Source organism: Lemur catta, chromosome 3, assembly GCF_020740605.2.
Source record: "Lemur catta isolate mLemCat1 chromosome 3, mLemCat1.pri, whole genome shotgun sequence".
Lineage (NCBI taxonomy): Eukaryota > Metazoa > Chordata > Mammalia > Primates > Lemuridae > Lemur > Lemur catta.
Genome location: NC_059130.1, coordinates 70,533,094 through 71,686,526, shown reverse-complemented (window position 1 = coordinate 71,686,526; position 1,153,433 = coordinate 70,533,094). Strand labels below are relative to the sequence as shown.

The window sequence follows — 1,153,433 nt, the reverse complement described above, 5'->3', positions numbered from 1 at the left end:
CAAATGGATAATGAAAATGTGGGGGATATTCAGCCTTAAAAAAGAAGGAAATCCTGTCATTTGTGACAACATGGGTGAACCTGGGGTACATTATGTTAAGTGACATAAACCAGACACAGAAAGACAAATGCTGAATCAATTTTACTTATATGTAGAATCTAAAAAACTCAAACCTATGGAAGCAAAGAGTAGAATAATGGTTTCCAAGGGCTAGAGGGTGGGGGAAATGGGGAGATATTGATAAAAGGGTAAAGAGCTTCAGTGATTCAATGAGTAAGTTCTGAAGATCTAATGTACAGCATGGTGCATATAATTAATAATACTAATACTATATTATAATATTATAGTATTATTGAAATTGGCTATGAAAGTAAATCTTAAATATACTTATCACACACACAAATGGTAACTATGTGGAGTGATGGATATGTTAATTGGCTTGATTGTTGTAATAATTTCACAACACATGCATGTATATCAAAACATCACATTGTACACCTTAAATATATACGATTTTTATTTGTTAGCTATACCTCAATAAAGCTGGAGGAAAAGAAAAATTTTTCAGAACTTCTGTAGGATAAATATGTAGCATTTTTCAAATACCAATTATATCTATAATAGCTACATATTAAAGGAATTTTAGAGAGAATGTGTCAGTTATTTAGTGTTTCAAAACAAGCCTCCCCAAAACCTATTGACTTAAAACAAAAATCATTTTTCTGTGGTTGGCAATTTGGCTTGGGCTCTTCTAAGATGGCTTATCATGCTCCACATGGTGTTTGCTGAGGCTTGCACGTTAACTCTGGGGTCTTGGTGGGGTGGCTAGTGCTTTCTCTTTTCCCTATGTGGTCTTGCATCCTTCATGAAGTAACACAGCACAGGTTTGTTCACATTCACACAGGTGAGAGCATAAGTGACAGTGTGAAGTCTCTGGAAGCCTAGGCTCATAACTCACATAATGTTACTTCTACATTCTACTGGTCAGAGAAAGTCACAAGGCAAATCCAGATACACGGAGTGGGGAAATAGACACCGCTTCTTGATAAGAGTTGCTGCAAAAATTTGTGGTCATTTTTTGTATTCTATCCTATAGGATTTCCCAATTTGACAAAAACTTAAACATTTATATAAAAATATTAAGTTGTGAATCTCAAAGAAATCACTTAATTATCAAAAATTTAAAAAAATTAAGTCAATAGTGCTAAAGGTAATTACCATTCTATTCTCTCTCTATAAAATATTAGAAGATTGTTGACATTTGGAAAAAAAAAGCCATGCATATGTAAGAAAACACTTCCTACATGGTGGATGTGGGAAGAATGATCAATTAAATGTTTTTGAGAGCCAGCTGAATTTATGTTTGGTTTATGTAACCCAGATGTCAGCCGCATGCTAGTGCGGCTTATAAGTTCTGGATTTGGGTAAGTTAACACTACTTAACAGTTGAGAGATTTTGGGAAAGTTACCTATTTCTTTGATAATCAATTTTTATCTGAAAAAAAGGAGTAATATCTAATTTTTCATGTTTTTGTAGATATTGATATCTTAAATAATATATTAAAGTACCTATACTCTGCTAGTATGTAGCAGGCATACCATAATACATTTTTATTGAACATGTCTACTGTGTTTCAGGTTTTGTTCTAGAGAGTGGAGTTGTAATGGTGAACAAGAGAAAATTCATAAAATTGCTACCATCAGGAAGGTTACATTCTAGTAAGGGGGTTATAGCTACTGGGAAACTGACATTCTTAGGAACTTATGTTCTAAAGAGGAGCTTACATTTTAGGGTTCAACAAATTGTAGTTCTCTTCTTCAGCATAAAAACATGAATAAAATTATGAAGAAAAATATAATAACTTATATAATAGTCTATGGAGATTTTGTACATTTCCTACTTTAAAGTGTACATTAAGGGCCAGGTGCAGTGGCTCATGCCTGTAATCCTAACACTTTGAGGCCAAAGCAGCAGGATCACTTGAGGCCAGAAGGTCAAAACCAGCCTGGGCAACATAGTGAGATTTCATCTCTATAAAATATATATTAAAAAAAATACTCACTGCGTGTGGTGGCTTGTGCTTGTAGTCCCAGCTACTCAGGGTGGTGAGGCAGTACGATCCCTTGGGCCCAGGAATTTGAGGTTGCAGTGAGCTATGGTGACATTACTGCTCTCTAGCTAGGGCAATGGAGTGAGACTCCATCTTGGAAAAAAATAATGTGTACATTAATTGATCAGAAAGAGTTTAAGGAGAGGAGATAGTAGGTGTTCACATCTAATGAACTTGTCCAAACTGTAAATGGAGGATAAATTATTTAGGATTACTCTAATCCAGTTAGATAGGAAAATTGGATCTCTGTCACATTTAAAAGAAAGATTCTTATCAAAGGCAAGCTGTTCCCTTGTTTCTTTAGTACCCTGAAGAATTTTTTTAAAAATCTAATTTAGGAAACTTTTCTGTCTTAAAAAAACTCAAACTCTCAATATGTTGAAAAAGCATCTTTAAAAATGCATTTCTTATCTGTATCACAAGATATTGAAAAATCAAATAATGAGTTTGTATGCATTTCCTTTTACCATCTACTCATTCTATAGAAATAACATACAATATGCATTAAACCTATTGATTTATTTTTTTCCTAGAGATGAATAAATTATTCTTATGCAGTTGCCCTGGCTGGGGGGAAAAACACCTCAATTTTTTATTAAAGTTATAATTTTGAGGCAGAGCTCATTTTAAATCTTGTCTATCTTTAAACTTTGGCAATTGGTTTTGTGCTTGTGATTAATAGGGTGTTTCCAAAATCACTAGGAATACTAGGAAAACAGATAAACCTTTCATTTTATTTTTAATTCAGCTGTAAAGCCCACTAATGTTTTAAGGTTTTAAAAGTTATATTTTCTTGGGTTTTACAACATGAATTAAAAGTGATAAAGGACATAGTTACTTTGTCTACACGTATTTGGGAGGATATGGAATGTTAGCTTATTGACTAATATAGGGTATTAAAAAATACAACTTATAATTAGAAAAATCCATTCTCAAAATGCTTCCCCCTCTAACAGGAGTTAGGTGTTTTGCTTATTTCACATACAGTTTAAACTTGATTATGTACTGAAATTGAATTTATGTTTTTATTTTAATATTATATCCTTTTCTGCCTTTCCTATCTGGAATATGGCTTAATTATTCACTTAAATCATTCTCCAGATTCCTCTTTCTATTATTTTTCCTTCATTTTTCTTTACAAAAAAATTTTCCTCTTTTTACTCTTCTTGATTTATTAGAGCTGATTCCCTCTGCTTTGTTGTTTATTTTGAAAGAAGATTTGAACAAAGATAAGAATGTTTGACCAGTAACTTCCATTATATTAATAGAACTGATCTTCTTCTTTTTCCTCCACCTTAAACCAATTACTTTTTCAGTCATGCATTATGATCAAAGTTGTGCAACTTTCTTCATCTTCATACTATTCTCCCTGTAAAGAACCTGTTACAGTTATGTAATAGATTAAATCTCTGGATTTGAATTGCTCCAGTTAGACAATCCAGTTCCACTTCTTACCCTCTTAGTCATTATCAGCCCCTTTTTATATAATATCTTTTTTTCTATAAAGGTAATATTTTACAAAAATCACAAGCCATAAAAGTTGATAAATTGAATTTTATCAAAATGAAGACTTTTCTTCACTGAAAGATATCATTAGGAAGATAAAAAGTCACATATGTCTGACAAAAAACTTGTATCTTTGTATAAAATATGTAAAGACCTCTTACAACTATAAGAAAACAACCCAATAAAAAAAGTGGGCAAAAATCTGATCAACCACTTCACCATAAAGGTACACAAATGACACTGATAGTCATAAGGATAATGTATGTTAAAAACCGTGATGTGATACTACTACATAAAATGAAAATGATCAATAATATTAATATTGGTAAGGAGGTGGAGTAACTGGAACTCTCATACGTTGCTGGTAGATATACAAAATCTTACAGCCATTTTAGCAAATAGTTGAAAATTTATTATAAAATTAACTATATGCTTACTACGAAGCTGAGAAATCCTGCTCCTAGTTATCTGCCCAGGACAAAGAGAAATATATTCTAATTCTCCTAGCATATTTATTCATAATATCAAAAAAAGGAAGAAAACAACCCAAATATCTATTAGCTTCTCAATAGATAAATAAATTATGCTATATACATAAACTGGAATCCAACCCCACAATATAAAGGAAAGAACTACTGATACACATAACAACATGCATGCATCTTAGAAACAATATGCTAGGTGAAAGGAGCGAGACACAAAAAAACTTCATGCTGTATTATTTCATTTATATGAAATTTTTAGAAAAGGCAAAACTGTAGCAACAGAAAGCAGATCAGAGATCCGACCAGGGCAAAGGGAATGACTGCCAAAGGGCACAAGGAACTTTTGGTGAGATGGAAATGTTCTATATGTTTTTATTCATTCATTCATTCATTCATTCACTCATTCTATATCTTGGATATGGTGGTAGTTATACAGTTTTATACATTTGTCAAACTTAGTATTGAATGGTACCTTAAAATGAGTTGATTTTTTTTCTAAGTAAGTTATGTGTCAATACAGCTGTTAAAGAAAGGAAATACTTATTACTGTACATATTTAGAAAATATTTAGAAAATATATATATTTAGAAAATATGCATAGTAATACAGAAAAATACAATGAATAAAAGAAAAATTCATTTCTCATCATATAAATACTATTAAATTTTTATTGAATAATAGAATATTACAGAAAGTACAGAATCATAATTGTGCAAGTCAATTTTCACAAAGCAAACACACCCATGTACCTATGACCCAGATCATGAAACAGAACATTGCTAGCGCTCCAGAAGGATGCTTCCTGTCTCTTTCTAGGCAGTACCCCTATAATCAGTAATAACTGAGCTCAGTTTTGTCTATTTTTGAAATTTATGTACATATATATGGAATCACAGAGTTGTTTATTTATGTATGGTTTCTTTAGCTCAAAAATACCTTTGCAAGATTCATCCATATTGCGTGTAGTTGTGGTCCATTCATTATGTTCCAGCAACTTGCCCCACTGGAACTGCTCTTCCAGGAGACTCCCGATTTTGGCATTCTTTTTTCGTTTGATCACATTTCTTCTGAATTTTTTCCGATCGCTTTTTGTTTAAAATCTCTTCCTCCTGGAGAGTCAGCTTGGCCCCTTTCCTGCTGCCCAGGGGCGGTCGGTGCCTAGCGGGACCCGTGCGACTGTCGGCAGGGCGTGCTGCCCGCAAGCAGGATGCAGTTGTTCACCAACGTCTTGCTGCGAACCAACTCGTTATTGGACGCATTGCACACAGCATTGATGATCCTTGTTTTTTGAGTACACACTCCGAAGCCCAGGAAAAGTTTCCCAAACGTTTCCCCTGTCCAGCCTCAGGGCACCATGCTATTTCTTGTTACCTCCCGGCATGCTGTGATACGCGGCAGCCGGGAGCCAGCTCACACCTCGTCTTCTTGCGGTTGGGCTTTCTCTTGCGCCCGGGCTTGTGGCACTTGTGCCAGTTGTCCCGAGAATTGGTCATTGCTCGATGCTGGCTGGAAAGAGGAGAATACGGCTCTTTAAATTTTTAACTTAACATCATAATATGACCATGTTATTAAATATTCTCCAGAAAGGTCATTAATTGCTGAATCATTTTCCATGATAAGGTTATTCCCATCACCTGCAGTTATTCTCTGAGCTTTAGTTTCCTCAACCATACAACAGTGATAGTTATACCCACATCGAAGGGTGTTTGCAGTTGTGAAAAGAGATATTCTAAGTAGGCTTTTCCATACTATTTGTACACAGTAGATGCTCAACCAATTAGTTTCTTCAGCAAGAAAAACCATACACATTCTCTTCTGCCCTCCTCCTTGTGAGAATTGCTAAGACTCTCTTCAGGTTATTTTGTCCCTTGTTGTAGTAGGTTTAATCAACATAGCTTTTCTTGATCAGTAGGTTATTCCGATGGTCTTGGACTTCTAATAATATTAGAATTTTGGGGGCAAATATGTTGATTATATTTCATTTTAATCCTTAAAACACTGGATTCTCCAAAAAAAAAAAAAAAAAAAGATGGGTAGAAAAAACAAGCAAAATTTTTCTTTGGTTTTCATTGCCTGCTGTACTTGGCCCACATTCTTATTCCAGGAAGTCCCATAACAAACCATTAATTCTGACACTATTCCTATGAATTAAGAATATTCTTACCACAGCTCTGCAGGTGGAGAACTTGGGACAGAGGCAATTGACTTGCTCAAGTTCACTAAGTGAACCAATAGCCTGGCTGGCTGGGTTATAGCCCAGGTCCCTTGACTCTCAACCCCATGCTCTGTGTACCAGATGTGATACCATTCTTCACTGCCATCAATAAGCTATTGACCTGGCTTCCTTCCTACCCGGAAGAGGTCTGTCCTGTGTGCTGATGTCATTTCTGCAGTTCGTACCTTGAATTACTTTTCTGCCTGGCCAACTTTGCAGTGTTGCAATATCTTCAAGGTATGACAAAACATGCTGTAAAATAATCTTTTTCAAAAAAATGATGTAAGATATGAAGGTAGGAGAATTATTGAAAGATACTGAGTCTTACAATGTATAACTTTACAATAACAGAAAAAATTCAAATGGATTTCAAAATTGAGCTTTTTAATAGCTAAGATCTACATAGCCGACCACACACTGTACATTCCAAAATAAAAATGGCTAATTTTTCTTAATAGCACCTGGGGTATCTAATAAGTTATAAATTATATTGTAAATACAGTGTCCTCTAAGTAAACTCACTTGATTTAGTCAGGGCATCTTTGAATGACAACTTCTATCCATCTCTACCCTGGCAATGTGTCTCCAAAAATGTCATGAATTGAAATGGTTTGTCTTTCAGTGAATTCCACTTTTGCTTTATATTTCCTTTCTTCATTCATTTAAACAGTATTTACTATGAAGCCACCATCATGGTTTGTTTCTTTGTAGGCCAAACTTGATTAAATAGGCTGCTATTAAGGCCTACTGAAGGCTTGATTACTGCTACTCACCTAAGAAAGTAGAAAGAGGTAATAAATGTTATTTCAAGAAATTTCTGAAGCTTTCTGAGGGGTGATGAGAAAACTATTTCGGGGAGCCATAAGTGAGTTATTTACTCACATACAAAGAGAAGAGCCTAACTACTCCCAAGCTAAAACAAGCATATATGGTGACCTCTTTACCCAGAACTTAATTAGAACATGATTAGGACTTGTTACAGAATTTCTGGAATCTCAAAAGTTTGCCACTTAATATTTTAAAGGGGATCACTAATTTTTCTACAGTCTCTTTACTTAGCATTGCATGAAAACCTTTCTTTTTCTTTTGAAAAGTTTTTACTGCTTATTTAGGGAAGACAGATAAAATTCTTGGACAGTATATGTGAGTATATATGTGAATCAGAGATAATCTCTGGATAAAAGGATTTGGAAAATGGCCATAGGAATAGGAGATAGGAAAGAATTGGTCTTGAATAAATCACAGGAAGGACAGGAATAGCAGACGCTAAGTAAGAAAAAGTAAATAAAGTGTTTGGGTTGAGCTCGGCACCTGCATTACTTAGGGTTCTCCAGAGAAACAGAATCCATAGGATACACACAAACACACACAAACACACACACATACACACACATGGAGGTTTATTATGAGGAATTGGCTCATGCAATTGTGGAGATTGAGAAGTACCATAATCTGCCATCTGGTCATCTGCAAGCTGTATATCCAGGAAGCCTAGTGATATAATGCAGTCTGGGTCCAAAAGCCTGAGAACCAGAGGAGCTAATGATCTAAATCCCAGTCCAAGGGCAAAAGAACATGAAATGAAATGTCCCAGCTTAAGCCATGAGACAGGATAAAAAGGAACAAATTCTTCCTTGCTCTGTCTTTTGTTTTATTTAGGGCCTCAGTCGATTGGATAATGCCACCCACATTAGGGAGGGCAATCCGAGCCCACTGATTCAAACATTAATCTCATCTGGAAACATCTTCACAGACATGCCCAGAAACAATGTTTAATCTGCATACCCTGTGGCCCACTCAAATTGATAAACGAAATTAACCACCCCAAATCTACCCCTTGCCAACTTGGCACCCATATAAGTCTTCTAAAACCATACTTAATCTCTAAATGAAGACGATAACAAGGTCATAATTCCACCTGACAGGATTCAACTATCCTGTGTACAAGAAAAACCACACTAACCCTTTTCCCAGAAGAGGAGGTAAATTTCTTGAGTGATTTTACTCTTTGATATCTTGTAACTAAATACTATGATGTAAAATTAAAAATACTTAATACTACTATGATGTAGTAATAAAATATATACATGTTATATTATATGAAAAGAGAATAAGAGAAAAGAAAACAAAGATGCATGTATGCACCAAAGGAGATTCATTATGAGGAAATGGAACATATGATTCTTTTCTTAGTTAGTCTGGGCAGGTATAACAAAGTGCTATAGAGTGGGTGGCTTATAAATAACAGAAATTTATTTCTGATAGTTCTGGAGGCTGGAAATCCAAGATCAAGGTGTCAGCAGGTTTGGTTTCCCCTGAAGACTCTTTCCTTGGCTTGCAGATGGCCACCTTTTGCTGTGCCTTCACATGGTCTTTTCTCTGTGTTTGTGCATCCCTGGTGTCTCTCTCGATGTCCAAATTTTCTGTTCTTATGAGGATACCAGCCAGATTGGATTAGGGCCCACCCATATGCTGTCATTTAACTTTAATTGTCTCTTTAAAAATTCCATCTCCCCAAACCATCACGTTCCAAGATACTGGGGATTATGGATTCAACATATGAATTTGGGGGGAACACAATTTAATCCATAACAGAATGTGATCTCTGAAAGGCAGCATAGACTCTTCCTTTTTATCTTAATTATTTTATTTTCTCCTTCTTAATTGAGAAGCAGTGTAGCATTAATAGCTAAGTGCATGGCTCTGGAGCCAGCCCACTTGGATTCAGTCTTTGTTGTGCTACTTACTAGATTTGTAACCAAAGGCAAGTTACTCACCTTCTTTGTATCTCAGCTTCTTTGCATGTGAGATAGAGATGCCAATAATAACTACTTCATTGGGTTGGTGTGAAGTGTAAATGGATGGATACATAGAAGGTACTTAGTATTTCCTGGCACACAATAAACAGTAAGTGTTAAGTATAAAGAATAGTAGTAATTTCTGGCCATAAAATTGAACAATATGATACTTATATAGAATAGTGCTCATAAATAAGGATTTGTATTCTGTAGAGCAGTACCCATTCTTCATGAAATGTCATAATCAGAAAGAAAGATGTATAAGTTTAAGGTGATTAGCCCAGCTACAATTTGTGTCACTTACTATTCACATATTCACATACAGCATACATCTGTCTGACCATCTGTGCTTCTAAAATAACTCCAGTGAGATTTCAGACACCTAATATTGTTAATAATAAAAACTGCACGTGTCTTTTACATTTGTGTGGGTGATAATTCCACAGTTTAGTTTGCCGTGCTAAACTCACCCTTCATCTAGTTTTTGGTATATTTCTGGTACATAGGTTAGCTCTTTTATTTGTTCTTTATAAAGCTATTACAATCATTTTCTCTCTCATTTTCACAAACTTTAATCAGTAAAAAGGAAAACATTTTTTAAACATTATTATATGTTGTGCTTTTATATGCAGTACCTTTCAGCAATAACAATGACCCTCTAATAGTCAAATCTAATGAACTGTGTTTAGGCATCAACCAATTTAACCAAAGTTGTCTCTGTATCATTCTTTTTCTTTTTACTAATATATACAGCATTTGCTTTCTGCCTGGCCCTGCTCTAAGCACTTTCCATATATTAAGTCATTTAGTTTTCACAACAGCCTTATAAAGTAGGTGTTATTATCCCCATTTTACAGATGAGAAGACTGAGGTCCAAAGAGATTATTAAGTTATGTGCCCTTCACACACTGAGTACATAGGCTAAGGAAGTCATAGTTGTATTCTCATTCTGGGCACTCTTTTTTGGTTTAGAGGGTACCACTCATTTCTTACCTTTCTGGCCAGTCCTTAAGAACCTTTATTAGATCTTCCTTTTTCCATGAGATGGTTTTTAATATTGGAACTTCCCAGGGTTCTATTCTTAGAATGCTTGTTTTCTCCCCAAAACTCCCACTCATTCTAGGGTGGATGTACAATCTAAATAGTGATGCTCTTACTCCTGTATCTCTAGAGCCACTTTTTCTCTGAGGTGGATACAGATTTCCAACCACCTACCAGAAACCTCCAACTTGGATGCTGAGCATGCACAAAACTGGAGTCTTCATTTGCCCTCCTCTCCCCAAATTGCTCTTTCTCCTTCCATTCCCCTCCCTAAGCCTCGCAGTAGACTCTTCAGTCTCCCTTATTTCTTGTTTGCAACCTGGCACTAAGTTCTATTGATTCTAGCCTCAAGTAGCTCTCTAATCTTGCCCCTCATCTCCAATCTCTTTATCATTGCTTTAGTTTAGCATCATTAGGTAGGTGCTTATAGATTATCTATTATCTTATCAACCATTATTGATTTTACTTGCTAAATATTATTGTTTGACCATTCTGTAGTTAGCTCATGCTAGCATTCTCTGCCATTTTAGATGTTTCCATCATTTCATTTCTCTTACTTCCCCAATATTACAGGCCTGAGGTAGGATTTTATTTCTTGAGGTATCTTTCTGCTTTTGATTTTCTAGAAAAGAATTCGGTTCCTATCTCATCCCAGTAATGTTCTTCTGCAAGAGCAAGATACTTTGAAGATGAAGCCTTTTTCAGAGTTTTAAAAAATAGATGAGTTTTTTGTTTTGTCCCTCAGCAGTTACCACTCCACAAATAGAATTCAAAGAAATAAAGAACTTTTAAGAATGACCTGGTACGTGCAAGTTCCTTGATCTACAAATTCTCTTTGGGAAGAATGTTAATTACATTGTGTATTATCTCTCACTTGGAGTTTTGCAACAACCTTCAAACCTATCTCTCAATCTCTCTCTCCACTCTAATTTATCCTCTGTATCTATGGTCCCCAATCCCTGGGTCATGGACTGGTATCATTCAGTGGCCTGTTAGGGACCTGGCCTCAGAGCTCCGCTGTGCCCCCCAGCCCACTCCCCACTGTCCGTGGAAAAATTGTCTTCCATGAAACTTAGGAACAGGGTAGCAGGAGGTGAGCACCGAGCAAGTGAAGCTTCGTTTGTATTTACAGCTGCTCCCCCATCAGTTGCATCACCGCCTGAGCAAGTGACAATGTTTTAAAATGTCTTGTAGTGCCTTCTACAAGTCAGTTAAAAGCGATCTCTCCAGCCCCTCTCCCTCTCCTCATCAAATTCAAATCACAATAACTGCTAGCTCCATGCGTAAGCTTTTCGCTCTTTCTCTAACACCATATGCTCCTTCTGTATCTGAAAACGCATACATTTCATCAACACCTGCCCTTGATCTGACTCCTGTACACTCCTTCACGTCTCTCCCCATGCACCCATCGTGTCACCCCAACCAGTGGGCAGACTTCATGCTTAATTTTCATCATCTGGCTCTTTGCCTCTGACACTTTTCTTGTAATTATTCAACTCCCAACCTTTTGTTTCTAAAAATGGATTTAGATTTTATGACTTGACCCTCATCCCTAATTTTCAGATAGGGTTTTACTTCTGACTTTGTTCCCATGCATGTGAGGTAAACACCCCAATGGCTGAAGCTATTACCCCAGACTCAGTCGCTTTCCAGACACTCCTGTAAACACAAAGGCTCCTCAAAGGAGGGCCCACACAGCCTCTCAAAAATCTCCCCGTTTACCTCAAACTTGGTCACTGCCTCCTTGGTGCTTCCATGGTCATCCACTATTCATAACTCTATTATAATATTTCTATCTTGTGGTTATAGCCATTATAATACTTGAGAACACATTCTCAGGTTTGAAGAGTGTAACTTGGCATTTCTGTGCCTCTGCTTCTATTGGACACTGTCAACGCTCCTCTGACAGTTCCTCGTATCCCTCTGCCCTCTCTGTGGCCTCTTCCTCTGACTGCAGTGTGTCTTTGCTTTCCCTCCGCTTGCACCTGTGATTCTTCTTCAGAGGACACTATCAGACTGCTGGAGCTGCTTTACGCAGGAGCCCAGAGAGCTAGAGGGTGCATCCACGGTCGGTAGCTCTTAGACAGTGAATGGTGAGAGAGTCCCACCAAAGGACAGGACCACTCTGAGGCATAGTCTGAAGCTGTTCTCTGTGAGACCTTGCGTGAAGGCTTCCTTGGCTTCTTTCTCCTCCCAGCCCCTCTTCCCCTTTGCTCTTACTGGTTTCTTCCAGGAGTACTTCCCTAATAACTCACTTGAGTAGACTCCTTGGCTCGGGGTCTACTTTTGGGGATCTTGACATAATCTTCAAGTCTGTTTTGTTTGATTACAGAAAAATTAATCTAAGTAATTATGAATAAACATACTCACTTTAGATTCTCAATCACTTCAGAATTTTCACCTTCACATCTCTCTTCCTTTTTCCATGAGTTCTGGTAGTGTAGTCATGGTGGTGGTGATATAGTGTCATGAGGGATTGTGTCTATCTGGCTCCAGTTATTAGAATCTGTCCTAGTGACCTATTATCTTGCCATCCAATTATTTTTTCCCATTTTCATTCTCATTTACTATATAGTTAAAGCTATGAAGTACCTATGTACCTTTCTCATCCTTCCCCTCCTCCTCTTGCTCCTCCTTCTCATCATCCGTCTTTGTTCTAAGCACTTAGAAGAGTGACACTCACTGTTGAGTATCAATAACAATATACCATATTTGTAAGCTAGGCATAATCATCCTAGTTTTTTAGATATAGATGAGACTCAGAGATATTAAATAATTGAGGCAAAGAGAGATAATTGATTAATAGCAGAATGGGAGTGCAAGTCTTCCAACTTGATATGAGTTTTTCCATGTCACCCATCCTCATCTTCCTCTATACCACCCTCTAAATCCCTTGACTGTGTCATTATGCCCGTGTTCAAAGAATGTCTTGTTATGGTGATCTAAGCCACCAGAAAAGCAAGTCACAAACATCTTCTCGTAGGCTTGTTGGGGAAGGGAAGAGTCATTCCAAAGCCTTTGTCACTACTGAAAATTAAAAATAGAATCTTCCTGACTGGGCTTTCTCTATAAATGTGAACATTATTTAACACTTTTCTTTCCTCCTTAGAGAAACTGTCTACAGTTTCATTGGAAAGCTACCTGTAATAAGATCTAGCATCAGTTTTGATATTTTCATCTGTTTGGTAAGCAATCTATTGGGTGGAGGGGTCCAGCCATGCTGGAGAGGAAATATAGGATCTTTTGGGATGGAGCGTGTTTGTAGCTTGAATCAGAAAGAAGACCAATTAATAATGGAAATATCCCAAGATGGCAATGGAAGAAATGTACTCTAGGAAGTTTTGATGTAAGTACAATGCTTTTGAATTATTGATATTACAATGAGCAAAAAGTCTCAGTACAATATTCTTTTTTAATTCCAATAATTTTAACTCTTAGGAATTCAAGGCCTTAGATCAGGTAGTATGTTGCAGGGCTTAAAAGGCATTTTTGATATCTTCAGAGGACCAGAGGTGGCATGACCTCATATTCCTGTGCATGTGTGCAAGCCTCTGGGCCCTCCTGTTATAGCATCATATCTGTGCTGAGCTGTGCATGTGCAGGAGCTGTGTGGATCAGTGTTACTCAGATATGCTGCCTGCAGGAGGGAGGAACAGTGCAGTTTGAAAGATGTGATTTAGTTAATATGCTATACTCTGCCTCTCAAGCATTTGGGGGCACATCTTTTGATATTCTTCATATTTCTCCTGACAAGGGCATGATTTGGCAGTTTGTTAGGGAACAACATTACCATTTAGTGGAAGAGCACTTTTCATTTTAAAACTTTTAACTTGAATTAACGTCACGTAGAGTATATTTGTTTTAACCTATCGACTCTTAGCACTTAAACACCTTAAGTAAGATCCATCTGTACGTACAGATTCTGAAATCATTTGCAATTTGGTAATGTGTCTCATTGTAGCATTTTTTGAATGCCATTATGAATTCAATACAGTAGTATCATCTTATATTCCATTTTCAGATCTTAAAGTTGACATTTACTTTTTGCAAGTAAATTCCATGCAAAAATTGGCATAGTACACCCTCCAGCTTGCACATTTATGGTATTTTAATCTTTTCATTTAAAACCCTGTATAGTAAATTGGGGACTTTTTTTTTCTTCCTAAAAATATATTGAGGATAAAGAGATGCCTATAATAGGAGATACATTACAAAGTAAATAATAATTGGTATATTCAGGACTACCTCCAAATAACATTTCAAATTTAGTGAAATTTGACCTCAGCTAAAGCTTCCTGCTGTGTGTTCTTCCCCTCTAGTGTCCACTGTCCTTAGGATGGCCTTTTACCTTTCCTCTTTTGTGTATATTTTCTTCTGTGCTTCCAAGGGTATGGGTCTCTTCTGTACCTACAAAGGCATAACAGCTCTTTTGGGCTGAGCACTCCTTTCTACTGAAGTCCAGGAGTGGCTCAGAGCAGGTATAGCCCTGGGTCCTCCAGTGCTAACTGAACCTCCTCACTCAGGAGAACTTCAGGCCATTGGTGGGCCCTTCAAAAAAAAAAAAAAAAAAAAAGAAAAAGAAAAAAAGAAAAACATTAATTTTACTTTGGCACAATGTTAAATTCATATTGAAGGGAAATATGTTGCCTTATTAGCATCTGTGGCCTTTTAAAAACAATGGGTATTTTTTAGCTTGTTAGTTGACAATAAAGTTTAGCTTTTACAGAATATTCTCTTTATTGCTTGGGAAATGGCTTTGGAGACCAGATTCAGAGTTCCAGATTCAAAGACCAGTTTTGATTTATTTATCTAATAAATTGAGTTGAGTGCCTACTATGTGATAGGAATTGTTCAATGTACTGAGGAGACAATGATGAACAAGGCAGACCAAGTCCAAACTCTCAGAAAACTTATGTCCTGATGGGGCAGGAAAACAAACAAACAGAAAAAGCCTTGTAAGTAAAGAAGAAAAATATCAGGCCAAGTGTTATGTGCAGGCTTAAATGGGGCGGTGTGATAGAGAGTGGTTGGAGCTGTTTAGATGGTCAGAGAAGTCTTCTTTGAGGAGGTATTATTTAAGCTGCTAGTCAGATAACAAATCGTTTATTCATGTGATGAGCCATGTGTAGTTTAAGATTCCTGCAAGGGCAAAGATCCTAAGACTAGAATGAATATGGGTTGTCACACTGGAGGACCTAAGATAACCAGTATTGCTGAAAAAATCTAGGCAAGAGGAGTAGTGGCAGAAGATGAGATGAGAGAGGTAGGTAGGTAGACACATCATCTAAGGCTTGCTAGGGTATATTAAGAAGTTTAGATTTTGTCATAAATCTGTGGGAAGTCATTGGAGATTTTAAGCAGAGTACTGCTATTTGAAAATGATTACATTGACTGCTGTATGGAAAGTAAAAAAATGCTAAAAACTCACAAGAAGAAGACAGAGGAAGGGGGCTGGTTAATGAGTAGATGCCTTCTCTGGGAAGTCTTTTTCTTCTGCCTATATCTTGTGAGTTCCCAGTATTTTTTGACTTTCTGTACCCTCTTTACTTGAAATCTTGCAACAAAGGTATTGCTTGGGGCCCAGCATCAATAGATTAAAGAAATATAAACATTTCAAATCCTTTATATCAATCAGGGAACCATGAAGATAAAATATTTTAAGATAGAGGAAGTATTGGGCATGACCATGAATCTATGTTTAATAGACATAAAAAATTGGAGCTGCTAGAGGGCTGTGACATTACTTAGTTCCGGAAGAAAATGAGTCATCAGAAGCTTTAACTGCAGCAACTTGGATGTTAAAACCTTGTTGCTTGAGTAAAAATAAAATTCCTTTTTTTTTTTTTTTAATTTTTACATCAACAAAGCAAAGGCAAAAGTTCTAAACAACTCCCTCACTGACCATTTCAGTCAAAGTCACTCACAAGGTTGCTGCTGAGGATCTTGAAATCATCAGATGTGATGCTTTGATTTCCCACTTCAATTTCAATTCTCTTTTGTTAGTTCCTCACGTGTATTACTGTGCTAGACTGAGATACTGCTGAGAACAAGATAATCCGGGCCCCAGTCCTTAAGGAACTTGCCGTCTTGAAAGAAGGAGAGCAATTAGGCAGTTCATTGACTATGAGTATGGTGAGTGCTTATCTTGCCCACCGTTAGTTGTTCTAAACCTTTATATACATTTGAAAAATTACTGATGCCTAAACCCCTAAAACCAACTAGAATCTCTGGGTAAGGCCAAAGGTGGAGTATTTCTAAAAACCCTTCATGCGATTCTGCTGTGCATGCAGGGTTGAAAGTCATTGTCCTCTATCATGGTTTCTCAACCTCAGCACTAGTGACAATTTAGGTGGGATAATTCTTTGTTGTAGGGGAGGCTGTACTGTGCATTGTAGGATATTTAGGAGCATCCCTGGCCTCTACCCACTAGAAGCCCATGGCACTCGTGCACTCTCCACACATTGCCAAATGTCCTCTGGGGACCAAATGCCTGCTTCCCCCTTGTTGAGGACTGCTGCTCATAGGAAGCAGGCTCTGGCTACCTCTCTGCCCTACTCTCCTGCCACTCTCTCCCTCACTGATTCTGCCTCAGCCATGACAGCTCCTGCATGTTCCTCAAACCCAAGTCACCACGTTAGCCTTCAATTTCCTCTGGCCATGATGGCTTCTTCCAAATAACTGCTTGGCTAACTCCCCCACTACTTTCAAGTCTGCTCACATGTCACCTCAGGAAAACCTTCCATTATTATCCTATCTAACAGCAAGCTTCCACCACCTCTTTTTATACCTTTTTATACCCTGCCTTATTTTTCTTTATAGAACTTATTACTATTTGACATTATATTAGAAATATTTTCTTTAAATCTTCCCTCACCATAAAATGTAAACATTATAAAAGCTGTTTGTGTCTGATACATAGTAAATGCACAATATTTACTGAATTAATAAACGGCTATGTATTCTAAGACGGGAAATGTGAGGTATTATGGAGAATTGATGTCCTTTGTATGCAACCTAAAATTCTTTGCTTCATCATCCTTCACAATGTTTAATTTTGTTTTTGAACTCTATATGTATTAAAAGCAGCTTTTAACTAAAGATTATATATGTATGTACTCATATGTACACAGGTTTTTAACAAATGCGTATGTAAAACTTTTACCCGGTTGATAGGAAAAAATCTTAACATGTTCTTTCTGATTTTTTTTCTTTCTGATTTCAATGCAAAATGCTCATTTATCTCCAAAGTGCTATAACTGCAACCAAGTTAGCTATGTGCTCAAAGCCTTAGTTTTGGTGAAAATGTTTTACTACATACACACAGTTTCAACCTACAACAAAATTTAGCCAACACTGGTGGATAAAAGTATATATTTTAAAAGTATAACAAACTTTCTGAAAGAGCCCATCAAAGTATTTCTGATGGAATCTGAAGTTGAAAGAATTTTCCATTCATTTTAGCCAGCATATTTACATTAATATTCATGACATCTTTTCTTAAATAGTTCAAAACACTTTTCTATGAGATTTCAAATAAATAACCATAGGTTTTGGAGGGTTCTTATGAGGTTACTGAGTACAATTTCCTCCAAGTAGGAAAACATTTTAACCGCCAGCCATGGACGTTTTATTTATTCTGGAATCATTTGGGAAAAGCAATATCAATGTCCAATGATACATGTTTCTTTTTTCTATGCTAGCTAAATTGCTGATATAAAAATTAATATGGTCTCTAGGAATTTTTTAAGGGTAAGATTTACAGCTCATGTTAATCAAATAAATAAACAATCTCCCTATACCTACCAAGTTGTCCCTCCCTTTCTTGACTCCATACTCATACAGCTACATGCAAGTTTATATTCTTTTATCTTCTACATAAAACTGTTAAACAAATGCTTAACTTTCTTTGTATAACTATTTTTTTTCTTTGTCTCCTCTACCTTTTTTGCCTTTCCCTCTTACCTCCTTTCCTCCTCTTCTTTTAGATTCCTCTTCCTTCTTTCTTTCCTCCTTTTCTCTATCTTCATTCTTTCTTTCTATACCTCCACAAGCTCTTCTAGATGCTAGATACATGAAGTTGAAGATCCTAGACCTTGAGAAGTTTATTGCTTAAATCTCTAACAGTTTATTTATAAAGTTAATAAACCAAGTCACAGAAATGGTAAGCCACTTAAACTCATTCAGCCTATTCAGCAGATGGCAGAGCTCATTTGTTCATTTATTCTTTTATTTATTTATTAACATAGTATTTATTGAGGAGTTACTATGTGCCAGGAACTGATCTAGAGGCTAGGGATGCAGAAGTAAATCAAATAGACAAAAGTCCCTGGCCCCTTGGAGCTTAAAATCTAGTGATATTTCATAGCATGGACTGGCTCTGTCCATTCTGGACAATGAGAATTGGCAGTAGGGAAGATAACATCTTAAGTAATAATTGGTTTATTTCTCTTCCGTTCTTAACTGTGACCATGAAACTCCTTTGCTTATCCACTTATGGCTTGTATGAATAAACTTGGATCATACACTGAAGAACCAGAATTAAGGGCAGAAACTATTGGACATTTAGGCAAAAATGTCATTGATCGAAGCACAAGACAGCAAGATTTCAATGTGTACATGTAAAGCTAGTTGCCCCCGAAAAAGACTAGATAAAAGATGCCAGAAACTGAAGAAGGAAAAAGGAACACATAGATATAAGAGCAAAATATTTGCCTCTCAGAATGGGGACCATTAAAAAAGAATTTTTAAAAGGTCGTTACAATGACTAGGGATTCTTGAAGAAAGCTAAGCAAGTGCTAATTTGACATCTCATTATTGTGGGTGGTCATAATTTCTATTATTATATAATTTGAAATCCTGATTTTTCTCTTGAGATAGCCCAGTTGTTATCTCACCTCTACTCCCATGGAGATGATCTTATGGTCTGGAACATCTGTTACCCACTCGCACCCATAAACGAGGATAGGGAGCTGGGACAACTTGCATGGCAGCAGTATTATTAAGGGAAAGCCTTAACAATAGTAAGAGGACAGTTTGAAATAACTCACTGAACAGGGATAGCTGTAAAGCATGTGGCTTCCATTATCCACTTAAAAGCTGTTTCCGACTTGGGTCTTCACTAGAACTAGAATTCAAGTAAGTAAGATTGGAGTTTTGCTAAAAGGTCATGGGAAAACAACTGAATGGATATGAGCAATAATAGATAAGCATTCTTACTTTATTCACTCTTTGTAGCAATTGTGCAGTACTCCCGGTAGAGCTGTCTTCAGCTATTAAGAATGTCACCATTACTGCTTTATACAGGCCCTTTGCATTTTATTAGAGCAAATCAACTCCATTACAAAAACCATTTCTTTGGTTTGATTTTCCCTACCTCCTGGCAATGCTATTAGAACTATTTTTACAAATCTCATCACTTAAATTCTAACTTACGTAACTCATTCATATACTGTATCTTTAGGTAGCTCATGAAAATATACCATGAACTGATGCATGAAATGATTAGTAATACATAGACCATTGCCTTACACTTGGAAATCAAAACAGTTTATATCATTGAATTGGTTAAATACATATAAATACCAAAGAAATTTTCCACTGGCTAGAACCCTTCTCATCTTCAGAAAAAAAATTATAGTGTTGGGGGTTTTAATTTTCAAATTTGTTGTTCAAATAAGAAACAAAGAAACAGTTCAAAAAATAGTTTGTTAAACATCGGATGTAAGGGTGAAACCAAAAGCTCTGCTACTGGGGAAATGAGGTTTATGTAGATTATATTAAAATTATATTAAAAATTGTATTAATCTCTATTTGTTAATGTGTTCAAGAAGGCCAATAAAATGCTGGATACCAACAAGAGAATGTAATCCATTCCACTGACTGTGGGGTGAGATATAGTGGAACCCAGAGTAGCAATGTCTCCTATCCTTATTAGAAGAAAAGTGTCAAATAAATCCCAAAGCTAAGATGAGAGGAAAGAACCGAGTCAAAGTGAAGCTAAAATAGTTTACCGAGCTTCATGTTTCCAAGAGTCAACTGAAACAAAATGTGAGTTAGAGAAGTGCGTAAGAGCTAAGATTAAGAATTTGAGAAAGAGATTTAAATAGTAAAACCCCTTTCTCAATAAATGGGTCAGGCAGGAACTCCTTTAAAGAATGCTCCAGAGTAATCTATCAGAGATGTGGGCTACTGTTTTCTCAGGGATAGAAGGGAAATACAGTATTGGAACGAAAACAGAAAACTCCATTCTGTCTTCCTTTGCATTTAAATTACTTCAGAAAATCTTAACACCTCAAGCAAGTTATAAGAGAATCACAGAAGTTTCAGATATGGGCATTTAAAATCAAGGAATGGGAGCCTGCTTTATAAAAGAGCAAAAATTTAGGAAATTGAGTGGAATAATGAAGTATGATTAGGAAGTTCAATGAGAGACTAAAGGACATCATAAAAATTCAGAAAATCATTAACTGTATGGATAAAATGAAGACTGACTTCTGTAGCACTGGAAGAGTAAAATGAGTAATATTTATAAAGCTTTAAGGAAGCTGAGGAAAAACATAGAAGGAAGTACTATTTTACCTAAAAGGTAGTTTCTGGGCTTTCAATCTCCAGATCTCAGTGGCATAAAGCAATAACAGTGTTGTCCATCAAGGACTAAGTAGGGACTCTGTCCCATGTCATTATCTTAGTTATTCTGGAACCCAAGTTAATGACATTATCACTATCTAGAATGTTTCTGGCAGATAGAAAGGAGACATGGCGAAGCATGAACTTCTTGTTAAACCTTCTTCCAGGAAGTGACACACTTGACTTCACTTGCATTTTGTTGGCCAAAGCAAGTCACAGGGCTATGCTTGTGTTCAATGTGTAGGGAAATGCAATCCTATCACATTAAGTAAGAAAGAGAGATCTGAGCATTTGCGAATGGATATAATGATTGCCACAGTAGTAAACTTTAAATACTCATTGTTTTAAGAGTGAAATAGGCTAAATATATAACTAACTTCATAAGAAATTCTGCTAAATTAATGGAGGCATCTTTAAATGGAATTTGTTGAGAAGCTCAGGAATGTCTTGAAGAATGCACCAATATTTCAGTCTGATGTCACAGAGAACAACCATTATCTTTCAAAATATTTCTTGGGGCATGTCAAATAGAATAAGGGACTAGTATCTGAATCAAACCTCCTGCTACAGGATTATCTATTCTCATGTAGTTCTTCTTTCTAATAGGCTGGAGGTGCTAATTAATTTTCTAATCTGAATTTCTGTGTCTCCCATGGTTATGTTCTGCAAATGATAGGGTGTGTGAATTGGCAACAGAGTTTTAGATGAAAGAAATACTTTTTTAAAACCCCAAAACTTACAAGTATAGTCTACGTTTTGGGGATCTGAATTAGATCTGAATATAAAACCAGGGATAGCTTTATATCCAGGAATAATCATGAGTCTCCAACAATGGTTCTCAATCTCAACATCTGGTACACATCAGAGCCATCTTTGAGCTTGAGAAAACATACAAATGCCTGATGTCTATTCCAGATGTATTATATCAGAATCTCAGTGGGTGGGAAGTGTGCATGTGGATTTTGAGAAGGTGGTACAGCATATTGTAATAGGCAGTATAGTTTGGGAAACACTGGTCTGGAAAGCACAGCATGACTTGGAGAAGACTAAAAGACCAGAGTTGTCCCAAATAGCTACTCTATTCAAATGTTTCATCCACAATTCCTAGAGAGTAGGTATTGACACATTGGCTGCAGCAAGTTCACTTTAAGATGATTGAGTTAGGGAAAGGAACTTAGGGTTCTTTTAGTCCCAGAGAGTCCACTGGGTGAAAGATCAGAGCCAAAGAATATCATTTGTTGCTATTTCTTTTGAGGTGAAGATCCAGACCACGTGGTCCTGAATTGCAAGATTTACCTGGTTAACCCAGACAACAGTGAGGGCTTGGGTGAGTGGGAGACAAAAAGAGAATTTGCTCCTTTTGAGTATATGCTCCAAAATTGATGTCCTTTAGACAATGAAGGTAATATGATGACTTTATACTTGAGATTATGATACGAAGATATTGGAGGGAGCCGTGTTAAAGCAGGATGTGATTAATGTGGAGTGGTGCCTTTTTTATGTTCTAAGCCATATTAGAACCTAGCTAACCTTTGAAGTAATCAATCATTTTTTCTTGCCATTGTCATGAATAACAGGGAATTCCCGAGAGAATCAAATGCCATAAATTCCTCTGGAAGGGTGGCATGTGTAGTCAGGAGTGTGCGCGTGCACTTGTCTGAGGCCAAGATACTACATAAATGGGAACTGGGTAATCAGGAACCCTCTGTGCTTGGAGATGGGGCCAGAGGCCACTGACAGAGTAAAGTAGGAGGAAACTTGACTAGAATGTCCTGCTCGCCTCTTATTTGCCAAGGACTTTACGTGCATTATCCTATTCAATCTTCACGATTACCCTACTAGGCAGATGCTCTTAACTCTATTTTACAGAAAACAACATTGAAGTTGAGGAAGGACAATCACCTCAAATACGCTGATTTCGCATATTGATTATTTCAGGCTGAAAGCACTTGAGAAACTGTCGTTTCAGAAAGGGCTATCTGACCTGTCCTTTCCTACCTGTAGCCAGACATAAAAATTTCTTTGAGGAGGATGCCCTCTCTGTACCAGCATAAGAAAATAACCCCGATCATGAGACACTGGGAATTGCTGCTGCAATGGACCTATATAAATAAACTTACAGAAGAAAGCCTTATCTTCTACTAGCTTTACACCTCCTCCCCCCCCCGTATATCTCCTAGGGACTTCCCTGGAATTTACTGCCCCTAGCTCAAATCTCTTTGTCCTGACATTTCTTCACAAATTTATTGTTTTTTGTCTAAAAAGTATAAAAGCTTTCTACTTTGGCCATTTCTTTGAGTCTTCACTCTCTTGTGAGGATCCTCATGTACTGTGAAGATTAATAAAACCTGTCTGCTTTTTTCCTGCTAAACTGTCTTGTGTCAGTGGATCCCTAGACCCAGTTGACGATCCCACTTAAGAATTAAGATGGGTAGAGGGGATCTTTAAACCCTTCTACAAATCTAAGAGATTAAGCAACTTGCTAATGTTTCAGAGTTAATAAATCATAAAGACAGGATTTGAATCCTGTTCTAAAAGACTCTAAAGCCAGGCTTTTGCTAATATCCTACATTGCCTAGAAGGGAAAAAAAAAGAGGTGATACAGACAGTCTTTGACACCAGCGCATTTTGTGTCACTAATACTTGCCCAACACTGTGCAATTTTATTAGGCTGTGTCACTAATATTTGCCCAACACTATACAATGTTATTAGGCTGAAAGGAAACATTGCAAATTTCCAAAACAGCTTTCAAAACCAGACTCAAGTGGATGTGTAAGTGTTATTTACTACACTGGCAAAAGAAGAGGGAATGAGCCTGAGATTCATGAGTAAATCCTGGAGGGGTAACTTAGGGCAAGTTTTTGCACATCCCTGTGGTGGGTGGGTGGAGGGTCAGAGTTACAGTTATCTGACTTATAAAAAATATAGGTTGGGTGTGGTGGCTCATGCCTGTAATCCCAGCACTTTGGGAGGCCGAGGCAGGAGGATTGCTGGAAGCCAGGGGTTCAAGACCCCTGTCACTATGACCAACATAATGACACCATGTCTCTACAAAAAATTTTTTAAAAACTATCTGGATGTGATGGCATGAGCCTGTTGTCCTAGCTACTTGGAAGGCTGAGGTGGGAAGATCGCTTGAGACTAGGAGTTGGAGGCTGCAGCGAGCTATGATCATGCCACTGCACTCCACCCTGGGTGACAGAGCAAGACCTCAACTCTTAAAAAAATATAACTCAAAATATACCCACAAGATTGGTTAGTGGGACATAGCTACAAATGTGCCATCACCTGGAATGTGCCATGAATTTCCCTTCTTCCTCTAACATGTTATAGTTTCCCTCGAGGATATTGTTTTCATTCTAGTTTGCTACTGAAGGCATTTTAAAGCCCTTTATCCCTAAATTCAATATGTTGCTTCCTAAATTCACCGTGTTGTAACCAGTGCTACCCAAGTTCCTCAGGGACATGCTCACAGTTTGGAGTACCTCCCTTGAAACTTTTAATTCTCCCTCTGATGACTGGGACTGGCCAGGGTTGCAGTGCTGTTAGAGAGGAGTACCCCACAACTGGATCAATCCCACTTTACCTCCTTTGTAGTGCTCTCATATCCCCTTCTCTGACCCCCTCGTGTGACCAGATTCCCTGAGGAGCTCTGGGACCTATGCCTACGAGCTATCTCAGAGTCCTGGACTAGAACTCAGAGCCAGGAGGATGGCATGGTGACAAGATTGTTCCTACTGCCAGGATGATATTTATTTTGCAGGATCACATGAAATTTTGGATGATTCTCATCTACTTATGACACAGGATGACTTCAGGGCTTTGGCCATGGACAGAGTTGGGTGCCAACTCCAATCCTTGGCCTTGTGCTGCACATACGGGCCATGCGTCAGCTCTTGTCCAGCTGTGTTCCAATTGTGTTCTCACCTCTGGCCCATAGTACTGGAGGGCTGTGGTGATGGTGGTTGGTGTCTTTAACCTTATACACACACTACCACTGACAACTGTGGCACCATCCCAACCCCTCTATAAGTTCTATGTCAGGTGGCAGGCGGTCCTCCTGGCGTGGCCTCAACTACTCAGAGGGCTTTTCAGATCATTGTTCTGCAACACAAATGGGCTATTCTAATCAATGCCTTCGTTGTTTCTGATAGATAAGACAATGACATACATTCCATGGATGATCTTACATTGTGCTTGCTGAATGGCCATTCTTTCAATAAATGGAACCATTCTTTTCAACGTGCCCATGGGCACTTCCTGTATTCTCCTTGCTAGTGGTGGTATGTGGAAGGCCTGGGTGGTCAACACCAAAAGAGACTCTACTTTCAGAATGCAGTGAAAATGGCTTCACGAGTTCAAGTGAAGACATTTTTGGAAGAAGTGTTTTCCTATGTTTAGGCAATAAAAATTCTAAACAGTAAATTTAATAATTGGAAAATGAATTATCATTCAGATTTTCCTCAATACTCTGGGTAAGATGTGCATCAATGAAATAGCAACAACCTTTGAGAGAGTCACTGGAAGCCAATATTCATGGGTGGCACAATGAATGATCACATTATTACATGAGTAATGATGTAACCAGCATTAAATAAATGGTATTAGGGAACTGCAGAGGCAAGACGATCTATCATGTTTTAATACAAAAGGTAATGAACAGCCACAGCATTGTGAGCAGAGGCCGCATTGGTACATTTTTCTCTTGGTAGGAGATGCAAAATTAGCCAGGAATAAATAGAGCACTTGACAATAAAGAACACAAAGAGATGGTTCCTGGACCTGAATAGGAAGAGATGGTGGCTGGACATTATGAAGTACATTTACACGCACCAATTGGACAGCCATCTAAGTATTTCTTCTCTATCTACCATTTTGAAACTTTATTTGGATAGCTTGCCTAACATGGGCTTGTGAATTTCTAAATACATTTTAAAGTCAAATTGTTTATATTATACTGTATATAAAAAGTATTTGCCCAGCGTCCTGTACAACCCAGAGGTGCCCTGATGTTAGCAGACAGTCCCAGAAGAAACTGAAGGCATCATAGGATGTCTCCATTATAAAGGGACCTGAATGTATCCATCAAGTTATGGAAATCCAAATGCTTTCAGAGAAAATCAATACATATACCTAATTGGTAGGCTGAGGGCCTAGTGTGAAAAAGGGGAAACTCCAAAACATTAATCAGAGAAAAAATGAATAGACAACTTTTTGTGCCAAAGAAAAAAGCTTAGCAGCAACATGAACATTAGATACCTCCGAGTGCTAAGCTTTAATAACAGGGAGGGCCACAGTATAATAATAGGCCCAGATCTTGATTACTTTTCCTAATGAGAGTGAAGCACAGCATGGAAAAGTGACAACTTGAGATAATTCAAAATGTCACATTAGCTTTGAGTTTCAATCTCTTCCACAACCAGTCTTCATAAAAACTGCTAATGAGTAGTAAATTGGACTGATTTGAGTTTTACTTCTATTTGCTTCTTGTGCTAATCTTTAGAGAAAGGGTTTAAGGCAGTGGGATGTCATGAATAGCACATTAGAGCAGAAGTCAAGCAACCTGAGTTAGAGTCTGTGCTCTGCAATTAACAATCTGTGTGGCCCAGGGCAAGGAAGACAACGAAATTAGCTGTTCACGAACATCTGTCAGGTGCCACGCATTGTGCTAGGTCCAGAGGAGACAGGTGAACAAAGGTGAGGCCCTCAAACCATTCACAGTGTAGTAGTGGAGACTGACATGTAAAAAGATAATTGAAATATTTTATGACAAATCTCTTCTAGGATTATGAACAAAGGACTGTGAGAGTCCAGAAATATAGTGTGATCAGCAAACAATGAAAACATCAATAAGGACACATGCTAGTCAATGCTGTCCAATAGCAAATAATGAAAGTCACATATGTAATTTCAACATTACTAGGAAGTCATTGAAAAGAGTAAAAAGACGTATGAAATTAACCTTAATAATACACTTAATAGTATATTTTACTTAACCCAATACATCCAAAATAATATTTTAGTATATAATAGATACATAGTTATTAATTAATGAGATAGTTTACATTTTTCCACCACGTCTTTGAAATTTAGTGTATATTTTACATTTACATCACATATTAATTTGGACTAACCACATTTCAGGTGCTCAGTAGTCACATGCGGCTGGTAGCTACTGTCTTGAACAATGCAATAAGTCTGCACTTATGTCCAAAAAGACTTAAAGTGTATGTGCGGTATTCAGCAAGGGATTCATAGCTTAACATGAGGACATGTGAAAGAGACCTAGGACTTTAATGCTCTACAACAGTGGTTCCAATGCATGGGTTCACAAACTGATACTAATACTGATACTGATAAGAGTCCCCTGGGAAGCTTTTCAAAATACAGACACCTAGATTTCTTGAGATTCTGAATCATTGAGTCTTGAGTGGATCTTAGGGATTTATATTTATAAAAGAACTCTGATCATTTCTGGTTATACCTGAGTCGGAGATTACTGGCCAATAAGCTCAACAGGAGTCACCTGTGAAGATCAAGCAGTTCAACTGATTTCAGGCAGCATTAGGAGAAGGCTCCTCCTCTGTGTGAGTGGGCCGTAAGTTAAGTGTTTGCTGAGAAACTCTATCTCTTCTCTTAGAGCAACGTAGTGTCTGCAGCCAGCTCTGACTTCCCTTCAGCTCTGTCCACTTGCTCAGCACGGAGTTGATGGCACCTCTGCACCAGGCTCCAAGAAGGTGTGCAGGTTACATTTTTCATTTTGGTTCATACTGTTTTGTCTGATGTTTTTCATTCATTGATTGTGATATGCATCACAATCTCTGTGTTTTTGCAAACTACTCAGGAAGCACTTGGTGTGAGGAAAGGCATTTGGGATATAGTGACCTAGAGAATCATTTGGGAATGTGTTACCAGCGTTGCTAGTTTCACTGGCAGATTTCAGATCTGTTTGCCGCCATACGCAGTGTGGTATAATGGCCTTAGCCAGTCCTGGTTTTATAGTTGGCTCTGTAGTTTACTAACTATCTGATCTTGTTAGTTATCTACCATGTCTGAGCCTCTGTTTCCTCATCAGTAAAATGCGGTTAATAATATTCAATTCATAGGGCTATTGTTAGTGTCCTAGGGCTTAGTTCCTCATTCTCTTCTTTAAGTTCAATCACTCTTTGTGGTCTCATCTCATTTTAATAGCATCTATAGTTGATGACTTCCAAACTAATGTCTCCAGCCTACCCTTCTCTAAACTAGACCAATTATGTCTGTTTATGCAATATCTTTCTTGAATATCTGATAGGAAGCTCAAACCTGACATGCCTAAAACAAACTCCACAATCAGTTTCTAACTCATCTCAGTAAATGACAACTCTAAAGTTCCAGTTGTGTAGATCGAAAGCCTTAGTCTTGTCCTTGACTCCTTCCATTCACACTTCACATTAGCAAATCTTATCAGCTCTGGTGTTTAAATATACCCAGAATTTGATAACATCTCACCAACTTCACTATTACTACCCTAGTTATATCTCGCTTAGATTATTTCAACAGCTTTTCAGTAATTTTCCTTGCTTTCTTTCATTTTCCCCCCTGCTGTCTCTGTTCTCAACAGAGCAGTGAGAATGACCCTTTAGAAAAATGAGTAAAAATCACATTACTGCTCTGCTCTCCTTGAGATGTTTTCCCTTCTTAGAGTAAAATCCAAAGTTCTCAAAATCATTTACAAAGCAACTTTTGGACCCAGAATTATGCTTCCTCTCCAATCTCAATTCCTCTTTGTTTATTTCTCTTCAGGCACATTCTTGCAATTTCTCTATGATGACATAGTGTTCTTTCTGGGTCTTGGCATATCTTATTTCTCAGGACTGTAATATTCTTCCCTGATGTTTTACTTCCTTACTTCCTTCAGGTATCTGCTCAGATGTCACCTTCTCTATAAAGCTTTCCTTGATGCTCTTATTTAAATAACTTAGCCCCCTTCCTAGCTTGATATTTCTTTTATTAATTGTGTATTTTACTTTTTGCTTATTGTTTATCTCTCCTTACTAGAATGTAATCTACCTGATGGCTGGGACAACAGTCTGTTTTGTTGAGTGGTCTACTCAATGCCTAAGGTAGTAAATGGCACATTTGAAGCACTGAACAAATATTTGTTGAATAAATAAATATATGTCAATTCCAGGCACATAGTAGGTACTCAGGCAAATCAGGGTAAAGAATCCTGTCTCCTTTTGACTGAGAGATACACTTTCATTAGGCAGAAATTTAGCATTTTTAAATTTTTGATCAAGAATTGGTAAGACTTTCATAAGAATTTGGGTATTAGTCCAGCAAACATTTTGAGAGTCTCTTTGGCTTTCAGATACTGGGTCCCTATTCCCATACGACTTGTGCTAACTCATAAATTTATGCTTAAATTCTTATTTCTTTTTCTTCCTTCTAGTGGACATCTATGGAATTTACTACCTGTTTGTTCATTTCTAGTACTTTTCCCAGCCACTATCCACATGGTTGTAGCAGAAGTTACTGTGTTAGTAAAGTATGATCACATCTCCTTTAAATTGAATTGAATCAGGGGTGAGCATTTATACCATAATCAGTGAGTCCCTCCCTATCAAATTTGGACATGGAACTAAAAGAGTTGAGCCAGGTCTCTATAAATACATGTAGAGGATTTTATTGTTTCCCTCAAAAAGATATGTTAAAGTACTAACTCCTGGTACCTGGGAATGTGCTCTTATTTGGAGATGGGGTCTTTGCAGATATAATCAAGTTATGGTGAGGTCTGAAGAGCAGAGAAATCTGAGCAAGACAGAAAAATGATACTGGTATGCCAAGAAGAACCAAAGAGTAAACACTGATAGTATTTGAGTTTCTGGTTCCATTTTTCCTTCAGCCACAACTAAGTTCCTTGTTCTAACTTTACACAAAATTTCTAAGTTGTCTTACACTAAATTTCTAAATTAGTTTCAGTTGGTTTTTGTTACTTGAAACCATAAGAATCCTAATCAATACATTTCTCCATCAGAGGGATTTCTTTTGTGGATCAGCTTTTCCTTCAGGACTTCCCATATTTAAAAATGTAACCCTTCCCTTATGGTTTTAATTAGCAGCGTTTAAACCAAGCATCACTGTGTCTCTCTCAGGACTCAAAGTGAACCATTTGCATGAAACTTTAATGCCTTTGGATTTGAAAATGACTCCCACAGAAAGATAGTTAGACTTTCTGCCATCTGTAAAAATGAGAAAAAATTATCATCACTAGAAAATCTTCCTAGTTCTATGTCTTCTTTAGAGACTATTACACTGGAATGATTTCTGAGCTCTATTTCTGTGAACTTGCTACATGTATTGTTTTGTGAGCTGAAGGAATGCAGAGATAAATGAAACACTGTTACTTTCCTCAGAGAGTTTAGAGATTAGTGAGGGATGAGATTTAGAAACAATAAATTAAAAACTAGGATAGCATGAAGCAAGCGCTATGATAGAAGTACCACCAATAGATTCAGAGGCTAGTGTGATTATTTCTAGCTGGGGTTATTATTGCAGCCTTGAAGGATAAATAGAATTTTGATAATGGAGATAGATGACACCCCCCCCTTAAGAAAAGCTAAGTTAGGTGTCCCTGTTAAATACTCTTATAGCTTCCTGTACATCTCCTATGAAGTGTGTTTTTATCACTGTACTGCAAGCCTATAAGGGCAGTAATCACATTTGTCATGGCCAACATTGTATCTTCTGAGCTTACTATTATGCTTGGTACATAGCAGGGGCCAATAAATGCTTTTTGCATGAATGAATAAACTTGGTTATAGGTCCATGCCACTTAGAGAATGGGTAAGGAGGGTGATTCTCTATTTCAATGGTTTTGAAGACCTCAATAGGAAGAACTTGTGTAGTTTTACTCTGGTGCCTTTACATTAACGTGACTAGCTACGCCTCATATATCTCCTCCTTTCTGTTTCAACTAGCAATTTCTCTCTATTGCTCTGTTCAGATTCCTGGGGGGAAAAAGAGTTTGGCTGATTTGTCCATCTTTTCCAGTTAGGCCATACATGTTATTGGCCAGATTATATAATGAATACCCTTGGGTCAGGTGTCTACCTCTAGACCAATTATCCATATCTGAAAGGAGGTTCTGTAGTTCCAAACGTGAGTCTAAGCAATGTGATCTCATTGTGGGATAGTTTTACTTAGAGGGCTATTTGGACTGAGATGACAATGACTGATCTATCTAGAATGTTCCTTGTGCACAATAGCCTAACATGTATAATGAAAAAACTCTCCTACCCACATTAATTGCCATAACCTTAGAATTTGGTAGAGAATACTGAATAAGTCAGCAGAGGAGCTGGTTTAAAAAGACGGTGACCTGGCCAGGCGTGGTGGCTCATGCCTGTAATCCTAGCACTCTAGGAGGCTGAGGTGGGTGGATCGTTTGAGTTCAGGAGTTTGAGACCAGCCTGAGCAAGAGTAAGACCTCATCTCTATTAAAAATAGAAAGAAATTAGCTGGACAACTAAAATATATACAAAAAATTAGCTGGGCATGATGGCGCATGCCTGTAGTCCCAGCTACTTGGGAGGCTGAGGCAGAAGGATCACTTGAGCCCAGAAGTTTGAGGTTGCTGTGAGCTAGGCTGATGCCACAACACTCTAGCCTGGGGAACACAGCGAGACTCTGTCTCCAAAAAAATAAAAATAAAAAATAAAATAAAATAAATAAAAAGATGGTGACCAACACAGAAACATGGCTTTAGATCCAGGTCTCCCAATCCCCATACACGTAGGATGTAGTTTCTTCTTGTACCATCCTCCGTTTTCTCTGTCTGCTTCTCAGTCTCTCTAGAAAGAGGGAAAGAAACTTATAGAATTTGCCTGTATTATTCATTAAAAATGTTCTCTTTATTTTGAACACGAGTAAAATATCTTGATTTAGGTTTTCAACTAAGTACAAAATTTATACATTATTATGTATTTTATTTTCTTTTCCTAACTTAGATTTGGCTTCTCACTCATTCTCTTCTCCCTCTGAGTAGATTGAGTAAAAGAGTACATGAAATGTACACCCATGTGATTAGTATGGTTGTTTAGGTTAGGGAATTCACAAATTGAGACCAGATAATTGCAGGTCTTTTTCCTAAGTTAAAGTGAAGGGGAAGGCACACGCACACAGACACACACAAACCCACTACTAACTAAAAGGAATTATTTAGTGGTATCCAGTTTGACTGAATATATATACAAATGGCTGCTGAAGATAGTTGTTGGCAGCTGAGATGAGGTAAAAGATGAAGCAAGTCGAAATTACTGACTGGAATGCATATTTGAGAGGTACTTAGCATCCATCTAACTATGCTGTTTCTGACTCCTAATTCTTAACCTTAGTAATTTTTATACATCACTTTGCAGGCCTACTATCAGTAAGGGAAGCCTATTTCCTTAGCCCTGCTCTGAGGTAGAGTATACACATTTGTTACAACTATAACATTATTTGTCTGAATTTTCCTCATTCTGTTTGATTACATTGGAAGATGGTTCCTTGCTATTTCTTACTATGTGTATGGACTCAGTTTGAGAAAAGTGACCAATATTCTCTATTTTAATCTACTTTCATAGACCAGGGCTCTAAAGACAAAACTGACAAATAGGTGAAAACTGTTAGGGCTCCTGTCACCTTCCCTATAGCAATAGATATTGGTAGCAGTAACTGTTCAGCAGACTAAAGTTAGGATTTTATTTGAGATAATTTATGCCCTATTTACTATGGTCTACAATTACAGGCACCCCACAAGAACAATACTACTAATAATTACAACTACCAAACAGCTAAATTTGAATTTCAGTTCTTCCCCTTGCCTTAAGCATATATAACCCTGTAGCTGAGACTATTAGTCGCTACCTGTTAAGTCATACTGTCCTCTGCTTCTTCGCTGGAAGAGCCCCTGGACAGCACCACGCTTGGATGCAATGCCTGGAATCATGACAGCTCTCTTGTACCCGTAAGAGGAACCATGAGAGGACTGTCTCAGTCCACTGGTCATTTAAGAAGGTACAGGAGTTTGGACTAAGCCCTCTAACAATTTCAAATTAGGGATTTAGAAAAGAAAAGTCTTGAAGCTCTGATTCAGAGGGGAGAGGGGGCAAGGGCAATATACGTAACCTAAATATTTGTACCCCCATAATAAGCTGAAATAAAAAAAATGCAAAAAAAAAAAAAAAAAGAAGGAAAACAAAAGTCTGAACATGAATAGGATCAATTTAAGCTCTTGACAAAGATGGGATCTTATTCAGGGAGACCTTTCCTGAAGAGTTAACTAGATTCACTCCTCCACCTTTTCTTTCTGAATAGTAGTATAGGCTGGCTGGGACTTTGAAGATATTAAGTCTTAATCCTTGTGTCCTGTTTATTTTGAAGTTATATCATTTTTTTTCCTGGACTGTGTGGACAGAAGTTTCATTTGATGACTAAAATCAAAGTAATCATCTTAATCTTCTCTAAGAGAAAAAGTTTTCTTAGGTATGGGCATATCATTTGAAAAATCCTTCTCTTTGTATTTTTAATCCTCAGTACAACAACATCTTCAACTATAGACTTTCAGTTTTAAGACTACTTGGAAGAGAAATAGGAAAAAGTGTAAGATGTAGAAGAAGCCTCTGCCAGACAGGAATGAGGAGAAAAATAAAGGCCTTTCAGTTTCAGAGGAGGTGGGAGAGAGAGACAGATGAAATATGAGAGGGAAAAGTTCAGATATTAGTGATTTCTATCCATAGGTTCCACCTGCTTCACCAAGGTCCTCTTTGGAACAAAGTATCAAAATATAAAATATGTGCAGGAAGTTGAAATAAGAAGAGCTTGTGCCCTACTTCCCTATTTGGGTTTCTGAGAGGACTCTACCTAATAGAATCATTCACATCAGCATTGGGTGCTGAGGGGAAGAGAATGATAGTCTGATATATTAATGTAGAGAGAAGACTGGATACAAGGCATCTTCCTTGGCTTCCATGTGGCACAAAAAAGATGCAGAATGTCCCTGAATAATCAGAAGTGATGATGCAGAGGTAGCTAAGAGTACAGAGCCAGAAGGCCTGCTTTGGACAAGGGCCATATGGAAACCGTAGCTGAGATTTTAGACTCTCTGTTGTATGAGTGGGAGCTAGCATGGGCCAAGTCACCAGAACGCACATGGAGATTCTCAGGCATGCTGAGAAAATAGCCCACGTTTTACCAGCCATGAATTTCAGTAGCAGATTTCAGAGGGATGTAAATAATCATAAGGGTCAAGAAACATTTTTATGGAGGCCAACCAGTTTCTAGAAGAAAAACAAGAGATAATGTCTGATTTGGAGCTCCTTCTTTCCTCTACCATAGGGTACTTAAGATATTATTTATAACCAGAGGACATGCTAGTTTAGAGAAGGAGCTATGGGAGAAACCTCGACAAGTACCTCAAGAGATTATGTTAATCTGAGCATTATAAGTAAACGTATTTGAGTTATAGGCATACCTCATTTTATTCTGGGTAGCTTTATTGTCCTTTACAGATATTTTGTTTTTTTACAAATTGAAGGTTTCTGCAATGCTGTTTGATAGCTTTTAACCCACAAATTGGAGTCAATCCTTGAAAACCCTCACATTGCTTTATCAACTAAGTTTATGTAATATTCTGAATCCTTTCTTGTCATTTTAACAATGTTGGCCAGGTTTGGTGATTCACATCTGTAATCCCAGCACTTTAGGGGAACAAGGCAGGAGGATTGCTTGAGGCTAGGAGTTTAAGACCAGCCTGGACAATATAGCGAGACCCTGTCTCTAAAAAAGCAAAAAAAAAAAAAAAAAAAAAATTAGGCAGGCATGGTGGTGGCACACACCTGTAGTCCTAGCTTCTTGGGAGGCTAAGGCAGGAGGATTGCTTGAGCCCAGGAATTTGAGGCTGTGGTGAGCTATGGTCGAACCTCTGCACTCCAGCCTAGATGGCAGAGTGTGACCTTGTCTCAAAAAAAACCAATAAATAAATAAATAACCAAACACAATAACAACAGTAACAAAAACTAAAACCAAGCCAAACCAAACAACAAAAAAAAATGTTCACAGTAACCACTTTCTTTGCTCATCCATAAGAAGCAAATCCTTATCCACTCAAGTTTTATCATGAGATTGTGGCCATTCAGTCACATATTCAGGTTCCACTTCTAATTCTAGTTCTCTTGTTATTTCTACCTTATCTGCAGTTACTTCCTCCACAGAAGTCTTGAATCCCTTAAAGTCATCTATGATAGTTGGAATTAACTTCTTTCAAACTCCTGGAATCCTTTCTAGAAGGTTTCAATTTACTTTGCCCAGATCCATCAGAGGAATCACTATCTATGGTAGTTATTGCCTTACGATTTGTATATATCAAATAATAAGCCTTGAAAGTAAAAATTACTCTTTGTTCCATGAGCTACAGAATGGATATTGTGTTATCAGGCATAAAAACAAATGCAAATTGACCAAGGGGTTGAAAAAACACATAAATTTCCAAGTAGATCTCCATCAGAGCTCTCAGGTGACTAAGTTTATTGACAATGAGGAATAACATTTTGAAAGGGAATCTTTTTTTCCCAAACAGTAGGTCTCAACGGTGGGCTTAACATATTCAGTAAACCAAGGTATAAACAGAAATTCTGTTATTCAGGCTTTGATGTTCCATTTATAGAGCACAGGCAGAGTATATTTAGCATAATTCTTAAGGACTCATGGGTTTTTGGAATGGTAAATGAGTATTGGCTTCAACTTAAAGCCACCAGCTGCATTTGCCCCTAAGAAGACAGTCAGCCTGTCCTTTGAAGCTTTGAAGCCAGGCATTGACTTCTGCTCTCTAGCTATGATAATCCTAGATGACATCTCCTTCCAATATAAGGCTGTTTCATCTACTTTGAAAATAAGTTATTTAATGTAGTTACTTTCATCAATGATCTTAGCTAGATCTTCTGGATAACTTGCTGTAGCTTCTACGTCAGCACTTGCTCCTTCACCTTTAGAGATGGCTTCTTCCCTTAAACCTCATGAACCGACTTCTGCTAACTTAAAACTTTTTCTGCAGCTTTCTTACCTCTCTCAGCCTTCATGGAATTGAAAAGAGCTGGGCCTTTGCTCTGGATTAGGCTCTGGTTTAAGAGAATGTTTTATCTTCCATGCAGACCACTACAACTTTCTCCATATCAGCAATAAGGCTTCTTCCCTTTCTTATCATTTGTGTGTTCACTGGAGTAGCACTTTCCATCTTCTTCAAGAACTTTTCCTTTGCATTCACAACTTGACCATCTGTTTGGCACAAGAGGCCTAGTTTTTGCCTAACTCAGCTTTTTAAATGCCTTCCTCACTAAACTTAATCACTTTTAGCTTTTGATTTTAAAAAAGAGATGTGTGACTCTTCCTTTCACTTGAATATTTAGAAGCCATTGTAGGGTTATTAATTGTCCTAATTTCAATATTACTGTTTTTCAGGGAATAGGGAGGCCCAAGGGGAGGGAGAGAAATAGGAGAACAGCTCAATGGTCAGAACACACACAACCATTTACTGTTGAAATTTGTTATCTTATGTGGGCATGATTTGTGACACTCAAAACCAATTACAATAGTGATATCAGAGATCATGGATCACAGATCAACAAAACATATATAATAATAATAATAATAATAATAATAAAGTTTGAAATGTTGCAAGAGAATTCCATAAACGTGACAGAGTGACACTCAGTGATCACATGCTGTTGGAGAAACGACACCAACAGACTTGCTTGATGTAGAGTTGCCACAAAACAATTTGTAAAAAATGCAATATTTGCAAAAGTGTGAAAAACTGAAGCACAATAAGTTATGCCTGTATAAAGTTTCAGTTATACAATATAAATAAATTTTATAAATCTTCTGTACAACATTGTGCCTGTAGTAAACAATATTGTTTTGTGTACTTAAAAAGTTTTTAAGAGGGTATATATTGTTAAATGTCTTTGCTATAAAAAAATTTTAGTTAACTAATTAAATAACTTTCTTAATTCACTCAGACACATACAGAAGAGGCTGAGCCAGAATTTGAAACCCAGTCTGTTTCTATTGGAACAACTTTTATAATAATTGAATATACCTTGTCAAAATAAAGATCTAATTCATAATAGGCCCATAGAAGCCAAGAAGAATCTGCCAAAGAAACCATGTTGGTGTGGAAAGAGTAGTTATAGCAGAACTTACATGATTTCCCAAGGCCAAATGAGGAGAGGATGGGAGCTACATTTTCTATTTACATGCAGAAAAAGTACCATTTGCCACAGAAGCAAATTAGTGGCTGAAGGACACTATTAGTGGCTAAAGTGCATTATTCCTGAGCTCATCCCCATTCATAGCATTATAGTTTCTCTCCCCTTCCTCTTAGGTTCCTTAGTCCAATACTGTCTAGCCTCCCAACATTAGCCATTTTGAAATATAACGGTATCCTTGGTTTAGATATGAAATATGAATTTATATAGAACAAATAAAAATGTTTATTAAGTATAGCAAAGTAAGTATTGCTTTATGTTTCTTATACTTTTACAGTTTAAAGTAGAATACACGGTGGCTTTTTTTTTTGGATAGTAAATGCATCCAATTGTATATCCACTAGATGTCAGCATTGAGCTGTTTCTGACCGTTTAGTGTAGCTCCATATTATTTTGAAAGGACCATAAATATTCAATATGAAAAATACTGAGATGTAAAATAGCAGGTGCAGCAAATCTGTGGTGGGGATACATTTAATGGGTGAAAGATTCAATATTCCATCTACTGAGCAAACAACTGTATATAAAAACCCCATCTGTAGCTTTTTTATCCATGTCCACTTATAAAAATCAATTTATTCCAAAATATCAGTATACTATTTTGTAGAAGATAGCTTTATACAATTAAGTGACAAAATGGATTAAAGCCATTGAAAGAAATGTAAATATTTGAGTAATTTTAGATTGCATCTGCTTAAATTCAGAAAAGGACACTGAAGGATTTTTAAAAATCTCATTAAGATATAATTTCAATCATAAAGTTTTTGGCAAAATGGTTTTTGACTTACTCTCTTTTCTCCCTCTTTTCCCCTCACTATTAAGATTCCAGCTCCTTTGGAGCATATTAAAGCCATTTCTGGTAATATGCACCCCAATGAAGCCAAATGGATGATTGATCAACATTAGGTGGAAGATAATATGTATAATTCATGTCTCCAATGGATATAAAAGTTGACACAAGTATTTTAGATTCTAAGCACATAAAATACAAATTTCCTAGGATATTTCTCAGTTCTGTGGCTAAGCTAAGCAGATCAGAAGAAGTCAAGACATCATTATTTCCTTAAGAGTAGTGTCTTACTCATCCAGCATTTGTCAGTTCGTTACATGTAAATATACAGTAGCAGAGGGACAAAACTAGGAAAAGCCAGAAGGATCATTTATTATAGCACCTTCCTGAGGAAACAGAAGACCAGAGAAGCAAAGAAACTTGCTTGTAGTGTCAGAGATACTGTGTGAACACGAGTCTTCTTTCAGCATTCTAGTTCATTTCAGAACAAAAGATATGTATTAAGAACATGTGCACATTATATAACTGACTCCAAGAGGAATTAAAAATTATTCTTGCTCTCAAGGACCTTAGAAGATAGGATAATTGAGAAAATAGAAACATTAATAGAACATCAACATACACTTTAGCAACTTTAATGACAGAGATATGCTCAGGGTACAGATATGGAAAACTTAGCTTGGTTAGAGAGGGTCTTCATGGTTCAGAAAATGAGCTATTTCGTGCTTGAAAACTCTTCCAGGAGCTACCTTACCAAACTAGGGAATGGAGAGCATCATTATTAGATGGGGCAGCTAACGATGACTGAAGCTGACTTGACTGATCCACTGCATTCCCTGCTAAGTTGAGGATCAGTATAGTCTAATATTCCCCAAGTCTGATAAATGTCTGTTCCAGAATCATCTCGGAGATTAGCATTCAGAAGTCTGGGTGGTCTAAAGAAAAGAAAAGCAAAAATATTATAAAAATACCAGCAATTTTGAGGGACAGCCAAATGAAGGAAGCACTGATCTAGCCTACACTGAGCCACCCACACTGGTTCATCTTGAGACCAAGAGCATGAAATTTGTCACTACAAGAAATGTAGTCTTTGGCCCTGTAAGAGAACCAAGTTAGATAGTTTACATGGAGATCAAAGCCACAGCCATGACTTCTTCATTTATACTCTGTTCTCACCCACAGAAATCTTAGGTCATTATGTGTGATGACTACATCCAAAGTGAGTGAATGGCTTAAGGCATTGGTAATATGTGTATCTGGTCCTATCAGTATGTTAAAATGACATTCAAAGTATGATCTACTTCAAAATAAGTTAGGTGAGTTTCAGTGATCATGCAATAGACTGCTATCTGGAAGTGATGGTTTAGCAAATCTTTTTCTTGCTTTTTTCTGAATGATGGGAAAGTACACCTCTTTTATGGGCACTATATTATATTTCCAACCATCTTCTTTCATCTCTTTGGGACACTGCAGGGAAACACATTAGGCCATAACTCAGTACTAGAGGAAAATTTTGATGATGAACCTACCTTGTTCAAAGCCTCTTTGACATTAATCTGCCATATGCAATCACTGTGTGTGAGATTGAAGATCATATTTCAGTTTTGTGTGCCAGAACACAAAACTCTATCATACAATTCATCCAAATCATTGTAGAGGTATTCCTCTCCAGATAGCTAGTGTAGCTAGGAATATGGGCAGATTCCAGGGAATACAATTGCCCAGTTTCTCAGTTCATACTGTCAAGATCAGTGACACAAATTATTGTGCATTCCCCTGGATTTCTGTGAACTAGAATTATACACTCAAGTGGGAAGAAGAAAATGTACTTTACTACCTAAGTAGCTTTTCATTAGGATTAACTAATAAACATTCTAAGTAACACCTTTGGTATATATTGAAAACTCCTTGTTTCTGTATGCAGAGGAGGAAAGCAGGTTAGGAATAGGTATGAGGAGATGGTTGTGGCAGTACAGTTCCTCAGAGATTGGTCGTAGCTGTCCTTACCCTTCATATTAATGGTCTTTAGAAATAAAAGTCAAGTTTGCATCTGAATGCACTCATCTTAAGCTTATTTCATGTTTTCAGATTTAATTCTTAGGTCTTACACATATAAACCATAGGTTTTGTGGGAAAACAGCCTGTTGCATGACACGAGTGTCACTATCTTGAAGCCCAGCCTCCATGATGACTGATGTTTGATTCCTGTGTATGAAAGTGTGCCTGTAGCACACATAACCCCACATAAAGATGTTTATCTAACCTCCCCAGTGGTTGCAAGTTTTGCAAGAAAGACTGAAGTATTTAATATGAATAGCTGCATCTGTTTTACCAAAAAAGCTCGTTATACAAAGGATATTTATTTTCTGGAGGGCCACTATGGGGATCCATCATGTCTTAGCCATCAGAGATCAAGCTTCTGTTCATAAGTCCCTAATTAAATGTTTCTTTCTGAGAAACTGGGTTTAGAAGCCTCTTTCTTCAGCCTCTCAGCTCTCTTGGCTTTTGCGGGTAGGTTTGCGTGTACCTGCTCACTCAGAACAGATTTTCTTTATAAGATCTTCATTTATCCCTTTCTAAGATAATTTATTTTAGCATGTTCATCAATCTAATTTCATTACTCTTAGTACTTGAATCTATTTTATCGATTAGTTGCCATTGCTTAGGCTCCTTTTTGCCGCATAGATAAGTTATTTTCTTTTTGGTTGGAGACCTAAGAAATGGGCAGAATATTGGAGAAAGAGTTTTGTTTCTTACCCACAAGTATTCTAGAAATCAAGTCTTTTCTTCTTCGAGGCTATGTATTTTGGTTTCAATGACTAGACTTTGGTCACTGTACCAAATACTATACCACTGATGGATATTGATTATGAAGTTGATTAAAATGATTGGCTCTAATAAACACAATCCCATGAGGAGGATGCAGAGTTAGGGTTCAGTTGACTGTTCACCCTTCAGAAAAACAAATTATCTTGGTGTCATGTTGCTGTTGGGTAATCTCTAGGGCAAGTCTGTTTATTTTTGCCAGTGTACCAAACTAGTCTCAGTGGGCTTTCTTGTATTTATTGTATTTTTGCTTGTATTAACTGACGAATGTATTGTGTGTGTGTGTGTGTGTGTGTGTGTGTGTGTGTGCTTTCTAGGTGGTTTTATTTGAAATTTATTCATCATAAAAATGAGAGTCATCTGTATACCTTTTAATTTAGGGTTAGTCTTTTTATTTGATTTTCCCTGCAGACTGCCTGTCAGTGCTTCAGAAACATCAACGACTGATAGATTTCTATACAGCTGCCTGGGCAGCTGTGGTAATGAAATGTGAATGTGCTTTCACAATATCTGAAGACTCCTGCTTGGGATTATAAGCAGAAAGAATAGCTTTTTAAGAAGATGTTGGCATATTCTTCAAATGTTTCAAAAATGATGAAACTTAAGTAATCTATCATTCTAGGGCTGCTTTAGCTTTATTGGTTCTAACAACAAAACATCCTCCCATTAAAATCCTTTGTCTCTGTCTCTGTCTCTCTTTTCCTCTCTCTCCTTAGAGCTCATTATAAAAGAAGTCAGGAGAGATGGCTCTTAAAGACAGCACAGTAATAAGCACCAAAGGGTTATTCTCAAAGAAATGAGATACAATCCTGCCTGAGTAAAATGTTAAAAGAAAATAAAAAGGCCTTTTTAGTGTCCTTTCTATGACTATACCCTTATGATTTACAGTGATTTAGAAACTATTTTCTGTCATTTGAATGAGATAGGTCATGTCTCCCCTGAGTATGAATATTTCAGATTATTTTTTACACCATATTTATCTGAACATGAAATAATTATTCCCTAAAAGAAAAAAGAAATTTAAAGTCTGCATAAAGTCTGTGTGGTCAGGCTCTGTTTTTATTATTTTTTTCTGAAATACACAGAGCAGATATTTTATTTTTTAACCATCGCTGGTCATCTGAAGAGAATCAAATGATAAATAATGTTTAGAAGTACAAACTCAACAGACTGACTCTGTTTCAAATCTAAAGCAGCCCTGGGTATGGACTGCTCTTAGACCCCAGCCAGGGAACAAGCTAGAATCCCAAATGTCACTGCAGGAAAAATACAATATATTCCAGAGTCAGTCGTTTGGAATCTTGAGGGTGCCAAGAACACTCCACGTCAGCTGGCATGCGGAACATTGCAGCACGGAGGAGGTGTGGTAGAGGAGCCCTCACACCCCACTGGGAACAAAAGGAGACGGCTCTCATTAAATATACAGATTTCAGAGACTATAACTGGGGTGTCCAGTTAATGAGGTATTTGTCAAGAACCATAATAAGAGGCAACTAATACTACTTCACCTCAAATCACTACAGCCCTTTGAGGTGAAGATCAACATGACATCTTAATATCTTAAACTTCCACAGGAAAATTTGCAACAAAATACAACTTTAGAGGGAACATCGCCAAAAGCACTGTTGAGAAATACATTCTTGAATCTTTTTTTTTCTTTACAACCAGAATCCACAATCTCTGAGACAAAATGTAACAACATTATAGGAGAGTATTATATTTCTGTTTGCCCTGAAAATGTGAAAGATCTCCTATGTATCAATATTTCAAGCTTTATTCCAGGAATGTAGCTCTGAATATACTTGTATTCTTGAGAGTGAAATTTTATGGAGTTCTGAATATTTCCTACCTAGAAATAATAGTAATGATTTTCCCCATTAAATTGGGGTTTTACTATTTTGTCTATTTTGCTTTTTATGAGTGTATGAATCAAATTTAAAGGTTCCTAAATTCAGGGGAAGTTCTAAGCATATAACTTAAAATTAATTAGTTCATGCAAGTAAACTCTACCAGCAAGTCTTCAAACTCAATACCCACGGATCAACACACTTGAAATGTGAATTTTTAAACTTTCAGATACAAGGGACAGAATACGTAGCAGTGTTCCTGCTTAAAGGTCCAAGTATCTCCCTAGGCACAGAAATAGCCAAGTAAGCACTAGACTTTTCTCTTTCTATGGATAAATGTCATCAGGTATCAGATTAGGATTGCATTTGGTTAAGTTCAAATTTTGTACCATTACAACAGGTTTGGTATTTTTCTAGGTACAGGTGTGGGAAAAAGTTACACAGATTATGTAAACCAAAGATTACACAAAACCAGGGTCTTGTTTGCTCAAGTGCATGAACAAAATGTCATGATTCAGGGACTGGACATACTTCACTCACAGTTTTTTTTTTTTTTTTAAATAAAACAGAATGCACAATCCCCTTTTATTCTCATGCACACAGAGAGGAGAAAATAATTAACTGCACAAATCTTCCTGTTGCATCAGAATTTTTGCTGAGACTCCAAGATGAATGTTAGGTGTTCATGTATTTTCGAAAGAACTGAGAGACACATCTCTATAGAAGTTGTTGAGAATGGCCTACAACCTGGGATGCTAAACATAGGCTCATGCTATATATTTTTGAGTGAATAAATAAATTAAAAAATAAATACACATATGAATGAAAATTTGAAGGCAGCTTTGAGGACAGTTCAGCATTGCCATCTACCAGTGTCATCTAAACTGCCTGAGCTTCAGTATTGCCACTCACCAGTGAATGAATTCATGTAAGCATCCAAACTTAGTCCCTATTTCTCTGTAGAAAAGGATTAATAGTAATACTGATTATTTAACAGCTTCCTATCTGAGACGGCTGCTATGAAGATTATGTGAAATTAGTCGATCCATTGTGAGAAAGTATTTTGCAAATTGTAAAGAACTCTGCAGGATTAGATGTTGTTATTACCCTGATCCTTCAGGGTAGAAACAGTGGGAAGTTAGGTTAAATTAATGCCCTTTGCTGTGATTGTCTCTCTCCTGTCTCTTCTTATTGGATGATTGGTTCAATCTGAATCAGTGGCCACGGTTGAGGAAGGATGAAGCAGCCACTCCTTTGGGAGGAAGTTTATAGTCTCTTCTTGGGTAAGTTTCCAAGTATAACTCTTAGGAAGGCTGGTCCCACAAGCTGGATTGACTTCCTGCAGCTCTGCTGTGCTGCCCACCATCAACTACTGTAGTGGGATGAGCTCATGGTTTCTGATGTTGCCTCAGTCCTGGTGCTATCTTCCTACAGAGAAAAAGATTCCTTTTATCCCCATACTCCTTAATGTACTGCACAATGTTATCCCCCTGTGCTCAACCCCATGGTCTATGCACTCAGGATGCATGAGCTCAGACTAGGCTTTCAGAGACTGTTTGTTCTGGGTGAAAAATTGTCCAAGTAAACTCCGGCTTTAGGAAACCGTTAATGTATTAGGAAATGACAGGTTTTAGCTTCACTCACTTTTGATGATTTTTTTTTCTTGAGTCTGATGCTATGGATAGGGGCAAGGATTCTGACTGTTGTAGTTTGGTTTCCTCCAGAAGTAACATTCCTCCTGAGACAAGAATTCAAGAGCAACATTTTTAGGAGGGATCCCAGGAAACACTTGTAGGCAAGGGAAAGAGAAGGAAAGAAAGCCAATACATGCCTTCATAAGCAACTTGCTACTCTGGGAGACTTTACCTTCGCCCAGTTGGGAACTCTGTGGGTCACTGTGAAATATGTACCTCAGAGTTAGCCTCTTGTCTGTCATCTCCTGTCAATCATTGTCGTGGGCTGCTTCTAGTATTCACTAACTACTCTGCACTTTTGGCCTGCCCCATACATAAACAGAGCAGGCTTTCGTGGCTAGAGAAAGCCCTCAGGTAGAGTTGCAGATGCTGGCAGTTGACGTTTAGAAGGTGTGTATAGAAGTGGTGAGTGCGGAGAGCATATGGGAGGATACTGACAGCATCTGCTACACCAGGTCAGAGAGATAAGCTTCAAAGATCTTGGATCAGTCTCAGTTTGGCAGCAGAATAAAATAATATTTTACACTGAGGTTAAGTCTTAAAGACAGATTATAAGGCAAATGTTACATAAGGCAAAATTACCTTTGGAATTACATTAGAAAGATGTCACTTCGGAGACTGACATACGGTTTCTCAATGGATCCAACTTTGAGGCTTATTTTCAGTATTGGAACAGAGCAACGCTTCTGCAGTTGGGCATCAGATGAAGTGGTTGGCTTGCATTTGGGGGCAATGTTGTATGAGAAAAATGCTATCTTTAAACATTGGAATCACACTCATTTTTGAGAGGCACATGAGGCCTGAGACTGAGGAAATTCTTGTTTTCACACTTAGTTTAGGGCTTTTGCTCCTTGAGTGGAGTGGTGAGTGGAATTACCTGCAGTGTTTAAGTTCTCTCTCTCTCTCTCTGCCTATAGGATTGAAGTCAATTAAGTGTGACTTAAATATGCATATGATGTGACTCTATTTATATATAAAGACCAAACTTGATAGAATCATCAATGGGTTCACTCTTGGGGTGTAATTGGGAAAGGTGATATGCATGGGAAATGGAATGGGTTCCAACTCCCTTTCCTCAAAATCAATTAAAGCTCTTAATGATTAACACAACAAGTTCAGGATCTAAACAGTTGTGAAGAATGAACTACCAAGAGGTAAACTGCAGAATCTGCTCTTCAAGATAAAGCAATAGGATTAGGGATTCAAATAATGTTGTTTTATAGTAAGACGTGAAGTTTACCACAGAGCTTAATACAAATCTTATTTTCAAGAATGGGAATTGGATAAAAACAACAAGAGTTGAAAGGTAGGAATAGAGAAAATAAGGAGAGAAAAGCAGTGCAAATACACTGATCCACATGATCCTGTCTCATTGGCAATCTTGTTTAGAAATTCATTCCAAATGGTAGTTCTCCAGGAAGTGGACTTTTCTCTCGTAACTTCCTAATAATACCCACTGCTCTGAAAGAGGGTTTCTGTTATACCATCTTTTTTTTTTTTTTGAGACACAGTGTCACTCTATTGCCCGGGCTATGGTGCCATGCCATCAGCCTAGCTCACAGCAACCTCAGACTCCTGGGCTCAAGTAATCCTTCTGCCTCAGCCTCCCAAGTAGCTGGGACTACAGGCATGCACCACTAATATTTTCTATATATTTTTAATTGTCCAACTAATTTCTTTCTATTTTTTTTTTTTTTTTTTTTTTTAGTAGAGATGGGGTCTCACTCTTGCTCAGGCTGGTCTCGAACTCCTGAGCTCAAGCAATCCTCCTGCTTCGGCCTCCCAGAGTGCTAGGATTACAGGCGTGAGCCACCGTGCCCATCTTGTTATACCATTTTTTATCTAAGCTCCAGCTGGATCGTAGGAATAGAGCCAAGGTGCTGAGATGTTGGAATGTATGCACTATAGAAACTGAGATTTTTTTTAATGATCATTGTAGCCCCAATGCCTAGAGCAATGCCTAGCACACAGCATGTGATTAATAAATAACCCTCGAAAAAAATGAATGGTAGTTGGTGGGTTAAGGTGATTTTCCTCCTGGTGTCTAGCTGAATTCCCTAATTTCCAAATTTTAGGAGTCCCATATGAAATACCTTGAAACCTGTCCATAGCAAATGGGGTTTAGAGATTAACTGGGTGCAGGAAAGACCAATAGATGCTAGATGCAGGGTCATGGAGAGAAAAGTTTCCATGAGTGAAAAGGAATGTGCTTTCTTGGGCCAAATACAACAACAATGCTGAGGGAGAGAAAGAATAGTGGTTCGGCAAGAGTGTGAGACAATACTCTAAGGCATCCCTGATTCCCCAGGCATACCTCAAGGCCTCTTTCCTCTATGCCAACACTTTTTGTATACATTTCCATTTTAATATGTGTCTTGTTGTATTGTCAACATTTTTTGTAGGCCTAGCTTTCTATTTTTAGACTCTAAGATAACTGCTCCAGATCGTAGGCTCAAGGTAGAAAAGTAATGGGTCTTCATATTTTCTAGATTGCGTATAAACACTGCCCATGAATAGGCTATGGTATTATAATTCTTTTCCAAAGAGATCCTGTTTTCTCATGTGCTATGCCTTTGCACCTGTTGCCTCTGCTTGAAATGCCTTAGCTCTGCTTGTCTGCGTGGCAACCTCCTACTTATCTTTAAATTGCAGCTGATATGTTGTGTTCCCTGTGAAGACTGAGTTCTCTTCCTACGTTCGTTCCCACTGCAAAGCACTTACTGTGTTGTATTGCAATAGCATACTTGGTGCCTGTTTGCCCTCAAGGCTGTTGATGGAAACCCTTTCAGCCCTGCCTCAGTAGTCTCTACCGTTCCTGCAGATTCTGTCATGACTCCAAGGCTTACCTAAAATGAATTGCCTAGAAAGTGCTTGAGCGATCAGTTACCTGTGTCTTACAACAGTATACGAGAAGAAGAGAGTGCTTCCAGAACGCTGGAGCCTTGGCCTTGGGATGAGAGAGTTGAGTGTATATGAGTGTATATGAGTATCTCAGGACATGCCTTCATTTCCTCCTCAGAAACCCCTGCTGCTGCCCCCTTCCATACACCCCATTCTCTCTAGGTGTGGTTTTCATGATAATTATATGTATTTTTTTTCTGTCTCATCAATGGAGATGGGCAGAGGATAGAATATGGCCCATGAACAGCTGGAAATCCATGAAGCTGAGGTAATTAATTTCACAATTCGTGGTATTTAGGCTTGTTTTCATAGGTGTACGGTGGCTCTTATGTTCTTTAACCCCATAGCTGTAAGTCCCTGAAAGCAGGCACTGGGGCATTTCATCTTTGTATGCCTAGAACTTAGAGGATTTGTTAGCGGAATGAGTGGATGGGATTACGTAGTTGCCTGGAAATTTCCCTACTACCCTGAACCTCTAAAATTTGAATGTGAACCATTTCATGCTGAAGGATGATAAACCTTAACAGTTAGCATCAGTGTTCAGTTTCTGACCCAGCTAACATCTAGAAGATAGGAAACATTAATTCTATCTTTTCTCAGCAAATATTTGGATTTATGGCCAGAAAAGAAGTACTTTGGTTCCTTGAAGCATTTACCTCATCTATAAAATAAGAACTATGGCTTCCTATCACTTACAATTGGAGGGATTTACTGACCTTAACCAAATGGTTATTTAGAATTAGCCATGTATATTATAACTTGCATTCCCAGGATGTTTTATTATTTTTGAAACATGATCACCTACTATATGTTATTTGATCCCTTGAGAAATACAATGAAGCAAGAAAAGAAGCTTTTATAGACTTGAGTGGTAGATTAAAAAAAAAGACACAAGGTGACCCTGTAACTTATCACAATCTTACAGCTAGTTAGTGACAGAGCGAGGGCCTTCCCGTGAGGCAATCTCATTTGTAACACATAGATAGATCATTCAGAACATTTCTGTGGCTCTAGCTGGGCACAGTGGCTCATGCCTGTAATCCTAGCACTCTGAGAGGCCAAGGCAGGAGGATTGCTTGAGGTCAAGAGTTCGAGACCAGCCTCAGCAAGAGTGAGACTCTGTCTCTATTAAAAATAGAAAAAATTAGCTGGGCATGATGGTGCATGCCTATAGTCCCAGCTACTCAGGAGGCTGAGGCAGGAGGATCATTTGAGCCCAGGAGTTTGAGGTTATTATGAGCTAGGCTGATGCCAGGGCACTCTAGCCCAGGTGACAGAGCAAGACTATCTCAAAACAAAAACAAAAACAGAAAAACCCATTTCTTTCTCTCTTAATGTGTGCCAGTCTCTGTTCTGTGTGATGCATGTATCCACCTATTAAATCCTCACAGCAACCCTCAGAGATAGGGTGATAGAATGAAATTTTGGCCCAGTTCTTAACTCCTCCCTGTCTGGTTCTTCACCATATTCTTACCATGGCCTCACTGTGGGAGGAGCATATTTCTTCACCCCTTGATGTGGTCATGTCACCTACTTTGTCCAATCATATGTGGGTGGAAAGGCCAGCATGCCAGCTCCAAACATAGGCCCTCAGAGGCCTTGTATCTGCTATCACCATGAGAGAAACCTGCCCTGCAAGGAGGAAGGTTGTTCCCTGCATAGCTGCCCTGGCTTGCAGTAGGAAGCACAGCTGCTCCATCCAGCAGCTGCAGCCAGAAGTGGAGGATCACTCCCACTCTCAAGCCAAGCCTAGTGTAGATCAACTGAACACTAGCTTATTTGCAGATCTGTGAGAATGATTAATCTTTAAGCCACTAAGACTCAGATTTTCTCAGGTTCAAATCCAAACCCTACCTCTTAGGGTTCTTTGTGTGAATTACCTGATGATCCTGAACTTGAGTTTCCTCAGAAAAATAGTAATAGTAGTGACTATATCATGAGTATTAAATACTTAATTATTCCCATTCATTGGGCACTCTTATGTGCTAGATACTATTCTAGGTATCTAGAAGAATTTGATAGAACAACTTACAATAACAAAATAAATAAGACTCACTCAAATAACTTATAGTCAAGAAGCTAAAACAGTACGCAGCAAGATTAAGGACTTGGTAATTAAGGAGTACACATGCAGATAAGGAACACAGATAATAGGGTCTTAAACTGTCTATTAGTCAGGGTGAAATCAGGAATTGCTTATGTGATTATGGAGGCTGATATGTCCAAAGATCTGTACTCAGCAAACTGGAGACCCAAGAGAGCCAATGGTATAGTTCCAGGTCAAGTCCAAAGGCCTGAGAACCAGAATTGCTGATGAATTGCAGTCTGAGACTGAGTCCAATGTTCCAGCTGCTAACATTTCTGCTTGAAGATAGACAGAGAGAAAAAATTCTCCCCTACTCAGCCTTTTTGTTCTATTTAGTCTTTCAACAGATTGGATGAGGCCACCCACACTGGGGAGGGCAATCTGCATTGTTTAGTCTACCGACTTAAATGTTAATCTCATCCAGAAACACCCTCACTCACATCCAGAATAATATTTAACCAAATCTCTAGATACCCTGTGGCCCAGTCAAGTTGGCACATAAAATTAACTATCACATCTTGATTTGGGAGGTGGTCAAGGAAAGCTCCCCAGAGGAGGTGGTATTATACTGAGTCTTATAGAAGGGAATATGTGTGAAGATTAGCATAACATATTTAGGTGTTCATTAAATGTTTGTTTTCTTTTTATGCCCTTCAAAGGTCATAAGAACAAATACTACTTTTTTGGCCCAGCAAGAACTTTTCAGGTCATAAAGCATGGGAGACATCTTTTTTTTTCCTTAAACGTGCTGAATGAAAGAATTGCTGACTCCTTTGTTGGTGGTGAGGGTCACTCACTGGCATGGTTCATTTGTAATTGCACAACATAATTCCACCCCCAAATAGAATGCTTTTTGGTGGTGTTTTAAAATCTCCAATTGCTTTTTACTTATGAGGTGAATTTACAGTGAGTTATGTTACAAGGTAATTTAACCTGACAAGACGCACCACAGTAAACATTCACAGACACAGTTTTGTTTCTCCCTGGAGAAGAAGCTGTTAGAATAGAGTGGTAACCGCTGTAACATGATCAGCATGGGGGAGATTGATCACACCTAGGAAAGTGACCTCTTGGAGAATCTTTGCAAAAGGCACACCTTTCCTGTTGATTGATTACACACATCGGGGGTGACCATCCCTGGATGGGAAAACTCGGTATGGTCCTCACATTCTGTGAGCACATGCACTTTTTTGGTTAGTGCTCATGTAAGATTGATGTGCAGCAGCTGTAGGTTAGGGTTCCAAATATTCATGCCGTGAAAACCCAGCTAGTTTTGTAAAGAGAAAGAGAAAGGGATTTATTATCCGCAAATAAAATAAGCTGAATTCAAAATGGTGATTAAATTTTAATGAACCCATGGTGGACGGTCTTCTTGCTGAGTAGGGGAGTGAGATGTATTCGTACAAGTCATTTCCCTCTATGTCCTGACCCTGACATGTCTCAGGGTTTGTGTTGTACCAGTAGTTTCCATTCCTCAATTTTTATTTTGGACTATTATTCTTTCAATTTTCATACAAAATCTCTGTTTCTTAAAGGCCCACTCTATCCTTCACTCCAAATTGTCAGGATCATCATCTGACTTGCCAGTTACTTCCCATTATTCTTTGAAGAAAATGGCAGTGGCTTTATAATCTTTTTCTTCACCCCAGCTCTCTCCCCTTCCTGAGTCACTTCAGGGTACGGAAGGACAGGACGCCCACTGCAGCAGGCTCTCTGCACCTTCACTTTCTCAACTTCAGGGAACTTTACCTTTATTATCTCACTCCCCAGAGCATGTCATCCCCTGCTTGCCATCACCTTGAACTGTTTCAATTCAATTCTGAAACGTTAATTTAAAACATTCTAGTCTCTGCCCACATTTTTCCATCTTTTCTTTTGTGATGTTGGCATCTCCCCTGTGACTGTCACTAGATTTGTCCCTGAAATTCTTAGGATCTCTAATCCCTTCACCCTTTTAGTTTTCTCCAGGGAGCCTCTTCCTGTTGTCATTTCCTGCTTTACCCACACTAAACCCCACTATCTTCAAACCTTTTTGTTATTGTTATTCTTAAATGCCTTGTCCTGTTTCCTAATGTCTGGGGCATCTGGAAAATCTTCAACTATAGATCTATGTGTTATTTTTTGGCCCTTCTCTATCCAGGAGGCTGAATATTACTGAAAAAAAAATCACACATCTCTGAAAATTAATGTCATTTAATTATAATTAATGCCAATTAATTTTATGAACTCCAACCTCAAAAGGATCAATACTGCCTAGCATTTCTACTATAGATTTCTTGGCGCTTTTTAATCCCACCCTGAAAATCAGCTTGTTCAAAATTTCTCTACTCCTTTTTAATTTAAAAAAAAATTTTAATTATTATGGATCCATAATAGTTGCATATCTTTATAGGGTACATGTGATGTTTGGTTACAGGCATACAATGTGAATTAATCAAATCAGGAGAATTGGGGTATCCATCACCTTGGGTATTTATCATTTCTTTATGTTAGGACTATTCGCACTTCACTCTTTTAGTTATTTTAATGTATACCCTAACTTATTGGTGATTATAGTTCCTTTGTTGTGCTGTCAAATATTGTTCATTCTATATAACTAACTACATTTTTGCACCCATTAACCATCTCCACTTTATACCCCCCTGCCTGATACCCTTCCCAGCCTATGGTAACCATCATTCTACTTTTTGTCCCCATGAGATCAATTGTATTTAATATTTAACTCCTACATATGGGGAAGAACATGTGAGATATATCTTTCGGTGCTTGGCTTATTTCACTTAACATAATCTTCTCTAGTTTTACCCATGTCGTTTCAAATGGCAGGATTTCATTCTTTTTTGTGGCTATGTAATATTCTATTGTGCATATGTACCACAATTTCTTTATCCATTCATCTGTTGATGGACACTTAGGTTGATTCCAAATCTTGGCTATTGTGAATGGTGCTGCAATAAACATGGGAGCGCAGATATCTTTTCGATATATTGAATTCCCCCTCTTTTGGATATACATCTAGCAGTGGGATTGCTAGGTCATATGGTAGTTCTACTTTTAGTTCTTTGAGAAACCTCCATACTGTTCTCCATAGTGGTTGCAATAATTTATACTCCCACCAACAGTGTACGAGTGTTCCCCTTTCTCCACATCCTTGCCAGAATTCTTTATTACTTGTCTTTTTTTATAAAAGCCATTTTAACTGGGAAGAGATGATATCTCATTGTAGTTTTGATTTGCATTTCTCTGATGACTAATGATGTTGAACATTTTTTCATATACCTGTTTGCCATTTGTATGTCTTCTTTTGAGAAATGTCTATTCAGATCCTTTGCCCATTTTTTCAATTGGATTATTTGATTTTTTCCAATTGAGCTGGTTGGAGCTCCTTATATATTCTAGTTATTAATCCCTTGTCAGATGGGTAGTTTTCAAATATTTTCTCCCATTCTGTGGCCTGTCTCTTCCCTTTGTTGATTATTTCCTTTGCTGTGCAGAAGCTTTTTAGTTTGATGTGATCCCATTTGCCCAATTCTGCTTTGATTGCCTGTGCTTTGGGTACATTATTCAAGAAGTCCTTGCCAATTCCAATGTCCTTGAAGCATTTCCCCAATGTTTTCTTTTAGTAGTTTCGTAGTTTAAGGTCTTAGATTTAAGTCTTTAATATGTTTTGATTTGATTATTGTATGGTGAGAGATAAAGGTCTAGTTTCATTTTTCTGCATATGGATATCCAGTTTTCCCAGCACCATTTATGGAAGAGACTCTCCTTTCCCCACTGTATGTTCTTGGCTTCTTTGTTGAAGATAAGCTTACTATAGATATGTGGATTTATTTATGGGTTCTCTATTCTGTTCCATTATTCTAAGTGTCTGTTTTCATGCCAGTAACATGTTGTTTGGGTTACTACAGACAGCTCTGCACTGTAATTTGAAGTCAGGTTAATGAGATTCCTCCAGTTTTGTTCTTTTTGTTCAGGATAGCTTTAGCTATTCTGGGTCTTTTGCAGATCCATATAAATTTTAAAGTTAGTTTCCCTATTTCTGTGAAGAATGTCTCTGGTATTTATATGGAGATTGCATTGAATCTGTAGATGGCTTTGGGTAGTGTGGACATTTTAACAATATTCATTCTTCTAATTCATGAACATGGAATATCTTTCAATTTTTTGGTGTCCACTTCAATTTCTTTCATCAATTTTTTATAGTTTTCATTATAGAGAACTTTCTCTTCTTTGGTTAAGTTTATTTCTAGGTATTTTATTTTATTTATAGCTATAGGGAATGAGATTACCATCTTGGTTTCTTTTTCAGATTTTTTACTGTTGGCTTGTAGAAATGCTACTGATTTATGTATTTTGATTTTATATCCTGCAACTTTACTGAATTTGTTTATCAGTTCTAATAGTTTTTTTGTGGAGTCTAGGTTTCTCTAGATATAAGATCATATCATTGGCAGGCAAGGATAATTTGATTTTTTCCTTTCCAGTTTGGATGCCTGTTATTTCTGTTATTTCTTTCTCTTGTCTGATTGCTCTAGTTAGAACTTCTAGTACTATGTTGAAGTGCATGAGCACATTGGTAAAAGTGGATATCCTTATCTTCTTCCAGATCTTAGAGGAAAGGATTTCAGATTTTCCTCATTCAGTATGATATTCACTGTGAGTCTGTCACATATGGCTTTTATTGTGTTGATATAAGTTCTTTTGATACCCAATTTTTTGAAAGTTTTTATCATGAAGGGATGCTGAATTTTATCAAATGCCTTTTCAGCATCAATTGTAATGATCATATGTTTTTTGTACTTTATTCTGTTGATATGATGTGTGGTACTCATTGATTTGCATATATTGAACCATCCTTGCATCCCCAGGATGAATCCCACTTGATCATAGTACATAATCATTTTAATGTGTTAATGAATTCAGTTTGCTAGTATTTTGTTGAGGATTTTTGCATTTATGTTTATCAGAGATATTGGCCAATAGTTTTCTTTTTTTGTTGTCACGTCTTTCTCTGGCTTTGATATTAGAGTGATACAGGCCTCATATGTGTTTGGGAAGATCCCCTCCTTCGTGGTTTTTTAGAATAGTTCAAGTAGGGTTGGTATTAGTTCTTCCTTGAATGCTTGGTAGAATTCAGCAGTGAAGCCCATCAAGTCCTGCTCTTTTCTTTGATGGGAGACTTTTTAAATTACTGCTTCTATCTTGTTACTTATTACTGATTTATTCAGGTTTTGGAGTTCTTCCTGGTTCAATCTTGGTAGGTTGTATGTGTCTAGGAATTTATCCATTTCTTCTAGATTTTCCAATTTATAGGCATATAGTTGTTCATAGTAGTCTCTAATGATCATTTGGACTTCTGCAGAATCAGTTGTAATGTCTCTTTTTTAATTTGTCCTTTTATTCATTTGGATCTTCTCTCTTTTTTTAATCTGGCTATAGGTGTGTCAATGTTGTTTATATTTTAAAAAAAATCCAACTTTTTGTTTCATTGATCTTATGTATGGATTTTTTGGTTTTAATTTCATTTATTTCTGCCCTGATCTTTATCATTTCTTTTCTTCTGCTATTTTTGGGTTTGGTTTTCTCTTGTTTTGCTATAGTTATTTGAGATGCATTTTTAGGTTGTTTATTTGAAGTTCTTCTACTTTGTTGGTATAGGCACTTATTGCTATAAATTTTTCCCTTATTATTGCTTTTGCTGTATCTCATAGGTTGTGATATATTGTGGCTTTTTTTATTTGGTTCAAGAAACTTTTTAATTTTGTTCTTAATTTCTTCATTGACCTACTGGTCATTCAGGAGCATATTGTTTAATTTCCATGTTTTTTGTATAGTTTCCAATGCTCCTCTTGTTATTGATGTCTGGTTTTATTCTATTGTGGTCAGAGAAAATATCTGGTATGATTTCAATTGTTTTTTGAATGTTTTAAGACTTGTTTTGTGACCTAACATATGGTCTATCATTGAGAATGATCCATTAGCTGAGGTCAAGAATGTGTATTCTGCAGCTGTCAGATGCAACATTCCATAAAGGTCTATTAGGTCCATTTAGTCTATAGTGCAGATTAAGTACAATGTTTCTTTGTTGATTTTCTGTTTGGATGATCTGTCCAGTGCTTTAAGTGGAATGTTGGGGTCTCCAAGAATTATTGTATTTGGATCTATCTCCCTCTCTTTAGCTCTGATAATATTTGCTTTATAAATCTGGGTACTTCAGTGCTGGGTACGTATATATTTAGAATTATTATATCTTCTGCCAAATTGACCCCTTTATCATTTTATAATTACCTTCCTTATCTCTCTTTATAGTTTTTGTCTTGAAATCTATTTTATCTGATAGAAGTATAGCTACTCCTACTCTTTTTTTGTTTTTTATTTTCATGGACTATCTTTTTGCATCTCTTTATTTTCAGTCTGTGTGTCTTTATAGGTGAAGTGTGTTTCTTGCAGACAACATATAGTTGGATCTTTTTTTAAAATCTGTTCAACTACTCTATGTTGTTTGACTGGAAAGTTTAGTCTATTCACATTCAGTGTTATTGTTGATAGGTAAGGACTTATTGCTGCCATGTTATTTGATATCTGGTCCTCTCTTTCTTTCTTCCTTCCTTTGTGTTTTCCTTTGTGAAAAGTGATTGTTCTGGTAGTGTGTTTTAATTTCTTTCTTTATATTTTTTGTGTATCATATGTTGTAGGTTTTTCATTGGAAGTTACCATGAGGCTTGTAAAAAACATTTTATAACCAATTATTTCAAACTTTGCTTACAAACAAATAAATAAACAAAAAGAAATCTAGAAATCTAACAGAAATTCTACCTTTTAACTCCACCCTGACCCAGCTTTTTAACTTTTGTTGTTTCCATCCATATCTTTTTATATTATCTATCTCTCAAAAAGTTGTTTTGTTATTTTTGATAGGTTTGACTTTTCATCTTCCTACTCAATACTCAAGATATAAGTGGTTTATACACCACAATTACATCAACAGAGTATCCTGTATTTGTGTTCTTATTGTTACCAGTGAGTTGTATACTTTCAAATCATTTCTTATCATTCATTAACATCCTTTACTTTCAGATTGAAGAGCTCCTTTTAGCATTTCTTGTAGGACAGGTCTGGTGTTGATGAAATCCCTCAGCTTTTGTTTGCCTGGGAAAGTCTTAATTCTCCTTCATGTTTAAAGGATATTTTTGCAGGATATAATATTCTTGGTTTCACGTTTGAAGCTCTGACTTGGGGTGGGGGTGGGGGGCAAAGGCAATATACATAACCTAAACTTTTGTACCCCCACAATATGCTGAACTAAGAATAATAAATAAATAAATAAATATTCTTGGTTTAAGGGTTTTTTTCCTCAGCACTTTGAATATGTCATGCCACTCTCTCATGGCCTGTAAAGTTTCCACTGAGAAGTCTGCTGCCAGATGTACTGGAGCTCCTTTATGTGTTATTTTTTTTCTTTTTTCTTGCTTCCCTTAGGACCTTTTCATTATTTGTGACCTTTGGGAGCTTTAATATTAAATACCTTGAGGTAGTCTTGTTTGGGTTAAATCTGCTTGGTGTTTTATGACCATGTACCTGAATATTGATATCTTCCTCTAGGTTTGAAAAGGTCTTTGTTATTATTTCTTTGAATAAGTCTTCTCCCTCAGTCTCCCTCTCTACCTTCTCTTTAAGGCCAAAAACTCTTAGGTCACATCTGGTGTTATCCCAGTCTCACCCAAAGCCAGTGGTGACTGTTGCCTGGCTACCTCTGATATTTCTTCAAAGCCCGAAGGTTCTTTAGTAAGTAGGTACTGAATCCTGCCAGGACTGGTCCTTCTCCTAAGGGAAGCATATTTCCTTGTGGCCCAGGGTGAGTCCAAAAATGCTTTCGGGAGCTAAGGCCTGGACTCAGAGGCTTCAGGAGTCTGTTGGTACTTTATTTTACTGTGGCTGAGCTGGTACTCAAGTTGCAAAACAAAGTCTTCTGAACTTCTCACTTTCCTTTCCCCACATGGAAGATACTCCCTGAGCCACACTGCCTATAGTTGAGGGGTGGTGTGTGACACAGGCACTGGCTTGGCTGCCACCTCTCTTGTCTCATTGGGTTACAGGCACCCCAAATCCACTGGCTTTGAGCTAGCACAGCCACAGGAATTGCCCAAGGACTTTGTGGCCCAACTGCCTTACAAATTTAGTTCAGGTCCCAGGCTGCTTTTTGTCAGCCAGTGGTGGGGCTAGCTGGAACTCTGGTGTTGGGGCAGAGGATTTCTCTCTGGCGAGGCTGGTTTAAATGCTCCATCTGTGAGCACTGGCTGAATTCTGTCCTGTGCTGTGTTCCCCTGTGCCAGGGAAGCCCTGAGTTTTAAGGCACAGTCCCACAATCACTTCACTCTCCCTTCCGTGGGCACACAGATTCTCTCTCCACTTGGTGTGCTGGCATGGCACTGCTGGGGGGTGGGGGAGGGGCGTAGGCAATTCAAGACTGTCTTTTCTGCCCTCTTCAGTGCCTCTTTCTTTGATATAATGTTAAAACCAGAGAGTATGATCACTCACGTGGTTTTTGGTTCTTCTGAAGGTGCTTGCTTGCATGGATAGTTTTTGAATTTGATGTTCACGCAGATTGCTGGAGGTTTCTATTCAGCCATCCTGCTCTGCACACCTCCCTCTGCTCTTTAAACCTCAATATTTCCTGCCTCTCTTCTTAGCAGATGACTTTGGCTCTGACCGTATTTAAAAAAAAAAAAATCATTACATTGAAATTACTTCAAAGTCCTGACATCCTGGCTAAACAAACTCATTGCATTTAACCGGCTCTTCCTTGTTCTCATATCTCTCAGTGAAAGTGGAACTACAGATCTTGTTTTAAGGTTAATTCTCAAACATTCTATACCCTTTACCTCCTATCATTGTTTGTTGTCTGATATATCCAATTTCTTATGCCTGAAACTTGAGTCTCATCTTTGACTCTTCACTCTTTCTCATTTCCCACATAAGACAATCACTGGGTCCTATCAAAACTATCTCCTAAATGCTTCTTATACTCATCTCTTTTTCTTCATCCTACTGACACTGGGTTGCTGCAATAGCCTTTTTATAATCAACCATTTGGCCTTATCTCCATCTGTCCTTACCTCAATTCGATATGTTCTTCATATTAATATCTTAGCCAGAGGCATTTTTCCAAAATGCCAATATAATCCTGTGACTTCCCTCCTTAAAATCTTTCAGTGCTCCATGTTGCCCTTAAAATAAAGTTTGAAGTCTACAAAGCAGCTTGCATGACTTCCTCTCCATTGTAAACTTACCTCTCTTGCTTTATTTCTCACAATGTCTCCCATCTTCCCTTGAAAACTAAGCTGTAAATAAACCAATTTACTTGAATTGCCACAAACTTGATGCACCTGGTTTACCTCCTGATCATTGCACTTGCTGTTACCTTTGTCTTTTTGTCTTTCTTTGATCCTGTTCTCTACTGCACTTTTGGTTTCAGCTTAGGTATTACCCCTAGATGGATATTTAACTTGACACTCCCTTCAAGACTGTGTTAGATATCCCTTCTTCTGTGTTTCTGTTGCACCTTGTGTTTTCTCAATTTTAGCTCTTATTACACTGTATGACAATTGTTTGTCTACCTGTGCTCTCCCACACTAGACAATGAGATCCTGAAGGGCAGAAGTTATCTTTTTCACTGGGCTATCCCCAGTGGATTTGGTACAGAGTAGAAGCTCAACAAATATTTTCTGAGAGAAGAAATTCCAGTAGCACTGCAGCACATACTGTGGCATTTGTTTTTTCTGGCTGTAGAGAGGCACGGATGGTTGGAACAACAAGTATCCAGGCAGTTGACCCACACAAATAAAGAGATGTGGGTAAGTCACTTACAATAGCACAGAAGATAATAAAAAAATATAATCTTGGCAAATTATGAATTCATTTTTATTAGAATATCATCTTTAGGTTGGGGAGTTTCAAAGGCTTCTCATATTCCATAATGCTCATCTTCATACATCTATCTTAGTTATGAATGGAATGATCTGTTACAGAGTTTTGTTGGAGGGGCTGGGGGGAATTAGGGAAAGATAATCTCTTATTTCTGGAAGCACTTCATGCCACAAAAATCTTCAATTATCACATTAAGATGTAGTATTTTGTTTTCTTGGCAGGTGATTAGGTTTCATTTAATAGTGGCATTTTATTAGAAATGTACTATCAGAGATAATTCCAGGAGGGCATTTGAAATGGATTATTATATGGAAAGGGAATTTCAAATACCCAGTTCTGTACTTAAAACTACTGGATAAAATAGCAAAAGTGTAGTTGGTCTAATGGGACCACTTAAAATTCTGTGTTACACAGTGTTGCTAAAGACAACTTTTAGTTCTCTCATAATTCTGGGTTGCACCCACTCACTCTGCTAGTTTTAGTCGTTTCAGGGAAGGTATTTGACAATTGAGTAGTAATGAGGTTTAGGGTACATTTTACTTAACCTTCTATCAGGTAGGCCAATTAAAATGTTACATCTGAAAGAGTACATACTCTGATTTCTGCCTAGGGATGTAATACATTAACTTACATTTGGACATACTTTTGCTTTATATGCTTCAATTAACGACATCTTCAAGTTTATTCTCTTGGGCGGGTTAGCTCTCTTCCTCAAGGCCCAGTGATAACAAACCCCAAATTATGGATTTAATCTTATAAGAGATAGTTGGTATTCACTGAACAAAACATGAAACACATGCCTTTCCCATGTCTGTGCTTTGGCTAGCCCCTTTTCAATTGTGGCCAAAAACGCAAAAGTGGTATTGGATGAATTTTTTCAAGGGCACCTTCTTCCTTCTATAGGAAAAAAAAAAAAAACCAAAAACACACACACACATCAAACAGCCTGGCCCAGAGGGAAATATTACTGTTACTGTAACATTTTAACACTTTCTTAGTAACTATGGTTTTCCTAGAATCCCAGGGTAAGGTAAAGAAAAATGAACCAATCTGGCTTATAGAATCCTAGGGAACTTTGGTTTCTTCATAGTGACACCAGGATTATAAAAAAACAACAACAAATTACACCCAATTTTAAGGCAATTTTTTTCCATAACCTATTTCAATCATTTATTTAAACAGTAAAATAAATGTAAAATTAAACAATGATAACTAAATGTAAAAGTACAAACAGTATAATCATGTCACTGTGTAGGGACACAAAGAAAAGGAGAGAGAAAGCTGAACATGATATGACTTCACTCTAGTATGAATTCTTATTGGAATTAAATCATGCCATGTATGAAATTATGTCACTCTAAGAACTATCAATTACATGGTCTAATTATTTGGCAAATTTTGGCTCTGTATTAGTCAGCTCAGGCAGCCATAACAAAATACCACAGACTGAGTGGCTTAAACAACAGAAATTTGTTTTCTCACAGTTCTGAAGGTTGGAAAGTGCAACTGGCACTTTCTGGCAGGGTTGGGTTTCTGGTGAGGGCTCTCCTCCTGGCTTGCAGATAGCTGCTTTTGTCCCCAGATGGTTTTTCCTATGAGTGTGCATGCATGGGCAGGGACCTCTCTCTTCCTCTTCTTATAGTCCTGCTGGATGAAGGCCCCATTCTTATGACCTCATTTTACCTAATTAATTATCTCCTAATGATCCTGTCTCCAAACACGGTGAGGCTGGGGGTTAGGGCTTCAACATATGAATTTTAGAGAGAGAAAATTCAGTCCATAGCTGGCACTAAGAAAGACTAGGAGAGATTATTAAACAATTTAAGAGCTAATGTACAGCCCATATATAGTAGTGGGGCTATGAATGAAAAGGGTGGACCTTGTGTAAACCTACTAATTTTCTTACTGAGCAGTTGAAATTAGATTCCTAAATTTAGCTAAACCAAATTTTTAAAAAAGCAGTATGTGCCTGTTAAACAAAAGAAAATAAGTTAGATGTGAAGACGGAGATGTGCCATCCATCTCCTTCTTCCAGGAAGGGCTTGTTGCTGAGCTGCTGGGAGAGCCGTCCAAAGACAGGCTTCAGTGGTCAGCTCCTACAGGTCTTGCTTCAGCTGTAGAGTGGCCCTTGCCCAAGGTTCCACCTTTCCCAGGGCAACCAATATCCAAAGACTGATTGAGGCAGGTGTGCTAAGAGATTATTATCTTAACACAGCACCTGATAGCTCTCATTAACCATTTTAGCTCAGGTTGGCTGAAGCTGTCATCAGGCTCACAACCCTGCCTCTTTCCCCTTCACTCTGTGAGAGTTAATCCCATGCCACACTCTAATAAACATCCTGCACTCTGTTCCTCAGCTCCGAAGGTAGCCTAACCTACAACACTTACGTATATTGACAACTAATTTTACAGCCTAATTTGTTTGATCCATCATTGTTTCCAAGAATTTCTATTTTTAGCACATAAATATGTATATATACAATTTTTATACTCTGTGTATGTGTATATATATATAGCCATTTGTTTAACCTGCCTTTTGACTAAATCATAGTCTTCCTTCCATGTCAGCACATAGTTCAATACTACATAGAGAGTTTCAACATTCTTTGTTCTCTGAAAACATTTTTTGGCCGGGCGCAGTGGCTCACGCCTGTAATCCTAGCCCTCTGGGAGGCCGAGGCGGGTGGATCGCTCGAGGTCAGGAGTTCGAGACCAGCCTGAGCGAGACCCCGTCTCTACTAAAAATAGAAATAAATTATCTGGCCAACTAAAAATATATATAGAAAAAATTAGCTGGGCATGGTGGCATATGCCTGTAGTCCCAGCTACTCGGGAGGCTGAGGCAGTAAGATCGCTTAAGCCCAGGAGTTTGAGGTTGCTGTGAGCTAGGCTGATGCCACGGCAGTCACTCTAGCCTGGGCAACAGAGCGAGACTCTGTCTCAAAAAAAACAAAAACAAAAAAACCCCAAAAAAACCCACAACAGTTTTTTAGCTTTATTGGGGTAAAATTGACAAGAATTGTGTATGCTCAAGGTGTATAACATGATGATGTTTTGATATATGTAATACATGTATAATAGTTATCACAATTAAGTTAATTTACATATCCCTAACATCACATAGTTACCTGTTTTTGTGTGGGTGATCTACTCTCTTGGCAAATTGCAAGTATACATTACTATTAACTACAGTCATCATGTTGGACATTAGGTATCCAGAACTTACTCATATTTTAATTACAAGTTTGTACTTTTTGACTAATATCTCCCATTTCCCCCACCCCTTGACCCTTGGTAACCACACGTCTACTCTGTTTCTGTGATTTTGACTTTTTCTACATTTCACATGTAAGTGAGATCATACAGCATTTGTCTTCCTACATCTGTCTTATTTCACTTAGCATAATGTTCTCCAGGTCATCCACGTTGTCACAAATGACAAAATTTCATTTTTAGGGCAGAATAATATTCCACTGTGTATATATACCACATTTTCTTTATCCATTCATCCACTGACAAACACTTGTTTATGTATCTTGGCTATTGTGAATAATGCTGCAGTGAATATTAGAGTGCAGCTATCTCTTTGAGATAGTGATTTTATTTTCTTTGGATATATATGTAGAAGTGAGATTGCTAGCTCATATGGTATTTCTATTTTTAATTTGTTAAAGAACTTCCATACTAAAGCCACACACTGACTTTAGTTGCATGTATCTTTAGTCTGTAGTATATTTTAATTCAGTCCTCTGGCACCCCCATTTTTTGTCTTTTATGATATTACAATTTTTGAAGAATCCAGGCCAGTAGTTCTGTGAAGTGACCTTCAACTTAGATTTGTGTGATTGTTTCTTCGTTATTAGTTAATATTACATAGATGATGTTGCATCCTTCAAGGTATATTATATCAGGAGGCACGTGTTATGTAGTTTGTCCCTTTGATAATATTAGTGTCCACCAGATATCTCCATCTTAAAGGCTCCTTTTCAAGAAGAAAATCATGACAAAGATTTATATAGGTTAAAACTTCCCCTTTCCCATATTGAAACAATTTTTTTTTACCCTTACACTTCAGTTTATTTCCCAAAACTGTACTAACTCACGTCCCATGACAAATGATGGAGACATTATCAAAAGATCTGGGAAAAGTGAACTTGAAAATGTGACATTCATTTTCAATTTGGAAATATTTGTCCTTAAAAGTACCATCCAATAATCTCATCTTCTTATTGTGGCCTTTTGTCATTTCATGCCATGCAGGGTCTACCCAAAAGTATTTGGAAAATTTTGCTCAAGGATCTGAGCACTCCTAACCTCTTGTCACCTAAGATATTACTTGTATCTGTGTGTATCCTCTCCAATGTTCAGTGAAACGAAAGTAGATCAGATGAACAACAATGTTACGTAAATCCTATATATCAAATGGGGAGGAGTAAAGGTAAACCTTAAAAGATAAGAAACAATGTAATGCAGATCATCACCAGTTGGTCCTCTCCAAAGCTAGAAAAATGAAGGATGTTAGAGATCATATTGATAAGGGAAATTTTTTGAAAAGTGTGTGGAGGGACATATGAAAGCAAACTGACTGTAAGTTTTTGTGAATAGCTTATCCCAAATCCAGTTGAATATTTCTCGTTTCATATTTGAATCAGCCAGTTTGGGTTTGAAATTCTGACTCTTCCCTTTTATTGCTGTTTGATCCCCCAAAAGTTAGTTAATTGATCTCCCTAAGCCTCCTTTTTCTCATCTGTTAAAGGAGAAAAATTGTGCTGATATTGCATAATTTTTGCAAGGATTAGTAATGCTGAATGCTCAATTCCTAACTTCCAGTCAGTATTAAACAAGTGGTATCTATTGTCATAACTATTACTCATGAACCTTTTTATATGGTGCTTGGCAGTATATAGACAACATTCACATCAGACATTCTCTGATTTGATTTTTGCAGGAAAAAATTTACAGATAAGAAGTGGAGAGTCACAAGATTAGCAAAATTAGCAACCTGCCAAGTCACATGTTGATAAAACATCAAAACTGGAACCCACACCCGTGTCCTTTAATTTTTTAACTCATATTCCCTGCACTATAGCATGTTAAATTAAGAGTGAAGCAATAGTGCCATCTTCCTGCAAGAAGAAAATGTGTATTTTTAATGTCTCTAAAGTAGATGAATAAATGAGGATTGCATAGTTTATGCAATGCTAATATTAATTAAAGGAAAAATGTGTACTCCAAATCAAAGAAAATAAACCATTAAATGGAATTGCAAGAAACAATGTTTCTTAGAAACAAAACAATTATCTCAACATGTCCTCATAGAACACATCATCCCCAAATATGTGTCTGGAGACCAAACCACTGTTCCTTTGTCTTTTTGAAGAGCTGCAACAAAATGGATTTTAGAAACATGATTATTAGATGTTCTAGCACCATTTGGCAGGACTTCATGCTTGTTATAGAATAAATTGTTCTTTCTAGTTGGCTTTGTAGGCACTTGTTTATACTCAGATGAATTAATTAATTATGCAAATGATCCATTATACAGCTATTTTAATATGTAAACTATGTGCTGGCCTGTGCCTGTATAAAATGGCTTATGTCTACATGATTTTTTAATCTATTGAAAGGTAAATAAATAAATACATATATAAATAAATCATATAAATATTAGTTGAGCTTCTATATTATGCCTTGTACTGTTCAAGGCTGGAGATTAACAACAAAAGACACAGTAATTGCCCTCAAAGAAATTAGTTTGTTGGAAGAGAAGAAATGGATAGACAAAATATATCATGTACACAAAAGAAGTTCAACAGAAGCTAGTTTATGGTATAGGTCACAAAAAATAACAAAAATGAATTATTTCAGGACTCCAGAGAAGGAATTAGAGTTCTAATTCTTTTTCTGCCAGTAGCTGAGAGGAGCCAGTGAGGATTATGCACCTTAAGAACAGTTTTCTTGCTCTCTGGATCAACCAGCGTTCTGAGCCATGGCCTTGGGTCCTTCCCTGCTTGCAGCCATGTCTCTATTCCTTGGAATTGGTTTCTGGTAGAGTCAACTTTTAATCTAATCCAAGGCCACCTTGCTCTTAGTCAAAGCATTTTTTCTTTGTTGACTTTTGAAAGAGTTTTATCAAATTACATGCTATGGTGAATTTTTTTTTTTTTTTGACACCAAGTTTTTGCTCTCCATTGGATAGCTACTGTACAGGAAAAAAAAAAAGGAATTGGGATGAAGATGCTCATTGTAAATTAGGCTTATGTTCAGAGGTCATCAATATGTGTTCTGATAGTTGGACAAAGGCAATGCCTTCTGGGTTGGGGATCATTTTTGTCTCTGATCATTTGCTTAAGTTGTCAGAATCATAGGATTCCTATACACAGCTCTTTATGGTTGGTTTATAAAGCATTTTCATGTGTTACCTCATCTACTACTCACAACAACACTGTGAAATAGAATGAGTAGCCATTTCTCCTTCTCTGACAGATGGGGAACCTGAGATATGGCAAGTTCATTTATTAAAATAGTTTGTTTAATATCACTTGGAGAATAAAGGCTGAGCTGAGCATAAAACCCACTCATGCAGGCTCCAAAATCTTTTCTCTTTTCTCTGCAACACACCAGATTTATGCCGTGCCATCCCAAATATTATGGTGCCTTGTTCTCTGCTCTCCTTTTCCTCTTCACTCACTTCTCCTTCTCTCTATCCCTTCTCTTTCTGCCTCTACTTTTTTTCTCCCTCACTACATTCTCCATTCCACATTCTCTGTCTCTTATTTCTCTTCCTTTCCTTTCATTTCTCTCCTTCTCACTCCTGCCCTTTTTTATTCTGCTTGAAATTTCTAACTAGACAGGCTACAGGAAGACTCCCCTGATCAAACTGCCGCCACTTCAGTGGTTTAAATCAGTAGGGCTATCAATTTTAAAGAAGTGTATAGGAGGGATTCATTTATTGTAAAATAACAAACCAGAATATGTAGAATACCAGGGTTGGAATGGAACTTCAAATCAATTTTTCTGGTTCTTCCACTGAGCATTTGATTTCCCTTAGGCCTGATTTTCAAGCCTATGAGGGGCAGGAGTCTAGCAGCCAAGGCAACAAGGAAACCCTTCCTTGGAAAGAGAGTAAGAGGAAGTAATGCAGGTTTTTATATCCTGACAGCTCTTGCAAACAGTAGCCAGTTCCCAATGTTATTTTCTGTCTGTCCCTGTCCATTTCTGGGTGACTCCAAAACAAGATCAAGGAGGATGAAGCATGACAAAAATAATACGTGTCACATATGTGACACAGATGATACAAGAATGATTTTATTACTGGTACTTTTACAACTACAATCTGAGAAGGATAACTGGGAAGTGGGAAATTGAACAGAAAAGTCATCTTAAGCACAGTATTTCCATTCCTCTTTTTTAATCATGAAATAACCCACCTTCTGTTTGCACTGCTTATTTTTGTCTCTTTCAAGCACTTGTTGAGATTTGTGTTTGAAACTATTTTTTGAAATAACTGGAGCTTGCAATTGCTTGAGTAACATGCAGAACATTTAGTCCCCATCTCTCCAGAGTTTCAGAATCGTTCCTTTTAGAATTTGCAACTCATCCACCCATCTGTGCATTTGGTCCCCAGAGACCAATGCAAAGCCAAAAAAGAAGAAAGTCTTTGGGAGACTTTGTGCCTTTGAACATTAAACTACTGGATCTGGAGTCACGAAAATTCTGGATTCTGGGTCTAAGAGCTGCTTTTAGTATTCTGTGACCTTGGGAAAAAAACACTTGATTTCTCTGTAACTTCATTACCTGTAAAATGAAGAGACTGGACTAGGACAAAATCCTGTGATTTTAAGATACTGTAGGAATAGTCTGTGTTTCCAAAGCCCTGAAATGCCAAAGGAAATGCAGTAGGCCACTTGGGTAGATGGAAATCACTTTCCTGTTTATTTTTCATTGACTTTTGCAATAACATAATAATAGAACAGATGTTTTTGAGGATTAATGAATGATAGATATAAATTGCCACAATAATATTGCTTTACTGTTTCCATCCTGGTTCATTAACTGTCATTAAAGATACCATGTGACTTGTATTTTGCGCGTGCTGTGATGTAATAATCGAGTAGCTGTCTTCCTTCCCCCACCGAAGGATTCCCAGATCTGCCATTTGAATCGATGGAGGTGTGAAATTCATTTCCAGATCATCTCTTTAGGAGATCACAAGGTCATCGGCTCTCATCAAGAATATGGATGAGGAATACAAGATACTGGAATAGAGCAAGAAAGAGAGAAGCCAATTCCCACTGCTCCCTGAAGTTTAAACAGTTCCCCTGTGGTTTCAACTTCAGTTCTGTTCTGCTTTTAATTTAAAACCATTCTCTAGCAGGCAACTGATTTTTGTTAGTCTCTTGGGTGATTTTCTAAGACAGATTTCACTGTATTCTACCCTTGTGTGTGCACTTAGCTCCCATTAGCAGTAATGGGTGTTATGCATGTATAGCTCCCATTAACAATAATGGAAATTATGCATGTGCATCCAGAGGAAAGTATGCTCCCCAATGTTGGAATTTTTTCAGGAGGAAAAGTACTCCTTATGCAGCATTTGGCTTTTGTTTTAGGCTCTTTGTTGTGGTGACGATTTGTGCTGCAGAGAATGAACATGGTGTGAAAGACTGCCAGCCCCCCCATGTGCAATCTGTACAGTATTTTAAAAAATCTTGGCTTATAATTTTTTGCGTGACTGAAACAACATTAAGGCAAAACTCGTTAAAGAAGTAAAATAGATCCAGATCATTTAATATAAGGGTCACAAGGGGGGCTAAGTAAGTCCCTTACAACTAAAAATTCTGGTAGGTAATGTCACCTGTTTCAGGGCAAGAAACACAAAGTTTATTTGAGCAGATGGAGAAAATAATTCTTTAAAAATAACTGAGTGCTTGCTATTTATGCAGACCATAATAACATTCCTCCAGATGAATATGCTTTAACCGAAAGAGACAATTTCTATCATAATACATTGATAAAAAATGGTAGGCCAAAGGTGATATTATAAGGGGCTGTGAATCATCAGTGTATTAATTTTAGAACAAATCATGCAAAAAAGGAATCTTTACCTTTAATATGAAGTCAAGAATATGATTCATCTTCATTTTTGTGAGTGGCAGAATGCATTTAATACTTAAAATGCTTTTGGATTGTCAAACCGATGGTCTGAATATATATCTCTTCTGAGAGTGCCTTTTGCTGATGTCCAATATTATTGCTCCTCTGTAAAAGATCCTGGTCTATGTCTAGTCTTGGATACCCTCTAGCATTGCTTGGAGATGAATAAAGTCAGACTCTTTGTAAGTCTTGGGCTTTGGTAATAAGAGTGAGGCACATAAAAAGCCTTGGAATGCTTAAGAGCACAAGCCTTGGGGAGAGATCCCCCTGCGTTTAAATGCTGACCCTGTCACTTGGGAATTTATTTTACTTTTACTTGATCATAATTCTCAGCTTGTAGTTGTTGCAAGGATTAAACGAGGTCTAGAACTGCATTAGCAGAACTTTATAAACAATTATTAATCTATTTTGGGAAATAAAAATTTGACAATACTAAAAGTCAAAACATTTCTCTAGCCAGATCACGGTGCCCAGCATCTAATTAGCTCCAACCTGTTGTATAATTTAAACACAATCTCTGTTTTTTTAAATTATGTCTGTACTTCTATTTTTAGGCGAAGAACAAACATAACAATATTCTCAAGAAAAGGATCCTAAATACACAGGCTGATGCTTTGTTCATTCTTCATACCAACCAAAGGTAAATAATTATAAACTCTAAATTTTTAAAATACATGCAGCTACACAAGGGATATGAATTTTAACTTTGAAGATGGTGAGAACTCACATCTTTTTACCTTATTTTCTTATCACTGTGATGTTGAATGTGCAAGAAATTTGTAAACAATGAAGTTCTTTGCAAAGCTTATGCATAAATTCTGTTGCTGTCTTAAAGATACTGCAACAACATGTAAAAATGTAGATTTTACCCTCTAATTTCATAGATTAACTAGCTGGTCAGTTAGCAGGTTACATTGGAAGGAGAAAGAGGCTATCTATGTGACCATAGGCATGACTGATAATCTACATAAACCTTAATTTCTTCATCTGTAAAATGAAAATAGTAGTGTTTACTTCATCTGGTTGTTTTGAGAGTAAATGATTTATCATGTAACACATATTGGGTACTTACCAAGTGCTGTTTCTCTGAGGAAGCTCTTGAGAACGGAGACTCCAGTCGTAGGTCATGGGCAGCCAGCACCACATACGGCTACTTTGGCTCCTGAGGAAATATTGGGGTGGGAGGGCTGAGTGGTCGTGTGGTCGTGTGAATGAGGAAGACTCTAGGAGGTGATTTGGATATATATTTTGCTAGTTACTCAGGGCCAGCATAGCCAGCTGCAATAAGGACATGACTTGGTTCTTTTCAGGATAGCCTGTCCTGAGGCTGACAGGGTGAAGCTTACCTCCAAAAAAATCTCCTCTGCTTTGTTCTAGGAAGGATGGTGAATTACAATTTTATCATAGCCAGTGACTACTTTATGCACTCCCCCCTTTGATCCCTCATTTTTGGAAAGATTCATTTTTTTCTACCAGGAAAATTACATTTATTGGGTGATGATTGGGGTCCCCATTTTTATGACATGTACATCTGTCAATCAGGATTTGTGACTCTTCCACAGAGTTGATATAATCTATCTTAAAGTTTTTCTTTAAAAGGATTCTCTAGAGTTTTATTTTTGTAAATATATAATTTATGCTTTTATTGTTTATTTATTTATTTATTTATTGGAAACACTGAACATAGCTGTGGACCCCTAAAAATCTGTGGACTCCGGTTTGTTCTCATTGCTTGCTGATCATTGCATGTAAATCCTGTGCATGCTGATTGGCTCAGGTTAGGACAGAGCCTCTGGGTAACTAGTAATCACTACCCCAAACACTCTCCATACTCTTACCTTACTTCCTTTTTCTTTTATAGCACTTACTACCACCTGCATCTGTATGTTGTATTTTTATTTACTGTCTATCTCCAAGGGCAGTGACTTTGTCTATTGTTCTTCTTACTGTATCACTGTGACCTAGATCATTGTCTCGCATAGAGTAGGTGCTCAATGCCTGCTTGTTGAATGCAGTGGTTGATAAACAATTGCCTCCTTTCAATAGCTACGTTCTCATGTATAGGTGCAATGGGGGAAATAGGAAGTTTCTCTGAGGTTCTATTTGCAAGACAGGTAGCATGGTACCATGTACCAAAGCCATCTTTTGTACAAAAGATGTAGATATGAGCCCAACCTTTTTTTCATGAGCTATTCAGACATGTCAGTTAATCTCTCTGAGCCTTGGGTTTTGGATCTATGCAAAGGAGATAATAATACTACCCTCACAGAACTGCAGTAAAGATCAAACCTGATAATACAAGTTCTATTGTTTCGTGTACTGCAAATCTTAGTTGTTATTAGCATATGGCATCACTGGAAAGAGCAAGACACTTGGGACATTCTCCAAATAGTTATACTCTGCTTGTGAAAGCTATATGAGCTTGGGGTAAATCTTCCAATTTTTCCCGGTCTCAATTTCTTCACCTGAAAAGGGAGTTAGTAATGATTTTGAATGTTCCATCCAGCTATGAAAGTCCATGTCACTAAAAACTGCACTTTTCTTTTCACATTCCTTCCTGACGTTAGGGACTATGCAGGTGTTCCTCCAATTTCTATGAAAATATCATAAAAGAGATTTAATGTCAGATGTTTGCTTCACTTTTTTTAAAATCACCATTAGGCATTGTCCTACTCAGAATAACAAATTCATCATCCAACAGTGCTTAAGTTTTCAGGATCTTTTACTACGACAGCTCAGAGTAGCTACGAGGAGCACCTTTTCCCACATAATTACTACCGTTGACGTGAGACTCAGCACATTTGACAGAAGCAGCTTGCTGTGTTGGCAGGAAGGTGCCTGGTTACGCCGGAGTCCAGCCTTTCATGTTCACACTATTCTGCCTTTGGAACAAGGTGTCCTCCAGCCCCCACTAAACGTGAGAAAGAAAACTGCTTTGCCTATAGAGAACACTACTTACAGGGACTCTCTGAAGAGATTGTGACAGCCATGGGTTGGATTTATGGGTGAGCTGTGCTTACCAGGTTACATCTTCCATTGTAGGCTGATGAAACCCAGTATTAACCCTCTGGGCTCTTTGTGCAGAGTGGAGCCCATGCCTTTCCCACGGAGGCAGGGATGGAGGGCCAGAGAAGCTACTGCTTTGCACCGAGGGCTTGATACATGCAGCAGGATGCTGTTCTTAGGAGAGGAAATTTTGTTTAGAGTGACTTTTTTTTTCGTAAGAGATAAGGAGCTACACCTGTACCTGTCTCAAATTCTGGTTGGGGTTGTTAAACAACACTTGTACATGAAGCTATTGGGAATGAGGGGTGAATGTAGGTAGGAAGCTACTAAGTTGGTATCTGGGTGTATGGTTACAAACCTGGATTTTGGCGAGGTAGGTGGAGTGACGGAGAGAGTTCAAAGACCAACTGGAGTTCAAGTACCTTATATTTCAATTCAATAATATGTTTCAAGGCTTGCAATAATCTCATTCCAATTTATAGGTCTATTCTTCCCCACTTATTCCCAGAACATGTTTTTAATTCCAATCAGGCAAATCTTATAGCCTTGAATAAGTCACATTGAACTTCACCTGTGTTGCTTTGCTCATGTTATGCCTTTAATCTAGAGCAATTCATCTAATTCTAGTACTTCTTTTAAAGTACAGATCAAGTCCTGAGGATCTCATTTGACCTCACAAGCTATTTAAACTTACCCTTTCTCTGAACTCTTACTATATTTTATGCTTACTCGTCAGATTTAACTCCATAAATTATGTAGTCGTTGATGTCAGAGCAAAGCTATATATATATATTTTCCAATTTCTCATGATCCCTAGTGAATGTTGGAAATCTAGCAAGTTCACACAAATTTCTTATTTTTTGGTTTCAAAGTTTTAAATGGGTTTTAACAATTGTGTTTTTTCCCCTTAATTAAAATGATAGCATTTTTGATTCCCCAAAACTATGTCTATTTATTTTGGACTCTCTTCTTTTTAAATCTGTAAAGAGCCATGCAAAGAGCCTAGCACAGACTCTGGCATATCCAAATGTGCAAATAAAGGTTAATTTTATCAACATCACCTTCACTAGCTTTGTTTCCTGTGACAGATTATCATGTTAAGATAAAATGCATTTTATACTTACTCCTTCTCAAACACACGTTCCCTCACATCCTTCTCCAAAGTCTCCAGGAGGAAGGATTAACCATAATTCATTTTCTTTGGGTCACTATTTTCTTTCTCTTCCCCTACCACCATAATACTTCTTTCTGCTAGTCAGTATTATTTCCAGCATCTTCTAAATAATTTTTTTTCTTCAACCAATATGCCAATCTCTTTCCCCTGGAAATCTTCCATAATTCATGGGCTGTTTATGTGTAACCATGGCATTACAAATGCCTTGAGAAAACTATCATGAATGATAACAGTTTGAGCAACATTTTGTGTATTTCTTTCCAAAATGGTGGCAAGATCTTTCAGTGATTGTGTTTCATATATTTTACAGAATGCAAAATCATTTGCCTAGATTTTTTTCTGAATGCGTCCTAATCATTCTTAATTAATTTTAGATGTAATTAAAATGAGACCTCTTTTCTATTTGAAGAAATGTTATTTACCGTACAAGTAGATCATACAACAGCTGGTTGAAAAGAACCCAAAATGAAGAATTATAGCATCATGAACTGAAAGATTAATTTTGCTCCTTATTAACTTGTTTTGGTTTTGAGATCAGCTTGTATTTCTTCTAAAAGTTGATATTTTGAGGAAAAGGACACAAGCTATCCTAGGGGTATTTGTATTTTGGAATCAGATTTATTTGGTTTTCTGGCTCTGCTATTCCCTAACTAGATTACCTCAGCCAATTTATTTAACTTCTCTGGGCCTCAGTTTTCTCATATGTAGAATGGGTATGAAATAGTCACACCTATTTTGTAAGATTTACAAGTTTATTAAATTAAATAGCATCTATAGAAGACAACACAAAGCATGGCATATAGTAAACCCTTGTTGCAACTCTGGAGCGATTGTGTCAGCAAGTAGAAAACTATGTTTATTTTACAGTACACCAATAATTGCTCAGGTACTTACCTTCACCTGACATTCTTTGTAGCTTTGAAGTCACTGGAGCCATATCAGCTATAGCCCTTTGGGAGTTGCAGAGTTGTAACTTCATTAATTGAACTGTGTTGCCAAAAGCCTGAAGGATTCTCTATAAAAACTGGGAAGAAATGTGTGGAGGTTTAGCCATAAATAAAGTTATGAAGGAGACAATTAATTCATGATGTTCAGCCTGAGTCACATAGTGGTACCCCATGTCTATAAAAACTAAAAAAAAACTTAGCCAGGTGTGGTTTACAGGCCTGTATTCCCAGCTACTTGGGTGGCTGAGGCAGGAGGATCGCTTAAGCCTGAGAGTTCCAGGTTACAGTGAGCTATGAGGCTAGTAGGCTGCACTCTAGCCTTAGTGACAGATCAAGACCTCATCTCAAAAAAAAAAAAAAAAAAAGAAGAAGAAGAAAAAATTCATGGTGTCTGTTGCCTTAGAATTTACTTTTTCTTCTACTCATTGTTGAAAACAATGTGCCTGGGTATGTGTGGCAGCAGTGGTAATTGGCTCTGGTGTTAATTCAGTACGATGACACAGCTTCAAGCAGAATATGGTAACGGGAAGTCATGGTGATAAATAACAGGCAGTTCGTGCAAAGAGTCAGAGAGCTCTAATGTGGAGTACCCTTTTACTTATATATTCATTTATTCATTACTTTTTTTTTTTTTTTGAGATAGGGTCTCACTCTGTTGCCCAGGTTAGAGTTCAGTGGCATCATCATAGCTCACTGCAACCTCAAACTCCTGGGCTCAAGCAGTCCTCCTGCCACAGCCTTCCCAAGAGCTGAGACTCCAGGTGCTCACCACCATGCCCAGTTAATTTTTTTAATATATATGTTGTAGAGACAGGTATCTCACTATGTTGCTCATGCTGGTCTTGAACTCCTGGCCTCAAGAGATCCTCTTGCCTCAGCCTCCCAAAATGCTAGGATTACAGGCATGAGCCACTGTGCCCTGCCTTCATTGAATATTTACTGGGCACCTTCTATGTTCTAGGCACTGGTCTAGGTTCTTGGGATGTATAAGTTAACAAAGATGGAATTTCCTGCCACAGAAGCTTAAGGTCTAGAAGAACAGAATAAAATAGAGCAAATATATAATAACAGAACAGATATACAATAAAATAGAGCAAATATACAATATATACAACAGATACACAATAAAATGGTAAGAGTAGTATAAAAAGGTAGAAGAATATAAGGAAGAACCTACTCTAGATATGAGCCATGGGAGGTCTCCTTAAAGGAGTGTTATTTAAGCTCACTAGGCAATAGCAAGAGGGAACTGAACCTTATTTCAAGGAGAGGAAAGAGCGTGTGAAAAAGCACAGAGGCTCGCATAAGCACGCTGAGAATGAGGGCCCGGAAGGCAAGCTAACATTTTGTCACCCCTTAAAAAGGATATTTTAAAAACTATTTGTTCAATATTTATTTCTTGAGGCCAGGGAGAAATTGATTTTTCTATTAAGAAAAATTATATGCAAAACACATTCACCTAGTAATTCACTTCAGTTGGATTAAAGCAGCGCTGACACCGTGGAATCATTCAGCGAAGTGTTCCCTATTTTCTTCTATTTCTTCAGTTTTCATGTGTTTTGAATTAGAGGACTTCTTGGGAGGTATATTAAAAATGCCAAATTTAGGTAATAAAATGAATGACTCATCCCTGATAAACATCACTATGCCACATTTTATTTGGTTTTAGAAATTCAGCTTACTGCCACATTCAGCTGTTACTCTAAATGTATTTTGCAGCAATGCTTAATAAGTCAGTATGTTTAGGAGGCATGGAGAATATTTTTATTCACATTTGAGGGTACTGACTTCTTTTCCACAAGTAACACCAGAGTTCATTTTGCCAGTTAAACAAGGAATTGGAGAGCCAAGTTAGTAAGCCCGATATTTCTAATGTGCCCAAATGAGGTGAGTTTCCCAGCTGGTACAGCCTCTAATCAGATTCCTAAATAAGTTAACAGTGACCGGAGCATACAGTGCAAGCCCCAGAGTGTGTGAGACAAGACTGAAAAGGTGAATGGGGTTCAGCTATGAAGGGCCTCGTATGACATATGAGGAGTTTGCATTTTGTCTATAAGAAATATGAGACTGTGGAAGGGTTTTAAGCAGGGAAATAACATGGCACAAAATTTTTGGTTTAGAAAGATCTTTCCTGCTGTAGTGTGGGCCAAAGCATTGGAGGGAAGCAAGATTCCAAAAAGGAAGACACATCAGTAGAATGTTGGAATAATTGAGGTACACAAGGATAGATAGAAGCTTGAACTGGGTTGGGGGGCGGTGTCAGTAAGGATGGTGAGAAATAGAGTTTAGGGAGTGTCCTGATACGTGAAGCATGGTGACCAGGAGTTTTAGGGGAGGCATTATCAGGTGAACCTGTTGGTGGGTAACAAACTCCACTCCCTAGACTGGAGTTAAGGGCAGGAGTCCAGTTCATGGCTATAAGGCATAAATGATAAGAGAGAAAGGCAGCTGAAATATGCAGGGTGTTAGGGATTACAAACCTCCATATGACTAAAATGGGGATCCTGGCGATGGAACTGACATGACAGGTCTAAACTTTATTTTAAGAAAAAGGGTATGAGGAAAGAAGAGGAGAGATATATAGTGAAAGCTACAGTTCAGTGAGTATGTGGATATGTGGAGGATCTCAGTCTGATGGCTGTAATTGTCACATTCCTGTATCAACAGCTAGTTGGAAAGAATTTGAGAGACTAGAATGTTAATAGCTGATAATGGCATAATGTTTTACATATTCAATTTTTGCCTTCCTCCGCACAGCAGTCAGCATTGTTAAATAGAAACCTGATCATTTATTCCTCTGCCTAAGACACTTGGTGGGTGGGGGTTTGTTCAAGACCAGAATTTTTCTTATGGTTTACACAGCTCTGCCTATTGTAGCCCCTGGTCACCTTTTGACCTCAAGAGGCATTCTCCTCCACCCCTGTGGGTCACCCACCTGGGTCTTCAATCAGTTTTGCTTTGTTTTTTAAATTTTAAACAACATTCTGCCTATTTCTGGGACTCCAGATATGCTGTTTTCTCTGCTTTAGAACTCTCTTCTCCTCTTCCCTTACTTTCAAATTTCAAACTAAATTCTGCTTCCTCAGGGAAGTTCCCCTGTTATATATTTCCACGCTTCCTCCATTTCCTAACACTTGTCATTTTAATTAAATAATCATTTCAGAAATGAGTTCTGTCACGTCTCTCTTCACAAATACACTGTAAACTCCAAGAGAGGGGGGGCTATGCATGCTTATTTATTGTGGTATATATTGTGCCTAGCACAGTCTCTGGTGTATATATGTGATCAGGAAATATTTGTTGAATGAATAGCTGAATCCATGGATTATTTTTATGCATCTTGTAGCTATGTTTTAATCCAAAGCATCAGTTTTCTAGTAGTTTAATAGCATAAAAGTCATCAGTGACAGAGAAACGAGCATCTTTGAATGGGGATCAGGCTTCACAGGATCTGTGGAGTTACATCACTTAGGCAATTATTATACCTACTTTATTTAAGCAGAATGTTATTTTGGGGGGGAGGGTAAAGAGCAAGTAGATAGAAAGGACAGAAATGTACCTAAACTAGTATGTTGAGGGAGGTTGAAGGATAGGAAAGCTAGAACAGTTAGACTGAAGCAATGAAATCATTAAATTCGGATATTCCTAAGCAGAAGAAAGATACTGAACAGATAGTTTGCTAACATGGATTTTATTAAGGTATTAATTGAAGTTTTGATATGTTAATTTTTCTCTTTGAATTTTCCACTTTTTCTGTCCTCCTTCAAGCACATAATGAGTTCCCTACTTCCTTGCCACATGAAAGATTTTTGGCAGGATTTTCTGGCTTCTGTTTGCCCACTGAGAATAATAGAACTTGAAGAGGGGAAATTGGTGTCCCTGTGTGAAACCAAGAAAGACAGAAGTTTCTGCAAGTGAAAAAGAGCTTCTTTCAGGTAGAGGGGAAAGGACAGGTGTGCTCGTCCTTGAACAGAGGAAACTTTCACTTCTTCCCTGGAAGCTCCCAAGAGTGTGGCAGGACTTCCTGGGACATATTCACATGGGGAACCAGGAGGGTTAGATGCCAAGCTTGGGGTCCCAGCCTTGTTACAGAGCCCCTTAAAGCATAAAACATGGCGTGGCAATGGCACGTTGGTGGAGCTGATGGTATCATGTGGCTGCAGCAAAGTCCAGCTCTTACCAATGTGGATGGACATCTCTAGTGATCAATATTCTAATGCTTAGATCTGGGGTAAAACCCCAGAACCTCGGCACAAACTGAGAGGTGGGAGAAAACCTGGAAATAACTGAGGTTGGATTTCTTACCAACTAGATGGGACCAGATAATCGGAATAGATATTAGATGATTTACAGACAATAATGAAATATGATTTTGCTTGATTTATACATGCTACATTAAACAAGTGAACAAAAAGTGAAAATTGAACAGAAGTATATAAGTTTTCTTTTCTTATTTGGAGAGGATAGTTTGTTCATATTTAAAAAAAAATTAAATTTTAAGTTGAGTTAAATTTGAAAAATATTTGAGAGAGCTTAGCAGTGAATTGTCTGCACTAAACTAATCTTATCAATAGTAGACAGCTCTAAATGGTACCTTAATGATAAGAATAAAAAATACAATTCATGGCCAAGTGAGGTGGTGCTTGCCTGTAGTTCCAGCAACTTGGCAGGCTGAGGCAGGAGGAAAGCTTGAGTCTAGGAGTTCAAGGCCAGCCTGGGTGATATAGTGAAAACCTGTCTCTTAAAAAAAAAAATTCCAATCCATTCTGATCATCGCATCATGCTGAACATATCTGTGGGGACTGCATTTTTTATCTAGAAGAAAAAAATCACACTGAACACCAGTCTTCCAACAAATAATTGATCTATTATCAGTAAAGAGAGATTATTTCAATGAATCAAAAAGTAATACCTTAAACAGAGTAAGGCAGTCAGATATGTATTCCTCATTACAAGAGGAAAAATCCAAGGCAATATGTCTACTGCGAGAGCATGCTGATGATGGGCTAGCTATACGAGCTTGTCCTTGGTGGAGAATTGATGGCAAACAGAGAATTTTAGAAATCGGTAGATTAACTACTTATTTATTTGGCTTGATATCGAAATAGACTTCTTCTATTTAATCATTTTTACTTGGGAATTGTTTTACTTGTTTATTCCATTTTTTTAAACAAATATTTACTGAAGGCTTATATGGGCTAGAAATTGACCTGGGTGCTGTGGGAGAAACAGATATGAGTGAGACACAGGTTAAGTCCTCAGGGTATGTTTAACTTGTTATAATATGTGTACAGGAATGACTGTAACACAAGACAAGTAGTAAGTTTATAAAGGACAGGAAAGAATGATACTTCTTTCTTCCCTTTTTCTTCCATTTCTCTCTTACTCTCTCCCTTTCCTCTCTTTTTTTCTCTTCTCTTCCTTTTCCTTTCATTTCCTTTCTATGAACGCTTGCGTAGACAACGTGTAAAACTTTCACGAACAAGTAGGAAACACCAGTTGGGCAATTTCAGCCTCAGCTACCAACACTCAGTGTGAACACTAACAATAGAATTTAGGGAGTGGCAAAGAGAGTGGGATCTGTGAATTTATGTGGAATAATGTTTCCCAAGGCAACCAGATGTGACATTTTTTGCACAAAGAAAGGCTGAGATAGGCAAAATGAAGAAAGCAGGGCCAATAGTGTGTTGAAGCCAGCTCATGTCCATAAGAGATGCTTGTCTATTATCAAGGAGTTTTGTGAGCCAGTTGTTAAACTGTTGGTAGCTTGCAGTCAGACACGGTGGGAGTATTTACATCACATAAATAGGTAAATCCTATAAATTGTGACTTTTATTTTTAAAACAGAAAGCTGTTTTACCAGCTCACCAATGGAAATGACAACCCCAAGAGTTTTTCATCTTCCTAGGGGGCAAAGGTATGGATATTCTGTGTGTGAGCTTCAAGAGCAGGTAAGGGAGGCAATAACATAATTAAGGAAATACCAGAGACTTCAAAACTGTCTGTGGGTCCCAGCAGGGGAGAAGAATGGGGGAAAAAGCGTGCTGAAGATACCCAGAAAGGCCACCCGTCACTTCTTTAATCAGCAGGAGGAAGACAAAGGACAATTAAGCGAGTGGATAATAATCATTTGGAGAAAGAGAATTTTCACTCCTTATCCTAGCCACTGATAAAATTTGCCATGGTGTTTTCTGTTAAATAAGTTTCTTACTGCATGTAGGTCTTCGAGTCGGCGTGGTACATAAAAGTGGCCGTGCTTTCACCCTATTATTATACAACGTAGACTTGAATTATATAATTAATATAAGCAATACTTAAATTTTCTTATATTTACTTATTTATTACTATACACTTATACATATGCAGATACAGTAATAAACATCTAAATGGTACAGGCACGTGCAAAAACAAAAATATTAATAATAGTCTTTGCTTCCTAACTTCAATAAGATGTTTCAGTCTCATCCTGGATTCTACTGCCTTTAATATGCAATCAGCCACACTGCCCACGGGGCTCCAGTTCCTTTTGTTAAAAAATTAGTAATAAAGATCAAATCTAGGGGATAGAAGTAGAGATTTTAGTATCTTATATGAGAATTGGGGCTGTAGCATGCTAATGAAGCCACTTGAGTTATAGAGCAGAATTTGTCTTTTCTTTTTAAATAAAAGGAAACAATTTAATGTTGATGCTTTCAATTTAACCACTTTTCTATTTTAGCTCTATTATGAGAATTTTTAATCTAATTTCTCTTTTTTCTGATAGTTTTGATATTACTTGTTGTCATGCCAAGCAGTGTTTTTTTTTTTTAATTATTCCTCCTCCACATGTTCTAAACAAACAGCATTTTGTCTTCTGTATTTAGAAGTCTTTTCTTACTCCATTTTTGTCCTTTGCCTGGAGTATCCTAGAATTGGCTGTCCAAACAACTCCCCTTATCAGCATTTTAGAGGACAAACTGTCTAAAAAGTAAAAAAATACATGTATCTACCTTTTCCCTAAGGAAATATAAAGAATCTACAGGCAGAAGATACCTAGTATTTCATATGGAATTCTATACAACTAGAAATAAAAAGTACAAATCTTTGAGGTTTTGCCTAAAACTAACCTTTGACCATTAACTTTTCATTTCCATGGGCATTTGTCTATATTTATCTTTTATTTCAGATATCATCAGTGTTGAATTACAATGGATATATACAAATATTTATCAGCTTAGTATAATTGTATTAGTCCAATTTTTTAATTAGAGGGTCAGATAATACATCTACATAAATGTCAGGCATCATCAGAATATTTTATAACCCCCATCTCAGGTGGAACAATTTCTGCAGGTTACATTGCCTCATTCCACAAGACTCAACTAAAAATAGATGATAGCACATTGGATTATAACATATTTCATATTCAATATTACATTTAAACCATATTTAAATATTTCAAAATTCCTTTACTAATAATTACAGATTTTTTTGTCTATTTCTAATGCTTTTATTTTCACACAACACAAAAAACTGAAAATTCATTAAGTTTTAGCAATAGGAAGTTTCACTTCAAACATCCCTACATATATGTAATTGCATAGATCAAAGCATAGTCTGCCTGTACTCCCTAAGTTAATTTGTATTAACTATATGATTTCCCTAAAATGAAATCCCAATTACTTTATTCTTATAATTTGGTAAATGGAGCCCCATGAGATCCGTATATTTAGAATATAGTTTTTCCAAAATCTTGACGGGCTGATTTTGACTATGATCAGAAATTTGTTCTTAAAATTCTGTCTTTTATTTTGACTGCTTCTCCACAAAAGGGACTCCTAGGAGCTTAAATGCTTCGGATTATCTGTTAGAGACCCTGTAAAACTATAATCTCTCGATTTGTGTGTCCAATTAGTATCAGAACACATTTAGGGGACATCCTCCCCTTTGAGGGCCTTATGAGTTCCTACAGCAGGTTTGTTCAAATGTCACTTCCACAGAAGATTGCTGGCCTAACTTTGTCTTCTGGGGCATGGCCTGGCTGCAGGCTCCGGGCAGCCTGCTGTGTTCTGTTGCACCAGTTCTCAGCTTATTCCCCCTGCTTGTTCCTTTCCCACACTCCTGATACTAGAGTTCCTGTTATTTTACTAACTTTGATCCAATTTTTTAACTTCTTTATATATTTTCTCTCTGCTCAATATTATCCATTTCACAATCTCTCCTATTCAGTCTAAGTAGAAAAATGTTTAGACAGAAAGTGTCTGAAAATTGATATCTATAAGTTTATTTCCAGGATGATACATGGTTCCTAGCAATATTGAATTGTAATGTTGTCAACATAATTCATCTAAAGATGATAAATAATTTATTCTCACAGGCATAATTTTGTTTAGAGGAGATGACTCTCTTGGACTGGGCCCAACTGAAATAAGGAAAAGACTGGCAATGCAATTGTTTTCTCTAAGTCTACAAATCTTGGAGAAATAATTTTCTTTTATCTTTTTATTCATTTCTTTATAGGTAATTTAGATTTCAGTGTGAAGCTGCCATTTCTTAATAAGAAAGGCATAGATGTTCATCCCTTCAATAGAAAGTGAAAGAATGTTTAAGACCAAAGTTGGTAAACTACAGCCAGTGGGCCAAATCTTACCTGCAGTCTGTTTTTGTATGGCCTGTGAGCTAATCATTTTTTATTTTTACATTTTTAAGGAGTATACATACAGATAGACACAGACACAGAATATGCAACATGGACCATATTTGGCCTGTAAAGTCTAAATATTTACTATCTTGCCTTTTACAGAAAATGTTTTCAGACCCCTGTTTTAAAATAACTCTAATAAAATGACAATTTCAAACATTTTCTATATGATAGGTACATGGGATTTTTATGTATTAGTTCACCGAAATCTTATAAAGCCTTATGTGTATTGAGAATTGAAGTATTGTCCCCATTTTGAACATGAGAAAACTGAGCTGGGAGAGGTTAATATCATGTATTTTCTAAACGTCAGAGATAAGATTTACACAAAGGCAGTTGGGAACTAGAGCTTGCACTTATAACCACTATATTATACTGCCTCTAAATGTGATCTGACATTTGTTTATTTGTTTGTTTGTTGTCCCACTCCTGACACCAGTCTGCAAACAGGATCATGATGTGATTGTAGAACACTGCTCATACAAGGCTAAGTATACAAGTTCCTTTAGCACTAAAGGGCATCACTACACAAACTGTCTATACACTGCAGCAAACACAGCCACACTACCCGTTGGATGAGTAAGATCATCTTACTTTCAAATCCCCATGAAGTTAATTGACTTCTAGTAATACAGCTTGGTCTGGGTGATGACTTCAGGGTACTACCCTTGATATTCTCACATAGGTTTCATACCTTGTCGGTCCCCTATGAGCCTGTCTGTTAACATTTGAAATGACTATACTTCGTAACCCTCCCAAAGCACTTCTCAATGCTATTGAAAGACTGGGGAGATTATAGGTAAATTCCAGGCCTGGTACCTTATTGACAGGTTTCGGCTTTAGGACTATCTAAGGCATATTCCTGGAATCACCAGTTTGCTGTTCTTTCTGGTAGCTTTTCTTCTCTTACTACTGGTCTTTGTGCCTATCAATTCAGGGAGAGGTTTTGGTTTGTCATGAGAGGAGTTCTCACTTCTCTTACAATTTTCTCCTGCATATATCCTTAGTTTTGAAGTCTTCCATTATGATTTCTTTATCGATTTGGTTTTACTTTCCTTTGGTTTGGCAGGTATCTCTTGAAATATTTATCTTGTAATTGTACTCCCAGTGCCTTTATAAGTTTATTCCTTTTATAGTTTTATTGTGTTATTTCAAGGACACTTTTGTTTTTTTGTTTTTTTTTTTATTTCAGCTCATCATGGGGATACATAAGTTTAGGTCATATACATTGTCCATGTTTCAAGGACACTTTTGGAAGGAGCAAGAGACATATGTACTAGCTCTATCATTCTGAAGTAAAACTTATCAAAATTTATGTGGAAAGAAAACGCAGTTGGGTATATACTGATAACTTTCATACCACTTCATGCTTTATTGCATTTCTTTTCCTATTTTGGGAGCTTTCTCATCAACCCTGGAATGATGAAAATAAGAGAATCCAAGAAGCAATTCTTGATTTTAAGTTCAAAAAGCCATGTTCCAAGCATAAAATGGAAAACATTTGGACAGATATAGTATTTTTCTGTACCAAGACTAGATAAAATTCCATGCAATGGAAACGGGAGCAAAGAGAGACTAAATAGACAGGAGTGATGTCAGCCTCAAGTGATTACCAAGCTCTGTCCAAGCCAGAATCCTCTGAGGCACTTTCCTGGGAGATGTGAGGGACAGAGGCTATATCTGGACATCATCCAATCTCCATTCAAACTAATGGCATATTATACATTGTCTGAAGTGAGTAGCTGTTAGGAGCCCTTTTTGTTCCCATCTGTGAAGATCATCCACTGACAGCGGTCAACAAGGTGCTTGTTAATCTTCCAGAAATGTTGAAGCCCAGAGATTCTGTTTAGCCTTTCAACAATCCATCCAAGTGGATTTCCTCATTTCCATGGTCTAGGATGTGTTTAAGCCCCCAAAGTAAAAGGTGTGGCTTTGTACATCTAATGAGGAAATGATGGAGGTGTGACTATCAGTCAGAGGCTGGCAGGTAATAGTTGACACACTTAACTGGGTAGTTTCAGGAGGGTTTTAATTGCATTTATGAGGGCTTAGACAGGTTTAGGAGAAAGAATAAGGGTGGTGCATGCAGTACAACAGCAGGGCTTTACCATCCTAAGATCTGAAGGGTCAAGAGGAGAGCGTGGCTCCTAGAACCTAAAGAGAATAACTGTAGGAAAGGGCTGGCTGACAGCAGCTGCATCTTCAGCAACCTGACCTCAGGTGTCTCTCACTCTTGGAATCTCCTAAAGTTGCCTCTCACTGGAATTGCCATCAAAACTTGTGCCAGTTCACGTGTTCATTTTGGAAAAGAGACATCACACAACTATGGAATAAATTCTTCTTCATGGAATTTGACCCAGAAAAGTCCTTCACAGACTTGGGGTGAGAGAGCAGTTGTTGTTAAATTTCCAATTTGCTGATAAATGATACTTTTATAAGATAAAATAAACATTAATAACACACAAAAATGAAATAAAAATGAAGAGGCATACAAAATACAAGCCCCAATTAATCTTCTGATTTTTAATTATTAGATTCAGAGACATAAAATTACTCTGTCAAAATGCTACAAAAGTTTTGCACTTAAACTCTTTGGAAATAAGCAGGTCACAGGCTGGCACTGTCTGCATGTTGTAGCACTTTTACTAACATTAACCTAGACCACTCAGCAATGGTCCTGGTTGTGATATATAGCTGAAAAATATTAAGCAAAATAAAACAAAACAACAAAATGGGCACAGAAGCAGCTTTACTGAAGGATAACTAATAGATTTTCTTTATAAAAACTCCCCAAAAAAAACAGACTTTCTTGGTTTAATATGGTAGAGATTAACATTTCCTGGAGTGTTGGGTGAGATATTGGTCCCTAAAGGTGCTCCATGACTTAAGAACTGCAAGGTTAAATACCACTGGGAAATATCTGCAAGGTTCATAGCAAACGTTTGCATATTATGGGTTCTGAGCAGTCTAGTAGTAAAGGAGCTTTAAAAAAAAACCACAGCATTTCTCAAGCTTGTTTAACTAATCCTTTTATTCATGTAATACCTATTAACATCTTTTGTAACTTTAGGAAATACTGGTATACATATATTTCTACCTAATGAGGTAAACTAAATGATTCCTCTTGACAGAATTCCCAATTTTATGGTTCTATGAAATGTTCAGAATTGGACCTGTCATGCAATAAGGCCAATTTAAAAAATGGCCTTGGCTAAACTTTCAGTTTCAGAGTTGTTATTCTGTGCTTTGTAGCTGCTCTATATGAGAGAGTAAGGAACTGTGTCAAAGATTCATTCTTAATGAAGCAACTTTCTAATTTTATGTTATCTTTTACTTTTCATATTTACCTATGGTTTCCTGGAAACTTGTGATTTAGGGGAAAACTTAGAATACATTATTAAATACTTGGCTGTTGCCGTGCTTCATATATGTCAAGTTCTGAAAATTGATAATTTCATAAGCATCTTTGAACAACAGTATTGTAGCATTAATAGAGAAGAATAATTCATTTTGATTTCACTGGGCATGTATCGGCAGATGACTCAACAATGCAAGATAAATTGTATTCAGTTCAAGTCAGAATTGAGGATAAAGGTTTTGGTTCTTCTGACCTTTGTGATGAGATTCAAAATGAGATACACAATCAATGTGGGAGAAATCAGAGGCTATTTAGCCCAAATTCTGTTAGTTATTTCTTACTTAATACCTGAGTTTTCTGAGGGCAGAGAGTTGAGTTAAAATTCTTTAATATGTCTCTGTCTTAGTCCATTTTGTGCTGCTATCACAGGATACTTGAGACTGGGTAATTTACAAAGAACAAAATTTATTTCTCACAGTTCTGGAGGCTGGGAAGTGCAAGATCAAGGTGTCAACAGATTTTGTGTCTGGTAAAGGTGTGGTCTCCACTTACAAGATAATGCCTTGAACACTACATTCTCCAGAGGGAAAGAACACTGTTCTTCACATGGCAAAAGAATAGAAAAGCAGAAAAAGAGAATTCACTTCTAAAGCCCTCTTTAAAAGGCATTAAACCTACCCATGAGTGCAGAGCCCTTGTGGCCTAATCACTTCTTAAAGTTCCAACCTCCAATATCATTACATTGGCAATTAGATTTCAACAAGACATTTGTGAGATTTGAAGGGGACAAACATTCAAACTGTGACAGTCTCTTTTGTTGTCTATAGTCTAAACAGAAAGTCCTATCTTTAGTATTTTTCGTTTTGTTTTCTAAATATCAGATTTCTCCCTTGCTCAGGAAAGCTATTTAACAGCAATCACTTCGTTGATACTTCTTAAGTAAGTAATACATTTAACTTATTGGGCATCTGGAAACCTGAGGAGAATGGATTTTGTTCTTTTACTATTCCTATAGGAAGTGACAGTAAGTTAATTTACCTACTCACGTCTATAATGTGTAAAATATTGAAGGCTATGTAAAATCTTTAGACCAAAGGAGTGCAGGATTACATGGCAATGATAAGACCAATTCTCTGACACATGAATTGTGTTGTAACATTTTCATAGTGATAAATGAATGCTGTTTAAAAATAATATAGTATAATGGTTAAGAGAGGTAGTATAATGGTTAAGAGAGGTAGTACAATGGTAAATGTTTAACAACCAGCCCAGGGGTGTTGATTTAAGTACTTTTCAATTTTCATGGTATAAATACTTCCTTCATGACACTTTCAAGTTATAAACATGATGTCACTGAACACATAAAGTTAGAAAAAGATGTGCCCATCATTATACAGTGTTTCTACCATACAGATAAAAGACATATAAATATACTCAAAGGCATTCATAATATTATAATATAGTTAGATAAATAGATAGTAATGTGTTTTGTATATTTACTATCTCTGTTTTTAATATAATTTATTTGAATGTAATTTTATACAATTTAATTTTTACTAATGGCTATTGCTATGGTTTGAATGTCCCCTCCAATACTCATGTTGAAACTTAAACCCCAATGTGGCAGTATTGAGAGGTGGGGACTTTAACAGGTGGTTGGATCATTAGGGCTTTACTTTCATAAATGGATTAGTGGGTATCATGAGAATGGGACTTTTGACTTTATAAGAAGAGGAAGAGAGACCTGAGCTAGCACATTCAGCCCCTCACCATGTGATGCCCTATGCCACCTTGGGCCTCTGCAGAGAGTTCCCACTGCAAGAAGGCCCTCACCAGATGCAACACCCTCCTCCTTGGACATCTCAGCCTCCATATATATAAGAAATAAATTTCCTTTCTCTATAATTTACCCAGCATCAGGTATTCTGTTATGAGCAACAGAAAACAGACTAACACAGCTATGTTTAACAATAAGCTCAAAAAAATTCCTGAAAATTTAACAATTGGCTCTTGTGAGTTAGTACAAAGTATCTCTCCCGCACCTTGCTGGGTAAGAATAAAAGATTTAAAGTTAGATTTGAACTTGATTCCTTTCTCTGCCACTTGAAGTGGTAGGTCCATGTGAAGTTTATGTTTCTTCTTTAAGCCTTAGTTTTTTCAGATGAAAGATAAGGGTAAAAACTATATCTACTTTGAATAGTTGTTGTGAGGATTAAATAAGATAGCCTCCTCTTTCACCAGAAAGTACAGGCTCCATGGCTAAAACTTTCATAAGGTCCCTGTTAGAACTGTGATTACAAAGCATCTTTTTTTTTTTCAACTAAAGAAGTCATTAAGAGGAATATGCTCTGCTCTATGTAACAATGTAATCTGCATAATTCAAGGGAAGACAGGCAGGTTTCTTTAAAGGGTTCAGACTGCACTATCACTGAGAATAGTGAATTTCCTTGGAATATGTGAAGTTTGGTTCCAACCAGCATTCCTCCTACCTTCAGTAGTAAAATTGAAAAAAAGATTCTCCTTCTTGGAGAGTTTACACACTCTCTGGTGTGCCTTATGGGACTTGTAGGCCAAAGCCACTGCCTTGTTTCCTCCTTTATGGATACCATGGAAGACAGTAAAAGCAGGTGGAGACTTACACACGTTACCTTAAAAAAGGAAGGGGTTAATTTAGAAGGAAGGCATAAATCTGAGAATAGGGAAGAAGAGTAGGAACTTGGAGTACAAATATGAGGAGCCCTCTTATGAAGGATTTTTATTCTTAGACTTTGGGAACAATTCCATTGGGTTTATAGCTTTAAGTTTTCCACTTGCTCTGTAATCTAGTCATGCACTGATTAAATGAATATATTAATATCTTGTATACCTACTATGTGTTATGCTCTGTGAATGGTACCAGATATACTATGGTGAGCAAAATGGTTTTCATCTTCATCAAGTTTGCATACTAGTGAAAAGACAACTTATCAGCAAGTAATTAAAATGGCAGAATAACAAGCAATAGTAAGTGCTATGAAGAAAACAAAATACTGTAATAGAGGTACCCAGTTGATTAGGTCAGGGAATGAAAATTAAGAAAAGATGATCAGAGAAGATTTTGTAGACGTGTAGAATTATTATTTTTTTCTAAGAGCAAGGGAAAACATTGGAGTTTTTATAGGAAAAGGACATATCTCTGGCTGTTGTACGAAGAAGGTATCAGCAGGGATAACATTGGAGGCAGAAAGAGTGGGTAGGAAACTACTATACAATCTAAGCAGAAGATTATAGTGGGTTGTACTAGAGTGGTGGTGGTAGGGATGGAAAGAAGTGGAGAGAATCTTTGCTGGTAGGATCAACAGCATCGGCTCTTATATTGAAAGCAGGTATTAGGGAGAGGGGAAATGACTCCATTGTGCTTCAATCTTTAAGCACACAATTTAAAACACACTGTAGGAGCCAAGGAAAATCTTTCCCTCTTCCCTTTGAAGGTTAGCTGAAAATGGACTGACGATAGATTTATTTAAGTACATAAACATGGGTGAGTTGCATGAGAATGCAACCCAACAACCCAATGAGGTCCAGGTTCTTATATAGCCTTCTTCACAGGGGAAGGGGAGACAAGGGAAATATGGTAATTTTTAAGGGCAGTAAATAATTTATAAGGGGAATGAATGGACTCAGGAGGCAGACATTGTGAATAATTCTGTCTGGAAATTGAATGGAACCAAAGAATAAATAATGGTTTGGGACAACGTTCACCTGGGCTCTAGGTGTGGTGTTTAATTTTTAGTCTCTTCCTCTATAATATGAGTTTTAATCTTCTCTGGTTAATGAAATTTCAGGAAAAGGATCAAAGGCAATTATGTTCCTCTTTGGGAGTCCAGTTTGCAGGTAGACAAGGGAACTTCAGAGAACAGCCTCATCTTGTGCTTTGGGAGAGACAGGATTGAGATCCAGAGTGGAGGTTTGTCCGAGAGAACTGGAGCCTGCTTGCTTAGCTCAGCATATCAATGTACCATATTTTGGGGTATCATTTTCTGAGTTCCAATAACATCATATAGATCTATATACAGAAGTAGATTTAAGCAGTAAAGCTTTTCTTTTGTATGGACTCCTCCCAAAGCTTTGGGAAAGGATTAGGAAAGTCATACATGGTCATATATTTGTGTTACTTTGTAGAAATGAGACAAGTGTTTACTACAATCTATTCTCGTTTGACACCAGCATTTCCTCCATTCTACTTCCCTTCTGTATGGCATTAAAGTGGCTGTGGGCATTTTGGGGAGGCAGACAAGAAGAAGGTGAATGGGAATGCATTTACTTTGGGTTTAGTGCCTTGCAGTTATATCCATGTATAAGTGAGTTATTGTGAGCTGCCCTTGACTTCCAGGAATTACTTCTACTTCTCACAGTGCCAGCATACTCCATTTTGGTACAGGGCTAGAAGTTATAACATAGCATGAATGTGTCCTGTAGTGTCCAGATTGAAAAGTGGGGCAGGAAGCTAGTTTGTGGAAAATTCTTTCACCTATCAGATTTGTACAATTGTTTCAGGGACAGAACTCCCACAAATATTTATCACTAATAAAATATTCGCACTATAAGAAAAATGTGTTCATGTAAATTTTAGCTCAATGCAAGAGAGTAGTCATTTAAAAATGCAATTCTATTTAATAATATAATGAGAGGGAAACACCCTAATGAAAGCCAAAAACATAAACTAAGATGAAGAAAAATGGTAAAGATATCAACATTCCAAAAATTCTTATTATATGTAAATTAAAAATAAAATCCCTAACCCCCCACTCCCCTCATCAGCCAAACAAACCCCATCTTGGCCATGGGGACCCTAGAAAAACCTTAAAACTGAGTTCCTAGCCATGAAGAGAGAGAGGTCAGACATACCTTCTTATACCCCCTCCTTATTGGAGTTTAGACTAATTGCAAATTGGACCTAAGGCCATGCAAGGCAAAGGTTAAGTCACACCTGCAGGCTATCATTTGCCTAACAGATCACTTTGAGTCAGTATATTGATTAACAAACTTCTTTATCTTAAAACATTCCTTTCTACTGATTTGAAGCCTTTAGATGAAGCTTTATTTCTGTAACCAATTACGAATCAAAGAATCTCTCAACATACCTATAACCTATAAGCCCCCACTTGGAAACGTCCTGCCTTTTTGGGCCAAACCAGTGTATACCGTTAGGGTGCAGTTAGGGGAGGAGAACACCTCAGCAAGGAGGTGGGTGAAGGGCTAATTTCCCCCAGCCTGCACTGGTCACTTAAACAAGGTTAAACAAATGATCCCATGGGCTTAAACAATATGAAAAGGACTGATTAAATACAACAATAGGAAGTTGTGACTTTCCCCTGCACAAATCATATGCACTAGTAGGAGAAATGTGACCGAGTATAACCTTATGATGTGGCTGCACTGTGTTTTCACCCCCGCAGAGGGTTTTCAGAGAAGATTATGGAAAATCATGATGCAGGGAGAGATTTCCACCCTAGAAGCTACAATTTTCCCATCCATAATAAAAAGAACAAACCTTGTATTCCACAAGGTCATCTTCACTCACGGGGACTGACCTGTCCCTTCCCCAGGATATACTTTTTCTTTGCACATAAAGGCTATCTGTATGACTTGTGGCTTTGTGGCTCACTAATTGCTGTGTCTACTGTTCCTCCAGCTGTGATTCTTCAGGTTGGAGGTTAACAACCAGTCATCGCCCTAACAATATCTTCCATGTATTGATTTATGATTTTTACCTATAAATCCTGTCTCCCTAAAATGTATAAAACCAAACTGTAACCCAAACACTTCATGACTACTTACTCAAGGATTGTTGGGTATGGCTCCCTGGGCTATGGTCACTCATGTTCAGCTCAGAATAAATCCCTTTAAATTATTTTACAGAATTTGGGAATTTTCTGTTAACAATATTACAACAGAAGCCAACAATTCTAATGTTAAGATCATGAAGATAGGGGAAAAAAATCAAATCATAATGGTGAATATATAGATGGTAAAAATGACCTCTCATTAAAAAGATTATGAAGATCAGGACAGTACCTCCTAAACAAAATACCAAAAAGCAGAAGAAATATAATAGTAAATAGAAATCAATTTTTATGATCATAAAAGTCAGCAGCAGCTTTATGTTGATAAAGTTATTGAATTCCCTAAGTACAATGATCTTTCATTATGGTCTGCCTCACTGAGAAATAATTTTATTCAATACTGTTTAATAAAAGAAAAATTGTTTTTTGAAATTGTTTCCAATAATTTTAGAGAGAATCACACAGAACACAAAATAGGAAAACAAAAAATTTGATAGGCAGACACTTTGAAAATAAAATGCTCAAACTATTATTACTGAAAGCTTGGCACTTGTCTTTGAGGAGTCTGCATCAGAAGAATGAGGACAAGTGGTTTGAGGAGAAGGAAAGAAGATTTTATTAATTTGCTGGCAAATGAGGAGGATGGAGACTCCTGTCTGAAATGCCATCATTGTAATAACAAGGAGAAATACAGAGCTTTTAAAGGGAGGCCATTCAGCTTCAGGCAGTCGCTGTTCAACTACAGTTGATGATTCTGATTGTCCCATCTCCATCAAAGACAATCCCGTGACCTCCGCACACCTGGGAGGCCCACCTGGACCCCCAGAGCCTCCATTGGCCAGGTGTGGATGCCCAACAGTCCTGCTGAGCTATATCCTGTAGTGCAAAGAACAAAGGACATTCCCCTGCCCCTCCTGACCACTAGCCTGAGGCAGGGATATAGGTTGTAATTCTACGAAAGGAGTGGCGGATGTTTTAAAGAGACATAAAACATTTTTGCTGGTTTATCAGGCCATTTCCTCTGTTGCACTATTATGAGACCCTGGCTTGGCTATTCTAAGACTAAAAAGTTGTATCTATTGCTTTGTTTAAATTGTTTGTAACAAGATAGTCATTACTTACAACAGACAAGTTTCCAGATTAGATGTGTATAATGAGAACCTTTGAAAGTCATGAAGACTCCACAGAGCACAAGAAATCTATATTTACTCAGATTACAAGTAAATCAATTACAAATACCTTTACACTAATGTCTTGAATAACAGATAAGAAAGAAAAAACATTCAGTCTTATTTTGAAGCTTAACAAAAATAATGAAGATTAACAAGTGTTTAAGTGAAAGACATTCACCCTTCCGAGGTAACAATGAAGACTGGCTTCCTTAATTTTTTTTTTTTTTACAGTAAATAATTGTTTATTTGTCACATAAACTTTAACCTGAGATTCCTTTTCCCTTCTATTTAATACAGACTTTATAAATTGCAGTAGAGTCATTCCCAAATCACCTTCATCCATTGGACTCCTAAGAGGAAGGGTGTACTTGGCCATCAATAAGTGTATGTTAAAGTATTTAAATTTGATCCATTTTTACATGAACAGTTGAAAAAAAGTCAAAATAACAAAAAGTAAATGTGATATATCTAAAACAGTTTAAGAATGAACTGTAATAACGGGAAAAATGTATACAAAATGAAATGGTAAATAAACTTAAAAACAAAGACACCAAATATGAATCTGTTGTTCTAGCTTCTAAACTGGATACAAAACACTGATTAATTATCAACTATTGTACCCTACTGTTCTAAAAACAAACCTGATGAGTTATTTTTAACTTTTTTGTCCATTGTAAACCACCTACATATCTGTGACTTTAAATTTTAAAAAAATGAAACAAGTTCTGGAAAATGGTAACTAACTGCTTGAAAACTTTAGCAATACATCTTATGACAACACAGTTATTATGAAAGGTGAGGGAAAAGGGCTGTAAACACTCTTGAAAACTTCAGTAAGTAAGCAGAAGATGTGCCATGCTAGCTCACTTCCTTAATCTTGTCAAAGAAAAAGCTGCTGTGACAGTACCTGAAATTGTTGGCTACTTTGGTATTTTGTAGCAGTTATGTTCTCTGCCAAGATTCACCTCATTGCTACAGTATTTTAAACAATGGGACATCTTAAACACACATACAACTTAGATTTTCATTAAAAAAACTCAATGTAAAAAGATCTGACTGAGAAATAAAAACAAAATCCTAAACCCCTCATCCCCTGACCAACTGAATAGACTCCCTCTTGGCCAATGGGACCCCAGAGAAACCTGAAAACAGTTCCTGGCCACAACCAGATGGGAGGTCAGACATGTCTCTTTATACCCCTTCCTTTGTTAACTGCCACTATGCTTTCTTCCCTAAAGGAAGAAACTAGCACTTTGGAAAGACTTGTTCCACTGCTGATTTCAACCAGCCTCATAATTGTCCCTCCCTTTTGTGGTTTTGATACAACTGAACAGCACTCCTTCCCAATAAAACAACACTGACCTTGGAATGGTTCTGACCAGCCTACTGTAAGGCTGGTCACAATGGGTCTTCACATCTTCTGCTTCATTTTTGACAATAGAGGGCTGAAACTCCACCCTTGCATCATGCTAATGCTACCAGTTTTTGTACACATGAGCCCATGAAAGGGCATGAAGCTTAACTGCATGTTTCTCATTTCATAAATATTCATGACTCCTCCTATAGCTTATTGAATATGTATATTTGGCCACTCCACTCAGCATAAATTCCTGTTCCCTTTACCCTTCCCTCAAAGTGCTTGCTCTCAGCTTCTGGCTAGAGGCTATGCTTCCCAGCCTGTCCCAACCAGCATCCTGCAGGCTGCAATCCTGTGTGAGATAAATAAAGCCTTCCTTTCCAAATTTATGAACCTTGTCATTCTTCAGTTGATATGCTTATTACAAAGTTGTGTGATCCTTGCATAATGGATATAATGATATTTTAAAGATCTAAAGTATTTTTTTTTCTAAAAGTTGGATATATAAAAGTTTATCTAAAAAGTTGAAGAAGCTTGGGCATGCCATTTTAACTGCTCTTCTGAAGACATTTTAGAATGTTTCAATAAAACAAGTGAGAAATTACAGCCTCCTGTTTTGAAAGTGTATAAAATGTACTGTATTTTTTATCATCTTTAAGTTTCTTTAAGAATTGGTAGAAAATTCAGAAAAAAGTTAATAGAATCTGACACAAAAGTAATAGGGTTGAATGATGACATTAATAAAAATCATTGACATTGAGAAGTGGTTAGAAACACATTTTTTTTCATGTGATGCAAAAATTTATTAAAAGGAAGAGATAAAGTTCAATTAAAAGTAGTGTACTGGGTAAGTTATTTGATTGTTTGATAATCCAATTAATAAAAAGTGAATTATGTTAACATATTTTGTTTCAGCTGTAGATGATGTTTAATCCTGGATTCTAAGCCATTTCTTTGAAATGTACTCATTTCTCTGGGTATCTCCTATGTGTATACGAAATATACATGTTAATAAACTTGTTAGCTTTTCTCTTGTTAATCTGTCTTTTGTTATGGAGCCCCAGGCAATGAACTAAAATGGGTAGAAGGAAACGATGTTTTTCTTTCCCTACATTGGCTTGGCACACATGAAGATAACAGAGCACTCATGATACTCAACTACAATGAGGAGGATGTTAATAGCAAACTGGGAATGATGCTGTTGATTCAAAGAAAAATGGAAATGCTTTGAAATTCTACTAGAACAGAAATTCTACTAGAAATTCATCTAGAACAGAAACTGGATACAGTATTTCAAAATTTTACAATAATCACAAAAATTTCCATAATATGATTGATTTCATCGATAATTTAGATAAGTTTTTTCATATGTGAAAGTGAAAAGAAATTTTTCTAACATAAAAACAATGCAATAATAATACTAGAGCAAATACTAAATTATCTCTCTATTATTTCTAGAGGATATAATATTTCAATATTTTCATTATAAAAATAGGTGATCAAAAAATGTACAGCCAAAATATATAGGAAATGACATATATTAAGAAAAGGCTAAGGGAAAGCTTCCCTTTTGCCCTCTGAACTTTTGCTGAAAAATCAACTGACAAAAAGCAGATTTAATTGGAAAAAATGGAGAAAATGCATACAAATTTATTAATATGGGGTATAATCACAGAGTGATTGTCCCATATCTCAATGGGGCTCAAATGCTTATGTAGTCTTATTGGAAAGGGGATGGGGGAAGTAGGGAATATAAGTAATTCTATTGAGGAGCAATAAATGAGTACTAGGGAAAATGAAAGGATCTGGAATGAAAGTCAACTTGTAAATGATTCTCTTTGGAAACTGAATGAGCTTGAGAGACAGACACCATAATGGGTCTGTTCAGGTGTGGTTTCATTCTTGGTTTTCTCTTCTTCCAAAGATAATAACAGCGAGTGGAAGGAAAAACAGTTGTTCTCCTTGGTCTGTCTGGTGTTTATGTAGATAGCAGAAAAGCCTCTTCCAGAGACTATTGATTTCTAAGGGCTTTTAGTTCAAAATACTCAATATACCAGGGAGCAGTATTTTGGGGTGAAGTTTCCTGCATTTCTTCATTCATTACAGTAGTATGTCAGGCAGGTAATTATTTATGTTAATTTTATGGGCTTTGTGAAATTTGCCACTTCAAATTTTTTAATTTATTATGATTTCTTTTTCTAAATACATATTAACTTTCATACCTAATAATAAGAGAACTCTTCAAATTGCATAAGACCCAAGCCTCGACTCCAGCAAAACTGTCTCTGTTCCTCCTTATATGCCGAGGACACCAAAGAAATGGAAACGGGGGAATGGCTTGCTCCACATATACCTTTTTGCTGGTGCCGAAGAAGAGGAGAGGCATCCTACTTAGGCCACTAATCCACATATTCCTTGTAATGATTTGCAGCAATTCTCTATATGAAAAGCTCAGCTTTTAGAATCAGACTGCCTGGGTTTGTGGTTGTAACACTTAATGGCTATGCAATCTTGAGCAACTCTAAGCTTTGTCTGTTCTCCAAACCAAGGTGGTTAATATATCTACCTCATTCTGTAAGTAGACAAGGAGGATCTCCAGATAATATAGGAATTCAACCAACCTGAGCAATCCACCTGTTCTGCAGCCTCTCTTCTCGAGGCCTGTGGCTACTCAGCTGGCTAAAACTAGCCCCTGACAGACCCTGGCAGCCTGTAGATGAACTCGAGTTTTCCTCATTACCATGCTAAAGTCTTCACCCTGGGAGGAGCAATCGCCTCATTACCATAGCATGCAACCTGTGTGCCAGCATGATGAGGTATAAGGGAAATTACGCCCCCACATGGGATGACACATTTCTTCCTTTCCCTCCTACACATAAAACCCCCATGCCACCTTCCCCCAGGGAGACTGCTTTGGAGGATATTCCCAGCGCTCTCCTGACTTGCTGCCAGTAATTAAAACTCCTACTGATCAACACCCACGTTCTTGTGGAGAGTCGTTTGTTACTCACCATGCAAACAAACCCTGATCTTTTGGGTAACAAATTAGTCGCTGTGAGGATCAAATACACTGAGGAGCTGGATGTATATTTGTTCAATGAATGAAAGACAGATAAATACAAACACCAGGGTGCGGGATATGGTGAAAATTCAGCAAGACTGAACAATAGGAGAGATCTTCAGGAAGGAGGAAACTGTGCCAAAGATAATGTCAAGATAAGAGAGCCGTAAGAAAAGAGTAGGAGGAAGAATTGTCCTTAAATAGAAGCCCATGTTCATGGAATTCCTCAATTTCAAACTGAGCCTAAGGACGCTGACCTCTCCTATTGTGTCTAAGACCCGGGGACAGTGGGAAGTTCAGGGTGGTGGTGAATATTGTAATTTATAAATCCTCTAAGTCTGTTGATTTTGGAGTTCTGCACAACAGAATTGCGGGCTCCATACAAATTCTCTCCTTTGGTTGCCAAAGTGACTACATAGTGATAAAACTTCTACCCTCTCAGAGCAAGGACAACCCTTCCTTCACATTCCCTTAGGTGTGGGAGAGAACACTGGCAATCAGTCAGCAGTCTGGAAGCTTCTCAGGGACTTTTTGAAAAATAAGATATAGTTGCTCCATAACACATGGGGAACACATTAAAGACACATGATGGGTCCCTTTCTTGGCTAAGGCCCACATTACATGTTTTGCAGCACTTTTGCTAGGAGGGCAGCCTTTCTTAAGGAATGACCTGTCCTCAAGCTGTTTCCACTAATAATAGTACCAGAAATGACAACCAACGTGATTGAGCCACGATTATGTGCCAACCCCAGGGTTAACTGTTAGGTGCATCACCACCCGCCACGCATGCTGTGCTCTCCTTCTCTCAGGGCAGCACCCTGTGGCACACTGTGAGAAAGCAGACAATTTCATCTGACATCTTCCTGAATTGTTCTCCGGGAAGTTCTCCTCAGCAGTGTGTGTTCATCTCTAAAACCCCTATTTCTCATGAGCCACCAGCACCATTTTTTATTGTTAAACTTTTGAACACTTATTATGTATCAGGCACTTTTCAGGTGCTGAAGGCACATCAGTGAACAAAACAAAATATTGCAAATAGAATTTTGATTTGGTGCACATGTAGTAGATGTTTTCTAAATATTATTTTTTAAAATCTCTGTCAAATTCATAACTTCCCACATTCACATTAATACTCTTTGGTATTAAATCATACATTCGTGTTAATTTTCATATTCCCTTTTAACTGAAACATTTCAATCTTAATAATTATAAACAGCAGTAAACTTCTGTGTATAAGAAATTAGTTTTCAAGTATGGATACACTTTACATTTTTCTTCAATTTCATAACCACATCACACAGAGATGTCATAGTCCAGAACCACCGGAGATAGGTTCTATTTCAGTATCAACTAATGCTACTTGGAAGCATGCAATGATTTTAGATGTTGTGTTTTGTATAATGCTCTATTCCTTATCACTGAACATTACTTCCAGGTTAGTGGACTATCAGCTTCCAGACTAAACTTTTAAAAAAAATTCTGGTTTATACATATCTCCAGGTTCATACCAGTGAAAGCTAGACAATGCAATTTTCTTAATAAGGTTGAAAAATATATATCAGCAGAAATTATATGGCTAGGGTTAATTATAAACGTTTGTTTGGTTTGTTTTTGGGACAGGGTATTGCTCTATTCCCTGGGCTAGGGTGCAGTGGCATCATCATAGTTCACTGCAGGCTCAAACTCCTGGGCTTAAACTATCCTTCCTCATCCCCCTGAGTAGCTGGGACTATGGGCATGTGCTACCACACCTGGCTAATTTTTGTATCTTTTGTAGAGACTGGGGTTTGCTCTGTTGCTCAGGCTTGTCTGGAACTCCTGGCCTCAAGCGGTCCTCCTGTCTCAGCCTCCCAAAGTGCTAGGATTTAAGGGATGAGCCACCATGCCCAGCCCAATTATAAATCTGTATTTCTGTTAAGAACCAATTTCCTTCAGATTTTTAGAAATCAGGACACATATCTGAAAGGAGGAAAAAAAATGAGGACTGCTGTGAAATTAACAAAGTGAACATAATTTTGCAATTGAGATAATTGTGCTAAGTTCCTTGTATCATGGCTGTACCCAGGTATAAGAATTAAGATTTTATATGAAAAGTGAAAACTTCAACACTCTTGGACTCCACATGGGAGACTGGCTGCAGAGCTATAAATCAGGAGAAATACGTACACATATCTTATTTCTTGAGTTCAACAAAGGATTTGATAAAGTGCCTCCATATTGTCACTAAGCTGGAGAAATGTGAGTGGAATGAGGTGTAGTTAAGTGAACCTGCCCGCCTATACTCAGATAGTCAATGTGCATTGTAGATACTCAATAAAAAAATGTTTGTGAGCTAAACTGAAATGAACTTATCTATGTTAATCTGTATGGAGTGTCACAGTGAGGTATATGGCATCATTTGATAATCTGTCCTGCCTGTATGATTATCAATGATCTATGAAGATTTCTAGGGCCAGCATGTCAACCCACATGCCTTCAGTCATACTGCTTTACCAAGTACTTCTTAACAGTTAAATATAACAAGACTTTTTCAGCTCTATCCTATTTGCTGCCTTTGTGGCATTTAATACTGATTTTGACCTGTTTTAAGAAACTCCATCTTCCTTTGGCTTCTATGGTACCATTCTCTCAGTTTTCTACATTACTCTGAATATTCCTCCTCCTTCTCCCCTCATTTTATTCCTATTTACCCCTTAAAGCTTCACCTTCATCTTCTTCAAAGTTCTACTCTCAGAGTGACTTTATTCATGCTTTTGGCTTTACATACGGTTTATAATATGGTAACCCCAAATCTGTGTTTTCAATCTAGGTCACTTTCCTGGGCACTAGAACCATGTATCACACCCCACTCTTGTCATATAGACTCCTCTTTTAATTTAATTAGTACATTGAAGGTATTCAACATGAGCTATCTTAACCTTACTTCTTCTAGACTTAAAGTTTCTGATAATTGAAAAAGCACTGGCAAGGAACATAGACTTGTTTGATTTTTTTATATCCATCACTTACTAGATATGCAACCCAAGGCAAATTTCTAAACCTACTTGTATTAGTGTTCTATTGCTGCATAACAAATTACCAGAAATTTAGTGACTTTCAATAACAGACATTTGTTATCTCTCAAGTTCTATGGATCAGGAGTCTGGGCATGGCTTAGTTGGATCCTCTGGTTAGGGTATCTCAGAAGGCTGTATTGAAGGTTTCAGCCAGGGATGAGCTCTCATCAGATGCTCAACTAGGGAAAGATCCATTTCCAAGCTCCTTCAAGTTGTAACAAAACATTGTACAACTTGTTTGTATTTATTTGTAAATGGCATTAGGTGAAAGACTCAGATTAATATAAATAGGTGCTTTACATAGATGAATATTTGGTGTGACATTCAGAAGTCCTGTGGCATATGGGTCAATTCTGTGTTATATAAGATTGTCCTATGCATCTTTTATCCTCACACATTCAGTATTATTAGTGTCTCCTATTCATTTTTATAGCCAGAAACACCTCTGCAACTTTTCAGAACACTCCTTGTGGGTGATACTGCCCTTTTGATAGTCACTGGGTGGGGAGTTTAAAATATCATTCCTAACAAAAAAATATAAAATTTGTTGCAGAAATTGATAGAAATGCTGTATTATTCATTCACTCAATCATTCAACATATTTTTATTGAGTATCTCTATGTGGAAGGCACTGTTCTAGGTACTCCCTTATTCACAAGAGTGAACACAGTGAATCAAACAGTGTCTCACTTTCTCTCCTGGAGCTAATATAAAACAATGGAAGGGATCTTGAAAGTGCGTACTGATCACTTAATATTCTTCTTTGCTTCAAAAACAAACCTCTTTAAATGTAGAACTTATCAGTTATCTGTACTGTCTTATTCCTTAACTCCTCATTCAAAGTGCAGTTGAAGTTTATCAGGCAATGTTCTATGGAGAATAGGCATGAGTTCTACACAATATGTATCTCTAAAACAGAATCACAAACTTCCTTTCCAAGGTTCTCATCCTTTCTTTTCCCACATGAATTTTTAAAAATTTTTAATTTTTTTCATTGACAAATAGTAATTATATATGTTCATGGGGTACATAGTGATGTTTTGATATATATATATATATAATGTAAAGTGATCAGATCAGGGTAATTAGCATATCCAATCAACTGGGACTGCTAACTATTTTGTGAGACACTCTTATACTTTTCCACTTCTGTGCTCCATTTACACTGTCTTTGTTATTTAGAATGCTCCCTCTCACTGTCCCACATTTTCATCTGTCTTAATTTTACCCCTTTCAAGGCACTTTCATGAAACCTTTTTGACTTACCAAAGCAGATGTGATGTATGATGTATCCCATCACACTTTTAAGTTGTTATGCTACTGCTTTTAACAATATTTTGTTTTCTTGGCCCTGGCATAGTGACAGAGATATAATTAATTATCAGGAGTCCAACAAATGTATGCTAAAAAAAGTTTTAAAAAATTCTATGTTGTGGTATGGTTATCTGTGAATTTGACTAATCGGTAATCCCTACACTTTATCCTAATTTTTAAGCAATTTAACAGTAGGGTCTCTATCTTATTTTTCAACATCCCTCAGAGCAAGTATAGTGTTGTGTACTTATTGGCTTATTCATTTCTCAGGAAATATTTGTTGAATGTCTACTATCTGCTAAAAACTGTATAGGTGTTGGAGTTAAGCACCGTGGTTCTGGAATTAGAGAACTTGAGTACAAATGTTAGCCCTCTACTTACTGGCTGTGACATGAAAATGCCTTAGCATCTAAAGGTCTCTACTTCCTCATCTGTAAAACAATAATAATGGTGGTGATGGTGGTGATGATCATAATATTGATAATGGTTAATGTACCGTGTACCAAGCACTCTATCAAGAATTAGGTTCAAGAACTAGTGTCTTTGGAGTCAGATTGAACAGGGTTCACATCCCAGCTCCTTTGCCTACTACTGGGTGACATTAAACAAGTTAATTTGTATTACTAAGATTCGGTGTCTTAAACTCTTAATTGGTTAATTGGAAATAAGCATCCCATTGCTTTCTATTGCTCACAGAATAAAATGCAAACGATTTACAATGGCCTAAAGCCAAGACCTACATGATCTGACTCTTCCTACCCAGCCAAGCTCATTCCCCCACTCCTTTGCTTACTTCAGAGTGGTCTGTTCTATGTTTTTCAAACAAGTCAAGCACTTTCCCATTTTAGCCCATTGCCGTATGACAGAGTTATTTCCATGTTTACTCAAATGTCACCTCTTCACAGAAGACTTTGCTGACCACCTTAACTAAATCTGTTCCCCATCTTGCCCATCATCCAGTGGTTCTCTCAGATCTTATTTATTCTCACAGATACATTATTTGTTATAATTGTCTTATTTGGTTATTTTATTTTATTTTTTTCTGGACTAATTGTCTGCTTATTTATAGACTATTTTTTTTCTCCTAGAAAGTAAGCTTCATCTGGGTTCAGGCCAGAGTGTATGTTGTTCGCTAATCTAGTTTCAGGGTCTGGTACAGTGTTCAACCAAATTAGATGCTCCAAAAATATAGTTGTATACATAAATGAAAGAATAAATTCCTCATAGATTGTTGAGAAGATTAAATAAAGTAATACATAGTACCTGGCAGAAAATAAGTAATGAATTAATGTTAGTTATTATTATTATTACTAATGATACTAAGAAACAGTTTATGTTTTTGTCAAATTTACAATCTAGTGAGGAAGAGGGTGTGTAACAAGCCAACTCTAACAATGATAAATGCTGCATGAATGGGGACTTTTGTGATATGGGAATATGTAAATGTGCTCAGGAAATATTTGCTGAACTTTTATGTTTACTTAAATGTTTTTAAAAAGCATCACCTAGAAACAAGCACAAGATAAGGACAGAGGGTGGAGTCCATGCCGATCCTTCTGAATAGATTTAAGATTTTTGTTACCTTTAGAGGGAAAGGTCTACTACCCAAGGCAGAATAATTCAGTGTAGGCAATGGCTGTCACATATTTGTTGACTTTATCATCTGCTCCATCACAGCTCCTGAATGTACAACATAACCTGATGTAGATCATGTTTATGCTTTCATGACTTTTCTCCCTCCTCCCTAGTACTGGCATCAAAAAGGGATTTCTGAGTTTTAGCCCTCCCATAATCTCCCTAAGGCCTCTCTAGTGCTGCCCCAAATTAAATTCAGGCTAAGTGAAGGCATGTCCTGCTATTCAGTTGCGGCTCTCAGACCAGTCCTCCAGCCTTCCCCTTCCAACATATTTGCTGCCCCTAATTCTCTTTTATGCAGACATTTTGGGTCTGCCATCTCCCTCTTTACTCCTCCCTTTGCTCATGTCCTGTAATCACTCTACCGGAATTCTACAGATTATACTTATGTCCTCATGGAATGTTCTATATCTGCATCCTCTCTCCCCCCACCAGCTTTTAGTAATTATAGTTTTTAGGAGTAGGAACTGCATTCCCTGTTATTAGAAAATCTTCAGAGCACAGTTGCAGAGATAAGACTGACCTCTTGAATTTTATGATTAGAACCATACTGTTTCCATGTTGATATTATAGATATAGCAAGGCAGTTTCTTTTCCCACCAGGATTTCTATTTGGGAATACTAAAACTGCCAAACAGTAAAAGAAAGACAACATGATCATTTTCTTCTTGTTCGTTGATTCCCCACATTGGGGATATGTACAAACAAGCATTGAAATAAGAGCATTAGTTTTATTTTAAAATAAGGGAATAGATAAAGCAAGATCTTAGTGTCATAAAGAAAAAAATATTATTGTTTGGGATGGCTCTGGTGAGTCATGTCCAAGTACTTTCAGTTTGTTGATTCCGTAGACACATAAGTTCAAAGATCACATATTGCCCACTGAGACTGATAAGACACTAATGGTGGCTACCCTCTGGCAATACCGTCACTGAACTTGTTAAAAGTAGCAAAGAATCTGCCGCTAAACCTCTCTGAGGGCATAAAAGGACCCTGAAGGAAAACAGGGAGGGGAGGGGCTGTGTCTGGGTGAATGGATAATGATTACAATTCACTAACTTTTAGAAGAAACAAGATCAACCACAAGTTGCCTCTCCTCAGATCATCAGGCAATACATTTCCTGTGAGTAACATTTTCAGAGAATCTCTTTGCCCCAGAACTTTAAGAAAAAGCTTATTCTAGCAGCACACATTTATTTTTGAGGGATTTTTGAAAATCTCACAAAATGAGTATGTGTTGCCAGAAGAGATTTCGTAGTAGTTGTGGTAGTCATTACAATAAATAATTATAATGGTAGCAATTACAAAAGTATGTGGGACAGACAACATACACATATGGCAACATAGAAACACAGTATCAGAGGAGGTGAAGGGCTAATTATAGTAGCTAAGAATTATTTAGCACATTATGAATCTTTTATGTTCACTATTTTATTTATTCACATCACAAACTAAAATGACAATGAAGGAACAACAAAGGCAAGGTTTGAAACACAAAATTCTGGCTCCAGGCTCATGCTCTTAACCGCTATCCAATATTGCCTCTCCTGCACACTGTAGTTGTCTGTGGATATGTTCTTATGTGCCTATATCCTGGGCCAGTTTGCGAGCTCCATGAGAGCAGGTAGTGGGCCTGTCTAGTTTACCACTAAGTCACCAGAACTGAGCCCAGTGTGGGACATGTGGTGTCCAAAAAATATTTATTGAATGCCCATTGTCAATCAGCAAAACCAAAACAAATTAGGCATTCTGTGATTTAAAGACTGATGAGGAAAGAAGATGCCATTGTGCATCTTTCTTTGGAAAACTTAAATCCCTTTTGTGTTTTACTATTGTGTGCCAATAGTGAGAAAAAAGAGCAACCGAAGAAAGCAAGACCAACAAGGGCAGTGGCAATGGCGAGCAGAAGGTGGTGGACTCAGACGAGAAAAAGGAGAAAAAAGTTTTCCCAAAGGCTTTTACTATATGTCCATGTTTCTTAAAAGCCTTAGGAATATAGCTATGTACAGCAGAAGTTAAAGGTGAGGAAATGCTCCCTGAATTCTCAATGTGTTCCATTTTAATTGCAATTTTGTTTATAAGAGTACAAAGAAAATCAACTAGACTGAGACATGAAGTACAAATTCCCCTTGGATCTTATTCTCCCACACTCTTCTTCAAAAGAAAAAAAAGTTGTAGGAACTGAATCAAAACAACGAACCCTAGTTTTGTGCAGGCTTCATGTGTAGGACACTACTGTGGTAGGTCTGGGAGCAGCACACACCACTCAAGCATTCTTCCGTCTCACCAATCTATGGTTATGAATGAGGTCAGTTAATACTGTACCCAAGCTTTTCATTTCTAAGCTCATGCAAGAATTTAAGTACCTTTCAAAGTTCCACTGTCCTACAAATACTTTTTGGAAATATTGAAGAGTTTCTTACATAAGTTTATAAATTAATAGAAGTTTCAATGTTATTTCATTTGCATTTCTGCTTAGTCACTCAGGCCCCAATTCTTCTCAGTTTCTAAATGCTCGTAATCTGCGTGGTGCTGTAAAATTCGGCATTCATCTGTGAGGGCAAAAAATATACTTCACGCTTAGTTAGATGATTTAGGAGTTGTTTGGGCCCTGAAATATTAAGCTATTTAGGGGGGATCACTTGCTGTTCATACCTATGGTCCTTTGTCTCTTTGGGGTGTATGCTGCCTCCAGGGTAGCCGTGCTGGGATGAGATTTTATGGTGGCCCATGGGTGGCACAGGTATTTGCCACCTCACTATATCTTTGCTGTTATCTACCTCTCAAATCCTGTTGTGAAATTGCCATTCTAGATTCCTTCTTCCCTTGGTATGAATTCTTTCTCAGGACCATTGCCATCTTTCTGTGCCATCTGGTAACTTTACTTTCTTTCTCCTCCTCCCAATCTAGTCTAAAAAAATGTATCTATGTATAAAAGTCTGAATTCCTCTCACCATATTGTGAGTCGGCTCCCATGTACATCAGTGAATACAAATAATGTGTAGGATGCCACGTACTCCACATGACAGACATGTGTGACTCTAAGCCTTGGCCCAGCTGAGATCTCATTGTGTAAGATACTGTAATAATTTGGTTTCTAAGTCCCAAGACATCTCTATCAATAACAGGAGCTTTCTACGGAGATTCTAAATTCTCACTTACTCATTGGAATCCTCTCTTTCTTTGAAAGTCAGAGAAATCCTAAGATCTGTGGTTGGCAAGCTGGAGATCCTGTAGAGTCAATGATATGGTACCAGTCTGAATGCCAGTGGGCTAGAGACCCACGGAAGCTTATGTTTCAGTTTGAATCTAAGGGCAGGAAAAAACTGATACCCCAGCTCAAAGGCACTCAGGCACAAGGAATTACCTTTTACCTGCAGGACGGTCAGCCTTTCTACTCTATTCTATTCAGGCCTTCAGTTGATTGGTGGAGGCCCACCCACATTAGGGAGAGCAATCTGCTTTGCTCAGCCTGCTTGATTCTAACGTTAATCCCATCTACAAACACCCTCACAGAGACACCAGAATGATATAATATTTGACCAAATATCTGGACATCCTGTGGTCCAGTCAAGTAGACACATAAAATGAACCATCACAGGGATCATATGCCATGATTTTGATTCCCAAAAGATGTGTTTATCTACTAAATAGCTCTGGGTCTCATTAGAAGGGAAACAAGTCCTGCAAGATCTATAAAAATTGTATCTTGGGCTTTGGATTAAAAAGGCAGACTGGCACTCTATCATAGAATCTCTAATATAATAAACCAAAAATAGAAAAACCCACAGAAAAACAAAAATGCAGCCAAAAAATATAGGGACCACCAACAGCCAACAAGAAATGAGGAACAGCACAATATCAAACACTTCAGAAAGGCTGCAAGCAGCTAGACAAAGAAACAGAAAATTCTGGAGTGCAGTGGTATCGTCCCCATCACCAAGAAGCCATTTGGGAATGTTAACAGAGTCCTAAGAATTCTCTTTAATTCTTTTAAATCTAAAGAGAAAAAAAAATAGGAGCATATATTTATGTTTTCCTTTCTCAAGCTGGTTAGTTGACAGTAAGAAACCATAGAAATCAATAAGTGCTGACTTTCTCTGAAACACGTTATATTATTTAGGTCAAAATTAGGCTAGAAATGACAGGAAACTGAAAATAGTAGCTAAATAAGATATGTATATCTTTCTTTCTTACATAAAGATAGGTGACACTGGGCTGGTAAGATGTGGTGCACTTGAGTGACCAAAGGCTTCTTTTTTCTTGAGGCTCCACTGTTTGCTGTCTTGATCACACATAAAATAAGATGACATTCATATTTCAGGCAGTGGCTTGGAAGAAAGGATAAGCACGCTGTCTCTTAAGGAAGGTTCCTGAAAGATTTCACACTCATTCCTTGCATCCCCATCAGCCAGAAATTGATGACTATACTCAGCTGCAAAGGAGTTGTAAAACTGTAGTGTAGAAAATGTAAAATGTAGCCTTATTCTAATCAGCAGTAAGCACAGCTTAATATCAGGGGTTCTATTACTATAGAGAAAGAGAATGGGTATTGGAGAGAGGCAACCTAATACTGATTTTAAGGACCAACCCAAAGTCTGAGAGTATTCCCTAATGAAATGGCACACTTTTCCACAGTTAGATGAATTTAGCTCCAGTATTAGTCATTTAACAAATTTTAGATGAGCAAGATTCAGGGATTAAAGACAAGACTGTAGATTAGCTCATTATGTCTACTGAGATCTTTTTCACCTCACCCTTTCTGTCATGCCCTCGGGTTACAGAAAATGTGCACGGAACATAAAACATGGAGCCCTCCAACAGTTTGGAAGAGAAGACAAACTGATTTCTGATACTGAAAGGAGGAATCAGGTAGTCACTTTTACTATATAAGAAGAAATAGATAAAATTAGAAAATTAGGATAAGACCACTCAACAATGAGCAAACAAAAGAAATGGCTTGGAACACAGCAATCTAGACAACCTAAAAGATGTTTTAAAAGATTTACAGTGCAAAAGATAAAACCCAACTTTGAAGAAAGAAAAACCAAAGGAATGAAAAGATAGTTTCCATGAGTGATTCATGCTATGAAATTTAATAAAAATATAATTAAATAAAACAAGAAGAAGAAAAAAAAAGAAGACAAAACAGCAGAATGAGATTAAAATGGAGGTTGCATACCAAAGGAAACAAAGTATGGATCAAAATAATATCATTTGGAATTACCAAAGTTGCAAAATGGCCTGATTGAATGAGGCCCACCCACATTACGGAAGGCAAATGAATCCATTACTAAACTTAGAAACTTATAAAGTATCCATTATTAATGATGTATTTGTATTACAATAAATGAATGCAAAAATTCAGGATTATACCTTTGATCATATTTATATCTCACAGAAGATAAAAAATTTGGGGGTTTGTACATCATATCATTTGATTGAGGAAATTGTTATGGTTATGCAAACAAAGCCATTTTTTTCACTAGAGTAAATTTCTTATTTTTTTTAAACCATCCAAGGCTCAAGAAACAAGTGCGGAGTGTGAAAATAGCTTGCATCATTTGACATTTTGAAATTTGTTTTCTACTAGTTCTGTACAAACAATAGTCCGCTACAATACTGGTCTGAGATTTGGACCACAAGCAAAAGCTCAGTGTGGTGAGGTTAATGCCCTGTACAGGAAAGACAGTTGGCAATTTATTCAATCTTCTTGATAGCATTTGTTCTACCCACTCCCATCCCTGTTGGTTTTCTTGCGATTGCTACAAAAGTCAGGGAAGGCACACATGCATAGTTGTGAGAAAGAGCTAGTTTAAATTTTTCTACTTGCAGGAACTATATTTATCTAAACTGAAACTTGGCTTGCAAAGGTGTTTGTATAATGGCTGTGGCTGTTTGTCTATATATCTTTAATTTATGCAGCAGATGTTAATTGCTTTTTTAATGTGAAAATATTTTGACTTTTTTTTTCCTCATTTCTCTGACTTCTCGAATAATTTCATCATGACGATGGCTCTGAATCACATCTGCTTTCTGGGTTCCTAGGTTTTTATTTATTGTATACATCCTTTCAGTATTGGTGCTCAAGTTTCTTGTTTCTGGATTTCTAAAACATTTTTAGTAAATTGAAACATTATGGTTTGACTTTCATCAATCTGATTTTTGATGGTTAATTCTAAATAATAACCACATCTAGATATTCCAAAAAATAAGGATACACACTTAGACTTATTCATGTTGCAAGAATAAAACCAGATACTCAATGTCGGGCTGAAGCAGGTCATTTACTAAAATTGGATCTACCTGACCCTCTCAAAAGCTGTATAATATGTTCTATTTCTCGCCAAAGGATGATCAAAAACATGCAATTTTTCTTTTTACGAAGGGAAGCATCATGTGAATTCAGAGATAACACTTCGTACCTGTTCATCTCTCTCAAAATCTACCTAAGATTTTACATGGGGCAGGAGACGTACGTGTGTTTATGAACTTGGGAAATGGATTTTGGAATGTTTCATTTCTTCAATCTAATACATTTACAAGCTTTCTAAAACCAAATGCCACAACCTAGGCAGTGCTCACCCCTGGAGATGTGGCCCTTTCTTTGCCATGGCCTAATGCACACATCATGTCCCTTATCACCATCTTTTTCTGATAAAGCATCCCTCTATAGGACCATTGAAGTGATTGACAAGAGAAGATGAACACATAATTCAGAAAAGCCCTTGCTGACTAATCATTTTTCTACACAATTGGTAAATATTCATGGTTTTTTTGAACTGGTATTCTGGAAACATCTTATTAACCATTACTATTTAGAAATGTTCCCAGGTACAATGGGAATATTATATTTCTTGCTGCTGCTAGCTTGATATCTGGCCTATTAGAAATTTAGAAAAAAAGTAAAACTGCAGTGCAGATTTTTCTCAGGGTATATCGAAGCAGCCTTTGCTATAGCTGTGAGATTTTAAAAAGTATTTTCTAAGACATCTATCTTGCACAGACAAGACCATTTTAAATTGGACTCATTAAATCATTTGTTGTCACAGCCAACAGCCGTGTGGAGGCTAGTTAACAAATGAAAAATGAGCCTTTCTAACTTGTTTACTTTATATGGATGCTTCTTTTATTTCAGGTTTTTTTTTTTTTTTCCTTCTGGTAGAACATTGACATAGGTGATCTTGTTATGGTACTGCCTGACAAAAATTAAAAATGTGAAGGTTGAAAATACTATAGATGTAATGCCCAAATTGACATAAAATACTGGTGGAAGTTCCTATTAATAGTAAATCTTGGGTCTATCTTCCAGTTCAAAGAAGGGAACCAATTAAAATCTCATTTACTTTCCTGAAAAGGTAACAGAAACATTTGAGAAACAAGATTCTTGGCACAGGAAAAAAAAAATGATGATCCAAAATTGAGTTTTTCCTTCTAGCCCCTGGTCCACCAGCTCCAGATTGTTCTCAACAACACAGACTGCAGTATCTTTGTTCGTTTATTCATTTGCTCGTTTGTTCATTCATTCATTCATTCATTCATTCATTCATTCACCAATCTGCTTTTAAATGATACAATGGATGAAAGTTACCCTTTCCTAGTTTGTTGATGTGTTTATCTTTTCTACTTGTTATAAGTTAATCCTTACTTAATTTTAGTTTATAAATATTCTCTTCTTGTGTTGAAGGTTGTACTTTTGGATGTTTTTTCATTCTATTGCTTTCTTAACTATATAGCCAATAAAAAATACATGTCAACTTGTTTATTTCTTTTTCGTTTCAGGAGTCCATTATAAAGTTTCTTTGCTTTTGTTTATTTTCTAATAGCTTTTGCTGAATGTGTTTCTAAGTCTGAAGTGAAGAGAAATGGTATTCCCTGGTTAACCCTGTGCAATGCTGTGTGTCTCAGAGCTTGCAACAGGGAAATGGTAATGATGGGAAAGAGCTTTGGAATTAGGTAGATAAAGATTTGACTCTCACTTCCACCAATTTTCTTATATGTAAAACTGAGATAATAAAACCCTTTAGGTTTAGGAAGATAAAGTGAAACATGTAAAGTTCATGGCACACAGTAGACAATAAATGTTCCATCTATTTAGAAAACTTAAAAAAACCCCAATTCTTTTGAATTGTCAGGTAGTGTCTAATATTCTGGTTGGTATTTACCACTAGTTTCTTTAGCTCCTGGGCTTTCCTCTATTCAATTAACGACTTGAGTCTGCTGAATTCTATACAAATATTTTCTTTTAAAAATAATTCAAATCAATTTTAAAGTTTTAATCAAGTTAGATTTTTTGAGATAATTGGTATTACTTGAGAATTGGGTCCTTACTGATATTTGCAACAAAATTTCGATTTTTGGATTATCTACAGTTCTGTAAATATAACACGTATTTTTCTTTTCTGGGTCATTAGTAACAATGTTTAAAAACTACAAACCTTACAACAACCCTAGAATTAGTACTTTGAACATTCCTGCAATTTAATTTATTCCTATTCATCATTGTTGTATACTGTGGCCTGGAGATCAGTTTACTTTGTAAGATGATATTACAGAATACAAATTTGGACTAATTCCTCAAGTTATTGTATTCAAACTTCCCATTAATTCATATATTCTACATTCTATTCATTTAGTAGTTCCCCCATCTATCCAAAATTTTATCATCCCTAATTTCCTTTCCTATTTCCCTGGTTTTATAGTTTAAGTTAGATGCATCTCATCTGTGGTCTTGCATTCACTCAATCAATAAATATGTGCCGAATCCCCACCATGTGCCAGGCATTCTTGGCACTGTGGAGAAAGCAATGGATAAAACACAGTCCCCGACTTCTTAAAAGTTACATTTTAGTGGAGAGTAGGGAAAGGGCAATGCTCAGTGTGTAAACTGATTTGAAATAGTGATGAGTGCTATAGAGAAATTAAAATATGGCAATGGGATAGGAACTTAGTGGGTGGAGGCATGAGGTATCATTTCTGCTAAGATAGGCAGAGAAGGCTTGCCAGAAGAGGTGAGACCTAAATGATGGGAAAGGAAGACTTCCATAGTCTGAAGAGCAGCAAGTTCAAAGGCCCTGAGATGCCAATGACTTTGGCATTGCCACAGCATGAAAAGAAGGTTAGGGTGGCTGGGATGAGGTGGGCAAAGAGGAGCCCAGTAGGAACTGACATTGATGAGGGAGGAAGGAGTAAGGTTACATAGGGCCAGCAGGATGTGGAAGATGTTCAGATTTGCTTTTTTCTAAAGCAATGAAAAGACATTGGATGGTTTTAAGCACTAGAGTAGACTGATCTGATTTCTGTTTTGAGAAGATCATTTTGACTGTTGTATGGAGACTAGGGGTGTGAGGTGGGCAAGAGTTGAGACAAGGAGACTAGTGAGAAGACTATTGCAGAGGTAGAAGTGAGAAATAATGGTGACTTGGACTAGAATTTTAAAGAATGGAGCTATGAGAAATCTGAGAGAGATTTTTGGGACAGTACCAGTTGGACTTGATGCTCGGTTGGATGTGGGAGGTGATGAAAAGATTGGCACCATGTTAGATTTAGCACATGAAAGATTAGAACCTACATAGCAATTGCTATTCAGTAGTGGGCCATCCCTTTATATAAAGATCCTGGAAACTCCTTGAAAATAGCAACCCTTCCTATTTATCTTTGGATTACCAATGCCGTTATAGAATTATTGCTCAGTAAGTATTTGTGGAAGGAACAGGTGATATAGAGGTAAACCTAAAATTATTCAACTTGACAGAATAATAGCTGCTGTATTAAAAACCATTTACAGGGCATGTGGTGCGATATAAGAATAAAGGATACAACTTCTTGGCAACACACTTTATGGAATGATGTGATTCACCAGATTCACAGTAGCAAATTTATAGTTTGAAAAGAAACAGGAATTTTATAGGTTAAAAGCAAATGTAAAACATACTTAAGGATATATGATAGATAACTTCCTATCTGAATGTTTAAAAATTCAAAACAGATAAAAGGCAGACCCTGTAAGCTTTTTAGTTTTAAAGAAAATATAACTCCCTTATATCCTGAATTATTATTAATATATGTGACATTGGAGAGTCTGTCTCTATTAAGCAGAACACTTTGGGTTATGATTGACCTAAGCCCAGATCCAAGTGGTTTAGGAAGAGAGAATACTTACTGGCTCACATAACAAAAAAACAAAAATAACCAGGATAAGGCCTAGCTTGGGAAATGGCTTAACCATGGCTTAAACGATGTTACCAGGACTTTCTTCCCTTTGTTTTATAGCTTTGTTCTTTACTCTCAGTATAGCTTTATCCTCAAATGGTACCAAGATGGCAGTGTCAGTTAACACCCTCACACCCTCTGATTTTCAGTGGGAAAAGGGGGAGTGTCTCTCTTTACAACACTGGAACAAATTCCTTGAGTCTGGCTCTTGTTGGCTGAATTTGAGTCAACCTAAACCCTAAACCAACCCTAAAACAACCCCTGTGGCAGAAGCAGAAGTGAAGTGGTTCCTCCAAAGAATTTGGGGTAATATTGAGAAGAAGGAATAGAAAATGGCAGGCTAAAATATAACAAATGTCCACTATCTAAGAGAATGTTTTTCTGTCAGTTTTTAATCATCTGTGTGTGGTTTCAAAGTATTCTTTAAAATATATATATGTGTATATATGTATAAAATCCAAATGTTGAGATATAGTAGACTTGCAGCTTCAAGGACTGCAGGACCCTCCATTTCTCATGTGTCCCTGATGCTTAACTCTGTGCCTGACGTATTATATTCAATAATCCTTGTTGAATAAATTGAGTAAACACGAGTTGTCTCTTAACCTCATATAAATCTCTGCTGAACTTCTCTATCGACTTGTTTGATAAAGCAAAATAAGAATTTCTATGTATGTATATAAATAGTTTGGGAAAATTATTCATAGACTACCAAAATAATGTAAAGAAGAAATTTTTAGATTCTGATTATAGCATCTTGAAAAGGTTTTACAAGTTGAGATTTTGGCCTGCATTTTAAAATTTGGATTCTTTTTGATCTCTTTCACCTTTTGGGTATAAAATAAACACCATCTTTCCTATGGCATTTCAGAGAACTGAACTTGATAATTCTGGCAGTGCTACTTTGCTCTTTCAAGACATTCAACAGCAAGCACATATGTGTCTGACTAAATGTCACTATGCTTAAGGTTTCCATAATTTGGATTTGGAAGCTGGCAAAGGGAGAAGGAAGACAGAACTTTTTCATTTCTTGTTACCCTGTCCCATGATGTCTCTTTGTTCATTTGATTTTAAAGATTCCAACAGGAGTTGAAACAAAAGCTGGAAGATTGGCCTACCACGGGTTAATTACTTAGTGGAGGGGCTATTTCTTGAGCCTGATGGTGGGGAGTGGGTCAGAAAAGACTAATTAGACAAGCTTCAAGTTCTGGGGAACTACTAGTGGAACAGGTGAAAATAAACTGGTGATAATTGAGGGGCTAATTATCCTCCACCTAGCAATTGGCCACCAGGTGTTCTGTAGCACATAAAAGAAGGACTGGCAGAGCAACAGAGGCTGTTTTTGTTCAGAAAAACAAGGAGATCTGGGGGAAAAAAAAACCCAGAGGACTTTAAAAGCCATGAAATGGTGTTTCTTGTATTTCTGACTTGTTCTTTCTTGTTGCATTACTGAACCAAGGATTTGTGCTGGAGTTTTGTTTTTATTTGTTTCTTTTTTAAAGAACTGTGTCCCTTCGAGTGTGGATATTCCAGAAGAATTTCAGTGTCGAGTACACATCTACGTATATCCTTGTAATTGAACTCATGGTAACAATCTCCTCGGCACATTTATTAGGTAGAAAGTTTTTGTCATTTAGAAGGCCATGATTAATAACAGAACAAGGACCAACCAATCTGAATTGTTAAAAGCACTAGTTCATAATTACCAACAGTTTTCTTAATTCTGTCTGAATTAGAATATAGTAAGATTTCTTAGAATATCTCTAGTGGTGTGAGGGATATTATCAACATATCCTATCCCATAAAGGGTCTTTCAAATCTCTTTTACTGTCCTAATTTTTCATTTTTTTAAAAACCAGCCTTCAGAATTCAGTAACTTAAAAAGAACCATCTTTAACATAATACTTTATAGGCCACATAAATCAGTTGAAAGAGTGAATACCTGGGGTTAATGATTATCATTAAAATAATATAATATTCCATTCATAAACAGGTCTACAAGTCAGAGAGAACATGACAAAGGTGGAAAATATTTTTAAATGGCAAAAAGTAAAAAGTAGGTTGTCGGAAGAGCTAACTTCAGACATATCTAATTTTTGTCTTGGTTCACCAGTTCTGATTCTGCTGTCCTCACAATAATTAGGCCCATACTTCGCTTTAGGGTGGAGGAGGCACTGCTTCTTTGGAGAAGGATACTTTGCTGTGGAGCTGGGATACCTCTCCTACAGCACTCTCACTGCTCAGTGTGGGTGGAAGTTTAGTGACACTGCTCTGGCCTAGGACAGCTGTGCTGCAGGTTAAATGGCTGCTTTCAGGCCTAGGAATTTTTTTGTGTGCTGCTATTTCCCTGGCTTTGTCATTTCCCTTGGTAGGCAGAGGAATTTAAGGGTGACTTTGAAACTGATGTGAATCATAGCTCTACTACTTACTAGTGCTATAACTTTGAGCTGAAAAATGAAGAAATTTCTTCTTAATCCCTGACTGACATTTACTATAGAGTTCTTAACGGGCTCATGTACCTGGCTTCCCTCCCCTCAGCAGGCCACCAAAACTGAAAGCATTGTGGGGAGTAAGGAGAACAAAAACAATACAAGAATACACAAATCCTTACAGAGAAGCCTGGTTTTGATGGAAAAACATCAAAGAAGGAAGATGGAGAGCCCAAATCAACTAAACTCTATTTCCTTGGTGGTCTGGATGCTGTGAATGATTATCTTGAAGAAAGGAATATTGAATCATTTTCAGCATCTTCTGATTAAGGGAGCTTTATACCACCTTAAAGATTTTGAACCAAAAAGATTTGACTTATTAAGGAGTCGGCCTCAGTTTGTGAATAATTACCTATGCCAGATGCCTTTGGCTTTCTTTCATAACATTCATATAAGGTATTGCTGTATGGTGAAGACTGCTTTTTCATTTTCCTTTTTAAAAATGTTGCCCCACATGGAATCATCAAAAGTTTATAATGTTCTAAACTTTGAATGAAGGACCAGATGACATTTGTATTATAAACTAGACCATTTTTTCATTTTTCTGTGTTTAATATGTATGTAGAAATTAGACATTCAAGATCATAGAAAGACTATAATCACCTTTTCCGTTTATTGTTGTGGAAGTACCTATCTAAATATTCCCCAGACTTAGAAGTAGGCATTAGGAGAGGCATTCAGTGGAGGAGGGAGTCATGGGGAAGAAAGGTTAAAGATAAGAGAGCTCCAAGTGTGGATTTTAATCCACTGGGAAGCTGTCAGCAGTGTAATTAGAAGAATAAGCAGTGTAGGGACCATGCAGAATGCAGCTGCTAAACCACAGCCTATGACAATTTAGAAAATCCATATTTTTTAGCTTTAAAATAAAAGCTTTTCCCACATCAAGAACTATTCGGAGACTATGTCTTCTTGTAAACTCTGCATAAAAACTGATTTAAGATGACTGAAAGAAGAATACACCATATTTCATTGGAGATGAATTGTCAAATTGGAATAGCTGCTTTTTTTTCCCTTTAGTATTCCATCTTGTTAACTCTTCAGTGGTTTGAAGTTCCTGATTTTGTATGGCTCACATGCTTCTGGTTTGTGAAAAGGTATTTAGCCGAAGTCTAAAATGTCTGGGAAGAAGAGTTGGCAGTGGTTTGATTTAGTCAGCTCCTATAGCCACCAATTCCCAAGAGAAAAGATAGGTGAATAAATCAGCTGAGTACTATACTAAAACATCTAGACAGGCCAAACGATCTATTACCCAGAAAACCAGCACATGTCAAGGTGGAGGGACTGGTGAAAAAAACATTATAGATTTTAAGCCAAAGTAGTAAATCTTATAAACAATATAAGCTTTTAGGAGAACACTTGATGTTTCTATTAGTTAAGTTTTATTGTTGTTGTTTGCAAATAACAAAAGTTAATGCGAGCTAGTAAGACAAAAATATTACTGAGATATTAATATTAACATTGCTCTTCTTTAACTTCTTTCTTTCCTCATTTCAAATAGTCAAACTCTTTATATTTCATAGCAGAGTCATATATGGAACTTAAATTAGAAGCTGCTTGAAAGCAACATCTCTTTCTACCTTTTGTGAAAGCCTAAGCTTCCTGAAGAAATTATCTAGAATTAAATGCTTTTGAGGGAATTTGGGGCAGGGGCAGGAGGGAGGGAAAGAGAGAGACAGAGGGAGAGATCTTTTCCTTTTGCAATATGGTGAAAAAATAGACTTGGTTGGTCCCACCGGTAGTAGAGACTTGCTCAGTGCTTGTGACAATGAAATCAGAGGGGCGAGACCTCAAAGGGAATGCCATTCTGGTCACTGCTGGAGCCTAAACCCAAGGCATGAGACCCTCCAGCTTCACTAAAGTTTCACAGACACCACACTTGGCATGAAAACAGCTGAGCCTCCAAATCCCAAGAGACACTGAGGACTAAGATAATTGTGTCTTAGGTGTCTTAGCAGTAACCCCTGCCAACCAATTATTGAAGGAGTCTTCCTGAGCCATTGGCATTGCCCAAGACTCTGGGACCTTTACATAACACTTTTGGTGGTTATGGGAGTGGGAGCAATAACAAATGAGATAAAATTCCAGGCAGCGTGATAGGATAAGAGCTGGGAGATAAATTTAAGTGGACTTAGAGAAATAAATAAACTTTCATATTTCTCACAGTTTACTGAGATTTAGACCCACTATACTTAGGCAGAAATGAAGAATTTATTATAAGGGAAAAATGATATTTTAGCATTACATCTCCAAATGTACCTCATTCTACAACCCTCCTTCCTTGTTGTACTCTCAGCCTTGCTGTTTAGTCCTCAACCTGCCCTGCACCTTCATACCTAAGGATCTTTGTGTTAAACTTCCTTTTACCTGAAAAATGTTTCTCCAAATATTTGGATAACTGGCTTCTCTTTACCTTCCAGATCTTACCTTAAATGCCATTTCCTAGGAGAGCTCATCCTTGATCACACTAAGTAAAAGGAGCCTTCTCCCACACCCACTTCTACAAAACCCACTTATTCTCCACTACCCTGCCTTGTGTTCCTTTGGAAGAGTCATCATAAACCAGGTAGATCAGTACATCATTCAGTCAATCAACAGATAATACATTAGTTTGCTAAGGCTCTCATACTGAATACCACAAAATTAATGACTTAAATAACATAAATTTATTTTTTCACAGTTCTGGAAGCTAGAGGTTCAAGATAAAGGTGTCAGTGGGTTTGGTTTCTTCTAAGGCCTCTCCTTTGCTTGCAGGTGGCCCTTTTCTCACTATGTCCTCATGTGGTCTTTTCTCTGTGCATGTCTGTGTCCTAATCTCCAATTCTTATAAGGACACTAGTCATATTGGATTAGGGGCCACCCTTATGACCTCATTTTATCTTAATTACCCCTTTAAGGGCCTAACTCTAAATACAGTTACATTCTGAGGTACTGGGAGTTAAGACTTCAATATATGAATTTGGGGGAAACACAATTCATTCCATAACAGATAGTTGGATAGAAAGCTAGACGGATGGATAGATATAACTTCATTAGTTCATTCTGCAGGGATGATGAGGGACACTGGCCTGGCTGTGGGCCTAAGGGAAGGGATCTGGAGTCCTACTGGCCCTAACACATACTCTCCCACCATCAGATAGACTTGGCTTCTCTAATTCCGAAGCATTATGGTGCTAGTGGCATGAATCAGCTTGCTTCTTTTGTGTTTTTTTCTTTTTTTATATGACTAATATCCTTATAAAGCTTGCTTCTTTTAATTTCCTGTACCCATCTTTACTCCTTTCCTTTACTAGTCACTTGAACCACAGAAAACTCAGATCAGACTCAGTTACTAGCCATCAAGCTAGTATATTTTATAGTATTAATTATACAAGAAGGGGTGCTATCCAGGAAATTATAAATATTGTAGCTAACATTGGCTTTAGTTACCATGGATCTGGTGAAAATTTTACATGTAAACCTGAGTTAATACATAAACAAAATAATATCACATCACAACATTTAGATCATTAAAAAAGATATTTTGCCCAATGTATCTTTCAGTTTCAGTTCTCATTATTTGCCTGTATAAACCCTACATGTAGTCCAAGCAAATTATCAGCTTGCTATTCTCTGAACATGCCACTCATTTCAGCCTTTGTGCTTTTGTTTAGTGTATTTTCTCCTCCTAGCATGATTCATCCCCACTTGTTAAAATCCTTTCTGTTTTTCAAAGCCTACGTCAAAAGCCATCTTTCCTGAGGCTCTCGACTAGATGTTTTGTCTCTCCTTTGAACATTGTATTTGTACTTCTTTTAAGGCCCTTACTTGACTCCAGCCAAATTGTGAGTGAACTTGGCATATCTTTCTTACTAGACATCTTGAAAACAGAGAAAGTTCTAGTCAATTCTTAGAATGCCTAGGGCATTTAGTAAGAATGCCTATGCATTTAACAAGAGCTCAATATCTGTTGATTTGAATTGGACCCCAAGCCATAGTAACTTTTAGTTAAGTGTTTGGAAATATAAACATATTTAAATACTAATTGCAACAAAATAATTAGAAAGCTAAATCTTTTGTTAATACTATTAATCATCCTTCTGCCAAATTAAAACCCAAATCTAAGCATTGTAAATCCAAAATCGTATCTAATTTTCACATTACATAGGTCATTTGGGGATTTTTTTGTTTGCATTTTTAAAAATGAGGGCAGTATCTTGAAAACTGATTATATACAATCATAAAAGGCAAAGGTTTTAGAACACATTTAATATGCATTTAAAGACTTGTAAGTCTGTTATGTGCAAAAGACCCAATGAATGTCTTTGGTTATTATTAGAATAACAGAAAATGAAGAAGACATCTGTTTAAGAGATATTCCTGCTGATGCAGAATTGAGAGCAGAGATCAGTTGCTGAAGAAGAGAAGAGAGCAGAACTAAGCAGATGATACATCTAACAGTTTTTCCCCAAGAGGTTTTGAGTATAAAGAAGTGGCACTACCAATGTACTAAAAGCCCTTCAGGGAATCACGAAGCTTCAGTGCATTGATCTATGTCACAGAATAGGATATTCAGAGGAGGGAAGATAGGTTGGCCTCAATAATTTCAGGAGAGTTTGACTTCCTTGAAATCAACACACATTTCAATATAACAAATAGTATAATTTTCAAACATTGTACAGCATTACTGAATATAACCAGTGATTATTTTCATCTTATATGTTCCATGGCTATATCATCAGGCTCAAAAATAAAGCAAATTTTCTGCATACTGTACACATGACCAAACAGTGGCATGTCACAAGGAACATGAAAATATAGGAGGACACAGGAATAAGCATTTAAAAAAATTAAGCAAAAGTAGTAGCTACATAGTAAGTAGTAATAAATATTTGTTCAATAAATGAGTAATAGGTAAATGCCTCAAATCTAGTCAATGACAACTAAGTATTAATTGGAGTTATAAACTGATAAGAAAGAAGCAACAAAAATTAATTAAAATCTCTTTTTCTACATTGTGGAAGTTAACAACTCATGATCCTCACATAGACCCACAGCACGTTGGAACAGGTTATAACATCTAATAACCCATAGTTCAGCCTCGGCAAATGCGTAAGGGAACCTGATATGTGGATCGTTGAAGTCTTTTGTCCTGTGCCCAGAGCTAAGTAGTGGCACAGCCAGGATGAGAATTCCAGTCTCCTTCTTTTTTGGTTCACTTACTATGCTTTTTCTACTCACCACGCTACCAAAAACAAGCAAGAGTTAATGTGCAATAGATGTATCAACTATTCTGATAATTTATCAAAAAAGGTACTTCAAAGGCATAATTTAAAAAGTCAGGCCAATTTATGTAATTCTTCAATTATCTTTATGTGTAGTGATGTGTGTTTATTCTTAGCTAGAAGGAATATGCCTTTATTTATTCACTTGGCCAACATTTACTATGTTCCTACTATGTGTAAGTCTTGACCAAAATCTAGTTTCAGTACATTGGAGATCTCCTGAACAATTATGGGTTTTTTAGCACAAACAAGCACATTCATATATTAATAGTTAAGGAGATTTAACCACAAAAAACAATGGTGATCTAGCCCCTCTTGTATTATCCTGGATAGATCTGAAGCCTATTTTACTAAGTGAAGTATCACAGGAATGGAAAAACAAGCACCCCATGTACTCACCATCAAATTGGTATTAACTGATCAACACTTATGTGTACATATATTAATAACATTCATCCAGTGTCAGGCAGATGGGACGGGGGAGGAGAGGACGGGTATGTTCACACCTAATGGGTGCGGTGCACACTGTTTGGGGGATGGACACACTTGAAGCTCTGACTCAGATGGGACAAAGGCAATATATGTAACCTAAACATTTGTAGCCCCGTAATATGCTGAAATAAAAAAAAAATAGTTAAGGAGAAACAGCTAGGCTTTATAAAGCATATGCCCCCCCACCCCCGTGTTTTACTTAAGATCTTTTCCTTTAGTGCCCAGTCCATTTTCTTCTATGGCTACAAACAATTCTTTCAATGTCAGCCAGCCATTTGTAAACCAGTGCCCTCAATTACAGACCGATTGAGAGTGTACACGAGAGATTATGTATGAATCATTGCTCATTCAGTCTCACGTATGGCAAGTATGTAGCAGAGTCACATTATTATGGACAGAGCTACAGGGAAATAAGACTGGTCTATTTATTACAGATGAGATCATCTGGCTTTTGAGGAATATTGATTGCACTAAACATGATGTTATATAAAACGGAAGTAATCTTAATAGCTATTTAACTCTCTTGTGGGAACTTGGTCATTAGGTGGTAGTATGGAGCTTCTGGGGGCATTTGTGGTGGATTTCTTTTTATAGCTTTCATGATTATTAGGCAAAAGTATGTCATGAGAATAGTAAAGCCATACCTTTTGCTTTCTGAGCAGGTCTCTGTAAGCAATTTAATATGGTTCACCGGGAGAGAGTATGGTAGCTAGTCCATGTTAAGCCTAAACAAACTGCAGTAGAAATTGAAATGGTTGTTCCTGGCTCAATTCATGCCCCTGGATTAAACTGAAATATTACCCATGTCATGTAGGGATATTGAAGAGAGTTGTAATTCTGTTGGTTTCAACTAGGTGCTGCCAGTAGTAACTGCCATATGAAAAACAGTGAAAATGCATTTCCTAAAGAATTATTAGCAAAGAATGAAACTCCAACAAGGAGTGCAATCCAAAACAGTAATAAAATAAAGAATAAGGAAAATTATTTGCTATCTAGAAGAGTAAAATTATGAAAAGCTGTCATCAGTGGAATTACCCTCCTCATAGAAGTACAGAATTGTTTAGATTTCCTTTACTGTTTCTGTTGAGTAAGCTGAGTTTACATTACTTCCAGCTATACACACATTACATTATTTATTTCTATAACTGGTAAAATCCCAACATCATAAATAACTTTTCCCATAGCCTGTGTGGTTTTATTTAGTGTGTACATATTAATGCCTTAAATTACATTTGTATAGCACATTCAATGCGCATACTAATAAAATTACAGCCGCTTCAATGACCTTGAGCCTGAACTTCAGTCCTTTACCTACAGAATTTTAAAAACACAGACATGGAGGAGGCACAGGGAAGATGCATAAGTAATTGTGGATTCAAAGTATATGTTTATCTCTGGGAGTATTTGCTTCTCAAATGTTGTTCATATTTAAATATACATTTTGTGAAAGCAACTGTATACTCTAATAAGACCTCTTAAAACCAACCTAAAATTTTACATGCTGCCAATCTTACAGTTAGACCACTTGACTGTGCCGGTATCTATAATAGCAATTGCTAATTTGAAAATCCCTTTAATCTCTAAAGCACTTTGCAAAATATTAACCAGGGAATCTCACAATACTCTTCTCAGATCTAGTTATCTCCCTTCTTAAAGAAAGGACAACTTAGCCGAAGTGACTTGTCCTGGAACTGCAAAGGTGAGAGAGGGTCAGGACTGGGATTAAAATTCTGGGGCTAGCAATTACTAAAATCAATAATGTGGTATTAGCAAAGCCATTTTTGGATTTTAATTCCCTAGTGAGGAATAGAATATAGAGACATGAAGATACTAAAGACTAGTTAAGTGTTTTCATACTTTGCTTCTGCATGTAGGTATATGTTTTCCTAATTTAGGAAAGTGAGATTATAATAAAAAGTAATAGGACTAACAAAAATTCTAAAGTAATGATTAGCTTTTGTTATATTATTATGACCTCGAATGATCCTAAAGTGTACTGCTGCTCAACCTCCAGAAAATACTTGAATAGAATCTCTTCTAATAGAATATTAATATAGAGGACACTTCAGGGAAGGACAATATAGATTTTATGGTTTATTTGCTGTTTTCCTATTATCATATAAACTATAATACTCAAAATTCCCCACTCTTTTTTTTTTAGCTCAGATATTACCACAGTAATTTAAAAAGTAAGCAGACAAAAAATACTTTTTGGATGGTTGATTTTATACCATCTGCTGTTTTGACGAAAAGTGAAAACAAGAAAAGTGTATTTTTTCAGATGGTTATATTTAGTTAAAACTAATATCATTTTATACTATATAAAGCTGAAAATTAAGGCTTGGTTACAATTTACTTAAAGTATAGGAGAAGATAGAAATATAAAAAGAAACAAATTACAGAAAACCTATCTATTAGGATGAGAAAGAGGAACAAGACAGAAGAAAAAGAAAGAGACATGACTGATTAACATTCTGAGCAATTATTAATGTGCTCTGCTTCCTAGAAAATTCTAAACCATAAGCTTGGTGAATATTTTAGATCTGGTAGGATAGTGAATGAAATTATCTTCTAATGTGATGTCTTCATTTAATACTGTACTTCCTTGATCTAAGGCCCCACAATTTTTTCACAATTTAATATCTGTGAAATTGGGATGCATCTTACAATCAAAAGCATCTTATTATTGCTGTTAGCTAATGTTCTCAGATTTCCAATAGGTATTGATCTTTTGGATTCATGAATGCAAAATCAGAATTCCTGGGAATTCTCTTAATTATATTATTCTGCATTTTTAATAACACACTATTTATCTGTTCTAAATGAGTGATCACAATAAGTAGTGAATCATTTTTCTTTAATAGAATTGTACTAAGAGCCTCTTATCCTTTTTTAGATTTTAGATCAGTTTTCAAATTCAGATTCTATTTAAAAATGATACAAAAATGTGTGGTTTATTGGCATTATGAATCAACATATTTTAATAACCTATAAATCTCTACCTGATGTGGACATTTTATAGGTCACATTTATAAAGCTGAATGAAATTGTTATTTTTTTCCTAGTTTTTATTTGTTGAGACAGAGTCTCCTCCGTCACCCTGGATAGATAGAGTGCAGTGGCATCATCGTAGCTCACTGCAACCTCAAACTCCTGGGCTCAGACCCTCCTGCATCAGCCTCCCAAGTAGTCAGAATTACAGGCACAGGCCACCATGCCCGCTAATTTTTCTATTTTTTAGTAGACACAGGGTCTCACTTTTACTCAAGCTGGTTTCAAACTCCTGAGCTAAAGTGATCCTCCCACCTCGGCCTCCCAGAGTGCTACTATTACAGGTGTGAGCCACCATGCCTGGCCAAAATTATGTAAAATATTGAAATATTATACTAAATATTTAATATTTAAGTTATTATCCTTAAAATGAAAATTTAAAACAACAAATTAATTGCCCCATTTCTTCCATTTTGCAATTATATTGATTACATTAAGAGTATGTCTGAAGCAACCTCAAGTTTGTTGTGTTTCTTATTAAGTTATATGTGCTTTATATAGGCTCTTGTAGTCCATTTAAAAAATGAAATTTTTTATATTTCCCTGGTTTTGATTTTGATGTTGAAATCAACATTACTTTTGCTATTTTATATTTTAGAAGATCGGTTTCTGAGTTCATGCTGTAGTGTTCCATAACAATATTCACATATTTTTGTTGCATTTCTTCTGTTAAAGTGTTTACAAAGAACTTTACTCATAGAAAATATGCAAATACTACAAAATGACAGTAAATATTAGTGGATAGTATTTGGATAATATGACATTTGCATCTCTTGGCAAGGTCAGTGGGACTGCAAAGATTCACATGTCAAAATTGCTAATTTAAGGACTTATTTTGCTTTCAAATCTTGTTAATTCTTGGAACACCACTTATAGGATTTTTATAAAACTACTATGTCTATATAACATTTAATAATGATTTTATTTGCAAGAATGAGTCACTGTTAACTACAGAAACAAACATGAACACACACATATAATATGACAACTATAAGTAAGACTAGTAACATCTTTACATTGATAGTTAAGCTTTAATTTTCAGAGTAGTATCATAATACTTTTCCCATTTATTGATTTTTCTCAAAATATTGGATTCAGAGAAACATAAATTTCCTATAGAATTCTGAATGGAAACCCTACTGTCACCCAGATATCAGTTGTGACACAGTTGTTGTTGCTGGTGCATTTGCAAACATGAAAAGAATCAACATCAAAATTTACAGAATGATATTAGTAGAGCATTCTTTTAGCCCTTACTCTAAACTAAATGGTTGTGAGGAAAATGTAGAGGAGGGAATTTATCAGAATTGTTTAACAACATTAATAGAGTTAGTATCAAAATCAAGAAAGTTCTAAATGATTTCAAAGTCAGTTTAAAAGCTGAACAATAAACGCTTTAGTTCTTTGAGCATTTTTTTTTCTTTTCAGCTGCTATACCAACAATAATTGTGATGGCACAGATGTTATAATGCAGGAAAAAATGGACATCAAATGACTCTGAGTCAAAAAGTGATTCAGAAGAGTTGAAGTCTGAAAATGAAGATCTTTTAGCAAGACTTTAACAATTTATTTTGCTTAAACTATTCTTTTCCTAGGGGCATATAACTAATATAAAGTTACATATAATCAAAGTCTAAGAGAGCTCTTTCTATAAGTATTAAATACAACTTCAAAGAGATAAAGGTATTTTCAAAGTTTAATTGGAAGTGTTTTTTTTTCTTTTTTATTGTTATGTAAAATAATAATAAATACATTTTACAATCAATGATGTCTCCAATTTGATAAAATATTGTAGATGCAGAAATTGAAACTGAGAGATTATGTGATTTCCCAAATATATTTGATGTTTTGATAAATGTGCATACATGGTATAATATTATATATGTATATTTAAAATTAATTCTAATGTATTTGAGGTCTACCTATATTAATACATGTAAGTAAATTAATGTTAACTCTTGAATAGTATTACATCCTATGAATATTCCCCAATTTACCAAATCCCCTACCAATGGGGTCTTCCAATGTGTATTGTTAACAATTCTGCAGGAAGCTTCTATATTAGTTAAAGTAACATTAGCTACTCTGAAAATAAACCCTCAAACGTATCATGGCTCAAACATGATAGAGTTTTATTTCTAGGTTGCATAAGAACAAAATGCATGTTTTTGATTGATAGGAGGCTCTCCTCCAAGTGGAAGGACCCAGGTCCTTCCTTCTTATGGCTTCTGCATCAACATCATGTGGCTTTTAAAGTCTCTGTGCTATTGGCTTCAAGCTGGTTGAAAGAGGCTCAGTATGTGTGGATGTTTTCTTTTTGTAGGGCAGGCCTCAATGTGTTGCATATTATTTCTACTCACTTATCGTTCACTAGAATTTGGTTGGAGGGCCACATCACATGGTAAGTTTAGTCTAATTGTGCCCAGGAAAAGGAGGAGATAGGTTTGGTGAGGTGCTAGTTAGCCTCTGCCACAGTATCCTTATACATGTCTTCTTCTGCCCATGTAAGAGCATCATACACATACTGACGTGAAACTGTTGGGTCTTAGTGAATTGATCTTCACTTTGGCTAGACATCAGTCATTGTATGTTGCTATTCCCATATCCTTGCCAACTCTTGAAATTATCGGAGTTTTTAATCTTTTTAATTTTTATGATTCATCTTTTAAATTTAATCTGATGGTGGTGAAATAGTATCTAAATGTGGCCTCAATTTGTATTTCATTGATTGTAATGTTAAGGATCTTTTCATGATTATTGGTCACTCAAATGGCGTTTTCTATAATTTCCCCTCTCTACCTTTTGCTCATTTATCTATAGAGAATTTTTGTTTGCTTGTTTTCTTATTGAGTAGTATGAGTTCTTTACATATTCTGTATACTAATATGGTAATTTGTATTGCAAACGTGTTCTTCTAGTTGTTGCTTATATTATATATTCATTTTGCTTATGTTATCTCTTAATAAATAGACATTAATTTTAATGTACTTGAACTTACCCTTTCCTTTATCTTTTGTGATATTTTTGTACTTGTCTAAAAAATTCTTTATAGCCGATACTCTGAACATGTTCTAAATATTTAGAAGTTTCATATTTATATATAGCTTTAAAATTAATATATAATTTATTTTTAGTTTAGTATAATCACCTAATTTTCTTTCACTTGTATAGCCAATGTCCCAGCACCATTTATTGAATTATCCCTTTTTTCCCAGCTCATTTGTAACTACATATTTATAGCATATGATTTCCCACACATACAAGAGTCTGTTTCTGAATTTGGTCCCATTAGTCTATTTGTTTATCCTTCAGTACCGTAATGTTTTAACTGCCATAGCATTTTAGTAATTCTTATCTTGTAAGTCCCTTCATATTAATTTTTTTCAACATTGGCTTGGATATTCTTGGCCCACTATTCCATATGAACTTGGGAATTAGATTTCTAAATTCCACTGACAAAATCTGTTGGGATTTTGATTGAAATCACATCAAGGTTTTGGACTTATCAGGAGACAGAATTAACGTCTTGATTTAACTGGATACTCCCATCAATGAATATAGTTTATCTCTCTCTATTTATTCAGGGTTTCTTCTTCAACAAAGCTTAATATTTTTCTCCATCACAGTCTCACATAAACTTTTGTTAGAGTTATTCCTAGTTACTATGCAATTTTATTTTTCATGGGAACATTAAATAATATTTTTGTTATATATTTCTGATGATATATGGAGTCTTTTTTTTATTTTTGCATGTTGATATTGAATTTTATAGCCCTGTTGAAATCTTAGTACTAATAATTTATATGCTCCATCTGCATTAAGCTCCTTTAAAGTTGGGAATTTGTCTATTCTTTACTACTGTACATGTAGAGACCAGAGAGAACCCTCCCTGAATATATTGAGATTAAGTACTCAATAAATATTTATTGAATATGAATAAATGAATAGGACTGATACTTTATCTCTTTATTCTTTTTTTCCTTTAGTTTAATTGCCAAAACATTTTTTATTTTCATTTTTATCTTTTAGTTATTATTATTTTTAACATGTATGCTTAGCATTTTCTAACTAAATCTCTAATTATTCAGTATATTCATTTTCTTTTTGAAGATAAAAAATACAATAATTTCCTTTGAGAAACCTCCAGACCTATTCCAATTTTCCATTTATTTTTATCTGGAATTTTAGCTTAACTTTTGTTTTAAAGATTAAATATTAGTTACTATTAATTGTAATTATTAATTACAATTTACCAATGTTAATTGTATCTTTGCTCATAATTAATTTTTGCATTTTCTTTTAGTGTAGATTTAAATATCTTCTCTCATATTCATCCTTCTTTTTCTTCCTCTTTCTCTTTCTCCTTAATCTTGTCTCCTTCCTTTTCTTTTCTTCCTCAATCACACATATAAACTCCTCTTTTAGATACACAGACTGAAAACCTACTATGTAGTCTCAATGTTTCTCATAGAATCATATACTGATGGTCATGTCCTTAAAAGAGAATTTTTTTGGTCATTTGTTAATAAGAATGAAATAATAATATAGATATTTTATCTTGCTCTTCTCCCTCTACAATCTCCTGTGGAAATTTCTCCAAATCAACTGGTATAGCATTAATTCATTCTCTTTGATGGCTACATAATAGTTCCTGGTGTGAATATAGTATATTTTATTCAATATTGTCATTTTATGGGAAATCACTTTATTTCAAAATGTTTATCCTCTAAAAATAATGCTGAATTACCCATTCTTGTATGTATACATTAAGATCCTCCCCTTCCCCACAATTGAAGTGGTATTTCTGCATCTTAGGGTAGCCAAATTGAAAATTTTAATAGCTTTATACAGATTGGTTTCCAGAAAAGCTCTTAAAGCTTCAATTTATACCAGCTATATATAACAGTACCTTTCTCTTCTCTTGTCCTCATTATGCCCAGCAATAGGTTTCATTGCCCTATTGCATATTTGGAAGTCCAAATGCATAAAAAGTATCATGCTTTGCATTTCCCTGAATATCTCATCATATATTTTCAACTATTTATATTAATTGAATATCTGACATATTAATTGTCAGATTGTCTTTTAGATTATTGTCATTTTGAACCATTTATAGTATAGGTATTACTCTTTTTTCCCATCATCTGAATTATAATTTTTTCTAAAAATAACATTATTCTTTTCACTTTATTTATGATATCTTTTTCCAAAACATTTTAAATTTTATATAAACAGTGCCTAACTTTTTTTCTTTATTAAGAAAGTCAAAATTATATGTGTCATTTACACCATCCAGAACAGCTATGATAAAAAAAAAGTAGATATTAATCAGTGCTGGCAAGGCTATGAAGAAATTGAAACCCTTGTACATTGCTGATGGGAAAATAGTGAAGCCATTGTGGAAAACAATTTGGTTGGTCCTTGAAAAGTTAAAAATAGAATTACTATATCATCCAAGATTATATTTTTAGCTATATAGAAAAAAGAAATTGAAAACAGGGACTCAGATACTTGTATGCTATTGTTAATTACAGTGTTACAGAGCTGAAAGAAAAACACAGGTATCTATCAATAGACAAATGAATAAATAAAATCTGGAATATATGTACAATGTGATGTTAATCAGCCATAAAAAGGAATGAAGTTATGATACGTACTACAACATGAATGAATCTTGAAAACATTATGCTAAATGAAATAAGCCAGACACAAAGGACAAATATTACATATATGATTCCACTAATATGAACTATCTAGAATAGATAGTTCTTAATGTCTTAATTCATAGAGACATGAAGTGAATTAGAGGTTACCACAGGCAGAGGGCAGAGGAGAATGGGAAGTTATTGTTTAATGAATAAAGAGTTTCTGTTTGGGGGTGATAAAAAATGTTTTAGAAATAGTGGTGATAGTTGTACAACATTGTGAGTACAAACAATGCCACTGAATTGTACACTGTAAATGGTTAAAATGGCAAATTCTATGTTACATATATTTTACCACAATGAAAAAATTTCAAAAAATTTTATGTTTTCAACATTTCTTTATATTTGTTTCTATTTTTTTATATTTATCTTTAATGTGACTGCGTATTTTTTTAAATATGCTTTAAGATATGGTTTCAATTGCAACTTTTTCCCTTATGAATATAATTGCTGACCCCATTTCCTAAGCAATCCTTCATTTTTCCACTGAATGGAACTGTAGTTTTAATCGTATATTAAAATCTCTTATATCTTCTATTCTATTTTTAGGTATTATGTAACAAATCTATTTATATATTTCAATTCTAATCTCATAGTAATTTTCTTACAGTAGCTTTAATGCATATGCTGATATGACTAGGAAGCAAGTTTCCCCTCATTTTTATGTTTTATAATTTTCTTGGCTATTTTTTTACCATTATGTGCTTCTTTTTTAAAATTTCAAAATATTAAAGGGGTACAAATATTTTAGGTTACATGGATCATTTTTGTAATGTTTGAGTCCTGGCTATAGGTTTGCCTGTCACCCAGATAGTTTTCATATCACCTATTAGTTTGGTTTATTCCCCTCCTCTCCACCCCCTGCCCCTGCTCACCAGCCCCCATTAATTTCCACTGAGTTTTACTTTCCTCTGTGCAAACGTGTGCTCTTTGGTTAGTTTCAATTTAATAGTGAGTACATGTAGTGCTTGTTTTTCCATTCTTGAGATACTTCACTTAGGAGAATGGTCTTCAGTTCTATCCAGATTGTTGCAAAAGGTATTATTTCATCTTTTTATGGCTGAGTATAGTACTCTATGATATACATATACCACATGTTATTAATACACTCATGAATTGATGGGCATTTGGGTTAATTCTACATCTTTGCAATTGTGAATTGTGCTGTAATAAACATTTGAGTGCATGTATCTTTTTGATGAAAAGTCTTCTTTTCCCTTGGGTAGACATCCAAGAGTGGGATTGCTGGATTGAATGGTAGGTCTACTTTTAGTTCTTTAAGGAATCTCCATATTATTTTCCATAGAGGTTGTACTAATTTGCAGTCCCACCAACAGTGTATAAGCGTTCCTTTCTCTCTGCATCCACAACAGCACCTAATGTTTTTGGACTTTTTAATAAAAGCCATTCTAACTGGGGTAAGGTGATATTTCATTATGATTTTAATTTGCATTTCTCTGATAGTGACATTGAGCATTTTTTCATATGTTTATTGGCCATTTGTCTGTCTTCTTTTGAGAAGCTTCTGTTCATATATTTGGCCCACTTTTTAATAGGGTTGTTTATTTTTTTCTTGCTGATTGCTTGAGTTCTTTGTAAATTCTGGTTATTAGCCCTTTATCAGATGTGTAGCTTGTCAATATTTTCTTCCATTTTGTAGATTGTCTACTTGCTCTGTTGATTATTTCCTTAGCTGTACAGAAGCCTTTTAGTTTAATCAAGTCCTATTTATTAATTTTTGTTGTTGCCATGATTACCACTGGGGTCTTAGTCATAATTTTTTTTTGCCTAGGGTGATATCTGGAACAGTTTTCTTACATTTTCCTCTAGAATTCTTATGGTTTCATGCCTTAGATCTATGGCCATCTGAGGCCATTTTTGTGAGCAGTGAGAGGTAGAGGTGCTATTTCATTCTTTTCTATGTGGCTATTCAATCTTCCCAGAACCATTTATTGAATAGAGCTTCTTTCCCCAGTATATATTATAGTCTGATTTGTCCAAGATCAGTTGGTTGTAGGTAGATGGTTTTATGTTGGGGTTCTCTGTTCTGTTCCATTGATCTATGGTCTATTTCTGTACCAGTACCATGCTGTTTTGGTTAGTATAGCCTTGTAGCGTAGTTTGAAGTCTGGTAATGTGGTGCCTCCAGATGTGTTCTTTTGGCCTAAGATTGCTTTGACTATTTGGGCTCTTTTCTGGTTCCAAATGAAGTGTAGAATTATTGTTTTCTAGATCTGTGAAGTATGACTTTAGTGATTTGATGGGGATTGCATTGAATTTGTAAATCACTTTGGGAAGTGTGGACAATTTAACAATGTTGATTGTACCTATCCATGAGCATGATATGTTTTTCCGTTTGTTCGTGTCCTCTGTGACTTTTTTCCTCAGAGTTTTGTAGTTCTCCTCATAGAGATCTTTCATCTCCTTGGTTGGTATATTTCTAGGTATTTTATTTTCTTTGTGGTTATTGTGAATGGTACTGGGTCTTTGATTTGACTCTTGGCTTGACTATTATTAATATATAGAAATGCCACTGATTTATATACATTAATTTTGTATCCATAGATTTGCTGAATTTATTTATCAACTCTAGGAGACTCTTGGTACAATATTTGGGTTTTTCTAAATACAGGATCATGTCATGAGCGAAGAGCAATAGTTTGTCTTCCTCTTTCCTGATGTGACACCCTTAATATTCTTCTCTTGCCTGATTGCCCTGGCTAGGACTTCCAGAACTATTGAATAGAAGTGGTGACAGTGGACATCCTTGTCTTGTTCCAGTTCTTAGGGGTAATGCTTTCAGCTTTTCCCCATTCAATGTGATATTGGCTGTGGGTTTGTCATTTATGGCTTTTATAATTCTGAAATGTATTCCTTCTATGCCTACTTTGTTGAGGGTTTTTATCAGGAAAGGGTGATGAATTTTGTCAAATACTTCTTCTGCATTTATTAAGATGATAATATAGTCTTTGTTTTTGCTTTTGCTTATGTGGTGAATCACATTTGTGAATTTACATATGTTGAACCATCCTTGCATCCATAGAATAAAGCCCATTTGATCATGGTGAATGATTTGTTTGATAGGCTGTTGAATTCATTCTGCTAGTATTTTATGGAGTTTTGCATCTATATTCATAAGGGATATTGGTCTGTAGTTTTCTTTTTTGTTGTGTCCTTTCCTGGCTTTGGTATCAAAGTGATACTGGCTTTGTGGAATGAGTTTGGGAGGATTCTCTCGTTTTCAATATTATGGAATAATTTCTGTATTATAGGCACCAGTTCTTCTTTGTAGGTTTGATAGAATTTGGCTGTGAATCCATCTGGTCCAGGGATTTTTTGTTGTTGTCGTTGGGAGATATTTTATTACTGATTCAATCTCACTGTTTATTATTGGTCTGTTCAAGAGTTCTATTTCTTCCTGCTTGAGTCTTGGGAGGTTGTATGTTTCCAAGAACTTGTCTATTTCCTCTACTTTCACTACCATATGCGCATAGAAATTTATGTGCTATTTATAGGTGATGTTTTGTATTTCTGTGGTATCAGTTGTAATGTCACGTTTTTTCGTTTCTGATTGAACTTATTTGAGTCCTTTCCCTTCTGTTCTATCTAGCAAGAGGTCTGTCAATTCTGTTTATCTTTTCAAAGAACAAAGTTTTTGTTTCATTAATCCTTTGTATTTTTTTTTCCCAGTTCATTTACTTCTTTTCTGATCTTCATTATTTCCTTTCTTTTGCTGGCTTTGGATTCAGTTTGTTCTTCCTTTACCAGTTCCTTGAGGTGTGACATTAGGTTGTTAATATGTGATCTTTTGTTTTTGATTATAGGCATTTAAGGCTATGAATTTTCCCCTGAGGAATGCTTTTGCTGTGTCCCAAAGATTTTGATAAATTATGTCCTCTTTGTCATTCAGCTCAAAGAATTTTTTGATTTCCATCTTAATTTCATTCTTTTTATTTCAGCTAATTACGGGGGGACAAAAGTTTAGGTTATGTATATTGCCTATGTCCTGCTCATCCCCCTGAGTCAGAGCTTCAAGTGTGTCCATTCCCCAGACAGTGCACATTGCACTCATCATGTAGTTATACCCCCATCCTCTCGCCCCACCCCCCATCTCCCCGAGTCAGAACATTCAAGCGTGACCATTCCCCAGATGGTGCACAATGCATTCATCATGTAGGTATACACCCATCCCCTCCCCCAACCCCTCACCTCAGTCCGATACCCAGTTGATGTTATTCCCAAATGTGCACTTAGGTGATGATCAGGGAAACCAATTTGCTGGTGAGTACATGGGGTGCTTATTTTTCCATTCTTGGGATACTTCACTTAATAGAATGGGTTCCAACTCTCTCCAGGAGAACAAAAGGGATTCTGTATCACCGTTATTTCTTACAGCTGAGTAATACTGCATGGTATACATATACCACAATTTACTAATCCACTCATGAATTGATGGGCATTTGGGTTGTTTGATGCCACTGTGTCTACCAGCAACCCACTTGAGTCTGAGGGACCCTGGATCTGGCCTATATGTCTGATCTTCTGGTATGTGTTGCTGCAAAATGCTGGCAGGCAGGGAACTCCCAGATCAGGCACTCCAGGCCGACTGCAAGTCCTCAAGGGGGAAAATTCAGGCCCCACTCTCTGTAGAACCCTCAGACTGGAATACACACCAACTGAGAGTGGGGGTGGCTGCTGGCCAACTTCTCAGCTCAGATTGCTCTCCTGGATGCAGTGGGTGAGGGGAGGGTTGGGAAAGGATAAGAGTCTGAATGGGAGAAAGCTGGCTCTCTGGCCTCTGAGGCCACCCTCCTTGGGGGGGAACCCTGCACGAATGACCAAGCTCTGGGATCATGCAAGTTCCCCACAATTCCATGGTTGTCACAGTGCTTGGGCTCAAGAGGGTCGAAAAGGTTCCAAGTAACTTGGTAGCCCGCTGATCACTAAAGGAGTGTGGGGGCGAGAAAGGGATTCCCCCTTACCCTTTCACTGGGCTCTGAGCCTCTGTGGGTTTGATTCTTGCCAATATCTTTTTTCCTTTGTTCTCTTCCTTCTCTGCTTCATGTTTTTCCTCCATGAAGTCCCTGGAAGCCTCCAGCATTTCTCTCTATGATCTATACTTGAGCTGCATCCCCTCTCTCCTCTCCTTTATCTAAAGTCCTTCTTTTTCTCTGGGACAGTCTGGAAAGTGATGTCTCTAGTCTGCCATCTTGCCCCTTCCCCCCATTATATGCTTCTATATAAAATTTCAAACCATTTTATCTAATTTCTTCCAATATTTTTTGGAGTTCTACTTTAAACTGGCTTATGTCAATACATAAATTTTGTTAGGTTGATATTGTCTTAAAGTTTCTCAACAAATAATGTTATATTTTTTCCATTTGTGCAAAACTTATTTGCACATTTAGGAATAACATTGATCAGGCGTTGGGCAGATGGGAGGGGGGAGGAGGGGATGGGTATTTACATACATAATGAATGTGATGTGCACTGTCTGGGGGATGGACATGCCTGAAGTTCTGACTTGGGAGGGAGGGGAGAGCAAGGGCAATATACTTAACCTAAACATTTGTACCCCCATAATATGCTGAAATAAAAATAAAATAAAATAAAATAAAGAAAAGAAAAAAAACTTATTTAAAAAATAAGATGCTATAGTTTTCTCTGGGAAATTCCTATGTGTTTTAAAATATCTTTCTATTATTGTAAATGAAATTTTTCCTAATTATATTTCTCAGTGCTTGTTACCAACAGAGAGAAAAGCTATTACATTTTGTATATTTATTTTATATCTATTTGTTTTACTAAATGATCTTATTAATTTCTTTAAATTGAACTCTGTTAGATTTTCTAAATAGATGACTACATCATAAAAACTAGCTTTTAACTCTTGTTTTCTGTTTTGTTAAATAGGTCATTGTCATTGTTGTCATTATCTCCTCCTCCCTTCTCCTCCTCTTTCTTTTTTCTTTCTTTTTATGGTCTTTTTATATTTCCTGGAACTTTCAAAACAATTATAAGTCATAGTGGGCATCACCAAATGTTCCTTACTGATTTAAATTAAAACAATCTAATCTTTTATTATTTAGGGAAAACTTACTATTAATTATTTTCTGTTTCTATTTCACTAATCATTTTTGCTAGAAATGATTTATGGATTTTATCAAAACCTTTGTATTTTCTATTGATATGGTAGATTGACACCCAATTTTTCATTTTTCCTGCATCCACATCCTTGCCACAGTCTCACCACAAATATTTTTCCTTCCCTCTTGACTTTGGTCTTTGCCATGTGACTTGCTTTGTTCTGTGATATATGAGTAGAAGTGACAGCATATCATTTATAGGTCTTAAAAAGCCTTGTGAGTTTCCAATGCCCTTTTTGTACATCTGCAATCATTATGAGAAGAGCCTCATTAGCCAGGCCAGAGAATGAATACCTGTGGAGCAGAAGTACCTCAAACCCCATACCTTGACACAGAGCTGCCCAGCTAAGCTCAGCTGAGATGATCAAAAGCACTCCAGTTGGCCTACTGGTCCATGAGAATATATGATTTTTGTTTTAAGGCACTGAGTTTATTTTTTAAATCCAGCCTTATATGGCAATAGAAAACTAATACAGAATTTGGTATCTAGAAGTAGGATGCTAATAAAGTAACAAAATGTAAATATTTGGAATGAGGCAGTATTTGGTAGGAAACTCTTATAAGATACAGAAAAAAATGACAACTTGTGTTAAAAAAGGTGAAACAAGTAAATCTACCACCTCCCGCAGTTTAGAAGATAAAGTACCTGGTGAACTGTCAACCTGGGCAAGATGGTTTGCAAGCAGAATGTTCAGAGTGTAGGTTGGTAACTTTTACCTGCATTTGAAATTTGCCTACATGAAAGAGATAAGCTTAGAAAAGACCTGATTAGTTTACAAGGAAAATTTAGAGGGAGTATAGAGCATCTGTAATTTGTTGGGCTGGAGAATTAAAACTATTTCTGGAGATTAAATCAAATGCATCAGCACTGAGTATAACCTGTGGACATAGGCCAGACCAAGGAGGTAGAGTCAAAACTTTTGTTAAGATCTCTGAAATAATTAGGCTGCTAAAACATAATACATCTCCTCAGCTGGACAAAATTGTTTCCAAGAAGTGTAATTGTTTCTGTAGTCCTATAGAAGGCTGATGGGCCCAATGTGTTTGTAATTAAATCTAGAAAGAAAGGCACATCTAAATGGGAATTATAAGTGTAGCTTTTGACAAATGGAGTTGACATGCATCAAATATATAGATGAGCCGTAAATTTTTGAAGAAAAAACCAGACTGGGCTGAAAGAAACTGAGACTGTTAAAGATGTGAAAAAGCTTTTAAATTTCTACATGCAGGAAACAGGTTGAGAAAACTGCTCAGCCATCAAAAAAGAGCATGTTTTCCGAAGCCTTCATCAGAAGTAGCCAATGAGGATGATGGACAGGGAAGTAACTCACAGAGGGTAGAATCAAGATCTATGGATAACACAGGACTGGGGATACACTCGCACAGGACCTAATCAATAAATATTCTCTATTCCAGAATAAGATGACCTGGCAGTATTTGCTCAGTGGGATTTTCAGAATTGCTTTTGGAGCAACAACTGAATATGATTATAGAGTCCCTGCTCCACCACTGTATATTGGGCCAAGTGGCTGGAGGGTGAGAAAGGAGGAGGAGGAGTGATAACTCATTTTTTTTTAGTTCATAGATCTCTGATTCCACCTACATTTGGGCCAGATATATATATCCTTGACCTCGAGCTTGATGACATAAGATTAGACTTTTGGGAGTCCTGGGATAAAAGTACTTGTGGTAGTTTGAATTATTGGCCTTGATTCATCACCCCTTCCATCACCCATACCCTTGCCATGGCCCCATCATGGGTAGAGCATATTTTCTTACTCTGACTTGGTGCTCAACTATGGCATGTTTCCATTTGACCTCTTGTGCCTCTGCTTTCACCATAAGGAGAACTTTACCCAGGTAGCTGCTGCCCCTTCCACCTGCATCCTGGAATGAACACATGTGGAGCAGAGTTACTCCAGGCCTCCATGAAGGAAACAGAACTGCCAAACGGAGCCCATCCAAGACGAGCAGAACTGCCTCAGTCAACCCACAGATCCATAAGGATAAACAGTTGTTATAAGGTAAGAGTTGACAAACTTTTCTCTTAAAAGGGATGATAATAAATATTTTAGGGTTTGTGGGCTATGTGATCTGGTTGCATTTATTCAGCTCTGCTGTTGTAATACACAAGCAGCCATAGATAATGCATAAATGGATCAGCATGGCTGTGTTCCAATAAAACTTTGAATGTCATAATTTGAATGTCTTAATTTTTCACATGCACAACATATTATTTTGATCTTTTTCAACTACTGAAAAATATAAAAATCATCCTTAGACTACAGTGCAAATATACATGTATATATATAGTGGTTTGGATTTGGCCCTGGGACAAAAAAAGTTTGATGACCCTTGCCTGAAATTGTCTTCACTATCCCAAAGTGGAGATTCTATATCCTATCACAGCAATATTCCTGAAAATCATTTTTAGATATCTCTCTCTTGCCAAAGCTCTACTTCTTATGGTAGCTGTTCTAACTTCATCTTCCCTTTCTACTTTCTCTTTCAATTTGTGACATTCCAGGTCCTTTTACTCCCATCAGTGTACCTCCATGTTCTGTGTTATGCAAACCTATCTATTATCATTTTTCCTTCCTTTTTCATTGTATTTATCATCTCAGATAAGCAAAAATGAAATACTTTCCTTAGAACCTACCCTGTTAGAAGGCCAGAAACATGGTGAAATGTACATTATTTGCCATTTACCCAGGCACACATAATTTACTCATACAAATAATATTACCACTTGATGCTATAAGAAAATTCTTAAAAGCAATATTGTGTAATAAAGCTAAACCTGTTTAAAAAGTATTAATTCATACTCATAAGAATAAACAGAAGCTGAACTGAGTCCCACCTATCATGAAGGCAAGAAGAAATGACCCACTGATATATCAGTTAAACACAACCACAATCCCAGCAATTTTTTAAGTGTGGCTCAGCACTGCAAGTATTTTCAACACCCTTTCAGCAGATACTGACATTTAAACTGGGAGTTCACTGTGACAACTACAGCGAAGCACTATTAGGTTACACACGTCTGCACTTGTTCAGATAAACACACTCACCTAAACTCCCTAATTCCCTTTAGAGGGATAAGGAAGCCCATTAACTGGATCTCATCACTGACCAGGATGGAATTGGTTATCATTTGTCAAGGACAGTTTATAACATATCCCCTGGTACCTAGAGCTATTTGAAGTGCTTGTGGTATTTCAGACTGTGGAATATCTTTCTAGTCTAAAATCCTAATAAAATGAAGAAGGAGGAAAATAGACTTTCTCTATTTTCTTTTCCTCCTGACTTCCCTCATAATATTTTAATCTAAAATTACTTTTGCAGAATATTTTCTAGGACAAAGATCTGGAGCAGGACATCAATCCCACAATGGTCAAATTTGATTAATTTTGACCAAAACTTCAGAGGGAGAGAGAAGAGAGGACAGGAGGAGGAGAAATGAGAGGCTGAGAGAGAGGAGATTGGACCTGAGAGAGGGCAAGTAAGGTGAGGGGAGGAAAGAAGTGAGAAGAGAGAGGTGAGGAGCAAGGAAAGACAGAGTAGGGTTTACATTAGAGAGTAAGAGTTAATTTTCCTGAAATCTGGATTTAGAGGAAAGAAGAAGCCTGTTTTAGTTCCTGCCTTATAGGAAAGACTTAATTAAAAAATTTAAAACTGCTGAAAGTGCCATTTTATTATTGGCATAGTAACTGCTTCAATGTTAACAGCACTTTTGAATTTTAAACACAGCCATTTTGTCCCTAGTTCAGAAACTCTGAAAAAGGGATATTTTTGAAAGTTCAAACAGGAAAATACCATAGAAAATGGAGTCTAAAATTTTGAGGGCACGGATAGCACAAAGATTTCCTTTTACCTGCCAACTCTTTCCAATTGGTCTACTTATAGTGCTGTGCAGGAAAAAGTCCAATGCCGTATCTGAGTGTGGTGGACAAAAGAAACACCAACAAGTTCACTCTTCAAGGAAGCATTTGCTGCCCCAGCTGCTGGGAGAGCGGTCAGCAGACAGCCTCCAGCATTCAGCACCTTCAGATTCTACCTCAGCTGCAGAGCATCATTTCAACCATGGTCCTCACCTTCCCAAGGCAGCCCATGGAGGATGTGAAGGTCCAGCCCTTTTTCATCCACAGCAGGTCAACTTTGATGTACATATACTCCAGAGCTTGCTGAGGAGTAGTCCGAGGCTCTGTGAGGGCTGCCTCACAGTTCTATTTTTCCCTCTGCCTGATTCAGTCCCCCCACACCCACCTGCCACAGTGTTGATCCCTAATCAACATCCTGTACCCACATTCTGTCTCGATGTCTGCTTCCAGAGAGCCCAACCTGCATTATTGGATTCAGGGAAATGAATGCTGTCATGAATTTGTGATGTCTGCCATGGGGAAGGATAAGGGTGCATGTTGGTAGGCCCGTACCATCCCTACTAAGGAAGAAAGCGCTTCCCTCAAGCCTTAAACCACAATGGGAGAATAACAAGTCATTTTCCTGGTCTAAGAGTTAACATCAAAAGGAATATTGGAATCTTATGAGGACAAAAACCAGAAAGATTCACACATTTATTCATCAAGCATTGACTGATATTAGCTCCACACCAGGTGGAATCTAGTAGTACACCGAAACAATTAAAACATAATTTAAGAGATACTACCTGGAACTCCTTAAAGGGGCTGTGGGAGCCTAGAAAACAAACAGAACAACTTTGCTGAGACCAGTTGGGAAAGAGAAATGCCAAGGATTTTTCTCTTATAGAAAGAACATGTAAGGGCTCTTTAGGAATAGAAGGTAGAATGTACAGATGCAGCAAGTCCAGGAAGTGTGGCGCGCTTGGGGAATGGCATTTAGTTTAGCATGATGAAGTGTAGGGTGAGCAAAGCTTGCAGAGGGGGTCATGTCGGCAGGCAGAATATGAGACTAGAACATCTGCTTACTGCCAGTTGGGAAGGTATTTTTTGCCTTGCTTAGGAGTTTGGACTTTATCCAGTAGCCAATGGGCACCTTTGGAAGGGGAAACTGGGATTCTGTTATGTGTGTTCTGTTATGTTGGACAGATGTTAGGCTTTACTTGTATTGTTTCGGATTTTGATATTGTTGTCCTTTGGATTAGTTTACACCTCTGTGAGCCCTTAATCCCCTAAAGAGGGTGAGTATTTCAGGTGTTCCTCATTTAGGAAAAGCAAGCCTCAGAACAATTGGAGAAGGAATTCCTATTTCTCCCTCAGCCTTTCTTGGTCTTGGACCTGAATTTTGATGAGGCTGAATATACTTAAAGCTACTGCAGAGTCCTGGAACATTAGGCAGGGCAGGGAGAGGGCCTCTGACATGTAGAAGCAGTCCAAGGAATAGAACAGAGAACCACAAACTAAGGGTAAATAAAATATGACCCATGAATAAGAATACTAAACCAACTTGCTTTTTGCTGTCCTGAGCTTTAGGGAAATCATGTATAACAGTGTGTATGGGCTGGACTGCAGGCATCTCCCTAGCGTGCCAGCAAGTGGAATTAGGAAACACCCTGTTGGAAGTCCTCCAATTGCTCTGGGCAGTCTCCGTAACTGTGATAGGATGCTCAGGGCCACAAACAGATGTCCAGCCACATTTCCTGATTTGTCTAGGTCTCAGGAGGCCCCTAAGAAAGTCTATAAACTCATCTACAATTAGAGTTTATTACAGATACAGCTGATAAACCCACTGAGGGGGTGGGAGTTCAGGGCAGTGGGAGGGAGAGGGGATGGTTCATGGACTAGGGGAGGAGTAGACTCTCAGGAAGTATAAATGCAGGAAAAATTAACAGGATCCTTGGCAGCAACAACTGATAAGTGTACGCTGAGGGTAGTCTCAGCAGCAGGGCTAAATGTGGCAGAGGAGCAGGAGTTCTGGTTCAACAGGAAGTTGTACTTGAAACTATTCTCAAAGCAGTGCTGCCTAGAGGCACACGTGCTCCCTGGGAAGGGAGGGCTAGGTGGTAAGACTGATAGGAACATTGCTCAAGTAATTCTGCTACAAAACCTCATCAAAAAGAGCTGGACTAGGGAAGAGGTAGAGATGGCCCCCAGCCAGAGAGACAGGTGTGGTCCAGAGACTGGGAGGTAGGGGTGATGGAACTTCACTGGTGTCATCAGAAAGATGAAAAAAGTCTAATCTATGACAGAGATATGACAATGAAGACTGAGGGAAATGTGGGTGGTAACATTAATAGGACATTGTGGCATTAAATATGGGGAGTGAGAATGAGGATCTAACAGCACTTGTGTAGCTACTTAGACAATGATATGGCAATTTAGCAAGAGATATGGGAATAATGACCAGAATAAAGAAAAATGGGAAAAAAGTTTTAGTTGGAGAAAGTTTTCATATGTTGGATCATGTTGCTTGATTGTCTGGTATAGTATTTGGGTGAGAAAAACACCAGGCAGTTGGGTAACATGGATCTGGAACTCTTAAAGAAAGTGGCAGATGAAGAACTAATATTGGAGATGGTTAAGAATAGAAGCCTGGCAAATATTATATTTCAGGAATGATCAGAAGCGGTGGAATGAAGAGTATGCAGAGAATACAAAGCAAAAAATATAGATAAAATATGTATTTTGTGGAAGTTTGGGGATTACTCTATCCCAGGGACACACCACATTGAAAAGAGGAAATAATAATGATGAGATCACCTTTGATTGAGATCATGTGGTCAGCAAGACCAAAAGAAGATGAGGCCTTTGAAACTATTAACCTGTAGTTATACAGTTGGGAAAAGTCCCTTAGCATCCCTGGAATATCACAGGTGAAGATACTGACTCTGTAGCCATATGCCTAGCGTAATGTGCCACAGAGAAAAGATGCTAAGAGTCTGCTCTCAAGGGCGTGGGCCAAAGTGAAAGCCCAGCCCTAAGAAGTGAATGTGATTGTTAACAAAGGGAAGGAGTAAAATTAGTGCAACCCAGTTACCCACCCTATTCTCTTCCCTTGACCATTCTCTACATGTGGCTCACAGCTATGTCCCAGGTAGCCGCATCAGAGTCTCAGGAAGTGGGTGTGCACGAAGCAGGTATGTGCAGTGTGACAAAACATTTCCCAGAAAATTTTAACATGTGTTCCCATGTTGAGAAACTCTTGCTTCAGACCTGCAAATCAACCATTTCTAAAGTTCCAGGTTCAAGAAATTTTACAATAGTTGGCAAACCCAAGCAGCTGTCTAGGGAAGATTGTAGTGCCTAGGCAGGAACTATCTTGAAATGGTCCCCAGTACCTCATTTAGCCTATGCCTGTGTTCTCTCTACCCCTCCCACCCCGCTCCCAACCTGTGCCTCTTTTTTTCTGACTGTGCTCCAGAAACTCTACTTACTCCACAAAAATGCCACAGTTGGGTGGAGCACTGAAGAATAACATTCTGCCTCTCTCCAAAGAAGGGTGGATTTGTCATTTTCCTCAGAATTAAGAAAATAAATTAATACCATATATTCCTTGTTTTATCATGCACATGTTAAGGAGGGACACAGGATTTACTGAAGAACATACAAATATTTGTTTCTAATGTGGAAAACTAAGTAAAGCAGCATAGGCAATTTTGGCTCTTGTAGCCTCTAAATAACATTCAGTTTTCTTGCAAATGATGTTTAATTGGGATCTGGTTTTCAAACTGCACAAAAGCAGAATTTATTAATATTTCTTCTTTTTTTTAAAAAAATTAAGGCTTTTTTCCAAACACAAATGAGATATTCAAATCTATTAATAACTAAAAATGTAAATGTTATCATTATCATAAACTAAGCAAAACTGAAACTCTTTTGTAAAAGATGCTACTTAAAGATTCCAGAGAACTGCCTGATAAAAATCAATCAAAATAAGTCCAGAAGTGTTTCTTCTCCTTGAAAAAAAATAATGTAATTGGTAATTACAAAGCCAGAATAGAACATAATAGCTACTCTTTAAATAGTTGATTAAGGTTCAATGAGTTTCTTTATAGTGTTTTGAAAAAAATGACTATTTAGTAGGTAAAGGAGAAGGCCTTCTGAGATAAATAGAATTAGGTAAAGACATTTTGTCATTTATATCCAGGTGGGAAAAAAAATCTTATCCTCTCAGCCACTCACAAATTAGTTTCATTAAAAACTGAACTAAATTCAGTCTTTGCAAAGATTTCATGGTTCAGATAAGTGCATTCTTTCCCAAAGATCACATATTTTTTTGTTTTCAGCTTATTAATTGAAGGCATAATAAAATGGGTTCCTGGAAATTTTCTGATATGCTTTTTATGATATTTTAACACAATATTCAGTTAAATTTTCTTTCCTATTTCTTTTAATTCATTCATTCATTCTACAAATATTTACTGAGCATCCACAATGTCCTAGGTATTATGGTCAGAACTCCTACCAAAAAAGAAAAAAAAAAAACACAATCTAATTTTGCTTCATGCAAAGGGAGGAAGAATGAAGACTTTTTTTCTATCATAATCATGCAAAGATGTAACTTTCTTTTATCTCTTTTTATGCTGAAATTTTTTTGGCATAAACATATTTTCACTTTTGACAAAAGAAAATAAGTTTAATTCTCACTACTGACAACAAATCTAAAGGCAGCTTTTCAAGTCCTTGTCTTAAGTTTGATTATCACTTGTTTTGCCTTGCAGGGTGCTCAGCACTAAAGGGGAATATACTAATCTTCATGTCTTCTCACTGCCCCTTACTCTATTGCTACTGCTCTCCTTTCTAGGACCTTTGCTAAGAACTCTTAACTAATAAACACAAACAAACAACCTTACTGGCAAACATAGATCCAGGCTCTACTTAACTATGTTAATTTCTCTCACCTATTTATTAGAAATTGGCAATAGCAGTGGCAGAGCTTACCCTAACTGTAGCCTTCTCGGGCCACGAGAGGCTACCAAACGGTTATTTTAGTTTTGTTTTTTATAACTGTGAGCAAACTACATTTAACTAATCATATTTAGAAGACAAATCAACCAACCAAAGCAACAAACCAACTGCTATGGTTTGAATGTGTTCCCTAAATTTCATGTGTTGGAAACTTAGTCTTCAAATTCATATGTTGATTGGCATTAGAGCCTTTGGAAGATAATTAGGATTAGATAACGTTGTCATGGTTCAGCCTCCATGATGGGACTAGTGGCTTTATAAGAAGAGGAAGAGAGACCTGAGCTGAAATGCATGCTCTTGCTCTCTCTGCCACAGTATGACGCAGCAAAAAGGTCCTCACCAGATAGATGCTGGCACCATGCTCCATGCTCCATGCTCTTGGATTTCCTATCTTCTAGAACTACAAGAAATACATTTCTTTTCATTATAAATTTCCCAGTTTGTGGTATTCTGTTATAGCAATGAAAAACAGACTAAGATACCAACCAACCATTATAAGGGAGGCTGGAGAACCAACTAGGATGATGTAATAACTGATGAGTGGAAGAAGCCCAAAGAGAGTGTGGGTGCCACATGAATAGAAGCGTGTGGGTGTGTACTTCCAGTGGTCTTCATACTGAACTCCTGACTTCGGCTTCCTTATATCAATTTCCCTCCCTCCCTCCTTCTGTTTCTCCCTTTCTTCTTTTCTTGTTTTTCAATTACTGACAAAACAATATTATTCCTATTTTATAAAGATGAAAAGTTTTTTTTTGTTGGGCTCTCTCCAGGACTTAGACAGATGTTAAAAAACTTGTCTGCACAGAAGTCAAAGGGGTAAATGTAGTGGTTAAAACCATGGGTTTTGAAGTCAGAGGGACCTACTTTCAAGTCTCTATCACTTGGTATCTGTGTGATCCTTAGCAATCAACTTATCCTCTCTAAATCTCAGTTCCTTCCTTTGTGAAATACAGATGATAATGGTATTTATCTTATAGGTTTTTTTTTTGTAAGAATTAAATGATTAAAAACCAGCACTGAGCATGTTGTAAGACTTAGATAAATGTTATTTTTAACACTTTGAATGAAGAGCTATGATACAGGGAACATGAGTGTTTGAAAAAGCACCCTGGAAATAGATGCCAGGCATATGTAGAAGGGTTCTTCTGCCATTTACTGTTTGCAGATATCAGGGTGCATGAATTATTTGTTGCTGTGGTTTCAGTATTGAGCACTGTTTCCAAAACAATAGTAGACATTCAGTAAGTATTTGCTCAATGAGTAAGTGAATGAATAAATAAATGATCTAGAATAACAAAGCTTATGTGCCAAGTCTGGTTAATTAGTAGGGCTCAGGAAGAATTATTAGGGTACATACGTGCTTAGCTGCACCAATCAATTTGACATGTCTGTCTAGCCAGGGCTTAGGCATAGGCTGAGGCAGCATGAATACTACAGATGCATTGGCCTAGACCTCAGCCAGAAGTTGGGATTAATGAGATGGTATTTCCCTCTGTGTCCACTCACTTTTAATTAGAAGAGAGAAGTAATTTATCACATTTACCTTGGAAGGGGTAATAGCAAAGAAAGTTGTGTTGGTCACAATCTAAAGTCCATTTGTGCAAGCCATGAGTGTGTCTTCTTTCCTCTCATTATTTCTTTTAGGCTCAGAGAAACAAATGTTTCCAATTCTTCCCATTATATTTTAGCTCCCATTTCATTCACATATTGGAGCATCTTGCATTCAGTTTGCTATATCATAGGTCCTATTCCTTTAAGCTGGGTCAGAATTACCAGTAAAGATTTTAGAAAATATAAATGGAGACTCCATTGCAGACACTCTGATTCACAGTTCTCAGCATGGTTCCAGATGCTTCTGTTTTTGGAAAATTCACAGGTGAGACTGAAGAATAGCTGTAGTCGAAAACTATTAGTGTGCAAAATGCTTTTTATTAAATTCATTTGAATTATGGCTTCAAATATTCATCCTTATGGATCTTTAGTTTCCTAATCTTTCAAATGAGAGTAACATTACAAAGTTACTGTGAGAATCAGAGGTAATAATTTTAGTACTGAGTACTTGGTACATGCTCAATAAAGTACAAATCAATATTTGTGTCACTAAAGACATGTTGTAAGGAAGATGTCATTCTAAATCTGAAAGATTTTATTGTAAAAATAAAATATTGTTATCAACATGAACAGTCTTTTAAATCTCTTAAATGCTACTAGTTTACCCAGAATGATCACGAAATTAGGTATTCTAATTAGCTTACTTCCCTGGGCTAGCCAGAAAATAAATTTTGATTTAATTCTCATTGCTGAAAATATTCCTAAAATCTAATAATCTTTTCTGCCTGAAAAAAAATCTAGTATAATGCACATAATTGAATCAGTTTTGATAATTTCTATACCCCAGTGCTATCATTCAGAACCAGACATTTTTATTGTATAGAACTGCAACAGTCCTTATTGAAGAAGACTAAGACGGAGTATTCAGACACTCAGGACCTATCTGTGAGGTTGTTTCACTGCTTTTGTTTGGGCCTTTATTTCCAATGTACACCATCATTCTATTGATTCCTGGTGGTCACCTTCAAGAGTATTGTTGTGGAATAGTTTTGTGCAGCAACATCTGATATCAGTCCTAGAGAACTCTCCCCTGCCTGGAGTTTTTAAATTCTACCCCAGCCAAAAAGTAAAAACAAATAGAACTGGTTCTTTGATATACATTAGCCCTCTGGGCTACATTCAAGGGGGAACAAGAGTACAGAGACTGAATCTTTTGTTCTTCTAAACCATGTGCTTTGGACACTACTGGGATGCCATTGTTTATACTCCAAACAGTAAAACAGTCACTCTTTCATAATAATACTTTTTGCCAGGTTCTCATAAAGATAAAGTGTGCTAACATTTGTATAAAGAAAAAGGGGCTGGGTCCTTGTTGATCTTGTTTATTAGTCTATCCCCAACACCTAGAAGAGTCTTTGAGGAAATATTTGTTCAGTGAATGAATAGATGTTATTTTTCCTTTCCTCACCATCTGAACCCCCATAACACTTTTGCTATCTCTTTCTGATGGCATTCATCTTGTGCTGTATTGTGTTCTAGTTAGTCATGTCATCTCATGCATTCTACAATAAGCTTCCTTAGCACCGGGCTCCCTTGTATTCCTCACGACTTTGTTTCCCCAAAGAACATAGCACAGTATCTGACAGAGGGGTTCCATGGCTGTGTATTGAATGAATGTATGTTGTTAAGTAAAACCAATTACTAAATAGTATATGTAATGAATGCCCATAATGTATTTTCATAAATGGTCTTGACTAGTCATAGAAATATTCCATCCCAAATCTTCCAAGAGAATTAGCAAAAACATCCTGTTTTTCTTTCAACATTATCGGATAGCACTGCTTGTTTTTTAATCTCTAAACATGTACCCAGACTGTTTTAATGATATCTAAAGTCACACAAATATGTAAAGCCCTATTGTAATAGAATTCTTTGAGAACTGAAAAGTATTCTGAGTAGTACAGTTCTTTCTTCTTGCAGAATGCCGCCAGCATTAGGCTGAATGGGAAAGATGGGGAAATTGGGTTGATTCCTTATTTTTAGCTTCTGTTAGATGATTGTAATTCATTATTTGCTAGGTTACCTGAGGGTATACTTCATCAACTCTGATGCATTTAGAATGCAGCTGCTTTGAATCTCCTGGGATCCAGGCTTTCTTAGCCTACCATTCCTCCTGAAATCTCCTCACTTGCCTCCCAAAGAAATAGTGTGTCAATATTATGCTTTTATTGATAGCCACACAGTTCACATTCTACTTCTTTCCTTAAACTTTTTTCATTATGTGATTGTATCTGCTGGCTTAGCCCTTTTATGCTAGCCATTTGTTTTGCCCCCAAGCATCTGGCCTTTAAAAATATAATGCATTTTACTGGCTTACTGAATAAGAGACATATGTCTGTGCTTGTAGTCAGCCATGCTGTGCTTACACACTCCAACTCTTACTAAAGTACTTCGGCTTCCTCAGTACTCTGTTAATTCTCATAATGGCCTGCCAAATTTCTTACTTGGTGTGTGTTTATTAATCTTATACTACAGTTTAAAAAATAAGTTAGGCTGGAGATTGGTTCTAAGACCGAAGATTTTGATACCTTAGAAAGTACTATAACACATTACTCAGACCGTCAATTTTCAGATGCAAAGTTATTTTGCATAGTAATAAAGTAATAATCCTGACAAACAAGAAATTATACATGCAAAATATCTAGTTTTTAGGACTATTCGATTCTGTTTCATGTCATATTCTCATCCACAAACTAAAGATTAATGGCTTCAAAAGTATTCTTCTAAAATGTGAGTTTATAGTTAACAAGACAATTATAAATAAGAGAAGGGAGCAATTATTTTTAGCTAATCTAGAGGACATGCTTTAAATGCAGTCAATGGGTAGAAAATGGGCAACCTTTGATACTTACCAATGTCTTTGAAAATATTGTTTTACCTGGTTATTAGAGACAAGTTTTCAGATGAATAAAAATCTAGGGAAAAGTTGTTCTACTTCAAAGGTAGGAAAAGAGTTCATAACTTTGATGTTTTAAAAACACTGACTATAAATTGTTCATCCAAAATGATAGCATATCTAAGGATCAGTACCAGGATACATAGCTATAATATATAGGGAAATAGGTACCACTTCAAGAAATTTTTTAAAAAGAGCTGAAAGTCAGAATGAGAACACTAAAGTGAATCAGCTATTCGTAGGATGTGATCCTCCAATTAACAATTTAGTGCCTTAATAATAGCATACTGTAACACTTATCACAATATATGTTGAAGGTTTTTTGTGCTCATCTTCTCTCACTAAGCCGTGAGCTCATCTATGGACAGGACTTTAGTAGTCATCACTGTATATGCAGCACCTAACCCAGTGCCTAGCACAGGGAAGATTTGCATTCATTTTTTAAAAAATAATTTATTATATATTAATAATTAAATCAGCAAATTAAACATAAGAAAAATATAATACTAAAATTAATTTATAGACATATTAAGAGGAAAGTAAAATTAAAGACTGAGAACTAATCAGTGCACCATGGTTAGCATTTGACAGGATCCTCTAAACCTTAGTTTCAGTTTCAGAGTAAAATTTATAAGAATAATATTGAGAAATTTGATGAGTTAAACAGAAGACAACATCATTATTTGGAAAGGAGTGAAGCTTATATTCTGATCAACTCCTCCTAAAGATTAGGTAAATTCCCATGTGAATTTTGCTATAGGGACTTATAAAAGAGCAAAATCCTTCCTGCTAAGGTTTTAAATATTTATCTATTTAGCTGCCCTTACTTAAGATTAATTTTTAGGTAGACTTTAAAGTAATGATACTACTTTCAATGTCTGTTAGAATCAGGCTAGGCTGCCCATAACAACGAACCCCACCTCCATCCACACCAAAAATGTCTTAAACAAGATAGACATTTATCTTTCTCTCATGTAAACGTGTATAGTTAGATAGTTCTAGGCTTAGCTCCACTTTCAGAAAAGGTTTAGATTCTTTCCAGCTTGCATACCATCTTCAGCATATTGACTATGATTCAAAGTGGTGGATCAAATCACTCATTATATTAACATTCCAGAAAGTAGGACAAATGAAGGGACCAAGAAGGGCCTATTCTTTTCCTTTAAGAAGACTTTTTGGAATTTGCACACAAAAGTTCTGCTTGTATCTCATTGGCTAGGTTCTCTTTCTGTCAATGAGGAGGTAGATCAGCTACATATCGAGAGGCAACCAGTAATTTCTGTGACACAATAAAAAAACACACTTGTGGTAAAAGACATACAAATAGTGCAAAAGGATACAGGTACAAAGTTGAAATTTCCCTGTCTCTCATTTTAACAGGCATATGAGATTTTAGTCTGCTTCAAATGCTTTGAATACCCTTTCCTCATAAGAGTTCCTCATTCTTATCCTCATTTTTCTGAGAAGAAAAGAATAAACCTACATTTCATAGGCTTTCTTTTGGCCAGGGCACAGAGGTGTGATGTAGGCTCTGTCAGTTGATGCATCCGCCTGAAGCTTTGATTCGGAACTGAGTTCAGTGGAGAGAGAGGTAGGGTTCAGGGCCTCCATTTGCTGGAACAGATTGTGGCAGAGGCTTCATGGTCCTGGAGTCAATGGCTGTGGTGGAAACTTCCTGACAGTGCTTCCCAATCGTGGTGCTGTAAATACACATTAAAGTGTTTTATATGTGTTTCTGGCAGTGTCGATCCGGAGCTGGCCGTTGTGGGGGCAGCTTTGTCATTCAGCGGTAACTTGGTTGTGGCAGAGACAGCAGCTTCATTGGTTGGCCGGTTCTGCAGTGTGTGGGAGTCTTGTGGGCATCTGAAGGGAGTGTACCCTAAGCTTCTGCAGAGGTTCTTTCAGCTTAAGAAATGAAACATCACTGGTAGCGTTGAAGCTCCCTGCGATCTTCTCTACAATTCACTTCCTCTCCCACCAAGATATTCACTATCTTGCATTTGGTGTTCGCCATTTCTATGTATATACATTTTTTAACCTATGTGTATCTCCGTAAATATATAGTATGTATATATTGTTTTGTATGGTTTTACTTAAATATGACATCATTTTTCAAGTGTTATTCTCTAGCTTTATCCATTTCACATTATGTTTACCAAGTTCATACATATTGATTCATGTAACTTTGGCTCATTGATTTTCACCATTACATAGCATTATGTAAATTTAATACATTTATCTATTTCACCTTAATAGAAAATTAGTTGCCAATATTTGCTATTATAAACAATCCTGCTGAGAACTCACCTTTAAAAAAAATATTTCTTCTTATTTACACAAGCAAGATTTTATTTACAACGTATACCTAGGTAGGGATGGTTTGCTGGGTTAGGGTATTTACACCTTCAAATTTATTAGTTACTGTTGAACTTTTTTTTCAAGGTGGTTGTGTGAGTTTGCATTCCTACTAACAGTGAGTAAGTGTTACCTTTTATCCAGATTTTTGCCAACACTTAACATTGTCAGAATTCATGATTTTTGCCAATATAATACGCATGAAAGGTATTTTAGTGTATTTTAATTGACATTTCTCTGATTACCACTGAGGTAAATCATCTTTTAATAGGCTTATTGGCCATTTGAGATAAAACTTTGGTAAATTTCTCATGTATTTCCTTTTCCCATTTTTTATTGGGTTGATTTATAGGAGTGTTTTTTTTTTTATATTTTGGATAATGATTGCTCCTCTGTTATATGTGTTGCAAATATCTTTTCCCAAGTGTGGGAGTTGACTTTTCATTTTTAAATAGTATCTTTTGACTTATAAAAAATTTTAAAATGATAATGTTACTGAATTTGTCAATGACTTTTTCTATGGCTTTGTATCTTGTTTTAAAAAGTTTCTCTAGTAAAGTCACAAAAATATCCCTGATTCCACCCTTTAGTAGTTTTTTGTAGAGTTGTCTCTCACATTAAGGTGATGTATCAGTCAATACAATCAGACAAGCAGAATCACTAGGAATGATGTCGAATAAGAGATTTATTTAGGGACTTGATCTTTTGGCACTGTGGAATCTGGTAAAACAGTCTTAGTTCTACTGTTTCTTCTGCATCTGGTGCTGAGCCTAAAGTCACAAGGAAGGCAGTAGGAAAGGAAGGGTGGATATGAAAGGGGAGAGCTGGCAAAATTGGAACTGTGAGAAACAAGCTGCAATCTGCCTTCCTTTCTTATCGGGTCAGCAATAGCCTTTCCTCATCTCCAAGCCACCAGCCTGGAAGCTAAGGATGATCTACAGGAGATGTTGGCTACCACTCTTGTGACAGAGCTACAAAGCACCTGACCCAGGATGTGGAAAACATAATGGAAGATTTTCCATGGGAGCTGGAGGACTTACGGACTCAGCTACTGCTTATGACAACTGGATTGGCCGGTAGACTGCAAAAAATGTGCATGAGCCCCAATAGAGCCTGACCTACACTGACCTTCAGAGTGTAAACATGGCTACTGTTCTTTTCCTCCTTTCAAATCACAAGCAAGTTTCTTTGGTGGCCAAACCTAACCACCAGAAACCTACAGAGAAGGGAATTCTGGGAAACATAATTCTGCTTAGCCAACTTCTTGTTTACAAAGCCTAACACAGAATTTGTGTATTCTATGGAGTGGAAATTAAAATTTATTTTATATTTTTTCCATGTGGATAATCCCATCCCAATTATTGAATCCTCCATTCTACCAGCCACTGATTTACAATGCCACTTTTGTCATACATTAAAATTCATTATACATTTTGTTCTTCTGGGATACAGTACTTTTTTCTGTTACTATTTCTTGATTTCTGTACTGCTACCTCTGTGCTAGCTTTTTATAAAATATGTAGTATTTTTTTCTTCTGGAAATGACCTTGTGCTTTTTATAGTCTATAGTATTTTTAGTGGCAAATAACATAACATTTGAAAACTAGCAAACTATTACTGATTTCCAAATCTATGTAATACTTTCGGTGGATATAGTAAAGATGGACTGTGTTGTAAATTGTTTATAAAATGTTTCTTATCTCAGAGTTATATAATATAAAATATAACAAAGAAAAAAGTATATTTATTATGAGAAAGGATATATTTTTGTAAACAAAGTTTTATGGCTGCAAAAATTGGCACAGTTTTAGTTAGCATGGCTTTATTCTAAGTCTTCATATCTATGGCAAGGTAAGTCCCACTACCTGATTCATTTTCTTCAGGAATGACTTTGCAGAGTCTGATTCTTTGTTCTTACATATAAATTTTAGTATCTTCATAATATTGAGCCAGTGGATATTTAAGCATGGTAGCTCTACAAATATTTAGTTCTTTAATGATTTCAATAAAGTTTCATAATATTCTCCTTTAAAGCCATGCACATATTTATTCCTACTTTTTAATGTTGTTATTAAATAGTATCTTTTAAAATGATATTTTCTAAGTTTTTGATGATTTATAGGAATGCAATTGATTTTTACATATTAATCTCATATCTAGTAACTTTTCTAATTTTTTAAATTAATTCTAATAATTTGCATATAGAATTTTCTATATATGCAACTAATATTTCTGCAAATAAAAGCTATCTTGATTCTTCTTTAAATATTTTTCTTATAACAATAAATTATAATATATATTTATGTTATATATTACATATGATATATAAATGTAAACAAAATAAATATTATTATTTCTTATTTTCTACTTAGCCCGAGACCTCCATAATGATAAATAGAAGTTTTGATGTTTGCATCAAAGTTTGACAAGAACTGGTCTTGTGTTTACACTAAACCCACCTGTGGTCATGATTGAAAAATCTTACTCCTAATCTATTTGCACAATCGCTTAATGTTTTTTAAACAATGATATATTAAATCAATATAGATATGGTTTTTTGTTTGCAAAAGACAATACTTTTTAAAAATCACATATTATTATACTTTGAATAGTTGTCATTTTTTGTAACTAAAACATTTTACATTTACCAAAATATACTTTCTCTCATAATAATTTTTTCTTTGATGTATCTTTTTAACTGTATCCACTGAAAGTATTGCATAGATTTGGAAAACAGTAATCTTTTGCTACTTTGCAACTGTTGTATTATTTGCTACTAAAATAGTACATACCAGCCTGAGCAAGAGCGAGACCCCGTCTCTACTAAAAATAGAAAGAAGTTACATGGACATCTAAAAATATATAGAGAAAAAAATTAGCCGGGCATGGTGGCACATGCCTGTAATCCCAGCTACTCGGGAGGCTGAGGCAGAAGGATTGCTTGAGCCCAAGAGTTTGAGGTTGCTGTGAGCTAGGCTGACGCCACGGCACTCACTCTAGCCAGGGTGTCAGAGCGAGACTCTGTCTCAAAAAAAAAAAAAAAAAGTATATGTTGCTTGAAGTTTGGACTTGTTAAATTGCTCATAGTTCACACCATACATCCTTAAGTATTAAGCATCACTTTGAAAATATGGCATGCTGACCGACTTTGTACCTAGAGATGCAATTAAAAATAATGGTCTAAATATTCAAGTAGTAGAGAATGTTGGCAACATGACTCCAAGGCTGTTCATCTGACCTTCTTTTGTGGCTTTCAGGCATGCAGTTTGTTTTTAAATGGATGCTATGTTGATTATCTGCAGTCATGTCATTTTTCTCCCTGACAATTACTAAGATATAGAGGGAGAAAACTTTTATGAAGAGAGATTCCAGCTAGGCTCCTATCCACAGATCAATAGCATCGAATGTTTCCATAATGTAAATACGCTTTAAGCCCATCTCTAGGGACTGGGGAGAAATCAGCTTTATATAAACAGGTTTTTTATTTTATGAGTAGAAAATAGATGAAGAAAAAATGTGCTGTGGTTCTTCACAGAGTGTTTCTGGGGTTTGGGTACGATGTACAGATATAATCAATTAAAAGACAAGCTATGTTAGCTAAGTATTCTGTAATCTTATAACCCGGGAAAAAATTCTGATTAAACATCCTCCAGTCTCAACTTAAATGTCATAGAAATCTTCTCTGTTATTCATATTAAGTGCCCCATTTTATATTCTCAAAAATATCTTGTCCTTTGTAGAATGTATCAAGTTTTTAATTGAAAAAAGTAGCATTTTTTGCTTAATTTCTGACCGCATGGATAATTGTTAGTTCCATAAAAGCACAAACATGTTTTGTTTTTTTTACTAATTCCAGAAAGTAGCACAGTGATTGCTTAATAAATATAATGAATTAATGAATAAAATAATTAATAAATAACCACTGTTATTTCTTGAGAAATAAATATATTGCTGCCTTTAATTGCAACACAAATTTTTAAGCAAACATAGGCATAAAAGGAATTTCTTGAATGCACATGGGCAGCTCATATGACGGGAAGGAAATACTGAGCAACAATTCAGGCAGCTTTAGGACTTTAGGATGTGGAAAACAATAGACAGTCTCCCAAAGGCACTGTTCCCAAGATGAATCAATCATTCTTAGTTTTACCATCACCATGAACAGGATTAAAATTTCAAGAAGAAAACAGAAAAAAATTTCTGTCTTTGAAAAATCCAGAGAATCAAGGAGAAATTTAACTTCTCTCTCTCTCTCTCTCTCTCTCTCCCCATTTTCCTCCCTCCTTCTGTATTTACTTACATATTTATCATTTCCCCTGTTTTGTATTCATTCTTTTAGATTTGACTTACTGTCTGCTGTAATTTGCTTTCAGCCTGAAGGGCTTTCTGTAATTTTTCTTTTAGGTTAGGGTTTGCCAGCAACAAATTCTTTCAGTTTTATTTATCTGGGAATGACATTAATTTAGTTTCATTTTTTATCAATAGTTTTTCTGGATATATAATTCTCAGTTAGGCCAGACATGATAGTTCACATCTGTAATCCCAGCACTTTGGGAGGCTAAAGATAGAGGATCTCTTGACCCCAGGAGTTCAAGGCTGCAGTCAGCTATGATCTCACAACTGCACTCCAGTCTGGACAACACAAGACCCCATCTCTAAAAATAATAATAAAACAATAATAATTCTTGATTGGCTTTTTTTTTCTTTCAGCACTCTAAATATATCATCCCACTGCCTTCCATTCTCAGTTGTTTTTGAGGATGAGTGAATCTTCAATCATATTGTTTCCTTGTATATGAGTATATGAATTGTTTGTCTCTTTCTGCTTTCAAGATTGTCTTCATCTTTGAGCAGTTTGACTATGATATGCCTAGGTGTAGATCTTTGTGTTTCTTATTCTTGAGGTTCATTAATCTTCTTAAATCTGTAGATTAATTTTTTATCAAATTTGGGACATTTTCTGCCATTAATTTTTTCTGTCATTTACTTCTTACCTTTCTAGAAAGGACTGTCTTTACTTGTATTTTTATGTTTGGTGTTGTTGCATAGGTCTCTGAGGATCTGTTCATTTTTCTTCCATCTCTTTCCTCTTTGTTCTTCATAATGTGCAGTTCCTATTGATCCTTTTTGTGTACGCTGATCCCTTCTTCTGTCACCTCAGATCTGCTGTTGAGCTCATCTAGTCATTTTTTAAATTCATATTAGTGCATTTTTCAAGTATTAGAATTTCCATTAAAAATAATTTGTATTTCTCTATTGAGGTCTACTCTTTGTGGAGTCACTTTCATTACATTTCCCTTTAATTCCTTAAACATAGTTTCCTTTAATTCTCTGAACATATTATAATAGCTGTTTTTAAATCTTTGTTCCTGAAATAGAATATAGAGACCACTCAGACACAGTTTCTACGGATAGATTTTTTTTTTCTGAGTATGGGCACCTTCTCCTGTTTCTTTGCATGTCTTATAATTTTTGGTTAAAAATTGAACATTTTAGTTAATGCATTGCAGCAAATCTGATTTATTATTAGATTTATTATTTTTAAGATCTAATAATAGATTTATTAAATCTAATAATAGATTTATTATTATTTTTTAGAGTGGTATTGTTTTCTTCCTTTTTTTAATTTTTAGTAACTCACCAGGGCTTATACTGCACAATTTGTCAGTTTTAATTTTAATTTTTTTTTCTTAGCTTGGCTTTCTAAAGTTTCCTCTTGCGTCTGTATAGCTTCGTGGTCAGCCAATGATTTGGGCAGTGGTTATACTCAATATGTCTGACAATTGATCTGTATATAGATTGCAGAGTACATTCAGAGTTGTAGCTGGTTCTCAAATCTGTCTTGATTTTTACTTTTTGCTGGGCTCTCTCAGGTCTCCACCATGCAAGTGCATAGTGTCCAAGTCAGGAACTTGTCAAAATCTTACCTTAGCGCTTCTATGGCTCTCTTATTTCCGTGATCTCATTAAAGTTTTGGCAGAATCACCTGACTTCCCAACTGGACTACAGTCTTGGACTATCACAACTACAGGCTTTCCTCATTCATTTCCTACTCAGTTTGTCACTTTTAACTGACAAAGCAAGGGTTTTTTCTTTTTGCCCCTATCCCAAATTGAGTCTGTCCCCTTGAGCAGCTAAGCCTCTGGCTTTTGCAGAAAGCGTCTCATTGGCAAAACTACAGTTCTCATTGTCAGAGATGGGGGACTGGAAACATCCCAGGCAAGAAAGCCACAGACTCCGGCTGTGGTTACCTAAGGCTGTAGCAGTTTTTCAAGAATAAATATCCACTTATTGTCTGACTTTTGTAAATCTCCATAGTCTTTAAGTGGTGTTTTAACAATTAATCCAATGTGTTTCTTTGCTTGTTTATTTTGTGCAGAGAGGATTTGTCTACATCTTCATGCTGCCGTGACAGGAAGTCCTTCCTCCTCATTGTTTTAATTGAATCAGAAGTTTAAGGTTTTGTTCTTTCCAATCTGATAAAATATTGTTTCTCACTGGAAATATTCAGTGTGTAAGTAGCCGGTAATTGGGAAAAATCCCTTACTTCAGAATTTCTAACTCATTTCTTTACCTATGTAGCCAAATCCTAAATTCAACTTTTTCATTTTTTGTTTATGGATGGCAACTCCATGAGGACAAGGACTGTGTTTTTTTCTTCCTTTTTTAAAAAAAAATTAATTCTATTCCCAATACCTGGCAGTGTATCTAACATATGGAAGATGCTAAATAAATATTTCTTAGTTGAATAAACAGTTATCCTGAAAGAAAACAGTAATTCACAGCATTCTTTGTTCTCATTTTATTTGATTCATAAATGAAAATAATTAAAATGTATAATCACTGTAATTATTTATTCTCTGCTTAAAACCTCAAGTTGTCCTTCAGATGTCATTCTGCTGGTTTTAGATGCCATACTGTCATGCTCACTTTGTTCAGAACTGTTCTCAAGTAATTCTATAAATATTTTGTGCTCACAACCTCTTCAGCAACACTTTCCCCAAAACTCTTGCCTCCTGGTGTTCATGCCTTTGTGTACTTCTCTCCTCTTGAGAGAGAGCTGTGATTTGCTTCTAACCAATAGAACATGGCACAGGTGACAGAATACCTCTCCCATGATTGTGCTATGCTATATAATACTCCAGCTAGTTTGCAAATTCCCTCTAGAGTCTCTTTGCTGGCTTGATTATATAATCGACTGTGTTGAAAAATTCCAGGTGGCATGGAACAATGAATGGGTAGACTCTAGGAAACACAGATTGTCTCTAGAAGCTGAGGGCAGCCTCCAGCCAACAAACAGAAAGAAGCCTGGATCATTGGTCTTACAGCCTCAAGGAAATGATTTCAGTTAATTATCTGATTGAGCTTGGGAGTAGATTCTTCTACTCTGTAGTCAACCCTACAGATAAGAACTCAGTCTGGTCAACAGTTCAGAGTACAGCCTCATGAGACTCAATATAATAGATATTCTAGGTTAGCTACAGCTGTACTTCTGACTCAAGAAAAGTGTGAGATAATATATTCATGCTGTTTGAAGCTCCTGCACTTGTACTAATTTGTCCTATGGCAGTAAATAACTAATGCAGCCTCCTACACTCACTTTAGTGTTGCCTGGAAGCCTCAGTTTCTCGCTTGCTCTTGACAGAATTCCTCAACTTCTTCCCATATACACCCCTTCAGAGGGCTGTTCGAGTGTCCTCACAATACCCAAGCTAGCTTCCCCCAGAGCAAGTGATCTAAGAGAACAAAGAGGAAGCTGCAATGCCTTTTATAATCTACTCTTGAATGTCACACTGTCACTTCTACCACATTCTGCTCTAGAAACGAGTTACTAAATCCAACCCACACTCAAGGGGAAGAGAATTAAGTGCTGTGCCCCCTTGCCAAAAGGAAGACTATCAAAGGCTTGTGAACAGATTTTAAAACATCACTGTATTCCTGGAACTAATGTATGATTATAACAAGGCTGCAGGATACAAGGTTAATATAAAAAAGTCAGTTGCTTTCCTATATACCAGCAATGAACAAGTAGAATTTGAAATTTATTTTTTAATTTCTTTTATATTTTTTATTTCAAAATATTAAGGGGGTGCAAATGTTTTTGTTATATGAAAGTCGGGGCTTTTGGTGTGTCCATTACCAGAATTGTGTTCATGTACCCAATAGATCTGTTTTTATCTCACACCTCCCTTCTCACCTTCTCCGCTTCTTGGTTTCCAATGTCCTTTATATCTCTTTGTGCCCGTGTGTACCCATGGTTTATCTCCCACTCATTAGTGAGAACATACGGTGCTTGGTTTCCCATTCCTGAGATACTTTACTTAGGATATTGGTCTCCAGTTCCATTCAAGTTGCTGCAAATGACATTATTTCATTCCTTTTTATGGCTTAGTAATACTCTCCATGCTGTGCATATGTATGTGTGTGTGTGTGTGTATCACATTTTCTTTACCAACCCATGAATTGATAAACAATTAGATTGTTTCCACATCTTTCAATTGTGAATTGTGGTGTGATAAACATTTGAGAGCTGGTGTCTTTTTGACAAAATGACTTCTTTTCCTTTGGGTACATAACCCGTAATGGGATTCCTGGATTGAATGGTAGATCTACATTTATTTCTTCGAGGAATCTCTATACTGTTTTCCATAGAGGGTATACTAATTTTCAGTGCCACTAACAATGTATAAACATTCCTGTCTCTATGCTTCTGTGTCAGAATCTATTGATTTTGGCTTTTTAATAGTGGCCATTTTGACAGGGGTAAAGTGGGATCTCATTGTAGTTTTAATTTGAACTTCCCTGATGATTAGTAATGTTGAGCTTTATATATATATATATTTGTTTCTGTTCATGTCTTTTGCCCACTTTCTAATGGGGTTGTTTGTTTTTTTCTTGGTGATTTGTTTGAGTTCTTTGTAGATTCTAGATATCAGCCCTTTATCGGATGTATGGTTTGCAAATATTTTCTCCCATTACGTAGGTTGTCTATTAACTCTGCTGATTATTTTCTTTGCTATCCAGAGCTTTTTAATTTAATTAAGTCCCATTTATTTATTTTTGTTGCTGCTGTATTTGCCTTTGGGATCTTAATCACAGCTATTCATTTCTATTGGTGGGTTGGTCCCCAGGACATGGTTGAAAGCTTGGGCAGAGGGCTGGGCAAGTCCTTCTGGGCAAGAGGCAGGTGTTGTGACCTTGGGTCATGGGACACTGGTGGGTGTGGGACTTTGGTGGGTTGCAGGACCTTTGGGTGGGTGGATGCCTGGGTGTGTCATTTGACTGCAACCCATGGCTGGGAAAATTGCAAGAACTTGGTGGCTTCCTGGCCACTTTGCAGGACATTGGCCAGTGCCTGGGCAGGTCATGGGACTTTGACAGGTGCCTGTGCAGATCATGGGACCTTGGCAGGTGCTTGGACAGATTGTGGGACCTTGGTGGGTGCGTGGGAATGTTGTGGGAACGCAGCTGGTAGTGGGGCATGTCACAGGACTGTAGCTAATGGCAGGACAGGTCTTGGGACCTTTGTGAGTGCCTGGGTGCATTATGGGACCTTGGCAGGTGCTTGTGTGGCAGAGGAACTTGGCAGGCACCTGGACGTGGGTCTTGGCTAGTGCCTGGGCAGGTTGTGAGACCACAGCTAGAGGCAGGGTGACTCCTCAGGAAGCAATGACTGGGCCACCCTCTGCTGTTAGGGCTGGGAAGAAGTACAGTGCCCCACTTTTACCCAGGTGCAACTGCGGTAGCTGCTGTGGTGCTACTCAGGTGGCAGTGGCAGAGCTATGACAATGGCAAGATGATGGCAGTGGATGCTGATGGCTGGTGGGCACCTGCTCTGTTTGGATCCCCAGAAGGTGGCTGGTGGGGGTTGAGGAGTACATGGTATCCAGTCATGGTGTGCATGTGAGTGCCTGCCCTCTCCACTCCCTCCCTGGCCTGTCAGGGGTAATGGGAAGGTAGCTGCTATGGAGCTGACCCCTCTGCAGACCGGGCATTCTGGGGCTTAGAGCACAAATTGGCATCTGTTGCAGTGACAGGGGACCAGAATTTGGCAGGATCCCACTGTGCCTGCTCTTCAGTTCAGTGCCACTGCACAATCTCCAAGCAACTTCCTGATCAGTTTGAAGACCTGCTGTGATAGGAGAGCCCCCTCCCAGCTCTGATTTCTGTGTCCACTTGGGGAGTACAGAGTCCTGGGCATCTCTCCCCTAACCCTTCCCTGCATGTGGATACTTCCCTCAGGTACCTTCTGACCTTGCCAAGCAGATCACCCTGCCTCTCTCTCCCTTGCTTTGGGTGTTTCAGGTTACTTCTCTGATGATTCACAATGCTCTTTCCCAGACCGTCCTACACCGATCTTCTCCTTGAGAGCAGTGAGTTCAGGCTGCCTCCATTCCACCATCTTTGCCTCCAACCAGAACTTGAAATTTAAAACACAGTGCCATTTACATTAGCACCCCAAAATGGAAATACTTAAGTACAGGTTTAACCAAATATGAGTGGTTAGAGGAAAACTACAGAACTGATAAAATAAATGAACGAAAAACTAGACAAATGGAGGGATATTCCATATTAGTGGACAAAAAGACCCAATATTGTCAAGATGTCTGTTCTTTCCAACTTGATCTATAGATCAAGGCAATCCTAATTAAAATCCCAGCAAATTAATTTGTGGAAATATACAAATTGCTTCTAAAGTTTATATAGAGAGACAAAAGACCCAGAATAGTCAACACAATAGTGAAAGAGAAGAACAAAATAGAATGACTGATGCTACACAACTGCAAGATTTACTATAAAACTACAGTACTCAAGACTATGTGGTATTGGCAAAAGAACAGACAAATAAATCAGTGGAACACAATAGAGAGCTCAGATATAGACCTACATGAACATAGTCAACTGACCTTTGACAAAGGAATAAAAGCAACATGATGGAGAAAAGAATATTCTCTTCAACAAATGGTATAAATGGTGTTGCAAAAATTGGATGTCCATATGAATCCAAAAATGAATCCATAAAATGAATTGACACAGACCTTACATCCTCCACAAAAATTAACTAAAAATGGATTATAGATCTAAATGTAAAATGTAAAACCTTTTATGACAAAACAAAAATATGAGTTATCAAGCCATGAAAACTCCTGGAAGATAACATAAAGGAAAATCTTGATGACCTTGAGCATGGTGATGACTTTTTAGATACAACACCAAAGGCATGGTCCATGAAAGAGAAAGTGATAAAATAGGCTTCATTAAAATTAAAAACTTCTGTTCTATAAAATACACTGTCAAGAGAATTAAACGATAAGCCACAGACTGGGAGAAAATATTTGTGAATGACATACCTCATAAAGAATGATTCTCCAAAATATACAAAGAACTTTTAAAACTTGACTTTAAGAAAATAAGTAACCCAATTAAAAATGAGCAAAAGCCCTAAACGCACACTCCACATACATGTGAAAAGATGCTCCACATCATATGTCCTTAGAGAAATGTAAATTAAAACAACAATGAGATACCACTACATTGCTATTAGAATGGCCAAAAATTCAGAACACTGACAACATCCAATGCTGGTGAGCATGGGGAGCAATAGGAACTCATACTCATTGCTGGTGGAAATGCACAATTATACAGCCATTTTGGAAAGCAATTTGGCAGTGTCTTACAAAATCAAACATACTTTTAGCATATAATCTAAAAACTGCACTCCATGGTATTTACCTAAATGAGCAAAAACATATGTCCATGCTAAAACTCAGCACATGAATGTTTTTAGCAGCTTTATTCAATATTGTTAAAACTAGGAAGCAACTAAGATGCCCTTTGGTAGGTGAATAGATAAATAAAATGTGGTATATCCAGGTTGTGGAATATGATTTAGGGCTAAAAATATGAGCTATCAAGCCACGAAAAGACCTGGAGGAAACTTAAACACATATTACTAAGTGAAAGAAGCCAATCTGAAAAGACTATGTACTGTATGATTCCTATATGACATTCTAGAGAGGGCAAAACTTTGATGGCACTAAAAAGACCAGTGATTGTCATGAGTTGGTGGGAAGGAGAGATGAATGAGCAAAGCACAGAAGTATTTTAAGTGAAACTATTCTGTATGATACTATAATGGTGGACACATGTCATTACACATTTATCCAAACCCATAGAATGTACAACAAGAAGAGTGAACTTCAATGTAAATTATGAACTTTGAGTGCTAATGATCTTTTCAGCGAAAGGTTCATCAATTATATATGACAGATGTGAAAAACAAAGAATACACAAACACCACAGTACACCTCTGGCCTTGAATTATTTACATTTTTCTCACAATCAAATACACCAGGTTTCTCAAATGTCTCATTCTTATTATAACATCATCTCAAAGTCCACGATTTTATCATTCAATTCAAGTCCAGGTTCAGGTGAGGTTCCATAGGTGTAGTTTATTAAGTGAAGGTCCTTGAGTATAGTTTCTCTAAATCTTATGATTTATGAACTCATATCTCATCCCCAAATACCCAACATATAATTTTAGGAAAGATATAATTGCTATAAATTTCTGTTCAAAGGAGGAGAAACAGGAGGCACACAGGACTCATGAATTCATAGAAACTCTGAAATCCTGTTTGACAAATATTAGAAGATCCTGGATTAGTTCTCAGTCCTACTGCTGCCCAAGATTGATTCTCTGTTTCTTGGCTTAGCAGTCTGGACTTTTGCTTCTGCCTTCCAAGTAATAAGTAGCTGTGTTTGCAACTGTGTGTTTTCCTCAGTCTGCCTACTGACAGTACAATTTGTGGGGTCAAAAGTTCTCTCCGAATTTCCTACCATCCCTGTTCCTTATAGGGCAAGTTGGTAGTATTTATGCTAATGTAATTCTTTATCAATATTTGTAGATAATCCTGTGGATCTTATTGGAGTTCCCATTACTAGTCAATAACCACACCTAAAAATTGATTTGAGATGAGGTTTTTATATCTTGTGTTCTAGTAAGGACAACAGTCCTTAAGCTTCTTAGAATTCCTATTGCTAAACCTTGGCTCTTTCTGAGGTGTTAGTAAAGAATTTTACAGGAGCAATCTCTACTTCATCTTCACATTTTTCTCTCCTGAGAGTGCCCAGTATTTGATCCCATGGTTCAGAAGACATTTTCTTAATTGTAGTATTTTTTGTCATCTGAAGAAAATATAAATTTTCAAAACCACTAAGTCCTGGATTCTTTGTTTGACAGTTCTTACCTCTTTCTTTTCACATTTTACTATCAACAGCATGAAGAAACCAGGCAGCACCTTCAACAATCCACCTTGAAATCTTTTTAACCAGATCATCTAGCTCATCAGATACATTTTCTATTTTTTCCATTAGTGTAGGGATCTGTACTGTAAACTGTATATAGTGGTAACTATATACTGGGAACCCATATTCTCTAATTTTCAGTAAAAATTTTCTTACTATTCTCTAAGCCTTCATTACAACCTTTTCAAAGCCATCATATTTCCACAATGCTTTCTTCAAGACACTTCACATTTCATTGATATTAATACTCTCTTCCAAGTCTCTCAGCTCTCTCCCACTGTTGAGTACTAAAATCAATATTTGTGATCTAGTGCTACATAATGAATTGTTCTTTAATCTAGTAGCTTTAAAACAACAGAAAATGTACTGACATTGTTGCATTTTTCAGCCCTCATGTGCATAAGGATCCATATTGGATCCCTGGGAGAGTGTTAACCTGTTGCTGAAAGATGATATTTACATTGCTTCTGAGGCAGCTGGATTAATTTTAGTTATAGAAATATGTGAATTATAATGGATTATTTCCAGATCTATTTTGTCCAACTCTATTCAAAGGAAGCAAGTCAGAGAAATATTTTCAAAAACAGAACCTGTAGAGAAATTAGGGATTATTCATAATTCTAATTCATCACTTCAAACAGGCTTTTTAAAAATAAATAAATAAATGAAAACAAAAAAAAATGAATTGTCCATTCTGTTAACTATATATTTGATGATTTATTGATTGACTCCTATTTCTATTCCTGGAGAGATGAAAGAAAAATAATAAAGACTATTTTATAAGAAATATTCTGTTGTTTACTAAAAGGCATAGCAGGAGTTCAACATAGATGTTGTAATTTTAAATTTGGGCATGATGGATGAGGGTTAGGATCGGACAGCAGGGGGAGGGAATCTCTTCAAAATTGCTTGAATTTTTTTAGCAACATAAATGATGTGCAACTCATCTAATTTAATTAAACTTAGAATCATAACAGACTCCTTTGAAGAGTTAGTGAAATGCTTTCCTTTTGTATGTCTCCATACTGCTGAAATGCAGTACATTAAAATGAATAAGAACAATAGACAGTTTCAACTAATCTCATCTGCAACTCCATCTGATCGAATGAGAAGATTTTAATTAAAGCTGGACTTCGTTCAAAAAGAGGAGCTATTGTAACAAACCATAATTAAGTTGATTTTTCCATAGTGCATAGGTCATGCATTCATTTTTTATTGTATTTGGTTCTCCTAGTGCTATATTTTTACCTTTAATATTCCTGTTTGTATATTTATAACAAGCTATGAATTTTCTGTTTTTCCATAACAGGTATTATTCACTGACCTCAGTGATGATCTTTCTAATAAAATTTCATCTTTGGAAACTTTGGGGGACCTTTCCTTCCTTTATCACTTTCATTTTTAATCATATCAGTACATTAAAAATAACTATTCTTGCAAAAAGCCTCTGTTATAAAATTACACACATAGATGTTAAATAAATATCAATGCATTATGTTTTATTTTTCTGCTATCAAAATTAAAAATAATTAACTATGGTTATAATCTATTAAGCTTATTTGCTTGAGAATATACAATTAAAAGTAAACAAAAAACTTCATAATATGTTGCAATTAAAGCTGTTTGAAGTTCTAATGTATAAAAACAAAGGAAAATATTTGATATATATGCATTCATTGGATACATTTATGTTTTAAATGTCCTGGGAAATTCTGGTAAAATAACAATGCAATTGGTTCAAACAATGATGAATCCTAATTAAAGCAGTTTTGTTCAAAGACACATATATAAAATAATAACTCCTAGTGATTGAAGTGACAGTGCTCCTCATAATTACTTGGCTACCTAGAGGGTCAGTACTCAGGCTCTCACAAAGGAAATTGTTGGTTGTTTACCATTTTCCTTCTTCTATTTTTATGCTTTCTTGAAAAGCCTCATGCCAAAAAAAAAAATCTTTATAGTAACTTCTTATTTCAAGAGCTCTGTATTTTTAATTACTTAAATTTACAGTCTATAAAATAATATTCATAAAATATATGTACCAAAGACAACACATGTTTACCCATCTCATAATTTTAAGAATATTGCCATTTACTTGGCAATCTCTTGTATGTCCTCACAAATTCTAATCTTCCCCTCCACCATCATCCTGAAATCTGTTTGTAATTCTTTCTTTTCTTTAGTTTTACCATATATTTATGTCCCGTTATATTATACAATAATGTTTACTTTTGCAGATCTTTCATATTGCGATAACTTAATCATGCTTTCTAAATTTGTTTACAACTGGCTTTTTTTTCTGCTCAACCTTGTGTTTCAAAGATTTATCTGTATTTTTTTTCATGTAGCAACAATTTATTCATTTTCACTGCTGCATAGTCTTTTAGTATATAAATATACCAAAATGTATTTACTTATGATATTAATAATAAATATTTTGTTTGTTTACAATTTTCTGCTACTCCAAACAGTATAGCCATAAATGTTCTTAAACAATTGCCCAGGGGCATATATGCCTAAGTTTGTTTAGGATGTACCTCTAGGAGTGAATTGCTGCATCACAGAGAATACGAATCCCAACTTTACAAAATTATGCTAAATTGTCTTCCAAAGTGGTTGTACTTCTTAATTTTTGGCAATATCTGGATATAAAATAATAATTCATGGAAGATTTAAATTGTATTTCCCTTATTATTAATACAGTTGAATATGTTTTTAATGTGTTTATTGGCTATTCACGTTTCTTCTGCAGAGTGCTTGTCTCAGTCCAGTCAGGCTGCTACAGCCAAATGCCATAGACTGGGTAGCTTAGAAACAACACAAATTCATTTCTCACTGTTATGGAGGCTGGGAAGTCCAAGATCAAGGTGCCAGCAGATTTGGTTTCTGGTGAGGGCCCCCTTCTTAGTTCACAAAACAGTGTCTTCTCATTATGTTTTCCCATGGTCAAGGAGGCAAGGCAGCTCTCTGAGGACTCTTTATAAGGGCACTAATCTTATTCATGAGGGCTCCACCTCCCAAAGGTCCCACCTCCTGACACCTCTTCACATTGGTCATTGAGATCCAACACATTCATTTTTCAGGGACACAAACATTCAGACCATAGCATTCCACTCCTGGCCTCCCCAAATTCATGTTCTTCCATACGCAGGATACATTCACTCCATTCCAATAGCCCCCAAAGTCTTAATTCTTCCAACATCAACTTTAAAGTCTAAGTCAAAAGACTCATCTGAATATCATCTAAATTAGATATGAGTAGAGCTCAAGGTAGGATTTACTCCTAGGCAAATTGTTCTCCAGTTGTGAACCTGTGAAACCAGAGGAGTTATGTACTTCCAAAATACAGTGGTGGGACAGGAGCAAAATAGATATTCTATTATAAAAGGGGGAAATAGGAAAGACAAAAGGGGTAACAGGTTCCAAGTAAGTCCAAAACCTTAAGCCTCGAGAATAATCTTCTCTGACTTGAGACCCTGCCATTTAGGCCCACTTGCAGCGGAGGTCCTACCTCCACATCTCTGCTGGACAGGGCTTGTTCACCCAAGGCTCCAGGCCACTCAGCCCTGATAGCTTTGGGTGGCCCCATTCCTATGGTTTTTCTGGACCTAGCCCACACCAATGCTCTCCTGGTTTGTAGTCAGTTTCAGTGGTTCTCCCTGGGTGGAATGACAAGCCAGTGGCTCTACCAGTCTGAAGTTGCAGGTTGGTACTGCCCCTACGGTTCCACCTGGCAGTGGCCCAGTTCTTGAGGCAGCCTTTTCCCTGGGTCATACTTCTAATGTTCCAGGTGGCTTCATTTTTTGAAATCTCGGTAGCGGTAGCCATGCCTCCATGACTTTTGTACTTTCCACACCAAAGGAAATGTCACTATACAGATGCTGCCAAGGTTTACCACTCATGCCTTCCAGAGGGGCAGTCACTGCTGCCCATGCTGTTAGCTCTATCTCAGTGTTCCTTGGTCTTCAGTTCCAAGTGTCAAGAGTTAGTACTGGTACCAAGTTGAGCTAATGATGGAGTGATCACAAAGACAAAGCAATCTCACATAAACAGTTTATTACAGAAAAGAAAGAAACTATACAAAGTGACAGTAAAAAAGGAAGCTACCCAAAGTGAAAATATGTTCCAGAGAGAGGAACGGATCAGTCTCTGAGGATGGAGAAAGACGTTGAGAACTCCCAGGTGGTTTCCTATTACTGGCCTGGTCCAGGGGAGGGCTTACAAGAGGTGTGAAATATTACCAAATGATTATCAGGTGTTCTGAATTTTCCTGCAGTCCCTTCCCCTGATTGGTCTCTGGCTTCTTCATCCCTAGGAACCACCCTCTTGGCCTACACCCACCACCTGCAGATTTTATTCCTACCTAACAATGCTGCACCTGGGCCCACTGAAGCCACATCTGGGGTGGCTAAGGAGTGCTGCACCAGAATTCAAGTAGCAGATCCTTGCATTGGACAGCAAGCACTAAGGTCTTGCAGGTACCCTCAGCCCCCTTCTTTGAAATCATGCTGTCCCCAAGACCCTTGCATTCTGGACCTGTGATGGGAGGGGCAGCTCCAAAGAATCCCAAATGACTTTGGGGTCACCCTTCCATTGTCTTAATGAATAACACCTGGCCATCCATACTAATTTCCTTATCAAACAGTCATTTGGCCAGACCCTTGGCATTCTCTCCTGAATATACTTTCTTATTTTTTACAATATGGACAGACTGAGAATTTTCCAAATCTTTAAGTTCTTCTTCCCTTTCAATTAAAAATTTCATTTTCAAATCGTTCATTTCTCTCTTCTTGCATCATACTATAAACATTCAAGAAAAGAGATGCTGCACCTCAAAACTTTGCTTAGAAATTTCTTCATCCAAATATCCTATTTTACGGTTGCAGGTTCTACCTTCCACAAAACAGTAGGAGATGAACACAATTCAGAAAGTTCTTTGCCACTTTATAACAAGGATCACTTTTTCTGCAGTTTCCAATAACATGTTCCTTCCTCATTTCCATCTTAGATCTCATCAGAATGGCCTTTACCATCCATATTTCTACCAACATTTTCTGCGTGACCACTAGATATTCTCTAAGAAGACTGAATATTTCTCTACAGCTATATCCTTCTCTTGAGCCCTTACTAGAACTGCCTTTTACTGTCTGTTTATGGAAATGTTGGCTTTTTCTAGCATACTCCTCAAAAAATCTTTCAGCCTCTACCTATTACCTGGTTCCACAGCTACCTCCACATTTTAGGTATTTGTTACACCATCACTTCCACTACTTGGTATTAATTTTGTCTTAGTCCATTCAGGCTGCTATAATAAAATATCAGAAACTGGGTAACATAAATAACAGAAATTTTTTTATCACAGTTCTAGAAGCTGGAAAGCCCAAAATCAAAGTGCTGGCAGATTTGGTGTCTGTTGAGGGCCTCATTCCTGGTTCATAGAACAGTTTCTTCTCTCTGTGTCCTCACGTGGCAAAAGGGTTCAAAGCTTCTTTGAGACCTCTTTTATAAGGGAACTAGTCTCATTCATGAGGGAAAAAATCCTCATGATTTAATCACTCCCCCAAATCCCACTCCTAACACCATCACATTGCTGACTAATTTTGTGGGGACACTAACATTTAGAACATAGTAGCTGGTGCCTCTTTGAGTTCTTTTTCTTCATGCTTATTTGTCTATTTCTTTTCCTCAATGATTTTAAAAATTATATATACTCCGTATACAAGTTTTTTTGTCAGTTATATGTATTTCATGTATCGTCTCCTATTTATGCCTTAAATTTTTATTCTCTTTATAGTACATTTAATAGACAGAAGTTATTATTTTAATTTGGTTAAATTTCTCAGTCCTTTGCCTTAAAAGTTGAGCTTTAAGAAATCTGTCTAAAAGTTAAAAGATTATCTTTATGTTGTCTTACCAAAATTTTAATTTAACTTTTCATATTTAGTACTTTATATGGAATAGATTCTTGTTTATGATGGGGCACAGAGGAATGACCAATTTTTTTCATGTATGCAGATTTGACCCAGCACTATTAAATAAATAATCCATTCTTTTTCATTGACATGCAAAGATAACTCTGTCATAATCAAATTTATATAACTGTGACTTGATATTTTGCTTCTTTATTTTGTTTTATGGGTAATTTTCTATTCCTGAGCAGTATGCTAATGTTTTAATCACTATAAATGTATAGTAAGTTTTAACATCTAGAAACACAAGTAACTTCCTGTACATTATTTTCCTGGATCCAGAGTACCTAGATCATTCTTGGCTATTTATTCTTCATAAAATGTATAAAATGACTAGTTAATTTTCATAAAAGAAGAAATTATGATTTTGACTAGATTGCATAGATTCCCTGGATCAATATGAACAAAATTAACATCTGCATGGTATTGAGTCTCCCCATTTGTGTACATGATTACCATTTATTTAACATTTTTCATTATAGACATATCAGTCCTGAATGCTTATGTATCTAGTAACAGAACTTCAAATAACATAAAGCAAAAACTGATAGAATTAAATAGAGAAATAGGATAATGCAGAATTATACTCAAAGATATTAATATCCCTCTCTCAATAATTCATGCAATTCAAAAGAATATCAGTAAGGATAGAGAAGATTTGAATAACACTGTCAAATTATTTGACCTAATTTTTCTCTTTCCAATATTACACCCAACATAAGGTATAGACTTTTCTTCTGAGCAAACTACAATTCTTTTTAACTTCACGAGAACATTTATCAAGTTAGATCATATTCTGACTCATAAAGCAAGTGTCAATAAATTTTTTAAAGTTTCAAGTTATTCAAAACACATTCTCTGATGATAGGAAATTAAATTTAAAATAAGTAATAGAAAGTTCTCTAGAAAATTTCCAAATATTTGAAAATTGAATAACTCACATTTAAAGAACTAATGTTTCAAAGAAATAAAAATGGAAATTATAAAATAGTTCAAACTGAATCACAGCATATTTGAATTGGTAGGATGTTATTTAACAGTAATTATGGGCAAATTTATGTCATTAAGCCTAAAATTATAAAACTTCTAGAAGTAAGCATAAAAAAATCCCTTTGTGTCCTTGGCTTAGGCAAAGATTTCTTATATATTTTTTACATACTCCAAAAGCATGAAGTATAATCCATAAAACAACAAATTAATAATTTGGGCTTCATGCAAATTTTAAAATTCTGATCTTTGAAAGACACTGTTAAGAATGAAAAGAAAAGCCATAGACTGGAATAAAATATTTACAAATAATATATTTCATAAATGACTGTATCTATTATAGAATATATAAGAATCTCTCAAAACTTTTTAATAAGAAAACAACTCTCACAATATGGGGAAAAGGTTTGAACAGACACTTTTCCAAAGAACATACACAGCTGAGAAATACAACAGCACAATCATATATCTTGCCACTACATATGTTTTAGAGTAGCTGAAGTTAAAAAGACTGATTATACCAGGTCTTGGCAAGATTCTGCCGTACCTGGGACATTCATGCTTTGCTGCTTGAACCATAAATTGGAGAACCATGCTAGAGGTGGGATAGGCTCCTCTGCTCCAATTTGGTTTGACTCCCAGGGTTAATGGTAACACGTATACACTAAGAGGGTGTAAAAAAGTTTAGTATTTACAGATGAAGATTTGTGGGGAGAGTAGAGCAGGATCTCAAGTTGGTTCAAAAATGTTTGAGAGAGCAGGAAAAGGAGACTGGCTTTTATTTTGGGTTTAGGGCTGGGGCAAGGGTCTTGTATACTGACCATGGTTTGTGTGAATTGAAATTCCTGCTAGTGTCAATGGAGAGATCAGCTGGACTTTGTATCGCAAGAGCTAGACTGATGAATGAAATATACCATATTTCATATAATAAAATTTGATCTTGTTTAAATAAGACATTATGGTGCTCTATGAGGCCTGAACCTTTAGAATGGGAAGGATGTGAAAGTTCTATTGACTATCTTGTTGGAAAGTCTGGCATTGTATATTTTTTTGAGAAGTGAAATGAGTGTCTTGGTCACTATTGATGATGTCTGGAACTCTGAGGGGATATAGAGTGTCTTAGTGAGGACTTGTACTGTGATCTTATTTTATATTTTGGGTGTCTGTAAGGCAAGAGACCCCTAGAGTCTTTAACCCCAAAGGAGACTATTGGTTAAGGAATTGTTGCTGTAAAATGTGTAAATGAGGCTGATTTTTAGCTAAGGTATCTAGTGTTAAGTGACTGACTGAAGTTTAACTGATTTGCTGACCCTTGGGTTCCATCCTTGAGCAGAAACATGCAGTTAAAGGATGAGAAGCAGACGTTCTCTACTGAACTCCATCACATGTAATGGTGCTTCCATGCTTCTTATATGGAAACCATTTGTTGCTCACTCAGTTGATACCAAGGGGCTCCCCAGGAAGCTAAGAGCTACAGAAGAGGGGTGACCTCCTCCATCACTGTGTCATTTGGCAAGGAAATGAGGACAAGACAGCCCCTCCCAACTCCTGTAAGTGGGAAAATCCAGAGAGCCTAGGTTGGGCTCCATCTTATAACAAGGAGACTTTAGTAGCCATACTGAGCTCATGGGTACTGTGTCCGTGACCCAAGGCATAATGGGCAGCTGAGTATAGAGGGCCATAGGCTCAGGTCCTGTGACAACTCTGTTTCTAGGAGAGCCCAGTGTGTGGCTAGCAATTGTTACTCTTACTGGCATATAGTGTGGGGCCAAGGAGGGCAATTTCTTGCACTAGAAACTTATGGGCAACTTACAGCCATCATGGGTTTACCAGGGACTCCATCAGGAATAACAGGAGGTTGCTAAAATCCCTAGAGTGAAGGAGTCTTGGGGGGTTGGGGGGCACTAATGAAGTGCCTGTTGTATTGCAATTTGGACAGATTCTAGAGTCTTTTGTTGTAGGAATTTACATTCAAAGTGAGCCAATTTGTGAGTAACAACATACATAGGCTTAAGTAAAATTTGTAAATGAGGAATATGTTGTTTCTAGAACCCAAAGCCTAAAAGATCTTGGGCTTACTTTAATATCATGGGTGCTGATAAGGTCAATAGACAGTGTCAGGGATGGAGCAGCTCTTGGCTTATAAAATAACTTTCAGGAATCTAACTGAAGTAGTAAAGTCTTATACTATGTGTGGGACAATAGCCCATTTCCTTTTTGTGAACCTCTTTTTGAGTATTTGTGTATCCTGAATGAATGTGTCAAATAAATCTCCTTGGAGAAGGATATCATCAGTTTGATGTCATACCTGTGCTCCTGGGGAAAGTTGGTTACAGTTAAGATCTTACCTGCAAAGAATGTGTATGATCACAAGACTGTTGATGTAGACTATAGATAGCTTGATAAGCATCTTTTATTGTGTGCCTTCAAAAGTGAAGGCAAACTGCATCTAAGAGACTATTGAAATAGACATGAAATGGAGCATATTAGCCAAATCTGTGGCTGCAAAGGATTCAATGTTTTTATTATACCAGTTGCTGGTTAGATGGAGTCAGTAATTTTAATAATACTAGATATGGAAGTCTTTTTTTTTTTTTTTTTTTTTTTTGAGACAGAGTGTTGCTTTGTTGCCCTGGCTAGAGTGAGTGCCGTGGCATCAGCCTAGCTCACAGCAACCTCAAACTCCTGGGCTTAAGCGATCCTACTGCCTCAGCCTCCCGAGTAGCTGGGACTAAAGGCATGCGCCACCACGCCCGGCTAATTTTTTCTATATATATTTTTAGCTGTCCAGATAATTTATTTCTATTTTTAGTAGAGACGGGGGTCTCACTCTTGCTCAGGCTGGTCTCGAACTCCTGACCTTGAGCGATCCACCTGCCTCGGCCTCCCAGAGTGCTAGGATTACAGGCATGAGCCACCACGCCCGGCCTAGATATGGAAGTCTTAATTGATGTGGCTACAGTGTTAACATTACAGCAACCCATTATGAGGTGCCTTTTACGTTTTTTGAGTTTAAAAATAGGACAAATTGGGCTGTTAATTAGAGATGCAGTAGAGACAACCACCTCTTCTTTAAATAGGTCTTGTATAATGGGTTTCAATCCTTGAAGGCCCTATTTTAATTTATGTTGGACTGGATAAATGATACACTATTTTATCTGGGGGGAAAGTCCATAGGGTCCCATTTTATTAAGCCAATTGAAAGTGTCAAAGACATAATTTAATTTTAATTTATTGCTTGTTGGGCCAGAGCAGCCATGACCACTACGAGGTATTTTAGAAAAATGGACAATGTGACTACAGGAAATTTAGGCAAGGTATTAATAGATCTAGTGGCCAAGGTAGGGCATACCTGTTTACCTTTCTGTTTATGCTCAGTAACTTCCTTAAGATTATAGAGTGTACCTTGTTTAAATTCATTGAGATCTCCAAGAATAACTGTAACTTCATCCCTGGTAGTAATTAAGGCCATGAAGGTTTGCCAATTGGTGCATTTGAGATGCAAAAGTTTATTCAGAACCTATGTTGTAGAGGCAAGATGTCAATCAATGCCCCTTTTTCTTTTTGTTGTATAAATCCTTTTAGTTAATTTTGGTTTTCAACTGAGTCAAATTTTGGATCTCTGTGTTTGTTTTTTTAGTTTGTTTCCTTCCCTACATACAGGTTTTAGTTTTGGGTTGTTTTTTTTTTCTTTTTTGGTGGTTACTAGATATATTTTGGACCTCTATACCCTAATCATAGTCATAAGTTTCTCCCTCCAGAGAGCCTTAAAACAGTATTTTCAGGGTTAGAAACCTCTCTCAATGTTTGGTCATTGGTTGTCGCACAGGAATGCCATGAGTGTGTTCTCTGTAACCCTGAGGATTAGGATCTTTGTTGAGACAGAGGCATAGCTAGTGGCAGGAACAATGGCATTTTGTAGAGTCCTAGCAAGTCATTTACTTTTCATTTGTGTGACCTCAGCATGTCACATTGTAATTTCTCTTCCTTTACATGAGCCATCACCAAATGGGCCTGTCTATTGCACAAGCTATCAGTTTTTCTGCTAAATACTCTTTAGAATGGGGCCAATACCTGGTGAGAAACACATGCAACTGTCAATGGATCAGAGTTTTTCCTCTGACCCTAGTGTCAGTCATGGATTGTGCTAGAATCAAGGCACACACTACAATCTGAGACACACAGATAAATCCAGGCTGAGATATACTCCCCATGCCATATCAGGAGGGCTCCAATCCCATAGTACTGTCCCTAAACATTAATTATTGAAAACTGTCAACTTACTTCTAAACAGAGACTTAGTCAGATTTGTAAATGCAGTGCAAATATGCATAGCTCAAACCACAAGCCTGCCAGCAGGCAGCAATACATTTCAGAGAGCATTCTCCGTCCCTCAGTAGGCAGCAGAGTTAGTTAACAACCCAAAGTGAGTGGTGGGTTTCTTGTCCAAAACAAGAGCAGTATGTCTAGACATTCTACTTGGTGCACCAGTTGTAGTTATCTTCTACAGGCAGTAGGAACTCTTGCCCAAAATTTGTTGAGATGTTGAGACTGATGATCCCACACATGCACCAAGAAGACATGGAAAATGTATTTACACACTAAGGGTTTCTGAAGAAATCAGAGCAGGATCCTAAGCCAGCCTGAAAATGGTTTAAAAGAATAGAAAAAGGAGGCTGGCTATGCTTTTTTGTGAATAGGAGATGGGACTATTCACAAGAAATAGTGTGAGTAAAGTATGAGGGTTCTTGTGGGGTTAGGGCTTGCACGGTTTGAACTTCTGGTTGATGCCAAACAAGGGAGCATCTGGGCTATCTTAGCTATACAGATGTGGGACTTAGATTTCAGCAAATATAAAAAATGAAGTCAAACTCTTTATTACAAATGTTTTAACCTACTAATTATTACTTCTTTAGAGTCATCTGCTTTTTCTTCCTAGCTTTTCTTTTTACAGGTGTGTGTTTTTATTTCTCTTACTTAGGATTCATAGAGCTCCTTGGATTTGTGTATTTGATCTTTCATCAGATCAGAAACATTTCAATCATTATTTCTTCAAATATTGTCTCTGCCTCATTTTCCTTTTTCTTTCATTCTGAAACTCAAATTTGGCATATATTAGACTCTTCATGTCTTCTAATCTTTCTTTCATATTTTCCTCTTGTTTCATTCCCCATACTATCTTATAATCAGTATTCAAACACAGTAATCTATTCTTCAGTTATGTCTAGTTTTCTAAACCTATTGATTGATTTTTAAATTTTAAAATATAGTTTACATTTGTAGAAGTTTTACTTATTACTTTTAACTTAATCATGTTTTAAAGTTTTCTTGTCAATTTTCACATTTCTATTCCTTTCATTTATTTAGAGTTTAATAATTATAGTAGCAGAACTCTTTCTGGATATGATTCTGCTGTGTGACTTTGCCATCTGCCTCTCACTCGTAATTCTTTGGGTTTCTTTTATGCTTGACTGTGAAGTTACACTTTTAGAAGATTATCTGTGAAAACCCTTTGAGTCGTAGAAGAAAAATGGCTTCCTTTAGAGAGTATTAGAATTTGCTTCTTCCTGATAACTGGGGCACCAGCTTAGGTTACTAAATTAAATTTTTTATTTAAAGTTTTTTGGACCACCTATGTAGTATATACTCTCATTCCAAAATCATTTTGAGGAAGTGTCTTGGGGTTTGAAATTCTAAAGCAAAATAATTTTCTGTTTCTGTTTGATATCAAAATTAAGATGGACAACTTTCCTTGTGGTATTCTTGAGGAGGGGTTAGTTTATTTTTAATTCACTCATATAAAAAGGTTGTAAGCTTTTGGAACCTATTTTAGGGTCTTATATCCAATTCCCTAACAGAGGTAGGCCCACAGGCTTTGTATACTGTCCTCAATATCCCTTGTGGCCCTAAAAAACAAAGCTCAAGTTCACGTGGTTCATTAAATGACAATAAAGAAAAAAAGAGAATAAAGTATCCCCGAAGGCAATCACAACAACAACAAAAGTAAATAAATGGGACCTGATTAAATTCAAAAGCTTCTGCACAGCCAAAGAAACTATTGCAAGAGCAAACAGACAACCTACAGAATGGGAGAAAATATTCACATGTTACACATCAGATAAAGGGTTGATAACTAGAATCTATATAGAACTCAGGAAAATTAGCAAGAAAAAAGTCAAACAACCCTATCAAAATGTGGGCAAAGGACATGAACAGAAACTTTTCAAAAGAAGATAGGCTAATGACCAACAAACATATGAAAAAATGCTCAACATCTCTAATCATCAGGGAAATGCAAATCAAAACCACAATGAGATATCACTTATCTCCACTGAGAATGGTCTTTATCAAAAAGTTCCAAAACAACAAATGTTGGCACAGATATGGAGAGATAGGAACACTCATACACTGCTGGTGGAACTGCAAACTAGTACAACCTCTGTGAAAAGTAATATGGAGATACCTCAAAGAGCTACAAGTAGAACTACCATTTGATCCAGCAATCCCACTACTGAGCATCTACCCAAAAGAACAAAAGACATTCTGTAAAAAGGACATCTGCACTAGAATGTTTATAGCAGCATAATTCACAATTGCAAAAATGTGGAAACAACCTAAGTGCCCTTCAATACATGAATGGATTCATAAAACGTGGTATACGTATACTATGGAGTTCTACTCAGGCACAAAAAACAATGGTGATCTAGCACCTCTTGTATTATCCTGGATAGAGCTGAAACACATTCTGCTAAGTGAAGTATCCCAAGAATGGAAAAACAAGCACCACATGTACTCACCATCAAATTGGTTTTCACTGATCAACACTTAAGTGCACATGATAGTAATAACATTCACTGGGTGTCTGGCAGATGGGAGGAGGAGGAGGAGATGGGTATATTCACACCTAATGGATGCGGTGCACACCATCTCGGGGATGGACACTATTGAAGCTCTGACTCGGGTGGGGCAAAGGCAATATTCATAACCTAAACATTTGTACCCCCATAATATGCTGAAATAAAAATATAAATAAAGTATCGGCACCTTGTCTTGGTTTGCTCCTTCATTTAACTTTTGATTGCACTATACATGATGTTTTGTAAGTTAATCAATACATTTAAGCAAATTTATTGCTGATGCAAATGTTTGGTTTTCAGTGAAACAGTCATTAAACTTAGTTGACTTTTTATTTTTATATGCATTATTATTGTTATTTGCAGTTCTCAGTAACAACAGTAAGCTTTTTTGAGTGAACGAGATTTAAAATAAAAAACCCTGGCTATGTAAATTCCGGTCTTTATTTTGTATAGGAACATTTTTTAGAAAAGAAAAGATACTGTATAATTTTAAGTGTCTGGAAAAATTAATTCTTACATTAATGCACATATGGTAATTGGTTTTGTTATTTTTTAAAATGTATTTTAACATTTAATTTTAGAAATACTCTCCTCCGTTTATTAACAAGTGACAATTGTTTCTTTAAAAATTAAATACACTTCACTTGTAATATTTCTTATTAATGGAATTATTTTTGTTTGAGATTTTAAGAGAGAGAGTAATAGTGTGAACTAAAATAAAATCTTAAGGCTCCCCCAGCAACTGACTAAGTGGAACCCACTCTTGGCCAAGGGGATACCCTAAAACTGAGTTGCTTGAAATAAGAAGGGAGTTCAGACCTTATCATACCTCATCATGCTCCCCTCCCTTCTTGGAGATATCCTTTATAACTCATTAACAGGACTAAATCTATGCAAAACAAACCAGCAGGTCCTCAGTTTACACAACAAATATATGGCCAGTAGCTTGTCTTTGATTAGCAGACTTCCTTATCTTAACTTAAAACATTCCAAGCCTTTAGGCAAAGCTTCATTTCTTTAACCAATTACAAGTCAAAGAGTCTTTAAACCCACCTACAACCTGTGAGCTCCCACTTCGAGATGTCCCATCTTTTGGGGCCAAACAAATGTATGTCTTCCATGTATTGATTTACCTGTAATTCCCATCTCTCTGAAATGTATAAAACAAAGCTGTAACCCAACCACAGTGAGTCCACTTGCTCAAGTCTTCTTGGGTGTGTCTCTGGGCCATGGTCCTCAAATTTGGCTCAGAATAAACCTCTTTAAATTATTTTACAGAGTTTAGCTTCTTTTCCATTGACAATAGAATATTCTTCTTATCACAGAGTGATGCAGAAAAATCGAGATTCAATCTCAGAGACTCTAATATGCATGCACAAAAATATTTCATGTGTGGTAAACTTATACTGGGGAAAGGAAAGGAATGTGGCTCCAGTCTTTATGTCATTTGTAGTGACCCTACGTAATGATGTTGGGCTTGATTATAGAAAAGTTTTGATCAATGAGACATTAGCAAAAGTGATACAAGCAGAGGATTGACATATGCTTCTGTGATGAGCCTTACCCTCTCAGAATACTTCCTTTTGGAATTCAGGGGCCATGCTGTAAGTTAGTTCCAGCCCTCCTGCTGGGAGAGAGACCATGCCCATGTGGAGAGGCCCTGGAGGATGTGATATCACATGGAAAGCTAGCAAAAATGAGGATAACCAAGGCCCCTAGCCATGGTCAACGTAAGGGTGCATTATGCGAAAGAGGCCTTCTTGAAGCTTCCAGCTCATCCTATTCTGCTAAATGCAGCCCAAGAGTGGCACCAGTGAATATAATACGGAACAGAAGAAAAGCCCAGTCAACTTGCAGAATCATGAGAAATGATAAATCCTTGTTGTTTTAAACCACTAAGTTTTGAATAGTTTTTTTTAATAGGTAATAAGTAAAAAGTATCATGTAAGATTCTTAATTCCTGCCTAGTGCTAGGAAATTTTGCTTTCTCATATAAAAGGAGTATTACCATAGAAGACAAAATATTCATTCTCTTCATTCCATGGTAAGCTCTTCATTTTCAAAGAACTTGGACATTTGCATTCAAGTACAAATTTGAGAGCTTTTTCACACCATCCCCTTCTCACCAAGGTATCTTATTTGTAATGAAATCATCTGGCAAAACTCAAACAATTCTATTATTAATTCAATTTATGTTAAGTGAAGTGCTATACAAATGTTTGCTTTAACCGCTAAGAGCTGCCACCAAAGGATTTACATTCTATACTGATGAATAATGCCAGGCTGTGTTTCATTTCATGCCCTTTAATGAAATTTTGACCTTATTTGCTCTTAAAAATATCTTTGCATTCAAAAGCTGCAATTCTGTTGAATGATTTCTCAAATGCTTGAGGAGTCATACTGTGTAATATTGACTGTACTTCACAGCATGCAACATTATATTGCATGTACATTTTACTATTGAGTGGTTTTATTTTGTAGTCTCGCTAGTGCCATCATATAATTAAATTGTAAACTCATGTGGTGTAAAGGTCAGACACTTTGTACAAAAGCAAATGCTATGTGTATTTAGGGTTCCACTCATTGCACATTGAAATTGACATAAAGAAAGAAGAAATCCTGTAAATTACAATAGAAATTTCTAGTCTTTGAAACAAGGTTTTGTAGTATCTTGCTATTGTAAGAAAATCTACAGAAATTATTTTAAAATATACATCTATATTTTCTTGGGATACTCATGGAAAAAAAAATGCCTCTTGGGTATTTGTCATGAATAAGACTGATCAGTTCTACTGGTGGCTGCTTCTTTTCTTTTTAACAATGTCCCCTTTTAATCTACCTTGATTTTTTGCTTTGTGGTTGCCTTCATGGTTTATCATATGCCTTTTTTTCTCTTAATCAGAAATTTGGAAGATTATAGCTGAGCAATTTTTTGTATTTTAGTTTTTTAAATGCATACAATAATCTCAAACTATTTTTTGATGAATATGTTACTTTAAAGTTCAAGAGAGCATGTTTGCATGTACTAACTGTGTTTATTCCATCTCACCCTAGTACAGGGAGATTCCAGAGAAAACAAGGCTTATCCAGTCTTGGGCAGTATTGTTTTTAGATGGGCCACCTAGATATTATCATAAATATTTCTCAGTAAAAAATATTCCAGTTATCTTTTGAGAATATTCTGAATTAAATTTAAGTGGTCCAGGTGCTGATATGATAAAATAATCACATGATTCTACCAGATTATCTTTCAACAATCTAGAGGAGCATTTAGAGTTTCCATTTATTTAAAACATGAGAATTATCTTAAAGTAGGTAAGTTGAAGCTCCAGTGTTTCACTTGATAATTGGTATTTTCTATCATTGGCCTTCTTAATTAGTGAGTCCATGAGGAGGTTTCCTGATATAAAATTCTATGTCAATATCCATATGTGTCTTTATCAGGAAAGAATGTCCAAAACTTTCATAGGATTCTCAAAGTAGTTATGTAAAATAGTTTAGTTATCTTTCCATTCAAAAGATATATCAATTTTTCCATTTAGAATTTTCATTTTATTAATTTATGGATAAAGAAATACTAGAAAGCCAAGTAATTCAGCTTAACGTATATAAGTAAAACAAAAGTTCCTTATTAATACCCTTGAAATGTCATAATTGCCATTGTTTTGACATTATTCTGAAATTTGTAAAAAAGAGATTGTGCATTTTAGAAATATATCAATACCACTCTTTTATTGGTCCACTAAATTTTTCCCTCTTTTATTTGGAGTTTGGGCTTAATCTTTGGGTTGAATTTAATCTTTCTAGATGTTATATTTCACTGAAAATATGACTTAATGGACAATTTTATGGCTCAAAGAAAGTCTAAAAAGATTTTATTTGTATTGTAAATGACAAGACATCATTTTAACTTCAGCATTGCATCTTGACATATATTCTATTCTAACATTAATGATAATCTCTAGATTTTACATGGAGACACTCATCTTCAATAAAGTTCTATTTAGTCTCTATGCTTTTCCTTGAAGTCTCTCTTCCTCAGGTAACCCCTGCTCCCATGCTGCAGGTCAGACTAATCCTGCTGTTAGGCACGTTCCCTTAACAGCCTTCACTTCAAGTTCACTTTATAATATGCATCCCACTTGTATTAATACTTATTTGCTCGAGGTGAACTCTCTTTCTAGACTCTAAACTTCCCAGGAACAGAGACCATAGCTGTGTTGCTCACGGTATATTTCAATACATAGTTACAGTCTGGGACTCACAGTAAATTTCAATAAATATTTGTGGAATGAGTAGATTAAATGTGGAAATTCTAAGTAAAATAGGGTTATCCTAGATGTTTTGCTTTCTGATTCCTGAAGGCCTGTCAAATTTTGGTTCTTCTGGAGAATCTGGGAGAATTTGAGATAGACTTTAATGGATTTTTGACTTCAGGAAGGCTTGGTGCACTGCCATATTCAGCAATTTTGGGAGGTTGTGGATACACAAGTGTTCGCATCACTTATCTAATTCCCCTAAGACATTCAAAGCTAGAAAGAAACTACCTTCACGACTTTGATCTACAGAGGGTTAGGTTTCAGGAAAGCAAAAGGAAAAGGATAACTACGAACAAAGATCTTCGTTCATGTCAGTGGAAACTCTTGGGGAAAAGAATCCCAAACTCTTCCATGGAGCCTAAGGTCTCCCTCCTATAAGGCTAACATAAACATTTGGATGGAGATATTTGGAATTTTGCTGTACACACTCATTCCCCCTATACAATTTACTTTTGAGCTGCACATTTCAATCTGATAATTAGTTTAATATATAAAGCAAAAAGGATACAGAGAGATGCTAAACATTATTTAGAAAATTCAAACCTATATTACTTTAAAATTGTATTAAAAACATGAAACCAATGTTAGGATAGTATATGCACTCATTCTTCTTGTCATTCCAAAAATGTGAAACTAGAATTATTCTTGTTTTGATGTATCTTCTTGGGCATAAGTTCCCCTCAATTAGAATTACTAATGGAAATGTATTTGTGAACTGTGAAGCAGATGGCTCGGAACTAAGGCTTTCTTTTCAGTGTAGCATTGTTTATGTCAAAATCCAAACCATACCAGTTTTAACATTTAATGATGAGAATATTCTACAAAATGCTTTTAATTATTTAAATGATTACTTAAAATGATATTTCATTTATAAGATTATTTGTGCATATTATACCATACAAGGAGGTATTTTAGAGTTAGCCAATTAATAATTCAGTATCAGCAAACTTTTGATTTATATACAATAATGGAGGGAAATTTTGGCAGAGATGTTATAAAAGAGAAGCTATAAAAATCATGCCATACTTGTTTTGGGAATAGACAGTACTTACATATGAATATCTTTCTAGTACTTATCTTTCACAAAAAGTAATTAGACTGTGACTCAGGAAATACCTAAATAATCACTAGTATATGAAAAAAACTTTTAATTTTTTAAAAGATCTAGAAATTTTGAACATGTAGAGGCATAATCTGCAGAAACTTGATTTATAAATTGTAACATTCTGTTTTTACAGTAAGTACATTTGCTTTAGTTGTTGATTGTGTCTTTATTTTTAGACATAAATATTTGAAATGCTTCACGTATTTGAGATGGGTATATAGAGAACACAAGAAAGTCTTTTTCATTCCTGGTTATCATCCTAACTATATGTCAGAAACAGTAAAGGAAAGACGAACATATTAACTGAAGAGCACCGGGGATGTGTGTAAACAGTTAAAAATCTTGTAAGAGCTGCATTTCCTATAAAATTTCTTAAAATCAAGACCTGTATATAGAGGTAATGCTCTCATAATTCTTTTTAAAACATTTTATAATACAGCATCTGATTTAAAGAGAGTTATATCCTGTTTCTCCACTACTAAAAAATATTATTTCTGAGAGAAAGACAAAATCTTTCCCCTTGCATGATATTTTTATGGAATCATATGAAGCAGATATTTTTATTCTGTATGTGGCTAATTGCAAAGAGCTTTGTTATATCAAGAACACTAATGTTTATAAAAAGAAAACAATTACTTTCATAGTTTGTCATGATAATGCAGCATAATTGGACATGCCCAATTTGACTTCAGAAAAGGTATATTTAGAGAGAAATAAAAATAGAAAAATAGTGACTATAATAAAGTTCATTCTCTAATAATCTTGATTCTAACCATCCAACATCAACAGAATGCTACCCTAGGACTGGATTATTTCTTATATGAGAAGAGGGTGCTGTTGACAGTTATAGAAGTACAGCTTTCTCATTTTCAAAATGCATTCCCTTAAGCTTAAAAATTTTCAATATCCTCCTTTATTCTTCTTGTGAATATGGAAGTCTGCCAGATTATCTTTAAACAAATCTTTGAATAATGCTGGAAAATATATTACTTTATGTACTTTCTAATATTTGACTATGTCTCTTTATTTACATACCAAAAATTATATCCAAAACTACTTTTGAAACTATAGCTTCTTTTATATAAAAAAAGGCATGGAGAAAGATTGTAATGAGCTATTCAGGAAATCAGTCTTTAAATAGAATGAACCCCACGTTCTCATCACCCAGGCTCAAAAGTTTTGCCAATTTTATTCATCCTCCTACTTTCTTTTATAAACTGAAGTATTTTAAAGAAAATCTCATACATTATCTTATTTTACCTGTAAACAGCTCAGTAGACATCTTTACTTGATAAAGACTTTTATTTTTAACAAAGCTACCATTCAATTATAATACTCTATATAAGTAAAAATAATTATTATCCACCACCACTATTTAGCCATTTAGATGTTGGAAAATATCAAATCTTCAGAAAAGTTGCAAGAATAGTGCAAAGAATACCTGCATATCCTCCCTTTGCTTAGATTTAGCAACTGTGAAAATTTGGCCATATTTGCTTTTTCTCTCCTCCTTTCTTGTTCAGGTGTATGTCTTTGCACATACACACTCTCTCTTGCTCACTTATCTTTTGAAATCATTGTGAATTAGTGCGGACATCATGATACTTCATACCTGGATACATTAGCCACTATCTACAAAGATTCTTACATAACTACAATACAATGATCACACTCAGAAAATTTAGCATTAATATGATACAATTGGCTAATATACAGTCCATATGCAATGCCATTTAATTATTCCAACAAGCTCTTGATAGCTGTTTATTTTCTTCTCAATCCAGGAGCCAATCAAGAATCATACTTTGCACTTAGCCTCTCTTATTCTAGAACACTTTACGAGGCTTTTTTTTCTCCCTTTCTTTTCATTGATGTTTTCAAAGAATCTAGGCCAATTGTTTTGCAAAATGAACTTAAATTTGCATTTATCTGATTGTGGCCCCATGATTAGATTTTAGTTAACATTTTATTTTTTTTGGCAGAAATATTACATGGATGCAGCACATCAAGAGATATGTGATATAAATTTGCTTCATTATTGGTAACGTTATGTTTGTTCACTTGGTTAAGGTTATGTCCATCAGATTTCTCCATTTGTAAAGGTATCTTTTTCCCATTGTAATTAATAAACAATATGCAGAGTGAAGTTTTAAGAATATGTGACTACCCTGTTTCCACAAATTTTTGCTGAATGGTAACTACCCTTTTTCATATCAGCTTATACCTAATCTTTATTCAAAACTTCTCATTTGCTTCTTAAATACCTTCATTTGTTTAGTTTGAATCATGACCCAGATAACTTTACATATTTTATTTCATTTTGATGTCTCTTAAATGTCTTTTATTCTCTAATAGTTTTCCTTCCCTCTTTCCTCACTCTACCTTCTTTTCTTTCATGTAATTCATTGTTATGTTAAGAAATTGGGTCAATTTCCTCACGATATGCTCAACTTGATGTGATGTTTCCCATATTTCATGTAAACTGGTATGGAGGTCTAGAGCTTGATTAAACTCCATTTTAAATTTTTAAAGACACATACTTCACAAGTGGTGCTGAGAACTTTTTATCTGCCTCTTAAAAGAAAAATATTAACGTTTTCGTGTTACAATGGTCTTTGGCCAAAAACAACATAATTCTGTCAGTGCCTATGAGTTCACTGCTTGTGTAGAAAATGCCATCACTTGCAGGCTTTAGTCTTCACGGTTTAAGTAATGTGACAAGTTTTCTAGTGAACATTTTTTATTGCTCATAAGCATCTTACTATAGCTTATGACCATAAAATAAAGAGGAGACTAATAGAAAATGTACCTACGTATGCAAGTTTAGGATTAAAAGTAAGAAATTCTTAGCAATAACTACTCTTGTCCTGTGAAACTCGTATTTTCCCTGTCTACATGGCGTCTGAGAGAAGGAGAGGACTTTAAGAGCAGGGCAAAAGCAATTTTCCAGTTAAAGCAGCAATGTGACAGCTAAAACAGTACTACTTGCACATACGTGGATATAATGCAGTATTCTTTAAATAGAATCACTAATTTTCAGAGCTAAGGGGACAAATGCTATTGGCCACCCAGCTTTTGCTTGAATATCTCCAATGAAAGGGTGCACACTCCTTTTTGAAAAAGACTTCTCTATTTTTAAATAGCACTATCTCAAAGCATACGATTTTTTGGTGTATTTTTTTAAGCCTATCTTTCTCTAAACTCTACATTTAAGTCCTACTTGTGTTTTCCGTGAAAACACAGAGTAAGTTCATTTTCTCATTTATGTAACAATCTGGAAATAATTGGAAAATGTAGTCATAACTCCTCTTTTCTTTCTGGATCATGCATTCCCAGAGCCTGGCCCAGGGATCTTTCACAAACCTGCATACCTACCCAGGCCAGGCTGGTGGCATGAATGTGTGGAGTTGACTAGGGTAAAAGGAAACAGGGATGGGCCTGGGGCAAGAGGGAGAATTTGGACCTTATCTAAACAGCGTAGGCAGCAGCTCCCAGCTTCAGTCAATCGTTACCTTGGGGAAAATATGGGCCTTGTGTTGCCAAATCTTTTAATTCTCAAGAGAAGCTAGAAATCTGGTGTGAATGAGGAATCTCCTGATATATAAATACTGATATCCATTCTAAACTTCAAAGCACTGTGCTGTTCAGCGCTGTGCAAGCCAAATAAAACACATTTGTATGGTCCGATTTTGTTGTTTTGCAGCCAGTTTGGACTTCTGCTTTCATCAATCTAAAGTTCATAGGCATTCAGACTCCCGGGCTTCTTCCTTTGAAGGTAGAGTTACTATATTTTACCCATAATCTTCTTAAAATATAGTTCCTAAAGTTGAAATCAGTCATGTTATGGTGCTAAGATCATAAGACTGTCACTTCCATTAATTCAGTCTAGATTTCACTTGCTTTCTGCCATCACATTTTATCATTAGTACCTCCTTTCAGTCTGGTCTGCTAGAATATCCAGACCTCTTTCATATAACCCACTGTCAAGCCATGCAGGGCTTCTGCGACTGATTTTATTCCCATGAGTTCAACACTATCTGTTTTTAAAATCTACTTGTTATTCTTATTTTTAAACTTTCGCATTTGCATGTTTTTCTTTGACTTTGAAGAACTCAGGGTTTTTGTATATAACATAAGGAAAAAAGGTTGGGTGGATCACAGCAATATAACAGAGATGTGTTACATAAACATATCATTGACAAGCAGCAATGCTTTTCTCTTTCAGCTCTATAAGGAAGTGGAATAAACATTTCTGTAAAACAGAAACATGTTGTTTAATTTTGTATTTGGCAGGATAGACTGAATCTCAGTCTGATTATCTGATATAAGCTATGGTAATATCCATTAAAAAGTCATTCTGCTAATGGCAACAAATGTGCAAATGCTGCTTCTTTTACAAATGATGAAATACCTATAATAGTTATTATCTCATTAGCTAGGATAGTAAGCAGTTTTTGTTTTGTGTTTTTAAAAGAATCTGTTGCTAATTTAAGATCACTCTCCCCTGGATGCTTGTGGAAATTTTGAAAAATGAGTATTTTTATTTTCTATATGGTCACAATTAATCAGTCTAAGGTGTTTAATGCACATTTGATTTTTATTAATAAGATAAAATTAATTAAAAATAATATCATCTCAAAGCATGATTGGCATCAACACCAATTTCTAGTAGATTTTTCAGTAGTGTTTATTCTAGTAACCACACACACACAAAAAGAGAAATATTGGTCATGTATATTATTGCAATGTAAAATATTAATATTATTTCCTATCATCTGTTAATAGTCAATAGAACTCATTGATGTTTCTTATTGGGACTTTGGGGGATAAAGATCTGATTATCTGGCATAATGAAATGTGTGATAATGAAATTGGACCATTGAAATTTCATTTAAGTTCTGAAATTTAAATTTTACTTTCATTTATTGATATAGTCTCCTACATATCTAGAAACACAACCAAAAGGGAAAGCACATTACTCTGAAAGCTGCCTAATCATTACCTCTGACAGTGTTCCTTCAAAGAGGAAAAGTCACATTGACTGCTATTTTACTTTTGTCCTCCTAAATGTCCTACGTACATTTTGGTGAACATAATACTATGATCATGAAGGCATTTTTATGCAAATCTAAATTTTATGTCAATTAGCAGTCAAGCTTATAAAAGAAAACCATGGGTCTCAAAATTATGTACATAATGTTATAATTGATGTGGTATTTATTCATATCACCTTTTCATTATGTTAGGGTTTTTTTTTTTTTTAAGTGCTAATAGAAATTGCTCACAGAATGGACTTTGGTAGCATATGACCAGAATAGGGTCTGAGTGTATGCTTTGACAAGGAAACATATATTATTATACTTTCCTAAACAGCAATTATTGTCAGTACTTTTGCCCCAATAAGTTAAAGTACTTTGTTGATGATTACAAGTGAAAACTATTACAGGCATAATGAGGCCAAATGACAATTCCAAAGTAACAAGAGTAGAGGATAAATTCAAAAATCTTGATTTCTATAGGTTAATTTTTAAGACAAAGAATCATGTAATTGTTTTATTTAAAATTAAAAACATAGGTGGTAGATTGTCCACTGCTCAAATCAATCAAGGAATTTTTGTCTGAAAAACAATGAAATGACCTGGGGTGGGGCGGTCAGGAGCATGAAAAATGAAGAGTATGTTGGCCATTCCAACACTTTGGGCTGTGTTGTTATGAAATGACTCAAAAGTTCTGAATATTTCAATTTACTTTTAATTAGCAGCATTTGTGCAAATTGGTAAGTTTCCAGAAGTTTCCAAAGCTAATGACCCATAACCTGAGAGGCACTGACTTTTTCATACTGCCTGAGAATGCATCCAAATAGGGGAGAAACAAACAAATATGACGTCCACCAAGTCCTCTAGATCTGATAATCACAGTGTAGTCTATGGACCTCTGTTGGTCTGAGAACTGCTTGTCATCAGTCCATAATAAGATAAGAACACAAGTTCAATGTGGGCATTTAGAAACTTTTACAGCACTTTGACATTACTGCTGTATCTAAACTTGTGATCAGTGGGCTTGTTTGTCAAATCTAGTCATAAATAATTATACTAATTGAGCTTGTTTTCTCAATATGTTGCTTTATATTTTCACTTTTCATTTTTGTCATAATTTATTTTTATTGCATTTCACAAAGTAATGCTGTGCAATGGATTGGAAATTAAAACAAACAAAAAAGAAACTTCTTCACTAGAGATAGATTGAGAAACACTGATCTAAATGTCAATCACCTGGGGCTCCATGTAGCCTGTTGTCTATTTAGAATCCACCACAGAAGTGTCATGGTGTCTGCGCTGAGCAGCTGGATGCCTGGCTTCACAAATGCCAGCATTAGGGTCAAAATGCTAGTTATTAACTTTTTAATTCACTGGTTCTTCCTGGTTTAATTCGGGTGGGTTATTTTGGGGCAATGATGGAAAGTACCAAGTGGGATCTGGAACTAGACCAATCTGGGTTTAAACCTGTGTCTGTTAGTCATTATTGAAAGTTATCTTTCTCATCTATGTGATATACATAGTGTCTCCCTTGCAGAAATGCTGTGAGCATCAAGGCAGGTAAGTTGTGTAAAGTACTTGTCACATAGTGGGTGCTCAATAATGGAGGATGCTTTGCCTTTTACCCTCCCTTCTCTGAACAAAACATGTAATGGTCAAGGTTTTTAAATGCATGGCTAAAACTGACCCAAATAATCCTGATCAACAGTTTTTACAAATGGATGCTGATCTGTCAATAATATCTTTGGCAGGAGTCCTATATTTTCTTGCTTCTATAAAATTTTTTAGGAGTGAAGATTGCTATGTACACATACTAAAGGAAAGATATAAATTTGTTAGATTTTTTTCCTCTACCTACTGAGCCCTACTGGAAAGTTGTAACAATGGACAAGGGGATAATATCATAAGCCATTATTATTATCTCATCAATGAAATGTTTTGTAATGATCACAGGGAAAGCCGTGTGCTAATAATGAAGTCATCCCATACAGTTTACAAAAGCCACATATGGTGATGTACCACTTCCCACTGTTTTACATCTATTTATAACTCAATTATCTGGTGTTATTGTTAAGGGGGTTGTTTTTAGATTGAACAGTAACTGAGCTAAGCTGATGGCAAAAAAAAAATCTGTGAAAATGTATTTAGCTTATTTTGTTATGTCTCTTTCTGCAGCCCAGTGCTCAAATCTCTCTGATTTGAACTAGTAGTATATGTTTGGTTTATAGATTACATACAGTATTTACTTTCATTTTCTACTTGCCTGTAGAAGGGTTTTTAAATCTGGTGCCATTAGTAACACAATTGCATTGTTAGATCCAGCCAAGGAATAAATTAGGCTCATTTGAGAACATTTCTTGTCTTCTGCTAAGATACTGTTTCTGAAATTATTATTATGGTGGGTAATGACCACAAAAGTGTTAATGCCCTAGGCAATGTACCTCACTTACTTTCTCAATATCTCATTGGGAATCTAGGTGGCTGTATTTTCAATTTTTTTCTTATGTTCCCTTCAGTTTGACCACTATAATACATGCTAGTTTTCCTTTAACCTATCGTGTGTGTGTGTGTATGTGGGCATATGTGCACATGTGTGATGAAATTAGGTTGCATACTTTTTAACAATAGTTTAATAATAATTACTTTGAGAGTTAGGGAATTTATTTTGCTTTTTCTAATTTGTCTCTGTTTATAGCTATTTGTTATCCTATCAAATTATTTGGCTTTGATGCAAAACAATTAACAATGCAGTGTTTGAATGACATGGGAATGCATGGGATAAATATTTCCTTGAAGAACACTGTGGCAGACTGAAAATGAATCAAACTAATCATTGTGTCCTACATTCATAGTACTGTTAGGAAATTACTCCTTATAGGAATACACAGTGTTGTTTTGGCTTTCATGTACACTGACTTGAGGAAATGCAACTAACTTGTTATAAAGACACATGATTAAAAGTACTGTAGTCTAAGGAGAAAAGAAAAATGCCTTAGTGGGGCACAATGGTAATATTAAATAACAATACCAGTCAAATCATGACAAAACTACCATCCTTTAAATTAGAATACATCTAATAATTTTGTGTTGTAGGAGGATTTAATACTTTCAGTAAATGACCTCTAAGGCCCTCAAAGTTTATATACAACCCTTCAAGAAATAAGGGCATTTAATAAGGGACAATGTCAGTAATCTGCACCCATTAAAGATATACAACTATTATGTACCCATAACAATTAAAAATGAAAAAGTTAAATCAATCAATAAATTAGTTAATTAAAACATTTAAAGAATTTTTTAAAATGTTATTTATTTATGTTATTTTCTGCTGAAAGCAAAGAGATAGTCATCACTTTATACAAGTAAAGACAGTGAGCTTTAGTACTGGACACTTTTTTGGTCCAGGTTCAGAGTAAGGGTCTAAACCAATAATGTCAACCCTATTGCCCAGAGACTGACTGATTCTGGTTCTCCGTTTTCATCTTCATAACCAAGGGGAAGCAAATTCACATGAGTGGTATAGAATAGAGTATGGTTATCATTTCCACAAGGAAAGGGCTTGGATCTGGAGTAGAGATAGTGACGAATTCAGTTGCTTCATGCTGTGTCGTGTGACTTCAGGAAGGCATTTGGCATACTCACTGCTACCCTAGGCAGCCTGATAAAGCAGGCAAGGGCCTTCTACATGTGAGCTGAGTTCTCCATCACCATGGGTGCCCTAGACATAGGCCATATCCATTGTGATCATCTCATTTGTTTTTTTTTTAATTTTATGTTTTATTTCTTTTATTTCGGCATATTACAGGAGTACAAATGTATAGGTTACATGAATTGCCTTTGCCCCACCCGAGTCACAGTTTCAATAGTGTCCATCCTCCAGACCATGCATACTGTACCCATTAGGTGTGAATATACCCATCCCCTCCTCCCTCACCACCTTCTTGACCTTTAATGAATATTTCTAGTATATGTGCACGTAAGTGTTGATTCATTAATACCAATTTGATGGTGAGTGCATGTGGTGTTTGTTTTTCCATTCTTGTGATACTTCACTTAGTAGAATGGGCTCCAGCTTTATTGAGGATAATACAGGAGGTACTAGATCGTCATTGTTTTTTGTGGCTGTTTTTAGTTCTCTATGTTATACATATACCATAATTTATTAATCCACTCATGTATTCATGAGCACTTGGTTTGTTTCCACATCTTTGCAATTGTGAATTGTGTTGCTAGAAACATTCTAGTGCAGATATCTTTTTTATAGAATGTCTTTTGTTCTTTTGGGTATATGCCCAGTAATGGGATTGCTGGATCCAATGGTAGTTCTACTTGTAACTCTTTGAGGTATCTCCATATTACTTTGAAAAGAGGTTGCACTAATTTGCAGTCCCACCATTAGTGTATGAGTGTTCCTAACTCTCCACATCCACACCAACATTTATTGTTTTGGGACTTTTTGATAAAGGCCATTCTCATTGGTGTTAAGTGATATCTCATTGTGGTTTTTATTTGCATTTCCCTGATGATTAGAGATGTTGAGCATTTTTTCATATGTTTGTTGGTCATTAGTCTATCTTCTTTTGAAAAGTTTCTGTTCATGTCCTTTGCCCAATTTTTGATAGGATTGTTTGATTTTTTCTTGTTGATGTTCCTGAATTCTATATACATTCTAGTTATCAGCCCTTTGTCAGATGTATAACATGCAAATATTTTCTCCCATTCTGTAGGTTGTCTGTTTACTCTTGTGATAGTTTCTTTGGCTGTGCAGAAGCTTTTTAATTTGATCAGATCCCATTTCTTTATTTTTGTTGTTGCTGTGATTGCCTTTGGGCTCTTCTTCATAAATTCTTTGCCTAGGCCAACGTCTGTAAGAGTTTTCCCAACATTTTTTTCCAGAATTCTTATAGTTTCATGCCTTAGGTTTAAGTCTATTATCCACTGTGAGTTGATTTTTGTGAGAGGTGAAAGGTATAGATCCTGTTTCAGTCTTCTACATGTGGCTATTCAGTTTTTCCAGCATCATTTATTGAATAAGGATTCTTTTCCCAATGTATGTTTTTGTCTGCTCTGTGAAAGATTAGATGGCTATATGAGGATGGTTTTATATCTGGGTTCTCAATTCTATTCCATTGGTCTGTGTCTCTGTTCTTGTGCCAGTACCATGCTGTTTTAGTTACAATAGCCTTGCAGTATAGCTTAAAGTCTGGTAGATTGATGCCTCTTAATTTGTTGTTTTTGCTTAAAGGTGCTTTTGCTATACAGGGTCCTCTCTTGTTCCATATGAAGCATAGAATTATTTTTTCTAGATCTGTGAAAAATGATGTTCGTATTTTAATAGGGATTACATTGAATGTGTAGATCACTTTGGGTAGTATAGACATTTTAACAATGTTGATTCTGCCGACCCATGAGCATGGTATGGTTTTCTACCTGTTTACATCGTCTGCTATTTCCTTCTTTAGTATTTCGTAGTTCTTCCTGTTGAGGTCTTTCACCTGCTTAGTTAAATACATTACTAGATATTTTATATTCTTTGTTGCTATTGTGAAGGGTACTGAGTCTTTGATTTGGTTGTTGGTGATGCATAGGAATGCTGTTGACTGTTTTGACTGTTGTTGGTACATAGGAATGCTACCAATTTGCTTACATTTATTTTGTAAACTGAGACTTTGCTGAATTTGTTTATCAATTCCAGTAGTCTCATGGAAGAATCTTTGGGGTTTTCTAGATATAAGATCATATTGTCAGCAAAGAGCTATAGTTTGACTTCTTCTGCCCACATTTGGATGCCCTTGATTTCCTTTCCTTGTCTGATTGTTCTGGCTAGGATTTCCAGCACTATATTAAATAGAAGTGGTGATAGAGGGCAACTTTGTCTGGTTCCAATTCTAAGCGGGAATGCTTTCAATTTTTCCCTGTTCAGTATGATGTTGGCTGTGGGTTTGTCATATATAGCTTTTATCATTTTTAGTTAAGTCCCGTCTATGCCTACTTTGTTAAGCATTTTTATCTCAAAAGGGTGCTGAATTTTTTTGAATACTTTTTCTGCATCTATTGAGAGGAGCATATGGTCTTTGACAAATCAACAATCTAATGAATCAGCTCAAAGAACTGGAAAAGGATGAGCAAACCAACCCCAAACCCAGCAGAAGAAAAGAAATAACAAAGATCAGAGCAGAACTAAATGAAATCGATAATAAAAAAAACTATATGGAATATTAACAAAACAAAAAGTTGGTTCTTTGAAAAAAGAAACAAAATTGACATGCCTCTTGCTAGATTAATGAGAAACAGAAAAGAAAGGACTCTAATAAGCTCAATCAGGAATGAAAAGGGAAGTTACAACGGATACTGTGGAAAAACAAAAATATTATCCATGAATAGTATAAAAACCTCTATGCACATAAACTTGAAAACCTAGAGGAAATGGACAAATTCTTAGAAATACACAGCCTCTCTAGCCTTGATCAGGAATAAATAGAATTCCTGAAGAGAACAATATCAAGTACCAAAATTGAAGCAGCAATAAAAAACCTTCCTAAAAGTAAATGTCCTGACCAGATGGTTTCACACCAAATTTTATCAGGCCTACAAAGAAGAACTGGTGCCTATCCTGCAGAAATTATTCCACAACATCGAGAAGGAAGAAATCCTCCCTAACACATTTTATGAAGCCAGCATCACCATGATACCAAAACCAGGAAAGGACTCAACAACAACAACAAAAAAAACTACAGACCAATACCCCTTATGAATATAGATGCAAAAATTCTCAGCAAAATCTTAGCAAACCGAATTCAGGTGCTTATCAAAAAAATTATTCATCACAACCAAGTGGGCAAGGATGGTTCAACATATGCAAATCTATAAATGTAATTCACCACATAAATAGATGTGGCCATCTGTAATGCTGCCATTTTCTATGTGGACCATGAGGGAGCTGATTAAAAAAATTTTTTAATTAATAAATTTAATTTTTAGAGAGGTTTTCAGTTCACAACAAAATTGAGCAGAAAGTACAGAGAGTTCTCATATTTCCCCTTTCTCCCCCCACTCCCCAACCACCACAATTTTCCCTATTATCAACATCCTACACCATAGTGGTATATTGTTATAATAAGCCTACACTGACATGTCATTATGACCCAAACTCCATACTTACATTAGGGTTCACTTTTGGTGGTCTACATCCTATGGGTTTGGATAAATATATAATATATAATAAATATATAATGACATGAACCTACTGTTGTATTAATAATATCATGCAGAGTAGTTTCACTGCCCTACAAATCCTCTGACCTCTGACCTCTGTCTTCCAAAGTGGCTGTAACCTTTTGCATTCCCACCAGCAAGGAATAAGAGTTCCCATTGCTCCACATTTTTGCCTGCATTTAGTATTGCCAGTGTTTTGTATTTTGGTCATTTTAATTGGTGTGTAGTGGTATCTCATAGTTGTTTCAATACTTAAGACATTTTTAAAGGTCAATAATATGATTACAGTAAAATTTAATTACTTTATTTTAAAGGGAATAATTGTAACTATAAAGTGGTTGAAAAATTATTGGGAGAAGAAAAGGAGACTGAAAATCTTAAAGACTTTTATTATCATCAACCTAAATCTTTTTCAAATACTCAGTCCTCAAAAAAGAGGCCTTTGGTGTTTACATTTAACTAGTTGTGGCTATTGGATACCTATATGTGTTTGCCAAAAGACCATGGACAATGACACTGGTGAGAGTAAACTCACAGAATGTTTAAGGCTTAATTTTATGGCAATATTCCTAATCTGTATTGGGCTGTATGTTATTTTTTCTTAAGATGATTTCAACCTTATTGAAATGATAATTTGGCAATGGAATTTCACAAATGCTAATTAGCTAACTGGACTATTTTTGAATATGGCATGCACAAAGTTGCTATAAGATTTCCATAGGTCCTATTTCAAAAGTATTACACATGAAGACTAAACTATGCAAATTGTGCTAACATTATTTTCATTCTGTGCTTCATATTCTTATTAAACAAACTTGCCATGTGGAATAAATATCATTACTGTTCCGTGGTACCTTATATCAACTGAAATTTAGTACAGGCATTAAAAAAATAATATGGCCTCTTAATCAGGCTATACATAATTATCAATTGGCTAATTATTAATTGACTAATTATTAATTTTGCTAGGAGTAAAAGGAGGACACTAGCATTCTGGATATATTTTTTCATTTGTGAAAAAGGTACATATTGGGTTAACAAAATGCAATTACATGTTATAGCTATAAAATTATTTGAACAGGACACTTAATTGCCTTCACAATATAACAGGTAAAGTTTGCTGCTAGCAACAGCTTGTTTTGTAATTATCACATAGGAACATTTTTTCTGAACTCTAATTTCAGTAGATATTGGTTTAATTTATCAGAGCTTCCAATATTTGTGTTTTCAGGTAAGGCATTAAGTTATTAGTCAAATACAATGGTGTCTGAGTTCTTATGTATTACAAACTGAATGAGCAGACAGAAGCAAAATTATATCTCATTCTAGTGAAAATGACAGCAACATTTCTTTCTTTAATAGCATCCCAGGGGAGACACAAACTGATTTGCACTCTGTTCTGTGTTTGTGTAGTTAATTAATCCAAAAGAAGCATTTACTAACTTTATTTTAAAAGTCTGTTTACCTTTAATTTTTAAAGTTCCCTCTTAAGATTGCATATTACTTAGCAGACAAGAACAAAATAAGTTGTTGTAGGAACCTAAAATATACTTAATAAGGATATGTATTAACATATTCCCAATTATGGAAACCCTTAGTTTCTCCTTCTCCCTCTCACTGGTCCTCTCTTTTTTCTCTCCTCCTTTCTCCGTTCTCTGTCTCTCTCTCCCTTTCTCTCTCTATAGATAAGAGGACACTGTAGAGAGAAAATACAATTGAATGTTATATTAGTTTCCTATTGCTGCTCTATCAACTCACCACAAATGCAATGGCTGAAAATAAAGCAAATTCATTTTCTTACAGTTCTAGAGATCATAACTCCAAAATGGGTCTCACTGAGCTAAAATCAAGGTGTCAGCAGGGCTATGTTCCTTTCTGCAGGCTTGGAGGGGAAGCTGTTTCTTTGACTTTTTGAATAGCATTAAAATGAGACTCCCAAAAGGAATTAACTATTTGAATGATATTTAGTGTAGTATCTTCCCTTAAAATTATACATTTATCAGTGCCCATGATTAGACAAGAATTAAGATTCAGAGGTTGTACATTGGTATTATTGTTTCAAATTCAGAATGTTTTTAGATTTGATCCATTAATGAAGCTTAAAATACAAATTCTCTCATCTCAAGTTATCAATAATAGAATAGAAACCTGGTGACCCAACTGAATCATATTCTTTCTGTAACCTAAAATCCTATAAATGAAGGTTTCTTGTTGCTTATATCCTCCATAAATGCTGACCTGAAAAGTCACACATAATGAGAGCATAGCTGGAGTAATAACCTTGTCATTTTTCTAAAAGTTTCAGCCAATAGTTTCCTGATATCAGCAATAGATTCAACAGATAGAAAAACAAGTGACTCTCCTGAAATTCTATGACCTCAATCAAGTGCAAAAGTAATGAATGCATTCCTCAGGAGAGATGGTGTGGTAGAAGTAGTAGAGAGTTACAATTCTTTTGGCAACTTTGGATAATAGAAAATTATACTTATTCCATACATAAATGAATTTATTTTTTTGTCTGTCAAATATAGTAAAATATAATGAGCTATGTGTATGTGACAATTGTTACATAGATTTAACACATGGGATTCATACTCTGGTATACTTTAGTGAATTATATCAATTACTTTAGCATTCTAGAATTTTTAAGATTTGCAGACGTGTAATTTTCAGAATAAAATACAGGAAGGCAGTATAGAGTGGTCAAAAGAACTAACTGCAATTAGATTGCCTGTTTGAAACTTAGTTCCACCCATTACTCATAGATTACTTTGCCTGCTTATGCCTCAGATTGCCCCATCTGCAAAATGGACACTCTAATAATTCTTTCTTCATAAGGTTACTGTGAAGAATATATGAGAAATAAATGTGACATATGTAGCAAATCATCTGTACTTGATAAGCATTCCAAAATGTTAACTACTGTTTCTATATGCAAATTGACTTTATTTATTTATTTATTTATTTATATTTCAGAATACTGTGGGAGTACAAATGCTTTGGTTGCATATATTGCCTTTGCGCTGCCCAAGTCAGAGCTACACACATGCCCAACCCCCAGACATCACACACCGTACCCAGTAGGTGTGAATTTACCCATTCCCTTGTCCCCCTCCCACCTGCCCAACACCCCATGAATGTTACTTCCATATGTACACATAAGTGTCGATCAATTAGTATCAATTTAATGGTGAGTACATGTGGTGCTTGTTTTTCCATTTCTGTGATACTACACTTAGAGGAATAGGCTGCAGCTCCATCCAGGATATAGTACAAGCAGTATTAGTTCATCATTTTTTATGGCTGAATAGTACTCCATGGTACATATACCACATTTTATTAATCCACTCATGTGTTGATGGAAACTTGGGTTTTTTCCACATCTTTGCAATTGTGGATTATGCTACTATGAACATCCAAATGAAAATTGACTTTATGCAGATGTTTCATCTACAGTTATGTGATACTCAAATTCTTGCTCAAGAAATAAATTTCATAAATTTTTTCTTTGATCAAAGAAGTCCCAAAACAAGAAGTGGATTTTTTGTTAGGTCCTTGTTTTAAGCCAACATAAACTTTTAGCATTAAAACTTCAAGAAATAGAAAAACAACCATGATTTTGTTAATTGGGACTCTTACATAAAAATACTGAAAGAAGTCAGCAAAGAGACTTAAGATGTTCTAAAAGGTTATTAACCAAATATGCTCATTGTAGTCTTTGAAATTTTCATTTTATTAAACTTTGGCTTTTTTTAATTATTTCAGCTCTTCATGGGGGTACAAAAGCTCAGGTTATACACGGACAATGTATATAAACTTTGGCTTTTATGTTGAATTTAGCTTTCATTTTTATGGAATACAATTTTAAAAAGATATTTGCTTATATAAGTTGACTTTAAGTAGTGCAATCATTATATTCCTTCTGATGCCAGGCATAAATATTTTTAACACCTAGCACTGCATCCAAGTAAAAAGTGAAATTCTAGTCTCAGTGAGATTCTAGTTATAGTGTGAACACTTTTCCAAGTGCGTGGCTTCTGCCAATTGATCACATCAGGGAGCCAAATGTACTGAATCCAGGAAGTCAATGAAAGGAGACATTTGCTGTAGGGATTAGACACTAATACCTGGGCATTTCAGTAGAATGTACTGAAAGACTTGTCCAGAAATGGGGAAAATGGTCATTTTAGTATAAATTGTCCTCAGCTATGCAATAGTTACCTGGATATTTTCTTGTAATCTAAACATCTCTTTCCATGTCATTTTGATTAGGCTGTAAATCTCACTTTCTCATTTGTCATGAAGATTGATTTTTTTAATTGTTTTGTCAGTTTATGTTTTTATGTCTCTTTTCCTCATAATATGATAGTTCTTTTGGTTGTTATTAAGAAGTGATTTTCTTAAAACATAGGGCAAATTTGCAGCCAGGAAAAGATAAAGTCATAGAATTAATGGAATGCAGTTTGGACAGAGAGCTCTGGTTTTTAGTCCTCATGGTACGTGATGACCCTGAATTATGCTGGGATTCCCAGACTTTGGTCCTAATGTAATATGTAGCAATGAAGCCTGATGTTTAGATAAAGAAAAATAAATAAATTAAATAAAGGAATGTGGGAGAAAAGCCATGGGAGAAATTTTTTTTTATCATTATTAATAAGAAACCACTTTCCAGAGTCAGACTGGTCTAAAAAGCAGAGAGAAAGAGTGAATTATGGAGTTATTATGATATCTCATGGGGCTGCCTGTGAGTTTTTACTATAGGTTGCAAAACCACATATCATGCTTTTCCTTAAAGCATGGTTATTTCTTGTCTTCATAGGGTACAAAGCATGGCTTTTATCTGCCATGATACATCTTAACCTTTGAGCTGGATGAAGAAAAATATGGTGTTCGAATTGTGTATCCTCCTGATGAAATTGTGGCTGTCAACCTAAAGTTTGTGTTGTCATTATTGGCCATTTTCAGTGACAAATGAAACTTTTCTATAGAAAATTCAACAGTGCTTTGGGTGTAACCAGGAAATGTGACTATAGGATATTGAGACTGGAAGAATTACCTTGTACATTATGATGATCATTATAAAATCAGAGTTAGATTAACTGTGTGGTCTTGGGATAAAAATACTCTCGATGCATGAGACTTCCAAAAAGGCTGGTCTTCTGTAATGTATCTAGTACTCATTTAACTCCTGAAAATAATTCATGCCAAATTTCTGTTTTCCTTAGCTTACCATGTCAAGGTTCACCTTATCTGCAGTGATGTTTTCAAATATTAAACAGGACTTTGCTTGACCTATGCTAGGACATATTTCATAAATAATATTGTAACCGTCTAACAAGAGAAGCCTAACTCGATTTGTTTCATGTTTCCTTCTTGATATCCCTTCAGCTCATCTCAGACAGACTTAATTATCATTTGTTTTACTGTTTTCTCAAACCATGGGTCCTTTTTTAAGCTACCAACTATTTCCCTTCATTTATTATTATCACTTCAAATGTACATTATGTAAGTCAGATAACAAATAGCACTTATAGTCAATAGTGCTAATTTATTGGCATTTATAAATAAAATATTTTTTATTTTAATTCTGATGCCAGGCATAAATTCTTTATAGTACTTCTGTTTAAAGCTGTATATGTTGAATGGCTTTGTTGACTTTTTGTTTCAATACATTTTCACCATAGCTGGGGTGATCATATAATTTATTACTCACATCAGAACATTTAGAGATTGAAAGGGGGAGCTATTAATAAATATGCCAAGTCAACAGATGCAAACTGGGACTGTCCTGGGAAAACTCTAATGGAAAGCAAGTGTCAGAAAGCTATAGCCCATGAACCAAATTATGGCCATGACCTATTTTTGAACAGCCCATGGGCTAAGAATCATTTATACATTTTTAAATGACTAGAAAAACATCAAAAAAAATCTCATGACATGAAAATTATACAAATTTAAATTTGAGTGTCTATAAATAAAGTTTTGTTGGTACACAAGCACATTAAATCATTTATATATTGCCTATAGCTGCTTTCATACTACAATGGCAGGGTTGAATAGTTGCAACATACCACATTGTCTAAAGTATTTACTGTCTGAATATTTACAAAAAAAGTATACTGATGTAGAGTAATCCTAACCGTAGCCCAATTTAGATCAATACTTTCAATAAGACAGGATCCTCCCACACCCTTCTTTTCTACTAATGCATGTGAAATGACATATCTACAGATAATACTTGTATGTTGTTGAAGCTGCTGCTGTTATTATTGTTGATTCATTTATCTACTCTAGTTTTCTACTGAACAGAAACTCTCCTTGGGTGCCTCCTTCATGCAATCTACTAGATCTTTTAGTCTTTTGACAATATACTTTTGGATGTAGATATTCAAGTTGTTAATTTTGATTTGAATTAAAAATAGATTTTCATCAAGAATCAATTTCTTAGTGTTTCTATTTTCTCTGGCAAGAAATTACTAGGAGAGCTTTAATGCAGTTTTGTGTTTTGTCTAAATGCTTTTTACAAGTGTGGCAGAGCAATATTTTAGAGTAACCTCATTCTGTGTCTTTGGCATTGAGTCAAAGGAGTTACAGGAATTCTACCTCATTGTCTAGTAGGTGGGATGAATGTTTCTTTTAAAGTGAGTATATATTTCTTGGCTAGTTAGTAAGCCATGTACTCTCTTAAAAGTTGCAACAATTGCTTTTGAGCCACTTGCAACACTGTTGTCTCATTTACCTAAACTGTTTGATTATTGGGACTTTGTACCATCTTTCAGATTAGTTTGGATCTGTCAGCAGACACATGTGGTGCATTTTTAAGAGCTATACAGAATACAAAAATCATGTATATCTAAAGTGTAAATTAATTGGAAGTCAATTTGCCAGCAGACTTAGAATAAAGATATTGTCCTTGCACCTTTTCTGTGCCTATTAGATGCCCAAAAGTTGACATTTGTGAGAAATGATACAGTGAGCAAATGGCGTCCAGTGTGAGCTGGAAACTTGCTAGAAATGAGGTCTGAATTAGTACTCTCCAGGATCCAAAAATGTGCCATTCATATCTCTTCATTTATAACACTAATTACATATAATAATTCTAGGTTTTGGTATTAAAAAGAACCCTTCATGTATAGGATACTGTAGAACTATTCAGTTCATATGTCAACCCTAATGAAAACCTATCTCAGAATTCATTAAAATTTGGCCCAACTGTTTAACATCTCTTATAGCACTGCACCTTTATATGAAAAACACTGCACTCTCCATTTTTTCCTTTTCAGTTTTTGTTGTCTAATTAATAGAAACCATTAATTTGGAGGGAGGAATTTAAAATGAAGTGAGTATATAGGCTTTGTGCAATTCTCTAAAGATTTTCTATGCCATAATCAAGGTGAAGGAAAACTGCTTATTGCAAATGTCCTGAGCTGACAGAACTATATATTTAGAATCATTAAGTCTATGGTAACTAGTGAAAATAAAATGTATAATGAGGATAAAATTAAATGGATGATAAAATCTGAGCTTTGATGACTCAAAAAAAAAAAAAAAAATCCTAACTCTAATTCCCAAGTTCACACTAATCAAAGGGAAATAATGCTCTTTTTTTTCTTTCTATTTTAGTAAAGAAAATTATTGAATTAAGATGCTTTAACATTTTATAGCATCTGTATGGTGATGGTAATTTGTTGAAAAAGTGATTCTAGTGGACATTAGAAATAATATGATAGAAATACTGAGTCTTCTGTTATTCAGAGATAATCAAAAGGAGAGTAATTAAGAAAGAAAATGTCTGTGCTTTTCATGAAGGCAGAAGTGTGATATTCCCAGAAATTAGATTTAGAGCATAATCATGGAATTTCCCCCTCATCATGTCTAGAAGACCCTTCAAAATGTTTGCCTACAGGATTTTATAAATCCTTGCCACATTCACTTTTTTCTCTTTTCCAAATAAAAGATTTTAATGTGGTTATCATTTTTTTCACTACCTTCACAAATTGGGTATATGTGTGGTTTGGGAACAGGGGGATGAAAATATGGGGTTTCCAATTCATAAGAAACCATATTTAGACTTCATGAAGAGTTTTTGCCTCACTAGAAAATATTGGATTTCTATCTGGATGCAGTGACTGGACAGAACTTTGGAGGAGTGAAACAATGTGTTGTATATGTGGAAGCAAAAGGAAAATGGATATTTAGTGACTCAAAAGCAGAGTGTGAAAAAGACTGGATAAATTTAACAAAATTCATTTCCCCTATCTCTTTGGCACACATGTTCCAGCCTTTTTGACAATAGGTTGGGATGGAAAGACTGAGTGCTGACTGATGGAATGTAGACATGATATATGCCATGCCTAAGCCTAGCCCATAAAAACTTCCTGCATGTTTCTCTACTCTTTCCTCCTTTGCCTTGTAGTTAGATGTTAAATGCCTAAGTCAACCATAGAAGCCATGTTTTGAAGATGGCAGAGGCTTCGTCAGTCTGAGGCCTTGAATACCTGTATGGAGGAGAAAACCTGTCATCTCAACTGTGCTATTGGGCTTTTGCATAAATGAGAAGCTTAAATTGAGATAAGCCACTGAGATTTCAGTGTTTATCTGTTATATAAGCTAGGGAATCTGAAAAATACAGTAGTCACAATAGACAGTTTTTAAAAGTCCAATTGAAAATAGTATTTTTTAAGATTAATGAATCCAGCAGTTTATTGCTGATTTTAATTGAGTTTGTACTTAAAATTGTAAAACTTTGGGTTTTGTTATCATCTCAATTAAACAACTATTCTGTTTTCAATAGCATTGCTGTTATTGACATGGAAAGTTAAGAGAGTTAATTTTTCATATTCCAAAGAGATATGATCTGAATGTTTGTGTCCCCCCAAACTTCATATGTTGAAATCCTAACCCCCAAAGTAATGGTATTAAGAGATAAGGCCTTTAGGAGGTAAGTCAGGAAAGTGGAACCCTCATGAATGGGAGTAGTGTCCTTATAAAAGAGGCACCAGACAGCTCTGTTCATCTCCTCTACCATGTGAGAACACAGTGAAAAGGCATCATCTGTGAACTAGGAAGTGGACATTCACCAAACACCAGATTTGCTGACACCTTGATGGTGGGCTTCCCAGCCTCCAACACTGTGAGAAATAAATTTCTGTTGTTAATAATCTACTACTAGTTTATGATATTTTGTTGTGGCAGTCTGAACAGACTAAGACTCAGTATAAACATTTTGTGTGAATTTCTGGAAGGAAATAGAACACGAGGTTGCAGAAATCACAATATTACATACGAAGTGGACCATTTGTTTGTATATTAGCAAATCATTTAGTGGAGTGAATACTTCCAATTACAAATATGAAGACAAATAAAATCAGTGTTTTACAAGGATGAAAACTGGGTGATGTTTTAGGGAACACAGAAGAGAAATTGGGAAACATATTTCTTCATGGCAAGAATGCTGGCATCCATTAAGGTTCAACTTTGGGTCTGCCACCATCTCAACTTCCTAGCTGGAATTCTGGACTGGGAAGAAAGCAATGGAGGACAGGATCCATGCCTTTATGTATCACTTTCCTCCTCCTTCCAGTTGAAAGGGCCTCTGATTTGGAAAAAAAACACACCCATTTCCACATTTCCTTTGTGGTAACTTACTCAGAACCCAGGTGAGTAAATAGTACTGGCACTGATTTCTGTAATCCTGAATCTCTCTGTTGTATATTGTTTATTTATTTAACAAATATTTATTGAGCATCTTTTATGTGTCAGGCACTGCTTCTAAATGTTGGAGACTCAGTAGCACACAAAACATACAAAAATCTCTGCCATCATGGAGTATACTGTATGGGAAAGACAGAAAGTAAAAAAGATAAATGGGTAAAATACACAATGTTACAATTGCTAAACAGAAAAATAAAGCAAAGAAGGGGAATACGAACAATTAGGATGAAAATTAAAGTCTTAGAAAAAGTAAAGTTTCATTGGAAATGTGACAGTTGAGGAAAGACTTGAAGGAAGCTATTGATATATCTAAGCTGACATACTTACATGTTAATTCCAAACAGAAGAAAGACCAAGTGCAAATATTCAAAGTAGAAGCATGCCTGGCACATGTAAGGAACAGTAAGGAGGCTAGAAAGACTGGCGTCAAATGAATATGAGTGAAGAGTTGTAGGCGATGATAACAGAGAGACGATGGATCACATGGGAATTTGTGGTTCATAGAAAAAATTTTGGTTCCACTCAAAGTGAAATGCATGGATATTAGAAAGCCTTTAGCAGAGAAATAACCTGATCTGATAGGACTGCTGCGGCTCCAATGTTGAGAATGGAGTAAAGAAGCTAAGGCTAGAATTACTAGAATTAATATGACAAGTGAGAAAGTTATTACATAAATCCAGGCAAGGGATGATGGTGGTTTAGACCAGGAAAGTAAAGGTGACAAGAAATAATCAACTTCTAGATATATTTTGAAGCTAGAGCTGACAGGATTTGGTGATGGACTGAATGTGGAGTCTGAGAGAAAGAGAAGAGTCAGAGATGATGCCAAATTTTTCATCCTGAACAACTGAAAGAATGGAATTACCATTTCCTGACGTGGGGAAGACAGCAGGAGGAGCTAGTCTAGAGGGGAGTATGAATGAGGAGTTCAGCTTTGAGATATTTAAGTGGGGGATGTTCTCTGGGCATTACAAGTAGGGATTCTGAGTAGGCGGTTGAAAATACCAGATTTGGGTTCACTGCGGACTTTTGGGCTGGTGATATAGATATGGAGCAGCATACAGATGTTGCTTCAAGCTGAGAGTTTGAATGATATCACTTAGGGATTGAGTATAGAAGGAATAGAAAAGCAACTGGAAGACTGCACTCTGACATTTAGTTATTTGGAAGAACAGGAGGAACCAACAAAAAGATTGGCCAGAAAGACTGGAGAAAAATGAGGCACAGAAGATTTCATGGAAACCAAGCATGGAAAATGTTTCAGGGAGGAGTGAGAGATCTATCAACCTTGCCAAATGCTACTGACAGTTCAATTAAGACAAGGACTGAGGAAGTGTGTTTGGATTTAGAAATGTGGAGATTAGTGATGACGCTGAGTTTTACCAAAGTCATGAGGACAGAAACCTGATTGGCGTGAATTCAACAGGGACCACAAGGAAGAAATAGTGGGGGGCAGTGAATATCAAGTTTTCACTTGATGGATACAAGTGACAGTGTTTTAGCCGTAAATTAAAATGAATTTCACTCTCTTGACATGCATTGTTCCAAATGAGGACTCAAGCTCATATTTATCAAATTTTTATTGCAGTTTATAATCAGCACGAAACTGTCATATTGCAAGATCTAGCTCCAATGTCGTCTTTTCTGTGAAATCTTTCCTGCCTCCCTCAGTTAATCGCTGCTTTTTATGCTCCCCAAACACTTGATAAATACATTTACAATATTACATTGTGTTGTAATCATTTATTTATGTGTCTGTTTCTTCTATTACATTGTGAGTGCCTCATTCTTATATAACAGCAGTTGTGTGGTAAAAATATACATTCAATAAATGTGTGGTGAATGAATATCACATTTTAAATCAGTCTAAATTATGTAGGGCTATGCAAAAGGGAAATTTATTGTCTTATGGGTTATAGGTAAAGGCAGGGTTGTCATTCACTTTTCCCAAGATCAAACGCCTGGTACTTTAGGGAAATAAGGTGACTATTTCTCTAAGTGTAGTTGTACATTGTCTTTTTTACTATAAAACAAAAGACCTACAGGATAATAAGGTATGAATGTGCTATTCAACATATTATCATGCTTTTACATTATCTTTTTGTTTCAGATTACCAATGTTTTAGACTCTTTTTTCTCATAATTACATTATTCGGATTATTGACTCGGTACCTACACAGACAATAACTGAGAATTAGGTAAACATTTTTCTTTGGGACAGAAATCTGGTGTTTGTTTGACAGACTTTTTAAACATCTCCATGTCTTCAGAATTAAACTAATATTACTACAATATCAATTTAAAAGAAAGAAAGTTACCCTGCTTTGGAATACTTGGCTGTTCTGTGAAGCTACTTTCCTAAGGGTGATTAGTCTTTATATTAATTTTTAATATAACTCTGTTATAGTTTGCTCACACACATGATCATGTTAGAGGCACTGAATCAGAATATAACAAAAAGATATATTAACACTAAAATATTAAATGTGTGTATAAAATCTTTTATGCTACTCTACACTTTAAATAAATAATTATCATGGAAGCCAATCTATTCCTAAGAAACCCCTTACTAGAACAATGTACTGGAAAAGTGTAGAAGTTCAAGATAATATACTATATCAATTCTAAATAACATTACACAGGTATTTTGAGTGAGGGTGAATTTTTGTTTGTTTTGATTGTTGTTCTTAAAAAAGAAACCAAAAGTAAAATAATTGTATGTTTTCTCCTACTAGGACATGTTGATCTTGAGCAAAAAATGTTGTCTGTCTGTCTATCTCTCATTTATTATCTACCCAAATTGAAATTTTAATCTTTATAATACATTAACTTTAGAATTTATATCAACTCCATATAGTTTTCAAGATTATATCAAATATAATATTCTGGTGAATTTTTTTATATATTTATTTTAATGAGCAAAGAATTTTGGTGTGGAGGGCACCAAATATGTAGACATAATTGAATCTTATCAGATTATAGTGAAACTAAAGCTGTTACTAAATTTCATGAAAACAAGTGTATATTGGCTTTTCATGTACAATCTGTTAAAAACTCACCTGGTTACAGGTATGTACAGTGGACAGTTTCATACTTTGGCTGAATAGTGTCTGAACACCCTTCCTATTTGAAAATATCTCCTATGAATGGATCTTAGTAGAAGAAAGGGCTGTATCTCCTGCTTCTATAACTCAGGTAGAGTAGATGTTCCTGTACCTGTGGCTTAGTTCTTGGGCTATAAACTTAGGTTTGACCAACTGCTCAGGACTTTAGATCTTGGGGAAGGGAAGCGGGTACAGGAATAGTCAGGGCAACAGTAGTAGAAGTGAGATTCCATGTAGGTGACAGGTGTTCATGGAGGGTATAGGAGGGGAAATATTTTTTATCATTACTCTCCAAGGTAATCTGGCTGGAGCCCTGCGAATTAGACTGACAAAAGACAATTAATGAGAGAAATTAATGAGAATAAAATACAAGTTTACTTCATATAAGTTTTCTGTACAACGGGAGCTTTCATGAGAAAATTAAGGCCTGAAGAAACAGTTAAATCTGAGCATTTTTATACTAGCTTTGATGGAGAGTGGACAGTTGTGGAAAAGTGTGATAGGACAAAAGGGTATGATAGGAAACTAGGTGAATTTAGCAAAGCCTGTTCATTCAGATCCCTCTTGGCTATCCTCCATCTTCAGAGATAAAGATGCTCGTTTCCTTCTCATAAGAGGGTCTTGTGACCTGCTTCAGGGAAGAAGGAACAGGCCAGAGAGACTTTCCAGTACCGACCATTTCTCAAATTCCTTCAGCTTAAAATCTGTGTGCCAAGGTGCCGTATTTTGAGGTAGTGTTTGAACCCCATCAAGGTGGGGTCCTTGGTTGCTCCTGTGGCATGACCTTAGCTGTGTGTTTGGTTGCTTATTGGCTGCATTTCCTGGCTTGGTGCCATCCTACTATTTAATTTTTCCATCATTTGAGAGGTACCCAAGAACCTTTCAGTGAGTTCCTTTTCTTCTCAACTTAGTTTTTATGTTGTTTGCAATCACGACTGTAGAGTGTGACATGTGAATACACTGATATCACAGATTTGTGAAACATCAAGACCCCTTAAAATGAAGTTTTATTTTTATTTACTTTTGAAAAACATCTCAATTTTTTCTGGAAGACTCTAGTTAAAGGTGTTAAATTCTCAAGGCTTTGGGGATATTTTTTTTTTTTGCAAACATTACTAAAAGCTTATACCTGACAATTACAGAAGAACTCAATCTTCATTTTAACTGTGAATATTTATAAAGTGGTGACCTATTCAAATTCAGATTTTTATTTTCCTATTAAGCAGTTTCAGCAATAGATTGGAGAATTTATTGTAACTATCAAAGTCACAGAAATGGAATTTTATCTCTTTCATTGCATTGTGTGATATGGTAGAATATTGCCATATTTTCTTGAGAAAAGGGGACAGTTCTGTTGTCAAAATCTAATTTTATGGGAACATAATCAAACTTTTAAAGAAATGAGGCATGACAACTTAGAAAATATAGAATAATGGCCTTTATTCATATTACCATATTTACTGATTGTAAATGTAGAAACGGAAGCCACACTGCAAAGAGAAGACATTGTTTTATTTATGATAGACCCAGGCAAAAGGAAACACATACATGCATGAACACACACACACACACACACACACACACACACACACACACACACACACATTTAGGAAGTCTTCCTCTAGCAATATTTCCATACTATTTTTTCAGTAAAAAATATAATCTCTCTCTCTCTCTTTCTCTCTTCTGCTTTCTCCTACCTTTTTCTTCCTCCCTACCTCTTTCTTCTTCCTCTTTTTCTTCTCTTTGACTTTTAAGATGACGTTGGCTTCGTAGAGAAAGGATTAGAGAAATAGTTTCCTTTTTTTCCAGTTTGGTGATAGTCTTCTAAACAACCAGGTTAACTTTACCAGGTAATTCCTTTCAGATGGCTGTTTGAAGGCTGCCTAAATCACACTTTGTTGTCAAATGAGTAAATAGATGAAGAAAGGAATGAATGCCATATAAACATTTTAAGTTATCTGACAAAGGTTAAAGTAAATCTTAGTGTAAACTAAATTTGATTTTTAAAATTCCCCAAATCAACAAATGACAAATTCTTCTTGAATGATACTAGCCTGAGAATGTACCTCAACATAAAAATATGCACCATTATATAACTTCTTGTATTACTTGATAAAAGATATATATTTGTCATACATAAAAGCATAAAAGGTTTACTAATAAATTTTGAAAATTGAATTATGAGAGAATAGAAATTTTGAAAATATGCACTAGTTTATCTATAAATTGGAAATGTACATTTCCAGGAAAAATAGCTTATTCCAAATTAAAAAAAAAACAAAACAAAGCAAAACCCAGTCTTTCTCCTTGTCAACATTTAAAAGTTATTAGACAGACTTTCCAAAGCATAATCTAGTTGTCTATCAACAGGAAAGATATATTTCCAGAAATAAATTTTATTGCAAACTTTAAAAAATATGCTTTTCTCCATGTCAGTATTTCAAGCAGGTGTCATCTTCTGATTAATTAAATAACAAGATGTTCCTTATGCTAAATTCTTAGCAAATGAAACTTAAACAGACACTGTTGCTTGCACTGTTGTCATTTCTTCTTCTTCCTTTTTTTCTTTTTTTTAAAATTTATCCAGAACACCACATGGCCAGCTTGCAAGCTTATTTTCCAGATCACTGATAGCAATGGGATTTTGTGTTTGTGTGTGAGTATGTGTTTTGTTTTGAAAAAGACATCAGCTTGAAGCAGTTTCAAATCTCTGGCAACAATTTCTTAAGGAGTATGTCAAAAATAGCTATTGACCACATTTTTGCCAGGTCACTTGTCAAGTGTGTGGTAGGGAGATGTCAACTTTCAGGGCAACCACAATCCACATTTATGAAACTACTTAGAAAACTATACAAGAGTTCTGTGGATCTTATTGTGTTTTAGAACAATCAAGAAAACTTTGTTCTTTATTTTTAGCATGTTGCAGTCTTCAACAAATATTTTATAAACCCTTTTTCTAAAACATGGTCCCCAAATTTTCTCAGAAAATTCCATATGCTTGAATTCTTGCTTGTTTAATCACAATTCAGAACTGCAGGAGGTCCAAGTCTGCTGCGGATTCATGTAAAGTTAACTTTATTTGAATGTATAAAGGTCAAAATTAATGAAGAAACTAGCAAATTCAAAGTTCCACCAAGGAACGTTTCAATGCTTTTAGCAATCCACTTGAAATGAAGGAGGAAAACCACCCCCTTTAACATTTTAAAGCTTTGAAAGCCTAATGAACCATGCTACCTCCTGTAGTTTTTACTAAACCAAAATGTTTCTAGACCTGGGCTCATTAACATTAAGTGGAAGTGCAGCATTGAGCTCTTGATACAGCTTCTTGTAATGTTCTTACCATTACCATTGCATATGGTTGATGAAATATTGCTATCTCAACTGTTACTTCATTTTTCTTATTGTTGATGTAAAATCCCTGCTATACCAAGAATTAAATGCCCCTTGGAACAAAAAGATCTTTTCTTTTAATTCTTTTAACAAGTGTACAAAAACCATTATTTTTTCAACAAGGTAGATTCTTGAAGCAAGGTAGTTCTTGTTATGATTGTTTACTTCCCCTTCTACATGTCTCAGACTATTGGGTAATGTTTTGTCAGAGAAGAAAGAAAAATAGTAATTAGAATATAGAGAATATAGAATATAAGACATGTAGATAAACCGGTATTTTTTGAGTGATTAAAATAGGGATTATATTATGAAAACTCAAAATACTAGCAATTTATTTCAACTCCTTTTAAAATTTGTATATCTTATTATTTAAGAGAAAAATATTTTCTGCAATGAAAATCCATTCATTATTTACAGTACGTGCTTCCAGGTTACCTGATCTGACTCTATGGGTCCTCTGTATTTTTCATGGCATTTGAACTCTTTTCCAAGTTGTAGATAAGTGATACTAAGGCAAAATATTTGTTGTATGTAGATATGGAAATAAATTCTCTGTTTAAATATTCAATTGAATTACCCTCCTCACTCTGGAAAAAGCCAGTTTTGCCCCCATTAGCACATAATGTTAATATTTTTGATCTATAAATGTATGTGTTCTTTGGATTGTCTTTTTATCTGGTTGTAACATCTGACCAGGTCTTTCATTAATAAATTAATGCATTCATTTTATAAGTTTATTAAAGTCATACTTTTCATGTTTTTCAAACTAAAGAGTGATGTCCACAGGACTTGCATTATATTTATATTTTGACAACAAAATACAAATGTATTTCTAAGGTTGCATATAATTTAATTTCTAGAATTAGAATCTCCTTCTTGTTCTACTGCCCCAGCACAAACAGATGTGCATATAACTAGTATTTTGATGTAAATTGGCTGAAACAACATCACTCAGGATTAAAAATCAGTATTCTATTGTGAATTAAAAAAAAATGCATGTGTATTCTGATCTCCATTTCCCCAAGAATTTTGTTGATTGTAGACGTCTGAGAAATAGTCTTTGTAGATTATCCCAAACTTGACAGGTCTTTTGCAAAATGCTATATACAGAGAAGATACATGTGATTTTGACAAGCTCTTCCATTTGGTATGATGGATCTAATACCCATTTGGCTGTGTATCCAAAGCAATTTCATTGTACATTTCATACTCCCAAAGTTTTAGATGAGATGTATAATTTGATTTGCCTCTGGAGGCATTGGAAAATAAAGAAATGTTATGAACATATCTTATATATATTTATATGCATAAATATAGTTATTTTATATAAATATATAAATGTAAATATACATATCATTGTGAAGCTAGCAATGTGATCACATCCTTTTTTTCTTTTCTTCTTCCTAGGTAAGCTAAAGGGAATAGAAGCAAATTGCACATTTGGCTTAAAACTGCCGCTCAGTTGAATTATAATCTCCATCAGTCACTTGATGGAGATTATAAAATTTCTGATTCTCATTTTCATCATCAATACATGACAATAATAGTATTTTCTGCCTTAAGTATTTTAAAGTGTTGTGAAAGCCAAAGTAGAAACACATGCCAAGGTGCTCTGCTATTCTAAAATGCAAGGTAGAGGTAGAGGTAGCTATGGGAATAATTATAGTTGTCATATCTGCCTCTGAGGTAGAGCATGTCTCTTAGACTGAAACCCTTGGGAGAGTTTGGTCCAGGCTTCAGATGATCATAGGTAAAACTTCTAGGGAGAAGAATGAAAATTGTGACTCCTTTCTTTCTCTCCAGGAAGACTAGAAAGTACTTATTTAATTTGCTTGCCAACTTGTTCTCCTTACACTAGCAATATCAGTTCTTAAATATTTTAGTAAGTTTGGAATTATTAGGAAAAATGTACATATAAATGTGAAGGCATATGCTTCTCAGGAAGCGCAGAGGGAATACATTGTCTGTGGTGTTTGGATCAAATTCCCCTATCTTGAATGAATTATTCTTGGGAAATTTGGTCTAAAAATTCTTACTTATATTTCTGCTTGACAAGTTAACGTGAATAATTATTTTCTATATATCTGGATGTGGTTTTTTCTATATATCTGGATGTTTTAACCTATAATGTTGAGAGAGAAACTAGTTCTGCTTCACGTGCTAGAATTGTGGGTCTATTACTTGATGCTTCTGTTTCCATAATGTAATTGAGTTCAGGCTAGAAGTTGAAAAGGGAAGAAAGAATGAGGCAGAAGGAAAATCAGACATTTATTAGTGTGTTTTCTTTTCTTTCTTTTTTTTTTTTTTTCTTTTTTTTTGTGCAGGGAAGCTTTTGGCGTATATAGTTTTCCCAGAATAGCAATGAAACTCATATTTCAAAATGGATTATTAAACCAAGCATGGATCTTTGTTATAGTTTTTGCTTTGCTTTATCTACCACATTGTTCCCATTTATTTGGTTGACTATTGTAGATGGAAAGATTTGCGAAACAGGGCTTAAATGATTCATTTGGGGTGAGCTCCATTTGCACATTATAGTTCACCACTCACAAGCTATGGCTCTCAGTTAAATAACACATTTTGTTTAGAAAGCAAGGTATTTTTAAGGAAATTGTATCTGAATGCCTTGAGGTACCCATTCTTCTATACCCAGCTGTCTTAAGAAATTATACGCTGCCTGGCTTTTACAGGCGTTTGAGTTTCCAGTTACTTAGCCTGTAAGACCATCAGGCTTTTATCATCAGTCTCTGTGGCTAACTCTGCTGCATTTTAGCAGGCAAAAGTTCTAAATAATTGATAATAAAATATCTCCAGAAAAATTCTTTTGGGGCTAGATGTAGTTCACCTTGTCAAGCCTTTTGGGAATCAGCAAGAGAGAGAAAGACTATGGCATGGAGTCCTGTGAAACAGTAGCGTCTAAAATTTTCACCCTGTACTGCCTTCGAGTACCAGAAAGATGAGTGTGATACAGTGGATACAGCTGGAAATGAAGAAGGGAATAGCAGAAACATGTTTAAGTTATTTCTTCCTTTTTGCTCTTAAGCTAATAGAGTTTTAAAATGAGTCAAATACATATTTAAATTGATAAACTGAGTTTATATTCACCTATTGGAAACAGTACAACATATTTTACATCAGATTATGAAATATGGATGTTTTACTAAAAGACAGGAAGAGCTCTTTCCAGTCTTTAAAGTAAATACATATTCAAAGAATCTTAAGGCATACCATTTATTCATATTCATATCTATTGAAATACTGTACATCCACATACTTCAATAAATAGTTAAAAACCTGACCTCTTTTTAAATCATTTCTGGATTTCAAAAAGCAATTTTTATTGAAAAGATTAAATAGGTAACTTTTGGCTGTGTCACAAAGCTAAGTACAATGGATAAATTAACAATTATTCAGTAAATTTGATCAATATAGATGATTGGCCTTGATAATTGAGTTTCTTGGAGTTTTCTGACTTCACACATAGGGGTATTTATATATATAATATATATCATATATATATGTATATATATATTGCCCTGAATTATCTGGTAATTTGCTCAGTTCTCCAGTCTACTCTCTAGACATAGCTTAAATGTTATGATGAAGCATTAATTTTTCAGTTAAGTTATAAACCCCCAAAACTGGCTTTAAGTTTAACATTTCCTCTCTCAAATCTTTTAGTGTCTCAAAAAAATAAAAACCCACAATATATAACTCGGGCAATACTTTTCATTATATAAATTGCTAAATAATAGAAACATAATGGTGTAACCAGACTTATGTTTTGAATGAGATCATTGTGAAACATAATTAAACACTTGCAGTTAAATTAAGAATGCAAATGAATAAGTTAACTACCCTAATATTGTGATTCTTTCTTCCCTCATGTCTGTCCTTTCTGCCTTCCTTCCTTCCTCTCTTTCCCCCCTCCTTCCTTCCTTCCTGCCTTCCTTTCTTCTTTCCTCTTTCCTTTCTTCTTTCCTCTCTTTTTTCCATTTCTCTTCTCTTCCTTCCTTTTTCTCTCTTTTTCTTTTCTCTCCACTCTCCTTTTTCAACTGCTCATTATTTTTCTTTCTTCTGTCTTTGAAAAAAAAAATTAGGGGCAACAAAAGGAGTCCCACAAATGGAGCTTGTGGAAAATATAATGCTGAAATGAATAGCTAAAAAAAATTGTTATAGATCAAAAGATAAATCAATTTTATAAAACTGCTATTCTGAAATTGCAACAATCTTGTACAGTCAGGACTGATAAAATGGTGTAATCAGACATTTTATATGTCCATAAATGTAAAATCATCTACTTGAACATTATATGCAATACATTCACACAAAAAAGCAAATACTGTAGCCTTATTTGACAATATTGAACTCATAAATACTCATGATTTCACTCTGTCCAGGGGCCTAAGGACTAGAAATGCTGCTGCGATACAGAAAAAACATAGCGAATACCTCCTCTATTTAAAAATGTCACTCAAGAAAGTCTCTTCTAACATAAAGGCAAATACATATAGCTACTGAGCTATGACTGTACTTCTGTCACATTCTATGGGAAAAACACCAGACTCCACAAATTCGGAATCATGACAACACTTTGAACTAATTATTTGGTTCATCCATAGTTTATACCTCAATTTACCTCACATTTACCCTACAAACCTTACAAAGAGGAGGTATTTTTAACTCTAGGAAAGCGGTCACTGTATAATATGCATTCTTGATCTGTTTCTTTCTCCCAGACAATGTTACTGATGGTTAACACTTTTGTGGTAGCACCACTATTTCTAGTAAGTAGATTATTATGGAGTGTGCCACTTTAAAGCTGCAATACAAAATAATGCTTTGTGGTTTACTTATCAATTCCACAAAGAATTTTTTTAAAAAAGCAAATAAATAATAAAGTTAAATGCCATATTTGTTTTAAAAACTCATTATATATCAGTCAATTAATGTCATAAATCTGTTACAGTTAGTGGATTGGATAGCATTATGCCATATTATTGCCATTTTGTGGAAATACTGTATATTTATGCCCCCTCATTTCAGACTCATTTTTCTAATTAAAATAGATTTATATATAGTATACTTTAGAACTAAATTTTACTTGAAAAAAACCACAATTTTCAAGCTCTCTCTTGTAGAGCAACAGATAAGATATCTTAAATATGTACAATCACTTTAAAATTTCTTGCATTTAATTTTATTTCTAGGACCATTGTTGTTGTTATGACGTGCAAAAGGGGACTGTTTGTAGAAATCTAGGTGTACAGACATTGGTAACTTCATCAAACCTGTAAAATGGCTTTCACGGCTATGGTCTTTCTTTAGTAAAGATTAAAACCATCAAACTATTCCTGTAATGTAATACTTAGAGTAACAGCATTTTCCTTCAAAACTGTAAGCTTTTATTCTTTATAATAGAGGTAATATAATATTCACAATAATTTAATAGTTAATATATCTTAAGATAGTCTCATTACTGGTGTCTTGTTTTTATTTGATTGTATGTTACGTATATCATGTAAGAAAAAATAAAGCATGGTAATTTTTTTGGCTTCATTTATTTGAACTGAAATGGCTATAGAGAAAGATTTCATTGAAGAATTAGTTATTTCAGGGATCGGTCTGCTACATACCAATATATGATATTTGTTATAGTATATTTTGGAACTTTTTTTAATATAACATGTATTCCAGACTATCAACTAGGTGATGTTTTAAGATGGAAAACATGCACAATGCTCCTCTCCACAGGATCACTGTCTTTGTCATACTAAGTTACGTACCACAGAACCAAATTAATTATGAGCACTTACCAACTCATGTAACATTAGGTGATAGGATGCTGTGTCCTTTCTGACACATCATTTTAAAAATTTTAGCTTGGAAGAGTGAAAGGAAAAGATGCTGTATTGCTAGGCAATCCCTTGAGTGCACTGTGCTGTCATTTTGAAAGGAATTATTTCCCACAAAGGATCTAACATTTAGCTACAACTAAAGGAACCATATGGTATATTTATTGTACTATGATATTAAATTGTTTCTCATCAGAAAAACTGAGTTATTGTGGGGCAAAATTCTCAAACCCCACTGGTAACGAACGAAGAGATGTTTACAGTTCGATAGCTCCTTCATTCTTGATAGATGTATAGTTTAACTTTATCATTATGGTTTATTTTTGCTTTCAAATTGTAGGATTTAGCAAAACATTTTATATTAGTTGGAGACAAAGAGAAAAGTATTATTTTATGAAGGCACACCCATGCTGAACTTACAGGGAAAGAGAAGCAGAGCTGCACAGCCAGTTATATTACAAGGCTCATTCCTGAAACCTGAATATCATGCGAGCAGAAAAATCTAGGTATGTGTTATATTTTGAAGAAATGATCTGAAGGCAATATTATTTGCTTTTTTTATCAAAAAAGAAAAAATGCATCTTTGTAAATGTGGATTGACTCTTATTGAAACAGGGAACAGAACGCTTGTATTGCAGCCTTAAAGAATCACATATTCACTGCAATATTCGTTTTTGTAAACTACAGCCTGCAACCTAGCAGACCATGACTGAATGCTTTTGAAAAGTTGTAGATTACAAACATGAAATCACAATTAATATCCTCTAAAAGTAATTTCAGAGCTTTCACGTCTTAAAAAAAGGACAATGTGTACTGCTTCACAAGGTAATGTAGCTAATCAAAAAAGAGTAGAATTAAAGTATTTACATAATGAGCAATTCTACAGAAGGCGATCATCCCCATGTAAGCACTGCTGATTATATCCCACGCTGCTTTTAACAAACTGTACCAGATTGGATCCAGCCATCAGCACTTTCAGAGAATCCTTAAAAGCCTTTTATGGGTCTTTAAATTTATTGTAGAATGGCATTCTTCAGGTAGAATATGCTGGTGAAAGAGGACAGTGTCAACACAAGGTACCAGCAGGAGAAAAGAACAGCAGCGCTCCCGGTAATTCCATACTGGGCTGTACTTGGAGCTGGAAAGAAATGGAAAAGATTAAATCAAAATCTAATTTGTGTCTTTCAGGATCTTGACAATAATAAAAAAGCAGATGGGTATAGTGGGGAGAGCACTAGCATTACTGTCAGATTTGGGTGCACATCTGATTCTGCTCTATGACAATGTGTAGCCCATTTGACTAACTTCTCTGAGCTTAAGTTTTCTCAAGGGCAAAATAAAAATAATAGAAATAATATAATCCACCTCATAGGACTGTGGTAAGAATGGAAGATGATGTATATATAACATATTGCACTGGGCTAGACACATGCTAAGTACTTGATAAAAAGCCACTAACATCATTACTCATGTTATATGTATTGTAAATATTTTTATTAGTGGATAATATTCATTCAGGCACATATTTGTAGATCCTTTTTATTGGTTAAATATTGTGCTAAATGCAAGAAAAACAAAGAAAAGATTCTCCCTTCCAAGATATATATATACATATATATGTGTGTGTGTGTGTGTGTGTGTGTGTGCATATATATATATACACACATACATATTTTTTTTTTTAGTGGGGAAAGATTCAAACAATTATAATACAATCCTAGGAATATTAGAGTTGCATGTGCATTTATATCTGCCTGGGCAAGAGAGGGATGACTTAACAGAGAGTTTTACCAAAGGGGACTGTCATTTGGGTAGAGGAAACAACATATTCAAAGGCATGAGAAAGGAAACAGTAGGGTGTGTATTCAGATTTAAAAGTAGATTAGTCTTGCAGGACCATAAAGTTTGAGGCCTGAAGTGGAGAGAATTAAAACTGGAGCTCTAGACAGGTAGAATGATCTCTCTTGTAATAAAAAATGGTTTAGGTTTTTATACTGAAGGGGATTTTGAAGTATTTGAAGCAGTTGAATGTATGACTACATTTGTACATTAGAAAAATCACAGTTTTATACATGGAGAAGCTCATCTGGTATTTGGCTAACAGTCATGTTGAATTTTCACTGAACACCTAAAGATTCACTAAGTTTCAGATCTTGTTGGAGTCTACTGAATGGATTCTACTTCATTTCAGAAAGGGATAGTTTCCTACTTATATGTGAATTATATTGTGTTCCAGAAATTGCATTGTCACAGACATGTTCAGACTTGCTTGAAACGGATTCTCATTTATCATAATAATAATAGTAATAACAAAAAAAATCCACCTGCATATTTTTAACTACCTTTTTTTAATGAAACCTGGATTTCAAACACTGTTTCCTAGTAAAAATTGAATAATGTAGTAAAGAAATAAACTATTTCATCCTTAAATCCATAACTCAAATCCAGAAGCAGTTTTAGTCACACTGAGTTTGAATTACCAGCAGGTAGTTTTTAATGAAACTTTCACAAATGACTATATTGCCATGTAACAAGAAGAATAAATTGTGTTGTTTACACCTCTAAGAAATTAAAGGGGATGAAAGATGCATTGGGCCCTGCCAGTGGGAAGCTTCCTTGACAATGCAATTAGTGAATCCAGGTGAGTGGGATTCCAGTGCTGAGGTTACTACTTTTAATAAACAGCCAAATCAACTATTTAATGCATCTATATAATTACAAATAAGTTTTTTAAAAAATAAAAAGATGAAGAAAATAAATCTATTGTTGAACATATAGCTTTTCAATTTCCGATATAAAAAAGTCTAATTTAAAACCATGGAACTACATATTTTCTCTTGTTGAACACCTAGAAGAATATTTTAAATACAAATAAATATTTAATTTGTGTATGACCTTCTCAATAACAGCTATGTCAGAGTTATTTTTTAAGAATCTTGAGGGTAATAAAACTAGTATAATAGTAAAAGATCAATAATAAGCAAGGCATATAAAATGATTTCATAAATAAAAAATTTTAAAAGCTAAGCATACAAAGCAAAAGGAACATATTTTTGTTATCATGACAAATTAAGTAGTCCATTAAGTGAATAGAATGTTAAAGCCCTACAAAGATCCTCATCTATCCTTTAAAATGCATTTTTGGGCACTCTTTCTTGAATCCCCTCTCCTCCAACAAGCTGAGCTGATTACCTCTTTTGTATCATTAGACCATGCAACATATGTTCCTCTATTAAACAACTCTCACACTGTATTGCAAATATTTGGTTGTAAATTCTCCAAGGTCATTGTCTTATTTATGTTTGTATTTTCAGATGCAAAGTCTGGCAAAGTCTGGTATAAGTAGATGCTCAAGAAATGTCTAAGTGAATGATTCAATTAAATAAATGAATAGTTCATAATTAAAATGAGTATTTCTGTCTTACAAAATGGAATGTTTTATGAAGCAAAACACATGCCTATAAGCTAAGAAATATACTTTCTTTCATTGATTCACAAATTTTATTGAACTAGTTACCAAGCATTACACTAAGTGCTGGAAATGCAATGGTTAATAAGATAGATGGTCCTTTTGTTGTCTTTTTGTTACTTAATTTTATATACTCCCATATATACTCCTATTTGTCATCTACCTCCAATGACATGTGTTTCCCCAACCACTTAGCCTTCTATTATCTTAAACATGGCAAAGATTTATGAATAATACATTTTAAAAATAAATATTCCTTTACAATTAAAATAGCATACATTTTTTTACTGATGCCACAAACTGATGTACTTTTCTGTTGTTTGTGAATATAATATTTCTATTAGTCCTAAAATTAACTAGAAGCTGGGTGCTGCATGGCTAGCCTGCAATTATTATAGGCAATGGACTATGGAATAATTATTATATAAACATTAAGTAGGCCAAAAAACAAAGGGCAAAATTAATCAAGGGACTGTGAGGTCAGATATCTAATATCAAGTCATTTATCATCATTCATACTCCTGCACTCTATACTGAATATATTTTATGTGCTGAGGGTTGAATTAAACATAACATAGGCAAAGATGAATAAAACCTAATCCTCTCTTTCAGAAAGAGTTCATTTCAGTTGGGGATACAAATAAATGGGCAAATATAGAATAGTAGGATATATGCAACTATAAGGATGATGCACAAACATGGTAGGACTCCCTAAGAAATCATAGCAGATAAGTAGTGCAGGCAACAGTTACTAATGCAATTATTTTTTACAAAATGCAATGATAGACACATTTCAGTACATACACATTTCACTTTTAAAAATGGCTGTATAGCATTCCATTGTTTGGGTATACAATCATTATAAAACTTTATTCCCATTGACTGACTTTTTATTATGTATGGTCTGTGTGTGTGTATGACTGTCAAACCAAATTGTTTGAAGAACAGGGCTAATGATGCTACAGTTAAAGGTCTCAGTACTGTTTGGCTCAATAGATTTGCTGGACATATTAAATCCAATCAACTATTTGTTGTTAAGGAATAAAAGAAATTAACTGTTAGCTATTATTAGCTATTATTAGAAATGAGCTTCAAGACTGAGCTCAAATATCATCTCTTTTAAAAAGAAAAAAAAAAAAAACCCTTCATAAAATCCCCCATGCCAAATCAAGTGCTCTTCTCTTTTCCCCATCTTACTTAGTAACTGAAAACATCATATTTAGACATCTTAACCTGACTAAACCAAGAACCTCTTGAAGCCAACAGGTTGGATGTATCTGTATATGTGTCTGTTATCTTTGAAAATGAATGGAGACTAGTATTTAGTAGGTGCTCAGTAAATATTTGTTGAATGATTATTGATTTACATCCATTTCTCCCACCATCACCACAAACCTATCAGGAGACACAATACCTTGACTTCTTTTTTCAAATAATATTGTTTTTCCCCACCCCTGCTTTGCTGAATCTTTCTTCTCTTTCTAGTTTCAGGCTCATTATTATTATATTTTAAGCTGTACAGGGAAGACTACCTCCCTTCAGCATTTTTTAGCAAGAAGGTAGATCATTAGGTAGATTATATAGGAGCAGAACATGTACTGAATTTTATAACATGATACTCTTGCTGCAAAAGACAATGAGCATAGATGAATCCATAGGTCCCCAACTATAGTCCTGAATTCCTCAGGAATAATCTGGTTGTGCCTCTGTGATGGGCAGATCTGTTGCAGGTTCTCTGCCATGTTTTTAGTTGCCTGTAAATATCATCCTGCTATTTATCCTAAGTAAAATTAGGAGGGATAGGTCATGTGATCAGAGATGTAGTTGGGCTATGAAGAGGGCTTCGGTTTCATTCTGAGTGGTATAAGAAGCCATGAGATAGTTTGATCATTTGTAAATGATCTCTTTGCTACTCTGTAGACAATAGATTATACCAAGCTAGGAAAAAGAAGCCTGTGTTAGCTCAAAACATTCAAGGACTCCCCAGTGCCTCCTAAGTGAAGCCAAAGCTTTATAGTGCAACATTCAGGGACCTCTGTTACCTGATTCTAGCCAACTTATCCACACTCATACACTCTCTTCACTTCAGTCTCATGAGGCATTTTCTGAACACACGGAGTGTTTCATTACTATATGTCTTTTGCACATGCTACGTCCTTAAACCTAGATGGCCTTCATCCTATCCCCATTCTCCATTTATTAAAGTCCTACTCATCCTTAAACATCTAAAATACCACTTTCTCCATGAGCCCCTCCCCAATTTATCTAATAAGAATTATTAGTCTTCTGCTTATATCTGACTTTAGAAATGTTTTCTTTCTTTTTAACTTAAAAGTTTATTATATATCTGTGTGTATGTATATATTTGTGTGTATGTATATATATATATATATATATATATTTCTCCAGTGGACTATAAGCATCTTGAAGTTATGGAGCATTCCTCTATAATATTGATATGTGTATCTAAATCTTATGTCAAATGTGTTAAATAGATGTTTACTGAATTATTAATAAATGTAGAAAATATTCCTAAGTAGACATTTGTTTAATTGAAGACCACTTTGATAAACTATCCCATTTCAATAGTTGTTCCTATGATTTCTTGCCCTTAAGGCAAAGTGTGTGATGGGGAAATTGTCCTGTTTCTTTCCTGCCACCAGTTTGTTTTTGAGAAGAATGAAGAAAATAGAAGAAAAGTTTAAATTGAGAAGGAGAAAGAAAAGGGAAGATAAAAGAAGAAGAAAACAAAAGGGTGAAGATTTAAAACAAATAGAAAGAGAATATCTATCCCTTGAGCAATGTATTACATGATTTCATATTCACCATCTTATTAAAAAAAGATAAAGAAAGAAAAAATGGGGCATGTTAAAAAGACTGCTTTGTTTTAGCTTTTAGATCAGAATTTAAAATACCTAGGAATATATTTAACTAAGGAGGTAAAAGACTTCCAGAGGGAGAACTACAAAACCCTGAGGAAAGAAATCACACAGGAAGTAAATAAGTCATGCTCATGGATTGGGAGAATCATCATTGTTAAAATGTCTATACTACCCAAAGTGATTTACAGATTCAATACAATCCCCATTAAAATACCAAAGTCATTTTTTGCAGACCTAGAAAAAATAGTTCTATGCTTCATATGGAACTGGAAAAGAGCCCGAATAGATAATGCAACCCTTATGTAATAAGAACTAATAGAGAGGCATCACTTTACCAGACTTCAAGCTCTACTGCAAGGCTATAGTAACCAAAACAGCATGGTACTGGCACAAAAACAGAGACATAGATCTGTGGATCAGAACAGAGAACCCACATATGAATCCATCCTCATGCTGCCATCTGATCTTTGACAAAGCAGACAAAAACATACACTGGGGTAAATAATCCCTAGGCAATAAACGGTGCTGGGAAAATTGGATAGCCACATGTAGAAGCCTAAAATAGGATTCACACCTCTTACCACTCACAAAAATTAATTCATGATGGATAACAGACTTAAACCTAAGACATGAAACTGTAAGAATCCTAGAAGAAAATGTTGGAAAAACTCCTCTAGATATCAGCCTAGGCAAAGAATTTATAAAGAAGAGCCAAAAAGTAATCACAGCAACAACAAAAATTAATAAGTTGTACCTGATCAAATTAAAAAGCTTCTGCACAGCCAAGGAAGGACACAATCAATAGAGCAAATAGACAACCTACAGAATGGGAGAAAATATTTGCATGCTATATATCTGATAAAGGGCTGATAATAAGAATCTACAAAGAACTCAAGCAAATCAGCAAGAAAAAACTCACACAACCCCATTAAAAAGTGGGCAAAAGACATAAACAGAAACTTTCCAAATGAAGATAGACTAATGGCCAATAAACACATAGAAAAATGCTCAACATCTCTAATGTCAGGGAAATGCAAATAAAAACTACAATGAAATATCACCTAACTCCAGTTAGATTGGCTTTTATCAAAAACTCCCAAAACAACAGATACTGCCAGGGATGTGGAGAGAAACAAACACTTACACACTGTGGAACTGCAAACTAGTACAGCTTTTATGGAAAGTGGTATGGAGATACCTCAAAGAACTAAAAGTAGACCTACCATTTGATCCAGCAATCCCACTACCAGGTATTTATCCAATGGAAAGAAGTACATTTTATAAAAAAGACACTTGTACTCACATATTTATTACAGCACAATTCACAATCACAATGATATGAAAACAACCCAAATACCCAACAATACCAGAGTGGATTAATAAAATGTGCTATATGTATGTGATGGAGCCCTATTTAGCCATAAAAAAAAATGGTGGTCTAGTATTTTTTGTAACAACCTGGATGGAGCTGGAGACCATTATTCTATGTGAAGTATCACAAGAATGGAAAAACAAACACCACATGTACTCAACACTAAATTGGAACTAATTGATCAACACTTATGTGCACATATGGAAGTAAAACTCAAGGGAAATCAAGTAGGTGGGAGGGGGGAGGAGGAGATGGGTCAATTCACACCTAACAGGTACAATGTGCACTGTCTGGGTGAAGGGCACACTTACAGCTTTGACTCAAACTGTACAAAAGCAAATTATGTAACTGAAATGTTTATAACCCGGTAATATTCTGGGAAAATGAGAACTAAAAAAAAGCAATAGAACAGGCTGATTGTCATTCTCCCTAGTTTCTTAGTAAATCTAAATGCTTTATAGCTTTCTAATTTATGTACTGGGGAGCCAGATGACATTGGTTCAAATTCCAACTCTATTCCTCTCTAACTGAACTAACCTAGTTAATTTTCTTAACTTTGCTTAGTTCTGCATCTTTATCTGCAAATGAGGAAAGGTGGTAACTCAAAAGTTATTGTGAAGATTAAATGTGTTAATCTGTGTAAACCACCCAGGACAGCATCTAACAAAGCATAAGCACTCCCTCAATTATTAGTATTATCTAAACACTCTTCCTTCACTCATTCCTTTAACAAATTCAGTGTGTGCTATGTGCCAGTCTGAGGCAATAAGGAAAACAGAAATAGCTGCTGTGCCTACAGAGCTTTCTGTTTAGCTTGAGATGCTTTCCATGGAACAAGCATATTTTGCTTCATTCTTTATGTTCAGTTAAATCAGTGTTTCTCTGGTTTTACAGCGATGTCTTCCATTTTATCTTACATTTTACCTTTTCTTGGTTTCTTTGGGATGATTTTTATCTAATGCTATTTACTGCTAGATAATTGGCCAGTCTCCTCTGGTTTGCAATCTCCTCAAAGTCAGGGAATATGACCTCTCTTCTTTCCTTCTCTTTTGCCAAAGAGAACAGCATGGTTCATGGCATTTAGAGAGTGGTTTCATGGCTGACGTAATGTCGAATTTGTTTTTAGAGGTCTCTCACACATTGGAGTGAAAGTGCCCAGGCTAGGTGTGATGTCCAGGCCTTTGGGATTTCTCCCAGTTGTCAACAGGAAGATCCAATCTGAGTTTTAACACATATCTTACATCTCGTCTAATTATGATTATCATCCCCAATTACTTACAGCTGCTGTGTATTATTTTCAGTCTTGGCAGTTTGCCCTTGTATTGCTCCAGTTTTTATTTTTAGGCAAGAGCAAATGTAACTGTGAAATATTTAGTTTTGGTACAATACCAATTACTTGCCTAGAAGTTTCCTTAAATTACTCAAGCTTTAACTACACTAGCTTTAAGTCATATTTCTAAGATTTCTGTTGCAATCTTAGGTAGAGTTACTTAAGCTACATTAATTCTGCTTCATAATACAAAACTGGCCTCAACTTACATTTTCCCGAGGAAGCTTATAGCTTGATGGGAAGCGAGTGATTTACACCCAAATAAACTTGCATGCAAAAGAGGGTGATTAATGTGTACCCAAAATAGAGAACACATTAGTTTACTGAGAAATTATGCACCATTGATTAGATCCAATTGACAGTGTGATCCTATTTCATTACATACTGTGGGAGGAGTTTGCTCAAAAGATAGTTTAATCCTCTCGTAAGCAATATCCACCCGTTTACACCATCAGCAGCTGCAGGGGATATCCGGAGGCCCAGATTACACCTCACTTTTTTGTACCACTTAATTTTACCTAAACACTGGGTAGAAATTAGGAAAGAAAAAGAGCAGCAGATGGGATGTGCTTTGCAACTGGATGTATAACTTTTGATTGTGGTATACGGAAGAACCAGGCAGGTCTCAGCACAGGTGACATAATCGCATTCCTTTCTGTTATTCCTTGTGTAATCAAATGGCCCAGGTCCTAAGATGAGAGGCTTCACTACAGACAGAGCACAGACAAATCTTATCTTCTCATATACCACCTCACACCTGTGGCTCAGTGATTTCCAGGGAGAGGGCTTTGCTGTGTGAATACTGCATGCTCCCGTACCTTAGATCCTCTGGGATCTTCTTCTTCCCCTAGACTTTGGGGTTGAGGAATGCCTGAGTCACACAGTTGTCATATGGGGGGGTTAACAATGTCTGTACAATGTTTTTAGTTTTTTGGTTTCTTTGTTTAGTCAACACACCTTCATCGTGCCATACACTGCTAGGAATGCAGAGAGATAAACATACCATGGTCCACTTTTCAAGCAGCTTTCAGTCTGATAAAGCTTAATTTATGAGCCCCTACCATGGCTCCTGTTGTATCTGGGGAGAAATGTAAAAATTGGATAACAGCTTCAAATTCCTGCCAGTCAGCCTCCTTCTTTTTCCTCTTTAGAAGGTACTGGGCTAACAAGTGCATGTCGGTATTCTTTTCTTGAATTAGAGTCCTAAGTTTATAGAAAAATTTGTATTTAGATACTTATTCTAACATTTTAGATTTTTGCTTTTACATTTGATCAAAAACTGAATGCCTATCTTCATGAAGTTCCACCAACTTTGACAGACTGAGCATAAAGATTTCACAAACATAAAAATATAAAATAATTATTTTCATGGAATCTCTCTCTATTTTGTGTTATAAACAATGAGGAGTATGGGTAGAGAAATCACACCATTCCTTTCTCTTTATGTCTGATGGAATTTCCCTGCCAGCTTGTTCTTAGCTGCTACAAGCTATTTCTCTGGCAGATCACCGTCCTTGAATCTTATTCTGTTCACTGAATAGCCATTTTGCTGAAGTTCATGGTATACCATCCTATCTACTCAGCATCAATTACATTAGGAATTTTAAACATATGTTTGTCTCAGTTATTACCCATATTCAGAAATCTGCCTATTTGTGTATGCTTTTATCTTTTATCTGCAAATAGTCAGATGAAACTCTCCAAGACTATTATCTCTAATTTGAGGTAAGGAGAATAAGGAAGCAATCATCCAAATAGAAACAAATTCCACTGCCTTTTTCTAGCCTTCCTAGTTGTTAAAATGAAGTCTCAAAGCTTGAATTGTTCATCAGTTTCTTCTATGTGTGTTGGATTTTTGTTTACTTTATTTCTAGAAAATCAGAAGCAATTTACATGAATATATAGTAGCTCTGTTTTGAAGTGTGTTGTCCATATGGGTAATTTTGTATGACCCTAAATAGTTCTTTGAACTTGGCATGGTTATATCTACCAGGTTGGTTTGCAAATGAGTTTCTATATAAGTGTTGTTTCATATTCCAGAGTGTGTATATATATGTGTGTGGGTGTGTGTAGTCAAAGCTGACTTTGTTGTGTGAAATATATATACACAATAAAAATTGCCTTTACTACACAGATTTTAGTTTGGGCCTTTAAGGCATAATTTAGCTGAAGAAAAGAAGGCTTTATAGAAATAAAAATAGAAACCCAGCTGTGTTCTTAAGGTCACTAATAATCACTGCCATCAGCTGTATCTTTACTGTGACACTGCTAGTGTAGGGGGGAAATGGAAGAAATTGCAAATTGGCAAACACTTTTGCAAGTTGAATAAGTTTTTAAGATTCCAAATATGTGGCTATGTGGGTGTGAAATTATTTATGTTTTTATATAGGGTGTCTAAACTTGGAGCTTTAATGATAACATTGTCTTGTTTATTAAATTTTATTCTTTACATCTTTTGTGTTAAGAAGGTTACCCTAAACCAGCTTATTTTCTATTATCCTGCCACATTGTTCTTTCACCATTAAGAATCAAGAATTTCATAAGTTTTGATTATTTTTTCTATTTTTTGGAATGTTCCATTTACCTTTAACATTGTTTTAGCTTTTCAAATGCAATGAAGGCCAGTGGGTATCTGGCCCTGTGGTTTTGATTTATTTACTTGTTATGCTCTGATTTTCAGTTATTCTCAATGCTTCTCTAATCATTGGCATTATATTTAGGCCATTTAAAAACCCTTAATGACACCCAAATGACTTTCTATGGAATGCAAGACCTTCTGTAAACCTTCCTCGAGCTACTGTTCCAGCCCTATGGCTGCCTCCTCTTTGTCACATTCATTACATTCTGCACATGCATCACACCAGGCAGGAAGACTCTGTTCTCAGGACATGCCCAGGCGTTTGCTGCATTTGTATATTTTTGCTCAGTCTGCCTTCATCTGGGATGGACTTCTATGTCTGTATGTGTCGAAATAGTAGCTATCTTCCAATGCCCATCTCGAATGCAAACTGCTCACAAATTTAGAACCAGTTAGAACTCCAAGGGGCATTGGGGAAATCAGGCCAGTGGGGATTGAGTGACGTGCTTAAATTAGATACAAAAATGAGACTAGAATTCAGGTATGCTGATTCTCTCTGCTTGCATTTCTATGTAGCTTCCCTGAATTACTACCTAACTCCAACTGGAACTAATCAGCCTCTTTTCTCCCACAGCCACTTGCTTTTTACCTATATTTTATCACTTGTGTGCATCTCCTTCAGTAGTGTCTAAGTTTCTTGAAAGCAAGGATCGTATTTAATTTACTTTTCTATCACTCATAGCATTTGATCAAGTAGTTGGCACTGTCAAATATTTATTACAGAGAACTAAAGTATAGAAACATTGTTTTAAATTCTGCATTTTGATGAGTTTTTACTGTAGAACTCAAGAAAAAAAGGAACACTATAGAGAAGACAATATCAATCAAGAGTTCAGGACTTGGATTTGAACCAGAAACTTTTCAAAAGAAGATAGACAAATGGCCAATAAACACATAAAAAAAAGCTCAACGTCAATGTCACTAATCATCAGGGAAAAGCAAATCAAAACCACAATGAGATAGCATCTTCATCCCTGTTAGAATGGTTTTTATTAAAAAGTCCAAAAACAACAGATGCTGGAATGAATGCAGCAAGAAAGAAACACTTATACATTGCTGGTGGGACTGCAAATTAGTGCAACCTGTATGGAAAATGGTATGGAGATTCCTCAAAGAACTAAAAGTAGACCTACCATTTTTTTTTTTTTTTAATTTCAGCTCTTCATGGGGATACAAAAGCTCAGGTTATATAGACCTACCATTTGATCCAGCAATCCCACTGCTGGGAATCTACCCAAAGGAAAAGAAATCTTTCTTATCAAAAAGACACCTGCGCTCAAATGTTTATTGCAACACAATTCACAATTGCAAAGATGTGGAATTAACCCAAGGGTCCATCAATTCATGAGTAGATTAATAAAATGTGGTATATGTATACCATGCAGTACTATTCTGCCATAAAAAAGCATGGACTTAATGCCTTCTACAGCAATTTGGATGGAACTGGTGACCATTCTCCTAAGTGAAGTATCTCATGAATGGAAAAAAAAAAAACACTACATGTACTCATTTTTAAATTGGAACTAACTGATGAGCACACATGTGCACAGAGGGAAGTAAAACTCAAGCAGGGGGAGGGGAGAGAAGGAGAGGGGTAAAAATCTACCTAAAAGGTACAATGAGCACTATTTTGGGTGATAGGTATACCTATAGCAGAGACTCAAGCATTACAAAAGCAGTCCATGTAACCAAAAACATTTGTACCTCCTTAATATTTTAAAATAAAAAATAAAATAAAATGAAATGAAAAAAAAAAAAGAGTCCGGGACTTGGAAACACTGACTTCCATTGTAGAATAACACTGGTTCCATCTTATTGAAAAGGAGAATCTTCTTTTCTTGGATATCTCTAAAGACATTATACCACGAATATACAGAGTTTTATGCACACACACATGTATACATGAGAACTGTTAAAGAATCACTCATGTCTGTGACTTCTATTTGAATGTGTTAGTTATGGATGGAGACTGTATTTCTTAATAATCATGCATGCCAGGTACTAGCTTAGCACCCCGGTGACTCAGTTATCTCAGCTGAACAAAAGGGATAAAATGATCTTCCTTCTAGTGTTATGATAAGTAAATAAGACAACTAAGTAAACTACTTAACAGAGTGTTCATTTAAGTTTCATTAAATGGTAGCTTTTAAAATGTGTTAGTATTTACACAAGAAGTATCAATGTAATCCCCTAGCTTGACTCAAGAAAAAATATCCTATTGTTGAGATGAGGTCATGTGTACCTCAAAGTCCTATAAATTTGAAACAAAACAACCACACCAACCAGCAATCTGCTCCTTCTAAAGCATAGCCCTAAAAGTGAAGATCAGAAAATTCATTCACTAAACGGATAATGCTTGCATGTCTACCTGTACTTCCTGAGGACCTGCTATTCCTGATGTATTGTTCTGTGTGCCAGTGTACAGTTTTCATATATAGTTTCTCTAAGTAGATCACAATGCTCTTTAAAAAAAGCCATATCCTTTAACTCCCTGGGTTTGTAATCCATGTTTCTTCTGCTTGGAATCACCTTCCTCCATGTTCTCCTCATTTTCCATCCTCTATCTGACATATTTTTATATCTCCCTAAGAACCTACTTCAGGGTCACCTCTATGGCCCCTTGTGGTCAACTTACTTGACCCCTCCCATACTTGCTCCCGCCCTTGAGGCCTCATGGCAGTTCAAATTCATCTCTCATGGCCTTGCTCACAGACTTGCTTCCTCACCTCCACTGTGAGTTCCTGCAGGGCAGGGATCATAATTTTTCATCCTTCTTTTCTTTCTTCTTCTTCCAAAGTGTCTAGCACAGTGACTGAACATTATAAGGGCTTAGTAAATAACTGCTTTTTTTTTTTATCTCCGCATGAAATAAATTTGCAAAATATACTTGTTCCACACACCTTTTGTGTCATGCATTACATCCTCTTATTATCTTTCTACTTTAGCCGTGGCTATGACAACTGGTTGTGTCATAGCATACTCCACATGGCTCTTCAGAGGGTCCTCAGTAGGATGGAGCCCAGTTACCACAGCAGGGGCCAGCTCAATAACACAGCTCAGACCAGCTCTCCCACCTTACCTATTTTATTGTTCCAGTCACTCACCAGTGTTCCTTGAAAATTTTTCCCAAAATAATCACCCACAAGCAAACTGCTCATTTCAGGGGAACCCAGACAAAGACAACATTCACGTATGAAGAAGAGAAAAATGATGGATTATAAATACTGTGCGTAGTGCAACTTCCTATCCCCTTTACAGTGCTTGGTGCTTTGAACATAGTAGGTGTACAATAAATTACTTTTGGATAAATAAATCTGTTGAAAGTAAATAATTATCCAGTCTCTTTGCCACCATTTTAATTGGCTCATGATAATTCTCTTAGTTGCATCATTTTTATGAGGTCTGCATTAATTATATTGTTAGCAGGCACACACTCCTAATAATGAAAAAGCTGTCTTAAAATTTTAATTAAATCTGGTATATTTTTTTCCTTATAGATTTTATCCCGAGAATATCACCCACTGTTTTACACTATCATCATTTTAGTTTCCGCTATACCAGCAACATTGCCTAATGAAAGTTCTGTCTCCTCTTGTATTTCTTAAATATTTAAAAGCACTCATGGTTCCTATTTTTTATTATGATTTCAACTATAAAATACTCCCCTCCCCTACAACCTTGAAATGTTCTTTCCTCAAGGCTCTATTTCTGCCTAAGATGATCCACCTTGTAAAATGGGAAAATGAGAAATATAACTGCTATGGAAGGAACTTGGGGACATGCACACAAAAATCATATGTTAGGGAATTTTAGTCCAAAGAAGGGTCCAGCAAAGACTGAAAAAAAAAAAAAAAGATTAGCAAATGTGCATAGTGTCCATAGTGAGGCCAGCACTGAAGACATTCTGCAATCTGGACTCACATTGAAATTTAAGGAAGTCTGTTAACTTCCTTCCAAAAAATTGACATAATAGGTTGCTCATAATTTCTTTGGATATTAGTCAATACATTACAAAAAGAGAGGTGGGCATTTTTAAAACTATTACATTGAAACACCTTATCTCTGACTTATTTTCATGGATATTGCAAATTTGGTCATTTATATTACTATTTGAAAGAGTTTGACTATAACAAAAATAGCACTTCCTGCATTAATAAACGTTTCAGTCTATCAGCATTAAGTATATAAACACAGTTTCTTTGGTCACAAAACACTAAGGAAAACATTTGTCATTTCATGAGATAAAGCCCTTATTTTATTAAGAGATGCCTCTACTTTAGCGGTATTTTCAATTATCCATAACCTTAATGAATACATTTAAACCTAACAATGGAAAATTGATCTTTTAGACTTATATACATCAGAAAATCATAATTTAGAAGTAACTAATTTTTAATGTCAGTAATCACATTATTTATTTAACAAATGCTTATTCAGCACCTACTATGTGTTAGACATTGTACTAATTGATGAATTCATAGAGATGAACAATACCTAATCCTTAACTTTAAGGAATTTATTGTCAAGTAGAAACAAAACATTCTACTCTAGAAGAAAAGGAATTATTTTCACCAAGTCCTATGTTATTAGAATTCCAGGTTTAAAAGAAACTTTGAATCTATTCTCGTTTGTCAATATATAACTAAATCAAAAATTTAGTTAGAGAAGGACATTTTAGGCTTACATCATGTTAAAGCCAGAAGAGACTGAGGCCTGCACAGGTAAAATCTACACAGAGAATTTATGGAAGTGTTTAAAATTTGAGTATAGTGTCCTTCCCAGCATATTTCACTGCCCATATTAATTTATTTAGTAATACTCACTCTTATTAATATTAAATGTAGTAAATACAATCTTAAAATGTTTCTAAATCTAATGCGATCAAAATAATTTCATAGTCTAGAAAATTATCCAACAGTTAGATACTTTAATTAGGCATTTCAACCAATAAAATACAAAATGATTTTGTATGCTGAAAGTGGTAGAATTATTTTTTGAAGTATAAATCTTGGAAATAATTCCCAAGATCTACAGTCAATGTATGCTTTATTTGTATTTCTTATAGTGTATTCAGCTTGGACTTTTTTAGTGTCTCAAGCATATGAAGCTCCTAATAAGTATTTCTTGATCAAATATTAATGATATTTGAATAATTTTTATATTAGAAATCTGTTATGAATGGTTAATTTATTTGTATAAGAGGAACGTTATGTAGAATAAAAGGAGTAGGCATCTATAAAATTCTGCTATATATCTAGACCATGTCTTTAGTCATCATTTTCTCAAAGGTATACATGAAATCAGAAAATTAGCATTCAGAACATCTCTGCATAAAATGCAGTTTTTTTTTTTTTCAAGTGAAGTAGCAGCTTCAGGTTATTATCATGCTTGAGGTCAGGACTTGAAAACTTGAAAAATGGAAAAGGGACTAAGGGAATCATATATTCCTAGGGAGCAAAGCTATAGTTTAGAAACAATAAATGTGTCAATTTGGTTTCATAGCAGCAACTTTTCTACCTCCTAGTATACCAATATCTAAGAGTAATTGCTAATGAAATCAGAGCGCTACATTTAAATATATGTGTTCTAATATGCATTTTTAATTTCACATTAAATTTAACTATAATCACAATTAATACAGACTTTTTACGTCATTGTAATTGTCAAAAATAATTCTAAAATTCCTTGTAAGGTTTTGTGCAAGACTTAAAGAAAGCAACCATAGAAAAAGCAACCACATGTTTTGGTTGTACTCTTAGATACACGTCATTATAAAAAGGTTTTGGCTACAAATTGCACTTGGGTGCACCTTTTTTAATATTAAAATTAGAAAAGACAGATGATTGTTTGCTCTCTTCATCAAAGAGGGAACAGATGTTAGATGTTGAGGTCTCATTATACATTTTTTAAATATAAAGGGATATAAAAAGGATGTAATAAGTTCTGTGCATGTTCCTACTAATCTTCCTGGAATATCCTACTTCAAACTATTTCTTGTCTATACTATTTAAACTATTCTGATATCCTTCACATGTGAACAGGATGATCTTTTGCAAAGTTTAAGCATGGTGGCAGCTACCGCTTAACAAAGAGCGGCTTTATCCACATGTCTGAATTAGGAACAAAAAACTCACCAATAATACAAATAGAGGTTTTCATTAAGCAGCATTCCTGTTTATTACAGAGTGACAATAATAATTTTTTTTTTGGATTTCTATTAAACATTGAAAACAAATCCCAATTCCCCCATCTCTTTGATGCAGCTGGCTGCACTATGCATAATGTCTGATACACAATGGCAGGGTCTATTGTTACAGAACTGGCTTATTTCTGTGTTGAAAAGCTGCATTCAAATTTGTATGGTTCAGAATGTTCAATGAAATGCACAAATTGCCTAGTTTAATATTCCCCCATTTGTCACGATGGTTTTTGTGTGTTTTTCTTATTTAAGATTGCCATAATGTCATTTTTATTCTTTAAGGAACAAGGCAATAATTCCTGTGAAATCTCACAGTTGAATGCTAAAGACAGGTGCCTAGGTCAAGCTCAAAGTCATTTACAGGATTATGAAAACCAACTGACAGTTAATCTGGGCTTAGTAGCTACAGGAAAATAGTTCATGAAGGGCCTTGTTTTATTATTTGCTGACAATGAGATAGAATATGGTATGGGGATATTATGAAAAGGATTTTGTAAGTAAAAGGGAGTGGCTGAGAAGAAGTAAAGTGAGTGTTGAAAATGCTATTGAAACTTGACCAATGTTGGGAGAAAGAGAGGTCTAGAGGGACCCTGTGCCTGAAAGTTTCATCAGAAACACAAACATGCTCATTTTGCAGCCCTGCAAATATATCTCTTCATATTGGACATTTTGAATCCTTTTCAATTCCTAAGTATGTTTACTAAATTATATGAGTCTAATTAATTCCAATTATCCTTTAAATACCCTTCTCAAAATACATTTTATACCATTGAATTACACTTGGGTTCATTTTTAAGTTATGGAAGAGGAACTTTGAGTCCATAAATATGGTTTGATCTCCTGATCACTGAATCACGAAAAGATTCAAACAGCTATTTTAAAATAAGAGAAAACTACAAAATCCTGGAAGAAAAAAAATGAGTGTCATCATTTCTTAGGTGTCAATTAGAGACAGATGTAATTGGATATTTTCATTTGAAGATATTACCTTTTCTTCTCTTTACTGGTAGGTAGAGATCAGAAGTCATTTTTCAGCTTGTTACACAAAATGACTCTTCTAGGCTCTTCTACTTGACATACGTAACTTAACTATTTTAATATCTGAGAAGATGTCTTTCCAGTGCTAAATACAATGTAGAATAGCAAACACATAATTATTAATATCAAACATTTGGGCAGGGCATATATAGGACTGCCCAGAGTGGTATTTTTTTAATATCTTCATTTAATTCTCTGATTATATCATTGTGACTAATGCCCCGTGCCTTTTTTTTTTGCAAAGTTGCTTGCTTCTAGAAAATTTAGAGTTTTTAAGAACTCCAAAAAATACTGCAGTACTGTGAACCTGAAATTTCTATCTGTAAGATGGTATTATTAATCTCCTTGGGTTATTGTGTTAGAGGAGATAATGTTTGTGACTATGCTTTGTAACATATAAATCAGCTTATAAAAGAAATTTGATCCTAGGGCATAATTCTCAGGTGCTGATAATTAGGACTTTAAAGAAAACAAAATTGTCTCAAATTTGTTGTCATTTGTTGAATAAATTCTCACCAGTGAATGGTAAGTCTTTACCTGATCAATCAACTCAATCATGGATGTAAGGTGAAGTGCAATAGTCCAAATTTGATTCAGGTAAAATAAAATACTGTTCACCTAGAGGCTCAGTTTTACCTACTAGTAATTTGTATGGTGAGATACCCTACTTCTAAAAGTGTCTTTTTAGCATTCATTTGTTCATGCATTTGTGGACTCATTTAACAAATATTTACTTAGTATTTACTAGTGCACAGAACTGCCTGAGTATCACAAGATAATAAACCTCGGTTAGCGTGGTAGGGAGAATTCTAAAGATGTCTCCCCTCCCCCAAGATTCTCATCCCCTGGTTACTCAATCACACACTAATCTAGGTATGGTTGTGAAAGGTTTTGCAGCTGTAATTAAAATCCTGAGTTAATTGACCTTAAAATCTGGAGATAATCTGAGGGGCACTAACCTCGTCCCCTGAGCTCCTTTAGAAGCAGGCAGCTATCTCCACTGATGGCAGAAGTCCGAGATTAAAACCCAGAGAAGGACTCACCTTGCTGCTCCTGGCTTGAGGACTGAGGGACCCAGTGTTATCCAATACAAGTGACTTTTAGAAGCAGAAAGCAGCCAGCCTCCTGCTGATGGCTGACAAGGAAATGAGGACTTCAATCTTACAACCACAAGGAACTGGATCCTAACAACTTAAATGAGCTCAAAAGTGAATTCTTCCCTAGAGCCTATAGATAAGAACCCTGCTCAGCTGACACCTTGATTTCAGCTTTGCAAGATCATAAGCAGAGAACCCAGTTGAACCATATTGTACTTCAAACCTACAGAACAGAGAGCTAATAAATTTGTGTTGCTTTAAACCATCTAATTCCTGGTAATTGTTTCATAGCAATAGAAAGTGAATGCAAATCAGCAGTCTCTTCTGGGGCATGTCACATAAACTGTGGTAAGGCAGTAAGGGTTGAAGAGATAAAAGTTAGACATAAAAACCCAAAAGACATGTCAAGATAAAATGACTGAGTATCAAATGAGCAGTATACATAATAAGTGCTCTTAGCTTCAAGAAGGGTGTTTCACAGTGAGCTGGACACCTGTGAGAAGTTCCTCCTGGAGCAGGAAGCCTTAAAGCACGTGAGGGATTGGCAGGGCAGAAATTCTCTTACAACTTCAAATAAATCTCTCTTTGAACCTATTTGTCTGTTTTTGATTTGAGTTTTTGTTTAGATTACATTCTATAATCCTATGCTATATCTGTTACTCATGTTTTCTGCAAAACCTTTCTCCACCTATAAAAAAACATAAAAGCAAAGGCTTCAATCAGAGACGTCAGGGGGTCAGTACTACTGTTCTGCTGAGTTGAAAGGAAATAATCATCATCCACTTATAAATCCAAGATTACTCCAATTCCATGCTGAGCCCTGAATGAGATAATACATACATATATATAATCTCTATAGAGTACAGCAAGAAAGCTTGACCAGAAGACCTGTGTACACTCCCCACATACACCTTTTAAATGTAAAATGCCTAAATCTGAACACTTTTCAATGAATAACTAATCCTAGACAGCATATAACCATGTTCATTTTCTAACTCTTTTGTGGTCAAATAACAAATACAGATGATACAGAAAATAGGCACCATGGCAAACTTAGACAAATAGAATTTACAGTGACACAAAGCTTAGTGAAGCATAATGTTCATAACACATAAAATGAAAATCAGGACAAAAAGCATCAAACATTTCCCTAGGGCTCGTGATTGTACAAGAGGGTCCTTTGGGTCCTTGGGTTTAGCTCTACCTCCTCTTTTCCTAGCAATCACACTCCCATAACTAACAGATGTTTGGACTGTAATGGTCATTATTTATAGCAGCTCTTGAAGCTGCAAGAATACATACATACATATATACATACACACATACTTAGTGTAGAAGACAAAGAATAAAGCCCCAGTTTATCTTATTTCTTCAAAGTTGTAATTTAATAGTGTTTCCAGAGTGAGAGTAAAAGGCACACACATCTCCTTAAAAAAAACTTTTTTATATACAAAAAGTAAAGTCGACATATTTCTTTTACTTGTGCCATTTCTCCATTTAAGCTGCTATTTGCTACTTATCATGCATGAATAGAAGAATTGATGGAATGAACAAAGCATGGATTTTTGTTGTTCCTGCCATGTAAAGTTACAGCAAATAGATTGCATGGAGAAAAGAATAAATGTAGAAATAACCTAAATCTTTTTATGTAGATGAGGTAAAAAAGCAGTCTCCTTTGGAATTGCTCCTTTAGATTGTAAGAGCAATTTATGTTAAAAGTCACTATGACAAATCAGCCCGTAATTTATTTTAAGAAGTCAAACTAGCAAGATCAAGTGTACTGTAGGTGGTATTTCATCTTATCATATTAAAACAGTCTTCCCAAATGTAAAAGATAATCTCAACTGCTGTGTTCTGTAAGCAAGCAGAAAATTATGTAAATCTGATTTCCTTACTGTGTGCTTGCTATCTCTTTAAAGCTTACTAAATCATATCCAGATTTGTAAACACAAAAGCACTAGATCCAAGATACATTTGCTTTTCAAACACTCAGAATGAGAAAAGGTATTTTGCAGGGTGTAATTGAAAAATTCCTATCTGTTTTCAAAAGCTAACAAATCAACGGTTGTGTGAGATTAAAAAAAAAAATACAAAACATCACCTCTTAACTTATTATGGGCTTAATTGCTTCCTCATAATGGAGTGTGACAATGTGATTGCAATAAGAACAGCACCTGCTTTGAAAATCACATATCAAAGAAATGCCCGTGAAGGAGCAGAAGCCCACATGGCAGCCATGTTGAAGTCGTTCCTCACCTGTTTCTTAGTTGGCACTTGTTCTTACCCCCTCTTCTGCAGGCCCCTTTATGTTCATTGCCTAAATAACTGGTGTTTACTTTGTTAGCTCACCTAAAAATGTCAGCACAGGTAAACATGCCCACCTTTCAGACATCATAGGCATAGAGGCTCGTGTAAGTAGCTGGGTATTTATCTGAGCCAAAATTCAGTGATTGTCTTCTTTGTAAGCACAGAGGTCCCCTATACGACCCATACTACAGTATGCTCTGCCTGTGTGGGAGAAGACAAACCTGTGAGCCAGATTGCACAGTGTCTTGAGTCAATAGCCATGCCAATAGGATGGACTGTCTTCATTCTCTCCCTGTTCTGGAGAGGAAATTCCTTTGATGTCATGATTAAATTCATTGCTATTGTGGATTTGCATTAACCTGCATAAAACATACTCTAATCTATTTGGAAATACATGTCTAGTCATATATATATGTACTTTCACCATTAATTTCTTACTTTGTGTTTACAGCAAGACAGGAAGTCCCTTATTTTTTATATGAGGAGTTCCAAGTACAATAAATAAACATGATAAAAGGTATTTAAATTACTAGCTATGTTTTAGTTAAGAATAATGTATAAAATTTTCTGCACCTTTTAAAAATGAGAATAAGATAAACAAACTCACTATTAATAGTTTCTAGTCTACAGTAAGTAGTCAAATGTTTGTTAAGTAAAAGAGTTCTATTCAATAAATTCAGTAATCAATAAAATATAAATTTAAGTTCTATACTAAGGAATTGGGCCAACTATAAAATAGCACAATAATAGTCTAGAATTTTAAGTGATAGCCTGAGACAATGACACGAAGAGAGTAGAGAAAGCAGTGAATGCTGAACTTACAGATGTTACGAGCCATGCAAAGAGAACGACCAACAAAGACAGTGGGACAAACAATAATGAGAGATGTGCTCCACGGGACAATGCACCCCAGCCATACATAAGTCACACAGAAGCATCAGACACACACACACACCCCTTATATATACCAACATTTCAGAGACACACAAAGGTATTTATTAAAAAGGCAGAGGAAGACTGTAAATTATAATTATGGCAGAAGTGAGGTGGATGGGAAACAGCCCTCGCTTATGTGTATATAGGATAATAAAGACTGCAAATGCTCTCTTGTATTTTCACAGCAGAAGGTATGAATGGCAATGCCAGTGCTTGGTGCTTGGCCTTCTGGCTAGATGACATTAAGCTGAGGTGCCTGTTTGGCCTGTGGGCTGAAGGTTTCACACTTGCTGGTAAGGCAGTCTGTGTTAAATCCCATTCTGAAAAGTAACAGGGTAACAAAAGTGTTCAAATCACTGCTTCACACAAATAAAAACAAAAACTCGTCTTCATTTATCTATAAATCTGCTGTAATGTTAAGGCACTGAGTATAAACCTTAATAAATTCAAATACTGGGGATGACATAGTATCAATGTGCTATCAGCAACATGCATAGCTCAAGGAGCATGAATAATGCCATGTTTGGGGTCCTCTGGAACTTAGATCAAAATAATAAGAATAGCTGATTGTTACATAGATCTATCATGTTTAAGTACCGTTCTAAGAACTTTTTATATATAAATTTATTACTCCTCACAACAAACTATATTATTTTCCCCATTGTATAAATGTGGAAACTGAGAAACATACATGTCACAGCTCAGATTTAACCCAGTCTATGTGGTTTTAAGATCTTTGTTCTTAAGCACTTTAAAATGCTACCCCTCAGGGATAAGCAAAAACATAAAGGTTAAAAAATGTTAGAATAAGATCCTCCATTAAAAAAATAACATAAAGAAACAAATTTAAAAGCCCCATTTGGATTGTCCCTAATAGAAAGAAAAGAGTACTTTAAAAATCTTTATCACCTACAGGTAGCCTTTTCTAAGACTTCTCTTTCACAAACAAGCTAGTGTGAAGTAAAGAGAAACCTTGGCATGATCAATACATATTTTTTTTGTTCTTTAATTAAGAGGAAACATCTGGATAATTTTAGAAGTTTTTTCATAAACCACATTGACTAGAACTGCTGGTAGTGGCAAGCACAGCTATGTTTACTTTCAATGAATTTAAATGCAGTGAAAAAGGTATTTCTAAAGAAGGAACAAATTACCACCCAGGATTTAAATGGATTATTTTGCAAGTCTGGAATACACATCTCTGTGTACCATCAGCAGTTTTTGTTATTTTTACAAAAGGTAAAATTAAAACAAAAAAAAACTGTCTAAAAGGTTAAGCAAAGTCTAAATTGCATTTCATTTTTAATTCAAATGCTCAGTGGATTGCACAGTAAAATCCTTATTGACAAAAGACTGGCCTAAGTCAGATTTCTTATTGCTAAGAGCCTGAGCCCAGTCACTTGGAGCTAGCGGTCTCTGAGGCAGCCTGTCCAGAGAGCCATCCATCAGAGGCTTTCTCCATCTGTTAGGTCCACTGGATAGTACAGCCCATTTTGGCTGCATCCTGGAAACTCTCTAGCCAGTCCTAGACCCATGCACACCTCTGCAGCCAGACAAATGGTGGCAATTAAAACATCATGATAGGAATGACATACTACAGTTATGGTTGGGAAGCCTTTCCATTTTAAAAACCAGTGCTTCGTGATACTTCAAACTTTCTCTCTGGAAACTTTGTGTTTGCTTTCAGTTCAAAGTACTTCTGTAAGAGAAATATTTAAGAAACACATTTAGTTTTAAAGTAAAAATATACTTTGCTTTTACCCAATAAATAGTTATTGGATTCACTGGGTGGAGGAGGATAATTTACATTTATTATCTGTAAGGCTGGTGGCAGGCACCCCTCCCTTCCCTAATGAAAAAGAAGCCCCTCCTATTCCTCAATACCGGCCCCAAAGCTGAAACAAAGAAATTTCTCACTCCTCACACCGACATCTCCTGGCTGAAGAAGCTCCCATCCCCCAGTCCTAAGAACCTATATAAACCCACTCAGACTTCTGGGCGGGGCGGCTTCTCTGGTTCCCACTCCGTGGGTCCCTCTCTTGGGACTCGTTGCCCCCACCTGGGAGCGCTCCAATAAAGCCTCTTTACTTATCCCTTTCAACTCTGCTCCTCTTTCTTTCTCTGGCACCGGCTACTTCAAAAAAACCTTACATTATCCAACTAATATGTTGATTGCTTACTATGTTCAAGGCCCTTTGCCAGTCCCTGCCTCTTCTCTTGGACCAGTAATTGCCTGCTAAGGCAGATAAAGCAAATGCACAAGTTAGTGTCACACATATGCCAAGTCCCACCTCTCCCTCCCACTGCTCATGGCCTGGGCCTGCCGTATGAGAAGGAGACAGGATCCTCTTAAAACACTTGGGAAATTCATCTCTGAACTTGTGTTTATGTTTGACACCTTCTAGCAATCTATGGGCATTGTATCTCCTGATTCCCGGTTCGAAGACAATTTTCCTCTCTGTTCTTGACTCTCTGGTCTCATTTGGACCTCAGCTTCTTTCTTGTCTGTGTTGTCTCTGTAAACCTCAGTCTGGCCTGGCTCCTTCTGGGTACTGCCCTAACATACTCTTCCTCTGCAGCTCTCTGCTCTTTTACCTTGGGCTTCAAAGAGGTGACCACAAAATGTAAGGCGCCTTTTTTTCTTGTTTTTACCCATGGTTTTAATTTGTTAATGGCATTGAAATTTTTATAGTTAAAGTAGTCATGGTGTATTTTCACTCAAAACTCTTAGATTATCCAGACTTTCTAAAGTTCTTATAGCAGAGTGTTGCTTATAAAGTACCCAAATTTTAGCCTGCTAATATGGAAAGTGTATAATTCACACATTTTACTTAATTTTCAAAAGTCATATGTCTTATCACTTTTTTGTAGCTGTGACTCTCTACATAAGAATAAAAAAAAAGAACATTATTTTTGTGATCAGGCTATAAATACCTATTCCCCGGCACTGTTTAGATGGGTTCAAACCCCACAAATACTGATTTAAAAGCAAGTAAAACTGTATCATAAAATATGAAGAAGATATAAATCATGGATTCAGTTTATTTAATGTTAAAATAAACAAAAAAGTACAGTTTGAATAAAGTACAAAATGATCATAGCTTCCAATTTTTCTAGCAAAGCATGCACTAATGGAAGAAGAGATGAAGGATTGTCTACTCAGGACCTTACTGTAGAACTTTAGTAATCAAGCCTCTTCATTGTTCCTCATACTTTATGCAATGTCTATAAAATGTCAGCTGTAAAACCAAGTTTTTAGTTAGCTTGTCTGATTAGAAAACTCCCTTCTGTTTTTAATCTTTTCAAAGTCTTCTTCAAATCAAAATCAAATCATCAAGTCACTCATCTTTTTACCTGAGTTTGTCTAAGATTTTATTGTTGTTACAGAATATCAAAAATAATTTTAGGGCTAAAGGCTAATCGGTAGCCCTAAAAACAGAGCTAAGCATTTTGAATTGAACTAAACCACAACAAAAATCTACAGACATTCTACAGCTCTATTTTGGAGTTATTTTATCTGAATGGAAGAGGATCAATTTTTTATTCATTATCCAATCACCCATCCATCCACCCATTCATTCAACAGATGTTTATAAAATATATACTATTATCCAGGTACTTCTTAGGCACTATGGATATAGCAATGACTAAACAAGTTTCTTGCTCTCAGGAAATTACATTCAGCCAGGGAGAGGGAGAAACACAAATGAACAAAACATCAGGTGGTGCTGAGTACTAAGAAGATAAAATAGAATAAGAGAACAGAAAGGGAATGGGAAGGGCCAGGCTCAGTGGCTCACGTCTGTAATCTTAGCACTTTGGGAGGCCAAGGCAGAAGGATTGCTTGTGCCCAGGAATTTGAGACCAGCCTGGGCAACAGTGAGACTTTGTTTCCACAAAAAAGAATAATAATAAGAAAAAAAACTCTAGCCAGGGCAACAAAGCGACACTTTGTCTCAAAAAAAGAAAAAAAAAGAAAAAAAGAAAAAAAAATAACAAAGCTTGGTGGTGTGGGCCTGTAGCTCCAGCTACTCGGGAGGCAGAGACAGGAGGATTTTCTTGAGCCCAGGAGTCTGAGACTGCAGTGAGCTATGATGTCACCACTGCTCAGGTGACAGAGTGAGACCCTGTCTCAAAAAAAAGAAAAAAGTAAATGAGAAGTTAGGGTGCTCTTTCATGTATGATCCTGAATTTAGAGATTTTTGACTAGACATCTGAATAAAGTAATGAGATGAGCTCTGAAAATATTTGGGGGGAACTGTGGTAGGCAGAGGGCTGGTTATCACTAAAGCCCCAAGGCAGAAACATGTGGTATATTCAAGAACAACAGTAAAATCAAGATGGCTGGAGTCCTGTTTCAATGGTTGGTCAAAGTGTATCTATTTACAGTTAACTCATTAACAACATGGATTTGAACTGTGTGAGTCCACTTATACACAGATTTGCTTTAATTAATATATTGGAAAGGTTTTGGGGATTTGCAGTAATTTGAAAAAAAAACTCACAGATGAACCACATAGCCTAGAAATATTGAACAAATTAAGAAAAAGGTAGGTATGTTATGAATGAATAAAACATCTGTACATACTAGTCTATTTTATCATTTACTACCATAAAATATATACAAATATGTTATAAAAAGTTAAAATTTATAAAATCTTATGCACACAAACACAGACCTTACATGGTGCCACTCACAGTCCAGAGAAAGGTAAGCAAATGTAAAAGCATAGTATTAAACAATAACTTCATAAAAGTTAACTGTACTTCTGTAATGGTTTTAGAGTCACCTCCCACTGCTATTGTGGTGAGTTTAAGCATTGCAAGTATCTGCTTAAAACACCATGTGACACTAATCATCTCCACATGAGCAGTTTTCCTGTCCAGTAAATTGTGCGATACAGTAAAAAGTGATTTCTTACAGGTCTTTTGTATTTTTATCGTATTTAGGGCAATACTGTAAACCTTGAATAATACCATGGGACCCATACGAAACGCCACAGTGATGCTGGAAGTGCTACCAAGAAGCAAAATCATGATCTTCCAAGAAAAAGTTGAGATGCCTGATATGTACTGTTAGTTGAAGTCTGCAACTGAGGTTGTCCGCCATTTCAAGATAAATGAATCCAGCATAAGGATTCATTTTTAACATTGTAAAAAAAGAAAAGAAAATTCATGAAACTGTTGTTGTAGTTATGCCAGCAGGTATGAAAACCTTGTGTGTGTGTGTGTGTGTGTGTGTGTGTGTGTGTGTGTGTGTGTGTGTGTGCGTGTGGTGGGTGAAATGCCTTAACTTGTATCAAAATAGCAGCTTTTGTACGGGTACAGGATTGTTATAAGAAAGGAACACCTTTAGACTCCAATATTATTCAAGAAAATGTGAAGTCATTACAATGACAACTTAAACCAAAAGGAAGATGAAGGATCTAAAGCTAGATAATTTAATGCCAGCAAAGGATGGTTTGATAATTTAGAAAGAGATTTGGCTTAAAAAATGTCAAGATAACAGGAGAATCAGCTTCTACTGACCAAGAGGCAGCAGACAAGTTCCCAAATGCTGTTAAGAAAATCATTGAGGAGAAAGAATTATCTGCTTAAATAGGTTTTTAATGCAGAAAATGCAGAATAATACCCTATTCTGGAAAAAAATGCCACAGACATATATTAGTAAGGTAGAGAAGTGAGCACCAGGATGTAAAGCAGGAATGGATAAGCTAACTGTACTGTTTTGTGTAAATGCAGTTTATGATCAGTTTATGATCAAAACTACCCTTATCTATAAAGCTGCTAACCTCTGAGTTTTGAAGGCAAAAGATAAACAACAGGTGCCAGTCTTTCGGTTGTACAACAAGAAAGCATGGACAAGGAGAATCCTTTCCCTGGACTGGTTCCATCAATGCTTTGTCCCTCAAGTCAGGAAGCATCTTGCCTGTAAGGCATTGCCTTTTAATGTTCTTTTAATACTGGACAATGGCGCTGGAACCCCAGAATCCCATGAGTTCAGCATGGAAGGCATCAAAGTGGTGTACTTGCTAAACACAACATCTTTTTTTTTCTTTTTATTTCAACTCATTATGGGGGTACAAAAGTTCAGGTTATATATATTGCCCATGCCTCCCCATCCCCCCGAGTCTGAGCTTCAAGCGTGTCCATTCCCTAGACAGTGCACATCGCACTCATCACATAGGTATCCACCCATCCCCTCCCCCCACCACCATTCCCCCCCCCCCGTCAGAACTTCAAGGATCATAAGGACCTTTAAGACTCATTACCCATGGTAGTCCATAGAAAGAATTGTCAATGCAGTGGAAGAGACCCCCAACGGAGAGAACATCATGAAAGTCTAGAAGGATTACACCATTGAAGATGCCATTGTTGTTGCAGAAATAGCTGTGAAAGCCATCAAGCCAGAAACAATAATTTCCTGCTGGAGATAACTGTGTTCAGATGTTGTGCATGACTTCACAATTTATGACACAGCCAATCAAAGAAATCATAAAAGGGATTGTGAATATGGCAAAAAAAGGTGGGGGTTTCAAAGTATGGATCTTGGAGAAATTGAAGAACTAATAGACACCACCCCAGAGGCATTAACAAAAGATCACTTGATGGAGATGAGTGCTTCTAAATCTGAGCCAGATGATGAGGAAGAGGATGTAGAAGCAGTGACAGAAAAAAAATTGAGGTTAGACAATCGGGCAGAAGGATTCCAATTATTCAAGACTGCTTTTGACTTCTTTTACAACATGGATCCTTCTTTGATATAGAAGCTGAATCTAAAGCAAATGGTAGAAGAAGGATCAGTATCATATAGAAACAGTTTAGAGAAATGAAACACCAAAAAAGTCAGACAGAAATTACAACGTATTTCTGTAAAGTTACACCAAGTGTGACTTTCTCTCCTGCCTCCCTTTCCGCCTCCTCTACCTCTTCTGCAGCTGCCACCCCTGAGGTAGTAAGACTAACCCTTCCTCTTCTTCCTCCTCCTCCTCTTCCTCAGCCTACTCAGTGTGAAGACAAACAAGAATGAAGACTTTAGTAATGATCCACTTCCACTTAATGAATAGTAAATATATTTCCTTTTCCCTATTATTTTCTTAATAATATTTTCTTTAGTTTATTTTATTGTAAGAATACAATATATAATACATATAACAGACAAAGTACGTGTTAATCAACTGTTTATGTTATTGGTAAGGCTTCCAGTTAACAGTAGGCTATTAATAATTAAGTTTTGGGGGAATCATGAGTTATATGCAGATTTTCAACTGCACAGGGTCTTGGTGCCCCTCACTCTAGCATTTTTCAAGGGTCAACTGTATATTTTTAACTCTCTATATATTGATGGAGCTTTAAGTATAGGATGTAATAGTCCTATAAACACTATAGGCACATGGCTCAGAAAAAAAAATTTAAGTGTAAAATACATTTACCTGAGTAAAGTTAACTAATAAAAATCATTATAAAACCTTATTATTTCATTTATATGAAATGTCCAGAATAGGCAAATATATTGAGACTGAAAGATTAGTGGTTGCTTTGGATTAACTGGGATGAGAGGTTTGGGGAGTGATAGCTAAAGGACAAAACATTTCTTTTACAGGTGATTTGTTCTATAATTGGTTGTGGTGATGATTGCACAACTCTATGAATTTACTAAAAACCACTGAATCGTATACTTTCAATGGGTGAATCTTAAGGTATGTGAATTATATATCAATAAAACTGTTATCAAAAAATTGGTTATCAAACTAATGAAGTCTTATCCATAGGAAGTCATGGTCACATTATAAATTAATGTTGCTAAAAAAAGCTAAAATATCAGTGAATCAAGAAACTTAGCTACTTCTGTACTAAGTTTCTCATGAGAATGTTTACAAACTTTCTTTACACTTTTTATTTATGAATGATTATCTTCATGTATTTATATTCTCTACTTGGAAAAATGTAGGTGGCAAGGAGGTCAGGTTGAACATGAGATCTTTGGAAAGGAAAAAAGGGTATCATTAATTGACTGCTCCATGGAAATTAAATGCCTGAATTAGTGTTTTTCTAAAATATATCTAGAAGATTTGTTTGAAGTGTCCCCAGTGCTCAAGGTAAATTTCAAGCAAGGAAAGCTTTCCAGGTCAGACATGGAAAAAGAAAAGTATGATTCTTTTCAAGTCAAGGGAAAAAGAAATGAATGCACACTTCATAAAGCAACATTGCCTTTCAGAGACCTCTTAAGAATTCTCATTGTTAGTTATATATTTTTTTCTGGAGAGACTTTCTTACAGTGGCCTCATGTTTTGCTGGACATAGTTCTTAGATCTATTTCAATTAGCTATGACTACATACATAGTTTAAACCAGTTACCTGTAAAATTACAATGCACATGGAGAGTTTCAATGATAACAGATTAATCCATGTAAACTGGATAGATTTGAGGAAGTATAAATATCCTTTATGAGCCTTAGTCAATGGTTGCTGAGGTTGTTGGTGTACCAATAACAAAATAACAGGTGTTCTGATATTTGGGGCTATGCTTAAGTTTGGCACTGAGAATTAATAGGTTTTATACAGACATACTTCAAAGTGCTTCCTATAAAAAAAAAAATAATACACCTGTACTTAACATCCACACTCCTAGCATCTTTCTCTATTATAATATGTTTCTATCAAATTATAAGGATACTTCAAATGTAATGAATCTCAGCACCTTCATTTTTTGTGGTTCTGAATATTACTTTACATAATAATAAGCTCTCCAAACAAACATAATTGCCTTCTCATGCCCCTGAATAGAGGGATGAAGAATCATTTTCAGGTCAATAATGACAGGTTTTTTTGGCTTTTTAGAGTTTTTTGTTTGTTTGTTCTGGGGGCATTTTTTTAGGTTGAAAGTACCTAGGCATAATAATATTTTGTATTGGTTTAGAGCACAAAACTGGGAGATGGCCCTGGGTTGGGATGCTATGATGAACTGGGCTTTGTCCAAGCTCACAATTCTGGTTGTCAAGGAAGCCTAGAAATTTTATATAGGCTATCACAAGTGAAATGGGGCCAGTCACTCCTGAGTGAACACCTGGACTCATTTGGTGTTATTACGGCCACAATTTGAATATGCTGATCTAGACAGTTGGCAAGTCTCCTTGGCCAGGGATGGCGCAGTGGAAACCTGCCCTGCTCTTGGTACACTCACAGGAGGAGCAAGCTGTACTGGCCAGAAGCACATGTGGACAGGTGCTTACTTATGTGTCTGACTGGTGTGTGTGCTTTTTGCCCTTTCTGATCAGCAAATAACTGTTCATTATCTTCAGTCTACAATTCACAATAAAATCAAAGTTCCCCTACAGTCTTTTCCAAGTTAGCAAATCCCCAAATCCCATTTTCTCTAATCTTTACTTTTGATTCCATTTTCTATCATTGTTTTTATTCTTCTCCAAACTACTCCAAATAATCATGAACCTCAAGCACTGTGCAGGGCTCTAATAGATTCTGAGTAGGGTTCTGTGTATTAATGATAAACTCATTTTACATATTCCAAAACTGAGAAAGATGGTGGGAAAAGTAAATGTTCAAGTAGGTGCAAAAGTGGAAGGTATTAACATAATTTATTGTTTTTGTTTCTAGGGCTCAAATGGAATTTCACCATATTTCGTTTCTTTTAATAAATTTTAAAATATACAGAATGCTTCTTCCCAAGATTGATGCCACATGCTTACCTTACTGTCCTTCATTAAAGGTTGTAGACAGGACTCTGGCTAAAGGATTCTTGTTTTAATCATTCTACTGCTCTGTCTCTCTACATACACACACACACACACACACACACACACACACACACACACACACACACACATATCTCCTTATTTTGGTCTGTTCTTGTTTTTCTTCAGCCTGAAGTAATTTTTCCTTTCATAGACTTCATTAGCACTTCTGTTCATTTCTTAAGGAACATGTAGTACTGCTGTCATTGTTTTATTGTTATCTGATTATCCATTTTTGTTCCCTGGTTTGTAAACCCATTGAGAATAGGTGTCACATATAGTGTCATCCATCATCGTTTCATCTTCATTTATAGTGCCAATCACCATGCCATATCCTAGTAAGCACTAAACACAATACTTTCAAATGAATAAAAGAATAAGTATTTTCACCCAAAATATATTATACCTTATTACATAAGTACATCAGTACCTTTTGTTAGCTGATGAACACAACAACTGATGATTTACTATGATGTGAGAAATACTGAATTACCAGTAAATACTATAAATTCTCATGAGCATTGATCCAATTTACTTGTCCAGGTGTAACTGTGAGTTCATTGCCAACAATCAAAGCCTGTGATAGAGCAATGAAGCAGTTGCTGTTTGATGAATATGATCTTATTTTGATTAGAGATCTGTTTCCAACATAAATTCTACTAGTTTTCAGCACACAAAATTATAGCTGGCCTCTGAAATATGAAAAATTATCCTGTAATAATCTTTATTCTGAGATCACTTCTCATTACTTTTCTTAAATGCTGTTATTATACAACTCATATATAAGGATTCTATTCAGAAAAGGATACTGCTGAATCCTTCAGACCCTTGCCATTCAGGATGGTCCAAGCATAGCAGCCTCAACATTAGCTGGGAGCTTGCTGGAAATGTCAGCCATTAAGTCTCACCCTAGACTACTGAATCAGAATGTGCATTTAACAAGGTTTATCCAGGTAATTTAAATGCATAATAAAGTTTGAGAGACACTGCCTTAGGTCTCTAGTTCTGTCATTGGTCTTAGAAAATATCATTTATAGAATCAAAAGAATAAAGTCTTATGTGTCTGGTTTTAGATTGGTCCTACTTTTAGAGGGGGCCTTCAAACTCAGTCAGCTTAGCAGATGTAGATGAATAGCTTAGTAAGGTTTTGAATATTAACACTTCCAGATAATCAGAACCGTGGAAATATCTTGGTCATCCATATTTCAGAATAGGATACAACAGATTTATAAGGTGCTCACTTTGTGCAGAAATGTAGGCGAAGCCCCCTGGGTAAAAATGCAATGGAAGACATATTTTAAGGTACTTACAGCTGAATATGGGAGACATATGTCCAGATAATAATTATCAGTACAAATGAGGCCAAAATATACTTTTCCCAGGTAAAACACATGGCTATATCTTGAGAATGTGATCTATCAGTGTGTGGGTGGTCAATAATCACTCAGAAGTAAAGTGAAATTATCAAGTAGTTTCAAATTAGTGTGGCTGGGAGCAGAAAAGAGTCAGAAATCAGAAGAACAGAAAAGCATATAAATGTGCACATAATCTGGTATAGTACATTGTTACTGACTCCAGTTCTTTAGCTTTTCCTTCATGCCTTTGCCATGTACTTTTCAGGACCCTCCCATCCGTGGGCAGTATGAGCTTCCCTGTTTCATAACTTTGACTTAGCCATGAGACTTGTTCTGGCCAATGACATGGGATATAAATGACTACGTGCCATTTCTGGCCCTAGACCACATAAGAACTTGGTGAGTCATGATGATCAAGAGTATATGCAGTGAGGCTGGATGATGAACTATCATATTGCTCAGAGTCTTTGTGGACAATTGTAATGAAATTGGCTTTTATTTTTAGTGACATGGGAAAGCATCATGGATTTTTAAGAAACCTCATTCTGCTCTTTAGCATAGCTACCTAAGTGTTATCATTCGTACTAGATTTTCAGTTCCTTGAAAATGGTTATCTATATTATCTGTCATTGAATACTTCCTGCTAAGCAAAAGTTGGTTGGTGGGTAAATATTTCAAGGGGTAACTGATATGGTTACATGTATTATGCTACCAAGAATACTACATGGACAAGCATTTACAAAAAGTTCAATAAGGAGGAGAAACCCTTGCAAAGTTACAAAATATTATTTTATTCTAACCATATCTTTTGTACTTTTTACTCCTTGAAGATGTAAATCTACATTACCCAACATTTAGTACTCTCCATGCTTAGCACAATGTTGATATTTTCTAAATGTCAATTGGTGCCTAAAATGGGTGCATGTAGTTTGTAAAATGATATTAAAAATATTGCTGATTATGGCATCCTATAAGAGCCTGAATCATAAAATGTATAGATGTTCATTTACCATGTTATGAAACATATTTCCATGACTTACCTTAAAAAAACTACCTCTCTATAAATGCATTTACAGATAGTAACTCTACTTGTTCCATGAGCATTCAAATATGAAATATTCTAAAATGCAATCATAAAATTATTTTTTTTAAACTGAATTTTGTATGCTTCTTCTTTATCTTCAATAAACAACACAGAACAAAATCCCCACCATTAAATAACTGGACATATAAAATTTACATGGCACAATCCTAACATTTTAAAATTGCAATGGTGGTAGGCTAGGGTAATGGGAATTAGTTGTGGTTGCAAAAGCTTAAGACAAAAAGGTGAGGACAGTTCTGAGGCAATGCTAGGACTCTCTCTACTGCACTTTGTTTTGATTGCAAGTTATATCTGACTTTGATCTTTTGTCAGAAACAATTGAGAGTTATTGAGGAAAATCATCTTCCTGGATGTTAAAGAGTCTGAATTTCAGGGCAAATCCTATGCTCATTTCCCCGCTCTGTTCTAGACTCTACTATACTCAGGTGAATCCATACATAGATCTGCACACTCTTAGCCAGTGGTGGGGGATGAGTGCAGAGAGAGGGCACAATAGATGACTGTGTCACCAAGTGTATACTTGTTCCCCTGGGACTTCGTGGTGGATCTAGGAGCAGGGTCCAGAAAGCTGGCCATTTTACCTATTTGAGTTCTTTCTCTTTAGCTATTAATATCTAAATCTTAGGTTTATTTTTCATCAAATACAGGATATTTTAAAAATTTTGTATTGATACATAATAGATGTACATATTTGGGGGGTATAATAGGGTGTTTTTTCACCTTTTAAGCCATTAAGTAATTATTTGTTGGTTAAATGCATAAATGAATGAATGGCTTTGTAAGTACTGTTCATTACTTCTTTCATTAATTATTAGGCACTGAGGATACAAACATGAATAAGATACAGTAACTGTCCTCCTAAACCTTGTATTTTAATTGGAGAAAGCTCATATGCTTGCATTTTTATCAGTTGAATATACTTTGATTAATGTTTTTTATGATTTGTGAGAAACACAATTTAGATTACTTTTTTTCTAATGAACATAAGTAATCTCCATTTTATTTTCACAGTTTAGAGAAGATAGTCATCTGCTGCCAACTCTTGATTAACTGATGTACAGATTTTCTAGATTTTTTTCTAGATTTTTCATTAGCATTTTCAACTGCATTGGAGGATAAAAGTGAGAAATTAATTTCAATTTAGGTTATACAGAATTGTAGTGAAGTTGATGGAGAGATGAGAGATCTTTCTTAAGTGATTTATATGAATCTTTAGTATCACCTATGGGCATCATTTGTGCATTTAATTCTTGAATCAATAATTATAGGTAACTAAGAATTGTGTTCTATATTTACAGATTCACACCAACAGGTATGGAATAACATCTTATTCTTTCTCTTTATCATTATCAAGTTTTTTTTTCTCTTTTTAAATAAAGTAAAAATTTATTATACATTTTGGATACTTTATCAGACATATGTTTTACAAATATTTTCTTTCTTGGTTTGCCTTTTCATTTTATTACTGGTATTTTTCACAGAGCAAAAATTGTGGTTTTTTTTAACAAAACTTTATTTATCAAACATTTTCTTTTATGGTTTATACTTTTTGTGTCCTAAGACATCTTTGCCAAATCTGAGATCACAACATTTTTCTCCTATCCTTTCTTTTAGAGGTTTTATAATTTTAGATCTAACAGGTCTATAATCCATTTTAAGTTAATTTTTTAATGTAATGTAAGGAAACGATCAAGGTTCATTTTTTTTTCCATATGAATGTCCAACATCTTTAGCATCATTTGTTGAAAAGACTTTCATTTGAAAGTTTGTTAGTTTACTAGGGCTGCCATCACAAATTACAACAAACTAGGTGGCTAAAAACAACAGAAATTAATTTTCTCAGTTTTAGAGACTAGAACTCCACAATCAAGGTGTTGATTATAGGAGCCACAGTCTCTAGGAAACTAAAGCTTTGAACTTTTTACATATTTTGAAGGTATGGAGATTGTTATGACCAGAGAATATAAAGAAAACTTTCCTATCATTTCTAGCCCCTTTTAAAAAAGTTTTTGCTGCATAGTTTGTTTGGTATTTGTAAATACTCAACTCCACCATTAGAATGCAAATGTATTCATAGACAATATGTAAATGAATAGATATGGCTATGTTCCAATAAAATTTTATGAACATGGAAATTGTAATTTTACATAATTTTCAAGTGTCATGGGATATTATTCTTATTTTGACTAAAAAACCCACTTAAATATCTAAAAATCATTTTTAGCTCACTATACAAAAACATGAGGTGGGTGGGATAGCTGTCTGTTTATTCATTTACATACTGTCTATGGCTACTTTTATGCTACTGTTGCAGAGTTAAATCTTTGCAGCAAATTTGAGTACTTGTCAGAGAGACTTTAAGGCTTGCAAAGCCAAAACTATTTACTATTTGGCTCTTCAAGAAAAAGTTTGTCAATCTCTGGTTTAGACAATAATATATTTCCATCAAAAGGTAGTAAATGTTCACATGATGTGCTGTATAAAGTATAATATAAGACACAGTTTTTGCCAAAAAGGCAACAAACATTCTAACACAATAATATTCATGAATTCATGAATATGTTTTGAGCAGCTACTATGTGACAAGTACTATGCTAGACCTTGGAGATACCACAGTCCAGGAGTACAAATGGGCATAATGTCTGCCCTCATGGAGTTTACATACTTAGATGGGAGCCCAATAATAATAAACATGCACACACAATGCATAAACATAATATACAGCCCAAATGACTTCTATAAAGATTCTGGATTCTGAACAAAACTGGAAATGACAGAACAATAACAACAATCCACATTTAGAGTACCCAAGCAAGGTACTACCAGCCTGCCCATTCTAACTCTAGTTGGGGTTAACACCTATCATGAGGAAAATCTTAAACCTTGTCTTCTCAGAAATCGAAATAAATTGAGGAGAAAATAGAAACTCAAGGTCAAAACACAGGCTCAGTGCTGTTTTTTTTTTCTTTCCTTTTTTAAAAACTAGCTTAGACTGTCAATTTTGTCTCAAAGCAAATATTATAGATAATGGGAAATATAATTAGCAATATTTTGAATTTTCTGTGGAGCCTTAGAGATAAAAATCTCTAAATATTCTTAGACTTGAAGTTACTTAAGGATTTATGGCTTTAGAGGAACAGGTTGATGAACTATAAAAACTGAATTAGAAATGATGACTAGAGATAGGGGAAGTGATCCACCTGGAGTCTGACACAACTGACTACTGAGTGTTCCAACTCTAACAGTGTTCTCAAAACAAGAAACTTTAATCTAATCTGTGGACACCAGAGAGGAAATCAATTTATGATGCTGGGAGAATAAGACCTAGGAAATGTCCATGACTTTAAATAAAAATAGAAAGCTCCACTGTGCTTATTCTGTATGTTCAGCAAGCAATTGGCTTCCTGATGGGAACCGGCCTGGGAGAAGGCCAATGGTCAAATATAATTTTGTAGTATCAGCTCTGTGACCTATTGGACATTCCCAAGGACATTGAGTGAATGCTCTATCCAGTGTGATTCTCTGGTGCTCAACCTCTGTCACTGAATTTTCTAGCTTTCTGTTATAGGAATCACAAAAAGAAAGAAAGTAAAAAGAAACAATATCATATCTTTTCAAATTCCCCAGTATATTATATTTGATTATCCTTTTATAAGAAATTATCAAAATCACACTACAGTGAAAACTATTACTGTTTTTAAATAGTAATATACCTCAGAATATAAAATTTGAATCATATTGCTGTAAAGACTTGTCAGTATGGAGAACTTATGTGCCCTTTAGAGCATCTATGACCACATTGGAAGATATTTTTCCCTTTACTAGTAGTCATGTCGCCTTATTTGAGATGAACTCATTGGAAATCATTTCACAGAAAACCGTGAGGAAGAGGAAATAGGAGGCATTTCAAATCAGTTGTGTACCAAATAGATTTCTGATTAGTTTGTTCTGAGATAACTGTCTCAGAAAACAAAGCTGGGGAGCTTTTATATTGTTTTAGAAGAGAGAAAAAGAACTACATTTTCTTAAATGTCATGAAATAGTGAATTTTTTCATAGAATCATGAGGCAAGCCTATACAATGTGCTCATTATTTTGAAGAGGTAAGATTAATTATTTTTGACAAGATTGACTTTTAAGACTTGCACATGATACTATTGAGAAATAATTCAATACTGACATGTTATACATGGATTAGGGTCCTTATGACCAATTTTAGTGACTACAGGTTTAGTTGGCATGTTTAGATTTTAATTAAAGATGACAATATTGGACTGCTATATGTTCATCATAGAAGCTGGTTACTTTTAATTGAAATACAACAGAAAAGTACATAAATATAACTGTGCAGCTCAATCAATTTTCATAAAGGAAACATGACCAGACCTCCTGAAACCACTATGTCCCCCCCCACTAACTATTCCCATTCCTAAGAGTAACCATTATGTTGACTTCTAATTGTGCCAATGAATTAACTCTAAAGAAATAGAATCATACAATACTGTATATACTCTTTTGTGTCTAGCTTATATTCATACATTTTGTCTTTAAAGATCAGTCATGATGCTGTGTGTAACTGTAGTTCATTCATTCTCATTTTTGCATAAGATTCCATTGTATAAATATGCCACAACTTCTTTATCTATTCTATTGCTGATAGACATTAGGGCTACATCTACATTTGGCTAATATGATAACACTACTCTGAACATTTTTGCACATAATTTTAGTTGAACATCTTTCATTTCTGTGGGTATACCTAGAAATGGAATTGCTAGGTCATAGGGTAGGAATATGTTAAGCTTAAGTAGATATTGTCAAAGAGTTTTTTCCTAAATGGCTGTGCCAATTTACATTCCCACTGAAGTGTATGAGTGCACTGGTAGATGCTAGCCAATCATTGTACTTTTTCATTTTAGCCCTTCTGATGTGTATAGAGAGCTTTCAAACTGTGGTTTTAATTAGCTCTGCCTGAGGACTAATGACATTGAGTACCTTCTCACGTGCTTATTGACTATTTGGATATGTTCTTTTGTGAAGTGCCTATTCACATTTTCTTTGTCCATTTTCCTATCATATGGTCTGCCTTAATCTTATTGTTTATAGGAATTTTTAATGTATTTGAGGTACAAGTCCTTTGTTGGATAAACATGTATTAAAAATATCTTCTCCCAAACCATGGTTTGCCTTTTCCCTCTTTATGATGCCTTGCATCATATTCTTGAATAGAGATGTTGTTATATTCAGTTATTATTATTCTTTTACTCACCCATCATTGTAAAATACATTGTGTATCTGAGTCTTATGAAGTCCCGAAGAAAATCTATTTAGTCAGAGTCCTCAATCTTGGCCTATATTCCAAAATTCAATTTAGGAATTTTGTCCCAAAGGTAGGATTTAAAAATCAGGTTATATAATATTTGCTCTGCCTTTTTAATCATCACATTAACTGGATGCTACTGTTTCAGTTTGTAATTATTTAAATTCATATAGTTAAAATATGATCTTTTCCAAATTTTAAATATAAATAAATGCTCAAAAGACTTGAAGTTCATTGAAAATATAAATAATGTGTCTCATACTCAGTATTTCCATGCCACAACATCTTCATTCACTATATGTGACTACTTGGAGCCTGTTATATTTTGCATTATCCTCCTGACCAATATCCCTGCAGTGTCTCTTCCACCTCTGTCAAATCCATAATGGGCAGAGTTGCTACTAGAGATATCTTTACAAATGTCCATTAAAATAAATCACTTTCCAGGTAAAAATATCCTAATATTGTAGGATACAATTCAAGCCCCTTACTCCATAATATGGGGCCATGAATAATATGGTTGCTGTTTCTCAGGCAATTACCTGGCTTTACTTGCAGTTCTTTAACAGCCAGGGAGTACCACCCTTCTATCCCTGGAATGACTTCACCCCCATCTTTTCTGCCTGCTGAACTCTGACTCCTTCTTTATAGCTCTGTTCAGACTTTACTACAATTGTAAAGCCTTTTTTGACCTTCCTGAGCACAGTTAGTTCCATCATCTATGCTCCCCAAATGTTTGAACATAACTCAAGCTTATCTCCCTGGTTATACATTTTCCTCCCTAAGAAACCACGAAGTTTCAGGTAGAGTATGTGCCTTATTCATATTTGTGTTCATAATGAGTAGAATGAGGTTCACAAATTGCTCAGTATAATTTTAGAGTAAATGAACAAATGAACTATTCTTTTCTAAGTCTTTTTTATTTTTTAAATAATTTAAAAAATCAATAAAATTTTATCACATAAATTATGTCTCCTACGATAAGGAATAACTAAAGGGAAATAATAAAGGTATATATTTGCTATGGGGACTGTAAGAGGAAACTTCAATAAACTTGCATTTTTGATACTTTTACAGGGCGGAATGATAACCCTATGGGAAAGAACAAATTGACTCTAGAGAAGGACCATACAGAATTTTTCATTTTTTTCCACCTGACCAAGAGAAGCACTGTTTACTGGTCATTGAAAGGTTATTTAGAAATTTTAGTGTTTGGCTCCTTTGGTCAGTATTGAAAGGAAAGGATAAAAGTGAGGCTTAACGGAGCTTAGAAGAAAGAGACTGCTTGCAGTGCCTGCTGAGGGGGGGGCGGGGGAAGCCATTATTCCTTGTGCCCTGACAGATAAGAGAAGTCCTTGGTAAGAAGAGGCTCAGAGAGATTAGAGAAGATGATGTAACATTCCAGAAGCAGAAAATTCTGAAAACAGGTGGTAGGGCAATGTCTCCCGATGGATTCAGGGCAGGCTTACAACAAACACAGTCTGACAAAAACACAAAAAAGGTTAAGGTGCTCCCTAACTTAGAAGTAATTTATACAATTGGGTCCGACTCTACTGTAGTAAACATTGTAAGTTACATCACGAGGAGCTTTCTGGAATTGATTTCAGTGCCAATTGCACAATACAAGGGCGTAAGATAAAAATCTCATTACTTTTCATTTCCCCCCCTTTCAAGAGGCTTATAATACAGTTTGATACTATGCCTTTGTCAAATTTATTTGGGTTGTCAAAGAGTAACCTGAGACTGTCACTGAGAGGGTCTGAAACCACAATGTTTTTGTACCTAGTCTGTGTATACTCAGACTCACCTGGGGGCATAATGCACTACCTGCAATCTTTCATACAATGAGTGGCTTCCCTCAACTCTATAAATGCTAACCTGATCATATCAGAATTCTTATTCGCTATTGCAATAGCCAGGCTGCAGAGGTATGAGAAAGAGTTAGTGCAAAAGTTCACATTCATATAGAAATTTTATTGTTTCATAATATAAGCTAGCCTGATTAGAAATTGCTAACATCAATTAACTTGACGCTATTTCCAGTGACTAAAGCTATATTCAGGGTTACCTACATTTAAAGTTTTGCAACTTTTGAACACTCACTTTTATGAAACAGATAAAACAAAACTGCATTCAGGGCTATTATTTGGATAGAAGGGTCACCTTAGTGTTGTTCAAATCTGAACAAAGAATTCACTTAAGAATTTTTTTTTAATTTGAAAGATTGGCCTACCTAATTTTAAGTTAGGTTCTACGAACCATTATACAATAACAGATAAAGAAAATCATAACTCAATTTTAAGAATTTAGTTTAAGAACTAAATTTTAAATCCAACTTACTAAATTGTGTGCTGGTGTCATTTGAGTAGCACTTTAAAGTTTATACTGCAATTCTATGTACATTATATCACTTAATTTTCAACAAGATTTTAGAGAAAACTTTATTATCTGCTCCATTTTACAGATGGTGGAACTGAAGCTCAGGGAGATTCACTGATATGTTCAGGATGGTACAATCATCAAATGAACTCAGGAGTCAAATCTCACATCTCAGAACCTCAAATCAGGGACCACATTGTTGAACACATTCTTCTCAGCCTGTACTGTCTTTTTTTTTGGTATTCCCATTGATTGATACAAGCCTGAAATTTTTAATGAATAAATTTATTTTTATATTTCTCTTTTATTTGCAAAATTTTTAGGAACTTATTGGAATTGTACACAGAATGCTATTATTTACATTAATTCAGTGCACAGCAAAATCTGTGACATGTCAGGGTACGGGAATTACAAGGTAGTTATAATTCTACAATGTAACATTTAAATTTAAAAATATCCTTTAAATTCTAAGTACTATGCATAACCAAAATACAAGAACATCTTTTGAAGGGATTATTAATATATAATATTAAAAGAGGATTTAGTATCAATAGTGGTTATCTTTGGGTGTTGAAACATGTAAATATTTTCAATTATGTTTCTAAACTTTCCAGATAATTTTTAATAAGTTTATATTACTTAGAGCATGGAAAAATACACATTTTCAAAGTGAGCTTGATTATGGATGGAAATGTGTGTGGCCTCCTCATGGTCTTCAACGTTTTTCAAATATTTGACAGTTCTAATCTCTAGTGTACTGAAATTCAGAGAAAACTCATATTCTAACCTTCCTTTCTCCAGACCAGGAGTCACTTTTCATTTGTTCATCAATCACAGAAATTGGGCACTTGGAAGTCTCCTCGCCCCAGTCTCAGAGTACTTCAGTGCTCCATCACATAGGTTAGAACTGCTTGTTCAAGACAGAAACTTTAACCTCAGAAGTTCTTAACTGTTCTAGAATGTTCTAAGACAATTTTGAGGGGTTTGTTTGTTCGTTTTACTTTAGCCAATTCTATAGTGAAAAACTGATTCCAGGAAAGGACCAGTGGAACTAAAAGGCACCCTGTAGTGCTACAGATTTCATAGCAGGTGGTATCATACTTACTCCATAGACTGGCTGTTGAACTTGAGGCCAATACTACCAATATAGCAATGAACAGGGCTCTGAGAAGCTCTTCTTGAGAAGATTGTGTGAAAATTATGCTACTAGGTTTATAAAAGCAAATATTTAAATTCTTTTGAAATAGGATATTTTAAATCTGATTATGCCCATTAAAAATATTAAATAAGCCTATTCTAGACTCTAATACATAATCCTGAAAAAAATAAATCCCAAATGGGATTTTATTTTTGAAAATGTAATCTTCACTAGACCTTGAATTCTTTTAGGGAAGTCTATATCTTCCACACCTTTGCACTTACACCTTATTCCCCAGCACCAGTAGAGGCTCCAACTTAGCGGCTGAATTCGATGAATAAAATCCACACTAACGTCAACAGACGGTCTTTCATGTTACACTGCAAATAGTTGAACTTTTAATTTTACTATGGGACAAACAATAGTTCCTGATGCCCAATAAATTGTACCATTTGCACACCTTGTTCCCAACACAAGTGTATACACTTACACACATATTCCTATGCATGATTACCATGGATCTCTTTTTAAAATTAAATTAAATTTTATTTTATTGTATTCTTTTGTATATCTAATTAGATGGCTTATTATCCTACTTTTAGATTTTCCTAGTGCACAGATATAAAGATAATCCTCACTGACATCACTACACATAACACTCTAAAGAATTTCTTAGGTTTGTTTTGTTTTTATGTTTGTTTTGTTTTTAAGAAGTTTTCTTGTTGATGCAAGAATCTACGTTTCTACATGGTTTGAAAATAATTACTGACTTTTATAACTAAAGCATTGAAACTTCTCATTTAATGTTTCCCTGGGCAAGATAAAAGAATAGTTTCTAACATGCTTAAAGTAGGAAAAGCTACTATGTGAAGTCCATATCAAAAACATGGACTTGAGTAGTCATTAAATACATGTCCCTGTCTCAAAGCCAAATAGTGTTCATACTTAGAAGCCTGTTTTCGTTGACATTCCCCTCATACCTTTTTCCTGGCCATAAGGTCATGCTAAACTTCCAACCATCTATCAATGTATGAGGTTTTTGGGAAATAAAAGTAGTTATTAATGTGAAAAACTTTGAGTCAGTTCAACTTAAAATGACTAAGAAAAGTGCATAAAAATTAGAGTATTTGCAAGGAAAATACAGCAGATAATAGTGCTAGCTCCAACAACAGTGTCACTTGTACAAACAACCTTTATAAAAATACCTAAAGCAGATTTATTTCAGTTGTATAAACACAGGAAGAGTCTTTTGACTTCCAAGAAGATGAAATAATACATAGGTCATGAATACATAAGTTTTATTTCTATAACCAAAAGTATTTCACTACTCCAAGAAGTATTTATGAGGCAAATTACTGGAAGAGCACGGAATTAAATTTGGTTTTATATAGCGTCTTTCATACCCCAAGTATCTCAACAGCTTTTTGAAAGTACAGAAACACAGTGACAATTGGAAACTCAAGTAGCTATTATATTTTTAAGGGCAGATGATATAGGCTTGAATTCAGAGACATGTTTTATAATTTCCGGTAGCAGGATATTCTCCAACTCCTCCTCTAAGTTCTGTGTCATCTTTATGTTTCACCTGAGCTGTAACCAAGGACACTCACTGAGGCCTTAGTGCAATAGTTTCTTTAATTATCTAGTAACTTGTCACTGGCTTTCAGAGACAAGGCTGCAATATTAGATAAGCTTTGGGTATAGAATTTGAAATCCTCAAATCTTTGGCCCCGTGAGAAGTGAACCATCACACTCATCATAGCATGTCAGGTGTACAATGCCATTCAATGCCCAGGATATAAATAAACTTGTGTTTAATTTCATAGGAAGACAACGGTGACTGATCCAAGTTTTTATGCCAAGATGGGGAATACATGGAAAAACCAGAGACAAATCATTTTATCATATGGTAAAATTACAACTTTACCAGGCTAGAGAAAGACCTGAAATAACACCAGAAGCTTTTTCAATAAGACATGGGGAAAGAAGTACAAGCTTGTGCTATTGCCATCCATGATGTTTTATTTTATTTATTTATTTATTTATTTTTTTTTTTGAGACAGCATCTCACTTTGTTGCCCGGGCTAGAGTGAGTGCTGTGGTGTCAGCCTCGCTCACGGCAACCTCAAACTCTTGGGCTTAAGCAATCCTACTGCCTCAGCCTCCCCAGTAGCTGGGACTACAGGCATGCGCTACCATGCCTGGCTAATTTTTTCTATATATATTTTTAGTTGTCCAGATAATTTTTATTTCGATTTTCAGTAGAGATGGGTTCTTGCTCAGGCTGGTCTCGAACCCCTGACCTCGAGCGATCCACCTGCCTCGGCCTCCCAGAGGGCTAGGATTACAGGCGTGAGCTACCGTGCCCGGCCCATCTGTGATGTTTTATGCCACAGAACCGTTTGTAAGTGGAAAGTATTGTTAGTGTCAGAGAGAAACTCCCAGGGAAATGAAAAGCTAATAAGGATCAACATGAAATCTGGAATGGTTCTGAGCAGATTGTTCACTGACAGGGAACAGTAGTAAATGAAGAAAGCCCTACACTTAGTAGTGGAAAGATTAGAAATCAGAATTGTGCACAAAAGAAATAACCTCTGCCCTTTTCCTTTACTCTAAACGAGCCACAATTATGCTGCAAATGTTAGTCTCACATGTACCCACAAGCACTGATGGCTGACTGCCCCATTGGGTTTACTTTTTTCCTTCTCTTCAGCCTTAATTCATGAGCTTACTTTCTTATTTTTGAACTTAAATCTTAATTTCTCAATTTCTCAAAAATATTATCTTAATTTATTTTCCTCTTCCCTTTACAGCAACTCTTTGTTCATCAGCATCAAGTGACAATTTAAAATACACCTATTTTCCACTAAGAATTTCCTGTGCACTTTTGCTTTAAATAAATTCTTACAAGAGTGGACTCCTTGTTTTCCTCTTCTTTAGAGTTTATCATGACTGTGTCTGTTGTCATTAATTCTGGATCCATCTTTTTTTTTCTCTATTTGATTCTACTCCATGTTCCATTACTTGATGGAAAGATTCTTAGACATCTCTAATATCTTCCATATGGATACTTTTCAAAGCCATTACTACTACTCTCTGTCATTTTCACAACTTCAGACATCCAGTCATGTGCTTTCTTTGAAAAGCTTTTAAATTTGTTTCTTGGACACAGATCCTTTACAATATATCCAAATAACCCAACTTTCCTTGTGGATTTTCTTTTATTTACCTTCCACTCTTAAAATATGGATCCCAAAATCCTGAGTTGGGTAGAAGACACTCAAGAAGAAACATGAGAAATGGAAAGAGCATAACATTTGTGAACAGAAGGTCCAGCTTCAAACTTTGGCTCTGTCACTTACTCATTATGTAAGCTAGGACAAATCACATCTTTCTGTTGACTTGTCTAGAAAATGAAAATACTTGTAAGATCTGCCTACCTACACCACAGCTTGAGGGATCTAAGAAGAGGCCTTTTAAACTACTAGAGTGGCTAATGGACTTTTTTTTATCTTGCCCAGCATCCTTCCTTAGGACACTATAGTTTCCATTCACAACTTGTAGTTTAGGTGGGATGCCCTTACGTTCCTCTAGCCCCAGGTTAGGAGTAGGCATACCACTGAAGCTTGGCCAATCAGATCCATGGCAATTGTCTTAGGGATGGGCACAGATACAAGTGAGTAATAAGGACTGTCTGCCAAGGAATTAAATATTGCACAATAGTTGGGAATGATTCATGGAGTCCAATGATGGTATTCTGAAGATGCTATCCATTATTTTCTACTGCACAGAAGAATTCCAAGAACCAATTCCTGTACAAGTTTTTTCAGTGTTTCCTACAATTCCAGGAGAAACTTAGTATTCAAGCCAAAATACCACTAGTGCTAAGATTAAGAAATCCTTCCCTAGAGCCTAATACAGTGCTTGGTACATAATACATTCACTTTCTTACTCCTAACTCTCTCAATAAGTATTAATTGAATGAATGAGTGATGAGTGAATGTAGGTGATCAGATGAAGGTCTAACATCATTACACAGCTTGTTAAAGTTCATCTAGTCAGATTTTAGCAAAGATGGGACTTGAGTTAAGATCTTTTGAATATCAAGCTTATACTTTAACCTGAACTTTCTTTGTTACCTTTTTGTGTCTCCAAGTTAAAATTCTTAATTTATGATATATCACTGTCAAATTATAAATTTGTTTTCTTATCTTATTTCCATCTTCTGTGACTCACAATCCCAAAGACATGAAACTTTAGTTTTTTGTATTGGTATGTTTCACCTCTGGATGTTGCTCCTCAGAAATGTCAGTTAATTCAGAATTTCAAAAATATAGTGGTAATCATAATGAACACTTTTCCAATGAAGTCTTTTAACTGTAGTTAGTTCTAAATAAATGGGAATAAAATGATACAGAGCAATATAATGAAAATTCAAAGCTGGAGTTAATTAGATGACTTCTAAGATCCTTCTAAGGTTTAAAAATATAGCTAAATATTTGCTTAAGTCCAACACAGAAAGATACATGTTGAAGTGCTTGCTTTGGTTAGGGTATGGTTTGTTTTAGCCCCCAAAAGTCTCAGGCTACAATTCTATCTCCAATGTTGGAAGTGGGATTTAATGGGAGGTGTTTTGGTCATGAGGGTGGATCCCTCATGAATGGCTTGGTGCTGTCCTCATGGTAATGAGTTCTTGCTTTGTTAGTTCCCATGAGAGCTGGTTGTTAAAAAGAGCCTGGCACTTTCCTCTATTCTCTCTTTACTTCTGCTCTTGCCATATGATCTCTGCACATGCCACTCCTATTCACATTTGGCCATGACTGGAAGCAACCTGAGGCCCTCACCAGAAGCAGATGTTGGGGCCATGCATCTTGTGTATCCTGCAGAACCATGAGACAAATAAATCTCTTTTCTTTATAATTACTCAGCCTCAGGTATTCCTTTATAGTAACAATTGGACTAAGACAGTGCTCTAGGCAAAGAAGCATGCTGAAAAATCTGATCCACAGAAGAGAATCATTTCTAGGTCTCAAATCAAGGTACTTTTACTAGACTGGAGGATATGACCATCCCACCGCTGGGTCCCTCTTTGTTCATAGCACAGGTAGAAAGCACATTGACCAGCATAACAAGCCATCACCAAATCTTCTCAGACTATAAGGGTCTTCACTATTTCAGCAGGCAGGTAAATGTACCTTAATCATTTTTTCTTCTCCACAATGGCTGGCTCATGGTAAGTCTTCCTCACATATTTGTAGGATAGTTACTAACCTGCTATTATATAAAACTGGATGGAAAGTTGACTAGCAAAGGGCATTTCAAAAATCCCACAGATTCCTTATAAGACACACATAAATAACTATAGTCAGCACCAATGGACTGGTTATGACAATTTCATCATATATCTCTGTACAGATAAGTCCCATTACTTTTTCTTCTGTTGCATTTTCTCTACTTTCCTGTGCCTTTTTCTCCCAATTTTAAAATGTTTTTATTTTGGTATGCTAGCAATTTGAGTCCACCTGGATGAAGTAGAATGGATGACAAACTCATCTCAGTTTTCCTGGGACTTTACAGGTTTTAGTGCTGAAAGTCTTTTGTTCTGGGAAACCCTTCAGACCTAGGCAAACCAGGATAGGTGCTCACTGTATTTTTGTGTCTGTTGGAAGGACTATTGTTTTCCTCTGGCTTCTGAGAGCCTTCACATTTCTTCCCCGCTTCTTTCTCTCTTCTGCAGTTAATCTCTAGGTCCTAGGATTCTGCATTCACAAGCCTCTTACTTTTCCCCTTTCTCTATCTCAACCCCCACCCAACCCACCCCCAGCTCCACTCTCATAGTCTAAATCCTCCTTAGCTCTTCCAATTGCCAGGTTGCCAGAATTCTATTTGTAATGGACCACCTCATTACATCCCTCAATGCTAAATCTAGGATCTGAATAATAGGATCAGGCTCCTAATTCACTTTCCAATATTTTCTCTCAGTTATTTGCTATGTGAACTCTGCCACACAGACAGGTCGACTTACAACACCCAAAGCAACTTTTAATTTTTTTCAGCCATCCTTCACATGTTTATTGTCCCTGTATGATTAAGGGATTATGCTAGGTCCTAGGGAAAAAAGGAAGCAAGTGAGACAGTATCTCTGGCCTTACACGAATTACTATTTAGAAAGTTTTTCATATTGCAAATTCAGTGTGGAAACTAATATTTTATACATGCATAGTTGGGCCTGATTTTTCATAAGTAATTTCTTTTAGTTCTCATAGCAACTATGTGAAATAGGACCTATTGTTATTTTTCCTATTTTCTAAAAAAGATAACTAAGTCTCAGAGAAGTTACCTCACTACCAAATATCACACAGATACACAAGTGTTTATCTTAGATCTACTTGAATGCAAAGCTCGAATCCTTTTCTTTATGCCACATTGCTACTCTGAGGAGTTCATTCATTCATTCCAAGATCATGTGAATCTCTTTGCTAGACTGAATGTAAATCCAATTGATCTAACAAGGTGCAACCTAAGACCTAACCACTTTATAAAGTCTGTGCTTATTGCCATTGTATTCAGTAAATGCTCTAAACTCTCATAAACTATTATTATATATACCTTTCCTCTGTCATAAGATTAAACATTGTCTTGTTTCAATCTATTGTGCATGTCTTGCAAACTCAAATCACTTGTAGGCTCTTTCATAACTGGGATTGAATAGTATATTTGACAATAACTTCTATAATGCCCACCATAGTAGTACTTTGCATATAGCACATTTTGATTAAATATTTATTTTTGATTGTCAAATTGCATTGCTATGTTCTACGTAACTTCATTCAGATTGTCTCTTTGTTACTCAATATTAACATGGCTTTGACTATACTAGTAATCCATAAGTATCTTGGAAGTTGGGACCTCTGTCTTTATTAATTTTTGTGCGCCCAGTTCCTAACACAGGGTCTGACATACATGTCAAGAAATACATATTCATTAAGTGTACAAATGACTGAATTAGGAGATCCAACTTGCTCATGACAACAAGGGACACATTTTTCTAGGTCCTTCTCCAAATGTTAATCAAATAAATCTTTGACATAGAATTATACTGGACCCAGAACTTGATCATTTGTTACCTAAACAACTTTAACTTCTCTTTATCAGCGTTCATGCCGCAGTATCTCCCAGTTTCCATCACTCCCATATGTCTCTGACAAAGCTATCTTTCCTCTGTCTCTTTGATCATGTCACCTCATTCCTCAAAACATTCCCTTAACACACAAAATCAAACCAAGTTCCAGACTTTGAGCTTCAAGTTCTTTATCAGTCTCGGCCACTTAAAAAAAATGTTGTTTTTTTTTGTTTGTTTCATTTATCTCTTTCCGTTGCTTTAAGCATCTTCTTTCTTTAAGTAGATATTAAGTTATCCCCCTTCTATCTTTTAGTAGATATTTTGAAAAATACTATTCCAACTTGGGCATAACTTTTCTTTCAATAACAGCCACATTTACTTTAAAAGATCAGCTCCAAGATTTTCTCTTCTGTAAAGTTTTCTCAGACTCTCCTCTAAGAAAAAAGAAAAAGCAAAGTATCCCTATAGATTCCAAGTTATCTCTCAAATGGTTCACTTGTCTGAGATTAGAGTGATCTCATACCTCAATTTTATTTTATATGAGGTTGTCTGATTAAATTTTGTCTCTAAGTATGTCAGTTCTCTCCTTAATAGACTTCAAGGACTTTCTGGTGCCCATCAGATTGGGCTGGCATTTAAAGCCCGTGACGGTCTAGTCCTAATTTACTCTTTTTTTTTTATTTAAGCTTATTATGGGGGTACAAAAGTTCAGGCTATATATATATTGCCCATCCCCCCCATCCCCCAAGTCTGAGCTTCAAGCATGTCCATTCCCCAGACAGTGCACATCGCACTCATCACGTAGGTATACACCCATCTAACTTACTCTTTATACCTTTCCTACCATGCCATTTTGAGCCAAGCTTTTCTTTATACCCAGTTAAGTTTTCTTACCTCTGTTCCTTTGCTCTTACTAATCCCTGGGCCTAGAATGCCCACCTTGTCCTATGTCTAAATCCGGCCCGTCCACCAACATTCAGGCAAAATGCCAACTCTTCCATGGGGCTTTCCATACTATGTCCAGCCAGAACCCCCAACCCAATGGTTTCTTTGTAAAATTTATTACTTTCTGCATTGCATACAAATTACTTATGCATGCAGCTATTCCAACCTGCCCCCATGCCTAGAATTTCCTTACTCTCTTCCTCACATAGCAATTTTCTCATCCTTTGGATATTAGCTCAATTATAACTTGCTCAGAATCGTTCTAAGAATACAAGAATGGGTCAAATATCAGTACTATTGGCAATCATAGCACCGTGTAATTGTTCATGGTACTTGTCACAGTGGCAACTTACTTTCAGTTGTATGATTACTTCATTAATGTCTGCTTCTCCCTCTAGACATTTTAGTGGCATAAAACTAACATATTACTAACCAGGGACAGTACTTGGATTGTACTAGGTACTTAATTAATATCAGCTGAATACATGAATGAGAAACATGTACATTTTATTTCATGCTGGGGATGATGTTTTCTAAAAAGATAACATATTAAAGTGATTTGTCAATTGGTCAATACCAGCAGTAGTTCTATGGTAGGACAGTGTCATTGACACAGGGCCAACCACAGGCTCTGCAGTTAGACTGCTCTGCTTCAGTTCTTTCAAATATTATTTGCCTAAGTATAGGCAACAGAGCCCGGGTTAAGGTAAGGCAAGCAAAGTACCTAGGGCTGGGGTACAAAATTTAAGTAGGTTCTTACTCACAGAAATGAAAGTGAATACCAGCTTAAACTTTGTAGCCTAGCCAGCTCAGTTCCTTGTCTCTAGTCTCCAAACTCTGATGGACAATTTCTTTAATCTCTTTCAGCCCTGGTTTTCTCAATTATAAAATAAGGATTTAAAAATTTGCATCTACTTTATCAGATTGTTTTGAATATCATATGAGATCATATAACACTTGGTGTATCTTGTGTATAGGGTTTCTCAATACATATTACCTCCATTAATCACTGTCCTCAAGTCCAAGATAAGGCCTTGAGGTAATGGGCCCAGGGCAGGTTTTGCTGATATGACAAAGCAGGGAAATATTTGAAGTTATCTAGAGAAAGAAGTCAAAAGGTACTCCAGGTAGCTGGAAGAAATAATATAGACACCAAGTATAATGGAAAGCAGAGTAGGAAAATGCCAGAAACAAACATTTGCTGCTTTGTAATCTACCTAAGCCTAAACAACTTATACTAATAATACAAACAAGTATTGGGAGTTTTCGTTTTTGGCTTAATTCCAGTTGTATACTTTTTTTTTTTTTTAACATATCCCACATTATTGCCAAATAATTTTTTTTGAGGCTAGCTAGTATATGAACCTAGAACATACCTTTCTTGTCTTTGTTAAGGAATGTGAACTTTCACTCAGGGCTTACTTGTCTCCTTTATAATATAATGCTTCTTTACAATATAATGCTGTTTTATTTTCAATTAATGGGCATTAATCCAATGTTACTTATTTATAACATAAATTTTAAAACTCCTTAATGGCTAATAAACATAATTGTCCATTGCTGTTCTTGAAAAAGGACTGCTCTAGGTCTTTGGCTCAATTAACAATATTCATATCATGAAAATTTTTTTCCACTCATGTCACAAATTTTTTTAAAAGTCATATATTATCCTAATGCACACTTTTTAAAATAAGACAGATCACTTCTAAATGATTGTCTTTAAGATTTGCATAATTAACTAAACTAAATTAACATCCTGAACTTGGTCATGATTGCCAAATTTGAAGGTCTTACTTCCATTTTTGTTGAAGAAGTCTGAACTAATTTATTCTCTTTATAAAGCTTGAATGTATAATCAGTTTCTAATTTGAATAAGCAAACTGGCCGACAAAATTTTGCAAATTACTCTAATAAGTTCTCTTGGTATTTCCCACAGAAGGCTGAACAAATGTTGATAGAGAGACACACTGTTTGCTTATGTCTAATCTTCCCATCTGACTTTATAAATGTCACAAATGAATCTCAGACACGTGTCCAATGTCAAATATCCATAAGATGGTCCCGGAAAGAGGCAATCTACATTTAGGACTGATTAGAAGATGGATTTTTAGCTTGAAAGAAACTGATTGTGAGGGGGCATAAACATAGGGAGAGAGTTTTGAATGGGTTATGCATTCAGAAACACATGAAGATATCATTGAGAAAATAGAGCTAATGTCATTTCTTCCTGAATGCTATGGCTAGGCATTGTTATAAAGGCTTTACATAACTCTTCTGTAACCTTAGCCTGTGAGGAAACGGGATCTTAAAGAAGTCAATTAACAGCCCAAGTTGCTACAGAGGCAAAAGAAATGGCAGAATGGGATTTGAACACTGCCCCGTCTCATTCTTGAGTTTTGTTTATAACTACTAAACCATGCATACAAGTCGCTAAATTAATCTATTAATCTGCATCCTTTTCTAACTAGGATCCTTTTCAAATATGCACCCTTCTCAAACTTTTCACTCATAATTAAAATCAATGATGTAAACTAATGCACTGAGGGGAGGGGGGAAGCTCAGCTTTAGGCTGAAACCCATAATTGCTCCTTAAGTAGGAATGACCTAAGTTGTTAGGGATGCCTTTTATCCTTCTCTCTCAGGATAGAACAACTCTTTTAAGATCAAGTAAAGATTTAAAAGCTGGTATTTGGGAAATTCAACAGACCCTTTTAGAAGAAGAGCCCTTTCATGATAGCATGCCATTTAGAGAGCAATGGAGATGCAGGGAGGAAAATCAAGCACTAATAGGTGCTCTCAAGGTAATTCCCTTTTGTAGTGCAAAGCAGGCCTTAGAAAGCAGAGCCTCGCCCAGCAGGGCAGCCCCCTACCTGTCTGGTGGCTGTGGCACTAGGCCAATCATAGAAGATACTTCAAATGATTTTACCGTGGGAGTGGAGGGAGAAAGCCTTTTGTACTAAAAGCCAGAGATTACACTGGAAGTGCAGTTAGAGGAGGCATTCAGCCATGATGAAAACAATAACCCCAACACTTCCTTTATAAGAGAATTTAAGACCACTTTTTTTTCATGCTATGGATGCAACATATTTAAAAATAATCAGCAAATCAATTAATTCATAAGTTTTGATACCAAATTTCATTTATTATTGTGTTTCTCAAAAGGAATAATTGATTTGTGGTGCCAAAATTTATGTGTGTACCTGTTTATAATATTAGGTTATTAAGTATGAAATGTCTGATTTCCTCAAGTACCAAGTTTGACAGTTGATATCTCCGACATTTCACTTTGACTCTTCTTGTTTTATTTTTATTGTGAAGGTACATCCTCAGTCTTTCACATCCATGTTTTAGCTTGTGATTATCTTTCAAATTTTTTTAGAGCAATTTCTGTGACAGCATGGATAAGTCAAAAATCCATGTTATTTTTCGAATATGAGTTCTGTTGTGGAATGAGTGCAGCACAGACAGCTCAAAATATCAACTAAGTGTTTGGGAAAGATGTGGCTAATGAACACACAGTACGTTGATGGTTTGAGAAGTTCTGTCCTGGTGATTTTAATGTTGAAAATGAGCCATGCGGATGACCTGAGACCAAGGTGGATAATGATGAGCTGAAAGCTGTAGTGGAAGGGAATCCACTTCAACCTATGTGTGAATTAGCAGTAAGGTTTGACATTACTACTCCAACAATATTGGACTATTTGAAACAAATCAGCAAGGTAAAGAAGCTGGATAGATGGGTTCTGCATGAATTAAATGAGCATCTCAAGAGAAATAATCTCGAAGCTTGCCTTTGTTTGCTGTCACAACACAAAGGTGAACCCTTTCTACACTATATTGTTATGTGTTATGAGAAATGGATTCTTTTTGACAATCACAAGCCAAAACACAGTACAAAACCAAATATTCCTCATAAAGAGCTAATGGTGTCTGTTTGGTGGTCCAGCAGTGGTATTATCCACTACAGCTTCATGAAATCTGGTCAATAGATTAGGGCGGATGTCTACTGCAACCAATTGGATGAAATGATGAAAATGCTTGTGATTAAGGAGCTGAGATTGGTCATGGAATCAGGGCAATCCTCTTGCAAGACAATGCTTGACCGCATGTCACACAAACAACGGTGCTCAAACTACACAGGCTGGACTTAGAAACTCTCTTGTCATCCACCTTATTCACCAGACCTTGCACCAACTGATTACCACTTCTTCCAGGCTTTGGACCACTTCTTGCAAGGAAAAGTATTCACTTCTCAACAAGCTGTGGAAAATGCCTTTTGCAGTTTCATAGCCACTTGCTCTCCAGGCTTCTTTGCTGCCGGCATAAACAAGCTACCGTTAAGATGGCAAAACTGTGTCTATAGTTTAGGTGCATACTTTGATTAATTGCACTGCTTCTTGCTTGAGATATAATACACTACACTTTGACTCAAAATCAGACATTTCATACTCAACATTTGATAATAGGGGAATATATGAGGAAACCAGAGGGAAAACCAATGGTAAGAAAAAACTACAAAGCTAGCTGTATGCAGGCTGTAAGGACCTGGGTAGTTCTTACAGTCTTTTTGTTGGATCATTCATTTACTCAGCAAATACTCATTGAGTGCTTCTTATGTACGTGACACTCCCCAAACTGGGGAGTTTGGGATGAACAAAGAAGACAAAAATTTCTGCCCTCATGTAAGTTACAGCACAGGTTGGATGGGGAAGAGGGAACAGTAAACATAACACTGAAGTAAATTAAGTAGTTACATACATTGTATGTGAAAAGATGCTACAGAGTAAAATTAAGCAATGAGAAGGAGGCTAGAGAATGCTGGGAAAGGGGTGGAACATTTGTAAACAGGGTGCTGTTCCATTCTTTAGAGAGATTGTATTCTTGTTTTTCTTCTTGCAGGCACATGACAGGATCGCACTTTCCTACTGTGTTGGATTTTGGCAAGGTCATGTGACTCATCTTGTCTAATGGAATGTGAACAGAAATTATTTGTGTCACTTTTGAATAGAAGTTTTTGAGAAGTTCATGATTCTCCAAGGTCTCATTCTCCTATTGTGGCCATCACTGACTAGGTGGTAAAAGTTCCCGAGTCCAGGGGTAAGGAGACAGGAAGCAGTGTCCTCTGCTGTCTTGATATAATGTGAGCAAGAAACACCAACAGACTTGCTGGTTCTTTGTCATTGCACTATTATTGCTCATCTTGATATGTATGGATGGGCATAGTCAATTTTAAATAGTTGCTAAAACCACGACACCGAATTGTTTCTTGGGCTATAGTGACCAAGTTTCCTAGGACAGTTTCTTATCATATTGTTAAACTAAAAAGAAAATCCTAAGCTCCCTGGTGACTAAACAGACCCCTCTTGGCCAAGGGGACTCCTGAAAAACTTTAAAACTGAGTTCCTGGCCATGAAAGGAAGGGAAGTAAGACATGTCTTGTTATACTCCCTCCCTTTTAGAGTTCAGAAAAAATTGACCAGCATTAATAATAAAACAGAGATCATAAGATTGACAAAACAAACTCTTTGTGACAATAAGATGCTAAATCATTAGCAAGACCTAACACCGTGTAAGGCAAAGTTTAAATCACATCTGCAGGCCATCAAAATATATAATAGATCTCTTGAGTCTGTATATTGTGGCTTGTCTCTGTTTAACAGACTTCCTTATCTTAAAACATTCCAAGCCTTTCAACAAAGCTTTATTTCTTTAGCCAATTACAAATCAAACAATCTTTGAACCCACCTATAGTCTGTAAGCCCCTGCCTTCAAGATGCCCTGCCTTTTAGGCCATACCAATGTATACCTTACATGTATTAATTTATGATCTTACCTTCAATTCCTGTCTCCCTAAAATGTATAAAAACAAACTGAAACCCAACTGCTTTGGGATCACTTACTAAAGGTTTCTTGAGTATGGCTTCCTGGGCCAACAGTCACTCCAAATAATGAGCCTCTTTAAATTATTTTACAGAGTTTGTTTGTTTTTTTTTCCCCATTAACAATGAATTTCTCATTGTGGCACATTTAAAATAAATGCATAGTTCAAGTAAAGCAATTCTACATGGGGACAAAATGATGTACTACATATTCTGTACAAGCTCTAAGCTAGACTCTTGTCTTAACCCTCAAGGAATTTATAATCTAATTAGATATAAAGTACCCAAAAGAATACAAAAAAAAAATAGATGGAGTTTATGTTAGATGGAATCCAAGGGAGAATTGATCACTCAGAACTGGGGCATTTCTTTGTGGAGAAGGTCAGAGTTACACTCATCTTTTTTCCTGGGCTGCTGCTGTTATTTTAAAATCCCAATTGGATTTCAAAACATCTGCAAAGGCTCCATGTAGTTAATAAAACTAGATTAGAGTCAAGTTTTAATCCTCTGCCAGCAGCTTGTTATCTAGTCTCTTCATTAAGGAAAGAACAAAAAAAAAACAGTATCTCAAGTCAAAGTTGACCTAGCGTTGCATCATCAAGTGAGGGATGCATGTTTCTGGGCATGAGTAAACGCGGGTTTAAATATGCCTTATTATAAATAAGGGAGTATGACAAATCTGTTGGATTGGGAAAGATTGCAATAGCTTTTAGTTATCATTAGTAACATGGTAAGTTTAAAAGGGAAAGTAAATGAACTTAAAGTATAAATAACTAGAGAACATGCACAAAAGGAAAGGGTTAGAGGAAAGGCAAAGAGAAGCAACCAATGATATCTTATCCCCATTAGTATCGTTCCATTTTGATTTAATTCTGCCAAATTAACTAAAGTAATATTCTAAAGTATCTGTACAAATGGAAATGAAAGATTGAGCTTTTATTACAGAGTATGATATCCTCCAGAGGATGCAGTTCTGCTGCAGAATTAGGCCATACAGAACCTAGATGTGTAGAAATTAAAGAGCTTTCCCCACTATAGAGCACAGAAAATGAAGAATACCTGTGAGCCAACTCATCTGGGAAAATATGCTTTCCATAATTAAATACAAACATGCTGCCTCACTCCTGGGTATATTGCTGACTAGACAGAGCAATTCACACTGTGAACTGCAGGGTCTTGGTGTTGAAGGAAGTCTATACAGCAGAGCCTAATATTAATATAACAGCAAACTGAAATCTTGTCTCAATTAATTGAAGTGCCAACAAAGGCAGTGGTACACGGTTATGCAGGAGCGAATGGAATTTGGCTGTTCATTTACTCCTAAGAGAATTCACATAGTTATCTTCAGAAAAGTATTAGGGATTCTGGACAGAGAAAGATACTTCAGATCCTTCATTGGATTTCTCTGGGAATGCTTGGATGTCATTTCAGACCTTAGAATTGGTACCATTTATTTCATTAAATATTTCTAATTCTTGTACCTCCTGCAATGTTACTGCAAGTATAGTACACATAATGAAAAACAAGAATTAAGAATTAAGAGTTTCAATGAAAATAACAGCAATAAAAACAATAAAGTGACATATATACTGACTTTTACTCTGTGGCAGCCACTGCACTAGATGCTGAGGACACGGTAGTGAATGAGATTGCCTCCGCCCTGGTGGAGCTTGCATTTCTTTCTCAGTGGCCACCAACAGGATCCTAAGTCATCTACTTCATCATTTCAGGATCTGAGAAGTGTTGCAGTCTGACAGCTGGTCCCCTGTTCTTGTGTTCACTGTTGAGATGATTATGATCTAGATGCTGAATCTACCCCTAGTCTTCTGTAACTTGTTTTAAGCATGTGCACACCTGCTGATTTGGAGAAAAAGAGTGACAATCTTTTGAAGAAAATGATGATACTAGGGTTATGACCTATTTAAAACCTGGGTATCCATGAACCCAACGAGTTACATACAGGACTCAACTTTGTAGACCTTTTTATTCCTGTTATTACTGGTTTCTTTCAATCTATTTCTTATTGGGGTGGGGTTTGGGGAGAGAAAGCTGCATCAGTGGGCAAGTAAACTGGAGTCCTATAATAAAGAGAATATGGACTTAACGGGGACATGTTGGAAGACTCTGATCATATTTATGGCATGATCACAGCTGTACTTTATGAATATTAACGGATTGGAGAAGAAAAAGGGAGAAATACCAGTTGGAAAATTATTATCTTAGTTCCTGTGGCAAATAATAGGTCCCTGCATTAGAATGTATATAAAAGATATTAGGGAAAAAAGGATTATTATGACCAGTTTTTATCAAATCAATGTTAGAGACCAGCATTTTGTGTATTGTCTAATGGATAATAATAAAATCTTTGGAGATTGAGAGATCCATGCTCTATTTCTAATCCCTCCACATTCTAGCTGTGTGACCACTTAAATTCTTTGAATCTAAGCCTCTTCAGCTACAAAATGGTAGTAATGGTGACAATAATATGCAAGTAACAGACATATGATGATTTGTGTGAAAGAGTCTATGGTGCCTGGCACACATTACATAGGCACCAAATGATAGCTCTTAGTAAAAGAAGTAATAGTAGTAGCCATAGCAAAATACTATTAATAAAATGCTATATCCCCATGTATAATCAATGTTTAGAACTTGAAGTATATATTTACTATATTTAATTCATTCATTCAACAAATATTTTTACCAACTACTTACTTTCTGCCAGGTATTCCATGCTCTAGGCCCTGGGGATGCATTTACTTAACAAAACATTCTCAAAATCTCGCTGTCTTGGTGCTTATGTGTTAGTGAGGGCAGATAGATTATGGGTATAATAAATAGTTACAATATGTACTGTGAAACAAACAGAGCAGGGAAAAAGGGATGGAGAGTACTAGGAAGTGCAGCCAATATACATGCCTGGTCAGAGCAGGCCTCATTGAGAAAATCATAACTGGACAAAGATTGGAAAGGAAAATGAGAGAAATTCAAGTGGTGTTTGGCAGAAGAATGCTGCAAGAAGAGGGAATGTGAAGCCCTGAGCATGTCTGGCTTGTAACCAGGACAGCAAGGAGGCTGGTATCTATGGAGGAGAGTGAGCAAGGGAAGAAGGGTTGGAGATAAGTCACGGAGCTGCTGCATGGGTGGGAACCCACATGGATCCAAGGACCACACTTTGAGGACCATTGATCTAGCTTAGTAAGGCTGGAGGAGAGGAGGCTGAACACAGCTCTGTGGGTGGTCTAAACATTCAGACAGTGTTTCACACAGGATTGCTGCACCCCTCGTACAAACTGTGGGGTTGCCCAGCTGACCCTTACACAAATCTGGAAAGCTCGTTTTTACAACTTTAATGGATTTTTGTTTTACATGTCATAGCCAGAAGACTTAGTTTCTGTCTATCGTCAACACTGATGTAGCAATGCTAAAATATTACATATTCATAAAAAACTTATAAAATTAATAAATGAACAGAATAAGACAAAATTAGCCTATGTCTTCTCAGAAGTTATGCATTTTGGCACAAAGTTCAAGATTGGATTTTTGCTAGGTTAGTCAGTAGGTTAAAAGGAGAACTCAAATTATGTGAATGAATTCTGAGGCTGTCTTGGAGGTGCATAAGATGTGAGAGAAACACGTCTAAGGTCTGCTAGTTTGCTAAAGTAGGTGTCATGGTGTAAAAATGGAAAACAAGGTAATAAATGAATGCCCAGAAAATTATATAATCTGCATTAAACTTGTTATCTATCATTTGTGCTTGTATTTCAGAGTCAAATTTCAATAATGTTTCAGTAACAGTATGCTAAAGGATTCCTTCATTTTTCAGTGTCATATTTTAGGAAGTAAGAGGTTTCTAATATGAGGGGAAATTTTAACTAGTGAACTAATTATTTTAATTTGATAGAATTTTTCTCATTTGCATTTTTGACAATTATTTATGACTACTATAGATAATTAGAGGTTGTATGTCTTTCATAATACTGTAAACAGCATTATAGACATTAGCTGAATCATTAATTTCAACAGAGGATGAAACATTTTATACTTTTGACCTTTTATAAAATATTCTCCTATTTGAAGCAAATTGCTTGTCAAAATCATAGCTATCTGTCCAGTTGATATCTGGCATTGCAAACAAGCTCTTGATTTACATATAGCACATTTTAAATCTTAAGTATTTGGTGGTAACCATTGAAAATTGTCCTTATAAATCAAACTTTGTTGGCTTTGTTATTTTAAGTGAAGTCATAGGACACATTGTAAATAATAAATTATCATTATATCCTAGCGAAAATACTATGCTTTTCAGCATGTTTAATTATTATGTCTCTTAACATACCTAAGGGTGAAAAATTTAAGTTACTTTTTCTACAGACAAGAAAACAAAATAGCTGGGTGTGGTGGCTAGCACCTGTAATTCCAGCTACTTGGGAAGCTGAGGCCAGGAGTTCAAGACCAGCCTGGAAGACAGAGTGAGACCCTTTCCCCCACAAAAAAAAAAAAAAAAAAGTAGATTACAAGATAATACTATATGAGTATAATATGAACAACTTAAAATGATCCCCAGCATTATCATTTGCCTTTTACTTATAATCAAATGTAATATTTGGGGGAAGGAAATGGCATATAGATTTTGGATGAGTATTTTGGATGTTTCATTGATCCTTTCTATTTATTATGTTAGTTTAGACAGTGGTGTTATGGGCTATATCTAACCCTGACTATTAGTAAATTTTCTTTAATTTCATAGATGAATCTTCCATATCGGACAAATTCATCAATGTTAGCTACGACCAAAACTGAGCGAATGCGTTTCTTACAACCTTATCAACCTTGGCATGGAGTAGATGAGCAAAAAGCTGAATCGAATTGATGAAAAGAATCCCAAGTCATTACTGCTAATGATGGAGCTTGTCAAGTACAGTGTCACTAGAGAAAGCAACTAACTCGCCTTATATGCATCATATTTTTATCTGCATTTCAATACTGCTTAAATATGTACTTCATTACAGGGCATGACTAAAATAGAAGGGCACCTGCTAAGTTAGAGTCATAAAACAGATCTACAGCCTGCTGGCATGTGAAATTTCTCTAATTTATATTTTTTATGAAACTACCCTCACATTATGTGGTTGGCAGCATAAATAATAAAGCATGTTACTTAAGCAATTTTACATTTACTGTATTAGTAAGTAAATGCAATGGCTACCCTTATTCTCAAACAATAAAAACTATCCAGCCTTTTCATGAAAGATGATTGCAATTTCCATTGGCCTGTATATGCAATAAAAAGCCATAACTCATCAAAATTTTAGCTATTTTCTCTTAAGACAGAAGAGCATTTTGCTTGAACATTGAACGTGATATTAAATATTCATGAAACTGAATAGAGTTTAAGTACTAAGTAAAACTCTCAAATTCTTTTCAACTAGATTGAAATTCTTTTTGAACCAGGTAAAAACTGCCGCTAACCTGAAGAGGTGTTCAAAAACATCGTAAAGAGATTGTACAATGTGTTCAAAGTGTTATACTTATTTGGGATTGATTTTTCTGAAAAGCCTGTTCCTCCTCTGAAATTGATTCATGATAACAGCCTCCATTTGGGTCAAACAGTATTTAACCGCTTGTAAATTTTAATTAAACTATTTGTCACTTTGAACACATAGTTTGTCATCTTGCAACTAAACGATGTGTCTTTATCAGAAAATGACTCAGGGGGAAGGCATTCATCTAATTTGTCACTTGGACACCCATTAAGATAATTTGGTTGTTGCATAGGGATAAAGTTGAAATTTGTAAAATAGAGTGCACCACTTTTAGTAAGCAGGATCACATTGTAAACTATTAAAAAAACATAATTTGCTCTGTAATTAAATTCTAATAAGTGCTTTACTTCTGGTCATTTTTCATTAACAGATGTTTAACTTTCTGAGAAAAGAAAATCCTCCAGTTGAATTTAGTATCTAGAGGAACATAGGAGGCTTCAAATGAAAAGCAATAAGCTGAATTAGAATTATCTAGGGGAAAAAACTCTTTTATCAGAAGCACTTACATCATCTCAGACCCAGCTGAGACCTTGTCTGCAGCCTGGTTAATACAATCAGAGATAGCCTAGGACAGAGTGAAAGGGACAACTGATGAATTATTGAGAAAAATAGCAGACATCACAAACCCTTCTCTAAAGAAGGGGCTCTCTGACAGAAATGAAGATATTAAAGTATATTAATTTGAATGCTCAAAGTTATTAAAAAGGTAGTGTGTCTATGTTTGAGAGTCCTCCAGTCAAGCAGGCTAAATTAATTCAATAATCACTGTGTATTACAGTATAGCTGGTCCTTTTCCACACTGAAATAGTGGTGACTGTATCCTGTTAATATTACCCAAGGAAAGACAGATATTTTAGCCAAAATTACAAGATATGTTAATATATACATTTATTTTTAAACTTTAGAATAAAGTCTTTTTAGTCCTGTTACTCTTGGAAAGTCCTGAAGGGCTTGGTGATCTCCCAAGTTGGGGTGAAATAAAGGGATTGTGAACCTTATTGGTTATATCTTTTTTCCAATCAACATCTAATGTTCTTGAAGCCAAGGACCAAGCACTAGATGTCAGTACTTCTCTGTAGGGTCTATATACTCTAGTTCATCAAAATCACCTGAGAACTCAGCTTTTAAAATATTCTGAGGCCCAGACTCTCTTTCCATATGTACAGGTTCAATTGTTCTGGAGTAGGATCTAGGCATTGGTATTTTTACATTGTATTTTGCAGCTGAGGTTAAGAAGCACTGGGCTAATACAGACAATGCTCAAGTCATGTGTAATAAATGGGACAATCTCCACAAAATTTTCACAATCTCCACAGATGTGACAAAGATCTGACCGTGTTAGGAAAATCAGCTATCCCATAGTCATTCAGATTTAAAAGTTAACATCTTGAATTTCTGTTTCTTCCTAACATCCTTTAACTTTCCTTCATCTAACTACTACGTATCTACCCAAATGTCCATTTTTTTTCTTTGATTTCCCTTTTGCCTCACTCCTCATTTTGTTTCATATATTCAGGCACATTTACTAATTGCTATTGAAAAACATCTTCCCAGCTAATGCTGTTTTTTGTCTCTTACATATTTTTTTCATTCCATTCATAAATGCTAGGAAAATCTTTATGAAAGACAATTCTCATCAAATGATGTTCCTGCTCAAGAACCTCCAATGACTCTAAGAACTGAAGCCACCTATCCCTACACAGCTTTCTAGCTATATTAATGTGACATTACTATTTCATTGTCTTTATTAACATAAGGAGACTCTTGCTCAATAAATAAATGAAATGTGTGGTTCATCACAGGGACTTTCTGAGAGACCCAACTTTTCAATAAAAACATCAATAGTTTACATCCTAAGACCTTTTGGCCTCCTCACCTCAAAATCCCCCAAATACTCTCTTGTTGTGTCTTCCAATCCTAAACTACCCAATCCTAACGAAGTCTCACGTTAAAAGACATACTTTAAATATTAAGTTCTCAATAAAATCTGACCTTGACTTCCCCTTCTCAGACAACACCAAATCTGCTGGAGTCTTCTCAGTTACTTAGAGGAGCAACAAACTCAGCACTGTCTTACCATCAGCTTGTATTAGTGGAATTTGGGGAGCCAGTAATCCAGTTTCTCATTTCCAATAGAATTCCCTCTGCATTCCTTCTTAGCCTGGCATTCCTGACCTTTCAGAGCTGTCTTCCTGTCCCCTACTTTTCCCTTTCACCTGCCCCGTGTTCCAGACCATCTACTCTGCAGACAGGAAACCCCTTCCCATCATATGTTGTTCCCTCATACTGAAATTCCCCTTCAGTTTAATTTTTACTAGAACCAAAATTTATGGAAAATGCACAAACAATTGGGATTAGATGATCTCTGTGGTCCCTTTGACCCTTTAAGATCTGTCCTTGAATCTGTACAAGCAGTTATAGAAGGAGTGAGAGAGAAATGGGAGGGGTATTAGCTAATATAAGGAATGGTACTGATTAATATATACATATGTCTACTACAAAAATCGCCTGACTGGCTATTAATATTATTAAGGAATAATATTAATATTTTTATATTAATATTGGTATTATGTTAATATTGGTATCCCTAATTTGCAGATATTTACAATCTTGAGCTTTCACATGAACCTTTCTTCCAATGTATATTGATAAATCTGCCTAAATATAGCCTTATTGAAATCTCAGATATGAGCTTTTGATTCTTCACCCTCCAGGATCATGATTCTGGTGTGAAAGATGAAATTCAATTGGGCTACTGGGACTTGTTCCTCATTAAGACATATTGATTCTTTCTTAGTGCTTGAAGATCTTTTAGGGCCTTGAAAATTGGAAGTAACTTGATTTATCTACAGCTCCATTATCTTCCCAGACATTAGAACCAAACTGACTGATCTGTAGAAGTTCCCTTGGTCTCTATTTGTTTAGAAAAGATAACGCATCAGAAATATTTCCTTAGACTCTATCATGGTGGTGGAAAAAAGGTATTTTTTCTTCATTTTGACCTATGAAAACAAGTATGTTTATATTCTCTCAGTGAGAATTCAGACCAAGGGATCACTTGGACAAGCATTCAGAAATAACAAAAAGAAATTGTAAAACACAGCCAGAAATGAAATAAAAAAGTTGAACATTTTAAAAGTGAAAAATTAAAAGATTAAAGACGGAATAAACTTAACCCTGGGACAGTGGCACAGAGAAAAGTGAACTATGAGGGAAATTCACAGTGAGAGTGATAAAGTAATTTGAAAACTGTGTGTATGCGAATATATAATATAGTTAAGAAAAACAGAAAGTAGATTGAAAGACTCCAACAATTGTCTGAAATGAATTTCAGCAGAAGAAAACAGAGAATAATAGGAAAGCAATACTTGATAAGAAAACAGATGCAACTTTTCCCGAATTAAACATATGAATACTAAGATTGAAAGTGCACATTGAACACCAGTCAGGATAAATGAAATTAAATACATACTCAGACATTTTATAATATTATAAAGAACTTGCAAAGGATAATAATAAGGATAACATCTTAAAAGCTAACAGAAATAGAGAATAGATTATCTACAAAGGAACAACAATTACACAGACAGCAAATTTCTCATTAGCAACTAGTGGATGCTAGGAGATAATGAAATGACAGCTTCAAAGTGCTGAGGGAAAAAAACAACCAAAGAACCTGTCAACCAAGAATTCTCCATTCTATAAATAATTGGGAGGAAAAGAGTTAACACCAGATCCTCAGCTCATTCATTGACTGGGGACATCCAGAGGAAATGAAATGACCTTCAATATAATTCTTTATAAACATGCCAATGACCTTGGACAGACCTCTCTGTAGTATGAGAATGGTATTTACTATAATGTTTCTGAAGAACATGTTTTTTGTGGGATAAACTTGTAACTAGATTGCTCATTGTAAATGAACCTGGACCTTACAGATGTATGTAAGGCATGGCTTGCTAAAGGATGGGGAGAACTCCCCTGTCTCTGTAATTATCAGGGTATAAAATAAAAGATCTCCAAATTTCTAATTGCTTCCTTTGTGAACAGTGTGCATATATTGCTCAATACAATTCTGTTTATCTGAAACATTTTTGGAAGCTGCATTCGGTCTTGAGTTCCTGTCGGAAATGAATGTTTTGCCTGAGCCTGCTGCTTGCCTGTATCTTTTGAATCATTAATAAAGTTTGGTGCTGGGTAAGATCTATAACGTACAAAAGTGTTCCTTGGCAATTCAACCCTTTAGTTTAACGCAACTATCATTCAAAAATACTGAACAAATTTTCAGACTTACCTAGGGTAAGAAAGTTTGCCACCCACAGACTTGCAATGAAAAACCTAAAATATATTTTTTTACGAAAAGAAAAGTTAACCCAGAGGGAAGGATTATGTGAAAGAAACTGAGAGAGAGCACAGAAAGTAGTATATTTCGGTAAACTTAATTCACTGTTGAATAAAGAAAGAAAACAGCAAAACCTGTGTGTGTGTGTTTGTGTGTGGGTGTGTGTGTATGTGTCTGTAACTAAAACAGCAAAATAAAAATTCAGACAACACAAGGAAGACTGTGTGTACCTGGCAATGAGAGAGGAAGTTGTTTAGTGATTAAGTAAACTATTGTAAGTTTCTTGTCTTGCTTGGGAAGAGTTTGTTAAATGTATTTATTTAAACTTTGTTAAAAAATATGCAGTTAACTCTGCATGCTAAAGTATAAGAAGAACTGCTAAAAAGAATGGAAATATGAAATACATAGCTTCCAAATCAACAGAGAAAAATTTGTAAATGAGACATTAGAAATTCAACAGAGGTCAGGTAAGGAGAAAAAAAAAACATGTAAAATTTTAAAACATAATATCTCAAAATATATATTATATATGTGTATATTTATTCAACCATATTTATATTTATATATATGGTTGGGAAAAATACATCTAAATTCAGGATGGGGATAGCATGAGGGAATAGGGCAAAGGAGACTTCAACTCTACCACAAAGAGATCTGAAGCAGATAACAGTAAATATTAACATTTGTTAAACATGATTTTTGCATATATGAATTTTATTATATTTATTCTTGTACTTCTCTGGATAATTGAATAACTTATGCATTTATGAAAGTATACTTTTTCTACAGATGGCTATTAAGTCTTTTTAAAATGTGATTTAAACTCCATTGAATAGTAGGCACTTCATCAAAGAAGTTAAAAAGATGTTTGAAAATATTCAAAGCTAGTGTAATTAAGCAAATCTCTTCCAAATAAAAAGGAAATATAGAGAACTGGTTATATTAATCTACAATTTTTGTGACAAAAATAGAACATACTTGATATATTTGTATGCTAGCATGTAAATTTATATAATTTTTTCTTTAATATGTAATAATGTTATTAATGATATTTTCCCACATACACTATTGGTCAAAATTATAGAAATTAAAAAAATAGCAACAAAAGCTAGAGCATAACTTTAGCATGTCTGAGTATAATGTTCATAAAAAATTTAGAAGTGGTATAAGAGATTTCATATTTGCTTAAGAATAAAACATTCTTAAGAACATCTTTTTGAAAAATAATATTATTCTTCATTGGGTTAGGGAACTAATCTTGGCTTAAAATTTAAAATATAAGGTTTTATCACAGAGGTTAATTATCCACTTATATTCCCTCTTCCTCTCTGATAAAAATTTGATATATCTAATGCATTCAATTTGTATTCTAATAATTTAGTGCTACATCTTATTTCCATACTGTTTGTTTCTAGGTACTGTAATATCTTCAATCACTCTTTATTTCATTGATGTTAACTTGTATTGTATTTCATAAAGCATTTAGGCTTTGATATACAAGACTTCACTTAGACTCATATCATAGTAATATGTGTTTGGTGTTTACAAACTCAATTTCTCCTTTGAGAGTTCTGCCTAGAGATTATGGTAAGATGCTTTTCTGCTTTTTTTCCCCGCACTCATTTTATACATTTTTTCTTTAAAGGATATTTAAACACCCTTGATATGTGTCATGCTTTTTATAAAAGTAATCTCATGAATTTTTCCGTATGTCAACCTGGTCTATCCAGAGAAAACATAAGTTATTTGATTGCTTTGTAATTGAATGGCAGGGAAAGAAAAAAAATGGGAAGACCATACTCAAGCTTTAAAAGATTGTAGAATCAATTCTTGACTTGCATCTTTCTTTACTACCTTCAACTATCATTTTTGGCAATGAAGATTAATATTCAATAAAATAAATAATATGTGGCTATGTATACTTTATCAAGTGTGTAAATAATTTAACCGTGCCTAAAAAGAGGTCTAGCTTTTGACCTTGACCTCTGGGAGGTAGTCTGTAAGCCCTTGGAATGCCAAGCCTCATAGGATGGTCTTTGTTTGCCTGGGGCCTCAGACCAGACAGGCAGTAACATTGTGGGGTAGGAGCTTAAAGTCACAACAACCATGTGATTTCGGGTGGGGGTTTTGAGTTACATGGTATCAGCTTGACCTCCTGAGGGTCTGCAAACTGAGATCAGCCATTTGAGCAGTCAACTGTGTCCACGTGATGGAGCCTCAATAAAGACTGTGAACACTGGGGTTCAGGTGCACTTCCCTGGTTGGCAATATTCTGTGCATGTTGTCACGTATTAACACTGGGAAAGCAACTCTGTCTGGGACTCCATGGGGAATAGAAAATGGGAGGTCCATGTCTGGAACTTTCCTGGACTCTGCCCTACGTTCTTCCTTTATCTGATTTTCATGTGTGTCCCTTAGCTGTAATAAAGCATAACAATGAGTACAACAGCTTTCAGTGAGTTCTGGAAGTCCTTCTAGCAAATTACCAAAACTGAGAGTGGTTTTGGTAACCCTCCACAACTGTACCAGGCAAAATAAAAAAAATACTTAAGGCATGCTCATGCATGCAATTATAAGCTTATTTCCCTTACAATAGCTTGTTTATAGAGGATAAGTATTGTTGAATATTAGCTTGATGTGTACATGGAGAAAGATATTGTCAATAACTCAATTTTAATTCTAACCAAGTATTTGGCGAACGAACATTCTATATATTAAACAATAACCTGCGCAGTTTTAAAATGTTAAAAGAACAGGCAGTCTTACTTAATATTGATAATGCAAAGTAATTGGCAGATATTTTAAAGACTGTTTTATATGTGTTTTAGCAATAAATTTTGTTGACTTTCACTGGAAATTCATCTTTAGGGCAGAAAATTTGGCAGATGCTTTTGTTCAGCAGGTTTCTTGACAACTGTGTATGAAAAATTATTTTTCGCCTTTCACAGGGACTGGTCAAAGGCTGAGGGTTGCTTTTGGTGACATCGTGTTAATTGTCTCCCATGAGACTGCCAGGGTGCTGAAGGCAAGTTAGCATTTCCTGACTCTCGCCTCCTCCTGGGTCCATGCTTCTTGCCTTCCATTAGTACTGTTTATGCCTGCAGCATGGCTGGCTGCCACCCTCTCTGCTTTGCTGGGACTTCTTCTTTCACCTTTTACTTAGTCCTGTCTACTGAATTGATGGGAGAGTGTCCAGTTGCTTTAGTTTAGTGAGCTGCAGTTGATGCTAGATGGGCAGCAGGGTGCTTTTAAGGAAAAGCAGGGTTCATAGAAGATAAAGCCCTTGCTTGAAACTCCATGGCTCTTCTGCTTAAGGCGTTTTGTTCCCGTAGTAGATTACTGGTGCGTCATTATATTTTTTTCTGTATACATTTTGGCTTTTGATCTTAGACGTCTTACAGAGAGAGACTAAGGAGATAACCTAACAGTCAGACAATAATATTTTACCCTTGGAATTTTTTTTTTATATAGATGAGGTTAAAGATTAAAACATGTAGGAAGCCCGAGGGCATTGGGATAAAAAATATTGCAATGAGCTTAGACCTTTCTTGTATTATTTTATCAGTATTTTCTCTTCAAACAAGTCAAGGACTGACTGTCTCTGTTGAATTGGGGTATTTTTTCATAGGTTCCTCACAAGACAAATGTATACCAATACTCTTTGTCCCATTCTACTTTGTTCTCTAGGAACTCACACTCTTTCATACTGATTTCTTTTGCCATTAAAAAAAAACCATAATTACTGTAACAAAATCAAGGTGTCTATGTATACACGTGTGTATAGTATAAAAATACTGTGACTGTTTGGAAAAAGGTAAAGATTGAAGATGTTACTCCCCTGATTAAAATCCTTCAAAATCCCCAACAGCAAGGGCAAAACCTCCCTTGGCAGGGCATTTAAAGCATTTATGGTATGGCACATGGACCCCCTTTTCCAGGCTAATGAAAAATAGTTCACAGTCATGGTTTTTGTATGAATACACTGACACTCCCCACTATCATACAAAACAACATTTTTAGTGGTTGACAGGTTGAGCTCTTGAAAAGGCTTTTTTTTTTTTTTTTTTTTTGCCATCTCAGTGTCTTTCTCCTTTGCCCACGATGGTGACTTGCTATTTATTTGGACACTGCACTCTTCTGTTCTCAGTTTGAGGAAGGTTGATCCCTCACCTGACTTAACACATCAGCATATCCTATTTTTCTGGACATAATAAACAGTTAATGAACTAATTTGGGTCACAGAATGAAAGCAAGTCCAGGAAAATCTGTAGGAGAAACCAGAAGCAATCGCCTTTCCCCCTCGGTGCCCCACAATGGTATTGAGTGAGAACGGGAGGACTGTAACTCGTGTCTCATGTTGCTACTACAGAGGTAGAATTGAAGTGGTTGTGTGTTAGTGATGGTGCCTGAGGATGAAGCTGATACCATGGAAGACAGGGGAAAAATAACGTCTCAGTGACATGCTATAAGCAGCTAGATCAAACCTCACTTGAAGCCAGGACCTCTTATCTATTTAGTTACACAAACCAATATGTTCCTTTTATTTAACCATTTTAAGCTTTTGTCTGACATTTAAAAGTATAGTTATTACATTTCTACAAACCGTTGCTTAAAACATGAAATGTACTATATACGTGTAAATATTTGTCAATAAAATATTTTTCCATGTGAACTAGGCAGAAAAGAACATTTCATTTCTATCTGTGCTATAGAAATAGCACAGATCAAAGAGCCTGACCTACCTTTATGGATTTCCAAATCTTAACTCTACTTATCCCAGGGGCTGATCAGTGTGCCGGTCAGTCTAATCAGCGCTGAAGATTTTCACTGTGATTCTATAGTAGGCCTGGAATCATTTACTCCTGTCTTAGCCTTGCCTGCGCCTCCCTTCATCTGCTGCATCTCTCTTACTGCACTACAGCAAGACCCTGACATGGGATTGAAAAACAAATCAGAAAACCAGCATCCCATTTTAGCTGGCTGGATGTAAACCAGATAAATTCACTATCCAGTACAATCAATCAGTAGAAAAAAGTCATTATAAAACTATGTCTCACTTGCTTGTTTTCTCTTCCAGACAGGCTAAATATTTAATAGGAATCTAGGTGTTATTTATTCATTTTTATTAGGTCCTTCTGACACCCAATCCTACATTGTGATGGGCAATTAAGGTAAACATACGCTTAAGGGAGAAAACTTTGCTTCTGGGAAACTGTTTTCACGCCAATCCCAGTCCAATTGAGTTATGGCTTAAACATCTCTTGCATAAAATCTTTACTTACAGGTATTAGAAATACTTTAAACTATTTGTATTCTCTCATTCAAGAGAAAATCAGAGGTTATGGTTTGTCAGGACTCTTTTTGCCTTGCCAGTATGCAATTAATATTGTCATTGATTTTGTTATCTACAGTAGTGGTGTTGCTTTTTAAAGTTTCTTAGTAGCTCCGTGATTGCTTGCACGTAAATCAATTACAATTACACAATTGTTTAGTATGTTTTGAGTATCTGTACTTCTTTTACATGGTTCATGTAAATTTTACTTGGTTATGAAACTTTCACGGAGGGCTCACTTGTAAGCATTTTCAGGCTTTTGAAACAGTGGAAATTGGATAATTAGGATGGCCTGAAAACAATGAAGCTGATAGATTATATATGAACCAACCTATATAATTATAGTGGCCACATTTCCCTAACTCCTAATAATTATAATAGCAATAATAATAGCTAATACTTGCTGTATGTTTACTATGTGCAGGCATTGTTCTAAGTTCTTTGTTTGGAGTAATTCATTTAAGCCTCAAAGATACAGTATGACTTTGGCAATATTATTTTCCCCATTTTACAGATGAAGAAACAGAAGCCAGAGAGGGTAAGTAACTTAAGGTTTTAGGATAATAAGTAGTTAATAAGTAAAATTGCAAGCCCCCCATCTCTCTTACTTTATTCTATCCACCCTTCCCCTTCCCTCCCTCCTTCCCCACCTATCACCCTCTAATATACTGTATAATTTACTTATTTATTGTGTTTATTATTTGTCCCCTCCTGCTAGAAAGGGAGCTCCATGAAGGCATGAATCTTTGTTTGTTTACTGACATATCCCACACTTGCAACAGTGGCGGCACGTGGTAGATAGGCAATGTGTATTTGCTGAGTGAATGAGGTTGTAGTACCAACATTAAAACAAAGGATGTCCTATGTCAGAGTTCTTGTTTCTAGCCATAGCACTACGCTGCATTACAACCCACTGGAAGATAAGTGGAACCGTGTCCTACGAAAAAAAAAAGAGATACTTAAAACAACTTATTTTATGAATCCTGGCCACACCAGGAACTATATTTAGCATCTTACATACCTAATCTCACATTCTCTCAAAGCACCCTGAATAAGAAATAAGAATACTTATTGCTAGTTTAGAATTAATGAAATGGGCTCGGAGAAGTCAAATAACTTACCTAAAAATCATATAGCTGGTAAAGATTGGAGACTGAGTCTGATTTACTCTTTTCACATCCAAATCTTAAGCTCCTTCTATTAAAACCTAATTCCTTTATTTTATATAATAACAATAGCTAATGCTTATTAAAAGATAAGCATCACTATAACTGTTTTGTATGCTTCTTTCATATAACAAATTTCATTTCATAATTCCATGAGGTAGGCACTATTACTAACCCTTTACCAGGCAAGGAAATGGACATAGCTCTTGCTTGAGGTCACATAGCTGGTCAGTGGGAAAAGCACTTCAGAAAGCCAAGCCCAGGACTTCCCATGCTATCCTGCCCTTCCTTCCTCCAGAAACTTCTCCAGAGTCCGGTACAGTGGGTGCTCAATCAGTGCTCACCTACTTGAAGGAATTAGAAAAAAATCTGGTAAATTTAGTTTCTATAGACAATCCTTACTCTCTACTGTAACCATCCTTCTTTACACAATGATCTTTCAAGACCTAAATTATTTGGATAACTGCAGTCTTTCTGTTGGTTTTGTTCACACATATTGAACACACGTAGGTGAGTTACTTTATTTACTTCCTCACGGTTTCCCTTTCAAAATGGCAAAAATGGTAAAAGTAAACTGTATCTATTGAATAGTAAAATAAAACTGTTGGGCTGATTGGTGTTCTTTAGAGCATGGTTTTATATGAATAGTCTAGTATTTCTACCAATGAAGACTTTAGTGAGTATTTCATATTCATTGTATGTTCTTTCAAAATAAAACCACTTTATGAACATTTTTGGTAACAGATGATATTGAATCTCAGGCATTGATTTTCTTGGTCCTTCTCTCCCTGCCCCCCACCTTTTTTCTTTTAGGCATTTGAGAGGCTGTTTTTAAAAGTATGAACTTTTATTTAAATTATTTATTTCCTTTATTTCTATTATTTGCCTACTGAAGAAATGCTTTTTAGTCACTTTGCGGGTAACAGTTAAATTAATGCCTTTGGTTTAAAATGTATTAATTTTCCTTTTGTTCCTCTCCTTTTTATTCTCTGAGCTTTATTTTCCTCACTTTCTCTGTACTTTATTTTTTGGACACTAGCCTAATCCCAAAGACCAGAAGCCCAGTTTCTACAGCGAATCACAAACCATTTAGCTTTGGGACTAATGTACCATCTCATTTCCAGCACCAGGTCTTTTGATATTGATGAAACACTGAATCAGGAGCAATGAAGATTAAATCCCTGCTTATTTTTTAAAGCACCATTAACTCTTCATACTGATACCTCTGGACACTAAACAGCCAAAGAAAGAAACAAAATCCACACCACAAATAGCTGTTCCTGTTTGTTATTGCCAAAGCAGAACCACATTAATATTAAAGAACCAGTTTTGAAAACAGTAGCAAAAAGGTATTTTGAGCCGAGTTGCTGAGAAACATCTTCCATATATAGAATTTTTTTTTAACATGGGAGGAAAAAAACAACTGCCATAACTCATCTTTCTAAACAAAATAGAACAAACTGTTAGGTGGTAGGAAACAGTGAAGAAATAATGTTTACCTAATTCACAAAATCTTTTCTGATTAAAAAATACTTATGCATAAACTTGCCAAGAAAGCAATCACTATTTTTAACAAACCCCAGGATTGAATGATATGGCTAAGACGTTTTTATGTTCTGCCTTTCCATTTTTAATTCTCTTTTTTTTAGTTTTCCACATGAAGGTATGCCATTAGAGAATTTTGAAGTTGTTTATTATGAAATAAGAATGTTATGATATCTATCACTTGTAAGCCAGAAATAGGAAGTCTCCAAACTGGACATAGCAAACAAGTTGTGTTTATCAGGTTTGTCCCAATACCTATTTCATATCTGTACTTCCCTGAGATCCTGTGGCATAACTGTTATTAATTCTTTGAGTTATGTAGGCATTAATTCCACAAATAATTGACAGCTAACTATGTTCTGCCTGTAATAGGTGTTGGGAACAAAGTTGTGAATAAAGCACTTCCCTGATGAAAATTATAGTCTACTTGAGGAGGGAAAAGACAATTTAAAAATATAAAAATTATTTTGTATAAATGAAATGAAGAAATGAATTAATCAAGGAAAGGAAGTTGAGATTGAAGGGGTAGGATGCAATTAGAAAATGGGTGGTATGCAACCCGAGAGGACATACACCCAGAGCCTTGAGGAAGTCAATGAGGGGCCATGTGGATATTTGGAGAAAATGTGCTGCAGGTTGGGGAAGAGCTAGCATAAAGGCCATGAGACAGAGTCCACCTAGCATGGCATGTTCTACGAATAATACAGAGGCCAGTCTGGTTGAAGGAGAGTGGCCAAAGGAGAGAAAACTAGGAAATGAAGACAGAGATAGGACAGTGTCTCAGGGTCATGTAGGGTTTTGTAGACTTTTGTAAGGTCTTGGGCTTTTACTCTAAGTGAAAGGAAGTTTCACCTCTGGAGAGTTTTAAGGAGAGGAATGACTGACATAAGTTATGTTTTAAAAGGTGAGAATGCAGTGTATGGAGGCAAGCACAGTAGCAAGGGGCTCATATAGGAAGTACTGGAATACTCCATGATAGAGGTGATGTTATCAGTATTATAGCTGACGCTCCAATGACTGGACTAGACTCCAATGAAGCATTTGTATATGTGTGTGTGTGTGTGTGTGTGTGTGCTTGTGTATGTGTATGTGTGTATGTAGATCTATACGCACGAATGTATTGAACTTTTAAGGCATATGTGGCTCCTAGGTTTTATCTTCAATGCCAATCCTTACCCCTTGGCAGTGGCTGCCAGGTGTGCCGTGATGAGAAAGAAGATAATGTCATGTTCAGGCTCAGAAGGAAAGAGCCCATAACTATGAGAGGCAGAGTCGCAGCAATGATGGCAGGTATGTTCTATCTCTGTTCAAAGGCAACTGTCAGTAGTGGATTTTAAATATCTAAGCCTTTCTGGCTTTTGGCTTAAAACACATAAAATAAATGAAAGTTTTTAGCATTTAACAGTAATTTCTATAATAGCAGTATCTAAAAAGGTTTTTAAAATGTCACTTTCACAAAGAATTTTCTTTTTCCACCTGTATTCCTATTCTTTAGGAGTAAAGAACAAAAAATGTACAGGTTATTTTCTATACTCTCTGGAAAATAACTGGTATGCTATTGGGGAATATAAACATGAAAACCATATGGGCTTTTTAGGTAAACTGATCAACTATTACTGCATTCTCCTAAGTGTGACTGTGGATTTTGAGCCTTGACTGAGAACTTGCTTTGCCAATATCAGCATTCCATTCTATTTCAGCTTTACAAATAGGCTTTATGTATGCCAATTTTCATGGTGTTTTAAACATTCTAAAAGGGACTCATGAGCCCATGGATAAAATGCCAGCTAGATATTAACCTCTAGTACGATTGAGATACTAGTAACCTTCAGACAGTGTTATTTTTTTCATCTTCAGGGTCAACTAATTTTATTTATTGTTATTGCCTGTAACCGTAAAATATATAAGAATCTCTATATACATCTGTATGAAATAAAGCCTTGAAACTATTCCTTCAAAATAGTGATCATTTGCATTTAGTTGGCAGTGCAAATTTATCTTTCTGTACAATGCTGCTACATCTTAAAAAGGCAATATCATAAATGAGATTATCCCTTCAGAAAGCAATCCCAAACTAGAATAAATCAAGGTATGGAAACCTTACAAATGGCCTTTAATATAATGGATATTACCAGAAAGTGTTATAAGACAGCAATTTATTGCAGAATTTTCAATGTAGGTTTTTCTTTTAAAAATACATTATCAGCCTCTATAGTATTAATAATCTTTCATCCTTTTGTGGCTGAGCAAATTGGCATAGGATCATACAAATCAAAGTCTTCCATTCCAGCTTCCTCTTTATAAGGATGAAGAAACTGAGGCCCTCAGAAGATGAGTCATACCTGCAAAGTCACAGAGTCAAAAGCAAAGACAAGAAACTACTTATAATTTACTAAGAACTCTTTGTGGGTACTACAGTGATTTGGTCCAAATTTTCCTATGTAAAACTCTATCTCCAACTTCTATGAAAAATCGAATAGAACACCATAAGCCTTTAATATTTGGAGGTGAAAACTTGGCTATAGTATTTTTTGGTCAATGGAAATATTCTACAGAGCGTTTGCTAATAGCAGGCACAAAAATTACTAACTAAATAACTATCCCCAAGATTGAGGTTATTCCAGTGAGATGATAGACCAGATTATGACTCTGGTAATTTTAATCTTTAGTTAGTAATTACTTGCGTGTGGGAGTAGATGAAGAATGGAGGAAAGGCAAATTCACTCCATTTCTTATCCTATTCTTCTTTAGCCACATCCCTTATCATATAATTTTTTTTGAATGTTTTAACTTTTTTTTTTTTTTTAAACAGGGTTTCTTTGTTAGAGAAGTTTTAGCTTCACAACAAAATTGAGTGGAAGGCATAGAGATTTCCTATATATCCCCTTCCCCCACATAAACATAGCCACATTATCAACATCCTCCAGCAGAGTGGTATATTTGTTACAACTGATGAACCTACATTGACACCTTATTATCATCCAGAGTCCACAGTTTACATTAGGGTTCACTTTTTTTTTTTTTTTTTTTTTTTTGAGACAGAGTGTCACTTTGTTGCCCGGGCTAGAGTGAGTGCCGTGGCATCAGCCTAGCTCACAGCAACCTCAAACTCCTGGGCTTAAGCGATCCTACTGCCTCAGCCTCCCTAGTAGCTGGGACTACAGGCATGAGCCACCATGCCCGGCTAATTTTTTTTGTATATATATTTTTTAGTTGGCCAGATAATTTCTTTCTATTTTTAGTAGAGACGGGGTCTCACTCTTGCTCAGGCTGGTCTCGAACTCCTGACCTCGAGCGATCCACCCGCCTCGGCCTCCCAGAGCTAGGATTACAGGCGTGAGCCACCGCGCCCGGCCAGGGTTCACTCTTGGTATTGTTTATTCTATGGGTTTGGACAGATGCTTAACAATATGTTATCCACCATTATAGTATCTTACAGAGTATTTTCACTGCCCTAAAAATTCTCTCTGCTCTGCCTATTTATCCCTCCATCTTCCAACCCCTGGTAAACACTGATCTTTTTACTCTCTCTATATTTTTGCCTTTTCTAGAATACCATATTGTAGGAATTATACAATATGTGACCTTTGAGATTGGCTTCTTTCACTTTGTAATGTGCACTTAGGTGTCCTCTATATCTTTTTGTGACTTGAGAGCTCATTTTATTTTAGTGCTGAACAATATTCCACTGTCTTGATATACTACAGTTTATTTATCTATTCACCTACTGAAATATGTCTTAGTTGCTTCAAATTTTGGCAATTATGAATAAAACTGCTATAAATATCTGTGTGCAGGATTTTGTGTGGACAAAATTTTTAATTCCTTAGGGTAAATACCAAGGAAAGCAAATTGCTGGATCATATGTTTAGTTTTATAATAAACTACCAAACTGTCTTCCAAAGTGGCTATAACATTGTGCCTTCCCACCAGGAATGAATAAGAGTTCACACATCCTTAACAGTATTTGATGTTGTCAGTGTTCTGGATTTTAGCCATTCTAATAGTTGAAATAATCATACATACTAATACTTTGTCTAATGCCACAATAGCATCTGAAGATTCAGCCCTTCTCCATCTACTGAGGGATTACCTTCTTTCCTCTTTTCCTCACAGCTGCCTCCCAAGCAGATGATTTTAGTATAATATCTGTAACCACTCAAGAGCTCTCTCCTTATGTGTACTTTGTGCTCTGAACCCTTTTAAGTTGTAGCCCCTCTGATTATTTTGCTCCCAGAGTTTCATGCCTTTTACACATTGTTATTCTAAATTCCACGAGTCATTTATTCTCTCATAATCCAGGTCTTTCAAGCCTCTTTGAGTTTGCACACTCTGTTCCACACTATTTGTCTCCATTTTTGTAACATTAGCCAAATTGGCTAATATGAAAGCTGCCCAGGATGGTTCAAAATGAAAATAATGAGCTAGCTGAGGAGTAAATATTACTGATTTATGAATGATGAAGTTTTTCTTGGAAACTTTGCTTATCGTTTGAGTAGTTTGTTCTGAAGCCTACATACCCTAGTATTCATTAAAAAAAAAAAAAAGCTTGGTAAAAATGAGCAAAGATTTCTTTTTGTAAGCAAAATATACTTTCCCTGAAATTTGAGAAACTGTTTGCTCATTAATTTTCTTTAAAATGTAATACATTTGCATAACTAATCCTATATTCTTTCTGTTTGCTATTCACATTTTCTAAAAACATGTTAATGATGTGGTAGATAGACCAGATTAGCTTACTTCACATTTTTCCAACGTCCTTTTGATGTGTGTGTGTCTCTTTGGTTTTTTGTATGGCTGGAAAGCTAAAAATGACATTCCCTGTCTTCCTTGGAATCAGACGTGTACGCTCACAACTTGAACAGAGATGGAGGCAGTAGTGAGGGTAACTTTTGCTCCTGTGCATCTTACAGGAAACGGTGTGTTTCTGGAGTTCACAGTGCTGGTTGATAATCTCAAGATTCTGATTAAGGCAGGATTTTTCCAGAGGCAACAGTCTTTGTGATGGAATTCCCGAGTTCCCAGCTTTCAGACATTGGCCTATGTACCAGTTTCCTTGGCGAGAATGTATACAATGTTGTTCTGGAAGCCAATCCTAGCTAGCCTGGAGTCTGTGTTATCTCATCCCTCTCAAACAATTTTGTCAGCTCCAACTTCCTGTTAAAAAATCACTTTCTGCTTATGAGACTAGAGTAGTTTCTGCAACTGCACTCCTTTCACGTTTTAGGTCCTAAAATTAGGGCTTGAAGTACTGAATATTTTGAATCTTCTTCAAAGTTACCATTCTATTCCTCAGAGTCCATTCTTTCTCAAACAGTGCCATGACACTTTCTACCTATTAATATGTTGTTATTCATTAACTCACAGACTCAGATTCTTCATCCAATTTTTGGCTAAATTAACCAAATATTTTTTTCACTTTTGCCACCAAGCACCATGAAATACTTGTATCCCCTTGTCTGTTATTAACAGATCCTCCCCTGACTTCAAACACCATTCAGATAACCCATCCCAGATTCCTGTCTTGGAATATCTGTTTCTTGCAACCACTAATGCAACCAGAAATATTATATAATTCAAGATTCAATAAAATTAGAGGTTTTCTTCTTCACAAAGATGCCATGGCATAATTGAGAAGACTATAAAATTTGGAAACAAATACATCTAGACCTGAAAACTGGCATCACCATTTTATTTACTATTGGTGTGATGTAGGAAAAGTTATTTAACCTTTTTGAGTCTGTTTCCTGAGATTCAAATGCTTTATAGAGTTCTTGTGAAGATCAAATGAGGTGATATGTGTTCACGAACATAACCCATGTTTTTCCAGTTGGAGAATTACTTCTTTCCCATTGTTTGTAGCCTTGGTGGAAGTATTAAAGATAAACAGGTTCCACAATATAAGCCAAATGAGGCAAATACTCCCTTTTTCATCTTAGGCAACATATGGAGCAGGAATAATGACATATGTTCAGTGAATTGGGAGCCCTTTCCTGAGATTTTAAATCTTCCAGGTAAATTGGAGGTTATTTATTAAAATGACCAAGGTATTACAGTAACAGTGGAGTGTGGCCCAAACAGTTTCATGCTGAGTTTCCAGTTTTCTAATTCTTGGCCCTCCAAAGTTCCCTTGTTCCCTGTCCATTCTCAGGCCTGGTTCCCAGCCTATTATTGATGTTAGCTCCTAACATAGCTTTCCGATAAATCTTTTTTTGTATAAGTTATTCACAGTTGGTTTCTGTTGTTTTCTACCAAAAAAACCCACTGATTGATAGAATATTCTTTTTTTCTACCCCATAACAGAGGAAAACTAAGCCATGGAAAGGCTGTGTTACTAATCCGAGGTCACATAGCTAGTAAATAGTAGGGTCATGATTTGAAGTCAGGTATAGTGGACGGCAAAATCTGTTTTTCTGCTTAAACAGAGCTGTCTCACTAAGTCCAAATTTGTGTCAATGGTCTTATTTCCCTGGAGTATACCCTGGAAGCTTCCATTCAAGCCAACTTGAGGTGTTTTAAAATAAGAAAGGCAGAAAAAAAAGCCCATACTGTTGTAAAGGAGGAGGATTTGCTGCATTGTTCTTAATTCATCATATATTGGCATCAAAATCGAATAAAAGGATTGCACTTGCTGCAAAGAAAAAAAGTCCTTCCCCCACTCACCCCAAATAAAGCAATAACCTTATGTTAATCCATGAATTAGACTAAATTGCTTTATCACTTAGATACTGATCTATATAACTCACTGAAAACTTAATTGTGTGACTCGTAGTTTGAATATATGCATGTTATGTTTTGTTCTTTACTTTGCATTATAAAATTATCTTGAGACTATCAATGTGATATCTACAGTAGACACTTATAACTTATTGTTCTTAAATAAAGAAGTGTTAGTTTTTAAACTATACTTTTGTAGGGTTGTGTTCTCTTTGTTTATACCAATATTGTATGAAATCCACCCAAAGGTGGATACATAACAATTACATATTTATTTAAATTTAGAAATACAAATTTAGAACTAATATCCATTGGATACCCACCTAACTGAATATGACATCACATGACTCTGATCTAAAGGGTGCTTATGATGATTGGGTACAATGTGAATGGCTAAAGACACTCTTCAAAAACACAACATGTAAGACATGCAGTCTGACTTAAGTGAATATTGTTCCTCCAACTTTTCATTGATTTGTTTCATCTTCTAACACAACATTTATAGATATATGCGGTAGCAGATCTATTCTTTCTTGCTGGCAAAGTCCAGTGACTTAAAGGTAAATCCCCATTAATCTAAACCAGTCCAGATAATGCCATTCCTTTTGTCTGTGATTGGTTTACAAAGGATCATGTGACTTAGGCTTGGTAATGATTGTGTCACACCTTGGCCATGATGTGAAGGAAGTCTGCTAAGGGATTGTGGGAAATGTTTCCTCACTGATGAAGAAAAATGCAGAGGGAAAAATGCCTTTTTTTCTTCCTTTGGCCATTGACATATCTGCATGGTAAGCCTGGAATTGCAGCAGTCAACTGGGATATTAAGGGCTGTTAGCAGGACACAGAGCTTAAACACTAGAAAGAACTAACTCATTGAGTCACTGAATTAACCAACTCTGGAGCTGATTTCTTGTTATGTGAAATAATAATGTTTCCTTATTCAAGCAACTTTTAGTTGGGGTTTTCTGTTATGTGCAATCCAAAGCATCTTAACTGATACACATAACAAGTATTTCACAGAAGCTCTTCGCACAATGACTACCCCATAGCAAGTGTTCAAGTAGTGTTTATTAAATAAATATAGTTGGCCCTCCATATCCATGGGTTCTGAATCCATAGATTTAACCAACCACAACATAAATGTTAAAAAAATTACACCTGTACTGGACATGTACAGACTTTTTCTCTTATCATTATTCCATAAGCAATATAGTATAACAACGATTTACATAGCATTTATATAGTATCAGTTATTATAAGTAATTAAGAGATGATTTAAAGTATACAAGAGGATGTGCATAAGTTATATGTAACTACTATGCCATTTTACATCAGGGACTTGAGCATCCACAAGTTTTGGTATCTGCAGGAGGTCCTGGAACCAACCCTTGGCAATACCAAGGGATGACTGTAATGAATGCAGGGAGGTTACCATTACCTGCCATTATCACAGACTTGAGGAAACATTAGGGAATCTGTATTTATTTGGGCTAATGATGAAAAGAATGAAGAATGACTACAAGGAAATAATAGACATAATGAAAGTGGTATGATGGGGGAGGAGGCAAGAAACAGCACATGCTGGAATGTCTAGTGACTGTCTCAGGGCTTGACCCTTTTTTCTTGAAATAAAAACATGAACTCACAGCAGAATGTTTTTTCTCACCTTTCATCCTAGTGTGAATGTCAATCAACCTTGCTATGGCAAAGCCGGGCCCCTCCACATTTCCAGCCTGTATATACCATACTTACAAACATTCCCCCTTTCCCAAAGGGTTATATCTTCAAAATGGAAAAAAGAAGACACATCAAATGTGTAAAATAGAAAACAACACAGAAGAATGTGCTTATTGGATTTTTCCCTTAACAACATTTTAGCAGAGAGAAACTTGTCTTTTTAAGGTTCATTTAATAGAGTGCTATGGTTGGAATACATGTATCTATCCCTCCAAAATTCAAATGTTGAAACCTAATCACCAAGTTGAAGGTATTAGAAGATGGGACCTCAGGGAGGTGATTAGGTAATGAGGGCTCTCACTTCATGAGTAGGATTAATTTCCTTATAAAAGAGGCATCAGAGAGCTTCCTCCACCGTGTACCCTTTTGTCATGTGAGGATGGAGTGTTCAAGGTGCTATTTTGGAAAAGAGACTAGGAAATTACCGGACATTGAACCAGTAGGTGCCTTGATCTTGGGCTTTTCAGCCTCCAGGACTGTGAGAAATAAATTTCTGTTATTACACACTTTATGGTATATTGTTATAGCAACATGAATGGACTAAGATATAGGACGAGGATGAAATACAAACTAGAATGCAAGCGAGAATTTCAGAGGTAAGAGAGAGAGGTGCAGACACCACTACAGAGGAAATCGCTCACAGGGAGGGAGCCTGTCTACCTCTGTAAGTGTCACTTGGGCACAGGATAAATTTTCTTTATAATCAAACCTTCAAAACCACTTACAACAGTGTCAGTACCTCTTGAAAGTCATCAATTAAACCCTTATCAAACAAACATAAAGACCATTTCTCCATTTTCATTATTAAGACCTCTCAGTTAGCCAGGTCTTTGACCTTCAACTGTCCACAATAATGCAAACTTCCATGGCTTCTAATTCAGCTCCTTCCCTCTCCCTTCTCCAAGCCATCAGTAGTGCCTTGTTATTTTTTCCTTGAGTTTTATATTTATGAATGTCTCTGTGATTTTTACCTCCAAGTAATTTAGTACAAAAACATTTACTGAACATGAGCAAGACATAAAACTGATTTGGTTAAGTAAAAGGATACATAAAACTTTGACCCTGTTCTCAAGAATCTCAGAATCCATTGGTAATCATCTAATTAAATAATTCTAATGATAGACATACTGTGATAAGTGCCATAACAAAAATACCTAAGCAATGAAAATGAAGGTAGCTTGCCTTTCACTAGAATCCCAATACAGTGTCTCCTGTCTAGCGCCTATTGGGCCTCTTCTTTCATTCAAACTCATGATGTTCAAGATAGAATTCACCATCTTTCCTCCAAAAATTTTTCCCCATTGTGACGATTCTGTTTCAACTAGCTGATGCACAGTTAGCTTAGTCACTCATGCTTGAAAGATGGGTATTCTTAGCATTTCCCTCAGATTCATACTCCTCATCTTGCTGTTTATTCTGTTCATTTTTCTTTTGAAATACCTCTTTTATCCTTCTGTTCTATAGTCATTACCATCACCCTACTCCAAAATTGGATCACTTTATACTCATATTCCTGCAATTTCCTAGCAGATGTCTATGAATCCAGGCCCTCCCTCTTCTAAATCATCCTGTGTACTTCAAAGAACCACAGAATTCTAAAATAGAGAGATTGCCCTCTGATGGAACAATCTCTGCAAATCAACCCTGAAGTGTTGGTGAACAGCCATGTACTACCTGAATAATTATTGATGGGAAGCCCAATTTTTCAAAAAGGTCCACATTTAATTTATCAGTTATTTTAACTGATAGAAAAAAAATCCCTTGTATTGAGAAGTCTATACCTTTCTTTCTCTATTTTTCTCCCTTGAATCTTAGCTTTGCTCCCCTGAAATATAAAAGCTCATCAAGCTTTTGAATAAATCTACTTTGTCTTTTTAAGTCTTATATTTAAAAACTGGTTAAATGCACACCATTTTCATAATTGAATCTGATGTAAATTTTAGGCCTCAACATCTTGATTGCCCTCCTGTGGGTATTTTATAATTTTCAGCATTATTTAAAATGTGATGTTCAGAAATAAAGAGATTACCTCAGAATTTCTTTACATACAATTTTCATTATTCTCCTCTCTTCCCAAATTCAAGAATCTTAAATATTTCTGCTTTTTATTGCTCCAAAGCAAAACTTCTCTGCCTGAACTCTACTTGACTTTTGAGGCCATCCATGATCTACGTCTTCTGCTCTAGGCCAGCTTATTTATCTCAGCTACCTAAAGCATCCTCTACTTTAACTGGGCAACTGGGCAGGGATTCTTTCTTCTGTATGCTCTTTCATTCATTCACTCACATTTTCAAGCTTTCCTTGTATTTATCCTTTTGCCCAAAGTGACTTATCTTCACTCTATCTTTGTCTTCTATTTCCTTTAAAACTCACTTTCAGACTATGTAATAAGTAATTTGGCCTTTCCCATAGAGAGGTCTGGCTTTTGCCCTTGGCTACTGGGAGGTGATCTCTGAGGCCCTAGAGTGTCTTGCCTGAAAGGAGTGCCTTTGTGTTCTGGGGTCTTTGGCCGCCAGACAGTCTAGCAATGTGATTTGTGATGAGGGCTTTCAGGCCACATTATATCCCTTCTAATCTCATGAAGAACTGAGGATTAAAGGTTGCCTGACCTTTGTGAGGGATTAGAGACTAAAGGGCAGTCATGCAGGCAGTGTGTAATTAAGCTCCAATGAATATACTCTGGACACTTGAGGCTCAAGTGAGCCTCCCTGGTTGGTAATATGCTGTGTGTATTGTCACATACTGTGGCTGGGAGGAGGTAATGCCATACATGACTCCATAGGGAGAAGATAACCTGGAGCTATGCACTTGGACCTTTCCAAGACTCTGCCTTATGTATCTCTTCCTTTATCTGATTTTTTATATCCTTTCCCTATAATAAACCATAAGTATAATAGCTTTCAATGACTTCCATAAGTCTTTCTAGTGAATTATCAAACCCAATGTTAGTCATGGGGACTCCTGAATTGGTAGCCAGCTGGTTACAGTGGTCTGAAGTGGGAGTGGTCTTGGGGACCCAGAAACTTATGACTTTTGTCAAAATGAGGGCAGTTTTGTGGAGACTATTCTCTCACATTTTAGAGTTGGTTGCACCAACCCACTTCTTTCTTAAAGCCTACTCTTAATCTTAAGTACCATTTCCCTTACTGATGTCCCCTTCCTCTAAATATCTATACTATTTACAGGTAACCCTTGAACAACATGGGTATGAACTGTGCCAGTTCACTTATATGTGGGTTTTCTTCTGCCTCTGTCATCCCTGAGACAGCAAAGCCAATTCCTCCTCTTCCTCCTTCTCCTCAGCCCTACTCAATGTGAAGACAATGAGCATGAAGACATTTATGATCATATACTTCCACTTAATAGACAGTAAATGTATTTTCTCTTGATTTTCTTAATAATCTTTTCTTTAGCCTACTTTATTATAAAAATACAGTATATAATACATTTAACATATAAAATATATGTTAATGGACCTATTATGTTATTGGTAAGACTTCTAGTCAACAGTAGGCTGTTAGTAGTTACATTTTTGGGGAGTCAAATGTTATACATAAATTTTCAACTACACAGAAGATTGGTGCCCCTACCCCCTAAATTGTTCAAGGGTCAACTCTATATTGAGTTTCACAAAATTTGTCACTAACATAGATCATTAGAGGTAAGTTATTAAGCAGACATCATGATAAGTACCAACAAAGGTTGGGATTTTGGTACCATGGATATTTAGTAATCTGGTAAGTTCAGAGATCAGGAGGAAGCAAAAGAAGGAGAGAAAAGACTATCTATATAATGCTGTCAAAAAGTATAAGAAAGAGAACATGATAGTGATACTGGTGAGAAGACATTAAGCATTTTTCTAAGGAAATGCCATATTAACAAAATAGTTCAACAGTTCTATCCACATTTATTGAGCACATGCTAGACACTGAAAATGTGTCACCAGATCTCCAGGAATGCATAGCTGATGAAGGTACTTGATCATTGCTGCAACTTAAAAAAAATATATTCCAGAGGCTGCATGCTTTGGGAATAGATCTATGCCTTTCCCACATCTTACAATTTTAGCTGAGTAAGACTGTCTACATGCTCTGCTTGTGGTAGTTTGCCTCTATATTATAAATTTTTCCTGTTTTCTTTTCATATGAAATATGCCAATAGTAAGTGTGAGGCCCCTCCCCAGTCTGACAGAAATGGATAATTCTAAGTAATATGAGACACTCCAAAACAGAAGACAGAAAGAGTAGTCACGGACCACACAAAAGTAGAGCAACATGGAAATAGGGCATAGAAACCAGAAAGAATTGTCAAATTTAAGAGCCAGAAGTGGGCTTACATTGGCATCTGCAATTAGTTTGGAGAAAATATTCATAGAAACTCAGAAAATTTATGAAATCAGAAGTGGTGATAGGTTGATTCTTGGCTTGAGTACTGCAGCAGGTGGTAGAAGAGAAGATGGGGAGAATGAAGGTAACTGTTGGCCAGAGTTTGATATCCTTTCCTTGTATAATGCATCTTGCTTTCCTAGTTTTATTTTTACTTCTATGAGAACTATGAGGGGACCAGGCTTCATATTTCCTTGGGATAGGATTATGTCAGACTACATTATTTTTTTTTTATCCCAAGATAATGCTTTCCACAAAGAAAAAAAAAAAATCTCAAATAGGCATCCTGGAGGGCCCTGAAGGACCCTAAATTGGGAGAATTCTATAAAAACAGAATGTTTGATTATCTCTTGTTCTGCTCAAATCACACTACAGATCCTGGCTGAGCTAGGGAGATGTGCAATAGATCAGTAACAAGGCAAGAATTCATTATCTATTTGCTAGAGTCCTATGATAACCTATCAATGGAATAAATGTATAAATCTCTACTTTATAAGCTGTCTCCACATTCCACTAAGCACCAGCATAGCTAGTTAAACCACCTGCAATTTTGCTAACATCCATTCTCAATACTAGAAAATTGATCAATCAAAATAATGCATTAGTTTTTGATGTGCTTAATCTGGTTTCTGTTTGAAACATTAGCTTTTATGAATCAGATAAGCAAAGCGTAGTGTGTCCAGTTTCCATAACTCCATCTGATTTCAATACACTAGAAAAAATGGGGAAAGATCTTATTAATATTGAAATTTCTAATAATAAATACATCTCTAGTTGAAGTGATATTAGCTAGTACTTTGCATACTGGTAAGTGTTGATCAATTAACAAATGATGTTTTTACTCCTGCTCTTAAGTAAAGAGAAACTACCCTTTCTGATCAAAAGAGATGCATTTACCCAGTGAGAAATGTACACTCTCTTTATAATTTACTGTTTTCAAATAGTGTTCTGAAATAATACCATACATGTATGTGTACTTTAAATATATATGGAAATAACAGAGTTTACTCTGAATTCCTTGAAATATGTATTTCTCTTTTAAACAGAAATATTTACTGTCATTCTATAGTTTTTAAAATTTTTTTTCTAATGTAGTTTTCCTAAGACAACTTAAGAACCTTTTTGAAAGAGGGTTTTCAATCTCTTTTATGAGATCAAATGAATAAATTACTTTCAAAGAAGCTGATTACCAGGATAGAATTGGTAAGTTGTTTCTCTAAATAGCAGTGGTTTAAGAACTCATGTTGTTCTTTTTCAACATATAATCTATAGCTTTTGAGAAGCTAAATAGAAAGGATGATGAAAAAATACACAATTGCAAACTATACAAATGTAAACACATGTAGGATAGGGAAAGATGATGAACCATACATCAAACAAATATTTCACGTAAAATAAAACCCAACGCTAGAGTTTTCCGATAAGCATCTCTTTCCATTTGTCGATATCTGTTTTGTGCAAGATAATTTGCTAAATTATGTATCCATTATGTTTCAGTCAGGAGAGGATGGTAAATTGTACTCTTAGATGTCATCTTGTACCTTTCTTCTTTACAGAAACAAATGTATGCTGAATTAAAACTTATGAGCTATTAACTGCCATGGCTACTAGCACATCACTAAAAACTCAACACAAGTTCATTAACACTTGTTGAATTAGAGTTTTTTTTCTGGAAGTCTGAGCCTGGGCCTGTCTAATAACATCTGCAAACTACCCTTTCTGATTGAGAGAGATGCATTCATTCAGTGAGAATTGTACACTATCTTTAGTGCACATTTAGTGTACATTGGACTTATCTAACAGCAGAGAGGTAGCAGCCATCTTGTAGTCCCTTTCCTTGAAATGGTTTAGGAGTTCCCTTCTGCATGTAGTATGATGAAGTTTATAGAATTCAAAATCATAACACTGTAAAACATGGCTTTATTTCTTTCAAACACTTTCCTCTGGTTTAGGAAGGATTCTGCAGTAAGATCGTGTGATGGGCTAGTTGACTTCCCAAGGTCTATTAATCTAAGAAGTGAAAATTAATATCCTTTTATCAGACAAGTGGGGTTCCCAATTATCTGTAGAGCAGATGTTGTGTTTTTTTTCTTCAGGATAGAAAGAAAAGGGATGTGTATATCATGCTTGAAGAGGTATATCACTATAAGTAGGACTTGCTCACTCTGCTTTACTGCTACCCTGAAGGTAAATTGCTCGGGTGTGCAGCTCCCTCCTGCAGTCCCTCGAAATATCAGAAATGAAAAGCACAGCTATGAAAGGTCCAGGGTTGGCTCTCTTCATCAGAAAATTATGGGAATGTAGCTCATACAGCTGCTATGGCTACCTGCTGTCTGCCAGATCCCTTTGCTTCCATTTCTTCTGCCCACTGGGTATAGCCAGTCCCTTCCAAAAGCTAATTTGCTGTTGATTATGCAATCTGCCAAGCCCAATCAATGTGCATACTCATGACCACTCATAAGATCATTTGCCTTAATCATAGGAGACCTCTAGGTCATTACTCCACCATAGGGAATATATTCAGTAGTGATAGTTGCAAGAGTGCCCACTACCCAGCTGCCTGCCAGACCTCTTGGCTTCCATTATTTTCATCTCTCAGATGCAGCCAGTTCTATCCAAAGTCACTTCAAAGGCAAATCCATTCCCAACAGTGAAAAATCCTCTGCTGACTACTGACTTCTGAGGCAGCAGAATACATACAAACCTTGAGGACAATTCAGAATTCAAGCTTCCTTTGTTTCCTTCTCTCTCTCTCTTTCTCTTTCTCTCTCTTTTTAATTTAAGTATTATTAGTTGTTAGCATGAGTTATTCTCTTCTACTTGGCAAAATAATTTTTCTTTAGCTGTTAGACCATTCTAACAGAATGGTCTTCTAAAAATTAGGCTTCTTGTTGGGATTTATTGGGTTTATGATACATTTCCATTTGTTTAAGTCACTGTTTTCATTTTTTCTGTTCATAATTTCTTTTTTAAAAACTGACTAGATCATATTTCAACACATATGCAAGGATTGTGACTTATGATCTTGGAAATTTATAACCACCTAGTGCAGAGAAGGCAAAGATATACCGTGTGTGGTCCCATTCTCCTTCCTCTCCTCTTTGCACATAGATATAGACAATATCTATATCTATATGTATACATAGTGCCTACTATATGCTGGACATTATTATAGGTACTCAGGATGCAACAAAGAATACAAAGTTCTTGACATCATGGTGCTTACATTCTAGAGGGGACATAAATATTAGTAACTGTATCATAGAATCATTTCTTCCTGAGCCCTGCCACAACCACATGATTATGCATAATCTTTGCTCTAGATGGTTACTACCAATCAATAAGGGTAGGCAGATAGAATGAGGCCTATTTTGTCATCCCTGATCTAGCACAGTCTATTTGTGATAGGAAAGTAGTTTATCCCCAAAATACAATGTGTACCACATTTTACTGAAACATTTGAATAAAAATATTAATATTTTACTATAATAAATGCCAGGTCAATATATTGGCTACTAACTATTTAACCCACTTCTTTTCTCAACATTGAATCTTACTCAACTCCCAGTTGTAATATCCGTAAATAATGTGATTCTCCTTATTGAATTAAAATTTAATTTTAGAAATGTAACTTAAGAGGCTTATTTGTTAATGAATTTTTAACAGGGGAATTTTTATGAATGAAAACATCAAAAATAATACCAAAGGAATCAGTTGTAAAATTTCTTCATGGTCTCTCTTTTACATACATATCTATCTATCTATCTATCTATATATATATTTCAAGAAAACTATGGTTAAGTTTTTTTCTAACTCACTATGTCATAAGTTAATAAGGCTATAATTATGTTGGACACATTATTGTCAATGACTACTTGGTTTAAGCAAGTTCTATCTCTAGCTATGAGGGTAAGATCAGGCTGAGAATGAATAAAGGCAGGCATATCTAGATTGATGACATGTAGAATCAATCTAAATGAGGAAATGACAATAATCACTTTCTTAATTTTGTCCTAGTCTGAACTGTCCACCAGGACCCTAGCATTTATATTTTAATAAGATTTATTAAGTGAAAACTTAGTTTTTGACAATGGCAATATCTTGATTTTGGAATTGCTTAATTTTTTTCGTGTTACATAAAAACATACCATCTTCTTTGCCTGAGTAAATCTTTTTGAGGTTCCAAACATCAGATGAAGTGCCACCTCTGTACTTATTTTTTTTAATTATTTTTCTTATTTCAGCATATTACAGGGGTACAAATGTTTAGGTTACATATATTGACTTTGCCCCACCTGAGTCAGAGCTTCAAGGCTGGCCATCCCCCAGACGGTGCACATTGCACCTATTAGGTGTGAATATACCCATTTCCTTCTCCCCTTCTCACCTGCCCAACACCTGATGAATGTTACTACTATATGTTCACATAAGTATTGACCAGTTAATACCAATTTGATGGTGAGTACATGTGGTGTTTGTTTTTCCATTCTTGAGATACTTCACTTAGCAGAATAGTCTCCAACTTTATCCAGGATAATACAAGAGGTGCTAGATCACCATTGTTTTGTGTGGCTGAATAGAACTCCATGGTATACATATACTGCATTTTATTAATTCACTCATGTATTGATGGGCACTTGGGTTGTTTCCACATCTTTGCAATTTTATGAATTGTACTGCTATAAACATTCTAGTGCAGATGTCTTTTTTATAGAATGTCTTTTTTTCCTTTGGGTAGATGCCCAGTAATGGGATTGCTGGATCAAATGGTAGTTCTACTTGTAGCTCTTTGAGGTATCTCCATACTGCTTTGTACAGAGGTTGTACTAGTAGTTTGCAGTCCCACCCAGTAGTGTATGAGTGTTCCTAGCTCTCCACATCCACACGTACATTTATTGTTTTGGGACTTTTTGATAAAGGCCATTCTCACTGGTGTTAAGTGACATCTCATTGTGGTTTTGATTTGCATTTCCCTGATGATTAGAGATGTTGAGCATTGTTTCATATGTTTGTGGCCATTAGTCTATCTTCATTGAAAAAGTTTCTGTTCATGTCCTTTGCCCACTTTTTGATGGGGTTGTTTGATTTTTCCTTATTTATTTTCCTGAGTTCTATATAGATTCTAGTTATCAGCCCTTTATTGGATATGTAGCATGTGAATATTTTCTCCCATTCTGTAGGTTGTCTGTTTGCTCTCATGATAGTTTGTTTGGCTGTGCAGAAGCTGAAGTGCCACCTTATCCTCAAAGTTCTCCCTCATCACTTGAGGCAACTGCAGTAGACTCTTCTTTAAGATCTATCAGCACTTAATGTTTGTAACAATAATAGTACAGTCATCACTCAGTATACACGGAAGATTGGTTCCCAGGGCCCCTGGCAAATACCAAAATCCATTAATGCTTAAGTCCCCTATATAAAATGGTGTAGTATTTGCATGTAGCCTATGCATACCCTCCTGTATACTTTAATATCTAATACAATGTAAATGCTCTGTAAATAGTTGTTATACTCTATTTTAAATGTGTATCATTTTTTATTGTTATACTGTTATTTTTTTCCACATATTTTTTATCTGAAGTTGATTGAATCTGTAGATATGAAGCCCACAGATACAGAAGGCTGACTGTACATTTAAATATGCTAATTCAAAGCATTATATTGTAACTTTTATGTGGTCTTTAAAATAGTCACAAATTTTGTCCTACTCCACAATAAGAATGGCATTAGTATGCAAACAATAGCAAAGAATGAATATCAAGTTTTCCATTCATTTATCATTGGTCCATGTATTTATTATTATCTATTTACTCTATACACACATATGTGGGCATACGTGCACAAACACACATTTCTGTTTTAAAACATAATAAATTGATATCTGACAAAGACATAATTTTTGATAATTTGGCATCTATACACAATTGATTTATATTCATAAACTAATAATAGCATGTTTCCTTTAACAAATTAATGCATCTTTTGTGATGCTCTAATGATGATTTGATGAATAAAATGAACCTTAACCTCATCATGAAGTAAATATTTTCAATATAATTTTTAATGTAATTTGGTGTCTGAACAATGCCACAGTCTGAAATATTGCTGAAAGACCTAAATATCATTTTCCTGGGTTGTTGTAAAATGGATTCTCCCTTAACTGGGAAATGTTAAACCTAGTTTCTATCATCTGGCTGCTACTGAAAGCTGTATAACTCCAGAAAACTCATTGAGAGTTGACAAATCTTGGTGTATCTATCAATAAAATGAAGACTAGGTGATTTCTATGAATGCTTTACAAATAAAAAATAAAATCAACGGTTATATGTTGATACAAATATGTATGCTCACTAGTAACACGCTGAAGAAGGTCAAAATGTATAACAACATGAGAGTGAAAAAATAATGTTCATAAAAAAATAAATAGCATAAAGTTTCATGTGGCATAACTACAGATGAGTGAAAAATATATGTAAAGACATTTTTTATGTTTGCCCTAGAGTTTATTATAGTTATAAATTGTACAAAAACCCTTTGTTAACCTTTTGTTAAAATAAAGCATTTTAATTACTTATGTATTCAAAAGGTAAACATTGTAGGCATCTTGCCATGTATACAGAGTTCTATTGACTTCTTTGATCCACTTTCAGAAGGCAAAATGCATTCAAATAAAAAACAGTGCAATAAAATTGATCCTTTTTAAACTTCAGGTTTATTGTAAACTTGAATATATAATTAGATATGCCCTGTAGTTACTTGGTCAAAGATTAAATCTTTTGGAAAAAGCAAAATACACTCAGATCTAAAGGTTGGTACATTGAGTGTACTAATAATTTTCTCAGGCTATGAAATGTCTCTTAGGCATAATTTACCCAGTAAAACTCTTGTGGCTTGAAACAATTTTAAAATGTTCCCCAAGTCAAGGGTAGACTTCTGGGATTGGCTTGATGATTTTGTAGATCCAGGCTACAAAGAACTTTTGGAGTGTGCCTTGGAAAAGGCGGGGTGAAATGAAGACAGAATATTTTGACTGATTTTCAGTCATTTTAACTGCAATCAGCACAAGCATTCAACATAATATACTCATGTGCTATGCAAAACTGAATGTTGGCTAATAAAAAAGGAGGGGTAATATTCCTTGCTTAAGTAAAATCTGAGAATTCTGAATTAAACAAAGTTAATCAGGTTTCTTTATTGCAAGAATTTTCAGAATCTCTAAATTGTCCAATATATAACTCGAATCTTTAAGACAATGATATAGTTGCACATAGTATCCAAATCTATTTGTCTCAAAATATATTACAAGACTAGTATTTGCCATTAAGCATATAAATTCCACTCTGTCTTCTAAAGCCTTTGTTTCACTATTACAAATCATATGTATTACATTCAATTGTTCATCAGAGGCTCAACTCAACAAAATGGAAAGAGTTTAGCTCCTAATAGCCCAGAGACTTCCACAGAAGTTCCACAGAATTGAAGCATTATTTTTACTTATTGATTCTATGTAGATCAATGTCAGGATGTTGTAAAATAAATCATCTGATAGAACTGCTTTTATGATTGTGTTGAGATAAGGTGAGTCAAAGAGAAATATGTCCTTTTGTTAATATTCTTATGGTCACAAAATATCAGCATCTGTATTTGCACCAAGAAGATTATTGAAAGATACATACAGCCAAGATTAGGTATAACTGATGCGAATAATCATGTAGTGAAAAAAATAAGGCACACTTTCTTCGTTTATGTTCAAACTTAAATTGGCCAAATTCTACACTGGAATTTTAGAAATAAAAAAAAAAATCAAAGAAGACATTCAATTTAGGGTTAATATTATAACACCTATAGTATAATTATACTCTGCCAACATAGGTAGATTCATTGGAAATTTGTAAAAAGTTGGAATTACTGAAATTTTAGATGCAAGTAAATGATATGATACATAAGGAACTCCATAATAGCTTTCTTAATTAAAGTACTATTAGTGTTCTTTATTCTCAAACCCAAACCAATATTTCCTCTCAAAATACAAACGTTCCTTCGTTTCTATAGGATCAAGTGTTATATTTTTTAAATAACTGTCAAATATATTAAAATGGATTTTTTCTGATATGAAATGTCCTTTTCTGGGAATGTTAAATGTAAAAAAGTACCTCTCCACACAAACAGCTTACTTAAAAGTGCAGAAATACATAAATAAAAAATATTTAACATAATGATTTAGTAAACAGAAGTGAAAATGAAAACATTATTTTGTGATAATGGGGCTGTATTTAAGAAAAATAATTTGTCTTCTTTATTGCTTTATATTCCCAACCTTTTAAATGTTGTGCTAATTAGTTTAAGTATGGTATATACAAGGGCTAAGCATCAGAGACAGCATACAAAATTTGAACATCTGTTCACAGGAAAACTATGTGTGATCTTTGTAAGCTAAGTAGCACTTACAAAGAAACAAAAGTATAAATACTAACAAAATTTTAAAATTTTTGAAAGTAAAATAACCTATAGAAATAAAATGCAATAAAAACTGCTATAATATTTATCTTGATTATCAAGAAACTAACAGTTTTACTATATATATACACACACATATATATAAGCATGGATGAGAAATACTACATAAATGTAGTACACTAATAAATGTAAAAGCTTAAATAATTTCTCCTGAGAGAAGAGTTTCCGGATAGAATTACAGATACAATTTAGCAACAATGAATGCAGATTAATCTTGTAGAATCAATTTTATTACCTTATAATTACAGTTTATATAGTAATTCAAAAAGTTCAAGTCCGGGATGTTTTTGTGTTAACTAAATATATTTAGTATAGTAAGCATATTTAGTTCACCAGTTTGCTGAATATATTTTCTTATTTATTTTCTATTTGACTGACAACATAGATCTGCCCCCACCCCTACCTGACACAAAGGTGAGTTATGAGGAAAAGTACACAGAATGTTTTTTATCTTGGCGAATCTGCCATGATTTGGGGTCTGGCTCTCAGTTATGTGGGACTAAAAGCCTATTTTTTCTATGTTCTTGGGCTGATAAAGTTAGGTGAGGGACTCTTACCACATAAATTCAGAAAAAGTTAAAGACTATATGCCATTTTCAAAGCATATAATAAAAACTCTGGTTGATTAACATCTTTATCCTTAAGGCAGGCCAAAATTCAATCTTATATTTACTTTTATTAAGTACATTAGAGTTTAGAGATATTTTCTTAAAATATCTCAAAACCCTCATTTTACAGAAGCAACTAAGATTCAGGGAAGTTAGGTAGGCTGCTTAAGAACACACAGCTAGTAAATCACAAGTCAGGTTCAAACTGAGGTCTTATGCAGCCTATTTTGATAATGCTTCCAAATTAAGATATGAATAAATTCCTTTTAAAGAGAAAATATGAAAATGTGATAGACTTGAGACTCTGTGTGTGGACCTGGGCTTTTTAAAACTTGTTCATTATTCACTGCAAAGGCAAATGTCTTTTTTAAATATATATATACATATATATATCTGGTAAAATGATTATTTAAGGATTACTGTAAAAAAATGAAAAGACAAAATTTCAATTTCTCATAGAATTTGTAGGCCCCAATCCATACTATTAATGGATGAGAATGTGGACTGAGAAACTGGCTTAGTTTTTAAGATCATAAGAGTTGGAGTCAGATAAACCCTGACCGCAATGACTAGATCACTTATTAGCTCTCTCAGCTTCAGTTTCTTCTGTAAATTGGCATAAAAATACCCACTGTTAAGGCTGTCATGAAGGTTAACTGAGATAATGTATTTAAAATTATTTAGCTCTGTGTCTGCCACAGAGTAATTGCCTAATAAATGATAATGACTGTGATTTGTATTTCCACCCCAATGCTGTCCAGTAAGACATGCTGACCTCTCTCCACTATTATAATGTTGCATGGTAAGCATGGCATCAGGCGTAATCTCACGCAGCCACTGCTGCCTTCTAGACAGACCAGTTGCACTTGCCTGCCAGAGAGAACTCTCCCACACAAGGCTTAAGGGAAAGGGACAATAAATGGTTTTGTCTCATTTATTCTCATTGGAACCTTAGCAATCCATATTCTACATTCTTTAATTGGATATGTGAAGATCTGTAACCTGTTTATAAGGTGATTAAGAGTCAAGAAACTTTTCTGTTTCTTCAAAATAGTGTTTATGTCTAAACTCTTTACTCTTAAAGGAAAGATTTATATCCAGATTATTGAAACAGCACCTCATTTTGGCTCCTGTGTGCTACCTACTATGAAGCATACCTTTTGCGAAAAATATAGAAAATCAACTAATCCACAGCTCCTCTGTAGTGCCACAGGCGTGGCTGTGCCAGGGAAAGACAAAAGGAGAGAGCAGATACAGAAAATTGGAAGGTGATTTCAACTATGACTTAAGAAGGTACAAGTTACTCTGCTTTAATTTGCCACCAGGTACTTTCTATTACTCCATCCCAATCCAGCAGGAGACAAAGGTTTCATTAATCTGTGGTTCAATAAACCCACTGGAAGTTTTTGCATTTGCATGATACATGACTTTTTAAAATTTCAAAATATTAAGGGAGTACAAATGTTTTAGGTTACATGGTTCACTTTTGTAATGCTTGTGTACCAGCTATTGGTGTGCCCATCAGCCAAACAGTGTTCATAGTATCCATTAGGCAGCTTTTTTCACCCTCCCTTTCTCCCCACTTGCCCCCGATTGATTTCCACTGAGTTTTACTTCCCTCTGGGCACATGTGTGTTCATCGGTTAGTTCCAATTTAATAGTGACTACATGTGGTGTTTCTTTTTCCATTCTTGAGGTACTTCACTTAGGAGAATGGTCTCCAGTTCCATCCAGATTGTTGCAAAAGGTATTAATTCATCTTTTTTTTTTATGGCTGAGTAGTACTTTATGGAAAACAGTATGGAGATTCCTCAAAGAACTAAAAATTGACCTACCATTCAATCCAGCACTCTAACTATTGTGTATTTACCCAAACGAAAAGAAGTCTATCAAAAAGACACCTGCTCTCAAATGTTTATTGCAGCACGATTCACAATTACAAAGATGTGGAATCAACTCAAGTGCCCATCAATTCATGAGTGGATAAATGAAATGTGGAGATCCATGATTTTTGCAACTTGTCAGAGTAAGGGACAAGTTATCTGTGACTTGTCACTCTTGGGAATCTTAATTAGAAGCCTAATAATACAGGAATTTGAAGAATTATTTTCTCTCACTTGAGCTTAGTTACAGGGACTCTGACTTGGGGTAAGAGATTTATTTCTCACTTGAATCTTCCTCATTCTAAAATCCTAGATTCAGTGGAGATATCTCAGAGTACAAAAATTCTGTGTACCCAGCTGACTGGGAAACAGTCAATTTAACTAAGCTCATAAGGAATACCAAAGCAATTTCACAGCTGATTTAGATCCATAGGCCTTTTATACCCTGTTTATAGGAAACTCATAGAACTTAAGAGATGAAAGCAAACTTGAAGATCTTTTAGCACAATCACTCCATTTTATAGACTCTATATTCCCAGAGGAATGATATTTGTTCAACACAGGGACCACATCTTTTTCATGAATGTTTCTGAATGAGTCGGGACATGCCTGCAGCCCTAAATGTGACTGACTTGATTTCAGGCATTTTGGATGAATAAAATTGTCTTAATTACTGTACTATATTGCCTAAGTACACATCCTATTTCACTCAGCCCCAAGTGAAAGTGATATTAAATACAAATGGATTGTGTGGCATAGCATGTTTCAACAATGAAGCAATAGGACTAGGTTTTTCATTTTTCAATGAAATGGCATTGAGTATGAACAATTTTATCATGTTACTGTTAAGTGTATAGAAGCAACCCATGTTCAGGGATTAGTGCAAATCACAGTCTGATGAAATGTTGCTATAGGAGAGATGTTACAAAATTCCAACACAAATCAGTCTATGAAAAAGATACTTAAGAGTCCAGCAGAGAATATAGCATAGAGGTGCCACCTAGTGACCACATTCTTCTGGCTGTGAAAAGCAAAGTACTTAGCACGGAGAATGAGATTTGTATATATTTCAGGTCATCTTTAAATACATTATAACACAAATGTCTATTCATAATTTTCTCTGCTCTGTCAAATTCAGAAGATAAATGAATGAGTAATGAACTGCAAGCCTTTGAAAGCCACAAAGGCAAAAATAAAAGCCTTAGATATTTATCCAAGTGCTTTGCTCCTTATGTGTGCACTCACATATCCTAGTTTCCAAATAAATATAATAAACAGAATTTGCAACATATGATGTGCTGACAAAGTATAGAACACATTCCTGCCTCCACTGTTATATTTTAGGCTTATAGCCTAAGTTATTATTATTTTTTTGACTGAGCCTGGTATATAGTATATAATAGATTATATAAAGGGTATTAAATTAGTAAATTAATTAATGAACATATACAACATGAATTCTTGAACTTAAGGAAGTTCAAGAGAGAAGGCATTACTTTGGAAAGTGGACAGGCTCAATTTGTCCTCATTATCTACATGGCCAGGGAAGACAACTATGTGAGTATCTGAATATAATCTCATTTTAAAATCTGAGAGAAATCCTGAAATCAAGGGAGCTTGGCGATTCAAGTGGAGAAAAGTGGTAAAGAAAGAAGTAAAAGCCAGAAAAAGCCCCAAATGTGCTATGAATAAAACATGAAAATTGGTTAGATGTAGCAATGGCAGCAGAAATTATTTCTAATAGAATATACTTACGGAGTGGAACTAGTCAAGCTATAATCATCAATTGTAAAATGGGTATACATGATGCCACTGTCCTCCTCCCTTGCCTGCCTCTCTCTCTCTCTCTCCCTCCCAACCTCTCTCTCTCTGACACACACACACGCACACACACATGCATGTGCACACGCAATACTTTTTAAAAATCAAGGCTGACAGTAAAGGCGCAGACTCACATGCTTATATGTGTGGTTGCCTAATAACTATAATACCCTGCTAAGTTGATTGGTGTTACTCTGATACAATAAAAAGCAATAAGTAAATGTGGTAGGTACTTCATGAACTGGAAAGATTTTGATTGTCTGGCTGCACGATCAGAGGCAGAAAGTCCATGTGCCCGTGAACTAATGGACATTTTTTTGAAAACCACTAACTTAGTCTCAGAATCACAGTGTCTTCAAAATCTTTAAAATATAAGGTGTGACATTAAAGATGGCATGCTTTATCATTTGTTTAGATGAACAAACTATAGTTGGTTGGCTTCAGGAGAAAACTAGTCATTTTTTTAGAATAAAAGTGTCCAAACAGGGTCTCCCTGATTATTTTCCAGAAGCTAATCAGCAGATGCATTTGGGATGTTGTGAGAGTGGGATGAAAATATAAGTGAAATGCCTACCACAATGCAGGAAAATCCTTAACATATTAAATAGAAAATGCTGAATTTGTGGGTACTTGAGTAAGTTGTTTAACCTCCTCGAACTTCAAATTCCTTACCCGTAAAATGTTGATACAAATGATTCCTATATCATAAGACTATTTTTGAGGAGTAGATGTTTGTTAAAAATACTTTTTAAACTGTAACTCAGTTTGAATTGTGAATATGAATATTACCATCCTTAAACAAAGCACAAGACAGCCTTGTCTATTTGCACTTTCCAAGTCTCTATTTAATCGATTTAAGGTAAACAATGAGATAAAGTAGGCTACTACAGCTGGCCAGATGACCAGGCAGAGCTCAAGAATCTGGATCCCTGGAATTAGTGATTTATATGGCAACAGGAAGGCTCTCCTGCTTAATAATATCCCCACAGTGTGCCTATTTCACTAGGAGAAATTTCCATCATTAAAAATAAGAAATAGGAAGCTTCTTTTAAAACACAGATATGCCTACGACGGTGCATATGTGAGGCTATTTGTCATTCAGACTACTACACAAGCATGCATTGGTTTCACAGCTGATCTGCTAATAACAACTGGATGAAATTTGCTAATTTTGGACTATGCGCATTTTCCTGGAATCCTAGTACAGTTAGAAGCTCTGGGCTAGGAGGACTGACTGAGGATACAGGTGTTCTAGAGAAAGCAAGGGAAAACTGTGCCAAAGGTGATTATAAAAAGCAAAAATCAGATGGCTCACCTTCTAAGCAATTTTACCCTATTCTCTTAAATGCAAAATCTCCATTAAAACAGTTTTTTCTTTTCTGTTTGGTCTTACTATTTCAAAATTAAAGCCAAGTTAAAATATATGCATTCCTACTTAGAACAACTACAAGCAAGTATTTGCTAGTTGGCTTTTACAGAATCCTGTGTCCAGGGAAGGAAATGCTTCCTTTCTTATATATATTATTGAAAAGCTTATCAATTAATAGACTGAAAGTCATTAACTCAATTATTTCAAGATTTACTTGCATTTCTGGTTCTTTCCTGTTATAGATGGCTTGTCTAATTGGTCAGTAGGCCAAGTGGGATTTATCTCTTACATTAAGATCTTTTTGTCTTCTCTTTATACGGATTTATGTGTGTGTGTGTGTGTGTGTGTGTGTGTGTGTGTGTGTGTGTGTGTGTAATATCAGCTCATTAGTTTTATAAAATATTGTAATATATCCGGTAATGTGGCATAACAAATATTATCCTTTTAATGGGTATTTTACCCTTTCTACAATGAAATAGTGGATTATAAATACTTCATTAAAAAACTCAATGTTCAAACAGTCTGTATTCTCAAATACTCATTACCTGAATATTGAAAAAATCCAAGGAGGCTTTGTAGGTACTGGGGGAAAATATTAGATGTAGAGAAAAGGAAGCATTTGTTCACTGGATATTGCACACAGAATAATGGCCTTCCAAAGATGTCCACATTATAGTTCCTGAAACCTGTGAATATATTACATTATGTGGCAAAAGGGAATTAAGGTAGCAGATAGAATTGTGGTTGCTAATTAGTCTACCTTAAAATACAGAGGTTATCCTGGATATCTGAGTGTGTCCACTGTAATCACAAGAATTCTTAAATGTGGAAAAGGGTGGTAGACAAATCAATGACAAATATTTGAACTGCCATTTCTGGCTTTGAAGATGGAAGAGGAACACAAGTGAGAGAATGTGGGCAGCCTCTAAAAGCTGGAACAAGCAGAAAACAGATTTTCCCCTACAGCTTCAGAAAAGAACACAGCCCTGTAGACATCTTGATTTTAGCCAGTGAGATTCATTTTGGACTTCTGACTTTTGAAACTATAAGATAATAAATTTGTGGTATTTCAAGCCACTATGTTTGTGATAATTTATTACAGCGGCAAAGGAAACTAATGTACCTAGGAAATCATTCATTCATCCATCCATTCATTCATTCAACTAATCTTGTGTGTTTTCTAAATGCAAGACACTGCCACATTCATCTAATCAGTGTTCAGCTAAGAGAGCTGTCTTTTGTTAACTTCTTCTGTTTTCTTTCTTTCCACCAGGAACATGGAAAGGAAAAAAAAAAAAAAAAAACACAGGAATGATTAGATAAGGAAGAGTTTCTCTTTCCCCTAGGGATTTTGGGAGGAAATTCTACTTTCCACCATGACCAACCTTTGTTTCTCTTCCTTTTTGAATAGATATATTATGGGAACTCTCTCTCAGTGTAAATCTAGGCTCTATGCTGGACTTGGAATAATGCATGTTTATTTAATTTAAAATATGAAATATTTTAAATATATTTATATTAATAAATAAATGCATTTCAATTCTTCTAATTTCCCATCCAGCTGAAACTTCCTCATATTAACTCACTCATTCATTTATGATTCTTGATGTGAGTTCAGTTTTTACCATGTACTTTTCACTCTTTATACCATACAGAGAACGATTTTTTAAAAATGAACAAAAACATTTCTTCCTTTCCTAAAAGATTTTGAATCTAGAGATGTAGCAGATACATACCAAAAAATATAATGCAATGTATAACGTGCTTTGAAGATTGTGATATAACTCTATGATTACTTATATAGTATAAGGTACCTGGTAAATACTTAACAGGGACCCACATTTGTAAGTAGATGTTATTTTATGTTTATAAAGAAGAGTAATAGTAATCATCAGCAATCTTAATATTTCTGCTCTTTTATCAATCATTTGCTTTAATATATTAAAGACTTGTGATTAGTACATGCACTGTTTGACTCTGAGGCATTGATCCATGTATTTAGTGGTACTTTACTCTGAGCTCAGAGTAAATCAAAAGACCAGTAGCCTAAAGTGATATTTTGAGACAGAGCTGAAGATATGTCAAGAGAGCAAGACTTGAATAAACAATGAGAAGTATTGAAAGAGCATCCTGCTTTGAAAAATCTTTAAAAAAGAGCATCATATTCCATCATATTCTAAATTGCATCATAGGTTTTCTGCTATACTTTTATCTAGAAATTAATCAACTAATTATAGATAATTATAATTAATATCTGAATCATTATATTCAGGCATATTAATTGGAATTTGAAATATATTCTTAGTTGTCTTACATTTTTATACTCTAACAATCAGAGAATAATAGAAGCTTGATTGTTTCAAATTAGGAAAAAAACCCACAAACCTTAAAATAAATTTTGAAATAATACCACAAGTTTGATATCTATTTTGTAGGAACTCATTCCCCAGCTTGTAGAGAGATTTTTGTTCTCAGGTAGTCATTTTCCTAAGAGATGGCAACAAACTTCTAACTAGGGACTGTACTTTCATAGGCTTTGCTTGATGCCTCCTCACATTCTTTCTTAATTTTCTTACTTTCACAGAATTATAGTTGCAAAACACACACAGTAACAGTATTCCCCTGTTTAAAATAAAACAAAACACTGAATCCTTTTTTAAACAACAGGATAAAGTCCAAACCATTTGGCATGGAATTCAAGGTATTAATATTTTCCCTATCTCAGTTGGTATCCCTACCGTCTACAGAGAGAGGTGAGAGTTACCCTTGTTTCACCCTCTCCCTGTCCTTTGAATCTAACCAACAAGCTAGCCCTGTTGTCCTTTACCTTCTAAGTAATTTCTGAATTAGTCCCATTCTCCCCTTCCTGCTACCACTGTCCCATGTTAGGCTCTCATTATCATTTTCCTGGTATTATACAATAACATTTTCTGATGCCAGTTCTACTCCTATCAATTAATTCTTCACCCTAACCCTCAGAGTTACACAGGAAGCCTAATAATCAGCCTGTGCCTAAGGTTAAATAGACCAAGCTTCCAAGCAAGGAACACAAGACCCTGTCTACTTTCCTAGCCCCACTGTACTCTCTGCTCAGTTTACACTCTAGAAATTATTTGTGCTTTCTTTCAAACACACTGTGCTGTTTTATATCTCTGTTCTTTTGCTCATGTGGAGCCCTTATCTACAGTGGCTTTGCCCCTTTACCCCCATGCTTAAACTACCAACTTCAGGAATCACTTCCTTCAGAAAGCCTTTTCTAATATTCTTTAGTCTGTTATCAGAATTCCCAGAGTGCATTACACATATTTCCATCATAGCACATATTGTATTATATTAATATGTTTGCTTTCCTGTCTCTCTCATTCATCGAAATGTGAGATTCATAAAGAAAGCCAGCGAGCCAATCACCTTTGCATCTCTGATGCACAGTGCAGTGTCTGACATATTCAGATCCTCAGTAACTTCTTGGGAAATGACAGAAACTACACAAGCTTCATTACTTTCAACTCTCATCAGTTTCCTACTTTTCTAATGCTCTAGCCCTATGAACCACATATAAGTTTGTCATCTATTCATCCACCTGTCCATTCACCTATTCATCCATCTATCCATCCACCCATCCATCCATCCATGGGTAGCCAGGTATATGCATTGATCTATCATTGAGGTTTTTAAATTTTTTGTTTAGTAAGGAAATGGATGGATTAGCCAACTTTCTTGCTATTATGTAATTATTTTATTTTGATTGAGTATTTTCACCCCTCACTATTCCTGAATGAGTTTTACTGAAGCACACTACTGCTATCTATGAGATTCTTCTTATGCTCTAATGCTGTGGACTACATATGGTTTTCTAAACCATTCATTCATTCATTTATTGAGGAAAGATAACCTCTTGACAACTGGACATTTTTTTCTGGTATAGAACTTGCTGATGTAATTTATAAAACTAGTTTAATGTCCCTTATCAATTAGCATAAGAAATGCTAGCATAAAATATTTTTAGAAATTTCTATTATCCATAAACCAATGTAAGAGCATGAGTTTTGGTTCAGTTGGTAATAAATTATTTTGTTTTTATTGTATCTTCTTCTTTTTAGATGAGTTTATAAAATGACAAAATTTAGATACTACCTAATGTAAACCGAAGAATATTATGAAGCTAGTTGCCAGGAAACCTCCTAAATTTTATGTGTGTTTCTTTTTTCTTTTTCATTCAAACTTTTTATTAAGTGGCTCAGTATTTTTGTTGAAATTATCTGGCATATGCAGAGGATATGCTGAGTACCACGCACTGTATTAGATAACACAGATACAGAAATCAAATCAGTTTTTATCCTCCATCTTCTACACTTCTGACCTCTGATTTTTTAAGTATTTCCTTTGTTTGCGATGGTACTCCCATTTCTTGCTAACTATGCCTAATCTATGAAGACCCTGTTCACATATGCGAACATTTTCTCCAGGCAAAATTGCCTGCTTCTTCCTTTCGACTGAAATTATAGAATATAATTAAATTAAATACAAAATAAATAATGGTTAATTATACATATGCTTCTTTTTTTAATAGATTATAAACCTCTTTAAGATAATAATCTATGCTCCCAACACTCAGTGCCCAATATAGTTGTTACTCAAGAAATGTTTGCTAAATGATGAACTATATCCTTCAGAGGAAATGGGAAATGGGGCTTCCTGTGGTAAGTTAAATAAAGACGTTTTTCTTTTTAACAAAACTCAGTAAACTAGCGAAGTGAAAAATTATTTGCTAAGTAAATGAATCAGTTAGAAATTATTCAATTTAAAGTGGAATTTCTTTACATAATATGGTGTCTTCTGGTGAATTTAAATGATTCCATTTACAAACATTCAATTCTGCAGGTTTTTTTTTTTAATACTGTTGTTCAAAGTGAGGCATACATATTTGATGATAAAGTTCTAGGCATTTTAATTTTGGTTTTGCCATATACTTGCTGAGTGCCCTTTGGTAAAACAATTGTTTTGTTTTTTTCCCTTGGCTATCATAGGGACCTAGGATTGTTTCATGGATTTAAAAATGATGTTAAAATACCCATAAATACAGTGTGCTTAATAATAGACATTTAAATAGTGAAGATTTCCGAGTCCAACTGAAGGGTTTACATTGACTTTCTTCCTTTAATATTAGACAGGAAAAAATAATATTCTTACACTACTTCCTCACTTGTCTAAAGATATATAATAAAGCTATTTTACTACACCAATAACATGATGTTGAAAAATAAATTATTTTCAGAATAAAAATTTTTGGTTGATAATTGCTAAAGATTACTTCTAGGGACAAAGTAAGGACAAATTCTAGGTGGGGTATCTCCCCATGATGTGTTAAACAAACCTCAATTTTACTCTGCTTATAGACTTAAATAAGATTGGCTGGATTAATATTTATTAAGTTTTCTGAATCTATATGAAGCCAAGTGAATATTGGTTTGACTAAAATTTTAACTTTTTAGATGATCACTTTGATGCTTTGTAGACAATTAAAACCTAGGAATACAAAACCAGAATTATGGTACCATTGTGAATTCATTCCAAAGTAGGAAGTTCAGCTTTGACCTGTTGGGATCAAGGTCACAGTAAAGCATTCTTGTTGTAATATATTCAGACAAGCTGCACTAGCGAACAAATAGATAATTTTAGGAATAGTAGTTTGTCTTATTCAAAGTAGACAGGCTTAACCTCCTTTCTACTCTTACAAAAATAAAATTCCAATATTAATACTAAAATACGCTTCAAAGATGATCACAAAAAGTATATATTTTTTAATTAAATGGAAATGGTTTAGGTAGCTTAATAGGATGCTGGTGTTATTGGCTTAATGGTAGGCATTTTTATCTTGATGACCATTACCCAGAATAACTTATGGTCTAGCACAGCAATTACAATAAAAATAGTCTATATTTCCAAATTCACTGTATATCTCATTCATCATGAAAAATGACCCTTACCTTTCAAACTGAGACTGAGACTGATCAAAGAATAGCTTTCTTTTGTTCTTATTACATACTATATTTCATGGCCTTTTCTTGAATAATGATGTTAATAATTCAATTTTCATTCCCTTCATTGGAAACAGATTCCAACTTGTCAAGAATATATAAAAATATAACTTATGACTTCAAGACCTTCATTTCTTTAGAACTTATGGACATAAATGATATAAATTCACTTTCTTCAATCTATTTTCAGTGTGTCCAATATTTTCATAACTGTAACCACTTTATCTATGCTTTAACTCTCTGGCAGTAATATTAGGAAATATGAGATTTGTGTCTAGGTATTTTACATTCTCTTTTTCCACTTATGTAGAAGCAGCAAATGGGATAGTTTGCAAATCTGATATTTCTTATCTCCTGAATACTTTGGTGAGAATTTTCATTTACTATTGTTATTTGGATAACTTTTTTTTACAGCTTTGTTTGAAAGAACTGGAATTTTTTAGAAGCTTGACTTTATTCGCAGAGTAAATTATTTTCCTACCTGCCTTTAATGATCTTTTACTTTGAATTATATATTGCTAAATCCTTCTCCTTTGTATCTCGCTCAGCAGACTGCTCATATGTTTAAAAGCTTTTGTTTATCATTTATCCCATTCTTTCAATCCTGCTATAACCGCATATACTTTAAATCCCTGCCTAACCAAACTGTTCCCTGGAGGCCTTTCACAAATTCACAATTAATGACAGGTGAGTTTCACCTACAGCTGAGTTTGTTTTCCCATCTTTCAATTCAATTCAACCCGTATTTATTAACTTTTCCTACAATAATTTTTTGTTATAAAAGTTTACACTATCTTTTTCAAAGATGCAGTGCTAAGAAATTCAATTTTAGTTTAGACTACTTTTTATACATTCATGTATTCATAGTTTCAAAATAATAAACAAACCCTAGCAAAAAATTGACCAATCTGGTGTCATAATGGTTATTGCTTAGGCATTCTATGGGCAGGAACAACAAATATTAGGTCTCAAAATACTTAAGAGACTACTACTATATAGTCCAAATTCTTGCCTTTAAGTGAGTCATTAAACTTTTTCTATATCTGAATATCATAAGGATATATACCTGTGCATGTGTGTGTGTGCGTGTGTGTATATTTTTCACCCACATCTATCCTATGCTTTTATCATACTCACTGTTGTAGTAGGCACTCTTATAGGTGCTTTACCAATGTTGACTTACTCAATTTTCGTATTAACTCTGCGTTAAGTATGTACTATCATTACTACACTTCTACCCCATTTTACAAATGAACAATCTGAGTCAGAGAGAGTTTAGGTTACTTGATGAAGTTTACATAGCTGAAAGGTAATAGAATTGGGATTCAAACTTAGGCAGTTGTCTTCCAAGTCTATGTTCTTAACACTTATGCTATACATGTTTGAAGACATACGAATCTTTGTAAAGGCAAAAGTAATTTTTTGCACTATGACATGTGAATTTCTTTGTCAGAGCCCCAACCATTGAAAGAGCTTTAGATACAGATGGCATACTGAAAAAGAATCTTATTATACTTATCTTCAATAGAACTTTTTGCAAAAACACAAAGTCAGCAAATAGGATGCTACTGGATGCCACCAGACACCACTTCTTAAAATATTTTGCATTACCCTTTTCTCTATTTGAGCTGATAAAGAAGGTACTCTATCATTTTAATTTATGAGGATTTCATCCAATAATTAGGGCAATGACATAAGAAAGAAAGTACTCATCCAATCTTCGCTTCAGCCCACTAGGCAATATACCTGCATGGAAGTGACTTGATATCCTCTTTAAAAGTGATAGTCAAAAGTAGATCAAAAAGTTTACTAACAAGATTAACTCTAAGGTCTCATATGAACCTGAGATTATATTACTCTGTGGAGGTCATAGGTGTTCAAAGAAATCAGACCTATTAAGTCTTTATAAGAGAAAAATAAGATTCATATGACTACTAGTTCTGATTACATTAATATCACACTCAAACTTGAGAGGCTATTAACCTCATCTGTAAAATAGGAAACTGTTATTAGTCATATCACTTAAACGTTCTATGCATCAACTATAAAATAATTTAAAATAGACTGCTCAAATATGCTTTGGTTTGAGAGGTTAAGAAAAAGTGTTCTATAATTTGACCAGAAAGTTTTATATTATGAGATTCTTTAAAAACATAATCATAGACTTGCTCAAACTTGTTTCATTTTGGGGGTGGGGATAATTCATAATCATCTAAAGCAATTTAAAGCATTTTTGATTGATTACAATTTGAGATAGAATTTTTTTTTTCATTTCTAAAACACTCAGTTTCTCAGATCAGCAAATCCTGTTTTAGACTAAAATTTAGTGCCATTTCTGGAATGAGAGGAGAAACAACTATTTAACTAACTTATACCTCTTTATGGGTAGGCAGCATCAACAAATCCTTTAACTCAGCAGTTACAAGAAATCCCTATGAACTTTTCAAAGCTAAATAACTTTAGCAGTTCCACTTTCTTCTTTAAATAGCCAGCAGCCAACATTCAAAATGAACTGCTAAATTCCTATATAACAAGATAAAGGTTGTTTCTAATATCAATAGCTTTTATCTCGATTTCATGTCACTCAGAAATGTTCACAGTTGAAAACAACTTTTAGAAAAACACTTATAGCAATGTCCTATCTTTTCAGACTGAGTATTTGTGGTTGAATTAAGAACAATCTGAAAATAAAGCTCAACAACTGAAATAAGTCCTCTGACTTGACAGTTTCAAGAGACCAAAATCTCCTACTACAACATTGCAAGAGTAAAAGTATAGGCTTTCCCCTAGCTATTGTTCCTTTTAGAAGCACTAAATGCCTTCTTGTTTCATAATGATTTTATAATAATGTAATACCAAGCCAAAGTAAATAGTTTTTTAATAGCTACTCAGAAAACCTTGTAAACTCTCTGCAGCTCTGTTTGCAAAGGTATTGCAGAAGCTAATCACCTTGCAGCTATTCTACAATGTGACATGTATTTACTTCATATGGCCCACAGAAGGAAGTCAAAGATGTTAACTTAAAATCAGGGTCAGATCACAAAATCCAAAGGGAGGACAAACCACAGATAGACGAGGACAAGAAACAGACATTAAAGCAGTGCCGCAAGCATACGGCCCATAATCAACTCAGTTTATTTCTATGATGATGCGAAGGTCTTATTTAATGGAAAAAGTACCCAAGCATACTTTGTGAATGTATGTGGATACTGACCTGGACTTGTGACAGGACTAGAGGTAGTAGGCTCAATAATTTCTACAAAAAGGGAAAAGGAAAGAAAAAAAAAACATTTTGTGTATTAATCATACATAAAAGACAAACACTCATGAGACAATCAACAGTCATGCAACATATACACAGATGGTCTTTGATTTGAAGAGTTCCCTGGCCATGGAAACAACTGATCAAAATCCAGTTTCTGAGGTTCACACAACACCTCATCAATGTCTTTGATATTAGGCCATCTTTCATTCTGAGCTAACATTTAGGAGTCATTTCCACCCCCTACTCTATAGTGTCAAGTTATGCTGTACTAAGGTTAGGGATGTGCCTTTAGAGTTCTCAAGCAACAGTTTACAAGTTTTCCTTCTAGTAAAATATTAAATCCTACGTGTCGAGTGTCTTCTTCTGCGAGAGCTAATGTCAGTTCTTATAGTCATTCAATTAAGTGTTGTTTCTTAATATGTACTAAAGATAAAAATCATAGATAAAATTCAAATTGTCCCCAGATGTCTTTTTAAAGATAAAATAAAAACACACCTACAGAACTTGGCCACTTAGAGGACCAATTATGTTTCTGTGTAAAAAGTAAACACACACACACACACCCCCTACATGCCCTGCATACATACACAAAAACATGTACATTTTGAATTACCTGAAATACATTTGTGTGTCTGCAAGGCACTGCTGGCTATATCTCAGACATAATTAAAGGATAATTGTGTCAGTAGCATATCAATATAATTTTCCAGCAAGTATCTAACAAATAAATTCTATGGCAGTTTAAATCGAGTATATGCTTTTATTTAAGATTTCCATTTTAACTTATCTTGTTAATAGAACTATTTCTTTTCAAGTATTAAATGATAGTGATAATAAAATAGCAGGAATACAAAGATTAAATACCAACATTGGCAATCCTAAAGGATATGAACAATTTTTAAGAGAGAATGCAAATATCAGAAAAACATTGCATTTTTGAAGAACTCTAATAATGTTAGAATTAAGCCTGAGAGACTTAATTCAGCCCTTATTTCACAGAGGTAATCTACTCTTCAACCTAGTTGATAAGAAAATTCTATAATACTAAGAAAACCAGATGAGACTTTTAAAACTTAACACAGTGAGTGTGGCTGTGAAAGGTAAATGCAGAGATCTTCGTGCAAAATCTTGTTTCTGGGAAACTCCTTTGCTCAGCTATGTTCCCCTGACATTCGAGAAATGTTGCAGAGAAAAAAACATAAAACAAACAAAACAAAACAAAAAAACACCTTAACAAAAATCTGCCAACCTTTTTGGGACTCTTGCTGTTTCACAGAGAAGGCAGTGACAATTACCAATTCCATTGAACAGTGAACTCAGATCCCTCCCTTTTAGGCTAGCTATTGGTTTGAATAATGAAACATTAGTTTACCACTAGTTATAACATATCCCTTCCACGTGCCCTAATCTGAAGAGCCAATTCTCTGGGCCCTTTTCAGACATGTCTGGGCCAGTGAATCATGCAAGATGTTCAGTATGGCTGACATGGATCATGGCCTAGGTTACAACAGATCTGGGATGGGAGAATATACTTTTTTTGAGACAGAGTCTTACTCTGTTGCCTAGCCTAGAGTGCCGTGGCGTCAGCTTAGCTCACAGCAACCTCAAACTCCTGGGCTCAAGCAATCCTCCTGCCTCAGCCTCCCGAGTAGCTGGGACTACAAGCATGTGCCATCATGCCCGGCTAATTTTTCTATATATATTTTTAGCTGTCCATATAATTTCTTTCTATTTTTAGTAGAGGCAGGGTCTCGCTCTTGCTCAGGCTGGTCTTGAACTCCTGAGCTCAAACGATCCACCTGCCTCAGCCTCCCAGAGTGCTAGGATTATAGGCGTGGAGAATATACTTTTGAAGAGAGACATTCTCAAATGGCAAGGGAATTAGTTAGATAACAAGCTATAATTAAAAATTCAAGAGTCCAGTCATCCATCAGGCAGTGTGATTCAGTGTTAATGAGAAGTGGAACCTTACTAAAGCGAGTCTGCATTAGATTACTTAAAAATGTGAGAATTTTCCTATTTTCCATGTCCAAGGAAAAGAATGAAATATATTCACAGTTAATATTTAAATTCCTTATATATGTTAAGTAAGCAATATTCTGGGTGCTGGGATTATAGCTGCTAATAAAACAGTTAAAAATGGCTGGGCTTGTGAAGCTTATAGACCATATAACGTGGGTTTAAAATATTAGAGAATTCAATTCTTATCTCAAAATTCCATTATTTATAAAAAATTAACAAAATTTTAAATAAAAATTGTATCAGAAAAATGATGCTTTAATAGACACTCTTCTTTTGGTACACCGGCAATAATCTCTTAAATAGTTTTATGACTACTATGCTTTTAAATTAAAAAAATGCTCCTTCAAAGTAATTAAAATTTATGTTAAAGTTATTTCATTCTATGTAATAAATCTCAATATACTTAAAATGTCAATCAAATAAAAGGGTTTAAAATTTAAAACAGAAAGGAAAGCCCCATTGTACCAGTGAACATCAGAAATTCTTCCTTCTATTAAACAGAATTACCCCTTCACCAACATCTCTTCATTACCCCCCACACACACAAAAAGAAAGGAAGCATAAAATGGCTTGAATGTAGAAGCTTAATTGGAATATTTATTCATGGGAAAACTAAATTTAGTGGGACAGTGAACAGAGTTTTCTATGTTCAATAATTTGGACATTTGAACTTCAATTTCTTCAACTGTTTGGCTTCCATTGTTTTGAATTTCTAATGCTGATTTGAGAAGTCATTGTAAATGATGGGTGGCATACAACTACAACTTCATCTCAATGAAAGGATGGTAGAAACAAATAGCTATCCCATTGAACCAAGCTCTTCATTGTGCTTGCTTATGTACAGCTAAATTACTTATGTAAAGCCACATTGTCTCATAGAAAGCCTTTTAAAAGAATACCAGAATTCAGTGCACGAAAAATTATGTTACACACAGGATATACTCCATAATTTTAGCTTCACAGTAAATATAAGGTGTTTTCTTTTTCCACGCAGGCCAATATAAAGCAGAATCCCTAATGAGGTAAAATAAGAATTGGGAATAATGAAGTTGGTTGAGTTGAAGATTCAGATCATAAAAATCTAGGGAGTCACACACAGAGCTACATAGACATGAAGCAGAAAAGAAACCAGAGTGAGATCAAAGCATTGAGACTGGGAAAAGCTGGCGCTGAGGGTGGTGGATGATGACAGTCAGCTAGATTCCTTGATATGAGATAGTTTGGTGAGTTAGAAAGGACCTACATAAAAGATGGATCAGATCTTAAACCTACCTCTTTATTCAACTACATGATAGTGAGCAAGTTTATGAACCTCTCCAACCCCTAGTGTCTTCATTTTTCATTAGATAATAGCTCCTACTTTGTAGAGTTGTTGGGAGGATTAAAGATACTGTATTTTATATAAACAACCAAGTGAGAGTATCAGTAGTAGTTTTTGTTATTACTTACAGAAGTGAATGAAAATTTTTTATCTGATTCAATGAAGGCAAAATTCAGTAGAGTGTTAGAATTAAGGGAGAACTTAACCTTACCAAGTGGAAGCAAAGACGGAGGATTGTAGGGATGGAGGAAACTACATAAATAACAAAATTCTACCTAGAATATAGACATTGATTTTTTCCAATTAAAAAATGGTGAATATACTATGTTTTGGATAATTATTTAAGAGTCATATTGGTTGCTGGAAAATAACTATAGAATCCAGTGTATTTTTTAACAGTTTTGTTTTATGTAAAACTTAGAATATTGGTTTATAGATTAAGACCTTATAATTTTTGTGAAGGACAAATGCACCTTAATCCTAAAATGGGAATTTTATGGCAAGTTGTAGGCATATATTTTTAACACATACAAGAAATATTTAAAATTAAACTTTGTCCCCTTATATCTCTAAACAGAACAGAATGATCATGCTAGCTCAATATAACTCTTTTATTAAAGAAAATAATATTGTATTACTTAGAAAATAGAGTCTGTAATGGCTGCAACTGAACAGACAAAATAAACCTGCTATAGATTTCTTTATACTGTTCTGAGATCATTGATTCAATATTTCAGAGACTACTTATTGAACAGCTATTACAACAACAGCAATTATTGCTACTATATTAATTAGAATTGTAGAAATTACCAAACTCTTATTATGTACCAGGAACAGAACTAAATGTTTTACATATATTAACTCATTTTCTCCTCCCAAAAACTCTGTGAAGAGATACTATTATTAATTCCCCTTTTACAGATAAGATAATGGAGCACATAGAGGTTTAATATTTTGTTCATAGTCACATGGCTAATGAGGAGTAGAGATGGCAGAGATACTATGCTAGGGTATGTTAGCATTCCATTAGCTCACCTTTTAGAAGAAATTCCCTATTCACTTTCATTGTATCTATAATTACTTAAATGAGACATTCCTTTGCAAGGCATCTTACAACTCTTCACTACTACCAGCTTTCCCAAATAACAGGGTCTTTTTATTAGAGAGAGCTAGTAAGTGAGTGGCTTCTGTCATCAAAACTGGAAGGGAGGCAAATTCAATTAATGTTAATTCCTGGAGACTTGTATAATGATAGATTTTGCATGGAAAAAGGGTTCACACACAATTTTTCAATCTTGTTCTCATGTTTCAAGCCAACAACAAATACAGCTGTTTACTTCTATGTAAGACTTGATGCTATGGAGAGACAATTCTTTAAATAGTTCAGAAGATGTTATCATAACAGAATTACACAATTAAATAAGAATCTTGAACTTGTAAACCCCTACTCTGTTAACACAGTGGTTTAAGCAGAGATTGCTTAGCTTTCAAGAACTTTGTTGTTTTCGCATGCATCAGATTTGAGCTGCTGTTCTGCCATCTTAGTCATCAACTTGTGAGCACTGAAATATTCTTCATGAGGTGCCAAGTGAGTTTTCTTGATGAGTGACAGTAAAGGTCTTCAGTGAGACTCTCCTATGTGTCTTATTAAGTGGAGAATCAGAGTGAGCACTCCAGGGTTAATGGCAGAATACATCATTGTAGGCTATCGCACTCCTGTGGGGAATGGCCTTGGCAAAGGGATAGTTTTAATTGTACATAAGACAGAGGTGAAGAGAAGTTCACCAAGACAGGCATTTTCACCAGTTATGTGGAAAATGAGGTACCATGTAAAACAAGATTTTACTTTTTTAGTAATTGTAATTTTGGCCGGGAAAGAAGGAAATTCTATTAAAACAAGGTATTAAGGAAACAGTGTGCTATAAGAAGCAACCCTCTATAATGGCCTTTTCTATAGACTATATTAATTATTGTTTTATAACTCTGCACACACAATATATTATTAGAATTGTCCAGTATCAAACCCCTTCATTTCTATGTATTTGGGAAGGTTACATTTGGTTTGTAGGTTGTTATTTTATCTTTATGTTATTATACAGTGGAGATCTGTGAGAGTTATCTTTTAGACTGTTGAGAGATAACATGATTGTGCTATTGAGACACGGCAGAAATTAATCCTTTTGGTTGCCATGGTTTCAACTGAAAGCTCTGACTCCCGATCATCGTGGAGTGGAAGCAATGTCACTTTTATGGTAGAATGAAGAGGACGTTGACCTGGAATGACCAAAGTTAGGGCTGACAGGGCAGCAGAAGACAGACAGGGTGAGCTAAGTTGGACACAGAAGGCAAAAAAGGTGACCCTTACTTTTCACCCTTATGGGAAGATCCATAAAGTATATGTCAAGCCTCTTAGAGCACTGGAATAGCAGAGACTTTTTGTATAGAGTACAATTTAGGAATAACATTTTTGGCCCAAGGAGAAGAAATGCATGATCCACGTAAAGCCATATGGCTATAGCTGACATCAGAGGCCAAAAGGTATCACTGCCTTGTACAAACAGCACTGTCCTGACAGTCAGAGGCTTAGATTCCATCCCTTTTGGTAACCTTAGGCATGTAACTCTAACCTAATCTCTAGATTTCACTTTTCTGATATATAAGTTAAGATATTATAATAGTTGGCCCACATAATTCACTGTGTTATGGTTGTTGTTTAAAAGATGGTTTAGCACAGCAGTTAATCATAGAGATTCCAGAGGAAACTTACATAGGCTCAAATTCTGGCTCCAATACTTAGAAGCTACTCACTTTCTCTAAGTTTATACATTTATAAAATGGAGATAAGGATGATAACCGCCACTCAACTATGTGAGGGTAAAATGATAATGCATACAAATCACTTAGCACAGTGACTACCTGGCAAATAACCATCACTCTATAAATGTTACCTTATTTTTTAATTGAAATGATAATAAATTACTTTAAAACCATTATGCCACTATCAACATCTAATGTCATTATAACTATCATATAATTTAACCTTAAAAGTAAATATCTTTTTCCTCAAGAAAACCATTTCTATTAATGAAAGATTGCAAAAAAATTTCCAAATGTTTACAAAGGAAAGCCTACAGGTTAACATTAGCTACTCTCAACCACCAACATTTCACTGTAACTTACAAGTGTACAAGACAGACTGCATTTGTTTTGTAGAAGCTTTTGTGCCTACATGCAGCAATTGCCTGCAGGTGTTTGAGTGGATATGTGTATGTATGGACTAAAGGAAGATTCGCAGAGGGGTCAGAATTAGAGTGTTCTTGTAAGCATTTCCATATATCTGTATCTCCAGTATCCATTTGAAGACAAAGACTTATGTCAAAACTAAGAAAAGACACACAGTTATCATCTGGGTAAATATCCTGATACAGTATAAATATTGCCATACTTAATCTAGGTCAAAATTGTAATATTTGTTTGAATATAAAAAACATCCTCTCACTTAACCAAAAGTCAGTTCCATTTTGAGTGAGGAAAACTATAGCAACAAAGGAACACTAATAACTGTGCATTCATATGCTTAATAATATTAATAAAATAACTTTCTAGACTTATTTTCAAAGTTGCCCCAATATATTTCTCTACTGTATGGGATTTGAGGGAAAAATTTTAGAAGAATTTTGGTCTATGCTATGAATTACAACTGATTTAAATGTTTGTCCCAGACTTCTAGGTGAACTACCAACTTTCTGTAAATAGAACATTGAATTAAAAAGCCATGGAGGAACTTCGGGTTTTAGTGACTACTGTATATAGCACCTTGAGGCCAAAGAGTGACTTTCATCATTGTATAGACACTAATATCTGGAGAGGATCTGACTAGAGAGCAGTACTCTTTCTGAAACATTCCTCCCAATATCACAGAAGAATCAAAGTCTGAGCTTTCAGCAAACACACTTGGTTTCCTCTCTAATAAAAACTAGAATATAAATGAAAATAAAAGAAATATGGTCAAAGATACAACAAGAATTCAAAAGAAAGGTATTAACCACTGGCATATTTATAAAAGCCCATTGTATTGATTCCATGCAAATAAATACAGGACCTAGAAAATACTGGCAATTAATTGTTGGACTGTTTATTGCTTTTAACCTACAGAATCCTAATTACTTCCAAGGAGTGAATTACGGCCTGTTGGCTCTCTCCAACTCTTTCCCCCATATGACTATACAGAGGAATGGCTTTTAGTTTTGTTTTTGGCTGGAGTTTTGAGAGATCTCCAAGAAGTTGGCAAATGACCAGCTGCTTTGTGGTACTCATTCCACTGAATTAGTGCATTACTCACCAGTTTGACACATTGGAGCTAAAAGGGGATGTGGCAAATTCAAATCAACACTATTACTAAGACTTACTCATGTGAGGAGTGTCATTCATATGTTTAGAATCAGACAGACAGACTTAGATGCAAGTATCTGCTATAAGCTAGCTGTGAGATTTTTTGCAGCCATTGACCATAGGTAAGGTGCTCTTTAAGGTAAATAAAGGAGCTGAGACACCTAGCACAGGGACTAGAATATAATGGGAAGATACCAATTTTTATATCTTTCCTCTCTGATCTAGATCTGATATCATGGAGAAAAGCTCTTAATCGCTAGCCATCCTCAGGCCCTAGTTCAGCAGTATATTTGTAAATGACTGAGTAACAAAGAAAGAAGCTGGAAACTACTAATGAAAAGGCAGGTTGAGGTTGGGACAAATGTCCCTGGAATATTAGCTTTACGTTCTGGAGATATGTAAGTTGAGTCCACCTGTTGACCAGCATGAAATGACACGCAGTGGCAAACTCTCGGAGAAAAAAAGGATGCTATAGGATACGTGCTATAAGTACCGAAGGGAATTGTGCTCACATGCAATTTCTGTGAGCCAGAATCTGTCAGGACAGATTCAACATGGAACATCAGGAACAGAACAGGCTGGCAGAATATGTGATACTGTGGTTGTTCCAGTGTTCTATTTGAAGCAATGTGGCAATGAGACAGCTTTCTGGGAAACAAATGCTAGCAGGAAACCAGGCCTGCCAAGGAGCAGCTGCACTATTGGCTCTGTTAAGGAAAAATACCAAAGGCCAAGGCCAAAGCCATGAAGGGTGACCAGGGAAGCTTTCCTACAGAAGAGCTGCCTGATCATTGCCACACTGAGAAATCAGATTATTTTGAAGTTATTCATTCCTTTTTAAACACAACCTTTGAGTATGTTCTATTTTCCTGACACTATTTTAGGTGTTGTTGATATAATGGAAAAGTAAGACAAATGTCCTTTCCTATAAAATGTATGGTAAGGGAGATTGGCAATAAATAAAAACAGCACAATAATTACATAATTGACACTGGTAAGAACTGTGGAAAATAAGCCCAGGCTACTTCAGGATCATGTAGCAGGGAGAATCTCTCATGGTTATGGGGTTGGAAGAAACCTTTCTGAGAACTGACACACTAAACCTTAGTTTCCATATTTGAGTCATATGCTTTGTCCAGGCTGGTGACAGACAACAACAGAAGGGGAAATCAGATGGATTCTTTGCTGGTGCGAGTCTGTTGACAAGTTTGGCTGCAGCATATTCTGTACAGGGTAATGTTCTTGAGAATATGAGACGTAGAGAGGGCATGATGTTATACACTCTCTGAACAGTGAGATACCAAGGTAATGATTCCAGTCAGAGGCAAAGGGTATTACAGCCTGAAGAAATTTTAGAGGCTATTCTGATTCCACCAGTTCATCTTACAGAGGAGGAAAATGAGGCCCCAACAGATACAGTGATGTGCCCAAATCATACAGCCAGTAAACTGCAGGGAGCAAATTAGAAGCCTGGTCTTTTCACTCCCAATCTAGTGACAGTGAAGAAGAAAATCTTTGCAGTGCTCTAGCCCAATTACTTTACCCTAAATATGGCAATCAGAGAATGTCAAGTCTTTTTAGTAATATGCCAGGGTAGATGGTATCATAATTTCACTTTTGTGATAACATTTGGTCCTCACAATTCTATGATACAATGAGAGTGAGTGACCAAAGATCAAGGACTCCACAGCAATTTTTCTTGGTGCCACAGCCTGACCCAACCAATCCTGGAGCACATTTAACTTTGGAAAAATGTTCCACTCACTTTTAAACTGACCTGAGCACGTACAACTGTGTATGCACATATATAGTGGAATGAAAGGTGAGTATATCCACATACATGCATATATGTGTCTGTGTGTGGTATGAATATATATGACATTATAAACATTTTTGTTTATTTATTTTATGTCTTTCTCACTAGAATGTAAGCTTCATAAAGTCAGGAACTTTTCCAGTTTTGCTATTATATTAAAATGTCTGGAACACTGTACAGATATTAGGTATTAATAATAAATGAATATTTACTAAATGAATGAAAGAACATGTATAAAATTGCATATATGTATGTTGATGCATCTGCTCATATGCTTATGTTTTGGTGTGGTCATTTGTACATACGTCCGTGTCATGCACACGCAACAACCTCCAGAAATCTGGTGGACCAGGAGGATTCATGGAGGGTACTCACTCACCTCAACCAAGTATCTGAAAGTTCTAGTTTAAATACGATCCCAAGATGACAGGAGATCTATTACTAAGTCCAAATAAAAGTTTCTGCTTGTTCTGCATATATAAAAACTCTTTTAAAAAAATTAAGGCAGGATTAAACCAGTTCCTATCATGCAAATTAAAATAGTAGAGTCTTACCAAGATACTTGATGCCCTGACTATATCATAGTTATTATATTCTCCTGCTATTTAATTACAAAATGATTCATTATCACACAGAAAGAAAAGACAGTGCAGGAGGGCATAATGAGCTGGACATAGATGTGCCCTAATTGCACAATCTACTGTAAATACATAAAAGAAATACACATGAGTTTAAACAAGTTTGATTTTAGAGAACAAACTGGTATCAAGCTCAAAGCATCCACATTTTGCTTAGTCTGAATATGCTAGTAGATGTTATTAATATCAAGACCTCTTATAGTCCCAGAAACAATTTAAGTTTATAAATTTGGACAAAATCAGTTATGACTGATTCTTACCCCAAATTATATATTTCAGTGAAGCAAATTTTTCTTATGCACACAAAATTAAGCTCTTGGGAAATGAGTCCAGAAAATAGGACCAGGTGGTTAAGTTGGATAGAATGCTTAGCCATTAAAATTATATGAGGTTTTAGGCCTTATATGAAGTCAAAGCAGTTTTGTTAAACACTATTTTTTTTTGTTTGTTTGACTTCCTCTGTCCCCTGCAGCTGTGTTTGAGAAAAATACGTTCATCAAGGCAACTGTCAGAAACCAACCTTGTCTAGCTATTATTGACTTGCCAAACTTGGTAACTCCTCAAGCTTCCTCCAACTTGTAGGCTTTCCTTCCCTTCCTGCTCACTAAATGCTCCTACTATTTGCTGAAATAGTAAATGTTTTAAGTGATATTTGCTTAATGTTCATTTATCTAAATCATTTAAATAGTATAATTTGTGCCAAATTAACAAAGTTTTGCATCCAATGAGTCTAGAGGGAAGGGCAATAGGGGAAAAAAAAATCTATGCTAGGAGCCAGAAAACTTGGGTTTTGGAACAGGTACTATCATTTACTAGTTTAGTAATTTTGGTCAAGTCACAAATGCTTTCAGCCCTACTTTGTCATCAAGAAAAATTGAGAAAATAATATCTTCCTATTTTATCTCTCAGTGGTGACATTGGGTAAATTAAATACCTTCTGTGGGCTTCAGTTTACTCAGCTGTAAAACGGTAAAAATAATAACATCTCATAAGGTGATTGTGAAAATGAAATAATTTTGGTGAAGATCTTAGCATAGTTCCTGGTACATAATAGATATTTAAAAAGTTAGAAGTTATTATTAATGTAACTTGAATAGATTACACACATGTTATATATTAAGCATTACAATTATTATCTTCTGTCTAATGACAGCTTAGGATGGGAGATTGTTGGGGAAGTGGATAAGAGGCAGTCTGAGTAGCTATGGTTGGGATGGTACCAATGAGAATAGTTTATAATTCCACTTTGATTCAATTCACTTTATAAGAACACAGCAGGGTACAGCGGAAATAATGGAGACTTGGGAATCTATCCTGGTCCTGTGATCGTTAACTCTGCAACCTGGAGCAAGTTATCTAACCTCTTTAGGACTGTTTCCTCCTCCAAAAAGTGGAGCAGAGAATCAAGAGAAAGGAAATATCATGTCGGCTGCCACAAAGTTAGGTGGGATGAGGTTGAGATCACAATTCAGGTTTCTTAACTGCCAGGTCAGTTCTCCTGCTTTAGCAGCTCATTGGCTGCTGGTTCCATCTGATGCATCTTATTCATTAGCACATGCCAGAAAAATTATTATATGTTGAATGTTATGATATATGACAGAGAAAACAGCCTGCCAAAAAGATACAACTGCCTCAATGAAGCTTACTCTAGTATGGAGGAGTGGTATGGAGTACAGGGTCCCATGCTGGACTTAGAGAACCTCAGCTGAGCTCAAAAGCTGAAAATCAGGACCTATTTTTTTGCCTTTGATCTGTCCACAGGAGGAAAAGGGATGCTTTATGCTTATCAGGTAGAGGCAACCTACATACTGCCCTCATCTTTTAGGAGTTTTGATGGCTTCCATGGCAATTGCCAAATAGGTTTTGTGGAAAATAAATACTCTCCTAGCTTGGAGGTGATTAGACTCCTTTGGAAGTCTCTGCTGATTTCTGTGTGTCAGTATTCTTTTTAAATCCCAGTTTTGTGGATAGTCCACTGCCGTCTGCATCTTCTTTCTTTGTCTCTGTCTTTCTGTCTCTCTCTGTCTCTGTTTCTCTCTCTCTCTAGCCATATTCTTTTCTTTTTTCTTTCTTTTTTTTTTAAACTATATATGGATGGTGGTGTTTTATGGACATGATTCATTTTGTGACAAGTCTCCCAATATTTTCATGTCCTATGTATTTGATGAGTGACATGCAGGGTGGCCCTGGCAGCTTCCTCTACAGGACGAACCCAGATCTGAGAGGAAAACTCAGGCTGTGTGTAGAGAAGTAGCCCATTGAGGCATAACTTTAGGGTTGATAAGGATGGAATTTCTCTCTGTAACTCTTCCCATGTATATATTTCTATATTTTAGATCATAAGTAGCTATGCGATTTTGGCATCATTTGCTATTTTCCTCCCTATAAAATTAGCAGTCTAAATATATGATAGCCCTGGTGTAATCCAACTTGGAAATAATATGATTCTATAGTTCAAATGGTTATATCTCTGGAGAGAAATGTGTGTCTGATAAGCATACAGAAGTTAAATACCAAAAGGAAAAATAATTTCTTTTTTTTATGTTTTTTTTTTTTTATTTCAGCTTATTATGGGGGTACAAAAGTTCAGGTTATATATATTTGCCCATGTCCCACCTATCCCCCCGAGTCAGAGCTTCAAGAGTGTCCATTCCCCAGACAGTGCGCATTGCACTCATCATGTAGTTATACCCCCAACCCCCCGAGTCAGAACATTTAAGCGTGACCATTCCCCAGATGGTGCGCAATGCACTCATCATGTAGGTATACACCCATCCCCTCTTCCCACTCCCCACCTCAGTCCGATACCCAATTGGTGTTATTCTCAAATGTGCACTTAGGTGATGACCAGGGAAACCAATTTGCTGGTGAGTACATGTGGTGCTTGTTTTTCCATTCTTGGGATACTTCACTTAATAGAATGGGTTCCAACTCTCTCCAGAAGAACAAAAGGGATTCTATATCACAGTTTTATTTCTTATAGCTGAGTAATACTCCATGGTATACATATACCACAATTTATTAATCCACTCATGAATTGATTGGCATTTGGGTTGTTTCCACATCTTTTAAGAAATTTGACAAAATAGCTCTTCAGTCACTATCATTTTTCATTGTCAAGTTATTTAACCAGCATTTGGTTAGGTAGTGTAAAGGTGAATTGACCAAATCATTTTTTAAATTTAAATAAATAAGGAATGCCCATGGCAAAAATAATTTCCAAAAATATTCATCCAGTAAAACAGAGGGTAAAATAAATATTTGACACTGAGGACTAAAGTCACTTGATTCACTTGTTAATTAATTAAACCATTCATCTATTCAAAAGTTGAATACCTACTATGTGCCAAGTATTACACAACACACCAGGGTACAAAGATAAATAATACAGCCTATGCATTCTAGTTGGAATATAGAAAAATAATTAAAAATTGATATAACCTACAACTATAATTTTTTACCAGAAATGAAGAAGGTAAATGGGTTTTTAAAGGCAGAGATGATAGTAGCATATATGTATTGAGCACATACCAGTCACTATTTTAAATCATTTAAACACATTAATGCTTTAATCCTCACAATAATCTAGAGAAGTGTATAATGCTATTATTATCATCATTATTAAAGAGGAGTAGATTAAGCATAGGGAAACAGAGTCCCTGTATGAGGTAACACAGAAAGGAAGTGCCACAGCCAGAATTGAAATCCAGAGTGATTGGATTCTAGAACTGTACAGTTAACACTTAATACTTAAGCCAGTGTTTCTTAGGAGGTGTGGGGTAAGCGATGTCCCTCAGTATAACTGAGTGGGAAAGCCTACAGGACTTGAGGAACAAGAACGATATAGGTTAAGACCTGTGTCACCTACTATCAGTTCCCTACATAAAGAGATGCCTCATTGGTTGTCACCTCTGTAAATCATTTCTAGTCACTAGCCAATCAGGCCACAATTTAGATGGACCACAATGAAGTGAAAAACCAGAGGGGGGTTGGCAGTAGGTTAGACATTCTAATCACTGTTCAAGTTACTTTTATTTTTAAAACTAATTTTCTGATTATTGTGGCCAATAGTAACTGGTGGACAGCTGTGTTCACCAACCTTCTCTTCTTCCAGAATGTTTTGATGTTTTTGATGTTTTCATATCACTAAAGTTAGGTGGAGAAACCCTTTATGAATTGCTCTCCTGTTCTCCTCTTAAGTTTCTGTCTTTGAATCCTCATTTTACTGCAGATTCAAAGCAACAGTCCTTTCCCTTGTTGTTTGGTACTGTCCCTCTAACTTGTTCATTTGTCACAAGACAGAGACAATAGACTGGGGAGTATTTGTTAGGGGATAATTAATTAGAAATGAGAGCATGTGTACTTTGCAATTTACCAAAGCCACTGGAGTGGAAAAGGGATAGGCTCTTTCTGCCACTCACAGTCTATTCCTCTGTCTCTCCTATCGGAGAAGAGGTCTTCTAAAACCTAGACTCACACAGCTCAGCAGCTTTAACATCTTTTGGAGAAGAATAGAAACAAGAATGGTGTACCACAGAAACAGACTATAAAGAGAAAAATACTTAAAGATGTCCAACAATTTAAAAAATGAACATGAGAGATTAATAAATAGGATATTCTTTCACATCAACATAGTCCCAGACAGAAGTGAGGATTGCATGCACAGCTTAGAAAATTGATGCAGCAGAGTAGAAGAGGGGAGCAGGGAAGAGCACTGGTTTTCCAGTTCAGCCCCTGTGGGTAGCCAGCCTCCAAACTGGCTCTCAATCATCCTGCCCTCTTGGTATTCACATCATTGTACCAGGGTTGGTGTGTTTGACCAATAACATGTGGCAGAAGTGATGAAATGTCGCTTTGTTCTGGTTAAAAGAGTCTCTGAAGTTTCTGTCTGGTGTGCTTCACCCAGTGCCCAGCCCCTCTGATCAGTAGCTTAGGAGAAGGCATGTTGTGGACAGCTGGACAGCTCTCAGGAAAAGCCTGCACAGTGAGAGACTGAAATCTCCTACCAACAACCACTCCAAGTGATCTTAGAAGCAGATCCTCCAGACTCATCAAACCTCAGATAACTAAAGATCCTGAGTTAGAATCACCTTGGTAAATGAAACTTAGAATCTTAACCCCCAGAAACTGATCTAATAAATGTTTGCTGTTTTCAGCTGCTAAGTTTGGGGTAATTTAGTATGCAGCAAAACATAACTAATACAGTCCCATCACCTCTCTTCTGGAGATGAGGCTGGTTCTGCAGGCACAGTGAGCCTTTCCACAGCTGGTGGCTTCTCTGAACAGCAACATTTCCACTGCTATGGGCATAATACTCCTCTGTGACACCTTTACACTAACTGAGGGACCCTCCATGCTGCCCTCAAATGTGAAGAATTGTAATGATGGATATCTTAGGGGTTCAGTCCTCGAGGCCAAAACTGTGCCCTATCAATTTCTCAACTTTCAGAAAAACGGAAATGAGATCCTTTTAGGCACTGGGCTCCAATCTGGATTTGACTTCAGCTTCTTGTCGCTGTTTCAAAGACATCTTACATTCTTGGATATTCTTGACGTTTGAATCATGTGTCAAGATGTTGTTGATTCTAGTGATGGCAACGTTTCATCTCATATGCATAGCAGATTGTTAAAACATGCCGAGGCTGTGGTGCTCCTTTCCATTCTGCTGTTCCCAATTTTATTGTCACTTCAGAAATAAACTACAACATATAAAGGAGCACTGAGAAGGCGGCTTTAAGAGCCCTGGGGTAGAGCTAAAAGCAGCTCCCTTGATTTTATGTTTGAGCCATCTGGTGCTTACATCAGCTACCACTTGTTTTCAAATATATATTATTTGCGACTTTGTAGAGCTGAATAACATGAGCCCCTTTGGTACAGCAAATATTGTCAACGTACAGTGATTTAAATAAAAGAAGGAGCTAGTCATTTCATATGAGTCTGTGTGGATAGAGGTTGATAAATTCCCTGCACTGAGGAAAGGAAAGTTCTTACCCTAAGAGAAGTGTCTAAAACTTTGTCCTTCTGGACACCACAGATATGAGCTCAACCTTTTCAGAGAAACCATCTGCATCTAGTGCGAAGGCTAGCATTTACTGAGTGCTTACTATATCCTAAGCATTGTGCTAAGCACTTCAAATACTTTATCTAATCCAGAACTATATTACTCAGAATAAATCAGAAAATACTGCAGTAATGAGAATCTTAAAATATCAGGAAATCAACATAACAAATGTTTATTTATTGCCATACTACATGCATATTTGTACATCCCTCTGAGAGCAGATTAAGCACCTTGTTATTATACTATCTAGAAATAACAAAGGTTCTCCTCACTCAACGTGGGAGGGAAAGACACAGAGTGTTATGCACTGGCTCTTCCATGCTTTGGTCTGGAAGGCCCACATATCATAATTGCTCAAAATTTCATTGGTCAGAACAAGTCACGTGATCTTGCCTAAAATCTTCCTCAATGTCTGGAAGGAGAAGAGAACTAGAGCTAGCTAAGCACTAGAAGTCTCTAAAATACTTTCTTTTAGCAGATCTATTTTGTAGGTGCAGAAACAGAGAAGTAAAGTGATTTTTCAAGGCTATTTCCCTAAAAAGTCGTAGAACTGGATGAATATAGATCCAGTTCCGTTCAAACTCAAAACCTCATGCTCTTAAACACCACCTATGAAGGAGAGAATTCCTGGCCTAGAGCAGCACTGATTGAAGGGAGGTGGAGGGTCATAGTGTTATCTACTCTACCTGAATAATGTTCTTTCATGGATTCTTTCAAATATTTACTTTATATTCTCTAAATGAATGAGGGCAGGGACCATGTCAGCATTTGATGGCCATTGAAAGCTCAAGTTCCTAGCATGGTCTCAGGCACATAGCAAGTGTGCAATAAATTTTGGTAAAAATCTACTGAATGGATGCATAATTTATGCCAGGTGTAATATAGTACTGCAAATACCAGGGTTTGGGTGTACACTAGAATAATAAGGATGTTTCCAATGATCTACACTTCCTTCCTCATTTATATGGTAAAATGATAAAATCAAGCTATATTATAAATCATCCATTCCTCCATGACTATATCAGCATTGTGGGACAATCTTTTCTACTGTCCAAGAACAAATGGTGGCATAGCCAATCTTTGGAGTTATTTTAGCCTTGTTGTCCTTTGCCACCCGTGTGTGTTGTCAGGAGCCCCCAAGTTCAGCGCAGATTAGCTTCTCCATCTACGATCATTTTTTCATTCTCATTCTTATTGACATATTACCTGCCCAGCTATTCGTAGATTTTTTTTTCAGTCATGTTAATCTATGCATGTCATAACATGTTAATGCTAAAACTGTGCTTTAGCCTTGAGGGCTCCTTCCCCTTCTAGGATCTGTGGCTGCCATTTCCTAGAAGGACCACTCCTTCAAAAGACCTTTCCAGGCCATAACTCACACTTGTTCCTGGAAGTGTTCAGAGTTGACTTTTTTGCTACTCACTCGATTTATCTTTGTCTACTACTGTGGAATTTTCTTGAATCCAGCCCCTTATGCAGGAAAAATGTGATCACAGATATGGGACATCTATACTCTCAATCAGGCCCAAGACCCTAGACCCACACATTCTTACTCCCTTTCGTATACTGCTGTGCAGCCAGAGTCAGTCTTTGCACTAGCTCCTGAGACAACAGCCTAGACTAGTGTCCAAAGGATGCCTCCTACCATCTACTCTCTGCTCCTTATCCAAACCACTGGGTAGGAGAAATTGGACCATACTTTTCCATGGTGTAGGAAAATCTAGTTATAGTGTTTAAGGCAATAATCCGCTTGTAGGAAAGGATTTAATGAATTTAGTTCCTTCTAGGATTGTGAACTACACCAGCTGGGCAAACTATGAGAAAAGCCCTACCTGTGAACTCACTGTTTTAAGTGTATAATACATCTCTTTGAGTATAGCTCAGAACACCTATATCATGGGAATTATGTTGTCTCAGAGACAAGCATTATAAAAATAACTTACCATAACAGAGTATGGTACTCTACATTTTATGTCCATAAGAAGACATTTTATAGATATTGTTTATAAGTACTTAATTAAATAATATTGCATACTCCATCAGTATTACCAATGAAATTTCTCCTATGTTAACACAAAAATGCAAGCACAACTCCTTCACAGTCATCTTTACTTCTTTAAAAAATGGGATATTAAAAGTTTCTGAGAAAGATTAGACTCCATTACACACAATCATGAAAGAAAAATCAAACCTACTTTAATTTTGGGGGAATTTCAATCATACTTTCTCCTATTTTTAAATAAATAATGAAACAGAGAAATCAAGAAATAAATTGCCAGCCAGGCGCGGTGGCTCACACCTGTAATCCTAGCACTCTGGGAGGCCGAGGCAGGTGGATTGCTCGAGGTCAGGAGTTTGAGACTGGCCTGAGCGAGACCTCATCTCTACTAAAAATAGAAATAAAAAAAAATTATCTGGACAACTAAAAATATATATAGAAAAAATTAGCCAGGCATGGCGGCACATGCCTGTAGTCCCAGCTACTCGGGAGGCTGAGGCAGGAGGATTGCTTGAGCCCAGGAGTTTGAGGTTGCTGTGAGCTAGGCTGACGCCACAGCACTCACTCTAGCCGGGCAACAAAGTGAGACTCTGTCTCAAAAAAAATAAATAAATAAATTGCCTAATGAACTATTCATATGGTTGTTTCAAAGACATATTCAGACAGACATACATATACATACACACACAAATGTTTCCTGTATCTGAATATGTACACAAAGAATATAATCAAGTGGATTCAGTGTGAAGTCTAAATGAAAGACTGGAAATCGGGATATACTGGGGCTTGTCCTTTCCTGCACTTATTCATATTTAAGATCTTAGGTAAAATATTTAATGCTGTTTAGCCAGCTGTAGAATGAAAAATTTAATTCAGAGCAAAGAGCATGTCTGTTAGTGTTCCCTCTCACACACGTGGTGGACGCTGCTAATCAATCAGAGCATTCACTCCTGTTGACCCGGATGTCAGTCTCAAAACCCTTTTCAGTGCTAGGCTCCAGGCAGGGGCACCAACTGCTTCGATTTTACACCTGCTATGAAGTCCGTTGGTCATCCTGGGCAGAATGACCTTAAATGTTCCTTCAGCAAGTTCATTTTTAAAAAATATGACTTCTTTTTTATTGAAAGGATTTGGAGCCTGAAAATAACCTGTTCACATTCGTGCATAATAGCTAAACAAGTGCCCAAAGTGCGAAAACTTCTATATCTTTAATCAAACATATCCTCGCCCTGCCCTTCTCCCCCTCCTCCTAATACATTGGCTCTTGACAAAGACTCTCTCCTTGATCTAACTCTAGTCAGTCTCCTCTAAGCCCTCTCTAGGACTCAACCTCAGCATCTGTTCTCGTTGCGACTGCATTGCCTAGTTGTAGCAAGAATCTTGCTCAGTCAGTTTGGAGAGAATCCCTCACCCCCCATATCTGACCACTCTCTATATGTGATCAAATTCCTCATCTCCCAGCATTCCCTAGGTGATACCTGATCATCCTGGCCTGCTGTCAGCAAGAATACTATTACATCTGTTTAACCGAAATCCTCTTTTACCCCTAATGTTTTCTCTTAGTAATTTTTCCATCCACTGATCTCCACCTTGTTATAAATCCCCACTTTTCCATGGTGTATTAAGAATTTAGCTCAGTTCCATATTGAAGTCTCTTTTCCCCTATAGCAATAGTTCCTGAATAAAATCTGTTTTTAGTGCTATAAGTACTGCTAGGCTCTGGTTATCCTTTGACAATGTAGGTAGGCAAAAGTTCATCTTGCTTTATAGCATATTCTCAGGAGAACTCAGCAATTGAAACTGCCCAATCCCTCAAGAATGCAGAGAATTGGTATTGTCAGGAAAAGATATTTCTTTGCACTTGACCTAAATATAGGGATGAACACTGACCTTTCCATTCTTAAGTTTTTGTAACATACATTTTATTTATTTACATCCTATATTTTTCCATGAAAGAATCGAGTCAGCTTGTAAAAATGTAAAAAAAAAATACTTGTGATGCAATTTGCTGCTTCCTTCTTTTTTTCCTCTATTATTAAAAATTCTACTGGGTATATACTTTCTAGAAATAAGATTATATTTTGAACTACATTCTTTCCATAGCATATGTTTATTAACAGCAGGTACCAAAGTATCTTAACTTTTAATTTATACTTAGACTCTTTTTGAATGACCAGTCTCATCTGTAAGTTTTTCTATCTTTTAATAATAAGGCTATTTCAAGCATTTCAGAATGAATAATTAATTGCCTAGCCTTGAATCTGTCTGGTATCAAAGTATTAATGCTTGAATTAATTTTCAACTTATAACTGTTTTCATTTACACCTACTTCCTTGGTAGTTATTTAAAGCAATTTTATCTTCCCCGTCTGTGGCTTATATGTTAATGTATTTCATTTTAATGAACACTCTTTAAGCTGTAGAAGTAGGCCAGACGCTATGAGAATATGTCATAAGTGCAGAAATCTGACTCAAAGATAAAACTTACAGATAAAAAGGTTTAAAAGAAAGGATACAATGGAGATATTTTTAATTCATAGCTGAGATCTAACTTGTCTGAAATATATTGCTATAACAGCTTCTATCTTTTTCTAGGAATTAAACACGAAGGAAGATTCACATCTGTTTGTGCATAGTTTGAAAACAAATTTTTACCTGAGACTGTGTCTGTACATATGAGCCAACTGGGCCAACTGAGAAATAAAGATTTAAAAGTTGCTGGCTTTTAAAATAATTTGTTATTTTAACTCAAATTTGTCTAAGTATATCGATGCAGCCCAAATGTCTTTATGTTGTTAACGCACTTCTAATAATTACATTTAATTAGGTACAAAATCCTTTCTTTATTTAACATATTTCCTTTTGTTAACATCAAATATCTTCATCATAGAACATTTTAAAAATAAGACTTAATAGTAAATTAGACTTGCAGAAAAGGGCTTTTTATTGAAATAACTAAGTCAGCATCCTAAATGAAGATTCATTGCTTTAATTAATACTTTTCAGAATTAATAAAAATAATTTTGTTGTTTGGCTTCCATATTTATGCCTTTCAGATATATTAGATACTAGGATACTTAAATAAAAATTGTTTATGATTATATAAATGACTTTACTTAACTTTTTAGCCTACAAAGATTTATTTTTTTAGAATATTGATTTTTTTCCTACTATTGAAAAACTGGGCACTAAAAGTGTAAACCAGACAGGTGCCAATCAAGTGCTAATTGCAGGTAATATTATTTTACTAATTAGATAATATTATATTGCCAATTAGAGACAACTTATTTTAGAATAGAATATTAATATAAAATCAAACAATGGTATTATTCTGTTAGTACTTCAGTTATCAGAGGCTGGTTAATTATGCATGAAGAGGTGACCTGTTTGGCTTAGGAGTATTTTTCTGTTGCCAGGATAGGAAAAGAATGAATCACTTAATTGTTCAAGGGGTGAAGAATTTGCAACCAGATTGGATTTCTGACCCTCATGCACCCTGGTATTACTGTCAAGTTTTAAGAAATACAACTTAGGATTTTAAATCTCTATTCCTGGACAGGATTTCTTCACAGATCCTACTCTCCTCTTTTTCCCTGGTAGGATTTAGACAATCTAGAATAAAATCTTGAGGCCTAATTTATTATTTCTCTTAATCAGAGAATAAATTTTGAGCATCAAGCTCTTGGATTTCTCCTCTGGATTTCACCAGCTAGGTTGCTGGAATCGAAGCTGCCCTTAGGTAGCGCCTGGTAGAAGGTTGGAATGAGAGCATTCAAAGGGGAAGCTTTGTAGCACCAAAGTCCAGAAATCCAAGCACCTTAAACTCAAGATCTCTTCAGTGTCCCTGGTGAAAAACACCAAGAACTGACCCCCCAATACTCAACAGTCTTTCTTTTCTCCATCTCTCCTAAAAGTGCACTCATTAAAAGGAATCAGTTTTCCTCCAATAAATGGGTAGTTGACATACATACCTCCCTAAGGAGCAGCCATTTGGAATTCAATTTGAGACAAATATTCCTAGCCTTGTGAGTGCTCGATTGAGAAGCTGTATTTGGATATTGTTGCCCTGCATCTCCCTCATCCAAAATTACAGATCACGTATATTTTATATCATACCACAGTTTAAACAGCTAGCCATTTTCAGAGCTCTCTAAGCAGATAAGTATTCCTTGCATGCCTACTCTGACTGATTGGTAGTGGAAGTTTGGAGGCTGCAATTGGGCTAAGGCACAAAGAGTTCCAAGGCTGATTAGCAATGTCTGCCAGGGGAGAGGAGTGGGAAGAAGCTGCCCACAAGCCATGTTACCCTCCCTGCCTTAGAATTTCCTTTCTGAATCTTAGTTCATGATGTTACTTATTATATAAAAATAGACATCTTTGGAACACTTACTGCTTGCAAAGGATGTATAAAGATGGAAAATATGTGTTCTCTGCCCACAAGGAGGAAGGAAATTAACTTATTACTCCAAGGAGTTGCTAGTTCTCTAAGAATACTGCTAAGTATGCACAGAGCATAGCACTAGCCAGTCTCAACATGCAAAGTTTAATATTTTATCAAATTCTGCCTCTTTCATAGGTAACTTGAGAAAATGAGGTCAACACAGATCCATTAAAGGAAAATAAACATTCTCTAGTAAGACTGTATATACTCTTATCTTTCAATAGTGGGAAATCACTTCTGACACTCTCTTGTTCTCTGTAACTCTCAGAGTTGAGAATATCTTCAAATGCCCTGCACCCTCACTGGAGTATTAGTAAAATAGAGGTTTGAGGAAGAATTTCTTTCAGATTTCTTCAGAATCTTTCAGATTCTCAGGTTTCTATTCAATAATGTTCTTACATGTCAGCCTATAATTTAGTAAAAGGTATCTCAGCCAGTAAACTTAGTATAGGTATTTTCCATGATGTTATATGATCCAAGGAAATATGAATATAGATACTTGCCATGACTAGATCACAAAATATGATACAAATTTATGAACTTGACGTACTTAGAGAATATTATTTAATTAGTATAAGATGTCATTTACTACATTTCATCTCTTTAAATGAAAATAAATAGTTTAGGGATGAATTCTGAGAACCCAGATTCACCAAACTTTTAATGCACAATAGCAGTCTCTATATTGCAGTGAAAGTCAGGTTTCCCCACTGGGTATCAGCATTTGAAGCATAGAACTCATATTTTTATGAGGTATATCTGCAAACCTTTCTGCCTTAGGGGTCTGAAACAATTTGCTCATTACCTAGTTAAGAGACTGGCCAGATAAAAAAAGTGGAACGTGTTTGCTGAAGAGAGAGGTACACAGAGCTCAATTAGTTGATGGGGGAGAATTTTTTCAAGGTCTGAAGAATTAAAACAATGTGGTCATTAAGTTAAGCTGAATGTTATGGTTTACTTAGCAATTCTGGAAGCATTTGCTATGACAATGCCTATATCATGTTATCTTAGATATATATAAAATTATAAGAAAAATCATCAAAGTGCAACAATTTATCATTTTATCCTATTGGTGACAACGTTTTAAAATGGATTTTTTTCCCTATTTCATAATTATACACACATCCACACAAGTACATAGAGATACACAAAATCACACTCACACAACCACACTCAGAAAAAATGAAACACAAAGGAAGAGGGAGGGACAGTTATACTTCCAAAGCAAACCATGGTGGTGGTTGGGGTGGTGGTGGTGGGGTAGGGGGCAGAGGATATATTCTGTTTTGAAAGTTGCCATAAATGTTCAATTAACCTGTTTCTCATGTCTTTTATTACGACTGCATATGGCGACTAGTGAAGGGTCACAAAACAATGAATGTGTAAAATAATAAAGTTAAATACCTAAATACATGCACAAATTTTATTTCTCACAAAATGAACAGGAATATGGAGAATGCATTTTGCAAAGCATAAAAATCCCCTTAAATTAAGAAGGCTATGAGTTGGAATAGTTTTAGAAACATTTTATGGATTTATTTGAAGTATTCAGGAAAAGCCTTCGCCGCTACAGACACTCAAATATTGCAAAGCCTGATGGTTGGTAGTTAAAGAGTTAGTTCTTTAAGACAGATATAATTCACCTCCCACATTTCTGTTTGGAATGCAAATTCCTTTGGTAGGTCATGTGTGAAAAACAGCCACAAAATAACTGGAGAAGATCGTGGACAGGTAGGAAGGTAGCAGAGTCTTAACTCCTAAGTCAGCATGTAAGGGCTTGGAGTTGGTGATATTTGGTCATGGCAAGGCCTAGGAAATTTGGCTCTGTCCAAGACAAATGTTGGGTTTGTGCTGAGGACAGTATGAGAGAGGCAAGATGCTAAGTTCAGAATGCTTTGAAAGTTACAATGAGCATCACACACCCAGAAAATATAAATCAAAGTGAGAGAAAGAAAATGTTGATAAAATATTTCTACTATTTCTAGTTATTCCATTGCACTAAATTAACTTGCTCCTCACTTTAACAGGGCAAAGTCTTCATCTCAACAGCTTTTTCTTTACCTTCATATTGAAATAATTTTAGACTTATAGAGGAGTTGCTATGATGGAGCACAAGGGAATGCCTGTATACCCTTCAGCCAACTTTTTCTAAGGTTAAAATCTTAAATCATGGGACAAGTACCAAATATCAATTATCAATGATCAATGCAATTTTAAATACTAAGAAATTAAAATTGGTACAATATTGTTAACTAAACTACAGATTTAATGAGATTTCCCCAATGTTCCCACCAATGTCCCTTTTCTATTCCTGGCTTTTAGTGTTTCTTTAGTTTCGTCTAGTCTGGACTATTTCTTCAGCATCTTTCATCACCTTGACACTTGAAGAGACTGGTTGGATTTTTGCAGAATGCCCCTCAATTTGGATTTTTCTGATGTTTTCTCATGATTAAACTGAATGTATGCATTTGGGGGAAGAATACCACAGAGCTTGTATGCTCTTCTCTTTCTATCATATCAGGGGTATACTATATCAAGATATCTTATTTCTGGTGATGCTAACTTTAATAATTTGGTTAAGATGGTTTCTGTAATATTTCTCCACTGTAAAGTTACTATTTTCCTTTTTTCATACTCTATTCAGTAGCAATGAGTCACTCAATCCAGCCCACACTCAAGGGAAGAAGAATTAAGCTCTTTCTCTATGGATAGGATTATCAAAGACGTTGCAGACATATGTTAAAATCACCAGAGCAATTAATACTTATTTAAGGGAAAATACCTTGAGGATATACATATACCCTCTTTCACTTTTTCCTGCTCAGTCCTAGGATCAGCCATTTCTAAAAGGATTCCTGATTTGTTTTATTGGGGTATGGTAATAGAGACCAAGATCTGGGTGCTAGTTGTGCTCATCATTATCAGAGTGTCAATGCTCCTAGACTTCTGAGCAGATAGTTCTAGGAAGGTATGTATGCGTATTAGCCCCTGTATATACACATATCTATGTTTCTATATCTTATGCACATATACAACTCAATATGAGTTCATATCGATATCTTCAACTCCAAACAGTACACGATTCATTCTATTACAGCATTTTTGCTTTGCTTATTTCTAATTTCTTTCTTAGACAGTAGGAAAGCTGATTCACATTATCTATAATATATTTAGTTATTTGTTCAGCCCTAACATACATGTAATATTAGTTTCAAAATTGTGAACCATAATCCTAAGAGAAGTAAATTTAGCAGAGGTTTTTTTTTTTTTTTTAATCTTCAGCCTTACAGTGTCAAATCAAAAGTTAACTTCAAAATGTTACTTAGATGAATTCCTTTCTTCCTCACCTCTTTCAGTATGGTTATATGATTCATTTGTTACACAGTAAAATTCAGTTGTCAGATTCTGTGTTCCATCTTGGGTTTCCCTGATATTCTGTTTAATTTTTAAATTGCATTCTATAAAGTTCATTTTTTGTGGTGCTTATTTCTGTGGGTTTTGACTTTATGTTGTGCTTCCACTACCCCAGTACCAGGCAGAATAGTTCCATCACCACAAAAGTTTCCAACAAAGTCTTTTGAAAGAGAAAAATTTTAAAAGCAATAACAACACTTTAAACTTCTAATCAAATTCCTAAAATATGCCAGGTTGGACTGTAAATTGGCTTTATACTGATCTCACTATTTGCAGGGAACTTGATATTAAGCAAATCATCGTGATCTGCACATACCTCTCCACACTAATACCCATTAAATCACAATATAGTTCAGATTACCATTCTGATAAGAAGTCTTCAGGAATTTCAAATGCTGTGCATATTTCTTGGTCTTTAAAAGCTCCCAAGATCTTGGCTTGGACCTGATTTTTCTACCTTATATTCTACCATTCTCCATTTGGCAGCTAACTCTATTCCATCTCAGAGGTTCTCAAAATGTTGTCCAATGACCAGATGCATCAATTTCATTTGAAGTCTAGTGTCCTTGGTTATCAGTTACACAAATATTACCACAGTCACTAAGAGGTTATGGTAATAATATTAATAAAAGCCATATTTGAAAGCCATTATTTATACAGAACTTTTATGCTCCTTTTATATGCAACTTACAATGATCGTGAGAGATAATAAGGGCACCCATTATTACAATCTTCACTTAAACATGAGTAAGTTGAGTCTCAGAAATTACCTCAAGGCTAAAGAGCTAATAAATAGCAAAGCTAGGACTTAAACACAGATTTTCTTTCTCAAATTTCTCACTCTTCCCATCATTTTTGTTGAAGTCTTTCAGTGCTATCAGGGGGGAAAAAATAAAACCAAGGTCCATTATATATGACCTTAATATGTCCCAGACATTGTGTAATTTTCCATTATATAGTTTATCCAATTTACTGTAATTCTTTCAGTTCTACAAGATAAATACTACCAGATCAGGATACTAGAACTCTGAGAAGCAGAACAACTTTTCCAAAGTCACCTAGCATATTTCAACTCCAAATTTTGTGAGCACAAATTCCATTTTTTTCCCCTAGATCACACTCGGATTTTGTTAAGATGATTAGAATTACCCTTAGCACTCAAACCTAACATTTTGTGCCTTATGAAGGTGAACATTTTATATTTCATGAGGGACTAGCCAAGATTCTAATATTCATTAAACGAGGGAGCCTGTGATGCTAGGTAAAGGCTGAGCTTGCTATTCTTTTTCTTTCTGAAGTAGGGATGGTTCTCCTGGTATTTGCCGTCTAGTTCCCTGAAGGCTAGATCTAAGGCAGAAATTCTCAAGAGCTTTATGAAAGAATGTATCTTTTTTCTATCTAGATAAAAATGGGTTTGAATCTGGCTCCACTTCACACTAACTTATGAATTTGGACACATTATTTAATGTTTCTGAAACTCAATTTTATGCTCTGCAAAATTGGAAAACTATCTCATAATGTTGGATTAAGGACCAAATAATACGATGTGCATAAAGTCCACAGCACATCCTGGCCACAATCATAAGGTCAGGTTTTAGGGCCAACAACTCTCACTAAACCATTCAGATAGCCCCAAACTCCTGTTAGCCAATAAGGGGATCAAATGGGTTTAGGAAGTTTGTTATGATTAAACATGGTTAAAGGAAGCATCTAACAAGGATCAATGGTCCTATTAATTTTGATTCAGTGTCCAAATTCCAAATTTTTTGCATAGCCAGTGTGATTATACATCTTGATTTGCTTGAGACAATCCTCACATAATTTTTAATAGGGCTTACTTTTACTCTCAAAAACTTCCTGATTTGGATGATAAACTATAGGATCACACTATTTAAAGAGATTTTTTTCCTACACTCACTAAGTTCTACTATATTTTACTCCTTAAAAATAAACAAAAGATAATGAACTAGATAAAATTATATGACTACTTGAATCTATAAAAAAAATACCACCCCAGGCAAATTTGAATGGATAATCCTAAAAAAATTGTATAATGAAAATAAAACAGCTATTAAAAAAGATAGATATTTGAAATAGAAATGTTTAGGGTCTTAAGTTTTTGGTAGCACTGCTTCTCCATACATTTTGGTGCTCAAATAGCTAAAGACGACCATGCATTCTGAAAGCACAGACACTCAAAGTCCTGTGTGGCCAATCACGCTCACGTTGAGTTCTAGAGTTTTCAGAGTTGGACAGATGGCTTAGGTGTCCTTTCAGTATCTTTTCTGCCTACATCAAAAAGAGAAAAAAGTGACAAAGTATTCTTTTTAGGTCTCTCTTTCATGAATATGCATAAATATAGCATTCATGAATCACTGAGATGTAGGAGACTGTTAAATTGCCTTTTTGGTAGAGTTTAAAAAAAAAAATATGAGTAATCATACTTTTGACTCAATTGCAATTTCTTCTTTAGAGGTCATTTTTGAATCTGTTCCACTGCTGGTTTGTAGGCTAAAATGAAGTGGATACAAAAAGATACCCTAATGATGAATTATTAAATTCGTTATATTCCCTTGGGGCTAAAAAGCTTTCTAGTGACAATGTAGGTGCCTAAGGTTTCAGATTATCATTAACAAATAGCATAGATTATTTGGTAAAATAGTACTAGCAATGAGAGACAGTGAAAAGAAAAAAATAAACTTGAGTTCTCAGTAGAACCTACTCCTATTACTGTTTCTATCGTTATCCTGACAACCTTTTGAAAGCAAGAATTTACACTAGGATCTAGAGAGATCTTATTTCCTTCTTCAAAACACTGGACATAAATCTTCAGGTTTACCTTGGTGTTTTTCCTGGTTCTAGAACAAGGAAAGCAAATATATTGCAGACCTTACCATTACCTCCATTGCATACCTGACAGATATTAATAATCCTCTAGTATCTCACAGCCATTTTGATCCCAGCATTTAAGGCCAGCACTTCCAATTGAGCAGCAGTAGGATCGTGATGAAATCCATATGCCTTCCATAGCGTAGAATTTTTAAGGCAAAAAGCAGAATGTGACTTTTGAGCTCTCATTTACCTTTAAAAACTGCTATAGGCAATTACTTGGCTACTTAACCCATTTTCTTCTCTATGGTTTAGGGACTTCTTTCTCTTTCCCTTTAAATCATTTGTATAGGTAAATGCACTTATTTGTTCAGATTTCACTAGGTTTTGCTGTGGTAACAATCAAAATCTCAATGACTCCAACAACAAAAAACTATTTCTTGCTCATGTAACCTGTTCACTCTTGGTCAACAGCAGTTCTGCTTCTGCACCATGTGTCATCTTCATTCTGGGACCAAGGTCAAGGCATATCATTTACCTGGATCATGCCCTTCTCAGAGCAGAGGGAAAGTCTGAGAGAGAACTATTAGTAGTTTTTAGAGCTTCTGCTTAGATGTGGCGGCACATACCACTTCTGCTAGGTCCTTGGCCAAGGCAAGTCACGTGGCCACTGATGTCAACGGGAGGGAAGCCTTGCACTTAATTTGGAAATGGGTATAAATGTATAATCCTCTTACAGAGAGGTAAGTGAATATTTGTAAATAATAATGAAATCTTACATAGGCATATATCTATTTGTTTTTCACAGAGCTAGTGCTTCATGAAATATATTAGAACAGAGAGTGAGAGGACTACCTGTTACTTAAGCACAACAACATAAGATTCAGGTTTCCTGCAGACTCTTCGAGATAATTTCCTGGAAAGATACATCTATGGATTTTGCATGAGAGCTGGCAGATAAATGGACAGTGCATGAACCCAAGATATGGTTGATTTTTCTCTCAATATTTCTATGCTGCTTTGCACCTGGACTCTATGAGCTAGATCAGAGAAAGCCCACAGAGCATTTTTGCAGAATAATGTCATAAATGTCCACATAATTTTAATTACAGACCAAGCTTAAATGGATAATTTAAAATATGCTCCAATCATAGAAAGGGAGAGCAAATTATCATCTATTATTGACTGAAAGAACTAGAAAGACAAGCAAATGGTTGCTAGGGCTATGCTATCATTTAGAGAAATAGAAGAGCAAAAAAAAAAAAAAAGATAAAACCATGAGCCTGGAGAAATGTAAAAGGAAGATTTTTTTGTAGTTGTTCTATTTTCTTAACAGAGGGAAGTTTGGAACAAGCAAAGGAGTAGAATTTTACTGGGAACACTGCCTTTCTAGTGTAAAAGAGGGTGAAGACTTTAATCAACAATTTTTAGAATTTGAGAACTGGCAGCGGTGGCTGAAAAAAAGAAAGGAAGGATCACAGAGCTCAGTGAAAGTTTTGGAGACTTGTCCCAGCAGGTTGACACGAGATGACTTGAAAATGACACACTGTTGGTATCCTCTGTCCTGACTATAGGCGACAGATGACTAGCACAGAACAGGCATACTGATGAGGCAGGTGTAAACAAAGGCCAACTTTCTGCTCTCTCATCTCAAAGTAAATATGTACTTCTGCTCAGTAGTGGAAGGATGAAGGGCAGAGGTTTTCTACATTTATTAAATGCCTCTAACCTTGCTATTCAAAGCTTTGGCATTACCTGAGAGATTGTTAGAAAATCAGAATCACAGGCCTCAGCTCAGACCTACTGAATTAGAATCTGATTTCAACAAGATCTCAGATAACTTGGATGCACTTTAAAATCTGAGAAGTACTGACCTAGGATGACTAGCCCCTTGCTAGGGAATGTATGTATATTATTTTACATAATCATCACCACTAACTCATAGCTTTTGTTTCCAAAATTTAAGAATTAGAAAACTTAGTCTCTGATATCATAAATTAGGCAAAATCATATGCATAGTTACATAGTGAAGTAAGGATTTGGACCCCAGTCTGTGACTACAATCTTTGTTTTCCCCACTCTGCCATCTCTTTTATTTTTTTACCCAGGAAAGTGGAAAATATAAAATCTCTGTTTCTTCTGTTCTGTTTCTTTAGTATCTCAATTTTTTACAAGTGAAGACACAGTTCCTCCTCTACTCATATTTCCTCCTTTGTCTCCTTCTCTTTTAGTGTTCATTAGTACAAAGAGGTACTCCATACACTAAGAAAACATAAAAAATTTGATCACAACTCTCATTTGTAGTTCAAAGAAATAAGAAAGATTTTTATGGGCAACAATGTTTTATCAATGCTGGATGCCAATAGTTTTCATAAAATTGTCAAGGTAACAACTAGTATGTGGATATGATAGACTATTTATAACCATGTCCCACAAGGATAAAAGTGGAACTCACAGATCACATAATCATTGACTCAGAGCTATAAAGGGATTTAGAGATAATCTCATCCCACACCCTGAGAACTTAGGTGACTTCCTAAGCTCACCTATTGCAGATCCATGATTAAAACCCAGTTCTTCTGGTTTCCAGTTTAGATTTCATCCATTTCTACTATATATCACACTACCTCTAAGGGGAAGACTAACTGCCAATTAGAAATCATTGGGTAAGCACACAAATTTCACATGGTATTTTCAGGTGAAGAACCAGTACTGAGATCCTGTTCCGAAACCTGTCAATGGCTCATTTATCAAGAAGTAACTAGGTAAAATAAAATTGTTATAAAGCAAACACTCCCTGATGGTTCCTGGGAGGAAGTCATACCTTCACTGCTTTGAGCCTTTCTATGAATTCTATCCAAAGACACAGTTGGATCAGATTCCTACTGAGATCCTACTTGACTTAATCCTTGGCTTGGGGTTACTAGAGAATTAAGGCATATTCAAAAGAAAAGAAAAGGAAAAAATAAACAGCTGGAGTTTGTGTGCTTGTGCATGCTTCTATGTACGTATACACAATAGTTTAAGCTTGGCTAAGACTTTTACGATTTATGTCATTTCTTGTATACAGACTTCATCTCAGTTTTTAGTGGTTTTCAGTAATAAGCTATTTGCTTAGCAGGGAAAATAAGTGTCTCTCCCTATGATTGCCAAAATTGTGTTGGTCTCTGTGTAGAGCACATTTCCTCATCAAGAACTCAGGCCCAATAAATAGGACAAAGCAACAAGTACTGGCATGCAGACAGGAACATGCAGGGAGTGCCAGCTGACTCTTCAGTTTCTTCACCAGGTACATAACAGAGACAGAAAAAAGAAACAGCACACAAGCTGAGGGAAGAAAAGGAACATCAAATAAATATGATGAATGAAGCAGAAGTAGGGGATACTGGAAAGCAGACAATAATATTGGAAGCATCCAGGGAGCCAGATTAGGCTGGAGACGATAATGTTCTCAGGAACACTTTGGGTAGGAGTCTTTCATAGATTCGTAAAATTCTTTAAAGTTGTCTAAATGTCTTTTTTTTAAGTCTGCATAATGGGATAACAACTTCTTGTTGATCTCTGTCTACCTATAAGTAAAATCATAAAAATATATGCCATGATTTAACATAATGTCTGACACAGGGAGAAGTAGGCCAGGTGAACACATAGACAGAGATTGGAGTTATATTGCCACAAGCCAGGGGACACCAAGGATTACAGGCAACTACCAGAAGCTGGGAGATAGGCATACAACTGATTTTCCTGCAGAGCCTGCAGAAGGAGCCAATTTTCCCAAACCTTTGATTTTCAACTTCTCTCTCCAGAACTGTGAGACTATAAATTCCTTTTGTTTTAAACTACCCACTTTGTAGTAATTCGTTGTGACAGCCCTAGGACACTAACATAAATATTTAGTTGAATGAATTTCTAATAATACTTTTAACCATAAAAGTAACTAAATTTTTCATATATTATTTAGTCATTAGAAAAATGTATGAACAAGCTAGGGTAAAATATTTTATAGTATTTTCTGTACTTTATAAACTGAGGTACAGAGAAGGCAGCAAATAATAATAAAATTCTTAGCCAACTTTTAAAAAAAGCATTTATTTAATGTCATTCTTCATCAGGTAATTGCTACAGTGGTCTGTTTGTATCTTCTTACTTACCACTAGCAACACTACTCTGTGAAATGAGTATTTTATCCTTCAGATTCAGTAACATGCTACTAAGTAACAGAGTTGGATTTGAAACCAGATCCAACCAGTCTAAGTATTTACTTTTAAATAGGGGTCAGAAAACTTTGCCTATAAAGGGCCATATAGTAAATAATTTTGGCTCTCTAGGCCAAATGATCTCATTAGCAACTTCTCCATTCTGATGATAAGTCATCATGGACAATACATGAACAGATGGACAAGGCTGTGTTCAATAAAACTTTATTTATTAACATTGAAATTTCAATTTTTCATAATTTTCACTTATTATGAAATATTATTCTTTTGATTTATCCAGTCATTTAAAAAGGTAAAAGCCATTCATAGCTTATGGTCTGTACAAAATCTGATGGTGCTGGACTTGGCCCTGAAGGCAGTAGTTTGCAGACTCCTGCCTTAACCATAACAAGACAGAAAGGGCCAGCCATGGAAAAGCTCTGAGAAACAAAACTAAAAATATGCTCTTGCATGATACGAGGATTTTACGTATTTGAATTTGGAAACAAATATTTTGTTTCAATTTTCTTTCTTTGCTTCATTTCAAGAATTCAAAACTTTTAGGGAAGTGAGGCATCTCCCTTACAGAACAGAATGTAAATATTTCTCCTCTTCCCCGCACTAATGTTAGAGTTAGGTTTAATGGGCCATTAAGATCTGTGAAAGAAAAGTAAATATGGCTTTTGTGTAGAAAGGGTGGGAGTGGAGGCCAGAATGTGGGAAGATTTGCTCATATTGAGGAGAAACAAGGCAAAGTGTTACAGATCGGGCCTGTGTTACGTTAATCCAGAGGGAGTTCAATGAAGAGCCACTGGAGATGGAGAGGAAGTGATTTAGGAAACGTAAAGTAGTGGATGCTGAGGAGAAAACAGTAAAGGAAAGCTCCAGGAGCCACCCTGGAGCTGCTTTCTTGCCAGTGGAGAGCCCTGTCTTCAAAATATCTGCAACCAGGGCATAGGCCAGTTGATCTGCACTTCTGTCGGGAGGAGGAAACTCCACATTTTTATTCCTATGACTCATTAATTGACTGCACAGCACAACTGATCCTAGGTGGAGGAAGAGATGTCTTTGTCCCTTCTTGATTCCTTTCACCTCATGTAGATACCACATCATCACACTAACAGGCCACCCCGTAAGATGATTGGAGGCCATGGCTTCAGCTTCCTGCCTTTAATGTTATGGAAGGTACAGACCAGACTAGGAAATGCCTGGTCATGCTCCTTTGTTAATATCCTACCTCCGTGGTTGAGTCCATCTCTCTCTCTCTTTTGATAATCACCTTTAAAAGTTTTAAATGCAAGAAACTTTAAAGTTTTAAATGCAAGAAAATCAACCTACTACCAGATAAACCCTTTTTAATTGATATGATACAGGGGTAGAGCATACAACAAAGGATTAAGTGTTAGGAAGTGTCTGAGTCCATTCAGGCTGCTATAAGAGAATATCATAGACTGGGTGGCTAATAAAGAACAGAAGTTTGTTTCTCACAATTCTGGAGACTAGGAAGTTGAAGACAAAAATGAACTAAGTGACTGGGGAGGGCTCACTCCTCATAGATGGCACCTTCCAGCTGTTCCCTCACATGGTGGAAGGGGTAAACAAGCTCCCTCAAGCCTCTTTTGTAAGAACACTAATCCCATTCATGATCTAACCACCTTCCTCCAAAGGCCTTATCTCCTACTATCATCACCTTGGGGGTTAGGACTTCAACGTATGAATTTGGGGGGCGGAAAATAAACATTTAGAGCATACAAGTTTAGAATAAGCTTTCTGATTCCTTGAGGAAAATTGGAAGAAAAGACTCAAACAGAAAAGAACAATCCTCAATTTTATTTAGACCAATGCAGACCCATGACATTATTTTCTTTACTTTTTTTTTTTTTAACTTTTTCCCCACATATTCCAAAACTATCTACTTGAGATAAAATTGATTAGGTATTGCAGAGTTCAGGGCAGTTTCAAAGTATATTTTTTATATAGAGTCTGCCATGAATGTAGTAGCTGAGTATAAGAAATCTGGCTTGAGGGAAGATTGCTTTAAAAATATTATTTCTAGCTAAAGGCAGAAGTGATATAGAAATTGATAAGCATTTTATATTACCTATATTTTAATCTAATAGTCTCTGCTTTTTTTTTTTTGAATAACTACTTGGATTTTCTAGTGATGATTATTTATATATAGCTGTTTTTGTACTTTCATGATATTTAGAGTAAAATTCAGATAAACTGCATTGGCCCTACTATTGCTTAATTTCCATATAATGAAGATATATAAGAATTCTGTTTTCTGTGTTATTCATTCTAGGTTTCATCTTGTAATTGATTTATGTCATTGTTCAGCTCATAGTAAAGCATATCAGTGCAATATATGCTGAATGTTTGTGTTTCCCCCAAATTCATATGTTGAAATCATAAACACCAATGTGATATTAGGTAGTAGGAGGTAATTAGGCAATGAGGATGGAACCCTTATGAATGGGATTAGCGTTTACATAAAAGGGACCCAAGAGAGTGCTCTCACCCTCTTTCTGACATGTGAGAATACAACCAGAAGTCGGTAGTCTGCAGACCAGAAGAGGGCCCTCACCAGGATCTGACCACGTGAGTACCCTGATCCCAGATTAGCAGCATCCAAAATTGTCAGAAATACATCTATGTTACTAATAAACCACCAAGTCTATGGTACTTTTTTATAGAAGCCCAAACTGACTAAGACAATCAGCAGATGCAATGTATGAGTTCAAAGTTTCACAAAATGAGAGCATTTTCATCCCACCCATTCAACTCACTATGTATCAAAAGAAAAGACATGTCTGTTTATTGCCAGTTGGATTATTGATTTCCTTAGCTGTTTTGGTGAGGTAATTTTGTTAACCTACACCTATGAAATGGGTGTATTAGAGGCCTTTTCAAGCACCCTTGATGGTGAATATGCATTCTAAATCAGAGAGCCCTCTCTTAGACCACAGGGTATGATGAGCTGCAGCGAAGAATCATTTCTGCTAAATGTACAGTCCATGTGTCAGTGATTCTAGTCTTTTATCCATGAGAGATTCTCTGGAGACCCAGAAAGAATATCTGGGAAAAGCTGGAACAAAGCTGGGCTTCCAGGTATCCCCAAGGATCTTGGAAGTTATCCATGTGTTCCAGATAAGTAGACTCAGAAAATGAATAATTTGTTCACTGCCAGCCAGTCAAATATTTATTGAGGTTACTATGTGACAGGTGCTGGCTGAGCACTGGACTTCCAGTGGTAAACAAAAAACCATATAAATGGAAATGAGAATAAACATCCCGAAATAAAAGTATAAGAAAAATATATACACACATATACATATAAAGTATGAATATATTATATATGTGCATACATGTCTATGTATGTACTTGTGTATATACTTGTGTGTATATAAAGTAAAATTATAAGGATTATATGTGTTACATATACATGTATATGTACATATATACACATAAAGTTTCTCAGGGGCAAAGATCCTTTTTTAATTTATAGAAACCTTGTTATCTGTTGTTAGGGGTAATGTATAAATTCTAGAATCTTCATAAATAAATGAATCGCTTCACATACAAAAAGAACTAAGAAAGAAAAAATAATATGTTGGAGGAAGGAGGTGTTGAGACAAAGGGAAAGAGGGAGTAGGAAAGAGAGCCAGCACAGCTTGGGCTTGGAAGAAAGTGAGAGAGAAAAAACTATTTTTGAGAAGTTAACAGGAGGTGTAGTGCATTTCAGGGAGTTATAGATAAAGAAATTTATTATTGTTATTGCTGGAATAAGTTGGTGTCTCTTTTGTATCCTTAAGAAAATCTTCAGTAATGGTCTAGATTATTGTTTAAGGCTTTTAAAGTTTATTTATTTATTCATTCAAACAAGACAACCACATTTTGTTGGGGTCACACATGGTTCTTGCCCTCACTAAGTGCAGCACTGGGATGATAAATATCAGCTGCTTAGACTTTATTGGGGTTACTTCAGGAGACACTTGCAGTGTACCCCCCTGGCAAAAGGAGACAGAAAGCATCATTAGATGGGAAGTCACTGAGGGATTCTCCAGCTGAGCTGTAAACTGGTGACTTTAACTATGTTTCAGGTGAACCTCGAAACAGTTTGTGTGCAAGTTGTTGCTCACCAGTGGGGTCACTTCATCTTCCCCTTTCTTGCTTAAGCACTGTATTTCTTTTCCAGTGGTGGTAGTCATAGAACAACAAGTATTGACACTGAATTTTACAAAACAGAGTCCAAACTTCGTATCTGCCACTAACTAGTTCTGTGACTCTGAACTGCTTCATTACTTCATGCCTGTTTCCTTAAAAACCAAAAAAGGGTTTCTATGCAAGATAATTTTGAGGACTAAATAAAGCATTTTATTTAAGCACTTGGTGTACTTTGAAAAATGTTATCTATTGTTCTTTCATAACCCAGGGACAGACATAGGAATTTTCCAAGGGAAGCTCACGATTTAAAGAGATTCTGGGAGGGAATCATTTAGTACTTTCCTATGTTTTTTAAAACAAGAAGTGGATTCTAATTTGTTGTTATTATAGGCCTGGGGGTTTCATATATAGCCTTTTTTTTGACAAGTGACAGATAGTTACACTTGTAGACCAATGCCACAGACACTCTCACAGAATTTTAAATTTATCCTCCCTGATAAAATTATAGTTCATTAAGGGTCTGAATATACCTTTTTTTTTTTTTTAACTAACTTGGGTACATTAACTGGAGTAATATACTGAGTCCATATGGTTATAAAAGAAATAAAATTACCTACATTTATAAGTGAAAAGTGACATATGGCTACTGCCCATTAGTCAAATGTATTTTTCAAGTATAAGATACAATGTAAAATTACTGTATTATAGATAGTTTTCTTATTTGTTAATGCATACTTTCAGAGGTCAAATTATTTTATGCTATACAGTAAAATTTTTCCTTATTAGTACTTATAAATTTTGTTTATATAGGTACTTATTATTACTTTTGAAAAGACAAGGTTCTGAAATATTACCATATAGCACTAGCCATTTCTTTCTGTTAAATACATGCTAGCACAATTAAATTTAATCAAACAAATCATCATTTTCCACTGAAGAAAGTTAGCATAAGTTTTAACCAAATTGAGGAGATGGAGAATTAACAAAGTGTTTAGTTTGTAGTTGATGGCTTAATCTGACAATTTTGTAATTATTGGTTTGCTCTTGTTGTTGTTGTGTTTGTGTGGTTTTGTTTTTTTAGACTTACAGAAAAAGACACTTTACTGACATCTATCTTTGATTCTAGGTATGTTAGCTAACTGCCAAATTAAAATGATGATGTGTCAAGAAGTAAAAGGAAGTTTTCATTTTGAACCTTGCACGAAGCATGGTAGATTCATGGGTAGAGGGCTGAGATATCTTGTGAAAATTCATAATAGAAAGTAGGACACATTTTAGCTGTGAATAGCATTTTATCATCACTTCCTTCTTATTCATGAATATATTTTAGGACAGACTTACTAAAGTTTTCTGAACGTCAAAATGGAGGAGCCATATGTTTATTTGCCTCACAAAGCATATTTCAGAAAGATTCCATCACATTATTTAAGTAATACAGGACTATTCTCATAATGCCCTGAAGCACAAGTACATCTATCGTGAAGCATAGCCTGAGTTGGCATCATGGATCCATTTAAAAAAAAAAATAGTAGCTTTCTATATGATTGACCAAATCGATTTTGCCAAGATCCAACTCAAACAAAGTAATTGGCTAAAACATGCACAACTAGTAACAACAACAACAAAAAGTTTTAAAATCTGAAATGTGAGCTCATTAGGCAAAAAGCAGAAATCTTCAAAGTACACTTTTTGGAATACATATATTTTTCAAAAGTCAAGGGTATAAAAATGGCACAAACTAACACTCCTTGACTTTGTTGTAGCTAATTTTTACACAATATCAAGTATAAGAATGGAACTGGGCAGGGCTAACAGACAATTCTCTGTACTGTAAATTTATACCATGTTTAGGCCCTATTTTGGAACTTTAATTTTTCAAATTAACTCTGAGTATCAACTTTTGTCTTTTATATTAGAGTATTGATGATTTCTGGGTTTAAATAGGCTTTATTTAGCCCTGCCACAAATTGTTCATTAGAGTTTAAAACTCTAACAAGCTGTCGAAGCATTGGTGACCTCTCTGATCTCCGTTCTTTATCCTTAATCACAAGTACTGAAAGTGCCCATTAGGCTTGGGACATATAGCAAGTCTAAACAAAGACAGAACGCAGGCTGTTGAGATTCTGGGAAATTCTAATTGCTCCTAGGGAAAACAACAAGTAAACAACTGAAACACAAGTCTCTGTTCAAACCAAGACCACATCATGTCATCATGATTTCTGTTTCACAGAGCTTCTAAGGAGAGCACAAGTTCATAACAGATACTTATTTTCAGTAATCCAAACAGGAGATAATACACTCAACACCAGTATCCCACACATTAACTCTTTTCTTACTATTGGGAAAAGCAAAGCATCTGTAACTGTCAACTGCCAGACATTTTATATCACTCTAAACTCTTGCTTAAGCATTGATTTCCAGCATAGGGGCCAGGCATGTATGCTTGAGGGGCTAGGAGGCTTTAAATACACACTTATGAGTATAAATTCATTTAAATTCATCTCTTTATGTTCAAGTTTCTTTTGCAAATGTGTAAGTGTATTAACCTACTGAAGGTTGGAGTTATCGCTATGGAAACAGCACTAGTTAATAAAGGCCTGACTGCACATAACAGTGTGCTAGATACTAGTAAATGAATGAGCATAGCACCTTGGCTTCTGGTTTGTTACATTCTTAAAGGGACCACTAGAAGAGTAATCAATAAATAACCAATAAAAGATAAGCTTAGGTTGACTTGCTAGTATCATCTTAAAAGTAATTTTCAGTTACTAAGAAGATTGACAAAGAAAGTGCCCCTGGAGAAGCCGAAGTTAGAAAACCTCCATAGACAGAGTTCTTATTCAGATAAAGGTTTTGTAGAAAATCTTCTTGTGCTTAGGGCCTCCCTCTTCCACATATAAGTTACATGGTGACACTGCCTCTGGTTTAGAAACATCGTGTTTATGCTTAATATGGGTATGGACATCATACCTTCAACGTTATACCTAAGCGGAAGGAAGTAGGGATCTAGGATCTGGTCAGCTCTATGCATAGATAAAGGAAAGTCACAGAGGAAAATTGGGTGAGGGGGGAGTTCGAAGAAGTATGTGATGTGTACCACTCAGAGAAAAGGGAGCCAGGATTATTGGATGTCATGCATGTTTGTCTTATTGGTAAAATTGCCAATTTTGTGAGATGAATGAAGCAATGTTGCTTTTAGACAAATGCTATTATGTGCCTGATTTCTTTATCTTCCTTTATGATTCCTTGGTCACCAAGCAAAGTTCTGATTATGATTTGGTGTTCTGTGCAGGTCTGCCCTCAAGGAGAGAATGACTGATCCTACAGACTTCAAGTATTTTCTGTCCTCAGACAGTGATTTCTCATGATGAATTAATGAAGTGACTTCTGACTTCGATGTGGCTTCTCTTGCAGCTTCAGTTTAGGAACAGAATGAGCTGCTCATGCCAATATGAATATTATAATTCAGGTCAATCTCTTATTGTAAATTAATAAATTGATATTCTAGGGTCTACTTAGAATATATCTTGTAGTCTCATATTTTTTTAGACAGTGTCAGCCTGTCATCACAGTCTGCTAAGCCCTATGCAGCAGACTAGAAATACTGTCTGGACTATTGGCCAGACTAAATGGAGGTCCAGAATCCAGACTATGGTGACCTAAATAAGCTCTTCTGAAACACAAGACTTCCCCTAGAGCCTTGGTATTTAACCAAGTGTCGCCCTTCAAATCACAGTATCGGCATCTCAGAGAACCCAGGAAATTTAGAATCTCAGCCTGTCCTCCAGAATCATTGAATCAGAGTCTGAATTTTAACAAAGTCCTTGGTATATTTGTGTGCATGATAAAATTTGAGAAGTGCTGCCTTAGAGAGTGCATCTGCTGTTTCTGTCTCTCTATCTCTACAGACACTTTTTCATGGATCTCTTGCAGTAATACTGGCTTTGTTGTTACCTGTTTTGTGGAGAATGTCAAGAATGAATGACTCGAGTAAAGGATAAAAAACCAATGCTCTTATTCAGGCCATTTCTTGTGGGATGAAGTAATGTTTCCCTCTGAGACAAAGAGAAAGCTTACTTACTGGCCACTACAAAACCGTAGGCTCCCTAAACTCAGTGTTCTTTTATAACAGAACATCCCTCTCAGCCATTCCTGTTGTCCCTGTGGGAATGGGGGCTCAGGAAACTGATGCGATCATGCTGACTCTCTGCTTACTGTTTTTGCTGTGAGTAATAAAGTCTTATATCTCTGGCCCAGGAGTCTTGTGTTTTCTTCCAGCATCCATGAAATTGTAGCAAGCTAACATTAGCTTATGAGTAGGGTAAAATCTCAGACATTGCACAGTTATTGACACAAATTTCTACAGTCTTTCTTAGCACAGTTGCAGGAAATGAAGTGTTAAGAGAACTGAGTTCTTATCTAGGTTCTACATTCAGAAGTTATATGAAAGAAGAGTTATTATCTCTTCTCTCTGGAATGGTTTCTTCATGTATAAAAATAAGGGGAGGTGGGAGAGGAATGAAGTAGGTGATGGAAGTTTATTGTTAATACTGTTTCTTAAAGGACAGTGTTCAAGTCTTAAGAATCTTTGTTATCATCTCCACTCTCTGAAATTCAGCACATTCCTTTGAATGTTGGAGATACCAATACTTGTGTATTCTATTTTAGCCCAGTGGACTTGGGAATCTCTTAGAAAACCTTATCAGTTTATTTTCTTTAGCCCACCTTAATTCTACACTAAGGGTTGTGCATATGTTCTGCACACACATTATGTCTTATTTGGTGAAGATAACTTCTTATTGAACTCGAAATACATGAATCATTTTTTAATATTTTATTTTAAAATTTTTATTTATATAAATTTAAGGGGTCCAGTGCAATTTTGTGACATGGGTATATTACATAGCTGGGCGTTTAGTGTATTCATAACCTGAACAATGTACATTGTACCCATTAAGTACATGAATCCTTGTGATTATCTCTGGGTCCATATAGTTTTGATAATTTTTAGGACTCTATTCATTTGAAGTAATATGGAGTGTAGATACCATTGGAAGAGCAATTATTTGTTCATTATTTAATATAAAATTCTTTTGAGACTAAATCAATAATGTGATAATTTTCAAGGAAGAAGAATAATAGGAGAATTTAGAAGGCTAATTTATGGATTACGGATTATGTCACTGAATTATGTCACTTTTAGAGTCATGAACTACATATGGTGCTAGCTGATCTTTTTGAGAAAATTATTTTGTTAAAGAAACCACAGTCATGGTCTACTATTATAGTTGTTCAACCCCTAAAGAGAGATATGTGTCCCCAGTCTGCACCAGCACAAAGCGGGCTACACAAGCTATTTACCCCCTAATGCTTTCTTCAGACATAGTCATGGAGCATGGTGTCCAAGAAACAACTTCCAAGAGGACAAAGACAAGGACCACAGAGGACAACGGACTTGGGGAGAGCAGAGAATGAGTAGCCACCCAGTGAGTTACCTAAGGAACTAAGGAACAAACCTTACTGTTGGAATAGAGGTTTTTGACTCTTCCAACTGGCAGGATCTGATTAATGCTAGGCATAAGTGGCTGCTGTGGGTTTTCTTTTCTTCCCCTCTCAGAATGGAAGTATTGCAGTTTTCTGGTTCATATTCCACCATAGTATAGTGGGCTTGTATGTGGCAGAAAACATTTGTTTTAATCCCAAAATCATCAGACCTGAATATGTCACATTCTGGCTGATGTCAGGTGGAGACCCTGGGCCTCAGTTACATCCAACATCTTCATGGAACACTATAGTTTTCTACCTTTGATAGAAATGAGTGTTTTCTGTATATGTGAAGAAAAGCATGCCTGGATATTTGGGTCCTAAAGAGGTAGACTGTAGTAGAAACTACTAATTATCCTTTCAATATTCATCATATTCTTTTCTTATAATAAAATAACTATGATATTTTGGCAAAGAATACTAACAAAGAACAGAATTCCCAACTTCCCATGCAGCTAAGTGTGGCCATATCAGTAAAGGTCAGTGGGACATAACTGAAAGTGATGTGTACAGAATTGGGGAGCATTTATAAAAAGAGAGGACGAGAGCTTTTCCTTTCCTCTTTTCTGTTTCCTACAGCCTGAAGTATAGACGTGATGCTTTGAACTGAAGTGGCCACTTTGGACCATAAAGTTACCTTTGAAATGGGTCCTACCAAGTAGAACAAAATCATAGAGGGAGGTTATATCCTTCATATGGTAATGCTATTCTAGCCCTGAAATATCTATTGCAGTTTCCACGTGAGAGAAAAGTACAGTTGTTTAAGTCATTGTTATTTTTGGTTTTGTCACTTTCAACTGTTCCTAAATCTAACTAACACAGATGCTTTAAAAAAAGTTATCTAGAAAGTTTTTCACAGAATTTTAAATTTTTTGTCAGTTCTTTGCAAGTCTCACAGGATTTTAATATTAATGAAGAAAAAATGATAAGTTAGTTCTTGCAATACTCCTGCCTTTTTGGTGGAGGGTCTCTAAGCACTTTGGTTCAATAGAATTTTAATGGTAAAGTGAAATGTAAATGAAGTAATGTGCTTTTTGTTCCTAAACCCTTTTTAGACATTAAAATGTTAAAAGTCATTTTAAATAAGACATGTTAGAATTTTATGGCTTTAAAGGACCACCTATGAAGAAGCCGATAATATGGCTACAAACTTCAGAAAGCTATCAGCATGGCTGAAGGAACAGCCAAGCCCCTGTGAAGTGAGAAACATAAACAAGTATTCAGATGACCATGTATCTCCTGGTATTTTAGAACGGGTAGGTTATAATCAATACATATAATGGTGGTCATGAAGAACTGAAATCAATATAGGATGATTTTTAATCTAGTTTTATACATGCACACACACTGTTTAAGGAGTCATTTCCAAACATCATAGGTTCCAGATTTTTTCTGTTATCTATATATGTGGTAATCAGCCCCATTTCAGTCTGAAATCGCTCTCTGTCTCAGCTTGTCTCTTTGCTACACTCTCCTTTATAAACAACGACAATAACAACAATAACATAACACAATATTTTTCAAAACAGTTAAAAGCTAGGCCTATCTCACATCGAATTCAACCATTGTTAAATCACAAAAGATAATAATGTTGTCCTTTATATTTGAAGATAATGATTCTGAATCACCATCAGCAGACTACTTGCTTGGAGCTATTTTTTTTCCAGTATGGATACACACACTCTCTGAACTCCTGAAGCCATGATTATCTGTATCTAGATATAGCATTGCATTATATTTTGCCTTTCCTCATTCTCTAATTGCTCCTAGATTCTAAATCTGATTTTATACTAGTCATACTGAATAGAGGCTGCTATACTTCCCTCCTAAACTTCTTTTATCCCCACACACAACAGTTAGTAGAGTCTGACACATAGGAGATTTTATATTGTACTTGCTAATTAAGAGTGAGGCAGGATTTGTGCTAAACTATCTCAGCTGTTTTCTGGCTCCTAACATAACAAATTTTAAGATGGTGGGCTCAGACTAGAGATGTAGGTTACCAGAAATGAAAGCAAAGCAAGATGAAACAGAAAAAACATAAACAAACATAAGTAAGTTCTCTCTGAGAGAACTTAACTCTTCCTTGGTCGGGGACTGGTGATAGTATATATACTATGCTTGATAATTCATTGAATAGAATAAATTATAACTAAATTGGTAAACTATCTTTATGGGCTGTTTTCCAGGACACAGAAATAAGTTGTAATATTTATTACTCAGCTGTTATCATGCCATTACTAATCAGAAAATTCTCTAATCAGAAGACAAAGTGTTATAAATTTATATAGGGAAGTTCTCTATGAATTTATTCAGGGGCAAGAATATTTAACTTTATTACGTTATTCAGAGATGAAAGATTTGCTCCTAAATGTCTTTGGAGGGCTTCTTACACCATCCTATATAATTTTAAGGAAAAAGAAATTAGAGTTAGACCAAACATTCATAGTATGAATTAGCGAATAGATTAACAGTGTACTAGAAAAGAAGTTAGGGGCAGATATATTAGAAAAAGCTTAAATATCTCATTAAATAGTTCAGTAATGATTATCTTATTATTTGATCAGCATAATAGATCAATAGAAATCAATATAGTAATTGCTCTTTATTTAAGAAAAAATTGGCACAAGTATATGTGATTTTCTAGAAACATAGGAGGTGATAAGTAAGTTTATGTGTCTGAAGAATGTCAAAAGTTGTGGAGAAATTAAGGCAAAGACTAAAAGTAGTCTTTATCTTAACTGGGATTATTTCACATGCATTGCATGACATCTTTAGAACCAAAGTGTTACAATATTCCAGGAATAATTATTTGGCCCTTTTGTCACTTACATTTTTAAAGCTAGTAGTATATGAAAAGATGTTTTTGGCTGACAACATTTCTGTAACATGTTAAAGAAGGTATTACTTCCTTGCAAGGCCATTTACAAACTAGCATCTGCCTCCCTCCATCCAGCTTCTGTCCATTTGCCTTTAGTGCCCTCTGTGCTCCAGCCACATGGGATTTCTATTATTCACTCATATTTGTCATTGTTTCTCTCACCTCTAAGAATTGACTACATTTTGTGGTAATTAATTGTGTGGACAATTTTCCTCTCAAAATTGGCATGGGAATAGGCATTTAGATGGTCAATGAATTGAATAAGTGAATAAATACTGAAGTTTTAAAATTATGACATTACTGCTTCATCTTATGCCCTAAGTTGTAACCTACAAATTAGGTGTTTCTTCCTTTAAACAAGTAAGAAGAATGAGAAGACAAAACAATAAAATTGTTTAAGTTTTTTTGGGGGGGAAGGAGAGTATGATAGAAAAGGGAACTGATTTGACCCTTTTCAAAACAGTTTAAAATATGTATTCCCTCTTCCCCTGACTCTGGCCAGGTTAGAGGAGAGATAACAATGGATTTAGAACCTATTGTGATGTTAATATGTGGCCTTGAAAAATGTTTATGACCAGGTAATATACTTTTCTCTCTGGCTTCATGGGATTAAAACATTACAAGATAAACATCTCCTGAGGCCTCATAATTTGAGTCTAAAGAAATAATGTTGCTTAAAATCCAGTGTAGAGTTGGAATAAGGTGTAGTGATAGAGTCAATTGTAAGAGGGAAATGTTTTGCATTGCAGTAAATTTAAATAAATGCAACACTCGTGAGACAATACTTATGTATGCTTGAATTTATCATAGGACAGAATAAAATCCCAAATGTATCAGGGTCATTACGTGGATTTGGAGGTCCTGAATTAACTAATCCTTAGCTCAAAATAAAATGAAGGAAATTATATTAATAGATATAATGAGGGGATTGAAGTTATGTAAGAGGAGAAAAAAGGCCACTAATATATAAATCCCTACCATGAGACAAGCATTTTATACATGTCTTACTTAATTCTTCCATCTCTATGTGAGCTAGGTATTACTACTGTAACTACATTTTACAGATGGCCAAATTGAAGAGAGGAGAGGTTATGTAATTTTTCTAGAGTCATGCAGTTCATATGTGCAGGAATCATGTTTTCCTTTATTGCCACTCAAGTAGATAGTAGCATACAGAAACTGGCTTTTACCAGCTCATGAGAACTAATTGTTAAATGTTTACGAATTCTGCAAGTTATTCATTAAACACAGACGTTATTACATTAATTTTAATTTTATAATTAAATACATTACATTAAAACAAATGCAATAACTACTCAAACCTCATCACTTCCAAATTATTTTACTACATTTTACTATTACTTATAATCTTCAAGTTATTTACATCTATTGTATCTGTATTATGGGAATATTACATAATGGTGTGATACTGCACATCTCTTCCCAACTCAGCATTCAGTAACATGACTTCACTAGCTTGAAATCATCCATGTTGGGAGTATTTATACCATGGAAACTGGCAATTACTCCAAATTAGGGGGTGATTTATTATTTAGTTGATTGTCTAGACTTAAAATTATAGAAAAAATATTAACAGAGATTAAACATAAAAGTGTGTCGTGTCTACAGCCATTACATTGGGAATAGCACAAAAAACTGAGGAAATTTTCTTGTATTATTCCAGAACTATTCTCTGACTTAGTGAAGAAGTTGTCCATGTTGCTTTCATCTTACTCATTACCATAAACAGAAACACCAGCCTCTATTCATGTTAGGATAATGCTCATGGTTGGAATACAACACCATATGTCACATCACATATATGTCACGTACATGAATAGCAACCACAGGTTGGTTACAGATACATGAGTGTGGCAACAATCAGTGAAAGTATTTGTGAGAAGCAGTTAGCTACATGGAATTTACAATAAAGAGAATTGCATTTTTTTATTATTTGTAAATTTTGTTAGACAAAATTCTTTATTTGGGCTAAATATTTATCAATTCACCATTGAATATGTAATACTGAAGCCATGAAAATCTTATTGAGGAAGTCCAAATAGAAATATGGAAAAGTTTTTGCCAGGTATAAAATTAAATCCATCCTATAATTATAAGTATGTAAAATACATACAGGAAGATGGTATAGTTTACGTGAAAATGAAAAAATTTTGTGAGGAGGGTAGACGATATACAATTGATATATAGGAAAGGGGGAAAATCATGAAAAATAGAGATGCATAACAAAAGCCTGTTATGCCCTAGAAGAGTATCTTGTAATGTTTCTCTGTGCCAATCTTATAAAATATTTTGGAAAGGGAGGGAGGGAGCTATTGTCACAGAGTACAATTCTATGGAGCCCAACAGAATATTCTTTTGCTTCATCACAGTACATTTTTTTGAACTTCTCCTTCTAGAACTATAAAATGCAATATGTTTCTGACCATTCCCTTTATTTAATAGCAGTACATTATATTGTCTATTTTTTTCTTCATTAATTTTGATTTCCTCTAAATTTTAGTACACGTGTTGAAGATTAGAACTTATATTTTCAAAGTCAGAAGATATCATTTGGGGGAAGTAAAGTTTTCTCAAATCAAACCAAATGTAGAAACAAGCAAACAAAATATCCTTTGGGCAACACAATTCTGTGACTAAGAAAATATTTTTAAAAAGTTAGACTACTTTTCCCCAGGAACGTATGAGAAAATCTGCCTGCAAATTTCAAGCGCAAGCAAGTTGCTTCCCAAATTGGCCATTTGCACTTCAGGGCTAAAGCTGAAAGCACACAGAATTGCCTGAGTAATTCAATTGCAGGCAGAATCAATGCAAGTGTGAAAGCTGCCCTGGTCAAAGGTTGCCCCTTAGGCTGCAACTTAAATCAATTTGGGGTAAGCTAAGTTTGATTACATTTTCAGTGATGAAGCTTTCAAAAGCAATTTTGAGCTTGCCTATTCAGAAGCTGTTTGGTTCTGCCTTGAATCTATACTACTGGATAGAGAAGCATCTGTCTATTTCTTTTGATGATGATTAAGTCCTGGAGTTGAGGAGAAAGATGAGAGCTTATCACTAATAATATGAACCAGTACTTCTTGTTATTTTTTTTTTGAATTATAACAACGAGTATAAGAGGGAAAAGAATTAATAAGTATGGCTACAAGGAAAATAAAAAAAAAGATGGAAGACTATTATCATAATGGTGATATGTGGCAGTCTAAGACTATTTTGGCACGTGAGGCCCATTCTTTCAGGTGCTGTGGGCAGGAGGAATGTTGGAGAAATACAGGGGGTTATGTATTATAAAGCAAAATGAGTGTAAGAAAGGATGTCAAATATGGACTCCAATAAGCACTATGTTAGCTTCAGAGAAATAAACTCTTTCAATTTATGTTTTGCCAGCAGAGTCAAGCCTGCAGCATTGTGGAGCATCTATCGCTTATGCAAGTCTTCCTAAAAATGTGTTTCCTTAGTTGATGTTACTCATTTTTATTGTAGATATTATCTAAATTTTGTAAGCATATCATAAGCTATAGCGCTCCCAAGGAAATAGGATTTTTGTTTAGAAAATATGTATTTCCCTACAGTTGTGGTCACTAATTCTTAAAGCATATACAATTATCCTAACGGTATCAGGAAAATATGTTGCTATATCTGTGTTATGAAGTATTTTAGAAAACTTGCGATTTCTTGTAAGTGGACTGAGTAGTGACTCCAATGTTTCTTTGACAAGAATTACGATCTGCCTCACTAATTAGGCAGTGCCACATATGCACTAATTGGACTGAATCAAAGAAAGAAACTGAAGATTATGCAACTATCTAAAACCACATTTTAGAGGTAGGTAACTGAAGTTGCTTCTTTGACTTAAAATTGTTGAAAGAGAAAGCTTGCTTTAAAAAGAAAGCTAAAATAGGAAGAATCCATCCTACTATAAATGTCTGACCATGGCATAAGTGAAATAACATTTCCATGTGAGCAAGTCTTGCTTGATTTATTCAAATCTTACTTAAGTATATACTGGGCAGATAGCTAATTTGTGTCTCTGTAAAGAAATCCCAGTTGAATTACATTTATAAGTAAGGAAATCCAGTCCATGCTGAATAGACACATTCAATGAAGACATGCCATTTTCAGTCCCTTCCCTAGCAGTTTTATGGATACTAAAAGTGAATTTACGGTGCTTTAGAGAAAGTGTGGCCCATTGAAATATCATTGCTCTCGCAGTTAATTCTTCATCTTTTTACCTTTATCGGAAACATCAAAATGGCAAAAAAAAAAAGTCAATTTTCCTTTATTTTTTCTTTTTGTGGAGTACTCTCTATTAATTATGTTTCACACTGACTAAAGAGAAATGGGAGGCTTAATAATAATGATACTCAGAATTTCGTAACAATAATTTTGTTCACATATATTTTGGGGTCTTTTAATAGGTGTCACGTTTCCATTTTTCAGAAAAAGAAATCACGGCACAGAGGTGGAGGTGAGAGAGTGGCTCCAAGTTTGCCACCTTATCATGTGCTCAAACTGTTAGATGCTGTTTCAAATCCAGCCACAGCTACAAGGAAAACAGTGCATGCAGGGTAAGTACGCTGGAAGAGACTTCACAGAAATACTGAGAGGGAAACCTCTTACTGGACCTCCAATAGGCTCTGTTAGAGAAAGGACTAGGAAATGCACAATTGGAGGGAGAGTCTGTTCGTATGTTTTCTTTAGGCTGGAAATGTTGGCATGTTTTCATTTTTACAAAGCCCAAATAGCCACAACCCCCATATCCACAGGGTCACATTCTGGCCTAATTTGTTATAGGGTTAGAGCTGTGTGAAATAAAATAGCAAGCAAGAAGGTTTATTCTAGTGCCTTTTCACAGGTTACTGGCCAACAGAATTGAAACTGTGAACATAAAGGGAATTTCTCCTGAGAGTAAAATGCTATACAGAGATGACAAAATGATTAGGCTAGCAGTGCTCTAGAGCTGAGTTTTATGGAAACTCACCACAGAGACAAGCATATTAAAATGAATTTTTTTCTGTCAATAAAAAATAATTTTGAGTTCAATGACAAAAATATACAGAAGTGAAAAATAATGGCAGCACTTCTACATTGTTAAGGAGTAAGTCTAACTTTTAAAGTAACAAACTATGTATTATATATTAATACTATTGTACATTATATACTATTATATATTATTATATGTTATATAATATGTATATTACTTGTAAAAACATAGATTTCTTAGAATCTTAAAGCATTACAGCTGAAAGATAATTTAGAGATTAGTTATTTTAGTCTCCTCATTTCCTAGATGGGTAAATTGAAGCCAGGCAGTTAAGTGCTAAGGACCTCTCCAATTAAAGGCCAATCTGACTCCTAGGCTAGGGCTCCTAGTAAAATTTTATGGTTACATTTGAAACTCTTTGATTTTTCTATATCTTTTTGGCACTTAATTCTCCTAAGATTGCTACATTTCAAGGCTGATCAATTTCAACAACAAATACCAAAGCTGCCTTCTCCCTTTGGCATTTACTGACCCTTTGTCAGCTATGGGGATGTATGTGCAGTACCAGTAGTTTGAAGGTGCAGCTGTCAAATTGCCTCTTAACCTGGGAGAAACGTATCAGCAGAGAAATTAATCTTGTACAACCCTCTCTATCAACCTGCCCACTTTTTTCCCCACTCATTACAAGTAAATGTTTATGTGCATGGCTGATTTAATTAATAATTCTAATAAAAAGGACAATATCATAATGATATACATAAGTGCATTAATAAATGAAGCAAAGAACAAGTGCTGTTAATTTGGATATCCAGTGAAACAAAATTACACAGCTATTCAGGTTACGTAGATCTGAGCCATGTTGTGTTTATCCTTCTATGTTGGGATTACACATAATGCAGGAAAGAAAAGAAAACTAACATTTCATGGATTTTTGTTTCGGACCAACACTGTACTGGCCATTTTGCCTGTCATATCACATTTAATCTTCACAACAATCCTATAAAAATAAGTGATTTCCCTTTATTTTATAGGTGAGATAACTAAGGGTCAAATACTGAGATTGAAAGAATTGTCCAAAATTTCTCATGCAGGATTACAGCTTCAACTCAGATCTGCTTGAGCCAAAACTTTTGGTGCACCACTTGTGTAGTTGGAAGAGTGTTGGAACAAGGGTAGGAAAAGCTAAATTCCAGCCCTAGTTATGCTGTTTGACTTTGAGCTCTGACTCATCCTCATTGGGCTTCAGTTCCCTCACTTATAAAATGAAAGAATGGATCTAGACTGGAAATTTCCAGAATGAATTCTCTGGAACTCTATGACATTTTGACAGACTTCAAGGTCACTATGTAATGTGATGGGTAGGCAAATAAGAGGATTTTCCAGATTTACTTCCAACACATCAAACTAATTCTGATTTTAACTTTGTTAACATTAAGGATTTGCACATGGTTTCATTTAGGGGAAGAAAGAATTACATTGCTTAAGAAAAGTGGAAGAAAATTGACTAGATAATATCTGAGACATCCTCTAGCTCTAAATTTCTCTCAGTGGACAAAGGCAACTAAAGCCCTACTAGCTAGTATTTGTTTTTTCTGGTGGCAATTTGGTGACATGGCTCACCAATTGCTCCAACAGTCATTCTGACTGCTTCAACTTGCTAGGTATCAACTCTCCCATATGCCATTAAACAACCATCTTTTGTATCCATCCTCTTGAAAATATACATAGGTTTTAGGTATAAGTTGAAGAGGAGAAACCTCCTCTTATTTTACTCCTATTCCATGTCACCAAATTTGTATACATCCACTGTTTGTGTGATGGTTATGTCTGTGTGTGTATTTCCATTTGGTAGAGGCCTGTATAACTGTATCAAAATCCACCTACAACTGCAAACCTAATTTTGGTCAAATATTTAATACTAGAACATTCAGGGAGCCTTCTCATTAACATCTCAAAGCGGTGAGGATAAAGCAAGTTAGCTCACACAGTACTCTGTCTTCAATTATCACCAAGTCTAAATTTATTACTGCCTCTTTCAACTAAAATGAAAACCCTATCTCTTTTAAGTTGCAGGAGGGGAGATAAATTTCAATCTAAAATATGAATCCTTCACATTTGTGGTGTCACCTTTCACATGGAATCAGGGTGCATTCATTATGAGAGGCACAAGTAACAGAGAGCCCATACGGCTGCTTACTGGCATGTGGGGACATTTGAAGCAAGCAGAGAGCTGAAATATTCCTTGCAAGGGCCCAGCTGGTTCCCTATTCAACACATCAGTCAAAAAGTACTATTTTCTTGCATCACTGGAATTTAAACAGGGAAAAACTGTTACAGTAGCCACATACTTCCATTCTGCAGTAACCTCTTCCACTTCTCATTTGGATACAAGCTACTGATTTATTCATTTATTTTCCTCCTCAAAAGAGGAGTTGTCTATCAAATTGGACTGGGAAGAAATGTTCTTTAACATGAGAGGAGACCTTCCAGAAAGTTAAATAGCACTGATTGTATAAAGTATTTAAAATTGGAACTTCATTATTGTCTCCACAGGGTTTCTGAGGCAGAGAAAAGACAGTTTTGATGGGTCCTTTGAATGTTTTACATGCAATATTTCTGAGACAAATGCTTTGCTACTTTGAATAAATGCACACACACACACATGCACAAGAAAAGAAGACATGTCCCTATAGCATCATTAGGACCTTATCTTCCAGAAAAGGATTTAACACCATACTTTGGCATCTGCACATTTTAGAAATACTATCTATTTGGGGTTACAGGCGAAGACAGTTTGTCAATATTAAGGCTGGATTTGTCCCAAATATTTTCATATATTAGGCTTCAAGAGAAGGTTGTCTTAAACTGAAGCTGTGTGAATTTTAAGCACTTTACTTATGCGGCTTTCTTCCTTCTAATTAATTCTCCCTCCTTTAGATGGTGAGTCTTTAAATACGTGTCCTATAATGAATATTTGTTCTTTAGCAAAAGCAAGAAACAAGGCATATGCCGCATGTTTTACTTATAGAAATTACCATGTTTTACGGTTACTGAATTCGTGCTTAAAGGATGGTGTACATTTGATGAGTTGGACCCATAGATGGCAGGATGGGACCATTCAGTTCACATTCTTTAAGGAACAGACTTAGAAGAAACATCTACTCAGTTGCTCATGTTCAGGAAGCAAATACAAAACACGGGTGAAAAATAAAAATATATTAACAAATAATTCTGAATCCAAAACTTTTTACTGCATAAGCAATTTGACTGTGAATAATTGGAATCCATTATTAATTTTGTTAAGGCACTTCTCTGAGGAATGATCTACAGGGATCCACAGAATATTCTCCCTTTCCCTCTCTCTCTTCACTTTCACTTTTCTATTTTTTAAAATGAAGACACATTTCAGAAATTTTTGGACTGATAATCTAGAGGATAAGGGATCTTCATTGTATACTAGCTCTCCTGTAGTGTTTCTAGCATAAATTTTGTTTTCTCCTTACTTAAGAAAGTATATTCTTTACCTGAAGTAATTTAGAGTAATTCTATTGATGAAATTACCAAAATCTCCACTTAAAATTACAGCTCCTGTTACAATTACAGCCAAAGCCTACAGGACATGGAAGAGAAAGGGGTTTAAGGTGCTTTCACGTTAAATCACAGCCCTTGCTTATTTCTCCAGGATCCAAAGAAAGATGTGAGAAAGAAGCAAGATTTGCAGAAAAAAGAGAAAGCATGGCAAATGTAGTTCACCAAAGGCTAGGACACTGTGTCTTTGCAGGTCAGGGACTTGCTGATACACGCATAGCCACTGGGCCTATTAATCAGAGAGGCCCAACCAGACCAGCTACTAGAGCATCAAAGCATAACATCAGCCCTGCCTTCGTCCTTTCATAGCCGAACCTCCAGAAACAGTAGTTTGTTACCCATGTCTCTACATCCTCATCTATTTATATAACCTTAATCTACAGAAATCTGGCTTCTACTCCCATTTGTTCATAGCAACTACTCTGTCAAGGATCACCAATAACTGCACAATTGTCAGAGATAGTGGTTGATTTTCTGACTTTCTCTGACCTAATATATCATTGGATATTCTTCTTGAAATGGTTTTCTTGAAATGGTCTGCTCTTAAGCCTTGCATTGCACTCCCTGGCCCGGATCTTCCTCTGGCATCCACCCACATGCAGCTGCTTACTTTTCTGCAGGGTGCTTCTCTTCCTCTGCTCACTCTTCCATCTGATTTTACTTGGATTTCTGTCCTTGGTCATCTTTTTACTCTACATGGCCTCTATGACAAATCTGATTTACTCTCATCGCTGACACTACTGCATCAATTTGATAACTTTCAAATCTATATCTGCACTCCGGACTTTTTGCCTAGCTACCTACTGGACATTGCCTCAAATGAGAAATGTCTAAAGCTGAACTTATTCTCTACTTCTAATCTTTACCCCCTTCTCAAATCTAAAAGCCCTAATCCTTCTCTTATGTTCTTATTCTAGTTAACATCACCCAAACTAAACATTGGGGGTCATCTACATTCTTGCAACTCCCTTTCTATTTTCTCCAGATTTGGTCATTAACTCCTATCTTCTAATTATCCCTCAATGTTCTCATCTCTGCTACTCATTTTTGTACAATTACATTTTCTTTGCCTTTATTATTGAAAGTTTAGTACCTGGGTTTAGCCACTCAAAATTGCTTAAGAAAAAGTCTTTTGGGAACCAAATCTATTTATATCATTCCCTTGTTAAAATCCTTCCTTGGCTCTCCAAAACCAGGATAAAGGCCAAATTCATTTCCAATGCTTCTTGTCCTAATCCTTGTCAACTTGTCTAGTGTCATCTCTCAATACTCTCTTTCAACCTTTTACTCTAACAATACTAAAAATGATACTGTTTTCAAAGGTATCAGATTGTTTCATACTGTGTGTCTTTTTTTTTGAGGCAGGGCCTCACTCTATAACCCAGGCTGGAGTGCAGTGGTGTGATCATAGCTCACTGTAGCCTCTAAGTCCTGGGCTTAAGTAATCCTCCTGCCTCAGCCTCCTAAGTATCTGGGACTACATGCCCAGCTAATTTTTCTTATCTTCTTTTGTAGAGACAGTGTCTTGCTATGTTGACCAGGGTGGTCTTGAATTACTGGCCTTGAGCAATCCTCCCACCTCAACCTCCTGAAGTGCTGGGATTACAGGCATGATCTACTGTACCTAGCCACCGCCGTGTGTTTACATAAGCCATTTCATACCACAAAACTTCTCTCTCTCTCTTTCTCTCTTCCATCACCATTCTCACACCCAGGCTCAACTCAATCGCCCTTAGCTCAGGGGGCATCTCCTCCACAGCTTGCCCTGAGCCTTTGAGATTGAGTTGATCATTCTCACATTTGTGCCACTCTACCTTGTGCTTATGATTGTTGAATGAACAACGTTCTGCCTCTGACAGTGAGACAGTGATGGCTAAAATGGGGTTTTGAGTTGTACCTTAGTTGTAGTTCAAATAGTGCTATTAGCTATTCTAGATGAAAGTCCTTTCATGCCCCTAGAGACTGGATTATGAGTGTCTTCTCTGCCCATCATGGTACCATTGACTATACTGCATTACAGTTACGCATTCTCTTATTCCTCTCCTCTCACTCACCTGAGAACTCTGAGAATGGGATTCCAGTCCTAATAACCCTTCTCTTTCCAACATCTAGCACAGTGCTTTGCACAATGTAGAAAGTCAAATATATATGTTTGAGAAATGAATGTTGCTGTTGAATGAATTATCTCAAAATAGAACTACTATATTGTTTCTGCCTTTACTCTGAATCTCCTAAATGTCTCTGAAACTAGTGTCACAAAATCTTGTTAATGCACTGAGCAAGGAAGGAGGTTACATCATGAACTAGATTTGGGATATTGTTTTAAGTCTGCATGCCCTCCCCTGGCTCATTAGGGACTGTTTACCACGTACACCCTCAGTAAAATACTGAGCAGCCAGTCATCAAATAAAGTCAGTCATCTATATACTGCTCTTTCAAATGAATTTAATTGAGCGCTCTTGGGGGGTGTAATGCTGTAACAATGGCTTACATTTATTGAATGCTTACTTTGTTCCAGGCTGAGTGATAAGTGTGTTACATGCATCATTCAATTCCTACCCTATGAGGTAGGAGCTATTATTGCCCTCATTTTATAAATGAGTTAACTGAGGATTTGGAATTTAGGTAACCTACACAATGTCACACACAACTGCTATTTGGTAAAACTGGAATTCAAACCAAGACCAGCTTGACTCCCATTCCGTGAAAGACACATACTCACATATTCACACATGCACACACACTCACACACCTCAAAGTGCTATCGTTCCTTGGTTTGATAGTCTTAGTTATGGCAAAGCTCTAAACTACAGTTTGTCTTTTATGTTTTTGGTGATCTGAAAAATGTGAATTATTGCAAACAAGAAGTAGATTGTAATAGTCTCAGGGTTTATCCTAAATAGTGTATATGAGAAACTGATTCCCAGTGGCTAAAACTCTGTTGGAATGTTATTATCAAGCAGTTGCAGTGTTTGCTGTTTATCAGCATTATGTCAGATAATCCACATTACCAACCCCCTTGTCTTTGAGCTTATTAACTATTAATGGACACAAATAATGAAAGCATAAAAATTTTCTTATTTAAAACATGTACCAAATATCACCACGTATGCAGGTGGCAGACCTTTTGGGGGCTACCTCCTTTCACCTAAAATAAGGAGATGGGCAAGTTAGCTTTACACATTCCCTTACCAATGAAAGGGCTGATTTCCAGCAGCAGATTAAAAAAAAATTCTTTAGCAGGTTAAATGCCAGTATTGTATCTACTAAGGACTGGCTTATAGTCTTGGATAATTTTCAAAGGTTCTACTTAGAGCATTGTTCTACTTAGAGACTTGTGAAGATGCAACAGGAGTTCTTCTTGAGGGACATATTGCCCTCTCTCTAGCTAGCATCTTATAAACTTTAAGAAAACTGCCTTTTCTCATAAATAGTTTGGAGATTCACAATGCCTATGTTGGATAATTGCACTATACCAAGGAGATTTAAAAATCCTATTAAAATTAAATGTGTATTTTGATGCCCTTAAGTCTCATTTTTGAATAATACATTTTTAGATAAACATCAACCCCATTCACTTTTTATATATTCAAATTTGATGCCTGGTTTGTTGTTGTTTATACCTAAACATTTAGTTTTAAAAGGAGCTTTCATATATTGAAGAACATCATCTTAATTATCAAATAAAAGTTGATAAAAACCACAAGAGGGAAAATTTAAGATGTATGTAGAAATTTATCTTTCAAAGAATATATTGCAAATGATACAGATTATCTCTCCCACTCTATTGATGATTTTATGTTCATAGTGAGAGGCAGTGAAGTGCCGTAGTTGAAAGCTTGGGCTCTCAAGCCACACTGTCAGGGTTCAAATCTTTGCTGTGTCACTTGCTAGCCATTTGCCTTTGGCCACATTTATATTCTCCTTCCAAGTTTTCTTATCGGTAAGAGGGGGATTGTAGAATCTAACTTGTTGGATTGTGTGAGAAGTAAATGAACAAATTCATACAAGAAATTAGCATAGAGTCTGGTCCAGAATAAGCTAACAAGAAGTGTTATTTCTAATTACAGTGATAATGCCTTATAGCTCTAGAAGTTACTAATACACATTATATAGCTAAAACATAGTTCACTCACTCATTTATTCATTAATCCATTCATTCACTTACTTAATGTTTAATTTATTTATTCACTAAAGATTTACTAAGGGCCTACCAAATAGCACTGTGCTTGGTGATATGGGAGATGAAATAACTAATCAGACATTGACCCTGTTTCCTTAAAGAACTTATAATTTGGTGGAGAGATAAAAATAACAAAAATAATTATAGTAAAAAATAGAAATCTTAGTGCAATAAGAGCTTCAGATGAGCTCATGCAAGACTTCTGCAGGTATGGTCAGTTCTTCAAACTCTCAGGACTATGTTATTAATTACAGACAAAATCTGCACATTTTGTGTTTATTAACAAATAAATCAAATTGTACTAATATTTAGTAGCACCTCAACATACAGGAACTCAATGGCAGAGAGGGATCATCAAAATAATTCTGAAGATTCCGTGTTTAGAAAACTTTCAATAGTGCCTTATTTCCAGATGATTACATCAAGGTTGCCAGAGTAAAACAAATATTTCACTGAGTGATATTTGTTCCTAATTTGTCACATTCATTAATGCTCTAGTTTTGAAAATCAGAATATAATTTAGAAATTTAAATAACAAAAAGTAACTATGTTATTAAGCCTCAAATTTTTCTTTACTTTGCTTTGTTAATTCATTTATTCTTTCAGGCTTTTGAATATTTAAACCATTTAAAATATTAATAATATAGCAGAGAAGTATCAATATTTACATTAAATCGGAATTCACACTGTTCCATAATATTTTCCATGGTTTATATTATTCATAATTACACTAAATAAATCATCTTTATGGAAGAAACTTGAGCAAGCATATTATGCTACAGCCATTGCATGGCAAACCATGTTTTTCTTTCAGAATTTAGTGCAAAGAAATATTAAAGAATATTAAGCTGGAATAGTAAAATATGTGATATAAACTGATATATTTTACTTAATGTCAGAGGTTCTTAAATTATGGTAAGTGAAAACTCATAAATTATGAAACTTATTACAGTACATTTTTGAGTACTAAACACATCATGTAGCCATTCCTTTTTCTGCAAAATGGAAATGATGAACATGTCTGTGATGAACTATGCAATATTTGCATTTCTCAGAGATAGTTTCTATCACAGGATGATAACATAAATATACACACGTCAGATTATTATAATAATATTATAAGATAAGGATAATTCATATAGCTTTGTGTAACTGAAAAGACAGTGCACTCTCTATAGTCATCTTTGAACATTTTGGGAAACACCTGATTTCAAAATTAGGAATATTTTATGGCTATAACAATTTGTTGCTTACTTGGCTTCCAAAAAGTACTACAATTAACTACAGAAGGAAACATTAGTGTAGGTTTCCCTCCCTTTAACTGATCCTTATGTTTGCTCTTCTTTATTCATTTCTAGTCCTTATGAACTAAGATACATTAGAATTGTAGTATTTAGTTGTGTAAAACCTTAAGCTGTATTTCAAAATACAGTTTTGAGTAAAAATATTATCTATATAGATAAAATATTTTGTCCATGATCATTTATTTATTGTTTCATTTTATTTAAGGCATATGAAACTCTGGCTGTTCCAAGATAAATGTCTGAAGAAAATCAACCAAGAGTAAATTCCAGCCATATTAATCTGTGCTTCAAGGTAACATAATTCATCAAAAAAAAAGGAGAAGCAAAATCCCACAAAACCAATTGTCTTTAGTCAGAAGACATTTTTCAGTTAGCCCTTTTATTTATGTATTTTTTTCCTTTTCTCAGCTCTAAGATACTTTTCTATACAAATGTAGGCTTCTACAGGAATTACAAAATTCTCGAACACCCATATTACTTGAGAGCAAAGTTTCCCCTGTGTATGGAATGTGTCACATCAGACTGAGTTCTCCATTCTTAGGCTTTATCTCTACTGATGTATAGGAGCCAAGAGGCCCTGGGAGCATTTGGGCAGCACTGTGTTACTTACGGTTAAGAGGCAGGCTCGCATTGGTCGTGCCCAGCTTGTTGGCAGCCACACAAGTATAGTTGCCGAAGTGCTCCTGTGTCACATTGGTAACAGTGAGAATGGATCTTGTGCTAAAATTTTGAATAATAATTCCTTGTTGGCCATTGAAGAGCCTAGAAGACAAAATAAATATATGTATTGTGAATACCAGTTTCATTTTTATCTTAAGGGGGCTGTCATGGCAACCCATAGACAAATTTGACCACGCTGGCATTAGTTTATAGCATGATAATGGTGCAATTATATTTTCCTTACATTAGATTCACGGGAGGGGAAGTTGCATGACAGCTATAGAATGTTCCTATGGGATTATTTGTGCTACGTAACACACTGAGCTTGGACCACCACATGTCCTACTTATGTACTGTTTTGTATTTTAGAAAATTAAACACACCGTAGCAATAGTATCTCATCTATTAAAGTCAAGAAAGAGTGAAAGGGAAATAAATAAAAAGATTTCACCGTAAGTACAAACTGATTGTTTCGAGGTCAGCTGGCTAGAGTATGTCTAGGCCATTTCAGATAATATTACTGGATAACTCCCAGGAAAGTTAACCCTACAACTGTGGAAGGGTGGCGCAGAGTCCAGAGTCAATACCACTTTACTGTTGCCATGTAAAACCCAGACAGGTGACTTCCATTAAACCTAGAAAGAGTTAGAAGGATAGCATTAAATATAGCATTTAAAGTTGAGTCACCTCTGTGCCGCATTTTAGTAATAAGCCAGGGAAAGTCCTTTACGCTCTCTGGGCTTCGATATAGGATTTCAGTTGTACCTGATTCCACCCTCGCTGCCCAGCAGTCCCTTTCCACCAGTTCTCTTACCGCCAGAGGCCCTCACTCTCACATAGGCTGGCGTGGCTTCAGCATTCTCAGTGCGTGCTGTGCCTACTTCTGCTTCATCTTTTTTCTGAATCTGCGCCCTATCTCATGCACCGCTTCTACCTTTGTCGGTCAGATTCTTCCCTCCTCACGTAGGCCAGAGCTAAGGCTTCTCTCACCTTTCCTAATGCTCCTTGAATGACTCTGCTCTCTCTGTATGTTTCTCTTACATTGTTCTCTCTGCAGTTTCTATGCACACAAGTCTTTTCAAACCAAACAAACTGAATTGTTTTAAACTCCTCAGAAAGTAGGGCCAAATAGATATACTTTCTCTGATATTTGAGTCTTCTATAGCACTTAAGAGTGGTATCCTAGGTACATAACAGATAGTATCTTGGTCAGGGGAGTACAGGTCATGTTCCCCCAACACAGGCATTGGTAAGCCCCCTTCAGTGGCCTCTTCAACAAATACCCTATCTAAATATGAATTCTGCTACGATGAGGATGGCAACCAGATACTAGCTTTTTCCTAACCAACCCCAAGTTTACTGGGAAAGAGATGCACTGATCACAGTGTGGGCTATGTGAGCTCATGGACCAGATGGCATGTTAGTTTTCCTCTTTGATATGCTCAAGTTTTTGTACTAAATAATTTTTAATCTTGATGATGTTGATAAATGATGATGTTGAGACTTTAAGCTGAATTAATTGCATTATGTTATGTGGTTTGCATATGAATTTAGATAAACTATACTATAGTTAAATGCAGGTTAAAATAAAGAGTCATACTTGATTACTCCGGGAATTACTTATATTTCACATAATAGCTGAATTTGGGTTATTCAAAACACAAACTTTAATCAGATTAATAAAACTTTGAGTTGAATAAACATTGAACAACTTGAGGAATAAATTTAATATATTCCGATTCTGATATAAGAAAACAGGGCATAAAATATCATGGATGTGGCAGCTTTTACTCCTTTGTCTCATATTTCAAACCTATCAACATTTATCCTAAATTCCCATAGTGGTTATTGCATAATTTTCTGCATCACATTAATAACTTTATTTTCAACTAATCAGTATCTATGTTGTGTATAAAATCCACAGTTTTATTGCCTTGTAAGCTTCAGCATTATGGCTCAAATCAGTTTTCCCACATCTATGTTATGGACACATTCTCCAGAGAACTCAGCAACTCCCTAGACTACTAAATTTCTGTTGTGCTCCGTCTACTAAAACCGAGATTGTTTTTCTGCTAAAGAATTGAGAACAAATTAACTAGAGTCCTCAACTGGCTAGGCCCTGGGGAGAAACTCTCAAGGAAGAATATGCAGACACTCCAAGGCATTATTTGCTTACGTTCCTTATGGCTGTCTTTCTGGGTGAGTTAGCTTCTTATTCCCTGCCCTTTAATGTACCTGAAGGCAAAGCCACAGATGTTGCTGAATCATGCAGTGTATCCACGCTCTGTGTGTATAGGCCCATTTTTGGCCTCTGGCCAGCAGTACCGTGTGCATCCTCACCAGAGTGGCACAGTAGTGCTCCAACCCCTGCTACTCGGATCAGCCAGGCAGGGGATTATAGCCAATAAAAAAGGAATGTTCTTCCCGAGGGAATGTTCTTCCCTCTAGGGGAAGCTACCTCTCTGAGATTACTGGAGAAGTCCAAATCTAACTTTCTTCTACAGTTGAGAGTTTTAGAAGTGCTGACTCCTCAAACACCACTTAAGAACCTATCTTCACCCGGGAAATGGCTGGAAGGACCGTTGCAAAGCTGACCTTGAGGGAGAGCGATGCCTGAGACGGTGTATATTTCTAGAGAATGTACTTCTGTGATTTCCTGCAGGGATCAGGAGTATGAGGATAGGTTTTCTCAATTATTCAAATCAATTCTGAAAATATTCATTAAATTCCTACAAAGATAAGTTCTACACTGAGTGACTACGGACTGATCGGGGCAACACATGACCTCTGCCCTTGAGAAGGTCAAAGATGAGGGGAAAAAACTGACATGTAAATAAGTATTTACAACAGAAAGGTATTTCAGTCACAATGGAGACACTGTTAATATGAACACATCTACCCTTAGTTACTGGATATAGAAATTTGAGCCACACTTAGAAGTTTCGGCATGTATGACCTGAATGCGATTTCACTCTTTGATTAAAAACACATTATGAAAGATCTCTTTATTGATGAGCTTTTTTCTTTATGAAATGGATTTATTCCAATATGATTTTCTATAATTTTACTTCTGTAAAAAGAGTCATTCTTATAATGACTTAGATTATAGAATAAAAGATGTTTTCTTGTAGCCCCTGCCCCCCAAGAAAGAGAAACAAGTTCTATTGAGCTAGGAGTTAAATATGGCATCCCTTTCTTCAACATAGATCAGTAGCATATGATGCTTACCTGGAAATACTTGGTAGTTTTTGTGTATTGCATTTTTTATTATAGGGAACATGGTTATAAGATTCTTCTATTACTGTGGACCCTGCTGTCCTCTACCCTCTGACCCCAATAGAAGTTTGCTTCACATCGAGGCCCTTTGCTCTCATTCTTCTTCCTTTTGCCTTTCACCAATGCCTCATAAATCTGTGAATTGCGGGCTATTGCTTTGCCAGCAGATGCTGTCAGCTCATAAGTGACACAGCCCGACCCAGTAACTAGTTCGGAATTAGAATAGTCCCCTATATTTTTCAGTGTCAGTCAGAAGTAGCACATGGAAAGCATGCTAATAACTAGGTATCCTTATATTTCTGACTCATGAAATGTTCACAAACTTTACAATCATAACCTCCCTTCAGGCAGTGGTTATCTAGGATGACCAGAAGAGCCTATAGCAACATCATCACAAAAAAACTGACCACATAGCCATCAGCACCGATTGTCAAGATTGCAAAAATAAATGGAGCAGCTACACTATGCCTCACTCATTTCACATATACATCTAGCCTCAATCCACATTTTAAGAATATTGTTCATATCTGTCTTTCCGGGTCAGGAGTAACAATAAACATGTCTAAAGAAACAAATTTTCGGAAGAAAATAGACACAGAAAGAATTCATTGCTAATGTAGGAAACATATTGGAGAGTTTCAGACAACAATATTTAAAATATTAAAATAACTTGGGAAAGGTGTGAGGGAGGCATTCTCAAATGAGGATAAATCTTTTTATTAGACTGGAATTCTAAGGGCATATGATTATGGCATATCATGTTATATGAGTGGATAAAATTAATATGGTCTTATTAACCAATCTTTGGTATTAGATGGTGGGGGAAGGTAGTCCTTGAATCATAACAATTATATTTACAAAGAGAAGGAATGTTACTAGTGGCAATGGATTGTAAGCTTGTGGATTTCCAAGATGTGGTATGAACTAAAGGTATAGGTTAAAGTAACAGAGAGAGAAAGAAGATTTGGAAAAAGGCACGGGTGATTGTAGAACTCTAACATAGTCTTAATGGACATGACAATGTATTTGGTCATGAAATGGTTAAATGTCTACTATGTCTATGGAGGGAAGGGAAATATAACATAGTTAATATCTCAAGAATCTTAGGTATACCTGAAAATCTGAAGGTAACATTAAGATGGCATTCAGGTCCCTTCCACAACACATCTCATAATGTGTCTCTCAAGGATAGAGTTTTCTCATATATACATACACACACACACACACACACACACACACATCTAGGCTCTGAATCATGACTGTATTTCTGGTCTTTTCAATATGAGCAGGAATACTTTATTTATGTGGAAAATGTTAGCTGTTCTCAATATATTTATGACTGAAAAAATCTAACACTAAAAATTTTCAACATTGTACACAAAAACTTTTGGTGTTAAGAGTTTGGGAAATTGACACACAAACATTTATGAATTCTCAAATGTATGTATCAACTAATCTTCACAGCAACCCTAGAAAGTAGATATTATTAGTCCCATTGTATAGATGAGGAAAAAAGTTTAGAAAGATTAAGTTAATTTATCTTTCACTAGCTGGTAAGTGTGAGAAACAAGATTCAAATCCAGGTCCTCTGACTATTGATATCCTCCAAAAGTAGCACTTGGTATTTAAATCATCAAGTAGAACTAAAATATTGTGTCTGAGTTTGGAGAGACAAATCAGAAATCGTGGACACTTCAAGAAAATCGAGTCAAGCCAGGAAATAAAACCAATGGAGCTAAACAGCCAAGTGGTGTGCAGCACCCATGCCAGGAAAGGCAGGTTCAATCCAAGGAGTGAAACAATGGGGCAGAAAGTCAAACAGAGAAGTAAGCTTCAATTCAACTAGCTATCTGGATAGTTCTCTCGATCAGAGGCCTCTGGACTTTTTATGTGGGGCTTTTATGTCTTTCATTGCAGCTTGTAGAGCAGCTGTGTTCAGCCTCCAGTGGAGTCAGCTGGTCGGGCTACTCACAGCCTGAGGAGGAAGCACACGACAGGCTTTCTTCTCCTTCCCTCCTCAAACTGGCATCCAATGTACAGACACCCCCTCAGCATCCATTATTGTTTTTCTTCCTCTAGGTTCACTAAATATTTGGATGGTAGAAAATCTCTTGTTATAGTGTATATGCAGAATATAGTCACTTGTCTCTAAAGTTCAAGTTCTAGTGATGCTATGAAGTTATTGTGTTCCCCCTGACTTAGCCAAATCATCATCATAACATCAAATACTTCTCTTTCTAACATCATTTCAGGTGTAAGTTCCCATATATTTGTGTGACTTTTGATTAATGTCTGTCTTCCCCATTACAGTGTAACTCCAGTAGGGCAAGGTTCCTGACTAGTTTTGTTTTTCATTCTAAGCATGGTCTATAGTGCTTGGCACTTAGTAGGAACATACCAATAACTGTTTCATGCTTCTCTGAATTAATTATGTATTTATAATTTTGTAAAGTTTTTTCACCTGTGAAATGGGAAAAATGAAGCCAATTGCAAATTGTTGATGTCAAAATGGTTTTAAAAATATATAATGTATAATATTTATGTTCATACACATCAAATGCAGTAGGCACTAGATTATTATAGGTGTTATTATTGTTCAATGATAGGATCTGTTTCTTAAACAGCACAGATACATTTCCTCTCAGATGGCAGCAAAATATTAAACATTGAGCACACAGGAAATTATTTTTAAAGAAAAGATCTAGGAGAGTGACTGAAAACATCATGGCATCATGATTTCAAGATGTGCCAAACTCAGTATCAATTACATGTGCATTATCCATCTCATCTAGGCTTTTCACAGATGTGCAGGGTAGATAACAAAAAAATAAAGGTAAAACTGGGAAGGAATAAGAACTGCTAGAGACCAGAGAGAAATGAAAATTTATGTGAACATGCTGCTATGGCAACCTATCAGTTTATTGTGTTGCTTAATACTTAAGGCTCGAAAACAATATGATATCATTTATTCCTAGGAACAGACTGAAGAATATCATGCATCACTGTCTTAGCCCCAAGGGGTATCTATCTTTAGTCATGCATTTGAATAAATTAATGTTATTATAACATATTAAGACACTTTAATGAATCTAGACTTTATTAAGCTATTTAAAATGTATGTCTTGTTTACTTTATCAATTTTAATGAAATTAATAATTTTAGATTAGAGACCTTTGGATTGCTTTGCTTGTGACAGTTTGAATCACATGGAGAGGATAGTCCCTTTTAACACTACATCAAATAAACAAAGGTGATAGTGCAGGTGTCAAATCTCCCTAAATGAAGTGAGTTCCTGTATCCCTGACAACGTGGCCTATGACTGGGTTTCTCACCTCTGCTTGACTGCTTTCCTAATATCATTGTGTCCATGATTTTAATGTCAACTATCATCCCCCAATATAACAACACAACCATTTTGCAAAGACCGCATTTATAAAAACAAAATCCCGAGACACCAGAACTGAGCAACAAAACTCAGCTTCCTTTCTCTAATCATATACTGGGTTTAAAATGACCCTCGATCTAAGCTGACAGGATCCATTTGTGCAAATATTCTCTTCCCAGATTGAAAGTGTGTTAAAATAAGAACGGCTCTACTTTATAATTATTAAAAGGCTATAACTCATTCTTGCAATGGAGTGTGTTAATCATGCCAAATACTATGTTAGGTGTTAGGGACATTATAGTGAACAAGGCAGAATCCTCATTCCTAGGTAGGTTACAGTTTAGTAGGAGAAATAGACAAGTAAAGACAGTTGAGAGTAGTTTAATAAACACTTTGATAGATACGAGCACACGAGGGTACATTTGGAGAGCTTCCATCCAAGGTAGGAAAAGCTGAGGGTGGCTTTCCTGGAGAAGATGACATCTGCACAGAGACTAAAGGACTAGTTAGAGGAAGGCCAAAGGCAGCCAAGGGTAGATACCTGTGTGGAAGGGGCTTACAAACAAAAGTGCCAACATGTGAAGAGGCCCGAAAGAGAGAGCTCATGTCACAGATAGGGGACTAAAATATCTCAGGATGGCTATAGCCCCAGTTGTAAGAGGGTAGAATGGCAAGATTCATAAACAGGAAAAGAGGGGCCAGACTGTGAAGAGCTCTCATGCCACCCTGTGGCGTTAGGACTTTATTCCACAGATAATGAAGAACCAAAGACAGGCTTCACATATAAAGTGATAAGTACAGATATTTATTTTGGAACGATCAATAAGAATTTTAAGAACACAATGAAATTCTATCTGTTTACTGGTAGACTCTGTAGGCAGTATGTATTTGTGTTTCACCTGGGCATGTATTCTCCAGTTCCCAGTAGTTAAAATGCTCTCCACTGTTTCACATATTTACCCTTTACTTTCCTGGCCTCAGATGACAAAGTCATCACAAGGGTGTTGAGAGCTGCACTGATAAGACACTGGTTATTAAAAGTAATGGAATATCATCAAATAAAATAATAAATAAATAGCATAACATACTAATGAGATAACACTAGAAATGCAAGTTCCTTCAATGCAGGAACTTATTTCCTTTTCAAAATTTTCAAATTATCCTACAGATGAATAAAGAAGTAAAATGTCAAGTCAGCAGGGAAGATCATTTTTAACCTGAAGTGGTAATAAGGTTATTTCTAGTACCTTTCTAAATTGAAACATGTAACTGCTTACTTTGGTAAGAATGACCTTGTAAATGAGAGGATGAAAGGGAAAGAAAGATAGAAAGTATTTCTAGTCTCTTCTAAATAAAGTCATAGTGCAAAATTTAGAAAGATCCTGACATGGGGGTCAGGAAATCACTTTTACTTCCTGCTGTGTACTTTTCTTCAACAAGTCATTTCAGCCTTATAAGAAATCGTTTTTTCCCCTCTTAGGTATAATCTGGTTAGAATTATGCAAGGAATGGATAAGATAGTACATAATGTGTTATATATATGTGTTGTAAGATGGAAAAGTCAGAATGTAGGGTAAAAGTTGCATTTCTTAAAATTACCTTTGAAAATTCCTTAAACTTACTCATTTTAAACTACCACACTTCATAAATAGTCTCCAAAATGGAAGGCAAGTGTCTTAAAGTAGGTACAACATGACCTGTTTGAGTGTGAGAAGAAATAATAAAATGTCCATTTATTTTATATTTTTATTTCATCTTTTAAATTTTATCTGTTGAAGGTCATGTAAGGCATGCAATATATAAGATCAGAAATGTATGCTAATAAGTAACAAATCAGTATGTATAAATTGTTAACTTTTGCTAAATTTTAAATTTTATTCATAGGGATACATGTTCAAGAAATGTTGATGACCACTGCTTTACATCACTGCCCATGGTTGAGCACCACATGAAGTAGTTGGCTTGTGCTTTAGAGCCATGTTATATTAAACACACATCTTCAACATTAGAACCTCACTTAGAATGGAGAGATGTTCACACTGTCAGAAGTATACAGGAATGATGACCAATAGAAGGATCATTAAGGTATATATATCCCATTCTATGTATTTTTGAACCGGTAGTGTAGCAAGTCATGCCATTTAAATTACTTTGTATGTTTATCTCTCTTTTCTTTTCTTGTCCTGCTCGTGTAACACCTCAAGCTTGAAGAGTTGACTCTACGTAAGCCAAACAATGTTCACATTTTGCAAAACCATCATATATAAAAATGCTTTGCAAGTCATAATGCATTATATACACATAACAATGTATTCATAATTTTGACCTAAATAAATTGCATGAAAAACAGTGAAGACAGGGTATCAATGAAGAGATACATACAGCGAAATATTTTAAGTCATTTTGCATATTTCCTCAAAAATATAAGAAGGGGAACAGAACCTTCCTCCCATGTTCCTTCAACAAAGTGAATACTCAAATAAAATTTATGGACTGCTTAGACAATCACGTACTAAATATTTAGAATAGGAAAGAGGAGAGGAACAGTCACTACACCTTATTATGATTTCTTAAGTTCATTTTACTTATGTAAAGCCAGAAATGAAAAATAATCATTATCTAAAATGAAACCTAATATTAACCTAACTGAAAAAGATCATCATGCCTCTGTGTAAAGTGAACATGGTATACTCCACATGGTTGACTTCAGGCATCCTCCTATCCATTCAATGGTTACTTGTATACCTTTTGTGCATGTCTGTGCATGCATGTTTTATGCACATAGGTAACTAATCATTCACAACAAGGCAAAATGGTAACGATCATCACATTTTTTTCTGTACTAATGATGTAAAGAATGAATAAAAAATTCATAGACCAGTTTTGAAATATGTTGCTTAAAAAGTCAAGATATTATAGGTTCCACACTGTTAAATGGAAAATATTCCATTTTTAGGTACATAGCTTTTTTAATTGATATATTGATAATCTGGAATGTTTTACTATATATTTCCTTTTAGTTCATGGGTGTAATTTGTGTCAACCTCATTTGTAACTTTGCATTCCTATCTTAAATTATGATGGGGCAATGAGAAAAAAAAGATGCAATTAAGAAATTTCACAAAGCATTGCTACAGTTGTCCATTTACCTAAAAACAAGCAAAGAGAATAAAATACTATTTTTTAAAACTTATTCATTTATTTAATATTTTATTTTTAATTGACCAATAATAAGTGTGTTTTGACACACAATAAGATGTTTTGACATATGTAAGCAATGCAGAATGATTAAATCAAGGTAATGAACATATCCATCACCTAAAAGCCTGGAGCAGTTAAACTGATCATGAGAAATCAGAAGGCACGTTTTTCTAGACCTCAGGCTTAGATTTGAGGAAATCTAGAAAAAAGAGTCAGGAATTCAACCATGCAAGCAAATAAAAAAATTCTGATCTAAGACAACATGGTAATGCCGTCTTCACAAAGTAATACAAAACTCATGTTCTGGCAGTACTTATTGAAATATCAGTCCATTATAATTTAATTTATGTTTTTAGCCTCAATCCTAAGTGAATGTACTGTTCTCAAGCAATAGATTAATTTAATTTCATGTCATCAAATACAATATTTGCTTAATGGTACTTTGGATGTCCTGAGATTGTCCTTTCACTGCAAATAAAGAGTGTATTTCTTCTTACCAACCTTCTATATTTATTATAAAAAAAGTTTAAATTTAGTTCTGTATATAATTGAACCCCAAACTCTGATTTTCCCAATACTTAAAGGTATATGAAGTAAATTTATGCCCACTTGCACTGTTTCTTTTAGGTATGTTGAAAAAAAGTATAGTGTTAAAAAATGACTACCTTATACAAAGGGGTAATATTTTAATAATAAATATAGTACTCTATTCATGCTCATGATGCTTATCTAAACAGTGGAATAAACTAAAAGTCAAATGACTAATATTTCTAATATAAAAAATACTTAGATCATCCATGAGAGAGACAGAGTGGAAATCATCTTTGAAGATGGCATCTGATGATTCTTACCTCTTAATATCCAATGCTCCTGTGTTGCCCCCTCCCACATTGAATAGGGCTGCCTTGTATATCCAATAAAATATTTCAGAAATAACAGAGTATGACTTCTGAGATTAGGTCCTAAAAGATATGGCAGCTTCCACCTTGCTCCTTCTTGGACCACTAATTCTAGAGGAAGCCCATTGCTATGTTATGAAGACATTTAAGCAGCCCCATGGAAATATCCGCATGGCAACTAATTGAGGCCATCTGCTAATAAGCAGCACTAAGGTGCCAGGCATGTGAGTGAGCTATCTTGGAAGCAGATTCTCTAGCCAAGTCAAGCCTTCAGATGACCAGCACCAGGGGATATCTTGACTACAGCCTTCTGAGAGACCCTGAGCCATAAGCATCCAGCCAAACTGTTCCTGGATTCCTGACTCCCAGAAACAGTCTGAGATAATAAACGCTTATGGGTTTAAGCTGCTAACTTTTGAGTTAATTTGTTACTTAGCAATAGATAACTAAAAATGGCAGCAGATAAACAAGAAAGAACATGTGCTGAGAGGCTGACAAATCTAAAATGTGCCTTGATGGCAACTTAAAGCTGAGTGCTCTTGGACAGGTTATTTTAAGTCTCTTGTGTCTTAATTTTGTCATCAGTAAATTGAAGATAATAAATCTTACCTCAGAGAGGTCTGAAAAATAAATGAGATAAAAGAATTTAAAGGACCTGGAAAGTGGTTTTTTCTCAGTAAGTATGTGTTTCTTTCTTTCCTCTAAATTGTGCTTAATTTTACAGGGTTTCTTCTTTAAAGGATTTGAAGCTGATTACTCTTAGCACACAGAAATTGACTTACAGGATGCTGAAGAACTGTAGGCAGAGATAGGGTTAGGGCTATTCAGTTGCTGCCTCTGGGGTTTTTTTTGTGTTTATTTGTTTATATTTATCTGAATGAAGAGCTGACTTTGAAGATCTTGACTTAAGAGAGATGGATATTTTTAAACATTCCTTTAAATAGAGACAAAGTGATTGTATAAGTTATTTTTGAATATTCATATAAGCCCCAAGTATAAAAGATCTCTAGGAAACAAAACTTCTCTAGATCTTGCAAAAACTGTTCCACTTTGACAGGGTCTCTGACAGGTTCATGCTTCCAGTTAAAGACCTCAGAGGTCAAGAAGACAGCTCTGAAACATGCTGTATCTGTTTCTGCTGTGTTTCCACCTTGACTCCACTTTTCTGTGTCCTTGACTAAAGAACTTGGGAAATTATAAGTGATTGTTGTGCAGTCTCTTATTTTGCAAATCTATAAACCACTTGAAATGTCTTTACCCCTGGAATTTAATATTGACATTATAGACTCTGAAGGGCCATGGCCTAGAGATGCCAAAGTACCAGGGTTAAATTCACGGACTCTGCATGAAGATTTACCAGACTTTCTGGGTTTAAATCCCAGCTCTTCTACTAACTGTATTAACTTGCACAAATTACTTAAAAACATTCTGTGCTTTGGTTTCCTCAAGGAGAGGTAAAAATAATGATAGTGGCTGGGCGCGGTGGCTCACACCTGTAATCCTAGCCCTCTGGGAGGCCGAGAGGGGGTGGATCGCTCGAGGTCAGGAGTTCGAGACCAGCCTGAGCGAGACCCCGTCTCTACTAAAAATAGAAATAAAAATTATCTGGACAACTAAAAATATATGTAGAAAAAATTAGCCAGGCATGGTGGCGCATGCCTGTAGTCCCAGCTACTCAGGAGGCTGAGGCAGGAGGATCGCTTAAGCCCAGGAGTTTGAGGTTGCTGTGAGCTAGGCTGACACCATGGCACTCACTCTAGCCTGGGCAACAGAGCGAGACTCTGTCTCAAAAAAAAAAAAAATAATGATAGCATTTATCATCTAGGTTGATAAAAGAAGGTAAGAATAGTAATAGTATTTACCACATAAGTTTGTTATGAAAATAAATTGGGTTAACATTTGTTAGTAACTTAGAACACTACCCGTCCAATAGCAGGTGCTTATTAAATAGATAGCTTTTCACTTTGATGAGGTAGATAATTGAATGACCTGGACATTTATGGTAGAATTATTTAGTGAGTGTAGTAGCAACCATTCAGCAACCAGAATCCTTCTCTTTCCTATTCTCTGCAGATACTCAGCTCTACTACAGTCTGAGAGGAAATTATTTACTCCAGTGATATTTGAGGATTTGGATATTTCCTCAAATATAACCCCTAAAAGATAAAATTATGCTTCACTGTGAACTGAAAATATGTTTGCCCTTCACAAGGGCATTTGATTTTCACAGCTACTAGATTTTCTTGAGGTGTGTCAGTGTGTTGGGGAAGACATTGATTAGGAAGAATCAATCTACCTTTTCTTTTTTAGAAAGTGGTTCTAAACTCCTTTCAAACTCTAATAAAAGCTATAGTCTGTCTCCCCAGTAGAAAAAAAAATCCCTGAAGCCATGAATATGGGCACCAATTGGTCCTTTGCTATATTTACTATAGGCCAAGGGAATGGACTGAGGATTATTGCAACCTTTTTTGACAATGGTTGCTGAATTTAGAAAAGGCAGAGAGAGAGAGAGAGAGAGAGAGAGAGAAGAAAATTCCAGGACATCATTTCACAAAGTACTGGAAATAAAATGGCCTTTAACATAGGAGCTCTGACTTGGACTGTGAGGAATAATTCTGATTGTTAGTTCTTAACAAATTAATGATACAAATTAAAAAGTGACTTTGAAAGATACATAAAATAGTCTAATTCAGTGTTATTTAAACTGTGTTTTGTGGAAAACCAGGGATTTGGGGGGCTCCTGGAAGGATGTCCTAATTAAGGGGAGAGTGCTGATCAGGTAGAATTGAGACTCCATTCAACCTACATCTACCAGAGAAGTGCCATGTTCACAGGTATCACTTCTTGGGTTTCCAAATAAGTTAATATGTGAACAAAGAATTCCATAAGTTTCAAATGATTGAGAACCACTTTTCTGGATTTTTTTTCATATGGATAATCACAAACCCAAACTTCTCAACCTGGGTCGTCAAAATCTGAGAAAAGTCATATTGGCAGATATAAAATCTTGTAGGATGGTAGGATGGAATGATGGTGACCACAGACCAGTTTATCAAATTCTCAGTAGATGAAATTATGGAGTCTTCCATGAAGGCACAAGGAGGTAAATTTAGAATTAGTAAAAAGCTAAACTAATCAGTAAAAAAAAAAGAATGCAAAACTGAAAACCCCAAATTATAGAAGAAGTTGCATATAAAAGAGCTGCAAAAAATTTTAGGTACACCACAGGCAGCTATTCTGAAGAAACGAGATACTGATGGGGATAGCCTTTATTATTAAGTCTGATGTTAAAGATGGAGACCCTGTTCCACAAATCATCTTTTGATTCCATTTTCAGAAACAAAGTACCAGCTTGTATCACATCAACTCCTATCCTCTGTGGTAATATCTAAGTTCTTATGTGATTTTACCTGTTTTTTTTGGTTCTGATATTGAGTTGCAATTAGGTATGAGCCATGACATAAGTAAACCCCATTCATATATGTTGAACATACGGAATTGCCAATATTTGGTTTTCTTGGCTTAAAAATGGCAGTTCCATATGGTTCAAGCTAACATTTTCTTGGCTATACCACTCCCTAGTTTCGAAGCAAAATCTATACCCTCTCCTTTGCATTACATCTTCCACCTAACCCACAGGCATCCTGTGCTGCTTTGATGGCTTGACAGGAACAGTTGAAGAGGCCTGAATGAACCTACTGGATGAAAGTAACGTTGTCAAGTCTTGTCTTCTCTTGTTCAGTAGCTCTTGCCAAGGCTTTTGGGACTTCTCAAGAGGGTAGTCATACAGAACTGAAATTAGAGTAGCCCTAAAATACCCTTGGTTATTCCTTTAACCATGTATTTTGTCTCCTCCACAGCCTTTTTAGCAATAGAAAATCCAAAACACAGTGTCCTATAAAACAAAGTGTTAAACTATCTCGTGGGATAGGCAGGTGAAAGGGTTGAGGCTTGTCAAGGAACCCTGGTGAGGACCGCAGCTCTTACTGCTTTTGAAGTGCTCTTGTGGAAGCTGTGCCCAAGTCCTTTAAGAGCTGGTTTCCTTCTCAAGTAAAGCTGGTTGCCAGCAAGAGCAGTGGTGTGTTGGTTCAGGTGGGAGGGAAAGAAAGGAAATGCATCCATGATGGGGGATTTGCAGGCAGACCTAGCTGCCATCCCTCCCATATGGGCTCCTTCCATTTGCCTGCCTGAGAGGAGGCTGCTGAGAATCATTCAAGCCAGTTAAAGAAATTACCTAAAGTAAGTATATGAAACACAAACACATTAGCTCAAAGTGCTTGAAACACAGTAATAATCACAAAGTCCTTACTTCTTCTCTCCTTTGTACCATTCAAAGGCCGGAGGCGGCACACCTGCACCTTCACATCTTATCAATCCACTGCGTCCGGGGGTCACGGTGCCAGATTTAATTTCCTGAATCGTAGGAGCAACTGGAAAAGAAACAAACAAAAGAAACCCGGTGGGTAAGTAAAATTAATCCTCAGAAGAAATATAACACACATATATTTTTATCCTTTCTATATTCAAAGCAATCCTATGCCTGATAGGCCAATGCATCATATTTTCAGTGTTTTATGCTTCAAATACAAGACTAGTCATTTTCAGCTTCATTTTTCAGGTTGAACAATAGATGAATGTTCCCAGGGAGTGTAGAGTAAATGCAATACATTTTGGCCTTGCTTCCTATTGGAAAAATGGCATTGGTGAGGGGAATGCTTCATCTGTACTCCAGTCAAACTACAGTCCCATAATAGCTCTCATTTATTGAGTGATCACTGGGAGCCAGTCACTGGGTTTGGTGCTTTATGTTTTTGATTTCTTCACAATAATACTGTAAACCAGATGGTATTATCCCATTTTACTATTATGAAAACTGAAGTTCAGAGAGGTTAAACAATTTATCTAAGGTCACACAGCTAGCTAGTTGCAGAATTTGGATTTGAAGTCAGTCATGTTGACTCAAAGCCTGGATTCTCTCAATATTCTGTGTTTTTTCCTTGTCTACTCCCTGTGCTGCAGCAATTTAGTGATCTTCTTATATGGTTTCTTCTGCCTGGATGCTGTTCTTCCCCATATCCACAGATTCAAGGCCCATTTTAGGTGAAACTATCTTCATACTCTTCACTATCTCTCTAGCCAGAAATAGCTTTCTCTTCTCTGAGTAATTTATTTGGGTCTCTCATAACATGGATTTTCTATCTTGTATTGTGATTACTTATGGGTATGCCAGGCTGCCTTGTCAGCTCCTTGAAAGCAGGGTAAATATCTGATTCATCTTTGCATATTCCAAGATTAAAGCACAGTGCCTAGCACAGCGTGATGCTTAAAAAGCTTTTTTGTAACATAGCCATTCCTTTATTCATCAAGTGGCTATTGAGCCACCAATACGTGCCAGGCATTTCTCAAGGCACAAAGCAGTCAAATGCCCTGACGTGATGATGTTCACATTCTAAATGGGATGGGGTATGGGGAACACAGACTATAAGCGGTAAATAAAATAAATAACATGAACAAAATGTTAGAAGGGGATAAGCAATATGGTAAAACAAAACCAAAAACAAGAAACAAAAAACCTTATAGCAGCAAAGAAAGAAGAATTAGAGCAAGGAATGGGTTGTGTAAAAGATAGAGTACTGTGAGTAGGCCTTATTGAGATGGTGAAATTTGCCCAAAGACTAAATGTATTAGATGAGTGAGTGAGCTATGTGGGTGTCTGGAGATAGAGCCTTCCAGGAAGCAGGAGCAACTTGCAGTAAAGCTCTGAGGCTGAAGCAAGCCTGGTTTGTTTGAGAAATAGCAAGGAGATCAGTGCGGCTGATGCAAAGAGTAAAAAGGAAGGGTAGCAAAAGATAGGGCCAAAGAGGAGCAAAGGATGGAAGCTCGTGTAGGACCTTGAGGGCCATTTCAAGGATTTGACTCTTACTTTGAATGAAAGAGTGAGCCCCTGCAGACTTGTGTTTTATTATAAGGATCACTCTGGCTCCTGTGTTAAAAAATACAATAGTGAGGCCAGGATGAAAGTCAAGGGAGTAGGTAGGAAACTTGCAGTAAGCAGGACAAATGAAGGTTGGTGGCTCATACCAACCAGGGTGGTAGTTGTGGAAGTAGAAGAAAGCTGCTGGGTTTGGGGTCTACTGTGAAGTTGGAGCCAATAGGATTTCTTGATCAATTGAAGAGAGATGGAAAAGAAAGAAAGGAGTCAAGGTGACTTCTTTTGGCTTAAATGAGCTGGAAGGTTAGACTACTTCTTGACTGAGATGGAACTGGAGGAAAACACTGAGCGTTGTATGCATGCATCTTTTCATAAATATTTCCTTTTCTACTTAGTTTTTTACATAGTACATATTTTAAATAACACTATGGGAAATTGTTCATCAACAACTGGAACACTGAAGATGCAAATATGAGTTCACTCAGAAATATGACCTAAGTACGTGTACACTCTGGATATATTTGGGGTTTCTTTGGAAAGCATAAAAAGTACAAGGTTTAATATTTTTTCAACATGCAGTGAATATGAAAACTGTAAACATTCTTACAATAGAACATTGCTTTTCCTTTTAGAAATACCCTAGTAAATTCATCATTTTCTGTTAAGGGTGATACTTCATTTTGAAATTATAGCACCTTTTTCTCTGTGCTGTTTTTTATTCTTAATAGTTAAGGTTCAATCTATAGTTCTAGAAAAAAATTGCAGAGCAAATATTTTTATTAAGGTACTTGTTAATAACTTGGTGAAGATAATGAAAGAGTATTTACTAAAATATTTAAATGTGAAAATGTTATGAGATGATACACATACACACATATATACACACAGTTTTGTATACATACATATACAAGTATACAAATACAATATAAGGACTCATTTCATAATTTTTCATTTTTTTTGTGAAGCAAAGTTTCATGTCCCCCTGTAAAAGGCAATGAAATATACAAAATACATCTATAAATAAAACCCCACTCCTTTGTCAATTATTATGACATTGATTTACTTGTGAGAAGTATAGGGAAGATTATATTTTCACTATTGTTCTCACAGGCTTTCATCTCTCTCTCTCCCTGTCACGCTAACAGGCTGTAATCTTTCATGATATCCAACTATTATTGAAGATGAAATAACCATATGCAACAGGAGATCCATCACAAGCTTCTATTGATAACCTGGTTAGTTTAATTACTCTCTTGTTTGTCAAGGGGCCATGACTCATTACAAACAAAAGCATGAAATCCGGAACATTGCCTGAAAACCCAGGCATAATGAACCAAAATAAAAATCTAATTCATCATTAAAAGGCTTTTATGCAGTACAGTGTGTGCATGGCTTAGCACTGGGTGCTTTACCATACAAGTTAGAGACATGGTCCTGTTATCCAGGCTTCATGGGCTGCTATGATGGAGACTGCAAATGGAAAGACAGCTAAAATGTCATATGGATCCATGGATAAAGAATGAATCAAAATTAATAATAATATGCATAAGAAAAAGTCTTAAGAGCATTTTGTGTGGTAGAAAATTAAAGAGCCACGGGCTATAGAGTAATCAATGTGGAGCGAAGATTCTCATGTAGATTTTATTTTGTGGCTAAAATTATAAACTTGAACCTAAAGCCTCTATTGATTTTTCTTTGGCTCATGAAAATTCATATTACATAATCACATTATTGTGCATCTTTTGGAAATGACTATTTGAGAGGAAGAAGATTCATCCACTTATTTATTCTTCGTTCCTTCATCGATTCAACAAATATTTCTACCAGGGACCAAATTAATGAAAAAAAAATATTCCTGGCCTTATAAAGCTAACATAGACTGATGCAAACTAAGATGGAAATAAAGCAGGGCAAAAGAAAAAGAAATAGCAAGATGTCTTATTTTATATGGAGAGATCTCAGAGCTCCTTACTGATGAGGTCATATTTGCGCAGAGAATTAAATGATGTGAGAAAAGGAATCACGTGGCTATTTATACGAAATTATCATAATAACAAGCAAGTTAAAGTGGGGAGCATGCTTTAGGTGGAAACACGTTTATCAGGTTTAAGTTTAACATGCTTTTTAAGGAAAAGAAAATGGTCATCACGGCTTGAGCAGAATAAGTGAGATGACGAATCTAGAAGAGAAGGTGGGGCCAGGAGCGGAGTTGGTGCCCAGATTCTGCAGGGTCTAGTAGCCCATGGTAAAGGCTTTGAATTTCATTCTAAGGGACTGAGGCTTTGGAGGTTTTGAGCAGGGGAGCCACATAATTTGATTAAAATTCTATAAAGATTCTTTGGCTGCTGTGTGGAACATGTTCTGCAAAGAGGTAGGAGGGGAAAGAGGAAACAGGCAGAATAGCTAGGAGGCTGTTGTAGTAATCCTTAGGATGATAAGAAAGTCATTGGCCAATTCACAGAAAAGTCAGGAACTGAGAAAAAATGTAATTAAATAGATCATTGGTCACATTGGACCTGACTCAACTCATTTTAGTTAACTGGCAATGACTGGACATTTCTAGTCAAATTCTAAGTTTACACCCTTCTGAACACTATTACTTTGTATAAATAAAAGGGTTCTATGGCCCCAGGATTGCCTGATTATACCCAGCAGGTTCCTTTTCTATAGTACTTCTCAGAAATTATGTTGCCCATGTATGTCTCACGAATATCTTATTAGACAGAACTTTTTCCCAATTTATGTGACCCTAGCATTCCAAAAGGTTTTATTTGAGCGTCTTGTGGGCCTGACGTTTCTTAGAACATATTCTGAATATGTTGGACTGTTGAACTAGTGGATCTATAAGTTCTATTCCTCATCTTAGGTTATGTGATTCATGACTTTTAGGGTGAGCAACCAGCACTGGTTCAACAGGCTTCCAAGTGCTCATGAGCTATAATGTACTCACGGATTTCACGTGAGGAGAAGGCTTCAATTATTTGCACCATAAGGATACGGTCATTTATTTGTCTGGAACAGATGTACCTGACAACAGTTATGACTAATTAAATCTCCAACTGGAGCTGCAACAGTGAAAATTATAATTATGCTTGGCCAAGTTGTATAAAACACTCATTTTCCACTAAAATATTCCATCTTCTAAGAAATCATAGTGGGCTCTTCCTTGGAAAGATGATCAAATGATAAAACCTGAGTGATTGCTCCCAGAGCCTGTTTCTCTTACCACTGCACTCCCTCATCCTCATTGCTCTGTGAATTTTGGCCCTGCACCAGCAGTGTAAGCTGCTTTTACTAGAAGGGTAAATGCATGCATCTTCTGTTTCCAGAACTGTTTTTCTTCTCAAGGAGATAGTTTTTTGTTCTGCTCATATATAATTTTTAATAACACAAGAAAGGGGAATGCTTGAGTCTTTCAAATTCATAAGTAGAATTGCATCCTTTGGAGTGGACTGATTTATGTGCCCCGCTGAAATTCAGGCACACCACTCTTGTGCCAAATTGTGTGACTGAGTTGAAGCAATTGCACACTGAAAAAATGAATTTCAGAGGAATATTATTAGACAGATGTGGGTAAGAGCAAAAAACAGATGTTGGGGAAAGCCAGCAGTTAAAGGGTCAACAAGGGGTATTTAACACCTGTGTGATTAGGCTCTCACAAAAGAGGAGTCTTCCTTTTTCATTTACTCAGTGGGATTATTTTCTTGCATTGTTTAGCCAGTCATTTCAGGATGAAGATAATGAAAGGTTCTTTATCCAAAACTCCAGGCTCTGCAGGTGCAAGAAACAGAACCTCTGCACTTGGCACCAAACAAGCTTAATCAAGATTCATTTTCTTAGTTACATGACAATAGCTACAGAGACCTTCTTCCTCTCTTGTCATCTTCAGTGGGAGCTTTGGTTATGTACACAGCCTTATTACAAAAAAAATGAGTAAATCCAATAATTACTTTAATATCCTTACTAAGTTGAAGTAGTTGCAATGAAACTTTAGAATTCCAAGAGGAAAAGAATTTGATCACTACTTTACCTGCTCAAAATGATGGAAGAAGATGAAGACACTACACAGTTATTATTAACTACAATAATAAACAAGAGTACTCAGGGTGGAGTAGTAAATTTAGATTTCATAAAGAGAAGGAAACCATGAAGAAATCAGTCCTACGGAAGCTAGATAGTTTGAAAACGCTGTGGAACATAAGCATATTGATCTTGGTCTAGATTGTAGAATTTATAAGTTATACTAAGGCAGCCTTGGTCAAATGGACAGGTTTTGAAAAAATTTTAAGGTTTCTAGTACCTACCAGAGAGCACATAATATGGGATGTGCTCAATACATTACTGTCACAGATGAGGATGGTGATAGTTCAAAATTTCTTCGTTGAAGGTAGACTGAACCTCAGGGTGGGAAAATGTGGCAATCTTTCAAAAGTTGTCATGGATCTCACAGAAAAAGACCACAGGTCAACAAACTCCATGTAACAAATATGTCCTTGCCTAATGAACTAATTTTACCTTTAAGGAAGCTAAGACCTCCATGTTATTGCTAAAAGAAATTTTTTTAAAAATTATCTAGTCATATTAAAAAAAAACTACCAAATAGAGTTGAATCATAATCTTCACAACTTAAGGACTTTCACATTGAATTAAACCTCTGGTCAGCATTCACAGGGCATCAAAATAATCCAGTTTGTAATGAAAGCTTTCCCAAGACCTTAAACATTTACACAGTGGTGAAACAGTGTAGTAAAAAAAGCTCTGCTTTGTGGTCCAACAAAAGTGGCTCTAACATTTACTATTTCAGTTACTTAACCCCAGTTTTAAGTTCTAAATCCCAGTTTTCTCACTTGTAAAATAGTACTTATTTTACATGATTGCTGAATGAACATGAATGAATTCACAGAAAGTGTTTGCTGTACTGCTTTGCACTGAGTTATCAGTCAATAAATACATTAGCTGTTATTAAACAGGAATTATTACAAGAGAATACGGTATTACAGCCATGCTTACTTTAAGAGCATGGAATCAGGATAAGATACGGACAGAAAAGAAAACTGATTATTTTTAAATTCATTGCCTTGGTACTGCAAGCATGTGATTCATTTAATTAAAAGCTGGATTGGTATATTACTTTTTACTCTTCCAGAATTCTATCCACATCCTGCTTTTTAAGTGTAGTTAATCAAGAAAATCTTTTCTGAAAGGCAGATGTAGAACTTATTTTATTCCCCTTTAACCAAGGAGTAAGTTTTGAGTTCAATGTGATAAAACATGAGAAGGATATGCAATGCAAAGGTACCCTTTCTAAAAAGATAGGCAATTATAGTGGTGCATTATATGTTTGGGCATATAAAAGATCATGCATTGATTCTGTTAAGCATATGATGAGGTCATTTTATCTTTCACAAGAAAGATAGTAAGTGAAATGTTACGTGTCAACATGACCTTAATGGTTTTACGAAATGTTTAATGTCCAATGTGACAGTATACTAAGCTGTGATGTCTGATTCTCTTCTGTTTGTAGATGTGCATGAAAAACAAAATATTTGGTACAAAAAATTCAGGGAGCTAAGATATTTGAGTGGATACAAAATCTGATTTTAGGAGCATTAGTGAAGACCTCTCCACTGGCCCCCCAAGCACTTAAAAAAAAGATGTCTGTTGCTTGAAACTACAATGTGAGAGATTCCTTTCCTTAGCTCAAGTTTAATGTTATTATAATATTTAACTCTTTCAAGCAGGTTAAGTATACTGAGCTATCATTAGTCATTTAGATTGTGGTGTGAATGATCTGATATTGTGCTTATTATGAATGTGCTCCTGTTACAGGCCATTGGAGGATGAATGGGATCTGTGACTCATGAAGAAGTAAATAAAAGTGCAGTAAGAAGAGAAAGAGTTACATCATGAGCAATTTCTTGGTGCTTAGGCAGAATTCATGCACATTGTGCTTTTGACAAGGGTCAGTACTGGTAAAATTACAGCTTGAAGTAGCTGTCCCCTTGTAATCAGCAATGCTTACTCCAGTGATGCATCCACTGTAAAATATGTCTGAGATTTATTGGGCCACTAGCTGTATCAATAGGAATTAAATGGTTCACTGTTTTCCTAGTTGTTCACTAAACTTTCTTTCTTTAGACTTACTCATGATCTAATCTCTTCTCTGTTGTCAGTCATGCTGAAATTCTAGCTGTATGTGATTGATTTGGATATATTTATTGGACAGGTTTGCAAGAATTGAGAAGTTGGGATTCTCTAAAGGCTTCTCTATTCTCAGCATGTACAGTCTTGTAACCAAAGTTGCCCTTCAGTATGAACCTTACGAATCCTAAAACATTTGAATGCATTCTTTGCACATTGAAGCTAATATAAACTTACTGGTATAAAATAATTTTTAGTGAATCTTTAAAAAATAAAGATTAGAATGGTTAGATACTTTCTTTAGAATCTTATGACACATGAGAATATTCTTGGGAATTTTTTATTGGTAAAATATGGCTAGTTGTGTTAATCAGTTAAGGTATGATCTTGGAGATTCTATTATGTTTATTATTATGTTTTAAGTCATGGTACACTTTTAAAAACTAATATTGATCTCTCAAAATCTGAATGAACTAGACTTGTACATCAATTCAAGATTTGTGCAATCAACTTAAAAAGTACTAGCAATATAGATATGGTGAATAACAGATAAGAATAGTGGTAGCATCTTTACTTAGGCCAGTTCCTCACTGGATCATGTTTTCTTCTGGCCTTAGGGGCAGCTTCCTCCAAAGACTTAATGGTAAATCTGAAGGCATTACAGAGACTTGGGGTGATATGACTTCTGCTTTCACAGAATAATCATTGGATCAGATTTCTGAATGATTCATCATTTCTTCTTGTTACTATGGCCTTCAATAACACTAAAGTGGACCATTTAAAACAAATAAAATTCAGTTATTAAAACTGTTTAATTCTAAAAAAAATGAATAATTCATATTGCTAATCTGTTCTAAAGAATTACATTTGAGACCCACTATCTTACAGGAACAAAAAGGAAAGCTTTGGGTATCTATAAAGAGAAAAGAAAAATTAAAGAAAAAATAAAATTTATATCATAGAAATGTAGTTGTAAACTACCCATTTCTCCCTTCCCACACCCTGCCTTCAAATGCATGAGAGAGAATGTTATAAATCTAGCAAAACCACAGAAAACATGTTAAATGGAAGACATTTTCCAACGCTACAGACACAGATTCCCTAGTAAAAAAATGAGCATTAAACCAGAGCCATTTTTACCTCTCCATTTACTTTGAGGTGGCAATCATATGCTCAAATCCCACCTTGGAGGATATAATGCTATAGCATTTCTATTGTGGTTCAAAGAACAAAGCAACCTGGGCCATGACAATGCAACTGATGTGCTTTGTCCATAGACTTGCCATGAACTTACAAATAAGGAGAAAAACAACCTAGTGTGAAGTGATAGTAGTTATAGAATTGAGAGGTAATTTTTTTTCTCCTTTGAAAAACATAGCTTTGGACACTTCTATTTAGGGAGAAAGAAAGCTAAATCAAGCAAACACAGTAGGTAGTAACTAAGACAAAAGAATGAGAAAACATAAAGTAGGAAAGACATTTTACCTACAAATAATGTATTGTAAAGAAATCAAAAGATAAAGGAGGAATGGTGGTAGGAAAACTGTAATTTTCAGAAACACTAGTATGGGTTTATTTGGGACTAAGAATGTCTTACAAAAGAAAAAAAAATGTCATCCTTCCTAAAATGATTAAATAAAAACATGGTATGAGAAAACTCTGCCTAACAGCAAAAGTAATTTGACAACTGAAGAGAATGTCAAGAAAGGAAAAGTCTAACTGACAAAAAAGATATTTCGTGTCAGCAAGAGCAGCACATGAATAAATTATTAGAGAAAATGTTTGGGTGTTTTCCTCTTTTGCTCAGAAATATATATATATATACACACACACATATATACACACACACACATATATATAAAATGCAGCTGATACTTTCCTTATAAATTCAATCTTATTTAGTGCTTCTTAGTCAAAATCACGAGATCTGTCTATTTACTGCTCTCATCGTGCAAAGCTTATCTGCACATTTGATGAGCAGTTATTACCAGTTCATCAATGTCATTACAAAACATTTCTATGTCTTGAGAGACTCTATCATCTTGTTGGTTCTGCCTTTAAAATTCATCTGGAATCTTATCACTTCTCACCACCCCTATGGCTATCACGCTGTTGCAAGCCAACATTACCTCTTGCTTTGAATATTTCAGTAGTCTCCTAATTGGTCCCCCTGGTTTTGTCCTTGCTCCTATTACAGGTCATTCTTAACACAAAGCCATAGTGTTTCTGTTAAAACAAGTCAAATCCTCCATCCTGGCTACCCCTTTCATTCAGTATATGGGTCAAGTTCATTACAGTGGTCTACAAGGTCCTAGATGATCAACTCTCCTGATACCCCAGTGGCCACATCTCTGTGCATTCTCTCCGTTGTCTAATCCGCTCTAGCCATACTAGACTATTTAATATTCATGAAACACATTCCACGAATGCCCCTACTTCAGGGACTTTTTACTTGATACTTCCTCAGTTTGGAATATTCTTCCCTTAGATATTTGCATGTCTTGCTTGCATCCTCATTTCCTTCCAGTCTTTGGTCAAAGTCCACCTTATTAAGGAGGTGTTCCCTGACCTTGCACATAAAATAATAATCCTACCTCCTCACCTTTTAACCCATTCTTTCTCAACCTTTATGATTGTTCTCCAAACCAATGATCTCCATCTGACATAATATATATTCACTTCTTTATTGATATTTGTCTCTCTTCTCTCATTGGAATATAGCATCCACAAAAGAAACAGACTTTGTTTTGTTCAATGATTTATTCCAAGTCCCTAGACCAGTGCCGGAAGCATAGTAGGAATGCAGTAAAAAATATTGTTGTTGAATGAATAAAATATAAAATAACCATTCAACTTTCTGTTACAGGAATGTTGCATTTTTTTTTCATTTATTTCAGGATATTATGGTAGTATAAACATTTTGGTTACATGATATGACTTTGCCACACCCAAACCATAATTTGGGGTGTGCCTTTTCCCCCCTACAACGCTAATCACAGCAGCAACAAAAATAAATAAATGGGACCTGATCAAATTAAAAAGCTTTTGCACAGCTAACGAAACTATCATTAGAGCGAATAGACAGCCTACAGAATGGGAGAAAATATTTGCTCTCTACACGAATGTTAAAGGGCTGATAACAAGAATCTATCTAGAGCTTAAAAAAATCAACAAGAAAAAACCAAACGACCACATCAATAAATGGGAAAATTACATGAACAGAAATTTTTCAAAAGAAGATAGAATAATGGCCAGCAAACATATAAAAAATGCTCAGTATCTCTAATTATTAGATAAATGCAAATCAAAACCACAATGAGATATCGCCTAACCCCAGTGAGATTGGAATGTTGCATATTTTGATGCAGACCAAAGAAGATGTCATAATATCATTTTCCTTTGCTGAGTAGAAAATTTCTATAGCATTGTCATTTGTATGTTTAAAATCCCCAATATTGTGTGACTCTAAAATGAATAATACAATGTCTGCAAATATGTCACCTTCACATTTTTGGTAACTTTTGCTATATAATAACACCTTATGTCTTTTCACCCCTTTATATTTAGATAAATACACACAGACACACACATGTATAAAGTGTGTTACTATAAAGTGTATAGGTTCCACATTTGTGGATTCAACCAACCATGGATGAAAAATATTTTTTTTTTTTTTTGAGACAGAGTCTCACTCTGTTTCCCGGGCTAGAGTGGCGTCAGCCTAGCTCACAGCAACCTCAAACTCCTGGGCTCAGGTGATCCTTCTGCCTCAGCCTCCCGAGTAGCTGGGACTACAGGCATGCACCACCATGCCCGGCTAATTTTTTGTATATATTTTAGTTGTTTGGCTAATTTCTTTCTATTTTTAGTAGAGATGGGGTCTCACTCTTGCTCAGGCTGGTCTCGAACTCCTGAGCTCAAACGATCCGCCCGCCTTGGCCTCCCAGAGTGCTAGGATTACAGGCGTGAGCCACTGCGCCTGGCCGATGAAAACTATTTGAAAAGAAAAATAATACAACAATTGTAACAATTTAAAAAACTAAAAAGATAGAGTATAATAACTGTTTACATGGGATTTTTATTGTGTTAGGTATTATGAGTAATCTGGAGATGATTTAAAGTGTTCGGGAGGATGTGCATAGAGGTTACATGCAAATAGTATGCCATTTTATATAAGAGGCTTGAGCATCCACAGATTTTGGTATCCTTGTGAAGTCCTCAAACAAATCCCCATGGATACTGAGGGGCAACTGTATATACATGTATATTTATTTTATATATTGTTTATATATTTTTAAATATAATTAAACTTAATGTATTCGCTAGAAACACTTAGACATGGCAGGAAACAAAACATCTGAAACTAAACTGTTAACTTTAGAATTTCATTTTTATATATTATACAAAATCATATGTAATACTATATAACTGGGCATTAAAATACTATATTCTTGGGCAACAGAGTTCTAAAATAATTCACGCAGCATTTGTCTATGGCTCCCACTGAGAAATTTTGACTTAGAAGGCAAGCACAGATAACCTTTAGGCTAAAGGAATGTTTTAGTCAGCTATAGCTACTATGATGCTGTGTAACAAATAACCATTACATTTTAGTGACACATACCAAATACCATCTATTTCTTGCTCCTATGTCTTTTCTCTGTCATATCTGTAATGCCTATTAGCCAAAGAAGTCACATGGTCAAGTCTGTCATTAATGGGGCTGGGGGATATTACTCTACCTTTGGAGGTGAAGGGGAGTAAATATTTTCCAAGGAATTATCCAGAAAATTATTTATAGGTAGAATTTTACAAATTCATTTAGTCTCAAAGTTGCTTTCATACCAAAGCCAAAGACAATGCTACGGTCTTCCTTGAAAAGAAATTTTGTTTTATCCTCTGTGAAGGAAATGGAGTATCTAAAATGCATTGTGGATTCCAGAGTAATTCGATATGAGTGACATATGAATGAAGATATAGCATGGAGAATAGAGCTGCCTATGGAAACCCAAATAACAGCAAGTGCTAAGCAAACTAAGGACTGTGAAAACCTAGCATTTCAGGAAGGTGTTATGAGACCTCGGGGGAAACATTCACGGAAATCCAGTATGGGAAGACTCCTCACTTGTTCAGTAACCACAAACAGGATGCATTTGGAAATTGAAAGGTATTTTTTCATTTTCATATGTCGTCTACTGACTCCATATTTATTCTGAATTATTGTCTGCTCTCTTAAACATTTATTTACTCCGTGCTAGAGGTCAATGATAGATTAAAGTGGTTCCTGCCTTAGGGAAGCTCAAGGCTCTAGTGGAATTAGGAACTCACCAATACTGTGTAATGATCCATGTTTCTCTAAGTCGATACTTTAAGTTGTCTATTTATTTATTTTCTTGCTTTTGTTTTTATCTTATTACTTATTATTTATTTTAATAGATTTAGGGGATACAAATGGTATTATGTCACATGGATGAATTGCATAGTGGTAAAGTCAGGGATTTTAGTGTACCTGTCACCCTAATAGTGTACATTGTAACTGATAGGTAATTTTTCATCCCTCACCCTCCTTCCACCCTCCCTGCTTCTAAGTCTCCTATATCCACTGTATCACTCTATATGACCATGCATACACATCGCTTAGCTCCCACTTATAAGTGAGAACGTGTGGTATTGATTTTTCCATTCCTGAGATACTTCACTTAGGATAATGGCCTCCAGTTCCATCCAAGTAGCTACAAAAGACATTATTTCATTAATTTTTACAGCTGAGTAGTATTCCATGGTGAGTGTGTGTGTGTGTGTGTGTGTGTGTGTATATGTATGTGTATTTTCTTTTTCTACTAATCAGTTGATGGACAGTTAGGTTGGTTCCATATCTTTGCAGTTGTGAATTGTGGTGTGATAAACATATGAGTGCAGGTGTCTTTTTGATAAAATGACTTCTTTTCCTTTGGGTAGATAGCCAGTAGTGGGATTGTTGGATCCAATGGTAAGTCTACTTTTAGTTTTTTGAGAAATTGCCGTATTATCTTCCATAGAAGTTGTACTAATTTACATTACCCCCAACAGTGTATAAGCTATCTCTTTTTATCACATCTGTGCCAACATCTATTATTTTCTTACTTTTTATTAATGGCCATTCTAACAGGGGTAAGGTGTATCTCACTGTGGTTTTAATTTGCATTTCCCTGATGATTAGTGATGTCAAATATTTTTTCATATGTTTATTGTCCATTTGTATATCTTCTTTTAAATAGTGTCTGTTCATGTCTTTTGCTTACTTTTTAATTTTTTTTTTTTGCTGATTTGTTTGAGTTCTTTGTAGATTCTAGATATTACTCCTTTATCGGGTGTATAGTTTGTGAATATTTTCTCCATTCTGTAGGTGGTCTATAAAAATGTTTATTGAATAAATGAATGCAATGAATGAATTAATTATCTCTGTAAAATACTACAATTCTATGATATTGTTATAATTTACTCTCTAGGCTTTTTCAACTTAATACAGTTAAATTTCAATGAGTTAATATTTGATGTGGATAATCTTAATATGTTCATGTAATGCATAAGTGATAACTAAATACATTTGTATTATTTGACTAAATGTTGATATCAATGCCATTTTCTAATAATGTTTACTTTTCAAAGTATTTTTCAATGAATAAATTTTCATGAGGAAGCATATGGAAATAGCAGAATTTATGTATATATTTTATCTATAATTGTATCTAAACCTGAAAATTTCCCAAAAAAGTTATACAGTCTAGACATATAGAGCTGTATGTTGATCAAATAAATGGATATGCTTGTTAAGGAAATAAGCATTTATTTTGACTAGAAACTTTGTTATTAGTTGAATCTGAAATGTATTTAGGAATCAAAATAATTTAATCACTCTGTGTGTAAATTGCAAGATATGTTTTTTAAATTAACTAGACAGTTGATCTGTGTGTATCATGCATGTTGGAACCAGTTTATGTATTTGTTTCTAAAACAAATAGAATGAAAGTGTTAGAGGCAATATACCCTGTTTTCGTTATCATTTTTAGTTAAGTGCTTAATGTGGGTTCACTGCCTGAACTAGTGTTCACCATTTTTTAAAATGAAAATTCATAGTAGGAGGTATGACTATGTTGTAAAATGTGTAGTAGACTGGTCAAGATGATGCTACCCATTGGGTCTATTATTTGCAAGCTCTTTCCAGAGTGTTCCACTGTGTGCCCCATAAAATAATGGTCCATTATGGTTTTATGTTCTTGTTACTAAAGTAATCCTATGAGGCAGCCTAGTAATAGCATCAAATAATCTTGTTTTGGTGTGGGTTTCTGTGTGTGTGTGTGTGTGTGTGTGTGTGTGTGTGTGTGAGAGAGAGAGAGAGAGAGAGAGAGAGAGAGAGAGAGAGAGAGATCTGTTTCTTCCAAAATAGAAATAAACCTGTATTTGGTAACTGAACCAGATGTTTCCAGGACATTTTAAAGGCACAACTTATAAAAACTAAAAATGGTGAAACAATGCACAGATTCCACTGGCATTCATTTAGCTTTAGAAAATATGCAAAAACACTAGGTAGAACAGGTTTTGTCTTTTAACATTTTAATGAGCTTTGGGACTTTCATGCATATTAGTTATGTTGCCCTAATTACTCATTATAATTCTAATGTGCGTTTTATATTTAATTACAATGCTTATAAAGATTTGGTATGGACAGTAAATTATTATAACTAGCATGTGTATAATGATTATGAGCTGAATTTATTAACTTTTACACCAGCATTCAGTGTTGGTAACTTTCAATTTCACCTTGGTGATTAACCACATTGTCTGATTAAACAAATATTTGTATGGAATTAATAACAAATGTCAAAAAGCAGTGTCCACTTTTTTGTTTTTTTGCCAATTTTCATCAAATTTTATTTCCAGTTTCCTTAGCTAATTCCCTTACTAAACAAGCTCATTTCAAAATATTTAGGTAAATATTTTATTTTTTTTCTTAATTATTTAGAATATTGTAGGCCTGTTAAGACACTTCAGTAGGGAGCCTGATATCAGATGATCAGAAGCTTTCTGCTAGGCTAAGTAAAGCTAAGTAGTTTTCTGAGATGTTAGCTTATTTACATCTGAAACACAAAGACATGCAGCTTAAAAAAATAATTCTCACATTTTGTAAACATTAAGAATAGTTGTCATCTTTCAACGAGAATTCTCTTCGCATCTGGCATAATACATTTCCACAAGTCTTAGATGTTAATTCTTTGCCAAATTGTTTATATTAAAAAATACAAACGGCTCCATATTCATTTTTCATCCTTGAAATTTAGTACAGTGCTCTATATCCAGTAGGTAATCAGTATATATTAATTGATAATTTGGATGGTAATACCATTTTCTTATAAAAATTCACATTTAGTTAGAGAAAAATAAAATTAACCAGAACTTAAATATGAATGAAATCATAACTTTATCAGGTGAAGTCTATATTTTTGGACTCCCAATAGTCTTATTCCTGATCCAGGTAATATTATACCTTCAGTGGTCAAAAGAGGGTATGAAAGACAAAGATCATGCAAGAATTAACAAAAAAACTTTTATTTGAAAAATTCCTAACTATGTAAATCCACACAGAATAGCAGTTCAGAGCTTTGGTGTTAATGAGCAATTCAATTAGAATCTTATTTTATGATCAGTTACTAGTTGTGGGACACTGGGCAAGTATGTTAAAATTTTAAAACTTTAATTCTTCCCTATGTAATACAGAAATGAGAAAATCTACCTCAAAGATTGTAGTAATTAAATGAGAGAATGCATATAAAGAATGAGGACAAGGAAAGCATGATACACAGTAAACATTTGAAAATGAGGTGCTATCACATAAATACTACTGTCACCTGACTCAAGTGATTGTTTGGCACAGCGGTATAAGTATCAAATACATACCTTCCTCAAATCCTCCAGTATAATTTCTCTATTGATGAATGTAATATGAGAGTGCATATATGAATATGCATGCATGTACATTTATATATTCATGTATGTATACACACATAAATATATGTACAGATTTAGATAAATTTTTTCTTAAAAACCACTAACTTGCCATCAGTTGATCACTTTGGATATAATTTCATATACCATTCCATTGTTTGCTATGTACTTGAATTCCTAGTTCATCTTTTGCATTACTCTTATGACAACAATCATTTATAGATGTTAATCATATTTATATCTGATATAAATTGGTATTATTGAATTTCTATGATAATAGTACTATTAATAATAAACCATTATATATATCCATAGTGACATTTTATATAAATTATATTACACTATCATATATAGAACATATGTACAACTATATACTAATATAGCATATATTATACCACCACTATTAATAATTATGCTATTATCTCCATAGATACATTATAGTATCTAAAGTTGAGTTCATTCCTTATGAAATCTACCTTAGAGTTTATCTACTTATGAAAATATTATTATTCTATTCTGTAAATTCATAAACATTTATGGACTATTTACTGTATGTCAGTCTTACCAGCTAGAACTACACCTTGAACATAATAAATATTTGTTATGTGAGTGAACAGATGAATGAATTATAGCTTTCCTACTACATGATCTGTCAACTTATGGGAAAGTGTCTCCAAGATTATTTTTCTTTAATAGACTATGTCTATAGGTGAGGTGAAAATAATGAAGGGATAGGTGAAACTTCCCATCAAACCATTAAGTGATTTTATGGCAAATTTCTCTGAATATTTATTTAATTTTATGAATTAATCAATAAGGTATTTGTTATGATGTAAACTTAACTGCATTTGTCTTTTAAAGTATCTTTAATAAGATTTAATTCTATACACTTTTACATTGAAATTGAGCTTGTGCCAAATTATATATTGTTTGTGCTAATTTAATGGACAGCAACACTAGAGTATAAAGTTTCCTGTTTCTTAACTGATTTCTTTGTAATCCATGAATTTGATCCAACGTGCCCAGTCTAACTTAGGGGCTCTTACTTTCCTAACTAGCTTTTATCTTTCTATACCTAGAGCTTCCTGCCATCCATGGATGCCACCAGGATTCTTTGCCATCTCTTTAGTAATTATATATTACAGCCCCTCGGCCATCACAGATTTAATATTTACAGTTGTTAACTTTCATTCAGCGATTTCAAAGACCCATTAATTGTACTGTTGGTGATTTTTCTGTGGTCTGAAGTTGAATCTTTTGTGATTATATTGTGGGCAGAATGGATTGGAAAAATTTGAGTTTAGAAGTAGAGAAGAAATAGCCTCAATTCAGTTCAGGAGTCAAGGACTGAACTATGATAGTTTCAACAGGAATGGAAAGTCCTGAGGGAAGGGATTAGCTAAATGTGGGAGCTGAGGAGAATTGCTTATTCTCATGGGAATTAAGGATATAGGAGGAATTTACATTTGCTTTTTTGGTTTCTCTCTCCCTCCTTGCTCACTCCCTCCCAAAGAAAGAAGAACAACTGATATTTGCAAGTACTGGAGAGGAAAGGGCCATTTATAGATTGGCCCTTTCACTCTCTTTTCTCTTGGGTAGCTCTTAATAGCTGCCAGAGGGACATAAACTCTGTTCAGTGTCTCCATGGAGTAAGTTTTATGAAAGCAGGCAGCCCATGTGGGGAGGCCTAGGGGTTTCTAGTTGCATCTGTGACTGAAAGCTATGTTCACCTCTAGTGAATGTTACAATCTAGAGCACTGGGCCTCTAGGGCCAGAAACCTTGAGGTCTATAGACAAGGAGAGGAATTTAAGGAGAAAAATAAGCATTCATAGAAAAAGGTTTTGGGAGGGACCAGGTTGTTTTGGACCTGGAGTTATATGTACTATGAGGGTTATTTTTATAATTGGCTGTCTTTTAACTATTCTGACAAAGAATGCAGCTCCAGGTCTTAGGTGTGGGCCATGTGGGATTTTCATACTAGCTTGTGGGTCTTTGTCTTGAGAGAGTAACTGTAATATTATTCTATAGTTATCAGATATATTACATAGAAACAGTCACTTTTTTATAGGAGTGGCCTGAGCAAGCAGGTGAGCCATGACTGACCTTAAGCAAAAAGCAGGTGGACCCAGTGGGTGGCTCAGCAAAATGCTCTTGGCAAAATAATCTATGCCAACCATGGCCAAACGGGTGGCATTAGGAGGCCTTTGCAGGTGCCAGCCAAACTGGCTGTAATGTGTGCTGCTAATGTTTAACTTTGAACTCCACTGGCACATGTGGCCTAGGAATATAGATGAGGCAGGAATTTTCAATGATGTTACTGTGTCTTGCAGCCAAGTCTATAGGATGGAAGGCCAGATCCCTTTTAATCACAGACATCTTAAGTTCCCAAATAGGTAGAAGGTTCTAGTTCAGCTGCTACAGATTCTGTTTCTCTTTTATGCTTTGAATTGATTTTAGTACTGAAAGAGAAAACTATGAAGGGATAACCTTGGAAACACGAGGCTTATCCACAGATTTTAAGAGTCACTCCACACTATTGTAGCCTCAAGTTGGGGCTGGACTTAACTAATTACATAGTCTTAGGAGATGGCTTTTGATTGCTGAGATCCAAATTGTGCCTTTATTAATAGACGGGCTCTTAGACATTATTAGTAAATAAAAAGAGATGAGGATACTTATTATAAGCAGAATATTTCATTTCTTTGGATAGAAGTAGACAAGCAATTCAAGAATATTGCTGCGGAGTCAAAGATCTAAAAGGCAGTTTCAAAGGCCTAGGCAGGAATAAGAAATCAAGTTTGCTTGAAAAGTCAAGGAAAAAAATACTTGTTTAGTCTTATAATTGAAGAACAATAGATGAATGAAAGCAGAAAAATGGAGTCGATACTGATTAAATGGTAGAAGGGAGAGAGATTTACAGAAGAATTGCTGAAATCTTAGTGGCCAGTTCAGACAGATATTAAGAGGAAAATAGGATATTAAAAACCAGAAGACAATGATGTATAAGAGAAAAGAATACCTGGTTTTGACTGTTCTTAATCAGGGTATCAGAAAAGGGAGATATATTAGTTATTATTAATATTAGCTCAAAAAAAAAAAACCACAAATGAAGAATCCCCTTCCCCTCCACACACACAGAACACAGAAAAACAAAACTAAACTAACACTATCACTTAGGCTACAGCCTAGATCTAACATTGGAGGAAAGCTAGCGAGGATCAGAAAGAAAAGTTAAGAACATATTGCAGCAATTGAAGTCGCCGTGTAGAAATAGAGTTATAGTGGTAGAGATGCAAGATGAGAAAGGGTTTGAGAGAATTGTTTAAGAGGCAACAGGGATAGAGTTGGTGATAGATGGGATATGAGAGAAATGGAAGATGGGGATGTTAAGAATTACTCCTGACTTTGTGGCCAGCACAACTGGATGGATGATCTCTGCAGTCCAGTGTAGAACACTGTAAGTGGTTAATGATAGCAGGTGGCTGGTAATCCTAAATTCAGTTTGGAAACATATGGAGGTTGAGATGCTCTTGAGACATCCAAGAGTTAATATCAGATGAAGAGATGTGTAGAAAGGTCTACAGCCCAGAGGAGAAAGCTGGCCTGGGGTTATGAATGTTTGAGTCACCTGTACAAAGATGTTAATCAATGTCATGGGTAAGGAATGAGATTTCAGGATTGAAAGAAAGCTTTGTAAATATTGGTGTCATTTGTTTTTTTACTGTACACTGTATGAGTGCTTCATATTACCTAAATCACACTATTCATATGGTATCTTGAATACCAATAAATATTTTAGATTCTTGTTCTGGGAGATATATCATGGTATAAAAGCAGAGAATGTTAAAAAAAGAAAACAAACACTCAAAGACAAACTAAATCAAAAAGAGAAGTAATTGGTATTTAATAAATTCTCTCCATATTTCTTATGTGCATATAATAATCTACATTATACAGCTATTGGTGAATTTTTTATACCTTGTAAATATTTTCTGAATAACAATCCTTAGAGCAGTATTGTTATGGTAGAACTGGAAATAACTAAATATTTTGTTTAAAAATGTGTTACAGTAAGTTCTGAGGAAGAAATGTTGTTGGCCTTGCCAAAAGAGAGAGTAAATAGTAGAAGGAATAAAAAATCCAAGAGACATGAAGAAAATTGGTTCTATTTTTAATTAGTTGCAGGGAAATTAATAATTGGAAAGTTCTTTCATGTGGATCTCATGTGTTTCTAGTCTTTATTAAACCATTCCATTTTTATGTTTTTCAGTTTTTATGTTTATTATCAAAATAAGGGATGAGTTTTTATGAGGGGCAAAGGTAAATTAAATTCCATGTTATGAGAAAAACACTAGAAACATAGAATTACTATTGGTGTAAGGTTAATCATGGAGTTGACAGGAAGTAGCATTGAATCATTGCCATCAAAAGACAAGCTTCTCTGTTTTGAGAGAAGGTTCCATAACATTCTATCATATTCTCATGGCTATTTTCTAACCATAGAATAATATTTTTCAGACATTCATAGTATATTTGGAGTCAATATTATGGGATTTCTGTACTATTTTGAGCTAACATATAGTTTGTCCCTATTTTTAAATTTGCAAAAATGACTATTTTCATAACTGAATCTTATTCAGTGGAGATTTTAATAACAACCATAGAACATGCGTTCCATTCAGCAGTAAGGTAGGTAATATTTATAAATGATCTTGGAGCACCTAAGGGGATGTTTTTTATAGACACAAATATTTGTACATATTTATGAGGTACATGTGGTATTTTGTTATATGCATAGACTGTGTAATGATCAAGTCAGGATATTTGAGGTGTGCATCACCTCGAGTATTTATTGTTTCTATGTGTAGGTAACATTTCAAGTCTTCTCTTCTAGCTATTTTGAAATATACAATGCACTATAGTTAACTTTAGTCACCTTATTCTGCTATAGATTATTATAATTTATTCTTTCTATCCATTAACTTCTCTTTATCAACGCCTCCACTCATTCTATACATCTCCCAAGCCTCTGGTATCTATCACTCTATTGTCTAATTCCATGAGATCAAGTTTTTTTAGCTCCCACACGTGAGTGAGAACATGAGAGTTTGTCTTTTTTGGCCTAGCTTATGTCACTTAACACAATGACTTCCAGTTCCATCCAAGTTGCTGTAAATGGCATGATTTCATTCTTTTTATGCCTGATAATATTCCATATATATGTGTGTGTGTGTGTATGTGATACATGTGTATATATGTCACATTTTCTTTATCCATTGATCCACCGATGAATGGATATGGAATCAATTCCATATCTTGGGTATAGTGAATAGTGCTTCAATAAATATGAGAGTGCACGTCTCCCTTTGATATACTGATTTCTTTTCCTTTGGATAAATACCCAATAGTGGGATTGCAGATCATATGGTAGTTCTATTTTTAGGTTTTTGAAAAATCTCCATAGTGTTTTCCATAATGACTGTACTAATTTACATTCCCACAACAGTATATAAGAGTTCCCTTTTCTCTGCATCCTCGCCAGCATTTGTTATTTTTTGTTCTTTTAGTAATAGCCACTCTAACTGATGCAAAATGATATTTCATTGTGGTTTTGATTTGCATCTCCCTGATGGTGAGTGATGTTGAACATTTTTTCATGTACTTGTTGGTCATTTGTATGTCTTATTTTGAGAAATGTCTGTTCATGTCTTTTGTCCACTTTTAAACAGAATTATTTGTTTTTTTCTTGTTGAATTGTTTGAGTTTCTTGTATATCCTGGATATTAGTACCTTGTCCGATGAATAGTTTGCAAATATTTTCTACCATTCTGTAGGTTGTTTCTTCACTCTGTAATTTAATATAGTCCTATTTATATATTTTTGTTTTTGTTACCTGTGCTTTTGAGATCTCAGCCATAAAACTTTTGTCTAGAAAAATGACATGAAGTGTTTTTTCTATGTTTTCTTCTAGTAGTTTTATAGTTTGGGGTCCTAAATTTAAGTCTGTAATCCATCGGAGTTGATTTTTGTAGATGAAAAGAGGCAGGGGTCCAGTTTCATCCTTCCCCGTGTGGATATCCAATTTTCTTAGCACCACTTACTGAAGAGGGTAATCTTTCCCCAATGTGTGTTCTTGGCACCTTATTTAAAATCAGTTGGCTGTAAATATGTGGACTCATATACCCAAGGTACTGTTTTTATTACAGTAGCCCAATACTTTGAAGTCACAGAAAGGAATGGAGTAAATGTGTATGCAGATCCTTGTGAGTATTTATATAGGGAATAGGGGTAGGGTACAGAAGGAAAAATGTATTGTATGAAATGTATGGTATGGTATGAAGAGTAGCAAAGATATTTGTTCTATTGCTCCCTTGTTATGACAGTGAGGAAAAATAGGGTTTAACAATATTTCTCAGAGTCATGGAGTTCTAGTACTAAGGTGTATGAATCTGAACACATACCATTGATTTGAACTATTTTGATGTGCCCTCCCTTCATATTCATATGTCTATCATACCAAATATGCCAGGACATTATTACATATTATCAAGTTCCATGCTTATTCAAAGCAAATATTCAGTAAATAACTCATATGTCCTAACACTTTAGGGCATTTACAATGGAATAAAACAAATTCTTTTCAAAGAGTTAGGCTATTCCCATATTATTGTTTGATTATATGTTCAATTATATATTATTATATTAAAGGGTAATACCCTAATGTAAAATTAAAGGGAGGCTTAGTTTAAATGAGGTGGGCTTTAGAGTGCCAATTATCTTTATGTATATAATTTAGCATCATGAAATCCTCTTAGAATAAAGTCTAATGTTCAATTATAGAAATTACATAAAAATCTATATAAAATTTTTATATGCTATATAATTATAATCATAATAAGGTAAAATGAGGAAGCAGTCTTGTTGATGTCACCATGGTTAATCAATATTTACTATGTATATCTTTCTCTGAAAGAAGGAGGAGGAGAAGGAGAATAAAAGGAGAAAAAGAAGAGAAGAAAAAAGAGGAAGGGCAAGAAAAAGAAGCATCATCTGAGTAATAGAATGTGAGAGAGTTACAGAGGTCAACTAACTCACGTTACTGGATGTCTCCAGGCACCATGACTCCAGTCTCTACTCATGCAAAGTCCCTAGCTGAATACAAGCAATAATAATTAATCTATACCCAGCATATACTGTGTACCAAAAATAGCACTAAGTTCCTTAGATGCATTATCTTATTTAAGAACTCGATACGTCTGCTGCTATATTATTTTTATCTTTTAGATGAGAAAGCTGAAGTTAGAGCGGTTAAATAATCTTCCCAAATTCACTTAGCTGATAAACTGGGTTCTAATTCAGGCTTGTCTCACTCAGAAATTCTCACTATACTGACAAACATGGATTATTCCACAAGCACTTTAGACATGGCTATCTCTCTTCGATTAATTTCATGATGAGAGGACATTCTTTTCATCTCAGTTAAGACACCACCTCTTCTTTGAAGCCCTGTTGAATCCTTCCATGGGACATCTTCCCTCCCTCCAGTGTGCTCTCATCATGTGGATCGTTTGGCACCTATTAACAGGCAGCATGGTATAGCTTTGGAATGGATTTACATTCTATATGTCTTTGAGCAAGTTGTCTAACCTCCATAATCCTGCTTATTATTAGTAAAATCGGAATGAACTCTTCCTTGTAGAGTTGTTGTAAAGATTAGAGAACATGAAAATAAAGCATTTAGCAAGCGTCTGGCTCAAGAAAGGAACTCAAAAGACATGAATTTCTCTTTGATGTTTGATTCTCCAAGTAGGATGTGACCTGCACAGTAACAGGAACACGGATTGAGCACTTAGTCTATGCTAGGAACTATTCTAAGCACTTTCATGTGCCAACTCATTGAACCTTCACAACAATTCTGTAAGTACTATTATGATTTCCATTCTATAACTGAGGCAAAGAGAAATAAGATGTCTAAGGTCATACTCTATACCATTACTGTCTTATGAATGGTACACCTTTGAATTTAATAACCCTTCACATTCTCAGAGAGGAGCATTATTAACATATGGTGGCATCTCCCATATGTTTCCACATGTGTCCATATTGCTAACCATTAACATTTTCTGGATCTCTTTCAAAATCCCTTTGTGTCCCATATTCAAAAACTTTTACTAGATAATACCACAGTATCTAAGTACTAAGGGAAAAAAGTGTTTTGTCATTTTTAACAACTATGCTAATATTCATTTCACCTGTCACAAGGGGGAAGAATAAAATAAAAATACCAAGCCTATATCCCAAATTCATATTCTCACATGAAAGCTGAAGCCCCTTGTTTTTAGGTGCCATTGTGTCAAAGGAAACACATGTTCATTTTCTCTGCCACATATGCTGGTGCTCAGAGTACAGTGTGAGTAAACAGAAATATAGACCATCTTTGCATGGAACGCTGCATATTTGAAGATAAATAAATGTGCAGGGGAGAAAAAAAAAAAAAACAGGACACAGAACGAATTCCCCATACCCAATCACAGGTTTTGCCAACTAGGTGAGTTTATACTTTATGATTTTCATCAGCTGAAAAACAGACTTGCAATTACTGATCATTTTCACAATTCTTCAATGTGTATCTATAAAGAGCTGGCTCAACAAAGCTCCTTCTTATCATAAAGGTTTTCTGCTCCTATTTCTTTTGTTGCTGCTCTTGCTGAAGACATTTTGTCAATATTTTCTCAGTCTCTGTGTTTCGGGTGGCATGTGGGTGAGTATGTATGATGATCTGGCAACATAGTGAAAGAATATGTTTGTGTGTGTTCAGGAAGTTGGAAGGTGAGGCATAGTCCTTGGATACCAGTATATTAAAACCTTTTCTCAGAACATATACTGCACTGCTGGTGAAGAGGGAAATTAGAGTCACCAACCATTACTCACTTGTGTTTGGGCTCCAGGCATTTGTGACCTGCCAAGCAATGTGGTATGGGCCCAACCAACACCTGTCATTAATGCACCTGAGTACCAGAGGCAGCATGCATGGAGATGTGCATTTTATTCAGAGTGTCTTCATTATGTGTTAGCAGAGGAGTGGAGGGAGGGGATGAGAGAACAGAAAACCAATCAGGACTCCTAAGGAGAAAAATCAGGCTACTCATCCTACCACGCATTTCCTCCTGTCAGTCCTAGGGAAGATTACTACTCTTTTGCAAACAAACATCCACAGATGGAGGCAGAACTGCTCTGCTTCTTTTCTTGAATGGCCAACTGCAGCCTATGTGTTGCCTATCTTTGCAAGTCATATTTTCATTACCACAATTACAAGCCTACTATGCATCTTCTATTATTCTCTAAGAACAAGTAATGTTTGTAACATGAATGCACTGCTGGTTGGCTAAGTTTCCAGTATGCGTTAACCTGTGAAGGAACAAATTACATGCTAAATGTATTCAATGTAGGATTTATTCTTGGTTGATGTGTGGCCACATGGCAGTAACAATGAGATAAGAAATCTTGGCCATGGAGAGAGCTTTGTAGTATGTACATTCTGGCTTTTAGAGATTCATTAGGTACAGACCTATAATCTGCCTGGAACATGGAGCTCCCTTGAAACTGAAACAATGCTCTTGGCTTCAAAAGATACACTGATGTCTCGGAATGTCAAAGGGAATTATTCTCCTTCACACCCTTCTCTAGTCTCCCCTAGCCATACAAGCCTGGGAAACAACATGAGCAGAGTATCATGGCCTCTATTAATGGTAGGAATTTCCTCTCAACAAAAGTGATAAAACATGATAAGCAGTTGGTAACTGCTAAATCTTTTGAATTGAATATTCTCACCAATTTAAATCTCTCCCAAGGATACAGTCACTTGAAAAATAAAGTTCTTCTTTAATAACTCAGTATCAGACTAGAGGAAATTATCTCAATAGCAAATGTAGAAGAGCTTAAATATTCAACCTCAGAATGGAAAATTATTAAGTCATTTATTATTTATTAAAAATTAAAAGCTTCTGACTAGAACACAATGTCTAGCAAATCTAACTTGGAGTGACCAAATATCTGCTATATGAACAGATGGAAAAGAATGAGTGGAAACTTATATTATTCTTATATCTTTTTGTGTTCTCATTACTTAAGAATTCTGGACACAGAGTATGAACTCATTAGAGGCTTATGGGATGGTTGGTGAATGACTCCTTACCATTGGATAATTAACCAAAACTTCTGAAACAAAAAAGTTCCTCCAAAATCTTTAGAAAACCAGCTGCTAATTCTGCTGGTGTTGATTTTGCAGAACCCACACAACAAAGTATGTAAATCCACTAACTCAGATTGTGTTTCTGAGGACACTGCTCATTACGACTGTATAATAAATGGGAGTGCACAAGTCACCATTAGCACAGAACAGATTGTTTGGGTAGCAAAGACAGCAGCTGTCACAGCTTGACAGCTTTCTTGTTAGTGAATCAGCTTTACTGACAGCCTATTTGATTGAAAACCACTGTTCACTGACAGTGTGTTATAGCTGATATACATATGTATCTCGTAAAAAATGAGACAGTTGCTGAAGACACATGAAAGGTTGAGAAGCTAAAGCTCTATGAACTAAGGTAAAAAACAATGAAGTTCCTATAAAGCGGTCTATCAGTGTATAAAAACATTTTGCTTGCAGAAAAACACATACTAACAGAAGTGCATGGGAAAAGCATGCCAACGACCCAGTGGTGGTTTTTCTCTGTATTCTTGAAATCAATTCTCCTGTCGTGGGAGTTTTATTTGCAACCAAATGACCCCGAGGTAAGCAAAGTACCCTTGGAAGAGGTGCACTCATTCCACTTCTTAAATCTCCAGCCTGTCACAGGATGTATATGGGGAAAAAAATCACCATCTCAGTTTTGAACTTGGGGTTGAAGTGCCATGAGCAGGGTGGGATGACATCAGTAAACAGAACCAGTCATACATAATGCAGGCAGGTGTGGTGACGCTGCCTAGCAGACTTGACAATGCACTTTAATGCAGAAAATCTTCTGTTTCAGCAGCACAGGGCCTCTGCCTGAGTAGAGATGTGGGATAAGAATAGTCCAGATATTCTAGGGTTAGTTAAAAAAAGTGACAAGGATGACATGTCACTGAAACAAGAAGCACCAGATTCACTCATTTGGACTTCTCTGTGAGGTTCACTAATTTATGTTCCCTAAGCTCTTCCTGAGAATGATCCATATGCTTGGGGCCTTAGGAAGTACAGTGAGTTAATGCATTTACCTGATGGCTTTGTCCAAGTTCCCATTTGTCATCATCACATATTTTGGCAGAGTGTCTGGCCTCTATACAAATGAGAGACAGGATCAGAATAACCAACCAGCCTGCAGGTCAGGGGAGCAGCGCAGCTACACTCAGAAGTTGACTGGGGTAGGCTGGCAGGGCTGTGCCTTTCCCGACTGGCAAACTCAACTGTTCTTGGTGTAAGTACTGCTAAGAGATGAGTGCAGCATGGCTGGGAAAATAAAAGGATTTGAACCAATGGTAAAATGTTTACATCATGGAAGAAAGATAAAAAAAGAGGAATAAATGAATTGTAATATGGTTAAAGTAGAAAAAGAGAGAAAGAAAAGGAAGAGCAAAAGGGAGAGAGGGAGGTAAAAAATAGGAGTGGGAGAAAGAGATTAGAAAGAGTGATATCAGCTTTGTACGCACAAAATATTTTTTAAATGGTAGTGTGATCACAAATAAATTAGGGCAGTGGGTTTTTGTTTTTTTGTTTAATTTGCTCATTCATTCATTCATTCATTCACTAGACTCACTGGAACTAATCAAGTACAATGTTCTTGCTTCAGTATTTAGTATGCAGTGGGGGACCTACAAATGTTTATTCTAGCTTACAGTTGGCAATTTATAAATATCTGTTCTATAAAAGTAAAATATGCTTTTCCCTCATTTCTTTTGATATTTCTTTTCCTGAGAGCCATAGCAGCAAGAGTTCCAGGCAGATAGTCACTGTTTTATCTAGGATTGGGCCTATGAGTATCACTGTGACTTTTAGGCAGAACTAAATATATTCAGAAGTTAATATGTAAAGTTGAAAATAAAGAAGGGGGGTAAAAGAGACCAGATAAAGGAGTAAAACCATGAACTTGGTGTCGCCAATCCCTTCAAACAGAGAGAATTGCTATTCTGCTTTGGGAAACCAGATCAGCCTGATGAAGTAGGCAGCCTCTTCTTTAGGTGACAGATGTTTTAAATGACACAAACCCCCAAATATTTGCCCTTTTCCTCCCCTGACCTGACTCGAAGTTTCCCCATAAATTTCTTGCCATGTCGTTAAGCTTGTCAACAAGTCTACAGATCATAGTGTCCAAAGTACATTAATGCAACCTATTCGGGTAGGACAGAACTTGTGTTTCAGCCAATACGTGTTTTCTGTGATGGTGATGGTATTGATGATATAGTGATTGTGGCAGTGTCTTAGGTCAGAAAAAGTAAATGAACTGTTGGAAAATTGGTTTTTGAATTTGAGAATACATTTCAAAATGAGCAGCAAAGGTTGCATTGGATACATATCATATTGACTTTTCAGTTGTAGTGGGCTAATTTCTATGAAAGAAATATGTCAGCCTATTACATTGACTCTGTAAGTTTCCAAGACCCACTCTTAGGAATCAAGATGGATAGAGGAGAAAATTATTCTTAAAGAAAGAGAGAGGATACTGTTATTCTTGAAATTCTCACTACTCCAGTCATGATCCAAATACAAATGTATATGCATGTGGGTGGTTGCTGCAATTTGTAAACTCCAAGCTTCTTCAAATTCAGGCTCAGAAATATTGTAATTTTCCTAAATCCAATAATACTTCAGAAACTATCCAGACTCATTTGGTTGTAAATAGAATGCCTTCAGAACTGGTATTTGATATGACTTGGAATCATCATTAGTCAACAGAAGTCATTCATTAGCTTCCCTCATGGATTTTGCAAAAACGGAACCAAATTTAAATGAACAATAAACAATGGATGGCAATTTTTATTACTTACAGAAAATACAATATAAGCTTCCCATGGAAAAGCATTACACTGCCACAGGGAAAGGAACCCATAGTAATGGAGCATTCTCTTCTTGCCCAGTTTAGAACATCATCCATTCGTCTGGCAATGGCACAGATCCGGGCTGCCCAAGGCAGCTCCACTTTTCACCGCGAGCAAAAGCTAAAACTACTACTATGGCCCTGTGATCTAATATTTCGGTCCTTGTGACTCTGTGACTTCCTCTGATTTTCATACCTCTCTGGCCATACCAGTCTCACTTTTGGGCCTTGGCACTGGTTTATTCTTAGGGCTGGAATGCTCTTCCCTGTGTGGTCACCTGGAGAACTTCTTACCTCCTTCAAGTCCCACCTCAAATGTCACCGTCTCTCTGAGTCCTACACTGAAAACTCCATTAGGAACACAATTTTCAATACTCTTTTTACCTTCTCTACTTTTTCTTTTTTCTGTAGTGCTTACTGCTTCCTAATATATTATTTCCCTTATTTTTTTGTTCTGTTTTTAATGACAGTTGTTTATTGTCTGTCTTCTGCTAAACTGAAAGCTCCATGAAGCCAGGGTCTGTTTTATTTAAGCATTTGTCTCAAGACCATGAGACAGTGTCTGGCAGGTAAGTATGCAATACATACATAGCTATTGAATGAATATAATAAATGTGAGATCTTGGGAAAGGTTCTTAAAATACATGCTTCAATTTCTACATCTTTTAAATGGGAATGATATCAGCTGTGGTGAGGATTAAGTAGGGGAGGTATAAAAGTGTATATCATCAAGCCTGGAACATCTATGAAAAGTAACCATCTTATTACTAACATTGAAGGGACCTTCATTGGGACCAGAAGTTTCCTATACTATTTCTAATACTACAGAGATCCTTACCCAGGGGCTTATTTCAATAACTTCTTCAGACTACTATCTGTTCATGTATTATAAATGAAGGATTCTGAAGTCTGCTAGAAAGAACTATTTTTTCCCCTTACACAATTTCCCTCTTTAGTCATTTTCCTACTGGCTGTCCTCATCCCACTTACATATTTATAGGATTCTAAATTGTATACAATTTTGCTACCTTGACAATCTATATTAAGGCATTCTCTTTTGCACCCAACTCCTCAAACCCAAATTGGGAACCAACCCATGTAATAACCATGTCTTTAAGTTTTGCTTTTTTTTCAATTCTAGCAGAAGTCTTAGATTATGTTCCAGTTTGGAGTTATTTTTAGAGTAACCACACATTTTCTGACTTCTGAAAAATGCAAGTACTTTCAGAGTTCTTTGCACATAGTATGCATGGAATACCCATTTGTTGAATGTTAAGTAAATCAAATTTTATGATATAGTTTGAGAATAACAGCTCAATATACTAACTATTCAGGACAGCAATGTTCCCTCAAAAATTTTAATCTGTGAATGCATAAAGAAACATAAGCACTTAATAATAGTTTTATTTATTATATAGTAACTTTTATTTATGTAACATAGCCTTAGGAATACAACATACTCCTAAGTCAGGTGGCTTTTTCCCATTCTCACAACAGCAAAAAAAAGTAGTCTCTCAATAATTATTTTTTATAATGCCGTAATGAATGAGTGAAATAAATCATTACCTTAGGTTTTTTCCTGTTTTTTTTTTTTTTTTTTTTTTTTTTTTAATGTTCAATAGAATCATTTTTGAAGCTCATGGTAAGATTTAACTTCTTTTAGAGGAATGATTAAGCCTGAAGTTTTTGGACATTTGAAAAATATACCGGAAGTAAGAGGCTAACATTTATCTTCACACTGTCTGAAGTTCTTTGACAGATTAGGTAGAATAGGAAAAATGGGTATTAAACTTCAATGAGGGTTAATCAGCTGACACATCTTGGGTTGTAGAGAACTTGAGTAATGATTGGGAAGTTCCATATTTAATCACTGCTTGGCCACCTTGCAAGGCATAGGTCATGAACTCTAGGCAGGTATTTTTGGATTGCAACATTCTTAGGAAAGAAAAATTACTTTCTGGAATTTTATCCTATAGCTTCTATTGCTCACCTTACCTAACAGAAGTGAAAATACTAGTAACACTTTGCCCCCAAATGTGAGAGTTTACCATTACAATATTTTGGTCTTTCCAGACTATGATGGGCTCTTTGCCATTTTCAACAACATATATATATGTTTGTGCCCATGTGTGTGTGTGTATGTGGTGTGTGTACATATATATATATATGTATACACATATATATTGTTGCATACATATATTCAGGAATATATTGTGTACATATAATACATAATATACATATATACACATGTATACATATGTATTCATATATATGTATATGAATAATATAAATTAATTTTTAAGCAGCATTTCATTTCATTTTCTTTTCTGTAATCTCCTAAGGGATAGTGGATGTGAATTGGTAGGTATTCAGATATTATGTATGAACTGACATCTCTTCTTAAAAACGAAGCATATTATAGAAATTTTTAACTAGCTCTGTAACATAACTGACCTGAACCCTCCTTATTTAGGAAAATATGGCAGAAATATCCAGAAAATAACTGATTTTTTTCCCCTGAGAACTGTAGAACATGACAATTGAGAGAAAGTTCAATCTTAGGTCAGAAGTTTTAACACATTGGTTCATCAGTGGCTCTCCTAAGTTAGAATGTGTACCAGAGAGCAAGACAGTCTGTTTGAGGAATGGAAAATAATTAATGAGCATCATACATTTGAAAAATGGCCTCTCTCTTCATGTTTGGAAATACATATATAATTTCTCAGTAGGCCATAACTGAGTCTGTTTATCCTTGACCAGAGGTAATAGCTCAGTCACAGAGAGAAAACTGATCTGTTTTTCTGCTGCATTACTGAGAGGGCTCTTCAGGGATTTTATAAGAGAAATATTGAAAGGTTATGAATGACACCAAAAGAGGACAATTTATATACTATTGAATTAATGTTTCTAACTTAAATTATTGTCCCTGTATATATTAATATTTCTAGTAATAATTATTACAGATACAGACTCTGAGTAAAACATGCTCGAAGCTCTGACTCGGGGGGATAAGGGGGACATGGACAATATACATAACCTAAATTGTGCCCCCACAATAAGCTGCAATAGAAAAAAAAACAACTTTACCTCTCCCTGTGACTGACCTCACTGAAGACTATGCAAGTGAAAAATCAGACTAAATAAACTTGGAGTAAAAATACATGTAATATTAATATATTACATAATTACATATTATATGTACATGTATATTTTATATTTATAAAATACATATACATACAAAAAAAGAAAATAGTTAGCTATGAATATGGTATTTCACCTTAAGTAAAACTTATCTTCATGTTTAAAATGTGTTGGCTCTAGCCATGTCAAATTAGCTTTATTGAAAAAGATATGCTGATAGAATACCTTCTTTATCCAGCAAAAGAAAAGAGAACAGAATTCTCTATATTGGACCAAACGTGTCCAGGGCTTTTTTGACTCCATCCCATTCATTCTTCATAAACTCCATCGAGTCCCAACCTAAACCACAGGAAAGTTTCTCTTGTCACCATTCTTGGGTCCCTGATACAATGTCTAGGGCTTCAAACGGTTTGAACAAAGTAATCATTCTTTTCCAACCAGGGATCCATTAATTTAGACTTATAAATAACTTTCTGAAATTTGATCAGCCAAAATTCCACTCAATTTACATAATTTGCATTGGTTCCATCTCTAGTAAGGAAGCAGAGCAGCACACCTTTCCCATATCCTTATCTATGTCATTATTGGTGAAGAAGTAGTCATTTGGCCACAATCAACACTGGAGGCCACACAGAAGTACTTCGGTTCTGTGCTAGTAGATGAACTACCTACAAGCTATTTTCCTTTTTGCTTCCTCCTCCCTCCTGATAAGACCCAATGAGCATCCAATGATTCATGTGAGAGCTCTTGTTCATTTGTCAGTTTCTCCATGGTATTGATAGATTTATACTCAGTCTTATACAGTTACTCCTTTACTCACCTTTATGACTAATGTCACTATTTGCAGCTAAGAGTGAAAGAAATCAAAGAACACAAATCAAACATATGATGTCTGTCTTATTAGCACCATACACTGAACTATAGCATTCACTTCATGCTTACATATGAAACAACATGGCTTGTGACAGTTTATATACTTAGTACATTATACATGTTGCCATGTACTGATATATTTCCATGAAAATTAAATTGTTATAACATGGCTCATTCAAAGATTATCCACAAAAACATACGCAGTAAGGAAAGAGGGTAAAATATGTTTATATATATATATATATATATGCACATATATATGGGGAAAAGCAATGGAGGACCCCTTCAATTCCAATGAAAAATAATATTTAATATATCCTACTAGTTTTTCTTGAGCCAGAAAAAATATGTAGTCAACTGGCGCTGTCCCCATTCACAATTCTTTATAACTTTCTTAAAAAGAATGCTTTGGGGTTTAAAATATCTTATAAATCATCTTGGCCCAGAAACAATTTTGTTCAGAAAATTCAATTTAAAACAAAAACCAGAATAGTTTCTGAATTACCTGACCACAGGGAAGAAAGCAGTTCAGCTATCTAAAAATGTATATCCACAGAAACACAATTTTTTTTTAAAGTTTAGCATAGCCCAGGAAACAAACAACTTAATATGAGCTATATGCCAGTGAAATCCAATAATTTTTATAAAAGCAAGGAATGTTCACATTTATTTGGTATAATTCTCTCATTTTAAAGATGAGAAAACTGAGTTTCAGAGAAGTTAATTGATTAATTCAAGAGACAAACATAACAACTCTGTTTGCTTGAAGATGTTTTAGTCTTATAAAATTGTGCAGCACTGAGTGGATTCAACAGGGAATCGGGAGACCTGAATTTTATTTCTGGCTTTTCTAACAAGACAAGATCCTAGGCAAAGCACTTAACTGCTCAGTATCCTCATGTGGAAACTGCATGGGTAGGTTGGAGCTTCTCCAGGGGTCTCTCCCAACCCTAAAGATCTATGATTCAATCACAGAAATTTCTGGGTTGTTTCTTCTTCCTTTAGTTTGTTTTTCCATGAGCCTTTAATGGTGCCCTGGCCATAACCCTTCCTGTCACTTACACACAGGACTGGATTTGGAAACTTTTACTTGTCTTTATCTGACTAGTTCACTATATATATCTCTACCATGTTCAGTTTTTACCATTACTTCTTCTTAATATAACTTAATTTTCTTTTTTACTTCTTCAATTCATTTTTTCTATTCAGTTTCACACTTCAAATTGATTTACGAATGACTCTTTCTAGACTCTAGTTAAGTGAATTCCCTGTTCCTCTGAGCTGAAATTGATTATTCCTTTCCTTGTCTGCAGTTTCTTAATTTTACCACTTTCTATAGTTATTTATCCATATGTACAAATGTCCAAGAAGCATATTAAAAATGTCCAATTTTAATTTTAATCAAAATAACATACTAAAATAATGTACTATTATTTTACCTATCAAACATGGAATTCTTAGGAGATGATAATATTATTAACTGCGCATGCAGAAAAACAAAACTTTTATATTTTGAGAGTGTAATTGTAAACTTGTATAGCCTTTTCAGAAGGACAATTTGGCAACACATATTAGAAGGTTTAAAATGTATATCTGATGACCCAAGAATGCCAACTTGAAGAATTTATCCTAAGGACATAAACAAAGATGTACAAAAGAGCAATGTATAGGGGTTATCACCATAGGATTAGTATATAACTAAATTGGAAACAACCTATCAATAAAATATTGTTTTAAATTGTGGTGCACCTATATAAAATACCATTTAGCCATTGAGGATAATGTTCCTGGGACTTGATTAATTACCTGGAAACAGAATAAAATATACTTTAACAGTGATTGTTTTGGCGTGAATATTCTTTTACTCTTTATTCTCCGGTTTGTAAAACTGGCAATGAACTTGCATTACATAATAAGAAGAAGTCAGACTATAAATGTGGAGAAGTGTTATGTTTTCGCTGGCAGGGTTTCCCAGTCTAGTCAGCCTGCAGGCTGAGATAAATGCTAGCTGGGAATTCAGAAATGTGCAGTTTTACTCCTTACGTGTGAGCTGAAGGCAAGTCAGACCGTTTTGACCCTCAGTCTCCACATCTGTAAAATGAAGAGATTAGCAAGGGAAGATGTCTTTCACACTGTTAATATTTTTTATTCTGTGAGCCCATTAAATACCCAATTTATGAAAAGAAGAGAAAACACAAGAATTTATAATCTTGCATATGAAACATGAAACAAAATGAGTAAACGTGAAAGTGTACAACAAGAAGTTGGTGATAATAGAGAATATTTTATTTCCCAGTCTGACACTTCAGATTTTTAAGTGCCTTCAAATAAAAATAAACAAATAGATGCATGGCCAAAAAACCCTTATTTCTTTCCTTATTCACTTAATGCTGGAAAAAGTCTAAACTATTGAGTCAGCCCCTACGGAAGTGCTGTGATGTTCGACAGAAATTTCAGTGACCCCTGAGTGACAGGAGCTGTGATTGCCAGTTCCTCTCTGGTTTGAACTGGAAGTTATAGTTTACTCTATTTATGGTGTAATGACTCCATACAGATGGGGAAATCAGATCAACTGGAATCAGAACTTTGGGTTCTAATTAAATCCAGCTGTTCCATGGAAGCTGAATGTGTATATCTAGGACTGAAAACTAGTAAGCACAAGTTTCACATTTTAAAAAAGCAGTTTGAACCTGTGAAGATATAAATGCAAAAATAACCAACTTTGAAATGTAGACTGCATCTGTCTTATTATAAATCTGAACCTCATGTTTTTATTATTGTTAACTTAGAAAAGGCAATATAAGTTTTATCCCTGCTGCTTGCTCCTAAGCACACTTGTTTTCTCTTCTTTTTGGTTTCAAGAAAACTTTTTACCAATAAGCTTTATTCTTTAAGTCATATCTTTCTAAATTTTGATTAAAATAAATATAATCTCATTACTATGTGCTCTAAAATAGAATTGTGATTTTTTTCAGTGTAAAAGGAAAAAATAATGTAAAAAATTAAATATCAGCTAATATCTGCTACGTGAAGATCTCATTTTGCTTTGTAATAACTTTGAGGCATCAGCTTTTTTATATCTTTATTTAGGACAGGAGAATGATAATTAGATAACACATGACTTTATGTTTTTCTCTGAGGAAAATACTAACATTGTTTACATAATGCATTCCTAACTCAATCTTGAAAATACTTTGCAAAAAGTAAGACAAATAGAAACCCATAAGTATATACAGGCTATCTTTATCTGTTTTCTTTACTGATGTACACTATGACCTGTGACCTAGAATAGTACCCAACACACAGTAGGAACTCAAAAATATTTTTTTACTAAGAAAAGGAAACTAAAGGATATAAATATTTTTTAAATAGTAAATGAAATGTGAGCCATAAAAATATTTACAGCAACAAAGAGTAACAATTGACCTACATATGGAGGATTAAACCTTCACTGAACTCTACTTGCTTTTAGAGAGTTTGTATGGCAGAGTGGACATAACACTAACTTTGTGGAGACAATTATCTGAGTTTGAGTCCAGGATAAGCGCATTACTTGTATGACCTTAGGAAAAGTCATTAAATTTTTGTAATCCAAATTGCTTTTCTACAAAGTATGTATAATAATGTCCAGCACACAGGGTCGTTTTGAAGTCTGAATAAGAAATATGTAGACTCCATAACAACATCATGTTAAGTTACTGCTCACACTACACAAAGCCCAAAGTATTTACTATTTGGCCCTTTACAGAAAAAGTTTGCCAACTCATGTTCTAAATTGTCATGGGTTCTACCTTACAGTCTTGTGTTTGGTAAATTCCCTTTCTCTTTGAACTCAACATATTATGTCATCTTGCCAGACATAGGAATTCATTGACTAATTGGCCCACCTACCCTGACCCCAAAGTAGATTCACTGATGCCAGGCCTTGGGACTCAAAGCTCTGTCTTAGTTACTTCAAATTCAAATTGCAACCAATATCCATAGTTAAAAATATTTTGGTTTATTCAATTTGTCTGTATTTAAAAATCTAAAATATTTTTCAAGTTTATGTTATAGCCTTAATAAAGGGCTGAAGAAAGAAAGAGAGGACTGATGACTATCCGTGAACAGTCTATGAATCTGCACCTCTTTGCTCCCCTTTTAATCTACAGTCTTTGATTCAACTAAAACCTGTTTAGGAATATTTAAGACATATTATATACATATACTTAGAAAACATGAAGCAGTTTAAAATTTCAGAATGTGATAATATTCATGTGCACACACTTTTCTTTCCTGAAACTGAGAAATTACATGGACACCTTAAAAAGCTTTCCATTTCAGAAATTTCTGCCCAACTAGGTGAATTAAATAGGGACTGTTTTCCTACCTCATTCTCTTTTTATCTTGCTTGTCTATTTCTTTGTATTAGATTGAGGTCTTTTATTTTCCATTTATTGTATTTTTTGTCAATTTACTGTATAGCTTTATCTGATTGTGAGTGATTATTGTTCTACTCTATCTGTATTTATGGAATAAGTGATATGTATTAAAAGTAGACATTTATCACTGAAAAGACAATATCCTTGTGTGCTGTGCATGTTACTATTATTTCTGTGACCATCACAGCTGCTGCCTCTGTTGATGCCAGCATGATCAGGTGCTGTGCTCAGGCTTTACTTGCTATTTTCTTATCATGACCATTTCAAGTTAGATATTAATATTTTTCATTTCAGACATGGCAAAACTGTAGCTCTAAGATTTTTAGTAAATTGCTCAAGCTCACACAGCTAAACCACAGCAAAGCTACTTTTAAAATCCATGGTTGTCAGGCTCCAAAGTCCTATTCTTTCCATTACATGACACCTCAGATAACTCCCTTTGTTACTGGAAAACAATCTTATATATATATGTGTATGTATATATATATGGCTGTGTATTTTTCAGACTTAAAAGAGATGAGCTATCAAGATATGAACAGATGAGGAGAAACTTTAAACACATATTACTAAGAGAAAGAAGCCAGTCTGAAAAGGCTACATATGGTATGATTGCAATTATAAGACATTCTGGAAAAGGCAGAGCTATGGAGACAGTGAAAAGATCAGTAGTTGCCAGGGTTTGGGGGTGGGAGGTGTGGGAGTAAATAGGGAAAGCACAGGGCATTTTTAGGGCAATGAAACTATTCAGTATTATCCTTTCATGGTAGATATGTGACATAACACATTTGTCCAAGCCTATGACATAATGTATTTGTTCAAACCTATGTACAACATACCAAGAGTAAACTCTAAAATAAACTATAGAATTTGTTAATATTAACATGCCAACACTGGTTCATCAATTGTAACAACTATACCACACTAATGCAGGATGTTGATAATACCGGAAACCAGGTAGTGTGACTATAGTGGGTAAATAGGGACTCTATTTTCTCCATAGTTTTTCTCTAAGTCTGAAACTATTCAAAAAAATAAAATATATTCAAAATAAAATGAATCATAAACATGGTTTCACTGACAATTGATTCCATTCCTCTGTCTATTATGGGGTTTTCTGAAAGTGAATATTCGGTCCCCTGAACATATTCAGTGGGGTGTGGAAAGGCAGTTCCAGCTATGAGATAGATAGAACATAAGATTTACTGTAAGTTAATATCAAACAGGTCAAGTGATAGATAATTTCTCAACTGGTTCTGGCAGAAATGACAAGTGATACTTTTTAACATAACTGGATACATTCTAAGCATAAATAAAGTTTTGACATTATGGGGTGCTGGTTTTCAATGAATACATAAATTTGAGAGGGGACCGTCTAACACACAAGCTCAATAATACAATATTAAGTATTTTCCCACTGACAAAAAGAAAGTTCCCTAGGTGAGAAGTGATTGAGAAATACAACACATTCTATATTGTGAGGTTCATTGCTGAAGTTGCAGTAAAATAACTAGTCTATATGCATTTGTATTTGTGTTTGTCAGCTGAATTTTCAGTTCTGTTTTTGGCTATGTCCACTTGAAACTCCTCCTATGGAATCAAAACGACATGCTTTTATTTCCATTCAGAGAATTTATTGAGTGTTCTTGGATTCATTTATTCAAGGAGCATTTATTAAGTATCTTCATTTTTGCAGAGTCCAGAACTAATTGCTGAGGTGGAATGTTTAAAATAAATTGTAGTAGCATTCTGAACCATTAAGGAGCTTACAAAGAAGTTGATGAGCTATTTCAAGCAAAGAAAATGATAGAATATCCTGAGAAAGTGCATTTTAGAAAAGTGGCCAGACCAAATATACTAAACAGGCAGGGGTTCCTATGAAAATGACACCATCAAGGCCGGGCGCGGTGGCTCACGCCTGTAATCCTAGCTCTGGGAGGCTGAGGCGGGTGGATCGCTCGAGGTCAGGAGTTCGAGACCAGCCTGAGCAAGAGTGAGACCCCGTCTCTACTAAAAATAGAAAGAAATTATCTGGCCAACTAAAAATATATATACAAAAAAATTAGCCGGGCATGGTGGCTCATGCCTGTAGTACCAGCTACTCGGGAGGCTGAGGCAGGAGGATCACTTAAGCCCAGGAGTCTGAGGTTGCTGTGAGCTAGGCTGATGCCACGGCACTCACTCTAGCCCGGGCAACAAAGTGAGACTCTGTCTCAAAAAAATAAATAAATTAAAAAAAAATAAAAAAAAAAAAAAAAGAAAGAAAATGACACCATCTATACTAAAGCCTTCAACTAGTCTTAAAAAGAATAGACTCCCTCAATAAAAATTTCATAGAAACTTTTACATACAAATATTTATTTAAGGAAATGTGTAGAATCCCTTTCTTCCTACAGTGAATGCTCCTGTAGTGTTGGTAATCCCCTGGCATTAATGTATACAAATACAGAATGCAAATTTGCAGAAGGAAAAACAGAATACATGTATCACAAAAGAGTCCTGTATCCCTAAGCAATGGGAGCATCTGGCAAAACACTGATTCTTGCTTTTTCAGGTTCATGAGAAGGCCCCACACTAAACTGAATCAAATTCCTCTACTTTACTTGCCTTGGGAGTAGGACATAGCTTTGCACTTGTGAGTCATAGCATGGACTTCCAAAGACCCACTTTCCCCATCAGCCTCCCTGACTCCACTCATCCTTTGGCATTTCTTATTTGAAAGCACAGGATAGTAATACTCATATGGATTACTGTCCATTTTCCAGGCATTGTGCCAGTTGCTTAATGGCATAAGGGTAGAATGGTAAACAAGGCAGACCTATCCTTGTTCTCATGGAGTTTACAGTCTATAGATACTGAGAAGTACAGTCTAGAAGGCATTGAGAAAATTATTACACAAACGATTGTCTCATTAGAGTTGTGAAAGATATCACAGAGGAAAAGTAAAACTTGTTATAATGGTCTATTGAAGGGCATTGAGGTAATCTATGTCAAGGTCTTCCGAGCAGTTACTCTAGCAAGTTTCTGCTTGGGAGACATTAAGTACCATTATTATTAGATGTATTATTAATAACATTATTATCTTTTTGAAATGCCTATTCATGTTGAGTTCTATGCTAGAGCATTGTACATTTACTTAACACTGTATGCAACCCTTAAACTTTTTCCCTTTACAACTGAAGAAAATGAAGTTTTCCCAACTTAAGAGTATTTAAGAACCAAAATTGAGTTCTTACTTGGGCATAACTGACCACAAAGTTGATCTCCACAGCCCACCTCCCAATCAGGCGCATTGCTCATTTTAAACATCTAATGCATTGACATACAAATTGAGACATTATTATTAAACTTTCATTATGTAGTAAAAACGTCAGAATTTTCCATTAGAAGACAAGGCAGTTCTGCTGGCCCCTTTGCCCCTTCTAGTAGGAAAGAATCCCTTAACCTCCCTGAACTTTGGTTTATCTATATAAAATGATAGGTTGGACTGCATATTTCCTTGGCTTTTTCTATCATTAAAATTATGAAAACCTTTATTAATTATCTTCTATAGATCTGATATAAGGGGAGCCCCCCCTCAAAAAAGTGAGAATCTAGTGTTTTGTCTCTATTAATGATTTAAGTAAAACCTTTAGAATCTCAATTATCTAGATATATCTTGTTAGGTTCTTGAAGGAGATTTTGACCTGGATTTTTCCAAATTGTAACATGTCTTTAATTCATTTAACACATGGACCGGGTGTCCCCAAATTGTCCCCAAGGTCATAATATTGCAGCATAGACATCTAATAATACTGTTTGGCTTCAAAAATAATAACCAGGATTTGTCACACAAAATATAGAAAGATGCAAGAGTATTGAGCAAGGAACCCCATGGGCCACTATAGTTTGATAAAGGAGATCTGAAACAGCAGTCCACAAAGAATGTCTTGAAATAGCTTTACACTCAGACAGTGAATCACAATAGTATAAAGAACTAGTGAATTCTTTAAAAGGCAAACAAAACCTCATGTTTCTTCACAGGAACCATCTCTGGGAACGGGCTCTGACAATGGTTCAAAGGGATTCTATCTCGACCTTTACAAAAACCGTAATAAGTGTTAGCAAAAAGTCTGAAGATAAAGAATGAAATAAAATTCTCTGCCAAACATAAGTTCTTTGGAGAATTAAATACTCATTTTTATCTCTAAACATCACACTAATAATAACATGAATGTACACTTTTTCATGGCTTTATGTCACTATAAAACTAAAACCAACTCACAAGTCACAAAGATGCTCCAAAGTTTTGTTACCATATTTAGAAAGAAACATTCAGTTTTGTTCTCATTAAGAAATGTCCAACATGAAAAAACTAATTTAGAAACAAACAAAAAAAGAATCATTCAGGAAAGCAGATTTTAATAATGGCAAAGATAAAAAGGCAAGGAAACATTAGGGTCTGGCCAGAGAAGGGAGCAGATGCCAACAAGTTAGAAAACAAGCTTGCAAAGAGCAGACTAGGGAAGCTAGCCATGAACTTTACATATTCCAGTTCTGATGGTTTGATCCTCCCTGGTGACTGGCCTCCTTTGATAATAGATAGTGAGGGCAAAGTCTGTTACAACAAACTATCTGCAATGTTTAATCAGTGCTTTCACAATAGAGAAAATAAATGTTTCCAAAATCTGTAGCAAGATTTAGAACTAAATAAATAACTATATTAGCATGGCTGAAAAACTATATATTCTTATACTCTCATGCAATAACATTAACCCAAATAGGTTTAGTGACTTGTCCAAAGTCCCATTGCTAGACATTCTTTCTTTCTCTGCCAAATAACTTATTTTTTCAATCGCAATTCAAATGTCATTTCCTTCCATGATCCCTGCACAGTCCCAGCCAAAACATAATTGCTTCTTGCTCCATGCATTCCTAATATCATATGCATACCCCGATTGTATTGAAACTTGTTTTCTACAATTTTTTACACTATATTAGAGAGTGAGCTCCTTGGAGGCAGGAATTTTTTATTTATCACTAGATTCCCAATACTCGGCATAGTGCACAATGCATAGAGAGAGTCATAAGTTAAGGCTTTTGCTTGATATATGATTAAATGCATAATATAATGAACTTCTTTATATAACCTACCTATTTTATAATTTATTTATTAATTTGGCAATAATTAATTGTCTTCATTGGCAGAAATAAGCTACATTTCTTTTTTTTTTTTACTGTACTAAAGAATTCAGAAACCTGAATTTTGAGGTCTGTGCCAAAATTCTCTGTAACTATGCCAGATTTCTCAATTGCTTAATATGGGCCACGTGTTGAACAGCTGCTGGACTGTTTACTGTGGCAAATGGTGGCTACTGAACCTCCATCTCATGCACATAATATTTTTTTTCTTCTGAGTAGGACATTTTTAAGATGAGAACCCTGATTATATATGGGTGTATTTAATAATCAAATAAATCAATAATAATATTTAGAAAATGGTGCATATAAAATTAACCAGCGTTTCAAAAAAATACATACATTTATTTTAGATATTTCAAAAGGACTTTGGAGAAATCTTTAGCAAACTATAGCTTGCTGTGTATACTTCACTTTTTTGAGAGGTTTTACACTTGATAATTATGTGAAAATATTATTGTAGCCCACAAAATTATTACTCAAACTAATTGTTAAAGAAAACCAGAAAGTGAAGTAAGAGGTCTCATTTAATAAGGAAAGATTTAAAGGTATCGATTATTATTTTTGTATCATAACTGCACAGACTTATTTTGGATTTTCTGAGAGGCTGTACTCAATCTGACGAATCATTATTGGAGATAGCAGACTTCAGGAAAAGATCACTGGACTAGAAGTTCGAGTCCAAAACTTTACTGAAGCTTAGCTTGCTTGCTCATACTAGTTCTAGCCACATACTTACCTTTTCTGTTTTCTGATTATAAACCACCAAAGATTTTTCATCGTCAGGGTTATTTGAGTAGAGCAACCATAAAGAGCCAGGCAGTTTGTATGTTGTACAGACACCCATACAAGAGAACAAGTTGGCTTGAAACTCAGTCTGTTCTTCAACAGCCAAATTGTGAGTCGTGATGTTGGGCTCCCTGTATCAGGAGTACAGAGCATATTTTTCTTTCCAAACTTTTCTTCTGCTTACTGAGCTTTATACCCTTGGGCTGCCTCTGCCTAGAGAAGCTATTTTTTTCCTAATTCACTCAAAATTTCCACATAGGCTAGCTGAGGACCTGATTGTGGAAACAAAAACAAAAACGAAAAACAAAAAGTGTAACTAGAATTCTACACTTATATAAAGTATTAAGATCAGTAACTTTAAACCTATGGTTTTTTAGTGTGGTCTTTTATTAGGTTGGTACAAAAGTAATTGCGATTTTAGCATTGTTGAAATTTGCTGTTTGATATTGGAATACATTCTTAAATAAATATGGTTATGTTATATATCATTTTAATGCACATTTCTCATTCTAGGTTTTTTTTTTTTGCTAATGACTTATTACTTCCTGTTTATTTTATATTTATTTTAGATTATGGAAATTATGTTAGACAAAAAGCAAATTCAAACGATTTTCTTATTCAAGTTCAAAATGGATCGTAAAGCAATGTCAATACATTTGGCCCAGGAACTGCTAATGAAGGTACAGTGCAGTGGTGGTTCAAGAAGTTTTGCAAAGGAGACAAACGCTTTGAAGATGGGGAGCACAGTCGCTGGCCATCGGAAGTTAACAACGACTAGTTGAGAGTAATCATTGAAGCTGATCCTCTTACAACTACACGAGAAGTTGCTGAAGAACTCAACGTTGACCATTCTATGGTCTTTTGGCATTTGTAGCAAATTGGAAAGGTGAAAAAGCTGGAAAAGTGGGTGCCTCATGAGCTGACCAAAAATAAAAAAAAATCGTCTTTTTAAAGTGTCGTCTTCCCTTATTGTTTGTAATAACAATGAACCATTTCTCCATAAGATTGTGACATGCAATGAAAAGTGGATTTTATATGAAAACAGGCGATGACCAGCTCAGTGGCTGGACTAAGAAGAAGCTCCAAAGCACTTCCCAAAGCCAAACTTGCACCAAGGAAAGGTCATGGGCATTGTTTGGTGGTCTGCTGCCAGTGTGATCCACTACAGCTTTTTGAATCCTGGCAAATCCATTACATCTGAGAAGTATGCTCAGCAAATCAATGAGCTGCACCAAAAACTACAATGCCTGCAGCTGGCACTGGTCAACAGAAAGGGCCCAATTGTTCTCCATGACAACGCTTGACTGTATGTTGCACGTCCAACCCTTCAAAAGTTAAATGAATTGGGCTACAACGTTTTACCTCATCCACCCGCCATACTCACCTGACCTCTCGCCAGCCAACCAACTACCACTTCTTCAAGCATCTCAACAACTTTTTGCAGGGAAAATGCTTCCACAGCCAGAAGTCTGCGTAAAATGTTTTCCAAGAGTTCGCTGAATCTCGAAGCATGGATTTTTACGCTACAGGAATAAAAAAACTTATTTCTCTTTGTCAACAATGTGTTCATTGTAATGGTTCCTATTTTGATTAATAAAGATGTGTTTGAGCCTAGTTATAATGATTTAAAATTCATGGCCCCAAACTGCAATTACTTTTGCACCAACCTAAATATAAAGCACATTATAGAAGCTGAATCATCATAGCTTTGACCAGGTAATTGTGGTTTAATATTTATCATAATGTAACAATGAGTATTCTATAGCTAGTCCAAACTTTTTTTTCATTTTGTAAATGAACTCTAATAGAGATCTTTATACAAAGGATGGATAAGTGAAAATGTAATAGAAATTGTTATAATTTATTGGCGTTCTACTACATGCCATAAATATTATGTATATACTCTCTAATCCCTATGATGGTCTTGCCACATAATTATTATGATGCCCATTTTAGGGGAGAATTGAACTCAGTGAAAATAAGTAAATGTTCAAAGTCAGACAGCATGAGAAAAATGAGAATTAGAGCACAAATCTAACTGGTGCTAAGACAAAGTCCTTTTCTTTCCACACTACCATCTTGCCTAACTATATTAATAGAGTTAAAAATATTTCTCTCTCTATTCTGACTCTTAGTAGCTCTACGGCTTCAGTTTAGTTGCTTAGAAGAAACATAGAATGGAGATTAAGATTTTAGCCTCTGGAATCACAAAGACATGGGTTTAAAACCCAACTATGCCACTAATCAACTGTGTGACATTGGAAAAATTACTTAACTGTTTTTTGTAGAACAAGGATAATGGTACTCCCTACCTCTTAGATTTATTGTAAAGATTAAATGAAACAATATATGTCAAATTGTTAGCACCATGCATGGCACATAATAAATGGTTAATAAACATTTTTATGGGAAGTGGTATAATCCAGTGCTTAAGTGAACAAGTTTTGGAGTCTAAAGGAATTTATGGTTTAAATCCAAGTTTTTCCACTGACTAGGTGCAAGCCCCTGAAGAAATTATTTGATTACTATACACCTCAGTTTTCATCATCAGTAAATGGAATAATATCAGTACCTATCTCACAGTAATTAGGAAAGAGTCAGATAATCAAATATAATTAACACTGCCAATACCATCCATAAGTCTAGATGCTTTTTTTCCCCTCAAATCCAATGAATGATATCTAAAGGAATTTGGAGTTGCCTATGTGTAGAGCATGGAACTGAAAAATAGTTATTAGGAATCACTCCCTCATATTATTATAAAGCAGCAAATATTGATGGATATTCAGGCATTACTGTGCCATAGATTTATAGACTGAATCTTGATTCTATCACTTACTATTAAGACTTTTCAGTGTTTTGAGCCTTGGATTTTTCATCTGGAAAAGAGTATTAATAATGGATATATTACATACTTACTCTGTCTATCAGAAATGACTTTTGAAGTACTATGTGTACAGTAAATTACAAAACAAACATGGTTATCTTTATAACTTCTGAAAATATGCATTAAATATATATACTTTATATTATAAAATAGAAATGGAAATACACATCAAAAACAGTTATATAAAAATTTCATTCATATATAAAAACATTTCTATTTAAAGTAATCTATACTTTTCAAAAGATAATTAAAACTAGTTCAGTTTTATTAAAATTTATATATTCACATGATAAAGTTTTCATCTATAAAGAGACACCTCAAAAAACATCAAAGTATTGCTATGCAGTAACATCCACCCACTGTCTGTAAGGAATTAATTCCAGTAAGGAATTTTGGTCTTTAATTTTTATAGCAATTATTTGTATAACTTAAAATAGTATATTATTTTAGTTGATCATATTTAAATTATTAATATTCACTTCTAGATATGAAAGGTGAATACATTAGGACTTAATCCTTCTTTCTTCTTCTCACTTTTCTACATCCTAATTTGTGTAATGTTATTATTTTATATTGTCAATGTTTGTAACATACTTTTTTAAATCTATAGTTATCCTCATCCATATGCTGAACCTAGTAATTTAAATTCAACAAAATCAATCTTTTAAATCTTATGAATAGATAAATATTCTTAATTACAATAGAAAATGTGTTTTGCTATGTCATTAAACTGCTACTCTTTGAAGAAGATACTCCAAAATGCCAAAGTCTACTAGAATCCCATTTAATTACGTCTGCACTTCCTTTGCTTTTGTCAGTTCACTCTGTTGTCACTTTATAATTTATCTCATTCCATCTTCTTTCTTGTAGGCTTTTAAAATTTTACTGAAGTACCTCATTGAAAAAATGAGCTAAACTCTGCCTTGGCCTATTTTAAAATATCTGCATTTGTCTTCATACATGACTGATTGTTTGGTTTGTGTAAAATTCTAGAACCAAAAGTGTTGCTTCTTAGCTGTGTAAGCATACTATTAAAGGACTAGGTTTGTGTACTTGGGCAGCAGTCATAGGTTTCCTCTGCGGGTGTGTAAGTCTATTTCTCAGACTTCTGTCTTGAAAAATGTTCTAAATGAGTGGAATACTGACTGTGTACTTACTGGACACCTCCATTTTAGGATTCATGAAGGTAAAGCTGTCATATGTGCTGGGACCCTTAATTGTCAAAATAAAAGATTTTGTTCATCAATGGAGAACTCTAGTGTACTTCCCTCTTAAGTGTAGCTGATGTCTTTTGTGTGTGTGTGTGTGTGTGGTTTAACTTGTGTTATCCATGTTTTCTGTTCACATATGGTATTTTCAAAAACTACTCTTCTTTGATAGATCTTTATATCCACTTCATAAACTCACTTCATGTAGAAAATTCTCTTCTTAAAATATAATACTTAGATTTCATCTATATGCTGAGTGACAGCAAGTGGGATGAACGAATGGAGCCCCACCATCACAGCTGTTCTAGAAGCAGTTCTTTCATTAATTATCCCAATGTTTGCCAGAAGACTCTCTAAAGTTGGCACATGATGTTTATGAATTTAAAAAAGTTAGCTCCTATCCTTGCATTTGTTATTTCATTATTTTCCACTTCAATCTAATTTTGTCTACTATTTTTTTTCTTCTAACACTTCATGATTTTCAGTTTTCTACTTTTCCCCTTTCCTCACCAAGACTATTATGATTTTCTTAAGTTTTTTTTTTACATATTTATTTTGGTGATTTCAGTGGACATTTAGAAGAGAAATTAGGTAGAGATGTGTGTCAGGTCCTATATTTTGTACTAAAATAAGTAACATTGAATCAATTAAATTTGCTTTTGAACCTAATTTATAATGAAATCTTGTGAGAATTCATCAAGTTCTTTTTTCCCACTATCAAACAAAATTTCGCCTGTGCTATTGGCCTCTTAGGGGAAAAAAAATAAGATCATATCTCTTAGGCAAGGTTAGGGTATATTGCACAAAATATCTCTTTGTGTTTCTGACACTCTTTTTCCCTTGATCTGTTTAAGTTGATCCTATTATTGCAGCAGAATAGCAGCAGAATAGTAGCCTGCCATTTGGACTTACTTTATCTGGAAAAATGTAAGTTTCTAGGATAGATAACCTTTAATAAGAAGGTATAAACATACATTTTCTATCAAACCTTTCTTTGGAATGACTATCCAAATGTGGAAATGAGTTAAATCCAACAATATCAGGCCAAAGTAAAATAACTGACAAAAGGTTAGGTCAGCAAAAGAAAATTTAATAACAGCATATCAAATATTTACCAAAGCTATTTGCAAAGTTAAATCATTCATGAAAATATATTAAATACTTTAAAATAGGCTAAATTTCATGTGACAAATGAGGGACACATAGAAAGTAAAAGTATAATATTCTGCAATAATAAAACTAATTTTTCTAAAACTATATTTTCCTTTACACACAATTTTCATCCATCTTGGCTGTCTGGGGACAAAAATACACATTACTTCAGTTAAATTCTTAAGTTCAGCACTTCCTATTGACTTTAAATTACAGGGGGCTTGTTGGGCTTCTTGAAAGAAAATTGAGGTAACAGGGGAAAATAAGCAGAGATACAATAACCCTGAGAGATTCCTATAGAGCCTGTGCCACATTCGTTCTATAAACATGTTTTGGATCTTACCATGTGATAGATATAGTGACAGATGAGTAGAATACAACATGGTTCACGCCCTTTTTGAAACTCACCATCAATTTTGCTTGAATACTTGCAGTAATGTAACACCCACTCCCAATATGCAGCCTTTTCCAATATTGGACAGCTCTAATCTAAAAAGATTTTTTTCCCTTAAATTGAACTCCTTTTTTCTTCATTAAACTCTTATCCATTCATTCTGATCTGTTTCTTTGGAACTACACAGAAGTTTAATCCTTTTTTCATACAGTAGGGTTTCATTTATTTGGGGACTGATTCTAGCTTCCTAAATCTTTGTTTTTCTAGACAAAATATTCCCAGTTAATTTAATTGTACCTTATAGAACATGTGTTTCAGACCTCTTAAAGTCCAGGTTATCCTCCTCTAAGAGTATGCATTTTATTTTAATTTTTGAAACTCTGTTCGTTCTTTGGTGTCTAAAGGATAAAGTCCAAATTATTACCGAGGGCTCATTCAGTCCTTAAATGAGTAAATGTGTTTGTTTATTTGACAGATTCTGTGCTGGTCATCTGGGATACAATAGTAAACTCAACATAGTCTCAGACTTCAAGAAGTTAACATTTTAGTCATCTGTCTCATTTCATCTTACTCTCCACTCACATGAAACACGAACACACTGCTCCTCTGTGTGAATGCAATAATGAACCTGAATGCTTCAGAGAACCTGATTTTCTAAATCGCTCAAGAACGTTATATATGAGCTATTTCCGAGCAATGCTTCTATCTTTTATTCCATCTTACTATTCTGAAAATAGTTAAAGCACTTCCTTAGGATTTTCAAGACCACTCCTGACAATACCAATTTGCATTAAAAGCATGGGTCTCAAACTAAAATAATTCCTTTATAGAAACAACATGCTAAGTAAGCCCTTGATTGTCAAGTGTGGAGAAAACACCCTCCATGGAAAGAGAATAGTCAGTTCTTTTAGAAGCCAAAGCATAGGCACTTAAATAGCATTAAAAATAAAACATACTAACACCCATCCTGGAACTGTTACTGAAGACCTTTTATTTCAATTGAGGTATAGAATAAGCAGTGTTTATCTTCGGAAATGCCATTCAAGCCTTTCACAGACATATGCACCATGTCCATGGTGAAGTATTTCAAGCCCAAACTGCAATTATGTTGAGATTTGCTACAAATCTTCTATCTAGTAATATACCTACTCAGTAGTAAAAGCCTACTCTCCTTTTGTTCTATACATTTATGCCAAAGTATAGTTCTGGTTATTACTTCAAAGTTTTAACATATCAGAAAAAGTTCTGCAGGCAGGGTTGAATAACTTCTGGATTTCATCATTCTTTAAGGTATAATTTTACATGTTTTTTTTTTTTTTTTTAAGACAAGGTCTCACTCTGTTGCCCGGGCTAGAGTGCCGTGGCATCAGCCTAGCTCACAGCAACCTCAAACTCCTGGGCTCAAGCAATCCTTCTGCCTCAGCCTCCCAAGTAGCTGGAACTACAGGCATGTGCCACCATGTCCGGCTAGTTTTTTATATATACATTTTTAGTTGTCTGGCTAATTTCTTTCCATTTTCAGTAAGACAGGGTCTCGCTCTTGCTCAGGCTGGTCTCAAACTCCTGACCTCGAGTGATCCTCCCACCTTGGCCTCTCAGAGTGCTAGGATTACAGGCGTGAGCCACCGCGCCCGGCCTACATGATTCTTTTAAGTTACATTGCAAACCACATTCCAACCCAAGATTTATTTTCCTACTGAAGCCATTCCATTTCTTTCCAACTACAAAGGTCTTTAGTAAAATGTCTCATGACCTCATTTTAAAAAAGCAATTTACAGTATTCTGCAGTCATCTCTCTATCGGTATTAACAGATATTTATCCTGGTATTAACATTTCTAACACTATTATATTATACTTTTCTACAAGAAAATGTTAATTAGCATGTCTGGTCATAACTAGAAGTCCATAAGGCAAAAGAAATGAGAGCAGAGCTGTACAAAGAAAGCAGTGCACTTCACCAATGTTAAGTGTTCCCTAACAGAAAAGGTGGGGACCATATGTTCAGTGGATAGAAGGTTAACAAATGCCAACATCACATAATGTATTCCTTGGTAGGTATAAGGCTAGAAACACAAGAGTTTAGTCTTCAATGTGACTGCTTGAAATCAGTTGAAAAATAAATTCTGAATGTTTTGAGTAATTCAATACAAACTGCCACAGTGACAGCAAAAGCTGGTTTCTAAGAATGGTAATGAATTAAGCTCTTCTGTGTAACTATGCAATAAAACCAAGGTCTGTGAAATACACAGAAGTGAGAATGTGAATAATAACTCCGAAAATATGATGCCAGATGGAAAAATCAGTGTTGCAATCTGGTAGCATGTGGGACAGAGGCTTGGATGGGATCAAGATATCTGGGTTCTAGCTCCAATTCTATACCCTGGTGTCTGGTGGGGAAAGATGTATAAATGAGGGAAAAAAATGTAGTACTGAATTTCTGGAAAGGTCTTAAAGAAAATATTTTATTTAATACTTTATAATTTTGTTCAGGGCAAAGAGGAAGCCAGAATAATGTGTCTCAGCAGTGCACTGTTTGATAGAAGTCTCACTAAAACTCGTCCTTTACTATGGAATTTAGTATAGCTAAATAATTAAGGGCACAGTCTCCAAAACCCGATGTTTGGGTTCAAATCTCTCCTAATCCTCATTAGCTTTGTGACTTTGGGCAAGCTATTTAATTTCTAGTGTCAGTTTTCTTACCTGTAAAATAAGGGTCATAGTAGTTGGCAGAGAATTAATGTTTGTTCAGTGTTTAGAAAAATATGTGGCATGATTTAAGCATCATGCAAATTTTAGGTATTGTTATTATCATCATTATAGATATTGTTCATCTGTGTGAAAGTAGCAATGAATTATAACTAAAATATCGATTTACTTTTTTTTTTCATTTTCTGCTGAGATGCTCAATTTTTTTTTTACTTTTTTCTTCCTTTTTTTTTTTTCTTTTTAATACATGCTAAGTACTAACAGGTAAAATCATTATTTTAATTGGGTTTAACCAAATATTTTTTCCTGAGAGGAAAATCTTTTTTGTGTGTCATCTGGACATGTTTAAACAGCTCTCAGAGTATCACATAGAGGTTCATTCAGCTAGTAAATTGCCCATTACCCTTGTCGCTCTTTCTCATGGGAGAAGAATGCATCCTTATATTTGACCATAGGAAACTGAAACTCCTTTTACTCTCCTTTTATTAGAGGAAGACCTGGGTAATTCAAGCCTGTGCCCTTCCCAGAGTAGCAGTGGAAGTAGCCATTGGGAGCTAGCATGTCATTTTTTGTTACTGTCAGGCTGACAGAGGAGGAAGGAGCTCAGTGCGTTTTAGCACAATAATGAGGATACAGGATTACTAAATATTAGGGTTAGGGCTCATTCTTGAATAAGTATTCTTTTTTGAAATGGTAGAACTTGTTTTTGAGAGATAAAAGTTATTAAAGAAGTCATTAATACCAGAAATAGAAGTTCCACAGTTCTCAGTAGCAGGAAGATAGAACTTGATAGGACTTTTATTCATTTTTTCTTGGAGCTTAGGGTCCACCCTTAACCTACAGCCTGAAAACATCAGTCATCTGGATGACACCTGATTTCCTGGAGACTCAGGAAAGGAACCCAAAATGAGAATACCTGGTTTAGAAGGGTTGGTGTTTTCCTGAGGAAGGGGGGTAAGTTGTACAGAGAGGCATACCTGTGATTTAGAGGTGAAAGTCTGAGAATGGAGAGCCAGGTCAGAAGTAGAGCGAATGTTCCCCAGAGCAGCCTGCTTAGTGTGAGCTACATCTTAGGTCACATATGTTGACTGTGTCACTTCATCTACAATATCATTACTGGACTTTTTGGTTTGCTTGTTCTAGTAGTTATTTACTGAGGGAGGTTTGTTGAAGTCTCTCATGATTGTGGACTTGCCTGTAGGTCGTTTTAGTTCTGTTAATTTTTGCTTTATATATTTTGATGCTGTGTTGTTAAGTACTTGCAGATTTTGACACATTCATAAGAGTAGATGTCTTTATCATTCTAAAATGTCTCTGTCTATTTCTAACAAAGCTTCTTGCCTTAAAATCTAATTTGTCTGATATTAGCAAAATTACACCAACTTTTTTTGGTTCATGTTTCATGGTCTACCTCTTTCTGTCTTTTTAAAGTCAATGCAGTGTCCTTCTATTTCAGGTGTGTCTGGAGAAACTCAGTCTTTTAATCAGAGTATATATTCTATTTATTTTTGATGCATTTAATGAAACATTAGAGTATATATGTGCCATTGCACTATTTGTTTTCTATGACTTACTTACGTTCCATTTTCTCTTCTTTCTTACCCCACATAGAATAATTAAATGTTTTTATTATTTTATTTTTCCTCTATTGCTTTTTTTAGTTTAGAATATTTTACTGTCCTTTGGATTTTTTTTCCTAGATATTCAAGCACTTAGCCTTGAATTATTGCAGTTCAATTTAAATTATTACTTTTATGATTTCACCTACAATACTAGGACATTAGAACACTTTAGTTTTATTACCTTCTCTTTTATGTTGTTGCCAACATATATTTTAATTCTAGGTAGTACTTTAATATTCTATACCACTTTCATTAATGTTTTGTATTTTCAATATTCATTTATATGTACCATTTATTCTTTCCATTGTCCCTCATTCTTTCTGGCACTTCTCTGTTACCATCTGTGCTTATTTTCTTCTGCTTGAAAAACATTTTTAAGATTTTCTTTTTGATGAATTATATCAGCTATGGTTTATCAGAGGTTTGTCTTTAATTTTGAATAAATCTTTTTTTGTTGTTTTGTTTTTTTTGAGTCAGAGTCTTACTCTGTTGCCTGGGCTAGAGTGCCGTGGCATCAGCCTAGCTCACAGCAACCTCAAACTCCTAGGCTCAAGCAATCCTTCTGCCTCAGCCTCCCAAGTAGCTGGGACTACAGGCATGCGCCGCCATGCCCGGATAATTTTTTCTATATGTTTTTAGTTGTCCAGCTAATGTCTTTCTATTTTTAGTAGAGATGGGGGTCTTGCTCTTGCTCAGGCTGGTCTTGAACTCTTGAGCTCAAATGATTTTCCCACCTCGGCCTCCCAGAGTGCTAGGATTATAGGCATGAGCCACTGCACCTGGCCCTAATTTTGAATAATATTTTGTTGGGTACACAATTCTGGTTTGGTGGAGTCTTTTTCCCCAGCAATTTAAATTTCTTTCCATACTCTTCTAGTTTTCTTTTTTTTTTTTGTTGGCAAATTTGCTGTCAGTGTCAATGATGCTCTTTTGAAGATATTGTGTCATTTTGTGAGTGTATGGCTGCCTTTAATATTTTTCCTACTGTCTTTTGTTTTCAGAAGTTTGCCTATGATGTACTTAGACTTCTTTTTATTATCCTTGTGGTTGTCACATTTTTTGAATGTTCATGTCTTCGGCCAATTTTGAAACAGTCTAATCCATTATTGTTTCAAATATATCTTCTGGACCATTATCTTCTCCAATTATCCATATGCAATTGATACTGTATCTACTATGTCTGATATTCTTCTCTGTATTTTCTATCTTGTTTTTCTCTTTAGCTTTACTTTGAATATTTGCTATTGACCTGTCCTCCAATTCTCTAACCCTTTCTTCTTCTGTGTCTGGTATGTTGGTAAACCCAACTGTTGATTTCTTCATTTACGTTTTGATATTTTTCAGTTTTAGAATTTCTGCTTGATTTTTTTATAGCTTCCAGTAAGCTGAATCATTTCATCTATTTCCTTGAAACTACTCATCATAATTACTTTATAGTCATTGCCTGTTAATGGTTTCTGGGTTATGTGTGGTTCTGTATCTATTGTCTGCTTTTAATCCCTTGTTTTCTGACATTTTGTCCTGCCTTTTGGCATGATATTTTTAAGTGACTGCCCTACATTGTGTATTAAAAATAATTTAGTCTCCAGATCATGCTCCTTTTCTCCAGAAACAGTTCACTTTTCTTTTGTTAGAAAAATAGGATGGAAAACTAATAACTTTAATCAAATATAACTGATCTCAATTAGGTTTGGGTTGAGATTTTTAAAGCCTCCATGTATCTCTGGTTGGGCCCCCCTCAAAAGCACAATTTTTGTGAGTTCCAAATGAAAGTCTGGGTGCTTATGAGGGTTCTTCCCATGGGTAGTTCAGGAATACCAAATCCTGTCTACTTGGCATGCAAAGACTGTTGGAAACTCTAAATTGATTTTTTTTTCCCTAGGCTTTCCATTTAGTTTCTTAATTTTCATGTTCATCTTAAGAACTGGCACATATGTTGAGGGAAACTGCTACATGTCAGGCTTAATTCTTTACCTGTATTTTCTCACGTGGATCTTTACCCCCTACCCCCAGCCCCTTACACCTCCATTTTGTCTCCTTAGCTCTGTGAGATCTTCAAAAATTTTTACGTTTTCTCTGATCCACAGCAATGTCTCTCTGCTCAAGAAAAACCTAGATTCATAGGCCCCTACCCTGAACTTCAAATCAGCTAGTGCCCAGAATAAAAAAAAAGGCTGTGTAGTGCCAACTCACAATCCCCACACTCCCATACCTTACCAAATGCACACAAATACTTGCCTCAACAACTCTTTGATGCCTTTAAATTATTTTTTGGTATTTTATTTATTCTTGCGTTTCCTCTTGAGCATGAGTCTACCTCAAAGTACTTCATCACTGTTGGAAACAGAACTCCAAGAAGCTGGAATTTTAATGTACAACATATCAATCTTTATTCTGTTACATTTTGTTACTTTGTGCAGTGACAGAGCTTTTTATATTCATCACTATTAGGTTTGTTGGTCTAACTGAGGTTGATAGGACAATATTATGGAGGAAGGTGAGAACAATTCCACTTGATTTTTGGAGGCTCCCAGAGGAGAAGGGAGTGTTGTTCGGTAATGTATTATATCCTTTCTCCTGGCAATAGAGAGTTCTACACACCTGTAGACACTGGAGAAGACCTATGAAGGAGATACAGTAAAGAGTAACCTTCAGATTGCCCCGTAGTTAGTAAAGGTCATCTTTGAGAGGTGAATATGGTAAAAATGGAGGAATGTAGCAAAACCTGGGTTACATTTACAATAATGCATTGAAATAATGGGAAAGTTGATAGAAAGAAATTGCAAATGAAAGAAGTTTGAGAGACAAAGATATAAGAGATAAAGGTAATAAATATTACTTTATAAGGGGAAAAGCCTATTTTGGGGTATTGCTTTCAAGCAAAGATTTCTAGGGTATTGTTCATAAGCCTGCCATTTTGCCAAGTTCATCACAAACCTCAACTTCATCTTGGTCTTCCATCCTTTATCTTTTACACAACCTCAATTCCCATTACAGTTTCTCATTACTTATCGTCTGATAAATATAATACCATGGCCAGCGTCCTTCTCACTGCTTTCTATTCTATCCAACTCTTAGCTTGACAATCATGGATTCCTGATAATAATTAATCATACTTTCCATACTCCTCTTTAACTACTCTCACTGGGTTTGTTGTCATTATTGTTCCAAATTTTTAAGGCATATTTTATTTCTATTCTCTATTTTCACCATCCCCACAACTCTTATATTGAAAGTTACATTAATGATATGGACTGTGCCACATATCTGTTATGAAAAACTAAGTATGTTAGAGGAGCGAAGGCTTACCAGTTCAATCAAAACTGGTTTCTAAAGTTAATACCTTGCTATTGGGAAAATTTGAGGATATAAACCATGATCATCATATTATCATTTGCTTTATTAAATTAAGACTGCTTCAAGTAAAGATAAAATGAAATTAGATAAAATTATTATATTCATTAAAAATTAAAATGTGACATCTTTGTTACTTTTAGAGAGAATTAAAAGATATCCTTGAGAATTATTTTTTAAAATATATTCTAAAGAGTATCTATTCCTTGCTAAATTGTAAATTCTATTAAGGCAGAGAATATGTCAATCTTATTTACCAGATCCTTGCATGGTGTATACAGGTCCTTGCATAGAGGTACATCATCAGTCCTTAATGAATATTTGTTAAATCCATCAATAAATGAAAAAGAAATGTTGGTGTCAACAGAGTCAATTAACATTATATTCTTCAAAATCTCTCAGAGTCTTTAAATATGGGGATGTGCTCTGTGATTACTCAATAGAGAGTTAGAGTGTTCAATGTTTTTCCAACTTAGTAAGGACACTGTAGTAAACAATTTGACAGAGGCTTAGAAAACAAAAAAACAACAAGAAACCCAGGCCTATTCCTTGAGACAAAGCTAAACTGACACCAGAAAAATATAGTTAGTGTCAATGAATTATTAATACAAAATGATAAAACTAACAGATCATGAATGAGCTAGGATGAGAGAATATTAAATTAGAAATTATTGGAGCCCATCATAGCACAATTAACTGCTTGGCAGCATGTTGATGACATGGTGGGGGTTGAACCCAACAAATGCCACTTACCAATTGTATCCATATACTATGTCCAGGACAACAGCCTATTATTATACTAATGAGGATCTTTGTAAAAAAAGTTAACCAGGCACTGAGTTGTAGAAAAGAGAGTCCACATGTATTATTCTTTGTTCACACTTTATCAATTTGACATTCGACATAAATATATTTAGATCCTTCTTTTCAGGCACTGAAGATACAGGAGACAAATACAACTTGGATCCTGCTTTTATAGAGCTTATGATCTAATATGGAAGACAGCTTTGAAAACAAATTACTTTAATAAAGCATCATAAGTCTAGGGTGGTTTGTTCATGAATATCAGTTCCCTCACAATTGGAAACATTAGTTCTCGTAAGAGGGGACATTATTTCCCTTCAATATCGAAAGTGAAGTACAACAAAAATATGGAAAGCCTCAATGAATTTTTAGCCCCAAATAGTCTGCTTTAGGATACTAATGGGCATGTTTCATTTAACTTGTGACAATATGTAAAGCAATTAAATCAGTGCTTATAGTAATTATACAGAACTGATGCCCACATGCATTATTTCCATTAAAAAGATGGTTTTTTTTTTCTTTCAAAGAGTATTTGTCAAGCTCCTTCTATGTCTTAGATGCATTTCCATGGAGCTCAGTCTTTATGCTTGCCACTATTTTAAATAGGTGAAAATAATGAATTAGGCAATTTGTCATCTGCAGAAAGATCTCGAAAACTGAAAAATGAACATTATACCAACAAATCAAATATGTGGGATAATCTCAAATGAGGACATGCTGTTGCACATTTATTATTATATATCTCTCCACCTTTACTGAACTCTTACTTTTTCATAAAAGATAGCATATATTTTGCTGCCTATAACTGTTTAAATTTTATATTGCATTGCCTATATAGCACTTCTATATAGTGAATCTTTCCATATCCCCTTGTCCTAACTGATAAACAGATTCTGCAGTCTTTTACAGGGAGGGCACACACGTACACACACACACACATACACACATACACATAAATATACATATATGTGTTCTCTACTTAGTACTGTACACTAAAATGTGTGATGTTCAGGCTAGCTATATTAGTGAGTTCAAGAGGACGTAACATATAATAACCAAATATTGAAAACAAATATTGTATAGGTAAGATTGTCTTGAATGACTATATATACATGGTTATTTCTATCACATTCCTCAATGTCACTCAAACATAACTTTATCAGAGGCCTTATCTGACCATGCTATGCAAAATAGAATTCCTCTCTGTCACTTTCTAATTTTTACCCCTTTTTTTCTTTCATAGCACTAATCACCACCTGGCATACGATATATTATTTCATTGTATGTTTTCACCCAACAGAATTTAGGTGCCCGCCTTGAAACCTTTTTTGTATTCTTAGTGACCCTAGCAATGCTTGTAACATTCTAAACTGAATATACACAGATACTTTATATTTCATATATATAGACAACATATGAAACATATATAGAGAAGCAATATTTAAAGCCAACGTTAGTATGCCCAGTTAACAAATAGGAAAATATAATTCAGTTAAGTGAGTCTTTAAGTACAGAGTTAAATGTCTTTGAACTCAGGTCTAGTCTGTCACAAGACTTACCACCTATTCTGTATATGAGTCTTCTACAAATGTACAGAAACTCAGGAGTCTTTGCATAGAAACACCCACAGCATCCTAAGCCATTCTATGGGAGCAGTATAAGAAGAATTTCCTATTTACCACTAGGCTAGCAGGAGAAAGGAAGATATCTTTTCTTAAAGAATGAGGAAAAATCAGTTATTAGCATATGGGATTATGAGTTTGAACTTGGATTGCTGTTTCCAAAGGAATAATGATAAACTACTATTTACTACTAGGAATATAGCTCAGATGCAGTAAATTAGGTTCTGTGGTCCACTTGGAAACCAAACATGCATATGGTGTGTAGAACAAGGAACAAAGTTTCTTATTTAAAAAACACATAATTTCAGTCTCAGTGCAGATACTACAGAGCTGTTTGACTTTCAGCATGTTACCAAGCTTTTATAGAATTCAGTTATTATATCTGTGAAATAGAAAAAAAATTACAACATAGGGTTGTGAGAGTTAAAATAATTCTATTCTGTATGTATGGTGGAAACGCTTTGTAAGGTCTAAGTTTTATTTTCTTATTTGGGAAAAGTGTTACAAGCTACTAAGGACGTTTTTGAATGTGTGTGTGAACACACTGTAAATTAGGGGCCATCATTATTCTGGAAGTTTTTATTAAGAAAAATTTTCTTCCATTATGCCTCAAAGGTTTTGTGGTTTAATTATGAAAATAAGGGAAGTCAATGTGTCCAAATTTTATCTCTCAACTAAATACTATTAACATCTGGTAAGAAAAAAAATTTATCTTCTGGCCCCATATCATATTTTCTTGAACCCCCAAGCACCAGTGAGCTATAAACAATGCAAATATAATAGCAGCACAATGAAATGATTGCTGTAAGACAAGAAACACACAATAACAATGACTTTGAGTGACCTCCCATGCAGTAGGGTATCTCTTCTCTGTCAGAACATTCTTCAATCATTGCTGGGTACCCTGCTTGGTAAAAGTTTCCCAGCCAGAGGTCTCTGCTGTCTTGCTAATCATTTTCTTGTTGCAGTGTAACCCAAGGTGTATCATGGGACTTTTCCTAGTATTCTTTTTTTGTCAGGAATAGCTGTCTAATAAAATAGATCAAAATGTAAAATAATTTTGCTCTCTAAACCCCCTTATAAGTCAGGAAGGCAAGAAAGGAAGAAGAGAGACTTGAAAGCATTCTGAGGGAAAGAGGACATTCCTAGCCAACAGCTGTAAGAATGTAAATGATAAATGTCATGACTGGCAAGCACGAAGCATGTTAAGTTTGAGGGTAGCTCATTTTGCAGATTTTCATTGGAAGGAGTGTCAGTAGCAGTTAAAAGCTTTCGTTTTCCAATCAGAGATATCACTCTCCCCATTATGCACTGGATGAGCCTGTGTGGGTTGCTTAAACTCTCAGAGCTGCATTTCTTTCATCTGTAAAATGTGTATAATGATATCTACCCACTTGGTTTATTGTAAGAATTAAATGAGATAATATATGTAGAGTGTTTAGCTACAGGCTGGTGCACTGTTAGCCCTCTACAATAGTGGTCATTATTCTGTCCTGCATGTTCACAGGCAGCCCTCTGCTTCCATTTTCATCTTCCATGTCTCACTGATGGTGACAGGAGCCATTTGTTCCCACAATCTGGTCCCCAGATAGGATAAAATCATAATTTACTACCACCCAGACAGCATTATCTTTACTACATGCTTCTTAATGATTAACAATCAATTATAATATCATCCTTTAAATCCAATTCGTACCACTGTCAAATGATTATGTACTATAATTAAATTAATGATATTGAACTTTAATTTTAGTCGCATGGCTGCTTTTGATTTCTGCGATACTCATTGAGTGAACATTGGGTTCTGGTGAGAAGTTATCATATTTATTTTATAGCCACGAAAGAGCAAACCCTTAATATAATTTAAAAAGATAACCACAAATAGAAATATTTCCACATGAGCCCATTTGGAGGTTCATATTTGCTATTCATTAATTTAGGATTTGACAATTTAACATAAATTAAAATAAAAGCTTGTTTCACGGAGCATGTGTTTCATTCTTCACTGTCTCAGCATGGCCATGCTGATTCTGGTGTTTAGTAATGTCCCTAAACATAATTTACAAATGGAAAAGCTAGTGAGGCTGGAGGAATGCATGCATAACTTGCAGTCTAGCTTCATGACGTTAAATTCTTGTTAATCTGAGTCTCAAGTTGTGAAAGAAGAATCACAATTATCAAGCATAAATCAACATTTGCTTTATAAAGTGTAATGGAAAATGCTAATAAGATTTAGTGGTAACAGAAAATTGAATTATAACTTATCTATTTTAAGTCAACTTGAAAATTTGCCTCAAAACTTATGTTCTGATATGAACTGAGCCTCAGATTCTATTACCTTGTTTTCACAGAGCACATGCAGATGTACGATGATGGATTTGAAGAGCACAGTGATAAAAGCAGTATGCACACACTGCCAAAACAATTTATGTAAACAAGTGAAGAAAAATGTATGTATTATAATATTTATACTACAAGGAAAGATAGGATACTGATTGTTTATATCTAGTTGAAAGTAATCAAAAGGAGATAAAGGTGATTTTAAACCAGATAGTTTTCATATATATATTTGGAATACTGAGCAAGAGTGATATATGCAAACTGAATATTTATATTAAAAGCTTTTCTCTTTACCACATTACATTGAAGCTTAACATCTATTTCATCAGTCAATTATATGGCATGGTAAGAATGTCATTTATTCTGTAACAAAATTGGTATAATGCAGGAAGTAATGAAATGTTTATTCAAAATTGCTTATGTGTGGACAAATTCTGAGTGACTGATCACTAACCCATTTAATAATATCCCCTTACTAACTGCTTGCCATGTCCACCCAGAGCAAGTCTAGTGTAATGGCCACATCAGATTCAACTGTATATGCATACAATAGTCACGTGTGGAAATTTCCTTCCACTGTAAACAGGCTGTCAGGAATATGCCCCTTTTGTCTTTATTCAACAGTTATTTATTGGTTGCCAGGCAAGATATTGAGGGTAGAGTAGGAATTAGCCCATCAGTAGGAAGGTTGAAAAGTCTTCAAGATGTTGTTTCAAACAGAGTTAAAGCGCGCACACACACACACACACACACGTACATGCTCACACACGCACAGCAAATTCAGGAAACTGAGAGTAACTCTGTAAATCTGGGACGTCATATCAAGATGAGTAAGGAAAGGAGAGTCAGAAGGAAACTGAGCAAACAGGGGCCAATGTGCCATGTCAAGGGACTGACTGACTCTTGAAGGAATGTGCAACCACTGAAGATGTTTAAGCAGGACAGACAGGATCGGGTTTGTATATTGATTGTAAAGATTGCTCTGGAAGTGACATGGAGGAGCTTGGAAATCTAACAGTCCTCACTTTAGATTTTAGCTGTAATTTTAGCCCATTACTCTGTTTCTTGTCCGTCTATTCTATTGCTTTATTTATCTTTCCTCCCTAACACCACACAGTCTAATCACAATGATGTTATACTCCCTTATCTGTTCTTCTTTAGGACTGGATTGAGTCTTGCATTCTTGCTCCTTCATGTTAATTTTAGAATCAGTTTTCAAGTTCTGCAAAAATGCCTGTTGGGATCTTGATTGGAATTGTATTTAATTTATAAATCACTCTGGGGACAATTGACATTTTTACTAGATGTAAGTATATGTTTTTATATCCAAAAATATAGCATACACCTCTTCTCATTTAAAAAATCTCTTAAATTTCTTTCAAAAAGCTTTGTAATTTTTTTCATAAAAGTCTTGCACATTTTCTTTTCTCTAAGATATAATTTTATATATATTTGCTATTGTAAATTAAATGCAAAAATTATAATTTCTGACTGTTGCTGGTTTATTCAGCATCACTGATAAACTCTTATTAATTATAATAATTTTTGTATGTGATCTTTTGGTTTTACAATACAAAACATGATATCATCCACAAATACAGGCAATTTGGGAAGTTTTTTTTTTTAAGTTCTTACACCTTTCATTTCTTTGTTCATTTTTACTGAAATGGTAAGAACTTCCACTGAAATGTTGAGTATAGATGCTGATGTTCAAGGATGTTCAAGTCTTTTTCCTGATCTCAAGGGAAAGCTTGTAAGTTTTCAATATTAAGTAAGATTTTTAATATAGATATTTTGTATATGTCTCTCATCAGGTTAAGTCCTCTTCTCCTACTTTACAGAGAATTTTATATGTTAAATAAATATATGTTAAATTTTATTAAAATTTTCTCTTGAATCTGTTCAATGGTCTGATGGTTTTTCTCTTTTAATCTGTAATGTGAATTGACATTGGACTCCTAGGATAGAATCAACATGATTATGATGTTTTTATACATTGCTAGAATCAGTATGCTAATATCTTGTCTAGAATTTCTGCATCTATTTGTGAATGAACTTGTTCTGTAATATCTATTCCTTTTAATCTCCTTATATTATTTTAGCTATTAAATTATTAGTGCCTCATGAAATTATTTGGAAGTGTTCTTTTTTATTTTTTATAAATTCTCTTGAAGAGTTTGTGTAAATTTTAACAATCCATTCCATTAACATTAGGTAGAAGTCTCCTGTAAGGACTTCTGAACTTCATGTTGTATTTTGTGAGAAGATATTATAATTAATGTTTCCATATCTTTAATTATATAGGATCATTATGAATTTGTATTTCTTCTTGAGATTGTCTAATAAAATATACTTCTAGGAATTTACTCATTTCATTTGGATTTTCTAATTTATTGATATGAAGTTATTGATAGCTTCTTCATATCTGCTTAATCTCTGCAGCATCCAGAATTCTGCCTCTCTTTCATTCCTAATTTTCTTTTTTCACAAGAAGCCACAGATAAATGTTAGACTAATCTCATTAAAGTTTGTCTAATCTCATTACAAATTTATTTATTAATCTCAAGAATAGCTTTTAGATTTTTTATTTTCCATCGTATGTTAGTTTCTATTTTATTAATTTTTGATTTAAGCTAACCATTTTGTTTACCTTTATTCCTAATGATACAAAAGATTTAGTATATTTTATAATTACCACTCTCTTTGCATCTTCAATATTGTCCAACACTTTAGTTCTGGCCTGTTTCACCATGTGGATTGGGCATTTTAAAATATATAATTAATATTTGTTAAGATTTACTCATTTATTTACTAATATGTTTGCCTAATATCTTTTCCTATGCATTATATTTTCATATGGCCTTCTTTTAACTGAAGTTTATGTTTTAGGAATGTCATAATATATGTCAGTATAGGCCAGCTTATGCTGCAGTAAGAAACATTCCCACAATTTCTAGGGTTTTCTATAACAAACGTTTATTCTTCATCCATGTAAAGTAGGATGTAGATCCAGGTGACTCACCAGAGCAGAAGTTTTCCATGTGTTGGGTCAGCACTTCAGACTAACTTATGGCACCTGCATATCAACATACATTTTTATGATTACAAGTTTGTGAGAGAGGGAGCTGGATTTTTATGTATCAGCATTTGAATGTTTTCTCTTAATGTATGTCATTAACATTTCTTCAGTCAATGACATACAGAACTTCAAGGAGCAAAAAAGTACAAGCTTCTCTTCTTCCCATAACATGAAGAAAATAAGATATTGATGTTCAATACAAATATTCATGTCAAATAGTGAGGGTTACTTTGTGACGAACTCTGTTATTTGAAGATCTTTTTATATTGTGCTACATAAAGAATTCTAAGATGACAGAATTCTAGGGTGATGAGACATCTCAAGACACTGAGGGTATTACTATTATTCTCTGTCTTCTGGCATCCATTGTTGCTATTGAGAAACCAACAGTCAGTCCAATTGCTGTTGTTTTATAGGTGACCTATTTTTCATTTTAAGTTTTTTTTTTTTTTTCTTGAGACAGAGTCTCACTCTGTTGCCTGGGCTAGAGTGCCGTGGCATCAGCCTAGCTCACAGCAACCTCAAACTCCTGGGTTCAAGAGATCCTCCTGCCTCAGCCTCTTGAGTAGCTGGAACTAGAGGCGTGTGCCACCATACTCAAGTAATTTTTTCTATTTTTCGTTACAAGGTTAATTTCTTTCTATTTTTTTAGTAGAGATGGGGTCTTGTTTTTGCTGAGGAAGATCTTGAACACCTGATCTCAAGTGACCCTCCTGCCTTGGCCTCCCGGAGTGCTAGGATTACAGGCATGAGCCACAACACCTGGCCCTTTAAGTTGTTTTTGACATCACTTTTTCTTTGGTCTGCTTTAGGTACAATATGATATCTACAAATGTAGGTGTGTTTTATTTATCCTGCCTAGAATTCACAAGGATTCCTCAGTTTCAGAATTAGAATTTTTTAATGATTCTATAAAAATTGAGCCATTTCCTTCTTTGAATAATGCTTATTCCCCACTTCCTCATTCTCTGTAATTGTTTTTATGGAATTATGGTTTATACATTTTAGACATCTACACTCTATTATTTATATTTTTCATCCTCTCTTTCTTAAATTCTATCTCTTGTTTTCTCTGCCTACCATTCCGTATAATTTCTTCATATCTGTCTTCCAATTCTTTAATTCTCTCTTTAGCTATATCTAGCTGATTTTGTTTTAATTATAAGGGTTTTAATTGTAATTATTCAAATTTTCATACTTGGAAGTTCTATGAGGTGTTTATTCAAAATTACTTACTGTTTGCTCATATTCAAGGTTTACTCTTGTTTTTTTAAACTTATGTCTGATAATTCTTGTGTACAAAGCTTTTGCAAATTTTATTTTTCTTATGTGTTGTTTTTGCTGATTCTCATTCATTGTTTTGTTGGCAGTTATGTGATTTTTTTGCTTCTAAGATACTCATTTTGCTTGAAATTTTACTTATAGAGTTTTCTTTGAGGCCTATAGTTTCACTTTGCCAGAGATTTGTGGGGTTTTTATCTTTGTTTTTCCAGCTTACTATAAGTTTGACCTATTTGAGACAAGCATAAATTTATTTAACCATTTTAGATTTTTTTAAAAATAAAACTGATATGTGGATATGTGGTTCCAAAATTATTTTGGATAAGTTGTGGTTATAGATTCTTAGAGTAGAATCTTTCTTTGAAAGCAGAGCTAGGCATGAAACAAAAAAGATTTCTTGTATCTAATTCTGAGTCATTGAATTTATTTCTTGTTCACTCTTACATTACAGATATGGCCCTTTGAGGGGGTCTTTGCTTTATGTGGAAGGGGTCTCCTATAGTTTTAATGATTCCTGGACTTTATCTTCTGCTCTCTGCACCTTTCATAGTCATCAAAGTGGGTGTCCAAGGACTCAAGAGTTTACCAGATACTCTGAGGGAAAGTCATTTTTATACTTTGTTACCTCCTACTGGTTCTCATTTAATTAATTTTACAGTTCGGAAGTTATTTTTATGCTCATTAATTACAGTGATGCATTTTAAAACATACTTTGGAAATTTTATTCAGCATTTTAGTTGTTTCAGTACAGAGGGCTGCTCCTGGGTATCTAACCCAACATACTTCAAAAGGGAAAATCTCCCTCAGGGCTTCTTTTTTTTAATTGCTCAAGATAAATACTTAGTTAGTTTGCTAACATTCTTTCCTTTTCTCACAATAAAATAATATTAAACTTATAAGTTTGCTCCTACATATAGTTTTTCTTGGATCTGGTCTGTTTTACTGTGGAGTGAATTTGCTCTTGCTATTTCCAAAGTAGCACCACTAAAAGTTATTTAGGATTTTGTTTTTGATTTGCAGAAGTTTTGATCTTATTCTTGTGATTTGGGGATTTAAATATTTGTTATTAAATTTAGATCAGAAATTGTAACTCATACTATATCTGCTTTGGAGGATTTATTGAGGTTTTCTGTGTGTGTGGCCTGGTAGATAAACAATATTTATATTAATAAATATTCTGTGGACATACCATAACCATTTGTTCTCTGAGAGTATAAGATTTAAAATGTATATTGATTCAGCATTACTAATTTTATCAAAATTCTTTATTTTCTTATTTTTTTCTACTTGATAAAGAAACAAAAGATAAAAGGCTTTAAAATAAAACTCTCTGGCCGGGCATGGTGGCTCATGCCTGTAATCCTAGCCCTCTGGGAGGCCGAGGCGGGTGGATCGCTCCAGGTCAGGAGTTCGAGACCAGCCTGAGCGAGACCCCGTCTCTACTAAAAATAGAAATAAATTATCTGGCCAACTAAAAATATATATAGAAAAAATTAGCCGGGCATGGTGGCTCATGCCTGTAGTCCCAGCTACTCGGGAGGCTGAGGCAGTAGGATTGCTTAAGCCCAGGAGTTTGAGGTTGCTGTGAGCTAGGCTGACGCCATGGCACTCACTCTAGCCCGGGCAACAAAGTGAGACTTTGTCTCAAAAAAAAATAAAAATAAAAAAAAAAATAAAATAAAATAAAATAAAACTCTCTTCAAGCATTTAGAAATTTGTATATATTTTCTATGTCTTTCTAAGGAGACTATATAAATACACACACAACACACACTAACTTATGCATGTGTGTATGTACATATGTATGTGTATGTATATGTGTATGTGTGCATGTGTGTGTGTATTCTATATTATTTTACCTATAAATGCTTTTTGCTGGTATGGATTAAGAGAGGAACTTCAGTTTTTCTGACCTCATAATTCTACATGAAGAGTCTTTTGGTGGAATAAACTTCCTGGCTTGTGTTGCCATTCACATGGCAGGGGGAGTGAATTATCAGAATGTTAAATTTGAATAAGGAATTAGAATTGCTGCTTGATGCTTTCCTTGTTTAGAGCCATCCTTCCTATAAGACACCTCCATTGATTCTCAGAGAAGTGCGGCCCCTCTACAAAATCCAAACTTGACAGAACATATCACTTTATTAAAAGGATTTGTTTTGTAATATTTGGATTCAGTCAAAAGGCTGCACTCAAGGATCCAGATGACCACATATGGCCCCAAGGCCATAGGTTCCCCATGCCTGTGTAGGTTGGCTTTTCATTTGTCATAATACTGCATTTATCTTTCAGTTGGTTACAAACTCATAAGGAAAACTTACTAATCTGTGTATTGTTTTCCCTTAAAATTAATATTTTAAAAACGTTCTACTTTGTTTTCATTTTCTTCAAATTGCTTCAATACATCTTTATTCATTGTTTAAGTTAATTACTTCACTGTATTTTTCCTTAGGTTTGTCTTCTGTAAGCAATATATTATTGCTTATTAATTTGGCATATTCATCCATATTCAGAAAGCATATCCTTTTAGTTCTGCCATCTACGCAAGCATCCCTAACTGGTATATTGTTACTGTTGCATTTAACTTATTTTTTGACTTTATACCAACAATCTCATATTATATGTACTTCTGTGTTGTTTCCTTAGCTCAACATTATATTTTTGTAAATCATCCATACTAATCCATGTAGATAGACATTTATTTTCATTTTTGTATAGAAGTCTGTCACATGACTTTACCACAATTTATATACCCAATCTAGCATTGATAAATATTTAGAGTGTTTATAGTGTTATTGTTATTATGAAGAATGTCTCTACAAACATTCTTGTATATGGCCACTGTTTCACATGTATACATACCCAGGGAATTTATCTCCCAGGGAAATCGCTAGGTTGTTGAGTATGCACCTGTTCAACTTTACTAGGTGACACAAAAGTACTTTCCAAAGTCATTTTTTTCAGTTTATAGTCTCCTCAAGGGTATGTGAGAGGTTTATTTTTTTTTTACTAAATTCTTACAAAAAGGTGATATTGTATGACATTTAAATTATTAACTTTTACTTCTGAAATAATACATAGTTATGGTTTTAATTTGTATTTCCTTAGTAACCAATGAGGTTGCACAGCTTTTCATGTTTATGATCCAGTAGATTTTCCTCTGCTGTGAAATACCTGTTGTGCCTTTTTTCATATTTTATGATATTGCTTAGTTTTCTTTTAATAAGAGTTCTTTATATTTTCTAGGTATTTAACATTTGTTGGCTTTCCCGGTTTGTGGCCTTTCTATTTGCCCTTTTTGTAAGAGAAGTTGTTAATTTTAATGTAGTATAATGTATGTCATTTTCTTCACTGTTTGTTCTTTCCTGTTTGGTTTAAGACAACTTTCCCTACCAAGGGTCAGGAAAATATTGTCCTGTATTTCCTTGTCTTTCACATTTATATCTTCAATTTATAAGGAATTGATTTAGTTTATGTTGCAAGGTGAGGTTACATTTCCTTTTGTTTAATGAAAACTAATTTTCCCAAAACCATTGTTTCATAGTTTATTATTTCCCTACTATCCTGCAATATCTTCTCTTTGATATATCAGAATTCTTGACAAGCGTGGTTCTGTTTTGGGCCCACTGTTCTGTTCCAATGGTGTATCTGTCTCTTGCTGCATTGATAACACACTTTTTAATTACCATCTAGTTATAATACATTTTGATATTTGATAAAACACATTATCCATCTGAATCTTTTTCTTTAGAAGTGTCTTAACTTATCAATGTAAATTTTAGAAATAGCCTGCGAAGTTTCATAGAAAACCAAGTTTGATTTTTATTTGAATTATAATGAATGTGTATTTCATTATGAGGGTGACTTGACTTCTGTAAGATATCCTTGAATATGACAAACCTCTCCATTTAATTAGATCTTCTTTAATTTATTTAAATTATTTATATATATATTGTGTTAGATTTATCTTAATTACCTTTATATTTTATTGACATTATAAATACATTTTGCTAATTGAACTTGCTCTTTTTACTGCAATACAATAGAAATTTGCAATACAAAATTGGTATGTTTTTCTTATATCTACTAACCATAATAGACTCTTATTGTATTAATTTATCTGTAAATACTTCTGGGTTTTGTTAATAGGCAATCACATCAACTGGGAGTGATCCATTTTTAATTCTTTTTTTCGATATCTTTTACCTTTTATTTTTTCCTGATCTTATTGTTCTGTCCTGACTAGGAGAAGTGATAAAAGGGTCATCTTTGTCTTAGCTGATTTTAAAGGAAATATATTTACATTTAATTCATGTGTATGAAATTTGCTAAATTTGCTATATCTTTTTATAGATGCTGCTTTTCAGCTATGATATTGCTAGCTTGCTAAGAGATTTTTTAATTGTTTGATCAATTTTGATAGCATCATCTCCTTTCATCATGCTTTAATTCCCTTTTGATGTCTGTAAGCACATTAACATCTCTTTCTATATACTATTTGGAATATTTCCAATATTTGTATCTCCTGTTCTTCAGTTGTTTGCTTGCTTTTCTGCTGGTATCTTGTCTTCTCTTTTGTGTACTGAATTTTCAATTGAGAATTCATGTTTCTAGAACTCTATCTATGGAAAATTTTTGAAGCTTGTGTTTAAAATGTGTTCTGCAGAGAGTATTGATTTTTATTCTGTCAGGCATTTAGGGGCCTATCATTCTGAAATCACCTTAAACTAAATTTTCTATTAATACTTGGTATTCTACAGGTAGTGTGAATCCAATCTCAAATCTACATGAGTGAGCCTTGTGATTGGGAATTCTCAGAGAATAGTTTTTCTTTCACACAACCCCCTCCCTTGCCCCACTACCATGTGCCAAGATGGGGATAAGCACAGCAGAGGGAGCTATTTGTTCCTTGTTTCACATTCTGAGTATGTCACCCTTTCATCGGACCACCTTTATGAAGGGGAGTGTCACTAATGTGAGTGCCCATACAACAAGGGGCCCAGGCTTTGTCTCCAGTCTCCAAAGACTGGCAGGTTACAACCAGATTTCATGACTTCAGGGAGCAGCTGGTCAGGGCACCTTGCCCCATAGAATAGCATTTTATGGTATTTCTAGTTTCCAATTTGTGTTTCTTCTACTGGCACAAGATTAGCTATGCTATAAAAGACATATTTCATGTTCTGTCTAGCTTCAAGCAAGTTTAGGTGTTTAATACTGAGAGGGGTTTTCTATGCATCTAGCATGGTTGATGGTAGGAAATAACAAGCCACCAGCTTTTTCTTCATCACAATGTAAGGTGAAGCTCTCATCTCTTACTCACTTTCCACCTTCCAAAGAATCACTTTTTCACAGGAGAGGTGGCAAATAATGTTATCTTCAACCTCATTTATGTGGGCGTTAATTCCATGCATGAAGGTGGAGCCCTCATCACTTAATCACATCCCAAAAGGCCCCACCTCTTCATCCTATCACATTAGAGATTAAGTTTTAATTTATGAATTTCTAGAGGACACTGACATTTACACCATAGCAGTAGATTATTATTTTTCATATTCTACCTCTGAAGTCTTTTAATCTGTCTAAATTTCTGAATTCTGGCTTTGTGTCATTTTGAGGTTTTGGAGGTTTTATAATCATGGCTCCTTTTTGCTTTGTCTTCAGTCGTATTTTGTCAGGAAAGTTCATGTCAGAGGTTATGGTCAGGTGCTATTTTAAATCAAATTGTGTTTTTGAGCAAAATCAGATGTAGCTCAAAGGCATGATACTCACAGATTGTTTCTTTCACCATGACTCACAAAATTTGCAAACAGAAATCTGGTAGGCTATGCTTCACGTAGGAGGAAAGAGAGATTTATTATGGCTCTACTCTTCTCAGGAAGGTTTTTATCATTGCATTTGGGCTAAGTTTTTGAAGTAAGATATGAGGCAAAAATTTATATTTTATCCAAGGCATTTGGGCCTAAATCCTTGATTGCATTAGTCAGAGGAGGCTAAACTCTTAGAAAAAAATACACTCAAACATGCAAATGAGTCAACAAAATAGAAGTTTAACTGTCACCTACCTGAAAGCCCACAATAATTTAGGTCAGTGAAAGAGGAGGATGAAATGGGGTAGGAAGTAGAAGAATTCTGCTGCAGACAATTGTTCGGGGACTCATGTAATGGCAGCTTTGTCGTTATCAATGTGTAGCTTTCAGGTCACCCTGGGGGTTACTGTTCCCATTAGTCAGAAGGGAAAACAAGTATAGCAGAGTGTGCGTGAGAAGTTTTTAAAGGCCAAGCCTGGAAGCAGCTGATGCCATTTTGCTTACATTTTCTGCACTAGAACTCAGTCACAGGGCCAAAGCTAACCCCAAACCTGGCTGGACAATGTAGTCCAAGCAGTGGGTGAAAACCGATTTTAACAAACAACTTGTAATATTTGCCACATTGCATAATCTAGAAAATTCTCTTAAGATTCAGGACTCTTAGAGTTACACAACTTGTCTCTTAATTCACAAATCATCAGATTCATCTATTTCCTGTTTGACTGTGCAGAACAGCTCATGAGAGGGTTTAGCAAAGACTGCATTCTCAAGTGAATTGCATGAAGCTTCAAAGTCCTTTTGACATCCACAGAGAAAAACAGAAGGATTTGCAAAACCAATATGCTCACAAAGATGAAACAGCATTAACAACTGTAGCGTTTGTGAACTTCAGCTAATTACTGATATACCTTCCTCCATCCTATCATGTAAATGCATACTAGCCGGTTATACTAAATGCAGAAAACACTCTCAACATCTGTTCTAGGCTACAGAACACTTATTTGTTTAGACTATGTCAAAGTATAATTTGTTATAGAAAAAATTAATATGCATTAAGCTAATATGTCTTATTTAAAAACTTAGAGATTTTATCCAAATTGCTAACCCTAACTTTGAAACAACTGCCGAGTGGGCTTAAGATATTTTGTCTTTACAATTGCCGCCAAACTACTTTTAAGTTCTTGATAGAGAACAGTAGTGAATCTTAAACTTGGAACACATCCAGAGTGTTCTATATAGAACTTTGTTATCTTTCATTTGACCTATGAAATCCATAACTTTTTAATGTCCCTGTCAGACTGGGAAATTATTTTTGTTTGTTTATTTTTGTTTGTTTTTTGCGCTGATGCTAACTTTTCTGTGTAGCAGCAAGCAGGCGGGCAGGATGTTGAGACTTCATTATGTTCACTATTAAACAAAAGCTCTTATTTTAGACAATATGTGAACAAACCTATTTTGAGTGCAGCATCATTTCCAAGGATTATTTATTGTGATTGTTTTCTCTGTTCACTGGGAATCTTAATTTTGTTGGTTCTTTGCTTCATTTCAGTGTCAGCCATTCTGACAGCCAGCACCTGTGCATATTTTGGTTATTCAAATCTTTCCCTCATAACATACAGCCTTCTAGCCTTCAGACTTTACTATCTTCCTAAAAGTCTCTTGAGTTTATTGAAAATAATTAGGTTCCTTTTTCAATTTACATGGAGGCAGGCTGGTATAATGAAAGCAGCCTCAGACCTAGAATCAGAATTTTCAGGTTCCATTCTTTCCCTGGACTCTATGATCTAATTTCCAAAGCTATCTAAATCCAAATGTATACATCCAAAAGGTGAAGGAATTTGGGTGATTTTACACTAATTTTACAAGCTGTAGAATTCTATGTGTGCTTATTTTGTATTTATTTATTTATTCAACCAACAGACATTTATTATCAGGCACTGTGCTAGGTATTCGGGGTAATAGTAATATGCATTAAGCCATTTCATGTATTAACTCAGTAAATCCTCACACTCCCCACTTTACGGTTGAAGAAACCAACACAAACAAAGCTAATGACTTAACAAAGTTTGCATAGTTATAAGTGGCACAGCTAGGATTTTTAAAGCCAGGGACCAGCCACAGAGTCCCTCCGTCCTTATAGCCACTGTGTTATACTGCCTGGAAAACAAAGGTGAATTGGGGAAGTCTCCCTTTTCAAAGAGCTCACAGGCCACAGAGCAAGGTAGCCATGTCACCACATAGAGCAATGTGATACGCTACTAATACTTTTGATATAGAAAGTCGTTTGTCTTAGCAATCACTGTGTTGTTTTACATATTTTATGACACTTAATTCTCACAAGCAATCTTTAAGGTGGGTATAATCATCTCTACTTTTTATCTGGGCCCCTGAGAGATTAACTAACTTTTCCAATACTCCATTGTTAGTAAGTGACTGAGCTGGATCTAAAATTGATGTTATCTGATTCTAAATCCTGTCTTTTTAATCTTTTGTCACACTCCATGGCATAAACAGCATTCCTACTTTGAAAGTCTCTGAAATTTGATTCTTATTGCTGTAGTTATTCTTTCCATGAATTAAATTTTAAAGGACAAAAAATTTGTCCAAATTTGCCAACAATGTGTCAGAGAACTAAATTATCATCCTTCATAATTTGTCAAAGAATTCACAGAGAGAAAATATTAAATTTACTAGAATAATTTAACATTAAAGCCAGACAGTGGTTTTAAACCTTTGTTCCCTGCCTCTTGGGAGTTGAAGTCATGCATCTCTTGAAAAACATGGATAATTTTATTAGAGAACATATCAGAATCTCAGAAGTGTCTACGGCCATACTACCCTGAATGCTCCCGATCTCGTCTGATCTCGGAAGATAAGCAGGGTCGGGCCCAGTTAGTACTTGGATGGGAGAATCTCAGTAGTAAGTGACACCATAGAGTGACCCCTCATTTTTTAAATCAGAGAATTGAGACCTAGAAGGCTAAGTTTTTTGTCCAAAGTTGTGCAATTAATTAAATAACTGAGTTAAAACTAGCCTTCATATCATCTACTTTTCTGTTCTCTTATTCTCTCTGTAATCTTTAAACTTAAAATTTTATCACCCAGTAAATTTTCAAAGAGTAGTTATACCTGTTTCTTCCTAGGTAAATAAATATAGATTGAATAATTCAGTATATTTGGTGAGTGGTTATTTAAAAATTTGCATATTTAAAACATATTCAAAGTGACTGAATAAAATTAATTGCTAATCCTCATTATATAACAGAAGTGTCTTTTGTGAGTTGGTTTAATATTAGTATACATGCAGGTAAACATAAGAGGAAAGGGAAGAGAGGAAACAAAAAAAAATGGCAGTTAGAAAAGGGTAGTAATATGCTAAAGGTGGAGAGACAGAGAGAATGAATAAATAAAGAAGAAAGGAATGAATGGAGACAAGGCAAGCAAGGAAAATCCACAAAAGATGTTTCCCCACAATTTGGCGCCTTTTGTTTCAAATTCATCTGCCACAATTCTTGTGCATATCACCTATACTATTTCACCATACTCTCCCCAGTCATTCCACTGCACTTTCCCCACACACATACACACATACACAAAACACACATGTATGGGTAATATGGGACATAAAAATAATTGACAATCTTTGTGATCTCTAATAATGATAATATGGCAAAAACTCAGGAGATTAATTCAGTGTTGCTTCATTCAGTGAAGGGCTCTTAAGTAGTGGTTAAAAATATTTCAATTCTATAAATTATCTTGCTTCATATATTGAAGTAACACTTTTTTCACTGAAACACTGAGGAAACATGCTAATAAAGATGGGTTCAGATAAATACAGGTTTATAAAATTAATGTTTGTACTGACTAAAGCAAGATTTCAAATTTCTAGATCATTTTGAAGAATATATTCAGAAGAAGTCACCCTGTGATTTTCAGGATTTGACTCTTTGACTGCTTATTAGAACATGAATCTAGATGAGTTCACCATCACAAATGGAATCTAGATGAGTTCACCATCACAAATGCACACACATATGTGTATATATATATTAAATATACTATATATAATATATATATGTACATGTATATATAATATATATATGTGTGTGTGTATATATATATAGTTGTTTTTTCTTTCCTTACTTTACCACTTCACTTCAGTTTGGCATGGAGTCATTTTCAACCCAGAGTGTTTTACTCCATTAGAAATTGTTTTCTTACTGCCAGCTAATGGTCACGATCTATTATACCTATTGCTTTATATGTTATTTTTTTGAAGTGATGAATGCCAAACTAGAAAGTACTGCAAATAAAACAAAATAAACACAAACTATCACCTAACAAAATGTTTTTACTCATGTATTAAAGCAAGGAAAATGTTTCATTTTTCACTTTTAGAAAAAGAAGGAATAAAAGGTATGCATAATTCATTACTGATGAAGCATTTTGGTTTTCCATGAACAAAAGGGAAAAGATCATTCCTAGACATTTAACACTAAAACTCCTCTCAAAACTTAGATAAATGTATTGGAGAATACATGTAAGTTAAACTGGGTACCAGACACATTAAGTAAAAATAGTTTTGGCATACTATCCTTTAATTGAAGCATATGTCTAACATTTAAAACAAAGGACCAACTAATTATCTTTCTCTAAATAGAAAAAATAAAATATTCCTTAACTTCATGTTTCATAACACAATTTTATTTTAGCTGAGGAGCTGTATAAACCATAGAATTAAATCTCAATGTTTTATACTATGAAAGTCCCAAGATGAAAAGAAAAAGCATAATTCTTAGTTGTTTTATGGTTGTGTTGAGGAGAAATGTTTTATTTAAAAATATATTTTGTGTGTGTGATTATACATATGTTTCTAATATTCAACACCTTCCAGAATTTTCTTTCAAATTTTTTAGCTCCCTGTAATCTCTTTCACCTGGAGTTGCTGTTCTCAGTATTATCGCTTTAATCCTTTTCCTTACCCTTGCTACGGCAAAACAGAAATCTTCCAAGTATTCTCCATGGAGGTAGGAAATAAGAGTATTTACATTCATTTGTTTAATATTCAGATGTATCTCTGAATAGTTGTATCATCTCAAAGTTATTCCTTCTGATTATGAAGCACTGGAACTAAGTGTATGGCTATGCAAATTTATTAATCTGGTCCTGCCTTCCCGTACAGTATTCACCCTTCCTTTTTCTTTCACTGTCTCATCTACTCCAGCCCACGGCAGCCTGACTGAACAAACAGTGCCCTAGCCCCTGATTCATATGAGGCTAAGCAAATGATACTGCTTCTGTCTTCTGAGAAGACTCTCCTTTCCTTTTTTTTTTTTTTTGCATCTGTCAAATTCAATTTCATTTTTCAAACTCTATCAGGGTCAAGGCTTCATAGAATCTTTCAGTGATACCTCAAGGCTGTGTTTGGTGTATTTCTGATAGCCTCACATAGCACCTTATGATTGGCTTATCAAAGCACTTGTCACCCTTTATTATAACTGTGTGCTTCTTTTGTCTTTCTCCTTTCTTAGATAAAGAATTTGTCAAAAAAAAAAATGGTATCCCAGGCCCTCACACCTTGTCCTGGGGTAAGCAATAAGTAAAAAAAAAAAAAAAAAAAAAAAACACAAAAAAAGAAAACTAAATAAATGAATATATAAATGTAGATGCTTTATCATTACTCTAGAGACGGTATATGAACCAATACTTTATTTAGAAGACAACCATATGCATTTTTTTATGCTATGAGTTGTTCCAAGTAAGAGTTAATTAGCCTAAAAAGAAGCAGCAATACAGCAGAGTAGCCAACATTATAAGCAGATATGAAGGATGAAGCCAGGCATAAAATGGATCCAGGAATTGAAGCTACGGTGATGATTATGAATTCAACTAACACTCAGTTTCTTCTAGTCCTATAATAGTACCTTTGCCCCATTCAAACTTTGAATATCAAGATTTGCTCTTTTTTGAGGATGATGGTCACTTGTCATCTATAATGTCTTCTGGTCTTAAATTTAACATGTCTGCCTAAATTGCCCAAGGTTTTGAAGAAAACTTTATGAATAGCCTAAGGAAGCTGGTCATTTTCCTAAAAGTCTCCTCCTCTTACCTCTGCGCAGTGGTCCCTCATTTTAGGGTTCCATATACTTGTACTAAGTTATACTAACTGGAACATTCCATTCCACATGTTTGGAGCTATCTATATTGAAAGATAAAGTGTATATTTCCATAAATGGATATGCACCAGATGCAAAATAATGCACAAGTATGTCCCTGTGATTTAGTGGATAATAACTTAGTTCACAGTGAACCTAAAATTGTCTTTACTCTTTATTTGACCATAGGAAGAATTACTCAATTATATTTTAATGAAAACCGTATGTGCAAAATCATTTCTGAGACCACATACAATGGTCAATATAGGAATCTGACTATCATGAGTGAAAATTAAAATACTGTCTAGATCTCTTTTCACTTTAATCTAGTTGACTCTATATATTTCCACTTAATTAATAGCCTTCTTTATCCATGTCTGTTGTGTTCTTGAAAATCAGGGAAGTTATTAAATATTTTTAATCTTTCTACACCTCAATTTTCTTATCTGTTAAAAAAATGGAATTAGTGCTTCTTCTGTCTGGCTGAAAGCAATATATAAATGTCAGGTTATCTTTATTGCATCCTCTTGAAAATTTTGGTAGGAAAAACATGGTATCAAAAGTAAATTAGCCAACATACCATCTACTCATTTTCCTGGGAGAAAAAAATTCAATGTGAAGCAAATCTAACATCTCTTCTCTGTCTTACTGGTAGAATGTTTCACCTGGAGAGCTCTAATCTCTTTAATAATTTATTCATTCCACCAGTATTTTTCAGATGCCTTTCTATGGACCAGGTACTGTTCTAAGTGACAGGAGCATATCAGAGTACAAAGAATGGGAAAATCGCCTACTGCTTGAGCTTCATTCTAGGCTAACTGGAGCTTATATTTATATACTGCCAAAAATTACAAATTTACAAATAAATATATAATTTATATTATATATAATTACATAATATAATGTACATATGTTATATTATATAATTATATAACAGTATATATCAATGTATTATGTATCATTTTATACTTTATGTTATATATTTAATATACATATGTTATATTTATATTATTATATATTATACTATCATACATAATTTATGTGTATTGTTGCCTTGAATTTTAAAAAGTAGAAATCGAGACTCAGAGATATAAAGTTGCTGCCTAAGGTCTCAGAGCCCAGTAAATTATGGAACACTAAGTTATGTACTAATAATTACAGTCAAGTAAATGTCTTTACTTGTATAAATATCATCTGTGAGGCCCACATTTCCAAACCAGCAACTCCTAACTGGAAGAATACAAATAGTGTGGAGAACGAACAGCCTCTGTCAAAAGATCAGAGAACTGCATCATCCATTTTACTAGTAATATTCATATAGGGCTAGGTCATCTAGGCTTTGCTGATTTCTTAATACCTGGGATTATGCTTCCCTATACATATCTACATTACTTCATTTGTCTGCAGTACTTCCTAAATTTTCCAGATGCCAGATGTGGCTTCCAATGAGTTAACTTTCTGGATTTTCCAAAGTCTGGTCTTGCCTTTCCTAGCCAGACCTTCACTGGTTCCTGTTTTTCCCCATTCAGTTGAATCCATGGACTTGCTGGAACTCATTCATTTTTTCATTTTATAATTAACAATAAAAATTATGGGCCTGGTATCCATTAGGCTGCTGCTAATGATGGAACACAAATGAGAATAAAACAGAGACTCTGTCTAAGTGTAAATCCACTAGTTCCCTCTGGCTTAGCTAATAAACTATTCCAAATGTTTTTTCTCTTGTTTTGTATGTGTATGTGTGTGTGTATTAATCTCTCAAGGCCTGGTTATGATAATTTTCATGATCCCTTTTTTTATCATTATAGTTTATTTTTCAATTTGACAAGAAATAAATACACACATATACAATAAAAAAGAAAACACAGATAAATATAAGGAGAGTAATCGCCTACAATCCCCTAACTCAGAAATAATCCTTTGCATTAATGTTTACACATGTCTTTCTGTCTATAGTAAGGCTTTCTGTAAATAATTTAAAATGATCTAATTTATTCAATCAACAAACCAGCATAAACTATATAAAGTAAGTCAATTAAATCAATCATCTCATGTAACTACTATTTATTAATAATTAAATTGAAAAGAAATCCACATTAAAGTGGTATAACTACTAACTATGTGGTAAATATGATACTATGTATTGTATGCATGTGTTTTCTATATATAGTGAATGTGGCAGATGTATTAGATAAATAGTAAAACAAACATTTCAAACTTGCAGGGAACCTAAATCTTTCTCCAACTGACTTAAGCGAATCTATAGAGCTTATGAAAATTTATTACATTTCATCTTGAACCCCATTTGGGAAAAGGGACAAATTTTCTTTTCAAATTATAACTCACAAAGCTACTGCAATTCCATATGTACAATCAATATTGATTAATAACAATGAAAGGAAGGGCTGCCTTGAACCTGGCATGACAGTATCTTCAGGGAATCTTCAGGTTATCAGGGGATATACGGTTCCATGCTGGTAACATAGACCACTGTGCTCAATTCTGGGCTTTGACAAACTAAAGTTTGTTCTGTAGGCTTTGGCTAATTTCCTTTGGGAAATCAGCTCAGTAAAATCCAGAGGCAGCTCTCAAGTTTTGACTTTTAAAGGGATAAATTCACAAAATTAACACTTTGCAAATCTTATCACATTCAGGAACATATATAAACATATTCATACTCACACACCTTCACACCTTAGATATCACTTGTATATGTGTGGCATCAGAATTAAACACAATTAGGATTAAACATCATTAGTATTGAACACAGTTCTTCATGAAACATTTAGAAAAAGGTGAACTATCAAAGGTATGATTCAGGGAGGGGCAGAAGACAAAACTGGTTATTTAAAATAATTTTAAAATACTGTCAGGTCCATTTTCTTTAATGTGAGAGAAGTAAATATTGTGTGTGTAGTAGCACGTTCACTTACGACTAGACTTTATCCACCTGAAATTTGTTCCCAAAAGAGGGAGGCTGTGTTAAGATTTAAAAAGCACCTTTTTTCCTTTACCTTTGTCTTTTCTCTTTTCCCTCTTAAAGTGATTAACAAACTCTTCTTTCCTACCTATTCTAAGGTGTCTGACACCCTAAAAAAGCACCTAAACCACCTTCTTCAACTGATGGAATGTCTCTAGGCTCTACTTCAAAATTTCCTGCTTCCATCTTGTGTTGGAAGACAATTCTTCATGGGTCTCTTGCATTTCTACAGATCTTACAAGCAGGGGCACTGACAGCTTTTTTCCTGACTGTCTTTTAACATTCTTGGAGGATAGAAGTAGTTCTTCCTATGGAGCAAAGGACAGATTTGTGTACAGTTCAGTATCATAAAAGATAATTTTTCCTCCTGTGGCAAAGGGCAGGTTTGTTTGCTCTTTACTTTTATATAAAATTTGAGTTTCCTAAGCTCAGGGTGTTTCAGCTATTACATAAACCCACTGTGTACAGGTGTCACCTCATAGCACCCTTTGAAATCGGAGCTTGAGAAACTGATGCAAGAAAATGACAATACTCAGATACTGCTATTCCTATGAGTAACAAACTGCCCTTTGTCTCTGTCTTCTGCCAGCATCCATGAAACTATGGCAGAGCCTTCACACTTCTTAACATCTTGTTTCTCCAGTTTCTGTCCTTTTGCCTCATGGAGGGACTCTCCTCTCCACCCAGGCCCTTTGATGATGAGGAATTTGGTTGATGTGTCTTTCTTTCTATGCTTCTCCTCAAGTTTGTGCCTCTTTCAATTGACCTTTCTCAGTCTAAAGTTCTCCCTTGTCTAGGACAAAAGAGAATCAGATTAAATAATAAATGACAATGAACTAAAGTCAGAGGGATACAAAGGAAAATGTGAATTCAAAAGAACTTGTACATTTTATGTGGGGTATAAATCCATACAGCAGCTGTTTTCAATTTCATCCCTATCAGAGACATCATTTTAAAGACCTATTGGGTCTGGGGGTCTGAGAGTGGCTTGCACTACAGGGCTGGGTGCCTTGCTTATTTGGCAGTTTTTATTCTATTTTTTCATTTCTTGGTGCTCACTGCTAAAAATATTCCTTACTTAATAGTTCCCAATCTTCCCCTTACCAACTCTTGAACTCTCCAACAATAAAATCAGTGTACACATATTCAGATAAGAATGGTTCGTGATAAAATGATCAGGGATTTTACTTGTTAACTCTTATTTCAGAGAGTTCTAGAGGGAAGAGCTGTAGCCCTCTGCAACAAGAGTCCTGAGAATTAGTGGGGACTTGTTAAAATGCAGATTTCCAGGATGTACACCCAAAAGATTCTATTATAATTCAGTATGGCTGAACGGGGCCCCAGAAAATTTCAATTTTTAATGAGCATCTTGGGTGATTCTGCTAAATACTCTGTGAGTAATTTTGCTCCAAAAACTGTCTTCTGATCTGGAATCATGCACATTTGCTCAGTCTAACAGAGATCAACCTGAAGTATAGCTTAGTTACTGACAAAAGTTAGTTGCTGACAGTGATTTGCTCTGGTGACAGCTCGACTGCTAGGAGTGTTTTGAAACTTATTTTTTGGCCCATGGGACTGAAAAACTCATATCAGTATAAAATAACTACTAATTAGTTTTAGTATTTCTGGATATATTTGGAACAATTTTTTATGGTATAATAGTATATATACATTATTAGCAAAGGCTATATAGAGAAAGATTTAGAAATGGAATCTTAAAAATGGAAGCTGTAGCTTGTACATACTTTTGGTAAAATATTATTATCCAAAAGGTATTTTATTTGAAGAAGGTAAACAGTGTGAAATTTTTGAGAGAAAAACTAAGGAGGTATTTTTGAAAAGTAAAGACTACTACAGTCCTTGCTGTTGAGATCATAAGGCGTACCATAGAATGCTATTGGAAAATTGTCCTACATCAGTGTTGTGGGGCATTTAGAGAAAGCATATAGCATAATGGCATTGATGGCTCCGCAAATGTCTAACTGATATTCTAACTTCCTAATAAGGATGCTCATGGGAAAATTCTTTCTTAATTTTCTCAATTTTTTCTAAACTAAATAGAATTAAATCATTCAAGTAACAGAAGCATCACAGTACAGCTCTTCTCTTTGAGTATAAACCAGCACATTTCATTTGCATAGGGTTTCACTGGGAGCTACACACATAAATTTAGTCCAAGTGCACTCCAGGTAAAGCCCAGGAGATAAAAAAAACAGCCTGTGTCTATGGTGCTTTAGAGATAAGGATAGCACAGTTTAGAATGGCGGAGACTAGGATGATATTGGAAACATTTCAATCTGTACATCAAACTGAATTGTTGTGGAATCACTTGGGACAACTGTTGTTACATAAAACAATTTGATCAATATTTTAAAATGTACACATTTTCACTGTTGTTAGGTGATTTTTACCGATAGACTACCTCTTAAAAAAACAGCAACACATATTTCAAACAGAATTTTTCAAGGTATTTTATCTTTTCTTAGAAGTTATCATGATAAAAAGTGATGAGACTTACAGTTTACGACAATTTTTACTTTTCTCACATCTGGGAAGGACACATCATTTTCCGCACTGCATTCATATTCCCCAGCCTGGTCCCTTGTAATTCCATAAATGTCCAAATATTGTCCATTTTCAAATGGTTTTGCTACAAAAAAAAATATATATGTATATACAGCATGTTTAATTGTAGACGCCCAAGGCTTCATTCAAGTAAAACAACAATTGCATGACTTCCTACAAGATACTGCTGACAAAACAATTCCAAATGAAACTGGGGAATTATTAAACCCTTTGTTCACTTATGTTGAGAGGAAAACTCAGAGAAAAAAGCAGAAGCCGAACAAGGGATACTATAACAACCGTTTCCCCAGAACAGGATATACATGTGTTCTTTTTAATTGATTGTGGTTTCCTAACCTCTTCACACATCAAATAGAGCTCTGCACATTTCTGTAATTGAGTTCAACAACCTCTGAACAGTGTAGATGAAATTCACTAATATGACTTGGTACATATTGACTTTTATACAGTATGAAGCTAGCAACTTGACACTTAACCTAACTAAATGTTACTTTTCTTTTGGGAAAATCTCCGACCCATATTCCAGGTTTCAACTCAGATGGCTTGGTAAAAGTATAGAGACAAACTATTGCCGTATTTCAGTTTCAAAAATGATTAATGATGCCAAGAAAGGTACACTGTACACACTATATATAACTCACCCTATGAATCTCAGAAAACACTTTATGATTCACAAACTAAGAGTTAAGGGGTCATAAAAGTAAAGTAAATCTTATCTTTGCTATTTAATATTCCAGGGAAAACATTCTATTCGACTGAAAAGAGCATCAGATTAAATATATAAAGACATAATCACAGATGAAAGAATATCTTCAAGTGAATAATATTTTTTAAAAGACTTTTTTCTTTAATAATAGAATTTTTATTTATTTGAAAGCAGAGAATCATTGAACAGGAAGGATCCTAATTATCAGAGGTATGGCAAAGGAAGAATGGACCTGTGTGAAATTAAAGAGAAGAGCCGCTTCTAATACCTCCTTACACAGACCTTGAAAAATCACATTTCAAAACATACCAAAGAGAGCTGGGAAGTGAAGCCAACTTCCATTAAATGGTCTTTTTTCAAAAGTCGACATTATTTCTGTCTTCTTATTACTGCCTTGCCAAAACTATTGTAATGATATCGAAGTTAGAAAGCTAGTAAGAAAATTCAATTTTAATGAATCAAATAAAATAAATCTAGTTGTTGCCCTCCAAATCTAAAATCCATGTCAATGAATTTTCTCCCATGGGCTCTCTTTTCTGGGCCTATATTAAAGGTGGCACAATTTTCCCTCCATGTAACTATGAGGTTTGCTAATAGTTTGCTTACCTTGAGAATTTAGAATATATATGATTAAGTCATTTCCCTGTTTAGCTATCTGATCCCAAGTTGTAGAGACGGGAGAATTAAACTTCTGAGATGTTAGTTGGTTGATATACTATTTTAGATATACTGATGTGAGCTTATAAAAGCAGCAGTTACCTTCAAAGTCCATATTCTTAAAATCTGATTTTATAGTCATTTTCATAGCTCATTCCAGTTCCCTTATCTGACTTCAATACACTAATACAATATTTATTTTCTATTGTTCCCCTCTTTTTCTCTTAATTTCACTCCTAAAATGAAGATATTCTAGGCTTAAATGTGCCTGTAAAAACTACTGAAATAGAGATAGGACAAAATATTCACATTCAAGAATTTTTAAAATATAACTTAAATTATAAAGACAGCATTAAATATAAAGTATAGGTAACACTGATATATTATATCAGAATCAGAATTAAATGACTTAGTTGGGCAGTACAAAATGAAGCCAATCACAAGTGAAAATATATACTATTGTGAATCTTTGTAAAAACAAATTTTTAGGGTCTAGCTTATTTTCTGTATTAAAATATTACTGAATATTTTTATTTTTGCATACTGACACGATTTAAGAAATGAAACCCAAAACATTAATTCCTTTGATAACAAGCATACGTTGTAACCTACTTGAATAACCAACTATTATTTAATACTTAAGTAAAATTTTAAATATGGTGGGTATATGTGCTATTGTTTTTGCAGTTTAAACATTACATAAACATAAACACTAGCTTTTAAATTATTAAAAGATAGAAATAAACACATTAGATTTGTATGTCTACTAGGAATCAAAAAGTGTAATGAAAAGAAACAAACAAAAGGTTCAGAACTTAAAGAAGAAGCAAGCATATATATATTTTTTTTATCCTAAAGGGCTAAAATGGCAGATTCTAAAAGATTGAAAGCACCTGCAAGAAGCTATATGACCAAATATAACTAGTATCAGGACACTTACTCCAGAGAGCACCCTTCGCATCTTGTCCCTGGAGTTCACTGCACAATCTAAATAGCCATATTAAGGGATCCTTCTCTAACCCCACCATAAAAGGAGGTCCATATTGACAACTACCAGAATTACAAGTAAATAGTTATGCATTGCATAACTCAGCCATAGAGCCAGTGAATGGATTATATTGCCAACACTATCTATATCACTAATATAAAGATGCTTGGGATAAACAAAGTATAAATGTATGGTCAATACCTTACTTTTCTCCCCACTGGGTTTGTGGTACTTTAAAGCTACCTGTTGTTTCCATCATCTCTCCCAAAAGATGTACTCTAAGCATTCTATTGTTTTTACACAAATGACCGTTTCCATGTTTCCATCCTGATCTCATCCTCGCTCTGTTCTCAGTCTGATCTTACCAGACTTGAAGTCCACATTTGAAATTTAGAGTTGCTTTTTCTGGGATATAAACACCAGAGTTTCCTAGTTGTTTGACTGGCTGCCTCTTTGGTTTTTGCTGTCGTTTGTTTTCCTTTGTAGTAATTGTTTAGCTTAGTTTTGTATGCAAGGAAACCAATCCTGTCTTTAGATGGTTGGTTTAGAACTCTTTTCCCATCACTCTTCTCTCAATGGGAGATGATTTGGGCATAGTTCATTAAAATGCAAAGTAGAACATTTCAGTTTATATATGCAACATAACTCAACCTGTCTCCCAAACTGGAGGGGAAAGACCAAGTCTGAAGGAATATAGTGAACTAACGACATGAAGACCATAATCAAAACCAAGATTTTGCAATGTTTATGAGTGATAGGTCCTATCCTATGGTATCGATAATAAATCTAAACATTGTAATATGTTTTTTATCTCCCAGGGTATCAATTATAAATGTAGATGAGATGTAAATACATTGTGATATGGCAGCTCTCTTAATGGTTATAGGATTTACCATTCTTCACCAGTGCAGCAGCAGTTTCTGTTTTATTCATCTCTGTGTCCTTAGCTCTAGCACAATTTGTGAAATGTTATATGTTTTATAAATACTTATTGAACAAATAAATACATGGATTAATGAATTAATAAATTCCTATAAGAACTGAGATTAGAGATTCTAAAGTAAACACCTACATCATCTGAAATGAAAGTTGCCACTTCTCTTTCAGAGTCAGGAAGGAGGAAAAGAACTTTAAAAAGAACTGCCATCCTTGCTGCCATCTTGAAGTGATAGGTGGTGGCAGGGGTTAGAACAGGCTCTGTACAGTTACTGTAGATCCTTTTTAAGATTATAAAGACTAACAAAATCATTACATACAATTTTGAGGAAAAAAGATAAGTACTGCCTATAATCTGAACAAAAGTTTTCCTTTGTGCATAGTCTCTTCCAAGCACAGATAGACTTCTCTCAAAAAATAGAGAACTGAAGAAATTCCACAAGCTTTCAGGGATGTCACTATTATCAACATCTTCAAAGAGGAAGCTGAAAAATAGGATATAGCTATGCATTATAGTATCTCTCAGATACTGATTTCTGGTAAGAACCTAGCGACAGAAGTCTATGCCGGCCACTAAACGATATCTGGATTTGGCTTTATGGTTTGGTAAGGAATTCAATATACTTTATGTTGCTTATAAAAACAGTTTGCAACAGCATCAGTATTCCTCTAGAGTATTCATAGGTTTCAGAAATATATTTTACAAAATGAATTTCTTTTCCCTTAATTTGTAGGACACTATCCTTCACTAGTTTTCCTCTAAAATCTCTGTCCAGTTGTTTTCACTTTTTCAAAACCCTTCATATCTTTATATCTGTCAAATATTGTTTCTGTCCTATGACCTCCTTTTCCTTCATTCATTACACTCTTTCAGGGAATATTGTTCATTCATTTACATTTAATTACTATCTATATATTGAGAAGTCCCTGGTTGATCTACTTAGCCCATATCTATATCTTGAATCTTAGATTCATATATTCTATTGGACATTTCCATTTGGATATTTCATAGATATCTCAAAGTCAACACAGTCAAAACCAGATTTACCTTTCCTGCCATATCTGCAGCTCTTCTTGTGTTCTAAATCTCAGTGAGTGCTTTGATCATCACCCAGTTGCTCAAGCCAGAAACCTTAGCATTAACTTTTACAATACCTTTTACCTCAGTCATCCAAAAGTCACTGTATTCTGGTAATTTTACCTCCTAAGTTATTCTCAAAGTTGTTCTAAGAGAGCCCCTGTGTCTCAGTTACTGATCTCTGAATGCACACATTCATATGGTATGCCAATGATTGCATCTGCTTTATAGAGTCATTTCAATCATTTTCTGAAACTGTGCTCAGAAAGAGTCATCCTATTTTACAAGGCTGCCCTGCAGGAAGATATATTGTTAGGATCTCATAGCCATGTATTACAAGATGGTACTGTGCAACTGAATTTATAAAATATACTTGGAATGGTTCATTTACATTTATGATTGTAATTATTCCCCATCAGCTTGCTATCCACCAGCACATTTGCTATCATGCAAATATCTCTTCTATGCATTGTGCCATACTGCATAGTTAGGGATATGGGTTTTAGAACTGGATTATCTGACCTCAAATCTCAGCTCTGTCATTTATTAGCTATGTGACCTTATACATGGTACTTAATCTTTACTATCTGTAACGTGTAAGGATAATAACAGAACCTGGCTTATATGGTTTTTGTGAGGAATGAGTTAATACAAACAAATTTCTTAAAATACCATGTGACATCATAGGAATTTAGAAAATCTATTAACTATTATTACAATATATAGGTTTATGCATGCCACGGAGGTTGCTTTAGATAAATATTGTTTCCATACTGACAGTTTACTATATTCAAGGATTAGTGCTTCTGTCTTAACATGATATTTCATAGGAACCCAGAGTGAGAATAAAGAAGTCACTCAAGAGGCATTAATAGCAATGACCATTTCAGTTCTAATATCATTGTAGGAGATCAGTAAACACGTCTATAGATGTGCAAGGTTGCTATTACATTGGAATAAAAAATTAATATATATATAATGGCTTTCAGCTTTGGGTTTCTGTTGAGAATTCTAGGCTGACATAAAGTCCTATTGCCTGTTTTCTCCTTATATAGTTGCTCTTGCCGTCCAGTTGATACCTGGAACACTCTATCCTTCACTTCACCCAGCTAACTTCTCATTGTTTAGGTCTCTGCTTAGACAACATCTCCTAAGAGAAACCTTTTGTGATTTACTCACTGCCCAGTCTATAGCTCTATATTACATACTTCCAAAAAACAAAAAAAAAACCCTGCACTAATCTTGTGTGACATACATGCTACATGCTTACTGTCACTCATTTAATTACTAGCAAATTGTAAAATATTTATCTTTCCTGTTATAAGTTCTGTATATAAAAGGCTGTAACATTCCATGTCTAGTCGGGGCTCTATATTTGTTGACTATATGATTAAAGACACCATAATAGAAAGTCCAGAATATTTGACATTTCATTAGAGAAGGTAGATTAACTTTCTATTCAACCAATGATTGACCACATGACTATAAATAAAAATAATATTTACCTTTTATTCAATCCTTATTATTATGTGTGAGGTACAATGCTAAATGTTTTTTTAAAATGAATTGCAGAGTAACCTTAAACAAATGTATGAAGTACATTCAATTCTTTAGAGCAAGACTATAATAGTTAAAGTAACTAAACATCTGACTGATGAATCCGGTGGCAGATATGAAACCCAGAATTAACTCTAAAACCTACATGCCTGATATGTATATGATTGAAACACTGCATTCATTCTCTCATCTATAAATAGTATTAATAAAAATTCTTAGATTACTAAGCTAAATTAGGACATTCATATATAACTCTTGCTCTTGTAACTAGAAAGCACTATATAAATATTAACTTAATCTCTGAACGAGGCTGTTGGGTTTGTATTAGTTTTCTATGGCAGCCATAAAAAATTACGACAAACTTACTGGCTTAAAAACATACAAGTGTATTCTCTTACAGTTCTTTAGGTCAGAAATCATCCATAGGTCTATGGTAACCAGAATAATAGGTTTCCCGATGTTATCCACATTCTATTCACTCAAGTAATTAGTTCATGTGGGAAAAGGGATTTTGCAGGTGTGATTAATGTTAAGAACTTTGAGATAAGAAAATTATTAATATTAATATATTGGCAGGGCCTAATCTAATCACATAAGTCCTTACCAGCAGAAGAGGAAGATAGAAGAGTGGGCCAAAGAGATGAGACATAATAAGGACTCTACCAACCACTGTTGACTTTGAAGGTGAAGGAAGTAGGGCATGAGCCAAGGTAAGCTGTGGCCTCTAGAAATCAGATTGTGCTCAGCGGACAGCAAGGAATTGATTCTCCTTTAGAGCACCCCAAAGGGGCACAGTCTGTCAACACCTTGCTTTTAATCTGGTAAGACCAGTGCTTAACTTCTGACCTGCAGAAGTATAAGATAATACATTTGTGCTTTTGTAAGCCACGAATTTTGTGACAATTTATTATAGCAACAATATAAAACCAATACAGGGTCTCACTGGTCTAATACCAAAGTGTCAGAGGCGCAGGATTCCTTTCTGGAGGCTTGTTTATTTGCTTTTTCAGTTGGTTAGGAGAATTAAGTTTCTTCTGCAGTAGTAGTGAAGTCCTCATTTCCTTGGTGGCTGTCAGCTGAAGGCCATTCCCAGCTTTCAGAGATTACAGTCATCCCTTGGTTTATCTTCCCCTTCTCCCATTTTCCAAACCAACAAATATTGGATCAGCTCTTTCTCCCACTTTGAACCTCTACTGCCTCTACTCCAGTCCGATCTCTCTGACCCATTCTTCCGCTTTTCTCTTTCACTTTTAGGGATTCGTGTGATTAAATTGAGCTCACATGTCTAATCCAAAATAATCTCCTCATCTCTAGTCACTAACCTTAAACACATCTGCAAATTCTCTTTTATCATGGAAGGTAACACAGTCATAAATTTCAGGAACTGGGTCATAAACATTTTTGGAGACCATTATTTTGCACAAATTTCTATCACAGTTTGCATTAGACTTTGTATTTCTACTTGCACATAAACATTGTAATTTGACTCTAATTTTCAAAGACAGTAAGAAAAGAAAAGCATATGGTCTAATTTATAATGTTGTTGAGGTCATTAATCCCTCTGAATAATGAGTGAAGCTCAGAAAAATAAATTTAACAAAGACAGTCTTTTTAAGCAAAAAAAATTTGCATGAGAATGTACCACAAATCTATCAGGTAATATAATTCTGGGGAGTGTTATTAAAGCACAGAAATAATGGAGTTTGAAGGAACAAGTGAGAAGAGGCTGCATGAGTAGGTGAAATTAAGGAAGCCATCTACTAAAATACTGTAATAAGTTTCAAAGGCAAATAAAAGTAATCAGTAAATAAAATGCTCATGGCTTTGACTTTTTTTGTTGTTACATATTTGTCATAGTCCACCAGAAAGCACTGAAGGAAAATTCTTAAGTCAGCTCACAATCACAATGTTTCCTTCCATTCTGCCTTCTTGCCTGCCTTCCTTTTTCCCATTTATGCATTCATTCAATGGCTACTACTTGTGATGGGAGGTTTGACCAGTAAACAAGATTGTTTCCATTTCAAAGAGCTTATAGTTTACTGGGAAAAGAAAATATAAGTAGGTAACTTCAATAAAGTATGATAATTACTACATTTGAGGAAAATATGGGATGTTATGCTATCATAATTGTGCTGTCGTAATTTCAAGGAAGAAGTCCGAAAGTTTGTTTAGACTAGAAGATTCATTTTGTGGGAGTGGGTAGAAGTGAGCCTTGAGCTATGAAGCCTTGTATTTGACATTAAAAAATTAGATTGTAACTTAAGGAATGACTAGAATGCTGTAAGTAAAAGACTTTGGGGACATTTTAAAATATTACATATTTTTTAAATTATATTTTTAAACACAATTATGGAATTCTGATTCCTATTACATTTAGGAACAATGACCAGACTTACCTTCTTGCCATAAACCATTAGAGAAACAAGTAAAACTTATAAAACAACTCTTTTCAGACATTGGACAATAGGAAGCACAGAACCATAATCCCTGATGAAAGACAAGAATACAAGGTGAGCCCCACAATTGATCTCCATGGCTTTCTATCTGGGGGCAATTATCAGACTCCAGGCTCAAGGAGGTGGAAACCAATGCTCTTTCTGAATTGAGAAAAAAGAGATTGGAATTCAGCCAGGGAGGGAGATGGAAGTAGTTAGTGGTGCAGAGTTTTAAGGAGAAGTAACCCACATACAAAAAAAAAAAAACTAGAGAAATTTACATGTGTTTTTTTGTCTTTATTGAGTACTAGGCTGTACATGCATGAGGAGAAATACCATAAAGCTGAGGAAAGAACAACTGAGGGATATGTGAGATGAAAAATTTCTGGAGCTCAAAGTGAAGAGACACTGATATCTGATCAGCTAGAATCTGATCATCAGAGACTGATGAAGACTTCAGAGGGCTTGTGTCTTAGTTGCAGGGCTGAAGAAAAGTCAGAATAAAGACTCTTCCTGACTTATTCTTTAACACTTAAAAACAGGGTTCAATGTACCAAAATGATTTGCAAGTGATACAGCTGCCTATTAAAACAAACAAAAAAAAGTCCAATAGTCTTTAAAGGAACAAAACAAAGCCTAGACATTGAACAATATAAAACATAAAACCTAATATCTAATAAAAGTTTACTAATTATTCAAAGAAACAGGAATCTGTGAACAAAGTAGGAGAAAATTAGTCAACAGAAAGAAACCTAAAAAGGATAGAGACAATAGAACTATTAGACAAAAATTTAAAAACAGCTGACTGTTATAACTATGCTCAAGTATTTAAGAAAAAACCTGAATATAATGAAGAGAGACACAGAAAACAGAAAAAATAATAAAAACCAAAAAAAAAAAAAGACTAAATGATATATGGAACAATAGTAAATGGTCTTATATATGGATACTAAAGTGCCATAAAAGGGATAAAAAAAGTATTTAAAGAAACAAAGGCTGAATATTTTCTGAATTTGATGCATACAATAAAACGGCAAAGCCAAGAAATTAATGATCTCAAAGCAGGAAAAACAAGCAAACAAATAAAAATCATACAAAAGCACATCATAGTTAAATTACTGAAAACCAGCAGGAAGGAGAAAATCTACAAAGCAGCCAGAGATAAAATATATATTTTGCAATAAGAAACACAGTGATAATTATTGCAGACTTCTTGTTTGAAACGATACAAGCCAGAAGACAATGGAACAATAACAAAAAATAAACAAAGAAAGTTATAAAATCAATACTGTAAGCTTCAACCTTTTCCACCTTAAGCTAGAAAAAGAAGGAAAATAAAAGGTAAACTAATAGAATTATGGAAATAATAAAGAGTAGAAGTCAGTTTAAGATGGACAATATATAAGGAAAATCAATGAAATCAAAACCTGGTTCTTTAAAACGTTACCAATATGCACAACATTTAACCAGACTGATAAAGAATGAAAAGAGACATGACACAAGTTGCCAAGATCAGGAGTGAAAGAGAGGGTATTATTACAGTTCCAAGAAAGCCTGCATGGCTACTAAGAAAATATTCAGAAAAACTAACCATCAATTAACTGAATAGTTTAGATTAAATGGAAAACTTCATTCAAAGACAGAAATTTGCAGAATAATTGAGAAAAAAATAGAAAATCTGAATATTGAATATATTCAGCTACAAGAAGTTGAATTTGTAATTAAAAAATCATTCACACAGAAAACCTCAGGATCATATGTCTATTAAGCTTTTAATAAAAATTATCAAACCTACATATTTTTTTTCTGAAAATGGAGGAGTAGGGAAACTCCCCAATTCATTTCATGCAGCAATCATTACCCTAATATCAGAACTAAATATATCAAAAGAAAAACAAAATACCTCCCATGAACTTATACACAAAAATCTTCTAGCAAATTTTTAGTAAACCAGCTTAGAAATATGTAAAAATGATAACACACCATGACCAAATATAGTTTATCCCAGGATTGAAAGGCTGGTTGTACAACTGAAAACAAATTAAACAATGCAATTTACTACATTAACAACAAAGATATATGAGTATCTTTACATGCAGAAAAATCATTTAAAAAATTCAACATTTATTCAAGATAAATTTTTATATCAGAAAACTACAGATTGAGAACTTTCTTGACCTGAAAAAGACATTTATGAAAAAACTACATTTGACATCATATATAATGATGAAAGACTATATGTTTTCCTACTAAGCTGAAGATTAAGGTAAGGTTATCCACTCTGACCTATATATATCTCAAATCTTATACATAAATTAACTCAACATTTATCATTGACCTAAATGTGGATGATATAACTATAAATATTCTAGAAAAAAACAAAGGAGAAAATTTCTGTGACTTCAGGTTGTATTAAAAGTTTTAAAATATAATCCCCAAAGCACAAACTATACAAGGAGATACGGATAAATTGGATTTCATCAAAATAAAAGAAAACTTTTGCTTTGGAAAAGATACCATTAATTAAATAAAAATGCTCATCATATAAGGAGAGAAATCATTTGTAAAACACATATCAGACAATGAACTTGTATCCAGAATATACAAAAAACCCTCAAACTCAATAAAAACACAACCCATTTAAGAAAAGAACAAAAGGTTCGAACAGATACTTTATTAAAGAAGATATTCAGATGATGCATCAAAAGATGTTGAACATTATTAGTCATTAAGGAAATGCAATGCAAATCCAGAATGAAATTCATTTATATGAATGGCTAAAATTAAAAAATAGGTTAGTGCTTTTAAGGCACAAAACAACTGGAATTCTCTTACATTACTGGTGGAAATGTTAAATGGTATGGTAGCTTAGAAAACAGTTTGTCAGTTTTTCACAAAACTAAACCTACATTTACCATACCATCTAGGAATCTCACTCCTGGATAAAAACTTAATATTTAAACAGACAACATGTATGTAAATAATTATATTGGCTTTATTCACAATTGCTAAAAACTAGAAACAGTCCAAATATCCTTCAACCAGTGAATAAGTAAACAAATTGTGGTACACTCATTTGCCAATAAATGCAATAGTATTTGCCAATAAAATTATTCATACATATATGACATGGTTGAATCTCAAATACATTTTACTAAATAAAATAAATTAAAAGCATAAGCGTATTTGCCATATGATTTCATTTATATGACATTCTGGAAATGGTAAAACTTAAGGGTTAAGGATAGATTAGTTTTTGCCAGGGAGCGGGGAATGGGAGCCTGACTGACTACGGAAGTGTAACATGAGAGAATTTCATAGAATGACAAAATTATTCTGTATCATGATTATGGCAGTGAATATGCATTTGTCAAAAGTCATACAACTGTATACTACAATGAGTGATTTTTACTTCCTGTAAATTTAAAGACAAATGCATATTGATATATTGATACACATCCAGTAAAATGGCCAAAATTAAGAAGATTTACAGTACCAAATGGTGATGGGGATGTAGAGCACATCACAGCTCTTTCCTAAGAACCCACATCAAAATCTTTTCTCAATCCTTTCAGATCCTCAGGGAGGGAGTTAGTCTGGGGAATATTCTAATTAGTTCGTGGTTAATCATGTTTTAGAAGTTCTATATAGGTGATGTGAATTACATCTCACTTTGCTATCTGTTGCCTTGGATTCAGCAGAAGGTTCCTTTTAATATCCTATTATCTTAGCTTTGTGACTTGGGGGTCCACTTTTAACAATATATTTCATACTCCAGGATCTGGCCAGAGAATATAATTTTGACTTCTCTGGTGTTTAAGTCTTATCATGAATTCATGTACAGAAATAATATTCATAAAAGATTACCTGAAGGAAATTCATTTATTTCTTTAGCTATTTTAAATGTTCTTTTCAGAACAAATTAGTACTTTTCCCTTTGACTGCCTTATTTTGGCACCTCTTAAAACTACCTCTACCAAATGTTGCTTTGGTATTATCATACCAATCTTCACTGAGGGACATTATAAGAAGGCCATATGAAACCTCCTATTATATTTTTGTCAGAAAAGTTATTGAGTTCCTTATCTGATATAATCAATGTGTCCACTTTCTGAGGACCCCTGAGAGAAATTGTGCATCTCAGTACCAGGAAATTTCTACTTCTGACATCCTAATTTCCTTTCATATTAATCTGTGATCCTATAAACTGGTTGGTTTCCTTTTAGTTCCAGGCCACTAGGAGATTTAAAGGCAAAATAAACGAAAATATACTTTAGATGTCTCTGTACCTAGTGGTGTTTTTGAGGATCATTAAATAATATGTGTGTAGATGAGGGCATCATAAATAAGAAGATAAAGCCAAAGATATTTGGAAAATAGCCATACTACATGTAGTGGAGCAGAACTGTGTAAAAGCTAAATAGATCAGATGATTTCCTATTGGATATTACCATAGAGCTTTTGGATTTTACTTTGTTTACAAGCATGAATATTTGCTAAACAGGCAGAAAGCAAAGAAACATGTTGTCTAATAGGAATGCTATAATAATTATCACACCACCTTGAGATCATCAAGTAGCATTTAAGTAATTAATCATGGTGAGGCTTCTAAAAAAAAAAAATTAGCAGCTTAAGGAAGTAGACATGTACCAAGACTTAACTCAAAGTGTGTTCTTATGGCTGTCTTTGTCAAAAAAACCATGATATACTTTATAAGAAAAATAGAGAAAGAGGTAATTAAGAATGTGTCTCCTAAGCAAAGTATCGCAAGAATGGAAAAACAAACACCACATGTACTCACTATTAAATTGGAACTAACAGATCAGCACTGATCTGCACAGATAGAAGTAAAACTAAATGGAAATCATGCAGGTGGGAAGGAGGAAGAGGGAATGGGTGAAATCATACCTAACGAGTACAATGTACACTATATGGGTGTTAGGTACACTCATAACTTTGACGCAAGCAGTACAAAAGCAATCCATGTATGTTATAAAATATTCGTACCCCCCCAAAATTGCTCAACATCTCTAATCATCAGAGAAATGCAAATCAAAACCACCATGAGATATCACTTAACTCCACTGAGACTGGCTTTTCTCAAAAAGTTCCAAAACAACAAATGTTAGCACAGATATGGAGAGATAGGAACACTCATACACTGCTGGTGGGACTGCAAATTAGTACAAACTCTTTGGAAAGTAATATGGAGATACCTCAAAGAACTAAAAGTAGAACTACCATTTGATCCAGCAATCCCACTACTGGGTATTTACCAAAGGAAGAAAAGCATTCTATAATAAAGACATCTGCACTTGAATGTTTATAGCAGTGCAATTCACAATTGCAAAGATGTGGAAATAACCCAAGTGTTCATCAATACATGAGTGGATTAATAAAATGCAGGATATGTATACCATGGAGTACTATTCAGGCATAAAAAAATGGTGAATTAATACCTCTTGTATTATCCTGGATGGAGCTGGAGCCTATTCTTCTAAGTGAAGTATCACAAGAATGGAAAAACAAGTACCACATGTACTCACCACTAAATTGGTACCAATTGATCAAAACTTATGTGCACACATGTAAGTAACATTCATAGGATGTCAGGCAGGTGGCAGCGGGTGGAGGGTACGGGTAAATTCACACCTAATGGGTGTGGTGTGCACTGTCTGGGGGATGGGCAAGCTTGTAGCTCTGACTCGGGCAGTGCAAAGGCAATATATGTAACCAAAGTGTTTGCAGCCCTGTGATATTCTGAAATTAAATAATAAATTAAAATAAATAAATAAATATATTTAAAAAATACTTTGAAATTAAAAAAAAAAAAAAAAAAAAAAAAAAGAATGTGGCTTCCAGAGTAGATGCACTGGGTTTCCATGTGATCTGGGGCAGCATTGTTAACCTCTTAGGGCCTATTTCTTCATATGAACAAATCCTGTGCAAAATCCTAGTAAAATTAAAATGGAAGTTTTCATTGACAAAAATTTATTGATAAAAATGAGATTGAAATAATGAAGCATTATTCAGGCCTATACTATTTGCATTTCAATGTTAAGTATTGTGTTTTCAGATTTCACCACAAAATTGTATACTGTATACCAAAACCTACAGAGCCAGAAAAACATTTTAATGGTTTAAAGTGGAAAAAACAACACATATGTTTATTCCTATCAGATAAAGACCGTATACACTCAGTGCAGCACTCACAGCACCCGTCTATTAATAAGTGCCATTACACATTTTGAATTTTGTGGCCATTTTTCTGGCCTCCCATTCTACCCCATTTGGTGGTCTATGACTCATTTTCCCTGAAAAATATGTGATTCAATTTGCAATGGCAAGTTTAGTCATTGATTTTCCCTTAAAAATTTAAATTGTAAAAAGAGAAAAGTGAGATAACATATTGTTCATTATACCAGGGAAGAGCTGCCTCCCCCCTACTACCCAACACACACATCTTGTTCAAGAGAGATAAATTATGAAAAGAAAGTGCCTGCAAAGGAACCGGCTGTTACTGTTTATGTGGTTGTTTGCAGCTAGTTTCTGTTCTGACCAGGTTGAATTCATCACTAGCAGTGTATTATTTACTGTCTCTCTGAACGGAGCCATATGTTATTGGTCTGCAACATGTGAAACCTCTATTATGTTCCATTTGTAAGTATTATAACTTATCTCAATGCACTTGTCTACATATGCTGCAGTCTAATAAAACTATCTTCTCCAAGTGACAATAGTTCCAGTTACAGAAGGTTCAAATGGGTATCAGAAAATATTGTTTACTTTTCCACTGTGACTGTAACTCACTATTATGGCATTTTATGTCTCTCAGTGTATTTGTTTCTCATTTTTGCATTTGCAAAATAGGAATTGTTCTGTTCCTAGAATTATTTGTATTGAGTAAACCTCAGGCTTGTACACTCTTCTCTGCCAGGTGAAACAGACTAGTGCCTATGCAGATCTATAGAGCTAATCCTATTTATAAGTGCCATATCTTTCCTGAGTATCTGCATATTTTTCATTTCACCAAGATCAGAGACTTAATCTACAGGTATTTTTACTGCACTTAATATATAACAGTGCTTTGCTTCCAAAAAGAAATACAATTCTTCAATAAATGATCTTTGACTAATAATGCTTTAGATGCTGTTATGGGCTGAAAATGTCTCTCCAAAATTCATATGTTGAAGTCCTCACCCCTGTATCTCAGAAGGTGACCATATTTGCAGATAGAGTCCTTGAAGAAGTAAAGTTAAAATGAGGTCATTAGGGTGGGCCTTAATCCATATGACTGGTGTCCTTTAAAGGGAGGAAATGTGGACACAGACACAAGCATGGAGGGAAGATGATTTGAAGACACAGAGGGACAATGACTGTCTACAAGCCACATAGAGAGGCCTGGAAGAGATCCTTCCATTACTTTCTTCAGAAGAAACCAATGCTGCCAAACCTTGATCTCAGGCTTCTAGCCTCCAGAATTGTGAGAAAACAAATTTCCATTGTTTAAGCCACCCCATCTACGGTACTTTGTTATGGCAGCCCTAGCAAACCTATGCAGACGCCATATGAAAACAGTACGGGCAAATCTTGGCCTGTTAGGTTATACTATTTAAATTTAAAGTGCTTGAAATTTGGCATATTGCCTTATATTATTGTTTTTTTTTTAATATTAGTTACACACTTTATTTTATTTTTTTATAAATTCCAAACATTTGTTTCTATTCTTTATCCTCAAACTGCATTGAAAGTATTATAGGATGTATATAAGAGCCTGTCATTTTATTCAATGCATTCAGTTTTTCTGTGGAAAACACAACATGTAAAAATAAATCAAATCAGTAATCCTTTTGTTACTCCATTTCTGTCTCCCTTATATTCCCCTTCATCTCTGTTCTTACACTTCATTCTCTTTCCAGTAAGCTAGTTATCCCTTCTGTATACTCAAGAGTCTGCTTGTTTATACCAATCCCTTGATCCTGCTTACAAAACTTCAGCAAAGTCCAAAGGAAAAAAAAATACATAAGATTTTCTGTTATGAGCAAAAAATACTGCTTTCTTCATATTTGAAGCTGGAACTGGAGAAATGGATAAACTAAGGGCTTCAGTTATAAGGTGTCATGGAAAAGAGTATTAGGAAAAAAAATTGTGCCACTCTCTAGGGAAAGAGTTCAAAAGTACTGTATGTTTTTGTCTCTAGCATAGTAAGCCTTTGGTTTTTACAAAAGGATCATTTCAGTTGGCCCTTCTTGAATTTGAAGCAACATGTTGACATGTAAGTCTTGATAAGAAGATCTGTTCCTAACTCTCTACACTTGCTACAGCCAATAACTTAGAAACTTAGAAAACTCAAATGTTCTAGCTTATTAATACACAATAAGTGCTCATTACGTTTGTTAGTTGAAAGAATGAAAGGTATTTACATGAAAACAAACAAATAATCAAAAAAGAACAAACCAAGAATGAATATACAAAGTAACAAACTGCCTGGTCTTCCCAGAATTCGATCATCCTGCATCTGTTTCCCGCCATCCTCCAAATACTGTGCCCTCTTCTTGGTGGTTCTAGAGTTGGTGGCTAAGAATGGAGGCAAAGCAATTGTTCTCATTATTTTCTCATGATCTTGCATTAGCAATGATAGAGAGATCTTCCATGGTCACTGAATTCTCAGACCTTCAGACGTTTCCTGACAGACTAAATCCCACTCTTTTTTAAATGTCAAAACCAAAGTGAGAAAAGCAGAAACTTTAGAGTACTTAGCATTCTAGTTTTACAAAACATTATGTCATGAACCCATAACGGGGCATGTGCTCAACATAATAGATATATATCTTATAAAATCCCCACTCCTTATGAAAAAGAAAGGTAAGCCAAAAATGTAGCTGTGATAAAAGCATATAATGGATAGCAATCTGATTCTTTCTTTAATTAGCTCTTACTATACAATTATGAGAAGAAAATTATGACTATATTGAAGAAAAATGAATGCAGAGATGACAGATATCCAATATCAATACAATGTTTTCTTAAATAAATAAAGCAAATGTTATCAACATTTTCCATTGCATGATATTATGACAATGTATAGAGGAATATATTGGTTGGTAATAGGAATATATTGGTTAAATAAGAATGATACAATCTATTAACTCTATCAATACCACCTCTATGTAACATGAGGAAAAAGAAACTCCTTTGAGTTATAAGTGCCTTTGTTTACATAGATAAGTTAGAGAAGAGTACAAATGTGTCATATATATGTATGGGTGATGGGCATCAAAAGCTTTGCCAACTATCAAATATATCCACTGTCCGTTTTCCTGTGCCTAAAATTCCTGTTATTATTAATAACTCTTTTAGTTGAAGGCATTTTTTTCCCTACAAACTCTTTCTTAAAATGTAGATACTTTAAGAAATAAAACTCATAAGCCTATTGGTATTTACTTCTCTTAAGGCCTAAACACAAGTCCTAGCTCCATCACTGTGTGAGTCTAAGCAAACTACTTGACCTCATTTCAACAGCCATGATTTTTTGTCTTTGATAAATTTGTCACACCAAAGGGGCTGCTAGGAAGAGAGGAGATAGTGAATAAAATAAAGTAGAACCAAGTTTTTGATAAAAGTTGCTAAATTGATGTTTTGATGACTTACAAATTTCAAGTTTCAACATAAATTGCCTAAAAGTGAACACCATTATTCACAATCCTTATTTCTTCTGGATTCTTTGGCTATAGGAAATCAACAGTTAAAACTATTGCCTTTACTTGGAACAATGAGATCAATAATCATTTCTCCAGAGAAAACATCAGCCAGCACTGCAATATCCTTTCAGATATAACTGTGTGGCTCCCCTTTGTTTCTTGCCTCTGAGGAATCATCACCCTTAATTTCCCATTGTCCAGTTGCTTCCAAACTGTTGTTTCATATATTTTGTTAATTATTTGGATATTTCACTGGGAGAAGAAATCTGGTTTCTATTACTCCTCGGTTGGAAACCGAAATCATGTATTCTCAAAAGATCTGTCTCACAGAAGGATATCAACAAATAATAATAGCTAGATTTTAATATAATTCAGACTTTTATACTTGGTATTTTAGAGATACTAGGGCCAACACTAGGTCTTTTATATACATTGTATTTTCTCCAATGTCCCTCTCCTCCACCATTCATGACTTCTGTTTCTGTCTTTTGGAAAGTTTTATGGTTATAGACCCCACATCTTTATACTTCTTTGGACATAGCCTTGGATTGAAATTCCATCCATGCTGGTGCAGGTCAAGGAAATGCATTAACCACAACGTCACCATCAGTTAATTCAGTTAATCATGTACCTCTTTTGGTTATCGACTTAATCTTTAGTTATGAGCATGTAGTTGCATCACAAGTAAAGGGAATATGTTGAACTATAAGATTATTAATTTTCTATTTAAGGCAACTGCACTATAACAGGTATCTATGTAACAAAAACATTTTTACCCCTTAATATTTTGAAATAAAAAAATAAATTAAATTAAAATTTAAAAAATTAGTATTCTCAGTATGTCTGGATAGTTTAGGTCCAGAGCCCATCCTCAGGAAATCTCTGTAGGCTGGGCTTTTGTTGTTATTGTTATTATTCTATCTGAGAACATTCTGATGGATCTACTTGCCATCCTATTTTCCCTTTTCTTTTTGATACACTTTTTATTCAATATTGGATTATGGTACAGATTCTAGTATTTATTTTATTTTGAAGCCTTTAATAGGACAATATTCTATGCCAAACAAGGTCAGTATCACTGCTGCTCCTCAGTGATAGACTAACTGACTTTATCTGCTCAGCGTCTCTCCACTTCCACGTAAGTGACATTTGTTCTTATGCCTGTCATCAATCTGCTTGGAAAAAAAAATAACAAAAATGCTATCTTCAGCAAGTGGACATGTGCTGAAGAATTTATCAAAGATAGCTTCTTAATACTGATGCTTGGAAAGAAGGTTGGATGACAAATTGCTGCTGTTATGAGTTATTGGAGTTAGTATTTAGAAAACTTAGACAGTACTTACGTGATCCTTATTCAAGTACAGCTGTTACTGTCAAGTGTTAGCTGGAATTATCTTTTTCTGTGAAACCCAGACTCTGAGTAATTCTTTTATACTTTTTGCAAGTAATCATAAAGTATGGATTTGTTATCCCCACCCAGTTTTGGAGTGAGTAGGAGAAAAAGAAATTCTGAAAGATTTTTCTGATTTGGCTCTGCTTATCCCACAAATACAAACACTTTGCTTTGCACGGTATCACATGATAACTGCATTAGCCATGATTCTTTTCGTTCAAAACTCTAGAAATCCAGTTTAAACTGGTGAAGTAGAAAATAAAATTTACTGTTTTAAGTAACTGAAGAGTCTGAAGTTAGGAGCTGGTGGCAGGAACTCAGACAATATCATCAGAATTCACAAAATGCACATTTCTTGGTAATGCTGTTTTTTAAATGTTGTCTTTACTCTCAGGCAGTTTCTATGTGATTATAAGCGTAGTCTCCACATCCTCAGGCTTACATTGTGTTTAATATCTTTAATCTGAGAACAATTGAGGCCCTTTCTTTCTAGAATCCATATCAATTTGTCCACAAATGCTTTCATGGGCCCTGATATAGTCACATGTCCATCTATAAAGCAATCAATGTAGCCAAAGGAATGAGACAATAGGCTGAAGCCTCCATCCCACGTTCATCCTGGAGGCAGCATATCATAACCACCAAAAGCAATTTCTCCCAAGAAATACTGACTTCCAGAGGGGAAGAAAGAAATTCTGGGCACAAAAATGTGACAAATAACTACCATTAATGCTTCAGGGGTCCTTCTTTGACATGTCTTATTCTACGTGACCTAAGATTCTAGTGCATAGTCTGAATCCTCTTAGGTTCAGAAAATATGGTACCTTTACTACGGTCAGCATGTGACTGAGGGCTACATCAGCATGATGCTGGGCTTCCTGACACCTTGCTTATTTCTGTCCCTTAGTAATTATCAACAGCTCTGGTTAGGTGCCAACTGTGAGATGAGGCTAGATTTTATTTGGTGCGTGACTCTGATGAAACTTTGTCATTTGTTGCCCTATCTCCTTACATACTTCCTTTCATTGTCTTACCTTATTATATTTCTTATAACTTATTTGCATTTTTGCTGTGAAAAATTTTAAGGTAATTTTTAAGTGTATATAAGTTTAAGGTACTTAATACAGAAAGGTATATAAATAATAAACATTTTGAATAAACATCAATAAAATAAATTGAAGATATGCCAAAAGATACATGAAACTGATAAGATGAATGGCTAAAGCTTTGATAGAGGTTTTATTAGTACTCACACTTCAGACATTTATTAGCAATTTGCTTATGTCTTAATATATCATTAGGCCATGGAGAAAAACATCAAGAGAAGTAGCTGTCACTCATCTAGTTCTCAAGGAGATTGCAAACTGATTTGGAACATCCACAAACAGCAAAACAAGCACAAATATAAGAAAGAACAGAGTCAATTTTCTTTTGTGTTGTGGCGTAAGCATCACACAGAATAGAATTTTATAAAATGGAGAGAAGTTCTTGGAATGGAGCACTCTTGTGTGAAAAGCAAGACTTGTGTAGTCTGAAAGAAAAGAGTTGTATTCACGGAGGGTATTTCTGGCTAATGGCAAAAAAAAAAAGGTATATAGGCAAAAATGATTTTATTCCATGTGAGATAAGAACAGCCCTAAGTCTGCCTAAACAGAATGTTGAGTTTATGTTAAAGAACAGAGAGAAATGCCCTGAAAACTGCTGGTGGGGTGTGAAGTCTTAGAAGCATGAAAAAATGGGAAAGCAACTGGAGGATGAAAAGGGGGCACATAAGAAAGAGGGGGCAAAGTTTGGCACAGAGTTAAGGAGGGAGTCACAAGACTGGACCACTCAATATGGGGACAAGTATATGAAATACATCCAGGCAAGTCAGCGTGTAGACTCATGCTTTGTATCTCAAAGAGCATAGAAAAGTTTCTGATATGCACACATTGACTAAGACTAGAAATACTTAGTTGGAGAGGAGGGCATCAACTGAAGTGAGTTGCTTACATAGGGGAGGATACCCTTACATAGGGGAGGATCCAAGGTACCAATGGAGGTAAAATGTTGGTTCAGTTCTATTCAATCCAACCAATGCACAATCAGGATCTGGATATAAGAGACATGTGCAAAAAATCTGGAGACACAAAGGAATAAAACAACAGATCGGGGCCCAGGCAGAGGAACTGGAAGGGTGAGTTAGAGAGATGAGGAAACAAGCAGGACTGACCTTGCTACTGAGAAAATTACTGCTGAGGTTTATGCTTCTTATTTACTTTCCTCTTGGGACTAGAACTGAAGGTGCGTGTAAGATTGAGACCACAGACTTACCACGTTAGAACAGTTCTATATTCTGATAGTCTATCTTTGCTTAAATGTTCTCAACATATTTTTATGGACATTCTTTTAAGAAAAATCTTTCACCGGACTCTAACACTGCTAATTTTACAGCAGAGACTTTACTGGTTGTTTGCTTTTAGATACCTTCTGTAACTTCTCTGAACTTCACTCCACTCCTCTGTTAAGATGAAAATATTGACTGCCTTTCAGAGTTTTTAAGACTCAATAATGTAAAATATGTCATAGTGAGCAGCACCACAGAGTTATACAAAGTATGTGCTCATTAATGCAAGCGTTCTTCAGCTCTTTTCCTTTCTTCTTCTTTTCTTTTCTTTCTCACTGCCACGTACTGAAACATGTGAGACCTAAGAAAAGCAATGAGTTAATGAGCAATGAGCAATGATCAGCTAAATCAAAAGTCATTCTTTCTGTAGTGACGTTCCACCCACGAGAGAAATCTGATAGGAAGAGATGGATTAGGGAACTAAGAGAGAGGCATTTCTTGAAATACTGATGTGAGAGTCAGTGAAGAACCACTGTCCAAATCTGACAGGAGAACATGATAAAAAAGAAATTGAAAAGTTTCCACCATGGCTTAAAACGTTTCATGATCTGGCCTGCTCCGTGACCTCTCAGATTACAGTTGTTCACAATCTGTACCTTTTTCCTTCGCTTCAGCCACACTGGGCTCCTCACCTCTCCCCATGCATGAGACTCTCCTGCCCTAGGGATTTTGCACAGGCTGCTGCCTCTGCCTTGATGCTGTTCCCACCAATAGCTGTGCACATATTTCCTTTCTGCCTTCACATCCTTGTTCAAATGTCACCTTCTCAATGAGGCTACCTTGACAACCATATTTAAATTGCAACATTTTTCTCCTTGCGCCAGCATTCTCAATCCATTTACCAGGTTTCATTCTTTTCCATCTAATCTAATCTGATTACCTTCTAATTTAGTATATGGTTCAGTATTATGCTTATTATTTATCATCTGTCTTCCTTACTGAAATGACAGCTCTACAAGGAAAGAAGCTTTTGTCCATTTTACCCACTACTGTATCCCGGCCTTTGGCACATGGTAGGCTATTAATAAATACTTGTTCAATTAATGAAGGTTGTAATTTACAAGAGAAATCAGAGAGATTTACATTAGTAACTTAAAACTCATTAAGAGATATATATGACTGAATAGTTTTAATGAGAAAATTATTAAATTTATTCTTTGACTGGGAGACAATACTTATGACAGAGAGTCCAAAACTAATTTTGAAATAAAATTTGATAAAAATCAACAAAAGTAATGTCAAAATGGGAAAAAGTCTGTTCCATCTGGTAATTGGAATGGGGGGATCAGGAAGATTAATTTGGTGATGATGCAAACTCTAATACCAACAGGCAAGAGAGGCCTCCTAAAAAAGTAATTTTTACAATAACAAGATACAAACAACTTAGTCAGTGGTTGGAAAAATAACTAGCATGTGTACAGATTTCTTGGAGTAAATATTATTTAGTCAGGTAAGAGGATGGCAACAATAAGAGCAACAGAGGGAGCTGCTTTTACTTCAGTCAAGGAGAGAGCTGATTGTAACAGCAATAGTAAAGAACCAGGACATGATTTGGAAAAAGAGATAAAATTCAGAGAGTATAGAAATAAGTTTATGTGTCTAACCTGCAATTCATGCTGAAGCGATGGCCACAATGACCATGATTTGAAAAAAAAAAAATGTATTGAATCAAACTTACATGCCTTATTCCTTGAACTAAGGTTTGTGAATGACAGTTTTCCAGTTATATGTGATGCACATATTATACTATCACAATTTTCTTGCATATATATAAATGTTATTTGAAAAGTTCATAGGGCTTTCCAAACTCTGCAAAGCAATCTTTAAAAGGCATTTTAAATTCATTGCTACATTTTCCAAAATAGTATCAAATAGACCATTAACATCTATAATTATTATGAAAAGTCACAAAATGTAAATAAAAAGTCCTTCTCAATATTCAGAAACATCTGTTTTATTTAGCTTTAGTAGCCAAATTGTTTGGTATTTAAATCTAAGAGTCTTCTTGAACTATCCCTACAAACAGTTTTCATAGGCACATATGCTACTGATATAGAGAAGCACTAATGTCTGTGTGTGTATGTGTCTGTGTGTACATAAAATTTGATTATACATACAAATTACTGTGGAAAAAAAAAGTGAAAGATCAATAGCAAGCAAGGAATGGTTTAATTTTGCCATTATTAGGTCTTTTACTTTTTTTTGTTCCTAATAAGCACTGAGACTCTGAAAGCGAGGACAGAAACTTGAAATTTTGTTCTTAAAATAGATTAGTGATTTCAAAATTTCGTAAGGTAAGATCAAGGTTCTCATTCTTTTCTTTCTTTTTTTTTTTTTTTTTGAGACAGAGTCTCACTCTGTTGCCCGGGCTAGAGTGAGTGCCCTGGCATCAGCCTAGCTCAAACTCCTGGGCTCAAGCGATTCTCCTGCCTCAGCCTCCCAGGTCGCTGGGACTACAGGCATGCACCACCATGCCTGGCTAATTTTTTTTTTTTTTTTTATTTCAGCTCATCATGGGGATACATAAGTTTAGGTCATATACATTGTCCATGTCCTGCCCATCCCCCCGAGCCAGAGTCCCAAGCGCATCCGTTCTCATTCTCCAGACAGTGCGCCTGGTACTCATCATGTAGTCATACCTCCATCCCCTCCCCCCCCCACCTCCCCGGATCTGCACCTTCAAGCATGACCATTCCCCAGAGGGTGTGCAACGCACTCGTCATGTAGGCATACACCCATTCCCTCCCCCCACCCCCCATCCCAGTCTGATATCCAATTGGTATCCTTCCCCCATGTGCATTTAGGTGATGACCAGGGAAACCAGTTTTCTGGTGAGTACATGTGATGGTTGTTTTTCCATTCTTTGGATACTTCACTTAGTATAATGGGTTCCAGCTCTCTTTATTTCTTATAGCTGAGTAGTACTCCATGGTATACATATACCACAGTTTACTAATCCATTCGTGGATTGATGGGCACTTGGGTTGTTTCCACATCTTTGCGATTGTGAATTGTGCTGCTATAAACATTCGGGTACAGGTGTCTTTGTTAAAGAATGAGTCATTCTTTAATTTTTCTATATATATTTTTAGCTGTCCATATAATTTTCTTTCTATTTTTAGTAGAGACGAGGTCTTGCTCTTGATCAGGCTGGTCTTGATCTCCTGAGCTCAAACAATCCACCTGCCTCAGCCTCCCAGAGTGCTAGGATTATAGGCGTGAACCACTGCGCACGGCCAAGGTTATCATTCTTATTAACGAAATATTATAAGACAATAATGTAAATTTTATATGGTGACTTTTATGTGGATGTATTCTACAGCTTCTTTTCTCACTTTTGAAAACAACATATGACGTATTTTGTAGAATGATACATAGAACTCAGCTCAGCACTGCTCTACGAGGAGCCCACTCTACTCAGAGTGACCCTACTGTCAAATGACCATCACTGTGTGATTACATGATAGTGGAATTCAGCTCTTGTGATTAGCACTTAGGGTGAGAAGTACTCACCCTGATACCTGAAATTATATTATAGTATCCAAAAACCATTTTGGGTCTTTTTTTAAAGGTAGAGAGAATGCAGTGGATATGTTTAAAACAAGCTTAACAAAACTATTGCTAATTAGAGGTAATTATTTTGGTAAAAGCAATGTTATAAGTGAAAACGGACAAATTCTTCAGGATAGAGTATAGAAATAAGAGGTTTTCTTTTTCTTTCTTCTTTTGTTTTGTTACCAATTTCATTTAAAAAGCATACTCTTTCTCTTTTGGCTCCCCACCAGTGGAGCAGGCAAAATTGGACTTGCCTAAAATGACTGTTACTATTATATGCCTCTGCAGGAGAAGATACAACACTAATATATTGTTTTCATGTACAGCATCTTGTGAAGATTTTTGCTTTACTAGCATATAACAATTACACAACACTGATATAAAACTCTCAGGATTTAATTTTAAGGTTGTTCGAAGTTTGGGATTGGCAATTCTGTGAAAATTGGATATCTGCTCCCATTCACCAATGAACAAAAGGAAGAAAAAGGGGAGAATCAACTTAGCATGGTCATTGCTTAGGCTTCTATTTACAGCTTTATTGTGAAGATATTAATTGGTTTAAATTGAAGCCTCCAATATTCATGAGACATTGGTGTTTATAAGAAATGATAAAGAATGTAAATTTCATGAGTATATATGAAGTTGAAGAGATCTTGATTTTATATCAGGGACCTAGGCTCAGCCAATGTTTTCAATTTTATACTAATCAATTACTGCCTTAAATTCATCAGGGCCACATTCAACAAACATTATTGAGCGCCTTTTGTGTGTGTGTGAGAGAGAGAGAGTGTGTGTGTGTATGTGTGTGTGCCTGCCAGCTTCTGTACTATACACAGGAAACACAAATCATGGTAAAAGTGCTTACTAAATTAATATGCTTATGATTTCATCTTCAAGGTGTTGTTTTGTATTTAGTATAATACTGGGTAATTTTGGAGATGCATATGGGGGAAGACTTAATGCAACATTCTTCTACGAAAAATAAAAAAGTCTAGCATCAATTTCATAAGATTGCATTACAAAGTTCTTAAAGGCATTTGTATTGACATTGATAAGATGCAGGTGTCTCCTGCTAGTTTGTTTCAAACCTACGTAAGGATACACTGCTTATAGAAGAAATCAATTTACTTTTCTGACACTTTTAGATTTACGCATTTTATATCACTAAAAATATAAACTGATGTGAGTGATATATAAGTACTCAAGAATGTGAAATTTTCTCCTCATGCTGATACACCAAGAAACACAGAGCAAATCAGAGACTGCAGCATTTCACAAAATGTATTAATGGAGGGTAGACCATAAAACGACCACCACTAATAAAAACTCACTTCATAGGATGTTCACTTAATACAATTATGGAGAAAATGTTTTTTTTTTTAATTTTCAAATAAACTTGGGAAATAATTAAACAGAAAAAAATCCCATAATTCGTTATTACTGGTCTTCCAGAGCCTTTAATATGCTAATGTGCATTGTGAGTCTCCAAGACAGGTGCACTCAGCTTTCCTCAAGTCAAATATGGCTACAGGACAGCTCTTTTTTTTTTTCCTATAGATCATCTAGTGGGATTATTATTCCAAAGAAAACATTCTTCGAAATGCTGTACAGTGTGCTGATTAGCCTAAGAAATTACACTGAGATTTAAAAGGCAAGTGTATCTACATTTTAATACTCAAACATCTGATATATCTGTTGCTCTTTGGAAGAAGAAATATTGTATTTACAAAAAGTGATAAGAATCAGTGAGGGTTTTGAGGGTGGGCATTGCTCAGATTGTTTTTGTGAAAACAGTTTGCAGATATGCATTTTAGCATCTGAACGTGAACATCTCTCCAGGGCACTTGAACTATGTATATTAGCCAAATGAGAAAGGGCATTTTCTTAGAACTTTTAGTCTATAGTCTAACTGCAGTTTACCCTGTTCCAAATATTCTTGTATTTGCCACCATGACTCCAGTTTGTTAAAATTGTAAATATCACTTGCCCAGATTAAATGGGAGTTAGTAAAGTATGTCTGATGCATTATTTGTATTTCAGCTTCATATTATACTTTCGACTGAAGAGCCTAAGGCTCTAAAAACTCTTCAATAAAGCAAACATAATATGTTAGTAGAGGAGTGGAGAAGCTAGGATATGTAGAGTGAGAATGAGGGACCCAGGAAAAGTTAGAGTAAATACTGAAAAATTCATCAGAACTCATTTGTTAAAAGAACAAAATGTAATACCACCGTAATATAATAATACATCAAAATAAAATGGCACAGAATCATATATCTCATCTTACTGTATGTATAGTACTAATTCCAAAAGGACGTGTAATGACAGCCTCTTACAAGGAAGAAACTTGTGTCATACCTTCCTCCCACCTCCTAATGGACAACTGATTCATTTCCAACTATGATACTGGAACTTCTTAGTATTGGAAAGTATTAAATATTTCAACATTATTAATGTCTAGACAGTCTTCTTATTTTTCATACTTTATTATTTGTGATGCTCACAAAAAGACCCTAGGCTTCATCATAATATTGTAGCCTGTTGATTCACTTATTGCAGTACAGGAAGGTTGGGACTGATGCATTCCAAACATTACTTGGACCCTAAGGATGGGGAAGAGTACAGAATAAATATGAAAAAAAAATCTCATTTTTCTCCCAGGTTCAAAGTTTTGTGAATTCATCAAAAGAACAGGACTGGTAGTTACTGGCTAAGGAAGAAAGGCTTGTAGAATGGCTTATTTATAGAGCTGAGCTAAAGACAGATGGCCTCAGTTAAAATTATATCTCTCCCTTCCTAGCAGGGTGATTCTTAACAAGTTATTTGACCACTCTTAAGCAAGCTTCAGTTTCTTTATCTGTAAAATGGATATAATAATGGAATTTACCTCATAGAATTTTTGAAGGCTATTGACTCATTTTATATAAAGTGCTTAGAATACTGCCTAGCATATAGTAACAACTTAATAAATAATTGTTGCCATTATTTTTATCATTCCAAGCAAGTTTTCTCTTTTCTTTCTTCTATGTTATCACTCTTCTGTACTGGCTCCTCCCTTTACGTTCAATTTGACAAAAGTAAAATTCCTTGAACTATATTTCTAACACAATCTACCATCCCATCTTTCTCCTTGCCTTCACTGCCACACTTCATTAAAGACTTGCCTCCCTAGTCTCTTTCATTCTTCTCAAATATCATCTGCCCTTACACTTTTATAATCTGATTCTTACCACTAGTGTACCACTGAAACAGCTTTGATTAAATTCATCAGTGATTTCTTAGTTTTAAATTCAGAGGGCCCATTCATTGTGATGCCATTGCCCTCTGTGATCATCTCAAAAGCTTTCTCCTCTCTGCCTTGTCCCCTTCAGTTCTGTTGGCTCCACCTGCTCCTCTCCAGTCACCTTACCTGGTTTTATTCCCTCCAAATGACAATTAAAGTCATTTCCCCAAATCTCTACTCCCAGAATTTTTAAGTTCAATCCACATACTCACCTGAGAATCTCCTTTGGTTGTATCTTGCCAAATTCCACATTTTCTTCACTAGAAGTGACCTATTTTTTAATTTTCAGTTACCAGTTACATTGACATTTGCACATGGATGGTACACCAGCGCTCTAAATCAGCATGAGTTTTTCCATTTCTTGATTCTCCAACTCAGACATTATAATGGTGCCAGGTATAATATTCATCTTCCAAGACACATTTCAAATTGAACCTCCTTTACAAAGCCTTCTAAGAGCTCCAAGTTAAATTTTCTCACTACTCCAAACTTTCCTTGAGTCTCTTTCTTATTTATGGTTATTTTTACCTATATAGCAATCTTTTATCTACTACTGTAAGATGTTGAAACCTCAAAATATATCACTATAATTTTCAAAGTACCTCAAAAATGACAGAGTGAACATAAAATCTGATATTTAATAAATGGCTGCTGAATTGGATGGCTGAATGTAAAGAGAGATATTGCCTCTTAAAATGGTAAATGAGATGTAGTGATAACATAATTTGTACATAAACATGTAGAAGCACAGTACAATTACAGACTTTGGAGTAAAAAATTAAACAATATTCTAGTAACTATGACCAGAGCTGCCAAAATGAATATATATATATGTGTGTGTGTGTGTGTATAAGTACACACACACACAAAGGGTATATCTATAATTCAATATACCAAATATAAAAGTATATAATTAATTATATACATACCTGATTAAATATGTGTAATAGATAAAATATATTTTGTATGATATTTCAGATATGCCATTCCTTGTGCTATTTTTGTGATGATAGAGGGCAATAACTGAAGTTGACTCATTCTAGGATAGTATTATGTGCTTAAGGGCATTTGAGAAAAATTATTCTAAAATTGTTATATATGAATCAAAGGGCGAGAAAGGACGAAGCAAGTCATCTACTTTAACTCCTGCTATAGGGTTTAAATTTCTTACATTCTATTGAAATGATCAATTAATATATAGAGAAAGAGAATATTCCTAGAATTCCTGACAATATGCTTCACAATCTTCCTAGATTGCTAGTGTTTCAATATTTTTGTCACTCTCTGTGTAAAAAGCTCAAAATTATCAAGGGCATTAACCAAAACCAGGCTAGCCAATTAGATAAAATAACCCTTGTTTTTAAAAAGAAAATACTTCCTTCTAACTTGCACAATTATTTAAAAAAAATTCTTATTGGCTATTATCTATTGGTTCAGTCATGTATTATAGTATTAGTTTCTTTCCATCTTTGATATATTTGTTGAAAAGTTTTGATTTTTATGCCCCAAATTGGGTCTAGGGTTTAACATTTAAAGATCTCATATATCATTACAACCATTTTTTCTTATTTTTTTCGCATGCATTTAGAGATTTTGAAAATTTAAGCAGCACATTTGATTTTAAATATCTACAGTTCATCATTAAATTACTATTTAAAATCTACTTTCTCCCCCTTAAATTGAGCAGGAACATTGGAGAAAATTGTAATGTCTTGCAGTAATCATTAATTGATAGAAGGCTTTGTAATTGGCACATAGTAATTTCTTGAAAAGACACATTTCCTATCTGAGCCAGCAAAAACTGCCACCTCTCAGAATTGCTCAAGTTATGAAGTCATCGGCTGGCTGCCTCTAGGACATAGTTTGAATAGAGTCACGAAAGTCTTCCTGGACCAAAGTCTCCCCAGGAGATTACCTTATGACCAGGGGAACCTCCACTGTAATCAGTCCTTAGGGCTAATGCCTTCCAGTATCTAGTATGATAAGAGAACGAAATATTTGCTGAAGAATTGAATGCATTTTTAGATATGCAGAAGGAGAAAAAATGCGGATAACTATCTGCCTCTTTCACAATTAAGAAAAGCAAAATTCTGCAATTCTATTCCAACCAAACTAAAAATGCCAACTGGTATTTAACATCACGAAGGCACATTTTGGATGGGCTCTGTAAGAGGAGTCAGGAAGGAACACTTGAAAATGCAGTGCAGTAAAGTTGGGTGCTTCCTAAAATTGTTCTCAAATATCTGGATGAGAAGAAATCAAAAATCATTCATGCATGTTTTAAGCAAAAAAGTTCTATGTGCAAAACCAGTCTTTCAGCTATATTAAACCTCAAGCAAAAGTAGAGATATAACCTGAATTTTAAAAGAAATCCCTTTGATTTTTTAACTTATGAAAAAAGAAATGAAATAGGCTCAACCATATTATATCACAAAATGTCTGTTAACTGACTTTTTACTCAAATAGTTTTTTTAATAGTTCTAGAATTACAGATTCCCTACATATTTTATATCCAAACACCTCTGAGACAGAGGTGAGAAAATAACTTTTGTCTTGGGGAAGAATGCTAATGTTGACTGAAGGCCTAGGCCTTAAATTTGTTCCATCCCTCAAAATGGAGATTAAGGTATAGACATGTTAATGTTACAGCCACAAAAGAAGAAAGTAATGAGGCAGATAGGAGAACTCTCTCCTTATGCAAGTTGTTTATTTATCTTGCCACAATTTTTAAGAATTTTGGGGTATCAACATGCCAAACAAAATGGAGAATAAAACTTATTTTATATCTTTCAGGCTTTGTTCCTTCAGGCAAAGAAACAACAAAAAGACAGCTAATTTTCTTACAGTGCTATTTTCCTAGGAAGGTAAACATTGTATCTAATAATTGACTTGTCATCCACAGGTTACGCTACCTCCTTCCTGACCCAATTTTGGGATCTCTTTGGCTTAAGATTTTAGTCCTCATGGGTGGCGGGGATTACATTAGGTTTAGGCAACTGTGCCTCTTCCCAGAGCCAACACTCGCTGAGTTCATGAGATGACTTTCCTACCCATCTGCATGGCTATGGAGGAAACAGGCCATGCTGGAGTGCTAGCGTCCTTCCTCCCTCTCCTTCCTGGGTTACTATTATCCCATCTATTTGCCCCTGAAGGGAACTTCTATAAAACCTGCTCACTTCAGTTCTCTCTGCAAAGCTTTGTGTGGACTTCTGGTTTTCTCTTCAGTTACTGAGATTACATGGAATTACAAGGTATGAGCTCCCTGTTTTCCTTATCAGATTCAAATTAATACCTCTATGTTTATGGCTAGGGACTCACTAAAGAGAGCCCAAAGGCAACTTAATACACAACAAACACACTAAAAACAAACAAACAAACAAACAAACAGAAAAGGAAAACTCTCTTAAATCATTCTTACTTCTTTCAAAACACTGAATATTTCCTTCATATTCTGCCTTTATGAAATTATACATTTTCCCAATGAATTCTAGGAGAATCTCAAGTGAAAGTTTACTTTCATGGCCCTCACAAAATCAAGATCTTGATTTATTTATTCAATAAAAAGTTTATGGAGTACATATTAAGATCTAGGTGACAGGAGTACGGTAGTGAACCGGGTAAAAATCAATGCCTTCGTGAAGTCAATAGATTTTTGTCTTTCTGCTTACATATCCATGTAGGTTTCATCTTTATAAAGCATGACTCTACTTGTGCTATTATATTGCTCAAAAATCTTTAATATTTAATTTTTACCTGATAAAGTCTAGGATCCGCACCATGAACCCTGAGCATCCTCATGCTGTTTCCCAAAAACTCCTTGTGCTTTACCACTTCATGATGTGCCACTCCAGACATTCTCTGCTCTTCCATGATCTCTATTGTAGAGGGATTCTTACCAAGTTCACATACTTCATGACCCAGAATTAAGTGTGTTCTATTGAGACATGCTCTATCTCAGCTCTGGCTTCCCTAGAATTTTATTCTTTACTTCTCTTATGGAATTTATATCATTCATTTCTCATAGCTTATATCCTTATCTTCCTAGTATGTTTTAAGCTTTTGAAGGTGGTCAATATGTTTTGTTCTATTTTACAACCATTCTCCATTTGTGCCTCTATTTGAGAATATAGATAGTTCTCTATAAATGGTGAATTAATCCATTATTGTGATGTAATATTTGAATTATTCTTTAGTTTTTATATGCTACTCTATGTATTATATGGTTGTCAGATACTGAGATTAATATAAGTATGATTTAAGAGAGGACTGTATGGAAGTAATGAAATTAAATATCTAGTCCACCTGAAAAATATGAAGCTAAGTTTTCCTCATGAATCACCCCCTATATGCTGGGAACAAGGTTGGGACCTATGGAAATACAATAAGCTTGTTCATGCCACAAAGATGTTTCCTGGGGCTTCTTTGCTGAACACAGGAAAATATAATAGTGTCTGGGTAGCTGAGACTTAGATTCAGCTAAAATGTAATTTATAAGATATACTGCTTAACATTATTTCTGGCAAATCTCAGAGGACCATATTATTGGTTTCTTCAGAAACCAGGAGGTAGGCAATTTCATTATTCATACTTGTATTACCTTCATAAGTAAAATATGAGGACATTTTAAATAACAGTTCTATAGTCAAGTTAGGCCTTTGGAAAGTTCAGAGTTGATAAGAAAACATTTATTTTCAGGAATTATTTTGTAAGGCTACTGCTTTACTTCAGTATGACTCTATGGACTGAGAGAGACATGCTGTAGAGGTTTCTTCAAGTGCCTGACTTACACGCAGAAAATGGAAAGTAGCTTACTCACAAAAAGAATCTGATTTAATGATTTCTTCCATTTACTGTGTTCCAGTTAGACAATTAACTATTCAACTGTGTTTTATGCCAAATTTCAGAATATTCATTACTGGTCTAAGGAGAAGACACCTAGAGTCTGGGGTTGATCTCTTATTTCTCCATATGGGTCCCTTTTGGACTTGATGTTCAGCAACTGTAATTGCATAACATGGTACAAACTTGCACTAAAATTGGAGGTTAGAGAATATCTTAAATCTTTTAAACAATATGGTACTCTGTGCAGCCATGAACACTGCAAAAACAATAGCAATAACTATGAATATCACAATTGTATCCACCATCTTTTGCCAATACTGATCAGTCTATTTTTAATTTATGTGATAGGTGTTTCCTCATATCAACCCAAGCCAACTCTTCCATTCTTTTGTTTGTTTATTTGTTCAAAAGTAGATAATACATACTTCAGTTCTTCCAGGTTGACCTTCCTGGAAAAAACCATTCATCTCTCCAAATATCCATTCATCCTTCTTGCCAGTATTTGCCAAGCACCTACCATATGTATCATGCCATGGATTAAATATTTGTGTCCTCCCTCCAAATTCGTATGTTGAAACCATAATCCCCAGTGTGATGGTATTTGGAGGCGGGGCCTTTGAGAGGTAATTAGATCATGAAGGTGGGGCTCTGATAATGGGATTAGTGCCACTGGAAGCAGAGACAGGAGGTAGATGATCTCTGTCTCCACCATGTGAGGATACAGCAAGAAGGAATCCCTCTGAAAACTAGGAAGAGGGCCTGCACTAAGAATCAAATCAGCTTAAACTTCAACAGGCCATATAGATTCCACCCAAAACCTTCAGGGTGGGGCCTCCTAGAGCCATATGAAAATGACCGCCACTCAGAAGGGCTGTGGGGACAAGATCACTGCACTAGAGGGTCCAGAAGGTGGGACTTCTGCTCTAGTGGATTTGGGAGGCAGGACTTCTACTCCAGTGGGTCTGGATGGCTGGACCACTTCCCTAGTGGGTTTAGAAGGCAAAATATTGAGCCAAAGAGGATTATTTTCAAGGCTTAAGATCTCATGAAGTTTGCCATGCCCTGCTAGGTCTTAGCCTTGCTTGGATACTGTCATCCTTTCCCTCTTTCCTATTTCTCCATTTTGGAATGGGAATGTCTATCCTATACCTGTCCTGCCATTGTATTTTGGAGGCACATAACTTGTTTGGTTTCTTAGGTTTACAGCTGGAGAGAAATTTTGCCTCAGGATGAATTATATCTTGAGTCTCACCTATATCTGATTTAGGTGACATTTAAATGAGATTTGGGGCTTTAGACTTTAGAATTGATGTTGGAACAAATCAAGACTTTGGGGCTATTGGAATAGAGTAAGCATATTTTGCAAGAGAGAAGGACATGAATTTTGGGGGGCCAGGGGCAGAATGTTATCTATCAACTAAATATCTGTGTCCACCAAATTCATAGGCTAAAGTCCTAATCCCCAAGGCAATGGTGTTTAGTGGTTCAGCCTCTGGGAGGCAATTAAGTCATGAGTGTGGTGCACTCATGATGGGATTGGTACCCTTATGAGAAGAGAAGTGAAAGAGATGATCTCTCTCTCCACCATATCAGGATACAGCAAGAAGGCATCCGGCAACAAGATACGAAGAAGGCCCTCATCAGGAATCAAGTTGCCTGGCACTTTGATATTGGACTTTCCAGCCTCCAAAACTGTGAGAAATAAATGTTTGTTCTTTAAGGCACTTAGTCTATGGTATTTGTAATAGCAGCTCAAACTGACTGTGACACATTGCTTTTTAAGCTAGGATCTATAGAGGATCAAAAGAAATGTTATACAGAACTACTTTTCTCCAGAAGAGTAAAATATAGTTGAATATACACACAAAACAACAGAGATGCAGGCAGTACACGTAATCTGGGCGACTGCAGTTACTTGTTTTTTTTTCAGTAAGATTTTGATTTGGGTAGTTTGTAATTCAGCTGTCATTGATTTTTTTCAAAGGCAGCCTTAGAAAAATTTCCACTAAAATTTCTATAACCATATCAGCCTCTTTGTTAATAAAGAATCTTAATTTTAACTAATGCTGAATATGTTGGATATAAAAATGCCTTTCAGCATCGTATTTTTAAAAATAATCTCATCCATGCTGAAAATGGAAACTTATTTATAGCATCCGTTTACATGCTATTGTTCTCTCAAGCTTTCTAATAGGGCCTTAATAACCTGCAACATGATCTTCAATGAGTCAGATCTTTCCCAGGGTCTCTGTGTTAGTGTGCCTGAAGATTAGCCTGCAACTGCAGAGCTCTGTTGTCTTTCTGAGTGTCTTTCAGCCCTGAAACTTGGTAGCAGGCTTGAGTTTCTCATTTAGCTAATTGGTACTTAGGTCTTATGAATTGAATTGTCCTCCTTTAGTCAGATAATTGAAGCAGTAGACTCCTCTCTTTGCTCCTCTTCTTTCAAGCATCCCTACACTCTAAATTACATATAAAATAACTCATTTTTTTTCTGTCAAGAATTGGAAATGTGATGTGTCTTGCAGTTACTTAGCCCTCCCCTGTGATTTAATTCTTCAGTCCTCTTCTACTGGTGGCTTAGATGACCTAAGGACTAATTATTAAAAAAGTGCTGACAGTGTAATTCTGTATCTGGGGAGACAAAGTTGTAAATTAAGCTTAGGAAAATGACATTTGACCTTATTATTTATTTATTTATTTTTAGCTTCAGACTATAACATTAAGGTTAGGAGCATGGATTTTATAGTTACAAAGCTCAGAGTCCAAAACCTAACTCTGCTCTTTAGCCTTAATTTATCTTCTGTAAAAGAAGGGTGATAATAGTGGGTTCATGATAAATGAGATATGGATATAAAGTGCTTGGTAAATGCAGCACATAGCAAGTGCTTCATAAATATTGATAATAATAATAAGCCATATCAGTTTAAAAATATCATATATCCATGTCCATGTGAACATATATATCCATATCGACATCATATATCTATGTGCCCATATCCATATCCAAGTTCACACCATACATCTACATACATGATATTATAGTTTTAGTTAGTGCATATATCCTCATCTTTCATTTCCATGTTTTAAAACGTGGGTTGGCAAACATTTTATGTAAAGAGTCAGGTAATAAATATTTCAGGTTTTGTAGGACACAACGTCTTTGTGGCACCTACTCAATTCTGTTGTTGTATTGTGAAAGCAGCCATGAACAATATGCAAACAATGAGCATAATTACTTTCCAATGAAACTTTATTTACAAAAAGAGTTGGCAGGCTGGATTTGGCCAGTGAGCCATAGTTTGCTGACCCTGCTCTAAATCACTGGAAGACTTCCACAAAAATCTCCAATCCATATATTTCAACATAATGTTCATAATCCAACTAGTAAAGTGATCTATGCTTGTTCATGATAAAGTGGTAATGGAGAAATGAAGAGATATGAGAACATTATAATTTATTTTCAAAATGTAAAGATTAAAGAGATTTCTTTTATTCTGACTTTCTCTCCTTTCTTTTCTTTTGTGCTAAAACATTTACTTGAGGAATTTATGCTGATATTGATGCAGTTTTTTAAATGATTTTACTTAGTCACATGGAAATCTGGCTCTATCCACTAATATCACCACTCCTGGCCAAACAACAGAAAATGTATTGCCAAAAAAGGTAGTCCAAAATTATAATTTTAATTTCTGACAGAAAATACTTCAATATTAGATTATAGAATTGTCTTTTTACATTGACCAGGACCTTTAAGAACATTTAGTCCAACTTTTAACCTATGCATAAATTGCCACTCTGGCATACCTCATATATACAAATAAACAAGGTACCCTTTTTGAACACTTTTAACCTCACTACTTCAATGACAGTCTGTTTGATTAAAGAATGTTCTTTTTTATATAAAGGTAAAAATCTACCTTCTTGTCATTTACAGAGTATAACTGGCTCTTGGTCTCCCCTCCAGGATTATAGATAAAAAAATTGAAAATCATATCCACATAACATTCTTTTGATATTTGATAACAGCTTTTATCTACAAAATAAAATAAAACAAAACAAAAATCCCTCTTCCACTTACCAAGATAAGATTTTTCCCAGTTCCTTTAATCTGTCTTTCAACCTCCAATACCTAGCTCTCATCCTCACTCTTAGCTGATGACATTGCTTTGTAATTCATTGAGAAAATACAAAGAATCAGTTGAGAAATATCACAACTTCTGCCAATCACATATACATACTTATCAGCATTTGTATCTCTATAGTCATCACATTGAAAATTTTAACATTTCATTAGAGATGATAAATTAAGGTTGTTATAAAAGAAGAGATATACCATATTCATAGATTGATGAGTTAACATTAAAAATATGCCAATTCTATTTAATCTATAAATTCCTGTGTTTTGCTGTTGTTGTTAATATTGTTTTATTGAGGTAATAGCTAAGGCAACTTAAAAAACCAAAAGCAGTGGGTAATTGCATTATCATAGTCAAGGTATCTTATAAAGTCATTTTAATGAAAAAACTACAACAAAAGTTACAGGGACAGAGAATTATTATAATGGAAGAGAATCATTTTCTCATAATAAGATATCATTATATATTAATATATCAATAGAAAAAAATTAGATAATGTTGGGGATGGAGAAAAATATGTTAATCCTTCATATCATGCTATATACAAAGATCTTGATGGATTAAATACATAAATATGATATAATATATGGAAGTGTGAAGCTAATAGAAAAATCATAGCAAAGTATGCTTGTGATCTAAGGATAAAATCCACAAACTGTAAGGTAAGAAATTAATGGTCAGTCTATATCAAAATTAAGGACTTTTGTTCAACAAAAGGAGATCTAAGCAAAATTAACATATAGATGACAGACTCAGGAGAATTATTTAAAATATCTAAGGCAAACAAGGAATTAAAATCTATAATATACAAACGGTATCATCAAATTCTCAGTTAAAATAATAAAATCAAAAACAGAGATATATCCAAATGTATCAAAAAATGTTCAAAAAGAGAAATATAAATAATTAATACTGTGTGCGAACAGTTGTTCAAATCCATTGGTGACTGGATAAATTCAAATAAAAAAAAAGGTATATTGCCTTATACCCATAAGGTTGGCAATAATTACAAAGTTAGTATAATACTAAGTTTTAGTGAAGATACTAGGGAATACAATATATGGCATTTATATAAATTTAAAACCTCAAGATAATTCTACATGTAGTATATGAGTTTATTCTTATTCATGAATGTGTATTAAACACATTAGAGTGGGTGATGTGATGCAGGGGAAGGCAAGGGCTTTGAAGATACAGGAAGAAAGGGAAAACTAAAATAAAAGGAGTCATGCATAGACCAACAACAGTGTGAGTGGTATTATCTCAATGTTGTGTCCTGGGGTTCAAAAAATTAATTAATAATAATAGTAGTAATAATAATAACAGAATGGAAGTAGATTTAAATTATACTTTAAATTTTCCAAGAATATTTAATTATAAAATCCATGTGAAATTAGCTTTTAATAAAGAAAGCATGTGCCAACAATGGAGGAAAAAAAGTCTAAACGACTTTCTAACCAGAAAGAAACAGATTTATTTAGATCCTAAAATACATTTTATAGGACCAATGTATCCCATTAAAAACTTAATACAGTGTAGTTTGAGGGGGAAAAAATGTGCTTTCAATATAGTTTAGTTTTCTAATTGACAGAGTCATCTGTGAGCCCAAGCTGTCATTGGAAAGTAAATATTACCGATAGATAAATATCACTAGCAAGAAATATTGCAATACCATCAATCAAATTATAGAAAAGATGTGGTCCTTGGTTTCAAGAAGGGAATGATTTTAGAGACAACATAGGGTTGGAGATAGACAATATAGAAGTTAGGGATAAGGAGGCATGAGATTTTAGTTAACTAAAAGTGACTTAAAAGTGTGTAAGGCTAGCTTCTATGATTCAAGATTTGGGATAATTAAGAGAAAATGGCTATGAGAAAAGAAAAGGAAGTCGTGCACTAAAAATAAGGTTACCTTGGCTTACAGAGTTTGAAATTTGAATTGACAGCAACAGAAACACAGCGAGCAAACTTCTGTACATGACTTTCCGTCTTTCATGTTTTTGCCTGTAACTTAGCATAGTGCTGTTGGGGCCCAGAAAACAAAGCCCCAAAGTGAAAGCCTAAGGAACAGCCTTTGAAGCAAAGTCTCTCTCTAACCCTCTCCTGGCACCTTTTTTCTTGCTCTTCATTCTCCCCTAGGCAAGACATAGAAACTAGAATCCCTCTTCCCCAAGGTGGGTCATAGAAAACAGAAACCCTTTTCGCCAAGCCAGCCATGAAGCCTAAGATTATTACTTTAAACTTGCCCTCTGTTTTTCTAAGACCCTCACTCCAGTGGGGTCCTATCCCAAATGCAGGCGGAAGGAATGCTACACAGGCCAAGAAGAATCTGAACACATAGGCCTTGCTGAGTTTTCCCATGCAGTTTATTAGCATTAGATCATACTCTTTTTGTCCAATCATATTTCTACATGGCTGTCTGTACTTTATTGAATCTAAGCATAAAAATGGGACAGTTTTCCCATATTTTGGGGTCATCATGCTGAAGACTCCTGTGTCATGTAAAATTATGGTCAAATAAATTTGTTATGTTTTTTTCTTGTTGACCTTTCTCTGTTATAGGGGTGTTGGCCATGACCCTTACTGTGGGAGAAAATAGATCACTTCTTTTCTTCGCATATAGTTCCGGCAGTGAGGATGGGATGGCTGAGACTGATTCACTCCGGAGCCTACAGATGACATCCTGGGACAACCGACAAAAAGCCAGCAAAAAAACGTAATAATCTTTACCAAGGTCAATTCTCCTGGATCTCTGCCTGTAGTGCTTGGTCAAGAATGAAAGGTAAAAAATTCCATTTATCCTTTCCTTTCCAAATTCAGGTTAACCAGAGAAAAGTACATGTTTGGATCGTGACTCTTGTGTATATTTGGTTTGGGGTACTACCGGCTATTGATCCTTTTCTCTCCCATGGACAGCTATTGTTTTCTTGTCTGCCTGGTTTTGCATCCTGAGGACTAGACTGGGCTTGCTGCCTGTGCGGGGCACGCAGGACACCAGGTCTGCGTGTGCAGGCAGCCAACCAAAAGGTTGAGGGCCCCCACTAAAAGAACATGGCTGGACAGAAATGTGGGTTGGACCCCATTTGCAGGTAGTGTACCTACTGTTAGCGGCTCCCAAGAAATTGTCTAAGTCTCCTTTTTCTTTTAGCTGTCTTTGGGGGTAGTTTTGGATCTTGTGAGGACTGCTTCTTTGCACCTTTTTGGAGACCTTGTGTGTCCTTTTATAATTCATAAAGGCTTTTTGGTTTTAGTTCTGAGTCACTTGGTAGATACTTCTGGTTTAAAGAAAAATAAAATAAAATTTAAAAAAGCTAGGATTATTTGTTGCTTGTTCCAGCTAAAATTTGATAAGAGATTTGAAAAGAATTTTTTAAAAGGGGTCTATGGTGAGAATTTGGATTAATTCAAAATTGATATTCAAACTGTATACATATGTGTGTGTATAGATACGTGTGCATGTGTGCATATATATAAGATATATATATATGTATGTATATATATCTTAAAGCCTCTCTATTTCTCTCTAATTTTGGTTCTCACCATAGGAAATTTTCAGTTGACTGAACATCTTTTTCTCAAACCCCTACTAACTAGAACTTCACTAACTATTTTTGGGACACTTCCCAAACTTATTACTCTAGGACTCATTCTTCCATTTGCTTTTGCCCTTCCTTCATTTTGCCACCTTTGTCAGCCCCTATTTCCTCCATTTGTGGGTCAATAATGAAGAATTAATAAAAGGAAATATCAGAGTTTTGGCTACTACATAAATTGCCCTAGAGGAGAATTCTAGTGATTCTGAGGCCCCTTGAGGAATACAGAAAAAAGTGCGACAGACTCCCTTTTGGGGGCCTTCTGTCTTCCTCATGAAGCCACAAGGGTTGTGGGCTGGCTCCCCTGGGGTCTTAAAACTCTGCTTTCCTTTACACTGAGAATCCTGATCTCTTTGGCTTCTCAGGGTAACCCTTTACAGTATAAATACAACATAAACCCTTTACAATATAAAATTACTTTATGTTGTAAAAGAACACTTGATCTTTGGGTCTGTGTAAACTAACACATCACTGGCAAGAACTGTAATTTTAAAGGTAACTGACTGCAGTTGCAATGAATGATTATTACGATAGGAGGCAAACTCCAGCTTTCCATCCTCTTCATTACTTTGCATGTTTAATAACAAAAGCCTAGATATCTGACTGAGTCAAACAAAAATTGTTAGTAAATGGTAATTTGTTGTAAGAAATATAAATGGGTAAGCTGGTCAAGGGGATCTCAGAGCCAAAGCTTCAACTGGACAACGGATGTGGTTTGGGCACTTGGAGGCCGTTGGGCCACTCAGCGCTGAGACGGGGCGGCTCCCGTGGAGGGTGGGCTAGTCACAGGGTGGGCTGGTTGCACTGCATGGCCCACCAACCTTGGGAGGAGGATGCCCTTACAAGGAGGTACACTGCGGAAGAGTTGCGCAGCCCAGCGCCACAGCGTTTCCCTCTTGGGCTTTTGCCTCAGCTCTGGGAGACCTGAAATTCAACATGAAAATGAGATCCTTGATTTTTGGGGATCTACATGCTCTGCCTTCCAGTTGTGCCTACCTTTTACACGTGTAAGTATTAGGTCTCAGAAGTTACAAACTATTTGTTGCTCCTGTTCCTTAGGGGCTTTGCTCTGAACTCAGTAATCCAGCAGGAGATAAGTTGAGAAGCCACCTATCTAATTATATTGTTCTATAACATATGACTATCTGGCGTTCAGCTGGTTATTTTGAACGGGTTTCTGAGTTTTTTCCTAGACTCATCTCTATGTTTCCTTGTAAAATCCATATAGTAAATTCCTATTATTTTATGTTGTCTGGGTATCTATTTTTGAATCTTCCTCTGTGTCGCATGTAACTGAAACACCTGAAACTAATCCCCCCCCCTGCTTCTCTGGGGGCTCTCCTAGAGAGTGGCTATCATGATAAACCTGTCAGGCCAGGGCTAGAGTTTATAGCTGATTTTCAGAGAAAAACCTCAGGACCAAATTAGTGAAAAATGCAACAAATCCAGATTTAACAAAAATGGATATTTTGTCCATGCAGGTGAGCTTTAGAAATATTTAGACCTAAAATTTAGTTCACAGCCTCCATAAAATTAATCTCTGATAATAGGCAATATACCCTTAGCTTTTTCTTAGATATAAAAGAAAATAGAACCTAACTCAGATGTCTTTTAGTGTATGTGATCTGAGACAATCTTTGGTAAATAAAGCTAGTTTTAAAATTATTGGTAAAATAAAATAGAAATGTCTTCAGAATTGTCAGAATACATTTTTGCCTGGGTTTTCTGGTGAGACCGGTTTATGCTATCTCTGCAGATGCTTTAAGATCATAAAACTATAAATACAACCTAAGAGCAGAATGCAGAGCATTAATAAAAATGAATTGCTTAGTCACTTAATACGTATCAGTCATAAAAATAAAAGTAAAAAAAAAAAAACTCTTTTTGTTTTTGTGAAATTTTTGATATTTGTGTAATTTATTGGTGAACTGAAGCTATGGAAGCCAACTGTTGGCCTCCCTGAAGCCTTGCACACATCGTGCTGTGAGCTTATGTCTTTAGTTTTAAGCCTCTGGATGGTGGGATCTGGACAGGTGGCCACAGTGAAGATTGGAGACGTGTGTAGGCACAGCTGCTGAGCTGGCAGCCGTAGGACAGGGCTAAGGCCAGTGCAGCGCAGTCCTGTATCCAGTGCCTCAAATGTCTTGGTTAGAGCAAGTATGGCTGATGCAGGTTAGTTTGGTTTTCCTTTATCAAATATACTTTAAATGGCTAGCTTTGTTTTCCATGAACAATTCAAATATAATTGTTATGAACAAGTAAATTAGGTGAATGTGTATGAGATAAACATTTATAAATAAACCTATCATAGTTTCAAACATCTTTTCTTCAGTAATTTAAAATCTTAGTCATGTTAGGTTAAATTAAGTAATGGATAATCATAAAATGTCTAAGTCATTTCTAAGTTAGTGAAAATACTGAAATATTAATGATTAAACATAAATTTAAGTTTATATACTTTGACATCTTTTTATATGGTATGAAAAAGGTAAACATATTTTGGTCTGTTAATAAACATGAAAATTATATTTTGTACACATATTTCTAGAAACTACAAAATGTTAGTCTATGGAAGGTTGGTTCAAAATTGCTAAGGATTGAAATTTTAATTTAATACATCTAATTATAACTACTAAAAATAAGGGGAAAATTCTATATATAAGATATATAAAAAAACAAGATATGTTTTTGGTGAAAAAACTCATGAACACAAAAATATGTGTATTTGTTAAAAAATGATTTCTATAGTTTAGAGGATATTTATTTATTTATTTTTAATTTATCAATATTTTTATTTTTATTTTTTTATTTTATTTATTTATTTATTTATTTTTGAGACAGAGTCTCACTTTGTTGCCCGGGCTAGAGTGAGTGCCGTGGCATCAGCCTAGCTCACAGCAACCTCAGACTCCTGGGCTTAAGCGATCCTATTGCCTCAGCCTCCCGAGTAGCTGGGACTACAGGCATGAGCCACCATGCCCGGCTAATTTTTTTGTTTATATATTTTTAGTTGGCCAGATAATTTCTTTCTATTTTTTTAGTAGAGATGGGGTCTCACTCTTGCTCAGGCTGGTCTCGAACTCCTGACCTCGAGCGATCCACCCGCCTCGGCCTCCCAGAGCTAGGATTACAGGCGTGAGCCACCGCGCCCAGCCTAATTTATCAATATTTTTAAATACAGGGTCTAACTCTGTCACCCAGACTGGAGTGCAGTGACCCAATCATTATACCCTGGCACTCACTACAACCTAGAACTCCTAGGCTCAAACAGTGTTCCCACCTCAGCCTCCCAAGCATCTGGAGTTCAGGCATGCACCACCAGGCCCAGCTAATTTTTTAAAATTATTTTTTGTAGAGATAAATTCTCCCTATGTTGCCTGGGCTGTCTTGAACTCATTGGCTCAAGTGATACTCCCACCTCAGTCTCCTAAAGGGCTGAGATTACAGGGATTAGACACCATGCTCAGCCTCATTGAGAGGATATTTAAAAACTGATTTAAAATAAATGGGTGAAAGAATGGTATAGATAAAAATAAAAAATATAGAAAGTTGGTAAAAGAAAAGAGAGTAAAAGGATTTTGTGTGGTTAAATGAAGATGAAATAAATTTATTATAAGTGTTTTAAAATTGAAACTTAATGTAAAAAGTACACTGATACAAACAAGAAAACCAAACTAAAGTTTGGCTTTCTCTTTTAAACCTTTTGAGTTATCTGCAAAAATAAATAAATAAATAAACATTTAGTAGGTTATTAGAGATCTAGCATTGAAAAATGTACCAAGATTCTTCAAAACTGGATTTAATCTAACCCTTAAAAAATAAGTAATTCCTATATTTTAGGAATATTCCAGAGAATACAAAAATATAATACTCCACAATTCCTTTTATGATATGAGATTAACCTTAGTACCCACAGTCAAAAAAAATAAAAAGAAATTACAAATAAGTAAGACAGTCTCACTTTTGAATAAAATACAAAAATTTTCTTATGTAGAATAATAAGAAATTGCTTATAATCACATCCTGCAACTGGTAAGTATTCAATAAATATTAGTTCTTATTTACAAAGAGTTCTTAAGATCCAAGAAGGAAAATATAACTACCCTTTGGGAAAAAAATGAGCAACACACATTGACAGAAAATACACAGATAGATTTGTAATAGTCACTCCTCATACAAAAATAAATTTCAAATGCACTATGATCATGGAAATAAAAAATTAACAAAGTGATATTTTTACTAATCAGTCAAGCCAAACTAAAAGGCAGACATACCTATTGCTGATGAGAGAGGAGACTAGTCTTTGTACACTGATGGATAATATATGAAATGCTCAATCCTTTTTAGAAAGACATGTGTAAACATCTACTGAAACTGTGTATGTACACACACACACACACACACACACACACACACACCTTCTTTGTTCTAGTAGATACATTTCTAAAAATTGCTATTATAACAATAGAAGCATTGTTACCTGAGAATTTATATAGAATATGTCAATTCTTGGATTGTGTAAAGTGTTAAAACAAAACAAATGAAAACCCTATAAACAGTGCATGTTAACCAACAAGGGACTGAATAACTGCTCTAGGATACATCCAAGCTATGAAATCTCGAATGGTAGGTCTACTTTTCTTTCTTTGGGAGATCTCCATATTGTTTTCCATGGATGTTGTGCTGATTTTCAGCCCACCAACAGTGTGTGAGTGTTCCTTTCTCTCTGCATCCATGCCGGCATCTATTCTTTGTGGGATTTTTAATTAAAGCCATTCTGATTGGGGTAAGATGATACCTCATTGTGGTTAAAAAAAAAAAAAAAGAGGGGAGAGAGAGAGAAAGAAATTTGTGCCCCATGCTCATTTTGTATTAAGTCTTTTGATTAAATAGATGACTATTATTTCATAATGATCTGTGATCCTATTTTTGATCAAGTGTTTTGAACCTTTATTTCTAACAAACTTCTCAAAATAAAATTTCAAATTCTAAATTAAGTCTTTTTGACCTTTAACTAACTTTTGGATATTTCAGAAGGGCCTCTGGAAGTAAAAAAAAAAAAAAAAAAAGATATTTATTAGGTATTTTTTTTTTGTATGTTAAAATTATACAGAAGCATTGTCAAATAAGAAATGGTGTTTAAACTGAGTTATATTTACATGGATATGTTTTTAATATGTGTTCCCAAACTGTGTTAGAGTCCTAAAAATCTGATATGTCTTAGGATATATCACAAGTCATAATTCTGACTATTCTGTTAATCTGTTATAGGACACAGAAAGTAACCAAATTTCCATGTCAATTGCATTTTTAACCTTGATTATTTTAAGTCTTGTAGTCCACAGTTAATTGATTTATTCTTATACTTCTAAAAGATCTTTTCAAGCAACTGTAACACTAAAGTGTTGTGTCTTCAAGGATGTCTATAAAAAAGAAAACAAAGACTCTGACCAGTATTTTACATTACTAACCTCTGGTGATGACTTTGAGATTATTCAGCTGGACTGGTAAGAATTTCAAAAACTCTGATGAAAAAACTGAACTTGTAAATCTGCTAAGCTAACATCAAGTAGAACAAGGATTAATTACATGGGAGTGAACTAATGAAGGATTGTGATATTTTATGACTTTTTTGTTTAAAACATTTGATTCCTTTTATGTTTTGTTTTCCAGAGTTAAGATAACATTTTTTTTTTTCTTTTACAGTATCTGCAGCTTGCAGCAACTAGGTAATACATACTTTTGTAAACAAAATTGAAACACTTATCTTTCTTTCTACCTCCAGAATTCAGAATCTGTGTGTAAGTATTCTTATTTTAATGCAAATATAGTTCTTTTCACAAGCTCAACAAGTCCATTAAGAATCTGTTTTCCTTTGTAATGGGACACAATTGGAGACGCTGGTAATTTTGTTAAGGTTATGACTGGAATGTCATATTTTCAGATATGACCAGACTACTTTGAGGGATTGATGAGGACTTTTACAGAGCCAATGAAATGCTTCTTGGAAAAACTGGCCTGGTACCTTGTCTGCATGGTCCCATTACAGAGTTCCTGAACTTGCGATAAGTAAAGAAAGCCAATCTGTGACAAACCCAGGAAACCTAAGATATTTAGAGGACCTTGAGAAGAGGAGATTTCACCCAATTCATACAAGTATCATAAACATAGTCTGAGGGCAAGTCAAATCGTTGGGTTGGCTTCCTACCCTCTAGAGGCTTTTAAATGTCTGAGAGTTTAAATGGAAAGTTTCAGCAAAGCCAACTTACAAAGAATCTATGTGAAAAATTACTATTCTTATTGCTCCTTATGAAAATAATCAACTCAAGTTAATGAACTAACTTTATTTCACAAAAAATTAGTCTTACCATAAATACCTCTGGTAGAAATGGGGGTTGAAGAGAGAAAGCTTATGTTTCAGAAGAAAACTATAGTGTCCCGGTTATTAGATTCTAGCCCTGTCCATTGCTTTTGAGGTTTTTTTTTTTATTATATTATCTGGATTAGACCCTGAATTTTTAGTATCCTCCAATACTTGGCCATGGCTCTCCAGACTAACGTTTATAATTTTTCTCCCACCCTTCTGGCTTGAAATCTTTAAAACGAAAACTGCACTTTTCCTGAAGCCCTACAAGCTGAATGAAGCTGAACAATGTGACCTAAACTTTACGAAAACCACCACAATGGCTTATGTATAAACAACTTTTGTGCCTATTGCTCTCCTCAGAAAGTTCATCTGGGCCAGAATCTAATAAAAAGTACACTATAGTTTTCTTCTGAAACATAATTTTTCTCTCCTCAGAGAAACTAGGAAAGTGCCAGTCTGATTGCCTCTGTTCTTGCTCCATCTACAAATGCTTCAAGTCCACCATCTAAAAATCTTGACTGGCTGCCATCTGGACTCAAGAAAACTGAATTTTATAGTTTGTTCTAACCATTAACCTTTGTTTTCCTTTTGTTTCAATAGAAATCCCTCTTATTAAATATCTGCTCAGACTGTATAGAAACCTGACTTTGGTGGAAGCCCAATTTGCAATATCACCACTGCCTGAAATGAGACACTACTGTAAACTATATAACTGTATTAGCCTATTCTCAGGACCAAGAGACTAATTTAATAGCTTATGAGATAATCTACCAACCCAATTTCTGGCCTACGAGACTTTTGGGGAAAGTTTCAAACCAGAGAATGTTGGGGCTCATGAAATGATAGCCCAGTGTAAAAGCCTAAGCAGCAGCCGTAGAAGCAAAGCCTCTCTCTGACTTTCTCCTGCCCTCCCATCCCTCACCTCTCACTCTCACCCAAGCAAGCCATAGAAACTAGAAATCCTTTTCCCCAAGGCAAGTCATAGAAATCAGAAACCCTTTCTGCCAAGCTAGCCATAAAGCCTAAAAATATTACTCTAACCTTGACCTCTGTCTTTCTGTGCAACCGGTCATAAAAAAAATGGAGATCCTCATTCCTACCCCAGACACCGGAGGAAGGAATGCTGCACAGAGAGGCCAAGAAGTATCTGACCAGATAGACCTTGCTGAGTTCCCCACTCAGCCTATTAGCATTAGATCATACCCTTTGTGTCCAATCATATTTCTACATGGCTATTCATACTTCACTGAACCTAAGCATAAAAATGGATAGTTTTCCTGTATCTTCAGATATTCATTCTGCAGGCTCCTATGTTATGTAAAACTATGGTCAAATAAATCTATTGTGCTTTTTTTCTTGTTAACCTGTCTATTAAGGTGTTACTATGACCCTTATGATACGGACGATAGGCATTGCCTCCTTTCTGTCCCTACAGTTCTGTGTGTCAGGCATTACATAAATATTTACTTAATAAATAAATAAAATAATTACATTTTTTAATTTAAAACTATAAGAGTAATGAGTTAAAGACTACCTGGAGGAAGTAGTGGGATGTCTAACACAGGATAGCAAACTTGGATGGGCTGTTTCAGTCAATCTGAAATAGTCTTTAGTCTAATATTATCTGGTTATAACTGACAGGTATGAAATGCCCTAAAATTCACATTTTCAAATGAAAGGAAGTGTCAGTTGTCTTCAGCTGCTCATTATCTAAGTCCTTAAGTGACTACCATTTGAAAATTTTTTTTTCTCTTAACTTTTCGTGGAAGTTAACTTCCAACATCACAGATAAACCAATTTTCCTCAATGTATGTTCCTTGTTCTGCCACCTCTGTCACAATACTCAAACAATGTCACCTTACCTGAAATGGATATATATATATTTCTAAAATTTTTAAAATGAAATTTATGGATGTTTTCTACCGTTCCATTCCCCTTTTAATTGCATGGCAAATTCCCTCTCTCAAAAGCCCTTCAGGCAGCTGAATATTAGCCATTAAAAATAGAATATTGGTTGTCTCAATTATGTAAAAAGCTTATCTGATTCTAAGGATCACTGAAGTTTTCAGTCTTCTTCCGAAAATAAAGGATGTAGCTAGTGTAAATGACTCAGTTGCATTACTGGCTTTCAAATGACAATTAAATTGAGCGTAGGAGGGAGGCTATTTTCCTTAAGACTATTTCCTCCAGTGAGTAGTAAAATACATCAGCCTTTTATCATATCAAGGGGCAATTGACTTAGTGACAAATAGACACACTGGAAAAGAGCTATTCTGAAGTTAGGCATATAAATCTCATTAATAAAGAAAAAGAGAGAGAGAGAGAAAAGAATGAAGTATTTCCTCTATAGATATTTACTAGAAGGATCAGATATCATAGATATGCAGATCAGTCAATATTCTTCCATTAAATCCATCTCAGTATATAGCATAGAATCAATATTAAAGCATAAAATAAATGTATAAATCACTTAGTGTGTCTTCTGAGTGAAATTAGTTACCTGGTGAAAATTTCTTACATCATCTTTATATAATAGTGGAAACAATTTAACAGAAGAAGTAGGATGGGATGAATTCTCATTTTTATAATATAATCTTGAATTATTTCCCACCCAAACCCATCCCCCCTTGCATTTTTACATTCAGGGTAGATCAGAAAAATTTAGGTTACAAAGTTTTAGGGAAAAAAATAGAAAGTTGGGAAAATTAAAACTACTTATCATTTAGGTTCTTTCAAATCCAATTTTATGAAACACAATAAGCCTTCCAATATCTTTTTTAAAATTGCTTATGACTTCTAATTTTGTAAATGCTTTCATGTTGATTATTTCATTTTGTCATCAAAACAATCCAGTTAGGCAAGTGTAACTCTTATTCAGTTTAAAAAGATTAAATCCCAAAGAGGTTAAACATCATGCTCAATGGCACAAGGCACGATAGAAGAATGTTGAAAGAAACAATTCTTTTGACTCCCAGTCTAATACTCTTTCTTGTTTTCCAACCTAACTTTACAAGCTTGACAGTGTATAACTAGCTTTTTAAATAAGAGTCCTTCTCTCCAACCTGAGTGTTTCAAAGTTTCTGGATAAATGATTATGTTGGTTTACAATGTGGTTCCCTATGGGTAAATTTGAAGTTCATTCCTGATAAGTGATACAAATTGCATTAATTCATTGAGGAAATATATCATTCTTGTTCCTTTAATTAAAAGGTAGACTGCTATATTTTGGTATGTTTTAAACAAATGTCAGTCTCTAGATAGAGAAATGTGATGATATATTGAGACCTTATAAATGACTTATGGTATCTGTATTCTGTTTAAAAAAAATAAATGAACAGTTCAGAGACTATGCCCGTTGGTTTTGTATGTTTACTTATTTCAGTGGGTTTATCAGTTTTTAGTTGGTTAATACCAATGAAATGCATTTTCTACCTTTAAAAAAATTGTATTATCATTTCCAGAAAGAAATGCCTGGGGACTTTTGTTACTCACATTATGGCATAATTTAAAACAAATGAAATCAAATACAATTTCACTTTGGCATGAAAAATGGACAGTGTCTCTGAAGCTCTAATTCATACAGGGACTGAGTTCTATAAAGGACTATAATATGCTTCTTATGATTCTCACAAGATGAACAGCAACAACAACAACAAAAAAGCCACTTAGAGCCTGATCAAAGAAAATTATCTGAAGAAAATAGAATCAAAATATTTCACAAGGAGAAAGGAGCCAAAGTAGGAATAGAACTCTTCATAAATACTATAACAAGATCATCATAACACTCTCGTTTTTCTGGAAACCATTAAGGATTTGTTAACTTAAAATAAGAAGGATGCTGTCAACATGTTCTATCAAAACACACTTATATGACCAAAAAGCAACAAAAAGAAATCCTTTTTATAATCACAACCTTTGGAATGGAATACTCTGATGCAATATGGAAAAGGATATTTAATTAAGGAAACAGGTCTCCCTGTATCACTATTACTGAAGTATCACAGGTATTCACTGAATCACCATTTAGTTAATGCAATCTTCAGTAAAACACTGAATGGAATACTACCTCCATGTAAAAATACCAAAATATATTCAGGTAAACTATATAGCAATGGTGACTCTTAATATTTTCACTTATCTTATCTAAAACCCTGTTTCTTTGTAATTAAAATAGATATGATGATAGTAGCACATCATTTTTGTGTTATTACAAGAATATGTAATGCAGCATACCTATAGCACTTACATAGTATCTGCTATGACATACATACTCAGGAAAGGGTAGTTATTCATACCATTAATTTTGAGCCCTTAGCTCTGACACCCTAGCATTGACAGCTACTTGGGCCCCATAATTTTCATTCATATTTTCCTTCCCTGTACTCAGTCTGCCACTCTATCCTCCAGCAGTTACTCCTGTCTTGGGCAGGAACTTCCAGCTCTTGCTCCATTTCATGGAACCTGATAAGGTAGTTACGACTTCACTTTTTAAGTTTTTTAAGACAAGTTCCTGTTCAATATTTAGAAAAGACAAATGGTTTTGTTGGCCATCTTTTCTCCCAGCATTTCAAAGCTGTAGTCTTTTATTAAGTCAGGTCACTGTAAAGTAACACACTTAGACTATATTATTCTATCCTTCCCTCAAAATTACTTATCTTTAACATTCAGCACTGCTTAATATAGAACCAGTAATGAGGGTTCTATTGACTGTTTAGTGTCTTATATTTATAGACACATATAAAAATGCCTTTCAAAACTCACAAAAAATCAATCTTTCCTGATAAAATAGTTTGTTCCCTTCTTTTGGACAGTAAGCCATTGTGTTATTCTCCTTGCCCTATATGCCAGCAAGGTCAGATTTTAGTTTTTTACTGAGATGCTATTGATTGTTCCAGAAAACACATATATTACTTAATTTTTGTCTTTTGTATTTTGTTAAAAAGCTTTAGTTTGATTTGACTTCAAAGTTTTCTTTACATAGTTAGGTCATGACTTTGTATGTGTCTGACTATTCATGCATGTACACATGTATGTAAGTTTGTATATCTATATTTCAGAAAAATATAATGAGACAGAACATTGTATATTCCATCTATAGATCTTGGATTATGACAAGATTTAAAAAATTAAAGGACTTTGGAGCACAAAATACCTTAGGGATTATCTTACAGGTGTACTTTCATTTTAGGAGTGAGAATATTATATATATTAGTATAAATTTATCATTCTTTGTTTTGTTGGTTTAGCTCTTTCTTTTAGCCTGCATCCTTGAACAGAAAGTAATAGCCAATGTGAATGAGAAATTCAGTGGTTTCAGTTTTTATTTCCTCTTCACTAAGAGATGAACTCTTAGCTAAGGTCAGTAATGAGCATCCCAAGATCTGTTATTTTAATCTGCCATTTCAAATTTATTTATACAGTTTACTTATTTCGTCTTTAAAGGATAGAGATAGTACTTATTATAGTTTAGATTGCAGTATAATGCGAACACATCAAAAAAAGTATTTGATTCATTGAACAATAAATGATCAAAATTTAACACAATGAATCCCCCGTAGGGGCATAAGAGGCTCTGCAGAGGATATCTCTGAAGATCAATATTATTAAATCACACATTTTCCTATTGTTTGACTTTTCAGATCCTAAGCAGAGACCTTATTGATTCTATTTGACAACTTTTCCGCCCACTGTTTGTTTTCTGTGCTTTCTCTACCCATTGGATGTTGATCAAATGGTGACTTTCACCTTACTACACAGTAGCTATTCATCCCAGAGCTACATCTGTGGCTGTCGCTCAGTGGAGACCCAAGTGGGCCTCCTGGGCAAATATGCCAACTCCTAGATCCCTTTCAAGAAAAAAAAAATTATGTCTCTCATAAGAGGCTACAGAAATTGGCTCAGAGCAAGCAGCATTCTTCCTGAGAGAAGTCCAGAGATGCACAAGAAAATAGACTGCCATAGAAAAATGCAGTCAAGCATATATCCTTTCAGAATTCTGTAATAAAAAATTATTCTTAACACAGATATGGAGGATATTATGTGAAAGGAACATTTATAGTAACATGAGAATATGAAATTTTAAACCTGTAGAATTTGAAGGAAAAATAGTACTTATCAAGTTCACTGGTTAACTGGATTGACAAAATAAAGAAAAAAAACTGGTATATTTGAAGACTTAGTTGAAGAAAAAAAACAGAGGAACAGTTCTCTATTGGAATTATATAATACATTGAAAGTACTAACCATGAAATCAAATATTGACCTTCTAAGATGCAGGAAGAGTCCCTGTTCAGTGTAATACCGAGAGGAAACATGTACTTAACATGAGAGATGGGATCCTTTTATAATCTACATCAGGGGTCAGTAAACTGTATTTTGTAAAGGACCATATAGTAAATATATTCATCTTTGCAGGCCATAGGTTCTCTGTTGCAACTACGCAATTCTGCAGTTGCAGTATGAAAGAAGCCATAGACAATACATAAATGGGTGTGGCTGTATTCCAATAAAATTTTATTTACAAAAACAGATAGTGAAAAAGATTTGTCCCACACATAGTTTGTTGACCCCTGATCTACAGGGAATACACAATTTTGGTTTCACTGGCTAGCTAGCTAGACAGACAAACAAAGATAAATATCTGGTGTAAGATTATCAACTATTCCTTCTTACATAGGACTTTTTTTACACTAACTGTATGTCCTGTCTTACTTATTTGCATTAACATATCTTTTGTTCATGAAAGAATGCTGAGAGCAGATGGCAAAATGAAGATATTCTCTACATTAAAAAAATTTTCCCTGGTCTATAAATCAAATACTATGAAATCAATCATTAGTGCACCCTCTTACTTTCATAAGTGCTGGAGTTCACTTAGGCTGCACTCCTGATAGGAGATTATGCAGTCGTAATTACTATTTCCAGTAATAGAGAGTTCACTGCTTTACAGAGTCTCAATTCTATTTTACAGTAGCTCTCTTTGTTGAAAATTCTTCCAGAAAACCTTGGCCATTTTGATGTGAAAGTTATTCTACAATATTAAGCCCATGAGCCTGAGATTATAATTCTACTTTTTAGCACTTTCATGTAGTCAGTAAGTCACATTCTATAGTCTCTTTTTCATAATGGTTAATAGCATGGGCTTTGAGGTCTATCAGAGCTGAGTGTGAATTCTGACTCAGAAGAATATTATTGTACTTGTAGTCCTTGGGGAAATGACTAAATGCTAAGAATTCTAGGTTCTTTTGTGCAGAAATGCAAATATCATCACCTATAATATAGGTATTTTTTGAGATTTAATTAAGAAAATGAATATGAATGGCCTGGCACACAATAGTGTTCACAAAAGGATATTGTTGATATATTGTTGCCAGTGGTAGTAGAAAAAGAAGAGATCAGATCATTACCTAAAGTTATCAAAAATATATTTCAGGTTTTATCATTCACTCAAAAATATATATTAGGCATGTACTATATGTCAAACATAATGAGGTTCAGGATGGAAGTGGATTCAGCTCCTACAGATCTTATACTCTAGTAGAGACAAAAGGTGGCATTGTCTACACCCACATGAATCCTCAGACGTGGTAGTAATTGATGAGGGTGATAAATCTCAGAAGTCTTTTGCCCAAGTCTGAATACTTGATCCAGAATGATAATAGCCATCCCTAATAGTAATTATAGAGCTAGATACTGCGCTTTCCATCATTCATTATAGGGAATCACTGATACCAAGACTATCTTCTGCTTGGGGATTGTTCACAAGATTTCTCCTCCGATTTTCTAGTGAATATGCATTCTTCTTTATATTCTGAGAACAGGCTTCTATTGTATATTTAGTAGGTCCATATCACTTTTTATGGGCAGATTTCTAATTTGTGAATGTTTTAAAGGTATAAATGAAAGAATAATTTTTGAAATAACAATATTGAAAAGCAGTGTATAAGAAAACTGTTGAAAGACAGTTTGAAAGACAATCTGAATTGCATATCTTAATCTAGGCATGTTTGCTGTTTAGTCTAGACATTATCATTAAAGATGATTATGTCAGGGCCTTAACAAGCTCAACATGTGTCCTTCAATTTAGTGGGATTTTGAGAAATCATATTCTATTCAACCTCCTCACATCTGACTACCCTACCATCTGTAGAAAGAAATCCTAGAGAGGATAAATTTGCAATCTGAAGCCAAATAAAGGTTGAAATCCAATTCCATCACCAAACTACCTAAGTCAGAATTTTAATTCCACTTTAACACTTTCAGATTACTGTCTTAGACTACACATGGACTCAATGTACTCGGGAGATTTAACATTCATTCAAGAATCTAACAAATTCATCAAGTATATCATACTAAAAAGTTTCCCAATTGATTTGTAGGCTCAAATTAAATTTGACTGAGTATTTTTCTTACTCGGAGTGAGTGAGTATATTGTTACAGTACACATCAGATTCAACAGGTGTGCAGACAGACACATTTTTTTTCTACTATCTGGAAACTACACCCAATAGCTTTCTTCCTTCTTCCTTATTAACTCTGTGAATCCAACATATGCTCTGTAACATTTTAGAATAGTGATGGGAGCAGTTGGCAATATGTGACAACTGTAGAACAGAAGAACACCTGGGAAGAGAAAGACTGACTTTTGCGAAGACTGCACCTCCTGTTACAGACCAGAAGGAAAGGAAAAAGATGGTGATTCCTTTGAGCAATAAACTGCCAGGTGACAGTCCCAGTCAGTGGCAGCCGACACCTGGGGTGATGAATTGGGCAGAAAGCACACACAATTTAGGGCAAAGCAATGAAACAGAACTAAAAGAGATAGAGCTTGCTATCAAAAAGAGGAGACTTGAAGCTTTCCTGAAAGAGCTGCGAATGAGGAACTTTGTGTGACTTCCTCAGAAGTGACAGGAAATATTCCAGTGACAATGTTGAGGAAAGGGAGCTTATGAGCACACTGCACACTCCTCAGAGGTGTTGGGCTCCTTATGCACTCTATATTGGCTGGACAGAAACTTCTATATTATGCATGTAAGAACAAAACATAAAAGAGAAGAGGGGATCACTTTTACAATTGCTACTACTTCTGTTTTGATTTATGATAAACTGGGATTTAAGTGTTCTGAAATTACTATTGCTTATGGTTCTCCTAACATAAACCATTTTGTGAATTAAAAAAAAAATTCCCCTCTTAAATTGAGGGAGGCAGTTTAGGTGCACAAGATTAGCTGTGTATGGATAATTGTTGAAGCTAGATGAAAGGGACACTGGGTTGTTATACTATTCTCTTCCTTTTAAAAAAGTATCCCACTCTTGAACCTTAAACAGCAGCCCAGCAAACACCCTATTTCTCTTCTCTACCTCACCATACATTTCCTGAAAGAAACTCTCCCCACTTGTTTACCACCCGCCACCTACATTCCCTGTTCAGCCCACCCAGTCTGGCTCCAGTTCCCACAGTTTCACTGAAACTGCTTTCATCAATGTCAAAAATTATCTCCATACTTGAAAACACAGTAGGCATTTTTGATATATCTTATTATATCTCTATTGAACTCATCAATTTCTGACTATTAAAACACTTTCCTCTCTGAGCTTCACTCTGGTAGGTCTTCAACTAGCACACTGGCAACTCTTACTCAGTCTCTTGCTCTCTTCCAAATCCTCTGACATTGGTCATGAACTCTCTTCTTTCTGTCTACTCTACCTGCTTAGGACAGACTTACACTCATGATTCCAAGTCTTATTTTCCATCCTGGCCTCTTCCTTAAGAAAAAGCCTCATATAGTCAATTACTCCCTGATATTACCACTCAAATATCTAATATGCCTTACAACTTAACATTGCCAAAACAAAAATTTTGATTTTTCTCTCATATATATTTCTCCTATAGTTTTACCTCATCCCAGTTAATGACATGTCCATTCTTCAAGTTGATGAAGCCAGGAAACTAAGAGGCATTCGCCATCTCTAATCTATCAGTCTTTTGCTTTTACCTATATAATATTATGGGACTCACCCAGTCCTCTTAGTCTCCACTGTGCTTATCTGCCTTAAAGTCAACATCACAATTAAACGGTAGTTTCCTAAATGCTCCCTCTCTTTTGCTTCAGGCTTTCCCTGCAACTCATTTTCTGCATAGCACCAAAAACATCTAAAAATTAAAATCAAATCATGTCATTCATGTGCTAAGTCTTTCTAGAGATTCCTTTTGCACTGTGGGTGGGGAGACTTCTAAGCCCTCACCATGGCCTATTATCCCTACTTGATCTGACCACCCCCAGGTAACTTTCTGTAACCTCACCTTAAGCCTCTCTCTTCCCCTCATCCTAGTATGTTCCAAGCCCAGGGAGTTCAGTTTTAGATCACAACAACTTTTTTCTAGTCTAGCATTTATAAATGTTGTTCTTGCCAATTATTAATAACAACTCCCAGTTCTTAAATTGCAAAGCTCAGTTTTAAAGGTAAAGCTTCAAAGATGACATACTCTTATATTTGTAATTTCTAGTTAATGTGTAATTGTTTCCGTCCTCCTGTGTCTCTCTTCCAACAAGATTGTAGACTCCTGGCTGGGTGTGGTGGCTCACACTTGTAATCCTAGCACTCTGGGAGGCCAAGGCAGAAGGATCACTCTAGGTCAGGAGTTTGAGACCAGCCTGAGCAAAAGCCAGACCCCCATCTCTACTAAATATAGAAAGAAATTAGCCAGACAGCTGAAAATATATATAGAAAAAATTAGCCGGGCATGGTGGCACATGCCTGTAGTCCCAGCTACTCGGGAGGCTGAGGCAGTAGGATTGCTTAAGCCCAGGAGTTTGAGGTTGCTGTGAGCTAGGCTGACGCCACGGCACTCGGCACTGACTCTAGCCCGGGCAACAGAGCGAGACTCTGTCTCAAAAAAAAAAAAAAAAAAAAAAGATTGTAGATTCCTTAGTGGTAGTAGCTATATTTTTTTTTCTTCTTACCACTCTATACTTAATGTCTAGCACAGTGTTTGACATAGCAAGTGTTTGATAGATCAGTTTTGAAGAAAATAGATGTAAAATAAATATTTATAACATAAGTGTTATATAATGAGTCAGGGATATTTTATGTAAACAGTCTATTTTTTGCAAGACTTGTAAACTAGACTAAGAGCTTTAAGCCCCAGATGTCTTTGTACTATGATGAAATTGAGTCTGTTTTTTAATAAATGAGAGATATCGAAAAAAAATTTACACTAGCAATGAGACTTACTGATCATTCCAGACAGCCCAACCTAGTGGAAATAGTCAGGAGCTAGCTACAAAGAGTTGATTATCTCATTTGCTGTCTGTTAATCACATTTTAGTCAGCCACCGTCCTTCTTTACTTGTGTCCGAAAATTTAAGAAATGTCATCTAAGACTTTGTTTGAAAGGTTAACATTCCTTTTTGCCTATCACATTTTAATAGACTAGTATGTAAGGTAAGTGTATACTGTAGGTTAATATACTAAATAATAGGATTGCTTGCACAACTTCACTCCAAATCAATTAAATACCTCCAAAAAAACATCAGGCCTCTACTGAGTTAAACACAGAGAGACGAGAAGCCATTTTATCTTTATAGATGTGTGTTCAAAATCCATAATTATTTCTTGTCATGTCACAAAAGGAAAAATGAAATATACTTCCATGAAATACCCAGTTGTAATCAACTCCACAGAGAATCTTGCTCTGAGAGTTCTTTCCTTCTCTTCAGCTGGTTCTTTTGTCCTGTAATTGAATTGAATTTGCTCCTCGCCCCATTCCTCCCAGACAGCTTCTCATTTGAGAGCTCTGAAGATGTATTACACTAATATATCGTCAGAATGACAATGCTATGATGATGCATGGGTGTAATACATCTTCAGAGCTTCAGGACTGTCCAGAAACAATACGGCTGGCACTGGATTACATTCAAACCTAATGCAAAAAGAAACACTAAAAAATTTTTTTGGCTAACAAGGACGGTTAAAAAAAGAAAAAAGAAAGAAAAACTCAAAGAAAGAGTTATTTTAATTAATTCCATAATCCTGTATAGTTTGAAGACAAGTTTTCAAGACTTTAGTGTGGCTTGTTGTTAACATGAAAATGTATGCAATGATATTCTGTATAAATTTCTAAAAATTACAATGAAACATAGCCTTAGACAAAAAATATACAGTAAATCTAGTTTTTTTTAAGTCACAATCTCTCAGGCAAAGTTTACATACCTAGTTTATGTGCAATAAATGTTGTGTTTTACCTCTTTTGTCAGTCTGGCAGAATTAGTCTCTTAGCATACCATGAGATGGTTTCATTTTGCTAGGAGATATTTCATGAGTATTGACTTCCTGTAACATTTTCACAGAAGGTGAAAAGGCTGTCTTCTGATAGAAAACATCCTCTGAGATGATAACCTTTAAACAAGCCCCTAACTTGTTTAGACATAGCCGTTTATGTAATAACTTTACCTATACATGTAACATGACTTTGAAATCACTGAGGGAAAAGACTCTAGAAAAATCTAATTTCCCAAAATGTAAACAGCCCAAAGTCAATCCCTATCTTCTCCCAAATTCAGTCCAGTAAAGGCAGATATAATGTTATTTTTTTTCTAATGCCCCAGCTGTCTGAGAAAATCAAGTTCCATAAGAAAAAGAAAAGATCCTTTATGAAATGCTTGGTGAGTTCCTGTTTTTTGTCTTTTATGGGTAAGCATTTTTCTTTGAGAATAGTTAATTATTTTTTATAATGATTCATCATATCATCAAGCCCATTGTTTGGCATTATATGTGTCTTAAAATACTAAAAGTGTTCTTGCTTTCTATATTCAAATAGCAGGTATTAATAGTTCTGAATAAAAAAAAAAATAACATAGCCTACCACTAACTGGATGGAAGTTGAGGGTACTTTGAAAACAGACAAATGAAAGTTAAAATTATAAAGAAAACTCTCAGAACAAAGAGGCAATTTTAACTGCATATATAAATTATTGGTGTGCAATCTTATGGTAAAAAGTTTAACTTGCCGTTATTATGTAGATTCATTCATTATATAATTATCCATTATGTAAAGCCATTATGAAAATTCACAAAAGCTCCACATAGAGTGCAACTCTACAATGGAACTAGAACCATAGCTTGTAATCTGAAGATCTGGTATTGTTGAAATATCATCAGCACAAATTGCCAGTTTTACTGATTTTTTTTTTCTTCCTAACATCAAAGAACAAAGTGCAGCGTCAGTATTGCAAACCTGAAACAAGATTCTTAAAGAATTACAATGTTTGGGAAACAGGATGCCGGCTTGGAAGAAGCACAAACATGCAGCCTCTTCCTATCTCTCTTGGTGTTGCTCCAGCACTAGGCATTCAAAGAAGACAAGGATGGTGACAGAATCTAAAGCACTAATAGGAAATAACACTTTCTAGTTTGCACCTGTGATGACTTGAACTATTTTCAGAATTCTATTAAACAATAGATTCTAACAGTGTACATGGATTTTAGCTAATATTTTTCATGTTTTACAGTCTCCTGCTTTTTTTGATATTTAGTAATTCATATTTTCTGTCTTAAGACTGTATTTATTAATAAATATAACCATGGAAGCTTTAGTGTGCCAAACCTGTATGTCTCTCAGCTAGGAAACAAATTTAAAAATATTTTAAATATCTTTTAAAATATTTGGAGGAGTCAGCAAACTTTTTCTGAAAGGACAAGATAGTAAATAGCTTAGGCTTTGCTGGCCATGTAGTCTCTGTTGCAACTATTCAATCTACTGTTGTGGAGAAAAGGCAGCCATAAACAATATGCAAAGGAAGGAGCATGGTGATGTTCCAGTTGAAAACAAACAAACAAAAAACAAACCTTTTATTTACAAAAAGAAGATAGCAGGACAGTTTGGCTCACAGGCCTTAGGTTGCTGATGGTCTAATGACTAGTTTGCTTTGTTTACTCTGTTTATCCTGAAATAGCTCTCATTGAACAATTTTAAAGTCCTTAAAATCTCCTAGTTTGAAAAATCTGTTGTATTCCTGATTGACAGTTTATGTTATTTAACTTATACCTGAGATAAATCCATAACAATATTTATGAAAAACATGGATAATACTGCTTTTTGTTTTTCAAAGGTTTTATAATTAATCCATCTGATTTCCAAATATTGCCTTATGGGCCTTTTAAGAGTACTTGAATATTAAATAATGACTGACAACTTTTATTATTATTCTATCCCAAGCAAAAAGATGCCTCAGGAATAAAGAAAAAATTAACATATCCTCAGATGAAGAAAATTAAGAAAACTTGTCTACAGATTTCCTATCATAAAAGAATGGATATAGAATTTTTTTCTGAATAGAAATGAAATAAAAGAAGAAATCTTAGAAAATCAGGAAGAAAGAAAAATGATAGAAGCAAAAAGATAGGTAAATATAAAATACTTTCCATCTTTTGCGTTTTCTAAATTTGCTTGACAGTTGAAACAAAAACTGTAGCACATTATCAGTAGAAAACTATTTTCTTGTGTATATAGAGAAAATGTACTCACCATCAAATTAGTTTCACTGATCGTCACCTAAGAGCACGTTTAGGAATAACATTAATTGGGCGTCGGCGGCAGATGTGGGGGGGGGGATGGGTGTATACATACATAATGAGTGCGATGCGCACTGTTTGGGGGATGGACACAGGCTTGAAGCTCTGACTCGGGATGAGGGGAGGCAAGCACAATATACGTAACCTAAACTTATAACCCAATGATGTGCTGAAATAATAATAAAAAAAAGATAAATGTATTTTAAATAGGGCAGAGTAGAGAGAGGTCAAGGGAGGTAAGGTTTCTATATTTTTCTGGTATTGGTAAAAGTTGGACACCCTCAGACTATGATAAGTCATGTATTCATAAAGTAATATCGAAAGCAACTACTAAAAGAACTGTGCAAAGAAACATACTCAAAAACACTATAGATGAGGTAGAATTCTAAAAGAAAATGCTCAGGTAATCTATAGGAAGGCAGGAAAAAAACAGAGAAAAATTAGAAGAAACAAACAGAAAAAGCAAAGTAAATAAAATGTCAGACTTAAGAACTAACAAATCAATAATTAAGATAAATGTAAGTGTTCTAAATACACCAATCAAAATACAGAGGTTGGCAGAGTAGATTTAAAAAAAAAACATGCTGTATCAACTACATGCTGTCTGTAAGAGACTCACTTAAAATATAACAATATATGTAGGCTGAAGTGTATAAATATGGAAAAAGAAACACGATTGTTCATAGCAGTTTTCCTTTTATTACCAAAACAGTAGAAAAAAACCAAAATATCCTATAATAGATGAATGGCTAAAAAAATGTGGTGCATTCAAATCACAAGATACTACTCCACAATAAAAAAGAATAAACTATTGATACATGCTGCAGCTGAGATAGATCTCAAGGGCATTATTCTGAGTCTAAAAGGCTAATTTCAAAGGTCATATACTGTATGATTCCATTTACATGGCATTCTAGAAATGACAAAATTATGGAATTGGAAAACAGATTAGTGGTTGTCAGGGGTTAGGGTTGGTGGGTGGGTGGAGGGGTGGGTGTGATGAAAGGGATAGTATAAGAGAGATCTTTGTGCTGAGGAAATAGTCTTGTATCTTGACTATGGTGGTCGCCAATTCATGTAATCAAATAGCATAGAACTATATACACACATTGTACTAATGGCCATTTCCTAATTTGATTTCAAACTAAAGTTACACATGATGTAACCATTGAGAGAAACTGGGTGAAGAGTACATTAATTAAATGAGATATGTTCCTCCCTCACTGCCTATAGTGTAGAAGATAAATGTTAGCTGAACCATGTTTGCTAAATTTGATTGGTATGAGCTGCTCTTTATGTTAATGGAGTATAGCCATATTGAGGCTATAATGAAAATAAATGGATGATGCATATTTAGGGGGTGTGCATTTATATTACAGAGAGGGGAAACATCAGAAAGGAAATACTTCCTTATTCCACTATCTTATTATTTCTTTTCTAATTTTAATCTCTGGTTTCTAGAAGCCATGTAGTAATCAAGAACAAGGGGAACATCCATTGGTTCAATAATACTTATAGAATCCCTATTTTGTTCCAGACCCTGTGCTAAGTCATCGGGTATGAAGATGAACAGACGGTCTCTAGACACAAGTAGTTCCCTGTCCCATGAGACCATGGACAAATAAAGCCAATATCTACAACTCAGAGACTTAACTACACACAAGTGGTAGCATGAAGTACTACGTAACTATGAAAGAAAGAACACCTGATTTTTCCTAGGATGCTTAGGAATGGTTTTATGAAAAATTGAGGGATGGATAGGTTTGTCAATTGGGTAAAGGGGCAAAGGATATTCCTAGTAGAAGAAATAACATGTAGAAAAGTAGAGAAACCAAATTTCTACCTTGTCTAGCAGGATGCATAGTTATGCTTCCACATCTAAATTCTTCATTTACTCTAATCCTCCATATTTTGGTTTCTGTCCCATTGTCATTGAATCACCACAATAACCACCAAACTATGTAACCCAAAGGTAGTTTGGTTTGTATCTTATTTGACCCGACTGACATTGTTCACCACTCACTTCTCCTGGATATATTTTTCTCTTTGGTTTTCTTGAAACTATGGCTTTCTAGTTCTATCCGTGTGTCTTTGACCACTTATTTGAGTCTTCTGTATAAGTGTTCAATAACTCTTTACAAACAAAAGTGAGCTGTGTCAAATGATTGATTTAAGAAAAAAGAGACTCAGTCTACTTAAATGTGGGCATGATGAAGTTAACAAAAAGGAAGAATAAAAGATGTAGGGAAAAAAGGATATTTAATGAAATAAGGATCTGACACATGGGAAGAAATGGAATCTACAACATAACAGGAGAAAGGGGACTTAAACTTAGCAGTCTTTAACTTGAATTAGATAATAGCCTTAATTCCTATAGATAATTAAGGTAAGAATAGTCTATAAAAACATTAGGCATATGGGAATTAAACAGAAAAAGAATTTCAGGCATATGTCCCAGTGTTTATGCTTACATGTTTAGTTTCAGAGCCAAAGAATATTTTTGACAGCTAATAAACACTACCAGTTTAATGTGTGAACATTCCTAGAGGTTCCAGATATGAAAGAATAGACATGAACTATGAAAGAGAGATCAAGATAAACAGCAATGAATCAGTGGATTTTTTTAAAAAGCCTTTGAAATACCTTCAAATCATTATATCTCATGTATTATTTTAAAATGTATCCTTTAATTTTCTAATGGCTTTTTTCTGATTGGATCTAGCTTTATTAATGCAATATATGATAATAATTGTTATTTTTTGTTTATATTCCAAATCAGATGCCTTGTGTAAACTTGTCAATGTTCTCTAGAAGTCTGAAGTAATTTTTAGCTTCATGATCACCTTATTTGAGAGCAGCTATGTGGATTATATTCAAGAGTCATAAATAGGCCCCTTGATTTCAGAGACAGGATTGGAAATTCTATCTGGTCAAAAATTTAAACACATTTCAGTAGTATAATAATAGCTAGTACTATAGAATGTTTACTATAAGTTATGAGCTCTGTTCAATGCTCTATACTATTTGATTCAATATTCATAACAATTCCGTGAATTGGGTACAATTATTATCAACATTTTGTGTTTGAAGTTTAAAGAAGCTAACAATTTTGTCTACGATTTTACTGTTGGTAAAAGGAAGAGCTGGATCTCAAATCTAACTTGACTAAGATCAAGGAATATTATCTAAATCATTATGCTATATTGACACCATCTGACACATAAATTACTGGTAAGAATGAAAAGGAATCATGTCTCATATTAAGAATTTTGAGAAAAAACTTGAAAATTTTCTAAGTAGATAAGTAATGAGTTATAGATTAGTGGAAGCAGTAGAATCCCATGTAAAGGTCTATGAGCTTATCCATATCTCCAGTGATGGAACAACTGCCTTCTTGTATTTTCCTTGCCATAAATATTTTTCACTGTTAATTTTACAAGTACTTTATGCCTATACTCAGATTCCAGGCCCTGTTCTAGGCTTGTTGTTGGATAAAGCCAAACACAATATTTTTTATTCCATTCCCTAAAGTTACTTAAGGTCTTACTTAGGGTTTAGTAGAGTATCATAAGGAGTAAACTAGACCTCTGAGTCTCTTATAATTTTACTCTAAGGCAGATCAATAGGGTTACATTTTTAAAACAAATGTAATGGTTTTAACCTCAAATGTATGGTATACAATTATTTGAAGTTAAGTAAAATGGTTGACCCCAGATGTGGGGCAGAAAACATGAGGCTGGAATATTTTGTCATTTCAGAAAGTTTGAGAGTGCTCAAAAAAAAGTTATGGAGGCATGTCACAAATACATAGGAGACAGACTGATGTCTCTCCCACTGACCAAATTAGAGAAAATTTGAGCATAAAAATAATTAGTAATGAATTATAAACAATTTTAAAAAGTTGAGAATTTATAAGTACACCATAAAAATAAGTAATTAAACAAATTAACAATAAATATAGGAGAAAGCAAAATTTTTAATTTACAGTAGAATGTAAATGCTGTTAAAAATAAAAGGATTGCTCAAGCTAGAAAAAAATCACCAGATTGATCAACAGAGTAAAGATTGGTTCACAAAAAAAATCATCAACGTCATATCTAAGGGGAGAGTTGACAGATAACAGATATTTGCATGTCATGGCCTAAAATCTATCCCTATAGATTGCTTATTGCTAGCAAGGGGAATAAAAAGGAAGAAACTATACAGTGTAGAAATCAGACAACATTTGATTCGGTAATTGAAATTAACATCACAAATGAGGGACAGATGGCTATAATGTGCCTCTGGATATGGGTCCCTGAGAAGGACACAACTTCATTTATTTAGTTCCACATGGGCATAACTAGAATATAATCATGAGAAAGCAAGATACAACTCCCAAATGAGAAATATTATATTTTAAAAAGGGTACATACATTGCTAAAAACTGTCAATGTTCAGTAATGACAAAGACTGAGAAATTAGTTCCCAGATTAAAGGGAAATAAAGTGATACAGAAACTAAATATAATACATAGTCCCGAAATGAATTCTTTTCTAGAGGGAAGAGTATTCTATAAAGGACACTGTTGGATCAGTTGACAAAATTGGAATATGGATGGTTAATTGGATAAATTTAATGCAGTTGAAAACTACTATGGTTATATAATGAAAATATTCTTATTCTTCACAAATGAACACTGAACTATCTAGAGCTAAAAAAGGCTGAGACATATGCAAGTTACTCTCAAATGATTTAATAATATACATGTATATGTATATATTTCTATGTACTCTACACACAGAGCAAATGATGAAACAAATGGGCAAAATGCTGACAGATGAAACTGGGTAAAGTCTATAGAATGCTTTTTGTATTATTTCTGCAACTTTTTAAAATATAAACTTGAAATTAATTTCCAAATATAGAATCAAAAATAGAAATCATTGTTATAAATGAAGTGTAAGGCAGCTCACATATCCAGAAACATGTCAGGAAAGATGTTTTTAGTGAAAGTATTATGAATTTGAATTAACAAGTAGAATGGGAACTCCAATAGGCTCCAGTGATACTTGTGGTGTGATTGAACTCACAGCCTCGTTTTTCTGTATATTAGGGAGAAGCTCTATGGAGCTATCATCCTGTGACCAGTCATTTATCATTGGTTTTTTAAGCTACATAGAATTGTCCATGAATGAGTCAGCAAAAATTATCAAAAGTACTAGCAAAAAATCTAAACAAATCACCATGTACAAAAGCTGGTCATGGCTTCTAGTACAGCATATTTGTATCTGTTTTTAACACTAAACATTATTCATGTGTTAACTGCTATTTTGAAACCGATTTTCTTTCATGCTATAACAAAAGAAAAAAGTAGAACATGCAACATGTTACTGTACATTTTTTTTTCCTTTTAGTTCTGTGCATTTGAGTACAGATCATTAATGAATTATAATTTGAAATTATTGGAAGCATTCATAAAAGTATCACAAAGTCTAACAATTTACTGGATAATAATTAATATTTATGCTAATTTTACTCATTTGCTCAGTATGGCAGGATCAGAAAAACAGATCTATGCACAGTTTAACTTATAAACCTAATCCGTCTTCTTTCAGCTTCATGATGTTATCCATTATTATTATTCTAATAACTTCACTAACCAACATTTCTACTGTTTAATTAAACTAAAATGTATCTAAGCACTTAAAAAAGAAGAATATGCATAATAACAAGGACTGCAAAGCAGGAGAGTTAAATCCAAAATATTAATCTTAAGTTATATGAAGATGGAGATTAAGTATTTCATTCTTACAAAAATTATATTGCGGTATCAGATTTAAATTCCTGGAAGGATGATTAAGAATCAGCTGTACATTTGCATATCAAGTTATACTTTTTAAAACACATTTATGCCTGTTATCTTATTTGAGTCTCACAATAGCCAGGGATTATTATCATACAATTTTTGGAAAGTAAGGAACTAGCTGAGGGTAACTGGGGATAAGAGATTTGCACAAGGATTGGCTGAATTGATGAATAAGGAAGTCATCTTAAGAGTACATGTGTCTAACCGCTAGTCTTGAGTTTGTTTCATTTATCCCCCATGGAGAGTCCTGCAATGAATCCAGTGCTCACATACCAGTTTTATGATTTTTTTGCAGCTCTAAAGATTGAAGTGTTGGCAGTCAAGAGCACACTTATACTTCAGAAATATTGTAGGGGCCATAATGCATATTATATAAGTGCATATTGCTGTTATATTGATTTCCTCTCACATTAATAATAATACTACTGCTTAAAAGAGAAAACTTAAAGACACTTAAGGATAAGTCATATTAATGAAAATATTTAGCAGATAAAATGGATGTTCTGATTGTGTTGTTTCTACACCTACATAAAATGTGACTTTCTGATTTCATTAAAAGCAATTTCATTGAACCAGTTTTGTTGTAGTTATTTCTATCAAAAATATGAAACAAGTAAGGCAAACTCCATTTATCTGAAATGAGGGGAGATCCTACTCATTAAAAGTACCACTCTTACTTCCGGGATATACTCAAAGCTATATAGTTCAAACTTTTAAATTTTCTATAAATTGATGATTCTGTTAGATTTGTGGCTGTGAAAACAAACCTGTTTTGATGATGATGATGGTCAACTTCCTAAAATTGACTTAATCTCTTTGGGGGGATGTACACTGTAACAGAAGCCCTGGAAATCCATAAATACATTACATCCTTCATTTCACCTAGGTATATGATCTTGCATAAGTTACTGAAACTCTTGGATTTTTAGATCCCTTATCAGTTATAATTTAATTCTAACTCCAAAATCTTTGATTCTGTACTGCAGTTTGAAATCAGACCCTGTAATCTCATAATTTGCTTAACTTCATTCTCCCTTGATTACTTTAGCGGTTCATGCTGACCTATTAACATGTGAATGCTGATTGAATACATCCCTTACACATTTAAATGAAGATATTTCTCTTGTGATATTTCCATTTGAGCTTTTTATGTATTGATTTGTGATTATCCCGTATACAAAAGTAAAAACCTTGACTAGGAATCAAGAGGCATAGGTTCTATTCCGGGCTCTGACAGAAAGCAATCATTTAACTTTTGTAAACTACAGTGCCTTTGGGTTGAAAGAATAAGTATAAAAATATACATCTTGCCTACCTCATGAAAAAGATACAAAAAATTAAATAAGTTGATTCAAGTTCTGAACCAGTGAGGCTACATGAGAATAATGAACAGCACACACAACACTGGTATATTCCTACTTTACCTGATGGGGAGATGTGCCGCCAAGAAATGGAAGGCTCTGGTTTTCCAGTGGCCAAACAAGTAAGGGTGACATTGGTTCCTTCATTGACGGTCATATCATGTGAGATGTCATATATCTTCGGAGGAACTGAAATGGCAAAATATGCGGTGATGAAAGAAATATATATATATAAAATTTTGTTGAACTATGTGATTAACTCCATGATATCATGTAATAAAGGTATGGTGATGAAATATATTTATGGCCTATTACCTAAACGCTGGATTCTCTAGAACCTCAAGACTTTTTAGGAGAAGATTTTTTACTTGCTGGTTTCATTTATTCTCTAATTTTTAGATATTTAAATATTTCAGGATAAATGGATCATTTAACAACAAAAATGGTGAACATTGATTAAATTAAATATTTATTGTGAATAATTTGTATTAAGTAAACTAGAATGTAACCAGTCTGTCTATTGTATCCAGGTGGTGTCATTTGAATGATGGTTCTCCTGTTGAAATAGTTAAATAAAAGTGAACACCTTGAAGAAATTTAAAATAGCAGAACTGTTATACCTACATGCTGATTTAAAAGCTGAGTGAGGTAAAACATGTACAGGATTGGTAGGTGAGATTTGAGGGTCACAAAGGCATTTTCGGCCTCAATTTCCTATCTGCTAGATTGTAGGGCTGGACTTTCTCAGCATTTATGTTCTAGGGAACACAAATTCTAAAGACTGTGAAAGGTGGGTCTAATAAAGTTTTCTTATCTGTAATGACTGGAAAATGCTGGTTGAAACAGATCTCTTCCCTTCAGGACTTCTCAGAACCTTTGTTATGCCCTTTTGTACCGAAAATCCACAAGAGTGAAGGAAGAAATGTTATATTGTGTTTTCTTTGATGCAGAGGCTTTTATCCCAGAATTTAATCATGGAATACACTTTGGGAAATGTTGGAGAGAAAAATCTCTAAACTAACTTCCAAGATTAAACTTCCATGTTCTCTGGGAAATCAAATCGTCTCATTTAATCCCCAAACAGTATGAGTATGAATCCTGGGTTCTCCACTGGCTAGCTGTGTTATCTAGGGCAAGTCTCTTAATCTATCTCAGCCTCAGTGTCTTCATCTGAAAGCTGGAGACAATAGTACAAGTCCCGTATAGCTGCTGTGGGGGTAAAATAAGTCAATATACATTCAAGGACTTAGAACAGCACCTGACATCAGTGTTGGCTATCATTATAGATGCCATAAAGCACATATATGGTGTTTGAATTAATTTCAGTACTGCAGTTTTTCTATGCTTTAAAACTATTCTCAGAAATTCATCACATTGGGAGTGCGTATGAGTGACCTGTGCCATAAATAAGTTTTGGTTTTCTTCATAAAAATTATAGTATTTTAAAGTTCTAGGGCAAATCTAAATAAATGGCCATTAGACAGCTTGGTAATTATTATAAAATAATTTTTTTTACTGGAATCCTTTTAATTGTCCCATTATTAGGATTTCTTTATGCAAAAGATATGTTTACACAGTTACTTTAACACATTGACTGCCACACACACACACAAAAAAAATAGAAACCTTTCCTTGGGGCCAGAGTGTTTTATTACAGAAATAGAATAAAAATTTGGAGTGTAATTTAAAGGTAAACATAAATAAAGAAACAAAATTGATTTACTTCTATTCATTTAATGCACATTTTTAGAATTAAATTGTCAATATTAGTTGTAACAATAAGAATGTCAAGTAAGATTTTATAAGTGCTTCACACAGCCTTGGGGTCAAAACTAGAGTGAGTGAAATACAACTCTCATGGCAGGCGATGTGTTAAAAGCCAGTAACTAAAATCCACTGAGACAATAAATTACCCACACTTTGAATATCATCTTTGATTTTTTTATGGAATCAAAACTCTGCTACAAGAAAATCAAGGATTATACAATTACAAATATAAAATTTTTGACTATATGTAACTATTGATATGATTGAGAAGGCTTGTTCCTAAGTCATATTCCATTGTAACTGCTTCTAAATGACATAGTTTAATTGGCATTTAAAACACATTATTATTAAACTCTTCAGTGAGTTCTCAGGCAAATAATAAAAAATATAAAAACCATCCCAAACAGAAGACTCTTTTCAGCTTGACTGAAACAGAGCAGAAGTAAAAATATTAATACCCTAGAAAGAAAGAAGAGAAAATTTTGCATGACTTACTGGTGAGTAGGAGTTAATAAAAATAATATTACAACACTGAACAAAAATATCTTTTGGATATTTGAATGTAGGTATAGGTTTGATAGAGTATGAAATACATGTCAATATATGTACATAGCTATACATATATACCAATGGTCCGTGACTTAATGATAGAGTTATTAATTTTTAATAGTGTAAAGAGGTTTCATTATTATGACATTGGCAAAATTATTTAAAGTAAATAAATTTTTATTCAAGGAATTTCACCTGTTGTGATTCCTTTCACTGTCCATCAAGGTAATCTTAGTTCCTCAAAAGTTGGAGTCAAGTTTTATCTTCAAGATAGCCCTTTTTAATGGAACAGATATTCAATCCACAATTGTCTCGTCAGCTCACAATTCTCTTATTTTGGCTTCTTTATCTCCACTTGATAAACTCATGAAAACTTCACAAATTACTTACCAAAAGTCTTTGGGATCTAATTTCTTCAAACAATGTACTTTAGGGTCATTTTTTAGAGTAGATGGATCTGTACGGTTCCCAATTTGACACCCTCTCTAAACATGAATGAGTTCAAATCATATTCACTCCTAAAGCTATCACACTCAACAACAGTACAGATATACGGGATATGCCAATACCTAAGGTAAAAACAAATTATTGGGTCTTTCATAGGAATTTTTGACTTCATGGTGGTGCAAAATTGATACCCATTCAGTAGAAACCCTACATCAAGTACCCATACAACCATTCTGCTTTTCACTTTCGGTACAGTATTCAATAAATTACATGAGATACCCAATACTTTATTATAAAATAGCCTTTGTATTATATGATTTTGCCCAATTGTAGGCTAATTTAAGTGTTCTGAGCATGTTTAAGGTAGTCTAGCCTAAGCAATGCTGTTCTGTAAGGTAAGTGTATTAAATGTATTTTCAGATTACAATATTTTCAAATTGCAGTGGATTTACAGGGATGTAGCCCCATTGTTGAGAAGCATCTGTATTCATATCCACATATATGTGTATATATATATACACATATATGCATACATACATACACATACATAAACATACATACCAATGCCTATTTTTTTTTAAAAAAAGGAAAATGTTATATAGTACCATTCTCCTTTATATAGAAGATCAGATGTCTAATCTGGCTAGTCTGTTTATATATTATGAACATATAACTGATTCAAGGTTGACCAGCAGTGTCTATGTTTAAGAGATATGATGGAGTGCAATAAGAACATGTATTATATCCTGTAAAATGCATTATTTTGTTAATCCTACCAGATCATAAAATAGTTTAGTTGCACCTTTACACATCTAAGTAAATTCAAAGTGATAGACATTGTGGTAAACTAATATTCAGCATCAGTATTTGACTACATAGAGAAACAATTAAGTCTCTTAGCAATAAATTTAGATTTGACATTTAACTATGGGAAATTGTGTGGAGGGAGAAGAGTGGTGAATTCCAGGTGTGGCATGTCATTCTCAGTGATTGCAGTTGCCTCCCAGGGTCTCATAATTCAGGATATGCTGCGGGGAATAAACATCTGGAAAGAGGATGTTAGTGAGAGAAAAATCCCTCTGGCAAGGCTCTTCTCCCCAGGATGCATCACCTGTTGGCAGTTGATGCTACATGCAAAGAGGGCCAATGAAATCCTTCACATGCACTGTGGCTTGTGGAGGCAAAACCAGGTGTTGTCTTGCTGATTATTCAAAGTCATTGCATATTTAGTTCAAGACTTCCAGCTTTTACTGAATATTATGAAGGGAATAATTCTGGAACCAAAGGAAATGCAAAAATTTAAAAACATAATCCTTGCCCTCAAGAAACTTAAAATTAAAAGAGAGAAACAGATTGGCAACTAAGACAAATATTTTCTACATTTTCCTTTCCTATTTTACATAAGTAACACCTGTCCAATAGGTACATTGTCTGGGTTCAAATTAGTAAAGATTAGTTTTATGTTGGTTTCTTTAAAAGTTAATCATGTAAAATAGTTTATGCACAAAGTTATTCAGCGCACTGCTGTTTATAATACAGGACAACTATTAACAACCTCAGTGTAGGACAACAGAAACAGAGGTACAGAGAATTGATCAATTGAATCATGTTTGCAATTGTCAGCTCTGTCACCAGAATGAGGTATGATACTGAGGAAGGGTTTGGGATGGTGCCAGGGAGCATCAGGATCAGGAGAAATGGAAGAGAGAAGAGATATCTCTACTCTGGATGCCAAAGCAGGGAAGAATGGAAATGCCTCCGGTTTCTGAAGATCTGGTAGCTGTTTCTACGTTACGGTTTGAGAATAAATGATGCCTACACACAGGTGGGAAGGATTCTTAAGCTTTATGAATGTTTGTCATGTCTTATGGTATGTCCAATATTCTAAGCACTGGCATAGAAATACAGAAAAGTGAGGAGAGTTAAAATAAATTACTATTCTAAAGCATGCTCCTTTTCTACATACCTTATTTCAAACTCCCTCACAGCGTTTTCTAAATACTTAAAAATAATTTATATAAAAAAAGCAGATGTGTTTAATTAATTCAACAATTTTTAGGCCATTAAATAACTACAGATTTTAAGAAGTATTTTGGATTGCTTTGCACTTTATCTAAGTACTTATGACTTGGGCATAAGTAACAAAGTAATATGTTATTCATCTAAATGTAAATTTGTTTAAGATGTAGGAAATAATTATTATAATATCATCATCACCATGACCTCATAAATAAAAACAATGAAAGGTAAAAGTTCTGGATTTCATACTAAATCACAGAGTCTCTCTCTCCTAATGAAACTCAGGGGATATACAAGACTTCACAACCGTGTTCATAAATGTTATGTATCACCAGCTAGAGAGATCAAAAAAACATTGAAAGGTTCCTAAACACCAGAGGTTGAAAATGGATTTAATAGCTGTGTTTGGAGAAATGTTTTTAAAAACCCCCGTATCCATTTAAGGGAATTGTTTTTCCACCGTCAAATTCATAATCTGCTTTGTCTTTAATTGTTCACTGGCCTAAAAGTCAACTATTACTTAGCACCTAGTCTTCAACTTATATTCAGTGGTTTAATAATGAGGAGATAATGCATATCTAGATGTATCTATAGATTTAGATTCCCTAAAGATAATTTAGACCTCTTGTTAGTTTCACATTCACCAAAAAATCAGGCAGTCTTACCTACCCTGGCCACCTTCCTCCACCTGAACCATCTGCCAGTGTCCTCAGGCAGGGTATGAATCAGCATCAGTAAGGTAAACCTTAAAATGCATATCCAGACCAGATTCTAATGACTTCCACACAGTTTACCATTTGTATGATAAAGGGCAATTGAGTTGGGGAGTAGTTGCATGTTTTTATTTTCTTTTAATGTGTACATATTTTCTGATATATAGAAATAAAAAAAAAACAAAAAACATTTTTTTTTGTTTGTTTAATGAGCAGTCTTCACAGATTTAACTTTACTTTCTTCCAAGAATTCATCATGTTGTCTGGAACAAAACCATTAATAATTTGAGAAGCCAGCATAAGGATGAGTAATCTGTATTATCACAGGAATCATACAAGCACAGGGTATTTTATGAAAAGTCTGTGCAGATGCTTTTAGAAGGGGCAGGAAACCCGCAAAGTTGGGGCCACATGTAGCCTCCTGGATCCTTGAGTGAGGCCTTCTCGCTAAACCCAAATTTAACAGGACAAAGCCTTTTAATAAAGGGATTTGTTCTGTGAAGTTTGGATTTGGTTGGAGGGCCACACGTGGGGATTTGGAGGGCCACATGTGGGAATTTGGAGGGCCACACGTGGGAATTTGGAGGGCCACATGTGGTTTTGAGGCCGCAGGTTCCCACTCCCTTCTGAGTGCCCTCCCATTCGTTCTCTGAAGTTATAGGCTCATTACCAAAAACCTTTAAAGGTTTAAATGTATCTATTTAAATTATGCACACAATCACTAGATCTGTTCTCCAAATATGTTCACTAAGACAAACGAGAAATAAAAATAAAAGTCATGCTATCTCTTTGATGTCCTACTTGACTCAATTTTCCCCATCATAATTTCTCCCACCCAAAAACTTATCACAAAGAAGAAATAGTGAAATGTGAATTTTTGAGTGAATTTTAAAAGATCAAACTTTGATCTTAAAACATTGTGTCACTAATGATTTTCATCATCATCTTAAAAGCAAGGTAGATTTTTTCTGAGTATGTGCTATGGTCTGAATGTTTGTGTCCTTCCTAAACTCATATGTTGAAATTCTAGCCCCCAAGGCAGAAATATGAGGAGGTAGGGCATTTGGGAAATTATTATATCATGAACAGGATTCCTGCTGTCATAAAAAAGATTCCAGAGTGCTAGCTAGCCCCTTCTACCATGGAAAGACTCAATGAGAAGGTGTCACCTGTGAGAATGCAGACCCTCTCCAAGGCCCTTGTCCTGGACTTCCCAGTCTTCAGACCTGTGAGAAATAAATTTCTATTCTTTATAAGCCACCTAGTTTATGTATTTTGTTACAGCAGCCAGAAGGGACTCAGACAGTATGTGCCTTATTGAAATAAGCATTTGTACCCACAACCCTCTGCCCATTTCTACTCCTTTTCTTCTTCATTTTTGTTGTTGTTGTAGTATTCTTTGCAATCCTTCATTGTCATTGTCATTTATTTCTTTACTAGTTTATTGTTTCTTCTCTTCATAGGACATAAGTAGAAGCCTAAGGTAAAGACGTTGTTTGCTTCACTCAACAGCATATTACCACCACTTAGCGAGGGTCCTGACACATACAGGATATTCAATAAATATATGCTTAATGTTCTTTCATGTGCTGAGCTAACACTTCCTCAACCTATCAGTGAAGATTCTCCATAAAATTTCATACTAATGCAAGGATGAAATCATATAAATTCTGAAAATATGGTAAAAATGTAATTATAGTTCCAATAGTCTTGTGTGACTTTCTTTGTGGATTCTGAGTTTAGGGATTCAATATTCCTTTTATGCCATTTAAAAGAAAAGTGTTTTCCTATCTCATTGTCTACTATAGTTTTTGCCATGAAAACCCAGAGAAATAATTGGACAATAATTAGACAAATTTATTTTCAACAGAATGGGCTATTACATTTTAGGCAATCTTATGTGTGTTGTTAGAGTATTTTTTACTTCACAAGCTATGTAAATTTAGAGTTAAAAGGATTTGACTTTAATAGTATGTGCACATTATTTCTACCCTTTTTTTTTTTTTTTTTTTCCTCCACAGACTTAGAGTTTGGGTTATTTCGGATAAACTATATTTCTGAATCTTTTCCAAACTGCTTGAGTCAACAAGGTAGATATAACTATAAATCTTTAGAGAATTGGCTTTTTTGTACTCCCGTATCTGGTAATGGCTGGCAATATCAAAAGAACATTCTTCCTTTCACTGGGCTGGCACTTCCCTTTTCAGTCTTGGCCAGCCCCCAGAAAGTGAAAGCAGATCCACCTTATATAACAAACCTCCTGGAAAAGGTGCTGTTCTCAAACTGAGAGAAGAAATTGTTTCGTGGTTTTTTTTTTTTTTTTTTCCTTCCTAAATTGGTTTGCTTATGGGTGCTTGCTGGTTTCATAGTCTGCATCTAACCAGCAACGCTGTTTTCTCCAACTCATAGACTATAACTTGTCTTTTATAGTTTATGACATTTGAGAGATTTCCATGGCTTCTCTCTCATCCCTTCACTCAGAGATAGTGATAAGAGGAAAAATATACCCAAGCATGAGCTGTAAATGCAAACTTAACCAGATTCGTGTATTAAATACTGATAAAATATAGCAGAACACCTGAGGGGGTAAAGAATATGTTTGAGAAAAATGTATCTTTGAGACTTTGGTTTAACATTTGGATCACATCACATTGCTTACCTTAGTGTTTATCCTAGTTCAGAAAACCTATGCACATGTTTTTTTTCAATCTAGTGTGTCCTTCAGAGGGTCAGCTATAAAATCTGGCAATTCCTATGAATTGCCTTCCTATTCCTAGGAAGTCAGACTTGGAAGGGATGTTGATATTGGATAAAGCTTTTGAAACAGATGGAATTTGAGCAGAATTTGAGCGTTTAAAATGGTAGTTTCTTACACCAGCTAATCATTAGAGATAACCCGATGAGCTTTTCATGATACTTGGGTGGGAGGAGGGCTAATTCAGGAGATCCAGACCAATAGGTATACAGTGAGTTTCAAAATATGCAGATCATGGAAACACTGACTTATAGGACACCAAAAAGACTCCTCCCTAATTTTTTTTCTCCTATATTTAAAATCTAAACTGTAATTAGAGAGGCTTTCCTTCAGAGCCTCAGAGCAGTTATTTGCCTTCAAGGGCCTAGTCTTAACATGCAACTATCTGTAGAAGAGATGATGCCTTAATAGCTTGCATCTATTTTCACACTTACTGAGAGCAGCATTGTTGGTGTAGACAGAACATCATACTGGACATAGATAGACACCACAAACAATATTTTCCCACCGTGTTACTTTCCCTTGAAAATACTCAAGATTGGTTCTACATAGCATGACAACCAGCAATGGTGAGAAGAAAGCAAGCATCTGGGAGGGATAAACTTCACAAGATACGGAGTTAAGAAAAATTAAAACATAAATAACTTCCCTCTCTCTTCCCTTTATCTCCAGCTTCTTTAGACTATCTAATACATGGATTATGTATCAGTGGAATGACAAAAAGCAAGTAATCCCTAAATTTTAGGACAGGTTTTCTCATTGAAGAAAGGTAGGTAAATTTTCAGTGGAAAGTTAAAACATACAAACACACAAAGTAGGCTTAGTACACATGAAAACTAATTATGATAAAAGAATTTTTAAAAAGCTACTGGTTTTAGAAAGGATAGTTTTGGTAGCTTAGCATTTATGCAATGATTTTTAAATTTTTGGTTCAAGATAAATTTCTCACTTGCTGTACGAACATTCTGAAGGCAAAAAATACAACATTGTTATACAAGAATTTCAATATTTTGGAGTGTAAACATTGCTATTTTTGCTTCATTATGGCTAGAGGATCAATAGCTGGAGTGTTTATACACCAGGGTTCACATCCCTGCTGTACCTCAGGCTAGCTTCAGCTTCACTTACTTGGATGGTTCAAAGATATAAAATACTGCTTAAAATCAGGACCATAATAGCAGCTAACCCCTCAGGCAATAGCAGCAGCAGCAGCAGCAGGAAGGCTGGAGCACACTTAGAGCAGTGTTGTATGTCAGAGGGAATCTACAATGCCTGCATAATTCACTCTCCTCCTTAGTAGAAAATGGTTACAAAACACGTAGGAAGAACACTGCAATTGAAATACCTTAGAGGGCACTAATGTCAGAGTCCATTCCTCATGAGGTATGACTCTTAAGGAACCACCTGTACATCTTCAAAACCTTCAGTGCTGGTAACATTTTATTAAGCATTAATAATGAGCTTTTTCCTGGAAACAATTTGGCAATATATTTTAAAAACTTTAAAGATTTTGAACCCATTGAACCAGTGACTCCCCTTCCAGGAATTTATCTTAAGGAAAGTAGGTACCTTCTTTCAGTGTAGTCACTATTCCCATAAACCTGGTGGCCATCGCCACTGTTCCACCTGGAAATGTGCCAACAAATACCCTCTGGAATGGCCTGGGTGAACTTTTCTTGTCTCATCCTTGGCAGTGAACTATTTTCCACATAAACCAGAGGAAAAAGCCCAGCTGTGTCAAACTAGAACCCAGCTGCCTTCTTTGCAAACATTTCCCATAGCTAAAAGCTTGCTTTAGGGTTTTTTAAAATGCAGGAGAGTCCAATGTCTATCCCTGGAGTCATAGAGCTATAATGTAACACCTGGCTCCTGATTGCATGAGGTAAGCCTGTTCAGGTTCAATGTCAGTGTTCCTTGTTAGGCTTAAAAATGTGTTTTAGCAGATTTTTTTATAGCTAAAAGCTGCTATCATGTTTTATGTATTTGCAGAGATGTGCTATTTTAGCACCATTAGAAAAATAATGCCTTCTTTGAAGTACTCTGGTTCCTTTGTTCTTTGTAAGTAATATTTATTTTTCTAATCATGAAAGTAATATATGCCCACTGAAAAAAATATAAATAATAGGAAGAAAAAATAAAATTATGTATTATATTGAAATATCTAATATTACTCTTTGGTTAAAAACAAATAGATATTGGCAATTTTATATGATTTGATTTAAAATAATGTTACCATTTAGTGAGAATCACTATTAATAGCTTGATATATTTCAATTGTCTTTCTATTAATGTATTTCCACATAGATCCTAGAGACTTCCATATGGTCCAACAAAGTCACCAGGAAATTGGAGCTGAAGCCTTGGCTAAAAATAAATGGTGTTCCCTTCTCCACATATGTGCTCTAGAAAATGAACTAGAAGGTAGTTGGATAAGAACTCAAAATAGGACATTGTGGCTCTCTGCCTTTCTTATTGGAAACATGTCTAACAAAAGGATATCTACAGCAAGGGTTAGTGTTTGTTGAACATTTACTCCTACTAATGTACTGAGGGCTTAATGGCTTGTTGTTCGTAAGGGTGGAGTTTATCATGGGAAAGAGTTCTACATATCCAGTCCTCAACTCTTCCTTCCTGCCCCCCCCACCTGCTTTTGTGGTAGTTGGTTTGCGTGGCAGTTTTATAACATGGCCACAAATTCGTTAACATTCTTCCCACTAAGAATATTGTCCCTCCCCTCTCCCACCTCATATTGAATATTGAATAGGCTCTTGGCTGCTTCACACAATAGAGTTGGAGAAGTAATGTTAGGTGACTTCCAAATTGGGTAAAAAAATACCATTTGTCTGCTGCCTTGTTCTCTAAGAACACACACACTTGGAGACCTGGGCCACTATAACTAGTGTGACCACCCTGGGGCCATGATGCTGGAGAGAACAACACCTAAAGATGCCACTTGTGGACACCAGAGGGAGAGACTCAGACAACAGGAACAGAGAGAGAGCCTAGAAAGCCCTCCAGCTCTTTTAAGCCCTAACTTCTTAAGTCATCCCAGTGAGGCCCCCAATATCCTGTCCAAGTTTCACAAGTTTCAATCTTGTGAGTAAACTAAATAATTGTAGTTGTTAAAAGCCACCAAGTTTGGGCATGGTTTTTAAAAGAATAATGAAAGTTGGTAGCCTTATATTACTTGACTTCGCTACTTATCATACAGCTACAACAAAGACAATGTGGTATTGGCATCAGAATAGTGGAACAAATTAATAGATGATAAAATTTACTGTGAGGGTCATTTCCCGGATGACTTATCAAATTAATAGATGATAAAATTTACTGTGAGGGTCATTTCCCGGATGACTTATATTAAAAACTAAAATACTAAAGCTGTGGATAAGTAACATCCATGAGTAATGTGGGTCAGGACAAAGTGCACATATACACATTGCAATGAGTGGGGTCAGGTGGGCAGCAACAGTCTAAAGAGAGCAACTTACACTCACAATTTCCACTTAGAAAATGGAAATCTAGGTTTGCTAGAACTTTACACTTCAATTTTTAAATATTTTTGTGCCATACAACTTCAAAGAAGCATCTGTGGACTTAGCCTGGCACCAACCCAAACGACACCTTGATGGGAATTAGAAAAAAATGGCTCTTACTGGAGACACTTCATCATCACATGTTGGAAAATTTTCATGATATTAAAAATCTACATGGTCTATGAACGTAAAGAGTGCCTGCAGATTTATGTATGTACAAAGTCTTCACCATATGCTGCAAGCCCTGAATGCTCCAGATTCAGCCAGGGAATCACAATCTTCCCATTTCTGTCTTACATCTTGGCAAGGCCTTCAGCCTGTTGTTGCTTTGGAAGACTCAAGGAATCCATTTTCACACTACATTGCTTGTTTTCTTAGGGAAGTTGCACATTATGACACTAATGTGTTGTTGTTCACCTGTCATGGACTAATCATGATTAGATTTCCAGAGTAACTAGAGTCTTGCCTTAGAAAACATTCTGAGAACAAGTTTTATTCAGAAACTTAAATGATAATACTACATTTCATATTAATACACTGCTTCCAAAAAATAATTATCACGTATACTTTTTTAATGATCATGTTTATCTACTTTTTCCAGAGAGAATTCTTTCCTTATGTTTCGTTTTTTTTAAATGTACAAACAAATGTTATCATGCAGCTATGTGCCAGGAGATAGTACAGTCCTGTGGTTACATGCACGGATTCTCTCTGAAATTGGATTAAAAGGTAATTTACCATGCTGTTGGCCCCTAGATCATTAGTCACAGTGTCCTAAGTGCATTCTCTTATAATTCAATATCAAAGAAATTGCTTTTATGGCATTAACTATATTATATTCAAAATTATATAAATTATTGAAATACTATGCCTACTGCCAAGATATAAGACAGTTCACATGAAGAAAAGTTGCATTTTAAATTATTCACTGGAAAAAAAGGCAATCTCGACAAAAATTATTTTATACTGGGGCTAGCTTCTGGGACTTCTATTTCAGTATAAATCACAAAAACTCAAAAAATTTCAGATATTCCTAATTTTCTTGGCCTTAAATATAGATTTATCTCTTTAAAGTCTTGACTTACATCAACTGGATTAAATGTTATATACTGTCTTATACCTAGGTACTATTCTAATGAGCATTTTAATTGGTAGGGAAATTATTCTTTGGTAATCCTTATGTCATGATAAAACGATATGGAGGACCCATATAAAAATACCAAAATTTATTGACTCACATTTGGTATTTTTAGTGAAATATAGAAATTATATAACCAATGAATTTATAGGTACATGTGTGTATACCTAAATACATAAATTATATAGTTGTATATATGCGAATATATATATAAATGTATATTAGTCATATAGTTAGATGCAGATTATATTAAATATGTGCCTCTATGTTTGTACATAGGTCTTGTAACATCATTACATGCCTTTGTTTATACTGCAATATGGCAATAAAGGAGAAAGTCTAATTATAGGAAGGTAAACCTCAAAAGATCTCTCTCTTACAGATTTATACATTATTCATTTGGTTGGAAAATTTTTATTTATCATTTGCCATGCACCAGGGACTGTGATAGGTGCTAGTGATTTAAAATTCAATAAAATGTAGTTTCTGTTTTCCAGTAGCTTATATATTAGGGAAGGAAACAAACAGTGAAATAGATTAAAAATATAATTATATCAAGTTATATCAGAGACATACAAATAAGATATTATGAATACCTTAAGGGAAATTCACCCAGCCCAAGTGGAGATGGAAAGATGGCGATGGAGATATAAAGACTTCTTTTGAAACAATATATTGTAACTATCTAAATAGAGAAGTGCATTCCAAGCAGTTATCCATGTGTGAAGGTACAGAACTAGGAAAGATCAGGACCCATTTGTAGACCATGAATTCATCCTTGTGGCCGCAGTAGTTGATTCAACTACTTGGCTGGTCACACCTAAAATTATTTCTTTTATTTATTTTTAAGCCATAAACAAATTTCTTTTTTTTTTTCTAGATATTTCTGGAGAAGCCAGATGAATGAAGGAACTATTTTACATTGATCGCTGAGTAATTTATAAGATCACATTTAGTATACAGTGAGTGCTCAGAAAGTATTGAATGATAATATTTTTATCAGTTCTAAATGTTCCTCGTTTGGGGACTTAGTCTTTAACACATTTATTAAAAAGTCATTCTCCCTCATATTAAGTACTACATTCTGAGGAAAAAAAATAAGTTATGATTTCTATGTTTAGAATTAAAATACATTGCAAGTGAACTGATCTCTAGAGTAGTAAGTGAGAAACACTGATTTGCTTTAGCTTCTCTAAGGTATTAGGTGTATAACATATTTTCACATCCCAGTTGAAAAGTATCATGTATTTTTATTTTGGCTTTCTAGGTACTATCATATTCTATTTGTAAGAACTTAAAAATGTGGCTAAGACACACGTCCTTGGGGACGTGTGTTCTGTAACTCTCCTACCTGCTGAACTTTCTTATTTTCAACACCCCAATCTCATCACTTGATCAATCCTCCAAAAATAAGTCAAAACCCAAATAAATTACCAGATACATTTTAGCTCTTTTATTCTGTATTTTTGTCTATGCCTAACTATTATAACTGCTTTTTTTTTTTCACAGCTACTACTATAAGGAAGGATGGAAAGATAGAAACTATATCTAAATTTTTGGTTTGAGGATTAAGAGAAATGAACAGCAAGGATTAGATACATCAAAATATCACAATTTGCCTTTTGGGTAGGTTAACAAGCTTGCAGATAAGGGGAATGTATTGAGCGCTTATAGATTTCAGGAGCCATTTGACAGTTGTTAAAGACAGTTTAAGTAATAAAACGGAGACTTGTGAACAAGGTGCTCATATAGCCAGAAAGAGGTAGATTCATGTCAGTATGAAGGGAGAATGTTAGAGGAGTTCCATAAGAATCTATATTTGGTTGTTTTCTTTCCTCAATTTTAAATAACTTGGATAAATCTTTTGGAGACATGTTTACTGATAAAACTATACCAGAAGTCATGCCTTCAGTTACAGTCACTACAATATATGAGTGACACACTGATATGTTATTTTACAATTAGAGGCCAGACAGAATAATAATGTGCCCAGATATAATACCATGTTAAGATACTCAGGAAGGAACTAGGTGTGTTTACGTATAGTTAAGAAATGCAGGGAAGGAAAATGTTTGAATTGGCTTGGGGATTTATTTTAGATTGATCTAGTAGACAAAATAATGGTAGACTTCAGGTTATTATAATGAAATATCCTAAACAAGAAGTGTCCTAACAATAAAAGAGATTATTTTATGAGAGTGTAAGTTCTCTTTCATGAAAAGATTTTCAGACATTATGGAAGACCAGTAGGAATATAGAAGGGATTACTATATCGAGTGAGTGCTTGAGTCAAATATGCTGCAAGGATTTTTCAACTGTTGTGTTCTTTGACTCTTTGCTGCACTATATACATGTGTATATGAGGAAATAAATTCAAGAAAAACACCATGAACCTGTTAAAGGGCCTGGGTTATTAGCAAATGAGTCTGAGGCAGGTAAGTGATGAACAAAGAGCATGAGCTCAGGGATGGCAATAGGATTGGTGGATATTGGGGAAGAAGAGGAGAAAATAAGAAGGGCAACAAAAACATAGAGAAAATGAACAAGGTAATAAGAGGACAGAAATGAAATTTCTTATTATATTTCAAGTATGGCTTTCTTCCTTTTTACAGTATTTTTTAACCAAAATTATGTAAATAGAAAGTACACATTGATAAAGAATACCAGTATCAAGACGTACTTCACCACTTCACTCAGTGATATACTGGTGGAGCTAGGTCATACTAATGCATGGAAGCTGATTGTTGAATTTTCAGGAATTTTGTGAGCTATATTTTAAGTATGGCCATTATTAAAATTAACTGATGTAACAATAAAGTAAAATAAATTATTTTAAAGACAAAAGTTTTAAAAACTCAAAATGCATCACTTTGTATATATTTATTACACTTTACTATTATCTATTCTCTTGGGTTATTTACATGTATTATATCTATATGGTAGAAATTCTAGTCTGCTACTGCACACCTCTTTTCAAGTTTGTGTTTAGTGATGACATGGTAGTGGCTTAAAATTGGCCACAGTGGTAGTGTTTACAGCATGGAAATTGGAAAATGCCACAAATTATAGCTTTTGTTTTTTGGAGAATTGGTTATTCAATATTTACCAGCAGCCTATTGACCTTTACTTACATATATGTCAAAAGATACATTAGAGTAAAAGTTATTCCTTTAATAAGTAAAAATTTCATAATAATGGAATGTTCCATAGTGTTCCAACTATGTCCCATTAGGTATTGAGAATATAAAAGGGAATCAAAAGCACGGTCTTGCCCTCAAAAAGTCTAGAGCCTAGTTAGGAGAGAAGATGAAAACACCAATAACTATAAAGTGGAACATCCTAAGGGTCATAAGAAAGGTTCAGAGAAAAAGACTATGGAATTTTAGGTGAGACAATTGTTAGATTTAACTAGGAGTAGGTAGACCAGTGGAAGGTGGAGAGGAGAATCAGAAGAGACTTGACGAAGGAAAAGAAATTTGACCTTGGGGTTTGAATAATAGAATAAAGTTGAATGTGGGAGGATGAATGGAGAATTGTGAGATCCGTCGGCATTTGGAAATACTGTCATGCAAACATATAGGCTATGTTTGGAGATCAGGCAATTTAGCTATAAAAGGACTTGGTTAGAAATGAGATTAAAATGGTAGGATGGGAATAAATTATGGGGGCCATTGAGCTAAAACATTGATAAAATAAACAAAAAACCAAACATGTTGTAAATGGTTATTTCATGTGTTCCCTCTGAGAGCTTAAAACTTCATGGGCACAAAAATGTTCTTGTTTTCTCCTTGGAGTGGACAGAACATTTGATTAATATCTTTACAGGCGGAAAAGGAGACTATTTTCTGCTGTGTGAACACTCCACTGGCCAGTTTATATTTGCCTTTCCTCCTGTAATATGAATATTACATCAAGTGTTAATACCTAAGCAAATTTTTATGAGTTTGTGTGCATTCTAGCAGTCACAGTGTATGCATTCAGATTGATATGTTAGTATAAACAGATGGAAATGTGTTTCTCAGTTGATGAGTAACATAAGAGCTCTTCTCATCCTGCTTCACCAAACACCTAAACCCACACACTTTCTTCCTCGGTTACTCTTTTATTCCACATTTATTTCCAAATTGTTTTTAATCTCCAGAGATGGAATGACCACCTGCCTTTGAAACATATTGCAAAAACAGCAGTGACTATGGTTGATTTTTGCCAGTCAGTTATTTTATTGAAGAAAACATGTACCAAATGACAGCAGAGTTACCAGCTGATGAGATTTATTATGTATATAACTTTGTGCTTTTGGTAGGAAGTCAGCAGAATTGTGCTAGGACTGTAATATCAAACTGTTTCCATCAGGCTGGGAGCTGTAACACTGAAATGGTACCTTAAGGAACTGAGCTGTATGCTTGCTACTGAATGGTGTTTTTAAAAGGGGATTAAACAAAATTCACAGGAGAAAAAAACAAACTTTTCTTTCGTAGTAGAAAAATATAATCTGTTTTCTTCTGGGTGTAGCAAGGCTGCTAATTGATCACAAAGTTCATTTCCTTTTCTTGGCACACAACTAGATTCTGTTTCCCAAAATTCCTTGTAGTTACTCATGATTGAGTTTTAAACAATGGAATATGAACAAAAATGATATGTGCTACTTCCAGGCTTGGCCCACAAAAACCTCTCATGGGTGATCCTCCATGCTATTTCCTACAGTTTGATGCATGTGGCCTTGGAAATTGGAAATCACATACTGAAAGATGGCATAAATGTAAAGTAGAAGAGACTAGAGAATATAGGCTGCCTACAAGGAACAACTGATTTGGATGTTCTATCAGCAAGCAATAAATAATAGGTTCACACAGATTTATAGAAGACATCCACCAATATTTAAAGAACTAATTTCTATGTTATAGAATCCACTCAAAAGATTAAAAAAATAAAATTTGGAGAAATAATTGTTATTTTATAAATCTATTCCCAAAAATAAAAAGAGGAAAATATCACCTATTCATTTGATGCAATTGATATAATGTGATATTAAATATAGATAAGAATTGTATAAGAAAATCAGTTTCACCTATGAACATAGAAACTTTGAATTAAATAGTGAATTCATCAAGTGAACCCAGCAATGTATATAAAAATAATGCCTAACATATGATTCTTATACCAGGAATGAGGAGATTATTTAACAATTTATTAATCTGGTATTCCATGGAAGCAGACTGAAGGCGAAATGATCACATACATAGAGGTAGAGAAAGCATTATATAATAAAGAATACCATAATTTATAACAAAAAGTTGCAAACTTCAGATAGAAAGTTTCTTTCATAATGTAGCTAAAATGATCTAACAAAAATTCACAGTGCTCATTATCTTTAATTGTGAAACATTAGACATATTTCATTAAAACTGAAGCAAGGCAAGGAAGTCCACTTTTCCTGCTTCAATTGTACATTGCACTGGAGTTCCTAGTCAGTCCAAAAAGATTTAAAAATAAGTTAGAAGTGCAAGTATTGGAAACAAAGGTGCAAATAAGTAATTGCTGGTAGATAATATGTCTTTAGAATATTCAAGAGAAGTTACATACTATTGGAGTTCATAAGAGAGTTCAGCTAGATTACAGAAAAGATATTAATTCTCTCTAAAATAAATCTATAAATGTGATACATTTATCCCATTTTACTCACGTAATTCAATAAAATTAACCTAATATTAATATTGAAGAGTAAAGGACCAAGAGTAGCCAAGACGAACTTTAATGAAGAAAAATAAAGAGAGGGATTTATCCTATCATATTCTCAAGGCTAATTATAAAACCGTCCAAGAAAAATACAGAATGGAGTAAAACTGGCACACACAAAATACATACTACACTGACAGAACATACATACATGTGTTTGGATATGATAGTGGGGTATTACAAATCAGGGAAGAAAGATTCAGTCAGTGTGCTAGACAAATGGCTACACTGAGGAAAAAAAGATAATAGTGAATTCTGACCTCACATCATACACAAAAATAACTTGCACATGAGTTAAAAGCCCAAATAGTAAAAACAAATTTTTTAAATATTTAAAAATTATAGAATTACTTATGATATTGAAGTTGGAAAGGAGTAAAACATAAAACACAAACCATAATAAAAAGATTGATAAATGTGTCTGCATCAAATTTAAACACAAGTATATTTGTGTATATGCAACACACCATAAACAAACTTAAATGAAGCCACAGAGTTGTAGAAGGTATTCACAAAGACTATTAACAGACAAAAAATTAGTATCCTGAATATATAATTTCAACAAGTCAATAACTTTTTAAAAAATAGGCTGATAGTAAAATGGATAAAAGATAGGAATAAAATATTCAAAAAAGAGGAAACTTTCATGCACAATTATTTGAATTTTTTAATTTCAGGATATTATCAGGTTACAAATGTTTAGGTTACATATATTTTTTTTTCCCCGCTCTAGTGAGAGCCTCAAGCGTGTCCATCCCCAGACGGTGGACATGGCACCCATTAGGTGTGACTATATCCATCCACTCCTCCCTCCTCCCACCTGCCTGACACCCAATGAATATCACTACTAAGTGTGCACATAAGTGTTGCTCAGTTAATACCAATATGATGGTGAGTACATGTGGTGCTTGTTTTTCCATTCTTGTGATCCTTCACTTAGTAAAATGGGCTCCAGGTCTATACAGGATAATACAAGAGGTACTACCTCACCATTGTTTTTTGTGACTGAGTAGAACTCCATGGTATACATATATCACATTTTATTAATCCACTCATGTATTGATATTCACTTGAGTTGTCTGAATTATTTGACAAGAAGTAGAACTTCAGTCTTAGAAAAATTTAAATTAAAACAACCCAACTTGAAATCCATCATATTGGTAAAAATTTTTAAAAGTAGATAATACCAAGTTGATGAAGATGAAAAATCATATACTGTTGAAAACTGTATAGATATGCAAGCAATTTGAAAAGAGGTAATGAAACTGAAGATCCACAAATATGTCTACAATTTCATTTCTAAGTAGTTGCATAACCTAGAGCCTTGTTACTTCAGAGTGTAGTCCTGAATCACCTGGGAGCTTGTTACTGACACAGGATCTCAGGCAAACCCAGATCTACTAAATGAAAAGCTAAAATTTCACAAGATCTACGAGTAATTTATACCCACATTAAAGTTTGAGAATCACTGTCCTAGAGTATAGTAGTGGTTCTTAATATTGGATGCACGTTAGGATCACCTGGGATGTACTTAAAATATTTCCATGCATGGGCCCTGCTCCAGACGACTTCATTGTGCATCCATGAAATCTCCATACAAGAGAAAATCTCACATATGTGAAGTATATTAAAGATTATATAGTTTGCAAAAGCAAAAACCTGGACAAATTGTAACTGTCTGTGGGTTTATAAAATGTTAAGTTATATAATAGAATTGTCAACTGCAAACAAAATAAGTTAAGTGGGTTCCTGTGTATCAATTTCAACTACTCTAAAAAATAAGATGCTTCGTGCAAAAAGCCAATTGGGAAAGAATTGTGCTGTATGAAAGTATGATATCATTTATGAGAATACTGAAAATATATGACTGTTTTTATTACATATACATACATATGTAAACTTAGAGTAGATGCATCTAGGGATTATTAAAGGGAATTAGAAGAGATAAATATTAATTTCATGTATACATTATTTCCATTTTATAATGGAAATGACTCAGTATTATCAAATGGTTAAATTTGTGTATTAGTACTTTGGTGTGAATATTAACAGTTACCTGCATTTTTCAAATTTCATAAAAATTTAAAAATTAAAATCTTGATTCAAAGGGTCCTTATTTCATGAGGTTGTTGTGAACCTGTAAGTGAGACAGCGTGATGCTTGAATGAAGGAACAGCCTTGTAAAGTGAGTGCTACATAGGTATTAATTGCCACTAATAAAAATTGTTTAAATAGGAAGTGAAATCGTAGGTATCAGCAATTATTACTAATAAAAATGAACTCAATATAAATTGAATTAAAAGCCTTTATCATTTTCCAGCCTTATAAACACATCCCTATTTCTAGTAATTCCTTCTCCCTTTCTGTTTTTTTCTTTTTCTATATTTTCAATCCATTCTTTCTTCCTTTTCTTTTCCTTCCATTTTTTCTTCTTTATTTACTTGCTTACTGCTTTTCCATACAATTTCTTCATTTTATGCTTCTCTTTTACATTTCTCCTGTTCCTCTCATCCTCACTATAGGGTGACATGCATCAATTACACAAGTAAATTATCACAGGGTTTTAATAAATAATTTCTAGATATCAAACATTAAATGTACTTGACCCAGTGGAAAGATTAATATTATGATAAAATTGAATTCTTTAAAACCAAAACAAACAAATGAAACAAATATAAGGTGGAAAAAAGCAATTAAAAAACATTAAGTAGTTATTCTTAGTGTTGGTTTCTAGTAAGTTCTATGGTGTATGTCACCAAACATCAGACAAATGGATTGAAGCAAAGCAGGCATTATAAAGATATACTTTCTCAAAACTACCTGGAAACTTTTGGAAATCCATACAGAAGGGAGCAGTGTATTGTTTCATGGTACACTATGAAATAAAATTTAGACCAGACTGAATTTTGGGGATCATTTCAAAAGTTTTAGTCAGTCCCAGAGAAATTGTGCATTTCTGGGTGCACATGTAGGTCACAGATAAGCCAAACTTGTGGTCATGGAAATCTAGCTTTTGCAGCAAAGCTGATGCTAATCTTGTTCTCCTAACTGCATATTAATATAGTTCTATATTCTAATAATTGTTAACATTCAGCTGACCTAAATTCCCATCCAATCTCCTGCCTCCTTCTCCCCCCCACTACACATAATTCATGTAATTTTCCTTCCAAGCATATGGAGGCCTCCTCTGTGCACTCTGCACTCCTGTCTCTGGAGGCACCGCAGAGCCTGGGCCGTGCTTCAGCTGGTGCTAAATGAGTCCTCTTACACGGCTCCTCTGGAAGTGTGCAGGATGCCTTTGAGAAGAGGATGCTCTGTTAATGTGCAGCACTGTCATCGACTAGGTTGTTTTTTTTTGTTTTTAATTTTGGAGGCAGTAATAAATTGCTCTGCTTAGGGGAAAAAAAAACATTGAGAAACAGATTTTTATTTTGTGTATTTTCAGCATGCTCAAATAATCTAGCAAATGGAGTGAGATAAAAAGCCAGAAGAAATGTTTAAGAGATCTGGATCCAGCATAATCTCTGGTGACGAAGTTTCTTAACGTGGTGAAGAACGGCACATAATTAGGTGGAGAAATTTTTCAAAATGAATTCCAGAGTAAAAACTACTTTGTTAACTTTACCCATCCAAAAGTTGGTAAAGAACTATGGTGTACAGGTGCTATGCTCTCTTACACAAGGCAGGTGTCATACTCCTTTACAATCTCCTTAAAGAGCTGGGGTCAGGCATGTACAAAGAGGCATCCCCAAGGAAGCAAGTAGACTGCTCAGCACCAAGTAAGGGGATGCAAATGAAGTGCTGGAAGAGTTGGGAGAAGCACTTTTGCCTGGAGGTTTCAGCAAAACTTTTTAAAGGCTGTAGGTTTTATCTAGGGGCCTGATAAAAAGTATTAGGGGCTTAAGGGTAGGGACTATGGGTTGGTCATTTTTACAGCAGGCACTCATATATTTGGAGCTCATTGAATATTTGTCAAATGGTGGAAGAAAGGATTTGTATCATTGCAGAAGAAAAGAAGGGGCTTCAGACAAGCCAGCATTGCTTGCAGAAAGACAGGTGAGAATACTGAAGAAGAGCAGGAAATAGTTCTTGAATACTTAAAACGTGTGAAGCACTGTGCTAGATACTTCACATCCATTACCTCATTTAGTAATGTGCCTCACAGGACCTTGATGTCATGCTATGAATTAGGAATTATTAACCTAATTCTAAGAGAAGAAAAATCTGAAGCCAAACAGATCATAAGTTATGGCAAGACTGGGTCTCACCCCAAGACTGTTTTTTGCCAAAGCCTGTGTTTGGATCCTAAAACATGCTGCCTACTCACAAGGATCTAAGACTTTGAGTCATGGTGATGACAGTCAAAATGAAAATGTCCTACTTGCAGTTCAAGGCCATGGTCTCTGGAGTTAGGTTGCCTTGAAACTCTGTTGTTTACTATTTGCTTGACATTGAACAAATGACTTCAATTTTATGATCCTTGATTTCCCTCTGCAAAATTTAGATAATTACAGAATACGCATCGTAGTGTTTTCATGAGAATGTTTGAAATCATATATGTACATAAATAGAACGTTATCTCACATAAATTATGTGCTTGATAGATGTTAGCTTTATAGAACTAGCATTAAATGCTGTTCCATTAAATAGCTTCAGCCGTCTTTCCTGGTTTTGTTTTGTTTTGTTTTTTTCCAGAATGGTTCTGAATAATGTATATATTTCTCTTTATTTAGCTGTCTTTATTTCCTTCAAAACAACATTCTCTGGGCACTGACTCCTCTTCTATGATTAGGTAGACTGCACCATAAACTTAGTCATAAATTTCCTATTTGTGCTGATCATTTTTATTGAGTATCTTTAGAAAAAATGAACAGGGCTTATTTTGTTTAACCGGCATCACTGTGGTACCTAGTTGTAGAAGGTGCTCAAGCATAAAATCTCTCTGCTTTTTTCATTAGGTATCATTCCTTGTCATGAAAAACCATATGAGTGTTTAACTTCAGCCCGTTGATGGCTGATGTTAAAGGGTCCAACAGCCAAACATTTGGCTCATCCTTCCAGACGGGGTACTCTCTCTTCGTATAAAGCAAACATAGCACAGCTGGGTGGGAGAAACAGCTTCAGAGAAGCCTGCCCCCTGAAGCTATGACTGGCTTTTTGATATTGCCACCGACTCTAGCCAATTTAGAGGGTACAATCAGACTTGGTGAAGCAGAATCCCTACATTTAGCCCAAAGATAAACAGCAACTGAAAAGAAAATTACAAAAATAATCTTAAAGAGAAAGTTCATGGTGAATGAACTCATCTTAAATGAGAAATAAAAGATTTAGAGGTTATATATTAAAAAAATGAACTACAACCGAAGAGTAAACAAAGAAAGTTTATAAAAAAGAAACATTATGTGGAAATATAAAAAAGGAATAAAAGAATCAAATAAACAACAACTAGTATTGATTGCATAACTACACACCATAGTAAAAAATTAATTTCATGCCATTCTTTCTTGATTTCACCCTAATTTGGCTTTTGCCACCACTACTTCTCTGCAACTACCCTCTCTCCCAGTACTCTACAATAGTACGCATATTACTTACCCCAGGGACCAGTTCTCAGCCCCCATTTTACTTAATCTATTGCACATTTGACATAGTTGATCATTTTGTTCTTCTTGAAACACTTTCTCTACTTTGCTCCCAGAACATCACACTTTCCTGTTTTCTACTGACCCTTACTGGTTTCTTCCTCCCAGTCCACTCTGATGGTTTTTCCTATCTCACTGGTCTCCTAATGATGGAACATCACAGGGATAGGTTATTGGAGCTCCTCTTTTATCTATATGACTCCTTTAATGATTCCATCAAATTTTATGGTATTAAATACCAAATAAAAAGCAGGCAACTTTCTCCTGAATTACAGACAGATGTCCCCCACATCTTAACCTTGAATTGCAGATGTAGATGTACCACTGTCTGCTCAGTATCTCCACTGGTTTTATAATACATACTTCAAACTTAACATGTCTAATGAGAACTCTTGTTATTCCCCCTCAGACTTGCTATGACGTCGGCTTTCCTGATCTCAATTAATGATAAATGGTACTTCCAATTTGCTCAAACTCAAATCCTTGAAGTCACTTAGTTTCCCTCTTGTTCTTACTCTCCACATCCAACATGAGCAAATTTATTTGCCTCTGATTTCTGAGCTGTTCTTTCTGCTGTCATCCATGTCCCTTGAAGTCAATTCTCAACATAGAAACCACAGTAATTCTAATAAAATAAATCAGATTGTATTGCTCTTCTGCTCAAAAGACTCCAATGTTTTGTTGTTGTTGTTGTTTTTTTATCTGTTATGGACTGAATTGTGTTGTTGGTAGAAATATGGACATTAAAGGTGATTCTAATGAGGGCTTCGAAAGAAAAAAGGAGGGCTGTAGAGAAGGCTTCTATTGTTTTAGAGAATACATATGTCATCATGAATAGAATGCTGGTAGAAATCTGAACACTAAAGATGCTCTGGTGAGGTTGCAGATGAAAATGAGAAGCATGCTGTCAGGAACCAGAAGAATGGTGATCTATGTTATGAAGTGGCAAAGAACTTGGCTGCATTGTGTTCTAGCTTTCTGTGGAAAGTAGAGCTTGTGAACAATAAAATTAGATATCTCGCTGAAGTGATTTCTAAGCAAGGTGTTGAAGATGCAGCTTGAGTTCCCCTTACTGCTTATAGTAAAATGAGAGAGGAGAGAGATGAACTAAAGAAGTTGTTAAACAGGAAGGAGCTAGAACTTACAAGTTAGAAAACTCTCAGCCCAGTCATGGTGTAAAAAAATAAGAAAGTGTGTCCTGGAGAGGACAGCAAGGGTGCAGCTGGACACACACTCCATAAAGAAATTACCCATGGATTTAATCGGCTACATTATCAGAAGCCAGGACAGTACACTAGAGCTGTTCAGATGTGGACATGCTTTATCTTTCAAGAAAAAGGAAACATGGCTCTGAAGATCATTCAGAGATCACTGGGTCTGCCGCTCCTACCAGAGGCTCAGAGCATACATGCCCAGGTAGCAAAGCTGTTTTCCCCTCAGTTTCAGAGGGTGGGGCCACCAACTACATTCCAGCGGCCAGTCTGCCCCTTAAAGAGCCATGGGAGTGGGGCCACTGCCTGTGGCTGTGGGGGTGATGCTGCTGCCTGGTTGGGCTTGGAGGGCAAAGCATCTCGCCAAGGAGGAATATTCTCGGGCCTTAAGATCTAAAGGAATTTGCCTTGCTAGGTTTTAGACTGGCTTGGAAACTCTCACCTCTTTCTTCTTTCTGATTTCTCCCTTTTGGAATGGGAATGCTTATCCTATTCCTGTCCTATTATTGTAATCTGAAGATATATAACTTGTCTTGTTTCACAACTAGCAAGGAACTTTGCCTCAGGATGACACACCTCGAGTCCCACGTATTTCTGATTGAGATGATACTTAGGTGAGAATCTGAACTTGAAATTGTTGCTGAAATGAGGTTAAGACTTTTCATGCTGTTGAGATGAGGTGACTATATTTTGCTAGTGACATGAATTTGCAGGGGTGGGTGCAGAGGTAAGAATGTTATGAACCAAATTGTTTTCACCCAAATTCACGTGTTGAAGCCCTAACCTCCAATGTGACTGTAGGGGGTTGGAGATAGGGCCCTTAAGAAGGTAATTAAGGTCAAACGAATTCACAAGGTTGAGGCCCTGATCTAATATGACTAGTGTCCTTATAAGAAGAGGAAGAGTCACCAGAGCGCACTATCTCTCTCTCTCCGTGTGCACAGAGCAGTGGCCTTATGAGGACAGACCAAGAAGAGGGCTATATGCAAGTGAGAAAGAGAGGCCTTATCAGAAATCAGTCCTGACAGCACCTTGATCACGGAGTTCCATGCTCCAGAACTGTGAGAAAATAAATATTTGTTGTTTAAGTCACTCCATCTATTGTATTTTGTTACAGCAGCTCCAGCAGAATAACATGCCATCAGAGGAAAAGATGAAGTCCTTCCAATGGCTAACAGTGGCCTTGTCATCTCGTTGCTTTTCCAATATCATCTATTACTATTTTTCTGCCAGCACTATGAGTTCTTTGCATTTTGGTGTTCCCTGCCTCAGGGCCTATGACTTGAAGTTCTATTTCTTGGGACTCTTCCTTCAGATACATGCATCATTTTTTCTTGTACTTCTTTGATGTCTTTATTCAAATGTCACCTTATCAAAAATTATTTCCCTGATCATTCTATTTACATGTCGTAACTTCCACTTTCCCTGATAAAAATTCCTTTACAAAACTTATCACCTTCTAACATATTATACAAATTAAATATTTTGGTTATTTTTCTTCTCACTAAAACAAAAGTTCTTTGAATGGGGATTTTTTTATCAGTCTTGGTTATCATTAATCCCCAGTGCCTAGAATGGTTTCTGTCAGATAATAGATGCTTAATAAATATTTGCTAAATTAATTGAAATGCATTTATATTTTCTTCTCTGCTAGTCAAAGGATAATGACCTCCATATTAATATTTGTATTTCCATTGTCTATTTCATAAATATAAAATATTTAATATTTTATTGAGCATAATTTATTAAACATGAATAGAATAAAAATAAAATAATATACCAAGCCTGATAACAGGGAGAGGATCAGGAGTCTAGAATACAGCCCTACCACTTCTTTCATTTTTTGATATTTATATGAAGCTAGTTTTTTTATGTAATATTTGGAAATGGTTACCAGGAATATAACACTTATCTTAGGCTGTGTTTGTTTATTCATGTGTTATAAACTTGATAATAAACAGCAATCACAGGTCCTGTTGCCAAGGTTCCCAACAACTGTGAATGTTGCAAGGTGAATTAATTAGTAAGAACAGATGTCATGCATGCAATGTGTTCTAAGAGTTCTGCTGGCCGTGGTCCAGTAGCTGGCCTCACAGTACAGCATAAGTACAGACTTCATATGTAGACACCATCCAATTTAGCTTCACGTGTAGAATCACAGAGATAGCTTTGCACTTTTCTGAATATCACTTTCAAGGATAATAACACACTAACACAATTTTAGAGATAATTGGAATGTTGTATTTAGCTACAGATTTCATTGCAAGCTCATTACAGTTTGCAAACAATATTTATAATATCTCATGTTTCTTTTGTAAAATGCTTAACTACTTGCCTACTGTAACATATAATAGGCAGAGAATTGAAATGCGTGTGCACCTGGTTTATTTAAGTGGTGAATTTTTATTCATGTTCTCAGTAATAGGCATTGAAAAAGCAAACAGAAATTAAGTGGTTAATGAAAAAATAATGACTCTGGAAAATTTGCTTTTGCAACCCGCTCAAGTTCTCATTATCCAAAGAAAAATGATTGAAAATAATCTCAAAATGATGTAAGGATTTCAATCTATTACCTGTTTAAAAAAAATCACAGTAAGTTTGTGTGCACAACATCTGCCACACATTTACCAATAAATTTCCATTATTATTTCTAAAATTAAGGAAGATTTAACTCCAAAATTTAAATATTGGGGTGGATGATAAATAATTATAAGATGCATCATGAAATCATGCTATAATAAGCAGAGCCTTTGCTATCCTCATGTGGACAGGGTTAGTTCCTTGGTTTATACCTATTAATCAGTTGTTGATTTGGTTTGGCCAAGAAGATATATTAAAGAAGATATTGAAATTTTTAAGAAATTCATTATAAAATGTTCAAAAATCTAACACCTGAAGCTAATCACCATTTGAATTAAAAAATTATCTTAAAGTTCTGTCTTTCATACTGTAGTTGGAATCCCTATGATTTGGGGCTTAAAATGGTTAAAGAGTAAAGCCCTATAGTAATAAAGATTTTTGATACTGTAATATAAAAAGTATCAAGTGAGTGTGTAGGTTTATGCAATGTAAGAAATAATTTCAACTCAAAATCCTTTTGGAAATTCCTTCTACCCACCCTTGCAAAAAAAAAAAAAAAATCCAGCCGATGTTTTCCTTACTTTACCTATAATTTTCTTGTGTCAGAGCCATAAATTGCTTTAGAAAATTGCTATAATATAAGCAAAAGTTTGTATGTATGGAGAACTTATTATTTTCTAAACACTGTGGTAGGAAATTTGTATGCATTATCTCATTTAATCCTCACAATGGCTCTATAATGTAATAGTCTTATTATCTCTACTCAATAGATTTTTTTTTAAATGTGAGTAGTTAAATAATCTCCCCAAGTTCTGAGATCAGTACAGGTCATATCTGGCCTCAGATTTAGATGTCTTTCAGCACTCAAAACCTTACTCTGAATCACCATTCTGTAATCCTAGTATACCACACGAATTTAAGTACGGCACGGACATATCCATCTATTTTTAAAATAAATACTGTATGGGATATTTTGAAGAGTTACTAGATGGTACATCACATTGAATTCTGTGCAGTTACGCACTAAAATATGGCTAATAAAGAGTTCAATTTAAAATGTAAACTTTGAACATTTATGAACAGAAAAAACTAAGCATTTTATGTAATAGGTAAGGAAATATAAGTCAATCAATTAAATAATTATAACAATAAAACATCCTGAAAAAAAACTGATCAGAAATGGATATGAAGTTACAATGGACAACAATAGAAATAGAGGACAGTGACAGAACATTCCAAATCTAACGATTTAATCAGTTTCTCATGAGAGGGGAGAAGTCAGGTAAGTAGTTTCTTTCACTAAGGTTTATTCCTACTTCCCACCTAAGTAACTTTCACACTGCACAAGCTCATCCGCAGCTGAAAGGGAAACAGTGAGTATTACCAAGGATGTGCTCAGATTTTTCAGGAGATTCTTTTTTTTCATTGTTTTCATAAATATAAACTATTAAATATATGAGATTGGTCATATATTATAATTTGTTCTACTCTATGAGAAAACATCTTCTACTCAATTCTTATAAATATACACACATATTATTCTTTAAAAGATTTTTAAAATGTCCTTTATTTAGGCCAATAGGAAAATATCTGAAATGAGATGACTGTAAGAAAAGTTCTTGTTCCCTAATGTACAAAATTGCACAAGACATTATACAACCTTTTACAAGGAAAAGTATTAATAAAACATAGTGATCCTTCCCCCAGGAACACTACCACCAAATACCAAAAAGTTAAAACTTGTAAGCGGGAACACCACTCTGAAATAATCTAAAACTGAGCAATAGAATCCAATCAAAAGAAAAGAAATAAATGTGCCACATTTTTTCAAACTTTATGAAATTTGCTATTATTTTAAATTCTTCACTATCTACTATGGATTTTTTTTTCCAGGTTCTGTTTTGAAGAACTCAGAATAGGCTCTAGCCCTCCTATCACTAGCTAGGAATGGTGGAGATGAAATCAAGTATTTTTGAGTATCTACTATGATTTAAATATATTATTTATTTCTCACAATCAGTGTGCTAGGTAAATATTTTCTCTGTTTTACCTATGAAGACACTTAGCCTGAGAAGAGACGTTAGGGAGCCTGTCAGTTACACAGCTGGTTCGGGCCCGCAGGTGTATTCCACACATATATATCAAAAGAGTCTTTATTATACTTTTACTGTAGCTGCATGATTTTTGAATAAACAAGAGAAGGTACTTCATCTGCTCTACAATTCAAGGTAATACTAGTTCTGAACTTCTAAAAACATTGACATGAAAATGGATAGGATCTGTTGCATAATATGTTTCCCCAACTCCTTGTTATATATTGTTATTTGAAAAAAGAGAACAATAGGGGGAAATGAGAGATTTTTCACAGTGGTAGGCATCAAAAAGGAACATGTAATTTCCCTCCCCCACCCCCAGTAAACTATCTAAAGCTTCTAAACCAATGCAAATCAAATTAGCTCAAAGCAAATATAAATGACACTAACAATATCTGTCTGTAGCTTGTTTTCTATATATGCCAATTCGTCACTGGCTAGCAAAACCTAATAAAAGTGTACATATGTGGGGGCTTATTTTTTTTCCATTTACATGATTGGATCCTAACTAGTATTGTGATTGAAGAGCATCCCTTGAACGATCTCTACCTATTGCTTATTAAACATACATCTTCATGTGTGCAAAAGCAGCAGCAATGGGGAGACTGATGAGATAAGTGATGGCTACACAGGAAAGAAAAATGGCTATGCCCCCGTTCATTGTTTGTTCCGGATTTATTGGTGTTGCAAAAGCATGTTGGCCTTTGTGGAAAGTCGTGCTTCTCTGAGGTTTTGATTAACCTGCATCATCACACACCTCCCATCATCATTACAAAAAGCAGTTAAGTAAACAGATATAATAGGCCTTGGTCCCCTCTCTAGAAATTTACTGCCATGGAAATTCAGCTAGCTATCTCATTTATCTTACTTTTCAAAGAGTAATTTAAGTGCCACCCGCATGGTAAAGCAACAGTAAACTAGGTTGCCATAATCATTCATTTATTCACAAAACATTTCTTGTGCATCATCTGTTCCTCAGGCTTTGTATTCGGCACTGCGGTTATAAAGATAGATGAAGTATGCCCTCCAAGTTTTTGCAGGGTAATGAATCTAGATGATTAAAAAGTACTAAATAAACATCCAAAATCAAAAAATTCTTTTTTATCAAAGATACTCACACCAATAATGAACAAAAGCAAATAAATAAAAATGTCTCTACTAACTATTCTCTGAGTTCACAGTAACATCATTATTATATACAGCACATAACTTTCTGCCAACAGGAAGCTGATATGTGCAGTTCGATACTGAGAAGTTGTGTGCATCTGTGCATGCGCCTGTGTGGGTATATATATATACATGTATATACACATAGATGCTCAAATGCTCAACATTCTAAGGAGACTCCAGTGACTGGCTTGGTTACAGATACAGAAATGTAATTCTTTCATATCATTTCTTACATTTCATTAGGGAAATGTAAGACTTTCATATGATTTCTGAAAGTCTTACCTTCTTGTGATCCTAAATGACAATCTGCTTTGAGCAAGTCAAGGAACAAAACATAAAACTTTTGCATGGAGGGAAACTAACACAATCTCAGACAATGGTAATTGTCTTTTAAAACAATTTCAAAGTGTTTTATTGTCAGTGAACTGTGATGGTTGATCCAAATGAAGTTAATTATGAGCCATGAGCTGCTTTATGTTAGAGGAAATAATACATTTTCAATTATTCAAGCTAACGATCTGCACTCTTAATAGCAATTAAAACTCTGCTTTAACTGGCAACGGCAGATAGCAGAGCAAATTTTGGGGAAAGAAGAGGTTCCCACACTTGCGTTAAGCTTTCCTTTGTGCCCGAGAACCTTAAAGGCTGCTCTCTTATTCATTTTAAGTGGGAAAAAAGTCATGTCCAATTATATCATAATGACATTTTTGAAATCACTGTTTTTCTTTGACACAGAGAATGAAATTGACAGCATAGTGTGCTTCCCTCGAAGATCTCTAGTATTTGTTTGAGGCACTCACCATATAGTAAATTTTGCAATTTTCCACTTAGGTAATCTAATCATTGCCATGAATAGAACTGAAACAGTATTAACACTGTAATGCCATAGCAGAAGTACAATATTGAAACACATTAAAAGGTTTTTAATGAGTTTACTGAAATAGCAATATTTTATAAGACTTGTCAAATCCAACAGAGCTAGCTGCTTTCCCTCTGACTAGACTTCTTTTGTGTAGGTTATTCCTTCTCGTCATTCAGATCCAATGTCACCTCTTTGGAGATCTTTCCTAACTGCCTGCTTTTTATCCTCTGCCAAAATCACTGGCTATCTCAATACTCCTTTTCATTTTCTTTATAATACTCACCATAATTTGAAATTATATCTTTTATTATACTTACTTATGTATAGTCTTTCTTCCTTGTCTAGCAATGTAATGCCACTAGAATATAAGTCTGTGAGAGAACTTTTCAATTTGTTTATTGTTGTTACTCAGCCTTTTGAAAAGTGTCAGCATGCAATAGTTGCTAAATTAATATTTTTTGAATAAAGGAATGAATGAATAAAATAGTAAAATTAGGATTTAAACTGAGATCTTTTGATGCAATATCCAATGTTCTTTTTACTATATCTCATTGCTGGCAGATATTCTAAGTCCTTAGATTCCAATCAGTAGGTGTCTTGGTTCCTTGCATGTACATAGGAAACAATTCTACAGCCAAATGTACTACTGGAAAAATCTGTCATCGATACCCTCTTCCTCCCCTTTTTCCACTTATAAATTTCTCTTTCCATTTGTGCCATCCAGTGATCACTGATAAACTGGATCATGTCTGAAGTTGTAAACGGTTTAACATATTGCTCTTTCTTAGAACTTTGCTACTTTTCCTCTGTCAATCAGCATTTCCACTGATCCCTCCATGTCCTTAATTTGCTTTTTACTCAAATAGGATTTCAAAGGGCATCAATAAAATCAATTCCTTTCAAACACTCTAAATTTGCTCATCCTAATTATCCTTTATCACACTCATCTAGGAAATTCAGAAAAACCAGTAAAATCCAAGTATTTGCTTATCTACTTGCCGTTTGGTCTAAATCCAAATTCATGACCACAAAACTCAATAATACGTGACATCTTAATTTTCTTCCTTATTATGCTGGCTTGTCTATATTCCATAATTTCATACCTTCTTTATCCTCAAACCTCCTGATTCTCCTCCTTTTCTACTAACAGACCACTCACACACTTGTGCTCTCACCCGCTTAGTGAAAGACCTTGTTTCATACACTCAAGTAGGAAATAGCTCCTCTTCCTAACCCCCAATCTACCAATTAATTCACATCTGTACCCACATTCTCTGCCTTCTTGAATATCACCGTGGATAAAATATTCCTGGTCCTATCAAAGGACAGCCCTTCAAATTGTGCTTGCATTATATCCTTATGATCTCTCAAAAACTTTCCTCCTAAAATTATCCTTTTTATCATGTAATTTCTTATTTTCTTTGCTATCTCTTACTTCAAAAAATGACAAAAGCTATTTTGACTCTAGTCACCCTCCATCTCACCTTCATTCCTTTATTTATTTCCATAGTAAAGCAACAGTCCATGTTTTCTAAAGTTGCATTCTTTCCTCAGCCCACTCCAATCGGGTTTCTGCTTCCACCCTTCTGGAAGAATCTCTACATCTGAAGTTTACCAGTGGCCTCCATGTAGACATGGAGATGTGCCATCCCTATTCCCCTTCAAGAAAGGACTTCTGTGCAGCTGCCAAAGGGTGTCATAGGAGACTGCCTCAAGCTACCAGCTTCTCTCTGTTGGCATTAGCCATCTGGCTCAAATAGCCCATATTCAGTGACTGAGGAAGGTAGTAGTATAATGTCCCAGCCATTTCCCTGACATGGGCTAATTCTGGCAGTGATTTTAGCTCTAGGACTTCCCCACCAGGTTAGCAAAGCTTTGTTAGACATTCAAGGCAGCTTGACATGTTCCTCTGGCCATTCTTGCTTCCCTCCTCCTTGCTTTCACAGGTGCTGTTTCCCACCAAACATCTTAGGTGCAAACTCAGCATCTGCTTCCAGAGAATCCAATCTGCAGCAGTCAATACCTGGAGCAGACTGAAAAAGCAGGTCAGAAGATGGGGTTTGGTTTTTGGAACTAGATTACATATCACCTGGCAGGTAATGATATCTCATCACTAGTGAGGGGGAACACAGCACCTGGCACAAATGGCATCCAATGGAAACTTTCCCTTTTAATAACACACTAGAGTGTGAGGTCACATTGATAGAAGGACATATGCTAGCAGCTGATGTCACTGCTGTCATTGGAATATATGGAGAAAATAATACATACAACAATATCAACAGTAAGTGGCTATTGCTATGTACCACTGGTGCAGTACCCACAAGCATGTGTAGCTACTGTGTACTTGAAACATGGCTAGTTTAAACTGAGATGAACTGTATGTATAGAACTCACATCAGATTTTAAAGAGTAAATACAAAAAAATAAAATGTCCCATTAGTTGTTTATGCTGATTACACATTGAAATGATAATGTTTTAGGTATATTGGATTTAATAAAATACATCACTAAATTAATTTTACCCATTTTTTGTTTTGTTTTAAAAATGTGATGATTAGAACTATTTGAAAGTACATATGTGGCTCAAATTATATTTCTATTGTACAACATTGCTTTATAAAAAAAATGTTGAGATTAGGTAATAGGTGGATGAAAGCTAGATGTAGAAGCCAGTGGTCCACTTTGGTTTAATACAAAGAAATTAGCATCCACTCTAATGAAAGGTTGAAGAAAGGTGAGGGCCAAATTCTGGCATTGATAATCAGATTTGCCAAACATGAAAGAAGTTTAAGTACCATCTAAGGCCAAGGTCAAGATGGAGATATCTGGGTACCTACCCCTAAAGTTTTGACTCCCTGAATTTTCTGAGCCTGTGATATGACCTAGCCTCTTTATTAATAGTTAGCATTTGCTGTTGTAACTGTTGAAAAGGCTGTGCAAAATCCTCTCTCCTCCAAGGTGATACACATCAACCTCAGGACCTGCCCTCCCCTCCTCTCCTGGCACTAGGCCTGAAACTATGACAAAGTCACAGCATAACCCAGGTGGGATGAGATGCTCTACACCCCAAAGGAATTGGCAGACCAAGATACAATGTAGTAACTGAAGTTGGGTGAGGGCATGTGGGACTGGATTCTGAGGGTACTTATTCAAAAGGAGTAGAATATAAAATTGAAGAGAGAAGGGCTTATTGACATGGGTGTGTCCTCTCAAGGTACAGTATTTAACTAGCAGGCACCCACCCTAGGAAGTGTTGTGAACTCCATAATAGGATGACTCCTAGAAACGTGGAAAAATTGACAGTGCAAAGTTGAAACACCAGAATTGCCATGGGAGGCTCTGGAGGAAGAAGGTAAAAGGGTCAGAGAAATTCTGTGGTGGATATTCAATGTACAGCTAAAAGACCTGGTAGATGATTATTATGCTCCACATGGCGGCCAGAAGACATATCATTTACTAAGGCCAAGGTATGTGCTAAAGGGATGGCACCAGTATCAACTTAAAACTCAGCAGTAGCTCTCTGGACTGGAACTAGAAGGAGGAGAGATATTACAGACTTTGGCCCACTGATATCAATGTGGATAACAAGACTCCAACGCAATAGAAACTAACTGGCGGTGCTTCATTACCAGCATCTAAGGGGGTTACATTTTCTGTAATGAAAGCTATAATCAGAGTGATGTCCAGGAAATTCTGGCCCACAGATGCTTATGGGCATGTTAATAAAACATGGCATCTGTAGGGGCAAAATATACCGACTGCCAACAGGGGCACCACTCAGCTTGTACCAGCAAAAGAAGTCAAGGTTAGATGACCAGGATGATGAGGACAGTTCAGCAGTAAGAATTCCAGTTTCTAGACCTGAGCCAGTTTGTGAACAGAGAGCTCCCTCAATGAAGATGTGTGAGGGTCTGCAGGAGTAATGATTAACATACATACCACAATTGTATGGTAAGTGTACACAGTACTGATTCCTCCAGTCCTCTGCCAAAGGAACTATGGCCATTTGATTGGGGAAATTAAGTACCTAGATATTTTGATGACTATTGGACACATGATCTGAACTGATGTTGATATCCAGAGACCATCATCCTGATCTCCCTGCTAGAATCAGGGCACACAGGGGTCAGGTGATAAATGATACAATGGAGTTGTGGATGGATAATGTCTACCTTATGGTGTATCTACTAATAGTCATTTCTCTCGTCCTCAAACGTATAAACAAGATCGCCACTTGAGAGCTGGTGAAACAACACTACTGGATGTTTGGTCACTTGGGTAACAGCTATCATACAGAGTGAGGCCAAGTGAAAGCCCCTAATCCTGCTTCCTCCACCTCCCAGCAAAGATAAGAAATCGAAAACACTATTTAATCCTGGGAGTGGGAGATGGGGCTGGAGATTAGTGCCACCCTTCTGGATCTGAAGGATGCAGGGGTATTTGTTCTCATAACATCACTATTTAATTCACTAGTCTCAACCCTGGAGAAACAAGATGGATCTTGAAAGATAACTACAAGCTTAACCCAGTAATAGTCCCTTTGCAGCTGCCATGCCAGATGTGGTGTTTTGCTAGAGCAGATTAATATGGCCTAAGGAACTTGATATAAAACCATTATTCTGGAAAATGTGTTCTTTTCTATCTCAATCAGAACAGACAATCAGAAACAGTTCACATTACATGAATTGAACAACAATATTAATTTACAGTTTTGCCCCAGGGCTATGTTAACTCTTCTGCCCTCTGCCATAATATAGTCTGAAGAGATCTGGACCATCTGGAAAACCCACAGCACTTCACATTAATCCATTACATCGATGATATTATATTGATCATGCCAGATGAGCAAGACGTAGCTAACATTCTGGAGGCCTTAGTAGAACACATGCATTCCACAGGATGGGAGATAAATCCTATGCAGCTTAAGGGGCCAGCCTATCCAAAACAATTTGAAAGGTCCTAAGTAAAGAAAAAATTATTACATCTTACACCGCCTAATATAAAGAAGTAAACACAATGTCCTAGTGGATCTTTTCAGGTTTTAAAAAAGACTATGTTCATTCCATACCTAGAAATGTACCGATTGACACAAAAGATTGAACCAAATTAGAGTGAACAGCCCAAAGCAGAAGAGGGCTCTGCCACAGGTGGAGATGAAGGTGCAATAACCCCACCATTTGGGTCACACAATCTGGTGGATCGTACGCTGTTGGAGTTATGCATGATGGGAAATGATACCACATGGAATCTGTGGCAAGCCCTGGTGGAAGAATCACAACACAGGCCCCTAGAGTTCTGAAGAGACCTTATGACATTTGCAGCAGAACTATAGGCCCTATGAAAAATTCATCCTGTTGTGTTACTGGTCCTGGTAGAGACACAACACACAGTCACTGGACACCAAGTGATGATTGTCAGAAATTATCCAATCATGAGCCTGATCCTTTCAGACCCACTAAGTCCTAAGGATTGTTGCTGGATCCTTCCTCACAACCATCATAAGGAATAAGGACATTTGGGACAAAGCATGAGCATGACAAAAAGCCAAAAGAAAGCTGTGTGAGCAGATCATTCAGAACCCCACAGCACTATTGCGCCAGCACCCCTCCCTCAGCCCACATCTAGGCCACATGGGAGATCAGGTATGACCGACCAACAGAGGAGGAAGTACTTTCCATTTGGTTTCCAGAGGCTTGTCTTTGTGCGTGTGAGTGTGAGCCAAAAATGAATAGTGGCTGCAGTATAGACTTATAGTGTATGCACCCTTGAAAAACAGTGGTGAGGCAAAATTCTCTCAATGAATGGGGGCTTCAGGCAGTGTAACTGGATATCTACTTTGTGTGGAAAGAGAAGTGGCCCAGAAAAGCAGTCAAGAGGTAGCCTATGCAAATGGCCTGGAAATAAAAGATTGGAAAGTCATAGACAAGGAGTAATGAGGTAGAGACACATGGATGGACTTATTGCAGTGGGCACAAAGTGAGAAGATCTCTGTGTTACATGTTAACATCCAGTACAGAACATCCACAATGAAAGAGACACTAAATGACCAAGTAGATAAAATGATCTGACCAGTCACTGCCAGGCAACCACTATCATTGGTCACATGAGTGCTGGCACAATAATGGGCACATAAACAAAGCGGCCATCATGGCAACTATAGATACTACACAGAGGGCCAACAGCATCAGTTCCTATTTATCAAGGCTGATCTAGCTCCTGTTGCTGACAAACGTCCAACTAACGGAATTGCCCACAGCAAGCTAATGCTGAGTTTATATGGCATAATTGCTTGAGGAGACTAGCCACGCAATTGCAAGTTGACTGCATTGTTTACCTTGCATTCTGGAAAGGTCAGTGGTTTGTTCTCACAGGAATAGATATACTCTCCATGTCGGCTTGAGTTTCCTCCATTAGGGCCCTAGCCAGTTTCACTATTTGAAGGCTCACTGTGTGTTTGGGCCACTAACATGAAAATCCCACTAACCAGGGCTCCCCTTTTATAGCCAAAGAGGTGCATGAAAGGACCTATGACCACAGGATTCACTGGTTGTATTCTGCTTCACCCAGACTGTTGACGTTATAATGTGTTACAACAGCCTGCTGAAAGCACAGCTGAGACTCCAGGTTGCAGGCAGTAATCTGGAAGGAGAAAGTACATCTTCCAGGGAGAATACACAGGTCTAGAAATCAAGGGGCTGGAATTCCTAATCTAACTCTATGTAGACGTGGCAGCTCCCCTTGACCACTAGAATGCATGCCTCAGAATCAGGCTCAAATATTCCAGATCTAAAGAGTAACGGAGATGCTTTCCCCAGCGTCCAAATTTCTGCATCACTTTTTGCCCCAGGATTAAAACACTTTGTTACAGGATGATGGATAGTGAGTATATCCATTCCCTTTTGGAGAAAACTAAATCTCCACTTAATCCGGTGTGATCTTGTCCCTAAATCTAAACATTATCACAAGCTATTTCTAAATTGACTGTGGTTTATTTCACCGTGTGCACGATAACCTTGTCATACCCATTCTCTCATGCTGAGTAGAAGCAATTGTCATAGGAAATAGAAGCCGAGAGGTAAACAAACTTTTAACGTTTAGAGGATATTTGCTTTTATATGTAAAGCGGAAGACAAACTTTGTGTTTCCAGTGTGATCCTTGCTGCTAAAACTGATAGGAAATGAATTTGGCAATTTCCATATATTTTATGCTCTATTCTCAGAACATTTTTTTCTTATTTCCCAGCATCTCAGACCTGAGCCTATAATCTAAGGACAGGTTACCTAAATTTCAAGAAACTTATACCTCACACCAGAGTTTCCAGTCAGTATTTTGTTTCTCCTTCCATATTTCTAGAATTTTTATATCTTTAAGAAAAGGCTGCACAGATAAAGTGTTGAGAAAACAGTAGCAATGATAGCAGATTTACCACCTGCCCATTTACTGCCTGCAGATTTATGGCCAACACAGCCTATTTTGCCATCTGGGTCAAAGTCATATTTTCACTAGAAATATTTTGGTAAGTTATTGCTGGCATTTTTTACATGCAGGTGGTGATCACACAGGTTTTATGGCACTTTCATAACTGTGCGTCTGACTGAAGTGCACAGAAGCTGATCTTTTGTGAATGTCTACAGAAGCGATTCAATGAAATGAAATGCACTGTACTCATTACATTTACCAATGTGGGAGGGACTCCTTAAACATAAAATATAGTCCTGACAAAGGTGCCAAGTCATCTTCCCTGGTTGTTCTCAGAGGATAGACTACAGTACTCAGACGAAAACGATTGGCTACTCTTGGACATTGAGGCTAATGTCACCTACACAAAGACAGTTTCAGAGCTGGTGATGGGTATCAGTCCAGAAAAGTACCAAAACTAGTTAATTGTGATGCTTTAGCCTTGGCAATTTTCTCACTTTAACACTTTTACTGTTGAAAATGTGTCGTAGTCCATTTGTTTACTTGTTTTGTTAAATATATAGATACGTTGCGAAGGAGAGACTTATAATCATATAAAAGCTATTAAGTGGAAAAAGCATGGGTTACAAAATGAGCAGACTTGGATTCTGATGTAAGTTAGATAACTCTAGAGCCATATAATCTTACCTGTCTTCCTTGAGCCTCAGTTTTCTCTTCTGTAAATGGAAAAAGGCGGTGATAATCGGAACTACATATTTTTTAAATTGAAGTATAATTTACATGCACCAATTTTAAATGTTCAATGCCATGAATTTTGACAACTCTATACTGTTGTGAAACCATCATCCAAAACAAGTTATGAACCATTTCTGTCACTCCAGAAAGTTTTATCACGCCCCTTTCCAGTCAATCCCTTCCCCTCTCCACACACATAAGCAAGAAATTTCTTATTTCTGTTACCATAGATTAGTTTGAGTTATTCTTGCATTTCATATAAATGGAATCTTTTAGCTTCTTTTGCTCACCATTATGTCTGTAAGATTTGTCCACATTGCATGTATCATTTGTGTATTCCTAATTTATTATTGAGTACTATTCCAATACCTGAATATACAATTTGTTTATATATTCTCCTGTCTATGGATATTTGAGTTGTTTTCAGTTATTGACTTTTATGAGTTAGGTTGCTATTAACATTCATGTACAAGGCTTTCATGAATATATGTTTCCATTTCTCTTGAGTAAATGTCTGCCTAGGTGTGGTATCTCTAGGTCATAAGATAAATATGTTTTTAACCTTATAAGAAACTGACAGATAATTCTCCAAAGTGATGGTACCATTTTATAAGCTCACCAGTGGTTCTAGCTGTTCCGCATCTGCAGCAACACTTGACATTATCAGGCTTTATTTTAGTCATTCAGGGGAGTGTGAAATAGTATCTCATTTCAATTCGCATTTCCTAGATGGCTAATGAGGTTAAGCTTCTTTTCATAGGTATATCATATAGATTTTAGATATGGCTTAGATCTCCTTCAGAAAACACTCTGATATTCTCCTTTGCTTTCCTGTGGCATTTTATAACTCACCTATGTAGCTTTTAAAAACTACACATACTTTAGTCCCATTTACACACATTTTAATTCAAGAAGATCCAGCATAAGGTCTCTTCAAAATATGATTGTGATTCTCAAATGAACCACTGGATTATTCTCCAGGTATATGATATGATTTTTAATACTACTAACATGTTCTTTATATCATAAAAGAGCAATAGAAAATAATAATTGAAAGCATCAACTTTAATATAAAGAAGATTGAATGTTGAATCCTAGTCTCCACTTACCATCTATGCAAGTTGGGGCAAGTTATGTCATCTTCCTAAATCTCGGCTTCTTTGTCTATAAATTGAGAGTAATTACAATACTTACCTCATAGGATTATAAAGAGGATCAAATGTGATGATGGATTTAAAATGGTTACCATTGTCCCTAGCTAATAATAAACAACGCATATTAGAAAGAGGAAGAAAAAATGTAAAAATATTATGAAGAGCTAAACAAATCAGAATATCTAATTTTAGTATCTTGACATATCCCTTTTACTATTGTTTAGCCTTATAATTCACTTCTGATAATCTCCAAAAACACTTTTCTTACTTTGTTTTACTTTTCTTTCATATTTCATTTCATATTCTAGAATATTTTCACTGTCCCAGGTATTGGCATTCTCAATTTTTATAAACCACATAGAAGACGGTTGGTAGAAGATATGCTTCTGTCAGACGTTTGCTTTACCAGGGCAGGGTCTCATGGATGCCCTCTGATTTCCTTCCTCAGTTCCCACTTTTCATGTGATATTCTGATCTAAAATTGCTTGGTCCTAGTTTCTGGAATCTCGGCTTTCTTTTTCCTTCCCTATATACATTGAATGAAAATATACAATCAAGTGTGCTCTGTTTCACTCTACTCTCTCTTTCTTTCCCTACTTTTCCACCTGTGTATCTGTATATCTCCACTCCAGTAGCACTTCCATGATGATATATTTTTGATTATCAGAGTAAAGTTTCTTTTTCTTACCACAACAACTATGATTATACCTGATAATCACTCCTTTCACTAAATTTTCTCAATTGTCTCTCTCCTTTTTAATGCAAACATCTGTCATTTGAGATTCATTCTGGCTTTGGGGGTTTTTATTTGTTTAGTTTTACAATCAGCTGTCACTTCCTATTTAATGGGTCTTCCTTCCTTTTTCTGAACAATTTCCAAACAACATAATGTATACTTTCTTAAAAGAGGTAAGGAGATTTCCATTTCTTTAACATTATATGTGAGCCTATGGAAGTAAGGCGAAAAGATTGTTCCCCTTTTCTCTGTGAAAAGAAGTGTATTTGTAATGACTTGGTTTGAAGCTTGCAAGAGAGTTTTCTGTTATTCATTTGTACTAAAAAGTACACAGCCCAAGAAGGAAAATTGTTTTTGAATTTCTAAAATTGTTTGCTTATTGACAAGGGCAGGGTTTAGCTAGTTACCTACATGACTACATTTCTAAAATGTCAAAATATAATGACCCTCATTATGGAATACTTTTTAATGCATAAGTGAGACCTAGGGATAATGACAAATGTGAAGAGAACACCCATTAAACTAATTGGAGATCTGTCTACAAATAACATTGTATTAGTACTGATAGTCAACATTTCTTTAGCGGAGAAAGGTGAAAACAACTAGCTTTCATTAACAGGGCCTTTAGCAAGCTATTGCTTTTAAGCTTACACTTTTGCTCAGAGCAGTTAACACTACTGGCTTTTCTCCTGTGACAATGGTTTTCCAGAACATGAGACTCATAGTGAAATCAAGCTTAGAATGGCTGCCCAGTAAATAGCCAATGATTTTATAGAAAAACAAAGAAGCCTTTATTTTTGTGTCCTATTGTGTTCTATTTTATGGAGAAATGGAGCAGAGAGAAAAGGAAAAGTCTTTCCTTGAAAAATACATGAAGCTTTTTACTACTGAGAGAAACAATCCCAACTTTACCATTGATGGGTAAAATTTGATGGATTGCTGATAATTCTCACAAGAATGACTAGCTTTCCATTTTCCAAGTAAACTGAAGGGTCTACATCTCTTATCAACAGTGATTTTGTCATGCAACCCTGTTCAATCAATGAGTAAGCTGAAAGACTCTGGGTAGATAATCATTCTTCAATTTCTGATGCCATAGATTTTTCCTTACTGTTTGTGAGTCAGTGTTTTCATGGAAAATGCCAACAGAGAGAATAGCACCAGTACTTGCTGAATCCCTTTCGTTGGTCTCTCATATAATTTTTATTACTGTTCTCAGTTTATAACTAAGAAAAAACAGAAATTAAAAACAAACAAAACAATACAGAACTCTTCTCTAAAACATTTGTTTCCAAAATTAACTATCTGAAAACAAAAATGGCAAACACAGAATTCTTATTTCTTTGTTTTTTCCAAAACTATGCTCCTTCCTTGGATCTGAATTTTTATCTAAACATACCAAGAGATAAACAGGCATAAAACACTATAATGATATCTTTAAGATTTTCTCTTTATCCCAATTGACCCAGATAAAAGTACAATTCCATGTCAACTATAAAGATGTAAAAAAGAGAAGGGGTGGGACAGGGGTAAAAACTAGGGGAACCAAATGTAATGGCAGGTGAATAGTTCAGCAAATAAGTATTTCATTTCTGACAGTTTCCATAAGAATTCAATAAATTTTTTTCTAACACATCTAAAAATCTCAGAATCAGGTAAAGCATAGCATTTGCTTTTAAACCTAGAGGACTATTTGAATTATGGAATTATCCTACATAATACTGTATAGTAAGTGCTATAATATGATATGAACTAAATATTTTGGGCTAATGGGAATGGAATAACTAATTGGTGGTTATTTCTTTTTATTATTATTCTTTACCTTTTACTCTGCAACTAGGGTGTGAATTTCAGAAGAGGAATATTTTCCTTTATGTCCAATGTGTTTAGTTCAATTCTCTGCTCATTGTTAGCAGTAGCTACATGTTTTAAAGTTTTCTTTAGCCTTGAATTAGTTCTATTTTTCATCCCTTCATATGGTAAGCAGGGGCAGGAATAGAAAACAAAGGAAAAGGACATAATAAAGAGAAAATAGTGCTTGTATTTTTGATCCCCAAGGAAACAACTCAGAAACACATCTTGTTGTTGCTACATAGGTTTTTGACCTTTTCTTTTTCTCTTATTAAAAAAGATAGGTTTTTTTTTGTTTGTTTCCTTTCTCTTTCTCTTTTTCTTTTTCTTTCTCTCTCTCCTCCTTCCCTTCCTTCCTGTTTTAATGTTCACTACACAATCCACACAGCTCCCCACAATTTCACTTTGTCTTTCACTCTTCTAATGAGTATGTTGGTCATGTCCATGGGATACAAGTCTACATTGCTTCGTCTTTCCCCTGTAACCTGTGCCTATTGCCCTCAGAGACCAAATTCTTGAATTTCTAACTTTCCAGCAAAGTACACCTGCTGTCCTGTACTCCACAGGAGCTACTGTTTGTTCTGATTCTGTGTCATTATTTACTGCCTGCAGTGTGCACTGTGCTTCTTCAAGGAAAAAAGGTTTGGCTTATGTTTTCTTCCCAATCAATGTATAATGAACACTACTGACGGCTGAGCCATGAGACAAGGCTAAGGGCAGAGAGTCAAGGGCTTGTGTATGTTTCAGGGCAAGTTCGTTTCACAGGGAAAAAACAGTGGGAAATACAATCACACTTGGAAATTGTATAACATCAGTGTGGCTTAACCCTCTTTTCTCATCTCACAGTCTATTACTACTATCTGAATTCTGGATCCAAATTAAGTTGGAAACAAGCTTTTGATGTACTTTGTGATTTCTTTTGAATGCTTTCTGAGTTTGTAGGGTACAGAAGTTTTTCTGGAGTTGACTATTATGTGAAATCAAAATGAAATCAATTAGTATTAAATCCTCAAAGCTTTTTTGTTATACCGTATAAGTTCCTTTCAGTGCTTTTTCTATGAAAAATTAAACTGAAATCTTCATTTCTTCTGAGGTTTAACAGATATTGGATCCAGCCTATCTCTGGCATCACCAACTAGTAAGTAAAACTGTGTTACATTTTAAGCAATACTCCAAATCTCAATGCAATAAGCTCCTATCAACTTGATGAGGCAGACAGCCAGTCTTTTTCAGAGATACCACACTCCAGTTATTTCTGGCAGAGGGTTCTGATATATAATCAGAGCTGCTTCCTACAGCTCTGTGATCCCTCAGGTCTGGATTCTAAGGTTCCGAACAAGCTTTTGGTCTCTTGACCTCTTTAGTCCAGCCCATAATTTAGTGCTCATTTCTACCAAAATAGAAACAACCGAAGCTTTCCTACCTCTCTAGCCAGCCACCTCTGCTCCTGTTAACCAGCTCTTTCAGAGAAGAAGGTTCTCACAGTCTAGTTTTGGGATCCACAGTAAAACTCCTGCTTCTATTCTTAATATTGCAGCACAATCCTTATAAAGGTGCTGGGCCCAGGGAACTATCAGGCATAACCTTTTACTACTCAAAAGAACTACTTCCCTCAGGTAGTCCCCATGTGTAGTCTGCCTAACACTACCAGATTTCTTTACCCAATGGGGATTTTCTTCAGGAACCCCATTAATATTTTCCTTTAATCTTTTTTAAGGATACCACAGAAGCTTTACACAAATCAATCCCAATTGTTGGCTAAATGCAAATTCTCTTGCACAAAACTCTTGGCCCCCTATAGATCAAGAAATATGACTGAGAATCTATTTCAGGATCTCCATTTTCAGACACACAAAAGACCTTTGGGACAGAGATGGTAAAGTGTTACCTGAACTTTATCTCTGACCCATTTATTTATTATCTCATTCATTTATATGGCAGACATTTACTGAATATCTACCTTGTGTCAGGCATTGCTGTAGACAAAGAGTTGAAATTTTTTCTCTATTAAGGGTCTAACAGTAAGTATTTTCAGTTTTGTGGGCCATAAAGTCTCTGTCACAACTATTCAGTTCTGTAGTTGTTGCACAAGATGGCCACAGATGGTATGTAAACTAATGGGATGGCTGCGTTCAATAAAATTAAAAAACAAACAAACAAAACAACAACAACAAACAGGCTGTGGGCCATACTTGGCCTTCAAATGATATTTTGCTGATCCTTGTTTTTGACACTAGTGGTAACCAACAACATCAAAAAAAAAACAAAAGTCCCTGCTGTATTGTAACTTACACACCAGATATATAAGTAAAACAGTCAGTTCAATGTTAAGTGTTAAAGAGAAAAATAAAGCCACAAAGGGAGATGGGGAGCGTATATACAGGGGAGTCTGAAAATACCATTTCATTAGGATATTTCTCTACTTTGTTCCATATTGATATTTCCCTTTCTCAGCCACTATAAAGTTTAGCTCTTAGTTGTTATAATTCAGCCATTTACTCAGCAAATATTCACTCTTAGAATTTATTGTGTGCAATAAATAATTCCATGTGTTATGGGAAAACATAATTGTTTAGATAAGCCAAATTTCCTGCCTTTAAGGAGATCACTCCACAGTTGGGGAAAAAATTGTGCACCATTAGCATCATCTGGATATTACAGTTCTAGGGCTATCTTAACCTGTTAAATTAGGAAACATTTCTAAACACTGACTTCAACATTTCTCAATGCCCTAAGCATGAGTCCATCACGTGGACTAATGAAAATAAAAAAAATATAGTAGCCTTCTTTGATTTTATGGATCCATGTATTAAAATGTAAATAGAAAAACAGTATGCTCTCTTTTAGGACGGTGTCTCTTAGGACAGCGAATTTTTGCTGTGATAGACACTGGGAATTGCATGCTCATTGCAATCACCAGGTACTCAGTTACTATCACTGTGCTAGGCACTATCAAAGGATCAAAGGGATAATAAGATATGGTCTCTGTCCCTAGGGAGCTTTTTGAAGAAAACAATTATAAATAAAGCAGTTATATTATTCGAGTGAATAAAAGCTCCTTTAGCCTGAGGTCACTGATGTTACTCACTATATTCCTTATCTTTGCATATGCAACATAATGTTAAACTTCTATTCTGATTTAGAGTTAAGCATTTAAAGAAGAGAGAGATTTATTAAGTACTTTGACAAGTTTTCACTGAGAACCTACTATAAGTCAAACAATTCTGGGCACATGGAGTTACAAGGTTGAACAAGAAAAATTGTTTTCTGTCATCAGAGGGCTCATTATTACCTGTGAGACACAATCATGTAAGCAGACAATTATAGCACAATGCCATCGGTGCTGTGACAGAGTATTAGTGTATGCTGTAAAAGCACAAAGGTGTGAATGTGGTTTAAAGCTGTTAGAGACAACTTCCTTGGGAGGAATGGAACTTGTATTGGCCCCTGAAAACATAGGAGGATTTCTATAAGAGAGGTGAAGACCACAGAAGTTTTGGGCCGGAAGAAAAATATAACAAAAGCAGTAAGGCAGGAAAGAGCATGCTGCTTTTATGTTTGGTGGCTCTGCGCGTTCTGGGATGAATGGGAGCCTGGTTTGAAGAGAAGAAGATGTACAAGCCAGAATGCATTGTATTAGATGACAAGAGGAAACCACCTAAGTTACTGAACAGGGAATAACAGAACGAAAGCAGGACTTTAGGAGCACTGGACTGATGTAAGTACGCAAGATGCATTAGACATGGTAGAGACCTGAGTGAGAAAAATCAGCTGAGCACCCCTGTGATAATCATAAGCCCAGATTAGAGTGAGGGTAATGGGAAAGGAGAGGAGGGCAGGAACTGAAAGACAGTTCAAAGGAGGAAATGACGGCACTCAATGACAGATTGAATACTAGGTTTGAATGAGAGGGAAGAATAAAAGATAGTTTGGAAGAACGGTGATACTGGTGACAGAATCAACATAGCACTATGAACTGACAACCAGACGATCAAAGTGACGCACCACTTGTGCCATATGTCTGAAAGCTCTTCATCAGAGATAGAAAGCTGAAAGGAAGGTTGTCTCTAGATTTTTCTTGCTCAGGAGTATATGGGTAAATGATGAACTCTTACAAAAAGAAGCCCTCTAAGGCACTAGCTGATGTGACCTCATGTGTCAAACCAAATTAAAGGCCCATAGAGTGAGGGTCAGCTCTGATGTCTATACAATTTAAAACTGCAAATAGACATCACATTCTCCTTGTGAAGTTTCATCCGGGTCGCCTATAAACCATAATAAAACATCAAATAACAATACTTGGTAGGCCCTCAATAAAGATTTGTTGAGCTGGTCTGAGGATAAGGGGGTTAACAACAAGTCAACAGAGAACTAGTCTACCTCTTTAACATTGCACACCATGTGAACAGAGTGGAGAAAGAACAACTTTAATAAATCACAAAGCCAGAGCCCAATTAGGTAAAATAGGATGGCCTCTTGTGAAACTCAGGTGTGAAGTGCATTGCAATGACTACATGGAGAATTTCAATCAGGGAAGTCCATCTTATCTAGAAATTGTTTCCTTCTCTACTTAAATGCTTAGCTTTGACTGAGTAGCCTTGACTACAAACAACATGTTAAGAATAGATAGCATTATTAAATAACTCAGTATCTATCTATCTATCTATCTATCTATATATATATATTTTTTTTTTTGAGACAAAGTCTCGCTCTTTTGCCCTGGCTAGAGTGCTATGGCATCAGCCTATCTCATAGCAACCTCAAACTCCTGGGCTTAAGCAATCCTTCTGCCTCAGCCTCCCGAGTCACTAGGAACTACAGGCATGCGGCACCATGCCCAGCTAATTTTTTCTATATATTTTTAGTTGTCCAGATAATTTCTTTCTATTTTTTTAGTAGAGACAGGGTCTTGCTCTTGATCAGGCTGGTCTTGAACTCATGACCTCAAGCGATCCTCCTGCCTCGGCCTCCCAGAGTGCTAGGATTACAGGCATGAGCCACCACACCTGGCCTATCTATATATTTTTGAACCCTAAATGGAAAGAACCAGTTATTCCTGGGGCCCTGAAGTGGCACCAATACATAGAAAGAATAGCATCATCACAATCAGAAATCCAGAGATATGATACAGAGGGAAGGCATTTTCATTACTTCAACCAATAAGGAGAAATTACCTGTTTTCCTCAATATAGGCCACTACTTTTTGAGATCATCAGAAAACAAAATTGTTATTGTTTACTATGTATTTACTTATAATAATATAAATATAAGTCATAACATTTTTTTAACTTAAAAAAGTACTGCTTGCACCTGGAAGTGCCAAGGTGTTGAGCCTTTTCTTTGTAGCAGGAAAATAGAAAAAGATCTTGTAAAATATTGAGTCAGACACTATTGTTTTCTAGAGGCAAATACCATTAACTCCTATCAATGGCCTTTCTCAGGAGTTAGGAAGAGAAAATTATACACTGTGAGAGAAGAGAAAATTTATTTCTCCATGGTTGATGAAGCCTAGAATTCTCCACAAAGAGAATCTTTCTGGATAAAAAGTCTTTTTTATGAGCTGGAGGCAATGGGGAAGAAAGCAGAGCTGCATACAAAACAAATGACTAAAGCTGCTCTGAGTTGGTGGCTCTCGCATGCTGTACTTGGTGTGATCCCCTATTCTGTCACTAGCAATACATAAAGCTGGGTCAATCTCTCAGCTCTTGACTTGGGCTCATGACTGCACTAACCTGATGTTATAAACCAGCTGCACCAAATTTATCCTGTTTTCTACAGAGTGGGTTGAAGAAATCTGGTTCCAAGTGCCATTCTTCATATTAATTATTCTGACAATATTTTTCAGGACTTTATGTTCCTTTCTCTTTAGATCCATAGCCCTCTGACTGCAGTATACGCGTAGCGTTTAAACTAGGTTTCCAATTAGCCTGCATCTTTATGAATAACTTGTCTTGCTCTGCCTAAATTATTGAGCTTTGAATTGTTTCTGAAATCATGGATTTATTTTTTAAATTAATTGCATAATAGTGCCAAGCACAGGGCCTAGCATATGGCAGGCACTTAATAAATGTTTGTTGAAAAAATAAATGAGTTTCACTTCAGTCTTGGATTTTGGCCTACAGTTTTACAATGTTAACCAAATAAACTGGCTTCTGTTGGAATGTAAAGCTGCCTTCCCTGATACTGGTGTTTGCTTTATAAAACTTGTCTTGATTCATGGTTTAAAGATTTGGAATAGAAGTAAGGAGAAATCTGTATCTAGATCTTCATTTGCCGGTGTGATAGTTAATTTTATGTGTTAACATGACTGGGCCACTGGGTGCCTGGACTAAACATTATTTCTGGGTGTGTCTGTGAGGGAGTTTCCAGATATGATTATCATTTGGATCAATGGATTCAGTAAAGTATTAATACATCATCCAATTCATCAGGAGCCTGAGTAAATCTAAAGGTGGAAGGACTAACGTTGACTGTAAACAATATGTTAACAATAGATAGTAACGTTGACTGTAAACAATATGTTAAGAATAGATAGTATTTCTTTTTTTTTTTTGAGACAGAGTCTTGTTTTGTTGCCCGGGCTAGAGTGAGTGCCGTGGCGTCAGCCTAGCTCACAGCAACCTCAAACTCCTGGGCTTAAGCGATCCTACTGCCTCAGCCTCCGGGGTAGCTGGGACTACAGGCATGCGCCACCATGCCCGGCTAATTTTTATATATATATATTTTTTAGTTGGCCAGATAATTTCTTTCTATTTTTAGTAGAGATGGAGTCTCGCTCTTGCTCAGGCTGGTCTTGAACTCTTGACCTCGAGCGATCCACCCACCTCGGCCTCCCAGAGTGCTAGGATTACAGGCGTGAGCCACCGCGCCCGGCCAGATAGTATTTCTTACTATATCCCTTTTATTTTTTCCTGCCTCAGTGCTTGAGCTGGGATATCTCATCTTATCTCCTCTTGCGCATAAACTATCAGCTCCCCAGGTTCTCAGACTTTCAGACTAAGACAAAATGACACAGCTGTCTCTCCTTGGTCTCTGGCTTTTAGACGGCAGATTGTGGAACTTCTCAGGCTCTATAATTGTGTGAGGCAATCCCTATTGGTTCTGTTTCTCCGGAGAACTCTGACTAATACAAGTGGCACTGTTTAACTTGTTCCCTTCTGAGCAGGACAAGACCTAGGCTTGAAGTCATACAGCTTGGGAGTCGATACTGGCCTCCACCATTGCTATATTACTGTAATTGAGTTTTGTTGTCTCTGAAATGGCAATAACACCGTTAGGGCTCAGAAACTGTTACTCCAAACTATGGGACTTTTACATTCTGAACTGAAAAAGCCACAAGGTCTCTCTGACTGCCCTCCCCACCCCCTTTCCTTTCTTGTCTCTCAATCCTCTGTCTCTCCCAAAGCACAAGATGAAGCTGTTTTCTGAAGTTACTTTTTCTGCCTAAAGTCTGAACTCACCAAAGAAGAAAATACTTACCTCTGGTTCCTTCGCTGTGTTTTCATTAACTGAATTCATGTCACAGGAAGAATGAAATCTGTCAACACACCTGGACAGACTTTTGCCACAAACCATTGTCCTTTCTGCAGGTGTAACAGACTTTATCCCAGGCTATTATATTTTCTTCAAGCCTATTGGATACCTCTAAAAATCATTTACTACCACCCTAAAATCACCCACACCTCCCATCTCCCTTTCCCCTAAGAAGAGTATATAACCATCTGTAACCCATTGCAGTGTAAGATAATTACTGTGTTTTTCCTTCTGTGCACACTCATAAATTTGTATGCCACTTTTCCTATTAACGTACCTTTTGTGAGGTGACTTTTCAGTGAAACTTTAGAGGATGAAGAGGAAGGTCTCCCTTGGCCCCGACAATATCTACCAAACAGTGTTGTTTTAAAATTTGAGAAGATAACATATACACATATTGATTGTCTGTTGCTGTATAAGAAAACACCCCAAACTTAGTGACGTTTATTTTTGTTCACAAGTTTATGCAAGAGCCAGGCAGTTCTGCTGATGTGGATCAGGCTTGGCTAAATTCAGCTAGGCTTTCTCAGGGTCTTTGCCTAGTAACTAGCTCACGCACGTGCCTGATAGTTGGCGGGCTGCCAGCTAGGGTGATGAGAGTAACAAAGCCATGTGTTATCTATCTTTCTATTTATCTCATAGTATGGCAGAGGATCAGGACAGAGAATAAATAAATACCCCCAGGTCTCTTCAAAACAAAACTCAGAACTGGCATAATGTTGTTTCTGTCGTATCCTATTGGTGAAAGCAAGTCACAAGGGCAGCCCAGATTTACAGACTAGGGAACCAGACTTTACCTCTTCATGGGAAGAACTGCCAAGTCACACTGCAAAAGGACAAGGATAGAGGGAACAGTGAAGACATTGTATTCATTTTTGCAATCTACTGCAGCATAAAAAATTATTGTTGCCACAGTACCTGCATATACAAGTGTTTAATAAATAGCACTTATCACTATTATTATCCTGCAACCTCTCTCCTTCCTTGATATTCTTTTTCTTTCACTCTAATTTCATTCCTTTTATGTTTGCAATTCCATGGTTCTAACAAAAGAAGATAGTCAAAGTTGATTAAGGAAACTACTCTGGTTGTTCCCTCTGTCAGTCCCCCAGCGTAACTATATCAAGAAGTAATCACAAAGGATTGTGATTGCTCTTGTAATTTTCTTGAATTCCCTGCAGTTTCTGAAGCTTCGATTCACTACAGCAACCAAGGAAGTCACAGTAGCATAATGGTTAAAGAAGCAGTCTCTAGAGTTAGACTACTTTGTTATGAATTATAACTCTATCAATTTATAACTATGTAACTTTATGCTAGTTAATCTCTTTGTACCTAAATTTTCTTATCTATAAAATGAGTTATTTAGTTATTGGAAAGATTAAATGAGATGGTACATATGCTTGTGTGTCTAGTATATAGTGTGTGTGTGTGCGTGTGTCTGTGTGTGTATGTGTTTAAATTAATTTGTTTCAGTGAGGTATAAAATCATATGAGTTCTAGGCTCTGGTGATTAGCAGACAGCAAGGCCAAACTAGGGCTGGGTAGTAACTAGGCTTACTCATTATCTCTCTCATACCATCTCCATCCCCTAATCTCTGATTATTTATTGCATGTTATTGATTTTTGAGTTAAACCAAAATAGACAAAATCTATGCATGTTAAATCTACATATTTTATTTTGAAGGAAGTTCTAGGTACACAATGAGAGTTTATTTTTATGTATGTTATAACATAGTCATATGTTAGGTTTTATTGTTCACAAAATTCTCTTTCCTTTTTAAATTTTTTATTTGTACAAATTTATGGGGCACATGTGAAATTTTGTTACATGTATATAGTGTGTAGTGATCAGGGTATTTAAGATATGCATCGCGCAAGCATAATATGTTTTTGATAACTATAGTCACTGAAAATTCTGTTTTATATATGCATTTTCCTATAAAACTCTTCATTCTGTGAACTATAGAAAATAATTGTTGACAATTGTCTAGAAGTTATATACATCTGCACTGAAATCATAAAGAACTTTAAGAAATTATCTTCTTTAAGAGTAGTGACATAAAGCATGACCAAAATTATTTGAAGTTAATACTTTTAGGGCAGGCATAGTTTGGGAAAACAATGCAAGCTGGTGAAACACTATTTCTTCTGCTATATATCAAGACTACCTAAGAAAGAATTGGGACTATAGAGATTTCAATTTTAAAAAGAAAGAAAAGAGAATTCCTGTTCGAAAAAGCTTACTCTAGTCTAAACAAAATTACACCTCTATTTTTGCCAACATTTTAATGTATGTAGTATTTCTTCCTGTTGTTATACAAAGTACAATAAACAAAAGTTAACCAATGCTTAATTCTTTATTTGCCATACACTATTACCCTCCACTACAGTTCTGAGGAAAGGCATATGGCAAAGTCAGACCTGATGACTAAATACCCTTCAGGGACACATAACTATATTTAAGGACATCTCTACAAAAGAAGGAAGGAAGGAAAAGAGAGAGGGAGGGAGGCAGGGAGGAAGAAAGAGAAAAAAAAAAAACAAGCATAAATGTTGTACCTCAGTGTATTCAGCCAAACTCACCTTTGTATTAATACGTTAAAGAACAGACTGATTTAATATTATGTATGATCAAGTAGCCTCTTCTTCTCACTTTCCATCCTCCACCAATACTAATGCACCCAGAAGCAATTCTGTGGTTAACAATTCCAAGAGGACCTTGTGGAATTGCTTATGAGGAGTAGGTAATAAAAATAGTAGAAATAATTACAACTATCATTTACAGAAGGACTTCTGTATGTGTCTGATACTGTTCTAGACCTATTACTTATATCATCCTTTTTCCTAACAATAGTCTGCCAGAGTATATATTATTCCTACTTTGCATATTGGAGAGGTTCAATGTTGGCCAGTTGACAAGAGGAGGAGCAGGGGATTCAAATACAGGTCTCTCCCATTCCAAACCTCACGCTCTTAGTGTGAAAATACTTGAGCACTGACATTATATTTTTCTTCAGACACGATTTTTACTTGAAATTCATTTACTCTTTATCTTACCCAGAACATTCAGTCATGTTTTGTTGTCCTCTTGTTAACACTCTCCACATTCTCTGTATCTCTCTTTTAATAATAGGTCCCCAATTGAACAGTGCACTCTACTCACCCTATGTTAAATAAAGAGTAGATAACCTTACGTTTCCTACATGAAATGTTCTTTTAATATTCCTGCATGTACAACTGCAAATCCCCTCCACCGACTCAGCCTTAATTAACATCTATTTAAAACAGTAAAGCAAGGTCCATGAAATAGATATGGAGTTATTTTTAATCACTCACAATTGGGCACTCATCTAATTACAACAAAAACTAAAATATATAATCTAGTTCCCTCATTTCTTTCTTGGATAAATCAACCAGAAGCGTATTTTAAAAGTAAGATGAGTTTGGATTCTTCCTTGTGTTCTAACAATATTAATGTTGTAAAAGACTATTAAATAAGACTGACAGGATTTATTTTTTAAAAGTTTTATAATTCCTGGATAATACCCCATTTGTTCACATTAATGGTAGAAAAATATGACCTTATGTTTTTAGTATCTAGAGTTTAATTTTTCTATTTTCATCCAAAGATAGCATATATTAAAACTATATATTTTTAAGAAAATTATCTTGAAAATCAGAAGTATAATGCTTCTGAGAAAAATACTCAAGAAAATAAATTTGGGTGATACAAATAATCTAGAGGCTAAATACAAAAGAGAAAAATAATAGTGCTCTACCACATAGGAAAAATGCAGCACACATTATTTTTTAAATATTTAATATAATCATGTAAGAAAATGCATGGCTTTGTATACTTTGGGAGCTATGTACCTTTTTGGGGATTAGTTATAAAACTATAAATGAACTCTCTCTACAGAAAAATGCACTTATGCATATATGTAAAACAATTAAGGAAACAAGTCACTACTCATGCCAAGTAAAAAATGCCTAGTTTTGAGTGAGGTAAAATCTTTGGTACATGAGGATACTGAGAATTCCACTGGAAAGTATTTAGGTCTTAACAGAAGGTTATCTCTCGCTTACTGATGAACTAAGTGTGAAATATAAAGGCAAATTGTGAGTCTTTGGCAGTGGGTGTGAAGTGTTTTGCTTCATTCAGAGTAGTCTTGAACTCTACTCTGTTAAACATCTTCATAAATGATATGCAGTTGGTTGGTAATAACATTAATTAAATTCTCAGATGAGAGAGGATATCAAGCAATGAGACATCATATCATAGTACAAAAAGCTTAGAAAAAATGGCCTGAAATTAATCAAATGAGATTTCATCTTGAACTGCAAGGCCTGTATTTGATTAAAAAATAGATCCAATAAAAGTTGAAGTAGAATTCAAAATTGGTTTCAATAAAGAGATATTTCCAATAGTTAATATAAAGCTGATTTGATATTCTGTAATAGGCTTTAAGAAAATGCAAGGTATTTTAAAAACAGTAATAAATTTGATGTCCTTAGAGTAATCATCACCTAAAAAATTTCAGTGGCTATCTGACCACATTGGGAAAGTTGAAACGCTACGGGCAGATACGTGTCCTAACAAAATGTTTATAACAGTCAGAACTTCATCTGACAGAAGGAACAAGGAGTTCCACAGGAAACCTTTGGAGGAGAAGTCTGAGAAAGAAAAGTACATCTGGATAAAAAGACATCAGATTTCTTATGATGATTTTCTACAAATCCTCAAAGCAACCAAATCTTTCTAAAGAAGTAATAAAAGTTAAAATTATAGAAAACAAAATTAAAAGAGCAAAAAAGGTGTGGCTTAGATAGATATAATTTTGATTGTGATAAAACAGGCTGCTTCTTCATTTGCAGAATTAGGTATATTTTTTACAAATATTCCAGTGGATTTGATTGTAATCAGAGCATTTAAACTCTTCTCCACAGTAGAACCTCCATCCTTGTTTCTGCAAAGATTTAAGTATGTTTTTGGAGGAAATATAATTCACTTCAAAGTGCTTCTTTTACAATAGTCTTAGAGCCCTGGCACTGTTATTCTTTGAAAGAGATGCTGAAACTGGAGTTACACAATTACAGCTTTACAAAATAAGTCCTCTATTTTGAGGTTCTTAGTGGCAATTTCTTCTTACTAGTATTAAAATAATGGCAACAGAACTTAGCTGCAGGTGATGATGTAAAATAGATACCAAACAAGAATGTAATAAGGCTTTTCCGTTTTTAGCAAATGTGATTATATGTATTATCTCCAGAGCAGATTTCTCTTTTTCTGTAAATATAATTCCTGGAAGTGATTGCTTTATAGATGGGCTATAGAAGTGGGCTCAGTTTGAGTTTCTCTGTCATACCTGATTTAAGTGAATCAGAAAACATCGTACATCAACACCTATAGGATATTCACAGTGAGGAAAATATAGTTAAATTGCTGTAAATATGTTTAGGGTTTTACTGCCATAAATACTTTAAAATGTGAATTATCATGTCATATGTTAAAAATCAGTATTTTTATGTTTCAAAGTAATTTTTATTTGATCTCCAGAATTAAAAAAAATAATAAAAAGATTTCTAATAAGTAGATTCACTCTGTTATTGGGGTCCATTCAAGAGATGGCGTCCCTTTTCAATGTCATTAATATATTTCTGTGGTATTTCAGATACAAAAACAGAAGCTTTGTTCTTTTTCTCCACTGTTACATTGAAAAATAAATTATTTGGTACCCTTAGTTTAATTTTTTACTTTAAAAATATAGACTTCACTCGACTACATAAAAGTTATAGTAATCAAAACCTAAAAATTTCCAGTGGCTGAATGACCGCATTGGGAAATTTGGAATGCTATAGATAGTTCTATGCCACAACAAAACCTGTATGACGGTTAATTTTATAAGGCAACTTGGCTGGACCATGGTACCCAGATATTTGGTCAAACATTATTCGAGATGTTTCTATGAGGGTATTTTTGGATGAGATCAACATTTAACTGGTAGACTTTGAATATAGCAGATTGCTTTTCATAATAAAAGTGGGCCCCATCCAATCATTTGAAAGCTTAAAGAGAACAAAAGATTGACTTCCCAAAGCAAGAGGCAATTCACCAGCAAATAGCCTTTGGAATTAGTACAATGTTGCCTATTTCCTGAGTATTCATCCTAGCAAGCTACCCTGCATATTTTGGACTTGCCAGCCTTTATGATCAAGTGAACCAATTTCTTAAAATTTATCTCTCTCTCTGTCTACACACACACATACACACACATATATATACACAACTACAGATACACAGACACACACACATATATATACACACCTATGGATACACACACATATACAAAATAGATGGATCAAGTGGTCACATGAGGAATCCACAGAAAAGAGGATTATATAAACTATAAATGTCTCTTCAATTTCTGTATAATAATGTAAACCTCAAATATGAATTTAAATTTAAATCAATTTTATTTTCATAAAACATGAGTTCCCCTAGGTGAGGGGAGATATGATTTCTTAGTATAATTCCAGTATTCAAAAAATAACTTTTTAAATGATATAACCAAAAATTAGATTCAGTTTACTAGTCCATTGTACACTATGGTATCAAATCTGAAATTTGAAAGACTGAGGCAGAAAAGCACTTAAATGTCTAGCAACAATCATCCCCCACTTACTATCTTGTCCAGTTATGTTTGTACATACCTTTGCCGCTGGAGACAATACACTGTCGTGGCAGTATAATGTGGTGGTTGTAAGTACCCATTCTTGAATTATGCTGCTGGAAAGATTAGGTAACCTCTCAAACCCTTAGGTTCCCCATCTTCAGAATAAAACTAACAAAAATCCTGCTTCACAGAGTCATAGAGGTAATGTATGCAATGAACATAACACATTGTAGGAGTATAATTCCTGCTCTTAGCCTCCTTGAAAGGAAGGGATGATGTCTTACATAGATTTTCATCCCAGAGATCACCTTTGTTAGTACTTTTTATCTGGTTAATTAGTCAACAACTATTAACAATAGCACCAATTATTGTGTGTTTATGATATGCCACAATGAATTTTTTAAATTCCTATAAAATCCCTTTAAGTAGGTACTATTATCCCCATTTTTGGATGAGGAAATCGAGGCTGTGAGAGTCATGGCTTTGGAGACCACACACTGCTATATAGCAGTAGAGACAGCATTTAATATAGCTCTAAACTAAGATTGTGCTCATTTTGCTTCACAGCTCACTGTCACTGCCTATTATATGATTGGTAATAGGCATTTTTTAGTTGAGAAATCACATGGGAAGTTTCCATTGATCACCATAGTCTGTCCTTTTATTTCCTTCTCATGCTGCTTGATGATCTGGTCTGTCACACTTTGGGAGCTAGAAGTCTGGCTGTTCTGGCTTGTTAGACAGTGGAACAGAGTAAAAGGGAAGGTTATGAAAGTGTCTTCCCTTATGATTCTTTTGAAGGGAAAATACACTACCTATCTATTGAGCTTAATTTTTAGATTCATCATGCTTGGACAAGATACAAACTCATCATGGACAGCATCTATCTTTCAATGTCTGCTTCCAGAAAGCTGAAAATAAATTTTCTCAAGCCCCTCTAGTCTGGGATCTTACCCACATAAGAAACTATTAAGAAATTTCTCTAAAATTTTAAAATATATTTATTATATCTAATAATTCTATATCACCTTATACTGGAGAGATATTCCCATCAATACTGTTAAATGTCTTTCAACTATTCATGGGACACTTTCTTGCATGCATTTTAGTTACATCATTATTAGTGATTACAGGTAAAAGGAAACATTGAAAATGTTATTCTAGTTCTAAATATTACTTCTAGTGTAGAGTGATTTTCTCCATTATCAAACACCTTTGAAAATCAAGAGGGTAAAACATCTGATTTTTAAGATGTGCATAACAATGATATCATTAAATTATAATACCATCATTATCCCATATCTTAAGGTATTCTGTTATGGTGTCTAGACTGATGCTTTGTCACCAATAGATCTGTTAGTCTCATATACAGAACCTTTTTACCAAGTTAAAAATGAAATGACCCTATTATCATTGGTGAGAAATAGGACTGTAACACTTTCCCAAATCCAGGATAATAGTGCTATTTTTTTAAATTGAACTTCTTTGGGCAATATTTCTGCCTTTTTGATTTTGTAAAATTATTTTACATTTTTAAGGGAAAGTAATCATGCTATTGCCTCAAGTGTCACATCAGGTACATCCAAATGGCAAATGAATGTCATTATAGTGCCCATTAGGGAACTCACTTTGATTAAAAAGGACATCCATGCCCAAGGACAGCTGCTGTCATCAGTTTCCAAGCTTCAGCAACATCCTGTTTGTGGCAGGGGACAGGGAAGGGCTTGTCCTATTATACAGAAACATGGGCTCTCTAGATCTTTGGAGAAAAATAGACTTAGATATGGAAATGGAACATTAAATGGAAAGGCAAACCAATACAAAAGAATTAGCAATTTGTTTGGGATAATTTAAAATAAGTCCATTTCCCATGAGGCAATAAGAGCTGAGAAGTCGAAGGTATTGACTCCTGTGCACTGAAATGGCATCAAACAGGGTGATTATCGTAGTTACAGACTGATTCAGATAAGCCTACTAAGCAAAGATCAGTTCAGTATCCTCTGTCTTTTCCTAGTTTTTAGAAAGGCTTTATCTCAGAACAAAACAGATTCTGAAATTTATGTTACATTCTGTGATTACAAGAGATAGCCGATAGCCACCAGGGCTAGAAAAACATTTATGATAGTTTTAAACACCAATAGAGAAGAAAATAGTCTCATCAGTGAGACCCAAAGCCAACTCCGAAGCAAAGACTTTTGAATATAAATTTTAGTTCAGCATTTAAAAAATTTGAAATTGGTCTATTTTCACACCTCATCATTTTTCTATTCAAAAAGATAAGCAAGGCATGAGATCTATTTTCTCTTATGAGCAGAATCACTCCATTAATTCAATATTCTTGTGAAACCTTAACATGTCTAATTGACAAGAAATGCACAGTTTAAAATTTGTGGACGTGACAGTGTGCTGGAGATATGAAACAGCTCTCCCCTGGCATTTGCTTCAGTTTTTCCAGGAAGCCAGGCTATTCTTCTTCCAACTGAACAGGGCAGGGAGGGAAAGAGGATGTCAGGCCACTCCCACTGATGAGTGTCACATCCAATTGCCACCCTTACCAGAGGGAATGAAACTAGGTTAATGTGACAGGTTCTGTATTTTTAAAAATTACCTGCCATGTATTTTTTTTTCCCAAATGTCAGGTGGCGGCCTCTATTAGAGGTATACCATTAATCAAACTAATGAGAACTATGGATGTAACCATCCCTTAACACAGACATAATGCCTCAATGGGGAAAAGAGTAGAATGGAAGAATTTTATGAAGTAGGCCTTCCATTATGAACACTTGGGTTTGAATCACACCACAGTGTGCAAACCAGGGCCTCCTTATCCGTGCAACAGTTTAATGTTTCCTGGCTGAAAGGGTCATAATACCGAATCAAAATCAGTTTTACTTATGGTTAAAGAGGGAAAAAATCACATTTGATTTGACACAATAAGCCATTTCAAAGCCATTCTTAGTGACCTAAACCTTACTGGTGATCCTTCAGGTTTTGAAAAGAGAGGAAGTATTTGTAGGGAACTATGACCTTACAATCGGTAGTAACAAGGGGGCTGTCCTTGACATTTTTGCACATATGGAAACCACTTCCAGTTCTCTTACCTTATTGTTAAATCTAGACTAGCAGAAATGGCATGAAATCAGGATTCTATGTCTCAAGCTTGACAGGACATAAATAGTTCCTTAACAGATCTTTCCCAACAGCTCAGGGTGAGTCTCATAGAAGAATGAAGCAAAGAGGTTGGAGATGAAAGGAATGAGGAAAGTCAGATCATTCACACAGAGTGACGAGCCTCATCCCAACCCCTGGACGGAGACTGTCTTGCTCGAAGGGGCATCCTGATGGACCCCCTTGAACAGGCCTGCCTGAGGCCGATGTCCGTGACATATCTAACAGAGTACCTTCCATAAGAGTTCACATTTACAGATAGAAATTATTTTACTTTTTGAGATTTTAAACATGTCTATAAAATTTTTCTTAACATAGGTTAAGCTGAGGTCAAGCTAAATAGAGGTTTAATGTTAGGAATAATATACAGTTTCCTTTTTTCAAAACAATTAGTGAAATCGCTAAATTTTTCTGGAAAATATTCTTAATAAATAATTACATCATTTTAATTGCAGAGTATGCAGTCATATGGAAATGTTTCTTGTGCTCAATTCTACAGAATGATCAGAGATGGTAGCTTAATTTTGTCTTAATTTTTGATAATTAATTATAGATTTCTCAATCTGCACAAAATATATTTCATGGTATATAAAGTCATACTTTGCATAAGTAAGCAGGCATAAATGGTAACCATTTTAGCAAGTAGTTAAAATTAAAATTATTATTCTATTTAAAAAATAGAAAGATTGAAGGGTAGGAGAAAGTAAGAGAAAATAAACAAATTCCCCACCTAATGGACCCCATAAAGGCTTTTGCTTGCTAACTCAGGGGAATTCAGACCTTCCCAACTTCTTTCCCTCCCTGGTACCATCAAAACTAAATAATAAATAACAGAACTAAGTACTTTCAAATAATAATAATTATTGAGCACTTACTATTTGTCATTCCCTATTCTAAACATTTAAAATTCAACTCAATTTTCACAACAACCCTATGAATACTCTTACTTTCTCATTTTTAAACAAATGAGAAAGCTAAGGTAGAAGAAGAAGGTTAAATTGGCCCAATTCACGCAGCTGAAAGACAGCAGAGCCAGATTCAAATCATGTGGTCTCACCCCTGGGCCTGTGTTGTTCTCTCTGCTATAAACTTGGGAGTCAGAAATGCTATTTTCCTTTCCTCTACCCCAGGGCTGTCCTTCAAAGTTCTGCTCAATGGAAGGCAAGCTTCCCCTTCTAGCTAATCAAAATTTTTCTAGAGAAGTGTTTAAATCAGATTGCTTTTCTAATACTAAGTGCCAAGGAGTACTATGCCACATCTATCTAACACAAGAGTTCCTAACTGCTTGCATCATTATTTTAGTTCTTCAAAGCTACAAATGCTAATACACACACACACACACACACACAGGGAGGTTATGAAAGTTAAAAGATTGCAGACATGTTTTCTGGGGGCGGGGGAGTGAGTAAACAGTGGAACTAGTCGTTGGTCAGTTCTTTCCTGACTCTGTCATGCATCCCACACCCCTGAAGAACCTAGCAATTTCATACATGTTATTTCCCAGCTGTCCTCTCTCTCTCTCCTTTTTTTTTTTTTTTACCACCACACTAGTCTCTTAGCCCATTCAATTAACAACCTTCCTTAGACCGGGTAACATATAAACAACAGAAATTCATCTCACAGTTCTGGAGCCTAGGAAGTCCAAGATCAAGCTGCCCACAGATTTGATGTCTGGTGAGGGCCTGTTCCTCATAGACAGAACCTTCTCCCTGCATCCTCACAGGGCGGAAGGGGCAAACAAGGTCACTTGGACTTTATTTTATAAAGATATGAGCCCAATTCCTGGGGGCTCCACCCTCATGACCTAATCACCTCCTAAAGCAGCAGTTCCCAACCTTTTTGGCAACAGAGATCAATTTCATGTCAGACAGTTTTTCCATGGACCAGGACGGGGTGGGGGGTGGTGGTTTCAGGATGATTCGAGCGCATTATATTTATTGTGCACTTTATTTCTATTATTATTACAATATAATATATATAATATATAATGAAATAATTATGCAACTTACCATAATGCAGAATCAGTGGAGGCTCTGAGCTTGTTTTCCTGCAACTGGATGGTCCCATCTGGGGCTGATGGGAGACAATGACACCTGAAGTGTGTTTCTTATGTCCAGTCTACTCCGTAACCTCATTTTGGTTGCTGTCACTGCAGGAAACCCTGCTTCACAAAGATAGGATGTTGGAAATGGAAGCAGGCTTTTCAGTGCTTTTGTGGCAATCTCAGAATATTCTACCCTGAATTTAATGCAGGAAATGTGGAGATTTGAAGTTGTCTTAAACGTACTTTTAAGGCCACTATCATTTGTGATCTCAAACAGTTGAGCCTCTTCTAGCACAAAGTTGATTCACCTGGTTTATTCACAGTTGGGTCACAGATCCATTTCTTCCTAGTTTGGGGGTCTTTTGTGGTTGGGAAGTAATGCTTGAACTCTTTTGAAAGCTCAGATAGGTGATCACACACCAGCTGGGAGAAAGAAGGCCTTGGCTCAGTCTCTTTCAAAATCTCTGCTAATGTTTGAAACATGTCAAAAATCCAAAATGCTCACTTGTCGCCCCCATAATTCCAGTTTGGCTTTGAATGCAGCCACTTTATCTGCCAACTTGAACACAGTTGTCGTTCTCCCCTGAAGTGACAGATTGATTTCGTTGAGCAGGTTGGATATGCCACACAAGTAAGCAAGTTTTGCAACCCATTCTGTGTCACTGAAATGTGCTAGCGGTGACTGTTTTTCTAAAAGAAATCTCTGGAGCAGCTCTCATAACTCAGAAACTCTGGCCAGTGACCTACCTTTAGAAAGACATCTCACTTTTGTGTATAAGAGAAGACTTGTGTGCTCTGTGTCCATCTCCTCACAGAGCTGTGGGAACAGACATGAGTTAACGGCATGTACTTTAATGTGGTTGATGATTTTAATCACATCCTGCAAAACGTTGTTTATTTCAGGTGACAATTTTTGGCTAGCCAGCATTTCTTTATCGATGACACAGTACGTAGACTCACATTCAGAAGTGACTTCCTTGATCTGAATAGTGAAATCAGAAAACCGTTCAGTCATGGCAGCCATTCCATCCGTGCATATACTGACACACAATGACCAATTCGATTTTCCTGATATGTAATCATTCGAAGACTTGAAGAGTTCTGCAGCTGTGGTTTTGGTTAGCAACGAAAGTGCACACAACATATCCTCCTGCACATCCTCCTGAAAAATATATTGCACAAAAACAAGTATTGCTGCCTTATTGTCAAAATGAGTAGACAAGACAACCTGGATTGCAGACCACGGTGACTCATTAATCCTCTCTAACAATTGTGCCTCAATATCTTCTGCTATTTCATCAGTTCATTTAGTTATGGTATTACCTGAAAGAGGAACACATGCCGCCTTTTGAACTGCAGCCACTCCTAAAATTTCACCCAAAATGTTCTGAGCAGCAGGCAAGATCAACTCTTCACCAATAGTAAAGGGCTTCTTAGCTTTAGCAACGTGATTAGCCACTAAGCATGATGCTCTCAGTGCAGACACAGTTGATGAAGTGGTAGCCTTCAATAATTGCTTCTGTTCTTCGTGTTCATGTTTTTTTCTTTTGAAAAACTCCAAAGGCTTGTCTTTCAATGCTGGGTGTTTGGTCTCCATGTGGCAAAGCAGTTTTGAGGGTTTCGTGGCTCAGTTGGATAGCTGGTTGCCATATGTTATATAAAGTGGGCTTGGAGAATGTGAATCAGCTGTTGAGATGAACCAGTAATTTAAATGCAGCTTTCACTTTGTTGGCAGTCTTAGAGTCTTCTGCTGTCTCATCACTGGGTCTTCCCCCTTTTCAAAGAAGTTCTCCAGCAATGTTTGTTTTTTACTCATTTTTGCTAGGGTTAGCTTGTGGGCTTACCAAAACTGACTGAGACAAGTGCACAGTGCAGGAAAGAAGTGTGCACAGAAGTTGTAAATAAAACAACGGGCAGGCCACACGTGGACTAAAGTAACAGTCAGATTGTGACTGTAAGCCTCCCATCAGATGCAGCTTTATAATTGAAGTAAGATGCTCACTTGCCACTATAAAGCCTCCACCAGATGCAGCTTAATTGTCACTTGCGACTCATTGAGAGGGTTTTGATACGAGTCTACAAGCAATTGATTTACTATGGTCTCTGTGCAGTCAAACCTCTCTGCTAATGATAATCTGTATTTGCAGCCACTCCCCAGTGGTAGGATCACCACCTCAGCTCCACTTCAGATCATCAGGCATTAGATTTTCATAAGGAGTGTGCAACCTAGATCCTTTGCATGCACAGTTTACAATAGGGTTCGTGCTCGTATGAGAATCTAATGCTGCTACTGATCTGACAGGAGGCAGAGCTCAGGCGGTGTTGTGAGCAATAGGGAGCAGCTGTAGATACTGATGAAGCTTTGCTCACTTACCCACTGATCACCTCCTGCTGTGGGGCCCTGGCTCCTAATAAGCCATAGACCAGTACCAGTCCATGGCCCCATGGGTTGGGGACTGCAGTCATAAAGGACTGACTATCACATTGGGGATTAGGTTTCAACATATGAATTTGAGGGGACACAATCTTTTAGATCATAGGACAGATTTAAACATCATTTTTAATGTTTTCTACTTCTATAGTACCCTATTTTCAAAAATGAATTCTTCTTTCATTTTATTTCCATATTACTACTCCTCTTCACGACTATCTCCAAGCAAAACCTCTCAACCCTCTATAGACCATTTGATTCACATCTGCTTTAGATACCAAATCAGCAGCGCTGAGGTCAAGAATATTTTATTATAGTGGGGGATAAGGCCTCATTCCATCCCCTCTGGTGTGTTGAGGTTGACTGTCAGGACTATTACTGAGAATTTCTTATTTATGTATGTTTTGACAAAATTGTATATACTTCTGGTATGTAGCATGACGGTTTGATATACAGTCATACCTTGCTTTATTGTGCTTACCTTTATTATGCTTTGCAGACATCACATTGTTTACAAGTTCAAAGTTTGTGGCAAGCTTGTGTCCAGCAAGTATGTCAGCACCATTTTTCTAATAGCATGTGCTCACTTTTCAAACTTTTTCATTATTATTATATCTGTTAAGGTGATCTCTGATCAGTGATCCTTTATGTTACTATTGTAATTGTTTTGGGGTACCACAAACAGCATGCATATAATATGGAAAATCAATAAACATTGTGTTTGTTCTAACTGCTCCCCTGACTGGCTGTTCTATCTCTCTTCATCTCCTTGAGCCTTCGTATGCCCTGAGACACAAGAATATTGAAATTAATACCCTAGATGACCTCTGAGTGTTCAAGTAAAAGGAAGAATTGCATGTCTTTCACTTTAAATCAAATGCTAGAAAGGATAGAACTTAGGAAGGAAGGCCTGTTGAAAGTCGTGATAGGCCAAAAGCTAGGCCTCTTTTCAATCAACAATTAGCTAAGTCGTGAATACAAAGGAAAAGTTTTTGAAGGAAATTAAAAGTGCTACTCCAGTGAATACACAAATGATACAAAATAAAACAGTCTTATTGCTGATATGGAGAAAGATTCAATGGTCTGGATAGAAGATCAAACCAGCTACAACAGTCTCTTAAGCCAAAGCCTAATCCAGAGCAAGGCCCTAACTGTCTTCAGTGAAGGCTGCGGGAGGTGAGGGAGCTGCAGAAGGAAAGCTGGAAGCTAGAAAGGGTTGGTTCATGAGTTTTATGGGCAAAAGCCATTTCCATAACATAAAAGTGCAAGGTGAAGAAGCAAGTGCTGATGTAGAAGCTGCAGCAAGTTATCCAAGAGATCTAGTTAAGATCATTGAAGAAAGTGGCTGCACTAAACAACAGATTTTCAATGTAGATGAAACAGCTTTATATAGGAAGAAGTGTCATCTAAAACTTGTATAGCTAGAGAGAAGTCAACACCTGGCTTCAAAGTTTCAAAGAAAAGGCCAACTCTCTTGTTAGGAGCTAATGCAGCTGGCGACTTTAAGTTGAAGCCAGTGTATATTTACCATTCTGAAAATCCTAGGCCCCTTAACAATCATGCTTCCCTGCTCTGTGCTCCATAAATGGAATAACAAATTCTGAATGACAGCACATCTGTTTACAGCATGTTTTACTGAATAGTGTAAGCCCACTGTTGATACCTACTGCTCAGAAAAAAAGATCTCTTTCAAAATGTTACTATTCCTTGACAATGCACCTACTCACCCAAGAACTCTGATGGAGATGTACAAGGAGATTAATGGTATTTTCATTTCTGCTAATACAACATCCAATCTGCAACCCATGGATCAAGGAGTAATTTCAACTTTCAAATATTATTATTTAAGAAATATATTTCATAAGGCTATTGCCACAAATAGTGATTCCTCTGATGGATCTGGGCAGACTGAATTAAAAACCTTCTGGAAAGGTTTCATCATTCCAGATATCATTAAGAACATTCATGATTCATGGGAAGAGAAAAAAGATCAGCACTAACAGCAGTTTAGAAGAAGTTGATTCCAACTTTCATGGGGCTCAAAAATTCAGTGGAAAAATTAAGCTACAGATGTGGTGGAAAGAGCAAGATAACTGGAATTAGAAGTGGAGCCTGAAGATGTGACTGAATTGCTGCAGTCTCATGATGCTGAAATTGAATGATGAGGAGTTGCACCCTATATATGAGCCATAAAGTGCTTCCTTGAAATGGAATCTACTCCTGATGAAGATGCCATGTACATTGTTGAAATGACAATAAAGAATGTAGAGTATCATATAAACATTGTTGCTAAAGCAGCAGCAGCATTTGGAAGGATTAATTCCAATTCTGAAAGAAGTTCTACTGTGTGGGTAAGATGCTACCAAACAGCGTTACATACTACAGAGAAATCTTTCATGAAAAGAGGAAGAGTCAATCTATGAGGCAAATTTCATGGTTGTCTTACTTAACAAAATTGCCACAGCCACCACAGGCTTCAGCAACCAACACTGTGGTGATTAGACATCAACACTGGAAAGCCAAGAAATTTGTCTGACTCACTTTATTGTGATATTCACCTTATTACAGTGGTCTGGAATTAAACTGGCAATATCTCCTAGGAAAGCCTATAGGTATACATTCTGGAATTTCTAAATCAAGCTAATTAACATATCCATTACCTTATATATTTACCTTTTTTGTGATAAGAACACTTAAAACACACTATCTTGTCAAGAAAACCCCTTAATTGTAGTGCAAAATAAAGTGTTTGTACACAAACCTGTTGGAACATCCTCTGCCATACAAATCAAAATTCCTGCTAAGTGAATGAGTATATACTAGTGTCTGTATATTATTTATTTATCTCATTTATTTTGAGGCAAAGTTATGAGAAACTATTTCTAAATGCTTATGCTTTTAATTTTATAACGGTTTTATTTTTCTTGGTAACATGGAAAAGAGAATAGTTAAGTGGGAAAGATTTGGCAACATGTCATATATTCAGACATTCTAATACTTAAACAATACGACATCTAGAAAATGTAATCTTGTTTGTTATTTTGGGGTGCCATGGTTCCCTATAAACACTGTTTCTTGGAAATGTCCTCAGTAGAGTACACTTAAAAATAAGCTCATTCCTGAAGCACTCACGGCTGAGATTCCCTTGAATGCTAAGACTATAGTTTAAAGTCACTTCTGATTCAGAGTTTAGAAGAGGGTAGACTCATGGACTATGTGACATCAAACTACCAACTACTGGTATTTATTCAAATCATCCATTCCTGATGGTTTCAAGATGCACCTCTGTTTCCTGTGGGCTTTTGAAATGCTGAGTTGGACTATTTTAGTAGAGAAGGGAGTTTTCCTAACAGATAGCTTTGGCTATCTACGTGACAGCAAAGGAAAATTTTGGCAGGAAACCACACAACACAGCAGGATACTCTGGTTTGAACAAAATGTTTTTATGCAATATGTCACCATGGGAATTGGTTTGCATGTTGACATTACCTCCCACATACATAAGCCCTAGTTTATGTCCTGACCAAATGAGTTTTTTCTTCCTAATATTTTATAAATACATCCTAAGCCTATTTTCTAAATAATCTAATAAACAGTTTTGATGGCTTATACTGAACCAAGATCTTTAAGTACTGCCAGCAAGAAGTGTGCTGAAAAATGCAGACGAATTTTCTTTTAAAAAGCATGTTATTTTTAATTATTACTTTTACTACATTTAGATATAGCACACTCCTTGTACCAGGAAATGAAGAAAATCTTTAAAGTAGTATATTTTTAATTTCATTCAACACAGTTTCATCGAGCTCCACCTATGCACAAACTTGTGCATGATTAGCAACAAGCTGATCTTGATTAGTAAAAGAGAATTTAACACAAGGTAGACATGAGAAATATGGGTAAAGTGATATGGTAGCTCATTAGAGGACAAGATTTCTTCTGATGCAGAGGAGCAAGAGAATCATTACAGGAAAAGTGGCATTTGAGCTGGATTTTAAAATAAACTCTATTTGCTTATTTGTTTATCCATTTTTTAAATTTATTTAGTATAGTATAAAGTTTAATAAGACAGCAGACTCTAGATTTAAACTGTGTGGATACATATTCTGCATTTACCAGTTAGCAGTTTTGTGATTTAGAAAAGTCATGTAATTCACTTTTCTTCCTTGTAAAATTAGGATAAAAATAGTTTCTTTTTCATGGGTTTCTTGGGAGGATTTATATCTTTATTATACATGTATCTAAGAAATAGCATAGCAAAGTGTGAAGGGCATAGACTTTGGAATCAGACAGTGCTGTATTTGAATTATGAAACTGCCAATTACTATGTAGCTACCCCTAAATATGTCAACGTTTTCATCTTTTAAGTGGGTATAATTTCTACTTCATTAAATTGTTATACAGAGTAAACGCCAGGTATAGTCCCCATAAAGAATAGGCACAAAGTCAACGCTAGATAATAATAATAATGAGAGACGACACTGGAAACACTGGAGCTAAATTTTATTGGGACTTGAAATCAAGGCAACATGAAATGGTCTAACTCTATAGACCAGAATTTACAAGTCAGCAGCCTTCCTTCCATACTCAGTCAGCTGTGTGAGAACTACAGAAACAGATGTCTTTTGTTTGGCCTACACTGCCTTAAAAAATTAGGAAATTTTAAATATTTTTCAAAAAAAATTTTTGAAAAATAACCTTGTATTTCAATATGAAAACAACCAGCTAGAACTAAGTTCCCTCTAAATCTTATCTAGAGCCTATGCATGCCTAAGTCCCTATCATTCCTTGTTTGTGTTCATTCTACTCACTTCACTTATTTTCTTACCTACCTGGCCCTTTTAGGCACTTGAGTTTGTCACCTTTCCTGATGATGAGCCACAACTGATTATTTTTTAAGGGGATGGGTTGTATAGGTATTTTCAGGAACATGACATCTGTGCAATTTGAAGATTCAATTAGAGGAAGGACCAGACTGGAGGCAAGTAAACACAGGTTTTCAGTAGTATAGAGGAGAGATAAGGAAGTCTCAAGTTAATGTAGAAATGGCCAGAAAAATAGTTTGTGTGAAAGTTATTCCAAAGGTATAAATAGGAGGACTTTGCTAACTGGGAAACAAAGGAGAGAAAGGAAAAAAAATAATAATGTAATTAAAGCATAGGAAATACACTTAATAGAAATGGGACAAATCAGAGTCGGAATAGAAACGGCAGGGATTTCAATTTGGGGCACACTGAATTTGGATATTTCAATGCAAGGAAATTTTTAATAATTATGTGCCATGGTAAAAATCTATGCTGACCCTCAGAAATATTTGCAGATCCTAATGAATGACAATAAACTGTGAATCTTCGGGGCAAGGATGGAAGTACTGTATATCTATTCACGTAATCTAAAAGCTTGTCAAAGAGTATGCCCTCAGTAAATGTTTATTGAATTATATTATAGGGAATGTGCATAACTTTGTATCAATCTTTAGAATGTTGGCATATTTTCACAGTTTCACATATTTTCACTCATCGTTTGCTACAATTAAAAGATAATAGTTTGCCATTTTAAAATCGACAGTTTAATGAATTCTTAGATAAAATTGTGCTCTTGGTCATTATTCCATGGGAAGTGATGACATACAGGATTTAATGTGACTTTGCTGAATCATAATTACGAGAATTTCAAGCTATGTATAGAAGTCCATTAAAAGATACATGTCGGTTTTGAAATTGTCATAGAGATAATTGCATCCAGTATCATGGAGTAATATTTTACCAAACTGTACCTTTGTCTTGAAAATGCTATGAGCGATGTAGCACACTAAGGATTTAATTCATTCGGAGTAGCTGGAAGAAGGCAGAGATTAGCAATTCTCACTATAGAAAACTGAGGGCTAACTGGATGTATCTTGATTCTCTTTAGTTCATCCTTCTGTTCCCCTCGATTTTTAGGCTTTCTGTCCACAACAGCCATATCCAGAAAAGAGTCAAGAGACAAAGGAAGAAAGTAGACAGAAAGTTTCTGTTAGTACAAACCAAAATTTCTTTTAAAAAAGTACCATAGTTGTCTGTGCTGTTGTTTGGAAAGGATTATATTTATGGAGCAGTCCTTACTTTTGTTAGCATTGCTGGATGTCTATTATAATATGAGTGTGTTTGGTTCAGAGCAAAATGGAGCAGTCGTGAAATGTGCAAAACAAATTACTAAACTTCAGATGAGACTAGCGTTTTTTGGCCCCACATGTAAAGGACAGAATGATTTCCAGCTGAGATGTTAATGCTGTAGTCTGGTCTGTTGAGGATTTGATTTTTATTTATTTTTCAATTTTTTTTTTTATAAATTTTAAAGTCTAAGTATTTTAATTAATTAATTAATTAATTTACTTATTTTTGAGACAGAGTCTCACTCCATTGCCCTGATCATAGTGCCATGGCATCAGCCTAGTTCACAACAACCTCAAACTCCTGGGCTCAAGCCATCCTCTTGCCTCAGCTTCCCAAGTAGCTGGGACTACAGGTGTGCATCACCACACCTGGCTAGTTTTTCTATTTTTAGGAGAGACGGGGTCTCCCTCTTACTCAGGCTGGTTTTGAACTCCTGAGCTCAAGCAATTCTCTAGCCTTGGCCTCCCAGAGTGCTAGGATTACAAGCATGAGCCACCGTGCCCAGCTTGAGGATTTGATTTTTATAAAACATGCTTTCTCTGAAAAATTAATCTAATATCATATCTCTTCACCTTTCCAACATTTTGTTCATTCTACTCTACCATATTCTCTGTCAACATAGAAAACGCCTATTCATCCGTTAAAATCTGTCTCAGGTCCTACATCTTCTTTGAAACTTTCTTTAATCCCTTCCATCAAAATATATTGGCTACCTTTCATATACCTCTATTTCTATATTTAATATGCTGACCATAAATATTAATGAATTATTTCCCCTCTGAACTCTAGAATTACTTCCCCTAACTGTGAGCTCTCATAGTTCAGGGCCACATTATATTAATCTCTCTATTTCCAGAATCTGGTATAGTGTCTAGAACATAGTAGGCCATCAAAAAATGTATTTTGAGTAAATGAGTGAGCAAAAAAGTATATTTTTGTACCTCCACTTCTAATACAGCATCTTATATTTAAAAGATTAAAAATGTATTCAACTCTATATTGAAAATCAATTGGTCAGTCAAGAGGTGACAAGAATTATAATCATATCAAAACAAGAGGTGTAATAGCCAATGTCCATCAGCAGCAAGACCCAAGGGATTGTGAGATGTTCTACAACACCCCAAGGTCAGCTTTATGAGGCTCTGAGTTTGCCTTTTTCTTGACCTAGGAGTTTTGATGCTTGAATTTAAGATCCTCCACACACTTCTTATCATTAAATATTCCCCAATGAATATGAAATTTAGGCATGTAAAAGTTCTAAAAATCACTTCCACTGCTCAAAGTCCCTCTCGAAAAATGTAACTCAGTTGTATATTTCCCCATATGCACTTTGTCAGGTCAAACTGTCACCCGTTTCATTTTCTTTCAATAAACTCAAATCCCTGACCTACCCAGTTCCTTGTAAGGAAATGTGGCAATTAGAAAGCAAAACAACTTTTATTCAATCGATATGCATTTGCTGACAAATAACTTTGTATAATCTCTGGTTTTCCCTGATGAACCCTGAAGAAACTTCATTTTTTTTCCACTGGAAAGGTTATTTGGAAGACCTCTAGTAATTTTTTTTTCCTTTCAAAATGGAATAAATGAATTTAGAGTCTTTCTTAGTCCTAGGAGAAAAGTAGTTGATTTATGAAGCGGAAATAGCCAACTCAACTGTGGAGGAAGCTGCCATAGCCATTTAACCTCTAGAAGAAAAATAGAAAGTCCTTTTTATGATACGTATATTGGCATTTGGAAGATGTCGAAAAATTAATTGAAAAATATGTTTAATACAAAGACCTAGAATGTATTAAGAATAATAAAGTTATTATAATGTTTTGACTATGCTAATCATCCCTATGTACAATAACAATAGCTTTGAATTATGCATTGTTAACAGAGTCCTAAAATTAATAATGCTCTCTTTAAACTTGCATTACTTTTCTTTTAAAGTACTCAAAGCATTTTAGATGACACAGGTAATATTTACGCCAACATGAAAAAAACATCGTTTTAATAAATTATTGGGGTGGCAATAAGATAAAATTACTTCGATTACGGAATAGCTGAATTTATAAAAATACATTTAGAGCAATCTTATGTTGGGATATGTCGAAAATTTCGTGCCTAACACATTGACTGCCACACTAGAAAAAAAATTTTTTTTCCCCCTGGGCCACGGTCCTTTATAAAAACAAAACAGTCCTTCCCAATTTATTATTTTTTACTGTTTTCTGTGCATGAGTTATATGCAACACAATCTACGCTTTTAGAATTAAATTGTCAGTATTAATTTTAACAATAAAAACATCAACAAGTAAAATTTTCAGGAACCAACTGCAGGGTTGGTTCACAAGATTTTGCTTCACAAGGCACAGTGGTCAAAACTAATCTGAGCTAAATACAACTCACATGGCAGTCAATGTGTTAAATATGTAATTATGGACCATGGTTCCAGTAAGCAAATATCACTATATTCTCATCTCCATTCATACCACAAGAACCATCTACCTGCACCCAAAGAAAGCTTTTTACAATTCTGTGTCTTAGAGTGCTGCGTTTGCCACACAGGTTACACTTCTTACTCCTGCCCTTGACAAGCCCTTCTGGCTGAGATTAAAGATGGGGCAGAAAAATTGGAGATATTTATAAAGTGTCAAGGTTCAAAATACTGAGGTCAAAATAATCAGTGAGAAATAATGCCTACTTTCACAGAATATTTGGTCTAGTAAAAGGACAGTCATCTTTACCCAAGTAAGGGCCCCACCAGGCAATATGCATATAAAGAAATACAAGTTTATAAAGAGCCATCTATACAGTATTGAGGGATTACATGGGACAGCCTCTGCAGGGGAAACTTCACCAAAGAGGGAGTTCTTCTATGAGCAAGCATGTCTTGGTTAGAAGTGTTGTACCATTTATTTATTTATCCATGACTTTGTCCATTTTATTCATTTATTCATTAGTTTAACAAACGTGTTCTCTACAGTGTGCCAGATACCGTGATTAGAATAATTTAGTTCTTTGTTTAAATGAAGTCACAGTCTAATAAACCTCATGTTATGGAAACAGATAGGATTTGTATCTAACAGTTCTTGGCTTAGGCAGAAGAATGTAAAGAAAGGTTTAAAAAAGAAAGTGAAGCAATAGTGAGATAAACAGAATTCCAGACCTGTTATAAACATCATCCACCTATTCTTTTGTCCATTTTGATATTTATTGTCTGTTGGTATGCTAATTGTTGTACAAATCCCCAAGTCCTAGCTCAGATTTCAGCTCCTGTGTGAGAAATACAGAATCTAAGGGAAAACCTTAATGGAATATGGATTATTTTATTTTTTAACAGTGTAGTGTCACTAGTGTTGACATATGGTTCATGTTATCATGTGTTGTTTAAGGTCGGGATATATATATATATATATGATTTTGTGCACAGTTTTGATGGAGTAATGGAAAAAGCAGGGGTTTGGTGTTTGTAGAGCTGGATTTCCATTCTCACTCCTGAATTTACAGGCCCTTTGACCTTGGGTGAGTGTCTCAGACTTAATTTCCTTATCCGTAAAAGGAAAAGAGCAAAGGAGATAGCACAGGGATGATTTGCAAACAGGAAAGTGTAAGGCAAATGGCAGTGGTTTGTGATTCTTTACCTCCCATTTCTGGGTGATTATAAAGTCCAATATTGAATGTGAATAAAACAGACTTCATTGATGTCCAGGAGAAGTGTCAGCATTGAGTGTCTTATGTTAGAATTCAAAAAAATTGGGCTGGCCGGGCGCGGTGGCTCAAGCCTGTAATCCTAGCACTCTGGGAGTCCAAGGCGGGAGGATTGCTTGAGGTCAGGAGTTTGAGACCAGTCTGAGCAAGAGTGAGACCCCGCCTCTACAAAAATAGAAATTATATGGACAGCTAAAAATACATATAGAAAAATTAGCTGGGCATGGTGGTGCATGCCTGTAGCCCCAGCTACTGGGGATGCTGAGGCAGGAGGATTGCTTGAGCCCAGGAGTCTGAGGTTGCTGTGAGCTAGGCTGACGCCATGGCACTCTAGCCTGGGCAACAGAGGGAGACTCTGACTCAAAAAAAAAAAAAAAAAAAAAAAAAAAAAAATTCGGCTGTAATCCTGGTTCCAAAACTGTTTGGCACTTAATTTTCCTAAGCCACAGTTTTCTCACCTGAAAAATCTCCTTCGTTGATTTCATGAGAGAATGTATGTGAAAATGCTTTATAAATGATAAAGCTCTATAGAAATGTATGGTGCTGTTATTTATCTCTTGACCATGATACATTAGTTCTATTCAGCTTGGCTTCAACAAAATATACATTATCTCTCTATTTCAAATATTTTATGAATTCTATGCAGCCCTATTTCTAGAAAATCTATCTGATGGGATTTTTTTTTTAAAGCTTGCTATAGAAAGTGTTTCTTCTTTCCTTCTTGCAAAGCTAAAGAATCTTGCATGACTTCCTTTCCCTCAGGATATTCCCGAGGGCACTGAATTTGGCAGGCTTCACTTTTCCCTTCCAGTGCTGTAATTTGGCTTTCACTTTCTTCTATACTAATTTCCATTTTTCTAAACATATTTTCCCTGGTATGTTTTTGAAGTAGCTATCATCAGTGGTCACTCTCTGTAGCAGAAACACACGTCTGACTAGTTGATCCTTCAGGTCTATAACAGAGACAGCGACTATTGAGATGTTCTTACCCACTCTTATCCAAAGCTCACAGTGGAATACGCTGTTGTTATTTTTCCTCTTCAGGACTCGATTGTTCAGACTGCAGCTTCCAGCTATTCTTGCAGGTTAGTTTTAAAAGCCAAGATGGCTTTTACGTTAGATTAAACAGACCACCTGCAGAGCAGTGAATTTGTGTAACCATCTCCGAACTCATCATGTAAAACCTGAACTTCATGGATTTTAATGGGAAATTATTGCAGTGGAACCTTGCTAATTCATGTTAGTGATGGAGAGTTCTATTTTAAATTGCCAAATCTCTCAGTGATAGCTGAAGAAAAGTAAAAGAAAGAGAATCCAAGAAATTCAGTGGATATTTTCCCGCTTTCTCGGACTGCCTGCTGTTCACAATGGGACATTCAAGTCACAGACTCCTTATGGATAACAAACAAACAAACAAAAACACTTTTAAATCTTAATAGTAAATACCTGGTGGCTAGCCCAGTAGATGGTTATGGAGGCAAAGTTATATAACACAAATATCCTTGCATGAAACTAAAAAATAATATTTTATTGCATTTCAAAAGCAAAAGGAAATCATTCAACTGCCCTAAACTGAATACAAGTGATATTTATTTGGAGATCAGGACTCCATTATTACTTTTGTGGGTTTTTTTTTTTTTAATGAAAAATATATTCAAAATGTAACATTTCTCAGCACATCCACTCCTATTTTCCAAGTTCCCATTATCTCATACCTGGCTTCTGTCTCTCTTACCAGGAGGTCTCCCCTCTATGCTTCTGGCCTTGTTCCCCAGCAGTGTATTCTCCACTCAGCAGTGGGAGAAAATCCCATTAAAACATAAGTCAGATGTCACTTGGTCACCACCCTCCAATGGCTTCCCAACCCACTCAGAGTACAAGCCAAAAACTTCTGATGGCCTAGAAGGCCTGGTATAATTACTTGACACCTCCTTCCCCATTCCTTTATCTCCTACCCTTGTCTCCCTCACTCACTCTGCTCCATTGGCTTCTCTGCTGTTTACAGACCATTCCAAGCATTCTCCTGTCTCTGAGCCTGTGAGCTTGTTCTTGGCTTGGCCTAGTATGCTCTTTCCTTAAAAGGTGCATGACTTGCTCTCTCATCTCCTCTGTGCTTTACACAAATGTTACTTTCTCAATGATTTGTCCCCTGATCATCCTACTGAAAACACACCCTCTTCTTCTTCCCCTTCCTGGATTAATTTTTATCCATATTATTTACTAATATCTAACCCAGGAATCACCAGGCTTTTCCTGGACAGGTGCAAGCCATATAGTTTCTGTTGCAACTACTGTATACTGTCATTGTAGCACTAACGCAGCCGTAGACAACAGGTAAATGAAATAACATGACTGTGTTTCAATAAAACTCTGTTTACAAAAGCAGGCAGTAGAGCAGGTTTGGCTTACAGATTGAATTTGCTGATCTTAGATCTAATATATTACATATTTTACTTATTTTATCTGTTGTCTGTTTTTTATTTTTGCCACATTTGGGATGTAAACTCCACAATGACAAGGAAGGGTTTGGTTCACTGCTCTGTCACCACTGCCTGCTACAGCACCTGGAAACAGCTGACACTCAACAAATGAATTGTTCAATAAAAGTTTTTCATTTATCCATCTTAATATCAAGGTAACAACTCATGTTCCTGAATGAGGACAGTAGAAGAGGGAACATCTCTCCACACTCCTCTCATTGCTTTTGGGAAATAACCCAAGGACCATCTGCCATACTCACAATGATTAATAAAAGAAGAAGAGCTGCCAGCAGTCTGTTTCCAGATCCCCACTGCTCTGCAAATCCTTGCAATATGACTGAGCATTCCCTTCCAATTTCTGCCAATCCAGGTCATATATGGCCCTGTTATCCAACAAGTGCACCTAGACACTTATAGCTCTATAGTATATGCACTTATGTGTGGCTGATGGAGAGTAGTAGAAATTCTCCTCACTAAAATAACTATCCACAAAGGGGCAGTTTGTAAGAGGTAATTTACTCTTGCTTTCTTTCCTTCCAGTGTTTACTTCTGAGAACATGACTTCACAAGTCTCTTACAAGGTAGGAGAGATCACTGCACAGTATAACTATACTTTTTATTGCTCTCTATTTATAGTGCATTTTTCAGCAGCTTATTCACAATCTTTGGCAGCAGGTCATTTTTAGAGCACATTATGTTTTAGGAAATTATGATTCAAATTTATTCTGTGCTTCAATAGAGACTCTTCAACCCCAGTGTTAAAAAAAATAGTATTTTAAAAATCATGGTATTAGATTTTAGATTATCACAAAATACAATGATAATAAGACTTACCTTAAATTTACTGTGTACAAAACAATGAACTTAGTTTGCTGGGATGGATAAGTACTAAAAGGAAAACAATATGAAGCTTCAATTCCATTCTTATAGAATTACAGAAAGATAACACTTTAGAATTGAAAAGTCTTTAGAGATTTAAATTATATCTCTATCTTTTATGTACAGATGAAGAAAATTAATCCTTACCCAGAAAGGATAAGCAATTTCCCAAGTCATAAAGCATTTCTGTGGTTGGGAATAGTGAACATATGGACATGAAGAAATTGGAGATTATTTTTATAGAATAGCATATCTGCATAATCAAATTAAAATAGCATAATTGGGCATCCAATGAAACCAACAGCAAGATGAGGCCATTGAGAGGACAATTACTAGTTTGCTAACAATTAAAAGCGAAGAAGTTACTGTCTTTCAATTATGATGTATTTTCATTTTATAATAGGGAAATAGTGATTACCTGTAAATTATAGAATATTTTGTTGGATCTGTCTATTGCGAAGTAACATAGCGCAGTGTTTCAGATCACAGACTCTGGAGCCAGTAGCCTGGCTATGAATCGTGGCTTCAATATTTAATAACTGCATTAACTTGGGCAAGTTCCTTCATTTTTTTGTGACTCAGTTTCTTCATCTATAATATGAGAATAATCATGGCATCTGTCGCCTGGAGTTTGTCATGAAAACTAAATGTAAAACACTGAGGAGAGTGTCTGGGATACAGTAAGCAACACACTATTATTAGAATCTAAGAAAGGTGGAAATTACAGTTCCTTGGAAGAATTTGGAGTATTAATACTTTGTACTTTTTCCCTTGGGGCAGTTTTGGTCCGCTCCATGGGGGACAGTAGGAGACACCGAGGTGCTCCTATGCATTCCAAGCAGCTGAGACCGGAATCAGGTTTCCAGGCTCCAAATCCAGTTATCTGCAGACTTATTTCCTCCCCATGCTGCCCCTTCGACACCAAAGAGAGCAGGAGAAATAGATCTGTATGCATCTCTAGCCTTGGCTTCATTAGCACAATCTAGTAAGTAACGAGAAAGGAATAACTTGCGCTAAGAAAGATGGCTAACCTTTATAAATAAACTGATTATTTGCAAGCATAAAATGAAATTAATTTTGGATTATTACAGAGGAGACATGAGTAAACTGCAGTTATTAGGGCATAATGCAGTCACATTAATTCAAGTTAGTGAGTAATTATCGCTGTTTCCATTTTTCTTTTTAACCATTTAAGAGGTCTGAGTCAACAGAGTTGAAAAAAATGAAATAAATTTCACTCCATGAAAACAGAAACCATGTATTTAGACAAGGTAGCCCTGTCAGGACACCATTTAAAGACATTATACCACCTCTTCTAGGACATTATGTCAGCTTTACACACATGGAGGTGAAAAATCTGAAAATATAATTGAGTTATTTATAACAGAAGATATAAAATATCTTAATACCTTAGAGATTTTTTGCATTTTGTGTGTATTTTTCCTAAGTTATGTAAAACCCATGATATTGTCTTACTTTTTTTCCCAATATGAATAACAATTATCTTTTTTGAATGCTTATTATATGCAGTTCCTCTTCTTATCATTGAAAACGAACATACCCATACACTTACTTTAATCTTCACAACACCCTGGAAAATTTACTAGAACAGGAAATGTGAACAAAAAGAGATTAAGGACACAATGAAGAAGGGGCAAAAATGAGAACTGAACCAAGGTGTGCTGGTCCCATAGCTCATGCTCCTCATACTTCTTATTACAATGCTATGCTCGAGTTTTCATTCCATTCCCATTTCTAATACACCATCATTCCCCCAATTTCAAAAATCAGCATGAGAAAATTTCTTCTTCCCTCACTCTCTCTTTTTCCCTAGATATCTCCTACGCAAACCTGCTCTGGAGTAATGATTTTACAGCAACATCTCAACATATTCCCTGAAATAAATCTTGGTATTGCCTGCAAGTTCCTTTGCTCTGCACTTGTACTAAGGGGTCAGTGGCCTTCATCTTTATCCGGTGCATTTTCCCTTACCCTTTAGATTATATTGCACTGCCATCAATCAACTGACATATGTGTGCTTCTCAAAGGAGAAGCATACCTTTTTCCGTTATCTTTAAACACTCAATATCTATCACAATCCTGAGCACATCACATACCCTCAAAAAATGTACTTGAATACATAAGTGATTGAAAGAGACAATACTGGTTATATTCCTCTTTGTTTCAGTTGGAGTTCCTACACACGGTTATTAAGTTTCCAAAGCAGATGGCCCCTTCTCAGTTGGGAATAGAAACTAGCAGTCTTCCAGAGCCCCCTCAGGGAATACAACTTTGAGTAGTCTGGCACCCACCCAAAATGATGATCACACATAATGAACAGGGAGATTGTCCATTATTAATAGGACATTAAAATATCATTTCTTAACATTTACTACTATGTGCTAATTATTTTATATATGTTATCTTATTTAATCCTCCCCATGGCATTTTAAGATGGTATAATTTTATCATGCTTTATAGGTAAGAAAACTGAAATTCATCAAAGTAAGCAAATTGCCCAAAGTCACATATCAGAACGCAGATACTATGTCACATCTGGCAAGACAATTTGTTCATGTGACGCTAAATTATATTCCCTCCCTTAGTTATGGTGGTCAGCATGCACTGATGGATTGTCCAAATGGTTGTCAGGGTGTATAGTGGAGAGAGGTCACATGGGTCCTCAGGTTCCATGGCATCACTTCTTGTCCTTACTCATCCTAAGTGATTTGCAGTTATGAAGACTACACAGCTTATCGCCGTCACTGATGCACCCTGAAATGAATGATTTGTTCCATTCCTCACTTCATCTCAAGGGATGTTCTGCCATAGTCTGAATGGGCTAGCAATGGCTAGACTTTAAACTTAATAATAGCACGTGTATAATTCACTGGCTTTCACTACAATCTGATTACAACTAAAAATTAGAAGGTCATCAGAGAAAAACAAGAAAATAAATTTCTCTGTACAGGAATTGTGACTAAAGTAATTTTTCTTGATACATTGATAAATGTTGTAGAGTAGGTGAGAAAGTGGCAGATGGCATTTTTTATATCCTTAATTTATTGACATAAGTGCCCTCCAGCCTCCAAAGCACCTTCATCTGACAGAAATTAAACAAAATTTCAAAGAAAAGGGCAACACAAGACAGGAGCTATTTCTAGTGCTGAAATAGAACAGGAACCACAACAACAAACAAAAAAATCCTTCCAACAAAGAACACAATAAATAAAACATCAAAAACACAAACAGAAGAACTCAATTAAAGTAGAAAAGTTTTCAGTCTTCCCCTGAAGGACATAAATATTATTATTTATTATTTATACAGTACTCTAGATGCACATGGCTTTATATACCTGGTAGAATAACATACGAGAAACAAAAAAACAGTGTTCCATAGGGCTTCTGATTTAGGAACATATTGAGAACAAGAGGAATGTATAGACTATTTCATGAGAGGAAAGTTATATACTGAAAACAGTTCAATGAGCCACTTTTTAGAGAGGACAGTTTCTGGCAAGTTTTTCAATGAAGAGAAGTTCAAGATCAGATCTGATTTCAATGTTTGCATTACTTTGATGATGAATCACATGATGAATAAAATATGGAAATCAGTAGGAAGGATGAAATGATTAGAACTTACTAGTGGTGGTTTCCTGATTTTCATCTTATTTATTTTCAACATTAGTTATCTGGTAGGTCAGATCTGAAATATTTTCCTTGCCATGTCTGAAGGCCTGATATACAGCTTCTCCAACAATTGTGTAAGCACGTAATTCCCTGTATAAAAATCTATTTGGGTTTAACATATCTTGACTGATTTCTGTCTCCTGCACTGAACAAAGACATATACATACATACATATACAGACATGTGTTATGAATAACACTATTATATTCCATTGTTCTTCTTTTGTGTTGAAAGTTATTTTAAAAGTTTCCATTGTTCTTCTTTTGTGTCGAAAGTGTTATTTTAAAAGTTCCAATTTTAAAATATGCCACAATTTTCCTAACTCTGGTTTGAAATATCTTCATTTTCTACCATATGAGCAAACACACATAAAAGGCTGCAACAAAGCCTTTCCCCTTACTTAGAGGAAAAGAGGAGAGAAATGAGGCAAGTAAAATGTCCACAACTCTTTCTTGACTTAAAAAAAATCTATTGAAAAATTTAAAAATCTCTAATTGAATAATAATAACTAAAAAAACACAAGAAGAATAGTAAAATATCTCCCAAGTAGACCATTAGCAATTATTAAAAAAAGGAATTTTGGCTTCAGAGACAGTGTTAGAATTGTTTTTGACATGATGTTCCATAACATATCATATTCATCCATTATAATGTCAGTAGGAATAGGCTAATCAAATAATAATGAAGAGCAGACACTTTTCCAACCATTTAATTCTTTTAATATTTCAATATTCAAAAATGATAAAAGGCTGCAGCTATTGTGAATAATGTAAGCTGTACTTTAAGTAATGACACAAATATCTCACCCTAAAAAGTGTTGCACATTTTAATTAAAATGACTGTGATATTAAATTGTTTCATCAAAAACTTTCTACAATATTTTGATCCATTAAATATTATACACTGTGTAGTAATTCTACCAATAATTACTGGTAGTTATACATTCTTTCTGAGAGGACAAGGTTACTTTTATGTTTCGAATATAACTGATTTTATGGTCAGTAAATATTTATGAGGAAAAGTCTAGTATATTCTCACAGCTATTGTATATTTTGTAAATAATTATGGTGAGAAGTGATAGTATAAAAGTATGCTTTCTGGATGCAATGTCAGAAGATATATAAAGGTTCTATACCAAGAACTATAAATTTGAAAAATCATTTAACCTTTCTAAAACTCCAGTTTCCATCTCTGAAAAATGAGGAATACACATACCTCCTTTCTGTTGTTATGATTAAATGTGACAGTGTAAATGAAAGTTATATGTGAGGTATAAAGGTCATGATATGATAAGTATCAGTATTATTGTGCCTTACAGAGGGAAAATACTATAAAGAAAGATACAACATCTCTGTCCTAAAGGTGATTCAAATCTAGTGGCATGGATAGCATTAACCTAAATTGTTTGATTATTATGCCATGTAAAGAATGATGAAGGAATTGGGGTTGTTTAAACTAGAGAAATAAATACTAAAGAGGTACTTAATAGCTGCCTTATAAGATTTGAAACTTGGTCAAATTGAATAAGGGGTAGCCTTCTCCTTTAGTGTTTCTGAGGACCGATATGTTAACTAAGACTGTCAGGATTAGAACTGCCATACTATGAAATAGACAGTTGATTTTCTAGCTACAGAATTTTTCAGCAGTTAATGGAGAAATGCCATACATGCTAAAGACAAAGGGGATTATTTTATTTAGTGTGGACATTTAAGCCCCCTTTCAACTATAAAAGTATATATTCTCTTCAAATGTATACACCAAGTGATATGAAAACAGCAAATATTTCATCTTTCCACAATGTCTCCACATTTTAGTGTTACAGTTATCTTATATACAAGAAAATAAAGAAAAGCATATAGATTTATTTGAAAAAAACATTTTGAGAGGCCCTATATTTCTCTAAAAATAAAAATAAATAATAAAACAACCCTATCTTTTGCTTAGAAAATATGGTTTCAAATACCCAAGTGAATGCCAACTTTAGGTAGTAAATTTCCAAATCAATTAGGGATGGTCTATTGGATTATGACAGGAGGGAACGAAGGTTTGAAGCAAACAGTAGGCCCTCATAATGAAATATTATCATAAGGTCAAAATTCAAGTAAATAATTCAATTGTTAGAGCTTTATATAGTTACTGAAATGAAATTATGACATTGATTTCTGTAAGATTTCATATAAAAAGATGATTTCTAGTTGATACTGACAGTCAAGGACAAAGATGCAACTACGGCAACACTAACAAAGATTAATATGGATCCAATAACAAGAATTATGCAGCAGGGTTGAGAAGAGAATTTGGAAATAATTAAATTGCTTAGATTTTTTTAAAAAATTAGAAATAATAGTTGACTTCAATCAGAAACAGAATTTTAACAAAGACAAATGTAAAACTAAGAAGCAATGGTGATGAAAGCAAATTTTTGAGTTATAGAAATAATTTTGCTTGATTTGGAGCATCCAGATTTGTGTTTATGAGTTTATCATTGTCAATAAAAATTCGCCAAGTGCAAAGTGAATGCAGGCCACGATAGTCTAGGCCATAAAAAATTGGTGCATATAAGTGCCAAAATTAGTAACTTCAAAGATAAACACCATAGACATCCAGTAAGGAGAGAATATTGAGCCTGAGTTATTGAAGAAAGCATTTGCAGATTTGGTGAATTAACCTGGTCTTCAAATAATAATAATTACCAGTTTTTGAGCACATCTATTTTCCAGGTAGGGGAAAATCCAGGATTTGGGTAGCTTTACAGAATTTGGAGGGCCCTCTATAAGCAAAAGTATACAAAATTAGAAGAACAAAATTCAGACAAAAATGAAGTACATATTTTTAAAACCTGATCAATATCAGAAATATCAAAAATCAAGAAAATTATTTAATATTTTTATTAATCATCTGAGCCACCCTGATAATATCTACAAAGTATTAATAACTAGCTTTCTACAAAGTAACTAGATACTCTTTGCCTTTTAACATGACAGTTAACTTATAATATCATTTTCTATAGAGAGAAAAGAAAGATCATTTCGATTTTCCTTTAGCAACACTGTTTAGATTTTATTTTATTATTATTAGTTTTAGAAAATACATTTCAGCAAACCAATTCATTATTGGTTTTGTCAAGAAAATGTTTTAGGATTGTTATTAATTTTGGAAAAACTTTATCAATGATCTGTCAGATACAACCTATTTGCTATCAAGTCCTTGCTTTCTGAATTGGGGGTGCCATTAAACAATTTGTGGTCAATGTCCTCTTTTTAATGGCATACAGATTGTATATAATCTTTGTCAATGGCATTATTCCACTACTGATCAGTAAGCAATTTAAATCTTTTTCCAGTGTATTTTCTTAATACACTCCTCCTCATTACTCAGTAGGGTATTCCTGGAAAATATTCTCATGGGAATAACTAAAAGAAACTATTATATACAAAAACAATTAAATTACCTAAAAATACCCCACTAAACCTCAATCAAATGAATCCTCAAATCAACTTCCTTTTAGGTGGCCACTCCAATGTCTGCTAACACAAAGGATAGTATAGAAAGCCACAGTGGTCTTAACCAATTGAGGTAAAACATCTTACCTTTACAAATTAAAATAGATAGATACACTGACAGACAGATATCCATATAAGTACATTGCTACAGTCACTTGGAGGGCCTTAAAAGCAGTTCATGTAAAAGGGGGTTTCTAAAGCTAAGCTTTCCATTAGCTTCGTGGAAAATCCCTGTCTGTTGTCAAGCAGTGTTCTAGGTACTTTCCAATATTGTCTTAGTCATATCACACTGCTTCTAGTATATTGAAAGCTACTTGTAAAACACAGTTTTGCTCCTTTTCCCCATTCTGCCTGCACCATGTGCTCTTCTTTTCCTCTCCCACTACCCTAACATAGTCTCTCTCTCTCCCCTCCCCCGCCTTCTCACATTAGTATAAACACTAGAAGGCAGACCCTTTGTATGGTTCACTCCCTCTGCCTTCATGTTTTCCAATAGATGTCAATTTCTCCTAGGAATATACCCTCAATTCCAAAATCCTAATTGGGGCACACACTACTTTTTCTACATTATGCAGAAAACTGTTTATTTGCTAACTACTATTTGTTTATCTGCTAACTACTATTTGTTTATCCTTTACCAGTTTATTTTCTATGAAGGCAGGATCCTTCTATGTCTTGCTCATAATTAATAGTCAGTACTAAGTACAGTTCCAGGATTAAAATAGTTGTTCTGTAAATATTTGCGAAATGAATGAGTAGATGAGAGGAAGAATTTCTAGATAAAATTAGGTAAACTGGTTATTTAAGTCACTTTTGAAATAGGTTTTCAAACCTTGGATTATATAGATAGAAAAGTGATAAATATAGAAAAATATAGTGAGCCTACAAATTAAAGCTATATTATTCTAAGAAAAAATGAATAATTGTGAAATCGAGAAAAATCCTAGAATATAGCTACAAGGTTTAAAATAAATCTTAACGAAAAACGTAGCAGGCAAAAGTGATTACTTTACTGAAATTCTTGAAGACAGACGGATAGTCCATAAGGGAAATGCAATTAGTCTCACATTTATTTAATGTGATGGATACTGATTGCTAGATAACATTGAGAAAGCCATACAAGGCTTGTTATTTTCAGGTAATGGATTCTCATGAAAAAGGTAGCCGAATAGAATAGAGGTTGGAAATTTGCCCAGACTCTACTTGTATACATAAAGATTAAAACACAATAAAATACATATGCAGCATATACTCAAGTCGTAAGAAAATAATTGCTCTAAAGAATAATTGTTCTGATTTACTTTTTCCTCCTTTTCACTTAATAATGTAGAAAATATTAGAATTTTTCTGATAATCTGTGATATGTAACAGTGGTCTTAATATATATCAATGGATTGCTTAAACTTGATAGTTTTTATAAAGTGTTTATAAACTGAACATTCTGAATGTTTTAGTGCTCAAACCATATCACTTGCTTTAAACCTCTTCTGATATAGGAGTGTAATATTCACAAAGACCCACTACATAAAGCTATAACTTTAAAAAAGATTAATTTTTAATATAAGGAATTAGAAGTTAATGAATAATTATATTAATGTATATAATTAATAGTTATAAGAATGATCAATAGGTTCTTTCCTGGACATTGATGAAAGAACAGATATTAGTTTGAAAAAATCACCACTGGTCAAAGAAAAACATCTTAAAATTTAGAAATTAATTGATGATATTAAAAAAAAAAACCTGACCTAAATAAAATTCATACCTTACTTGTACCATGAGTACAGCTTGGTGTGTGTGTGGGGGGCAGTTAAGTACAGCTGACTCATAATCCTAATTCCAGAATTTGGTATTGTAATGTCTTAAAGATTATGTAATAGTTTTATTATTCATTCTGTTACACTGTGTGAAATTATGTTGGCCCAGAGCAAGGTTGAAAAATCACAGACCTATGAATGTGACCATTATCTGGCTCTGTAAGTGCCTTTTTATTCATTCAAATCTGTGTGCTCAAATTTGAGTTCATATCACACTCATGAGATGTTTTTTAATGAATGTGATAACCTGAAGGGGTGAATGTTCAAAACACTGCTGAGGCAACATGCACCCAAAATGCAATAAACTAAAAGACTTTGTATGTGCCTCACCCAAGCAGCATTTTGAAAATTCACCCTAAAGGCTAGAATATTTTATTTGTAAGAATCTCAGCTCTCAGTGTAATAGATGCTAAATTCTATTGCAGGATTGCACTAAGTCGAAGAGCTGTGCAGAAGTTCTCCTTTGTCTTAGAGCTTTTTCTCCACTGTGTGTTAAGAATATCAAGTACTCTATTTATCATCAATGTTTCAGTGACTTTAGAGTGCAAAGCGTATCTTGTAAAGTGCCACTTATGTAGGCTTACTAATGTAGGTGGCATATTATGCTGAGACATAAAAAGACATAGCTTCAGGGGTAGTTTCAGAAGTGAGTGACCTAGTCATTTTAAAGGTCTTACCTCAGTCTAAGATTTCTGAAATTCCAATAGTTCTTCAGACTCAAAATTGATAGAACAGTATTTGTGCTAGACTTTTCGTGTGGGCTACAATGTTTGGGATAATTTTGCTTTGTCAAGACACCTCTAACAGCAGCACTGTACGTATCATGAAAAAAGTGAAGATAAGAGTGACTTATAACCACACACTTCACGTGGCATCTCAGTTGTGATGGCCACTTAATGTTCATTCAAAGCTTAGAATGCATAGTAAGCAGGCCTGTTAGTCGCATACATCCTATACACATTGCACATTTGTTGTTAATCATGGGACAGCATGCTTTATATTGGCATGACAAGTTAAACTGATTTGTATTACACAAATAACAGACGTTGAAACCATTAATGAAAGCTTTAAATCACATTACTTTCACCTTCTTTACTATCAACAATATAGTTTTTACTGAGAAGGAGATGTATTTTTTTTAATTTGCTTTAGAAGAAATTTACTTTTTATACTACTCACCTAGGGTCTTTGTTTCTATTGGGGCTCATTCATGAATTGAGGCTTGTACTAACTTGAGCTCAAACGATCAATTTCTATTTGAGAATAACTGAACTATCAATTTATCCTTTCTGAGAAGAACTGGGGGAAGTATTAATCACAGAGCCCCTCTTAATATTGCTTGCATAGAATCAAATACTTTCAACAGCACCAACCTGGTACTTCAAGGCTGTGCAGTCTATAAAGTTTAGTACCTTGGCCAACTAAATGATACAATGGAAATAAAAACAAATGGTGGCAATAAAGGAGATGTCGTAAGATCGGTGGAAAACTATAGTACATTCAATTGTTTAAAAGCTTCTAAATTAATCTTATGATAATTATGATGAACTATTGTTTAAAACTTATTTTAAAGAAGTGTGACATGCAGGAAGACAATTGTCTAGGACAATTCCTTCCTAGAAGGAAATATCATTTCCTTCTAGGAACAACTAAGAGGTAGACTGTGGTTTTCTGAAGTGGTGATGTTGCATTCAGCTGAATTAACTACTTGTCTTTTTAAACTTTAGTGTTTTCCAAGACATGGTTCTACAGACTGTTCTAAGAACTAAACTAGTATTGTTGTGCTTTAAATATTAACTCTGTTCACCACACATTTTTGTGACAAGTCAGTTGCAAGGAGCCCAGGAAATATAATGAGTAGCAGGAGTGTTCTGAGCAGAAATGATGTGTGCCACTTCCTGTTTGCTTGGAGACTCTCTAAACCAGCAGTACCCGATCTTTTTGGCACTGGGGACTGGTTTCTTGGAAGACAATTTTTCCATGTACCAGGGTGGGGCGTGGTGGAAAGGGATAGGGAGAAGCTATAAATACAGATGAAGCTTCACTGGCTCACTGCTCACCACCTGCTATGTCGCCCAGTTCCTAACAGGCCACAAACCAGCACTGGTCAGTGGCCTGGGTGTTGGGGGGCACAGCTCTAAAGCATTCTCTCTCTTCCCTGCAGCACAGCATAGCGTGGCTGTCTGTTGTCCTGGATCTCAGTGACTATGACGAGAAATGCTCCTCTGTTCACCATGTTGGACGTAAAACGTAAGTGAGAAATAAAACCTGGTTATTTGAAGCCACTGGTAGAGCATTCTGACAGATACAGTTTGTATCCACTTCAAATTTCAGTAACACACACTTGGTCACACTCCTGAGAAGAGCACTTTGTGTGGAACCTAGAACAGAAGTAGGCAACTATTTGCAGCATCTAAGATTTTGTTGGTACAATAGCCAACATTACCACAAACACTCATGCTTGTTTGCTGCCCTTTGTTGCTTTTCACTCTCTTTCTACTTCATTTCTTCTTTATTTTTCCTCCTGAAAATGTTATAGGAGGTAAGTGAATCCTGGACTACCTTTAGGTTTCACTGAAGTTTCACACTCAAAAATAAAATGACCTGCATTTTATGACTCAGAAGTACTCTTTCTTGCTATACCTCTCAATTCCTAAACTGCAAACATTCAGGAATTAAGAGGCACATTGAAATTGACCTCTAAAAGATGATGTAAAAGAAAAAGGACAAGGCCGGCGCGGTGGCTCACGCCTGTAATCCTAGCCCTCTGGGAGGCCGAGGCGGGTGGATCGCTCGAGGTCAGGAGTTCGAGACCAGCCTGAGCAACACCCCGTCTCTACTAAAAATAGAAATAAAAATTATCTGGACAACTAAAAATATATATATAGAAAAAATTAGCCTGGCATGGTGGTGCATGCCTGTAGTTCCAGCTACTCTGGAGGCTGAGGCAGTAGGATCCCTTAAGCCCAGGAGTTTTGAGGTTGCTGTGAGCTAGGCTGACGCCACGGCACTCACTCCAGCCCGGGCAACAAAGTGAGACTCTGTCTCAAAAAAAAAAAAAAAAAAAAGGACAAATAGGGTGTTTGGAGGTTTTTGTTTGTTTCTAATGCAAGAGTTCATGTATCTACTTCCACAGAATAACATTTATGTTTAAAAAAAAATGTGAGTTTCAGGCTTGAAAAAACATTTAAATATATAAATACATATATGAAATATGTGAAGCCCATGGCAAAACATTATCTCTTTGTTTTGCAGTATGAAGTAGCTAAAATACCTGTTGACAAGAAAATATAACTAAAACATTTTTAAGAGGAGAAATTTTAATGTAGCATGGGTTAGTGAAAAAGTTTTGGAATAAAAATATTAGGTGAAGTCCCTGATCTGGAAAGGGCTCACTATATGACCCTGGACAAGTTAATGCATATGAGGTATTGTTCCCTTCTTTTTAAAATGTAGGAAAATTACATCTACCTTAGTAATTCATAGGGTAATTATGTAAAATTAAGATAATGCATATAAAAACAATATCATGCTAAATAATCTACATATACATATGCAACTATTTTCATGCTTTATTGTTGTTAATAACTTTTCCTAGTTTTCCTTTCAATCTTTTCACATCCCTACCTCCTCTCAAAATCAATGGAGAAACATAAGTAGACTATGATGGGTAATGCCACCAGTGAGTCAAGCTGTAGTGGGTGTTACTGTAATAGTTCATATTCATCATTGCTATGGTTGAAAATGTGCATTTAGTTGTGGTTGAACAGTTCACATCAAAACAAAATCTCATCCGTATGACAGAAACTCTGTTGTGTTGGGTTTTGAACATAATCCAAGACACTCAAGACAGTAGCAAAATTAGGCATTTGGAAAAATCAGAGTAAGAAAGGCATTTTTCATGCTTATTTGCTTCAAAGGATGCTCTGATTTTGTTAATTGCCTCAAAGAGTGCTTCGATTTGCTATTTTCTGCAAACAGTATTCTAATCTAGTTTATCCTCTGAGTTGCAGCTGTGTTCAAGTATCCTAATAGGTTTGGTGCATGCTGAACTATTCTTCTGCAATTAATTTACTTGATTCTTCATGTGAAATGATTTACACCTATTTAGAACTAAATTGGAAGCCATTCCACTGTTGCTTATGAAGTTATTAAGACAGCTTTTAGATGACATTAATTTGCACTTAGACAGTACCTTTTATCTAAGGATCTCAAAGCACTCTATGAAAGTACATTATCATTAATGAAGGAAAATAGAAGAATTGAACACTGTATTCAGGAGTGATTTGCAAGGTAGGAAATAAAATACAAAACTATTCCTATGTTAAATATAAAATAGTTATGGTGCTTATTATTTTTATACTCTACAATCACTAACTTCTCCTTTTCTCTTTCTGTTTAGTTAGGTTCGTGGGTCTCCATCTCCTTCAACCACAAATCTGTATGACCATTTTCATACTTACAATTTAACATTGTCTGAGTCTTTTACTTTATGGTTTATCTTCTTCTCCTTTATTACTTCCTGCCATTTAAATATCCCAGCCTGATATTATAATTATCCTGCTCTGAAAGGCAGATAGGATGTGAATTTGCTTTCACTGAAATAGTTTGAAACTGCCAGGCCTACTTCTTCTGTGTGTTAGCTTGTAGAGGTTCAAGTGTTTTCAATTAAAAGAAACTCAACACTGCAGGACTTTAGTTTCATTCAGTATCATAATGAGTAAATGTTGTGTAGATATTGATTGCTGAAGAGACTTTTTGGTTTCCACAGCAAGTTTTTCTTTTCTATATAAAATGTGCTTTTATTACATCCCAATCCCAAAGACAAATTAAATAAATTGGTATGCTTTAAAGATGATAATCTTGTAGATGCAATTTCATAATGATTTTCAAGAAAAATAAATCCTAGGCCCAATTTGTCATCTTCCTCTCTGCTGTGTTTATTTGCTTTAATTGTGGTAGAAAGAAAGTCTCTGATTAATAAAAAAGGATCTTCTTAAACTAAAACTCTTAACTTGGTTACTGAATAATCCTGCTTCTCTCTGTAAAAGCCAATTTCTGGTCTTTCTGAGTCTTTGGAATTTAACCAATTCATGTCACCAATAGGAGTGGCAGTCGACATTGTATTTGAAGCCCTGACTTCAACAGGAACGCTGAGACTGGTAAAAAGTCTTCGTGTAATTTAGCAAAGATGCAGCTGAGTGCTAGAGATTACAGTTTAGTGAGCAGATATGGGCTGGATTTAAGATGCTGTCTTACTCTTTCAGCCAGGCATCCCTCTGCAGTGAACGACCTAAACAATTGAATGTCTCAGTCCTGGTTTTAGATCCCTGAGACATGGAAACATCTGTATTTCAGAATGTACTGTTTAACTACTCAAAACATTAAGTACCACGATTTTAATGAAGGACCTACCCAAACACCTGAACTTACTAGGACCATTCTCTGGAACATAACTTTCTGCTCGACTGTTGTCCCTTGATATTTTCCTATTCTAAATCAGAACTAAAAGATGGAAAGACTCAATGAAGTTATACCATCATGTATTAACTTCATGAGCTTGTCCTTAACCTTGAGGTATTGCTCACCAAGTAAAGATAGGGTTATACTGCCAAATAAGTTATTTTTCTTATTCAGTCTTAATCTTTCCTCTACTTGGTTTCTACACTTTGCTTTTCTCCTGAAGTTGGTACTATCTATGTTTCTCAATTTTTCAAGGTAATGATGACAGTAAGGAGCTGCGACTTCTTTTGCATTCTTAAGCATTTAAAAAAAAAGACATGTTGACTCTAAAAACCAAACAGTTCTTGTACATATTATAGAATTTTTTTAACGATTCCAGTACATTTCCATAATGTGATCAGAAGCATAAATCAGTTCACTATCCAATGTTAAGTGAATGATAAAGATTCAAGCTATTTCAGAAGACGGAACACAGGCAGCAGTGATTAAAGAAGGTCTTAGGAGGAAGTGGGGCTCAAATTAGATCTTAAAGGGCATGTCTGTATAGTTTTGTTTATTTATTTACTTATTTATTTATTTGAGACAGAGTCTCATTCTGTTGCCCAGGCTAGAGTGCCATGGAGTCACCTAGCTCACAGCAACCTCAAACTCCTGGGCTCAAGCGATCCTCCTGCCTCAGCCTCCTGAGTAGCTGGGACTACAGGCATGTGCCACCATGCCCGGCTAATTTTTCTATATATATTTTTAGCTGTACATATAATTTCTTTCTATTTTTAGTAGAGGCAGGGTCTCGATCTTGCTCAGGCTGGTCTCGAACTCCTGAGCTCAAACTATCCACCCGCCTCGGCCTCCCAGAGTGCTAGGATTACAGGCATGAGCCACTGCACCTGGCCTAGTTTTATTTTTTATATCTTGTATAGATACCAATTCATTCATTCATAGCTAGCAATCTGGGGATCTCAGATGGGTGTGTGAAAATTATCTGGAAAAACAATAGGAATGGAGAAGGTATTCAGTTGGAGGGGAAAGCTCATGACTGGAGCTGCCTGGACATACATAGCATGTGGGGAGTGGAAGAAAAAATGAAGTTGTTATAGGTCATGATCCTATATTAGGGCATTTGGGACTTACCATGTAATCAATGACAGATAAAACATTGCTTTTAAGCTTAAGTAAACTCTAAAATAGGGAGAATGAATGACTCAATGAGATAAATCAGACCTCTGCTTTAGAACTCTCATGCTACCCATATTTTCAACAAGGACAGGCTAGAATGAGAAGATACTTAAAGAAAACATACCCTGTGGGAAGATTCTTGCAGTAGTCAGAAAAAACATGATGAACTACAGTAGCAATAGTGAGGATGGAAATAACATATAAAACTCAATTATTAAAAAAGACTATACAGATAAAGGGGTAGATAGAGTGTGAAGGTCATGAGTGAGATCAAAGAATCAAAGAGCATTCAAAACAAAGGTAGATAGCATAGCAGAAACAAATAAATAAAAAGGCCTGAGGGTAAGAGAGGCACCTGGAGAAAAATCCAATAGAGTATCAGAAGTAGCCATGTATGACCTTAGAAGAAGTAGCTACAATAATTAATAGTGCCTATTAGTTTGCTAGAGTTGCCATAACAAGTAGCACAAATTGGGTGGCTTAAGCCACAAACATTTATTTTTTTCAAAGTTCTGGAGGGTAAAAGTGTGAGATCAGGTGTTGGCAGGTTTGGTGTTTTCTGAGGGCTCCCTCCTTGGGTTGTAAATGGCTATATTCTTCTGCCTTCACATGGTCTTCCCTCTGTGTTTGTGCCTGTCCTGATCTCCTCCTCTTATAAGGACACCAGTCATACTGATTAGGGGCCACCCTCATAAACTCATTTAATTTTAATGATCTCTTTAAAGACCCTATCTCCAAATAGTTACATTCAGAGGTAGTGGGGGTTAGGACTTGGACATATGAATTTGGGGGGTAGGGGGCGGCAGACACAAGTGACTCAGAAAACAGAATAGACAAATGAGTGAAATTGCCTGTGGTTTTAGTTTTATAATTTTTACATTTTATAATAACTACACATTACTTTTATAAGAAGTAAAATGGCATAATCTTGTAAATTTTATATCATAATTTAAGGACTACAGCAAAATATAACTGGCCTATTGTGGCCAAAACTTCATTTAGACTTCATTTAGTCATGTCAGGACAATGATTTAGTGTCTTTGGTCTTCCTAACTCAAATTAGAAATGACTTGAAAATCATCCTCTCCTGGTAATAATTTTAAACACTGGAAAAAACCTACTCTTACTATTTTATATTTGTTTGGTGAAGGGGAAAATAGTTAAGTAATTTTTAAATCAATAAATAATCTCAAATCAAGTTTGACAAATTTCAGTAGTCAACATACTCTTCAACTTTTCAAAAAAATTTTATTAGAACATATATGTCTGAATTTGCTTCCCTCATGAAATTTTTTAGCAAAGATTATCCATCTCTGAATAAGTGCTTTCATTATCTTTCCCAGCAGGGATTCTTACACTTTGGCATTAATTAGAATCACCTGAAGGGCTTGTTAAAACACATTGCTGGGCCCCACCCCCAGAGTTTCTTATTCAAAGGCTGGTATGGATCCTGATAATTTGCACCGTTAACAAGTTCTCAGGAATGTCCATACTGCTGATTCAGGGACCACTCTGTGAAAACCTCTGCTCTACACTAATGTTTGTAACTATAAAATCAAATTATGTTATTTTACTTTGAAAAAGTATTTTCCATTAGAAAAACATATAGTTTTAATTAAATAAATTCATTTAAGTCACCATTATTAATGATAAGAAATTGCTGGAAATTATCATGAAATGTATGGTACCGCAGAAGATAATGAAATTATTGCAGTTATCATCACCAAAAACCAATTCAAGCAATTAATAACTCTAGGAAGTCAATATGCATTTAAAGTATTTATGTGCCCATGTGTCACCTTGATCTTAGACACACTAGTGTGGAGACAATAAAAAGGAACATAGATCAATATCATCTTTATCAGTGAATTTCTTTAATAAGTGATATATTTGGGTCAATGAAACAAATGTCCGTTCCCAGATTGCAATGTATGAGATTTGGAACTTAAAAACAGCAATAATAAAATATATGCATATCCTATATATTGACCATCAAATAAATTATAAAAATGTGGAAAGGAGGATGTGTGGTAAGACATACTTCTTTTTTCTTGTTACCTTAGAATTGAGGCTAAGGACCAAGATGAGTATAACAGGTGCTCCTCCCCACCCCCATTCATCACTATAAGAAGAGGACTGAAAGGAAATAGGGTAGCAGCCTGCAAAGAATTTACTATTTAAGACAAGATCATAATTTCTACAGTCTAAGAGTTCCTTTAAGAAAACAAGATTTCCATGTATGTTGGCTCAAGCCCAAATACTTTTAGGAAGGCTAATAGCCACATATTTATGGAAATGTGGACTTTGCTATTGACCCCATGCTGACCATATAGCTGGAAAGCTGATTAAATGAACCATGATAACTACACAATAAACTCCCTTGCTCAAGACTTTATTAAGATCCCTAAACAGACAAAAAGTTCTAGTTCACCCACAAGTTACAATTTCTTTTTTTTTTCTCTACTAAAACATCTTAACATAACTTTCTTGCTCTTTACTAAAGCATTTCACAAAAATTTTAGAAATGCCAGGTTTTTAACATGGCATTCACAACATTTCTTGGGACTAGAAAATTTTTTTCCCCTCTATGTTCAGATGGAGCATTGAATAAAATTTCAGATTTTTCTTTTCAAATTGAAAATCTATTTACAGACAAAGTGTAAAAGGATTAACAAACCCTCTTTTCTTTTCTGTTAGCATAGTTTAGAATCATTAAACCAACTAATGCAAACCTCAGTATGAAGTTATTTTTGATGCTTGCTTTAGAAACTGAAGTTTTCATGTGAGTTCTAAAGTAGCACATACCTTTTCATAGCAGCCAAATATGTTAACCTTAATATTTCTTATTTTGAAATATCTCAAGATTACCAAGATAGCTAATAGTCTAAAATCTATTTCCTTTCCAATAATATTCTCAGGAGAATACTATTTTAACTTTAAACTTTAGGATTTCATAATGGAGAGATATGTAAGGCCTTATATTTCAAAATGATCCCATTTATCAAGCTGGAAAGTTTTGAGGACATGTTTTCATAATAAAAATTAATAATTTTATGTACAGAGGCCTATAAATTTTAGTATTTTATTGATATTTTTCCTATAAAATAGACTCATTGCTCATATTTCAAAGAATTATGCCTGCATTTTAAAGTATATTTTGTGCTATCTTCCTAGGATTGATAAAATTATCATTTTAATCAATTCAAAAGCTTATTTCTAGAGACAAAAACTGTGATGTCCCCAATTACTTATCCAAACAAATCCTGTTTGAAGATATGCAAGTTAGTAATAGCAAGAACAAAGATACTTTGTTGATTTTTTTTGTTTGTTTATGGTTCTCTGTTCAAATTTAAGACAACCTTTGGTTGTAGATGAATTTTCTTTTTGCAAACATTTGTTTTTTAAACTCCTTTGACATGAGCTCCAAGGATTTTGATAAAGATAGAAAACCTTATAGTTTCAACGAAGCTTTTCAAAGAACTCTTTTACCCTCTGGTAAAATATAATTTTGCAGCTCCCTACCAAGATAATCTGCTGCCTTCACTTCTGGGTATATGCATAAATATTTTTCTTCTAACCTACAAATTCATCACCTTTAAAAAGGCTAAGAACTTTGAACAAAGTTTCTATGCTATAGCTGCTAGTATTTTTTAAAGACCTCACATCTTCTTGCCACAATAAGAAATACACAGTGGAGAGGTATTCATATTTATTTAATTATTAATATTGATTAATATTTAGATTCAATTTCCAGCCTGAAATAAAGCTTTTTGGAATTTCATGAGAATGATAAACAGCATATCCAATGAATACAATAATATTGGCAGCACTCAAAATGGCAAAAGATGGGTGGTGTATATACTTTTATATACAAGGGATTTATTTTATGAACTCACTTTTCCTTGATATCTCATTCACACTTTTTACCTACAAAGAATTCTCAAGAAAGATCTGCCCAAACAGAATCCCTCCTACAGTGTAGCATGTTTAAAGCTTTAAAGTATTCTTTTTCTAGAAATTATATAGATCATAGGATCCCAAATATATAAATAGTTCCTGATAGGCTTTTGTCTGAGACAATAATGGTTTGATGCAGTAAGGAATTAGGAAAAAAAAAAAAAAGGAAGAATGATACATACTTAGTAGAGAAACTATCTGCTTCACAGCAAATTCAGCTTTTAATAAGAATACTATTGATAGGTTCTTCCTTACGTGTGGATGACATCATCAAACCTTTTGGCACTTGCATGCAAGTTCCCTAAATAGCCTTAAATCTTAGTCTAAAATAAATTGTAACTGTTAATTGTTTGGCAAGATTCACCTCAATTAGGCCTTTGCACAGATTTCTACATTTCCATTTTCTTAACTAGTCTACTGCTTTGCATTTCTATTTTAAAATATACAGAACATTTAAGTATAAAGTTATAAATAACCATTTTAAACAAAGCTTCTGCAAGGTGCATTTGCTCAATTTGTTTTCATTAGATTATTGACTGCTAAATTTGAAGGGGAAAGTCTTTACTGTAAAAATGTATGTGGGAAAGAAGATTGCTGCAAACGTTTCCTGATATAACGAGGATCACATGACTGTCCTCTACTGAAATCATGTGGCAAACCACAAGTGAATTTCCAAGTGAATTATTTTAGACCTAATATGCTCTTTTTTGAATGTGTTTCCTCCTCACGCAGCTGATTTTTGCTTGTGGTTTTAAGGGTGTGCACTTAATCTTGCTATTTCAGCTATATCTGTATAGTGTAGAAAGCAGCCAGTTCTTAGAACGGCTGATAAACTGGTTGACCTCTGTAATCTACATTTTTGAGAAATACATTTCAGCTGCAGATGTGTCCAAAGGTAGAAAATCTGTGAAGAAAATTAATCTGTAACTAACAGATGTTTTTATATAAATACAGTTTGGGAATATTCTCTTCAAAACATGTTGCCTTCCTGTAAAATTCAAGAGCACTGTTATCTCACTTTCCTAGGCTCTTGGATCCTACAGCATGGCACCAAGATGGACTGTCATCTAAATAAATAGAGGCAAACTTTGCTTCGTAGTTAGAGGGTGCAATTTAAATCTGTTGACTTTCATATTTACTCCTTTCCATTTAATTTGGTTAGTTGTATAACTGCTGATAAAATTTCCCTCAGTCCTGTGGAAGGCACAGTGAGTTGCGTATATCAAAACTCTGGCAGAAGATTTCATCCTGTTTGGGCATTTTATAGCATCTTAGGGAATTATTTTTCCCCTAAGGACTTTATTATTAATGGGAACTGCCCACGTGCTTTGAGGGAAGAATGGGCTTCCTCAATTAGAAGACCTTTCAAGAGAGTTAACAGAGAATTTATTTTTTCATTTAGGGAAGAGAATGTTTCCCATAAGAACACTGAATCTTTCATGGCTGACTTTCTTGCAAACACAATGTGTAAAATTTTTAGTTCTTTAAAAATTAAATAGACACAGTGAAATTTAATAAGGCTTAAAAGGGACCTATCTTTAGCATCCCTGTTTTCTCACCACCCAGTACTTGTGATAACAGGTTATCAGCTCTATATACTAAAAAGTCTTCATCTTCTTCACAAAAAAAAAAAAAAAAAAAGCATGTTGAGCTCTCCCATGGATTCAATTTCAGTGGTTCTCAGTCTAGACCTGAAGGAGGCTGCACAGATACTTTTGCTATCATTTACCAACTAGGTGATGGTGGCTAATTTCCTTTGCCTCTAAAGCTCTGTTATTTCATTTGAGAGCCATGTTACTTACTTTACAGGTTGTAAAAATTAGAGAAAATATATGTAGAATATCTAGCATGTGGTAGGTACTTAAAAGGATCCTTTGGAACCATTTGTTTATTGCCACAATAGTTACTTTTGTTTAACTCAACTCAATGTATGTAAACTCAAAAAATATACTTTCAACTTTGTTGCTGTTTGGTCATAGAGCATCAATCTTTTGGGGCCTCAGTTTTTTCTATGTACAAAGCATTACTTCAACAAATGTAAATCACACACATTAGCCCACCTCATTAATACCACAACTGTAGGATTTATTCATTACAAAAGTATATTTCCTCAATTACATTCCATTCAGAATATAAAACTGCCACCTTGATTTCTATAATGTTATACATTATATGCAATAATAAAATGACTTCAATAACTTCCTGTAGATTGAAATACCCGATTTACTATACAATCGTATACATTAAGCTTCTACCGTTGTTTGATATGCTGTCATGTTGGCTAATTTTGAAAGTTTTGTTAAATAAATAGAAAAATGAAAGGGCTTATCCTTTTGCTCAATAAGAAGCTATGTCACAGATAGATAACTCAACATAGAAATCTGACCATTTGAAAAACTCTCCAGAAGGAATAGTCTATCTAATATAGTGATAATGTACAGATTATTATACCAAAATATACTTTTCAATAAACAACTTAAAGGAGGCATTTTATTAAAGTTAATGTTGACTCAGCTTGATAATCACAGGTAACACAAAATGCTATTATTGCTAAAAACAACAACAAAGATTTAAACAAGATAAAATTTTCTGAAATGAGTAAATGGAAGAATTAACAACAGCCTAATTGAAACAATTTATTTTATTCTCTCAGATATTATGACTTTTTGTGTCCTTAACCAAAACATCATATCTTTATGCTTTTCTCAAATCAATAAAACCAAATTGGTCAGTTTTCCATGAGGCCCCTTAAAGTCTACTGAAAGTAATTCAGTTCATTTCCTCCTAACCCCATCTCTTTCTTAATACCGTTTTTAATTAGCTATTGTTTCCTCCACTTTGGGTTGTGAACAGCTTATGTCTTGTTTTTCATTGTATTTGTTCTTTATTTGTGTGAAGATTGATATTTTGTCTCATTTTTTGGGAGAGGAAGGTATGCAAATCTTTCAAAGAATTTTCATTGTTCTGCAAGTCATAAGTCATTCACTGTAACTAGACCACACCCCCACCCATGATCTAGACTCACCCATGATCTAAAGTCAACCATAACTGACCACTGTACATGTGGATCACTCACTTATTAGTTCATTTGATTAATTAGTTTATAAAGCACTCCTTAATTGATAATGTGATTATTTGAAAAGTAAACCAACAAAACCAAATAAATAATTAAAATTACAGAATTTCAAAATTGGTAGGATGTCTTAAAATTCATCTAGACCAAGCTCAAGATGAATTTTCACACGCCCCCACCCCACCCACAGCAAGAAGCTCACATTTCTCACTGAACATTTATGGTATACAAAAACCTGAACTTGGCATATGGGAAGTTAAGAACTAGACGACATACCACTTTCATGAATCAAGTACACCAAAAACAACAACAAAAAGTTACATTAAAGAAGTACTTAATGATCAGAATGAGACAGGAAGATTTGTCAACAGGCAAGCGGTTGCCTGGTAGTTGGTTGAAATTCACATGGAAAAAGATTGGACTTGTCTTTGATCTTGTCTCTTTTTATCAACGTTTTTCTCCGTATATTTGCAGTAGGAATGTGAAGGAATCTGAAACAATGTCTGAGAGTACCACTTTTACAAGCTAAAACCAGTGCCAAGTGCTTTTCTTGTTCATAAACCTCAGAATGGCTTTGAATCCCTTTACCTTCACTAAAATGGACTTAAACTATGGAAGTGTGAGTTTGTCTTAGCACAAATATTGGTAATTTTAGTCTGACATCTCCCCACCTGGGTGATTCTAAGGATGTCACAGAATAATGAACACAGTAAACAATTAGCATCATCTAACAAACAGCCCTCAAATGGTCTGTGGCATCTGTTTGTCCCTAGCACTAAAGCTAATAAGAGCCAGGATTCTCCAAGGTACCTTCCTTTTCAGCTTCAAGTCTAATTACACTTTCTGCATTTCAAACGAGTAAGGTACTTATGGCTAGGGAGAACACTCACATTATTTTATAGTAGAACAAATTAAGAAACCCTGCGTAAGTGGGCAGAATGCCAGATTGCAATTCTCCCAGAAGTCCTGACTCACACAGCAATGTTTCTTGTAGGATCTCTACATGTTTAGATTTTTTTTAGAGTTTTTATTATAAGGAAAATTTGCACAGTAGCTCTTTTTTAAACTTCTTTAGTAAAACACAAAATTAGCAATGTAACTGTAAGTAAGAGGATCTAGGTGAATTAGAAAACACATGAAGTTTACACATAAAAGCTGAAATAGGCAATACAATCTCCATATTTCCTGGAAAGTGGTTGACAAGCCATGAATTAATCACAATGAACATAATAATATGCACAGAAACACTAGAGAATAGGGAAGTACTCAATATTTTAGAGAATTATTTTTCCTTGATTATACATATAAGCATTATGATTTATCCAAATATTTGGTGAAATATTATTGGATTCTCTTCAAACTTTTATCTGTTCTAGATCAACCTGTGTATTTTTCATAACAAAACAAATTGAGTCTTTGTAATCAGTATGAAAATTTATAAAGTATGTTTTCACAAAAATATATTTATACTATAAGATATAGCAATGCTTTTAATAAGCAGGTGGAAGACATAGTTTAAAAAAGTTATACTTAAAATGCTAATTAAATCTTGCGATGAAGTTTCTACATCAAAAGACGACAGCTTTTTCACTTAGGCACTTCTGGGAAAAGACTATCAACCATTAATAGTCCTTATGACAAGCCTGAACGCTAATGTTTGCAAGCTTTCAAAGGAGTTGCTAATTATACACAAAGGAACAAAAGGTGTTGAAAACTATAACAAAAGGGCTTAGATTAGTCCAGGGAAGTTTCCTAAATTCAAAACCTACTAAACATGTTTTCCTTGGAGAAGTATGATTATTAGTTATACCCTAATAAAAAAAGTAAAGAAAATGTTAGGGTTTGCTTTAACAGTACTAAACTAAGAATAGTAAGACCTAAGTTTTCCAATGCACTTTTCTTCCATAGTATTAACCTAGGTATTACATGAGAATGGTTACTGTATATCATCCTTCTTTGTGACGTCGGATCATCTGTAAAAATGGCTAGTGCAGAGTATGTGCTTAGTCAAAGTTTATGAAAAAAATGAAGGAAGGAAGGGAGAGACGGAAGAATTCAGGGTGGAGCAGAGAAATTAGACCTTTGTTCTTTAAATCTAATCAGGTAACTTATTTATTTGAATCAGAGCACTCACTCTGACTTTTTACCATCAGTCAGTTTCTGAAATGGTAACATACATGGTAGGAGGCACACTATACCTTCTATATCACCCACTCAGTCCCCAACTCACCTTAAACAGAGAGAAATATCTTCAGTGAAGATAAATCAGGTATAAAACTATTTGAGAAGTATTTATTATTTATGTTTTTATAATACATTTATTACATTTACTGCTTTTCTGAAATAGGGAAGAGAGAGATGCTAACAAGGAGGCTAGGAGCACAGAAGGGAGAGACTATGTCTACTATTTTTTCCACTTAATTATTTAGTATTGACTGGTGCCAAGAACAAGATTCCAGTTTGGGATGCAAAATACAGTTGACCCTTGAACAATGTGCTTGTTAGAGGTGCCTACTCCCTGCACAGTCAAAAATCCACATATAACTTTTGACTCCCCCCAATATAATAGCCTGCTGTTGAAGGTAAGCTTTATTGATGACATAACATAAGCATTAGGTTAATACATATTTTGTATGTTATATGTGTTATATATTACATTCTTACAATAAAGTAAGTTAGAGAAAAGAAAATATTATTAAGAAAATCACAAGGAAGAGAAAATATATTAATTATTCATTAAATGGAAATGGATCATCATAACGATCTTCATCCTTGTCTTCACCTTGAGGAGGCTGAGGAAGAGGAAGAGAAAGAGGAGGTGTTTCTCTGTCTCGGGGGTGGCAGGGGCTGGAGAAAATTCAAATATAAATGGACCTGTACAGTTCAAATCTGTGTTGTTCAAGGGTCCACTGTATTTACATATATTTAACTAAAAGCTTAACAACTTTTCAAAATGTAAATCTTTTTATTTCTTTCCTTGCTTACTCTTCATCCCAGTCATGAGATCAGGGATAAATATCTAGTCCCATTTCTTGTAGAATTTTTTTAATTAGCATTTTTTTGTTGTTTTACTTGTCATGGTTCTTACTCTCAAATTGTGCTCTACATCTTCTCTTTTTTACCAAAGGATAAGCAATATGTATTCCTCTTGGAAGATCAGATGGAAACAAAACTCCGGGTGGAATTCCTACAGGCTAACCAGCCCTACCTCAACCTGGAGTCCTGTTTACATGTCTTTTATTCCTATCATCTTGCTGCAATGGGACCAAAAGCCAGAGAAGCTCAAATTTTTGAAAGGCCACAAACATACAATTTTTAGAATAACAAGCATGTACCTGAATAGCCTGATAGTCCCATAGTTTATTCTTCATGTTACCATTCCCACAGTAGCATTTAGCCAACTCCATTATTTCTTTTCTTCTAACCTATTTCTGAATAGAAAAATAAACTAATTTGGAATAGTGGAAGTCTAGAACACAGGACATTTTGGTATCTTCTTCAGTACTACAATTAGTTTCCAAAGTAAAGCATCCTTAATAGTTCAGCAATAAGAGGAACCACAATCCTACAGCAATAGGGACCTTTAAAGCACTCTTCTAGAATTAATAATCATTAATAATAACAATATTTATGTAAATTGTCAAAGATGACAGTCTAGTAACCTAGGAGTCAAAGTTGGTTGAACTGATACCAGACATTTTATCCTTTAGCCTTATCCTCTGATGCCATGTTACAAGTACAATCTCCACTGATCCACACAGGACTGATTCATTTATAATTTTGCAGTTGATAAAGTAATTGCTGAGGATTTTTCTCTGTTCCGATTTAAAGTGTGTGTATGTATATACATATATATTATGTGTATATACACATATATTACAGGTATATTCTATAACTCAAAGTATTACTGTCCCTGTTTTCCATTTTAAAAGCATGTCTAATTGTAAGAAACATATATTTGTGAGAAAAAGAAACCAAGTCTATTTGCAAAAACATCAGATTCCTCTCAATCCCCACTATGAATAACTAGTAAGAACTGAGCTCAGTATGACACAAATGTCATATAAACCAAGACAAGAGGCAATGTTCTTCATTGGATTTAGAATCAAAAGGATAGCTCTCTGATCCTAGCTGTGTAGCTAGTTACATACATGTCCCTTGATAAATCCCTCAACTGCTGTGTTGTCACCTCTTTTCCTGCAATAGGAAAAGTCTGGAATACTTGCCTGAAATATCTAAAGTCCTTAATATATTTATAACCCTAGTTTGAGAGGTATTCTTCAGGGATGGTGACAAATAAAGCTTTTCAGTTTATATTTGCTATTTTTACAGAAGGAAGAGAGAAGCACAGTAACTCTACAATCTTAAAGGGATTAACCCATACTTTAAAATATAGGTGAATTTATTGCCTAATGTGAAAACATGCTAATGGTATATAAACCAAGATGATTCTATAATAAAAGGCAAAAAAAGCACATAAACACTTCAGGATTTTGTTTGCTTATTTGTTTTGTATGTTTTTGCTCAAAATTTGGTACTATGTTTTTGCTCAAAAATATAGTATGTATGGTACTATATTTCTGTAAAAATTTTAAAGAGTGCTTATCTATAAGTATAGATTTAACTGCATATTCACCCAATAATTTTGATCAATATTAAATTTTAAAGAATTAGAAACAACATATTCATAAACTCAGAAGAAAACTATTTCCAATTTAGCATTCTTAAGCTAATAGTTTCAGATATTCTAGAAAGTCAATAGACAGTTTTGGATTATGGATAGTATTTTTTGAAGGAACTGATTTTTAAGTTCTCAGATATCAGAGTTACTATTGTGCCATGGCTCATAATGGAAGATGATTCTTTAACTAGATATGTCAGAGAGTCTAGAAACAGTATACAATTTATCTTTCTTCCAAAATTTGGCTAAAGGTACTCAATAACATTATTGAATTCAGTGTGGTTGGTGTTTAAAATTTCAGTCATTGGGGAGGCTAAATGTTCTTTCTTACTGGAATGGTTATGCCTTTTTATTTTTCTCTCCTTAATACATTTTTATCCTCTGTATCTAAAAAGGGCTCACCCCACAAAAAATGTTTGCAGACATCAAAATCAACAGATTTTTTAAATGAGAAAACTTTTAATTAAATGTTTAAAGAAACTTTTGGAAATTTAAACATATCTTGCAATAACTGAAATCAAAAAGTTCTTCTTGAGTGAAAAAAGAGCAACCTTCTACATATATGTCTAGGACTTCCATGGAAAAGATGTCTGCAAAAGCAAAATTCCTTGAGAAGAAGTCCACTTTTGAAACTTGTTTCAGACAACTGAGAAATCAAACCTTTATCTCCTGCACTGGCACCTGCTAAAATTCAGAACGAAGGTATTTGTCATTGGTTTCTGAACTGCATACATAGATATATAACAAACCAGAATGCAGATCTTACACCAAGACCCTGGGAAAGAAGTGGGTTCAGGGTTAGGGTGGTACTAATCTTTGAATTTCACAGTATTGAGGATGACCCAAGAGAAAGTGAGTAGGAAAATTCAGATGAGAAGGCAGATGGGAAACCCTGGACCAGGGCAAGAAGATTCGGAAAGGAAGGTCGGGGTTTGAGCCTCAGAGATTTTTTGAGTGAGGATATTGTTAAAGTGGAAAGGAAGAAGCACTGAGGAAGAACCATTAAGACCATAAATACACTAAGAGCTTGAACTCCTTGAAATGATTAAAAAGTTGCACAATTGTATTTCAGTCTTTCAGAATCTTCATATAGCACCATTTACCCAAGTTGAATATATTTTTCTAATTGAATATGATATCATTTTATTTGTAGAAACATTTTTTATTAGAGTTGGAACGTCTTTAATCCAAGGTCATGCTATTCATAGTTAGGAACTACTCTATTTTTATCAGAAACTATTTTATTTCTTATTTTTAGATAGAAGGCTTATCTAAAATTTCCCAAATTTGCCTTTTCGTTTCATGCAGAGCTCATCAAGCATAAACTGTTATATTTCCTTCACCAAGTGTCAAAAGTGTCAGTAGCGTTGGGTGAGGGTCCTCTCTAATTGCTGCTAATTCTCCTCTGGACCTGTAGCTCTCCTTAAGTCTTTCTGATAACATAGCCGTTGGAGTATTTGGAAACTTTTCCCCAAGGGTTACAGAGAAAACATGTCTAGTGAAGAAAAACATTTGAAGTATATACAACGAAGAAAACCCTCATCCTAGACACTGACTGCTTAAGTAGTTTGCATTTCTCTACTTCCAGCCAAACAATAAAGTATACCACTGAATGTGAAATCCTGCTGAAAGAAGGTCCTCTGAAATTTCTTTGATCTGTTATATGGGGATTTCCTCACAGGGTAACTGTGAGGGGATTAAGAACTCTTACAAGGGATGCTACAGTGGAGTTAGACCAATTCAACCATAGTGAAGTGTCATAACTTATGAATTGCAGTTTTAAAAGTATAATAACCTACGCTTTCCCCTATTAGTCTCTGTTTAGTATTTGCACAATCCATTCTTTATCCTAGTCATGCAAATAAGCACATTACTTATTGTTATTATGAATAAATTATTTATTCCATTCACTTTATTATATTGAATTGCCCAATTATTTTTGAGGCAATTTAACAATGTAAAATTCCCTAAGCATATTTATTTAGTTTTTTGAAACAGAAATAGTTCATTTTCATTTAATAATATTCAAATCATCTTAATTGCCTTCACTGATACATGTAATGTTTCGAATCTTAATAATTAGAGTTATTTAACTTGCAGGGTAGCCAACTATGTACTGGAAAATGAGGGCAGGGCTCCAATTAATGTAGGAAAAGAATGTTTGCATGTTTTAATAACTTTTAAGAGGAAACATAAGATTTAAGCTGTAACCATAATTATAGATGTTAGAAATGGAAAGCACGTTTGTTTGCTTAACTCATCTCAGTATGTACAAAATTATTCCACAGAAAATGTAGATTTGTTTAATTAATATTAATTTGATTGTACTAGGTAAGATATATTGAAGGGAAGAGACTCCGAAGCAGAGAAACAGGATCTGTTAGGAGACTGTAGTTGTGTCTAAGTATGAGATAGAAAATAGTGAAAGAAAATATATAATCATCATCATCATCATAGCTAAGCAGTGATAAAGTGTTTCCAAATTTTTTCTATTTAATCTTTACACAATGTATAAGTAAATGATTTGAATACAGATCCATCTGACCTTAAAGTTCATTTTTCTCTACACTAAAATCATCTGATGACATTGATCTTATTTTTGTAACCTATATTTATTGAGGTATCATGAAGCAACCATATGGAATTGTCCAAAACATTTCATAAATGTCTGATTGCAGTTTGAAAATCTGGTCTGAGTTTAAGACATAGTAAGTAGAAACAAAATGATCTGAAAATAAGGAATAAACTCATTTATTTACCTAAGAGCTTACCATAAGTACTACTACTGGTACTATTGCTAATAATAGCCAGTACCATTTATTAACTCCTGACAAATTGATACTATTATTACTATCTGATAGATTTCTTATTTATTATGCATCTTCCTTCACTGGAATGTAGGCCCCATGAGAGCAGCTTCCTGAGGCTAACTTGTATATAGCTGAAGGCCTAGCTCTTTTACTACACATGGTTTCAAAGTGCTGAAAACACTATTATTGAATGAACAATCAATTTCATTGATCTGGAGTGTAAGTAATTGGCTTAGAGAAGATCAACCAACCATTAAATGAGCCCCTGGGGTTAGAGTTCCCTTCTAACCACAATGTGACATTGTGATAAGAAAGACGAGTGCCTTTCTTAAAGATCCTTTTCCTAGAAATGAGATACGAGCATCTTATACTTGAGTTTTAACCACAATACCACAAAAATAGAAAAGGAAGTATAATGATAAGAATGTTTCTTTTTCTTCAAAAAATGATAAATTTTTGTCTTGTTAATTGCATGCCCAGGGAACATAAGGTAGGAAAGGTCCTCTTACTGCTATTTCACAGACTCAGTGATTGAAAGAGGCAAGCAAAGAGGCACACAGAAGTTTAAGCATCCAAAGGTAATGACAAGAGTGGTCACCATTCCCTAGATGATAAAATATGAATGCAGTGTGTCATTATTGTTTTTATAATCTAAAGGCATGTATTCATAAAGCTTGTTTAATACAAGGGCATTTTTCAGTTTCTGTATTTTTATTTTCCAAAAAAAAATGATGGAGATTAATAGAAATTGAGGAATTTTCCTATGAGTTACTTCTTAAATATTATATTTTAGTTCATTTACTTACAAGATATTCAGAATCATTCATTTATATAAGGAGCTAAAAGCTATGATAGCTACTGCATTTGTAGCAGCTGTGCTTTATGTGATGATCTGCTTAGTTAAATACTGTCAATTTTTACTGCTCAGGAATTCAGTGCTACTTGGGATTCACCCTATTTTCAATTTACATTTGAACCAAGCACCTAATAACTCCATTATTTTACCTCAAAAATAAATCAGTGACTTCAAGAATTGCCTAGTTTTTCCTTTTCATGCTCTAATTCCATATTTGTAAAGTCACCACTATAATTGTGATAATTTTTGAAATTTTTATTGCTAACTACTCAAGAACATAAAATAATATGTAAATTATTTTAACAAATTTATTTGGTAAATAAATTCAATGCAGTCATAAGATGTCATTGCTAATTTTAAAACATACTTCCAATTATAAATTAAAGTATAAAAAGTGATAACTTTTTCTGGGTGAGCTTCATTTTTTGATTATATTTTCATGTATTTTTATTATACCACCTCATTAGCTATGTTATTGGGACAGGAAGGACAATTTGAGGCTAGGATATACCAATGAATTATTGAAATTTTATGATTAATCCTCTGTTATTAATTTCCAATTTTTAAAGTTATCTATGAAATTTAGTTCTGTTATGCGTAGGGATTTTTAGATCAAAATAAAAAAGAAGAAACTTGATCCAAAATATATAAACCTCCAGAGATCCTATTTATTATAAAAGATCAGAAAACTAAATTAATTCTTCACATTACTATGACTCAAGCCCATACCTACCTTTGTACACTATTACAGGATTGGTTGGTTTTTGATACTATTGTGATGGTACCTAACCATTTTTTTGTGTTTCCTCATATCATTAGAATGTTTACTAAATAAATAAATTTTATTTAAAGGGCTTCTGCTGCCAGAAAAATTAATGCACAAATTTTATTTCAATGCCTTTTCTATGTACTTCACTGTATAAAATATTAACCAAACTTGACAAAAGAGTTTCATATAATGATAACATATTAACTAAGATATTTAATATGTCAGATATTGTTAGTTTAAATCAGTCAAAGACCACCAGTATGATCTCAATCTTTCATCTAGAGATATCCTAAAGGTCCCATGACTAAGATGATACATTTAGTCATGAGACAAGGTACTTTATTATATATAAACATATATATCTAATACATATACATATATATATATGTTCTCTCTCTCTAGATATATGTATCCATAATATATGTACTCCATTTATATCTACAGCTATATGTATATCTTCCTCATATATATTTCCCTCTCTCATTATATTTAATATCTACATATATATAGCATTATTCCTCTCTCCATAAATCAGGCAGATGGACGGATAGTATACATGCTATTATTTATTGATTTTTATGTTAGTTTGCAGAAGCAGACTTCTGGCCTTATAATTTGTATGAGTCTTATTCCTTCATTTAATAACAATTGATTTATTACTTTGCTTCCCCTATTTACCTGATATGAGAGCTTATAGTGATGACTCCATGTCATCACTCTGTTATGTATTATATTAACATCTTTTAGTACAACTTTTATTTAGCTAAAATGAAATATAGTATAAAGCAGTACCTCAAAGAATAAAAGTAGTTGTGATGGCATTGCCAAGTAGAGTAACTACATCTATCTGCAAACACAAAGGGAAAAAGAGGGGCCTTGGGCATGTTTATTAATAATTTGATTTCAAGTAGATTCTACTTAATAAAATTAATTTATATTATTAATCAAGAAATTATATTATAAATTATAAAATGCCATTATTATATAAAAATAAAAATAACTAGTATGTGACAATTCTACAAAACTGGACAGAATTATTTGATATTTGTAGAATGATCACCAAGAAATAATGAAGTTTGCTACATAGGACTGCATATTCTTAAATGAAGGAAAATATAATTGCCATGGTAGAGACAGAAAGTCTGATAAAGTAATATAATCTTAATGTAGTAGCAATATTCCTTAAATTTTGAACACTGTCAGTCAAGTTTTATCTCCACGTTTCTTCCAAAATAGAACTTGGCAAGACTACCAGTCTCTTCTTAAGAAGAAAAGTAAAAGTCTGTCTCCATAAATGTGGCTGAGAACAAATTTAAACAAGAGTTTGCATAAGCCAATTGCTTATACAATTGCCTGTTTCTGCAAGCAAACACTGAAGAATGGTCACGTATATTGGAATTTCAACTCATTTGGTATCCAACCACTCAATCTGATATCCAGAAAAACCTCAATATCCAAGACAATGGTGGCATCTGGCAATTTTACTATTGATGAGCACAATTCACAAAAGAACAAGGTTGTATGATCTGACATCAGTGTAGATTTTACTACATTTCATATCAAGATGGCAGCTTTCATGGGAGTCCTTTGCTATATACAAAACTCCAATACAGACACATTAATTCAATCCATCTATAATACAGCCTTTGAATGAATGCTACAACAGCCACCTTAATTCTCTGTATAATTAGAATTCTCTCAAAGGATTGTGAAAGATTTTTCTTCTTTAATCAGGGCATTTTTTCCCTCATTATGTAGCTCTCTCTTAAGCATAAATATGTTGGATCCAATGTTTTGGTTGAGATATTTGAAAAAGTACTTAAATTGTCCATTATAATGTTATTCTTTGATCAAGTTTTTCAATTCAGTTTTTATTCTTACTTTTAAACAAGCACAAAACAAGCTTAACTTTTTTCTTTCTTTAAAAGTTATGTATAGAAATATTTCCTTTTTTAAAAAGTCATATTAATATTTTGATGAATTAAATAGTTTTAAATGAATGTAAATGTAAAATTCCCATCTAATCTTATATTTTTAAATAAATGCTTTTATTTACATTTATGTATCATTCACACCAAAGAAATTCATTAGGTAGTTGGAATTTTCCTCTTATTCAGAATCTATTTCTTAGAACAATGTAAATATAATCAATAAAAATAAAACATCATGAAGATTATTTATTAATGTTAAGCAATATGAGACCCTTTGTCCACTAATTAGTCTTTCAGGATCTTGGGGGGGAAAATAAAGTAAAATTTAGCTTTTCAATTTAACATAGTTTGGAATAATCTTTCTGATCTAGGAAGAAATAGGAAGCTAGAAGAAAGAGGATATATTTAAAACACGGTCCACTACTAATTGCTTTCCAAAGAAATGAAGCAGCATATGTTAAGAGGTATAACACATTACCCTCATAGGCCACTAGAACAAGAACATAAAAATTCATTTATTATTTAATAAAATGACATTTTGGCGGTTGCAAAAAAATTTTAATTGGAAGGCCATTAGACTGGGACAGCTCCAGTGCTTTAGTTTCTTATATAAGCAAACTGAAGCCCAAGGTAAACAGTAAAATGAAACAAACTAAATCAGTCAGAAACTGGCAACTAACTTCTTATTAGGGAATTTACACCAGATCATATCTAATAAGGCAAATGACTGGCTGTAGCGAATCAAGTAATTTCTTTACTTTGCTTCTGCATTCAGCTCATAAAAGCCCTTTGGTCACGCTGCTAATGCAGAGCTGTCTGAAGCTCTTCCAGTCTGAGTGCTGCCCAATTCATGAATCTTTCTTCATTCAAATAAACCCTGCCAAATTTAATTTGTCTACAGTTTTTCCTTTAAATGGGTTCATTAGAAGTATTTTTCCTATCAACTCATTTACTTTGTCAAGATAAAAACAATAAACAAACATCAACAAAATACAACATAAGGTGAAGTGTGTACTTTGCATCCTGCTAACTTTGATTTAAGAAGGTAGCCCTGGAGCTAAGCCTAGCCCCTGGCTCTTAGCTCTACCTAGCTCTCACCTAGCCTGGGAGAAATCAGTAAAGACAGCCTACAGAAAGTCAGTTAGATTTCAGGCAACTCTCCCTTTGTTTTCACCTCTACCATTTTCTTGCTTTAATTGCTACTGTCCCCAGCCCACTGGCAACTCCAGTTGGCTCTAGGGAAAATGTTGTGGGTCAACTTTTTTGTCTTAGCTCTGCCAGTCAGTCCTTGTACTCCCTATGTATACATGGTTTCATTTGGAAAAGACTAAAACTGAAAATGATGATCAATATTTGCAAGAGAAAATATCGTTTCTAATTAGTAGAGATTAAACACATGGCCCAAAGAGAGCACTTTTTTAAAGATTTAAAAGCCATTTGTACGTCTGGCCTCTGTTTCCATTACTGTATCTTTATAGTGGTTGTATAGAAACTACATAGCACTTCTTGACTCCAATATAATTTGGCACAATAACGGACCAAAAATTGAATGTAACCATTGTTAGAAACCTCAAATAACTTATTTGGAGCAGATATAAAATTATCACAGAGAGAATTTAAAAAAGACACCAGTTAAGTCCATATAGAATAGTCATTGTGTCTCTTCTATACAACATCTTTTAAATCTTCTCCAGCACAGTTTCATCCTAATTTAATATAAACATTTCCAAAAGTTTAATCACAATTATAAATTTAGATTATGACCATGTTTGAATCTAAATATTGAACCAAATCTAGCAAATATTCTGTATGTGAAAGAACTCCAGACAAAGAGAAGAGTAGGAAGTGAGGACAACTAGCATGAGTTAAACACGTCATGTGTTTCAGGAGCCCAGCCAGGGTCTCAATGGCTCCAGCACCCATCTCACATGCTCAGAAGCGAGACTACTCATCTCAAAAGGATGAAGAAAAAGTCTCTAAGAGGCTCTCCCACTAGCAAAGAAATACCTTTTAAACTTAGGTCTACTTGACTACTTTTCACTCTATGAGTTACCAAAGTTGTTCCACTCTAGTGAGTCTTAGTGTCTTTATCAGTAAACTGAGGCAGTTGATTTTTAAAGCCTCTTCCATGTATAAAATCTATTATTTTAAATTTATATAATCAATCACTATAATGTTTAATAATTCAGAGAACCATCTAAATCATTATTTTTCTTGATTCTAAAAAAAAAAAAGTGCTATTTTTTGTTACCAAAGTAGGTATTAAATGATTTTTAAACTATATTTCATTTCTTTTCTCAAATCTAGGGAAATGAGCTGATTTATCTTCCCTTATTTCTTAAATACACATGTATTTTTAAAATAGTGTCAAGTTTAACATTGTTGACAAAGGGCAAATCATTTGAAACCACTCAGGTTTTTAAACATGCAACTCCCAATAGTATTAATTGAAGTTTAAGGACTCTGGCTGCTGAGATACTTGGAGAACTCCCTTTGGATTTCTTGTGATGCTTTCAAAACAATTAAGTCGTCGCTACAGTGCTCTGTGGGCACAATCCTAAAGATGAAAGATGCAATGGTCTGTTTACAGTGAGTACTTGTTAGAGAAGGTATTGCTTCATGCTGCCACATAGCAGAGCATGTCGGCAGGAGTCCATTTGAAATGGCTGCCAGTTTTCCTCTCATAAGCTATTCCACAATAATCAGGCAACATAGGAATGGAAAAGAAAGAGTGTAGAGAAACTGGGCATGATTCTAAAAATTCTATTTTGTATTTCTTCAAATATACCCTGGACTAAAACATAGCTTTTCAATGTTCCTTGTGTTTGTTGAATGTAATTGCTTTGTTATTGTTTGGTTAATCTCACCAAACCACTTCTAAATTCAAGAGAAATTTCTTTTATCTTGCTCTTTTTGTTCTGAGCTAGGACAAGATGATAACAGTGGCTGGCATTAGTGAGTTAATATTGTAACCAAAACTGACATCCCACTCAAGTACCCACAATTTAAAAGAGTAATGAATTGTCAGTTTTAACTGGAAAGGGTTTTTATGTGATCTTAGAAGTCTTTTGAATATTTATTTTGTTCCCCTTTACACAAGTCTGTATAAGATTGATCTTGTTAGTTCCAAATGCAAGTCTCTCTTGGCCAGATTCGGAAAATAAATTAGACTTTTCAGACATTACGAAGGCTGAATCAATATATTAATAAGGAAGAGGTATTTGAAAGATGTATTAGCCACAAAAAGATAGCACATTATTACATCAGAAATATTAAACATGTTTAATCAAAGTAATCAATTGTAGTTACATATAGATTCTATAAATAGTATGGAGATTTACTTAAATATGTTAAAGATTCAATCCACTTTATCATATGATTAGAGCTTACACACAAAAAAGCAAGAAATTAAAACTTGAATTGACAGATGGAGTAGGACATTATATCTTTTTTTTTCCTTATCACTGATTTTTTAAAAGTAACTCCATAAACTCAGACATTAAAAGTTAGCCAAGTCATATTCTGTGAGGGTTCTCATTCTGTAAACAAATATTTAATGAGCATCTATCAGAGGCCAGACCGCACGCTAGATGTTGGTGATAAACTTTAAATAAGGCAGTATTTCCACCTTTAAGAGACTTAGCATCCAGTGTATAAACAGGCATAAAAGCGTGAACATTTAAAACTCAGAATACTTTAGAAAGGATCTTGATGCAAACCAGTTTTTGAAATTTGCAGACAATGAAATACTTACTAAGTGACAACAACCCTAAAAGACATGCCTGATTATCCTCATTTTACAGATGAGCAAACTGACCCTGATTGATTACACAGCTTGATATTGTTTACTAACGGTAACAATGCTAATTATGGTAGAGTAAGAATTTAAGTCCGGATAAATTGACTTGAAAGTCCATTCTATTTCTATTTTACAACTTTAACTCCATTCAAGTCAATTAATAAGTAAAATTACTTTCAAAGTTACATTCAGTGTATCTGGCAAAATCTTAAACTTCTAGAGTAGGTTGAGTGACCATGTTGGAGGCTCTTTCAGAGCCTTGGAGTTAACCAGAATTTCTTGTAGTAATTTAAAACAATATATAGAAGTACTAGCACCACCTCTTAAGAGAACTATCATTCTATCTTTTTAATTGAAATCATTCCCCAGATATAAATCTATCAAATGTTGTATAGCAGAAAACTAAGACAATATTGTATTTATTAGTCAACGACATCCCTTCAATGTATTTTATTAAACTGTACACTGGTAATATATCAATTTCATCAATGCTTACATTAGTATCAAAACTATTTTGTAAGAATTTTGTATTGTGATGTTAATTAAAATATGATTAAATATAGCGCAGTGGAAAGAGCTCTAGTCAGGAAGCAGATCATATCCATGTAAGATCTGGCTTTGCCACTTACTATCTTTTTGATCTGGAGCAAGAAACTCAACTTATCTGCACTTTAATTTTCTTATCTGAAAAATGGGATTACCATACCTATTCACTGGTCCAGGGAGTTGTTGTAAATCATGCAAAGCACCTTTAACTCTGGCCATGAATAGGGAATGGATTCTAAGCCCCATGAGAGCAGAGGCTGTTTTAGGAACAACAACACCAGAAAGAATTGAGACCAAGCTATACAATATTATTTCACTAAGGTTATGTGAATATTTAGTAGCAAAATTGGAATTAGGATCTTAGTCTCTTAAGTATAGTCTCTTTCCACCACGACCGTATTTCGCAAAATAAACAGGTATATTGCGAGAGAAATAAAAGCCTGCTGTGTCAAGTAAGTTTGACCAAATTGAACAATAAGAAATTTAAAGCGTAAATTTTGTAATCAGACTTTAATTTGATCCTTGGTTTTGATACTTCCTATTTGTATTATTTTGTATAATTTGCCTAACTTAAATGAGTTCACCACGCCTTCCCAGTTTCAATGTCCATAAAATAGAGATGCTAGTAATATTTGCATTGTGTTGCCTTTTGGGTGGATTGAAAATGTTAATAGATATCAAGCATGTAGCATGGTATATGGCATGTAGTAATCACTCCTTCATGGTGTATATATGTTATCTATGGATACTGCAACAAATTATCAGAAACTTTTTGGCTTAAAACAACAAAAAAAATATTATCTTACAATTCTGTATGTTAGAAGTCCAACACTCATTTTACTGGTTACCGTCAATGTGTGGGCAGGGTTGCATTCCTCCCTGGAGGCTTTAGGAGAGAATACACTTCCTTGCCGTTTCCAACTTCTAAAGGCTTCCCACATCCATTGGCTCCCCACCTCTTCCTCCACCTTCAAAGCTAGCAATAGTGGGCTATCTTTCTCACAGCACACAATTCTGACTTCTTTTTCTATCTTTCTATTTCATTATAAGAGCCCTTATTATTACATTGGGCCTACGTAGTTAATAAAGGATAATCTCTCTATTTTAAATTCAACTGATAAGCAACTTTAATTCCATCTTCAACCTTAATTCCCCTTTGTCAGGTAAAGTAGCATATTCACAGGTTACAGGGATTAGGACATGGGCATCTTTGAAGGCCATTATTCTGCCTACTATAGTAGCTCTGATAAAAATCATTCTTGCAGAATCCTATGCACATTTACTACTTGAATGTTTTAGAGAGGAATATAGCATTCAGAGTTTTTAAACTTATTTGAATCCCTTTTATTGCATATTATTTTTTGAAACTATTGCTCCAAAGAATACACTTTGGGAAATGATGTATTGTATCATATTCCCTCCAATGTATTTGTCAATAAATGGACTGTGAGGAAGGATGGATAGATAGACAAATGGGTGTGTATATATGTATATATGCATATGTATGTGTAGATGTGTATATATATGTAAATATGTATATATGTATACATACATATATAAATTTCCTATATGACTGAATATTTTCATGTACTTTGTGATAATTCTCAATTTCACTCTTGAAAATATTTTTCTCTTTTCTCTGACATTTCTTTAGCACTAATTTTACTTGTTTGATACATGTGATTCAGTGCAATTCTCAGGAGGAAATCCTTATCAGTTGGAATAGGTTTAAAGGTGCACACCAGACCCTAAATTTATGTATTTCTAATGTCATATATTTACTCAAATATGGAAGCAATCCTTTTCTACATTACATTTTCTACTCTTGTTTAGTATACACAAGACAAGAAAAGAAGCCTATATGATGTCACTTCTAAACTCACATTTTACATGTGATGTCCCCATGTGTTCTTGTTTTTAGATTTTTCAATCTTAGACATTAGATTTTGAAGGATGAAGAAATACGTTAATACTACAAGAAGACCCAATGCCAAATTATATGCCTTCATCAACTGATTAGAATTTTCTTTCTATTCATTTTACACTGATTTAATTTTCAATTATTTTCTTTCTATTTGTTCAGCACTTTCTAATCTTTTATAACAAAAGAATGGATGGCACACACACAAAAGAAAAAAAACCCAGCCGCCATCCCCGAATTTCATTATTTTATAGTCATTAACACATGGTTGCAAACTCCAGTGAAGTATTTCCTCTGAAGAAAAGGGAAAAAAAAAAAAAACACAGTGATAACTAAGTATACCCCTTGGTGTATGCAAGACAAACAATATTTTTCCCAGCATGTCTCTAATCCCCTCAGTGGTATAAGCTTCTCTGTGAAGAACTGATGACAATATCCTCATCCTCTCCATTAACATAACAATTGCTACATTTAAAACAAAGACATTCTAATTTGAACAATATAAGAAGATTGTGAGATATTTCTGGTCCTTGAGAACAGAGCTTATGGTCAACCTAGGAAATAGAGATACTAAACCTGAGCAGGAATTAACTCTTTCTGAACCAATCCATACCACTATCTGTATCCTTTAAGAAGACCACTGCCAAGGCACCCATGAAGACAAGAATAAATTATTTTTCCTGCTTCAGTGTTTGATTCATCCTGGAGCCAGTCTTGCCATAGACAGACATTATCCATCCTTTACTTAAACAATCAAAATTTAAGTGATTGTCATGTTAATGCCTGATCAAACTTACCATTTATGTTTTTCCTTCCACATTTCATAAAAGAGGTACATGAGACACAAAATTGTTACTGTGAATGAATAAATTAACTAGAAATACCACTTGCTCTTGGATTTCTGGAGTATGCAACAAATTCACAACATTCCTGTAGGCTACCTCTCAGGAGACATGAGGACTTTAAAAGAGTAATATTCCTAAGGACACCTGACAAATAAACACAAAAAGAAACTAAACCATGAAAATAGAACAGGGATATACCTCCTCCCCATTAATCAGAATTTTGGGAAATTCATGAAAAAATGAGTCTATAGAGGCGCAGGCTCTGTTCATACCAAGTAAACATGTACTTGTAAAACACTAAAATGTTTTGTAAGCCATTCTCCTCCATTAATTCCTCAGGAGTATGGGATATCTACTGATGATGTGGTCCAGATCCAGGTAAGGATAATCAGATGCTCTAAATTATTAGCATTCATTTGATCATCCTACCTTTCATATGATTCCAAGTTTGGTGCTATCACTCCGATTTAACACTAAGCCCCCTCTGTATTTCCTATAGCAATATAGGGATAACGGTTTAGTCTTCCCATAGTTTGCACAAAGAATCCAAGAACTATAGCATTACAATATTCAGTCCTATGAAAATATCTCGTTCTTCCTGGAGAATAATTTTTGCATAGCCTCCTGTTGGGAGGTAAGATTTGGGAATCACCACGGTCAATGTAGTCAGTCTCTCTTTCTCTCTTGTTGTCTCTGTCTCTGTATCTCTTTCTTATTTATGTTGTAATATCAAAGAAGTCAGGAAATAATTTTGCTTCCCTTTTCAGCAGTTCCACATAGATAAAATCACTGCCTATTATTACCTATTTTAACTGGATGGATTTATTTGCTCTTGTATTCTTACTTTTGCTATTGGTAATGACTACCATTTTGTACATGAAATCCTTTTGGGATGCTATTAAATCTTTTTCTTTAGTTGACAACAAAAGTTTTTCCAACAATTTGATCTGCAGTTAGTCTGTTGTTACAAAAAGTTAGAGGGTACACAACGAAATCTATTTTTTAAATAATTGCTTTATTTGTCTGACTAAAAGATGGTTGGTCTAAAATAAAAAAGGTTAGCAAGAATCTCATTAATTCTGATAAACAAAGTGGCTGAGTGGCATTTTAACATATTTAGATTTGATAAGAAGCCTTTTTGTCATTGCAAAGTTAAAAAATGGCTTGGCATATGCATTTTTCTGTGTCGTTCTGTCATCACTTAAAAAATAGGAAAATAGGAAGTCGGAGAACTAGGCAGCTAATATTTGTAACGATGCTGTTTGATTCCTCTGTCCAGTAAATGAGAAGTTAGAGTGACAAAGAAGAGCAGAAATTGAGGAGTTACAATGGATCACTGATCTTTCATCAGGTCACGAATACACACACAAATCTCTTAACAGACTCTTTACAAATGGCAATAATAATGTCACTTTTCAAGTACAGACTTTGGGTCTGGTTCTTAAAACATTTCATCTCTTAATTTTTAAGGTAATTCTAAAATGTAAGTTTCATTCTCCACAAAGCTTTCAATGGCCTAAGCGTTTCCATCTTGAGTTCATACACTTCTCAAGCAGCAGAGCCAAGGTCCACATTCAGGTCAGTCTTACTCCAACACTTTCATCCTTTCTGCTATGTAAGCCTGTGTCATGGCATCATAATTCTGGAAAGACCAGTTTCTCCACCAACTATGGTTCCATTAGTTGATTCATATCAGCTATGACAGCATAAGTTAATTCATTAAGAACAATATTGAGAAATATAAATAAACACTACCTGCCCTCCTGTGGCTTACCTTTTAGCCAAAAACACAGATATATTAACCAGTAATGGACTATGATAGGAGGGTGAAAAGAGTCAGGGATGACATAGAGGAGATGTGTTTAATTTTACTTGGAGGGAAGGAAGAGTATTCAGGAAAGAACAAAAACACAGAGATTTTTGTTAAGGGAGTAGCAACACGTTCAGTATTCCCACAGGGTAAGAGTGGTCAAAAGACAAAAGAAAAGGGCAGAGGGACTGTTGCACTGAGGGAAGCAGGCAGGAAGGGTTTGCGTGCCATTCTGGCTATACCACTTCCTATAGAGAGATCCTTAAAGTTGAATCATTTATTTAAGGGCCTATTTTGTACTATTTGATGTTTCAATCAAGTCTTTGTTAATATTTTAGATTTAAAAATCAAATAAACTATACAGTGAAAGGTATACTGAGTCTTATTGGAAACAAAATGCCTTATGTTCTTCCTTACTAATCATCAAGATAGTAAGCACTAGACAATTTGATGGTAAAATTCCAGATGATATGGAGACCCTTAAAAAATACCCATTCAGCCTGAAACACTGAAAATATAAAGAATGCATGCCAAGTCATTAGGTCAAAATACCAGATTCAGAGATTTTTCAATTCCAAATACATAGTATTCTAACTTTTCATCAGACAGACTATTTCCAATGAAAGGCTTAGTATTTTCTTCAGCCACATGTAATGTTTTCATTCTGGCTCAAGCAAAAGGAGTCCATGGGGCTGTATGTGATAGGCAATTTCTGATTATGTGATTGATGACAGGATCTGGGAAAAAGAGCAAGGTGGAGGCCAGTGTAACATTTTCCTCCCAATGTTTCCTGTGTATGCATATGCCTTCTCTATCTCCATCTGTCTCAGTGCTCCTTGTTTTATGTAATAGTCAGAGACAATTGAGGCCATGCTTGGCACAGTGCACTGTGCAGCACTTGGTGCCTATGGCTACTCATAAATATCACTTTATGGTGATGATATGGAATGTTAAGTACTGCACGGGGACATGGAGAGAACTGAAAAATTATGGAGCATATCAAATCAAACTGGTATATTTAGTTATCTTTGAACAGCAATATAACATTTTAATAATAAGTATAACAAATAACCCTTCTTTCAGAAGGTGATGGACTGGGAGTCTGACCTCTTCACTTATCTTGAAGGTATAAAACAGAAGATAAATTTGCTTCTGAAACATATAGTTCTTCCTATTTGATTAACTCCACATTTTAAGCCCTATGTATGTTCCAAGAAGTTCCTGTGAATCCAAAGTGTCCAGAGTTTCAAACATTCCCTCCCTTTGATCTTGATAAAGCCATACCAATTTTGACTATATACAGATGCAAAATGTAAGTCATATCATATTTTGGAAGCAGCCAAATTGAATAGCAAACCACACTTCAGAAAGCACAGATTGAGTTAAGTTGCCTTTAAGGAAGACCTCACTGCTGTGTACTAGACTGCAAAGTTAAAAGAGGAAGACGTAATACTGTCAAAGACAAGTGGGCTGTATGAACTGCAAATTCAAAAGCCTCGCAGTAATCCCAACCACATGTCAAGTCTCAGAAAGTGGGCCAGTGTCTCCTTTGGAGATGGCTGGGTGTGGGTGGGGGGAACCCTCCAAGGTGTGCAAAGCCAACAACTCTCCATGAGAGATGGATGAGCCATAGACTGTTTTTTGCCTTCACGTAATTGTTCAAAAGCTCTGCAAGCCATCTTCATTAGCTAAATAAATACCTTTGAGAGCAATTTTTTATTTGTTCAGAGCTGACTTAAAGTAACTACTTCCAGGAGTTTTTACTAGGTCAGAAGCTTCAAGGGTAAATTTATGTTACCTTGAAAAATACATGTACTTTTTCTGTTAAAAATGCTCTTTTTAAAAAAGAGTATGGCATACTGTACCTAAAAAATTGAGTTTTCTACTTTGTGTTGTTATCCTGACTTTCATTCTTGGTTACCCAAACACCAATTCACTAATATACTCAAAACTTGACTCACTTCACTTCATTCCATTGTTTTCTTGGAACAGATTGTATAACAGGCAAAGTTTGTAGGTCAAGTTTATCAATTAAAATCCATAGCAATGAAGTATCTATTAAGCCAGTGTAACTGACTCTCATGTGGCTTAATCCACATGAAATGGTTCCAGATGGAATGATTTTGATAAAAATTGGCAGTATGATCAGAGTTCAACAAAACAAAAATATTACTGGTTATATTATTACTTTAAAAGTACAGTGCTCACGTTCATCAATTAAACATCTCTACATCCCTCCTTGCATTTCTACAATATCCACACTCTTTCTCAGACCTTCCTTGCAGGGTGTACAAACATAATAGTTTTCCAACTGGATTTTCTTTCTCAAGCCCTCATATCATGATTTTGTTCCACCCAAATAGAAAATCTGTTATGTCGCTTCCATCCGCTGCCCATAATTGAACCCAAGCTGATCCAAAAAGATGAAGATAGAATCACCAATATACCAAGGTTTGTTATCCTAGATAGTTGGAGAGGATAGCTTCATAATAATACTAGACATTGTTGAACACAATGATTTCATAAATTCATCAGTTAAACAACAGTGTATTTTTTTGGATAAATTGTTGACTGATGTTGCCAAGTTCTCCATTGGTTAACCTTCTTTTCTGTCTTCCTAATACAAAAAGGTCTTAACCTGTTTTAGTGTCAGAAACTTTGAGAATGGGATAAAAACTAGTTACTGTTCCCAGAGGAAAAATACCGAAGTATCAAATTTAGCATGTACTTTCATAGATTTTGTGGTTAAATAATCCTTTAATTTCAAGTCAAGTCTTCTTGTTTTGGCCAAGAAACATCCATTATTTAAGGGTAAAATTGTTCTTCAGTAAGCAAACAACAACAACCAAAAGTAATCCCATACCAGCCGAGAAAGCCTATGTCAGAGTTTGAGAAAGTTGTTATTTAAAAATCTCAAACCTGTTTTGTCAATCATGTAATATTTCACCATTTCCTTATATATGTAACACTGTGTTTCAACCATTATTAGCTGCAGAGGTGGTGGAGCTGGATGGATGACTTTAAAATTTCCATAGGATGACACTCATAACTGCTGCTTCCCCTGGAAGCTTCTTAATCTGGGGGCACTCCAACCATGGCTCCCCAGGGGTCCCTGCTTAAGCTCTCTGCAGCTGTTCCTCCCCACATTGAATGGCTCCAGTCAGCAGTCAAGCCCAGCAATTACAGCCTCCTACAGCTGCTCCCCAAGAGTCTCCATTGCTCCCTATTGCTTCTCACATGCTCAGACAAACCTCCAACGCATTGCATTTTCATCTCCCAGTAGCTGCACATTTCAGTAACCCTTTGTCAGCACAACTTCTAAAAGATGTCTTGTGACAAAGCTCTGATTGAGCCATTCCTCCAATCTGAAGAGCTTGTCCTGTTCCTACCCCTTCCCCCAACCCTCATTCTACTTTATGGAACAAGACAATGTGGCATCATTCTTCTAATTGCTTTTGCAGCACTTGCTGAGAGTTGAAGTAGCTCCTCATTCAGCTCTAAATGATATACTATTATATACAGTCAGAGTAACTTCCAAACAATTTACTATAGCTAACCATCACTTCCTGCCTTGTAATTAAACCTCAAGCCTACCAAATACTTCACCCCCAAAGTTGGGTATGATCCTCCAGAGAAAGATAACTGGTTTCTTATGTACCCTGCATATACATCTATCCTAGTCCCTATCTAACTTCAGTTTACTCATTTGACTCCAAGTCAATATCCCTCAGCTGACAGGTAAATTCCTTGAAAGGAAAGGCTCATTTTTATGGGCATATCTTTCTTTTCCAATACCTACAACAATGCTTAGTGTAAGCCAAATGCTCAAAGAATGTGCCTAGGTTGCATTAGAGTTATTGTCCAAACTCAGTTTACTGGTTTCCTGGAGAAGAGTTCCACATTGCTCTTCACTAGTTTCTCCAGAAGGCACAAGTAAAGCTGTAAAAATCAGGGCCCAGAGTCCTGCTAGACAGATCATAGCTTCCGGGGTAAATATGCAACCACAGTTCTATAGCCTCTATGAAGGTTATTTTTCTTAAAGTTGCAGTCTGTGTGGATAACGAAAGACTACCATTTCCACTCATGCTATTGTGTATTTGTAGCTCTAATATTCATTAAAGATGCAACTGAAATGTTAATGATAATTGCACCCAAAAAGCTAATAAAGAGAAGCCCAAGGCTCATATAAATGCCAGCATTTAATAATTATGCATACTTTTAGCTTTCTCCCCAATTTATCTTACTTTCTGATAATTAGTTTAGTAAATCTGAGATCTCAACATATGTGGAATTAATTTTAAAATTTGTTTTTAAATTTGCTTTATATACTCAAGAATGAGATATATTTTTTTCTACACGGTAAAGCAGTAATTATCATTATATAAAATGGTTACCTATGTAGAGGATAGAGCTTGAAAATATGCTTTTTTGGGAATATTTATAAGTAGGAAACACTTGAAATTTTAGGGAAAAGATCAGTATCACTCAGGATCCAGTCAGGAAAATAGAAACCAATCTAAGTACAGTTGACCCTTGAACAATATGGGTTTAAACTCCGTGGGTCCTCTAATAACCTGATTTTTTCCTCCTCTGCCACCCCTGGGGCAGCAAGAACAACTCCTCCCCTTCCTCGTCCTCTGCAGCCTACTCAACATGAAGATGACAAGGATGATGACCTTTATGATGATCCACTTCCACTTAATGAACAGTAAATATATTTTCTCTTACACTTTTCTTAATGACATTTTATTTTCCCTGATTACTTTATTGTCAAAATACAGTATATAATACATATAATGTACAAAATATGTGTTAATTGACTGTTATTAGTAAGGCTTCTGGTCATTAGCAGACTATTAGTAGTTAAGTTTTGGGTGAGTGAAACTTATGCGCAGATTTCCAACTGCATAGGGGTCCTCACCTCCCACCCCTATGTTGTTCAAGGGTCAACTGTATTTCTAAAAAAAAAAAAGGAAGGTCTAATACATGGAATTGTTTACACATGTGATGAAAAGCTAAGACATCAAAGCATGTGAATGAGAGCAACTCAGAGACCAGTAAAAGCAAAAAGATACTAATGTTCCCTGCAAGCAGCTATTATTGCCAGAGCCCACAGGCCAAGATTGTTCATTAGCAGCTAGGTTCACAGTCATTCATTCTATCATTCATTAAATATTTACTTCAGCTCCAATTATATGCCAGCCCCTATTCCAGTCACAGGGAACAGGGCAGGAAGTAGATATGATCCATGCTTTCATAGAAATTGTCACAGCCTGCCATGCATTGGAAAATTAAAGTATGGGACTTCCCAGTGTGAGCTGTGCCAACAGGAGGATGAGCTGAAGCCAGAGCCAAGGAAGAGATGGGCCTTGCAGGAGACACTCACTGCCTGTGGCAATAAGAGAAAAGAAAATAGCTTAACTTCTCCCTTCCTCCTGTATTCAATGGCTTTCTTGCCAGAGTCTCCCACTGGGGGAATCCTGCCAGAAACCAGAAAACATAGCAGGCCAGGAACACACCCATGGGAATAATACAGAGCGTAGCTAGAGAAGCACAAAGAATGGCTTTGAGATCAAATAGGCAAAAATTACTGCACAATATCTTTTCTTTAATTTTAGGTAGTGATTAGCTTTTTTAAAAATGTATAATTATTTCCAATTATTCTAGCTTAAAACCTTAACATTGATATAAGTTTATTACATCTTTTTCACATAGAATTTCTCCATGAGAAGGAAGAATAATTAATTTTATTAATATTTTACAGGCTAATCTTATTGTCCATATTTTTAAAGAAAAAGTCACTTGGAGTTAATGAGAGGAATATCAATTATATCCTAATTCAAAAAGAAAAGAGGAAAGGACTCACCTGTACACCATGAGCTCTTTGGAAAAAGAAAGATTAAAACATGTATTGAATACCTACTCTGAATCAGACATTTTGAGAAATATCTTACATATCTAATTATTTTTAAAATTTTTACAGCAAGCCAGAGAGTTGGGCATTATTTTTACTTCTCAGAGGATAAAAGTATATGTAAAGAGATGAAGACATTTAACCAAGTTTATAAATATCAAAGCTGAATGTCACTTGAGGTCAATCTAATGCCTAGCCCACACTATAACACTTTAGGTAAACACTGATCTAACTAGTTTCAAAAGGAGAAATAGCCCAAACTATTACTAAATGAGAAAAAAAAAATACAGAAGAATTTTCTCCAATCATTGGCAGAATTATATCCCTAAGGAACTTCACTCATTTGTTCTATCATTAATTATATATTTATTTCAGCCACAATTATATGCCAGCCCCTGTTCTAGTCACTAAGGGTAGGGCAGGGAGATATTTTCATGGAGACTATCATAATCTGCCACACTTTGGAAAATTAAAGCATCTGTCTATCTTTTCTACTAGATTAGTGGCTCTCAACCTGGGGTGATTTTTATCCCAGCATACATTTGAGTGTCACAGTCAGGGAATGCTATTGGTGTCTAATATTTTGGGGCCAGTGATGCTTCTAAACATCCTACACTACAGGAGACATTACCTCACTTCCAATATGTGTGTACACACACACACACACACACACACTCATACATACAATATAGTCTCAAATGTCAATAGTACTGAGGTTGAGAAACTTGTTCTAGATGAATATGGAGGTATCTTTATCTTTGAGTGTATGCGTGCATGTGTGTGGGGAGTGTATTAGTTTTCGTCTTTGCTGCCGTAACAAATTATTGCAAACTTAGTGGCTTAAAACAACACACACGTATTATCTTGCATGTCTTTAGGCTAGGTGTCCAATATACATCTCACTCAGCTAAACTCAGGGGTTGGCAGGGCTGAGTTCCCTTCTGAAGTCGCCAGAGGAAAATTTGTTTCCTTGACTTTTCCAGCTTCTAGAGACTGAGCATATTCCTTGGCTCACATTACCCTTCCTCTATCTTTAAAGCAACAATGGTCTGTATAGTCCTTTTTAACAGCACATCAATCTGACCTCCTTCTGCAGTCACATCTTCTTCTGACTCTTATTTGCCTCCCTCTTCCGCTTTTAAGGACCCTTGTGATTTCATTGGGATAATGACAATAATAACCCTGTTGTGGATAATCCAAGATAATAATCCTGATTTAAGATCAGGTTACATTCTTCTAACATATTGACTGGTTCTGGAGATGAGGATGTAGTCATGTTTGGAGATTATTATTCTGCTTACTACAAGGAGGAATGAATGCATGTGCAACTTAGTACATGCACATAGTATGTATTGAATTACAGTGGGACTTCACAAGTCTTTATGCACTTAAACTGAATTCCTCCTGGATCCCTTTTTAAAACGGGCCATCTTAAAATGAAAGAGTCCTAAGGAGAAAGAATACTAATACATATGTCTTGCTTACTCTGTACTGATAAAAAGCTCTGAAATCTATCCCTCATCAAGTCTCTAATATCCCGTTGTGAAAAGTGTGCATCCAACCACTTGCTCAAATCAAAACCTGAAAGAATTAGCGAAACACCTGAAAGAAAATATTAAATGTGTAATTCTTAGCCCTTTTAAAATGTTAACATCTTGCTTGGGTTTGGCATTTAGAAACTCTTGGCTATAATCTTTGTATCTAACTCTGTTCTATATAAAGTATATTTTTTCTCAACATTGCTAGGAGAAAAATATTTTGTTTTATAAAATACTGGTATCTCATTTATTATTTTTTACTACAACATGCATTCACTATTTTGCATTTGTGAAAACATGGGGATTAGCAGAAGATAAGGAAGTTATGACCTAAAAAGAAAATAAGCAACCTAAGTCATGAATGCCTAACTAATCCTTTTAATTTAAATTTTTTCCTGTTATGTCAGCATTCCTGGTGTTATGTCCTAAAGATAGCATCAACACATTAAGTCACAGCTTAAACAAAATGATTGGCATGAAGCCAAAGAGAAAGGTGTGTGTGTGTGTGTGTGTGTGTGTGTGTGTGTGTGTGTGTGTGTGTGTATACACAATCTATAAAACCCTATTGAGTCCCTAACATTTGTCAGGCACTATCCTGATTGTTTGAGAGTCAAAAAGGATTAAGATCCAGTAGTTATCCTCAGGGAACTCAACTGGGATCTTACATGTAATCCATGGATAGATTAAGGGGGGTAGTGAGCCTGTGTTCATGCAAAGAAGTAGGCAAAATGCTAAGGGTATGTATATTTTTCTAGAGACAGGGTCTACAGATTTCATCAGATTTTCTAATGGATTCATGACCACAAACTGTTTAGAACTACTGGTCTAGATGCAAACCTACTAATGTGGGTTAGAAAGCCAATGGCTTAGTGAAGGTGCATGTCCTATCTTTCCTGAGTCTCTCCTACAGCTCTTGCTAGATTACTAACCCGAAGATGATGAACGGATGGGAGGCAAAGTAATATGGGACAAAGACACATTGAGAGGGACATAGGGTAACTTTCATTCTATTAATACAAACAAACTCTGTCACCAGTCTTAAATGCCCATTTTCCTCTTGGTACGACATGTGATTAATCTTTATTCTTCTGCTATAAACCATAAGATAAACAACATCATTAGCAGATTCAAATTTTCTTCTGTGCAAAATTTTATCTTTGCCCCAAATAAAGGTTACAAGGGGTATGCCATTTAGAATGTAGCTAATGAAAACAGCAAATCCTAATTGTCTCTGTAGTAATATCTTAATTATAAACATGGTTTGGAAAATAAAACAGAAAAGTTATTTCATAGATCAAATCCCGTTACAGTTACTGCCAAGAAGATAAGTTCTTTCACCATACTGAGATTTTATTTGCAGTGTTTGTCAAATAAATGGGCCAGCTAGAGGTCGGTAATCTTTTATTTATAGAGAGATTTTCATAGTGATAGTGTACATTGCACTGGGATTTGATGTGTATTACTTACACAGTTATTTTCTTTGTTTTTTAAGAAAAAAATATTCTCCAAGACAGACAACAAACATAACCATTCTGCAATAGATATACAAAACAATACTAAGACTTACTACCAAAAAAATGAAAATATGATCAGCCTGAGCTTTAAAACCCGTATGAAACTCTGTACTTCAGGAAATATAATAAATATCATAATCATTAAAGGGACTTTAAAGAGCAACAAATCTTGCTTAAAAAATAATTACTTTATTTTCAAATTGTACTTTGGATTGTATGTTATCAAAACCAGAAATATTGTTCTACTCAGTCTCAAAGTGAATAATATATAGTGTTCCTCTTCTTTCTTATGTATCTCATTTCCAGATATCCTTTTATTTAATACTTGACAATGTGATTCAAAATGTAAAACTTAAATTAGGGCAACATTGCTCCTCATTAACACGTACCACAAACTATACACTTATTTGATTTTTTCCCCTCTCCTGTCATCCCCTCAAGATATTATCCAACTCATGAGTAGATCCAAGGCACTGAAGAACTTTCCTTGCTGGCACAATTCCCTAATTTAGCAAAGATGCTTATTTAAATCCTGATGTTCCCTCTTGCTGTTACCAATTCACAAAGTTCCTTCTATAAGAAAAGGGGTAACTCTTTACATGGAATCCAACAATGTGCAATATTTGTCAATATTAGTTTTCTTATTCTGCCTTACCTGTCTCTTATACACAAATAACAGCATATCGAAAGCTTATAAGAAAACGCCACCAATTTATTCATTACCTTTACATATAGTAAGAAATACATTACGGATTTTAGCATAGTTTTGATCTATAATGTTGTCTAATATCAGATCTTCTATTAGGCAAAATATAAAACTTCATGTACCAATTTTTAATTAGGAAAATATCACTACACTTATAGAGAAATTTTTTGGAAGAAAAATACTATTTATTGAAATCTACCTTCTCTTTTCATTACTTTTCTTTATTTCAATTGCAGAAAAATAATGGTCAGTAATCCTGTTTTTAAGATCATATAATAAAAAAGAAAGAACTTTTAGAATAAAATAAAAGTGTGTATTCTGGAGAAGGTTCAGTATTCAAATGAAAATTTCTGTAAAAATTAGCTCCTTTAACCTTATTTTTTATGGACTATGGTAGCCAAACCAATAACCTTAATCAATGTCAACATACTCACAGAAGGGAGGTAATGATTTCTTAGAATCTGGCCTGATACAACTTGCCATGTAAGGATAGCAATTCTAGCAAGACTGGGTTATGTGAAAAGAAAACTAAAAATGTCCACCGGAAAAAAATGCATTAATTTTTTAGTTGTTACATAATATTTCATTGCCCCAAAGAGTTTACCCCACATAAGCACAGATGAATGGCCCTGAGTTTCTCTTGAAGGTATATTTAGGGAAATACTCTTGCTGAAGTTCAGATTACAAACGACACCTAAAAGACTTATAATATTTTTCCAAAATTTTCCAAATTAGGCATTATTGTTCTAAACTGTTTAGATATCAGACTTTTATCTCTCCAGACCTCAACAATACTACTTAATTATTTTACCATGTTAAATATTTCCTACTAGATAAAACACCTGGAGAATATAATGATAGTCCTGTATGAGCCATATCTTCTAAAGTGCTAATAAGTTCCCATCTTCATAAATTGCAAATCTTGTCATTTCAAATCAAAAGAAATAGAAAAATACGGTGTTTTCAGGCATGGTTCCATCATTGTTACCACTATGCTATTGTGGGGAAAATCTGTAAGGACCAATGCAACTGTGTTTGTATCATTTATTGAACTTAATTGGTCTTTATCTCTGTTTTCAGTATTCAGGTACTGATTAGTCTGTGTGGGCTCAATTTAATTTAGGTCCCATTGGACCTAAACCATAACTTGAATGGGGAAAGCAAAGAATGATTTATGGTAGAACAGGTAGAAATTCCCTGCAGAGGGAATGAGGATGAGTATATATACTCTTATCCATGTAACTTTTATCTTAAATATTTGAGAGCACTTTTAAGTGATTTTTAGACAGTAAATAATAAATATTTTCTTACAACCAGATAACATGTATGTATTGTCACATGTATTATATTCTAAGAAATTTATCTCTGTTACTAGTTAGTGATATAAAAAAAGATATAGATCATGTTCCAAAAACCAAGGACATTTGGGAGACTGTCTTCCTAGTTTTTATTGGTAGTAACTCCATCAACAAGTAACCTTTTTCTCTTCTCTGAGATTATATTTTGTAACTATTTTATCTTGTAGGTATACCAGGAAGTTAAATTCCTCAGAGCTAAAAGTTCTTTGGGTGAGGTAATGATACATATCAAACTATAATGCCATTTTTATTTCAGGTGGTTTACTGTTTCCATGATAAAATTACTAAAAGCATGCGTTTTGGCTGTTTGTATATTTCTTTGTGTTTGAGAGCATGTCCAAAATTGGATTCCTATGTATAATCTTAATCTCCCCAGCAGGTATAAATAGAAACTGAATAAAACAGAATGCAAGCCAGGGTGAGGGTCTTGTCCTGAGCCATCATTGCATTAAGGCAATGACCATTTTGACATTTGTAGGCTCTGTAAAACTTTTCAAAGTGTTGATAATTTTTCTTCAGTTTCATTTTGTGACATTAAAATGTTGAAATGTTCACTGTTGCAGAACAATGACTTGAATTTTCTAATGTATGTGATGTTTTAACATACTTTTGACCATTATGGCTTTTTCCCTCTTTGAGTCTTTTGGAGAAGGCAGGCTCATGTCCTGTGAAGCTGTTTATGCCCAGAAGCTTAGCCTGAAACCGAGTGTGGTGTCCTTCTCTTCTGATGTGTACCCTGTCAGGGCTTTAATATTAATAAAAAGAATGTTAACATTAGATTAAGATGTGCTGGTCTTTAAAGAATATGGCGTTATGCTTGTGGTCACACAGAATAATTGCTCTCCAGATACCCACTGGTAAGTATAACTTTGAAGTATCTGTACTTGAATTTCTATTCAAAGACCCATGGAGAGAAATAATATTTGTTGGAGGTTTGTCTAGGAAGAATAGGTTCTAAAATTTATTCATAGATTAAGGTGATAATCAAAAAGCTATCTCCTTGTTATCGGACTGGCATCTTGTTCAATTTTTTTTTAATTTCTTTTTTTTTTTTTACTTCCCTGTACTTCAGGTTATATTGAAGGGTGTTATAAGGAAAAACCTTATGAATGAGTGCTGTGTATACTGTACAGTTACTGTGGAGATGTTTCTTACATCGTACAGTGACTCTAAGATAGATCCAAGTAGAAATGCTTCTTCATTCTGAGTAACAGGATTAGGGTACTGAGAAAAATAAGTTTTAACCTATGGACCATGAAATGAATAACTGATCCTGTTTCTGTATTGGCTGCAAGAAATCCCAGAACTATATTTTTTTACCAGGCTCTGAAAGTATATAGAAATCACGACACAGATTTTATGAGCTAACCTCACCTCTGACTGCGTTCTACTCTTCCCTTCTTTATCTTTTGCCTTCTATTCCTCCTATTTATCTTGGTGTACTGAATACTTCTTTGTAAGCCACTTTAAATCCCTTCCAACATAAAACAGAATGTTTATAATAAATGGTGTTTGAATGTATTTTGTCTTTCCACTTTGCAAAAGCTTTCTCAAAACAATGACTAAGACAGAGACAAGGATCTGACATTGTCATAGTTTAGAATCTTTGGGAAGCAGACTCTGAAACAAGATGGAGTTTAGAGTTCAGGATGTTATATTTATTATGGTGTACCTTTTTCATCAACCTCTGGGAAAGGAAAAGGAGGGACAGGATTGAAAAGAGCAAGAAGCTGAGCTGCAGTGAAGGCTGGACAATGGTCTTGGCTGCCCACTGGAGCTGATGACCTAACACGGCCCATTGGAGTTATCTCACATTGGGCTGAAGGGGAAGGGTGTTTATACCCCCTGCCTCAATCAGTCACTGGATATCAGCTGCCTTTGACCTTGGGCAAGGTCAATCTCTGTAGCTGAGGCTATCCCCAGAAGAGCTGGCCACTGAATGCTGTCTGCTGAATACACTCCCAGCAGCTAGACAATCAAGCCTATCTTGAAAAGGGGTGTGTAGCACCCCATCTGTCACAAATACTCTGGGTGAGTCAGGTACCCTTAGGAAATTACAATACCCTGGGGAAGTCAAATATACTTCAGAAGTTATTTTGGATACAGAGTTATGTGCTAGTCAAATCTCTTTCTACTCTGCCTGGAAAAAAACTAGAGTATACCTCCCTGAAAGAGTATGAGTTGAGTGATAAACATTTCATATGTACTTATTTAATACACAATATCTATGAGTGGCTAATTTGTGATATACACAACCTAGACTTTAGACATTATGTAGAACTCAAAGTGGGAATGATTTTTCTTAGTCCATTTTATGTAGCTAGAATTGAATACCACAGATTGGGTAATTTATAATGAAATAAAATTATTTGGCTCACAGTTCTGGAGGCTGAGAAGTCCGAGAGCATGGCACTGGCATCTGGTGAGGACCTTTGTGTTGCATAATCCCATGGCAGAAGATGGAAGGGCAAGATAGGCCAAAGCAAGACAGCAAGAGGCAGCCAAACTTACTTTTATAACAAGCCTACTCTCACAATAACTAATAACCCACTCTCATGACACTGACATTAATCTATTCATGAGGGCAGAGCCCTCGTGACTTAATCACAGCTTATTAAGCCCCACTTCCCAATACTGTTGTATTATGTTTCTAATACATAAAATTTGGGGGACGCATTCAAACCATAGAACCATTCCAGTGATATATTGGAGTGAGCAGCATTTACATTTCATGATTCCTATTATTACAGTGGTGTAATAGAGAGCTCTGGCTTCATAACAAGTCTTTCAACCTCATACATTTTTATACTTATGAACAAGGAAGATTGCTCTTAGTAAATGTTGAACCACAGAATTTGAAACACTGAGTAATTAGGAATTTGATTTATCGGCACCATATTATATATAGGTAATGAAAAAATTTATTTTCTTACATAGTCTATTAGCCAATTTCCACCCCTTTAAAGCCAAACTCCAATTTATCACATTCTTAAAATTTCATGAGTATGTCAATTGTTCAGCTCAGTTGGTGAAAGAAAAATATCAAGAGAAATAAAATGTACTTGTGGAATAAATACTAGCAGAAGCTGTGTGTAAAAATTATATTGTATATGTGGCCAGGTGCGGTGGCTCACACCTATAATCCTAGCACTCTGGGAGGCCAAGGCAGGAGGATCACTTGAGGTCAGGAGTTAGAGACTAGCCTGGGCAAGGATGAGGCTCCATCTGTTACTACTAAAAATAGAAAAAAAATTGATTGGTGTGGTGGTCAGCACCTGTAGTCCCAGCTGCTTGGGAGGCTGAAGTAGGAGGATTGCTTGAGCCCAGGAGTTTGAGGTTACAGTGACCTAAGATGATGCCACTGAACTGTAGCTGGAGTGACAGAGCGAATCTCTGTCGCAAAAAAAAAAAAAAAAAAAAAAAAAAAAAAATTGCACGTATGTGCTCAATATGAGGTATAGAATATTTTTCCATTTTAAACTTAAATACTTTTTTTTAAGTCAAAAGGAAATAATCTTACTAGGTTTTTTTGTTTTTGCTTTTGTTTGTTTCTGTCATCTGTTTCGGTTTTGGACTAGCATGGGGCTTAATGATCTTCTTAGCTGAATCCATATGCTTCAACACTATCCAGACACACCTGAGCATCAAACAATCTCACAAATTTAGAGACTGAAAAGATGTACAAATCAGTTTATTTCTGTTCACTGAGAGGAAATGTAGCTTAAGTGGGGTTGACTTATGACATTTATTTAATTCTTAAATTGACTGACAGGCCTATTAATGTATTCCCTGAACTTTATTAATGTAATTAGAAAACTGCCCACATGTCAATCAACTTCTGATAAGTAATTATGTTCATAAATACTGTAAAATTATTAGCTTTTAATTTGACCGAATCACATGCTTTCAAAATAGCAAACATAGATTTTCTTTTTTTTTACTAATAGAATGATTATTTTATTTTTTATTGACGCATACTAGATATATATATATATTTTGGGGAGACGTGATAATTCGAGACACTCATATGATCAAATTAGGGTAATTGGGATATCCATTATCTTAGTATTTATTTTTTCTTTATGCTAGGAACATTAGAATTATTCTCTTCTAGCTATTTTGAAATGTACAATAGATTAAGATTAATTATAGTCACCCTACTGATCTACTGAACACCAGCTCCTATTTCTTCTAAGTGTTTATTTGTAGCCATTTTCTAGAGAAACAAAATATTATACTGAAAAATCGTTCAACATATGCATTACTAACAGTTCAAAAGTTCATCATCATATGGTCAGCAAAAAAGAATACCACAGTAAGGCATGTAAGAGTTTTTAAAATGTGACCAATATTAAATAATCTATATAATATAAAGTTATAAGGAAATCCTATAAGAATTAAACATGTGCCCAGGCAGGGATTATCTATCCACGGTCTGGTTTAAAAATATAGGCTTAACAAGGAACAAGAGAGAGTAGAAAAAGGAGAAGGGGATATATTTATTATTCAGAAATATATCATTTAAACCTACAAGTTTAAAACTTACAAGCAAAATGTCTATATCTTAATGACTTGAATATATTATTGTCCAAGTACACTTTTTCTCACATAATAAAAATCTTCTATAGTCTTTCAGCCAGAAACTCAAGTCAAAGGGCACAGAACTGAACAAGAGAACAGGATTAGGCCTGAATAATACAAGAAATGTGTTTTTGTCTTATAATCTCATGTCAGATTTGAAACTTGACAAACTTCTACCCTCTGGAGTCCCTGTATAATCTCTGAATAAAGATGGAGTCTTATGAAAACTTTATTGTATTCTCATTTGCTACTTTCAAATAATAAACATCATCATGGTCTTCAATAATCTGTAATAAGAAAAACCATTGAAGAAATTCATTGAATTATTTTTTCAATGTATACTTTCCTCTTTAAAGTTAATTGTTTAATTAAGAAGTTTAACCTTATCATGAAGTTAAAATAGTTACTGTACTAACTAACAATTGAAGCTGTGTTTGAATTCAGGTTTACCTTTATGTAACGAAATAAAGCTCACTGTTAATAAAGTTATAGATTAGCAATCTTTTCTAGACTTCAGCCATGTACCTAAATTAATTTTTAGGCTTGACTTATTGAAGGGTAAATTCAGAGATAGTACAATTAACTTGCTCACTCAACTTTCCTGTTAGGAATAAAACATGCATGCGTTGGCACCATATTATCACATAATTTGTTATTAATTTTACTTAGAAATGCTACAATGTCATTTTTGAGTTCCATAGAGCCTAACTTCCCATATAATCAATACATGATTAATCTATAAGATACAAGGCAATAACATAAAAGGGCAAAAATAAACTTTTTCCATTCTCCTAGCATTATAATTGTATTTTTCTTGAAAAGCATTTGTGTTGGGGGTATATATGCTCTTACATTTTAGTATGCAAAAGAAATAAAATAATTTGATGATTCTGTTTGTATTTGAAGATTGAAAGTTAGCTAGCATGATTTATGATCTACTAAAAGTAAATCAAGGTGTAAAGCATTGTGTACATATATTTCCAATTACTCTATATTTAAATAAAGTAATCCTATTCTAAAAGGTTACTATTTTTCATTGTGACTTGAGTCAAAGTAAACAGAAGTTGGATTGAGACAGAGTACTGGAAAGCTTGGAGGATTGCTTTTAAAGTGTTACCATCCATATTCCAAAAAGTTCTAATATTTTAATGTATCATAAGTTCTCAAAGATTTATTTTGATGTATCAATCATGGGTTCTCAAAGATTTATTTCCAGGGCGACTTAAAGGAAGACACAAAAGGAATTATGTACAAAAATTATAATGTGGTGTTTCTTCATGCATATTTCTTGATCTTTGTTAAGTGGGGATTTGTATGCCTCTAATAGCTATTACATTTAACAGTACCTAAAACATAAATTTCTTAAGACAATGACAATATATATTTCAACATTGACTCAATGATGAGTCAATTGCTTCTGAACCATTGTGATATCTAAACATTAAACATTTCTAAGGATAGTCATTCACAATATAACAGCTCTGAAAATGCATACCTTGCACAGTTAGATGCACCTGCATTGTTCTCGGTGTATGTTGAGTCTGGACAGAACATGTGTATGGGCCATCATCTGTCACATCTACATTCTGTATCTGGAGGCTGTAGTCCCTTTTATTCAAAGTTGAAATTGAAACTCGAGGATCCACTGACCACTTATCACCTCCCGCAAAAATAATACTTGACCGGTTCAGCCAGGCACCCTTTGAAGCTCCATCTTCCAAATAACACCTACAAATTACAGGAGACAAAACACTATTAATCAAAATGAAAATAAGAGACATTATTTTTGTTCTAAATGTTATTTCCTTTTGCTGAATAGTAGTACATCATAGAATGCAAACATTAGACATAAACTCAGGAGACATGAACACACTGATACATCTTCCATTCCCAGTGAAAATGTGAAACAATACTTGCATACATTCTTGTTTTTTTTAAAGACTGTGTGTGTGTGTATGTGTGTGTGTTTCAATTCAAAACCAGTCAAAATTGTTTTTCATTCTGTATGAGTGATAAATCTAAATACAGTTCTGCTAGTTCAAATAACAATTTTCTAATATTTCTTCATTTGAAATTTTAAGAAGTAGAAAAGGTCTATGAGTTAGATGTTTGACCTAATCTAATTCTGAATATAATGTACCAAATTCAGAAAAGGCTAGAATCATATAAGTATTTATTTAAAAAAATAGCTTGCATTTCCAGAGTGGTAAGCCTGTACACTGAAATTATTAACTGCATTTTACTGATAAAACTATAAACTGTGTTTACTGATTGCTGTCATAATTAAATGTAGCAAAGTTAACATAATACTTTTAGTAGCAAATTTTTGCTGTCTTTTCAATCAAGTGACAAATAGTTTTTTGGAAGCATTCATTTATCCAGCAAACATTTATGAGCCACCTACTTTATAGATTCAAATAGGTACTGACTTGCTCTCTAAAAGTTTTAGTCTAGTGAGGAAGACAGCCAAGCAAACCAGTTATTACTATCTAGAAAGAATATTTTGATTAAATCATGCACAAGCTACATGAGAGACAAAAGAAAGGTACTTAATTCAAAAAGGGTGTTCGGGTGTAAAGAAAGGCTTTTTGGAATAGGAAATGCCTGAGATGAAGAGGTAGGGAGTGGAAGACATTGCATTCTACACAGAGGTGCTGTATGTGGGCAACACCAGGTAAAAGTGAGAGAGCTAGACATTTCAAGGAAGTACAAATAAGTATGGGATATAGGGTAAGAGGGATGAGAGTGGAAATTGGAAGGATAAACTGGAGCCAGATGATGATGGCAAGCATAATGACAATTAGTAGATTTTAAGGCCAAATTGGAAGCCATATATTCAAAGTCATATTTTATAACAAGATTCAAAAATACTGTTTTGTATCTAATAGAATTCAGGCACATCGAGATTTAGAACAGAAGGCTGTGGTCATATGCCAGTGATTTTGCTGAGGCCTGGAATTCTGTTTCATCTCAAAAAAACGTTCTGTTACAAATTAAAGACTGGTTTTCCTAAATGAGTACAAAGCACAGCTACAGAATGAAAACACACATACATTGAAATCGTTTGACAGCATTTCCACAGAACACCTTAGGGGATTGAATGCAGTGTTTCAGATTGCTACAAAATTGCAAGCTGAAAGCAACAGGGTAGGCTGCTGTCAACTGTATGAAACTAATCAGTGGGTGAAAAAGTAAGGAACAAGGTACACTGCAGAACCTAATTTGCAGTCAGCTTCACCATCTACAGAATCCAAACCAGGAGAAGTCATAAAGGTCATTGTTAATTGAAAAGCTTTTCCATATGTATGATATTACATGAAGAAAAAATAAAAAACCTTTAATGATGTAATTAAACAATTACAATGTATTGTCATTCTTAATAATATGCAGAAAGAAGATAGAGGGAACGTATGTCCCATTTCACAAGATCACATTTGTGTGGTATAGGATAGAACTCTAAAATACCACTGCTAGAACTGTGATAATTCCAATGTGTCATTTAGTATCTGGGTTCATCAAGTGCTTATTGTGCGACCTCTGCATTTGTGGCTTTCTTATGTTTTTCTGTTGGTTGCTCATAACAGCTTTGTGGGGTATGGATTGCTATGTCCTTCATGGGTAGAAAATAAATAGAGATGTTTAGGTTAAATGACTTGCCCTAGCTACAATGTTAGTGGGTGACAAAGTTGAATTCATAATCAAGTCTTCTTTTTCCACATTCAATGTCCTTTCCACCATAATGCAGATCAAAGACTTTTAAAATAGGTTTCAGAAATGGGAAAATGATTAGAATGTTGCAGAAATTACTGCAAGTAATTTCTTATTTACTGAATGTGACCAAATGCTTAACCTGTCCTATTCTAAAGGAAGCAGAAAATTAATTATTAGTGGCTATTTTACCATGAAAGTCTGATTTAGAACACTCTGCCAGGCATTTCCCTTTCCCTAAAGGCAGCAGAAGCTTTACCTTTATTTGGGAAGAGGGGGAGGTGTCAGGAAGACTGCACAGATTAACCAGCAGTCTTAGCATAATGAATAGAATTTAACTTCTTCACTGTGGGAAAAAAAATGTAAAAAGGAATCCTTTATGTATGACTCTTGGCTTGGATAACTATATTTCATAATTGTCATTGTTCCCAACCCAAAGTTTTTCAAGATATACATTAGGCATACCCTCGACTCAGGAAAAAAAGTCACTGTTTTATCCCTTCCTTGGATTTCTGTAGGATTATTCTCAAGCTTCACTACTGAGTTAGAACCTAAATATCCCAAATACTATGTATGGAATTTTACAAATTGGGTAAACAGGGCTAAGCATGACTTTCTATTTTATAAAATCATGTGTTCATAGAAAATATGTAGTTTAAGGTTAAGTATATAAAATACATGAAATAGGCCACACACAAAATGTGTGTGTGTGTTTGGTTCATTTTTATCATTATTTTAAAGATTCCTTGAGAATAAAGACTATGTGTTTTACCTTTCTACTTCCTTTTTGTTCTTCACCTCTACTCTAAGTTTTTCCTTTATAATACAAAGGGATCCTGCTTGACATGTGTAGGCTATATTAAGAAATTCTGTAAGAAGGGAAGGTATGTGTGTGGGGGGGTGAGAGCCATATAGGAGAATTTGATAGCAATTTATTTTTGATACTGAGTGCCAAAATTTTATTTTCTTGTTTTAAAAATTCTAGTGTTGACAAATATAAATTTCTTGGAATCCTGGCCCATACAGAATTTATAGTTTAGCAAGGATGTAAAGCATGTCCATGAATCGTCATCATGCAGAATAGGAGGTGAAAAATGTAGTAATTAAATTGTCATTATAATTGGATTATTGTGATTCCCTTGGAATCTCTGGCTCCTGTCCTTGACTCTTGTAGCCAGGTCCACTCTTCCCACAATGAACAAGATGAACATTGTAGAGTTTAAATCAGATCATCAACAACTCCAAGCTTCCCTATTTCGTTCATAAGAAAAACTCTAATCCTGACAGTGGCCAACACAGCCCTTTATAATCTGGTCCATTGATGCTTTTCTTACCTCATCTCCCACCCCTCTCTCCCAGTTACTCTGCTCTATCTATCTAGTTGTGCCTCCAACAAGTCAGGCATCCTTTTGTCTCAGGAAGTTCACATTTGCTGTTTCTTTTGACTGGAACTCTCTTCCCTCCAGAGTTTTGCGCATCTTGTTTCCTATCTGCTTAGGTCTTCCTGAATTACCTAATGTATTAAACAGCAAAAAATAACACTACTGTCTCCACCCCCTTTAGACATATTATCTATTTACTGATTGATTATTCTCCATCTCTCTCTATTAGAAGATCCAAGAATTCTATTTGGTCACTTGTGTACATTCTAAGAGCCTACACATAATGGCTAATGAATACAAATATTTGCTGAGAAGACCAATGAAAGCAAAAATGAAGATACTTCTGGAAAAAAGGAATAATATGGTAAAGCATATCAAAATTCCCAAAGTGCAACCTAGTTGGGAAAAGAAATATCACACCCACATAAACTATGATAACATATAACTAAATTCAAATATACATATCCCAAATAATAACTTCTGTATGATATAGAGGATGTGCTAAGCAATCTGAGACAGTAGGTAAAAAATTGAGCTCAGAATTAAGTGAACAGAGTAAAGTAGTAACTGAGGGGCAGAGGTGGGTGTGGTGCAGGTGGCAGATCAAGCAAAGCATTCATGCACATAACTACTTGAACAAAGAAAGAACTACAACATTTGGCTCTATCCTTCAGAAATCCTTTTAATCCATTAGACATTCTGTTTAGTATAGGCTAGGTGGTTTGTTAGGCACTTTACATTTATTATCTTATTTAATTTTCACATAACCCTATGAGCCAGATGCTACTATTATCTTCATTTTATAGATGAAGAAACAAACATATTGGCAGGTTGTGCCTTGAACAAAGCCAGTCGGCCTGCATTCTTAACCACAATGACAGATTATACTATGCATTTCCAGTCAGACAGCAGTGAATTGAAGAGTTCTCCCCATTTAGAATGAAGAGGTTGGTAAAGTTAGGGTGATCAGATCATTAATGGGGAAGGGCGAAGTAACAATTCTCTGGTCACAAACTCAGGTCTTTTTCCTTCTCTGGAATTCAAAATGGAACATTTTAGTAGCTAGTGATCTTAGGATGTCTTTGAAGTATAGACAATGAAGTGATCTGAATAAAAATGTTCAATAATAAATATATCCTTTAATTGAGTATGGCATGGCTTTTCTTGAAAGTGTTTTTTTTTTCCACTTAAAAATCTGCTAGACTACCTACTTTTTAGGGAGATGAATAAAGCAGGTGCAAAAATACACTCCTCAAGCATAAGCTGTGTTAACACCATACCAAATATCATGACAAATACTTAAATTTTCAATCATCTGGATGTTTTATATCCATAGTTCTAAACATCTGGCTATTGGAAAATGTGTAGAAAATAGCTTGAATAGTTCATTTTGTTTCATAGTTGTTAATTATATAAACCCAGGCTCAAGACAGTCAATGCTTTTCTTATAAGGACTGTGTCGCTGCTTCTAAATTCCTTTAAGGAGTTCCCTTATAAATGATGATGCTACACATTGGGCAGGTCCCTATTTTGGTGGTATGAAGTCCCATGTGATGAGCTGCTAGTTGATCAAACTCATGATAGAATAATTATAACAGACTCTGCCTGTGATTCTATCTCCTGTGGTGATTAAATCTGAAAGGTAGACATTAGAGAGTGTAGTAGAAATTAGCATATTTGGGCTATTTCCTTTGGGTTTTGTTGTTGTTGTTGCTGTTGCTGTTGTTTAAGTTCTGTTCAGAAAAAAGCCTGTGGCTGCTAAGGAATCATTTTTTTTTCCCTTCATATATCAAATTTCTTGTAATACATTCCAAAAAACCTAAGTCATAGCAGCATTACCAGTATTCTACATAGCAGGATTTATTCAGCTCAAAGGGAAGAGACCAGCTTTTCTAAAGACATGTTGATTAATGAAAGCTCCTATTAAAGGCACTAATTAATAAAAGAAGAAAAGAAGTACATTTTCCCCTGGATTCAAAGCTAAACCATGTGAAAATAATATTCCTGTGAAGGGATTGGCCAGCTACCTTCACAACTGTCTCTTCACTGTAACACAAAGTCCTAAATTTGACAGAAGGAAAACTTTCAAAAGCATATAAAAAATTCAGAACCCTATGTAATCTCCATGCTAATTCTTCTCACAAAGAGAGTTCTGATAGCCTGACTTTCAGGCCAAACTGAAATAAAGGAAGTAAAGCAGAGATTAAAATGGAACAGAATAAATTCCACCTCTTCTTCTACCTGCCTTTGTTTTTAACACATTCTCTTCTTAATATCTTTAATGACAGTTATTCCCTAGCTAATATGCATGTGTGTATGTATATATAAATTATATTGTTATATAATATAAATATTTCCTAAACAATCTCATTTTACATAAATTATGATTGGCTTATTATTTTAAGTTCTCTCTTACGACTACTTTGAGACCAAAATTATTCATATGCTCTTTCTATTTTGGCGGGTGTGTGGGAGTAGGCGACTTTGTCAAGGGTGGTGGAAGATCTATAATATCAGCAATTTATCCAATGAGCTTCAATTATTTAACGAAGTACCATTATTAGTGATAAGAATTATATTTTAAAATATGTTTCAAGCAATATCTAAGTGAGAAATGCACTTCGGCAGAAGACAGTTCAATACTGCTGTGTAAATGCTTTTCTCAGCACATTACATGTATTCCTCATTCAATCCTCACATCAGCCTTTGAGGTATGAACTATAAATACCACCTTTATGCCCACAGTGAAGACGGTGAGGTAGAGAAAGGTAAAGTATCTTATAGAAGACTTGCTTATTGACATTTGTAATGCATGAGAATAGCTATATTATGACATAATTGCATTAAGCTTCCAGACCCAAGTACAAGTAATATTAATAAAACATATATATTTACTTTTTGAATGATAATTATGCCATATTGGGCATATTTTACTTCTTGTGTAGTAGTAAAAAAACCCCAAAACATTGATGTCTTATTTTGTGAGAGAAAGAATTCTATTTCGATATACTTCATTCTAGTACTTTTTTGAGATAATAACTCTTATTTTTAAAATATCTTAAATAAAAGTTTGAAAGCTATTAGCTACTATATAATTATAAGATTAAATTCTCAAACATCTTAAATATTTTTAATATTATAAATTAAAGGAAAAATCTGAAAAAAAATAAAGCTTTGTAAATTTTTCTTTTTTTTTTGTATTATAGAACTATACCTAATGCTTTCCAAAAGCTGAGAATTTTCATGTAATCAAGTGATAGTATATATTCATACCTTTCAGTCTCATTTTAATGTATAATTTAAGTTCTTTCAGCCTGTAATTAAAAATATTTGTAAGTCCAACCTTCTCAATGCCTGGGAAATCATTCACATTTGTTTATGAATTCATCACATTACCAAACATTAAAATCACTGATTTTAACTCATAATTAAACCATACTTTTCTATACCACAAATTGCTTTATATTATTCTTTCCATTGACTCATTTAAGTCAAGCTTCCTTAGAAAAATATATGTCTGTGTTTAGAAGTGGCAATATCAAATCATTTATCTATATAGGGTACTTCAATACATTATTTGTTTATAATTCAACATACAAATCAGCATTTGTTAAGTAAAATAAGAATGGGTAGAGAGAAAGAGATCCTGCACATTATAATTGAAGAAACCAGGAGAGTCTAAATGGCAAATATCTTCATTTTTGGCCTGTTACTAAAGTCTAATTATCATAATCTTGTTCTGATAATAATAATAGATTTTGTTTGCAGAATGATTACTATAGTTTAAGAAGCGTGGAAATACTTTTAATATATGATCTCTGTTAACTCTCACAAAAACATCTGAGAGGTATGAGGGTCTTATTATCCCCATTCTAAGAATAGTGCATGTGTGAATGCAGAATTGATGAAAGAAGCAGAGAATGTAAAGCTCCTAAAAAGGAAGAATTGTCACAAGTTTAGGGCTCACTTTGTTCCAGTGGCTTTGAACATGAATCAAGTTAGAAATTTCTTTGCCATTTCTACTTTTTAATTTTTGAGTTTAACTAAACCAGCTTGCTTTCTCTCACATGGACTTGAATGTGAGATATTCGGATCTGGAAGGGCTTCAAGATTTTTGTTAACTGGCAGGTGCTCTGAACCGCTGCGGGGAAAGTTCTGTCTGCAATGCTGTCTCCCTGGCAGCTGCTTCCTGGAGAAGTTGGACTTTCACCTCAGGAGCTATAAAGGGAATGAACACTACATTCAAAATGCATGCAGGAGGTGTTCAAAATAGCAGGATCAGAGAGAAAGTGAAATCAGGTCCAGAGAAGTGACTGAGATAAAGCTCTGGGCTCCCAAGAAGGCTTTCTAGTCCATCCTCTACACCTCATTCCCCAAACAAGGAAACAAAGAACCAGGGATTCTCTACTAAAAACATGTTAGGAACTCAGTTCCCTTCTGTCAACCATCTTTTTGTTTAAGTGATTAAAAGTATTCTACTTGCATATAAATATACATAATATAATAAAAAGCATAACATGGATACACACGTTGTGTACTCGTCTGTTTTGTAAAATTAATTAAGTATATGTGACTATACAATATCACTGAATATAGACATTTAACAAATAAAATGAGTTTTCTCTCTTTCCCTCGGCTCTTGTTGATCTTTCAAATTCTGCTGGTCACTCTTGGAGTTTTCTTTCGGTAATTTTTTTCCTAATAAAACTATTCTGAGCACAAATTTTCTTTTATGAATAAAGAATGGCTACATAGCACAACTAATTAAAGCTAGCCTTGCAATCATTAACGAAAGTAGCCATTAACCCATATTTATCTGTCTTCTCTTGAGAAAATTGACTAAACCATAAATCAGTATGAGCTATGCCTTAAAATATAAATTAGGGAGTGTACCCCTGAGAAAAAAAAATTAATGTAAGATTTTTTTTTCAGCTGGCTCCTGCAAACAAATTTACACTGGTTATATTTTCTCAAAAGATGTTAAAAGTTTAAAATGATCTCAAATTTGAAACATTTTGCTAGATCTTATTTTTTCATTAATATTCTTCCTTAACAAACCTCATATTATAGTGATTACAGTTTATTGGGGTTCAAATGTCATCTTCTTGCGTACTAGTCATGGAACCTGGGACAAGTTAGTTTACCGTAGTTTTCTCACCTATAATATGGGTTTAGTAAAAGTATGATCTCACAACATTGCTATGAGGATTAAATTAATTAGTTTGTCTAGTGTGTTTAGGACGGAACCAGGTACATGGTACATATGTAATTAAGGTTAACTGTTATTACCCTACCTTCCTGTGGTTAACTTTATGTTTAAAAACAATACTACCACCACCACCAACAACAAAAACCATTGCGTTAGAAAATATAATTAGAAGAAGAGAAAAAAAAAAGGCACTCATAGAGTCTGGCTTGACACAGCAAAATTTCACTTATCTATATTGTCAGAACACAGGGCTGGTTTGTAGAATTAATTTTACAGATAGCTCAATGTCATACCTTAAAGGGCTTCACCTATCTACCCTTCTTGAACTTCATAAAAGTGTTTTCTTTTTTTTTTTTAATATTTCCCCATCTTATAAGCAAAATAGGTAGAAAAAGAGAGTCTTGGTCTTATATTAAAAAAAAAAGTTATATTGGGGCTCAAAACTTATGTTCAGAAATCAACTCCCTGGTTTACTAGGAATTGTTTTGGGCAAGTAATTAAACTTTGATAAAAGCTTTATTATTTGCAAAATGGAGATAATACCACTTGTCCCAAGTAACTTCTATTTTGGTATGCAATCAAATAGGCTATGCATGGGAGATAGGTTTATAAAGTTATAAAGTGAATTATAAATGTAAATACTTTATAATTATTACAAGATTATGTGGGTTAACTCTCCTCATGAATCTAGGACATGTTTATGAATCTCTATGTAGAGACTGCAAGAGCACAGTGATCTTCCCAAGCCTATTTATACAAAGTAAAAGATAACTAATTTTTTCTTTTTATAGTCCATAAAACAATTTTGTGAATTATGTACACCTTTGAACTTTTTTAAATTACCACCTAAAATTTTTATCATAACCCTAGGTCTTTGTAAACACCATTATTTCTTATTACTATATATATTGCCATTTTAAAATAAAACTATTAATTCTCACTTTTAAAAGTGTCCAAAGAAATCTACATAAGAGTGATTTGATATGCACTAACAGCCATTTAAAAAAAGGTGAACAAACTCTACTATATAGAAATGCTACATTGTTTTTTCTCCTCAAGTATTATTCCATTTCTGCCACATAATTTGACTCTCATCTAATTTTTTATTCTTTAAAGCCATTTATTAAAACCTTACCTTCTCTGCAGTAAAATTAAATATGTAAATTGACATTTAAATAATTCTTGTGACCATACAAATCTAAGTGAAAAAATATTCTAAATGAAGTTATTTTTATAATTATTAATAATATACAATTGATCAAATCATATATATCACACATTCTAATAAATATTAAAGATAGATTTAAATTTACAAAGTTATTGGACGTGTTAATGAAGTGGTTTTTATCTAGATACATGGACAAACTTTCTGCTTCAAATGAGCTAACTTTTTGCTTAAATGAATCAGGATTTGGAATTAATTCTTTCTAGATTTTGTTTTTATGGATGGAAGCCATGACATTGATGTGTTGAACGCAGATTGAAAAATGCCTGTATTACAAAAGAAAGAATTACCAACCTCTAGATACTTGTCTCACCATCAACATAAATATTTTAAATAGTCTGTTTGTTTCATTACCTGGATGGATGTATTACACCTTGGGCCATGGCCTGTGATATGATTCTTCATGTTTAAGAGGTTTTGTGAAAGGTGATTTTGTAAGAGCAGAGGGTAGAAACTAGAACCATCTCTACCACAGACCTACTCTACCTACTCTCAGGTCAGTCACTTTTAGGAAAGACCATATATGAAAATTTAAAATCACATTTCTTAAAACTATCTGTTGCTGCACAATCTTTGGAAAGTTATCATGTACCTAAGTATATTTGATGACAGAATGTCGTTTTGTATCTTTTTCTACTATTCAGTTGTCAGCATATTTGCCTCTAATTTTTGTTCCTTTTAATTTTCACTTTTTATCTACTTAAGGGTAGGGAAAACAGGTAATATATGTGAAAATTGTTGCAGTATTAGTTTACAGATTGAAGGTATTATTCCAAAGACAATCTTTATGAAGAACATGGACTTTTTAAATACAGCTGCTTAAAAGTCTTTTCACTTCATTCTGTGTTACGTTTATGTTTACAGTTGCTTGAAATCTTTTAAAAACAAAACAAAACTGGGTGTAGCATGCTATATTATAATTGTCCACAGATAAGTCAATTTAAATATGTATATTGCCTCTTGAAATTAATAATAGTGCCTTATTAATTTTGCTGAATTCCATGATTTTGAATATCCTTTGTATTTACTCAATATTCAGGTACATTTGAAAGTTTTAACCCAACATACACATATTTTAAATACTTATTTTTAAATATATATGTTGGTAGTCTCAGGTTTCTTTCCATTTTGAGAAATTAAAAAATACTTATCTTTTTTCTATGAACAACTCTTTGGTTATTGTTAAGTATTTGCTGCTTGAAGAGATATGTGTGCTTCAACAGGAGTATGTGAGTATATGTGTATGTGTGTATGAGAGAGAGAGAGAGAGAGAGAAATAGAGAGGAGACATTTGGTGCAAAAATGGAAAAGAAGTAAAACTACATATTTATAATTACAAATATTTTAAAGGATAGCAAACTTTAAATATATAACCGACATACAATTTAAATTAATTTCATCTGCTTTTTTTCCTACAGAAAGTACCAGAATTTCCCTAAATATCAACGCTTCTCTTGCTAGAGGATCCATCCAGCAGCAGCATCTAGTGGACAGCTGGACCTGTCATATCTCAGTGCCTGGCTGGCTCAGGAAAGCAAGTGCCTCCAAGGGATGTAAAATTCCACTGTGAGTTAGAAAAAGCTGAAATTTCAGCCATGAAATTCTGGCTGGACCTCGCTTTACTAGATAGCTGTCTATTTTCCTATCCCCATGACTAATCATCTCTCAAGGTCAGAATTCTGGATATTAGTCATTGCTTCCTTTTAGTCATTCTAAAAAGTAAACCTGAAGAGGAAAGAAGAAAACCCTCACTGTAATGTTTCAGGTGAACTGGAATCTGGAGGAAATGTTGATGTGGCTTCTCCAAGGATAATCGTACTTTGAATTCAGATTAGTATAGAATCAAATCACAACCCTTCCTGCCACTGACTAGCCTGAGGAATTTGGGGACTAAATTTTTCTCAGTCTTTACATCCACTTCTTTACAACGGGGTTAGGAATATGTACTTGAAAGGGCTACTTTGTGAAAATTGACTGAAATGTCCCATGTGACAAGATCTAAGCACCTAACCTTAGGTGTAATTTCTTTGGGAAGCTCGCCCTGACATTTCCATTCCATGCCCCCAGACAGGTTTAATGGACCCCTCCTAATGCCTACATTGCCCCAGCACATTAGCTATATTGCTTTATTACCCTACACTGTAAAACCACTCATTTAGTCATTTATCTCCTCTACTAAGCTGCAACAGATCCTGACTGACTTAGTCTTTGTGATGCCGAGTGTGCAGCGCAGTGTCTGTCACATAGTTGGTACTTTAACAAATATTTTTTTGCATACTGTGAGAATTCCAAATAAAATACTGGTGAATAGTGCATAAAAGAGAAGATGACACATTCTGCTGGAAACAAGAATGGGTGGGAACAGTTCAGGGCAGGTTTAGGACAATAGGTAGCATTGACACACACCTTACTCTGTTGTACTTTAGATCTTTTGCTCCTGACTATCCTAAATTTAAGTGCATACAGGAATCTCAGGATTTCCATTTTGGTTCAAAAGTAGAATATCTCATTTGATGATATTTTCTTTCCTAAATTTCTGGAACATGTGAGAAAAACTCAGAGGCTAGGTTAAATAGATAGTATACGCCTGGGTAACCCTTACTTATTTGGTTTTAATTTGATTCAAACAATATGATATTTTAAATTATATTATTATAATGTAAGGACAGTTTTTTTACACTTTTATTTGATGATCTATAAACATGGTCTTGGTGAAATATTAATACTGTTTGTGTGAATCAGAGTTCTTACCTTGTGATAGTAAGTCCTAGCAAAACATGACTGTGTTGTTCACTGTCCTTACATTTACCTGTATTTTCTGGCTGAACACACTAGTAATCAATTTTAGTATAATTTGTACTTAGCATAACACATACAGAACATGATTAAACATAATAAATTCATGGTAATTATAAATTAGAGAAGGAAAGGAAGAACTAAAATACAGTGCTTTTTAAAATTATAAATCTAAAATGTACTGTCCCCTAAAAATTGTATGGGTTACTAAATTTGAAGTTCTTTTTCATTTAAAATACATCCTCAAATACTGTTTTATTCCTGAACTGATTTCCTATGTAAGGAACTCTTACTGTGTTCTCTACAATTCTCTACCTTGGCCATTAATCTCTCACGTGAAGCTGTCAAAATCTTTTATGAAAATCGAAATGTACTATATCCACTTTTCTTATCTTTCACAGTGCATTATTTTCAAGCAGCCCAGCAAGTTAGTTAAGCACAAACTGCCTTGTAAAAACCATGTTAGGCATATAGTCACACTTTCCTCAGCTTTTATTCTGTTACCAATATTTCACAATTGTCTTTGCAATCAATACTGAACACACAGGTCTATTGTTTCCGGCTTTGCTTGTCTCCTGAGCTCCTTAATGCAAGACTTGATTCTGATTCAAAAGGATTTCATGGATGTCATACTATCTATATACACGCATCTCTCTCTCTCCCTCTCTAATTGTTCTCTCTAATTATGAGCCTTTGAAAGAAGCTATCGCATTTTTTTTGTCTTTTCTAAATCATTAATTTATCATGTGTATGTTTTCAGGATTTCAAATCAAGAGTGTATAATTTTTTAAAAATCTACCTTATTTTTTCATGGACTTAGTATAAAAGAAAAAATGATGGGTTATAAAATAAATATAGGACTTTATGGACAACTAATAGATTTTAAAGTACCATTTTATTGAGTTATAAGTAAATGAATGGATTAAGTTTTTCTACATATACACTGGTCCAATCATTAAAGGAAACCATTTTTTTTTAGCAAAGTATACTTTTGATTTTGCCAAACACCAAATTGTCTTACATATAATGAGAAACATTTGTCTTTAGTGATGGCTAAAAGTCATCATTATGTAACAGATACTCAATGATCCTTGTGAAATGAGTTAGTCATTCCAATCAGCAATTAATGGGCAGGCAACTATAGCAGGCAAATCATAAATATTGTCACTAATTAAACTCCACTTTTGTATTTAAACAGAGAGAATGAGGTGAATTTGAGATATACCTGCCTAATCTTATTGAAAAATATAATACTTCAAAATGAATTCAAGATTGTTATTTTGAGATTGGATACGAGTTAATTCCCATTTCAATTCCTTTTACAAACTTTCTCCTTGAGTTCTGACTATGAAGTACACTAGAAAATTAAAAGACATTAAAATGGTTTCTTACTTTTAATAGGTTTACAGTCTAGAAGGAAGGATAAGTCAAATATTTATACCATTATCACCATGGTAGACATGATAGAAGTACAGGCATATCACATTTTATTGATCTTTGCAAATATTATGTTTTTTACAAATTTAAGGCTTGTGGCAACACTGTGTTCAGGGTCTATTGGCACTATTTTTCCAATAGCATGTGCTCGCTTCTTGTCTCTGTGTCATATTTTGGTAATTCTTGCAGTATTTCAAACTTTTTCACATTATTATGTTTGTTATGGTGCTATGTGATCAGTGATTGCTGATGTTACAATTGTAATTATTTTGGGGTGCCCCAAACAGAGGCCACATAAGACGACAAACTTAAATGTTGTGTGTGTTCTGACTGTTCCACTGACCAACCATCCCTCTATCTCTCTCCCTTTCATTGGGCCTCCCCATCCCCCAAGACATAAAAATATTAAAATTAGGCCAATTAAAAACAGTACAATGACCTCTAAGTGTTCAAGTGAAAAAAAGAGTTGCACATCTCTCACTTTAAATTCAAAGCCAGAAATAATTAAGTTTCGTGAGGAGGGCAGGTCAGGTCAAAAGCCCAGGTAGGCCGAAAGCTATGCCTCTTGCACCAAATGGTTAGCCAAGTTGTGGATGCAAAGGAAAAGTTCCTGAAGGAAAGTTGAAGTGCTATTCCAGTGAGTACACAAATGATAAGAAAGGGAAACAGTTTTATGCTGATACAGAGAAAGTTTTAGTGATCTGGATAGATCAAACCAGCCGCAACAGTCTCTTATGCGAAAGCCTAATCCATAGTAAAGCCCTAACTCTCTTCAGTTCTATGAACACTGAGATAAATGAGGAAGCTGCAGAAGAAAAGCTTAAAGAAAGAAGAAATTGGTTCATGAGATTTAGGGAAAGAAGCCATCTCCATAAGAAAAAAGTGCAAGGGGAAGCAGCAAGTCCTGATGGAGAAGCTGCAGTTAGTTATCCAGAAGATCTAGCTAAGATAACTGATGAAGCAGGCTACAGTAAACATCAGAATGTCGGTGTTCATGAACGTGCTTTATACTGGGAGAAGATATTATCTAAAACATTCATAGCTAGAGAAGAGAAGTCAATACCTGGCTTCAAAGCTTCAAAGGACAAGCTGACTCTCTTGTTAGGGGCTAATTTAGCTGATCACTTTAAGTTGAAGTCAGTGCTCATTTACCATTCCAAAATTCCTAGGGCCCTTAAGAATTAAGTTAAATCTATTCTGCCAGTGCTCTATAAAGGTAACAACAAGGCCTGGATAAGAGCACATCAGTTTACATAATGCTTTACTGGATATTTTAAGCCTACTTTTGAGACCTACTATTCAGGAAAAAAATTCCTTTCAAAATACTACTGCTCATTGATAATGCACTTGGTCACCCAAGAGCTCTGCTGGAGGTATACTAGATGATTAATGTTGTTTTAATGCCTGGTAACACAACATCCATTCTGAGGCCATGGATCAACAAGTAATTTTAACTTTCAAGTTTTATTATGTAATAAATAAATTTAGTTAGGCTCTGGCTGCCATAGATAATGATTCCTCTGATGGATCTGGGCAAAGTAAATTGAAAACCTTCTGGAAAGCATTCACCATTCTAGATGCCATTAACAATATTTATGATCCATGGGAAGAGATACACACATCAACACTATCAGGACTCTGGGAGTTGATTCCAACCCTCATGAATAACTTTGAGGAGCTCAAGACTTCAGTGGGGAAAGTAAACTGCAGCTGTGGTAGAAAGAACATGATAACTGGAATTAGAAGTAGAGCTTCAAGATGTGACTGAAGGGCTGCGATCTCATGACAAAACTTAAATGGATGACAAGTTGCTTCTGCTGGATGAGCAAAGAAAGTGGTTTCTTCAGATGTTTTCTACTCCTAGTGAAGATGCTGTGAACATTACTGAAATGACAAGCAAAGACTTAGAATATTGCATAAACACAGTTGATAAAGCCATGGCAGGGTTTGAGAGGACTGACTCCAATTTTGAAAGCAGTTCTACTTTTACTGTGAGTATAATACTATCAAACAGTATTGCATGCTATAGAGAAATATTTCTTAAAGGAAGAGTTAACTGACAGGGCAAACTTCATTGTTGTTTTATTTTAAGAAATTGCCACAGTCACCCTTACCTTCAGCAGCCACCACCCAGATCAGTCAACTGCCATCATCAACATGGATGCAAGAGCCTTCGCTAGCAAAAAGATTAGGACTCACTGAAGGCTCAGAGGATTGTTTGCATTTTTTTATCAATAAAGCATTTTTTTGCTATTACACACTTAATAGACTACCACATAATGCAAACATAACTTTTGTTTACTGGGAAACCAAAAAATTAATGTGACTTATTTTATTGGAATATTCACTTTATTGTGGTGGCTTGGAACCAGTCCTGCAGTATCTCCAGGGCATGCCTACACCATAAGAGACATACCAGTTTATAGGACTTTAAGAAAGAAGAGTTCATACCTCACAGCATTAGAATTACGAAAGTTACCTGGAGAAATAGGCATGTGAGTGGCTCTTTATAGACAGGAATCATTTAGACTGTTAGAAAAGAAGATGAATAAGAGCTGTGAACATAACAGTTCTCAGCAGGAGAGACCAAGAGAAGCACATATAAAAAGATACAAAATGGGGAGTAAGATTGTGGAATGGCATGCAATCTGATTTGACTGAACAGGAGAGTATGAGAGAAGTAGGGATTAAAGTGCTACAATTCACCTGGAGGTGAATGACAGATGATTTTAGGTGCCAACCTGTGGATTTTGGAATAATTTCAGTAGGCAATGAAGATGTTTTAGAGTAAATAAGGGATATTCTTAAAAAAAATTTTTTGGATGAAGGCTTTTTTTGAGCATATCCTATGAACTGGACGGAAAATTAAGTGATTTCACATATACTATGGGATTTAAATTCTCATAATAATAATCCTCCAAAGTATATATTATTATCCATTTTATGTACCTGAAAAAAAGGAGGCTACAGAGCTATCAGCATCTTTTCTAAACTAGGAGAATCAGAAAGCAGCAGTGTTCAATATATTCTCTTCATTCATTTATTCATTCATTCATTCTCTATTATTTTCATCAAGTAGTTATTGAGCGTCCTACTGGTTTTCAGTATTGCCCTTTTGGTTAAAAGTACTGTGTTAGAAATATATGGCCCCAGAAATCCCAAGAAATTACAGAAAAATGAGACATATGAGTTAATAGATCATAAGAACATACAGTTACAGGTAGTATAATATAGGTAGGTAAAAGGCCCAAAGAGAAGATAAAAGGAGGAAAGCACAAGTCCACTTTGTGCAGTCTGTATTGAAGTGAGAATTCTTAAAATAGGCAAAATATGCAGTTAGAAATGAGTAAAATCATCTTAGCTGAAATCCTGACAACCTAGACGGGCTTGTCAACAACAACAACAACAATAAAAATCAAAGAAGTTAGATGGTAGAGTCTTGGTCAAGGTGGGATAGTTAGTCCCAAAAGATGAGGGGTCTAGTCCAAACAAGAGTGAACAGATGGCACTCTTTCTAATTGGTTGAACTTAGCCGGAAAAACACAAGTACTACTTAAATCTAGGGAAATTAGAAAGAGGACTTTGTTTTAGGGCAGAGATAATTATTTCCTTTTAACATATTGCATTTGAGATCTACGTGGTGTCACCAGGAGATGGTCAAAAAGTAATTATAAATGCAGTCATTAGGAAAGAGACATATTTGGAAATTTTTCACTATATATGCAAGTATGCTCATGCATGAGACATTATGAATAGAGAGGAGTTTCAAAAACAGAAACTTGGAGGTTTATCATATTTTGGTGTTTAAAATAGAGTAATCCCCTCTTATCCACAGGGGATACATTCAAGACCCCTAGTGGATGCCTGGCAGTATCAAACCCTATATATACTATGCTTTTTCCTATACATACTTACCTGTGACAAAGTTTAATTGATAAATTAGGTACAGTAAGAGATTAACAACAATAGCCAATAATAAAATAGAATAATTATGACCATATAGTGTAATAAAAGTTATGTGAATGTGGCCTCTTTCTCTCTCAAAATATCTTATTGCACTATACTCACCTATTTTCAGACTGTGGTTGACTGTGTATAACTGAAAGTACACAAAACAAAACTGTGGATACGGGGTACTACTGTAGTAGGAAAAAAGGTATTTTAACATGAAAGAAAACCGATGTTTTAACAAAAAGGAGTGCTCTTCAGCATCTAGCATTACAGAAAACTGAAAGAGGAAAACTGAAAACATTAACTAGAAGATTATTTCCCAGTGACATTACTGAGAGCAGTTTCAGTCGAGTGATGAGGCTGCAAGCATGTAAGCCTTTTAAGAAGTTTTATGGAAGAGAAGGAGGATCGACAGAAAACTATACTCTCAAAAGTGCTCAATCTTAGTCTTTTTATAAGAAGTAGATTCATGTAAAATTGAAACATTTAATAGCTTTCTCAATCTTCCTCGTTTTTGATCTCATTGCATTTTAACATGTCTAAGTTTTCTTCCTTTAGCCTACTTATATACAGCAGGCTTTAATTAGAGATGAAACTGACCAGTTAGATGATCCTGCACATTCTTGACCTGTAGTCTTAGAAACTATAAATCACAAATTCCCTGTTGGATCATTGTTGAGTTGGCGAGCATCATTTAATTGATGACAACTTTATTTAAAACATTTTATTCAAAGTCTGTCTTCAGCCAACCAACATTTTTGTACTAATGTTGCTTTAGAGTCTAATCAATATTGCTGTCCTGAATATGATTAGTGTATTCTTTATTTCCATCTACTTTAACTTATTTGGATAATTTTAAATGCATGGATACAGGAAAGCATCTGACACCATTTACTATTCATTCAGGACTTGGAAAAAAATAATACTTAGACTTCTCACCATTACATTTTTAATTAGTACATGTGGAGGAGTATTTTCAACACCAAACATTAATAAACATATGCTATGTCCCTGTCTCTTGGTAATATAAAAATGTATACTTTGTAACCAGCTATCTGGGTTATATTAATATTTGGAAAGCAAAGACAAACCAAAGAACAGAGAAGTTGCTCTCTTGAAGGAATAGGGCTTTCCCATAAATAGATTTACTATATACTGATTATCACGAAAGCAACTTTTCTAACTTTTTTTAGATTGTCCATTACAGTTCATTATTTCAGACTTTAAAAAACTGAATGATGATATATTAAAGTTAGTTGTGTATTAGCCTAAAATCTTGCTGACCTAAGCATTAAGCAGGATAATTCCCATGGAAATAACCTCAGAATTAATGAACATTAAATGAAGGATGAGAGAAGTATTAGAATAATTATCATTATTTCCAATGATCATGCTTTTCTGAATTCTAAATGGAGAAATCAAGACATTAAAAACAAAAATTTACATAAGCACATTGCCAAAAATACACAGTGAAATAAAACAATTAATCCTCATAAAAAGTATTGCAGTTTTGTAACTGTCAGCTATACATAGTAATGATCAAATAACAATTACTGTCATCATTGCCATCATTTATTATATGAAAATGTACTTAGTGATATACTAGATGCTAATCAAATATGAAAAAGTACTTTATAAAATTAGTGTCGTTGATTAATTTTGCATAAGGATAAGATGCATCTCAAAGAAATTAATAGCCCAAAGCACCGAACTAGATATAGCAGAGTTGGGATCTGAACTCAAGTCCTGGCTCTTTCTATCATACTCTCCAGATTACTACAAAGCTACAATTTTCTAAGTTATCCTTCAATTTAATTTGCCCATATGTCACTAAGCAACCTTTATGTCCTAGCACGTTGCACTGCATTGTCTGAGTCCAGAAAATAAATATATATATATATATTTTTTTCAGCAGGCCATGGTCAGATCATGTGTGGGCCCAAAGGCATAGTCAGTAATAGAACAGGAAGGCAAACAGCATAATGCAGAAAGTAATTCTCTTATGTAGTAGTGGATAAATTCTTGAATTTTAATATTGTCCCTTTCCTATTCTACATGTGTAAATGGTAATGAACTCAAGGCTCTGGGATCCTCTGATATGACAGATTGCAAACTCCCTGAAGGCAGCCATGACCACCAAAGATGAAGTAGGCTTCCTTGCAGAACAAAGGAAGAAACAGTGGACTGCATCTATTCACTTATACACTTATTTTTTATGTAACTTTCAAATTGGTTGCATGCTTACTTGTTAATATTACTTTTGTATTTGTTTTCCCCCCAGTAGTTTCACACTGGAAGTTATTAGAGTAATAGCTGTTAAAATATCCCAATCTCAGTTATAGGTCAACAGTGACACTGACCACAATAAACATCTTTTTTGTCAGTTCCGCTTGTGGTTGATAGCACGAAATCAAGTTTTCACAGAACCTTCATCCTGTTTCAGTTAACTATGCTGTTGCTGAGGAAAGGAAAGGCTTAGAAACAAATCATACTTCTGTCTGGAGGCTTATGTTCACACATTGTCTATACAGAACATTTGCTCTGTTTTAAAAACGAAGATGTATTGAGAACAGCATTAAAATGGATAAATTCAATTTCTTTTCATTTGTGTTTATCAGTAAACCAGGTATATCTCAAGTATGTAAATAAATATTTTAAAAAGGCAGAGCTAACTTTTATTATTTTGGGCAACCAAATGATACTCCAATAAACTGGTATTTTTTTTTTCTGATTTATTTCCATACTAAAGGTAGCGTCAATGTGTCAACTTGATTATCAACTCCTTAAATACATGGATTTCCTTGATGCCAGTATAGGTCACAGAGCCTAGCACAGTGTCTGACATCTACCAAGTGCTCAATGATTACTGCTTGAATATATTAATAATTGAATAAATCATCTCCCACAATGATTATTAATGACACAAATCAGAAATATATCATAACTTTATTACACGAAATTTAAAAAAAATCACCAAACCAATGAAATAATGACGACATCGCATTCCTTACAAAACTAAATTCTAACTTTTCAATCTCCTCGTTTGAAAAGATTTATTGCTGAAGCAGCAGGTAGTCTGGGGGAGGCAGAATTCTTTCCACACAGATAAAAATAATGAGAGAAAAGTAAACTGAGACTTGATTAGTAAAAACTTGTCATCAAAGTCAAGATAAAAAATAAAAATCAATGTTTTTCACAGCAATACTTTAAAAGTTATTCCATGTTTGTGAAATCATCTGTCAATACATATCAGTCACATCAGCAGGAAATATTCCTATTGTACCGTCTGTGAATTTCAATGATCTGTAAGTACACTTGGTCTAAATTCTAATTGAAGAGCATGCAATATTGTTGGTAATACAGCCAAGTATAAAGGGCTCAAAAATAGAATCTGAAGACCTCAACTTTAATTCTGCTATGAACTAACTGCTATTCAGGACTGCTCACTTCCCTTATCTGTGAAATAGAATCAGTATTTCCCAAAGTGGATTCCATGAAACTACTACTTCCTTGGGATGTTAACAAGCATCTCTTCAAATTCTACTTCCATGTTCATATAAATGCATTAAAATAATCAGTTTCCCTCATCGTGGAATACTCTGAAAATTTTGGATATTAATGTCCATGAGGATTCTCCAAGCCACAGAAATAATACACAGGTATTCCCAAAATTATTTGTCTCTGAACAAGGTGTTTAAGATTAATCTTCTAGAATTAGTATTCCATAGAGGGAAAAAGGTGCCAAACTGAAAGTCATGCCTATATCCCAGTGCATACTTCAGAAAGTTTCACTTTGTTCACTCTGGCTCATTTAGAGATTTAGTTTATAGAGCAGAAAACTAAATGTCAGTAGCTGTAGCACTAGGATTAAATTCAAGAGTAAGCATGATATCATCAGGTATTTGCTTCTACACAGGTAATTTGAAGCTCTAGAATCCAGTTTTATAAGCACTGAAGTTGCTTCATACCAATTCTGGGCAGATGATTAATTCACTCTTTGTTAAAAACGAACTGAACCAAATTGACACAATTGGTATTTTAACGGTAAATGCAAACCAATATAGTGATATTCATGATCAGTAAATATAAAATCGTTGAAGATGTATAACAATAGAATGCTTATGTTTCTGCAGTTGAGAGGAATAAAGCATATACAAATTATTTGTAAAAGAATGAATTTGTATGTGACCAAAATATTTCTCCATAGTCACTCTTTAATAATCACATTAAAATGTCAATTGATGAATATTCGATGGTTCCTGTCTCAGCCATTACAACTGAACTCAGTACATTAAAAAATTCTATTCATATAAAAAAAATAAAATGTCAATTGAGTTTGGAACCAATTCAACATACCTACCCATCTCACTGGTATTGTAAAATTATTTAACATAAATCAAATGTCCATATGAGTAAAAATTTATTGCTGGAAAATCAATAAATGTAAACCAAATATTGTGACTGGCTCTACCAAATACAAGGGGAAGACTCAGTGAACAAGACAAAGAAGGTCCCTGCCACACAGTTTATAAACTTACCACCGTACCACCATTCTATCCACTTTTATCTGATTAACTGTCCTGAAATTCTACTCTGATTACACAATTTTCTGCTCAGTACCATCAGATAAGTTCTCATGGCCCACAGAATCAATTCCAAAAGCACTATCAAGGAATTAAAGATATTTTTAATCTGACCTCAATCTACTTTCCAGCCATTTCTCCTAGTAACTTCTAATATGACCTTTGTGTAATAGGCAACGTGGTGTCTTTTTCTTTCTCTCAAATAATTTTTATTGCACTGAACCACTAATGATAGATTTGCCTTAAATATCCTTGTATTTACCACATTTTAGAACCTCATCCATCCTTTAACGTCCATTGTAATTTCCTTCTTTGAAGTTCTCCTTTCTTATCATCACACATGAATAGAGTTTCCACTAAAGTATGTGCAATTTGTGTAGGTCATAAAGGACCTTTTTAAAAAATTTATATTTTCCCACATCCACTGAGTATACCTATAGCATTTTCATGACAAAAATGTGAGATGAAATTTAATGCCTGTAGCCTTCCCTTTCTACTACATTTCCCCCCACAGGGACATTTCTTCCCTTAGCATCAACATCTTTCAATTTTCTAACCCTTTTCCCCAAAGTAGGAGTGAACAGATTTCAAAATGTATATTCATCTGCATCAGTATGTTAACTTAACCAGACATTTGGAGTTTAGGCCTAATTTATAACTGGAAATAAAACTTTTGTCTCTCCATAAAAGAATCTGGAAAAAAAGCTATAAAATGAAGGAGAAAAGGGAAGGAAAAATAAGAGGCTTTCTCATACTCCAGGGAATCATACTACTCCCAAGACTGACCCTGAATATAATATTGATTCGTTATTTTGTAATATTTTGATGAGCAGAGTACTTACTGTTTCTCAGAAAATTCAGGGGCACCAACTCATGGAATATCTTCTCTCTCTTTCAGTGCTACTTTACAACTGAGATGATCCAATTCATCTTTCAAGTCCAAGCCTCTTGGTTTCAGTGTTACCATCTATGTGAATTCTTCCTTAACACCTCCCAAATAGATTTATCATTTATCGACATAATGTCACAGTATCTTTTGTTTATGCCATTAAATCTCATTCATTATGAGATTCAAATGACAAAGGACAACCGATTCTCCCCACCTCAGGTGACTTAATTCACTTCCACTGATCCATTATCACTTATAACATGATGCTTCCCAAAACCATATATCCAGTCAAAATCTCTCCCCTGAATTCCAGACCTTAGGAGATAACCACCCATATCTAAAACCAAATTTGTTAAACATTGGACTAATCATTCTTCCATATCCTATACGTTTTTCCACTTTCACTATTTTGTCAACTGTGCTAATATCCACCCAGTTAAATACTACTTCCTCTTTTTTTTCCTTCTGGTACATGCCCAAATAAATGACAAGTTCAATAGATCTAAACTTTTAAAATATCTCCCTCTCCCTACTTATCTCCTTTGTTGACAATGTTCTCTACTGGTTGGAGAAATGTGTTAGGTAAGTTCTTTTACAACATACGTGATAAGTTGTTTTAAATACAATATTCAGATATTGTGTTTAAATCTGTGTCTCTGGAGTTTGCTCATTTTGGATCTAAATAAATTTATATTCATTAAGTTTATTAATATTTAATCTTGTCATCCTCTTCTTAATATATGTATTACCTGGTAGTTTAATTACCAAAAATTTATTTTTCAGGTTGCCACAGTGCTTCTAAATTTCATATCTAGTTCCTCATATCCAATTCTTACTTTAAATATTTTCATGACAAAAGTACATTAAGTTTCCTAATACTTACTATTTTTTCACACTGTGTGAATTGAGAACCTTTGCACACATGAAAACATTTTTCCCAATATGTTTTACAGACAATTTTAATAAATAAGTGAGAAGAAGACAGAAACAGGGCATCATCAAGAGATGAATATTCAATCCAGATTATATTGTCACATAATTTCTATATCAGTTGTACCAAAAATTATATATCCTATGGATAACATTTATGTAAATATTCCTCTATTTCTCAACTCATACATTAAAAACTTTAATAGGTAGGCACTGAGGCAAGCATGTATTCACTTTGAAAAGTACAAAAAGATGGCATTAGCATTCACGCATGGTACCCTTTTAGCTTAGCAAATGGGCTTTAAAACTTTTTCAGACATAGTCTACTTATAGAGTATCTTTCATGTTTACATAAATATTGTAGAAATTTCATATACTTCTTTCACTCAAATTAACTCAATGACATTTACCGACTGTTCTATGTAAAAATACATTGTGTTTGCCCTAGGAAGTTTCTTTTGAACTTGATTCTTGAATAAATATGTCTTTCTAATTGTTCTAGTATAATGTGACTAGCTCTTTGTGTTTTCTTTTATATTTCATGGCCAAAGTTATAACAAGGTATTTGTTAATAAAGTAAGTCCTTCAAAAGAAAGTTTATTGGCACTCAAATTCAAATCTGATAAAAAGTAACTGCATGTAATTTTACAAGGGTTTTATAATGTCTAGGAAATTATCATAGCACAAAATGAAAATGTAAGTTTTCTTTATTTCCTATTAAAGTTGAATCTTTAATGGCCAGAGCATATTCTCAAAGTAATTATTTTACTGTTATTAGGTTTTTCATTTCTTGTATCCATCCTAAACTCCGTCCAGCATTCCCATGAACATTAGTGGCTCATTAGGAGGCTCAGAGTTAATCCGCAGGGCTAACATTTATTCCATCATTAAGGCCTGCTTTCCTGGGAGTTAGAAATCTAATTTTGGTTAATTTCATTGCCTAGGTCATAGTAGTAAACTCAACTCAGTCAGCTTTTATAAAATTATCTTTTATTAAAATGAACTATATGGTTTGTAGAAAGGCAAAAATGTCCCCACTGAGACAAAATTCCTTAAATGCCATAATACAAAATAAAATTATGCTTATTTTCCTCGGGTATCATTTAGTATACTATTAACTCTATGATTTATATCATTTGATACCTCCTAACTTTTCCATAAACAAATTCTTATAATGCCTATATATCAGACTTTTGTCAAATACACAACACAGGAGGTCTTTACCACATTTTTGTATTGCCTAAGCAATTCTCTGGTCATATTTTAGGCCCACTAAGAAGCATCACTCACTTATGAAGTCACCAATTTGAACTAAACTTTAGCTGTGGATGGGCTGAAGCCTATGCTCAAATCCAGTGAAATGCCCACTAATAATTACTTTCATTCCCAAAGTTTGTGTCTGATTCCAAGTTAATCATTTCTCTCCCTATCTCTTGAGGTATTGGAATCAACTCTGCACGTTCTATTGAACGTTATTTGTTGCTGGCTTGAAAGCAGGGCTACAAAGTGGTATTCTACATTTATAGATGGCATTAATTTTGTTTGCTGAGTAAAATGACAAGAGGATAAGACTTAAATAAAAGGCCGTCAGTCAGTAAATGTGAGATCCAGCCCCTGGAGCCGCCACTTACTATTTCTAGTTCTTGAACTGCCTGAACATCAGATTTTCTCAGCTATGAAATCAAGCATACAAAGTCACCGACCACACAGGTGGTAGTGAGGATTAAATTAAGTGATATAATGGGTGTAAAATCATTAAGACAGGTGAGGCACAAAGGAAAGAGTAATGGGAATCAAGAGGCCTGTGTTCAAATTCCAGGGCTGTCGCTTATTAATTCTGTCATCCTGGCCAGCTCACTTCATTTCTCAATCTTTCATCTTATATCTCTGAAAATTGCCAGTATCGACAACTAGCTTCTGGGGCTGTTTTATGACTAAATAAGATGATGTCTATGAAAATCTTTTGTAAACTGTAATTTTCTTTGCAAAGATACTATCCTTACAAGTAAAATGTGGTTAAAAGCAGAGGTTTAGGGTCAGAACGACCCAGGCTAGAATCCTATTTTGACACTTACTAGTTATGTGAGTTGGGAAAGTCACACAACTTTTCCAAGCTTTTCAATTTTTTTTCCTTCGCAAAATTGTGGTGACTTTGATATCAGTTTTTGTAAGGCTTAAGGAAATAATCTTAAGTTTGGGGATGTTATTAAATGTGCCATTTTTATTAATATTCCTATTTTTATTATTCTTAAAAAAATACGGTGAATGGAGAAAACTGACCAACAAAGTTGACTGTTGGCAAGTATGAAGTGATGCTTTCATGAAAAAAAAATACAACACATTCTTAAAAAGTGACGAATGCCAAAATGTCAGAAAAGACAGAAAGAAAAGGATCTATTATTATACCCTATTTCCTGAAGACAAGAGTCCAATGTGCACTTGTCAACACTAAAGGTCAATACAATCGTGGGCATCATTTAAAAGGTTATTGGAAACAAATCAAAAAACATGATTTCTTTTTGGTTTTACACAGATATGTCAAGGGATGATGGTAAAGGGAAGTGTATAATTATTGTGACAAAAATCCATAGCATTTGCTTTTACATATTCTCCCTTTAAAAAATGATCTCTTCCCTTCCTTGTTAAACTACCATTTTACTTGCTCTCAAGTAAAATGAGCAGGAATGAACATTTACAAAGGAAATTAAACCCTCTTGATCTAGCATGGTCAGTGGTCAGATTGTCTAAGTGGGGAATTAGCCTGCAATCATTGGTATAATGATATCACATTATAATGAAAATCTGCCCTAGTTGGCTCTATTCAATATACTTAAAAATCCTTTAGAAATTAAGACACACCTATCTCTTAGATAATGATATGTTAAAGCATATCTCATTATTGCATTTACAAATGCTAATTTAGAAGAATAAAAAGTGTCTCCCTTTGATTTTGCTCAAAGAATACACTGTTAAAAAATTTGGACTTTTACTCCTAAATTTTCCCAGTACTTTTTCTATCATTATACCTTTTATTTTTTCTCTCATCTGAAAAAAAGAATCACATTAGTGACAGTTATTCTCAACTCTGGATGGGCCAAGAATCAGCTCTGCAGCATTGCAAAAAACAAGAACAAAAACAAAAACAAAAATAGTCTACCTTTTGTTTTAAAAACAACAAATGTTCATAATAAAAAAACCATCTTACAGAAATATTCACTATTTTTCTAAACTTCCCATTGCTATTCCTCCAAGGAATTGTTAACTATTTTTGCATGTCTTTCTAGAAATTCTATAAGCAAAAATATTTTTCTATACCTATATCTATTAATATTTAAAATTGTTTTTAACATAAACAAGATCATTCTATGCATAATATAATATATATAGCTTGCTTTCCTTTAAAATATATCTTAAATATTTTTCTCTAATACCTGCAGGTAGGTACATCTCCCTTCTAAATGCCTAAAGATTCACCCCAAAAAATTCACGGAAGACCTATACAATCCACTAATCAGAGTGAGGTTGTACTAAAGAGGAAGGAGGCTACTAGCTCTTAGAGGTCATCAGTAGTCATTCTGTTTTACAGAGAGAAGGCAGACCACTGAGAATATTCATATCTTTTAGGTGGACCTTGCTTGGTTTCTTCCAGTAGATGTTTTGCAAATAAAATGCTACAATAAATAGACTTAAAATGTAACAATGTAGGTACAGTTAAAGAATAAATTCATAGAAGTAGAATTGCTGGCAGAGAGGCTAAGTGCATCTTTAATTTTGCCAAATTGTCTTTTTAAATGTCATACTAATTAATACTCCCACCATCCCTGTGTTCAAGAGAATATTTTGTATATTTTTATAAATATATATGAATATTAAATATATAACTATATATAAAGAAACAGAGCAACAGAAAGAGAGAGAGAGAGAGAGAGAAAGAGACTGGACTATAATGCAAACCAACACTGTTAAAACTTCTATGGAGAATTTTATTTATATATATACATACACACATGCATATACATACATATACAGAGGCATACACATATATACACACATATATTTGCTTAAAAGCTCCTAAAGATTAAGCATATTTAGTAATCTCTCTCTCTGTTTTTTTTTTTTTTGTCTTTTTTAAAATTCCAGAATATTACAGGGGGTACAAAAGTTTTGTTTACATGGATTGCTTCTATTTTCCTTGAGTCAATCCTAGCCAAGTCTTTGGTTCCTACCAGTATAGGTACCACACATATGAAGGAAGAAACCTCCAGATAGTTCTAAGCTCCAACCATTCAAGTCATCCCCGACCTTCCCTTCAATTTTTCCCAGTTGAGGCCCCAGATATTTTTGAGCAGACATAAGCCAATCCCATTGTTCCCTGCATAAATTCATGACCCAGAGTATCTGTGGGCAAAATAAAATGGTTGCTATTTTATGAAAATATATTTGTGGTGGTTTGTTATGTAGTAATACAAAGCTACATCAACAAAACCCTGTTTTATATTTTTAAAAATGAAAAATATTTACTCACTTTATTTACATATAGTTACATGAAAACAAAACAAAACATTCCCCAAAATGGGTTTGAGGATTAGGAGTTTGTAAAAGAGGGTTCTACATCCAATTTAAGAAAATACTGGATGCAATAGGCATTGTTAGTTGTCTACCTATTAGCTACAGAGGGTGATAGATAATTGGTTTGAGTTAAGCATGGTGATTCTATTCCCTTTGTTAGTTATTGGTTTTGTAATGGGCTTGTATCCAAGTCCTGGCCAATGAAAGCTGACCCCAGATCCAATGGAAAAATTCTGTGAAATATTTTCCTTTCCTGATAAAATAATCCAGGGTCACACATATAGTTATTTGGCAATATTCTGGCCATCACGACCATTGTGCTTTTAAATTTTTCCATGTGAAGACTTGATACTGGAAGCAGAGGTGGCTCTCTTTTGAACATAAAGGTAACATCAAATGTATTTGGGACCAAAGCACATGCATGAAATTATTGAGCCAAACAACAAAATCTGGAATCACTTATCTCCCATCCTAAGCAAGACAATGCATGTTTGTATGATTTAATAGCTTCAGTGAGGTTTTCTGTTGCTTGCAGCTGAATGTATTATATATGCTACATTGTGTTTAGACAAAGTTACCCTCCACACATGGCCACCTAGGCAATGCTTCATAGCCTAGGATATGAATGATCTTACTGGATTTGTGCAATGCAGTGGCCCTGTCAATATGCAGTCTAGATCTTCCATGTGGGATAGAGCATTGTAGGCTTTCTAAAACTAATTTAATTGTGGAAGTTCCCCAGTCCTCAACAGTTTTATTTTGGAGAGGCATTTGTTTTGAAAAATGTTCTTTGGGAAAGTTCCTTGGAGTCTCATTCTTAACTTCTAAAGAGCTATCTAATTTCTCTTAAGCTCTTCCAGACTGATTACACATCCTAGACTAGGCTTTCTACTTTGAATGGAAATTTGGTGAGGAGCAGAGTGATGTGCTTTATTTACTCATGAAAAAAGGTTAAACAAAACATAGGTTACAGTTCTACCCCATCTCTCTTGTAATTTGGAATTTTATATATCCTTTCTTATGTTAGAATGTAATGGCTTACTTTTGATTAAGGAAATGTTAACCTTCCTAAAAGAACCCAATATAATAAATTAGCATTTAGAAAGTTATATTTGGAAAATGAATTTCAACTCAGATGTAAATCACCCAAAGAATTTTTCAAGAGATTAATCTATATCTACTCCTTAGATATCAGTTTCATTTGATACTGGTGACAAAGTAGTAAAAAAAAAAAAGAAAGAAAAAAATTCATTTAGTATACTTAGGGTGTAAAAAGTTATAACTACATAAAAGTTTTTCTGGGCTTGTGGGCAATATTATGTAATAAAAATGGCCAAACTAGGAACAATTATATTATTGCATTTGTTGATTCATTCATTAATTCAACAATCGTGTACAAAATATTGATGTAGGATGCTAATAACTATGCTATTCAAAGTTTAATAATTCACCTGATTCATTCAAATTATATTTGCTATTAGTAGATTCCAGGAATAATGTTATGTTACATGCTTAAAATAAAATATATATATATATATACACACATATATATACACATATATACACACATACATATGGGTTTTTTAGTTTAGAAATAACGGTACCTCATGATTCTTAGAATTTCATAACACATACCCACACCTTGTTTCATTACAGCACAGCTCTCTATTTTTTTTTCAATTTCAGCATATTGCAGGGGCACAAATGTTTAGGTTACATATATTGCCTTTGCCCTGCCCTAGTCAGAGCTTCAAGCATGTCCATCCTCCAGACAGTGTGCAACACACCCATTAGGTGTGAATATACCCATTCCCTCCACTCCCTTCCACCTGCCCGACACACGATGAATGTTATTACTGTATGCGCACATAAATGTTGACCAGTTAATTTGATGGTGAGTACATGTGGTGCTTGTTTTTCCATTCTTGTGATACTTCACTTAGCAAACTGGGTTACAGCTCTATCCAGGATAATACAAGAGGTGCTAGATCACCACATTTTTGTGCTGAGTAGAACTCCATGGTATACATATACCACATTTTATTAATCCACTCATGTACTGATGGGCACTTGGGTTGTTTCCACATCTTTGCAATTGTGAATTGTGCTGCTATAAACATTCGAATGTAGATGTCTTTTTTATAAAATGTCTTTTTTTCCTCTGGGTAAGTGCCCAGTAATGGGATTGATGGATCAAATGGTAGTTCTACTTGTAGCTCTTTGAAGTATCTCCATTTTACTTTCCACAGAGGTTGTACTAGTTTGCAGTCCCACAAGCAGTGTATTAGTGTCCCTATCTCTCTGAACCCACACCAACATTTATTGTTTGGGAACTTCTTGATAAGGCCATTCTCACTGGAGTTAAATGACATCTCATTGTAGTTTTTGTTTGCATTTCCCTAATGATTAGATATATTGTCCATTTTTTCATATGTTTGTTGGCCATTAGTTTATCTTCTTTTGAAAAGTTTCTGTTCATGTCCTTTCACCACTTTTTGATGGGGTGGTTTGATTTTTTCTTGCTGATTTTCCTGAGTTCTATATAGATTCTAGTTATCAGCCCTTTATCAGATGTGTAGCATAAGAATATTTTCTCCCATTCTGTAGGTTGTCTGTTTGCTCTCGTGATCATTTCCTTGGCTGTGCAGAAGCTTTTCAATTTGATCAGGTCCCATTTGTTTATTTTTGTTGTTGCTGTGATTGCCTTTGGGGCCTCCTTCATAAATTCTTTGCCTAGGCCAATTTTTATAAGAGTTTTTCCAACATTTTCTTCTAGAATCCTTATAGTTTCGTGCCTTAGGTTTAAGTCTTTTATCCACTATGAGTTGCTCTAGGCTCAATCAGGAAGAAATAGGATTCCTGAACAGACCAATATCAAGTACTGAAATTGAAGCAGCAATAAAAAACCTTCCTAAAAAGAAAAGTCCCGGACCAGATGGTTTCACACCAAAGTTTTACCAGACCTACAGAGAACTTGTGCCTATCCTGCAAAAATCATTCCTCCACATCAAGAAAGAAAGGATCCTCCCTAACATATTTTATGAAGCCAACATCACCCTGATACCAAACCAGGAAAGGACACAACACACAAAAAAAACTATAGACCAGTATTCCTTATGAACATAGATGCAAAAATTCTCAAAACAAACAAACAAACAAACAAAAAACTAGCAAACTGAATTCAGGTGCTTATCAAAAAAATAATCCATCATGACCAAGTGGGCTTCATCCCAGAGATGCAGGAATGATTCAACATACGCAGATCTATAAATGTAATTCACCACATAAATAGAAGCAAAAACAAAGAACATATGATCCTCTTAATAGATGCAGTGAAAGCATTCAACAAAATTCAGCACCCTTTTATGATAAGAACGCTTAACAAAATAGGTATAGACAGGATTTACCTAAAAATGATACAAGCCATATGTGACAAATCCACAGCCAACATCATACTGAATGGGGAAAAATTAAAAACATTCCCACTTAGAACTGAAACCAGACAAAGTTTCCCTCTATCACTGCTTCTATTCAACTTAGTGCTGTAAGTCCTAGCCAGAGCAATCAGACAAGAGAAGGAAATCAAGGGCATCCAAATGGGGGCAGACGAGTTCCAACTATCACTCTTTGCTTACAATATGATCTTATATCTAGAAAACCCCAAATATTCTTCCATGAGACTACTGGAATTGATAGGCAAATTCAGCAAAGTCTCAGGTTACAAAATCATTGTACAGAAATCAGTAGCATTCCTATATGCCAACAACAGTCAAACTGAGAACAAAATCAAAGACTCAACACCCTTCACAATATCAACAAAGAAAATAAAATATCTAGGAATATATTTAACTAAGGAAGTAAAAGACCTCTACAGGGAGAACTATGAAACACTAAGGAAGGAAATAGCAGAGGATGTAAACAGGTGGAAAACCATACCATGTTCATGGGTTGGGAGAAACAACATTGTTAAAATGTCTACACTACCCAAAGTGATCTATAGGTTCAATACAATCCCCATTAAAATACCAACATCATTTTTTGCAGATCTAGAAAAAATAATTCTACATTTTGTATGGAACCAGAGAAGACCCCGTATAGCAAAAGCAATCTTAAGCAAGAAGAACAAACTGTGAAGCATCCATTTACCAGGCTTCAAGCTATACTACAAGGCTATAGTAACTAAAGCAGCATGGTATTGGCACAAGAACAGAGACATAGACCAATGGAAAAGAACGGATAATCCAGATATAAAACCATCCTCATATAGCCATCTAATCTTTGACAAAGCAGACAAAACCATACACTGGGGAAAAGAGTCCTTATTCAATAAATGGTACTGGGAAAATTGGATAGCCACATGTAGAAGACTGAAACAAGATCCACACCTTTCACCTCTCACAAAAATCAACTCATGGTGGATAACAGCTATTTCTTTAAATGATAGTTAGTCAATCTGAAATTTATTCAATTTAAGGTTTTCAGTATTAATTTATTAACACATGTCCTCTGTGCAAAGCAACAATTTCTTTTAATATGTGCATGGATCAAAAAATGTCTTAAGTATTAGGAATTTCAGGTACCATGACACAACAGTAGAATAAGCCCTAGAATTCCATTAACCACATCAAGTATATGGTTGCTTATACATATTTGAGCTATATGCTCCTTTTCCTATACCTAATGATAGTTGTCCTCTGCAGAATTTCTCAAAAGCAGCTTTCAAAATACGAGTCTTATGCTTAGTTTTCTGTATTTTTGCAAATGATAAACTTGTAATTGTTTTTAACTTTTACAAAAGAATCAAATGGTCTTTTAAAGAGTTAAAGTGCACACACGAGCTCATACAGAGTTTTCAGTGAAACAAAGGCATCTTTGTATCATGCTGAAAATCAACCATGCCTCAATCACATCAGCAGGCAAGTCAAAAATTCCTGCAGGTGATGACAGGCAATGCAGATGGTGACTTCTCCCCTCTGATTTTCTGCTGTGTAGCAGAGAAACAGAAATTAAAGGAGTTAAAAGCAGCATACGGTTTGAGACCATAGAAAAGTGGTTGATCATGCCTAAAGCACAAGAAAATAAACAGCTTTTAAAATTCTTCATAATATTTAACATGCTTACAACTTGGAAGATGGGTGAGAGTCAATTTTTATTATAGTTTTATATTCAGTAGGCTAAATCTAGGCTTAACAAGCTGGGTTGTTAATACAGGTCAAGAAATAATCAGCAGCATTTGTTTGAGTTTTATAAAACCTAAATGAGCTCTGAGTATGTTTAAGGCTAAGAAAGAAACAAAGATTTCTTCGCTGATGTAATAGATTCTGACAAAAACATGAGAGCAGAGAATGGAGGACTATTATACTAAGATGCATTTATGAAAAAATAATGAATGGAGAACCGATATTATACTTGCAAAATTCAAATAAATGCCACAACTCTGTAATAAATGGATTATGATAGTGGGAAAAGTCCATGCTGGGTGTTCCTACTCATAGTAAGCAGACAGGGAAAGAAAATAGAGCAATTCAATCCAACCATCTTTCAAAGGCACTGATAATTTTTCTTTTATGCCACTCTCAGACAATGGTGCATATAAATTTTATATCACCACAGGCCTTTGTGGGGAGAGAGAAATTATAAGCTTGAATTTTCAAGAATATGATCCTATATTACTTGCAATCATTATTTAAAACATGGACAAACTGAGTAATTAGAGGACATATATGACTATAAATTTTATATTTAGAGTTTTATCTCAAAGCAAATTAATCTGCCATCATAATTATGTATATAATAAATGAAGGGTATCTCCATATAATCAATAACTCTGGTTTGGTAAATTCCCAAGAGACAAAAAATAAAATAAGACTAAGTGAGTTCATCCAGAGGATAATATTGGACATTATTTCTCTTTCATTTATATGTTTTACTGCAAATGCAAATAATCCATAGCACTACATTTCTTCAGAAGTAGACACAGCAAATATTTTATGGTATATAATTTTCTTAAAGCCATATTACTAGAAGATAACTGGTTGCATAGACTTATGCCCAATGCTAACATTTCATATTCTCTATATTACATAGTAACTTTGTTTTTTACTCATAGATTCATATGCTGGAGTAGGAAACCATTTTGTAGTCCTGTATAGTGATTAGTCACATAAGATTTGAAAAATATCCAGATGACACTTTGCTACACCTACAGAGAACAGCTTCAAGAAAGCCAAGTGAATGTTTCATATCATCATACCTTAAACAAACACATATGTAAGGATATCACTTTCACTCTTCAGCCCGCTAACATTTCACTTCAACTATCTTCTCTCTAATAACTTTGGGACTTTATCAACTTTCCCTTCAGAAATTGAATTTTTATAATTCTAATAATACGTAAATGTTGCACTGGAATGAGAAACAGGCAAGCATAACTGAAATTGTCTACATCAGTCCTTCATTTCAGTAAAGACTTCTGAAAGGACCCACTCTTCAATCAATGAGAGACACATCATCCTGTTGATATAAATAAAAATGATTAAATATTGAACTTTATATGAAAAACAAAGTATTAGAAAATGACTGAGATATAAGATGTGTTGTGGTCAGTGAGTGAGTTATAGCCATAGTACATTCCTTCTCTATTTGCTTATTTAGTCAAATATTTATTGAGTATATATTACATAGTGGTTCTGGATACTGGAGATACATCAGTAAATAGAACACATAAAAATCCTATGGAAATCACATGCAGTTCACAAATTTCTAATTTACATTATATTTTTACTGTGCTTAACAATGCTATTAGGAAGAGAGATTTGCCATATTTTTTATAGAAAACGTTTTCAAAAGTAAAGTGCTAAAAGTTCTTTCTATAGGTATTTTTTCAGAAATGTAAGTTGCCCCTATATAAATCTGATCTATTATTTTCTAATTGGAAACATCCAGGTTTCATTATGCGTAAAATTGTACATGAGATGTATAGGCACTCTACATGATGGCAAATGATACAGCAAATATTTGATGATATTTTTGGCAAGCGATAAATTGATCATAGGCCTTATTTGTGGGCAGTAATGTTTTTGTCATGGAAAACCAGGTTGCTGAGCAGAAAATATCACGGTATTCCAAAATGTTATACTCTGCTACAGGGGAAGGCAACTTCCTAGAAAAATATGTTGTGTGAATTTTAAATAAGAGCTATCCTGCTGTGTGGCTGCAGCTTACCCCACGCATCTAATACTGTGCATGGTATGCATACACCATCATGTTCTAAGAACTAAGTTTCTTCAGGTGAAATCCTGTTATACTATTGCCTTCCCATATGTCGTCATGTGACTTTGGGGACCTCTAGAAAAACTGTATAGGTAAATTCAGCTTCTGGGCAACCCCAGGATGTAGGCAAGGGCCTTGACCAAGCAACCCAGTCAATTACATTTTCTGCCATGACTGTCCTATCACAGAAATCTTTTCCTTGCCTCCATACTTTTCTCACTGTGCTTCAACACTTATCACTGGAGTAGGAGCAAATGGGATAAGAAAACGTTAAGTATTCCATCTCAATTCTCACAGTACCATTAGGAAGTTCCAGCCTTATAAAAAAACTGCAGGAGTAAGTGACACTTGAGACATATTACTTGATTCTTGGCTGCTTGCTAGAAGCCCCAATGTGTTCCCTTCTTGAGAAGCAGGGCACTAAAAAGTCAGAATAAGCTTTCTGGGAACAAGATGAAGACTCTGAGAGTCATAAATTACTAGGCAGTTTTCTGCCTCTCCTTTATCTCATATATAGAGATATTTTTGTTTCAATTTTTCATTAATTTCATTCATTTTTCCTTTCGACTTGCTTCTGAGTGTCAGTCACTATACTCTGTTGTAGTGCATATTGAAAACATATTGTATAGCTGTATTGAAAATGCAGCTGAGAATTTACAGTTGTGATGCTTGCTTTCACAAATGACTGCCAGGTTAGGTGTTGCTTAGATTGCTATGGGAGCCCATAGCAAATTCACCAAATGTATATTCTAGGGTATCAGAAGATACAGCCCAACAGAAGTGGTCCAGAGAGACCAGAAGTGTGGCAGAAAGAGTGTTGTATACAGAGGGAACGACATAGAATAAAGCTTGGAAGCCAGGATGTGTAGAACACAAAGTGTTTGCAGGGGAGAGAGACATGAACTGGAGAGGCAGGCAGGGGCTAGATCTTTGTGGGCCCTAAAAATTACTTTGAAAAATTGGATTTTATTGTAAAGATAATTCTAATGCATCAAAGAATTTTTAAGCATGAAAATGGCATACTTTGTGTTTTAGAGAAGATCGCTCTGAATTTAAATTACACTGCTTTGTATCACATGACCTTAAGCATTCTTACATGTAAAAGAGAGGTAACATTTACTGCAGGATTGGAACGGTTGTTAAATGGAATACATAGTGAGCACAGTCTCTGGCATAATCACACATGTTTAAGAGAACAGACTCTGAGTATGTTTGCGTTTGAATAGAGCCTTCAGTTCTACCACTATAGTGGGATGAAGAATGTCCCCCTAAAATTTAATTTGACTCAGAATCTCAGAATGTGACCTTAGCAGGAAGTAGGATCTTTGCAGTTATAATTAGTTAAGGATCGTGACATGAAACCATCCTGGATATTTGGCAGACCCTAAATCCAATGACTGGTGTCCTTTGAAGGACACGTAGACATACAGAAAAAGACATGTGAAGACAGAGGCAGAAATTGGCTGCCACAAGCCAAAGAATATCTGAGGCCACCAAAACCCGGAAGAAGTACGAAAGGCTTCTTTCCTACATCCTTCAGAGGTGACATGGTCCTGTCGGCATGTTGATTTTGGATTTCTGGCCTCCAGAACTCCAAAAGAACAATAAATTTCTGTTTTTTTTTTTTTTTTTTCTTTAAACACCCAGTGTGTGGAACATACTTTGTTATGGCAGCACTAGGAAATTAATATAACCATGTACGTTTGATATGACCTTGAGTAAGGTATACAACTTTTCTATGTCTCATTACCTTCTTTTAAAATTGGGATACTAATACTCAGTTTATAGGGTTACTCTGTGAATTACATGAGATCATACCTGTGAAATACTTAAAAAAGTACTTTGCTTGACACAGAAATAATAATGCTAGCTCTTATGAGTACTGTGAAAGTACTAGGCAGACAATAAAATGAAAATATTTAAAATATTAAAATATTTGGTTTTTAATGTATTATATCCAAATTTACGATTAGTTTGTAATTTTTTCAAATATATATGACACAGTCCATGATATTTAATATTGAAATATTTATTTTTATTGTCAAATGGCTAAGTAAATTATTGTCCATCTTTAATCAAAATAGGATCATGTATTTTTAAAGAAAAATCCAAATTCTGTCCTGAAAGTTCCACATTTTGCTTTTATCAGAATATTTTCGAATGTATTTGTTAACACTAAGTCTGCTTCTTTCCTCGGATTCAGTTTACTCTCATCTTGTAGGAATAGCATTGACTCAATATTCTCACTCTAAAAAAGTATTCACATTTTGATATAATTCTCTTGAGACTGTTTTTAGGAAAATAATAGAGTAAATGACAAAAATGAAGTATCCACTGCAGTAAAATTTATCATGGAGTGTTGCATACCATTATCTCAAAAACATGCAGTGTAGTAATCATTTGGAGTAGTGATAACACATAATTGTATGCTAGTCATAAATTATAGGTGAATGGCAGTTTCAGCTAATGAGTGCCAAATAGGAGTGCAGGCACTGTAGTGATTAGAGAAGATGTGGTTATGAATGCATTTATTACTGGGGTATTACAAAGCTTTTCAAATTAAAAATGGCAGGTATATTAATAGACACCATGCTAGAACACCTATCTCTACAAAGTAAAATACCTACTGATACTTACTATTCCCGCCTTCCATATGAGTTTAATATGGAGGGGTGAGTGATAAAGTGAATGAAAAGCAGAAACTAAAAAGAAAATAAGTAATAAATCCTTCTGCTTATAAGTCCTTTCTTCAAAAATACTTCTGTCAGATTAAATTCATTTTACATTACTTTAGGAAAAACTTGGATTTACTTAACCTCAGCTATATTTTCTCTCCCCTTTTACATTTTAAATTTTATTTATGTTGCTTCTCTGATGTGTGAAAAATGCCACTCTTCACTGACTGGTAGTATTTGTCTCTCTAGAGGAGATTTCAAAATCCTACAAAATAGCCACAATTTTATTCCCTGCTCCATAGATACTACATATTCACCTAGTCCATATTTATGCTTGGACTGCTATGAAATTTCTATTTATTTTGATACAGCTGACCTCAAAGGTAATTTATGAGGTAGAACTGAGTATAGATGATTGCAGTAATAATATTTCTTCCCCAGTTGATTCTTCACTTTAAGATAGATTGTATACTTTAGTTTATTGTTGCCTTTTCATTGAAAATTAGAAATGCAATAAACACATTTTTAAATAGAAAGACTTAAATAATGATGTTTTCCCTAAAGTCTCATCTTAAGAGTTATTACAAGATTCACTTGCAGAGGTGAGTGACCATGTGAATACATATTGAAAAATTTAGGAATACAGAAGCTTTAAAATATAAATTATGTCATTTTTTCTTAAGTTATAATAAAATTAGAATGCACATAGTTAACATTTTAATTATTTTTTATTTGCCTGTCTTTGCCTTACAGTTCCTACTTTGATTCTCATAAGATTTCTTTTAGATTTCTCTAAGTACGTTTGGTTATTATTTGTACAAAAATGAATTGGTATGTGCCAAATTAAAAATGGCTTTTGCTGGGAAAGGTTTTCATTTCTGCAAATTAGCTTTAAAACTTCTTTTCAAGAAATCAGCAATTAGCACAAAAGCAATCACATTTTTGAGATTTATCTGAAAGTACTTTTTGCAGTCTTTATTTTTAATTAAAACAAAATTTAAGTTTTTTTGCAAATTCAATATTTCCTTGCTCATAAAATGTATAAAAATTCTATAGCACTTTAATTGATTTTTAAATATTTTCATTTCTGGAAACTATGTAAAAATAATTTTCTTTTTGAACTTATGTATATAGTACTTCTGTGGCAGAAATAACATTTTGTTGTACTGTCTACATTAATGCATCTTATTTGTTATAAGGTAAGCTACTTGAGAGCAAGTGCTATATCTCATATACCTTTGTATCCTTCACAGTATTAAATCAGTATCTTGAATAGTAGGTGTTTCATAAACACTAGAAAACAAATTGTTCAATACATATTTAATACATAACAAATAGAGCTTTGGCAAAATACAACATTTCAAGAGGTGGAAATCTGTACCATATCTGTACTTCCCAACCAACTTGGCTTATGATTTTAAATTTTTAATATCTGATCAACAAATACTGATGATTTTCTCATTACCAAAGTAAGTGTGGGAGAATACAAATATTTATATCATATCAGTAGCATGTACTCAAAATTATGTACTCAAATATTTTGAATGGTTCAATAGAAACTGAAATATTAATACTATCTGGTTTTATGCACTATAATGTTGCTACAAGCATGTTTTAAATGAGCATTTTTTGTGTATAGACATGGTACCAAGAACTTTGTATTATCTCATTTAATTTTCACAACAATTCCATGACATAGGATCTGGAACCAGGCCAACAACAGGCCTCTTGTCAGGCAGGGCAATTTTAGGAAAGAATATGTATGAAAATTTAAGGTCAAGAAATTGCTTAACATTATCTCTGCCTTCGTATCTTTGAATGGTCATCAATAGCCCTGAGGGTATTTGTACCAGAGTTTGAAGGCTTCAGACTACTGGCTTGATGCCTGGAATGCTATATTTTGCTATCTTTTTCTACTCTTGAAATTATTTGCCTAATGCCACCCAACTAGTAAGTGATGGATGCTGTAATTCAAAGCCAGGCCCACCTGATGCTGAAATTGATGTTTTAGCCCTTTTGCTCTACTGCCTCCTATGGATGTATTGATTACATCTCATTGGACTGGATAAAAAAAGGAAAGATTTTTTAATAACAAAAACAAAATCTGGCCAACAAAAAGATGTGTTCACATACTAATTCCTAGAAGCTAGAAATGTTACCTTATTTGGAAAAATGTTCTTTGAAGATATAATTAAGTTAAAGACTTTGAGATAAAGAGATCATGCTGGATTATCCAAGCTAAATGGTAAGTGTCCTTACGGAACACACACACAAGAGATTTGGCAGAAAGAAGAAAGAGAGGCAATGTGACCATGGAGGCAAAGATTGCAGTGATGCTGCCACAAGCCAAGGAACACATGGTGGTGGAAAAGGCAATAGACAGAATCTCTGGAAGAGCTGAGGGAGGGAGCATGGTCCTGGCAGCACGTTGGTTTTGGACTTTTGGCCTCCAGCCTGTGAGAGAATAAACTTCAGTCTTTTTACAGCACCAACCTTTTGGCAATTTGTTATAAAAGTCCTGGGAAACTAATATAGATTTTAATTTTCATCCAGAAACCATTGGAATTTTAAAGCTACCATGCAGAATTGAAGGGACAAAAAATCCTATTTAAAACATTTATATTTAAGCAATGTTTGCAAACTATTTTGGGAGAAAAAGAGAAGAGTGATCTTTATCTTTTTCCCTCTTACTTAGCAAAATGAATATCACAAGAGATGATAAAAGCAGATGCTAAATTCATGCTAAAATGTGAATGAAATAAGTTTTACCTTTATTTGGAAGGCTATGCACAAAGCATAAGATCAGAGTGTCAGAAACTAAGAGGATGTGCAAAAGAGCCTGCCTGGCTCCAGAGTTGGTGCCTTGCCCTATGGCTTCTTCTTCTGCCTGCACTGTTACTAGGATGATTTCTCTTTTTTCTCTCCTTTCTTCCTCTTTTTCTTATCTTTTCTTTCTTTTTTCTTTCATTTTTCTTTTTTGAGCACTTTAGGAACCCATTCTCTTTTTCATGCCATATTCTCATTTGATTCATTCATTGTGTAAAAGAAATTTTACCAGAGGAATTTAGCTTTTTACAGAATTCAGTCAAGGAAGTAGATTACTTAGCAAACCCATTATCTCCACTCACTTGGTGCTCTTTGTCTTCTCACTGCAGGTGCTCACACCACTGCCTCAGGGATCCAGTCTAAAGGACATGGCCCATACACATTAACTACATCATCTCAGGATATTCACAACTATTGACTCTGACATGCTGATTTTCTCTATTAAATTAATGCCATTTTTGACACTCAAAGTAAGCTTGAGATTCTCCTATCTTAATATTTCAGCCAAATTAGATTAGGCTGAGATTAATAATATGCATACTTATATGAATAAATAAAATGAATAAAATAATAATCTTGCTTATACAGTTTGATAATATAAATTTCTATATAGTTTATAAACTTTATTATTAAATTTATTTTTTTCTTTGAGCTTTTGATAGACTATTAAAACATTTGAATATAATGTTTTTCAAAATGAAAACATTATACAAATTTATGATGTTTAAAGTTATAATTAAACACATCACTTACTAGTTTTGAATATAGTGCTAATGAAATAATCATTAAATTAATAAAAGTAATAGTGGTGTGTGCTGATCTGTTAGCAATATTTAAAAATTATTTAAGGGCAAGATATTTCTGAATCTTATATAATTAACAATTCTTTCATTTTAAAATTAGTCTGCTTTATATTCAATAGTATATTAATTATTTTTTAAAATGTCTACATCTGAATTCATTTGCTCAACATCAGAGATTAGCATCTCTTGTTTATTCCAAAATATGACAGCCTAATGCAGGTGATCTATTAAAAGATATACACCTTAATCATGACATTCCATCATCTTTATTCAAGTTCCTATTGAAATTAGTGGAAGCTTTAACTTAAGAATAGCTCAAGACTGAGAATAACTATATTTCCATATGTGCCAATGTTTCCTTCATTAATGTATTTAAATATTCAGTTTGGGGCTCATAGAAAAGACATTACACTAATAGAATTCTAGTGGGAAAAATCTAACATGGGGAGAAGATATATCAACTGTTTTGTTTAGTCATTGTTCTTTATTGCAGAAAGAGCTATTTTCTGTATATACATGCTGAATCACTTATTGAACAAGTATTACAAATGTGAAAAAGGGATTCAAACTTTTCTAAAGAAGCACATAAAGGATTTTAAATGTACTCTTATGGCAAAGTAGAATATAGTTCACATAATTTTAGAAGTAGAAAAGCAATGTAAAGTTGTTTGGGGGTCAGACAAAGATGGTATTGATAGTGGGCATTTTCTTTCTGGCATATTTCTTTTGATTTCCTGTGACATTTTATATTTATTTCCCCATTCTTCACAGTCTTCTGAAAGTGTGTCTAATATACTGAGGCTAAGTCTAAGCACATTAAAAAAAATGAAACCTAAAGAAGTACAGATAATTAGATTAGGAAGTATGTGATAGGAACAGAATTTTGGACTCAACCTATAGCTCTGCCATTTCAATGGACAGCTCTTTTGTCCCATTTCTCATACAAAATTTGGAAATATGCAAGTATTTTTAAAGTCAAGTCTGATACTCCTTTTGCAGGAGTTGCTCAATACCAATGGAATCAACACAAGCATGATCCAGTGCTAAATAAATGTCCTTAAAACATAAGTTGTATGGTAGAAAATATGCCCAACTCTGCATCCTATACCCTCTTCACTGTACCGAGCTGAGTCCTAGCTGCAGATGTGCTAGCTATTAGTCATGAGTAGCTTTCAGCCGTGACTAGCTATCAGCATGTGACTCAGTTTATTCTCCATGAAACAAAGGCTTTATATGCAATAGAACATCTCCAAGATCCTTCCCAGGTCAAAACTTCTAATTATCAGATTTATTTTTACCACGTAGCCAAATTCACCAATTATTTCGGGAAGAGAATATCACTGAATTTAATCACTAGTTATTTGGAAAGAGAAAACTACTTATTTCTAATTTCACCTGAGTAGAGAACCTTTGTGTTGTGTGGTCATCATCAGGCACAGTGCTTGGCATCCCATAGATTCTCGATAAATATATTTTCTAACAAATTGAGTCCCTATTAGTGTTCCAGTATTGGGTTCATAATCCCAGTTACTCATTATGAAAATGTAACAGCATACATATAAGACTCATGCATAACCACAAAAACTAGAATGAATTAATCTAAAACTCCCAAAAGGAAAGTTTATATTTTAAAGTTTCTTTTTGGTTTTGTTTGGTTTTTGATTCATTTCAAGAACTCACATCATCACATCATAACCTTGAAACACAGGTAAGAGTTTCTATCCAAATGTAGTTCATTGAAGCAATGCAGATCCCATCAGTTTATGTAATATGAACATGAACCACGAGATAAAAAAGTAATGAGGTGGGTGTCTTTGATATTACTCTGAAATTTCAGTGCTATTGTTTTATTTTATGATTTACTGGAAGGTTTCTTGTGAATGTGCAAACTTAGAATACATTGGATTCAGCCACAAGGTTTCCATTCCATTTATTTTTAACACCTGATAAGTGAATCTGATTGAGAGAGACTGGCTCATGGCTGTAAGAGCTGGCAGAATTTTTTTGCATCATCTCAACTGTAGACAATTATTTATATTTTAGTATTTGGGATTTCTATAGGTTTTTTAAAGTTACTTTTAAAAGAAAATGCTTTCTGAGTTTGTAAGTAAAACAAATAGAAATTTTATCATACAATTATTTTACAATTTTCTTTTGTCTTTGCACTATGGTTTTTGAGCAGAAATAGTTCTTTCCAAACTCGCTGCCTACAAAAGCAACAAATATGTTTCCAGTGAAATGTCAGCAAGAAAAAAAAAAACAGCATATTTTCAGTATATTGAAACCAAAGGATGGATTTAATTACAGAGCTCACAGATTAGAATGTTTAAGAGTAGTGAGACAATATTTAATTCAGATAGTTTTTTTGCCTTATTTTCTATTTCTTTCATCTACTTGGAGATTTTTTTAAGGCAAATTAAATCTGGAAAATTTAAAAAATAGTTATAGAATGCTAGGTAGTATGAAATGTAAAGGATAAAACTAGAAAGTGCCTGTTTGTCCTTGTATCTCGAAGATTGTAAAATATTAAAGATGCTATTTGCTATCTTTGAGATAAATTCCCTGCCTGAAAGGAATCTAGGCACCTTCAAAATGGTCAAAGAGTCTACCTCAACCTGATTTTTTAGCTGACCACTTTAAAGATTCCATAAAAACTGAATCTAGATGACCTTCAATTTTTTTTAGCTACCTCTATTTTATGTAATGAAAAGATATAAAAGTCACTCTTTTTCAAAAAAATATATATAATGCAGAGAACATAGATCTCATACTTTTACTGTCGGGTTATTATGAAAAATTTTACAAGAATATTTTCCTTTTAAATATTCCTAATGAACAAAGTACTAGGGAAAATAATGGCATGGTAGAAGTCAAAAAACAGAATCCCAAGGAGCAGAATAAAGAGAAAAGCAAAAAAAAAAAAAAAAAAAAAGAAAAAAAGAAAAAGTAAGAAAGAAAATAATAGCATCCTTGAAAGTACAATTCAATATCTAATTTCACTATCTGCCAGAATAAAGTTCTTTCCAAGCAGTGTTTCCTTAGTTGCTCCTAAGTTGTTTCAAGGAAGATGAGACAAGTTAGAAAGATAAGTCACGATAGTCCAGGTGAGGTGTCTAAACTAAATTTATTGGTGATGAGCACCTCTGAAATTGCACAAGTGATATTATCAAAGGTGTATTTAAGAGAGAATGAGGTCTCCCCTGAGTCTTTTATATGAACTGTATCATTTAAGATAAAAAAGCCTTTTGTTTCAGCAATCAAAGGCTTCTTTATGGTGGTAGCAGAGATGCAGGTCATGTTAAACCCATTGGCTAAGTGCTGCCTGGAAAATATATGAGATTGAGCAATAATCATCACTTTGCTTAAATATGGAAAGTATTTTGTCCTTTGAGTGAAGAAGAATTAAATGTAAAAATTTAATAAAGTGGATTGATCTATTTCTATTTAAAGGCCTTTTCTTTGTGCCATGATGCTAAAGCTTATTTCTCCATTTTTTATGTCTTTAATTCTGAGGTTCCAACAATGTCCCCATATTTTCTTCCTGGACTTTGTGATGTACTATAAAAGAGCCCTGAAGATAAATCCAAATTATAGTCCTAAAATTGCTACCTAACAATTACCAAACTGAACTCAAAAAGCTGTTTATACAACTTATAAAATAGAGATACATAGCCTCTCCATCTGTGAAATATTCCAGGTTGTGGGGAGAATCAAATGAAATGAAATGTAAAAGCATTTTGAAACTTTCAAATGTGGGTTAAAATTCCAGAATGAATGTGCTTACTTCTTTACTAATCCCCAAATTACACTAAAATGTTAATAAAAAAATATACTCCACAAGGATAACAAGAATGAAAATGGACATGACAGTAAATGAGAAGAAGTTTTGTGATGATAGCAAACTGATGGATAACTGTTTACTGACTTAGAGAAGTATGGAAACTAAGTTTCTTCGGAGAATGTGACCAAAAAGTCAATCTAAGCCACTCAACTTTACAGGAGCTAGAAAAATCAGAGGCACCAGCTAATTTAGAAAATGGGAGTGAGGGGTGTGGCTGAAAAAAAGATGAATGGTTCAAATTTTGTATAACTTCTCCACCTCATGCAGCCAGGGAAATTATACCAAAGACTCAAGGACATGATGCCCAATGGTAGATAAGGCATCATAGTGAAGACAGGAATAAATACCAGAAGTTTATCTTTAAAATAATAAAATGTGTATCTTCATTCCCCGTGCATCTACCAGAAAGCTAGCAGACCCAATTTTATCCCACACCAGCAAGGAGACAGAACGTTTTTTCTTATAATAAAACTTTGTTTCTTGTATCAAACATGTGAAATAGAAATAATGATATTTAGGGGCTCCCTCAAAAATGACTGGATTACATACACAACCCTTCTACAGTGAAGCCAAGTAGTTCTGCACATACACCGGCAAGGTGTCTAGTGCCTTCTTAATGTGATTATACAGAAAAAAAAAATCATTAAGCATTTGAGAAAAACAAATTAACCTAATAGACAAAAGGAACACCAAAAAAATAAGTGGTATGTGTAAAAACATTTATAGTAGCGATGCTGTGGTCAATGATTATTCATTTAATTCCAAAATGTGATGTGACTCTAAGACAGGAAAGGAAAAGAAGTACAAAAATACAGAGAAGTGGGGAGGAGACAAGAGAGCTAAAATTTCACCTTTCATATGTGTAACTCATTACAAATGCCTCAGATTGAAAATTCCTCAAATAAAAGAATATGCATATTATTTAGAAAAATGGAGATACATGCAGAAAGAAACTGCTACATGACGTAAAAGAGGTTGCCTCTGAGGAGTCAGAAATTACAGTAGCTAGATGGCCGGTATTAATCTTTGATTTTTAAACTATGCATATGCATTACTTTTATAAAAACAAAAATTCAATCTAGAAATACAACAAGGAAAAATTATACTGTAAGACATTATTACTTGGCAATACAGTGCAAGAAAGGACCCATTCTCGTATGTATAGTATTATTTGACAAAGATTACTGTAAATTTTCCATATGCTGATTTATTCTAAGCAATAGGAAAAAGACAATATCTAAGTAGTATTCAAACGATGTCATAACTACATTATCTCATTTAATTCTTCTACAATAAGTTAAATATCATTCTATTAATTTTATAAATGTGGAATATCTCCCTACCCCTAATGGAACACAGCATGTGGCAAAGCTGGGCTATAAATATGCATCTGCTTTAAAAGCCCCTTTATTATAACAAATCCTCACCTTAAAACTTTCAGTACCTTCTTTTCATCTACAAAATGAAGTCCAAGCCCCTTAGCATATAATATTACAAGGATCAACCTCAATATCACAAATATGCAATATTATGATAACATAGTATCAAGACTGAAACTATCTTGTTGTTTGCCACTTCTGCCCTATTTTACTTAGCTCTGCTACTACTAAACCATCTCTACTGGAGCATCTTGCCTCCATGCCCCTGTGTTCCCATGCTATTCTCTCTGCCTAAAATATTCTTTCCATCTTCTTTATTTGGCATACTTACTCTTTTGCATTTTTTATAATCCAGTCTTTCTGTGTGAAATACCTGACAAGAAGTCTTCTCAGACTCTGAAATTGAGTTATATGTCCTTTTCCTTTTCTGTGCTTCATAACAACAGTGTCCTCATCTACCTCACCGTGCACATATCAAATGCCTACGAGACATTGTGAGAATCATTATTGTACTGCAAGAACTACTGGGTATAAGAATGACAACGTTCCCTACAATAAAAATCTTAGAATCTAATAGTAGAAAGAGGAAAAAATTACATGGGAAGCTATAATTGTAGGTAGACGTTGAGAAGTACTGTGAGAAATGGGAGTTTCTATTCTTTGAGAGTTTGTAGAAAAAAGATATCACAGAGAGCCTGTTGCACGAGGAAGTTTTGATTAGGCTCATTTCACAATGAAAGCAGAGGATGAAATGCCCAGTGAAGCACACAAGAAAGTCTCATGCAAGGCCATCAGAAAGCTGATGTCTCCCAAGGAAGACTAGTTCAGTTTTACTAATGTGCAGGGTAGAAGGTCTATATCCAGAGTTTGGAGAAACTTTAATATCATGAACAGGGCTGGGTATTTGGAGAAGTAATTTGACATGTGTACAACGGACGGGAATGGTATAAGTGGTTTGGAGATTACTGAAAGGATATTTTATGAAAGAACCATGAAAAAAAGCAGTAGAGAACAATGGAGGAGGACTGCAGGAGATCTGTTAGGTGATAGGCTTTATAAGGTTTAGTGGAAAACATAATGTGGATGAGAGGAAGATCTCATTATGAATCTAAGGTTTTGAATCTCAGTGTCTGAAGAATATAGCACTGTAACAAGAATATGGTTCATGTCTGATGGCCCCAGCCTTACCAATAAGTAGAAAGTGAGGTAATCTATTGAGATTTGGGAGGGTTAGAAAGGTTAGAAGCTTCATTTAAAGCAAAAAAGATGAAACTTTCCATGCTGTGAACTATTCAAAGATTACAAATACACACTCAGAACCATGCAGCTCTCATTTGGAATAATTAATCATATATTTTAGCATTGCATACGTCATGGAGGTAGCAATAATGTTTACTATCTTGTTGTTTTTTTCTTTATTTCACATCCAATGAGCAATATTCTGTAAATAAGTACTTTGTGACATTGTTATTATCTGGTTCTTTCAATTTATAGAAAGAAAAAAGTCTCAAGATATGTGAGTTAAAAAATACCTTGGTAAATACAAACCAAATTTTCAAAAATGAAATATCTCTTTGTTCAGGCTTTACAAATTCAAACTAACGCCCATATATAAATACGGGCTTATCTTGAACTCTTAAACTTCCAAGTTCAATATTAAACCCATGTGCATTTATATGACTCTTTTTCTTCTAAGCAACTTTCAGCACAGCACAAAAGAATCTCTCATTAATCCTTCTCATCTCCTGTCTCAAAGGGGTAAAGTTCTTTTGCTCCTACTATTATTGTTTGGCATACCATAGTAAACACAGCATGTTGACGGCACAGTGCAACCAGCCTACAATTTCAGCTTCTTTAATTTTAGTTCAACTCTCTTTTCACAAAAGAAACAACACAGATATTGATTTCAAAATGCCTGGATCTTTTTTTTTTTCCTTTTCATTTGCTTTCTCAATTGCATAAAGTTAGCAACTGCATCTATTATTTCCTTCAAACAATTCCACAATGCTTATTTTATTACAGTGCATATAGCAGGGGTTCAATAAACATTGACTGATTAACTTGAAGCAGGCTGCATGGTGTGTGGATACGTTTAAAACCCCAAGTAGATTCAGATGTTGTAATAGAGGGTCAGAAAAAAACAAAGCAAAATTATTTAATTAAATTTAGTTCCATTAGCGTGTGTGCCACAAAGATTAATTTAAGAACATATCAACAAGTATAAAATTAAGTATAATTTATAAAAGTCTATTTCAAGGAGAAGAAATCCTTGAAGGGCTAGATATCCAAGAACAAGAAAATGGTGAGCTTCCTTGTGTCAGCATAGATAGACAAATAAGTGTGTTCTACTTTACATAAAGGGCAATTCGCTGGGAATATTTCTCTCCAGGTGTTCTCTTTGGTGTTCATGGGAACTTGCACCATTGTAATTCTTATGAATCTTGCCCATAAAAAAAAAAAAAAAAACAAACCTGCACGTGCTAGCTGAATTTGATAAATTTAAAACAATAAGTGTTCCTTTAAAACTATGTTTAATAGTTTAATCATACCGAAAGTAACATGAGTCATTATCATTTGTTAAACATTAACAGCACTTTGTAGTTGAAATTATTTTGCCTGTCTATCATAGGCAATATCTGGGAAACCTAAGCAAAAATACTGATTCAAAGTTAAACTTCAAACTATTACGATTATTAATTATTTTAAACTTAATAGATAAGTGAAATATATAGAAGCCAATTTCATTTCTATACAGTGATGATGATACCAGTAACTCTACACAATGATATATTTTCATTCTGGAAAATGAAATAACAGAAAATACATTTATTTTCCAAAGAGAAAAATCAGATTAAATAGTTTTTTAATCTAGTGGCAAAGACAAATAAAATACGATTTTTTAACTGACAGAATTTACTCCTTTGGACCACATAATGGAGAAGCATTTGCAAGAGCAGAGTGTAATTCACCATCATCCCAAGTTTCTGTACCCTCTACAGGGGCTTGGACTTGAGTCACTTTTAGTTTCCACAAATACAATCAAATCAAACACACTTCAGCCCTCTTCAACTGCTGTCGCTTAGCTTCAGCAGTTCAGATTGTTCTGTGGCCACTGGAGCCTCAAAAAGAAAAGCTCTGTGAAGAACAAATGTCTGTGAGTTGAACAAATGTCTGTGAATTTCACAAATGGAGGCTGTTCATGTGCAGTGGTGTGCATGTGTTCATAGATACAGAGGCAGTTGGTCTCAATAGCAAGTAAAGCGAGATGAAGCATATTGGATTAAATGCCACCTTTTTTAAAGGACTGGTTAGCTTATTTTTTTCTATCCATACCTTTAAAAGGTATTCAGCATATATTTTTTACTGAAAATAATTAGCTATTCTTCAAATAATTGTGATTTTAAACATGCATGAGATTGTTCCATGAGTCATAGAATCATGTCAAAGAAATGTGGATACTTTCATTAATCCAACTACTATACGATGTGTCTCTTTGAAACATTCCATGACATTCCATTCTGTGACATAAGTACACACTTTGAGAAGTTAAAGTTTGACATTTCAGACTTTACTCTTTTTTTTTTTTATTTCAGCTTATTATGGGGGTACAAAAGTTCAGGTTATGTATATTGCCCATGCCCTCCCATCCCTCCCAGTCAGAGCTTCAAGTGTGTCCATTCCCAGACAGTGCGCATCGCACTCATCATGTAGGCATATACCCATCCTCTCCCCCCACCCCCCACATCTGCCCGACACTCAATTGGTGTTATTCCCAAATGTGCACTTAGATGATGATCAGGGAAACCTATTTGCTGGTGAGCACATGTGGTGCCTATTTTTCCATTCTTGGGATACTTCACTTGGTAGAATGGGTTCCAACTCTTTCCAGGAAAATACAAGAGGTGCTATATATCACCATTGTTTCTTATACCTAAGTAGTACTCCATGGTATACATATACCACATTTTATTAGTCCACTCATGTATTGATGGGCACTTGGGTTGTTTCCACATCTTCGCAATTGTGAGTTGTGCTGCTATAAACATTCGGGTACAGATATCTTTGTTACAGAATGTCTTTTGTTCTTTTGCATAGATGCCCAATAATGGGATTGCTGGGTCAAATGGTAGGTCAACTTGTATCTGTTTAAGGCATCTCCATATTGCTTTCCACAGAGGTTGCACTAGTTTGCAGTCCCACCAGCAGTGTATGAGTGTTCCTGTCTCTCCGCATCTACGCCAACATGTATTGTTTTGGGACTTTTTGATCCCAGACTTTACTCTTTGATTCCGTTTTTTCTTCTCCCCTTCCTCTTTACTGTCTCCTGTCCACCCCCAGCCTCATGGCCCTAACTTCTGGCTCCACAACATAGTCATCACCTATGGCATACAAGTCCTTCAGGGCTCTGCTGCTTAACAGAATAGTTATTCTATTGAAATAGTTTTTAATATCCATTTTTCCCACTTGTAAAACTAAAACTAACCTATGGCCATTATGGAAAATCCACAAATGACAGAGAAAAACAATAAAAGTAAAATTTGCATTATGTTTTGCAGGCTCTGGAATTAGACTCCTTTTGTTGGAATTCTGGTGGCCTTGGGCAAATAATGGAATCTCAGTCTCAGCTGGATTATCTATAAAATGGGCATAATAATATCTTACCTCATATAGTTGTAGTGAGGAATAATTTTTTAAAAAATCCATGTAAAGTTAATATAAGAACACTTGGTATATGGTAAGAGTACAGTAAATGTCCTATCATTTTTCAGAGAAATTCCTGATATGCTAATAGCAACATTAATATTTTTAATTATAAGGCCAGAATTCTAGGCCTGTCGTTACTGCTTTCTAGCTACATAAACTTAAGAATGCTTTTTATTATAGTAATGATATAAAAATAATAGCTAGCCATTACAGAGTACTTACTATGAGCCAAGCATTATTATAAGTCTTTTACATATAACTAAATCAATCCTCACAACAATCATAAGATATACATACTATTATTATTCCCATTTTATAGAAGAGGAACTGAGGCACAGAGAGGTTAATCCCCCAAGATCATCCAGTTTGTAAGTGATAAAGCCAGATTTGAACCCAGGTAATTTGTCTCCAAGCTCTGGGCTCTTATCCTCTGCATCATACTGCATTAATCTCTATGAGCTTCAGATTCCCATTCTATATGGTAAGAATAATAATCTCCTCCTCACAGGAAAAAATCATGATCGCAAATAGAAAGTAATCTAAATTACAATAATTTGTGAAGTATCACATGTATTAAAGTGTCCAAAATACTGTAAAAATATAAAGATATGCTGGATATCCCTTGAATTATCTCCCTTTATAGTACCTTTTAAGTCATGAAAGCATTTCCCTGCAACTCTATATAATATAATATGTTCCCATCACTGTAGTAATCACTTTATGTGTAATAGCTCATTTAATCTTCATAGGGTTGTGGTATGAGAAAACTGGGGTATATGGAGGTTAAGTAACTTGCCCAAAGTTATGCCACAGATAAATCCCCCAATTGGAATTTGAATGTGGGCAGCCTAAAACTGGAGTAACTGTATGTTACACTTTATACAGTTTCCAGGGCAAAGGCGAAGAGTATATTCATGTCCTAGATTTTTCTGTAATATCTTTGAAAATATATGGACATTAAACATATTAAATTTTATATATATATATACACACACACACACACACACACACACACACACACACTATTTTATGGTTTCTAGAAATAGTAACCATAGAGTAATGCATAGGAAAGAAGTAAAAGTACTTTATCTCTTTGAATCCATTAAGAATACCATTTATTTTATATTAGTGGCTCCCCAGACTGTCTAGAAAATTGGGGTATTTGATAAACTTGTTTATTCACTTTCTAATTGGTAGACAGCTTCCATTGCTTCACCACACTTGGGAGTGTGTTATACTTGTTGAAATTAACTACCATGGTTTCTCGTGTTTAAAATGAGGATAACTTTGCTCGTGAGAAGGAAATTGAAAAAGAGAGCACATAATATGTTAGCTGAGAAAATATATAAGAAAACACTGTAAAAGGGAAAGTGAAGAAAACCTTTAGTACACGTGAAACTGAAAACACTCATATATATTTATATTTATTTGTTCTCCAATCTCATCTGGAAAGACATAGCTAATTAAATTTGGTTTCAGTGGGTGAGAATTCTATATGTGGTAGAGTAATTGTTTTTATCATTTCATAAAATATAGCTTAGCTACAAAAAACATTTAATCCTCTAAATCCAGGATATTTATCACTAGCTTAAAATTGGGCTCCAGGCCTTTACCACAGCTGGTCATTAATCTACCAGATATGTTTCACACAATAGTGCATTATGAGACTTTAAAAGAAACATTTGTCTTGGCTGAGTGAATGTTTAAATTTTCTTTTCTACTATATTTTTTTGGACCCTACAACTAGGTAGCACTAAGATGTCCTTCTGGCATGTGTGGTCTGGCCCTACAGACTGGCCTTCATTCTAAGCTTCTTCCCGACTCCTTTTGCAACTGTCCTGCTATCCCACTTAGCTCTGCTCCCCTCATGAACCCTCCCTCTACCTCTCCCCTCTTTTAGGCTTTCCTCCAAGAACATACACCACGAAGGGATTCCACATTTCAGACACATGCAGAGAGGCTTCATGATGTTTATCAATGGAATCAAGGTAGTCTAGGAAGAATATTTGTGTTTCAAAATAATTTCTAAGTATCTGGTTTCCTCTAGCCGCCTATGATAAGATGGACCCTTCCCAAAACACCCTGAACATCCATAGGTGGCTTCACTGGACTGTGTCAGATTTACAGATTTTCAAAGTCTATTCTCATCAGTGTAAGGAAGTGCTGTTTCCTAGTAATTCCCCTGTCAGAGATTTCTCAGAGTCTTTCTGTTCCTTTTCCCCAGTGCAAAAGTCTTTAGAGCAAAAAGGGCATGACAATGTTGCAGCAGAACTGTAGAACCTAGAGGTCAGTATAATGAGCTATAAAAGTAAAAAATGGTAATGTCTATTGATATTTCAGGCAGAAACATTTAACTCAAAGGTTCAGTGCTCTAAAAGCAGAATTTTAAGTGTTTTGTGAGTAAGAGATTTCCAGAAAGGGCAATTTTTTTACTGTCTTTGGAGCAGCCTGCTTAGGAAGTAACTACTCTGCTTTTTCAACAGGATGGCCTTATCAGTTACACTAGAATTCCTAAAGAGATAATGTCCAATTCTCTCCCAGACCTGCTTAAGCCTGTATGTTCTATAACCTTCACTTACTGAATCCAGATAAAAGAAACAAGATGTAGGAATAGCAAGTAGTGAAAGAGCTACTCAAGGGTTTCAATCAAGGCCTCGTGTCAGCTTCACATCTGGCACACAAAAAAGATATAAAGAGACAGGTGGGAAAGAGAGTGGGAAGCAACAGTTACCAGGGAGAAATACAAACCACTCACATGGTAGCGATCTATGGAAAGGGTAGACAAAGGGGGAGACAGTGTGGATATAAGACTAAATAATGCCGACCAAATAGTACACTGCTGAGCAAAGAAAGGCAGGGGCAGAAACAGAATGCAGGACATTGACCTTCTCACTCACCACTGTTAGAACATGAATGCGCCTAGTGGTCTTCAATGATCCAATTTATTTGATTGCATGGGGATAGAGCATATTGGAGAAGATACCACAGAAACACATTCCCCACAGCATTTCAGCTACCACTGAGCAATAGTGAAATAAACACCCCCATTTGTGCCACAAAAGAGAAAATTACAGCCATTCATGGCTAGGGGAAAATCTCTGTAATAGTGTGATGAATTGAAGAAATCGGGTGATTTTTATAAAGTCTGCTTTATCAAGGCCATTTATTTTCTGAGTTTCTTCTTAGTTCCTTTTATATGCAATTAACTCCCTGAAAGGGTGTGTGTAAAACAATCAGTTTTGTCACATGGAATTTGAAAAAATAGCCCTTCATTCAAAAAAGATGCTTTCGGGGCTATTTAAAAAAAAATCTTAGGAAATTCTTTACCAGTTTAAATTCTCTAATGAAGAAAGATTCTATTTCTTGCTTTCTAAGGCCACTCTGAGGCTACAGATGATGAGCACATACAGAAGTGGCCCTGACTCTTGTACCCACTGCCTGGTAAGAGCAAGGGGAGTTCACGATTCCACTGATGCATCACACCAGTCAGGCCGCACAGCAGTTGTCTTTTTGATCACAAAACTAACCTAAGGGAGATGAATCCTCCCTCCCAAACACACATACACATACACACAGAGAATAGAGACCAGAGACATCCATGTAAAAGGGAGGAAGGAAAAAGATATAATGGGGAAAATGAAGAATAAAAGGAGAGAAAATAAGAGGGGAAATAGGAAGAATATATTTTTCAGGTGAGGAAAATATAGAATGGAAGGAGGTACAAAAAGTGAAGCTGCTAAATTGAAAGAAGGCAGAGTACTGAGGTGAATATATGCATAGATTTTACAGTGGCACACAAATAAAACATGCCTATTAAAAAATCACATGGCTAGAAAAATCACAGAGAATAATAACCTGCTGTGGTAACATATGCTCTAATAAGAAGTAAAATGTGTAGGACAATGCAGCTGAACATACATGGTTTGGAATGCAAGGAAAAGCCACACTTCCATGCCTTACTCTGAGATTGCCGTAGATACATAAAATCACATCAGTTATTTCTTTGTGCTAAGCATTGTCTTCTTTGGAGGTCTTCTTTTTCCTATTTCAGAGACTTGCAAAATATACCAAAAAACTAATAACCTGATGTGAATTAATTTGGGAGATAGAAACAGAATTAGTGGAGCTAGGATGAGAAACGGGATAAAAATGGTTGTCTGGTTGTCGTAGCAGAAGAAACTGCCGTGTAAGAGTGTTTAAGTCCTAAAGTACACAGAAGGGTCATCCTTCTGTGACACAGACTGTTGTCCTTCATCCTGTGACTCTCAAGAAAGAGAGAATGAATAAGTAAGATGCAGATTCATGATATCAAGGCAATGAGCTCTATCATACTGGGTGGAAAAAGGCTTTCTGTGTGTTGGGCAAGATTTGGGGAGATGCACAAGACTATGAAGGGAAAAGAATGTTATTACAAAGTTTTTTTCATCTCAGGGATCCAACTTACTTTTTTTTTTTTCTCTGAAACTACCAAGCGGCAGGAAGAGCCAAAACTAAGTGTCTGTGGGTGGGTGCTGAAAGAGAAGGGAGAGTGAAATGGAAAGTGGTGAAATGCTGAAGACCTGTTTTACCATTTAAACAAATTTGCCTTAGCTGATCCTGCAGGAGTGTACACAGAGGTGATATGAGTCCCAAAGTACATGTAAACCTAAACACTTGTTTACCAGCCTCCCACTCCCACAGATGTTCAATGAGAACAAAATAAATTAGATCAACATTTTAAAAATGCATCCAGTAGCTATTTTCCCAGGGAAAGAAGACAAGTGGCTATTTCAAAAGCTGATGTACCAGGTCAGAATACTCAATATATGATAAAAATTAATGAGCCAGTAAGTGATCCAGCTGCAGATCTGATCAATCCAGCAACTGCATTTTGTGTTGCCTAAGTAGAACAAATGAGTAATGGCATTTTATGGCCAGAGCTTACATAACTGCAAATGTTATTAATGATTTTAATCCATCTTTTAAAATGACCCAAGTCCATTAAAAAATATCCTGCCAGCATGCTTATTCTGTAAACTTTGGGAAAATAAAGCCTATAGCTGACCATAAATTGCAGCAGTAAGTACATTACTGAAACCACTACTAATTATTTCTATTAAATTGTACTGGTCAGTATATGTCTAACAAATTTAACAGCCAAAAACCTCTATTTTTAATAAAATATAAAACAGAATAAAGGAAACATCAAAATCATTTTCTGTCATATCTTTCACATTTGTGACTCTCTCAACCAAAACTCCTTGTCTAGATTTTGTCATTTATATACCACTGCAATTGTTGTTTTTCCAATCCTTCATCATATGTAAGTCCTAATGTACTTATAACTATCCTAGTTGTTTTCTATGAACCTTTTGATCTCTGATATACATCTTAAAATGAAATAATATAACTTGCACCATGTACAACAAGGATGCATCATTTGATATGGGGCCATTATGATATTTTGCTATTAAAGGTTTTCCTTTTTTTCTGCATAAAACACTTTTATTGTTAACTATGGAAATGCAGTAATAATTTGTCTTCAGTATGTGTCATACTACTGTTCTCACAGAATCCAAACAGTTGCAATAGTTGTATCTACAAAAGCATGTCAGCTGTACAAAAGTTGATCTTACATGGAGAAGGTAAATTTCACCTGTCACAGCTACCTGTTTCCCCAGAATGCTTCAAGTTTGCTGACACAGCACACTTATAGACTGTTTAATAAAATTATTATTCAATATTGGTAAAAACATTACTTTTTTCTATTGTGTTATTTACACCATTTATATTCAAAGAGTTTTGTAAGTGATGGTTAAAATTGAGGGTGATATATTTTGGTGCCCTTTCCATGATCACATCCTCTCTTCCCAGTCAGCTTCAAGGGGAATCTTAATATCTCATGTTCATATCAATTATTATTCTGGAAAAATTATTCATCATAGCCATTAAATGCATGCCAAGTAATATATTTTTATATTTGATTTACATAATTTTGAATAATAGTGTGGTTCCTATCATTTATCACTGGTAAAAGGATGATAATTTAGTGAAATTATAAAACATCTGTTTTTTAGAACAGTCCTGGTCTACCAAAGCCACAGATTATATTAGTAATTTTGAAAAATGTATAATATAAATTCTCTCTGGATACATCTCTAATAACTCCTCATTTTCATCAAAAGATTTAGTTAGTTCCTGGCCCTCTGTTCTTGTCACTCTTTATTTTATTTCTGAGGAAGTTCAATCCACAAACACATTAATAAAAGTATTTCTTAAATAATGACTCTCCCAATTTATATCTCCAGGCCATATGTATGATTAATGACTAGATGATATTCACAGATACTACAAATTCAGTATGTCCATTTGACCAATCCTGCTTGTTTCCTCATATTCCCTATATTGGAATATGATATCCTGTAATCCAGAGAACAAACATGAGTGCTATCCAAGATGCATTTTATGTATTTGCTGCCCTACTTCTTACTGAATACAAATTTCTTTGCTGAGGCAGTCATAAATGCTTGCCAGAACTATTACGACGACCTCTTAATTGATTTCTTCACTTCTATTCTTTCCACCCTGAAGTATACCCTCTAGTCTCCTGCTATAATGAGCTCTCAAGTCACAAATTCCCTCCCCAATATACTACTTAATACTACGTAATGGATCTCGTATTTTTAGAATCCCATATTTTAGCGTCATTTGCCCCAATCTAAACTCTCACCATTTACTGTCTGCCCTATAAGTCTCCATTCCCGCTTACCAATAGCAAACACACCCTTTGTTTAAGCCACAGAGAAAGCACTTACTTCCCAAACAGACCACTTCTGCTGCTTCTTTATCTTGGCTAATGCTGCACCTGTAATGCTCTTGCCTTTTCTTCATTTGATCAGCATTCATTGGTCTACAAAGCTCCTAAAACTCGGCTTTAACTCCCCTGGGAAGACTTTCCTACTCTCTGCACTCTCATACAACTTGTATTTACTTCTACCAAAATGTATTTCTCTATACTCTTACTGATACCTATTTATCTATTTAATCTACTAGATTGTAAATTATTTGAGAGCAAGAGACAAATATTGCCTAACTTTATATCTCAAACCTATCCTATTATGGGTATTTATGGAATGTCAGTAAATGAACAAATGAGTGCACTATTAAATATATAACATTATAGTCTATCTACTACCAATATAGATGACTTGATGTACTTTTTCTCCATTTTTGGAGAAAAATATTAATATCATGAGTATTATCAATTTAAAAACTATATGTGTATCTTATATACACATATATATTTATTTTTACTATAAAAATTGAATTAGTGGTGACATTTCAGGAATGAATAAAAATAAACATAAAAGGAAAAATGAGGCTTTAAATACAAATTACTACAAAATTACAAATATTGCATCACTAAAAATGTCTTAAATGTTTGAAGGACTCACTAATGAATGGTATTCTTTAAAGCATCTATAATTACATGTCTAGACTAGTACTACCCAATAGAAATATAATATGAACCACATATATAATTTTAAATTTTCTAGTGGCCACTTTGTGAAAAACAGTAAAAAGAAACAGGTGAAGTTAATTTAACAATATATTTTATTAGCTCAGTGTATACAAACTATTATGATTTCAACATGTAATCAATATAAAATTATTAATGAGATATTATGTAACCCTTTTTATATTAAATGTTTAAAATTTGGTATGAATTTCATAGTTATGGTACAGTTCAATTCAGAATAGCCATGCTTTGAGTGTCATGTTGCTATTGTCTACTATATTGAGACGTTCACAAAAGTTCACAAGAATGGTTGGTTCAAATCCCTTCCACCATAAATCAGTGAAACTGTAGCTCTGAATGAAATCTGAGCTGCAGCTAGAAAACTGAGTTTTTTGTTTGTTTGCCTGTTTTTTTTAGTGCCCCAAACAATGACCAACATAAAGTTTGAATTACTTTAAAAGAATCAATCTTGGGAATTACCTTCAGTGTAAAATAAGGATGATTCAGGAAGTAGTATATGGGGTTTCCCTGTCACATTATCATAAGTTACACCAAATAAGCAAATGCACCGATTGTAGATTTCCAAGCAAATTAAGGAGAGCTATGTTCCTCTGGTAGAGCTTTCTTGAGGCAATTTTTAATGTAGTACATGGTGCATTCTATGAGGAAAATTGCTCAGCAGATTGCTTCATGGTCAAATTTGGTGTGGATAACTGTGACAGTTCAAACTCTTCTCAGTTGAAGATTCACAGTCCCTACACCCTAGTCACGGAGCTAAATCAAGTTCTAAATTTTTAAAACAGTATGTTTCGCCTGACAACTCTCTTAGAATATCTAAAGTACTTCTCAGGCAGGAAAGTAATTTTTAAGCAAATAAGCATGATGTAATAGGCAAAGAACAGAAAGGAGAGTTAAGAGGGACAACTTCCCGCTGGAGTTGGCTACCTACTGGCAGTGTAGGTAAGTCATTTACACCTCTGTGTCTCATCCTATACATGAACAAACTTGAGAAAATAATACTTCGTCTATTTAGCTGATAGACTTTACTGGTAAAAATAACGTAAACTGTAAGGCTCAAATCTCTGAAAGCCAAACATTATGTAAAAATGGATTGTTTTATTAAAATGAGTATAGACATTATCTCTATTTATAAGAAAATGGAAGTTGGAGAATAATTAAGAGAATAAATACTAAAAATAGTGACAATAATAATAGTTACATGTTAAGTGCTTAGTGCATGACAAAAAATATATTAAATGTATTATCTTATTTAATCCTCTCTATGGCCACACTATTAAGTAGGAATTATTATATCTATTCCTTAGATGAATAAACTGAAGTAAGAGAGAATACAGAATTTCCTTCAAGTCATGCATTTATTAAGTGGCATATATGGGATTCTAACTCTCTAATCCTAATGTTTTGATCTTTACCACAGTCATTATCTGAGAAAGGTACCATAGAGACATAAAGCATTTTCCAAATTCATGCATTTCTTAGGAATCCTTCTTTTTTTTATCTAGGCATGTCTAACTTGGCCCCAAAGACCTGTTATCATTTCGCCATTCTTCTTACCACATACAATCTGAAAAAGTCTGTAAGTGGTAGGGAGCCTGCCCTTATATCCCCGAGAGCTAATAGAACATCCAGCACAATTCTGTTCTTTAAGGAATGTGCGAACAAATGAATGAATGAGGCCTGCCATTAGAGTACTGTCAATTATTTCTCAAAATGTAGACTTCCGTTTTTCTCATGTAGAAAGATCAAATGTATCAAACAGCAACCATTTCTTTTAGAATTATGAGCCTAAAGGCCATAAGACATTAAATATGAGGTACTAGGTCACCACAAAACCCAAGTGCCTAAATGTCTTATACATTAAAAATATATCTTTGTCTCACTCGTTCAGAGCTAAGAAGTCAAGGAATAAAATATTATTATTATAATAAAAGTTTGGAGGTCACTGTTTATTTCCCAGATGGTTTTCACCTACACCCCTTGGAGGGAAGAAAGAGGAATTATTCAGTAAAGTCTCCATATCACTCAAACTTTGAGTGATTATTTCAGTGCTCAGGATGGAGAACCACGGTATCACTTTGTGAATTTCTTGTATGGCGGTGTCAGAGACTCCTCCAGAGACAGAGGGTCTCATGACTCATTTCTTTCACCCTTACTTTGAACTCTATATTAGTATCAGCAGCTGACATTGAGATCTAACACTTCCTTCCAGGTTATCAGTATGCCAGGAGGTATAACAGAGCAGTGCAAGCATTGGGAAAACCCTATAACCCCAAACTGACAAGAAGAAGAAACAACTTTTCTACTTGAGGAATCTCCAAAAAGCGTTATCATTTTCTAAAAGGACACTATTTAAGGTCAAACTTTATTCATGAACTCAATGTAAAAGCCACCAGGCCCAGGAATGCCTTTACCCATGGAGAGAACGTTCATTGGTGGTAGCTAAGTCACACTCAGATCAGAAGACTTAAGAGCTGGCATCCTTCCTTGGCTGGAAAGGGTGATCACTGGTGTTAAAGGCTTTAGTTGGATAACCTCCTTTGTCTTGTCACATCAACCCAACTAGTGAAGGAATTCATGATTTAAACCCCTTTGTATAGTTCCCCCCAAGGAATAACCTATGAAGGATTTGTGGAAACCCAACTCTATGTATTTTGATTACACCATGAATAGCATTAATATTTTACACATATCTAGGGAGTCATTATCAGAGAAAGATTTTAAAAAAAAATCACTTATAGACAGAGAAATAATAACAAGCTAAAAAAACATGGGTCTGAAGAAGGGTAGAAATTCTAATATTTTCAACCTTTGCTCATCATCATCCTCACTGGACTTCAGGACCAATAGGAATTAATCTACTTAGAATATATCACTACAAGAATTACATCTCCCTTGATTTGCTTTCTCTGTTCTATCTCATCATTCAGGCCTCAAACATTCTCAAGGAAATGCTATTAATAAAAAGATACAATCTATGATTTCTATGTGTGATCAATTATGGCATGGAAACTAAACTCATTTTTTAATGCCACTGGCAATCAACATATTCTTTCTCTGATCACTTCATCAGTCACCAATTTTAACACAAACATGATATTCTAGAACAATTTTCTAAATGAAATTAAATTTTTGTTTTTAATGATATTCATTAAATTCTAAAAAAAAACCTTTGCTTTTCCTAGTAGCTAGTTTTGTTAAAGATGTTTACAGTGATGTGGCATTACTGAGAAAATTAATATTCTTCAGAATTAGGCATATCTGTTTGTACATCTGTTAACTTTGCAGTTGCAAAGAGTTATGGACAGGGATTAACTTGAAAAAAAAAAACTAATGATACAAACCACATTGGAAGCTTCTTGGAGAAAGAATGACATTCTGTATACTCCTTTGTAGATTTTTGGACCTTTGGATGTATGATAAATGTGCAGTAACACTGAGAATATTGTAAAAATACGAATGTATTTAAAAATCAAGCCAACTTACATTTTTTAAATAAAACATACTTTATATCTCTTTATATATTAAATGAATAAATATATGCACCTGCTTGTAGTCAAATATGGCTGTTAAGAAGTCACAAAATTATTTTTGTTGAGACAAGTTAGGATCATGCTATTCTACTGCAAATGGACCCTTGCTATTTCTTCTGCTTATTCATGTGTGTCTATGATTTTCTCATAGTGATGCTTCAAACCTTTTTTAAACCCCCCAGGGACTCAGTCAATTCCATCATTTTTAACAGATGACTTTTCTTTCTATGCCATGGAAAAGATCAAAGTCATTAAGCTGGATACTCTCATAGTCTTTCTTTCTAACCATCGCAAAATTATTTCTAATTTTTTGACTCAACTTTCCCTTCAGGGAACTCTCCTCACTTTCAAGGCTACTTCCTCAACATATGATCTTGATCCCATTCCTTCTTGCCTTCTTCCATCAATCTTCACCAGGGAAAACATTAATCTGTCACGCCTACAAAGTCCCAGGCACTATGAAAGGATCAGAAGACATAACAATAAATAACATTATCTTTGCTTTCAAGAGCTCACTCTTTTTGTCAGACAGTCCTCTTACTTTTGACCTTTGATCCTTACATTCTGAGTAAAGTGCTTTCTAAAGTTACCAGTGATCTCTCAATTGACCTTTTCCCAGTCTTTGTTTTCCCTGAGCCTCCCTTTTTGCTTTTATAATACTAAATAGTTTAAAAATCCCTGTTCTTTGCTCTCTCCATCTCCTTATTGTAACTCACGAAGAGGAGGTATGCTCCACTTCATCTTTTACTCAGTCTGTTTGGAGATAATATAATTGCATGGCATTAATATCATCTCTATTTGATGTCTTCAAAGCTAAATAGTCAGGCTTTGTTTCTACTCAGCCTCAGTTATCAAACTACCTGTTGAATCTACTAGGTTATTAAGTATGAAATGTCCAATTTCCTTAAGTACTAAGTTTGACAGTTGATATCGCTGACATTTCACTTTGACACTTCTTGTTTTATTTTTATTGTGAAGGTTCATCCTCAGTCTTTCAAACACATATTTCAGCTTGTGACTATCTTTCACATTTTTTGGAGCAATTTTTGTGAAACCATGGATAAGTCAAAAATTTGTGTTATCCTCAAATATGAGTTTCATCATGGAATCAATGCACTGCAGACAGCCCAAAATATCAATGAAGTGTCTGGGAAGGATGTGGCTAATGGTTTGAGAAGTTTCCTTCTGATGATTTTAATCTTGAAAATGACCTGCGTGGGTGACCTGAGACCAAGGTGGATATGATAAGCTGAAAGCTATAGTGGAAGTAAATCTATTTCAACCTATGCGTGAATTAACAACAAGATTTGATGTTACTATTCCAACAATATGGGATCATTTGAAACAAATGGGCAAGGTAAGGAAGCTGGATAGATGGGTTCTGCATGAATTAAATGAACATCAGAAAAGAAATCATCTCGAAGCTTGCCTTTCTTTGCTGTCACTACATAAAGGCGAACCCTTTCTACACCATATTGTTACATATGATGAAAAATGGAATTTTTTCAATAATCATAAGCATTCAGTACAACGGCTGGATAAAGGTGAAGTTCCGAAACACAGTCCCAAACCAACTATTCATCAAAAAGAGCTAATGGTGCGTGTTTGGTGGTGCACCGCTGGTATTATCCACTACAGCTCCATGAAACCTGGACAATCCATTATAGCAGATATCACGTTTTCAATTAAGCAGCTAAGGTCAGTCAATAGAGACAGGCTAATCCTATTGCAAGACAACGCTCCACTACATGTCGCACAAACAATGCTACTCACACTACAGAAGCTGGACTTGGAAAATCTCTGTCATCCGCCATATTTAGCAGACCTTGAACCAACTGACTACCATTCCTTTCAGGCTTTGGACCACTTCTTGCAAGGGAAATACTCATTTCTCACCAGGCTGTGAAAAGTGCCTTTCACAATTTCATTGATACTCACACTCCAGGCTTCTTTGCTGCTGGCATTAACAAGCTACCCTTAAGACAGGAAAACTGTGTGGACAGTTTAGGCTCATACTTTGCTTTATTGTACTGCTTCTTGTTTGAGACATACTAAAATACACTTTTGATTCAAAATCTGACATTTAATATTCAATACAGCTAAAATTGAAGTTTTCGTTTTACCCGTAAAATTTTCTAGTTCTCCTTAGATTTCTAAATATCAACAAAATTATCATAGTTACTCAGTCTTGAAACTTTGTAGCCATCCTTGATTTTTATTCCAGGAAGCAGTTAGGTAGTACATTTTGTTATGTTATATTTCCATTACCTCTTTTTTTTTTTTTTTTTCCAGACAGAGTCTCGCTCTGTTGCCTGGGGTAGAGTGCCGTGGCGTCAGGCTAGCTCACAGCAACCTCAAATTCCTGGGCTCAAGTGATCCTTCTGCCTCAGCCTCCACAGTAGCTGGGACTACAGGCATGTGACACCATGCCCAGCTAATTTTTTCTATATATTTTTAGTTGTCTGGCTAATTTCTTTCCATTTTTAGTAGAGACAGGGTCTTGCTCTTGCTCGGGCTGGTCTCGAACTTCTGAGCTCAAATGAACCACCCACCTAGGCCTCCCAGAGTGCTAGGATTACAGGTGTGAGACACTTTGCCCGGCCTCCATGACCTCTTGTACCTCAGGATCTCATCATTTTACATTTAGATTAACATAACATTTTTTCAACTGATCTTTTTTTCCCCTCTAATATCTTCTCCCATATTATAATTCCTACACCTACTGACAGATTAATCACCTTAAACCTTCTGATCAGGTGATTCTGAGTTCAAAAACCTTCTAAATATCCATACAGCCACAATCTCTATGAAATAAAATCCAAACTCCTTATGATATTATTTCAGGCTTTCCATGATCTGACTTCAGTTTACCTTCACAAGTGTAAATTCCACTACTACCTCCTTATAATTCCTCCTAAATTAAAGGCACAAAAGACCATTTGCTGTATTCCAAACTATAAACATGTCATATGACCAATTACAGTGCAATGCTTTTCCTCCCCAAATGTCCAAGTACAAATCTTATCATTTAAAGTCAAATGCCCCTTCTCCATGAAGAATCCCCTAATACATCTAATAATGTTATTTTTATTCCTCAAATAGTACTTACCACTTTATACCCTATAGTCTAGCTTTTTGGTGGAAGTCCAATGTTCAACTCTCCTGCAAACTTCCTAGAAACAACATAATTTCTGTTTCTACCTGAGAGTCTATTACATAATAGTACCTTGTATAACTAAGACTCCAATAAATATTTATTGGTTGTATTCTTTCTTAAAAATAACATGATACTGGAACACATATATAAATAACCTATTTATGTCTCTGTTACATTTTCTTTTCACTTACATAAATTACTTATGTATTTATTTAATTGGTAAAGTTCAATGAGCCAAGCCTCCTTTCTAGCTATTAAATTAGGTGTTTAGTAGTCTCCAACATTTTTGAAGTCATACATTTCAAAATTTTACATGAGATTTGACACTGTACCACCTTCTACCTGCAGTCATACCTGGTTTAATTAACTTTTTTAGGCTTCACATTAATATATTTTGGCTGGGTGCAGTGGCTCATGCCTGTAATCCTAGCACTCTGGGAGGCTGAGGTGGGAAGTTCCTTTGAGCTCAGAGGTTTGAGACCAGCCCGAGCAAGAGTAAGACTCTGTCTCTACTAAAAATGGAAAGAAATTAGCCAGACAACTAAAAATATATAGAAAAAATTAGCTGGGCATGGTGTCACATTCCTGTAGTCCCAGCTACTCAGGAGGCTGAGGCAGAAGGATCGCTTGAGCCCAGGAGTTTGAGGTTGCTGTGAGCTAGGCTGACGCTACGGCACTCTACCCCAGGCAATAGAGCCAGACTCTGTCTCAAAAAAAAAACAAAACAAAACACATATATATGTATTAATGTTAATAGATGTATCCTTTGTAAAAATTAACAATTTTGAAATAAGTTCTTAATTTTGCCAAAGAAAAAAATTCCCAAGAGTTGTAATTGTGGATAGTAGGGCTAAGAGGCTCTACGTAAGGGATATACACTAGGACTTTTAAGTCAACAATTTGATTTTGCAATTCGCATAAAGTCTCTAGATTTCTGTGAACCCATCTATTAAATGAGGCTAATTATAATATTTATCTCAAAGGTTTTATGAAGATTAAACAAAATAGTGCATATAAAGTGATTTTCATGATTTTTGGCATACAATTCAATAATTGATATGTATATTTATTTATTTTGTTCTCATCTTTTAGGCAGGGGCTGTTTCAGTGAAAATTATTAATACCTACATAACAGGCCAGTTTATAAAATATCATTTTCAGAAAATATTCTGAAATTATTTCTTTGCAGTTTCTTCTGGTTTTATTATTTAGGTAAGCTCCATTTATATAGTGTGTGTTTATAGCATATAAGGAGTTAAATAAAGTAGCCTATCAGAGTAACCATAATGTTTCCTGCATAAATTTGTGAATTTTTGTGATTAGCAAAGATCAGTGTTAAAAGGGAAGAGATCTCTATAAAAATTCATGAAATATTCAGTGCTTGAGATCTCACTTTTTCTTTCCTATTGCCACTATTCCAGCACGAGCTACTATCATCTCTAACCTCGCCTGTTGAAATAACCTTCTAAATACTGCAATACTATCTCTTCCCATCATTGTCATAGTTATCTTCCTAACACAGAGTCCTGACCATGACTCTCTACTGCTTAGAAAGTTCACATGGCTTCCTTCCTACTGACCAAGAAATACATTCCAAAATCACTAGCAAGACCTTCCATAATAGAAGTCTAATTTATCATTCCATCCTTACAATGCTATCATTTATTACACATGCAGTATACTAAGGCCAAATAAAAGATATTTCATGTACTTTGAAGCCTTATGTTTTTTCTTCTCCCTACAATACCTTCGTATCTTCCATCCCCCTCCTCTTCCTATATAGATTCTTGTTCATACCACAAAACGCCACTTAAAGGAAGGTCACGTCCTTCACATTTTCACTTGCTACATTCATATAGACTTGCATTTATACATTACATACATATTTATATATAATAATCCATTTATATATGTGTATATTACATATAGTATAATCAGCATATATTATATAATATGTTAATTATACATTTACCTATAGATACATAAAATTAAAATTTACCTATATATATGCAAATACTTGGGCTTATTTTAATATATACAGTTGCATATGTTATACTGTATATACTATATATTTTATATAGAATGCACACACACTTCAGATTACAAATTCAGGGATATAACTTTCTCATCTTTTAGATCGTAAGCTTTGAGAGACATCTATCTTAGCACAGCATCTCACACATATTAAATAATCAATAGAGTTTCCTTAAGTGTGAGAATATGTGATTGAATGAATTGGCTTCTATTCCACAATCTATGTAACACACAAACACCAGGCTTTAACTCCGGTTTTCGGTTTTGTCTCACTGACAGATATCAAATTCTAAAATGTACTTTCTGAGTCCCAATTATTTTGACATCATAAAATTATAGGGCTTAAAAGGAATATAAGAATACCCACTCCCAGCTTCAATGAGGCCATCATTACTTGGGAAAATATCTTCTATTTTAAAAGAGTGCAACTTTGAATAGAATTTCATAACCTGCCCCATTCATTCAACCCTTTCCTGTTTAATAATGTCCACTACTAGTTCCCAAAGACAGTCTTGTGATGATTTTTCAAAGTAATTGTAGCATTACCTTCCCCCTACCTATTCTTTTTCTGTCTGGGAAGATGATATAACACCAGAAGTTTTAAGTTAAATATACCAGAATAAGCAAGGACTGTGACAGATGGATCTAGGCATCAGGACTGAAGCTCTTCGTCTATTTACAAGCATCTACTTTCACTCTGTTTTGTTAATTCTGTCTTCTGAAAATTTTTAAGATACTGTATATTGTTTTCCATTCCCAAGATTCTGGTTTATTTGCATCTTAATCAAGGCAAATCTTTTTTTTTTTTTTTTTTGTCTCTGACCTCTGGGCCTTGGCTTTACATACGGTCACTTTTATTCAGTAAAAACACGTAACTTTCACTTTGGTTTACAAACTATCGGTGACACTTCCTGAGCTTTTTAAGTCATTGGCTTTAAAACCTAGCCTTAGTTAGGTTTAGTACTTTGTTTACTGTGTCAGCAATTAATTTGGTTTAATTTTCCTGCGTCCTAGCTGGCCTATTTTCTCTGAAGAGATTTGGCATATAAAAGTAGTATCAATATTTGAGCCTCTATTTTGTGTTGGTAAGTGTATTGTGAGCTAAATGCACATTATCCTGTTTAGTTCTCATAATAACACCATGAGAATGATTCTACTAATAAAACAAGGGCTCAGGAGGTTCCTAAGTGTATCAGGGTCCTAAGTGTACATTCAAATTTGACTTCAAAGCTTATAATTTTAAATCTCCAACTTATTCTGAAAATTGGAATACCATGACAAATATCCTAGAAAAGCCATAATATATGGCTGTTTTCTTTATAAGATTCTATTATTTTTTTTAAATTTGAACTTTGGACAAAGGTAATAATTATGGATATAGTTTAAACGAACACTATTTATTTTGTACTTACTGGGTGATAAGCGTATTATTTGTATGATCACATTTTATATTTACAATGATACTGTTTACGTTTTATAGATGAAGAAAAAGAGTTGAGGGGAAATGTCCAAAAAAATTTTAGTGCAGTTTAAGCTTTAATAATTTCAAGTATAAATGCTACCCCCTTTACCAAAAATATAATTTGAAATTTTAATTTTTAATTTTTTTAAATGTTTAGTTTTGTGAATTTAAAATAATTTTTTCAGTCAGTGTTTACCATCTAATATTGGAGTAAATGAATGAATTTACTTTCATCACATCATGTTTGTAAATGCAGCTTATTAAATCTTTTCCATACTCCTATGTCACAAAAACTTTCTTCTATTTAAATAGTATCTAACAATGAACCAATGTGCTATTTATCAAACCATTCCAAGGTATGAGTGTTTTGAAGCACTTGTTTATTTTACTATATCGTAGCCATTTATTTTATATTCCTAGGGTTTAGCTATTCAAAATATTCATCATGTCACCTGAGATCTTATTTAAAATGCAGAATCTCAGGCTTTATTCTAGACTCATTGAATCAGAATCTGCCTCTTAATAAGCTCCTCAGGTGATTTGTGTATACATTAGTATTAAACATTAAGAAGCACTCTTTTAGGGATCAAATTTGACATATAATCACAAGATCATGGCACATGAATGTTCTAGACTTACCACAAAGACAGAAATTATGAATATCATAATATAAACATTAACACCAGGCACTATCCAAGAAGGGTAGAAGGAAACAAGATGAATGATAGACAGGCAACTAGGCATTAGTCAAGTTTTTCTGAAATTAAGAAGAGCATTATAAATATTGCATGCAATCTTATGGATAGTAGCTGGAACAAACTAGCCCAGTTAGGCTGGCTAGAACTTCAAGGGTATGAAGAAATGGAAAAGTGCCTGCCAATAAAATATATCAGAAATGCACTGCCATAGAGGCCACCTGGAAATAAGCATCTACACACCCTTGATACATTTAAGAGCGTCATTCCAAGAAAACCATACCCTTGACTCCACACACTATGGACACATAGTTTTCCCTGAGTAACTCCCTCAAAAATTCAACTTGGTAGCTCATTCTACAATTTTCCCAGGGGTTGATATAAATTTGCAATTTTGTTAAATTAAGTTTTTGTTTTTGAAATGAAGGATATTAATAAAATTCCAGTATTCTGATGTTTTTTTCATTTTGCTACTGCCTCTCAAAGTTTTTTGATTATATGTGAAATTTCTTAAACTGCTTTGAAAGAAAATTAATTTGCACCTGAACTTAAACGCATTTCTTTCCTGCCTTTTCACTGTATTATAAAGTAATAGGAGGAGAAAACAAATTGGGAGTCTGCTAATAGAGTCATTTTTATAGATTATTATTATTATTTTAATGAAAGTTTCATATAAAGCTGTGGAAAATTTTTATAATATTGGTAAAATATACAATAAAAATTTTAAAGTATAGCAATGTGACAACTATTGCTATACTTTTCTCTAGTTCTCCCATTGAATTCCTTACAATCCCCAGACTACAGAGAACGAATAAAGCACAATTCGACAGTGTTTCCTGGGAAAGTAAAATGATGACTCTAATATCAACTAATTAGCAGGAGCTGCTCAACACCTGGTCCACAATTGCAATGTGATAGAATCTGCAGCCTCAAGGAGGCTATGGTCCAGTGAAGTGATAGATATGATCATTAGAGAGCAGTAAAAGAGAATGCATAATTGTTTGGTAGAATTTTATTATGTAGCCTCTAGAGTAAATGTTCAATAGGGGTTTAAAGAATTGGGTGGAAGAGTATTAGAATAACAAAACCATCTAACAAGAGGAAATGATATAAAAAATTTAGTATTCATATTACTAATCAATAATGTATTGATTGTTTACTCTTAAATGTAAATCAATACTAACTTTCAAAAATGCAATTCAGCAATTCATTAATTATTCTTTACAAACTGCACCAATGAGTTTACCACAGATCTCTCATGGTTTCCTTAAATCAATGCAAAGGACATAGCAAATGTAAAATGTTGCATGTTTCTAAGCTTACTAAAAATAATTGGTGCTAATGGGTTACAATTTAGATAGCATATGAATAAAAACATTTTGGGAGGTTACACCTGTTATTAACCTGTAAAGTGGCACTTAAAACTAAGCAACATTCAGCTGGGCACTTTCAAGGTCAGCAGATGACAACCATAGAACAGTGATTTAAAGAAAAGATGGAAAGAAACTGAGTTCTAGTTTCAGTTATTTACTTTCTTGGCGACTTTCTCTGATTCAAGAATAACCTAAAATACATATCCAAATGCTTGAGGTTTCCTGATAGCCTTACTGCCTTTAAATCCTATCTGAGTGTTGGGCTGGCAGGTTAGGCTTGACAACCCAGCTGCTGTTCTGTTCTGCCTGATACAATATTGACTTTTACAGGCTGCTTTGTAAATATCAACATTTTTGTACCTGAACCCAAGCTGAAGCAGCACAGCAAACTGCAGCCTGCCAACAAACATGCAGTGCCACTCTAAAGGGATCTTGGCAGGATTTAAGAGAAAGTTAAATAAGCAAGGAGGAAACATCGGTGAAAAGGAAAACACAAGAAAGGGAAGAAGGATTGCATAGCAAGTATAATTAAAGACATTAAAAAAGAGAAGCTAACATTTGTATACTTTTAAGTAGGTAGAAAATGGGAACCTTGGAAAAGAAAAAGGTCTAAATGGAGGAAGCCATGAAGTTATTGGAAGATAGGATTAAGTTTTGTTTTTAGACTATATTAACTGAATCTGATTATAGTCATGAACTACAGTCATATAGTCCTCATCACGTAGGGTTTATGTAAATAACCATGATATACAACTGCCTTAAGCCACAGTTTTATTCTTCCTTTTATTCTTTCCCTTTGCCCAATTTTATACATATATAAATATATATGTATATATAGTCATTTGTATATATGCATATATGCACATACCCATAATATAGAAAGAAAATGTTTCTTCTCTGAAAATCAATAAACAGAAAATCATTTTTTGTAAGAATAGAAAGCCTGAATAAAAATTACATATTACACTTCTATAGATAGTAGTCATACTCACACATATATACCATAGCCTCCTTAGTATGATAAAATTTAAAAAAAATAGGTATCTCAGTTCTTAATATCTAGAAAAAATCACAAAATATTTGATTTGGAATCTGATATTTAGGGAAACTATTGCTTAATGGGCTTCAATATTGGAGATTCAGGCTTCATTAGTGTGAGAACTCATGATGTTTGAAAAGTAAGAAGCAAACCAAAGGCGGAAGGATCAAAATCTTACAATTCATTCTAACAGTTATCTATTGAGCACCATGAAATAGATTTTATGGTGGTCATATTAAAATCACTATATTAATCTCCTTCTATTTTATGGGTAATTACATATACCTACATGCCATATAGCTGACCTCCTATGGTACTTGCTTGGTAGTTTGGATTTTTCTTAGGGCCTGGTAAAGCAGTACACTGCCATTGTCAAATTAAGGGCATACCAATACACAAGAGTGGTGACTGAAAGTTGAAAATAACTGATTTGGACCTTAAGCTCTTTTATTATATTTATTTTGCATATGTCTGCTATTACATTTGAGAGCTAAGGAGGCAAAAGAAGGCTATAGTAAATTCAAAATGCTCTCAGGCTACCATCAAGACTGAAGAAAAAAATGGTTCAATGCCAGGCAGTGTACAAACAAAATCAAGAAGCCCATCACCAAGATGTATATCTGAATCGAAGGCATTATTACAAATCTTAATTTATGGGATACTCATTCAATGTTAGAAGCAACTTCTATCTATATATTTTCTCCATATAAATTACAATTCTTAAAGAATATGATAAATATCAAAACAATTTTTGAAAACCTTCATGTTTTATAATTGAACATATCTAGATTTATATTTATTAGGAATCTATGAAAGATTATTTTACAAACATTTTCCCAAATAGCTTTTGAGAGTTTTAGTTGCATTAGCTCTCCAAATCATGGTCATAATAAATGCATGTTAATTAATTTGCATTTTATAAATTGAGTTACCATATTTCTTTTATTTAAATACTAAGTTGATCACCTATAAATTTTCTTCCAGTGACTTCAATATTCCAAAATATTTAGCAGAAGACAATCATGCACATATTCAGGAAAGAATATTTAGAAAAAGAAAAATCAACTATAGGATGTAACCACCTATTTTTTTTCTATTTTTCTTTTAATTTTCCTCATGTAGTAGTAATACATATAGTTATTATCAAATATACCTTTCAGCCGTCCAAACTTTTCCAATACAATTTCACTCATTTTTACAGGATAGGTATGTTTTTCAACAAAAAGTAGCCAAGGCTTAAATTCCTATGAAAAGGAAATTTCGTAATAGGCTACCAGGCTTGCCATTGTTATGTCTGTCATTTAATCATGGCATTTATTTAATTTAAAACCTCCTTCAGTTTAACTCACATATATTTAAAATAAAATATGCAAATAAATTCAATCTCTGGAGAAGTGTAAATTCAACCATGAAGCAGAATAGATATCTATTTTCCTAATGCACTTTGGCACTTCTGTGTGTCCACTTACATTAGCCTATGAAAGTATCTCCAGGTCTGTCAGCCCCCGAGAATGTGTTAAAACGACATGGTAAATTTAGAGTTCTGAGAGTAAATAAGCCTTGTACAGAAAAGCCTTTCTGGACCGCATAGGTATAGCAGAAACATTCCATGCATTTTAAATGCCTATAATCATAATTCTCTACCACGAAATGTAATATATGTTCTATCAGAATAATTATTTTCCTCTATAAGTATCAGTGCCACCAAACCAACTCTCCTGCTCACATTTTCTCATGGTCAGTACACAGGATAACGCTGTGGAGGGTGTTGGGAAGGGAAGATAGGACTTGGCATTTCAGGCACATGATGTGTTTTGACATTAAGCACCCAATAATTAGCCAAGTATCTAATTGCATAATGTGGTGAGGGAGAATGTAACAATTACATCAGAAGTGTTTCAGAAAAGTTCCACTAAATATAATAATATTGGCAGCACAAATAATGTGGGGTAAATCTCTATTGCTAAAGTACTATCATGACTTACTTCAGGAAAAATTATGAAAAAATAAGGTATCTTGCAAAGACAAAGTTAGACAACCTTTACAAGACCCTTTGACCCAGGATTGATTATTCTCTGCAGTGTACCCACCTTTCTCACAGAGCACAGTGGGGATAAGTAAATTGATAATAGCTTTTTGATAAGGATGTAAAGTGAGAGATCGAGGTCAAAGTTAATGGTGCAAATTTTTGATATGTTTTAATAAGCTTATATTTCTCCACATACCTCCTCACTGTTAGTAAGGTCTAATTCTATTCCTTTCAAAGGTCAAAAATTTTCTTCTAAAATAAATAATCATGTCTTATCATGACAAAGTAAACACTGGGAACTGGGATTAACACTGGGACAATTTTAAAAAAAAATTTAAAAGGTGTCATTTAAATACCTGGTTGTACTCTAGAAGCAAATGTTCTGATAAGAATTCACTTGCACTAGTAAATGTCCTTGGGCTTATTTATAAATTTGACCATTTCTTTCATAACTTTTCGTATGTTTCTCTCAGTTGAAGGTTTTTTTGTTTTGTTTTGTTTTGTTTTAAATTAACATCCCAGAGGGAATTCAGACATTAAATCCTTTTAAAACTGTTTCTAAGTCCAAGGGATAAAACAAATATATATGAAAGAAAAAAAAAAAAAAAAAAAGGAAGAGTTTTTCTCCTTTTCTTTCTAACCTGACCAATTTTCTGGGTCAAGCTCAGTGTGAGCTCAGATGATTGGCAGCACGGGAAGCCAGGGTGCTCCCGAGGAAGGTCACTTCTGTCCACCAGCCCTGGCTTTTCTCTGCCCTTGCAATGCTAAGTTACCCACTGTCTTACAGCCACTACTTCAAAAAATGCATGTAAGAAGTCAAGTATTGCAAACAGTATGAAGAGAAGAGAAGAGAGCCAGAATTAAACAAGTTCCTAAATATAAAAGTGAACTAGTTAAAAAAAAAAAAAAACATTTACTATCATTTTCTTCTGTTCAAACGCTCTATGTTTGAAGTTTGGAAGCTTAGAGTGAAACTAATTTAATTCTCCAAAATATACTCTGAAGATAAAGGACATTTTCTATCATTTAGGAATAATTTTAGCTCTTTCTTTATTAGTACACTAATACTTTGCCCAAGGCCTACATCTTATATTTTCTTTGTTTCTCAAAGAAAGTGTGTCAAGTGAGCCATTTTATGGTGGAGTAATAATGAGGCATATGAGGACAGAAAAATTAGTTCTGGAATATGAAGAAGAATTAGAAGAGATAAAATAAAATTCTGTATTTTTAAAAAGTTAGCCCATGTATCTCTATTTTATTTATTGTTTGAATAAATGTGTGGAGATTTTCACCCCTGCTATTTTATTTAAAAAACACAAATATCACTTTTGGAAAGATGAGGAAATAATAATAGCGTGGGTATACAAGTTCATTGGAGGTTTTAATTGGTGTCAATTATTATTATCCACATTTCATAGAATAGGAAATTGAGTTTAGCAGTCATGATGTGCCCAAGGTCACATAGTTAATAAGCAGATTAATAAAAAAAAAAGGTTAGAAATTTCCTTCTGGCAGCCCTAATCTACACATTTAATTCCCATGGAGCCTCTCTTCATTGTTGCAAGGAAACATTTTTCTTACTCTAATAAAAATGCTCTTATTTTGCCTGTTTGTGACTGACTAGTATGCATCACTACATTTTTCCTACTCCACATTTAAAATGTCCTATATATAAGTCAAGGACACGCGGCAAACCGTTTAACTGTACCAACTTCAAATTTATTATCTGCAAATGGGAATAGAAATGGTACCAACCTATTGGGATGTTTTAAGAATTAAATGAGTATCTACATAAAGAACTTACTGTAGATCCTGACACATAGTAATTACTCGCACATTTTAAGTATTATTATTTTGAATTTCCATAACCACCTGTGATTGAAAACTCACTGACTATTTATCCGTGGCCTATAAAATTCTCTTGATTCAAAACTTTGTATAGTCCTCATGATTAATACGGTGCTTAATGTAACTTTTCCTGAATAATAGGTGATTGATGATAAATACAAAAGATAAGTCAAGATATAAGTGCGGTATTTCACCTTTAGACCACTTTCATTAGAATCACCTATAGTGTTTGTTAATTGCATACTCTTGGGTTATATCATTGATATTTTGAAAAGCCTCTTCAGAAATTAATCAGAAGAACAAAGTTAAACACCTGATCCTACATATCAGTGTTAAGAACCATGAAACCTACCTGAACACCACTTCTCATCAGTCAAAAAAAAGAAAAAAAAGAAAGGAAGAAAGAAGGGGGACTGCCACGATCAACCTCATAAAATGGTAACATGGATTAAATGATATTTTTGTCAAAATATTTTATGCGATATCCTCATGTAGCAGATGATCAACAAATTTTATAATATAATAATATAGTATTTCTTTCCTAAATCCTTCTCTTTATCACCTAAAACAGAAATACTCAGAGCTCAAATATAAGTTTCCTTTATTGTCAGCTCCAGAAAATGGTATTCACCAAGCCATCTCATTTCCCTCCATAGTTCAGGGACAGTGTCTTTTCTAAGTTCTCCCTGTCTTTGCGAAGGTTAACATATGGATTCTTACATAATATTCTAATTTTGATTTCATTTAAATCCAAAATTAGCATAGTTTTCCCCAACTCATGTTTTTCTTCCTTCTTTTTTTAATCATTCTACTTTTAAATGCTGTTTTTTTTTTTCTGTTTATAAAAAGCACAATCTTAAAATAAAAAAAAATATTCTTTGGACAAAGTAGTCCTCAAAGACCCTACAAGCTACCATCTAGAAATGTCCTAATGTGTAGGGCAGGACAAATTCTGTGACAGCTTACATGTAACCTAAGGGATGATACATTCAGGACTTTAGGTCTTGTCTCCCTGCATCTCTTCATACTCAACTGCTTTCTATCCAAGTGGCCATTACAGGCTGAGCTATTCAATAACTTTGGCCCTGTGGCAGCATTGATATATCATGGACATTTATGTTTTTAGGGAATGAATAATATCTAGTGTCAATATTTGTAACTTTAGGGACACAGCTAAATACCAGGGTCAGACGTAGGCATTCTACTACTAGTTAAATCTGGGAAGTAAAAAAAAAAGAAAAAAAAAAGTGTATTAAAAAGCTGAGACTGGAATGCTCAATAAAAATAATCCCAGCTGTCAAAAACATACATGGAGGAAATGACAGGAAGAGAAACCATTAGCAAAAAAGAGATTTAAAAATAATTTGACTGAAAACAAAGTCCCCTCTGCCACTGTCCAGCCAGCTTGTCAGTTTAATTTGCCATTGGAGAGAAGAAAGGGACAAGAGTCAAAACAGGTGTTTGTTTTTATTTTTTTTTTTTCTCTTTTTAATGGAGGGAAAATCAAGTGAAAGCACGGCTGTACCAGCTGTGAAGAGCTGCTGACACCTGCGGTTGCCACATCCCATGCTTGTGAGAGAGGTCAGCAGCAGCTAAAGACAGCTGATAAAATGAGGTGAGGTAGGGGAAGAAGCCAGAAGAAAAGCAGTGCTGGGTAAAAACAGAAGGAAAATAAAGAACAAATGGTGCCCATAAAGTGTCCAATTTCAAAATGTCCATTTTTATCTTTATTTTTCTAATTAGTACAAAGTCATACTCTTTCTTTTTCCTCCTTCTGTTCACTAAAGAAAATGTGATGAAAGTGGATAAAAATGAAATTTCTGCCTTATGTGCTGTATACAACTCTTTATACCTGCCAGGCTCAACTAAAGCACTGCAATATTTTCTCCTGGTTATTTTTAGTCCCCTCCCATTTCCCCCTCATTTCCCAACTCTCCCATCCCCACAAGGACACTGGAAAGATAGGATTTATTCTCTGAAAGCAGAATTGTGCGGAACTCAAAGGAAACTTGACTTTGGCTACAACTCTGAGCGGGCACGTTGCAAAAGAGTAGGAGGGTGTGAGCATTTGTTTGCTGATGGAAGCCCGGGAGATGACTGGGTGGATGCAAGTGGTTTCTTTGAGCACAGGACGTCATCATTCCCATAGTTAGATTTTTAAAGATAATTTAAAATAGATACCCAGGGCAATTCATGACAATACGTGCCCTAGCCTTCAGCGGTATCTTTGTGCTGAGATATCTCGTTACAGAGGCCCTAGAAATAACATTTCAGTGCAATTAACAATGGGAAATAGAAAGGTGACGCCATGAGAATAATTGATTCGGTCTAAAGAATAAAAGGAGAAAAATTCAGCACATATTTAAAACTAAATATTCCTTTCAAGTTCTTGTTTTTCTTAATTATCTAATATAGTACCTTCTGCATGATTTTTGTCATGTCAATGAAGATCAATTTGGGCACTGTGGGGGCTGATGAACATTCTGAGACTCTACTCAGAAAGGGGGCTGAGAGAGAACATAAGAATTCAAAGGATATTAGTGGGCTCAGCATGTCTGAGAAGTTCATTACCAGCAAGGGCCTGAATAAGATGCAGTTGGTATTAGAATAATTCAGAAAATCAGTGGGTGAGCTGATATCTTTAGGAAAGGGAAGTTTAGAATTTGAAAGGGCAATCCTTCAATGTTATATAATAGCAGTCACATAGGAATACTGACTTAGTAGGTCAAACACTGTTAGATGCCAGATGGGAAACTTGGAGGGTTCACAGATTTTTAAGGTTAAACCACCTAATGGAAATATTTCCTAACACTCACTGAGGACAATCACAAGTAACAACCATAGGTTGAGCAAGATAACTCAGTGATGCTAGGAATTAATGAGCCACAATATTTGCCCTCAAAAATCTGACATTTTTAGAAATAAAAAGGCACTCCAATTATTAGAATATATCATATTCACTGTAAATAATAGAAGTGATAGTGTGAAATAGGAATATAGTCGAATAGCATTAAATCTAGTTTTTGATTCAGAGGTTAGAGAAGGCTTCTGGAACTGGTAATGTCTAAGCAGAGTCTTAAAACAACAGGTTGGGGTTAGCTGCCAATAAGAACGAACAATATACACAAAGGCACTGTGGTAAACAAACAAAATAACCTAAAGTGTGCAGGGACCTATAAAAACTTAAGGGGTGAGAGAGCATAAAGTGATGAAGTGCATGGAGTTTTGGAAATGAGAATGGAGAGTGAGGCATGTGCAAGGCTGTGGAAGTCTTATGCTGTATAAAAGAGCCAGGAGTTACAATGAAGGCAGAGGGAAGTCAGTTTTTTGCATATCCCTCTGCTACAATTTGGATGGTGTATTTTCCAAAACGGTAGACAGGCAGGACTATTAGAATAAATATATTAAATTATTAATATATTAAATAAATATATTAGAATAAATACAACACAAGGGTAAGATAATATTTGAAATTCTAATGCTTAAATTTCAAGTTAATATACAATATCTAATGACCTTTTCTAACAGTTTGATTTTATAATCAACTATATTAGTGTTAAAGTATGCTCCAGTCCACAGACGAAATGGACTTGTGGCTGAGGGGCTCAAAGTTTATACAGAACCAAGTGGCCCTAGCTGGGTGAGGGAGGGGTCGGGTCAGGTAGTCTTGTTTTATCTCGGAAAAATGTATAAGTGTCATAGGACCTCCCTTTCTACAATAAAGCCAAACCAGTTCCTGTTTTCTGTGCCAAGATAAGCTACCTCTGGAAACCACCCTCCACCAGCCCTTTGAAAGAAGTATCTGACAGAGCCTTCTGGTTTGGGGCTTGGAAACTCCTTAATTAGGGCTTGACTATTGTAACCAATCAGAACTGAACAAATTTGAATACTTCCTTTGCATAAACAGACCTGATTGAGAACCTGGGCAAGAACTTTCCCTATTAAGCCAAACCTTCCCTTTGTTTTATGCAGAGTACACTTTCACTTGTACTGACGGTTGTGGCACCTCAATCTGAAGATTTTTTTTTTTGTTTTTAAGAAAATAATGTCCTCCTTTCCCCTCTGCCAATCTCATTGCTTTTTTGTTAACATTCATAATATGCTACTATTTTTTTTTTTTGAGGACAAGATAATAGTTGTAGAGGCCAAAGGAAAACTTCCTGTTTGCCCTCTGAAGGTTTACTGAAAAATCAACTAACAAAAGTCAGATTAATAGGAGAAAAGGCATATAAAATTCATTTTAATGTGTATGGTATGGGAGAATCACAGGAGAATGATCATCCTATAACCCAATGGAGTAAAAAAGCTTATGTACCTTTCTTCATAGGGAAGGGAGGAGATGGAGAATGTAGACAATACTTTTGAGAGACAGTAAATGATTAGGGAGAGTGAATGGACCTCAGAAACAAAAATTAACTTGTAAATGATTCTCTTTGGAATTTGAATGAGCTCTAGAGGCACCATTTTCTTGTGAGAAACTCCATCCAGACTTGGTTGTATTCTTCATTCTTCTGTGATAGATGATGAGATTTCAGAGAGGGGATGGAGTGGTAATTGTGTTCCCCTTTTGGGTTCTAGTTTCTAGGCAAATCTGGGAACCTCAGAGAAGAGTCTCATCCCTTGCTTTGGGTGAGACCAAGGAGCCAGGCGAATCAGATACACCTTGAGGCTGCTTCTTTAGCTCAGCAATATTTCAGGGTGAAATATTCTTGTTTCCTTCACAGACATCTCACTACTTAGTTTTTATATTTCTTTTTTTCAGAAACATGTAAACTATTGAAATCTAAATAGAATTGTGATAGTAAATAAACCCGAGCAGTAAAATTTTTTTGTTAACATAAAGTAACTGTAAATAAATAAGTCTCCATTATTAACAAACAACAATTACTAATTTTAGGAGACATTAATTGACTATTATGCTCTGGTGTTATGGGCACTTCTGTAATGGAAAGATTAATTTCAATGCAGTTGAAGATTTTATTTCTAAAATATTCTGGTTAGCTGACTGTCATATTCATGAACAAAGTTTTTTTAAACATTCTTTACTCTGACATTTGACATTTACTATTTAATTTTTTTTTTAAATCAAGCAGGTGAAAACCTAAGCACTATGAATTTTGCATGCATTATGATTAATAGGTAGGTGTTTACCTCAGAAATTATTTTTAAAAGTGTGTAGGAAGAACACTAGTCCCAAGAGATGCTGTGTTGAAAAAAAAAAGAGGGAGGGGGCTCTATAGTTAATTACATTTGAAATTGTAAAATTTCAAAAGATTCATAATGCACATTAGCATTTAAAAAGCTCTGGGGAATGCTGAAGGAAAAAAAAAAGGTGTTCAACTTTTTTTGTGTGCAGATTTCCAAAATTCTTTAACCATGTAACTTCTCTTGTTTTTAAGTGATATTTATTAACATCATTATCATAGTTATTATTTATTGAGTGCTTATTCTTTGCCTAGATTCTTTTAGTATAAACCTTATCTTGGTTAACAATCCTGTTATTTAGCGATTATTATACCTCTTCTCATCTGAGGAATGCACAACTTATATAAGAAACTGTCTGAAGTCACACAAGTGGTAAGTGGTTTTGAATCTAGAACTGTTGAATTCCACAGCTATTATATATTTTTAGCCAATAAATGATACCATGTATAAATAATTTCTGTTTTTTAACTCATTTGCAAAATACTTTCTTAGATATTTGATAGAACATTTTCTAATTATATTATTATTATTTTTAGTACTAACCTCACTTTAAAATTCAGGTTATTAAATGATTTTCTGTTATATTAGTCAACATATATTCATGTGCATAGTATAAAATGTAACAGTTATTTAAATACGAATGAAACCTTTAAAAATGAATTTCCATAGGACATATTAACAATATCATATTTATCCACCAAGATTTAGTTAAATAACATGTTCAAATGATTATCTCCAGCATATAAAAGCAATATTTAACATATTACTAAACCAATATGGATGTTGGGTTTTTAAAAGTGGTTCTACATTTAATTATGATTTTCCCATTAAACAAGAAATATCTACTGCTTATCTATCCATTACAACAATAACAGTTATTCTTAACACTTAGTGTGAGCATAAACGTGACAACTAAGAGATCTCTGAAATATGGCACAAGAGGTATTCTTTCATAAAGTAATGCACCCAAGTGCAGGCATTTTGTTGTCATTAAAATTGTATTAGTGTTGTTTTCTAAGTATCTATTTTAAGAAACTTGATTAAATAAGACGGTATTCAATATAACACAATAGCCAACATCTTATTTGTTCTAATTATTGTTAACTTTCAGTAAAAAAATATTCAGAGAGTCATGCTAATATGATTTAAAGTAGAAAACAGAATTTTAAAACATATATAATACTTTAGAAAAAAATTCCTTGAATTCATTATATAAACGTACTTCTTAGAAGAAACATAAGGAATTAAAGGCCTTATTTGCTGGTGTGATGCTTTTATGAACATAAATTAAATTGGTTATTCGGTTTTGTCTTTTATTTTAAAATATTTAGTGTGCCACTTTATCTTCCTCTAAAACAAACAAATAGATGCATTAAAATTTTGTGGTCACCAAATGCATATTTTATTGTCCAATGGACCTGAGTATCCACATCTATATTATTCTACTAAAGTTATTGTTGAGCCAAATAGCAAACCCTTAAGTCATGTACAATTTTCTCCTTTAGATTTTTACCATGGGTAAAATGATCATTAATATTTTTCAGGTATTTTGCTAGTAACTTTGGAGTCCATGAACAAATAATCTCAAAGTATGTCAGAGTACAAACAGGCCTCCGAAGTTACCTAGTACAGCAGTGGGGAATCTGCGGCCTTAAGGCCACATGTAGCCTTCTATTAATAGGTCCTTAAGTATACAGGTTTTTGACTGAATCCAAATTTTATAGGACAAATCTTTTAATTTTTTAACAAAATTTTATTCATCTTTTATATTTTTATTTTGTTTTTAAAATGTACATATTTAAAATACCAAACAATAAAATAAGTTTCAATGAAATATTCCTCCCATATTGACCAGCACAATTAGAACATTAGAAGCCATAAAGGCTGAATTGACGGCTGCTATGCTCATGACTTAGTTCTAACTTCCCTCGCCTGACTGACACCACTACCACGAGAGGCTGGGTAGAGAGAGTTCATGGGGTTTGAATACACCAGTCTGTTATCAGCTTTTGACAATGGTGCACTGTGTTTCTGTTTAAAATGGAATTTGTGAATAGTTGCTCAACTTGACAGTATTTTTTAATTTTGTTGGCTTAACAGCCCATCATGTCAAAGAAGACCAAGAGCAGGCTGAAGAAAGAAAACAGATTTTTTTAATGAGGATTGGGAATTGCAATATTATATTGTTTCTGCTAAAGATAAGATGATTTGCTTGCTTTGTGATACTGCAATAACAACATTAAAGAAATTCAATGCTCATCAGCATTATAATACTCATAAAAACCACAAGTATTTTAACTTAGAGGGAGAGGCACAAAAAGGTTGTATTGCAGAAATTAAAAGATGAAAAGCAAAAGCAAAGACAATTCTTTCAGGCAACAATAAGACCTGGACATAATGCCACTGAAGCAACTTATAAAATAGCTTACATACTCAGGAAAAAAGGGAAGACATTCAGGGACGTAGAAATTGTGAAAAGAATGCATTGTCAAATTTGTAGGATACTAACACCCCAATAACATTTCAAAGTACAAACAACTGCCTCTTTCAAGGGGAACCGTAACTGACTAGCAACATGAATTAGCTTTACAGAACAACTTCGTGCAATACTTCAAAATGAAAAAATATATACTATTCAATTGCTTTGGATTAATCAACTGATAAAACTGACTTGGCACAGGTTTTATAGTTCATTTTCATCATAACAGAAGATTTTCTTTGCTATGAAGAGTTACTGGCTTTGGGCACTCTTGCAAACAGAACACGCAGAATAGATATCTTCAACAACTTTCAAGATAAATGTTGTGAAGTTGGACTGAATTTGGTAAATTTAGTGAATGTATGTATAGACAGTGCACCTTCCATGACAGGAAAACATAAAGGGTTTATTGCACAGATAAAAAAGTATTAACAGATCCAGATGCTCTCATTTGTTTTCATTGTATCTCACATCAGCAAAATCTCTGAAAGTAGTGAAATAGTGCTAAAGTTACTATTTTAAATGACACTTTGCGACAAGTTATAAGTATTGTTAACTACATTCCCACAAATGCAACATAGCATCGTCAGTTTTGCAACATGCTAACATTGAATGATGAGGCATTCAGTGTGGATTTGCCATATCATTCTAAAGTGCATTGGCTATCTCAAGGACAGGTGTTAGCCAAAATTTTATCTCTGCAAGAACAGGTGGTTAAATTTTATGAAGAACAGAATCAGCAATGTGAATTATTGAAAGAAGATATCTATAGGAATGCAGCATTCCTGTGTGATATCACGTTAAATCAAACAGCTTAAATAATTCTTTGCAAGGTAAAACTAAGTCTCCATATGATATGTGGCAAAAAATCCAAGCATTTCAAAAAAGGGATTTTTTTTTTCAAAACATTTCTTCTTCATAAGGAAATTGCAGATGAACATCTTCCCCAGTTAGCAAAGGTTATCGATGAGCAGGATTATAAATGTGAATCATTTGAAGAGTATGCAGCTGTTATAGACCTATTAACTGGATAATGCAATGAAAGTTTCACTGACTTTGACAATCATGACATCACACTCAAATTAGCAGTTCAGCCTCACCTAGTGGATATCACCAAGGCACCTAAAGAATTATAGATGGAATTGATTGATCTCTCAGTAGATGACATTTTAAAGTCATTATTTCATGCTAAGAAAGATGTAATTGAAATATGGAAAAAATGCAGAATACCCATACCTTCAGCAAGATGCCTGAAAAATGCTTTCTTGCTTATCAGCCACTTATTGCTGTGAATCTCCATTCTCCTACCTGACCCAAATCAAGATGCCATTAAGGTCACAAATGACTGATACCCATCTAGAGGATCAACTGAAACTGTGGACCTCCATGCTGCAACCAAATATTCAAATGCTTTCCAACAAAAAACAGACACAACACAGTCATTAAAAAGTTAGCTAACTTTAAAATTAACAGTTTTCATTTTTTGAAATTATTAAGTACATAGTAGGTAGATTTTTTTAAAAAAAAATAATGTACATTTTTAGGTATATCTAATTGAAGTTTCTTCAATGTGGCCTTATTTGAGTACAGCTAAATTAATGCAGCCTTCCAACATCAAAAGGTTCCCCATCTCTGTCTTAGTCAGGACTAAACATGAATGCAAATCTAGTCTCACATTTTATCCGGTCCAAAGAGAAATGAGAAGAGCAAGAATAGTGTAGCTAATTTTTAAGCTAATTTTCTCAATTTAAGAAATTGTCCTTCATTCTGAGATGATGTCAATCATACATTTTTGCATTTAAATGCCCTTTATAAATTAAATGAAATTTTTGTCATGTCGCTAACAGGTTTGAATCCCAGCCTTGAGAAACCATAACCCAGCCTGACCCAAATGAGAAGAACAGGAGATTAAACACAAAGTAACTGATGGCATATGCAAGGAAGATTAAGTGTAAGAGGAAATTAACATTTGCTACCTACCTTCCTTTATGAAGAATTTCTCATGTAACCATTAAAAAGACCATGTGAGTATAGAATGTGTCCCTATTTCACAGACAGATAAACTGAGTATAGCGACGTTAACTCTTCCAACATGGTACAATTATGAGTGGGGAAACCAGGTTTTAAATTCAGGCTTATGTGCCTCTGTAACTTGTTCTTGATCTCCTACGCTCAAATGCCTTCCCAAATTAAAAAGACCAGACAACCATCCAAGAGTTGAAAAGATGGGCAATAGACTGGAGAATTTTAAAAGTTCCTGAAATTTTCCGTAAATGCTTACATGATGAAGGTAACAGGACTGAACCAAAGTGAAAATGTTTTACTCTTAAATGCTGAGTTCATACTTTCATATATGGAAAAAATACTAAACAATAAGCTTAAAGAAGATGTACAGCAATTAATGGAAGCCCACATTCCAAAAACTGAGGTGCTTGGGTTCATTCTAAAACCCACGGTGCTGCCTTTATCTCAGAGGGAAGGTGCAGGGTTTACCAGATTGTGTTGAATGAGCAGTCACTACATGCTATAAACACTGACCTTTCTAGAGATTATAGTTTTGCATCCAGTTAATTATTAATATGACCTTTGGATCTTTTTGCTTTATATCTGAATTATAATCACAGTTATTAATTTGACTTTATTTAGATTATTTGGCAACATTTGAGCATGATGTTATGTATTTCGTTCTAGATGTTTATAGAAATGACTATAACCTCTTACAGTCATTTTAGTTTTGCCTATATAATTTGATAAAACATATATCTATTGAGTGCAATGTAATATAAATACATGTAAGAGCAAGTAAACACACAAATAATAGTACATATATATGTAAGCCAAAAGGAATTTAAAAGACTGCATAACATCAGTAGGTAAATAACTAGAAGAAAAGCAGACTATGTTAGTTGACACAAAACAAGTTGAATGTTACAGAACTTCAAAAGAGGGAAATATTTGAGGAGCTTAAGAGTAGGAGCTAAGTCCAACACCATGTGTTTCCCTGTACTGGGCAATATATGCATTTTATATTACCTTTGACATGATATTTACTATTATTTCTTTACAAAATTAGGCACCTATGATAAAATACACTTCTTAAGAGCAGAGAATATGTATTACAATCTTAGGACTTGGCAAAATGTCTGGCAATTTATAGCACTGAAGAATGTTTGTTAACTGGATGGATGAAAAAATAAATGAATGATCAGTTTGTACAAAACTCAAATGAACTTTTAAATGTTCTAACACTTTTTCTACCCGCGATATCCCAGAGCTATCACTCCAGCTGGCTTTATACTGCAGACTACGAGCTTTTCTTAAGACAGATGTAGTAGGTCTTTCTGGTAAATCTGTTTCAATCCAATTATTTTCTTTTGAAGAAAATTGGTTTTCTTTTAATTAGTCATAGTTTAAGAAAAAAGAATCTTCTGAAATTACTTGGGAAAGTTGTTTTAAACAGCAGCACAAAAATAACAGTTCCAATTACATTGAATTAAAAGAGAAGGATTCTTTAAAACAATTTTGTGACTGGTCCCAAAGAGGTTAAGTGGCTTTTTTTCAAAGTAACACACCAAACAATAAAAAATCCTTTAACTAATTTATTTCCCAAACTACAATCATCTATAGAAATTTACCACCAAGATAAGAAATTAAGCTCCATGAGGGTAGAGATATTTGTTTATTTATTTCACTCTTGATTTACCAGAGCCTAGGATTTTATCTGGCTCATTTAAAAGCAAATATTTCTTAAATGAGTGAAAAGTTTGATGAATGAATTAGAGGTATAGAGTTTACTGAATTATATACAGACAATACCAGTGGTGCCTCTTTGTTTGTATATTCTATTATAGATAGAAAGGACTAACTAAGGGACTGTAGAGGATATTAGAAAAGGCATACAGGCCTGGGTGAAGGGACTGTGAGAAAGGTGGATATCTGATAGCCCTGCAAACAGGACTTGCGATATGATTGTTATCAGCTGGCTGCACACAGCAGGCTTTGGAATGTGTGGAAGCGTGATTGATGTTGGGTCCCTGCTCTTTTCTTTATGGCCTTAAGGAACAACAAGGAAATAACAAGATAATTATAAGTTTAATGTATATCACTAAATAGACTTGTTTAGGACACTATGCTTACTATGTGACACCAAAGATTTTATCTATATGTTCTTTACTGTAAACACATATACCTTTCCCTACAATAAATACAGAGATTTGGAGAGGTTCCAGAGCTCTCTGAAAGGAAGAGTCTCTCCTCCTCCTTCAGCCTGAGACTGTGGTCTGGAGCACTCTTCCTTGCACCGTAACACTGGTAGAGACACTGGAGGATCTCTACAGGGACTTTTAAAGCTATGAACAAATATTTACTGGAAGACTGCAATGAGTCAGATACTATCCTAAAGGCTAGGAAGAGAGCAGTGAACAAAACAATTAACACACCTGCCTTTAGTGAGTTTATAGTCCATTTAGGGGAGAAAGAAACAAAACAATAAATGGTGGTTTTCAACTATGGTTGAAGAGATTTTAAAAACTACCAATGGCTAGGATTCCCCCTTTCCCATCCCTACGCAGAGATTCTTACTAAATTTGTCTTGGAACAGGGTCTTAGTAAATATATATAAAATTAGGATCTTGAAAAAAATATATATCTATGCGTAGATAGATATATATTTCTTTTTGTAACTTCTAAGGTAATGCTAATGTGTGTTTTTGTGTTTTGTGTATATATAAATTTTAATAACTTCTGGGGTAATTGTGATGTGCAGCTAGGGTAGAACATTCAAAATAAATAGACACAAAATCATAAAATATAATGTCAGGTAATAAGAAGTACTATGAAGCAAAATAAAGCCAGCCTAGGGGGAAAAAAAGAAGTCCTGGCAGGGGCTGCTAGAGAGGACTGTGTGTATCTAGCAGAGAACATTCCAGGGGCAGCCAGAAGGCCAATATGGCTACAGTAAAGCACAGGAGAGCAGAGGAGGAGGTTGGGTTTTTGTTTGTTTGTTTGTTTGTTTAGTTTTGTTTTTTCGGGGCAGTAATCAGGGGCCACTGCAAGGACTTTGTACTTCCATTTCAGTGTGATAGGAGGACATTGGGAAAATGTTAGTGTAGAGCAACATGATCAAGCAGAGGTTTCAAATACTTCCCTCTGCAGACAACACGCTGTGGAAGAGCGAGAGTGGAAGCAGCAAGACCCATCAGGAAATTAAAGGGATGATGGGGGATTTGGGAGGATGGTAGCACTACAAATCAAGGCATATGATCAATATGCATTTTGATGTTAGAGAGGAGAATATATCTTCATGGAATGGGCATGATGTGAGGGAAAACAGGAAAAGTCAAGGATGATTACAGGGCTTTTCGTTTAAGTAGTGGAATGAACTGTGGTCCTGTGCTCTTATCTTGGAGTTACATGCTGATGACTTCCATCTAACTGAAGAAACAGAAGATGGGTCTTGGTGACTTAAAATAGCATGGTAAAATAGTCTATTCGGAGTTTTCTTTCTCGTCACATATATATAGTGTTAATCATATGGACACAGCATACACGCACATTTGCATAATCACATGCACAGCTATAAAATGCTCTTAAATCTAAAAAGTCTTTTCTTGTTCTGCACAGGAAATTAGTGACAGAAAAAAAAAAAAGAAGACAATACTGTATTATAATGCAGCTGTACCATGTGCTGGTTCCATCAATATGAACCTCAAAATTCTTTAAGGGTAGTGAAAGCTAGGAAGAACAAAAAAATGAAAATACCATGGAAAGCAGAAATGAAACCTTGATCAGATCAATGAATTAATTTCAACCAAGTAGAAGCTTTGAGATAGTAAAGGCATTTTAAAATTGGCTTTGTCTTAATTTTAAAGTTGCCACTTCTCTTTTGATAAAAGCTGAATAATGGTCGAGCTTCATTACTGTGCCTAATTTGCCATACAATATCATATTTCTTCATTTTGTTCCATGTATCACTGTAAATTTGAAACTATACATTTAACCTAAAATCATTTGTAGTGTCACTAACAATTTGTTTCATCCCCACTTCCATTTAAAAGGCTTTCTTCACTTAATCCTCTTTTAAATATAAGTAAAACTTTATGACTATTAATTGCCATTTATTACTTATGTGGCTAAGTGAGAGCCAGGACTTTCACCTATTGTAGTTATAATAAAAGACCTAATGTTGCAAAGTAGGTACTAGAAATCCTGTTTTTCAGATAAGGAAACTGAGGTACTAAATAAATGAAAATTTGGGTAGGTTGCTTTCAAAATTCCTTCTTAGTCTAAGATTTTGATACATATACACTTTTCAAAAAACTACTCTTTTGTTTCTGGCAATAAGACAACATAAATTTTGAGGAAAATAGTCTCAGTATAGATCACCTAAAAATATTAGAAGTATGGTGTAGCCAGAAGGAAATTAAGCGAAAGGAAATCCTCAGGGGTCAAAACTACAAAAATGCCTGAAGGAAGAAGGGTAAATCCTGAATACTCTCCTGAGTACCCTAGTTTGGATCCTCAAGCCAATCCTGAAATCAATAGGCAAAACCTGGGACCCAGGGAAGGGAAGAGGTTTGAAAGAATAATCTCTCATAATACCAGGATTCTAAAAAGTAATACTTGAGAAAAGTAGTATTAGCAAATATCTAGAAAAGTTAATAATAAATGAGAGAAGTCATAAAAGCCATATTGTGAATGAAAAAGTAGAGCATAGAGATGTGATAGAAACTAAAAAGTCAATAAAATACTTTGAAAAACTGTATGCCAAAATATTTAATAACCTAAGAAAAGTGGTCAAAGTCCTAGCAAAATTTATTCAAAAAACTTACTCAAAAAGTAGAAGAACTTTGATGATTTTCATCTATTAAAGAAATGGAATCATTAGTAAAATATTATGTTTGAAAGACCAACAGGCTCTGTTTTTACAGGCAAATTCTATCAGTCATTTAAGGCACCAGTAATCCGATATTAAAATTCTTTTAAAACAATGGAAATAAGGGAATCACTCTGTATTAATTTTTTTGAGTAATTGTGAGTTGGATATAAAAACTAGGCAAGGAAACTATGAGAGCAAAAAATTATAGACTCTCATCAATAAATACAAATATAAATATTCTAAAGCAAACTGAATCTAGCAGTTTATAAAAAGAATAATATCACTTAAACACATTGTGTTTATTCAAAGATTTGATTACTTTAGTAATGGATTAAAGAAGAAAAAATATTAACATATTGATATAATCATCTCAATCTCAATGGATACAGAAAATACATTAAATAAAATTTGCATATATTTATGAAAAGGTTAGTAAACTGATAAAGTATACACATATATATATATATATATAAACTTAAATTTATAAGGCACATAAATAAATTAATGGCTACAGTAGAGATTGTCCATAGTGAGAAACTAAATGTATTTCCTTTGGAACATGATCTAATATTTGCTACCAACAAAACTTTTAATATTTTCCATGTATTTTAGCTGGTATAATATGACATGAAAATGAAATAAGAGCTACAGACTTATCAAGTATCTAGACAGTCATAACTCAAAAATGATATGATTCTACATGGATGCTCCAAAAGAATGCTCGATTTATAATTAAGTTCAATAATTTGCAAGTTTGCTATACATATTAACAAAATCAGGATAATAGAAAACAGTTTTCTTTTTATATAATAGTAGCAAATATTTAGACAACTTAATTTTAAAAGGGTAACTTATACAATAATAACAAAAAATACAAGGTATCTAACAATAAATTTGTCAGGATATCTAGGAAAATACATTTAAAACTTTTTAAACTAAAACAAATATAATAAATCCACTGAATTTGAAAAGCTCTTCAGAAGTAATAACAACATTTATTTAAAGTCTTTCAATTATACTGTAATTTTTAAAAAGTGCCAAAGTTTTATAATATAAAGCAATAGAAACAACCAAAGTAGTAAGAATAAAATCTCTGTATATCTTACTCCTTTCACTAAATATTATTTCATTTCTACAAATCATGCCCTGAAATAATAGACACCTGAAGAAGTAAGAATAAAATCTATATGTATGCAACTCCTTTTATTAAATAGCATTTCATCTCCTCAATTCATTGTATTTTAGTGTTCTCATCATTGTCATTTTTGCGGTAGAAGTTATTGAGAAGAAGGCAGGCATAACTCTTAAATACTTTTCTACCTTCGCCCATGAAGAAGTTATTTGGTTTTTATTGTTGTGGTGTTGGTGGTGGTATTGGAACCTGAGCAGAGCCCTCCACACTTGTGGCCTGATTCAAATATAAGCCCAAAACCTTTACACAAATAAAATTACCTCATTTTAATTGCTCATGTATCTATAACCACTTAGCTAAGTGTTTACAGTTTCTCCCCACACCTATTTGCGGGATGAATCCTAAAAGCTGATTTATCAGGGGGATATTAAAAAGGCTTAGTGGTTTAAAATGCAGATGCAAAATCCCCCAAATAGAGAGGCCAACCGGCCTGTTTTTGTGCAAATGAGAGTTATGCTGCTAAATCCCTCTTAATGAGATTAGAAAATATCTTGTAAATTAAAGCAAGGGATTTTTAAAGTTCATATATTGCTTCCATACTAGATTATATCCCATGTTTAAAACATTTTAATAAAAAAAACCTAACAAATAACACAAGAACAATAATTACTGAAATAACAAATTAAAGATTTGAGCTATGTAAAGGCTTTCACATACACTGGGGATCAATGAACGTTAAAGTGAAAGAAAACACCGCTTAATGAACTAACAAAATAACGTAGTAGGAGTATTAGGGACTAGTAAATGTCATTATATTTTATTATATTCTCCTATCAAATTATGCCACACTCTCATGCCTTGATACACTGTATTGCTTAAACAAAAGAATAATCACATTCATACAGACATAGTGAACTAAATGGGTCACTAATAACTGGGGTACATATCTTTTACCTTCATTATACTAATAATCTTTAAAAGCATTATATAAGCTATATGTATGCAAAGAAAATCACCATTTATAACTCATCTCTAATATAAAAGTTATTCTTTTTTATTTTAGAGAATCACCCTTGCTAAAATTTAGATTAAAATGTTTGACTTACACATATAACCATCTGGCTCCCTGACTTATTATTGAACAACATACCAGAAATCATCTGAGAAAAAAAAATATATGTACTAAGGGTTTTTTACCACAATATCATTTATTTTTCTCTCTATCTAAAATAAAAATCAAAAAGTCTATAGTATATAGTATATATCCTCGCATGTTTCTTTCTTAGTTGAAGCAAGAAATGCTTAGAGCATCTTAGAGCTTATCGAGCACTTTCATAACACAGGAGCATTAGCAGCATTTGTTTAAGCAATTTTAAAGAAAATTCTTCATGTTAAACTATCTGATGAACCATAAAATAAAATAAATCAAATAAAAACCCTTGGTAAATGGTGTCACAAAAGTACCACGACATTTTAGACCATAAACTACATGCGCTAGGAAAAATTATGTACCTTCTGATTCATTTTATTAGGCAATGCTCACAAAATGCTAAGCTTTTAATGAGCAAATTTCCAAATAATTTTCCTCAGGTTGTTATGAACTTCACATAAATGTACAAAAGCCTTTTTCCAGAATGTTTCCAAAGCCATGTTATACTTAATCAAGGTTATCACTATATTCAGCCCCGTATTTACTATCAAAGGAAAGATTCAGTCATTATTGTGAAATGTAAGAATGCTTCAAGCTCCCTAAACCTGACAATTACAAATCTTTAAAACCTTTCTTTACACAAAACTTGACAACTATAAGCTTACCTCTTTAAAAAGACAACATACATTGATGTACTAGAATGGTAAATTCAGATTTCTGAGCATACTATGCACATTAGCATAATATAATTGGATCTGCCTTTAGGGTAGCCAATCAGATTGTGCAAATGTGCCTATTCATAGAACTCTTGAAATGATTTTCCACTTGGGAGTTATAGTGAAACAATTCAATTTCAGTTTTCTACAAATGAATTATGGTCCAAAAACTAAAAAAAAGTCTATTAAACTTTTAAGGAATACTTTTTAGTCTAGACACCAAAACATAACTCATTATACATATTGCTAAGTTTTTATGTCTCATATAGTATAACGTTCACACTGACGCCACCAAAAAAGCCAGAAGCTGTTCAAATCCAATGTATTTACAACATTTTAAAAATAATACTTTAAGGAAAAGGCCTATATAGATACTGAGTTTTATACTGAACCAAAATGATCTTACATATTCACAACATCCCTAACATATTGGAGACTAGGTGTTTCCAAAATGCCTGTTGACCACACAAAACTTATTCATAAAAAAAAAATGTCATTTAACCAGCTTAGTACTATTTTATTATGGTCTTAAAAGCTCTTATTAGGTAATAGAATAATTCATTAATTGATTCAGTATATATCTAGGAAACACCTTCCAAATTTCCAGGCACTCTGCTAATCCCTAGAAATCAAGAGTTAAGATACCATTTAAACTGAGTTTACAGTAATCCCAGACCAGTCAGTAGCATCAACATAGAAAAAGTTACTGAAGAAGATAAGCCCAAATTGGGAAAATAATGCAGAGTTTTAATTTCCATGATTCACCTGAAATCATCTGCCAAATTCTGATTTTCATTTAGCAGCATTTAAATACTTGCAGATGAGAAACAGTGTAATTTTTGCCTTTCTCTATACTTTCTGCCAAAAACTAAGTTGCAGTTCTGAAGAAGAGAGCCCCACTTTTGAGAAGTGGCATAATTAAAAGCAGATGGTTCATTGGATCAAATAAAGTTTTATCCCTGATCTTCCCATGAAGTGATTCTTTTTATTTTCTTTCAGAATATCATGGGGGTACAAACATTTTGGTTACATATATTGCCTTTGCCTCACCCAAGCCAGGGCTACAAGCTTGCCCTTCCCTTATACAGTGCACACCATATTCATTAGTTGCGAGTTTACCTGCCCCCACCGCCACCCTCCCACCTGACCAGCGCCCAATGAATATTACTTCCATGTAAGCACCTTAGTGTTGATCAGTTAGTACTAATTTTATGGCAAGTACATGTGGTGCTGGTTTTTCCATCCTTGTGGTACCTCAAGCTTTATCCAGGATAATATAACAGGTGCTAGATCACCATTGTTTTTGTAGTGGAGTAGTATTCTATGGTATACATATAACACATTTTATTAATCCACTCATGTATTGATGGGCACTTGGGTTGTTTCCACATCTTTGCAATTGTGAATTGTGCTGCCATAAACATTCAAGTGTACATGAAATGATTAGTATCTCAACTGATTTGTTGTTAAGTATGGAATGATGGGGAAAAGATGGGAATATAGCATGTGGACTGGGTGATTTCAGCCATCATTTTCCAGATCTATGGAATGGATTATTAATGGCAAAACTGAAACTAAAACCTTTGTCTCTACTTCCAGTCTATTTTTTCCTCTAAGATATTGCAGTCTCCCACACAAAAGAGAGTAAGCCTAGTTGTCAGCAAAGTTGAATATGGAAATTAAAATATAATTTTAAAAATGAGATTTTGTGTACTGTTCCTTTTTCTGTTATGCCACTAACAATGAAATTTCTTTTTTTTAAAAAAAGTATTTTACCTCATTTCAGCTACTTCCTTACCTCTAATTCAATCTTCAAGCCACAGCCATCTGGCTGCTTGTGACTCTCTCCCTCTACTGAAATAGCCCTGGAAATGGCCACCAACTGCGTAACTGAAAAAATCCTAAGTGCAATATTTTGAACTCCATCTTCTTTCATTGACTTGGCTTATGATACTGCTTATAAATTCCTCCCTCATGTCCTCTTTTCTTTTATTTGCAATAACTTGATGAATTTCTGAATTTACTTCTTTTCTTTTATTTGCAATAACTTGATGAATTTCTGAATTTACTTTCTATCCCTGTGACAATCCTTCATTTGTTTAGCTAGCTTTTCTTTTTCTCCTCACCTCTCAAATGTCCTTACCCAAACAGGATCAGTCTTAGGCTTTATTTTTTCCTCATTCTTCATACTCTGCCTGGGTTCAAGTAGAACTGGTCTGAATGTTAGAGCTGCCAACATTGTCAATTTGTTTTTTTATCATATTTTGAGGAAGATTTCATCTGATTGGCAAAAGAATGAGATCTTTTTCATTGAAAAACGAGATAGCCTTTACCTGTTCTATGTGATAGATCCATTACCTCACCAGATTTCATGTAAAATATATGCAAGTTTCCTTCTAAATAAACTACGAATAAGAGCTCCTCTGGCTAAATAATAAAAGGAAGAAATAATGAAAAAAATACACTACAAAATCTTAAATCTGTCAGGAATAATAGAATTTGTAGCTTTTTATTAATCCCTCAAATTTTGGTTATAAAAGAAAAAAATTTGTATGTTTAAGCTCTGCAAATAATCATTAGCTTAGCTTCAGCTGCTACCAAGATGCTGAGAACTTGTTAATTTATATCTCAAATTCATATCTCTTTGCTGAGTATTAAATTCAACTAGCTCCTACATCCTTGTTACTAAAAGTGTGGTCAATGGACAGATAGCATGGCCATCTCCCAGAGTGCTTGCCAGTACCTCAGGCCCCACCTCATACTTAGTGAACACGAATCTGCATGTGAAGAGGATCCCTATGTGATCTGTATGCACATTAAACTTTGAGAAACATTATACTAGATTTTTACACCTGGATTTTCCATCAATACTTCATATTTATGGCATCCTACCTCTAATAGATTCAACACTATCCTGGTAAGTGGCTTTCCAAATCTACCCAGTTATCCTAACCAATTACCTTGGAGTCTTGTTCATCTTATACATCCAAGCACTGAATCTTATTGAATTGATGGCTTAAATAGTCCTCAAACCTGTTTTTCCTTCTTTTTACCCTAGTAGAGAAGTAATCTAAGCCCTCATCATCTCTTACCTTGGCCATTGCAATTGCTTTCAAATTCACCCTGTGTCATCCTTGTGTTAATCTTCTACACTATCCTGGAATATTTACAGTCTAGTACATTATCAGTAAATACAGTCTATCAGTAAATACATTATTGGAATGATTTTTCATAGCAAGAATCTTATTCATACTCTCTTTATTAAAGGCTTTGACACAAAATATCTATTTTTACATAGGTATAGATGAATCCACATGAAAATACATTGCTTACATATGAGGAGGTCTAATATGTGAATGTAAATTAATGTATGCAATTATTATTTCTCTCTGCCTACAGGACAAAGATCAAACAACCCTCCATCTGCTCACCCCTACCTACCTCTCTGACCACTTCACCCACAAATTGTAGTTGCCTGAGCACATTACACTGAGTTCAAAGCACTAAGTGATTTTATGTCACCGTCCTTGTACACACTAATACCTTTACCTAGAATAATTTCTCCCACCCTTTTAAATCTGAAATACATTACTTAACCTTCAAGATTCTTCTCAAATATTTTTTTGCCTTAGTCAACTATTCTGACCGTCTCCAGATAAACTTTATCACTCTCTGCTTTATATTCCCACTGTATTCTACATGTCTTTTTACTATAGTAGTTTGAAAATTGCAAGAGTTTTAATGTTTATTTCCCTTATTAAACCACGAGCTCTTTGAAGGTAAGAACCATGTCTTATATCCCTAACTCAGGGCATGATGCTCAATAGAATGTTTAATAAATGAATGAAGTGAAATAAAATATGTAAAAGAATTGAGCACTCTTAAAATTGAAAATTTAAGAATAACAGTGTGAACATCTCTAATATGTTCAAGGACAAAGAATAATGAGTCGAATGACTAGTTAAAGAAGATATCAGATCAACCAATTATTTGAATTTACATGCAAAGATTGATTCTTACAGTCCACAAATGTAATTTGAAAATACAGAAAACAGACTAGTGGTAAAGGAGAAAGGGGATAAGATAAAAAAGACATTTATTTAGAGATAGAAGGAAGAAAATGGAAGAGGTGGAGGCAACCTTAGTATTGCCTTGTGTACTGATCAAGATACAACAGAAAGCAAGCGAGGGCCATGGCTTGTCAGCAACTGGAATGGCTAGGTGAGCTCTGGATCATTAAGTGTGGCACTCATAGAACAGATCATTAACAATCTATCAAGTGTTGTGTGCCTACAATAGAGTCATCTTGATGTGTTTATTGACAAGGAATGCTGTCTCCTACAGAGTGTAAGCATATTTCATTGCTTGAAATATGAAATGAAAAACATGGGCTTTTAAATAGAAAATAATATGTCAAGTTGGAAAATTATTCAAACTTTTACTTTATGCTCCAAAAGTTATATGCAACAAAATGGAAGAGAAAAAAAGCATTTGAATGATATAGAATAATTCTAAGGATAAAGTATATTCCAAGAGATCTTCAACAACATGCAGAAAATTATGTTTATTCATAATCTAATTAAGGGAATAAAAATAGCTAAAAGGGAAATAAGTCGGAAAGCCAAAATATAGTAATGCTATTCAGTCTTTATGCCCTGTCTAATTTGGAAACTGAAGTAGTTTACGGATAAAAAGTATGGGAATAAAATATAATTATATTCATACTGAAAAATGTAAACGTGCTATAAAATTGTTACTGATTTCTTTCTCTCTCCCAAGAATTTTAAGTGTTAAGAAATGTTTAAAAGGAGCTGAAATGTGAAAAAATTCTTACAGCTTTGCAAACAAGTGGTAAAAAATATAAAGCCAGTTCTCATGTAGCTATAAAATATGTCAGATCAGCAATCTCTAGTGTTCGTGTGGCGTAAGTGAAAATCTAGAATATAAAATTCTCACATGTAAGTTCATAATTAGGGATACTAGTGAGGTACTATCAGATGTTTAAGGTTTAAGAAATCCTATAGACAGTAGTCTATGGGTGGTCACATTTAAGATTGAATACCACACACTGATACCTGGTATATAAGAGTCTTGTTAGAAGAAAAAAGATTTTATCACTTAAAATTATCATAGTATGTTATGTAGTTATTTTTATTCAAGGAATAATAGAGTAATCCTATCAACTATACAAGTAAGATAAAGCAACCAGAGCTCCTCTGAAATGCAATCACCACATCGATTAATACTAAAAAGGATTTCTTTTTAAATCAGAAAAATAAAAATTATATACCATATATATATTAGGTCATTAAATATAAAGTGTCTGATTTCAGATAAAAAGTATAGTTTATTATATCTCAAACAAGAACCAGTACAATCAATCAAAGTATGCATCTAAAACTATCCACACAGTTTTGTTATTGTAAGGATAGTTTGTTTACATCAGCAGCAAAGAAGCCTAGAGAGTAAGTGGCAATGAAATTGCGAAAGGTGTTTTCCACAGCTTATTGTGAATTAAATATTTTTCCTTGCAAGAAGTGATCCAAAGCCTGGAAGAAGGAGTAAGCAGTTGGTGCAACGTCTGGTGAAGACAGTGGATGACAGAGAGTTTTTAAGTCCTGCCTCTGTAGTTGAGCAGCGTTGTTTGTGCAACATGTGGTTGAGTGTTGTCCTGTAAGAGGATTGGCCTGTCTCTATTCACCAATCTCAGCTGCTTCATCACAAGCATCCCCATCATTTCATCCAGTTGATTGCAGTAGACATCTGCTGTAATCAATTGACCGGGTTTCATGAAGCTATAGTGGATAATACAAGCTCTGGACCACCAAATAGACACCATTAGCTTTTTTGGATGAATATTCAGTTTTGGACTGTGTTTCAGTACTTGATCATTATTCAATCATTGGGCTGAATGCTTGAGATTGTCAAAAAGAATCAATTTTTCATCACATGTAACAACAATATCATGTATAAATAGTTTGCTTTTCTGTCCTGACAGCAAATAAAGGCAAACTTCGAGATGAGTTTTCTTCTGACTCTCATTTAATTCATGAAGAACCCATCTATTCAGCTTCTTTATTTTGCTGATTTGTTTTAAATGGTCCAATACTGTGGAAATAGTGAAATCAAACTTTGCTGCTAATTCATGCATAGGTTGAAATGGATTTGCTTCCACTACAGCTCTCAGCTCATCATTATCCACCTAATGATGAGACCATCATTATTGGTCTCAGGTTGCCCACGTGGCTCATTTTCAAGATTAAAATCACCAGAAAGGAATGTCTCAAACCATCAACATACTGTAGCCACACCTTTCCCAAACACTCTGTTGATATTTTGAGCTGTCTGTGCTGTATTGGTTCAACAATGGAACTCATATTCGAAAATAACACAAATTTTTGACTTATCCATAGTTTCACAAAAATTACTCTAAAAAAATATGAAAGATAATCACAAGCCAAAATGTGCATTTGAAAGACTGTGGATGGACCTTCACCATAAACATAAAACAAGAAGTGTCAAAGTGAAATGTCAGAGATACCAACTGTCAAACTTAGTACTTATGGAAATTGGACATTTCATACTTAATAACCTACATTGAAATAGCATGTGAACGTTAACTAAAGCGAACGTAGTTATAATCATTGAAATTTCCAAGTCATTGGGATTAACATTCAATGCCCTTAGAAAGGATTGCAGAAACATTTTAATGTTTACAAGGATCATACAAAAATATTGGCTGATAATTCTACACATTTGTTTAGGAAAGACAATATTGAACTTCCCCATAGGAAGAAAACCAACTGGAGGAAAGAGACTCTTCATGTAGTACTCTTGAAACAATCACATTTTGTGTACTGTTTCTTAAAATTGAGTCTTAAGATTTTCTATTACATGTTGTATTTTCTTTGTTGTTTACATGGGGCAATTGAAGTTAGACTATCCTAGAAAGCTTTCCTGTTAACTACCAGGATAACCAGTCCTTTGAGAAGCAGAAGAGAGGAAAACACAGCAGCCTGAGTGTTATGCAGCAGCAGAAGCGGGAGCTTACATCAGCTTGCCAGAGAGATGGAAGGATACGCCGTAAGAGCCACCACTTGGCTTACAGCAGTGATTTTAAAATTATGTTTCATGAAATTAGAAGTCTCCATGAAGCTACTTCAAAAGACACTGGCAATAGGGAGGAGGTGGAGGTAACATGGATATGAGGCAAAGAAAACAAGGTGCCTAAGCAGGCAGGACTCTTTTATATACAACACCACTTTATTCAGGTACCATTCCAATGTTACTTGAATTGGATATTAAAATTCAACTGGAGGTCTTGTTTGAAAATTAAATGCATTTCCTACCTTAAACAGTATCATCAGAGTTACCTCCTTAAAACTGACCCCCCCAAAATGGCAAGTTTGGGGAGGAAAAATGCATGCACATTGTTATTACCTTCAGAGTTACTGAGCAGAAAACTGGGAAAGACTTAAATATGAGAGCATCATAAAATATTACTGAATTTTATAGATGAGAATAAACTGAAAAATATCTCATACAAAATCCTCATTTTCAGGTGAGAATACTGAGGTTGGAGAGGTTCTGGGACTTGCACAGGATTACATGAATCAGAGACCCAGAATGAACCAGAAGTGATCCAAGAAACGGCAGCAATGGCCTGAAGGGAAGGAGGTCTGAGCCTAATATGAGGTCACTCTATGAATGAACAGCCTCATGATGGGATACATCCCCCACCACTAGGAATATTCAGGGAGAGGAAGGGGAGCTGGGTTTATGGAGTATCTAAGATGCATCAATTACTTTACATGTGCTTGTAAAAATTAATCCACATAGTCCTGTGAGGTAGATATTATTTTCTCTAGATTTACAGATTTAAAAAAAAAAAAAAATAGACCAGGATTGATGAAGTAACTTACCCAAACTCACAGAGTTAAAAAGTAGGAGAGTTGCAAGAAAATAAACTCAGGTTTAGCTGACTTCAAACACTTGTTCTTCTACATTAACAAGAAGCATCCTGCATGTGGAAGATGACTTATATGTTTTTATAACTGATTCAAGCATTTTAAGGTAGCTGGTGTAATAACTAAAACCGCTAACATCTAGATTCTGTGAGGATGGGCTAATTTTGGGCAAGCCATCATAAGAATCCTAAATAACTGTGATGCAAACGGAGAAGACCGGAAGCGTGGAAACAGAGGGAGCAGGAACCAAGGAGAACTCAGTGCAAAGAATAAAAAACAGAGTGGGAAGCCGAAAGAAGTATCTGCCAATTTTAAAATTATACTTGCGCTGTCCTTGCACATAGTCTAACTCTTCAATGCCCTAGAGAAGGCTAGAGAAAAAGGACTTCAGGTAAATTCTTCAGCTTCTCTGTATTCCACTCAGTATTAATGAGTCATTTCTAGACTATAAAGTACATATTCTACAATATGATACCAGGACTCAAGGTCATAGTTGACTTTCATCAGTTTCCTTCTGTTTATTCACACACACGATGAAGAGGCCATTTCAGGCTCATAAAATGTTGTGGCAAAATGTTATTCAGTTCTCACATTCTCACATTTGTATATTTTCCTTTTAAAAATTTTGCTTATGTAATATTCATCTTCATCAAATAAATTTTAATATGTAAAGGCACAGATTGTGAAATATGACCATAATAATTAGAAGCTTGGTTTAGTTACTTTCTAGCTGTGTGGCCCCGAGCAGTTCACTTAAACACCCTCTGACTCAGTTTCCTCATTTATAAAATGAGAATAGTGCTAGAACCTGTCTTACAGACTTGTTACAAGACAGTGGTCCCCATCCTTTTTGGCACCTGGGACTGGTTTCATGGCAGACAATTTTTCCAGAGATCAGGGTGGGGCGCCGTGGGATGTAGGGGTGCGGAGCTCAAGCAGTGATGAGCAGCCCATTTCCTAACAGGTGACGGACTGGTACTAGGCTGCATCTGGGGGCTGGGAACCACAGGATTAAAGGATTCACTATCTCAAAGCCTTTACAAGAGAGCCATGCAAGTGTTAGTTATTATTACTATTTAAGATACTCTTAAAATTATATCAGAGTTTCTAGAAATTAAAAATGTTGTACAAAGTTTCAACAGTTAAATTGGTGCTCACAGAATCAAAATTTTCTACTAGAAAAGTCCAAATACAATAGCAAGAGCATGTCTAAAAGCACAAAATTAAACTTCAGGCTTCGCCACTATTATAAATTAATATATTTACATAAGCAACTATGAAATCTTTTAATATATGTATGGAATATGCCTGACATGATAAAAGGGACTGCACTATTTCAGTAATCACATATTTTATTGAAGAGCCTTTGGGCTATTTTAATATTCAAATCAGCTGAATATTTAGCAGTAATAATGTAAGATTAATATTTGTACAGGCACTTACTCCTTTAACAGCAGACATTACAGTTAAGCTATTACCCTGCAATAATGGAAAGATTTTTTAAAGTACTGCCAAAAGGGAGGCTTTAATACAGGTTAGAATTTTATTCTGATACCATGTATTTCCATAAATGATGCCATTTCTTAAAGTATGAACATTAATCATCAGCTTTCACACTATTTCACTTTCAAGTAAACTCACACACCTTAAATTTTAACCACATTAACATATGCAATCATCTTATAATAGATTGTCCGTATTTAATCATTTAATTAATTTTAAGAAATATACCACATTTTTGAGACATCAGCAGTATGAGACATCTAACTTCGTTCATGAACAAAACAGCTTTTAAGAACCTGCATTTTTAGACACTGTTAATGTTTTTCCTTGTGTACATTGCCTAGAAAAAGCACAGATCTATGTGGTTTTCTTTGTACATATGAATCCATGTCATAATATTAATACACACACCAGGCAGCGCATTTCTCAGGGATTATTTCACATCCCTGAAGTGGATAAAACCACTTGGACTCAAGCTTTAAAATAACCCCTAAGGTGCGCTATCATTACCCAGAAACATTGACCTACTATAAGTTATTTCTTAATTTTTATATTTTTACTTTAAACAAGAAAACCAATAAAATACTGTCTTGTTCTTAAAGAATTCAAATCTCAATTACTGCATGCATTTCAGGACAGTGAAACAAACCTAAATAAAATGACTTTCTTAAATCCTTTCTTACTGGTTAGCACAGCAGCCCAGGAACCCAGAGTTACACGTTGAATGTAATGACATTTCTTTGGTTTTTATATAAAATTAGCTACTCTTATTTGAAAACATTTGGTGGGTTACAATATTTAGTGGTCCTCGCCAAAATCACACAGGTGTGTTACTTCCTTACAGTACTGTTTTATTTCTTTAGCCCTTGGAAAACACCAGAAGGGGCTCTATTGTGCATACAGGTGTGACCACCTACTATGGAGTAGAAATTGTATTTCCTTTTAAATGAGCAGGGAAAGGAAGAATGTTTTTGAGTATTTATTTCCTTGCTTACTACTAATTAACTCAGTGCTCCACTTTGAGGAAAATCACAAGCTCTACATGTCTCAATTTCTCTCTTCTAATAAATGTATTCCACTTCTTTTTCATCCACAAATTCTTACTGTATCATAGAATGTCAAATAGAGGAGGTAAGAAATATCTCTTGTCCATAATTGGATTAGTGGACAATTGCTGTTACTTCCCTGGCTCAAAAGGCCTAATAATAGGTCAGGAAAGATGTTAGCCTTCTTTGATCCTTATCTTGAAATGACAGTCAGAAATCAGAGTGTTTGATGATAGTTTATAAATGATTTTCACAACATTACCGAATTGAGATTACATAACCCATAATTTCACTGGATTAAGCATCATTTCCCCTTGTTTAAATATAAAGATAGAGGGCCTAGAAAACTTGAATGTTTTGCTTAAATTCAAACAGCTGGTAAACATGGCATTCAGGCTCAAACACCTAATTTTAGACTCTGTGTCTAGACCTATTTCTATACAACATGACACAAAGTGTAGGGGTCAAGTGGGGAGGCAGGGATCCTGGTGGCACCACTGGGAGAAGGATACTCAGAAAGAAAATGTTTAAATGGATTAAAGCATTCTATAAAATCAAAATCCCTAACATGAATTGATAGTGTCTATGAGCCAGATCCTGTGCTTGGCTTCATCATTTCATTAAATCTCTACAAAAACTCTGTGACTTTAGGTCTTTTTACAACCCCTGTTTAACATATGAGCAAATAGAGACCCAGAAGTTAGAATACTTGGTGGAAGCTCACATGGCCTTTGAGTGTGTAGAATTAGTATCCTTTCACATTTCTCCTATTGCAATTGAAAGGTTAGGAGAATTCTAAAATATCCTCATTGTATTGTAATAGTTTCACAAATCATATACAGACAGATTTAGAAATAACTTTGAGTGTAAGGAATTGGTTTATATTTGGAATTTTTAAAGGCATATGATTCAAACGTTGTCCTTTCTGATACCAGAACTATTTGAATCTTTCAAATACCATGTCAACAATTCACAATTTTTAAAACTGCACTGTGATTTACATTTCAGTGAGCACTGATGTAACACTGTTAGAACTGTTTACAGCAATCTATATTCCTAGATTTGATTGCTTAAAATTACATGTAAGTTATTTATTTATATAGATGTGAATTTAGTCTTGAAATGTAAAACTTCTATGGGGCTTTACATTTGTGTAAAACAAATTTGAAGCATTCCTGTTAAGCCTTTAACATTCCTGAATGTCACAGATATTTATAAGGTTCTGTGCCCTCCTAGGCTATTGTAGAAAAAATGTGCACATTGCAGAATCACAATTAAAAACCATGTTAAATTACACAGATGGAATATTAAAGATTTATACTCATTGGGAGGAAAAGTATACTTTAACTGCAAATAATCAACTTGACTAAATCCTTTTTTGGTTTTGTAACAAGGTAGGATATAAATAAATAAATATTAATTAATGTAAAGTGGGTAGCATAAGGTAGAGGAAAATACAGTAAAATAAGTGCTTTTAAAAATGGATGATGTAAACCTCATAATTTTTCCTTACCAAGAAAGTCACTACTATCTCAGACACTCATCAGATCTATTTGATGGAATACAGGTAGTGGTGGTAAGTGGTGTTGTGCTTGCTTATGACAGTGTCCTACTACTTCACCATCTATCACTGTTGTGAATAAATTTGTGTGTGTCTGGATTTTCACCTTAAATATTCTCCCACCTCTTACATTTTAAGAGTAAAATTTAGGAAACAGATAGACTGACTCTGAGGACTATAGATTTTAAAGAGATGTAGGAATATTTAATAGAAAAATTAAAAATACAGTTTAAAAGATCATGTTAGAAAAGATAATTCTACATTTTACTAAGTACTTACTATATTCTTGCCACCGCTGTTTTATAATTATCTCACTTAATATTTTCAGCAATATTGTAAAGTCAGTATTATTGTTATTCCCACTTCACAAATGAGGAAATATGTACTTAAGTCACATACCTAATAAATGATAGAGGCGGGATATAAAACTAAACAATTAGACATCAGATATAGGGTTCTTTTACCCTTTATTGACCAATTGTGTTATAGAATTCTTTGGGAAGCACTCTGCTTTTCTAACTTAAACTGCCTTGGTATCATTCTTCGTCAAGTTTTACTTCTTTATTAACATGTAGGGATGAAACAATACAATTAAATTTTGTATTTATAATCAAGCCATAAACTATTTCACGAATATCTGTCTACAAGACTGATTTGATCTGGATCATTGCAAACATTTGAATGTATTTCCATCATGTGCGACAAAGATATGATTTTATTTTCATTGAATACTATGCAATATGTAACAGTGTAACATAACTCCATTAATACAGCTACTTCTAGGATATAATATTTGCCAGGTCATTTATTTTTATTTGCTCCCTGAACCATGTATAATTAACAAAGCATCAATCTTTGTGTTTACGACCACCACCCATAGTTGCTGCCACATGCTGGTAGTAGTCCTTTATGCTAATAAAAGAGCTAATGTTTCTATCACTAACCATATTTTCTAGTATTTGTGATTCTTAACCATTTTCTAAATACTGTGGTCTCACATATCAGGCTTTAACAAAGGTGTCACATAACTGGCAAGTAGTGTAGCAAGGCTTAAAGTGTTTAAAGTCTGATTCTGACCAAAGATATTAACCACTACGCCATAGTGGCTTCCTCCTTAGAAAAATGTTTAAATAGGTCTGTTACACCCATACTGTTGAATATTCTGCAGCGGTAAATAAGGATATGGTAGCTTCACTGGCAATGATAAATATCTATGATGTAGTATTAAAAACAACTGGTGGCAAATATTATTTACATAAATATAATTATGTTTATTCAAACAAGTTATAGATTAACATGTTTAAGCTGAGATTAGATCTGGGTCTATCCCCACGAGAAGTTCATATTATTTCCATTAAAACATGATGTTTCAATAAAATGTAGTTTTCAAGGTCAAGGGAACTGTTCAATAAGTTAGGGGACTTGGCTGAGATACTGTGTTCTCCAGTGAGTATACAAGCTCAAGCATATTATTTTTTAATCTCTTTTACATAATGTCTCCATTTGCAAATGATTTCTGCTCATGAAACATCAGGGTACAAAGATAAAAGAGATCACCTCTGTCTTCAAAAAGCTTATAATCTTTTTTAATAATCACTTCATTAGTGAGCAATGATGGTAATTGAAGTTAAGCCTGTAAGCTTTTAAGACTGGAGTTTACGGGAGGGGCGGCACAGTCGGAAGTTAAAGCACCCTCCCAGGTTTGGGCACCAAATGTAAGGTTTTTTGGAGAGGCCGGGGCCAGAGAAACAAAGACGAGCAGAGTTGAAAGGGATAAGTAAAGAGGCTTTATTGGAGCGCTCCCGGGTGGGGGTAACAGGTCCTGAGAGAGGGACCTGGGCAAGCCTCACAGTCCCAGGAGTGGAACCAGAGAAGCCGCCCCGCCCAGAAGTCTGAGTGGGTTTATATATGTGTTTTAGGGCTGGGGGATGGGAGCTTCCTCGGCCAGGAGATGTCACGAGGAGTAAAGAATTTCTTTGTTTCAGTTTTGGGGTGGGTATTGAGGAATAGGAGGGGCTTCTTCTTTTTTCATTAGGGAAGGGAGGGGTGCCTGCCACCAGCCTTACAAAACCTCCAAAGATCTTTGTGTTCCAAGAAACATTAGAAAGAAATAGGAAAGATGTTAGTATGAGTGCTCCACAAATCAACATATTTTAATAAAATTAATGAGTTAATGTAACCCTGGGTATAAGGCACTGAATACAAGACACTGTTAGGTTCTTAGAGGACACATCATTCAGGTCATTTATGAGCACACTACTGAGCCAAGAACACTCATGTCTAACAATTGTATCTGCTATATTATAAGTTCTGTAATATGAATATAATCAAAATAACATGAAATTTTCCCAGAAAGGGGAAAGAATGAGGACAATAGAAGCTGACCTAGCTTTGAAGACATATTAAGATCTCTTCAGGTACCCATGTAGGAAATGGCCATTTTAAGCCGACAGAACAGAATAGTCAAGGCTTTGGAGGTGGACTCAACTGTGAAAAGTTCAGAAAACAGCAAATTATGCAAATTATAGTTCAGTGTATATTAAGAGGACAGTGTATATTAGATGATAAGATAACAATTGTTTGATGTTGAAGAAATGTGAATATTATGCTAAGAAGGTTGACTTCTTCCTGTAAACACTGGGAAGCCACTGAAGTTTCTGACCAGTGAAGTGTTGTGGGAATTTGTGCACTTCAAAATCACTATGTAAATAAGATAACGGATGGATTAGTGGACGTACAGATGTTACTGAAGAAGTCCAGACAGAAGACCTTGCTAGCAGCAATGGAAAAGAAAGCAAGAGAGCATATATGATATCTGAGAGTCTATAGCTATAACATCCTGAACACATCTGGTCGTGCAGGGTTGAACATAGTTTATACTTAGATGGGAGACTGGCTGGGAATAAGCTGGTGCTGTGGGCTTTTTTAATATAAAAAAATTTTAAAAAGATATGTCAGAAGTAGTCTCTTGTTAGAGCAATAAAATGAAGAATTACATTTTTTTAGGCTTCAAATATTCCAGAATTAATCATTTTGCATTTACCAGTAGGGCCCCTATGAGTGTTGGAGAGAAAAACCAACAACATTATTTGTGTTCCTGGATCCCTAATTCAATATTGTGATCAAGAGGACAGAGATAATTTTGACTTTTTTTTAACTATGAAGTATCCCTGATGCATATAAAGAGTAATGCAGAAACTCTTGGCAACTAGAGAGGAGGAGTGAATATGATATAAAGGAATAAATATTCAAAGGCTATCTTCTGGTATTAACTGCAAATACCAACAGTATGCCAAGAATGTTGATAGAAGTTCCACAGATCCACAAAAATCTGGAATTCATTTACGATCAGAGGGATCTAAGGATTTATTCACTTTTCATTTACACTGATGATCATTGGTAATTCTGGCAATGCATTTAAGCGTTTCTGATGAGATAGAACTGTGGTGGTATGCACTTAGCTTAAAAATGTATTTTCAATATAAACTGAGGTGAAGAAAGAAAGTATTATAAAATGTACACAGCTGTGGAGAAGAATAATATGGCTTTAATAGGCAGCTGAGAAGAAATACGATATTAAGATATATACACAACCTTCAATAATTTTATCTCCTGAAAAATTCAATACTTGTACCACATATTATTACATTTAATTATTTGTTATCTATATGATTCTCTATTATATATTATAATTCTCAAGCCCTAAATATATTTGTAGCTCCTTGGTGGCAAAATCTTTGTCATAGTCTTCCCCTGAATCCCACATCATGGCTTAAAAGTGCTAGAGGATAATACAAGCCAGATAAACACTTGTTACATTAGAGGAAAGAAAATTCTGTGATAAATCTGCAATAAAAATAGACAAGAGCATCACAGTGGCCTAGAATCACATAGGATGAGCCATTTTACAGTATCATTCCCTAGGAGAACTGCATTCACAGAGCACAGAAGCCAGCACTTAAGCACCACTTAAATAAAAACACCTTCTTGAACGAATTGGCAACAATAGACCTTGAGTATAAAATGGAAACGGAATACATGCTGATTATGATGAACTTGTCAGCCTTCTAACCCTCAGCAAGTGCAGTAAGAGCACTGACAAAAAAATCAAAGAACAAGTCCATCAACTCTGAACCTTATTAAAGGGAAAGAAATTGGGAGTGTGTATTTAAATGTGTGTGTGTGTGTGTGTGTGTGTGTGTGTATGCAAGAAAGAACAAAGATCTAATGATCATTGCAAGGTTCTTATAATAAAATATGTGTCTAAGTATGTGAAGTATGATGAATATAAAATAAAACTCCAGTTGAAGTTGTGAAAAAAATAGCACTTTAAATTTGGTTAAAAACTAAATCTAATTCAAATAATATCCTGTAATATTTTCAGGACATCAATTTCATAATCTTCAACATTCCTTTCTCCACTAAAGACTATGAGTTAAGTTAGACCCAATCAGAATCGGTTTTATCCCTCTCTGAATATCAATCAAATAATCTGGCTTCTGTTTAGTTTCATCCATATGTCAGTATGCTTGAAGTAACCAATACTGACCTTTCTTAGTTGGAATTTGTTATAAAATTTGTTTGAGAATATCAATAATATCACTAATTTAATCTAAAATTTAAAGTAAGCAAAAAATGATATATATGTATTAATATATGTTTCAGTTTAGATTTGTCCATCAATTCTTTTTTTATACTTGTTTGTAATAGATGGATTCCTAGTCCTATTGTCCCAATCATTTGTCCTTTATTTTCTACTTCAATTCTTTAGGTCCTCTTTCAATATGTTTTGCAAGGATTTAAAAATTTCCTCTTCATATGTTTAATGCTTACTTCATATATACCTGTAGTACTTTGTTGTCTTGATTACAAATATTCAGGATTTTGTACTATTTTTTATATTATTCTTAACCCATTCTCTCTCTTCCCTTCTGTAGTTCTTTTTGTCTCCTGAAATTGCACATTCCACTAAAGTGGGAATATTTTTGTCTTGAATTGTTTCTGTATTCAAACACTATGGACTAAAAAGTGCACACCCATATTCCAAAGTGAGAGGCTAAGTCACCTATGTGGTAGTACTTCCAAGAAAGCAGTCAAATATGGTTTGACTATTCACCTCAATTCACATTTGAGGGTATAACATGATTGATTTTGAAAAGACTAGAAACAATTTTTTTTTTTTTTTTAAGAAATGCTTGCAGGTCTATGGGGTACATCTCTTTACCTGATATCAAATGAAAGGGCTATTAGCACATGCAGTCTTTGAGCCACAGACACAAACAAAGGAGATTATGTCTATCTTGTTCCTCATACAGCACACGGAGGCAGAGTGGCCACGTTAAGATTTTCCTGCACTGCCAGAGGTTGTCAGAGCAAGTGGGCATTAGTATTTCACGTGAACCATTTGTAGACCATGATGGAGATAAAGCCAACCTGAGATGACTCAGAGGCAGTCCACCTTAGAAAGCTGCCTGTTGAGTCATGGAGAACCTGCAGAAACTGTGGGATAAGGGAAAGTCAAAAGAATTCAGCTAGAGAATGCACACCTTGAATAAGAGGAAATGCAGTTGGTTATTCCCAGAGCAGATAAGCCCAAGGAAAACACTGGACAAAGTATTAGTTTTCAACATCTGCCAACCACAGAGAGCACCAATGTCAGATCCCATTAGCACAGATAAAAGAATGTCTTCTTTTCTTTTTGTCTCCCTTCAACCCACCTTCTCTCTCACTGACTCTGGAAAATTCGGTAACCACATAAGCACTGGACAAGGAAATAGAGAAACCTAAGTCACTTACTAATCCTCACACTCCCTCACACAGACTACAAGTTTGAAACAGGCCAAATCTGGGGGAATGAAATTTGGAATTTTGTCTATTGCACTTGCCTAGACATAGTAGACACATCAGCTGTGAACATACACCTAATCTATGACTAAACATTACCAGGAAGCTTTTCTTACCTTAGGCTATTTAAAAAGTTCAAAGGATCTAATCTAGGTATCACTCAATATTGCTGCTCCCTATAGCAGTTTTAAACAGATATGGGGGCTAGGGATGGGGAAAAACTATTTTTGTGTCATACTCTATAGAGTTCCACATTTTCAAAGCATACCTAGACATATACACATGAACTTGCACTCATTGCCTTTCTCTTTGAGGGTGGCAATGAACCAGGCTGCATACTCCTAAGAGCAAGTATCAGCAGTCTAGATCCTTACATTACCCAACCTGGCTTAGTCCACGAAGGCACCTCCTCCTAGGTCCCTAGGTGGGCACAGCTGTCTTGAGTTCACACCTGAGCCCTCTTTTTTTTTTTTTTTTTTTTTTGAGACATAGTCTCACTCTGTTGCCTGGGCTCGAGAAGTGCCATGGCATCAGCCCAGCTCACAACAATCTCAAACTCCTGGGCTCAAGCAATCCTCCTGCCTCAGCCTGCCGAGTAGCTGGGACTACAGGCATGTGCCACTATGCCCGGCTAACTTTTTATATATATTTTTAGTCGTCTGGCTAATTTCTTTCTATTTTTAGTAGAGACGAGGTCTCGCTCTTGCACACCTGAGCCCTCTTAATTTTTTTCCCCCTGGAATTAGTGAACTCTACATCATACTCACTTTTTCCCACTTCCAGCCTTGCTAATACTTTTGGAGATCATTTTCTTTATTAAATCTTCTCTGTTTGAAATAACCAGTATTGCTTTTGTTTTCCCAACTTGACTGATATGCTCACTAACTCTGGGTTGCATATCATACATAAATATATGAATATAAATATAAATGTTGGAGGAGGTAGTTGAACTAAACATTTGTTTTATAAAGTTTTTCTTATAACTATACATTATTCATAAATAATTTTAAAATGACTTCAGAATGAATATCAAAGACCAATTTAACTCGACTTAAAAAGTAAAAGTCCAATTGAACACTGGATTCTCTAAAATGAACTGTATAGTCAAAAGCTGGCATAATTGTGTTGACAATGCCCAGAATCATACTTTTATATGTTCGTAATCATGAGCTATTTGAAGTTTTTAAATTTGGGTCTTCCATCATGCTCTAAAATGGTCTGAATGACTTTGGAATAAATGTGCCATATATTGACTTACTGGTAAAAGCACTTGAAACAGTATAGTGGAATTTACACTGTTGATTGATACATTTTGCACCACTACCTATAAGGACAATGCAACATTCCTAGAGATTTTGGCTGGACTTCCATAATTTCTCTTTAACCACATTCAACAGAAAAATAGATCAGAATAAATGCTCTTTATTTCTGAACGATACAGAAGAATAAAAATGGAAATAAAAAATTTAAATTTCAATGGTTAAAACAATGTTGTAAGTAAAATACTTCAGAAATGAAAGGCTTTACACCATTCTATGTTGTGAAGCAAGCCTCTCACACTAATCTGTATGCAGATGCTATTTCTACTATTGAAGCCTTGAAAATGCTTAATTTCTTGGAGCTTCAGTTAATGTTCATAAAGTACTGAACACAGTGCTTGACACATAATAACTACTCAATATAAAATGGTTAATATTCTTAAGATTTGATTACTGTTAAATGAATTGAGGAAGTTGAAAAATCCCTACCAAAGAAAAAGCCTCAGTACTCTGTAAATGCAATAAAACAAAATTAACACAAAGGTCTTATTTTTTAAAGCAAAGAAAAGAAAACGAGAAAGGATAATATCCTCAGACAATAAAGGAGGGACTATGATTATTTTTTTAGGAAATTATCTATTGTACAATTCTATCTACTATTATTTGAATAAGCAGAAAATTCGGATGCCATGTGAATAACAAATTGGCACACAATATCTTTGTAACCATATCCTAAACGCAGAGCTTACTATATATCCAGACTTTATTCAAGCAGCCTATAATGTTAAGTACAGTTAGTTTGGATTTGTAATCACAAACAGCATTCCATAGACAAACTAAAAAAAGTGAAATCATGACCTCACTCGATGAAGAAACATGAACTCTGATATGATTAATCATCCTATAAGCAAATGCCTAACACTCCCTTGGGAAGTGTTCACCTTGCTTTGGCGCTAAGGATTAATCACAAATAAAGCAAACCATTGTTTGGTGGCAAAGAAAAATAATCAGATGTATGTTGTTTCTTTTACTATTTTGATAAATGGCTTATGAATGGAGTTAATACCTACCTCAGGGTTTTCTTGTTTTCTACCAGAAAAATATAGAGAAAATTAAGCATTGCTTCACAACAATACACATCCGAGGCCATTCCTATAGTACTCAAGAACAGGGATCAGAAGCAGATTTTATAGAATTATTGGGTTCTTATTTCCCTCTGACATGAAAAATGGTAGTCAAGAACTAATTTAACATTTATGTCTCCATAATCCCTTGTAATTCACAAGGAATTCTTAGTCTTATCTTCTAAACATAATTCTTATTTCACCCACATAATATAGCTGCATTAGAATTCTGCAAGATTGAAATTTCTTATTATTTTCATAATTGGAGCAAGAATTTCTTCTAAGTCTCTTCATTGGTTTGAAAGTAAAAAATACTAACGACAATTTGAAAGTGTACCCTATCAGCAGAAAGGTAAAGTATTCCATGAAAAAATCTTTAATATCATATTAAATCATCTATTGGAAAGTATTAATAGAAGTAAACAAGTTAGATATAGCAGTGTCTAATCCTTATGCCCTTTTTAGGTAGCAAAATCTCCACATTTCATGTTTCTCTATTACTAGTAGCAAGAGATCAAATTCAGTATACAAAATGAAAGATCCTAAAAAGAATAGCATAGGGGAGATGAGAAGGATATATATGTAATTTTGTATGGAGTTATCTAGAAAGGTTTTGAAAGAATATCTTAAAATTACAATATGAGTCCAGATGGATTTTGTGGGACTGTTAGGAAAGATAGTTTCATCAGATGTTATGAATTCCTTTGTTAAATGCATGAAATCTATTCAAATCTGAAATAAGACCTTTGAGTAGAAATAAAAGAATTAATGGAAAATAAAATGATCTAATAGGGCAAATGAAGACAAGAAAGAATCAAAATATTGTAAAAAAAAAAAAAAAGGAAGATTAAGGAAAAAAGAAAACCTTGTACTTCTGATTCCTGAACAAGCCATTCAACCACAAAGTTCCTTTGCACATAGCTTTATTCCAAAGGAACATAAATATCTTGCAGTTGAGCAATAATTGGGCAAAAGATAAAGTTTGAGAGAGAGCAAATAATTGAAACTCTACGAAAGTGAATTTGACACTTACAGGATAAAATGATAAAAAGTATTTTGAAGATGTATCAAGAGGAATAAAGCCAAGAAAACAACAACAAAAAAACGAAGAAAGTAAGTGTACAAGTTTACAATTTTAAAATATTTTTCTTGAGGAAAAATATACAAGGAATGATAAATTGACTCTAGAGAAATGAGTCTTCAATTCATTGACATTGAGTTTAGGGCACTGTAACCCTTCAAAATGATAAAGAAATTATAGGTTCAAGATTATAGCCACATAATCTTGACCTGAAGCAACAGACATCTATTTTATTAATAAAATAGATAAAAGCAGGTAAATGGTTCAATTTACTTAGCAGTAAATGAAATAATCTTCAGTTATGTAAAAGTTTTGGCCATTTATGAAAAAAAAGTAAAGGAGAATAAACCGTTTCCAACGGTAAAGAACTTTTGACAGAACTTTTACAGAGTTCTATAAATAGTATCCTTTATTGTACCAGAATAAAAATAGTCCAAATATGCAAGACACAAGAGAAAGGAAATATTAATTCAAAATAAGGAAATTTGTCAGAAAGAAGCTCAATGTATAAAAAAATGAATCCTAATAAAATGATCAGAAAATCTACAACAAGGAACAAAGAAAAATACTGCAGGCAAAAATATTGAACTGCTATTTCACAGGCTACTTATTAGCAATCTGTGTACCCTGTAAACAATCATCCTCTTCTAATATCTATGATTTTCAAATAGGCAGAATGATACACAGATTGTAAGAAAAGATTAACCACTCTCTCCACACTTACCATCAGAAAAGCTCAGATTCTTTTAAATTGAGCATTCTCGTCTTCCTGGCCTCTGTCCAAGTTCATTTTAAAGATTAGTTTTTGCTAGCTTTCTTTTTTTTCATACCAGCAATCTGTTCTTAGCCTTTTAAATATCTACTCAACCATTTCAGCAAGAATTTCAAGCATACAGATAAAAGATGAGATTTAATATTAATAAGAGATCCAAAGTTAAATCCCTAGAAAACCATTTCAATATTTATTTCTAAGTGTCTCTTGTTACCCAGTATGTAAAATGAAAATGTGGAACAGAAATATAGTTAAAATCTAAAGAAAGGTCATTCAATTTTAATGAGTAACTATACCAGATTATCCTATTTCCTAAAATTGTGCTTAATCTATGGTATTTAAATAACATAAGTTAATAATTAAAGAAATGTGCACATTTTAATATAAAAATTTATTTGATAGCTTAATGTCATTTAGATACTAGTAAATATGAATTTCATAAATTACAAGCAATCCACTACAATTTAAAAAGCTTTAGAGTCTTTTATAGTAATATATGATTCTAAAATATAATTCAGAATTTTTTTGAAAGGTTTAATTTAATCAGTAATTATTTTTAATTAACAAGGAATATTTTATTGCAAATAATCATTCAACTCTATGCACCAAAGACACAAAAAATCCAGAAATCAAATTTTTCAACTTTGAGACACTTATGTTTATTAACAAAGGTTACTATTAATATCCTCATAAGCATTAGATTCATTAATTAACATTAAATTGTCGCGCCCAACATTAAATACTTTAAATTTTAATTATACATTAGTGGACATTAAGCCTTTATTTCTCCCTTTAGAGAGATGAAATATTCTGTATAAAGAATATAGTACCATGTATGCAAACATTCTGTGATAGAAGATATGAACAGCAATGAATCCTCATATAACTTTTTCTTCACTATAATTCATATTATAATTCAGAATGGTAGTATTGGAACCAACTTTAGAGTTCATTTTACACAAAACTCCTTTTTTTTTTTTTTGCACATCAGAAAACTGAAGTCTCTATTAAATAAATTGCTTAAGAGCACATCATTAGAAGCAGAAAGGAACTATGTCCCCCTCCTTGCTTGCCTCCCTTTCTACCTTGTATTTTGAATAGGTCTGGATGTTGTTAGTTTATCACCCCTTTAAATGTGCAAGCTCCTTCAAGTTTCATAATCTCTTAATACATATTTACAAGGCAACTTTTTCATAGAGGGAAACCATTACATAGTCGGTAAGTGGGGTGGACTGAGGGGGCAAACAGAAACAAGCCTTGAATCTACAAGCAAGTAGGAAGTAAAAAAATCCTCTAGGGAACTGGTAAGAACTAATATTGCTTTTCCCCAAACTGCGGTGGTTAATCTCATGTCATCTTCAAAAAGAAGACACTCATTTAGAAGATTAGTTCTTTTCTGCCTTTACCATATTCTTGAGGCATTCTGGAAAATTAAACAATTGGACATTTTTTTGTTGTTGTTCTGAAACAAAAAGGATAACCCAGGGATATTCCTTGAATACGATCCCTATGCCACCTAACCCAAATCACATAGACTGATTTTCCATTTTAATGAAGGAGCCAGAGAAGTAATCAGAAAGCAAGCAGGAGGGTTATTGATAGTTTTATTAAGGAAATATGTAGTATAATGAAATAAAAATAATTTCGGTGCCCACTTAAGATATAGTAGTCATCAAAATATCTTTGAGGGAGTGACATTTAAACAGAGAATGGGAGATGAAAGTGAACCAGCCTCAGAAAGAATCTGAATAAATTTATTCAAGGCAGAGAAAATAGTAAGTGCAAAGAGATATTTAAATGACCACAGGTGGTAGCATGGCTTATTGATCAGAAACTGAATTTTTCCATAGTTTAAAATGAAACAAATTAACCATATAAAACTGCAGAATGGAAAGCTGTTTGCACATAGTTTTGATTTAGATGCAGCATTTAGCACACAGCATTCAGCCTCAAGCTCATTCCTGTGTTTTCACCGACATCGTGCACATCTTGGATGCACACAGTCTTAAAGCAGGGAGCAAGCTAAATGAAGACGTGTCAGTTTCCCCTACTAAAAGGGGAACTATTTTGTGGATAAGCACCATCTTTTACTCATCTTTGTATCTCAATTCTTGGCATATTACAGGGCCTTAATAAAAGCTAGATTGTCGTTGCATTCCATGATATTTCACTCCGTAGATTAGGCTAAACTCCAGAATGGTGGAACCTTTCAAAACAGCAATTTTGAATGGCTAAAGCAATATATTTAATACTCTGGTTAATGTGGAGAAATTACTTGTATTTTTTGCATCTATATCTGGTACAGTTTTTGCTACTACATCCTTTGTTGACTTATAGATAGTGGAAGTATTTTGCATTGTGATGGAGAAAAATGGCTGCCAATACAGGATTAAAAAATTCCAATTACATTATAATATTTTATAGCTTTAAAGTCCATTGCTTTTCTATATAAAGTAATATTTTTCTATCCCAAAAGGGAAAAGATCAAAGTTTAATAAAATCATGTATTTTAAAAAATGAATAATATATTTAGTATATAAAATTAAATTTAATGATAATGGTTAATGTCAAAATTACTTTGGGAAAATGAACTAAAATCTTTAACAAATAAATAAATCTTTGTAAGTAAATTAGTTAATACACATAATGCACTCACGGATATTGAAAGGTATTTTTACAATATAAATCAATAATTTCCTTTAATTATATTTTTAAATTACAAGTTGGGAACAATGATTAACATAAAATTGTGTAGTTCACACAATTTAAAATAAAGGAATTAATAGTTATTCTTTGGTCTGATTTCAGTCAAATTTCACTGAAAGTACCTTGCTGGGTCTGTTAGCCGATTAATCAAATAACTTAAAAACCCGCATTGCCACTCTCTAAAATGTTTTGTCCACTTTAATTCTAACTAACATAGAAAAAATTATTATTTTTGCTATTCTAGGCTCTTCTAGGTATTCTACTTGAGTGATGAAAGCAATTGTGTAATATTGGATGTGATAGCCAGCCTTCAAGATGGCTCTCAATAATCGTTGCTTTCTGGTATTCATGCCTTTGGACGGTTCCCTATTTCACTGAATAAAGCTGACTCTGTTACCAATAGGATATTAGGGAAGTGACTACATGTGACTTCTGAGGTTAGGTCATAAAAGCCATTGAAGCTTCTGTCTTGCTCTATTGGGTTGCTTAATCTGGGAGAAGCTAGTATTATGAGGATATCCTAGCAGCTGAAATAGAGGAACCCACTTAGAGTATGACTGAAGTCTCTTCAATAGTCAGCACCAATCTGCCCACCATATGGGTGAGCCACCTTGGTATCAGATCCTTCAGTCCAATCAAGCCTTCAGATCTAAATCTAAATAATAACAACCTTTGATATTCTAAGTATCTTCAGAGGGAAACCACATTGTGTCCTCATTTGACATAAAATTATTCTAATTAAAGGAAGTAAATAGAAGAAATGTACTTTACTTACAATTTTTTTTTCCCAGTACTTGTTTCATGGACCTCAAAAGCTTGTTCACTGACTCTTGAGTCTCATATTATGGAATTCTTCTTTCCCTATTCCCCCAGTAAGCTAAGCTTCCACCCTACTAAACTTTCCTCTATCCTTAAAAATCCCACATGCCCTTTCCACTTTTTGGCTTTGCATGTGATGTTCCCTATGCACTCATTTTAAGCCCAGTCCTCCTCTAAATGGCTGATGCCTACCCAGTGACCAGTAAATTTCAAAGATACATAATTACTATTTAATATACAGCAAGATTATGGTGAAAGGACAAAATTTTGATGAAGCATCTTGCATTATGTTCATCATGAAAATATGCATTACATGCACACCTACAGCCAGGACCCAAGCATTACAAAAGTGACCCATGTAACCTAAAACATTTGTACCCCCTTAATATTTTGAAATAAAAAAATCAAGACTGAAAAACAAGAAAATGTACATTACAATCAAGATTAATGTTGAGCAGACAACTTGGTTTGAAAAGGAGGCATTCGTACCTGAATCTAGATGTTTCCAATATAAAAATCTTTGTTTTAAGCATTACATAACCAAGCAAAAGAGGAAACACATTTTTTAGTGTGATCATGGGGAAGCTATGAACCCTGCAATGAATCCAGCTCACTTGTGGTTTGGAGCAGAATAAAATGTTGTCAGTGACTATATCTACAAAACCGTTGGCATTCCATTATGCTGTATTATTTTACTACATTGAAAGATTTCATATTTCCTAGTCCCCTATGAAACCTACAAGGGCCACTGACATCCTTGAAAGTGTGAAAAGTTTCTTTTCCAAGGAAAACTTAGCTTGGAAGAAAAGGCTTGGTAAATTGGTGCACAGACGGAGCACCTGTTAAGCTTGGCAACACCCATAGCTTTGCTGCCTTGGTGAAGAAAGGAGCTCCCCGTAAGACTATGACTCACTGCTTTCTGAGCTGGCATATACTGACATTAAAAACACTGCCAGTAATCCTGACAGAATTTTTGTCTACTGTCCTGAAAGTTGTCAACTTTAGCAGAGCTAGGGTCTTGAATCACTGACTTTTTAAGGAATATGTCAATAGAATGGAAAGAGAATATAAAGTTTGTCTGTCCTATGTAGAAGTTTGTCACCTTTTCAGAGCACCCGTTCCAAAGACCTTGATTGAACTTTTGGTAAAATGTTCAAGAGATAGAGAGCCCATCCTTAAAACAATTTGGAAGAGCTTCTTGTTGGCTGGGCTTATTTGGAGGGTATTTCTATATTTTATATAGATACCTATGACACTGTTCTTGATAGTGATGACAAACTATGAATTATTTTGTCCATGTTGCTAACTGGGGAGAAAAATTTGGAGATGGACAGCTACGTGAACTTCCAAATGCTATAGAAAGTGCTTCTCCAGGGTTAAGTTGATGGTAACAAAGACTTGCCAAATTTTTCCAGGAAAACGCCTTTAGACATAAGAATCCAGCACAGCTCTTGATTATTGCTTCTGATGAAACGGCTTTAAAATTGAGCACTGACTGAATAATTTTGCTATGGACATGGAAAACATTAGTGAAGCAGTCCTGGCCAAATCTGACTCCAATAACTTGCTCACATGAATTCAAATGAAGAATCTTGGAGAATTCTGGAGTTCTAGAAAATAGCTAACCCCTCATGGACAGAGTTGACAAAAGGAGTCCTGATTTCTTTTGTTATTACTTTCAAGGTTTGCACATTTTCCGTCAAAAGGAGGACATCCTCAATTGATGTCAAATATGATATGTACAAAACCATGTTTCATAAAAAAATGCACACATTCAAATTCATATTCCAGCAGCTGTCTTATCACAGAAATTAATTTTGAACAGAGTTAAAGTTTAATTTATTTTTAATTTGCAGAAGTTTGATTTTTGATCTTTATTCTTGTTTTTAGAATTGGGCTATTAACTTTTGCATAAAAATTGTGAGGCGTTTTATGAATAGTTTAACTTGGTAGATGAATCAAATATATGCTAATGCATTACATAGATTGTGTGAAGAATTTTTCATTTCTGTTTATATTTGCATTTTTCCGGTGTGGGTCTCCCTTGATTCTATCAGACTCTCAATGGATTTGGTGACTATAATAATTAAGAGCCATACATCTCACCTTTCATAAAGAGTTTGCTTTGATTTTCCTAGGCTAACATTGCTTGATTTTACATTTCTACTACTCTCTCTGTTTCTACTTCTATAATAGTGCTTAACAAGTTTTATTGCAGTTTTCTTTTTCCATGTCATTAGATTATGATATAATTCAAAACAGGAAGTATATAGGCATGTTTGTATTCACTGTACATATGAATTAGTACAGTGTCTTGCAAATAGTATGTGCTTGCAAATAGTATGTGCTCGCAAAAGTTTTAAAAGTGAATAAATGCAAACAAACCCTTTCCTTTGTTTTAATTTTTTTTCCTCAGAGCCTGTGTTTGCAGGACAAATGGTTTTATGTGGAAAGCTATTTCCATCTTCTTCATAGTTTAGTAACAACTGGGTAAGGTTAATCTTTGTTTGGTAACCGGGTAAGGCTAATCATATATATACAGATTATATATAGTAGTTTAGTTGTTTTTTTTCCACCTAACAACAAGTAAACTGTCACCGTTAAATGACAAAGATATAATTTACACAATATTTAAATTAGAATCAGCAACCTACATATAGAAAAAAATAGTAATTGTACTTTTGCCAATTAAATTAAGAATCTATGTACTCACCATTAAATTGGAACTAATTGATCAACACTTATGTGCACATATGGAAATAACATTCATTGGAAATCAAGCAGGTGGGACGGGGGAGGAGGGGATGGGTAAATTCACACCTAAGAGTTACAATGCACACTATCGGAGGGATGGGCGCACATAACTTTGACTCTAAAGGTACAAAAGCAATTTGCATAACCAAAACTTTTGTACCCCTGTAATATTTTGAAATAAAAAAATAATAAAAAAAAATCTATATAGCATAAAAATGTTCTAAAAATCACCTTTTTATTTTTCACATCACATAAGTCACGCTTGGTTTTAGATACAATCCACTTGATCCATTCTTTAAAGTTAATTGCTAGGAACCATAGTAAGGTAATTAACATTAAACTCAAAGGCCACATATGCTCAGCCAAATTCCATCTGTAATTAGCTAACTTATTCAGATAAATTAAAGAAAAATGAGAAACATTGAATTATTTAGATACTGCACTTACTTTCCACTCCTTTTTGCCCTTTAGAGACTTGTCTAATAATATACTAGTTTCATGTTTTGTATTTACAACAGAATATCAATATGAGAAGATTTCCAATATTTTTTAAATGAACATAACTTTTTCTATTTTAATTTTGTAATTTCTTTTAATATCTTATACATATTAGAACCTTAACTAAATGTTTGTTGAACTTAAGTTAATGTTCCAAATATTCAGAATGAAACCATTTTTCCCAACAGAAAGCATCGTTCAAATAATTAGAAGAGTATAAAGTCATAAGGTGAGATGATAGGATCTAAAGCTGCTGAAGTTAATTATCTCTAGGGAATAATTTTAAAATAAAGCTACGTTAGCTAGAGAAAATTACAGCAAAATATCTCCTGCATAAAAAATAGAGCATGTGGCAAAAATAAAAGTGTAAAGAAAACGTCTTTTCTACCCTAGTGCAAAGTAAATCATCAGAGCTTTTTCACATTAAACCAGAAACCCTTCAGCGTGCAGGGAAGCCCCTTAAGAAGTTTTCTGTTGCTGAACAAATGACTGATGCATTTGACACTCTGAATTCTCACATCTATAGCTACACCTTAGCACCTTCCATCTGTCTTTGTCTTCTGTAGCTCTCTTTTTGTTGACTTTTTGGAACTATTTTCTGAACCTTCAGTTTTAGACTGCAGATTCTTTGGAATAGTTTATTATTCCACTTCCATGGCTCAATTCTACAAGCTATAGCACATAATTTTAAATGACTAATTTCTGAAAATGAGTTTTATTTTAAAATATTGCCCCCAAACACATCCAATTTATATCTATAAATACTATGGTAACCTAGATAGCAATCAGTATCTATTTCATTGTTTTGATGTTAGACTTATTTTATAAAATTAGTATTCCTATCTTTGCCATCTCAAGCTTGTATTCATCACAAGCCTGTCGTATTTCATTACCAATTTGCTGCTGGATTTTATCCAATATTTGACTTTCCATTCATGCTATCAATAAAGTTAAAACCCTACATTTGAGCACATTGTCTTTTCATTATCTTTACATAAAATAAAAAGAAATTTCCCCCTATATCTATGTATCTATCTACATCTGCATTGTTTATGAGTAGGCTTGAATTCTAATATCAACTTTGAAAAGTTATGATTTACAATTTTAGAAGAGGGCAGAAACCACTAATATCCTTAGAGGATCAAAGTGATGGTATTTTATTTGCAAATACATCCAATTTATAGAGGCTATATTACTCAAATGACAATATTAACACATATAGCACTTCTCATCTTCAAAGTCTTTTCCAAATATTAAGTAATTAGCAAGTTAACACATTCAATGGGTGACATGTAGAACTCATGTTTTTCTTTAAAAAAATTAACTGTTTATGGTAAAGTGTGTATGAATTTTTTTTCCATTGCTGATGCAAAATACTATATATTTTTATCTCTACTATTCATTGTGAGTGTTTGTTCAGGCTTCATTAATGTATAGGAGTATTTAAAAAAAAGTTAAAGGTTTCCATTAAAGATGAGGTTTACATGATCTTTATTCTTAATGATATAGACCAGTCCTTTTGAACAACACAATTACAGTTTGTTTCAATTAATAGATAAAGTGAATTCCTTTTCCATATACTAACCAAATAATTATCTTTCTTTAATTTTGTCCTTGTCTTCTCCACTGTGATTCACAATGCTGCTTGACTTGTTCTAGAATTCTCTATTGTTTAAACATGTTTTTATCTTGATTCTTTGGAAATAAAATGTAAATTTTTAAACTTCACTAAAACAATTGAAAAATTAAGTATGCATGATTATGTAGGTACCTAGAGTATACCTTGATTTCAATGTTTAGAAACATCTAATACTATTCATTGACAAAATTTTATTTGAATAGAGGATACTAGCCTATTCACAAACATATTAAATGCTTATGGCAAAAATATTACAATTTGGAAAAATGAGTACCACCTCAGATGTGTTTGGAAAAATATAAAATACAGTTTGTTCAAAATCCTCTTATAAAATCATGTTCATTCTATACATATAATCTGTATTGCCCATTCATTTAGCCCTTTCAACATATAAAGCACAAGGAATCAACAAAAACAAAAAGATGAAGTACCTAGAAAACTGGCTTTAGATACTAGTTCTGCAAATAACTAGCTGTGTTACGTTAAGTAAGCTACTCAATCTTTCTGACTTTCATTTTCATCATTCATAAAATTCTGGAATTAATTCTATGATTTTATGATTTGAATGTACATATTTTTCTTCTCAGTTTACTTTCTATTTATTATCCTTGCCAAATTGGTAAGTCAGTAAGCTCTTTGAGAGATCTGAGTACATGTGATGTGTCCCTTGCAATTCCAAAATGAGTAATTATGTATGAGTTCAATAACACCTGATGTTCTGATTTTAGCTAATAACTTAGCACTCTTAAGGAATTAATCAAAACTTTTTTTTTTTCTTTTTGTGTGGGTCTTTCCTGTTTCAGGGAAGAGGGTTTTTGAAGAAAGAGACCTTAATTTTGTACATCACAAAATAAAATGAGAAAGTTATTTACTTATTATTTATTGAATTTTTTTCTGGCAGTACCTGGCAGGTTACTTTGCTAATGACCACACAGAGGATCAAAGGGATTTCTTGGCTGGGCTTGGTTAGGAATATAAGAGGATAACTTTTTCTTCTCAATCTCTCAGAGTTAGTTTTGTCAGTTCCCTTACATATTTTCTGGTGAAAATTGAAATTAGAATTATCTATCTAGTAAGTGAAGTTCTTGCTGAAATTATGGTGATTTACTTTAGAAGCTCATCAAAGTGATAAGAACATCATTAGATTCTAAATTACTATTGTAAGAAACAAATGTCTCCTTATGCCCATTAATATTGTTTTCACTGATTTACGTCCTTTGATTACATTTAAAATGTAGTGCAGTAACTAGTAATTCATTTTTATTGAATTTGTTCCTTTTCATTACACATAACAGAGTTTTAAGTAAGAACTAATAAGATGTGAAAGTTAACTTTTGTTTTGAAGTCTAGTTATACCATATTTTCTCTACTTGCCCACTAATATGTCCAATTAATCACCAGTTTCTATTGCTTCTGCCTCTGAACTGTTTTTCTAATTCCACACAGTTAAATTACTCATGGATACTTTCATGCCCATTAACTATTGGTCATGGAGGTATACTCTTGGCCAAACTTCCCTGCACTAATACAGGGCCAGTCCTCTCTCCTTTGTGCTCCCAAAGCACTTGATACATCCTTTCTACCTCAGCAATTTTCATTCTGTTTTAAAAACTCGCTTTTTTCCCCCAATTCCTGGGAGTACCTAAAAGTAGAGGCAGTGCCTTGTTAGTTCTCTAAGTGCCTAGTATTACTACTGGTTCATAAAGTTATTATTTATTGGATGGAATGATGAATTAATAGATAAAATAATGAATTACACAAGATGCTTAACGAAGTCCACACTTTAGAAAGGAAGAAACCCCTTGTTAAATTTCTTGGCTGCAAAATTTAGGTACATTTTTGGGGTACATTTAAATTTAACTTTAATTGTTTTTATGCATTTATTTAGTTTTCTACAGCTTAGATTGGCATGGATAATAGTCTATAGTACTCCAGGTAGCTGGGTTCAAACACTGATATCATTCATAGTTTGACAGTTTTCTTAGGTCATGGTTACAAGGAACAGTTCTTCAATACACTGAGTTTAGGATTTGGCATAAGACACAAGAGATTTCCCATTCTTGTCTACCTAGCTACTAAGTATGTCTGAAAGCCTGCAGGACCTAAGGAGCCTAAGGCATCCTTGTCAGTTCTGCACAACTCTAGAGGAGGATTCCCCACAGCCTGTAAACAAACATTGTGTTAGTCTGCTTGGACTGCCTTAACAATATACCATGAACTGGAAGGCTTAAACAACAGATATTTATTTTCACACAGTTATGGAGACTGGAAGTCCAAGACTATGGTAGCAGCATGGTCAGTGTCTGGTGAGGTCTGCTGCCTTCTTGCTGTGACCTCACATGGCCAAGGCAGAAAAGTTCTGATGTCTGCTCCTCTTCTTATAATGGCCTCACCCTGATGATCTTATTTAACCTTAACTACCTCCTAAGGGTCCTAGCTCCAAATACAGTCACATTGGGGGTTGAGGCTTCAAGATAAGCACGGTGGGGGAATATAATTCAGTCCATGTCACACATCTGATTTTCTCCTACATTGTTTTCCTGATAATTTCTTGACTTAATTGGACACATCTGAACACAATTGACCCAACAGGACACACATTCGGGTTTTGCATGCACACATTTGCCTTTGAGGATCTGGGTCTGGGCACTCCTTTCACATGAAATTTACTATGACCACTATAAGATGGATCCTTGTTTATGATATGACTCAATCTGGTATTTTGGAAACAAATGAAAGAAATATCATAAATGCAGTTAACAAATTTTTTTGTATGAAAGTCGCAAAGGTAGAGGAATTTGACAAAGACTACCAAAAAAAGACTGATTTAGTAGTCTCAATATGAGAACTCAAAGCATGCTCCCATTAGATACTATGATAACTGGTATGCTATCTGTTTGATTGAAGGGTTTGAGGTTATTGATTCTGTTAAAGGTTTCCGAGAATTTAAGTGGTCTCTAAATAAACATAATAATAAATTTTAGAATATGGTGGGGAGTTGGAAAACTGGAGCTGTAGTTTTGTCTGGGTTTAGTTTCATCATGTGTACCTTTTGAATAACAATGGTAGGGGTGGGGAACCTTCAGCCTTAAGGCCATGTGTGGCCATCTAGGTCCTCAAGTGAGGTCTTTTGACTGAATCCAATTGGGATGCAGTGTCATGTCATTACACCAATATTATCTTGGTGAGCTAGGCATCTGCTATAGCTTTCCTTAAAGTTTTGTGTTATTAGGTAGGCAAATGTTTCATTTATGCAAGGTAAGCTTTACACTTTAGTGCCATTGCCAATTTATTGCTCTTAAAAAAATCAATACGTATTTTAAATTACACATATAATTGTTTTGTGTTTTGGTGCCTAATTCTTCTCCTTGAAATGCATGAAAAGAATTAAAATGCTCAAATTGTTTCTTTTAATTCCTTTCATGCCCTTTTGTGGGGGGAATTAACCTCCACACTCTAAAATGATTGTATGTGTAATATTAAAAATGGAACATCTCATTTCCTTTTTATTTCTATTGTGGGGATTGTAAACACCAGAGGTATCTAATGAAGACTTTACTTTTACAACATCACAAAATGGAAAAGGCACATTGGAAATACAACTAGAAGCTTGTCTTTCAGATTGGTCCCCAGATCTGCTGCAGAACATTGATTTCTTTTTGTTTCCATTTTTCTTGTTGCTTTTCTCTTACTTCTAACTTCTAGTGAATTTAATGTGACAAGGTGTCAACAAAGAAGTTGCATAGAGGACAACATTTAGTTACAACTTGAGCCTTCTTTATTAGTGTCCCTGATTTTCTAGTTTTAAGACCAGGGGTAAGGATTATGTGCATCCAAAGCCACAAAGTTCTGTCTATAGTGCAAGTCCACAATAAATGGTCTAATCACCACTAACATTGCAGACTCTCCATCTTTTTTTTAAAACCCTCTGCCTGTAGACTTATAGATTATTCATTCTTTTCTGGGGCTTGGGGGCAAAATTTCTTTGTCTTGACATGTTAAGTTGTTACTTATCAGATCTAGATACTCTTTCAAGTGATATCTTATTTATTCATTCTGCCTTATGATTAATAATTGTTTCAAGTTCAAAATTGTTTCTTTTATTTTGCATTGCCTACTTTAGCTATCCAATATATAATTCTAAACACATGAGCAACCTTCCTAACCTTCTTTTTTTCTAGTACATAGATTTTAATAGATAGTTTGAATGATAATACATACAAGTGACAAAGTGAAACAGTAATTTCCTCTATTTTGTTTGGTTTTGCTTACATATTATGCAGAATCCTCAGCTGTAGTCTACTGCAGATTGAAATATTCATGAATATTCACTCAACAAGTTTTAATAATTATAAAATCAAGTACTTTTGATAACTTTATATATTTTGCATGTTAAATCTTAAATCATATTTTTAGTAATGACTATTTTACAAACATAAAACAGGCAGCAAAAGTCACATTTGAAAAAAAAAGGAAATGTTATTGCTTGACTTGCAATCTTTGTTCACACATAGACCACTGCCCCCTCTATAACGGTGCCTGAAGCATTTCAGATTTCAACATGATTTAGACGGAAACTCGGGTTTTAAAGAATCCATCTTGTAGTCCTCTGACAAAGTAATTGGCTGGAAAAATTACAATAAAATTTTCATAAAGTTCATATTCATGAAGTGGCAAAAATTGCTTTTAGCAAATTACGATATTAATAATTTACACCCATGTCAATAGCGTTTCCCAAATAACTCAAGCTTTCTACCTCCAAGATTATGAACCTACCTTGATTTTTTTTTCTCACACACAGACAGTTAAATATGCTGAGACACATTGAGATCTAGATACAGATTATTCATTTAAGAAGATAGCTCCTTGTTTAATTAGAGATTTATCATCTTAACTAGCCGTACTATTGCTCTGAATTAGTTTTCCAGGGTTTGCAGAATTAAAGATGGTAAAAATTGATGAACCTTAGCTGTATTTCCCCCTGAAGGGTACAAACTTTTATTACATTTCAGATGCAAAACACAATTAGCCTCTAACCTAACCATGTTAATCTCCTTGAGTTAAGCTTATGTGTTTCTGCTTGTCTAGAAACTTTTAATGAAAGATCTATGTCTTTTACAGCCGATTTTAATAACCTCTTTATTTGCATCTCTGCCCTTGTATAGAGGAGGAGTTAATACGATAAGCTCTGGATTACAGAATGCTCCTTTAAAATTGGGGATAAATAAAATTCAGTGACATTCAATTTGAGCAGTGCTCAGCAGGAGATGGACATCAACAATAAACATTACTCAAGTTCCAAAAGTTTCCATGTAATTAACTAAGATGGATACATTAGTGTCATCCATTATGTTCCATTCTGTAAACTCCAGACTCCTGGTCATTAAGCAGGGCCATTTTGACAAGACTGGATTTAAAAAATTGATTTACTTTCTGGATAAATAGTTTTTTTAGAGGTAGAATTTTTTTTCCTCAGCAACAGAGAAGTGCAAATTAATGTGTTTCATTCCACATTCTGAAATACTCAACCTACTTCCATACTGTATCTTCTGCTAAGCAAAAGTTTTGGTGAGGTAAATATACCCTGTCTCAAAATAGGAAACACATGGTCACTTGTGGGTTACATCACTCAGGGCTGGACTCTATGACATAACTACTTCCTCATCCCCAGTGAAATATTGGATACCTACTGTGAATATTCTAGTTTTATCTTTTAAAAAGGTTTTATGTCAAAAAAGTTAAAGAAAATAAATCCTCCTTTTCTACACTGAACTACAGATGTAATACTTGCCTTCTGTGGTCTAGAATGAGCTAAAATACAGGAACACAATGACCTGATTAACCTCTTACTGTATTGATGGTACAGCAGAATGTCATCTGTTTCATTACCAGCACTATGCAATTATCTCGTCCAATGTAGTGGAGAAATTGTGTCCCAAAATTACATCTAAAAATAGATTTATTTTTGACATTTAATGGGAATTTTTTTCCAGAAATGCCAATTTCCAAACACAGGATCATTATGATGTAGTCTGACATATACCATCATTTCTTTTCAGTCACTTAACAGTGAGATGCCCATAGACAGAGGCTGTGTCTAATTCAATATCCAGCATTTTGCATGATATCTAACACATGGAGATAATCCATGTAAATTTATTGTATGAAGACTGAATATATGATTGAATAAGCAGACTTTTATCTATCAACCAATATGTAGCTGGAACAAGAAGGAAGGGAGAATAACTTTTAAAAACATAATTTGCATAAACTGTTCTTGCAGATATATCAGCTTCATACAAGTAATTTGTCTAAAATTATTTCCATTGTTGATATAAATTTTCTTGCATCACAGTGATTCTTAAATTAATTATCTACAGTCAATAAAATCATGATCTCTGAAGCAGAGACTACACTATTGTGCCACTGGATTGTGAGCAATGTAGACTCTATCGTGTTCCTTTCTCAGATTATCTCACAATTGTTATAATAGGCTCTTTGCCTGCAGTTTCCTCCTAGCCCAAACCCAACCCCAGGCTATTTCTCACACTGCTACCAGAGATAATTTTCTGCCATATGGATTCATCTTTGTCTTTGCCTAATGACAGTTTCCAACTAGCACTTTATTGTATCAGAAATAAAGTCCAAGTTACTTTGTATGTCATTGAAGATCCTTTCCAAATTGGCCCTGACTTTGTCTTCCTGAATTACCACTCTAAACAATGAGATACATTGTCTGCATATATGGATATTCCCCAGAACTGTGAAATACCCTTTCTCTCATCCTTTGTTTATTTTTTTTCCTCTGCCTAGAAAGTGTTTCCCAGTTTTTAAGCCCCTTTCTGCAATTGGTAAGTCTCCCAATATCACCCATTCTTTGAAGCCTTCCAGAATCCTCCAGGAAGAATTAATCATTTCATATTCTGTGATACTGTGATATTTACTATGCACTTTTATGAGAGCACCTATAACATCCAATATTAGCAGTATTTGTTAGGTGCTATATCTTGTACTCCATGCATTTACCTCTCTCTCTCTTCTGAGAGGGGGGAAAAAAAAAAAACTATCCTTATTCATCTTTAAATGCCCACCATCTAGAATAGTGTGAAGAAGTAGAATGAGTTCAATAAATATAAATAGAGCATGAAATAAAGTGGTTGAAAAGGACTTTGGGGACACACATATTTTGCCTGGTAACCAAACTGATAACCTCCCAAAAAACAGGTGTATCTTCTTGTAATCTTATGGTTCTGTGCATATCGCAGCAGCTTCTTGCTGGCAAATAGTTTTCTGATCAAAAGTTAAACAGACTAGTTGCTTCTCTAACATTGGGGGCAGGAGCTAACTTGTATACTGAACTGACCATGGTGGTCTGTGCCTGTCAAACATTCACTGGGTGTGTTTTCCCAAGATAGCCTGCCCTGGGAAGGAAACAGGGCCTGTCCACATGGTGTTATTAACCGATTAACAAATAGCCACATTCAGAGAGAATGTATCTCCGGCTTCAGTCTTCTTTTTTGGTTTAGAAGGTAACACATCAGCACGTAAGGTAAGTGAAGTCCTGTTAATCAGTGGTATTAGATCTAGTGGGAGGAAAGGAAAAGAAGAAAGTTCTTTCCATACATTGTATTTTTAAAGTAACATTTATTTTGGAAATACCCAATAGATCAGGATATCATGTTTGTTTTAAAACAAATAACATCTGTTCAGGCCTAAATTATTTCTGAAACTGCAGCAGTAAAAAATCATTGTATAAGATAAATTTATAAATTTTGAAATCAAATATTTTCCCTAGATAATCTATCATCTCAACGAACTAATAGACACAATGTTTTACATATATATTCTCTAATCCTCTAAAACTCTCTACAAGGTAAAATGAGGACTCTGGAGCTCAGATAATTTAGTTGAGTTGCCCTGGGTCATACCTGGTTAAGTGCAGAGTCAGAATGTGAATCTTAGTCTCTCTTATTCTAAAGCCACTTTTATTTCCAGTATACTGTGCAGGTGGGATAGGGTTTCTATGATAAATATGATCATGTACACTTAAATATGCAGATTAAAAATTTCGGCAGCTCACAAAACTATCTTATATGCCATCCTGAAAATAGAATAAAAGGAGTCACACACCATACACATACATGCACAATTTAAATCACGACTATTAGGCCTCAGTGCAGTAACCAGCTACAAAGCCAAAATCGTTGTGTTTGATCACACTGGCTATATGCTCCCTATAAGACTTCATACTCACAGAATTTCTCTGTACGATACAGTCTGCCAAGTGTTAGGTTTAATGTAGTTTTGACAGCCACTGTCCCATAAAATTATGCTCAGTGATGAGATGGCTTACAGTCTAAATTTCAGCCTAAAGAACGATTCAAGAGGCGCATTTTATAATTTTTCCTATATTGGAGCAAAAAGAAATATCTAAAAGGTATTAAAAAAGAAAAAAAATCACTTTTTCTTCCATTTGTTTTACTCAAAACTGTGCTAACCAAAAGAACAGGGCTTTAAGTTGGATGCAGAGAAGTGATGGGTAATTAAGTCTGTGTCATTTATTTTGCAGGAAAAAGAAGCCTTTATCACAAATCGTATTGCCTTCACAGTCTCTCGGAAAGAACATTTTCACTTCGCCTTTTTCTCTTCAGTTATTAAAAATAAGCCCTCCAAATACTGAAACCAGACACAGTTACCTAAAGAAAAGAAACCCTCTAATCCTCTCTCCAGGCATGTAGAGGAGCTGAGGATCCTTTACCTCTATGGCTTTGTTAGTACACCAATAACTGAAGCAAGATAAACTCTGACTGAACGAGCAATATGTTGATGGTGTCTGTGCTAAAGCTCCTGTGGTTCGGCCAGCTGAGATCAAACCAGAACATAGTGGCCCTGAGCACCAACAGCTTCCATTATGCTGGCCCCATTCTTTCATCAGTGCTGTTCAAATACAGTCCTTCTTGTCAATTTATGAAGCATTTAGTTTAATTTTTTTCCCCAGAATTGACTTTCAATAGGATCTGTAGTTCCAAAGAATATGTTCCACAAAAAAGCAAAATGTACACTGTAACCATTAATCATCTGGAATAAGAATTATCATTATTATTTTTCTTATTGCTACTAACCCAGATACCTGACATTTAAATTGTTCTTTGAACACTACAAAACATTTTCATATTTTTTTATCTCTTGTGATTACTACAGCAATGTTGAGATAGAGAAGGTACATTTTCTTGTTTCCTTTCAATAAATGAGGGAACTAAGAAACAGAGTGTATGTGACTTGGCCTGGGGTCATGACATTTAGTTGCAATATCTGAATCATAAATTACTGCTAACTCCAGGCTCTGTTTTATTATTATTATTACTTGTACATCTAACTGTAGTTCAAATATGAAATATTCCTCAGGAAAACAAATTCCAAGTATCTAAAGATAACCACAGTTATTTTGGTATATATAGGAGGGTGTGTGGTGTATGTGTGTGTGTATATATTTATATATATACATGTACACATATGTACATTTTTTCATACACATACACAGAACAAGTAAGCATACAAATAAGTACAATCATAGAAGGATATAAACTATTTTTTCACTTTGTGTTACTGGGCATCTTCATCTTCATATATGCATTTTGCACACTGTCCTATTACTTTTTTTTTTCAGCATATTATAGGGGTACAAAAGTTTAGGTTACATATACTAACCTTGCCCCCCCCACCCTGAGTTAGAGCTTTACTTTCTAAGGGTAAATTACAAAATGTTTTTAACTTCTAAGTCAAAGAGTGGGCACAGTTTTAAGGATTCTAATACAGCCTTTGACTCTCCTAGTTCCTCCTTAAAATTTTATATTTTCTTAAAGATTCTTCCTCTACTGCAGCCATCATTTAATGAATGGTCCTAAATGAGGTGACTTTGATTTGTTTTGTCAGAATTCAGTAGCTACCGATGCACTTATTTCCCACAGATTTAGATGTGAAACATTGGCCTTGCTCATTATCTACTCAAAATTCAAACAGACAAACAAAATCAATCTGCAGAGGTGCAGAGCTGAGCACCTTCTCTACGTGCCTTCTCAGAACTGTGCAAAAAAGTAGAAGGAAGGACTTGAACTGCAGCAACAGCCATTACGAAAAGTTTGGCTTGCTGTTCAGGTTTGGAATTAAAACAAAACAAAACAAAACAAAGTGTGAAGTACACTTTTAACAAAAAGTTAAATTAAGGGTAGGTCATCATATTAATATTTATATAAGTAAAAAATAGTAAGGGTTATAATTCTTATTGTGTATCAAACAACACTGTAAGCACTTCATTTACATTATCGCATCTAATGCTCACATCACTATAAGGAGCCATTTTACAATCTCACTTGCCCATAAGCAAAATTAGGCTTAAAGGGGTTAACTGACATATCAGAGGGCATTAAGCCAGGGAGAGATATAACCAGTACGCAAACCAAGGTAGCCCAAAAAGAGTGTCCCTATAATCAACTTGTAATTAAAACATATATTTTTTAAAATTCTCTTTCACTTTAAAAAGTAATCCAAGTATACCATTAAATACTCAGAATAGATAGAAAAGTATACTCAATAATAAAAGCAGTTATTAGTTACAAGGCATTTACCAGTTGCTGGGGCTTTTCTAATATTTCATGAATTGCTTTTATAGCATTACTCATACAATTTTACACATAAGACAACTGAGGCACCAGCAGCTTAAGTAACTTCCCCAAGACCTCTGAGCCAATAAGTGTTGGAGCTGGGATGCAAATTCAGGTAGCCTGGCCTGGATCCATGGGCTTAACGACTAAGTTACACTGCTTCTTAATAACACCAGTTCAATTTATAAGTATTCGACCAACATAATTGTTCATAACAAGGTCTAAACACACAGAATTAGTCTACCACTAACCTGCAACTGAGACCAAATTTTAACTTTTATAGTAACAATAGAAAGAATGCATAATGATTGACTGTGACAAACTGAATTTTGTCTCTCCAAAATCCATGTTGAAGCCCTAACCCCTGATGTGACTGTATTTGGAGACAAATCCTTTAAGGAGGTAAGGAAGGTTAATGAGGGCATACATTTGGGTCCTTAATCCAATATGACAATTGTCCCTATTGTCTGTCATGACAGACAGACACTAGGAATGCACATGCACTGAGAAAAGGCCATGTGAGGATGCAGGGAGAAGGCAGCTATCTATAAGCCAAAGAGAGAGGCCTTGGGAGAAACAAACACTGCCAGCATTTTGATCTTAGATTGCGGCCTCTAGAACAGAAGTTTCTGTTGTTTAAGCCTCCCAGTCTGTGACATTTTGTTATGGCAGTTCTAGCACAGAAAGGCATCGAACAACTCATAGTATAAATATGGTAACCAAAGAACAGTTATGTATGGGAGAGAAGGTCTGAGAAAGAATTTTAAAAACTAGATTAGAATTCTAGCGAAGTATTTCTAGAGCAAACAAGTATATATTTTAGGATCTCCTGGCATCCATTCCATTTTTTTGCCATAAATTCCCAATATTATGACATTTGCATACATTTACTTTACATTTATTTCATGTTAGATGTATTGCACCTGGTTAAACCAGTAAAGAATTACCTTTCCAGTTGTAGCAACATTTGGTGACAAAATAGCAAGTTCTACAAACATGGGAAAGATCGATTTGATTTGTAAACCAAATTATATACCTTTTAATTTTAAGATCCCAACTCAACTCATGAAACTTTCATGTTTGGTAATATCCTGTACATTAGAGATTTAAATTTTGTTGTGGTGTAACAGTGTCTGTATATGTTCAATTTCCATTACCCTTAATGAGTGTTCTGCTCAAACTTGTTTGTAAAAAGTTCACAGTGTGAACTGCATTTTGATTTTATGTAAAGATGAGATATTCATCTCGTCACACCTCAAGCAGCAAACAGAAGATAAAATGCATATTTTAACACCATATCCATTTCTTCCTACAGAAAAAAATTGACTAGATGTCTACTCCAATTTTAGGAAGTACAACTTATTCAATTTATAAAACTTTGAAGATAAGGTACCATAATTTACAGACAATTTACTAGCTCCAAATCCTGCTTGAACTGTAGTTTTACCCTGAGTGATTTTCCTAAGCTATGCTCTAGCTTGTCAATTTTGTTGTCCACTCTAACAAGAAATATAGTCAATGATGCATAATAATATCAGGTTGTGGATTTGAACAGACTTCAGCTTCTGGGGGGAAAAAAAAATATTTTTAACATATACCATTTACAGAAAAGTATTTAACTGATGCATTTTTCTTAAGACATCGGAATAAATAGCTGGTGACAATTTGGTGGAACTGGGTATAATTTCCATCATTACTGAAGGTTATAGTCATTATTATATATGTGGTGGACATTCTGACCAGAATGGCCCAAATATTGTTCCTTTGTATCTTATGTATAGGCTTTGGTATTCAGCTGTGAAATGTATATTGGAAAGTTCTTTTTGAGCATCCTACTGAATTGGAAAATCAGCTTTAAAAGACAGGAGTCTCTTTTCAGTAATTTCACAAAATAAAATTAGAGGTTCACTGATTATTGTTTAATATACTATATTAAATGGATGGATAGATGAATGGATAAAAGAATGATGAAATGGATAATTCATGAATTTTAGCATGTGTTTTTCTACCTCAGTGTTTTAGAAAGCATATACTACAACACAACTTCTTGAAGTAAACAGAACTTTATATAATCAGAAGCTATTTTAATAGGATAGTGTATCAGTGTAAGAAGACTGAAAATACCTGAATTAATAACTAGTGGCAGTTATGTGTTAACAATTACACAATAATTTTGTTAAATGATTCTTGTCTCCAAATACCAGTTTGGAATTATCCTTGAGGAATTTATTAGATATAAACACATATTAGCATTTAAATATTTAATCATTTAAATTTAACAAAACAAATGATTATTGTCAATATTATATACACTTAATAGGAAGCAAATTAAAAATATATTAGACCAGTAAAATATTGGTCATTAACACTTGGAAAGGAATTATTTTCCTTAGAGAAATTATCATGTTTTCTGATTAACATATCGTCTAATAGACAAACCTTCAGATTTTACTCAATAATTAATTAACCTAAAATGATTTTCTTATAGCGTTTTTGATTAGGGTAGTTTATATCATATTGTATATGCATGTCATAAGTCTACTTTTGTGACCTGCCAAATGAATATCTTTATCCGTCCATCTCTCCTTTACACACACAGCTCACACACACACACACACACACACACACACAAAATATTTCTTTTTCTTTTCCTTTTTCTCTCTGTTTAGTGATACTTCCCAGTTGCTTCCACTGAAATAGCACTCTATAGGGTAAGGAAATTGGTATTCAATTAAGAGGAATACATTTTGTATCTGTAATCAAGTCCTATTGTGTTAACAGTGAAACAGCTTTAAAAATAAATTTTAAAATTCCACTTATCAGACATGCAGGAATACCTGTGGCACATTGATGATCTAGTCTTCTCAGAATGTATACGTTTCTTGGCAGTTTTGACACAGTGATCCTTTTTCTTTATGGGCATCCAAAACCCAGAAGATAATTTCAAACATTTCTATCTTTATTTTTTGGTTATGTCAAAATAGGTTTTATCAAGTTTTCACATGGCCACGTGTGAGTCTTGTTAGTGATACGATGATTTATATATACCATAATCTATAACCCAGAAAATTTAACAGTGGGCCTCATGTTAGAGTTATAATTTTAAGATTTTTTTAATTCTATGGAAAATAAAAAATCATTTCGTTTTTAAAATATATATTACCAAATTCTATAAACTTTGAAAGCCTATCCTCAGATTAGTGATTTTTTAATAATACACAAAGAAAAGTAGTTTGGTTGCATTGATTAAATTGGCTTCAAGTGTTCTGAAGTTCTCTAATAACATTTTTTTTAAATTATAGCTTAATGTTTCTTTCGGGCCCTTGCAAAATTGAAATTTCTCTCCTAATGTCTGTGTTTCTTGTCCTGTTCTATGTTCTCCCAAAAGAGTCATAGGATTTTAATTTAAATTTCTGTTAATATTAGGTATCAGTGGAGACTTGCTCAAAAAAGTTTTCATGTTTAATACTGTAATTACCTATGTTGCAATTTTATTGCTTATGTAGTGGATTTTTTTGATATGATAAAGACCAGAAAGCTATATTTATGAAGTAATAAAAATGTATAGATTCTAAAATCAACACCTAAATTTAGATAAAATCACTAAAATATGAGGTATTTTTAGTAAGTTCTATGGCAGGATGGCATTAAAACTCTGAATAATGCCATGGATGGGAACACTGGTATTGGTAATCCTTGACTCCACCATAAAATCAAGCACAATATATAACACATCATACAAATACATCTAACTACACTGTGGCTGCTTTCCTTTGCTATTTGCTATCTACTAAGGATATTTTTTAAAAGCTTAGTTGATTTTATAGCTTAGGATGTAGCATATTAGAAAATTAAGATATCTCAAAAAGTTATATTTGTCTATAATAAAGATATCTGATATAAAAGTTTATGCTATCGCTACCTTTAAAATGTCTTTTTTTTCATTTATACAAACTTGACCAATGCTGCAATGTCTAAGATCCATAGCCTCAAAACCCAATCAGTTTCTATTTCATTTATGTAGCCCAATAAGTGTAAGAGGAACATTGTTTTTGTTAACAGCTGGAGAACGGCATCTAGAACTTAATATTGGATTCAAATCTCCAAATTCTCACCAGAAACATAAGAAATGAATAAGGGAACCACAGGCAGAGCTGAAAAAAATCCAAATGGAATTGCTAGAAATGTATTTATTGAAATAAGAAAACAAAAAATGCTTAGACATTTTGAATATAATATTAGACTCAGCTGAAGAGAAAATATCTGAATTGAAAATTAGATCTAAAGAAAGTATCTAGTGAGAAGGAAGAATAGATAAAAAGATAGAAAATATTAAGAGATATGGAGGGAAGGACCACAGAGACTAGCAATATAAGGAGGAGGAAATAGATTAGAGAAAAGGCACTATCTTAAGAGATAACAGAAATTTTCACATTTGCTGTAAAACCATGAATTCATAAATTCAGCAAGCATACTATATTACAAACACATATTTAGTTAAAATCCATGCCTATACCCAATGTAGTGAAACTGAAAGATACAAGACACACATTTTTAAAAGCAACCAAAAGAGGAAAACTATCAATGAGGGCAACACAGTCAAGTACTTTAGTAGGCTTCTCAACAGCAACAAGGTACCCAAAAGGTATTAAAACAATACCTTCAAAATGTGAACTATCAGCTTAAAATTTGTACCATGCCAAACTGAAATAAAGACAGATTTGTTCAGAAGAAAAAGAAATTTTACCATCAACAGACCTTTATTAAAGAAACTGCATGCTGGACATGCAATGGGTTATGTCTGTAATCCCAATACTTTGGGAGGCTAAGGTGGGAGGCTGACTTGAGGCCAGAAGTTTTAGACCAGCCTGGGCAACATAGTGAGACCCCCATATATATATATATATATATATATATATATATATATATATATATATATATATATATAATGTTTTCCAGGGGTGGTGGCATGTACCTGTAGTCCTAGGTACTCAAGAGGCTAAGGCAGAAAGATTATTTGAGCCCAGTAGTTTGAGGCTGTGGGGAGCTATGACTGCCTCACTACACTCCAGCCTAGGTAAGAAAGCAAGACCCTATCTCAAAAAACAAAAATAATAATAACAACAATAAAACAAACAAAAAAATAAACTGCAAAATGATAACCTCAAGAAGAAGGAAAACAATGCCAAAAGGATGATCTAAAATTGAAGAACTTGTGTGGTGAGAGAATTAAATGATAAACACACGTAAATTTAAAGTTTTGTTTGTTTAAAACGATCATAATGAAAGAAGTGCTTATGAGAAGTAAAATTGTTAACAAATGCAAAACTAAATTAACATAGTTATTATGAAAAAAATAAAGCTTTTTGAATAAGAGAGAAATGGTACTCCCTCAAGATACTGAAACTTTTCTTTTAAAATTCTGTCAAATATAAATATATATTCCATTGTATATATATTCCAGCCCAATAGCATGCTCATAATAATGGAAATATTAGTAGAAACAACCAGTTTAAATTAGATCAGTCCATATGTATTTTCCTTTCAATAATCATATTTTAGATGTTAATAATTTAAGACTGTAACAAAAGAAACTACCTTAATGGTTCTTTTGGCCTATTTTTAAGCATCCACATTAGAGTTTGCCAGTATGCACGTGCTTCCTGTGATGATCTGCTGTAAGGTACTCTTCTCCATCATCAACTCAAGGTAAAAGCTTAGTGCCACTCTAGATTGTCTCCTCTCTCTCATTCCCCTTTTGCACTGTGTTTTATTAGTCTCCTATTATTTTTGAGTTTATCATTGAAATATCTTTCAAAAGAGTCTTTTCATATTTCCACAACCACTACCTTAGTTGGAAACACTAATATTCTTTCTATTACCAACATTTTAAACATTGTCCTGGACGTTTATGTCTTCACTGTCTAGTCTTTCTCTACCAGTATTCCTCTGTGCTACAAGTTTCCTGAAATAAATTTAAACAACCTGCTCTTTAGCTTACAAAATTTTAAATGGCTCCTATGGATTTTAGAATAATGCCAATAAGTCCTTAAACGGTCTTACTTCTTCAGTCTCTTCCAATAACTTTTAGAGCAAATTCTTCATATGAATGTATTATATGTTTACTAACCTCTGTTACTTGGTGTTGAAGTAGGCTTTTCTCCTTCCATGCATGGAAAATTCCTATTTTTCTCAAAAATTCCAGCTCTAATATAATCCTCCTTAGTTATAATAAACTCCAACATGACAATATGAGTTTATTATATCTTTTGTAATCCCATTATATTTTGCTCTTTGTACATCCCTAAAGTATACCTTTAAAACATTGTATTATAAGTAAAATACATTATTTATCTCCGCTCCTCTTATGTTTGAACACTTTGTGGACTAGATCTGTGTTAATCATCACTGAATTTCCAATAACTTGTATAGTGATTGAAACATAGATTAGATAGAAAATGTTTTTCATGCCAGCTCTTAATATATTTATGCAAATAAAATAATGTTTAAGAACAACACTATGCAATTTACAAATAAAGTTCATTTACACACAGACATGCATGAAAAGTGGATCTGATACACTTTTCCTATAGCCATCAGTCACTTGGGTGAACAGTTTCAGAAACAAAATTCTAGGAAACTAAAAAAAAAAAAAAAATCTTTGCATATAAATCCTTCCCTCAAAATAAAAGCTGAGAAAAAATATTGGGTTTGCTCTAGCCTCTGAAGGCACTGGATTTGAGCTTTCTGTGTAACACAAAGGCTGAGAGTCTTCATTTGGTGTTTTTCATTTCAGAGACTTTTCTCAAACTTCCTCTCAAAAGCACTGATCTTAGCTTGTTTCTCAGCACTCCTTGTCTCTTGGTTTATAGAAAGAGAACTCCCTTTGAGACATTTAGTATCATGATCTGCCAGGGCAGTCTCATTCAATTATTGCTAAATAATTGGTGGAGAAATATGTCTCCCACCACATACAGACAATAACCACAAACTATCCCTACCTTGTGTCTTATGCCACTGGATAAAGAGAATCATTTATGTACTTCATTTATACATTTTAGATTAGCTTACTGTCCAGTGTAGGATTCCCCAGGAGCAGACCCCAAGGTGGAGATTTGTACATAGGATATTTATTAGGGAATGCTCCTGGAGTTAAATACCTATGGGAGAGAAGAAAGGACTGAGCAGAGGGAGAATTTGAGTAGTGATACAGTTAAAAGAAAGAGCTCAGTCAACTCTATGGGGAGTTACAGAGCTATGCCAGGGCTTTTTAGTTATTCACATTTAGGGGAAGGGAAACAGGCCTTTATAAGTCATGTGATGATTAATCAATGGATGCAGAGTTTCATAGAAAGATGTATGACCTTGAACAAGGCCGCTTTCTTCAATGAGCTGACACTGAGGGCCATCTTTCAACAGCACTCCTAGGAGTTAGAAGATTAGTTTTCATTCCTAAAAGTGATCTAGGTGGTGCATTAGTCATAGTCACTAAATTTTAATTTGCTTCCATTCTCTGATTGTTTCTCCCATTATCTATCTATCTATCTATCTATCTATCTATCTATCTATGTATCTGTGTAGCTATCTATCTATTTTAAAGTATTAAGGTAAGAAAGGAGAAGTTATAGCTAAGAAAACTTATCGTTATTATAAGGACTTTGTAATTGTGATTATTAAAAGAAGCATGCAATGTGATACATCAATTTAAAATGACATTTAAGTCTTTAACCAATCAATGCATTTACTTTATGTTCAATGTTACATACATACTTTCTTAAACCACTATAAATAAACCAGTTTGTGGCCAAAGATTTTTAAAAAATGGGTAAATGGACTCAAACTTTCTTAACTTACACCTCAGAAAGAGATGGTCTTAAGATTCATTAGATGGCTACTGCAATAAAATGAAATAAATTTCTTTTCAAAAAAATAAGAAATGATGTGAAAGAAAGATGGAAAAATTTTGGAATATCTGTCAGATTTCATATGATACTGAGCTGAAAGAAAGACAAAATAATATCACAGAGGGACAAATATTGGATGCTGGCATACAGAAGTATAAAAGTTTTCAGGCTAGAAAATGGAGGCTTAAACACGACAGGTAATACATTTAGAAAATATAATCTTTCATCAATTCCATGATATGCTGTTTTATATTTTATTACCCATGAAATTAGGACTGAATTTAAAATTAGTAGAAGTTCATTTAGATTTTTTCTTTTACAAAAGTAATGCATAAAATATGTCTTACAATAGATGACATCTTCAATTTAATAAAATATGGTATTAACTCCAAAAGTTATAGAGGCAAAAACATATATTGAATGGGTCTGATAAATGTATGAATAATTATGCTTATCCTCCTAAAGTTTATTTCTTGGTCAGTTGATTATAATTCAAGATATAATTTTCCTTAAAAAAATTGCTATAAAATAATTGTTAGGTTTCCTTGTGCCCCAGATAAATGTATATGATTTAATAATACTACTACTAATAATACTATTCCCCATAAGTTTTCTGTGCAAATATGTCACATATATCATTTGGGAAGGGGAAAAACACATTTCTGTGCACTGCTGCTCCAGACTCTAGAGGCACTCGGCCATTTTTCCCTCTGGGTTGTGGCACTGAAAATGAACTTCTTCTATGTTCCTACTCCTATGGCTTTGAAAGAGCACCAGCTTCTTGATGTAAGGGAAAGTCACAAATTTAACATTTATTATTTGATAATAGTATGGTAAACTCCTATAATACCTATTCAAAACCGTGAATAAGAACAGATTTTATTAAAATGATTAAATGCTTCATGGATTCTCCCAATGTGCTCTTATTGCTACTTCATTCTGGACTTTCAAATAAGTCTCTAATACAGTATGGAATTTACAAAAGATAGATTATCATTCTCACATTGTGAAACCAAAAAAAAAAAAAAAAAATGATGCTTTCTCCATTTGTTGATCTTATTATTTTTGTTTCCAAATTTGTGTTTATGATTCAAACAAGTCTTATTTTCACCTCTTAAAGTTTCTAATTTAAATAGGTACAAATTATTTTAACAGTCAAGAGTATATAGTACATGTTTTACCTGATATTTCTACATTCAATTTTGAGAGCATAAATATGAACAATCATGAACTTAAAATATTGTAACTGTAATTAATTTTATCCCCAACTGATACGGCGCTGGACCCACGGAAAAAAATGAGTTCATATTTTTTTCCACAAATTGCTTTTAAACAATTTTAGATATTTTTAGAAACATTACTATATTTCAAGCTACCAAATAGAAATAGAGAAGCTTAGTAAATATTTATTTTTAACAATTAAAGACCCATAAGATTATGATTAAAGTTTTGAAAGTATCTAGGAAGTGAATAAGTGTTACAGTTTGTATAAGTTCCTAAAGGAAGGTTGCTTTCTCTCTGTTATGTTTAAAAGAATGCTTACCCGTCACGCTACAGGAAACAGCCAAGTCATTCTGGTGAGGTAGACTACTTTTACTCTAAATTCTAATTTATAAAAACAGCTTAAAACAATTGTCCCCTAAACATTACACAATATAAATATTAAGACTATATAATGGAATTAAAACAATTAATATGTAAACTGTGGCTTCTTTCTATGTTTCCAAATAAGAAAAATTCTGAGCTTTCAGGCACAATTTTTTTTAAAAATTATTTCAGCAGTGTCAAGCTGTGAAGTATCTACAGCTCATCTGCATATCCTAATTTTCATCCAAATTTTTATGGTGCTGACCATCTGGATGAATGAATGCTACAGATGACTACCCAGGTCCTTTCAACAGAAGCTAAAGTTATGCCTGCTGCTATGAAAAAATATATTTTGGTTGAGCCTTAGGAAGTCTATTTGTCAACATTCTGGAAAGTGGAAATCTGCCTGGATATGTTCGATATAGGATTTCTCTTCTGCATATTAACTTATGTTTCTATTAACCCTATGAACAAGAGTGCCAGTTTCTGATTATTGGTGAAGATATTAAAGAACTAAAATTGGGGTAAGAGTACTTGAGTTTGATTTAGGATTTAACACATTTCCTGGTTGCTGTTGTTTTGTTGTTGTAGATTTTTGCAAATCTTAAACTGTCTGAACTCCAATGTCTTCATCTTTTAATGGCAATAATAATACATAGTTAACAAGATTGCTGTAGAAATTGAATCAAACAAGGTAAGTCAAACAAGTAAAACAAAAGGGAAACTGTTTGTAAAGACGAATAGCTTTGCTAAACTTTTGTGAGGCTGAGCAAGAAAACAAAGAAGGCCAAGTAAACAAAAGTGTCTACTGAAAGGCAGAACATAAATACATAAAACAGCAGCAATGTTTAAAATCATAAACAACTGCTAGAAATACTTTATGCAAATAAATCTGAAAATGTAGATGGATTAGATAATATTCTAGAAAATATGGTATCAAAATTGATTTAGGATTAAAGGATTTAAAGGGAAAGTCTGACTGGCCCTATAACTTCAAATAATATGATTATGATGAAGGAAACCAAATGGATTTACAAAAAGCTACAGAATTTCACTAGTAATCAGAAAAATATAAGTAAAAACAAGTTATCACTCTAAAGATATTAATGTCTTATAAAACCAAATATTAAGTACTTGAGGTAATGGAAATACTTATACTGCCAAGAGTATAACTCTGTGCAAGCAATTTACAGAGGAAGTTCATTAATACTCAGGAAAATCAAACGGTGCCTATCTTCCTATCTTCCAGAGCAGCATATCTTCCCTAGATAGATATCTTCCCTAGAGGAAATCTTGTACATGATTATAAGGGAACAGGGGATACAATGTTTTGTTGGAGTGCTGTAAATAAGAGCCAAAAGGACAGTCTCTCAGTAGGAGAATAGATAATTAATCTACTATTTATTAATTCAATGTAATACTATGCAGTAATCAAACTACATCTTCACATCAGTGTGAGCAAATCTCAAAAATAGCATGTTGACTGAGAAAGTAACTTGAGAAGTTACACACAGCTTATCATGCCACTTCTCTATATTTTAAATATAAAATATATTCACATGTATTCATATACATGATTCATATTAGCATCTAGAAAATTACTTTTGTATATATCTCAGTCTATCTATAAGAATATAAAGCAAATAAGAAAAATAATGACATTTGTTTAATCTTAGAATATGTGTTGGCCATATTATGGATACTATATCTTTAAATGGTTACATATTAATAACTTAAAATAAAAGTAATTTGAATAAGAAAAATCACCTATAAAATAAAAGAAGAGCTATATGAATCATTCATTAATAAATGCTTAAACTGACCTAGGATAAAATAAGTCATAAGATGAAATCCACCCGTGGTATCCATCTGTAGTTTCTAAATTTCATTTCCTGCTGAAAGGAACCAGGATTCCTTGGCTTATTCTAGGGTCTGGGTCAAAAAATGTACAAGGTGAGCCTACTGTGTCACATTGTATGAGAAAGCAAGGAAAATGCCAACGTATAGGGGTCATGTGACATGAAGGCAGGACCGTGTGTCTTCTACAGAGTAATTTATCTGTGGCCAATAGCCATGAGTACACATTTTTTGATTATGCATATCTATTTATTAAAGTTTCTGAGAGTAGATAATTTCATCTTTTCCTTCCCTCCTCCATTCAGATCCCTAAATAATGTACCAAGCAAATAGGGTGTTAGCAAGCCTATTTTTACTCACATTAACATACGCCTTCCAACCTATACCATCTCTACAGTTTTAAACTCCGTTTATTTTATTTTTTGTTTCATTTTTCAACTGGTTAAAAATGTATTTATTGGAACCCTTCACATGCTCAATCAGTATGTTTTACTTAAGGCACCATGAATAAAATATCAATCTCAGGAAAGGTGGCTTACTCTTCACCCACAACTCATCACATAAACAATACTCTCAAAGCAGGTCTATCTTTATGTTGGGAAGGGCAGCTTGATATTAGAGCTCAACTTTTTTTCTAAATTACTACAGTTGTTATCGTGGTAGCCTCTTATTACACTAGCAAACATTTAACTTTGCGAAATGGTTTGTACCTTTTAAAAGTTTTGCTAGCTTTGAGAGTAACCAAAAAGGAATATCTCAATAAAACAATGTCACTGACACTAGATAATCTAATTTAAAAACAAGCTCATTCAAAAATGCTTGGCCCAAACCCACTGCCTTCACAGTTAAGAGGCCATCCTTAAACTTTACTGAAGGTTAGTCTAGACCAAATGTCTATATTTAAAAGAGTGAGACAAAAAGAGGGCAAACTGTTCTCTTTCATGCCCAAGTTTTCCCTTTGAAGATCTAGTTTCCTTATTTGGCGATCAGATTACCTTCCTGAGTAACAACTTTTACTGATTCTTACCAATGAGACCCTAAAAACACTGACTGAACCAGTAGCTTCAGAAGGATATGTCTTTCACAAGGTGACTTAAGCTAATTTCCCTTACAAGCAGCCACTGCATATATTATCATAGGGTTGTTCTGTTATAGATGATCTTAACAAGTGCATACACAATACTACTTTTACTCCAAGTTGCTTTTTAAAAAACTAATAGGCTATACGCATTGTCAGTGTGTTGTTCCATACTATTCTAAGTCAACAAGCTTAGAAATCAGAGCTACCTTTATTCTCATTCATTGACATTTACCCAGGCCCTGTGATCCAGGTAAACAGGGAAGGTTAAAAAATTCCCCTACTCTTTTATGTTCAGAATTACTCTGCTTATTGCAGAGAAACTTCCTTCCTCATATGACTTAAGTGAGGCTCATGGATGCCCCACTTGTTTACTTATGGCAAGGCCAGACACAGACTCTTCAAATTCTCATTCTTTGCCTCACAAATGATAAGCTGAACTGTCTGTCCCCACTGATCAATCAGAACAAAAGAAACTTTGGTTAAGTTTCTTTTTCCTCCAGAACACTGAACCTTGGCCTGACCTTAACCTGAGCCAGCAGACAGCATACCCTCCTTAATGGCCCCTCCAGAGAACAGGCTGACCTCAGGGTAAAACCTTCTCTGACCTGCTGTCCTACCACAGCGTCCTCACTCATTCCACTCGCCTATATGTTATTATTTACTCCTTCCTATTAAAGAAAAGCCCTTTTTTTGCCTAACTTTTAAGGTGCTTGCAGATCTCACGGTCTGAGCTATTTCAAAGTCCCCATCCCTCTTTTATTAATAAAATAGTTGCTTTCCCCTTCTGGCAATAATTTTTTTGAATAAACTGTCTCTTTACCTAAGTCTTGATTTATTTTTTGTTAATATTTGACACTAGTGATAATATCCTGTAGCAGAAACTGCTAGTTTCCCCCAGTATTCATTCTCCCCTTTTCTATAGTAAAAGAAATTCTGATTTTTAAGTGAGAAAGATAGTCCACATTTCCCAGCATCTCTTACAACTAGATGCAGCCATATGCAATGTTCTAAATATTTGTGCCCACCACCCCAAATTCATGTGTTGAAATCCTAATCTGCAATGTGACAGCATTAGGTGAGACCTTTGGTAGGTGATTTGGGATTAGTACCCTCATAAAAGTGACTCCAGAGAGGCAGCTATCCCCTTCTACCAAGTGAGGACACAGGAAGAATACAATTGTCTATGAACCAAGAAATGGGCCCTCATCAGACACCAAATTTGCTGGCACCTTGATCTTAAGGTTCTCGGCCTTCAGAACTGTGAGAAATACATTTGTCTTCTTTATAAACCACCCAGTTTACGGTATTTGTCATAGCAGTCCATACAGACTAAGACAGAAACTTTTCTCATCTTTCCCAGCTCATGCTCAGGTCTGAATTACACTGCCAGCTTTCCTATTCTCCAGTTTGTTGATGGTGGATTCTGGGACTTCTTGGCCTCTATCACCACATGAACCAATTCTCATGATAATATAACAAATCTCCATATGTGTGTATAAGTGTGTGTGTGTGTGTGTGTGTGTGTGTGTATCCTATTGGTTCTGTTTCTCTGGAGAACCCTGACTAATATAATACACCATTTAACAAAGTTTGGTCAATGGAAGGCAAGCAGGACGGGTATTCAATGTCCAGAGACCATGGGTAAAAGGAAATGTATGCTTTTCTCATACATTTTGCTGCTTTCTGTTAATCAAACATGAATGTGATGTCTTCAAATGGAGCATCCATGTCGAACAATGAGATGTCACCAATGTGTTGAGGATAGTGGGTCAGCAAGATAGAATGAGCCACTGTTTTTTTACGTGGCTGGGAAGCAGGGTTCTATCCCTCATAGCCAGACTCAGTGCTAACTGAACACATCACTTAAGCTCTCTTTTATCCACAGAAAGCCTCTACTAAAAAAAGTTATAAGGAAAAAAAAAATCAAACCTTTGCTACCTCAGGGTAAGTCTCATTTATTGAATAATTACTTTAAAATTATTCTTTTTCACATGATGCACAAAGAATTAAAGGTGAAATTACTAGAACAGTGGACAGTCCCTAGAAATTAGGATAAAGCATCCATTGATTTGTCTTTTTATACAGTTCCAGTGTAGTAAATAATTATAAATAATCAGAACACAGTGGAAATGTGGAACAACTAATGACTATTCTTCTGAAAAGATGCATATTCCTGTGTATTAGTTTGGAACTAACAATGTCTTCGTTCAAGAGAGTATAATTTTGACATCTCTGCCCATTAGATAGGCTGTCTTTTCATCCATGATCAACTAGGAGTACTAATTTATTACTCCTTAATTTAACCCAAAGAGTTATTCAAGTCACATAATAAAAAATCAGAAGGAGCAGAGATGTCAAATGTAGTCTATTAGTATGCAAACTTTAAAACAGAAAAAAAATAGCTATAGCATTGTAATATCTCAGTGAGTTTGCTTCCTATAATGCCACAAAAACGACTGAAAAAAAATCTGAACACACTGATATCTTTCAACCTTTTACCTCTGATGTAAACATTTCATTAAAATTTATAGATGGTGTCTGGAAAACACAAGCAGACAAACTAAATGTTCACACACATATATAAAAACCATAACCTTGAAGATTAGAACTTCTATGGATCTAGTTTTGCCTTTGGATATATGTTTACAAATTTCACTGATATCAGTGGAAAGAACATGTACTTATTTAAATATAAAAATTCAGCTGTCACTACAAATTAAAATGAAAGGGATACAAATATTTCTATGCATGTATTAATTTAGTATTATCATATACACTAATATATTTATTTATTAATATTTCAAATTTATCTCCATTTGAAAAGACAACTGTTATTGCTGAATATGCCATTTGATCAAATGATAAATGATATATATATATAAAACTGAAATAAGTTCATGATACTAATTATTTAGATTAAAAACATATTGGCACATTTAATAGTTGCATGTCAATGGTTACATATAACAGGATATATATATTATATATATATAATCTCTCCAAATTAAATAAGTGTCATATGTCCATCACTAAATATGAATTTAAGTTAAAATGTCAAAGTAATTTCAGCACTCTTAATACTCATTAGTTCATTTAAGAATATAACTAAGCAATTTCTGAGTGACATATAGTTTTTAGATAATCAGACTTAAGTTTCACAAACAACTATATAGCATCACATAAATTCCATATTACAGTAAATCTTACCTAATTAGTATGCCACTAGGAACAGAAATATACCAATTAAGTTTTTGTCCTACTTATCAAGAGCCCACAGGAAAATATTATGTTAGTTGGTAGTCACTTTTTTCCTGAATTTTTAAAAATAAAAAGCAGCATCAGATATAAGACTAAATCAGCCCCATTTAACAATCTTAGCACAAGAGCAAAGAAAGAATGAACCGCAGAGAATGCCACATTTTTTTCTTAAGAACATGACAACTAAAGTAATGCCAGTCATTATAATAAATATGAGTGAACACAAATATAGATAAAATGAGCCATTCATAAATTATTTCAAAATAATCAAAACTTGAGCCAATCAATTTTTTCTTTTGAATTCAGAGCAATAAAGGAAAAAAGACCAAAATACACCTCTACAATTTTTTACTATATGGAAGAGAATCCCAAACTCTGCTTTTGAATACTAAATGATATTTCCATGGGATGGGTAAATTAACACCTAATGCGTACAATGCACACTATCTGGGTGATGGGTACACTTACAACTTTTCCTCAAATAGTACAAAAGCAATTTATGTAACCAAAAGGTTTGTACCTCATAATATTCTGAAATAAAATTTAAAAAAAATAAAAATAAAAGTGTTTTTGAGAGTTTCAAAATGAAAGTGTTTTACTCATTTTAATTATATGTGTATATGTGTGTGTATATATATATATATATATATATAGAGAGAGAGAGAGAGAGAGAGAGAGAGAGAGAGAGAGAGATGAGCTATTAAAAAAATTTGGAGATCACTGAACTGGAAAAAGATTTTCACCTCTTACATGGAATAAGTATCTCCCAATAACTATTACGCTAAGGATTCTTTTGCCAGATGGATAACCTTTAGTTAGCTCTCTTGAGTTAATAACCCTCCAAATACTTTATTTAGGGCTTCCTTTTGTTTACAAGGTGTATTCTATATAATATTCAAATTTGGCGCTATTATTGTTGGTCTTTGCAACTGATATTTGATGTTATAAATACACCCCTTTACTAATATTCTAGGGTTTAATATCAGAGTACTTTTGAAGTTTAAATAAAATGTATGAAATGACACATTGGAAATAACCTTGTATCTTTATAAGTGTTTTGTATTTTGAATGCATTAACCATTTAGGTACAAACATCTGAATAGTTTCTTTTGAGAAAAAAATGACTTATTCCAAAAGTATATCTTCAAAACTCATCTTACTACTTAAGCATTTTTCAGCTTCTTGGATAACATACAAGATTCATTAATTTATGCACTCAAAAAACCTATATTCCTAGGTACTGTGGATAATAAACAGAACATATGTAATATGGGGCCTGTTGAAAGGATTTCATATTCAAATAAGAAGGCTAGATGTAATATTTAAATTTTTAAAAAAGTATTTTTTAAAAGTAAATGACTTATATACTACACTGAGATAATAAATCAAATGTTATGGAAATGAAGAGGTGGAGTGCACCGTTTAAGAACCATACCCCTAGAGCTGTATTTTATTCTGACCATCTGACCATGTACCATATACAGGCTGCAATTTTCTCATTTGTGAAATAAAAATAATAATAAGAGAAACCACCTCACAGTGTTACTTGAAGGTTTCAATAAGATGAAAGCACGCAAAGTGCTTATCACAGAGATTCTTACAGAGAAAACACTCAGTAAATAATATATATAATCAAACTGCCCTGGAGGAATCAGGAAAGGCTTCCTAAAAGCTTCAACATATGATCTGAGCTCTAACTGTTGGCACTAGGTAGGGCTGGAATAAATGAATGAATGGGACTCTGTTGGGAGAGAGTATTTCTAAGGGACTGATTAAATCAAAATGGACAGAGACATAAAATAGTAAAGAAAAAATTAGAAGTTTTGTGAGGCTGTACTATGGGGAAGAGAAGATGCACTGTGGACAGAGTCTAGTTATTCACATACTTTCAGCTCCACTAGTTCAGAAAAACACAGGCAGGACTTAGACTCAATTTAGAAGAGAACAGGAAATGACTAAAGAGAGGGCAGTGCAATCATAAATCCTAAATTCAGTATACTCTGGAGAAACCAAATATAACTACACAGTAATTGAGTACAACATATCTTCCTCAAGCTTTACCCTACCTGAAAGAAGAGAGAAGGTTGCCTAAACAAATGGAATAAAAATAGATTGATGAAGTTTCCCCACTCCCACTTACCATTTAAATATCTCTTCCCCAGAATCAGGTGTTTTTGTTTTTTTTTTGAGATAGAGTCTCAGTCTCACTCTATCACCCTGGGTAGAGTGCTGTGGCATCAGCCTAGCTCACTGCAACCTCAAACTCCTGAGCTTGAGCAATCTTCCTGCCTCAGCCTCCCAAGTAGCTGGGACTTCAGGCACACACCACTGCCTGGCTAATTCTTTTTATTTTTAGTTGCCCAGCTAATTTTTTTTTTTCTATTTTTAGTAGAGAGGGAGTCTTGCTCTTGCTCAGACTGGGCTTGAACTCCTGACCTCAAACGATCCTCCCAACTTGACCTCCCAGAGTGCTAGCATTATAGGTATGAGCCACCATGCCCGGCCTCAAGGATTTTATAATTATTATTCCATAAAATTTTAAATCTGAAAGAAGCCTCAGAAGACATATAATCCCAAACTACTAACTTTCAGTTACAGCTCCCTATAATTTCTCTTCATTGTACTCAACACATTTTAAAATTATATATTTTTATAATTAGATGATTAATCTCTATTTCTGCTTACTAGACTTTAAGCATCATAAGGGTAAGTAACATGTCTTTTTCGTCACCATTGTATCCCATGAAATAAGCACAGGGCCAGGAACAGGGGAGGTGAATATTAATTGAATGATTAAATGAGTGTATGTCTTACAGAAGAGGAAACTAGGACAAGGGAGTTTTGGCGTTTGGCCCTAGTTAACATGGCTACGAGCGACAGAATTTGGACCTAAAAGCAGCTCTCTTGATTCTCATCCTGCTGCCTTCTCACACCTTCACTATGGTATCATGTGTTAATCATATCCTCTCCCTGACACCTCTTATCAATGACAAGTATAACAGAGGTCTCTGAAACTTTAATATGAATATCAACTTGTTTAGTCTGTCTTAAATCAGATTTAGGGCAGATCTGAATTGTAGATTTTAGCAAGCGGAGTAGCAAGCTGTGTAAAAGTTGAAAGAGAGAATTAAAGAACAGCTTGGTCCATTTCTCAACTTGGCCTAGAATTATATTCAAACTCTCTATACAATGATCATGGAAATAAAATATGTGAGCCTGTTTTTCAACCAAAAAGTTAGAGAATGAGATTTTACTTGCCTTCTCCACTCTTCCAGGATAAGAGTTCTTTGAGCAGCAAGGGTTAGAATAGGGATGGAGGGAGGAAGGGTATGGAAAGAGGAAGGGAAAGAGATCCTTAAAAGTCTTTCTCTTGGAATTTGACAGCTATTACCATGAACACTATTTAGTAACTATCTGATGATTCTTAAAAAGATGACAGTAAGAAATGACACTAAAATGAGAAAAAATAATGCTACTGTAAGTCAAATATCATTTTTATGAATTTATTAACTTATGCACCTGAGGTTATTCCTTATGTCCATGTAAGAATCCACATTCCACAGAAAGATATTTGTTATTCTCTTCAACCACAATGGAATCTTAGAGATAGAAAATGTTACATTATTTGAGGACTCACCAAAAGAAAATCTGGCAAAAAGGAAACCTTCAGTTCTCAACAAAACTTCTCCCTGGGTTACCCACTGATAAGAGTGAACACTGCTAATGTACATGACAAAATTTTATGTTTACAAAACAACAACAACAACAATAAAAACTAAAGGATCATACTGAGGAAGACTTTAATATTATTTAGTTCCTTATTACTACACTGCCATTTAAAGTATCGCTTAATTAAATGTTTTCTTAACCAATTTTTGCACTAATTTCAAATGTAACATTTTTATTCAAATACAAAAGAAATAGTAATCAAAATCAAGCTACAACCTAAAGATTTAAATGTATGCCTCAGTACTGGAATATGGAATTATGGAGTATATGGCCCACCATTGAAATAAGTGGTCATTTGCTTCATCACAGCAACCTTTTATCCAAAACACAAAATATGCTACAAATTTCTTTTTAAAAAGTGAATAAAAATCAATTAAAACAACTATAGCTCATGCCTGAACTTGAACTCTTGGTTTCAAGCGACCTTCCCACCTCAGCCTCTAGAGTAGCTGGGACTACAGGTGCATGCCACCAAGCCCTACTCTTTAAATTTATCTTTAAAAAATAAATTTAAAAAATAGACATAAAAATAACTAGTATGATTAGATTGGATAAAGAAAAATATTGCCCAATTTAATTTAAATAATAGTGACATTTGTTAATTGTCTCTCAGCAAACATTCCCTCTCTTCTCATAAGCATTATTTTTTGGGTAGGGTTCTTTCTATGCTTTGATTTTTTTTAATAGACTTTATTTTTTCAGAGTTGTTTTAGGTTCACAGAAAATTTGAGTGGAAAGTATAGTGAGTTCCCACGTACCCTCTGCTCCTATACATGCACAGCCTCCTACACTATCAACACCCTGCACAGAGTGGTATGTTTGTTAGACTCCAAGAACTTACATTGACATAATTATTACCTGAAAACCATAGTTTACATTGGGGTTGATTTGAGTTACACATTCTGTGGGTTCTGACAAATGTATAATGACACGTGTCCACCATTCGGCCATCATACAGAATGGTTTCATCACACAGAATAGTTTCACCATCCTGAAAATCCTCTGTGCTCTGCTTATTCTTCCCTACTAACTCCTGGAACCCACTGATCTTTTCCTTGTCTCCATAGCTTCTGCTTTTCTGGAAGGTAATATAATCAGAATTATACAGTATGTAGCCTTCTCAGCCTTACTTTACTATCCTCTGAGAGATTTACCCATTCCTATTTTCAGCCATGAGGTGTGGAAGGAACAGACTTATACCTTCAGCTCTAGGAATGGACTGATGTTTTAAGCCTATGAGTCCATCGCATGCCCTGGCACAGCTAAACAAGCTCCTTGCCTTCCCCATGTGACCAGTCTCCTTTCTCAGGGCTTTACTTAAACCTTACCTTCTTGTGGAAGCTTTCTGTGGACATTTCATCTAAAATTCTAAAATTGTAAGCCTTTCCTTACAATCCTTAATTCCCTTTCCTTAATTATTTTTCAATTGTAGCTATCATCAACAAAAATACTATATGTTTCATATTTTTAAATTCATCCTCTGCAGTCTGCATCCCTGTAGTAAAAGGTATGTTCCATGAGGGCGAGATTTTTGTCAAGTTTGTTCAGGGCTGTATCCCAGAACCTACTTTAGTGCCTGGAACATGATATTTTCTTAATAATGTTGTGTTGATTAAAAGAATAAAATATTTATAAAAAATGTTTATTGTGGTTCCAATAGTACTTTTGAAGGAATAGTAGGATTTAACAACACTTTCTAAATTAATGACTAGGAAATTATGCTTATCTTGACAGAATGGCATATTGGATTTCTTCAACATAAAAAGAAAAAAACTGATTATATATGAGCCAAAATATCTGTTAAAACTCACATATTGCTAAGATCACAAATTGATAATGCAGCACATTTGCAATGATGGGAAACAATTTTAAAAGTGGGCATTAAATTAAATGAAAGAAATAATGATTTAGGTTAAGACCTTTTTTGAAATGGCCTGATAGATTTACAGACAAAATAAAAATGTGAGACACTTGTAGATTGAGCAGAATTTCAGAATTCAAGTTTTTATAGACAAAGCTCATTTTAGGCAGCTTTCAGATGATTGCCAAAGAGGTAAAAAAAAAAAAAAAAAAAGATTATGTTAGATTATTTTGTATTAGCAGGATTGCTTTAATAAAGATAATATATTTTTATTAAATGAAATGCATGTAATGCATACTTATGAGTATATATAAATTATACATATATAGGTGTACAGATAAGTAGATAAAAAGATTAACATTGTTATAATAGTGTCAGGAAAGATTTAGTCCTACAGGACTAAACTCTGCATTATTTGGTGTTTTAGCCTTGAAAATGTTTTAAACAATAGTCCTGAGCTAAGACTGTTGGTATAGGTATATGCTAGGATATTTGTCATCATAACCAATTATTAAGTTTGTCTACTTTGTAGTTTCAGTTTTGAAAAAGTTTTAAACAAACTGAGTTGCAATTGTCAGGCCAGGTATGTGCTAGACATTCCTTATTTTCTTAACCAATAACTTCTCTAAGCTCCATCTCCATAGCTGCTTTCTTTCCATAGTCTCTATTATGTATGCTACTGAACACTTTACAAATAATGCAATCAGGAACTAAAAAAAAATTACAAATATTAATATTTCTCCTTTAAATTTTATGTTACCCAACAAATTTGATTCCTAGAAAGAGCAATTCAGATCAAGGGTCTATATCTGAAACGGTGAACACTTACAAGGGCAAAATGTCCTCACTAATAATTTAGAAAGCAGTAATTTCTCATAAATCACCTACAAAAATAGTGCACAATTATCATCCATATGATATTTATGGTAATTTTGCTACTGAAATGAAAATATTTGAATGACCAGTTACAAGTTAATGACACTGACTTGTGACTAATTATTGCCAACATTATCAATTAATATGCTTTTTCATAAGGCTTATGATGAAATTTCTTTGGATGAATGCAAGAAAGACTGTATTACACCAGCCTGTCCTGGATTTGTAAGGGAATACATGGAATGGCTCTAAATTTTTAAACTATTTTTTGTTTTGCTTTTTCTCTGTTTTCCAGACATTTCTGTTAAGTATCCTTAAGGTACTTTATAAGATGAAACATGAGAGAGAGAGGGACGGGAGGGAAGGAGGGGGGAATGGGGGCAGACAGAGAAAGAGAGAGGGAGAGAGAAAAGAATAAGTAAACCCAATTCTTTCCTAGATCACTACCTTGTAGTCTAGAATATTGAGTGCCCAACTTTATTCATATGCATGAATATTTTATTTACCACATGAACTCAGATAACCTTTTAGACATTGCTATTAGTACTTATGCTGCAAAAAAAATGTTAGTGCGTAGATAGTGCTATAACTTTGGGCTGATTATTTTCCTTTATAATAAAAGTTGTTCAGGTTTCTTGGATCTTGAATTTGTTGGCAGATCTATTTAAAATTATGTGAGCCATTTTTATATAAGGTGATGTTATATTTATTATAAAACATTTATTTATTTTATTTTCATTTTAAAAATCTTGACTAATCATCCAATATATAACAATATTATAACTTACTTTTATGCATATTTAAAAACTTTCAAAGTAAAGATAGTTATAAAAAAGTTTTATGGCAGCACAAATAATTCATGTAATACAGTAAATTATAGTGTGGTTAAAAAACATATGGTTAGAATTTAGGAAATCTGAATTACAATTATTTCATTTTATTTTAATAATATGCTGTGATTTGTGTGAATCCTAGTCAGATTCTCTCTATATCTTACTTCTCTTAAACATGAACAGTCAGGAAAGATAAATTCTAAGGGTCTCAAAATTCTATGACTCTACAAATGCTTAGAAAGTTATGACTTAGCCTCAGTATAACAAAACCGTATGAATGATGCAGGGGTTATGTTCAAAACATTTAATAATAGAATGGCATTTACCCATCAGAACCACACTTGTGTAAACAACCAGTACAACCCTGCAAGAACATGCTTGCTTAATATGGAAGAAATGTTCTTCGCCGCAGAATAAACAAAATGGTTCAATGAAGAGAAACAGTAAATATCTATGTTCAAAATACCAGGTAATCCTCAAATTCCTTAAAGATTTTCGCCAGGTGGGATATAAGTCTGCTTAGTTTGAGAGACGCTTTTCACTGAACTTCTAGACTCAGCTGTTTTGCATAGGAAATTAGCGTAGCCCTGAGCCTTCTTCAATGGTTAATTAAATTAGTTGGGGGAATACTGTTGATTAGATGAGATCAGAGAGCAGGAAGGTGACCTGTTAGTATGGTCCCCCAGACCAGCAGTAAGAGACTTGCAACTTGTTAGAAATGCACATTGTCAGATCTCACCCTAAACCTACTGATACCAGAAACTTTAGGGGAGTGAAGCAACAATCTGTGGTTCAACAAGACCTCCAGGTGATGATTCTCATAACTACAAAACTTAAAGAATTACCATTTAGGCTATCAAAGGAGGCTAGCATTATGAGTGATGAAGAAGGCAGCTGCTCATATAGTGTATTTTAGAGATACTGGGCCTGATTCATCTAAAATTTTATAGATTAGGAAACAAAATTTAGGTAATGTGAGGTCAGTCAGCAATTAAGAAGTAGAACTGAATGAAACAAGGTCTGTCTTACACAGGAATTCAAATGTGTACCCACCATTCCTCTCACTGACATAATAAGATCAAAGATATTAGAATAATAAATTATTGGTTCAACAGCCTAAATCTTAGCTTTCAATTTACATACAGTTTTAAAGATGCTGACCCTAAGGGGCTTTTGTATTCCTTTAAAAAACAGAAACATACAATTATCAGTTAACACTTTAAAACAATATACAATGTAGTTCTAAAAGGAATGTTTTACTAAGAGGCAGTATTTGCAGAATTATGCTTCTTTAACCTTCAATGAATACCTTGGGAAATCTTTTAAAATGTATATTTTGAATCATTGGGTGGGAGGCAGATTCTACTTTTCTAACAAGCTCCTAGACGATGCTTATCATCCCATGGACCATCCAGTGTTGGTCCATGAGCCATACTTTATATAACAAGGTAGGATGGCAACCTCTGGAGCCAGACTGGAACAACCAGCTATCACTTATAATCACATGAATTTAAGCAAATTAGTAAATCTCTCTGGATCTCATCTATAAAATTGGGATAGGAATAGTGCCTATCTTACAATCGTTGACAGATTAAATGAGTTTAGTATATACAATATGCTTAGAGCAATGAATGACCCATAATAATCACATAGTAATCTTTAGCTAAGAATATTTAGAACAAGAAGTTACTGATCAATATAGAGTATATTAGTGATTTTCAAGCATGATTTTACTGATTAATTCATATAAGGTAACAAATATTATATTTGGAGCTACAAATCCTATGGAAAAATAGCTAATCATTAAATTACTAGAATATGGGATACTGTTTGACTCCTACTTTAATTCACATATTCTTAGTACTTCCTCCTGTCCCCATCAATGATAACACCAATAACTTCTACATAAACCTTTTATTTTTCTTGATAGTCTTTTTTCTTTTCTTTAATTCCATTTCATTAGTGATAGCCTATGTCTACTTAGGGCACTTTAAATAATTTCTTGCCCTGCAGACAGAAGATTAAATTATGGGCTATTAAATATATATAACTAATTAATCCAGTGATTAATTTCACCTTTGGTTGAGATAAGACATCCTGAATCAAAGCTAACTTCAGGGATTTGTGGTATGGAGAGTCTCTTAATTTCTTCAATAGAAAAATGATTACTATTATATTTTATGAGCCTTTAATCATGTAAGTGGTCAAATTGGAAATAAAATTTAGAAGTTAGGGATTTTCCAGATGACCAACAGCTCGCCATTCAATTTTAACTTCTATCAAACAAGTTGGATAAAAATGTAAAATCTCTCCTGATTGCCCCAAATAACTAATTCAGATTTTCTCATTAAGAGGATAGTTGTATATTTATTTCTTTGAATATACCTATGAGCAAAAGTCACTGGAGATTTAATCATTTCCTCCAGGATGTTGGCACATAGAATCCTTTAAGTATTTTATAATCATTATATTAATGAAATGCCTTAAGGCAAAAAGTTCATCAAAGAGTAATTATGTATCTGGGTGTCTGGGGCCAGAGAGGATCAAAACAGAGATCTAAAATAGTCCAACTTCAGTTTATAGAGGAATTCCTTTTTTTTCCTTAAAAATAAGGGCTCCCATCATGGAAATAAAAGATTATATAGTAAGGGTTTATTTTGTAATTAATATGCATGGCAATTTACACAGTTAATTTACATTTGCATTTACAGGAATTACCTGTAACCTACATATTGACAGAAAAGGCTCTTTAATTTTATGAGTCCAAGAAACCTATCTAAGTGCCTAATTTTTTTCTCCATTGCCTTTAATTAAAATATCTCTAGGATCATCTACCTGATAATTTGGATAATTTTTTTTAACAGGAAGCAAGTTTGCTCACTGAATACATTTGCTAAGCTTGCCTAACGACAGCTCTAGATGAATGAAAATTAAAATGAGCACATTCTCAGCAGACATTAGGCCCACTCGCAGGGAATTGGGACACCTGCCTGCTTATTTTCTCCCTGAGTAAACTAGAGAGCTGTGGGGCTTTGGGTATGTCACGTAACTTTCTTGACCTAGTTTTTACATCTGAAAAATAAGGGACTAAGCCAATCTCCAAAATGGTGTCAAGCTGAGATTCCATAAAATGCCATAGAATTTCTGAAAAAAATTTTAGGAATCCTTTTGGAGATAATTTTAATAGCTTTCAGAATCCCTACAGATGCAATTTCCTACTATGAAGCTTGTTGGGAAAACATGCATCTTCATCTGCCTCTGATAAATTAATATATTTCAGATTTATTGGACAATCCCTATCCCCCGAAATTGCAAAGGATAGTTTCAGTAAGACTTTTCCATCACTCCAGAAATCTAGACAAGTTTCACTAGGGATCCAATTGATGCTACTGCTTGCCCTCAGTAAGAAAATTTGCCACACTTCAATGTTTAGAATGATATTATCTCAGATATATTAAGGCATTCATTGTCCTGCACATTATATATCTATGATCATGGTGATGATGATGACACTATAGAATTCTTATTTATCAGATTCTGCCTCCCATTTTTCTTCCTCCTTCCCTCTCTATTTCCCTGGCTCCTCTCCTCTCTTCCCTCCTTTCTTCCTTTTTTTCTTCTTTATTCATTTGTGCCAGACTCTGAGCTTGATGTCTTTGAGGACATGAAGCTCATATCTCATATTTATAATGCATACATAACTACAATAACAGACAATGCATTCTCATACTACAGTTGTATTCAAGTCCTGTGGGAGTACAGAGTAGGGAAGAACTGATTTTGCTTGGGTGGCAGGTATGGAGGAATCCAGAAACTTAACAGAGTAAGTTTAACCATCTTAGTCCTAAAGAATAACCAGACTGAAGGTCTGCTTGGGCTGTCATAAAAAATATCCTAGAACAGGTGATTTAAACAATAGGCTTATTTTCTTTCACAGTTCTGGAGACTGAGAAGTCCCAGATCTAAGTGCCTGCAAGGTAATTTTCATTCTGCGGCCTCTTCTCTTGGCTTGCAAGCAGCTGCCATCTCACTGGGTCCTCACATGACCTCTTTGAGAGAGAGAGTGTGTGTGTGTGTGTGTGTGTATGTGTGTGTATGTGTATGTGTTCTTATAAGTTCATTCATACCATTGTATCAGGGCCCTGGCCTGATGACCTCATTTAACATTACTTCCTAATAGACCTATCTCCAAATGCAGTCACACTGAAGGTTAGGGCCTAGGCATATGAATTTTGGGAGGACACAAACATTCAGTCCATAACACTGATGAAAAAGGTGAACTTTGAATCACTATAAGTACATAGTTATGGGGTAGGTTCTATGTTTTGCATAATAAAAGCATGTTCAACACAACTAGGGGACAGATAGTAGTCTGGAAATGTCAGAAAACAGGCAGGAAAGATAGAGACTAGCCTGAAATGCCCTGCTCAGGAGGCTGGAGGGGATCCTGCATATGTTACAATCCCAGGCAAAGACCACCAGCAAGTTTCAGTCTAGTTAATGTTATCTTTCTACCACCCTGTGAAAAGCTTTCTGACTAGATATGCTCCACTTTCTGTACACAATACATTGGGAGGTGGGAATGCACTTAGGGAAGATTTCTGGTGAGACCAGAAATTTATCCACTTATTGATGACTTTTTTCTTGAAGGAAATTTGCCTTTAAAAAGCATGTTGCCCTGTAATTTTCATTTCTTTGGCAAGTTTTTAATACAAAGGACACAATCCACAAGTCAAATGTAACCATGCTTTTTTCTCATTTTCAATCCATGATGAACTTATTAGAGATGAGCTCTCCCTCATTGTTGTACTATAATGTACAATTTCCTCAACTTTTTATCATTACTGGTGAGTCCTTAATTTTACTTTGGATATTTTACAAGTCTTGTACCTACTACAAAATTTCCTTAAAAATAAGAGGCTCAAATACCACAGCAAAAAGCAAAACATTTTAGTTATGAGTTTAACAATTTCACATCACATATCTTCTCTTAATAAACTTATGTAATTGACCCCTGAGTTTTCATAGATTTTGGAAAGAAAATGTTTGAAAATTATTAACACTCATCAATAGTTTAAAAATGTGTAAAGGCAAGATTATTCTGTGGCTATTATGTGTTTGTAATGTCAGGTATTTATTATTCCAAATGCAAACTATATTTACATATCAAAACCTAATGAGATTTGAGAACATTCTAACATTGCATTATATTGGTAATGTGCTTTTCTACCTAGAAAGACATTTGTGAAATAGTGAGTCTCATTTAGGCCATAGCTTATAAACCAGCATTTTACTAAAACTACAGCTTGGTTGGATCCCATTTATAAATCTTGTTAGTAAATATTCTCAAGTTAGTGTTCTAATTTCATAATGAACTCCCTGCAATAGAAAATATTAGATAATTAGAAGGCTGTTGTTCAACTAGCATATTTTCTAACATTTCTGGGAAGATGAACATCTAGCTTCAAAATAGAAAGGAAATCACAGATGTGATTAATTAATTTTTCAAAAGAATTGAATATAATAAATTTTGTACAGTTTTGTTGCTTAATAGTCAGTAACAATAAGTTATCCAGATATAAGTATTTTGACTTATTTCATCCCCTTTTCTTACTATTTAATAATTTAATAATCTTTCACTGAAGTAAAAGATCAGATATGGCCTTTTATTATTTAAAATAGTGTGTGTCAGGCAGTCTGATACTTTCCTAGTGATCACAAATAGGGGAAACAGATTTAAAAAATAAGCTCAAAAATGAATCCATAATTGCCAATTTTGGAAAGGGTTATGAAGAAAAACATCCAGGAACTATTTCATAAAAGAAAATGAGAGATAAATCATTTATGTTTGGTGGGTGGTCTATGAAGAAAAACTCTTAAGATCTCAAGCATTAACACACAGAAGGCAGGGAAAGAGTCAGAAAGAGTACGACTGGGGGAGGCATACTGTTCTATCTCATGCAACATTTAATGAATACAGATGCTCTGCATACACTGCAAGTTTTCATGTGAATTGGCAGTAACTGCCAACATGGAGCTCCATTTTCATTTTGAGGCTATGTTGTGTCCTGCATCTAGAACTAACAACTGAAAGCCTCAGACAAAATTTATTAGGCTGGCATCACAACCATTTTGTCTGGGTGGCTTGTTGTTTGTTTATAGGTGATATGAATTTTAAGAAAAGGGGAGCTGATACAATGCTGCTGCAGTGGAAAAAGGAAAGAAAGGCTGTTACACTGGAGCAAAAGCCCAATCTAAACAAAGACTAGGTTTTCTCAAGGATACTTATTGTCTAACTCTATGTTTTTAACTACAGAATATCTTTATTTTTGAAATTCCTTCAGAGAAAATAATTTGCCATTACCACTCTGACAATCTTTGGCTGTTTTTTAATCCCATTTTCCCCATTAAATCAATTGCTTCTGAGAATAATTTTTAATAACCCAGGGTTTCTTAGAAACACAAATATATGTATTTTGTACTGGCATTCAAGTCTGTCTGACCCAGACAACTCCTTAAACAAACTCTATGTTTCCTAACTGGATCCTCACGCTACTTTCAAAAAGGTCTATCTATATACTTACAGTGTATATATATAAGTATTTTATCATCCAGTTACAGTTCTCAATCAAGTGTCGAGCACTCACTCCATATAATAAATCTTCTGCCTATTTCAGCATCAATCTCTTGAATGGCTTCTTATTTCTCTTTCCTTCTTTTTCTTCTTGTCCTATCAAAATCAAAGAAGCTTCTCCCTCTGCCTTTACACCCGTATATGAATAATCTTCTAGTTTAGTTCAAGCTAACTGAGTAATTAACTCCAACAACTATTCTTCCTAATACAGAGTGCTATAACTCTCTCCCAAGTTTTTTTTTCCCCCTACTTTTCACCTCAGATAGTTTGTCATGAATAGTTCAATAATCATTCAAATTCACTGTATTCAAGTTAATGTTGTCAGTAGTTTACATTTTTAAAAACAGTAATAGGTTTTAGAAGACTTTTGAAGTCTTCTAAAAGGGACTTGAAGCTTTATTTTTTTCCTTCTGAATATGCTCAAATGTTTAAAAATAAATAAATGAAACCAAACAAACAATAGAGCCTAATTATTTAATAGTGATGTCTCCACAGGAATCACTAGCCAATAGTTGTTACTTTGAAAGGTACTAATGTTTACAGAAAGTGAGTATTAGGAAAGATATCAATGTTAGAAGAAAGCATCAATTTTCATAATTACACTGAGTGGGCCAAAAGTAATATTAGTAAATTGATTAAATAAGAAAAATTTTGGATTTATATGCCTTAAAAATTTCACAGTTCACAAAAGTAAACAACTAGTGCATCACAACTCCCCAAAGGTTGTGTAGGAATGTCACATAACTTCATCTGGTGAGTTTCCTTTTTAATATAGCAAATTCCAGTATTTTCCCAAATGCCACAATACACAAAAGAAATTATTCTACAAGCGGAGTTGCCTGAAAGCTATAACCTACAACTTAAAAATAATGAAATTGTATTACCTAAATATGAAGATGAAATGCAGTAATAAGGCCTATTTTTCAAGATTATCTTTCTATGTTATCTATATAAATCTCCATGAAAATTCACATTTTAGTATGCATATATAGATTAGTGGTGAATTCGAATTAAAACACTACATTTCAAATACTTCAACAATGATTCATACGTTTATTTTGTACTAAGCATGAACATTACTTTGAATATCTCAAAGAAAATCTATTATCTGCTAACTAATATAAGGAGAGTACAGTCATATTTTCCTTACTTTATCAATGATTTCCTTGGTATTTTGGGGGGCAAAGTTACATTACTTTTAAGAGTGTAATTCTTTTACTGTAGGAATCAAGTAGAAGATGTAGAAACACTTCTACTAATTGATTAGTGTGGAATATTTCCCTTGAATGCTTTATAATTAATTAATGACTCCCATGCCCTCTACTTCTCCCTTATAATAAAAATCCCTGTTTAGATCACATTCTATTCTTTTGTGAATGCCAAGTTTAGCATACTGGTTACATTTCTCAAAGTCAAAACATCTCCTTCCTAGCGTCTTACATTATTTTTTAAAAAAATTAGAACTTAAAAAGGAACTATTATACATTTTATGTCATTCTCTATTAATCCAATTCTTTCCTATACAAATACTTTATAAGCTGTAAAATTTTGGAATGCACAAACTCCAAAACCTCTGTCATTTTGATAAGCTTTAACCTAAGCCAGTCTCAGGTTGGAAATGCCTGTGAGAGTGAATTATAATGAAAATAGAACTGTTCTCCTTCCTCTTCAAGCTAGTCATGAAAGTATTTTCTTTTCAATTTTCCCTTCTACCTCTTATGTCTGCCTCCCTCACTCCCACATTTACTTTTATTAATCAAAACAATGGATTGGAACTTTTGTTTAAGCACTGTTCTAAAGTATAAGATTCTTAAAGTATGACCAAGACTTTCACAAGGCCTCAAATCCAGTTTATTGTAATTTTCTTCTCTGTGGATCACATTTCTTTACACTTCAAATACAGGTTTTACGTGATCAAGTTTCCAATTAAGATTGAAAATATACCCAATAACTAGAAATGATGTTTGATGTTTCAAGGTAAACCTGAACTTCATTCCATTTCAAATGTTTTTAAAAAGGCAAATGCTCCATTTATCCCATTCTTTGGTTTATGGGGCTCTTAGAGTTTGGTAAACAAAAATTTGAGCTGAGAAGATAGCAAATCAAGTTATTCTTATTTTACTATATATAAAACTTCAAATAAAGAATAATTGGTTAAATTATTAGGATAATTCAGTGAAATTTGGTGAGAATCTTCTAAAGTTAGCTGTCAAGTTTTATCCTTGTTTTATTTTCACATTAAATGGAGTCAAAACAAATGTAGCCTAATATAAAATTCACATTAAAATATGGCTTTATATGTAGGTCACAACATCATAAACCATGACTGAATAACTTAATTACACTTTCATATCTTTTTACAGTTTAAGACAGTAGAAAATTAATGCACTTATGTTAAAAATAAAATGCAGATTTTCTTAATTTAGGTATATCTTTTAAAAGTCCACATATAACTAAGTAAATATTTTAGACTTTTAATTTTAAATTTTCAGGCAAAATAAAATTTTATAAAGTCTTACACCATTTGCTTAGTTTTCATTTTTATTTTTAAAAATTTAAGTCCTACTGACTTTTGAGACGTGGTATTTTATAACGGTTAAAAATAAAGACTCTGGAGGCTGGGTTTGAAACCCACCACTACCATCTACCTACTAGCTAACAGATATTTGGAAGTTATTTAACCTCACTCTGTCTCAGCAAGGTGAGGATTATATTAATAATTAATAATATCTATCTCTTAAAGGTTGTTGTGAGGATTAACTGCATGATACAAGAAAAACAGCTACAACATACCCAACACATACACTAAGTACAAATGTTAATTAATGATTATTTTCAAATTACTCAGATTATGTGATAATGTAGATTGTCTAAGAAAGACTTCTAGGCTTTTTCTGTACTGTCTCATTAATTTCTTCTACAACACAGGCCTCTGATGCTTCCTCTATAGCAGTGCCTGATATCACCCAAGGTCCATTTTAATACACCAGTTTCTCTTTTTAGAAAATGAGATTGTAAATGGTTTGATAGAAAAGGAGATAAACTGGGCCTTAATTTGAGTTCAAACTTTAGCCACTGTGGGGAGTTTTAGACTCTTTTCTTTTGTCCCCAAGCCATTCCATTTCATGCTTTACAAAAGGCTCATATAGTGAGAAGAATATTAAATGCTTTGTTTCAGAGAATAACAGGAGAATTAGACAGTTTCACGAAGACCAGACAACGCCTTGCCTGAGAGTTTCCTGAAATTGGACAAGCTGCTTTACATACAATACTGGCTTCAAATGTTGGCTTATTCTCAGGGGAAGAATGTTGTACTCACATGTTCACAGAGATCTTTGGGATTATTAAGACGATTTTGGAAATGATCAAAGAAATCAAGAATGTAGGCCATTTGGCTAATACCCCATATCTCTTCCTGTGCGCTCTTTGCACTGGAAAGGGGATTTGTTCTGTTTGTTTACTTTGGGGCAATTTTGGCTTCTGGCTTAAAAACTCCAACTATAATCCTTCTCTTAGTATTTGTCTCTGTTTCAGGGTCAAATGTGACCTCTAGAGTTTTAAATGCTGCTCCACATCCACTGTCCTATAAAATGGTGGAATAGTTGATCTTTTCATAAGAAACAGAATAAGAATGGGTGACAACTACCCTTTAAAAAAATCTATCTATGATGGCTAACAAACATATGAAAAAATGTTCAACATCTCTAATCATCAGGGAAATGCAAATCAAAACCACAGTGAGATATCACTTAACTCCAGTGAGAATGGCCTTTATCAAAAAGTCCCAAAATAATACATGTTGGCATGGATGCGGAGAGATAGGAACACTCATACACTGCTGGTGGGACTGTAAACTAGTGCAACCCCTGTGGAAAGCATTATGGAGATACCTTAAACAGATTCAAGTAGACCTACCATTCGATCCAGCAATCCCATTATTGGGCATCTACCCAGAAGAACAAAAGTCATTCTATAAAAAAGACACCTGCACCGGAATGTTTATAGCAGCACAATTCACAATTGCAAAGATGTGGAAACAACCCAAATGCCCATCAATTCATGAATGGATTAGCAAAATGTAGTATATGTATACCATGGAGTATTACTCAGCTATAAGAAATAACGGTGATATGGCATCTCTTTGGTTCTCCTGGAGACAGCTGGAACCCATTCTATTAAGTGAAGTATCCCAAGAATGGAAAAATAAGCACCACATGTACTCACCAGTAAACTGGTTTCCGTGATCATCACCTAAGTGCACATTTGGGAATAACACCAATTGGGTATCGGACAGAGGTGGGTGCTGGGTGGAGGGGATGGGTGTATACCTACGTGATGAGTGCGATGTGCACTGTCTAGGGAATGGACACGCTAGAAGCTCAGACTTGAGGGGATGGGAGGGTATGGGCAATATATATAACCTGAACTTTTGTACCCCCATAATAAGCTGAAAAAAAAAATCTACCTATGACCATGAAAAATCAAATAACTATGCAGACCTGGATTGATCATGTCCCTGAACCATAATGTTTTATTGTCAGACTTAGACTGAAGAATGCCCAAAAGGGGACACTGAGAACAGAAACAACATAATCCCTTTTGCTTGTAGGAAACAATACTAAAACCACTGATGTTATCCTGGCACTGTGTTAAACAATACAGGGTCCTGATCTACTTTTCTGTCCCTCTGTGCCAGTTTAAAAAAAAAAAAAATCACAGATGCTGGCTCTAGGAAATATTTGTTCCTTAGAGATAAAAGAGATCAATTTTCAAGAATCGCTTCAAGACCCTGTCACTTTCTGCCCACCAATACAAAACTATCATGTCATAAATGCTCAGTCCCAACCAGTTACTTGCTTTGATAGACCTACTTTAAAAATCACCCACCTCAGACACTAAAACCTCAAAATACCTTTTCTGATTTCCCTATTTAGAGTATCTACTAGGAATCTATGAACTTGGTGTTCTCCCTTACTAGACTAAATCGAATAACCTTAGCTTTCCTTGATCAGCAAGTTTTTCTAGCACTGGGAATTCTACAGTCAATAACATCTAATAATTACAGGTGAATCGCAAGTTAAAAGAGTGATATCAGAAGTTTTAATCTGATTATGGCTCAGTTAACAAAATAATTCAAGTCACAAGGCAACTCCATTCTTTTTTCTATCTTTAATTATATATTTTTATTCATTGAAATTTATACTGAACAAGAAAATTCACAATTATGTGAGGGTATCTTTAATTTTATTTTACATTTTATGTTTTAAAGTTTCATAAGATAATTTCCAGGAATTTAGGGCTATTTCAAATAATGAACTTTCATAGTATTTTTCTATTTCTTGTTATTTCTCACACTGACAGATTTTAAAACTCCTTTGTTATGCCTAAGAGTGAAGATGATTTTATTTCAAAGAATAGTTTTATTCCTAATCTAGTATGTATTCATTGTATAATTTAGTGTATTCAGTTGCTTAAATATGAATGAGATGCTTGAAAGAACATGTCCTGTTTTATACTTAGGAATTATAAACTTTGTGAGATTGTGATTTTTCTTCTTTAACGGAAAATGCAAAACAACAGATGGTAGTCTAGCCTTTGGTCTGCTGATTTTCTAACTTGATGATATAAAAACAGTATAAAATGAATAAAATTCTTTTACACTCACAGATTTTCTTCTTTCGTGGTACAGAGGAAGTGATTTACCATTTACACTGGTCCTGGTAAGTAAAGTTGGTAAAAACTTTTCTCCTCAGAGGTCTAATATTTAACTTATTTTGCGTAGTAATTTGCCTCTTCATATACATTAGAACTTTGATATTCTCACTATTTAACCCTTGCTGATGTAGTTAGCATCTCAACTATTTTATAAATAATAAAATAAAATTTGTAAGTTATTTTAAAATATGATCCATATAAATTTATTATTGTCATCTGAAAATAGTACATAAAGCACTTTCAATTGATATAACTTTAAATAAATAAGAAATCGAATATCTTTATATATGTATATATAATTGCATCTTAAGTGCCAAACAATCCTATATTTAGCTATTGAATGACAACGGAAGTATAAATAAAACAGAAGTAATTATTTTAGTACTGCCAAAATAGAAGATTAAAATTTAAATAACACAATGTCAAAAATAAAGTAACTTCTTTTAAGTACTAAAATAACTCTGTAAAATGCACTTGTAGGTTCTGTCTGATTCTCTATTTCTGAGGAATAAAAGGACAGACACGGAACCATAGCTATCACCAGGGCTCCAAGATTGTAACAAAAAATCAAATCAATACTTAATTTTAAAATATCCACAAGGAAAATTTTGGAAATGTAACATAAACTTGCTATACTAGCCCCCACTGAGAAAACCACATACATGGATGGGATGTCCCTGTTTTTACTCAAAATTGATTTTGCCTGATTTCAGTACTTCTTCCTTTTTTATTATTACTATTACCCAACACCATCAAATCATATCTCAGCTCATAAAAAAGATCTTGTTAACTATCTATTTATTCAGTACACTGCAGAGTTCAAAGTTTTGGTGGTCTTCTGGAACCTAGTCACTTTAGTATGTAGTTAATCTCAACTTACTATGACCACATTAGTTAAGTGCAATTGATTGCATTGTTCTGGTTTTATGAAAGTAGTATGGCATTGTTTCCATTATGTACCCATATAAAACAGTTCTATTTTTTTATTATTTAGCAATTATTTGGTGAGTGTTTCATCTAATATGCAACTTCATTTACTGAGGAACAAAATGAGCTAAGAGTTAAGAAGTTTTTGCAGTTGGGTTCATACTGTATGCTTGTATTAGTTTGCTCAGGCTGCCATAACAAAATACCGAGGACTGGGTGGCTTAACAACAGAAATGTATTTTCTCACAGTTCTGAGAGCTAGAAGTACACGATGAAGATGCTGGCAAATTAGGTCTCTGGAGAGGGCTCTATTCCTGGCTTACAGATGGCTGCCTTCTCCCTTTGTCCTCACATGGCCCTTCCTCTGTGTGCAGGCAGAAACAGCTTCAGTGTCTCTCCCTCTTTTGTTAGGACAACAATCCCATCAGACCAAGGCCCAACTCTCATGACCTCATCTAACCTTAATCATCTCTCAAAGGCCCCATCTGTGCTTACCATCATACTGGGAGTTAGGGCTTGGACATACACATTTTGAAGGGGAACATAATGCATTCCATAACGGTGCTGAAGCACAATTCATAAACTTGACTATGCCTTCTCTTTCTTTCTTATGAAATATCCTAAAGAGCAAAAAATTCAGTGGAAGGCATCCATGTAGCTTTTCAACAAAAACAATAACAAAATTAAAACCTAAGATTCATCCAAATGAAAACTTGTTAAGTAATAAACATATATATTGAAGAATTTTCCAGCAGGAAAACAGCTATCCAGCTGCAAAAATTTTCTCAACATTGACCATAAAATACTAAACATGAAGAAAGCAAATGCATGCTTTTAAAATAATTGCTAAATGATGAATTTTGAATGTAATAACTGTATCAAACTAAGTTCGGCACTTGGAAAATGAAATTTACTAGGTCCTCACTCATGCTTCAGAGTGAAGGTTTGAACTAAATAAAATAAACTCAAGCAGACTGAATTCACCAAGATTTCAGGACAGTTTTGAGGAGACTTTTTTATTTTAAGGAACTAATAAGAAAATGAGACTACAGATTATTTTGAAAGGGGCTAAAACAGAAAGAGATATGCTTAGTCCAGAATGCTGATCCACATCATTGAGGGCTTTGTTTCAGATTATTCCAGAAATAGCAAAAGCCGCTGGCTTCAGCCAGCAAAGAATTGGCACTACTAACTGTATGGACATATGTAAACAAGGAGGTTCAAGGACCTCCTAATATAAAGGTCCATTAAAATAAATGCTAGAAATCAAATTAGAAGTGGCCACAATTTTTATAACAGATTTTCATTCTATTTTTACATTAATTGATTTCTCGAGGTTTAACAATGTTATATTGCCATTTTAAATACAGGGTAGGGCTGGGCGCGGTGGCTCACGCCTGTAATCCTAGCACTCTGGGAGGCCGAGGCGGGTGGATCGCTCGAGGTCAGGAGTTCGAGACCAGCCTGAGCAAGAGCGAGACCCCGTCTCTACTAAAAATAGAAACAAATTAGCTGGCCAACTAAAATATATATGGAAAAAATCAGCCGGGCATGGTGGCACATGCCTGTAGTCCCAGCTACTCAGGAGGCTGAGGCAGGAGGATCGCTTAAGCCCAGGAGTTTGAGGTTGCTGTGAGCTAGGCTGACACCACGGCACTCACTCTAGCCAGGGCAACAAAGTGAGACTCTGTCTCAAAAAAAAAAAAAAAAAAAAAAATACAGGTTAGATCTTTACATATGTTTTAATATCCATCTGTCCATTGCCCATTCATCCATTCATTCTCTCATTATCTCTTATCTAATCCTAAGGCTCACACTTAAGTTGCTGTGCTGACTCTACAGCTCTAATAAGTTAGAGGACAGCAGTCAGGAGAAATGTCTTACTCTAAAGAAAACTAAAGACACACTTAGGTTTCTCAATCAATCCTGCACTGCACAGAACCCTGTAGCAGATTCAGGAAAGAAGCGTACCTTATAAAATGTTTTATTTGTATAACGAAAAAATTTAGTATAAGTAATATGATGAGTTAGATGATATAGCTGGCATTCCATCCACCATCCCCCCACAAAGTTTCAGTTATATTCTAAAAAATTCAAAAGCCTAATGATAAGAAAGCTCCATGGTCTTTATGAGTGTGACCTTCAAAATTAAAATGTTAAATTCAAAAAAGTCAATTTGCATAAACATTGCAGTCTTGCTATTTTACAAGAAACTTGGCAATAAGCAATATCCGATGCTGTAACTGTGACTGCACACCTATAAAATGGGAGAAAATAGCATTTAAGTTCAATAAACTACTCATATTTGGGAGATACTAAAAACAGCCTAGGTCCATAATCATGCTAGCTATGTAACTTTCTGCTAATGACAGTGTAACTGAAAAGCTTTTAAAGTGAGGTTTTTGCTAGCTACATACTTACCAAAGCAAACTGAAGTGTCATGTTTTATTAGGTAACAAACACACAAATAAAATATTATGTAATATATGTATACACATATTTATACATCCACATTTAGTATTCTGAATATATTTATATTTACTTAGTTATTTTTATATAAGTATTTCTCATTTTATTGCTGAAGCAATAATGCAGAAAGTCAAAGGAATCCAAACCTCTCTCACTAAATATCAGAAATATTTAAATTATTAAATATGAAATGTCTGATTTCCTTAAGTACTAAGTTTGACAGTTGATATCTCTGACATTTCACTTTGACGCTTCTAGTTTTAAGTTTATTACAAAGGTAAATCCTCTTTCTTTCAAACAGATGGTTTGGCTTGTGATTACCTTTCAATTTTTTTTTTTTTTAGAGCCATTTTTGTGAAACCATAGATAAGTCAAAAATTTGTGTTATTTTCAAATATGAGTTGCATTGTGGAACCAATGCAGTGCAGACAGCTCAAAATATCAATGAAGTATTTGGGAAGGATGTGGCTAATGAACACACAGTATACCAATGGTTTGAGAAGTTCTCTTCTGGTGATTTTAATCTTGAAAATAAGCCATGTGGGCAACCTGAGACCCAGGTGGATAATGATGAGCTGAAAGCTGTAGTGGAAGCAAATCCATCTCAACCTATGAGTGAATTAGCAGCAAGTTTAGACATTACTATTCCAACAACATTGGACCATTTGAAACAAAGCAGCAAGGCAAAGGAGCTGGACAGATGGGTACCACATGAATTAAATGAATGTCATAAGAGAAATTGTCTCAAAGCTTGCCTTTCTTTGCTGTCATGACGTAAAGGTGAACCATTTCTACACCGTATTGTGACATGTGACGAAAAATGGCTTCATTTTGACAATTGCAAGCATTCAGAAAATGGCTGGATAAAAATGAAGTGCCGAAACACAGTCCAAAACCAAATATTCATTCAAAAAGCTAATGGCGTTTGTTTGGTGGTCCAGTTCTGGTATTATCCATCTCAGCTTCATGAAACCTGGTCAATTGATTACAGAAGATGTCTACTGCAAGCAATTGGACAAAACGATGAGGATTACTTATAATTAAGCAGCCAAGATTGATGATAGAGACAGGCCAATCCTCAACTACATGTTGCACAAACAATGCTGCTCAAACTACAGAGACTGGACTTGGAAACTCTCTGTCATCCACTGTATTCACCAGACCTTGCATCAACTGACTACCACTTTTTCCAGGCTTTGGGCCACTTCTTGCAAGGAAAAATATTCAATTCTTAACAACCTGTGGAAAACACCTTTCATGATTTAATCGCCACTCATTTTCCAGGCTTCTTCACTGCTGGCATAAACTAGCTACCATTAAGATGGTAAAACTGTGTCAATAATTTAGGCTCATACTTTGAATGATTGTACTACTTCTTCTTTGAGATATAATAAACTTTAGGCCTTATTTAGTGAGGAACATCTCCTCTGCTCCTGGGATGCAATATATAGGAAACTTCATGACTTCATTGCTCATTCACAGATAATAGACAGGCATTGGGTCACCGTTTCAATTCACTAAGAATGTCAAGTCCAAAATATTATTTAAGACTCTGGACTTAATTTGTGCTAAGACCTCCCTGGTCTCCGACCTGCTTCAAGCTGGAATGTTTTCAGTGAGACATGAGAGAGTGGTTATTTTCTGTTTCTCAGATTTATATTGTTTCTCTTTCTCCCACTCTCCTTGCTACCCTCTAAGAGCCAGAGTCTGATCTATTCTAGTAGGGAGGCAGGGTGTTGAAAAGAGTAAAAATGAAATAGGAAACTCTTAGGGGAATATTTTTAAAGTTAGTTTACCCTCTCTGGATCTAGCAGATGATTATAAATCAACAGGAAATGATGTTATAAAGGACAAAATTGAGTTAATTATAGAAAGATCAGAAAACAAAAAATAATGTGATATGTTTTATTTTAAGTTACAATCATGTATGCTTTGGTATATGACTAATGACTTTGAGACTTCTGATGGTTCTTTAAGAATTGGCATTTGAATCCTTCCTTCCTATAAACCACATTCAAATTAATCTCGTATATTTTGGGGGATTTGGTTTCTTCCATAGAGACCATAGAGTTTTGAGTGCAAAATTCTTACAAATTTTGGTTTTACCCTATTTTGGGCTGAATAATGCACCTCTGCCCCACCCTACCCCTAAAGATGTCCATGTTCTAATCCCCAGTACTTCCATGGCAAAAATCACTTTGTGGATGTGATCAAGCTAAGGATTTTGAGACTGGGAAATAATAACAAAGATCTTTATAAGATAGAGGCAAGAAAGTCAGAGTCAAAGAAGGAGATGTGACCATGGAAGCAGAGGTCAAAATGATGGGATTCCTGTCTTTAAAGAGGGAAGAGAGCCACAAGCCAAGGGATGTGGGTAACCTTTATAAGTTGGAAAAGCAAGTATTAGATTCTATCCTTGAGCCTCCTAAAAGAACATGTCCCTTTGACACTTTGATTTTAGTCCACTGAGACACATTTTGAACTTCTGACCTCCAGAAGTGTAAGATAATTTTTTGTTTGTTTTAAGCAAATACATCTGTGGTAATATGCTACAGCAACAGTAGGAAGCTAACATATCATTCTCCTGCAATCTCTTCTACAATTATCATATCCACAACTAATATGATAGAATATTTTGGAAAACTTGAATTTCTGCTTCTTAACTGGTTCCATTTAGTTTTATAATAAATTTTTTTTCTTTTGCCTGTGTATCTCATTGCTTAATACAATATTAAGTTTAATTTCCTAATTATAAAAACAATTAAATTGTCATTTGTAAAGAAACAACTACTCTTTGTAAGCATACAACTCAACAAGTAGAAAGAAAAACGTCTGCCTTTATCAGAGTGTAGCCTATTCACCAGAGGCTTTTGTTGTACTATGGCTTCACTCAGTATGTTTTTAAAAAGGAATGGAACCAGGCTCCCATTCGTGCAAGAAATGGTATAAATAGAGGTTTGTTAGAAGAATTTTTACTGTAAATTCATTATAAGAAGAGACATTGAAAGCTGTATATCTACTTATTTATCCATCTTCACTTTTCATAATATTGACCAAAGACAATAGATTCAATCTTTCCTGCCTCTAAACTATTGTCCACACTATAGTCAGATTCACGTTTCTAAAATTTATATCTGATTTTATGTCAGTCCCACTCTTAAACTATTCAGCTAATACACTTTGAGAATGAGGCTGGATTGTTTGGTATAAGCATACATGAATTTCTAAGGTGTGGCCCTTCCTTTACCTTTAGCCAATCTCTAGTCTCTCCCTTGCCAACACTGTACGCTTCAGCCTTACTGGGTTCCTTGAGCTTCGCAGAACAAGTCTTGACTTACTTTACTTTTTTGTCCTATAAATTTTTATGGCTAATGTCTTACCCATTAAAATTCACATTAGACATCACTTATTCAGGGGACATTTCTGACTACCCTTTCTAGAACCTTTAGGAAGCCTGGCCTCACACCCATCTACTATTGTCTATTAACTTCACAGTATTCCTGACCTCTCACCCCATGTTCAAGGAAATAGTAGAGTCTCAAGGTTGAAATTGTGTTTTGTTCACATTTTCCCTCAAGGCCTATCCAAGTGTCTATCACTTAATATTTTTCAAGAAATATTTAATTCAATTAATTTATTTGAATATGGATATGGATATATTTAGATGAGTTTAACAAAAATAAAGGTACATTAAAATAAATGCTAGGAATCAAATTAGAAGTTGCTACAATTTTTATTAAATTTTATTAAAATGTGTTAAGTAAATATACACATATTAGGAGAGTTTTTTGATGAAAATCAAAATTATAACTATTTATATTTTTAAATTATACAGCTTCTTGTAGAATTATATTTGATTTTAACCACATCACCTTTTTTTTTCCAAATAAGGAAAACTTATTTTATAAACCCACAAAAATGAGTTTTCACTGAATCATTATTTAATTAATTTATTCTTATTACTCATAAAAATAAATGCTCATTATATATGAATAATTAAACAGGACTTAAAATAGACTATTGTACAAGTTTTAAAAATTAAGTGTGCTGTTTCTTTGCCTCAGAGACATTTGTTCATCAAAATATGCTATTTACTTATAGGAGATAAATACCATAGCCGGGGTATCCCCATAGGGAGAACTAATAGAGAACTTTTCTGTCTAGATTTTATTTGCCACATCTTATGGAATAATTGGCCAAACTCAAATGACTGAGGACATTATAATGAATTGTAAAATAAACAAATAAAGAATAACAAAAAACACAGATTCTGACTTTGGAGAGCTCTTATGTATACCTTCCCTGGTCCTGAGATAAAGGTATTGACTATGTGAATGAGTAAATTGTCCTTCTGCAATGTGGATTTAACTTTTGAACAAAAAAATGTATTTATCAATTTGAATTCCTACTAAAGATCTATGAGCTAGTATTATAAACTATGGCTTTCTTAGCTTTTGTTTTGCTTTAATTTTTACTTGTTTCTTTATTTGATTTATGGCTAGTATATAACAATTGAAATTTAAGACTGCACGAAGGATTGCCTAGATTGATGCAACAAAAAGTTCTATGCTCCATCATATTCAATGAAGCAATTAACTTAGAAACATATACCATAGGTGTAGAGAATGAGCAGAATATGTCATTTCATAATATAGTAAAATTAAAATTTGAACTTAACTTTTTTATAAATAGCTGAAGAAATTAGACTTTCCTTTTCAAAGCCAGGGAACTAGGAATTCTAGATGTAGTTTAGTATAATTGAAATGATGCTATTTTGTAGGACAAAAAGATGTCAGGAGAGATTTTAAGCAGAGCTGACTTAAGAAAAGCAGAGCAGATTTAAAGGAGAGTAGACTTTGGGTTATTTTAGTAGTTCCACAGAATGGTAATAAGGCCTTGAATTAAATTGGGGGCAGCAGAAATGAACAAAGGAAGCAAACTGGACGTTTACTGCAGATAATATAAAGAAACAAGGAAGAAGTAAAACTTAAGAAATTATTTTGCATTTAAAGAGTAGTGTCTAGGATAATAGTAGTCCCATTAATTACAATTTATTGAGGATAGAGACAGTTACATACATCCAGAAGGTAAATGATTAAGTTGAAACAACTTTGGAGAGAGAGGTGAAGTTGGCTATAAAGATATGAAAGTCCACTTCATAGAAATGGTAGTTGAATTACTGAGGTTATAAATGAGTCAAGGGACAACCCTGGAGAAGATTAAGTTAAATTAAAGAAAGCTAAAGGAAGAGTAACAAATATATTGAGCGGGACTGGTGTTGGCAGAGACAGGGAGCTCATGTAACATTCCATCTGCCTCCTCACACTTCTCAGTTTCCTTGTAAATAGGAGGAGTCACATGACTAATTCTGGACAACAGGCTATAGAAGAAGTTACAAGTAATTTTCCTGGTTTGCAGTGTTAAAAGAGCTGGCAGTTAACCTTAATCTCCAGGGTCTCTTCTGTCCTAACAACTGAGGATGCCACATGTTCCAGGTAGCTGTCTGTAGCTATATGATTATGAATCTCCTGGTAGCCTGGATACCTTATTTACTATGCATAGCAGAGTTCTGCCAACTTCAGTACAGAATTAGTGAAAAATAAACCCTTGTTTTGTTAAACCAATGAGACTTAGTGGCACCTGTCAGGGTAACATAATCTAGCTTCATTGGGAGAGTACTGTATTACAGAAGAGTCACAGAAGTTCATAATGAAGACAGTTTTTAGTAGGAGAAAGAGTCATGTTGAATGCTTTCGAGATGATAACTGATAAGAGGACAGAAGACATGTAGTAATTACTAGGTCATCACTGATACTCAAGAGAGCAAATCCAGTAGAAGTTAAAGGCAAGAATCTAAATATATCAATAAAAAAATTAAAAAAACAAAAGAATGGGCTGCTCCAACTATGACAAAATAAAGTGGAGAGCCTGGAAGAGCATGGCTAAAGCAGGAAGGGTAAGGGGAAAAAAAAAGAATCAAACTATAAAGAGTGACTGATGAGAAAACTTTGGCAGAATACATAGATTATTTTATTAGGTTTCTAAACAAAGAGAAAAAATCAAAAGAAAAATACAAACAACTTTAGGAATCAGCAAAGTTTGCTGAAGTGAAAAACTTGGAGATATTTCTAAGCATGGAGAGAGTGATAATTACACAAGTAACCGTAACAGAAGAGGATCAGAAGTTTGCGTAGAAAAAGGAAGGAGGGTGAATGGAGGTGGATGGATTTTTTATAGCCAAGAAAGGGGAATGGTGAGCAAGTTCTTTTAAAGGTCTTTAACTACCTTAGTAGAGAAAGTTGTCTTTCATGACTGAAAAGAGAGGGAAGTGTTAAGTTTATTGAGAGCAGAAGATTTTTGGGAAACATTTAATGGAAAACAAAATACAAGATTCATAAGAGATGCCAGATGGCAGTGAAAACCTAGATATAACTAAGATAAATATGACTTTCCCCTAGAATAAGTAGGATCTAAACTTAATTTTTTGAGCAGGAGAAAAATTAGATAACTTTCCTAAAGTTATCTAAGAAAATGTAAAGAAATGGAAAGATAAGTACTAGCTGAGAAACTGAGTTTAAGCTATAAGAAAACAATAATGAAGAAGTTAAAGAACATTTAGGAAAGACAATACTAGCATACAGTCAAAAGAAACTCATTCCTTGTAAACTATGTCAAAAAGTTACCAGATGAAAGGAATTGGAGTTTGGCCTTGTGGAAGGTTTGAAATTTCACAGTTAACTTCCACTGCTACATTATTCTGTACCATGGTGAAAAGCTGAGATATGTTGGAACAGTCAAATTCAATTTGAGAAGGCAGTGACCCAGAACATGCAATATGAATATTTCACTGTCGGCTTCCCCAAAGTTCTTTGTTCATAGGCATGCCTCATTACATAGGAAAAAGTTCAGTAGATACTGCTAACTATGTTAGCTTAAGTTACTCATATTGAATTTCAGATATCAATTCTCAATCTCAACTATGAAATAAAAAGGCTAGAAGAATAAAAATGGACTTAATAAGATTTTAATTTCTAGGATGATTGGATTATCCCTCTGAAATGACAGGTTATAAATTTCTTCCCATTGCCTTGAATGAAAAACTGAAATAAAAAATCTGACTAAGGAAGACAGCAGTGCATTTAGAATAAAAACCCCATCAAGCTTTTCAACAAAGAAGAATTGGATGACCTAGAGCAATGGTAGATTAGAGATTAATTTACTATTTCTAATTTTTTATAAATCTTTAGACACAATTGTGAATGAAGTATCATTAGGTTTTTCGGTATTCCATCTATATCAAAGCCAAAATGTGTCATTAAAATATAGATATAGGTACAGATTTGGATATCTGGAAATGTCCTGTTTCCTGTTATTGATCAAGTAAGAGACATTTGGCTACTTGGCAAGAACCCAAGAAAATTAGAATTGTAAAAGGTTCAAGCTTGATATATAGTTTCTTCAGGAAAACAATTTTTCATATAAGAAAATTTCTCTTTTTATTAGGTCTGTATACAATGATTTGAATGAAATATCATTAGAGTGGGAAATAATCACAAGTCCTAAAAGTAGGTTATAATGAATCAACTGATTGAAGAACTACTTTGAAATGATAACATAGGAAAGAAATGAAATCATATTGAGAATATTATAAATTTCATTATGTAAAATTACCATATTGAAGCTTTGTGAAACCATACTTATAAATAGAATGAGCTATTCTAGAAACTTCATGGTAAGTCCTACTTACATTTCAGCCTATGTAACTACTGGAACATAAGACCTTACTTTGGAAAAAAAAAATATATTGAACAACATAAAAAAAAAATAGGCTGGGAAAAGTGTGATAAATTCATAAAAGTTTTTTTTCAGAAACTTTTTATGTTAAATTTTAAAATATGCTAAACATTTTTACCTACTTAAACACAAGTTTGATATGTTTCTTTTGGCTTGGTTTCTAGTCTAATTTCAAAGAAAAGCTAATTTTAGCAGTTTTTTAGGCAAAAAGATATCATATCTATTGTGCTTTGGACTAAAAAATGTTTTTTTATCCACAGAATCTCTAAAACTAGTCTTTCTTCTCTGAATGTATTTTTCTTTGTTTATTTAACTAATTATATTGACAGAATCTTCAAAAATATATATATGCACTTAATAAGTCTGTGTTATTCTACATATACCATTTTTCTTCAAAGCTAACATATTTGGTTGAGCCTTTATCCTATTCCATCTCTTTTCTGAAATCTGTGGTTAAGTTTGCTAAACTAAATATCTAATAATTTTTTTTAAATGCAGCAGAGATTTCTAGAGTACAATTTTCAGTGAACAGTTTTTGAGAACAAATACAAAATTTATAGCTGAACAATTTCTAGAACATCTTCATGGATAAGAAAATAACTGAACGGGTAATTACAATTAATGTTTCTTGAAGTCACGTGGCATTGCCCCCTCATGCACTCATAAACCCAGTAAGATCAGATATTTTGTGACAAAAAGATTCAAAAAGATTTTCCCATTTTTACAAATAAACATTGTGTTCCTTCTTTAAGTGAATATTTCAGTACCATGAACTGCTAGCATTCTCTCCTACATTCATTAGAGGCATCCTCAGTGAGACCTTCCTTCTGGTTGTAATTTTTGACATTTTGTCTCAGGGTCATTTGGGTACCTTTAGAATCACACCATTATACTAGCAAATATGACATATATGCAATATGATTAATCCAGAATGGAACTAGATAGATAATATAATATTTATAGTTTATAATATAAGACTAGAGTCTGAGGATATATAAAAACAACTCAGTATGATTCATTTCTATGTATATAATTTTAACAAAAGGACTATAGTGTATCATTGAAACAATATAAAACTTGCTTAGAGGAAGACAAGGATAATTTACAGAAAATTCTATGTAGAATTCAAGAATATATAAAGAGTTATCAGCTAAGGAAAGGATAATTATGGGAGATTAGACTAGACATTAGAAATCAGATATCTCGGCCTCTTAGGTATTCAGAGATGTTCAAAGTCCCAGACGTGGACAGTGGCAGAATTAGGACAGGGAACTGAGCCTCCTAGTTCTCAGTTTTGTTCTTTTCAATTACACCGTCCAGGCTGCTATGTTGGGCATTAATTGTAACCCATTGTTTTTCACAGGTAAGCAACAATTTCTAACATTTTTTTTTGTTTACTTTAGACCTTTATTTCTTCCTACTTAAAACACAACTATACTTCATAGATTCTAATATTAAAGTCTTTTTCCCCTGGTTATGATGTGTCCATAACATCCCAGGTAAGCAAGTGACATTATCAAACAAGGTTAGTAAAATAACTGAATGAGTAATTGCAAATAATATATTTTATTTATTTATTATTATTATTTTTTAATTTCAGCTCTTTATGGGGGTACAAAACCTCAGGTTATATACATTGTCCATGTCCCGCCCATCCCCCTGAGTCAGAGCCTCAGGCGTGTCCATTCTCCAGAGAGTGCACCTGGCATACACCATGTAGTCATACCTCCATCCCCCTCCCCACCCCCACCTCCCCGAGTCAGCACCTTCAAGCATGACCATTCCCCAGACGGTGCACAATGCACTCATCATGTAGGCACACACCCATCCCCTCCCCCGGCCCATCATCTGTCTGATATCCAATTGGTATCCTTCCCCGATGTGCAACAAATGATATTTTTTGAAGTCACCTTGCATTGTCCTCTCATGCACTCATAAACTCAGTGAAATCAGATATTTTGTGACAAAAAGATTCAGAAAGATTTTTTTCATTTTTACAGCTAAACATTGTGTTCCTTCTTTATTTAGGTGAATATTTCAGTACCACGCACTGCTAGCATTCTGTCCTACATTCATTAGAGGAATCCTCAGTAAGATCTTCCTTCCAGTTGTAATTTAACTAGAAAACAGGTGAAAATCTATTACCTTAATCTCCTTTTCACATAAACATACTTTCAACTAAACAAAGTATAAAGTAATTTAATAACCTGATTACCTGGACAAATTCCTTAATATGACAGCAGCTAGCCTAGCATAACAAGCTTACAGAATAGTAGCAGTGATATTAATTTTTAAAGAATCATGTTAAATATTAAAATACAACTCCAAGAAGATAAAGAAAAAAATTTACAAACTTTGCTGTTATTTCACTGTGTATTATCTGAGTCCTTTCTTTCATTACAAGGAGCATTGAGGTCAATGGTTCAGAGAAAGAGAAGGAAGAGTTATAACCAAAAATACTTCATCTGATTCTAAACATGTGTTAAGTGCAATGGACTCATACCCTAATCTTTTTCTTTTAACACCTATGAAGATGAGTATTGTTACTTATAAGTTTTCCTAAAAAGTGGCTACAGAAACATTAACCTTTAATTAATTCTAAGGAGTCTTTTGGAAACAAATGTCATAATAATTGCTTCTATTGCAGATTCTTTTCATATTTCAAAACTATGAATATGTATTTTTATTTCTTTATCTACTTTGTTCAGAAATTTTATTTGTTCTTAATATGAAGGTAGAAACTTGAGAATTATCTTTAATTCCTTCCTAAGATCAAGACAGCTAGTAGAATATTAAAATTCAATGACTTCGGTGATCAGCTCCTAACTTGCTTTAAATGACCCACACAGCATTTGCATTGACAAAGAACAATGTATTTATCGACATATTTAAAAAAAAATTAGGAGAATAGTACAATGGGAAATTTTTTGACTGGTTTATAGCTATAAGTAATATGCTGCCTATATCATTAGAGATTCTTAAAATATAATTAGAAAACTTTTCTCCCCCAGGTTTTCCCCCTTACCAAGCATATAGATAACAGAATGAAAGCATTTATATTATTACTTAGGAATCCACAGTGTAGAATTTCCGCTGTTTATCCTGATAGGAAAGCAAAGGTTTAAGAATGAAAACTTGTAGAACTTGTCCATTCCCCGTCTGGGGAAATATGAGAGATAACGCAAGTGTAAAACATCAGGAGATTAATTTTCAGTCTGGTGTGGTAGTAAAAAGGAAGTATTTTACACACATAATTTCCACCAGCAATTTAAACATTCATGTGTATAAAAATTATATACAATGCACAAGAACCTTGTTTCCTGGGGTGTGAAAGATTTTACATGCCTGCCTGTGACACTTGGAAATAATTATTTTAATTACAGATGTGTAGTCACTAAAGTGAATGCAGTTGACAAATTGATAGGTATAAAGTAGAAACAAAATATTAAAGGGATGAAAAAGTAAGAAAGAGTCTTTCTCAGATTTACTTAACTGTTTATTTTACGGTAGCCATGGTAATTAACTGCTCTCTATGGGAGAAAGTGATTTTCCAGCATTAGCCACTTTTTGATGCTGAATTATTTTTTTAAACTCAGTTTATGCACAGTTTAAAAATACTGTAAACCAGAAACAGCTTTCTTCTCCAAAAGAGCTCTATAATTAACTCAATTACTTCAAAGACTTCCATTAATTTAGAAACTTACGGGTACTGTTTAACATAGGAATAACAATACTTAGAAATAAGATACCCTTGTAAAATGTGAAGAATCCTGCACACCTGGTTTTTACAACTTTGACCATGTTTTCACTTTTCTTGATCATTTTTATATTGCAAATGTAACATTTATATTTATGATTTTCCATACATATTAATTTCAATAATTTACTATTTATAGGTGGAAAGCTATGTTCATAGTCAAGATATAGTCAGTGAAAAAAATACAGATGTTATCTTTGAGAACATGAAAAAAAATAGAAAAAACAACGTATGATCTACTTTCCCTATCCTGCTCCCTACATTATTTGTTTTTGTGGCTTCAGTTTTGACTTATGGAGTAGGAATCAAAGGTAGTTATACAAATTTGGTAATTACACATATTGATATGCAGACTTCTCAGGCTCCAGTGTATATTGAACGTGAGTTGTATGATTTGAGGCTGGTTATTCAATCTTTCTAAGCTTTAGTTTTCTCCTGTCTACCTCATTTGTTGTGAGGATTAAGTCAGGTAAGCCATTAAAAGCTAGTAGCACAGAGCCTCGCATGTAGCTAAAGAATATTAGCTATTATAATTATAATTTTTAGATTCGTTTTAGCATCATATTCTAGGTTTTACAGAAATTAACCATTTGGCTTCATTTCTTTTCTCTCTTCTCAAAGCAGAGCAGAGTACAAAATGAACATAAAAGAAATAAAGATTCATTAATATAATTATAGCAACATGCACAAAATACAGTTTATTAAATAAATTCATTTTAAATTTTAATAAGTATTAGGCAAAGTGTTAGACACCATATGATGTGCAAAGATGAGTAAGATACAACATGAATCCACAAAGACATTAGAGTTTAATGGTGACTAACAGAGAAAAAAACACTCATGACAAATGGTTTAATGATAAATATAAAAAACTCATTTTGTTTTGTAATACACATTATGGAAGTTCTCCCAGTTTGCAATCACAGAAATGTTTTGTTCCATAAAAAACCCTTTATTGATATGAGTAAGAGATTTACTGACTTCGTAACTAAGCTTCTGGGAGTCACGTAAACAGGAACTGGAGAGAATGTTAAGTATTATTTTTCAATATTCCAAGATATTTGTGGCAGGAATTTGCATGTACATACATCCTTATGTTCCCAAACAGAGTTAAGTATTAATAGTAAGAAGGTAACAGATTTTTTTCCTGAGCACCTACCGTGCGCTAGATTGTTTCCACTTATGTGATGATCACTAAGTCCTTGTAGTACTTTTGATTGTAGTAGTTTTGTGAAGAGGGATTATTTTATAGATGTGGAAACAGAATTCCGAATGTTAATATGGAAAAGGCCACAGTGTGCCTAAGAAGCTGAGTGAAATTTCAAATTCATTTATGTTCTACTCCACATTCTATGGTCTATTCATAACAAAAGAAACCCTATTTAATTTCTCCATTTTCATTCTCCAACTTGAGCATTAGCAAAATAGACCTAATTCTTCAAATTTTGTTTTGTTTAGCATATTGATGGCCTTGAGTCTTATGTTTTTTTCTCTTTATTTTATCTACATCTATGGTTTATTGTCTCTTACATAATTTCCTAAAATGTAAACTAATAATCAGAATCTTTCTTTATATGTTCATTATAATTTATATCATTATCTTTTCCATAATTCACCATGTTTTTCCATAATGTAGCCACTGTTTTCTTGTTTTATTTTCTGTTGTTCTATTTTTTTTTCTTCTAAAATCCCACTAAGAGTTCTAATCTCAACTGATTCTGAGTTGGTATATTATTTGTATGGTTTGGCTAATATTATGATATAGTAATAATTATTAGGTTCTTTCCACCTCGTATTGAAGCAAATAGCCAAGTCTATGTCTATTGATTCAAAGGAACATGTGTCTTGGTTACAAATATTAAAGGAGATACCTTTTCCAGATTAAAATTAGTTTTCCTAGATCAGAGGAAAGGGAGAATTAAAAATAATGAGAAAGTGGTCTCTAGGTTACTAAAGAGAATGGATCTATTCTAGCTTCCCAGGAGCAAGAAATGGCAAGCTGTCACACAACAACTGTGAAAAAATGTAGCTCTTATTTTTGATTTGGTGCCGATCACATTGCCTGGGACCTCTGCTTTTCTCTCTCACTCCCTTGCTTCTTCTGTTCTTCATCTGAAAAAAAAAACAAACAAAAAAACCCTCCAGCTAGGGTGGTTTACTGGAAAACATGAAGGTTTTGGATCTCAGCATTTGAGACTATTTCTAGTTCATATGGGTGACACATCTGCACCTCAGGTTTCTTTTTTTAAGGTTTAAATGGGGTCCCTGTAGAAAACCATCATTTTCCCCACTCCACCTCCCTCCCTACCACCGTGGGCCATAGCTAAGCTTGTGATCCTTTTCACTCCCCTCTTAAATATGCTTTTGGCCAGGAATTTGGGGCTTCTCCATATATTCTCTTTCCTTACTTTTTTCCAGTGTTGTTTTCTATTTTTCCTTCCCCTCAAAGTCTTTCTTTTAGTACCACATTCATGGCCACCCAGCAACATTTTCTTTAATACTTTCTTCTTTCTGGCAAAGAGTCTCTGACTCAGTCTCTGTTTTGAATTTGAATGTATTTATTCTTCAGGAACCTAGGACTTAAGTATTACATATTCAGCCCTGCCACATAACACATCTAGGAAGCCTGGACCCTAGGTAGGCACAGAAGCAAAATCCAGCTAACACAGAGAGGCACAAGAGCCACTAGACCCAAGATTTAATGATGGCCAGGATTATGAACTCACCATAACTAGCAAACTGTGGGACTAGTGGCCTAAGTGTCAGTCCTACACGAGACTCTGAAACTGTGAATCAACTTTGGAGTTGGAGAATGCCAGAAGAAAAACTGAATTTACTGCCAATCCAGCTGAATGGAGACTGAAAATCAGAAAATAATAAAATTAAATGGAGAAAGTATAGAAAGTGTATTTGTTGCACATCTGAGTTGGTTTTATAGCTGTCATCTTTGGTGTGTGGGGGTTGGGGGTGGAGGCAAGCTTTTACAGGAAAATAATATATATGATTTTAGATATATATATATATATAGAGAGAGAGAGAGAGGAAAAATATATATAAGTATGTTTAGAAATATAGATATGTTTAGAAATACATATGTTTAGAAAGTGTGTGTGTGTGTTTAGAAAAGGAATAATATCATAAGCAATGTCAGGAAAAGGAAAATAGAAAGTAAATAGAAAAGTAGATTAAGAACATGGGGATAGTGTGGTGAAGGATGGATAAAGCCGAGGAATTGTACCTACTTTCGTGCAGTATTTCAAATTACTCTTTCTAAGCAGATTCAGACTGTGATCTTTCTCTCTTTAATCCCGGATTTTCTGTAGAATTTGTCCTCTCACAGGTGGCTTTCACTTTCCTCAAATACCATCAGGCTGTCAGTTTCTCAGTCAGTACCACCTAGCACAATACTAGAGATTGAATTTAACTCTTGGGGGTGAAAGCACCACACAGATCGCTGTATCAATCAGGGCACTGTCCATGTGGCATTATGTGTACCCTTTTGCCATAGAGCCTATTGACCCATTGTAAGGCTGGTGGCGGGCACCCCTCCCCTCCCTAATGGAAAAAGAAGAAGCCCCTCCTATTCCTTCATACCTGCCCTAAAGCTGAAACAAAGAAATTCCTCACTCTTCCCGGCAAAACCTTCCCTCCAGAGAAACTCCCATCCCCCACCCCTAAAAAGGTATATAAGCTCACCCAGACTTCTGGGCAGGGTGACTTCTCTGGTTCCACTCGTGGGACCATGAGGCTCGCCCGGGCCCCTCTCTTGGGACCCATTACCCCCACCCAGGAGCACCCCAATAAAGCCTCTTTACTTATCCCTTTTAACTCTGCTTGTCTTTATTTCTCTGGCGCCACCCACTCTGTTCTTAAAACCTTACACCCATATCCTCCATTTTTCTATGCACAAACATTTGTGTAATGTTATTTTATCATCTACTACTTTTTTTGTTTTGTTTTTAAAGAGATAAACCAAGAAAGCTTTGAGAGTACCCTTTATTCTAATTGATTCTATTTCCTACCATCCTTAAGTACAAAGCATATATTTCTTTGGAGCAAATTGCTCACATAGGAGTTACACTTTTAGTTCACTTAACTTGCAATTTATTGAAAGTAAGAAGCAGTTAGTGTACTCACAAAAAGTTTTGGTTTTAAACAAAAATTGAGTCTTGTAACAAGATGAAGTGTTATATTTGTCACTATTACTTTTTATGCTAAAATAGGATCTGTAGAGTCTTGAAAAAATTGGCTCTCCAAACCTGGAAGCTGTTTTTGTTTTGTAAAAGATAGAGACTAAACCTTTGGTTCAGAGTTTTGCTTTGTTAAACTTCCTGAGTGAGCCTTTTAGTTATGCTAATGTAAGGCAAAGAACATCCTCAGGAATGGAAGTGATTGAGAAGCTGTGAAAAATACATTAATTTTGGCCTTTATATCTTTATGAGATTTTTTCATTTAGCATATAAAATAATGTTGTATCACTCTGGGTTGAGATAAGTATTTTCATAGAAAGAATGGGCATTGCCACTGTAAATGGCAGGTCAAAAGCATGGAGGTATCCTGAATGGGCCTAAGAAAATGTGGCTGGCATTAGTTTTCATAATGATACTTAATAGCAAGTTTTAAATAACAGATATTTTAATAGGATGTTTTGAATTAGTGTTGTATCTCTCTTCAATCCCTCCAATTGTCTGGAAAGTCTTTTTCAATGTTTCAAATCTGTAATGTTGTTAAGGCCAGTGGGACAGTAGCACCAGTGATTCAAAAGACATTTCTTGTGCCAGAAAATCTCACATCAGCAGTGGCTTCCGGATAGAGCAGAAATAAACCCACTGAGCATGACAAAGGAGGATTACCATATGGGTGCCCCCTAAAGGGAAGGAAATTTCAAATTTGGAGTATGACTGTTGAAGGTATATCTGCTTGCCTCTTCTGTGGTACCATCCTGAAATCAAGAAACAATTTGAGTTCAACTAGTAATAGGATTTCACTTAAAATATCTGGATAATACTTAAACACTAGGGATACTTTTATGTGTAGCCTAAAGTTAAAATTACACAAAAGTTAATCAGCCTTTTTAAAAAAGGAGGATATTATCTCAGGAAGCAAATAACCCCAGCAATATTACTATATAATATCATTCTCAGTTTGGAGGTTCAGTAGAAGGATAATGGAGGGTTTTATTCTCAAAAGAGATACAGTTAAAGTCCCACTCTGGGGAGTGCAATGAGTTGGGTCATGGTGAAGAATTTTACTTTTTATATACTAACATTCTGTACTTTTTGATTTTTTTAACTTTGTGCACGTTAAAAGATACTTACAAAGAAGGTAAAGCCATAAACTTTAAGTTAAAATGTATCTACCCATCAAATCTCTTTGAAAAGTAACTATGATCTGTAAAGCAGCAAATGCATTAAAGATGGCATTTTAAAAGAATTACTTTGTGAAGCATAGATCCCTTTCAATTGTGAGCAATAACACCCAATTTATACCCTTAGATTTAGCAATTTGGATTTTCTTAAAGTCACATACAGCCTTAATGATTTAACTAGATAATCATTACCATATCATTGTACATATAGAAGATAATAAACATCTGATGAATAAAAATAAGCAGTAGTGGTGTAACAGTTAATTTACAGTTAATTTACTCCCTACTTCATGAAAATAAAATATGCCAACATGATTTCAACCCTGACTTCCCTTATAAAGTTGTTTTAATTAGTTTGCTTTATGTAGGATATTAGGCTTACTTTCAGATAATATTAATAACTTAAACGTTAAAAAGAAATTTAAATTATATAGAGAGATACAGATTAACACTTAAATCTTCAAATGAAATAGTTTGTGAAAGTGTTTACCTTTGTTATTTATTTTTACCTATTTCTTTAGATACAATTTGCTAACACTAAATGTCCTTCAGTATTCACATTCGTAAGGATTTTTAATAAACCATTTTCACTGATTTTGATAACAAGAATATTAATTGAAATATTTTATTAAGTGACATTAAAATATTTCACTAATATCTTAGTGTCACATACCAACGAGTAGGCATTTTATCTGAGATTATTATTGCTGGTCTGAGAGCTCAGGTGAAAGCTTAAGTAGTTTTCTGTGAACTTTGGCTCAAAAAAGAAGTGATGGCATCGCAAACCATTTTGAGTTTAATCTGTTCCTTCCATTTATCTTCTTAGCTTCATCTCTAATTGATGAGTTTTACTAATACATATTAAAGTACAGTGGAACAATGAAGGCTTATTCTCACATGCTACATAGCACATTCCTGGAACATTTTATGTATGGTTTTAAAATATTTGCTTAATTAAATTTGTTATTTTATTTGAACTAGAGATGTTTGTATGTGGCTTCTTTTTGTCCTCAGTGATCCCTAAACACAAGATTTAATGCCACATTTGTTTCTCTATTATTCACATCAGCAGCATTCTGAATACGGCAGTGAATTACATGTTTGAGACTATAGTTTTAAGGTAAACCAGAATTTAGCAACCCTGACACTTATTTCTGTGCTTTAATCTGACAGCATTCTAGGCACAAAGAAAACATCTAGAATGAGGTGACCATTATCTCCATGGTTATAAAAAAATGCAATCGTGCCTGAACAGTTATCCTCTCTACAATAATGTCATGGAATTTGGGATAGCCTGTCCCCTTACACACACTATGACCTTAACATTGCTAATAGTTCAGGAACTTTCCTCTGTTTTCCAATTCCTCAAAGCCAGAAATATATTCCCCAATGGAAAGGAAATATCTCTTTTTGGTTGTAGGCAGAATGCGTCCGGGGGTGGACACCTGCTAGTTTAACGTTCTTTATATAGGCCAGACTGTAAGCAGAGGGATGTTCACTTGCCTCAAGGTATTTTTGATTCTCAAGTGCCACCTGCTCTAGAAACTGTAGCCAAATGTTATTTAAGAAAAGTGGTGAAAAGTATGGCAAAGAAATCCTGCGGCTACGGAGGACTATCTAAACATTGCAGCTACTCACTCTAGAAAGTCATCTGTATTGCTTTGCTGGGAATGGAATGGAAGGAAGCCATAGTGCACTGCTGGAATTCTCTTCAGGCAAGAAACCACTTTCCTCCTCCTACTTCTCAAAGTTAGATTTTTGAGTGCATGGAAGTATTCTTATGTGTGCTCCAAGACTTATGCCTGCCATAACACTAGACTGAGTGGCTAGTGCATAACAGTATATAGACTTGATTAAGGAAAATATAACACAGTCTTTGAAATTCCCTTTGTTGGTTGTGATATAAAACACTGGTCCTGGAACACTATTTGTACTAACTCTGCCTCTTAGAAGATATAGCAGATCTAGGAGATTGCTTTCCTCAGTCTTTCTTCCAATCTCCTTTTTGTACCATTTTGTACTATACAGGATGTAGAGTTAAAAAAATAAAATCCATACTCCTCAAAGCTAAAACTCCAACAGTGACTTAGTTTCTGCCAATCAAAATTATGAACTAAGTTAAGTGGGAAGAGAGGCAGTGGGCCATATTTTATTCATTTTGGAGTGAGGATTCATCCAGTGTTTTGTGGATCAGGTGGCAATAATTCTGGCAGTGGCTAAGGTGGCGTGATCCTGGAGGACATAGTAAGCTGTATCCCATTTTCCTTGTTTTCTGATGGGGTTTAGTGGTCTTTCTGAAATGTTGCTCTATGAGACATTACTGGAAATGCAGCCTAGAGTCTGATTTTCCAGCCCTTCCAGTAATTTTAAGCATCTAGTTTCCTAAATTAAATTCCTTTATGTTTTAAATGGCTACTTAATCTGGCATTAAGCTAGATGTTTACAGTTTGACAATATTTAATCTTCAGTTGGAAAGTAAGCATTAACATATGAATTCATATGCTAATAACTGATTTTCAGAGAAGTTAAGATCTTTCTTCATGTCACACAGTGAGCAAGTTGATTAGCAAGTTGAATAATTTCTGATTTGTCCACTACAACACATTGTTTTTTTTTTTTTGGTTTATGATTGAGTAGTATATGGTCTATGTAAGATAAAATTGGAAAAAAATCTACATTATAATATTGTGTCAACCATTTATTTTACTTACTGCCTACAAAATGTATCTTTGGTGGCCAAAAGTTATTAGATAAGGTAATTTGATAAAGTAGAGTACATTAAATGCATTAATACCTTAATGCATTCATACTATCAACTGTCCTTTATGTCTAAGACAATGTACAATTGTACAATGTTTGAAAAATAATAAATTGATAAGAATTTACTTCATTCTAGAATATGATTTATAGCAATTTCCTAATAGTAAGCAATAAATTATAATGTGATATGGTTAATGCAATTACAAATGTTTCAATAAAGTGCTCTGGGAGCATAGAAAAGAGGGATATATCTTTCTCCCTAAAATGAATGGTGAAATGCTCCATTACACTGAGTGGCAACTGGGACTTGAAGGATGAATAAAAGTTTGACATATGAAGGAGAATATAAAAATAAATATAAATTTCAATTTAAATAAAAGAATGACATCGTACACTATAACTTCACAGTGCAATGAATGCAGAACAAATGGGAATACATAAACATCAAGTAAATGTAATGCTCTCAGAAAGTAACTAGGTAATATTAAATGAAAATCATAAATATAATAATCAACAGTTCTTGTTTTATTAAGAATAAAAATGGTCCTAATTTGTTAGTTGAACAAAGAAGATAAAGATTAGAAAATGTGTTTAATTAAAATTTATGACTATCTTCTAAGATTGTTCTTTAAAAAGAGATGAAGATAATCTTTCAAAATGTATTATATATGGAAGACTAAGACTTGAGTGCCTTCATATTAAAACAGGTGGGGAGGGGGAAGGTATCAGTAAAAAAGCATCCAGACGTAGAAGAAAACCGTGTTATTTGTGGGTTATCATATTGGGAGAAATACATCAAATGGTAGTATTTCTATTGTGCATATCACACTATCTCAGTTGTTCTCAACTGAGGATGATTTAATCTCCCGTTGCCCTACAGAGGGCATTTGGCCAGGTTTTGAGATATTTTAGGTTGCCACAGTTGTCAGGGGGTTGTTCCTGTCATATAGCCAGTGGCGAACATGGATGCTGCTAAATGTCCTACAATACCGAGGACAATATTCCAACCTCCAACAAAGAATTATCCAGCCCAAAATGTCAATAATGCTGAGGAGGTTGAGAAATCCTGGAATATCTTCAAAGATGGCTTTTCACAGTGAATTTGCACACAAATGGCACTTGGTCACACATTTTCTGAAATGTCTGGTTATGCTACAGGAAAACAGCTTCATTTAACTGGTCTTATGGTGAGTTTAAAATAAATCATGTATAAATAATTAACTAAGAAAAATGACTCAAATGAATATGAAATCTTGAGCCATAAACTGGCAAGGTCAGAACCTTTTGGGTTTTACATAATTTTTATCAAATAAGCCTGTAGTTTATCTCAGAGCTAACCTACTTCCAGATGAGTATTGATGACAAATACACAGAGTCTAGGTCAGTGAACCTTTGAGAAATGTGAGACTTTGAAAATATTATTCATAATGTATGATGGTAAAAACCTTACTAGAAAAGGAGAATTAAAGTATGTTTTCTTTACACCCAAAAAGTATTTGAATGCATTGCAAAAAAGAAAAGGTCCATCTGCAAAATATATTTTATGATAGAAAGAACGATTTGCTGATGAAGTAGAATCTTTCAGAAAAATGTATAAATTATTGAAGAGTATAGCTGGAAAGACAGAAAACTAGAATAGTACCATGTATTCTGTAAATAAACTGAGCAATTAAGGATGAAATTAGCCCCCCAATACAAATATCCTATTAATGTTTTATATCTGTGCATAATTTAACACTTCTTAAGACACTCATTTAACAAACTGCATTTGTTAAAAGATGAAATTAAGGTCTATTATAAATTCATTCAATTTTTTCCTCATGCTTTGCAATTTTCAGTGAACAATATATCATTCTGAAGCTGTATGATTTAAAGTATATTTTATAGTTCACTTTAATGTACAATGTTGTCATATAAAATTTTCTGCTAAAAAATGGTCAGTAATGGAGGTGTATCAACACTTGATGAAACATAATTCACTGTAGAAAGAACAAATTTTTGCACATTAAAATATACCAAGACTCTACTTAAACGTTGAAGTTTAGGGTGTATGGGGGTAATTTTTCTTTCACATTGAAGTTAGTCATTTTTTTACATTTTTTGGTATACTTTTTATATAAACTACCTTATCCAAAATTTTACTATTATATTGTGATACATCTCTTACATTGACATTTGCAAAAACTACTATTCCCTACACATACACCACAAAAAGCAAAGCCAATCTTGGTGTCATCTATGAAATATCTAATCTTCACTGCTATTTTAAATGGTGAAAATCTTAAATATTAATTGCATAGAATTCTGAGTTTATATTTTCAAAAAGATACTATTATAAGTATGCCATAGCATATTCTAGGTTCTACCTTAGATATATACTAAAAGTGTAATGAATGTCTAATATATCTAAGTGTAAGTTTTCTTTACCTATCTATGAGAAGAAGATAAAGCTATAACTCAGTTTTCCATAAAGCTCTTAATAAATATCTCTTAAGAAGTAAAAGTCCCAGGATTGTGATGTAGGTAAAAGTGTAAAGGTACAGAAAGCAAAATATGTTGGCAGGCTAAGTAGGGTGGACTCTACTTTACCCTCCCTTATTTTTCCAGAAAAGTTATTATTTTCTAGAAGTTTGTGTAAAATCCATCAAGATACATGAATAGGAGTAAGCAAAGTTCACCAATTGATCTGTGACAATTAAAAAATTATGCCCTTAGCTCCTTTTTGTGGGGCAATGCAGAGAACTTTTAAGGTTCATTTGTAGATAACTTTATAGTATTTTTATGTAAATATTATTTATCCTAATACCAAACTGAATACAAATTGTTTCCTTAAAAAGAGGTTTACTCTAAAATATGTATAATTAGTTCTTTAAGGAGAATTTGTAATTATCATTGATATCATTGCAAGAATCTATTTCCTATGCTTGTTCAAATAAAAAACACCAAAACTCCCATACTCAGTAAGCTCCTAACTGGATTTTGCTACAGATATATGAGAACATGCTGTCCTCATCTATTTCCAGAAAACATTAAACCACAGTTCTCAACAAGCTGTTCTCATTTATAGTACAATGCATTTGTAGTGTTGGCAAACGAGAAATCCCAGAGCAAGTGAATAAACAGAAAGCTTCATCTAGTGTTAACAATCCCCTAGGACCCTATTTGTAAAGAAATGGCCTTTGCAAGAACATGCACAAATGTGCAGTTTCATATTTTGTAACAAACTTGTGAATTTTATTCCCAATCTATTTAGTAACTTTATGCTTTTTCACATATACAAACATTCACAAACTTCTGACTTTGTGTCCATTTATGAAGATTACATACATATTTGATTATATTATTATGTCTGCATGTATATATGAATAATATATATTATATGTGCATATATTATACAAATATAAGATTCAACAGCAGTTCTTGGGGCTTGTGCAATGAGCTCTTTAATTTACAGAATATATCAGCATGGCATGAAAGGGCGTGAAACCATACAGGGTGGGGTGGTCCATTGTCATGGTAGCAATTTTTAGATGACATTATCATTTTCAAACACTATGCAAATATCAGAAAATTACAAATATTTAGCACTCTGGAGTGCAGTTCTCTGTAAGTTCATAACTGCCCTTTCGGAAAGCAGTGAGGTCCAGCAGCAGTGTTAAATTGTGACTGCACTGGTACACAGTTTTTTCAAAATACAAAATAAAACAACTTTATATACCATAATGGCAACATGTAAGTTCTAGGCATATTCAGAATATATCTAAATAATGCAAGACATTCAAAACATAGAGCATTCCTGGAATACTCTTAAAAGATTTTTCAGTCATCGTACATGTTATTAAATAAGCTTCATGTCAGAATTCTTATTTTAGAAGAACTATTCCATCTCCATGCAAAATTCTTCTCATTGATAATAATCTCCTTATTTGGAATCATAGACACTAAAATCTTCTGTTTTAATTGCATCTGTCTTTATCCATTTTCATGCATCTTCCTCTATAGTGAAAGAATGTTTTAAAAAGCCAATTTTGGCCAATATAAACAAAAAATATTCATAAATAAAATCATTTCTACACCATTTTAAATTTATAGTAGATAATCTTGCAATTATATTAGTATAATTCAAGTAGGTGTATATAGCAAGTATTATAGAAAGAAAGGCAAAATTCCTTTAGAGACACGTGAGCATGCTGAGAAAAACCTTTTGCTTAAAACCACATAATACAAACTGCTTTAAAAATATTCTAGGATCATAATGATAATAAATTCTAACTACAGGTGGTCATTCATATGGAGATAAAGGCAAATGTTTTGGGTATGGATGAAGAATTCAATGCTAGATAATACATTAAATTTCTAAAAAATTATTAAGAAAGGTAAAACTTAGAAAATACAAAAAGCTTCTGACAGGTTTTAGGCAATAAAAAGCTCTGCAGGAGGATATGGTGTAGGCAAAAAACTTTACCCCTTTTGTATTCTCAGCCTAATAAATTAATCTTAAATATGAAGAAATCATTAGCTAAAAGGATGAGGTAACATATTCTTTTATATATTTGACTTAAAAGATGGAATTCAAAAGCCTCTTTATTATAATATCTGGATTTAAGGTTCTGAGCATGTGAGCACTTAAAAAGGCAAAGAAAAATGGGTTAATTTGGTATTGTCTGCGTATGTAAAGTTACACAAGTGAAGTACAGTCATTGGCCCAGGAGGATGAATATGCCTCAGTTAGCACTGGTGCTGCTTCAGCCACTTCAAGAAATAGATGTTCTTTTAAAGTTCTGTATAAATCATCTTTTTGAAAGTAGAAATTTATCATTTATATAGTTTATATAATCTGAGATGTAATGTTTGAGGAATTGGAAAGGGAATGAAAACATATTTCTTCCTTCAACCTCAGAAGCTGCTGGCTTGCACATCTCTTGCCTTGAGGTTTGTTGATGATTAGCAGTAAGAGAGGAATAAAATAAAAATATTTCCAATCCATCACCAAGGAAGTTTTTAGTGCCCCCATAATCTCTATGAACCACTCCAGTCCTAAATAAATATGCATTTAAGTATATACAGTATGCCTTCTATGCTAACTGCAGGCTCAAGATAAATGCCCTAAGTGGAGTTCTCTGATCGTGGCTCTGCCTGCCTTCACAAAATTCTGGGGAAACCCCTGGAGTACAGTTAAAGAGAACTGAAAAAAGGATTAGCCCAGAATAAAACCTAAGACTTTAAGATTGGAGTAGAAAAAAACATACAGACCAACAAAACAAAGAGCAAAACAATAGTAACAAAACCTTGAGAAATATGGCAGATAAAGAAAGACTACCAGGGACCCAGTAATACATAGGTACCTGTAAGTGGAGAGCCAAATTGCTCACAGATTTCGAATTAATTGAACTAAAATGAATCTGGTTTGCCAGTATAAAGATAAAAATTTACCAAAAACCTAATTCTATCATATTCACTATGTTAGGTTAATAACTGTCTTATGTCTGTTAGTGGTAAAAATTGTACTTGTTAGCTCTTTCTTGGCATTGGACAATATTGGGTTCTATAGAAGAATTACTAATAAAAAGATGGGATTAGTGTCAAATTAATCTTGACCTATCATTTTCACTGATAAAAATATTGGCACAAATAATTTATTTTGTAAATATAAACTCACCTAGATAGTTAAGGGACTACAATTTTCTCATATGATGACATATTTGTTAAATTTTAGAATGAGTAGTATTTTTTTCCTTAAAAATATTTTCTAATGATGTTAAAAATTTTATAGTTTATATAAAAGCCATAAGTTATTCTAAATTAGTTCTTTACTCTTTTATCATCACTATATGTCACTCAATAATAACTTCAGTAAATAGGTTGTAAGGAGTCACATCTGGTAAAATATTAAAGTTATGCAAAACTGTATAAAAACGGTACTGCTAAAAGAACTCCTGTGATCACACTTTGTTCAAATTTCACATCTATCTCACAAAAATAAAGAGAAATATTATTCTTTAGTCATATTTATATAATATTTATGTATTTAAGAAATATAAAAATCTTCATCCTTACCATCAACAACCGAATGTCCCAAATAAAAGCCTAGGTGTACAGACACCTAGATTTCAGTTATCTCTGTTTTTTAAGATTAAAAAAAAATTCATTTTAAAATTTATTTACAGGCCGGGCGCGGTGGCTCACGCCTGTAATCCTAGCTCTGGGAGGCCGAGGCGGGTGGATCGCTCGAGGTCAGGAGTTCGAGACCAACCTGAGCAAGAGTGAGACCCCGTCTCTGCTAAAAACAGAAAGAAATTATCTGGCCAACTAAAAATATATATACAAAAAAATTAGCCGGGCATGGTGGCTCATGCCTGTAGTCCCAGCTACTCGGGAGGCTGAGGCAGTAGAATTGCTTAAGCCCAGGAGTCTGAGGTTGCTGTGAGCTAGGCTGATGCCACGGCACTCACTCTAGCCCGGGCAACAAAGTGAGACTCTGTCTCAAAAAAAAAAAAAAAATAAATAAATAAATAAATAAATAAATAAAATTTATTTACAGTTCCTAAAATAGCAATAATAGTAGAATAACACAGTTTTCATGACATTATCATTCTCAGGATATGCCAAGATAAGGTACAATATAAAATGTGATCAGATTAAAGTTTTTAAATTCAGTCCATAGACTATATATTGAATTGCATATGCCTAGTATCTATAAATTATTATGAATCAGATTATGTTTTATGAAAATATAAAGTAAATATTACTATAAATGGATAAACAGCACAGATAGTGTATTAAATAGACTAAATATAGCATCTAATGCCTATCGTGTTCAGAGTATGAAGAAATTTAATAGGATAATGAGAATTATGTTACTTTTAAAAGTTTTAGCATTTCTCACACAGAATCAAGAAACTTAGATTTTAGAATCCAACAGGACATTTTAAATAATTGAAAGTAAGTAATTTTATTCCCCATCAGAACAAGTAAGAAGCAATAAAGTTAAGAAATTTGACAATGGTCATATAGCTAGTGACATAGGTGAGACAAGAGACTAGATGTCAGGACTCTCAATCTAGAATTTTTATTAACATTTTGGGTGTCCCTAAAAGATAGCTTTCCCAACAAAGAAAAAATTCTGGTTTGTGCTGGCAGTAATGTTAAATCAGTCATCAGCGAATACAAGTGCATGTGTGGGTGGTGTGTGGTTTGGTGAGGGTGTGTGTATTAGTGAGAGAGAAAGCGAGGAGAGAGAGACAGAGGAAGCATTTTGAGAGAAGTCAGTGTTGGAAATGAGAGATATTTTTATTACTATCTCCATATTACTCCCTGACCTTTGCAAATTCCAGGAACATCTTTTTTCATCAAACTACAGTTAAAAAACAATTTTCAAAAATCTGAAACAATAATTACAGTATGTATTTTTAAAGTTTCCTTCTACTTTGCTCTATTGAAGATGTAATTGAATCTTGATGGATACATATTATTTTATTTACGCCTAATTAAGTCTTCACTACTAAGAACATCCACTACTAGAAAGAGTCCCAACTACGTTTAGCTTCACTTCCTTATGGAGATGATAAATTTATTATTTTATACTGAAAGTATAATTCCTAAAAGCAGACTTATATTATGACACAAGCACAGAGATCACTAAAGGCTTTGGTCATTAAAGCCTTCAGCTAGTTTTTCACCCTCCCTGAGTCTATTTCTTCTACTACATGATGACAGTGTCAAGAACTGTGTAGAGTCAGGGGTTTTGTCCCACTTGAAAGCTATCATGTCAGTCTGTCATACAAAGAACTTTATTACTCAGTGTGTGAGTTTCATGTCCTCAGCTTTCTCTTCTATCCCTGAGAACCACGGGGGTGATCCAAAAGGCCCAGGCAAATACTACACAGTGGGCTGTGTCATAGCTGAGAATCCCTGAATTTAGAAAACCCCCAATCTTATAAGAAGTCTTTAGAATGTCTGCCTAGCATTTGCCCCAGAGGGAGACCTTATCTTGATTATCTACTTGATTATCTACTTTATCTTGAAATCTACTTTTTGCCCTGGAGTAAGACACTGTTTCTTCCTTACAAGGCTGTTTGCTTTAGAAACATCTTTGAAAAGATAGGGACAAAACCTATCCCAAGATGTAGAAAAGACAAGGAGAATTGGCCTCCAACAGGTAATAACACCATGTCTGTGACTACCAATAACTACAGTGTGTGAATAATGATGGTTAAAAATGTGAAAGTTATAATTTGTTATGTAATATTAGTTATCACCTCCAATAAATTTTCTGAAAAAATAGCTTCTGTATAATTGATAGTTTTCAAAGGCGACATAAAAGTCTAATTTATTAAGTAGTTCTCAAAGCCTGACACCTTAAACATATTTGTTTCATTTAAAAATAAATAGGTCAACAAGTACTAGTAGTTGATTGTCTTTAGTGCCCCCAGACCTTTGATAAAACAGGCTATAGAAGACAGGTAGCTCATCATAATCAGAAAATAATTGACTTACAATGTTTCTAATTCTAAAAGAAAAAGAAAATATCTTTATATACAACTATTTATTTACAATAATAAATCATTTTTTTCCAAATTCCAAAAGAGAAGGCAGAAATAAACATTATTTCTAACTGGTTGTGGGAAAAAAAACAAAACAAATAAGCATAAACAGTAATAAACATTCATACTTTAGAATTATATTGTAGGAAGAAGGCAATTGATTTAAGAATATATATATGATATTAATATTTTTAAACACCAGAGATTGATACCGAAGAATATATATTTGTCAGTCAAATGAATACAAGTAATACAACTAATTCTCTAAAATGAATAGTGATCTTACACTCTTCGCAGAATCTTAAAGAACTATTTAACCTGATCTTAAAATTATCTGGATAAAAATCATACTTTCCTTTGATGATCACAGCAAGTAAAGCATGAAATATTTCTCATTTGCTACAGGATATAGGTTGTTAAAAGCTCAAGGAGTGTAAAAATATAAGAAACTAAGATTGTATTATACAATGTAATCACACTGGATCATGATAATGCATTACTTTAAGAGCTTGCAATGGTGTTAAATTCTTTTAAGATTAACATTCACAAAGAGCAGGTGTGGAACATTTGGGCAAGCAAGACATAAAGTATTAAAGTGCAGCAATAAATCATGACACTAGTACATCTGAAAAATGAATTGCTATCCCCAGAGTGTGAAGTATAATAAACAGAGGTGCCACAAAACAGACATATCTAACAGTAATAATTTGAAATTGAAACATTATAATATAAAAAATTCGTAAGTTGTGTAAAACACAATTTCCAGAGTTATAAATATATATGGTAGTTGTCTAAATAAGTAACCATTCATGATAAATCTGAAATATTTTCTATTAATGTGATTTGATTTCAGTATATAATGGTTAATTTTATGTGTGGACTAGACCCAGGAGCACCCAGATATTTGGCTAGACATTATTTCTGGGTGTGTCTTGAAGATGTTTCCCAATGAGATAGCATTTGAATTGGTATACTGAGTAAAGCAGATTTATTTCCTCAGTGTGGGTGAGCATAATCCAATCTGCTGATGGCTTGAATAGAACAAAAATGGGGAATAAGGTGGACATGGCTCACTCTGCCTGACTGCTTGAGCTGAGACATCAATCTCCTGTCCTCAGACTGGGACTTGCACCATCAGTGCTCCTGGTTCTCTGGCTTTGGGACTTGGGCTAGAATTTACACCATTGGTTCTCCTGGTTCTCAGGCCTTCGGACTAGGATTGGAACTGTGCCACCAGCTTTCCTTGGTTTCCAGCTCACAGATGGCAGATTGTGGAAATTCTCAGCCTCCAGAATTGTGTGAGCCAATTCCTTATAATATTGTGTGAGCCAATTCCCTATGATAAATATCTTTCTTTCTCTTTCTCTCTCTCTCTCTCTCTCTCTCTCTCCCTCGCATATATATGTGTGTGTATATATATATATATGCATAAATAGATATATGTGTGTGTGTGTATATATATTGATAAATATATATATATATCTCCTACTGGTTCTGTTTCTATAGAGCTCTAGAGAACTCTAACACAAGCATATTCAATCTTTTTAAAAGTTATTTTTAAATTTCTTGACTAAATCTAAGTATTTTTGAAGTCACATTTATGTTATTTGATTGATACATAATTTTTTCACTGGACCAAGATGTGTTTACCTTTCCATATTTAATCATGCTAATGACAGCATTCACCCTAGAGCAAAATAAACTACTTCTAGTTAATACTTAAGTTATATCATTTATTCATAGGTAGATAATTTTGTTAATTGCAACAAAGTCAGTGGAAATGGAACCACAATGGAGAGTAAGAAATAAACATAGAGCCAAGAATTTTTGGCCAAACAATGATAAAAATAGTGATCTTGAAGTTAAGGGAGGAAAAAGTTTCTGAATAAATTAAAAGTAATAAAATCCTGCAGTCTAGGCAAGTAGGAAGATATTTAGAGGGCTAATCTATTTGCGTTTTGGGGTATAATCCAAATTGCAGGGTGTAAGTAAATGAATGAAAAGGAATGAAAGTAGCTAGTATTGACTATTTTCTCAGTTAATGACGTTTCTCTTCCACTTGAAATTGCTCAGAAGAAATAGCTTAAAGACATCCTTCACTTCCCCTTTTGCTCTCACACTCTATAATTCAATTTATCAGGAAATACTGTTACATATGCCTTCAACATATATTCAGGATATGACTACTTTTTACTATCTGCATGCACTGTTAATACCCTGCCCAATTCACCACTGCCTTTGGCCTGGATTATAACAGTAGCCTGCTATTCAGTATTCTTGCTTCAATGGGTCCACCCCTACCTCTTCTCATTCAGCTTTCAGAATCTTCCCATTAATAAGTAAGCTGGATACTGTCACTCCTCGGCTCCAACTCTTAATGCTTCCTATCTCTCTTTGAGTCAAATCCACCTTTTAATGACGGTGAACAGATATCCAATGTAGGGTCCCATAATTACCCCCAATTTTTTTCTTTGCCCTGCTCAAGAAAACAGAGTACCTTGCCAATTGTGACTCAGCCAGCTGCATGTTTACACCTGCAGGCTTGAACACAAGCCAGGGCTTTGAACATTCCAAGGCACTGATAAAGTTGCTTAGGTTATTGTCCAAAATACTAAAATATTGAGTATGTTTCTGAATGCGAAGAAACTATCCCTTTCTCTGAACCAAATTCATTAAATCTTCGTGTGCACTCCATAACCTGACCCCTTCCTTACAGACATACATGGATGTGGCATGATTTTTCTCTCTGTCAGTCATGAGGATGCTGAAAGCCCTTTGCATGGAAGTTTTTCTAATGAATGTTTTGGATTTATCATCCTGATGTCTAGTACTTCTTTCTTTGGAATCCCAACTGGCCCCATCTCAGGATAGTGTGAGGCAGTCCGTTGAAGGAAACTCCCCCTTTTACCGCTTTTAGGGTGACTCCAGCCATGGGTTTGTCCAGACACACCCAACCTATGCTCCTAAATCCTCCTTATCTCCAAAACCTGATATTCTATGAACTTCTGGCTTATATTCTAGTCATTCTGACCTCCTCAGTGATCGCTAAATACCCCTAAATCCGTGCCTGACACCCCCAACATAATATAAGTTCCGAAAGAAATAGGGAAATTGCTCTATACAGAAACATGTGTCTACAAGGATCTGTCTTCATAAAACAAATTTTCTATTGATCAAGTTGGTAGGTCATGTTTATATTCACCTAATTGACAAATATTTTAACATTATAAGTTCTGTCTTCTGAATTTTCTGATTAATTTGTTAAAATATTTTCCTAATTTTTTATTAAGCTTCTGGATAAGATTAACTTTACCTACTTTAAAATCTAGAAACCACCCACTGCATATATCTACCTTTTAATATATGTGATAATATCCATTCAACAAGTGTGCATTATATACTTATTATTATGTTGTGCCAGTACTTCTATGTTTTAAAAATAAATCAAGAAAATCCTTCCCTTAAGTATCTTATAGTATGATAGGGGAACAAAACATGCATACATACATGAAGGTAGAATATAACATACAATGTAAAAATTAAGATAAAGAAGAAATCAATTCCAGCTTGAGTGAGTTTAAGGGGCTCTAAACAAAAAGAGACCAAGGTATAATATTCTAATGAATATTTTATTCTGAAAAAGATACTTATGGATTTTGGGGTAATTTGAAAAATAAGTAATTATGGAACTAGCACAAATTCATTCTTAGGAAGTCAGGAAGGGATACCAAGGGAATTTTCAGTAGTCTGTCTTTCCCAGAGAAAACTCTTTAAATCAAACATAAAAACACATCTAATAAATAGTTTTTTTCAAGAAAGCTTATAATAGTAAATACAAATTAGGTGATAAATCTAGGAATGTATCACATATGCTTTCACAGTTCATGTCTAGATTAGCGAACCCATTTTATACTGGATTGAATGCCGTTTAGTTTTATTTTACTCTCATTGTCCAAGAATATAAATAGGGCACAACTGGAATGGGATATCCTCAATACCTTGATAAAATTATTATGGAGTTAGACATTCATAGAGAATTAAAATTGACTTTATAGGTCACTCTTCCCAGAGTGGCCCAGTTTAGAAGAAAGCAAATCTGAGGTCTGAAGCAGAGGGACAGGCAAGGTTATCTTATAACAAGTTCAAGAATCTGTGCCTTAGAAATATCCCTTAAAGTAAGAATGTTAAGAGTAGAATCCTTGTGGAGTTGCTGCAACTAAGCCTATAAGCCATTCAGAACATAACTGTGGTTTGGATGGAGAATTTGAAGGTAAAGATGTGATGGCAGTTTTTTGAAATGACCCTTCTTTATTTAATATGATACCACTATTCACGCGCTTTACTTTTACCATAGGTCACTTGTAACATCAATAAGTGACAAGAGTAATAACATACATTTCTTTCATTTTATAAGAATCAAGAATAAAAGTAAGATACATGCTATATTGTAAAAGACTATTGTAACCTTCCACACAAGTAATTTATGGTGAATATAAAATTAAAATATGATTATTTTAAACTGGAAAACAAAATCTAAAGTGCATAATGCAAGGACCAGAGAACTTTAAATATCCATTAATGAAGTAATAACTAATCAAAAGTGGAGTAGAACTGACCAATTTTTTCCCCTCATTAAACAGTTGTAATGTTTTCTTCAAGTTGTTTTTGAGATTTTATTCATCTTTGAAGAAAAGAGGTTGGCACAGCTAATTTCTCTCTTAGATTCTTTTTTTTTCTTGAAAAATTGTAAGACTTTTTGAAAAATCTGGCCTTAACACTGATTAAGTACCATTCTTTTAAGATTCAAAAATTATTTTGTCATGACACAACTCATTTAATAATAAAGACTTATAACTAGTGTTAATAATAAAACCATACCTGTAAATTATCTGGTTTGGCACTCTTGTAGATATGTAGGGGGGGGGGAAATCACCATAAATATGATTAACTTTAAATATAGAGTTCCTACAGCCTAAATTATTGCTTGGAAGCAAGATATTTTTATATGCATTAATAAATTGCTATTTTTCATATGTACAATACATGCTTTTTGACATTATTTTTACATTTAACAAGAAGTATAATAACACAATCCAAAATACTTGTTTTCTGTAAGAAATCCTTCTTATATGGGCATAAGAAAAAGGGGGGAAACCATGTAAAATTTTTTGTACTGTGTAATAAAATATTTTGATTTGTATCATGCAATGGAGACTCTCTCTCACTAAGATTTATGTTCTCAAAGTTTTCCCAGATGTGTTATATATTCTTTGATACTCAATAGTAATTTGTTCACCCAAAAAGGAACATTATGATGGAAATTTCACTTGAACTGAAATGAATGTTTAAATAAGTAAGTTTTTTAAAAGGCAAAAAAATATGCTATAAACATTTTTAGGGAAAACCTGAAAATAGTGTAGACTTGCTAGGATATAAGTAGCAGAACAAAGAATATCTTCAGCTTAGATTTTTATAGTTAATATAGAAAAAGGAATTAATTATATATTATACTTTCATCATACTATGTATCTCATTTGAATAAAATAAATTTCATATGAATATTTTAATAATTATTTAATTTTAAAAACTATTCAGCAATGTTTATATAGTTCAAAATTCTATACAAATAATGCTTTAATTTTTTAATTTGGTAAAAGACCCAATGGTTCATAAAGCTGAAAACTTTGTTATATGAAATCCATTCAAATGTGATCTAGGAAAAAAAAAGTATGATGGGTTATAACACTATAAGTATTAAATGCTTTTCTTCATCCAAATTTATAAATTACCTTTAAATGCTTATTAATTCTTCACCTATTTCTCTTTACTGAAGTATGTTTTTAAGTATTATTGATAATAGATTATTATTTGGGGGTAAATATGCTTATGAAGAATATCAACAAGCTCAATATATGATAACATTCACACTGTATATGCAAGACAATTTTATGATTAAGCCAACATTAATCTTAGTTTTTATTACATTTAAGATGTGCGTTTTTCGTATTTTTTTTGTTTTTGTTTTTTTTTACTATTTGAAGCAATAAATGCGGATTTCCACTTCAGGCCAAGATAAAGTAATAGAAACTGAATCTTTGCAGCAACGAAAAAATCAGACAGAATATATGAAACAACTTTCTTCAAGATGAGACTTAGGCACTGAAGGACAATGATCCCTAGGAGATGGGAAATAAAGGAGTAAAATCTATGATTACATCAGTTTACTGCCTCGGAGACTTTCCAGGCTGTAGTTCAGGGAAAGTAAACCCAGGCAAAGCTCAGCAAACTCCCTGAATTGAGAAGACAGACCTGTGAGACCGGGGATTCAGAGGCAGAGTCTGCAAGACAGTATCACAGATAGGACAGAATTTCACAGACAGAGAACCTCAGATACTTGCAACAGGGGCTCCCAAGTATTCCTCAAAGTACTGATCGGTACAGGCATTTCAGGAAACTACCCAAGCTAGAGGAAAGAACTATCTGAAAAACTTAAGGAGCACAGTGCCTGGCATTCACATCTGTCATGCAGAAGAGTGCTTTCACTAGCCAGACATGAAATCTCATAATTCACAACAGTGGGTACAATACCTAGAAGAACTGTGCCTTAATGTTGAGGAATAATTTGCCCAAAATTGAACATCACACTCAGGTGTGCCTAACAGACATTAAAAGTAAGACCCTAAAAAATAAAACTCTTTCCAAGTAACTAAAGTAACTTCAATAATAATGCACCAGATATTAATAGGATTAAAAATATTAAGGAAATAACATAAAATTCACACTGATATCCAGTCAACGAATACATGCCATGCAAAAAAGGCAAGGAAATAAAAACCCCATAATGAAGAATAAAATTATATCAGTCAATATTGACTCAAATAACAGATTTTAGAATTGGCAGTCATGTCTATCAAAACAGTTATTTTTATTGTATTTCAAATGTCCAATAAGTTGAGACTTGGAGGATATAAAAATATTATATTACAATATCTCCAGTGAAAAATATGCAAGGCAGGATTAGCAGTAGATTGTACTTTTCAGAAGAAAAGATAAATTCCTTTAAAACAGCAATAGAAACTATCCAAAATGAAGCACATAGAGAAGTAAGAATTTAGAATAAATGAAAAAGTATTAAGTGAGCTTGGGAACAACTTAAAGTGCCCTAATATAACTGTAATTGGATTCTCCAAACTATAGGAGTCGTAGACCAAAAAAACATAACCTGAAGAAATAAGTAAAAACTTCCCAAACTTCATAAAAAAATAAACCCACAGGTCCAAGCCAGCAAGAGAAGTCAAATGGAACAATAAAAAATACTCCGTTAGTCCAAAAGAAGGCAGAAAAACTATTAACTCAGGCACAAGAAACATGAAGAAAACTACAATAAAGCACATCATAATCAAATTGCTCAAAACCAGTGACAAAGAAAGAAATTTTTTAAAATGCCAGAGGAAAACAACACATTGCGTACAGAACAAATGTGTTCTAAATGACAGCAGATTTCTTGCCAAAACAATGCATGATAGAAGATAGTGGAGCAAGATCTTTAAAGTACTGAAAGAAGAGTCAATCTAGAATTCTGTAAGCATTGAAGATATATTTAAAAAACAAAGAGAAAATAATTTTTTCAGGCACAGAACAGCTGAAAGAATACACCACAAGGAGACTCACACTTGAAGACATGCTGAAGAAAAGTACTTCAGGCATAAGGAACATGATAGCAGATAGAAATATGTATCTACACAAAGGAATAAGGAGAACTAGAAAGGGTAACATGGTTGGACAATATGTAAGATTCTTCTTATTATTTAATTGTCTTAAAATAATTAGTTGTTTAAACAAAAATAATAAAAATGTATTGTGGCATTTATAACATATAGATAGATAAGAAAAATGTAAGAGAAAAATAGCATAAAGGCCAGGGAAGAGATGTGGAATTATACTATTATAAGATTTTATAGTATGCATAAAGATGTATAATGTCACTGTAAGATAGACTGTAACAGGTTAAAGTCATATTTTATAAATCCTAAAGTAACCCGTAAAATAACAAAAATAATGAGGTACATAACAAATAAGCCAGCAACAGAAGTAAAATGGAACAATAAAAAACACTCCAATAATCTAAAAAAGTCAGGAAAACAAAAGGGCAACCAGAAACAAATAGGACAAATAAAAAACACACAGCAAGATGATAAACCTAAATGTAATTGTATCAATAATCACACTATAAGTGTTCTGAAACATTAATTCAAAGGCAAAGATTGTCAAATTGTATAAAAAAGCGAGGTCCACATCTATGTTGCCAAGATGAAATTCACTTTAAATATAGAGATATAAATAAGTTAAAAGTAAAAGCGTAGGCAAACATACGCTATGAACATTAATCAGAAGAAAAATGAAGTGATTGCATTGATACTAGAAAAAATTTACTTCAGAGCAAAGAATATATCAGTGATAAAGAAGATGATTTCATAATTATAAAGTGGTCAATTAAGAGGACATAAGAATTTAACCCTTTTATTGAAAACATGTGTACCCCCATAAAATCCTGAAATAAAAAAATAAATAAAACAAACAAAAAGAATTCAATCCTAAACTATTTTCACAAACACACAAATACTTATGTTCACATTAAGTGTGAAACAAACAATTCTTAAGGCTCAAGATGGTACATGCAACAAGTTCCTTTTCAAAGTAACAAGAATTTTACAGTCAGTGATATGGGTATGATTCTAAGACTTAAGAGGTAATTAGGGGTACCTGACTACATGACTTTCTTAGCTGATATGAAACCCTTTCATATTATAGAAATATAGAAATGCTGAAATTACATAATTTAAAACACTGCTTAAGAATATTGGCATTTTAGAAATTGTAAAATTATAGTTATAAGTATAACTATAAAATTATAGTTATAATTTTACAATTTCTAAAATACCAATAATTACTTGATGCCTGAACTGAGAGAACTGAGAGGCAGATTTTAAAAATTATGCTTAACTTGCAGAGCATGAGGGAGTATTGGACCTGTACATAAGCTCTAAGGATGGGCCATTGGAGTTTTAATATCCATATGGCTCTTGGAGGCAGAGACTTAAAAGCAACAATGAAAGCTCTTCCATCTATGCAGAGTAGGATCTACAAAGTTTTTTTTTTTTTTTTTACCTAGGGTCTATGTAAGGAAAACTACAATGTAAACCTTTCTGATATATACTCCAAAAAACAACAGTGCATGGTCCTCACAAAGGAACAAATATATAAATTGGGGGAAAAAAAAGCAAAACAAATTAAAAAAAAAAAACAAAACACACACTGGCCAAGGTGCACTTCCAATTTAAAATACAAGTCAAATGAGTCAATGAATTAGAATTAGGAAGAGACAACAACACACATAGCAAAAGGAAGAATTTTCACCTTGAATCTAAAACAATGGAACAATTTGAAAGGAGTCATGTTTAAAATAATTAAGTAGCTAAAGAAGGCATAGACATGGACATAAAACTAGAACCAGAGGCATCTAAAAAGAAAAAAAAAATCCTCATTAACAATAAAAATGAAAAGACTAAACAGCAGATCAATATTAGTAATCTAGAAAATTAGGGAGTATTCTGAGATAATCCATGGTACAACAAATAGATGTAAAGAAACAGCAAAAAGTGATGGGTAGGTTATCAAATATGAAACCTCCTAATTTATGTATATAATATATTCCAGAATGTGAGAGTAGATAGACTGTGGGAGGCAATTTTAAAATGCTAATAATGAGATCTTCTATAATAGAATTAAAAACTAAATCTTCAGATTGAAGACGCATAGGCAGTCAAATTGAGATAAAGGAAAAATCCATGTCTAGATAATCTAGTGTAAAAACAGTAGAACACCGAGGACAAAGAAAGAAAAAAAAATTCAGAATATCTTTGGTGGAACAACAATTAGATTGATAGGTGACTTTAAACCAACAGCATAAAAAAAATAACAATGTCATTTGCAAAGTGCTTAAGGGAAACATCTGACTATTGAATTCTATACACAGCTATACTATCATTCAAGAGTCAAAGCAAAATAATGACATTTTATGGTAAATTACGGTGTCCTTAATATATTCTTGTTGAATGAACCATAAAGGATAGAAGAAGGAAAAAAGAAACTGAATTCAGGCGGAGGGAGTAAGACAAAAAAAAAAACAATGCTAAGCAAAGAAATTCACATTATTAATACATTTTGATGTGCTGCCTTTAGGAATACTAGGAGAAATATTTTCCAATGATAAGTTAAAAACAAAGTAGAATAAAATAATGTAGAATAATAACAGGGCTTTCATGTGGGGCTAATCAGTGTTTAACTATTCTGATGTCCCTGGTGGAGCATAGAGTTACTAGCCAGTTTTGTAAATTAAGCTGAGAATGCTTGTTAAAAATATAAGAATAACTTATGTAAGACCAGAAATATAATGTACAATTTGAAATAGGTATTGAGGACATTGCAGTCAGTAGGTAGACTTTTATCCCTCAGTCCCCTCACATTGCCCCCCTTAAACTTTCCAGTGTCCATTACTGCTCTTCATATATCCTTCTTTTAGCCCAATTATAAGTGAGAACAGGTAGTATGTTTTTCCATTTCTGAGATACTTAGTATAATGGTCTCCAGCTTCATCCAAGTTGCTGCAAAAGATATTATTCCATTCCTTTTTGTGGCCAAGTAGCCCTCCATGGTATGTATCTACCACATTTTCTTTAGCCACTCATCAGTTGATGGGCACTTAGATTGATTCCCTATCTTTGCTATTGTGAATTGTGCTGTTATAAACATTCAGATACAGGTGTCTTTCTTTTATATAAAATTACTTCTTTTCCTCTGGACAGATACCCAGTAGTGGGATTGCTGGTTCAAATGTGTACAATATCTGGTGACAGATTCACTGGAAACCCTGACTTCAGCATGATACATTTTATCCTTATAATAAAAAAAAAAACACTGTACCTTCTAAATTTTTTGAAATGATAAATAAATACATCAAGAAAAATAAAATATGTATTGTGGAAAAGGAATAAAGGTAGCAATCAATTCATTAAAGGGAAGGAACAATAAAAAGAACCCAAAGGATTTCAAGATTTCTTTAAAAAAACAAAGAACCTAGAAAATATATTCATATAATACCATATATGCAATACTATATATTATATAGCCACTAACATCCTATATAGAAAATAAGATGAATAAACTAGATAACTAAATTTTCAACATGAATAAATCACCCAAATGGCATATTACTAAAAAAATGCAAACTGCCAAATACAGATACTGTATGGGACAATTTGTGTGTGTGTGTGTGTGTGTGTGTATCTAGAGATAGAGTCTTACTCTGTTGTTCAGGCTGGAGTGCAGTGGTGAAATCACAGCTCACTGCAGTCTTGAACTCCTGGGCTCAAGCAATATTCCCATCTTAGCCTCCTGAGTACCTAGGACTACAGGTACATGCCACTACACCTGGCAAACTTTTTAATTTTTTTTTGTAGGGGGGGGTCCCCCTATGTTACTCAGGCTGATCTCAAACTCCTGGCCTCAAGTGATCCTTCTGTCTTGGCTTCCCAAAGTTTTGGGATTACAGGCATGAGCCACAGCACTTGGCCAATTATTATATGGATATTTTAAAAAGTATATTAAACAGCTCTTACTAAAACTATATAAAAACTTAGAAGGCACAGATGCACTATAACTTTGGGTTGCTTATAAAATAACTCTAGGTTAGAGGAAAAGTAAATTATATGAAGTGTTTGTTACATTATTCTTTATACTTTTCTTCATTCTTCATTTATTCTATAATTAGAAAAATATTTTAATCTGAGCCACTAGATCTTAAACATTATAAAAGCTGTAAAAGTGGTCCTGGCAGAAGTTATAAAACAGGGATATTTTATTTCCTTAGACCCTATCTTTATTATATATTTCAAATAATATCAATTGTGTTATTTCATCTCTGTTTTCCATACCGCATTTGACAATAGCTAATTTTGGACTGGTACAAGCAGCAGATAAGCCACTTTCACTGCTACTTAGAGTCCAACCAATAAACTAGTTCAATACGACATTTTTGCTTGCTAGTGCCTAGAATAATCATATTATTATACTATATTCAATCATCAAAAATCAAATGGTCAGATCATTTTGAGAGAGTGCCTCTAGTTCTGGTCTACATAGATAGGGAAACTGGTTGAAGGGGCAGGATTTTAATCTGTATGGCACCCTATCCATTTCTCAGCCTTGATTTATTTTCTTGGCTATTCTCTGAACCTCAAATGACTTAAGATGACTATGCATTAAAAAAAAATAGAAGGAACATGTCTTAGTCTATTTGTGCTGCTATAACAATAACTGAGACTGGGTAATTTATAATGAAGAGAAATTTATTGGCTCACAATTCTGGAGGCTGAGAAGTCCAATATCAAGGTGCTGGCATCTGGTGAGAACCTTCTTACTGTCTCATCACATGGCAGGAGAGAGAGCAAGAGCCAAACTCTCCCTTTTATAATAGCACCAGTCCTACCCATGAGGGTGGAAGTCCCATAACCTAATAGCCTCTTAAAGGTCTGACCTCTTAAAACTGTCACAATGGCAATTAAATTTCAGCATGAATTTTGGAGGGGCAAGTGTTCAAACCATACCGAGTAGTATGAGAAATATAAAAACTGCTTTCCTTTAGACAGTTGTTTAACATTCCAAATTTAAAATTTTCTTTCATGTGAACTAAAATATATTCTGTTAAATTTTAGTAAATAAATAATATAGTCAAAAAATCTATGTATATAATAGATGTAATAACTGGTTAATTTGGGGGCATCATCATTTGGACATAATATATTAGTAGTAACTAATATGGTTAAAGAAGGAAGAACTTTTTCTCCTATTCATTTGTTCAGTATGACTTTCTAAAGGGAACTTATGTTTAGGTATGAAAGAGTTGAAGTTGTTCATTTTTTTCAACAAAGTTATATCGGATGCCTAATATGTGCCAGATAATTTGCTGAATGATATGGATGTAAAGATTAAAGATCTAGATTGTGACATTGTGGATACCAACAGTATACTAACACTATATAATGTCATAAGTACTAACACAGAAGAATGCACAAAATACTTGGAAGCATATTAAATTAAGAATGTGTATTAGAAAAGGGGAAGTTAAGGGGCATTGCAAAGAGAGAGACTTATGCGTGTAACATGGTGGATTCAAGGTGCCATGAGTAGTTCAGTTTATTATTAAAATATAGGTTATGTTTACTAAAGATGCAACTGGAAACACATGAACCTATCCTGAGAAGATGTAAGAGCACTTTGTGAAATAAGCAAAATTTAGGCATATGTCATTTCCAGGGAATTATGAAAATAAAAATGTTATATTTTATCCAGATGTTCCAGTCTTAACATGGTATGAATTTATCTCAGGGAACTATAATAAAAGCTATCAAAATATACATGCAATAAATAGAATCAACCATACAACCTTATGGTATATATTATCTTGAACTGTATTTGGAAAATATAATTGGCTATTCTAAAATTTGCATAAGTTATTCTCCTGCTAAAATACTCTATAATCAAATGGGAGCATCACTCAATTTATTGGTACTTTTTATTAAACTTTATTTTAGCAAATCAGTGACAATAATGTTGATCAAAGGGTGACAGCTTAATTAAAGCAACATATTTCTCTAGAATTTGATTGGTGGAACTCTTTGTTTAAATGATGATAACTACACCTTCATGACAAAATATACAGGCTCTCAATAAACAGTTTCTTTATAAAGCTGGAAACATACACATTCCCTTGGGCTAAAGGCCACAAAAGCAGAAAGGCTTTTCTCTAATGCACTGTGCCTTGTAGTTTATGACTGTCTAGTACGGTAGGGGTTTAGCAAAAGTAAATCTCCATAACTGCTAGTCAAACAATGACAGTTAACAGAAGTTTTACCCAGTGTCATCAAGGTAATAATTAACAATTTATAGCAAAAAGGAAAAGCATGATAATAAAAAAGTCAGCAGCTAATAAAGAAAAGGAATGAAGTAACTGCATGAGCACTGTACTCATGCAATCATCATAAATAAACCAATAGAGTAACTATCCCTTTAACAAAGGATCTCTGTATCAGAGAATCAGACTGCAGAAACTGGAGGAGATCCATAGTTCATCATTCATTCTACCTCACCAGACTCCAACTCCATGCCCTCCCGCCCAAGGCGGTAATTGATACTTAGATTTTATAATTTAATGCTTCGTTAGGGAGGTTCTACTCTGTCAGTGTGTGATTTTTTTTTTATTTCTTACTATGCAAAAGGCAATTCTGAATGATTATCAGAGACATGCAAATAAATATACATGGACATGAAAAATGTGAGATTGACCTTCAACATGAGTGACCCATTTTCATTTATGAAATATAATTTTAAGATTCAATGACGTTGGTTCTAACAAAACATTTGGGCTGCATTTCATCATAAAAAAACAGATTTTCCCTCAACTAGAGCCACTTTAGTTAGGCAAAACAAGACGAGCTAATTATTAATACTAGTCACAATAATCTAATAGCTAGAGAGATGATTAGATAGATATATATCACTTTATAATATGAACATACTTTCAAATATTTTGTCACAGGCAAAAGAACCAATTTGAGAATAACAATCGTCTTCCAGACTGTTTTACATATACAAACTCATCAGATCCTAACATTAGTGATTCAAATACTAAATCAGAACTTTTTCTTTTGTTTTGAGTCCAGTTATCCTTACATGAACCCATATTCCTTTTGTTACAATGCATGATGCCTAGAAAGAAATAGAGGTTCTAAGGTCTCCTATTAGACTGTTTCTGACTAGTGCATTGAAATTACTTATATCATTGTGATTAAATATTTGCTGTGGAAGGTAAATTTTTCCATATCATAATGGGATATGTAGATTCACTTGTAGTGTGTGTGTCTGTGTGTGTACGTGTGTGTGTGGCAACTGTGTGTGTGTTAAGTGAAAGCAGGAATAGTATCTAAGGGATGTCAGAAGGATCCCTGGTGAGTAGAGGATGAGAGGGTGACGGGTGATAGAGATGGCCGTTGAGATCAGACCCAATGGAGGCAAGAGCTATGTCTGTCTTTCAATGGTTGCTTTATTGCTTTATGTTCACATGGGCATAGTACAGGAGAACAGGTGCTCCTAAATATTTGTTTAATGAATGACAGACAAGTCGGAAAGAAGTTCGCTACATGAGACTCAACTTTGCTAATTTGACTATTCCTGTATCATATCGAATGAAACTGTATATATGACATTGTTTTGTTCTAAATTTTTGTTTATCCTCAATAATAAATAAAAACTTAATTATCTCTTTACACCTTAGCTCTTAACATATTCAAACTCAGGCAAGCCTTCTTGTGCTCACTACATAGAACAAAGACTAACACATGGGAGGTATTAAATACTTGGTAAGTGACACAGTAAAAAAACACATGTGCAAATACAATCTGAAGAACATGAAAGCTGAAATATTCAAATACCTCTCGTTATTTGGAAACAAATACTTGCTCCTTATCTATTAGAGGATGGCAAGAAGTAATACAAATAGACTAGGAAGTAAAATGATGGGAATCATTACTCACTCATGATCATGATCACATGGTTGGTTACAAGAGCCTTTTCAGAGAGGTAGTATTCCAATTTGTTAAGATCATAGACTTCAGAGCCATACTGCTTGGATTCATATCCCAGCTCCAGCACTAATTGTTGTGTAATGTGCATGAACTTATTAACCTCTATGTGCTTCCATTACTCTTGTGTACAATGAGGATTTAAAAAGTGCCTATTTTATAGGAGTATAGTGATGATTAAATCAATATTATGCAAGATTTACATCTGGCCAAATACTTATTTACACTGAATAAAAATAAGGTAACATATCCAAAAGGATCAAAGTTTAGAGATCCACTTGTGGAGCTATTGATGTTCAAGTGGCAAGTGATAAATTTTATACAATTGAAATGAATTAACAGAAAAATATAAAGATAATTATGTACCAACACTACTGTGAACCTTACTGAATTCTTTAAGTTTTTTGAAACCTTTTAGTGACATGTTGATTTAGCCTAACTGAACTGCCCTCACACTTATATTCAGTAATATATAAACACTAAGATGAATAAAACATAGTATTTGATAATGTTGGGGCAAAATGCAAATACAAAGGAATCAGCTACAACACACTTAACTGTCTTTAATTTTAAGCTTTTCAAATTGTTAATGAGATAAATTTATTTTAATCTCACATCTAAGTGTCCGTAAAAATCTCATAGTTTAAAAAGTGTGTTTAGTTTATAGTTTATTCAGGCATTAATTCAGTAACACATATTGAAGTCCTTGGATGGGCCTGGAACACAGAAAAAGTTTCTTTTGGCATTTTTAATATGTTTTCTAAGGCTTTTTATTAGCTCACCTAGACAATAACACAATGAGAAAATATTTTGCCATCTATTTACTGTTTATAATAAAATAATATGGTTTGGTGAGGTGAAACCAGGAGGTCATAGAAAGGTAAACTTCATTAAACTATATTATTTCAACATATCTTTTCCATTTCTCATTGATTAACCCACTGATGAGAATTCAGACATCTAGATGACACATACACACACACACATATACACAAACACACACTCACATAGACACCATGTATACCATGTTTATGTGTGTTTGTTTATTTTTCTTTGAAACCAAAGGAGAAATTTTTACAAAAGTTTGATGAAAATCTATAGATATTTCACTGAAGTCAATTTGCTAAAATTCCTGAACAATAGTATCATGATTAAAAATTGAAAATAAAATCTTCCTTCTCTCTCTTTCAAAAAGAAAATCACTTCTAAGTTTTGACAGAAAAAAGTTTTTGTCGGAGGCTGAGGGGTCCAATAGTTACTCTCTCTCTTTCTTGCTTCAGTTCTAAGCTACTTGAAAAATAAGGCAAAGAAAGATGTTTCTAAAGCTGATTATAGAGATCCTTGCTTATATATGCCAGGAATTATGTTTACTAAATCTGAACCCCAGTATATGATGGATGAATACAACCAGATTTTCCCTGAGGAGCCTGAGCCAGTCATTCCTAAATGCCCCTTTCACATTTGCCAATCAAAATAGTCATGCTTGTACCTGGATATCTAGATTTCTAGCAAGGCCAGGGAAATTTTCCTCAATTATTCCCTCTAATAAATTATCCAACCATCAGTGAAATTCAAATCAAAATCACAATGAGATATCACTTAACTCCAGTGAGAATGGCTTTATCAAAAGTCCCAAAACAACAAATGTTGGCATGGATGCAGAGAGATAGGAACACTCATACACTGCTGGTGGGACTGCAAACTAATACAAACTCTATGGAAACTAGTATAGAGATACCTCGAAGATCTAAAAGTAGGACTACCATTTGACCCAGCAATCCCACTACTGAGTATCTACCTTAAGGGAAAAAAAGTCACTTTAAAATAAAGACATTTGCACTTGAATGTTTATAGCAGCACAATTCATAATTGCAAAGATGTGGAAACAACCCAAGTGCCCATCAATACATGAGTGGATTAATAAAATATGGTATATATGTACCATGGAGTACTACTCAGCCACAAAAATCAATGGCAAACTAACACCTCTTGTATTATCCTGGATGGAAGTGAAGCCCATTCTTCTATGTGAAGTGTCACAAGAATGGCAAAACAAGCACCATATGTATTCACTATGTAATTGGTACTAATTGTTCAACACTTATGTACACTTATGGAAGTAACATTCATCAGGTGTCAGGCAGGTGGTGGGGGGAGGAGGGGATGGGTATATTCACACCTAATGGGTGCAGTGCACATTGTCTGGGATGGGCATCCTTGTAGCTCTGACTCTGGAGGATGGTACAAAGGCAATATGTGTAACCTAAACATTTCTGCCCCTGTAAAATTTTGAAATAAAAATAATAAAAAGTTAAAAATTAAAAAAAAAATCATCATGCTGACTGCCCCTAAGGGAAGGTGAGTGAGAAAGTAAGGAGAGGACATGGATACATAAACTGATGTACCTTCATACTGGAGAAAACATCGTAAGTGGGAAAGTAAGGAGTCACTGTGGCTAAACATTACAAGATTCTATAGATTCAATAGAAAATACTAATAAAATAATTTTGAATTTTTAAATTTGTGTAATTTTCAAAAATTATAGTAATTTAATATTTTCCTGATTAACTTTTTTGCAGGTTGTGTATCTCATGCTTAAATATCCACTTTTTTGATTCACATAAGAGAATATCCTCTAAAGCAGACATATTATAGACAGTAGTGAATAGATTTTAAATAATTATGAAAACAAATAGAAAAATATTGTTATATATATACATTTTATGGAATATGGATAATTTTTTAGTATCTCATTACATTGTAAATTGAGCTTACTGTGTCTTTATTCCAAGAAAAGGTACTGACAGCAAAGGAAATGATTTTAAATGTATTCACTGCTTTTCAACTGAGGAGGGACTTGTTAGAATGACCTAGACTTTGTCAATGTCCTTTTCCCTTTTGCATCTACTCTATTATTGATGGAGAAGTATTATATCCCTCAGGTGCTTTGCAGTAGGATTTAAAAAAAAAAGAAATACTGCTTAAGTGAATAGGATACTGGAAAATAAGCACATAACCAATTCTGAGTAGAATGTCCCAGAAACATACATTATCTTCATGCTCACTCTACATTACTTAAAAGACAGAGGTCTTGTAAGCACACCAAACTATATCTCATTCATTCATTCATTCACTCATTCATTTTTAATGAGGTATTTATTGAATATCCAGGCATGTACTAGACTACGGTGATATATATGGGTATACAATAGTGAGTGAAAAAAAACCTATAATAATTTAATATGATCTTACATCTTTCAATGCTATTTACATTTGAGATATTCCTACTAATGTAAAGAGGATGTAATCACACAACTGTAAGAAACTGTTAAAAACAGATAAGCAACAAACCATATGTATGCACATAAACTGTAATTGCTAGGGATATAAATTGGAAATTTAGAGCATTGAATTAATATGTGTATGGAGCATACACTCATAACCAAAAAGCCACATATTTCACATGTAAAAGAAGGAAAACAGATTTTTTTTTAGAGTTTCACCACAGTTGGTGTTCCTTAATAGCTCACTATTTATAATCAAAGTGCATAGATTTGGACACTTTTCTCAAAGACAGCTTCTCACCCCTCTGTTGAGTGTCCAAATTTTAGAAACAAGAAGAAAGCATAGGGTAGAACAAGGGTCAGTTGAACCCCTACATCTCTGAAGGGAGAAATCTGTTTTCTTTTGAAATATCTTTCTGCTTCCCTGACTGTTCTCCCACATGCCTCAGAATCTATCTATCTATCTATCTGTCTATCTATCTATCTATCTATCTATATGTTTTTCTCTGGTTTTCTTGTAATATCTTCTGCCTTAGAAAATTAGAAGAGAATACTTGATCTTAGTCTTTCATTCAAATATAGATATGCAACTCAGCCCCCAGGGTTGAATTGTTCTTCTGCAATCTGTATACATTACTTAGGTACCTACAAAATGAACTCTTGTTAAAAGCATGCCAGACTCAGGCAGTTGTCCGATTTAACAAAGAATTATTTGGAAGACATTCAAAGTATTTCCTTAACAATTATGAATGTGACGTTTTATAGAGAGAGGTAAAAAATATCTATGTGGCCCTCAAGGGAAGGAGGGAAAAAAAACTGCCTGTGAGATAATTTATCCTAAGAATGTCTTTAAATATGCAGGATAAGATAATTCTAATACATCTCAAGCATCTGAATAGTAAGTAGAAAGACATGCTCAAAAAAAGACATCCTAAGAGTGAACTACAGAAAATTTATATTGTATTCTGACTTCATTAAAGTATGACCATGTAGTTTTATTTTTATTCCAAGTACATTAATTGTTTAGAGTTCACTTCAAGTGGATTGGGTTGTTGAACAGCATTTTGCTACCTGTGACCACTAAAAGTGATAGCAAAAAATAGAGTTAGCAAGGTGGCGTGAAACAGAGTTTTGTTCAGGGCACTGAAGCAATCATGTGCAAACTTCATGTTGACAGGAGAGTGTGCATGCATCATGGTCTTCTACGTTGTTTTTGCCTGCTTGATGAAGTGGAGTGTTTTGGTGTTAAGTTTGCTTGGGCTAGGGTGGTAGAAATTGCATTTTTGCCTGTCCATAGGTAAATGGGCATTTGATGGTACAAGACACATCTTACAAGACAGGTGATATCCTAGGATAATTATTTTGACTCTGTATTTTTCTGCGTCATTCCACTCCAATCTGTATCTCTACCTTCATTATTTGAATTAATCTTATTTTCCTTACTCAGAATCACCATAAAGCAATACCGCTAAAATGTCATTCCATTTCTTTTTTTTAAAATAATTTTTCCTTGGTGATTGCCACTCCAGTTAGGGCTTTTTTTTACTAACTCCATCCAGATGGAAGAACTCCATCTGTTGTGATTTGTATTATTATTCTGGACTTGAATTACATACTTTAGTTTTTCTTCGAAAGTTCAAATACATTACTGAGCAGAATTCTCCGAGTTTCTGTTTTCTCATACTGTGTGATTCCCATCCTCTTTCCAATCGGTCGTGGTGGGGGTGGGGAGAGATGTCTTCACAAAACTATATTTTAACAGGCAGAAGCAAGTTCTTTCACTATGTCAATAGCTACATCGGTTGAGCATCCCAAATCCAAAAATCCAAAATAGGAAACACTCCAAAATCCAAAACTTGTTGAGTGCTGACATGATGCCACAAGTGTACAGCAACCTTTTAATCAAAAAACAGCATTGTAGGTGGAGACTGAAAGCCTACTGTTTGTTGTTGCTCTTGTTTAACAGCTGATACGGGTATTCTGGCAAGGCTACTATGCTGCTTATTTACCCTGAACACATTATTTTTTCACTGTATTAATGGTACGTCATATTTTTCACTGTCAAGTACTTATGAGTGAATAAGTTCAAAAAAATGATTGCTTATAAATAACGTATAAATTCAGAGTCAGGAATGATGATGATACCAAACAACCACAGACTATCTACATGGGTGGCTGAGATAGTGACAACTTTGCTTTCTCTCAGTTCCATGTGCACAAACTTTGTTTCATGCAGAAAATTATCACGAATATTGTATGCGATTACGTTCAGGCTATATGTATAATGTGTATATGAAACAGAAATGAAATGTCATGTTTAGACTTGAGTCCTGTTCCCAAGATATCTCATTATATATATGTAAATATTCCAAAATCTGAAAAAATTTGAAACCTGAAACACTTTTGATCCCAAGTATTTTGGATAAGGGACACTCAACCTCTACTGTATCTGTAATGCTGGTTTAATTTGATGTTTTAACACTGTGAGTAGGTAGCGTAAGTGTACATAGCAAATGCCATTGTAGGCAATCACACAATTCAGATATCACATTTGTAAGTAGACTCTATGGTGGAATTTTAGGGAAAGTTCCATTTCTTACTATGTCATGATGTACAATTGCTTTCAAATCACAGGGACTTGTATTCTCTTCATTGACCTACACTTCTAATTAATGCATTTTGGTTGTGGCTTACTTAGTCAATCTTTTTGCTATAAGGAAACAGAACAATGTATGTGTGTGTATGCAGACACATGTGTGTGTTTGTGTTTGTATGTATGATGCTTAAGTCATATTTATGTAATAAAATCTTTATTTTAGATGTGAAAATTTAAATGTGTGTAGTTGATAAAACATAATATTCATTGAAAGCATATTTCGTAAATGGTTTTTGAAATTTTCTAGGGCAAATACAGAAAGTTCTTAAAATCTTCAGGAGTTCTATGTCATATGCTATTACATACTAAATTTAAAATAGACATTGAGTAATAGTGCACATTAACATATACACTTCTTAAAGAACAGTGAAACAGAAATCAATTAACCTAATCTACAAAGTGGGTATTTTAAATCCACACAGCACTAATATCCTTATATAATAACTATAAAACTAGTTTATAACTTGAATATCAAACTTACATTCAAAACCTGTCACACATATTTTTGTGTTGTTTTCCTCATATATCAATGCTCTGAATCCCCTTATAATTTGCCCAGTAGCAATTCATTTTTATGGGGATTACATTTCCAAACCTGAGTGTCTTAGGAAAGATTTTGCAGACTTTCTCTGCCATTCATTTATTATTCTTTAGTATTAATTTGGATCACCACCAATCCAGGCAACTGTCATGAAGCACAAGCCTTTCAAGCTACAAAGATACTATGACTTTGTAACTGACACACATTGACTTGGAAAGAAAAGCCATTTATCATTTCTTGTAAAGAAAAATAATACAAGAGGAAATCTGGTTGGGAGTTCCTCTTAAAGGTAGAAAGTTTAAGGGGCTATTACAGGATTTTTTGCTTCTACAACGAGTAAATATACGCAGTGCAAAAATGATCTGAAAGAAATCTGAAGAAGATATTTCTGATGATCATTTGATGATTGGTAAACAGAACAAAACTAATGAGTTTACCTGGGATATTAGCAAGTATCAAAGACAAAACATCAAAATACACTATCTCTACTTAAAATTTTAAATTTTGGAGCATGCTATTTTTGGTGGTAATTTGCTACCAGTCACTTTGTAAAAGGAATGATCTATAGTATGCTTGATTAGAATTTGTGGAAAAGCCTGGACTTGCGCAACCACACTGGCCAGAAAGTTTTACCAGAGAAGCTTTGCTGGTGATTTTTAGATTCTTCAAATATGCACATTTACGTTATAGTCTATACTGTAATAAGAGATTCTGACAATTTTACAAAGTCAAAACAGTAGTTTTATTCACCTATTTTTTGCAATGTCATTGTACAACCTGACAAACAAAAATATAATAATAACACAAAGCTTACATAATCACTAGCTTCCTGACATACCTGCCTTTTGGTTGCTTGATTTATATCTCATTGCATCAATGACTCCTCTGACTCTTTAGCAAGTATTATCAAAAATAAATAAATACATAAATAAATGGAAATATGAAAAAAGGAAAAAGAAAACAACAAAAACCAACTAGAGAAACATCTCCCTCACAGTCTACTAATTTTAACAAATTAAGAGAAAGAATTTATTATAATGAAAACAAATAAAATACCCCAAATTAAGTAACAAAAGGCTTGCACAATAGTTCTCTTATTATTTATGCTTTTTTTAAAATTTATATTTATTTATTTATTTTTAAAGTAAAATGTTTATTTTATCTTCTCAGAAGGATAGAGAGAATGAGAGAGTGAAAGAGAGAGGGGAAGAGGGAAAGAGAGCAGGGAGATGGTGTGGTATCCCAAAGAAAAAGAAGGGGGTACCAGCAGTGAGGCCAAGTAGCTCAATGATTTTAAGGGAGATGAAGAGAAAAAAATAGTGATGGCTGTCAGTTTATAACAAAAGTGGTAGCTCTTGATAATACATATTTATTGACTTACTCATTTTTAATTTAATAAATATTTATTATATACCATGTGTTAGGCATTATGCTAGACAATGGTGATTTAATGGTGTTTTTTCTTAAAAAGTATATTTCCCCTTAAGGAATTTATAGCTCAATAAATCTAGGTTGTTGGACAGATAAACGAGAAATAATAATACAATGGTATACAAAGCTATGTATACATACCTCCTGACACAGATACATACATACACATTATACTTGATGGTAAGATATTAAAAACACTTGAAAGTTAATGATAAACATTTTAAGAGAGAAAGGACACTTGCTATCACTATTACTAGATGAAGTTTACTGAAAATCTCAGTCAATGCAGTACGATGAGAAATAAATGATAAGTATAATAATTATAAAAGGAAAATATACAAAATAGCCATTATCTCTGACAAAATAGAAAATATTTTTATGACATTAGGAAAAGAGTTGATTTCTTCAAAACAATAAAAATCAATCAAATTATTAAAAATTTATGAATATTACTATATCACAAGTGCCTTTATATAAAAATGAAAGATTCAATTCATTCAGAAGATATAGTAATCCCAAAGATGCATATGCCTAATAAATAGCCAAAATTTTATATACCAAATTGATAGAACAGGAAGAAAACTGATAAAGTAATATCAAAATAGGAGATTTCCATGTGTTTCTCTTAATATGAATGTCATGTTGAAAAAATAAAAATATAGAATTTTTTAAAGAACATAATTAATAGCATAGATTTAATGGACATATATGGAACATCGCATACAACTGGTGGAGATTACACATCCTATTCAAGCTTATATGAAACAATTAAAAAATGATCACGTACTAGGACTTAAGAATAAAGCTGATCTAAAGAAATGGTAAAGAATCATATTCTGTGACCATCATCAAATTAAATTAGAAAATAAATAACAAGGAATATTGAAATTATTACATATTTGAAACATATCATTAAAGAAGATATCATCATGAGATTTTTCAAACACTTAGAATTAAATGACAAAAATGTTACATATCACTTAATGATGAACTCAAGTGAAAGTGGTACTTATAGAGACATTCATAGATTTAAATAAATATATTAAAAAAGAAGAAAGGCAAATGTAAATAGCTGATATCCTATGTAAGAAATGAGAAAACATAGTAGTATCTACCTAAGAAATCTAGAAGGATGGGAAAAGAGAAGCTACAAAAAAAAAATTAATGAAATAGGGAAAAAAGACATAATAGACATAATAGAGATGATCAATAATACCCACGGATGGCCTTTTGATAAGATTCATTCAATGGACAAAACTATGGTGAGATTTATCAGGAAAAGGGAGAAAAGACACCCACACACACATACACATGCACACACTCGCACGATTTTAGAAAGTAAAGGAGAGAGGTATAAGTCAAAGATAACACAGATATATCATTTGGAAACTGTATCATGAGAGTACTATTGTTTGAGAATAAAGACCCACATTAAAAATCAAAGTTGGGGAAATGTTATTTTAAGTTTAGATATTATATATACAAGTTGATTTTTTTGATTCTGAAGAGGATTTCAAAAAAGAAGTTAAATATACAGAACTGAAGGTCAGAATTGGGATGAGTGAAGACGATAGATGATACATGATAGAGTTAGATGACATCTATTTATCTATCATCTATCTATCCATCTATAATTAGTGTATAAACAGTGATTGAAGCCATTCATATAAATGATGTTATTCATAGAAACCTTTAGAGTCAGAAGAGAACCCGATCAAAAAACCAAACGTGTGTGAAAAATATTTAATAGCTTTTTTAAAATTTCAGAATATTACAGGGGTACAGACACTTTGGTTACATATATTGTCTTTGCACTGCCCAAGTCAGAGCTACAGGCTTGCCCATCCCCCAGGAAGTGCCTATCGCACCCATTAGGTGTGAATTTACCTTTCCTCTCCTCCCCTTCCACTCGCCCAACACCCAATGAATGTTACTTCCATATGTGCACCTAAATGTTGATCACTTAGTTCCAATTTAACAGTGAGTACATGTGGTGTTTGTTTTTCCATTCTTGTGATACTTCACTTTTGAGAATGGGCTCCAGCTCCATCCAGGATAATACAAGAGGTATTATTAGTTCACCATTACTTTTTATGGCTGAGTAGCACTCCATGGTATACATATACCACATTTTATTAATCCAATCATCATCAGGGAAATGCGAATCAAAACCACAGTGAGATATCACTCAACTCCAGTGAGAATGGCTTTTATCGAAAAATAGCTTTAAACAAAGAGGTGAGAAAAGATATTGAAGTAGACTAAGAAGAGGAAGGCAGAAGAGTAAAATAAAACTACTAAAGGATGGTAACATGGAAACAAGCATAAAGGAGTTCCAAGAAGGAAGGTGTGCTTGTACGAAATTCTTCTTAGAAGGCAAATAATCTAAGGACTGAAAATTACCCGTTGATTTGTATAGTAGAAATTAGATGGTAATCTTGGTGAAATAAGTTTCTGAGTAGTGGTAAAAGTGAATATTATCTTGTAAACAATGGAGAAATGAATGGGAGTTGAATGAGTAGAGATAGCAAATGTGAACATCTCTTTATAGATGTGTGGGGAGAGGTAATATAGTAGCTGGGATAGATTTGGGCTCAGAAAAGATTGGTTTGTAAATTTGGTTGTTTTTAATTCTGGCAAGAAGTGAACATGTGGGTATGCCAATGGTTGTGATGCTATAAAGAGAGAGACATTTAAGACACAAAAGTGAACATTTTAAGGGACAAAGTGAAATGCCTGAGAAGTCATGAATTTCTTTCAATAAAATTCATGAACCCCTCAAATCAGGACATCAAAAATTTTCCTTTCTAGTTTATATTCTTCTGGCTGCCGGTCCTTGATTGGCTAATTGCTGCTGAGCCAGAGCCTCCTCCAGAATTCATTTCTGTTGTCAGTGAAACTCAGAAAGTTCTCAGTTGCCTTCAGGTCACAAAAAGCTATGTAAATTTCTAAAGCAAAACCCTAACAAATGTCTTTCTAATGGTAAAGTTTCCAGGAATACCCAACTCAAGTAGAAACTCACCAAATCTTAAATATTTTTGAGATGGTTCAAACATCAACAAAGTGTTAGAGATTGTGCACTTCATGAAATATTTTACTTAGAATATAAATGTGCACATTCAAAATGCATATAGCACTTTATAATGACATCTTAGTATCACATCCTAAAATCATACATACTTTTAGGTGAATATTTTTTACATATGACTCACAGGGCAAATCTGAGCCCTGCTGCTTTGGCAGTTACTAGATGTTCACAGGTCACTGGGTACATTAATACATTAATAAATTATCCTTCAGGATGAATGTCAGCAAGCCATGTTAGATACAGGGCAGATGAAAGATGAAACTATTGTTAAAGGAAAGACTATGAGTAACTTTAATATTTGAATATTATAAGTAAGTCATAATCTACACAATGATCTATATTATAGATTAAAAATTTCTGTCCCCTAGGAAAAATAAATACTTGGTAGAAAATAGCAATCCTTAAGTTTCTGATTTAAAATCAGTTTGTAATTTAATAATTATAATTCTATTTTTTCTGTAATCATTTAAAACAGTTTCATGATGCATCAGAAATTCATACATCTCAATTATGCCATGAGTACTTTCTAATTGTGCTAACCTTTTCATCATTGCTTAAACCACTATGATTCTTGTATTAAATACTAGTAGTGGTTCAAACAACATCTCTCTTTAGTAATAAAAATGCTCACTTTAAATGTTAGCAGTTAAAGGACACTGAAAAATTAACTATTAACTTCAGGCTCATTCTTCATAATATTACAAATCAAAATTTAAGGAAAGAATTGTCCTGAGTAGCCAAATCACATGTGGCTTAGGCCATTATCCTAAGAACAATCAGGTTTCCATTTTGAAATAATTAACATTTTGGCAAGGATGGTATCTCTTTATAGCTAGTCATTTCGTAGTGACTTGAATTTTTCAAAAATGATACATTAACTACATTGTGGTTCAGAAGAGATTTGGGTGTTTTCACTTAGATTATTAATTGAAAATAAAATATTTATATTCATTTTCACATTATATAAAATATTTTTAATATGTTTGCTAAACCAAGCTTAATCTATTCCAATATTTATAAAGCCAACTTAGGTTTTAAAGTTCTTTCTAGGCAGAATGATGTGTTGAATTTAAGAGCATAGACCTTAGGCAAATTCATTATCTAATCTAAGCCTCAGTTTCCTTATCTGCAAAATAGGGAAATGCCAAATACTTCACAGATGCTGAATGTGCTAATAAAGGTAATGTAACATTGGTGTCTAACATAGAAATTGTTCAACAATGGGTAGCTATTAACATCAAACATCAAACATTAAACTGACAGGGAAAATGAAGGAAAAGTGAGGAAACAAGTCTAAATAAAGTGTCACATTTGATTTATCCAAGAAATAGAGTGACCTTCAACAATACTGGAAAGTAGTTGAAATGTGCATTTGATACCTCTCCATTTCACATTTCAGATTTTGTAACTATTCTTGATCATTTTGATATTCCTTGGACATAACTAAAAAGCTCTCATGTCCTCCTCCTCCCCCAAAAAAATTTAATGGAGAAACAGGAACTTTAGGAACTAACATTCATTTACAAATGTATTTCAAATACCTGATTTGTGCCAAGCCTAAAGTGCTAGTTGTCATCAACACAGTCCTTGCCTGTACGGATCTTAAAAGTTTAAGCAATAGGTATTTTATTAGTGCTGAGTCATTTTCACATCCTCCTCAATTCAATCCAACATAACCAAATCAAGCCAAGCCAAAGTAAGCAAATTGAAGTAAAGCAAAAGAAACAAAAAGCCTTTGGAGAATGTTTATTAGGTTTAGGCATAAGGATAAGCCTGCTTATAAAAGAGTTTGATATATAAGAAAGTTATCTGAGTCATAAAACTCGGAAAAGACCTGCAACCTCCTTTAAGGAGTTAACATGACTCTTCTTGGAGGAATGGTACTATATTGTAAATGTATGCAATAGTATAGGAGTAAAATATTTTAGAAACTTTCACAGATATAATATATTCTGACTCTACCTGTTTGAATTTTTATGCTTTATATGTGATATTATGAACAATTTTTCAGATTCCTGTTGTAAATCTCTACATACTATAAATATAAAAATCACTCTTCAGCCCTCAGCCTATTTTGGGTTTTGGAAGTCAATAAGGCTGCCTAGCTCTGTTTCACAATGCTTCAAAGGAATTGTTCAACATATGTCTTGAACGAACAAAAACTACATTTTTGCAAGCAGTAGAAGGACTCATCATCTCATTTTAAGTAAATGAATAGTTTTATATTTTGAATGGACTTTACTATTAAGGAAAATATTATTATTTTCCCACAGTAAGACACCAACTCTTCTTGATGAAATTGTACTGTGCCTATGACAGATGCTATACATACAAAATATTTCTTCAATAATTACTGAAGTTACATTTTTTTGCTATTTTTTGATCATTGCTGTTACTACCATAGTTTTTGTTTCTATTTTTTTATACCAAGGAACTACAGTGTTTCTGTGATGGTTCTGCTTTCATTCCATAATTTCTACCCAATATAAACCAGTTAGCAGAATTAATAAAACTGGAACACATGGAAGAGGATAAAGTTTCACATTTATAAGTGAACACATTTATAAGTTTCACACAAATAAGTGAACAGGATGACAAATGTTTTCCTTTTTTATTATGAACACAAAATTTTTGTTTTGTATTATTGTCTTCTTTTTATAAATTTGATGATAAAGAAATTATCTATACCTCAATCGATATAAAATTTTCTACCTTTCAGATTACTTTCTCTATTCCAAATAAAACAAGACTTGTATGTTTGTTTGTTTTTATACTGCATTGGAGATGCACAGAAATGCCTCACACTCACTTCCAAAATATAAAGGTATTTTCCTTCATACATTAGTGATAAACATTATGATAAACGATATTTAATGTAAATGTTAATTCAATCACTAATTTCAGCATTTTGATCACTTACTTTTATGACAGTGGATTCCAGATTCTGCATATTGTGACTCTCACAAATACTTCTTATAGACAGATATGTATGTAAGACTGGGAGTTTTAACTATGGTGCCCCTTGTAAGGCTGTCCTTGCATTTACAGCTGGTGAATGATTATAAAAGAACTGTTTTTTTAATATGAAGAAGTTATTAATTAAGCTTGAGCCATGCTAAGTTAGACATACTATCTGACGTGAGCAGGTCATCTGGCAATAAAGACAAAAGGAACATAGTGGGCCCTGACAACAGTCGCTGCTTGCTATGAATCCAAGGCAGTGCATTTCATCACATGAGAACTACAGTTCATTAACAATGGCATGCATGCTATTTGATTCCCTTTGAAGACTTTTCCATTCCTTATACAGGCCAAGAACAGCAAGACAAACAAAGTTATCACTGCCACATCTCAACATGCTTTTTCTTTAAGAAAAAGCTACACAAGAGACCCTAATAGGACAGAAAGTAGCTATTGTCAGAGTAAACATCAGGAATGATTTGCTTGAGCAAATGTCTCTCATTTTCACCATTTGATCCATGGAAGTACAGAAATATAGCGCAAAGAGATCCTAACAGTCACAGTGTAGGTCTATGGGGGAAAGAGTGTGCTGAGATTAGCCACGATAACAATCAGTAATTTTGAAATTTCCCTCCAGTAGCACATTTGAGAAGCTCTACACTAGGACCAGGCATTCTTTGCCACCTGAGAAAGTAGATATGCTGTCATCTATGAAAGATGGGCACTTAAAGTATTTGAAGTGTAGGCTCTGGGTTGAAAGACATCCTGAGAATATATTCTATGAATACAATATTCTATAATATTGGTATAATGTAAAATCTCTTAGATGTTGCGGTACAGGAAAGGGGATGTTCTGCAGAAATTGTTCCCTTTAGTGTAGCTATCAAGTGCAGGAGTAGCTCTTGCTCAGGTGCCACATGGGTGGGCCCATCAGGCAGCAGGGCCCACTTTGCTACTGATGCAGGTGAAGGGATTAGTGCCTCAGTAAGCCTTATATTTTTCATGTGACATAGTAGCCCCACCAGCTCCACCAGTTTATGTAGAGCTTACTCAATGATCCCTGCCATCTTCTGTTCCCACTTTCTTTGTCCTCTGTCCCTGCAAGATGCATTTGCTTCTAAAATTCTGGATGCAATTTTAAATTGGATAGAACTGGAATAGAGCTATTTATACAGACATGAAAATAAAGCCCTTTTTCTAGGTCACCATATTCCAGATTAGAGAACCATTCATACAATAAACTGAGCTATCATATGAAAATGAATAATAAAACATATGATCCATAGTGTACATTTGTTGATCAAGAGTCCCAAGGCCATTACTTTGATTGACTTTAAAAACATAATGACCATAATTGATATGGTGATATCATTGAGTTTTTAAATCATAGATACTTTGTGGCATCAATTATCTAAAAATACAGCTGATAAAGATGAAACCTAAGAGGATTTAATTCAATATGTTAAACTGAACCTGAAATGAAATCAAACATAGGTGTAAGGTCCTTGTGAGGCTGAACAATACATCTGATGAGTCTGCAGGTAGTGAGTACTTTGCCTAGATAATATGATTAGTAAAATAGAACCTTCATGTCTACTAAAGTTTAGGCACGAGCATTTTTTTTTCTGTGCTTGTAGATGTCTATTGTCATCCCGATTTTGATACTTAGGTTTTAAAATCTATATTTTGGTTCTAAAATTATAGTCTCGGCTATAAACTTTTATTCCTGCCAGAAAATCAGTATTTAAGAGTCGGGAGAGTCTTCGCAATACTCTCCTTGCTTTTCTGTAACCTCTATCCTTCATAAGTGAGAAGAAACTCTTATCTCTACGAAAATGATAGGCCAAACCATATAGGTCTTGGTTGATTAAACACAACACCTTGAATATCACTCAGAGGTAAAAACAGGCACCGCAGAGCACAGGTGCAATATTGGGTTCACATTTGTAAGTAAATGGGTCACTGAATTCTGCACAACACAAAACCTCCCCAAGGTCTTCAAGGACAACTCCAAGTATAAAGTATTACATGACCTAAGAAAGGAGGACAATTACTGGCTAACTTTAAATATTGTAAGCAGTGTCACATACCCATTCTCCATAAATTAAATAATATGGTTTCCATGAATCTAAAGAATATGGATGAATGCAAAGCTCTGCTTAGGCATTATGAATTCCAATTTTCTTTGTGTCTGATACCACACACTTTATTTGAACATAATTTATTTGTAGCTCCGGTTATTTTCCAAGAACTCTTGGGAAACAGGATTATTCATATTTAAATGAGATGTAAGAAAGACATGGATGACTAAAAGCACAAATCTTATGGATGAAAGAATACTTTAGGGTTTACATTTTGTATATTTGAATAAATCAGCTTTGGGATAAAAACAAACACATAAACTACACATATTATAGACTTATCTAAAGTTAAGGTGTATCGTAACTGACAGGGTTTCCTTCCTCTCTGATACAAAAATAATTTGTAAATTATGTCAAATTAAATAGATTTTATATAATTTGTTCATTCAATATATATTTTTGAAAACTGGTCTTCATATTTTTGATAACTATTTTTTTTTTCCCAACCAAATTTTCTGCAAGCAATGTCTCACTTTCCTCTAAAAGATAAGTTGAATTTTCAGAAGCTGGCTTAGCTCATTATACAGTAGTACTGAGTGTGAAACTATCAAGGTTTCATTCCTTTTTCCAACTCAAACAGCTGCTACCATCTCCGAAGAAGCAGGTGTTGATGCGTGAACAATATTAGCACTAAAAAGAACAGACCGTTTGGTGATGACTTTTCTTACTGGAATATTATATCAAAATACTTTTAAATTCCCTAAAGTGCCCAGGTGGGAAAGCAAATCAAACTTTAAGAAGGCTAAATATATCTCAATAGTTTCATTAGTTACTCTCTTTACAAATCCAATATATAATTATTAGAATTACAACTTTAAAAACGATATTACGTTTCAGGGATTTTATTGTTTATATGATACTACATGAAAATATTTTTAAATAAAAAAGTGTATTTTAATAGTAGAAAGACCAGAAGAGTAGAAGAAATAAGTCAAATAGTCCAAGTTTTGAAATTCAAATTTGGAACTGTAAAATAAATCCAATTTCCAATAGTACATACAAAAATTCTATCATGACACTGTCATTAAAAATAGTAACAAAGGGGATTTTATCTGTATTGTTGTTTTTGTGGAAAGATCCTAGCAAGCCTTTTATATAAATGAAGCTTTATCACAGTGCTAAAAATTACCACTTTATGTACTATAGCATTCTTTTTGAGGCAAGAATTTAAGATTATATGAAGGTAGAAAAATGTCACATAAAATATGCAAGCCTTGTAGGCCTAAGACTTGGATTTTTATTTTTGTTGTCAATCCTTTGGTTATTAGGAAAAAAATAAATAAAAACAATAAGTTGAAACTATTATTTAAATTAATACATAGCAAGGTTATATCCATGTTTTATGACAGACTGAATTCTGTGAAACAACCAGAGAACTTTTCTGTTTAGTAATGTCAATTAAGTGGATACTTTTATTACATGTTTACTGAGTTGTATGTCCTTACTTTGAGCAACTGTTTCAGGGACTCCAGAACTTGAGTGAAAATAATTGCTGCCAGAGAGACCTGCAGCCCTGAGAGTTTCTTCACCATAATCTGGGACAAAAAAGACTGGTTTTAGAGAGCACAGAGATGCCCAATTGTATGGAAAAAGACCATTCCTAGGGAAGCAAAGAAGATACCAGGTGGTGGCTCTTAGGTGTGAGGAAGAACCTCTCTAATATCCTTTGTGCAAGTTTTCATCTGGATTCCTAGGTGTGTGGAGGCTCAGAATATTTCCGTTGTTAGAAGTTAGCTGGTTCATTTCCCCAAGGTGAGTGGATTTCAACCATAGAGAATTTGCCACCAGGGGGCATTTGGCACTGTCTGGAGATATTTTTGATTGCCATGACTTGGAAGGGTGCTACAGGCATCTAGTGAGTAGAGCCACATATGCTGTTAAATATCCTACAATGCACAGAACAGCCACCTATTAAAAGAAAATCCACCTCGAAATGTCAATACTACAGATGTTGTGAAACCCTGCCCTAGATGTAGGCCAAATATACCTCACTGTGTTTTGTGCTTTCCTTGCATTATCCTTAATTGTTCATTCAACTAGTGTTAACAGTTAGGTTAGGTTTGCTTTGTTGTTAGAAATTATGGAAAAGGTAATTACCACAACCATATTTAGAGAATTTAATTCAGTTCATCTAAATTATGTATTAATTGAGTGAGCAAGGAAATGTCAGAAATATAAAGGAAAAGACATTGTCCCATTGCCCCAAGTCCAGAGTGACAGTCATGAATAAAAATGGCAGTGCCCAGCAAAGCAATAATGATATCATGTGTGATGCTTGCAGGGAACACAGCAGCATGGTCAAGAAAATAGGAGGCTGGAGTAGAACAGCATGAGAACTGTGTTCTTCGAATCACATGAAACAAGCCCAGGAACACTCTAGAAATCACCAAGAGACAAGTTGAAGCAGTTATACCAATAGAGTGTTGAATAATAATAACTTGGGCACTAAGAACCATCATTGTCTTACTGTTTTATCTTATATAGTCTGAAGAGACTAGAAGTATATGTGATCCTTCATTCAAAAACAAATACTTGTATACATATACCTATAATATAATAAGCAATGTTCTAAGCCCTAAGAACACAGCAGTTTAAAATGGAAAAGTTCATTCTCTCTTGAAGGGAACATTCAAAAACAATGGCAATAATGCACACCTAATAAGGTAACATATTAATAGCTTCTGTCATATTTGATTGGAAAATTATTAGTAAAAATTTCTTATTGCTATAAGAGATACAATTTTCTGATAAGATAGAAATACTGTGGCCTAGACAATTTTCCAGGAATGTTACAGATAGTTGGTGTTTAGAAAACATAGATTTATATGATCTTATATTTATTTTGCATTCATTAAATAAAAACATGTAAGAACATTTATAAAGCTAATTTTTCTTGGAAAAAGGATTAGAACAATATCATAAGATTCACCAAAAATGTTGCAGTGCAGTTATTTATCAGTAATCTACAATGGTGCCATCTTGTTTTTAACTATGCTATTTAGTTTTTCAGATTGTATACTTCTATTACAATAAGTATATGAGGATGAGTACAACACATATTAAGTAATAATTAAATTGTCACTTAATTTTTTAACAGATATTACTGTTCCTGCTTTAAATATGATGAAAACTCAGCATATACCTGCATAAGGTTATCAATTCGGTAAGTCATGATGCTCAGATCCAAAACTATACACATATACTGAATCTCATAGAAACAGAGAGTAGAATGGTGTTTACCAGAGGCTGCAGGCTGGGGAAGGAGAATGGATATGTTAATTAGCTTGATTTAATCATTCCAATTTTTGGTGTGTGTGTGTATATATATATCGTATAACATCATATTGTACCCCATAATTATATGCAATTATAGTTTGCTAATTAAAAATAAATTTTAAAAATAATATCCCAGAGAAGACTTAAATGACTTGGTTCAAATGACTCTTGAATTAATCTTTATGGCCAGTAGTGGTCAAGTGTTATGATTTTCCAAGCCTGAGGCAGATGCTAATACCTGGGCCAATCCCTGATGGTACAGAGAGGGATTTTATAAAATCATGGCCACTACTACTCAGACAATATCATTAGCTTGAGATGAGATGCAATTCCTTAAAAAAAGAGGATGCTATTCCAAAAATAAGAAAGGAATTTTGTCTGTCTAATAACAATGTTCCACCACAGAACATGTATTATAAACAAAGCCCCTTCAGTAATTTTTTTGTCCATGGTTTCCTTAGGTTTACCTCTTTACAGTAGAAAGGATAAAGAAAAAGTCACAGAATGGAGAAAAATGTTTAAAAAATTACTCTTAGCTATTTATAAGATACAGAAATTTAAAATTCTCATAAAATATTAATAAATTGAAAATAAAATAATAAAACTTAAACAAATTAAATTTAATTATTAAAATAATACAATTAAAATATAAGGTAGAGAAAAAAATGTCTATTAAATTTGTTTCCACACAAAAAAATTCAGGATAATTAGTTGGAAGTTGCAAGAAGTCAGGTATTCATAAATATTCAACAGTTTGTTATCTAGAAAGGATATTAAGTGTTGAACAAAATTCTTACAATGTCTATATTGGGAAAGTGTCAGATGTAAATCAGACCTTTAAAAATTTATTCATATTTTATATCACCTTTAGATTTTTTTTCCTGAAAAATAAGGCAAGGTGCAAATTTCAACACATTCTATTAAATATTATCCTATTGGACTTTAAAAGCATAATAATTTATTATGTACATATTAATTTAATAGTGGATATATTGTTTTGTAGCATTTTAATTTTGATTTTTAAGTCAATTATCTATTCTTACATATTTTGCCTCAGGCCTAAACTTGTGTAAGTGTGTAATCTTATAATTTAGGAATTAAATATATTGTCTCTACTGAATTCTTCCTTATGGCTTTTAATATTATTTCTGCTTCTGACCTTTTACAAGATTCAACAGGTTAATGAAGTATAAATCCTCCAATGGTTATCTTTATGCAAATAGTGCTTTTCTTTCTGCAAGGATTTTTATGTAATTCAGAATTTATGCCAAACTCTCCATTAAAGGGATTCATATTGATGAGCCTTTCCTTCTGATCCACTGTTTTTAACACAAAATTATGTCTGACACTTCCCAATCCTTGAGAATCTTCTAAATTTAGTGAACTTTAACAAATGTCAGTTAAAGGTTCACTGACAAATTGGAGGTGAGTAGAAAGACAAATGAAAGACTTAACATACAAATGCTCAGTAGAAAAGGAATAAGATATATCTTGAGACTACCATATTGAAAAATAATAAAAGTATGGGACCCTTAATACCAGTTTCACGAGTTTACAGTTAATCAGGGAATCCAAGTCTAGATTTCCTTATATTCACTAATACAAATTATTTCATTTAGGTGCATATAAACTTATTTTATTTGTGTCTCTTTTAAAACCTCTATTACAAAAGTTTAAGTATTAACATTTAATATATATCCTGATGTGTTGTAAGCCTTCCACGGTGAAGAATTCTTTCTCTCACCTTAGTTAGTTCTGTCTGTGTTCCTCCATAGTACTCAGGGATCGCACTTACTAGGCACTCATTTTTTTTTTTTGAATGAAGGAATGAATGCTTTACCTATGTCTGTTACTTTTTATTAACATAAATCTGTATTTCAGACCTATCTTTTAATATAACCTTTTCAATGATAACCTTCTTTACCACTCTATTTGAAATTGCAACCTACTCATTATTTTCCCTGGCTTATTTTATAGCAATTATTACTATTTAACACACTATAAGTTTTATTAATTTATTTGTCTATTGTTTTCGGGATAGAATGTAAAAGCTTCATGCAGGGAAGGGTTTAGGCTGCTGTGTTCTTTGCAGCAATACTAGTGTCTGGCACATAATAGACATTTAGAATGAAATGTGGAATGAACAATTAAATGTAAGCTTTATCATGCTTGGGACTCAGCATTGTGGCAGGTGGGGTGGTGATGCTAAGCCAGAAAAATATTTAATCTTTTAAATGTGAATCCTTACAAGTCCTATGTTTATTTTCAATGAGTAATAGAACAAATTCATTTGTTTATAATTGTACACTTAAGCACCCAAGTTTGTTTATTTGACATTTACTGTTTGGTATAACTATAGGTATCAGAGGTCAACATTTCCTCTGGTGCCCTTGTTTTTGAATCCCCTGTTGTCTAGGGCTTTCTTCTTGAATAAAGTCTTAGATGTGCAGTTCTTTCAATTCTGTTCACCTTTATTATACAGGACCCCTATTGATGTGATAGTAAGGTGTGGGTGACGGGAAGTATTGGATAGTCTTATGATTAGGTCTCAGTCCTTTAGACAGCCAGTGCCTTGGGCTTTGATCTTCATAAATGCTTCTCTGTGCTCCCTTCTCCCACCCTTAAATGAGACGGGAAGGCTAGCAGGGTCTAGAGTTGGGTATTTCCTTTTCCCTTTAGGCTCTGGTAAAGCCCCACATGGTAGGCTCAAGCAAAATAGGCCACTGAAGGCAGACCTTGTTAAGAAGTACATAATTCTCTGGGTGTATTTCAAATTAGCTGCTTTCCCCCTTCCCTTGCCAGGCAGGAGGAGACTTTTTTCTAAGTTAACTTGATGTGGAGGAATCAAAAATTAAAAGGATAAGTAGCCATTCAAGAAGCAAAATCTAATAGCAGCTACAAATACTACACTACAGTTATAAGAATCTCAGCATAAACATACTACAATGCTATATTTCTCTAAATCTGGGTGCACACTGAACATCAAAAATCTACAGAGGCTAATGGTATAAGAACACATAAAACTACCATTTTTCCCTTTCTGGCAGCTATTGGAGATTCTATCATGGAAACCCTTGAGTAAGGACAAATTCACTAGCTGCTGACAATTAGAAATATCACTGGTAGCTAAATGTTTGCATATGAGAAAAATAGAGGCTTCTAAAGTTTTGTTAATTTTGCTGCCAATTCCTCATCTGCTGTTACTTTAAATGATTACTTTCCAATGCACTTTTTTTTTTTGCCATGGATAGAATATTGTCATAATTTACTCTTGACAAATGTTAGCAGTATTCTACCTATATAAGGGATGAAAGTAAGTTATTTATGAAAACTTCAACACTTGAATGTTGACAAACTTATTCAGAATCAACTTCAATCCTTGTAATTAATAAAGAGAATAATCAATATATTTTAAATAATTGTTATAGGAACATTAGTGTTTAAGTTTTGTGGGAAAATGCCAAAAATATGGAAAATGTATATTAAAATAACAAACTGTTCCTTCAACAACTAAACTTTTTTTAATCAAGTTATTAAAAAGTTGATCTGCTTGTGAAACCAGTATTTCCTATAATGAAATTTTTGTAATGTCAAATGACTTTTCTAGAAAGATGATAGAGACCTTTTTGTCAGGCCCTTACTTTTAAAGTAAAGCTGTTTGAATAGGAAATTGAAGGAATAAACTGGTGAACTGAAAGCATTTTGATATTAAGAAATAATCATCAGAATTGAGGGGAATAATGGAAAGGCCATAGGATATATAATTATAAAACATTAAAGACTTAGAACTTTGTTTTTATTTATTAAACCAATATGCTTGTTTTTCAATAAAATAGCTTAAACAGAATTTCTACAATATTAAACCCACACTGGGCAGATATAGTGAAATATCTATACTAGTTCTTTTTCTATATCAAGTATTTGAATAGTTTTGTCATTATAGCCAAACACCATTTTGCATCTACTTCTATCTGCCATATGTATTATTTTTCAAGAAAGCAAGGGATAGCACTAGCATACCAACATGAAACTTTTAAAAATACTTTTAACAACTTCATATACAGCTATAATTTATAAATATGCTACTAATAATCATGAAGATATGATTGTCAAATGTAATCTGCTCAAATGGGCCTCTACTCTTCACGCTGGGATTGAAAATCCATTTGTGATTTAAAAAAATCAAAAACTGAATTTCAATGATGTTATAGTCTTTCCTTGTCATGCTAAGCATATTGTATTAGTTTCCTATCTTTGCTGTTACAATTTACCACAGAGTGGCTTAAAACAGCACAAACTTATTACAATTATAGAAATCAAAAGTCTGAAATGGGTCTCACTGGGCTGCCATCAAGGTGTCAGCAGGGTTACATTCCTTCTGGAGACTCTAAAGTGAAATCTGTTTTCTTGCCTTCTCTACCATTAAGAGTCTGCCCATATGCCCTGGCTCATGGCCCTTTCTCCATTTTCAAAGCCAGAAATGTTGAACTGAGTCTTCCATGTTGCCAGCTCTAAGGTTCTCTTTTCATTCTTTCTCTTCTACTTTCTTCTTCCCTTGTGATTACCTTGAACCCACCTGGATAATCCAAGATAATCTCCCCATCTCAAGGTCAATTTTTTAGCAATCTTAATTCTATCTGATACTTTAACTTCTTTTTGCTAGAATAATTAACATATTTACATTTTCCAGGGATTAAATTCATTTTAATGTAACGCAATTTAATGTATTATTACCAGCTTGCATGGAATTATCATAAATGTGTTTCTTACAATATTCCTTTGAAGGGTTAACTTTTTTGTTTTAAAAAAAGAAAATGTCTTCAGTAATTAACTAGACATTTCCCCCTCTGATTTTTTTGGCTACCTAATTTCTAATGGTTTCATATCCAAGGAAAGAAAACCCTTTTTCAGCTTTAAATCTCAGTTTTATTGCATTACCATGATCTACGGGAGGTGGTGTGTGACATTCAAAACAAATTCGCAGAATTAGAAGAGAAGAGTTCACTTAGCTTTGGCAAGTTGTTTAAACACTTAGAGCCACTTTATCTACAATGTGTATATTTTCAATCACTAAGAACTGTGTAGACAGGTCCAGATGTAACATATTTGAAATCACTTTGCAAATTATAAATATAACAGATCATTATATTATTAGATGTGTATGCTCAACTGCCCATCAACAACAGATGAAGATAGTATATGAGCTGATTCAGGCAATGCTTACAAATTGATCAGAATTACCATTATTCAAAATTAATCTACAGGGAAGGGAAGTCACATCTAGAAGTTCCCACTGGTCTCAATTCCAATTAATGCTTTGTCTTTCCTACCTTTTTGTCTGTTTATGATAGTGATCAATTTAATAGTCTAATTGAGCTTTCAGATGTGGTTTTCAAAAGTCACCTAAATGAAAAAATGTTCACTTTTCCTCTTTACAAATGTCTAAAATTGCTACTAATTTTATGGCATCATGATTGGTTTGAGTTGTCTAGGAAATAATCTCATTACCCAAAAGTACTGAGATAAAAATGTTCAGTTATGTTGGAAAATAAAACTAGTGTATGTTTCAAATACCTGTTTAAACTAGTAAATTTCACCAATACTATATTGTATATTAAATAATTTTTCTTAGAAATTAATAGGAAAATCAATGTAAAACATATCCATAAGTCAATCATCTATTTTCTCTATGATTTTTTTTGCACGGTTCTAACACTGGTATCTAGAATTCTATATAAAATTTTGTATCCTACTTAATTTTTTAACTTACAGTATATCACACTTTTCCCTGTGACAATATAACTTTTCATAACTATCTTTACAATGTTCACAGCAATTATTTCAATTGAACATTAATTTATTCAAGGTATTTACAGAACAGCCACTATGCTCTAAACATCATGCCAAGCACTAGGGATATACAACTCTAAGACTTTGTCATCAATATATTCAAACTCTAATGGAGAAGAACACCAAAACAGATAATTAAAATACAAGGTAGATGATGAGATAAAGAGATAGTACACATTATCACGTGGGTCCACAGAAGGGGCACCTAACTCTAAGTAGCTCCAGAAGGGTGTCAAACTCATCAAGTTAATTGTTAATGGATGAGAAAAAGTTAATCAGTCAATGTTAGCAAGAAGTATACATAGGCACAGAAGACATGGATAAAGGCATTGTCTTAAGAAAAAGAGCCTGACATTTTATGAGGGAAAGAACAAACACTTCAAGATGGCTAGAACATTAAATAGAAGGCAGAGTGGTGAGAAATGAGCTTGGATTTGTAAGGTGGGACAAATTGTGGAAGACCTATATGCCTTGGTAAGGCAGGGGAGACCACTGAAAGGTTTTAAGTAGGGAAGTGAAGTGACCAGACCAAGATTATATTAGAGGTTGCAAAATAGGAGCTGGATTTCAGTGGTAAAAGGATCAAAGTTTGGGAACAATTAGGGGTCAGTTTCAAGATGGATTCCATGAGCATTTTTCAATGACTAAGGAAATGATTAAATCATCATCTTTAGAATAGTGAAAAGCTAATATTCATTGAGGACCTATCATGTGTCAGATACTGCTCTAAGTGTTGTGGTTATATGATCCTGGTTAATCTAATGAGTCAGGTATTATTGTTACTACTATTTCACAAATAAAGAAACTGATGCAAGGAGATGGTATGCAAATTTACTTATGTTACATAGCAACTAACTGAGTCAGAATTGAAATCTAGGCATAGGCGATATTATGGGATGAGTAAAGAAGTAGAAGGAATCAAGTACAATGCCTAGTTTCTAGCTAAATTTTCTACAATGTATTGATTGCCTGCAATTGAGAATGAAGATCAATAGGAGAAGCTCATTTAGTAGTTCAGTGTATGTCACAGTTTAACTATTTTCCTATTATTGGACGGTTATTTCATTTTTCAAATACTTTATTATTATAACTACTACATTGAACATCATTGTACATACACAATTGTACATTTTGAATTATCTTCCTTTTATAGAAAATAATACATATAATTTTAATCTTTATATCAACAGTATAGAAAGTAATAATTTCTCCAAAAAGCTTACTCATATTGACTATGTTTGCTTTTCCTACCTAAAGAGTTAATATTCTGACCTTCTAGAAAAATAACAACACTATTTAAATCTAATTGTAGAACACTTTTTTTTTTTTTGCTGTTTGTTCAAGCCATCTGAAAATTTCAGTACAGTCACAGGTTATTTTTACAATCACCAGGGAACACCTCAAACACAGACAGTGCAAGGAGGGCCAATAAGGTCTCCGTTGAGAAGTGCAGAATGACTTACTGAGATGAAGCACAGCTTGCTGCTTTTTAGATCCTAAATATACGTTTTGAAAAAGTCATACCTTTCTAGAATCTCAAGATCTTAAAGAAGGACAGCATCAAACTAGTTCTCATAAGTCTTTAAAAGGAGAGTTTATTTAAAAGACCAAATAGGAAGAATTTAATTCAGTAAAACTGGCAGTCAAGGATAATAAATTACACAAATTTTTCCCTTATTTTGTTCTTATTCATTTATTATTATTGTTGGCAGAGTTAATACTCAAGGGAACAATGTGTCATGTTTAGTTAAAATAATGATCACTGTTTTCCTTATTATTTTATCCTCAAGAGTTCATTTTATTTAAAAATCACAGATGTTGAATTTGTGACCAATAGCCAACTGTATTTTTTTACTTTTATCGTCAGTCTCTAAAGATAGTGTATTCCATCAACTGGTCTACTTCTCTGAACTTCACACATCCATTGGGTTGCAGAATACCAATTAACTCTCTTCTCAGTGGCACCCTGTCATACCATTTCCCTTGCCCTCTTCCAATTCTGCTTGACAGGTCACATGAAAAAGTAGGCTAAATCAAGGCACTAATGACTCACAGAGACTTGAGGCCTTTTTTTACAGTTCTTCTTGCTTAGATTGTGTCTAGCTATGCTATAACACTTCCTTTTTTCCTGTGGTTAGGAGAATCTCTAGCTCAAGCCATAAAAGCAAAAATAAATAAATGTAAATACATCAAACTAAAAAGCTTCTGCATAGTAAAGGAAATGATCAACAAAATGAAACAGAGGTATGGACTGGGAAAATATTTGCAAATAATATATCTGATAAGGCAGCAGGCCCCAACCCCCAGGCCACCTACTGGTACTGGTACTAGTCGGTGGCCTGTCAGGAACAGGGCCACACTGCAGGATGTGAGTGGCAAGCAAGTGAGCAAAGCTTCATTTGTATTTACAGCCACTCCACATTGTTCAAATTACTGCCTGAGCTCTGCCTCCTGTCAGATCAGTGGCTGGCAGTAGATTCTCACAGGAGTGCAAACCCTACTGTAAACTGTGCATGTGAGGGATCTAGCTTGCCTGATCCTTCTGAGAATCTAATGCCTCATGATCTGAGGCGGAGCTGAGGCAGTGATGCTAGCACTGTGGAGCAACTGCAAATACAGATTATCATTAGCAGAGAGGTTTGTATTTCATTATATATTACAATGCAATAATAATAGAAATAAAATGCACAATAAATGTAATGCACTTGAATCATCTCAAAACCATACCCCCCCCACCTCTGGTCTATGGAAAAATTGTCTTCCACAAAACAAGTCCTTGGTGCCAAAAAGGTCAGGGACCACTGTGATAATGGATTCATATCCAAAATGTACAAAGAATTCATAACACTCAATAATGGAAAAACAAATAACCCAATTAAAAATGGGAAATGATTTGAACAAACATTTCTCCAAATAGGAATAAAAATGGCCAAGAGGTATATGAAAAGGTGCTCAGCATCATTAATCAACAGGGAAATGCAAATCAAAACTACTATGAGATACCACCTCACAATTACTAGAATGGCCACTAAAAACTAGTCAAAAGATAGTAAATGTTGGCTAGGGTGTGGAGAAAAGAAAATGCTTATACTTTGTGGGTGTATATGTAGATTGATATAGCCATTATGGAAAATATTATGGAGTTCTCTAAAAAAATTAAAAATAGAACTACTATATGATCCAGCAATCTCACTTTGGGGCATATATCCCCCCAAAATGAAATTACCACCTTGTAAAGACATCCGTCCTCCCATGCTGATTGTGGCATTATTCACAATAATCAAGATAAGGAAACAATCTCAGTGTCTATGGATGGAGGAATGGATAAAAAATGAGGAAAAAAAAAAAAAAAAGAATGAGATCTTACCATTTGCCACAATATGGATGAGCCCAGAGGACATTATGCTAAGTGAAATAAGCCAGACACAGAAAGAAAAATATTGTAGGATATCACTTATATGTGGCATCTGAAAAACATTCAGATATACAGAGATAAAAAACAAAACAGTGGTTACCAGAAACAGGGAGTGTGGGAAAGAAAAGGAAATGGGAAGATATAGGTCAGAGGATACAAAGTAGCAGATGTGTAGGAGGAAGACTTCTAGAGTTCTAGAGATATAATGTACAACTTTAAGACTGTAGGTAATAAAATTGTACTGCATATGGGATTTAGTCTAATTAGTAGATTTTAGCTGCTCTTGCCACAAAAACAAAAATGAGTAACTATGTGAGATGATAGATATGTTAATTTGCTTCCCTATAGTAACCTTTTTACTATTGATATGTATCCCACATCATGTTGTGTATCTTAAGTATACACAATAAAACTTATTTTTTAAAACAGATAAGGTTCCAATTTCTATTTCCATTTTGAGTCTTCTAGTGAAAAGTTTGTTCCTAGTGAAGCAACTGACCAGGGAAGAATCTATACCCAAATAAATGTACTACAAACTCCTTAAAGCTAATGTCTGGCTCTATAAGGTCTGAATTATAAGAAATTTGAGAATAACCATTATACAATTATAATAACTGCACAGTATACTATATATTAGAGTATAATACATATATATGGGGTTAATAAAAGGAAAAGAACACTAGGGGATTGTGGCCTGGAAGAAAAGTCCTGTTTGTGCCACTTTGTATTTTCCTTCAAATGGGAACAAAAATGCTTTCATATAATATCATACAGAAGCAAAGTCAGGCATACGAAGGTGACATACAGAAATCATGTATCTAAGTACTAAATATAAATCCAAAATCCAGGTCTCCTGCCTCCTTATTCAGTATTACTTGCATGTTAATTTTAAAGGTAAGCTCTCTGCCTCCAATATATTAATTTAATATGATTGCAAAGAGAAGTAATCTTACTAAGGCAATTCACAGTGCTGGGAAGGTAGGACACAAAGCACCCCTTAAGGGATTCTGCTTCAAGGAGCATAGTTGATTGACAACCTCCACTTGTGCACTTTCACATCCACCATCATGTTTATGCCATGGCCAAGCTTTCCCAAGCTTCTTTCATTCAATAACTGAGCATGGGGGTACTAGAACTGGGACATTTCTTACTGTTGGTGGATTCTTCTGATCTTTTCTCAGGAACTTCACGTCAGCCAACTCAAGACTGTCTCAGAATTGTACTTCATTTTGAAGCTCTTCTTCCATTCTCCTTCCTTCTGCCTCTTTCCACAGGTGTTGGACCCGTGTTAGACTTGTGTTAGTGTCTGAAGTCTCTCCCTGTCTACTCTGCTGCATCTCCGTTATCTTTCTTAAGTGTTCCCATTATAAATATTGCATATCCAAACCTGTATTGATGACAGCTTCTGGGAAAATTTAAATTGACACACTATAAATAAATGATTCAAACATCTGTTGATCAGCAACTGTGTCTGTTTAATACCAGGTGCTGAGAATATGACAGTGAGTAAGAAGAATTTCCTTAACTGAAAGAGCTCAAAATCTGGTGATAGTTATTGCCTCCAGCGCAATTTGTTAAATCCTATAATCCAGGGGTCTACAAAATGCACAAGAACTTGAAGAGATGTTATTTTTTCTGCCGGAAGAGAAGCTATAAAAGGTTTCACAAATGAGATGACATTTGACATTGGCCTTCAAGTGTGACTAATGTTTTCTTATATGGAAAACATGCAGAAGGAGGTTGAAGAGGGCATTCCAAACAGAAAGATTGGCATGAATATAGACAAAGCTGCTTGAAAGTACATGACATGTGAAAGGGATATCCAACAGTTTAACTTTTTGTGGAGCTATAATTGAACATCCCCATATAAGATGTTTCCAAGGGCAATTTTTTATTGATTTACTTTCTTTAAACTTTCTCTTGGTTGTCTTGACCGATAAATATAACTTCCCTCTGCAGAGCTTGTTATTAAAAGAACCCCAGACTTTATGAGAGAGGGCAGTTTGGGGGCTGATGTTGGAAGGAGCTTTGAGGGAAAGGTAGAGTTTTACACACCATAAGCAAAAATAAAATAAACTATAAGAGAGTGAATGCAGTATAGGGATTCTTCTCTGTGCTCAGTAGAGTCAACAGCACAACAGCAACACCACTGGCAACATAGAAGGTGTTCAAACCTCAACATAGAAGATATTTGCAAGAAGGCAGCAGAAAGACAATAGCAAAAGAAGTTTCAAATAAGGGAGGTAGAAAGAAAGCTAGAGGAAACAAAAGAACAATGTGCAAGAAGATAGAGCAAAAATCATAGGAAAAAAAGAGCTCAAGAAAGAATAAGCTGTATGAACTAAAAGAGAGAATGTAATTAATTATAGTTTCCAAAAGGAAATCAAACAAGAGAGAAAGAACAGTTAAGTGAGTGGGTCCAGAGTAGCTGAACAGAGAGAGTTAGCAAGCTTCACGTAATGCACTAAAAATGACGGTTGAAGAGGACAGAACTGGATAGAAGAGAAACTAGCTTAGCTTACCTAGCTAAGAGTTTTGATATTTCTCTTCATATGTTTTAGGAATAGCTAAAACAACATGCTAGCTGTACACAGTTCACTCACACTTTTTAGGTACATATTACTATCGTTTTATCAAGTTAACTCCAGCAAATATGCTGTTGATCCATCTGGTCCTAGTACTGGCCACTGAGTTGAAGTCCCAGTTCTAAATTCCTGCTGAATTAGTTATTAGTTTGTCAATCTCAGCAATTACTTAACTTCTCTCTGCATTAGTTTCTTCACCTCTACAGGTAGGTAAAAACAATGCCTACCTCACAGGGTTATTCTGAGAATTAAATGTGATAACACATAAAAAAGTGCTTAGCTCAATTATAGCATATAGGGCATTCTCAACAAATGTTAGCTATTATTAATAGTTTAATTATCATTGGCAAGTCACTGAACCTCTATGAATCTCAAACATCTTATTTTTAAAGTGAGGATAAGCAACACTTCTTTTTAGTGCTGTAAGGATTAGAGACAATGAGTTTAAAGCAATTGGCCTGGTGCCTGGAACACAGCAGGCTTTCAATACATGCTTCTTTTCCTCTCTCTTCTTCTCTCTCACTCTTCCCTTCTCTCCCTCAGTCCTTATTAATATTGCTAATATTACTACTTTTTTGTTGTTTAGATAAATCTTCATATCTATGCAATTATTTAAAAAAGATCATAACGAGTAGAGTTTAGAACAACAGCAATTAAATTGTGTATTCTTGTAGTTATATTTCCCTTTGTTCTAAAGAACTATGAGTAAAGTGAAAACTGCCTAATAGTTCAACAAAATATAGTATAAACCAAGAGCCAAACTCTCCAAAACAATCAATCAAATATGAATATACCTCTTATGACTGATTTCATAAACTTAGCAATTACTTGTGCAGAGTCTGAAAATTGAGAAACAATAAGGGCTGCCTTTTCCCAGGAGAGCTGTAGAATGGCTGAGCGATAAGTGGGAAAATAACTGCACAAATGGAAATGGAATTCATTGAGATGTTTCCATGCATTAAATAGGGTTTTCTACCATTAATATTGTATTTCCTACTTGAGGTCACCAACATGGGGGAGAGACTAGATGAAAAAAAAATTAAAACACACCTAATATTTTATTAGGTCAGAACCTGAGATGAAAAGCAGAATCTGGTGGGAATTATTCTCATATTACTATTTGGATGTTGCTTAGTATGTTGCTCAGCTGTATAATAAATGCAGAAGTGCTAAAGATCCATATTTATGTTAAGCCCTGCAGCATCCAGTGCAACTGAGATGATAAAGAAAACCTTCACATCACTCACTGGTCAACTTAAAGGCTACACATGTACTATATTCAACCACAGACGGGAAAAATGCTTTATTTTGACATGATACACTTTCATTTTTTAGATCCGATTTAATGTAAAATAGAGATCTTATATAATGAGACTTTAGATTTTTAAAATATACTAAACACCAGTTGCAACCTTCAGGATCATTAGGAGTAATTAGTTATTACTTATTCTGTCATTTGTCAACCAAGAAATATGTCTTAGTGAAGGAAATGGATCTATTTTTACTTATCTCTTTATTAGAGGTTACTCTTATCCACATTTAACTTAGGAAACATCACCTAACAAAGTTTAGGTCATTGCCACATGTTGACTTGTCCCAGGCCAGGTGAAATTTAATGTGTCATGTTGCCAACTTCTCATATGATTTGCAAAAAGTTAACTATAATTAAGATCACTACAAGTTTTATTCTGTTCATGGAAATTTATTTATTATTTCTCAAGAGAACACATAATTTCTGAATATCCATAGTCTGTTTCCCACTTATTCTGTTTTTCTTCTCTACTCACTCTTAGTGGCTCTTATTGGAGAGTTTATATCCTTAATTATCATGCATCTTGGATACTGCATTAACTCTTAACTAAGGCAATATATAACTTAACCACTTAACAGGAGCAGCAACAGGGGACAAAAGGACCAAGCCAGATGATATGGCACCAATGCTAAAGTCTCAGCTTTGCTACTTACTAGATATAGAACTGAGACAAACTGAGATAATTTTATAAGTGTAATAGGCCTTGAGATATGATGCAGATTATGACATATCATTTATATTATATAACTTCAATAAATTTAAAAAGCTAGTAAGTGTTAAAACCTGCTCTTAATCTGAGGCTTATCATCAACTTATTTGCTCAATTAAACCAAGTACCTGACCCCAGAACCCTTTTGAATGCTACTCATAGTAGCTGGCCACTGATAATTCAAACTAAGTCTAAGCTTTCCTATATTTTCCTGGGTTCAGCCTATAAGATTTTGAGATTTTTCTACTTTTTCTTCTCATTGATTGAATATCCAGGACAAAAGAAAACAAACAACAAAAAAACTCTAAATCTTACAAAAATTGTTTTTAAACGTGTAACAGACAATCCAAAGAGAGTATATTTGAAAGGCATAATAATAATAGGAGCTAACATTTACTGGACCATAGGCCAAGTGAATGTTAAGTGCTTTCCATGCATCGTGATCTTAGTTAATGTTTACACAACTCTATTAGGTTAGGCATTATTTTTAACTCCTTTTTTGAAGAATAACTGAGACTTAAAGAGATTGCTGGTAGAGTCACTACAAATTCAGGCATGTCTGGCTCTAGCACAAGATCTTAATTACTATGATACACTTCTTTACTGCTTCATGTAATGTTCCTCTGACCTATCCACTACAGTCAATTTATTCAATGCATAGGGAAGAGTTTAATACTCTAATGCATATTCAAATCATTCTAAGAATTAGAATAGTTTTGGTTCCTTAAGCCAAAGAATGTTAAATTGATGTTAAATGCTGATCTCTTTACTCTCATGAGATGCATACAAAGGGACTCAACCTAGCAACTCTACACCATTCTCTAGCTGCATCTGTGCTTGAAAATAGCTTAGGTTTAAATCCAGGCTATTTTAGAAGGATGAACCTTTTAAAAGGTTCATTTTTATCAGTAAATTATGAACTTGTAGAGATCAAGAAGGTTGAGATTTTTCTCAATACCTATGGATATGAATTTTTCTTTCAATGTACCTACCAGTGGTACTTATTTTCAGTCTTCAGATTCTGTATTTTTAATACTTTAGTTGTCTTCAGGTTACTGCACACTTGTGGAATTAATATTGTTTGATTCTTGGCAACAGTTCATTAATTGGGGTGCAGTAAATCATATTCTTCTTTTTAGTGCCTGTACTTCTAAAATGAGTTTTCCTTCATGTCTTTTATTTAAAGTCAATAGATTTGATTTCTGTTAAATATCTGAGATAGTCTTTATAATCTTTTTAAACATGAATAGAATCCTTTACAATTATTATTACTCATCCTAGGAGATATTTGTAAATTGTATACTATTTGCACAAAAATCTTAAGAAACCACTTTTGGTTGGCATATTAAACTGAACTGTCTTGTTTCTGTGTCATAGTGATAGTAAATTTAGATTTACAATTTCCTGAGTTCTACATTCCCACTGTTCTAATATAATCAAAATAATTATTGTGATCTTATTTAAACAATAATCAAGCCATCAAGTCAGGATGGGCACTTCAATTTTGAATGGCTTATAGCTAAATCTGGATAGCAGTTAAAAAAAAAAAGGAATTAATGTTTAACATGTACTCTTACTTTAATATCTGTTCTTAAATCCATAAACATATGTTCATTAGGCACTGAGTCTTTTCCTTATAACCTAACATGAAAATATAATATTTTATAAAAGTAGCACATTCACTTTCAATAGTTTACCAAAAGCCAGCTTGATAGCTACTATCTCATTTTTTTGTTCCAAGAGAACATTCTCTTTATTCATATGACAAATTGTACTTTTTGTCACATTATAAAAATCTATTATTGTATCTTCCTTTTAAATATATAATTATGAGCTTTGTAATCATTCCTGGAATGTTCTTTCCCCAACGTCATACAGTACAGCAATTCTTCTCTTAACCTCTCTCTGACATTTAATTTACTATAAAAACAACTGATGTGCTTGAAATTTCAGAGTACTGATCACCTTTTTAGGTTTGCTCATATTAATCTTGTACTCATTTCTCCCAAGCACCTGGAAAATTCCAATTTATCTTTTCAACTCAACTCAGGTGTTAAGAGTATTGAAGAAGTCTTTCTGACTTCCCATGCCACAGCATGCGCCATTGTTCTGAATTCCCAAGATAGCGTTGTCTTGTACTTCCCTCTTTGTACATGTCTTTCACTCTTGATAATGAACTCTTAAATGGTTGGATGCATTTTATTCATCTCATATCCCCAGTGACTATGACTATGTGGGCTCAAAGCAGGCCCTTGAGAAATGGTGTTTGTTCAATGATTGGAATAATGAAACCATAAATTATTGCCTCCATAAGAAGGTAGAGCTTATTTTGCTAGAGTGGGGTTTCCCCATTTTATTCCTACAAAGCAGATAAATGTAAAAATAAAGAGAAAGTTAATAAGAACAACTGGCTTTATGTTGTTCATGATGCAAGTTTGTTATTTCTTGAGTCATTTGCTTTAGCATTTTACCAATCTTCATTTGTTTATTTAATTAACAGCATTGAAAATTATTGTCTTAGAATCCCTCAGTTTAATAAAACACATTAAAATATTTTATTAATGAAGAAAAACATTGGCACACTAGCCAAAAATCACTTACACATGAATGGTAAATTTGAATTCCATTGATCAAATATAGCTATATTAAGTATAACTTGAGGAGAAATAGAGTCAGAATATATTATGTTTTAACTATACCAAATGCCACATATTTTTTCTTTGGAAAGTTAATTTAACCCCTCTAATTCTCAGTTGTGTATGTTTTTATGTATGTGTGTATGCATGCATTCATGTTGTATGTGTAGGTATGTATTTACTTCCACAGAAAATAGTTAACATAATAACCGCTTACAGGTCTTTGTGAGAATCTAGGATATAACTTATCTGAAATGACTTGATAAATGTTGAATACATGAAAAATACCTGCTGATAAGTATCAATAAATTACTTATAACTGAGTAAACATGGTGTCACATATCTACATGGGTGGAGCATATTTAATTTTGGTATTCCGTTTAATTGAAAAAATCATTTTATTAATCCATCATGCACACAGATAATCACACATTTTACTTCTTGCCTAGAAAGAAATGGTGTACCTAAACATTCATTTCAATTTAATTTTGTTTTCTATTACATTAATATAACATATCAATCAAATGACTATGTCTACAAAATTAACATTTTGGTTAAACTTTTTATAGAGGCAAGAAAATATACTTCTGCTAATGTACCTGAATAGCTAATAATTATGCATGACAGGAATAGCTAGAGTTGCTAAACTGTTGGAAATAAATTACCTGCCACTCTCATTAGGGAATATAACTGCTTAATAGTTTCTTATATTCATGTGAAAATTAATTTAAAATATTGACATATAACAATACATATGATGTATAATGATTAAAGAATTTTGACCCACTAAACTATTCTGTGTTTACTAGTTTTTATATTATATGGATTCTGCCACTTATTTTTTTTTTGTCTTATTGCTGACTTTTTGATACTTTCAACAATATATAAACAGTGGTTTAATTCATTTTATAATTTTTTGTCACGTTAGTAAAAGGTTTACTCTCAGTAGAGGTTTATATGATAATTCAGTAACTGTGAATTCCTGTTATTACAAGTCATTTGGTGTAATTCCTTAAAACTCCCAATACACATACAGGGTACTAAATGCATAATGTTCTAAAAATATTCTCGTAATCATTAGAGATTATACTGCCCCTTCAACAGATTTACAGAATATTAGTAAATGTGTACACATACTGTTAGTGTGGATAGATTCTTTCTCGTTAAAATTTTAGGTTCATTTTGATGCTAGTATTGTTTCCATGTGGTCAAAAGTTCTATAAATAGTTCCTAAAGAAAATTTTGATCATTATGAGGTACGAGCTGATGGATTATGCTGAAAACAGAACACATACACAGAAGAGAAACTTTAGCAACAGATGCTTATTTCAATTGGTTTGTTTTAATAACCACATAAAAGTCTATAATACCTCCTTTGAGTTCAGGATTTGTTTCTTATGTTAGAAAAAAAAAACCTAGTGTATGTATATGTATCATAATAAATAACTCCCCAGTGGAAACTGTTTTTATCTACTCTAGAATCCCTTTCCCCTGTTTAACCCTTAACAAACTCACATACATATTGTCATTTTATAGATAAATTTTTATCAAAACAAATATCAACGGCCACCTTTAAACTGTGATTGTAAATAGGGCATTATGCAGCCTAAATAGAGCATCACAGGAGAAGGTAACATTTGCTAGGACGTTCATTTCAACTATATCCATGTTGCTTTGGCCATGGGGAGAAGGAAGCAAGGGGTTTGATCCAGCACTTACAGTGACTTGTAGCACCAGCTGGCAGTGCCACCATCCTCTTTCACAAATCAGTATTCAGAAACAAATGTCTAGTCCCTAAAGTAATTCAGGTAATCCTCCCCGAAGATCTCTCTACTTATCACTGAATATAGATACTATTTTAACTCATCTAAAATTATAGTGTTTACTTGTTTTACTTTAAGAGGGCACATTTATAAAATAGTTTGGAACATTACACACATTTTAGTTAAATGGGTAACTCAAGCATGTTGGTTTAAATTAAACCACATGCTTAGGATATTCATGGAGCTATGTAAGGACCATATTTTATGAAAATGCAGGGTGCTGAGCAGCAAAATTTAATCTGGAGGGCACTTGTCCTCAGTCATGCGCGACAAGATGTATTAGCCATGAATGGATTGCAGGAGTGCTACTTGAGTTTCTTTAATTTTCTAAACCAAGATTGTAAAAAGAATCAGTGGTATTGAATCCTACTGGCTATGGCAAAAAGGCACTGCTCGGAGATAAGGAACAATTTATCTTCTGCTGTAAAAGAGAGTATTTTTGGCAGATAATAAAATACATCACAGTATAATATACTCTAGGAAGAACATTAGAAAATATGAATTTTTTTCCTTAAAATTTTAAGAGTACTGATTCAGCATACCTTCCCAAATAAAAGGTAATGATAGCGCTAATTGCAAATTATAAATATTAAAAATGTAAATTACAGCCTAAGAGGGCAAATGCATATGTCTTTATGAGACATATTTTTAGCAATGATTCAGTTAGAATAATATTTAACTTATTAAGTAACTAAAACACTAATTAAGCTTCAAATATTCCATGTATTGTTACTATTAAATCAAATTGAATATTGTCAAATGAGAATAGTGGGGTTCTTTGGATGTTATTTTGCCTTACCAGGTTATAGTTTATAGATCAGAGTTTATCATGTAGATTTTTATCAATACCATTGAATGGTAAGATGGTTTCTACTCCATTTGAGATCCTGCATTTTACAGTTTCTTTTTCTATGTGTAATACTTATAAACAATTAGGTTATTGATGGCCTAATTATGCCTTGTTTATCATTCTTATCCAGTAAGTACATATTATCCAATAATATTTAACACATTTATGACTTTTAAACACCAGGACGAAGGAAAGAAATGTCTTTTTCTAAGGTCATAGAGCTAATAAGTGCTGGAACCACTCACTAACTTTGGGCTTTGAGTTTATACTTGGCCTTTTTGTGCTTGGATAAAAGGATCAAGTACGTCCATTACATAATAGAAAAATTAATTTTTGTCTGATTTTCAGACAATTCAATGTATACAGCTTTTGTTTGTCAGTGTGTCACCAAGGTAACATGAATATTAGGATGCTTTATAATTGAAAAACAAATTTTTCTTTTTCTATCTGCAATAATTTCATACAGAATAATCAAGAAAGTTCTAGTACATAAAAAATCTAATAATCAATGCAAATGTAATGTAGCATGAATTTCCAATAAAACAGGCACACAATCTATAAAATCTATTTAGTGTTAGTATCTTTGCAATTCAAAATGGAAAATTCAGGGACCACACTAATCTGTCAAATGTGTGATTGTGCATTATAAAGCTAATTATGAAACAAGATTAAAGTGAGTGTTAACATTTCCTAATGTCAACACCATCAATCTCTTAAGCACCCATACTGCTAGGATTACTGGAAACAAAAAATTACACACAGAAGATCCTTAAAAGGTAAAAATATATTTTAAGGCTAAAGATATCATTTAATTCTCTTTCTAACTCAGTGTCAGGGATATAATTTTTCCATGTATTATATTCATTTACTTATAATTGTGTGGTATTCTTATATTACAGGAAATTATATGTAAATTTTGTTAAAATAGTTCATTTCCAATCATATTCAGGTGCATCTCAGGTCAAATTATAACCCTGAAAACCTATCTTCCATAAAGCATTTCAATTCCTTGGGACTTAGACCTATATATACACCAACCCCAAGATTTTACAATCATAATACACAGGTATAGAGAATAAAATCTAAGATGATACCAAATTATTAATGATATTGGCCTAAGTTGTCATTTCATTACTTTCACTCAATGAGCATAACCTCTATGCAAAATTTTTAAAACTATATAAATTAAATATTTTAATATTATTATGAAAATTTAGAAAGAGACCATTAATTGGCAAATCCATAAAAATCACAAAGAAATGAAATTCATCACGTGAATTTACAGAAGGAAGTATTTAAAAACAATAAATGGCATTAATATCTTTCTAAATATTTGTGTCTCTTACAACTTCCCTATATATGCAAAAACAGGATCCTACTATTATCTCTCTCTCTTTCTCTATCTCTCTTTCTTTCTCGATAAAAGGGAAAGGGAGCTAATATTTTTGCAAGCATACTTTTATAAAGTATTAATCAGTAGGATGAAACAAATGAGAACTTTTTATTCTTAGTGGTAGTATGCTGGTCTAAATAAATATTTTATTTGCCATCAAACTTTGACTCTCAAAAGTAAGGAAATTTTTATCAGAAGTCAAAGTTCAGAGCGAGCATGTTCAAGACAGTGGCCAAGATTCCCTAGCCGGTTCTCTTAAAAAAATGAAAATCAATTATTTGAGTTAGAAATAGGCTTAAATATTTTGCCTTCCAAGGAGAGAGCAAATAGCGAAAATGATTGTGAATCTCCTTAATCTTGCATTAAACACTGTTTTCCTCAGCACATGGGAGATGGGTGACACAGCATGAAAGCATCTGCCAGACCTGAATATCTGGGCAGGATTATTGGAAACTCACTTTGCCCTTCACACGGGGGTTGTTATATTTCTCTTCCTTCTTGTTTTCCTGAAGATTCTGGTTTCATGACTACATGTCACATGAATGGCAAAAAGAGTTTCTCAAAGTCTCTAATTGGACCTTCATGTTTTATCAGATGTTTTCATTGGCCTCAGCTCCTTCTCATGTCTTGAAAGGCCAAGCAAGATGGGTTTCAAATGTGGACAGTGCTTGCTGTGCTCTGTCTACTGTGGGTGATGATCTACATATGCATACCACACAAGCACACTGTGTGCACAGTGTGTTGTATCTTGAACATTAAAGGGAGTTCTCTCTCTTGCGTGTGTTTGTTGGCATCTTTCTGTCAATCATATAATTGTGTCATCATGACAATGAGGCACAAGGATTTATCAAGGACAGTCACATAGCTCTATATTTGATAACCGTGGTTAACCATTATAATAGACCAACGGCCCAGTGGAAGGAGGCTCATTAATTATGACACCATTAAACAATCACCACCAAAGTCCTTTACAAAAACCAGTATATTATTTGAGGGTGAAGAGTTGCTAATCTTAGTGTTGCTTATTTAATATTTTCCTAATAACTTACAAATTTACCATTTGTGACTCTACTGACCCATTTCCAATTGCCAGTACTCAGTTCAGATAAACTATTTTCCTAGGAGGTGGTGGGCCTAAACTGTTTCTATGTTTTTGTTGCCAAGCATAAAATTATTTTTAAAGTTCATGATAATTTTGGTTAAAATTATTCTTCTAAGATGTAATAATTCAGATTTTTTTCTTATTATGTAATGCAATGCCTTAGTTTAAAATACAGCAATCTGACAAAGGGAAACCAAGATTTAAATCTTGGAGATAAAAATTATGTATTTTGAAAAATATAAGGAAAAAAACTCCAAAATATTTGCCTGCATGTTTCTGCAAAGCCCTACAAAGTATAGTCAGAGAGTCAGAGAAATTTTTTTTGGCTTAAAACCTACATAGCTTTATTACTCTCTATCATAATATACAGGGACCATATCCAAGTAAAATTTCTGAAAATACAAATAGAATTAGGAATGACTGATACCTTTTATATATACTCTGTAAAATACTGCATATCTTGTGGGGTCATTAAATTACAGGGTATTATATATAGTGTCCTAAAAATCAACACCAAGCTGCAATTTTTCTTGTTGTTTTCGTGATAGCAGTGATTTAACTTTGGGGGAAACTGACAGCAGTTGTATCAACTCAACCTGAAGGTGCTTCGAGCATTAACTCTGAGTAAATTAATGTCTTTCCCTCCCTCAGGTTCACCCATTCCCTTTCTTTTCCTTCCTTTGAATGATTTAAGTTAGGTATAATTAGAAGCAACACATAATCTTTTAAAAATTTGTCTTATGACAATAAAAGCAGCATTTTGGGGAGGAGTAAAGAGTCCCATCAGAAATTATTAATAATGCTATACAGGTTGAGCATCCCAAAGCCGAAAATCCAAAATCCAAAATGCTCCAAAAGTCAAAACTTTTTGACTACCGACATGACGCTGAAAGAAAATGCCAATTGGAGCATTTCAGATTTCAGATTTCTAGATTAGGAAAGCTAATCCATATATTGAAAATATTCCAAAATCTCAAAACATTCTAAATCCAAAACGCTTCTGCTTCCAAGGATGAAAGATAAAAGACACTCACCCTGAATTTCTTTTCAGTTTGAGCTTCATTTTATTTATTTTTGTCTTAATGCTAAAGTGCTTACTAAAATGTGCACATATGTGAAAATGAGAGGAAAAATATAATTTTTGTACTTAGAAAAATAATTACTGCATGAGAGAAAATGACAGACATGTAACTATAATAAAATAAATTTCTGGAAAATTGAAATGACAGTCCCATAAGAAGTCATTTTAATAACTGAGAATGAAATTAAAATTTTAATAACCTTTTCTCATTTCCCTGTGTGCTAAGTAACAGTGGCAAGTAGATATGGGACAACTTAACATATTATTTTAGACAATTATTCAGATAACTTACCTAGTACCAAATTTCCATTTCAGTAGAATATTACAAGACATTGCTTAGACTATGTGGTTAAAATTATCTTTCTGATCTTACTTGGGTCATAGGAAATTGAGGAAAACACAAAGAGTTATACAGTATAGATCATCCATGTTTCACCAAAAGTCAATGTTCCTCCCCTAATGTGATATGATAGCAAAATATTAAATACAAAGAAATAAGTGTGAAAAATTAATTTTAATCATTATAGTGACCTAATATTAGATAATATTATTCTTCAGTATTTGAAAAAGAATACCAGAAAATTGCTTATAGTACCTGTATTTATTCAGTCTTATTTTTGCAAAGTGGAATTGTTGAAAATACAACCTTAATCAATAGAGGCACTACTTTCAAAATTTTGCTTTTAGACTTCAATATAGTATATTTAACATATTAAGCTTTGCAAAAATAAATGTTTTAATCACTTTACTCGATAGCCAATGAGTTGTCTCTATGACAGAACTAGATTATTGTAGACTGAAGATCGAATATTGAAAAATAATTTTTAAAAGCAATTATTCATACACTGATTAACAAGTTAGCATTATAATTCACCACTTCATTCACTAGCACAGGGTAGCCTACAGTCCAACACTTAAGAATATAAACTTCTAAATAATGAAATTTTCTCTATTTTCATTTCTATAAGATAAATTGTCTTCAACACAATATTCCAAACAACGAAAGCATTTGGATTCCCAATCTACATACCTAAGAATAGAAGACCCCAGCAAAAGAATAAGTTAAAATATATTGCTAAAAAATGAAGCAAGACACATCTACATTTTGTATGATGCTATTATCCAAAAACAGTAAGACTTTTTCATTAGCCCCGGATTAAGAAAGAGTCAATTTAGATTATTCATATTAAAAACAGATTTTGATGAAACCAGTTAAAAGTTAGTTCAGCATTTTGCTTTTTATTTTTTTAAGTGTTAATACCACTTCACAACTCTAGGGGGTTTTCAAAGACAAAAAGGCTCCCCTCTTCGGAGAGTACAATGTTTCATTGCTCTCCTGGTTGCCGGAAGATCAAAAGTTGGTGGGAGGATGATGTGGAGGCTGCTGCTATTCCCCCAAGCAGTTCTCTCCTTCTTGAGCTACAAAGGTACCTCTACTTTTTAGATAGCTTCCCAAAATACAGACAACACTTCCCAGCCTCCTTCATAGCTAGGAGCATACATAAACTAAATTCTTGCCAACGAACTGTGTGTGGAGGAAAGAAAAAAGACAATTTGCCTGGCAAGTATTTCAAAAGAAGAGTACATGACTTTCTCCTTTCCTACTCTCTTTCCTATAGGCTGGAATGAAATTTAATACTAAAGCTAGAGAGACTTAAGCCATGCCGTGACTTTGGGTATAGGGATGATGGAAATCCTAACAACAAGATGGAAGGAGCTTGATTTTGTGATAGGGGTACCATACTAGCCCTTGATCACCCACCTAGAAAATTGGTTTCTATCTTGTTTTAACAATGGTTACTTAGTGTTGTTTTCACTTATACCCATGTCTACTCCTGATATAAAAGTGAATGCTGGATTTGATTGTCCTGAAAGATACTATGTTTTCTGGTTTATCATTTTCTCCTTTTATCTTTTTTTTATTTTATGCTGTTTTTGACAAGAATGACAACTAGAAAAAATAATAGATATCACCAGTGGAGAAAATAATTTAATAAATTTGGAGACACTGCTGGTCAGCAAAAGAAACACAGGTGATGAATGACATTGTTGCCTTATACTTAAACAAGAATTTAATATAAAGTACAAAATTCAAAACCACCCCCAAATCAAAAAGTTAAAGACAGCTGAGCACTTTGATGCCAATATAAGATTAAGTGCTATTTTGTGTTATTATAATCTCTCAACCTAACTTTTCAATAAAGACTGGGTTCAGAACGAGTGCATTTTATTTTAGCACTTGCATGCATTTGCTAGATTATATATTTTACCAATAATAAATTTTCTTTAATGGTAAGATGCACCTTTAAAGATGTACTTATGTACCACAATGACAAAAATTATGTACTACTAGTGATAAAAATTATTCCTATGCACTATTATAAAATGACTTAAGAGTTGTATTTGATATATGAATGGGTCATATCAGCTCTACTTACTTTGAAATCTCTTTCATTTAGTTCAAAGTATCAAACAATTTCTACTGCCTTCATTATATGTTGTGTGGAAATGATAGACAACTATATTACATATAATTCAATAATAAAACAACACATTTCATATAATAGTATCTTCCTTTGCTAAGTCTTATAAAGTACTGGGTTACAGCTTTGAGAAAAAAGTATATTCATTCCTCCAGTATTAAATATTTGCTTCACTAAAATAAAATTTATACTTTTTCTTCTTTTTCTCAGGACTCTCTTAGAATATAATATTCATAATTTCACTTTAGCATAACATATAATAGTTGAAGACACTTTTAATGGCAAATAAATTCCATCCACCCTTGTACTCTCTACAATGCACATAATTCAAGTGAAGTGAGAAAAAATGTGAATAGCTCGGAAAAAGTTTATACAGGCACAATGTTGTTTCTCCTGCTTGACTGATCCAGTAAGATCACATGGAATTTAGGTTGTATCGTAATTTCAAAGATCTTATAATAGGTAGGAGGGGTGGAGGAAGTGCATTAGAATCAGTGAAATGCAGATTATATATTTTAACTAAATGGTTGTCTTATTTCATGCTTAAAAGTTGATTAAATTATCTTAATGAACTACCTAATTTTAATAGAAAGGTATGGGAAATTAAAATTGGAATTGTCATATTCACCACATTCAAACAACCTTAATGTTGGCTTGATCCCACTAAATATTCATACTGGCATACCTTGCTTTATTGCAGAATACTTTATTGTGTTTTGCTTTTTTATGCTTTACAGACATTGCATTTTTGCGAATTGAAGGTTTGTGGCAACCCTGAGTTGAGCAAATCTGCCACCATCATTTTTCCAACACTCTGTGCTCAATTAGTGTCTCTGTGTCACATTTTGATAATTACTGCAATATTTGAAACTTTTAAATTGTCCTTATGTTTGTTATGGTGATCTGTGATTTGTGATCAATGATCTTTGATGTTACTATGGTTACTGTTTTGGGATGCCACAAACCGTGCCCCTAAAAGACAGAGAACTTAATCAATAAATGTGTGTGTCCTCACTGCTCCAGCAACCAGCTATTCCCTCATCCTTCTCTCTCTCTTCAGATCTCCATCTCCCCTGGGACACAACAATATTGAAATTAAGCCCATTAATAACCCAACAAAAGTCTCCCACTTTAAAACTAGAAATGATTAAGTTTAGTGAGAAAAACATTTTGAAAAGCTGAGATAGGTTGAAAGGTAAGCATCTTGTGCCAAACAGTTAGTTAGCCAAGCTGTCAATGCAAAGGAATACTTCTTGAAGGAAATTAAAAGTTCTGGTCCAGTGAACACATGAATGATAAGAAAGTGGAACAATCTTATTGCTAATATAGAGAGTGTTTTAATGGTATAGATAGAAGTTTAAATCAGCCACAACATTCCCTTAACCCAAAACCTAATCTAGACCAATGTCCTAACACTTGTCAATTCTTGGAAGGTAGAAGGAGGAAGCTGTAGAAGAAAAGTGGAAGCTAGCAGAGGTTGGTTCATGAGGTTTAAGGGAGGAAGCTATCTTTGTAACATAAAAGTGGAAGGTGGAACAGTAAGTGCTGATGGAGAAGCTGCAGCAAGTTATCTAGAAGATCAGGCTAAGATAATTAATGAAGGTGGCTGCACTAAACAATAGATTTCCAATGTAGATGAAACAGTCTCCTATTGTAAGAAGATACTATCTAGGAATTTCATAGCTAGAGAGGAAAAGTGTAAGATGACTCTTGTTAGTGGCTAATGCAGCTGGTGACTTTAAGTTGAGTTAATGCTTATTTACCATTCCAAAATCCTAGGGTCCTGACAAATTATGCTAAATCTACTCTGCCTGTGCTCTGTGAATGAAAAAAATGAAGCCCGGATGACAGCATATCTGTTTATTGCATGGTCTACTGAATATTTTAAGTCCACTGTTAAGACTACTGCTCAGATAACAAATTTCATTTTACTGTTCATTGACAATTCATTAGTCACCTGAAGCTCTGATGGAGATATATAAGGAGATTAATGTTGTTTTCATACCTAATAACACAACACTCATTCTGCAGCCCATGGATCTAGGAGTAATTTCAACTTTTAAGTCTTATTATTGAAGAAATACATTTTGTAAGGCTATAGTGCCATAGATAGTAATATCTCTGATGGACTTAGGCAGAGTAAATTGAAAACCTTCTGGAAAGGATTCACCATTTTAGATGTTTTTAAGAACATTCACGATTTATGAGAGGAGGTCAAAATGTGAGCATTAGCAGGAGTTTAGAAGAAGTTGATTCCAATCCTCATGGTTGACTTTGAGGGCTTCAAGACTTCAGTGGAGGAAGTGACTTCAGATGTGCTTGAATGAGCAAGAAATGGAGCCTGAAGATGTGACTGAATTGCTGCAGTCTTAGGATAAAACTTGAATGAATGAGAAATTGCTTCTTATAGATGAGCAAAGATAGTGGTTTCTTGCGATAGAATCTAACTCCTAGTGAAGATCCTATGAACATTGTTGAAATGACAGGAAAGGATTTGGAATAATACATAAACTTAGTTGATAAAGCAACAGCAGTATTTGAGAGCATTGACTCCATTTTTTAAAAGTTCTACTGTGGGTAAAATGCTATCAAACAACATTGCTTATAACAGAGAAATCTTTGGTCAAAGGAAGAGTCAGTCAATGAAAAACTTTATTGTTGTCTTATTTTGAGAAATTGCACAGCCACCCCAACTATAAGCAACCACCACCCTGATCAGTCAGCAGCCATCAACATCAAGGCAAGACCCCTTCACCAGCAAAAAGAAAGGTTATGATTTGGTGAAAGCTGAGATGATCATTAGCATTTGTTTAGCAATAAGGCAATTAATAAATATTTAAATATTTTGAAAAGACACAATGCTATTGCACATTAATAGCCCACAGTATAGTGTAAACAGAATATTTACATGCACTAGGAAAACAAAAAAAAATTTAAATACACTGGGAAAACAAAAATTCATCAGACTCATTTTATTGCAGTATTTGCTTTACTGTAGTGGTCTGGAAACATACCTGCAGTATCTCCAGGGTAAGCCTGTTTAGTTAAATATCAGACAAAGATACAAAAGTGTTAAGAGGCTAAAACTGTATAAAATAAAGATGCACAGTGACAATTTTGTGACAGCTTGATTTAAATCTATGACTATATATTTCTTGAGTATAATCACAAAGATTATTTAATTGGTTCCTTATAAATATCTTCATATCTACTAAACTTCTTACTGAATGAGAAAAAAAAATATTCATTTCCTCTTTCCTCCCCATTTTCCCTGTTCTTTTTCTCTGCAGCACACACATTCCAAATAAGATCAAAATTGATTTTAGAATAAAAGAATCTTTAGAGAGGTAAGCCATCAGCCAATAAATGCTAACCAATCCAGCCATTTCAGTCAATACTCATCATATCAGTAGAACCTCTGTGTTTTTCAGTTCCCCAAGCAGTGATGTGTGAAAAGTCAAGAATGTTGAGCTTTAAGGGGGAAAACTGTTGGTGCTTGCTATCTTTTACAGCATTGTGGATCACTCACAGTTCACAGCATGTGAACAATGCAATCTGCTTTTAATATATCCAAACAAATTACATGCTGACCAAGTATTTTTATAGTTTGGGTTACAAGGAAAAAAATATCTATTAAAATAATCAAGGCAGTGTCAATGATTTTTATACACATATACTATATACACCGATACTTCTCCTCCAAAGCCATTACACAGAACAATTAAGGCCTTATGTTTAATTTCCAAATGAGAATATATTGTTATATAATTAAATATGTTAATAGGTTATGGTACCCAATTCTGATTTGTGAGAAACACTAAAATTATTTCCAGTTTCCTATCTATAACTTGTCATAGCAAATCTAAATCAAGTTTTTTAGATCTGTAAGGGCACATAGCAAAGCTAAAAAACAAAATTATGTGCCCTTGTGGAGTATAATACAAAATAGTAAGCAAATATGAAACTTCATTGATGCAGTCAAAGCTAAGTTCTTGAGGTATGAAAAACTCTATGGCACTGCAAATATAGGATTTCCTGTCACAGGATCATAATTGGGAATTAAAAAAATAAGTTTATTTTGGGAAATAAAGCGCCTAGATCAGATTGCCAATATGGAATTTAAAAGTGATTTTATATTACCAAGACTCAACTTGCAGTGACTAGGTTCTTTTGACTTCCTATTACTTCTCCATTCTCACCCAATCCATGTAGTAATACCATAAATTCTCTTCACTCTACAGCCACTACTTACTTGAATTTTCAGGTATGGAAAACCAAACTGGGTTGACACTCAAAGCAAGCATCTAAGAGCCATAGGAGTAAGAGACTGATTCTCTGGCCTTTATCTAGTTAGAGATGGCTTTGAAGATAATACTAGATCAAGCAGATTCTAAAACTGCACATTTAAGCCTAGCTATATTTCTATTAAAATAGAGCTAGAATTTGAATCTTGTTAGTCTTCTAAGATTTGTTACATTTGCAATCTCTTGCCTTTTTTAAAATAATTTAAGCTTCACACTTAGGAGTAATAGGTAACATAAGATTTTTGTAATTAAAAAATACTTCCATTAATTTACTTGACTGCTTTTCAAAAAAACATAGATACTGTCCTTATTGAATATCTACTATGTGTCAAACATGATTCCAGTTGCTGGGGAAACATGAATGAGACATCTCTACTCTCAGGGGCACATGGTTTGGTGGAGAAGACAAAGTTGTATGCAACTAATTCTAATATAACATAATATGCTAAATATTATACTAGAAGTTTGATTAAATATGATGTGAGCACAGATGGCATGATTAATTCTGTGGGGGAGGAAGGTCAGGAAATTTTGTGAGTGTGTATAGGAAAGCTATTTTTAAAAGCATCAAATACACATTATTACCAGATGATTATATTTGAGTCTTGGCACAAATCTATTTCTGAAAATGTGTCATACTATGAGAAGAAAATACAAATAACTTTAACATTTATGAAAATATCTGAACCAACAGCAAAATTGAATATTCAAGAAATTCTAATGTCATAAAGTTCATTGCAAGCAAATACTCAGTGATATTAATTTTGTATAAGGTGTTAGAGTGCTTCATAACTTTATGCTGCTATTTACACAATTTGCTATCTCTCTACATTTATAATCTTGACCTTATTAAATGGCCACATCTTCCAATGAACTATCCTTTACATTGTACTTTGTTCTCACTCTACAAGCTGATTATTTTAGTATGTGGAGATGACTAATGAGTTAGAGATCAGAGAGGCTGGGTTCTCATGGTCAAGACAACTATTAAAAGAAAATGGGAGGAACAAGTCATGCTATATTTTATGAATTCAAGTCTCATTTTCATTTTCACCCACGAGAATTGTATTAGTCATGGTTCTCCAGAGAAACAGAACCAATAGGATATAGCTAGAGATGTAGATATATAAGAAGGAATTAATTATGGGAATTAGTTAATTCAAAGGAAGCCAAGAAATTCCAAGATATGCTTTCTGCAAGCTGGAAACCAGGAAAGACAATGGTATAATTCAGTCTGAGTACAATGGTCAGAGAACCAGGGGAGCTAATGAGCGAACTCAGTTAGAAGTCAAACTTACTCACAAAATATGTAGGAGGTATACTGTGTTAGGTGCAAAAATGGATATACGTTATAAAGTGAGCTTTAAATTATCAAGTTGAAAATTAATAGCTAAAAAAACTCCATGAAATGCACACTGAATTAACATTAATTCGCACCTTGTTTGTGTTCATTACTCCAAAAATGATAACTATACAAAAATAAAAAATAAGATAATAAATGTTTTAATGATGTATAAATAAAAATAATTTCAACAATTAACATAAAATTAACGTGATATAGATCCTTTTTAGTAACCAGAAATTGGAAAGCAAAGATAAAAATTCAAAAGTATATAACTATATAAATTTTTTAATAAATGTGTCTATTTAATACATATTAGAAAATAATGTTTGTTATGTTAGTGTTAAGGTTGTATATACATACTGCTATGAGCTTTGTAAAATTCGCACTTATTAATTTTTAAGAAATGTCTTTTGTTAGTTTTAATGCAAATCTTTTTTTGAGACTTGAAAAACATTTATTGGCTTTAAAATATAAAAGGAAAACTTCAAAATGAAATAAATAAATATTAAATAAGATTTGTTGCAGAGACATTTACTGCTCCCGAATATCCCTGGGCTTTCCTGCATTTTCCAGTCTCCTTGTAGTTAGGCAGGGCCTGTGGCTAGTGCTGGCCATTGAGTGAGACTGGAGGTTGACTTTGCCACTTCTGGTATGAAGCATTTAAGAGTCAATGCATGAATCTCCAGTTTCCTCCTTTCCAGTTATGGAGATTTAAGGAGTTATATGTACTCAGTGGTGCAGCTACAAGATGATGATGCCTTCTGAAGTCTCAGTTCCCAAAGGATTGTGTATACGGAGCGAAACACCTCCAAACTACACTGCACATGCAGTGAGTCAAAAATAAGCTTGTGTTATGTTAAGCCACTTAGATTTTAGGGATTGTTTGTTACCTTGTCATAATCTAGACTAACCTGACTAATAAAAGTGTCTACCTAACATGCCAACCATTCAATTATATTCAACTCAATTCAACCCGGCTTTTCCTTAGTTGGCTATAAATTACATAGAATACAGGCTTCACAGAGGTCTTAGTTTTGGTCACTAATATATGTCAAGTTCCTAGAACAATAATGTACATGTTCAATTAATATTTATGATATGAGTGAATTTTAAAACATTAGATAAGATGTTCAATAAGGCTTTCAAAAACAAGAATGTTCAGAACCTACAAAAATCTTAACGTAGCTCAGATGGGTTTGGATACAGTCAGGGATGCTGGCTATGTTACGTGTTGATGAGAGAGAACTGTAATTCTTAGGGTCTACCCTTTAGGGTAGACCAACTGATGAAATGAAGACAAAATTCAGAGGTGGATGAACCACATGTCATCCTCAAGATCTTTTTCAGGTTCTTCTATTTTCAAATTCCTCTGTCTCTGATTATTTTTTTCAGAGAGGACAGAGCAAAATGCATTCCTTTAGTTTTAACATAAATCTTAGTAATTACTTTTATATAAAAAATCAATAACTCTGCTTTATAAATTGTTATTACATAACATTAAAATTATTTAAATATTAAATACATTAAAATTATTTTAAATCATTGGTGGACATCTATATCTGATTGCATTGCCAGCACTATTAAAGACCCAAACTTTATCTTTCCTTTTACACATAATGCTACTTATGACTTCATCGATTTCTTTAAATGCCTCTTATACTGTTTGTTGGAGCCAGAATGGGAAGAAACAATATGATACACAACAAGTAGGAGAAAACAGTTTGGGATTGAGTAAGCATGTCATCATATCTGATTTGTGCATTTCTATTTAAGATGATAGGATATCATTCCCTTAAGCATTTGTATCCCAGAAAGATTATAGCTAAAAATATAGATTTTCTAAACAACAATATAAAGGTGAACTCTAAAGTGGCTAAAATTTCTGAGAGCCCAAAAGAAAGGCAAAAATGGGTATTTGGGAACATACCTGGAGAACAACAATACCAAAGAAGATTGGAGTGGGATGAAAAATAGGAGAACCAGTGGAATAAATCGTAAAGACTAACTAAGGAGAGATACTTTTAAAAAAGATATTTACACTTTTCTAAAGTATAATAATTAGAAGCATAAGTTATTTCTAGTAAGTAGCAGGTCCATGAGGGATGGGAGACAGGTGTTTGAAGACATTTAGGACCAAAAGATGAAGAAACAAAAGCAATGAATGAAAACTGGCTATAAGAGAAATATGTCCTAAGTTTGTGAATAGAGGCAAGTAAAGCTAAACAAAACAAATTTTCAAGAAGCAAATATCAAATAAGAAAAGACCACAAAAGGAAGTACACACACACACACACAGAAAATTTAACACCAGAAAATGGAAGAAAGAGGCTAGGACAGAGTTAGAACTTACAGTAAAAATGACTGGAGCACTGTATATGCTCACACGGGGAGGTCTTTGATCTTCTAATTAAAATAAAATGGAGGTCTTTTTTTGAGATAGGAAGAAAAAAAGTTTGGGAAGCTGGAGAATTAAAATTTAGAGGAGCTTTTTTGGATAAAACAATGAGAAATAGCAAACAACTTTTCATAAAACCAAATAATTGATAAACCATGACTATTAAGAATTCATTAATATTAAATTGATATATGAGCCATAATATTTTTACACATGTTTTACAAGTATTTTACAAATATTACAAAACATGGAGTCTAAGTTTAACAAAATGTTAATCTTATACTTTGGGAAAGTTGGTTGTTAGAAAAATATTAAGACATAATGGATTTAATATGTGATCCTGCTCAGTTCTTGTCTATGGTCATTTCTAGATAAATATTTTTTTGAAAGAATGCCTATTAAATCCTTGGGATTAAAAAAAGCATTATTGCTAAATATAACTAATTACTTTCTAACCAGTAATTTACTTGCACGTATATTTTAGATGAATGTTTATTTTTCTTAATTTATTGTACTTGAGAGAGAAAACTGAACAGTCCCTTTCATAAAAATACTTTTCAATAATTGTACTGATTATACTGGTGAATCAAAGGTAAAGATTTAATAAGACAGTCAAAAGAAAGGGAACTATTGAGACAATTCCATCTGACTGTAAAAATAACTCTGCATGATAATGAAAGAAGTTGATCTGTTTTTCTTCAACTGTAAAATAGAGATCTTGTCACCTGGGCATACTGTACACGTTACAGAATGTAGTAGCTAGCAGTAATAGGATAGATTGTATATACATATAAATGTGTGTCCGTGTGTGTGTGTGTGTCTAAAGAACTTGGCAAACTATGAAACACTGATATAAATTTCAAATATTAGTTTATATAATTTATTAATAAAATGTCAAAGTACAGATAAAACAGGACAAGTATACCATTAGTTTTATGTCAATGTAATTCTGTTACATTTTGACAAGATTTTTATTATTAACTCTCTGAATAGAAAGGGGACTCAGTTTTAATTTATATTAGATTTATTCATTTAAATAATGAACTAGAGTTACATATTTTCAGGTCTCCAAAGAAATCTGCAGATAATTTTTTATGCAATATATTAATAATTTTTATGTACAAGGACTTGAATAGCTAGACTAGCATCTCTAATAAGGCTTCTTTAGAATTAGTATTTTAGAAATGATAGAGACATTGTAATAAAATAGATTATAATTATTTAAAGCACAGTATAAGAACACGGCTCACCTAGGTACTGAGAAAATATTTCTTTTTGCTTACAGTCTACACAAGCTTCCTGAGGGCAACCTTATTTCACATACAAATATATTATTATTTCCTTTTGATAAGTCTCCAGTGAGTTAAAGTATTTCTTTAATTAGGCTATTGTAATTATTTATGTATTCTAACAAAGTGCAAGCTATTTTATATTCAATGACAACAGAAAATAATTTGATATGTATGGTCACAAACATAAACAATCAAATCCAATCATACTTTGTGAAAGTATATTGCCAGCAGTTTAAAAAAAATGATTCATTAAGTAAAAAATTTTTAAAAATTAGCAAAAGTAAAACAATAATGTAAGTTCTTTGCTTATCTCTTCTTTCCCCCAAATGACTATAGATTAATATAGTCATTTCTAAAGTTTTTGCAATTTATCTTGCAAAAATACAAAATCAGATGAAAAAATAGATACACTTGTTTTGAAGTAATTGGAGACTTTTTCTTCAGGCAAGTATGTGGAAATATACCTCTTCAACATCAAGAGATTTAGAAATCTTTTTCGTCTTATGCAACTCCTTTAATTTTACTTACCATTTATCTAACTTTCCATCAAGAATATTTATAAGAATTGTGAATCAGAAAAATACTACATGACCTCATGGATGACAGAAATACAATGTTTCTATAAGCCCATACTCATAACCTGAAACTATCTTTGACTCTATTTTTTTTTCTTCTTGTTTTTATTTGTATAAATTTAAGGGGTACAAGTCCAGTTTTGTTACATGGATATATTACCCAGTGGTGATGTTAAGTGTAACCATCACCCTAATAATGTACATTGTACCCATTAAGTAATTTCTCATACCTCACTCACCCACTTCCACCCTTCTGAGTCTTCAATGCCTATTATTTCATATTCTGTTTCCACCTGTACACATTACTTAACTTGTAAGTGAGAACACCCTACTTACTTACTTGTAAGTGAAAACACATGGGGTATTTAACTTTCTGTTTCTGAGTTGTTTCACTTAAGGCCCTCCACTTCCATCCATGTTTCTGCAGAAAACATGATTTCATCTTTTCTTATGGGTTACAGTATTCCATTTTTTCTTTATCTAATCATTCATTGATAGGTTGATTCCATATCTTTGCTATTGTGAATAGTGCTGTGATAAACATAAAGAGCAGGTATCTTTTTGATAGAATTCTTTTCTTTTGGGTAGATACCCAGTAGTGGGACTGCTGGATTGAATGGTAGTTCTATTTTTAGTTCTTTGAGAACTCTCCATAACTGTTTTCCACAGACGTTGTACTAATTTACATTCCCACCAACAGTGTATAGGCGTTGTTCCTTTTTCTCTGCATCCTTATCGACATCTGTTATTTGTTCTGTTTTTAATATAGTCATTCAGACTGGTGTAAAATTGTATCTCATTGTGGTTTTAATTTGAATTTCTCTGATGATTAGCGATATTGAGCATTTTTTCATATGCTTCTTGGCCATTCGTATGTCTTCTTTTGAAAATTGTCTGTTCATGTCCTTTGCCTACTTTTTAATGGGATTATTTCTTTTTTGTGTTGTTGAATAGTTTGAGTTCCGTGTAAATTCTGGATATCAGTCCCTGGTAGGATACATAGTATGGAAATATTTTCTCCCATTCTGCAGGTTGTTTGTTCACTCTGTTGATTATTTCTTTTGCTGTGCAAATCTTTTTAGTTAAGTAATGTTTGACTGTTTTTTGTTTTTGTTGCTTGTACTTTGGGGTCTTAGTCATGAATTCTTTGCCTAGGCCAATGTCCAGAAGAGTTTTATCTCCCTAATATTTACCATGTCTTTCAAATCTTTGTCACATCTTCATCCACCAGATTCCCTCTATTTCTAATATTATCGCCACTTCTCAGATTCCTACAATACCCTTCTAATCGGTATCCTGCTTTCTCTCTTCCATGTGATTCATTGGTAGGATAATCTATTCAAATTACCTTTTTATCACAATAATCTATTAAAAAAATCTAGCAATATCAGCACCTGGGCCACGCATTCAAATGAAGATTCCCTTGATCATTTTGGCCAGAATGTTTTTAAACATTTACTGAATTACTACAACTTTAATTTTTGTACTACCCATACAGCATTTCTATAATAATTATGTGCATGAATTTAAAAATTTTAAATATGTGGCTAAGTATTTATTTTAATATTATTTTTCTAAGTAAATATTGAAAGCATAGACTCTGGAGATAGGCAAATTTCTTAATCTCTCTGCATCAGTTTCCTTATCTGTAAAAGAGGGATAATTAGAGTACTAACTTGATCGACTATTATAAGGAATCAAGAAATCTTACAGCATCTAGATCTATGTGTCAGACACACTAATAAGTATTCAGTCAACAGTATCTATAATTATAATAATAAAAATTATTTCAAGACATTTTCTTATACTAATCAAACCACAAACATTTAATACTGAATTACATCTGATCTTTTAGACCTATTATTCACTTTTACAAAATAAAATGTAGGTGAAATGGGAATAAACTAGACTTTGGAAGACATTCCTGAATTTACAATAAAAGTTTACATTACTTAGCTTAGCAGTTCTTAAACTGTGGTCCACGGACACCTGGCATCCCTGAGTCTTATTTATACAACAAGTAAAAAAATTTTTCATGATAATACAGAGACCTTGTCTTTTTCACTATATTGACATTTCCACTGATGTTGCAAAAACAATGGTGGATAAAACACCAGGAATTTTAGCAATAATCAAGTCAGTGGTACACTATGGCACCAGTGAGCTGAAAAGAATACTAAAAACCTTGAGTACATAGATTTTCAATATTCTAAGTGATGAAATGGACAAACTCATAAAGCAATTCTGTTGCATTTTTAAATACAGTGCTTGTCTCAAGAAAAGCACTTGGGTGATTGAGATGCAAGCTGAATTAGCCACATTTTTCATGGAACACCATTTTTACTTGAAGGAATAACTGCTAGATGAAAATCAAAGTTAAAGAGAGGCAGGCATTTGGCAGACATGTGCCTGAGAATAAAACAATAACACTTCATGACAATTGTTGTTGCAAGGTTACAAACCAGTGAAACTTTAAACTTCCGACATCTTGATTTCTGCCACTGTAAACTTGAAAGCTTTTTACTTTTCATAGTATTTTTTAGATGATACTGGTGGTGATATTAACAAATGTGAATATGTTCTGATTTTTTTAATGGAATTGTGAAATACCTGCATAATCAGTGAACTAATATTTTCTAATTGATCGATGCATGGTGTTACAAAATCATAACGGGTAAAAGATGTATTCAAAGTACAATAAAACCAATGGATTTTATTGTAACAGAGCAAAAAAGTACATTGATATGGTTTGAGATTCCACACTATAATTAACCATTTAGAAATCACTTGTAAAGTTTTGGTGTAATATAAAAAATGGTGGATATTTTTATTACCTTAATGGTGTTGATGGTATATATGCCATCTCATTAAATTGTATACATTAAACATGTGCAGCTTTTTTGTGTATCAGTTATATCTCAAAGCTGTTTAAAAAAAGAATATTTATAATTTCTGAAAAAACTGTTAACATGCTCATCCTCTTTCAATTTTATATATCTTTAGCTATGAATTTCTTTCTATATTCAACCAAATATCATATTGTCACAGACTGCATACAGAATCAGAATAGAATCTAGCTGCCTTCTATTAAGGCTGACATTAAAGAGATATGAAAAAGATGTAACATAATGGCACTCATCTTATTTATAATATACCTATATATTATTTTTATAGTAAATTAACATGCATTGTGTTTGCTGTATTATTTATAAGTCAACTGATAAATATTTTTAAATTTCTCAATTTTAATTTCAAATAAGATAAATATTGATAGACATATTCTCCATAACCAGAGTCTCTTTTGTGTTCTAAATATTTTTTAAGAGTTTAAGGTGATGAGACCAAAAACGCTTAAGAACTTCTGCTGTAGCTCACTCTACAAAATAGTCACTCTAGGAAGATATAAACAGTATTAGAGACTGCCTTATAAAAATGTCTCATAGTTCCTCACCACCTCCTTTAGGAAGGTTTTTTATAAGACTCATCTGCAATGCAAAGTGGTGAATGAACCAGAAATATTCTCTAAAATGTTTTAAAAATCAAATACATAAATGTGGAATACAAAAACACAGAATCATTGCATGAACTGCTTGTTCCTAAAGGAAAATATTCGTGATAGATGTGTTCTGATTTCTGCCAATCACTTTGTGATGATGTTGGCGAGGATGTTTACACTGTTTTGATTCTTTCAACTTCAAGCTTTAAGTAAACTAAAAGAATCAGGTCTAGAATTTTGCAGAAAAATAAGATAAATTGTTTGTATTAAGCTTTTCACTGTCGATTTATCTTGGAAAATCATAATCATTAAACTTTAGTAAATGTTCTTTTTTGGCCACTCCTAACACACCAAAAGCTATATTCTCCTTTTATCATGTTATGCTTTGGAATCATTTTTTCTCAGTCTTTCTTATGTCCAGGATGGCAGATGGCTCATTGGTTAGGTGCTATCCTGAAATGGACAGGACCAAATTAAAACATTTGGCTGTAACTTATTTCAGGAAGCCAAGCTTGGTGGTGGGCAGCTGGACACCAAATTTATAAAAAACTCAACAACAACTGAAGCCAAGACTATCTCTAAAGACACAAATGTTCAATTTCTGAGGATATTCTTATAATACAGATCACTACTTACATTCACTCTTAATTATCACTTACATTCTAAGTATTTAATTGTTTATTAACTTTTCTATCTAAGCATGTGAATAAAACAATAAGGAAGTGACAATCTAAATAGCATTCTCATAGAAACTGTGTGGAAGATAATAAATATGAACTCAGGAAATAGCAAACATTAATTCTAAAATTCTCTGACTCATTTGATAAGATGGAGAAACAGAACTTGCCATAAGCTAGATAAAAAGAAATAAAACTCCACTTCCGGAAGCTAACAACATGTTAACATGAATGATATGACGTACAAAGTTGTCATAAAAAGTGCAAAATGGAGTAGTCTTTACACAGGAGAGCATCATAGTTATCAAGTGTGTGGTAGACATTGACTACCATATTAGAACAGTCACAGAAGACTATGGAACACAAGCTATTTGAGGTAGCAATTAGGAACATAACAGAGTGGTGGCCAGAAGGAAAGGAGGGAGGCAAAAGCAAGAAAATGTATCTTTCTGATCATATTGTTGAAGAAATCAAGGACATATAAAATTCTAAAGCTATTAATTGCTGGGAAATGTTCTTATTCTCTTCTGGTTATTTGATGTGGGAGCAGACGACAAGGTGGGCATATTATGGAAGCAAGGTGTAATTCATAAGAACATTGAATGACGACAAATTCAGTGTTTAAAGAGCCAGATGTATTTTTGTCCTGTTGATTTTTGTATAACATTTGCAAAACTGACTCAGTCTTTCCATATGCTTAGAAGGGATTTTTAAAAATGTTTGTTCTTCCCAACAAAAATACACATGAATTTGACATGGTGATAAATTATGCAGTTTAAAAAAAATCCTTAATAAGAAATTCCATGTTAGGTAATATGAAGACACTCACAAACGCAATTCATAGAAGAAATACTTCTACTTACAATCACATCTCTAGTTAGTACCACCTGTTAAATCAACTTCCTATAAGAAAGTGTCAGCTAATCTATATTAGAGGCAGAAAAGAGATATCAAAAACGAAATATTTCAAATGCCAATAAATGTGGTCAATTTCTGTTTCAAAATATTGCTCAAATAATGACATACCTTATTTAGTGAGAAATAAAAATGTGATTTCATGTTATATCATGAATGTTTATTTTTAAGGATATACTTATTTCCAAATAAAGCATAATTACAAAGTAATTTAGATAGTTTTATCTGATTCTCAAATATTGTGACCAGTTGAGATTTGCCATATATAAATTATTAATTTTGAAAACATTAAATTTAAAAAGTTTAAAGCAATTTTAACATTTCTGAAATTTTATTTTTCTTAATATTTAAAATTATTTTAATATGCTCTTACAATAGATTATTAATCTAGCCAGGTATAAAATTAACATTGAAATAATTTTGCCCTGGAGCTTTTGAAGTTTATATAGGTTAAATCAATATATATTTCCTAAATTATAGGGAATTATTTCTTCCTACGAAATAACAGACATCAAGACACTATATTCAGAAAAACACGCAGCAGACTACCGATTCTCCTCTGATTCTTCAAGGGTACACAGAATGAAAAGAAAAATATTTAAAAAGTGCTGTGTGAAAGAAGATCTAAAGCTTTGTTTAGGGTAAGATAACTAGAAGACATGCCTGTTAAAGGAATTTAAAATATAGAGTATTCTTTGTTGCAATCTTGAAATGCGTGTTGTAAAGCCACCAAAACTTCCACAAATCTACCACAAAAAGAAAATATCTCTGTTGTCACAAAGAGAGAATCCAGGTGTAATGGCCACCTGAATTCACAAATGCACATAAGGACAAACATCAGGACTGGACAGAGCACTCTCTCCTCAGTAAAACCTCATCTTCTCCACACAGTGAAGTCATCCTTCTCCACACTCATGTGGTGTCCAGATTTAATTCTAAGGCAGCACTCATCATATTGGTTTGAAGTTGCCTGAGTACACATTTGTTTTCTTATACCATGGTGTTCTTGCGGGTGACATTTAGATTTGTATTAGGCAGTAGGCTTCCAACAACTTTTTATTGAACGAATAACAACCAATGCTGGGGCCATACCATCATTACAAAAAAATCATCTCCAAACAAATAGAATAGGTCCAGCTTGGACCTCTTGCCATAGGTAATAAACAACTATGGTAAAGGTCTTAACATTTTTGAATGTTCTTATAGTATAAATTAAAATTGATATTTGTAATAATGGTCATAATATGCAATGATTTTGAAATTTATATCTAATTATTCATATGTAACTATAATGTCATATAGTGAATTATTTACTTCATAATACTGAGGCAAGCTTGGCATTTCAAAACTACTTTATTTTTCACTTGAAATTAATTTAAGCAATCCCATTCTGGGTTATATCTATGGCTTCCATGGGAAGAAAAGAAAATACTAACTAATGATCTACATTTAAGTAAATTAAACCATTTAGAAATGTCTCTGTATCTAATACAGGATTTATTAAATGGTACTATTACCTCTAAAAACCATAGATGTAGAAGCAATATGTATCTTTATAATTAAGTGAAAAGGATCTTACAAGTAGTCACAATATTATCAACCCCAAACTTGACTGCTGTTATAATTACATCAATGCTGAAAATATGCATAAACATAAAGGATCTTCAATTTTAAAGTTTAAAAATAAGCTGAACCATCACTTGAGAGTGAAGAGTTCATCTACACAGTTTACAACACATTCCTTTTGGTTGTACAGATAGAAATGACATTGATGCTAGTTACCTACAGTCCCTTGCTTTAAAGACAAACTGCTTTTATGATTTCTTCAGGTGATTTCCATCTACATATTATATCCCCAAATTCCACTGAATATATACTTTCTGAATCCCTGCTACTTACATAGCTTTATCTTAGGCACTATTCTGAATGTTAATATTAGTAGACATTTTAACTGTCTACAGTTTGATTTTACTAATAAACTCACATTTTCTAAAAAACATAACAACTTTCTAGAGTTACTTGCATTCTAAATTAAATTTCAGAACAAAATAAAATACACCTAATTTTGGCAAAAATGATTTTCTTAAGACAAAAAGAAATTCACTACTCTACCTAGTTTAATAAAATAGAGTCAATTTCTTCCTTCTCCTTCCCTGTATGTATGTATGTACGTATTTTTGTTAAAGACATAGGGGAATCTCACAGAAGCCAAAGGCAGGAACATAACACTGAGATTTACTGAAGAAGAATCAGAATCTGAGTAGTCATTACAGAACATTTAAATTCTCCTTTTCTCTTCTCTTTTCTGACACAAAGTAAATGTATTTTTCTCCATTAATTGACCAAATTCAAAGGACTAATTATAAAGTTGCTTTCAAAATATTTTTGGTAATATATCAAAGAAAGACTGGGAAAATACTATGAATACCAGTAATATGAATTGACCTGAATTTTAACAAAATTTGTGTGCTATGGTACTTACCAACTTCATTTTAATATAATTTACAAATTTTTAAACATTTTTTGGATATTCTGAATATCTGAATTCTAAGATATTCAGAATAGGAAGATTATTGAATAACAAAGTAAATTAAATGGGTAAATCACTTAGGACTTTGTATCAGCTAGTTTGGAAATGAACTATTATTCATAACTGTGAAAGTAAAATATTCTAAAAACTGAAAGAAAACCACTAAAGCTAAGGAATAATATTAATTTGTTATATGGCTTCCTTAAGAAATGATTTTTTTATAATTACCTTATAGATTTTGACAAATAAAAAGATATTTCTATCTAAAGGTTTGAAAAGAACAAAGCACAATGTATGTGTTTTCTAGAGCTGTCATAAAAAATTACCACAATGTGGGTGGCTTAAAACAAATGAAATCTATTTTCTCAGAGTTCTGGAGGTTAGAAATCTAAAATCTAGGTGTCAGCAGACTTGGGTCTTTCTTGAGGCTCCGAGAATTTTTTCTTTGCCTCTCTCAGCTTCTTTGGTTAGTTTTTTTGGCTTGCAGCTGCATCACTCCAGTCTGTTTCTGTCATCACATGGCCTTCTTCCCTCTGTGTATCCTCTATATTTCTGTGCCCAAATATCCCTTTGCTTGTAAGAACTCCAATCACTGGAGTTCAATTATCACCCACCCTAATCCAGTACAGCCTCATTATAAGCCGACTGCATCTAGAAAAACCTTATTTCCAAATAATGTTACTTTCACAGGTTTTAGGTGGGCATGCATTTTGAGAGGACACTGTTCAATCCAAAAGAGGCAATATATTTAGCTAAATCACTGATAATTGTCATTTACTTTTAATTCAAATAATACAAAAGTTTATGTATTAAGTAGGGTTTTCAGGAAACATGGGAAACAATAGAATCACAAGATTTTAGAAATCAAAGAAAACTCAGTCCAGCATCTCCCAGATTTTCCTTTTGTGGCACTTTAATGTTACCACATGTGAATAACTGTTAATTCAATAAAATGGCCATGGTAAAATATAATTGATAAACATGGCATACAATGCCACCTGAGAAATTAACCTTGATCATTAGCTTACTAAAATCCATAAAAATCCTAAAGTCATGCTGAATTTTATTTAAACCAAGTCTCCTTTATTCAATCACTGAGCCCTTTCCCATCATGTCTATAAATATTTAGTTTTCTAAAGCACCAATTATGATACAATATTTATTCTGTGATGGTTTTACGTCTTAGCTCCAGAATCTTTGATATTCCTCGCATTTAGAGGTAGGGTCTAACCCAAGTGGCCCTGGATTCAGGCTGCTCCAATACCAGGCAGCCCCCATAGATACAGGTTATAGAATTGCCCTGAGGACACAGTTTCCAGGCCCACACCAGAGCAAGGCTAGCCTCACTGGCCCAAGGCTCCTGACCACTCTCTGCACTGGGCTGACTCTACAGCCTTAGTCATTAGGCTAGCACCTGGGGACCCAGCCTGCAGGCTGGACTTCGGGGACACAGGCACCAGGCCCATCCCAATTCCTAGATGGACCCTGAAGAGTCAGGCTTCAAGCCCACTTTAGCACCAGATCAGCCACTGTGAACCCAGGCTTCAGCCCACCTCCAGCAGATATGGGCTCCAAGCTCACCTTGCAAACCCAGGTTACAGGCCCTCCCCTACAAACCTAATCAATAGGTCTACCTATTGATTGGTGGACCCAGGCACCAGGCCAGCCTGCCTAAAGACTTTAGCAGCAAGCCTCCTGACAGACCATGTTAGAAAGCCTGCCCAAAATCTCTGGATGGGTTGAGTGGGGAAGGGCTCTTCCAAACATAGCCCATTAGAAAACACTGGAATAAATCTCTACCTGTTCAAATGCACAGACACCAAAGCACAGCCACAAGGATTAAGAATAATCAGGGAAACATGAATTACCAAAGGAACAAAATAAAGCACTAGTAATCAACCATAAAGAAATGGAGATGTATGACAAAAAGAAATGGAGATCTCATGAGGTGTATAGGACAAAGAATTCAAAATAACTGTTTTAAAGGAGTTCAGCCAATTTCTAGAGGTACGGTCTATATCCTCACACCTGAAACCTACATGAGCTTGTTAATGTTGGGTGGGCTTGATTTTTGTCCAAAAATGTAAGGTGAGATAACCCTATATGACTTCTGAAGCTAAGTTATAAAAGGCCAGGCAGTTTCTGCCTGGTTCTCTTGGGAATGCTTGCTCTTGAAAATTTTTCTCTCAGAACTCAGCTTCCATGCTCCAAGAACCTCAAATGGAAATGTTGCATCAATACACTTAAGTCAAAAATCTCAGCTATTCCAGACCTTTGAGTCCTCCCAACCCAGATGCTAGACACAAGTGAAGATGTCTCTAGATTAGTACTGTTCAAAAGAACTTTCTGTGATGATAGAAATGTTCTATATATCTGTATTGCCTAATGGAGTAGCCACTACAGGAGCCTATTGAGCATTTAAAACATGGCTAGGGTGACTGAAGAACTTCATTATTAATTATATTTAATTTTAATTAATATAAATTTAAATATAAATAGTGACTAGTCCATTGGATAGTGGTAGGATAATTCTAGTCCCTAGCAAATCATTGGTATGACCTCCTGCTGACTCTCCATAAATCATGGAGCAAAAGACAAGTTATACTGCTTTTTCTTGTACAAATTCATGACCTACAGATTCCATGAGCATTTCTGTGTTACTCCACAAATTTGCCAGGCAGCAGTAGACAGCTGGAACAGAATTCTAATCTCTGAAAATAAGCAAACTAAGTTCCAAAAACTGTGCTTTGCACAAAATTCCACATTTGACTTGCATAAAAACTTAGAATATAATGCAAAAAAGAGAGTTATCAAAATCTTAACAGAAATACGCCTTTTTCATAATAGGTTATTAAACTTGATAACCTAAAAACCTATGATGAGTGAGACAGGTTTGAAGCATGCTACTTAAGTGGCCACAAGTATAATTAAAATTCTATTACTCAAGTAAAAGTTTGGCCTACTTTATAATATTGACTTCCCTTGAAAATGCAAAAATTTGAAATAAAATTACTTACATAAAAATTATAACACTAAATAGTGAGTGATGCACATTTGCTAAACATCGACAAAAATATCATTATAATAATTCTAATACTCCCTCCTCTCTCAAAAATGTTGTGATTAGTTCATCAATTAAGGCTTCAGTACTGTTTATTAAGTCAAATATATTTTTCTTCATTTTTGATATTTTCAGCATATAAATTAAATATATCTAAGAGTAAATGAACAACACAAATCAGTGACATCCCCATCTCACAGCAACTTGACAGCGTTGTTATGGTTCAGATTCCCTAAGGAGAGTTTCAGCATCAAGATATTGATTTGCACCACTGCACTTCTCTGACTAATTATTACCAGTGCAGTTCCTCCAGTTATTCAGTTCATCCTCACAGTAAGAGTGGCCTTCAGCTTAAATTCATTATGCTGATAAGTGACAACATTACGGTTGCATGACAATTGCTTTAATTAAAAATATTTTTGATAAAGATTAGAAAACTATTGTATGCTTAAATATACCAAATTGACTAAGGAAGTGTCTGTCCCCCAAGAACTCAGGCTTTCATTGATATATGACATTCAACATTTTCTGTCTAAGTTCTGAAAAGGAGATTCTCCTTTAATAACATTTTTCTTGAGAACTATGTCAGTAGGAATAACCCTGTAAGAACACAGGCTAGGAAAGCTGTCAAATTCATTGACTTTTTTTCTAATGTATGGCCATGTTATTTGAGATGTAATGAGGGGAGGTGGGAAAGTGAAGGATGCTATTTAGAATGGGGTTAGGAAAATGCTCTCTGATGAAGTGCCTTGAATATTCCTGAGAAGGGAGTTCCATGCAGGAGATATAGAAATACAAATACACTGAATTATTTGCTCTTTACATGTAACATTTTAGGTAATCTTCATAACATCTCTATGAGGTAGGTCCTATCATTATTATTCTTATCCACTGTATGCTTGAATGTCCAAGTGTATGGCCAAGCTTAAATAAATAACTCGCAGTTTTCCCAAGGTTACACAGGTAGTGTATTTCAGAGTCTGGATTTTAAGAAGCTACTTTCTTCTATACTGAGTTCATTCTATTTAGTGTATTGCAGAGCATGTATTAAAATAATCTTTTTTTTTCATTTTTTTTTACTGGTTTATTGCTATTAACCACAAAATAATACTGTTTCTAACTCTGACAAAAGAGAGAAACTCATTAGCGTATTCAAAATATACTTGAAATTTTCTGATCTGGTCTAGAGACAGTTTATTTCTAGGTTTAAGATAGTATATACACCATTAGTTATGCAAACTACATTATGCAAAGATGCAAACGATTCTCATGATTATTAATTTAAATTAACAACACAATTTATGTTCTAGGCTATAATTGTTGCAAAGGCCTTAAAAAGAATGCATTTTAATTTATTTTGGACCTTCCTAAGAGTCTTGAATAACGGGAAAAAATTTTCGCATACTACACATCAGATAAAAGACTGATAACAAGAATCTATTTAGAACTCAGGAAAATCAGCAAGAAAAAATCAAACAATCCTATCAAAAAATGGGCAAAGGACATGAATAGAAATTTTTCAAAAGAAGACATAAGAATGGCCAAAAAACGTATCAAAAAATGCTCAACATCCCTAATCATCAGGGAAATGCAAATCAAAACCACAATGAGATACCACTTAACTCCAGTGAGAATGGCCTTTATCAAAAAATCCCAAAACAACACATGTTGGCGTGGATGCAGAGAGACAGGAACACTCATACACTGCTGGTGGGAATGCAAACTAGTGCAACCCCTATGGAAAGCAATATGGAGATACCTTAAACAGATTCAAGTAGACCTACCATTGGATCCAGCAATCCCATTATTGGGCATATACCCAGAAGAACAAAAGTCATTCTTTAACAAAGACACCTGTACCCGAATGTTTATAGCAGCACAATTCACAATCGCAAAGATGTGGAAACAACCCAAGTGCCCATCAATCCACGAATGGATTAGTAAACTGTGGTATATGTATACCATGGAATACTACTCAGCTATAAGAAATAACGATGATACGACATCTCTTTGGTTCTCCTGGAGAGAGCTGGAACCCATTATACTAAGTGAAGTATCCAAAGAATGGAAAAACAAGCATCACATGTACTCACCAGAAAACTGGTTTCCCTGATCATCACCTAAATGTACATCGGGGAAGGATACCAATTGGATATCAGACTGGGATGGGGGGGGTGGGGGGAGGGGATGAGTGTATGCCTACATGACGAGTGCGTTGCGCACCCTCTGGGGAATGGTCATGCTTGAGGGTGCAGACCCGGGGAGGTGGGGGGGGAGGGGATCGAGGTATGAATACATGGTGAGTGCCAGGCGCACTGTCTGGAGAGTGGGAGCGGACGCGCTTGGGACTCTGACTCGGGGGGATGGGCGGGACAGGGACAATGTATATGACCTGAACTTATGTACCCCCATGATGAGCTGAAATAAAAAAAAAAAAAGACATCTGAACATCAAGGAAAGACCTAACTGCAACGTTGAATCTAATTGCCCTTTGCGTCTCCATTTAGACTTCAGGAATCTAATACATGTGTATTCAATAAGTGAATGTCCATGCTTTTTTCCAACACAATTGGATGGTATTAGCTGAGGCTTTCAGACCGGAATCTATATCACATAGTCAAGAAAGCTATTGTTTATATTTTACACAATTAGAGCATTATTCGATCTTTTAAATAATTTTCTTGCTTATGAGCACAAAAGATTAGAATCAATAATACACTTAATAATATCTGTCAAAAATATTTTTAAATATTTTAATTTATTCTGCTTACTAAAGAAAAAATTGGTAATATATTTTATACAGTGTTTATTAAAATGATTAAAAAAGAAAATATCTCAGCCTTTATTAAGATATCCTTTATTAAAATATCCTAAACATTATGTATGTTAGAATTACTGATTCAGAATTATAAGTAACTGCCAGGTGCTGTATATATATTCTCACAACAATCTTGTGAAAATGATTATTATTATTTACAGATGCTTGAACTGAGACTCAGATAAGGAACTTACTTTAGTGTGTAAAAAAAAAAACAGAATTTTATGTGAACCCACATCTGTCTGAATCAAATGAGTGTAAATTATTAACCACATCACATTGTCCTTCATTTCTCATCAGAGCTGGATTAAACAAGTCAAGGTCATGGTTTATCTTTTATAATAAAGTTAGTTTGGGATTGTGACATCTAAAATATAAAGCAAACTATTTCATTTAATTTAAATATGAGTTTTGCACTAGTAAGACATTTAAAAAGTATCTTGTTCATATTCACATTCCTTAAACATAAAAATTATTTTTCAATTTATTTAAAATGAATTATCTTATGAAAGATAGACTTTATAAAAAATTATTTACCAAACTTGTCCTAGGACTCTTAAATTGTGTTATACAGATTATTTATTTGAAATGAAATAGTTGATATAGGGCTAAAATAAGAAAAAATATATATTTCAAAAACTAAGACTGTTATAAATATTTACAATTGATAAATGTACATATTAGGCATATATCAAACATCATTAATGAGCATCTAGCACTTTTTTTACTGATAGACACTAATTAAATTTTAATGAATAGTTTATCTTGATCAGTAATTTTTATTTCTTTTTTAGAACAGATCATTTCTGAAGTACCTCATGTAAGACAAAGAAATCAAATTAAACTACCTTGGACAAGACAACTACTCTTCACAAGAATTACAACTAAATTTGATGCAGATCACTCTTGGTTTTAATGAAAATGAGTTGATGTTTGATGATTTTAAAAATTAATTTTTTCTGAAGAGCTGTAGAGTTATATTAACATGTAAACATAAATTTTGAGGAAATGACTTAACAGGGAAATGTATAGAGTAGATTAAAAGACCTAAGAAGATGAAGTTCTTAGTTTTAAATTAAAATAATTTATTAAGATAACTAATTTAGTAAAAAAATCTAATTTATTAAAAATAATTAAGAAAAAACTAATTTATGGGTTAAATGTATTGTAACCTAAGTAGCCATATACATTGTTTGACTGGAAGTAAAAAAATAACAAATCTTCAAAATATCTACTAGCTTAATCAGGATCTAAACTTTTGTGAAAATGAATATTTATTATAAATTGCTAAAATACAATCACACAGTATGAATTTTTTATTATTAAAAGGGGAACTTTATTTTTAGAAAAAGAAACTTGGAGACATATTACAGAATATTATTTAACTATCACAGATCTTTTAAAATATAAGAACATTGAGAATGAATGCCTATAAAAGTGTGAGATCAATCAGAAATCTCAGATTCAAAAAGTTACATTTTACAAATGACAGATGTGTCCTCTTTGTTTTCAAGCCAGTACGTCACAGAGGGTATATACCTGCTTTCTGAATCATCTGTGTCACAGGGCATAGACTTTATTGAATATCTAAAGAATAATTATCTTCTCCATGGCAAATGTTATAACCTTCAATTCCTAATTGTCTAGGGAGAACTTACATTTGACTTCATACATAAATTTGTACATTCAAAAATTCTCAGGCCGGGCGCGGTGGCTCACGCCTGTAATCCTAGCACTCTGGGAGGCCGAGGCGGGCGGATTGTTTGAGCTCAGGAGTTCAAGACCAGCCTGAGCAAGAGGGAGACCCCGTCTCTACTAAAAATAGAAAGAAATTAGTCAAACAACTAAAATACATACAATAAAATTAGCTGGGCATCGTGGCGCATGCCTGTAGTCCCAGCTACTCAGGAGGCTGAGGCAGAAGGATCGTTTGAGCCCAGGAGTTTGAGGTTGCTGTGAGCTAGGCTGACACCACGGCACTCTAGCCCAGGCAACAGAGCAAGACTCTGTCTCAAAAAAAAAAAAAAATTCTCAAGTTACATTAGAAGCTCAGTTTCAGCTTTAATCTACCCTGTTTCATCCCTGCCTCTTCCCAAGTCAAAATGTAGGCCTCACTGAAATGAACAAATGTTGAGGTTTGCATTTCCATACATGTAGGTTACTAAATCTTCAATTTCATATTATTGAAACTATTGCCAAAATTATTTTCCTAATTCTATTTGTAGAAAAGCCTGGAGAGTCTTGACACACATAGTAATGTTAGGTAGAAAGCTAAAAACCTCTGACCCCTCCTGGGCACAAGGCGGGTGACTGCCATGCCTGGGGGAAGAAGGAACACCCCACAAATCTGTCACTCAGAACTTAGCACGCCAACTGCAAAAGAATGCAGAGAACTCTCTAGCCCACAAGCCAAGCAGCGTAGCGTCTGGAAAGTGACCTAGAACAACCGACTTGGAGAGAGGCTCACGGGAGGTCCAAATGCGTAGTAAGGCTCAGGTCATATAACTGCTAACTGTTCAGTGAAAGTGGTTCCATGGTGACATCTGAGCCATAAGGAGGGTCCAATCCAGACACTATAAAACAAGACTCAGACCATAACCAAGGCCTTTTTGTAGTGACAAGGGGTCTGTTCATCACCTGTGCTGAATGTATCTTGTTCTCACTCTGTAAACTCATATCTTACTCTTGCTCTATAATCCTATCTTTCTCACCTCAATAAACCTCATTTTTGTTCTTATCTTGCTTTTGGTGTGTCTGGTCATTCTTTGGCCAAGAGCGCATCAAGAACCAACATTTCAGACTGCAACCCAATGGTGACATCTCATTCTATTAATAGTAATACTACAATTCTTAAGTGGATCCTGGAATCTAGAGTGTTACCTCTAACCGACATTTTTTTACTACTGTCATATAATACACACACACAGATATGTGCACACATAAAACATATATAAAATATATACATATAAACACACATATAAACACATATGTATACCTATGTAAACACATAAGTAAAATTTTGATTGAAAATAATATTTTGGTATCAACAGCAGACTATCATTTAATTTTTTAAAACAGGAAAGACATATATAATGAATTTTAACATTTTAAAAATAATCTATATTTCCACAAGGATAATATTTATCAATTAAAAGTGTTAAATTTTTGTTGCAAACTAAAATTATACTATGGAACATATACTTAAAGTAATTGTTAAGTTCTTGAGTGATATGTTCATGGTAATCAATATATCTTTTTATTCTGTTTTTTTAAGTTGATTTATTATATAAAGAGACCTAATGATCAAAGTTTCTAATGTATTTCTAAAAAGTCTACAAAATTAAAATTTGTTTAGAGAATTAGATTCATCCTCTGATTTCAAAGATGTTTCCCCAAATAAGAAAATCTGTTCCAACAAGTAATGAAAATTACATTTCTAAATTCCACATTTATCAAAAAGCACATTTTGTACAATGAACAGTGCACTGTGTAATTTTTCCACTCAATCCCTTTAAGAAGTCAGTAAAATGAACAATCAATCCACATGATCTTTACAGTTACTCAGTACATTAGAATATATCATACAGATAATCACTAGTTCAGTGGGAGTTCTCTGATTGCAGAGGATTTAACTGTTTAAGCAACCACATTGGGTAGGATACTGTGCAGATGTCACTGCTGGAAATACGATGTGAATCATTTGCCAATCTAATTCTAATAAAGTAAGCAGTCCAAAGGTCTCACTCAAAGTTAAAAACTGCTCCTTAAGAATTCAGTTACCTATCTCCATCAAAAATTTTCTGCAGTGTAATAATACAGCAATTTATTGCAAAAATTATTTGCACTAAATATCTAACTTTAAAAAAAAACATGTCATTGGTATAAATGGGACCAATAAAGTTATTTTTACAGCTTTGTTGCTATAAATGGATTTGCTATTATAAGATAAACCTCGATAGGTTTCAAATGCATTTCACAAATCATAAAATATGTAAATAAAATTATAGTATTCTTCATTACAAACATAAACCTAGACTTCTGCTAGATGAATATAAACAAAGCATTAATGGCCTTAACTAGTCCTTGAATTTCAGATTTCTTTCTAAATGATCACTCTTAACCTGCAACTTTCCATCTTTTCATTTCTCTTATAACCAAAGTGCACTCTGAATTGGTCTTGTTCATCTAATATAAAGCTGCATATTTAGTCAATTTGTCAAAATTAATCAGAATTCTATCATATCCAAAATTCTATCAACCATGTCGAACTTCCTATCAGCCAAAACTGGATAAGCAAATTCTTGTATGAATTACATGAAATAATACTAACTCTGGAACGATATCCTGCCATTCATGACTGAATATTCCCTTCTAGGTCAATATTGAGTTGTTCACAAATATATATTATTAAGTTATTCTAATAAGATGTACACTCTGTTAGCAATCATCAGTATTTCTAAAATTTTTCTTTGTGATCTTTAAAGGTCATAGAAGGATTCCAAACGTGTCCAGGAGTGTCCACATGGGTGAGTCATGTCCTTCCCAGAATAACATGGCAAGTTCTTAATGAAGGAATTTATGAAAGTTTTTGGATAAAGGAGCAACCCAAAAAAGTAGGCAGATGGAAGAAAGCAATAGATTGGTACTGTATTTAAACCCATTTCACAACAACTCCTTTGGACTGACTCTTACAGACTACTAAGCCAACAGTTTCCATAGCTTTTTTTCACATTTGCCTTTCCATCCTTTTATTTCTTTCCGTGAAAAGAATTTTCCTTCCCATTAATTCCTGTTCAAATATTGCCTCCTCCATAAATTACTTTGATTAAGAGCACAAGTTGTGAATTAAGATTGCCTGGATATGAGTCTTTGCTCCACCATTCAAGAACCGTAATCTAGGGCAAGTATGTGACCTCATTTTCTACCGGGTTCCTCACATTTACCATGAGGATAACAACAGTACCAATCTCAGGACTGTTCTGAAGATTAAGTCAGTTAATGTATAAAATGCACCTACAACCATAGTTAGTGCTATATGAGTGTTTGTGATTATTGCTCTTATAATTATTGATGTCACATGATATCTTGTCCACCTTGAAAGAATTATTTTGTCATGTTTCTTCCTCCATGACTTTGTACCTATATATTCCAGAACATATGACATTATATTAATAATAATTGTGTTCATTAATTTGTGTGGTTCTTTATTAATACTGTGAATAATTTGAAAGCAGAAGCTATGTTACATTTATCACATGGTCTTCTGAACACAGATGATGCTTCATTAAATAATTAGTTAATCTTAATTTTAGGAAGAATGACAAATAGAAGAAATAAAGAGATAAATTGGTTAGAGGTTTATAAAGGAAGTCAGGTTTTGGTCTTGTTTTTAGCACCAATTTGGTAAGGTTCTCAGATAATTCACCAATATACAATCTCACTTGTACAGATGCAGAGGGAATCTACTAAACACTGGCTCATGAGTTGCATCTAGCTCACTCAGAGACATTTTTAAAACTACAACTCACAGCCACTGAATCTGGATCTCTTGGAGTGGCCCTGAGTCTTTCTTTTCACAAGCTTTGAAGGGTAAGTCTAATATATATGTAGGCACACAAACCAAATATGCTACATATTAATTCATTTCGGTATATATAATATATTCTCCTTCTTCAAAGAGAAAGCAAGATAGAAAAATCTCCTCAGATAGATGAATGGGATGGGTTACCAACCATTACCATGGCCATAACGGTATTGCCATCTGGCTTTGACAAACAACGTCTATAAAACTGTGTGCTGTGGTAGATTTTTACATAATGTTTCCATTTAAAGTAATAAAAATAGTTTTAATTGTATCACAGTATCCTGGCTTTTTTAAATTTTTATCAAGTGTTTTTATTTATCTGGAAAGATAATTAAAATACACTTTATTCTGCGGACCTGGAAAGAGGGGAAGCATGGGAAACAGTGATTACAAAAATGCAGGTCATTGCCCATCCTTGTATTTCCATGAGTTTCGTTGTTACCACACAAGTTTGAAGTTAATTATCAAAGCTCCTCAGCAGAGCCTCTTTTCCTGCCCTCTAGAGAAAACAACAGAAAGACATGAAACATCTAAACTGGCAGGAAGATGACAATGAATTAAAAGGTGTACACAGTAAAGTCTTGAAAAATAGCCAGCTGGCTCTGTAGCTATGTTTCATTTCACAATCCAGATAGTTATGGGGTAGAGACACCTCTGTCATATATTTTTCACTAAATTTTAACAAGTATTTATAAGCTGCCTATGTACAGAATAATGTAGATATACTGAAATACAGGGAAACATAATATAGCTTCTATACCCAAAGAAATGAAAATGTATAAAGTAAAACATAAACGCACACCTATGTGTGGTTCCTGTTAAATGCAAACTGTAAAAGCTAAGATAGCCTTGAGGAGGGAGAAGCCATCCATTACGGCTGTCCTTATCAGAGAAACTTTTATGAAGGAGAGCAGGTTTCCTTTTGGCCTAGAACGGATTGAATATGAAGAACATGGGGAAAGGATGGTAGGGGAAAGGTAGAACTATACATTTGAGCAGATAGAAGGTTATGAGCCAAGGAGCAGCACTGGCAAAGCACAGACAAACTTGGGACAGAACAACATGTATTGTGGCTGGAATACTGGGTGTCTGTGAAGAAGGGTGGCGGGTGAAGAGTACCCTGAAGAGGCATTTTGGAGAATAACAGAGAATAACGGTGGAGGACTTTTAAACCCATGCTAAGGAAATCTGTATTGTTAGGCAATGGGAATTCATTAATAGTTTCCGAAAGGTCAGAAAGATTTGCATTTAGAGAAATCTCTGTAAGAGAATACAGGATGAATTTGGGAGTAGCAAGTATATATGAAATGAAATCATATTTCTAAAACCATTTTGTAAAACCTGAAGTACAAACCATGTATAAAATAGTACTAATATTTTCAGTAAGAAGGAGCAAAAAGTGAGTAAGACCTAGAGGAAGGAGTATGGCATTTATTAATAAAATAGGAAAGAAAATTACTCATTGAGAATAGAACTGACTTAGTAAACAATAATGGGAAAAGTGAATAAAGTGAATTCTAAGGAGTCCACTACTAATTTCATTGAAAATAGGAAACCACTCTAGGGCCCTGTACAGGAAGTAACACAATTAAAATTATATGTTGAAGCATAACATTTGAACAGTTAAGAATTGAGAGTATTACTAGGAAATTAGTGTTGTTAGCAAGGAATAAGACTTAAGAGAATGTGAGCCAAAGTAATCTTAAGAAAAATATATTTATAAAGGTCAATCTTTTAAAGTGAAATCATGGAGATTAAAAAGGCAAATGTGAAAATTTTGAATTAAATGTAATTTTGAAGTACCCATACTAATATTTAGTCCTCCATTGGAAATAACCAATAGTTGGTTCTCCTTTGTGTGCTCAATCATGTGTGCAAATTATGTTTTATCATTTCAGCATTAATTATTGATTATGAGGTTATTTCTCACCATAACGATGACGCTTTCTATGCTGTAAAAGAGAAATGAGGGCCATAAAGAGCATTAACAGTTATTTTTGGGGATCTCATTTCTACTGAGATACTTGAATGTCTCCCTAAGTCACTTTAGCTGCCTAGGCTTTTTTTGATAAGATTTATTTTTTTCTAGTATTTCAAAGAAATACTAGAGAGACTGCTGTTATGAAGAAAGAATTTTTAAGAGTCAAATGACTCTAAGTGCTAGGATTCTAACCCAGGATTAAAAAATTTTGTTTTAATTCCATTTTCTGTTTGTTCAGGATAGTTATAAAAATGTTTTCTATGCTATGCTGATTTTTCAAATAAAACATATATTCTTGACTTTAATTAGAATGTAAAAAATGCCTACCTTTATTATTTACATTTCATTTCTTATTTACTGTATTATTTTTCATAATTTTTTTTCTAAATGGTATCACTAATATGAAATTTAAAACAGAGAATATTCCTATCAGCATATAGATTCATGAGAGGCCAATTCCAGGTAAATTCCAGAATTATAATTCATATACAGCAAGTGTGATTTAATAATTTACTAAGGGATTCCTCCTTTCTCTAAATAGTGAAGTACTCTACTATTAATATATTTGAAAGTTCATTTACAAAATAGCAGGGAACTGATGGGATTCTAAAACCACAGAATCATACATTTAAAATCAAAACCAATTGTCTTGGTCTGTACTGCTATAACAAAAATATCATAACCTTGCTGACTTATAAATGACATTTATTGCTCACATTTCTGTAGCATGAGAAATCCAAGATCAAGGTGCCAGCAGATTTGGTGTCTGGTTGAGAGTTTGTTTTCTAGTTATAGATGGTGCCTCCCCCGAAAGCCCCACCTTCTAATACCATAACCTTCAGGGTTAGGATTTCAACATATGAATTCTGGTGAGGACACAGAGGTTCAGAACATAAATATTTACGATCAAATATCAATCAGACTAAAGAAATTTGGTTTTCACATATTCCAGAAAATTTTAAAATGAAAGGCATCTATAACTCAGTTTCCAATTACCGAAAGTAAATTGTAATTTTTCTATTAATAGTAAATCCTTTTTTTTCAGATTATTTTATTAGAGGAACTGGGTGATACAGAAAAATTTGGGAGGCCTAGAAACCAGGGGTTTCATTTTAATTTTGACATTCACTAGTCACATTGCCTTAGGTGAATTACATCACAAATAATACAAATGAACCATGGATTTATTACTGCCTTATGGAGGGTCATTTTAAGCATTAAGTGAGATAATTTAGAAAAGTTACAGTACAACAGAGGTGCATAGTAAGTGTTCACTAAGTGTTGTTCTTCCTACTTCCTTCTTTCTCTTTTGTCTTGAAGATCATGTTTCATTTCTTGCCTTACTACATAAAATTAGACTTTTTATGATTTAAATGTCTCATAATCTGTAGTTGATTAATTGTCATCAATTGCTCTGAAAAACATCAAATCCCTACCTTTACCATGCAGGCTATTCAGTAGGGACATTATGAGAAATTTCTTACATCTTCCTCTTTCCTCCTTCATCAAACAACAGTGATTTCCTTGGCACTGTGATGAATGCTAACAATACTAAGGCGAATAACATGGTCCTCACCCTTAAGAACCTAAGATTCTAGTAGCAGAGTCAGACAGGCAACTGAATAATTACAGTATAACTGAATGAAGGTGATAATTAAAATATATCCAAAGCTTAAAATCCCCCTTAATTTTACAGTGTATTTTATCAACCATGCTAAATATCCATATCAAATTGATTCAGGAAATATTTACTTATTACCTGGTATGTGTTAGGCTGATAAATTGCAATCACTTTGTATTTCATCTGGAATAATCACTCATGGGCTTCAGTGTGCTTTTCTTCCACTCTTCTAAAAAGCCTCATGCTGGTATTGTCAAGCAAGGTACTCGACTTCCCAAAACTTAGACAAAATGTGAAGGATGAATAAAAGAGGACTCTAAAGTACTAAAATTGGACCATATAGAACCTGTATGGCAGAAGAACCTTTCCATGTACCTCATATAATGAAGCCCCAAAGAAATCAGCAGCTTACAAATAGATAACTCATTTTAAGAAGGGGCAAGACAATGTTGAAGATGAAGCACTTAGTGACAGATTATCCACATCAATTTTCAAGGAAAGAATTTGTCTTTTATCTGCCCTAATTGAAGAGGATCAATGTTTAACAAGAGAAGTAATAGCCAATAACATAGACATCTCAACTGGTTCAGCTTACACAATTCTGAGAAATTAAAGCTGAGCAAACTTTCTGTTTGATAGATGCCAACACGGCTGTGCCCAGATCAAGAGCAGAGCTTTCAATGAAAAATTTAAACAAGTGGGATCAATATCCTGAAGGATTTCTTTCAAGATGAAACATGGCTTCCCTGGTACAAAATTCCAAAGACAAAGAACAATCAAAGCAATGGCTGCCAAGCGGTGAGAGTGGTCCAGTCAAAGAAAAAGCAGATTGGTTAAGAGCAAAGGTCATGACAACAGTTTTCTTGGGATGCTTAAGGCATTTTGCTTGCTGACTTTTGGGAGGGCCAAAGAACGATAATATCTACTTATTATGAGAGTTTTCTGAGATAGTTAGCCAAAGCTTTATCAGAAAAACGCTCAGGAAACCTTCATCAGAAAGTCCTTTTCCACCACAGCAATGCTCCTGCTCATTCCTCTAATCAAACAAGGGCAACTTTGATAGAATTTTGATGGGAAATCCTTCGGTAGCTACTTCACAGCCCGTATGAAGCCTGCTGACTTCTTTCTGTTTTCTAATCCTAAAACAGTCTTTAAAGGGCACCCACTTTTCTTCAGTTAATATTGTAAAAAAAGCTGCACTGACATGGCTCAATTTCCAGGACCCTCAGTTCTTTAGGGATGGACCAAATGGCTGATATCATTGGTTACAAAAGGTCTTGAACTTGACGGAGGTTATGTTGAGAAATAAAGTTCATATTTTTTATTTTCATCTTTTAATTTCATTTTTCCACGAACTTTTTTTAAATTTGGAAATTATATAGTAATTTACTGCTATACTTAAAGAATCATCATGAACGTAACTTTAGAAGTGAGAACTTCCCGTGTGTGTGTGTGTGTGTGTGTGTGTGTGTCTGTGTGTGTGTGTGTGTGTGTGTGTGTGTGTGTGTGTGTGTGTGACAGGGGGTGGGGAGTTTCTTGAGAGTCTTGCTCTATTGCCTGGGCTGGAATGCAGTGGCCTCATCATAACTCACTACAACCTCAAACTCCTGGGCTCAAGCGATCCTTCTGCCTCAGCCTCCTGAATAGTTGGGAACACAGGCACACACCACCATGCCCAGTTAATTTTTTTTCTATTTTTAGTAGATATGGAGTCTCACTGTTGTTCAGGTTGGTCTGGAACTCCTGACCTCAAGTGATCCTCCCACCTTGGCCTCCCAGAGTGCTAGGATTACAGGGCTGAGTGTTTTGACAGATGATAAAACTGAGTCCCAGATATTAAATGACTTACTTAAATTCAAACAGCAAATGTTTATACGGGGCCAAAACCTAAATTTCTGGATACCTAATATTCCCTGTCTACCTTAGCTTTAAAGAGGCCAATTTGGTTTTAACCAATTAATTCTATGTGAGGACTTTAGAGGGGATTTTTTTTTTCTTTTCACCTCTGAGAATATGAGAACTATGAAACAATTACTCATGTTCTGTAAAATGTATGGAACATAGCCTACAAATACTTTTCTTATTACACACTAACACTAACCAGTTGCTAGAAGCTGCCTAAATGTTGTTTTGAGGAAAGATTCTGAAATTGTACTTTGCTTAGATAATCAGTAGGCAATACCTGCATGAACAAATGAAGTACAGTGATATTATGTTTCAGATATTTTAAATCCCTTAACTGTTTTTTTTTCTGAGTTGTTACCTTACCTTGACATCACTCAAATTAAAAATAATTTTCATTGTAAAATGAAGGAAAACGAAAATGACAGCAGAGATTTAGCATGACTTCAAATTTTACATTAATACTTTTATGGAACCGCTGAATCAACTAATGAATAGCCAGTATAATAAACCCTAAATCTACAAGATAAATTTATCTAATGCTGAAATGGGTGTTTACCATATTCTATGATTAGAAACATGTGTCTGCTTTCCATTTCCACTTTCTATTTTTAGGCCTTTAAATTAAAAAATGAAAAAGGTTTCAAAAAGAAGTTAAATCCAAACTTAGTGGATCCTAATATTCCTCTATTTCCAGATGATGCAAATTAAACAAATTCATAATATAGATAGTACAGAGCAGGAGTGATGATAATGCAAATTCTGGAGTCCGATTTGAGCTCCAGCTAAGACACCAGTTTGTGAATGTGGACAAATTACTTAGCCTCATTTTGTCTCAATTTCTCTAACTTTTAATGTGTTTAATAATAATATTTACTTGAGAGACATTGTGTGGACTTAAGAAGATGGTATTAAACCTGGAAAGCCCTTAGAATGGTACTTGGTATATACTAAGCATCCAAAACATGTTATCTATCATGCAAAGGAGGAAGCATATTTTTCTGCAGTGAACTCTTAGACTTAAGACTTATTTTGATCATGATGATGATGACAATGATGATAATTTCCATCCAAAGATAAAGGAGGATGGGAGGGATAATGATGTGTTTTGTAATACAAACTATTAACATAGAAGTGATGACAAATATAATAATGGTGAACTTACCGTGTCCTTATCATAGAATATACTTGATGCTACCTAGATTATTATTATTGATATGTCACATATATATTATTCAAAGTGAATTATAAATTATTAATAATTATCCTCTTGAATATTATTCCTTTAAAATCAAGCAATTTCTACATGTATCATTGTGCAGTACAATGAGTTGAGGTGCTAAGTATTTGATTTGTAATGGGTAATATTAAAAAAAATTTATTAATAGTAATATAAAAGTATATTTTTTGTATGTATGTATAAATATATTTCATGTTATATTCACTATTAGACTCAAGTACTAATATTTAAATAGCAGAGACCAGATCTGTCCTGTTCACTGAGATTTTTCCAGCCCTCAGTAATAAAGATCTCTTGAGTGATTTAAGGTCCCTATGATAGGTAAGAGCTTTCATTCATTCATGTAACAACATTTTATTGAACTTCTGATGAGTTTACTAATTTCTCTTACCATAAACGGATAATTTACCAATGATATTTTATATAAAATGTGCTTATATTAATAATAATTCTAACATTTATCAGGCACTTATGTGCCAGATACTTAGTACTTTACATGTATTCTTTAATTTAATCCCCACCACAAAGCTAGGTAATATTTCATTATTTTTATTTGTCTGATGAGAAAATCAAAGCACAGATGGGTTATTCATATTGCCCAAAGTCACTAAATTAGTAAATGATAAAGGTGAGATTTGAACTCGGTCTCTTTCCTGAGTCTATCCTACACTACTGAACAGTGTTAGGGCTATTTAGAAAAGGGGAACTAATCTTCCTGGAGGCAAACCTAGAGAATACACATGTAAACATTTCTATAGCATATCATTATTAAGTTCCCTGGATATCATATTATACTTTTATAAAGTAGGATTACAAATCTCTGGAAAGATAAAATATTGCTTTATATTAATTCCATATTTGAAAACCATCATGTAATAAGACTACTAAAAGTAATAGTAATTGTATTCACATTAATTATGCCTTTATATCAAAAATTTGTTGAGGAGGGAATAAAAATGAATGAAATGCAAATAAAACTTGACATTTTTTCATTTACATATCTTAAAATATTTTAATAACATGTTCAACATCTCTTTGTGTGGCTGTGATAATATTTAGAATGCATATTTAATGATTCAGTGTATTAATCAAGATAGGTAATACAAATCATTCAATAATTTGATGTACTAGATTCAAATAATTATTTGTACACCAGAAAGGTACATTTCTCATCTCAATTAAAATCACTAAATGTGTTCTTACAAAGGCTAAACTTTGAAGGCTACATAATTAGTTCCTTAAAAGGATAAGCCTCATAGGTAGGAAGATGAACAAGCTTCAGTTTCCTCTTCTGTAAAAGTGGTATGTAAAAACAGTATCTATCTCACAGGGTTGTTTTGAGGATTAATTAGTAAATAATCTGGGATTTTAATAATGGTTTATGTGTCTGTTTTCACCATTGGACTTTGCAGCAGAGTCTGTCATAGTCACATTTTGGAGCTACTGTCCAAGCAGTCTTCATACTTGTATATTTCTTAATTAATAAGTTATTTTTTCCTATGTAGTACAAAAACAAAAACGACAAATTGACTGTAATTATAACTATCTATGAAAACAAAGGCTGTGATTTGCATAAATTTACTGACTATATCAACTATAATTATTAATACTCATTACCTAATTATATGCATTAAGAATCTCAAATATTGTATTACTTATAGTGCCTGTTTTATGCTACCTCAAATTATTTCTAAAATAAGTTTATCAATTCTGAATGGCATGAAGTACGGATAAGTAGCAATTTGCTATTATAATACACTTGATCAAGGTTTTTAATTTAAATTGGAATGGGAAATTAAATTCTCTTTGTTTTAGGTTAATAGGTGATTTGTAGAGAAAGCTAGATTTATCCTTTCAGATTTATCTAAGTATAGCATCTTAATCTGATTTTCCAGTACACCATATTTAGTCCCTGATCCCAAGTTAATTCTATGTCTCATTAATTATTTATTTTATTCAGCATTCTAATTTGGTTTGATTTTGTTTTGTTTTGGTAATAATATGTGGTAGAGAACTTTCTTCCACATACATGGGATTTCCTTATTTATTCATATAAATAAGTTCATATTCATATTTAAAATATATATTCCAGCATGCAAGAGAGGATTTCTGCATTTAGGGAGCTACAAATGTCTTAGCTTTTTAGCTATTAATTGTGAGATTTATACCTTTCAGAATTTTCTCTCTGAAATTACTTATCTTAGGTTAACTATCTAAGATATTAAGAAACTTTAGATCTGTTAGATTTTGTAAAAGTCTTTTCTATCTACTTTATACAGCACAATACATGATTCAGGATATTTTTACCCCAACAATATGAATACTTCATACACATTTTAAACTTTTCTTTATATATATTTATATATATAAAAGCAAAACACTGGTTATTATGCATATTCTATCTCATATTACCAAAGCTACCAGTTAGAAAATATAAATACAGTAAATTCTCATTACTCATGGTAGATACCTTCTATAAAGTCACCACAAACACTGAATCAGTGAATACTACTCCATTGCCCCTAGAAGACATACAAGGTTAGGTTTCTGTACTTTCTGTATTTCCTGTTAGATTCCTGTGAGTCTCTGGTCACAATATTTTTGTCAACTGATCAATATATCTCATTTTATGTGTCTTTCTGTTTAAAATGCCTTATTTAATATACACTATTGATTCATTAACATTGAACTCATGGCCAACACCACTATAACTCATGCCTGAATAAAGATTTATCCAACACAGGTATTTTCTCCATAAGATGTATCATTCCTTCTTGTGTTGAGGAACACTACACAATACTTTAGCACTATGCTGAGGGCCATTTTAAACAGTGAAATCACAAACAAAAAGCACAAAAATATAAAAAGAAAAGGCAATAAAAAGTGACAGAGGAGGCAGCTTACCTGGGCTGCTGCACAGCCTAAGATCAGCGTGCACGGAATGCCTCTGTCCAGCCTAAAGCTAGCTGAAAGAAGGGACCTAAGGATTGATCCAGATGGGAAGGCCTCAGCGAAAGAACTCTGGGAGTATGAAGAATCAAGCTGAAACTTTGCCTCCAAAGAAGATTACTAGTTCTCCACCAATTGACACAAATGAAACTCGAAATAACAATATGTCACAGGAAGAATTTCAATCATGGATCATAAATAAGCTGAATATTATGCAAGAAAAAATGGATAACCAACACAAAGAAACCACAAAAAAGATCCAGGACTTCGAAGAAAAATTCACTAAAGAAATCGAAATATTGAAGAAAAATCAAAATGAACTCCTGGAAATGAAGAATTTATTCAGGGAGCTACAAAACACAGTAGAAAGTCTCAAGAGCAGGGTAGATCAAACAGAAGAAAGAATCTCAGAAATCAAAGATAACACTTTCCAATTAAATAAGTCAGTCACAGAGATGGAGCAAAGAAATAAGAGTAAAGACCAGTCTACAAGAAATGTGGGATTATGTGAAGAAGCCTAACGTGAGAGTTATCGGCATTCCTGAGGGTGAAGAACACAATAAGCAAGGGTTGGACAAGCTATTTGAAGACATAATTGAGGAAAATTTCCCAGGCCTTGCCAAAACTCTAGATATACAAGTGCAAGAAGCTCAAAGAACCCCTGGGAGATTCATACCAAGTAGGAAGACACCACGTCATGCAGTTATCAGACTGACCAAAATTTCCACTAAAGAGGCCATTCTACGAGCTGTAAGGAGAAAGAAGTAAGTTACATACAAAGGAAAATCCATCCGAATTACGCCAGATTTCTCAACTGAAACCTTACAAGCAAGAGGAGACTGCGGCCCCATTCTCACTCTTGTGAAACAAAATAATGAGTCTAAAACATCCTTTTATGATTGTGTCTTTGTCTAGTTGTCAAGCCTCACCTCCTTATATGCCTCCGCCCCACATTGTGCTTTAACAGTAATGTAGTGACTTTAATTCACTCCACATCATGCTACTTATTATGCTTCCAAGCTATGCATCCATATTTTAGAATTCCTTTTTGTTTAACCTGCCTGAAGAACTCTTACTTACTTTAACATTGGCTCAAGCATTTATTTCTCTATGAAGTTTTTACTGCCTTGAGATATACATTGATCACTTTTCGCTTTAGAACTTTTAACAGCCACTTATCATTGCCTTTATTATATATAAATAAGTTTCCAAATAACTTGTTATTTATTAATTATTAATATCATTTATTTTGTAACCCAATTAGCTAACAGAAGGCTTATCATAGGGCAGATGACCAATCTTGCTTGTGTTAAGTGACAAAACAAAATTAAAAGGACATTTTGTCCACCCCACATTCACTGTCAGTTTGGTTTAGTACAGAACACACAAAAATAATATGATAATTTTCCACTGTAAGAAAAATCCTTAGTAATAGAAAAAATAGGGAATTATTTTTATTATATACACATTAGCAAAACAAGTAAAAGGATTAGAAGCATTGAGAGTTTGATGAGAAGTTCAAATATGACTAGTTGAATTATCTAATTTTATTTTTCATTTTAGATTTGTATGTCATCTACCTTCAAAAGACCTAAAGCATTATGTAATAGCAGAAATTATATGCAATAAAATATAGGACAAATAATAGCTAAAAAATGATTTTATCAGCTGGGCACCCTTCTAAGTACATTAGCTGTATTAATTCATTTAATCCTCTTGGCATGAAGTAAGATAGGTGCTATTATCTCCATCACTACTACAAATAATAAGTGGAAGACAGAGAAGTTAAAAAAATAAATAACAAAACATTTTCCCAAGGTGACAAATCAGCATCAAATCAAGTACTCTCACTCCGGAGCCCATTACCAACACGCTCTCTGCTTCATGTGAGAGAACGGTGCAGTAGATATCTCTAGATCCACCTATGAAATAACTGCTAGACTTGAGCACCAAATTGCACTCTTCATTTTCTTGGACTCATTGCAAATACAAATAATTGCTGATTGTGGACATCTTATTCTGTACCAACTACTTTACATATTGCCCATAAAGCAATCCTGTAAAATAGTAATTTAACACATGACCATGCAGTAGTATCTTAATAAATAACTTTACTGACTAACTGGATAAGGGGAAGGGGCAGTGAGAATAATTTTAGTGCTATTTGACTTTTGAGAAAAGAGAGTCACCAAATTTAATTAAGTTGTCCATTGTCAAATAACAATTCACTGTACCAGGGAAATTTAGATGTTTCCAAGTCATATTGCTTTATTTGGTGTAAGAGTTACACACTAATCTGAGCTTTAGTATTTATATTGCTATAAGTAATTAAGTTCAAATACTCCACATGCTTTGAGTTCTGATATTCCAATTTCCCGTGGAGGGGTATAGTTTGAAATACCTAGAAGAATGAATAGACGGCATATCAATTACATTCTCTTTCAAATATCCATTCATTCATTCAACAAACATTTACTGCACACTTATTATGTATCAGATGCTTTTCTAAGTGCCTAATTTAGAGTAGTAAACAAATAACAAAAATTATTTCATGAGCTTGCATTCCACATCTAACAGTTAACAAATATGTAAAAAATATAGTATGTCAGGGGGTGGTAAGCACTGTTATGGAAAACCTAAATGGTAAGATGACATCTGATTAGAAACCAAAAGCAAGGGAGCCCATGTGGATGTCTGGGGAATAAATGTTTCAGGACTAAGAAACAAATGGGAAGGTCCTGAGGCAGGAGCATGATCAGCTGGGATAGCATGAACAAGAGCAGATCACTAGGATATGAAATGAGAAGAATCTTCGGAAGTCAGATCATATAGAGCCTTGTCAGCCATTTTGAGGTATTTGGATTTTCTGAGATGGAAAGTCATTAGAAGATTCTGAGCAGAGGCTTGATATTTTCTGACTTACCCATTTTAAAAGGATCAACATTTTGACTACTGTGTTGGAGGGCTATGGTGTGGGAGTAGCAAGGAGAGCAGCTAGGAAGCATATATTGGAGGTCTTAAGTGTTGACATCTGCTGAAAGCAATGTCATATACAACATATACAAAGATAACAATATACGCTTTTGTTTTGCTCTTCTATTTAACTAATGACCATAGGTCTTTTAAGGCACTTGTAAAATAAGGTATGTCCTCAGAATCATTTGCCCTATGATAAATGGTAAATTTTGTCATTCTATGTATTTTTTAATGTAGTCTTTATTGAAGGACTGAATAAATGAAAGTCAGCAAAGCTTAGGGCAAAATATTATAAGTTTTACAGCCAAACATACAGAAATCCGATCTCTTACACCTCATTAAATAGATATCATTATATTATTTTAATTTTCTTATCTCTGCTCTCTACATTTATAAAACATGAATAATCAATTCATAAATTTATTTGAAAGCTTACTATGAGTTAAGCTCTGTATTAGGTGTGAGTGTATAGTGATAATCAAACCATCAGGGTCCTTGCTCTGTAGAAGTCTGGGTGAGAATGGCACTAGGTAAATGTCCACGCAAATAAATGTATAACTTAAATTGTTATAAATAAATGAAAAAATACACAGAATGTCTTAGGGGAAGCAAACTTAGAAATATAATTTATGATAATATTAATAATACTCATTTAATGCTTTATAATGTACTAGTCTGTACTTTAAGTGTTTCACAGGTGGGACCAAGTATTTTAAATAACAATCAAAGAGCTTGCTATTGCTAGGGAGCTTACATCATACCTGAATCTATGCTAAGAAATAAAAACTGAATAAATAAGAATTTCTGATAAGTATTTAAGAAGTTTTCATCTTCCCAAGAAAAGCACATGAGGAAATTTACATAACAGTGAGAAATTCAGCAACTTTAAGTAAATTTTTATTTTAAGGTACCTATGCATTTGTAAAATATTTCACAGGATTTTCTCAAAATATTCCTGGTAATTTAATGTCAAAATCTACAAACAATATATATTTCTTGAATAAACGAATGAGTAGTCTAGTATGTAAACTCATAAAATAATAAAAAATTGCTATTTACACAAGGGAAAAATCCATGGACATGGCAAATCATCTAACACTGTGGTCCAAAACCCCTGGGCTGTGGACTGGTACCTGCACAGCAGGAAGTGAGTGGCCAACAAGCAAACTTCACCTCTCTTTACAGCTGCTCCCCATCTCTGGCATCACTGGCTGAGCTCCGCCTCCTGTCATATCAGCATTAGATTCTCATAAGAGCCTGAACCCTACTGTAAACTGCACTATGTCAGGAATCTAGGTTGTGTGCTCCTTATGAGAATCTAATGCCTCATGATCTGAGCTGGAGCTGAGGCGCTGACGCTAACACTGGGGAGCAGCTACACATACAGATTATCATTAGGAGAGAGGTTTGACTGCACAGTAAATGTAATGCACTTGAATCATCTCAAAACCACCATCCCCCCCACCGATCTGCGGAAAAATTATCTTACATGAAACCAGTCCCTGCTGCCAAAAAGGCTGGGGATCACAGGAAAGAATTATTTTTCTTCTTAAAAGAATTAAGCTAGTTTTGTTTTGATTAAATTATTAGGCCAAAAAGAGCCACTAACAATTTTTATTTAGTATATATTTACATAGATCTTTGTCTTATAAACATATTAGGTCAAAAAGAGACACAAACCAATTTCTATTTAATATATATTTGCATGGATTTTTGTAACATATTATTTATAGATTAAAGTTACTTTTGAACAGTTTTAAATATATGCGATGGTTATATTAACTGTATATAATAGATAAATTATTAATTATTGCTTGTTTGAATAATTTGGGGGGACATTAGAAATAGAATTTCTGATGGTTTTTCATGATTCATCAATAGGGTTGGTCATGATTCTGATGTCTTCCTCAACAAATGCAAAGCAACTATTATTTTGCACATAATTCTTTTCTGTCATGAACACCCCAAATCTTCATTAAATACTCAGGAAATCTGTACTGATATCAGTGATGACAAAACCTTCCCTTTTACTGTATCTGACTGTTAATTTTAAGTGTTAACTTAGCTAGGCTAAGTTAGTCTCCAACTGTTTGGTCAAACACCAACCTAGACTTTGCTGTAAAGGTATTTCTCAAATGTGATTAACCTTTAAATCCATAGACCGAGTAAAGCAGATTACTCTGAATAATGTGAGTGGGCCACACTGCCCTTTTTCAATCAGTTGAAGACCATATACTGAGGCAAATATTGGGGTTTCCCCAAGAAGAAGAAATCCTCCTCAAGACTGCAACGTAGAAACCCTACCCGGGTCACCAGCCCGTTGCCCCACACTACAAATTTCAAATTTGCCAGCTCCCACAATCCCCTAAAACAATTCCTTAAGTAGATCTCCCTCTTATTCTCCTTCTCTCTGTCTCTCTCTCTCTCTCTCTATATATATATATATATGTGTGTGTGTGTGTATATATATACAGATATATATATACATACATTTATTTATATATGTTTATGTATATATACTTATAAATATATATATCTTATTGATTCTGTTTCTCTGGATAACTCTACGACACTATCTTTACATTTGTAACCAATTACTATTCTCCCCATATAGTAAGAGAAAATTATTTTTAAGCCTTAACATATACATGTATATTGTAAAATAACTTGTTAAGGAAAAAAATGAGTTTTTTATGTTTAAGTAGGAACAAACAATGAAGTACAAATCCTTTCCTTCAAATAATACATAATCAAATCTGAAAGAAATATGCAAAACAAGTCAATGAAGATTATCTTCTCTCTTGTTTGTAATTGTACCCAAAGATAGAGCGCACATAGCATGGAATATTGTTTAAAAATCCCAGCATCCTTTAATACCTTCATACATTAAAAGGCTTTACTAAGAAAATGATACAGTTAACTGTGAAATTCATTTCTTTGTCCATTTTTATCAGAAACCTTAACAGGAAGTACATGTGCTCTTTTTGAAATAATTAAAATCTCAGCCACTGAAATATATTCAGAGGAATATAGAAACCAAGAAGAATGTGATTTTCCCTGCCAGCAGCACTCTGCAATAGGGCCATATCTATACAGTCTAAACAGCTCGCCCCCACTGGGAAATAGCAACCTCCCCATTATGGAGATGGCATTATTTTTCAAGATGATCTCCTCTATGTACTACTACCCAGCATGCTATCCATAACTCTCCAGATAAATTGAAGGGACTGAAAGATTTATGAACTCATGAATTCTTTTCTTGTAGGGAAACCCAGTCTAACTCACCAGAGGATTTCTTACGCTTGTATGAAGATCCTTTGGCAAAATCGAAAATGTGAGGGGAGAGTAATGGGACATTAAAAGTGACTGCTATTTACTAGAAATACTCTTATGAATGTGATGAGAAAACTGTGACTATATGATAGCATGCTAGGTTGTATTATACCTTAAACAAAGCATATACTGTAGCTGGCCACTATATCTTTTCTTTACTAGTTTTACATTGATTTTTGAAGCAAGTGATTATTTTAAACACAATATGCTTTAAACATTATATAGATATTATTCTTCTAATCAATCATATTCTTGATAAAGATTAGATTAGTATAAAATTATCCATAAATAATTTAAAAATATTTATTTTACAAAATATTTACTGAAAACTACACAAAGGATAAATACACAAATGCAATTGTCCTTTGGTATCCAGAGGGGATTGGTTTCAGAAACCCCTGAAGACACCAAAATCCATGGATGCTCAAGTCCCTTACATAAAATGGTGTAGTATTTACATATAACCTATGAATTCTCCCATATATTTTAAATCATCTCTAGATTACTTATAATAGCTAATGCAATGTACATGCTATGTAAATAATTTTTATATTCTATTGTTAACAAAATAATGACAAGAAAAAGTCTGTACATGTTCAGTATATATACAATCATCCATCTTTTTGTTTCAAATAGTGTTGATTCATGGCTGGTTGAATTCATGCATGTGGAACCCACAGATACGGAGGGTTGATTGCATACACTAGTTTGTTTCGTTTCATTATATCTTTACAATGAAATATTTTTATTACAATATTTCTTCAAAGCAATTTTCCTTTCTTCTACTGGATATATCCCAACCAAACTCAATAAATTACTCCCTCAAAAAGATGACTGATCAGAAAAGAGAGTTTTATTTAGAAAACTTTCAGCACATTTTTATTGTGTAGATATCATAGTGTCCTAGTTGCAAGTAACTGACTATATAAGTATAAAAGCACATTTTCTTCATTTACCATATTTTATTTGAATCTTTGCAGAGCATCAATTTGTGAAGTATTACATAAAAAAGTATGCAACTTAACCTCTTAAAAGTTTGTTTGGAAAAGCTAGTGAGTTTATTCAAGAAATGATATTTATTCCACTGTGCACTTGAGTTAAATTCCTCCCAGAGCTAAAAAAAAAAAAAAAATTAAACATTAACATACTAAGTCCTAGAACTAAAAATTGGCTTTTATAAACTCAAATCTTGAGATTCTAGTACATGTCTGTAACACATTTGTTGATATCTCTTTATCTGTAACTAAGTTCTGTTATATGAATGGACTCTATAGTATATTAGTATATTAATTTACCTTTAGAAAAATTTCTGGATAGGGTAAGGAGTGTTTCTATGTGCCTACGTGCATATGAGTGAGAGTGAGAAAGAAAGATCTGAAAGTAATATATAATTTATATTATATAGACTTATAGAGCTGACAGTATATATTAATAACATAATTTCACACTGGTTCAGACCTCTGATTATAAATGATCACATTCAATGCAAGGTGAAATTTTCTAAGCTTCAAAAGCAATTAAATTGTTAAGGCAGAATGAATTGTTGTTGCTTACCTAAGAGGGATATACATTTGCATGTTTTTTTCTTGTTGCTGTTGTCATTTTACTTTAAAGGACCTTTTACCTCAAGCAATAGTTTGAGAAGTGTAAATATCGGGAAAGTTTCATTTAGTTGGCTCCATTGGCTCTTATAGGCCTAAATATGAGGAAATTGAACTATGTGATGATATAGTTTCAGAATTTATACTGAATTTAATGGACAGTGTTTTTTGTTTAAGATATTGGACAATAATGTTCTATTGCCTCATCCATCATCTCTTCCTATTGTCAACAAAGAATCTCTAATTGTTCCATTTTCATTCTCTCTCTCTCTTGGAAATATTTGAAGAATTGAAAAGTTCACATTAAGATGCCTTGGGGACTCTCTAAGAAATCTTTCCATCTCATTAGGCTAGATGCCCAGAAGTTCAGGCAGGGAAGTCATACAATGAATTTCAGATCAAATCACAGAATCAGAATACTTTTATGGAGTGACAATAAGCCTGAAGAGGGATTAAATAGTAAATCAACACTCATCTTCACTTCAATATATTATTCTTTCCTCCATATCTTTGAGCTTAGCCAAGTATGGGTCTTTTCTATTCAACTATAGGAGTGGAGAGTATGAAAAAAGATAGAGGGAAATAAGGTAGAAATAAGTAAGTGGACATGCAGGAAAAGATAGATTCTGGAACATCATGTGATGTAGAAACGGATATGCAGAATCTGCAAGAGATGCCAAACACAATGCTAATTAGATGAATATTACAAATAAAGTCTAGGAAGAATTAATCCAGTGGTATATTCCTTTAATTGGAACGAATAGAAGCATTATTTGAATTTCAGAATATTGGCAGAGATTAGCAATATTGAATCCATGATATTGAAATGGAGATTCAGGAAACTGGGACTGGATCTTGGAAGTGCTGTTGGAAGAAAAGATAATCAGCAAATAAATACTAGCTAGAAAAGTCTTGAATGACGGAATATTTTTATTCCACCATTTTATTGATGGAAAAAATGAAACCTGAAGTGTTTACAAATGATTTTCCCAAGGCAAAAGAAATGAATTTCCCAAAGCAAAGTTGAAAGATATTCTAACCATACCTAGACTGGCCTATTTTCTCTCCTAAACCAAATTCTCTACATATTCCAAGGTGGACCTCAAATCTAACTACACTTCTGTTTCTATATCATGAGTACTTCCTCTTCTCTGGATTTAAGTATTATGTATTGTCTTTGAAATGACCCTGATAAGTGGTACACTGATAACTTTTTCATGGGTGTATTTCTTGCTGCTGCAATCAAATTGTCCTACAAGGATCAAAATCTTCATAATTTTCTTTCAATACTTAGTAGAATTGCAAGTATTTAGGAGACACTAAAAAAATGCCTGCAGTATAAATGAAATGAATGAAGGAGGAACATTGTTACCTTTCAAGTCATCAAGTTGAAGTTCTGAAAGCTTTGGCACCCACTTCGTGTATGCATCAAGAAAAACCATTTTATTCACATATGGTTCAACATTTTTCAATAGCCAGGAAAATGTTGACATTTTACATAAAATAATTTGTCTCCTTCTCATATAGTTTCAAGAGAAATTATATCTCTTCTTTGTTTAAAAATTTATCTCTTTTCATATTATTTGTAGTCGAATTTTTCCAGAAACTTTATACCCATTTCTTTTTCTTCAGATACCCCACCCCCTTGGAAGATTTATACAACCAACTCTATAGACATAGTAAAAACTCATATATGTCTATCAATATTTTAATATATTTTTGTTTATTTACATTTATTTTGTGTTTTTGTGTTTTTCCTCCATTACCCATATTAGGTTTTCTATTTCCTCAAATGCTCAGACAATCTTTCATTATGTTGGTCTGTCAATTTTACCAATGGTTCATCACAATTAGCATGCCCTGAAATGAAATTGATGTATTATGAGAAACAAACCTGTGAGCAGAGCCATTTTTGCCTAGGAAGTACTGGAAAGTTAAATGTGTGCTAATATATGTACACCATTAATAATATAATATCATTTACTGTGGAGTATTTTATTTCACTTACAAATGATTTAAATAAAATAATAAATAGCATTAATGGTAATTTGGATCAATTCAAGAACATCAAGTATTTTACTTCTACCAACATGAAATAATAGTTAACACATCTGAATTAGGTGCTGAATAGATATTTCTGAATGAATGAATGGATGTTCAGAATACACTAAAAATCAGGATACTGTCTTATTTTGAGTATTAATACAGTCTCGTGTGTGGTACTTGAGATTTGCTCATTTAAGAATGCCTACTATAATTTATCAAAAAGAAATCTTAATTTTAAACCATTAACACTTTCATAGAAATGCAGCAAACATTTATTATCTTTTCTCTGAATTAAATAGTAGCTTAAAATCATTTTGAAGACCAATCTAAAAGTTTGTATGTTATATTTTACATGGTAATTGTGCAATAGAATGAACGACAACAAATAGAGCTAACTTACTTAACTCATTCATTAATAAAAATGATAGAAATTGGAATCCAATCTCTGGGAAATATATATTTCATAGAATAATGCACAGCACCTGCTTTGTTTACACCTACACTATCACCAAAACATTAGATCTTAGTAGCTTGCAGTTTAAGTTAACAATTGAGCATGCATTGCACATACCAAATAGATTTTCACCTTTTCAACTGAAGAGTGTTCACCAGATGACAATTAGTATCTGCTAAGTGCTCTTCAGACTAACATGATATCATCAAGAAATATCACAAAAGTGTTGACACAATGCTCATCCAGCTGGAGATTCCAAACAAGTCTGTTTTCACTGCCATTTACTGTAAATTGTAACTCTGCACCAGCTGGCCAGATCCTTTTCCTCTACCCCACTCTCAACAGAAGAAAACAAGAATGTGCTTTTTGTTTGTTTGTTTATCGAGTTTATCTAGTTTAAATTGATGAGGAGGTAGAAAATACACATTTGAAATTAAAATTGAATTATGAATTATAATTATCCTAACCATGTAATTTCATTACTTTATACATATCAAACATAATTTGTTTCCTAACATCTATTTCATTATTGCAGTTCACAGAAGGAAAAAAAATTAATGAGCTAAAATTTACGTAAAAACCAGAATATATATTCTGTGCTAAGCAAAATTTTTTTATTTCTCAAATTTTGCTTACTTAGAGATGTAATACAGTTTAACTATAAAAATTTGAATCTGTAATAAATCATCAACAAAACAAAAATGGAATGTGCATATAAAATCCATGTAATGGCAGAGTTAACAAAATAGCTTCTAGAATAAGTCAAACTCTGATTCAAACCTAAATTAAGGCTTGCAGTTTAGCTTCTTCATCTGTATTTTCTTCAGCTAAACAGTTAAGAGTAATATGTAATAACATTTCTTATCTTACAAAGCTGGATGAAGATTGAAAGAAAAAATAAATAAATGTTTAAGGTGATTTACACCATTTCTGGAAAATAGGAACCACTTAATAAAAGGTAACTGTTATTACATCACTTATTTTTATAGAAATATTGATAAAAAATATATACATCTACAACATAATATTGATATATGTCTCCTCTGTCCCATATGCCTGTCCTCCATATATTTGGAGATCTCTTTATATTCCCATTCTTTTTTATTTATTTAGCAATTTTTGTATCAGGAATAAACTAAAGGGGTGAAGAGGAGAAGGCAACTTAATGACCACCACTACTAAAGCGTCTCCTTCTTACTTACTTGCTGCTTTAGGAGTGCACAGCCTTTGGAATCAAAGCTTGTGAAGACCAGATAACTTAAATTCATAAAGAATGAAAATCCAAATGTTACATATTTAAGAATCATTTCCCCAGATAAATCGCTGAATCTTTTTGCTGAGAAACTACATTTAAACTCTTCTAATTTGGAAAAAGTTGGTTTCTGTCATTGTTTTATGGCAAGTATGAGGTAAAAATCTTGAAAGGTCCTGAGTTGAGCATGGTGATAGGTCACAAACAGATATTCCCCAACATTCTCAATCCTTCCCAAATCTCTATTTATGCAGGTTTTCTTTATCTGTGGTCCATGAATCAAGGGCTATTGGGCTATGAACTAGTGGTTCTCAACTGAAGATGGTTTTGCCTACTAGGAAACATTTGACAATACTTAGAGAACTCTTTTGGTTTTCAGAACTCAGGTATCAAGTGGATAGAGCCCAAGGACACTGCTAATATCCTCAACACACAGGACAGTTCCCTCAACTAAGAATTGTTTATCTCAAAAAATCAATAATGCTGAAAGTGAGAAACTCTGGAATGGGTCTCGAGATGTACATCATGGCCGCGCACGCGTGCGTATGTGTGTTTGAACATTTGTCAGACCCAGCAGGGCCCTCAGTTTCATTATGATTATCAAGAACAAGTATGGTCCCAAAATGTTTAATTACCACTGACTTAAACTGAAAATAGAGCAGAGAGAAAGAAGAGATTAATTATGTATAAATAAGCTATTGACATTTAGGAAATAAAGTTAGCCATGACCCTGAAGCCCACAGGCAATGATAGGACTAAGTTATCATATATAAGTTTATAATAAATATGATACAAATAAATATACAGAATGCAGTTCTTAATGTTTTTGGAACTCTACCTTAAAAAATTAAAAAAGATAATGAGTACTGAGAAATTAGCCTATAGTTAAAAAATAATTTATTAAATTCTAAATGCACTAAAATTTATTTTTATGCACTAAAATTCACATATCACTTTTTATCTTCATGAAAAGAACAATATGTTAAAAGCCAGTAAATCTTATTTTAGGTTGCTTACTAAATAGCTACATGACCTTGGTTATTTTATCGCTTTTGTTTTACAATTCTCCCTATATATTTCATTGAGCTATTCTGAGGATCATGAGGAAGAATAAATAATGGAAGGTCTTTAAAAAGTGTACCTCAATATAAAATATGTTTTCTTCTGACTTCCAAGCCTTTTACTCTTCAACATTTTTCAAAATTGTTTTTGATTTCCTGTTTGCATTATGCGATCTGAACTAAGACAAGACCAAATAAAATTTTTTATGACTAGGTCTTATCAAGCCAAAATTTGCAGTGTAGGATATGTCAGCATTTGCCAAGTATATGATTCCAGTATTAGAAAATTATATTAAAAGTAAGGAGTCATGGATTATAATTCAATTCAATTCAATTCAGGTGACTTGAATCAGGCACTGTTCTAAGTGCTGAGAATACAATAGAGAAAACCATTTGCTGAAGAGATGGTTAACGGATAAGGATAAAGTAGGTATGAGTCTATGTAGCACCTAAAGGGGACAATCCCTTCTATATCACCATTTTCTCCCCTCTTTTCCTTTAGTATATTAAAATACATTTATTAACTGTCCCTCAAACCTCCTTTTTCCTATACACAGTTATTTAAATTACGACTCCTTGTGGGATCTGAAGACGTGTTTTTTTGGCTCATCAAGCTACTACCTAAATAAATGGTAGTATTTTTTAGTACTTAAAGGAGCAAAACCAGAGGAAGATTTTTTTCTCACCTATAATTAGAGAAGAAATTTTTACTATTGTGTTATATTCCACAGCAACACAGTGTAGGTTCTCAATGAATCAAACCTATTTTAGGAAGGGAGCTTACACATGTAGAAAATACATCTTATTATAGCCTTCTAAAGGGTATCATGTTTATTTAAGAGACCCTTACAAGAGCACAGACACGAGTAAGCCTAATAAGTTTTCTTGGACAATAATGAGGTGGAAACAGAACTATTTTTTATAGAGTTATATCTTAGGCAAAATCACTATGCAGGCAAAATTTATCTTTTTTTATTTCTCAACTATTATTCTTATTCCTCAATTCTCAGAGATAACTATTCTAACTTTTATCATATGAATTCTGTTTGTACATTTGTTTCTTTTTCTCATTTCAAGAGATTTCCTAAATTAATTAGCTATAAGGTCAAAACAGTAATAATAACAAACCCTACCAATCATTTACTATGTACCATGCACTGCACTAAGTGCTTTATATAAATTTTCTCTTTTGCTCCTCAAAGCAACCTTAAGAAGTATGGACTCATTTTCACTTTATAGATTAAACCACGGCTTTGAAAGGCTAAGTGAATTGCCTAAAGTCACAACAGCTAATGTGCGCTCTTAGGTGATGATCAGTGAAACCAATTTGATGGTGAGTACATGTGGAGCTTATTTTTCCATTCTTGGGATACTTCACTTAGTAGAATGGGTTCCAACTCTCTCCAGGAGAACATGGTGTATACCTACAAAATGAGTGCCATGAGCACTGTCTGGGGAATGGGCATGCTTGAAGCTCTGACCCGGGGTGGGGGGAGGGCAAGGGCAATATACGTAACCTAAACTTTTGTGCCCCAATAATATGCTGAAATAAAAAAAAAAACAGCTAGTGAGTGAAAAAAAATCTAGATTACTATTAGATTACTATGACTTTGAAATCTGTGGGCTTAAAAACTATACCTCCCTCCAAAAGGTGTTTCCATAGTATAAAGATATCCTCTACTCTTGGTTTCAGCCAATAGCCAGATTTTATTTTCTTGGTAAGCCTAACTTTTATGAAGGATATTTTTAAACAGGAACTTTCTTCTCATTCATTACATTATATGATCGATATAAGTAAACAACATGTAATAATTTACTAATATTTATTAAACACTTACTGTGAGCCAGGCACTGTTTTAAGTAATATCCAAGATTTATAAAAATAAATCCTCACAAGAATTCTATAAAATATTCAGTATTGGTACAGGAAGGTTAAGCGATTTGTTCAAAGTCACACTTAGGTGACAGCAAAGTTGTGATTCAAAATAAAGCAGTTAACTCTAAAGAGACATTAGACATCATTATGATTCCTCTATTACCCTGTCAGATACTTCTCAAACTAACTTACCCCAATGAAATGTACTGTGAATAAAATACAAATTTCCTAAATAGTTGTTCAAATTAGAAAATAATATTTTTAATAAATTCCAACTGGAATTCAATAAAAATTCACACTTGATTCATTATTTCATCATAGAGTAAGGGAACCAATATTCTTAAAAGATGACATTTACATGCAGATTGGGTAACTACATTCCTTTACAAAAAGTGAAAGAACTATAAAAATTATTCTAAAAGCAAAATATAAAACAATTCTTGAAGATGTTTAAAAAATTCAAGTACAACTTAAACATAGTGTTTGACCATATTAACACAAATATTTCTGAAATATTTCAGGTATAGTTATAAGATTATGTCTTTTGTTTATATTATATAGTGAGTTGTATTTTAGAAGGATCACATATAAGCATGGTATGAAAATATGAACATTTTTATACAAGGAGGAAAAATCATGTTTTACAGCAATGTCAAATGTAAACAAGGAGTAGTCACGATTAATATGAGCCTATATATAATAGACGGCCATAGAACAAGCTGACATTAGGTCAGTTCTATACAGGATGAGAATATAGAAATATATACCTTTTTTCACTACCCTTTTAAATATTTGAATTGGTTGTCATTTATGTTCATAACAAATTTGGAGACTGGTATTGTGATTTTTAACAACTAGCATAATGTGTTACAAATATTCTCAATTTCCTCATGGTTTTAAATAAAATGCAATAGGCAAATCATCTAATCTATGTATAAGAGTGTTTCTCAAACTATGTTATGCAGAACACTGAAGAGTTATTTCTCAGAAAAAAAATCTAAAATAAAATAGTTTTATTAAAACTACATATTTGTTAAAACTATATATTTGGCAAAATGAATATTTAACATTGTTATATTAAATATTGAGAAATCCAGCAATTAAAAAAATCTATTTCTAACATTAACTTTTTCTGTCAAGAACATCTCGTTACGCACCAACTGCGGGTCAGGCACCACTTTGGCACTACTTGACACAAAGCATTTAAGATCCCCATTCTGGCATAAAAGAAATGGCAGAAAGACATAAATGCAACATTATGAAAGAGTATATCACATGGAAAAAATGGGGCATTTTAATATTTGACTGGGAATCTACCTAGACTGGGTGGCAAGGCAGGGTTGGTTTCTAAGGAGGTACCTTTTATGCTGAGACATGAATGACAAAAAGGACATTAGAATGGTATTTTACTTACCTTCCAAAGTTGGTAAACTGAAGTGCAATACTATATATAAAAATAATAGGAGATATAAAGGGGGTGGTTTAAGTGATGAACTGTACCCCCAGCCCAGTTCCAAGAGCACTGAAAGCTCTCCTTAAGTGTAAGCTCAAATAATGACACTGTCTTCATTATTAGTCAAAGAAGAAAGCCAATTGGAAGATCCTGGGAGAAGAATACTAAGTGTTCATTACCTTTTTCTTTATTAGGGACTTTATTTTCTTCTCTGCTTGTTTGGTTTTCCTATTTCCATTTGTTTACCTGCCATATATAATCTTTTTGAGGACAAGGGTTTTTGCTTTTGTTTTTTCCCAATGGATCCCAGTCATCTAATACAATGCTTTCATATACTAAGTGATCAAGAAATTTTAGTTACATCAATGAGCAAAATATGATTATAGACTTTACCCAAAGGGTAAGAGGAATATATAATATTTTCTTCTATCCTTTATAAACATCAATGTGTCATTTTAATTCCTCTTTATGAATGTGGAGTAAAGGCACATACATGCTTAGTTAGTGGTACGTTATTTGAAGATATTAGTCTTCTAAAATTATTCCTCACAATATACAGTATACAGTTTTTTTAGTAACATCTTATAAAAGATGAAGATCATGTTAATCAAAAAGTAATTTATTATGTAAATATCTGAAATATTTTCTTTTCACTTAAAATGTTAATAAAAAATGTATATTCATATACCAGTCTTAAGAGATCACATCAACGTCTTTTGTTAGCAAATAACTATGAACTGATGTTCCATACTGTCTTTCTTGTATCACATACTAGGAATTGAGATGATCAGATTTTTGGTTTCTGTTTCTTCAAAGAGGATTGAGACTTTAAAGATGTATGTGAAGCATTCTGAGTGTGGAATGCATCCAGATTTTAATTTTCCTACAAACATTTTAGTTACCCCATCTACATCCAGTTAAACATAATTATTTTCAAAGATTACCTTTCGAGAGTATTTTCAAGGCATTCAACTTTGTTTTTGTAGAAACAAAATTTTTTATCACATGCATATTTAACTGGTTCTGCTAATCTTAGAATTCAACTGACAGGAAGAGAGAAGTTCATGGGCATATTAAAGAGAAATTTATTTACAGGCTGTAGGCGCCGGGTAGGAGATTTTAGAGAAAACAAAGAGTGCTGACCATATATAGGTCAGCTAAAAGAGTTTTGTTTTGTTTCTTGTAGTAACATTGCATAGATTAGCATTCCTTATGACACCACTTGGGGAAATGCTCATCAAGAGTGATCAAAGTACTCTATTTCTTCATTATTGGAAATTACTTATATAAATTGGATGTTTTATTTCTTCAAAAGAAATAACTCCATTTTTTTATGTTGAAGTAATTTTTTTAACTAAAAGAGAAAGGAAAACATGTTATCAAAGATAAATACATGCTTAATAAAAATAATCTTAAGTAATTTTTTAAACTTACGAATATAGTCTGTCAAAGCAAAGAGACCCTGTAGAATTTAAAGTTCTCTGTACTTGAATATTTCTGTTCTACCTTTCCCAAATTATTGCTATGTGGTCACATCTTTCTGCAAAAAAATTATGTCAAAATTTCTCTTTTATATAAACGCCTAAAGAACCAGCATTAATAGAACACTATCTTCTCGTATTGTCTTAATTGGGGTTTGAGGGCAAAAGGAAAAAAGATTATCAAACAAAAAAAGCAAAAAAAGGCCATGAAAAACAGGGAATAGTAATGATATAATGATGGGAAAAGATTAAGGAATTTCATTACATTATTCTTTCCCTAATTTTCTTCTCCTTGTGTGGTTTCATTTCATCTTAGATATTCCCATTATTTACTCAACACACATATACTCAATGGAAATAGGTGAAGTATGATGGGAAATGGAACACACAATGGGAAACACTGACCTCTGAAAATTAGAGGTACCGCTAGCTATGATAGGCATATTCAATATGGAGGCTAAAATGAACTCAAATGCAGTTCTAGAGCTCCTTGAAAATCAAACAAAGTCTCTAACTTTGAGTAGTTTTTGTTTGTAGAATCAGCAGTGTGAAGACAAGTGTATAGAACAAGAACTCAGACCGAGTTTTGGTCCAAGCTTTGATATTTACAAGACATATTTATTATTCATAACCAACATGGGGTCTTTAAACATCTAAGCCTGTGTTTATTCATTTGTAAAATTGGAATTTTAACACTTGTTCTGCTTTCCTCATAAGGCTGTTGTAATATTTAAGTAACATAACATATAAACAATACAACGGTTTAAGATACAAATATTATTTCAAAGGTATGAAAGAAATGTATTTAAATTTTAATTCAAAAATTGCAAGACATATATTTTCCTTTCCAATTTGTCCTCTGTTTTGGCACTTATTTCTATTTTAATGGGATAACTTTATCTATTATTAAATAGCTAGAAAGTCTACATTGAAGTTTTTAAATATAGAAAATTAATCATTAAAACTGATTAAATATATTTTGAGCAATTACATTTTTGTTTTTGATATCTATTATGCTATGATGTCTTATTTGTTATTCAAAGTAAAAATATATAATTTTGTATATATATACACACACACATAGGGAAATCAAATAGTTTTATAGTAGCATTTTAATTTTTTCAAACTATTTAAATCTTGTTATAATATTTAAAATGGATCAATTACTTTTAAAAACAGTAAATATAGCCCTACTGACACCTATAAAATGTTTAATAATAAATAGACTTTCTCAGTAATGGATTAATCAACATTTAAAATGACAATATTTTAGGCCAGGCGTGGTGGCTCATGCCTGTAATCCTAGCACTCTGGGAGGCCGAGGAGGGGGGATCGCTTGAGCTCAGGAGTTGGAGACCAGCCTGAGCAAGAGCGAGACCCCATCTCTACTAAAAATAGAAAGAAATTATATGGACAGCTAAAAATATATATAGAAAAATTAGCCTGGCATGGTGGCACATGCCTGTAGTCCCAGCTACTCAAGAGGCTGAGGCAGGAGGATCGCTTGAGCCCAGGAGTTTGAGGTTGCTGTGAGCAAGGCTGATGCCACAGCACTCTAGCCCGGGCAACACAGTGAGACTCTGTCTCAAAAAAATAAATAAATAAAATAAAAATAAATAAAAATAAATAAAATGACAATATTTGATTTCTCCTTAGAAACCTCTCTTTTTGAACATAAAGAAAAATTTTAAAAATTGCACCAAATGGAAAACACATCAACAAGAAAAGATCTTATATATTTTTATCTTTTCTAAGATTGTGCTAATAAATTTATAATTATTACAAAGTACTGTGCTGAGTAAATTTTTAGTATTTATTCAGTTATCATTTCTTCATAAAATACTTCAATAGCTGTACATAATTTAACATTTTCTCCTTAATCAAATGTTGAATAACTACACCAAACTATAAATTTATGTATACTTTATATGTCAGATTTTTTTCTCTAGGCTACACATACTCTAAATTCTTGGACAATCTTTTTGGTTTAATTATGCATGACTGATGATAACTGTTTGCCTGTTTAACAACCTATCTGATAATGTCAAATGAAAAGTATTTAAAATAGATAATAAATTGACTCTTTCATTCAGGAAATAGTGTTGTTAGCCTTTAATTTTAATTAGTTTTGTGGTACTAAAGTTGATCAGTTTCAATATCTCCATTTCATCTTAGAATATATCAAACTTCCTCTTTTGCATTTTTCTCTAAGAAAAATAACTAAAATATAAATATCCAGTTAATTTTAACAACTGAGAATTATTTTTGATCCTAAAGTATGTCACTAATTTACTATGGAATAATAAATCAGTGTTTAAGTGCTTTCAAAGAAATACGATATAGTTAATCAATAAACTATTTATTGAACATTCCAATGAATGGTATTAATAATATAATATATATTGCAGGCACCAGAAACCAGAAGTTCTTTATATTTAAAATCAAACTAAGGACTCTTTTTCTGAAATACCTAAGACATGTAGTATTAAGTGTACTCATTAGGAATTTACAAGATATTTGGAAACTCTTCAATAAGCTGCCTTCCTAATTTTGTAAATTTTAAAAATAATTTTCTTATTAGGCTGTAGAAATCATAAGCATTAACATCAGTGTCATGACACAATATTCAACAGAATTTTCTGATTCTGAAGTTTATTTTTCCTCCCCACTTGTGATGTCCTATTTTATAATCCTCTATTTAAAAAAGTACTACATCATACATGCTAGAATTCAGTGATTTTATTTAATAAAATGCCAAAAAAGAATCTTAATTCCAGGAAGCATTATATTCAAAAATTACACATTGCTTAACTCCTAAGATTATCTTTGGTGAGACTATTTCCCATCCATGCTAATACATCATCATCATATTATTGATATTAACATTTTATGGGAATATTCCTGATATTTACAGGAAAAACATGCCCCCAGCCTCAAAAACTTTTGATGAGTTAGTTTTAAAAAATACTAAAATGAACACAAAGAAATGGAGATGTGAACACATACTCACTTTAACATATATTACAAATGGGATCTGTGTAAATATATGTTAAATAATAATAAACTATAATAACTTAACAAATTAAAAAGTGTATATGTCTAATAGGTAGATACACTTTCAAACTAAACATTTAAAGGACTCCATTGAGAGAAAAGTTTTTTCAAGATTCATTTACTCATTTCTGCAAATATTTTTCCACACACTAAGCTTGTTCAAGGCCCCATAAGATATAAAGGCAATTAAGGTAACAATTCTGTCTTCACCAGGCCTATGTTTGGGCAGAGGTCTTTTATAAAACATGTATATAAACAGCTAAAATACAAGGAAAAAACTTCTTATATTAACCTATATTAACCAAATGCATTTTATTAATTCTAATATTAAATGCAAGGTAATTTGTTTTTTAAAGTTATAACATAAAGAAAATTCACAAATGTGTGTGTATATATATAATATATAAATGGATATACATGTGGATATATGAAAAAAATTTGCATTCTGCTGAGTTTAGACAATTAATATTATTTGGAAATTATTGAAACCATTTTTGGAAAATCAATAGATGAGAAGAAAGCCCCACATAAGAGGAGGAAATAGCAACAGGTCTTATCTGAAATAAAGAATAATTAATAAGGTAAGTCCCTAAAGCATACTGGAGGGTAGAGAAGTAATCACATTTCCAGAGAATCTTGATTTTGGTTGCTGTCACCTAATCCTCTATAATATCAATGAAAATTTACTCTAATATTTATAAAAATCTTTAATAAAAGTTAAAATTTACTGGTCATTTATTTTGTAAGAGGCATGATATTGAGGAGTTTACAAACCTTATCTCATTTAATTCTCACAACCTATATATTAGGTACTATCATTAACCAATATTACAGTGAAGTAACTAATCTTAAATAGTTTCCTGATTCAATTTTTTCAATGATTCAAAGCAATATGCCACTGTGTTTTATGGGCCCAATTTTAAATACACATCCATAGGTAGCTGGAAGTAAGAAAATGATGAGTATGTTGAAGGGTTTTAGGAGGAATTTGAAATATTTTTGTATTCTATATACAAGAGAAGGGTGAATACAGATTTTAATGTGAATGAAGAACATTAATAAGAATTTACAATTCAATTTAGTGATTTCCCCATATAAATATTATGTTCATTGTTTCCTTATTAAAGCCAGATGATACAGAACAGTCTACATATTGTCTTCAAGAAAACAACTGATTGTATGTGTTAAATATGAAGAAAATTTTTATAATGCCCCAGGAAAAGTCAGAAAATCAACTCCCACTTATTGAGATTACCAGAGAGTGGTGTCATTCATTCCATTGGGTGTAGAAGGGTCAGGATAGTTCAGAAAATGAAGTGACAAAAACATGAAAGTGCTATTTCCATGAAGAATTATTTGAAAAAGAATTACAAATATTGTTTGCTTTGTTGGTCAAATAGAGTATCAGCTGGTAACTATGAAGTGTTCCTTACACATATTATCATTTCAACTAAGAAAAAAGAAAATGCAAGTATATTGAGAAAAGTGCACTATAGTAGAAGAAACACACAAGGATGGCAATAAGGTTTTGATGCCAACAGAAGAAATTATTAGGAAAGTAATAAACTCATCATGGACTTTCAGAATATGTCAAAAACTGACAATAAATTTAGGGGAAATCCATGTACAAACATATTAAAGAGAGAACAATATGAAGGCAAACCATCTCAGATGAAGAAAAAATAAGTCCAATAAGTAGAAACAAGATTCATGAGATGATCATCAGTCCTCAGACCACCTCTACTGTTCATTGTATCAGAAAGCTACCTTGAATCAAAAATAGGTAAGCTTCAGTAGTTGTTAGGGAATAAATAGAACACATGAAGTACAATATAACATGTAAAAATTCCTCTAACTAGATAGTCCTGACCATAAATTACAGCTGTATTAAATTAAGAGGAGAAAGGGAGCAAAGAAAGGAAATTGATAACGAATGAACACCAGCTCTCTGAATACTGCTTTGGGCACATTCACAGATTATCATCATTATTTACAGTAAGTATGGGACTAGCTATCATTATTTCCATTTTATAGACAAGAAAAGTGAGTCTGAGAAAAACCAAATAACTTATTGTGACCACAGAGCTAATAATTGTTGAAATAAAAATCCAAACATAAGTTGTTTGCAACACACAACACTTTTTTAAAAAATACAGGTTGAATTAAGAAAAGAACTTATCTCTTATCATTACTGGATCTCAAATTCACAGAAAGTGCCTAGCATACTACAGGGACTAAAATACATATATGCTGAAATTGGGTGAATGAATGCCTGAGAGAACAGATTGCCTATGGAAAAACTATATGTGTAGAAAAATTATAAAATAAATTCCCAAAAGAAGAATAATTTAAAAATTAATTCAAGGACCCTACACTGTAGTAAACATATACTATACAAATATCAATATGCAAGGTTCTGTTAAGAATTTGCAATAATATAATTTAAATCAAATCTGTTGACTACATGTTATATTATTTTGCAGTCAAAAGAGATAACTAATTTGTAATATATAATTGATATATTACAGCATAAGATTGTAATATAAAATTGATAGAATAAATTTTATAAAATGGAAGGGTGTAGGAATCTAAAGGAGAAGCTAGAATTGGGCTAGAAATATTTGAAAATATTTTTGAATAATATGAGACAAAAATAGGACTTTATATTGGAAAAACTTTGGATATGCAAAGAAGAAGTAGCCATCATGAAATTTACACTTCTCTTGGGTACATACATAAAGTCTGTAGAATGTGGCTATGTAAGCACATTTAAAAAGATTCTTAAATTACACGTGATCAGATAAAAACAAGTTTTCACTCAATTAGGCTATAAACTATACATGCACTTTTTACTAGCTAGCAGAACAAGGCAACATGTCTAATATGTTTGATTTTATTTATTGATGGCAATTAAACCTAAGACTCTGTAACATATTACTGACATGTTTAATGAAATTGGCGTAAAAGGATCTTTTATAGGTCTTTGAATTTTTTGATCTTTCTGTCTATCTTGGGAAATAATAGTGCTCAACACTCTTATGCTGCCTAACCATTTTCAAAGGAGTAAATCAAGGTGATTCAGTTGTTCAGAGTTATACCAGAATTAGCATTCAAATGATTAAAATAGGGACCTGCAATACTATAGCAAGAACTACTGCTTCTCATTTTTGTTAAGGACTGTAGTATACAAAAAGCTCCAGGAAATATTGTAGCTTTAAAAAGAATGAGCATGGGCTTTGGAGACACACAAGCCTAGGATCAAATCCTGATGATGCGTCTACTAGCTATATTAAAGTTCACAAAATTACTCTGCTTCTATGAGGCTGTTTCCCCACTTGTAAAGCAGAAAAATTATGGCTTGTTTCAAAGATTCATTGAAGTAACCAATATATAACACCTAACTATAAATGATGTTCAATATCTTTTTATTTTTTCTCTTCTGTTATCAGTAGTTTGTAATCATTAGGGATGAAATCATTTTTGGATAATAGATTTTTTTTTCAGAGTATCTGTAGTATTTTTAAGAATTCACTGTTTTCCTATCCAGTAAATGCTTGTGACCATTTGATATATATGCATATATATTTAATATATGCCATATACATTTAATATACATGCTAATATACTTAGTCTCATTTAAACAATTTCATATTTTCCCTCAAATATATAACACTTTGATTATCGTTTATCACTGTGGATGTAACAGTAGCTACAATGTGGTTGGTGCTCAATAAATGCTTAGTATCTAAATAAGCAATAAATTTGTCAATTGCTTTTATTTTTCTTAGTAATAGATGCAAGATAATGAAAAAGGTAATTGGCCTGGAATAAAGGACCTAGATTTGAGTTCTGGCTCAGTTACTTCCTACCTGTTCCACCTGGGGCAAGTTACTTTACCTATGCAAGCCTACTTAGCTGTAACAATGGGAAAGCAACACCTTATTGCATATTGCTGTGAAAGTATGTCATACACAGTAGATACTCCAAGAGTGTGAGCTGAATCTGAATCATGGTGTTCATGGCTCCATTATTATGAACATAAAACATTCTGGTATGCACTTTGCAAATATGCAGAATTAGAGCAAGTATTCATATATAATTTCTGAGCTGCTATTCTATGGTTAAAATGGCAAGGTATAGGGAACCTTCTTGCCCATACAGACTGCTTTTGAACCACACTGTCTTCAGCATAAAATACACATGCCCTGAGGACCCATAAGGACATATCTAATCCTGGATAATTATTTGCTACCCTATCCAGAATCCAGAGTTGGCTCTATTTTTTATTCTAGCTCTCTTATCAAGTATTCCAATATTGTCACCAGTTACCACATTTTCTATGCTAAGCTCTGTCACAAACGGTAATCTTCACCCTCTGACTCTTTGACTGCCATTAAATCGTATTTCTCATTCTTATTTCTTCTCTTCTGTCTCTTCTCATTTCTCCTTTATGCCCTCAATGTTTCATGAGATTACCCAATTACAGTGCTCTCTCACTTATGGTAAAAAAATCAAACCACCATCATTTTGTTGAGCATAAAATTTGTGGTTACAGTGCCTTTGAGTGCTCTGAGTCTACACTTTAATAGGTAAAACATGTTTTGGTGTGTTTCTTCTTCCAGATTTGGCGTCAAATGCCAATAAATATCAGATTGAGATTAGGAGAAGAAAAGCAGCATACAATTACTAGCTGATATAAATTTAGTACTATGCCTTACATATTGAGCTTCTTACATACAATATCAAATTTAATCCATGTAATTCTGTTGGAGAGGTAAAGCTTTTGTTCCAGGTCACACAACCAGTAAGTAGAAAAGCAGAAAATTAAACTCTGGTCACTTGCATTCTAGATACCTCAAAATATGACCAATTTCAATAAAACTAGGCAATCACAATAGACAATAAACTTTATACATAAGCAAAAGTAAATCTTCATATCTATTATTTCATGTTAATTATGCATTAGCAAAACAATTAATCAATGATACAAGCTCAATAAGAGAAGTGGAGAACTATTCAAAAATTTACAGTAAGTACCCCCTTAACATTGTGGATAGGTTCTTGAAAACTGCAACTTCAACTGAAATATTGTACAACAGGTACAAGAATAACATCACTTTGCTTCGTATCAGTTCCTTACAATGTTGATAAGGGAAAAAGTTGTTTTCATTATACACATTATTTTACTTAAAGTCATAGTTTCCAAAAACCTATTGATGATGTTAGAAGAGGATTTATTATACACATAATTTCCTTTTGTGAACATTTTCAAAAAAAATGGCCCCTGATCCCATTGCAGACCAAGGTATAGAGCTACTATCTATATTCTAAAATTAAAATAGACAGACTAGCAACTAAAAAGGAAAGCATATGCCAGAGTGAAAAATATGACACTAAAGCTTCAATTTGTATTATACAACATATTTCACTTTATCATCGGGAAAATATAAGTTTAGAATCATTCCAATTAGTTAATATATTATATGAAATAAAATGTATTTTCTCTTATTGTAGTTTTATATAATGCAATTTCTGGGATTCATTTTATCTCATCCCAAGTGATCTAAAGTTTTAGACAATTTGAATGGAAGTCACTCATGTAGCATAACATGATTTCCTCCCTCCCTTTTTGCCTCTCTTTTGCCAACCCTTCAACTCAATGTTTGGGTTTGGAACACTAATAATGTCCCAGGCACTGTGTTACACAGTAGAGATGCCATTTTCTATCCAACTGATAAATTACCCAAGATATTAATTTGGAAAATAGTTACTTATAAATCAAATACTATATATCTAAATATGTTCTCTTATAATTAATATTATATTTATAAGATTAGGAAAACTCTATGATCCCTTGACTTATTAATTTAATATTCCTATACAAAAGATGAAACATTGTTGGAGGTAATATACCAACAATGCCTTCTGATTACAGCTGTTATATTCACATCTCTTAAATCCATTTAATATCACTAAATTTAACTTAGATGTATGAGAGGAAAGGTCTTTCTGAAAACAACAGAACATGCAATTCCCATAGCTCTTTAAGTGATCCAAAACCTTTAAATGCTTCATAGCAATAGCCACAGTTTAAAATAAACAAACAAAAAAAACCCATAACGTAGTATGAGTATGGGCAGTAGACCTATGTCTAAATGACTTATAAATAGAAAAATTCAGTAAAGTACGATTTCATTCTGGTCTAGAAAGGGTTATAAACATGTTTCTTAAATTGAGCAAATTACCAGCTATTTGGAAAGTACAATGTATTGGCTTTTGGTCAAAACAGCAACATTTAATGCTGGCAACACTGCCAAATTCCTCCCTTCCTCTATTCCCCTCTTCTTAGAGAAAGTGATTAAGAGACCAATTCCCATGCCAGCTGGATGCTTTTGAGCACCAAAGGTCCTCTCTCAGGATTCAGAACTTGATATGGCTTAGAAACCACTATGCTAATAGATAACCTCCTCAACATTATAAATCAAAGCCACATGACCACATTAAAATTCCATCTGCTAGTATCAATACCCTGTGGTTTATAAAGTACTGTTGACCTACCTCTGGGAGATGGTTGGAATGATAACAAAAGTTCTGTTCTGGTTTGGGGAGTGTAGCTACTTTTCATATTGAGAGTTATTCATCCATAGCAATAGCCAATTCTCTCTACCTCTGTATCTGTATTGATTTCACTTAATTGAAGCCTTAAAAGAAAGGAAGAGGAGGCTCCATGAGTTGAGGTAGTAACAGAAAAAATGTTAGGAGGACACAACAGACATTTGGTTATTTTGAACTGTTCCGGTTATCTGCTGATTATAATTATGAAGAGCAAAACCCTTCCTATATAATTTAAAAACTTGGATCTTCTTAAAATTATAATTACATCTAAAAATCTTAAAACAACTAGACCACTGCATTTAAAACTTTTCAGCTGAAACTCACAGTAAGAAATCTCAGTGCAGCACACACACACAAACACATATATGCAAATACACCCAAAAGTTTAATCAAGGATATTTACCTTTACTGTGTAAAATGGCTTATAATATATTTCAGTATATTTTATTTTAAAAATACTCTCAGTAACTAGTACATTTTCTTTAAGACCCACTAGTAGATTATGTCTTGCAACTTAAAGGCACTGAATATTTCCAGACTTCTGCAGGAATTATTTAAAATAGAGACAATTGATATATGCATTCAACAAAAAAATACTTAATTACTATAAGCATGAAGATTCAACATAGTATTAAATATACTATAATTATTAAAATGTGAAAAAATTAAACTAAGAAACAAATACATTTATTTCTTTACCTTCCAGTGATTCATTAATTCAACATTTAGTAGATATTGGCCTGATATATGCAAGGTTCTGTGCTACACCCCTAGAGATAGATGAACAAGAGTTATAACACTTACAAACCCAGGTGTTTTTTCAATCAAAATTAATATAGCAAAGAAGAACAGAAAGTACATTTTGGCAAAACATCAAATAACTTCTATTATTTAATTTCTTCAACATCTTCCACATTTTTCTGTAATTACATACAGTGGAGTAATTAAACACAACTTGATAATGATTATGCATATGTAGAAAAATCCTAGATTTTACTCTCTAATAGTATAAGAAGTTCTTGTTTCTGCTTAATTTGAAATACATACAATATATGACAAAACAAAATGTGGCCCAATTTAAAATTTTCTTCAGAAAAGCAAAAAGTTATATGATGCTCCTAGGGAAAAATATAGCAATAAGTTTTATTTCTCATATACACAGAAAGTATCAATCACAAACTTTAATAGATCAGCAAGCTCTGAGAGAGATAGAATGGAGGAGATCAAGAAATTCAACTTCCCTCCCAATTCAGAAATTCTTTCTAGAGCATCCCTGAGAAAGGTCATTTCATTAATAATGGTCTTACATTAACATTTTTCCTGCAAAACTATTTACCAAAAGTAAGTCTTGATGATTGCTTATACTGGAACCAGATACCTGCATAAGTCTTTCAGAAAGTGTTTTATAGAAGTTAGGGGGAAGGTCACCACACTATCTAATATTTGGTTAAGAGAGAAGTTAATAATAAAAGCAGAAAAATCAAAACCCAATGCCCACTTTTGAAACTTCCCTTCGCTATTCTCTGTAAATCATGTGATGTCTATAATGTCTTAATTTATGCCACTTTTAAACAAAATATGGTAGAAAAATTATACGATTTTTTTAAATCAAAGAGATTCACTGCTTTGAGAGACTAATTCCTCCAACAGTCAAATACTTGAACCATAGGCATTGTTATGGTCATATACTTCATAACTAGAAACTTTGATTAGCTCCTTAGATATTAAGCCACATGAAAGAAAGAACTTAAATTTTTATTGAATTCAATAGGCAACACTGTAGGAATTGTCTTAGCATTTTGATCACATATGCACAAGCAGGGTTTAATCCTAGTTCTCTTTTTCTCAGTCAAAAAAAGATACAGTATTATTGAATCTTGTCAATATATACTCATCAACTTTATTTTCTACACAAAGCAACATTATATATTTTCTTACTATAATTGCTCATTAAATTGTTTACTAATTCAATATTTATTCATTTGGTTTAATATTCTCACCATAATCTGTGCATGGAAAAAAAAACTCAATGTATTCATTTTTCTTCTTTGCAATATGCCTCAATGTTATAGTTTAACTTTTATGCATGTCCCCTTAAACAACTACTATATCCATTGCTAATGAGCAACATTTACGGTGCCAGGGGCAAAGTAGTCATTAAAATACTTTTAAAATCACTGAAACTATTACTTTTCACTCTGTATCAATCAGGGTTCTACAGAAAACATTGAAACCATTTTGGATATTTAAAACAGAGGGGATTTAATGCAGGAAATTTATTAGAAAGGGTATAGAATCACTGGGAAGCCAAACTGATAATGGTGAGATAAACTAGTGGTTAATAATAAATAGCAGGAAGTCACTACTGCTCCTAGGTTGGAGGAATAATAGGATAAGGCAGTAAAGAGAAGCCCAGGAGTTAGTTATCAGGCAGAAGCTGGAACAAAAAGGTCCCAGTGCGAGATGGATACACTGCTGGACATTGCCCAAAACAATGAAGGAAGGGAGAAATACCCTAGCCTCTCACTTCATCACCTTTTCCCTTCTCCCAAAACTACGTGGCATTGGCCAATCATAGCCTGAAGACAGTTGATGTGAAAGACTGGGAAATGCAGCCTGAAGGATTAGCTCCATCCCTTATCCCCAATAACACAGAAGAGCAGAAGAATGAACCATGTATCAGATCAATCAGGCATAGAACTGACACAGACCGTGACATGAACATTTTTAAAAATTCCTCAGAAGTACTGCAGAATTAATGGCTCATTCCATGAAGCCATTTAATTGTAAAGCCAATCTATTTAAAATAAGTAGTTCATTAACATACTTGTGTTCAAAGATTTATACAACCACATGGGCTTTTCAATTCTTCCAAACTAAAAAGAGTGAGCCAGAATAAGTTCATCCAGAAAATTTAAAAAAATTTAATTTAAAAACTTAATTAAAAATTAAATGTTTTAAATGGTTGTATATTGATAAATCAAATAATACATGCTACTAGAACTGTTCTGCAAATCACTACAAGTAACATTTAGAATTTTATTCTATATTCTGAAACATATTTTTCCAGATTAACTCATTATGATAATCCATTACATCTTCCTTTTTTAAGAAGGAAAAACCTCAGAGTTTTAAAAAATTTGTTCAATGACACTATTTAAGCAGCATATAGGCTTTAAGAGTATACTTTAATGTCCAAAACTGAAAAGACCTATATAGCTGAACAGTGTATTTGGAATACATGATGCATCAATGTGCGAAAATAACTCAACAGAAAATGTGAGACTCTCCAGTGATATTCCAAAAGTACGGAATAACTAATTTTTGCCACTATTTTACTACTATTTTTACTATACTCTCACACAGAAATCATTTATTTTATTGTAATCAATAGTATGCATTTCAAACCAAAACTAATTACTGTTGTCTAATCAAAAGGCAAACTGTATTGTACAAACAGGCTGAGAGGTAATAAATTCTTGTTATATCCATTTATAAATATGCTTGCAAAACTTTTGTAATTTTCAATGGGGTAGAAATGTGCCCTATCCTCTATGCAAAAGTCTTCCTCCATTTTACAATATCATAGTAGGACGTCATATATCTTCCATTCAAACCCATTGCATTAAAATGACAGAGTTGTGTTCAACTTTGCTAAGGTAAAAGAAGATACCACAATTAAGGGAAGAATCTATCTTCCTTCCTTCGATTAAAGCATGACAAGTAGATAATAGGATATTTTGAATTCATATCAGGAAGGCAGCTAAAAATGTACAAAATTCATACAGAAGGGTTGAATAAGAAACAGATTGAAAATATTAGTTTAAAAATGACATGTGTTTTAAAAATGTGCAGGAACTGGGAGGATGTAAACAAGGATGTTCACAGTATTGTTTCCAAAGAATATTAAACATTTTCGACATGTTTACATAACGGTATTTGTTAATAAGGTAAGAGTAAAGGAATGGATTCACATGAAAGTTTAACTGCAAACTTATACTTTAAAAAGTCATCTGAAATTTATGTATTGATCTAGATCAGGGTTATATTCTCCTCAATTCTCCAGGTCTAGAAACACTGAGTCCTGAAGCACCACCCATGTGGTTCTAGCATTCCTGTTCTCTACCATGTCACCCCATGACACATTAACTGAGATCTTCCATGCACTACAAAATGTAACTTGAAGAATGGAGAAAAACTTAATGTCTCCATAAACAGATTAACAAGTTTTGTTAAGAATATTATATGCATTAAGTACAGTGGTAATGATAGTCTATATTTAATAAGTTAATGAAAACAACTTGTTTATATAGTGAATTATACTATAGACATTCATGTATCTGGTTAAATCCAAAGTTTAAGTAAAGGAGATATCAAACATTATTACCTTGGATATATGCATCATTAAATACTTTATCAAGAGAGTCCAAATAATTCAAGTGAATCCTTCAGAGATTTAGCAATGAATGACGTTATTAAAAGTAAGGGACATCTTGACATTTACTATATGGCTTCACTAACCTTAAGTGGTAAAGTTAAAATGAAAAAGATGTTAAAAATATTTTTTTTCTTTTTTAAAATCCTTCTAAAAGAAATAAATGGTGTTAATATTGTTAGTGGAATTTCATCATAAGTCCTCTTTTCAAGCTAAACAGAGAAAGATTCACAAAATGATAGCTATCGTCCAGTAGATAACAGAATGTTTTTCCCTTGGGTATTATAACTCCATTTAAGGAAAGTTTTGTTTTTCTTGATTCTCTTCTCAAAAACCAGACATTCTGGCACTTAGGAGATAGAAATGTATCATTTGACCTTTAAACTTCTATTTCATTAATGTAACCACAAGCAACAGAGTCAGTGACTGGCATGTTTGCACTTTAAGGCCTTTACCACTTAAAGTTATTTGATAACTGTTATGCCACTATTTGCTTTTTATTACAGACACTTTGAGGAAATATGTTACATTAAAATAGAATACATTGTGTAAACCTTGATAAATGGTATCATGTAATTCAGTTAAGTGTTCTCTTGAGCACTCCATTCATGTACTTTGATGGGGAAGGAGTGTATGTTTAAAGGGTAGATTTTTTGTTGTTTTGTTTTCTAAAGAATTAGAGAATAACATCAAATATGATTTTAAGTATACAAAGTAAAAATAAAGCATAACTCTGTGGCATTACTTTTGATGAAAAATACGTCACCTGAGTTGCCTACACTCAATTAGTCCCTAAGCTCTATCTGTATTGGTCTATGAACAGAGCAAATACCAGCCGTAGGAGAAGAGTCAAGAAAAATAACTGACATTTAACATTTTTTGGATAGAGAATTTCTTGCAAATAAATATGTTAAATTAGTTTAAAACCTATGGAAAATGTAAAAAGCTCAGCAATTGGATACTTCCTAGAAAATCAGAATTACTATGAACAAGTTGCTTTGGGTAAAAAATAATAAAGATCAAATTTTTATTTCATATGAAAAAATTATTTAAAAACTAAAAACCAATTGGTTAGAAACATTATCAAGAAGAGACAGACTCTTTTCTCTGTAAGAAGTTTGAAAGTCAAGAGTTCCCTAAAATAAGATATGATAAAACTCAGGAGACAGCATATAAATGGATGAGGTACAGTGCACACCAAGTAAACAAGGAATGCACCAAAACAACAACACTGAAAAGTCATTGTCCCCACATATTAGGGAAGCTTCTCTGTTGGAAGCAATGAGTGAACTAAACATAGGTTCTTGGAAGCAGAATATAGGTCCAGCTATTTTCATTAACCACAGTATTTATTAGATTGTTCTTAGAAAGCCCAATGCCAAGATATATCATGGACCCATAAGTAATCCACCAAATCCTTTAGGTTGAAAATGGTAAGCCTCATTACAAATAAGCAATACGCTGCTACAAACATATTGCTGCTCCCAAGATATGTGTTTGAAACCTCTGAAGACAGTGTTTAGTCCTTACTACTGTGTTCAAACTTCTAAAACAAACTTAATAAAAGCATAAATATGGGTTTTATTTACATCCTCTATGTGACAAAGAGCTCATTACTCTTACCAACAATCAAGAGTTATTTTACTATGTTATAATATTTGTTACTTATATACACATTCAGTGGCATTTTGTATTTACAACAAAGATATGTTATAAATATGTTATTAGTGTAGATTAGAAATTATAATAGAATTACACGCAAATTTGGAATCATAAGCATGTTTCACAAGGTGTAAGTCATATACCACACCCACATCATTAAATTTAAATATGTTGCATGATTCAAGCAGAAACATATCTTTCACCTTAGACATACCATGTACACTGATTTTGTGCAATTCACACTTATAAGTCAGCTACCACCCAGTGGAGAGATAGGAGATCTTTCAGGGAGATGTGAGGTGGGGTGTCAGGGGGAGAAAGGAGGGTGATGGGAAATGAAAGAATAAGGGCGTTTGCCTTGTTTAGATCTAAGCACTGCTGATCATCAATTTATATTTTCATAGGAGAGAAAATGTTTCCAGAAGCTCACTCTACAGTGTTGCTTAGGGATAAAATCAGGCTATGGATGTTCATAAGTGACAAACTATTTCAATGTTCAAGCTTAGGGAAACGGAGGGAAGAAGGGAGCAAAGAAAAGAAGTAAAACTAAGGACAGAAGGGGGAGGAAGGTGGGAAGAAAGAGAGGATAGGAAGAAAACAGAAAGAGAGAAAGCTAGAAAGAGCGAGATGAGAGGTGCTGTGTACACATGTATGAGTGACAGTGTGTGGAAGAGAGGAGTGTATGCCTTTTAAACAGTGAGAGAGAATCTGAATGTGAAAGTGGTTGTTAGAGCATGGAAGTGCCAGTGTGTGTGAGGATGTGAGAGAGTATGTGAGGGAGAGTGTTTATGAAAACAAGATTTATGAGGGTGAGAAAATGGTATTGGAGGGGAGAGAGTGAACATGTCTGTGTGTGACAGGTGGAAAAGGGTATGGGGAGACGGATAAGAAACGGGAATCAAAAGAGGGAAGACAAGGCACAGAGTAGGGGATTAACAAAGATATAAATGGGGGTAAGGGAAAGGTGAAGAGAGAAGAGAGAAGGTTAAATAAGAGAATCAGAAATGACAGTGGTGGAGATTGCTTAAAAAGAGGAGAAAACAAAAAAGATAAAAAGAACAAAAAGAAAATAGAAGTGGGATGAAAAGAGGCAGTGGAGGGAAAAGAGAGCAATAAGGAGATGGAGAAAACGGAAAAAGAGAAAAAAGGATTAAAGGGAGAAAAGGGTAAAAGGAAATAAAGCTGAAGAGCAGGAAATTGAGCCTAAGTGTCCAAGTGAGAGGGGAAATAAATGGAAACAGAGAGCCAGCAGTTTGGAAAAGTCACTTATGCTAGAGTAAAATAGAAACAAACCTGATAAACTTGTCAGACTCTCCAAGAGTACCCCATGACAGTAAAACAGAGACCTGGTGTATGGAGTTTCAAAGTGGCACCTGCCCCTCCTTCTAAACCTGACACTTCACTCATCCCCGGGCTACTCTGCGTCCTGGCAAAGTGCTTTAGCATCACGAGTCCAGCTGCTACCTGCCCCAGCATAAAGGGGCCAGGACTCCGGGAAGAACCAGCACCTGGATTCCTTGCAATGTGGTCTCTCCAGGGTGAGCACCACCAGCATTATTTCTCGGTTTGTCAAGAAGGCAAAGAGGGTGGAAAGAGAGACAGAAAGATAGACTGAGACAAGTACGAAAAGCACGCCGTTCTTCCTACCTAAGCACCGCCGTGTCCCCTTTTCTGACCATCATGTTGTCCACGGCCGCCCAGGGGAAGTCCACGCTCTGTCCAGCCGGGAGGCAGGAGGGTAGCAGGCAGCACAGGCTGAGGAGCACAGCCGCCAGCCACTGGTTCGAGCAACAAGCACCCTGCACCAACAGCATCATGTCCATCCCTGCTAGCGCTGCTCACTCTCCAGCAGCTTTCAGCTCGCACTCCCCCACCCCCTGGTGCTGGCGAGTCTGCCCGGGAACCAGGCGGCGCGCCACAGGAATTTTTTTTTTTTTTTTTTGTGGTGGGTGGGTGGGTTTCTTTCTTTCTCTCTTCCTAGTTGTTGGGTGTTGTTTCTCTCTCTCTCTCTGTCTCTTTCTTTCTTTTTTTTTTTTCTTCTTAATTTGCCTCCCCTCCTCCTCCTCTTCGCTATCCCTCCCTCCCTCCCCTCCCACCCCCTGGCACCACACTACACCTCCTCCCGGTTGCTTTTGGCCGCGTCCGGAGTGTGTCTAGTTCTCGGGCGGCTCGCACACCATCTAGCGAGGAGGCGAGCGCGCGGGCGAGTGAGGGAGGAGGCGCGGCGGCGGCGGCGGAGGCAGGGCGAGCGGCGGCGGCGGCTGCAATCGCAGCAGCGGCAGCAACAGCAGCAGAAGCAGCGCGGGGCGCAGCGGCGGCCGCCGACCCCCGGGCTCGCGCGCGTTGCCAAGCGGCCGTTTCCTTAGCAACCCCGCCCGAGGACTGGGGATGGAGATGGGAGGGGGGGAAATACGGGGTAAAAAAAAAAAGAGAGAGAGAGAGAGAGAAAGAAAAGAGAAAAAATAAAGGAAGGAAAGGAGAAAAATCAGTTGGAGGTATATCACAATTATGCAGACCGAGGGGGAAAGAGGCACGGTAGACTGAAGGCTTCCCTCACTGTCGTAAGCGGGAAGGGGCGCTTTGCTAGGAAAGTCCGCGTGGCGGGGCTGGGGTGAAGAGCGCACGGGGACGCTCTGCCTTCCCTCTCCGGTGCGTTTTACCGCTTGAGGCCCCGTAACTTTAAAGTCCTCCAAGTTGTGGTCGGCGCCATCATGACGCCGGCGACTGTGAGTTGTTTTTTTGTTTTCTTTTAATCTCGCTCGGGTGACCCGGCTACACTTAACAAGAAGCTAACTAGTTCCCTCTTCACCCCTTTTTGAGAGTGGACAGGGACGGTGGCAGGAGGCTGCTTCTTGAGGGGACGTGAGGGGGTGCGAGGCCTGGCGGGAGAGCAGCCTGCGTGTCTGTTGGGTCAGCCAATATGGGTTGCGGGACGCCCCCCCCGTTCTCTGTGCGTGTTGACACTAAGTTGTGTGTGTGTGGGGGGCGGTGTTTATGGCCAACATGGAGTGTGTGTGTGACAGAGTGTGCGGCGCGCGCGAGGCCTGTGCACGCGCGGCACGCAGGCGCGCTGGGAGGGACGGGCCGGGATGCAGGGTCGGGAAGAGACTGCAATCAAGTGTTTTAATTGTGTAGAGCCCGGCAGCCCAGTTATGTAAGAGGCAGTTTAACCCGTTTGAGCCTATCAGGCGGAATGACCGGCGCGTCGGAATCAGGCAGGGCAGAGTTATCGGGCTGAGAGAGTCCCAGGGTTATATTTTTTAACAACCTCCCAACCGGGTTGAACAGACTCGCTCGCTCCTTGGCGGTGCGGAGCGGCAACCTCCGCTTTCCACGCCGCAGCCTCCTAAGCTGCTCCCGCGGTTGCTGCGAGCCGCTGCCCGGGCCCGTGGCTGAATGGGATGCTGGGCATAGGGCCGCCCCCCGCCCTTTTTTCCTTCTCTCCTTCTCGAACTCATTTCCAGATTGGAGATCCTAAGCTATTCCGGGCCATTTGCAAATCAATGCGAGAACCCAGGCTGGAGTCGATAGCAGTTACGCCAATCAATCTTGTTCAGCGAGGAGTTTGGGAAGCAGAGGCGGCAAGTGAAGGATAGAAACAAGTAATTAAAAAATAAGCTACCCCCCCTCCCTCCACCCCATTCCCCTTTAGAAGTCTTTGAAGATTTTCTTTGCTGGATCCCAGTTCTTCTTCCCTTGGAGGAAATAAATAAAGCAAACCCTCTCACATCTCTAACTCGTTTTCCATAATGCTAGCAGGGTCCTTTGGCAAAGCGCACCGAAGCAATAATCTCTGCAGGGGTCAGCATACGGCCGACTCCCTAGACTGAGCTCTTTACAAGGCAGGCAGGGAGTCATTTTGCTTGGTGGTAGAGGTGTTCAGAGTGATTTTTATCACCATGCAGGAGGATGTATGGGGAAAGGGAAGGGTTCTCATCACCTGTGACCACCCAGACTGACTAATCGAAGAACCCCTAACCAGCAACACGTCCCTGCTGAACTAACACTCCAAAGCTCCGCAGTTAACGGAGTCATTTGCAGCAGGAGTTACTGATGTTATTAGTATTCAGCCTTAACTCTCAAAACCGGCTCAGAAATGGAGAGTGCAATACTATTCAACCGCATTTTGAAACATCAATAAAATGTTAGTCATTTGCCGATGAATGAAAACATTTTCTTTACCGTCTGGTATGCTAGGGAAATAATTGTCAAATGACAGACTCTCGCTAATATTGATGCCAAATACCTAGATAACACTGTCATCTTGTTAACTGCATTTTTCTTTCTTGTGTGGCACACTGATGGATAAAGCTTAAAATTATCCAGGACAAATGGGGGATTAGAAGAATCGACATGTCACAAACACGGGCAAAACTATGCAATATTATTTAGTATTTCGCTAGCTCCCATTGAAGACAAGCAGAAGGAACAGCTTCCTGCATTGTGACTCAGTTTAGTGCTATTTTATGTAAGGACGGGGATGCCACCGTTTTATAGTACGAGCTATGAAAAGCATCCTTTCCTAACTGCTGTTTCCCAGAGATCTGACATCTTCAGTGGCCACGGGGGTGGGGGGTGTCATGGAAGGAGGAGGGATTTCTGTGACAAGGGATGGAGCTATGCAGCAATTTTAATATGTACAACAACCCTTCAGGCATGTAAACGGAAACTGCGGCCACTTCTTTTTAAAGACAAAGGATTTGTTTTCCTTATTTCTACTTTCTATCTCAACTTCCATTCACTGATCGTAAAGCTCTTAACTCTCACAGAACCCATTCAAGGGAAGCAATGGCTGAACTTAGTTTATAGATGTATGGATTATTGGAGAGACTGTCTACAGTTAGGTCAGTATTATTTCAAGTGAGTGTAAGAATTTGGGTGAGGCAGCCTCTTACCGCGTGTATTTCTGCTAGTCCTCTGATGAGAGAGGAAAATGAATTTAAAAGCTTTTATGACTTTCTTTTCCCTGGACATTTCTAAGGGCATATATCTGAGAAGCTTTTACAGGGTTTCCAATATTTGCTTTTGAGGACCTAGGGTTTTTCCAAGCAAAGACTTAAATCCAGGCTGTCTTGGCTCCTTTTGAAGAAAAACCAGAACAAAAGCAAACAACAACAAAATGAAAGAAAAAAAAAAAAAAAACACCCGCAGGCTTCAATAGCACATAGATACTTAGTAGAATTGTTTAAAGTAGCAAGAATAGGTAATAGCATTGTTTTGAACTTTTTTAGAGGTGAAGATTGAAGTGGTTGTAATGGGATACTCCCTTGGTCAGAACTTTTAGGAACAACATTGAAATTAATTATTACTTCCTTTATAATCATGTACCTTTATTTCATTTTTGAAGCTTAATTTCTAATGTTTGAAGAAATGTAATAACCAATATGGGTTAGTTTGGAAGGAGAAGGGTGATTGTGATAGCTGATTATTCCATTATCTAGATTGGTTTCCACCTCTGTCTTTCATACCCTATGATACCCTATGACCTGTATTTTGAATCACTCAAGGGTTTTGGAAAGAGTAATGTTATAAGGGGGTTTCCTAAGCTTCCTTAGTTTAATAAGCTCTATTTTTATTCAACAGTGTAAATAAGATTGTTATTATGGAAAAATTAGGATATAGTTGTAGATTTGCTTATTAGTAGTTAATAAAACCAGCTTCATCTTTCATGTTATTGCTGTCTAGGTATGTAAAATTTTAGGCAAGATAGGCCCTAAGATCTAATGGACAGAGCTAATGAGATCACTTTGTGATTCCTGAAGGAGTCAGTCAGGGAGCCCTTATAAACTGGACATATGAATAATAGCTCTCTAGCTTGGTCCATAATTAATTCCCTATTTGAATTAAGCTAGCTTAAGCATGGAGTACCTTGCCAACCAAAACTGACCTATAGTGATGAATTTTAGGTCAGTGTGAGAAACACAAGGCTCAGAAAAATTGTTGGGGGAGCGGAAATATTCCATTATAGAAGTGTTTCTCAGCCTGGGCCCTTTCAACATTCAGATCTAGGTAATGTTTTGTGGTGCGAACTGCCTTGTGTATTGGGAAATGTTTATCAGCATCCCTGGCCTCTATCCACTAGACACCAGTAACACATTTAGATGGCAGTAATTGTGATAACCACAATTTCTCTAGACATTGCTAAATGTCCTGTGGATTGGGAAAGGTATCAACCCTAGTTGAGAACTACTCCATGATAGATTACATTTCTAAAAATATATACCATCTTCTGCTTTTTAAATAAAATAATAAAGCAGATTTGTGATCAAAAGTATATTTAAATTCTACAGCTAAAAAAGTAGCTTCTTCTCACAAATTTAAGCTCTGCATTTTCCTGCTATGTGATTGAGTAGCCCAGGTTACCACAGATACGATGACTTTAATGGCTGACCATAACAAAGTATCTTTCTGTGATTTCATCATGACTACAGGAGATTTGATCAAATAAAACTACAATCATGGATCAGCAGATGTCTTATATATTGTTGGAATGCATAGCTTGGCTTTACATAGTTAGACTGTAAATGTTATTGTAAAGAGAGTGAGGGTTCTTTCATTTAAGCAAAAGTTCAACTGACAGTTCTTATTTTTGTTTCTTGTTTGTTTTGTTTTGTTGAGACAGAATCTCTCTGTTGCCCAGGCTAGAGTACAGTGGTGTTAGCCTAGCTCACAGCAACTTCAATCTCCTGGGCTCCAGGGAAGCCTCAGCCTCCCAAGTAGCTGGGACTACAGGTGCGCACCACCATGCCTAGGTAAGTTTTTCTATTTTTACTAGAAATGGGTTCTTGCTCTTGCTCAGGCTGGTCTTGAACTCCTGAGCTCAAGCAGTCTTCCTGCCTCAGCCTCCCAGAGTGCTAGGATTACAGGCATGAGCCACTGCACCTGGCCTTCTTACAGTTCTTGTTTTCGAAGGAAATTGTCATTCTGTGGCTTTTCAAACAAAAGTAAAAGTAAAAGGTGAGCTTCTTTTGGGCAAGAACTCACTTAAATCTTTATATTCTTTACATTGTGGTGTCTACAGGGTATGCACTCTGAAAATTGCTATTGAATAAAGGATAGTAAAAACAAAGTCATTTTCCTGTTGGAATACTCTATTTAAAATAATGTATTCATTTATTCAGCTACCATTTATTTATTATCTATTAACTCCCAGTGTTGAAAGTAAGCAAAAAAGAAGTGTATCTGTGTGCACATGTGTGTTTGGGGGATACAGAAATACCTACTCTACTTTCAGTGCTCCTCAAGCTATTCCCATAGAATGGCGCTAAAAATTTCACCTAATTACTAATACTTAAACAAAAATAAAAAATCTTACAATAAGTGTAGGTGGAAATCATTTTTAAGGTACTGAAATTTCTATTCTTTCCACTTGTAAGATAATGAGTACAGCCTTAATTACATTTCATTATATTTGTATAGGTTCCAGAAGAAACAATATTCATTATTTCTTTAAGATTTTTCCTCATTTATTTCCAAAAGTCCTTGGAAACCTCAGGTGCTTTTATTTAAAAATAAACATCAAATTTGATATTTTCCATTAGACTATGAAGAATGTAAAATTGTATTCTTCTAAACAAGCATTGTATTTTATCTTATTATATTATTTAATTTCCTAAAAAGTTCTGATTTTTATTGCAGTGATGTTTATCCTCTGCATTTTTAAACTTTATTATGACTTATTAAATTTTTCCTTTTTTTCTATAATTGTGTGTGTCTGTGTATATATGTGTATGTATAGACAAGAAGTACCTCACTGTGTAAACTTATGATGACATCTTAACTGGAATTGGTAATTTTTAATGTGGATAAATTTTTACTATTAGTTGCGCAACACAGCAACTAATTAGTTGCTTTAAAACAAAACAAACTATTGACAGTTCATTCCATGACTACTTAGCAACTCCAGGGATTTCAGTTGCTCTTGATATTCAGAGGGAAGTAAATCATTGGGTTTTCTTAAAATTAGAGAAAATCAACCAGCTTTGAAGTAAATAACTTTAAAGGACTATACCAAATACCTTTCTAAATTTATAATAGCCACCCATGTTTCATATTTTAAAATTTTTATTCTAAAATATAACACTTTTAATAATACACTTTCAGAAAAGTAAATAACTTTAATGGTTCATCTTAGTGACATATTATTTTAAAGTTAACTTCCATTGAATTCCACCCAGAGTAAGAAACGAAATCACCAACATTCCCAAAAGCCTCCAGCAAGCCTTTTCTTATTATGACCCCCTCTTCTCCCTTAAAAGTAACCACTGTAATTCTTTCCTCATTTTCTTTACATTTTCACCATTTAGTTTTTCATCCCCCTGAAAAAATGACTGGTTTTGATATGTACTCATACAAAGCCACATTCCACCATATAATATATAATTATACAGTATATACTTTTTTGTGTCTGGCTTTTGCTGAACATCATTATTAGAATTCCTCTGTCCTGTTGTGCTTTCATTTTTTGAATCCGTTTAACATTGATAATGTGACTATACAATTACATATTTATCCATTATATTGTTGGAAGACATTTATATTTTATGTTGCTTGTCTATTACAAATGATGATGCTATAAACACTCTCGGACATCAGTGCTAAAAATTTCCCCCATGTTCCCCCAAGCTGAATTGCAGGTTTGTGGGAACACTGGTTGTATTAGTCAGGGTTTGCCACAGAAACAGAACCAATAGAGAGGTTGTGTGTGTGTGTATACATATACACACATATATAAAATGTATGTGTACATATATATACACACACAATATACATATACACAATTTGAGAGAAAAAAGAGAGAGAAAGACAAAGATTTATTTTAAGGAATTGGCTCATGTGATTGTGGAAGCTGGCAAGTCAAAAGTCCAAAATCTAAAGGGTAGGCTGGGAAGCTGGAGACTCAGGGAAGAGTTGATGTTATAGCTGGTGTCTGAAGGTAATCTAGAGGCAGAAGTCTCTCTTCCTCAGGATACCTCAGTCTATTTTCTGTTAAGATCTTCAACTGATTGAATGAGCTCTCCCACATCATTGAAGATAATCTATGTTACTCAAAGTCTACAGATTTAAGTGTTAATCTCATCTAAATCTTCATAGCAACATCCAGACTGCTGCTTGACCAAAAATCTGAGTAGCATGGCCTAGTCAAGTTGACAGATAAAATTAACCGTCACACTTATTTCATTTCACTCATATACTGATTGATAGTCTTCCTCATCTCAGTTTTAAGGAGGGCTTTTTAAGATACCAACCCTTGGCAATCACTGTAATGTATTTTTTGTCACCCCAACCCTTTGAAATTGACAAAAATTCCGATCTGGGTTAAACTATACATTCTCTTTTTACTTAGAATCAAATACATAACATTAAGAAATTTAGAACATTTTTATTTTCCTTTAAATCATGAGCACAAAGACTGGATAGAAGCCATGGTTTTTTGTTGTTCATATTGTTGTTTGTGTTTGATTTAATCACAAGCCTCTAAAAACCTTACTATTTGAAACTATTTTGAGAACTATAATATAGAAAAAATCAACTTTAAGACAGATTAGAATGCTGAAACATCCCTGCTTTGAACTAATGGTTAATCAGACCAACTTCTGTTAGAGCCAGTCGAATACTATGAACTGAGTGTCATGCTCAAGCATTGTTCAGAAGGACTGTTTGTCCAAATCCGCAACTTTTTTACCCAGTAAAATTTACTAAGTTCAGGTTTATGTTTCAGTTGGCCTCATTTTCTTATCAATACCAGTCTCTCAAAAAAAAAAAAAAAAACCAAAACTGTTCTCTCAGTCCCCTCTCAGATTTGAACATCCACTAATTTGTGGTAATTTGTACCACTGTTATTTTGTCATTTTGATAATGTTATATAACTAGAATATAGCATGTGACCTTTGGAAGTTGGTTTTTATTCACTGAGCATAATGCCGTTGAGGTCCATTACATTCTTTCTTATATCAATAGGGTTTTTTCCCCCCTTTTTATTACTGAAGTGGACTCATCATAATTTATTTAACCATTTACCTACTTTAGGACATTTTGATTTTTCCAGTTTTGGGCCCTTAAAAATAAAGCTACTATGAACAATCCTATACAGGTTTTTGTATGGGCATGTTTTCATTTCCCTGAAAATAAATATGCAGAAGTGTGATCATAGGGTTGTGTAAGTTTAGTTGTTCTTTTTTTTTTTTTTTTGAGACAGAGTCTCGCTCTGTTGTTGGGGCTAGAGTGCCATGGTGTCATCCTAGCTCACAGCAACCTCAAACTCCTGGGCTCAAGCGATCCTCCTGCCTCAGCCTCCAAAGTAGCTGGGACAACAGGCACACACCACAACACCTGCCTAATTTTTTCTACTTTTTTAGTAGAGATGCAGTCTCACTCTTGCTCAGGCTGGTCTCGAAGTCCTGACCTCAAGTCATCCTTCCACCTTAGCCTCCCCGACTGCTAGGATTACACGAGTGAGCCACCGTGCCTGGCCAGTTTAGTTCTTTTAAAAAGAAACTGCCAAACTATTTTGCAGAGTGCCTGTACCATTTTATTAATACATTCCAGCAGCAATTTATGATAAATTCAGCTTCTCCACATCCTCATAGCATTTCCTATCATAGCTAGCTTTTATTTTATCTCTCCTAATAGGTGTGTAATGATATTTCATTGTGATTTTAATTTACATTTCACTAATGACTAGTAATATTGCACATTTTTTGTGTGCCTCTTTACCATTCATGTGTGTTTCTCAGTGAAATAAACTTTGTTTTGCCCATATGCTAATTGGATTGTTTTTCTTATTGTCCAATTTTGGAAGTTTTTCAAATATTCTAGGTCTGAGTCCTGTTTCACATATATGTTTTGTGAATATATTCTTCTAGTCTGTAGCTTTTCTTTTTTTTTACCTCTTAGCAATATATTTCATAAAGGAAAAGTTTTAAATTTTAATGAAGTCTAGTTTAACAATTTTATTTTTTTATTGATTATGATTTTGGTATCACATCTATGAAATTTCACCAAGGACTAAGTCCTGAAGATTTTCTATGTTTTTCTCTAAAAGTTTTATAGTTTTCTCTCTAAATCTGTGATACATTGTGAATCAATTTTTGTAAAAGGTATGAAGTTTATGTCTCATTTTTGTTTTTGTTTATTTATTTTGCCTAGGGATATTCAGTTACTCTAGCACCATTTGTTGAAAATTGAATTTCTTTTGCACCTTTGTCAAAAATCAGTCATGTGGGTCTATTTCTGCATTCTCTCTTTGGTTCAATTGATCTATACATCTATCCTTTTACCATTCTTGGTTATAGTAACTATATGAGTCTATAAATGAGGTAGTGTAGTTCCTCCTACTTTATTCTTCTTTATCAAAATTATTTTATTATAGCTATTCTAGTTCTTTTGTATTTCTATATACATTTAGAATAAGTTTGTACATGTCTAAAATTTATTGCTAAGATTTTGTTAAACCTACATATCAATTTGGAGAGATTTGACTTCTTTAATGCATTGAAACTTCTGGTCCATGAGCATTGTATGTCTCTCTATTTACTTAGAATTCTTTGCTTTCTTGCAACAACATTGTATAGTTTTCAGCATACAAGTTCTTTGTGAGTTTTGTTAGATTTACACCTAAGTATTTCACTTTTTTAAAAAAATTGTAAATGAAATTGCATATTTAATTTTAGTTTTCACATATTCATTACCAGTATATGGAAATACAAGTGATTATTATATGTTGACCTTGCATGCTGTAGCTAAACTCACTTATTATAAGTTTATTTTAGATATTTCTTGTGATTTTTGACATGTATCATCATTTTATCTACAAATAAAGTCAGTGTTCAGTTTTATTTCTTTGTATCCAATTTGTATATCCATTATTTTCTTATTTATTTATGTATCTTGCTTTATTGTGGTGGCTAGAACTTCCAGTACTATGATGAATAGCTGTAGTGAGCAAGGCCATCCTTGCCTTGTTCTGGATCTTCAGGGAAAAGCATTCAGTCTTTTATCATTAAGTATGTTATTAGCCACAGGGTTTATCAAATTCTCAGTTCTTTATCCAATTGAGAAAATTCTATTGTATTCCTAGTTTTCAGAAAGCTTTTTTAAAATCACAAATGTGTGTTGAGTCTTGTTGAATGATTTTTATGCATCAATTGATATCATGTGATTTTTTTCTTTTGCACTCTATTAATGTGGAGGTTTACATTGATTCATTTTTTAATATTGACCCATCCATCTTTTCATTCTATCACTTATAACCAGAAGAGTGTTTTAGTATCCAACTATAATTTTAGATTTGTCTATTTCTCCTTTTAATTCTATCATGTTTTGGTTCACACATTATGAAACTTTCTTGTTTGATTCATGTACATTTGGAGTTGCTATATTTTCTTAATAAATTGACTCTTCTTGGCTAAAGTAAAGTAATTTTCTTTTCTCTGAAATCAACTTTATATAATGCACATTGAGCCCCTTCTGCTTTGTTTCATTTAATTCATATTTGCAATGGTATATCTATCTTTATCTTTTTATTTTCAACCTACCTATGTTATTACATTTGAACTGAGTTTCTTGTAGTCAGTATATTAGCTGGGGCATTTTTATCTACTCTATCAATCTATATTGTTTAATTAACATATTTAGACCACTTAAATTTCATTTAATTATTTATATATTAGAGTTTAATACTGTCATCTTAATTATGTATTTTCTGTTTGTTCCCTTTGTTTTTTTTTTTTCCTTTCTCTATTTTCTTTTCCCTGCCTTCCAGTGGGTTATTTGAACATTTTAAAAATTATATTTTGACTTGTTATAATACACTTTAGTACCTCTCTTTGTATAGGCTTTTTAGTGGTTATTCTAGGTATTATATTTTACTGACTTGTCACAGTCTACCAGGGTCAACATCTTACCATTATGAGCTAAGCGTAGAAACTTTACCACACTTTAAATCTCTTTTAATTTCCCATTTATAATACAATTGTCTTCAGTATTTCTTTTACATACATTGAGAACCACATCAGACAATATGATATTAAGTTTTATTTCAACCATAAAACGTAATTTAGGAAACTCAAAATGAGAAGGATACTTTATTCTTTCTGCCCATATATTGTTCTTTCTTCTTTGTTCTTTCCTTATGGCAGTAAAGTTTCTTAGTTTCTCTTCACCTGAGAAATTTTATACTTTTCTTTTATTCTTGAACTATATTTTTGCTCTTTATAGAATTCTGAGTTGATATTTCTTTGCTTTTAGCACTTGGAAAATGTACTGCTTAGTTTTGAACTCCTTAGTTTCTCATGAGATATCTGCTGTCATTCAAATTGTGTTTCCTCTACAGCTGCCATCCCCAGGCCAGAGACCGGTACTGGTCCACAGCCTGTCAGGGACCAGGCCACAGAGCACCGCAGCCTCCTCTCCCACCCTACCCCAGTCCGTGGAAAAATTGTCTTCCATGAAACTTAGGGAAGGAGGGGCACACAGCCAGAGGTGAGCAGTGGGCGAGCAAGGGGAGCTTCACCTGTATTTATAGCCACTTCCCTCCCCATCGTTGGCATAACCTCCTGAGTTCCCCCTCCCCCGCCCTCCAACCATCCATGGAGAAATTGTCTTCCATGAAACCGGTCCCTGGGACCACTGCCTATAGGTAAAGTGTCATTTCTCATGTGCTTCTTTCATTTTTTTTTTTTTTTCTGTCTTTAGTTTTTAAAAGTTTTATAATCTTTTGTCTTGTGTGAATTTCTTTGGGTTCAGCCTGCTTGGGGTTTGGTGAACTTCTTGAATCTGTAGGTTTATGTCTTATGCCAAATTTGGGATATTATTAGTCATTATTTCTTCAAAGATTGTTTTAGTCTCACTCTGTTTTCCTTTTTTTTTTTAGGTGATTTCTGTTCTTCTATCTTCAAATTTACTGATTCTTTATCTACTCTTGAGTGCATTCACTAAGTTTTTAATTTTGGTTATTCTATTTTTCTGCTCTAAAATTTCTTTTTAGTTCTTAGCACATTCTATTTCTTTGCTGAGACTCCGTTGAGATTGTTGAGAATTTTTACTTTTTGCATTTGTTCTGGGAATATTCTTCATTGTTCACTGAAGCATTTTCATGATGACTGCTTTAAAATCCTTGTCAGATCATTCTAACATCTTTGTCATCTTGGTGTTGGCATCTGTTGATTTCTTTTTCTCAAGTTTTTCTGGTTTGTAGTATGATAAATAATTTTTGATTGAAAACTAGATGTTTGGGTATCATGACTCTGGAAATTACATAAATAATCTGTTTTAGCAATCTTCCTCTGTTGCTTTTCCAGTGGGGAAAAAGGGTACCACTTCTGTAATGCCAGGTCAGGTTAAATGTCTAGGTGCTCTGTTATACCTCCATTGACACCTGCTGGGCCTCCACTGATACTACGCTGGCTAGAAGAATAATGGGAATTGTACTTCATTACTGCCCCCATATAGCCTCCACTGATATTGTAGTGGGGTGAGAGGGTACCTCCTTACTTATTAGTGGTAGTGAAATTTCTTTCTCTCTACTAGACATCCTCAGATACCACCCCAGCAAGGAGGGAGAGGTTCATCATTATTGTCTGGTGGGGATGGAAGTCCTGGATTTTCAATTCAGCCTTCTCTAACACTCTCTTGACAGGGAGGGAGGTTTGGAGAGCGTTGTTGCAGCCTGGTGAGCATGGAAATCCAGTCTCCTTGTGGCCTTCCCAGGCAGGGATGGAGTGGGGCTGCAGTTTTCTTAGTACTCTTTGGCTGGAGAAGAGAAATTATTGTCTAAAATCTTTCTATCTTGCTAGGTTGCCCCTTTACTGGTACTTTGGATAGAAGGAATATGCTTTTGTTTTGGCTTTCTTGTCTATGTGTGTTGGAGTTTCTGAGTTGTCAGCTTCTCTGGCACCCAGTCTGGAATATATAAGGCAAAGATGAAATCCAGGGAACTCATAATTATGTCATTTCCTCGGGTTCTCAGGTTCCTAGCCAGTCTGCCTTTTCTTCTCCCCCTTTCAGAGTCATCTTATGAGTGTTTTATAAACAATGTTATTATTTTTACTGTACTTAGTGGGAAGAAGAGGGAAAAGTACATGCAATCCATCATTCCAGATGCATAACCCTCATTTAAAATGATAAACTTTTTTTCTAGTAAGCTCAAGCTAGACTTTCTTCTATCTGAGAATGTTACTTAAAGTGAGCTTGTTCATTAATTCTGTAGAATTTAAGTGATGTCTACAAGGGAAACATGAAAATTTAAGGAAGAAAACTTTAGTGTATGATAAACTTAATCACAGAACTCTGACCTAGTAAATATTGAACTCTGACCTAATAAAAACACACACCCAAGCTGTATTTATGTGATGCCACTGAAAGGGCTATGTTTCTATCAATCTATATTTTTTTATGTTTCTGTTACCATTGTTTATTGTCCATGCCAATCAGGAAAACTTTGTAGGAATATAATTAAATTGTGAAAATGGCTACCTTTAGTGCAAAGACCTGATGGTTAGAAATAAAGGAAGAGTAAAATTTGTTATGAGTGTAGCTAAACTTTAAACCAGTAATTTTAAGTTAAATGATAATTATAACTGTAGTGAAAACTGTAATAGAGGACAACAGATCTCAATTCTTATATTTTAGCCATTAAATAGTGAAGGACCAACGAAAAATCTGTTTCTTGGATTTCATTCCAGCTCTTACAAGGTAAAAGGATTAGAATAATATGTAATCTTTAAGGCTTCTTCCAGAATACTTGCTTGGACTACGTATAAACTGATTGAATCGTGTCGATACTGCTACCTGATCGTGGGTCATCTCAGTCCTTGCCATAAGAGGAGATTTATTCTTGTTCACTCAAGGCTTACTCTCCATTTCTTAATTCCTGTGGATGTGATGACTGGAAATGAGCTATCTTATCGTGGCAATTGGCTTCTGTTTTATTATTATCAGTATTTTAATATCATAAATAAAAACAATACATCAATATAAATGACACCTAAGTTCAATTATCTTTTTTTCTTGGAGATTAAAAGAGATACTTATTGGAATCATGAGACAGAGATTTGCACACATGGATAAATTATGAATAATGGACAAAATGTCAAAGCTATATTTTCAGAATTAAAATAATTAAAATTTGCCTACACACATAATTTTGGTAAGAAAGTAAATGTTTTCCTTTTATCTTGATACATATCCTTTCCTGGCACAAGCATGCAAATGCTTGTGAATGAATGTACACACACACACACATACACACACACTTTATTTATGATGAAAGATATTTAAGAGACTGGTATTAGATTTAAAGAGCATTTGAATGGGATCTGTTCCAGAAGTTTTACTATTAGGACAAGTCTGCAAGTCTGAAGGATATTTGCCCAGCCCCAACAATTTCTATGTGAGGCATGTAAATGATCTGGTCTGAGAACAAACAAAATTATGCTCTATTTCCGTAATTAGAATCTAGGAGTTACACTTACATGGATCTGTCAGTTTTAATTGGATGTATAAGGTAAGATTTATCTATGATCATTTATGGGTGATCTAATTTTCCATTACCTAAAAAGCAAATCCAGATGCTATCAGGAACTCTTAATGATTTTAGTCCTGTCTCCTCTGAGAAAGGAGAGAAGGATTGTGGCCAGACAATAGAAAAATTTCTTATATTTTAATTAGCTTATTTTTTATGAATGTTTTTTTCTGTTGGTCATATGACATTCAGAAGCCAATTTTGGTACTCTCAAATGACTCATTTATCTGGATTATCCATATATAATGGTTGCATTCTATTTGGTATCACATGGCTTTTCAATCTGAAACCAACTTTATTTTATTACGAACAATTTTCTAATGTTCCATAAAAGTTTCAGTTCAGAATGGAAGGAGTAGGATGAAAGAGAAGATAGATTAATATTTATCATAATATTTCTCAAATGATTGCTTTTTATAATTATGATTCCATCTCACAAATGAATTTATTTCAAAAGCATTTTGTTCTAGAGGATTAGTAATTTCTCTAAATTATCTTGTGACCTGAGACACCAGTATCATTATCAAGTTTTAGAAGAGATTAAAAGAACTAAATACACAAGCCAATCAAGATTTTAGGAAAAACAGGAAAATGTATAAAAAATGCCACAATATCAAACCCATCACATTCATTAAGAATTTATGTGCCAAAAGTTTACTTTATTAATTCATTTCCTATAATATTATTTGATATATTTGTATATTATATATATTTTACTTTGGAGAATAGAAGTAACTTATATTTATTTAAATATATTTGTTAACCGTAACTATAATGTAGAGGATTATGTTATAATGCAATTTAATCAACCTATTTTTAACGTTATCTTAAACTGTGTTATTCTTTTTCCCTTTTATAGTTAAATATAATAAATTTATAATTAATTTTTCATTACTAAGACCCTTACCACATCTCAAAATTATTATTGTAAATCGTGTTTTAAATTATTTTATTGAGTCCATATTAAGTCCTAAGATTTTATTTGAGAAAAATAAATACTTGATAGAGCTTTGTTTGTTGTTTGTCATTTATTGGCTAAAAGTAATTGAAAATTCTTTATCTTTCATTCTCAGATAATTGTACTGGTCTCCAACATTCCTTCTTGGTCACCTCCAACATAATATTTCAGAATAGTCTTTCTAACCAACAAAAAATTATCATGTCACCTTTCTTCTTTAACTTTTCTATGGTTTGGCATTATAATAATGTGAAGAATAACCAAAATCCTTAATATATTCTGCAGACTGCAGGATCTGGATTCTCTCCTGTTTGCCATCTCTCTTATAAAGACATCGTCCATCTATTAGTTTGCTAAGACTACCATAACAAAATACCACAGACTAGGGGGCTTAAACACAGAAATTAATTTATTTTTTCCGCATTTCTGGAGGCTGGAAGTCTAAGATCAATGTGCTTGTAAGGCTGATTTCTCCTGAGGCCCCTTTCTTTGGCTTTTAGATGGCAACCTTATCACTGCGTCCTCACATGGCCTTTTCTTCTTCAGGCATCCCTGGTATCTCTTCCACTTTTAATAAAAATGCCAGTCGTATTGGGTTAGGGACCCATCTTTATGATCCCATTTAACCTTACCTCTTTAATGGCCCTATCTCCTAATATAGTTACATTGCAGGTTAGGGCTTCAACATTGGAATTTGGGGTGGACAAAATTCAATTCCCAACAGTCCATGTTCCATGAGGTCTTTCCCTTTCTTAAAGTGTTATCCCCATAGTCTATCACAATATCTACACATAGCCAAGGATCAGAGAATATTTGCTGAAAGAATTAAAGAATGAACATAAATATTCAACATGTAACATGCATGCCTAAGCACTCTACAAGGCTGTAGAAATACAGAGATGAAAAACATAAAAACCTTGTTTTCACAGAGCTCAAGCAGACCCATACCCCTCAATAAAATAACACACAAAAGGTTATAATTGTTAATTGCTTTGCTCAGGTTTTTCCACCTAAGATGACCATATGTTCCCTTCCAGAGGAGGTGCCCCAGGCATACAAAGAGAACTGGACCTAAACAATTACTTCATATGAGAATGACTCTGGATACACCATATTCCCACTCCAGTTCCTGCTCAGTGTGCCTTTGGTGGCTATTCTAGTTTTTAGCCAGGCACCTACAGAGTCTAACTACTTCACACATTCTTGGCCCTTTCACAGGAGTTTCTGCGATGGTGGCAGAAACAGTGCTATGGCACACAGAGGAATTTGCAATTAAAAGTCTTTACTTTGGAGTTAACATTTGAACTGTGCATTAAAGAATATGTAGGATGTATCAGTAATAAAAGTATAAAGAGGATTGTAAAAAAGAAGAAACAACAATAAGAAAAAAAGAATCTAGGAACATCAGCCTAAAAAGGGGATTTTGTTAGGCTTGACTATAAAATGAATGCTGAGATAAATGTACATGTTAATGCAGGAAAAAAATAGTTTGGGAAAGATTGTAAAGAGACGTAAACATCTCATTGAAATTAAGTGGTAACTTCGGTATTTTAAGTCTGGGAATAACATGATCACCTTTGTGTTTTAGAAAGATAATTATGGCCACAATGTGAAACATAGACTTGAATGGAAGGAGTGAGGGAGAAGGACATGAAGGGATTGATGCAGTTAATCCATGTTTATAACAAAACAGAGCTACATTTTAGTTTTCTGTGTAGAAAATAGTACATATCCATTCTCATTTTAACTATAAATTGATTTCTATATCTATAAACTGGTAGTATATGATATAAAATGTTTACTAATCAATGTTTCTGTTAAAACTATTTGGTAATTCTAGCCAAGGAAACAGAAAATACTAGTCTAGAAAGATCTTTCTTTTGGATAAACATATGAAGGAGAAAACAATATAAAACAAAAGCTCATGTGAAGCCTAGCCTACACTCACATAAATAATGCAAAAAGAAAGAAATGGATCATTCAAAAATGAAAAGGATACACAACAAAAATAAAAATCAATGAAAGAATGAGTGCAATAGCAGAATTAAAATTCATATTCAGGATAATAAAAAGCACAAAACATATAAGCAGTCTTGACATTGCAGCAAACTCAATCAGTGACATGGAGGAAGAACCTAAAGAACTCTACAAGTGCCTGAGGAAAATGAAAATGTGATGCATAATAAGTGCTATATGTATATGATAAAGTTAACACAACAAGTAAATAAGAGAAAGAACAATTACCAAAAAGTAGTGATGAGAGAATTTGTTAACTATTTGGAAAAATGTAAACATAAACCCTCATCTTATACCATACACTAAAAGAAACTAAAATCAGCCAGGAAAAATAGGGGAGAGTGAAATTTAACTGATTTCAAGATGAGGAGGTTTTTAAATTATGCGTAATCTAAAATATCGAAAAATGCTAGGGCGTATTTAACTTTTTACTTCATAAAGTACCATATAAATTTCAAAAAAAAATGAAAATCCATGAATAATTACATGCACATTGTAATAAAATTAATGATAGCCACTCTTCTTACTTCTAATACTAAATAATTAAGTCCTCATAAACAACCCTATTGGTTATGTACTGCAATTAGCCCCATGCCACAGGAGGAGGAAATTGGGGTGGTTCAATAACTTCCTTAAGGTTACAGGGATGCCAAGTGTCAAACTAGAATCTAAAATGAGGCAACCTGGCTTCCAATCCTGCATTTTCACCCTCTCCACTATCCTGTTTTTGTAATTTATGTGTTAGCTTAGATTTGGTTCAAGTTACAGAAAACTAATGCAGGATTTAGAATCAAAAGGTAGAGTATTATATGGTCACAGGGTCATTCTTCTCTAGCTCTTCCTCCTCCAACATTTGCAGTTTCATGCTGTTTCTTATGATTTTATTAGATCTGTTCCCATAGAGTTCTATCTCAGAACACACATATGTACAGTGATACCTCATTCAGAAAGCAAAGAAACTGTAGCTGTACAAATTCACTTCTCTTAGAAGTAAAGGGAAATTATGAACACTGTTATCTCTGTGTCTTCTTCTTCTTCCCCTCCTCCTCCATTTTCTCTTTCCTCTTTTACTTTTAATTTTTTGTTTTAAAGTATTATGAGGGTACAAATGCTTTGGTTACATAAATTGCCTTTTACCACCCAACAAGCGTGCCCATCCCCCAGATAGTGCGTACTGTATCCATTAGGTGTGGATTTACACATTCCTCCCCCCCCCCAGCTGCCCAACACCCTATGAATGTTATTTCCCATATGTGCACATTAGTGTTGATCAGCTAGTACAAATTTAGTGGTAAATATATGTGGTGCTTGTTTTTCCATTCTTGTGATATTTCACTTAGAATGGGCTCCAGCTCCATCCAGTATGCTAGAAAAGATAATTCATCATTTTTTTTAAAAAATGAGTAGTACTCCATGGTATACATATACATTTTGTTAATCTACTCGTGTATTGATGATGGGCACTTGGGCTGTTTCCATATCTTTGCAATTGTGAATTATCTTTTGAAAAGTTTCTGTTTATGTCCTTTGGCCTCTTTTAAATGGGGTTATTTGATTTTTTTCTTGCTGATTTTCCTGAGTTCTATATAAATTCTCATTGTCAGACCTTTGTTGGATGTATAGCATGAAAATCTTTTCTCCCATTCTCTAAGTTGTCTGTTTGCTCTTCTAATAGTTTCTTGGCTGTACAGAAGCTTTTTCATTTGATCAGGTTTGATTTATTTATTTTTGTTGATGCTGTGATTGCTTTTGGGGTCTTCTTCATAAATTCTTTGGCTAGGCTGATATCTATAAGAGATTTTCCAATGTTTTATTCTAGAATTCTTATGGTTTCATGCCTTACATTCAAGTCTGTTACCCATTGTGACTTAGTTGATTTTTGTGAAAGGTGAGAAGTGTGGGCCCTGTTTCAGTCTTTTAGTTTGATATGGTTCGATTTATTTATTGTTACCTTTGGTACCAGTGCTTTTGGTGTCACATCCAAAAAATCATTGAAAAGACCAATGTCAAGGAGACTTTACCCTATGTTTCTACTAGCAGTTTTATGGTTTCAGATCTTACATTTAAATATTTAATCAATTTGGAGGTAATTTGGGTGTATAGTTTTAGATAAGGGTGCAATTTCATTCATTTACATGTGACTATCCAGTTTTCTCAGTGCTATTTATTGAAAAGAGTATCCTTTTCTCATTCTGTGTTGTTGGAAACCTTGCCAAAGATGAGTTGACCTATATGTGTGGACTTATTTTGGGTTCTCTATTGTATTCCATTGGTCTGTGTGATCTGTTTCTATGCCAGTACCATATTGTTTTGATTACTATATTTTTGTATTATTGTTTTAAATCAGGAAATGTAATGCTTCTAGCCTTGTTTTGTTATCTAAAGATTGATTTGATATTCTCAGTCTTTTGTGGTTACATATGAATTTTAGGATTTTTTTCTCTTTCTGTGAATAGTACCATTGAGATGTTGATAGGGATTGCATTGAATCTGTAGATAGCTTTGGGTAGTGTGAACATATTAACAATATTAACTGTTAAAAATCCATGAACATTCTTGTTATCAGTCCTTTATCTGATGTGTAGTATGCAAAGATTTTTTCCCATTCTGTAGGTTGTCTGTCTATTCTCGTGACTGTTTCTTTGGCTGTGCAGAAGCCTTTTAATTTAATCAGATCCCATTCGTTTATTTTTGTTGTTGCTGTGATTGCCTTAGGGGTCTTCTTCATAAATTCTTTACCTAGGCCAATGTCTGAAAGAGTATTGTGTATAACTACATGATGAATGCATTGTGCACCGTCTGGGGAATGGTCACGCTTGAATGTTCTGACTCGGAGGGGAATGGGTGGTGGGGGGAGGGGATAGGGGTATAACTACATGATGAGTGCAATGCGCACTATCTGGAGAATGGACACGCTTGAAGTTCTGAATCAGGGAGATGGGCGGGACATGAGCAGTGTATGTGGCCTGAACTTTTGTACTCCCCATGATGATAAGCTGAAATAAAAAAAAAATCCGTGAACATGAGATATCTTTCAATTTATTTGTATCTTCTTCGTTTTCTTTTGTCAATGCTTTATAGTTTGCAGTGTACAAATCTTTCAGTTTCTTAATTAAATTTATTCTTAAGTATTTTATTATTTTGAGAGCTATTATGAATGGTATTGTTTTCTTAATTTCTTTTTCAAAGAGTTCTTGTTAATGTATAAAATTACAAGTTATTTTTGTATATTGATTTTGTATCTTGCAACTTTACTGATTGCGTGTGTTCAACAGTTCTGATGGTCTCTTTAAGGTTTTTAATATGCAAGATCATGCCATCTGGAAACAGAGACAACTTCTTTCTTTCCAATTTGGATGGCTTTTATTTGTGTTTCTTGCCCAATTTCTCTGGCTAGGACTTCCAGTACTGTGTTGAATAGAAGTAGTGAGAGAGACATCCTTGTCTTTTTCCTGATCTTAGAGGAAAAACCTTCAGCTTTTTACTATTGAATATTATGTTAGCTGTGGCCTTGTCATAATGGCTTTTATGATGATTAGGTACATTCCTTTGTTGAGAATTTTTATCATGAAATGATGTTGAATTTTTGTCAAATGTTTTTGTGGATCCATTGAGATTATCCTATAATTTTTATCTGTCATTCTGTTAATATGACATATCATATTTATTGATTTGCATGGGTTGAACCATCCTTGCATCCCATGGATAAATCTCATGGTGTATGATCTTTTTAATGTGCTATTGAATTCTGTTTGCTAGTATTTTGTTGCAGATTTTTGCATCTATGTTTATCAGGGATATTGGGCTGTAATTTTCTTTTCCTGTAGTGTCCTTATCTGGCTCTGGTATGAGTGTAAGACTGGCTTGGTAAAATGAGCTTGGAAGTGTTCCCACTTCTTCAATTTTTGGAACAATTTGAGAAATATTGGCTTTAATTCTTCCTTAAATCTGTGGTAGAATTCATCCATGAAGCCATCTGGTCCTGTGTTTTGTTTTTATGTTGTTTTTAGGAGGATATAGAATACAGCTTCAATCTCCTTACTGATTTTTAGTTGGTTCATATCTTCTATTTCTTTGTGATTTAATCTTGGTAGGCTGTACATTTGTAGGAACATATTCATTTCTTCTGCGTTATTCAATTTGTCTATCATCATTCATAATAATAGTTTCTTATGATTCTTTGACTACTAATTCTGCTAAAATTTATATATAAGCTTCTTGATATTTCATCTTTAGTAAAGTGCATATTTATATGCACATGCACACATGTATTTATTTTCTTTATTGTCTAACTTTTTCTTGGTGAATTCTTAAAGCACATTACATGTTAAAACTATAAATCTTTGGTTTGTAATAGACTATATATTATCTGAAAATTTTAGATCTACAAAACAATTGAGAAGATAACAGAATCCCTTTTATTAATACCTTACATTAATATGATACATTTGCTACAAGTAATGCACCAATATTGATATGCTATTATTAATTAAAGTACACACTTTATTTAGATTTTTTTAGTTTTTATCTAATGTTCTTTTTTTGCTCCAGGATTCCATATAGTATATCACATTACCTTTAGTTGTTATTTCCTGAGACTCCTGTTGGTTGTGATCGTTTTTCAGATTTTCCTTCTTTTTGATGACCTTGCCAGTTTTGAAAAGCACTTATCTGGTATTTTATAGAATGGCCCTCTAATGAATTTTTTTCTAATGTCTTTTCTATGTTTAGATTGGGGTTATGGGCTTTTGGGAAAAAGACCTCGGAGTAAAGTGCCATTTTCATCACAGTGTCAAGGGTGCATAATATCAAACTGATTTATCACTGTTGATGTTGACCTTGATCACCTGATAAAAATGTTGTTTGTCAAGATTCTCCACTATGAAAGTCCTCTTTCTCTCTTTTAATTTGGTGTAGACCACAGATAAAGAATGGGAATTATGCTCCCAGTTTTTGAGGATGAAGTATTTACAGAAAATACTGGAAATTATTCTGCAGTGGAGATTTGATTCATATCCTATACTTATTTTCTTATTGAATCATTTGTTTATGTTATTATGGGCACATGTGTGTTCATTTTATACTTTGGGTTATTATCCAATATTACTTTGTTTGATCTTTGGCCATTGGGAACTCTTTCAGTGGATCCCTTTGACATAGCCCCATCACTCAAGGGTTTTTGCTTTTTCGTTTTCTGAAACCCTTCTTACTTTTTTGCACTATAGAATACTCCAGGCTTCCAAGCTCATCTTGTATATTTCTTGGGTCAGTCCTGGAAGCAGGTATTTCTTCATGGAAGCTTTTGTCGTTGTTGTCATTGTTGAATTTCTTATCTCTCAATTCCCATTCCAAATAGTGAGAAATCTAGATCCTGCTGTCATTCCGTTAGATAAGTTCAATTCTAGTATACATGTAAAGTAGTATCAAAATTGTACTTTCATGGGAAACTACTTTATCAAATAGAATACATGGTTTATTATTTTAATCTTATAGCTCCACTCATTTTCAAAGTTACATAGGTTAATACCTTTATCTTTTACCAACTTCACTAATTTTTTAAAATACATTTGATGTAATAAATTATTTTGTCATCATTTTTTTTATTCCTAGGATCCTTTGACCACCTAAATGAGGCTTTTTGTAAAAATTGCATGCATTGAAGTTCACTTTTTGTGCTGCAAAGTTCTGTGTGCTTTTACCAAGGCACAATGCCATGTATCTACCCTTACAGTGTCACTCATAATAGTCATACTATCCTAAAATTTCCTGCTTTGCACCTATTCAACCCCTTCCAAACTTCACCAACCTCTGATCTATTCACTATCTCTATAGTTTTGCTTTTCCAAGAATAGTATATAATTGAACTCATATAGTATGTATCCTTGTCAAACTGCTTCTTTCATGTAGCAATGAGCATTTAAGGTTCATGTATGTCTTATCATGGCTTAATATCTTATTTCTTTTCATCATTGAATAATATTTCTTTATATGGATACACAACAGTTTGTTTACCCATTCATATATTGAAGGGCATCTTGGTTGCTTTCAAGTTATTTTGAATAAAACAGTTATAAATGTTTATATGCAGGTTTTTGTGTGGATATAAAGTTTCACTTCATTTGGGTAAATACCTAGGAACTTGACTGCTGGTTTATATTTTAAGACTATATTTAGCTTTGTAGGTAACTGCCAAACTTTCTTCCAAAGTTGGTGTACCATTTTGCATTTCAACCAGCAACCACAGTTCCTGTGGCTTGGCATCCTCACTAGTGTTTTTTGTTTTTTTTTTTTTTGTTTTGTTTTTGAGACAGTCTTTCTCTATCACTCTGGGTAGAGTGCAGTGGCGTCATCATGGCTCACTGCAACTTCCAATTCTTAGGCTCAAGCGATTCTCCTACCTCAGCTTCCTGAGAAGCCTGGACTATGTGTCACCACACCTGGCTAATTTTTCCTGCTTTTTGTAGAGATGGGGTCTCGGTCCTGCTCAGGCTGGTCTCAAACTCCTTAGCTGAAGCAATCCTCCTGCCTCGGCCTCCGAGAGTGCTAGGATTACAGGCATGAGCCATGGTGCTCAGCCAAGCTTGAGCATATTTTCATATGATTTTTTGTCATTTATTTATCTTCTTTGGTGGGGGGTCTTTTTCAATTGTCTTGCCAATTTTTAATTAGGTTGTTTTCTTGTTGAGTTTTTATTTTATTTGAATACAATTTCTTTATTTTATATATATATGTGTTTGCAAATGTTTTTACCCAGTCTGGGCTCATACTTTCATTCTCTTTACAGGGTATTTGTAAACAGAAGTTTTATTATAATTTAATAAAATGTAACTTAATCGTTTCTTTCATAGATCATGTTTTTGGTGTTGTATCTAAAAAACTCATCACCAAACCCAGTTCACCTAGATTTTCTCCTATGTTATCTTGTAGAATTTCTATAATTTACATTTTGTATTTAGGTCTAGAATCCCATGATCCATTTTAAGTTCATTTTTGAGAAAGGTATAAGGTTTGTGTCTAATTTCTTCCTTTCTTTCTTTTTATTTTCTTTCTTTTTTTTTTTTTTGCTTATGAACGTTTGATTGTTCTAGCACCATCATTTATAAAATAGACCTTTCTCTATTTAATTGGCTTTGTCCCTTTGTCAAAGATCAATTGGCAATATTTGCGAGCATCAATTTCTGGGATCTTTATTCTGTTGCATAGATCTGTGTGTCCTTTTTATTTTCACTGATACAGTACCGTCTTGTTAACTGTAATTTTATAGTAAGTCATGATATCAGATAGTGTGAGTACTCTAATTTTCTTCCTTTTCTTCAGTATAGCATTGCTTTTTCTATGTCTTTGTATTTTCCATATAAATTTGAGAATCATTTTGCCAACAACAACAAAATAGCTTGCTATGATTTTGATTGGGATTTCATTAACTATACAGATTAATTTGGAGAGATTTCTCATTTTAACAATAATGGCTTTCCCAATACATGAACACCTAATATAAAAATAAAGCTATTGGTTATCTGCCTTAGGTTTGTAGAATAATGTCTGAATTATAATTTATGTTACTGTTTATCTTTATATAATTTGGTTTTGAATTTGTCAATATTTGAATCCATGAAGAATTTGTTTGACATATGAGCTAATTCAGGAATAAACTTTTTGTTTTTTCTTCATTCTCTGATCTGTAAATTTTTTTTTATCAAACACTAATTTTTACAAAAAATGTCTGTTTTTTCATTTCTAACATTGTACCAGTGTTACCTGATTTTATTAGTTGTGGTTTTGTTATACTTTCTGATATTTAGCAGGACTGATACCACAGTGTTGCCCTTTTATATTCAAAACACTCTTGCCTAATTTTATAAAGTCTGATTAAAATGTGAGAATCCGCTTGTATCTCTTTCAATGGGGAGGTAGTCAGAAAAGCATTCTCCTTTTCTCCAGAAGCAGTACCTCCTTTCCCCTCAATCCCAACTTCTATATTCATTCTGAGAGAGTGACTTCTGGGGGGGAAGGGGAAGGATGGGAGAAAATTAATTAGAAAGTTATAAATTTTTCACAATATGTTCCAATTATAGTCTTCCAAATTAGAGCTTTAATGTTTAAAATTAAATTCACAGAAAGAAGACTATTATAGAAGTGCTTTCTAGGAAATGTACTTCTTATGAGAAATCTGAGAGGCAGATTCTGGCATTCCAGCCATGATCTATCTTGCTCCTCCCACCATTTCAGGGGGGTTATGGACCAAGCAACCCCCTGAGAGCTAAAGGGTTCCTCCTAAAGCTTGGGGAAGTCATGTGCCCCACCTGGGGGACCAGAGCCTACCAAGAGCACAAAAGATTACCTTGGCAGCTGGCTTTTCCATGCAAACTATAATCAATGATGGGGGAACAACCACATAGCTAAACACAGTGCCTTCCAACTCAAGTAATTAGGGAATGGTAGCTTTGTATCCACAAATACAATCCACCAGCTCAGAGATTAAGCTGGGGGACCAAACACACTATACTCTGTTGCAAAGAGGTGAAGAAAACAGATCATAGTTCTTCAAACCTGCCAAAACACCCCAAAGGCAAGTCAGGACCAGCACTCCTCTCCCTGGCACAATCAGGGATGGATCTTTGGAGACTCTGAAACAGGACCATAAGACAGGCCTAGCACCTCCATCTCTAGATTAAGAGGCTAGATTGAAGGAATCAGTAAAAACCTCCAGAATCATGAAAAATCAGAGCAAAAGACACTCCCAAAAGAAATCAGTAGATCCTTACCAGTGGATATCAACCTAAACAAAATGGTTAAAATGATAGATGAAGAACTTCGAATAAGAATCGTGAAAAAGCTCAATGAAATACAAGAAGAAATAGAATCCCATCACAAAGAAGCCACAAAAACAATGAAGGAAATGAATGAAAAATTCTCTAAAGAAATCAAATTATCAAAGACAAACCAAACAGAAATTCTGGGAATGAAATATTCATTCAAGGTATTACAAAATAGTGCAAAGACTTAAGACTAGGCTAAATCAGGCAGAAGAAAGAATCTCAGAGCTTGAAGATAACGCCTATGAGCTAAACAAATTAGTCAAAGAGAATGGAGAAGTGAGAGAATGAACAAAACCTACAAGAAATGTGGGATTATGTAAAGAGGCCAAACATAAGATTCAAAGGCATCCCTAAGGACAATTAAGAAAATACACAAGAGTTGGATAATTTATTTGAGGCAATAATTGAGGAAAATTGCCCTGGCCTTGCTGGAAATCTAGATATCTAGTTACAATAAGCACACAGGACTCCTAGGAGATACATCACCATGACACATGGTCATTAAGCTGGCCAGAATAAACATGAAAGAGGCACTCCTAAGAGCAGTAAGGTGACAACAGCAGTTAACTTACAAAAGAAAACCTATCAGACTAACTGCAGACTTCTCAACTGAAACCTTATAAGCCAGAAGAGATTGGGGACACATCCTCAGTCTTCTAAAGGAGAATGATGGCCAGAAATTAGTCTCCTGCAAAACTAAGATTCTTATATGAGGGAGAAGTAAGACTTTCTCAGACAATGACTGAGGGAATTTGTGAAGACCAGACCTACCCTGCAGGAAGTACTCAGACCTGCATTATACTCTCAATCAGTACAATAGACACCCACCAGTGTAAAATCATCCAAAAGCTGAAGTTCAGAGCCCAGATACCACAGTGGCTCAAAAGGTAAAACAAAGAAATTATTTCACTTTGCAATAATTTTATATTAATATTTTTAACATTTAATAATTGAATCAATTTTAAACATGATATTCTAACTTATTTTCTACCTTTTTGAAGATGTTAAAAAATAAAATTTGTAAAACTATTTTATTTTATTTGCTCAAATAGGTTTGAAATTGCTAGAAAAGCAAAAGAAAGAATGAAAGAATGGAAGGAAGGGGGGAAGGAGAAAGCATAACACAAAACAAGAATAGCTCAGCATGGCAGCATCAGCTGTAAAAATAAACAAAGAAAGATAAGCAAAAGCAAATTGAAATGACTACTGGTACAATTTTGAAGGTGGAAAATATTACACAAAATGGCATAATGAAATAATAGATGAGAAAAAATTATAGGCGCATGAATTGAATTTTTATTTTCAAATACTGGTTGGAAGAATCATCTACTGTTTTTATCCATTAGTCTCCTCATCTCCTGTCAAATACTAAAAAATCAGGGTACCAGTACTTTAATTGACTACATATAAAGGAGGTTGGTTATAGTATTGACTTGGGAGCCAGACAAAGTTGCTTTTGAGTCTTCACTCTGACTCTTCCTGGTTGGTGACTTTGGACAGTAAATTTTAACTCTCTAAGTCTCACATTTCATAATATTAAAATAAGGCTAGTAATAGCTAACTTAGAGTGGTACTGTGAATATTAAATATCATAAGTCATATAATGCCTAGTGATCAAAACTTGGCGTTCATTATTGTTATAGTTACTGTTCTAAACAGATACATACTGACAATTGATTCTAGAATGATCAAAATGATTCTTCATCATTGATGTTAATAGTACTAAAAGACCTCTGGGGCCAATGGGAACAGTAGATTAGCGAACATTAATGGATGGGGACCTCTGTCACTGCTGCCCAGCCTTATTATGAAATCTTGAGTTAAACCTACAAGTTATCAAATGTGGGTGCAAGAGAATGGCATTATCATGCTCTATGCATCATGCACATAATTAATAGAGGGTCTAGGATTTGAAGCTACAACTATCTAGCTCAAAAGTGCATTCTCTTTCATTCTGACATGCTTACTTCTTCTATGCCTTGGATTCACTGGATTTTGCTCTGCTTCTGAAACATCTGTTTTAGGATAAGAAATCAAGTGGAACTGATTGTTTGATACCCAGACAGCAGCAAAATACATATGATGAAATGCTGATATGGTCCAATTCCCAAAGAATTTACTTTTTACACCAGTATATTTGTTTATTTTTAATACCTTACATTGAGAGTACGTATTTATTTAAATAGTAAAGCTTTATCTTATTTCTTCCATAGGGACCACCAGAGATTTATTGTATTCTGTAAGGTTAAGGAGGCTGTCTTCCAGGCATTGCCTAAGCCAGAGAAATAACCTCGCAGTGTTTTAAAAATGTGTTAGGGACTCAACACAATAAACTTTGATTACCTACCCTTATAAAATGATACATATTTTTTGACCCTTTGTGTATAACTGAAATAATCAGAGGCAGCTTAAGGATATAATGACTTTCTTAATTATATATTGAAATTATCTCACAAAACTCAAGCATAGGAATGAAGCCAGGCCTCAATCAGAGACTCAATTAAAATATGGAACGTGGTCAGGAATTTACTCTCTTTTACCTCTTCTTCTGATATTGATTTTGTGGAATAACTTTCTCTGTTTCTCTGTTTACATAGTGAAATATGTATGTATAAAAGTGCAGAAATGTGTATCTTACATTTTGGAACAAACAAACCTCTAGCCATTCACTCAGTGACTCTGAATTCTAATTCAAAATTACTAGGAAAGAGAAACTGAATAGTCCAGTTTAGATCAAGAATTCAGTCGTAATACGATTAATAGCAGCCATGAGGCTGAGGTAATTTACAAACATAGCATGTGCAGTTCATACTTGTGTGTATGAGGATGTTCTTGTGGAAGGGGAAAGAAGCTACCTAACTTGCCTATGACTCACTACCCATTCATTGCATTAGATTTAAAAATTTATAAACAAATAAAACCCTTTCTAGGTACAAAAATCGTCTCCCAGCCAGTTTTTTCAGTGCTTGTGCATTATGTGTGTGCATGTGCATGTGCATATACACATGTGCACGTGGTACTGGTACAGAAGTCATTTTGCCTCATTTTGCAAGTCAGATATGTTGCTTTAAACTGCAGTTGGATCATTTTCTGTATGTAAACATAGAGTCAATTTACTGAAGTAAAGAGAATCTTGGATAGACAAGGGAAAGGAGAGGCAAGGAGTATGTCCAGGAGGATATATTGTGTGTAATCACTTGAGATTTCCTGGCAGATGGAGGCTCAGTAAACGATAATGCATTTATACCTTGTGCAATTCCACTCTGGTTCCTTCCCACCTTTGCCTTTGCTGTGGTCAGCACATGTTTGCTTTTTCAATACGTAATCAGAAGTGCCATCTGTATTGAAAGGGAGACTGCGATATAAATGGCTCTCTTAAGAACCAAGCAATGATATCTATACTTTTTATGTGTGCTTGCCGACAGGCATTTATGAAAATGACTTTTAAGGTTTGCTGACCCTGGTTTGATCCAATCTGTTGATTTCTGATCCATCCATTCCCATAAGAGTGCCTGTATATGCATGCAAATATGGAAATAACTTTAAAATGTAATTTTTAGGAAAAGTAGATTCCTAGAAAATGATAGATATTTTGAATCAATAAACTGGCCGGGCGCGGTGGCTCACGCCTGTAATCCTAGCACTCTGGGAGGCCGAGGCGGGTGGATTGCTCGAGGTCAGGAGTTCGAGACCAGCCTCAGCAAGAGCGAGACCCTGTCTCTACTAAAAATAGAAAGAAATTATCTGGCCAACTAAAATATATATATAGAAAAAAAATTAGCCGGGCATGGTGGCGCATGCCTGTAGTCCCAGCTACTGGGGAGGCTGAGGCAGTAGGATCGCTTAAGCCCAGGAGTTTGAGGTTGCTGTGAGCTAGGCTGACGCCACGGCACTCACTCTAGCCTGGGCAACACAGCGAGACTCTGTCTCAAAAAAAAAAAAAAAAACGATAAACTTAATTTTCTACATAATGATTCTGTGAGCCTTAACTTACATCACTTAACACTGTTATTAAAAATAATATTTTTTCATCTTAAGCCAACAAGTCATGCTTTTTAATAGTATGCTTATCATTACAGCAAGACTAATTGTATGGACAGAGGTACTCTTAGTTTATAGAGCCAATTAATTTTACCCATCCATAGATTATGTATATGTGTAATATATGTAAAATTTAGTTTTCAGTTTTGTACAAAAAATTACATTTCTTATTTTTTAGTTATAAAGAAATACATACATACATATAAGTATATTTAGTAAAGATTGTAATGAGGAATTGTATAATTTATAGTAGAAATATAGAACAATGTAATAGTTAGGACATAGGCATTGGAATAGACTACCAAGGTTTCACTCTTAGCTCTACTTTTTCCCATTAGTCACTTAAATACTCTTTCCATCATTTTTTCAATCTTTTTTTTTGGCATGGTTTTTGAGAACTTAAAGTGTTTACACATAACCAACAAAAAATAAGAACACTATACATTTTGTATGTGATCATTAATAGCATTAATAATGATTGTAGTGTTAATATAAAGTTAAGAATAATACTAATAATTAGTGATTAATACTTTCAGTAATAAACTAAACAAGAAAGAGATGACGAATTTTAGAAAGTGAGTAGTACTTTTTCATTAAATATATCCATTTCTACATACAACTCCTTACCCACCTGCCATTCCCATATTTTACTAATGCAATGCATATGACTAGAATCTGAAAGAACTCCTATCTTTGGTTATTAACAATGCTTACAGTTTTAATAAACAAACAAAAAAGTCTCCTTTAGAACACAACTCATTTATCCTGAAGACTTTTTTTTTTTTTTGAATGGGCAGTCACCACTTTATTTTATTTTATTTTATTTTTATTTCAGCTCATTATGGGGGTACAAAAGTTCAGGTTATATATATTTCCCATGCCTCCTCATCCCCCCGAGTCTGAGCTTCAAGCGTGTCCATTCCCTAGACAGTGCTCATCGCACTCATCACATAGGTATGTACCCATCCCCTCCCTCCCAACCCCCCCAGTCAGAACTTCAAGCGTGTCCATTCCCCAGACAGTGCGCATCACACTCGTCAAGTAGGTATACACCCATCCCTTCCCCCAGCCCCCATCTCTGTCCGATACCCAATTGGTGTTATTCCCAAATGTGCACTTAGGTGATGATCAGGGAAACCAGTTTGCTGGTGAGTACATGTGGTGCTTATTTTGAAATTAACTTAGAGTGAGAATAGCCAAGAATTAAATTTAGTTGTATTCTAAATTTAAACCTAGAGATTCCTAAACGCGCACACACACACACACACACACACACAAAACCAGACTTCATGTTTTGACTTTCAAATAGGAAAATACCATTTTAAAATTGATTTTTATATCTGTAAGAGGTTTAAAAATTACCTTAGAAATTCTATTTTATATCAACAATTAAAGAAAGAGAGTAGAGAAGGCCATATTCTAGAGGAAAAATAAAAATAAACATTGATTTTTTTTCTTACTTCTGAAAAAGACAGGAATAACAACAGGAATGGGGAATAACCTAGATGAAATAGGCCACTTCCTTTAAAGACACAATAGCGAAAACTCATACAAGGAGAAATAAACAATCTGAATAGGCCTATATCTATTCAAGAAATTGAATCAATAGTTAATGACCATCCAAAACAGAAAGCACCAGACCCACATGGGTTCACTGGTGAATTCTACCAAACATTTAAGAAAAGATTATAGTTTCCTACAATCTCTTTCAGAAGACAAAAGTAGAAGAAATACTTCCTTAATCAGTCTATGAGGCCAACATCACTTTACAACTAAATCCAAATAAAGACATTATGGGAAAAGAAAACTACAGAGCAATATTTCTTAAAATCCTTAATAAAATGTTATCAAATCAAATTCAGCAGTATATATAAAGAATTATATATACACCATGACCAAGTAGGATTTATTCCAGGTGTGCAAGTCTATTTCAATAGTTAAAAATCAATTATTGTAATCAATCACATCAAAGGCTAAAAAGAAGAATCATTTGATCATATCAATGTATACAGAAGAAGCATTTGACAAAACCCAACATTTATTCATTTAAAAAAACTCTCACTATAGTAGAAAGTGCAACTTCCTCAGTTTGATAGAGTATCTATTTTAAAGTATTATAGCACTCCTTTTCAACTTCATACTGGAATTACTAGCTAATTATTTTTTAGGAAGAAAGAAGTCAAACTTTGTTCACAGATAGCATGATTGTCAATATAGAAAATCTGAAATTATCAGTAAAACAATTTCAGGTACTAATACACAAATATAGCAAGGTTTCAGGACACAAGATTAGTGTACAAAAGTCAATAGCTTTCAATACCAGCGAGGAATAAGTGTAATTTGAAATTTAAAATACAATACCATTTACATTAACACTCCTCAAAATGAAATACTTAGGTACAAATCGAACAAAATATGTAGAAGATTTATGTGAAGAAAACTACAAAACTATGATGAAAAATAACAAAGAGAAGTAGATAATGGAAAAATATTTCACATTCATGGATCAAAAGCTTCAATATTGTTAAGATGTCAGTTCTTCCTAAACTAAACTGTAGATTCTTTGCAATCCTAACCACATTCCAGCAAGTCTGATTTAACAGTTTATATGGAGAGACAAAAGGCCCTGAATAACCAACCCAATGTTGAAGAAGAAGAAAGCTGAAAGACTGACACTGTCCAACTTCAAGAGATACTATAAACCTACACTAATCAAGACATTGTCATATTAATGAAATAATAGACGAATAGGTCAGTAGAACAAAATAGAGAGTACAGAAATAAACCACATAAAAACAGTCAACTGACTAAAAGAACATAGGCCATACAATGGATAAAGGATAATCTTTTTAACAAATGATGCTGAAACAACTGAATATCCAAATGTAAAACGTGCATTTAGACCTCATACCCTTCACAAAAATTAACTCAAAATGGATCGCAGACCTAATTGTAAAATATAACAACAAGAACAACAACAAAATTCCTAGAAGATAACATGTGAGAAAATCTAGATCATCTTGGGTTTTGCAATAACTTTTTAATATGACACCAACATAATTCATGAAAGTAATAATTGATATACTTAACTGTATTAAAATTAAATCAAATTCTGCTCTGGCAAAGACACAATCAATGGAACAAAAAGACAAGCCATAGACTGAGGAAAAAAAAAATCTATCAAAAGACATATCTGATTAAGGATTGTTACCAAAAACATACCAAAGATCCTTAAAATTCAGCACCTGATCAAAATATGGGCCAAAAGCCTTAACTTATGCCTCACCAAAGAAGAAATACAGATGGCAAATAGACATATTAAAAGATGCTCCACATTATATGTCATCAGGTACATGAAAATTAAAACAGCAATGAGATACCATGACACATATACAAGAATGACCAAAATCCAGAACATTGACGCCTAATGTTGTTAAGAATGTGGAGCAACAGAAACTCCTATTCATTGCTGGTTGGATGCAAAATCATATAACCACTTTGGAAGACAGTTTGGCAGTTTCTAACAAAACTAAACACACTTTTCTCATATGATCCAGCAATAGAGCTCTTTGATATTTATCCAAACTAGATGAAAATTTATGTCTATACAAAAATCTGCATACTAATATTTATAGAAGTTTTTTTTTTAATTGCCAAATTTTGGAAGTAAACAAGATATCTTTTGGTAGGTGAATAGTTAGACTGGAGCATCTAGACAATGGAATATTATTTAATGCTGAAAAGAAATGAGTGTTCAAGCTATGAAAAGAAATAGAAGAAACTTAAATGCATAACACTAAATGAAAGAAGCTATTCTGAAAAGGTTACACACTGTATGACTGCAACTTATGACATTCTTGAAAAGGCAAAGCTATGGAAACAGAAAAACATCAGCACTTGTCAGGGGTCGGAGGGGAGTGCGGGATGAATAGGTACAGCATGAAGGATTTTTGGTTCAGTGAAGATATTCTGTATGACATAATGGTGGATACATGTCATACATTGTCTGGACCCATAGAATATAGGGTTCATCAAGATTGACCCCTATGTAAACTATGGACTTTAGATGATAATGATGTGTCAATGTAGGTCATCAGTTGTAAGAAATGTATCACTCTGGTAGGGGATGTTGATAACAAAGGAAGCTATGCATGTGTGGGGCTTGGGGTATATGGGAAATCATTCCACCTTCCTCTCAATTTTGGTGTGAACCTAAATCTTCTCTAAAAAATCATTTTAAAAAAAGCAAGATAGTAGAAACTAATATAAGTTTATCAATCATCAAATAGAATGTAAGTAGATTAATCTGTCTGCTTAAAATTTCAACATTGACAGAATGAATTTAAAAAGTATTGCTATTAGCACTTGGGAGGCCAGGGTGAGAGGATTGCTTAAACTCAGGAGTTTGAGACCAGCCTGAGCAAGAGGGAGACCCCATCTCTACTAAAAATAGAAATATTGGCCAGTCATCATGGTGTGCTTCTTTAGTCCCATCTACTCAGGAGACTGAGGCAGGAGGATCGCTTGAGCCCAGGAGTTTGAGGCTGCAGTGACCTGTAATCATGCCACTTCACTCTACCCAGGGAGACAGAGTGAGAATCTGTTTCCAAAAAAAAAAAAAAAATCAAAAAAAACAAAAAAGTATCGCTACATCTTGTTTTAAAGAAAAAAAATCCAGTTAAACTGAAAATTTTTATGTCTAAAGGACATCATACCAGGCAAATATTAATCAATAGTAATCAGTCACTATAATAATATTAGGCAAAATAGACTTTATAACAAAAACCTTTCTTAGAGGTAAAGAATAATGCATCATGATAAAAGTTAGAATTTGTTAGGATGGTATAATAATATATAACATACTTACCTGATAAACACAAAATATAATGAAAATAGTAATTAAATTACATTAAGTTATTGTCATATAATTCATCACAGTGGGAGATTTTAAAATTTTTATTTATTGATATATAAATTAAACAAAGAATTAGTAAACAAAATTAAACATTTGATGTCTTTGCATTTATAACTGTATCCCAAAATTAGTAAATTCAGATCTTCTTAAGTTTTCCTAAAACATTGAAAAAAATTTTCTATGCACAGGTCTATAAACCAAATTTCAAGATGTTTTAAAAATATATTATATTTTAATTAAATTAAAATCAATAACAAAAATAATATAAAAATAACATATTAAAATCTAAATTTCTGAACACTAAGATTTATAGGTCAGTCAGAATATTAAAATACATTTTAAACTCATTAATGATTAAGAAATATTTCAAAGCTTGTAGGATGCATCAAAATAATTCTTACGGGGAAACTTCCAACCTTAAATATTTATATAAACATTTATATTAGGAAAGTTAGAAGGCTGAGAAAATAAAACAAACATCAAAAAAAGTAAAAAGACCATAGTAATTATAGGCATCAATATCAGTGAACTAGAAAAAAATTGATACAAGGAGAGTTAATAAAAAGAAAACTTATTTTTAAAACTAACAAAACAGCCAAACCTCTTGAAATATTTATCACAAAAAATTAGAATAACGGTTAATATTAGGAAGGTAAAATAGAGAAATTAAAACATATGACATAGAGTAGTTAAATACAAAATAAGCGTGTATTGCAAACTAAATAGTTTGGATTAATCCTTTTACTGAGAACAGTTATAAAAGATGGAAAATACATTTGTACATATATCTGTATCTATTTATTCTTATCTTCTTTCTTTCTATCTCCTCCATCCATCCATCCATCTATCTATCTATCTATCTAATCTGTTTGAAGGCACTGGAGAGCTACCAAGGCATTGAAAAATATGTGGCTGAAATCCAGGAAAAAAGCAGAGCCTAGAGAAGTGATCCCGGCTTTGGAGCTCACTTTTTCCCTAACGATATCTGCTCTTTAAGGGCACCTGAGACACTGAACAGTTTTCAACAGCCTCATAGTGATGAGTGGACAATAGTCAAGCTGCTGACAAATGAAGACATTGAGAAAATCATTAAAGCAGCCAGAGAAAGACATAAATAACTCATGAAAGCAACAGTGACGCTAAAAGTGAAGTTCTCTACAGAAAGAATGAAAGGAAAAGTAAAACAAATTATGTTCAAAGAGATTAAAGAAAAAAATGTTAGTCTACAATTTTGCAACCAGCGGAAACAATTTTTATTAAGAAGACAGTGCATTTCAAACAGTCACGATTAGTCTCTCACTTAATTTAAAACTAAAGTGTTCTTTAGGCAAATTGAAAATAATTTTTCATGTAAGTTATTTTATTATTGATTTCTACCATCTCAAATTGTGGATTAATTCCATCTCAAAAAGAGTTGATATCTATTTGCCCAATAAATATATGTAATAATAGTCAATATCATTAGTTTTCAGGGAAATGCAAATTTTAGACAGGGAATGACTAATATTAAAAATATTGAGAGTATCAGGTATTGGAAAGAATAGAATAACAGGAAACTTTATGTAGTGCTAGTGGATGTGTAAATTGGTATAGCCATTTTGGAAAACTATTTGGTATTAAATTGTAAGGATGAGCATTTTTATATACAGCCATTATACTCTCAAATATATATTATAGAGATAATCTGTACCACTCTACCAGGAAAAATAGATGATAATTTTTCAATGCAATACAACTGTTCTGGGGAGAAATGACTGAAAACAATTCAAATGACCTTCAACAGGAAAAGGAATAAATAAAATGTGATATTAATATATTTTATAACTAGAATAATCTCCAGCACTAAAGGTCAGCAAATTCTTGCTAGACAAACACATAAATGAATTATAGAGATTCAATATTAAATGAAAAAATAGTCTTACAAAACTACACATGATGTATTTTTAAAAATTGAAATTAAGAAAAACTGATATTTATTTTAGTTTATTATACATGTTATATACTTATAGTGTTTTAGGTTACAATACACATACACACAAACCATGTAAAACAGATGAAAAAACGATAAACACATTCATGAGACTAGCTATCTGAGTAGAAAGGTAGAATAATGGGACAGAGTCAAAGCACATAGGTAAATGCATTGGTATGGGAGGAATTATAGTTTTTAAGTTACATTGACTTTCATATAGCTTTTTTTCTTATGATATAACATAAAACTCACAATTTAAAAGTTTCCATATTTTTTTGTATTTTGACAAGGCTATGAAATCATCACCATTATCTAATTCTAGAAATTGCTATTACTCCAGAAAGAAACTCCTTACTTGTTAGTAGTCATTTATAATCCCATTCCTGGACTCAGTACCTGGAAACCACTAATTTACTTCATTTTTTTATTCTGGAAATTTCATACAAATTGAAACATGCAATATGTGACTCTTCAAGTCTCACTTCTTAGACAAAAAGCATAATATTTTAAAGGTTCAAATATTTTGTAGCATATGCCAGTACTTAATTCCTTTTTGATGAATAAATAATATTAAATTGCAAAGATGTACCACGTTTTTAATTAAATAATTTTATTAATAGCAAAAACTAAAAAAAGTTATTTTTTTTATTTCAAAGTATTACAGGAGTACAAGTATTTTTGGTTACATGTATTACTTTTATAATGCTTCGGTCGTGATTATAAATATTCTCATCACCCAGATAGTGTTCATTGTACCCAGTAGGTAGGTTTTTGTCCACCCTCTCATTCTTCCTGCTTGATATCTGTTAAGTTTTACTGCCCTTTATGCACATGTGTGCTAATTGGTTAGTTAAAATTTAATAGTGAGTACATGTGCTGTTTGTTTTTCTATTCTTTAGATACTTCACTTAAGATAATGGTCTCCAGTTCTATACAAATTGTTTCAAAAGGCATTAAGTTATCCTTCTTCATGGCTGAGTAGTATTCCATGGTATACGTATACCACTTTTGTTCATCCACTCATGAATTGATGGGCACTTGGGTTGATTTCACATCTTTGCAATTGTGAATTATGCTGCAATAAACATTTGAGTGCAGGTATCTTTTTTATGAAATTCTTTTCCTTATGGAAAATCCCCAGTAGTAGGATTGCTGGATCAAATGGTAGGTCTGCTTTTAGTTCTTTGAGGTATCTCCACACTGTTTTCTATAAAGGGTGGACTAATTTGCAGTCCCACCAACATTGTAGAAACATTCCTTTCTCTCTGCATCCCTGCCAGCATCTATTATTTTGGGGCTTTTTAATAGAAGCCATTCTAACAGGGGTAAGGAGATATCTCATTATGGTTTTAATTTGCATTTCCCTGATGATTAGTGACACTGAGAATTTTTTCTTGTTTATTGGCCATTTCTCTATCTTCTTTGGAAAAGCTTCTATTCCTATGATTTGCCCACTTTCAGAGGGGGTTGTTTGATTTTTTCTTGCTGATTTGCTTGAGTTCTTTGTAGATTCTGGTTTGATATATAGTTTGTGAATATTTTCTCCCATTCTGTAGGTTGTCTATTTGCTCTGTTTATTATTTCCTTAGCTGTGCAGAAGCTTTTTAATTTAATCAAGTCATGTTTATTTATTTGTGTTGCTGTGATTGCCATTGTTGTCTTCTTCATAAATTAACTTGCTTAGGCAAATACCTAGAGGAGTTTCTCCAACATTTCCTTCTAGTGTTCTTATGGCTTCATACCTTACATTAAAGCCATTTATCCATGTTGAATTAATTTTTGCGACTGGTGAGAGATATGGATTCTGTTTCATTCTTCTATGTGAAGCTCTCCAATTTTCCCAGCATATTTATTAAATAGGTTTTTTGTCCCCAGTGTATATTTTTGTCTGCTTTGTCAAAGATCAGTTGGCTGTATGTGGAAGGTTTTATATCTGAGTTTTCTGTTCTGCTACATTGGTCTATGTCTCTATTTTTGTGCCATTACCACGCTGTTTTGGTTACTATAGACTTGTAGTATTATTTGAAGTCTGGTAATGTGATTCCTCCAGATTTGTTCCGTTTGCTTAAGACTGCTTTGGCTAGTCAGGCTTTTTTCTGGTTCCACATGAAGTGTAGAATTATTTTTTCTAGATCTGTGAAATATGGCACTGGTATTTTGATGGTGATTGTATTGAACCTGTAAATCACTGTGGGTAGAATGGACATTTTAACAATATTGATTCCACAGATCCATAAGCATATATTTTTCCCTTTGTATCACCTGTGATTTCTTTACTCAGTGTTTCATGGTTCCTTTTGTATAGATCTTTCACCTACTTGGTTAAGTATATTTCTAGGTATTTTATTTTCTTTCTGGCTATTATGAATGGTATTGAGTCTTTGATTTGAGACTCAGCTTAACTGTTATTGGTGTGTGGGAATGCTACTGATTTGTGTACATTGACTTTGTACACTAAGACTTTGCTGAATTTATTTATCAATTCCACAAGTCTCTTGGTGGAATCTTTGGGGTTTTCTATATATAAGTTCATGTCATTCAGCAAAAAGTGATAATTGACCTCCTCTGTCCCAATTTGGATACTCTTAATTTCTTTCTCTTGCCTGATTGTTCTAGCTAGAACTTCCACCACTATGTTGACTAGAAGTGGTGACAGTGGTCATCCTTGTCTTGTTCTAGTTCTTAGTGGGAATGTTTTCAGCTTTTCCCCATTCACTATGTTGGCTGTGGGTTTGTCATATATGCCTTTTACAATTTTGAGATATATTCTTTTTATGCCTAGTTTGTTGAGTGTTTTTATCATGAAAGGTTGCTGACTTGTGTTGATATTTTTTCCTGCATCTATGTGGATCATGTGATCTTTGTCTTTGCTTCTGGGGGTTAATCACATTTATCAATTTACGTATGTTGAACCATCCTTGCTTCCCTAGGATGAAGCTCACTTGTTCATGGTAGATTTTTTTTTTTCTTTTTTTCTGATGTGCTGCTGAATTCAGTTTGCTAGTATTTTATTCAGGATTTTTGCATCCGTATTCACAATAGATATTGGTCTGTAGTTTTCTTTTATTGTAGTATCCTTTCTTTGCTTTGGTATCAAGGTGATATTGGCTTCATAGAATAAGTTAGCAAGGATTCCCTCCTTCTCTATGTTATGGAATAATTTCTGCATTATGGGTTCCTCTTCTTCTTTGTAGGTCTGGTAAAATCAGTTGTAAATCCATTTAGCCTGGGGATTTAGTTGTTGGGAGATTCTTTATTACTGCTTCAATCTAGTTGCTTGTTATTGGTCTGTTTAAGAATGCTGTTTCTTCCTGACTGAGTCTTAGGAGGGTGTATGATTCCAGGAATTTGTTGATTTCCTCTATGTTTTTGGGTTTATGTGCATAGAGATTTTCATAGTATTCACAGATCATATTTTGTATTTCTGTGATATCTGTTGTAATATCTCCCTTTTTATTTCTGATTGAGCTTATTAGTGTCCTTTATCTCCTATTCCTGTTCAATCTAGCAAGAGGTCTGTCAGTTTTGTTCATCTTTTCAAAGAACCAACTTTTACTTGTGTTGATCTTCTGTATTATTTTCTTATTTTCAATTTCATTTAGTTCTGCTCTGATCTTAGCTATTTCTTTTCTTTTGCTGGTTTGGGTTTAGTTTTTTCTTCCTTTTCTAATTCCTTGAGATATGTCATTAGATTGTTACTTTGTGATTTTTCTGTCTTTTTGACATAGACATTTAAGGTTATGAATTTTCCCCTTAGTACTGTTTTGCAGAATCCCACAGATTTGATAGCTTGTGTTCCCTTTGTCATTCAGTTTGAGGAATATTTTGAATTCCATCTTAATGTCATCATTGATCCAATAATCATTCAGCAGGAAGTTGTTTAATTTTCATAATTTTGTGTAAAATTGGGTGTTTCTCTTGGTGTTGATTACTAATTTTATTCCACTGTGATCTGACAAGATACATCATATGATTTCAGTTTTCTTGATTGTGTTGAGCCATGATTTATGGACTAAAATATGATCAATCTTGGGGAATGTTCCATGTGCTGATGAAAAGAATGTATATTCATTGGCTTTGGGGTAAAATATTCTGTAAATATCTGTTAGGCCCAGTTGTTCTAGAGTCTCTTTAAATCCAGTACTTCTTTATTTATATTCTGCTTGGATGATCTGTCCAGTTCTGTCAGTGGGTGTTGAAATCCTTGACAATGGTGATGTTGCTGTTATTTTCTTTGCTTAGATCTAGTAGAGTTTGCTTTATGAATCTGGGCATTCCTGTGTTAGGTGCATAAATATTGAGGATTGTTGTGTCTTCTTGTTGAATTGCTCCCTTTACCATTATATAATAACCATCTTTGTCTTTACTATTAATAATTTAAAGTCAATTTTATCTGACACAAGTATGAGTACACCTGCTTTCTTTTCATTACTGTTTGCATGAAATGTTTTTTTCCATCCCTTAAGCTTGATTCTGTAGGAGTCCTGATGGATTAGGTGTGTTTCCTTGAGACAGAAGATACATGGCTTCTTTTTTTTTATCCATTCAGCCAGTGATATGTCTCTTGAGTGGGGAATTCAAATCCTTCCTGTTGATTGATTTAATTTATAACGTGGGATGCTGTTCTGTTGAACCAGTTGAGTAGTACCTTGTTGCTTAGTTTTACTTCTTGTATTATTGTTTACATGGCTTCTGAGCTTTAGCATTTGGGTGGTTTTACACTGGTGGGTATCCATAGTGCTGATCCATGTATAATTCAGTTATGAGTATTTCCTGCAGGGTAGGTCTGGTCTTGACAAACTCCCTCAGTGTTTGCTTGTCTGCAAACTTCTTTATTTCTCCTTCATGTATGAAACTTAGTTTTTCAGGATACAAAATTCTGACCTAACAGTTGTTCTGTTTAGGAAGACTGAAGATGGGGCCCCAATCCCCTCTGGCTTGTAAGGTCTCAGATGAGAATTCTGCTGTTAGCCTGATGAGTTTTCTTTTATAAGTTACTTGATATTTTCTCCTTATGGCTCACAGGGTTTCCTCCTTTGCGTTGACTTGGGCCAGTCTGATAACTAATTTTGGTGATTTTGGTGATAACTAATTTGGTGACTGCCAAGAGGCAGTCTTGGTGATTGCCTCTTTGTGATGAGTCTCCCAGAGGTTTGTTGAGCTTTCTGTATCTGGATGTCTAAATCTCTAGCAAGACCAGGGAAGTTTGCCTCAATTATTTCCTCAACTATTTTTTTTAGCCCTTGTGCATTTTCTTCTTCATTCTCAGTGATGCCTATGATTCTCATATTTGGGCCGTTTTACATAATCCCATATTTCTTGTGGGCTTTGTCCATTCCTCTTAATTCTTTGTTCATTATTTTTGATGGACTGAGTTAATTAAAAAGGGTTGTCTTCAAGCTCTGGTATTCTTTCTTCTGCTTGGTCTAGTCTATTCATAAAACTTCCCACTGTGTTTTGTATTTCCTTAAATGATTTTTTCATTTCCAGAAGTTCTAGTTTGTTTTTATTTAATATGTCTATCTTTAGTGAATTTTTCATTCATTTCTTGATTTTTTTTTTTTTTTTTTGGTTTCTTTGAGTTGGTTTTCCATTTTCTCGTGAATTTCATTGAATTTCCTAACAATCCATAATTGGGATTCTTTATTTGTAATTTCAGTTATTTCATGTTGGTTGATATCCATTGCTGGAGAGGTAGTGTTGTTACCAAAAGCTCAGCACTTGCCTGTGAGGCTGTATCTGAGGAATGAAGGCAAGTGGTTGAAGAGTAGGAAAGAAGTTTATTACTTTGCTAGCAATGGAGGAAAATGATAGACTCTTATCTCAAAATCCAAATTCCAGTACATCAAGAAAAATACAAAGCTTTAAAGGGAGGACCCTCAGTTCTAGGCTGTTGTCATTAATGATTCTAATTATCTCATGTCTGCTGAAGACAAAACTTGTGACCTCCACCCACCTGGGATGACCACTCAGCCCTCTGCTGGCCAGGTGCCAGACCTCAGATGGAGCCACAGTTCAGTTCAACTGTCTCCTGTAACACAAAGAACAAAAGACATTCCTCTGCCCCTCCTGACCACATGCCCCAAGGCAGGGATGCAGGCCTCAGTCCCCAAAAAGAGTGGGGCAGGTTTTAAAGAGACAAAAAACATATTTTGCCATTTTTTCTCCCATGCTATTCCCTGTTGCATATTCTCCACTCTCAATTTTATGCTTCCTTATCTTTGGGAGGAGGGGCAACTACTCTGTTATAATGTTTCCTTTTGGGGGTGTCCTTTTGCTCTGATTTTTCATACTTTCAGAAATGTTTCTTGGATTCCTTCTCATCTGGAGCACCTGTTTCTTCTTGTTTTGGGATTTTCTTTTGTTTAGATGGGGCTTCCCCCGCACTCACTTGTATCATTGTATTTGTAGCATATGTTGGGTAAGAACCTTTGACTTTGTTTGTGGGTTGTGATTTTTTTTCTCAGTTGCTAGTTGTTTGTAGACTATACCTGTGGTGAGCTCTGTGCATAGGCAGATTCCCTATCTCACTTAGACAACAAAGGATAGAGGTCTTTGAAATCCTTTTTCCCAGCCCTGTAGACTCCTTAGCCATGTGAATTGTATTGGCATACCCAGTTTAATCTCTGAGATAGTAGGCAGTGCTTATAGGTGAAAATCGATCTCTCACTATATGATTAAGTAAATGTTCTGTAAAAGGCTGTGCAAATTGATCTCCCTGTCAGTAGGTGATGCTTGACAGAAGGAACAAATTGTATGTAGTATTGTTTTTGAGACCTGTGACTGGTTCTAGTCCCTCAGGAGAAGCACTTGAAGGTCCCAGGTGGTGGGTGGGGTCTGTGAGCTCTCACGTGAGTCCTTATTCTCAGTCATAATAGAGGTGGGTGGGGAGCGAGGCTAGGCAGGGCTGAGTTGGGTGAGCCTGCCCTCAGGTTTCACAACAGCTGATAAGGTAGCTGTTTTGGCAGGGTTCAAAGGTCTGCCCCTAGCTTCTGAGGAGAGCCATCAGGGAGGGGCTGAAGTGGCCCCACCCAAGCAAAAAGTCTGCTTGTGGTGATGGGACCGTCTGAGATTCACAATCTGGCCATCCACTTCTCAAACCTCCTGCCAGCCTGTGTGTCTTTGCCAAGTACTGGTGGTTAGGGAGCTCCCAAATTGAGCACCCCAGGTTCACTATAAGTCCTCAAGGGAAGAGGCATAGGCTCCACTCTCTGTGGAGGCCTCAGCCTGGAGAACGTGCCCACTGAATAGCAGCAGCCCCTGATCAAATTCTTGGCTCAAAGTTCTCTCCAAGTTGGAATGGGTGAGGGAGGGGCTATAGCTCTCAGTCAACCCGAGTGCCTGAAGGTGCTGCACCAGGTTTCTATGGCTCCTGGGGGCAGGCTCTTCCTCTTCGAAGGATCCACCATAATCCAAGAGGATGGCTTTCCTGGGCAGGGATGGGTGTTCTCCCAACTCACCACATTTTGGAATCTCACGGTTTTCTAGCTTCAGTTCTGTTCATGTGGGTTTACTCTCCACCTGAGTCCAGCTCCCAGACCTCCCTCTGTGTCCCCAGTAACCCACTTGAGTCTAGGGGGCCTGGGGTCCAGCCTGCTTGGCTGACTTGTTGGCATGTGACTCCACAAAATGCTGGCAGCCAAGGAGCTCTGGAATTGGTCATCTGAGGTCCACTATAGGCCCCCAAGTGGAAAGATGTAGAGCCTACTCTCCATGGGAAACTCAGCCTGCAGCATGTGCCCACTGGGGAGAAGCAGCCACTCACCAAATTCTGAGCTCCAACTGCACCTCCAGTTGCAATGGTTAGGGGAGGAGTGGGAGAGGAATCATCTGAATGGAAGAAAGCTGGCTCTCTGGTCTCTTGTGATGTTCTCCTTGGAGGGGAGCCCCACATGGAATGACCAAGCTCTGGGATCATGCAAGTTCTCCCCACTAGTCTGTGTTGCCATCATGCCTAGGCTCGTGTTGGTGGAAATGCCTCCAGGGAAGTTGGTAGCCCACTGGTCACCAAGGCTCATGGAAGGGAGAGAGGGATCCTCCCTTAGCCTTTTGCTAAGCTCCAAGCCTCTCTGGGTTTGATGTTCATGGATGTCTTTTTTCCTTTATCTTCTTCCCTCTCTGCTTCACAATTTTCCTCCACGAGGTCCCTGGCATGCTCTAGCACCTCTGTCTATTATCTGCACCTAATCTGTGTCTGTTCTCCCCTCTCCTTTATCTGAATTCCAATCTTCCTTCCAGGACGGTCTAGTAAGCAATGTCTCTAGTCTGCCATCTTGCCCTTCCCCCAAAAAAACAATGTACCACATTTTATTTGTCCATTCTTCAGAAAACAGACATTTAGGTTATTTCCACTTTTGAACTACACTGAATGATGATTCTAAGACCATTCATAATGCATGAGTATTTTGTAAACATGTTTTTAATTCTGTTTTTTATATACCCTGGGTCATATGGTAACTCTGTGTTTAAGTTTTTGAGGAACTTGCAGGGAGTTTTCCACAACATCTAAACAATTTCACATTCCTACCAGTGATATACAATGGTTCCAATTTCACCACATCTTTTCCAGCACTTGAGTTATTTTCTGTTTTACTACTATTCTTATTATTGCTACCCAATCAGTGTGAATTGGTGTCTATTGTAACTTTGCTTTGCATTCAACTAATTATTTTGAGCATATTTTCATGTGCTTACTGTCCACTTGTATAACTGATCTGAAGAACTGTCTATTCAAACAAATAGTTAAAAATATTAAATCTTTTGCTCATTTTTAAAATCAGATTATTTGTTTATTCCTTGTATGGTCATAAGAGTCATAGCTATATTCTGAATAGTTGATCATTTTATTTATGACTTGCAAATATTTTTCCCATTCTCTGGATTGCCTTTTTACCTCTTAATAGTGTCATTTGGTGCATAGAGGTTTTTAATATTGATGAAGTTCACTTTATATTAATATTTTATTTTATTGCTTGTGTTTGTGATGTCATATCTCAGAAAATATTGTCTAGTTCAGGTCATTAAAGTTTTTACCTATGTTTCTTTCTAAGAGTTTTATAGTTTTAGCTCTTACATATTTAGGTCTTTGATCCATTTTGAGATAAGATTTTGTATATGATGGGAAGAAGGGGTCCAGTTTCACTCTTTTGAATGTCAATATCCTATTGTTCCTGCATTATTTATTAAAAGATGCTTCTTTATAACCTTGTTGAAAATAAACTGACCATAGACAAAAAAGTTTATTTCTAAACTTTCTATTTCATTCCAATAATTTAAATATCTATTTTTAAGCCATTACCACACTCTCCTGATTACTGTAGCTTTGTATTACATTTTGAAATCAGGAAGTACGTAGCCTCTGACTTCATTGTTTTTTACCATGATTATTTTGCCCATTCCTGGCCCCTTGCATTTCCATAGAATTTTCAGATTATCTTTTCTATTTCTGTAAAAAAGGGTAGTTGGAATTTTAATAGGAATTTCACTGAATGTGTAGATCAATTTGGGGATATTGCCCAACAAAGAAATGCTTATACACTGCTGAGGGGGATGTAAATTAGTACAACCTTCATGAAAAGCAGCATGGAGATTCCTCAAAGAATGAAAAGTAGACCTACCATTCCATTCAGCAACTCCACTACTTTTCCTTTGGGTATCTACCCAAAGGAAAAGAAGTCATTATATTAAAAAGACACCTTCACTCATGTTTATCACAGTACAATTCACAATTGCAAAGATATGGAATCAACTTAAGTGCCCATCAACTGACGATTGGATAAAGAAAATGTAGAATACATATACCATTTAATACTACTCATCCATAAAAAAAGAATGAAATAATATTTCTTACAGCAACTTGGATGGAACTGGAGGCTGTTATCCTAAGGGAAGTACCTCAGGAATGGAAAAACAAATACTGCATTATGTCACTTATAATTGAGAGCTAAGCAAGAAGTATGCATTGTCATACAGAGTGGATGGACATTGGAGACTGAGAAGCAGGGGAGAATAAGAGAAGGTAAGGAATAAAAGCTTACCTATTGTGTACAATGTACACCATTCTGGTGACGGGTACACTAAAAGTCCTGACTTCACTACTACACAATTCATCCATGTGAGAAAAACCTTTTGTATGCCCTAAATCTATTGAAATTTTTAAAAAGTGCTCTTCCAATCAATCAATTGATCAATCAATCTTCCATTCCATGAACATGGGATGACTTTCCATTTATTTAGGCCTTCTTTAATTTCTTTCAGCCAACTGCAATCCAGCTTCATCCTTGCCCGACTCTCACCCATCATAGAGTCTTGCATATGTGCTGTAATCTTCTTGGACTTTAATTCCTTATCTTCTCTTCTCTTAATGCCTGCCGATCCTTCTGTATTAGCTTATTTTCCTACCTTTAAGTATCCTTCCCCACTATTCTGACTAGTTCATCTCTTCCTATGAAAAGATCACATAAGCACACCTCTCATTTGTAATACTCAATATAATTATGATTTAAAATATTTAATTAATACATCTTTCTATTTTAGATAATAGGCAATGTGAAGGTAGAAATTGGGTGTACTTCCTGTCCCATATCCCTGTTTTGGGGGAAATGTTCTATTCCTGTTTCACCTGAATTTGGTGGAACTTCAATCTAGAGAATTTCCTCTCATGGAAATAGTCTTCTGTGATTATAAACTAGCAGATTGCTTTTTCCATGATCACAGTGCATAAATAGTTCATAGTGGACATATGATCCAAGCTGTACTTATAAACATCTTTTTGTCAAGGGGCAGTTTAGGCACTGAAAAATAGAGACTCTTCTGTGATGATAAAAATTATATAAACCTAGACTTCGCACATTCTTTCTAAATTAGGAATTGACAGCTTAATTATATAGGAAAGATATTTCTTAGAAGGTACTTAATGTAGAGAACACAGAGCAAAGTGATGCACAGACGAAAATCCTGAGGACATGCATTGTAAAACAGCAAATAAATAGCAAACAGGGCATGCTATTAAACACTTTACACTCCCTATTTCTTCATCTAAGCATTGTGATAAACTCTGCGAGGTTTGTATTAATGAAATAGCTACTGACATTTTACAGAGGAATAATTTGAAACTCATACAGATAAAATAATACTGGCAAGTTTGCTCAGCTAGTAAGTCACAAAGTCAAGATTCAAACCAGGTCAGTCTGATTCCAAAGGCAATCTTACTCCCATTAGGCTCTGCTACTGATGGGAAAGTCATAATAGTCTGAAAATGGTGGTATTTAATAAAGAACATTTAATCCTACATAGATATTAAAAGTATAGTTTTTTTAAAAAACAGTGACTGTCTTCATAATGTTTTGAGATTTAGCCAAGATGGAGAAAAGGACAGTTTTCCACTGCTGCTTACATTGAGTATTAAATAGAGACATGGCTAGAATATGTTGGAAAGGATTTCTCATTAAAACAGTATTTGTCATATCTACATCTGCATAGCAATTTCAGGTGAATTATATACCATATGGGGACTAACCTCACAACACAGAACAGGATAATTTAATACTCTCTAAATAGAATTTTGCCTGTGCTAGGATTTTTCCAATGAGCATTACCAAATCCAACAAAACTAAAATATCTCCATTCTATATTTGTGTTATATTGAGGATGATAAAAACAAATAATAAAGGTAGATGTTTATATTCCAGCAATGACTCCTCCAAAGAAAGCATATCAATCACATACAATTAAGCTGTCAGTTTCTAATTTAGAAAGAACAATTTTACCTTACACCAGCAAATGTAAATATTAAAATAAAGTAAGTTTTGGAAAATAAAACACAATATAAATGCCCTCTATTTCTGTTGTCACTCTGAAATTAGGGTTACTGTTCTCTTTATATTTATTTTATACTGTGACAAGTAGATATTTTATTAGCTATCAGAGCCATCGTGTTTCAAACAAAATATTTTACATTGAATCTGGACTAGAATTGTGTACTTACCTGAAAAGGTTTATGACTTACCTCTGAAATAAATATAAAGTTCATCCTTGAAGGAAAATTTATTGTTAATCTTGGTTATGTCCTTGAGCTGTCTCCTAGTACATAGGCATGAACTAAGCAAATGAAAGGCATGTGTACATGTATAAAATTTGACATGGGATATGTTGGAGTACTCAGATTTATGGGATAACTTTAATTTTCCTACCCATATTCAGTTTGGAGTTCTGACATAAAACATTTACTCATATAGGAATAGTAATTAGCTTATACACCACTATTTATGTCACCCACACTCAAAATGACAAGAACAGCTAGGAAGCTATATTAAAGATATCTTAAAAATTACCTGATATAAAGTTTAAGAATGCTGAAAATACTTTTTTCTAAAAGATTTCTCTACACAAAGAAAATAATACAATATTGTCTAGTATGTTTTAATCTGTTTTCTAGAAAGAGATATGATGGGAGATGTGCAGACATAACTAAAATATTATGAAGATTTCTCTATAAAAATGAATATGTATTCATGGGAACTTTAATAATGGCAGTGTAAATTATTGAATCCCTGTATTGCATTTGGTTGTTTGGAAAATAGAAGGATTCAAGGGAGGTGGAAAGCAATTTATGGAAGGCTGAAGGGTGGTTATTTGTTAAGGGAAAAATATAATAGTTAGACCTCTGAATGATATTGATGGAGACAGGAATGTTTAAGGAGGAGCGAAAGAACAAAGTAGAGCACTTTGTGAGATGCAAAAAAAAATTTAAACATCCTATTCCTTCTCACAACTGCCTCCATTTCCCCTTCAAAAAGAAGTAAATTCCCTGGAGATTCTATGATAAGGGTGATCTGATGGAGCTTAGGCCAAAATGAAGCCTAAACATGACCTTTCAATATTGGAGAAACTGAGGCTGAATACTGCAATGCTGCATACAGTTTCCTTCATTATGAATGGTACTAAGAAGAAATATGATACATTCTGAGCATATCTTCTATGTGGTATATAAATATACTAACACTTCAGGGGAACATAAAAGAAGGGCTGTGAGTCTGGTGCTTTCTGACAGGTTTCACCTTGTGGGATTTAATTTTTTCTATAAATTGGTAAGTCTTGATGCCAAAGACAAAAAAAACTTTCCAGTCTTCAAAGTTTCATTTCAACTGTCTAACCACAAATAGAATTTGGGGGAGGGGGAAGAAGCATATAAAACAAAACCCATGATCTTTCTCCTTCAATACATGTAGCACTGATTTATAGATGTGTTAGGGAAGAAAGTATCCCATAGTTACTGTATGACACTTTCTAGGACAACATTTTTATGACAAAAATTCATCTGGTAGGCATATAAAAAATAATGATAGGAGAAATCTGTGCATGGCATAAAGATGTTAGTGTCTTCATAAATCTATGCAAAGTGTAAGTATACTTGAACAGTAATGAAGGAAGCAATGTATTTTCAAAATGAGCATAGAAATAAGGTCTTATACCCATGTTTCTAAATCTGAGTTTGATAATTCTTAGAAAGAAGCTATCTGAGCTTTGAAAATTTTTATAGTTATGCATTCATGGGTATAAACACTCACTTATATATTTTATTCAGGAGACACTTAATGAGCACCAACTGTATATAAGGAACCATGAAAGATTTTTAAAAGTCTTAATCCCTGTTATGAAAAAAAATTTGGTGGTATTGAAGGAAAAATAAGACATCTACTTAAGTAATTACAGAATAAGGCATTCCTGTTAAGTGTCATAAGGTGTCAAAGTGACATGAGTTTGCAGTTCCTGAAGAGAAGAGTGTGTTGGAATTCAGGAGGTCAGGGTTAAGGCCTGAGTGCTTAAGAAAAGAACAACCAACTTTTTTTCTGTTACCTGGCCTTAAAATATAGCCATTCTTTTGAATTTTTAACTGGGCCTCCTTTTTTTCCCTCACTGTACAAGTAATATTATATATTCAAAAGTTTTGAGTTGTGAAGTGGAGCATATAAATATATAAAGACACAGTATAAAAATAATATGGAATGATGGCTCTTGTGGCAAACTAGAGAGATCATTCAAATTCATTTTCAAATAGATCACATTTGGGTTTATAAAAGATCTTTTTTCCAACGAAACAAGTCTGTTGACCACATTTGGCCCAGTGTTCAAATTTGTGACTTTATATTCTCTTTTGACATCTCATTTCCTCCCCAATGTTTTGATATCTATATTTTCTAACTCTAATATATTGTCTAATTATTCAAAACATATTTATTAGTGCCTACTGCATATTAATTTCTATACAAGACATCAAACATAAAAGAAGTAAAAATTGAAACAGTGCCTGTACTTACGGAGATTGAGACCTAGCAGTGACAGACAATAAGTAAACCAGCAAATAAATAAATGTTTACAAATGTGATACATATTATGAAGGGAATCAAGATGATGAAATGATAGAATATAATAAAGCAGTACATAATTATGAAGTGTGGCCAGGAAAGGCTCTTAGGCTGAGATAAAATATAGGAAAAGTTGTCTGCCATGTGACTGCGTAGGGGTTGAGGTTGAGGTTGAAGCTTCTGATGTTTAAGTCAGAAACAACCACCTGGAAGAAGTCTGTGAGAAGTGAAAGAGCTTGGCTCTTTAGAGATCTGAGTGCAAGGCTGTACTGGGGCCATGTTGTTCAAGGTGTTACAAGAATCTGCTGAATCAGAACCACCACCCCATGCTCTATGGAAGCTCCTTCCTTGCCTACTGATAATAGCTTGGTTCTTTTGAGTTAAAACATAGCTTTATTTTCAGGTATTTGAAACATGAGATTATAAAAACACTGCATTCTTACACCTGGTTGATTCCTGTTTCCACCTCATTCCCAGGATATTTTAGGCTGTTTGAGGTCCTCCAGTAAAAGTGGAGTGTGATAGGCAGAATTCTAAGATGGCCCCTCAAGATTCCGAGCCCCTGTTGTTCATTAAAACATTAATCTAGGTGCTGCTGTGAAGAGATTTGGCAGATGTAATTAAAGTCCCAACTCAGTAGAATTTAAGATTGGGCGATTAGCCCAGGGAGTCTGATCCAATCATTGGGTCCTTTAAAAAGAGTTTTCTTTGGCTGGTTGCAGAAGAGAAAATCTGAGGTTTGAAGCATGAGGGGGACCCAACTTGCCATTGATGGCATCAAGATAGAGGAGGCCATACGAAAAGGGATTGAAAGTGGCCTCTGGGAGTTAAGAGCAACCACCAGTCAATAGACAGCCAGGAAACAGAGGCTTTGGTCCTACAACCACAAGAGAAAAATTAGCTGAGCTTTAGGATATTTCCCCCCAGAGCCTCCAGATGAGAACTCAGTCTGTCTAACACCCTGATTTCAGCTTTGTGATATTCTAACCAGAGAACCAAGCTATTGCATGTCAGAGTATTGGCCAATAGTTCTGTAAGCTAATAAACAGTGTCACTTTAAGCTGTTAAGATTATGGGAATTTGTTATGCAGCAGTAGTAAGCAGGGAGCTTTATCTGTTACATCTATTCTTGTTCCACCTTCACCTTTCTGTCCTTCTCCTCTGAATAAATTGCTTCTGGCTCCTCTAGGTACTAGGATGTGGATAGAGAAGGGTAGGAAGGTTGAGAGGAAAGAAGAGAGATTTTTAAAATGACCTAAGTTCAACTGCTTTCTAAGTCTCATGGTAAAACAAACCATTCGTTTTCTGCCATGTCGTAACATTGTGGCTTCTAAGATGAAACATTTTGCCTTCTGATTTCTCCAGATGAGAAGCAGGTATCGTTTTCTGTGATCATGAATGCTGTAAACTCCAGAGGATACAGATCAGTTTTTCCCAGTAATTTTCTCACCTGTCTATGCCCTGAAAGCCCTAATGGAAATAGAAGCGTGAATGTTGTCTTTCCATCTCAGAGACACTTCCAATTTCCATGAGGAATTCTTTTGGGTCCCCCTCATGTTACCAAGGAAAAGAATATTCCCTACCATACCCCATGCAGAAAGGATGAGAAAATCCAGGACTTGCTCCAGATTCCTATGCATTCCCATTAACCTCTAGCTTTCTCTTACATAAGCTCAAGTTGGGTGATGAATGGGGATATTGGAAAGATTAGTTTGAGTACCTCTTAATATCTTGCAGGGATATGTCTAGATGATCTCGAAAAACTGTTGGGATTCTTACTTTTGAAGATTCAACTGTGAGTTAAGAATAAAATCCCCACTTAAAATCCTTTTATAAATTATTTTTATTGAGAGAATAATGTGATCTGATTTGTGTTTTCTAAAGATTATTCTACGTACTTGGTGGAGAATTGATTGCAGAAGGATGAAACTGGACCCTGCAACACAAATTAGGTGCCCTAGTGGGTAATTTAATCCTTGCTATTTAACAGGTGATCTATAGAATGGCAGGATCAATATCACCTGAAAGCCTGTAAGACATCATGAATCTCAGGCCCTTCATCAGACCTACTAAAGCAGATTGTACATTTTAACAAGATCCCCAGGTAATTTGCATGCATATTAGAATTTGTGAAAAACTTGTCTAGGTAAGATTTGATGGTTGTGGTCGCGCGCGGTGGCTCACACCTATAATCCTAGCCCTCTGGGAGGCCGAGGCGGGTGGATCGCTTGAGGTCAGGAGTTCGAGACCAGCCTGAGCGAGACCCTGTCTCTACTAAAAATAGAAATAAAAAAATTATCTGGCCAACTAAAAATATATATAGAAAAAATTAGCCGGGCATGGTGGCGCAAGCCTGTAGTCCCAGCTACTCGGGAGGCTGAGGCAGTAGGATCGCTTGAGCCCAGGAGTTTGAGGTTGCTGTGAGCTAGGCTGACACCACGGCACTCACTCTAGCACAGGCAACAAAGTGAGACTCTGTCTCAAAAAAAAAAAAAAAAAAAAGATTTGATGGTTGCTTAGGCTAGGGTGATGGGTGGGGAAACAGGGAGAAGGGAACACATATTTTTGACATACAGATGATAGAGTTTTTTGGGGACTTGTCAAGAGTGAGGAAAATTAAGAAATCCAGAATGATGAGTTAGGTTTGTAGCTTGGGTAGCAGAGTGGTGGTTCATGAAGTTTGGGAGAGGAATTTGCTTGGTGATAAAGAACAAAGGTTCCAAGTTGGCCACATCTGGTTAAATTCTCAAGAGAATGTCCTAATAAGCTATACTCCAGAGTCATGCTTGCCTTTTATTGCCATTATCTCCTTTCTATTTATCCTACATTCTAACTCCTAATTGAAAAAGTATGATTAATCCAGTCAGTAGCAATCTAGAGTAGGCCACTTCTATGTTTTTTTTTCCTTATTTTTTAAAGACAGATATTACCAATTCACTTTTCCTGAAAATGTCTGATTCAATTTATTTATCTTCTTCTTATTGCCAATTCTACCCTGATAATCATAATTTAGTTAAGGGTTACTCTTTCCTCCATCGCTGATTCTACCTATTTTGAGATAAAATTATTGCCCAAATAAAACAAAACTCTTTCAGATCCTCATTTTTGAAGAGTATTTGAACTTTGAACGGAAAATATCCAAGGGCTTATTCAGATAAAGAAAAGAAAAACAAAGAAAATATTTTAAAAATCACTTTTGTGTCTAACATAATCCTCATTTTCTTTTGTACAGCTTTCAAAATCAATGGCAACAATACAAAATCAGTCACATTTTGAAAGGGTTAGTAGGTAATTTGTGAATACCCATAAGTGGATGTGGGTAATCATCTTTAATTGGAATATATTAGACTGTACATCTTTTTAATTGCTATGTGTTTTCTGGCTTCCTGGTCAACAAAGAAGAGACACTGATCTAACACCTAAAGAATACAATACATCACCATTGCCAGGGCAACGTCATTGGGAATAAATCCTGAGGCAGAGAATCATAAGGATTTTGTGATTTCTGTGGTGATTATGGGAAAATTAAAAAATGATTCTCTAAGGTGGCCCACAAGAAGACTGCTATTAAATACTCCTTTTGATGTGCACTATATTATTAATAATACTGTGCATTTAATGAGCTTTCCTCTATGGGGGTTTCTTTTTTTCCTTGTTTTGGGCTGTATGAAAAATAACCTTTATGGTAATATTGGTTCAAATGGAATAGCCATGATCAGTTTTTTTAAATTTAAAAGTAATCTCTAATAAAATAAATTTTTAGGCCTAGTGCCAAATATTAAAATAACCAACATATAAATGTAAATATATATTTCAACACATAAAACTGCAATTTAAAGATGAGGAAACAAAAGGCACAGAGGGGTTAAATAACTCACTCAAATTCATTCCACAAATAAGTAGTGGAACTGGTATCTAAACTCAGGCAGTTTGGTTCTTGAACTATATTCTTAACCTTGTGTGAAAAATGCTTCATCTCTATAATGCAAGAGAACACACATACATGCACACACACACATATACACACACACACTTTCTTTCTCTGTCTCTCCCTCTGTACACAAAGTAGGTATTAAATCATTTCACTGATATAACAAAAATTTATTCTCTCTTTTTGAAATTTCCAGAGTGATTTGCACATCACATTAAATTTCCATGATTATATGTTTCTCTATCAATCTCTCTCCTTAGCAAAAACATATAAACACATACAGTTTGCATGCTTTAAAATTATATAAATGAGTATCTCTGATCATGATTTAATGATTGCAAATAAAACTTATAGCCATTTCCCTAGAGTTTGATCTCTTGATTAGATGTAATAAAAATCTTCTCAAATATTTTTACTGAATAATTCCTACTATGATAATTTGGTGGGGCTAGGATAGCAATGAGAAGACATAATAATCTCCAATAGAATTTACAACTTTTTTATAATTTACATTGTGTTTACTAGAATTCCAAAAGATACAGAGTACAGAGTGGCTTATATATATTAATCAAATCTACTTCCCAAAATATCTACTAAACCTGAGCAAAAATTTAATTCTCCAAACCCTTTCTAAATATACAGTGTTTCTAAATGGGTTCTCTATTAGCACTTTCATTGGGAAAATTCTTCAGTCTTCATAGCTCTCACACATTGCAGAACATTTAGCATCTACGTCTCCTGGTCACTTCAAGCCAGTGATAACTAAAACTGACCCTACATTTCCAAATAACCCTGACTGAGGAAAACAGAAGAACTTAGGCAAAAACAATGGATAAACATTCCTGCCACTTATTTACCCTCTCCTCTCCTTCCCTATACATAACAGATCAATTTGATAACTCAATAGGAAGCTCTGAAAAAAGGGAATGAGGCCTATTATGTATGGTATATTGGGGAAAAAATGAAAAGAAGCAAGTAATAACACCTCCTCTCAGGAAAAGCACTCAGGATCCAGACATTCTCCCTCATGGTGGGTGTGTCTGGAAAGGGATAGCTGTTAATAGTGGCCACTTTTGGACCATGACTTGATGGCTGGAGGGTCCTATTTTCCAGTAGTTTATTCTTACAAATCAGTATCTAAGAAAAGGTGTATTGTCTGGGAACATTATCCCACTATACAAGTTGCACAACTGTACCGCACCTGCTTCTTGCCAAGGCTTCAGTCCTATCCTAGTCCTCTTAGCGTGTCTCTTTCCATCAATTTGCTTTTGTTCATCACAGCTGAGTCTAGTGGTCAAAGCTGTTAAATAACTCTCCACTAGGATTTAGAAGCTTAATTCTTATTGATTCTCTTAATCATAATTAGAGCATAGTAGCACTTTGAAATGTAAATATTTTTATTTGCATTTGAGAAATATAAAATTATCCCTAATTTAATGTATATTTAAAACCCAAACCTTAAAACATATTCTATACCTCAACTAATCCAACCTTAAACTTATTCAATGTGATTCACAATTTAACATTCCTTGATGTGAAATCATCATGTATGAAGAGCACTTAATGCAATTACTGTCTACATAGTTCATATTAATTATGGGAAAATATGTCAAATTCTCTTTTATAATCTTAAACTATTATTGAAAGTTACTCAACTTTTCATAGATTGTAAACCCTTAATAATTAGGAACTGTGCTTTATTCTTCCTTGGATGAATAAAGCCCTGGAGCAAGTCCAGGAAGAGAGAGAGGATGCTCAAAATGTATTTTTCATTTGAAGTATTTGTATTTCCCCTCAGCTTTCAGACATGATATGCAAGAACTATCTTCTGTGAAATCACTTCACTCTTTTGCACTCATCTAAAGGCAATTATTAAGACATCTATGCTCTATGTCAATAAAATATACAGCATTATGATTCACCAGCTGACTTTATTACTAGCTCTAACTTTATCAGTTTTTTTTTTTTTTAACAAACTGCTAACAGGTAAAGTAATAAGAGTACTAGAAAATATATTGCCTGTAGGAGCTGTTGTTATTGAGGGCAAAAGGGAAGGGAGTTTATACATTTCCCAGAAATATTAATAATTAAAGATTTCTTTAAATTGGAGTCACCTTGCAGCTGAAGGTACATATTAAAAAAAAAGTTTTGTCATGGCTTCTATTTGAAGCTTTGGTATGCAACTTAATCATAGGGACTGTGCCCATTCAAAGTGTTTAAAATGTATTTATTGTGATGAGTTGACACATGGTCATTTTTCAATTACATTAATTCAGTTAAACTGCTAATATAATTTCAACAAAACTTCTTTTATCTTTTATGTATAAATCACAACTAAATCTGTAACTACTTCAGAAAATGCTTACTTAAAAACCAGTATCATTAATTTTCATGAGGGGGTAATTTTTGATAACATTGCCTCATTATTTTAATTTTTAAAGAATGAAAGCCATGTCCTGAATATTGAGCAAATAAAGTGAAATCTATATTACTGGATGTCATTGCTTGCTGCTTAAGCAAAATTGTGAACACATTAGAAAGGCCAAAGGCACTGGTTGCCAATATGGAAACATATGCGTTGGTTTTCAGGTACACTCAATAATAGTTTCCCTACTTGAGCTTGTTTCTTTGGTTTATGTGTCCTATTTCATTTATTTATTTATTTGAACACATCACTATCAAAACTACCCTGTCAGGTTTTATATCTGCTTAGAGTCCATCTCACTTAGCTGACTAATATATTTAATAATAAACATTAGCATCATCTAATAATTTCACACATAAATCCATTATCTCATTCCAGAAATCATATTTACTCTTTTAGAGAGGTTTATTCCAAACTTAATTATTTGCTCTCACCTTCCTGAGAGCACTAAAGTAGATTTTAGAAAGCACAAAGTTCCTGGCACACTCAATTCTCCTTATGAAGAAAGTGACTAGAACAGGGTAGTTTTCCACAAGTGGCCAGGCTTTGTATCATCTGACTGGGCTACTGTGATACAACATATTGTACTGGGGATCTGCACCCTGGCGAAGACAGCTATTCCTAAACTGGCTAAAGACCATTGCCAGACAGTGTTGTCTCAGACTGGAAAGTGACATACTGATACAATTAGATCATATCTCTTGGGGAGTTTGAATATGAAGCAGAGAGAGAAAGAGGAAATCATAATAGAAGATAATAGACGGGAAACAGTAGCCATAGAGGCTGAAAAGGAGAAAGAGTTACTTATTATATTGTGGAGTCCCTAGAGTAAGGTGTAATACATGCTCTCTGTTGAGGAAAAGACAAGCTGACTAGGTCACTAAGGCTGAAATTGATATTTCAGAGCTACTGCTGCACACTGAATGGTAAAGTGGACTGATCAGATTTTCCTGCTGAGGTAATCTCGTGGGATCCTTATTCCATGAGGTAATCTCTACATCTCTATTCCATTTTCATCTGTAAAATCTAAACTAATTAAATTCCTCCATGTGCTCTTTTCATCTTTTTTTTTTTTTTTTTTTTAAGAGATGATGTCTTACTATGTTGCCCAGGCTGGTCTCAAACTACTTGGGTTCTAGGGATCCTCCCATCTCAGCCTCTAGAGCACCTGTGATTACAAGCGCAAGCCTCCCCACCTAGTTTTCACCATTGCACAAGAGTTTATTTATCCCTGCAAATGCATGTGATTTCATACCAGAACTCAGGAGAGTCTAGCTAAATAAGGCTGGTTGCTTCCATTCATTTTATCTATATTACAGGTACCCTCTAATTTACAGTTCTAAATAAAGTCCTGATCCATTAGATGGAGACCTGTGCTAGTTTGTTTTCACTCAATATTAACTATTCTAATGCACAGTTATAGGAACATTGTTTCTGGTTAGTGTTGCATTGGTCGTTATTCTTGTTTCTAAATCTCCATTTGTATGAATAACCTTTAGTAAATTCTTGAGGAATTCAGAATGTAACTTTACTTTCTTTGGAAGCAGACACTATTGGTACCTAATTCATATCTCTTTGGTACTCACCTTAAGTCAATGAGTATCAGAGAGCTTTCTTTGACAGCAGAAGTGTGTTCAGCCCTTCATAAGGTGTATGGGGAACATAACACACCCAGCAGGGCTTTCAACCAATGATCAATGAGAATTGCTGAATTGATGATCCAACTTCCTGTCCTCTCAGGTGGCATAACTTGACAATCTCGGGTGGGGTATGTTATATATATAGTCTCCCAGAAGTTCCCAGTGGGACTGAGTCCTAGTTGCTGAATGTCATATCTTGCTTATTAATACTCTTTTTTTCCCTCTTTCCCCACTACTGTGCTGATACTTTCTGGGATTGCCTTAAATATTTGTCCTAAGTATTTGTTTCTAGGGAACCCAACCTAATATACTTTGTGCCATTTCAATGCCATTTTGTGGTTGAAACTTAGGCAAAGCTTCCATGTGCAAAATTTATACTATTTCCTCATTTTTAGAGTAATAAGTATTAATAAATCTCCTTCAGATAGTCTATAATGAAAAGATATAGCTGGCAGATCATAGAATCTCTCATATATAAGCAAGTAACTTTCATAATATATTCATTAAAGTATAAACACAATCATGCATACCTAACACTTGCTTCTCTATTCTTTATTACAGTTTCACTAGAACATGTATAATAATTTCTAATTTATCATCTAGGGAAGGGATATCCCAGCAGGATAACTGAATTTGGTTATGCCTATTTCAACTATGTCTCAGGTACCTTAAAATATACAGTTCCACAGTCCTGGAGGATGTGTAAACTTCAAAATGACAAGCTTCTTTGTCACACATAAATATATATGCACAGAGAACTTATGAGTCTGGACTAGGTTATAATTGTCTCTAATGATCTCAAAACAATGCTGAAATACATTGTGACAGATTTAGTTAAAATGATTTGTCAGTATATTTTAACAAATTTAAAAATACGGGGCATACAATAAGCTGAATATGTTTGAACTATACAATTTGATAAGTTTCTATATATTCATATATAACCTTGAATCCGAATGACATGTAAAAAATAAACATATCTATCAATCCCAAATTTCTTTCTTTCCTTAAGCCATCTCTTTTTCCCTCTCCTCCCATCCCTAGGCAGACACTGATCTGCTTTCTGACACTATAGATTACTTAGAATTTTCTCTAAATGAAATTACACTTTTTGTCTGGCTTAATTTATTTGACATAATCATATTGAGGTTTGCCCATGTTGTAGCATGTATCAAGAGTTCATTATTTCATTACATTTTTATTACTTTTATTGCTGAATAGCATTATGTGTAAGCCTTTTACATTCACAACACCAATGAGAGTTCCAGTTCTTATATTTCCTCAAAAAGTAGTATGATTAGTATTTTCTTTTTAATTTTATAAATTATAATATGTATATTATGGTGTTTCACTGTGGTTGTAATTTTTATTTAACAAATTACTAATGATACTGCACAACATTTTCTGAGTTTGTTTGCCATCTATCTATTGAATTATTTTTATTGTTTTTGAAGAACCTGTTTATAACTTTCACTAACTTTTGAAAAATTGGGTTTTATTATTGTTGAATTGGTGAATTCTTTATATATTTTAGATAAAATGAATTTATCATTATTTTATTTACAAATATTTTCCCATTCTGTGACTTATCTTTTCATTCTTCTAACATTACTTTTTGAAAAGAAGTTTTTAATTTGATAAAGTATTTTTTTTCCTTTTACTGATTGTGATTTGGTGTCATATTTAAAAATATTCCTAATTCAAAATAACAAATTTTCTCTTATATTTAGTCAATGATCCTCATAGTTTTCAATATATTAAAGTCTATGATCCATTTTACGTATTTTTATGATGTGGTATATATGTTATTTTTTATATGGATTTCCAGTTGTTGAAAAGACTATCATTCCTCCATTGAATTGTATTTGCAGCTTTGTTAAAAATCAACTGTCCATATATGTTTAGGTCAATTTCTGTACTCTCCATACTCTTCTCTGTATTTCATTGTATACCTAAACTATACACCACACAATCTTGCTTACAGAATCTTTATGACAAGACCTAAAATAGGTAGTATGTATTTTGTCTTTCCAAAATTGGACTTTGTATTTTCATATGCTTTTCAGAAATAGTTTTAACTTTCTATAAAATAAAGTCTGTTACATTTTAAGTTGGAATTACATTGTATCTATATAATTTGGAGACAATTGACATCTTAACAATGTTGATAATTCTGAGCTATGAGCCAGGTTTATCTCTCTAAGGTCATCTTCCTTAGTCTGCTTGTGCTACTATAACAAAATACCACAGACTGGGTAATTTATAAAGAATAGAAATACATTTATCTCAGAACAGAAATATAGTTCTGGAGATTTACAAGTCCAATATCAAAGCACTGTCAGGTTCACTGGTTGAGGTCCCTATTTCCTGCTTCCAAGGTGGCACCTTCTTGTTGCTTCTTCTAGAGGGGAAGAACACAATGTCCTCAAATGGCTAAAGGCTGAAGGCCAAAAAGGTTTAAACTAGTTCCCTTCAATCTTTTTATAAAGCACTAATCCATTTATGAGGGTGCAATACTTATTGCTTAATCACACTGATTCAATGACAATTCCTGGATATATTTTCTTTGTAAGAAAACAAAAGTTAATTGAAAAGCTCTCGCATCTTAAGAGAATGCAAAATCAGAAACAGAGGCTAGTAGGAAACCTTGAGACACCTTCTTGCTGGAAACCCTGTCCATGGCACAGCACCATGCAATCAAAAAGAGCCACTATAGCTCCCAGATTTATCCAGGGGAGGGAAGAGGTTAGTTGATGATCCAACTTTTTTGAGTAGGCTGTCCCAGAAAACTGGCTTTGGGTTTTTCAGTCTTAGACCTCTGATGTCTGGCATAGTCTAGCCACCTATAAGAAAATGATAGCAGTGGCTTGGATGGGTAAATGATAAATGCCATTGATCTCTCCTGCTCAGTACAAAATGAACCAATGAAAATACCAGCTCTCAGCTTCTCCCTGGAGAGAGAATGAGTTGATCCATGTGTTGAGCACCCTAGCTTCTCTGGAAATCCTCAAAAATGAGCACCTATCTCTCCAATTTTGTTACTCTTATGAGTTGGCATGGTTTAGCTGACTGTTGGAGAATGAAGATGGCAACTTGGGCTGGTAGATTACACAGCTACCCAATCTCCCACCTCCTGACTTAGCAAACAGCGAGTCGACCAAACTACAGCTACCTGATTTCCCCTGGGGTTGGAAAGTGTTTGTAGAAGCCTCAGAATATCTTACTGTACGGATTGGTGGAGGTTTTCTGTACAAGGCCAAATCTGTGAAGACAGGAAGAGGTACCTGCTTTGTCTAATGCATAGACACAAACACAGCGAGTCAAGCAAAATGAAGAATCAGGCAAAGATATTCCAAGCAAATGAAGAAAAATCTTCAGAACCTGAAGGTTAAATAAAATAGAGTTACATTATTTATCTGACAGAGAATTAAAATAACTCTCATACAGATGCTCACCCAGGTCAAGAGAACAATGTATGAACAGAGAATATCAACACAGAGATAGAAAATATAAAAAAGAAGTCATGGACCTGAAGAACACAATATCCTAAAAAAGAAATTCACTAGAGGGTTCAATAGCAGACTAAATAAAGCAGGAGAAAAGATCCCTAAACTCAAAGTCAAATCACTAGAGATACTTCAGTCAGAGGTGTAAAAAGAAAAAAAAAAATGAAAGAAACAGTAAAGAAATCTTAAGAAAAGTATGCGACACCATCAGGCAAATCAATATATACATGTGGGGGTCCTAGAAGGAATATAGCAAGAAAAGGGACTAGAAAGCTTATTCAAAGAAATAATGACTGACAACTTTGCAGAAATTATTTATCAATTCCAGGAGTCTCTTGGTGGAATCTTTGGGGTTTTCTAGATATAAGATCATGTCATTAGTAAAAAGTGATAGTTTGCCATCCTCTTTGCCAGTTTAGATACCCTTAATTTCTTTCTCTTCCCTGATTGTTCTGGCTACAACTTCTGGCGCTATGTTGAATAGAAGTGGTGACAGTGGACATTCTTTTCTTATTCCAGTTCTTAGTGGGAATGTTTTCAGCTTTTCCCCGTTCAGTATGATGTTTGCTGTGGGTTTGTCCTATATGGCTTGTATAATTTTGAGATATGTTCTTTCTATGCCTAACTTGTTGAGGCTTTTTTAATCATGAAATGGTGCCGAATTTTGTTGAATGCTTTTCCTGTATATATTGAGATGATCATATGATCTTTGTTTTTGCTTCTATTTATGTGATGAATCACACTGGGGAAAAGAATCCCTACTCAATAAACAGTGCTCGAAAAATTAGATAGCCACATGAAGAAGAATAAAACAGGATCCATATCTCTCACCACTCACAAAAATTAATTCAAGATGGATAAATGACTTCAGTGTAAGGCATGAAACCATAAGAATACTAGAAGAAAATATTGGGAAAACTCTTCTAGATATTGGTCTAGGAAAAGAATTTATGAAGAAGACCACAATGGCAATCACAGCAACAACAAAAATAAATACATATGACTTAATTAAATTAAAAAGCCTCTGCACAGCCAAGGAAATGATCAACAGAGCAAATAGACAACCTACAGAATGGTAGAAAATATTCACAAGCTATATATTTGATAAAAGGCTAATAACTAGAATCTACAAAGAACAAAGCAAATCAGCAAAAAAAAAATCGAAGACCCCATCAAAAAGTAGTAGGCAAAAGACACAAACAGAAGCTTTTCAAAAGAAGATAAACAAATGGGCAATAAACATATGAAAAAATGCTCTACATCTCTAATAATTGGGGAAATGCAAATTAAAACCACAATGAGACCTTACCCCTCTTAGAATGACATTTATTAAAAAGTCCAAAAATAATAGTTTCTGGCATGGATGCAGAAAGAAATGCTTCTACACTGTTGGTGGGACCGCAAATTAATACTTCTATGGAAAACTGTATGGAGATACCTCAAAGAACTAACAGTAAAACTACCATTTGATCCAGCAATCCCACTACTGGGTATTTACCCAAAGAAAAAAGTCATTTTATTAAAAGACAACTGCACTTGTTATAAATTTACCTCACCCAAGCCAGGATTAGAGGCGTGCCCTTCCCCCACACAATGTTTTTCAGTGTCCTAAGATTTTTAGACTATTGATTAATAATTGCTGGCAAATATATTGAAAATATCTTCATAAAATAAGACAACTGCACTTGAATGTTTATTGCAGCACAATTCATAATTGGAAAGATGTGGAATCAAACCAAGTCGATTAGCTATCAGTTCATGAGTGGCTTAACAAAATGTGGTATACGTATATCATGGAATACTAGTCAACCATGAATAAGGATGACTTAATGCCTTGTGCAACAATTTGGATGGAACTGGACACCGTTATCCTAAGTGAAGTATCGAAAGAATGGAAAAACAAATACCACATGTACTCACTATTAAATTAGAACAAACTGATGAGCACACGTGTGCACAGAGGGAAGTAAAACTTAATGGAAATCAAACAGGGGAAATGGAAATCAAACAGGGGAGAGCGTAGAGGAGGGGTTGGTAGAAAACCTACCTAAGGGGTATAATGAACACTATCTGGGTGATGGGCATACTTATAACCATGACTGAAGCGTTATAAAAATGATCCATATAACCAAAAATATTTGTACCCCCATAATACTTTGAAGTTAAAAAAATTGAATTTAAAAGTATCCTAAATAATAAATACTTACCATTAAGTTTAACAAAAGAAGTATAAAACTTGTACACTGAAAACTATAAAGCATTGTTGAAAGAAATAAAGATAAATGATTGGAAATAATCCAAATGTCCATTGGCTTAAGATGGATAAACATAATATAGTATATCCATATGATGGATGATTATTTGGCAATAAAAGAGGAATGAAGTATCTACTACAACATGCAATGATATATCTGCTACACGGTATCTGGACACCATTATGCTAAGTGAAATAAACCAGACATGAAGGACACATATTGCATGATTCTATTTATATGAAAAGTCCAGAATAGGCAAATCTATAGAGATAGAATGTAAATTAGTGGCTTCCAGGGAATAGTGGGAAGGAATAAGGTATGAAGGACTGCTTAATAGGTATGAGAATTTTTTATGAAGTGATGAAAATGTTCTGAAATTAGATAGTGATGAAGGTTGTATATATCTGTGAATATACTAAAAAACACTGAATTGTATACTTTAAAAGGGGAAATTTTGTGGAATGTGAATTATATCTCAATGAAGCTATATTTTAAAAGTAAAAAAACAAAAAAAATAAAAATAAGATGTTAGCTGTAGATTTTTCTTAAATATACTTTATCAAGTTGAAGATTTTTGTTTTGTTTTATTTGCTGTAGTTTTCGTATGTCTATCTGCTTTTGGTATCAAGATAATGCCAGATTCATAAAAATAATTAGAAATTATTCTTTCTTCTTCAATTTTTTGCAAGAGTTCATGTTGAACTGGTATTATTTCTTCCTTAAATTTTGGTAGAATTCATTGTTAAACTCATCTGGGCTTGACATTTTCTTTACTGGAGGGTTTTTATCTACGAATTTAATGTCTTCAAAAGATAGAAAGATATTCAGGCCATTTCTTTTCAAGTGAGCTTTCTTCCTTTGAGGAGGGATTTTCCATTGTATCTAAATGTTCAAGTTTATACTAGCATATGATTTTTTATTGTGCTTTTTATTACCTTTTAGTATCTGTAGAATTGCTAGTGAAATCTCTTTTTTTCATCATCAGTTTGGTTAGAGGTTTATTAATTTAGTAATCTCAAAGATACAACTTTAGGTTTTATTGGTTTTCTATGTTGGTCCCTTTTCATCTATTTCATTTAATTCTATTCTGATCTCTATAATATTCCTTATTCTATTTATATGGTGTATTTAAAAATTTTTGTTTATTTTGTTCTTCACGTTTTTAAACAGGTAAAATGCAATTATTATAATGTTTATTGACTCTACCACCTGTGTTAGTTCTAGGTCAATTTTCTCCTACTCCTTGTATGCTTTGTTAATTTTTTCTTTTGGGTGTTGGCTATTTTTATATTCCTGCAGGTATTTTTGAACTTTCTTCTGGGACTCTACTTAGTAACTTGAAAATAGTTTAGTCTTTTGAAGTTTTGTTTTAAGATTTGTTATGAAGGTCAAGAGCAGTGCTCAGACTAAAGCTAGTTATTACCCATTATTGAGTTGACCCTCTTGTGTACTCTACCCAATGCCACATGTATCATGAAGTTTCCTGTCCAGTATTATGGAGTAACATAGAGCTCACTGCATTTCTTTACCAACTCTCAGGTATCACTATCTTCATTTCCTGATTTCCTGTGTCTTGAAAAATAATTGTCTCATCTATTTTATAAGCTATGGTTTATTTCAGCAGGTATGGTTTGTTTCATCAGGTTCATTGTTATTGCATCTTGGTCAGAAGTGGAAATCTCTAGCGTTATATCTTAAATTCTCATTTACTCAGAAAATATGAAATTCTAAATATTAGATTGATGTCTAGGAGGGCTATTTAAACTTTTATGTAGATATTTCCAGAAAAATCAAATATATGTATCTTAGTAGGCAAATCTTATTCACACTCTACAATATTCATTTTATAAATATAAAGGGATTTATTTCAAGTATCACTTAAATCTCATTGGTTATTAAAGTTTTAAATAAATTTAAATTTTGCATGCAATTAATATATTGTGATTGTTAATTTTAAATCTTTGATAGTTGTTCTTTTTCTTTTTTATTTCTTATTTAGGTTGGATATTCAAAGGCATAACCTGTCATTAAAGAAATATTGGAAGTAAAAGTTTCTGGGACTGTGAATCATTTACTAATAATACCATTACACTTCTATGATAGAAATACATGTTAACTATATGTTACATTTGTACTGAAACACTCATTGACAGAAAAGAGATAAAAATCTACATTTAATAGCTTTGAAAATGCATTTACATTTAGCCCAAATCTTTGTTAAACTTGCTTTAATAATAGTAACAACTTCCTTATTAATAATATTTTTTTAATATATGCAGAAGGGTGCTACCAGTAGTGGCTTCCCTTTCAACTTCCGGTGCTAGCAGTAAAGTATGAATATTTTATTAGTTGTTGAAAGATTGGCTTGTAGACATGTGCCTGGGTTTCCTGTTTAAAACACTATGTCTCCCAGAAGTGTATTTGCCAGCTGGAGGTAGTTTGACATGTACACATTTCTTGCTTCCTGCAGTAATTAGCATCACCAAATGTGGACAGGCAAAATGTGACATCACAATACCAGAATATGAGAATGAGAATTCTAAGGCAAATATCAGATTCATAGCTCTCATTTCTGTTAACAAATAATGTCAACACCAAGCTCAATTATTTTGCTTGAATTGAAAAATTCAAAGTGAATAAATACTTTTAAAAATAACCTTATTTGAGACACAATATTGCCCATAACTGAAAAACTGAAGGTAAATGTCAGATTTTGACAGTGTATTTTCTAATACATCTCTTCAAACATGAAATCTAATCATGGTCACCCTTTCCCATGCCATTTAATCCCTCTTCTTGCTACATCTTGCGTCCCAGAATGCTATAATGAAAACCAGAGTTCATGGCAAAATGCTAAGCTCCCTTACCTCTCATTAGTTAAGCCTAGCTTTGTAAAATTTTATTTCTTCAGCTCTTTCCTGTGGCTCAAGTGAAATTCAGACATCTGTTGATATAAAAAATATAAAGGAAATAGCAGGGTAATTTCTTCCCAAAGGAAATATATTACAGTTTAATAATATATTGGGAACATGTAGCCAGGTCAGCCAGATTTTTATTCTTTTGGCTGTCCTGTTTTATTTTGAAGTCAGCAGAAGTGAAACAATAGCATTCTATATAGAATAGTTCACTTACCATTTACTAGAGTCTGTGTTAAAAAATAAAATAGTACTGAAGAAAATTTTTCTACATTTTTCCCTATTTGATTTGCATTTGCTTGAAATTCACCTGATAGATATTAGGAATATAATGGAAAATATTTTGAAAAGTACAAAAGTCAGTTTTCATATGGAATAATAGAATATAATTTCTCATAATTAAACTTCTCCAAAAATAGAGTCAGTGAAAAAACTGGCAAAAGAAATTTTTACAGCACCTGTCACATATTCTGTGAATGGAAGGACTTCTGTCTTTCGAGATTTCTACCCTTTCATAGAATTTTCTTTTTCTGGAACCTATCATCATATCCTTTTATATTGTATGGGTATGTTTCTTAATTTTCTTACCTGGATGTACGTAATGAGAGAATTGGTTGCATGTTTTATTCATTTTTTTTTCATCACAGAGCCTTGCTCATACTATATTTTCAATAATATATGTAATTTGGTAATAGTAATAATAATAGGTACCATTTATATGGTAGGATGCTAGACACTTATCATTGATTATCTCATTGAATATTTACAAAAACACTATGAGGCAAAAGTAATGTTTTTCCCTATTTTCATCAAGGAAAAGAAACATTAGAGATTTTAAGTAAATGTGCATGAATAAATATATAAGTTAATTAGTTAATAAATATATGGATACATAAATATATGAATGGGAAATTGGACTAGCTATTATAATATGAAATATATTCTGAGTCTGAACATTAGAAATTTATATTTTATGTCTATGAATGTAAGAGCTATATATTAAAATTTAATGAAAAGATCATATATGGTGCTACCACTACCCCTTTAACTTCTCTTTTAGGCATCTTTTACATTATATCTCACAGGTGGCATATATCATTTTTGGTGCTATAAAAATGAAGGAGAGTGGAGAGTGCAGAGATCGATTATGTAGAAATTCATACATCTACAAATTCACATTTATCAACAGACTTTTGGCTTTACTCCCAATTAAATTCCTTTCAGTAAACATTTAATGGGCCTCTGCAAGGTACTGAATAATACAATGAAACATTCTTATTACTTAGAGATGGAGGTAGTAGACTCATTGAAATGGTCTCTCTTGGAGTTATATGTGACATCAAATAGCCCTGCTGATTTATTTTTTATTGGATTACTAGTTGTTTGGTATTTTTAAATAGCTAGAAAATGATTCTCTACTGAAGACCAGTGTGATACCTTTTGACATAATGGGGAAAATGCAACATTATAATAATGTTGATCTACCCCTGAGGAGGATATATATATATACACACACACATATATATTTATATTTTTCCTGTATTACTAAGCTTGTGATTTATAGTTTTATACTTAGAGGATAGGTTACATATGATTTTTAAGGTTGTATTTTTGGTGTTCCAGTGTTTTTATTTCTTTTTCCTATCCTACAAATAACCAGAAGATTATTTGAAGGGAAAGAAAATATTTAGAAGCATCAGTTGTAATCAATGAAGGCATAAGTAGATAGGACATTGAAATTTATCAATAAAGGTATTAAACAAATACCTTGATGTATATCAATAAGACTAGTAAGTGTTGGTTCTGATTATCTGTTAAAGCTATTATACTCCAAAATGAAGCTACAAATTGAGTTCCTCCTCTGACCTTGTATAACAAATATCTGTTTTTGCCCCCAATAGTATGGTGGGAATATCATTGCTTTATACTCTGAATTCACAATTCTGTGCCATATTTGCTCTGTTAACCTTGTCTTATTTCTTACACTTTTCCAATTTCTGATATTTCATCTCTAAAGTGGAAAACATTTGCAATTAAACGGGGCTAGCATAAGAGTCAGATAATGAATGTAAAATTCTTAGCACAGTGATAGACATAAAGCTGATATTCATAAATAAAACTTTTTACTTTTCTTTTTCCATCATCCAAAATTTTCCACAACTTTCTAGGGTAAATTTCCATGAAATTTTTTCTTTTTATTATGCCAATCCACAATGATGGCATTATCTTCTGATCATTTTTGTAATTTAAAATCTGTGCCACATGTATTTAATTATTATACTCAGTTTTTTCATGAACTATTTATAACTTTCATTTATACTAAACTTCATAGTAGAGAGTGAATAATTCTTGGAGAAAGAAATAGTTAGCCAAGATGTATTAGGCTTGTGATCCTTGCGATCACAAATTTACTCATCAGTGAAATGAGCGTTGTCATAGTGCTCCATAGGATGTTTATGATAATGTTAAATGTGATAACATTAGTGAACCCCTCATGTAAACTACCTGACCTAGTGAAGATCCTCACTATTTGTTAGTTTATTTTCTCCTCCTTCTCCCATCCTTGTCTTACTCAGTCAATTTGTTCTTTGGAGACAATAAACAGATCTTATTTACCATGGAACTATTAATATTTAACAAATTAATTTTGTCCTTGTGCAGTTGTCAATGTTAACCTCCTTTATCTAAAGTAGTGTCTTTCAAACTTCATTATACATGGGAGTCACTTGAGAATCTTGATAAAATGCAGAGAAAACCCAGCAGGTCTGAAGAGGGGCCTGAGATCCTGCATTTCTAACAAGATGGAGATCAGTGATGCTGCTCACAGACCACACTTTGAGTAGTAAACATTAAACTATTATAAATTTAACCAGAAATCTGTTGTAGCTATAAAAATCATTCTAATGATAGAATAAGTAGGAACAGATCTAAAATGGAGCCGTACTAAAGAGTGCAAGAGTGTGTTTTGCACATAGTCATTTTCAAATGATTTCAAGTGTTTTAAAGATTTTGTTGTTGTTTTTGATGGTCCAGTGACTCCTTTTTTTGTAACCCTGCCCTCACTTTTATAAGTGATAGCCCTTTCCTTGTCTAACTTTGGCATTAAGTACTTTTTAAATCCCTTCTACCTTTCTGGAATCTTCTCCTGAGTTCATTCATAGAAGCTAGTAACTGGGAACCTGTTCTAGTTTGGAGTACCTAGAAAACTCAGGTTTTGACAGCCTACATGCAAACATCTTATTTGCAAATACAGCTTCAGAAATGAAGAATGAGGAAAAAGAAGTATAAGATAGGGAAAGAGGGAGAATGAATAAAAGGGAGTGTTCTTTCCAAGCTGTCCACAGGTTTGTAACTAGCATAACTGATCATCCAGCTTTGTGAGGAGGCTTCAGTTGTGTCTTTTAACAGGCCATCTTGGGAGAGTAAGGACTTTCTGCTGTGGCTTAGCCTGCCAAATTCTACAAGTAAGGCAAGTGCAAGAATCTGAGACCATCTGGTTAGACCATTGTGACTTTTGACTTCTTCACTAATCTATTGCCCACTTTGATCACGTAACCATTTTTGCTCTACCCCTCAAAAGTATAAGATATGACAACATATGTAATTTTATAATTTGCTTTTCTCTCAGATAACATATAATAAATTGCTTACATGCATGAATTGTCATGTTTTGACAGCAGAAATTAATTCTTAGGTGTTTTATGGGGTGGCATGAAAGCAGCTTTCAACATATAGAACATTAGGAAAAAAATGAGAGTATTTCATTAAAAAACATTAAAAAATATAAAACTGTGTGGTAAACACCTTAGTGTTTTTAAAAAACTGTACTTATAGACACAATGACATTTTCCTAGGAGATAGTAACTATATTCTTATGCTTTTGATTTCAGAGTTGAGTTGATATGAAATACAGAAAATTATTTAATTGGATAATATAGTGTTTGGTTAGATTATTATATTAATTTTGATAATGATAATTCTAATGTCTCTCACCAGTGATAACTATTGGTTTTAAAATGATTCTAAAGGAACTTTAACTATAATTTATATAGCCACCCAATTTAGTGACTAAGCAGTTCTTGGCAAGAAGTACAAAACACATATTATGATAAAACTGAAAGTTTTACTTCATTCTCTTTTTTGGCAGTGGTGTAGGTTGTGCTTATTTATTTATTTATTAGTTGTCAATATTATTTAGAAACAAACTCTTTTTTTCCCATGAAAGCAATGCATATATCTGATAACCCTTCCAGTCCTTCAAATATAAAGGGGTGGGTAATCTTTTTTATCCATAATTTAGCAGAACTATATGGAATCAAGGGGATACATTCCATCTCTGCTCCTTAAAGAATTATTTTGAAGAACAAGGTTTTGATGGTAACAATTACAACATAAAATAAATACATGATAATGGATGAATAAAATAATTGATCTACAAATGAATGGATAGTAATTATTCTCTACTTTTATTTCTGAATATTCTGAATATTCTTATGTGCCGATTCATGAAGTTGGTGACAAATACAATCCAGACTGTTATATCTCTTTGGCTTTCTTTCTTTCTTTTTTTATTTTATCCATTTCATCATGACATTTTAAAAATATGTAATGTGGAACAAAGAAAACCCTTTATTATAGATGCACACTTTACTGGAAAAAAATAGCAAAAGCCTTGAACAGAAAAACACAAAACAACTACAAATCACCCTCTAAACAGACAATAAAAAAAGAAAGTTCAACTTTACTAGTAATTTAATAACAAATGAACAAAAAAAATGTAATCACAAATGGACAAAAAAAAATCTTTGTATTTTCTATATGGGAAAAGTTTTTGATGATTGGTTTAGGGAAATGAAGACTCCCAAATGTTGTTAATGGTAGTTCAAGTTGTTATAGCCTTTTTGGAGGGAAATTTAAAGTTCATTTTTAAAATTGACAATGTTTAAATTGCCTCAGTTTTGATTCTAGTAGAAGTAAATTATAAGAAGTGTGAGTTTTTTGCTACTTTTATATTAGTAAAACAATACTCATAAACCAAAAGAATACAGTTAAAATGATTTTAGTTTATGTTTTTTACTATGCTATGTTTTAAACTATACTCAAGTGACAGCATGGTAGCCATTCTCCAAAAATGGCCTCTCAGTGAACCACACTTCCCAGCATTTATGTACATGTCCAGGTGAAGTTCCTTTTACACTCAAATCTGGGTTTGTCCTGTGATTTGCTTGTGGTCTAACAGAATGTAGTGGACAAGATGATGTGTGATTTCAGCGTCAAAGTCACAAGAAGCTTGCAGCTTCTAGCTGAGCCTCTTGGAACTCTTATTCTTTGGACTTTTCCCCTTGAGATGTTCCTTTTCGGAACATAGTTGCCATGCTGTGAGAAGTCCAAACCATATGGAAAGGCCAAGTGTAGGCCTTTTATATCCCACTTCAACATTGAACCAGCAGTCAGCATTAGCTATCAACCATGTGAGTGAAACATTTTAACTGTCCAACCCAATTGAGCCTTCAAATAACTGCAGATAATTGCAAATAACTGGCAGCAATTACATGCAAGATCCCAAGCAAGAACTACCCAGCTGAGAACAGTTACACAGAACCATCAGAGATACAATTTTTTAAAAAAATTACTTAAGCCACTAATATTTGGATGTTTTCTTAACAACCAGAACGGAGATCTTTTTGCCTTAAAATATGAAATAAGCCTTTTTTAACTTAATGCAATCTGTTTCTGAATGCTTCTCAAAATAGATCTACCATGGCTTCTCCCTCAGAGAGCAGTACTGGTTTTGTTCAGGTCCATATTGGTAAGTGTTCTCCACATGTATGCAATGTTCTTTTCTTGCTTCCCTCTTCGCCTATCCTCACACAATATATCAACATATACTATCAAATATTCTGTCGGACTTAGAAGTTACCAGAACTATTGAAGTAGGAAAGGATAGGCCTTTTGGAGTTCTCAATAACTATTCTATTCCCTTGGCTTTCTTTTTGAGTACCCTGTGTAGATGGCTCTCCTTTCTTCTACTTCCGAGACACCATTTTACCGAACCTTACAGAGTGAAAATCAAATATTACGATTATGCATCTAAAAAGAGAATCTTTGTCTCTCATTGTTATACATTTTTAATATTTTTTTCTACATGTGAGTTGGGGAAATGAATTGGCTCTCCGAGTAAAAGTTGGGGAGCTGAGGAGAAAGCACACAGAAAATGCTCATATTGATATTTTGAGATATAATCCTGGCACAGAGTAATCTTTCCTTCCAACTAAAAAGCAGCGCCTAGCAGTCTCCTTGACTCCTGTCTCCTCTTTTTTACCTTTAAAAGTTCAGAATGCTTCCAGGCACAGTTTTCCACATCTTTTCTTTTCTCTTCTTTACCATCACATCTTAAAATACCTTACATAGATAAGGCAAGTTGGAGTCTGAAGTGTATACCACCAACTTGTACCTTTCCTCTGAATTTCAAATCCATATTAAACCATCTTCCACATCTCCATTTGAATGTACAAATGAAATACAGGATTAAAACTGAATTCCTGATTCCCCTCACCTGCCAAACACCAACACAACCACATTTGCTTCTTTTGCGTAATTAGTAATTTTAATAACAATACTTTTCTTCCAGTTGTTGTGCCAAAACTCTAAGCTAGAGGCCATTCTTGACTGTACTTTTATTTTTCCGCATGTACAAGCATTCTAACTGATTTCCATCCTTCCGTACCCTCTTCCTCCACAGCTCTCTCCACAAAATGCAAGAGGCAACATCCTAACAAAAATCAGATCACCTTACTCCTTTGCTTAAAACCCTCCAAGAATGTCCCTTCTCACCTAATACATACCAAATTCTTTCCAAGGGCTCTAAGAATCTATTTCATTGAAATTGCTACTACCTCTTTAACACATTTCCTCTATGCCTACCCCTCATCCATCCCTATCTAGTACCACTAGTCTCTTTGTTGTTTCTTGACCTTATCTAGCATTCCCATGCCTCAAGGTCTTTGTACTCCTGTTCTCTCTGACTGTAACATTCTTTTCACTGATGTTTGATGTTTGTATTAATATAACTTCCTGTTCCATGTCCTTTCATTGTCTTTTAAATTCCACCTTTCCAATGACATCTTCCTTTACTATCCTAAATAACAATAATAATGAAGATGATTATGAGATGAGAATAATGATGATGTAATAACAGTACTTTTTGAGTGATAACATGTATCAAGACCTTTTATAAATACTTCAAGTTTTGTAAGTTTTAGTGTTAAGTAACATTACTTAGGTCACATCTAGGCATTCTAACTAGAGGCAGCACTGTTAACCACTTAGCTAGACCACTTCCCAATAAAATAGCAAATCTCCACCCTCCTCTGATATTCCTTATCCATTTTACCACATTTAACTTTTCTCCAAAGCTCTTATTACCTAACATATTATTCACTTAATTTTGATTGCCTCTTGTTCTTTCCCCAAGGATTATGTAAATTCTATGAGTGCTTGGACTCCATTTTGCTCACTGTTGTATCCATATCACCTAGAACAGTAGAGTAGGCATTCAGTAAATATTTGACTAATGAATAAATTCACATTTTTAATCCCTCAATGTGCTATCTCCATTCCAGCAACATTACCCCACTTTTTTCACTGCTTTAACATGCTATTCTGTAATATTTTGAGACTTTGAACAAGTGCTTCTCCTGGCCTAAAATATCCTTCTTTCACCTCATAATATGTTAATCTTATTTATCCTCAGATTAAGTTCACTCCTATGTGTACCGCATTCCTTGCTGTTTACAGTATTTATTGTGATTGTAATTATTTGATAACTGTGTTCTCCAACAGAATGTATGTTGTTCCCCTTCCACATCCTGGCTTCAAGCAGAGTGTCTTCCTGAGAGTAGGCACTCAGTAGAATTAATCAAATAGATTAATGACTCTGCCAATGAATGAATTAAAAGACCAAGTAATAGAGAAAGTAACTTTGCTGATCTAGATCATTAAAGTGAATCACCAAATTGTTAGAGGTTTTATCAGAAAAATATGTTTTTAGGAATCATGAAATTCTTCTCTAAAGTTCTTATTAAGCACAGTGCCTATTACATAGTTGCTATTTAAAATATATATTGAATGAATGATTAAAAAATATTAAAACATTCATGAGAATTTTGAGTTTTGTTAGTGTAATTGTTACATATGCATTATGATTTGCAAGTGTGCCTGCCTGTTTAGGTAAATTCCAGATTTGGTTATTGATTTCTGTTTTTTAGATGAATATTCTTCCCATTAGAGATTTTAGATAAGTGATAGAATAAGAATGCATTTTTGAATTAGTATAATTTATTATAAACTCTGGTTTACTAAGGTATATCTGAGTTATTTAATGTATGGATGTTTGAACATGTGTTTGTATAGCAGTGTCCATTGATGAAAATGTTTTACAAACTTCATTGCATACAATTTTTCTTGAAGTTGCTAACTTATTAATAATATAAGTGAAAATAAATATACCATTTCTTTCACTTCTAGGCCAAAGTATGTGGATAAGAGTTTAATGACATAGATTTATATTTAACTCTAAATTACACACACACATTTATACTACAGAGGAAAAACAAAAGTATTACAAATTATAATTTATTGCTTAAACACTGGAGATTTTTCTTACTAAAAATTAATATTTTCTCCTATTAGTATTTTCTCAGGAAACCAATTTATAAATAAATATAGAGGTTTTTTTTTTTGGTTCCACCTGGGTTTTAAAAATTAGTAAAGCTATATTTAATACAGGAAGGAAAAATCAAATACATAAAATAATGGACTTTAAGATAAAAAAAACCTGTCAACCAAATTTCCCACATCTACTGTGTATGTAGAGAAGAGATAGTGTTACTTTGTATTAATCATATTCTGCAATATTAAGTGGCTCATCAGGGGTGGGGCCACTATTCCTCGTTAGTAGATCTAGTATACTTGGGAATGGCCCCATTTTTAGATGACGTTGTGAGGCTGCCAGAATGCTTACAAGATGTGGTTTTGACCCTCCAGAGTAAACCTGAACTGCCCTTCTCCCTCTTTACCTTACTTTACTTAGCCCTTGGTGAAGCCCTGGCTATTATTCTCTTTCTTCTTCTCCTTTTTCTCTTAACTCTATGCCAAAGAATGCTTTTCGTGGACAGATGAATTCTGTTCTGCTCTAGGCATTGAAGAAACTATTAATATGTGCTGTTTGTTTTCTGCTTCCCTCAATTTTTTTCTAATGTCACTGTTGGATGTTTTCTGGATGGGCCAGCTCTCCCATCTGTGGTAAGATGTAGAATTAGAGTATAGAGAGATTATTTTGGTGTTATGGAACATACAAAGAGTCCAGCCTAACTTGCAGGAGTTCTACATTTGGGGACAAAGTCCAGACAAAGATAAGTCTTGTGAAATTTGTTAGGTCAACACTAAAAAAAAAAAAAATGCACAAAGTAATTTTTTGACTGGGAATAAGATTTGGGTATATTTTTCCCTCATCTAAACAATAGAGCAAATATTTTAATACCATTTACCTATATGCATATTGAAAATACACAATATTAGAGGAATCAGTAGCAGCTCTGTCAAAAGTGTATCTAACATTTTTTTTTCTAATTCTAGAAATAGGTGACATTGTGAAAAAAGGAAGATTGTGAAACACCCATCTAACTGGAAAAGCAATGCACTGAGTATTTGGAGGGTTTCAGTTTATATGGAAAGAGATTTAATGGAAGAAAGGTCATGGGATGAAAGATTAATTATCAAGTCTTCAAATAAAATTTTAATTTAAAATATGTTTGGGCTGAACTACTATTGAATATAAGTGACTAACTCTAATACTTAGATTTGATAAAAATTTAGAAAAGAGTAATTCAAAAATGAAGTTTAATATTTGATTCATAACCCACTTTAGCTAATGTTTGTTCGCCAGCTACTTGGTGTTCAGTGAACAGCTGTACAGGACTTATTAAAATTCAGAACCCAAGACTACTGCCATTACGCATGATATCATGAACGGAAACAATATGTGATAATCCAAATGAGCCAGTTAATGTGAAGCAGCGAAAGCCCACTTAGAAGAAGTGTTTTAATTAAATGCCACTTAATTATTATAATCAGATTCTAAACAATTTCATAGAATAAATCTCTCTGAATTTCAGTTATTTTTGGTCTATATATACAACAATCAAATAAGGTTATATTAAAAGTAAAATAAAGTTTTGCTTAGAAATGTCCATATGATCATCATTTCAAAATTATCATTCCTTAATGTTTGTATTTAATTTATTTGAATTCACAATTATTTATATACATACAAAAGCAAGACATCAAGGAAAACACGAGTATATTGCACTATACAAAATATTCTTTTGTTTTTGCTGTTGGTTATTTTAAGATGATAGTGGTAATGTTCTTTTGCAAAGCTTTCTTTCTGTATAAAATTTTTTTTAATATGTAAGTCCAAAAAGTGATTGAGACAGCTTTTTTAAAAAGTGACCTTAAAATGCTTTGCAAATAAATTCACAAATCTATTGAGAATATGTTAGACATAACTAAATATCAATGGGCTTAAAGTTAAGAAAACTTTGCTCTTTGGGAATATTCAAATTTTCTAAAATGTATGCCAACAAATTCAGCAGGCTGTTTTTTTTTAACCTAAGTCTCTTGTTTCTGATATTCATGAGATGGATTGTTATCTGCTGCAAATATCAATCCCTAAGCATGTGCTATAAATGGTATAAAGTCAGAGCAAAAATGAGCATAACTTCAAAAAAGGACTTACAAAAAGAAGAAAAGGATAAAATTTGAAATGTAGACTATAATCCAAGTGTGGGAAAATTTTAAGACTTAGAAAGCAATCTTCCATATAAATATTTTCCCTTACACAGCCTAGAGTTTATTGGTATAAATAACACTAGTGTTAGGTAGATAGCGAGAGATTCCGGGTCTCCTAGGGGCAAAAGTGGGTGCTGTTGCCTCCATCTTGGTTCTGCCTAACCCTAATTTTCCATACCTGGGGGAGGAGGTAATACCCTACAAATCTGCCAATCAGAACTTGGCGTGCCAGCTGCAAAATAATTCAGAGGACTCTCTAGCCCATGGGCCAAGCCACATGTGTACCATAAAGTCTGGAAAGTGACCTAGAACCCACATGTGTAGTTAAAGCTCAGGTCATGTGACTCCCAACTATCCAATCAAAGTGGTTCCATGGTGACCTCTGAACCATGAGGGAGGTCCCTATCCAGGCACTCTAAAATGAGACTGCAGACAATAGCCAAGCTCTCTCTCTTTGCCCTTTCTTTTGCCTGGCCTGCTCAACAATGGGTCTGGTCGTCATCCATAGCGTGTGTACCATGCTCTGTAAATCTACATCTTGCTCTTGCCCTATAACCCTATCTTTCTCTCCTCAATAAACCCCATTTTCATGCTTGCCTAACTTTGGTGTGTCTGGTCATTCTTTAGCCATGAGTGCGCCAAGAACCAACAATTTCAGACTGAAATCTGAGGCTAGGACAAAAGTCTGGTTAAAAACAAATTTCTAAACCCTAACCTGTAGCCTAATTCAAGTTCCAAAGGGACAGTCTTATTTTGTATAATGACTTTAAAATTTACATTTTCTTTCCATGTTCTTTTACATTTAGGATCTCCCTTTATATACCCCTGTATGCCTTTTGCCTTTCTGTTACTGTGACCATTACTCATTTGAATGAATCTGTAGAGGGGGCACCTTCCTAAATATATAATTAAACTGGCCATACCTCAGGTGCTGTGCTCTAACTAAAAATAAATTCTTAATAAATTGGTGGTGGAAGATGGGGTGATTCTAATGCCAAAGCTTTTATAATTCATGGTAACCTACCTTCTGTCCTCCCTCCATTACCTCTTTCCTTCCTTTCTTATAGTCCTCACATTTTTTTTCTCCTATGCCGTTTCTGCCTCACTCCTCTCTATTTTTAAGGACCCCTGTGATAATATTAGCTCAACTGAATAACCAAGGATAATTTCTCTATTGATCAGCTTAGTTCCTCTTTGCCATAATGTATTTACAGGTTCTGGACATGTTGAGGAGAAGGCATTCTGCTCACGATAATGAACACTACATTCATTATACTTACTTTCCAAATACTACCACAAATCCTTATATGATGTAGAATTGAAAGAAAGTATTTTGTAAAACCAAGTAGGTGGAATTTTTATTCATTGCTTTAAAAACTTATTTATGAGTTGTTTAAAATGTATTAAAGGCAGATACTATTTTCTTGGTTTTTAAATAAAATAATTTGTAAGATATAACCACTAATGTGGTACTTGACTAGGAGAGGTAAGTCACCACTAAAAATAATAGGACACCAAGTTTGTTAGAAGTCAAATATTGCATCTGAAGTTGCAATCTCTGCTGAGTTAACTGGTTTTCTTTTGATGCCAGGTGCATTATATACTTTGGAAGGCAGTACTTAAATTATAGTAGGCCCCTAAGTAATATCACTTAAATCATAGTAGGTCTTTAAATATATTTGCATAACAAATAACTTCTCTGTATTGGAGTTTTATATTAGAAATACATTTCCACAAAAATTATTATGACTTACTGTTATAATAGTTATCATATTATTATCATCCTCAGGTTTGTATTAGGATGTTTGAGGGAAAGATACTATATTTTATTCCTTTTTGTATTCTCAACACTCAGAACAAGAGTAGATAGATATTTTGTGGTCCTCAATACATTTAGATTAAATAAATTAACATCCAATTGATAAATATTTACCTAATGATTTTTATAGTGTTCTCCTATGGAGGTTTTGTTGTTGTCACATTTACTAAGAATAGGTCAAAATAGTTTAAATTAAAGATCAGTTGAGAGATAGATATTTTAAGAATATTTTTTCAAATAGTTGGTAGAGGCCATTTTGAATCAGGAATTTCCTAATTAGCATTAGGAAAGCAAAAACTATGCCTCTTACCCTTGTGATGACTTCAGAAATGCAGTTAACATATATGAAAGATCAGTAAATTCTAATTATCCTTGTCTATCAGCCAACTCTTTCTGCAAACTTAAACTAATGAAAATATCTTGACAACCTTATTCTATTTAAATTTGTCTTCTTAAAAGCATAAATTATTTTAAAACATGGTCTAATATAAATTTTACTTTTGTAAAAATATGCCTACATATTAATTTTACCTTTAAAAACGTTAAAACTTATGGAAATAATGTGAAAAATATGAGTGAAATGGAGAAAGTACTGAGTGAATCAAAAGTTAAATTACTGCCTAAGCTCTGCTTGGTAGGCCAAGCTCAATTATTAGGAAGTTCCTAATTGTTATTCCGCAAAGAACCAAGTATCTGCCTCCCTTTTGCATTTGTTATAAGCAGAGAATGAACTAAACTTGCTACGAAGCAAAAAGTTATGCCTAATGTCTCATTCATGATTTTGAACCCAAGCTGAGCCTTTTCTTTTATAATGTTTCCTAAAACTAAGTGATAAGCATATAATTGTAAGTGTTTATGACCATTGTGCTCATTTGTTAAAATACCCAGAATTCATATTTTCTGTTTTTCAGAGTGAAAAGTATTGTTTTTTGGGTTTTTTTGTTTGTTTTGTTTGTTTTTGTTTTGTTTTTTTGTTTTTTGTTTTTGAGACAGAGTCTTGCTCTGTTGCCTGGGCTAGAGTGCCTTGGCATCAGCCTAGAACAGCAACCTCAAACTCCTGGGCTCAAGCAGTCCTCCTGCCTTGACCTCCCAGAGTGCTAGGATTACAGGCATGAGCTACCATGCCTGGCTGAAAATTGTTTTTTAATTATCAAAGTAATATTAACACTGAAAAGCCATTCAAACTCTAAGATGAATTAAAAAGAAGATAGTAAAACATAAATTAAAAAAAAACAACTAAAAATTCTATTATCCAAATATCCAAATCCTTTTAGATATTTTCCTTTATGTACATAGCAATTGCTAAGTAATTACATTTTAAATGACATTAGGTACCCAAACAACTGATCCAAAAATGTGTAGATGCATTTCCATGGCAATAACCGTAGATCTACATTATCATTACTCTATGTCAAGAGTTTTGTTGTGTGGCTATGACATCACTGCTTTAACCAGCCACCATTCTAGCCCCAAACATTTTACTTAAATTGTTTCTAATATTTTAAATTATGAGGGGTCCTGAGAGATGCACGCTTCCACCATGATTGTCCAGTTTGCAGTTAGCACAATGTCTAGAAATGGAATTAATTGATCAAAAGCTATGCTTTTATAAAATTGGGTTATGTATTAGGCATACATCAGTTTTATCTATTTCATTACTCTTGCCAAAAACTTAGCTTTGTTGTGCTAAGCTTTTCTAATATTTTTTTTCCCAGTTATGAATTTCAGTTTTGAAATTTATTATGTATATAATAAATATGTTATTTATTATATAAATATATTATCCTGACTTCTTTTATACTGCTTTTAGTTCCTCTCATCCTGCTCTCCCCTGCTTCTCATGATTAATATTTAGTGCGGCATAATATTTATGAATATGGACTACTGGCCAACTAGATTTTAATGCTAGCTCTGCTATAAGCTAACTCCATGAAGGTGAATGGATTTTTTAACTTCTCTGTGCCTCAATTTCCTCATCTGTACAATAGGAATAATAATCCCACTTATCTCAGGTTTGTGATAAGATTTAATAATATTTATAAGTTCTTAGATCAATACCTAATACAGTAAACATGTGGTACATGTTAGCTATTATTGTTGTCTGTTATTTAAATATAATAAAGAAAACATTCAAGGTATATGTTTTATTTTGAGTTCTCCAAATCTCATAGCTTTTTCTTCAAACTGTACTTTTTCATATAACTTCTTATTAATTTATAGTTTTATTTTTCTTATTTACACAAGGATTTTGTAGGAGAATGTTTTCTAGAAGTTAAGCTTTTGGGGTCACATTTTAATAATTCATTAAATTTTATGTATTTTCATAAAATGTAGCCTATGAATTCACTATTTAAAACAAAATTAAATTTATTTTTGGTGAAGTGGCTGATTTATCTTTTATGCTTGTTCTATGGATATAAGGAATTACTTCATGAGTAAAAGGAATTATTTCATGTGTGAAATATTCAAGCTTGTTACTAGTGATTGGAACATTCAAATCCTCTGTAGCTATTCTATTTTGGTAAATGAGATTTGTCAAAATTCAGAAAGAGATGAGTTGAACTCTCCCAATTAAAATTATTTTTCAGAAATAAATTCTCTTTAGAAAGTTTGCTTTACATAGTTATTTGATATCTTGTTCAATATATGAAGGTTTAAGTCTATTACACTTTCTTGAAAATTTAAACTTTTTGAATCATTATGCATTGTGTATTTTTCCCTTGTTGAATGCTTTTTCCATAAATTCCACTGTGCTGTAAATATTTCCGGGACTGTTTTCTGTTCTTTATAGTTGTTTAGGAATCTTTTGCCCATCTCTTATTTCTAAGTTGTTTTTATCACTTTATTTTATTTTATTTTTTGTAAACAACATATGTGTAGATTTTGTTTCTACTCATTCTAACAATTATCCATCTCTAATCAGGAAATCCTGCCTGCTTACATTTAGTATAATAAATGATATAATTGTTTTTGTTACTTGCATTTTCTTTTATGTTGACTATTTATTTTACTTGCCTGTTGTTTTCTTTTTCTTTTTTATTATTTTTCTGGCTTTAATATACTTGTATTATTCTCCTTTTTTCCTTGCTAATTATGTTCTGCTATGCTTTTCAATATGGTAGTACTTATCTTTCCATTTTGAATAATCATAATTTAATATATTGTTCTTCTTTATTATTTTAATACAAACAAGTGATGGAGCTCTGATCACAAGCCAAGATAAAAGCTTTAGAAATCATTAATTCTTCACTTTTCCTATCTTTTGTCTCCTGTGTAATTTGGGATAGACGAGGCTATGCTCTGAGGGGAAAATGCCCAAATCACAGTTGTTCAGCATATTAAAGTTTATTTTTCACTTATGCAAATTCTGTAGGCATTTTAGCAGCTCTAAAGGGAGGCTCCCTCTGAGTAGGGAATCAGTGATCTAGGGTGTTTGCATCTTTTGAGTCTACCATCTCAACATATGGCTGGTTCAGTTGTTAGGGCAAAGGGAAGGAGCTGAAGCTTCAAAGAATGTGTTTTTTTTATGCCTCACTTCCACTCACATTTCAATGAATTCAATTAATCACATGGCTCTCACCTAATTGGCAAGATGTCTGTAAAATATTGTGTTCATACACAAAGACAAGAAATGATGTGAACATGTAGCATTGTCTCTGCTTACCTTCCCACCCTTCTAAATTCTGAATTTCTTGAAATAACTTAAAACTTTTAATTTCAGGGTAGTATTGTTCTCCATACATCTCTTAGGTCTCTAAATGGTTGCATAACATTTTTTGTAAGGAAATAGGAGTAAGAAAGAAAAGCTATTTTTCTTAAGGGAAATTAGAAATAGGGAGAATTAAGAAAAATAGAAAGCTACTGGGGAAGATACCACAGCTGATTTACAATTTTCACCCAAAAGGTGGTGAGTAAAGAACATAGAGTTCAACCAAATGAAACATGAAGTCCAAGTGCAGATCCCACTCCCAGCGGCCTTGATTGCAGGTTTTTCCCCAACAGTGATGGTTGGTTAAGATAAGTTGCATGCAAAAGACAAACAGGCTGTAGGGGTACTGCATTGGAGATCTAACTAGCAGTGCTTTAGCAAAATTCCAATGACAAGTATGAGAGGGCTTCAGACAAAAGATGAAATTTCAGTTAGTGCTTTGGTGGTATAAATAACAAGAATTTTTTAAGCCTGGGAGCTTGCGAACTTCTTGGTTACTGAGTAACTATTGTATCTCACATTGGTATGGTTCATATCAGCGTACATGAACAACTGTTGGTAGACTTAAGTCATGTAGGAGGAAACTCTGGGACTGGGAGTAGTAGATTTTGTGATTTAGCTTGCTGTTTTAGCAAGTGGCTCTTGCTACCTTGAATTCTTTATCTGCCACCAAGATGATTGAGCCCATCCCAAGGTGATTACTTAGTAGAGAAAGTAAACAAAAATTGGTTTTGAATACTTGTCCTTTGCATTTGCACATACACATATGCAGTCTCGTGTACATATGCATACAAGTATAGATGTTTGTGCTTATTATCTTCTTTATTTTTTAGGACAATTTCTTATTCAATTTTTGCATAGTTAAAAGAATGTATCAAGTATGCACTGGCAGTCTAAAATTTGCTTAGCTCTGTCCTTTTTGATTGGGAAATAATATTTTGTTTGGCTATAGGATTATTGAAAGTCAAATCATTTTCTTTTAGTAGACTGTGATCTACTAGATGATCAACTCCTGCAATCAACTAGTAAATGTTATTTGAGCATCTTAATTCTGGCCAGATATGAAAAATCTCCTGCTGAGAAGTTGGTTCTTTCTGTTGGGAAGTTTTGGAGATTCTCTACTTATATCTATTATTTAGGAATTTCAAAATGATGTACCTAAGTCTATTTTCTTTAAATTAATCTTGTTTGAATTGCAATGAGCCTTTCAAGATGAAGAATCCAGTCTTCTTATTGCAAATATAAATCATCTTTTGTTCTTTTATTTGTTTAGTTGTTGTTCTTCTTCTATTATTTTTGCTCATTCTGGAATGTCCACATTTGCACTTATATTTTCCAAAGCTATTCTCCAAGTTTCTCATCTTTCCCATTAATTGTTCTATTTTTTTTTTTCGATTTTGCACATTTTGACATTGCTCTTTACATTTTAATGCATTAATTCTCAATATTGATTATCCTCTTTATTTTGTTGATTGAATTTTAAATTATAAAATTGTTTTAAAAGAATGTTATGAACATATTTTATTCTTTATTTTTAAAAATTGAGACTTCCTTCTGATTTTGAGTAGAAAATCTCACCTGAGTCTTTTAACAGTTTTATTTACTTGTTTTAGATGTCCATTTTGTCCTTTTCTCTGGTTCTTTTTGTCTGTCTTAAATTGCTTTTTCTCTTTGCTTGCTCAAGGTTTTGTGTAGCCTCAGCTTGCAAGGTAGGCCTCTAGCGATTGGAGGCAAGCACAATAGTTTCTATATTTGTGGACTGGTGGTGAACCAGGGGAACTGAAAGCGATGCAACCAGTGGTTTGTCTTCACGTGTTCACAGGTCAGCAGGCATAGTCCTTTCCAGAAGCATATGTGAGCACCCCAAGGAAACCCTCCCTAAGATGATCAACAACATTCTGTCATCTCTTAAGCCCTTTCAGTGGAATCCATGGCCAAGAATATCATCTGTGGTTGTGCAGTTGTCACACTGCATAAGAATGACCACTGTCGGGGTGAGTTGGACTGAAAACCAGCTCATGCTCCTTTGGCTAAGTTATGTGCCCAAGAAGGATGAAGTTTAGCTGGATTTTTTCTAATTTGCAAGCAGATGCCAAATGGAATTATAGTGACCCTCTTGAAAGCTTTACATCTGATCTCAAAACCAGAGGAGCCTCCTGTCTGCTTCAGCACCCTCATATCTAACCAGGATTAAAGAAGAACAGCGTATCTATTGTCTTTGTCTCCCTGGGGTTGTAGTGGACCTGTTTCATTGGCCTCTCAAGTTTTTGCTAGTGTGCCTATTCGGGTGATGGTCTCCGTCTATAAAAGATAAAAGGCAGCTAGGAAGAGGAAGAATTCAGAGCTATCTACTTATGTTGTCATCTTGCTAGGATCTACACATTCTACTACTTTAAAAAAAATACTTTTTTAGACATATAAATCCTTTATCTGTCATGTAGTCTGAAAATACATTTATCACAATTAGTTACTCACATTTTATTTGTATTTATTTTTTCTTTTGGGGAGAGAGTTTGATATGTGCATTTTTATTGCTGTATATGATTTTTAAATTTCACAACAGTAAAATGTGCTAATACGTTCCTTTATGACTTCTGAATTTGACCAAAAATGGGATTATATTATGCCAACTAGTCTTTTTTTAAATTTTTGAGATGGAGTCTTACTCTGTCCCCCAGGTTGGAGTTCAATGGCTCAATCATAGCTCACGGCAGCCTGAAGTTCCTGGGCACATGTGATCCTCCTACCTCAGCCTCCCAAGTAGCTAGTACTACAGCCACACCACCACTCCTGGCTAATAAATTTTTTTTTTAGAGACAGGGGTTTCACTTTGTTGTCCTTGCTGGTCTTGAACTCCTGGCCTGAAGCAATCCTCCTGCCTCAGCCTCCTAAGTCGTTGGGTATACAAACTAGTTGTTAACAAATGTTTGCACATAAATAGACCTACCTCATTCTTTTTAATGTTTGTATAACATTTGAGTATATTCTAAATAATTTAACTAATTCCCTATTGGTTTATATTTTGTTTATTTCCTACCATTTATATTTTTCATTAATGTATGGAGCCTTGAGTAAATAAACATATCTTTTTCATAAATAGGGTGAGCAACTACTTAATGAATAGCTACCATGGTCTGTTGCATGCTTAAGGATACAGGTATAAGAGAGTGAAATATTTATATAATTTCCTAAAAATGAAATTTCTGGGTAGAACTGCATATTACCTGAAATGTCTCAAAATATTACTGAATTCTTCACAAGTTACTATCTACTTATGTAGTGACAACGGTATAAAATATTGCTTGTTTCTTTATACTTTTGCTCATAATGGGTATAATATCCCTCTCTTTATTTTTGCCAGTTTAAAAGGTAAAAAATGATAACACATTGTTGCTTTAATTTAAATATTTTAATGTGATTAAGTATCTCCTTGGGTGCTAAATTATTAAAAATATATATTCTTAAATAAGTTGCTTCTTCTCAACTAGGGTATTCGTCTTTTGTTCATTGATTTATAAAATTTCTTTATATACTGAAAATAGTGACTCTCTGTCACGTGAATTAAACAATATTTTTTCCTCAGTATATAATTCAGAATTGAGTGACAGAAGAAAGAAGCAACCCTAGATAAAGGAGAAAAGGATGGCTTGCAGAGTTTTATGTGGCTTCTAGAATTATTGCCAGGGCTTGAGGAACATCATACAGTCTGAGCTGAGTGGGTGACTCCAAGAAGCATGCCACCAAACTGTACTGCCATGCATGCTACCACTCCTGCCTAATCTGAAAGCCACTTGCTGGATTAGAAAGCAACCACTCCATAGCCCAGACCAGAACCATGTTGTCTTGGGTACTACTCTCTATTTAACTGGGAGTTGAATTTAGTTCTTCCCTAAATTTAACTGTATAATGAAACCTAAATCCCACCCAGAGGCCTAGTTGCAAGGGAGCAGCTGGGTGAATATGGCCCTGTGTAGAAAAAGACACGAGAAGCAAGTTGTAATGAATACCTTGATAGCCATTTGTTTATTTTTATTTTTAGTGTTGCATCCATACAGGAATTTTAAATATTTAAATGACTAATGTTTCCTAGTATTAATAGAAACATTTCTTGTGCCATTTTCAGAAAATAATCACATATTCCAAGATTACAGAAATATTTTCCTTCAGTATTATTTAAAATTATTTTGAAATTTTGGAAATATGTTTGAATACTTCTAGGTTTACAAAAACATTATACAGATGATAATGAAGTCTTGTGTACTATTCTGTTGCTCTATCAATTCACTAATATTTCCTATGAACTGGGTCTAAAAATAGTAATCACCTTTATTGAGGTATAATTCACATAGTACAAAATTCGCTTGTTTTCAGTGGACAATGCAATATTTTTTGTTTGATAATCTTGCTTGGTCATGGTTTATAATGATTTTTTAATGTTTCCTGCATTTTGTTTATATTTTGTTGAAAATATTTAAATTTGTATTCATGAGGAATATTGGTTTATTGTTCACCTTTTCTTGTGATGTCTTTGTCTGGTTTTGGTGTCAGGGTAATACTGACCTCAAATAATGAATTGGGAAGTATTCATTCCTTAGTTTTCTGGAAAAGACTGATATAATGTTATTTTTTCTTTAAGTTTTTGGTAAAATTCACTTACAAAATCATCTGAGCCTGTATTTTTCAAAAGATTTTCAATTACTTATTTTTAATTGCTAATTCCATTCTTTATTATTTTAGTTTTATTCAGATTTTCAAACTTCTGTTGACCTGTTTTAAAGCTTATAAACCCTTTCCTCTCTGGTACTCAATCTGCTATTAAGCCCATCAAATAAATTTTTGATTTCATGTATATTACTTTTCAGACTTTTTTCTTGTTATTATGAATGTGTCAGTTTCATTTAAAAAAGAACTAATTTTTAGCTATGTTGATTTTTGGTATCCTAAGTTTGCAGGATACTTTATTCATCTCCATTCTCTCATTTATTTATTTTTTCTACCTCTTTTTACTTTGCTTCTAATTTACTGTTCTTTTCTACCTTTATGATGAGAAAATTTGATTATTAGGGGTTAACATACCTTCTTTTCTTTTGTATACATTCAAAGCAATAATTTCCCTCTTCCAGCATTTGCTACATCTCACATATTGTAATATGCCATTTTCATTATAATTCAGCACAAACTATTCTCTGATTGTATGATGATTATTATATTTGGGCCATGCATTATTTTACTGATTTAAAAATATTTGGGAATTTTAAAATTATCTTTCTTTTACTAGTTTGTAGTTTAATTGTGGTTAGCTATCATAATCTATACATTTTGACCATTAAATTTTTTGAGATATTTTTTCAGGGCTGAACATATGGTGAATTTTGGTTATTATTTTGTATTCTCTTAAAATAATTTGTGTTTCATAGTTCAGCTGCTATTCTATATTTGTCAATTACTTCCTCACTTAATAATGTTCATATATACCATCTATACTGATTTTTTAATATATTTTTTTCATGAAATTTTATCTTTATTTCTCATAATTTGTTTACTGCATAATACAATTGGGTCCTACTTAGCCATAAGAAGAATGCAATAATGTCTTTTGCAGCTACTTGGATGGAACTGGGAGCCATTATCCTAAGTGAAGTATCTCAGGAATGGAAAAACAAACTATCTATGTTCTCAGTAAGTGAGAGCTAAACAATGGGTACACATGGGCACAAAGAGATGTACAGAACATTAGAAACCAGGAAGGGAGGAGGATGGAAGAGAGGTGAGGGATACAAACTCACCTACTGGGTACAATGAACACTATTTTATCTGATTTTTCTATCAATTATCAGAGTAATGTGTTAAAATCTTCAGCAATGATTAGGGATTTGTCTCTTTCTCCTTTAGTCTTACAACTTAATGCATTATGCAACTATAGTAATGGTGGAATCATATTTAGAAGTGTTATATCATCTGGCTGAATTGGCCCTTCTCTCAGAATTAAATATCCTTCTTTATCTTTCATAGTATTTTTGTCTTACATTCTACTTTGCCATGCCAGTTTTTCTGTTTGTGATTTATAGTATATATCTTCATATTTTTTTTTTTTTTGCATTTAAACTTCTACGTCTTTATATTTAAAGTTTACCTCTTGTAAACAGCATAAAGTTTTTGATTTTGGTCTGTTGGTCAGTCTGATATTGTTGATATTCTACTTATCATATGTAGTCTATTACTTTTCATATACGTACTAATATAAATTCATTTATCCGCTTTTTTGGATGAGTTAACTATTTGGGGTATTTTATTAATATTTCTTCCTTCTTTATTTTTTGTTCACAGTATGCTATAATTATCAGTTATCTCAATCTATATAATATAATGTGCATCTTTGGTTTATTACCATCTATCATAAATTTTTGTACTCTTACTGCTTCTTAAATGATGCAAGAACTGTATAAAGTTCAATTCCAGTTACTGCTTATGTGTTTGGTATTTTTAAAGTTTATTTTACTTATACATGTATTATAAACTCCAAAAGACATAGCCCAAATATGTGCTTCATATGGTCAATATTCTTTTATTTTTTTTACATTTGTAATTATTATGGATACATAATAGTTGTATATATTTATGATGCACATGCAATATTTTCATAGAGGCATAAAATGTGTAATAATCAAATCAGGGTACTGTTCGGTATAGTGGTTGCATTAATATATATTCCCCCAACAGTGTACAAGTGTTCCCTTTTCTCCAAATTCTTGTCAGCATTAGTTATTGCCTGTCTTTTGGATAATTGGGGTGAGATGATATATCACTGTAGTTTGGATTTGCATTTCTAATATGACAAACGATGTTGAAATTTTTTTTTAATATACCTTTTGGCCATTGTATGTCTTTTCGGAAATGTCTTATCAGATATTTTGCATGTTTTTTAATTCGATTATTTTATCTTTTTTCCTATTGAGTTGAGTTCCTTATATATTCTAGTTATTAATCCCTTGTCCGATGGGCAGTTTGCAAATATTTTCTCCCATTCTGTGGGTTGTCCCTTCACTTTGTTAATTGCTTCCCTTGCTGTGTAGAAGCTTTTTAGCTTGAGGTGATACCATTTGTCCAATTTTACTTTGGTTGCCTGTTTTGGAGGTATTACTCAAGAAATCATTGCACCGACTAATGTCCTTGAGCATTTACCCAATATCTTCTTTTAGTACTGTCATGGTTTCAGGTTTTAGATTTAAATCTTGAATCCATTTTTATTTGATTTTGGTATTTGGCAAGAGATAAGGTCTAGTTTCATTCTTCTGCATATAGACACCCAGTTTTCTAAGCACCATTTATTGGAGAGACCACGTCTTTTCCCCAATATGTGTTATTGGCACCTTTGTCAAAATAAGTTTACTATAGGTGTGTAGATTTATCTTTGGGTTCTCTGTTCTGTTCCATAGGTCTATGTGTCTATTTTTATGTTAGTATCATGCTGTTTTTGTTATTACAGTTTTACAGTGTAATTTGAAGACAGATAATGTAATTCTTCTAGTTTTGTACTTTTTGATCAAGATGTCTTTGGCTGTTCTGGGTCTTTGGTGTTTGCATATAAATTTTGGGATTATTTTTTCTATTTCTGTGAAGAATACCATTGGTATTTAGATGAGAATTACATTGAATCTGTAGATTGCTTTGGGTAATATGGACATTTTAACAATATTGATTCTTCTAATTCATGAGCATGGAATATCTTTCCATTTTTGGGGGGTCCTCCCTGATTTCTTTCATCAGTGTTTTATAGTTTTCATTGTAAGATTCTTTCACTTCTTTAAGTGTATTCCTAGGTATTTTATTTTATTTGTTGCTATTATAAATGAGTTTAATTTCTTGATTTCTTTTTCAGATTGTTTGCAGTTGGCATATAGAAATGCTACTAATTTTTGCATGCTGATTTTGTATCCTGCAACTTTACAGAATTTGTTTATCAGTTCTAACAGTGTTTTTTAATCTTTATTTTTTGTGGAGTCTTTAGGTTTCTTTAGATATAATATCATATCATCTGCAAACAAGGATAATTTGACTTCTTCCTTTCTAATTTGAAAGCCCTTCATTTCTTTCTCTTGTCTGATTGCTCTAGCTAGAACTGCCAGTAATATGTTAAATAACAGTGGTGAAAGTGAGCATCCTTGTCATGTTCCACATCTTCAAGGAAAAGCTTTTAGTTTTTCCATATTAAGTATGATAGCTGTGAGTCTGTCGGAATTGGCCTTTATTGTGTTGAGGTACATTCCTTCTATTTCCAGTCTTTTGAGAGCTTTTATTATGAAGGGATGTTAAATTTTATCAGATACTTTCTTGGCATCAATTGAAATTATCATATGGCTTTTGTCCTTTGTTCTGTTGATATCATATATCACATTGATTGATTTGCATCTGTTGCATCCCTGAGATGAATTAGATTTGATCATAATGACTAACCTTTTTTGTGTTTTTGAATGGCATATGGTTTTCTTTATTTGTTGTATCTTTGTCTGGTTTTGGTATCAGGGTGATACAGGCCTCATAGAATGAGTTTTGGAGTACTCCTTCCTCCTCAATTTTTGGGAATAGTTTATGTAGGTTTGGTATTAGTTCTTTGAATGCTTGGTGTAATTGAGCAGTGTAGCCATCAGCTCCTGGGTTTTATTTGATGGGAGATTTTTTATTACAGCTTCTATCTTGTTACTTATTATTGGTTTATTCAGGTTTTGGATTTCTTCCTAGTTCAAACTTGGTAAATTGTATGTATCTAGGATTTTATGTATATCTTCTAGGTTTTCCAATTTATTGGAATATAGTTGCTCATAGTAGTCTCTAATGATTCTTTGAATTTCTGCATTATCAGTTGTAATTTCTCCTTTTTCATATCTGAGTTTATTTATTTGGGTCTTCTCTCCTTTTTTCTTAGTCTGGCTAAAGATATATCAATTTTGTTGATATATCTTTGTTTTATTGATCTTCTGTATTTCTTTTTCCAATTTTATTTATTTCTGTTTTGATCTTCATTATTTCTTCTCCTCTACTAATTTTGAGTTTAGTTTGCTCTTATTTTTCAAGTTCCTTAAAATACATCATTAGGTTGTTTATTTGAAGACTTTCTACTTTTAACTGTGGGAACTTATTGCCATAATTTTTCTCTTAGTGCTGTTTTGCTGTATCCCATAGGTTTTGGTATAATGTGTTTTCATTTTCATTTGTTTCAAGAAATTTTAATTTCTTTCTTAATCTTTTCATTGGCCTACTAGTAATTCAGGAGCATATTTTTAAATTTTCATATGTTTGTATAGTTTTCAATGTTCCTCTTATTACTGATTCCTAGTTTTATTCCATTGTGATCAGAGAAAATACTTGATATTATTTCAATTTTTTCATTTTTTTGAGACTTATTTTTTGGCCTAATGTTGGTCTATTCTTGAGAATGATCCATGAGCTGAGGAGAAGAAGGTGCAGCTGTTGAATGAAATGTTTTGTAAATATCTATTAGGTCCATTTGGTATATAAAGCAGGTTAAGTTTAATATTTCTTTGTTGATTTTCTATCTGGATGATCTGTCCAATGCTGAAAGCGGGGTGTCGAATTCTTCAACTATTATTGTATTGGAGTCTATCTCTCTTTAGCTCTGATAATATTTGCTTTGTGGTTGCTCCAGTGTTGGGTGCATATATATTTAGAATTGTTGTTCTCTTGCTGAATAGACTTCTTTATTATTAAATAATTACCTTCCTTGTGTCTTTTACAGCTTTTGTCTTGAAATCTATTTTATTTGATAGAAGTATAACTAACTCCTATTCTTTTTTGGTTTCCATTTGCATGGAATATCTTTTTCTATCCATTTACTTTCAGTCTATTTGTGTTGTTATAAGTGGAGTGGGTATCTTGTAGCAAACGTATAGATGGGTCTTGACTTTTTATCCATTTAGCCACTCCATAACTTTTAATTGGAGAATTTACTCCATTTACTTTCAATGATATTATTGATAAGTAAAGACTTACTACTGCCATGTTGCTATTTGATTTCTGATTGTTTTGTGGACCGTCCTTGCTTCCTTCATTCATTCCTTCCTTCCTGTCTTCCTTTGGGTTAAAGTGATTTTTCTCTGGTAGCATGTTTTCATTTCTTACTTTTTTAAATTATTTGTAACTATTTAGGTTTTTTGATTTGAGGTTACCATGAGGGTTGCAAAAAACATATTATATTCAACTATTTTAAACAGATGGCAACTTAACTGCTTACAAATACAAACAAACAAGCAAAGAGAGATCTGAAATAAACTCTGTACTTTAACTCCATCCCCTCCTGCTTTTGACTTTTTGTTTCCATTTGTGTCTTTTTATACTATCTCTTAAAACATAGTTGTAGTTTTTATTTTTGAGAGTTTTCACTTTTAGTCTTCCTATTCAAGATATAAATAATTTATACACTACAATTACAACAATAAAGTATTCTGTATTTTTGTACTTACTGGTGCTATTGAATTTGTACCTTCAGATGATTTCTTATTGTTCATTAATGTCCTTTTCTTTTATATTGAAGAACTCCTTTTAGTATTTCTTATAGGAAAGGTCTGCTGTTGATGAAATTCCCCAGGTTTTGTTTGTCTGGGAAAGTTGTTATTTCTCCTTCAGTTTTGAAGGATATCTTTGAAGGATATGATATTTTAGAGTTAAGGACTTTTTTCCTTCAGCACTTTAAATATGTACTGGCACTCTCTCCTGGTCTGTAGAGTTTCCACTGAGAAATCTGCTGCCAGACATATTGGAATTTTGTTATTTTATTATTATTATTATTATTATTATTTCTTGCTTCCTTTAAGATCTTTTTATTGTATCTGTGACCTTTGGGAGCTTGATTATTAAATACCTTGAGGTAGTCTTTTTTTGGGCAGGGATAAATCTGCTTTGTGTTTTATGACTGTATTTTACCTGAATATTGATATCTTTCCTCTAGGTTTAAAATGTTCTCCGTTAATATGTCTGTGAGTAAAATTTCTACCCCAGTCTGTCTCTATTTCCTCTTTAAGGAAAATAATTCTTAGATTTACCTTTTTGAAGCTATTTTCTAGATCTTGTAGGAGTGCTTCATTCTTTTTTCTTTTTGCTCTTCTGACTGTATTTTCAAACAGTCTACCTTCAAGATCACTAATTCTTTATTTTGCTTGATCAATTCTGCTGTTGAGAGACTGTGATGTATTTTTCAGTTTGTCAGTTGCATTTTTCAGCTTCATCAGTTGCATTTTTCAGCTTCAGAATTTCAGGTTGATTTTTTTAGTATTATTATTTCAATCCTTTTATTAAAATTTTGTGATAGGCTTCTTACCCCCTCTGTATTGTCTTGAGGTTCACTGAGCTTCTTCAAAATAGCTATTTTCAATTCTTTGTGTGAAATCGCACATATCTCCATCACTCCAGGATTGGTCACTGGTACCTTATTTAGTTCCTTTGCAGAGGGCATATTTTCCTGGATGTTCTTGATGCTTATGGATGTTTGTCAATGTCTAGCCCATTGACAAGTTAGGTATTTATTCTAATTTTCACAGTCTGGGTTTATTAGAACTCATCCTTGAGAAGACTTTCCAGGTATTCAGAGAGAATTGATGTTGTGATCTAAGTCTTTGGTCACTGTAACTGTATCAGGACTGGAGATGCCCTAAGCCCAGTAATGCTGTGACTTTTGCAGATGGTACTTATGTATGATATGCGAGAATTCCTTGGATTAGCAGGCACAGTCTCACACTCTCTGCCCTCACTCTATCTGCTGGGCTGCTAGAGTTGCATGAGAAGTGATGTGGGTGCTCCCTCATGGCCACCAGAAGTACGTCACACTTGAAGCAAGCCCAGTGTCACCCAAAACCTGTGAAAACTGCTGCCTGTCCACCTATGATATCTATTCAAAACCCAAGGGCTCTTTAGTCACCAGGTAGTGAATCTTGCCAGGACTGGGTCCTTCCATTCAGGACAGGGCATTCCCTTCTGGCCCATGGTGGGTCTAGCAATGCCATTCAGGAACTAAGGCCTAGAATCAGGGGCTTCAGAAGTCTGCTTGGTACTTTATTTTATTGTGGCTGAGGTGATATCCAAGTTGCAAGACAAAGTCTTTTGTACTCTTCCCTTTCCTTTCCCCTAGTGAAAAAAGGCTCTCCCTGAACTATACTGTCCAGAATTGGGGGAAGAGTGACACAGACATTTGCTTGTCTGTCTCCAGTAGTGTCTCACTGGGTGGGTCATATTTATCCCAAGTCCACTGGCTCTGAGCCAGCACAGCCACAGGACTTGCCCAATGACTGCAGACTTTGTGGCCTGATTGCCTTTCAGATTTATTCCGGGCTCCAGGCCGCTTTTGTCACCTGGTTGTGGAGCTAGCCAGAACTCAGGTTTCTATTGCTGGCCCAGAGTGTTTCCATCTGGCCAGGTTGGTCTATATGTCCCCTCCATGGCTGCCAACAAAATTCTGCCTTGTGCTGTGTTCTCCTGTGACCAGGTGGCCCTGAGTTCCAATGCGCAGTCGCACAATCATGCCACTCTCCCTCCCAAGACACACGGATTCTGTCTCCACCTGGTGCCAGGGAATGTGAAAGGGGTAGTGTAGGAAAGGCAATACTATCTTTCCTGCCCCCTTCAGTGCCTCTTTTATTGATATAATGTTAAGACCAGGTACTGTGATTACTCTGATTTTTGGTTCTTGTGAAAGAGGTTTCTCACATAGATAGTTGTTGAATTTTGTGTTCCTGCTGAAAAACGATCCCTGGAGGGTTTGTATTTTTCTATCTTGCTCTACCCACTCTCCCTGATCCTCCTTTTATATTTACCTTCTCCGTTCTTTCCACTCCTTTTTGCAGTTGCATACTTCCATCCTTGATTTGTTACCATCTGCCTGAAGAATTTCTTATAGTGCAGTTCATTGTACAGAAATTTTCTTTGCTTTTTTGGGGAGGAAGTTTCAATTCATATTTATTTCATCTTTATTTAAGGGCATTTCTCGTGGTTGCAGAATTCAATTTGGGAGTGTTTGTTGTTCATTCCACACTTTAGAGATGTTGCTCCATTATTTTTTGGCTTTTACAGTCTGAATTGAAAAATTACCCAAAATCTTATTGACTTTTGAAGGAGCTATATCATGTTTCCTCTGATGGCTATTATGAGATCTTTGTATTTCATTTATGACATGTTTTGGTATAATTTTCTTTATATGGAGTTTATTGAGGTTTCTGAGTTTGTAGGCTATCTTGATTACCTCTGGAAAATTCTCAACCTTCTTATACTCTAATATTTTTTCTGCAATCTCTGTTTAATTTCCTTTTGCCATTTCCAATTATAATACATATATTAACCCCTTTGACCATGTTCCTCATATCCATTATGTACTTGCCCCCCGCTGCCACCCATAATATTTTCCTCTAGTTGCTTCAGTTTTAGTGTTTTCCCTTCATTCTGACTTTGGATTCAATGACTTTTCTATTGTTCAGCCTGCCCTTAAAACTGTCTCATAAATTCGTAATTTCAGATATCATTATTTTAGACCTGGAGTATACATTTGATTTTTTATATGTTCCAATTTTCTGTTGGAATTCCCCATCTTTGCATCTAATTTGTAATTTTTTAAAATTCTAAAATACAGTAATCATAGTTATTAAGTCCATATATATCTTCAATAAATAAAGGAATTAGTGGTAGTCTCTTTCTTTTATTTGTTCTTTTATTTTTTTATTTCATTTAGTAGATTCTGTTTTTCACATGCCTTAAATTTTTGTTTAGGAAATTCTGCTATTATGGTTCTCCAAATAGGGTTAAGTTTCCTGTTAGCAGGAAGATAGAACGTTGTTGGATTATCTTATTGAGTCCTACTTTTAGGGTCTGTTGAAGCTGATCTTGAGTTTTATTACCCTAGTTGATGAGATATACTTAGTAGATATACTTAGTGCTGTTAGGGCATGGCCCTTACTTCTTGGATGTATTTTTTACTAAAACTCTGGGGCGTTTATCTTCACCTTGGGGTGACTTGAATACATCCTCTCTCATTGTGTCAAGAGCCTGCTCTTATACCCACTCAACATTTTAACCTCTCATCAGCAAAGATTTGTTGAATTTCACAGAACCCATTCATGTGAATGCTCAGTTTAGGAGTCAGACAAGAAAGTAATGGGAAATTCTACTCAGATTATTAGGTTTCCTCTTTATGTTCCCCCCCCCGCCTTTTCAGTATCCTTAGGCCCCCACAGTTTGGTTACTCCAGAAGTGGGTTTTTAGATATCCAGGTTTATAAGACTGCTTCTCCCTACTTGGTCTCTAATCTGCTGCACTGCAAGTTGAAAAATGGCATTGAGGGAAAAGCTAAGGTGACTGCAGAACTCATCATATAAACTTCCTTTCTTTTACAGATTCTAACTCTTCAAACCCATCTGTCCTGGATGCTCTTTGAAGGATAACCTTCAAAGAGTTTTGTTTTTAAATACGTTTTTTTATCTATTATTTATAGTTTTAAATGTGAAGCTTACTTAGTGCTATCTACTGTGTTATGGCTGGAACTGGAGTTATATTATCTATAGTATTTTTATCTTTTCATTTCTTGTGTATCTTGGTCATATATCATTTTCTATTCCTAATGGTAGATATTGTGGATATTGCATATTTTATATTCTCCCAGGAACCCTCATTGAAATTTTCCTATATTATTCTTTCAAAGAACCTGCTCTCAATCAATGCTATTTATCTATTACATTTTTGTTTTGCTTTTTATTTCATTAATGTAAAAATTTATATGTACTAGTGCCATAATTGAATTTTATGTGGTTATGATTTGCTGTCCTTTTTCTAGATTATCTTTCTACATGCTTATATTTTAAAACAAAATGTTTATAAATACAAATATTATGTTTTGATATTTATAAAATTTTATTTGCATTTCATAGATTTAATGTTAAACGTTCTCATTGTCACCTTTTTGAAAATAATTCTTTATTTTTATAGATCTTTGTTCATAGGATTATTGAAAAAATTTAAATGATTTCATATAAACAAATTGTTTTTCTGTTTTTTGTTCTTAATTTCACCATATCACCCATTATGATAAAATCATAGAGCCTAAACTATAAGTGATTTTATAAATTTTTCAGATTTTCTAGCACTTGATCAATCTTAAATAGTGTTCAGTGGATAATAAATTGTGGTCTAAATCTATGATGTCATTAATTTTATTTTGTTTAATGATTCATTTTGTCAAATTCTTTGGGAGGCATATTAAATTAATTGCATTTTGTAAACATATGGCATATTTAGTAATTGTTCTTTATGTATTTCAATATAATATTTCTTATTCCATGAAATCATATATTCTTAGGGAATTTTAACATTTTAAAAATGAGAAGATTCAATCCAAGACTATAATTTTCCCCAAATCATGTAGGTGAGATCTCCTTGAGTGTTCTTCCAAGATACCATATGATTTTTCCTGAGACCACTTACTTTGTCCAAACTGCATTTTATTTACCAGATATTTTTTTAGGTTATGTGGGACCCTTTTCTAATTACTAAAATGATGAACTATTATTTATTTTTGGCTATTTTGTTTGCATTTTTGAAGAAATTCCAGGAGGAGAAATGTAAAACTAAATTTTTAGAACAATCATTTATGAAGTTTTGGTTGTTTTCTTATTGACATGCCCCATTGTCCTTGTCAATGGTTATTTAGATTGAATAATTTGGCTAGCTTATTGCTATCCTGTGATTTTTTTTTCTAAAATATTTTCACATGCTTTGAATATCATAAATTATTTTTCTGGAATAGTTATGAAATGTCAAAACAAGACATGAAATGAAATGATGACAATAATCACTATTGTTTATTATGTCTCTAATGTGTGCCAGGAAATGTGAAAAATATTTGATCTAATGATTTGCATTTAATTCTTATAATAGTCTATGAAGTTATCTTTATTCATTTCTTTTTTACTAACACAAAAATTGAAAATCAGAGAGGATATATATCTAACCTAATTAACACAAGTTTCAGGTAGTGAATTTAAATTTAAGTTTGCCTTTCTCCAGAACCCATACTCTTAATCATCATATTATATAGCTGGTTAGAGAGAATTAATATTTTTTAGGCATGCAGTTCCATCATGTATACTTTGAAAATATATTTACAAGATAATTGTGAAATAGTGATTAGTTTATTATGTAGATTTCATTATTTAGGTAATAATGAATGGCTGAAAATATTCCTACTTGATTTTATTCATTCATTCATTCATTTTCCCAGCGAACCAATAATCATGCCTTGTGCCTCTTATTCTGAAAGGCAATAGTCCAGGTGCTGAAAGTAATATAAAAATGAGTTATACTAAGAATTTGGTTTTAGAAGCTTATGGTTCATTAGGGGATCTAACATATAGCATCATACAGCCATAAAATATAAAGTTGTTAGTATATGGAAAAGAGAGACACTATTTTAATTTTGATTACCCAATATCTTTTCTATATATGCCATTTAAATTCTACTCAAATTTCACTTGACAGTTATTTTCTAAATTGCTAGTAATCTGTGACTATCTATTTAGCAGTTTCTCATGATAATTTCTAGTTTTGCTACCATTGTGTCCGTGTTAGCTAACCACTAAATATTGTCCACTATCTCCTCAGATTTTACATACATAAGAACAGTAAAGTCTTGAAAAAATTGCATTTCCATTTCAAAATATGTTATTTATAATAAGCATTTTGATAATTAGGCTCTGTTTTTATTAATAATTAGTTGCTATTGGATCTTATAGTTTCCTATCTTCAAAGCAGTCAGGTATATATCTTATTTTCAGTTCACTGATCTTAATCCACTTACAAAAGCTGGAGGATTCACATTGCTGAGGTATGCCACCTGGGCAAGGAGAAATGTTCTTGTGGGAAAAATCATAACAGCTACTTAAAGATAATGATTCTATTCTATTTTTCTTTTTCCCGCTTTGGATGGCACCTCCTCTATGTCACTATATTGTTTTTAACCTCCTCTATGTCACTATATTGTTTTTAACCTCCTCTATGTCACTATATTGTTTTTAATTGCCCATAATATCCATGCTGTCTTCACTTTCTTCAGAGAAATTTTGGGAAACCTCTTGTGCTAACTCTTGAGGAAAGAAAAAATAACTAATTAGCTTAAGCTACAAGAGATACATATCAAGTACAAATTAATATTCCTTCAAGTTTATCATCCCCAAAGTGTGAATATTGGATTCTAAGAATATTGTATTTTTCATAGCCAAATTCAATGCACTGGGAAAAAGGCACATGATAAAACTGCATATGAGAGATGAATGCCAATTACCACTCAAAGGACCAAACACAAATCTTCAGAAAGAGTATAATATACAATCAGGAAACTAGAACAAAATTGTGTTTTCATTGTAGAGAAACAATTTAAATCTTGCTACATTTACACATGTTTATGGAAAAACATGTAACTGAACGACTGTCAGTACAGATGGATTTGTCTATAAATGGATAAATTTTGGAAGGATTTTAATGATCCACTCTACTTTCTTTTTAATGAGCTACATCAACGTGTTTACCTCAACAATATAATGAATTCAGAGAATCTTGAACTTAAATCCTTATTTTGTTCTCTTGTGCTTATGTGTAAAATTACATCCTTTATAAATCTACAGAAAAATATATCTTCTTACCAATTATTTGCATGAGAATATGAGCATAAATAAAAATATGATAAATATTATGAAAATAAATTATTAACTTTATATCTATTGTGCTGCTCATGTTGCTTCAAGATATTAAAATACAAAATATCAAGACCACTGCAGTTTAATGTAAAGGGCTTTTATAAAACTTTGAAATTTAAAATCCACATTTGTATATGAAGAGTCGTAAAAAAGTCACGTCATCCTGTTGATTAACTATATAAACTGTATAAAGATTTGGAGCATACAGTTCTAGAAGGTCCAGGTCAATTTGTACAGAAATTCCAGATGTTTGACATTTTAACAGCCTGGATTTATGATCCACAGTGATGTTGCCTAAACTATTAAATAACTATATGTATTAATTCACTACTTTCATCAGAGTATTCAGGGACAATTCTAATAGGCAGTACAAACACAGTTTATTAGTGAAAACAGCAAAACTGGATGAAAAGAATGTTTAGGGTTATAAAATATATGATGTTTTCTGTGTCTCAGGTGCATGACTTCGGGTGGTTTTTAATGTCTACCATGGTCATTCAGCTTTACAGAGTATTTTATTTCTATAGCAATATGAGAATGGGTGAGGGTTTTAACAATGCCAAGTCATTTACTATTGAGTGCAAATATTGCTATGGGTAATTGGCTGAAAATTCAAAATTGAAATCCGAGTAATGAGTTTAAAGAGATTTCCTGTCAGAGAGTAAGGAAAAACTAAACTTACTTCCAGAGCCTGTGGGCATAGAGGAAGCATCCCTGTTTGACCCACATCTGTATCATGGTTAGATACTATCAAATGCATCTTCAGGGAGTGTGAAAGAAATGATTTTTATCCACATCCCAAGATAGAGGAAATGAATAGGTAATTTTCAACTTTCTCTTAGCTTCTGACACTTTTATTGTGGCTGAAAACTGAAAATATATCTCAAATTACAATTCCATCATAGAGAGATAAGAAAGCAAAAGAAGTTGTCAAAGCAACTTAGCAGAGAATTCAGCTAAGAACTTTAGCTCAGTTCTCTGGAAAGGAAAGGATAGCAGTGGTTAGAAACACATTCTCTGCCCCCCTAATCCAATGGTCACTAATAATAATAGAAATTGTGATAGGTATCAATACAAAAGGAGTTTAGATCAGACCTGAAACCTCAACTTATGGCCAGTATCTGAACAGTCTTAAATATAAAATTCTCTACATTTTTCTCTTGTTCATAGCCAGACAATTTTTTCCTTTGTTTTCTCCTTCATTATATGTGTCTTGATTGCCCAAACCGTCATTTTTATCAGTGGCCTCATATGGTCTACTATCTGCAAGTCAACAAGCCATGAACTGAGCAGATCTATCAGTTAAGAAATTATGCAATGATGCAAATTGATGATCCAGTTTAATTTTCCAAGCATCCTCATTGATCTCATCTGACTATGAATCAATTTATTGCCATATATGTTATGTATGTGTTTCAGTTATACTACAAGTTAAAAATTGATTTTTTTTGCCAAAGGCACTTGGTGTTCAATAAACCATCCCAGTTGACTTGAAGAGAGTCTTCTTGAGATTTTGGTAAGTAAATACAGGTTTTGGAAATTTGTATGATGCTTTTATTTAAAATAAAGGCAAAGTTTTAAGCTGTCATTTGGATTGAGGATTTGGATGAGTAGTATTACCATCAAGAGTGTTTTATTAGCATGTTAAATTATCTAATGTGGAGAAGTAGCACAAATAAGCAATGACAACTACTTTACTTACCTGTCAATATAAAAGGGAAATATTCAATTATTAAGATTTTTGTGAAAATGTTAACATTATGACCAGTAAGTAATATGTAGTCTCACAAATGTAGGCTTTTTTAAATGTTGGAACTGATTCTATAACAACACTAGGTTCTGTAGAAATTTCTAATTCAGCAGGGATTTAGTTTTTATATCTATATTGCATTTTTATCTACCTTCAGAATTTCTTGCTGATTCGATCCAGGATTGATCTGTCTTTCTGTTGACCACTATAAACATGCTTTGTTTGTACTCTGCGAAATGAAATATAAAACTAAACATTCTGTATACCTCACAATCCTACATGTGCACATCTTGTATCTTCAAATCATCTGGTCTTAACAAACATGAATGATGTCAGTGAAGAATATATTATTATTATTATTTATTTATTTTTTATTTCAGCTCTTCATGGGGGTACAAAAGCTCAGGTTATATACATTGTCCATGTCCCGCCCATCCCCCTGAGTCAAAGCCTCAAGCATATCCATTCTCCAGACAGTGCACCTGGCACTCACCATGTAGTCATACCTCCATCCCCTCCCCCCACCCCCTACTTCCCGGAGTCAGCACCTTCAAGCATGACCATTCCCCAGACGGTGCGCAATGCATTCATCATGTAGGCATACACCCATCCCCTCCCCCCACCACCCACCCCCATCTCAGTCTGATATCCAATTGGTATCCCTCCCCAATGTGCATTTAGGTGATGATCAGGGAAACCAATTTTCTGGTGAGTACATGTGATGCTTGTTTTTCCATTCTTTGGATACTTCACTTAATATAATGGGTTCCAGCTCTCTCCAGGAGAACCAAAGAGATGTCGTATCACCATTATTTCTTATAGCTGAGTAATACTCCATGTTATACATATACCACAGTTTACTAATCCATTCGTGGATTGATGGGCATTTGAGTTGTTTCCACATCTTTGCAATTGTGAATTGTGCTGCTATAAACATTTGGGTACTGGTCTCTTTGTTATAGAATGACTTTTGTTCTTCTGGGTACATCCCCAATAATGGGATTCTTGGATCAAATGGTAGGTCTACTTGAATCTGTTTAAGGTATCTCCATAATGCTTTCCACAGGGGTTGCACTAGTTTGCAGTCCCACCAGCAGTGTATGAGTGTTCCTGTCTCTCCACATCCACGCCAACATGTGTTGTTTTGGGATTTTTTGATAAAGGCCATTCTCACCAGAGTTAAGTGGTATCTCATTGTGGTTTTGATTTGCATTTCCCTGATGATTAGGGATGTTGAGCATTTTTTCATGTTTGTTAGCCATTCTTATATCTTCTTTTGAAAAATTTCTATTCATGTCGTTTGCCCACTTTTTGATAGGGTTGTTTGATTTTTTCTTGCTGATTTTCCTGAGTTCTAAATAGATTCTTGTTATCAGTCTTTTATCTGATATGTAGTATGCGAAAATTTTTTCCCATTCTGTAGGCTGTCTGTTTATTTTTGTGACTGTTTCTTTGGCTGTGCAGAAACTTTTTAATTTAATCAGGTCCCATTCATTTATTTTTGTTGTTGCTGTGATTGCCTTAGGGGTTTTCTTCATGAATTCTTTGCCTAGACCAATGTCTGTAAGAGTCTTTCCTACATTTTCTTCTAGAATTCTAATCGTTTCCCATTTAAGATTTAAGTCTGTTATCCACCGTGATTTGATTTTTGTGAGAGGTGAAATCTGTAGGTCCTGTTTCAGTCTTCTACATGTGGCTATCCAGTTTTCCCAGCACGATTTATTGAATAGGGATTCTTGTCCCCCGAATATGTTTTTGTCTATTTTGTCAAAGATTAGACAGCTATATGAGGATGGTTTTATATTTGGATATTCTGTTCTGTTCCACTGCTCTGTGTCCCTGCACTTGTGCCAATACCAGGCACTTTTAAGAACCACAGCCTTGTAGTATAGTTTGAAGTCTGGCAAATTAATACCTCCCATTTTGTTTTTATTGCTTAAAATTGCTTTTCCTATATGGGGTCTTCTCTGATTCTATACAAAGTGTATAATTATTTTTTCTAAATCTGTGAAAAATGATGTTGGTAATTTAATAGAGATTGCATTGAATCTATAGATTACTTTGGGTAGTATAGACATTTTAACAATGTTGATTCTTCCAATCCACAAGCATGGTATGGTTTTCCACCTATTTACTTTTTCTGCAGTTTCTTTCCTCAGCGTTTCATAGTTCTCTCTATAGAGGTCCTTTACCTCTTTAGTTAAATATATTCCTAGATATTTTATTTTCTTTGTTGCTATTTTGAAGGGTATTGAGTCCTTAATTTGGTTCTCCGATTGAATGTTATTGGCATATATGAATGCCTCTGATTTGTGTGTATTGATTTTGTAACCTGAGACTTTACTGAATTCATTAATTAATTCCAGGAGTCTCTTGGATGAGTCCTTGGGGTTTTCCAGATATAACTTCATATCATCAGCAAAGAGTGAGAGTTTGATCTCTTCTTTCCCTATTTGGACTCCCTTAATTCTGCTGTCTTGGCTGATAGCTCTCGCAAGGACTTCCAATATTATGTTGAAAAGTAATGGGGACAGTGGGAAGCCTTGTCTGGTTCCAGTTCTGAGTGGGAATGCTTTCAATTTTTCCCCATTCAGTATGATGTTAACTGTGGGTTTGTCATATATGGCTTGTAACATTTTTAGGTAGGTCCTGTTTATGCCTATTTTGTTAAGCGTTCTTATCATAAAAGGGTGTTGAATTTTGTCAAATGCTTTTTCTGCATCTATTGGTCTTTTCTCCATCATATGGTCTTTATTTTTGCTTCTATTTGTATGGTGAAGTACATTTATAGATTTTCGTATGTTGAACCACCCCTGCATCTCTGGGATGAAGCCTACTTGGTCGTGATGAATTATTTTTTTAATAAGCACTTGGATATGATTTGCTAGGATTTTATTGAGAATTTTTGCATCTATGTTCATGAAAGAAACTGGTCTGTAGTTTTCTTTTTTTGTTGCATCCTTTCCTGGTTTTGGTATCAATGTTATATTGGCTTGGTAAAATGTATTGGGGAGAAATCCATCCTTCTCGATATTGGAGAATAGTTTACGTAGGATGAGCACCAGTTCATCTTTGTATGTGTGGTAAAATTCGGATGTGAACCCATCTGGACCAGGGCTTTTCTTTTTGGGAAGGTTTTTATTGCTGTTTCAATTTCAGTTCTTGATATTGGTCTATTCAGGAATTCTATTTCTTCCTGATTGAGCTTGGGAAGGCTAAGTGTTTCTAAGAAATTGTCCATTTCCTCCACATTTTCCAGTTTGTGTGCATAAAGATTTTTGTAGAATTCACAGATGATATCGTGTATCTCTGTGGCATCGGTTGTGATTTCTCCTTTCATGTTCCGATGGAAGTTATTAGAGATTTTTCTTTTCTGCTCTTGGTTAGTCTAGCCATTAGTGTGTCTATTTTGTTTATCTTTTCAAAGAACCAACTTTTTGTTTTATTAATTTCCCTTACGGTATTTTTGTTGTCCTTTTCATTTAATTCTGATTTGATCTTAATAATTTCGCGCCTTCTGCTGGGTTTGGGGTCAGTCTGTTCTTCTTTCTCCAGCTCTTTGAGTCTATTCATTAAGTTGTCTATTTGTAAGTTGTCTGTCTTTTTGAAATAGGCATTTATGGAAATGAATTTTCCTCTCAGGACTGCTTTAGCTGTGTCCCATAGATTTTGATAAGTTTTGTCTCCTTTGTCATTGAATTCAAAGAATCTTTTGATTTCTGACTTGATTTCTTCCATTATAAAATAGTTGTTCAGGAGAAGGTTGTTTAGGTTCCATGACTTTGAGTAGGAATGAGAGTTTCTGTTAGGGTTCATTATTACTTTTATTGCACTGTGATCTGAGAAGATGCATGGTATGATTTCTATTTTTTTAAATTTTTTAAGACATGCTTTGTGTCCTAGGATATGGTCAATCTTAGAGAATGTCCCGTGAGCTGATGAGAAGAATGTATATTCAGTGGATTTCGGGTAGAATGTCCTGTAGATGTCAGTCAGGCCCATTTGTTCTAGCATTCTATTTAAGTCTACTATGTCTTTGCTTATTTTCTGTTTGTAGGATCTGTCCTGTGCTGTCAGTGGGGTGTTAAAGTCTCCAGCTATTACAGTATTGTTGTCTATCATTTGGTTCAGATCAAGTAGGGTTTGCTTTATGAATCTGGGTGTGCCTAAGTTGGGTGCATATATATTAAGTATGGTTATGTCTTCTTGTTGAATTGTGCCTTTCACTAGTATGTAGTAACCATCTTTGTCTTTTATTACTTTTGTTGGTTTAAAAACTAAGTTATTGGAAATTAAGATTGCCACATCAGTTTTCTTTTGGCTACCATTTGCTTGAAATATCGATTTCCATCCTTTTATTTTCAGTCTAAATGAATCTTTGCAGGTTAAGTGAGTTTCCTGAAGACAGCAGATACTTGGTTTGTGTTTTTTTATCCATTGGCCCAGTCTATGTCTCTTGAGTGGGGAATTCAGGCCATTGACATTTAGTGAGAGAACTGATAAGTGGGACAGATTTCTATTCATATTGTTGGGTAGAACTTCATTGGTATGTTTTCTCTCTTTGGCCATTGTGGTGGCTGGAATTTGATCTTTAGCTCTTGGGTGGTTTTACATTTGTGGGTCTTTCTTGTGCTGATCTGTGTGTAACTCTCTTTTGAGTACTTCTTGGAGGACTGGTCTTGTCTTGGTGAATTCCCTCAGTCCTTGTTTATCTGAGAATGTCTTAATTTCTCCTTCATATAGAAAGCTTAGCTGGTACAAGATTATAGGCTGGGCATTATTCTGTTTCAGAAGAGTGAGAATGGGGCCCCAACTTCTTCTTGCTTGTAAGGTTTCAGTTGAGAAATCTGGCATAATTCTAATGGGCCTTCCTTTGTTTGTTACTTGTTTCTTTCTCCTTACAGCTCAAAGAAGGGTCTCTTTAGTGGATATTTTGGTCAGTCTGATGACTATGTGGCATGGAATTTTCCTATTTGCTATGAATCTCCCAGGGGTTCTTTGAGCTTCTTGAACCTGTATATCTAGAGTTTTATTAAGGCCTGGGAAATTTTCCTCTATTATGTCTTCAAATAGCTTATCCAGCCCTTGCTTATTATCTTCTTCACCCTCAGGGATGCCTATAACTCTCACGTTAGGCTTCTTCACATAATCCCACATTTCTGGAACACTCTGATCTTTTTTCTTATTTCTTTGCTCTATCTCTGTGACTGACTTATTTAATTGGAAAGTGTTATCTTCAATCTCTGAGATTCTTTCTTCTGTTTGATCTACCCTTTTCTTGAGACTTTCCACTGTGTTTCATAGCTCCCTGAATAAATTCTTCATTTCTAGGAGTTCAGTTTGGTTTTTCTTCAATATTTCAATCTCCTTAGTCAATTTTTCTTCCAAATCGTGGATTTTTTTGTGTGGTTTCTTTGTGTTGGTTATCCATTTTTTCTTGCATATTATTCAGTTTATTTTTAATCCATAACTTAAATTCTTCCTGTAACATGTTGGTATTTTGAATCTGGTTTGTGTAAATTGGAAGAGAGCTGGTATTTCTCTTTGGGGACGAGGCTTCCATTTGATTCTTTGTGCTCCCCATATTTTTCCGCTGAGCCCTTCCCATCTGGATCTATCGTTAGATCTTTTCTCACAGTTTTAGTCTGGTTAACAGTACGCCTTGTACTCTGTTCTTAGGCTGTGAAACAATCTAGGTATGTTGCGTCCTTTATCCAGAGGGGGAGACTGTTGTGTGTTGTTTAGAGTTTTCTCTATCTCAGTTGGGGGACTGCTTCTGATGGGTCCAGCCCCAGAGGATTGGCTTGACCTAAGACCGGTTTGGCAAGTTAAGTCATTGTGTTGCGGACTTTCAGTTAACAGGCAGGATTCACACTATTTGCAAGCAGAAAGTCTCTCTCTCTCTCTCTCTTTTTTTTTTTTTTTCCTATCTTTTGGTTCTTCCTCTAGAGGGATGGTTTCTGTCTCTTTCCGCAGGAAAGACACTGGCTAGGGGGAGGAGGCGGTGCCCTCACTCGCTCAGTGCCCCAGCTGCTGCAGCTCCCACGGGCAAAGGTCTACCCTGTCCCAATGTCCCCAAGGTCCAGGCTCTAGACTCTTGCGTCTGGGGAAGCACTCAGTGTTCACACCCGGGAAGGGGACCTGGAGAGGGTCCATGGACCAGGGTAGAGAGCCCCCAGGGGAGCCGCCTGGCACCCTATGGCTCTGCAGCAGCTAGGCCTTGGACCCCACAATGGCCACTGCCTGCCCGCAGATCACTGGCACTGGGGGGGAAATGTTCAGGGTCCGGTAGGAACCAGAGCTGGGGGCCTGGCGAGCTCAGGAGTATACAGTAGCTCCTGGGCTAGAGGGCCACTGAAGAGGAGAAAAGAAAAAGAAAGAAAAAAAAGAAAAAAAAAAACCTAATAATAATAAAAAATAATAATATTAAAAAAATACAAATAAAAAGAAAAAGAAAAAGAGGAAGAAAACTAATAATAATAATAAAATAATATTAAAAATACAAATAAAAATAAAAAGAGAAAAAAAAACTAATAATAATAATTAAAAATATATTAAAAAAATAAAAAGAAAAAGAAAAAGAGAAAAAAAAAATCTGTTATTCCGCTACCCTTCGTGGTTTTTCGCCTTAGCGCAGTTCTGCCCCTTTCTCTTTAAGTGCCACCTCCCCGCGGGGATCCCCCAGAGTCCAAGCTCTTTCTCGCTGATGTCTCCTGTCCACAGAGTTCACACAGAGCCACAGCTCTTGGCATGGGTTCATGGACTATAAAAGGGACCCCCACGGCCCCCTATGGATCTGCAGCAGCTAGGCTGTGGACCCCAAGGTGGCGACCACACGCCCGCCGGTCTCTGATGCTGGGGGAGAATGTCCAGAGCTCAGCAGGTGCCAGAGCCGGGGGCTCAGCGAGCACCAAAGCCCACAGCAGCGCCCCGGCCTGGGGGGGGGGGGTCCGCCGAAAAAGAAGAAGAGAAAAAAAAACCTGCTTTAATATTTCCCGATCACAGTCCCTCGCCTCAGTGCAGCTTGCCACCTGTTCCTTTAAGTGTTGTGTTGCCGAGGAAACCCCCCAGAGTCTAAGCTCCTTCCTGCTTATGTCACCTGTCCTCGGAGCTCCACGTCTCCCGCAGTGATTCTGCACCCACTTCAGTCAGATCCCTGATTGAGTGGATGTGGGGGTCAGTGGGGAGATCAAGCCGCTTTGCTGTGGGGCTGAACCCGCCTCACTCCTCGGTGAGGGAGGTACAGCCGTCCTGCACTCCACTGTCTGTTTTCCATCCCGCACTCTCCAAATTATCTCGGTCTGATTTCCCACTCGACTCTGTTTTTTGTTGTTCTCTGTGTCCCACACTGATTCTCCGTGGGTTCACACCGCCGTTCCTGCGGGGGAGCGATCCTCTAGCGTTGTGGCAGGTCGAGATCCATGCTTTCCTCTCCGGGAGCACAAATCCAGGAGGTCACCTCCACTCCACCATCTTCCCTCTGCCCCAAGAATATATTATTTAATAGCTTCTTCTTCTAGCTATAACTGATTACCACAAACTTGGTAGCTTAAAGAATGCGCATTTATTCACTTATAATTCTGAAAGCCCAAAGTCTCACTGGGCTAAAATTCAGGTGTCAGTGGAGCTGTGTTTCCTTTTGGAGAATCTAAGGGATAATCCATTTTTTTTCCAGCTTCTGGAGGATACCTGCATTCCATTGCTCCTGGCCTCATCTCAGTAGTTACATCAATCGACCTCTGTCCCCACTGTCACAGTTTACTTCTCTGACTCTTACTCTCCTGCTTCAGTTTTATAAGGACCCCTATAATTATATTGAACCCACCCAGATTATCCAAGGTAATCTCCACAGCTTTAAATTAATCACATCCGCAAATTCCCTGTTGCCATGTAATGCAAATTATTCACAAGTTCCAGTGGTTGGAGGATATTTTGGGAGCCATTATTCTGCCTAACCAAGAGAGTTAGGTACATAAAACAAGTTCCAAATTTTTTAAATGAATTGTATCAAAGGTTTTCAATTTTATGCATATATTTACATTTTCTATTTTATAAAGTTACCTTATAATGTGCATTTTGAAGATTTGGTGTTTCCTGGCTCGTTTTTTGTGTCTTTATATTTTTATGCACTTATTTGTTGGTTTATTTTTGTTGATCTTCTCTAGAGCGTGGCATTTGTTTGTTTGTGGGAGGAAGCAACAAAGTCAAAACTTTTTAATATTAGGGGAATAAAATAAATTATTCACAAAAATTTTAGACAATATTTTAGTTAATTTATACAATTCGTTTTTGGAAAATTTAAATGAAAAATGGGAAATATATATAGGTTTTATATTTTTTTCTTAAGAAAATTACTCTGAATTTCCATATTTATAATGGTAATCTTCTCTTTTTCTTCATTTTGGAAGACTTGGCTACCTATTAATTAGTTATTTTACCCTACATTGAAAGCCATAGAAATTGGGGAAAGTTGTTATTGTCCATAGTGCCATTTTAGTGGAGTTCTTGCAAAGGTTGACAGTAACAAGCCAAAGAAAAATATTTAGCTTAGTGATTGCTACATTCTTCATATAGCTGAGAAAGGTGAATAAGTCCTCATTTGCTGCTTCAAGGGATGAGACTTTTGTCTTTCTATGTGCTTCTATCATGTTCAGTCTCTAATAAAAGCAATGAAAGCTATGAATGATTATGAGAGCTACAAGTTACTTTCTGGGGAATATACAATTCTTTTATTTTCATTCACCATTTATATCAGGGGTCCCCAACCTATGGTGAGTTGTATAATTATTTCACCATATATTACAATGTAATAATAATAGAAATAAATTGTGTAATAAATGTAATGCACTTGACTCGTCCCAAACCATCCCCCTCCCCCGGTCAGTGGTAAAATTGTCTTTCATGAAAATGGTCCCTGGTGCCAAAAAGGTTGGGGACCACTGATTTATATGGATTTTTTTACATGTCTTATCTTTGCATACAAAGATGACAGGAAGTAAACCAACTGATACTTATTTTGTGACTATTGTAATAATAGATAACACATACTGAGCCCTTCCTATGTGCCAGACACTTAGTACTCACAATATCTACCACTGAATCCTCAAAGCAACCCTATGAGATAGATACTTTTAATAACCCCACTTTATAATTACAATTATGGAAAATGGTAGACACAAAGCTTAAGCAAGCTTCCCCAAATCACATTAATGGCCAGTAAATGTGGAGGAGAGATTTGCACCCAGGCAACCTGTCTTTCAAGTTCACACTCTTACCTACTGGGTGAATCTATCTTTAGTAGAAGTCATACATGGAGCTATGTTCTTTTATCTCTATTCCATCAGCTGGTCATCATCATAATAAACATAAGATTCTCCCAATTCTCAAAGTGTAGAATTATTATATTGAAAATAAAAGAGAAAAAAAGACATGATATACTTCACAGATGTGCCACACAGTTTAAAACCACAGACTTTTGGGCATTTAATCAAGCTTGCAATCATTCCAGAACTAAGTCCTGAGTGATATAAAGATAAATTAAAGACTGTCCTTGCCGTTGCTGTTGTTTCAAAGGATCCCGCATTCTAGTAGGTCTGATATGATTTGTGAAAAATCTCTATACAGTGTATGAAATGTTTTTGTTAATATTTTTTTCAACCCTTCTTTCCCCATAATCACAGTTTCATTCTTGTAAGTTCCAATGGCGAATCCTGATCGGAGGCAAAAGGGCTCAAAGAAATCTATTCCAAATTTGTAGTACTTGTCACAAAGGAGTCCTTCACGCCATCCCTATTTTGGAAATTTAACATCTGCCTTATTCCTTTGTACCTGAGTCCTTTTATTGATCTGTTTGGCATACAATTCCTCTAGACTAGGATTCAGCTTCACTATTCCCAGCACCCCAAAACAGGAATAGTGGTTCTGATATGTAATTACTACCTAATGGCTACGACCTGACTACGTACGTACTGAGAGAGTTTGGATGCTAACTTCCTGCTTGCTGTGCATCCTTTGTGAGTAATACCCAGTCTGTTTCTTAGTGACATCCTCTGACTAGCTCAGTTGAATTCAGTGTAAAATGATTTAATATCCAGTCTCATTTACTAATTGTGTGGCTCTAGGCAATTACTACTTTGTGATTCTAGTTTGCTTATCCTGAAATAAAAACAACAAAATCAAAACAACAAAAAAATTGAGGGTTTTCTATGTGTAGAAAAGTTAAGAGAATCAATACTCTAAATGACAAAATCAATAATTGTGTCAAAATCCATGAGTTATCCCAAAAAAGAGGCATCAAATTCATGCATATCACCTTTCTGTTTTCTCTCTCCAGGATTTTGTGTTGGAGGTCTCATGTCTGGCATGATACAGAATCTGGTAAGACTGAAATTAGACAGGAGCATAGAGAACTGAGTGAATACTGGAATCCAACAGGCATAGTTGTGGGGAAAGCATGGGCAAGTGTGGTTTGATCAAGGGACTTGCCATAAAAGGACCCGGGATGAAAAGCCAAGTTGAGTTACCTAGGAAAGCAGGTGAAATGACTGCAAACTGCACGTGGGGGAAGCAATCACCAGAGCCATTCAATTATGCAGGTTGATGTCTCTTGCCTCGAGCCACTTTTAATGAGCCTGAAGTTCGTGGTGGCTGTGACTCCTTTGGCAGCAGTGTGGTTCAGGTGCTACCCAGCACCTAACAGGAGGAGCTGCATCCACTGTAGTGTCAGAAAGTCACAAAATCACAGAAAGTTCTCTCATTTTCCTTTTATACCAGAGGACTAATTTCTATACTGTTGGGGTACTTTTCATTCTTAGATTTCCAAATATTGTAAGGATTCTTTTGTGTAGCATGGATAAAGGGGAAAAGCTTCTCTGGGTGCTGCCCCTTTGTGAGATATATACTCACCAAATCAAATTTTATACCTGCATTGATTGTGAGAAAAAAAAGATAACTTTCTATTTTTTTCTTGATAAAATTAAGAAACGAATTGCTGAAACATAAAATGAGGTGATGGTTTTGTACACATCCTGCAATGGTTTTGACTGAACTTTATGGAAAGACAGAATCTTATTAACCTGGGAAAAACAAAAGATTCTATTGTTTCTCAAATAAACAGGATATCAATTTTAGACTGTGCTCAGGCCAAATCTTCTTTTTCTAAAATATAGGAGGGGTTAGAATGTACGTGTGGGTGCTCACCCATGACAGGTGGAGGGGGGTGGGGTGAGCCAGTGGGAGTATAAGCGAGGGTCTCCTAGAATCCTTCTCAAGTGTAATCAGGAATAACCTCCAAATAAACCAACTGGTATGCACTGCTCTCTCTATTCCTAAAGGCTATTCAGGATTATATAATTCAGTGAGCTTCCTTCAGGGCCATTGCTTCATCAAAAAATCAAGGAAAATTTCAATGCAGTGGCTGGATTGCTGTACATATTAGAAGTGATTAGCTGCATTCATGAATCCATAATCACACCTGCAAATGAGAAATGAATCTATAGAAATAGGAAGCATTTCCAAAGCCATGAATATGCATGCAGTGTGTGTTGCCAGAAATATCATAATAAAAATAGTTTGTAAGTATCCAGGATCCAGCAGTACTGCTTCTTTTTCCAGATGTCAGAACTCAGCCATTTTGACTAAAACAGATAATAAACCTGAAGTTCAATATTGAGAAGTCACCAATCATGGTTCATATTTTAGAAAAGCTGGTTTCATGTCTGTTAGAGACACATAGCTGCCTCTGAGAAGTGGTTTCAGGAGTACCAGGAAAGCTCAATGCCCACTCCCTCTCCACCCCACCCTGCACAAAAAAGAATGTTTATGTGTTGGCTGATGCCTGGACTTTCTGTGTTAAGACTTAACTTTATTTTTAGTTTATTAAGCTGTGTTCATAATTTTAAAATGATGGAAAAAGAACATACCTACAAATTTAAGACAAAAGATTAAACACAGCATCAGTCTTTTGGCCTTACAGATTCTCTCTTAAGTAACATTTTCAATACAGATGTCTTTGAGGTGATGGGAACTTGGGTTAAATATATGTTGGTAATATTGTGATTCAGTCTCGATGAATGTATTATGCACACCTGAAGACATAGAGCACTTTCTAATTCTCCAACCCTCCATTCATAAGATTGCCTTTACACCTTCATTACTTCCTGAATCATGGTAACTGAGAATTATGGATCTGTAAAAATGAAGCTTATTCAGAAACAAGCAGCAACACACTTAACATTGGGAAGTTAATTTTCTTTCCTTTTAATCACATCGGTTTCTTCTCTCTAGATTGAGAGCTTAAATTATCAGTTTCTTTGTGAATCATACATTGATGTCTTCAATACTCATTACTGTTACAAACCTCTTGAAGGAAAACGGTGGCACAACCTTAGCTACATGCAGTTTTGTGGAACATTGATTAACCCAATAAATATGTGCCAAAGGGGAGG

General features: G+C 34.6%; 1 protein-coding gene across 1 annotated transcript; it reads right to left on the bottom strand.

Moving 5' to 3' along the window:
* Positions 1-219,390: 219,390 nt before the first annotated feature.
* On the bottom strand, positions 219,391-1,036,772 carry NEGR1 (neuronal growth regulator 1). The gene is made up of 7 exons (XM_045547746.1): positions 1,036,484-1,036,772; positions 699,422-699,654; positions 560,558-560,683; positions 491,031-491,162; positions 406,899-407,019; positions 391,779-391,930; positions 219,391-219,984 (listed from the first exon to the last, which is right to left on the bottom strand). The coding sequence occupies exons 1-7, from the start codon at positions 1,036,657-1,036,659 to the stop codon at positions 219,860-219,862; spliced, it is 1,065 nt and encodes a 354-aa protein (XP_045403702.1). The 5' UTR covers positions 1,036,660-1,036,772; the 3' UTR covers positions 219,391-219,859.
* Between the last annotated feature and the right edge of the window lie 116,661 nt (positions 1,036,773-1,153,433).

Coding starts and splice junctions, on each gene's coding strand:
- NEGR1 (XM_045547746.1), bottom strand. CDS start 1,036,659: ATGGACATGATGCTGTTGGTGCAGGGTGCTTGTTGCTCGAACCAGTGG. Junction 491,163..560,557: donor GCGGCACATCTCCCCATCAG/GTAAAGTAGGAA, acceptor TTTTTTTTGTAG/CAAAACCATTTGAAAATGGA. Junction 407,020..491,030: donor AGTAAAAATTGTCGTAAACT/GTAAGTCTCATC, acceptor TTTCTTTTCCAG/TTGCTCCTACGATTCAGGAA.